Below are 951,820 nucleotides of genomic sequence, written 5' to 3' on the forward strand. Positions count from 1 at the left end.
TATCGATTACTAATTATCGATCAGAAATTTTTGTTTATCCGATTGTAACGTCATCATCATCATCATTATTATCATCAGGTTTCTTTATGTACGACGACGACGACAATGATGATGATGACGACAATAAATCGTCATCAATATTGGAAAAAAAATAATCAAATAATCAAGGTAAACAACATTGAATCCATGTTAGAAATTTTCATTTTTTTTTTTTTTGAATTGAATTGAATTCAAAAACAACTTGAATGTAACACTTTCATTTTTTTCAAGTTTTAATTGCGCATGATCGTCAATAATAATTTACAAACAACAAATAACAACCGCGCATTGAATACATTGAATATTTACGTTATTTTTTTTTTACTTTTTTTTACCTTTTCTTCTTTACTTTGATTATCATTCATTTCTTTTGAAAAAAATATTTAGATGCTATTGATGCGTGTATGGGTAAAAGAGAAAATATTATTGTTTGGTTTTCTTTTTTCTTTCTTTCTTCAAACTTACCTTTTCTGTTTGCTTTGTTTTGTTTATTATATAAAAAAACAGCTTCTGCTCAAATAAAGAATAATTCTACTGAAGAATGAATGATCTTTTTTTGTTTCTCGGTTGAAATCATCATCATCATTCTTATTATCAACAAACGACGACGAATAGAAAGCAGTAGCAACAAAAAGTTACAATCGTTATGTCTCCAGAATCTCATACATAACACCAGCACCTATCCTACACACCTGAATTGAATGTTTGAATGCAAAAATATTGAAGAAAAAAACATCAATCCTATAGAAAAACATACATTCAATAGTCATCTTTATTAGCGACGACGACTCAGAAGAATTTATCAATGTTTTTTTTTTTCCAGTTTTTTAGACGATAAAATGAAATGAATTCCTTTTTTGCTTCTTCAATCGCAAATTCCAACAAAAAAATGAATGAAAAATTATTACAGTTTGGCTGTGTTTTGTTCTGTTCCTCGTTTTAGTTTAATGGTCTGAGTTTGAGCGAACCATCAACCATCGTCGTCATAATCATCGTTGTCGGCTTTCAGTTTGAATTCTGACATTCATCAGTACGTGATGATCATCACATAAACCCAGAAAAAAATATTTGTGGTTTTTCTCCAAATAAAACAAACAGACAGACAGAGTGAACACCACAAGAGTTTTCTTAGTTATTTTTTTCTTGAATTCTTTTGGATTATTTTTTTGTGCAAAAAAAATTCTGCCTTGAACAATTTTTCGTTGAAATTTTTTCGTTTTTTTCAAAAAGAATTTGTTTTTTGTTGTTTGTTTCGTTCAAACTTGATGACCACTTGTTGTTGATAACATTTCAATGTTAAAATTGTTTATTTTTCCAAATGTTTTTTTCACTGTTTTTACTTTTTTTGGAAAATTCATTTCATTAAATCCACAATGTTAATATCATCATTGACAAATTGATTTTTATCAAAAGTGAAACAAGTTTTCGACGAAAGTCAAATTTCCCGAAATTTCGTTTAGCTAAAAAAAATCAGGTAAGATTCGAGCATTTTTTTATTTGATTTGAAAAATTTCAAATTTTTTTCCCAAAAAAAAACAAAAGATTTTGATGTTGGATGTTTTTGACATATTGATCTTCAACAACAACAACAACAAAAAATGAAAAATGAAAATCAAATAAAAATTTTTTTTTTGGATTTCATTTTGTTTTTTCAATCAAATTTCTTTTGCTTTTATTCAATTCATCCCTTCTCTCACTTGCTGGGTTTTGAATATTTTTCTTTGATTTCTCTATTCGAGATTTTCAATTTGTTTGTTTGGATTCAAAAAAAAATCAATGACATTTTTTTGAATGTCGTCGTTGCTAGTTGTTTCAATATTCAAATGTTTCAATAACGAAATGAAAATGAAAAAAATGTTTAATATCTGAACTATTTATTAACGGTCCATTAAACATTCAAGTATTGTTTATTGAACAAACGAAAAACGATTGAAATTTTATGCCAATATCATCATCATTGGTAATATTCAACCCGAAATTGCTTGAAAATTTTCGTCTTTGTTTCGGGTATGAAGATTTTCAATTGGAAAAAAAATTTTACCTTCATTTTGAATCAAAAGGCTTAACCGATTCACAAATTTTTTAACGCTAGAATTGTTCAAATAATGATGATGACAAAAAAAATAATATCACCGTGTGTGTTTTTTTCACATCAAAACACATTATTTTAATATTTTTAATGTGAATTTGAATGAATGAGACGAATGAAGAATGAATTTTTTCACCATTTTCTTATTTTGATTCCTTTTTTGTTTCATTGCATTTAACTTTTCTCTTCCCATTCTCAATGTTTTCACTCCCATTTTATTTTTCATTTTCTCCGGGTACATGCATCGAACTTAATGAAAAAAATAAATTTCATTTCATTTCAATCTTCTTCTTACAAAACAACAATGTCTATTTTGTCTGTACATAACGGTGATAGGCATCGTTCATTCATTCTTGCATTCACTAAATCTATTGTCAATGTTTCATAGAGAGAGAGAGAGAGAGAGAGAGAGAGAGAGAGAGAGAGAGAGAGAGAGAGAGAGAGAGAGAGAGAGAGAGAGAGAATGTTTAAAAAGTTTTAACCATCATGATGTTAATGAAAATTAAGTTTTTTTTTCATTTTTCTTCAAGGATATTGATTGAGAAAATAATTGAAAACGAAAGACAGAAAGAGATAGATAAGAATTGTAGTTTGATGGAAAAAAAACGCTTATCATTATCATCGTTGTTGTTGTTGATGTCCATCATTGAAAATTTCTATTTTAAACTTGGAAATGAAAAATTGTTTAATTTAAATTTGTTGAAAATTTTGCTTTGACAAAAGGTAATGCCAACAACAAAAAAAAAATGATTATTAATTTTGGTTTCTTTCTTTCATTTTTGTCTGGTTGGGGAAACCAGAATCGGAAATCCGGATGCGTTTGTGGGCCTCATGAATGAATGAATAAATGTACCGAATATTCTTTGATTATTCTAATGATAATTTGAAAACAGGTAGAAGAAAAACAGGTAGAAAACCGTTACAAATTACAAATTCAATATGAAGGATAAAAAAAAACGTAGACTTTGATTTTAGATTAAAAAAAAACAAATTTCCTATTCAAACAAATAGGAAAAAATTTTCAATTTTCAATCTAATAAAATGATATAAACAAGAATTGATCTTTTTCTATTCTGTTTTGTTGTTGTTTCATACAACGGTGAAAATTTAATTTTGTATCAAATTTCAGTTATTATTTGTATACTTTGTTTTCGTTATTTGTTTTTTTCTGTTTCTCAAATTCAATAAAAAACAAACAAACAGGATGATATCGACAACAAGAAATAGACCGAAGAAGATTGTCAAAACATTTTTCTTATTTTTTGTTTGACACTTTCCAAATGAAAAAAAAGGAAAGAGAAAAATAGACATCTTGACTGAAACAAATATATCCAGCAAAACTTGATTTTTTTTTTTGTTTTTGTTTTTGCTCGAAATCAACTTGATTTTTTTTGATTCTAAATATTCTCGCATGTGTGTGTGTAATATGTTTCAAAGTGAATTTTGAAAAGCAAAAATACGAAAATACGAAATTTATAAATAAAATTTGCAACATTGGTGGTGGTTGTTCTTGGCGACGACGATGGCAAAACTTTTGACTGGCTCAATTCTGATTTGAAATAATCTAAACAAAGCAAAAATCAAAACAAAAATATTGCTTTTGTTTTGGTTTTCTTTCAAAAAACAAAAACAAAACTGTATCGATTTTCTCACTCATCATCATCATCATCATCGATGATATTGTTGATAATATTTTTTTTGGCAAAACGATTCTGTTACAATCTTATTTGATGAATTCTATCGATAATGATGATAAAGTGTAATCAAATTCTTTGTTAGGAATATTTACAAAAAAAAAAAATTTACAAAGTTTTGGGTGGAAAGAAAGGAAAATACAACTTTTTCCCTTATGGATAATGTTTATCTTTTGCTTCTTTCATAAATTCAAATTTGTTGCTATTTTTTCAAAAAACTTTCAAATTGAAGCGAAAGAGGAAAATTGTTGCTTTGAACAAACATTCATTTCATTTTGAATATTCTTTATTCGTTTTTGTATTGTATTGTTTTTTTCTTGGCAAACTTGGTTTATAACAAAATTTTCAAGTGGCGTTTATTTATTCAACACTTTGAACAACAAGAACAAGCCAGATGTTTTTATAGATTCTCGTTGTTGTTATTATTATTATAAAAAATTATTTACTAAAATAAAATAATCATTAAACTAAATCATTTCAATTAATTATAATCAATGTTTTGTTGTAAAAACAAAAAACGTTCAATGTGTTAACTTTCTTTCTCTCTCTCTCTTCACCTCTCTCTTTTTTTCTGATTCGATAATTATGATTCAAATAAAAAATAATGTTGATTTTTTTTTGTTTAATTTCCAATTTCGAAATTGCTTCTTGTTTGATTAACAAATTATTCTGTGCTGAAGACTTGATGGTGGAGAACAAACGAGCGAACGAAAAAAAATTCACATTCGAAATTCTCTCGAAATTCTTTTTTCACTTTTTTCCAATGACACATTATTCAATTCAACTGGAGTTGAAGAAGAAGCGAAAATCGTAAAATCGCACAATGAAACCGAATCGAATCGATTTTTTTCGGCAAAAAGACAGATTTTTTTGAATTTTAATTTTTTTTTTTTGTTGTTGTTGTTCCCCATTTTTTTTCATTATTCAACAAACAAAACAACAAACGAAACAACAACAACAACAAAACGACAACTCGAATAAATTTTAAATGAATAATAATAATAATTTTTTTCAAAAACAAACAAAAAAAAAATTCTTGAAATGCAATCCGACGAAACAATGAAGACAAATGTATTGTTGTCGTTGTCGAAATAGTTTCGAATGATAATGTTTCGAATGTTTAATGCAGTGATTCTTATGTAAATGTTCAAAATATTGCTCAAATATATTCTTGGAAATTTGTTTTTTAGATGCTAATCTAAAAACAAATTAAAATATCAAGAAATTTTTAACCCAAAAAATAAAATGACTTAAATTACTTTTTTTTTACATTTTTTGTTTCTCGTTTTTTTTCTCTTCAAAATAGTCATGAATTTAATAATGTGATTATAATGATGATGGTGAAAATGGAAATTTGTTTTTGTTTTCCTGTTTACCCGTTTAGAAAACATGAATTTCCGTTTCACGATTAGTTAATATTTATGAAAAAAATATATGAGATTGGATTGACATTTCAGGTCGACGATCCAAATCGATTAATTTGATTGAGAAATTTGACAATTTTATTTGATTTTTATCATGTTGTTCTGGTAATATTTATTGATTCGTAATGAAACGAAGTAAAATGCAAAAAAAAAACAAAACGCAAAAAATGATAAATTTTTATTGATTCCGGATGATTCATAAGAATTCGAACATAAAAAATTCGAATAAATATCCATCAACAATCGATTACATCGAATGATATGATCGATATGATTGTCCATCACTTTTCACTACACCTTCCAACCAAATAATAAATTGAATCGATTAATTAGTAAATGTGAATTTTAAAAAAAATTACAAAACTTTTAAACAAAAAAAAAATTATTATTGTTATTCATAAAAAAAATGATTATTAATAATGACTTATGAAATTCATAAAAACAAAACAGTGAAAAGTTTTTCGAAAAAAAAACTTTCTTTCATTAATAACAACAAAAAAAAAAAACTACATATATCTTTTGGAACACTCAACAGGAACTATGTTTTATTTTATTTTTTTTTATTTTTATTTGAAAAAAAATTCAATTTGACATCTAACTAATAATTTTTCTCATTTTTTTTTCTGTTCACCAGACATTCTCATTTGGCCGTCGTTATATTCCAGAAACAAAATTCATCGCACAGCAAGAATTGAAAAACAAAAAAAAAAACAAAATTTATTTCATAAAATAATTGGTGAAAAAGCACGCTGTTTTGTTTTTGTTTTTTTTTTGGTTGGATCTGTTTTTATTATTTACGTGTTCTTTACCAAGGATTACCGTAATTTATTTTTATTTTTTGGTCGACCTTTTCGTATGGTGTAAAAAAAACAACACAGAGAAACCATTTTTCATTTTTTTTTTTCAAAAAAGAATTGTGAAAATTTTTCATTCTTTAATCTTGGCTACTTTTTCCATTCTATATTTCGCTAAATAATTTGTTTCAACTTATCAACAACAACAACAACAACAACAAAAACTGGACTAAATATCGTTCTCTAAATCCAGAAACAAAACAACAACAACAACCACAACAATAACATTATTTATTTTTTTCAATGAACATAATCTATATTGACGATAATGATGACGTCCGAACAATACAACAATCAACAAAATTCGGACGTTATTATTGGCCACAACAACAACAGAAACGGAAATCATGGCCTATATATCGATCAAACATCTTCACAACCATTGCCATCATCAACGACAACAACAGCTAATACAACAACAATTTTGCAACAAAATAATAATAACAACCACAATAATAATAATAATAATAATAATGATAATAATATTGATTTAAATTTACTAAATTCAAATCAACAATATAGTTTATTAATTAATAAAACAACAACTAATGATAATTGTGATGATAATGATCATATGAATCGAAAATCTTCCTTACCAACAATGAATAAGAATATTAATGATCATGATCATCATCATCATCATTTTGTTAATGATGATGATGATGCGGATGCTGATGATGAATCGAATGAACCGTTTTTGAAAAAACAAAATGGAATCGAAATCAATAATAATGATAATGATGATGATGGTGGTGGTGGAAAAAATTTTAAAATTGTCATTATCAAAGCTGATGATATGAAAAATCAAAATAAAAATGGAATGAAAACATCATCATCATCATCATCGTTGCCGGATCAATCACCAACAGCAACAACAACATTGATTAAGATGCCTGTTGATCCAACAACACAATCAACAAAAACAGCAGCAGCAGCAGCAGCAAAAACAACAACTATTATTGTTCCGAAACATTCACAAACACAATCAAATCGTCGAAAATCAAAATTTTCTGCCATGATGGGTATTCCACAATTTGGTTTGAATAGTAATCAACAACAACAACAACAACAAATGAAGAAAAAACGTTCCGAAGATTATGGTGGACCATCATCAGTTTCATGTAGTGATATACTTGATCTTGAATTGCTCAATCGTCGTTATACGATACGTAGAAAGATACAGATATTAGGCCTAATGACATTTGCAACGAATGTATTTGCATTATTTTATTATTCAATAATAATGTCTATTGATTCATCATTATTTTCACCATTATATAATAATAATGATAATAATCAACAGACAATTATGATGGATACATTAAATGTTTCATCAATTTTTTCAACTATTTCTACTTCTTCTTCTTCTTCCACTACTATTACTACTGATTCCGGTGATAATGATACATCATCATTAACAATTGATGTTATAATATTGATAATAACAACAATAATGACAATCATATCATCATCATTATTATGTCCATTAGTGATCTGTACATTGACTAGTCATTTTTGTGATGTTAAATATTCGCGAACAAATTTTTTTCTACCAAATTCATCAACTTTAACAGCTACAATGACAGCCACTAATACAAAAACAAAAACAATAATCAATGGTAATAATAATAAAAATAATAATGATAAATCTACATCATCATCGTCTGCCAAAAATGATAATAATGTATCACCAACAACATATCGACAATATATTTTGGCTACAATATTTATTCTATTCTGGTTATGGTGTACATTTCTTGTACATCGTATTTTATCTGATATATTTTATCATGAAGATTATTGGAGCCGTTCACATCATTTTCATATTGAATCAATGGATATTGACCTATTGATTACAGTGTTTTCCATTATTTACATACAATCAGTATTACCATTTAATCCTTATATCAATATGGCCATACAATTTATTTGTTTTATTTTCTATATTTGTATGGAAATTATACAAATAATTACCGTATTTAATGATGATCGATTACGAATGATTATTATTCAACAACAACAACGTATGACAATAAACAATAATGAAACATTGTTATCATCATCATGGCAACAACAACAACAACAATCAATGAATGATTCACATGGATTTAATGAATATATTGTTAAGAAAATTTTAACTGATTTATTAATAATATTAGCATTTATTGCCTATACAACTGATTCACGAAGACGAATGGAACAGGAAAATGTTGATACATTTGCTGGTGCACAGAAAATTATTGATGATAGAATTTTATTGGAATTTGAACGTGAACAACAAGAACAATTATTATTATCAGTTATACCGGCATATATTGCAGCTGAAGTTAAACGTCGTATAATGGATAAAATGGATGTTGATCGTAAAGGTGCACGTGCTGAAATGGAAAAACAACAACAAAATAATAATACAAACAATAATACAAATAATAATAATAATATTAATTCAAATCAAAAATCATCAAAATCAATTATACCAACTAATAGTGTTGCAAGTATTAAAACAAATTTTAATCAAATGAATAATGTTGTTTCGGGAAAAAATCGTCATGATTCATCAACAACAAATATTCAATCAAATCAATCATCAATATCATTGGCTAATCAACAACATAGATTAACCGGTCCAGGTGATCTATTACCGAAAACACCACAAAAACAACGTTTTCATGAACTTTATGTACAACGTCATAATAATGTTAGGTATGTTTGAATTGATTATGAATTATTTAACATAACATTTATTCTAATTCTGTTATTTTCCAAAATTCAATGATATTTTGTTTCTCCCTTTGATCCCTTTTTATTCGGAATTTTGGTTTTGTTTTTCAATCATCATTCATTATCATAAATTATCCTGTATTCACTGGTGCAAAAATATCATTAAAACAAAACAAAACAACAATTCAACCAAAACAAAAAACAAACAAAAAAAATTCATAAATGAATCAATAAAGCCTATTATATGCTGATATTGTTAATTTTACTCCATTATCCGAACAATTATCTGCTTCAGAATTGGTACGAACATTGAACGATTTATTTGGTCGTTTTGATGAATTAGCACAGGTATGAATTTTCATATTAATCTTTTTCATATTCATCATCATTCAAAATAATCTCAAATTTTATATTATTATTTTCCATAGAAATAGAAATTCATTTCCATAATAATAATGATATCATCATTATGTTTTAATCAAAGAATTTTTTGATTCTAAAATTATTCAATCAAGTAATGCACGCGCCATATAGAGACATATATAGAGAATATCAACCGAATGAATCATCACATGATTTTTTTTTCATTCAAATTCAAAATATTATTACAACAATAATCATTATCATTATCATCATTGATTATATGTGATAATCGTTGAAAATTTTTGTCTAGATTGTAACCATCATCATTTTTGCTTTGTTTTTCGTTATTCTTTACCGAAAATCATCATCATTATTATTATCATTTTTTTTCGGTTTCTGTTTTTGTTCCAATTGGAACTTTGACAGATTTTCACTATTCTCTTAGTGATTCCTGTGTGTGTGTGTGTGTGAGTAGTGCATACAATCGATTCCATTTCATTTCCCATTTGATTTGTTTTTCTTTTTCTTTTTTCCCTTACATGTTTATCTTGCTTTTTTTCTTTTCTTCTTCGTTATTGTTTTTATTGCACAAACACACACACACACATAAAAATTATGAAATGTATGATGTATACACATGAGATTCTTGAGTATTTCATTATTGCTTGATTTTTTGTGCAAAACTTGCAACTTTTTTTTGGTTTTTGTTTTTGTTTCGATCGATTTTTGGTTGTGTGCTTAGGCGCAATTGATCACGGTCTTTTCAAGTTTATTTCACCGATTTTCCACACACGGTTATCATATCAATTAGCAATTCTTCTAAAATGATCATTATCAAATGGGAAATTTTTTTTGTCTGAATAAGAATTGAAAACATAAATCGATTGAATTTAATCGAAATTTTTTTTCTTGTTTATATGATGTAAGAAGAAAGGAAGCTGTAATTCTATTTACCTATCGATTTTATCGATTATTTCGTTATTCACAATCGATTTTTTTTTGTTTGTTGCTCATTTTTAATTTCCTTTACAAACAGACAAATAATCATTTTTGATATAATGTAATAAATCATGATCAAGGGCAGAAAGAAATCTTATTGCTTACCAAAAAAAAAGACAATTCCATAATGTTTTTATTTGCCCGTGATCACGATTTGATAATAATAAAAAAAACACAATGAAATGATTATGAAGAATAAATAACAAAAAATTTTTGATTTATATTTATGTTGACCTTCGGTTTATGTTCAATAAATTTTCATTATTACCAATTATCAATGACAATAAACAACCAAAATAATGAGAAATGTTTTTTTTTTTGAAATTTCCCAAAATCAATATATTTAACCAGCAAGCGATTAATCGTTCACCAACATCATTTTTATTATGATGATCAATGAATAAGATCATCATGTAAGTTGTCATGTACAATTCTGTTTTTGTATGTTTTGTTTTGTTTTTCCATTTCTTGCTAGGTAGAATTATATACCGTTGGCTAGTTCAGCGACAATATTTTTTTGTCACTTAACATCTTTTTTTTCCCATGTTATCATTTCGTTTGTTTGATATATTTCTTGGGTGAAAAAAAAACTATCTGATTTAGTCTTTTATTAATTAAATATGAGCAAAACGAATTGATGTTTTTTTCCTATGTTTTTTTTTTTTTGTTGTTAAGAATAATTTTATTGGCATATATATGACTGAGAGAATTTGACAGGATAGTCATAAAAAAACTTTTATTCATTTCCAGGAACTTTTAATTCTATTTGCATTTATTTATTCAATGTGTGTGTGTGTGTTTTTTCTGACTATAGGAAAAACAAAACTTGTCCATTCAGGTATGCAAAGCTCTTGGAGATCATAGTAGTCATAGAACATTATCATTTGGAAAACATTTGGATTTTACTGTACTAATTCATTTTTTCATTCATTCATTTAGTTGGGAATTATTCTGCTTGATATAATTTTTGTTGTTGTTGTTGTCATTGTTTTTGTTGATTTCTTCTTTTTCATAGTTGATTCGAAACAAAAAATGAATAACATAATGATATTAATAAACAAGGGTAAATTCTTTCAAAATAAGAATTATTGTAAGGAAAAAACAATAATGGTCTGAATAATTAACATTTGTTGTTGCTGTTGTTGTCGTTGTTTTTTGTTTTGTACAATTCAGGTAGTATTTGGAATCTGTTCCGGTTCAATTCTCGATGATGATGATGATGATGAGCTTCGAATTCATATGATCCAGAATCATCTATTAATAAATAATCATAATGCATTGATGCGTTCATAATACCAAACAAACAAAAAGAATGCAATTGATTTTCGGATGTCTGATAATCATAGTCATTATAAATTGTCCGAATTTAAGTTTATTCATCAAATGTTTGCAGCCAATTGATAATTTGGATGACATTGAAAATTCTTGCCATGAATAATCAGATTTATTTCGTTGAATCAATCAATTCAAATGATGATGATGATAATAATAATAAAAATGATAAGCTTTTATGATAATGTTTTGGAAGTAACAATATTTACATTTTAGATTTTAAAATTTTATCGTTTTTTTACCGTTTGAATAAATGATCCTTTATGATTATGATTGTCGGGATTTTTTCTGAATTTTTTTTTATTTTGACAATATTTGTAGAATTTAGGTAAATATCATCAATATTATTGATTCGTTTGATTGTCCATTCTTTACTGTTCAATGATCATGGAATTCTTCTCTCTCATTTTTTTTCAAACAATCTTTTTTTTTTTTTTTTTTTTTTGTTAACAAAATTTCCTTTCACCTGGATTTTCATTCATTCAGTTTGTTTCGATTTCAAATCGATCTGAATAAGGTGAATTTGATTTTTTTTTCTGTCTCGTTCTTTCGACACAATCAAAATCCCGTTTGAATCATTTTTAATATCTGATCAAACCAATTCTTTTCCTTCTTTTTTTTTGCTATTCAATACAATGGTGTTGAATTGGCTTACCATTTTATAGTTGGCAGTGATGATAATTTTATGATAATTTCATATTTTTTTTCCACAATATCTTAAGAAAAATAGTAGCAATGAAAAAGCGAAAATGAAAGAATTTCAAAAGAATATTTTCATAGTCGCAGGTGTTCGATTTGATGATCATATTACAAAGAATTCGATTCTATTTCTATCCATTCTGTATGTTTTTATTAAAATGGCCGAGACATCATCACACACACACACACACAATAAAATCCATTTATTATGAATGATGATGATAGTCGGGTGATTATGAGAGAATTCCGTGTTGATTAAAAATAATTCGCAATAACTTTTCTAATCTAATATTATCTTTCAAAACAAAACAAAACAAAAATTACCTAGTAATATGCAGAATATTTATTCCAAAATTTATTTTGGCCATTATCATTATCCAAGAAAAGAAATGTTGTTGTTTTTCTGGTTTTGAAACCAGATTCTATAGAATCATCATCATTATTGTTTTAGTTTTAATTTCATTTATTTCAATTTTATGATTTTTGTTGTTTTTTTCCTACCTACCATACACAGGAGAATCAATGTATGCGTATCAAAATTCTGGGCGATTGTTATTATTGTGTATCCGGTTTGCCTGTATCACGTCCAAATCATGCTATCAATTGTGTACAAATGGGCCTAAGAATGATCAAAGCAATCAAGTAAGTGTTGAATTATTATTATTATTATTAAATCAAATATTGATGGCAAAACAAAACGAAAAAAAAATTGATGATTATCCATCATTGTGTATGTGACATGAATTTTGTTTTGTTTGATTCATTTTTTTTCCAATAATTTAATTTTATCTTATTGATGATAATTGATTGATTGTGTTGTATTGATTTTCCAATCCCAAATAAAAATAGAATGGTTCGTGATGCTACCGGTGTTAATGTTGATATGCGTATAGGTGTTCATAGTGGTAATGTATTATGTGGTGTTATTGGACTACGTAAATGGCAATATGATGTATGGTCGGATGATGTAACACTTGCCAATCATATGGAATCTGGTGGTGTACCCGGGTATGTTGTTGTTTTTTTTATAGCCATTTTTATACTTTATTTAATTGAAATTTAAATTCTATATTCTTTGTCTTGTTTGTTTCGTGTTTTGTAGACGTGTACATATTACGGAAGATACATTAGATCGATTGGATAATCGTTTTGAAGTTGAACCTGGTAATGGACATTTAAGAGATTCATATCTAGCACAACATGCAATCAAAACCTATCTTATTATTGATCCAACGGTAAGTACTTGGTTTTTTTCCAGGCAATTTTATTATTATTCAATCAATAAATTGATTTTTATTACGTTTTTAGAAATCTAAACAAGATATATTAGACGCTGATGATGGTTCATATTCATCAACACCATCATCTAGACGACGATCATCATTACAAGTAGTTGGATCAATCATTCATAATTTGAATGGTAAAAATGATAATAATCCATCATTGCCAACCAATTCATCATTGACAAATGTATCAAAAGCACAACGTAAAATGGGTTCAGGTGTTGGTAGTAAACGAAATTTTTGTAAATGGACTGAATGTGGTTCATCCGGATGGGCGGTTGATAAACCATTTTCAAATATATCTGAATCTGTTATAGCTAAAAATGTTACACAAACGGTAAATTTATTTAAATATAAATAAAGTTAACAAAAAAATTAATTTACTAACCTTGAATGAAATTTTTAATTTTGATTGACAATTTTCTTTTAAAAATAAATAAATAGAGTATTGCATTAATTGAAGCCGTTCTAACACCTACACCACAATCATTGATGGATACATTGCGTTCATGGTTTTCCTGTTGTTTACCTGCATCCGAACTACAACATTATCATCCACGTAAAGCGGAAATCAATTCCATTAGTCTTCATTTCAAAGATAGTTCACTAGAAAATCCATATGAAAGACATGCATTTTTGGGAAATTTTCCAACAAATTCATTAAATATAACCATATTGATGTCTGTATTGGCCATTATTCAATGTATTTTACTTCCAATGTATGTTTTGCGTGACACATTATAAATTGGCGAAAAAAAAATTAATTGAATGATTCTTTCTTTCTTTTTTTTTGTTGTTGTTGTTAAATTTTCAGAAATATCTTCACACTTGCATTGATTATATCGATGATGATTATTGCATTAACATTTACTATATCAATACTAATACAATCGATTCGTAATCGTCGTGTACCATTAACATTATTACCAACACGATTATCAACAACATTTGATCAATATAATAATAATGGTTTGAATAAAACAAATAGCTGTGAAGATTTAGAAAATGGTTCGAATATTGTTAATACATCAATTACAACACATATTACTAATCAACAAAAACATATGAAAATATTTGAATGGTATCAACGATTAGGTATAATAATTGGTGAAAAATTTGATTTAATACAAGTATCAATTAGAAATTATACAGAACATTTTCTTAGCTGTCATCAACAAAGTATAATGTTATTTTCATTAAGTATTTGTTCAGCATTAACCGTTATAATGATTACTATTGAACATTGTCTTACATTTATACCATCTATTGTTAATTGTGATGATGTACCGATACCAATCATTCAAACTGATCCAACAATGACAACAACATTAAGTGAACATCAAAAATGTCAACTTGAATTACGACATTATTTTCGTGTTTCATCTGTTATTGTATTGATTCTTATATCAACATCATTATCACATCTTAAACATACATATCGTATACTTGTACAGATATTTTATTTCGGTATATTGGCCATTTTGAATATTTTAGCTGTTGGAAATTCTGGAACAAATGCTCCATCTATGATTCAATCAACAAATATTACTATGGATAATAATATTATCGATGTTAATGATGAAAGTACACCGACCGGTGTTTATGGTGCTACCATATTATTTGCCCTATTTTTTTCATTAATGCTTTATGTTCGTGATCGTCATATTGAATTTTCATCTCGTTTACATCAATTATGGAAAGCTAAATTACAAGTAGAACAAGAAGATGTTGAAACTATTGGCGGTATAAATAAAATTTTATTGGAAAATATTCTACCACAACATGTTGCACAACATTTTCTATTGAATAATTATGGTCCAAATAGAACATTATATCATGAACGTTATAATTCGGTTGCTGTAATGTTTGCATCCATACCGAATTATCATGAATTTTATGATGAAAATGATGTCAACAAACAAGGATTAGAATGTTTACGTTTATTGAATGAAATAATCTGTGATTTTGATAAATTATTATTGAAACCAAAATTTAGCTGTATTGAAAAGATAAAAACTATTGGCAGTACTTATATGGCAGCTGCCGGTTTACAACCTGGTCGTGAAAGTTTTGAAGCCGGTGCTAAAGAAGGTAGTTTTAAATTACATCGTGAAGAACATAATGTTATTTCGTTGGTTGAATTTTCCATTGCATTGAATAATGTTTTGCAACAGATTAATCGTGAATCATTTCAACGATTTCGACTTCGTGTTGGAAGTATGTTGCTTATTTATTTTATTTTATTTTTGTTTTATTTTTGCTAATTTATTGTTATTGTTATTATTATATAGTCAATCATGGACCAGTAATTGCCGGTGTTGTTGGTGCACATAAACCACAATATGATATATGGGGTAATACGGTTAATGTTGCATCACGTATGGATTCACATGGTATGATGGGTAAAATACAGATACCAGTAGCAACAGCAAAATTATTAATGGAACATGGTTATGATTGTGAATGTCGTGGACGTATACATGTTAAAGGAAAAGGTGAATTGGAAACATATTTTATTAAATCACCGGCATTAAAAGATGAATTATGATTAATAATCCTGAAAAAATTATATTGAAACATTCGAAAATTGATTTTGAATATTATCCATGTAAACAATAAAGAATTCTAATAGCCAAAGGAAAAATAATGTTCATCACAATTAACAACATACATTATGTAATTTTTTTTTCATTGTAAAATGCCACATCCAAACAAACAAGATTCTTTCAACAATCACAGAAAATTGAATCGGAAATTTGATTTGTATTTTTGTTCCATTCATATTCAAAAAAAAAAAATTTTTTTGATTTGATTCATTCGAATTCATTGTTTGGCCAGAATTTTGGTTTGTTTCCTTTTATTTTTTTGAAATTTAGATTTATCAAATTCATTTATTTTTTTCAAAGTAAATTTTTCGTTTTATTTGTATCTCGGTGATTGTGGTATGAATGATTTGTAAACATCTTTTGTTACCAAGAAAAAGAACTAAACAAACATTTTTATTATTCAAAATTTTCAAACCTCGTTATTACATTCGTATAAACGTAACAGTGGAATCACACAATGAGTAAAATTGAATTTATTTTTTCTTTTCAAAATCAACAACAATTGGAATAAATCAAAAACATTTCAACACCCCAAAAAAGACAAAATTCACCGGAACAATGCATCAATTGATTGTAAATTGAATACAAACCTACGAAACGAAACGAGCGAACAAAAAAAAAACATCAACAACAACAACAATGAATTTATCCATTGAATTGAATCATCATCTGTGATAATGTCCAAACACAACAAGCAACCAAGAAAAAAAAAATTTAGTTTTTTTTAAAATTCGAATTTCTATTTTAACATCATTTGATTCCAAAAATTCAATTTCGATTCAATGAATTCAAAAAAAAATTTGAATGTTTTTTTATTTAAAAAAAAATCATGTAGTTTTGTTTAAAAAACACCTTTCATTCATTCATTCATTTATTTTGTTGTTTTTTTCTTATTTCACATCATAATTATTGATAAATTGATTGATCATTGAGATTGATTGATTGATTGATTGTAATTTTTCAGAAAATCATTATTATCATTGTAATAAGTAATTGATTAATTGATTATTTTTTTTTAAAAAAAAGTTAAATATATTTTCACCTTCAATTGGCTTGAAAATTATTGAATATTTTTCTTTCATTCATTGTTTTCTAATCTTTATTCATTCGTTAATTATGTTAATTGAGATTGTTAATTGATTGATTTTTTAAATCTTAAAAAAATAATTAAATCTAATTTGTTGTTGTGAAATACGAAATTAATGTTTGTTTGTTTGTTTTTTGAATTTTGAGATGATAATTTCATTTTTGTGAAATTGAAATTTAGCTACTAAATTCGAAGCGAGTGGATAGAAAAGAGGGAAGTGGAAGTGGGATCATCTAGTCGATAATGATGTTGATGTTCAAAGATCAAAGATATGTTTGTGTGTGTGTTCGTTTATGAACGAAAAACTTCAACAGTTGTCACTAGATTTGGTGCACAGATTTTCTGAAATTTTTCTCGCAAAACATTTTCACGACAATCATATTTTTCCAAATCATTACAACAATTTTCCATTATATTTTGTGATTCAATAGCAATCATTGAATATTGTTGATTAAAATGATGATTATTATGATGATAATGATTACGACGTTTACGTATCATTGATGTTTCGAATGATGGATTCGAGGATGATGATGATGATGATTTTGAAGCAGCAGCAGCAGCTGATGTTCGTCGAATTAGATCCAATATTTGTTCAGCATGTTGTTGTTGTTGCTGTTGTTGTCGCACATCTGTATCATCAACATTTTCCATATTGATTGATGATAATTCATCCATATCAAGTGATGATTGTTTTGTTGGATAATATAATTCGGATAAAAATGGTGATATATTACGTTTACGACGTCCAACACTATTGCCACCACCACCACCACCACCACATAATAAACGCATTGATTCCACACAGGAATCTAAAAATAATTGATTCAAATACATACGATATGTACGATTACAATAATGGCCATCGATACCTTCGATTGAATAAACGGATAATAAACCGCTAACATTAAAAATTGGAAATTTTGAACGAAATGAATTTGAATTTCGATGATGTGCAGCTGCAGCTGCTGCTGCTTGTACATAATCATCTTCGATTTTTATATCATTAATTTTTAATGATGATTGTGCATCAATCAACAAATGATTTTGTTGCCAAACATTGATGATTAAAAATATAATTGCCAATGATATTGGTGATATACAGCTACAACAATTATTATTACGTTTGGTCATTTTGATCATTGTCGTATCACTTGATTGTTTTCGTTGAATGAAATTTTCAATGTTTAAGAAAAAAATCTTTGAAATAAACAGATTAAAGTTTTCGATAATAAATAAACAAACAAACAAATAACAATTCAATTAGAATTTCTTTTTCCATCAATGATATGATATGATGATAAATCAGAATTCAGAATGACTTTATATATATCAGCTCGAAACCAGAAAAAAAATTTTTGATTTTCTTTCTTCTTCTTCTTGTTTCTAATTCCATCATCGTCATCATCATAATCATAACCACCGATTCAATTGATTATGGCCAGAATATTCTGGTTGGAAACATTGAACAACAACAACAACAACAAAACGAAGAAAATATTCCAATATACAAAATATGAATTATGAACTTATAAATATAAACATATCTTATCATGCATGTGATAATTCTAATCAGCTATTTTGATGTTAATAAATTAACTATAGGGGATGATTGTTAGAAAATCAATTCAATCTTGAATGATTAAATCCACTTTCCCCCTACACAAATTTTTTTTAATGAAATGGCTAATTCTATTATTTCATCATTCATTCATTCATTCATAGATTTGAATATTAATGAAAATTCATTAATCCATAATATCTGCAAATGTCATTTTGTTGATATTATTGTTGCTGTTGTTGTTGTTGTTGTTGAGAAATTATATTTTCTATAATGTTCCGGTGTCCGGTAATAACATAATTCATGTTCAATATTTTTAGTTAATAATAATCGAATATCAGATGTTTCTGTCGTCAAATCAATTGATGATGACGACAAATGAAGATTATCCTCTTTTTTTTTGTTTCGGCCCACCATCTTACTATTTATTTCGTATTCAAATCGAATTGTTAAGGATTTTCAATCGAAAAAAAGTCACATTTACATGATTATGACATCATCGATATTTTTGGTTTCAGAAAAAAAAATTATTCAGAATCAAATCTATTGTAGTGATTTGAGTACACAAGAAAAAAAATCCATTCTTAGTGGCGAAACAATTTTCTTTGTCTTATATTCTTTGTTGTTGTTGTTGACAATGAACTTGAATTTCATTATATTAAAAAAATATGATACAAATGATTTGTATGGTTATAAATATAGTTGAAAAAAATGTATCTGGATCATTTTCTATTGTTAATAATCATTGAAAATTATTTGATTAATTTCGAAAATTTCTTATTTCATTCATACCTGCTGCTGTTGTTGACAGTTTATTGGTAGGTGTTTGTGTGAATGAATGTTTATCGCCATTAAATAAATTCTACATTTTATATTTCTTGATAATAATCGCATATTGATTAACCAATTTTACTAAAATATGAATTTAGAATTAGATTAGATTGTAATAAAAGAATATTTATGATTTCACAAACCGGAATCGATATGAATTTCTTTTTCCAAATGGCTATTTTTATCACAACCATCATCATCATTATCATCAGAATCAATTGACATAAGTGAAATTTTTCCATAATTTTATCAATGAAACATAATTAATGTCCCAAACACAAGCATAATGATTATGATTATAATTTTGAAACTTCGAAAAAAAATGATAATTTCGAACGTTTTTTTTTTTTTTTTGGTTGTATAAACATGTTACATGTCCATAAATGACATGATCATTCCATTGAATTTTTTTCGAATGTTTCGATGACAAACAACAACAACAACGATATCATAATGATCATTTGACATTTCAAGGTTGATTTTACCAATAAATTTAATTATCACCGATAATGTTGATAATGATCTTTTTTTTTGAATGATTCATTTCAATGAAATGTAAAAAAATGTAAAATGAAAGATTCCGGAAACACAACGGTGGCAAAAAAAAATGTTTGTTTTTTTTTCATCTGATATCAAATCAATTTTTCCAATAAAATTATTATCATCATTTATTTATGTGGTTACTTTTATTGTTTCAATTTGGTCATATGATCAATGATCAATAAAAAAAATCCCCAGCCAATCATAATGATGGTAATAAAAAAAATTTAAATTTTTTTTTTTATTGATCATTATTATTATCATCATTTTGGCAATTTGTTGCGATTCCACAATTTTCAATTTATTGAATTTTCAAAAATTTCCAATTTTCAATATCAACCTGTTACACCGACACACACACACATTGATAATAATAATTTATTGATCGATTCGATGAAAGTTGATTGTTTGTTTTTTATTTTCTGTTTCGGAAAAAAAAGAGTTTTTCCATTCACATTTTTCAACAAACAAACAGAACCTGAAAAAATTGTCTGGAAAGAAAGTCATTCTATTTGCTCAACCCGGAGAACTAAAAAAATTTATACAGTGTCATCATTGAAATGTTTTGATAAAAGATTCAAATTATTTGAATTCATAGAAAATGGAAATAGAAAACAAACGGGACAAACATTTAACATTGACATCGTTTTTTTTTGTTTTGCTGGAAAAAGTCCAAAAAACAGGTGGTGAGAAATATTAAAACAAAAACCGATGGATTTGAAATGAAATTTTTGACACCAATTTGCTTGTCAACCTTTTTTTTGTTTGTTTGTTTGTTGTCATTTGTTTTCATTACCTATTTTAGCAACTAATTTGTTCCAAATTTTCATTTTGTTTTTCACTCTCTCTTTCAAAATTGACATTTTCCTTTTGTTTTCGTTGATCTTGTAATATTTTGTTTCTGAAAACTATCGATACTATCGATAAACAACAACAAAAAATGGTGTAAACAAACATAAAATGCAAAGTGAAAATGAAATGTGTTATCTCTTTCATTCATTTTTATGTAAATTTTGAAATTTTCCTATTAAAAAATGTTTAAGAAACAAAACAAAAAATCCTTATGAAATTTTATTTTGATTTGTGATCAGAAAAAACAAAGCAAACGATTTTGTTTTGTTGCAATATTGACATTGTTGCTACTCATTTTTTTTACGGCCAAACAAACAAATCGAAAATTCACAAGTTTTATTCATCATTTATAGAAAAAATTACTTTTATTCCAGAAAATGTACCTAAAATATACAATCCAGAAAATATGTTTAAATGGTCGATGATAATGATGATAACCAAGCTATATGGCCATGAAATCGAATCGAATCGTTCGATTCGAACGTTTTTTTTGGGGGGGGGAATAAAATGATGTATCAATTTGATCGATGTATCAAAAACAATGAAAAATTCTTTTGTTGACAATCAATTTCACCATGTTTTTTTCTCTCTATTCTCTATAGATAAGCTGAATTAATTACCAAAAAAAACAACAAAAGTTTTACATCGAATTCATTCAACCAATGGATGAATGAATGAATGTCAGGAAAAGCCGACAACTAAAATCAATCAAATCACAACGACATTATTATTATTATGTTTACGAATTATTTTTTGGTTGTTCAAAGAAAAAAAACATAACAAACAAACTAACAAACAATAATCATGATGATGATGATGATGATGATAATGATAATAATATCTTTATCGATTCATTGATGATGATCGTATTGTATTATTTTCATTGATTATTGTGTCGATGTCCATGGAACGACAACAACGATGATGATAATGATGATTACAACAACGATGACAACAAAGAAAGAAAAATCTAAACATTGGCTTTTTATTCATCATGATGGATTTTTTTTTGTAAATTTCTTTTGATGGCCAATGTCACCCAATGGTTCGTGCAATGTCAATTTCAATAGTAGGTTTACATCGTTGTTAATTTGAAGAAGAAAAAAAATTGATAATAGTGAATGAATGAATGATGGTGTAGTGCCATTTTGTGTATGGAGCAAACCATCATTACACTTAAACTAATACCTCAATCTTTGTAATGAGTAGTGATGATGATGATGAACAAATGAAAATAAGCATCAAAGAAAAAACAATGGAACAACAGGAAACATAAATATACATTGGTTATGGACAACAACACTATGTTTGTAGATGATGACGATGATGATGATGACAATTTCAATTTTCTAATGGAATAATAAATCAAAATTTCCTTTTCTTCATCCACTTCTATGCTTATTTCAAAGATTTTCTGCTGTTCATTCATTTTTATCTCCATCATCATCATCAAGGGGTTTTTTCCATTCAAGCTTTTCTTCTTCGCTGTTGTTCACAAATAAAATTTATTGATTTTTTTTATTGTTTTGTTTAAATTTTTTTATTTTAAAAAATTTTTAAATTGATTAAAAAAAATGGATAATGAATTCTTTTAGTTGAAGATGATAATGATGATTGTCTATTGTTAACACGCAAATATATCTGAAACGAAAGAAAAAAAAAGAAAAAGACATTATAATGTTCGTATAAAAATTATTCATTAATTCTTGTTTATCAATTTTTTTTTGATTAATTTACTTGCGAATTTTAAATGTTTGTTTTATCGTAACATATCGATAGTATCGATTATCGTTATCTATTGTTGATAAACCAACAGAATCGATTGCAGAAAATGAATAATTCGATTTTCGTTCATTTTCAAGTTTTCAATTTATCTCGAATTTTCATTTCATCATCTTAAAACCAGAACCAAAATATATGAAATATATTTACGAAAGTTATTTTTCCATTGATAAAAAACCATTTCTTCATCATTATCAATTGATTGATTGGTTCCAGGTACAAAATTGATATCGAAACGAATATTTTGAAAAAAAAGGTATTTTACCTTGAATTTTTTTTCTTCTACAAAATGACGATTCAACAACAACAAAAACAACAAAAAAAACCTTACACAAACACACATCTCTTACGACATTTATTTATTGAAAAGAAAAAATGAAGAAGAAAAACCTTGATTGATACATACCGGCTAAAAACATACATTACACACTTATTATGATGATGATGAATGAATGATAGAAAAACCTCCCTCTCTCTCCCTCATCACTTCATCGATTCCACCAAAGAATAGAAGATTCAAACAACAACAACAACAATCTTTTATTGTTTTTGTTTTGTTTTGTTTTGAATATTTCATTGACTTTTTATCAAATGGATTAATTGATTGATTATCATTATCCGTATGAAATCAATTGTACAAATAATTTATTTACAATTGAAATGAAAAATTTTTTCTTTTAAATTTTCAAATCGTGATATAGCTTTTGTTACTTTCAACAACACTGGAACAAAACCAGAAACCGGTGTGAAAGAGAAAGAAAGACGAAATTTTAAAGGAAAGTCAATGCAAAAAAAAACAGTGAGAGTGAGAGAAATATTGGCTTGCAAAAAAAAAAAAAGAGTAATGATGGTTACCTGATGTTAATATTGTTTGGTGGATGCAAACGAAACGAAACGAACACTCCCCAGTAAATGATAATTTAATTTACTAAATTTTTTTTTTCGTTTCTTTCTTCTTTCGTCATAGTCGTCGTCTTTGTCGATGTTTTTTTTTTATTCAAACAATCAATCAATCGAATTTATTGATAGAATCATTTCAATATTGATTTGATCGTTTGAATGAATTGATGTTCATTTTTTCATCATCATCATTCTTATCATCTGATTCATCAATCACACAATATATGATGGACATCATACAACATTTATAATTGAATTTGATTCGGGTTTTGTTTTCTAGAAACAAAAGAAAAAATCAATGAAAGAGAAAAAAAATTATCGATTGTATCGATTATATCGAAAATTCATATTGTTCTGTTTCTCGTATATACTTACCATATTTCATTCATTTCTTGTTTTTCTATTTTTTCCATTCATCATTAATCAATTAAATCAAACAAACAAACAAACAAAATAATAATAAATTTTCTCCCATGATCAAATTGTTATAGAAACTTTATCGATTGTCACCAACAACTGAAACAACAACGGGATGACCAATGTGATATATGTGTGTGTGTCGGAATCTTGTCAATATTTGTATTTGATTTTGTTTTGTTTGACACATTGAAAAAATTATCCATACAAGTCATCATCCAAACACATTGATTGTTTTTTATCGATTCAACATCATCAAATTAAGTTTTGGTTATTGTTTTTTGGAACAAATTTCTTATTGAATCAAGATTTCAATTTCAATTTTTTTTCTTCGAAAAATTCATGTTTTTCTTGTTGTTTGTGTCGATGATAATGATGACATTTGTAAAATGTGAAACAAAAAATTTCTTCGTTAATACAAATTGAGTACACTTTTTGAGTGAGATTTTTCATTTTCCAAAACAAGATCACTTTCTCTTCACCGTCGTTTGATTTAATTGTCTCTCTTTTAATTCAATCATTCTTCCTGTGTTAATCATTTAATTTTGATCATCATCATTGCCATTTTTGTTTATAATCTTTCTATGAATGATGATCATATAGTAAATGTAATGAATTTTAATTTTTTTATTTGAATTCAAATGAAAATCATTGAAAATCGTTAAAATTTCTTCTGTTCTAATCAAATAAAATTATCATTTTTTTTCCTCTTTGAAGGTAATTTATTTTTAAAAAACACTTGACTTTCCAAAAAAACAAGAGAAAAAAATGAAGTAATCGTAACTAAAATTGGATCACAATCACAACAGATAACAGTGGTTGTTTTTTCTGAATTTGGAATCAAATCGAACGTTTTTTTCCTTCGTTGCAACAAAAAAACATCGTGTGTCAAATATACAAACACAATTTGATTGCGATGGCGTCATTTATAATCGCCAATCGCATTCGTTCATCACCATTATTATCATTAACATGGTGGTTATCAACGACAACGATATTGACGATAGTAATTTTATCCATCATAATCGATTCAATTGATTGTATAAATGAAATCAAATATTATCATTATTCTATTGATCATCAACAACAACCGAATTTTAATCCATATTCATTGCCTACAATAAATGGTAAATTATTGGCATCAAATCAAACATTTTTTTTACGTAAAAAAAATCGTCAACCAAATAATCAAACATCATCTTTATTATCATCAGCACGACAACAACAACAACAGCAACAATATCCATTAAAACAATGGCAACCATCTTTAAATCGAAATTTAAATTCAAATTCAACAACAACAACAACACATCCATATCATGTACTTATAGGTGAAGGTCGTAATCCATTACCATCATCATCATCGGATAATGAAACTGTTAAAGCTTCAGATTCAAATATTCAACCAATAAGTATAATACGTACAAATAGTTTTCAACGACAACCATTAATGGATCAACAATATCATATTAGTCAAGAACCAATAATCGATATACAAGAACCACCATTACCAAATTATCAATGTGATTCCATTATACAGGATTATCATTTTATTATTGAATCGCCTGAATATCCAGCACAATATCCATTAAATCGTATATGTTCATATTATATTGGTAAAAATCGTTCGGATGTTTGTCAGGTAAACAAATTTTTTTTTCATGAAAAAATAAATTCTTCAAATAGAAAATTTAGGAAAACCAAAAATTCCTTTTTTCAATTTTCAAAGAATTTAAATAAAAGAAAAAAAAATTTAATGTGAAATATTGAAAATGGGAAAATCCCGATTATTTTTGGCAAAAGAAAAAAACTAATATTAGAAAGTTCAATCCAATTTTCGATACCGAAATTGAATGAATTTTTTTCGTTCTTTTCTTACAAATTTCAAGGTCATCATTTTGATGATGATTATAATGATGATTATGACAATGTGTTGAAATCATTGACAAACATTATATTAATTTAATCAAATTGATGGCTATAATTCATGTAATTAGCTCGATAATAATGATAATTAACAATCATTCGATTTAAAAGTTATTCATTGAAATCAATTATTAATCATTTTTTGATGTTCATTTATGATTTTTTTTTCATTGATCGATTGATTGATTTTGTAAATTTCTTTTAAATTTTTTTTTAATCATTAAATATATTTCCATTATCAGATTGAGCTTACCATCTCGGACATGGACATCGAAGATACGGCTCAATGCACCGATGATTATCTTGATCTTGGTATTACAAGTATTAAACCATTGAATCAAACGAAACAACCACAACAACAACAAGGTGAACGTCTTTGTGGTCTAATGTTGCGAAATACAAGACGTAAGGATTAAATTTTTTTTTGTTTTGTTTTGTTTTTAGTGAATTTTCCTCTTTTATTTTAATAGGTGTTATAAATTTTCCACTGAATACTACACATATACGTTTAACATTTCATTCGGATTCAAAAAATGATCGTCCATATCGTGGATTTTCGGCCGAAATTCAACAGATACCGGGTACTTGTTCATATGTAAATTATTCATATACAACCGATTGGAATCAACAATATCCGATTAGTGGAAAAAATCCTGTTTATCAACCTGGTCGTAGTGGTTCATATCCATCATCACAAATTCCAATTAACACTGGTAGTTCTTATAATCCTGCTTATGGCAATAAATTTCCATCCACTGTTGGTATTAATCATTATTCACCGAAACCTTTTTCAGGAACATCAGGTGGTAGTTTTTATCCATCATCTCCGTCACCACCACAGCAACAACCATATCCAATGAATGGTCAATATCCAATAAATACAGCTGGACAATATCCAGGATATCATGGACAACAACAACCATATCCAACATCAGGCATTAATACTGGATATGGTCAACGATTATATCCACCACAACATCCAATTTATAATAATCGTCCATCTTTGCAAGATTCGAGTGGTGTAATCTATCAGAATGCAGATAAAAGACCCGGATTCAATAGCGGTGGTAGTGATATGAAAATACCTTATGATCAAAATCGTCCTTCATCTATTTATCCACCACATACTAATGCCAGTAAAGTTGGACCAATCTATTTGGCATCATATTGTGATGTATATCTTGGTGAATATCAAGGTGAAATTCGTTCACCAGGTTATCCATTCGGTTATCCAGTAAATCATACATGCATGTATACAGTGAAAAAAGCTAATGATGATGTTTGTGGATTAGAATTAATATTTCATCATTTTGATGTACAAACACCGAATACTCAAAAAGATTTGACCGATAATTGTTATGGTGATTATCTTATACTACCTGATGGTGATCGTCTTTGTGGTTATTATACACAATCAATGAGTGGTGATTATAAGCTGAAAAAATACTTTGAATTTCCTGAAACATCGGAATATGTATTCATGCAATTCATAAGTGATGGACAACAAACACCCGATGGTAGTGGTTTCTGGATCGAAGTTAAACAGCTACCGAATACTTGTAAGACGAAGATAGATTATCCATCAAAACGTTGTGATCGTATCATTTCCGGTCAATATTCAACGGTAGATCGTGTTTATTCTCCCGGATTTCCACAATATTATGGTAAACGACAACAATGTGTCTATTTCGTTCAACCGATGGATGATAAAACATGTGAATTTGAATTGGATCTTGTACAATTTAATCTTGAACAACCGAATAATCCACAAGAAAATTGTCGAAAAGATTATCTACAGCTACCGGATCGAAAACGTATCTGTGGTCATCATAAATTTCGACGAATATTTCAATTTCCTAAATATCATGATCGTACTAGTATGTTTTATTTTCATTCCGATGATCAAATCGAAGATCGTGGCTATGAAATTGTTATTCGTCAAGTACCGAATAGTTGTGATAATTACAATTATAATACAAGTGGTCAATTTCCTACAACAGGGCCACCACAATCATGGAATACGAATGTTTATGTTCCAGCAAATGATCCAAACATACCGGCCGGTTATGTACCGCCTACACCTGTTTTTACATATGATAATAATACCGGTGGTTTACAGCCATATCAACCACCATTACGACCTGGTAGCAGTATATATCCTAACGGTCCTAATGTTATCAAAATGGGATCTGGGGAATTTGGTCGTAAAAATCTAATGCCATCAAATGTCAATGTTCCTGGTTATCCAACACCACCACCATATTGGATGAATACAAACATACCAAACAATTTGAATGATCCAAGAAATGTAGATTCTTCCGGTACAATACCGTTATTCTATGCAAACGGAACTTTAGCAACTAGGATACCACCAATGAAACCGGTTGATATGATACCTTATTTGAAAAAAGGAAAAACATTCGTTCAAAAAGATAACGTTGGTCGATCATTCACCATACATACACCGCAAGATATGAATGCTGTTTCATTCAATCGTATACCGCCATCATCATCATCAAATTTTCAACCAGACGAACCAGAATTTCAATCAAGTGCCCGAATTCAACGATTACCAAAAATGAACGAACGTTTCCGTTCATTTGATCAGATACCGGCTGCTGCAGCTGCTATCGATACAATGAATGTCATGCCAGCTTATAATTGTGATCAAACAATTACAAGACCTGTAGAATATATTCGTAGTCCAAATTTTCCGAATAATTATCCGGTTGTAACACGTTGTATTTATTCTATACTTAAATCCGATACAAATGTTTGTCAAATTCATTTGCATCTATTATCATTAGATTTAGAATATACAACTGGTTGTCGTAATGATTATCTTCATATTGAACCAACAGGTGAAAGGCTTTGTGGTCGTTTCAGCCAGCCTGAAGTTCGTGGTAAGTTTTTCAATTTCATTTTAATCATTTGACAAAAATTTTTCTTTAATTTTCAATTTAACGATAGTTATAAATTATTATGGCTATTCACGTGATATTCGATTGATATTCAATTCAGACCGTGAAATTACAAGCGCTGGTTTTGAAGCACGTATTGAACAGATACCGAATTCCTGTAATGAACAACGATCAAATGTTACGACATTGAATGCAATGGTCATGGCAATTGGTCGACAATTTCAACAACAACAACAGCAACAACAACAAAATCATCCATCAACATTATTGACTACATCATCGTTAATGTCAGCTGTTACATCATCACCATTGCCAACAACATCTTTAGAACGATTTAGGACAAGTGAACCACCATATGCAAGTTCAAATGGACCACAAGATATTGCACCACAAGCATTGATTAATTTAAATCAATCAAGTACGACATTAATTCCGGGTATGCTTTCACCAAATCGTCGTTTATGTCAAACAACAACTGCTATGGAAACCTATTTTGAAAGTGATAATTTTCCTCTTGAATATCCAAGTAATTTGGATTGTTTATATAAAATATTTCGTGCTAATCGTAATGTTTGCCGATTGGAAATCAATTTTGAAGAATTCAATGTTGGTGATGAAAATTATTTTGGTCCTGGTGATAATCAACGTTCACCAGTTCGGTCTGATGAATATCCAAATGAGGAAATAGCAGAACAAAGAGAACGACAACGAAATCGTCCTGTTGGTGAATGTTTGAATGATTTTATTGAAATCGACGGTATTCGTTATTGTGGACAAAGATCCGGTCAACAAATAGCTATAAATTTTCCAAAATTTTTAAATGAAATTCCTTTACGATTCATATCGGTCAATTCACCTCATGTATCCAGTTTTAATGGATTTCGTTTGAAAATAAGACAAATTGATGAAAATTGTCGAAAATCATCATTAACAAGTCGTTCAAATAATAATGATGTCGAAATGGAAGATGAATTTGGTCCGGCCATTATTGAATCATGTCCAAAATTAGCATCAACAAATTCAACTTCAACATTACAATCATCATCATCATCGGCACCAATGATGATGGTCACCGGTTTGGATGAAACTGCCAATTATCCATCATCAATAATCAGTGAAGAATTTGTTAAAATTCAAAGTCCACAATTTAGTCTACCATCACAATTACAATATGAACCATTTTTAGATTGTAATTATGTGATACAAAAAGTAAACAAAGATATCTGTTCATTGGAGATACGTTTCGAAATGTTTTCATTGGAAGAATCACGTTCCTGTACAAAAGATTATCTGGAAATTAATCATTTACTACGACTTTGTGGTAAACTGCCTATGGATACTACTCGTATGTTTTTTTGTTTTTTGTTTTTTTCTAAATTTCTAATTTTTTTCATTTATTAGGTGTATTCGATTTTAATGACGATAAAATGATCATACAATTCCATACGGATTCTGATCAACAGGAAAAAGGTTTTGCCATGATACTCAAACAGATTCGATGTTGATCATCCAATTCTGACTAATTCAAATAATAATCGTTTGGAAATGAAAAAAAAAAACACAAACACAGCCAGTTTTTTTTCATAAATTTGCATATCTTATCTTATCATAATCGAGATCATAATAACGCACATTTACTGAATTTAAATTGAATTAAAATTCAATTCTTATTCTCATTATAAAAAAATACACACAAAAAACAACAACATCATCAAATAATTTAGCATCAATTTATTGATGGGTGGATAATTTTAAATTTGATTTTTTTTTCTCTTTTCTTTTCTTTTGAATGTAACATTTTTTTCTCCTTTTCTTCTATCTAATCATTATCGGTATCATCAAATTGTTCTAAATAAAATAAAAATAATAATGATGGTAATTAGCTGAGATAACAAAAATTTTTTTTTCCAATTCCACATGGTTACTATGAGGCGGCGTTTTTTTTCTTCTTCAGTTTTTCTTTTTAAACTGTCAGAAAAAAATATTGTACATTGATTGTTTTAAAAGACATTCATCATCATGGACAAATAAGTATGTACTTTTTTTTCGGGATTGCCTATCGAAAAAGATTTTATCATCATCATCATCATCATTGATTGATTGAAACCAAACATAACAGAAAAAAAAAGTAAACAATCCATTAATTTCTATAGAGAGAGAGAGTGATAGAAGAGAAAGAGAAAATACATTACCTGCAATGTATCATCTTTCGATTTTTTTTATAAATGAAAAAATTTGATTTTTCTTTTCAATTGATTTCTGCATTCGATTCTGTCGATCACACGATTTGATTATTTGGTTTGTTGTTTTTTCTGGATTTTTTTTGTTTGTTGTTTTTTATTAAAATATATTTTTCCATTTCATTTATAGAATGATCAATAATCAATCAATCAAGATGAAATTCGGTTATAGACATTTAGTTGCCGCATTGATTATGCTATCAACAATGATGGCATATTTTGGCCGTATGAATCTATCGACTGCAATCGTCGAAATGGTGAAACATCATAATAAAAATTCAACGAATAATGAGACAACAACAACAACAAGTGCTAAACATTTTGATTGGAATGAAAAAACACAAGGTGTTATATTGGGATCATTTTTCTATGGTTATTTTGCACTGCAATTAATTACCGGACGTTTGACTGAAATTATTGGTCCACGTTTACTTGGAACAATTGGTTTAGCATCGACTGCTTTGATTAATTTTTTAACACCATTATTAGCTGAACATTATGGATGGTTTGTTGCATCTCGTGTATTAATGGGTACATTACAGGCAGGTATATTTCCCTGTGCATTTGCATTGGCTGCACATTGGATACCGGATCATGAACGTTCAACAGTTACATCAATGGCTTATATTGGTGGTAATCTTGGTACAATAATTGCATCCGGTTTATCTGGTTGGCTTTGTAAACATGGTTTTGCTGGTGGTTGGCCATCAGTTTTTTATGTTACCGGTATTATTGCAACAATTATTACCATATTATATTGGTTAATCATTTCGAATAATCCAGAAGATAGTAACAAAATAAGTCAAAATGAAATTGATTATATTCGAAATAATATAAATACTGTGAATGAAAATCGTAAAAAATTACCCGTTCCATGGATACAATTTCTTCGAAGTCCAGCTGTTTATGCAGGAATTTTCAGTCAATTTTCAATGATGTGGGCTATTACTGTTATGATGACAAAATTACCCGATTATATGCATAATGTAATTAAAATTCCAATCGAATCAACGGGTTTTTTCGGTTCCGCTCTTTACACGGCCGAAAGTTTAAGCTTATTTTTTGGTGGTATCATTGCCGATATAATTATTAAACGTGGAAGATTTTCAAAAACTAAAATACGTAAATCATTTCAAGCATTGGCTGCATTTGGTTCAAGTATCGGTTTGTTTATTGTACCATCACTTGGTCCAAATGCTGGAATGTTTTTATTTGTTATGATCATATCGATGTCATTGTTAGGCCTACAATCTGGTGGTATCGTTCCATTACCGGCTGATCTAACTACAGAATTTACGGCCACAATATTTGGTTTATTCAATATGATTGCTATGACTAATGGATTTATTGGCCCTTATGTTATTGGTGCAATGTTGGATGCAGATACAACACATCCTTATAAACAATGGATGATTGTTTGGTATTTTACGGCAACATTACGTATTGTATCCGGTTTAGTTTTTATTCTTATCGGTTCGGCTGAAAATCAAGGCTGGGATATGTTACATTTACAATAATTTTTATTGGGTTTTTTTTTTAAATAAAATAATTTAATTTGTAAAATAATTCAATAAAAAAATAATTATCATAATAATTATGATTTGTCAACTATTTGAGCAATAAATAAATTTGTATTTTTGTTAGATTTTTTTGTTTTGTTTCACTTTTAGTTTTCTATTCTTTTTCAATTTGGACATATTTTTGTTGAATATTTGTACGTGTAACATTAACGATACGATAACCACTTTTACTGAGAGGTTCTGTATCAATTGCATGATATTGTGCACCAATAGCCGATGTTGTTATCATTTTTAACCATCGATTATCATTGATAAAGAATTCACCTTCAAAATTTTGATGCATATGACCAGCAAATATATAATGAATATTTGCATCGATAAATTTTTTCATTAATGGTTGTCGAATTTTTGATGCAATTGTATTCTATTAATGAAAATGAGAAATTAAAACAAATTAGTTGAATCAATTTTTTTTAATAACAAGAATGATGATATCAAGTCATACATAGTCCATATCTGGTTCATCGATTTTCTTCAAAAACCATGGTATGTGTTGAAATATGATTACATGAGTATAATTATTTGATTTAGCATCCATTAATTGTTCATCAATCCATTTATTTTGTTCATTAAATTCATTAATCATTTGATCATGATTTTTATAATATTGTGTATTCAATACAATAAACATAATTGAATCGATCCAAAATGAATAATAATCATCACCAAATTCATCGGTATATTGTTTTAATGATTCTAATGTTGGAATATCCATTAGATCATGATTACCGGGTAATAAAATCAATGGTATTGATTGATCTAATTGATGAAGATCTTTTTTCAGATCATTTAATTGTTCACGACGTTTTGTTTGATTTTGGAATGGTGGATCATTAACTAAATCACCACAAATAACAACAAATCTAGGTTTTGGATTCATTTCATTCCATTGTTTAATAGCTTTTGTAAGCAATTCACGTTCATTGGTCCAATTTTTCGAAACAATTAGATTAGGATTTTCTAGTTTTTCCATCAAACCATATTGTGGATCGGCAGCTTGAATGAAGAAAAAATCTTTTTTCCATTCTAAATTATAATCTTTAATGGATAAGATATTTGTGAAAAAAAATTAAAAAAAATAAAACAAAAAAATTTAAGGAAGAATTTTTTTTTGTTTTTGAAAAAAAAACATACCTTTTTCGAATCCTTCATATGTTCGATGATGAGCTCGTTTAAACATTCGATCATCATTATCATTATTATCCGGCCAATCTGGATTAAAATAAAGTAACAGACCAATAATAGTGATACTAATACCGATAATGATTATTGTTATAAAAATTTTGATTGATTTTTGCATGATTTAATATTTTATTTTTTTTTAACGTACACTAACAAATGATATTTATAAAATATATGACCGTGATATAAATAATAATAATGATATGGAAAATTTTGTTTATAAAATGTTAAACACTGTGCAAAATAATAATAATAATCATCATAAATGAATTGTAACCGGGTAACCAAAGGTGATGCTAATCAATGATAATAAAAAATCATTAATTAAACAAGCAATCAGAAAAGATGATTTCAAAGAAGATTTCAGTGAAACAAAATTCCATTAAATTTTATTTCACTGAAATTCCATTAAATTTTATTAATTTGTTTTGATTTAGAAAATCACATACATAATAAATGATGATATTGAAATAAAAACGCAATGCATTTTCTTTAATCATAAATTATCATTATCACAGATTTTATTTCCATTTAATCAGTCATTATCTATGTTGTATGACTCAATTTTTTTCGAAAAAAAGGGTCATTCGAAAAATGACAGAAATTCCGGTAATATAAAAAAACTTTGGTGGAGGGAGTGTCATCATCAATCGATCAAACACGATTTGAAACAAAACAAAACGAAACGAAAAAAAAATGAAAGAAATAATAAACAAAAAAGGAAACAAAAGAATAAAATATTACCTTACAAAACAAACATGTTATATTTGAATTAAATAAAAATACTAATAATGAATCTCCATTTTGATTAAAAATTGATTGATTGATTGATTTTTATTTAATGCATTTATATGTGTTGGCCATTTCATAACTAAAGGGGGTGTTTGTACAACAAATCGGCTGGATTCAGATAAAATACAGGGTCTCAAATCGAATGGAAATATCAATTTTTTTTAGTGGTTTAATTTTTAAAGGTGGTTGATTTTTTTTTAATTTAAATTTTTTTTTCTATTTAAAACTTTTGTACATTGAACTTTTGTACTCGCAGAGATATTGCAGATAATGTGTGATATTGATGGTGGACGACAACAACAACAACAACAGCAACAACAACGACGATTAATAGAACGTTTTAGATCGGCAATAATGGCTTGTTTTGAAAATTATCAAACAGATTTACGACGACCAAATCCAGTTCATTATTATAATAATACATTACGATTATTATTCAATGATCTTTATGATATGGTTGTACAGATAACAAAATTATCATCAATTGATAAAGATCCAATTGATTATATTTATGATATTTATTCGGAATGTGCAACAAAAGCATTTGGAAAATTTGCCGAAAATCTTGAACATGATCTACAATCAACAAGTAATTGTAAACCAACTGTATGGAAATTTGGTTCATATCAATCAAGAAATCAATCAACAATTAATATTGCTAAAATATTGATTGAATTTTGGTCACAATTTAAACGAAATGTATTACCATTTTTATTGGCAACATTTCAATATGTTGAACGAAGACGACGAAAACGACAACAACAACAACAACAGAAACAACAACGATATCGACGAATGATGCTTGAAGAATTAACACGAACAATATTTATAGAAATTTTTTTCGAACAATCATCATCAATTATAACACAATATTGGCGGCCATTAATTATTGATTATCTATTAGAAAAACATAGACAAATACAACAATATCTTTGGTGTAGAAAACCATCCGAACGATTACCATTAGAAACGGATTCATTAATTAGATGGCCCTCATTTCAACATAATCGTGTTATAAAAATGCTTCAAGATGAACATTATATTGTTATCAAAAATTTAATACAAACATTATTGGATGTTGGTTTTGATCAGGCTACTTATTATAAAGTATTTCTGATACCATTTTTAGAAGAAGATTTGGAAGCATTTCTCGTACAAATGTCAAATCATTTGATGAATGAATTAGCACCATTAGAATATTTAAATTTTTTAATGAATTTTATACAAATGCAATCATGGTTTATCAATTCGGTATTAATTTTACCTGAAGAATCATTACAACAAATTAATTTATTTACAATTGAATTTTTATTGATTAACAATGCTAATCGATTAATCATCGGTAATAATAATGAAAATGATGGATCATTTAAATCAATGTTAAATCATAAATTCTATGATCGTATGACACAATTTTATTCATTAATGATGAATATAACAGCGGAAAAATTTTTAATTTCAAAACAAAATATTTTAATTAATCAATTTATTGATTTTCTCATAAAATATCATGGTGAACGTATCAATTGGTTTACCAATCAATATCGTTGTGTTAGCCGTTTTGAAGCAATAGAATTTGTTCAGGCATTATTACATGAACATGATCATTGGGATCATGTTTTGAATAAAGTATTCAATATTAAAGAAACAAATGATATAACAGATAATAACGGTAAACGAACAAACAAATCATTAGCAATGAAAAAGAAACCATTTTCCAAATTAATTGATAAATATCATTATGAATTAATGAAAATTGATACAAATGTTTCACAAGCATTAGCATTCTATATGCATGATCTACTTTGTAAAGATTCAATAATAATGTCATTACAAACGATTATATCGGTAGAATTTGAAACACGTATTGAATTATTAAATCGAATCAATTTTATTATTGTTTATATAAAAGATATAAATCTATTTTTTGATTTTACAAAACATTATTTTACACAACGTATGTTAACAAATTTATCATATTTTTCAAATGATCAAGAAATGGATATGATGAATGATATGAATCATGTTATACGTTTAAATTTTATGTCAATGAAAGGTGATGGTCAATCAAGAAGTTTTCTACAAAATCTTAATGATTTTAAAAATATTGCCAATGATTATGTACATTCATTTGTAAAGGTTAATATGAATAACAATAATAATAATAATAGACGACGAAGAATGATTAGAAATTTTCTTGAATCATCAGCCATATTGAATGCAGGAACATGGAAATTGACTGAATTTGATCATTGTTGGATTCCATCCCGGCTATCACGATCATTCGAATCATTAGAATATTTATTTAGACAACAATATGAAAATCAAAAATTATTTCTTAATACAAAATATTCAACAGCTGAAGTTTCAATGATAACATTGGATAGATCTAATAATAATAATAATAATCATGATAATGATTCTTTATTAAAACAACCGGTAACATTATTAATGTCATTACATCAGCTTGCTGTTATCGAACAATTTAATCGACGTAATCAACAATTATCATTTGAAATGATTGTTGATGAAACACATTTTCAAAAAGAAAATAATCTTCGTATTGCATTGTTATCATTGATTTATTGTGGTCTTATTCGACCAATTATCATCAACAATGATAATCATCGTAATATGCAACAATCATCAAAAAAACCAACATTAGAATCATTATTATTCGAATTGAATGATGAAAAACGATTTCGACAACTTATCGATACAAATCAATGTTCGAATCGATTAATAGCTTATGAATATATTGATTTTATTAATGTTAAACAGCAACCACTTGATAAGGAAATGGTCAAAGTGTTTCCCACTATTGTACAGTTATTGACCGACGGCGTTGATTTAGTCTATTCAATGTCAGCATCATCTGTTGAAGATTGGAATCTAACAAATATTTTAAGTTCATGTACAAAAACAGTAAAATCAAATGATAATAATCAAGTAACGCATCATCGATCACGAACATATCGACGACATCAACCACCACCATCATCATCATCAGCAGCAGCAGCGACAGTTGAACCACCGACACCTAATTCATCCGTTGAATCAGCTAAATATCGACGATTATTATCATCATCTTCAACAAGATTATCAAATCAACATTCAACACCATCACCAGCACGTACATCATCATCAACATCCGTAATCGAAAGTCCAAATCATTTAGATTCAAGTATCAAAATCGATGCCGCAATTGTACGTGTATTAAAACGTTTACGTTATTTACCGAATATTTCTTCAGTTTATCATGCTGTTCGATTAGAAATGACAAATGCATCACGTAAACATTTACCTCCAACACCTTCAATTTCGAATCTACATAAATCAACACCATCACTATTGAATCGAAATCATAAATCAACACCGCCATCAACACAGCAATCATCATCATCATCACAGAATAATATTTCATTGAACGATATACAAACACGATTAATACAGCTAATCGATAAACGTTATATTCGACGAAATACTGATGGTGGTTTTGAATATAACATTGAATGACAAAAACAAAAACAAAAATGAATCGTTCGTACAAGATTCTCAATACGAAAAAAATGCATTTAATCAACGAATTTTAGCAACAAAAAAAAAAACTGAATTTTTTTTAATTATATTTTTTATAAAGTATTAAATTTTGAATTTTGATTGATGAAAATATATATATTTTCTTTTTTTTCAATCATCATTATCCGAATAATTTTTGTTATTATTTGGTTTGAAATTAGCATTGAAAATATCATTACGATATACATTGTTAAATTCATTTTGTATCGATTCTAATGTAATAAATTCTAATGAATCATCATTATTATTATTATTATTATCGATTGATCGACTTGATTTAGCCGATACTGTTGGTGAACAATTATCATATGAAACAAGTGAATCTTCTAAATCTGATTCATTAAATTTAATCGTATCAACACAACCATCATTATCTTCTTCATTAATCCAATTAAATGGAATATGACGAAATATTAATGATGAATATACTACATCGGTTTTTGGTCGAAAATTTGATTCAACTAGCAAATGTAAATGTGTTAAATCTCTTGATTTTACATTACGTAAATTACGTTTGACATTTTTTCGTTTACATTTTGATGATCGTCTATTTTGTGGTGATTGTTGTGTTGAACATTTTGACATTGATTTTGGTGTATTTGTATTTTTTTTCTTTGTATTTGCCGATGTTATTATCGATGATTTTCTTCTTGTTAATGATGATGGTCTTGGTAATTTTATTATCGATCTACCACCTAATCTTGATTTCGATGTTTTCAATATACTTTTCAAAATATTTGTTTTACGTTTTTTTGATGTTCGTTTTGTTGATGATGTTTGTTTAAGATTTGAATCTTCACCATCAATTAATTCAATTGTTTCTTCTTGATCTAATTGTGAATCGGTTTTTAAATCAAATTTTTGTTTTGGCATTTTCCCCCCTATTTTGGCTTGCTATTTCTTTCTTTCTTTTTTTTCAGTAGTTTCAGCAGAATAAGACACAAAAATAATAAACGAACTGAAAAAATGTTTAACCATTTTGTTGTGATTTTTTATTATTTGAAATTTTAATTAAATTTATTTATTTGTTTAGTTTATTAAGTTTATTAATTTTTTAAATAATAATAATAATAATAATAATCAATTAAATGTCAATCAACTTTGTAGGGCCATTTTTTCGAATAATTTCGGATCTAAACCTTGAATATCAGCAAAAAAACGTCTTTGTAATTGATTAAATGATGAATCCAATTCAAAACGTCCAGTATGAAGATATCGAAGATATTCATGTGCAAAATTTATTGGATATTGTGAAAATATTTCTGTAAATCTTTCGGCTGGCCATTTTCTTGATAGATCAACACGACGTTGATCTACAAAGAATCCACGACCATGTATAGAAATTATTTCATGACTAGGATTACTTGGATCCTGAAATCCTTGACATTGTTCCTGTAAAGTTGTTGGACTTATTGATGGTGGTAATGATGTTAACATTGGTGTTTCACCATTAATCCATAATGAAAATGCATCCGGTATAGAACGGCCATATGTTTCAACTAGGCTACAAAATGGATATTCTAAACCCGTTTTTTCCGATTGTCTACTTAAAAATACTAGAATACGTGTACGATTTTTATGATATTTATCGGTTATTGTTGCAAGAAAATTATAGCAATCATTTGCAGAAAATACATCGGTAACACGCATACGTTGATCGTGCATTATTGGAAATAATGGTGGATGAACTTTAGGTAATCGATAGGTATTTGGATCATCTCCTTCAAATAAATCAACTTGTAGGAAAAAAAGTTGTCCATCTTCACTTAATAATAGTAGACGATTACGTGTTGCAAAAATTTTTGCAAATTTTAATGGTTCATTTGATGTTTTTTGTTCAAAATCGATTATCCGATTGAACGTATCACGTATAATAATCGGTAGATAATCTCTTCCATAATCAAGTCGTGGACTAATACGACCGAATAAAAATATTAATCCTGGTGTTAATAATGCAAATCCTTGTTGAAAACAAGCAATATCAATTAATTTTCGATCATCATCACTATCTTCTGCAGTGAATAATGTGTTGGCAAAATCTTCATGTGTAAGAAATCCTTCCCATATACGTAATCGTTCAGGATTTGATATAACTGAAAGATTTGTTGTCCATTTCCATAAAAATAATTCATTCGATTTTGATAATAATAATGTATAACCTTCACCAGAAGAAAATCGTTTAATATTTGGCCATTCTTTTTGGCCATTCAATGGAAATAACTTTCGAAAACGTTCAACACAATCAATTTCATTCATAGCTGGTATTGCAGTAAAACTTGCTACAAAAATATTTCGACATCGAAGAGAATGTTGATTATCCAATGTAAATAACCAACCATTATCATAGGAAATCCAAACAATACGACGTGATTGATCAAGATGATCTAGATAAATCCATGGTACCATTGGACTACGTTCATAAACATATGTAGCAAACCATGCTGTATGTCGATAACTAAGATAATGATTTACCGACATCATATTTGATTTTGCCGTATGATATTGTTGATTTTCGTTTGTCATTCCAAAATTTTTAATAAATAATTGTTGAATGATGGCTATACGGCCACTATCACAAATGAATATTTGTTCTAAATTTTCTGTCAAAAATCTTGGATCATAATTACAAATATCATTCAAAATTGGCCATTGTGTATAATCTTCTATTCGATTCAATAGTGGTTGTATAGGTTGAACAATCTTTGTTGTAGGTGGTTCCGATTTTTCTTCTTTGGATGTTGGTGATGCTATTTTTTGTCGAATCGTTGTTTTTCGTAGGGTTGCCACCACTGGTGATGGTGCTGACGTTGGTGATTGTGGTTTTGGTGGTGGCAATGGCGATTGCGATTGTGATTGCGATGGCGTTGGCGATCGTGGCTGCGATGGCAATGGCCATTGAACCGGCACTGGTGATGGCGATGTTGGTCGAGATGGTAATGGCCATTGTAACGGCATTGGTGATGGCGATGGTGGTCGTAACGGTAATGGCCATTGTATTGGCACTGGTGATGGTGAAATTGATGATAACGGCGCCGGTGATTGTGATGGTAATGGTAACGGTAATTGTGATATTGATGATTGATCGAAATATGTCACAGGATTTTCATTGGGTATTTCAACCTTTACCGGGGATTGTTGAGGTATAAATATTGTTGGTGGTAAAGGTGAAGTTTGTACCATTTCCGGTTGTTGTTCATTAGAAATTTGTAATCTTTTTATTATCAAAAATTTTTCATTTTCTTGTTGTCGTTGTTGTTTTTGTTTTTGTTGTTGTTGTTTGTTCTGATGGTCAATATTACTAGCCATGGCTGAATTATAAAATAATTGATCAAATTTTTGTATCGAATCAATAAAACGTTTTAACCAAGGAAGATAATCATAATCAATAATAAAAATACCATTATGTAGATAACGTAAATATGCATGTATTATATTCGTTGGAAAATTAATTAAAAATTTTTCCAAAGATTCGAAATTCCATTTATAAAGACTTGAAATATCAACAAAATAAATTCGATTTAATATTGTTAATCGAATCGAATTACCATTAGTTGGATCATTAAATCGATATTGTTCACGATAATTATTCATTATTTGATTGTCCATTTTTACAAATGAAGGTGTTTCACCATTAACAAACATTGCATATGCATCAGAAATCGATCGAAATAATTTTGTTTTACGTAAAATAATTGATTGAAAATTGATTGGTTGTGGTTCAATTGTTCCCAACCATGTTCGCCATTCAACATTTTGATTATTATCATGGCCAATGACAATAAAATCATTAATAGAATAATGAGCAAAAATATGTCGAAAATTACGTTTATCATTTAGGATAGATATTGAAAATTGATGCTGTGCATATGATTTTGTATTGATCGTATTAGGTATTTCATGTTCATATTGTCGTTCGAGATTGATTACAAACACTTTATAATTATTTGATAAAAGAATTAATTGATTTTTTGATGAAAACATTTTGTTCATACGAAATGATTTGAATGATTCATTAAATGAACGAAAAAACATTATTTTCAAATCGATACATAAAAATTCGGATGGAAATGATAAACGAACTTGATTCGAACAATAACCAAATAAAAAGATTAATTGTTTTTCAGTAAGAATGGCAAATCCGGCTTGAAAAGTTGCTATATCAACAAATCGATCTTCAAGATTACCATTACGAATAAGAAATTTACTTGATTCAAATAGAAAAAGATTTGGATTATTATTATTTGGATCGAAAATAACCGGTAACGATATTGATGAATAATCATAATTATTATGATAATAATGAACATAAACAATTGGATTTAAATAATTAGAATTCAAAGCGACCAAAAAACCAGAACCAACCATAAATTTTTGAAAATGATCATTCATCATTTCTATTGGTAATTGTGTTCGATGTGATTCGGAAAATAAATCCAGACAGAAAATCTTGAACTGTCGATTCAATATAAATAGATATGGTCGATCGAATTGTAAGGAAATGATTTGTTCCAATTGTACGATATTATCATTCAATGCGATCCAATGATTTGAAGGTAATGCAAATGATGTTGATAATGGATAGGCAAAATTAGCAAACCAAACAATTGCTGCTGGAAAGGATGATGATTTTCGTTGAAACATTATGGCAATTTTTCCATGATCCGTGATGAAAATTCGACTCAAATTTTGCCAATATTGTCGTGGACATAATGCAAGAATCTCGTAAAGTATTGGAAAACAATCAATTTGTTGAATTTGATAATCAGGTCGAATCGGTTTCTGTGATGATCGAAGTGGTTTCGACAAATGTTGTTTTTGATTTGTTTTTTGTTGTTGATTTGTAATTACCGGTGATCTAGTTTGAATTCCGATTCGTATTTGATTTGGCGAAGATATCCTTTCGGGTTGTATTTCCGTTTGTTTCCATGATTTCGTTGGTGTTGATGGAGGCGGTGATGATGATGGTGGTGGTGATGATGGTGGTGGAGGTGATGATGGTCGATGGAATTTCAGAACCAAATCCATTTCGGTTATTGAAACATTGCCTCCTGTTGTTGTTGCTGCTGCTGCTGTTGCTTCTGTTGTTGGTGATAGTGATATGGTTTTATTTGTTGTTGAAAATGAATTCAACCATTTTCCATCATATGGTGGATATGGTAATTTCATTTTACAACACTTTCACACTATAGTGAAAAAAATAAATAAATAATTACAATCTCAAATTTTTTTTTTAAATTTTATGATCAATTTATGTCTACATTATTTACCATTGTATCGTTTGAAAATTGGATTAATTACAAACAACAACAAAAAAAAAAACAACGATAATAATAATGTTTTGTTTAATTGATTGGAAAAACAAAAATTGCGACCAACTTTTTTTTTTTCCAAAATAATTCGAAACAAAAGGAACAAAATACCTATACACTAAAGCCATCTGACGATTGAAATATGAAATTCCAATTTCAACGTTTAAACAAGAAAATCCAATTGAGAATGGATGAATCTTTTGGATCCCCCTGTTTTTTTTATTATTATTTGTTTATTCGATTGAATAACTTGAATCGTATGAACAGAATATTCGTGAGTATTTTTCAAAAAATCATATGATTTTTTGATATTCTCTTTTGAAAAAAGAGAAGAAAAAAACATAATTAAAGCTCAAAATAGAAAAATCTAATTAATTTTAATGAATTTTATCCCTGATTTTATTTTCTTTTTCATAATCCTTCATGAACAAACAACATATAACTACGACGACGACGATCAATCGATTTTTTTTGATCAATAAAATAATTCAAAACCAGACAACCAAAACGAACAAACAAAATTATTTGAAACTTATAATAAAAAAAATATGAATTAAAACCAATATGGCCAATCATCATCATCATATAAATCATTCATGTAAATTAATCTGAATAGAAACAAAAACGAGAATTACCAAAATCCAATGACGATACGATGATACGAAATAATGAAACCTTGACAATACTAATAAATATGATCGACGATTGATCGTTGTGATTCGATAAACAACGACATCGACAACAAAATCAACAACATCAAACGACAACAACAAATCAGAACGTAATGTACTTTTTTTCCATCTTCTTTTCCATATATAAAAATTAAGAATGAATGGATATATGATAATGTGAGGAGAAGAAGAAGGCAACAGAGAAATGAAACAATTTGATACGATAATGTGATACGATACGAGCAAAACAAAATATCCTAATAATTGATTGATCGATTTGATTTGATTTCAATTGATTTTGATTTGATTGAATTGAATTGAATTTGATTTTTGAAATATGATTTATATATATTGATTCAATTCGACAAACATCAACAACAACAACTATCTTACAGTAAATCGTTCATTTCCATACACATCCGATTGAATGAAATAAAATCAAAATAAGCCAGGCCAGCCACATACAAGTAAATATTTCCATGTTTAATGTCAGAACAAAAAGCATATATTTCCGAAATAGAAAAACAAATATATATTCATAATAAGCTATGTCTATGTCTGATTAGTTATTAGAGTGTATGTTACAATTGCACATCCATAAATTGATGATATTGTCTTTTTTCTTTTTTTGTTATATTTTTCATTATGGCTTTTTCTTTGCCATTCCTCTTTGATTGATAATAAAATATTATTAAATAAGATATTTTTTTTTGATGATGATGATTATGATATTCATATAATGAACAGGTACATTTATACTCTTGTTTTATTCATCATCATAATCGTCATCGTCATCGTTATAGTGACTGGTATTTTATTGTTATATTCACGACAACAACAACAACAACAGCAGCGTCAAAAGGAACATCTTCAACAACAACATCAAAAGAATTATCATATAAATCAGTCATTGGTGACGATTGACAACAACAACAACAACAACAGTGAATATAATAATAATAATCATAATAATTCATTGATCCAAATGGATCCATTTAAACGTGCTGTTCATCATCGTTATATTGGTCTGGAAAAAGGTTAGTATATGTTTGTTGTTGATGGTGGTAGTTTGTTTTGAATAATAATTTTACCTAATTATAATCGCTTATCAATCAATAAAATTTAGAAAATAATATTGAATGGAAAGGACCATTTCGTTTTATACAAGCTGCCGATACACAATATGGTATGATACATCAATTTCAAACAATAACCTATAATCAAGCATCATATGATGAATCAAGACCACGTATTGATGAATATAAACGTTCAGCAATTGGTAAATGGAATGAAGAGATACGTTTATCAATAATGGCAATTAAACAATGGAATCAAATGAAACCTAAACCAAAATTTATAATTATTTGTGGTGATCTTGTTAATGATTTTCCAAATGAACCATTAAGACGTAAACAATTAGATGATTTTAAACAAACATTTAATGAAAATCTTGATCATTCAATACCATTAATATTATTACCGGGTAATCATGATTTACTTGATCAACCAACAGTTGATAGTATTGAAAAATATCGACAAGAATTTGGTGATGATTATTTTGCATTCTGGGTCGATGGTGTTATGTTTATTGTTATTAATGCACAATATTATAAAGATAATACAATGACCAAAGAAATGGCCGCACATCATGAACGTTGGATTGATTCCAAATTAGTCGAAGCAAATGAAAATAATTATAAACATATTATCATTTTTCAACATATACCATGGTTTATACATGATCCAGATGAACCGGATGATGAAATTGTAAGTAATCATTTTGTTTAATCAAAATTTTTTTCAATTCCATTAATGTTTCTCCATTGAAACAGGAAAATTATTGATTAATTCCTTTAATTTTTTTTATTAATTTTTGTTTTTTTTTCAATCATTTTAGTTTAATATTGCAATCGATGAACGTAAACGAATGTTAAAAAAATTCAATGATAATGGTGTACGTGCCATATTTTGTGGCCATTATCATCGTAATGCTGGTGGACATTTTGAACAAATGGAATTAATTGTTACATCAGCTATGGGTGCACAGATTCCTCCTGTTGATCGTCGAGAAATTGCTCGAAAATCTGGTTATCGTATTGTTGATGTTGATGAACATCATCTTCGACATGAATACGTTGAAATTGATCCTACGATATAAAATTATTGATTTTTCTTTACAATCTCTACGATGACATATATTGAGGAAAATAATAATCTTAATAATGATAAAATGACGACGGCGACGACGACAACAACCAAGTCTTATCAATATTGAATCCATCCAAAGTTTGATTATTTCAAATAATATGAAGAGAAAAAAACATCCATCCATCCATCCTATATATTATTATATTATTATGTACAGAAAAGAAAACGGATGAAATTTTTTTTCTAAACTTTGGCTCAATCAAATAAACAAAACAAAAAAAAAAAAATATTAGAACAAAACATGTATATTTATCACCATTTTCGAATGTTATTTAAACAAAATGAATCAACCAAAATTAATCTAATCATTTTTTTTTCTAATATCAAATGTTCAAAATGTTTGGTCGGATTTCGTTTAATGGAAAAAAATTTGTTTTTTTCGGTTCAAAAATTTGCACAAATCTCTGTCAAATGATGAACGACTATAACACCGTAGTTATATGGAATATTCCACAACCAGAAAACACTGATATTGGCTCCAGGCATTGATTTTTTTCATGTTTATTATGTCCACAGAATCTATTCTTCTTCTTTTTTTGATAGAACCATTATTAAAACACTCATTTTTTTTTTAAATTGTTTTCGATTATCATTTTTTTTGTTGTTGTTGAAAATATCATTATTTGTGCACTGATTTTGTCAAGAACAAGCAAAAATAAAATTTGAATAAAAGCTTTATTTACGGTAAATCGGATATAAATTGATTATGATGATGGTGATGGACAACAAACTGGTTGGTTGGTTGATTTCGATGATGAAAAATCGATTGTATCGATTCGAACGGAATCGAATGTTGTTGTTTAATTCGGATTTTTTTCAATTTTAATCTTTTCGCTCAATATTTTGATGATGATTTTAAAGTTCTTAAATGTCATTATTGTTTGTGTAATTATGTTTAGAGTTTTGGTAAATCTTCTTTTTTTTGTTGATAATAATGAATTCATTATCATCGTTTTGTTCGTTGTGATAATGTGATCGAAATAATGATTCAATAATAATATTATTATGTAATCGAAAAAAAGACTACAAGCAATTTCGAATAGATTTTTTCATTGTATACAGAAAAAAAAACAAGATCATTATAATCAAATTATAGCCTAAAGTATGAATTATATAGATTAACTTATTAAAAATTGAATCTAAATAATAATCAAATGATGACCCTAATAATGACCTCAAAATCAAGAAGAAAAATTATAATAATTTCAAAATCTGATATTTCTGATTTCTGAGTTATCGACGAATTCACACAATAACATTTAGAATTTTGGGTAGAAATTTTCCAAATTTTTTTTAGGTTGAATAAATACGACCAAAAATAAAATTCATCTTGACAGGAAACAAAAAAAAAAAAAATGTTCGAGGTCAACATAAAACAAACATAACTTCCTATGGTGATGATTTTTTCGAATGAAATTATCAACCCACCGATCAACAACAACTTTCGACCTGGCCATCGTCCATTCAAGGGCTATTCAAAAACGATCATCATCATAAAATCTTGGTAAATATCGATGAAGAAAAAAAAACATTTGAAATTCTATCGACCTAATTATTATTATTATTATTATTGTAGACGATAAATATGTGTCAAATCTACAATCGATAATCGCGAAGAAAAACAAAGCAAAGAAATTTGAAAAAAAAGGTCAAACAAATATTGTTTGAATTTTGTTCTTGTTTTGTTTTGTTTTCATTTTAGAATTTATTATATAACACATTTTAGTGTTATATAATATGATCAATTAGTTGTGATAAATTCAATAGTTTTGTTTTCTGTTTACTTTTGCGAATGGTCGAAAAACAAAACAAAACAAAAAAAGATGATTGAATCTTCTAATAAACGACAGGTGAATGAAAAAAACGAAAAAGTTCCATCCACTCAATCTACCATCAAGATCATCAACATCGATTGAAATTCTGGTTAAGGGAGATAATTTTATTGGTTTCTTTCTTCTTTTTTTTCCCTTCAAATTATCTGCTCAAATTAATTTCAGTGAATAATAGTGTGATTTTTATTTTTATTTGTCTAACCGTCGATCACATCTTCAAATCTTCAAATCAAGCTAATAATGTTGAGTAGATAAGGTAGATAGGGTACCACCGATTGGTACCACAACCAATCAACAATCTTTTAGCCGCTATTTTTTTTTTTTTTTTTGTTATTCTAAATTAAAAATAAATATCACCGTTCGACATTGATATGACGACAAACATATCCATATAAAGAATCCACTGAAAAATGAATGATTTTGATCAAAGTTGATATAAATACCGGCTCGAACAGAAAAAAATGATGAAAAATAAAATCCATCGTTGTTGACCCATCAAACAAAATTTTTTTTTTTTTTTTGCTTAATAAACACCCTACATTTTGAATGATTGAAGCCAAAACGAAAAAATACCGAAATGTTAAGAAAAAAGGCATAACAAACCGGATGAACAACAACAACAACAACAACACTCATCATCAACACTAAGTGAGGAATTTTTCTTTGCAGCTCTTAACCTTGATTCGAACATATTACTTTTTCTTCTTTTTTTCTTCTTCTTCTTCATACTTAAAGATTGATTTTATACACACACTAAATATATGATGATGATGATGATAGATAGATATCTTTGATACCTGGATATTGTAAAAGATGTTTACTTCAGTTTTTTTTTACCCTTGTGTGTGTCTGTGAATGTTTTTAAATGTTTTTTTTTCTGAAAATATATTTATTTGACCTACATATTTTTGTTTATAGGAGGAATGTTTGTTATCAATTTTATTATATAACTTTCGTCAATTTATTTTATTCGTTATCATAATTTTTTTTTATACACGGAAATGAGATTAAAGATTTTTTTTGCTTTTCTTTTTTTGTTACAGAGAAGTTTAATAAAATTTTAGTATCTTTTTTTTCTGGCTCCACACAACACGGTAGCTCATCATTCATGATTTATTCAATAAAAAATGATTCTTTTTTCGGTTTTTCCTTGAAATTTTAATTATTATAATTTAATTTTTGGCATTCAATCAATGTCTTTTGTAATGATGTTGACAGATAGGATTAATTAATTAATAAAAAAAATGAAAATTTACAAACGTTTTTTGTAATTGTAAATTATTATTATTGTAAAAAATAACATTTTTATTCAAAATAAACCAAGGAAAAAACACTGAAGCAATCTTCATTTTTTTAAACAAAGTTTTTAAAAGTTTAAGACGTTTATCATCAAGGAAGTATTTATTTGCCCCTCATTGATTTAAAAAATAAACAATTTTGTTTCTTGGTTATAAAATATTTTAAAGAATTCATATCTTGATCAGAAAGAAAGAAAATCATCTCCAGATTGATTAAAGAAGAAGGTTGAAAAATGTCGCAATAAACAATTATCCTTTAATGCTTTTGATCTTCTTTTCCCGTTTACATTTCATCATCATTATTATCCATGAAAGATGGTGAATTTTTGAAGAAGAAGAAGAAGAAAAAAAATAACTAAACGATGCCATTGAAAAAAAATGGAAATAATTTAAACTAGGGATTTTTTTTTCTTTGATTGGAAATAAGAAAAAGAAGGAAAGAAGAAATGGTTGTATCATTAACCGATATGATATATTAATTACCAGAAAAAAAACTAATCATTTGCCTACCATTTGCTTACTTACCTACCTTTCTTCCATGATCATCATCATCATTTGAATGATGATGCTTGACGACATTTTTTTCTTTCATTATATCCAGCCGATTTTTTTTACAAAATTTTATTTCCTTATCTTCGTTTAGTTTAGTTTACCTACTCGGTTTCAAGGTAAAAAAAATATTTGCTCATTAATTTCAAGTCCAGTTTTTTTCTTCTTCTTCTTAATTCGGTCAACATTGCACATAAAGTTTGAATTTGAATAGAAAAAATCCAATGACAAACTTTTTTTTTGGATGAGAATTTAGTAAAACAAGATAATATCGATTTCAAGTTGTTAAACTTGAACTTTACGAATATGAACCGAAGATAACCGTAACAATCACCACCACCACCAGGTATGTATGATACAAATTCTTCCTTAATATTCAACAAGATTTGACCTTTTTTTTCTTTTTAGCTAAACATCCGTAAATAAATATAGATAGCTTAAATGAATAACAAAATTTCAACAAAACAAAAACAAAACAAGAAAAAAAAATCAATCAAATCAAATTTGATTAATTTTGATTTTTTTACAAAAAAAAAATGAAAAGTGAAATAAACAACAATATTTTAAGCAAAACTTTGATTTTGTTTCAAACCAAAATGAAAACAAAAAACGATGTCAGTGTGTGTATCATCGGATAAACAAGATGATGGTCATCAGCCAAACCCATCTAACAATGATGATAATGATGACGATAATAATGAATCCGAATTCCATTTACAACACAAGTGATTCATGCCATACTTGACATAATTCTTAATCCTTAATATTGTACTCGACGATGGAATCTTAACGATCAAAAAAAGAAAGAAAGAAAAAAAAACTTAAATTTTGTCTTGTCATTTTCATTTCAACTTGTTTCCAAATATATCTTTGGTTTGCGTGTTTTCTCATATATATCCATGAAAAAAATTACATGGAATTTCATTTCTTTTCACCTGTATATTATGATACTTATGTTGATCTTTTCTTTCTGTCTTTCTTAATCACTATCACACACAAACAAAAAAAGAAGAATTCACTCTCGGTTGTTTTTCGCAAAAAACAGCAAAACAAATTTGGATCACACACACACGCATATGATCATCATTGGAGAAAAGTTTTGTTTTGTTTTATCCTGTGGTGATTTTTTTTTGTTTGTTGTTGAAAATTTTCAATCAAATCTTTTCAATCTAAGAAAATTTTTTTTTGACAACCAAAGTGTGTAAGGTTATCATCGATACGATGCTAATGCTGAAGACGATGATTATCTTCTTCTTCTTCTTCTTCTTCTTCATTGTTACAATTCCAATAACCAATTTTGAGAATGAAAAAATAAAACAGAAACAATGAGGTCAGTTAGATGATGATGAAAATACTTCAAGTAGGTAGAGTGGATATAATATATCCAAAAAAAATAAAATAAGGATAGGCATAAGTAAGTAAGTAAGTAACAAAAAACAAAACAAAACAAATCGTTTTGTTCTTGTTTTTTTTCACCATTCACCGAATCATCCACATCCACTTCCATTCATTCATTCGTATTATCATCCACTAAACCATCGGATAAGTATGTAAGCAAAATGAAGAATGATGGCCATTGATAATACAAAGAGAGAGAGAGAGAGTTTTTCAAACAACAACAAAATGAAAAAAAAGGATGTTTAAGTCGGTCGATTATCAACAAATGGACAACAAAGAATAGTTGTTGTTGTTGTTGGTTTTTTCATATGTAAAAAGAATACTCTTGAGAGTGATCTCAATTCCATTCCATTTAAAAAAAAGGTGAGAGAATTTTATTTTACCTGCTTAAATACCGTAAATAAGACAAAAATATGAATGAATGAATGATGGTCATAGATTTGATCGGATTTATTTTTGTTCTGTGTTTGGTTAAAACAAATTTGAATAAACATCATTTGTTTTTTGTCGTGGTCGTGGTCGTCGTCGTCAAAACAACAATAGCTTCTGAATGGATGACAACACCGGCAGTAGAAATTTTTTGAATTTTCGGTTTTCGCTAATAGCACGATGGGTAATGATGATGATGATGATGATGGTTCGAGATGATTTATTATTGCTGTTTTGTATTGTTTGTCTCGTTGTTGATAGTTTTTCTTTCTTTCTTTCTTTTTTTTTGCTTTAAATTCCTGTTTTTTTGGTCGGTTGGTCGGTCGGTTGGTCGGTCGATTGGTTGATTGATTGATTGAAAATAGAATTCAAATTTGCTTTCAATTTGAATTGAAATTGTCCGTGATGATGATGGAATGATGAATGTGGAACAATGATTGATTCGATCGGATTGATAATCACATTTTATTGGATTAAAAAGTGATTTTTTTTGTTTGAAAATGAAAATTTTTTTTTCAATCAAATTTTGAAAAGATTGAATCACGATCATCTAAAGGGTTATTTTGTGTTTGTGACCCAACAAAACAAAACAATAATAATGATGATGATCAAAAACAAAACAAAAGGAGAGAAATTGAATTGATCAAAATTTCATCGATTATCATTTGGATGCGGTAAACAAATTAATATGAAAAGAAAAAGAAAAGGAGAAATGAGAAAAATCAATTTAAATTGAATTAGTTATGGGTTTTTGTTTTGTTTTGTTTTCCATTATCAATACCATGACTACATTGAACGAATGCCAATCGGTAAACAGAAAAAAAATGATGATGAATTAAATAAAAACAACACAACACACACACACACACACTGTGATTCGTGAGTGAATGATTTGAAAATTTAAAAAATATTATGCCTACCGAAATTATGTATGTACGGTAAATATTATCAACAGGTAGTTGAGATGTTTTTTCTCCTTCTTCTTCGTTGTCTATCAAGATTATCGATTAAATTTCGATTGATTGGAATGTAAAGTAGGAGAGAAAATAAAAATTACTTTTGCTTTAGCCAAAATAAACCTTTTGTTGAATTGAATTCATTTCAATCTAATTTTAGTAATCTTATAGCTTGAAAATTTCGCTGTTGTTGTTGTTGTTGTTGTTCCAATCCGAACGATTAGAATTGTGTTATGAAATGAACCAAAATATATTATTGATCGTGTCGATTTGATTTACATCAATCATCATTATCCATTTTGGAAAACAACAACGATAACAACAACAACAACAACATTGAATTGAAAATAAATCGAAACGGATGGATGAATATTTTTCACCGGCAAATATATTCAACAAACAACCAAACAACAACAACAAATCAAAGCAAATCGATATACGAATAATCATTTAATTTTCTATAAGTATATTTAGACTGAATCTCATTTCATTCATTTAATATTTCCAATTTAGCTTCTTCATTTCATCCAGCATCAGTATCACCTTGACCACACACACACACACACACCTATATGTATCATTTTGATTATATTTAACCTGGAAAGAAAGAAAAAAAAACATTCCACAATCATTAGCAACTTTTCTTCTCTACTTTTTTGTTGTTGTTGTTGACCTCGTAATTGTTTGATTTGATATTTTATCCTATTTATAAGGTTGAAAGTAACAAATTTTTTTTCATTTGAAATGAAATTAAAAATGATCGATCTGATTTTAGAGTTTGAAAATCAAGGTTTTGAAATGAAAAAGAAAAAATTGGTTCAATCAAATGGCGTCAATGATATAATCATCATCAGCGAAAAAAAACATTGAATGATCAATGGATGATCATCCAAATGATTATATCTACCAACCACACACAACAAATGATGGCCGGAATTTTTCTTTTCCCCATTTCTCTTGATTTGAAATATGTCAGTCAGTCAGTCATTCCTATCGAAAAGTTGCCAACTGTCAAATTCAGTTGGTCAAATCAGTTTTTTTTCGAAAATTAGTTAAGTTAGTTTTTATTTTTCCTATTGGAAATGAATAGCAATCAAAATTTTTGATCAATATCAAATCGATCGAATCTATGATCAGCAACAAGTATTTTTTTCTGATTATAATAATGATTGCGTTGACTTGATAAACGAATGAATGAATGAATGATAATCAACAGCCCAAAAGAGAGAGATAGAAAAAAAATCAGATTTTTCTACTTCTTCTCCCATCACATAACAACATCAGATCATTTTGACCATCGATGATGGGTGATGATTATCATTGATATCCGATTACATGATTTTGATGCATTTGGTAACATTTGATTGTTGATGATTTTTTTTTCTTTTTTGATTATTTGACCCAAAAGGGTGTTTTTTTTGTTGTTGTTGTTGATGTGGTGATGGTGGTAATGATTATGGTCAATCATTACCAATCATTATAATCTGTAGTTTTCATCTAAATAAAATGAATGAATTGACCTACCGCCACACTGACCAAAAAAAAATTGTTGCTAATCAATCAGCTAGTGATTTTCTTTTAATATCGGTCGATATATTTTCAATCGACTAATAGATGAAATCCAAGTTTAATTTATTTAAATTTTTTTTTTCAAATCAGTTTTTATGTTTGACTTTGCTATCAATGTTCTATTTGCTTGATCTATCTTAGCTTAATCAATTAAAATTCCTTTGGAAATTTTTAAAATTTCAAAAAAAATCGTCCAATTTTTTTCGTAGAAAAACAAGGATGCAAAAATTTATCAAAAAAAACTGTTTTCTCATTTCTAGATTTCCTTCCACTTCAACATCAAATTTTTCTTATTCGTTCATTCTATTATCTGGTTTAGTAGTGAAGATTTTTTTGAAAAAAAAACACTATTCGACCTGGTGGCATGGAAAACATACTACGGATAACGACGACGATCATGGTTTATAACAGTAAAACCAACGATGAAAACTCGATTATTGTGACCCTCACCTTTATCATCATCATTATCATAAAGATTTTTCTTCCCCGAACCATCAACATCGTCGTCTCTTTATTTTATCATCATCAACATCGTCAGTCGTCGTTGTTTCTCCCACAAAAAACATCTTAAAATTTGTACAGAACAAAATTCACCGACTGACCATACTCACTATGTTCATTTCTATCTCAAATCTTGAAACCGTCATATATCGGTTATTTCGGACAGGGGTTTGACCAGTTTCTCTTTGTTTTTATTTCATTTTTTTCTTTCTGGCATTAGTCAATTTCTGGAGTTTAGATATATTTAGTCAATCCTTTTTTTCTCTATCTTTTTTTTCCTCGTTGAAATGATCAGTTTTTTTTCGAGGAATTTTCATAGTAGCCGGATGATGATGATGATAAAAAAAATCAAACAACTATAACAAGTAACAGAGAAATAACCAGAAATCAAATCAAAACAAAATCAATAATTTTTCCAGTGATATGAATGAAGACATGAGAGCATGGTATAAAAACTAAAAATTTAAAGAATATTTGATTTTCATTTTAAATTTTTTGTTTGTTGGTTTGGTTTGGCTGTTGTAATTGTTGTAAACACCACTTATTCAATCATCACTTTTATGTTTTTTGTTGTTCGTTAATTTGATGGTTGATTGACAAAATCCAATCCAACAACGATTTTACTGGTGACAATTTTTGTTTTCAACGAAAGAATTTTTTTTTTGCTTTCAAATGTGATATGTTCTATTGCTCAAAACAACTTTATTAATGACATTATTGTTGTTGTCGTTAACATCACCATTTGATTCTTCATGTCATTAATATTTTGAATTTCATAGAAGAAAAAAATTCTTAATACCAAAAAAAGTGAATCCAATACACCAAAAGGTGTTTTGTTCATTCAACATCGAATCATTCTTCCCCATCTTTAGTGTGTTCGTGCGTATGTGTGTGTGGATGGGGATGTTTTTCATTCGCATAAGAAAAACCCAAGTGCCATAATCATCGAAACTAACAGAATACCAAAAATAAAAAATAAATTCAAAATTTATAAATTTTCAAGAAGTTAGAAAATAACAAAACAAACATGATTCATAAATATTCAATACTTTTTCTATCGGTAAGTTGTTTTTTTAAGAATGATTTTTGCAAAAAACATAACAACATTGTGATCAAAACACATTTTTTGATCTAATTTTAATTGAAATTTTGTACCAAAAAATTTGAATATCTTTTTTGGTTGTTGTAAAGTTCTAGGTCATCATCATCATATAATTGTTATTTCAAACAACAACAACAATCTCTTTTTTTTATAATGTGAAAACATTTCTTTTGCTTATTCAAAAGAAGAAAAAAAAACACCTGAAATATGATGCTAAATGTATACAACCTGTTGATTTTGTTTTGAAATGAATGACAAGGAATGACAAAAATAAAAATGATGACATTCAAAAGATAATGATAATGAAAAACTTTTTTTTTTTGCTAAAATTATTATTTTAATTAACGGTTACCTGTAACTTTATCATTTGATAAAATCAAAAAGAGATAAAAATCTTGAACAAGATGTAGGAAATTTTTTTCTTTTCGATAATTTTATTGCATAATTTTTTTTGTTCATGCTATTTTCACTTTAAAAAAATGTAAATAATTTTGATCTTTGACACATTTAGAATGAATGAATCTAGTTAATCTGGTCTAATTAATTATTTTCGGTTGCTGTTGTTGTTATAATTCAAGGTTAACAATCTCGACAATGATGATGATGATGATGATTTACTGGTTAACCACCATCTGCCATTTCTTATCATTCCTTTAAACATCTCAATCATCAACATCATTATCGATCATTTTGTAACTTACCTTTTTTATATAGATTATCTATATTAGATGTTTATAAATTTACCTGAAATGAAATGACCTTATTATTATCATGAAAAAGAAAATCATATATACCGTAATATTTAAGTGACTGGCTGACTGACTGACTAAATGAATGAATGAATGAATGAAATTTCCTCAACATCATCATCAATATTTGGGTCAAAACAAATTTTTTTCATTCCATTAGGTAATTGGGTAAGAAAAAGATAATGAAGAAGAAGATGGAAAAAGGAAAAAATTCGCCAAAAGTCTATGAAAATTCAGTCTTCATTTTTTCCAATTTTCTTACCACAGAAATATTACCAATGAATCCGTGACTTGATTCAAATGGGGGGTGATCTGGAGAGAAACAAAACGGATTTGTATTACGAAATCGTGTGTGTGTGTGTATGTTTGTTAATTAATTGTACCATCACTTGTATTATGTATTGCGAAAAAACAAAGCAAAAAAAAAATGCTAACAATAACAAATGGTTTCCTCGTAAACATCATCATTTTTTTCACTGTATATAAGATTCCATTGTTTAGTATTTATTGCTACATCATTATCAAATGATGATCATCATCATCATTTAAATCCTCTTCTTGTTTTTTTCTGATGTTGAAAAATTCAACATATATTTTTGCATTTTGTAAAGATTGGTCATGTTTGTTTGAAAGATTTTTTTCCATTCAAATCATTTCAAATCATTTTAACTTTGTATTTGAATCAATGTTTTTTTTCAATCAAATTTAAATAGGAAAATTGTTGATCAAATAACAATGATAATAATAATCATAATCCGGTAGCAAATTTGAACAAATTTGTAGTTTTAGATAAATCCGTTAAAAAATGAATGAATGAATGAATGAATGTAGAAGAAAAAAAAACATCACTTTTTTGTATCCAAATATACAAAAATAAGAAATTCTTTGATTTCCATATTTTCAAACAAATCATCATCATCATCAATATTATTTGAATTATACAAGTATAAATCATCATCGCACCCACACCTGAATCATTATCATTATCATCAGCCAGATGAAGATGAAAAAAAATCTGGATCATATTATCCTGTTGATAAATTGTTGTTGTTGTTGTTAACATCCATATTGTTGTTGTTATCAATCTGTATATGATTATCATAATAATAATAATAATAATTTAACCACAAACAAAATTAACTATAACAACCTACCTATGTTTTTTTTTTTTGAAATTCGTTTAGGGTTATTTAGTGTTTTTTTTTCTTCACTGACAACAAACGTTCAACAAAATCGGAATTCCAATTATCGTATTCAATTTACATAAATTTCATAAATGATAATCTGTAACAAACAAGATATTTATGAAAATCTTGAAAAACTTTTTTTTTTTTTTTTGCTATAAAATTACCTAAATCGTGTCATCAGGTCGGTTATTATCATCATCATTTTTTTGATGTTGTTGTTGTTGTTGTTGTTTGCAGACACTCTTTTATTACAATAAAAGAATAATTTATTTGTTGAAGATTTACGAATGTCCAGCAAAAAAAAAAAATCACAATTTTGATATACAAAAAAAAATCCATTCGGTTATTTGAGTTGTTGTTTGAAAAAAACGTGACCTTTGGTCGTTTATATATATACGAATCCGATCATCGACGAATTGATGATGATGATGATAATGGTATTCAATGCACACACATTCGCACATCAAACAAATACCAATTCCTTTTTTTTCCAACTCGAAAATAAAATGATTGGTTATGATTCTAAGCAAAGTGATAGAAAGAACCCTATGTTTTAAATATAAATAAAAAAATTATAATGATTATATCCTATATATGTTGAATAATAATAATAAATTTTTTTTTCGATCAAAAAAAAAAATATGCTTACAAAATTTTGAATTTGTAGATGAAAGTTTTTCTTCTTTTTTTTTCGTTTTTCGCTTCAGCACCCATCACAAGTTCATTCATTCATTCATTGGATTGGATTGGATTGAATGATGATAATAAAAGGGTTCGATGTTGTTGTTGTTGATGATTATGATGATGATGATGATGATGATGAGAATAAAGAGATTGAGAAAGGTAAACTTTATTCTTGTTTGTTATTTTATATATATGTTGATCACCATCATCATCATCATCCTCACGATATAATGTTTGATCATCATGATGATTATGATTTTAATGATAATGGTAAATCCTAATCATCGTTACATATGGTAATAATCCATTGATTTTTATTCTTTGATCAACAATTTTTTTTGTTTTGTTTACGATATAAAATGTAAAGATAGAAATGGATGATGATGTTTTTTCATTCATCGAATCATTCATTATTGAAGAAGAAGATAAAAAATCATAATGATGAGTAAAAGAATTTATTGTTCGATTATTATTACTATTTCTACATTGATTGTCTCATTTTTTTTGCAGTTCTGTTTAAGTGTTCAATAGGGTAGGGTAATAATAGTACTTTCGAACAAACCTATCAGGTCAAAAAAAGTGTATTAAAGGGGAGAGAAAGACGGAAAAAAATCGATCAAACTAAACCGGAAAAATATTGGGTGCGAAAAATAAAACCTTGAAAAAAAATATCAAGGTCAAGAGATCAAAATATGATGTGTATAAATATCAATCATGATCGAATAAGATTTTCAATTCAATATTCGATTCGATTCGATTGGATCGAATTGGGCTATTGGATATAGTGAAGAAGAACGAAAAAAAAACAATTCAACCAATCAACCAAAGATTGAATTAAAATATTGACCTCGAAAAAAGAAAACAACATTTGCATTTTCATCATTATCATCATCATGTTAGCCGATTGAATGGATTGATGGATGTAAGTGATGCTAAAAAATGGCCAAAATTTGCATATTTTGCAAATCACTTTTTTGTTCACAAAAAAAAATCATATCAATTGAAATTGGATATAGATGATAATTCTGGGTGTGTGTGTGATTCAGTCGATTATAAAGTTTTTTTTTGAAGTAACAATTCAATTTAATTAATTTTTCTTTAATTTTTTTTCCCTTCCTTTGAAATATCGATAACTATCGATGTTTATTCGATAATCATCGATAGTTTTTTTTTGATTTCGAATTTCAATTCAAAGAATTCATCGAAAGATTTTTTTTGCATCTTTGCAAATTTGAATAAACGGGGGGGAAAAAATCATATTATTCAAAATCTTTGGGTCGTAAATAAAGACATTTAAATTATTCAATTCGTTTCTATGAATCGATCGATGATAAACCAAATATAATGATCATTCATAATAATAACCGATCGATTTGATGGTCGAACAACTTGTTGTTGTTGCTGTTGTTGTTGTTGTGGCCCGACAATGATGATGATGATGATTGTGATTTGAATTCCAAAAATATCCTTGAAAACAAAACAACAACAACAAAAAATTGTTAAAAGCTAAAAACAAAACAAAAACAAAAAAATTTTTATGATTCCAATGGAATGTTTGTCTGTCTGTGTGTATGTGTGGAACTTATTTTTAGACAATGAATAATGATGGTGATGATGATGATGATAATTTTTATGACACCAAACTAACCATTGATGATGATGATGATGATGACATGTGTTACGAATTGTCGGGAATTGGCTGGCAACATTTAGGTCAAAAATAGATGATGGTCACACACACACACACACACACAAACATCCAAACACCTACACACTCACAATAGAAATGATTGATTGATTGATTAAACATTTTTTTTTTGAAAATTTTTTTGAAAAAATAAATGAACGAAAGCGAAACAATTTCGGTTATTTGAAAAAAAAACATCACATTTTGAAGAAGAAGAAGAATAATGGATGATAATTTCTGTTTGATTTTTTCGTTACTTTTGAAAAAAACGCCATTATTATTTTTTGTTCTTTGTTTGAATCCATTTCGAATCGAATCGATCATCATCATCATCATCATTGAAGAGAAAATCAAATAAAATTTTACTCTTTCCATCATATAATGTAATGTCGATCATTTTTTTACTTACTTGATTTGATTTTGTTTGTTATCAAATTGTTCGCGGTCTGTTTGTTTGTTTTTGTTTTGTCTTTTCGACAATTCGATTCGAATGATCGATCTATCGATCAATCGATAATCAAATAATTTGGTAATCATCGATGATCCACATTTTAACTTTTTTTTCGTTAATTTAAAAAAAATCCATTTTTTTAGAAAAAAATATTCCTCTTTTTTTATTTCGAACGTTCGTATCGTCAATATTCGATATATCGATAGTATCGATTATCTGAATCGAATGATACAATTTTGTCGTTATTGATCGAACAAAATAAACCAAAATGACTTGAAGCAAATCTTTTTATTCAAAGAGATTATCAACAACAACAACAAGAAAAAACAATGTTTTTGTTTTCAAAATCAATCAATGACCAATCATCATCATGATCATCAATAAATTCAAATTCCCATGAAGAAAATGACAATAAAGAAACGAATAAAAATTCTCAAAAAAAACATGACACATTTGACATGTATTTTTGGTAAGAATTTAATATATTTCTTTTTGTTGGAAAAATAAATCATCATAAAAGCAAAAAAAATCAACTATAATCAAACAAGATGTCATAACAACAACAACAAAATGCCAGGTTGATTTTTTGGCAACGATAACCTTGATGACATTTTGTTTTTCTCTTCTATGTATGCTGTGGACATCAAAATAATTTGTAGCATGTCTTTTGGTCGTCATCATATAAATATCCGGTTTTTTGTTTGTGAAGAAAATTTAAATATTTGCTTAAACCTTTCTGCTATCTTTATTATGATTTGTTTTTTTTTATAACCATGTTGTTATTACGATAAAACCTGGTGACCTAAAGTCAAGTACTGCTCTTATATATGATGGTTTTTTTAAGGATATATATTTATATCCGACATAATGATGATGATGATGATGATGAATGCTGAAAGGAATGGTCGTAATAGTGATGCTGATGTGATTTTATGTAACTGGATTATTGCAATGATAATGCAGCTCAAAAAAAAGACCATTGGAATTTCTTCGTTGTTGTCGTCGTCGTCGTTTTTTTCGACATTATTTTCCACCAACACACATCAAAAAACTAAATAAACGATTATCATGCATACCTTTTTATTGGTGATGGCAAAAGATACGATGAAAAGATATTTCTTCGAAATATTTTTTTTTCTTACCTGATGATAATGAATGATAATGCAAAATGAAATTTATTTATTTTCTTGCAATTCTTGTTTACCTAATTCAAGATCAAGATTATCATCATCATTGAAATGACAATGAAAATGAATTATTTTTCTTTAATTATTATTCGTTTAGAAAGAAAAAAAAAGATAAATTTATTACCAGTCTGCCTACCTATGATAAATTTGGTCTATTTTTTTTTAGTTTAAAAAAATCGAATAATTCATTTACAACGATGTTACCTTAGTTAATAGTGATTCAATCAATCAGATGTTGAAATTGTAGAAAAGAATTTAGGGTTTTGTTTTGATTTTTTTAAAAAAATAGATCATTTAAAATTGGAATTAGCAAAATTCGAATCAAATTTTTATATTTATTATCAAATCACGCGATAAAAAAATCGATCACGAAAATATAATAATGTTTTGATGATTAAGGATTTTTGTTTTGGTTTTGTTCTTGATCGAAAATCAATTGATTGATTGATTTAATGATCTATTTTTTCATTTTTGCTAATTGGATTTGATGATTCGAATTTCGAATGATTTGAGTGATCTAAATCAACACAGCGCATGAACAACAAAAAATATTCCAAACTATTTCAACCTAATCATGTATTTTTTTTTTTTGAATGTTGTTGTAATATTTACCGTTATTTACCACAATAATATATCATCGTTTATAATTAATCAATCGAAGAAGAAAAAATTCAATCTTCTCATAATGATAATCGATGTGATCTCCCAAACTTATTTTATCTCGAAAAAAATGAATATCATTGAAGTTTTGAAGTTTTTTTTTTTGGTTCATCATCATCCTGGTGAATGGTATTACCAATCACCATTCGAATTCGTATTTCTTCTTTTAACTGTAATCGACTTATTCTATTTCTCACCAAAATTTTTTTTTGATTTAGCTATTTAGATATATCGAAAGATAACCAAAGCAAAAAAATATATTTAATTCGTTTGAATTTCTTCGTCAATGATTTCCTTAATTTTTTTTCTCTATCTCTTTATCATCATCATCAATTGGAATGAATGTTTAAGATGTGATATCAAAGTTTTTTTTCCTACCGATCCCCTTGCAAAACAACCAGCCAGCCAACCAAAAAAAAATTTATCAAAATGATAATTAAGATCATCGAAGATGTTGAAATGAACCTAGAATATTTCTACTACCTTTTAACCAATCAACCATAAAAATTAAAATAATATCGTTGTCGGTCAGTCGGTTTTTCTTTTTCTCAGTAGAAAAAACGAAAAAAAAACATTAACCATGAACAAATTCGACCGAAATTTTTTTACCCGAATTATCATCAACCAATAGATTGGATATAGATAGCCGGGAGTTAGGAAAATGATGATGATGATGAGTACGAGAAAAACAAAAACCGGTCAACATAAAAAATCGTGATTTCAACAGCCGAATTTTTTATTTCCACTTTTTTTTTCTTTCAAAATATTTATCGGCTTTTATTGACCTACCGATTCGGGATTGGAATTTCGAGTTTTTTTTAAGGTGGTGAAGAGATATCGACAACATTTTCGTTTTGTTTGTCTGAATGAAATGAGTAGAAATAGAAGAAGTAGAAGAAAAAAAAACAGGAATTAATCTCATGATATCAATCCATATTAATGATGACCGATGGCTATGATTATGGATGATGATGATGATATCCATAACAGTATTAGTGGGTAGTGGTATCGTTGATAGTATATGTGTGTTCGTGGTATTTACAGCTATCAATCGAATTATTTTTTTTTTGTTTCTTGATGGTAAAAATCGGAAATCTTTGAACAACAAGGTATAACCGAAAAAAAATAAAATAGTGATTGATATGATGATGATAAATAATTTATATTTCGTTTTTTTTTCGTTTCTTATTTAGAAACATAAATAACTTGATTATCATTATTATCCGATCAATATGATTGGGAGAGAGAGAGAGAGAGAGAGAGAGAGAGAGAGAGAGAGAGAGAGAGAGAGAGAGAGAGAGAGAGAGAGAGAGAGAGAGAGAGAGAGAGAGAGAGAGAGAGAGAGAGAGAAAAAGAGAGAGAGAGAGAGAAATAGGGTCAGTATCATGAGAAGGTCAAAGTCGATTTTTGTTTTTTGTTTTTTTTAGTTACCGTAACCTTTATTTTTTGTGTTGCTCAACATAAGAGGTTTTTTCATGAATAAATCAAATCTATAGAAACTAGGTTAATCTATAATTGAATATTAATCGATATTCGAATATTTGATATTTGAATTTAATGTTTTTGTTTTTTCCTTTTTATAAATACAAAACTGAAGAATTATTTGATTGGTTTTGAAATTGAAATTATTATAATTTTTTGAAAAAATTTAATATTTTTTGCATCTTTTTTTTTTCTTCATTTGATAGGCTTACTTATTGTTTGCCGTTGCCGATCCTTCTATTGATTCACCAACACATAAAAGTGATGATTCCATTGATGTTAGTTCGTCAATCGGTGTTAGTAGCCATCATCATGATGGTAGTAATAATAATGGTGGTGGTGGTGGTGATGGATCAAATAATAATGGTCCACAACATTTAACACCCGGTATGGTTGAAGATTTACTTGCAAATGAATCAACAATGGATGGAACAATGCGTATACCAAGTCCAATTGGACCATCATCATTATCACATGCATCCGTTGTTGATTCCGAATCTGATCTTATGGGTGCAGAATCGGATTCTAAATTTTCTCTTTCCAAACTTAAAAGACCGGTATGATTTTTTGATATCAAAAATATTTGGAACTATTTTTTTTTTAAATATGCAAATTCATTATCTTTAGTTTGCTCGACTGCCATTTGATCTTCGATTCAATACTCGATTTTTGAATGGTCCATTAATGACATCCGGTTCGAATATATTACCACAAATTCATCATTCACCACCACCGATGCGTGGTCCAGGACCACAAATGATGCGTCAACCTGGTCCACCACAAATGCGACCACTATTTTTACCAAATGGACCAAGTCCCAATCATAGAGGACCACCAATGCCACAATTTCAACATCAACATTCTCCACCTGGATTTGGTGGCCATCAACCAATGTTTAAATCATTACCACCACATGGACTTATGCAATCAGGACCAAAATCATTGATGCCACCTCAATCACAAATGCAAATGATTCATCATCAAGGTCCACCACCACCACCCCAACAACAGCCACAACAACAACAACAACAACAAGGTCCGCCTGGATCACCAGCTCATATGGATAATGAACCAACAGGTATGAGTGGTATTGATCCAATGCTTCATACTATTGCTGAATATATTGATTCCGGAGATGATAATAACAGACATAATGAATTGATTAATGGTAATAAAAGATTTGAAACTGTCAAACTTCTATTCATTTTAATCTTTTTCTTTTTCTCTCACTCAGATTATGATCGTCAAACAGCATCGAATGAAATATGGCCAATTGCACAACCTGAATTAGCTAAAATTGTTCATTTAGATGTTAAATGTGAAAAGAATTTCATGAAAGTTTCAGTTGAATTTGATCGTCCATTCAATGGTATCATATTTAGTAAAGGACATTTTAGTCAACCAAATTGTATACATTTGCCATCCAGTTCTGGCCGTTCATCGATCTATTTCGATATACGTATTGATAGCTGTGGTACTACCGGTAATATGGGACCAAATTCATTGACTGCCTTTGGCAACGTTAATGCTGGAAACTTTTTCGAAAATACTGTCATATTCCAATATGATCCATTTGTACAAGAAGCTTGGGATCAAGCACGAAAACTTCGATGTACATGGCATGATCAATATGAAAAATCTGTATCCTTCCGTCCATTCCCAGTCGATATGGTTGATGTAGTTCGTGCCGATTTTGCTGGTGATAATGTTGGTTGTTGGATGCAGATTCAAGTTGGTCGTGGTCCATGGGCAAGTGAAGTAGCTGGTATTGTAAAGATTGGTCAAACAATGACAATGGTATTGGCTATCAAAGATGAGGAAAATAAATTCGATATGTTGGTTAGAAATTGTGTAGCTCATGATGGTAAACGAGCACCGATCGAATTGGTCGATACTAATGGTTGTATTGTACGATCAAAACTGATGTCTAAGTTTACGAAGATCAAAAACTTTGGCTCCAGTGCATCGGTGTTGAGTTATGCACATTTTCAAGCATTCAAATTTCCCGATTCAATGGAAGTACATTTTCAATGTACCATACAGATCTGTAAAAATAGTTGTCCGGAACAATGTGATCAATCTGGACAATCAAATATTCATTATATTAATCATCAGATTTCTGGTACAATGCAAAATCTACAAAATCATCGAGATATTATGGGCGGTAGTAGTAGTGATATCTATCTTGGTTCAGATATGCCATCAGCAGCTGCACAAATTGGTGAACTACCTGGACGATCGGATAATAGTGTATTGGCTAGACCTCGTGAAGTTCGTGATGTAAGTGGTGAATTGAAAGAAATCCTTCAGGAAACAAATGCTACAGCCGCTAAAGAAGTTGGCGTGGAAAAAATCATCCGTGTCATATCTACTGGTGATCTTAGTTTTGCTACATCGGATAAATTGACTGCTGAACAATCAATTGCGGAAACGAATGAAACATCTAATGGAACATCAAATAGTAATAGTCATTATCGAAATGGACCAAAATCTTGGCTTTCGGAAAAGATGAATGAAAAAATTTGCATGTCATCGATTAATTTTCTCGTATGTTTTGTAACATTATCGACTTTAGCATTATTTTTTTGCACTTGTTCAGTGGTAATGTGTTGCCGTAAACGTTCAATTTATGGTGATCATGTGGCTACAGCAGCAATATTACATGGTTCGGTACATTTAAATGGAAAATCTTCAGGTAAAAAAACTTCGGCAAAAGAAGCACAATTGATTAAAAATGGTAAACGTGGTAAACATGAACAAAATTGTCATGATAGTAGCTATGGATCACAACAGACAGTCATACCGGTCATGTCGGGTAATGGTACAAATGGTGCTTATCTAGGTAGTTCATCGGTATTATCACCACGGGTACAAGCATCAGCCGGTACTACAAATGGCTATGTTATGTATCATTGAAAATATATCCCGAATTTTTAATTAAACCAAAAAAAAAACAGACATTTTTTTCATTTATATATGGTGATCACCTTTTTTTCTATTGGACATTTATGAACAACCACTAACAAATCTTTATAACATTTTTTCTTGATGCAAAAAAAAATCAAGAGAAAAACAAAATATCGCTTCATCATTTTAACTTATTTATTTACATTCATCATTATTTTGACGATAAATTCAAATTCACCTACCAATCGAAAACTTGAATTTTTTTTAAATTCTTTTCTTTTTCATTCATTCATTCATTTTTTTTTGTCATTCATTCATTCATTCATTCATTCATTCATTTTTTTTGTCACAATCTCATTTCTCATTGTATAGCATTTATTATTATTATTATTTTTTGATTATCAAAACGTCATTAATTTTTTTTTAATCATCATTTTTTTCTCATTAATCAATCATTATTTTCCTTTCCCTTAAATTATTTTTGAATAAAATATTTCGATTCTGGATTAATATTTACAATTTTTTTTATAACCAGTAATGAGCGTGTATTAAACAGGCGAATGAAATGTTTGTTTTGGAATTGTCAAATTATTTCATGATTTAAAGTTTTTTTTAGTGGGATTCAAAATGTATTAGGCAAAATTAATTTTATCTTCGTATAGGGCAATTAAAATCATGAAAATATAACCCGAAATGATGCCAATGTTTTTTAATAAAAATGATAAACACCATTGTCGTGTAAATATTGGATCGGCCATTTCTTTAAGCTCGGGTAACTAAAGTAGAGATGAAATAAGAGTGGAAATAACTTTTTTTACTTGATAAATAAAAACCTACCATATCACAGAGTGCAATGTAGAGGAAAAGACCGGCACATACGGCCAATGACCATCGATTAGCTTGATCCGAATTGCCCAACAATATCCCAATAAAAAATCCAATAAAACAGGTCAATGCCGAAACAAAATTTATGATGGCTGCACGTTTCACTGACATACCGGTTGATAACATCACAGCAAAATCACCAAATTCATGAGGTAATTCATGACAAAACACAGCGATTGATGCAGATAATCCACGTGTAATACTGCTTGAAAATGAAATGCCTATAGCAACACCGTCAAGAAGATTGTGCATGGAATCGCTAATCGTAATGATTAATGCTAGCGATGTCATTCCCAGACAGATTATATTATTTTTACTACTATTATCATCAATATCTTTCGAAGATACACTCGGATCAACAATCAATTCTGTATTCGAAATGGATGATGTTAATATTTGTGGACTTAAAGTGTTAGCTGAATCTTCAATTTTATTATTTGAAGATAATGACTTATCATTCGTAATGGCCATTTCTGTTGTTGACAATTTTGATGAATTGCAAGAAGACTGTGAGATGATAGAAAAATTTTGTATAATTTTCTGAAAATTAATCGGACAATAAAGAAAATTCTACCTGAATCGATGAAGTTGATTCTTTCATATTGTTATTTTGTGATTGTGCAAAATGTCCATGAAGATGGTCATGATGATGTTTCTTATGATGATGATGATGTGGATAATGTTGTTGTCCATGATCATTAACATTAGATAGATGAACAGATTTTTTTGCCTTTTCTTTTAATTTGGCCAATGAATTTGAGATCACTTCGAAAAGAAATAATACATAGATTGATGCAGATATGGCAACCATCAACCAAAGAAATTCGAAATGATTTTCACCATCATCATCATCATGATGGTGATGATGGAGATCGGTTGAATTGTTATCATTATGATCATGTGAATGAATACCAAGAACAGCAGGAATAATATGAAATAATGCATCACCAGACATTGAACTAAATGCTAAACCGATCAACATCTGTATGGTCAATGCAAATGCGCGACTTTCAAGAATTGGTATGAGCAATACACCTCCCAATGATGATAAACTTATAATGAAAACACAAATATTACCATATAGAATAGCTATTTTATTTGGAATTGTAATTATTTTGTTAATCGAAATTGATTTAATTTAAAAAATCTACAAAATTGAACTCACCTTTACCGATGCTGTGGTCATCATCTTTATCAATCTTATCAACATGCTCAGACTCTTTAACAATTGATTCGGATTGATGTTGTTCATGTGATGCATTTCTTTTTTCAATATTATCATGATTATCGAATGACGAGCGCTCACAGGCTTTCGAAAGAATTTGTTGTAGAAAAATTGGTGCTAAATGTTGAAGAACATTTTCAGTTAGAAAATTCATTTCCGATTGATTCTGAACATCATTTTCATGTTTTGTAGAATGTTGAATTTGTTTGATGAGTCCCATATAGAAATCATAATTAAAGCATTCAAGATTTTTTCCAATTGGATTGTTGTTGGCAATAGAATTCATAGCAGATATAAGAAATTTAACCTGGTGATTATGTGGATTATTTAATACAGATCGATGTCCACGATGTTGAGGTATACTGGATTCATGATCTGATTGATCAATAAGGCCACCAATATGAAGATCATTGAGTAATCTGGCCAATCCATATTGATCGATGACAGCAATATTTTCCTTTGAAAATGATGATTGAATTGAATTGGATTGTGAATATTTTTTACCATATCTATCGATTATATCACGCAAAAATCTTGATTCAAATAATTCAATTTTTTCACCTTTTACCAATCGATTCACAATGATTAATGCCATTGTTTCGATAATTAAACTTGAATCATTAGTATCATTCAAATGAATACGATTTAAATCATCAATAATATTTTCACGACCAAACCATTTTTCCAATTTCATCGATACATTTGATGATGATGAAATAGGTGGTAATGAAATTAAATTACGACTTAAACGTCTTAATAGATCATCAAGATTTTGTACAAATTCAAATGAAAATAATGATGATTTTTCACTTTCATTCATTGTACGTTGTGATTCGGCAAAAAAATCCGGCATTAATAATGATAATAATTGTTGTCGATTTTGATCATAATGATTATTTGGTAATGAATCTTTCGGACAAATAGATTCTTCTTGGAAAAAGTCAAACAGAAAAAAAAACAAAAACAATGAAAAAACAATAGATTAGTATAACCTACATTTAACAAGACAACAAATTAGGAAACAAAGTTTCTAATTTAATGGGAATTTTGCTTAAAAGTAAACACAACAGTCTACAGAGTAAGTAAATAATCAATCATTATTTGATATTTTAATGAAATTGATTGATCCAAAGACCTACAAACAAACACACACACACTATAAATTTTGACTTTTATTGTCATACTAATTTATTGGTATTTACTTCATTGGTTTTGTCTATTTGAATGAGAAAATGATTGAGATATATTTAAAAAAAAATCCTAAATCACCTTGATCATCAAATTAATGGTATTAATGTATTTGTGTTGTGTGCTTGTAATATTAAAGATAATTTCATTCATTCATGAGAAAACATTGATTATGCTTGTTGCTTATCAGAAAAGAAATTGACCAGCGGCCATCGTTTTTTTTGTTGTTGAACAAAAATCTATTAAAATTTTCACTGGGTTACATGATCTGGATTAATCATTAAAATTTTATTAGATTTTAATTCAATTATTATTATTATTTTCCCTTTTTGATTATAAATGATTATTATGTTGATAATTATCATATATGATTTTGGGGTTAAAGCAAAACAATCAAATACATTATTGTCTTTATTTCTCAATCAATGATACAATTTCTATGATGTAATTCAGACAACAACAACAAAATTTGACAAAATTTTCTTTTTTTTTCAAAAAAATGATTTATGATTAAAAACCTGAAATACATTTTTTTCCGTTCGTTCATTTTTTGTTTTGCTTGATTATCTTTAAGTTTACTTTGTCTTTTTTTGCTATCTGTTTAATATTTTTCATATTATTTCGTAATAATTGAAAAATTGTTCAGTAGCAGCAGTTGTTTTGTTTCTCATTACACATACTATTGTCTATCACACTATTTTGATTATCCTTGAAACTTTTTCTCAAAGATCTACATATTTCGTGCATCATCCTCATCATTTTCGATAGGGATGATGATGAAATTTACATTTGTTTTGATGAAAAATTATTGATTTTCGTTCAATTGGAACATACTTTTTTTTCAACACTTTTATCAATGTAAACAAACAAAAATAAAAGTGGGGAAAAAAACTCACTTGATAACCGACATTCATACCACGAATCTAGTTGATTTTTTTGTTTTCCCATTCCATCTTGATTGTCATCATCAATTAAATTTTCTTCCGTCCATTTTTGTTGAAATCGATCTAAACGTATTATATTTGTCAATAATATAGTTGCCATTCGACGGCGTTGATTTGATGTTAGATTAATTTGTTTTGTATGATTATCTGGTCGAATAATTACAGGTACATTGGCCATTTTGGCCAAATTATCTAGATCGGCTAGACACTGTTGAAAAGCAAAATAATTGACAAAATAAATAAATAAATGAAATGACAAGAACAAAAAGAAAAGATTCAGTGATAATTGAGATTCACGAAATCATCATGAGAAAAAAAAGAAATTGGCAAATATAAACATCCGAAATAATGAGAAACAAAAATTCAACAACAAATTGATCAATTTTTTTTTCGGTTCACACATTTCCTAAACACATTCATATTTCATCACGAAACTTTGTGTGTGTTTTTTTTTTGAAAAAAAATTATATTTTGATTTGGGATTTACCTGACAAGTTGATTGTAAACAATGTTTCAATAGTGGTTGAAATCGTGAATTAAATCTCTGTATCCATATTGCAGCTTTTGTATAATTTGATAAAGTTTGATGATGATGATGATGATGATGATGATGTTTTTCCGATATGGATGATTGAGGTTTGATAGAAGATTTTGATGGCCATTTTTCATTTAATTTTGAATGATTTCGATTATCGAATGAAGAATTTTTTGTTAATATCGATGATGGTGAAGGCGATTGTTTATCATCAATAATCGATATGGCTAATAATGGATTGAAAACAATTGACAGAATTATGATAATCAACATTATTGATAATGATGACCAGATTCTTGAATCCATGATGATTATATATTTTGATTGTTGAAAAACAATAACTACAATTAAAATTAATTTGATGAGATGATTATGATGACAATAAATCAAAGGTCAAACAAACAATAAAACAAAAACCCAAAAACAAATTATTTCAAATGCCAAAATTACTGATCAAGATTGATTCGATGATAACAAATTTTTCATTTGTACACCTGATGATGATTCATTTTGATCAAATATTTTAATGAGAAAATTTTTGTTTTCAATTCAGATATCATCACAACATCGATGCAATCGCCAACAAAAAATTTTTGAATTATCGAAAAAAACAAAATTCGAATGAAATGAGATTGTCGAGGAAAACAAAATTTTTCGACAAATATCTTTAACGTCATAATAATTCATGCGCATGTGTTGTTCGAATTCGAATCATTCATTTTTTTTCGGGAATTCATTAATCGATTCGATAATTCAATCATAAACAAAATGATGATTATTGATTATTGATTAATTAATCTAATTAATTGATTAATCGATTTTATTTGATTGAATATTTTTACTTTTTCTATAGGTGATTGGCCAATCTTTCATTATGACGATAATCAATGTTTGAAAACAAACAACTCGACAAATTTATTGATAAATTAAAGTGAAATGTTTAAACAAAACAACATTTCATTTCGTTTGAAACATTTTTTTTTTTTTTATTTTATTACAAAAAACCCTTATACCTAAAAAAATAAGGGTAAAAAACAAAAACAATCCAGAAAAAAAAAAATAAAAAAAAAATAAAAAATACAATGAGTTAAAATATTTGCACATAGAGATAAATAGTAAGAAGATATTGTGTAAATTTATTTCTTTTTTCACCGTAAATTTTATTGAGAGAAACAATCAACACTGTCCAATCGGATTTTTTGCTGTTTTGTTTTTGTTTTTGTTCTTTTGTTTCTTGTTCAATAAAGTTGTGGATATATTAGACAAATAGATGAAATGATGATGGAAATTTAGTCAATAACATTCAATGACTCTTGTATCGCTAATGATGATGATGATCATAAATGACAATAACGGTGAAGAGTGGCAACAAGAGAAAGAGAGACGTCATAAATTCATCATAACGACAACGACGATGATCTTTTCTCCATCGATAAAAAAAGAAAAGAAATTTTCGTTTGTATAAAGAAAATGGTCGATTCAATGGAAAAAGAAAGAAAGAAATAGATAGATTTTTAATGGGATGATAATTGTCATTAATATTTTACATACAGACATTTGAGGAATCAACTACAAAAAAAAAGATCCGGGAAAAACAATGATTGTAAAAAAAAGAAAAGAAAAACATTATTAAATCAAATTGAGAAAAAGTCAAAGAAGAATCTCATCATTTTTAACAATTTGACTTTGGTGTTTTTAATCTATCGATGATTGTTGGGTTGTTGTTGTTTTAAAATGTATTAAAATGAGGAAACAAAAAATTATATTCGAATCGATTGTTTTTGATATCGATTATATCGATCATGATAGTGTTCGACCGGATATGAATGTTTTATGTTCGAAGAATTATTCATCAATATTGTGGTCATTTATCATTATTCTCACTGATTTTTCAGCTAAAATAAAATATAGTCAAGTTGATGACAAAAGATAATAATATTCAAACGATACTTCAATGATGATTCTCGAATAGATTTTTGTTGAAAAAACAATAATAATCCTTAAAGTTGTGTTTGTCATACCATGATTTTTAATTATATTTTTTTTTTCAATGATTTCTGTTTGAAGTTGTTTTTTTTTCGGCATAATTTCATATACACAGAGACTAAGATTTTAATCAGTCGATTGTTTGTTTGTTTGCTTGTTGTGTTTTTGATGTTTAGCAAGAATTTCATTTTCAAATTATTTGAAGAGAGATGATAATCATATTTTTCAAAAAGTTTTAATGGTAAGTTTAAGTATACATTTCTTCATTTTTTCGGTGATAACGATAATGATTTTCAAGGTTTTTACATCAAAAATAAAAATAGAAAGTGACCACTTGTTTAGCGTGAATTTTTTTGGGAGGAATGATAATCATTTTCGATGAAAATTTTCATTATACATTCAATTTAGTTATCGAAATTGTCACACAATAATCATTCACACTTTTATTTTTTTTTCTTTTTACCGTTTCCAATTAATCTCAAACATCACCAATAAGATAATGAAAAAAGAAATGTTGTTGGCACGCAAAATGTACATTCAATATTTCCGAATGATTCTCCTGAAAAAAAACATTAATAATGAAATTGATATGTTTTTTGTTTTTCATTTACATAAAGGTCATATACATAATTATTATTAGCAGCTATAATATCTTTCACATAATTTTCAATTTCATACGACAACCCAAAAAAAATGATTGATTCCATAATTAACTTGTAAGTTATTTTTTTATGATTAACCTGAATGGCCATATAATTTTAATATAAAGAGTTTTTTCTAGCTTTAACGATGACAAAATTTTACGACGACATAAAGGATATCAATGTTAAAATTTTCACAATTCAAGATTAAATGATGATAATAATTAAAAGTAAAAGTGAATATTATTATTTGAATGAAATGAAATAATTACATATATAGTTGATCATCATAAACATAACCAAAAAAAAAAAAGAAAGTAATAATAATGTTATTGAACATGTTTTCGCGGTTCCTATCCAAGGTTAATTGAGTTTCAAATGAATCAAAATGAATGATTTTTCTTTGGAATTTTTTTTCTCTTTTTTTTTATAGTTAGATAATCTTCCTATTCCTATAGCCAATTTGGATAGAATTTATTTAGAAATTTTATTTTTCAAATCATTTAACAACGACAATAACAACATTGAATCAAATACATTTTAATTTAATCCTGAGGTATTCAAAATATAAAATTGTGAATGAAGATTAATGAATTTTTAGAAAAAAAATTGATTGTATTTTTTTGTTTTGTTTCATTATTTGATAATGATTAATTAATTATCGATGATAACGGCCCATGCCACGATGAAAATTTTCTCGTGTCGAATGGTGGCGTGGTGGTCCATCATATGAATGATATCCATAATCGACAAAGGGTACAGGTGGACCAGGTGGACATGTGGCTATTCGATCATTATAATATGGTCCTGGTGGTGGGGCATGAACAGATTGTGGGGGTAAAGGTGGATCAGTATATTGATGTCCATATTGTGGAGGTGGTAAATATGGTGGATGCTCATAACGAGAAGGATGAGAATCATACATTGGCGGTTGAGGTGGTGCTACCACTGGAGGCACTATTACATTATCATTGTAATGATGATCATTTGATAATCCAGATCTTGGATATGGTTGCATCGATGGAGGTGGTATCGTAGGAGGATATTGTTCCGGATATTCATCATATCTATCATGATGACGATTACCATAACGATGACGATCATCAACTAAATCTCTACCAAAATATGGATTATAATTAGAATCTGAATCATAATGACGACGATAATGACGTAATCGAGTCAAAATTTTTTCACGATCTTTTTTAGAATTTTTAAATTGTCTAACGATCGTTTGCCGTTCTTCGTGCTGTTTACTGGATTGAAATTGATCAAGAAACTTTTTATTTTTATCGCATTCTCGTTCAAATGTTTCAAGAGAATCTAGATAACGATAATAGTATGATCTGGATGATAATTTTGGTAAAAGACTTAAACGACGACCATGTAAACAGATTCCGTGCATCATTGCTCTTTATAGGAAAAAAAATTACAAACATTAATGACCACCCAAACAAATTTGAAATTAAAAAAACTTACAAAGCATATGCAACCGATTCTGGTTCGGTATAACCTATAAAAGCAAAATCACGTTTAAGAACAACATTATTGATTGGTCCAAAATTGGAGAATAATTCTTCCAATAATTCTTTGGTTGTTAAATCGGGATCAAAATTACGAACGACCAATGTTCGTTCTTCAAGTTTTTGAAAACTTTTATCTTTTTCAGTCATCGAAAAAAAATGTTTCGTTATTATTTACAAAATGAATTTTGAAACAAAACAAAACAAAATAAAAATCTAATTAATCAGCAAAAACCAAAAATCTAAAATAAAAAAACACAAGTTTTCCATCGATATTTATCGAACCTTGAAAACAAATAACCGCTCAAATACAATGTTTATTTTCAAGTACAGCCATCTATTGATTGATTAAAGTAAAAAAAAATGTTTTTTGAATCAATTTAAAAAAAAAAAATCTGATTTATTGATTTTTATTATTTGAAAAAAAAATTACATTTATTTAACAAAAATTCAATTGAAAAAAAATTTTGGCCCAAATCATCATGTAATATATCCAGCGTATGGTTTGTGTGTGTGTGTGTGTTATTATAAATTTTACATTTTACAATTACGTATGAAATGTGTTTGTGTGTGTGTTTGTGTGTGTTTGTAAAAAATAAAATTTAAGTTTTCACAAAATTATCATTTTGTCATATAAGCTGTGGTATATTTATATATAGGTGTGAGTGTTTGTTTGTTTGTTTTGTGTTGTTTGAAAATAAAATTGAACAAAACATTCAAATTCTTATATATTCACAATAAATCATTAATGTAATATTTTTTTGTTGGTTGATGAAAAAAAATAATAAACAAACAAATGATAATCATATGGTATGTTGTTGTAATAAACGTATAAATTGTGATGATTTGGAAGCAATCGAGGAAAAAAAAAACAAAACACAAAAGAAAAAAATCTGAATTTTAAAAGTATAAATCTGTTCTGTAGCGAATGATCGAATCATTCATTGATTTTTTCAATCAAAAAAAAAAAAAAATTTTACTTGGTGAAAAAATCAAAAATCTTGCCGGAAGTATTCGTTCGTTCGTTTGTTTTTTTTTCTTGTTGTGTTTTATGATGCTGTGTAAAAAAAATGCAAGAATAAATCTGTCAATGTTGATTATAGATGGTTACGAATGTCCATCTTGAATTATGTCGTTTAATAATGATGATGATGATGATGAGACAAAAATGATGGTTGATGATTATCAGAATCAAAAATGTCAATTTTTATGGACAGTTTGTTTCTTTTGTTACGTTTTTTTTTCTTTCTGTTTTCAATTATCAGTATCATTTTTTGCTGCTGTTTCAATCACTTCAATATCATCGGATGATTCGGACAATTTCTTTCCATCATCACCACTATCATTTTTTTTGTGTTTGGCATCCATAAATGAAACTTTTTTACTTGTATTACCCATATTACCATTAGTTGATTCTTGTTCACTACTATTGATAACTTCGATTTCATCATCATCGGTCGTTGATGAATGTTGTTGTTTATCATTTTTCATTGATGATTTTTTTTGTTTTTCGCCACCAATATCGATATCTTCTTCAAAATCAGCACGTTCTAATATCTCTTCTTTGGATCGTACTAAACGTCCAATATAATCATATCTTTCTTGAAATTGTTCATTCCATTCCATAACAGATGATAATTGATTTGAATCTAAATCAGTAATATCATCCCATTCATCTTTAACTGCACTCAAATCAAATAAAGCCAATGCACGACTTGCATCACGACCGGCTAATGGTGAATAAGCACCACCAGGACCATAATATTCATGTCCTTTTGTACAATCATAAACACGACCTAATATAGCAAGACATATACGTTTATCTGGTCCGGTTCCATCATAACGTCGTAATTCATCTAATGTCATATCATGTTTAGGTAATGGATCAGGTAATCGAAATCTTTCACCATCATCGTTTCCTGTTTCTAGCCAAAAATGAAAAATTTTAGTAAACATTTTAAAAATAAAATTCAAAAATAAAATTATTAAAAACAAAAATAACAATATTTTTTTTCTTTCCGAATAATTTATACAAAGCATAAACAATCAAAATGGCCAATAATGTATTGGTAATATTAAGTACATCGATTGCTGAACCATTTTGTTCTTGTTGTTGTTGATGTTTTTGTTGAGTTTGTTCAGATTTAATATCGGCTTTCGATTTGGTTGACATTTTTTACAATGTTTTTATTCGAACTATATTTTGAAAAACAATAAAAAAAAAGTTCAGACAAGAAAATAATTAAAAATGTTTCCCGATTTATCGAGTGAATTTTATAATTTACAAAAATTGTTATGAAAATAAACAAACAGAAAAAATATGATGAAGGAGAAAGGAAAATAATCTCAAACAACCAGCCAGTAAGAAACCTGGTTATTATTGATAATTTTTGTTTTCAGTTGATAATCGTCAGTTTTTTTATCATTTCATTTTTTTGTTGTCAAATTATCATTCACAAACAGCAAAGAAAATAATCTATAGATGATAATCTTATCCAGAAAAAAACGACTTTTTTTTACTTGCTTATCAATAATGTTTTCTATGCATTTGTTCATGTAGAAAGTATAATTCAAGAAAATGAAAGCATGAAAATTCAAATTGATTAGCAACTAATGATGAAAAAAAAGTAACAGGAAAAAAAGGTCATCAACAAAGAAAAAAACAAACTGAAATTGATTCAGAGAAAAAAAAACAAATAAATTTCTTTTTTTTTAACCAAACAATTCCTCAAACACAAACAAATTTGAATCGAACAAATTTTCCTCATCTGTTCTGAATGGACAAAACAAAAACGAAAAGTTTCGAATTGAAGGAAATTTTTCATTTCCAGAAAAAAGCCTGGAAAATTTTTCTTTCAACTTTTTTTCAGGTACATCGATAGTTCAAAATGTTGTGCATCGATATCGATGATAGTAGTGTCTATGTGTGAACAACAAGTTAAATGACAACAGCAATGTGATCATCATTATCATCATCATCATTATCATTATCATCGGAAAAAATTAAGATATACAGGGATAGAGGGTGGTGGTGGCTGATGAAGAAAATGAATATTTTTTTCAGTGTTTTTTTGTTTTGTTTTGTCGAAAAAACATACATACCATTTATAATTGATGATTATAGGATAAAATTTTACAGTTAAAGGATTTTGATTGAACAGACAGAAAAAAAATTCAGTAACAACAACAACAACAACAAAATCAATAAAAAATCAATAAAATTCAAATAAAATCGAATGATTCGTATCAAATATAAACGTTGCCACAGTTTTTCATGAAATATTTTTATAGATTTTTGGTTGTTATTTAAATGATCAAAAAAAAATATTTTTCCTATCAACATCGATCTGATCAATAAAGTACAAACATCATTTGTAAAGAAAACAAAAATGTTGTTGGTTTGTTTGTGGCGGAAAAATAAGCAATTAACTGGAATTTTGAACAATTTTGCTGTTAATTTTAGATCAAATATCGATTTATAAAATTGTAATAGAGAAACAAAAATTAATACACACAAACGACAACATATAGCAGCAGCAGCAATATTAATGATTATGATGATGATGATGATAGCTGCTAAAATCAAAATGACAAATCATTCAATAAAGAGAGTGATGAGCGATAATTATTTTACAACAACGAAAAAAAATCTATGAATAATGTTTTTTTGTTAGGAAAAAAATGCATACATTTCATATATGATGAATGAATTGAGTGAAAAAATTGGTCTCGATTTTTTTCAACAATAATGGTTATAATCATGAAGAATTACGATGATAATGATGAAATTTTATTGAAGAAGAATCAGTTGATAATGTCAATAATCGTGCATCCAAATCATCTTAGTAAAAAAAATTACAAAGATTAAATATTTTGTCTTTAAAATGCCAAATATCAACAATAACAATAACAACAAAATGCTTGCCCAAATGGAATATGCGCAATAAGAAATAAATAGTGAAGTGAAAAAAAAATCGAATGTATCACACATTTAATCCGCGAAAAGGGATACCATTTTTTTTTCTCTCTCTCTCTCTTCACTTCCCAATTTCTCAATGATGATGATTGATTTTTTTTTTATATTAATCACAGTGTGAGAGACAGGGGGATAATCATCATTTCCAACAATAACATGCGTAATACAGTGTTGTTTTGGTATAATTTTTTTAGTTGACAATTTACATTTGGGCAAGATTGATCAAATTTTTGAATAATCGTTTGTAAATCTGATAAAGATTATTCTCAAATTCGAATATAATCTCATTACGAAAGATATGTCAAAGTTTTTGATTGATTAATAAATGTCAAATTAGAAAGCGAAAAATCGAAGTTTTCCTGTATTTTATTGAATACAATTTCTATATCTACAATGATGATATCATTTAGGTGGAAAGAGCATATTTTATCATTTCATTCATAAAAGTTTGAATTTTTTTCCCAAATCAACAAGTTTTCAAATTTTTCAATTTTAATTTTTGTTCAAAAGAAATTATTTTTGTTGGATATATTTGTGTTTCGATTTCGATTATAAAATAATGGAACAACAAACATCATCACATCAAATAACTCATGTAATTTTTGATATGGATGGACTTATACTTGATACGGAAACATTATATGCAAAAGCATATAAAAATGTTCTTGGTAATTATGGAAAAGAATATACATTAGATTTGAAAATTAAAATTATGGGTCGTTCTGGTTTGGAGGGTGCTGAAATTATTATCAATGAATGTCAATTACCATTGTCGGTGGATGAATTTGTAGCCAAAATGACCATTGAACATGAAAAAGTTTTTGGTGGTCATGTACCAGTGATGCCCGGCGCTGAACGTTTAATTCGTCATCTTTATGATCATCGAATTCCCATCGCAATTGCAACCAGTAGTAAACGTTATACATTTGATTTAAAAACCAAAGAACATGGTGATCTATTCAAATTATTTGATCATATTGTTATTGCAAGTGAAGATCCTGAAATAACTGCGGGTAAACCTGATCCACAAACATTTTTAGTTTGTGCTAGTCGTTTTCGACCACCACCAACCAAAATGACATCGGTGCTTGTATTTGAAGATTCAACAAACGGTGTACGAGCAGCAAATGCAGCTGGTATGATATCTGTTTGGATACCTGAACCACAAATTCGATCAAAACAACAGATTGATGCTCATTATACATTGAATTCCTTATTGGATTTCAACCCGGAACAATTTGCTTTACCACCATTTTCTTCCAATCATTGATGTTTTCGTGTAAAGAAATATCTATAGATTTTTTTTAATATTTATTATTTATAGAAATAATGCATTGTTTTTCCAAATTTTTATCTTTTCTTTTAAATGAAATAAATTGATTTTTGTTTTTTGTTTACTGTCGTTGTAGTTGTGGGTGGTTTCTATGAATTATTTTTGTGAAAGTTTTCTTCCTTATCATAATTTACTCAATAAATTCGATTTAGTGAACAAACAAAACAATGCCAATCGAAAAAACAATATTCCATGATGGTGGTGATAATGATAATGTTGTTACATTATATTCATTGACCAATGGACGTTTAATGGTTAAAATTATTGATTATGGTGCAACAATAGTACAGATAAAATATCCCGATAATAATCATATTGAACGTGATTTAGTTCTTGGTTTCGATGATATTTTTGGCTATAAATCAAAATTAAATCCATATTTTGGTTCAACAATTGGCCGTTTTGCCAATCGAATTGCAAATGGAACGTTTTGTTTAGATGGACAACAATATCATCTATATCGAAATAATGGTGAAAATAGTTTACATGGTGGTAAAATTGGATTCGATAAACGACAATGGAAACTTTCAAATGAAACAGATTATTCAATAACATTAATGTATCGATCATTTGATGGTGAAGAAGGTTATCCAGGAACATTGATTATTAAAGTTCGTTTCGAAATAACTGATTCGGATGAATTACAAATCGAATATGAAGCTAAACTTGAACAACAAGATTCAACAAATGTTGACAAAACAATTGTTTCATTGACAAATCATTCATATTTTAATTTGAATGGATGTTATGATCAAAATTCGACAAAAATTCTTGATCATCAAATTTGTCTATATGCTCAAGATTATCTTGAGATTGACGATAATCTAATTCCTACTGGTCGTATATTATCGGTGAAAGATACTGTCATGGAATTTCCCAAACAACCATTGCGAACAATTGGCGAACGTAACTTTTCATATGATCATTGTTATGTACTAATCAATGATTCTAATGAATGGGATTTAAAAACAAAACGACCATTACGATTAGCTGCCGAAGCTTATTCGGAAAAAACTGGAATAAAAATGTCATTTATGACTGATGAACCGGCATTTCAATTCTATATTGGTGGTTTCATATCGGACAAAGGATTACAAACAAAAAAATCACAATCATCCGAATTTTTATCATTGGGAAAAAATTCTGGTTTCTGTTTCGAAGCACAACGTTTTCCCAATGCTATCAATCATGATAGCTGGCGTAATCAGGTTATATTAACCGCAAACGATATCTATACACAAAAAACTGTTTATAAATTTAATTTAGCTAATGTTTGAACTCTTTTTTTCTGGTTTTAATTTGTACGATTTCAAATTTTCTTTAAAGAAAAAAAATTAAGAAAAATTCAATTGCACACTTAATGACAAAAATTTTCCGAATAAATATGAGATGCTGAAAAAATTGAAGGATTTTTTTCCTAACCAATCTAGCCATCGTTTTATTTCAATGTTTGTTGTTGTTGATTCGATGATTGATTATTTGAATTCTGTAGTTTTTTATTGTTTGCCAATTGTACTAATAACCAATCGATACCTTCCTGTACACCATCACCGGTCAATGCATTCGATGATTGTACATGCCATTGTTTATGTGGTAATTGATGTAGACCTAATGTTTGACAAATTTTTACCGTTGATAATGCTTCTTTAAGATCCATTTTATTTGCAAAAAATAAAATCGGTATATCCGGTTTTGATAATGATTGACGAATATCATTATCATTACCATTATTTATTGATTCATTTGGATTTTTCGATGATTCACGATCATCATTATTTTTGTTCGATTCACCATCACCATCACCATCAACATCATTATCATCGAGATCATTTTTTTCACCATTCATTTGATTATTACCATTATTGTTGTTGTTGATATTTTTATTTTCCAAAACAACTTGCTGATGTTTGAGTAACATTTCCAATTCATCACGTGCAACAACTAAACGTAATGCATCAGTAGAATCGACAACAAAAATAATACCTTCAACACTATCATAATAATGTTCCCATAGATTACGATAACGACCTTGGCCAGACATATCGAATGCTGTTAATGTAATACCAGAACGATTACGTTCAATACCGGATAAACGTTCAACAGTATAACCAACGGTTGGTACAATTTCTTCTACTTGATCTTCTTTACGTTTCAAATAATTCAATATGGTTGATTTACCCGAATTATCTAAACCAACAACTAAAACATTAGCTTCACGACGTTTTAGTCCAAGAATGGTTAAAAATCTGCCAAAAAACGATGACATCTTTGCTTTGTTGATAAGATGAATTGATGATGATCAAATCAAAACAAAAAGAATCAAACAAATTTCAATAATGACACACACACACACAACAACAACAACAACAACAAGGAAATCCAATAGAATTACCAATGATTCATGAACAAAACAAAAAAAAACACGATAACCAACAAACAATAACTATGAACGAAGAGAATACATTTTCAAAATTCAGTCGTCAAGGATACAAACACAAGAATTTCCAACCCACCAAAAAAAACCAGAAACAAAGAAACAAGAATAAAAACACTGACAATTCCTGCCCAAATAAAAACAATATTGATGAAAATTTTCTTTTTTTTGGTCCTTATGAATTCTCAATCGATATGAAATTCAATGTAAAAAAAAAGATCAAGGTTTTGTTTCAAAATCTTTATTTATTTTGCTTTGCGCATTTGAGAAAAAAATTCATTTAAATTTTAAATATAAAGAAAAATGTGATGAATTTTTGTTTGTTTGTTTGTTTGTTAAGTTTAAGTGTGTGTTTGTATGATAGAATAGCGGAAAAATAATTCATCGATCAAAGAATTTAATTATAATGTTGAATATTCTCGAAATAAATTATTTAATTCCATTGGCTGTTTCTGTTACAACGGTAGTAGAAGCGGTAGCCAAAGTTGTATTATCCATTGATGATTGTGATGTCGGATCATTTGTACTACCTTCAAGTGTTTTCATCAATCCATTCAAATCATCCATAGATTTTAGACAAAATTTTTTCATTTGTTCATACTATTTGAAATATAGTTGAAAAAAAGAGTTAAAGTTATCATCATTTTTTTTTTTGGTTGAGAATGCTTTTCTTACCTTTGTTTTAATCTGATCACGATCACGTTTTATAGCACAAAGTTCATCATTTTGTCGGCCAGTTGCAGCTGTCATTTTCTTTTGTTTAGTTTCCAATTCTTGTACATAATTTTCTAAATATGCTATATTTTGATTTGAAAAAAAAATTAACATTTTGCCTAAATAATCGTTAAAAAAAATATTCTTACCAATCTTTTTATTTGTTTGATTCATTGTATCCTGTAAACGTGCCTTAATTTTTTGATCCTGTTCCGATTGTTTAATCAATTCATCAACATTATATTGTATAGAATTTCTTTCGATAATCAATGTCGATTCATTGTTATCATCATCGATCGAACCAATAGTAGTTATATTTCGATTGGTTTTGGATGAAATAGCTGGATAATATATCTGTCGTGTTATTAATTGTGATGGTTGTGGAAAAAATATGTACATTATTCTTTCATTCATCAATGATGATAATGATACATTAACATTAGCCAATGATAATAATGATGAGACTAGTGATTGAAATGTTTTTCTCGATTGTACAAATCCGGTTGATTGTAACAATGTATTGAGATCATCAGCCACCATATAACCGCAATGTCCTTTTTCAAAATAAGAAAATGCCAGATGAACATAATTGATTGGTGTCGATATACGACCAATGTTGCTGGTATTTGCATCAGTATTTGTATTAGCCGGTATAATTGATTTCTGTTGCATTATACATTCAACGATTGAAGATAGTATATAACGAGCAAAATGTATGGTCAATGAATCGCGTAAAAATTCTGAAACAATAATCAATTCAAATTGATCAAAACGATGTGGATTCAATGCCGAATGTAATGTAACTAATGATAATGGAAGTTGACCAGATCCAGCTTTTACTTTGATCGATGATGGAATGGCTGTAAAATTTTTATCCAACAATTGTTGCTGATGTTGTTTATATGATGATGATTCTTCTGTTTTCAAATCATTTGATGATTCTTGTTCGGATTTAGATTTTTTCACAATCGTTTCTTTTGATTTTGATTCATTTTCATTATCAGCAACATTATCATCATCATTATTATTATCGGCAACATTGGTAGAATCATCATCAAGTTTTCGTTTCTGGCCAGGCAACAATTTCGAATCATCATCATCTTCATCATCATCCATCGTTTGATTCGAATTTTCATCATAATGATCATCAGTCATATTAATATCTTCAGATTTACCAATAGTCAAATCATTTTGTAAATCACCTCCAACATTATGATCACCGTTTTTATCATCATTATTATCATCATCATCACCCGAAAGAATTCGCAATGATTCTTGACATACTTGTTGTAAACGTTGAAATAATTGTTCTTTTTTCCAACGACTTTCAAAACGAATGTAAAATTTTTCCAATTCATTTTTCAAGTCAGCCACTTTAAGATTGGCCATTGTTTGCAATAAATTCTCAACATATTCTTTTTTATTTTCATTCGATACATCTTTAATGCAAACACGATCCATAGGTGAAAGTTTCGAACGAACTTTTGTCACATTTGCATCATTTTTTGTTTCCATTGATTCTTCTTTTTTGGATTCTTCTACCGATTTTTTCACTGATGATTCATCGGATTCCTGGTTTATTTCTTCATTAATCGATTGGCTGTTTGTTGTTGATTTCAAATCTGTATCGATTGTTTCTTCGGTAACATTTTTCATTGGCAGATAAATACTTTCAAATGATGACCAAATATCGGGAAAATATATTTTTGTCACTTCATAACCAGCATTGGATGGATCAATTGAATTGTCACGATTATAGATGAATGTAGAAAATACACGCCATTGTTTACATGATGAAAGATTTAGACCAGTTTGTTCCCAAACAATACGTATAGCTGTATTGATTAGATTTGGATCACCATTATTCAAATAGCCATCAAGATCACGTTGAAATTTTCCACCAATTAATGAATATCCATCACTACTATTACGTGTGACTAATAATTGAAATAATTTATGCAAATGTGGAACACGATTTGTTGATTTATGACCACCACCACCACCATGGCTTTGTGGACCGGGAAATTCTGATCCAAATAAACGTTCATAAATTTCAGCCAATGATGGTAATGATATAAGCAATACTTTTACATTGAATTTATGTCCCAAAACTTTTATAGATTTTTTCAATTGTTTCGATTCTTTTTCACCATCTTTACGTTTCAAAGATTCATCCATTTCATTTGTTTTTAATTTTGTTTTATCATGTTCATGATCATCAGTATCATTATCATCAACATCCATTTTATTTTCCTTAATTTCATTTTTATTATTCTGATCTTTTTTCATATCAATCGATTCTTGATTTTCGATCGATTGTTTTTCTGTTTCGCTTGATTCTTCTTTTTTATCTTGTTCATTTTCATCATCGACGACTTGCTCTTTTTCGGTTGTCATTGATATATTTTCATTTGTTTGCGATTGATCCATTTCTATAGTTAATTCAGATTCATCAGCTGTATCTTGCAATTGTTGTTCATTATCGTTTTTATTCTCTTCTTTTTGACCAATTTCATTAATTTTCTCACCATCACTTTCTTTCTCTTGTGATTTTTGCAGATGTTTCTGTTCCGATTGCTTTTCTTTTTCCTCTTTTGAAACATCCTTATCTTTTTGCATCTGTTTATTATCCATTGTTTTATCATTCGATTTACTGTCTGTAGATTTTGAACTCTTTGAATTTTCCTTTTGTGATTGATGATGATGATGTGCACTATCTTTTTTATCTGGAACAATAATCTTATAAAGAATTGGTTTAGGCATATCAAATAGATCAAAATCATTTTCAACATCATAAAGAATTTCTTTCAAATCAGATGGAACATGTACAGTGTTTGAGCCAAAACGTGATTTTAATTCATTTGAATTATATCGATTTCTATTTTGATAGGAGAAAAACATGTCATTAATATGGTTAGCAAAAAAAAGTCAAAATATTCATCATACTTGATAATCGATGATTTCGGTATATTACATGGTTCATAACGTCGCTTAGGTAGATAGGACATTAGATTCGATGTTGATGATGATTCACTACGACGATTAGACTGATCACCACCAGCCGTACTATTACTGGCTAAACTTGGTGTAGGTGAAATCGAACGTTTTGATGTTCGATCACGATTAATTGATCGATCTCGTTCACGATGATCACGACGATTTTCTCGACGATGTTGAATGTCATTTTGTCGTTCCAAATTTTTCTGGTTATTATTATCCATTTGTTTTGATTCACGATCAACAACACGACGATTATCTTGACGAAAATCTTTATCTCTATGAAATCGATCCCTATCTTCAGAAACCGAATGTTGATCATTATGCCCAGTACTAGTTTGTGATAATTTTCTCGGATCTAAACCACCACGTTGATTAGCACCTAATGAATAATCTGGACCACCACGATTAAAACTTGTCGGCTGACTAGAATTTTGTTGTTGTTGTTGTTGTTTCGGGGGTACCTGAAATCTTTCCGAATTAGCATCACTAAATCGAGATTGTTTCGGACCAAAACGGCCAGCAGAACGTGGATCGTCACGATTTGGGCCACGAAGATTACCACCACCGGCACGTGGATCATCACGTTGATGATCCCATCGTCCAGGTCCTTGTCTTGATGGTCCGCCACCAGGGGAAGGTTTTGACTGCTGATTGAATGGTGAACTTATAAATGCTGAACCTGATTAAAATGTTAAAAAACAAAAGAAAAATAAAAAAATTATAATAAAAAGTTTTGAAAAATCAAAAGTAAGTTTCTTAATATTTCTAGAAATGAAATGAAAATGAACATTTAGTCGTAGAGAAAAAAAAATTTTTGTTGACAGATCAGTGATTCAAATCAACATCGACAAAAAACAAATATTTAAGGGGAAAAAAATGATAAAAAACAAATTGAATGAAACGATTGATACCAGGTGTTGATGTATATTGTAAGGGACCAGGATGATGTCCTGGTACACCACCACCACCACCAACATTGCCATATTGTCCAGCTGGATTTGATTGTGGTTGTTGTTGTGATTGTTGTCCAACGGTACTATTATTAGCAATCGGAGTGGTTGTTGTACAATATTGAGATAATTGTGCAACAGCAGCAGCCGCTTTAGCTAAATCTACGGGTGATACAGTTGCGGCTGCGGCCGCAGCAGCTGCTGCCGCAACTGTTGAATTATTAGTCGATCCTGTTGATTGTGATGATGGTAAACCACCGGAAGTAGCAGTTGGATGATAACCAACTGTTGGATTATAAACCTGCGATGATTGTGATAGGGGTGACTGTGTACCATATGGCAATGATTTTTGTCCACTATTCAAAGAAGATAATTGTTGTTGTTGTTGTTGTGGATGATGATATTGATGACCTAAATGGCCAGCAACAGCTGATGGATATCCTAATTGTCCACCGGATAATGGATGATTAGCAGATTGCATATGTTGCTGTTGTTGTTGTTGTTGTTGCTGTTGTGGATGGGTAAGATTATGTGAATGATACATATTAGTTTGTTGTGCAGAAGGATTATTATTTAAATTCGATTGTAATGATGGGGATGATGATGATGATGATATTTGTGTTGGATTATAAGATGGATGAGATGGCGCCACACTATGCAATGATTGTTGTTGTTGTTGCTGTAATGATAATGATGATGATGATTGAGAATGTTGTTGATAAGATTGTGATGTTTGATGTAATGAATGTTGCGATTGTTGTGATGGTGATGGCTGTTGCTGTTGCGTTTGAGATGATTGTTGATGATGATGAATCGGTTGTACAATGGTTGCGTTCCAATTGAATGGTAAATTTTTCGAATAAGTACATTCGAAAAATACTTTATCACCAACTTTTACTTGTGATGCTCCACCTTTTACAACACTTTATTATCCATCCACCGGAATTATGGAACAAAGCGAAAAGAATAAAAAAATTTCAAAAAGATGAGACGAAAATTGGGAATCGAAATCGAAAAATCCGGGAAAAAAAATTGTTTCGAATTGTTAGCCATTTCGATGTTTGTTTGATCCATTTTTCCATTATGATGGATGATTTAACCATTATGGGATTTTGATGTTTGTTGATCATCGTTGTTATTATCATCAAATTCATTATTGTCGACACACAATACACAGTTTGGTTTTCATAAAATCACAAAATTTTCCGAAATAAAAAAAAACGAAATCATCAATGAAACGAAACGATTGAATCCAAAAAATAAAAATAAAAAATCCAAATCGGAATTTCACAGACACACATATGACACATTAGATATCGTAAAACCGATCCAACGAATAAAAAAAACGGGTTGTGAAAAATTTTTGAAAACAATGTAGGAAAGAAAAAAATTATTTAAATTATCGTTTTGTCCATCCAACCAATCATCCATCCATCCATCCCAAATCGATTCATGTTGATGATGATGATGATTACAATAATAATAAAAATCGAAAGAGAAGAGAATAAGAGAGAGAGAGAGAGAGGAGAAATAATAATTAGGTCTAAGATAATGTTTTTTAAAAAAAAAGAAAATATGAAAAAATTTTCAAATTCAATTCATTTGGATATTTATCCTTTATCCATATTTAAAAATACCCATTCGAAATATATTGGCTAAATATTTTCGGGAAAATTGTTTGTTATTTTTTTTGTTTAAATTTCAAAATTCTTCTAAAAATAAATCATTTTTTTTCAATCAATCAATTAAATAATAAAGCAATTAACACAAATATCAAATAGATAATGAAATCAATAAATTTAAAAAAGGGTGAAAATGAAATTTAACACTTTCATTAAAAAATTTAACAATACCTTAATGGAAAGAAAACCGAATCGTCGATAAAACCAAAATTATCCAAAATTTTTGTTATCGTTCCTGTTGTTTGTTTTGTTGGACCTGTGATTTGTAAAATTCGAATAAAATAGGGAAATAAATTCAAAATTTTCAAAATAACAAAAACAAAATCTAACCTAAATTCGATTGCTGTTGTTGTTGTTGTTGTTGCTGTGCTGATAACATTCTGATCGAATGATGAATTTTTAATTAATTTTTTTTTTTCAATTTCGAATTTTTTTTTCGTTGTTGTTGTTGTTGCTCAATTTAGGTGGAATTTTTTTTTTGTTTTCTCAAAAACAACAAACTTGAAAATTTATTTGAACAAATGCAAATTTTGTCGTAAATGAATGAAGAAAAAAAAAAAGATGCATGCTCGTCCGAAATTTTATATTGATCAAAGTTAATTTTTTTTTTTTTTTTTTGTTTGTTTGTCGAACTCCTCCTTCCAAAAAAAAAAATTTTACTCAATTTTCCTCCTCGAAAGAATCCTCCTCGATTCGAACCGTTCATTAATTCTGTTATACACTGTTACACACACGTGCAGAGAATTTTGTTCAGATTGATATTCTTTTTGGTTTTTTTCATTTTTCGTTTTTGAAATGAAATTTTTTTTCATTCCATTAATTAAATCATGATTTTAAATGGTGATATTATTGTACAAAATAATAGTGATAATGAAATTGCAAACGATAAGATTCAAACTAAAAGAAAAAAATTCAATTGTCCATATGAAGGATGTGATGCTTGTTTTGGAAAAAATATTCGTCTACAAACACATATCCGTATCCGTCATACTGGTTATGTATGTTTTAAGATTATTTAATTTATAATTGAAATTTTTTTTATCTTAAAATTATATTTTAAAATTAAAAATCCAAATAGACACCGTATGAATGTCCACATGATGATTGTCAAGCATCGTTTGCATGTCAAACCTATCTAAATAAACATTTACGACGACATGAAAAGGAAACAACAACAAAATCATTTCGAAATAAATGCCATAAATATTCGTGTATTGAATGTCCGGAATTATTATTTCGAAATAAAACTCAACTAAAACAACATCAAGCAAATGTACATAATCAAATGCCATTTAAATGTGAACATTGTGATCAGGGATTTATTTTACGTTCAAAATTGAATGCACATCGTCATCGTCATCGTGGCTATAAATGTGCACGTGAAAATTGTGATTATCAAACGGATAGATGGAGTGATTTACGTAAACATTTAGCAAATGAACATCGAAAACTTGAATGTAATATCTGTATGAAATCATATTCATCATTATATAATCTACGTTTACATCGGCAAACAGTTCATCCGGATGAATCAATCGGACAAATTGAACCAGAATTTCATTGTCCACATAATGATTGTAATCGAAGTTATACACGTTTAACATCTTTACAAACACATTTACGAACAAATCATTGTGATCCTAAACATTGTTGTTCGTATTGTGATCAAAAATTTCGTCATAAAAAATCATTGCAAAAACATTTGGATCGTTTACATTCAAACAATGATAATAGTGATAATGATAATGTGAAACCGGTGGTAGAAAAAAAGACATCGAAAATGAAATTAACTGAAGCTAAATTGAATAAATTAGTTCGAATCAAATCATTATTTGATGATAAACAATCAATCGATATTGATTGTGACGAAAATAATGATCAAATCGATGACAACGATACAATCGATTATAATATTTTAGCCGAATCGAATATTATGGCCGATATGATGATCGAACCAATCAATAATAATGAACGACGAAAATCTAAACGAATTAAAATAAAATCAATCAACTGATTTATTGAGGAAAAATAAATAAACAATAATTTTTGACCGAATGAACTTGAAATCATTTCAATTTCAATCAATCATAGGTCACACACAGAAACACTGTTAATCAATCAATTTGGTAATCAAATGTTTTTCGTTTGTTCCAAAAAAACAAAACAAAATCGATTGAATATTATTAATGTGATAATTATTAAATGAATTAGAATTTCAAATTGAAAATTTTTGGTTTAAAAAAAATTGAATTTCATTGAAATGTGAGGAAAAAAAGAGGAAAATTTTAAATTAAATCAATTCGATATATCGATTGTGTGTGTGATCCTGGATCGATGATCATCATCGATTGTCGATTGATTTTTTCCCGTAATCGCAATAAGGAATCACAGGAACCTGTTGAACCGTAACTTGTTTTTTTGCTGTTTGTCAATTAGGTTTAAATGATAATAATATTTTTCATTTTCACTTAAATTACTTGATGATAATGTTGATCTCTTATCTTTGGATTTTATCTTGTTTTTTTTTGTTTCTTCATTTCAAACACAAATCAACCATGACCACAAATGAAATTGTTTTTTTCTTGAAAAAAACAACAGGAGAAATCTCATATAATTTTCTTTTTTGTTTTCTCACCAAATTTTCTCATTTTTTCCGTTTTTTTTGCCGTTCCAATCAGTATATAATAGTGGTGTGGTGGTTCAACTCTGAAACAAAAACCAGAAAAAAAATCCAATTTCGAACCATGATGACAATTTTTTTTGAAAAAATTTGATTTCGTTTCAATTTTAAATAAAAATGTATTATCATCATATTAGTTGTTGTGGTAATAAAGTTTTCAATGTTTACATTTATTGATTTGTATTCGTCTGAATTTGATCAGTTTGTTTCATCATCATTATTTTCTTCTGTTAAACACATAATTTTCGTTGTTCGTTTCGGGAAAACAAAAGAACAAATCTGAACATCTAAATTGTCGAAAATGTTCCATGCAAAAAGATTATTATCATTATCCATTTGTTTATCGATATTGGTCATCATTTTTATTATTATCGTTGTTGTTGATGCATCGATTGGTTATAAAAAATTTCTTAAAGGTTTAATTGTTGGTGCATTATTAAGCAAAGGTAAAGGTGGTGGTGGCCATTATCAAGATCAACATCATTATTTTTATCCGGTCAGTTATTATCCAACCTAGTAAGTAATTAATGATGTTTATTTTGTTTAATTCAATCGGAAATCAAATTTCTTTTTTTTTCTTTTCAAACAAAAAAAGTAGTGACAATAGCTATGATGATTCATATGATTCCTGTTCATATCGATAATCGAATGTTTCATTGTTATATATCGATATAATCGCACAAAATATGCATATTGTCCATCACTTTTCGAACACATCACATCTTTTCTTTTCATCATTCACTATTTTCATTTTATCATAAAAACATCTTTAATTAGAATTTGTAGAATAAAATAATAATTTTTTTCATCTAAAAAAAGAATAACAAATATAAAATTTTTTCCAAAAATACAAAACATAAATATTCAAAAGCAAACAAGAATTTTTTTTCATAAAAGTTATTTTGATGATTGAAATCGTTCACGATTAACATCGATGGATATGTCAATAAGATCGGAACCAAGAAAAAAATCACCGGCAACAATATTCGTACAATTTGACCAACGATAACGAAACCATCGTTCATAATTCATATTGACTAAAGCGGCCATTTCACGTAAACCATGATAACGATTAAATAATACACCTTCAACTGTTGGTGTTAATTCAGCCATAATTGAACGTAATAAATGTATATTATTAAATGATCTTGATGGTTTACAAATCTGTTCCTGTATATATGATTCTAATTCCGATAATTTATCCGTATCAGCCCATAAATGTTGTACTGGTGGCCAAAACATAATCGAATCCGGTAATTGTCTAATATCAAATTTATATGCATAACCAATCAATATACGTTGATTACGTGCAATTAGATTACCAATTGTTGGCAAACCTTTAGAACTAGAGAAAAAAAATTGATAAAATTAATTGATCGATTGGAAAAAAAAAACAAAATCAGGAACAATATGACCCTATTTCCTATTTGGTTGTGATTTGATTGTAATAATCAATAATAATGATGATAATTAGAACGTAATAGCAACAACAACGATAATAACAATAAAAAGTTCAAACCAATATTATTGATGTTGATTATAATTAATTTTCTCTGTAAGTTTTTTTTTCTCATTCACATTTCACACATGAATAAACTATTTTCTCTTTCTTTCTTTTTACTTTTTTTTTCGTTTACCTATATGGTATTAAATAAGGACCAAGCTGTTCATGTATCATTTGAATAAATGTTTGTAATCTTCGACGCATAATTGGTAGATTTTTTTCACCATCAAATCCATGTACAAAACGATGAAAATCAATAATAATAATTTCATGTGTTGTACGTTCTAAAAATTTTATTACTTGACGTAATGCTTGTTTCAATGTAATACGATTACGTTGCATATCATGTACCATCCAAAATTCTTCAATCCAATTATATGTTTGATTATCAGTATGATTTGTTTGATTATAAACAGCAACACGCCAATCCATATAACGAATACCATAAGCAAGTTGATTATAAAGACTTTCATCTTGGGTATATTGAAATCGACTAAGAACTATAAAAATCAAAAATTTTGTGGGAAATAAAACATAGGAAAATATAAATCAATTTTCAATGATCAATCAAATTCAATACTAACCATCTTTTTCATATAAATCATAGGAATATTTTTCATAACTACTTGCATCATGTGTTCCCGGTATCATTAATTCAGATAATCGATGATCTTTTATACGTTCAAATATTTCTTCCATCCATCGAGCTTGCATTCGAATACAATTTTTTGATTCAATATTTCCTTGTCGATTTATATAGGCAACAATATATTCAAGACAATTATCATAAATATCATTATTATTATTATTATTGGTTTGATTAAGATTTGTTAGATTTTGATAGATAAATGGTAGATCAATTTTATAATAACGTGGAAATGTATGATTAGTTTTCGTATCGATCAATGGAAATGTTCGTATTTGTATTGAATCATTTTTTCGATAAAGTGCAATATAATCACCTGGTTGCGGTGGTTCTGGTCGTCGCCAATGTAATTCTAATGCACGAATCAATAGATCATTATCATTATGATCATTTGGATTATGTCCAGTTACATTTACAATCGATGATACTGTAAGCCATACACGTGTATGTGATAATTGTGATTCATAATATCGTAAACGATCATTATAATGATTTTCAAATTGATTATTTGGATTTTTAAGATCTTTAAGAAAATCAGAGAATCGATTAAATAATCGTTCAAATGGTGATTGATCGGATGAAAAAACTGTATGACTAGATAAATTTTGAACAATAATAATAATGGCAATGATGAATAAAATCTTTGTCATTATGAAATGAATGATGGTTATTCGAAGAAGAACGAATCAACTATCGAAAAAACAAAAACAAAAACAAAATCACAATATTGAATTCGAATCAATTTTTTGGAAAAAAAGTGATGTGGTATTTGAATGTTAACAAAAATGAGAAAAAAACGATAATTAATTTAAAAACAATTTTAATCTAAATCAAATTGAATTCAAAAAATGATAAAAAATTTAAAAAAATCTATATCTAATGATGCGAAAGTCACTATTATGGAAAAAAAACATTTCCCCAATCAATAACAAAATCAAAAAGCTATGTGATTATTATCATCATCATAAGGATGAGGCTATCTTTTTTTTATCATTCAACAAGTTTATTGATCGATTGGATGCTTCGATGAGCTTCAAACATTGTGTAACTGTATCGTCGTGGATTCGATTAGGATGTGTATCAATAAATCATTGATGCGAGGCATAGGAAGAAGAAAAAAAAGATCCTATATATATCATGAGATAGGATAACATTACAATCACAGTTAGAGAAGAAGAAATAAATGGCGCGAGTCAATGATATATTAATGAATTTTAAAATTGCACAATCAATGTGATTGCCATGGATTGATGGATAAAATCAAAACAAATAATGATTATCATTAGTAAATTAATGACATTTCATATCACAAAATTCTTTGTTTTTACATCCGTAATTTTAAAAAAATTTTCTGTTCAAAAAAAAATCATTCCAGTAATGAACAACAATATCGATAGTATATCTATTTACATTTCATAATTTACGATTGTATGTATCAATTCTTTGTGGTTTATAATTTGAATTTCTTTTTTGTTTGTCAAAATAATTAATTATTGTTAAATTATTATGCAAAAAATCATTCTGGATTTATGAACATGGAGGATTATCATCAAAATAATGATCAAGATGTAAATGATGTTTTAATGGATTCCAATGACGAATGCTCATCTTCATTGTCGGCTGTAAGTTTGAATACTGTTTTTGTTGTTGTTGTTGACAAAAAAATTCATTTCCATTTTTAAAAAATTTAAGGCCAAAGATGATTATGATAATGAAGATGATGAAAAAGATGAAGATTATGATAATGATGATGTTGATGATGATGATATCGTTCTCATGGATATTGGAAACAAAACGGAATCAACAACAAAACATGCCAATAATATAACCGATGAGTTAGATTTAAATCACATTGAACAAAATAATGTTATAAAATCAAATCAAGAATCATATGATACAGATCTTGGTAATCAAGATCATCTACGTTACACATTAAATTCAAATGTTGTACGAATGAAAAAGGCTCGACAAAAAGTGGCAATCGAACCATTTCCTCATGATGTTGTTTTCGATCGAAATAAAATCGATACGATTGCATTGGCTCGTGTAATGATAGCTGAACTTAGTCGATATAAAATTCCACGATCAGCATTCGCTGATCATATTCTTCATTGTTCACAATATACATTAACAAGAGCGTTGAAAGATCCTCGGCCTTGGCGTGAAATGACCAAAGCAAATTTTGATTCAACAAAAGCACTATATGTACAGATAAAAAAATGGCTACAAAAACCTCTCATCGAACGGCGAAGAGAATATATTGCTGTCAAAGCTCTATTATTGGAAAATGGATCGGAATCGAATGATATTACATCAGCCAATAAACGTTCGATCGATTCATCTAATCGTGATTCGAATGATTCAAATTTTACTGCCACAACTTATACACCATTTGTTGTAATCATACAGAAATGTTGGCGTGGATATAGGATTCGTAGTCGTTTGGATCGTGAAACGCCATCATTCAGGATTATACGTCAACGTTTACGATTTATCGATCAATATCGTATGCGTCAATATCAAAATAATGGAGGTGATCCGGATATAAATCGTCAATTTTTACAAATATCACGTACAATTGAACAAATGGTGCGGCGTGATACATGCAAAGAAACGTTCGAATCTATACAAAGAAAAATGCAACAGGTACAAAAATTATCAATGAAAATTTTCGAAATCTTAAATCAACATGAGCAAAATGAACGTAATCGACAGTTAGCTAAAATTAAAATAGATCATGAACAACAATTACAGAATATACAGGAAGAATATCGTAAACAAATTGAACAGCTTCAAAAACAATTGAAAGAAAGTCAAGAACAGCAGATACAAATCGTACAGCATGGTCATCAATCGAATTATTTAGAAGCACAATCAACAACAACGATACAACAACCAACACAATTCTATCAGATTAATTATGAACCATATCGGTATTAGAAAGCATAAAAATTTGTAATATAATTTCTGTATTTTATTTTATCATCAACATTAAAATATTAAACAATAATTATTCTATGAGCTTAAGCTAAACTTTGTCTTGATGATAATCCTGAATCTAATGTAAATGTTGGATGTTCATAAACACGATTTTCACCAAGATCACCATCATAAGCACCATGCCATTTCCAAGCGGTTAATAAAAATGGCCAATGATCTTCAATATGTTGCAATCGTACACCTAGATCGGTTAGCTGTAGATTTGTTGAAACTTCATCACTGATCGCTTCCTGTTTCCGATTAATAAAAAATAATGAAAATTACAATCAACATTGAAAGAAAAAAAAACATTTTCATTTACCCTTTCAATACGTTCCCAACATGTTTTCGGTTTCTTAAACACTGATTTCAAATTTGACCATAAAAATAATCGTGGCCGTACTTGCAGATCCCAACGTAAATTGGTCACCTCAAAACCACAATCAGGCTGTTTGCCAACAATATCATTAATGTATAAAGCTAACCGACGCAGTTCATATCGTCGTGGTCTAATATTGTAAAATGCCAAAAAAAATTTTCTTATAAATCGAATAAAATCAATGAATTAATTTACCCGACAGCATCGAATGTCTGACCAATGGCTGCATCATCACTAATCGAATTGACAATACCTTCGGCTAAATCGGATACGCTTACAGGTGTTTTGGTTATACCATAACCACCACTGGGTAATGGAAGCGTACGAAATCCACGTCGATGTGGATAACAATAATACCAGAGATAATTATCGCATTCACCATAAACATCTGCCGGTCTAAATATAGTTGCATTTGGATATTCTTCACGTACGGCAATTTCACCCCAATATTTGGATTTTAGAAATTTCGATCCACCACTTATATAATGGGCCGGTGGGTTTGGTGATGAATTTAATGATGATACATGGATCAAACGTTTAACGCCAAGTTCACGAGCTATTCTAGCTATGGTACGTGGACCTTCAACATGAATGGATTCGAAATCAAAATTTTTCGTTTCATTATTACGACCAATCAAATTGATAACTACATTTGAATATTTCATAGCACGATACAATGAGTCCACATCGTTCAAACTATATGGAACGAAAAGGATTTGTCCAAGATCTCCAGCTAATTTAAGATTTTTTGTAGCATAAGTATCACCACGATAAGGACAAATAACTTGTGAACCACATTTAGCAAGATCATTGACGAGCGATCTTGCAATAAAACCGGTAGCACCAAATACCGTAACGATTAATCCATTAAAACTTGAACGATAACCAGTACCACGTTTAAGTTGTAAGGTTTTAATATCGGGAAAAGTATCAGCATTCAATACGCGTGGAAAAAAATCGGCTTTACGTTCGGCAGGAACAGTAGACAAAAATCGAAGATGATAAGGACCTGAACATTTGAGAATGTTGTTCAATTTAATCAAATTATTCATTGTTACCACCGACATAATTATTTAATGTTCAAATCAGATGAACAAAATCCACCAACCAATTTATTTTGATGTCTTCGGGTTGTTAAACAAGGACTCGATATATCGATTGAAAAAACAAACAATCGATTGTCATATGTTTAAATGAATACACATGTTTTTCGATTTTTTTTAATTTGGTTTGTCGAGTTCTAAGTTATCATTATCATATTGATCATAACGGGATCATTTAATTCATCTGTTTTCTTTACGGTACAATGTCTACATTAATATTGGCACGTATTTTTAATGGTGCTGGCACCAGTGCCATATCACTTCAACGTAATCGTTTGGCTGTGTTTAATGCCACAAATTTTAATTTGATTCGATCTTTATCGGTTCCACCGCCTCCTGGTCCTGGAGGTGCTAAAGTATTCAAACGAGATAAACCACATATGAATATCGGTACTATTGGTCATGTTGATCATGGTAAAACTACTTTAACCAGTGCTATCACTAAAATATTGGCCAAACAAAAATTGGCTAAAGTCAAAGAATATGATGAAATTGATAATGCACCAGAAGAAAAGAAAAGAGGAATTACTATAAATACAGGTATTTAAAATTTTTTGTTTCCATTTAAACCATTTATTTTTTGTTTTGTTTTATCATTAATCAAACAGCACATGTTGAATATGAGACAAAAAAACGACATTACGCTCATATGGATTGTCCCGGTCATGCTGATTATATTAAAAATATGATTACTGGTGCTAATCAGATGGAAGGCGCTATTCTGGTTGTAGCTGCTACCGATGGTGTTATGCCACAAACTCGTGAACATCTTACACTGGCCAAACAAATCGGTATTGATAATATGATTGTCTACATAAATAAAGTTGATGCTGCCGATGATGAAATGGTTGAATTGGTCGAAATGGAAATCCGTGAATTATTGACCGAACTTGGATATGATGGTGATAAGATGCATTTTGTTAAAGGTTCAGCATTAGCTGCTATGGAAGATAAAAAACCGGAAATTGGTGAACAATCGATTGAACAATTGATGCAAATGATTGATGAAGTATTTCCCGATCCTGTTCGTGAAGTTGATAAACCATTTTTATTGCCAATCGAACATGTTTATTCGATTCAAGGACGTGGTACAGTCGTCACTGGCCGTTTAGAAAAAGGTATAATCAAAAAGAATTCCGAATGCGAAGTTATCGGATATGGACGTCAACACAAAAGTGTTATTACTGGAATCGAAATGTTCAAAAAGATCCTTAACGAATCACAGGCTGGTGATAATTTGGGAGCATTATTGCGTGGTGTTAAACGTGATCAGGTTCGTCGTGGTATGGCCGTTGTCAAACCTGGTGAATATCGAGCGGTTGATCATGTAGAAACACAAATCTATATGTTAAAAAAAGAAGAAGGTGGAAAAAATCTGCCATTTTTATCATTGCTTCGTGGACATTGTTTCTGCCGAACATGGGATTGTGCTGTCGAATTAAATATTGTTGGTAAAGATATGATTATGCCTGGCGAAGATGCCAAAGTCATTTTGAAGGTAAACAAATATCCGTACAATTTTACCGATAGTTGCTAATATGATTTTGTTTAAAATAGATTCTACGACCAATGGTTATGGAAAAAGGATCTCGTTTCACTATACGTGATCAGAAAAAAACAATCATGACCGGTGTGGTTACAAATTTGTTAGACGATCTTACACCGGAGGAACGAGCCAAATTAGAAAAAGGACGTACGAAAAAAGAACGTGAAGAAATGGAAAAACGAATGAAAGAAATCGAAGAAGGTTTTGCAGAAAAAGAAAAATAGATAGTGAATATAGACACTGTCATTTGATCTATTCATCTATTCACATTGATTCTTAAGTAGTTGTATTTTTTTTATTATTTGTAATTATTAATTAAAATAATCATCGAAACAGTTATTCTTGTGGTAAATTATTACAACGACCATATTGAACAACGATAGGTCTATCATAGAATATGAAACCATTAGTTGATGTTAATGCTAAACTAGCTTGTGTCAATTCGGGATAGGTGACAAATGCTTGGCCACGCATTCTACCTTTTTCCATGTAAATGATGCCAAATTTATCAACATGATCATTATTATTAAGATCAATAAATCGAGCAAATAATCGATACAAATCTCGAAGTTCAACTTTTCGATGAATATTTTTGACATAAAGTCGATGACTTTGTTGATCACCAATTGAATAATTTTTAAATACTGGATATTCGCACCATTTATCCGTAGATATTCGATTTGATTCCAATTCCTGATCGGAAATCAGATCTTTTGGACGCAATAAACAAAGATCAAAATTATTATCATTGATCGATGTTTTTGATTTTAATGAAGATGTTGAATGTGGTTTGACTAGAGAACCGAAACCTTCGGCAGTTGTACTAGGTTCCTTAACTAAATCAGATGAAGATGATATTGAAGATAGATTGATAAAATTCGTTGTTAAATTTATCGAAGATTTTTTTGATTTTGGGACTGTATCGAAGATTTCTTCAATTTCGGTAGTAATTTTATTTTGATCAATGGAAGTTTTTGGGTTCACATGAAACGATTCAGCGTTGTCACCAATAAATCCTGTTTTAAGTCGCTTTTTACGACGTCGACGACGTTTCAATTCGAATTCGGGCGCTTGGTTATGATTGAGATCATTGACGGTGAGATCAGTTTCCAACTCAGATTCTTCATCTGAATCTTTTGGTAATGGAATAGTAGATAAATCCTCATTTTGCCAAGAGAATGATAATTCCAGGCCCAGTTTGAGCATCAATGCAACAACACATTTATAAAATTTTTCATTGCTCAACAAGTGTTGTCGAATTTGCTGGATAATATGTTTGTTGGCTTCAGGAATATCTTCAAAATTCGAATTCAAAATGTTATTTGGTATTGATTGAGTTTGCAATTCTTGAATTTGATCACGAAATACTTGAAATTGATCATGTTCAATTTGCCTTCAAGTGAATAAAAGTGAATTGTTGATTCGATATTATTCGAAAGATAAAAATACCTTTTGAGTGTTAAATCACAGACATGATGACTAGGAAGACGACGAATTTGTTCTGGTTTGGCAAATTCAACACGTAAACGTCGACCATTCCATTGACGTTGATGTAACAAACGGATGACCATATGACATGCAAGTTCATCCGGGAAAAAGGCTACTGAATAATAAGGCTAGTGACAAGTGACAACAGCAAAAAATAGAATGATTTCAATCTTTTAGCCAAGTCTTTTTGATCATTGTGACATACATGATTATGAACTGACGTAGCACCTAGGCCATATAACATTTCATTACGATCACCATAGGAAAATTTAGAGGATAAATTACGAATTTCTAATGCTAGAATGACCGGTTCCAAAGAGATAGTTGACGATGTTGCCGGCACATTCATATCGTTGGATAACAAAAATGATTATGACATTGACATTGAACAATGTTTAAACCATTAATGATTTAAAATTCATTTAGACAAATTTTTTTTTGAAATTAAAAAAAAAATAATATCATATCCAGATATGATAAATCATATGATTTTTATTTTGATCTTCAAACCATATGATTTGCACATGGAGATTTCCGATCGAGATTTAAAAATTTATCATCAAACGTTATTTATGAATGATTCGATTTTGTCCGTTGTAAAAAAATGCGTAGTTATTTGATCTGCATACACAGACAGAAGAACTCATTCGTATCATAAACAACGATCCAAAATCCAAAAGATTAAAATCTGATTGATTGATAGAAAATTTTAATTTTAAAATGTAAAATTGAATTTTAAAATTTAAATAAATCTTTTAAATTTCCAATAATCATCCTATCAATTCAAAATTTTCAAAATAAATGAATCGAAAAAAAAATTCCAACATGTACGTAATTGATGAAACGAATTGAAAATTTTTTTGTTTTGTTTACAACGTTTTAATGATGGATATATGACTCACATATAAACGTATACGCGGATATCAACATGCCACTACAATAACCGCTACAATCGGCAACACATTCGGACAAACCCAATCATCAACGAGACATGAAAAATGAGCATCCAAAATATGATTGAACAGACGTATATACACACAAGGAGGGGGAGGAGGAATAAATCCAACTTTCATTAGCTGTATTGCAGCGCCATTACCAATAGCAAAAAAAAACAAAAAAAAACGACTCATCCTCGAATTTTGTTCTGTGTGATTCAGCGTTCTGTTTGTATGTATGTGTGTTTTGTTTGAGTGGCATACAACAACCACAACTAAATGTGTGTGTGTGTTGTGTTTTTGTGTGTTTATGTGATCACGAGATTTTTAAATCTAGTTTTTTTTTTATAATATTCACAATTTATGAATTGAATTTTTTTTCCAATCATCATTTTTAAATTCAACAAATTATTTTTCCAAAATTCGAGGATAATTAATTATCGAAATTGAATTGTAAAGAAATTCTACAATTGTAAATGGTGTGTTTGTTTGTGTTTGGTGTGTGTATATTGTGGTCCATTATTAAGAATAAATACAACGAATAATTTATCCGATGTGAAAAAGAGACCCGCGCGCGCGTAATTTTTGTTGTTGTTCGTTTTTGTTGTTTTTTTTTCTTCAATATTTCGTCGACACATTCACAATGTCGTCTGCGATTGTTATTTGTTTGTTTTCATTTTTTTTTGTGTTTATCATATTCATTGATTGAATATATTTTTGATTTCTAAATAAGAATAATTTGATTTGAATTGACAATACTGAATCCGAAAAAATCAAAATATTGTTTTGGTGAAGTTAACAAGATAGAGTATATATGTGTAGTTATTGCCTAACGATTACATCAGTGTGAATCATATGGGCGTTCATCATCATTTGTTTATTGTTTTTATATTTGTGAATATATTCAATTGAACATCTGATTTTGTTTTTTGAAATTTTTCTTTCAAAATTTCGAATGATGGATAATACATCATCAAATGATACTGGTACGACCATTCCAATGGTTACCGAATCGGCCACACCCACCAGTACTAATGAATCAACAATCATTACTACTAATGTTACATCAATAACGGATTCAACAATAACAACAATGTCAACGAACAAATCTGAATCATCATCATCAGAAACATTACCAACAAATGCCGCTGATAATAATAATAGTAGTAGTGGAGCTGGAAACGGTGAAAAACCTTTAGGCCTATTAGCACGTGCAGCCATCATGAAACGTCAAATGGATATGGAAGACAATGAACAACAACAACAGACATCAACATCTTCAGATAACAGTGGTAATGATGATAAAACCATCAAGATTGAACCCACAAACATTGTTGTGAAAAAAGCAAAGGTAAGAAATGCCATCAATGTTAAAATGTTGGATTCTAATTTTCGCGCGTTTTTTGTTCTAATAAAATAAACAGAAGAGTTCAACGGCCAATAATGAGAAAATTTCATCATCATCAACAGCAACAAGTTCATCACCAACAATTCAAGCTGTTGCCATACGCAATCGTCAATTCACATTGAAACAGGTGTCGAAATTTTCCGATAAACGATTATTATCAACATTTGTTGAATATAAACGCGATGTAAAAACGAAACGCTGTTCATACAGTTGTCAATTATTGCCACAACAATGTCAACAACGTTTTGAATCGGTATTCGGTTCAGCAGAAGCTGAACAATCCAAAAAGGATATCGTTGATCATCTGCGACAACATTTGTGCAATCTTGAACAAACGATGCCAAATTTAAGGCTAAATTCATGCCGTAAAATTCGTAAAGCGCCTGTTGATAATAAAAAGACAACAACAACAAAACAGATTAAACAGGAAACAGTAAATATTTATGTTACAGTATCGGTTGCGCCAACAACAACGACGGCGACGTCCCAATCATTGACAGTTTCGACTGCAACGACGACAAAGACAGTTGCAGCCGAAAATGATATCCTAAAACAATCAATAGCAAACGCTGAGATTGAAGAGGAAATCTATGGTCTAATGAATATTGAGAATAATCAGCAAAGACAACTTACCCAACAACAGCCTACATTAATTCAAACTGCTACACCAGTCCATCATATATTGAATACATCATTACCGATATCAACATTTGTTGTAGCAACACCGGCCATGGCTGGTCAAACATCATTAATGCCGCATCATACAATCGAAGATGTATCTCAAACAGTGGAAATTATTTCTTCAACAGATCACATGGATCAACATCAAAACCAGTCTCTATCCGGAACATATTCTACGGCAATGACTACAGCAGCCGCCACAACTACGAATACAACTTCAATGATGAATGCGGCTGATCCATCAATGACAGCAAATCAACTGCGTGCATTAGCATTGGATTATATTGATGATATCCGAAAGAAAAGCTCATCAGCTGCACGATCTATAATTGTAAATGGTGATAAATCTGTCATATATCAATGTAAAATCTGTCCGGATAAACAATTTACCTCAACAAATGGATTGATATTTCATTATAAAAAACATGCCGGTCTTAAGCCTTATGTATGCGATCTTTGCTCGGCCACATTTACACGACAACATTCATTAAATTATCACATGTTAATACATTTGAACAAATCACGATTCATTTGTTCGGAATGTTCGCGCCATTTTCGTCATCCATCACATTTCAAAGAACATATGCGCCGTCATACAGGTGAAACTCCATTCCAATGTAGCGATTGTCTTATCAAGTAAGTTATTCTGTTTGAAAATAAATATGCAAATTGATTAATAATTTAATATGAAAAAATGAAAATTTCAGATTCAAAACGAGAAACACCTACAAACGGCACTTACAGACAAAGCATTCAAAAATATTAACTTCAAAAGGAATTATAGAAGTGACTCCTGGATCACAACAACAGCCATCTCAACAACAACAAATGTCAATAGTGCCTACGCCTACAACTGCAACAACTACAACGAAAAAAATTCTAGCAATCAAAGGTGGTAGTGGAAATATTATGACTGCTGGATTGCAAACAACACCAATGATTGGACAAGTTGTTGCTATTGGTCCATCTACATCCACCTTACCGATTATAACTGGAACGATGGCAACAACATCGGCTTCAAATACAACATCAACGGCTAAACCAAGAAGAAAATATGGCATTAAATATTTACATAAAAATATTGAAACAATGACTAAATATGAACAACAACAACATCAAACAGCCACATTGATACCGACAAATCATCTGACTGCATCAACTGCCATACATCATCCACAGAATCAAACATTGGCTACCATTACGGATCCGGCAACAATAACCGGTACAATAGGTGCAGCAGCAACTGCACAAACAGCTCCAGGATCGAATATAACAATTTTACGAATGCCACAATATCCTTCGGTTCATATATTGGATAACGGTGGCGGTACAGCAACCGCAAACGCTGCATTGGCGGCAACAATGGCTGCAGCCATACCAACCGGAACACCAACAACAACGACGACAACAGCAATCGCTCGAAAAACGACACTGTTGAATCGTTGTCATCAACAACAACCACCATTATCATCAACACAAACATCATTCTCATCATTACAGCCGGGTCAACAGCAACAAACATTAACATTATTTACTGTTGGATCAATAGGTATCGATTCTGAAGGTAAACCAATATTTCAAATAGCCCCTCCACCGAATTCATCTGATCATCATCTAACAGCATCATTAGTACCAACATTTACTACAAATCAACAGCATGAAATCATACATGACCATCATCAACAACAATCACAGCAACAAAGTTTAACTGAGTTGACATCGGCAATACCATTGACAGCGACAAGCATTGGAGGTCATCATCAATTAATCTATCATAATCAACCACATCAAATATTATCCATACATCCACAAACTATAACACCATCGGTAACATCAGCAACAGTAATACCAACAACACAATCATCAACAATAACGGCAACAACGAATGATAATTTTATGTGTCTATTAGAAGCAATCGAAATGACCAAAGATGAGGAATGAGAGAAAATGAATAAATAAATTATCGTTTTATAAATTATTGGTCATTAATTGGATCATTTAAGAAAATGTCATCAACAAAATAACAGGAAGAAAAAGTATCTATTATAATAATTTTATTTTTGTGTTTGTTTACGATACTTGAAAAAATTGATTGTGTTCATTTTTATTTTTAATAATCATTATCATCATCATTGTTTCATTCATATATATTTTTCATGTTTAAATTTTTATTTTTGCCGTTCACAGTCATTTTAATTAGATATAAAACCAGCAGAAGAGAATATACCTTAACACAATCACCTTCACACACACACACACACACACACACACACACACACAAACATACATAAATTAGAAATATTTTTGTTTTTTAATTTTATTTTTTTTGAAAAAAAATTTGTGTTTTTTTTTTTGTTTTTATTCGTTTATTGTTGATGAATAAGATGTTGTTGGATTCAACATGAATATGAATCTTTCATCATGGAACAAGAATTTCATCGACATTCAAAGACATACACACATACAAAACATTCATTTACCAAACAATTTCATTTCTATCATCATCATCATCATTATCATTCATTGATTCATTGAAAAATCAAAATATGATTTTCAATGATTTTAAAATTTAAATTTTTATCTTTTTGTTTTCTGTTTCTTTCATTACAAACACATTTTTCACCTACAAACACAAACACACACTATTTGCAAGATTTATTCTTTAACTTTTGAAGAAAAAAATAATAATTTTGATTCACTTAAATTGTTATCAAAAGAAAGAAAATATTCTTTTATTCACCTATAATTCTCTTTTAATACCCCTGTCACATTTTATCGATTCGATTTTTAAAAAAATCCCAATAATTGAAAATAAATTTTAAAAAAAAACTTACTCAAATTTTTAAATGTTTTGATTTGTGTGGGTGGTGTTCGATAGAATGATTTCAAAGGATTTTGGGGTCTATATTGGAAAACAAAAAAACATTGACATAATTTTCAGGAATAAATCTGAAAACCAAAATATTACTTACTGGATTCAATCAGTAGAATGGTAAAACACTTCAACAACATCAATTTCGAATGATTCGATTGAAACCTATGAGAAACAATAATTAAATAGATTTTTAAAATCAACACAAAAAAATCTTATTCCGGAAAATGCTTACATTTATTTATTCTGTTCCAATTGGAAAAAAAATCATGGAAAAAAAACAAAAACAGTGTTTAAAAAAAAAAACAAAATTTGAGCTCTTTTCTCTTTTCATCGTGTGTGTGTATGTGATAGCATGATAATGATATGCGGTATAGACAGACAGAAATAAAACATATACACATTTTTGTTTTTTCACACATAAACATTGAAATCGTTGATATATACCAAATAGCACAGAACGAGAAAATGAATTGTGAAAAACGAAAAAAAAAAATTGAGTTTCTTTTTCTTTTTTTTCTTTTGCCTGAGCCAACCCGAACAAATCCAAAAACAAAGCAAACCAATCAAGCAAGCCAAAAAATATACTTACCTACCCCCCACTTTCCCATATCTACATTCGAATACATCTTTTTTTTCCATCAAATCGATGGATAATTGATGTTGTTTTGGTTTCTTTTCAAAAGTACAAAATGATTTTTATTTATAACAAAAAAATATTGAGATTTTAAAAAACGTTATCGGATTGAATTTTTAAAATGATAGTAATTAACCTTTGTCACGACGATTTATCTTTGATTTAATTTAGTCAAAAAAAAATTTAAATGATCAAGATGATGTGAGATTAGGCCAGAATGAAATTCATTCACTCACGGTACAAGCATCAGCCATCTTAATGTTGCAATCTTTTTTCTTTTTTTTTTTTTTTTTGAGTGAAAGAATAGTAGAAAATACTCGCCAACTTTATTTTTTTGTTAGTTGCTTGTTTGATTGTATCGATGGTTGGAAAAGTTTTTTTTTCTGATATATGTTGTTGTCGTTGATGAAAGTAAATCTATATGGATCCTAAAAATGGGCGTAATAGATTTATAATAGATGGAAATGATGTTGATTAAATTGCAGTTGGGCAAAAATATTAGATAAAAATTCTGAAAATAATTTTTTTTTGACGGAATTAATTCATTTGAACAAAATGAAAATTGAAATTTTTAACATTTTTTTTTTCAATCATTTAGCATTGATAAAATTACCGCTAGATGGCTACAGCAGGTCTATGTTTCGAAATAATAAATTATTACGTAACAAGAATCGTAATTAATAATTGATGCTATTCAAGTTCCTTTGTTTGTAAATGAATGAACAAACAAATGAATGTCATTTTAGAAAAAAATTTTGAATACGAAGATTATGATGATGAATGAAGAATATCAAAAGCAAAAAAAAAAAATGAACTTGTTTGTTCGTGCCTACAGTGAGAATCGAACTCACGACCTTTGGTTGTCCCATACACTTTTAGGTGTTTGGTAATCCATTTTATACAACCCGGGTATATTTATACTTCGTAAAGTGAAGTACACCCACACCCAATCAACAGCAGTACAAGACCAACGTTCTGCCACTAAACTATGCAGGCCGATAGTTATCCTTCAGAACCGGATTCAAACTTTTCATCACCCAAATCCAAAAATAATACCGGAAATTAATTCAAAATATACCGAAATAATGATAAAATTAATTAATAATAAGAATCAATCAATCATCGGATTCTATATCGAAACTAGACCAAAATTGAATAATCGATTTGTTTGAATTCGGATCTTTAATTATTCCTTTAAAAAAAATAATATTCTAGCCATTTCGTCGGTCACTATGGTGATAACACCATTATTATTTTCAATATATATAGAGAATATTTATGTCATCATCATCCATAATGAAACATTAAAAATAAAAGGAGAAAAAAAAACTATTTACCAGTTTTTTTTTTTTGGTTTGTGTTTGTTCAATTCTCAACTGTGGTAATGAAATAATATTTTGCTCATTTTTTCAATTTTTGTTTTTTGTTTTTTTTTTTTTTGGTTTGAAAAATTTACAAAATGATCAAAACAATGTCTTCAACTCGTGAACGAATTATAATGCTCAATGATGATGATGATGTTGATGATAATAATAACGGTGGTGGTGATGATAATGATGATTTATATAAAGGTTATAATGAATTTCATCCAGTATTGGATACTCGTAATCTACAAGATGATGAAGAATTTTTACGTACAGTTAATAAAAGTGGATATGGTCGACAATTACAATCACGTTCATTATTACGTAGTGGTTTTCGTACGGCTGCCGGTGGTGGTAATTCAACAGCTGGTCTTGCATTTTCACGTTCACAAAATCCAACAAATTCATTGATGAAATCTCGTGGTACGGCCGTTACAAGTGGATTACGAACTGCTCTTGGTACTGGTACTGGAAGGCCAGCAACTGCTGTTCGTGGTGCTGGTTATACATCACAATCAAGTCAAAATCGTATATTTGATCCACTTGGTCTTGCTAATTCATCAGGTCAATCAGGTGGTAATGGATCAAAATCGGTATTTCATTTACAGGATGAATCAGCACCGGAATGGAAAATCAAACAAATGGAAAAACAGATAATGCGTTTGTTGGATGAAAGTGTACAGACTGCACAACGACGACAAGATTATGGTCAGGCATTAGATTTAGCTAAAGATTGTGTAGCTAAAGAACGGTATGTGAGAAGTTTTTTTTTCTATTTGCTGAAGAATTTCATCCAAACAAAAAAAATGATAATTTCATTTGTTCATTAGATCATTAAATCGTTTGAAAGAACAATCTGGATTGATGGAAACATATGGAACAAATTCCGATCTAACATTGGCTACAATGTTCAATTTAGCCGAACGTTATTCTGATGCTCAAATGTGGTCCGAAGCAATCAATACATATCAGGCATTATTAAAAAATCGTTCATTTACTAATACGGGAAGATTTCGAATGAATATTGGAGAAATTTATTTCCGTCAACGACAATATCCAAAAGCGATAAAATTTTTTCGTATGGCATTGGATCAAATTCCACAAACACAGAGTGAATTACGATTAAAATTAATGGCAAATATTGGTCTAGCGTTTGTACGATTAACACAATATGCCGATGCTATTGCTGCATTCGAATTTATATTAGCCGAACGTGGTGATTGGAATGATGCCGAAACTGTTTTTCATTTAATCGTTGCCTATTATGCACTTGGTGATGGTGATAAAATGAAATATTATTTTAATAAATTACTTCAGGTTAAAGTTGAAGATCAATTTGAAGAACGTTATGGTCATCATGAAATCCTAACAAATGGTGGTATCATATTTGCTGGTGGTACATCAAGTTTAGGTGGTTCGACAGAGACGAATGAAACTATTGATCATCGAACTTCGGCATCATCATCAATCAATCAACGGCCAACATCACCAATATTATTGATTCGTGATGAACAAGATCATTTTAATAATTTATTGATCGAAGCAATACGTAATGATCGTTTACGTCAATATGAAAAGGAAATTATTCGTCATGTTGAATGGTGTATATTGACAGCAGCAAAATTGATTTCACCATTTATTGAAGTTGATCATGTTCCTACTGTACCAAATGGATTAATGGTTATGCCAATCGATTCATACAATCGAAATCAAATGACAAATGGTGAACTACCACCTTCATCATCATCAATAACATCTGGATATGATTGGTGTCTGGAACAGATACGTCGTATGGCTTCAATTACATCGACCACATTGTATAGTGTGAATTCTGGATTGAATTTCATACATTTAGCCGATGAATTAGAATTGTATAAAGCGACAAAACAATTACGAGCACGCGAATTCGATCAAGCAATATCTACATTAAAATCATTCGAATCAAAAGATCGATTACTAACATCATCACGTACGGCTAGCGCAAATGATCCTTCCAATCGATTAAATGTGATGTCAACAACATCGGCTACAATCTCATCGTCAACTTCTTCATCTTCGGCAGCGATACGAATGTCTTCAGCGACAGCCAGGGTTTCGGCAACGGCAGCTACAAATCTATCATTTTTATATCTACTTCAACGTGATTATGAATCGGCCAATCGTTATGCAGATGAAGCAATTTCAATTGATCGTTATTGTTCAGGTGCCGTACTAAACAAAGGCAATATATTCTTTCGACAAGGTGATTTTCAACGTGCAATCGAATATTATCAAGAAGTGATAGCAAATAATTCAACAATATTAGAAGCATATTTTAATCTAGCATTAGCTGAACGTAAACTTGGTCATTATGATAGTGCATTGGATGCTCTATATCGTTTACGTACAATAATACGGATACCAAAAAATCAATCAAATATGTTGAATCAAAAAATAACCAATACAATCGAAGTAAATCTAATGTATCAAATTGGTTTAATGTAAGTGTCAATAGTTTTTGTGGTTTTCAAAACTTTTAATTCAATTTTAATAGCTATGAATCGATGGGTAATCAAGATCAGGCAAGAGATTTTTTTCAAAAAGTTTTACAACTTGTTCCAACTGATGTTGGTCTTTTAATTAAAATGGCCGATATGGCATCGGATGAAAATGATCGTAAACAATCATTAAATTACTTACATGAATCATATCGTTATCTACCATCACATATACCAACCATTGAACGTTTAGCTGCCTATTATATTGAAATGAAAATGTATGATCAAACTATTAAATTTCTTGAACAATTGGCCATTATACAGTGAGTACACATGTTTACACAAAATTATAATTTGTTTGATGGAAAAACAATTTTCATTATTTCATAATTAGACCAAATCAAATTAAATGGCAGCTAATGATTGCTGCATCATATCGTCGATCGGGAAATTATCCACAAGCATTATCAACCTATCAATCGATTCATCAACGTTTTCCGGACAATATTGATTGTTTAAAATTTTTAGTTCGTCTTTGTTCCGAATTAGAATCAAATGAACCGAATGGATCATATGGACAATTAGTTGAACAATATTCGGATCATCTTAGACGTTTGGAAAAAACACGTGAATTACGTGAAGAACAAAAATTAACATCCAGTCGAAGTGCATCAAGAGCATCAACAGCGGCTAGTCGACAAACTCATGTAAATGCCTCTAATGGTAATCGTAATCTAAGCGGTGGTGGTGGATCTAGTTCACGTGAAGGATCAGCTGCAACTACTTCATCAAACGGAAGCGGTAGCAGTGGCTATATGACCAAATCAATTACACCGACAAAATCAAGTCCAAGATTATTGATTGCTACAAATAATAATAATGATATAAATAGTGGTTCATCAAAATCATCAGCAGGTTCCATTAGTGCTATTGTTGATCAGGTTGTTGAACAATTTGATACGAATAATATGGAAAGACCAACAACATCATGGCGTGATCGTAATCTAAAATCATCACATGGTCGTGTTATGACAGCAATGGGCAGAGGTAATGGTGGTGATCCTGATGATGAAGATTTTCTATTGGATGCAAATATTGATGAAATGTTACCGGATTAATTTAATTCAATTCTTATTGTTATTATGATTGAATGTTGTGATATGCAATAATATTTGAAAATTATGCACTAAAATTTATTTAACTAACAATAAAATAAACTACCTATTTATGATATGAAACAATATTTATAATAATGAAATTCAAAAATTGATTATCTATTTCTTTGGTATAATATTTTAATAATTATCTGGTATAACACCCACACCGACACCACCTTCATGTGCAACCATGGATGCTACCATTTCCCAGGAATCTTTTTCAATATCATATGCTTCAACAGATGATAAATTCGATACACCATCATAACCACCAATGGCAAATAAACGGCTACAATTAGCTACTAATGCAACTCTTGAACGTGTAGCACGCATTTTTGATATCTGCGACCATTTACCAGTTTGTGGATCAAAAACTTCGGCAGTTTGTAAAAATGTACAACCATCGTATCCACCACAAACATAAATTTTTCCACCAAAACAACAACAGCCTAAACGACAACGACGACTTAACATTGATTCAACGAATTCCCATTGTTTAGTACGTGGATCATATCGTTCAACCGAATTGAATATCATTAGACCATCATGTCCACCAAGTGCATAAATATAGCCATCTAATGAAACCTGAAAAGAAAAGAAACAATTGAATCATTTCAAATCAAAAGATAATCAAAAATATCTTACCACACCGGCAGCTGAACGTTTAATATTCATTGGTGTAACTTCGTTCCATTCATTTAACATGGATGAATATCGTTCGACAACATTCAATGAAATGGAACCATCATATCCACCACAAACATAAAGTTCATCATTAAGAGCAGCAGCCCCAACAGCCGAACGACGATAGTGCATTGATTTGACACGTTTCCATTGTTTTACTTTTGAATCATAAACCTCGACTGTATTAAGACGATCAAAACCATTATAGCCACCGATTGCATATAATTTTCGTTCCATAACGGCAACACCAACACGTGAACGCATCATACTCATTGCTTCGGCCATACGCCAACGTTTCATTTGTGGATCATAAACCTCAACTGTTGACATTGAATCACCAGTTTTTGTTAGGCCACCAACAGCATAGATAGAACCTTGTACATGATGACCGGAACGTGGTCGAGTACGTTCACGTGCTATCGATTCACGACGTGATGGTAATAAATGAAAATCTTTTGCTTCATCAATCAGATCACGACATTCTAATGATTGTCTGACTAGCTTTTGTCCAAGTACTACATCGGTCAAATATTCTGGAAAAAGTAAAGGAAGGCGAACTCGTCGAATTAGTTCTGGAAGATTTTGTTTTCGCATCTCTTCATCGTGTAATGTCCAACGGATAACAGCTTCGAATACTATTTTTTCATTCGATACATTCAATTCATCACTGCCAATTATTTCGATTAATTCTTCCGAATCCATTTGAAGAAAATCATCACTATCGGCAATTTGTTCAAAATTTCGATGTATAAAACGTTTGGATGCCTGTACAAGTGCATCACAACCAAGTGCAAATGCAAATGTTTTTATCTGTATTACATTACTAACATTTAAACGAACTTTTAAATAATCGGAACATGCATGTTGAACATTTTCCAGACCCAAAAATGATGCACCAATCAATATGGATTGTACATTTTTCGAATTGATTTCAATAGCACCGGTATAAGCATAATTAAGTAATGATTCAAATGCTTCACTATCCAATGATGGACCATGATCATCATTTTCATTTGATTTAATTTCAATTTCCATTTGATTACGTTCAGCTAAATCATTAGTAAACATTGCATAAAAATATGGTATAGTTGCACAAAGAACAATACGATGAGCAAAAAAACGATGGCCATCAATTTTAATTACAACATCACAAACTTGACGACGTTGCCATAATTCACGAAATATTGGAAATGATGCATTTGCATGTTCCATTGATAAATAAGTAAAATTATCGACACTTACAATACGTTTATTATTATTAGTTTCGGTTATTTTTTGTACCGGTTCCGGTCGCTGTTGTTTACCAATATTAATGATTTTATTCATCATCATTCTGTCTTGTTTTGATGTTGGTGATTTTGAATTATTAATCACATTATTATCCAAATCGGTTGAATGCATTTTATGCAATTTAACTGTCCATGATCGTGGTTTAATCATCAATTGATTATCATTCATTTTATCATTGTTATTTGTTTTGATTATATTTAAATGTTCTTTATCGGCTAAATGATGAATTAAATTTGGATGTTTTTTGGATAATATTCCCATACTATCATCATCATCATCAAAATCATTTTCATCTTCCATAAATGATGATATTGTTATACTAATATTATTATTATTATTACTATCGATAAAGAAAATCAAAAAGATTGGATAAAAGAATTGTACGAAAATATAAAGGAACAAATGAGCCGCATACCGAAAGGTGGATGGGAAAAAATTAAAGATGCTTTCAATCAAAAATTTGTGCAACAAAAAACAATTATCGATATGAGAAATCTATACAACATGGCAAAAAACAAAGATAATCTACAAAGTGGCCAAAACAATGTACCAACAACAAGCAACCAGCTGATTGAAATAAAGAATGTCGACCTCTTTACTCGTACAAAAACGGCCCTAAAAAACAATATCAAAGAGGTAAATGAACAAAACAAAATGAGAACATATAAAATATATAGTAGAGAAGTCAAAAATGAAATCATGGACTACATCAATATCGCGCTTCAACAAGAACAACTGGACGAATCAATAATTAGTCTTCAAGAATATGCCAACATAATTCTCGCGTGTCAAATCACATATCAACAGATGACAACAAAAACAATAAAAAAATCAAATTGGCAACAATCGATGGAAGAAACGATTAAAAAATTGTACGATAAAGTAGATACAATTAACGAATTTTGTGAAACCGGTCATGCAACAAGTGCAATGAAACAAATATGTAAAAATAAACATATCCATTCAACAAACCGCCAAAAAGTTGAACGAGTAAAAGATGAATTGGAAGAAAGAATCAAAAGCTATGAAAAACGGTTACGAATCCACGAAAACAGAAAACAGTTCCGAAAAACAAACAGATTGTTTGAATTAAATGCAAAAAGATTCTACAGAGAAATCAATGAAACCACCAATAGTATATCAAACGAAATCGACAAAGAAGCTACGTATGAATTTTGGAAAAAAATGTGGGAACAAAACGAAATGGAAACAAACCGCGAGGAAATAGTGAACCTTCACGAACCTAGCCAAATGAACATAGATATGTGCAAAGAAAAGATATGTGAAATCACCGAAAACGTAATATCAAATTTACCATTGTGGAAAGCAACTGGAACTGATTATGTATTCAATTTTTATATCAAAAAGATACACGTACTTCATACGAAATTGAAAGAATTGGTCTACAATGCAATCCAAAATCCACAAAGTATTGATGAGCAATTTTACGAGGGCGTGACTTACTTGCTCCCAAAACGTCATAATACCAAATCGCCAAATGATCTAAGACCAATCACGTGCCTTTCAAATATATACAAACTAATCAGCAAAGTAGCAACACAGCTACTTACCGAATTTGCAGAAGTGAATGAAATAATTTCTAATAATCAGCTTGGAACGAAACGTAGATGCCAAGGCGCTAAATTACAAGCACTTATCAACAAAGTAATCAATTCGTCCAATGATCACAAACTATGTACTAGCTGGATAGACATCCAAAAGGCTTACGACTCGGTTCCACATAGCTACATTCTACAGTGTCTCGAGAAAATAAGAGCACCAGATAACATCATTAAATTTGTAGAAAGAATGCTAATAAATCAAAAAACAACATTGATAATGAACCGCGACGAAGTTGGTCGGGTACAAATAAATAAAGGACTGCTACAGGGAGATTCCTTGTCACCGTTACTATTTGTTATAGCGATGGAACCTCTCAGCAGATGCTTAAATAAGAATTGTGTAAAAGTACGTGCCGGCCAAACTGATCTTGAAACAAACCACCTAATATTCATTGACGACATTAAGCTATTCGCAAATGACAAAAATACGCTTAAAGAGCTATGTGACCGCACGAAGGAAGTCTTGGAAGGAATTGGTTTCCAAACAAATGAACAAAAATCAGCCAATAATATAGGCGACGATACCGCTTTCGGGAATATGATAGACGAAAATGGATACAGATACCTCGGTATTCTCGAAGACGAAAACAATCTCGTTAAAACCGAGAACAAAGTGTTACTGAGAGAAAAAATACTGTCAAAGGTTGATGCTTTGTGTAAGACCAAGCTAAATGGGAAAAACCTGATGATGGCAATAAATCAATACGCAATATCAACTATGAATTATTATATTGGATTGATTGATTTCAAACCAAATGAGCTAAAAAGTATGGACGACGATATTAGAAGAATATTGAAAAAATACAATATCATTAGGCATTCTGCAAACAACGAAAGACTATATATGGATCGGAAGGAATTGGGCAGAGGTCTACAAAAGATCGAGGAACGTGCAGAAGCAATACTATTTAATTTCCATAGTAGCCTCGAACAGAACAACAAAGCGATTATCGACAACGAAATTGCAAAGGGAACTAGTCTTGGTACAATCAAAACGTTTATCACCAACAAATACCAAATCCCAGACTCAACCCTAAACGCAATGACCATTAAAGAGAAACAAAAAGCTGATAAGCTGGAAAAGATAAGGGAAAAAAGATTGCACGGTAAACTGTTCAACCATGGCGAACAACCAGTGAATATAGAACAATCATCGCTATGGTTAAAGAAATCAAACATTTCACCGCAAGAAGAAGGTTTATTGTGTAAGGTACAGGATAGAAACCTATTCTTTGAAACAAGAAAATGCAAGCATTGTAGCCTAACCAATGTGGGAGTAGATCACCTGGCCACGTGTTGTGGAAGGTTGCTAAACTCGGAATACAAGTATAGACACAATGATGTCGTTAGGAGCCTACATTTAATGTTTTGTCAAAGGTACGGCATTGAAAGAAATAAAAGATTGAAAAATTATCGCGTTGAGAACGTTATACAGAATAACCGTGTAAAAATAAAATCGGACGTCCCGATAATTACGGATACAAGAATCGATAATAACAAACCGGACCTACTGGTACATGATTTGGCTGCAAAAAAGATATGGATAGTCGAAGTAGGTATAACAAATAAGGATCGATTAAAAGAAACAGAAACGGAAAAGGCAAGGAAATACGACATTTTGGCAAAAGAATTGAAATCAATGTACAATGCTACAGTATTTCAAGTACCAATAGTCATGACATGGGATGGTCTCACAACCAAGTACCATAAAAAATACATGGAAATCTTAAACGTGCCGAAACAAATACAAGCTTATGTACAATACATATCTATAAAACGGACAGCGGAAATTATTTTTAGAGACTTGACAGATATCTGCGGTGGCTTCGATGACGTACAATTGGAAAAAATTATTAATAACGAAAATATTTAAAACGTATTGAAAATGTAAATTGTAATTTTATTATTATTTCCACTATTATTATTATTATTATTATCATGAACATTTAATAAACTCATTATTATTATTATTATTACTATTATTATTGCTATTATTATCATTATCATTATTTTTATGATTATTATTATTATTTTGTTCTTTTTTATCACTTATTGATGATGATGATTGATTTTGGCTATGATAATCATCAACAATCAAACATTCAATGACCGGTGATGTGGCCAATGATGAACTAGTTGAATGTACATCAATATTTAATCGTTTATCATCATTATTATTATTATAATTTAAATTCAATGTTGATGATTGATCATCCGGTGATGAACAAAATGATGACATTTTATTCTAAATATTTTCTTCTTTTTTTTTGAATTAGATAAAAAAACGAAAATTTTAATCAAAGTTGAAATAAAAATCAATCAATAAACTAACCAAATTGTAGAATTCGATGGAAAAAAAACAAACCACACAAACACAGACAGAAAGTTTTATGCAGAAGCAATCTTTTAAATAAATGAATGGATAATAATAATAATAAAAAAATATTTATGATCACATGCCAATGCACTTTTTGATAAATTTTGCCTGTTTTTTCTGGTTTCCTGGTGTTGATTAGATTACTCTTTTTTTTTATTTGATCAAACAGAAAAAAATCAATGGAAAAAAAAGCATAAGCATCATCAACATGTGCACATATATAGTTTCATTCGAATAAATGATCAATGGATTTATCGATGGCGCCAGAATATGGTGAGTTTGTGAGATAGGAAAACAAACAAAAAAACCTTGACAATAAATTGATGAGAAAAGAAGAAAGTTTTTTGTTTTTCTCTATCTATATCTGAAATATCGTGGTGTAAAGGTAGTCGTTAACGATGTTGATGGTAGGTACGTGAAAATTGCAATTAAAATCTAATCAAGGACAACATTAACATCGATGATTCATTTGTTGGATCGATCCATTCCAACATTGAAACGATGAGAGAATATATTTATGTTTATTCTATTTAGATCCAAATGAAAATTCCAATACACCTTGTGACCAGTTGTGTAGAAATATCGTACCCTACACACACACACGCAAGACTTGACATTTAAAAAAACAAAAATTTTCTTTTTATTTCGAACGCGGGAATTTTTGATTTGGAATTTTTTTTTTGGAAAAAACTTCCATGTTTTTTCGTTTGATTTGTTCTTGAATCACAATTCAATTACAATTTCCGAATGAAATTTTTTTTTTTTTTTGATATTCTATTTATATATGATTCGATTAGAAAATTGATAATGGAGAAAAAATTTTGATGCAATATACATTTCGGTAAGTTTTGTTTTTTCTAATCTCTATGTTTGTTTCTATTTTGTAATCCTTATTATAGTCAAATGGATTTATATTGAAATCAGGACAAAACAAAAAAAAACAGGCGTTTTTTTAAAGTATCAACCAAACTGCAACCAAACAACAACAACAACAACATGCATCCGTATCATATCAATGTAAATTATCAAACCAAATTTATTCAATTTCAATGATAATAATGATGATGATATGGGCAGGAATGGATTTTATTTACATTATAAGAATTACTATGACAATTGATTGTATTGTTTTTCTCTCTCTCTCACTCACTTTCACTCATACTGTTTCTGACTGACTGACTCTTCTGATCAAATGATGCCAAAATAACGATATAATATGGATGATTTCATTAGTTATGGCAACTAAATTATAAATGACAATCAATCGATGACGACATTTTGGTTGCTAATGTTTTGATGTTTTGATGATAATTATGATTGCAGAAAAAAATATCAGTTAACCATTACTGTAAACTATAAAGTCTAGCCATTTTTTAAAAAAAGTGAGTAATATGATTGATTAATCTTGTTTTTTTTAAATATAAAATAATCATAATTTACAAATTCAAAAACGTAGAAACTTTAAAAATTTTCTTCATAAATCACAATCGAAAAAAAAATTAAAATTTGAAGATAATTTGATCTAAACAGCAATAACAAAAAAAAAATGTCAAGTAAGTTTGACAAGATTTGTAAATCTAATTTGAAATTTACAATTTTTTCTTTTCGGGTTACCAAATGTCAAATCAACAATTTTATCCACAAGGACCACCACCACCTGGATATGGTTCATATCAACCACCACCTCCACCTGGTTTTGCATCACAACAACCTTATGGTCAAGGACCACCACCACCTGGTCAACCAATATTTCAACAACCACCACCACAACCATATTATCCTCAACAACAACAACAACAACCACAAGTTGTTGTTGTACATGATAATCAAAATAATCGAAGTGGTGGTGGTGGTGTTTCTACATCCGAATGTTGTCTATTTGCATTATGTGCATTCTGTTGTGCTGCTTGTTGTTGTAATGATTAAAATAAAATCCACGGATTGAACGGAAACAAGAAAAAAAAATCCAATTCATTCATATTTGCTTGTCAAAAAAAAAACAATTCTGTAATGTAAACCATAAAATTTATAAATCAATCAATCAAAACGTAAAAGTAAAAATTAAATTTTTCGAATCGTCATTGAAATCATTATTATCGATTGATAATGATGAATCGACAAAATTAAAGAAACTTATGACATTTATTGAAAAAAAGAAACATTAAAATAAATTAATGGAATGGAGTAGTGAAACTCTTTGTTTTGCTTTGCTCTTTATCTCTCTCTCTCTCTCTCTCTCTCTTGCATCCATACACCCACCACCCAATCATTATCACCATAGTACATGATACAATCGTATTGATCAATTTTCCATCATCATGACGATAATAAATCGAAAAGTATGAATGAATGAATGAATGAATTTGAAGAGAAAATAATTGTTACAATCATTATCAAAGTCAAAAAAAAAAGAAAAAATAACCGATTATCAATACATTGAACAAATTTAGTTTGGTTCAGAACAAAAAAAAAAAATATATTAATTAAATTTTTTGCCATTCAATTTCTTCGATTCAATACAGAGTGTTTTTGTGTGTTTTTGGAAAAGTTTTCAATATTTTTTTTTTAAAAAATTAATTAATTTCGTCCTACGTTCAGAATTTGTTTCAAATAGAATAAAATCTGATAATAATTTGTAACATTTTTTTTATTTAGTGGGTGAGTGTATTATATGAATTATCAACAATTCTGGTTTCTGGATCATATAACAAACATATAAATAGATCAGGTTGGTAACAAGAATTTTCTTTCAAGGTTTTCGTTTTTTTTGTTTGCTAATTTTAGTATTTTTCGTTCATTTGAATTATTCAATCCGTTTTTGAATGTCCAGTTTTTTCGATTGAAGATTAAAATGAGGGAAATTGATATTTACCCGAATTCACTCGAAACTTATTTATATTTTCAAGATTTAACCAAATAACCTTTTAATATCAATTACAATTCTGTCACATACTCTATGAATCTTACAAAGCAAAAAAAAAAAAATAAGATTAAATTTTCACCCAAATGCTGCTACACTCAGAAAAATCGACCCCCTTTTTTGGGGCAAAAATTAAGCTCCGCCTTTTTTGGCCGACGTTTACTTTTTTGAGCGCATGTTCGCATTTATTCCCGTAAACTTTCTTTATTCTTGAAATTGTAAATTTCTTGAAAATTTTCTTTCCATAACCATAAACCATATTCAATAAAAATAATAACAAACTATTAGTTTGAAACTAATGAGAATAAGAAAAAAGATGTTTATTTATTGTTATAAAAAAATAAATTTTTCGTTATGGATTAAGTGCAAACAATCAAGTATTTTGAATTTATCAATTTTGATTAAAAAAAAGATTTTAGGTAGATTTTTCCATATATTCGTATGTAGATCTTTCATAGCTAATGTTTGATTGTTGCACTCAATGTATTTAATTCTGATTCTTGTTAATTTAAAATTCACGATATTTAATTCAGTCCGTAAAATCATATATTTACAATAGATCATCCAATAGATGTTCGAGGTTCCACATTCTCTCATTTCACAAGTTCTTCTTCGTCTTACATGGGCGAATCTGGGTAGATAATAATAATAGTACTGGAGACATTTCGCCAATGGCACTTGTGTCATAATGACAGATTCAAGAAAATAAGATAATACAATCTAAAATCAAAATTACAAAAAGAATCGGTAAGAAAAATTAAGACTTAGGAAAATTGAACTTTCCTGGACAAATGCATCTTGGAAAATTTCGAAACCAATTCAGAAGTTGATTTGCTCATCAATTTGCTCGACTTGTGACCGTTATATGGCGAAACTTTGATTCAAATTTTGTCCTTATGTAATGATAAACATTCTTGTTTAATTCGTAATGATAAAGTAAAAAAAGATGTTTATTTCGGATTCTCGATTCGAGATTGAAATTTTTCGGCAATATCGAAACATTTTCGAACTCGAAGTTAATGTTTCGTTTTTTTGCAATGTTCGATTTTCTTTTCGGAAAGATTACAGTCGTTCTTCGCATAACACGGTATTTGTACAACAGTGGAACGAATTAACCGTGTTCCAAGAGAAACGACTGTATGGAACTAAGTCAACCGCCACGTGCATTTGTGTCTTTCGTCACATTAATTTTTTCGTCGTCATTTCACAACGAAGTTCGGCTATTCGACTAAGTTTTTAATGGAAATAATTAACGAATTTGGTGATTCAAAGTTGATTTATTGTTGCAAAAATGGAACGAATTTTGATCCGGATATCTTAAAGACAACCGAGATACTCAATGATTGAAACATTCTGAATGTAATGTAATGAAAAAAAACATTGAACATCATTGTGCTAAATGTTCCTAAATGAATGCCTGTTCATGAAACAGTTTGTTTCAAATTTTTCAAACAAAACCTAAAATTGTCACCGAATCAAGAATCAAATTTAAGTGGCGTCTTTTTCGATTGGTGAACCACAGAATGTATTTGGAATTTCTGAATTTTTCAAGTCATAATCGATCATTATTCCAAGGATATTGTTATTGAATTCAAAGTCGTGTGTCATTGTTAACAAGATATATGGGTTCACCAACAGAACTTCAAGTGAAATTGTGGAAACGTTTATGGAAATATTTAAATGGACCAAATTCAATAATTTTGAATTACTCATTTAGATTAAGACCTTACTATCATAACATAATGAAATTCACAATGGACTTAACGCTTTTGCGAACTGGAAAAAAACGAAAAGAATTGAATTCAAATTTATTTATTTATTGTTTTTGCTTAAACCAATTTCTTATTTTTTGTTTTAATAAAACAATTTATTTTTCTTTTATTTCAATTACTGATGAATTACTGGTGAATTTTTGAATTGATATTTTAAAAGAAATTTGCTAACAACAAAAAAAATACTCATAGAAAAAGTTGCCGGGAACAAGTTGAAAACCAAGTTGAAAATTGGAGCGAAATTCAAATTCATTCAAATTATGCCGTTCAAATAATAGGTTACTGTGCATAGAAAGTTAGGGGAAATTTTTTCTTATTTAGGCTCCGCCTTTTTTGGCCGATGTTTACTTTTTCCCTAACTTATACTGTACATCGGACAGACGTACAATTTTTCTGAGTGTAGCACAATTGTTATAATGTGTTTGAGTGTAACACCCGAAAATCAAAATAAAAAAAAAAAAAAATCGAATCTGAATTGTAATAAAGCGTGTGAATTAGCACCCTATATTCACACTGTGGATTTTTTTTTCGTTTTGGCCACTACTACCACCACTAATCAATGTTCAAGAAACCCTTTCGAATTTTTGTTTTCCTAAGGAATTTTTATGCTACTACCTTTTTTTTCGAATTGATTGACGGTAATGAATGTTTCATTTTCATTCGATATAAACCCAAAAAAACGAATCAGCGTGTTTTTAACTTCTTTTCATTTTTTTTTATTATCAGAGTGTGTAATTTTACGTTTGTTTCTTCATTCGTTTCATGTTACCCGTGTGGCACATATAATAAAAATATATAACGCATATAGAGACCACGCGATTTTTTTTCTTTTACCACATTTTTTTTTTGAAGATTATTTCCTTTGTGTTTCGGTTGTGTGTCTGTGTTTTGTATTGTTTGTTTCGAGCGACAACCATATTAATTGGTTATTGTCATAACCAGTAAAAAAATTCAATTTAATTTCCGGTTAGTATCATTGATTGATATTGATAGTAATGATTTTGATAATGATGATGCAAGATTCGATTATCGATGTATTTTGGTTGAAAACAAAATGCTAAAAAATAAGCCACGCCATCACATGTTACACGCACGCCAACTCCACGTGTTTTTTCTATTTTTTTAAATTTTCTACCATTTTCCTACTTTTTTTATAAAATTAATTAATATTTCCCATGTGTTTTGTTCTATTCGATTTTTTTTAGTTCGATTATTATAAAATATTCATATTTTTTTATTCATTCTTACCATCACTCGAAATTTTTTTTCCAAATCATTCCTTGACGACCGTTATAAATATACGTTTTTTTAAAATTAAATTATCATCAATAAATAAAAGATAAAATGAGCAAAGATATGCAAGTTACTGAAAGGTATTGTCCGTATTTCTTCTATTTTTGTGATTGAATTAATTTTTTATTTTAATTATTATTTCCAGTGGCCAAGATCTTGAATTGGTTGCAGCAGATGGCCAACCAAACACACCATTGGTAATGGCATTAAAAAAACTAACATTGGAACGTATTGCATTAGAAATTGAAATGAATAAGAAAATATTTCAAACTGAATTAGAATATCAGGAACGTTTTAAAGAATTTAATGAAAAAAGACGTATGATTGTTGCTGGTGATTATGTACCCACCGAAGATGAATGTAAATATCAATATGCTGATTCAGAGGATCCTGTTGTTGAATCAAAAGAAAAAGGAATACCAAGATTTTGGTCAACCATATTTGCTAATCTTGATTTATTGACTGATATGATACATGATCAAGATAAAAAAGTCATCACATTGATTACTGATATTCGATGTGTATTAATGGACAATCCAATGGTAAGTGAACGGCAATTTCAATTATTTTCAATAATTGTTATTTTTCAAATAAAAAGGGATATCGATTGGAATTTGAATTTGCCGATAATGAATATTTCAGCAATAAAGTTCTTACAAAAGAATATTATTATGCCGATGGTTTTGATCCAACTGATCCATTGGGTTATGATTCTCTTTATGTAAATCATTGTAAAGGATGTAAAATTGATTGGAAATCTCCTGAAATGAATTTGACTGAGAAAAAAGTTCCGAAAAAAATGAAACATCGTAGCAGTAATCAAGTGAAAACAGTTGAGAAGGTGGAAAAAGCTGATTCATTTTTCAATTTTTTCAGTCCACCTGATGGTTCGTTTTCTCTATTTATATGATTGGAATTTATTTTTTCTAATTATTCTTTTCATTTCAAAAATTTTATCTACAAATATAAAAAAATTGAAGAAGCTGATGAAGATACTAAAGAATTATTGGCAAGCGATTTTGATATTGGCGAAACGTTCCGTTTGAATATTGTACCTAGAGCCATTATTTATTATACTGGTGAAGGTATCGACAATGCATGGGATGAGGAAGATGATTTTGATGTTGGTGATTTTGACGAAGATGAAGAATTTGATGAAGACGAAGAAGATGAAGATGAGGAAGAAGAATTAGAAGAAGATGATGGCGATAAACATAAATCAACAACTGGCCATACACAGAATAAAAGATCACTAAAAGCTAAAGGTGCGCAAAATGGTCTTCATGGTAGACATTCTAATAAACCACATAAAGGCCATGCTAAAGATAAAGAGGTTCCCCCTGAATGTACTACACAATAAACATGATTCGGTGTTTAGGGAAAAAAACAGACCTAAGAGAAAAAATAGCAAGATATTTTTGATTTTTAACATTCTATTCAAACATACTAAAAGAATTTTTTTTCTTCCATTGAATTTTCCATATTAAAGCAGCATTCATTGAAAGATTACTTAGCTTTAAAATTTTTATGGCAAATATATAGAGATCTATGACTAAACCCTTCTGCATATCTTTCCTAACCAATCATTTTTCCCCCCACCATCCTCACAATCATTTCATTATTTGAGTGTAATTTTTTTTCATAAAAATTAAATGAAATTCATAAAGCATATTTAGCTTTTGTTTGTTTGTTTTTTATTTGCAAAATTTTTAATTCATTTTATGGTGTTTTTTTTCTTTCTTTCTCTCTTTTTCTTTCGAAAATGAAAACAAAAATTTTAGGTAAAAAGTGAAATTGTAATTTTGTGAAACATATTTTATTAATCCTTCGTGTGATTGAAAATGTGGCCGATGATAATGATGATTTTTAAAAAAAATATTTGAAAAAAATACCGTGAGAATTTACAAAATTCATTTAAAATTATTATATCAACAACAAACAAACAGACAAACAAACAAACAATAAAACTTCATAATTGTCATTTCTTCTTATTTCACAACATTCAGACAAAACAAAATCCACCCATTTTGAAATTTTTGAAATTTAAAAAATTTAAGAGAAAAATCAAATGCCTTTTTTGTAACGTTCGAATCACATAATCATTATTATTGTCATCATCATCAACATTCATCATCATTCATGATCCATAATAATCGTCGCACAATAATAAATTATTGGATCACTTTTGGACTTGTTGTTTGATTGATTGATTGATCAAATCAATCAATCAACATTTTTTTTCTCTAATGGTGGATTACACAACATTAACAAAAACCTAAACCTAAACATTTTTCCTTTTCCTATTTTAGTTTTTTTATTTTCAAATTTCAATTCTGTAAGTTTTATTTTTCAATCAATTACACACACAATTTTTCCCTTCAAAAATTTTTGAACAAAAAATGTTTATTTTTTTCCCCCAAATAATTTAAAATTCTTGTGTTAACGTGTGTTTTTGCGTGTGTGTGTGTGTGTGTTTGAAATTAGATTTGATTAACTGATTTTATCCATTATTTGATCTTTCTTGAAAAACTTGAAGTTAATTTAATTTTTTGAAATTATTATCAATGAAAAATCCCCCAATTCACTCACATAATTATGTGTAATTTTTTTTTCTTGAAACAAAAAAGAAAACTATAGTAATAATGATAAAAAGCAGCTAAATTACTTGTTGAATAATTATTTTTTAAAAAAATCTAGTTGCTTTTTATTAATAAAAAAAAATTGATAATTTTTTATTGAAAACAATCAAATTTTTTGGATCTCTTGTTGATTATGAACCCCAAAGTATTCTTATTCTAAAACTTCTGAAACATTGGGTGCGAAGACAATGGTTGATGTGTATAACTCTTTTATAGAGAAGTGTCATGAAGCAGAAGTTCGAAATTCGAAACTGTTTGTTCGAAACGATCTTATAATCGAAAATGTTTTAATTTTTTCTATTCATTCGTTCTCATGTAGCTAACTAACAGTTAATAAACTATATGAATTTTACCTCGTGTTGCTTGATTTTTTACATAGGTTATGTTTGGTTTTTTCTACAGAGAAGTATGCAAGAATCATTTTTTAAAATTGGGTGGTGACCTAAGAATGATTCAAGTCGACGAGAGCTGTTTTTCCTGCAAGCATCATGGTCGGCCGTAGTGCAAAACAAGTGTGGGTCTTTGGTATGGTTGATACCAGTATTTCCATGCCAGAATCCATTATATATTCGGACCAATGGCGTTCTTATCTTAGTATAGAAAAAGAACTAGGCTTCCAGCACAAAACCATTAATCACAAAGTGAACTTTGTGGATAAAGTCACGGGGAGTTCATACCATAAACATCGAAAGCTATTGGAATAAAAGCAAAAAATTAATAAAGAGAATGGTAAAAGGTTGGTAAAAGGAATCATCTAGAAAGCTATATATATGAATTACTATGGCGTGAATGACATACTGTAAATACGAAATTTTTTTTCCCGAATCGTCATCTACGAATTTGCTCATCAATGATTTCCGTTATATGGGAAATTCTGCGTAGAATTTCGAATCTGATTGTTATTGTTGTTACGAAGATGATTATAAAGTTATGAATTTCAATTAGAAAACGAAAAACAAAATTAGATGAAATTTCCACATTAAAACATTTGTCATTGTCATCATCATCATTCGAATAAATATAAAGATTGATTCATGTTTTATCAAATTAATTAATTCAGACGCACACACACACGAAGTAACAAACGTTGAAGATTTTGAAAAAGAGAATTTCATCCAAAAATATATCATAAAACATTTTGAAAAAAGATTGATAATATTTCGAACTCAGTCATTTAACGTGTTACTTGTTGATTAGTTGATTTTAACTTTCTTCGATTTTATTTTCATTTCAATAATGTTTCCATCACATCAACAATATTATGCAACAAATTCATCACCATTTTATCCTGGTACAAGTTATGCTGTACCACCACCACCACCATATGATAATATAAACAATAATCAACATAATTCTGGTTGTAATCCTATTATCATTACACAACAACCAACAAGACCGGTAGTTGTTGTTGAAGAACCTGTTTGTACACCGGCTGATTGTTGTCTTTGTGCAATATGTGCTATTTGTTGTGGTATGTGTATGGCAAGCCATCCATGTTGTTAATCAATCAATCAATATTATCATATCTTTCCTTCAAATCCTTTCATCCAAAATCTGCACAAACCGAATCAATCCATTTTTTTAAAAATAAATCTAAATGAATAATTTTTTTTGTTGATAATTATTACGAAATAATTAAACAAAACAACAATTTATTTTCAAAAATCAATCAAATATTAAAATGTCTTAAGAAAACAAAATAAACAGAAGAAAAAAAAACACATTTGATTTTGCAGCAGTTCGATGATTTATTTGTAAAAAAAAATCTTAATTAAACTTAATTAAATCCTATTAATTTTTCCATATAACCCAAGCAAAAAAAAAAACAAACAAACAACATCCCTCTGTCTTTCATTAAAGAATTCGAAATATTTTCATATCACATCAGAGGTATGAATGATGATGATGAAGACCGATAATTATTTTCAAAGTACAAATTTTGCAGTAAATTTTTTTCATTCATTTCGAATCATCATCACATAAACAACATGACTGAACAGAAAATAAAAAAAAATGAAAATTCATCATCATGATGTTTGATTCCAGCCAATTCGATTCCATTATTATTATTATTATCATTATTTTGTTATTATTGTTGTTGTTGTTGACATTGAGGAAGCATTGTGATTAGGAAGAATGGATGGATCAAATTCACAAATACGAAATGGTTCTGTACGTATATTACGTTCATAAAATGGACAAACTTGTAAATGATGAGCCATAACATTATCGGAATCAATACGCCAACCACGTATAGGTTGCATTGCTGTACTAAATAGCCATTTCTGTTTTTTTTTTTATTTTATAAAAAAAAATTTTAATAAAACAAATTTGAAAAAAATTAATCCATATTTACCTTATAAACGACACGCCATTGAAATTTACCCTTTTCCATTTCGAAACGTTTCCATTGTAAAACGACATAACCTTTTTTCTTTACAAACGATTGTACAACCATACGCATACGTTTCGATGTAAATGATAGATTATTCAATGAAAATCCATCCAGATATTTGCAAATATTTTGTAACAGCTAAATTTTAAAAGAAAAATTTGAATATAAAATAAATTAGAACTCAAATAAAATTTTCATACTTCAAATGGTAGATTATTTAACGAAAAATAAATATTGCCATCAGATGATTTTCTTGATGATATACATGATGATGATGTATTATTGGCTGTTGTTGTTGTTGTTGTAGCAGCTATACCTCCATTTATACCACCTTTACCGGACATTAATAATAATGGAACGGATGAATTATTATTCGAATATAATAATGAATATGATGATGATGAATGTGATGTTGAAATGATACTATCACCATTGCCACAGCAAGCACTTGTACTATTTTTTCTTGCCGTTTTTGTCAACATTATTCGATGATTATTTTCATCATCAAATGATGGTGATTCTAATGAAACGGATGATGTTGATGATGGCTGTTGATGATCAAAAGATTCATTTCGTTTATTATTATCATCATCCATCAATAGATCATCATCATCATCTTCTTCACATTGATCAAATGAAATATTTGTTGTTCGATTTGATCGAACATCATCATAATCATTATCGTTAACGGAACAACAGGCAAATGTTTCTAATGATTCATTATAAACAATCGTTGTTTGTTGTCGATTCCATCGATCAACATATGATGGCTCATTCTGTGATAAACGTGGCCAAAGACGACGATGTACAAATGTACAGCCATTATAGAATAATGGACAACGATATTCAATCCAACCATCTAGGCCACCATGTATATCACTATGTATATCTCGTGAATGTGCGGCCAATTCATCTTTACGAAAATCTAATCCACAACGAAACGTATACATTGCCCGCGGTTTTGGTTGATAAAATGCATATGAACGGATCGATATTTCTAATGATAATGTATTACATTTAGGTACAGGAGGTGGTATCGGTGGCTGTGATTGAACATTTTTTCGTTGATTCATACATTGATTTGATTGAACATCTTTTGCTTTTGTTTTAATCATTTCGACCATAAATTGTTTATCCGTATCTGTTATTATAGGCAGATTTATTGATGAAGAACTTGGATATGATTGTTGAATGGCCAATGTTGGAGATAATAGTTGTTGATTATCATTATTATTTGTATTAATTGTTGAATGATTAATTCCATCATTATTTGTTTCAACTAGATTTGTATTACATTTGGATTCCATCCATGAAAACATTTGACTACAAATTGAATTCGATTTTTTTCTTGATTGTTCTTGTTGTTGTCGATAATCATGCGAACTTTCCATATAAATTCGACGATAATATTGAGCTGTTTGTCGTAATATTTCCACTAATGATTCTTTATAAGCATGTTCAACCAATTTGGCAGCATAATTTAGATATTTTTCTTCTTCAATATTATTATCACAATTATAATAAGATAATTGATTATTATTATTATTATTATTTATTGATGATGGATCAACAACATTATTGTTCGTTGTTGTTGCTGTTGTTATTGTTGTTGTCGAATTCTGTGCATTTGTGACTGTTGAACGAAATTCACGAAATGTTCGAATTCCAATATAAGGCTAAAAATCAATAGAATTATTGTTGTAAATGATTAGATTTTAATTCAAAAAAAAAATTACCTTTATAGGAACAGCCGGATGTGTTGAAAGACGACCACGCATAATACGTTTCATTTGTCTGGATGCTGACCATAATTGTTTAAGCATACGTTGATCACGTAATGCTAATGCTACATCTAAATTATGTATATTCAATGAATGTGGTGAACAAAATCCCTGAGTTGTTGGACTTTTTTCACTTGAATATAATGGCATACGATTCCATTCAGCTGAACAATGTACAACATTTGCTGGACATTGATCAACAAGATGTTGTGACATTTGACCACGTAATAATCGATATGGACATCCATAATGGCTATTTATACATGAAACCATTTGATAATGGCAAAGAAGAAAATGTTCTTTCATTTTACAATAATGCATTACCATTCCACATTGACGATTTGTACAACGTACAACTGGACAAAATTCTACAATATTAGTAGTATCATTTTCATCTTCATTTTTATCATGATAACCATTCGATAATTGTTGTAATCGTTGTTGATTCTGTTTACGTTGATGATTTTTTATTCGATTATTATTATTTTTATCATCATCATCATCATTACAATAATAATCAACATCTAATATCATTGAATATTTTTCTTCCATCGATAATTGATAAGCTTCATTAAATGAAACAGGCATTCGTATACATTTTAACGGCCGTATACAATGAAAACAATGACTATGTATATTGCTAAATGATTTCAATCGATTACGATGTTTAAAAAGGTTATTCAATGATGTACGTTCGAATTCTTGTTGTTGTTGTTGTTGCGATTGCAATAAATCTTTAGATGATTGATTAACATTAGATTTAATAGGATGATCAATCTGATCGGATGATGTTGTTATTGCCGTATTCGATGTGGAAGTTTTCATTTTTGTTTTGATTCTGGAAAACCGGAATTCTTGGTGGGCCAAAAAAAAACAAACAAAGAATGACTGAAGACTCAAAAACAATATTTAACTAATGGATGATCATAGAAATGATAATTTACAATATCGTTAAGTACGAATGATTTTTTTGATGATTTAAATCATCAATTATTTAATTATAAATTAAAAATCGTTAATATTAATTATCATCATTATTGTTGTTGATTGACAAGATTTGTATTTTCTTCTTTTAAATCAATCAAACAATTGTATAATTATTTAAGATGTTGATGAAAATGTTAAACAATAATGTGTACATGATTTTGGATCTTGATTAATTATTAAAATGCTTTTAATTATCAAAATAAGATCATCATCATCACCATCATCAATATTAATAACAATAAAGACGACAACGACGACGATGACGATGAAAACAATCATAATAACGACATCATCAACTAAACAAACACAATATGTTGTGATATATCGTTGAATAATCGATTGTATCGTAATTTTATTATCACATTGTCAATGATTATTTTCAAGAATTTTACATGTGTATTGTTTGAAAATTGAATTTTTATGTTTGATTTTTGTTTTGTTTTGTAATTCAAAAGATATTTTTGTTTCATCAACGAATTAAAAATAATGATTCTATCACCAGCATCATCAGAAGCCAAACATCAGATTGATGTTACAGCTGAAGATCAACAGATGATTAATCGTTTTGCAAGATTGAATCTGAAATCAGATGAATTACAGAATAAATATGAAGAATTAAAACGACAAACTGAAAATTTAGAAGAAGCTGAAAATGAATTAATGTTACAGGATGATTTTGATGAAGATTTCGCTGATGATGGTGATGATGATGATAAAAATTCAAACCAAAATCAACAAAGCGGCCAATCATCAGCCGTTAAAATTAAACCAAGTTCAAATATTCAATTTGTTGTTGGCACATCATTCATGGCTGTAACCAAAACCGAATGTGAAAGTCTTATTGAACAACGAAAAGCAGAAATTAAACAAAAAATGAAAGATCTGGATGAGCAATTGGCACCAATGAAAGAAGAAATGAATTCAATTAAATCAAAATTATATGCAAAATTCGGTAGCAATATCAATCTTGATTCTGAAGATTCATGATAATTTCGATTTCATTTTTAATAATACAAAAATTGAATTTATTTTACAAAATAACTTAAACAAAATGAATTCTAATTAAATTTTCTTTTCAAAACAATTTCATTGATCAAGCTGTTCTTCACCACATTCGATTCGAATGAAATCCAATACATTCGCACGGGAATTACGTAGAAATTGTTCGACGGTAATATCTTCATTAAAAATGAATTTCTGCTTAATTAAAGCTTCGGGTTCTTCATCACCCGTAATATGGTCTTCTTGGGGAGATTCCTTAGTATCTTCGGTCGACAATTGTGCAACCATTTTAGGTGATAATCCAATAATATGTTGACCAAGACGTGAACCAAGTTCATCAATATTTTTAGACATCTGTGTTGTGTCCATTTCTTCTTCTTCATTCACTGAAGTATTGGATTCTGGCGATTGTGTAACGGCAACTATGGTTCCATATTTACCCAAAACAATTTCCGGATCATTTGATTCAATTTTACCGGCAACAGCATGTGCATAAGGTAATAATCGAATCTGACTGGATTCATTATTAGGAATTCTCATTAAACATCCACGTACAAATCGAATATTTTCACCTAATTTCTGAATCGTATTCACCACTAAATCACCACCAATATCTTTCAATCGTTTTTCATCTGTTATCCAGATTTTTTCCACACCATCCGATTGTTGATGATTGGCTTTCAGATTCGTTAATTGATTGTTCATTTTTTTGGCTAACTCAGAAACAAGTCGAATAAAATGTTCATTACGTGAAACAAAATCAGTTTCACATCTGACTTCGACCATCGTTGCTTGTAATTGATTAGGATCGGTATAAATTCCAATTAAACCTTGTCCGGTTGTTCGCGACTAATAAATTTTTTAAAATTAATTTTAAATCAAACAACAATAACAACAAAAAAAAACACAAACCTTGACACGTTCAGCTTTTTCCCAGCCTTGTTTTGCTGCTTCAGCTCTTAACCATTTTTCAGCTTTCATTACATCTTGTCCATTTTGTTCCAAAGCTTTACGACAAAGTGCAAAAGCATAACCGGTCTTTTTTCGTAATTTAGCCAAATCTGATTCAAAAACAATCGGACTACGATGAATATCTCGAATCGAATTACGATTGATCGATACAGGAATTCTGATCGATCTAACGATAGATCTTATGAATGACATTTTTATTAGAGAATAATTTGTAAAAAAAAATTTTAAAAAAATTAATTCAAATAAAAAAAATGTGAAAAAACAGTATTCACATGTTTAAGGATTTCAATTCCCGAGAAAGATTACCACCAAATATTGAATGAAATACTTTTTTTGCGGAAATATTTTCTATCCTGAGTACAAATGTTCATTTGTTATTGAAAATTTTCTGACATGCTTTGTGTTTTGGTTGATTTTTTTTCCTTTAATACGGTTTCGTTTTCAAGTTGAAAATAAAAAAAAAATAAAAATAATTTGATTTTAAATTATTTTCGTAATTAAACAAATTAAAAACCAAAATGATGATCAAACGTTGCTCTTTAATTTTAGCCAATCAATTGGCCAAATCAAATTCATCATTATCAGTGAGTTTTTCGAAAAAATATTCATGATTGATGAAATCAAAATTCTTAAATTTTTTTTACTTTAAAATCAATCAGGTATTAAGTGGTATTCGTTGGAATAGTACATTATTGATTGCCGATCATACAGAAGAAACACTTTCACCGTTAACATTGAAAACAATAACCGCCGCAAAACAATTAGGTAATCCAATTACCTGTATGGTAGCAGGTCCTAAAGTTGGTCCAGCCGTTGATATATTGAAAAAAGTTGATGGTGTTGAGAAAATTTTAACCGTTGAAAATGATTCATTAAAAGGATGGTTACCCGAAGTGATGACAAACATTGTAATGGAAGCACATAAGAAAAATAATTATACACATATATTGACAGGTGCTTCGTCAGTTGGAAAAGTATATTTAAAAAACAATTATGAATTTATAAATTATTAATAAGTGATTTTCATTTTTCATATATTTTAACAATATAAAATTGATAGAATTTTCTACCTCGATTAGCCGCCTTACTTGATGTATCATTAATATCGGAAATTATTGGCATTAAAAGTCCTGATACATTTGTACGAACAATTTATGCTGGAAATGCGTTATTGGAATTGAAAGCATTAGATCCTGTTAAATTAATTACTGTTCGTGGTACAGCATTTGATGCTTCGACAATCGGTTCAGCTGATTGTCCTGTTGAAGCTTTTGCAGCCGAAACAGCAAAACAACCGGACAATGTAAAATGGATTAAATCTGAAATAACTAAATCTGAACGACCAGAATTAACGGCTGCTTCTCGTGTGATAGCTGGAGGTCGTGGCATGAAAAGTGGTGAAAATTTCAAAATGTTATATGATTTAGCTGATAAATTGAATGCAGCTGTTGGTGCTTCACGTGCAGCTGTTGATGCTGGTTTTGTACCGAATGATCTACAAGTTGGTCAAACGGGTAAAATTGTTGCACCTGAATTATATATAGCTATTGGTATTTCTGGTGCCATACAACATCTAGCCGGTATGAAAGATTCAAAAACAATCGTTGCAATCAACAAAGATCCAGATGCACCAATATTTCAGGTAGCCGATCTAGGTTTAGTTGCTGATCTTTTTCAAGCCGTACCAGAAATTAATGAAAAAATTGATAATTACATTTCCAAATAGATACAGATGTTAATACATTTTAAATTGAACAAAAATTGTTTTAATCTAATATTTCTTCTATGATTATGACTGAATAATAAATTCTCTGTCTATTTATCCTCACCATTCTCTTTCAATGTTGTTTAGGAAACAGGAATTTTTCTTTGTTGACATTTTCGATATAAATTTATATAATAATTTTCTTGATCTGGTGTCCGTAATTGTACGGATTCATCGTTATCTTCATCATTATCGGGTTTATCATGCAATTGTTTGAATGTTCGAGGAAATAGCCAACCATTTTCTTTAAGATCTCCATCAAAAAAAGCCAATAATAATTGATTGACACGTTCGAAAAGACAGGAAAATTTTGAACGTATTAAAATTTCATCATTATGATTGATATTTTGTTGTGATTGTTGAAATAGATGATAATCATTCGAATATATTTTTTTTGATAGTCTTTCAGTTATTTCGCCAAGAAATTCCAACAATTGAATAATGAAATCAATATTTTCATTTGAAATACTACCGGGAAAAATATTCATCAAATTCATATCGATTGTATCGATTAATTCGAATGCTTTGTATGGCATTTCAAAACGTTCATAAATAGCTAACATTATTATTGATAGATATAATAAACGATAACTACCATAATATGAAATTTGACGATATTTTTCATATAATTTTTCCATATATTCTATTCTTTTTTTTCTTTGTTTATCCGAATTTGATTTCCAATATAATTGAAATTTTGATCTATAACGGAAAAAATATAAAATACGATAAATTCGATACTGTTCATGGCCATTTATCGAATCAAATAAATAACCAAATTCGGATTTTATTCGTTTCATTTTATTCATTAATCTATATGCATTTCGTAAATCGAATGGAAATTTACCACATGATATACAAGCATTATGTTTATTTAAAACTAATGGTCCAGAACATTTATCATTCAAACATTTGATAACATTTTTCATAATTGAACAATCATTATTACAAATAATACATTGACAATAAAAACAATAATTATATTGTAATGATATTTGTCGTTGATCAAATGTTTGTCTATTAAAATCCGTACCATATGAAATAGTTAATTGTTCACCTTGTTTTATTGAACGTGTTGCACAAATGATAATACCATTTGAATTAAATTGCCAATATAAATTCGGTTTACAGCTATGATTAAAAAATGATGAAATACATTCAATACAATTGGCAATCATATTTGATACAACTAATTGTTGTGGATGTTGAATTGCTAATTTTGATGTTTCATCCAAATCGATTGGACCATCACTCCAACAAAATGAATTTGTTTGCATACGTGAAAAATCTCTGGCAATATATTCAGCACGACGACTAAATTCAAAACAATCATTCAGTATATTTTTATCAAGAATTTTTCTACGAACAAATAAATGTATTAATATCCATGACATTAATGTTGTATGTACTTCACGTAATATTTTTCGTTCATATCGATGATCAACAAGTTTTGAAATTAATTGACATAATTGAAATCGTTCATCATATGACCATTTATGTCTTGGTAATTGAAATCGTTTATTATGAATATAATTATCATGAACATTACAATCATCATCCGATTGTTGTTGTTGTTGTTGTTGTTGTGTACATTTATCAATTAATTTATGACCAAAAATTGAATAATATCTAAAAACATTTCCGAATGAAAATAAATCCGATGGTCCAGCAATCAAACCATATAAACCACATTCAAAACGATGATATTGTTGCCAACAAATTTGTCTACATTCATTGGAACAATAATAAATTTCATCACAATTTTTACATGATATTCTTTTTTTATTATTCGAAAAATGATGATAACAATAATGACAATAATTTTGTCGATGTTCTTCATAAAATGTAATAATAATTGGTCGTTCTTCAATAATAATTTCACCTTTTAATATTTGATCTTTGGTTATAAAATGACGGCCAAATTTTTCATTTTGTATTAATTGACATTTTTGATTTAGATAAAAATTTAAATGTTTATCATCATTATTCATATCATCATCATCATCAATAATAATATTATTATTATTATATAAATGTATTGATTCATTTAACAATGATGATGATGGTGGTGATGAATTTTTCAAATGTTTTTGTTCATATAAATCGCATTCATAATCAATTTTTTCACCAAGTTTTCTTATTTGTTTCAAATGTTTTTGTACTAATTTATACATTAAATCAATCGATTCTTTTATATTCATTTTTGTTGTTGTTGTTGATTTCGAACGACGATATTTTTCCTCATTACATAATTGATGTAATAAGTCTAACGAATTTTGATCGTTACCAAAGACAAAATTTTTCATAGTTTCTTTTTCTTCTTCTTCTTTTCTAAAACCAAAACCAAAAATTTTTTAAAATAAAAATTTTATATAATCAAATGACAAAACTATATAATTTGTTTTGTTTTGTTTTGTTTTTTTGGGTAATGAATTAATTAGAATTTTTTTCCTGTTTTGTTTTTTGATTTTTGTTTTTGATTTTTGATTTTTCCCGTAACAAACAAATCAAAAAAAATTGATCCAATTTTGTTGTTTGTTTGTTTTATTTTGGATTTGTTGTTGATTTTTTGTTGTCGTTCATATAAAATGCCCAAGATTCGTATTGAAAATGTTTACCAAAAAAAAAGTTTGTTGGATTCTTTGATTTTGCTAGTATTTATTTTATTTTTTTGTGTCTGATTCTATTTTTTTCCGTATAATATTCGAAAAGATTTTGATTGTTTTTTTTTATTATATTTTGCATAAAGAGTTATGTCATTACAAACACCTAAACAACCAATGATGGCACAGCAACCAATGTCAGCAAAAAATAATGGTGGGGGTGGTGGTGTTGGTGGTGGTGGTGGTGGTGGTGGTTCTCGTCCGACAACGCCGACAAATACTACTAATCGTCCTAACAGTAATGATGGTACTGTTCGTAATACTCGTGGACCTGGTTGGCTAACAAAAAAACCGGCTAAACCTTCTATAACACCAGAATTTTGGTGTCGACCATTTATGCCCAATCCTCCTCAATTGTCAGATGTTGCAAATGCTTATTTTATTGGCTATAAGGATAGTAGTGATTGGCATTTTAAAAAATTATTAAGTTAGTATTTTTTTTTTTTTTTTTTTTTTTTTTGTTGTTGTTTCGTTTAACCAGATTTATTCAAATGAATTATTCATTTTTTCTTTTTCTCTTTCCTTAGATGTAATTGATTGGTTTTATCGTAATGGACCCGGTACATTCAGTTTTGCAGCATATTTGTTTCGTGAGAATAAAATATCTTTTAGACCGATACAAAAAAATCGTCCACGACGAGGAGGAGGACGACGGGGAGGAGGAGGACGACGGGGAGGACGAAGTTTTCGATCAAGAGGAAGAGGAGGAGGAAGAGGCCGTGGTCGAGGATATGGTGGTCGAGGATATGGTGGTCGAGGATATGGTGGTCAAGGATATAATGGTCAAGGATATGGTGGTCGAGGATATGGTGGTCAAGGATATGGTGGTGGTCAAAGGCGTATTTACACGAGAAGTTTTTACAATTCAAGCATGTCACAAAGACGAGATGGTCCATCATCACAATCACCACAAGCACAACAACCAAAACAACCACAACAACCACAATCAATGGCTAATGGTAAAACTAGTCAACCTCAGACTTCAAGATAAAATTTTAATTTTGTTTAAAATTCATAATTTGAAATTGAATTAAACAGAAGAAGAAAAAAAAATTTAATTAATTTTTGACTGTTATTTTTATATATAAAATCTGTGGTTAAAAACATTGAATGTTTGTTTTTTCTTTAAAAAAAATAGTTCATTTGATCGATTGATTGTTTGATTCTGATTACCGAATAATGATTGCGAAAGAAAATGAACCAAAAATCAAATCGATGATGATGATTGCGTCAAATGAGAAAAAAGAATCGAAAACTAAATCACTATTGGATGAAAAAAAACAAGAAAAACAACAACAACAACCACAACAACAACAACAACAACAACAACAAACAGCAGAACCATTTGTTATTGTTAATGATTATAGTAATTTTCCAAAATTATGTTGTAAAACAACCGGAATTCCTGGTTTAAATTCATTAATACAATTACCAAAATCACATTATGATTATGTTAAACCAATACAAAGAAATAATAATGGTAGTTTATTATCATTAAATTCATGGATAATACCAACTATAGTACCAACATCGGTATGTAAAAGTAGATTATTATCCAAATTGGAAAAAACACCACCAAAAGAAATGATAAAAAGTTTACCAAAATCACCAACCGGTCAAAGTCATCGTGAATTTGAACGTAGATGTAAAGCAACATTAGATGCATTAGAAAATATTCATAGTAAAGATGATGATAAAGATGATGATGATGATGATGATGATATTGAAGATAAATATGAACAACAATATTACAAACAAACAAATGATAAATATGGTAAATTACGACCATTTTGTAAAGGAAAAATAAATGATGATAGATTATGGAAATATATACCAAGATATTATACGGATATTAATATCAATGAACCAGATGATGATGATGATGATGATGATAAAGATAATGATGAAAAATGGCTTAAAGATTTAACAGATTTAGTTATACAATCATCACCGAATCATCAATATTTTTCACAACAACAACAACAACAACAACAATCACCACAAGCAAGACCAATATTATGGATAAGATCACCAAAAACAAATTCAAATTTATCAAATAATAATAATAATAATATTAATAATAAATTGAATTTTGTACAAAAAATTTTTATTGAACCAAAAATTTCAAGACAACCATCAGGTAAAATGATGATGAGAAATTTAGATAGACAAACAACAACAGAAACAAATCCAAATACAACAACAGCTATAATACGTGGTACATTTTCACGTGCATCAACATTAACAGCAATGGTTTTATCATCAAATGATCGAAATAATAATAATAATAATTTTTCTAAACAAAATCCTATTTTGATTAAAAAACAATGGCCAATGATGAATAATAATTATCGACAACAACAACAACAACAACAACAACAACCATCGAATTATAATGAAATTGATGATTTTTTTCGACCATCATCATATTCACCACCATCAGCATCCAAAAGACAACAACAACGAAGACGAAGACAACGACGACGACAAAATTATCATAAACAACGTAATAATAATTATTATGAAAGTAATCATCCATTTAATAATTTTTATGATTAAAAAATGATCATTATTATTATTAGATAATTTTTTTTTAAAAATAAAAAATTACGGATTACAAACGGATTTTTGTTTTATCAAAGTTTTATTTTTTTTGTTTTGCTAGTTTTTTATTTGGAAATCCTTTGAGAATTTTCCAGCATTCTCTTAATACGATAGATCTGCCAGATCTAATCAAACAAAAAAAAACATCTCAAAACATTGATTGAGAAAAAACATTAATCCATTCATTCATTCATTCATCAAATTTGTTTTTTGTAAACTTTGGACCCAAAACATTATTGCATCAATTTTTGTAAAATTACTTTACTGTTTTGGGGGGCATATAGGGGAATTTCATTTTTCAAAAATTCTTATTAAATCCATTCAATGATGATAAATTTGGAAAAAACATTTTATCAAAATCATTGAATGATGATGATGATGATAACCATTGAAATGATCCTATATAATCAAATCAATTATGATTGAATTGGATTTTAACAATTCATTTTCATTATTACAATCACCACAACCATCATTGATTGTAATAATCTGAATTGATTCCTTTTTTTTTTGGTTAAAAATTTTGAAGATGATAATTATAGTTTTTCAGCTTAGGTACAAAACAACAACAAAAATCATCAAACAATCAATCAAAAAAAGAAAGGTTAAAATCAATCCAATTGATGATAATTAATCAAATTTCGCTGTTATCGATATCTTCTTTTTTGTTGTTTTGGCTGTCGATAATGATGATTAGGATGATGATGATGAATACAAACGCTGAAATTGCGTCGTAATTTTCTTTCCAAAAAACTTTTTTTTTAATTAATTAATTCCATTGAATTTTTGAAAAGATTAAAAGTCAGAAAAAAAAATTAGTGAAATTTGTTTTCGTTTCCATCCAAAAACAACAACAACTTCAAATAACTCCTACAATCATCAATCAACCCTTATCACAATACAGCTAACAACAAAAAAACTTATAACATAACAATCCTATTGGAAATTCTAATTTGATAAATTGAAAATAAAAATGAAAATGAAAATTGTTGTTGTTGTTTTGTTGAGATTTCTTTGGAGACATTGTTTTTTACTTACTAAGACAAAATGAACAGAATCAATAAATAAAATAAATTTTATTATCCGCCATTAGAAAGGAAAAAAAATTTGTATTTTACGATTACAGGGTGATGATTGCTCATACCGATTTTATAGTGATGATGGAATTTTTCTTCTCTCCATTATTTTTTCTGGTATTAATGATTTGATGGCAAAAAGGTTAAAATTTTTAATGATTTCGCCGTCAAATTGAAACGAATGAGTTGTTTTATATATATAGAGCCTACATTTTGGTGGTTGCCATGTGATTCTATTAAAAAAGATTTGAAATCTAAATCGTTAAATGGAAAGTAAAATGAAATTTTCAAAATTTGATTTTATCAAAAATTGATTGGCCAAAATGTTCGTGCTACTCCGCCCATTACAAGAATAAATTTGAATTCTGATTGGTCGATTGGAATGTTCATCCCCTCCCCCAAAAAAAAGGATTGTATTCTGTTCAGCAATATCAATCAATGGGAAAAAATAGTGAAAGAATTAGCTCCGCCTTAAAAAAACTGAATATTATTGACATATATAGGAATCATCATTTGATTGAAATTCGCATCTCTTTCTTCGTAACCTGCTTTTTTTTGGAAAATTTTTGTTAAAATTTTTTCCATAAAAACAAACAAACAAAAATCTGTTTCAAGAATGTATCCAGGATATTCGATCATCATCAGGTGAAAAGAAAACAAGAAAACAAGAAAAAACGTCCTTCGATAAAAATGTTTGAAATAATAATAATAATAATAATCATAAAACAAATAATCTAAATTCGAAAAAAAAAAGTTTTCGAGAAAAATAAAAATGTAAATGTTATCAATGTTATAATCATCAATGGTGCCCAAAATTTATTGTACATTTTTTTTCTGTTTTATTCAAGTAGTTATCGGCGCCAAAAAGCTTTCAATTATATATAAAGATAGATTTACAGCTAAAAAAGATTATCATTATTATTTCAGGTGGTAATTCTGTGTGTGTGTGTTATCATTGAATTTGTTCTTTCTCCAGGTTGTCAATTGTATGTATGCATGTTTGTATTTATGGGCGACTCATTCAATTTGTCAATGATGATGATGATGATTTTTTGGGTTGTTATCATTGAAATTTTTTTTTTTGTTGCTATAATTTCATCAGTCATCATCATATCTTTGTCCATGGAATTTTTCTGTTGTCGTCGTCGTTGGTTGGTTGGTTGGTTGTGTATTTACTTGTCAAATATATTCCTTCATTTCATTTCATTTTTTTTTGTGAAAAAAATAACTAGCAACCAAAACAAAACGCAAAAAAATCCATATGTAAATAAATGAATGAAATGCAGTTATACACCAAAGATCAAAAAGCACACATTGAAAATAATAGAAAACAAAACAATTCAATTCAATCAATCAACTCAATTCGATTAGATGAAAAATAAAATAGGATTTTCTGCTGTTGCTAGTGCTGTTTTTCATTGATTATTTAACTGTATATTTGATTTATGACTTTTTCGAATTCAATATATATTCAATCAAACAGCAGAAAAAACTTTTGCTTATTGACAATTGTTTGTTTTTTTGGAGTTCTTCACTCTTTTTCTGTCTATAGAATTTTGTTTGTTTGTTTTGATTTGGTTTTGTTTGACTTATTGGTTTTGGTTGATTAGGATACATGGATTTATTATTCATAAGGAAAAAAAAGGAAAAAAAAGAAAAGAATTGAAACATGTCTGATGCCGAAGGGTTAACAAAAATGAAAAAATTTCAAGTTTTTTTTCGAATTGAAAATCAATTAAAACCTTTGAGATCGATTTTTTTCTTGGTTTCTAGGTCAATTGAGAAAGTACAAGAAAAAATTAACTAAATCCTAATCCCGGATCTTTAATTCATTGAACAAGATTATCCCGAAACTAAATCAACCTAAATCGATCAACAACTAATCAATCAAACAAACAAACAAAAAAAAAAAATCCAAATACAAATTGTGCGTATCAATCTAAATAAATTCAAGTATCATCATCATCATCATCATCATCATTGATCTGGTTGTTGTCATGGTTTTTGATGTTGGTTTTTTGGTTTTGGTTGAAATTTTTTTTTCTTTTTTTTTGTTGGCCTGAAATAAAAAATCAACAATTGATCCTTGATGTATGTTTCCATTTTGTAACTAGGTTTTTTAAAAAAAAATGTCACTTTGACGAATGATTATATCAAAAGCACGTTATCATTCAAAAATCATCATCATCATCATCAAGTAAGATGTTCAACGATAAAAACGCGTGCAATAATCATCAATTTCGATTTTCACCATCATCAACATCATTGTAGCTGTAGTCGTCGCCGATAACAACAACCTGGATAAATTTTTCTAGTTATATTTAAAGGCTCAAGGTAAATATTGAATTAGAAGAAAAAGATAGAGAAGCGATAGAGAGAAAATAAACCGAAATCGATGTCGAAAAAAAATTGGTTTACACACACACACAAAAACCCAATAAACTGTAGATTTGACTGAATTTATATCCATCAAACACATTAAGAGTAGATGAGATTTCCTTCTTTTTTTTCATTTCATATTTGCTCAACATGATTTCATTTTTTCGTTGTTGTTGCTGTTTCGTTTCACTTATGACTTTTCGGTATGAATTAACAAACAATATTTACCCAAAAAAAAATGAGAGTTCATTGAATTCGAGTATCACTATGTATACATAAAGAAAGTTTCATTTATGAGATTTGAGAACATTTGGTTTCGAAACTTTTTTCTTCGAAAGTTTCATTTTCTTTCCTTATTGATGTAATCTGTAAATATCAACATTATACGGAAGTCATAGCCATTCGGATTCATGAAACAAAAAACGAAAAAAATGATGATGATGATGATGACTATTGTTGATTTCTTTTAATTTTCTCCCTCTCTCTCTCTTCATGTTCTCAAAATCATAATGATAATGATTATGATGATAATAACCAATGGTAACCATACTTTCTTTTTGGATTTTCGAAAATCCAATCATTTCATTTCACCTTTCGTTAAATAATCAAATCGAATTCGAATGTTTACCAAAAACGGAAACGTCATTTATGAAGGAACAAACGAAAAAAATTCGAACCAAAAAAAAGAACTGCTCATAAATGAAATGAATTTTTGTTATTGTTGAAACGTTTCAACAAACAACAAAAATTGAAACTCTTTTTTGAAAAATTTCAAAAAATGACCAGAATTTGAATTCAAATGAATGTTTTTTCCCTCTATATTCCTTATTATCAGAGACCAAAAAAAAACACATGTAAATTACATATTTTAAAATAATAATAAATGCTTATCTAAAACAACATCAACAACATCAATGTTATGAATCATAATCAAATCATAAGTAAATATAGTAAAAATAAAATAAAATAACTTTGATGGTATCGACCTTAACTTGTGTGTTTGTGTTTGTAAAATGTTTTGCGGATGTTTACCAATGTTGTTGATTGTGATACCCAAAGCTTTATCCATTCAAAGTTTGGATTGAAAATAAAAAGTGAATGTTCGAATCAAATATTCAGTTTTTTTGAAGAAGAAAAAAAAACATGATGATAATTGTTACCATGGATCAAATAATCATTTTATTTATTTTTGAAAAATATTTTTCATCCGGAATCAAAAAATTCATCATAATATCGATTGTATCGATTGTTCGAGCAAAAAAAAATTTTTTTTATGATTCGAATCCAAATGCTAATCAATATCCTCCTGTTTTTCTCTATAATGACATTGAGATGTTTTTTTAATTGTTGTTGTTGTCTATCAGAAATTCTTTTGAAAATTGCATATTGACGATGATGATGATGATGATGATGATTTAGATCATTTATCGAACATTAAAAAGTGGTAACGAAAGAACGACGTGTTGGGCAAAGAACGGGGATGAAAATTCTCAAGAAATTTCTTTTATACCAAATAAAATCATCTCTTTGACAACCAAGAAAAAATGATGACAGGTTTTTTTACCTGAAACAAAGAAACCAAAAAAAAAAAAAATTCTCTCCCTCCTTGATTCATTGAAAAAAATACGCATAATTGAAAATCATCATCATCATCGACTCTCTCTCTCTCTCTCTCTCTCTCTCTCTCTCTCTCTCTCTCTCTCTCTCTCTCTCTCTCTCTCTCTCTCTCTTGTACATATCTTATTTTGTTGTCATATACATCCAAAATAGCTTGTTTTTTTTGTTTGTTGTTGAGATTGTCGAACATTACCATCATAATCATCGATGATTTTTGGTGGTGGTAGCAGGTTACCATGATGATAATCAAGAAAAATAACACACACACACACACAAAAGAAAAGAAAAGATTGAAATTATTGCATCAAATCAAGCAAATCCAGATAAATTTTTTTTTCCGGACGCTTGATGCACACCTTTCTTTTTTTTTGTTTGTTTGTTTGTTTCAAATTTTCAAAATTGAATCAATTTTAATCCTCATTTTTGTTTTGTCGAAATTTTGATCATCATCATCATCATCATCCTTATCATTAACCACGCACCACCATCATCCAATCAATCAATGGAATCGAAAAGAAAATCCAATCAAACAATCCCTTCAAACAATTGAAATAGATGATGAAATCTTCTATATAATTCATGTATGGTATGTATGTATACACACGCTGAATTTACAAGTACCGAATATATGTTTACATCCCTAAAATAGGCGTGGCTTATGCGTGTATGTATTTTGCAGCAGCAGCAGCCAATTGATAATTTTTTTTTAATTTATTAACACTTTCATTTTTTTTCACCTTATCTATTTTGCTATGTCTATTTCTACTCTTTCTGTGTATCTCATTGTAGATCTGCGTATCATTTTTTTTTTTTTAAATTCGTTTATAGAACAACAAAAAAAATTGCTATAAAAGTAAATTGAATTGATCATTTTCATTTTCGATGGATGAATGAAAAAAAGAAAAATTGTCCGCCTTTTCATCAAGACACACACACACACCGTGAGAACATTCAATTTTTTTTCTTCGTTTGTTCGTTGTTCAAAAAGTTACATCATTTTTTTGAGAATTATTGTTTTGGTCTTTTTCAAGTTGAATTTTTTTTACTGAATCTTTTCATCATCTTGGTCTATTCGAACAATTTGATTTTGTGTGTTTTTGTACATTTTCAATGATAAAATAACAAGATATGGCTTCAAAACGTAAATCAAAAAATATTGAACATATTATGGACAATCTACGACAACAGAATCTTAATATTTCGAATGAAAATGATTCATGTACAAAACAATTACGAATATCTGATGAAATTTTATCGAAAAATATGGCCGTTATACAATCGATTACAAATAATTTTTTTCAACAAAATTCTGTTACAAATAATAATAATAATTGTTTGTTGACCATGAATATGGATCAACAACAACAACAACGACAACGACAACAACAACAGGTGGCAGATCAATCAATTGAAACACCAACAACAACAACAACAAATGATGATATTTCAATTTATCGTGGCCTTTATCCAATCAATAAAGTAAAACAATATTTTGATAAACAAATAATTGATGGTAAAAAAAAATATATATGTTTATGGAATAATTGTCAATTTTCAACATGGAATTATTCACAACATATATCAAGACATATTTATTTAAAACATATTGGTATAAAAAAATTACAATGTAATATATTTGGTTGTGGAAAAATGTTTAAACGACCGGAATCATTAGTACAACATAAAAAAAATCATAATTGTGGTTTTGGTATCGATAATCAACGAATGAAAGATCCAAAAAATTTATGTGGTGATCGTAATATAAGACATTATTTTTCAAGACAATTAGATAATGATATTTTTGTTTATCAATGTCAATTTGGTCAATGTAAATTTCATACACATAATTCTGGTAGTATAAGAAGACATGTACATAATCAACATATTTGTCCTTTTTCAGCATCAAATAATAATAACAACAACAACAACAACAATTCAAATCAATCAAATAATAATAATTATAATAATATTCAACAACAACAACAACAACAAGAATATTCAACAACAACAACAAAAAATCATCAGAATAATAACAATATTGATGATCGAAAATCAATAATTTATTATGATGATTCAAATGATTCGAATGATCAATTATCAACATCACCATTGGCAGCAAATGTTGAAGTACAATTAAATGAATTTGATAATCAATCATATGATCCTGAACGAAGACAAATTATTCAATCAAAACCATGCGAACAACAACAAAAAAAATTACCATTATCATTATCACCATCAACAACTACAACAACAACAACAACAACAATGAATGAAGATTCATTCGAAGATTTTCCTATTGAAGATTTTGATGATATTGAAGATGATATTGATGATGATGATGATGATGATGATATCGATGTTGATGTTGATATTGATGATGATGATATTGATGAAGATATTGATGATAATCATTCAATAAATGGACAAAATCAAATTATTGAACATTTACAACAAACATCATCAATGATTCAATTAACAAATGTAGATGATGATGATGATGATGATGATGATGATTATAATAGTGAAAATGAATTGACCATTGATAATAATAATAATAATAATAAACAAAACAATATTATGGCTACTAATAATAATAATGATGATTCTAATGATAATAATCATCAGCAACAGATAAAATCACCACCATCAATAATAAATCAACAACAACCATCGAATGGTCTTTATAGTTTAAAAAATTTTCAAGGACAATTTCGTAAAGAACGTAATGAATTAAATGTTGTTGAATTTATTTGTAATCATTGTGAATTACGTGCACCATCACAGATAACACTTGTACGACATCTATGGATAGAGAATGGATATAAAAATTTTACATGCGATAATTGTGATCAAATTTTTGATAGTGAAGTTGCATTATATAAACATCGTAAAAATATACATCAACAAACATCATCATCATCATCATCGATGATAACATCATCACCGATTCCGGTTATTGCTCCAATGCAACAACAGCAACAAACATCATCAATATCCAATTTATCATCAGTTCCTGCTGCAATTTCATCATCATCATCATCATCATATTTGCCACAAACAATTGTTCAACAACCAATATCATCTATATCATCATCATCGAACAATGATAATTCGATGAATGTTTTACAACAGCAACAACAGGATTCAATAATGAATTCAATGAATTTTAAAGAACAATTTGAACAATTCTTGATGTTTATACAATCACAACAACAGCAACAATTATTCTTACAACAACAACAACAATCGCAAACACTTTTGAATGGTATGAATCAATCGGTTATTGAAGAATTATTAAAATCTCAGCAGCAACAACAACAACAACAACAGCAACATAGATATGATCAACAAACATTATCAACACAAACATCCAATTTAACAATGTTTGATAGAATAAAAAATCCAGATGGTTCAAATGAATTTCGTTGTCGAATATGTCAATCATATATTGTACGTTGTAGACAATCAATAAAAAAACATATGAAAAAATATCATTCACAACAACAACAATCGTCAACAACAATGATATTACCAATGCAAAAATTATCATCACAACAACAACAAAAAGAACAACAAATTGAAAATCAACAACAACAACAACCGGATGAAGAAGAATTATATGATAATAATAATAATAATATTAATATGGAAATTGAATCAAATGAATCAATTCCAGATGATTTAAATTCTGAACAACAACAACAACAACATCAAAATAATAACGGTAATAATAGTCGTGATAAGAATGGTCTTTATTCATTGAAAAAATTTCCCGGTTATTTTCGTCGTGAACGTATGCCTGATGGTTCACCTGGTCATCAATATGTTTGTTTAAAATGTTTTGATGGACAAACATATGCAACAAAATCACAAGCATCAATGATTCGTCATATTTGGCAACATAAACCACAAAATTTTCATTGTCAAATTTGTTCATTTCCATGTGAAAATGAATTTGCATTATATAAACATAAGAAAAAAGAACATCCAGAATCAACTAGTCAACATAATCGTACAAAATCATCATCATCATCATCATCAAATCGTAATATAGTATCATCAAAATCAATAAATCATCAACCACCACCATCATCATCATCATCATCACCGTTAATGGAAAATATTATTCAACAACAACATCAACATTCTTCATCATGGATAAATCTTGATGAACAGATTAATCCAATTTCATTGGTCAAACATATTATGAATAATGAAGGTGATGACCACGATGATGACGACGACGAAGATGATCAGAATTTTACCGACATCAATTCATCATTAATGATCAATCAAAATCAACAACAATCACACACCAACAAACAAGCAAAAACATCAAGAAGAAATCTTCAATTTAAAACATATAAATATAATCAATCACCATCATCATTACAAATCGATAATGATGATGATGATTATGATGACGATGATGATGATGAAGAAATTTAATTTAATCTAATCGAATTTAATTATTCTTATTTGTAAATATTTGTTACATCACACATTTAATTTATCTATTTTTGTTTCAATTTCAAAAAATTATTCACCAATGATGTGCCTTAATAATTTTATTTTTCTCAATCCTATCCCATTCAATATACAGAAGAACATTTGGGGATTCCAATTCGGGATGGACGCTAGTCATTTTTTTTTTTTTTTTTGTTTTTATTTTTGATTTCGTTTTGCAAAAATTGAATGAATTTTCATGAATTAAAAAAAAGAATTTATCATTTTTTCTTTTTACTAGTATTACCATCATTCTTTTTTTTAGACATTGCTTTTGTTTTGATTAAACCATCAATACTATCATTAGTACCTGTTATTGTTTTTTGTTTTCCGGTTTTTTTATTCATTGTTGTTTGACGTTTATTTTTTTTCGATTTTGATGATGTACGTCTTGGTGATGTTCTTGGTATTGTTGCCGTTGTTTTTGTTGCTGGAGAATTTTTCATCATAAATTCATTTTGTTTTATTGTTTTACGTTGTTGTTTGGAAAATGGTGATTTAAGATTTTTTTTACTTTTACTTGCGGATGGTGATAATTTTATTGCTACTTTACTTGGTAAATGTACCTTGATTTTTTGTACCATCAATATTGATGATGCTGATTTCAAATCTTGTTTTGAAGCTTTTCTTGGTGAATGTTTCAATTTTTTACTTATACTCTTAATTGATGAAGCTAATTTTGCTTTTTTACTAAAACTTTTAATTGATGGAGATGGTTTCCCTTTTTTACCACTTCTGGGTGTTGGTGATAATTTGTTTTTTTTACTGCGACTTTTTGTTGATGGTGATACCTTTCCCGGAATAATTACCTTAACCTTTTGTAATGATGGCGATATTGGTGGTGTTATTTTTTTCTTTTTCGATTTTGATGATTTTGATTTTGTTGTTTTCGCTGTTGGTATTGATTTAGTTTGTAATGATTGTGATGATGATGATGATGGTGAGCGTTTTATTACTTCAAATTTACTTTTCTCCAATTTCAAACGACTAGCAGAAGGTCGTTTTTTTAAAATATCAACAGGTTTTGGTGATAATGATTTTCGTCGTACAACTTGTTTTTTTATTGTATGAGTTTTTTTCATCACTGTAATTGTTGCTTTTGATGTTTTAGGTTTCAATAAACTAATTGTTTTTTTTGATGATCGTCGTGATCTTGTTTTCGGTGTTTTTGTTGGCACTTTTAATTTCAATTCCATTTCAATCGTTGTTTTACCACCCGTTTTTCTTTTACTTTTCTTTGATTTTGATTTTGATTTTTCTACTTTAAATTTCGTCAATGATAATTTTGATTTTGATTTTTTGCTTTTCTTCGATTTTGATCGCGATTTCACTTTCATTAATGACGATTTTGGTTTTACTTCCATTTTACTTTTCATCAATGATGATTTCGGTTTTTCATCCAACTTAACTTTGGTCAATGATGATTTAGATTTTAATTTTTTACTTTTCTTCGATCTTGATCTCGATTTTTCTTTCATTATTGACGATTTCGGTTTTTCATCCAACTTTATTTTCGTCAATGATAATTTCGATTTCGATTTTTTACTTTTCTTCGATCTTGATTTCGATTTTTGTTTCATTATTGACGATTTTGGTTTTTCATCCAACTTACCTTTCATCAATGATGATTTCGGTTTTTCATCCAACTTGACTTTGGTCAATGATAATTTTGATTTAGATTTTTTACTTTTCTTCGATCTTGATTTCGATTTTTCTTTCATTATTGACGATTTCGGTTTTTCATCAAACTTGACTTTTAACAACGATAATTTTGATAAAGATTTTTTACTTTTCTTCGATCTTGATTTCGATTTTTCTTTCATTATTGACGATTTTGGTTTCTCATCCAACTTAACTTTTAACAACGATAATTTGGATTTCGATTTTTTACTTTTCTTTGATCTTGATTTCGATTTTACTTTCAGTAATGTCGATTTTGGTTTTAATTCCATTTTGCCTTTCTTCGATATTGATTTAGACTTTTCAATTTTAGCTCCCATCTTTAAAGATTTAGGTTTTCCATCCAACTTTACTTTCAACAATGACAATTTAGATTTAGATTTCAATTTTTTACTTTTCTTCGATGATCTTGATCTCGATTTTACTTTCAACAATGATAATTTAGATTTAGATTTTTTACTTTTCTTCGATGATCTTGATTTCGATTTTTCTTTCATCAATTTTGGTTTTTCATCCAACTTGTCCTTCATCAATGCAGATTTTGATTTTACATCTGTTTTGATTTTCATCAATGATAATTTGGATTTGGATTTTTGGCTTTTACGTTTCGACGATTTTGATGATGTTGATCTTTTCTTTCTTTTTGATGGTGATACCGTTGGTTCTATTGCTGTTTTCATTGAAGATGGTTCGGTTTCTGTTGTTGTCGGTGTTGAAGATGATTCGGTTTCTGTTGTTGTTGCTGTTGTTGTTGGCGATGGCGATAATTTTCCTCCACTATCCGTTGCCGATGATGACAAAGTATGAAATTCTTGTTTTTTCATATGTATAGTCAACAATGGTTCATTTAATTGAGATATAGAATGTGAATGTTCTTGTTTACCATCATCAACAGTAACAATACCATCAGTAACAATACCATCAGCAGTGATTTTAGGATCCGGTTCTTTTGTAACATTAGTAGTATCGATAATTTCTATTGGTTTTCCATCTTTCATCAATTCTACGGTTGTTTTTACTTCTATCTTAAAATCATTTAATTTTCCTGGTAATTCTATCGGATCTGTTGATTGTTTACTTTTAATTATAGAAGTTTTTAATGATGATGGTTTTGTTGATTTTGTTTCCGAGATTGGTTGAGATTTACGCGATATAACTAATTGTATTGTATCATCATCTTGTTTTGATTTTTCGCCCATTTTTTCTGGAATAATTTTAATCGTAATAATATCAGGAGATGATAATTTAGATGATTTAGTTTTTGGACTTGTTCTTTCAATCATTACTTTAAATGATTTTGGTTTCTTTTCGGGCAGTTTGATTGGTGAAGTAACTTTGGTTGTTTTTTTCGGATGAACATTAATTGGACCAGGTATCGGTTGAATTTGATCATCGGTTTGTTTTTGATGTTGTTTTTGTTGACGTTTTTGTTCATACAATTCACGAATACGATCTTTTAGAAGTTCGATTTGTTTTGTTTGTTGTTCGGTTAGTTTTATTTGTTTTTCATTTTGTTTTATTGATTGTTCGATTTGTTTTGCTAACTCTTCAATTTGTTTTTTCGATTGTTTTGGATGTGTTTTTGGTGAAATTCTATGAGTTTTTCGTTTACTTTTACTTTTAATGGGCGATAATGATGATTTTGATTTCCTTTTTTTACTAGACGAATATGTTATTTTTGATTTTCTTGTTTTACCAGACGATAATGATATTTTTGATTTTCTTGTTTTACCAGACGATAATGATGTTTTGGATTTTTTTGATTTACCAGGCGATATTGATGTTTTTAATGATTTTGTTGAACTTTTAGATTTTGTTATAGTCATTGTTGTTTTACTTTTACTTTTATCGGCAGATCGTTTTGATGTTATACGGTCTTTTTTCATAACCGAAGCATGTTGTTCAAGTAGATCTAAACCGGAAACTTGAACTTCTTTCATACCACGTATATCATTTGTTGATGTTTTACTTGTAAACAAAAATTTCATCGATATTCGACAATCAAGATCCGGTATCATTGCAATCCAACGATAATCACAAATTATAACCGATAATGTACCACATAATACTTCAACAATACAATCAGAACGTAAACGTTTTTCTTTTATTTCCCAACCAAATTTATCCGAATATTGACCAAGTGATATATTACCTTTAACTTCTAAATGATTTTGAAAAACACCTTCGGCCATTGTTTTTGCATCGAAACGAAATCCATAATATGTTTCACCTAATACAGTAACTTCACCCGAATTTTTCGGTATAATTAATGCTGAAACTTGATTTGATTTATCGATTGTTTGCAATAGATAACTACGATCAGCCATCATATATGCATCATCAATTAAAAATGGTAACCAACCGATTTCACCGGTTGATCGTCGAATACGATTATATGGTATAATTGAACGAAATTCATTAGCCATTGTACCGGTAAAAACACCCATCGGTCGAATGAATATTGTCGCCATCTTGTAGTAGATAATGAATTCACGAAATATTGGTTTTGCAGTTGGATTCATTCGTAGTTGAAATATATATTGATCAAATTTACTTTTTAATCTATAATAATAATCTTGTAAACAACCACGATGTGATGCTTTTGGTGATTTTGGTCGTGATTTTGTTTTGGATTCTTTTGCTTCTAACATTTTCTTTTGTTGTTGTTGTTGTTGATGATGATAATGATGATGATAATGTTTGTTTCGATTTGTTTTTCAAATTTGTTGTTCGTTTCGTCAAACACTTTATTTTCAAACACAATTCACAGTTACTAATTTTTTCGATTCCAACGAAATATTGATCAACATTTATATTGAAGTTTTTCGAATAATATTTTCTTTTGTTGTTGAAACAATCCAAAAAAACGAAACAAAATTCTATTCGAATCGAATCCATTCTCTCAGCAGCAACAACAACTTTAAAATTCGATTCGAATTCAATTACAATCGATAACAATCGATTCTATGAAACGATTCTATGAATGATGGAAATTCAATTTTTTACCATTTCAAAATTTTATCTCTCCATAAATCCTATCGATCTTAAAATAGATTTAAAAAAAAACAAAAATTTTATGATAATAACCAATAATTTTTATTACAATTATCTTACTTTTGTAATCATCTTTTTTTTAAAAAAAGAAAATAAAATAAAATAAAATATAAAGTCTTGTCAATGACTACTACTATTATTATTTATTGTTGTCATCATTATCATCATTAATCGGGTTGGACTTCATACTTTTCATTTGATTATTTTCATTTTTTTTTCTTTTGTTGGTCTTTGAAAATCTTTTCTTCTTTTTCTAAAATCATAATGTTTATTTCCATTTTACGAAAAAAATTTCTAAAAGTAAAAATATTATCATTCAAAAATTTACAATCAATGAATGGAAAATTGGATCCATCGAAAATGATCAATGATGATGATAATGATGAACAGGTTAAAGATGTTGAAAATTATGCAGCAAATTCTTTGCCAACAAAAAAAACCTCGATGCCTAAAACTAATCATCATCACCGTAGTAATCATCATAATCATGATCATCGACCATTATTAATACCATATATGCCAAAACGTATTATAGTTTATAATTTTCTTCGAAGGCCAAATAATTTTCATGCAATTATGTATCATGTTTCATTGATTATTTTAATTATTATTTCATTACTTTGTTTTGCAGTTGCAACTATTCCAGGTATGTGATGTAAATTCTCAACATTGTTATTGATTTGTTTATAATTTATTTTTTTTCTTTTTTAAAAAAACGAATGAACAGAATTAACTGAATCAATTCGTCCAATTTCAATCATATTCGATTCATTAATCTGTATGTTTGTTATTGGTGAATCGGTTGCCATTTATTGGTCATCAAGTTGTCAACCAAAATATCAAGGAATTAATGGTCGTTTAAGATTTTTACGTTCATTTTCCGGTTTATTTGATATAATGATTTTATTTGTTACATTAACAATTGCTTATTGTCATTATACTGATCATAAATTTTATACTGTTAATGATAAATATTGGCTATTTTTAAGACTTGGTCAATGGTTGCATATATTACGTATGGGTGAACGTTTTAAACCATGGCGTATGTTAACATCAGTTATATGGCAACAACGTTATCAATTTTTAATCACATTCTATATGTGTTTAGTATGGCTTATATTTGTTACATTTGTTATGTTTCTTGCTGAACAAACACAAAATCAAACTGATTTTACATCATTACCAAAAACATTTTGGTGGTCAATTGTTTCATTATTTACAATTGGTTATGGTGATATGACACCAGCTACCAATTTAGGTAAAGTTTTAGCATCAATTTTTTTCTTTTTATTCATCTTTAAATTTGCATTACCGGCCGGTGTTCTAAGTACCGGATTAGCACTTAAGGTATTCGAATTAATTTTCATTAATTTCATTTTTATTTATGTCATATTTTTTATTCTGGTCATTTCAAGATTCAAGAACAACAACGTTGTCGTCATATAAGTCAACGACGTTTAGCTGCTGTACGTTTTATTAAATTAGCATGGCGTTATTTTCATTATCGTAAACATGAACATGCAGCCGTATTTTCACGTCGAAAACGTTATTCAACAATGAATAATAATAATAATAATAATGATGTTCAACGTATAAATCCACCGGAAATTGTCTGTATTCGTTTTATAATTACATTACAATTTCTATTGGCAAGACGTAGATTTCGTCGTGCTATGCGTCCATATGATTTTGGTGATATTATGGAACAATATACTGTTGGACATGAAGAATTAATCTGTCAAGTTGATCGATTATATTTACAAATTGATCGTCTTGAAAAACAAATAAAACAAAATCAAGAAATACTTGAAATTGTTGAACAACAAACAAAATTAACAGCTAAAATTCTTGAAAATAAATTTGAAAAATTTAAAGTTTCAAAAATTTCCACCATAGAAAATGATCAAAATAAAATAGAATCACATGAAAGATAGATATTTTTCTTTAAAAAATGATTTTTATTTCAAAAAAAATAATAATTTAATAATAATAATTTTAGTCAACAGGATATAATGTGGTAAAAGCATTTTTAATCTCTTTAATAAGATCAGTGGTTGTTGTACTTCGTGCCTGTTTTTGAAATGCTAATCGTGCACAACGTCTTGTTAACATTGATGCTGCTAAACAGGCTAACAATGTTGGTGAATAATTTTGATAAATTGATGATGAACCAGAAATTTGATTCGATTCGAATGCTTTATGACTCCAATGTGTAAATGTACCTAATGCACCGGATAGTAAATCACCTTGACCACCACAACGACGATTACTTCCCTGTTCACGACATGCATAGGTGATTAAACCATTCGATATAATATCAACTGGACCTTTTCGTAATATGGTAATATGACCAAGTGTTTTTGCTAATAATTCAACAGCCGATCGTGCGTCATCATCACCAACATTTTTGTTTGATAGTTTTGAATCCGATCGAAACACTGCAGAATATAGTCGATCAAATTCAGCTACATTCGGCGTCAATATTGCCGATGTATAGCTACGAACAATTTCCGGACATTTTGATATGAAATATAAGGCATCAGCATCCAATACGATTGGCATGTTTCGTTCTTTAACCTGTGCGATTACCGTACCAATGTTTGACAATATTTGATCATTACGGCCTAGTCCTGGACCAATAACAAGTACATGTAATTTCGGTAAAATTGCATTAAAATCATCAAGAAAATTTGGTTGATCCAAAACTGGATATACAATCAATTCTGGACTATATGATTTGATTACCGATGCTGAATCTGAACTACAAAAAATATATGATAAATCAGCACCGGTTTTCATAGCGCTTATTGCAGAAAAATATGGTGCACCAGTATATTCTCGTGAACCACCAATTAATCCAATACGACCAGCTTGACCTTTATGAAATTCAGGTTGTAATGGAGGAATGATTGAACAAATCATCTGTCGAAATTCACTAAATTCTTCGTCATTGTTTTGCAAATTATTCTGAATGTCATTATCCAATTCAGCTTTGGACTTTTCAATTGGCTGATTCTGTTGTTGTTGTTGATTATTATTATCATCATCAGACATCTTTTATTCAATTTATTTAACAATTTTAATGATTCAAAATATTTGATTTTATTTAAAAAAAAACAAAAACACGAAAATTGTTGATCAATTATGTCCAAAACAAAACAAAAACGATTCAACCAGACGTTTGCTGTCAAAATAGCATATATTTTGAATTTTGAATTGGCGCAAAAAAATTATTGATTTTTATTAATTCGGTAAATAAATGAAATGCACTTGACTTTATTTTTTTGTTCCATGGAAAAACTCAATATGAATAATGATAATGATATGATTTCCTGTCACATCTTGCGTGATCTTTTAGATTGTCGTTATTCCTCTATTCTTCATAATGAGCTATTTGACAGCTTTATTACAAGGTAATTATTCAACTATAATTTAATTTCTCAAACAAAACAAAAACAAGCCATTTATAATTTTTGTTTTATTCATTTTTTCAATGGAAAAATAAAATTTATTCATATCAAAACAAAAATGAAATTAATTTCGTATTTTTTTATTCTGAAAAATTTCCCTTTGTTTCAATTAAAGTTTTACGCCATTATACGACTTATTACAATTCCAAAGGAATAATTGATTTTTTATTCATAAAAAAAAGTTTCTTTTCTTTTTTAAATTATCCTTTAACTTTTAACATTTTATCCAGCTGCGTAATAAAGAAGCAAAACAGCAACAGGAGGAAAAAAATTATTATTTAAACTCAATGATAATGAATAAATTTCATTTCATTAAAAAAAAACAAATCAAAACAAAACAAAATTTTCTTCGAAATTTGTGTGTGTTTGCGAAATTGCGTGACCATTACAGAGAAATTCAAAACAACATGAATTTTCCAATTTTTTCAGTCCATAATCATAATTATTATTCTTCTTCTTTCAAAATGACAATTTCTGTTGAATTTCTTTTTTTGATGAAAAGAAAATTTTCTCTTCTGTATATAATGATGGTGATCGGTTAGGTTTTTGTGGTTATTTTGTTTTAATCATTTTTTTTTGTGTTTGCAGAACGAAAAAAAATGATATTCTTCTGAAAAAATGAATTATATTTTAGATTTGGAAACAAAATTATGGAAACGATTGATGCATAATAAATATTATCGAAATTTTAATAATCATTTTTATTATTTTTATCATTATGATGATTATATTCGTCAATTTCATAGACCAAAACAACAACAACAACAAAAGCAACGACATCAGTCTTCGCATAAATATGATTGGGAACAAATTGATTATGATCAAATTGATTTTAATGATAATCGACAAATAAAACGATCATTTTGGAATGTAATATTACCTGGTTTAATGTCAACAATACAAACAATTGGTGCTGGTCTTTATGTAATCAAACCAGATTATTTTCGAAAATTTGCATTTATCGGTACATTTGAAAGATTTAATCCATCTGAAGGACGTGAATATTTTCTTACAGCATGGACTATTGCTGCATTTTCTGTTGTTATTATGATGTTTTATTGTTTACCAACAAGGGCAAAAAAATTTCAATTTTTACGTATATTACGTTTAAATGAAAATAATAATCATTATTTGGATGATGATGAATTCAAACGATTTAAACAATTACGTGAACGTATTTTTTCAATTGTACGAACATTTGCATTAATTATTGAATTAGTAAATCCATTTGGTTTTATACCAATAATCATTGAACTTGAAGCATATAAAATTTCAATGTTTTGGACAATTATATGGTTTATTATTGTACATGTTAATCTTTGGTATCTATCTGTAGGTAATGTATTTAAAAATTACAAAATTATTATTATTTATTTATAATTTAAATAACAACTAAATTAAAAAAAAATTAGCTCAATATTTTGGACCAATATTTGTATCATTATTACAATATTATTTTCGTTTACGACAACGTAATCTAAAAAAACGTTTAATACGTTTACAAAAAAATTTTCAACAATATAATCAATTGGATGATCAACAACAATTAATCAATCAAAGAATATTATTTAGACAAATTAATGTTGAAATTTATCGTATTAATCGTTTATATGGTAAATTACGACAGGAAATTTATTCGGCAAGTAAACAATTAAGACGATTTGTAACAACAATATTTATTGATCTTAGTTTACAAGCAACATATCTTATATCGGTTGTTGTTTATACAAAATTAGCACCAGCAATAACATTAGTTATTTTACAAATAACAACCGGTGTAACAACAATGTTAATTATTTTTATGTATAGTTCATCGATGCTTGAATATGAAGATAGAAAATTTTTTACTATCAAACAACAATGTCTTAATTTTTTCTATTTAAAACGTAATATTGTTACATCGAAAAATTTGATCAAGGTTTGTTTTGTATTTTTTTCATTCTTCATTATAATGATCACCTTTTGTTTTTCTATCTGAATATTATTTATCCAGTTTGGTACACCAATCGAACGATCATTTGGTTTTACATTGATACATGATATTGTTATTAGTTCAAGTTTATCCGTTAATGTTTTCATTAATATTAGTTCATTTTTCTTTTTGATTTCAGCACATATTCGTTGATTTCACATCTACCTTCAAATAATAATTTTCTTTGCAGTAAATTTCACTTTTTTTTCAAAATAAAATTTATTCATATTTTGCCGAATCAAAATTCTTGTTTTTATTCATTTTTTTATTAATAATTTTATCGAAACAAAAATGAAAATTTATGAGAAACAAATGGATAGAGTGAGAGATAGAGAGAGGGAAAAATGTAAAAAAAAGAAACATCATAATTTGAAAAAAATTGACAAAATTTTTGTTGTTGTTGTTGTTGTTCAATGTTGTTTGTAAATTTCCAAAATCAAATAAAAATGGATGATAATGATGGAAAAGAAATACAGATATTTAAATAATTAATAGAAAAAAAAGGAAAAAAGAAAATTAATTTGTTTCATCTCTATTCTCTCTCTCTTTTTCATAAAAATGTTAGATAAATTTTACGATCATGTAAATATTGTTTATCCAATGTACGAATAGCATGTTCAGCATCTAAACGTGAATGAAATTGAATTTGTGCTTCTTGTCCATCCAAATTGTTAGGATCATTCAATGATGATGATGATGATGAATCATTTGATGTTGATGGACGAATTTTTATTCGATTCGGTGTTATATGATAATCATCAAAAAATCTACATAAATCATCAATATTTGTTTTAAATGAAATATTTTTCATTAATAATATTGATGATTTATCGAATATCGGTGCCGATTGACCATTATTATTATTTCCTCCTCTTGGACCTGGTCCACCACGACGATATTTTCCTCCATGTGATTTATTTGGTGGTAATGAAGGTATTCCTGATGCTGATGGTGGTCCTCTTGGTGGTGGAACACTTGCTCGAACAACTTCATATGCTACCGGACGAATATTAACACGTTCACCAGCTAAACGTGCACCACTCATATCTAATGCACGATTTTGATCTTCTTTAGTTAAAAATTCAACAAATGCTTCACCAGCATTCATTTTATCTGTTGTTAACATTATATGTACAGCATAAGTATCGATATTAGATTTAGCAAAAAATTGTTTCAAATCCGGTGTGCTAACATGTTTTCCAAGACCACGAACCAATACACAATGTGTAAATGGACCTTGATGATGATGATGATTGCCACCACCACTTCCGCCATATGACGGCGGTGGTGGTGGTGGTGGTCCACCTCCTCGGCTACCACCACTATTATTACCACGCATAAATTTTGGCGGTGGTGGTGCACTTGGCAGATGATAAGTTGGTCCAAATTTTTCATATAATATCCATGGTATTAATTCAATATATCGATGTCCCATATTTCTCATATTATAATTCATTGCATGATCAACATCTTGACGATCATGAAATTCAACATAAGCATTACCAGTTGGTTTATTACGGCTATCAAATTCAATTTCAATATGAAATAATTTGATCGGATCAAAGAAATGTGCAACATCTTTTGTTGTACAATTTGCGAATGGTAATCCTTTCATAAATAAAGCATTATCCTTACAACGTGGTTGATATTTACCACGATGATGATGATGATGATGATGATTTGAACTATTATGATGATGAGACGATGATGATGATGATTGTGATGACGATGATGATGGTGGTGGTGGACCCATACCACCATTAAATTGTGATGAAGATTGTTGTAATGATGATGATGATGATGGTGGTGGTGGACCACGACCAAATGAGCCAATTTCTTCCGGTGAATTTCTATATGTTGGATAATTATCCAATGATGATCGATATGGATCTGATTGTGGTGGAGGTAATGTATTTTTACGTTGTTGTCCAATTGTCGTTGATGCTGATGAATTTGATGGCGGAGGATTTGCTATTAATGGTGGTGGTGGTGGTTGTTGAAGCAATGGACCATTATTATTATTATTATTGATGATTGTTGATGAATTTTGACCAATATTACTATTATTATTATTATTATTATTACCTAAATCATCTAATGGTTGTACTTGTATACGTCGATCACCCATATAACGATTATTAAATGTTAATGCTTGTTCCCATTCTTTTGGTGAACCAAAACGTACCAATGCAATACCAGTTGGAAATCCTTTTGAATCATAAAATATTTTGATATTATCTTCATCAAGATATAATGGTTGAAAAAATTTTATCAAATCTAATGATTTTACATTGAATGGTAGATCATTCAATTGTAATGTAAACATTTGTTGTGGTGGTGGTTGTTGTTGCTGTGAAGTTGGTGGCCGAATCAATTGTTGTTGTTGCTGCTGCTGAGATTGGTGTGGCATCATCGGCATTGTTGATGGCTGACCATATGCAGATGATAAAGGTTGTGATTGTTGTTGTTGCGGTAGTTGATGAATCGAATCCATTTTTCGGTTATTAAAATCATTCGATATGACAGATGTTTGACGATAATTATTATTATCATTATTATTCCATCCTCCACCTACAACTCCTCCTCCTTGTATTGTTATTCCTTGTTGTCCTATTCCTGTTCCTCCTACAATTCCTCGATCACCACCACCACCACCTAAACTACCATCCATCATTGTATTGTTATTAATATTTGATGCACCTGGCATCGGTCGATATTGTGATCCACCAAATGATTGTTGTGATTGATATTCTCTTGATTCTTGCTGTTGTTGTTGTTGTGATGGCTGTGGATAATTTGTATAACGTATATCCATATTATTTCCACTTGTTTGTGGAACAAAATTCGATGAATGTATTTGTGTTGATGATGATGGTGATATCTGTGATGTTGATGATGACACTGATGGTTGTAATGATCGTATCAATCCAGTTTGCATTGTATTTTTATTCATATCTGAATAACGTTGATTCATTGATGGATGAATATCCGAACCAGTACGATTTGTTGGTGGACTACGGCTACGGCTACGACTACGTCCACGATATTGTAATTCTTGACGATCATTTTGTCGATGACCATAAGCAACGTTAGGACCACTACGTTGATAATCATTTGGTGTTGGTTGCGATTGTGGCTGCGTTTGTGATGATGATTGAGGTGGTGGTGGCGGATATCTAACTGTTTGTGATGGACCAACACCACCAGGATAATATCCACTTGTAGCAACTGGATTTGTTGATGATGCTAATGATGGTTGAATTTGTACTGCTGGCGGATATTGTGTAGTGGGATAATTACCAATCGGATGTGTTGGATATTGTTGTGGCTGTATTGATGATGATGATGGTGGTGGTAATTTTTGCGGTGAAGATTGTTGTACCGGTATATTTGTTGGAACAACAGAAGCAGCTGGAGCAGCAGCATTTGGATTCATTGTCGTTTTTGTTGATGATGGTAATATCGATATTGTTTGATTACGTGCAGCATCAATAACACGTTGCATTTCATTTCTTGAACTTAATAATAATTTTATTCTTGAACCTTTTATTAAATTTCCATTACGTTCCATTGCTTGTCTAGCATCTTCATCATTTGCAAATGCAATAAATGCATCACCATTTTCACCACCAACAATATGTACACCACCATCCGGTATTTGTAAACCTTGAAAAAATCTTCGTATATCCAATGAATTTGCTTCCAATGGTAGATTCTGTAATCGTATTATAATCGACATTTTTTGTCTTTTTGTTCTATGTTCTCCCTTCCTCGTAAATAAACCGAAAAAAAGAAACAGAAAATCTTCGTTTTCCTGTAAAAAAAATTTCAATTGAATAAAATATGATATTTCTTTTTCAACAAAACAAAAAAAATAAATAAATAAATAAAAATAAAATCAAAAAAATGTATCCCTAATGTGTCTGAATGTATGATTAAAATTATTTTTTTTACAAATTTGGAAAAATTATTATTGTTTTTTTCAATGGTTTGTTAGATTTGGCGTTTGTTAAATTAAGATTGACACACAACACACAAAAACTGATTGATTTGATTGACTGAATTTGAAGATCCAAAGTTTTTTTCTCATCAAAACATCATTGTGTTTTTGAAATCCTTGTTATTTTCAAAAAAAAAATTTCGTTTTGCCAATAATTATGGGAAAATCAAAGAATCCAAAACCGTACGAAATCGTTTCGAATGTTACCTTCTCTCCTGTTTATATATTCTGATATTTTCCAACAAACCAAAACAAAAAATTATTACAATATTTGCCTTATTTGGGAATCAATTAAGGGAATTTTTTTTCTTTGTTTCTGTTGTTGTCGAAATGTATAAAAATGTTCGATTTAAAACTATATATTTTCCGATGATCGTATTTTGATTCGATAGAAAAAAAATTGAAAAAAATCTTCTTGCCAATGTTTAATTATAGTATCCGGGGATGATACAGATGTCAATCAAAAATTAATGTTCCGAAAATGATTTTGAAAAAAAAAGAAAACATTTATAAATTTCATCACGAAATTGAAGAAAAAAAAACACACAAAAACAAAACGTTGATTGATTGATTGAGAAAAAAGTTGTTCGAAATTCTTTTGCTTTTTATTAATTTATTAATTTTCAAAATCCTGTATCCTTTTTCTTTGTCCAATCGTTCTGTATATTAATTCCGTTATTTTGAAAATGATTATCTAAATGAAACATTACCCGATCGAAACAATTCCCCCTTTATCCGTATATATTTGTTGTTGATTATAATAAAGTGAAAATCTTTTTCAGTTCCAAAAACTTTGAAGAATAGATTACGTGAAAAAAATTAGATTCGATTCAATGATGATTGTTATTTTTGTTTGGGATTGGAAAATAAATTGTAAAAAAAGCGAAAAAAACAACAAATGGAAATCGAGTGAGCCAAACAATGAGCCAAAAACACATTCAACATTTTCAATACGTAAAATAAGGAAAAGAGCGAAAGAACGCCGCCGTTAAAAAAAAATTAATCGAAAAGAGTGTCGACTATAATCGATACAATCGATTCTTTTATTTGTTTGTATCTTTTTTTTTCGTTTCGAATTCGATCCAATTTGTTCTTGTTTTAAAATTGTATCTTTTATTTCTATTCTTTTCTATTCAATATTTTTCTAATAATGTCTATAAATTCTACTAAATCAATGATTGTCATTGGTAATCTACCAAATGATATAAACATTGATGAGATACGTTCATTTTTGTCCACAATTGATATACAAATTATTCGTAATGGTGGTGTACGAATAATTCCATCCAATGTTTCAAATGAACAAATAAAAATGAATGCCTATGTTTGTGTTGAAAGTGAAGATGATGTTCAAAAAGCCTTACAAAAAAGTGATAAAATATTATTCCGTAATCATTATACACTGACAATTTCGCGAACAACCCAAAAAGAAATGGAAAAAGAATTACGTTATAATATACCAAAATATATACGAAAAAATATTGAAATGACATGTGAATGGATTGATTGTAATCAAAAATTTCATGATCGATCACTTTATCTACAACATATTAATCAAATACATGTACCAACATATTGGTCAAATATTGATGATAAACAAAAATGTAAATGGCAAGGTTGTTATGAAGATAATGAATATATTGATATTGGTCATTTTCAATTACATCTTAGTTTACATGGTTTTCATAATCAATTGATGAATGTTGGTCAACAGATAATGAATATTACTATACCACGATTAATATGTTATATAAAAAATCCATCACGTAATGTTATTATTGAAACATATCAACAATTTATTTGTGGTTGGCGTGATTGTAATGCCGAATTTATTGATGCTGAAACATTTTTTCAACATGTTGAATATCATGCCATTGAAGATGTAACAATACCAATGATTTCAAAGGAAAAATTAAAAAAAGTACGTTTTGCTCGTTGTCAATGGTTAAATTGTCAGGCATCATTCAAAAAAAAATCTCATCTAAAAATGCATTTAAATTCACATACACAACGAAAATCGGCTGCATGTCCAATTTGTGGTGAAGTGTTTGCTACACGTATTGCTTTTATTAATCATTGTTATCGACAGGAAACACCAACAGGATTTACAAATCAACCATCATCATCATCATCAGTAATATGTAATAATAATGGTGATAAATTTGTCAATGTTGATTGTATGGAAGATGATGATGAACGTATTCTTACTATTGATGAAGATGTTAATCATCAATCATCAATTGTTATACGATTACCACATAATATTAATCTAAAAACTACATCAACAACTACAAATGGATCAACAACAACATCATCATTAATTGATAATAACGATAAAACGAATGAATCAATTTTATTGGTGAATTTTGCTAACAATAATAATAATAATCAACAACAACAACAGATTAATCATCAATCCGATAACAATAATGATGATGATAAAATAATTACAACCAATCAATCGAATAATGTTATACAATTACAATTTGAATCAACATCATCGACAAATCAAATATCGAATGAATCGATAAAAAATTCTGAACGAGAATTTCAATGTAATTATTGTACGAAATCTTTTCATACAGCATCATTACTACGTGAACATGAAAATAAACATACAAAAAAACATTCCTGTCCATATTGTTCATATTCGGCTTTTCATCGTTCACATCTTAAAGAACATATATTATTTCGTCATAGTAATACATATGATTTTCAATGTCAATTCTGTCAACAACCATTTAAAACTCGTCGTTTTTTACAACGACATATTGAATCACATAAAAAAGAGAAAAAAAATCAATGTCAAAATTGTGGACAAAAATTTACTAGTTTTTTTGTTTTGAATCGTCATTATCGTATGAAACATTTAAATGAACAAATTATATTCGCTTGTCATCTTTGTACGAAACAATATAATCGTGGTAATAATCTATCAAGACATTTAATCAAAATACATCAATTAAAAGTAGCTAAAGGTTGGAAAGGATTTTCCTATGTGAAACAATCAACAACAACAACAACAACAACATCGGATACCAACAGCAGTGATATTTATCATATTAATCCATTAAGTTATACTCAATGAAAGAAACACAAAAATCGATTGCAATTGTAATCAAAGAAAAAAAAAATTAGAATTTTTCTTTTATACCCCCTCATGGATTGATGAAAACTTGACATTGATATGATTAAATAATCTTGATGTAAAACTTTATCTTTTTATAATTGTTTTTTCTTTTAATTATCGATAATTAAATAATCTTGTTGATTAATTAAATTGTTTTTCTTGTTGTTTTTGATATTGACATCGATTAATTTTTTCCTTGTTCCTAATATGAATTTTGGTCGACACAATCAACCAATTAAAAAAAAAAACAACACTTGTAGGTAAATTTCTTTTGCGGAAAAAAAATTAGAACAATCAAGAGATGTGATTAAATAAAAAAAAAAATACCTTGGTAACATATATTTGATGAACTCAATTTTTTTTTTGGTAAATATTATTCGATATGGGTGGTAAGTGTTAATTAAATAACAAAACACTTGTCTGTCTCCTATCAATTTGATTTTAAATCAAATATATATAAAATAAGGTAAATTTCAATCAGGATTTCATTCTGTGTTACAATTTTGTTTTGTTTAATCATTCTCACAACAACAACGAAAACATCCAAAAAAAAAAATGAACATGAAAATCGTAGCCATCTTGATTTTTACCTTATTTGTTGCCATTACAATGGCCGATTCTGATCGTAAGTTTTTGGAACGAATTAAATTATCTTAATTATCGTTAATTTTTTTTAAAATTTCTCTCTATTTAGAAAAATGTAATGATAATGAAGAATGGAAAGAATGTGGTACAAAATGTCCGGATACATGTTTGAATCATAATATTTTAGATCGTTCATGTGTTAAAATGTGTGTAGCTGGTTGTTTTTGTCGTACCGGTTTTATTCGTCTTGGTTATGATGCAAATGGTGGTAATGGTAGATGTGTACCAATCGATTATTGTGATTTAATACCACATAAATCATTCAATGAATGAATGAATGTTTTTGTTTTTGAATTTGATTTGTTTTGTTTTCTCGATTCATTTATAAAAATTTCAAATAAAAATTTATTTATTAACAAACAAAAAAATAAAAAAGATTAATAACTTAATCAATGATGATTTTGATGATTACGAAAAAATAATAAATGTTCCTGTAATTCATGTACAACCTGTTTTAAATCATAATCATTTGTTGAACGTATATTATATTGTATAAATTGTATCCAACGACGACATAATGGACATTTTTTATGATTCATACGAATCCATTCATTAATACAATCCCAACAAAATGAATGTTGACAATCATTTATAATGGCCATATTGATTATATTACCAAAACATATACAACAATTATTATCTTGTCGGCTATTTTCATCTATGCGATTATTGTTGTTGTTATTATTAGTAATCGAAATTTCAATATTACAACTTTTTTCCTGTTTCGATTGATTCATCATCATCATCATTAGTCAATAATCGCATTTATTCGATTAATAAATTGAAAATTTTTTTTCATTAAATCCATTTTTATATTGTATTGTTTATTATTGATTAATAATTCGAATTGCACAAATTTTCAAAGGAAAAACCAACCGAAACATGATTATTATTATCGAATTAATTAATTAAATTATTTAGATGATGAAGATAGAAAAAAATGAAATAATTCTATGATCTATATATGGATAAAACGCGCTAATGCATACAGTTAATACAGGAAATACAGTTAATCGAAAATGATAAATCTTTTAGAAATGTTTATGGCTTTAGTATTTCGGCATGAATTGATAATGATAAATTAATAGGCAAAATTCAATCAGATGTTTGGTAGAAATTAAAGTTTATTCTTTTATTTGAAATTCATTTTGATTTTCAATTTTCATCAAAATTATGATAATTGATTAATTTTTTTTGGAAAATCATTCGTTGATAAACTAATGTTGATAATATTGGTGATTACTGGACTTTGATTATTTCCACCACTTCCCTTATTTTCGTCTGGATCAAGAAATTTATTAAGAATACCAAATCCTTTTAGGATAAGATCCATAAAACCTTGTGATTCAGGTGAGAAAAATTCTTTCGGTATTGAAAAATTACCAACTTTGACGTAATGTTCCTCATCACCCAATGATTGCCGATCATTTTTACTTGTTGATTTTTCTGTTTGATTCATTGAATTGGTTTGTACCGAAATAGGAACATGATGTTCAGGCATACCATTGTTGTGAACAATCGATGAGTCTAGTATTAGATATCGAATGAAAATTTGTATATAAATGATCATTATAAAATATATAAAATATTTACTGTTTGTCTTCAAAAGATTACGAGCATCGACAATGGTGAAAAATGCTATCACGTTGATCGCGATAAAAAATGAAACAATAATTTTCATTTTGATCTAAGACAAATTTCGTCTAAGACAAAAGTTTATTCTTGCTACTAGATTTGTCAATATGGCTGATTGAATATATTTTAGGCTAATAATCATCATACTTATATATTGATATCAAGCAAAAGAACGCTATCATCATAATCTTTATAATCCAATTAAAAAAGATTGTCATTTCTAATTAATTCCTTGGAAATTTGTGAAATCAATAAAAAACAATAAAATCATGAAATTGATTTAATTTTAATGAAAATAGATGATAACGTGTTACATATGAACCAAACAATATTCCGATATCACATACACTAATAATCTTTATAATCCAATCAAAAAATGATTGTCATTTCTAATTAATTCCTTGGAAATTTGTGAAATCAATAAAAAACAATAAAATCATGAAATTGATTTAATTTTAATGAAAATAGATGATAACGTGTTACATATGAACCAAACAATATTCCGATATCACATACACTAATAATCTTTATAATCCAATCAAAAAATGATTGTCATTTCTAATTAATTCCTTGGAAATTTGTGAAATCAATAAAAAACAATAAAATCATGAAATTGATTTAATTTTAATGAAAATAGATGATAACGTGTTACATATGAACCAAACAATATTCCGATATCACATACACTAATAATCTTTATAATCCAATCAAAAAATGATTGTCATTTCTAATTAATTCCTTGGAAATTTGTGAAATTCATGTAAATCAATAAAAAAGTCAATAATCAATAATCAATAATCATGATTCTTATTTATGATGATAATAACCATTTTCCACCTTATGGATTTATGAAAATAACAATTTTTTTAAACTTGACATTGATCCGATTAAATAATTGTGTTGTAATAATAACTTTATCCTTCCCAATTGTTTCAAAAAATATTATCATTGACTAATTAAACTGTTTCTTAACGATTATCAAAATCTTTGTACCTATTATGAAATTTTTTGTTATGATAATGGAATTTATAAATATATATTGGATTGAAATTAAATTTTCTTCTTGTTTTGATCGTCATTAAAACAACAAGAAACATACAACATTAAAAATGAAAATTGTTGCATTGTTCATTGTAATGATCATTACATTGAACATTGATTCGAATATCGATTGTTATGCTTTATCGGGTAAGGCTGATTGAAAAATTTGATTGATATTTTAATGGAAATTTTTATGTTGATAAAAATATAATATAATAGTATCATCGAATGTCAGCCAAAATCATGATGAAAAATCGATCGAAAAGAAAGTTATTTCGAATATGTCAATCATAGATGACATGATGAAAACAGTAACAAAATCGAACCTTCTGAAATCGGAATATCAAAAACCATCGATATTGATCAATGATTCTAATCGAAAATTGTTTACAAATCATTATAATCATTCATCAAATGAAACATTTGAAGATGAATATGATTATATTGGAATCGGTAATCTAACTATACCTGAAGAATTTCTTTCACCCAAATCAAAAGGGTTTTGGGGTTGGATCAAAAAAACATGGAATCGACTAACCGGTAAAGATAAAAAAGTTGTAACAACAACAACAACAACAACGCAAAAGCCGACAACGACAACAACAACAATGAAAAAACCGACAACAACAACGGAAAAGCCGACAACAACATCGAAACGATTCAATATTCAAAAGTATATAAAAATTACCAAAGGAAATTTTGGCCAAATCAATAACACAATCGATATAAAAGTAATAAAAAAAAAATAATTAATGATTAATACATTATTATTATCATGATGATGTTAATTATCATATCATGATTATAATAATAATAATAATAAATTATTAATTGATAATACTTATCAATTATTTGAATCAATGATTATGAAAATGTTTAAAAAATAATAATAAATGATACTGTAATTCATGAACAACCTGTTTTAAATCATATTCTTTTGTCAATATATATAAACACGAAATGAAATCATAGAAAGGTCAGTAAAGAAATTATGTTAGGCCGTGAAATTTGCAGAGAAATTACATTATTACAACACAATTATTTAATCGGATCAATGTCAAGTTTAAAAAAATTGTTATTTTCATAAATCCATAAGGTGGAAAATGGTTATTATCATCATAAATAAGAATCATGATTATTGATTATTGATTATTGACTTTTTTATTGATTTACATGAATTTCACAAATTTCCAAGGAATTAATTAGAAATGACAATCATTTTTTGATTGGATTATAAAGATTATTAGTGTATGTGATATCGGAATATTGTTTGGTTCATATGTAACACGTTATCATCTATTTTCATTAAAATTAAATCAATTTCATGATTTTATTGTTTTTTATTGATTTCACAAATTTCCAAGGAATTAATTAGAAATGACAATCTTTTTTAATTGGATTATAAAGATTATGATGATAGCGTTCTTTTGCTTGATATCAATATATAAGTATGATGATTATTAGCCTAAAATATATTCAATCAGCCATATTGACAAATCTAGTAGCAAGAATAAACTTTTGTCTTAGACGAAATTTGTCTTAGATCAAAATGAAAATTATTGTTTCATTTTTTATCGCGATCAACGTGATAGCATTTTTCACCATTGTCGATGCTCGTAATCTTTTGAAGACAAACAGTAAATATTTTATATATTTTATAATGATCATTTATATACAAATTTTCATTCGATATCTAATACTAGACTCATCGATTGTTCACAACAATGGTATGCATTCGATAGAAGCAAATGTGTCATATAAAAATGAAATCTCTACGGAAAATCTATTGAATAAAGAGCCTGAATATCATGTTCCTATTTTGATACCAATTAATTCAATGAATCGAACAGAAAAATCAACAGATAAAAATGTTCGGCAATCATTTGGTGATGATGAACATTACGTCAAAGTTGGAAATTTTTCAATACCGAAAGAATTTTTCTCACCTGAAGCACAAGGTTTTTTCGATTGGATCAAAAAAGGATGGAATGCGATTAAGAAAATTTTCACTCCTGACAACAACAAAAACAATAACAATAGCAATAATAACAATAATAACGACGACAATAACAGTAACGACAATAACAGTAACGACAACCCTAATAATGGTGATGGTGATGGAAATGGACATAGTTCAGGAATCAACAATGTTATCAACATTCAATTGACAGCAAAATAATTTTCAAAAAATCAATCAATTATTATTATGATTCAATGAAAAATTAAAATTAAAATGAATTTTTTTCCGATGAATGATTCCAAAAGTTTTTTTATGTTCCTTCCTTTCTTCTTTTTCTGGACATTAATGGTTCCTGTTCCAATATTATTCAATAGTTTAAGTATGCACATCATTCTCCTAGTCAAGTGATTGACTGTCGCCGAATAATCAAACCAAATGTTCTTTTACAACAAAAACAAAATTCATTTTCTTCATGAAATTCGAATCTTCGAATCTTCGACAAATTAGAAAACATCCTATATTTTTATTATTGTTGTTGTTGTTATTAGTAATCGGAATTTCAATATTACAATTTTTTTCCTGTTTCGGTTGATTCATTATCATTAGTAACAATAGCATTTATCCGATTAATGAATTGAAAATTTTTTTTCATTAAATCCATTTTCATATTGTATTGTTTATAATTTGAATTGCATAAATTTCCAGGGAAAAAATGGTTATTATTAGAATATTAACAAAATTTTATTATTTTGGATTAAACAACTGTCAACAACAACAACTGTCAACAAAAATGAAATGATAATACTGGATGGATTAGATGGATGGTGAAGGGTGGCGATTATACAACAATTTTTGTTTGTTTGTTGGCCTTATATATAAAACAATGATAATTGGAAGGTAATTTGCATTAAACAATTTTCACGATTTTGAAACAAGAAAAAACAGAACAAAAAAAAATCAAAATGAATATTATTCGTTTATTTTTTATCATCGAAGTGATGGCATTTTTTGCCATTGTTAATGGTCGTAATCTTTTGAAGATAAATAACGGTAAATATTTTTTTTTAAAAAACTTAATCAAATTTATTTACAAAAATTTTAATTTGATTAGCATCATCAATTATTGTTCATGGTAAACATGTTATTGATTCGATCAAAACAAATGTCTTTTCAAAACAATAATAGTAGTACGGTAAAATATGAAATGGAAAATTATACTGAAAATGGTACAAATAAAATTCCTGAATATCATGTTCCAATTTTGATACAAAATGATTCGAAAATAAATCGATCAGAAAAATTGTTAACTGTCATGAAGCAAAAACATTCTAAAATCAAGTTCGATGTTCCGAACTTAAATCTTTGTTCTATTCGAACTTTTGTTCTATTCAAACTTTTGTTCTTAATTGTTCTAAACTATTTTTTAAGTCATTCGGTGTCTAGAAGCGAATCATGAATAAACTATTAGATTTATCAAAAAACTATTCACGTGTTTGCTAGATTTTTTGCATGTGTTTTGGTTTTTTCACAGTTAACAGATAAAAAAAATTATGAACAATCATTATTTGATGAACATGATGGACATCATTATATTAAAGTTGGTAATGTAACAATACCGGAAGAATTTTTTTCACCTGAAGCACAAGGTTTATGGGATTGGATTAATAAAGGAATCGATTGGGTGCAAAATATTTTTAATCCAAAAGACGATCATAACAACAAGAACAATCAGAACAACCAGAACAATCAGAACAATAATCATAATAATGGTGGTGGCGTGGGTGGAAATATTGAAAAAATTGTACCAGTAAATGGTCAAATTCCACAAATCAACAATATATTCAACATTAGTTTTTCAGCTAATAAATGATTTTTTTTAATTAAATCAATCAATTATTATCATCATTTTCAATGAAAAATGATGAATGATAATGAATTTTAAATTTTTTTTCTAAACAAGAAATTTTTTCTGATGAATAAAACAAACTGTTCATTTACAAATTGAAAAAATACAGCAAAAAAAAAATTCATTTTCTTTTTGAAATTCGAATCTTCGAATATTCATTCGAAGAATTCTAAAACATCCTATATGAATAGATCCATATGGTAAATAATAATAATAATACCGAAAAAAAAACAGGTTCGATTCGGTGAATTTAATTTCTTTTCTTTTATTTTTTTTTTTAGAATTTTGCTCATTTTTTTAGTATTGTAATTTTAATTTACAATTTTTAATTCTTTCGATAACCATTTTATCATTCGTTGTAACGACATTGAAATTTTTCATCAGAAAAAAAAACAAACGAAAAATTCTTTTAGAATTTTAACATATTGTCATTTTTGGGCTAATTTGTTTTCCATTACTATGCTATTGTTGCTAATCAATATTTGTTTTTTTTAAATATTGATTATAATAACAGATTGATGATTGTTCATAATCATACTATTGCATCATTATCATCATCATCATAGCAACAAGCTGATTGAGTTTTGTAATTTTTGTTTTTTTTGCTTACTCGATTTCTTTTTCTTTCGCTGATCGGTCATAACATTGTTCTGTTTGGTTCATTCGGATTTTTTTCTTCTTCTTAATAACGATCGGAAATATGAAGCCTGAACAATTATTTCAGATGCTTAATATTGATTCCGATCAAACGATAACATCATCGTCATCGACAAACATTCCACCAACATCGTCGATAATAATAACGCCCCAATCATCAACAACAACATCAAATATGACGCAACCACAAATTCATGATCCGAATCAAAATCCATTTCAATGGTCAACAAATTTTGTTCCATTTTATCAACATTATCAACCGGCAAATAATTTACCAAATCAATCGAACATTTATATGCATGCAGGATTTCCACCACCACCTCCACCGCCGACATTTTTCGGCAGTGCAACGCCTATAAATCAATGGATTATGCCATCACCACCACCAACACAATCATCATCATCATTATCATTTCAACAATCTACATTCGTACCAACTTTTAATCAATATAATGAAAACTATTACAGCGATTATCCACCATTAATAATGAATAAATCGAATCATGAATCGCAACAATTTTCGAATTATTCAATTAATAATAATTATAATAATCTAAATGATCCAATACAGCACCCGCAACAACTACCACAACAACAACAAGCTATTCGATCAACAACAAATGAATCGAATAATAAATGTTTGGATCAAAATCGATTTTTGAAAAAAATTGGTGTTAAACAAAATCGTACCAAAATAGATGTAAACGATTTGTTTAAAATGGCTACACCTAATGATTATTTAAATCAAAATAATAAACAACAATTAACAAATCCAGTATTGTTGCCAACACCATCGAACAAAAATCATCATCATCATCATCAATATTATAATGATACAAATACATTTGGTGGTGATACTGGTGGTCGTCAACTGAATGATGATAATGAAAATAAAAATCGACGAAATAAATTAATGAATAATAATTTGGATGAACGATCAAAATGTAAAACAAACAATGAAAAACATCATCATCATCAACAACAACATGAAGAATTGAAACGTTTGAAAATAAATCGTTTAGATGATAAACATTTAGAAAATATTTTAGCAAAATTTGCTCATGATCTTCTTGAAACAGAATATCGTATTGAACATATTATTGCATTATATGCACAACGTACATGTACATATCTTTATTCAATAATATGGATCTATTTTGAACATCTTGAATTACGATTAAATATGTTCGATGATTCTGATAGTGATGATTTATCATTCACAGAATTATTGGATGGACGACAATATTCATATACAGATTTTTGTTCATATGGACAAAGATTTGTAGATTTTCTTGAATATACAAATTGGTTTAAATCCGAAGAATTGGAACATCTTCATAATCTAATAGCACGTTATGAACGATTACATCCAAAAGATATTATTGAATTTCGTAGACATTTATTAGATCTTAAATTACAACGTCGAAATAATCGATCAGTAAAACTTAAATATATGATCGATTATCGATCGGTTACTTATGAAAGATTTGATCAAAGGTAATACATGAAATTAATATTTTTACTTTTTTTTAAAATCAATCTTTTTGATCAATATTTACAGAATGCTTTATACTAAAGTGATCACATTGAAAACATTTCGAGAAAAATTTAATGAATTTGATTCAACATATTCATTATCGGAAAAATCTCGTGGTCATCTGATGACATTTGTAAAAATGTTTGAACGAATGTTATATGCACATTTTGAACAATTTCAACCACATGTACATACATTTGGATCAATCTCCAATGGTCTTGGTACATCAAATTCTGATTTCGATTTATTCATACAATTTGAAAATATTCATGTAGATAAATTAGATTTTTATACATCAATGATGGCATTAGAAGTTATTGAAAAACTAATGAAAATTGAATTTGGTTTGCAATTACGTAGTGATCATTCAACAATCATACATAGTCGCCGTTGTCCAATTATTAAACTGAATTTTCGTCAATGTTTACGTCATTTACAATCAAAAATACCGATACAACAGCAAGCAAAAACGGAATTCACTAAATGTGATATAAGTTTAGTTTCAATGTACGGTGTTCATAATAGCCGTTTATTGAATTTTTTTACCCGTTATGATCGACGATTCTATGAGTTAACAATGGCTTTAAAATATTGGGCTAAAACTAATGAACTCATTTCGCAAAATATGTTTTCAACCTATGCATTTACAATGTTAATTGTATTCTTTTTGCAGCAACAAAAACCACCAATTCTGCCCACTGTTATTGATTTGAATCGTTTGGCGAAAAAAACAAAAAAGTCCAACCAACAGTTTATACATAATTGGGATTTTGATTTCTGTGATGATATTGAATCGATTGAAAAAAGCCGTAATCGTAGTTCGACCACATCATTGTTTGTCGAATTTTTCAGGTAAGTTTCACAATATTTTATAATTTTTTGTTTTTAATTCTTTGTTTTTTTTGCCGATTCTTGAAGATTTTATAATGATTTCAATTTTTTCCTCAACGCCATACGACCACGTCATGGTGTATACATTAATAAATTCAAATTGGCCGAAGAAAAGGAACGAGATCATTATTTTACATTTAATATGACATCATTCTTTTGCATTGAAGATCCATTTGTTTTGGATCATAATGTTGCCTATAATTTTCGAACAAGAAATGTACATCGTTTTTTTGTATGTCTTAAAAAAGTTGCCGATCGTATTAATGAAAGAAATTGTATGGACGTATTACTTGAAAAACCATTGACATTTGACATGAATCCGGATTTATTTCCATCTTGTAATCTTTATCGATATGAATTGGTTCTAGATGAACATAATGACATATTTGAATTGCGACAGCGACAAAAACCATTGTTAACATCCGATGATATCGATCGAATGTGGCAATATATGATGAAATTTTTTCTTCACATCATCCAACAATTATTGACAAATTATTTTTTTATGCCAACTTCAACTGTTCATCTATCCCGAGATAATCAGACGTTGAGCTGTCATCCACATTGGCCAACATTAAACAAAGTGATCCATTCGAAACGTTGGCCACAATTAAGTCAACTTGTACAAAGTAAAACACCTGGATCAATCGATATGCTTCGATGTTTTCGCAATCGATTCCGTAAAGAACTTGATGAACATGATCTGGATAAAGTAAATACTAACAATGACATTGATGATAACGAAGAATGGTTCAACTTATCGTATTCATATCGTCCAAATGATTCGAATTTTTTTGCAAATTTTAATGTAAACGCTCAGAGATCATCAACGTTTGCCGTATTAGATGTTGTCATTGCAACATTACAGATATTTTTACATGCTATTGATCGTGCTGATCCAATAGATACATTTGGTCAATGTTATCGTACCTTTTTATTAAAATCAGACGATGATTGATTTAAAAAAAAGAACTTTTATTTTGCTTTTCACACACGCCTGAATTCAATTGGAAGGTGAATTATTCATTTGACATTAATTTTAAATATGATGATTTTTAATTTAATTGATATTAATTTTATAAAATTGCAAAAAATATACAAAATTAAAAAAAAAATTTCATCGACGATAACGATATCGTTTGAAATGAAACCATAATTGTAAAATATTATTCTGAAATTGACAACGAAAACCACTTTTATATGAATAATTCCATTCACGATTAACAATTTTAAAACAAATATCTTCATATGGTGGTCCAGCTGTAAAACGAATATAGGCAAATTCTGGATTATCCTTACAGGTAGTAATCTTATATGATGGTGTTGTTGATTTATCAATCAGATCCGGATAAAAGATATTGAATTTATAACCTTGTACAACTTTTGGTGGTGGATTATCTACATCATAATGTGTTTGATTATATTTATTCCATTCGAATCCAGTATGTACACGATTAAAATAACGTGGTTTACGTGGACGATATTTTTCTGCCCAGCTATATTTGTCTTTCATTAATATCTGATTTGTTGCCAAAATAGTATTCGGCAAAGATGAGATTGTTTTTGATGATAATTCTTTATCATCGATAAGTTCTTCTTCAACAGAAAATATTGCCTCATCATCACCCATACCTTTACGAGCTTCACGAACAAATGATTCTTCGGCTTGTGTTAATTTTCGATTATTATGATCATAATTTGATGGTGGAATATTCAATTTTTGTTTACCATCTTTTTGTTCGAATGATACTAATGGAATAGGAAATGCGGATAATTTTCTTAATGTTTCTGTACGTTGTTCTTGAAGATCATGTTCAAAATCTTCAGCAGACATCAATACAACATCTGAATTGACATCAATCATAGGCAATTTTCGAGGACTATAGCCACCGGATTCATATTCTTGAATACATTTTTGACGAAGTTCAGTTTTCGATAAGAATTCCATTTCATCTTTTTCACCACGATTCATGGCTGTTGATGATGTTGATGGTATTATTAAATCTTCTTGATCTTCTATCGTATCAATCGAATCCAATGAAAGTGGTTGTAAATCTTTAATATCTTTTTGATGTTGAGTAATAAGTGTTTTTCGTTTTTTAAGATTTTCTTCATGAAATTCACGAAGACGAGCACGTGAAATCTGTGCTTTTAGCCGTGATAACAATGTTTCCCAATAACCAATATCAATGCCTTCTTCACGAGATGCAATTTTTTTCTCAATTTGTGTTTGCAATGTTTTCAATTGTTGCGGTGATTTACCTTTCAATATACGAGCAATATCGGCCGATACCGATGGATTAATACCTTCACGTCGTCGTTCCTGTTGATCCATATTGGCTAATTTTAATTTTGTCAATTCATCATCAACAATAATTTGCAAATCTTTCCAATATTCAGCATTCACTTTGGAACCGCTATCTAATTCTAGATAGATTTTAATATCTTCAACTAGATCTTCCAAATCACGAATTCTTAATCCATTCAGGGTATTATATGGTTCAGAAAGATATGTGGATAAATATTTTATCTTATCCTGTAAATCTTCTTCCTCTTCATCACGTCTTTGTTGTTGTAGACGAAAACGACTTGAATCACTACTTGCTTCTTCATCAGCTATTCTTTCTAATTCGGTTTTTTGTTCAGCAGTTTGATTTTCACCAAATGCATTGATATATTGAGCAAGAATATCAATCGGTTTAGCACGACCTTCTTTGATACGAAGTTTTGACCGTAAACGAGCCTGTTTAAGATGAAAATAATCTTCTTGTTTTGACCATTCTTTGAATTGTTCGGCTTCTTTATCTCGTTGTTGTTTAGATAATTCTTCCATTCGTAATTCTCGTTCACGTTCACGTTCTAGACGACGTTTTTTTACTTTTTCCAATTCTTGACGATTTTTTATCATTTTTTCTTTGTTTACAGCATCAATCTCTTGTTCATCGATACGTTTCATACCCATTTTTTCATATTTCTTTTTCCAAACAAATGTTTCATGAAGATTTGAATCACCAAAAGGATTATCATCATTTGTATAGCCCATATATTCTTCATCCCATCCCATTAAACGTTTACGGCGACGTTCTTTTTCATTTTTTTTGGCCAAACGTCGTTGACGTTTTTGTTCCGGTGTTTCAAGAGCTTTAATCATTTCTTTTTGTCGTCGACGTTCATCACTATTATTATCGGCCATTTTTTTCTTACTTAATATTAATGATCAATATTTGGAAATGGATTCAAAATGAAAAATAAATTTCTTGATCCATGAAAACAAACTCAACGCGCAAAACAAACAAACGATTTGATGAATATTCGATAACAAATAGCGACATCTTTTAATGGCCAACGGAAATAAATTTCATTATCATTGAAAACATCCAAAACATTAGCTCTTGATTTGTTTTTTCTGGTTTTGCGTATCCAAAATAACGTTAACAGTGATAATCTAATCGAGAAATTTTCTAGATTTTCCATTCAAGTGTAATAGAAAGAAAGAGAGAGAGAAAGAAATATATTCATTCGAAGACGAAAAAAAAAAGTAGAAACCAAAAACAAAAAAACAACCGAAAATCAAAGATCAACGACTGGTCAAACTGGATGCGCTCATCATTTTGAGGTAAACATATTTAAAAGTAAAAAAAAAATTCTGATTGCAGACTTTTTCGATATCGTCAACAACAACAACAACAAAATATATCTTGAAAGGAATATTTTTATTCTTTTCATCAAATCAATTTTTTGTTTTGTTTGATGAATGAAAAATCGAATTGATTCAAGAAAAAAAGGTATGTTATTAAAAAATTGATTTCATCATTCACTTTAATTTTGTTTATCATTAATTTTGATTCTGTGATTTTTTCATAATTCCCATTAAAAACATACCAAACACACACACCTTTTTTCTCAAATGTATCCCTTTTATTTTCATCATCATCTTTCTGATTCTTAATTTTAGAATTTGTTTGTTTCGGACCACAAACAAACTCATTTAATAAGTTTCATTTATCTTTCAATTTCAATTTCAAAGATGAAAAAAAAATGAAAACTTATATATTTGTTTTGCCATCCCTGTTCTTAAATGTTCAGTGTGAATTTTCTCATTATTATTATTATTATTTGTAACGAGAATCAGGAATTATTTTTTCCATTTTTTTCCTTGGAAATTTCATTCATGATTGTGCGCGTATGAAAATGATGCAAGTTTGGCTATAAATAAAAAGACAAGATTCTCTAGAATAAATAATGGAAAAATAATATTAATTTTTTTGTTTGTTTGCGTATTTGTTATAACAACACACATATAGAGAGAATGATAATAATTCTGGATTCTTCTCATTTGTGTTATTCTGTATTGTGTTTGTGTTATTGTTTGTTTGTCTGTTTAGAATTCATTTGTAATTGAAATAAAATATTTAGAATTTAACTTTTTTTTTAAATAATAATTAATTTGTTTTGTCTTCTTCTTTTTTTCTTCTCTCCTATTACACAAATTATCACATTCCATTGATTTCTTCTAAAATTTCGACCTATTAACCCTATGGCTAATTCAGTGGTTTATAATTCGATAAAAATTTGATTAAATTAATAATGAAAAAAAATTCATTATTATTACCAATTCAATTATCGATTGGCTCAATTTATAATTTTTAATCAATAACAACAATAACAGCTACGACGACGACAGCAACAACAACAAAATCACGTGCAAGAATCAAATTACATAATCAAATCATCGTTATCATAAATTGAAAATTTTTTGTTTTCTTCGTTCGTAGCCAACAAAACAAAAACAAAAATGGATCGAAATAAAGATTTTTTCTACAAAATTCTTTATGAACGACCATATTATGGTACAAATCCAGTTTCATTATATAATTCAGCTAAAAGTATGTAAATCATTTTATTTTATTCGAATTGATTTCTTTTTTTTCATCAAAATTATTTGTTCTTGTATTTAGATAGTAAATATTTACTTCAACGTTTTCGTTGTTTACATAGTCTTAATGCTCATAATGGATGTGTAAGTGTTATTTTTGGAATGAATTTTTTTTTCAATTCTAAAATAATAATTATGATAAATAGGTAAATACTATCTCTTGGAATAGTACTGGTCGTTATATATTATCCGGTTCGGATGATCTTCATTTATCCATTACTGATGCATTTACAGGTGAAATCAAAACAAAAATTCGTACTGGTCATATGACAAATATATTTAGTGCAAAATATCTACCAAATACGGATGATGTGAAAATTGTTTCTTGTTCAGGTGATGGTGTTATTATTTATACAGATTTAAATCGTCCAGAAACAACTTATCAAAATATATTTGATTGTCAAGATGAAAGTGTTTATGATCTTGTTACCGTACCTGATGATCCACATACATTTTTAACATGTTGTCATGATAATACTGTACGTTGGTATGATTTACGTGTAAAACAATCATGTCAAAAACATCGTATGGGTCATCATCCTAAATGTCGTGAAGATGTTCTTGTTAATTGTGATTATCCTGTTACGGCCATTGCTATTAATCATTTATTACCATGGCAACTTGCTGTTGGTTGTTCCGATTCAATTATACGCATTTATGATCGCCGAATGTTGACAACAAAATCATTACGTGGTGTTGGCCCGTCATTAGCCGAACAGAATGCATCAATTGTGGCTAAATTCACTTATGATGGCCTTACTGATTTTAATCGTATCACATCATTAACATATAGCAGAAATTGTCAACAATTATTGGCATCATATGCAAATGATAATATTTATTTATTTAATTTATATGGAGTACGTGATACGATTAATAATGGTAATGAAGCTGATACAATTAATGATCGTCCAAGACGTTCACAACCACCATATAAACGATTTCGTTTACGTGGTGATTGGTCAGATACTGGTCCCAGTGCACTTACAACCGAAGAATTACGCAATATTGATCAACAATCGGATACAACAACATCGTCAACAAATTTATCAACACAACAACAGAATCCGGCATCCACATCAACATCACCATCATCATCATCATCAACAACATCAACAGCAAATTCTTCGAGTCAAAATAATGGTGGACAATCATCATCAACGCCAAATCGAAGTAATCGTTTACGACAATTGAATACAATTTTAAGCATACTATTTCGTAATACACTTCGTAATGATATTCTTAATGAAAGTGTAGATGAAACAAGTACAACAACAACAGCGAATAGCAGTAATAATAATATATCATCACAGGCGACAAATAATTCATCATCATCATCGAATGAAAGTCAACAAACACCAAATACTGTACGTGAACAACGAACAAATACAAATGATCAGGATAATAATTCCGAAAGTTCATCGGATAATTCATTGAATTATTTTATACAGATTTTCGATGATGATCTTGATTATCCTTATTATTCAAATCGTGAACAAAACAATAATGAGGATGATAATGATGATCCAATGAATAATGATGATCGTGGTAATCAAACGATGGTCGATAATGATGATGATGGTGGTGGTGGTGAAGAGGATGGTCAAGAAGATGATGATTTTGATTCAGATACAACATCTGACAGTGTATTCTTTCATGATACTTCGTCACTTGGTTCCAATTCAATACGGCAACGAAGCCGTAGTTCATCATCAAATGATTCACGACAATCATCACGTCGTAAAACTAGAAATACTAATAACCGTAATACTAACAGGACAAAGATGAACACCAACAATAACATTATTGGTAATCATTTAAATTCTACGACACCAACACCATTTGATCATAAACGTACGCGTACATATAAAATAAGAAATTTTAAAAAATTTTCTGGTCATCGAAATTCTCGTACTGTGGTATGTATTTTATGTTATTTTTACATTTGAAAATAATCATTTTTTTTACCTATTTGTTTTTTGATTGAAGATAAAAAAAGCTACCTTCTGGGGTGATAAGTATATCATCAGTGGTAGTGATTGTGGCCATATATTTTTCTGGTCAATTGAAACTGGTGAAGTAGTAATGATATTGGAAGGTGATCTACATGTTGTCAATTGTTTAGAACCTCATCCTACCGATCCAAGTATGATTTATTAATGTTTTTTTAAACAATATTTTCATATTCTTATTCCACTTTCATGTTTTTGATTAGTATTAGCATCGAGTGGCATTGATTATGATATAAAAATCTGGGGTGCCGATTCTGATGAATGCCTTTTTGATCCGGAAAAAGCTAATAAGGTAATTTTTTTAGTATTTAAAAATTCTTAATCATAAATGGATTATTTAAATGTTTTTTTTGTTCATTATCAAAATTAGCTTATAAATCGTAATAAACATTTATTACAAGAATCACGCGATACTGTCACTGTTCCGGCACGTTTTGTTCTAAGCCTTTTCTCATCTATGCGTAAGTACTTTGTATGAAAAGAATTCGTCAATTCTAATGTACATTTTTTTTAGAACAACGACAACAACGTTTCCGTGAACGACAACAACAACAACAACAGCAACAGCAACCACAAAATGATGGCAATAATCGTTTTCAATCATCATCAACGGATCGTTTAGATAGCGGATGGATTAGTGATGGTGGTTCGAATCGTTCAAATAATAATAATCGAAATGATGATATCGATATAGATGATTCGTGTTGATGATTCATTTGAAAATAATTTACATCTATAAACATACGTAATCAATTCATTATTATCATTGTTGTTTTTTGTTGTTAATTGTTCAAGATGAAAACAATAATTTTGGATTTTCTGTGATTTTTTACTCACGAACACCCCAGACACACATACACACTCAAAATCAAACATCTATTTGGATGTATAAATCAAAAATTCGATAGCAGTTAATTTGTGCATCACATTACATATGTCAACATTAGAAAAATTCAAAACAACCAAAAAAATACTGACAGAAAATCGGGTTTTGGGATTGAATAAATAAATGTTTGTTTATTTAATAATTTTCATTTTTTTTCGTTTATTATAATCATCGTTCATGTGTGCGAAACAAATAATTTAAATTTTAAAAATTTTGATTTTAAAAATAGATCAACAAAGATAAATTTGATTATGACAAAATACATTCAGTGTGATCAAGATTTTTTTCTGTTTTGTTCTGTTTTGAACAATCAGTGTTCAGATGATCATCAGATCTTTAGATTTTCTTTACTAAAATACTGGTTTGAATCACCACTAGAATTGGATTGTGTCAAGGCGCTACATGTTGTATTCTTTTCAAAAATTTCATCATCTAAATTTAGTTTATAATTTTGAAATTGTCCTGAATGATTACTATTTGATGATACAAATGAATTTGGTCCAGAATTTTTTTCATCACAAAAATCAACATGATTGTGATTTTCAACACCACCATTAACATAAATATCATTACCGGATGCAATTTTTCTCATAAATCGTCGTTGTCGCATCACTAACCATGCGATTGTTAATGGTATTGGTGTCATTATGGAGGCAGCTACAGGTACGGCCGATGCCAAATCTGCATCCGGTTGTCCTAAGGACAAACCCAAAACAACAATCGATACTCCAGTATTTTGTACACCCGTTTCAATAGCAATGGTTAACATATCTTCCAATGGTTTACGAAACACGTATGCTAATATAAAACCGAGAAACATTCCACACCAGACATTAATTGCAGCGGCGACCAACATTTGCCAGGTCATCAATTTAAACATGTAGAAATTTGCATAAGTTCCGAATACGATAATAAATATGATCATTAGGCCGGAAAATGTTGCCAATATTCGACGAGATATCTGTCATATAAAAATGTATTATGAAACAATTTAATAAAAAAAGAATGTAAAACTTACAGCAGCAACTTTAGGCATAAATTGCTTGATAAGAAGACCGATGCCCAAAAAGATGACCATTGTGAATAATGTTGTGAATATATTTCGAAATGGTGGAGCTGTTGATGTTCCTTCGAATATTGTACGACCAAGAGTATAGAGCCAAAATGGCATCAATCCAATCGATAACATTGTAGATAAAAATGTCATTGTAATACTTAGGTTAAGATTACCATTTACCAATACGGTCCACATATTGCTTGCACCACCTCCTGGACTACATCCGAATATAAAAATGCCCAATTTTAAATAGGTTTCTTCAAAAAGTAATGTCGCTAATGCAAATGATATCTAAAATTGTAAAATAATAAGAGAAAATAATTGATTTTGAATATTGAAAAAATTTTCAATAATACATACCAATGGCATGCAAACATATTGTGAAAATAATCCAATAGCAGGTGCAATCGGTCTTCGTAAAACTTCAGCAACGGCTTGTATATCTAATGCACATCCCATATTAATATAAGATATCGATACAACTATGGCCACTGAATAGATGAAAACTTTTGATATGAGATCTTTATCTCGTAAAATTGAAATAAGTAGTTGATAATTATTTCGCAGTGAATTTGAATGAATTATCGTATCCCAAATAGATTCGGAATTTTTTCGTTTTTTCTGCAATTCAACACGACAATAACCAAGAAAATTTCCTTTGATAATGAATTGTCCATGATAACCAAAATTTTTATCAATATCATTTAGTGTGATTTCGGCCGGTTTGATTTCAAAATCGTAACGATCATTATCAACAACATCGCCACCACCACCACCACCATCATCATCATCATTATTATTAATAATATTGGCTACATCAGGTCGATCGGCCAAAAATCTATAATGACCACTAAGTTCATCGATAAAAGGTGATGATAATCGAAATCCAATCGGTGTAGTTTTTCCTTCATGTAATTGAATTGTAGCTAAAGTTGCTGCAGATGTGGTTACATTGAATGTAACCGATATTAATGCTGCAGAAATTTCAATCATTAACAAAATAATGGTGAATAAAAATGTGAATAATATGAATGGACACATTTTTAAACAAATAAGGAAATTTTTCGTTGTTGTTGTTGTTTTAACTTTGAATGAGATTGGATTTTTTACGAATCGAAATTTTCACCATCGATGATAGATGTTTGTGAAGAACAGGAGAAAATTTGACGTGTATTGGATGAGTATTTTATCAACAACAAAAAAAACAAGGAAATTGAAGAAAATAATAACAATTAAAAACAGATTGCGATAAATTAAAACATAACGATTAAATCGGGCTAAATAGAAAAATTCTACTACAGTAATGAGAATGATGAAGATGATTATTATCCAATCCGATAATGATTATTGCACTATTTATTGAATCAATAAAAATAAAAAAAAGAGAAAAAACGTGATTAATTGAATGTTTATATTCTTTTTAAATATCATAATTTCAATCGAAAAACCACGATTATGATCACCATAGTGATCGATTAGAACAATAAAGAAAATTCAATTATTTTATATGAAAAAAAATCTCAAGATTAAGTACTTTTTTTATGGAAAATGATTAAAATTTGCACTTGTCATCAAATTGTCCTCCAAAATGTTAATGCTAACATGGTGCGATCAAGAAAAAGATATCAACAATATTTTTTTTTTTGTTTTGTTTTGAAGGTATTAAATTTCAAATAAATTTGGATAAAATCTGAAGTGAAAAAAAACAACAACAATCGATAATTTATAAATATTTATCGATCAGCAGAAAAAAAATGAAAATCTGGGTATAGAAATAAACATTCACGCAAATAAATCTATCACCCACACTTGTGTAAACACAGGATAATTTAAAATCGAAGATATTTTTAAAAAAATAAACTAAAAACAAATTAAAAGGTCAAAACTGCAGAACTTTAAAAACAACAAAAATTCTAACCTTCACCATTCACACACATGAAATTCAACATGCAATATTTGTTTTTGTTTTTTTTTCGCCAACAAAAACAAGTCACAGATTCTATGAACAGCAAACTGATTCTTTATTCGAAATTCGAATAATTATTTTCAAGAATATAAAAAATTTTCAAATGAAAAAAAATGAACATTTGTAGCGATGTGAGTAATTTGTTTGTTTATCATTCGAATATTGAGGAAATTTGAGCAATAATATTGTGTTTGCCAAAGAAACAAACAAAGGAAATGACATAATGTTAAATCATCATAAAATATGAATAAACATACAGGAAATGAATGGAATGATTTTGTTTTCAAGCAACAAAATCCAATTATTTTATGATGATGTTTGCTCAATCATTAATTAATTTACTAAACAATCAAGTAATTAAACGATGTGTAAAACGAAACAAAAACATTAAGCGGATTGAATAGTGTGAGCAAAAGAATTAATGCTAGAAAATTATTAGTTTTGTTCGATAAGTTTCTTTTGATTTTGAATTGAATTTATCGGCAATATTATTGTAAGTAGTTGAAGAGAGAGAGAGAGAGAGAGAGAGAGAGAGAGAGAGAGAGAAGAAAACCTTGAAGCAAAAAAACAACTACAACAAAATGGGATCGCTTTTCGGTTAAATGAACAAACCGCAAATGAATGAATGAATGAATGAAAGAAAATTGTTTTGATCAAAATTGAGATTTTCATTGCCATTATTTGATGACAAGATTGTTGATTTGTTGTTGTTTTCATCAACAACTACAACATTATCAATTTAATGCTGTTGTTGTACAATATATTTAGATAATATAGGTCAAAAAATTGAATTGTATCGTTTTTTTGTTGTCACAGAAAATTTGACAAGATATTTGAGCTAAAGATATATATCCAATTTATATGTGGCATGTTTTAATTTAGATCGTTGATTTTTTTGTTCATTGAATGTGGTGGTGGTAACATGAACGACGACGACGACGATATTTGAACACTATTACTATTCATCAATGAGCTATTTTTATCTTGTTTTATTCGATTTATCGGAAATATGATCAGATCCGATGATGATGATCACAGTGTTTTTTTCTTCTTCTAAAAATAAATTTTATAGAAAAATTAAGTCATCTCGATAATTATCGAAAATGATTGAAAATATTTACGGTTATGAATGATGGAATTATGGAGAGAATTGTGGTGTGAGTGCGTGTTTACCAAACAATTAAATCACACTATAACCCGGAACAAATAAGAAATGAAAGCAGAAAAAATATTTTTCAAATTTAGGAAATAAATATCGGAAAATTTTTCACATTTGATTTGTCACATCAGAATGATGTGATAATGATGTTTGTTTGTCTTGTGCGACTTTATATCCGGATGAAACATTTTTTTTTCAGTCACAAATTCACATAGGAAATCAATATAGATAACTTACTTTACTTTTATTTTGATGATTCAATTAATGTTGATTCATTTTTTTTCATTCGAATTTTCTCTTTCAACCTCTGTTTTATGCGAATTCAAATGGCCTTATAGAACTCAAACGTCGTAACAAACAAACGAAAAAAAATTCATTGATATTTTTTCGATGAAAAAAAAAATAAAGATCACAAAATTTAGGACATTTAGAACCGAGTGCGCGTTGTATCATGTGTGTGTGTGTGTTTGTTCGTTAGTTCGTTGTGGCCATACATATCAACCTGATTCGTTGATAATAATTTCGAAGAAAAAAAGGATTATTTTCCAGAAAGAAAAATAAAAGAGAAATTAAAAAACAAGTTGTTTTTTCGATCATCAACAGGTTAAGACGACATCATCGATGAAATTGAAAGAAGAGATTTTCGTTCTTTACTTGTGGTTTTTTGTGTTCCTTGCTGTGTGTGTTTTTGGAAAATCCAAAATGAAAGAGAAATTTTCAAGTGATTAAAATGAATTTCTATAGATAAAAAGAATGCCGTCGTCGTAGTTGAATGAAGAAAAAAAAACAAATTATGATGATTATTATACAACAGACAAACAAACAAACAAACAAGGTTAAAATCGAAGAAAAAAAATGCGAGAGAAACTTGTTTTTTTTTGTTTTGTAATTCGGATTTAAAAAAGATTTTTTTTTTTTTTTACTGAGAAAATATTTAAAGAGAAAATGAAATTTTTCAACAAAAAAAAATAATCGAATGAAAATAACGGATATTCGAATATCAATTTTTTTGTTTGTTCATTCATATATAACGTTAGTTTAAAAGTAATTAAAATTCTTGTTTAATTATCATCATTATTAGTAGTATTTTATCCATTTTAAACAAGTAAAACATTTGTGAATGATAATTATGGGAAAAAACAATAGGGGAAAAAAACATATAAAAATGGTCAAAGTTTTACACAGTTTGTTAATAATTTTGTTCAAACACAAACACACAACAAACAAACCTGATCTGTTTTACCTAAGAAAGTTTTTTGTTTTGTGTTCAATATTTTGATATATTGATCAATCACAAGAGAAATAGACAGGATAATGAAAACTGAAGGAAAGGAAACAGTGAATGAAACATTTAAAAAAAGGAAAATTCATCATCAATTCAGTATCTGTAATTAGGATTTGAAACATCAATATATTTTATCATCTATGTAAATAATGGATCAAATTGTGATAATAAATCTTTTGGTTCATTATTATCTTTAACATTATTATCATTATTATTACTGGCTATCATTGAATTTGTCGTCTGTCCATTTGTTGCTGTCGTTGAAATTTCTGATTTAATCAATGTTGATGGCTGCGATTGTTGTTGTTGTTGACCACCATTACCATTCAACGACATTGTTGATAATATATCGGGTAAACAATCCGATGACGATGATGATGATGAAGATGATTTAATATTATCATTATTTTTTGTTACATTATTAACATCATTTTCATTTTTTATCACAGGTGTTGCAGCAGGTACTGGTGTCAATACTTGCCAACCACGTTTTGATTCTTGTTCCAATATTGCCGTTATATTTGTTGCTGGATCAGTAGCAGGTTGCAGTTGCTGCTGTTGTTGTTGTGGCTGATGTTGATGATATCCATTAATCATTGTTGTTTGCGGATATGATGATTGCGATGGTGGTTGTGGCATACCATGATAACCGCTAATTGGATAGCCAGGCTGTTGTTGTTGCTGTTGTGATGAATGTATTGGATTCGGTATGTTTTTTGGAACGTTTGTTGTTGTTGTTGTATTAGATGTACCAAGATATGAAGGCATCATTGGTGATGGTGCTACCGGATATGGTGGCTGTTGTGAAGATGGCAACGATGGTGGTTGATGAACATATTGCTGATTCGAATATTGCTGTTGTTGTCCAATCGTATTATTATTATTTGTCATAATATTTGCTTGTGTTGGATGATATACAACATTTGTACCTTGAATTGGTTTAGTCGGATAATTAGTATAGCTAGTTACATTTGAATTTGATTGACCGATTGGATTCGATATTGATGAATGCGAATAGTTGTTGTTATTATAACCGGCCATTGGTGCATTAATAACATTGGAATTTGGAATATTAGTAGCAACCGAAGAAGCAGTATTCGAATTATTATATTGATAATTATTATATGTTGCTGATGATGGAATCATTGAAGAATTCGACAAAGTTGATGTCGATGATGATGATGATGATGGTAGTGGATAATGTTGTAGTTGTTGTGGATTATTGATCGGTAATATCGATGATATTGGTTGATGTTGATTGAATGTAGTGTTCACTGATTCTCCAGTATTACCGACGGCAATATTATTCGGATATTGTTGTTGTTGTGGTTGTTGAATGTTGAACGGTATTATTGAAGAATTTTTATTGTTGATTACAGGTAATGAACCATATGGCAAATGAGAAGAAATTGCTTTTGAATATGAAGGTGGTGGTGAATATTGAGACATTGCAATCATGTTTCCAGGTGTTACTTGAAGATCACTGTTTGAATGACTATTATAATGCGGTGCAATTGGTTGTTGTTGTTGTTGATGATGTGATTGCGACTGTTGACCAACCATCGAACCAAATGTTTGACCAACTGTTGATTGAACTGGAGGCATCATCATATTTGGTGCAAAATTTGTCATTGATTGCATTATAGGAGGTGTTGGTGTTAATGATGGTGATGGTGCAGATGGAGCAAACGATGAAGAAACTGGTGGAACAATCATACCTGAAGAATTACCAGTGATAACTGTCGATTGAGATGGTAATGATGGTTTGGACATTAAATTGGAACGATTCGCAGCATTTGCTTTCATGAATGGAAGATAATCTTTCAATTTAGCACCTGTTGCCGGTATCATTGTTGGAATGGACATTCCAGACATTCCAGTGCCAATATTATTTGATGATCCATAATCATATGATGATGGTGGAAGTGGAGGTGTTGATATCATACCAACCGATGTAGATGATGATGATGGAGGTACTCCTTTAGCCATCATCAAACGTGATGCTTGAGCCTGTATAAATTGTTGTCTTTCTTCATCCTGTACTTTACTTACACCACGTATTCGTGCATTTAATCGTACAACAATCGATTGAAATTTACGATAAAATTCTAAACCTTTTTTCGAATTTACTTGAAGTTCACGAAACACTTGATATGTATACAACAATGATGCTATTCGTGTTTTACGATTACGTTGAATTTCAAGAATTTCTTTACGTGTATCAGCATAACCTGCATTACAATTAGTCATTGCACGTAAAATATTTGATTGTGCTGTTAGATTTTGTTCCAAAAGGTTAACGATTTTATCATATTTTTTAATTTCATCATCAAAAATTCGTTCAATTTCATCACGTGGATGTGCCAATACTAATTTTAATACATTATCATCATTCATTTGTTTTGTTAGTTGATCTTCTAATGTTGAACGTTGTGTTTTCATTTCATCAATTTTATCAAATAATCTTTCCATTTCAGTAACAATCGATTCATCAATTTTAATATTTTTATTCGATGGTAAAATTGATGCAATTTTTGATGCCGATGATGACATCATTATTAGTATATCATCTTTATGTTGATCAAAATTATCCCATAATGATTTATTTGATTCGATTGCTTTTTTATGTGTTTCTTCATGTTTTGCCAATTCTTTTGATAATTCAACTACTATCATTGATGGTGGTCGTTTACCAAATTTTTCCTGATGTTTTTGTTCTTTTTCTTCTTCTTCTTTTAATAATTCTCGTGATTCTTCAATAATTTTACCAGTATCATGACTAACAGTATCTAATTGTGTTAAAATTTTTGCAACTTCTTCCACTGATTCGGGATGTAGGCTAAGTTCGGCACATATATTAATCAATTCATCCGGTATAGAATCTTCTTTGGGAGCACGAAGATGTTCTTTATCCAATAACAATGATGACATGAATGACATTAGTTCTTGATTTTTTTCCTCAATTTTTTCACGAATATTACGAAGTATTTCATCTTTTTTAGCCGAATAAATTGATGCTAATTCATGTGCCTGAATCGGTACTAAACGAGCAAATATATCCGGACCAGAAACTTCAGGATCACATACATTAAATGGTATACCTTTTACAAGTGATACACCTTTTATTTCAGGTAAACCGGCAATTGGTGGCACTTTTGCATGATAAATAAAATCATTTTCTTTTTTTCCATTCTGTAATTTAATTGTAATAACATCGGTAACAAATGAAATTGCTTCATTAATCACTGATGATGATGATGATGAACCATGATTATCATCTAATTGTTTAGCAAGTGTTGTAGCTGATTGAATTTTTTCCAATGCCAATTCATACCATGCAATACGTTCACCCATTTGTTGTTGATCTTCAGTTGCATTACCCATATATAATGAACAAATTGAATCATAATATGATAATTTAAATTCAACAAATTTTTTCCATGATTTAAATAATTTTCCACCAACAATTTCAATAATCGATGATTGTGTTGAACTAGTATTCATTGCACCTTGTTGTAACATTGTCATTGCACAACGATAATAATCAACAACCTGTGCAGTTATTTTTGCTACTGTTAATGCTTTACGATTATCTAACATTGATTTTTCCAATATACATTCTTGTGCTTGTGCTAACATTATCTGTACGAAAAATTGTAATACATCATTACTTATATCGGATGTACGAAATAATTTTCGATCTTCAATTAAATGTTGAAATGCCCATGCTGCACATTGAAAATGTGTACAAGCTATTTTCATTTCTTCTTGTGTTTGTCGACCATCGGCTGCTGCACCAAGATCAGCATGTAATGCACCAATATTATATAATATACAAGCTAATTCAAAATCTAAATCACCAATAGTTGTTTGTCCGGAATAAATATCCGCCCAAACACATTGTACACCGATATTATTATTTTCAAATGAACCAAAACGATTAAATAAACTTGATATTTGACAATAATAACGTTTCATAATTGAACATCCAGTTACATCACGTGGTGCACGACATGCATTCTGATTATTTGTAAATTTGAAAAAAAAGAAAAAATTTACCAAAAAAACAAACAAACATTGATTTTAGATTCATTCAATTTTGAGTATACTCTCTTACATTACGTAAATTTTCCAATTCCAATATTTCACGATCATAAATATCACCATCTTCACCATAATATTTGCTGATAAACTGTGTGAAAAGAGAGAAATAAAAATATTTCGTTGAAGAAAATATTGATCCAAAAACAAAGTGCAAAAAGAAAAATGTTTACCCTTTTGAATGGCATTGCAAAATCCGGACAAACAGGACTGATTTTCATTTCGAATGATAACATTGGTAATCTTGGTACGGCCTCCATGTTTTTTTCCCGATTTTACTTTGTTGATTGATATCCAAAATGAAAAAATTGTCGGTTGTTTGAAACTTTTTTTTGTTTTGAACTATAAAATAAAAATTCGTCGACTATAAACACACAAAAAACATTAATGTAGCCGATTGACTCGTTTTTTTCTTTGAACAAAAATTGTTGTAAAATAAATCAATAGAAAATCCAGAACAAAAGTAAATTGATTCAACAATTATCGAGTGTTTTGGGTGTTGAGACGTAGAATATTTGAAATGTCTTTTGTTTTGTTTTTACTTTTAATTATTGATTGATGATGTCAATAGACAGAAAAAACATAGAAATTTGGTAATCAAAACGTAAAAACAAAAAAGATATTTTATCGCAAAATCATCGTCATCATCAACAAAATGAAAATGCAAAATGAAAAAACAAAACAACAACCATAAACACAGCTGCTAGCAGCGTATTAAAAATATTTTCGAACAATGTTCATAGATGACGTTGCTGAATTTATTAATGAATTTTTTTTTTTTGTTTTGCGGCTAAAAAAACAAGGATTTAATTTTCTTCCAATTTTTCTTTGATTTGATTTGTTTTTTGATAATCATTTCATTTGATTCAAGAATGAAACAGAAATGAATGCAATGTGAAAAAAATGACAAGAATTTTTTATTAGAATTTTTTGGAAAAAAAAGAATTTTGCCAAGAATTTAGGTTTCTCAATTATAATTGGCCAATATTATACATCGAGTCAGGGGGTATAGCTCAGTGGTAGAGCATTCGACTGCAGTACTTTGAATAAATATTCTCCGCATAATTGTTGAATATTAAACAACCAAAGATATCCAAAAGCATCAATCGAGAGGTCACCGGTTCAAACCCGGTTGCCCCCTTATGATTCTAATTAACTTTTTTTTCAAATTTTTTATTTCAAAAATAGTTAGATTTTTATTCGATTCAACAATGGGAAGAATTTTTTTGGTAATTTTTCAATATTTTTGTTGCATAATTGAATTGAAAAAACAAAAAATTGAAAGAATGAAAAACAACAACAACGAAATTCATAGATAACGTGACAAATTATGACATTTCCTTTTAATGTTTTTTAAAAAATTTGAAATTTTTTGATAATAATTTTGTTTCTTTATTGCAATAATCAATCTCTCATATAAGAGAATCAATCTTAATTATTATTAATATTTTTGATCATATTGATCAATGCATTTGTTGAACAATCATGTTTGGTAATCATATCTTTTGATTGTAATTCTTTTTCAATTGTTTTGGCTAATTGTTTGCCCAATTCAACACCCCATTGATCATAGGAATTAATATCCCATATAATACCTTGAACAAAAATTTTATGTTCATAACAAGCAATCAATGCACCAAGATTAAATGGTGAAATAATATCAAGTAAAAATGAATTAGTCGGACGATTACCTTCGAATATTTTATGTGGTAAAATTTTACCAATATCTTCATCATTTTTGCCTTGATCACGAAGTTCTTGTTCAGCTTGTTCACGAGTTTTACCACGCATTAATGCCTCAGTTTGAGCCAGATAATTGGCCAACAATATTGTATGATGAAGACCGCCACGAATCGGATTCAATGTTTTAACCGGTGCAATAAAATCACATGGTATAAGTCTGGTTCCTTGATGGATTAATTGATAAAATGCATGCTGACCATTTGTACCCGGTTCACCCCATACAATTGGACCTGTTCGATAATTTACTGTTTGCCCGGAACGTGTTACATATTTTCCATTTGATTCCATATCACCTTGTTGAAAATATGCAGCAAATCGATGTAGATATTGATCATATGGTAAAATAGCTTGTGTTTCAGCATCAAAAAAATTAATATACCAAATACCTAATAAAGCCATTATTACTGGTAAATTTTGAGCTAATGGTGCTTGACGAAAATGTTCATCAATAAAATGTGCACCATCCAATAGTTGTCGAAATTGATCGAAACCAATAAACAAACAAATAGATAAACCAATAGCCGACCAAAGTGAATAACGACCACCAACCCAATCCCAAAATTCAAACATTGAATTTGGATCGATACCGAATTCAATAACTTTTGTTTTGTTTGTTGATAATGCAACAAAATGTTTAGCAACAAATGATTTATTATTGGCTTGTTTTAGAAACCAATCTCGAGCTGATTCAGCATTTGTAATCGTTTCCTGTGTTGTAAATGTTTTCGATGCAATAATAAACAATGTTGTTTCAGTATTTAATTTTTTCAATATTTCATGTAAATGTGTACCATCAATATTCGATACAAAATGAACATTTGGACCTTTTTGATAATGTTTAAGTGCTTCGGTTACCATTACAGGTCCTAAATCTGAACCACCAATACCAATATTAACAATATCGGTAATTTTTTTACCACTATAACCAGTCCAAACACCATCAATAATTTGTTGAGAAAATTCTTGCATTTTATTCAGTACACGATTAACATCAGGCATAACATCCTGGCCATTAACCATAATCGGACGATTTGAACGATTACGCAATGCAATATGCAAAACGGAACGATTTTCAGTAAAATTGATTTTTTCACCAGCAAACATACGATCACGCATTGATTCAACATTACGATTTTTAGCCAATTCTAATAATCTTTTCATTATGGTTTCATCGATTAAATTTTTTGAATAATCAAATAATAAAAAACCATAATATGGTGTTGATAATTTTAGACTATGGATTTCAACAAAAAATTTTCATTAATATTAAAAAAAATCATTTATAAAATTTTCAATCAACTTACTGAAATTTATCAAATCTTTTCGTATCATTATTGAATAAATCATTCATAACCATTTTTGATGCAATTTCATCATGATAATGTTTAAGTTTTTGAAATGCTGGATCTTTTGTTAAACAATTATCGGCAATCGTTGTTGTTCGTTGACCACTTTCAATCAAACCTTTTGGACCTAACATTAATAACTGTGTATTGCTTTTGTTTTCCATCTTTTTTTTCATTAATCACAGAAGAAAAAAAAACAACAACTTATTGCTTAGTTCGTATACGAATGACAAAATGTATAAAATCGAATGACAAACAAAATAAAAAAATTATCAAATTAAATTCGCTGGTTGTCAAGGGATGATGATTATGTACACGTACAATAACAACAAAATTATCGATCGTATTGAAGAAAAATTATTAGGAAAACGTATACCAAAATGAAAACGATCAATGAAAAAGTAAAAGTCACAACATTAATAATGATAATAATATGGTGTTTTTTATTTGATTTTTTTGAAAAATATTTTTTTCTTTTTTGACCTCGAATTCATTTCATAACAACAAGAAGAGAAAACTCGAGTTTCGATCAAACCGATCGGTGAATACAAGTTTGTACGCAAACTCAAATCGAATCCAAAATATCATCTGTGCGTTTGTAAATATCCTTCGAAAACTTTTCGTTTGCATAATCTTTTTTTTTTTTTTTTGCTATAACAACCGGAGAAAAACTGAAATCCTTCATTTTTTTCAAATGAAAAAAGCTGAAATATTGTTCGTTTTGTCATTAAAGAACAAAAAAAAAAAAAAAGAAAAACATCTTTCCTTTCCTTTCCTTTCGTTAAAAATCCAATGATAATAATCAATAGTTATTGAAAATCAACATAGGAAAACTGTTTTTCCTTGGTAACTCAACCATTATAAATATTATATGTAATCGAAAATAATTGGCCGGAACATCCAATGAAGAAATTTCATTTCATTTTTTCAAATAAAGAATCTTATCATCATTCAAATTGAAATTCAAAATATGATTTTTGAGAAAAAAGAAGAAAAAATTCCTGATAAATTTCTATTGTTTCGAAAAAAAAGAGAAAATTTCCCGGAAAAAGAAATATATCTTCAAATTGATGATTATTATGGTCATCAACGATTCCTTCTTTTTCATTCATCCATTGGCCATTTATTATTCATTTCATTTCATTTTTCTCTCTGAAAACTAATAGAATCTTTACTGAAAAAAAGAAAATAAGAAAAATTAATGTTATAATAAAGAAGAGAAGAAATGTTGTAGTTCCAACCGAACTGAACTGAACAGAAAGAATAAATTTTTCAACGAAGAAAATGAAAATATCTATGATGAAAATTGAAATGATAAAAATTGCCCAAAAGGGAATTTAGTTCAAGTTTTTTTGTTTTTGTTTGGTTGTTAATTTATTATTATTATTTTGTTGTTGTTGTTGAATGATCAATGCTTTTATGTAATGAAATGAAACTGAAGAAAATAATGTAATTTACCGGCAGTATACTGATGAATTTAGATTTTTCTTATCCGATTCGAAATTGTGAATTTGTTTCAATATCGATTCTGCGGTTTCGGTTTTTTTTTTCGATATTGTTTTGCGAGAAAAATCAATCATATGATATCATCAAAAGAAAGAGAAAAAAAATGTTTATTATTAAATTTTAAACAGAATTTTTAAATTTCAATAAATTTTAATGAAATGAATGAAAAATATTTGATCAAAAAAAACCAAAAAGGGAAAAAAACCAAAAAAATGATAATCTTCTTTCTTATACAAACAACACTACAATTTAGTCAATTTTATCAGTAAATTTTTTGTTTTTTGTCTGTTTGTTTAGTTAGTTAGTTTGTTTGAAATTTTGTAATTTTTGTTTACCTTGATGTAGTATTCAATCATTCCTGATAATATAATATTGAGAATATTTTTTCGAAAGATATTTTTTTATTGATCTATAACATTTGATCGATTATAGTTAGTGTTACTTGTTTGTTTATTATTATTATTATTTTTAAGTAGTTAAAATTTTCTATAATTATAATCTATCTATAATGGATAAATAATGAGAGAGAGAAAGAGAGAAAATGAGAGATATGAAAACAAAAACAAAATTCATCATGGTGGGCGCATTATCATTGATTGAATCTATTGGGGTGGTCTATTTGATTCGATTCGAAAGATTCGATTTGTTTGTTTGTTTAGTTTAGTTTAGTTTAGTTTAGTTTAGTTTAGTTTAGTTATTTTGTTTTTGTGAAGATTTTTGGAATCGAAATTTTAAAAAGGCGATGATAATGTGTTCGTATGAATAACATATGAATAATTGATTTATAAGTGATGAAGATTATCGATTGAATGAATAAATGAATGAAAAACAATGATTAAAATGAATTTTTTTTCAAAAACAAAACAGATTAATGTTGATGTTGGTGATGATGATGATTTAATCAAAACAAAATCAAACATTTTCGATTCTGTGTTTTTTTTTTGTTGTTGTTGATTCGGTTCTGTTTGATGTAATGTAGCATCCCACTTCCCTAAAGAATAATAAAACCAGAATCCAAATCAGATTATTGTTGTTGTCAAAGTTGATTTTTGTTTTTCGGGTTTTTCTCATTTCTATGCATCTTGTGAATGTTTTGACAATGCCAACAAAATCATTGTTAATTCTTTTTTATTTATTTTACCATCTTTATTATAATCGCAACCATGTAATATTGCTGTTTGAAATTCATCCAAATCTTGTGCATCATAATCCTTCGATATATTATCATTATTGGGTTGATTATTTGATGTCAGATATATGCGATCCATATAAATAAATAAATAATGATAATCAATCAAACCAAAAACAACAAATAAAAAACAACAGCAAAAAACGAAAATGAAAATTACCTTTTTGACTAATTCAAGTAGATCTTTGAGAAAACCTTTCAATTCTTCATTTTCGATCGTTCCATTTTCATCCTATTATCAGAGCCATCATTATTATTATGGATGTAATGAATGGTTGTGATGGGCAACAATAAAAATAATGGAATTAGATTGAGATTGTGAGAAAAATAGATATGAAAAAAGAGAAAAAAAAACATAGTAAGTAATCATTATTATTTATTATTAGTAATGATGAAAATAACATGGAATGGAATCGGAATAGAATTGGAAGATAAAGTTATCATTATCAGTTATTATTAATGAATATAGAATGGGATAGTGAAGGTATTCAGTGGTATATTCAGTGGTAGAAGAAATATCCATAACCAAAACAAAAAGGAAAAATGGATATGAAAAAAAACATTGAAACAAATCCAATTAAATTAGACTAACAAACAAACAAGCAACAACAAATTGTTGTTGCAAATATAGAGATGATAAAAACCAGAGATGATCATCATCAGCAGCAGAATATTCTTCTCTTTTTTTTATTTTTGAAAATTATTCTCTAAAAAACAAGAACCTATGACAAGCCACAAAACCACATGAATTATTAGGTCGATGAATAGGCTGGTTTCTTGGGAAAATGTTTCTTCAGTTGTTGTTGTTTGACCACAAATCAAACAAACAAATTATCAAATATATGTGTGTACAATTAATTCTCACATTTCATTTCATTTTGTGTGTGTTTGTTTTTATTTTTTCTCCTGTATAAGGTGATTAGGGGTTAAAATTTATTAGATTAGATTATTATTATTATTATTATTTATGACACTAAATATATGATCTGGTTGAAATGTTTTCTGGTAAAATAATGTGACATGAATATTAATAATGTTTTCAACAATTCTGTGATGTGTGTACGATGGTCATTTGGTAATTTAGGGTAGAAATGAATTAGGCAAAAAAAAAGAATTTGAAATATTTTCCTCTGAATAATGAAGGGTTATTTTTCATCAACTTTTATTCAACGAATTATGAATGAATGTTTTTTTTTTTTGCAGGGAGATCTGGTCATTTGGGTCATAAACATAAAAATGTAACAAAAAAATTTTTTTTTTGACAAAATCTGAATTTTTAAAAAAGCGAAAATTTTCCCGACAAAAAATGTCAAAAAAAAAAATCCTGGAAAGATTTACCAGAGATTTTTTTTTCTTTCTGAAAAAAACCTAATAATTTATGATTTCAACAACAACAAAAAAAAATTTCACAAAAATCCTGTGTCAAATCAAAGAATTATTAAGAAAATTGTTGTTTCGTTTCTACTTTTAATGGTCATTTTTTGCTATTGTTTTTTTTTTTGGCCTACAATCTTGATGCTTATTATCATCATCAACAACAACAACAACAGCATCCAACCGAAAAAAATGGCAATATTTCACTGTTAGTTTTCACCGAAAAAAAAACGAAAAAATCATCAATAATGATGGATGATGATGAAACAATCTAAATTCTTATATTGCCATCCTACAATGACATAAACACACACACACACACACACACCATACACGCAAACTATCAAGAATTTTTTCCTGTAATCGAAAAAATTCTGTAATCGACAAACTTTTTTTTTGATGACGAAGAAGAAAAATGAAAACATGAGAAACTGAGAAATATTCTGGGAAAGTAGAATTTTTTTTTATACTAATCAGCAAGAAAATCTAAATAAAATTTTCAGAAAAAATATTCTGAAAATCATCGTTTATCATTATTTGAAATGAGACCTATCATTAACCCTAATAGTGTTTGGGTCGTTTATTTTGTTATTCATTAAACAAAAAGGCAAAAATCAATCCTTATTATCATTATTATTGATGATGATGCTTATGATGATAATAACCGGGGTTAAAGGGTTAAAAAAATTGAATAATAAAAAGAGAAAATAATTTTACATTACCCGATCATATAATGCAAAAACACGTTCAATATCTTGTTTAGTCAATTTGGTAGCGCCTTTAAATGATGAACGGCAAAGAAAATTTTCTTTTACCGGTAATAATCTGTGAAATCATTTTTGAGAAAAAGAAACAAAATTTTTGTTATCAAAAAACGAAAAGAAAAGGAAAGGAAAAGACAAAGTCAGTGCCTGGGATTAAATCAAAATGTTGGCTTCACTGTCGAAATTCATCAGGATTTTTTTTTTTTTATCAAATCATCCATTTGACTGATTTGAATTTTTTTTTTCAAGCTTAAAAGTTTTGTTTGATCCTTTTTTTTCTTGTGAAAAAAATATTAACGATAAAAAAAATCGAATTCAAATAGGAAATTTTACTCTTTTTTTTTCGTTCCAAATTCAACTTGATTATCTTTATCTTTTTTTTCTAGATTCACAAAAACTTTTCAAAAAACTTCAATTCAAAAATTCCAAAGAAAATCTCATTCAAATTATTATTTTTTGAATTGCACAAAAAAAATTCATAATTTTATCGATTGATGTTTTCATTTTCTTATCTCTTTTTCTTTCCTTGATTTTCTTTCAAAAGAAAATCAAGGAAAGAAAACCATCAACTCACTCTTATATAGGATTGGATTAGACTAATAATGTGACTTTTTTGTTTGTTGTTTGTTTGTTTTCCCCCATTGATAAGATTGATTAAAGTGATTTTCATAAACTTTTCTCTTTTCTTGCCACCATTATCCACCACCATCCATTCTTATGCATCAAACTTTGTTGTTGTTATTCTTTGTTTGTTGATGCATTTGATGAATTTAATGTGAAAACAATAACAACGAACGAACGAACGAACAAGGAATTAACGTCAAAAAATCAGTGAACTGCAGAATGCACACACACACACACACACACTGTGTGTGTAGATGCTAAGAATTTTTTTCTTTTGATGATTGAACGTAGACAAACGAAAATCTAACATGTAAAAATAGCGTTTGAGACATTTTTCTTACGAAAAAAAAAGAATTATAAAACGTTGGTGGGCGATCACTTGTCAATCACAACAACAATTTTGATGGTGGAAAAAAGCTTGTAATGACGATATCAAAAGAGAATAAATAGAGAAAAACATGCAATGAGAAACAACAACAAAGTTTCAAGTTTACTTTTTTTTTGTTCAAGGAAAAGTAAAAAGGAAAATATTAATGGATCCATAAAGAATGAAAGGTCTATGTAGGTTATTTTGTTTGGTTGATTTGGTTTGATTAGAGATTCGCGTTTCGATTCTATTTTCTATTTTGTGTTTTTCTTTGGAAATGAAATGATTTGTCTTAATTAAAGACTTGAGATTTTTTCTTTTCTCTTTTCATTTTCCCGTGTGTTCGCGTGCCATAACTAACTAAAAACCTTTAGGCAGTAGAAAACACTTTTTTCTCATTATTAACACATCCAATGTGAATGACAGAATCAAATCAAAAATTCCCCATTTCAAAAAATTTTCAACAAAAACTCATTTGTAATCGAAAAGAAAAGAAATTGTTCGTTGCACCATACAGGTATTCGACAAAGATTTGAAAATGAATGTTAATTTGAGTGAAAAATTTGTTAATTACATTGAAATTTGAAAATTTTTTTCTTCAAAATTAATGACATTAACACACGAAAATTCAAATTCTTCAAAAAAAACTACTGAAAAACATCTGCGAAGAACGCCAAGCACACCGAATCACAGAGATTTATCGAAAAGTTTGTTTGCTTTTATGTTTGGGTTAAATAACTTACTTTGCCATTTCACTAAGCTGAAGTTTACCATCTTTATTTGAATCAAATATTTGTAACAATGTATCAGTATATTCAATTAATTTATCTTCATCGATTGTTTCACGTTTTGCTTCACGAAGTAAATCTTTTAGGAAATTCTTGATGAAGAAAAATGAAAATAAAAATGCAAAGGAAAAAATGTTAAGAATTCACATTCATTCATTCATTGAATTCAACTTACTTTTAGTTCATCGGCTTCAATAAATCCACTACCATCGGTATCATATTCACGCCAAATCTAGATATTGGAAAAAAAATTTCAAATATGATTTTTTTTTGATTGATTTTTTGTTTTCAAACCAAACAAAACTAACTTTCATAAATTCAACCGATGATTCCAATGGATTATCAAAACGAAATAAAAGAAGAAAACTTTCATCCAATGGTAACAATTGAGCTAGCTATATGAATTTGAAAAAAAAGAAAAAGAAATGAAATGAAAAAAACATAATGATAAATGTGTTTCCGGGAAAGTTTTTTTCTTTTTATTTTTTGTCGATTAATTTTTCCCGAAAAAATTTCTCATTTCCTATTCTAGATCCAATGAAGAAAGTGAACGGTGAATGAATGATCACTGGTCATCAAGAGATTGTCAGGAGTGTAACTTGATACAACGAAAAACCCTTGGAATTTTGTAAGCTAAATTAGGATAATAAAGTTGATTTTAATGATAATGTTGTCTGTGTGTTTGTAAACATTTTTCCCCATTATTTTGAAAATGATGAAAACGAAATTCTGGATAAAAAAATTTTTTTGATACATTATTCATTGGTTGATTGATTGATTGCTGTTTGTTGTTTGTAATGAAATTTTTTCTCCCTGTTAAATTATTTATAACTTTATCTATCTATTTGCGAAAGAAAAAATTTCTAAATTAAAAATTGAAAAATGAAATCATTTGTTGGGTGATTTTCTATCTGGAAAAAAAAGGATGCAGAAAAACATTTGAAAGAATTTGAAAAAATTAATTCTTTTTTGGTAATCAAAAATATTTTGGAATTAATGAGAACCGAGAGAGAGAGAGGGAGAAAGAGAGAGAGAGAGGGAGAAAGAGAGAGAGAAAACAAAAATGCGGTCGGTAAAAACTGGTTACACAAGCCCAGAAACACAAAGTAATCATCATCATTATATAAATTTTACATGAATTTTTTTTTTACATCCAACACAGCTCTAACGACATTCATACATCCATGTTTTTTAATGTATATACACACAAAAACACATCATCGTGGTGTGTGGTTGTCAATCGTAGAAAGATAGCAAAAATGATGATCAACGATGAACAACAAACGAATGTTGATTACCGACAGAATGATGATGATGATAATGATGATGATTATGGTCCCTTCCGATTCAAGAAATAATACCTATCTCATTATCGTTTGAAACTTTTTTTTTTTACTTGGGCCACATATGTTTTGAATGAAAAAAATAGATTTCCTTCTTGTTTAGGCTGCTGCTGTATATGTTTCAACAAAACTTTTACTTCACCGCTAAGCTTTTTTCACTTTGATTTTTATTTTATTTTAAAAAGGTGTGTGTGTTTCGGTGGCAAAATCATTCTTTTTTTTTGCCAAACCAAAAGAAAAAACATCCCAAAAAAATGATAATGATGATAATGGTATTGATAAAAAGAATAGGTAGACAAAAAAATTGACTATAGGGTTTTTTTCTGATGGGGGAAGAAGTGGGTAGATTTTTTTTACAACCAAAAATGATGATTATTATTATTGGAGAGAATTTATTATGAAAAGGATGTATTTTTGAAAAAAAACAACAACAGCTGCTCGGTTTGAATGTTGTTTTTTGCTTTTTGCTTTTTGTTTTCGGTTGTCAGTTTTATTTTTCGATTACAAATTATGGATGATGGTCGTTATTGCGATAACAACAGAACAAAAACACGAAAAACAAAATTCGGTCAATAAGAAAATAACCGAGAGGAAAACCGAAGAGAAACAAGAAATTTTTTCTTGTCAAACAAGACTACAACCAAAGAATATTCAACAAAGAAAAAAAAATGATGCCAAAAGTTTTTGTTTTGCGGACAAACAATTTGAATTTTTCACGGGACCATGCATCTTTCTGTTGTCAATAATGTCTTTTGTGTTATTCGATTCGATTCGTAATGTAAATTTTCGTTTTGTTTCTTTTGGTTCAGGTTGATATGATTCATATGATGTGTGAATCGAAAAAACGAAAACAAAAATAAAATTTGAACGAAAAGAAGTACCGAAAATAATGACATGTTAAATCCACAAACACACGCCTATCATTTATTATGATTTGAGTGCGAGAGAAAAATACATTTTCTTTTCCTTGTAATGTACCGGATATATTAAATGGAAACAGAAAAAACTGTTATGATTCTGTGAAAAAAAAAGAATAAGAATTTGATGATGGTAAATGATGGATACATTGATAATGATGATCGGTTTTTTTGTTTGTTTGTTTTTTGGTTTCGATACAAAAATTATAATGAGAATTTTTGGTGTGTGCACATAGGTGCGATTGCGATTGTAAAGGTAAAGTCAGAATAATAGGTGTATTGTGTGTGGTAATAATAACAAAGCAAAACAAAAAAAAACATTTAAATATTTTCGGAAATATTCTCGGAAATGTTTTGATTTTTTTTTTTCGTGTTATTATTATCATTATTATGGAAAATCAAACATCATTCAACATCAACCATTATGCAACATTTTATTCATTCATTTTTTTGATTTTCATTCTTTTTCTTGGATTTTTTTTCTTTCATTAAAATCATACATACCTCACGTATATCAATTTTACCATCTTTATTTACATCGAATGATTCCATAAAACATTCTTTCAATTCGGCAAACATTGAATTGGTTACTACCTATGAGATTTGAAAGAAAACAACGGGAAAAAAATCGATAAATAAAAATTATTTGTGGATGAAAAAAAACTTTCCAAAAAAATATAAATGAACGGAAATGTTTTCGGAAAAGAAACATAAAACATGATTTCCGTAAATAATTCTCTTAACATTTTGCTCATTTTCATTTATTATTAAATCCGATAAAGTGGAAAAAAAGGACAACAACCAAGGACAAGAATAACTAACTAACTATCCAAAAACTAAACTAAATTATTACCATAAATAAGCCTTATCTCTTGAAATATATTTTCGATGTTTGTTTTTTTTTCATAAATAAATTCTGCGTTATAACAAGTTTTTCTCGGTTCTATCATCATCATTAATGAAAATGTTTCTTTGCAAAGCAAAACAATTAATGATAGGAGAGGAAACTTGGTCTTTCGATCATTTATATACTCGAGTATCACATAAATTTTTCGCTTATTAGAACACACACACACACACTTTATATAAATTAAAATTAATTGTAGGAAAAATCAAAATGAACGAATCCTTGAAATTTCGTTTTTCAATTTAAAATGACCTAAGAAAAAAATATTGTTCTTTTTGGGAAATTTTCCGTTAAAATAAAACAAAAATTTAACGCGTTCGCTACCAGCGACGCATATATGCGTCGTTTATTTGCTGTAGTTCTATGTGTTTTTCGAAATCTCCGGTAGCGAACGCGTTAATGAAGAAAATCTAAACAACATACCTCAGCACCAACATCGGAAGCATTGACTGATGATACAAATTCACGTAAAAAATTATCCAATTCACGACCTTCAATATAGCCATTTCCTAAAAAGAAAATGAATGAATGAAAGAAAATAATTAAAATGAAAATCATTCTTCAAGACACAAAAAAATACATTCTTCTTTATAATGAAATTTCTTTTCCATTCATTCACTGTTTCAAGAAGTTTTTCCATGGAAAAGTTTTCTCACAACTAAAACTAAAATAAATGACACATCAGCAGTAATTTAGTTGCCGATAATGATGATGATGTAAATCAAACAAACTTTGTTTTCCCAAGGAAATTATGGTCATTTGTTGTTATGGGGAAAAAATTAATTCAATTTTTTTCAAATCAAATCAATCATCGATCGAAATAACAAACAAACAAACAAACAAACAAACAATGGAAAATCAAAAACAACGAAAACAGCAAATTCAATCAGAACAAAATTCAAGAATTTTTTTCCGATTTAAATACGAATGTTTTACAGAAAATTATTATTATTATTAAACTTTTTTTATTCTTGTTTTTGTGTGTTTTTTTCTCTCTTTGAAAAATTCTCTGTGTTTCCCCTCTCTGTTTTCTCAAGTGTTAATTTTTTTTAAAATGATGATGAATATGAAAAAAATGATGTCCACAATTCAACGAATGGCCACAATCATTATGATAACAAATATTTTAACCGTTATTTCTACTAAAGCTACCGAAGTAACTATACATGGTAAAAATCAAGAAGTAGTAACGGAAATTACTACAATCGATGTTGATTCAATTACATGTATAAGTCGTTTATTATTTTGTATGTATATATGTCAAATGGGTTAATTATAACAATGATTTTTAACTTTGAATTTTTCGTTTTTTTTCCAACCAACCAATAAAAATAAAGTTATCTTGATAATTGGTGATGTTTTATCCATATTAGTTATCAGTTATACAATATTTGATTGTGTTAGTATGTTAGGTGATCAATCAAAATATCGAAAAGATTCACGTTATCCAATAAGAGGAAAAGGTTCAGATGTTAATATAACATTAGCATCAGTTAAAAAAACATTAGGTAGTTTTCTACAAACACCAAGTAAAAAAATTAAAGAATTTTCATTGAAATCATCCACACAATCAAAAACACAATCAAAAACAACATTACCGATAACAATTAGTACAAGTGGTTCAAAATCTGATTCAATTGTTGTTACACCAACATCAACAACAACAACAACATCAAAAGATGGTAAAAAGGAAAAAATTGTTATACAAATTGATGAAAAAGATTTTGTTGGTAAACAAAATATTGTTATTAATCAAGCTGGTGCTGAAAAAGCAACAATTAAATTAACAATTAAAGATGATGATAAATTAACAACATCAGCTAGTAGTGATTTGAGTAGCAGTACTATTGGTGCTAGTAAATCAAAAGAAAATTCAAAAGCACCACCACCACCACCACCAGTAATACAGATACAGATAAAAGATCCACAGAATAAATCGATAACAGTTCCATCAACATCAACATCAACAACATCGGGAAAAGAAGAAACGGCTACAATTCAGATTAAATTACAAGCTGAACCAACGAAAACAACTGGACCACCACCACCACCACCGCCACCACCCCCACCGGAACCATCAGCATCAAAAACACAACCATCGGATCCACTAGCATCAAAAACACAACCATCGGATCCACTAGCATCAAAAACACAACCTTCGGAAAAGCCAGCATCAAAAACACAACCACCGGATCCACTAGCATCAAAAACACAACCATCGGATCCACTAGCATCAAAAACACAACCATCGGATCCACTAGCATCAAAAACACAACCATCGGAAAAACCCGCATCAAAAACACAACCACCGGAACCACCAGCATCAAAAACACAAGCACCATCAACAATTAATAAAAGTAATTTACCAAGTTCTTCCGGTGCATCCGGTATTAGTAATAGTTCAATAAGTAGTGCTGCTAGTAGTGCCGCTAGTAGTGCTGCTAGTAGTGATTTTGACAGTAAATTACTTTAATCATAATTATTATAATGTGATTAAGTAATGGGTGAGGTGGAAGGAGAGGGTGTATGTGGTGGTGAATGGTGGTGTAATATGTTGTACATTATCATCATCATCATTTAACCCTCTGGTGTGTGTATTGTTATATGAATTGAATTAAAAAAATTTTAAAATTAAAATTCTTGTTTTGGATCTCTTGTAGATTAGGAACCCCAAAACACCCTTTTGTAGATTAGGAACCCCAAAATGAACCTCTTGTAGAATAGGAACCCAACCCATAGTAACTCAATGCTAACTTGCTACATACATAAATAGAATAAAGCAAATGAACATTCCTTGGTTTTTAATTAATCAAACTTAATCTCGGCAGGTTAGGTTAGGTTAGGATGGGACAGTTAGGTTAGTTTTTTTTTGTTTTATTCAAATTCTGGGTCTGTTTTTTGCCAGAGAAAAATTGATAAAATTTTCATTTTTCAAATTTGATTGATGATTTTTTTTGTTTGTTTGCTTGAAAAACTAAGAAAAACATTAACATCAATAACAAAAGGCAAAAGGAATTTTTCAAGATTTTTCACGTATTCGATATGAATACTAATGACCAATGGACATCCACATATATAAAAACACACAAACAGAAATCAAATAGAATTTTGAAATCTTTCAGAATATTTTAACACCGAATCACAGATCAAATATATTCAATCGTTTTTATTTCTGATTCAAACATGTTTCATGTTGAAAAAATTATCACAGACACAGACACACACTATTCTTCATTGTCTAATTTATATTCAGAACATATTATTTCTGGTTTTGTTTTTTTGGTTTTTGATTTCTACTGTGTTTATTCATTGATTATCATTTAAATTCAAACCCAAAAACAAAACAAAACAACAAAAGCAAAATCGAATAAATTTTGTTTGTGTTTGTCGAAGAGATGCGATAACAACATTCGAAATGGTCAATTGGGTGGAAATGGTCAATGCAAAAAAAAAAAATTGATGATTTGAAAATGGATTCCATTGGGAAAAAATAGTTTATGCAAATGTGTCCAACAATGAGATAGGAAAAACAAAACAAAAACAAAAAAGTTTAATTAAAATTTTTTTGCTTTTTAAATCAACACTAATATTTCGACACTAACTATTGTTGTTGGTTTTGGCAATATCCTGGCTATTGTCAAATTTTTTTTTCAATGGAAAAAAAAGGTAAAAATGACTTGGCGACAGCTGAACGAGCATTTTGAATTAGTTTAAAATTTAAAATGCAGGAAAAACAACAGCAGTACACCTGGAAAAAATATACCAAAATACACACTGCAAAAAGAGAGAGAGAGAAGCAAAATTTTGCTTTTAAAATCATTAAAATTTTTTGTTAAGCAGCTTAACAATTTGCAATAAAAATGAAATAACACTTTCTTTCTAGTTATATAAGAAAGAAAGAAAACGAAAGAGTTAAAGGCTTTGGTGCATCTTAATTAGATCTTTGTGAAGTGAAGAAAAGAAACAATTCACGTTTGATTCTATAACAGGATTAAAGAAAGAATGAAAGAAAATTCATCAAAATATTATTCTGGATCATAATAAGCCAGAATATTCTTCTTTTTCTTCTTCAAGTTTAATTATTCTTAATTCATTATTCCGAAAGATAATAATAATTTGACTTATTTGCAGTGTTGAATTCAATGAAAGAATTGAAGAATTTCAAACAATAAAATGATAACGTTTTCGTTTCTCATTTTCTCATTTTCTTTTCTTTTCTTTTCTTTTAATATCTTAAATCATCATCTTCATCAACAAAAAACGACTTACCATCATGATCATAATGGCTCCAAACTTCCATAAATTGTGTTGATGTTAAATTTTTCAATTGACGTGTATTTTTATCACGAAATTGTCGCATAAAATTATCGCCAATATTATTAATATTGGTGTTTTTATTACTACTTTGAATATTTGATGACATTTTCTCGTTTCTTTTCTTTTTGGCTTCAATTTGACTGAAAATGATAATTTTAGTGATCGACAGAAATTTGACTTAAAGGTGCAAAAAAAATTAAGATGATGAAAGAAATTGAAATGAAAATTTTCCAATTATTCTGACCAATTATGGTGCGGAAAAAATGATATTTTTCTCCCAATAAATGAAAATATTGATATGCGTTTTACTTTTATTTAACACTTCGTTGTCTGGTGAAGAAGAACAACAACAAAAAAAAAAAAAAATAATAATCAGCGAAAAATAATCAATTTTATTAATGAAAAAATATTCACAATATTCAAAATATGATTTTGTTGTAAATGATTTTTTTTTTTCGTTTACCGTTAATGTTGTTGTTTGATCAGGAATTTCGATGAAATTTGACAACAAGAAGATCACTGTAAGTATTCTGAATGAATGAATGAAATGAAATGAATAAATTCTGATAGAGAATTTTTTCTTGGTAAAATGTGTGCGCGCGTTTTTTTTTCTTCATCATATCGTCAGTCAGTCATTCAGTGAAAATATGGGCGGCCGAATATTCTTTACGATTCTTTTTTCCATTCAGGATTCTTCGTTTCTCTTTATTTTGGATACTAAACTGAAAAAGCAAAGCAAAGCAAAAAACCCAAAATAAACAACGAGAAATTACGAAAACCTGGATTTTTTTTTCTTCTTTGAACCACTAGTATATCCCACTAACCATGGAATCATCAGATTTTTTTTCCGTTTGTTGTTGTTGATTCAGGCCAACAACAACAACAACAATGTCCGTTTAGATAAGATAGATCCATTTTTTCATTCTTGGACAACAACAACAACATCTAATTTGTTCAGATTAATTTCATTTCAATGAGAAGATTTACCAACAACAAAAAAAAACGAAGATGAAGAAGATGATAGTGGAAAAAGATTAAGTTCATAAGATTTTTTTCGTTTCATTGTTCAGTGATTTTCGTTTCACTTTAATTCAATTGTAAGAAAAAAAAATGAATCGATTTCGATATTCGTTGAAGCACACTTTGAACTGAAACTGAAATTGTTTCCACAAAATAAAAATGATTTATTGATTATCAATCGATCAATCTGCTAATCCTTTCAATAATATTAATCGATTTTTGCTTTGGTTTTTTTTTCTCTCAGATCTGATTTGACATTGTTAACCTTATTCCGTTTTTTGATTAATTTAGAGAATATTTCCCGGAATTTCAATTTTTTTTGGCAAAGAAATTTTCCCCGAAATTATACATTCATGATTTCCATTTCCAATTGTAATTTGATGGACATGAAAGAGAAAACAAATATATTTTGACAAAACTTTATTGAATTGATCGATTCAATGATTTACAGCAAAAAAAAAAAGAAAATACCAATCATAAACATTTGACATTCAATCAAATAAGTTTTCTGAATAAATTTTCTTCTCTTTCGACCATAAAATACAAAAGAAAAAACTTTTAATTCAAATTCCAAGATGCAAAATGAAAATTTCTAATTTGATTTTTTTTTTTGTTCGCTTAATTCGATTGAAACTTTGATTTATTTTGATTTCAACTTGAAATGGAATTCAAAATTTTGCACCTGGATAGATTTATTATTATAATCAAAAAAAAAAAAAAAAAATCATCATCCAAAACCAACCAAGGCAGAAAACAGGTGAAGTTGACAAATGAAAAGAGGAGGATGTTTGGAGGAAACCAATGATTTCAAATGAACATTGGGAGAGAGAGAGAAAATGAAATGAAAAGAAACAAAGAAACATCATCTAAAACACCTGCATTATTATCATCAATTCCGTAAGGAATAACAACAACAACAAAAACGAAATTCTGAAATTATTTTTTCAAAGTTTTTATTACAAATTAACTTGGAATTAGAATTTTTTTTCTTTTTGCTTTTCACATTTCCAATTTTTTCTTTTTTTTTTTTTGGTTCGTTGTTCGTTTTGCAAATTTATCTAATCAGATTCTCTATTGTGTTATGTATTAAAAGGTTTTGTGTTTTCGTTCAATTCACCCCAAATTCTTCAAAATGCAATTTTCATTCGAACAATTCTCAATAGAATAGGTAATAATAATGATAATAAGAGAATATTCTGTAACAATAAAACTGCTGGCTGCTGCTGTTTGGTTGATATTGGATCATGAATGGTGTTGACCAGGCAGAACAAAGGACAAGGAGTGAGAGAGAGAGAATAGGCTTCAGAATATTCTTGACAATGAAAACAATGAAGCAAAAAAAAAAATGAATAGAAATTCGAATGAATAGAATATGTTGTTGTTTTTTTCAAACATTTTTCTGCTGTTGTTTTTTGTAACTAATTTAATAAATGGAACACACACACACACACTTCATTGAATTAAATGAGGTCCAGAATGACACATACAACCAAGTTTGGAACAAAAAAAGGAATCATCAACCTTTTCGAACAACAGAACAAAACAAAACAATTTTGACATGATTTCCATCAACTATTTTGACAATAGAAGGTTAGGCATATTGGATTCTTTTCTTTATCCGAGCGAGTAAATTCATGAAATTGTTTTAGATTTTGTTTTTGTTGCTTGGTGATGTTTCTTTTCTTAATTTTTTCTTTTCTTAATTTTTTTCATTGTTTCGTTGGCTTTATTGTTTATGGTAGTTTTGATTGATTTGAGCAATTTTTTTCTCATAAAAATTCAAGAGTTTAAGTGAATATTTTGTCGGTGTTGATGGTGGCTTAGAATATTGAAAAATATTTTTCATTCGGATCGATTTATCATTTTCTAGAGATGCAGAGAGAAAAGCAAAAAAAAAAATTGATTTGATCTGATTTATTTATTTGATTTTAGGCTGCTGATTGTGGTTGATCATTATTAACTTTGTATTTGGTTCTTGGATCAAGAAATTTATTCGATAATTTACTTATTGGGAAAAACATTTGCGTTGGTGTGTGAGATTTGGAAGAAGGAAAAACGGTTTGTAGAATTGAGTTTATTGTGAATTGGAAATAGATAAGTTTTTTTGGTGTAAGAAAAAGAGTGAAAATCAATATCATGAAAGTGAATATGAAAATGGAATGAAAGTAAAAAAATTTTCGGTTAAATATATAAAGAACAGAAAATCTAATCAATCATTTTTTCGTAAATCGAGTGAGTATCGAAGATCGAATGATCCTATTTCATCATTGTTTCCTGTTTGGGTGTCTATAGAAAAGAATTCATCAATTTTTGTTTTTGTTTTCGAATCATAAATGAAATCGAATTACAATTTTGAATCAAGAAAGACGATTCTGGTATTTCTCTCTCTCTCTCTCTCTCTCTCTCTTTCTACAAAAACTTTTCTTCTTCTTCATCATCATCTTCAAAGTCATTCATCATTTATTTATCATTTATAAACATTAATGAATATCCAAAAGCCAGAAAAAAAAATATATATTTGAAAGCAGAAAACATCATTGGATCAAAAAACTTTTTTAGAAGACATTTTGGATATAATCGAGCGTTGTTCATTAGAAATAATTATTTTTCCATTTTAATTTAATTAGATTTTTTTTTGTTTTGTTTCGTTCGTTTTTTTATCTCTTGATTTTGTTTTTATAACACTTTTTTTTTGGTTCGACATTTAATTTCTATGGATTTTTGTCTTGAATAAATAGAAAAATTAATCAAGAATCGTAATGATGATATGATCATCATTATGCTGATGCATTGAAAAAAAAGACTCATTCAATGATTCAACTGATTATGTAAACTTGATTGTGAAATTTTGGAACAATTTTTCCAGAAACATTCTCGCTTCACCGTCGTTAATTATTTCCGGAAAACATTTTATTCGATCAAAAATCAACAACAAAAGAAAAAGGATGCAAATTTCTTTTCGGTTTTATTATAATCTTTTCGATCTGAAATCGATTAAACAAGAAAACAAAACAAAACAAAACAAACAAAAAGAAAGAACAGAAACATTTCCACAAAACTTGATTTCTGATTTTTCCAATCATATTGTGAAAGTTTTTTTCTTTTCACTCTGTTTACAATTTCCTGTCATCTTCATCATCATCATCATATAGACATTAACCGAACAAATACCAATGAAATTTATTTCAATTACGATTCTCGTTGATGATGTTACCAACACTCAAAATACCGAACGAAAAAAAAAACAACAACAACAACAACCGACAGACAAACAAATAAACAAATCTGTCGAATAATCTTTTTTTTTGTTCCAATGTTGTCAATGATCATTATCAAGAATGAATGAATGGAATGAAAATTTAATTTGCCTGTTTCTTTTTTTTTGAAAATAAACAGAAAATTATTTCGAAACATTCAAACAACAACAACAACAACACTGATATAATGACAAGTGAAAGACAGTGGAAGGGAAAAAAAATCATTTCAGATTCAAATCAATTTTGTGTGTGATATTCTGGTATTTTTTTTCTTCTTCAAAACATGTTTACTATATCAAATTATGTGTTAATGGAATAGAAAAAAAGAATTTCACAAGATTCATTTTATTGATTTTGATTGATTATCGCGCATATATGCGCTATAATTTTCTCTATATTGTGCACTTTGGTTGGTTTTTTTTTTCTATTATCACTTTACAATTGTACTGTTGTTGCTGGTAGATTTGAATGTGTTGGATATAGAATTTAAAAAAAAGAAAATATAAAAAACAAACAAATAAGCAAACAAGCCAAAAAAAAATTACAATTTTGAAAGATCGACGACCACTCGTAATGATTCACCCGAATGCATCAGATCTAATGCTTTGTTTATGTCATTTAAACCAACTGAATGTGTAATATGTTCATCGACCATTAATTCACCATTCATATATTCTTCAACTAATTTTGGTACAGATTGTCGTGATTTCCATCCACCAAATGCAGAACCTTTCCATACACGACCAGTAACCAATTGAAATGGTCTTGTACTGATTTCTTGTCCACTACCGGCAACACCAATAATGACTGATGTACCCCAACCTTTATGACAAGCTTCCAATGCCGAACGCATCAAATGAACATTGCCCACACATTCGAATGTATAATCCAATCCACCATCAGTCATTTCGATTAAAACATCTTGTATTGGTCGATCGGGATAATCTTTTGGATTTACAAAACGAGTTGAACCAAATTTTTTTGCATTAACTTCTTTTTTAGGATTAATATCGATACCGATGATTTCTCTTGCACCTCGTTTTTTAGCACCAAAAATTGCAGCCAAACCAACTGTACCCAATCCAAAAACGGCCACTGTTGAATCTTTTTCAACGTTTGCCGAATTCAATGCAGCTCCATATCCGGTGGAAATCTGGAACAAAAATAGCAAATTAAGACTGCAAATTGGATAAAACCACATTTAAATAACTTACACCACAACCCAACAGACAAACACTTTTTAATTGTGCTTTAGGATTAATTTTGGCCAATGAAATTTCAGCCACAACAGTGTATTGGCTGAATGTTGATACACCCATAAAATGATAAAGAATTTTACCATTGCAAGTAAAACGAGATGTTCCGTCAGGCATGACACCTTTACCTTGAGTATTACGAATCTTTGAACAAAGATTAGTTTTTGAGCTTCGACAAAATTTACAATCATCACATTGAGGAATATAGCATGGAATAACTGTATCACCGGGTTTTACCGATGTTACACCTTCACCAATACTTTCGACAATACCGGCACCTTCATGGCCTAAAATACATGGAAATAATCCTTCTGGATCGATACCACTTAATGTATATTGATCTGTATGACAAACACCGGTAAAATCAATGCGAACACGAACTTCGCCAGCTTTGGGCGGTGCAACAGTAACCTTTTCGATCGATAAAGGTTTTTTAGCTTCCCATGCAACGGCAGCATAGCATTCAATATCCTATCAATGCAAAATATAATCAATAAATTACAATTTATAGAATTTATTTTTTAAAAAAAAAGAAAAATTCTACACACTAACTTTACCAACTGTTGATGAAGACATTTTATTTGTTCAAGTAATTCAATCAAACAAATTTAGATAGAAACAAAGTCAAAAATAAAACCAATGATAATATTGTTGAAATTGGAAATGATTTTCAATATATATTTGATTTTCTAATCAGCAAATAATTTGATTTTGGTTAATTGATAATAATCAATGAAACATTATCACACAACTGAATATCATTGATCATGCTTCAATCGAATGTATGTCAATTTTATCCAATATTCCTATATCAACCGAAAAGGATCATATGGATCACAATGGATATCGAATACCCGAAAAAAAAATCTGTTTCATTGTCAAAACAAACAGACAAATGCTCAACAGATCGACGCGTCGATCCGTTTATATTTATAAAAATTTATAAAAATAATTACAAATTATGTGCAATTTTTTTTTGTAAAATTCTGACGGTATATCGTCCATCATTATAGTTGTGTGATATAATCTTGATTTTTAAAAAAACGATTAATTATTTGCAAAAAAATGGATCTAACCATTTGTCTTTTCCAATGGGTAATTTGATTCTTTTGATGAAAAAAATGAAAATAATCCATTGTTTTTTTCTCAATTGTACGATTTAAATATAGCTCAAAACTTTTGATCTAAAAGGTAAATGTGAAAAACCACAAGATCTTTGTGATGGTGTAGCCATTACTCATGCCTTAGTTCAAATGTAAGTATTTCATTGGATTTTGGGAGTTAGACTTTTTTTTGACTATGATTCCATTTTCGAAAATATATAGTGCACCGGAATATTTTTCCACTGAAATATTATCTAAAATAGAAAATGAATGTGGAAACAATTGGTTTCTTCGTGTATCGAATCTTCGACGTATTTATCTTCGTATTGTTGATTATTATGGTGAAGTTTTGGATCGTACAGTACCAGATAAATTACAACCAGATTTAGAAGCAATAGCACGTGATTATAATCTTGCTAGTTTAGGCAAATTACTTCAATTGATATTAGGTTGTGCCATTAATTGTGTTAATAAAGAAAAACACATTGAAATTATGACCACATTAAGTCTGCAGGTCAAACAGGCATTAAAAATTGCTATTGATGAATTGGAAAATTTTGAAGAAAATACTAATGCTGGAATTACATCCAATCAATCGTTACAATTTACATCGGATGTGAATTTTCCTATTGATCGTCAACATACGATTGAAGAATTTAATCGAATACGAGAAGAATTATCAATGGTACATGTATTGAAAGAAAATGCTATGCAACGATGTTCAGATCTTGAATCTACCATTGCAAAATTGGAAGATGAAAAACGTAATCTTAAACAAGAGAATGAAAAATTATCGGAAAAACTATCGAAAAATATTTGGGGATCATCATCGAATCAACGACCATTTGATTCGATTGAAAATGAAAATCTATTTCAACGATTAAATGGTCAATTGAATGCAGCTCAATTAGAATTAAGCCGTATGGAAGAACAAAAAGAAGATTATAAAATACAATTAGAAATTAAAGAAAAAGAATATCAAAAAATTTTATTACAATTAGATCAATTGCAAACAAAATTAAATGAATTTAAACATGATCGTGATGAATTAGATCGACTAAAATATTTAAATGAAGAAATTATTAAATGTAAAAATATTAATGAAATACAGAAGAAAAAATTAGAAGAATATCATGAATATAAAAAACAAATGAAAATTATTGAAGAACGTAATGCATCATTAATCAAACAGATTTGTGAATTAGAAGAGGATAAAAAATCAATATCTGTTTATAAAAATCAATTAGATTTAATAAAAAAACAACGTGATGAATTACGAGCAAAAGTAAATGAAGAAACATTTCGTGCCGATAAAATAGAAGATGAATTAAAACGTATATATAAAAAATATAATGATATTGTACAGGAAAAAGAAAAAATGCAACTAGAAATGGAAAAAATTCGTACGGAAATCACACAATTACAACGAAATAATGATTCCGGTTTGATGAATGGTCCAAGTATTGATATGGATTTATCAACAATTACGGCAACAAATTCTTCAAACCATTTATACAATACAAGAAATAATTTAATATCAAATGTGAATAATAATAATAATAATAATAATGATACAAAAAATTTGGCAAATGAAAATGAAAAAATTATTCGTTTAGAATATGAAAATGAAAAACTAAGAAAAGAATTGAAAAATTCTAATGATGAACGTATACGTTTACTTGAATCACAACTTGATGATGAAAAAAATAGAGTCAACAAATTGGAAAAAGAAAATCGTTTAAATTCACAGAAAATTATTGAATTAGAAGGACGTTTAAAAGAAATACCCGATTTAATGATTGAAATGGATAATGGTAATGGCGGTAGTAATACGAATGCACAATATAAATCTAAATTAAAAGAATTACAAATTGAAAATAATAATTTGAAAACAATGTTAGAGAAAAAGAATGAAGAAATAGCCGAACGTGAAGAACGATTTAAAAAACATTTAAATAAAGCAAAAGAAACATATGGTATTCTGGAAACACATATGATTAATGCAAAAATATCCAGTACATCATTACCATTAGATGCTGGTGCTGGTGTGGGCACTTCATCATCAACAAAAGGACCTGATGATGTTGAATATTGGCGTCATCAATGTCATGAAAAAGATATTGAATTGGAAAAAATTCGTCAAGATTTTGAACAAAAGAATGCATTCCGTGATATTGAAGAACGATTAATGTCGGTCAGTTTTCATACAATGGTAAGTTTCTGTTTCTTTTTTTATCATCGATATAGAAAATTTTTAATAAATTTACAATTGAAATATTTCAGACATTCAATCTACAACGAAAAGCGGCCGAAGATCGTATCTATTCGAATAATTTTCCATCAAATACAACATTCCTATCTCGACAACGACAGGCTAGTTCAAGAAAATTTATTATTCCATCCAGGTATTTAATTATTTATTTTTTTAAAATTAAATTTTTGTTATTTGATTTTTTTTAATTTTTTTTAATTTTGATTTTGTTTGTTCATTAGTGATTTAGTTGAATGAATATTTGCATGGTAATAATGATCATTCATGAACTAAAAGAGTTTAATAATATTATGTTTGCTCGTTTTTTTTTGGTTTTCGTATCGACAAATTAACCAAAATGATGAATTAATTTCTATCTTTTTTTTCCTATATTCTGTGAAAACAAACAAACAAACAAAATAATTTCATCATTCAGACATTGGTTTCAAAGATCACCGAATTAACCCAGGATTTTTTTTCATCTTCATCATCATCATTCATTAATCCTGATTCATAAAATTAGTGCAATCATATTCATTGCACAGAATATTTTCAGACAACAACAACGAAAAAATGATAATAATTCTGTATTATACACTCGCGCACAACACACAAACACACATTATACAATGTCAAAATGATTTTAATTTTAATTTTCCTCATTTTTATTTTGAAATCATTATTTTGTATGTCATTTTATTCTGATTTGATTGAAAAAAATTAAAATTCAAAAGAAAAAAAAATCAAGAATTCAATTCAATAACAGAATTGTGAATAAAAGTTATTTTTGGAATAAAAAATTCATTCAAATTTTGGACTTGTCTCTCACTCTCTCTCGGTGTGACATGAATCTATTGTTCAGTCATCAGAATCCGGAATAATAACGATGATGATGATAATGTCAGATCAACCATAACATTGAGAAATACATGGAATTTGTGGAATACAGAATTTCATGTTTGCGTTTTTTTCCGCTGCTGCTGCTGCTGCTGTTGTTTTTTTGTTTTTTTTTGACTTTAATTTTCACCTAAAAAAATATTTAAATCTCCACCATTCCCCCCTCCCGACACCCGACACTACCCACAAGATTTAAATTTGCCTAAAATAATAAATAAACAAGGGAAAAAAGTGATAAGTATTTTTTTTCTCTGTATTTAAAAACAGAAATTTTGAAAACAAAAATAACAAAACAAATCAAAATACGACAATTTTTTCGGTTGTTTCCATGAATTTTTATTTAAAAAATTTTATTTCCAAAAAAAAATCTTCATTAAAGTTTGTTCATCAAAATTGTTAAATTGTAAATTAATTAATTTTTTTGAAATCAAAATTTACCAAAATAAACTAACAAACAAACTAAAAAAATGCATGAAGGTCAAAGTTTAATATCAAATTACATCATTCTTATCTTATTATTAGTGATATTATGGATCATTTATACCGGGGTAAGTTTTTTTTTGTTTTGTTTTGCTGGTTTTCGAAAAAATATTTCCGAATTCATTCAACCTAAATTTCGGTGTTTGTTTTATCCTTTTTTTTGTTGTTGTTGTTCATTATCATCCATTTGTCGTTGATCATTAGACCATGATGATCAACTACATCTACTACTATTTACACACCGAATAAAACAAAAACAAACATGTATTTATGTCAAAATAGAATCGAATCTTTTCAACGACAAAAAAAAAATTCCGAAAATCATTGAATGGATCATTGATTATCATCAATTATCATCATTTTCAAGAAAAAATAATAATGGATGTGCTTCATTTGTACTCTTTATTTTATTTTTCAAAAAAAAAAAAATTACGAAAATCTTAATCATTTTGCCTAATTATTTTCCCAAACGATTCCAATGTTAACATTCTTTTTCGTGATGTTCGTGATTTTGATGGCAAAATTTTGCCATTGTTGTTGTTTGCCTGACAAATTTTTTCTGTTTTTGCCGATTTTTATTTTCATTTTTATTATTTTTGTTGTTTCAACGTCATCAAGTTTTTTTTCTCCTTCTCCTTCTCCAATGATGATTATTATTATTATTATTATTATTAGGTTAATTATCATCATTTTTTTTCTGTTGTTGTTGCTGTTTATCATCAATCGACCATAATATTAATCAAAGCTAAATTTAGATTCTATAAATTTTTTCTCAAAAGTTTTTTTTGCCATAGCGAAAATTTCAATATCAAATATTATTCGTTTTCAATTCATTCCTGATGAACAAATCAATCTATAATCAATATTTTCTTTTAAAAAGTCAAAAATATATTCGTTTCCTATCTAAATTAACATTCTCTCACTAAAAAAATTCTATAATGCTTCTGACATTTTCATTTAATCATCACTGTTTATCATTTGACATTGAAATATTTTTCCACACCAAAGAAACAAAAAAAAATTATTTAGTCCATATTCTATGAATATTTTTCCTATATATAGTTTTTAGCTTTTCTCTTACTCTTTCGGTTTTTTTCGTCATTCTAATTTTACGAAGAAAGAAAAAAAAAATTTCTAAGAAATGAAAAAATAAAGAATGAATATCATCAACACAAACATAATCAACCATCAACCATCATCATCATCATAATTTGTTCAAACATTAATCCGAAATTAAGTTTAAAAAAGAAATAAAGAATCGTCATGATGATGATGATGATGATGATGATGGCATATGTAAAACATTTTTTTCTTCTATTAAGAAGCAGTAAAAAAAAGACAAATGATGTTTTGAGGAGAAAAAAATGTAAATCATCATGGTTGAAGTATATATTTTTATATATTGCATATCCACACATACATTCTCACTGATCTGATCTTATAGCATCATAATTAAAAAGAATTAAAGAATTTGTGAAGAAAAAAAGTGAAGAAAAACAGAGAAAAAAAGGGGACAATGAAAAAAAAACAAGCCAGAACGAAAAAATTTGTGTACATGTATTGTGTGTGTTTGTGGCTATAATTATCATTTTTATTCCAATTTTTCACTGTGAATTAATCCGAAAGAAAAAGAGAGGATAGGATCAAGAAAAAAGAATGATAAACCATGACAAACCAGAGAAAAAAAAATTCTGTTCAAAGAAGTAAAAATATAAGAGAATTAAACAACTTTACAGGATAAACCACTAGATGATCATCAAGAATATTCTTTCTATTTTGATGATGATCTAGTCGTTGCTTTTTTTTCATTCTTCAAAGAAAAGTTCTATTATATTTATGCCATATTGATGTTGACGAAGATATTGATGTGACAAAAAATAAAAAACAGATTCGTTTTTTTTGTATAATATTCGCAACAACGAATCTTTCTTATATTCGACATTGATTTCGTAGTGAGGATTTATAATATATCCATACCAAACAAACAAAACAAAACAAAACAAAAAAATCTATGTTTTTTGTTGTGAAAGAATTGTGTTAATAACAAACGGATAAATCTTATTATTATTTAAGATTATTTAATCCGATTCCACATATTTGATCGATTGATTTATTATAATCATCATTTAACACCTACGCAACAATAGAATTTTTCATAAATTAACCAAAACCATACAACAACAAAAAATGGCCGAACGAAGAACGGAACGTCGTCGTTCATCTATTGTTGAACAGATGCAAGAAAAAGAAGCAAAAAGTTTAATAGTAAATTATTTGATTCTATTATTATTGTTGGGTTTATTATGGACCATTTATGTTGGTTTCTGGTAGATCAACGAACGATGACGAAATGAATGAATGAACCTATGAACCTACGATAATCAACACCATCATCATCATCAATGTCCATCGAAAATAGTTGACAACAACAAAAATCAATACAAAATGCATTTCATCCATTTTTTTTGAATCGAATGATTCGAAAACAAGCAAAAAAAACCTTCATAAATTGTAGTTCTTTGTATGATTGAAAAGTTTTCCCTTAACCCATTCATTAAAAAAAACAGTTAATTTTTTACTTTCATTTAAAAAAAATTCTTAATATTTTTCGATTCTCATTTCAGATGTAAATACCAAACATTGGATCGATCGATTAATGGATGATTTGTTTTACGAACAAAAAAAAACAGTTATGGTTCACCATCACCATTACCACCACCACCACCATTCAAATCCTTTTTTCCCTTTTTTCATCAACAACAACCAATCATCAATCGTAAACCGCGGTATGATTTCATTTTACACACCAAAAAAAAAAAAAAAATTAAATTTTAAAAATTTTATTTTAAAAAACAAAAACATCAAAAAACATTATTATTATTATTGTATTTCCCTGAAAAATTAATTACTTTTAAAAAAAATGATGATATAATTAAAAAATTTTTAACTTTTATTCAATTTTTTTTTATAACATTTTGTCTCTCATTGCACAATATAATCTTTATAATGTTTAAACAATTTTAATTGTCGTTTTAATCGTTTAATAAAACCAAATGGTTGTACTAAGATGGATATCTCTTTACCAATAGCATTTAAACGGCTTTCAATTTCATTATTTTTAAAAAATAAATTCAATGGACGATTATTGATTTCGGTTATAAACCAATTCTGTTGATCGTTTATATTCATTGTTGTTGATGATGGTGATTCAACAATTCTACCATCATCATCATTATTACCCGGATAATAATGACAATGAGAATCAAAACCACAACGTTCAGCAACACTTTTTTCCATTACACGTATTATTCGGGCTGTACCTTTTTCACGTATCAATCCTAAATCTTCACCATCAAATAAACGTTTAAGACAATATATTTGTCCAAATGGTACACGACGTATAATAAAATCTAAATTTGTTGTTGATTGTTTAATAAATTGTTTAGCTTGTTGTGCCGATTCAATTGCCATTTCATTGATACTAATCAATTGATCACCAATATGAAAAGTATTATGTAGATAAGGATGATCACGTTGTTTCCAACCGGCAATAAATATACCATATGGTTCAATATCAACAAATGCAATTGCATTGTAACAATCTTTTTTTCTTACTTTCAATGTAACACCATTTAATTGTTGCATTTCTTTTTGAAATTTTTCAACTTGCATTTCACGAAATGATGGTCGATGAACAATTCCACCATTACCCGATTGATTTATATTATGCGATGTTGTTGGATTATTAGTAAAAATACATTCATAAGGTGGTGGACCTTCATCAGCTGGCATTATCATCATTGTCGAATTTTGATTCATTGACATTCGTTGAATTTCATTGGTTATATTGAATATTGGTTCATAAAGTTCATCCGATGAATTTTGAACTATATTTTGAGTATCAGAATTATTAATTATTGGCCGTCGAGGAGGTAATATTGGACTTTTTGAATAGAAATTTTCTGTCGGTTGTAGAATTTTCATTTCAATCAATTTTGTTCGTAATGAACCAATCCAATCCCACATAACTTCATCAGTATCAGCAGCCAAACGTATCACATGTGTTGATAATGTTATTGAAAATTCATTATGCCTTTCATCAGAATTTGTTTCGATCACAGCGTTTATATGGCGACAATTTAATAATGAATGTTTTGATACCGGTCCATCCGATTGTGGTTGTTGTTGATGATTTAATTGTCTTTTTTGATAGAATTCTAGATACGGTGTTTGAGATCCATATACAGCGAATACAACCCAGAATTTATGATCATCGGATGATGAATATTTTTCCGCAAACGGTATATATTTTAGCCAACCTTTAATAGAACACATACATTGAATAATTGATAAACCAAACAAACAAAACAAAAAAAAACTTACCAGCACGTTGTACATCACGATTTTCAAACAAAATCTGATTTGTTCGTAATGTAATCGGCATATTCATCCATGGTTGTTGTTGTTGATTAGTTGTAGTTGTTGTTGTTGCAGAATTTTGTTGAGTATTACTATTATTGATCATTATTATCATTTATTATATAAAAATTATAAAGAATTACATTAACAATAATGATTTAAAAATAATTAACAAATTTAATTTAAATCTGATTTGAATTTCATGATTCACAATTACATAATTTTCATTTTTTTTTGTAATACTGATCACTCAAACACACAACAATTGAACAATTCATAATCGGAAATGTTTCTATTTTGGATATCATATTTTTGAAAAAAAAACAAAAAAACAAAATAATCACAAAAAAAACAAATTAGTCATGGCAATAAACACAACAGGAAATTAATCATTTTTTTTTGTTTGATCGATCAATCAATCAATTGATTTAATAAATGATTTTCATCATCATCATGTTGTTTGATGAACATTTTTTTTTGTGTGGTAACATTCCATTCGTATGAATGAACGAAATTCTTTTTTGGCCTTTTTTTTTCTCATATAATTTTGTTGTTGATTATTATCATTATTTTCGTTTTGTTTTGTTTCTTGGTTGTTTTGTAACATCAAAGCAACATTTTTCTTCTTTTCTGTTCTTGTTCAAATGAATGTATATTTCATCATCATTAAACAATGGAATGAAGAAAAGAAGAAAAATCCTGTTTTTTTGGTTACTCTCTTGCTGGTGTATGCGAATGAATGAATGAAATATTCAATTCATCGGTAAGCAGAATAACAACATCAGACGGATTGGGTTGTAAAATAATAATAATAATAATTGAGCCATCGATCATCATCCGTCGGCGGTGGTGGTGGTGGTGGTCATACAGTGTTTTCATTTTTGATGGCTCGGTTAAGCCCCAAAAAAATGATGATGATTATTATAATTGGCCATTAACTTTGCCGAAGTATATGCCATCTACCGTAAAATTAAATTAAAATGTTAATTATATTTTTGAATTTTTTGAATTTTTTTTTGGCTTCGGTAACTGGCTATATAAAAATGGAAATATTTTTTACTAAAATTGTATCCAAACCAAACTATAGTTAGTTTTAGTTATTTTTCGGCAAAACAAAAATATTGATTGATTACTTTTGTTTTTTTATTCTCATTCTTTCTTTTTTGTATCATCAATTAATCAATTAATTAATCCTTATTTTAATTATGCCTTATTTTGATCATCAAATGGCAACAAGTATATCGGATTCACCATCCGATTCACAATCTGGTTCGAAAAGTTCAAAAAAAGATAAAGTATTACGAACGGTTGCTATTTCGAATAAAAAAACAGAAAAAATGACATCAAAAGATCCGGATGCAAGTATAACATCAAAATATAAAACAAATATTGATCTAAGAAAATTAATGTTTATGAGAAATTTATTAAAAGCTGAAATTGAAAATCTTAACAAAACAAAAGGAGCATTACCGATTGATAATAATCCTAATTATGAAAAATTTACCTATGATAAAGCAAAAGTTGTTTCAAAAGATGATGATTCACAATATTTTGAAGCACAAAATAGTGAATATCCTGGTCAACCACTTGGTTGTACAGTATATGATTCAAAAGCCGGTATTGATCCAAATTCATTATATTTAAGAATATTAAGACATTTAGGTAAAAAACATCAATCAATACTTGCAACATGGGATTTATTTGTTAATGGTGATAATAATATTGAAATATTTCAAGAAGCATGTTCAGTTGGTAATTTAGAACAATTTGTACAGAAAGAAACATTGAATGAAAAACAAATTTCATTATATGCATTTCAATTATTAAAGGGTATGGATTTTCTTGGTGATATTGGTATTGCACATCGTGATATACAACCAATCAATATATTATTAAGACCAGCACAAAAAGATAATTTTATTAAAATAACTAATTTTCGTAAAGCAATCATTTATTGGGATGTTTCCGAAAATGATGTTATCTATACACCATGTGAACCGAAAGAAAATCAAAATAATAAAAATTATCAGGCACCAGAAATATATGGTGATCCATCAAAAGAAGAATTTGATCCAATCAAAGCCGATACATGGTCATTTGGTGCTGTTGTTTTTTTTATGATATCAAAAGAATATCCATATAATGTTGGTTCAAAATCTGATGATCTGGAAAAAGAAATTGCTGATAATGTTGATAAATTAACAGTAGCAGCAAGTGGTAAAGAATTATTGAAAGCAATATTGAAAGCAAATGCAGAAGAAAGAATGCCAATTGGTTTTATTGAAAAAAGTGCATGGTTAGCTGAAGCTAAAAAAGTAAGTATTTAATGAATTTGAATGATTTTGTTATTATAATATTATTGATCATAAATCTAATTTTCAATGGAAAGACTAAAATGAAAATGATTGTTGATAAAAATGCACCTGCAGGAGGTGCAAAAGGTAAAGGTGCTGATTTTGGCAAATCAAATATATTTGGTCGAGTATCTGGATTTAATTCAACAGCATCATCGAAAAAATCTATGTCATCAAAATCTAAATCAATGTCAAGCAAATCAAAATCAAAATCCGGAGCTTCGTCAAAGTCATCATCAAAATCCGGAGCTTCGTCCAAGTCCTCATCAAAATCCGGAGCGGAAAGTGGAGAAGAGTCGGGAAGCGATTCTGAATCAGGTGAAAGTGATTCAACATCGGGTTCATCATCGAAATCTGGAGCATCATCAAAGTCATCATCGAAATCCGGAGCTTCGTCCAAGTCATCGTCAAAATCCGGAGCGTCCTCGAAGTCATCATCAAAATCCGGAGCGGAAAGTGGAGAAGAGTCGGGAAGCGATTCTGAATCAGGTGAAAGTGATTCAACATCGGGTTCATCATCGAAATCTGGAGCATCATCAAAGTCATCATCGAAATCCGGAGCTTCGTCCAAGTCATCGTCAAAATCCGGAGCGTCCTCGAAGTCATCATCGAAATCCGGAGCGGAAAGTGGGGAAGAGTCGGGAAGCGATTCTGAATCCGGTGAAGATGATTCAGCCTCTGGCTCATCCTCGAAATCCGGAGCTTCGTCAAAGTCATCATCGAAATCCGGAGCTTCGTCCAAGTCATCATCAAAATCCGGAGCGTCCTCGAAGTCATCATCGAAATCCGGAGCGGAAAGTGGGGAAGAGTCGGGAAGCGATTCTGAATCCGGTGAAGATGATTCAGCCTCTGGCTCATCCTCGAAATCCGGAGCTTCGTCAAAGTCATCATCGAAATCCGGAGCTTCGTCCAAGTCATCATCAAAATCTGGAGCGTCCTCGAAGTCATCATCGAAATCCGGAGCGGAAAGTGGGGAAGAGTCGGGAAGCGATTCTGAATCAGGTGAAAGTGATTCAGCCTCTGGTTCATCCTCGAAATCCGGAGCATCCTCGAAGTCATCATCGAAATCTGGAGCTTCGTCTAAGTCATCATCAAAATCCGGAGCTTCTTCTAAGTCCAAATCAGGAGCGGAAAGTGGAGAAGAGTCAGAAGACGGATCTGAATCAAGTGAATGTAATTCAGCCTCTGGCTCATCCTCGAAATCCGGAGCATCCTCGAAGTCATCATCGAAATCCGGAGCTTCGTCTAAGTCAAAATCTAAATCCGGAGCTTCTTCCAAATCCGGAGCGGAAAGTGGGGAAGAGTCGGGAAGCGATTCTGAAGCAGGTGAAAGTGATTCAGCCTCTGGCTCATCCTCGAAATCCGGAGCATCCTCGAAGTCATCATCAAAATCCGGAGCTTCGTCTAAGTCAAAATCTAAATCCGGAGCTTCTTCCAAATCAGGATCAACAAGCGGAGAAGATAGTGGTGCCGAAAGTGGAAGCGAAAGTGCGAGTGGCGCATCATCAAAATCTTCGGCAAAGTCGACATCAAAATCGGCAGCTTCGTCCAAGTCAAAATCAAAATCTTCGGCATCATCAAAATCTGTGTCGAAAAAATCTAAAAAGAAATAAGAAAAGTAGATCATTAATAGATAAAAAATCGCGCGAAAATATTGAAATTAAGTTTTAAAATATTTCGTCAATTGATGAATTTTATTTGAACAAAAAAAAAAAAAAAAAAATAAGTAACATTCTATTTGAATGAAGTTGAATTTCTTTACGGCGCGCTCTTTTTTGTTTGTTTGTCGATTTTTTCATGCTTGTTGAATTTATTTGAAAAATTTGAAGAAACAAAAAAAAACTAAACAAAATGGGTATTCTTGGTCTTTCTCGTTTGATAGCCGATGTATCACCGGAAGCGATTAAAGAAATTGATTTAAAATCATTGTTTGGTCGCCGTATTGCTATCGATGCTTCAATGTGTATCTATCAATTTTTAATTGCCATCCGTAGTAGTGAATATATGATGACCAATGAACAAGGTGAAACTACTTCACATTTGGTCGGTTTATTTTATCGAACAATCAAATTGCTTGAGGTATGCTTGTTGTTGTTTATTTGAAAAATGATTCAAATTTTATATAATCAATTATCTATCTATATTAGACTGGAATCAAACCAGTTTATGTTTTTGATGGTAAAGCACCGAAACTTAAATGCGGTGAATTGGAAAAACGTGCTGAACGTCGTACCGAAGCTAAAGATAAATTAGAGGAAGCAAAAGAATTACAAAATGTTGAAGATATTGAAAAACTTAATAAACGATTAGTGAAAGTAACTAGAAAACATTCGGATGATTGTAAACGATTACTACAATTATTGGGCATACCAATTGTTCAGGCACCATCTGAAGCTGAAGCTCAATGTGCTCAATTATGTAAAGAAAATCTTGTATATGCTGCTGCAACTGAAGATATGGATGCATTAACATTTGGTTGTCCTCGTTTGATACGAAATTTAACCTCCGGTCAGAATGAAAAAGTAAAAGAATATCAAATCGGTAAAGTTCTTACCGGTTTAGATATTAGCCAAGATCAATTTATAGATTTAAGCATTTTAATGGGTTGTGATTATTGTTCAAATATTCGTGGTATTGGTGGTAAAAAAGGTCTTGATTTAATACGAAAATTCGATTCAATTGAAGGTATATTGAAAAATAAATTCGGTATCGAAGAATATGTAGATGTTGAAATTGAATACAGTAATCGAAAAATCGAACCGAAAAAGGAAGAAGAAGAAGAAGAAAACAATGATGAAGTAAAGAAAAATGGTAACGTCGAAGAACAACAATCTGTTCCGAAAATGGAAATTTCTGACGAAATCAAACAAGAAAATGATATTGCAGAAGATGATGAATTTGCTTCCAAATTCAACAATAACGATTCTGATCAGGATGAAAATGAAGATAAAAATAATGATGATAATGGTGATGAAGATTTGATGGAACAAAATGATTCACCAAAAAAAGGAAAAACAAATAAAAAACAAATGGTACCGGAAAATTGGCCATTTCGTGGTGCACGAAAATTATTTCAACAACCATTGGTTATTGTAAATGAAATTACTGAAAATGATTTAAAAATGAAAGATATCGATGAAGAAGGTATGATACAATTTCTTTGCATTGAAAATGGTTTCAATGAAGATCGTGTACGAAAATCATTGAAACGTGCACGAGAATCAAAACAGAAAGGTGCACAAACGCGAATCGATACATTTTTCAAAATGATGCCATCATCATCGAATAGTCCTAATAAACGACCAATTGATAGTAAAAATTCGAATGGTAAAAAAAATTCAAATAATAAACGTGGACGTCGTGGCCGATGAGATAATTGTTGATTCTCATTTTTTAATGTGATCAAACAATTCATATTTATTTATATTTTAATAAAACAACAGTTGAAAAGATTTATAAAATAAAATGTTTAAATATTTAAATATTGCGCATCAAAATTATTGATTATTTAACAAATTGTTCATTCAACATTTTCCATGCACGTTTCACTTGTTCCATTGTAAATTCTTCTTCCCATTGTGTACAGAATATAACATTTGCATATGGCATTTTTTGTTTACATGGCATTATTTTTTCAATTCTTTTCAATGCATCCGATTCACTAAGCTGATTACGTTCCATTAATCTTCGTACAACTTCTTTTTGATTTAATATTGTTAACCATACTTGATGTACTTGATCCATTCGATAATTTTCTATTAAAAGAGCAATTTCCAATACGATAATCCGATATTTTGTTTTCATTTGATCAATTTCTAATTGTAATAATCGTCGTACTTCGGGCCATACAAAACTGTTGAGCAATTTTAGTTTGGCTTCATCATCGAATACGATTTTTCCCAATTTAATCCTATTAATTTGACCATTATCATCCAGAATATCTTTGCCAAATGTTTCGACAATTTTTTTATAAGCTGGCATATCCGAACTTTGATATGTTTTATGAGCCAATTTATCAACATTGATTATACCGGCGCCTAATGTTTCCAATTTTTTTGCAATTGATGATTTTCCACTAGCAATCATACCTGTCAAACCAATAAGATATGGTTTATCGGGTAAATTTGGTCGTGGTTCCGGTGGTTTGAGCAATGTACCTAATTTACGAATACGCAAAGAAGATGAAGAAACTTTATTCTCTTCAACACCACTTTCTTTATGATCATCTTGTAATAATTTTATCACATCGATTTTTAACGGTTTCATTCCTTTTGATATACGAATTTCGTTAATTTTTTCGCCACCACGAATAGTTTCTTCGCTAACAATTATTGCCTCTAATGTTGGATCAACAATAGCCGGTCCAAATGGATCAGAAATTTCACAGACATTATAATGAATATATGGATCAACATCATTCAGATATAGATTCAATGAATGTATACGTTTTTCACAGCTTTCAATTAATTCAGGTAAAATTTTTGTCGTTAACATTTGTTCATTAGTCACACCTATTGTCAATGATCGATTACATTTCAATTGAGCAGTTGACAATAATATTTTATGTCCATTATGAAGATTATCAAAAGTACCACCGATGCAAACATTATCATAAACTTGATCCGAAATAAGAGATGATTCATGATTGACAGGATCCGATATCGATGAATGATTTGATGATAATGAAACAATTGACATGTTTGAATGATCATCGGCTAGATTTAATTTACTAAGATATTGTCGAAGTAAATCATCTTTCCATTGTTCATTAGTGAATAATATTTGTGGTCTAAATTGTAGCGATCGTTTCTTGCTGATCATTTCGTTACGATAATAACTATGATGAAGAACACGAACATCAAGTAATGGTGCACGTCGATGAGCTTCAACATAGATAGCTGGTACAATTTTCTGCAGATCATTACGGCAATCAATAACATTATTATCATTCAACGCCAAAGATACATACAATGTTTTGGAAATTTTGTCACTAGCTAATCGTAGATAGGAACCGACATGAGTAAGAAATGATTTGGCCGTTTTTGGACGATAATTTAATATCATCAAACCATGTTGAAACATTTTCTTTTTTGTTGTGCGTATTTTCCCGGTATTGTGAAAAAGATGATTTTTTTCAAAAAAAAAAAAAAATCTGATTGGAATGTTTTGAGTACAAATGTTCAACACAAACCATCATTTGGGTAGAATCATTCATGTGGATATAGCCATAATTTAAAATACGGAAATGAATTTTTATTAACGAAAAAAAAATTGATTTTGTTTTTCATTTTGGGTCCGAATATTTTTCGTTTTTTTTTCATCATTCAAACTTTAATTTCAAAACATATATAGCTTCAGGTATATTGTTTATTGCTCGATGACATCGAAAATCAATCAACCATAACCTGGGTGTAATAATCAATGATGACTAAATTTAGACAATTCACAATGTTATATTTCACCGTTCATTCATTCATTCAATGATTTTTCTTTTCTTTCTTTTTAAAGAAAAAATAATACAGCTTTCATAAGATTTGTAGACAATGATCGATGATAACAATGATAAACCAATGGATACGTTTTTTAATCTTTATGGTTTGTATATAATTTGTGTTTCAATATTTGTTTATTTTGTCACATTTATCTTGTCATTCATTATCTACATTTTTTTTCACCTGTTGTCTATTTATTAAGGTTTTTTTTATTCATTGTCTTTGTCTGACGATTGATCGTGATGATGATGATGATGATGATGATGAAGAGGATGTTAAAAATGGTGATGGCTATACAACAATTATCGATGATTATGGTCATACTATCGGTCATATACGTCAAAATCCAATGAAAAATGATAACCGGAATAATGATGATGATAATGAGAATGATGACAACGATGACGATAATGATGATCGAAAAATTCAGATCAAAAAACAAAGACCTCATAATCGGAACAAAGATGATCTTGACGATGATGATGACGATGATTATGATGATGATGACGACGATATGCTTTCGAATGATGAATCAATGAAAAATCATCGAAAATTATCATCAAAACATCGTAAATTTCGTCCAACAAGAAAAAAATTATCATCAACAGTTAATTCAAGTAATCATCGACCACAAATCAATAATGATGATGATCATGATGATAATAATGATCGAAAAGAAAATGTAACACAACAAAAATTAGCCGCAATGAATCGAGTACCAGATGTACATAAAAGTCTTATCATCAAAGTATATCGTGGTCCAACAAAACATCTAGAAAATACTAAACAATCATTTGCATCATGGGGTTATTTTATTAAATTTCCAAATGTATAGCCATCCAAATTTATTTTTTTTTTCGTTTGTTTTTGAAATTCTTCAATTCTTTGATTCTTCGAAGACGCATGTGCAATTTACAATGGAACATTCGAATTCGAACGTTTTGGTTTTTCACAAAAAAAATTTTTTTTAATTTTAATTTTTTTAAATAAAATGTTAATTTCCATTTGTTATAATTATAATTATAATTTGATAAAAATTGATGACATTTTTTTATATATTATAATATGAATGTTAATGATAAAATATTTTCATCAATCAATCAATCAATCAGTTTCAATATAATGATGATCAAAATAAAATTTTAAAAAAAAAGAAAGGAAAAGAAAATAAAAATTTATATCATTCACAATGTGGAATTATTTGTTATTTGTGTTTTGTGTTTGTTTTCTTCTTTTTGCTCAATGATTTCAATCATTAAAATATGGATCAAAAGAAAAAGAAATCGATGTTACTTTTTTCATCAAATATATTATAATTATAAATATAAAATAAAATTGTTCGTAGAAAAAAAAACCGAAGAAGAAGAATTGTTTTTGTGTATATAGAATATTGTTTTGTTTTCATAAATGCCTATATCGTGCATCAAACATATGCGTGTTTATGATATTTGGAATTGTTGTTGTTGTTGTTTGTTTTCAAGAAACTTAAGTGTGTATTTGTTTCAAAAGCGAGACAAATGAAGCAAATTTGATGGTTTTTGTTTTCATTATTATTAGTGAATGTTTGATACATTTTATGTGTGTGTGTGTGTGATGTGTGTATTTAAAATATTTCCTGCCTACTTAATCAATGTTTCAATTCAATTCAATTAAGAAGAATAAAATGCTAATTAGAAAAAAAAATTTTATTAAATCTATGATGATGATGATCAAAATATTGATTTTTTTATAAAAGAAAGAAAAGGAAAAGAAAATATCTGATGATGATGATGATGAATTGATGATTTGAGGAAGATGATGAAGAAAATAAAAGAAAAAATATTTGTTTGTTTGTGCTAAATGAAGCCTATTTTTTTCGGATATTTATATTTTCAATATTTATAATTTGTTTTTAGTATCAATATTCGAAGGAGGTGGTCGCGATCAATAGTTTTTTTCCATTGGATTCTCAATTGATTGAAATAAAAATAATAATTCTTTCGATGATTTTGTTTTGTCCAAACAGAAAAAAAACACACACTAAAAATATTGAACATTTGAACGATATGCAGCATTATTATTATCATCATTTACCAATTATTGATTTTTTTTTTTGCAATTAGAATTGATATTCAGGACCGACCATTTCGATAGCCCAACGAAATTTATCACGTTGTGTTTTATTATAAACTTTTTCGATTGGAACATCATGTTTTTTGCACCTATATAGTTTGAATGAAATTAATTAATTAATTTTTTGTTAAGTTTGATAAAATTTACAAACAAACTTACCATGCAACACTGATACGTGGATCAAGATAGTTTAATTTTGAAGTGCCCAATGCAATTTGTTTATTTTCTTCTTTATCAACTTTAGCAACTTCCAATCTTTTCAATTGTTCTTTTAATGTTTGTAATTTTTTTTCATATTTTTCTTTTGCACCCGATTCTTTTTTCGTTTCTTTATATTGTTTTTTCAGTTCTTTAATCTGTGTTTTTTTATCCTTAATTTTACTATTAAGATTTTCCATTTGTTTATCGTGTGTTTTTGAAATAGATTTTTGATGATTACAAAGTAATGCAACGGCACGATTTGCCCGATTATAAGCCAATAATTTTTCCGGCATTGACATACCAGATTTGGTTAATTCATTTAATTGTTTTTGTAGAGTATTTGATGCATTATATGTACGGAATACTTTTGCCGTTAGGCCATCCATCAAAGAATTTAAATACTTATTTAAACTTGATGTATTAAGACGATCAAATAGATCATCACCCGGAAATTTATCAGCAATAAAATGTTTTAAATTTTTAAATACACGTTTTTCCACCGAAACCGAATTAACATAACGTATAGAATCTTTACCAAGAAAATCAAAATCAACAACATATTGTTTACCATCTTTTTCTGCATGTAATGTAATATGTTCAACACGTAATGAACAACAACCAACAGTATCGGCTGTTTCACCTTCTTCTTTTTCATTACCCGCTCTAAGGGCTAATTTATCGATAAAATATAATGCAACAGCACGTTGTCTACGCATCATTTCACGTGATTTAAAATCATTACGATAATCTGAACGTATTTTATCAACATATTTTTTCAATTCTCTTGCTTTTTCATATTTTTGCCAATCTTTTATACTTTTCAATTTGGATGATGGATTTAGCATAATATATTTAACATTACCCATTATATTTTCTGTCCATGATGCTAACCATGTAACAGTATTATCATGTCTTATTTCTTTCCATTTATGACCGGCCGGTGGTGCAGGTACTTTAGCCTTTTCACCAATATTTATAATAATATCTTCCGGTTGTACACGTTTTTTCAGTTTACCCATTTTTGGATGTTCACCACGACCACGAAATAAACCCGGTGGTTCAATACGAAAATTACCAATTTTTTGTTTATGACCATCAACAATACAATAACCATATTTATTAACAGCTTCTTCATTTTTCTTTTTAATTTCTAATTTTTCTTCCTTGGTCATTTGTTTACGTAATTCGGATTGTTGTTTAAAATATTCATTTAATTCATGAAAATTACATTTTTTCAAATCGATTATTAATTCACGTTCTTTTTCATTCATTGTTTTACGCCAATCTTTGAAAAAATTTTTATTAAATATATCTTTTGATGTATAATCATGTTCTAACATTCTTGCATAAAAACCGGCTACTTCTTCAGCTTCAGGTGATAATTCTAAATGTTTACCATCATAATAGAATCGAATTTTTTTCGGTAATGGTTCATAATCGGGTGGAAATACTGGGCCATTATGTTCCAGTGTTTTCCATTTAATACCTTCACCCGGACTTTCTTCTTCCCACCATTTCCAAATATGTTCTTCTTCATCTTCTGGTTTCTTTTTACGTTTTTTATCAACTTTTTGATTATCATTTGGTTTTGATTCTTCTTTAATTTTAGATTTTTTATCTTTTATTTTATTTTTTTCATCTTTTTTCGATAATTTCATATCATTCGATGATGATGATGTTTTAGATTTATCTTTTTTTAATTTTTTATTATCACCACCACTACTTGAATCCAATTGTTTTGTTTTCGATTTTTTCGTTGATTTTTTTGTTGATGATTTATAATCCGAATCATAATCATCGGAATGATCATTAACACCTTCGCCACCATCATCATCACTATATTCACGTTTAATTTGTTTTTTTAATTTTTTTGAATCATCAATATTTGAATGTTTATCTTTTTTAGATTTTTTTGTTTTACTTTTTTCCGGTTTATAATCATCTTCATCCGAATCATTATGTTTACGTTTTTTTTTCTTTTTTATTTTATTATTATAATTATCATCATCATCACTTTCTTCTTTATATTTTGAATTATTCATTGTTGAATTATTATTATTATTACTGCTGCTACGGGTATTATTATTATTATTGATCAACCTTTCAATTGAATCATCATCAGGTTCGGATTTTATTTGTGATTGATAATCATCATCATCATTATTATAATCTTGACTATTGTCATTATCATCATCATCATAGGAATCATATTTTCCATTACCATTACGTGAATCATTATGTGATTGTTGTTGTTTTTGATCATCATTCGATTCATCAGCCGATGATGAATTGGCCATCATAAATATTTAGAAAAGGCTAATGATTGTCGATAAAATATTTTGATTTTCCTATGTTTCGAATATCCAAAAAAAAAAAAAAAAAAACAAACCAAAGAATAGGATTACTTTTTTTAAACCAAATTTCATCAAAACAAACTTACTTTGGTTGAAAAATATTGATCGTCAATATTGTTAATAATAATTGTTTTTGTTCGAATGTCGAAATTGTAAATGAAAACGATGCACGAATGATGACAGCAAACAAAACACTGAACAAAATAACGATAAAACAAAATTACCGAAATAAACCAACCACTTTGAAACAGAATCGAATGAATTTACAAGAATTATGTTTGATTTAGCAAAAAAAAAAAAAATTAATTGAATTTTTTGGTAGTTTTTCGCTGGTCACAAACTATGATGATCATTCACATCAAACACACATAAACACATCACACACACTGATTTAAAAATGGTCAACGAAAATCCATGCAAAATTTTTTCTTTGATTTAAAAAGTCAAAAATTTTTATAACACATCGAAAACACACAATCAAAATCAAATTATCGTAGTGATGATTGTGGCCGAAGAAAATACGTTTTTTTTTTCTTATTTTATCCAAAAAAAAAACATATTCCAAATCGATATTTAGAGCATTTTAAAGGTGGGTAAATATAATGTAATTTTTGTTTTGTTTTTTTTCCCAGTTAAACTAAAGAAAAAAAATTTTCATACACGGATTTTATATTATTATGTTCAACACACTGAGAATTGCAAATGAGAATTCTGGAAATAACAAAAAAAAAAATGTGCTATTGAAATCCTATTGTGAAACAACAACAACAACAACAACGACGACGACGATAACGACAACGGCCAAAGAACCAGGCATATACAACATAGAAAAAAAAACATATAGGAAAAATATGGCAAACAAAAACGAGCAATGGCGAGTTGGACTTAGTTTTTTTTTCCCATTCAATCAGCCGCCGCTCAATTTGCCTGCCTGTTTGCCTCAGAAAAAAAACTATTTTTTTTTCGTTCGTTTCTTATTGCAAAAAAAACATTACAATTTTTTTACATTTTCGGTTTTATGTTTTGTGTGTGTGTGTATTGTCGCCATTAGTTTCTTCCAAGTTTTGCTGTTTTGTTGTATACAGCAAGCTTGATCGGTTCGCTTACTCGCTCATCGTCGTTACACATATATAAACGATGTGATAAAACCGATTGAAAAATGAAAAGAGAGAATCAGTGCTTCTTTATCAAAGTTTTTGTTCAAACATTCGCATTTTTTAAAATGCAAGTGAGCATACAATGTATCCACAATTAGAATATAGAGGGAGGGAGGAATAAACAGAAATAAAACATACCATTGTTCATTGATCTATGCTTCTACTTTATTTCTTTTTTGTTCTACGAATACAGACAAAAGAATAAAAAAAAATAATTTTTTTTTTTTGGCCATTTTGGTCTGGTTTGAATAGATAAATATATGAGTGGGCGGAGCATATTTCCAATATATGTGCGGCGAAAAAACGATCCAATAGTAACGCCCTCTAGTATTTTATTTATTCTCCAAAATAAAAAATAAAAAAAAACCATATTGTTCGAATTCTCTATACAAGATGGCGTAAAAATTCTTTTTATTTCATTTTTGTTTAAACATTCGATCAATATTGAATTCATATTTCATTTTTCAATTAAATACAAAGAATATAATTTTTGGTGATTTGATTCAGTGAATTTTGGATTAAAATTAATGGTAAATTGTTGTTGACATTCATCATTATTAATTGATTCGAATTTTTTATTCTGTGTATAGATGACAACATCCGGTACGGATTTATGAATTCCGGTTATTTGTCGAAATTTATTATTATGGAAAACGTGTTTCAATGAAAGTTCGAAATAGAATATAAGATATTCATAGCCATTTTGTTTGCAAAGATTAATCCATTGTTGTCGAGAATTTCGTTCAATATTTGTATTATCGATAACAATATTACGTTGTTCGGACATTGATTTTTTTGCTAATGATTGACATTTTTGATTGGTTTTAAGTTGATCATAATTTATATGTACATAATTCAATGGTTGTAAATAATTTTCAAAAAATGTTGTCTTTCCCGAACCAGATATACCACAAAATATTATACAATGAACATTTGTTGGCAATATTGATTGAAGATCATTAATTTTTTCTCCTGTTAATCGATTTGTAAGCAAAAAATTCGATTCATTTTCATTATTACCAACTTTGAAACATTTTTCCGGTAATGTTGGTGAATTATTTTCCAATTGCTGATATTCGAATTGCTTATATTTGGTCATATGATTAATGAATTGTTCGGGTGTTAAAAAATTCACACCAATATTCATTGCAAACAAAAGATCCGATGCACTGAAATCGGCTTTTTTCGTAGTCGTTTTTGGACGACCTGCTGCATCGCCTACATAAAAACATTGTTGCATATTGATTTCGATTTCTGGTTGAACATACTGTACAAGATGATCCCAAAGACCAGTACATGGTTTACGATAAATATCATCTTTTGTAGCAATCATTATCAAACAAGGTACTTGCATTCCTTTTAATGAATTTTCAAAACGTTTTTTAACAAAATCAACCGTAATTTTACCTTTCGATATTCCCAATTGATTAGAAAATATAACAAAACGATAGCCTTGTTCATTGACTAATTGTTGAATGTATTCGGGCAATCGTTGATCAAATAATTTCCAATCATTTTCATCAATTGGAAATGATTTCGCACTTTTTGTACTGACCAATGTAAAATCAAAATCAAATCCGGCAATTTTATCCGAAGAACATCGATCACCACCAAATTTTGAACCAATCAATACATTACCAGATTCGATTTCAATCCAGGAAATTTTATCTTCAGTCATTGCATCACTTTTCATTGAATCATTAATCAAAGAAATTTTATATGAAAATCCAGGACCATTAAGAAATTCACCGGATTTCATTCGAACAATTCGACCATCTTTTAAATATTCAACCGATAATTTTTTTTCATTCAATAATTGAATTTTACAAAAATTTCTTGAACAATTTAGATTCTTAATTCGACATTGTCGATTACGGCCAATAATAAATGTTTGACCTGATTCAACTAATTGATCAGGTATTAAATTATTAGTACTAATCAATTTACAGATTATCATATCAATGATTTTCAATTTGTATTTTTATATAGATAGATAAAGAATCGATTTAAACACAGAAAAAAAAGTAAGGTTAGTACTAACCCGAATAGGTTAGTATTTTGGGTTATTACTAACCCAAAATGATTAGTACTAACCCATTCAGGTTAAAGATATCCCATAATGGTTAGTACTAACCATTATTCTAACCTATTCGGGTTAGTAATAGCCCAAAATACTAACCTATTAGGGTTATTACCATCTCAAGATACTAACCTTTTCGGGTTAGTACTCTTCAATTTAGGTTAGCAAAAAGGTTAGTACGAACCCGAAAAGGTTAGTATCTTGAAATGGTACTAACCCGAAAAGGTTAGTATCTTGGGCTATTACTAACCCGAATAGGTTAGAATAATGGTTAGTACTATCCCGAATAGGTTAGAATAAATTGCAATGATTAATTTAGTCATTAAAACAATATTTTAATTGTTAATTTTCATTTTCATTATCAAGCAATGATAATAGATTAGTTCAGATGATCCAATCACTATTTGATGAGAAATGGGAGTGTGCTAACATCATAGAAAATATCGCTAAGTCCTAAAAAAGCTTAGAAAAAAGTGAGGTAATTGATGAAACCAATAAAATCGCTTTTCTGATGAGACATGTCGATGAATATTTTCCTGAGATATTTTGTATTTTTGTCGGAAATCTGTTAGAATTGAAAAATTTTCGCTGAAATAATTCTCAGTTTTTTGAAACAATATGATCAATTTGCTTATTTAAAATTTTCAAGTTTTTATTTTTATTTTGCTTGAATTGAATTGGCTGTGTGATGCAAGAACAAATATTGATTGATACATTGGAAAATCTCTATAAGATAAATGTGACTTTTATAAGCACTTGCAGAATTCTTCTTCATTTTATGGTAAATTTTCCGTTCTCATTGTTTTTTAATTGATTTGGCGCCTTTTCTTTCTTTGAACAAGTTTTGAATATTCGAATTCACATCATTCAATTTCGAACTTTTCTTAATGTGAGTTGTTTTTTTAGTCGATGTTATAATTTTTCCTATTTTAAACATTGACTTCGATTGAAAATACATGGCCTCAAATAAAATTATTGGCTGGATCGATGTATTTTAATTGTTGACACGGTGACTACAATTGATAGTCAAAACAACTGATTCGACTGATTATCATGTTCTAGATTGATTTGTTGGTTTCATTGTTCATCGGCATCTGATTCAAGAATAGTTTGGCAATGTTCAACAATAGGCTAGGTTAGATTAGGATCAGGGTTAGGGAACATGGTCTGAGCTATTTCCTATTGAATTTGATGCCGACTGAAATTTTGTAACCAACAAAACGATCGACAAATATGATTAAATCAGTCAAATATTCGCATTTGAAATGCACACTTGACATTGATTGATAATGAATGGTATGTAATTGAATGAAATGAACAAACTGACGACTTATATTTTTTCCATCATGTATTCACTAACATGTCGAAAAGTCATTCGCTGGAGCGAGATATGGATCATAAACATTGGTCTCAATCGCATATTGGACATTGATGAACTGTCTTAGGATTATCATTGGAATTCGGACATTCACTTGTGAATAGCGATGAATAGCACGAAAAGACGAGTACAATTGGAAGATAAAATATAAACTAATTTTATTTTTAATTCAATTGATTATTTTAATAAAATCAATTTAATTTTAATTAATATGGGATTTAATTAATTGGAGGAGGGTGAAAAAGAGGAAATAATTAATTGGAGGAGGATGAAAAGGAGGAAAAATTGGGCGAGACTATCGATTGTAGATTCGATAGATCGATTAAACAATCGTTGCAACGAAAATTGCCAGGAATCATACAGGGTTAGTACTAACCCGAATAGGTTATGGAATCCTCTGGTTAGTACTAACCCATTAGGGTTATTAAAGGTTATTTTTGATTCCCAACCCAAATGGGTTAGTACTAACCCGTCTACTTTTTTTTCTGTGAATATAGTAGATGAATAAAAATTACAAAAATTCAAACAAAAAATCTATTAAAAAAAAAATTCACTGAACAAACTTTTCTCAAAATGTTTGTTCAAAGATAACGAACGTGTACTAATATTTTCAGGAATATTGCTTCATAAAATTTTGATGAAATTCTTTAAATTTTTTCATCATTGTTTCAAGTTTTTCATTTTGTGGTAAAATTGTTGTACGAAAATGGTATGTACCGGGTATCTGTCCAAAACCGGACCCAGGTACAACACATATACCGGTTGTTTCAAGAAGATTCATTGCGTAGAAAAAATCCGGTTTTTGTCCAAGTTCGGCAGCTTTTTCTTGTGCTTTTTTCGGTAAATCTATTTGTGGAAATGCATACATTGCTCCAGCTACTTTATTCGATTTTATACCAGGTATTTCATTGAATGTATCGGCAACTAATTTAGCACGATATTTTAATGATTCTAATACATCGAATTTTTCACGTTGATATTGTTGATAAGATTCACCATTAACATCCGGTGGTTTTACAATACAATCTAATGCAATCTGTCCAAGTATTGATGAACAAAGACGAGCGGATAACATTTTGTAAAACATTGCCTTAACTGATTGATCAAAATTTACCAATTCACAATAACCACCTGTGAAAAAAAAATGAAACATTTTAAATGAATAATAAATGATTGTATACCATAGTGTAAATAAATGTTATATGTCAAAAAAAAACCAACCTCGCAATCCACATTCACCCATATAACCTTTTGATGCTGACATAACTGATGCTAATTCAATATCTTCATTTAATTCATTGAGAATTTTTTTGAATGAAAAAAATTCACCATCCCAAATATTATGTTGATAAACTTCATCGGCAATGATTAGAATTTTATTTTCCTTTGCAAAATGTATAATATCTTCGATATTTTTTTTAGTCAATACCGAACCAGTTGGATTACCCGGATTAATAACGACAATTGCTTTTGGTTTACATTTTCCTTTGGCTTCATTCAATGAACGTTTCAATTCATCAATATTCAATGACCATTGATTATCTAATTAATTTAATTATAATAAATTTGATTATAAAATTAATTACTTAATCATCAATCATAAAACAAATCAAATCTAACCTTCATCAAGATAATAATTAATTGGATACATTCCATATTCGGTTATTGTGGCTGAATAAAGTGGATATTGTGGTATAGGTATCATAACACCTGATGGTAATGTATCCGTTGAAATTGTATTGATTAAAGCCAATACTGAACGAATACCTTCACTAGCACCAGTAGTCAATGCAATATCACGCCATTCAGATTCAATACCATCACGATTAGTAATATATTCGGCACAATGTTTTCGTATAATTTCAACGCCAGTCGAATCAGAATAAGCACCAACCGATTGTCCACCACAATATTTTAATATTGATCTTGTTCGTTCTTTAACATCATCCGGATAATTTGGATAATTTAAAAGACTATCATCCGAAGAGCATGCAAGTACTTGTCGTAAAAATGTTAATGGTCTTTGACCCATTGCATGACAATCACCAATATTGGCACGTATTACTTCATTAAATGGTTTTGGATGATGATTTGATGATTGTCTTAATTCATTTTCAATAACACCAGCACGTATTACTAATGGACCACGTACAGCATATTCTAATCGTTTAACATTATCATTTATATTATCCAATGTTATTGTATGTCGACAGCAATTATTTCTTTGAATAGCTATCGATCGTTGTTGTTGTTGTTGTGAATAATTAATATTTCTCGAAAGATGAAATAATCGTCCATAACGTCGTGTTGAATTCATTGTTAATTCGGTTTTTTTTGGGAAATAATTTTAGTAAATTTTTTTCTTGAGCAAATAAACAGAAAAAAAACTGAAAATTTTCAATTCCTAAGGTTTTGTAGCTACATCAAAACAATGAATTGTATTCATAATTTTGAAACAAAATGAAAAATTATTTCTCACTTAAAAGAAAAAACAACGAACAATATCGATAATATTGATGATGTTTATCAAAATAAAATCAATTATCATTGTTGATTATCATTTCTATTCGGATTTGTTTTGTTTGATAAAGAATATTTATCAAAATAATAATAAACACAAAGTTAGGGACAGATTCGCTAGATGTCACTAGATGATATTATCGATTTGAATTTAAGAATCATAAATGATAAAAAATTTATTTTGTCATAATATTAATTATATCGTAATTAACAAAAAAAATATTCTAATAATAAGATCAATAAAGTTGATCACCAAAATAATTTCCAGCTTGTTGTTGTTGTTGTTGTTGAGAATTAGTTTGCTGCTGTTGTTGTTGTGGAACAACCTGTTGATTTTGGATTTGTATAGAATTTTGTGGAATCGTTTGTTGTTGTTGCTGCTGCTGTTGAAATCGTAATTGTTGTTGTTGGAGCATAATCTGTTGTTGTTGTTGCGGTTGAAGATTTTGTTGTGTTTGTATATTTAATCGTTGTTGTGTAGCCGGATTCATTGTACGCATTTGTTGTTGTTGTTGTTGATGCTGCTGTTGAAGAAGATAACGTAATTGTGTTTGAGTTGCTGGTGTTGCAACAGCTGAAACTGGTACATTATTATTATTATTATTCATATGTTGTTGCTGTTGTTGAAGATTGATATTTCCAGCTTGATGCTGTAATTGTTGTAATTGAATATGCTGCTGTTGTTTTTGTTGTATTTGTTGTTGAAGATGATGACGTACACCGGCTACATTCTGTGATTGTTGTTGTTGTTGGATAGCCTGTTGAATATTTTGATTATTATTGTTGTTATTAGGTTGTTGTTGTTGTTGTTGTATGGTAACCATTGTAGCTGTTCCAGTATTCATAGGATTTGATTGTTGTTGTTGTTGATTAATTTGAAATTGTTGCTGTTGTTGTTGTTGTGCTTGTTGAATGTTTGATGGTCCCGATTGAACTTGTACGAATGAATTAATCGAAACAGGTATACAACCGGTACTAGTAGTAACCATTGTTACGTTTGGATTGGCCATCTGAAAATTTTTATTAACATTAGCCATTGTTGATTGTGTATTCATCATCTGTACATTCGATGGTAATATATTTGATGCCATTGATGTCATTTGTTGTTGTTGTGGCTGCTGTTGTTGTTGTTGTTGCAATTGATTATTCATTGAAGGTATTTGTACCTATTTTTTAAATAAAGAATTTAAATTTGAAATTAATTAGTTTATTTGTTTTTACCTGAAACATTTGATTGTTTGAATTATTTCCGGTTTGAATCATTGTGGTTGGTTGTTGTTGTTGTTGTTGCTGTTGATGATGTTGACCTTGTTGATGGATAATCTGTACGATTTGATTACCATTCGGTCCGGTATTCATCTGATGAACAAGCTGTTGATTTGATGGTTGTTGAATTTGTTGATTTGACATTAATGTCGATGGTCCACCGCCACTATTATTGGAATTTTGTTGTTGTTGATGCTGTTGCTGCATTTGCATTATCTATAATAATAATAAATCAGATAAACAATGGACAAAACAATTAATTTAAATTCCTTACCATTTTTTGTTTAACATTTTGTTCTTTTTTATGTGTTTCGACTAATTGTTTCATTGAATTCATAAATTCCTCTTGATCATGCGGAATAAAACCAAGGAATAATCTGTTATTGAAAATATATTAAACTTTAGATAACAACTTATAACGTGTGTCATAATAATATTTTACTTTTTATCAGGCAAATAGAATACGATAATGATACGTATGTTAGCTGGAGTTGTCAATTGTATACAACCAACCTATGATGATGGAAAAATTCAAAAAAAAAAATCGTAAGCAAAAAAAATTCCGATTGACAACTTTAAGGACATACCATCGAACCCATAGCTTTACAAAGTAATTGTAAACCTTGTGATTCATTTGGAAAATGAAAATGAACCTGATAGGAATTATTTTTAAATATTGGCGACAAACGATTCATTAATGTTTTTGGCACTGTACATAAAATCAATTTTTCAGGCCATTTATCTGCTTTGAATTCCGGTTCATTATTATTTGGCTGATAAGTAATTTGACATTCTAATGGATAGCTAATTTTTGATTGTGGATTAGCTAACGATTGTGCCTTATCCGTATATTCGATCACACCATTCCAAATACGTGTACGTTGATGATTTTGACTCATCATTGTTGACATTGTACCGGGAATGTTCATCATTTGTCCTTGTGATACGGCCGTATTCATTGTAACTTGTTGTTGTTGCATTTGTTGTTGTCCAGGTTGCTGTTGTTGTTGTTGCGGATGAAGATGAGACATTTGATTCATTTGAGATTGTTGTTGAATGAATTGTTGTTGTTGTTGAGAGGGTTGTGATTGTGACATTGGTGATTGTACCGGATTCATTGGTGACATAACTGCCGTTCCTCTCATCATTGGTGATTGTTGTGGCTGTGATGGTGATGGTACAGCCTGTGAAAATGGTGATGGCTGTGGACGCATATTACCATTATTTGAAACAGGTCTAACCATTGTCTGTGATTGTTGCTGTTGTTGAACATTCATTGGTCGTACATTTTGATGTTGTTGTGGAACTAGTCCAGGTAATTGTGTTTGTTGAGAAGTTTGTTGCTGTTGATTCATCGAAATTTGATTAGCAGTTGTTGGTTGGGGAGTTGGTACACGTTGTCGTACTGATTGCGGTAATTGCGTTCGAACCGACATTTGTGATACAGGTGATGGTACCTGTTTGGCCGCACCATTATTCCAATGACCAATCGATGGTGATCCAACTTGTCGAATTCCAAGTTGCTGTTGTTGCTGCGGTTGCTGTTGAGGTTGTTGTTGTTGTCCAAATTGTTGGACTAAATTATTTGATTGTTGTTGTTGTACATTTTGTTGTTCTATTTGGGGACGATTGAGAGACATTAATTGATTTGGATTCGTTAACATTGATGGTTGTGATTGTTGTGGACCTAGAAGTGCTGAATGAGGAGGCTGTGATGCTGAAACTGGTTGATGAGTTGATGGAGATAATGGTCGTTTAATTCCTTGTGAAATTTGTTGTTGCGGTTGACATTTATCTTGTTGTTGTTGCTGTTCAATTACTGCCGGCTGACTTGGTAGTGGTTGTGACATGGGACTAATATCTTTTTCTTGCAATTGAAATCCATTCAATAGAACTAAATGCCGTCGATCTTTAGCATAATTTTTTGTCAATGCTGTAGATAATTTTCCACCACCATTTTCAAATAATTTATATAAAAATTTCATTTTACGTGGTGAAAATACACTAAAATGAATACCCTTTTCGATCATAATATTCATTAATTCATCAATAGTATAGCCACAATAAACAGGACTTTCATATACAGGTTCCATGTATGGTGTTGAATTACAAATAAGAATTAGATATTTTTTACTATTCACTGGTGCCGGTGATTGTTGGCCACCATCAACACCACCACCACCACCACCATTTGAATCATATTTAAATTGTTCTTTCAAACATTTATCACGAAGATTTTGACAATCATCAAATAAACTGATTGCCGTACAAAGACCTTCAGCAATATGACTGGATGAATCACCAGCACCGCCAATAAATCTGAAAAAAAATTTATAAATATTTTTGAAATCAAAATTTCCAAAATACATACTGTATTTTTTCTAAATATTGTAAAAATGTATTTGAATTCGAAGTAGGTGCATAACAAAATGATGCCGAATCAGGTCGACAATCCATCGACATGAATGTAACCAAACCGTATATAGTTGATGATGAATACTGTTTGTAATTGAAAAAAACGAAAATATAAACATTAATTGTGAATTTATAAAAAAACCAAAACTAACATTTAAATGGCCACCAAAATCACCAAAACGATCATCATTACAACCACCATTGATTCCATTGAAATATCTAATTAATTAATGATTTTTTTCCGGAAAAAAATTAATGATTTTTTTTTATAAAAATTAAATAATTAATAGCAAGACATACTCAATAGTTGGAATAATATAATTAGTTTTTAAACTTTCTACATATGGACTGATATGTGCTGTTGCTTCAATTACAAATACAACATCAACAACAACATCGGAACAATTTCCAGAAGTTCCACCACCGCTAACACCACCGATCGTTGTTACGGATGTAGATATATTTCCAGTTAAAGTTGATGATGATGATGTTGTTGTACTTGTTACCGTTGTTGTTGTTGTACAAGGTATAAATTGTCCAGGTGATGATACAGATGCGGATGATGTTGATATTGTTGTTGATGATATGACCATTTTTGATTGATTAAAATTTGAAACAAAAAAAAAATAATATTCAAATGGCCACCACAAAAAAAAATTGTTTGCCTGTTATTTAGGCGTTGACAATTTTCTTCAAGAGACAAAATTTACTTTTTAAAAAAACAACAAAAAATTAAATCCAAAAAAATAAACTCGATCAATGATGGTCGTGATGATAATACAGTTGGCAATGAAAAAAAAAACTCAGCCGGGCTAAAAAAAAAAAATCACCGGCAGAGGTCGCGTAGTTTTAAAATTCGAATGTTTTTTCTCTCAAAAAAAAAAAAAAATTACAAACACTGAATTACAAAGAATTTATTGATTGATTTAATTTTAAATTTTAAATATTTTTTTTTTAATTTTTAAGTTATTTATCTATATTGTTTTATATATGCAAATTAAAACATTTATTTGATTTTTGTTTTGTTGTTTTGTTTTGTTTTGTTTCATGCCGATCAAATGAAAAAAGAGAGAGAAGGAAGTGATGAGAAAGAAAATATTACATTTTGTTTTGTTTTTGTTTTGTTTTGACGGTGAGTTATTAGGGGTGATATAAAAAGATGATTTTTTGAATGAAATAAGAGAGAGTCAATCAGAAAAACAAAACAATTCAGACATTCAATTTATATTTTATATTTATATATAAATGCTCAAATGAAATCAAATATAATAAATGGTGTATGGTATCAAATTTGCCCGAACACAAAAAAAGGGAAAAAAGATGGGGGGAAAAGGAAGGAAGAAAGTAATCTGAGAAATTATGGTGGTGAGAGGAAATTTTAGAAAAAAAGAGAGTTTTTTCAAATTAATTTTTGTTATTTTTCTTGATGAAAAAAAAAATGAAAACAAAACGGAACGAAACGAAACGAAACGAAAACAAACACACAAAATCTCCATAGGTTTTAGATGAAAGTAAAGAAAGAGAATGATGCAAAAAACTTTGAAAAATTTGGAATTTTTTTTTAAACTAACAATTTTTTTTTGTTGAAATGATCGTTTCCATTAATTGTTATCATTTACATCATCATTTTTTTTTCTATTTGAAAAATCATGAGTGGGTGGTGGGTGGTGTAGGGGATGTGCCAATGATGTATGTGTATTTTTTATGTATAATATTTTTTTAAATAAAAAAAAGAATTCATGTGGATTCTGGTTCTTGTATTTTTTTGTTTTGTTTTAAATCAAGAATTTGTGTGTATGTATATAAAATGTATTCATCAAACATTTGTGTAGGTGTGTGTGTATGTGAGTATACAAGAAAAAAAATATTTTGAAAAAAAGAAAAGAGAGAGAGTGAGATTTGTCTGGATTATGTTCGTTCGTTTGTTGTTGCTGTTTTTTCATTTTATTTGAATTATTATTTAAGTAACAGTTGGTTGAGCAATATCACCAGAATTAGTGACTTGTAATGGACCACCAGTACTGCCGCCTCCACTAATAGCACCGGATACCGATGCATTCGATGTTGATGCAGCTGCTGATGCTGCATTCGATGATGAAATTCTTAAATCAATATGATAATTATTAGGTGCTTGCTCTTTGGAAACCGGATCTATAGATATGGAAATGGATAAATATAAAATAAAATTCATTATAAATTATCAATCTTTATCATCATTTTATGATGATTACATACAAAAATATGGATGTTCCATTGCTTCACGAGCTGTTAAACGTTCAGCATGATCATAACGTAATAATTTATCCAGAAAATCGATAGCATCACTTTCGACAAGATGTGAATTTTCTCTATTTATAAATTTTTCCCATCTTTTTCTCGAATGTCTATATGTATTTTGTAAAAAGAATAAAAAAATGGTATTTTTTATAATTATCTTTTTAAATTGATTAACAAAAAACTTACCGTCCAAGTATATTATCAAATCTTGAATCTAATTCGATTTGATATTTATTTAAATATTCATATAATTCTTCTGTACCCAATACTTTAGCTATACGAACTAATTGATCATAATTATCATGACCATGAAAGAATGGTTCCTTTCGGAATATCATCGATGCAAGCATACATCCTAAACTCCACATATCCAATGAATAATCATACATCTGATAATCGACCAATAATTCTGGTCCTTTAAAATAACGTGATGCAACACGTACATTATATTCTTGACCAGGATGATAAAATTCGGCTAAACCCCAATCGATAAGACGAAGCTTTTTGTTTTTGTTTGGAAATAAATTTTTGAAAAAAATAGAAATCAATTCCACAAAACAACAAAACAAAACAAAACAAACCTTTCGACTTGAATGATCAATCATAACATTATGTGGCTTAACATCACGATGCATTATACCCATACTATGACTATAATCAAGTGCTTTCAACAATTCATACAAATAATAACGAATATCATAAGGCGTCAATGTTTGATATAATTGTTTAAAATCAGTATTGTCAACATATTCAAATATTAATGATGGTGTTCGAGACTAGATTTAAAAAAAACAATAATGAAAAAATATTTTCAATTAAATTACAAACAAATAATCCATACCAATGTATCTTTAACGACAGCTTTTAATGTAATAATATTTGGACCATCACGTAAATTTTCCAAAATTTTTATCTCACGTTTAATTTTCTTCTTTTTTACCGGCTATACAAACAAAATAATAATAATTTTTAAAGTTTTTTTTTATATTTTTTCTTCAATTCAAATTTACCTTTAATATTTTAACAACACAACGGCCATTATTTGCAACATTGATTGCTTCAAAAACTTCACTATATTTTCCACGGCCTAATTTTCTAACTAATTGATAATCATCTTGTTCCGACCATTCAACCTGATGTGTTTCATAATCCCAATATTCACGTGGCCGATGTAGATTAACATCAGCATAAACACGTGCTCTTGATGGTAAAGGCATTTTTTTTAATTTTTTATTTAGATTATCGTTATTATTATTATTATTATTATTAACAGTTGATGATGAATGATGTAGAATGGTCTGTTTACTATCTTGATCTTGATCCTCGTCTTCGTTATCTTTATTCAAATTATTATTATTTCTTAATTGTTCCAATTGTTCTTTTAAATAATTTTTTTGATTTGAACAATAAAATTTTATCTGTTTATTATAATGATGATAATGATGATTATTGATAAAAAATTTTATCCGTTGATGATGATTAAAATGATAATTAAGATGCTGTTGTTGTTGATGCTGATGATAATGATGAAATTTTAACAATAATAATGATGATAATGAATATAAACTATTACGGCGATGGTGATGATGTTGATGATGGCAAAGTGTTCGAATCGAACACTTTGACAAATTGAAGAAAAATCCTATATAATATGGGACCGTAATTTTTTTCAGCTATTTGTTTTTTTTTCGTTGTTGTTTTGGTAGGTTTTTTTGTTTAAAGAAAAATTTTAAATTATTTCATTCAGAAAACATTCAGATTTTTTTTAAATAAATGAAAAAAGATCGGAAAAAAATCTCACTTTTAATGACATTAAAAAATTAATTAACTTCGGGGAGAAAAAATTTCGACGGCTGCGACTATTTAGGTATTTGAAGGGCAATTAAAAAGAGAGAGAAAAAAAAACAATTTAGTAAATTTTCAATTAAAAAAAACACCAAAAAATACCTTTGCAAATGATGATTGTTTTCATTAAAGAATCGTTAATATGATGCATTGGAATTTTTCAGCCAAAAAATAACAAAACAAAATCTTGAACAGGTATAGGTGTGAATGTTTTTTTTTGTTTGGGTTGTTGAAAGAATTTTGAAAAAAAGCACACTTTAAAATCAACGATGAAGATGAACAAATTAATAAAAAAAAATTATATCATCATTTTAATTCATGTTGTTGTTGATGTTTTTGATGATTGAAAAAAAATACGATTAGAAATGAAAATGTAATGGTAATTGATGATGGAGCAGAAAAAAAACACATTGATGCGGCTCAAACAAACACACACAAAAACACTTAATTAATGAAATACCGAACCCAGATTTTTCTTGTTTGTAATTTGTAAAACAATCGAATATTTGATTATGATGATTCGATTATAAATAAATAAATAAACAATATATGGTGCGGGGGGCAAAAACAAATATATAATAAATAAATTTGAAAATGAAACAAAAATTGATATTTTTAATTTGATGAAAAAAAAAAATTTTTTTTCGATTCGGAAAAAAATAATGAAAATGAAAATGAAAATGAAATGAAAAAACTTCACATCGAATGCGATGACGACTATCGCGAGTCAAGCTAAAAAAAAAAAAGCCGAGTGTTTTTGTGTGCTATGTGAAAAACGGGAGTGAGGGTGAGCGGTATGGTGTGTGTGTGTGATATTTTAGTTTTGCTCACACAAAAGATGGACGTCGGTATTAACACGTACACAATGGTTATAGTCACAATAATCATTCGAAATTAATGTGACAAATCCTTGTTCAAATTCAATACAAAAAACAAAGATTGTTTTTCATTCATTCATTTTTTATTTTTGATCAAAGATAAAATTTTTTATTTCTGTAAATCATAATCAATTATTGAATGGATGTTTTTTTCTTCATGGAAAGATTTTTCAATATTTTTAAACGCCCAACACCTTGTGTTTTCATAAGTCATGTATATTCTGTGTTTTGATTGATCAATAAACGTATTGTCATTGTGACTAATCATTCTATTAGGTTTTCATCATCATCATTATCATCATAATATCATCATCTAATTCGATCGGTGTGTAAATCTTTGTACATGTCTGATGATCCATGCTCAATGCATGCATATAATGCATGCATGGAACGTATAGGCCGACATGTTAAAAAATGCCGGGTTGCAATGATTTTTTTTTATGATTTTCTTTCTAATTAAAATGACCAACAATATTCTTGGTTTCCTTTTTTGGGGAAAAAAATGATAATTTTATTATTCCCGAATCATTTTTTAAAAAAATCACTAAACACAGAATTTTTGAATTGCCCATTTTTCCTTGCAAATTCTTTGCCTTTTCCGGTGATGTTCTTTTTGTTTTTTTTTGTGATCAAATTTCAAAAAAAATCAAAATGGAAATAAATTACGTAAAATCTTACTCTAAAAAACAATTATAAAATGAAATATGAAACTTTTTTCGGTTTTGTGAGAGAAAAAAAGAATTGGCCAAGGCTCCACCGAGATTCGAACTCGGGTTGCTGGATTCCTTCTTCTTGTTGTTATTGTTTGTTTTCAAAATTCTATTTTCGAAGAATTTTTCGAAATATTCAAAGTCCAGAGTGCTAGCCACTACACCATGGAGCCAAACAGTTGGTTTAGATAGGGTTAAATTATTTATTTAAACGAATAGAATTTTTATCAATTTAATCATGAAATTCTATAAATTTATCGATAAAAATTATTAATTCAATTAATTTATTATCAATTTCATTATAGATTTAATTTAAATTTTACAAAAAAAAATTACAATATTGCAATGTTGTGTTGAGAATTCGTTTTTTTGTCGGAGGGGAGAGGCAGATAAAAAAAAGTGATAGAATTATGTTTTGAATTCAATTTTAAGATAGATTTGGTGAGCTATTTCGTTTTGTTTTTTTGTTGTGATTTGATTAAAAATTTGATTCAGGATCATCATCATGTCGTAATGTTGTTTTATCTGAAATTATACCACCATCATCATCATCATCTAATGGATTAGTTCTTTCATCCATACTACTAGCCGATTGTATAATAATATTATTAGGACGATCATTATTATTATGTTGATTATTATTTCGTATAGACATTGATGATGATGATCGAATAGTTTTCAGATCCGATACGAAAAAAGCACAAATAGTAGCTACAATTGTACCTTGTATAATACCGACTAATACATCACTCCAATGATGTTTATAATCGGAAATACGCGTAAAACCAGTATAAAATATCAAACAAATTAGTAGATATTGATATAATGGTTTAAAAAGGCCAATATTTCGCCATTGAAAACGAAATTGTATATAATACTGAAGGGGGAGGGGAAAAATAAGAAAAGAATTAATTTCAAGTAAAAATTTTTATTAAAAAAAATTATTAAAAAAAACTTACAACCAAATACATTAATGTAACGGCAGAAAATGATGAATGTCCAGACATAAATGAAAGTCTTGAATCTTTAAGTCTATAGTTATCATTTTTATTTTTAGTACAATTATAATCTGTAACATAAACATCTGGTGTTGAACATGTTGAAAAACGATCATAAACAAATCCTTTATCATCTTTTGGATGACATGCATCAATAAAATGTGGCCGTAAACGACCAATACTATATTTTGCAATATCGGTAATTAATTGTGAACCTAAAAAAGCGAATGCAAACGGTATCAAATGTATATATAATTGCCAAAGATAATTTTTAAGAAAATATCTTGATGATAAATCAAAACCGGACATAAATTTACGATAGATTAAAAATTCATTGATACAGATCTATGAAAGACAAAAAAAAATTATTTAATGAAATCAATAGTTTCAAATCAAATCAATACATACAGTTAAGACTGGTATTAAAATTGAATATAATAATAATATATTACTTGGTATAGTACTATCAATAAATGGATAACGTATACTATCATCATCACAATAGAATCCACGTTTATATGGTTTTCCCATTGTACATAGAAGAAGAATCGGTATCGATACTGGTAAACAAAGAAACAAAAATTCGAATCAATTAATTTTCGAATGGTAGAAATAAAAAGAGTTTTTTTTGACAAATACTTGATATCAAAACAGATGAATCGATCAATATTCTGATCAATAATTGAGATCGATTTGGAATGGCTATAATACGTGGTAAATATTGCATTGTATTTCGATTTCGATGTCTATGTCTATGATCAATATTTTCACTTTTCAATTCAACAATATTGATATCGTTATTGTCGATAGCTGTTGTTTTTGTGATTCGATTTCGAATGTTTTCTTCTTTATCATTTGTTTCGGTCTGTTTTTGCTGTTGTTGTTGTTGTTGTTGCCGTTGTTCATTTATGTTAATCATGTTTTATAAATAGGATCGTTGTTTGTTTTGATGTCGATGGCCTTGTTTTTTTTATCATTCGATTAATACAAGAGAAAAAAAACTGTAAATTTTTTTCGATGACAAACATACAGTTGTTTTCTAACCCAAAAAACCAAAACAGAATTCGCGAATCCCAAAAATAAGAATGACTCAACCGTTTTTTTTTTTCTTTACGCAAACAACACAACTTAAATCAATGACACCTGTCGTTGATTTTTATATATTTTTTAAACATTTTTATTTCAACAAAAGATGATGATTGATAAGACAGTCGGATTATAATTGATTTTTTTGATTGAAAATTTTAATTTTTTTTTCAAAAAAATGATGATAAAAACAAATGTTTTGCCGATGTAAAAAATTCACAAACAACGTACGGAAATTTTTGTTTTGTTTTCAGTGATCGTCGTTTATTCGTCGTTTCACAAAAGTTCAATGATCAAAATGATTTCCAAATAAATATTTCATTCAATTTTTTTTTCTGGAAAATTAATCTGATCAGATCGGAAGATCAAATAGAAACAAAAAATCTGGCTGTCGACGTTGAATCAGATTGGGATATTCGCCAAATATTGAAAAGAGAAAAGCAAAACTTGTTTTCGAAAAACTGTTCTTCAGTTATCGATGTCCTGATTGTCTCTCTCTTTTTCTCTTTTTTTTCTTGTCAATGATATGTATGAAACACAATCAATTTTGGTTTGATTATGTCAAACACATACGAATTAGAATCAAGTGATGAAATCAACCGAAAAAATCAAATAACGAGAGAGAGAAAAAAAAATAGAGAAAATTTTCGAACTGAATAGAGTCAAAATAGTCAATATACAAAAGGATTTATTATCATCATCATCATTATCATCAACCATGCATGGTATGAATGTTAAATCGACCAATTTTTCATCATATTTTAAATCATTATCATTATGTTTTGGCCCATAAATTAACCGAATTTTCTATGATTTTTTTGTTTTCCAGGTCAAATTCAAGTTTTTTTTGGTCGAAAATATTATCAACGAAAATAAATCATTTGATAATTTTTTAAAATTGGCAATGAAAAATCCATCATCAAAAAAAAATGATGATGATAAAAATTATAACAGGATCATTCACTGTTGGTCTTTTGGAATTAAAAATTCATTATGATTATGAAATGATGGATAACAACAACAATTTGTAATGATCAATTTCTACATCATTACAAATCGACAACCGGTTTTTTTTTCGGTTTTGGTTGTAAAAAAAGCAATCGGATTTCATTTTGTTTTGTTTTGTTTAGTTGTTTCCACTTCAATTTGAACAAAATGAAAAAAATTACTTATTTGATAAGAGATTGGAAATGATAAAGGAACCAAAAAAATAAAAAACATGGCAAAACGGATCAAAATAAAGTTTGTCCATCATCACAATACAAAAGTGATAACATTGTTGATTTGTTTTGTTTGTTTTTCTTGATTTTCAAAGAAGAAAAAAACATGAAAACAAAGGAGATCAAAAAATAGAAAAAAAGAGATATTTAAAATCGATTTTGGAAAAAAAATGTCTGTCGATTTTCCCATAACATCGATCAATTGATTATTAATCAAATTGATTGCTTTTTAATTGGCAATTATTATTATTACCGTATTTAGAGATTGATTGCTGATAATTATCATCATCATTTTTAAAATGATGACAAGGTTTATTTTGTAGTTGATGTTTTTGGCTACCTTAACATCAACTATATCTACACAATGTCAAATTGTTTTCAATTATCAATCAACATTTGAATGATTACCAAATAATCAATCCAAAAATGAAACAAAAATCTTTAATTTTAATTAGTTTATTGTTATTGATTGATCAATGGTCATTGAATAATGGTCATTCAGGTGCTGTGGTTGTTGTTGTTGATGGTGGTGTATCAGCATGGAAACCACAATCATATTGTCATAGTCCATCAAATGGTCGATTTGATAATATAACCGAATTTACAAATGCAATGTGTACATATTGTTTATGGACAATATATACTGAATCAACTTATTATGTTTGGCGTAATGGTTATGATTTTAATCGTTTATTATTTGTTGATCAATCATTTTCATCAAATTCAATTGTTGTTAAAGAAAATTCAACACATGCTTATTATTATGATGTTGATTATGATCATTTTAAACAATTACGAACATTACGACAATATAATAATGATCCAATATTAAAAGATTTGGCCAATGAACTATTTGTGGTATGGAATATTTTCTTGTTTGTTTATTTTCTGATGAATTCTGTTATCAAAAATTCAATCAAAAAAAAATTAGGATAAAATTCTACAATGTTGTCAAGATGCACATGATTGTTGTCAACGAATGCTTAATACAACTATTGATGATAATCATATTGGACAATGTCCAATGATATGGGATGGTTGGTCATGTTGGGATCCAACCGAACCAAATACAATCGGTAAAAATATTTGTCCAGATATGTCATTATTAGCATTTGAAGATTATTATGATAATATTCCTTCGTGTGTTCGTTCGAATGCAATGAAAACCTGTCAAACAAACGGTACATGGATACAACATACTGATTATGGTGAATGTAGTATATTGGGTAGATATACAAGAGAAATTGCTGTCAAATCAAGAATTATATTACAATCAATATCGATTTTATTATCAATTATTGCCATTATAATATTTATTTATCTGCGTTTATATGTAAAATTTTATATACAATTATTATTGAATTTTTTCTTATCGATCATATTATCATCAACAATGTCATTATTATATGATATTTATGTTACCAAAGGTCATATAGAATTTTCAGAGAATACTATCCTACAAAAGTAAGTACTGTTGTTGTTCATCAACGTAAACATCCAAATGAAAAATTGATTTTGTTCTTGTTTTTCTTGTTGTTTTGAATCTAGCCCAAATTATTGTCGAACATTTACATTTTTTTATAAAGAAACAAGAATGATGAACTATGCATGGATGCTGATTGAAGGTATATTTTTACATAATAGTGCTGTATTTGCATTCAATTGTCGTAAAATGACTGAATGGCGACGAACAATATATTTTTTTGGTTGGATATTACCAAATATTATAATGATAATCTATGGTATTATTCGATTGAAATATACCGAATCGTTTGATCGTTGTTGGACCGATTCGATCGGTAATTTAGAATGGATATTTTTATTTTTTCCATATTTATGTTTTGTTGTAAGTTTTAGTTGGGAATTTTTCTTTTTTCAATCCTTTAAAATTTTTTGTTTTGTTTTTTTCCCAAAGGTCAACCTGTTGCTCTATATCAATCTGATTCGTATCATATTAATCAAATTAGTATTTGTTAAAAATGGTCAAATGGATTGTACTGGTATTAAATTAGCATTAATGTTGATGCCAATTTTCGGTATACAATATGCAATACATATGATAATAATTGATCCAACACAAACATGTCAAACATTTTTATTAACATTATTTCATTTACAGAATATGATTGAATCATTACAGGGTACAATTATTACATTTATTCTTTGTTTTCTCAATAAAGATGTAAGTAACCAATCAATCAATCAAATTTCTTTTCTTTATCATTCGATTGTTTTTTCCCCCCATTTAGGTATATAAAACAATAAGTAATTCGATACGTAAACATAATAATCGACGGAAAAGTAAACTTTCAACATTCATAACAACAATGAATGATTCAGCCAAACAAATGGAAAATTCACCATCATTATCATCATAATCATAATAATTATCGATTATTGGAACGTGGATAATTTATTTATTTTGGGAAAATTTTACTCTTTTTTTTAAAAATTAAAAATATCTGTTCATTTTTTTTATTAAATTCAAACATAATCAATTTGTTTCAAATTTCATTATTGCTCGATCAAGATTGTTGGTTAATTGGCCAATTTTTGTATCCAATGAATCACGTGCATTCATGTTTGTTGGTCCCAACATATTCTGTGTCAAGATCTTGATTTAAACAAAACAAAGAAAAATTAATCAATCAATCAGTGTCAGTTTTCTGTCTAAACTTACGCTTTTAATGACAAAAATATGCTTTAAAATGTGTAATAATAGTGCTGAAAGAGAGAAAGAAAACAACAAAATTGACGATATTTGGTGATATCGTTGAAGGGGAAATTGTTTTTTTGGAAAATTCAAAGTTAATTTAAACAAATTTTTTTAAAAAATAAAAAACAATCAACAAACAAAACATACTCATTAACATTGGTGTTGTTAATAATATTAGAAAAATTGATGGTAAACTTGCAATCACTGTATCGGGCCATGATTGAAATAATGATTTTCTATCTGATTTTTTATATGTATGTACGAATACTGTTTTAAATTTTGATGGGAAAAAAATTTTGATGAAAAAATCAAACAGAAAGAAAATTTGAAAAACTTACCTGGATAATGTTTAAACGATGATTCATCATAATCATGATGATGTTGATGATGATGCGGATGATGATTATGATGATGAAGATGACGTAATAATTGGCCTTGATCAACATTATTAAGATTATTATTATTATTTCCTAGATCATCTTTAGAGGATTTAAAGGGGTAAACAAAACATAAAATGATTAGAAAGAATAATTGACCATCCAGGAAAACAAACCAGAAAAATTATCCATAATCATATGATTATCTCCCATTATATCCGTTAATGGAAGAAAATTTTTCAAATCTCGTTTATTATGATTATTACTGCTACTGCTGCTGCTGCTGCTGATTGTTGTTGTTGTTGATGGTGATATGATTGGTTGATGATGATGATGAAGAGCATCATTATCATTATCATCATCATTCATTAAAGATTGACCAAACGATGATTGATATTGATGATGATTATGATGATCATAATAATAATGGCCATCGTTGGTCAGATAAATTTTTTTCAAATTATCATTATTCATTGAAAAACAATGATTGAATTTGAATATAAATAATAATATTAATAGACAGAATTTTTTGTTGAAAAACATATTTTTTATTCGGATGCAAAATAAACTACTTTTAGTTAAAAATTACAAAATTGAAAAATTTTCGAAGAAAAAAAAATGTTGCCAGTTTTATATAGCCATCACCATCATTGTTTGTTTTGGTTTTTGGTTTTTTCCTTTTGATTCATTGAATGGTCCAATGAACGATCACGAACCAATTTCAAATTGAATCTGGTTTTTTTTTGTTGGGTAAAAAACATCTTGATGAAGATGAGATAAAGATCTTGATTTTTGTTATTGTTATTGTTTGTTTGAATTTGAATGAAAAATTCTGCTCTAAATAATTTCCCACTAATGATCAATTTGACTTTCTTTCTTTTTCAATAGAATTTCAATGATAAATTATCATCAATAACCATAAACCATTATAAATTTATCAATCATATTTGTTATACGTTCGGATAATAATTCAATTGTTTCTTCATTCCATAGAATATTATCATCAATATAATCATCGTCCATATCAATATTTGAATTTATCATTATAATTGAACGTCGACGTCTTCTTCGTCGTCGTCGTCGACGACGACGTCCAACTGGACCAAATGCACTTGCCGTAAATCTTGTCGAATCATTATTATTGTTCATATTGTTCATTGTCTGGATATGGGGAAAAGAAATGATGAGATTTTCAATTAGTTTAGCGAAAGAAAATTATTGAATATTTACATTTTGCATCATTGCCAATAATGCCAATACTTGTGTGAAAAATGCTTGAAGAATGATTGAAAACAAAACGATTCGCGAATTAGTTTAATTGATGAATTCAAAAAAAGGTAAAATTTATACTTACAAAATAATAATGGTAATAATAATAATGGCAATAATGATAATAATAATAATGGAAGATAATCATCTTTTTTCTTATCAACATATTGATTATAATATGGTTGTGGTTGTGCTGAATGTATGTGAACTTTATTTTGAAGAAAAAAAAATTTGAAATTTTTTGTTAAAAAAATTCATAGAAAAAAATATTTACTTGATTTGACTGCCGAACCATATTCACCGCCTCGACCATAACCATCATTACCATCTACAATTTGAAATTAAAAAATTAAAAGCTCCCACATATCATAAAAACAAAACAAACTTACAATCCATACGATCATTTATATTATGATGATCAACAATCGGTTGTGTTGATGATGACCAATATCGATGTTGGTGATGATGATTTTCTTGTTGTTGTTGTTGTTGTTGTGGATTATGTAAAAAATAATAAAATTTCTTTTTACTATAATAATCACCATCATCATCATCATCTTGATCTTGATCATCATAATTAAAACGTTTTGATTGATATGGTATCATATTTTTTACATTCGTTGTCGAAGACGTTGACAATGATGATGATGTACAATGTACAATAATTTGATTAAATATTGTTATTAGTAAAAAATTTATAATTAAAATAACAGGACTAGTAAACATGATAATTTAATGTAATTTTTTAAAAATTAAAAAAGATTTAGTAAATAAATTAAAAAAAAGATCCAAAAATGATTATTAATGATAAATTCGTTTGTTTGGTTCCGTTACACATATATCACACACAAAAATACAAGACTTGTTATCTTGTCATCATCATCAATGTCAATGTCAATCAATGATGATGATGATGATAAATGATCATTCTGAATTCTTTTTTTTTCATCACTTCATTCATCATTTTTTTTTCCAAAGAAAAATTTTCTTCTTTGGAAAAAAAATAGGAAGATATTATCATCATAATAATAATGATCATCAATTAAGGTCAAGTTCATCAGATTCTTTTTTGATGATGATCCGGAAGAAAAAATTAATTATGTAACAATTGAATTTGAATTTGTTTTTTCTCTATTTTATTCTGTTGTTGTCGTTATAATTTTTTTATTTTTTTGTAAAAATTCCATTCCTTTTTAAATCAATTATCAACGAATATTTTTTTTACGTTCGAATGAAATAATAATATTGTTCCGATTCATTCATACATTTCAATGATTTTTTTGTCGTTGTTATTGTTGTTTTGGCTGAAGAGACTAGTCAAATGTCAATGATGATAATTATTCAAACAGATCAAAAAAATTGTCAAGATATTTGTTCGTCGATAAATGAATCTTATTGCGGCCAAACCTATTACCTATGTTCAAATGTCAATGTGTTTTTCGTTTGTTGAAAAATTCATTCGACCGAACCGATAATAACTTGTGGAATAATAAACGAAAAGCAAACGAACGAACATACAAGTTTTAACCCCCTCCACAAAAAAAGGGATCTTTCTATCCATCAATACAAAAAATAATTTGTTTTTTTTTTTTCGTTTAAAAAATCATTATAATTATGATTGTTTTATTAACTTTTTTTTTGGTAAATTTCTTTAACACTCTCCATCTTTGTTTTTGTAACAAAAAACCAATCACATTCTCTTTCTGTAGATATAATGATTACTTATTCTTCATTTTTTGGGCATAAATAGTCAGTGAAATTGATGTGAAAAGATAGAAAAAATGAAATGAAATTGGAGATTATTCAATAATCTTTCAGCAGCAGAAACAAGAAAAAAAACGAAAAGGTAATGTTTTTGTGTATTGTTTGTTTTGTGTATTTGGAGAATTTTTAAACACATTTTTTATCATCATCATCATCATTAGCATTTTAAAATGTGACATAATAATAACAATAATAAAAAATAATGGTAGAAAAAAAAATGAAAAAGTTTTTTTTTATATACTTTTTTCTTTAATTATTTGGATTGTAAATGTGTGTGTTGTATGTGTGTATTTCAAATGTTTCAAAATCATCATTATAAATTGTGGTGATTAATGCAGATTTTATAAATTATGAGAAGAATATTTTTTTAAATGTTTGTTTTTTTTAGAAATTGTAATTGAAAAATGAAAAAGTGTCTGTGTGCTTGTGTGTGTGTCAATGGATGTACAACTGTGGTTACATCAACGATTTTTTTTTTGTTTTGTGTTTTATTTAAATCAAAATTGTGAATGATGATATATATTGGGATATTTTCATTTATATTCTTCTCATTTTTTTTACATCATAATCATTTATGATTAGATGTTTATGGTGATGTGTGTGTGTGGTTGCATTCATTTATTGACGATTTGGACATTGAGCAGCAATGTGACCAACTTCGTTACAATTGAAACAACTCTTGGCACGTTCTTTACGTGGTTCTGAACAATCACGACTAAGATGGCCTTCCATACCACAATTGTAACAGGTTTTAGCACCTGGTGGTTGTGTACAATCGCGACTAATATGTCCTTCACGTTGACAATTATAGCAACGTTGACCGTTTCGTGAACGGTAAGTCATACCATTTCCACCATCTCTTCCACCACCACCACCACCATAACCAGAATTCATTTGTGATTTACGACAATCATATGACAAATGTCCATGTTGTCCACAATTGAAACAACGATTATTGCTACGTCCATAGCCACCTCCTCCACCACCACGTTGACGATCATTGTATCGATACTGTTTGTTATCGCCATCCATCATATCATCTTGGATGGTACCAGCCGAATCAGTTACAACAGGTCCTTCGTTATCGCTCATTTTTTTTTCTTCTTCAAATAATGTATTCAATTAATTAAATTTCTGTTTAAAAAAATAAATAAAACCAATAATCATCGATTAATATCAACACTTAATATGCACAAAAAAAACAAAACAAAAAATAATAATGAAACTAAAGAACTAAATATGTATCCTTTTTGTTTGAAAATTTTTCGAACATTATGCAAAAAAAAAAATGAATCTAATAAAATAAAATCGAATTTCGAAATTCAATCAATGGATTTTTTGATGGCAATAATTAAACTGTTACGAATTGAGTTGCGACAATTATTTTATCCATATTAAGCAGAAAAAAAATTGATCAAAATCAGATATGATCAATTTGAAAAAAATAGATATGGAATAGAAAAAACCGGAATCGTATCATCTCACTTACCAGAAATCAGAAAAAGGCCAAATATTTTTTCAACGAATTAATTATCCGGTACAATAATTTTCCACCGAATTCACTATTGAAAAAAAATGGAAGAAATTAATCAAGAGAATTGCAAAAAATATGACAAAATTTGTATAGAGCACAGGTTAAAAAAAATAAACAGCGTGGCAGCCAAAAACACACACACACACATAGACATAGACACATATACACTAAAATACTATCATGCGATAAAACAAAATGACCATAGAAATTATGATTAAAATTCGAACACAACCCACGCCGCAATAGATAAGAATTTGATGGAACAAAATTAATTAATTAATTAATTAAAATTTTTTCAATAAGATAATTTCAAAAAGTAAACGAAAAACAAAATTTACAAACCTTTATTTTTTTGGTTTTCTACGAACACCAAACAAAACACACCTCGGAAAAAACCACCAAAAAACAAAACAACGACGCTCTAAACCACCACCAATCAACCAAACACCCCCCAAAAAAACACAATAATATTGTTAATTTACAGATAATAACGGATCGATTTGATGGATTGATTGATGAATTACGAATCAAACCGGCAAACAAAAATGAAACAAAAACAAAAATTAATTAATTAATGAAAATTAAAAAAAATCAGTTTCATTAAAATTTGAAAAACCGAACCGAATTGAATTAGGAAGAATGAGAATTTGAAATGGGGAAATGAAATCAAGTCAAAAAAAAATATTAGAAGAAAAATAAAAATACCACGTGTTATAATCAAGCCAAATAAGCTCAGTATATGAATGGTGGTGGTAATACAAAAAAAAAATAAAATAAAATGTTGGCGATGAATGTTTGTATGCGGCAGTAAGTATTAGCGGCGGCGGCGGCGTTAGCATCGTTTATCACCAACATAGAAGTAAAGAAGAGTATTGCATTCGAATTTTTTTTTCTTTTTTTTCGGTGTGCGTTTCGAAAAGAAGGGGGACGAAGGAGGAGGAGGAGGAGGAGGAGGAGGTAACATCGTCACAATTTTTTTCGTTTCGTTTCGTTCTATTTGCCGGTCTGTCCATCCATCCATCCATCCATTCTGTCCGGTTTAGTCATCCATTTTTTTTCCGATTGTAGTGGTTCATTTTTGTGTATGCGAATGTTAGCAGTGAGGTGGTATAGGATAAATGCTAGCAACAAATTTTTTTTTCGAGTAAACTATGAGCAAAGTCGGGAATTAATGTTCGATTTTTTTTCCTGTTTCACTCATCACACCCGATGACGATGATTTTTTTTTGTTGTTGTTTGAGGATGTGGATATTTCGTGATTCGAAATTGACTGACTTGTGGATGGACTTGTTTTTTTTTCGTTTTGATAAAGCCAGTTTGATACATGAAAAGTTTTATTTTTATTTTAATGTCAGATTATAATTTGTATTTCCTTTTATAATGCAATAGATTAAGAATTTTGTATTTTTTTGATGATGATAATCTTTTAAAAAAATTAATAATTTGATTTTCGTAATGTTAGTTGTTTGTTGTTGTTTATTGTTTTGGGGTAGCAAAAGATTCGAATCGAATTGTTGTTAAATTAATATAACTGGATGTTGGCAGCCATTTTTTTCACTCGATGATGTTTAATGATGATGAAAAAAGTTAGGCCGAAAAAAAGTAGCAGGAAACAAAAATGAAGTTTATTGATCTTTCAGAGTAGTGGATATATTATAAAAATAAAGATACCGCTCTCATAATCGTCGTCGTTGTCGTGGAAAAAAGTCGGCTTTCGATCATTTAAAACAAATTTAAAAAAAAAGAGAGAAAAAGACGTTCAGATTCAGGCGCGAGATTTAAAAATTTAACAAAACTTGAACAAAATCAAAAAATGATTACCTTGAAAACATCCATATTTATTGTGATAATAATCTTGAATTCAATCATCGATATTGAAACCTTATCCTGTTTGAATGAACAAGGTAAATCGGTTGATTATTTTATCCTGTATAAAATACCTAAATTAGAAAAATCAAATGATCCATTGATTAAAAGTGGATTACAATATGTTTATTATCTATCACCATCATCATCATCGACGACAACAACATGGACAATTGGACAACGATCATTAAATGATAGCCGATCAATATTAGGTGCAACATTAAAATCAATTTTAAATAATAAACATCCAAATTATAATCTAATATTTTATAATGATCAAAAACCATCAAGTATGTAAGATATATTGATGATGATAATGATAACTTTTTTTTAAATGTTTTTTGTTTTTTTGTTTCTTCATCGTTATCGTTGTTATAATAGAACGAACAAGATCATCAAGTACAGGTGCACATGCAAAAGGTATTATTGCATTTTATGGAAAATCTGGATTCTGGTTATTACATTCGATACCATTATTTCCCGATTCAAATGAATCATTTGAATATCCAAAACGTTCATTGAATAATGGACAGGCATTTTTTTGTATTACATTATCGATTGATGATCAAATAACAATGGAAAATTTAGCCAAACATTTATCAATGATTAATCCGAATATTTATTCGATAAATTTAACGAAAACATTTCGTGAAAAATATCCAATGTATGAAGAATTTTTATTGAAAAAGAAACGAAAATCAAAAAATCGTCCTATTGAATTAATACAAACAATATCATCGGCTAATCATAATTCATTTACAATATTTTCTAAAGATCAAAAATTTCATCATGATATTTATGCCGATCTAATTGCTCAACATTATCGTGATGATTTTTATGCTCAAACATGGCGTAATGGTGCTGGTGAAATATTACATTCTGAATGTAAAAATGGTTTTAAAATTTTCAATATTCAATCAATCAAAATGTATGGAATTTTTTTAAATTGTTTTGTTTTGATATTTTTTTACCCTTTTTTAAATTTTCAATGAATAATATCAAAATGTAAAATTACAGTCGTGATTCAATACAATGGCCATTTCGTGAAGATCATGCAAAATGGTCGATTTCGGTAGATCCAAAACGACAAACAATCGTTTGTTTAGGTGATTTGAATCGAATGAAATCACAATTTAGCCGTGGTGGTGGTGCAATTTGTATACAATCAACAAACTTATGGAATTTATTCAAATCATCCATCTATGATATTGAAGGTTGTCCAGCAAATAAAGTTCGTTATCCAGCGCTAGATTGGTTATCAAGACAATGGCGAAAAATTGAAGATACTAAACAAAAATGTGAACTAAAATTAACGAAGAAAAAGAAAAAAAATTAATTTTATAAAACAAAAAACGAATCAAAAAAAAATTTGAATTATTTTTTTTCGAATTCTATTTTAACACAAATAGTTCGCTAATGTTGCGAGTTTATTTTTACAATTTGGCGCTGTTTTTTCTTCAATTCGAGTAACGAAATAAATTCGTTATTGTTTTAAGCTGTCATTTTTTTTACATTATTTCATTCAATTGTTTTTCATTTCCATTTTTTGTTTCAATCATCATGTTTATCAAGAAACTAATATTAGATGGATTCAAATCATATGGTAAACGTGTTGAAATTACCGATTTTGATCCATCATTCAATGCTATTACCGGTTTTAATGGTAGTGGAAAATCAAATATTCTTGATGCAATTTGTTTTGTACTTGGTTTATCTAAATTAGAACTTGCTCGTTGTCATACATTAAATGATTTAATCTATAAAAATGGACATGCCGGTGTAACAAAAGCATCGGTTATTATGGAAATTGATAATTCGGATAATAAATTTTCACATAGTGATTATTCAAATTCTCCAGTGATTGTTGTTCGTCGTGAGGTATGTTTATTTTATTTACTATTGTAAACAAAAACATTCATTTTTGTTTTGTTTTTGATGAATCGATTTCTAGATTAATACAAAAAATCAATCCAAATATTATATCGATGGATTTTGTGTGACAAAAGAAAAATTAATGGATTTTTTTCAATTAGTATCGTTGAATATACAAAATCCACATTTTCTTATTATGCAAGGTAAAATTGTTAAAGTTGTATCGATGAAACCGACCGAGGTATGTTTGTATACGGATTGTATTGAATGATTTGATTCACACAATTGATTTTGTATTTTATCCCAAACAGATATTATCAATGATTGAAGAAGCAGTTGGTGTTAGTGTTTATGAACATAAAAAGAAACAAAATTTAGCTCGAATTGAAAAATGTGATAATTCATTAAATGAAATTAACTATTTGATCGATGAATCTATACGACCAAAATTGAATCGTGTTTGTGAAGAACAAAAAGCTCTTCGAGAATATTATACAATCAAAGCTGAATATGATAAAATGTATAAAATATCTATTGCATATCGATATTTAAAAGATAAACGTATTGTTGATTGTGCCGATTCCACTATTAAATCACATGTTGATTATATAGAAGCAAAAGTAGAGGAAAAAACACGATTAATTTCGGATTCCGAAGAATTGACCAAACAAATTCAAACATTACAAAAACGATTAGATGATAGTATGGGTGGTGATCTTCAAGATTTAGAATCAAATGTAAATAAAAAACAAGATATTCTACAGAAAATTAATACAAAACAAAAATTAAAACAAGATCAACTTAAAGAAGAAGAAAATGAATTGATTGTTGTACGAAAAAAATTGGATAAAGAAACAAAAACATTGAATAATAAACAGAAAGAATTTGATAAATTGAAATCGAAATTGGAACAATTGAAACAAGAACATGAAACAAATGAAAAATTATTTAATAAAGCACAAGAAGATTTAGAGGCTATCAATTTTGGTAAATCTAAAGGTGTTGAAGGTGAACAAGCTGCTACATTAACACATCAATTAATGGTGGCTAAAGAAACAATGGCCGAAATTGAATCAAAAATTCATAAATCAAAATTAGATATTGAACATACGACAAAAGAACTGTCATCGAAATCAAATAAACATCAAATAAAATCCGATAAAGATGTTTATGATCAAATAAAACATGATATTGAATTGCGTAATAAAGAAATGGAACAATTAGAACAAGAATTGAATGAAATTAATTTCAGTGAAGAACATTATGAAGAAATTAAACAAGAAATTGTACGTTTAAAAAAAGATTCTTTATTATTGGAAGATAAGATTAATCAATCACGTCGAAAAGTACCTCGTTCACAATTTAAATATCCAAATTCAACAAATATTGATCAAGAATCTATTCATGGTGTTGTATGTAATTTATTTACAATAAATCATCCAAAAGAACATGCACTGGCCATTGAAAAAGTATGTGGTAATCGTCTTTTCAATGTTATCGTATCGAATGATGAAGTTGGTACAGCATTGATCAAAAAAAATCTTAATGAAAGACGAACATTTTTACCATTGAATAAAATTATCGGAAGAGATACTGATATGAAAGCATTAAGATTGGCTGAACAATTAGTTGGTAAAGGTAATGTTCATTATGCTATTAATTTGGTTTCATTTGATGGTGAATTGAAAAATGCAATGAAATATGTATTTGGTGATACAATGGTTTGTCCTAATATGAATATGGCTAAAAAAATTGCCTTTGCCAAAGGTATTATGAAACGTGTAGTAACATATGAAGGTGAAATTTTCGATCCAACCGGTACATTGACTGGTGGTGCCGAAAATAGAGATGAACCATCATTAGCTGTTGTTAATGAAATTAAATCAATTGAAGAGGAATTACATTTGCATAGAATCCGTCAACAACAAGCTGATCATGAATATCAACAACTTTATCGTAATTCTAAACCATTTTATGATAAAAAATCCAAATTAGCCTTGAAACAGAAAGAAATTGAATTATTAAATCTACGATTACAAGAATCAAGTCATGGTGTTACATTGAATGAAATTGAAGAAATGCAAACAAGAATAAATGATCAACAACAATTATTGAAAAAATTGGCTGATGAAAAAACAATAATTATGAATCGAATAAAAGAAATTGAATATAAAATTGAAAATTCTGAATCAACAAAAAAACATGAACTTAAAGAAGCAAAAGAATATCTGGAAGCAATGAAAAAACAATATGAAACAACGGGTAAAATGTTACAAAAAGATGAACAAACATTTGCCTGTATTGAACCAGAATTATTACATCATAGTGAAAATGTTGATAGTCTACAGAAACAGATGATAAAAATACAGAATAATATTGAACAGATTCAACAAGAAATCAATACTATACAGATTGATATTGATAATGGTCAAGAACAAATGAAATCAGCACAAGAATCTTATCAACAATATAAACAACAATTGAATGAAAAATCTAAAGAAATACAAAAATTACAGAAAAAATTGGATTCAATACGTAATCAGGTGGATGAAATTGGTCGTGAAATTAAAGTAAAAACATTTGAAATGGAAAAAATTAAAAATTCTGTTAATGATGCACAGGATCATTTACGATCAATGTTACATAAATATCAATGGATCAAAGATGAAGAAAAAGATTTTTGTTCCGAACAAAGTGAATATCGTATATTAACTATGGCAAATTTTAATGAAAATAAATTTTTTGAAGAATTAAAATTATTAAAATCAAAACAAGAAAAATCAGGAAAATCTGTTAATATGAAAGCAAATATAATGCATGGCCAAATACAGAAAGAATTTGAAGAACTTTTACATAAACGTGATGTAACATTAAAAGATCGAAAAAAGCTAATACAATATATGGAAAAAGTGGAAAAAGAAAAAGATAGAGAATTGAGAAAAGCTTGTCAAAAAATTAATGAAAATTTTGGTGCCATTTTTGGTACATTATTACCGAATGCAAATGCAAAATTAGCACCAGTTTCCGTTCGAATCAAAGATGGTTTAGAAATTAAAGTTGCATTTGGTGATGTATGGAAAGAATCATTATCCGAATTAAGTGGTGGTCAACGATCATTAGTTGCATTATCATTAGTATTATCATTATTAAAATATTATCCAGCACCATTATATATTTTGGATGAAATTGATGCAGCACTTGATCAAAGTCATACACAAAATATTGGTTTAATGATTCGACGACATTTTAAAAATGCACAGGTAATTAGTTTATTCGAATTTATCCATTTTTTAATCTTTTTCTCTACTATTTTTTAGTTTATCATTGTATCATTAAAAGACGATATGTTTAACAATGCAAACGTATTGTTTCAAACAAAATTTATTGATGGTTTTTCAACTGTTGAACGAATTAAATTATAAATTAACGATATGAATCATCATCATCATCACCATAATCATCGTTATCATTATAACCATCATCGCCATCATCATCATCATCGACGTATTTGTTTGTTATTTTCTTCCATCTTTTTTTTTCTCACGAAAAAAAAACTGCCAACATAAATTATATTCTTGACATTATAATTTTTTATAATAATAATAATAATAATAATGAATTACTGAAAAAAAAATAAATTGAAAAATGATCTATCGTTTTGAAATTTTCAGACAAAATGATTCAATTTTGCCTAGAAAAAATCCGCCCCTTAAATTTGGCTTTGAAAGGAAACAGCAACACGCACACACACATACTTGTCAAGGTTAAATTTGAAAAATAAAGGTCTATAATTGTAACCGTAATGATGATGACCATTTCTTTTCTTGATATGATAATCATCAATAGTCGTCATCAATGTTGTACCGGTTGAACAGTGATTATTATCATCATCAACATCAAGAACGAACAACAACAACAACAAAAAGGAAAATAAAATGCAGAAAAAGGAAATTTTGTCAACGTTTGATTTTATTTTATTTTATCGATAAAAATCGATCATTCCAGACATTTTTTTTGTTTCATTATATAAAAATTTACGTTTTTTTTTGAATGGTATAAAAAAAACTGTTAGATGATTGATTAAATTGGAGAATTTTTGATTATCTTCTTACCTAAGTGATGCTTTTTTGTTGTTGTTGCCATCATTTCGTTGATGACAGACAGACGAAAAATGATCATCGTATGATTTATTTCTACCATGGTAACATCAGTCGATATCATTATCATTCAATATTTTATATCCCATTCATTTTGATTTTGAATCAATCAATATTTATGATTACTTTATAATTTTAATTAGGATTTTTTTTGTTTTACGTACAAACATTTTACGGTACGTACATATAAAAATTGATTGTACGTTTTTGTTAGGACATCCTGATGATGATGATGATAATGTTACCAGCTACAAGATGATGATGACAATCATTTGATTTTTTTTTCGTTTGTTTCGTTTAATTGAAACGATAATTTAAAATTCCAGTTTCTCTTTTCCCCGACGTCTTTTAATACGCATTGCCAGTGTCCATCAAGTTTTGTTGTTTCATCCTTTTTTTTCACTGTTTTTCTTCTTCGTCTTTTGTTGTGATGATAATCAACAAAGCTGTTTGCAATGGCTATAGTTATAATGATTAAATAAAAATTTCTATTTCTATTTCCATGGAACCAAAAGCTAAAAATAAAAAATTGATGACAGCCAACCTGTCAGCTAAATTTCTATGACCATTTTTTTGTTGTTGTTGTTTTGTTATTGTTGTTGTATCCATCATTCTTACCCGAAAGAAATTCGAATGTAAAAAAAAAAAAATTCTATAATCAAATTCTACATCTACGGTTTTCCTGTGGTTTAAATAGATTCTGTGTGTTTTTTTTTGTTCAAAGTGATATCAACAAAGAAGAAATAAGAACCAAAACGAATAATAAAAAAATCAATTCTGCTCATTCAAAACTGTGATATTTACATCTGAAATCAATGCGCTATATAATATATTTTAACTAATTCTTTAGTTTATTAATAAAATAATTTTTTTTTTACTATACACAAACACACACACTAAAATATGTTTAATATTATTCTATTTATATTGTCAACATGTTTCATAATTCCATTCATTGCCTGGATAATACGACAACAACGAAAATCATCATCATCAAATAATGATGATCTTAATCATTATGATAATAAAATTATGTCATCAGTATTAAATGAAACAATGTGTCCAGCAACAAAAATAATTGATCGACGTTTATCATCTACATTGGTCAAAACAATAACCATTAAAACTTGTGTTGGTATTTATAATGATCAAATGAAACAATGGCGTCCAGATTTTTATCGTTATGCAACTAACGATGGTTTAGAATTGACCATTAATTATGTTGATACATTAATTGTTAATAATGATGATGATAATGATGATCATTTTGAAAAAACAATTGTTGCCATTCATGGTGTTCCCGGTTATTATACACATTTTGATAAATTAGTTGAATATTATCGTAATACAAATGTTCGTGTCATCGTACCGAATTTACCGGATTTTAGCCATACAAGAAAAACACGAACATTTTGGCATACAAGTATTGAAAAGTCAACATTTCTTAAAGATTTTCTGAACAAATTAAATGTAAAAACAATAGATTGTTTAATTTGTCATTCGTTTGGTGCTCAAACAGCGGCTGCAATTTGTGAAAATGTAAGATAAACAAAAATAAACTCTGTAATGACAGAATAATTTTTTTTTACTAATAAATTCTAACTAAATTTAGCCTGGTAATATCGAAATTAAATCGGTTGCATTTCTATCACCACAACCACTTTGGGATCCGGTTCGTAATAATGAAATGCTTAAAGCATTTAAACATAAATCCGAATGGTGGTATAATTTTCTATCAATAATGCGTGTACACAAAAAAGCTTATACCAAATTACGTTTTACCAATATCAATGAATTTCTTTTACTTTGTACAATCGGTATCGAAGATGATACACCAACCAAATTTACAAATCGTTTAGAACAAATAATTAAAATGAACATTCCGGTTGTTATTATTTATGGTGAAAAAGAACGTCTTATCTCTAAAACAGCCATACAACGTTTAAATGAACATTTTAATATTGAATCAAATGATATTATAATGATCGATTCGGATGATTCAACATATCAAGATCATTTAAAATTGACCAAAAAATATAGCTCATTTGTGATTAAAAATGGTGGCCATTTTACTCATTGTAATCATCATCAAGTGGCCAATAAAATTATTGATAATTTATTAAAATTTAATTAAAAATTTAATTGGTTAATTTATAATTTTCACATTATTATCGTTATTTTTATCAAAAACATTTTTCCACCAGTGGCATCAAATCTGTTAGGCAAATTTCAAAATAAGAATTATTATTTTGTTGAAACAAATTGTTAGCATTATGTGAATTAAAAAAAAATTCTTTTCATTAAAGTAAAGTAAAGTTACAAAAAATTTGATCGTTTTGATTTCCATTGGCCGTGGCCACTGTTTGTTGGAATATATTGATAGTTTCAAAATCGATTGTATCGTGATAGTCTGATGATATTCTTTCGCAAATCGATTTCCTCGCCATGCATGAAAAGCACATGATTTTTTTTTCCTCATTGCAGGATTTGTGTGCAGCCTGACGACAACATGCATTTTGTATTTTGATTTCATTTCATTTTTCGAAAAATGATGATAAAACTTTAACCCGTTGGGTGAAAAAAGAAGGTAAGCATCTTCTAAAATATAGAATTCGAATTTTGTTATCCCTTTTCAACGCCGCGTGTCAATTCGTATTTTTCAAAAAAAATTGATGCGTGTTTTTTACAAAATTTCAAAAGGGAAAAGTATTCAATCTTTATAAAACATTGATATTTAAATATTTAAAATTGAATATCAATACCTGTATTCTGATACATTTTTCTTTTTTTTTACATAGATATGCATCAGTTCAAGGAACTAAAATTCGTGGAAAATCCGACCATTTATTAAAATGGTAAATGTTTAAAATGACCCTGGAAAGTCGAAAAAAATGGCATGGTCGCTGGTGGTTATAATCAAATTTTTGGGTTTGATTATTTCGAAATCAATTCACCAACATCAAATCCAGCATCATTTCGTATTATTCTTGGTTTGATTAAGATTCGTAAAATGTCTTCAATAAGCAATTGGATATAAAAACTGCATTTTTAAATGGTTTTCCTGTTTTTTTTTGTTCGTTTTTATTTTGCATCATTTCATAATCACAATTTATTCGATGAATAAAATTGTTAATTTCTTTTGAAAAAAAATCCCTGGTGGTGAAAGTGGAAAGGTAGGTCATGATAATGATGATGGATACTATTCGTGATACATTCAACATGTGTGTGTGTGTGTGTGCGTGCGGGGGTAAGCATAAAGCATGGTGAGCTTACGACAATGACAATAAACAAAATAGCCATTTTGGCTTCAAGGCTTTTTTCGTTCGTTCGTTCGTTCGTTGGTTAGTTCGCTTGTTCGTTGTTTGTTTGATGATGGCCATTCACATTCATCTACTTTTTTTTCCATCCGTTTAGGTGAGTGTGTATCTTTGTTGGGTGCATATGAATGGTAACATCTGGCCTTTTTTTTGTTGTTGTTATTTTGTTATTATTTTTTTGGTGGATGAAGGTCAATCAAAGACCGCAAACACACACAAACAAACAAACAATGGTCCTTGTTTTTGTTTACGGGTTTTAGTTTGGTTCAACAACAAAAAAAACGACAAACTGTAAACCTCAATTTTATCAATTTTACTTTTTTTTCCTATCATCATCGATTAAAATGGATAAATTATTTTTAAAATTTTTAATTATTTGGTTATCATTTTATAATGTTGGTCATCATTGTCGTCTTTATGAATGGATGCATCAGATTGTATTAGATTCGAATAATAAATATCATTTAAAATGGTTATTCAATATGAAACAAGAGCTTATTGTTTTTAATGTTTGTATACAAACACATGGTTGGTTTGGTTTAGGTATTAGCCATAATGGTCATATGACCGGTAGTGATATTGTTATTGGTTGGGTTGATCAATCCGGTCGTGTACATTTACAGGATCGTTTTGCTGAAGATGAAGAAATGCCGGTTATTGATGATAAACAAGATTGGTTATTAGAATCTGGTTATGAAAATGATACACATACTTGTATTACATTTAGTCGTCCATTTTTAACATGTGATTATGATGGCGATTTACCTATTACGAATGATGTAACAAAATTAATATGGGCATATAATGATGATGATCCAATTGGTTATTCAGCAGTATTATCCAAACATTCACATTATCAACGTGGTCATAAAAGTGTTCATCTATTAAATTATAAATTTGATGATAATAATTTTGAACATTCAATGAAAATGAATTCAAATGATAAATATTCAACAAAAATTAAATCATGGGATATAACATCGAAAAATTTTACCATTTCACATGAATCGGATACAACATATTGGTGTAAAATTGTTAGTCCATCATTTCGTTCGAAAGCTCATGTTATAAGGGTAAGTAATATTTTTTTAAATAATATTTTCTGCTCAAGTTATTCTCTCTTTTTTTTGATTATCTTACAGATTGAACCAATCATATCACCGCCACAGAATGCACCATTTGTTCATCATATGGTTTTATATCGATGTTTGCATCCAAATCCCGAATTAATGCGAGAATATCTTGATCAGCCGGGTATTAATTGTCTTGATTTTGCCAATATGCCATTCGATTTTTTTCATTGTCAATCAATCTATATGGTTTGGACAACCGGTGGTGAAGCATTTAATCTACCCGATAATGTTGGCATACCAATATTTGAAGATCATGAAACAACATATTTTATGTTCGAAATTCATTATGATAATCCAGAATTAAAAGCCAATATACAGGATTCTTCAGGTCTTCGATTGTATTATACGGAAAAATTACGTAAATTTGATGCCGATACAGCTACAATGGGTTCAGTTGTTGATTATCGTTTGATCATACCAGATGGATTTGAAAATTTCACTGTTTCTGGTCATTGTTCACCTGAATGTTTTCGACAAAAAATACCAGTAACCGGGTTGAATGTACTTGCAGCCTTACCACATGGACATAAACATTGTATGTTTCAGATATTTTCATTCTGAAAAAATTTCTCATTTTTTTAAAATCCCTATAGTAAAACGAATTGTAGTAAGACATTTTCGTGGCCACGATGAATTACCACCATTAGCTGAAGAAAATAATTATGATTTTAATTTTCAAGATTTTCGTCGTTTCAATGAACGACGAATCATTTTACCCGGTGATCAGATTACAGTTGAATGTACATACAATACCGAATCATTGAAAAGGCCAATTCTGGTATGGCGTGTGTTATCTTTGTGCAAATTTCTTCATTTTTTTTAATTTTTATTTACAGGGAGGATTATCAACACAGGAAGAAATGTGCATGGTATTTCTTGTATATTATCCACGTATGAAAGGCGTACGAACATGTCTTAGTGGACTAACACCGGAAACTGTCATGAAATTATCTAATATTGATCAAGTTCAAAAGTATGTTTTTGCTCTGTTGTTTTCTTCATTTTATTTATTTATGTGTCATTCATTCATTGTATATATTTAGATTGGATGAAAATGATATGAATCCGGTCATCATACAACCATTGGAACATGCTAATCAAACATTATCAACATATGTATTGACAAAAGAAGATTGGCATATATCAAAACAAACTATGTTTGATATTGAAAATCTAACCAATTTAATACGTTATGCACCACAAAAAGCACAATGTTTTTGGCGTAAAATTGAAGGCATTGATGGTCTTGAAGGAATGGATGAAATAAATGAATTGATTACATATCCAAATATATATCATCCATATGAAAAACCAAAAACAAAATGTCATCCGGTTATCAATAGTCATATAATACCACCAAGATTTATTTCATCATCATCATCATCATTATCATTGTCGAGTTTATTTAAATATCTAATTTTCATCATCATCATCATCATCAACATATTCTGACCTATTTTACATTCAACTTTTTTTTTACTTTAAAAAAGCATAAACAGAATAAAATTTCCTTATATTCATTTCATTTTTCATTCGTTTGTTTCCATTAAATTTGTTTTCGTTTGTTTCTCCATTTTGTTCGGACAAAAAAAATAAACAAAGAATTGGGAGGAGAAAAGAAAACTTTGGTGTCGAGGTGTGGTTGTGATCATTACCATCATCATTTTGATGATGATGATGGTGGTTTATATATAGAAAAAAATTATTCATACTTGTTTTTGCTCGCGATTCGTTCAAACGCAAACACTCAATATATTCCAATGTTTTTTTTTGATCGTTGAATAAATCGCAAAGAATTCGAATGTTTTTTTTTCATCTTTTCAATTATGTCGAATGTAAGACAGAAAAAGAAAAATCAGGTAAGAAAACAATAAAGTTGTCATGTTTGATTTGATGATGAAAATCGAGGAAAATTTTCTTTTAATTAATAAGCCAAAATATCAAAAACCAACACAGCCAATATATCGGCCACCATCAGCTCGTATTGAATCATCAATGTCTGGTCCAAATCTTTCATCATCATCATCATTTATACCTACAAGTTTACAAGCTGGCGGTAATCATCCAAGCGATATTTTTCTCATTAAACAACCAAGCACAAGTTTTGGTAATGTGGTTTCAAGTAAGAATATTATGGATTTTGTTTGTATAAATTAATGATGACAAAAAAAACATTCATTCCATTGAACATATTGTGTAGATGTATTTCCAATACGTGGTGTTTTAAAACGATCAAAATCATTCGGGAACAACAACAACAACAACAATCGATCTAAAGATAATCCTGAAACAATAAACAAACAAAAATATCATTTTCTTAATGCATCAATGGCCGATGCATTTTTCCTGACAATCGAAAGTATTTCGAAAGAAAATTTGAATATTATAAAACGTACATTAAATCGTCAAACATGTACATCGGTTACAATGACACAATTATTACAAATAATTCGTGTACTTTGTAATAAAGTATTGGATAAATCAAATAATGCAAATATTGTTGCAAAAGTTTGTTTAGAAATACATTATAATCAACAGATGAATATGATACATTTAAGTGATCATAAATATCTATTTCTAGAATCATTAGCAAATTGTTTACGTGAATGGTTTAATGAACGTGATAAATTACGTTTTACAACTGGTGGTGCACGTCGATGGACAAATTATATTACATTTTTGAAGGAAATTTATCTTAATTTGAAAGAAACTATTGTAAAAGATTATGAAACAAATAAATTTTATTTTAGTGATTCGAATGATGATGATTATGATGATGATGAAGATGATGATGATGAAGATGTTAATGAACAAATCAGTTATGATGAAAATGTTGTCGATCATGTCGATGATAATGCTGATGATAATGACGATGTTGATGATGACGATTTTGATGATTTCAGCAATAGCCAATCAATTAATAATAATAATAATAATAATAATGAAACATCATCGGCAAATGATTCAAGTCAAGCTGATTCAAGTTCCTGTAAAAGTGGTTCAAGTGAACGTTCAATGAAAAAAACATCAAGTACAAATAGTATTGAAATAAAAATAATGAATTCATTATTATGTAAACAACAAAAACAATTTGCAAATTTATTATTAGATTCATTTCAGGTAATATTATCGAATCCAAATTCAACACCGGCCGAAATTGAATGTATGCAATGTGTTTTTCGTCAATGTGGTAAGCTTATCTACATTGAAAAAAAATTAATCCATAATTATTATCAATCATAATCATTACCTTTGTTTAAATAGGAAAATATCTGGATGAAGATAATCCATCCCGGATAAAAACAATAATATTTTTAATTCGTGATATTCTTCTAAATTGTTCGAATTTAAATCAATTTATTAATTCACAAAATAATACAAGTTTAAATTCATCGATCAATAAAAATTTATTAGAAATTATTGAACTTTATTCAAGTGGATGGCAATTTGATCAATCACAACAGATTTATTATTTTCCATATACAAAAATTGATTAACCATCGGATAACCGAGAAAAACATCGATAAACGTGAAAGGAAATTTTCATAAATTGGACTTTTTTTACAGGGGAAAAAATTGGCCAATTTTTTCCCAACAAAAAAAACCAAACTAATTCTCCATAATCCTCCAACGTTTTTTCCAAGGAAAAAAACAACAACAACACTAAATGACAATCCGATAATAACCGAAACAACAACAACAAACTTTACGACAAATCAATTTGCTTTAAAAATGAACAACCAAAAAAAAAACTTTTTTTTCAAAACTTAAATTTTAAATCAAAAACATTTTCTATTTTCTTGTTTATCTTTATCCTTCGTTGATTATTATCATCATCATCATCATCATTTAGAAAAATTTCAATGTTTTACACACAAACAAGGATAACAATATTCATGATAAACAAAAAAAAAATCTATAAAAATGCGAAATAAAAAAAACCATTTGAACAGCCAAAGAATCCTAAAGTGAATATAGAAATTCCGGATTTACTCAATAAAAGGTTCATTAAGTTTTTTTTTTTTGTTTTGGATTTGGTGGGATATTTGGAACCAAATTCTTTTTGTTTTGTTTTCAATTCTCATTTGAAAATGTTATGTTAAAGTTGTATTTTATATCTTTGACTAAATTGAAACTTTGAAACTTTTTTTTGGTTAAATGAAACTTTTTGGCAATCAGATTACGGAACAAATATGGACTACGAGATTCAATGATGAACTCAAAGAAAAGAAGCAAAAAGAAATGAAAATCTAATAACAGAATTCAATATGACGACAAATCATTCAAAAATAGTATAGCCCACCATTTACACACCACATAGATAAACATTGACATTAGAATTATTGTTTCAAATAAATTTTTGAAATCAAAAAAAAAACTGAAAAGAATTGACTTTATTACCAAAAACAAAAATCATCGTGATGATATTGATCCTTGTTAGGCGTGGAAAACTTTTTTTTTGTGTTTGAAAAAGTAAAAAAAAATGAAAATGAAAATTTAATATCACAAACGGCCAAACATCTACATACAATGTATATATCCGGAATTTTGATTTGTCATCCATTTGAGAGATTTGATCGATTTTTGAATTGAAATTTTTATTTTTATTTCATTTTTTTTTTTGCTGCTCATTTCTGTATTCTGTAAGCTGGGTCTCCAACCAAATCGATAAATGTTTGTGTGTGTGCGTTTAATGTTTGGGCCGAACACGAATGAAAAAAAGGGTTGAATTTTTTTTATTGTTTCAAGACCGAAATGAAATGAACGAAAAAAACGCCAACGCCAATTTCGATGATAACAGTGTTACAGAGAAATCCGATTCTATTCTGACAAGCAGGTTATATGCATTGATTTTTTTTTGGTTTCTTTTTTGGTTTTTTTGATTTCTACAATTCACCACACATTCCGAAATCGATTTTTCTTCTGCCGTTAACGCCAAACACTTTCTTTCTTTTTTGGTTTTGGTTTTTCAAGTTTGTTACAATTTTTTTTCTTTTTTTTTGGTCATTTCGGTGGTCGGCCATCACTATATGATCATTTTGGTTGCGAATTAATGGGAAAACTTGGAAAGATAGCCGGCAAAAAGCCCAAAAAATTTTCAATTAAATTACATACAGAGACGGGCAAAGATGGGAAAAAGAGTTTTTTGCTACTCACTCCTAGCTAACAAAAATTGAATCAAAATAATTTTTATCATTACGAAATACAAAAGAATTTTTTTTAGGAAGAAGAAATAATTGTCACATCCATTCATTATAACCAAGGACATTTTCATTATAATGAAAACAAAAAAAACAAAAATGATAATTTTCTTTAATCAAGTTTATTTAATTTCGAATGTTTTTGTTGGATCGTCCAAATATATGTCGAAACATTTGATTTAGAACAAAAAAAAAGCTGATTCCAACGATTCTGGAAACCTGAAAAACGTTAAACCTAAAATAAAACAAACGAAACACACCATACACCATGCTCTCCATATACAAACTGTGTAATGATCGATTGATGTTGACGATTCGGATCAAAAAGTAAACAGAGAAACAAAAAATGAAACACTGGAAATGTCCAGCAAAAAAGAAAGAAAGAAAAACCTTAGAAACTAACAAAAAACCAAACAAAATAATAACCATAATAATGAAAATAGTTAGTTTTTTCTGTTTTTGATCAGTCCTGAAATTAGATTCTGAAAACGAAAATCTGACACGTTGTTGATTACTTTACATGATATTTTTTCTCATTTTTTTCTTTGGTTGACGAAGACTAATGAGCTTAAACGAGGCCACAATGATGATGTGCAAAAACAAAACGAAGAATGTGTGTGTGTGTGTGTGGTGTGTTAAGAATTTGTGGAAACAATGATTCTGTAATAATCATCATCATCATTGGTGAAAACAATTGAAATACGATCCGTTAACCATTGAATCAATCACGGTTATTCAAAGATGAAACGAAGAATGAAAAAAATGAAAAATTTTTGAAACGATTTTGAAAAAAATTGATTTTTTTTTGTTTTGCAACACATGTTTTCTTCCAGGAAATTTCTTAGTTTTTTTATTATTATTATTTCGACAAAGATACATATGTGGTGTGTGTGTGTGTGAGGATGTGATCATCATACTAATCAATTATTGTTATCAAACACACACACACACACACACTAAAACAATCTGATCAATCTTTTAGATCGAGGCAACGCACACTGATAAAAAAAACGGATAATAATATTGATGATCAAATCAATTATTTGTTGATGATAATAATTATAATTCAATGATCGTCCTAAACAATATGGCCATTAATATTAATCCAATGATGATAATGGTGATGATGATAATAACGATAATAATAATTATTGAATTTGGTGATCGATTCATAAAATAACCAGGATTCGTATTGATTATTTTAGTTTTGTTCATTGTAAATTTTTTATTCGGTTGTTGTTGTTGTACATTGATGATTTTTTTATTAATTTCATTTCCCGTTCTGTTGGCCATCAATATTGATGATAAATTTGTTCGAATATTTGAATCTGATTCGACATTCATCATCATTATCGTTGTTGTATGATCTAGTTTCGATTCAGAATCATCTATATGATTATATCAGATAAAATATTAGAGGGATGGTATAGGGGAGAGTAAAGAGAAATGAAAATGAAAAATTCTGTCAATTTCTCCGTACAAATCGTCGATCAACGATAAATGAATGATCGACGATTTGTACGGAGAAAAGCAATGAAAAAAAAGACTGAACAAATATGGATTATTATCGATATAAAAGAAGGAAATAACAAATAAATACAAAAATTTCCAGATAATTTACTTTGATTTGAATTTTTCAAAAAAAAAAAAGAAAAATGAAAAGATGTTCAAAACAAAAAAAAAAGTTAACTTGTTTTATTCTAATGAATATCGATATCATCATCAACAGAATGAAAAACAACAAAAAACAAAACATGAAAATTTATTCTTGCACAAACATTACCAAACCAAAACAACTTTAACAACAACAAAGTATCGAATGACAATTATGGAAAATTTATTATTGTTATCTATTTATATGAAAGTTAAAAGTTGAATGAATGTAGCAAAAAACAAAAACAAACATTAGATCTTATCATCATGAGAAAAAGAATCTCAAACATAAATCCCTAATACCTGTTTTCATTCAAACAAAAAAAAACCACATTATTATTATTATCTATGAATCGATGGATCGTTGATGGAAAATAATGAAAAAAACTGAAAATAAAGAAGAAGAAGAAAAAAATTATCGTCATGAATTATAAACAGAAAAGATAATAAGAATCAAAAAAACAAAACCCGAAAAAAATCCTCCACCGTTACGACGATCCAATTTCTTATTTTTTATTTATTTCTTTTCCTTTATGTTTTTTGTGGACAACTTTTTTCCCTGCTTATGATGTTGTCGTTTATGTTGAAAAATAGCCATATCGAACAAAAAAAGAAACTAAAAACAATGGCAAGTTGACTAAATTCAAAGCTCATAAATTATACTATTAATTATCTTTGGATCACTACCACCACCACGATCACAACACCCCCGCTATCATCATCATCACTAAAAGAAAAATAAGTCGGAACAGAAGCAGGAAAACATTTTCATTCTCTCTGTGTTGTCTGATATAAAATGAATATCGTATGGCTTATAGACTTTATTCAAACAAAAACTTTGTTGGATGATGATGATGACAATGATGATGATGTCCTGATTATTATCATTATTTGATCATGTTGTTCAATAAAACAATATGATAAAGTATCATTAAAATTTGAAAATGTTATCCTAAATTATCATCATTATCATCAGCATCATGAATTTAGTAATCAGTTTTGGATATTTATTCATTATTGATGATGAACAATTCGTTATTAACTGGTAAAAAATTTATCAACCGAGAATAGTAGAGAAGCTTTGAAACACACAAATTATATCGATTTTGAAACCAAAAGAATTTTGTTTTTTTTTCCGATTTCAATAATAACAACAACAACAACAAAAGAATCAAATGATGAATATAAATTGATAATTAATACATACTGAGAGCAATCAGCCTGAATGAATGTTCATAGATTATTTCATGTCCATCATCATCATCATCATCAGAAAAATTTCCCGTATTATTCTTCGAATCGATATTATTCAATTTTTTTCGATAAAATAACATACGATAAATGCCTTGATGATCGATAGTAAAATTTGTTATATTTATCCATGCTTCATAATGATTTGTAATTGATTTTTGTTTTCCGCTTGATTGATTATTGTGATTGTTCAGGGAAATTTTCCGAAAAGAATAGGAATTGAAATCATCAATGGTAGAATTATTGATTTGTTCAACATCATCATCATCATTAGTTGTTATATGTGTGGTTTTTGTTACATTTTCAACAACAAATTTCGAATGTTGTCCGTCTATATTTTGTCATGAAAACCAAAGAAAGAAATTAATGATAATGGAAAAAACAAGCAAGCAAAAAAAATCATCACCTTGATTATTGGAAAGTTGTTCAATTCGTTCTGGCCATTTCAAAATGATTCTTATTGAATGACAATGTACCGGAAGATTCATTGATGATTGATTTTGATTTAAATTCAATGAACCATTTGAATCATTCAATGATTTCATCATCATCATTCTATTGAACATTATCAATGATTGTTGTGGTTGTTGTTGTCGTCGTCGTCGTTGATGATGATAAAATTGATTACATTGTTCCAAATGATCAACAATCATTGTACATTTATATTGAATTTGATTACCAATCGACATTGGTATTGTTATTAGTTGTTCGAAATTACTATTTTCACTATTTTTTGTTGTCAATGTTAAAATAGTTGATGTTGATGAAATTTTTTTACTTTTATCATCATCATCATTATTATCATTATTCAAATAATGAATTTTTTGCCATAAATGATGATAATTATCAACAGTAATCATTGTTCGATATTGACAATTAAATGTAAAATAATTATTATTATTATGATGATGATCTGAACGTTGATTAACCAAAAAATTTTCCATCATTCGTTTTGATTCTGTTGTTGTTGTTGTTGTTGATGATGTTTTCAATGTTTTATCTTTTGGTTTTTTATCATTAATTCGTTGCTGTTGTTGTTTCATCGTCAAGATTCTTTTCATCATAATACTATTATTATTTATAACTTTGTCATTATCATTAATTTCATTATAATCATTCGATGATGATATTTTTTCATGGAATTTATCCAAATTTGTCGTTGAATTCGAATGATAATCATCATCAATTGCCATTATTTGTATGAAAATTATTGAAATTAATAATATGAATATTATTATTATTCGATGTTGATTCATTTTTTTGTTTTGTTTTTTTTTCTAATTAGATCGAATTCTTTGGAAAAATGTAATTAACACAAAGCCAAGATTGAAGCAATAATTATCGATGCTGATGATGTTGGTATTATCTGTGTTTCCGAATAGATAATGTAATCGAATGAAAATCCGATCAATGTAATCGAATCGAAAAACCAAATAACATCAGTAATGAATTATCGAATCAAACAGGTATTTTCAGCAAAAATTTACCACCAAAAAAAAATGCAAATAAAACAATCAATTAATTGGAGAAAACCGGAAATTCGATGCGACAAAAAACAACAGCAACAACAAATTTGGCAAACCCGACAAAATTTCAATCAATTAAAACTTGTTTTTTTATTGATCGATTGGGTGGTTTCACGTTTTTTCATCCATGGTTTACCTGTGTTTGTGTAAAATTAAATCAAACACAAACAATCAATGTCATCGATCCGTCGTGATTTTCATATGTGTGGTATTTGATCATCATCATCATCGATCAATAACGGAAGGACAAACTTTTTTTTTCACCCCTTTTTTACCATCCATATGGCGGAAAATCTAACCAACAAAAATTAATGAAATTTTCCCAGAAAATTTTAAATTTTTTTTTCGCTTATTAAACTCTGAGAAAATGTATTACAATGAACCAAAACGAAGCAAAAAAAAATCTAATCAAAAAGTTTTGTTTTTCGTTGTTGGTCTTTTTTTCTCCAGAAAACCTTAATAACAAAATCCTTTATTTTTTTGTTGTTATTCATTATATAATCTTGAATGGATCTCGTCTATAGAGTTTTTGGTTTGTTTGTTTGTTTTTTTTCAATTTCCGTTTTAACCGTTTCTCATTTTTGCTTGCTCAACATACAAATAGTGAAAAAAAAGAAAGAAAAAAGGAAATTCTTTCTACAAAATCACACAATACATTCATGTATAATTGACTTGATTCGTTTCGTTCGGTTATTTTGTTCACATTTCTGGATCAATAATCGATCAACGTATGGTGGTAAAACCATAATACAACACACACACGTAATGTATAGAAATTCGTGTATACACGTTATTCATTCATTCATTCATTCAATCAATTCTTTGTTTTGTTTTTCTTTTCCAATCTTAAAAAGAAAAAAAAAAATAGTTTACATTTAATAAATAATGATGATTTCTATTCGGTTGTTTTTGTTTTCATTTTGTTCATTGTTTCTGGCTTTTGTTTTTTGGTTTTTCCCTTGCCTTGTTGAAACAAGAAATATGGGGAGAATGAAAAATCCATTCGCTTCCCCAGATAAAAATATTCGACGGTTATTCGTTTTTCTCCGGTTATATTCGAAATTAGTGATATTAGTTACTGAGTGAGTTTAGTGGGAAAAAAGTGAGAAAAGTTGTTGTTGTTGTTTTATTCGCGGGTTTCAAAAAATAAATATAGTTGGGTAGATTGAGGGAGTGAGTAAGAGAGAGAATGGATATTTTACTCTATAAATCATTTGTTTTACATGATTTGGGCTGCAATATTCAATCCAATATAGAAGTATACATGAATGGATGCGTGGATCGAGAGCATTCCGAACATGAATGATATACATAATTATAAATGAAAAGTTCCGGGCGCATTTAAATGAAAAAAAAATTTTCAAATTGTGCATAATTTCCAAACTAGATGGTGACACTTGACAAAAAACATTTTTAAAAAATCTTAATTATTCAATTTGATAAATTATTTGGATTTCTTGTAGAATGGGAACCTCAAAGCCGTTTCCAAAAATGAATGGTGATATTCGAATGGATTATATTCCACAACAGCAAAACCAAAAACAAACAAATCAAAAAAAAAAAAATAAATGTAAAACAATTTAAGTGAAACAAGATTTTCTTACAACAAAAAAGAAAGTAAATGAAAACTTTGTCAAAGAATTTTACTTTGTGGAAAATAATTTTGCCATCAATAATGCAAAATGATTGATAAAATTGATGAAAAACTACTAACATTTTATTGAATATTGTTTCCGTTCATCAATATTGTGTTTGATGATTGTTTTTCTCTTTGCTACATACACACACACACACAATACCAACATACAACAGAAACAAAAAATAATGAATCCCAAATGGATCGATTGATCGATTTCAATAATACATTGGCTTTGGTAAATAAATATATATGGATTTTTTTTTCGGAAATGTAAATATCTCAGGCACAAGCAAAAGCAAGGCAAAAATTTCTTACTTCAAGAAAAACTGATTTTTTTCAATGGTAAATATTTACTTGTATACATTTTAAAAAACCGTTGGTGATGAATTTTTCATCTGTGTTCAATTTTTTTCCCACTTTATTTTCTTTTCTTTTCGTTTTCTTTTGCATCGATTTAATCGAAAATCATTTGATCGTTTTCGATTCTCATCATCATCATTTTATCATTTGAATAAAATTTTCTCGCTACGTTTATTCATATGTTTCGTTTTGTTTGATTTTTTTTGACTTATCATAGATTTGAAAATGGTTGAATTTTTAAAAAAGTTTCAAATTGGCGATCCATGACAATGATATCGAATGACGAATATTTTCGATTATAAAGTGGTGGACGATAGTGAGTGGATCTTTTTTTTCTTAGGAAGATTTGTTTCTTCTTTGAAGTTATAGATGATGATGATGATAATGTTTGCTGAGCGAATCAAAAATTTTCGCTTTTTTTGAATTTTAAGCAAAAAAAAATATGATACCTTGATAGGATAACAAGGAAAGATTCTATGTAGATGATGACATATAGTTTTGGTTTTTGTACAAATATTTTCTATTTCGGTAAACTTGAGTGCATTTAATGTCAATAAAAAAAATTACTTTTAGAATAAACAAGATTTGAATATCGAAAATTTTTATCGAAAGATGTTATTATTGTTGTTGAAGAATTTGAAAAATCCAAAATCTTTTGAAGATATTTTTTTTGTAAATTTATCATAATTGTTTACAATCAATCGATCGAATGATGATGATGAAGAAGAAAACTAATTTCTAACGATAATGATCATAACGATGTGAGTAGATAAAGAGAAAAATGAATAATTTATGTCATCATCATCATTACCAACAAAGCAAAAATTTCCAATGAAAAACAAAAATGAATTAACCAGAAATAGACAGAAATGGACAGAAATAGACAGTGAAAAAAACAATGATTTTTTTGCCAAATGGCCAATAGATACGGAGTAAAAGATGAAGAAACTAAGAAGAAACTTTTATTTATTGATTACCGAATCAATAAAAAATATAGATGAAAAGAAATGTATTTCATAAACCTAATTATATTCTGGTCATTATTTCTTCTTTATCATAATCTTTTCTTCTATGCTTTTGGTTTGTTTTGTTTTTTGTTTTTTTGCTTAATGATTCTTTCATTGATGATCGATTGATTATACAAAGGATCAATGGATGATGATGAAGAAGAAATGGAATTGATAAACACACAAAGAGAGACAGACCCGAGAGAAGTGTTTGGGCCAATTAGTGGATCAATGTGAATAATGAAATGATAATTAGAGAAAACCAAAAATGGGAGAGAATGAGAGTGAGTGAGAGAAAACTGAAACTTTCTTCAAGTTTTTTTTTTTGTTTGTTTTATCAACCAATCGAATCATTGAGTTTTTTGTATGAACATTCGTGTGTGAAAAAAGAAAACATCATTAAAAAAAAAATCAATGATGTTTATTACACTTTGAAAAAAAAAGGTTTGCAAATGAATAACCGAATCCAATTTTACCAAAACATAATGTTGTTGTTGTTGGAAAATTATTCGAGCAAATTTTGAAGAAAGTTTTTTTGTTTGTGTGTGTGTGTGTGTGTGTGAAAAAAAAGTGAGAAAGATCAAAATTGAAAGGAAAGAAAAACGCAAAGAATCCATTCATCTAGAAAGAGTAATTTTTTTTCGTCCCCCAACTTTTTTTTGAGAAAATAAAAACAACACTGGCTCAACAAACCAAATAACCATCATTACCATCACTTTCTCATCATCATCATCACGATTTATTTACACTATTTTCTTATTTTCTATAATCATCATCATCAGAATCGGTATTTGGTGGATGAACACAGTGAGAGTATAATCTATTTTCACATCATTAAGATTATTATTATTATTATTTGAATGGTAAAATGAAATCTGGAAAACTAGAAAAACACATTGCTTAGGTCCAATTGATGATCGAAACATTTGAAATGAATGAAATCCATGGGAATTTTTTTCATTTCATTTCTGTTGAATGAAATTGAAACGAAATTATTATCGATTATTCAACCAGGATTCCATAAAACAACAACAACAACAAATTCAAAGATTGAATTCTTAAAAAAAAACATTTATCATTTTGAGCAAAAGGAAATGATTTTTTGCAAGGTTTATTTGTCTTCAAACATCACCAAGAACAAAAAAAAAATTGATGGCAAACAAAAATGAATAAATCGAACCTTAATGATACATATCACACGCAATAACAACAACAACAACAAATTCAAAGATTGAATTCTTAAAAAAAACATTTATCATTTTGAGCAAAAAGGAAATGATTTTTTGCAAGGTTTGTTTGTCTTCAAACATCACCAAGAACAAAAAAAAATTGATGGCAAACAAAAATGAATAAATCGAACCTTAATGATACATATCACACGCAATAACAACAACAACAACAAAAAACAAGGTTTAATCAAGGTAAACCTAAAGGTAAAACTTTTTGGGAAAATTAATTTCTATTTTGGTTCTATTTGAACACAAGTGAAACGAGCAAAAAATGACAAAAAAATGACTATTTACACACAGAATATACACACAGAATATATTTTGTTTGTTTCGAAGGAATATGATTAAAAAACAAAATAAGAATTAGTTTTGATCAGTGGGAGAAATGTTTTTTTTCATGATTAAATTGAAAATCATTATCATCAATAATGTAGCAAATGAAAAACTTGAATTAATTGTGAATAGCATGTGATCAACTGATTAAAAAACATTATTTCATATCAAATAAACAAATGAATTGAATCAATTGAATATCGATGAATTTGAATGTTTCTTCTTCATTATTGAATGATGATTGTTTGTTTCCTCGTACAAAATATCGATGCATTCAAGTCAAATTGACTGTATTTGAAATCATTTTTTCATTTTGGGCCTGTCATTTTGGGGATGTATATTATAATCATTATCCAGCCCCACCACCACCCCACCATCAACTGTATGAGAATGATCCAAGAAGAGAGAAGGGAAAAAAAATCCGAAAATGAATATGAAGACAAACAGCATTGATTTGTTTCTTCTTCTTCATAATAATAAAAGAAATCAACAACAAAAAAAATAATGAAAGAATCGCAAAAAAAGAAAAAATTCTTTAGGCCAAAAACAAACAAATTCGGCCGCATTTGATTCATTCTTATTTTCCATTGTCAAGAAAAAAAACGTTCAGTTCATCGTCATCGTTGTTGTTGTCGTCGATCCGACACATATAAATCACAAATGAATTGAAATGAAAAAGAAAAAGAAAAAATAAAATATCATAATAAGAATGGATGATATCATTGAATGAATTGAACGAATGAACGAAAAACGAAGAAAGAAAGAAAAAACATTTACCCAAGAAATCATTTCAAATCAACTATATTATCGTTATATCTAAATTTCAGATGATAATAATGAAAATGATGATTTCTATTTAGTTGATTCATAGACCCCAAAAAATGATAATAATTCATTCAATGATGAATTTTCAATAATAATAATCATCAGAATAAGATACAATGAGGGGGGATCACATTGTTTTCCTGCGAATTGCATGGGGTGGTGTGAAAAACAAAGAAAATAAGAATGGTGATAATTTTTCTATTTCTTCATTTTCAACATTGTCTAATATCGATATTGTCTGTCTGTGTGTGTGTGTGTGTGTGATCATTATCATCAAGAAACAATGATGATTATATCATTGAATAAATTTTTGTTTTTTTGTTTTTTCCAGTTCAAGTTATCACCATTTGGGAATCCATCATCTCATCATTTCAGAGAATTCATATTCAATTGATCTGTATATACAGTGAAAAATCTATGAAATCATTATCGAAAATAAACAGACAAAAATAATAACTGAAAATAATAATTTTTTATTTACATAATAATCTTATTTCATTTATACAAAATGAATGAATGAATGAATGAATGTAAAAATTCAAATGAAAATAAATAAATAGATGATTCACGTGTATTCTGGATCTTCCTCCTTCTTTTTTCAACTGCGTTGTTGATGTCTTCTTCTTCTTCTTCTTCATCAAGAATCTTCATTCAAAGGATTACAACTCCGACCGTTTTGTTTTGTTTCTTGTCGAATTTATTCGATTCATTAGTTCATCAACATCATCAGGGTGAATTCAATCATTGAAATTCGTTTTTTTTTCTTCGTTGCATTCAAATTCATTGCACCGATGAGTATTTTGCTTATTTATATACTTTACAAATGATGATGATGATGAATATTGGAAATCATCAAGAAAATTCTTTTCTTTTCGTTTTTTGTTTTGTTCAAACCTGAATAAACATCAAATAACAGTCAATTCTTGCCAAACTTCTGTCAAAAGTTTTGTTGTTGTTGTTTACGGAGATCCAGACGAACGAGAAAAAAAACATAAGAAATAAGATTGAAAAAGAAAGAAAGAAAAACAAATTTTAATGAATAAATAAACAAAAAATAAAAATAAATGAATAAAACATCACCACTTTTGTCGTCGTTGTTGTCATTGATTTTATGTTTTATGTTTGATGAAAAGTAACAAAATTTGAATTGTCAATTTTCTTTTCAATTTGAATTGTATTGAATGAATCCATTGTTGGTAATCCATTCAACAGATACAGAACATTTCAAATGAATACAATGACAACGACGACTACGATGATGATGATGATTTAATTCGCAATTTGTATATAGAATCTTACCCGAATTAGGTTCGGTTGTTGATGATTTGTTATTGTTGTTGTTGTTGATTATTGTTGGTGATAATGAATTAATGATTGATGGATCCAATTGATGTTGTTTATGATGAAGAAGATGATGATGATGATGATGGGATAATGATTGTTGTTGTTCAATATTAGTGGATGCGGATGATGTTTGTGCATTAATCGATTGAATTTGTATACGTAATGGATACATATCATAAACACCAATATCACATTCACCACCACCTTCATCATGATAATAGATAATATTTTCACGAATATCATCAGATTTTTGACCATCACCAATTGTATTATTGGCAGTTATTATATCATATGAATTTGATTTAAGGATTATGTTGTTGTTGGCTGTTTGTTCATCATGATCAACATTATTTTCATTATCAATATTTTGTTGTCGTCGTCGTCGTCGATTACGCCAGCAAATATATCCAATATAAACAAGAACTAGAATAAAAACGAATGGAATTGATAGATAAAAAAGAGAATATCATTAGCATAAATAATTTTCTATGAAAATATTTTTACGATAAATAAGCATATGTCACAAGGTTTGTTTTTATGGTTGTTGTTGATAAACAAACCCAAAATATTCGAGGCAAACAAAAAAAAATCATTAAAGAAAATATTGCACAAATCAGGTATTTGAATAGACCAGAGAGAGAGAGAGAGAGAGAGAGAGAGAGAGAAAAACACAAAATCATTAAAGTAAAAATGAAATTAAGAACCTGGATATGAAATCAAAACTAGACGAAGAAAAAAAAAGTAGAAAAAAAATTTCATACTTTTGGAAATCATTTGCACAGAATTGTAACTCGAAACATAATCAAGAATCGACAACGACGAAGAAATTAGTTGGATGAAAAAAAAAGAAAAATCTCAAATAACATTCATTTCATTACTTTTATGTTTATCCAAAAACTTTTACATTTTTGTCATTTTGTGTTCAAAGGGGGAAAGAAAAATATTTTGTTCCAACACTTAAGAATTACAAGAAAAACATTAAAAAGGGAAGAAAAAACTTTATGTTTCTATGATTCAACTACTATTTCTGATCACAATGTCCAAATAAATTATATTTAATTCATTTCATTTTTCATAATTATTATTATTATTAATTTCCTAATATTTACAAACATTTTCGAATGTCATTTTGATCATCATCAACAACATCATCATGTAACAATGTTTGTTTGTTTCAAAACATTCATGTTGAATTAACAACAACAACAACAACAACAACACTGAAAATGAATGTAAATCGATTATCATTTCAAATCAAATCAAATCAAACAAACAAACAATGATTACCATCAACGGATGAACAGAAAAAAAACTGTCCACTTAACATTTTGATTATCAACAAAACAAAGATCAAGTGTTTGCCTGTTGTTGTTGTTGTTGTTTATTATTATTATTTTTAATTACCATAAACCAGAACAGAAAAAAATGAATGACAAATGAAACAAATGAAACAAACAAACAAATAAATAATCCATAATAAACAATCGGAAATTCACGGTGTAGGAAGAAAAAAATTAAGCCATTCTGAATGTCAAAAGCAAAGTGGATAAACTTTTTGTTGTTGTTGTCCTCACTCGTTGCATCAACAAATAATGATGATAATGATAATGATGAAACAAGATACGAAAGCGAAAACGAAAATTTTTCCGGTATCTTTTTTATCGCATAATGAGAATTTTTTTTTACTGCTACTGATGTTTTCAATTGAATTTCACATTGAAAAATAACAATCAATTTCAATGTAATATTTTCAAATGTGCGGGAAAACACAAGGAAATCTAATTCCCGGAAATCTGTTGTTTTTTCTGGTTGTTATTCATTATCACTTTTTTGTTGATTTTTTCACTATAAATGTTTTTTTTCCTGTTAACAACAACAACAAGATGACCTCGTCATTTTTTTTTTTTTTTTTTGTTTACAATTTTGGAAATATTATATATTCACACACACACACACACACATGTATAGGGTTTATAACGGTAAATTGTAAATTAATCATTGAAAATATCTAAATAATAATAATCATAAAATGATGAATGAAACAACCGAAAAAAATAACCGAAAAACAAGTATGGCGTGGGTGCTACGCATGTAGACAAAGAATCAAAGTTGATAGAATCTCATATAATCAACAAAACAAAAAAAAATAAGCAAATAAAATTCTGGATTCTTGTAGTTTCTTCTTTTCCTTCATTCTGTATTATTTGCGGTTCGTTTCACATTATTATTATTATTATGCTTTCATTGTGCATTGGTCTTCTTCTTTTTCATTTCGGTTCTTGTTTTGGTTTTGTGGTTATGTTGTTGTTGTTGAACAATTATTTATAACAACAACAACAACAACAATAATAATAATAATTTTTATTATCCATCCATTTCATTATAATAACCAGTGTTTCGAGTTTGAAACCAACACAGAATACACTCTTCTTTTTTTAGTTTTTTCAAAAAAAAGGTTCATTCGTCATCGGATTTTATTCACCAAGTTCACTTTATAAACCAAAGAAAATTTAGAATTTATTTGTTCAATTTTCATTGTCTAAAGTGATTTGGACTTTATGGTTTCAATTCGACCAAGATGATGATGATGACCAGCCGGACAACAATAGGAAATCTTTTATTCTTTTGATGTTTTCTTGGGTAGACAGAAACACTAACTGGCAAAACATATTTTAAAAATTTTTAAACAAAAAAAAAAAGAAACAATGAAAATCAAGATGAAGATCAAGACATTTGTAGGAAAAGCCAAATTGTCAAAAATGGATCAAAAAAAAAATGTTTCTTTTTTCAAACGAATAATTTTCTGAAATATTACTACCATATATGGTTTGAATTGATAATAATAATTATTGAACGAAAATTTAATCAAATCTAAATGGATATAAATTTAAATTTAGATTTTGAATCGATTTCATTTTGACCATTTTTTTGAATTTTTCAAAAAAAAGAGTAATAAATCATTGTTAATATTATGGACGTAGATTATATAATGATGATGATATTTGTCGAATATTGTTAAAATCAATCTACATCAATTGTTTTGTTTTTATTTTGTTTTGAATTGCATTGAATAAACAAACAAACAAACAAATTGAAGAACAGACAGAGATAGACAAAAAGAAAAACAGAATTTTTCTATCAATTCATTCAAATGGAAATCGAATGTAGAGAAACAAAAAAAAAATGCAAATTGTAATAACACTTGACTTGTTCATACTTACTGAATATAAACATTCATTCATTCATTTATTTATTTTTGCATTCATTGATTCTTTTCGGTCAAATGAATGCTTGATTGAGTTTTAAGTTTTTTTGTCTTCATCTTACACCACGTAAATTGTTCAGACAAATTATGTTATGGAACAACACAATGACAATAATGACAAATGACAATATATAAAGATATTTTAGGCAAATATTCGATTTATCTTCATTGTAATTTTTTTTCTCAAGTATTATTTCTAAGTAATAATATCGCGATACTATCGATTATTTGATTTCACAGAATGTGAAAACATTCAAATGATAGAAAACAGAATAAACAGAATCATTGATTATTTAGGAAATGATTCATTGTGTGTATGTTTTTATGCATTCAGATGATGATAAATAAATAAATAAACTATTCATGTAGCCTCAGTATTTTCTTTGAATTGCTTTCATGATAAGTGAAATAATGATGACAATAATATTCTGTTTTTTTTCTTTCTTTCAACAAAAAATGAAAAAAAGAAATGATTCACTTACATGGTATATTCAATGGAATCAATATGATTAATACGATAAAAAATAAACCATAATATTCTAATTGAAATTTTTGTGCATTCAATATTGATGGTTGTTTATTTTTCTTTCGATTCATTCGATTAATATTTGTATTGCTTGCATCAGGTGTTGATGATGATGATGATGATAATTCATCAATCAAATAATGTTCTTCGAGCTGTTGATCATCATTATCTTCCAATGGTTGTGGTGGTTGTTCAGCTGAATGATCAGAACAATGTGGATCTGGATATCGAATAGAATTGGAAATTTGAACAAAAACGTATATGGAAAAAATCAAACAAACAGAAAAAAAAAGAAAAGAAAAGAATTTACCATTGAAAGAATCGATAGAGAATAAACGATTGTATAGAATGTCATTATTATTCTTCGATGATGATGATGAAGAATCATTTTGTCCATATGATTTTGACATTTGATGTTGATTTTCTTGATTCATTATTGATGAAATTATATTGCAACCATCATTAATAGCCATACCACAAGGTAAATTCAATTGTTGTTGTTGTCTTTGCCATTGTTGTTGTTGTTGTTGACAATATTGTTGTTGTGATGTAATAATATTTTTGATACAATTTTTTCCATCATTACTTTCGATATATCCTTTGGGACATCTGTTTGTTATTTTTTTTTACCAAAAAGGGATGGTAGGTAGGGAGAGAAATTAAATATGGACAATTTTATTAATGAAATGATAATGATAATAATCGAAAAATTACAAAATCAAAATGATAATAACAAAAATAGAAATCACCATTATCATGATAAAAAAAAATCGATTTATCAGGTGCAACAAAAACAACAACAACGAAAATCAAGCGCATATCATTCTCGAATAAATTACCGAGAAAAACCGAAAACACTTCATTTTAAACAGAACAGTTTTTCTTCTTTTTTTTTCGTTGAAATTATGTTCAAAAAAAACCAAACATTTTCACAGATATTCTATGAAGTAATTATAAACAAGAATTTTAAATTTTGTTTGTTCATTTCGATTGTTTATAACAAAAAAATAACTGTTAGTTGAGCAACAACAACAACAACATTATGAATAAATAATGTTTGTAATTTTTGTTTTTGGTTTCCGGTGTTTGTTATAAACATTGTTGCTGTCTATATCATTGAATTCTATTTCATTCTATTAAAAAAAACAGAAAAAAATTGTGAAATGAACAAGAAAAAGTTTATGAGATTGAAATCTCACCGGAATTTGAGAATTAAAAAAATTTGAAAAAATTGCAAAATTTTTTCAAATTAAACGAATCGATTCTCTCTCTCTCTCTCTCTTTCTTTTCTGGAAAGTTTTCATTTGGGTGTGTGTTGCTCAACAACAAAACATAAATAAATGAATCAAAAGAATTTGAAAGTAAAAGAAAATAGCAAAGAATCAAAAGTGAAACAACAATGAAAAAAAATGATAACTGTCCTTAATGATCACATGGTGTGAACGAACAACAACGAAAAGAATCGGAAAAAAATGATGAAAATTTCTTGAAACTTTTGCTGTGTTTTTTTTTCATTCTCTGAAACAACAACAAAAAAAACTTTTCACTTCAAAATGAAAATGAAAAAAAAAGAAAAACACATGTAAAACAATGGCAAAAACCAATGAATATTTATAAAGAATTTTTTCCACTTTTTTCACTATATTTCAAACAACATCATCATCATAATTATGTGTTGGAATAGCCAGAATAGCCAGAATTTAGTTCATAACTAATAATAACGATAATAATGATGATGAAATAGAGAAAAAGGAGAAAAAAAATGTTCATGTTCAATGTTCGACGGGGTGGATAAAATTATGAAATCTTTGGGTAAATTTTTTTTTTTTTTTTTTGATCAAAAGTCAATTACAAACAAAAAAAAAAATGTGTACACCTTTTAATGGAGAAATCGATTTGCTAAGGAAAAAATTTAGCTAAAATCAGCAGTTTATCGGAATTGATTTGCGTGTTGACAGTGGTACAAAACAGAACCAAACAAAACAAAAAAAAGATAAGAAAATAAAAAAAGTATTATGAGAAACTGACCTGCATTTGGCAACCATCCATTCATCGATACAGATGAATGGTTTACGACAATGTAATTCAATACAAGAATTGATCGGTGGTGATTGACATCCGTTACGAATATTTTGCTGTTTTGTTATCGAAATTTCAATAATCATTTCTTTATTCTGATCATCATTATTGTTGTTGTTGTTTGGTTTGGCATGTTTCATTGTTGTCTTATGTTGTTGTTGATTTTTAACGGCCATCAAGTTAATGTTCGAATGGCTTAATGATGGATGATTCGATGAATCTATTGGCCATTGCTGTTGTTCATTGATTATTCTTCGACCATCATTATCATTATTTGATAAAGTATTTGGACGGTCAATTGTATTGAATGGTTGAATAAAATCACCCAATGAAATGTCAATGTCATTTATTTTCAAATCACTAATACAGCCTTTATTCGAATCCAAACAAAACAAACAAACATAAATGAATGGGAAAAAAATGGAATGAAAACAAAAAAAAAAAAAAAAAGAGATTAGATTAGATTAGGAATGACAATCACAAGTCGATTCTTAGAAACAGAACAAAAAAAAACAAAGAACAAATCATGTAAAAGCATTTTGTTTATGTAATAAATACCATCGGCAAAATTATCAATAATGTTTGTTTTATCAACGGTCAAATGACTGACATCACCACCGATAACGATATGTTCACTATTCATATCGAAAAGAAAATATCCATCATATAATGATCCACCATATTTCAATCGTCGACGATTATGTTCATTATTAAAATTGTTCAATGAAGAATAACGTGCCATTTTTCCAACACCACCATTATCAAGAATTAATTGTGCTGATTGTCCCATACGTATAGCACGTACATAATGCCAACGACCATCATTGATTAAGAATGAATCGATCGATAATCGATGTTCAGAAGATTTAATTCCCGTTGGATTAAGATTGAAACGAAATACAATATGAGCTTCACGTATTTCGATTAGACAATATGTTTGTATATTTTTACCAATCAATTTAATGATTCGACTTTGCCATTGTCGTGTACGGAAATAGAAATCGATTTTTGTTACAAATCCTTTATCATATTCAGTATGATAAAATTCTGTCATATCAAATGTAGATTGTGTCATCAAATTATCATTATAATTGATAAGTTTTAAAGAAAGTTGTAGAAAACTTTTCTGTAAAAACAATACCGGTCGATCAATTTGTTCACAATGTTTGCCATAAAAACCTCGTGGACAATGACATTTTACATGATTATAGCTGCCATCACAATAGCCATTATTTTGACATTTTTTATTAAGAAAAGCACACAATGATTGAGCTATATGAAGGGGAATATAAAAAGAAGAATTTTTTTCGTTCACAATCAAACAAATCATACAAAAAAAATTGTCAAGAATTTTTGAGAAAAAAAAAGAAAGAAATTACATGAAAACTTACATGAATGGCAACCAATTTGTGTATTAAATGAATGATGTACATTGATAAGATCGTATATATGATTGTTAAAAATAACATTCTTTATACAGCCATTAAAACCGACAATACGTTTGCGTCGTATGGATGATGTCGATGATGATAATGTTGATGGTAATGGTTGATGACTAAGTGCCGACATTATAATCGGTGGCAATATCGATTCGATACTAACATTGTCATCATTAAAATCTGTTATCGAAGATGTTGTCGATGTTGCTGTTGATATATTAACATTTTTAGACATTATTTTCGATGCCATTATTGATGTTGTTGTTAATAGTTCGATTCCACCCAATTGTAACGGTGAATTTACATTCAAAACATGTTGAAATTTTGTTATAATCGAATAATTTTGACATTTTTCCATTGTCATTCGATCAATGTCTGAAAATGATCCAGTATGATAATGGCGATATTGATCATCATTATTCAACGATGATGATGATGATGATCGTTGTTGTTGTTGATCATGTTGAACATGATGAATACATGCATCAAGCATTAAATGTACTAAATTTGAATCAAATTGTATATCCAATTGATGCCAATTTCCATCATTTAAATGTCCATTTTCAATGTTAATAGTTATTTCTTGAATACCGGAACCAAAATCAAATAGTAATCGAGGTGATCCTAGAATATTTTTTTTATTATTTTTTTCCCAATCGAGAATATATAAAAAAAAATAAGTATCGAGTAAGTTGTACGGTTGTAAATAAAACGAAAACGAAAATAAATAAAAAAGAAATAAAAAGTAAATTGTTGGAAAAAGAAAATGATATGGTGAAGAGAAGAGAAAAAGAAAAGAAAAGAAAAAGAATCCAATCAAGTATAAATCAAATCACAAAATATTGATTACATCAGGATATATCATCAACAAGCTGGCTTGGTTTTCATTATCATCATTGTTATATCATTCAAACTATTTCTACATTTTTACATCTAACCAAGTCAATATAGCGAGAATATATCTCAAGAGAATTATTATTTTTTTTTTTGTGAAAAGAGATATTTTTTTTTCTGAATGAACAAAAAGAAAAAAAGATTGAATTGAAACTAGTGTAACAAAAAAAGGAACTCAACGATGATGAACTCAATCATCATTTTCACTATCTTTCCTGATTGTATATAGTGTGATGATGAATGAAAGAAAAAATGAACCAAATGACAATGGTCCGAAAATGAAATCAAATCAACCGAATCGAGTGAGAGAGCTAAAATGAAATGATATTCTACTGTTTGGGATAAAAAGGAAAACAAGGGGTAAGCAAAAAAAATAATAACAAAACAAAACAAAAAAATGAATCAACAAACCATCAACCAATTCAAGAAACATGAAATCCGTTTCATCAGATTGTTGTTGTTGTTCAATACCGGTTCCATAAAATGATGATGTTGATGATGATTTGATTGGTCCATAGTAGAAAATAATTCCATTAGGATCGGTTGTTGATATTTGTACACTAAAAACATTTTTACTTTTTGTACAAATTGGTAATGGATCTAGCCATATAATTCCATCCGATTTGAATGATCGTATATTGGTTATTGTTGTTGTTGTTGTTTTTGATGGTTGTATAATTTGATCTCGATTCTGTTGTTGTCGTTCATATTGTTGTTGTTGTTGATTATAATAATTGATAAAAAGACAACGAAAATTAAGATTAGTGATCGATGTCATTAGGCTACGTGTAAAAAGATTTATTCGTTCTTGTTGATAACAAGATGCAGATGCAGATGTGGATGAAGATGATGATGATAAATACAATGATGGTGGTTGACATAATATCTGATCAATATCACAGTTAAATTTATGATCAACAATATATGTTAATAATTGATCAAAAACACATTGGCACTTAATTTTTGTTATAATATTTATACCAATAAATGATGTAAAATTTGCATCAATCAATTGATATGGATCAGTCCAATCGATTAATATATCTGTCATACAACCATTTGATTGTTGTGAACATTGATGATTACGATTTTCTTCATTCATCATACAATCATTGATACCAAATTCAATAATATTAAGATTTGTTTGTGAACGAATATGATCACTAGCTATTTTAGCCATTGAATTTAGATAAATTGATGATAAATATTGATTATTTTTTCTTGCCGAATAACGTATATCTAATGATGATAATTTTTGATTCCATTTGATCGAAATAATTGCCAACCAATCACAATTGAATAATTGTTTTAAACATAATTCTAATCGTTCTTTATGGCTAATTATTTGTCTACGTTTTTGCCAATCCCATATTCGTATAAATTCCATTGCATCCAATAAATTAATTATTCGTAATGAACCGGAATTAATTATTGCTTCAAATGGTAATGATTTTATCATAATATTCATTGTTGATTGTACCATATGTTGATAACGACGATCAAATATTTGAAATTTTAATTTAAATAATCCTTTTGAAAGTTTTCTTGCTAAAACTTGTCCACGATTTGAATCGATATAGAAATTATTTCTTAAATTTGAATCTATTGTTGATGTTGGTTGTTCAAGCCAGGAAAATTTTTTATCACCAACATCCCAATCATCAGGATCTTCTACATTGATTTGTCCCAATTCGATCGGTCGATAAAGGCTTTTTTTCGTTGTTGTTTCAATGTCGGCAATGATTTTCCGGAGAAATGGGAGAAAAAAAAAAGAGAGAATTATTATCATTTTTTGGGATGTAGTTTTTTTGGAAAAAGTAACAGTGAAGAAGAAAAAAGAAACATTCAAACACCATAATTATAGATCAAAAAGTGAAATTTTTACAAAATGAAAAAAGCAAAAGCAAAAAAATTCAGACAATTCAATTATTTTTTCTCGCTATATCAGTAACATCATCCATTCTCACTATCGAATTTTTATTATTTTTTTTTAATTCTTTGCCCCCACCCCCTCCTTTTTTTTTACACGAGAGTGAGGAATTACTGAGCCAAGGATATGGTGGTAGTGGTATGGCAGGAAGCAAGTGGATCTTGCTCGTCACCAAAATCCAAAAAAAAAAACAAATCGAAATTTTTGTTTCAAAAAAAAATTTAACAAAATAAAACACATTTGATTCAATCAAGAAGACAAGAAGATAGATTATCAATTTACAGGAAATTTGATGATGGTGATGGAGAAAAAAGAAAAGAATTTTTTTTTTTTGTCGTTTCAATCTAATCATCAATTCATTCATTTATATACGGCGTAGTGGTGGTGGGTGTGTGTATGCTGGCGGCGGGAGGATGGGTGTTTGTGTTTTGTTTGAAATTCGATTTTTTCGTTTTCGTTCTGTTTTTGTTTTTTTTTTTTTTTTTGCAAATCAAAAAAGAAAAATGAGATAAAATTACCATTATCATCGCCAAGAGAGCAAAGAAAAAACTCAAATCATGATCATCAACATCGTTGAAAACACTAACGTTAAATGAATTTCGTTTTTTTTTTTGTGAAAGAATCATTTTTGAAATATTTTTCTGCGAATGGCGAGCTATCATCATTCTGGGGTTTGGGTCGTTGTTTGATATTAAGGAAAGTGCCAAAAAAAAAAATTTGAATGAAAAAAAAACAGAATTGATTTTTGCTTTTTTTCCATTTTCGTTTCTGTCTTTTAGCTTTATTGATACAAAATAAAAGAAGAAGCAAAAAAAGGATAGATAGCTCGGGTCCAACCGAAAAAAAACGACTAAAGTGGTAATGGGAAGCCAAAAAAGAATCTAATCATTTAGTCTAATATGGAAATGGATGTTTCCTTTTTTCTTTATTTTCATTTCGGCTAAACGTATGTTTTTTTTTCTTGTTTGAAAGGAAAAGAATTTTTCGACATAAATTATATCGGCAATGGAAAAATGTTTGTTGCATTGAAGAAGTAAGTAAAAAAAAAATTCAACATTTCATTTCTTTTCATTGTTTTGGCCCGGGTTTTTTCATTCATTCTTTCTCTTGCTTTCCCCATAGATATATTCTTCTTGGATTCTCCATCTTCATAAACTATGAAACTATGAAACAAAACAAAAAAAATTTTAATCATAATAGCATTATATGATGATGATGACATAATTCATTGAGAATATCTCATATGGGAATCACACACATGCATACTTTTATTTATATTAATATGCATAGAATGAATATTATTTCGGTGCCATTTGTTTTGCTTTTTTTTTGAAAACACTAATAATAATCTTTGTGTCTTCTGTTTGCTGGTTTGGATGTTCACGTTTACCATGATTTAAAAGTATTTAAATTACAAACAAAACAAAAGACATTTTTTTTCCACACAATTTTTCGGTTTGGTTTGACAAATGCAATGAATGTCACCAGAAAGAAAAGAAAATTTCCCGTATTTTTCTATAGATTAAGTTTTTTTTTCTTTGTCAACAAAAAAAACTTTATAAATTCTGAGAAATTTTCCAAAAAAAAAAATTACAGAATATTTAGCTAATGAAACATTGGTCAATCAACAGATTGAAGTGGCAAGCAAACTAAATATTTTTTTATATCAAGATGGTGGTAATTCAAAAGAAATCTTTCCGGAAAAAATCACGGAAATTATTCGCACGTTGAAATACAAATATTTGAAGAAACAAAGAAGAAAAGAAAAAAGATGAAAAAAAAACAAAAGAAGAAGAAGAAGAATACAATCGAAGGAGAAAATAAGAATTCTTGAAATAGAAAATTTTCTTTTTTCATTTTTTTTTCCGAAAATTTTCTCTGGCGTTTTTTTGTGTTTCCGAATTCTCGTGAAAAACAAAACAAAACAAAACAAATCATAACCCTATGATCATCATTATCATTGAAAGATTTTTTTTGTTTGTTTTCGAGAAAAACAAATATCCAAAATTAAAAATGAAAAAAAAAATACAAAAATGAAAGCCGCCAAAGGAAAATAAAATAAATGTTTGACATCTCCTCGGCTGTTGTTGCAGATGAAAAGAATTTTTTTTCCCGAAAAAACAACAGAATTCATTTTTGCTTTTTGTTTTCGTTTTGTTTTAACCATGTTGCCTACATTCGGGTTATCATTATTATTATGTGAATGTTTATTTGTGGAAAATGAATATGGAAAGAGAGAGAAAGAGAATTCATTCAGAGTGAAAAAAAAACGAAAAATTTCATTTTCCTATCAATTCAGTATTCTCAAATTCTGTGTGTTTTGTGTTTTCATAAATGTATAGAATGTATACGATGATAACAAATTCCACATTCTGGAGAGAAAGAGAGGGTGAGAAAACAAATTCTTGAAAAAGGTTATTTATTTATCTTTTTTTTTCCACACAGAAAACAAAAATGAATCTAATGAATTGAATTGAATTGAATGCAAAAACATTCAAATAGAATTTTAAATTTATTCTCTCTGTTTTTATTTTGTGTTTTGTATTGAGTGCCATTCGTTTGTTTTAATATTTTGATATTTTTTTGGCCAAACCACGATGATGACAATGTCGTTTTTGTTATAATATTTTTAAAATCGATAATTTTTTTTTATTATCTGGTTTCGATCGATAATTTTAAACAAATTTTTGGAAATTATTTCCTGGAAAAATTATTTCGGGAAAACTTTTCTTACGATCAAGGAAAATCCGTAAACAAGCAGCAACAACAACAGAAAATCAAAAACAGCAAAAGCAAAAAAAAAATGATGGATCTTCAAAGAAGATTAAGAATAAAAAGAGAAAGTGAAAATTCTGTTTTTCACAAGCAAAAAAAAAAATCTTAATCATAATAAATCACATTCACACACAATAGACAAAATATTCATGAAATCTTTTTATACCGACAAAGTTGCAAGTGAAAAAAATGAAATGAAAAGAATCTAGCTACTGATCCAGTATAAAAAACAAGAATTTTTTTTTGTGACAAACCTTTTCACTTGATTCTTTGTTGTTGTTGGTGGTGATTCGTCAACATTTCCATCATCATCATCATCGTCATCGTTGTTGTTGTTGTTGTTGTTGGTTTTTGTTCGCCATTGTTGTTGTTGTCGATGTTGTTGTTGTTGATTATAATCAACATAAAAAACATGAACATTTTTCCATCCATCTTTCATATCATTATCATTAATATCACCAATAGTTATTGTTATAAATGTTGTTGATGATAATGATGGATAACCAGAATCATTGACAACAATTGGTATTTGATATTGTTTTTGTTGTTCACGATCAAATGTTTGTCTACTATATAAAATAGCATGTCCATCATCATTATTATCACCATTTTGAATTGATTCTAAACGAAATTTTTGTCGTATAATTTCCGATGCATTTGGATCAATTACGAATGTAAATGGTGGTCCATTTCCTATTTGTTGTTTTTTGTTTTGTTTCAAAGAAGAATTACAACAAGCAAATCAATGAACAATGTTTAAATCTTTGTTTATCTAGAATGTTTTTGTTTTGTTTAAATCTTTGTTTATTTAATTACCTTTAGCATAATCATCACGATCATAAGCATAAATATTACCTAAACGTGTTGGATGAACATTTTCCTGTATTGTTGGTAATGTTTGATTGATTATAAATGGTGCATTATCATTAATATCATCAACATTTATAACTAATGTTGCTGTTGAACTTAATGGTTGATCTGAATCCAAATCGGTTGCAATAATTTTAACAATATGTAATGAAATTGTTTCACGATCTAATTGACGATTAAGTCTTATAATACCGGTATCTGAATCGATTTGAAAATATTTTTGCCAATTTGTTTGTTCATCCAGACTATAATAAACTGTTTGTTGTTGTTGTTCAAAATCGCTATCATCATGTTGATCAATTGTTGTTGATGATGATGATGATGACATTGAATGACGTCGATCTGGATCATAGGCAATAAATTTTGCTACAATCGATCCTAACGGTAATGTTTCAACAACAGTAATATTTAGAAAATTTTGTAAAAATTTTGGCTTATTATCATTTATATCACGAATTTTTATATAAATGTAACAAATATCACTATGTTTTGGATCATTCAAAATGTCATTCGTGTTGTATTCGTGATGATTATATGTTTGTTGTTGTTGTTGTTTTCGTTGTTTTTCATTGACATTAATTACGTTTATATCACTACCATCATTATTATTATCATAAACACTATCAACATTATCAGTGACCAAAATTTTAAGCATAATAAATCGTTGCCTTGGATTTTCATAATCCAATGTTCGTGTTAATAATAATAAGGCACAGGTATTTGTTGAATAAATTCCTGTTGTTTGATTCCGGGTTAATTGTCCATTTTTTAATGAAATTTTTTTATTCATTTTTTGTCGTTCAATTCTCTGATTATTATTATCATCATCGGTCATCTTGTCAATTTGTTTGACAATAAAATAATCACTAATATTCGAATGAGTGAATTGATCATCATTTTGATCATTGAAATTCATTTCATTTTGTAATATGATTGGTTTTGATGACCATTTTTCTTGTAAAATTTTAAATGTAAATGAATTACTTTCAGGCAGATCATTATCATTGATAAATAATTTGAGCAATATTTTTGATTGAAATAAATTTGTTGAATTTTTTATTGATGAATCAAATTGATCATCATTTTCATCCAATTCAATATGCCATTCATTTTTTTCAAACATTGGTCGACAATCATTTTGATCCAATACTGTTATTTGAACGGTTGCGTTTGCCTTTTTGGATCAAAACACAAAAACGAATGAAAAAAAGTAAAATTAAAATTTAAAAAATCAGAAAAATAAGAAAAGTAAAAAATGAAAATCTAAAATTTAAATTACAAAATCCAGAAAAAAAAATATTCTGTTGGGAATAATCAGACAAAAAAACAACAACAACAAAACGACAACAACAACAACTATTGAACAATAAGAACCCGAACATCAAACAACAAACAACAACAAAGTGACATCCGAATATCAAAAAAAAAAAACTGACTGCCTTGTCAACAAAGATATACAACACCACCAACAACAACAACAATGATAATATTGAATGATGAATACATTATTATGAAGAAGATAGGAAGAAGATATTCCCATTCATTCATTCATTCATTCATCATTGGAAAGTATTTCCAAATGGTATAAAAAAAATATAACAAATTTCTTGATGAATAATAAATAAATAAATAAAATATGTTTTCATCCTTGGATCGAATATTATTGTTGTTGTTTGATAAAGTTAAATTTTTTTTATCATTTTTTTCGAAAATAATAATAATAAAAGTAAAATGCCGGACCAATGGTCTATTTTAGGTGGATATAGCCATTGAAAATTTTATTTTACAACGAAATAGTTAAGCATCATCATCATCAGTGGTAGTTATTATTATCGTTATTGGACAAATGTCAAACAACAACAATGAAAGCACAATTGAAATTCGAGAATAATGAACATGGACAGCCAAAAATATTATAAATAGACTCGAGTGTCCGGTATAAGGTAGATGACAAATGGGACAAATGTGAGACAAATGAAATAGAATTATCGGATCCAAATGGGGTGGATATAGAATGACCTCGATTTGAGAAAAATTTTTGAAAAATTCCTCCCCCCATCACAAAAAAAAATTAAACTTTACAAAATGCTTGTTTCGGCATCTTTTTTTATCATCATTATCAACATCCAATCGAATTTGATTATTATCATCGATTGGACATTGTTTTTTTTTGCCAGTTTCTTTTTCCTTTTTCCAGTTTTTTTGATTAAAATCCTGATTGTGATCCAAAAAAAAAAGTTTTAGTTGGAAAGAGAAGGGAAGAAGGGAAAGAAACATTTTTTTCAGTTTGTTTCAAAAACTTTGTTCATTTCTCTTTGGAATTTCATTTTGTTTGTTTGTTTGTTTGATGAAAAGTTTCTTTATCAGTCGAGACAACAAAAATGTAAATAAAATAACTAAAAACTATATACACCCTGGTATATCCACCAGAATCCGGTCCTCTGATTTGAATATTGAAAAAAAAACAAAACATTCCAACTTTAAAATGCTTTTTCACTTGATTTTAACTTTGTTTTGTTTTTTGTTTTTTCGCTTTGGCCAATGTAAAGACAAACAAACAAAGATGATAAATATCACAAATTCCAAATGTTTTTTATTCCATTTTTTTGTTTAGCTTGATTATCACACTATTTTCTCTCATCATTTGTATGAAGAAAATAAAAACATTGAATCTCCATATATCGTATGAGATTCAATGTTTGAGATTCCAATCATCCGTCCAAGAATATAAAAAAAAATGCAAGCTGGAAAAAAAATCCATAGGTTTTTTTTGTTTGTGTTTATTTGCTTCGTTATTTTCTGTTTTCTGTTTTCTGTTTCTATTTTCCTTTCCAAACAAACAATCCGAAACAAATACCATTCGATAAGTTTAAGATTATATTTGTTAGATACATTTTTTTTGTTTTGTTTTGTTTTGTTTACTTTTGCAAATAGTGGGGCGAGAAATTTACAAAGAATCGATCAAAAGAGGAAATCCTTAGCCACCCTGCAAATGCTGGGAAGAAGCAAAAAAATAAAGTTTTTTGATTGAAGGATTGTAAAACTTATTATTATTTTTTTTCAAATTTGAAAAAAAAACTTTCTATTTCAACAATTGTGAAAGTATGACAGTGTGGGTGAAAATAGAAAAGAATTTTCTCAAAAAAAAAAAAAAACTTTGTTACAAAATCATTCGAATTTTCGAATGTTGTTGTTTTCAACTGCAGTTCAAAAAAAAAAAATGATTTTTACCCGAAAATAAACCCAAAACGATTCATAATAATAATATCCGATTCTACGGATATTTACCAACCGAAAAAAAATATTCAAGTAACAGGGAAAGGGATCAAAAAAAAAAAAAAAGATGGTGATTATGATAAATATCCGAATGATATTATGATGTTTTTTTTCCTGTTTTCAAAAAAAAACCAAATTTTCTCAAGATTGTGCTTCATAAGAACCATATTAACCAACGAAAAAATCTAAATGAAAAAAATGTCTTTTTTTTGTGGAAAATCGGTGGCAACAAAACGACGACGACGACGACGACAAAACAAAAAACATACGGTAAAGAATATAAATGAAAAATGAACGAATCCAGAATATATATTTGAGTGAGAAAGTTTTGAACGGGTAAACAACAACATTTATTTTGATTATTGAAAATCTGTATACGAATATGAATATAGCGAACCAAAATCGAAAACCAGAATCGATCGAAATGAAAAAAACATTCGAAATTCTTTTTTTTCCATGCAAGAATTATGATTGAAAAAAACGAAATTTATTTCAGAAACAAAAAACAAGTTTTAAAAACTATCACCCAAGACATACCTTGTAACCATCCGGATCAATAGCCGAAACAATAATTGTATAGTTTGCTATTTGTTCACGATCTAAACAACAAACATTTGTTATTATCCAACCAGATTTCGAATCAATACGAAATATTTGTTGACCATTTTCATTGTAATGATTTTTTTCGATAAAATATTCAAGTTGATTATCATCAGAATCATCATCCGTATCATCATCATAATAATTATCATAATCAATAGCATAAACCTGTATGATTGAAATATTTGCCCAATTATTTTCGGTAATATTTCCTTTGTAAATATTTTCCATAAAAAATGGTTTATTATCATTAATATTACGTAAATAGATGATAATTTTTGCCCAACTAAGCATCTGTTTTGTTTGTATATTTTGTGCATATGCATTTAAACGATATGTTGGACGGCCATTTGGATAATCATAATCTAATGATTTTAATAAAAATATTTCACCATTTGTATGATTGATTGAAAAATTATCAATATAATTCGGTAATGGTAATCGTTTTGTTGTTGAATCAATTTTTATTCTTCTGTTTTTATTATCACCATCATCATTATTATTATCACCATTTGAATTGTCGTCGTCATCATAGTCATTATCATCATCTTCATCATCTTCGGATGGTTCAAGAAAATAACGTATAAAATGTTCATGATCAATAATGTTTGTATTATCATCATTCGTTAATGTTATCTGTTGTAAATTAAAGAAAGAAATGTAAAATAAAGTTTATAAATTGAAATATAACTGGAATAAAATACAGTAATAAAATTAACCACAATGTAATAAAAAAATAGAGAGAAATTTCCCGGGAATGTATTTTTTTTATTACATCATCATTAGAAATGTTTAAAAGTTTTTAGATGTTTTATTTTTGTTTTCGACACTAATAAAACAAACTTGAAATATATCTACAACTGACATAAATCTAAGAAAGTGTTGAATGTATAACCGAAACATAAAGATATTAAAAATTCTGTTAACCGAGGTTATAAAAAAAATAGGAGAAGAAAGAATTTATTTACTGTAAAATTCTGTGATGACAGTTATACTATATAATTAATGTACTATGAAAATTGAATTGAAATGAAGTGAACTTGTTTCATATTGTTTGACCATTGTTTGACTTTCTCTCGAAACTTGTCAACTTGTCACCAAAGAATTAAAACCACACACACACACATTGAAAAACCAGCGAAAAAAAATGATTAAAATTGATGAATTTATAAACAAGAATAAACAGAAAATAATTTAGATAAATTGAATTTTGAAAAACTAACTTAAAAAAAATGATTGCATTTCTATCAGTTTTTTTTGGATTTTTGTTGTTCCAATCAAAGGTCAAGAACCAATTATTAAATCGAAAAGTAAAGTATTAAAAAAATATACATGCCTGTAAAAGACGTTTAGGTAATGAACGATCATCTTCTTCATTAATTTCAATTTCAAATGTTGGCCATTGTTGTTGTTGTTTATCATTATTTGTTGGTCGTCGTTGTTTTTTCTTCATCATCACATTATTATTATTGGCTGGCCGTAGACGTTGTTTGTTTAAATATTTTCTTCGTTGCCAATATTTTCGATTATATTGTTTGTTGGAATCTATGTGTGTAACGAAAATTTTTTAAAAAAATATAATAACGAAGAAGGTATAAAATGATTATTATTACCTGGACGAGAATTTTGATATTGTTTATCATTACCATTATTATTATCACTATTGGCCATTATTGTCGAAATTGTTGTTGTTGAAGGCGTTATTAAGGCTTTTATGTAATAAGACTAGAGAAAAAGAAAAAATGAAAGTGATGGTGGTGAAAAGAAAAAAAACCACAACGACAAATGATGAATGGACTCAAACATTTTCCAAAATATTTTTCATTTTGGATTCCAAAACAGTGATGAATCGTACGAGAATAACAAAAAAAAAGAAGAGAAAAACTTACGTTTGAATTTGAAATGGATGGATTCGTTTCTGGCAATGATGATATTGAATGATTTGATTGCCGATGATATGAATGATGATGATGATGATGATGATTATATCGATCATCACCATCATCATAATCGATAGAATTATTATTATCATCATTGTTGGCAGTAGTAGTAGTGATGATACGATTTTTATTCTTTTTAGGTATACGATATTTGGAACGATTTCGATATGGTTGATAAGGATGATGTTCAGTATCAAGATGATGGATTCGATGTCCAAGACGAACTATTAGATGGAAAAAACAATGAAATATTTCAAAAAAAAGTGAGAAAAAACAATGATTGAGAATATTGAAAATATTGGAAAATCGGGAATACATTCGATTTCCCGAAAAAAACTTTTCGAAAAACATTTCACAAAATTTTCGAAAAATTTTCCCCTATTCTGATTGCCAGATTTTTTTTATTTATTTCACCATTTCCTAACACTCCTGTATTCAGATTTTGTTCAAAATGAAAATGTCATAAAGAAGTAAAGAAGGTCGTTATTGTTTACACATCTCTAAATACTAAATAATAAAATTCTCAAACAGCCGAAAAGAAATAATCGATAAAATACCCCTCTGAAAAAAAACTATCAAACAAAAATCTTTGCTATATTTACTCTTGGGTCTTTTCTGATCGTTTATATTTTTGGTGTTTGTATTATGGTCATCATCATTATTATGATTATGATGACCATATTTTTTCTCAAATTGTAAACATTAGAAAAAATAGTAAAGTCAAGCAAACAAACGAACGAAAAAAATTGACCCGAATTTCGAAAAAAAAATAACCGACTAAATATACAAACACACATCAATAACCGAGAGAAAGTAATCTTGAAAAATTTTCAATCGTTATTGCTTGTTTCGCGATCCATTCTTATTTACAATTTTCAACAAATTTCAAAAAATAGAAAAAAAACAACAATAAAAAAAAGAAGAAAATATTTTTTATTAAAAAATCAGTGAAAAACTGAATTTCGACTGAATTAGTTCAATTATTTGTTGTTTTTGTTGTTCTCTCTTTCATCAAACAACAACAACAACAACAACAAAGCTAGGGGAAAAAAGCCAAGATTATTCTAAAACTTTTTTTCTTTGTTTTGAAAAAAATCCAAACTCATTTCAAACATCATCAACGAAATAAGTAAGTATTAAACAAACGAACAACAACAACAATTTTTCCAATTACATTAATTAACATTATTTGGATTCTGTTTGGTACATATCCAATAACTATTTATACACACACACACACACACCGATTCTGTATTCTATAGAATTCGATATAGTGAATCGGGTTGAAATAGTGGATTTTTTTTCACTGTTACGGTTCTTGTTGCATGGATTAATTTTCATCATCATCATTATCATCCTTACTCCATAGCAATGTAAAAATCAAGTGTCAAGAATCAGAAAATTCAACAAAAAAACAGAATTATAATTATAATGAAATGAACAACAAAAAGAAAAATAATAATTTAATAGTGAAAAACAGAATAAAATTTCGACATAATAATGATAACCGTATGGTAACAACAACAACAACAACAAGAAAATAATGAAAGAATTTTCATTTTTTTTTCAACGGCGAAATTCTTGGATTTAATCATTTTTTTCATTCGCTTATTCATTCATTCATTCCCGTATTACGATTCCCGAAAAAAAAGCCGGTAATAGTATGTAGTAGTCGATAGTCTCGTTTCATTCTTTTCATGGGTTGAGTTTTGTTTCGTTTTTTGCATATTAATGATTTTTTTGTGTTTCGTTTTCATTCTCATTTTATTCTCTACAGTTTAGTTTTGTGTTTTTTTTGTTTGAGTTTTGTAATCAGATGAATAATTTTCATTTCATTTCATAATCGTGTTAATTTTTTGCTAGGTTACTCTGAACATGAAAGGAAATTCCACTGAATTGAATCGGAAAAAAAAATTCCCAGCAATCAAGTCAAACGAGAGAAAAAAAACTTATCAGATCAGATATAAAAAACGATATAAAGCGATTGTGAATGGACAAAGCTTATATGAAGTAAAACAAACAAACAAACAAAATGTTAACAATGTTCTTGTTATAGACACACACACACACACACACACAGTCTGACCTGACACTTTTGATTGCACTTTAATTGTAAAATTTGACATTTGGATTCATATTACATTTGAAATATAAAAACGAGAAAAAAAAGGATTGAAAAATGAAATTTGAAACAAGCGAAGAAAAAAAATTTTCGATTCAAAAGATCGGAAACGCTAAACAGGAATTGATTGTCATGATTGTTCACAATGTCCATAACAATGTGAGATTGAAATGAAAAAAACAAATGAATAAAACAAAATGACAATGTCAGACAACACACAAAAGAAAGAAAAAAATCTTGAAGAATTAAATGTCCAAAGGATTTTAACGATGATGATGAAGAGGATGATGACCCTTGAAATGACGTCAAAGAAATGAAAAAAAATAGTCTCACATTTCCTTTTTTATTATATTCTGGAAATTCATCTTTTTCTTTTACTTGATTGATGTTCTATATTTACATTCACATCATCTTTATCATCATTTTCAAAACAGAGACTTTGTTGTGTGTGTGTGTGTGTGTAGGGAAAACAAAACAACAGATTGAATCAATCGATCGATCGATTAGTAAACAAAAAAAATGGATCCACCAAATGAAACAATCTAGCATTCTTTTCCCTTCCTTCTTACACCCCCTTGTTGGCCCATCAATTTCCAAAAATAAAAAAATAAATGTATTTCCAGGAATAAAAATGGAAAAGAAAAAGGAAAAATACATAATGCAAATGCAATGATGATAATACATCAGTCTATTTATATAGATAGAAATAGAATCCATAAGAATAAGAATAAGAAAAAATGAAAAAGATAGGCCAGATAAAAATCTTTATAATAATAATAATAACTGAATAATATATTAAACACAAAGTAACAAAATAGTTACAAATCAAGTGTTTAGTGTCTTAAAAGAAGAAACCAGATATGTTTTCTGTCTCTCTCTCTCTGCTTTTATTTTTTTGGTTGCGATCCAGAAAGATCCAGAAACAAAAACAAATCTGGTTCAATTTGGTCAGCCAAATAAAAACATGACGAAATTTGCAGCTTTTCTCCCACTCGTTTTGATTGAAACATCTCTGCAAAAATGCACCAAACAAAAAAAAACGAAAATACAAAAGAAATCCTATAAGCATAATGCATAACAATTACCGAAACAAAGAAAAACATCAGATTATGTAAAAAAAAGTTTTAAAATTTAATGATCAAAAAAATTTTTTTTTCAAGTCATTTAAACATCATTTATGGACAGGCTAACCGAATACAGAATCTTTTGTTTTTCAACAGATTTCCAAGAAAATCGAAGCAAAAAAAGAAGGAAAGAATTTTCTAGATCTAAATACAAGATTTGCCAAAAGTGTTTGAATACTTGAACAAAACATAGAAAGAAAAAGAAAAATTCATTACATAACCGACAAAAATTGATGAGAAACAAGAAAAAGAAAATTCAATAAATGAATTTTACACAAGAAATGAGTGATTTTTTTGGGTAACCTCGAAGAACTGAAGGAAAAAAAGTAAAGAAAAGAAATCCAATTGATCATTGGGAATGATTATGAAAACCATCAACCAAAGAAATGGACTAAAGTAAACATACACACACAAAAATACTTGACACACAAACACATAACATAAGAGAAAAAAACTTATAAGAAAATCATAAGAGAAAATTTTTGTATACAAAGTTTGTGTAGATGCAATTTAGATTAAAACTTTTTCTTTCTTTGCTTTCCGTTTGATTATTCTGAAGAAAATTGAATCATCACCATCTATTTACATCATCATCCATATGTGACGCCTTTCATTACCAACCAAAAAAAAAGAAAAAAAAATGAAATATCATTTTGGACGAAAGTGAAAATGAAAAACTTTTTTCCACTAAGAGAAAAAAAAAGGGAAGAACTGGATGATGATAAAATGATGGTAAAAGAGGTGTGTGTGTGTGTGTGTGGGTAAATTGTCAATTGATGCGGCATTTGAATATCGATTTTGTTTTTTTATTGAATAAAAAAAAAGAGATAATTTTAAAAAATTTGAAAATAAAACTTTTTTCTTTTTGTCCCATCAATAATGATAATAATAATAATAATATCGATTGTCCAAAATCGATATTTTCGTTCATCATCATCGAAAAACAAAAAAAAAACAGTTATCCTAACAATTTGAAAATCCTGTATCAATTTTTTTTTTTTTGAAGAGAAAAAAAACAGAATAATGGTAATAAAGACTGGAGGAATAAAAAAAATGGACATCATCATCGATATCGATATCGGATATTATTATCGCAAAAACGTCGAATCAAGATCTTTTTAATAATAAAAGATTGGTGGCTTTTTTTCTGTAAAAAAATAAATAATGATATCTAATATCGAATAAACGAAAAAGATTGGAACATTTCTCTCCATTTCTACGTCAATCAATTTACCAAATAACGAATATAAAGAAAATAAATGCCCATCGTCTAAAAAAAAAGTCTAAAATGAAAGATTCTTTTTTCCATTTCTTCTAAACATTGACATGATAATGATGAGTCTATCGGGACCAATATTAACAACAACAACAACAACAGCAAAAAAAACGAGAGATCGACCAAACCGAACTAACCGATCGACTGACCGACCAACTCAATGACAACCAAGATAGACACAAAAGTCAAGATCTAAAAAGAAGAAGAAGAAGAAAAAAAGATGTTTTTCAAATAAAAAAAAAAAATACGAAAATATCATAAACCATAAAATGACACTTTTTTCTCTCTTCTCTCACCATATACATACGGTATTTGGTAAAAAAAAAGATGATGAAGAGAAATAAAAATGAACCGAAAAACACCAGAAAAAAAAGAGACTAACTATCCACGAAAACTATTATGACAATGCCAGTGTTTTTTTTTTGGTGCCGAATTAAATGCGAAGAGAAGAAAAAAGAAAAATTGAAAGACAAGATGCAAGAAGGAAAAATAATACTTTGTTACACAAAAAAATATAAATTCTGTGATCAATATTATGGATTGAAACTAACGAAATGAAGAAGAAGAGAGAAAATGATCTGTACAATTATTATTATTGCTGTTGTTTGTGTAAATCGTCATCTTTCGATGTTTTGTTTTGTAAACGAAAAAGAGAAGAGAAGAGAAGAGAGAAAGTCAATTCTGACACACAGAGATATTCTTGGTATTCTGGGTGTCTATAATAATGATTTTTAATTTCAAGAAAGCAAGCAAGAAAAACATAATGATGATGATGTGAACAAATAGATGTTATATTTTTTTTTCTTCTTTTGAAAAAAATGAAACAATATTCATATGTTTTTGGGATTTTTTTCTCTCAGATCAAATGAATGGGTGAAAAAGAAGATTTGAAAAACCAAATTTAAATGCTAAAAAAAGTTTTCAAATGAAATGGAATCTGTTTGTGTAAGTGATATTGATTTACAGATTTACAACTGAATACTGATGATGCAAAGTGTTGTTCTTTCTGTTTTCAGAGGATGAAATGAAGCAACAAAAAATTAAATACAAATTATATAAGTAAATGAAAAATAACAACAGGAAACATTGAACATTTAGTCCAAATGATGTCTGCTGTAGACAAAACTGAAATAAAACAAAACAAAACAAAAACTTTAAAACAGTTTAAAATCCGGAAAAAAACGAGGAGCAGAATTTGCAGAATGAACAACAAGGGTTATAAAATTCCGGGGTTATTGTTGTCATCATCATCATCATCATCATTTATAATAAGAGACTATGAAGAAATTGATTTTGAAGAAAAACAACTAACTAACTAAAAGAATTGAAAACAAGGAAATGAAACAAATTTCACTTGGGAAAAATTGGGAAAAACAGTTTAGGAAATGATGAAAATCATATCATCATTTTCATTTGAAAATAGCAAAGATCATCTGGCCAAGATTGTTGATTTTCAGTATAAAAAAAAAATTGTTTCTGTTTTCGTGTTTTGTTGTTGTTGTTTTTTTGGTGAGTTTAAAATGAAATCTGGTCTTTTGATTATCATCATCAACGACTGCTTAATTCAATTAAGAAAAAGTCTATTCGATGGTAAAACCGTAAAGAGATAGTGAGAGAAAAAAGACAACCGGATTTATAATACAATTTTCACATTATCATCACCAATTACTGTTATTTTTTGCATTTAATTAAGGTTTTTTTTTAAAATAACTTACCATCATCATAATGGAATGAATTTTGATTGAAATCAATCGATGATGATGATGATGAAATATTATTATTCAATAATGTATGATTATTATTATTATTGAATTGAAATGTATCATTAATATTTGTTGAATTGTTTGATTGATCTGGATCATCTAGACCAACTTTGATATATTTTGTAACTAGAAAGAAAGAAAAAAAGAAGGGAAAAGAAAATTATAAAATTAGAATTATCATTTAAAACTCGGAAAACAAACAAACAAATCATTCGATCGAATGTTTGTTTCGAATCATTCATCAGTTCCGCAAAGAAAAAACATTCGATTTGATCATCCAAAAACGACGTAACGGAATTTTATTGCAAAAATTCATTTTTGAAATCAAAAAAAAAAAAAAAAAATCAAAATTCGATCAAAATCTCAAAATACACAAGAGATCAATCCAATCTTTTCAACAACAACAAAAATTTAATGTTTAAAGAATTGAAAAGTTTTATCTCTATCTATCTCTATTCATGATCATATTTATTGATTATGCTGATGATGATGATTATAATTTTCATTATTATAATCATCATCGACAACAACAACAACAATCAAATTCAACTATATTCTCGATTCTGAGAACTAAACAAACATCAGCAACAAAAAGAAACCGGGTAAAAGTAAGTAAGAGTTTTTTTTCGGCGGCAAACGATGATGATGATGATGATGAATACAATCCATTACCCATGAGAATGATTCGCGATTGATAGAAAAAAAAGAGACCGAGATAGAGAGAGAGAGAGAAAAGTTTTTTTTTCGGTTTTCGAAAAATCAAGAAAAAAAAAGCCAAACGATCATCATCATCATCATGGAATGTTTCGAAACAAGATGTTGTCTCTTTTTTTCTGTAATGTTATTTGTGAGTGGCCCGACAGGAAAAATAAACAACAACAACGACGACGACGACGACGACCATCAAAATACTGATCAAAATTCATGGATTCAAGTAAAAAAAGAAAATAAATCGAAAGTCTTTCCAACAACGGATATGACAGATTTTAAGGTAACTTTTTTTCTGTAATCGATTAACATAGTTTGTCGATAGATTTTATATTTTTTACTTTCATTTCTTATTCATCAATTTTTTCCCGCCGCTTCAAAAAAAAAAACTTCAAATAAACTTGAAATGTACAAACTTATGGGAGAGAGAGAGAAAAAGTTTCTGAAAAGTTTTTTCTGGAAACTTTTTTTATGCCGAAAATAATCATATTTTTCTGCTGCTGCTGCTGATGATGTTACTCGAAATCGTTATCGAAAATTTAATTAATCAGGTCATTTTTTACAAGTGTCGACAATTTGATAATTTTTTGCTAATCTCAAAAAACGATATGATAATGTTGCTAAACAGGCAAAACAAAAAAATCGATGATAACTGATTTTCATGATTTATTTATAGCAACATTGTTGTTGTTGTTGACATCGTCGTTGAGTTTGATCATCCACAATGTTGTTATTTTTATTTATAATTACCGTATTTTTATTACCGATTCGATCGGAACAACAACAACAACAACCAAATATTTTTGAAAATATTTACTATTGTATAAGTGAACAATCAAATTTTCAAATTTTTCCATGTAATCCAAATAATAATGAACGTCCAGATTTTTCTCATGAAAAAAATCAATCCAATATTATTGCCTATGCACGTTTTATTAATCATATTAATCGTACTGGTTGGTCGGAATTAGATATCGGTACAAATCCAAATCAAAATGATTATCTACAAGCATATTTTGCTGGTTATTTAGAAGGTAAATTAACTAAAAAATTAATACAAAGTTATCAATATAATATATTGGATGGTAATGAATGTCAATTATATAAAGATTTTATTGAAAAATCATTAAATAATACAATTGAACGTTCATTGAAAAAATCAAATCAAAATGATCCATATTGGATACAAATTCAATTACAATTATTACAATTAGCTGGTTTGGATGATGGTTATTTGAATACAAAGATCAATAGGAAAATAATATTAAATAATCCAGATTTTATATTAAAAAATATCGATCCATGTGGTACAATATTATTACATCTTTATACTGAATATGATGATCTTGAATATCTATTGAATCATCGACAACCATCAAAACAACCATCTGAACATTGTTCAGCATTAATAAAAATATTACCAAACCGAAAGGATATCTATGTATCACATGTAACATTTGCAAATCTAAAATCAATGTTACGTATAATGAAACGTTATAATCTAAATTACCGAACAAGTAATTCAAAAACATTGGTTATGTCCAGTTATCCCGGTACATTATTCTCTATTGATGATTATTATATTCTTTCCGAACATATGATAGTACAGGAAACAACTATTCATAATTATAATCTGGAATTATATAAAAAAATTTCAATAAATGAAATGATTTTTGAATTTTTACGTACAATGGTTGCTAATCGTTTAGCTAGAAATGGTCAAGAATGGTCAAAAATATTTAGCTATTATAATAGTGGTACATATAATAATCAATTTATGATTATTGATTATAAAAAATTTCAACCTGATCAGCAAAAAATTCAACCGAATTTTCTTTGGATTCTGGAACAAATGCCCGGTATAATCATAGCAAATGATATGACCGAAATATTATTAAAACAAACATATTGGCCAAGTTATAATGTACCTTATTTTAAAGATATTTATAATATAAGTAATACAAATGAAATGTTTCGAAAATTTGGTGAACATTATTCATATGATAAATGTGGTCGTGCACAAATATTTAAACGTGATCATAATAATGTTTTGAATTTGAAAACAATGTATCATCTAATGCGTTATAATAATTTTTATAATGATCCATTATCCAGATGTAATTGTACACCACCATATACTGGTTATCGTGCAATATCATCACGTTGTGATTTAAATGATCCAAATGGTCATTATCCATTAGATGCTTATTCATTTCGTTCATCAGCCGGTTTAGATGTAAAATTAACTAATTATAATCATTCAAAATTATTACAAATGATTGCTGTTAGTGGACCAACATATGATCAGGTACCAGTATTTAGTTGGCAAACAACTAAATTGAAAAATATTAAACATTTAGATCAACCAATTGAATGGAAATTCAAACCAATTCTAACGGATTGGAATCATACAAATGTAAATGGTTTCAATGAATTTCAATTTGATTTATGAACAAAAAAAACTGACAATTTCTTCATTCAACAACAACAATAATAATAAAATTGACCACGTCAAATCGATCAGCAAATAAATCAACCATAACCGTATAATCAATCAGTTTTTGTTTCTAAATTTCAGCAAAAAACAAAGATGATAAATTTTTTATTGAAAATTTTCAAAGATTCATTCATGCACAGACGGTAAAAGAAGAAGAAGAGGAATATTCAATATAAACACAGACATTCCATCGAGGGCAAATTATTTATTTATCAAATTCTTTTTTGTTGAAAAGTAAATAAATTTTAAAATTATAAACAAAAAAACATTGTAGTTGCTGATGTTGATACTTACCAAGATATGTTGAGGCACCGGTTAATATGAATAGAAATTTGATTGGTTCCAACATGATTGGATCAAATAGTGATGATGATGATCACAATGAAAATTGATAGCAAATTACTTTTGAGTTTCCAAATGAAACAAGCGAAAAAAAAATTCCAGAATTATGTTTGAAATTGGAAAAAATTATTATTATTATTATCGATACAAACAAACGAAAAAAAAATTGATAATAACAATGATGATGAGGAAAGAATTTGAAAAATGTCTTTCAAAATGAAATGATTCAATGGAAAAAAAATACAATCATCATCGATGATACAGAACAAGAAAAACAAGAAAAATACCAAGATAACAAGATAAATTGATTCTATTTTTTTGTTATTATTTTTCTTGTTTTCATTTCATTGTTTCATTCGTTGGATGCTGAAGTGTTGAAATTTGTTGTTGGGAAGCTGATTGCGAAATGAAAAAAAAAACAAATACTATTTTCACATCGGAAGATGATTGGCTGATTGGTCGGTCGATCGGTTTGGGTTGAAATAGAGAAAAAGCGGCGTTCGAAGTTAATGATTTTAGTGAAGAAAAACAAAAAACAAAACGAAAATTTAATGATTTTCAATCGATAGTGATTAGTCGAGAAAGATTGAGAAAGAGTAATCGAAAACAAAACTGTCGAAAAAGAAATTATTTTTTTCGTTGTTGTTGTTGTTGTATATTCATTCATCAAACGAATAAAGGAAAGGCACTCGAACCAAAAAATTCCGATGACAATGTTGATACAATAAACACCACATACACAAACACTGAGATAAAACTTCACTGATGAATGAATGATGGAATGAATCTGATGGCTTGAATCTTTTTTCTTTTTTTTGTTGCTGGTTAATTCGTTGAGTGTTGTTGTAGATGGATGTGATCAGAATTTTGAACGAATTTTTTGCCGTTGTTGTTGAATACTGAATGGATTCTGGATTCTGGAATCTCTGTGATGAAAAGGAATGAGCAAAAAAAAGAAGCTATGTGAGTGAATATAGTGATAGAATCTAATAATCAACTATACTGGCTTATATGATGATTAATTTTCCGTAGATAAAATAATGAATTTCATAGAATTAGTTTCTGGTATTTTTTTTCTTTTCAATGGATATACCAAAAAAAAAAAAAACAAACTATTTCTACCCAAACACATCCGAATCAATTTTTGTCAAATTTAATCAATTTATTCATCAATGAATCTATATATAGATTATCAATGAAAAAAAAATTCATAAATGACAGAAAATCACGATGAAAAGAATCACGGATATTGTTCGGAGAAATTTCTTTGCTTTGTTTTGCTTCACCGAAAAAAAAACGAAAGAAAAACCACAAAATTTGGTTTAATTTATTTTCTACCGTTTGTCCGATTGGAAAGAATTAATGATCAACGATCAAAGATAAAAGAGACAGAGAAAAAAAATCGATCCGAATAACTTTAAAGTTGATTCCGGTATATTGATCCAGAAACAAAAGCAAAGCAAAAAAAAACTCTCCGATTCAGTTAAATGAACCATAGAGAACCGCGTAGATTCGGGTGTGTGTGTGTTTGTGAAAAATATTAACCCCGGAATTCCATTTCTGTGTGGAAATAGTCGACTGTGTGTTTATTTATTTTTCATCGCTTTCCCCCCCGGCCGAAAAAAAATTTTGATATATTTTACGAAAATCAACGAATGAACGAATGAAGAAACAAAGATTTCACTATAAGGTAAAATGATATTCAATTTTTTCTTATTTGGATTTGATTCCAAGAATTCCGGGAATATTATTTACTTGAAATTGATGGGGAAAAAAGGGGGAAAAATAAAATTCTTGCAAAGTCATGCAGTTTTTTTTGCCAATGATCATCATCATCATTTTACGAAGTAAAATATTGTTTATTCAATAGAAAATAATGTTTGTTTATATAATCAACAACGAGAGAAGAAAAAAAGTGAAAAAAAGACGAACTTTGTTGTTTAACGATCATTTAGTGTGGTGTTCAGTGGTGTTTATTGGTGGAAGTCATCATCATTTTATTGGTTGTGAATATCCAAAAGGAAGAAATGAAATGAAATGAATGAATGTCCGAAAGGAGAAGAAGAAAAAGTCAACTTTTTGAAATTCCATTATTCATTTAGACTTTAGTTTAGTTTAGTTTATTCTGGTTAATGTCATTCTTTTTTTCCTTTCCTTTCATTTTTGATCTTTGGTCAAAAGAATTTTCATTATGAAATCTAACCTAGCAACCGGACCAACCGACTGGCTGACCAGTCAACTATAATGAGAATAAGAGGCAGTCAGAGAGAATATTCTGTAATGATGTTTATGTGTGCCACCGAACAACTAGAGAATTCAAGAATGAAGATTTTTTGTTTTCGTTTTGTTGTTGTTGTTTATTTGTTCATTTGTTAGTCCATATAAAAATGCAAAATAAAAAAAGAAAAATACCGACAAATTCTTCGTGTTGTTGTTGTTGTTGTTGTTCTGAATGAAATAAATGACTACTACCATACTACTCCTGTTTCTTTATAGTTTTCTTTCTACTTCACACTCAAGTCAAAATGAATAATGATTCTTTATTACATTTTATAATAATAATAATAAAGAAAAAAACGTTTTGGTAACTTGGTTGATGTAATAAGTATGTGTGCTATGATTCACTACATTTTTTGCATTTTGTTCCAGCCAGCCAAAACAAGAATCAGAAATGAAAAATTTTTCAAGTAAATGAAAGTTTCTGTTGTGAGGAAGAAGAAGAAAAAACAAGCAAAATTTGAAATGAACAAATGAATTGAATGTGGAAAGAAATCAAAGAAAAATTCTCATTTTGTTGTTGTTGAATAAATTGTAAAGAATATATCTCTATAATTCGATTGTAACGATATTTTTTTGGGATCAATTTCTTCTGGGTTTTAAATCCAAATTTCTATTGATATTTTGGAAAATAATGATAAAGAAATTTCCACTTTTTTTCTGCAGTGTTTGATTTATCAATCATCCAAAGGCTGGTTCTATCATCGACAAAAATGAATTTTAAAAATCTTTACACAAACATTGATTTGGCGAAAAATAGCGTTGTTGGTCGTTGTGTTGATACGATTTGAATGAAAAATGGGCAAATATTAAAATCTTTGATGAAATCTACACCACCACCAACCAAAAAAAGCAAATTCAAACAAAGATTTTTCGGTTTTCTTTTCATTGAAATGAAGAAGAAATGAAATGAAATGAAAGGATTTTTTTCAATTTCAAATTTTTTGGTCCAAATGAAAAAATCAACAAAATTTCATTTTTTTAAAAAAAAGAATATTACGGATGTCAATCTTTTTTCAAGCCTTCAGGCTTTTTCTCAGTCTCTCTTTCCATATTTGTTTTCATTAAAAAAAACTGGGGTAATTTTTTTACTCATTTTGTTTGTGGAATTTCCAACATCTGAAAAAAAGAAATGAAAATATGAAAATGGACTTCCATTTCCCATTTTTGTGGGAAAATGTTTATGTCCATAATGCAAAAAGAAAAAGGAAAATTCATTTCAATTTTCAAACAACCAAAAATGAGAAAATGGATTTCTTTTCATTGAATTCATTCAATGATTGCCCAAAAAAAAGCTGTTTATAAAGAGGTTGGATGACATAACCGAACCAAAAATCGTTTTATTTAAAGATGAAAATAAACGATCAACATCAACTTGGGAAAAAAACCAAGTTTTCCAACGAAATTTCAATCCAGACGATGAAAATTGGCTTTAAAAATTTTTTTTCATCAATTTTACAAACAAATATTCATTGTGAATGATTTCAACAACAACAGCAAAAAAATTTTCAATTTTTAGATTGGCGAAATAAAAATCAACAACAACAAAAAATCAATTTGAACTGAAAATTGAATGAAAAAGAAAATTTCAATGAAATTCATAGCTGGTGAAATTCATTTACCTTTATCCAGAATGATTTTCTTGAATGGAAAATGGATTTGATTGAGAATAGAGAATGAATTTTCTGTATTTCAACAGTCCGAAAAACATTGAATAACATTGAACGAAGAAAACAAAACAAGAAAAAATGTCTGGGAAATTCTTTCCAGAAAAAAATGATTCATGAATAAAGACTGAAATATCAATTTCAATCCCAAAATGAAATGAAATGTAATCAACAGCGAATTTTAAGGCGAAAGAAATCTGAAATTTGAATCAAATGATGTTACAAAAGTACATTTACCTTTTTGGTTTTCATTTCATTATTCTCTTGCTTTTTTTTCAAATATCAACAACAGAATTACATTTAAAAAAAACAAACATTTAACATTTATCATTGAACCGTGTATGAAATTGAATGAAAAACCAAAACCAAAAAAATCAAAACCCAAAAATAGAATATGTTTTGAGCGGAAAAATATTCTTATATGAAAATGAATAGCAAAAAGATTCATATAGATTAAGTGGAAAAAAAACATTTAAAAAAGCATGAAAGAAACAAGAAACAGAGAAAAATGCAGTGATGATGAAAATTGCCAAAAATGCTTAATGGTATTTACCGTTTTCATATCTACATTCTCTCTCTCTCCCCCTCACTCTTTCACACGCACAATTTGATATTAATCACATCATCACTATCATCATTATCAACAACGACAACAACAAAGCAATTTTCCCTGCGTAACTTGAATTGGTTTGTTCCAACAACCAAAAAAAAAAAAAAAAATGGAACCTTTTTTCATCAAAAGTCAATAGTGTGATTTACAAACAACAGCAAAAATGAATGAAATTTTCCCGTAGTGAATGTGATGAATATTCAAACATTTTACAAACATTAACGAAAATGTCATAATTGTTGTTTTTTGCAAACCAGGAAAACGTGTAATCCATTTTGAATGCAAAACTTTTGTTTTGTTTGAAATCTAATGAATTGGATGCGGAAACAAAACAAAAAACAAAACAAACTGATAGAGGGGAAAAAACATCTTTTTTATCTCCTCGAAACAAACAAATAATAATTTCATCTAATTTTAACAAGAATTTTTGGGTGATTAACTTGTTGTTGTTGGCTGGAACAAGAGTGAGAGGGAAAAATAAAATGTTTATGATGTGATTTTGATTACGATGCAAAAAGTTGTTTTTTTGAAGAAATAAAAAGTTAAAATCAACCAAACTTATGATGATGATGAAGAATATTGAATTGAATCTAATCCAATGCAAAAGTCAAAAGTCAGTAAGGAGAAGAAGAAGAAAAAACTTAAAGTTAAAAAATCAAATGAGCCATTTAAAATTATGTTATTCTTTCAATTGTGTTTTTCGTGAACATCATTATAGTTTTTTGCTGTTGAGAAATTCAAATTGACGACAACGACAACGAATTAAGTCGAAGAATTCAAAACTTTTTATGATTTTCATCATCCGTATTATGATGATTATGATGATTATTACCAGGAAAAAATGAATGAATGAATGGGGGGAAAGACGAAGAAGAGGGGAACAAAAAAAAACAATATTCACTTTTCAATTATCACATCATGTGTATGTTGTTACATATGTGATTACAATGATAATGATGATGCTTAAATTATTGTTTCACCGGAAATTTACAAATAACCATGAAAAACAGTAATAAATGAATGGATGATAATGGATTCATTTGTGGATGGATTCGTGGTGTGGTGTGGTGTGGTCTGGTTCCATTATCATTATCATGGAGGATTTTTATTCTTTTTTTGCAGAAGAAGAAGAAGAAAAAGAAGAAGAACATCCAACAACCAAAAATGGATAATAATTGAGAAAAGAGAAAAGTTTTCAAATTAATTCAATTAGTTCATTATGATGATGATGATGATCATAATTTTACTTTTACCTTGCCCAATATTGTTTTTATCTACGAAAAAAGAATACTTTGAATAAAATCAAAGTGTTTCTAGCTTTTTTGTTGTTGTTAAAAATGATAACCAAGTTCGGTAATCATCTCTAAAATACCCCTTTTTTTGGTTAATTTTTCACACCCGTGAAAACTTTTTTTTTCATTATTATCATGTCATTATTATTCATGGATTTAGATGGCTAGACAAAGATTATTAAACATAGGTTCCTTTTTTTGTTGCCAGAAAGGTGGAAATAGAGGAAAAAAAGTTGAATTTTTTTCTTCAAAAGATTTCAATGAAATTGGAATTAACCAAAATTCTTAACAAATTATCATTGTGATAATAAACTATCGATGTTTGAAACGATACAATCGATATTTTTTTTTTGTACTTAGTAAAGAATTCATGATAATGAGATTCAAAGAAAAACAGTAATGAGAAATAAATTATTTCGAAAGAATCTTGCACTTACACAAAAAAAAAAACATTACCCAAAGACAAAGCAAAATCCAGATATCACTTTTAGCATCATTACAACAACAATATTAATGGCCAACAAAAAAAAACGAAAGAATCCAGAACCAGAATGTTGTTGGCATCAAACAAACGAACGAACGAAAGAGAATATTATGCCAAAACAACGACCAAAGGAATTTTATTTCGAAAAAAATGAAACACCAGAATTCATATTATTCATATTTTTGTTTACCATCCAACACACTCTATATTTATAGTGTGATAATAATCATTGCCCGGGTAATGATTCGGGTATATATGTTTCTCACTCTATCTCTTTACAGAAAAATCATAACAGAATCGGATTCAAATTTCACTCGTAATCGTCAACGGAATAATTAAAAATCATTCTCAATTCTGTAAATTAATGTTTTTTTGTTGTTGTTGTTTGTTTGTTGTCGTCATCAGTTGATAATTATATTTCATTTCATTTTATATTTTGTATCAAAAATTGAAATTTATTTCGTTTTTCTCTCATCTCTTTCACGCCGATGTGGAGCACAAAAAAATTTTGAAATTTTTTACATTTTTTTTTGGGTCTGTTTTGTTGTCTGATTCTGTTACTGGAATAATTTTTGTTCACGGTTTTAAATTGAATTTTATCAAACTCAAGGTGATTTGATTGGGAAAAAAAATGGAAAAGAAAGAAATCTTTTAATCAAATTTTTTTTTCTTTTTTTGAAAATTCAATTAAAAAAAAGAAAGTTTCTAGTAAATTTTTTTTCCCAAAAAAACTTTCCTTCATTCATTCATTCATTCATTCATGCAAAATAAAACCAAACCAAAAAACAACATTTTGCTTTTTTCAATGTGGAAAAGAAAAACCAGAAACAAAACAAAACAAATTCTGTATTGAAATTCATAGCATATCACACACCAACGTCATCATTATTATTTCATTTTCATTTTTATAAACAAAAAAAAAAAAACGATATGATCAAAATCTCAAAGGAAAATTTTCAATGATGATGATGATGATCATCATTCAACCATCTCTTTAATCACAATGATGATGATGAAAATTGAATGATCCTTAAAAGATAACAAAAACAACAACAACAAAAACCCCAGAATTTGATGCATTGTGTTCAGGGAAGTTTCCGAGAAAATTCTTCTATCAAACACTAAACATTCTGAAACATTCTGAATGGACGTAGTAATTTTCAAGCAGGACAATAAATAAGAAAATTTTCATCAATGTGTGTGTTTTTCGGGAAAATTCTTTGGAAATTTCTTTTTCGCTTTTTTTCCCTCCCCTATTATTTACAGTTATTTCACAATGTGATCAACCAAGAAGAAGAATAAGAAAAAAACAAAAAAACAAAAAAAAACTTGACTAGAATATCTTGATGATGATAATCATCAGCATCTTAACAGTAACAAATGAAAAGTAAAACGTAAAGCAAGTTTGTTTTTTTGGATGGCCCATAATTTTCTTTATTATTATTGAAAATTTTGACGCTTAAAATGATGATGATGAGAAAATATGGTACAAAATGATAAGAATAAAAGACTTGAAGAAGAAGAAGAATAATGTACAGAATTTTTTTGCTGGAGCGAAGAATTTAATATTGAAAAAATAAAAATGTAATAAAATATGACTAAAGCATCTGTTGTAAACTGTTTTTTTTTTTAAAAAAAACATTCATTTTAGATTGGAAATGAATTTGTTTTGAATGTTTTAAAATTGTTGATTAATAATTTCAACAAAAATGACAAAAGCAAAGCAAAAAAATCAATTTAAAATTTGATAATTAATAACAAAACCAGAGCAAAAAGCAAAAGCAAAAAAGCAAAATTTCATTTTTGAAAAACACAATCACCATCGCAAATGGAACAAGATTCTATCAACCAACTACACAGTTGTAACAACGATCAAGAATTTTCTTTTCTTTTCTTTTTTTTGATTGTCATTTCATTATATATTGATTCGAATTGATTATCAGCAAAAAGAATAATAAAAAAAAACTTGATCGATAATATTATATGGAATCAAACGCACACACAAACTAGCCAACACATTGAATGTAAGATTGGTTGAAAAGAATGGGAAAAAAAAGAAGTAGGAGAGAAAATCAATCATTAATCATTTCACTTATATTTACCAGTTATTTTCATTATTTTCATCATTATTATCATCACACCATCATAATGATGATGATGATGATTATAATAGTAAACGTGATCAGGCAGAGAATATTCTGTATATAAGAATGTTTAGCATGTGTGTGTGGTATTTGGATGTTAAAATACAGACGCCGTTGCTGTTGTTGCTGTTTGTTTGTTTTTATTCGATGTTTTAGTCGATTAAATGTTAATAATAATAATAATGATTATCATCATCATCAAACAACAACAACAACATCATAATCATGATCAAAGAAAAACAACAGAATATGTAGAAAGTCGAAGCGAACAACACATAAACAACAACAAGAATTTGAAATAAACACATCCCGCAGATACACATACAGAGAGAACCAGGAAAACAAATACCACAAAACTATATTAATATTTTACTTTATCATCATCATCATCATCATCATTAGATGTTCATAAAGCTAAATTAATTAATCAATTTTGTTTTGTTTTGTTTTTCATCACAGAGAAAAAAAATTCTTCATATCAATTTTGTTGTTGTTTTGTGGATGCTTTGTGGATGTTGTGAATATTTTGTTGTGGATGGGGTATGGATTTGGCAATCCAAAGACGACAATTATGAAAAAAATGAAAATAATATTTTCACTTTTTGACCAAAATGAATGATGCTATGGTGATGAAAAATACTTTATAATAAAATGGATGGATAAATTACATTAACTTTGATTGAAAATTCTCTTTTTTCAGTTGGTTATATTAATTTCAAAACACACAAAAAAGCAATAAAGAATTTCGGAAATTCTTGTTCGGTTGTTGCTGTTTTTTTTGCCCATCCATAAATATTCTACACTTCCTTTCTATATTCACAAATGATGTGACATTGATGATGATTATGGAAATGGAAAACTGGGGAAAAATGAATTTTCCGTTTGAAAACAAAAAATTTTTCAGATACAGATTAATTAACGAACAAATTAAATAAAAATCTAATTAGCCGATTTGACAATGATTCGATCATCATTATCGTCGAATATGAATTTTTGTTGTTAACATGGTGAAACAATCACATACACAACACACACATATTGGCCCGGCAAAACATTTAATGATGTTCATCTAATGATGATGATGATGATGTTGGTTTTTTGTTTGCAGCATCTTCTTTTTTTAGGGTGATAATAATGATTATCATCGATGATGATGATCGAAAAACAACAAAAAAAGAAAAAGAAATAACAACCAACCAACCAACTAACTAAACAAACGATGATTCCAAATCATTTTGTTTCAAAAACAGAGAAATGGAATTTTTTTGGAAATGATGATTCGACCAAGTAGCACATTGAAAATGAAATGAAACTATGATTCTTGGTCTTGGTCTGGTCTGGTCGGTTATGTGACTGTTAAGTTTGTTTTTTGATAACGACTAAATATAACGAACGATGATGCCGGAATGGAATGCGTCGTCTTACTCGAATACGAACGAACGAACGAAAAATATATTCCGAGTGCATGAGCATTTCGCTTTGAATTTTCTCGCAAATTTATATGAAATTTGATACAAATAGCGACGACTATTGACCGAAACGATGACTTTTTTTTCTTCCGAAAGAAAAAATTCCATCATTGTCGTGGGAGGTTCACCACCACCACCATCATCGATTCTGTCGTTGATGGTGGCCTTCGTTTTGTTTAAATCAAGTAATGATTGGAATTAATGATCGACCAACCAGATTGATATCAATCAAAATATGTAGGAAAAAAACTAAAAATATCATTCTGGATTTTTTTTGACAAACAGGAAGAATGTTCAAGAATTTATTGTGTGAAACAAAAAAAAAAAATTATTCTTGAAAACTTGCATCATATAAACTGGATGTTTATATGATGTTTTCATTCATGAATACAGGGTAAAAAACGACTTTCAACAAATCGAAACATTGTTTTTATTTTCATTGTTTTTGTTTTGAAGAATTTTTTATTTACAAATTCACCCAAAAAAAAGTATTCTTCACATCGGCTATATATATTTTTGTCGAATCAAATCCAAATGTCTTCAGTATTTAGTATAAAAAATCTAGTCCGTACATTATCATTATCAGTACCATTAACATTAATATTTTTTGATAATATTGCCTATATTGCACGTGTTGATGGTGTTTCTATGCAACCAACATTAAATCCCTGTGATTATGATGAAAATAATTTCAATGATAATGATAATACTGATGATGATGAGATTGATTTAAATGGCAACAGCAACAGAATTACTCAGAAATTAAAAACAGCATTCAACGACAATGATCGACGATCGATAAATATTAAAAATTTATTATTCAATCGTTTCAATTCATCCGATTTAATATGGTTATCACATTGGGCAACACGTAATTATCAAATTGAACGTGGTTATATTGTTAGTTTAATATCACCGAATAATCCAAATCAAATTATTATAAAACGTGTAATTGGTGTTGAAGGTGATACTGTTGTTACAAGAAGAAATTTTAAATTCGAAACAATACGTATACCGAAAGGACATTGTTGGGTTGAAGGTGATAATCATACAAAATCAATGGATTCAAATATATTTGGTCCAGTTGCGGTTGGTTTAATAACAGCACAAGCAAAATATATAATATGGCCACCAAAACGTTGGCAATCATTAACAAAACAAATGCCTAATGATCGTATATTACATCAACAATTTCAATCATCATTTAGAAAATTTAAAGGTTCATATTATAATGGAGATCCTTGTATAATTGAATTGAATGTTGATCCATTATCATCAAGCATTGTACAGCATCATCATTCGCCATCCAGCACATCATCATCGTCTAAATTGGGTTTGATAACAACAATTTTGGATGAAGATTCATTCTAGAATTAGGACTAAAAAAATTATTATTGTTATTGAAATAATGAATTCTGTGAAATTTTCTTATCCTGTATTTTTTTTTGTTGAATCCAAAATTTTAATCAATAAAATCCTTGTATCATATTCTTGAAGTAAAAAAAAATCTCGAATTTTTTTATCAAACCAAAAACTATAGCTGCCATCTAGTGGTTTTGAAATGTGTTTCTAAATGAATTTTTTTCAAAAATTATGAAATAATTTCGTTTTTGTTTTCAATTCTGAAACATTAATAGCTAAAATATTTCTATTTAAAGGATAAATCAACCAAAACCAAAACAAGAGAAAAAAGATTAAACGGGTAAAAATATCAGGAAGTTTGATCAATAACTGGTTTTTTAATTCTATTTTTAATCTTATAATTAATTAAATCCTGATAAGTCATATTTAGATGTCAGATGTCAGATGAAATGACCACCATCCTCCGTTATCCATCCATCAAAACATTGAAAAAAAAACATTGACATTCAATAACTTTTCTCTTCTTTATTTGAATTTTCCAAAAACAAAAATGTTTCGAACGGGTTTTCATTATCGAAAGTAAGAAAAAAAAATATCAAACATGACATGACCAGAAATGATGATTGAACGAATGAATGTGAAACAAAAAACGAAACAAAAAACCAAATTTAGATTTTTTTGGTATTTTTGAATTTTTTTTTTCATCATGACATCAATATCCATCATCATCATCATTTCAAATGATTTCTAGGTTTTTTCGGAGTGCCTCGTTTTGTTTTGTTTTTTCCTTTTTTTCAAAATAATCAAGCCACAGTAAAAGGAAAGAGTTCGTTACACTTTTACACACATATCTTTTAGCTGATATTAGTGGATTTGTTCAGTTTCTTTACCAGTGCTTTATGCATTGAAAAAGGACAACAACAAAAAAAAAGATAAAATCTTTTTTTTCTTCTCATTCTCAATCATCATTTTCATTATCAGCATAGATTTTTTTTCATAACGATAAGTTACTGAGAAAGAAAGAAAGATAAATTCCATTATGGTGGTATAAAATTTATGATTCAAGATATTTACCAAAAGAAGAAGACAGTGAAAATGTGAAAAAGTGAAAAAAAAATCCAGGTATAAAAAGGTCATTCATCTGAAAGTGTTTTTTTAATTTTTTCAGTGAAAATGAAAACCAAAAAGAAAAAAAATTCCTAGTTAATAAAATAAGATTAATTTTTAATTTGTAATGGAAATTATTTCGACTAAAACCATTCATTCATTCCAGTTAATTAGCAATAAAACGTTAATTAGACTTAATGATGATGATCATGAAGGAAAGTGAATGTGCAAAAGATTCTTTCAAATGAAAAGAATTCAGTAATAGATTTCAATTTGATCTTTCACATTCACTGATTCGTTGATTATTAATAATAATGATAATCAAAGTAATTTCAAAGAAAATTAATAATTATTATTATCTGACAGGCATAAAAATATGATCATCATATTTTCAATTGTTAAATTAATCGATTTGATTGATTGATTGATTGATTGATGCCGGATATTGTAATAATAATTTTTGTTAATGAATTTTTTCTTTGACATTTTTTTTTCGTTTGTAATTCTTCTTTTGTTGTTGTTGTTGCTGTTTGTCAGTTAATTCCTTGAAAAACGAATGAATGAATGAATGAAAAATTTCATGATCAATGTCATTGATATCAATTAACAATGAACATTATCATCATTAGAAAAATCAATTTGTTAATGATTGATTTTTTTGCGGAAAAAAAACGATGATTCGAAAGAATTTTTAAGGAAAAAAACTGGAATTGTTTTTTCCCTTTAAAAGTTGCAAAAAGTTTTCACTGTTGTTGTTGTTGTTGTTGTTGATCATCATTAGCTTGTGTGATGGACAGAATTTAAAAATTGTTTTAAAAATTTTCAAAATGTCTGTTTTTTTCACTCGTTGTTGTTTATCAAATCAATTGATAATTATTTTGTTGTTTTGTAAAAAAATGTTGTTGTTGTTGTTTTTCAGTGCATTTGGTTTCAATATTTCCAGTGGGTGTTTGGAACATATCAATCAAATCGGGTCAATGATTTTCATTTTATTTGATTGAAAATAAACTGATGATAATGAGAAATGTATAAGAAATGACAATTATTTACCCAATCGATTCATTTGAATTCTCTATTTATAGTTTGTTTTGTTTGTTTGACTGTCAAAACAAAACAAAACAAACAAATGTAAATCTCAATGATCGATTCTAAATTTGTTCAATCAATTTGTTGTTTTGTTTTTAATTACATCTTTACACGAATTTTGTTTTGTTGATATTTTTTTCTCCTAATTTTTTTTAAAAAAGAATTGAACGAATTTGTTGTTGTTGTTTATTTAGGTTTCAAGGTTTCATTATCATGCTATAAATAGAAATTATGTTTATGTGTGTGTGAAGGGGGGTGTAAAATGGTTAATTTTAGAAAATTAAATAAATAAATAAATTTTTGTTGATTTAAAATTTTATAAAAAAACCAAACCTCCAAACCAAAACCCATAATTTAAGGAGTTAATTATTACGATGATTGAATCCAAACCGATAAATAACCGATAATCAAATTATCCCGTTACATGTTTGTTTACTGATACGAAGAATCCTTTCAATTTGGTTGTTTGTACGTTGTTGTTGTTGTTGTTAATTAATTTTTTTGATAATAAAAAAAAATACCTTTATCCAAAACGAATTGAATCGATGATTATGAATGACGATAACAACAACAACAAACAAAATTCTTCTTTTCCTTGTTTCCACCATTATTGTCATAGGAAATTGTCTTGTTTGTTTGGATTTTCTCATTCATTCCTTCACAATCATTATGTCATCAGATTTTTGTTTATCAAAAAATATTGAATTTTTCAATTCAAATTCTCATCATTGATTATCATCATCTTCATTCGTAATTGTTTTGTTTTGTTTTCTTTCATGGTGAAGATGAAAAGCATTAGAAATTCATTTCTTACTTTCGTACAAATCAATTATAATTAAATGTCTTTTTACTTTCTCTCTGGTAATCAAATGCTCTTATTTTATCTTTATGATTCTAGAATAATCTATGAGAAACAAGAAAAAACCAACCAAACCAACCCAAAATTGAAATAATAAAATGATCTCATGTGATACGACCATACGGCAGGTTCAGAGAAGCCAAAGAAGAAAAAAAAACGTTTAGAAAACATCATCATCATTAACCTTGAACATTGAGAAACATTTTTTACTCGAAAAAAAAATATTTTTTAAAATAGCTTGAAGCAATTGACAAAATGTTTTTTATGTTTTTTTTGTTGTTGTCTCGAACCAAATCGACTAATTATCTTTTTTTTTTTAAATTATAAATTTTCACTTTCATTTTTCATTATTCCAGGATCAAAGAAAATTGGGTGAATTTTCGATCGATCGATCGATCATTGTTGTTGGTGATCAATATCATCCCGATATAACACACACACACGCCATCACAATAATTAATTAACTAGAAAAATGCGGTTTTCTTTCATCAACGACAAAACTCAGAAAATCTGTGAATTTTCATCTTAAGTTCGATTGGGGGGAAGGGGAAAGAAGAAAACCATCATAAAATCATTCATCTTTGTACCATCATCATCATCATCATTTTAATTTAATTATTCTCAAAACACACACCGTCATCAAAAAAATTCAATTCTGAATTTTTAATTTTGTTTTTTTTCGACTATGATGATGATCATCATTATCATCATCAAATTCAGTACAACAACAACAACAACAACAACATAAAATCAGTGAAACAAAAAAGAACGTCATCGTTTCCTAAAGGTAATTTTAAAGTTTTTTTTAAAAAAGAAAAGAAAAACAAGATTAAACCAGAAGGTGAAAAAAAATACTGAAATGGTTTAAATCTTTAAGTGTGTGCGTGTGTGTGTGTGTGCGGTAAGCAGGTATGATTGGAAACATACATTGGAAAGACTTGAAATTCTGATTACCAATATCAAAATTTTTTTCGTTTTTTCTTTTTTTTTCTGTGATCGTATTTCAATGATTTTTTTGGGGAAAAATCAGGTTTGCATTTCATTTCATTCGACAGTGTTTCAATCATCATAGACATTCAACGATGATGATCTTGACCATCATTGGTTTGAATTGAGAAATTGCAAGCGGTTTTTTTTCGTTAATTTCGTTAGTTTGGTTATTACAAGCGGCATTTCTTATCAGCGATCAGAAAAAAACAAATCTGACCAGATAAAAAGGACATGACTCTTTGGATTTGCATTTTCAACACGCAACAAACCAAAAACAAAAAAAAAAAGAGAAATTTGTTTTTTCAAATCCACTCAGATCATCCGATCATCTTTATCATCAATATTCGCTGTGAAAAAATTATTCTTTTGATGAGAGAGAGAAAAAAACATCTTCTCTTCCTTTTCTTTGATTGAAATTTTCAAACCTTTACCACCACCGTCAAACAATCGATCGATCAATCATTTATTTGAATGAAATCGAACCAGAACCAAAAATTCAGTCAATCTATTCAGTGAACCTCATTTAAATTTTTGTGAATTATACAATTGAAACAATTTTTGTGTTTGTGATATTTGAAACATGATAAATTTCAATTCAACTGAAGAAGATAATTCTGGGAAATAAGAAGAAGAAGAAAAGAAAAGAAAAGAAAGAAATTTCCAAAATCATCATCATCATCATTGGTTTTTTATTGATTTTTCTTCTCCTGTTGTCATGATTGTCGTTTGTTTTGTTTTGTTTTGTTTTGATTTGTTGTTGTTGTTGTTGTTTTGATTTTTTCAATCATAAACATTTATGATTGAATACTGTACAGATTCAATTCAATTCTCATCATCATCATCATCATCATCAGTATTCAATGGTTTCCCATTGTGGTGTTTGGGTTATTATTATTATTATTACGATGCTAATCACGATGATCATCGTACTTAAAAAAATTGTTTGTCGTCATTCCAATTGAAAATTACACATGATGAAAAAAAATACATAAAGATTTTACAATTATGAAAAAAAAACATAAAGAATTTTTGAAAAAAAACAACTTCAGTCCATTCATTTATCTTGATTGTTGACCACTACCACCACGACGACGACGACGATATTCGGATAATGATTATCCCTTTTTTTTCTATTTGATTTTTTTTGATTGAAAAAAAACATCTTTTAAATATTGAAATGGATATGTGGTGGTGAGAGAGAAAGAGAGAGAGATTCACAATTCAGTGTTCATAGTTTTTTGTTCATTCATTCAATTATATCATCGTAACTTTGCAGCGAAAAAAAATCTTTTTTTTGAAATTTTCAAATTAAAAAAATTTCTGGATAAATTTTTCAACCAAAAAAAAAACGATTCTTTTTTTTCGAAAGAAAATCCTTTGTGTTTTATTTTTTGATTGACGGTGGTTTTTTTCTTGTCTTTTTGTGTGTTTTGCAATCGATTCATTGTATTTTTTTCCCATTGAAAAAACAATGAATGTAAAGAATTTTTGATTGAAGAAATAAAATCATCGATTTTTTTACAATTCCAATTTTCTATCCATCGATTTTCGATTGATTGATTGATTGATTTTACGTTTTTTAGTGAATATTAACATCATCATTATGTTTTGTTTGATATGATGATGATGATGATGAAATTACCACCAACATCATCATCAACATAAACACGTATATAAAACGAAGAAGAAGAAGAAAAAACCAAACATAAAATCAATCAATTATTTTCTTGATCATCAATCATTGTCAATATCAAATCAAAGAAAGGTGTTTTTCTCTCTGTGTGTGTGGTTTGTGACACTATAATCAATAATCAGGTATTAATCCTGAATTAACAACCAAACAAACAAACAACAACAAAATAAGAAGCGTCCATATTTTTGATGATTTCAATTTTTTTTTCTTCTTCTTGTTGCAAATGAAACATTCAAAATCAATGATAATAATGATGATGATGATGATGATGATGTCGACAATGATGATTTTATCAAAAAAAACCATTAAAGCAACAACAACAACAATGATCACAATGATTACTGAAATTGGTATTTCATCAATTATCAATCAAACAATATTATCGATTACAATAATGTTGATTATTATTATTGGTAATCTATTTCAAATAATATCAATAAATGATTCATTTAGATTAACATCAACAATTAACTGTGATCAAATTTATAATTATAATGATGATAATCATTATAAACGTTTAATTATAAATCAACCAAATACAAATGAATCATTAATGGCATCTGAACATTATAATCGTATATTAAAATATGCAAAATGTCAATATCCACATGCAAAAATTATTAATATACAAAATGAATTACAAATAAATCCAAGTGCAACAAAAAAATATATACCACATTGTACAATATTACATTATTGTGGTGAAAATTCTGGTTGTTGTCGTTTAGAAACTGAACATTGTATACCGAAAACAATTGAAGAAGTAAAATTATATTTTTGGACAATTGAAATAACATCACGTGGTCAACATAAAAAAGGTATCGAAGTAATTACAATGAAAAATCATACTGAATGTATGTGTGCACCGATCAATCAAAAATCAACAACAACATTATCATCGCCATCATCATCATTAATTAAAAATGATCATCATTCATTACAACAACAACAACAAAATGGTCATGGATATAATCGATCATCATCACATCATTTTAATCATTATCAACAACAACAACAACAACAACAACAACATCGTTTTGAACCAGTTACATCATCAGCACAAATGACAACAACACCAACAATAATGCTGTTAAAACATCGTACAACATTATTAGCTAAATTAATTATGACAAATAATAATAATAATAATAATAATAATTCTATACAGCCAACAACATGAAACGAAATCAATTATCAATCATCATTAATGTTAATTATATTGGATAATGATTTTATTATTTCTGTTCTTCTTATTTTCTTATCTTATTTATCATTAATTAATTAATTAATTATTTAATTTAATTAACATTGATGTTTGGTTGTTTATTTAAATTATTATTATTTAAACACATGTTTTGATTGTATACACACACACATTATTTACAACAAATTCACACACATACATTCATCATAAACATCTTGTCACATTCATCAATCATCATCTTTGATTCAATTCATCTTTTTTTTTTTTTTTTGAAATTAATCAATTTTTTTTTTGTTTGGTTGAATAATTTTTTTTTAAATTCAACTGTAATCGAGCTCAAATCATCACCAATTTCATCAATTTTTTTTCTTATTCTTCTCGTATTTTGTATTCTCAATTTTCTTTTTTCTTTTTTTCTTATTTTGTTACAAACTAATTCAATCATCAATGGAATCGATTGATTAAAATAATGCTTGAAGATCTTCAAGCGGGAAATTTTCATACGAAAAATAAGAATCATCATATTTTGTTTGCTTTACTCCGTTTTTTATCGGGTTTTTCCCAATTAATGATAAATTTGAACCTATCGTTGACCCGATTTTGTTCTGTGGTTTCTTTTTTTCTGATGATGATGACCTTCAAAAAAATATTCAAAATCTAGCTTCAAGCCATCAATTTTGATTTTTTTAAAATTAAATTAAATTTTAAAAAAACAGGAAGCAAAAATTATCAAATTCTTTGAATGTTCAAATATCCAAAGGAAGATACGAAAATAAGAAGAAAAAAATCCAATTTACATTGATATGGCTGAATAACACATGAAACATAAACAAAAATATAAATTAAAATTCCAACAAGAAGAAAGATTTTATCATCATTATATAATCATCATCATTTTATAATGATCAACAACAACAACAACAACATTAATAACAACAACAACAAAAACATCATCATCAACAACAACAACAACAAGTGACGATAATTGGAAAATCAAATGTTTGGGTTGGTCAATACAAACATTCAATTATAATGATGATTATGATGATGATCATTATAATCAACCATTCTACACTATCATTATCATTAACAACAAAATATATAAATATAAATACCCCGGCGCCAAAACAATAACAACAAATTTGTAATATAAAAGTGTGAAAAAAATAACATCAACAATCGATTTGTTTGTTTTTTTACTTGATGATTGAATAAAATTTTCATTATTTTTATAAAAAAAAAAATCTATTTTTGTTGAATTCGAATGAAGAAAAACTATTGATTAATCTTGCAAGATTTGAAACAAGATAGATATCGAATGCTCACTATCGATTATTTACTATCGATATTCGCTGAATTTCCGGGAAAAAAACTACAAATAATGTTAAAATCATTGACGGAATTTGTCATTGGATTGATAAATATGTTTTTCACTTGTCAATTCAATGGATATGGGTAATTCCCAATTGCAGTTACAGATTTGAATATTTTATTTTGGTTGGTTGTTTTCAATGATAAGATAGATAGTTGGATAAATGAATTAAAAAAAAATTTCAGACATTTGAAATCACTATATATGAATATCAATGAATTTTGAGCATCCATATTTTTCTTTCTATACTTTGATTTTTAATCGTTCGTTTGTTCGTTTTGGTCGCTAATTGGAAACACACAAAATGATAAACAAACAAGCGTCACCTATAATAATGATGATTATTATTGATGATCAGTATTTCCAAATTGACAGGCAATAATAAATCGATTTGTGCGATGAATTTTTATTTTTTTTCTTTTTGGCTTAAGGATGATAATTATGACGATGAAAAGACATCACAGTTCACACTAAAGAGTTGATAATGATTCTTTTTTTGCTAATTACCTTTAATTAATTCAAATCAAATAGTTTTTTTTTCGTTGTTGTTATTTCTTAAATTATTCATCCATTCATTCATTTATAAATAGAAATGGCATAATAATATTGTTTTTGTGAAAAACAATCATCATCATTATGTTCATAAATCAACATATGATTTAAGCGAAAGCAATTTTAATATATTCCGTTTTTTTTTCTGTTGTCCATTGTGATTATCTCTGTTTTATTTTTTCTAAAATATAAATACAATGACATCACACTGTTTAGTCAAATGTAGAAAATTTCAATGGAATTTCGGAATTCTTTTTTTATTTTACAAAGCAATTTTTGACATTGAAATTGAACAATTTTTCAAAAACAAAAAAAAATTGTTTGAAAAAAAGCCGATTACATAATTGAAAATATGCATTGCTAATTAAAATTAATCTCCGCTTTGATTATTATTATTATTATTCTTTAAAATTTCTCCTGCTGCTAATGATGATGATGATGCTGATATTGTTGTTGTTGATGGTGATTCTATAGTGTTACTTGTCGAAGATTGATTACCTGCCATCGTTGATTTCATTGTTGTTATCGATGTTGATGTTGTTGATGATGATGATGATGGTAATAAATTATGTTGATGCATCAAGGCCGAACCTTTTAATTCAACTCTAAATGCAAATTGTAGAAAAAATTGTTTCGATTCACGATTCCATAATGTCCAAAATTTTCCTTCAGCTTTATCCACTTCTCTTGATGGTATTTTAAAACCAATTGTTTCATATGGTTCAGCAGCAAATAATAAATATTGCCAATGACGATCTGGTGGTTCGATTTTCTGTTCATATGCCGACATAAATCGATGTCTTGGTGTTATATTTTCAGAAATTTCAGGATAATCAATCTAAATCGAATGGAAAATTTCAATAAAAAAATTTAATCATTTAAATTCCTTTTTTTTACCTGAAACAAAAGCGATTGTTGTTGATTTTCTGGATCAAATTGTTTGGTCACACGATAACCTGGACGACCAATTTTGACAAATTTTCGAATGTCAATTCGAGATTTAGAAAACATCGGTTGAGGTGCATCTTTTGCATCTTTAGCCGCACGTCTTGCCAGATTTGATTGATGTTTTTTACCCTGTGTATGGGCCAGATATGAACCTTCATTGTTATGTAATGTAAGACAAAGTTTGCATTCATATGAACCAAGATGATTTTTCATAAAATATGGATCTTTAGCCAAATCGATTGTTTCAAGAGCCAATTGTCGAAGACGTTCACGACGATCACGATTTGTTTCGGCCCATGATGCAACACCACCACCTCCTGTTTTAGCACCTGGTCGATGTTGAAAATCCATTTTTCTAAATTTTTTGTTGAAAATTCAAATCAAATTTCCAAAAAAAATAAACCGTGAGCCAAAATCGGCAAAACATCACACATGTTTTGTCCGGTCACAAATACTGTTACCGATTTTAGAGATCGGTTGACGTGTCTTCGATAATCTTTTCTTCTTTTTTTTGGTTTTTCCCATTTTTAATCCAAATTTTAAAAAAAATAAATTATGAAAACAATTTAATCCGATTATTTTCCAAAATTCCATCAACGAATGAAATAGAAAAAAAAACATCCATGTAATTCGGAATTAATTGTGATCAAGAATATCAAATCAAAAAAAAAAATTAAATGACAAACTAAAGAATCAAGAAAATTGATTCAATTTTTTTCCATTATCAAATAACGATTTGTGTTAAAAAAACAAAATGTACGCCATTTTGTCTTTTTCTCACTGATCTCTATTGCCAAATCAGTGTGTTTTATATCTTGAATCGAATCTAAACAAAAAAAATTCTTTATAGACAAAATTGTCCACTGATTCAATACACATAATGTTGCCAAATCATTGTATGATCATCAAGTTATTCCACCATATTTTATCCATCATCATTATCATCATCGTAATTAATCATTCATCATTAATCAAAGCTGAAAATTATAATTCCGAATTGAATGCAGAAAATCTTGGCACTGCATTTGAATTCAAAATACACATCGATGCCGGTAAAGAAGATTGTTTCTATCAATATATTGAACAAGGATCATCATTGTACATTGCTTTCCAGGTAATTAATTTTTTTTTTGTCTACACTTGTATTGATTCATCATATTTTTTTTTGTTTTCGTTGAAAAAAAAACAAACAATAACAGGTGATGAGAGGTGGTGATAATATGGCTGGTTTCTATGTAAATGGACCGAAAGGTGAAACAATTATGCCATATCAATGGAAACAACATGCCGAAATTGATGATAGTACTGTTCCACAATCTGGTAATTATTATTATTCGAAATTTTATATTATTTAAAATTATAATTTTATCAATAGGTTATTACAGTCTATGTATTGATAATAAACCATCAAGTTTTCAATCAAAATTAGTCAGTCTTTATCTAGCATCATTAAAACGTGATGAATGGGAAAAATATGTACAAGAATTATCTGAAGCAGATGTAACATCAAATAATGCTACAGCATTATTACGTAATGTACAATGGAATATTAATGAAATGATGAAATATCTGGAACATTCCAAACAACAACATTCATATGATGGTTATCTAGCTGAATCAAATAATCGTTATGTACAGAATTGGTCATTATTACAATGTATTATTATTATTGCCTGTTCAATTGTTCAGGTAATTTTTGTAAGAAAATTATTCGAATCAAATGAATTTGGTGCAAAAGGAAAAGTTCGAGCTTGATTTTTTTTATTATTATTATTTTCTCTAAATCAATTAATTCTTTCTCATTTTTTTTGAATTGTTTATTAAATTCTATTTTTTTTACAATAAAAAAGTATCATTGAAAAATGTTTTTTTTTTTTTTGTTGAAAAACAAACAAAACAATCATTTTAATTAACTTTAATGTTTTTGATTTGATTTTCCATCCATTGTAAAACATCCATATGTGAATTAAGTATTTTAAGAATCTGTATCATTGGATCATTTGAATCATGATTAGTTGATTTTGTTTCATTCAATTTTTTTATAAAATCTTTTAAATCGGTACCAATAGCATTTAGATCATTGTGTACCGTTTCAATCAACGAATATGTATGTTCACGTTCAGCATTCACATTATTGGCGCCTAGATCCAATTTATTATCTTCAACTTGTTCCAATAATTGTTCCAATTCTTTTTGTTGAGCAATAATGAAATCTAATTGATGATCTAATCCACGATGAGAAACATTTAATTTTTCAATCATTTTATCCATATCAATTAATTTTTGACCATTCGAAATCAATAATGAATCCCATGAATTTATTGTTTGACTTTGATCATGAAAATCCGATTCAAATTGTGTTAATTCATTCATCCATATATTAATCTGATCTTCAAGTTGACCGAATGTTAATTCTATAAATGTTATTAAGATCAAAAATTAGAAACAATATTGTTTTGTAATATTGTTATTAATAACTTACGTGTATTTGGTGCGATAGATGCAGTGGCTGTTGGAACATTTGCCGATGATACTGCGGCAGTAGTGATTGGCGTTGAAGTTATTGTTGTTGTTGTAGCCGGTACAGTAGCTGAACATGTTGTTGTACTGGTTGATAAAGGTGTAATAACAAATCCGGTACTTTGTTTAGTTGCGGATGGAGCGGATGTGGTTGCCGCAGTTGTACTTGTATTCAAACCGAATGAAATAGTCGTAGCGGTTGTTGTGGTTGAAGCTGTAGTTGTGGCCGCTGAACCAAATAATGTTTTTGCTGTCGCATTATTAGTGGTAGCAGGTGCATTCGATGTTTGCAATGATCCGAAATTGAAACTGGGAACACTTCCTCCAGTAGACGCTGTAGATGTTGTATTAGTTGTTGTTGCCGCTGTAGTTGTCGCGATCAATGTTGAAGATCCAAATGATGGTGTAGATGTGGTTGTTGCTGTTGTTGTTGATTGTGTGCTAGCCTGTACTCCAAAAGCTGGAAATTGAATCGGTTTCGAAACAGCAGGAGCCGAATTCGCTGATGTTGTTGCGGTGCTAAAATTGAATCCAGATGTTGGTAAAGCAGTTGAAGTTGTGGATGGAGCTGTTGATGGCAGCGAAAATGATGTTGTTCCGCCAAATGATAATGGAGCAGCGGTAGTAGAAGCGGCAGTTGATGCAATTGTTGATGGCAACGAAAATGATGCTGTTCCGCCAAATGATAATGGAGCAGATGTGGTAGAAGCAGCAGATGTGGATGCAGCTGTTGATGGTAGCGAAAATGATGTCGTACCACCAAATGATAATGGAGCCGCGGTAGTAGAAGCGGCAGTTGATGCAATCGTTGATGGTAACGAAAATGATGTTGGACCGCCAAATGATAATGGGGCTGCAGTGGTAGTAGCGGCGTTTGATGGTAATGAAAATGATGTCGTACCACCAAATGATAACGGGGCTGAGGTGGTAGAAACAGCATTTGATGCAGCGGTTCCGAAAATACCTCCACCACCACCAATCGAGGTTGTCGATTGATTAGAGCCTAGAATACCTGAAACTGCAGAAGTTGCCGGAACTCCAAAAGTTGATCCAAAATTTAAAGAACTTGTGCTTGTTGGTTGTCCAAAAATTGATGATTGTTGAGGTTGACTTGTAACTGCAGTGCCAAGATTCGATCCAAAAGATGTTCCAAAATTTGAAAAACCACCTGTAGCAGGCGCAGTAGTTGTTTTTGAACCAAATAATCCACCTGATAGAAATGATGATGGTGCGGAACTTGATGTGTTGACCGTTGTTTGACCGCCAAACAATGAGGGTTGATTTGCCTGCGGTGAAAGTATCGATGACAATGTTGGTTGAGCAGCGGCACTTGGTTGTAATTGTTGTTGTGTTGGACTGGTAAAATTGAATGCGGTAGGTTGTGTAGTTGAACCAAATGAGAATCCCGATGAAGATTGACTTGTCGACGTTTGTTGCTGTTGTGGCTGATTAAAGCCGCTGCCGAATGTATTAGTTGGACTGGAAAAATTAAAACCAATACCGGCAGTTTGTTGTGGTTGACCAGTTGCAGTTGCGACAGGTGTTGAAGTTGGTTGTCCAAATAATGATGATTGTTGAGGAGTACCAGTGACATTTGTAGCTTGACCACCACCAAAAATGCTTCCACCAAATGCTGTTGAAGTTTGTGGTGAAGCAAACGATGGTGTTGCACCAAATGCAGTGGGCGCACTTGTGACAGTCGGTTGTTGCCCAAAATTGAAACTTGGATTTGAACTTCCGAACATAATTAATTAAAGATTAATAAATAAATATGGAAAAAAATATTTATATCCAGAAATTATACGATGACAACGATCAAATTCTCAGATCAAATCAACAAATCGAATAGAGTAAACATGCATGTGCTTGACAAGTGATGGCCATCCTTATCGATACAATCGATTATAAGAGTATTTTATCGTAAAAATTTTTTTAAATAAAAAATTCCATTTATTTTTCAAAATATTTTATTTGTATTTCGTTTAATCAACAAAAAAAAAAAATCATTCGAGATTTTAGAAGGAAATTCCATTCATCATCAATAATCGATAGTCGACAAGTCAATCCAGGGGAGTGAAAAAATTTAGGTGACTTTAGTGAAAATTACTGGAGAAAAAAAATTTCAAAAACAAAAAATTTAAAGATAAATTTATAAATTGATAATTAATGATAATATTTACTGATATTATTTGACAAATCAGTTGTTATCCTATATAACAAATAGCAATTAGAAATTATTATTTAGTAAAATTCAAATGAATAAATTACCATGATGCAATTCCTAACAAATATGCTTTACCATCATCATGAAAATATTGTAAAAGTGCTCCATTGCTAAAATAACATGACTGAAAAACAAAAACAAAACAAAAAATCTCATTCTTTTCATTCAGGATAATTCACAAAAAACTCTGCTTACATCCAACCATGAATAGGTGCATATTTCTATTTCAAACAGAAAATTATCAATTTTGAAAAAAATTTCAAAATTTAAATTACTAACCAGTTTCATTGTCAAACGATCGATATTCATTGGATTCTAAAGATTGCTGACAATCATCATTGGAAAGAATACGAACATTACGTACTTCATATTGGTAATTCTGCCAATTCCATGTTGCTAATTCTGCATGATGATTATATAAGGCTAAAACAACAACAACATGAACAAATCAACTCAATATCAACTAAGAAATTAATCTTACATTCAATAGAAATTTTATCAGTTAAATTAGTATAAATCATTTGAACCAATGGTCTTCGATTGTTATTATCCGGACAATTAAAATTAAATTCTTCATTTTTAATTGAAATAGTTGCAGCATTATAGAAGAATGTTTCTGGATTCCAACGTGGATTTAAATTAATTTCCGATATTGAATATATTGAATCAATAACATCGGATTGATTGTAAAAGCCAATTACTTTTATTTTAAAATCATCTATATTGATTTTTGATCTATTTTTTGATCTAAATAATGATTGATTAATAATAATAACGATTAATTTGATAATTTTTTTCTCTCTCTCTTTTGCTTGAAACTTACAATGTTAAATCAACACAATATGCCGGTACAATAACATTAATATGGCTAACAATAGCACCATCACAAATATGATATAATTGTTTTGTTAATCGATCATAATATTGTAATGATATTTGCCAAGGAAAATTATTAAAATTATATAACTTTTTATCATTAACAACTACATTAATCATCATCATGATGATCATGGTCATTATTATGAATTTTCGAGACATTTTTTACTTAGTTTTTCACATCGATACCCAAAACGCAAGCAAAATGTATTGCCTTGTAAACCATTTGTATAATTATAATGAGCCACCCTTTACTTTTTTCTCGTTTGTTAATCATCATAATATAATAATAAAATATATTTAACATTATCCAAACAACGACAACAACTATGGAAAAAATCAGATAAGTCAAATTCAATGTCGAAATGTTGATTATAAATTTTTATTATTATCATCGTTATAACGATTTAAAAAATTTCATTATCATTATTTTACAATCATAATGAAAAATATGCATTTAATCATCATTATCAATAATTTTTTTTGGCCTTTTTTTGAAACTTGGAAATCCGTTTCTTGTAACAAGAAAAAAAACGAAAATGACCAATCATTATTATCATTATCATCATCATCATCATCATTGTTAATCAAAAAAAAAAACAACAACAATGGAAAATTTACATAAACAATTGTTTTTGGATAATCGAAGGGGGAAGGAAATAGGAAAAAAAACAACAATTTTCCTTTCATTATTCGATCAATATTTTATCATGATGAAAGTTGAAAGTTTAGCCAAAGTTGTTTATTTGATGGTGTAAAGCGAATAAGCATCTTATTTCAATCAGATCAAATAGAGTAATGTTTAATGACGATGATGGTGGTGATCATCATCATTATCAAAACTTGTTCCAATTGAAATCAATGGTGTCTGCCATCATCAAAAAATGCAGATAATGTTTTTTGTTGTTTCATCAACAACTTTCAACGAAACTAAAAAAACTAAAAATTAAAATTGCTACTCGATTCGAAACAACTTTTTTTGCTTACTGCAATTTCATTTTGGCAACATAGTTTCGCGTAGTTCAACGAGTGAAGATCGATCCAATTTATTTTTTTTGTAGTCGGAAAAGAAACTGATATCGTCAACTTTTCTTCCTTTATCTTGCTCATGCAAGAAATAAACGTTCATTATATCATCATGTATGCCACAGAATGATAAAAATCCTCATTATCAAAAAAATTTTTAATTCATTTCAATTTTCAATTTTAATTTTTTGTTTTTGTTTTTGTTCTTTTTGGTCATCAACATTATCATTAAATTATGTTTGTTCATATATGACGTTCAAAAAAATTTGTTGTAAAATTCGTTCGAATTTGAGTTTTTGCGAACATCTTTTATTATTCAGGTTTCATTCGATTTTAGTTTTATTTTTTGATGATGATGGTGATGATAATGAAGATAATCCGTATTCAAATCTTCAAACATCGTATCGGTAAGATTAATTTTGTATTGTATTTATTGTAAATCTAATTGATGATTTGATGATTAGATCTAATCATTTTAATCGGATTTCACAAAAATCTGATTCAAAAAATTCATAATCATAATCAACATAATGATTATCAAAGGATTATATGATTCGTAATTAGTCTCTTTGCTAGCATTTAGAATTTTCATTTTATGACATTTTTTCCTCAAAAAATGAAATCCTTCGAAATGAGTTTTGTTATCAAAAAAAAAAAAAAAATGAAATTTTTTCACTTCGTTTTAAATCAACGTATGTCAACGAATGATGAAATCGAATAATAATTTTTTTTTCTTCATAAAATTTATCTAATCGAATCATAATCATCATCATCAAAACCATAATGAGATGTTCTAATAAAGTTATTGACATTATTTATTGAACAAAAAGTTTTAAAAAAAACACTGTTGACCTGGCGATAACTTTTTCTTCTTCTTATTCTTTTCTTCACTTTTCCATCCATTTGGAACATCATTTTTGTTGTTGTTGTTATGTTCAATGAATAATGTTTCAACAATGTTATTTTTTCCATGTCATTTCTGATTGATTGATTGATTGATTGATCGATTAAATTCAAATCGATCTCAATTAATGGTCATCAATCATTTTTTATTGGCTATTGTTTATCGGATATCAACAATGGTCAGCCATATTTTATTATTATTGCTGAATTTAGATTGTTTTGATCAAAAATCAAATTTTTCAAATATGATTGACATGAGAAAAGTTAAAGATTTGCTGAAACATTCCGAACAAAAAGAAAGACCTTCATTTTTATTTTGTTTGTTTGTTTGTGTGATGGATCAAGAGTTTGTTTTTTTTGTTTGAATTTATTCTATTCCGAACCTAGATTTTCATTTTTAACAAAAATTTGTTTTATTCAATTACAAAAAAAATTTTCAAAAAAAAAATCATTATCATCATCAACATCAATTTCTTAAATCCCAAATAAAGTATCATCAGATTTTTTCTCATTTTCTATATGTGCATTATCATTGAAAAAAAATGAATGAATGAATGAATGAATAGGAGATGCAAATAGACATTGAATGAATGTTTGTTTGTTTGTTTGTCTGCATAATGATATTATTTGTGGTTATTTCAACAACAACAAGCTGAATATCATTATCATCATCCTATTCAATGTATGTACTGTCTATATTCATATTTTTTTTTAATATTTAAAAATAAATCAATTGACATTACATAATCATCGTTTATAAATGTTTATAAATGAAAAACTACTACTACGTCCATTCTTGTAATTTGGAAAAAAAATTCTTCTTATTTTTTTCCATTTGAAATGACAAATACTTTTTTTTCTGCTATGCAGATGTGTAAAAAAAAGTGAAAATTGAAAAAGAAAGAGAGAGAGAGAAAGATGATGTTTTGTTTTATTTTTCTCATCGTAAAGATTCGTTATTTTTTCTACTTATTTTGTTGTCCAAAAGGAAACGAATGAGAGAAAATCAAATAGTTATTCTCTGAACATACAAGAAACATTGAAAAAGAGAAAGAAAAAAAAACATTTGAAAAAGAAAGAGTTAAATCCAGAAAAAGACTTTTGAAATGAAACGATTCGATGAATTTATTTCAAGTCGAATGGATGATGATGATGAAGAAGAAAAGAAAAGAAAAATTCTTCGAATAGAACTTTTTTTCACATTGTTTAAATAATCTTACAATCAATCGATACAATCGATATTTTTTTTCATTACCAATTTTCTTTTTTTTTTTTTGTTATTTTCTTTCTGGTGATCAATCATTTTGTGTTGTTTTTTTTATTGCAAGATATTGAATATTATCTCGTTGATCCGATTTGTCGATTTGTTTTCAATGGTAAACGATGATCACGATATTGATGTTTTGAAAATCTATTTTTTTTCAACAACAAAAAAATAGTCACGACCACCATCATCAATGGTAATATATATCGACAACCATCATCATCATCATCAACAACATTGATTTTATAATCATAAATAGTTTACATCATTCCTTTTTTTTCGTTAGCTGTATGTATTTTGGAAAACGACCATGTAACATTAATTTCTATGGAACACAACTAGAAATTATTGAATAAAAAAAACAACACATGTTTCAATACTTAATATATGCATCTAATCCCCTTTAAACCGAAAAAAATCCAATCCAATCCAATATACGATGATATTTTCGTATAATCCGTAACTTGTTCGTCGACTACATGCATGGCCAAGATCATCAACATCCATCAAATAGATACTCTCTTCATCATAGATGAATGGATTGAATGATTTTTTCTTTCTTCTATCCAATCTTTCTTTCGTTTTCTGATTTCGTTCATCATCATCATCTGATCCAAAAACATTGAACTAGTTTCATCATCATCATCAACATAATCATTATTCACACATTCATATCATTTTCATTACATAGAGGTATTTTAACAACGATTGACAAACAACACTATCATGTGCAAAATTTGTTAATTTACATTTTTTTTCTTCTTCTACTTCTTCTTATTCACTGATTAATTTGGCCATCTCTTTTTCTTCTATCCATCGTTGTTTCATTTGGCACAGCAACGATAAAAAAAATCATCATCATCATCGATTTGATTTCTTTTTTTCTCAATTTATTTTTTCAGTGATTCAACTAACGAAGATCATAAGTGAAATATATTTTTTTTTCTTCCATTAATCACTATTACATCATCATTAAATCACATTTTCAGCCAAAAAGAAAAACATATCAATCCGATTCGAATAAAAGTTTTTATCATCATAATCATCATCACCATCATTAGTGATTTAATTTTTTTCCAATTAAAACAAAATCACACAACCAAATCATTACAATGATTATGTTAATAACATTATCAACAGGCTTAAGGCCTAAAAATTGTCGTTTTAATTTTATTTTTTTACAATCAATAATATTGATTCTTTTACAGGTAATGTTCTACATTATTATTATTATTGTTATCATTTGTTTGTTTTTGTTGTTGTTAATGTTGTTGTTGTAATTTTGATTTTGTTCATTTAGGCAATAACAGTGATTAAATGTTCATCATATGGCCATAAAACATCATCATTACATACAGCTACACCGATAAAAGCGGCAATAAATTCACATCATATTGTTAATCATTATGAAATTGATACACCAAAAGAACCATATAAACCAAATTTAATTGAAGTTAAAAGTTCAGTACCAATGTTTCATATAAAATTTACATCAGCATCAAGTAAAGTGAATGTTTTTCATCAACATGAATCATCAAAAGGAAATAAAGAACCAATTGAATCATTTTCTGAAGATGAACCACATATTTTACGTCATCAAGTGGTTAAACCAATTGTACAACAAATACATGAAATTATAACACCAGTAAGAAAAGTTGTACAAGAAATTAAACCAGTAGTTGAAACAATCGATTCAATTATATCAAGATCATCATCATCATCGAAAAAATCGATGAGTAATCGATCAACAATGTCTAATGGACTATCAAAAACAAGAATAAAATCATCATCACCACCATCATCTCCACCACCATCACAATTATCATCACCAAATTCTAATATTGATCAACAGGATATACAACAACATAAAGCATTTATTGGTGATCTAACATCATGGTTATCATCGGCTGCAAGAAAACCTGATCTATTAGTATCGAATGAAAATGAAATTTTCGATAATTCATTATATAATGGTGCAAATGAATATGATTTAAAATATCCATCACAAAATAGTGTTGATTCATCATCATCAAATGAATTTCGTTTATATGAAGATTAAGAATTGTTTTGGTTTTAGATGAATATATTTTTTTTTGTCAACATTTTATAGAAATCGTTTCTTTCCATTTTTGTTGTTTAATCAGTGAGATTTTTTTTAAAAAAATTTTGTTTTCAAATTTTAATTAATTAATTTTTTTATGCTGTTTTTTTCTTGCTAATTCAATGTCATAATTCGTGAAATAATAATGATAATTTCGAAAAAAGATAATTATGTAACGTGATTGACTTTGAATCGATGATAGATATCAATCTCAGCAGACAGACAGAGATAATATGGCTTAAAAGGATTCAAACTTAATCATTATTTGAAAGTGAAAGTCAATCAAACAACAACAACAAACAACAAAAATTCAAAACAAAAGTCATGACATCAACATCATTATCGAAATGGCTACTTTTACTTTGCTCAATTCAATATAATCATAAATAATTAATTACAAAATCAACGAAGTAAGATCAATGATCGATTCCGGATTTTTTTTTTGAAGATCAATAGAAATTGTTCTTTTTGAGAGAGAGAGAGAGAGAGGGAGAGAGAAAGACCTACACATTATCATCGAATGTAATAATTATTATTTGGCAAAATCATTATCATCAATGTTGTTCATTTTAATTTCATCATCATCATCGTGATCGAATTAAATCGAATCATTCATTAAGTTGTTTTGACCGATTTTTTTTCATTTTTCTAAATTTCATCGTTGTTTTTTTTCATATTTTTGTTGTTGTTTCATCCAAAAGGATTCCAATTGATTAAAATGAAAAAATGAAAAAAAAAATTTTACTTTAGTTGTTCAAATTTAGTTTCTTGTTTTCAAAGAAAAATAAAAACAAAAAAATCAAATTATAAATAAAATTTAATGGAAATGGAAAAATAAAAAATTAAAAAATTGTGTCATCCGTGTGCGATGTGAGATCCATGGAGATGTCGGTGATATGTTGATTGAAACATGGCCGAAACAACATCGTTGCAGCCATCATCATCGTCGCCGTTGATTATTTGACCATCGATGTGTCTAAAAAAAGCATGTGATATTTCGGTTAACTAAATTTGTTTGTTTGTTTGTTGGTTTTTGATGGATGTTCATTTTAGTCATTTCAATTCAAATGAAAAATTTCATTTTTTTTAAAAATTTTTAAAAAAAACTCAATATTTTTCCTGAATGGTTTCATCATTTCTTGAGAATTGAATTTATTGCATTTCAAACGAACTAATATCGATGACGATGTCCAGACAACAACAACAACAACGATGATGATGAAGGGGAAAAAAAGAAAAAATTTTTGATCGATTGAAATCAAAAAAAGGAAAGGAAAGAGAAGTAAGTTCGAAACATCCAGTAAACGGGGTAATAGAAAAAAAATGAGAGAAAGATTATGAGAGAAAAATTACAGGAAGTTGAATACATCAAATATAAAACAAGCCAATCCAAATGAAAGAGAAAGATTTACGGATTTTCTTTTTTTTCGTTGCTCGGGTAAAAAAAAAGTAAAAGTATCTGATCATCACATTGATTGATTAAAATGGATTTTATTTTGTTTGAATAAAAAAGATACTCTCACTCACTCTCTTTTTTCGTTTGTTGTTGTTAAAAAAAAGAGAGTATTTTTTATGTTTGTGGGGAAAAAAACTGGATTAAATTTAGGAAGAAATCTTCTTTTTTTTCTGTTTTGGAACATCCTTTTTCCATCGATCCATAAACACTGACACAGGATTAGACTGGGAAAAAAATATTAATAACAGCTTCAGCAACAGCAACAACAAAAAAAATTGATCGAAAATACGGAAGCAAAAATCTCGTATCGCAATTTATTTATTTTGTTGTTGTTGTTGTCTCATCGTTTTTAAATCAGTTTTTGTAAATGTTTTGGATTCTTACGAAATATAATTCTTGTTTTGTTCAATTATCATCATAATCATATAATAATCAACAATTATTACAAAGAATTTGATGAAACAAAAAAAAAAAACATGGATAAATTATTGGTTTCATGTAGTGAAGTTTGTCAAGAGATAACTACTAAAATTAAAGGTAAATATTAGTTTTTGTTGTTTTTCTTTTCATTGAATTTTTATTTATTTAATTGATTATGATGATGATTGACAACAAACAGGAAACATACCTGAATGGTTAAATGTTGAATTAATACGTTTAGGACCAGGAAAATGGGATCTTGATGATGAATTTGTATTGAATCATTGGTTGGATGGTTGTGCATTATTATGTAAATTTTCCATCCGACATGGTTGTGTAAAATATGTTTCGAAATTTTTAGAATCGGATGCCTATAGAAAAATGGTATGAAGATTTCGATCCAATCGATTCGTGAGTTTATTATTCATATTTATTCATTAGTTTTAATTAAACAATCCAAATTTTCTTTATCTCATTTCAATACAAAAAAAGATGAAAGTAAAACGACCAATTTATACTGAATTTGGTACACGTGCATTTCCTGATCCATGTAAAAATGTATTTAATCGTATATTTTCACAAATAGTACCATCCGATTTAACTGATAATGGTTGTATAAATGTTTATAAATTATCAAATGAATATTATGCATCATCCGAAACATGTAATATTTGGCGTATTTGTCCAAAAACATTGGATGTTATGAAAAAGGTATTTTATTATTATTGTTTGATTTTTAGAGAGAGAGAGAGAGAGAGAGAGAGAGAGAGAGAGAGAGAGATAATATTATAGAAAAGATTGATTGTCAATGTCGATTCTATTAATAATTTCATTGTTTTTGTTGATTCAACTGATGATGATCATCATGATTAGATTGATGTGTATGAAAAAACAATCAATGTCATTCCTGAATGAAATTAACATTATTTTAAAATCGACCTTTTTTTCTAGAAAAAAAAAACATTCATTTCTCTTTTTCTCTTTTCTTTTCTTTTCAACATTCAGATTAATTTGGATAAAATTGTTGGCGTAAATCTTGCTTGTTCACATGTACAATATATGTACAATGAAAATTATGCCTATAATCTTAGTTCAAGTTTTTTAACAGGAATGAAATATCATTTAATTAAAATTCCATTGTTTCATTATGATGATAATGATGATAACAATAATAATAATAATAATAATGATAATGGTAAGCATAATGATGACAAATAATGATGATAATTTTTTTTTTGTTTTTGTTTTTGAAATGACAACAACAACAAAAATGTAATGCGATTTTTCTTTTTTCCCCTTTCGACGAACAAACAGAGAAAAGCCTATTGGAACAATCAACAATATTAACATCGATTTGTTCACGTTGGACAACATGTATTGCTTATTATCATAGTTTTGGTATAACAAAAAATTATATAATTTTTATTGAATTACCATTATTGGTGAATGGTTTGAAATTGGCAACCTGTACACCGAAAGGAAGGCCATTAAAAGATTGTTTTGAATGGCATCCAAATGAACGAACGAAATTTTTCATAATCAATAAACAAAATGGTCAAATTGTACAGAAATATTATTCGAATGCATTTTTTTATTTTCATATGATAAATTCATATGAAGATAATGGTCATATTGTTGCCGATTTTATGGCATATAAAAATCCAACAATTTTAGATAAATGGGATCTACATCAGATGCGTAAAAATATTTATGATGATGATAATCAAGCTGTACCGACAAGATTTGTAATGCCAATTGTAAACATTAATGATGTAAGTTTTTGGCGGTTTTTTGGTGCTTCTTTTTACTAACAAAACAAAAATGTTATTGACAGATAAAATTGGGTGAAAATCTTGTTACATTGGCTAATACTAATGCAACGGCTATTTTGATGGAAAAAGATTTAATAATGTTAACAGGTGAATCACTATGTAAACCTGGTTTCGAATTACCAACAATCAATTATCGACGATTTAATGGCCATAAATATAAATATTGTTATGGTAGTGGAATTTTTGAACAGGGTAATTTTTCTCGTTCAATTTGTAAACTAAATGTTGAAGATAAATCCGTTTTAATATGGAAAGATACGGATGATTTTTTCCCCGGTGAATGTATATTTATTGCAAGACCAGGATCAAATGATGAAGATGATGGTATATTATTATGTTTAGTTTTATCCGGAAATGAATTATTACCACATTATTTGCTTATATTGGATGCACGTACATTTACTGAAATTGCACGTGCAGAAGTGGCTACCGGTACTGGTATTATTCCACCAACAATACATGGTGTTTATGATTATGTTGAATGAATAATGATGTTGATGTTTAATTTTTCAATTTATCCGTTATAATTAATTAATTTTTTTTTCGTATAAAATAACAATAAATAATTCAATTAATTAGTGCCAATTGAATTTTTCTTTTTTGTTTTTCATTTGCTAATCACACGCGTGTTATTACCATGGTCAACACCCATGTGAAATAAAATGATACGTTCCATGTAATTTTTTCTGTTTTGTTTTGTCTCATATAATTTATCATTTCATTGTTAGCCATTATTATTATTGCTGACAACGAATAAATAAGTCACGATTACCACGATGCTTTGTGTTCTTTTTAATTCGTGAACAAATAAAAAAAATCAGCTGATGAATATATAATAATTGAGCAACGCCAACATATATACAGAAAAACGAGCCTGTATTTCTCGTTTTTCTTCTGTTACATACAATATATCCATATTTTTTTTTGTAAATAAATGATATTTGCGACGAAAAAATTCCATTTCATTCATGATGGATTTTCTGTTTTTCCTTTCTACTCACCTGTTGTTGGTTATTGGAGACGTCATAAGCGTTCAATTATGATTTCGATTTAATTATTTAATCTTCGTTGATAAATTTTTTTAAAAAAATTTGTAATCATTTCAATCAAATATTGTAATAAAATTTTATCAAAATGTACAATCATAATCAATGATTGTCGTTATTAATATCTGTATTAATTGAATTCCTTTACTACAAACTTATTTTTTTTTTTGGAAAACACGTTATAATAATCATTGGATTTTTGATCAATTCCATTTTTGTGAGCTTATTTTTTTTGTTTGCATCGAATAAAAAACAAAACAAAATGACATCATCAATCGAATATATTTATGATGAAAAAATTCTTGATGATGCATATAAAATTGATCCAAAAGTTTCGATAAAAGGTATTTTTCCATTCGTTTGAATATGATTTTTTTTAAAATAATTTTCTCTCTTTATAAAGATAATTTCCGCATAAGGCCATTGGCTCGAAATGATTATGAATATGGATTTCTTACAGTATTATCACAGCTAACAGAAGTTGGTGATGTATCAAGCGAACGATTTGATGGTAATATCATATCATATGTTTTTCAATGTTTGAAATTAATCTTATCACAATTTTTTCATTCAATTAATGAAGAAATTTTTGATAAAATGAAAACAAATGGTTGTTATTATGTGACAGTAATTGAAGATTTAGAAACAAATCAAATTGCCGGTTCGGCTACATTATTTACCGAATATAAATTCATACATGGCGGTGGTTTGGTAATTATCATATATATTTTTTTTCTTATCAAATTCTGATTTATTTTTTTCAATTCTATTGATTATTTAGAGAGCCAGAATCGAAGATGTTGTCGTGGATAATAAATATCGTGGACAAAATCTTGGTGTTGCATTAGTACAAACATTAAAATCATTGTCGAAAGTATTAAATTGTTATAAATTAACATTGGATTGTAATGATCGTATGATATCATGGTATCAAAAATATTTTGCATTTCAAATCGAAGAAGGTCGTTCAAATTTTTTGACTATTCGTTTTTGATAACATAATTTAACAACAAAAATTAGATCAATGTTTAACAACAACAACAAATCACAGCCTTACTATTGAAAACTATTGAAAAAAAATCTTTTGAATTTGATACGTGATGCCATTTATTGTATTAAAAAAAAACAAAACAAACTATATATACCAATGTTTACCGTTTTTGATGTTGTCCATATTATAATCAAATTAGTTTTTTTTATATTTCAAAATAAAAAAAAACCAAACAAAATGTTCAAGGTCTTTTCAGACATTTGAAACAAGAAGGAAAATTCAGTTACGAATTAAAAATTGACGAGATCACGAATCAGGTTAATGTCGAATAAGGTAAGATGTCGATTTGGTCGATGTGGAACATCTCTCTCACTCATTGGTATAAAGAGAGATTCCGATTGATTCTGAAATTCTAAATCGATTTGTGAAATTAACGTTTTGCTTTTTTTTCTTCTGAAAGTCAAGTCAATGTTAATTGAAGCTTGTAACAAAAAAAAAAAATTTAGGCTAATTGTTTTTTGTTTGTCCACGATGACCACGATATATTGAATAAAATATTTATTTTGAAGATAATTTTGGAAACAAATTAACTAAATTATACAATAAGAAAATACAAACAAACAATAATAATAATAATACGAACAATAAACATTCGGAATAAATGATTAACAATAACGGGAAAAAAGAATTCATTCAATCTGGATAATGTTTGAATATTCACAAATATATTGACGACCCAAACAGGTAATGTTTGAACATTTTCGTGTTACGATTTGTTTCAGATTTTTACATTCGATTAAATATCTATAAACAGTAATAACAGAAATTTATAGAGAAAAGAATTATTTTTTCCATTGAAATCAAACATTTCAATTGAAACTTACTTCAAACCGGAATCATTGATTTTCCAACAAAATGATATGTCCAAAAATCGAATATTTGAACCGTACGTTCGAACTGCCAGCATTGATTCATTTGTTAATGAATAAATTCGAGCAATGATTAGATTTTGTAATGAATGGCCACATTTTTCCAATAAAATTCGAATACAATTATCATTTAAATTCCAACAACTGGCTAGATTTAATGTGGCAAGGTGATGACAATTTTCAGCAATGCAATATAGGGTTTCTGGTTGAAGCCAACCACAATTTTCCAATATAATTGTTTCCAAATATGGACAATATAATGTCATTGTCATCAATGATCGATTACTGATATAAAATGTTGATGAAAGATTAATTGATTTGAGACGATTTTGACCTTCAATTAGATTCAAAAAACGATAATCATCAATCCATTTACATTGAGATAGATTTAAATCACAAATAGATTGATTATCTTTGAGCATCAATTGTAAACAATGCCATGATATTTGTGAATTTTTTATCGAATAAATAGAAAAATCAACCGATTCCATTCGTTCGAAATATTCACCAATCAATCGTACGAATCGTTGACAAACATTTTGTAAACAAAATAAATCTTTGATGGTTAAATGAATGAAAATATGTTCGAAACAGATTTCTTTTAATGGTGAACGGGTAAAATCCGTTTCCGTATAAATCATCACCAAACGATTAAAAAGTATGAATTTCAATTTAGATAAATCACAGGAAGCAAAACATTCTTAAACTTTTCGTTGATTTCGAATGTCTTAGAAATAAATACCTGAATGAATGTCCAAATAATTTTTAAGATGTCCGGAATAAAAAAAAATTACCGCCATTATAATGAAAAGATGCGCTAAATATTTGTATACAAAAAAGGTAAGTATCGATGTTTAACGCATCGGCGCAAAACGATACAATCGATTCATTAAAACAATGATCATATGTTTTTGTTCGGAATATATTTGTTTTGATTTGTTTCGGCCATTCTTTTGTCTAGAATTGATTTAGATCAATACCAAAATGAGACAATCATCATATCTAAGATTATTTCGATCAATTATCGATCCAAATGTATCTATTGGAACAAAATATACATCAACGGCGATGATAATGATACAATCGAAACGATCATTATATGAACAAACCAAAAGTGGATCGGTTGATTTTGAAAATAAAAAACGTTCTCAAATGAGAGAAACTGAACGTTTAAAAGAATCAACAAAAATGTTTAAAAAGGATTTGAAATGGGCATGGGAAACATTCAAGGATGCTACATTTCGTGCATTTCGTTCGGATGTTGGTACCGTATCATTTGATGATGGCCAATTGATAAAAATTTGGGATTTTAATCAACGTAATAATGGAAAATTATCCAGCTATTCTTTGGAATATAAAATGGATCAATTAAATGATATGAACAATTGGATTGTCACTTGTGATGCTGATTACAATGTTGGTAAGGATTTAATCATTCATAATTATTAAATCAATGACCCGAATTCAATGAAATTTAGGCTTTTCAAAATGTTCATGGACTGTATCACCATCTGGTCATGCTTTATTCTCCGGATATCTAGACACAACAGCACCAAAAGATGGTAAAACTGTTCGTACTGGTTATGCATTTTTATCCAGTCAAAAAAGTCGACATCCATTCAATATGCCTACGGATGGAATGAGTATTTTTGAACAATTTACTCACGTTATTCTTAGAGTTCGTGGTGATGGTCGTATGTATCAAATATCATTCGATACTTCTGATAATTTTGATATTACCTGGTTTGATCGTTATAATTTTATGATGTATACATTTGGTGGACCATATTGGCAATATGTTAAGATACCATTATCACGATTTTATTTTCATTATCAAGGTTATATTCAAGATCAACAAGAAGTATTTAATCCACAAACAATCAAATCAATGGGTATATTAGTTCATTCACCAGCATATTCAGGTCCATTTCGTTTGGAAATTGATTATATTGGTTTTGTTAATGATTGTCAACATAATGATACTATTGAATATGAAGGATATTATCATGAATCAAGTCAATTAAGATCAACTTGAAAATAATAATTTTTGTATTTTGTTTCTAGGTTATATTACATGTGTTATTATAAAATTGTTGTAAATAGTAGTTTGTTTTTTTGTTGAAAAAAGTCATGTACAAATAAAACGAGAAAATAAAAGATTCAAAATGATTTGATTAAATAAATGAATAAAAAATGAAAAAAATTGTGATGAAATAAAGCATTTTTGTACAAGGTTTCGAGATGTTTGTTGACGATGTTGAAGATAATGATGTTGACGAATGAACCAATAATGCTTCGGATGAAATATCTGTTTGACGTATATGATTCGATTTGATTGGAGTAAAATCACGAACATTTTCTTGTTTTAAACGCCATAGATGAGAATCATAATCAGTTTGAATAAAATTTGAACGATCATCATTATTATCATGTTTATTTTCATTGTTTCTTTGATTATAATTATAAGGCAATTTAGGTTGAATTGGTTTTCGTGGTAACCAATGTCTTGGAGCTAAGGTTGTCGTTGTTGTTGTTGTTGTTGTTGATAATCGTCGACGTCGTACATCCAAATCATCATTGAATTCTTCGCCAGGCACTATATGATTTGTTTGAATATCATGGGAATTTTTCCTAAAATAAGGTTGTGGATAAGGTCGTATATCTTTTTCGGGAAATCCGAAAAAATCTCGATTAATCTGCATCAATGGACTAAGTTTGCCATGAAGAAAAGCTCGATCCTGTCGATTGAATATGTATGTAATTTAGACAAAAATCGACAAAAAAAAATGATTGAAATTTAATTATTACCCATGACATTGGTAAACTATTCATATACGAAATATTCACTGTCCATGTATAATATCGATTATTATCTAAAAACAAATGATAGATACTTTTACGATAATCAAAGAATGCAGCTGTTAATGAATCGTTGATGGACATCCATTTTTGTATGTCATAAGTGAATCGAAGTTTCATTTCATATGGATCGATAGTAATCATTTTTCTCCCTATAATTATTCCCAAAGGGAAAATTTTTGTATTTATTGAAAAAATTTGAAAATCATCAAATAGGAAAAATACCTTGAAAAAATACCCAAAAACCACCATCTTGATTTTTTGTACGATTACGCCATGTTGCTGCATCAATTGGTCGATTAGGATCCAAATCTTTTAATGCTGTTAACCATCGATTATCAACTGGTAGATGACAAAAACTTGAAACATCATTAAATGGTTCATCATCAAATTCTTTACAAACAACACGTAGACCATATTCAGGTGACTGTAAATTTTAAATAATGATAAGGAATTTAAGAAAAAAAAACATTCTCCAAATACATACATTGGATATAAGATAAATTTGTGGACTAATATCATTATATGGATCTATCCACATTGCATCAATTTTATCAAATCCATCGTATAATTGTTCAACACGACCATTAACATTATATGTTGATGGTAATGGATTATTATAATCAAGTAACCAATAATAACCATTACTTATTATTAATAATGAACCATTAATAAAATTAATGATACCATCAATACGACCAGTGTTATAACGAAAATCAATGATATCATTATTATTATTCGATGATGTTGTTTTTTTTGAATGACGTGTTGATCTTGAATGATGAAAATTTAAACTGGATTGACCACTACCAATTAAAAGTACGATGATGATAATGATATAGGATGATAAAAGGTAAATTATTTCCATTTTTTTTTGACGTCATATGAATTAATTATTATAATTAACAAACAACAAACGATGACGAATAATGTTTATATCAAAAATGATCAAATTAAGATAATTAAAAAGCACCGAAAACATCAATTTCACAATAATTTCAAAATTCAGGTTTTTTTTTGTTTCAGTGCAAACAAATTATTTTCAGCATTCTTTAACGAATAATTTGTAAATGTCTTATTTTGGTTGCAATCGTCGGTTTTTTTTCGCCTGTCATTTACTTCTTTTTGTTCAAGATAAATGAATCATACAATACAAACACAGTCGTTACGATATAACAACAAAAAAGGATTTCTTTTCCTTGTAAAAACTAAAATGGAAAACAAAAAGGAATCATAATAATGATGATATTGATGATGATGATCGGAGACAAACTACCAAAAAAATATACGAGAAGTACGATGACCTTTTTTTTGTGTGTGTGTGTGTAACAATGTGGACCAATCTTTTTGATTAGGCAAAACAATAAAATAAGAAAATTGTAAGCAAAAATCTGAAATCCAATAATCAATAATGGCGAGAATCATTGATAGTCTTTTCGTATCCGATGCACAATAATTATAATTGGACGAAAAAACAAAACGACAAACTTTGAATGAAACAAAAAATCACTTTTTTTAATCACTTTGTCGTTTCCGTTGATTATCAATAGCAGAATAAAAAAACTTGAATGAAAATTTAAAAATAAAAAAAATAAAAAAAAACTGTCGCCAGATTGAAAATGTGAAAAGATTATTATTATTCAGTGGTGAAAGTGGCGACCATCAAACACTCATCAAACCAACCAACCCAAACAGACAGACATTACAAATCCGTCAATGCGGATAATAAAAAAAAATTGCCCAGAATAGCAATTCGGCTGGTTTTTTTATTTTTACTGACTGACTTGTCGACCAATGTCTGATGTGATAGAATAAATAAACAATGAATGTGCATAGCCGATTCTGTGTGTGTACTATTAGTGGCGAGAAATTCCATTCGTTTTATTTTTATTTCATTTTTCGTTACTGCTTCTATCATCAAATGATGATGATGATGATAAGCAATTTGATTGATCATCAACAGCAGCAGAATCAGAATCCAGATGACACATTCATGGTATATATTAGTTTAATTGGTTTTTTGCGGTTTGAAATAATAATAACAACCGATGATGATGATGATTCAAGTTTGGAACACACATACATACGCCCAACTAATGAAATGAATTGAATTGAATGTTTGATGATTGGATGACTGACGAAAAATGTAAATATTTTTGGGCTGTGTGAAACGATTCCCAAAACGAGAATATTTTCGAAAAACTTGTGTTTTTTTTTCGGGTTGGATTAATCAAATCTTTGGATTATGTTGGTGATGATGATACGAAACAAAAAACAAACATAAATATCGAAAGACATAAACATTGAATTTTGAGATTGATTTTGTTCTCGGATTATATCCGTATTGTCATCATTTTCCGAAATCAAATCAATCAATCTGAATAGATTGATGAGAAAAATAAATAAACAAACAAATGTAAATGGGAAAAATAGCAGAATCTATGTTTATATTGTGAATCACTATAGTTTACGAATGAATATTTGTAATTTTTTTCTGATTCAGGACACGGATACAGCTGTTCGAATTGTGTGGCACGTATTGAATGAGAGAGAAAGAGAGAGAGATAAAAAAAGAAATTACATGAATCCATTTTAGGGAAAAACAAAAATTCATAAACAAAATAAGTAAGTAAAAGTAACAAACAAACAAAAAACATTAACAGGGCAGGAAAACCACAGACAAACACATAGTGCCTAAAAATTGAAAAAAAAATATATAAAAATTCAAACAAATCGTTATCGAATGATAATGGTCTTCGTCGTCGTCGTCGTTTGATAATGATAATTTACAAACAAACAAAAATAACGAACGAAAGGTCGTGTCCTCTCGCCTTTTTTGCTTATATATCTATGTCCTCTTTTGATTGCTGAAACATTTCGCGAAATGAAATACATTCGCGAATAAGTTTATTTCATTTCCATTTCATGACCCCTAACAACCTCTGCCATTTTTTTTCTTTATCAATATATGATCGGTATATATTCTTCTTTTTTTTGGTGTTTTTTGATAAGTTTGGAATGTATATACACCGAAATGAATGTTTGTTCAGAAAAAAAACACAACCATATGGTTGTTAAGAACAAATTCTTGTCCAAAACAAAGATAATATCTAATTACCATTGAAATTCAACAACAAGAAAAAAGAAAATAATAACCAAATGACATGTGTCATGAATATTCATCCAATATATTGGACACACATGTTTTCGATTATAATGAATTAGTAAAAAACAACAACAATGTTTGGTTGTTGCATTTTTCGATTAGAATTGGTCAATTGTTAAAAAGTTTGGAATTTTTTTTTTTTTTTTTTTAATTTCAATTTGTTTCCGCTATTTAGAGCTTTTTTTTAATTTAAAACATTTTCGGTTAAAATAGACATAAAATCGAATCAATATTTATAAACGTGTTATAATATGTGAGGTACATGTTTTCTTTGGCATTTTTATTATCATCATCATCTTTTTTGCCAAAAAAAAAAGTTTTGATTATAATAGATTAAAATGATGAGATGATTTTTATATGTTTTATTCAATTTGTAGATTGAGAAAATTGTCAATGAAAACAAAAGAGTATCGAAGAAGAAGAACATGGCTTTGAATATTGATCGTAAAATTATAATACTGTTGATCATATTGTTTATAATGATATTTCGTTATTGGCCACCATATCAACGTGGATTTAATTGTACGGATAAATCATTACAACATCGATTTCGACCATTATGGTTTAAAACATCATATTTATTTCTTTTTACATTGTTTTTGCCAATAATGATAATTTATATGATTCAACGATACACATCATCTTCATCATCATGTTCAACAGGATTGAAAAAATTTCTAATCGGTTTTATGATCAATTTGAATTTGACCGAAATATTCAAACGTACATTTGGTCGTTTACGGCCACATGTTTATGATTTTTGTCATTTAGATCGTTATTGTCCTAATGGTACAAATATTGATCATTATATTGATTCATTTGAATGTATAAATAATGATTATCCATGGTATATAACAAATGAACGTCTTTCATTCTATTCTGGTCATTCATCATTGGGTGCATTCGCTGGAACATTTTTGGTTTGTTTTTTGCATGAAAATTTTTATCAAAAATTACAACAACAATCATCAACATCGAAATCTAATAAATGGAAAAATAAATTATTATTGTCGTTAGAGATGGTCATTTTTCTTATATATCTAATACCAGGATATAGCCAATATCTAATCAAATGGCATTTCCTAAGCGATATATTAGCCGGATTTACATTCGGTTCATTACATGCATTAATTGTACATAGATTATTTCTATAATAATTTATAAATGTTAAATTTTTTTTCAAATTTTTAAAAAATTTATTATCAATTACAAAATTTATATCAATATATATCCTATGAACAGAAAAAATTTTTCACAATTTTATCAAATTGTTTTTTTTTCATTTTTAAACAAGATTTTTTTTCATCTTAATGATGATCAATATTATCAGTGTTTTTATGAATTTTATGATGATGATGATGATTATGATAATGATGATTGTTTCGTTGATGTAGAATTTGGTTAAGAAATTTATCACATTCTTTGATGACTTCATTCGAATGTTTTTGAAATGTATAATGACCACTTTGTTCAAAGAATAATATTCTTATATTACTGTCTGGTTGATCTATTTTTTTTCGAAAAAATAAAATGTTAAAAAATCAATTTTTGTTTTCAAACCAAATAATATTACACTTACATTGTGTGAGCATTTTACCATTACAATCATATTTTTGCCAATTACATTCTTTACCTTCCATTATATCGATCATTTCGTAGAAAATTTCCTTTTCAACCAAACGATCATTATCACCACATACCCATAAGGTTGGTATTTGATTTTCCTTCAATTTTCTTAGATATTTTTCCAGCTAAATTATTTCAATTGTTTTTTTTTGTGTAATGGAGAAAGCAAAAATAATCGATTAGAAAAATGAAAAAAAAATACATTATATAATAAGATTTACCTGTTTATATTTTGAATAACGCATTGTTTGTGCCGATAACATTACATTATTCATACTATCTGGTCGTACGGTCACTGAACCGGTTACTTTTATAAAACCTTTTCCAAAAATTTGATAAACAGTACGACCGAATTTATTCTGATAAATTTTCACTGAACCTTCAGTAAACCATGCTGGTCGCATAGCCTGTATACGACGATGACCAACCGGATTAAAAAATGCAACCGCATTAACATAAACATCATTTTGATCACAAAGTAATCGTACAGTTGGATATATTGAACTACTATGTGATAGTATTAAATCAATACTGTTCGAATAAAAAAAATTGAAGAATTTCATAACATTTCGATTATGTCAATCAATATAATTATGATGTGAAAAAAAAGAGAAAGAGAAAATTAAATTAAATTCATGATGAGTCATGTTTATTAAAAAAATTTTAAAAATTTATTTATTTTTTACCTTTTAACATTAATAGCACGAAGAAAATCCTTGATATATTCAAATTTTTCTTCAGCCGAATGACGAAATACTTTTGTCTGTATTGTAATGTTGATGTCTGCAACAAAAAAAAACAAATATGAAAATTAATTTTTTTTTCGTTATCATAAGAAATAAAAAAATTCTCAGAAGAAATTGTGAATAAGAATGATGATAAAATTGATAAAAATGAAAAAAAAACAAACAAATTTATTGATTGATAAGATGGCTAGAAAAAAAATAGTTCATTCTTTTTGAAATAAATTTATCTAGCTTTCTATAACAAAAATAAACTTCAAAATTAGCACAAATTAAATAAACAACCGTCCTTAAAAGACTATTGAACATGACAACCATCAAGTATCTTTTTGATATAATCAATCAATAAATCAATCGATCGATACGGTTTCAAAAAAACAAACAAACAAACAAACATGATCTCATGATTGGAAATTTTGTCGATCTAAATAATTGGAATTATTTAGGACAACTATGTTTATGAACAACAAATGAATTATTATTATAAAAAAATGAAATTAAATAATAATTTTATAAAAAAAATACTAACCAGGATAATTTGGTGCAATAAAACGAATTTGTTTTGATCCAAAATATTGAATATATTGTTCAAAATCTTCATGTGAACCAGGTGCACCATGTAATGCTAATATTGTAATTAAATTATCATTATCTTTATTACGACAAAGATCAATTGTATCGGCATATTCAATTTCCAAATTAAGACCATCAATTGCACGTTTATAAATGGATTTTTTCTTTAATTTTGACCATTGTCTATATAATGTTGAACAAGTATTGATTGTAACAAATTTTACCGGATAAGGATATTGTCGTTGTTGTTGTGGTGGTTGTTCATTATGTTCTAATTCTAATTGTTGTTGTTTTTGTTGATTTGTTGATCCAAAATCAATAATTGGATCTGGATTATTTGTTTTGACAATCATTTTTGATTTATTTCTTTGAATTTTTTTTTTCAATTATCAGGATTCAGTAATTAGAAATTCTTTTAAAAACAAAACAAATATAATAAATATTTTAAAATTCAAATATGAAGATATTATAAATTTTTTTCAAACATTAACAAAAATTAATTATATAATTTTAAAATTTTCTGAAGAAAAAATCCTTGGATTTATATATGAATTTTTTTTCAATATTTATGGGGTAGTAAAAGCAAAAGCCTTTTTGAAAAAAAATACAAGATTATCTCGTTCATTTCTTAGGAAAAAAAAACTGAAAATTCAAACTGGTTGTTTGCGTGCACATGTATAGGATGTGTAGGTGTTGTGTGTGTGTGTTTTTGGTTTCACTTATCCCACACACACACACACACAATCATAATTATATTAGCTAAAAAAGAATAAAAAAAAGCCTGAAATTTCACTTCGAAAATGAACGAATGATGATGATGACTCAAAAGTATCGATATTCATTCGTTTTCTATTGAATTGGGCGTCACAATAAGCAATTAAACATATTATACAGATAGACAGACACACATACTACATACACATAAAGATACATATCAAATAATATTTTGTAATGCAATAAAAAATCATTACGTAGTTTTCATCATTATCATTATTATTATTATGTTTTTTTTTTTTGGTTGACGCAAAGATGATGCAAAAAAAAAATAAAATTAAATAACGATAAGCAAACGATGCTAAAGTTTTAGCAAACGATTGATCGTATCACATGTCCCGTTTTTTTCACTTCACATCGATTGATTTTTGATTTTTTTGATTGAAGACTTAATTACATTTATTTTTTCACAGATTAAAAATCAATTTTAAAAAAAAAAACATTAAAAAAAATGGTGGGTATATTCTTATTATTCATTGATTATGGTCGTAATTTGATGATTACATGATGATCAGGGAATTTTTTTTATACCTGATTGTCGTCATTAAAGAAAACAAACAAACAACAACAACAAAGATTTGCTGATTAATTCTGGATGAATCATTTTATTTTATGATTTCGAAAACAAATTTTGTTTTTTTTCTTTTTTTTCATTGATTGCTGAATGAAATGTTTCAGGAAATTTTTTTCTTTTCTCTCTTCTTCGACTTGAATTCTGTTTGCCTGGTTGTTTTCATGAATGAATAACAAACACAAACAAACACCAACACACCTTTATATGATGAGTGCAATAAATATTTGTTGCTTTAATAATAATAAATCTGGCTATGTTTTTTTTTCTACCACTCTTCAAGGTCATCATTTAACATCACTACCTACCATTACCACTACCACAAATGATCCAAAATAAATAACAATTGGTTCCAATTATTATCGTCATCATTATGATGATGATGACGACGATATTCAAAATGGGTATGTACTTTTCCTTTAAAAACAAAACAATATCAAGTTTTTTTTTGTTTGTTGTTGAATCTATTTCCAGTACATCTTTGATTAAAGAATTGAATGAACTTGTTGTTGTTGTTGTTGTTGTGATTAATGTGAAAAAATCATAAAAAATTTGTTTGCACCTAAAAAATGTTGTTTTGTTTTTTACTCCCAAACACATAACATTCATCATAGGATTAAGAATGTAATTTTTTTTTTATTTGCAATAAAACGATATGAATGAATGATTTGATGGGAAGATAATTTGAATGACGATAATTTTTTTGAATGTAACCGTCGATTTATAGATTGGTAGAAAAAAAAATCCAACAACCAAAAAAGATTATCATTTAAATTGAAAAAAAAACATGGCACGCATGAAATACTTTGAAAATCATCATCATGAAACTTTTTTTTCAATCATGATCGATCATTCGCGATAATCTATTCTTTTATTCAATATTTAATAATAATAATAATAATCAAATTATTTCAATCAATAATTATCCAAATATAAATGATGATAATTACGGGAAATTGATTGATTTAGGGAAAAAAATAATATTTAGAGGAAAAAAAATCAATGATCATTAAATTAGACAAAGACAAACACACACACACACACACCTTTGGCATTTTTTTTCTGGTTTCTCTTTCTTTTTCAATCCTTTATCATCATTAAACAATTTTTTTTTGTTTGTTTCTCATATATTTTCATTAAATATTGAATTAAAGATAATCAATCAATCATTCAATTGATCAATCTGAAAAAAAACCAGTGGCAATGAAAATATTAATGTTTTGATCAAATTATGATGATGATGATCGTTAAATTTTAATGCATTTTTTCAAACGTAATATTTTTGAATGTTTGGAATTGGATTTTCAAGTTTTTTTTCCTTGTTACTATAGGAACATCATCATCAATTCTGTGAACAAGGAAAAAAACAAACATTAAATCTGAGAAAAAAGTGAAATAATATTCAAACAACAAAAAATTCATGTGACAGAAAAAAAAGACATTTTTCATGATTATCGCATTATTCATTTATCATGAATTTTTGATTGCTCAATAAATTTTGATTTTCCCAATCATCATTGCTTATCTAAACTTTGTTTGAAAAAAAACAACAAATTTTTCTGATTTTTTTTGTTTGATTTCTAATTTTTAACTGGAAAATTTTTTTCAATATTCATTCCTGTTAATTTAGTTTCATCATCAATTTATTAAATACAATATGTCATTAACATTGTTTTGTTTTGTTTTTTTTCGATTTCATCATCCAATTTTTTAAATTGATAAATATACCAATGATACATTTTTTTTCATATCCTGATTCAATCGAAATGATTTCATACGATTTACAAAAAAAAAAACATTCAAATGTTTTTTGAACGCAAAATATCCTTGAATTAATTAACATACGATAATGGTGTACGTGCCGATTCGTCGATAACAAGTAATGTCATTGAAACATTGATTATTTGTTAATGTTAATTTTGATTTTGTTGTTCTGGATTATAAATTTGTTGTTGTTGTTGTTGTTGTTTATTACTTTTTTTTCATTGCAATTATTAATAGTTATTAATTCTTGTAAAAAAGATTTTCCTTTATAAAAAAATGTAGTGGTTTAAAAACCAGAAAAATGATTACAATAATACTTACCTGTTAAGATTCACAAACAACATCACAGGTATCAAGAAGAATAATTTTGAAAATTTCGACTAATTATTAATTCTCAAAATGATCACTGAATTCATCGAAACAAAAAACAAAAAATATATTTCATTAGAATGGCATATTGGCAAAATTGGTCAATGTTTGATGTAATTGTTTCATAAATCTGCGTATCATTGAAAATGGTGATATGATGATAAACATAAAATTTTGCTGTTTTTTTCGTTGTTGAAATTGTTGTAATCGATGTGATTTTGTTAGTTGAATGATAAATATAGCACAAGATAATAATTTTAATTTGGATTGTTTACAATCATACAATGTTGGCTGTTGTTGTTTATCAACAAGATTATCGATATTTTCAATGATATTCATTTCTATTGGACGTTATTGATTTGAATATGTAATGTTGTTTGTTTCGTTAAATATTTTGAATTCATCTAAAATTTTTTTTTGCGATCAATGTCCGATATAAATAGAATCAATAATTAAATTTTGTTTTTTAATCAATTTTTTTGGTTCTTACTTTTAGAGGTAGATGATTTGAAGAAGAAGAAAAAAATTCGAATCATGAAGGTCGATAGTATCGATAGCAAGCGCACATCATTCCAAAATCATTCGATTGATGATCGAATTCGAATTTATGAATTTTCATCATTCGAATAATCCGAAAAAAATTTGTCACCAATTTACAATCATATTGAAATGAATTAATATCAGAATCGAAACTGTTTCCTCTTAACGATGGTCAAATTACAATGACAAAGATAATAATATATGTTAATGGATGTCTAGAAACAAAAAACAAATTTTTCCAAAAATTAAAACGATACGATGATGATTATTGATGGACACAAAAAAAAACGAAATAATTAAACAAGAATGTTGCCCATTTTGTGCAGGTGTGTATGCGTGTGAGAGTGAGAGAATGTTGCAAGAACTTGCTGGAACATTGAAACAACACAGTAACTAAAGAAAAAAGTCGCTTGGTCTTGAAGACGACATTCAAACATAATAAGATACAAGATTTACAACGATACTTTCAATTTATTTATTAGTGATATCAAATTCGAATAGGATTATTGCGATCAATGTTGTGTATTGAATGAAGAGACGAAGAAAAAATTTCAACGAACAAACAAAAAAAAAGAGAAAAATGGATAGAGTCAATAAAAAAAATCATTGTTGTTGTTGTTGATGTGATATTTTTAATTTCATTCAATTTTTACGCGTTTAAGTTTGCGTGTTTTTTTTTGTTGTTGTTCACATTCAGTCAAGAAATTTTGAAGAAAGGAAGGAAGGTGAACACACACGATTTAAAAATAGAGAAACGACGAAGACGAAGACAAAGATGATGATCGAGATTGTGAAACATCTTGATCATAATGATGATGATGATGAAAATAACAATGGAATCATTTCTTGTGTGTATACATTCGAATCATTTCGACATCTACAGATAGATAATAATGATTTTGGCTCATTCATATATGAGATTATTAAATGAAAATCATTCGAATTCGAATTCGAATGATAAAAGATTTTATCGAGGTAAATTTTTTTTTTCAATTTTCTTGTTTTGTTTTTTGTTTTTGTTTTTTGTTTTCATCGTAGTTAATTATGTTTACACAAAATGTTATTGTCTTGTTTGTTTTCGTGTATTTCAAATTGAAATTTTTCTTTTTTTTTAATTTAAAATTTTTTCATCATCATCATTATTATTATTATTATCATCATTTCATGATTGACAATTGATGATGATGATTTTTTGACCATCATTGATGATGATTCATAACTTTGTACTTTTTACTATAGGAAAAAAAACATATTAATGTCGCTGGAAATCAATATGGATTGATTGATTCAAACGATTGAACGATTGAAATATTATATTCAAATATGGCAAAAAAAAGAAACAAGAAAGATTCGCCGATGTCCATAATTATGATGACAACCGAACAAATAATGATGATGATAATAATCAAAGAAAGAAAGAAGAAAATCGTAAAGAAATCGTTTCAAATTTTTTTTCCTTGAAACAAAAAAAAAAATCACTACGATGTCGACGACATTTTTTTCGTTGTTGTTTTTTTTTCTTATTATTTTGATGGTCAAAAGATATCTTTCGATTTTTTTTTCGTAGTTCATAAGAAATCTAGAAAAAGAATGATGATATTAATAATAGTTGACCACTACAACAACAAAAAACGACAACAACAAACGAGAAAAAAATAATGAAATTTCTTACCATTATCATCATCATCAGTTGATAATGATAACCATCATCATTATCATCGACCATGGTCATATCCGCCTTCTTTGTTGTTGTTGTTGTTCATTTCATCCATTTTTTGTTTCGTTCGTTCTCTTCTACCATTCACGGGTTAAATCGTAGTCGTATCAATTGTGAATTATTATCGAATTAAAACAACAACAACAACAACAAAAACGTATATGTAACATTTAACACGTGGAAAAAATATCATTCGTTTTTTTTTCTTAATCAGCAAATTTCAAGAACATCCAAAAATAGCAAGATAAGAGATAGAGTGATGAAAAAAAAATTCAGATTTGATTGCAAAAAAAAAATCAATTAATTGAATTCATTCATTTTTTGTCATAACAAAAAATATATTATGACATCGATTTGACAAAATCTGGAGAAAAAAAAATTTATCTTGTTTTTTTTTCATAAATATTTTTTCAATAAAAACTTTCTGAAACAACAACAACAACAAAAAAATGTATTCAGACACAGACACAGGATCGTTCCAATTGGAACGCATATCTATGCTATTTTTATACATCCAACAAATGAAAAAAAACAGTAAGCTTGAAGCAATGTTTTCATTTGCTATTTTTGATATTTATTTAACTTTCTCCTTTTTTTTGCTGTTGTTTAGAAAGTGGCAAAATTTATTTATTTATTTATTGATTAGCCAATATTATAATATTGAATATCATTATCATCAACAACAGTTGATTTGAAAGATAAAAGGACAACAACGAACGAAGAAGAAAAAGGTACTTTTAGCAAGGTAAACATCATAATTTGCATTGGATTTTAATCAATTTTACATTCCATAAATTAGCCACCAGATGTCGTATCATGTTTGCTTTTTTTTTCTCCGAATTAAAAACCAAACACATTTTTTTGTTTGTTTGTTTGTTTCAATTGAAATTATCGCGATCGGATGATTCGTTACTTTTTCAATTTTAATTTGAAATTTTTATTTTGGTCGGTCCATTTTATAGTATTGTTATTGTTCATGATTTGCCTTTTTGAAATTCAATTTATAAATTAAAAAAACTAAAATCAATTTTTAAATGGTCTCGTTTTTTATGAATGGACGACGGACCGATCAGGCGTTAACATCGCGACAGATTGGATTATTTTTGTCCATATGATTTTTATTTGTTAATATTTTGGCTCGAAATCGGTTAATTGATTGTAATCAGGTGCCAATTTGTAACCATCTTTGATCAATCCAACAATCATGGGCTACCTGGAATTTCTTGGCTATTGTATGATTTCTTTTGGACCTGCATTGGCTTTGTTTTGTTTTGTCATAGCCAAAGATCCTATTCGTATTATTATCATGATCTCAGCGTAAGTAATTTAAAACTGAAAAAATAATTTATCTCGAACTGATTAATTAATGTATGTCAACAGATGTTTCTTTTGGTTAGTTTCATTGTTATTATCATCCATACTGTGGACTATAGTAGTGCCACTCAAAGAATACTTAATATTTGGTGTCACTTTTTCCATATTTTTCCAAGAGACATTTCGCTATCTATTCTATAGGGTTTTAAGGTAACATCATTACACTGTAATGATTATCTTTTTGTAATTTTTATTACCTTTTTTCATGTGAAAATAGAAAAGCTGAATCAGGTTTGAAGAAAGTTGCCGAAGTTGGTCAAACCGTATCAAATGACATTCAACCTAAACTGGACACTAATCGAATGCAATTATCTTTCGGTTCGTATTGGAGAATTGAAGTATTATTTATTTATTAATGATTAATGATTGTTTTCATAGTTTCGGGTATTGGTTTTGGTGTAATGAGTGGCGCATTTTCTATAATCAATATTCTTGCTGATGCGACCGGCCCAGGAACTGTAGGTCTTAATGGTGGATCAAATTATTTTTTCCTATGTGCTTCGTTGACTACATTGGCATTCATATTGTTGCACATTTGTTGGACAATCATTCTTTTCAAATCCTGTGATAGTGGAAATAAATCTCTCATCATATTCGTATTCATTTCGCATCTAGCTGCCTCCTACATCGTAAGCATTCTAATCAATTTGTTTTTATTATTTAACGTCTCTAACCCAAAACGTTCAATTTTTTGTTTTGACGTAGACATTTTTGAATCCTTCTCAGCTATATATGGTATCTATTTCTATGGAATATCTACTATTATTTATTACATCATTGATTGCACTTAGATGTGCTAATTTTCGTTTCGAAAAATTTGTTCGATGTCAAAAAATAAATTAATTCCAATGGTATTAATCATTTTTTTGTTTATTTTTGTCTGTTCTCAGTCATGTTTCTTTTTTCATGTGAATAAATCCATTTTTGAAACGCAAACTCTGTTTCTTTTCTGAATTGTCGTCATGACAACCAACATAACCATTGATATGAAATTGCTCATCAAATGTTACATACATTTTAATTTAATCCAGCATTAAAAAAATCCAAATTATCATCATGTCTGGTGATAATCAACCATCTTCAGCAACTTCATCGTTATCGACTGGAAGTGTATCACAAACGGAAATCAAACCGATTATTCCTAGTCAACATATTGTCATAATCGAAGAACGGCCTTATTTTGTGCTATGTAAACCGAAACTTTTGCCACTCAAATCCATTGCATTATTACAAGTGGAAAATATTCAACGTGATGCTGAAGAAAAGATTAAATTAATGCAACAACCATAATTGTATTGATTGATTCATTGCGATTGATTGTTTTATTCTTATTATCATATATCTGTTTGTGTAGGTGTATCATCATTTATAAAAAAAAATCCATGGATCAAAACAATGGTTAAATAATAATAATAATAATAATAATGATAAGTTGCACCTATTAAAATCATAAGATTAGTATAAACTTTGTGTTTGTATATATTAAATATGCAAAATTCTCCAAAAAAACAAACAAATTATTTGGATATGGATACGATTCTTCTATAGGCTTCTTGGTTTGATTTGTTCGTGTGTCTCTCTGGTCTCGATTCAGTTATCACAAAATAGAGCGTTTCGTCTCGAAAACTGGTTATCGAGAATGATAATGGAATGTTTTTTTTGGGTGGGGTAATGTGACAACAACGACAATAATATAACGATTATCAACAAGGGTGATACTAGATCAGACTATTCTGACCAGACCAATCGGTCTTATGATTGTCTGTCACAGGTGACATCGGTGCTGAACTGGTTGTCGGACCTGTAATTTGTTTGTATAGAAAATGATCAGTGAAAAGATATTTAATCTGCTGATTTCTTACTTAAAGAATTGTTGAAGCCAAAACTGGGCAAAAATTGTCCCGAAGGCGATTGAACATTGGTGCCCTTTAGCCTTTGTTGATTGTTTGCCTGAGCCAATTGATTGATGGTAGGAGCTGCCGGTTTGGAATTCTTCAAGTCAAGAATATTGTCAAAATTTATGCTTGTATTGAGCCCACTCCATGTTTCACCTGTAAATGAAATAGATTCATTATAATCATAATCAAAGAAAAATGGTTAAATGTATAACGAGCCTATTTTAAGTGAAGACGATGAACATGAAGAATCTTCGGACTTGTTAGCTGTCTGTTGTACTGTCGAATTTGAATGATTGTTAGCTGTAACGGGTGTCAACAAAGACAATGTATTGAATGGAGACTTCGGAGGTTCTATCGGTGCAACTAAAAACGGATTCATAGCTGCAAAAGAGGCAGATTCACTGGGGTTGCTTGAACTTGTTGCGCCCAACAAGTCTACTACATTTGAAGTTGGAACAGGTTGCACGTTGACGTTGAGCGGCGTTGGTGAATCAAAAGCACTTTGGAAATCTGCAAAATCATCAGTGTTGTTATTTGATAATTGTTTATTGCCACTTAAATTTGGTTCGCTATTGGGGATTGAGGGACCGACGAACTGTGAAAAATCGGCAAACTCTTCATCTTTTGCTTGTTCAAATGAAGTCGGACCGGTTACCGTAAGACCACCAAATAGATCACCCAAAAGATCGGCCGTTTTCGTTTGGCTATCGCTGGTTGGAGAAACCGAAAATAGATCGGCATTAGCAGTCGAATTAGATTCGGCTGGTTTGTTATTGGCGTGTTCTTGGGCATACAAAGCTGCAGCTCCTAAATCTATTTTTTTGATGTTACGAGTAGTTCGTTGCTTGGCTGGCTGTTGGTTGTTGTTATTTTTGTTTTCGACGGGAATAGCTGCTTTTGCTTTTGGCGGGGATGATGGTCGACTATGATCGCTGTCATTTTGGGCATCGTCATAACGTTTGGGTTGCTGTTCGATTTCGTCTTTAAATCCCCCGTCATATGGTCCATCACTTTTTCTTGGTGAATCCGACCAAGAGTCTCGATCTCTGCTACAACACGAATAAATTAAAGCGAAAAAATTAATTGAAAATAACAAACCTGTCCGAGTAGGAAGATTGATTTGAAACGCCTACAAATTTATCCTTATACTGTTTGGCTTTTTTTCTTTCTTGGCGAATTTTTTCATCATCCTGTATAAGTTCAATGATCAATTTAGCTCGTTGTCGAACATTGATACCTTGATCTTTGCCCAATTCATCAATAAACGTATAGTTTTCAAGACGTCGAAGATCATAGATATGTTCACGAGCTGAAGTAACAACACGTTCGGATCCATTAATAACCAAATAGTTGAGCAATTGCAATGATTTATATGTTCGTCGCCAATTATACATATTTTCTTGTATCATTCGTTTCCAAAGCATATTCATCACTTCTGGATAATATTCATATGTAAAAGTATGTTGAGCAATTTCTTGCATTTGACGACCAGTCGGACCCCATGCTTCATCATTTGTTGCTTCACGTACTTTGGCCTAGAAATCGTCAGTTGTAGTTTTGCGGCGAGAAAAAAGAATATAAACTTACCTCGACTTCAGTGTAGTTCATGATGATGTTTGTTCTGTTTGAAAAAAAAGTAGACGAATGATGATTATTGGACAATCATATGGAATTTTCGGTTCAACTTACGCCTTGTCGTAAAGGTCTCGAACTTTCCACATAACATTCATTGTGCGATTCGTACAAGATAATTTCACTGTTGTCCTACTAATTGGTTCGAATCTAACGGATAAACTGTGTGACGGATGGCCACGAAATTACAGAAAAATATAAAAGTGATCACGATGAACTAAACAAACATAAATAGAAAATAAGGCAATATGGGTGATGGACAAATCTATAGATGATTTGATGATGCCTTCGAAATGAACCACATCAAGCAATGATGATGTGTGAGCAAAAAAAAACCAAACGATTGGAACAAATGATAAAACCGATAGATGTCGCTCGTGTTTTTTTAATAAAAATAATTTTGATGATAATTAGCCTTTTAATAAATGTTTAGCTATGTTGTAACCAAGGTGTTACTATGATTTTCAATGACAAAACTAATCAATTTTATTTAATTAAGTATTTGGAAAAAAACATTGATTCGAATAAAATAAAATATAATCAATATGCATGCAAAACACACTACAGCGATCAATTGAATATTAATTATTTTCTGGATATTTAATGACCACATCATTAAAAGCCTGAGCTACATATTCTACATTATTCGTATTCAGACCACAAATACTAATACGACCATCATTAGGAAGGTAGATATGATAGTCATCAATAAGGTGTCGAACCTGGTTCGGTGTTAAACCAGTGTAAGTGAACATTCCAATTTGTGAGGTAATGTGCGACCAATCGCCGGGTGTTTTCAATTCTTCAAGTTTGTCGCGTAATGCTTTACGCATTTGAATGATTCGACCGGACATTAATTTGATACAATCATGCCATTCTTGATTTAGTTGACTATCGCCTAATACATGTGATACGATTCGAGCACCATGTGCCGGTGGATTTGAATAATTACCGCGAACAATTAGAGCCATCTGGGCTTTAACGTTAGTCAATACATCAGCGTTTTTTGCAACGAATGTCAAATTGCCGATACGTTGACAGTAAAGACCAAAATTTTTGGCAAACGATTGAGCACAAAGAAATTCGAATCCTCGAGAGACAAAATACCGGACTGAATAGCTATCCTTAACTAGATCACCAGATGCAAATCCTTGATAAGCACAATCGAAAAAAGTAAACAAACGTTTCTTTTCAATCACGTTGGCTATTTCATTCCATTGTTCTACAGTCGGATCTACACCGGTTGGATTATGAGCGCAAACATGTAATATAACTACTGAATCTTCAGGTGCCAGAATCAGATCCTCTAACATGCCGTCAAAATCAAGAGAACGATTTTTTCCATCCCAGTAGCGATATGTACGGACATCAGTAAAACCGGCATTTTTTAGCACCAAATGATGATTTGCTGTAAATCAAGTTTTTTAAGATAGTGACTTAACACAAACTTAGAATATAACATACGCCATGAAGGTTTCGACACATACACTGTCTGGAAGCCAGCGCATTTTTTCAGAAATTCTGATCCGATTCGTAACGCTCCAGTACCGGAAAGCGATTGAACACCGAATGCTCGTTGTTCTTTTAATGCTGGACTGTCTTCGCCCAACAACATCTTAGTTGCGAGCTGAGTAAACGATTCCATTCCCAATTGACCTAGGTATTCATGGTTTAAGTTTTCGTCCTTGAAAATAGCATCTTCTGCTTTCCGCACGACCGGCAATACCCAGGGTTTTGCTTCGTTCGTCCGGTAAGCTATAGATAAAAGAAAGCCCCATTAATTGAACTTGTGTCATTATGAATCTTTGGATAATGATGAACCTAAAGTATTACAACCACGACTAATCTTAGATGAATAAAGGATATGAATAAGATTAGGCGAACAATACGAAGCCTACCTCCAATGCCAAGATCGACTTTTTTCGGATGTGGATCTTCACGATATGCTTTGGACAATGCAAATATGGCAACCGGTGGTGCACTTTCCACACAACTAAAACGTGACATGATCAATTGATAATAAAAATTAATAATAACAAACGATAAAACGATGGTAAATATTGAATGACTTTCAATCGTCTGACAACCATCAAAAAAAAGAGGCGCATTTTATATTGTGCACAAGTTCATTTATGAGACGTTTCTTCACACCATTTCCACACTGAATAGAAACCATTGTTCAAATAGTTATCACATGCATTGATCATATGATCACGATTGTTACCATCAATCCATCATCATTGTTTATCATCAAAAATGGCTTCATCTTTGATAAAAAGATTAACCAGTAAGTTCATTATAATCAAAAAAATGATGAGTTTTTCAAAATCAATTCTTATTCGTTTGAATATAGGTCCAATTCAACTTTGTACCAACTTGGTCGCATCGATACTGAATCGTAATCCGGTCAATTTACAGCAACAAAGAAATGTAATCTATTTCACTCATAGTCAAGGAAAATTCCGTTCGAATAAAGCAGTGTTACGACGTTTTTATCGATTGAATTGGGGTGCCTGGATACGACCACGTGCTGGCCGTCATAAACATCTTTGGCGAAAACCTTACTATCTTCGTTGGTGGGCTAAACAGCACGTATTCTGTACTGATGAACAAAATAAAGTTCTTGAACAAATGGTTTCGGCTCGTTACAAAAAACCAACTTATTTTGTCGATGATCCTTATGAACCATATCAAAAGCGTCATAACCTAGTTTATGTTCCATTGGGCAAAAATCGCATTTCTCGTAGTTATATGCAGGCTCTTCTCGACAAATGATCCTGTATCCATTAATTGTTTTCATAATTCTATAACAAGTCATAGTTATAATAATTAATTTGATTTACTGATATTTTGTATGATTAAAATTCTAATTATCATCATTGATGTCTTTAAATTGATTTTCGATTTTGTTTTCGTTTTTTTTTGGAATCTGTAGCCCAAAGATGGCGGCACTGATTCTCGCACATGTGATTCATTTGATTTTTTTTTACGAAACCAATGTTAATTTGTAACTTTTATTTAACCAATTAGGTCTGATAATGGAATGCCCAGATGTACAGGTCAACGATACTGAATCGGACATTGATAAAATAGTCACAGGTAATTTAAAATCACTTCTGTAATAAATCATAATCAAATGTTCATGATTATATTGACAGATATCAATAATGGACAAAGTGAGATTACTGCAATGATAACTCCATTCAAGTATGCATCATCATTTATTTATTCATTTTTAATAATCAATAACATCAATCAGGGATCTTTTGATCAGTAAAGATGCTGAAAAACGTGCTCATGGAATGAACACTTTATCAATGATTTTGAAATCGGTTGATCCGAAAATTTGTAGTCAAAATCAAGGTATGTTTAACTGGAACTAACAAATGGAAGTAATGATGTGATACGTTTTTTTAGTCAGCTGTCTGATCGAATACTTCATAGCAAGGTTTAGCGATAAGAGTTACGTGATCGAACGATCAATCACCGGATTAGATGCTCTGGTAAGCTTGAATTGAAATTGTCTTATTGATCTAAGTTTATGGTTTGTGTGTATAGTGTCATTTTCAACATTTTACTTTCCAAATGGCTTCTTCAATATTTTTTGCCATTCAAAATGATTTACCGATTCAAATGCTGAAACCTGAATGTAAATCAGTGATTTACGAGTTGATCACTTACTTATGGCAACGTTTCCAAGACGATTTTATTGGTTTGGGAGCCAATTTCGTATACGGTTTTTTACATATTGTTGACACAGAAACCAGTCCAACATGTTTAATGATTATATTTCCAATGTTTGGTCAGATTGCCGCTGTTTCAAGTTTCGGTAAAAAAAAACTTGTCCCTTTTTATTGTGATAATTTTTATTTTCTCTGATATGCAGAGATGTTCTTGGAGGATATGTTCGATTCGATGGCTTGCTATTTCCCGATTATATACAACAAACACAAAAAGGATAAATATCTGGAAACCAAAGTCAAATTGAGTCATCTTTTAAACGAAGCAATGACAGCCAACCAAAAGTGCTGCCAGTATGTGATGCCATTGGCCCTTGAAAAATTGGAATCCGAATCTATTGAATCGAAGTTGTCATCCTATCGACTGTTACAAATGGCTTTGCCCATCTATACAGGTCATGATGTAGCGAAACATATGGCTGAACTTTGGATATCTATTCGAATCGATACGCTTAAACCGGAAATTCAGGACGACGAATTGGCGAAAAATGCATTGGCTACATTGTCCAAATTGGCCGATGTGATTGCACAAGATTCCGAATGTCAGAAAACATTGATGAGCAAAATATGGGCAGATCTTGAGATATCTTTCAAAACACCCGAATTGCAGCTTGCCTGCTCATCAGCACGCATATTGATTTCCTTCTCAGGTAATCACATTCCTATCTTTACGGAATACTTTGAACAAGTAGCACCAATATCTATAAAAAGCTTCATATTCACCACCAATCCAAATGGCCAGCAACACAGTCTTAGTTCTTTTTTATTAATGATGGAACATGGTCATCGTATTGGAATGAATATTCCCACCAAAGAAGCCTGTGATCGAATGCAATTGTTGATTGAGAATAGTCAAAACAAATCGAACGAATTACGGAAATTGATTATACGCATTCTAAATGAATACCTGAGTCTTTCTCAGTTTGAAAAAGATCATCTCCTGTTGATTATCAATTTTTCAATAAATTGTGTTCGACAATCTGGATACGATTCTGAGTTACAGTAAGTTGATTCATTGTCGTCATAATCTTTTTTTTACACACACACACACATTTCGATCCATAGGAATTCATTTTTGTTATTGATAGAAAATCTTGCTCAAAAATATGTAGAACTAATCTACGAACTATATGTTGGTAATATTATGCAAGAAATTGGTAAGTAAAAATTCGTATTGCTCTTAAAATTTACATTTAGATTGACAATTCTAGAGTGCTCAACATTGGCTGATGAAAAACAAATGCTTTTCCTGTTGAATACATTACGAAGTTCGTGCCAATCATTATCCACTATTATGTCAATTGTCAACTTTCTTATGGATCGTTTGGTTCTTCTTACGCTGAATAGTGCTGATCATCTCGTTTATATCACTAATATGATCAATACTTTTCGGATATGTTTTAGCCGTTTATCCACTCAACAAGATTTATCATCGATTGATGATTTTTACAAAGTTTGCATATCTCGATTCTTAAGGCTTTTGATTCGAACTTATTTCATTGAATCAAATACTTTATCTTGCACAAACGATGTGATAAGACAATTTGCTCTACTTTTCCACTATTTTTTATCAAATTGTTCATTGAAAGATATATGGCAACAAGTCACCGACAAAGTATGGACAGCTTTTTATACGAAAGATTTTTGTCAATTGTATGAACCCGATCGAATACAGTCCATAAACGTGAATATTTCGAACGCTACTCAGGTTGAATTTTTGCTACATTTGGTATATTCCTGCCTCAAAACTTGCGATAACAAATCTTTGGACGAAAATTATTTGATCAAATTATTCGATCAGATTGTTTCATACGATCTGACTGTTTACAATGAAGAGATTATTCAACTGATTAGTATGTGTCTAGCTGAAATCGTAGCCAAATTGGCAGATTCAAATTTGCTTTCCGATTTACTTGCAAAACATTTGGAAATGTTTGAATCATCACAGAACCAGAGTGAACAAAAATTTATATCAAATCTACATTCAATAATATGGATATCAAAGAGTTTATTTCGAATGGAAAAAAATGAACACTTGCAACGTTATGTTGAAAAAATACTCAATTCGCTCAATCAAGCGACCAGTTCAACTCGTACCGCTATAAGAGGATTAGCCGATATCCTCTATTCACAAAATGATTACTGGCAATCTAGATACATCAACGACACTATGGTTGGAAGCGATCAATTCTCCACGGAACTACATGAAATTTTTTGTAATCATTATGAAAAAACCAATGATGAAACCGTACTTTATATTGTTTTGTCACATCTAAAATATATGCCTTTGCCAACTGATAAATATGTTCCATACATTGTCAAAGGTTTGCGAATTGCCGATTCACCAACGATTAATTTGCTTTGCCTCAATTTTCTATCGAAACACATTCTTACCGATCATCCGGATTGGATCGAGTCACAATTATTGACTGTATTCGGATTAATCATTGATTTAGCAAAGAAATCGCCTTCGTTGCATGTTCGTAGAACAGCATTGAATAACATTGCCACCATGATCGATTTGTTTGGTGAAAAATATTTGGTCGGTTTACGTACACAATATGTTCAAAGTTTACGATCAACATTAGGTGATCATAAACGAATTGTACGATCTAGTGCAGTACGGTCATTTTTCAAAATGTCCATATTGGGCCAGCCAGGTAATAGGGCACACTGAACAAATTACACAAAAATATTAATACAAAAATTGTTTAATAAACTTTTTTTTTGTTTTGTTTATAATGAATCTATAAGACATTGATTGATCACTTCTAAAAGTTTATTGTTTTCAAGCGCAGCGGCTACTCGTTCTTTGTCTGATAATTGTTTGTTGACAATTTCTTCGGTTGAATGTGATCCAGGAGCAATTTTGACCATTACTTTGTATGTTGCAGGTATCGACCGTAAAAGTTTAACCTGAATACACAATCCTATTAGACTAGCCAAAGAACAATGTTCGATAGTGGGTGTGAAAACTACTTCGATAACTTTAGTTTTAGTATCCACAATGACATGTTCTTCATCGACAACATTCAGCTCTTCCAATGTTAATGGATGTTCAGGATCTTTAATACCACGTATTAGATCGAATATTTCTCTTGAATCAATTTCATCGATAACACTATCATCATAATCATATTTTTTAATTGGTCGATCTTGACGTTTTACATATATTTTTGGATTAACATTATCTAATGGACGACTTGGATCCATGCTTGATGAAAATATCATATGATGTCATTAATGATTAATTTTTACACGTCACAAGTTGACAATTCATACAATTCACACAATGCAAACAATTATGATTCTGAATAAAAGATGGCGTTTGAATCCGGATAGAATTTCCGGATTTAAAAAACAGAACAGAATTTAATCAGATGATCAGAGTTTGTTGTGAATCATTATTTAGTGATAAAGAGGCACATTGTGTGCGTGTCTTTTTTCTTTATTCTCTTCGGTTAATGGATAGCCATTGAGAAAAGAGACGGGAGGATTTATAAAGTTAAAATCTAAACGTGCATGTCATGTGCGTGTATTTTTTTCACTGTATTCGGTGTGAAAATAATTGATGATCATCAAAACAGGGGAACAGTGGCAAACTTTGAAAGAAAGAAATGAAAAAAATAAAGGGAAATAAAGGAAATCGAATGTTCGTATATAAATCTCCATTAAAACTTCGACCCACGACGTTTTCGTATTAAATGAATTTCTATGATTGGATCAATTAATTTTACATCGATTTTTTGTTGTTTGTTGTCTGTTGAAACGAGAACGAAAAAGATTAGTTTATATGGCGCCCATATATACAACAACAACAAAAAAAAACAATCACTTCCTGGGCAATTATTATTTTTTGTTTTGAAAGTTGTCTGATGTGGACAATATATCCAATCAATCAACAGGATTCGATAAAAGTATCGATTATTGCAAATGAATGAATGATGTCTATATGTAGTTGTTGTGACAAATAGTGCCTGAAGCATTCTGCCCAAATATCAAACAGAAGTAACATTGTGTTTTTTTTGTTGTCAATTGGATTCCTAAAACAACCCCCCTCTCCTGAAAAAAATTCCAATTGAATTTAGATTCTGTTGACATAAGCTTTTTTTTTTTGCTTTTGGAAACAAACAAACAAACAAACAAATTCATAAAGTTCAATTCTGCAGAATTAACAGAAGTGTGAAGCATGCGTTGAAATAGAATGTCATTCAGTCATTTCAGAGTATCATTTCATTATTATCATAAGAAGGGTCGAGGTTCGTGAATATTCATGCATACAAGGCTGATTTGCATTCGGACTGTATATGTGTGTGTGTGTGGCACGAATCAAAACATCTAATCTAGTCATACAGTAGATGGGGATTCAACTTTGGTTTGGTATTTGAGTGTTTTTTTTCTGGGTGAAAAAAAAAGTTATGAGATCGACATAATAATAAAATGTAATAAAATGAAAATGAAAAAAGTAAAAGCTATCAAAATTTATAGACGACAAATGGTGAAAATGTTTTTTATAAAAAAATCTTCTCATTTTTTTGGCTTCTTGTTGATGCGATCAACCAACCAAACCAAGCAACCAACAAAAAAAAGCCGAGCGTAACGAAACGGAAGGTCTGAATTGAGCTCAGGAATGAATATGAATTTGAGCAAAGATTGCCTGTTGTGTGATGGCATTTTTTATTTTATTTTTCTTCGAATGATCTTTTCACATGACAAGCCTGTTTTATTATTATTATTATTTTGATTTTTTTTTTGAACGAACCAAAACATCAACTACATTTCACACCAAAAAGAAACAAACAAAACAAAACCAAAACAACCATCAGTAGCAATAAGAGAGCGGTGTGTGTGTTTGTGTGACCATCTTGAATTGAATAGAGGCTCAATAGTATTCCGATTCAATTAACCATGGTCGATTGTTGTTGTTGTTGTTGATGTTTTCGTTGTTTTCGAAATCGGTCTCACGATCATGGATCATCATCATTATTTTTTTTTCGTTTTTTCATTATCAATTGATGCCCTTTGGTTACAAACATTTTTCACATTGTATTTTTTTAGCTATTGTTAATTGATGGTGGTCAGGTATGATGTTTCAATGTCACGATCACATCGAGAAAAAAAAATTTTGATTTAAATCTTTTTTGTTTCCATGGAAATCAAAGCAAAGATTTAAATTTTGGATGGATAGAGAAGAGGAGGGGGGTATACTTGAATGGAAATTGTTTTCCTTCCTGCTTTTTACACTAAAAAAAAAGAAAATATCCAAATGATTAATGTAGCGACAGGAATGAGAAAAAAAACCTTAAAGGAAATTGCTGACAAACAGAATTTTTCGTTTTTGGCGCCATAGCCATTCATGAAAATCATTCCAATATTGGAAATTGAATTGGACGAGCTCACAATAACAACAACAACAACGGGAATCTAAATAAGCCTTAGGGAGTGATTGAGAGTAAGTTACAGATTGTTTGCTGCATCGTTTAAGTTTCTTTTTTTTCAGATTCAAATACTAAGACCATTTATAAGCTTGTGCGAGGGGAAATTATACATCCGATATACAGTTGAATTACCGGGATTCCGGTCGAAAAAATGGTAATGGGTAATAATCCATTTGTTCAATCGATTTTTTTTAGTAGAAAATGATTGCCGACCATTTTGATTGTTTTGAGTTTTTTTCACTGATTTCAATTATTATTATTATCCATATGGTCGGTGAATTCAACTGAACTGATGCAGGGAGGTCATCAACAACAGAAAAAAACGAAACAAAATTCCAAGATGACCAAATTGTGTTGAAAATGATATGACTACAAGGTTTGGTCAAGGTTGATAATCATCATTTTCATCATTATTATTATTATCATCATTTCAATTGTTGACCAGCCCAAACCAAAAAATCGAAAATATGGCCTTAATTAAAGTTTCAGTCAAAAGATGAAGATGACGGTGGTCGTCGTCGAGGTCAAACATTCGACCTTGGTCCCTCTATCATACATGATTGTTGTTGTTGTTGTTGTTGTTTATTTTCGGTTTATTTTTCAGTTGTTGTTGTCTGTGAGACAATTCTGTATATGGACGGTGTTCTCATTTTGACTGAAGCCATTATTATCATTGAATTTCATGACGATGATGATGATATTTTAGGTGAATAACAACACACAGACACTCACACAAACAAACAAACAATGGTTAATTGAAGAATTGACCAAAACGATGGGATTATCTTTGTTGGATGAAATGATGGTAATGATGATGATGATGAATTTCTTCTTGGTTTTTTTTCGCCTCAATCAACACTAATCAATGAAATCATATTCATTGTAATATTTACCAAACATCAAACATCAACAACAACAACATCATTGTAATTGCATGAGAAATAATTTTGGCCGCTAATTATTTTGATGGCTGAGAAAATTCACTCAAGACAATCATCATCTTGATCATCATCAACATCATGATCATCATCATTGCGCGCGCCATTTCAATTTCCCATCAAAATACCAAAAAAAAAAAAAACTTTGAAAAGTCAGACAGAAAAACAAGGCAAACCAAACCAAAGAAAAAAGTACCATTCGAAATATTATGTTCGAAACAGACAAGCGCAGATCGTCGTTTGTTATCCAAAATATTTTTTTTTACGAATTTTAGACCAAAGATGTTCTCTTGCTCTCACTGGCTGTTGTATCATTCTTTCTTTTTTAACCCCGACGACGACGACGACGACGATGTGTTGTTGTTCTTGTTTATCGTCGTCTTCTTCTTCTTCTTTCTCGCTATCCACCTGCTTTGCCTTTTTTTTTCTTTCAAACAAACAAAAAAAATTTCCATCCATTTTCCATCAGTCGATTCAATGTATTCGTTCAGTGATGGTCACGTTTTTCTTATTTCGTTGATCTTTTTTTTTGGTTTCTGTGTCCGTTTAAGTTTTTTCTGAATGTTTGTTAGTTTGTTTGTTTGTGGATCGGTCATCAAAATAGAATTCTAAATATTCATTTGCAAATCTATCCAAAAAAGTGTAATAATAATCGGCTATGTGTTTGTCGTTTGTCGGTTAAAAAGTAAATCTCGGTTGGATGTTTTGTTTTTCTTTTCTTCTTTCGGAATCATTAAATGTGACAGTGATTTTGGGCTCACATCTATTACATTCTTCTTAAATCGAATCTTTTTTTTCGAATGATTCGATTGTGTGTGTGACATTCATTTGTTTTTGTGTGTTTGTGTTCTCCTTGTCTATGTGTTCTGACATTTAATAACCGTGGTTTTTTTTCTGGTGAACAAATCCCCAATTATACAACACAAACTAAATAGCCCAAACTGACAAACATTTTTATGCTTAACTCATCGTTATAGATTCGGGGGTTTTTTTCCTGGTCAGAAACAACAACAACATAATCCCGAATTTTTGTGTAAAGTCGATAATTTTTTTTTTGTTTTCAAATACAAACAGTAAGTAATCGATATATCCGATGAATCCGATTATTTGATAAATAAATAAAAAAAAATCAATGAAAATTGGTGTCCGGGATGAATCACACAAGCAAAAACTCATCAACAATCTAGGTTTTCTTCTTCTTCTTCTGGTTTTTTTCCTTGTTGGCTATTTTGACCACTGATTGATCAGTTTTTGTTGAATTGGCATCTAATCGACTGGTCATCTTTTCTTTTTTTCTCATTATCGATTTGTGAAACAGATAACAAACAGACAGACAGAAAACAAATCATGTCGATTCGATTGACAAGCTCATTATATTTCAACCATCGACGAAATGTTCGAACAAATCAAACCAAACAAACAAACCAATTTACATGAATGAATAACCGAAAATTGGCAATCAATCGATTTTTTTTTCGTAAACAGAAAATAGATAAATAATGAGAATGTTATTACGGTTATGATTAGCTATAATCATTCAGACTTGGTCAATCTTGTTAACTATATTTGAATGAATGAATGAATGATTTGTGTGTTTGTGTGTTTGTATTGAATACACAAACACAATCATTACATGTCACTGAGAAAAAGCATGTGTGTGTGTTTTGAATGTGCTTGGCCAGAGATAATCACGGTATCTGGATATTTGCATGTTTTTGTTGTTGAACATTTGAAATTGCGAGAAAAAAAACTCTTGGAAATCATGATGAGGATGCTTTTTTGCCTATCAATCTCATCATAATAATAATCAATAGGTTTGATAGATAGAAAATGTTAATGGATAGAATCGGATCAAACAACGAGATAGATACTGGAAAGAATGAAAAGAAAAAAAAAGATCCCATTGATTGAACAACAGCAATCATGGCTGATGACAGGCCAGTGATTCCTTATTATACATACACGCATAGAGAGATAACCCGATGAATTTTTAAATTTGAAAAGAAAACTGGTTACCAAAACATCATTCGAGACCAAAGACCGGTGTGTATACGTTGATGATGAGGATGGTGATCGAACAAGTTGGCCAATCATGTTCGATGATGATGATGATGATAATAGTAAACAGCAATGGACAATGGCTACACTTGTTTTTTCTTTTCTTGTTGTTGTTGTTGTTGTATCTTGAATTATTAATGGCAACAACAACAACAACAACAACTGAATTGTTGTTGTCCAGCAACAAAAAAACACTATACAAACTCTAATTGCCATTTTCTTACTATTTTGAACGTGATGTTAAAATAGATTATTGATTGATTTACAATTTCTTTATCTGTAAATCATGAATCGAATGCGACAATAAAATAAACTAAAAACTAGTTGGCTACTGGGTCTTCATTGAATGGCCACCATATCACGATCTGTCTCACGAATTATTTTCTGTTGTCAGGTTTTTTTTCAAGGTAAATTCGGTGTGTGTGTGTGAAATAGTTTTTATGACCCATTCGAGTTTTTGAATATAATTAAACTATTGCCTTTGCCTTGTTTTTTTTGGTTATCTGGTCGGTTGGCTGTTGCAAAAAGTCATTGAAGCATAGTCGTTGTTGTTGTTTGTTCCACTGGCATCGTTATCATTATCATTGGGTCCAATCTGTTGGTATAATGACCTTTTGTATTTGGCCAAGTGTTGTTGTTGTTTTTCGTTTTTGGAAATGATGATGATTATAGCAAAGAAGGAAAAACAATTAGGCGGCGGTCCCACTTGTATAAACTAACAAACAGACTAAACCGAAAAATGCACTGTGGAAGTAGAAAACGGGAAAAGTTTGCGATTTGACAAACTTTCGAGTTTAACATATCAAGCAAGCATGATCCGGCAAACTAGTTTTTTTAGTTTATACAAGTGGGACCGCCGCCTTACAATAACTTCTGTTTCTCTTACGCGGTAGCAGTTCGATTTGGATCCAAAAAAACATTGGCAACATTGGCAAATGTCATAGTCAATTGAATTTTTTCATTTTCATTTTGAGTAGTGTGATTCTTTTCAATTGTCGAGATTCATTTCAATCCAATTTTCACTAATGGATCATTTTGGGTGGAAATTACTTTTGAATTGAATTGGATGCTTACTGAAAAAGGAAAGAAAGAAAGAAAGAAAACAGGGTAATATATTCGATGATTTATCACATCAACAATCTTGATTTTTTTTTTTTTTTTTGTTGACTTGATGACAATTCTATGCAAATCAACTATTTATAAGCAAAGTGAAGTATTTTTCTGGTAGCCAAAATCCAAGAAAAAAAATCTAAGCTGGCCTTAAATGGAATTCAATTAAATTGAAATCCCCTTTGACAAATTGATCGTTTTTTTTCGGGGTGAAACGGATATTCATTTATTCAGTCTCAGACATGGCCAGGCAGAAAGAAAAAAATTGGTTTGATATTTTCGAAGCTTAATCGGTTAATAGTGGGGATTATTGGTGAATGAATGAATTTTGATTTTGATGAATAAAGATGGGTTCGGTGTGTGTGTGTAATCGGTATAACTGGTGATTAATAATTGGATTAGATGATGATGATGATGATGACCAGTCAGTCAATCATTTGACCTTTGAATCCTGTTTTTTTACATTACAGCCAATCCTATCCCATGTAATTACCTTTCTAACATAGGCAGAAGTGATGCTAAATATAATGATGATTGCTAACCAGCTAACAACAACAATCAATACAATCAAACACTCGATTTAGGCGCCTAATATTTGGGAAAAAAAGTATATATTCTCTATATATTCATTCAATCATTTTCAAATCGAAGCTCATCAAACCAAATCAAATCAAATCACAAATATAATCACCACCAACAACAACAACAAAAAACGAACCGAATCGAATCGAAATCATATCCACACAATCTAATGAAATGGGCAAAAATACATTTTAATACTTTGTTTTCTTGTTTTATTGGGAATCATCATTGATCTCAATAGGCCAATTCAGAATTCTGAATTCTAACTTAAACCGATCCAGTTTTTTTTCTTTATTACGATGATAATGGGCATCTGTTTCCTGTCACATTACTCATATTGCGTATAATGGTATAATGGTGTTGATGCATAATAGTGTTAATGCCATCATTTTGGAGTGTCAATTAAATATATACTTGCTGTTTTCACTTGAACATTCATGATATTATGGACCATTCCTGATATGGCCAATGATGTTGCAAGGTGTTGCAGTCAAGCAAAGAGACTGTGAGAGAAAGAATAAGAAGAACCATCCAGAGAGAGTCATTTATTTTCATCAACTTTTATCATTTCAAAAATTACGCTGTTTTCTCTCTCACTCAATGGCTGTTCACATTGTCATTATTATCATCATTGTTGATTCATTATTATGTTGCCATAGAATCTGAAGAATTGTTGAAGGTAGAAAAAAAATAACATATGAAAATCATGTTGTTGTATCAATGTCCAATGGGCCGTACCGGGTATCGAAAATGAAAATAATGAAAAAAAGAAAGAAAACAAAAGCTAATTTGGTTTCCTGGACTTACAAAAGCTTCTGCAGACGCCCTTTTTCTTTCTTTTTTTCTGTTTGGATAAGGTTCTTGTTCTTGTTTTGGTTTTGTCCAGTCAGTCAGTTGTACATTGGTTAAGATCAATTAATGTGTTCCACGATGATGATGATTGTATATAATGGATGATACATAGCACAGTACAGTACTCATTAAAACAAAATTTATGATCATTATTCATGATAACTATATAGTGATCGTTATAGAATCAAAATAATCATCAAAAAACAACAATGGATCCATTCATCACATGAAAGAATAACAAGATATGTGAGATAGCATATTGTGTGACACGTGTCAGTAAAAACGAAGAAAAAAAAAACGATTCTGAAGAAAATCAAGGAATTGAAAATTGCGTGACCATAATCATTGTCTGATTTGATCACTGTCATTATATTTACATAGCCGATCGATCTCGATCGCTATACAAATTGATTGGTTTTCAAGAAGAATAAATATCATTCGATGATTTTTTGGTTTTTGATGGAAGGAAAAAATCTTTTTCATCATAACATTCGAATCGAATATCTTCAACCTAAACCTAATCTAACTAACAAAGTCGAAATAGCCGTTTTTTTGTTTTTTGAGCGGAAAACCAAAACATTGTGATTTTTAATGATTTTGACTTTTTCTTTTTCTTTTTCACTTGATTTACTCGTGATTTACTCATCATTTACTCATCATCATAATCGTCGTCTTATACTCGAACAAACTAATTAGAATCATTAAGCGTTGGCGGTGGTCATTTTTGGTACATGAACATTTTTTTGTTTTGTTCTTATCTCGGATGGAAATGGTTGTATTCACATCCGATTTGAGTTTGAGTTTGAGTTTTTTGTTTTGTTGTTGTTGTTGTTGATGATGATGGAGGTCATATACAATAGAGAAATGATGATGATGGCATCCTAATAATGGATTCAACAACAACCATTGTTTTGGAATAATGATTCTGCCCTTCTAATGGTTATGATTATGATGATGATGATGATATTGGCTATGTCGATACCGTTGTTGTTGTTGATGATGATGATGATGGTCATTACCGAACATGGTCGGTCGGTCATTGAAGGGCGGTTTCTCATGTCAAAACATAAAAGGCTTTCTCTAACAGTTTCTGTTTTAGTTATTCTCCAAAAGTTTTTCCATTCGGCAATATGATGTATGCGTGTGGGCATCCATATTCCATTCATCGATTGTGCAAATGAACTTGAATGAACCACCAACAAACAAACAAACAAAAAAAGGTAACATTTACACGGAATTCAATTTTCGAATAATAATGTGATTCTTTTTATTATATTGAATAAACACAGAATCAATTTGGCCAAATGCTCACGTATCATATCTTCTTGTGTTTGGAAAATTTTGAAAATGAATTTCTCTGAATGGTCTGATCGTTGTCATTTTGTTTTTGTTTTTCGTTTTTTCGTATATTTCCTATGTATGGATGCACAAATATCTTGTCGTTGTCTTATCAAAATATTCTCTCGGTCTGGTTGTGTTATTCATATCGTAGAAGCCGAAATTGAAACAATCTTTGCCTCATCTTTTTTTTTTTGCATCTTTCAAGCAAAATATATTTCAAAAAAAAAATGTGAATTGCTGTTTCTGGGCAAGATTAATGTCACTGCATATTTTTTTTCCTTGCCATAAACACATTCTGACATTGGCCAGAATCATAATACTGCTTTTGCTGCTGTTATGAATTCAATTTGAGTATGCCGAGATTTCGTTTTTTTTTTTTCGTAGAGAGAGCTTGGAAAAAAACAGGCAACATTTTAATATCTGCTTGGTTGGTTGGTTGGCTGAATCCATCCATCCATCCATCCAATATTTCATTTTTTTTAGTCTGCAAACATCATCATCATCGTCTTTGGCCATAACGTGTCTATAATGAGAGAGTGCATTCATTGTTTGTTCAGAATCAAATCACTCTGTATGTATGTATGTTATGTTATGTAATTTAACATTATATTCACATCAAATCATCGTATGATGAAAGAAAAGCGCGGGCGTTGTCATTGTTCTTTTTTTTCTGCCTGGTTTTCATCATCATCATCATTATAATTGTAATCATTCTGATCTGCAGATCATCATTATCATCATCATCTAGATCAGAGATTGTCATTCGATACTTTACTTTATTTTTTCTCTTTCTTTGTTTTTTCCTTCATTATCATCGTTGGCTGATCGATGTTGGTTGGTTGCTGTTTTTGTTTTTTCAATGTTGTTTAGTTCGGTAGCACAATGATGCTGATGAATCATTCATTAAATTGTTTATTGTTGACATTATTCAAGTATCAATTACACACATGTATCGGATGAAATTCAATCTGTTCATCCTTTATCGATTTATCGAGTGAAGATGAAGAAAATTGATCAATTGATCGATCGATCGATCTATCCTAACAGCAATTATGTCAAACATCATTTTTCATTCGATTCGACTTTCATACTTCGCGAATTTCTCTTGAATGGTTTCTCTACTTCTTCGGGATAATAATAATAATAATAATAATAATTTTCAATTGATAATCATCATCCGAATGTCAAATTTCAACAAGTTTTTTTTCATTCGGTACTCTCCATTATGACATTTTTTTCAGTTCAATTGATTGTTCAATTGATGATGATTCTGGCCGGCAATGTCATTCTACTTTTTATTTGTGATTAAAATGATGAATTTTATTGCCAGAAAAATGTTCATTTGTCAAACATTTTTTTCTTTCTTTCTTTCGTTTTCTCGATATGAATTTGGCAAACAAAATTGGCTTTTTTGTAACTTTTGAAAAAATGAAGAAAAATCCGAATCAAAAACATATGTATGTTTGGTGTTGTGTGCCTTTAGGGATATTATTACTTTTTGGTCGAATCAATACATGTTTCCCCATATGTATTGTGATTCAATAATAATTTTTTTTCAGAATTTTGAACTTTATATTGATCTTAGCACATTGCCAAAAAAAGAATCACAAAATCGAAAAAATCCTAAATAACTTTGTAAATGTAAACAAGGAAAAAACTTACTAAACTTAATTCAAGTAAAATTTCCAACCAACCAACCAAACAGATAAACAAAATGTTATTACAAAGAAAAAATACAATATCTTCTATGTGAATTTGGATTCAAACAAACCATGGATAAACACTGGATTCTTCTATTTAAGATTTTGAAAAATGATCTCAAAATGATGAAAATTCTGATTTTCTTCATTTGTTATGTGTGAAATGGAATTGAATGGTTTGCGTGTTCAGATCGATTCGCAACAACAACAACAGCAGAAAAAAAAGAAGAATCCATCATTCCTACACAGAGAAAAATAATTTAGGCTTTTTTAACTTTTTTTGACTATTTTTGTGGAAATAGCGCGATCACGTGAGGCAATTTTCAAAATTTTCACTCGAGTGTCGTCTGTTGTAACCAATTGAATACAAAAACTGTTGAAATAGCGAAAAAATCATTAAAATTTGAAAAATTTTTAAAGTCCAAATTGCAATTTGAAAATTTTTCAAGACAAAATCGATATTTGAAAAATTTTTCAAGTCAAAATCAAAATCTTAAAAATTTTTCAACTCAAAATCAAAGTTTTAAAAATTTTTATGTCAAAATTTTACTTTGAAAAATTTTTTAGTCAAAATCGGACTTCGAAAAATTTTCAAGTCAGCATCGGAATTTGTAAAATTAAACTTTGAAAAATCAAAATTTTAAAAATTTTCTTAATCGAAATTAAATTTTGAAAAATTTCTAAGTCAAAATCGGACTTTGAAAAATTTTCAATGTGAAAAGAGAAATCATTTAGGTAAAAACATTAATGATTTAACAAATGATTTAACAAAAAGAGAATCTTCATTTAGCAAATCCAAATTTCAAACTTAACGAGAATCATTCTTTAGCAAATCCAAATTTCAAACTTAACGAGAATCATTCTTTAGCAAATCCAAATTGGTAAAATAACATGATGAGAATCTTCATTTAGCAAATCCAAATTGGTAAAATAACATGATGAGAATCTTCATTTAGCAAATCCAAATTGGTAAAATAACATGACGAGAATCTTCATTTAGCAAATCCAAATTGGTAAAATAACATGATGAGAATCTTCATTTAGCAAATCCAAATTTATAACTTAACAAAAAGAGAATCTTCACTTCGTGAATTCAAATTTATAACTTAACAAAAAGAGAATCTTCACTTCGTGAATTCAAATTAGTCCGTTCATAATCATTACATTGCTGCCATTTGACTATTATTGTTTCCAAGAATGTATTTGGCGCCTTTTCTGACTTACAATAAATTTTAAAGAAGATTCATTTGTTATTAATATGGATCCGAAGATCATTTGCATGATTCTTATTGAGTTGAGTTTGTTATGTTGAATTAAACATTCTCACAATTGATGACAATGATTTGGCGCTTTTTCTTTCTTCGAACAAATTCTTAACAAGATTTTAATGTTATTAATACGGATCCAATGAACATTCTCATGATTCTTAACTTCTGAACAATTTTGTTTCTTTCAATTTGACTTTTTTCTAATTCAAAGCAATGATTTGACAACTTTCTTTCTTCGAAAAAATTTAAACAAGATTCATAAGTGATCAATATAACATTTGCATGATTCTTAATCATTGATTTGGTAAATGAAAATTCTCTTTTTGTTAAGTTTGAAATTTGAATTCGGAAAATGAAAATTCTCATCATGTTAATTTACCAATTTGGATTTGGTAAATGAAGATTCTTTTTTCGTTAAGTTTGAAATTCGGATTTGCATTATTCTTAATCATTGATTTGGTAAATGAAGATTCTTTTTTCGTTAAGTTTGAAATTTGGATTTGCTAAATGAAGATTCTCATCATGTTATTTTACCAATTTGGGTTTGTTAAATGAAGATTCTCATCATGTTATTTTACCAATTTGGATTTGCTAAAGAATGATTCTCGTTAAGTTTGAAATTTGGATTTGCTAAAGAATGATTCTCGTTAAGTTTGAAATTTGGATTTGCTAAATGAAGATTCTTTTTTCGTTAAGTTTGAAATTTGGATTTGCTAAATGAAGATTCTTTTTTCGTTAAGTTTGAAATTTGGATTTGCTAAATGAAGATTCTTTTTTCGTTAAGTTTGAAATTTGGATTTGCTAAATGAAGATTCTCATCATGTTAATTTACCAATTTGGGTTTGTTAAATGAAAATTCAATTCATGTTATGTCATCATTCGTTCCTGATTATTGTTAAGCAAGTGAATTTGGATTTTTCGGTTATCATTTTTGGTAATTTATAAATTTAGGACATAAGTGATCAACAATTTTTATCAGTAAATTAATAGGAATTTAGGTTGAACGGAAATCGACCGGACGAAATTCGGACTAAAGTTTGGGTTTGGTTAATGGCCATTTCAAGCTAATAACGTTAAATCAATGGGTCGCGGGTTCGAGTCCTTGGCTGCGCTTTTCAAAATGGATTTTTTCGAATCAGGTTTCATTTGAATATAACATTTAACTTAATGAATAAGCCAAAAAAACAAAAAAAAATTAAAAAAAGATGCTAAAAATCAAAAATAAGGAAATAAGCAAAGAATCCAAAAAACAAAGTAAAAGAAAACAACAGAAGAAAAAGAATGAGAAGAAAATAAGATAAAAGAGTTAGAAAAATAAATCGGAAAAAAGAATCCGAAAAAAAGATCCCGAAAAAAAAAGATCCCGAAAAAAAAATCGGAAAAAAAAAATTTTTTCATAAAAATATTTTTTCAAAAAATTTCACAAAATTTTGAAAATCAGCGCCATCTGTTGAGTGCAACATAAACTATTTAAGCTAAATAGCTTTTCATATAAGCTGTTACACAAATTATTTCCCTCTGTGTAGATTGTGTATGACAAAATAATGATAGTTTTTTTCTTTTGATAATTAGCTTGAAGCCTAGGCAAGCACCTATTCTTCTTTTCTTCGTTTTTTCTGTGTAGTTTTTTTTCCCTTGAATCTCATATGACACCAAAAAAAAAAATTAAATAAATGAGACTATTGTTTGAAATAAAATTGATTGCATTCCGAAACTGAAACTGAAACTGGGAACAAAATTGGGTGATGAGAAGTAAAGATTCAATGCTGCACACACACACACACACATGAATGACATCCATTGAAATAGTCAATGAAAAGAAACCCATATTGGAAATGATACGGCCAAACATTCACCCAATCAACCATGGATGGATGGTTTGGTTGGTTGGCTGCAACTTGATTCGCCTGGCTCGTGTCGAATTTCTTCGAAAACCAAAATGAAATAATGAAAATGAAAATCAAAGTTCATTACGATGCAAGAATTCTTTTTTTTCCTTCATTTTTAAATGATGAAAGGCACCATGAATGGTTGTTGTCGATTTTTCCCCTTTTTTCATTTTGAACAAAAAAACTCCATTTTCAACTTTTTTTTTCAAACTTTTCAAAAAAAAAAAAAAAATTAATTGAATTGAATCAAAGCAAATTGTTTGGCCTGACATATATCCCTCCTTTTTTACTTCTTCTTCTATGATCCTCGTCGGTGATCATCGTCGGTGATCATGATCATGGTCATTAATGGTTGTGCACCGTTTTTGATTTTGATTTTTTTCGTTCGTTCGTTCGTTACAGCCAAATTATTATTCATTTCTATCCCGTGATTCTTCTTCTTTTTCTTCTTCTTCCACGCTATCCATGGTAATTTCCAACTTTTCAACTTTTCGGCCATCATCATCTTTGCTTCGTTTTCTTGTTCTTGTTGTATACTGCCAAATTCAAGCCCATAAATGCTTGCAGGAAAGAAGAAATGAAAAAATGAAAGAAGTTCGCTCTACTTGTCTATCCTGCCTGTAGTCCATCATCATCATAATAATAATCAAGATTTTTTTCCATTTTGCTTCGAACAACATTGAAATCGGTTATGGCCATAATGATAGGCTCATCTCTCCAGAACATATCGAGCCATGTCAGCAGATAGATCTCATCCTATTGCATATAGATTGCCCGGTTTCGCGATAGCCTGCATATAATTTGTCCATTATAATCAATTCATTTATCAGAAAGACAGAGTGAGTAAGTGAGTGAGTGAGAAAGATGGTAAGGATTGGGGGGAAGAAAAGAATGCGATTCTAATCGAAAATTGCCTTTTTTTTCCGAGAATGAACGAAAACTTAACATAGACTATGATCATTTGCAAAAATCGATCCGAAATTCATTTACATTAGCCCCAGGTACATTTTAAATAAGGTGGTGGTGGTGTTACGGTACTACCATTAATATTTTTGCGCTTGATGATCAAATTGATGATGATGGTATAACACACACTTTGTTTCTATGTTTTTTTTTTGGAACAACCCTTTTGTTTCTTTCCTGTGTTTATGGATCACAACATTTATAAGTGCAAAAAATGCATCCATTATTAATGATAAAAATTCAGTTTCAAGTCGGTACCATCATCAAATGTGTTGTTGTTGTTGTTGTTGTTGTTGATCAATCAACCAACAACAACAACATTCGATCGAAACTCATGCATGTTTAATGCATTTTGAGGATGTTTTTCGATTGAAATGTTGATGATTCACACCGACACATAGATAATGTGTGCCTTTTTTTTATATTTAATTTCTGTCAAAAAAAAAAAAAAATGTTTTTCGCATTCAGGTGATGAACCAAAAAAAAAAAAAAATTTCAGTTCTTGAATGACATTTGGTGGACAGTTTTTTTTTCTCTCTCTCTCTCTCTCTCTCGATTTCGATTCAAATTTTATTTTCACACATCTCTCTTTTCTTCGTTATTTTACACTTGTCAACTGTCAAATTTGCTTATGAAAAAGAAATCGCTAGTTAATCGAATCTGACGATTGATGGTTTTTAGATTCAATTCGTTCAATTCATTACATATGTGATACGTTGGTTTTTTTTTCTACAAAATTTTTCAATATTGAACAGGCACACACACAGACAGACATTTGCATGACACAAGCATCAATTTAGGTTTTCTTTTTTTTTTTGCATCATTATATTGAGGTGAATGAATTTAGTTTCTTCTTCAGTTTCCATTATCATGATGATAATGATAATGATAATGATGATGATGATGATAGTGATGATGACGATATTCATCCTATTTGGTTAATGGTTTTTTTGCTTCAAGCCATTGTTAAAACTTTAATGGAGAAAAAAAAACACCGGCAATTGAAGTCAATTAAAACGCACACAAACACCCCCAACCAGCACACCTACATAACGCCTACTGCATTATCATCATGAGAAAAAGAAGAAGAATATAAACAACCAAACATTAAGATACAATCATGTAAAGTAACAATGAATCCAATGGTTGACAATTGAAAAAAACGAAAAAAAAATTAGCATATTGATTAAAGCAAATGTTGAATTCAATTGAAATGTTTTTTGTTTGTTTGTTTTTCTCTGTTTGTTTGTTTGTTTGTTGTTTGAATGAATGTTTTGTTCGAAAAATTTTTTCTCTCCAAATTCAATTGACAATGATCATACTTTTGATTCTATATTCTGATTTGTTTTTCATTATGGATTCAAGATTTCTTTTTGTAAATTGAAAAACGAAACAAAACAAAACAAAATTCTTTAACAGTTTTCTAAAAATCCAAAAAACTCGAAAGGTAGGCATTTAATTAATTATGGTAATTTGTTTGGACAAATTTTTTCTTACTAATTAGAATTTATCATATGACAGTTTTTTGAATCGATTTTCATATTATCATTTGGATTTTTTTTTCATTCGAATGAATTAGAATCAGCCGATCTAAGCATTTTTCTGATTACGAATTGGGAATTCTCAATTCCATTTTGGATATTATTTCGAACCATTTGGTTGATGGAGAATAACGGGAATCGAACGAATTTGTTAAGCGATTTTTTCTTTCCAACCAGTCTCTCTCTCTCTTGCGAGTTGAGAGTTGATTGTCTGCTATAGTTGATAATTATCCAAACAAATCCAATGAGCCGATACAACTGTCGATTACATTTTGGAAAGCAAAAACAAAAAAAAATGATCCCAATACTAACATAACAAGGGCGACAGTTTCTGTCTATCTTTGGTTGGTCGGTCGGTCGTTCGGTCTGTTATACAACCAGGTGTTAACATTGCTCGAAATTCCGAATTCTTAGACGATTCCATTTGATTTGTTTGTTGGTTTCTGCCGGTATTCTGAATGGAAAAAAACAAACTTTGGACCAACTGGAGATTGTGCCCACCATCTCCCCCCAAGAATATGAATTCACCAACAACATCTGTATATTTTTTTCCCATTATAAATTCATTCGACGAGTGATGTTCACATCACCCACAAAAAAAATGATCGAGATGTCAAAATCGTAGAAAACAAAACAATGATGGCCACTGCTGTGCAATTCCATTAATAAGATTACCAGCAATCAGTGAAAAAAGTCATTCTTTTTGTTGTTAACATTATTCATTGATAAATTCAACCGGCCGGTCATTCATTCAGTCGATTATTATGGTAGCCAGAATGACTGCTGACAACAACAACAGTTGGTCAAATTCTCATTAAACCATTTTTTGGCCATTTCAAATCAAATCAATCATTTCATTCATTTCATTCTCTTTCTTTCTTGCTGGTCATCCGAATTGATTCTATATTTATTCATTTGATTCATTTTCAATCAAAGTTGATGATTGAATTTTTTTGTTTTTTAAAATTTAAATTTAAATAACTTTTCTCATTACACATTGCCTATGGGCGATGATTGTGTCCAATGTTTGCCTGCGATGATGATGATTTTCTCCTGCTTTTTTTACATTTTTTATTATTACGATAAAAATTCCTTCGGCCATAGCAAACAATAATAATCATCTTCGACATCGACATCGAGGGTCTTGTTTTTTCTCATCAATATTTGAATTTGTTTGTTTGGTTTACGGACAAACAAACAAACAAATAAACCGGGACTATAAATTCTTGTTGTTTGATCATCAACAAAAGAAATATGATGATGAGAAACATTATTGCTCGTGAATTTAGTCAACAAGAAAAAAATGAGTTTATGTATGTTTTGTTTGTGTTTGTGTTTGTTCTTTGTATTTAATTACATAATAAACGAGAAATGTTTGTCCTTGTTCACTCAGTACATACTTGAACCAAACAAGATTCCAATTTGACTGTTTTCAATAGAAGTATACTGTATGCATCCATCTCTCATCTCTTCTCTTTTCGTGTCAATGAATGAATGAATGAATGAATGGTGGTGAGATATAGTTTTTTTTCACCCCCGAAGAAGACAACGACGACGACGTTAACGCCATAGCCACTATTATCATCAACAACAGCAACATGAACGCCGCATCTCAATTTGTCAACTTGTGAATTAGATCATTTTTTGGATCGGCGACGGTTACAACGCTGCCTGCTTTCTATATTAGTTTTTTTTTGTTTCACCATTAATATCAACTTAGGTTCCCAGAATCTGTATTGATGGACCAACTTTTATTTATATATTTTTATTTTTCATTTCATTTTAAATCCAACTTTTATTGCTCAATATACAACCAGAAAAGAGTAGAAAGTTATATGAAAAAAAACAAAGTCCAAAAAAAAACGAATAAACGTGCCATTTAGCAATGAAATAAAAAAAAGCCAAGAGGATTTTATTCGCTTCGTTTGGCTGATTCATATGTGTGTGTGTGTTTGTAAGTGCGGTTAAGCCTATACGATGCAAATGTTTTTCATGTGTGTAATTCCTGTGAGGCAAAAAGAGAAAATTGTCATTCATTCTTCAGGAATATATGAAAAAAGAAAAAATGATTGTAAATCGGATTGTCATTTCTTCTAGGTTTTTATGGAATTCTTCAACATTACCTCATGTCATTAATGTAATGTTTTTTTCTTTCTTTCTTTCTTTCGATAGTGACTGAAATAAACAAAACAAAACAAACAAAACATACCGAACCAACCAATATGATAATCGATGTTTGTTGTCTGGTGTAATGTATATGTTGAGCATTGATTTTATCAATCATATCGATTTAACGTTTTCTTTTTGTTCCCAATCTACATATCTATCATCATCATCATCATAATAATGTCCATATTATACTAATGGACATTTTCAGAGTGAGAGAGAGAGAGAAAGAAAAAAAAATATGCAACTAACTTACATATGATGTCTGTAGATCATATCAAATTATCGGACCATTAACTATTCAATATGATTGATGTTTGTTACCGTGTACGGTGGTGGTGGTGCACAATAATAATCAAAATATATGCACAGTCCATAGTCAAATGATTAACCAAATAAGTTTGAACATTGATGTGATTGAGATTCGAGAGAGATTTAGATTTTGAGTATTCAATAATTCGCCTGCAGTCAATGTGTAGGACGGAAATCCGGAAACAGTTTTGTTATTCTTGTCATGGCCATCATCATAATCATTATTATGGTTTTTATCATTGCAATTCGACAATTTATAAATGGTGTACACGTGTCACTAATAAAATCAATCAAATGAAAGTAATGTTGTTGGTGGTGAATGGAGGTGATGGTGGTGGTCAAGCTTTCAAAGGTATATCATATCATAATCAACTTATAAATTGAATTGAATTTGATGAAATCAACTGAACCGAAATAATAATAATAATAATATCCGAATATATTGAAAAAAAATAGCTATTATCATCAATCATAGTCAAATCATCATGGCCACTAGAATTCATGCCGACCATTGAATGACAACTTTGTCCAAATGTAATCATCCATGATCAAGCCAGAACAACACTAGTCAAGTGATATATAAGGGAAAAGAAGAAAGCAAAAAAAATAAAAATCCATCTGGACTTAATTAAGTTGAATTCATTAATTATGATTATAACCAACTGTTTGTGTTAATGAACAAACATAATGGTCAATTGAAAATTGATATTCATGGCCAATGAACTTAATGAACAAAAAAAAAAATGTCACATTTTTTTATTTCTCCATCCCATTCATTAGATAATCGTCATTTGTAATTTGATATTTTTCATTGCCTTGCTTCTCACAAATATTAATTTTTGATTTGTATTTTTTTTCATTTTTTTTCAAAAATATAGTGCATAGGTAATGATCGATAGATTCAATTATTTAACCATATGATGATGAATCCATCGGGACCATCAATTTGGCCACCAACGCCACATCATCAACAACATCATAATCAATCACCTGCTTTGATCATAAATGATAATGATAAATCAACCAATTCGGCTGCAATTCTTATGGCCAATCAATCGTCTGGATCACCGTATAGCAATGGAAATGGTGCAAATATTAACATTGATACTGAATCATTACTTTCTGGTTATAGTGATCCTCGTATTAAAAGCAAAGGCATGAATGGTAGTGCCACAGCAACATACGCTTGTCTACTAACAAACAGTACAACGGCCGTAAATAATACGTCAGTACTTGGAACATCCGTTGTTCCTTCGCCTTCGGCAACAGGCACACCTAACGTAGTCATTAATCCTTACCATGGCAATTATCAGGCCAATACCGGTCATCCGGATGCTCAAGTGCATAGCGTAGTTTCGATGCGAAGTGCTGGACGACAATCACATCATTCAAATCGTAATGGTCATGCAACTAAAACAGTTGAATCGGGTTATACTGTTAGCGGAAACAGTCAAGATATTGTTCAGGTATCGATGTTGTCCCCCGATGATAATTGGAACGATAATACAACCGCCGTCACTGGAAACACAAGCGATCAATCTGGATCAATGGATGATCTCAGTAAAATTGACAACACAGGATTCACAATCAATAGACTTACTGGTTGTCAGCTATGGTCTGGTTTGATCGTAGCCATAGTCTTGTCTGTATGTGCCTTTCTTTCGCCAATCATCATGATCATCATTCCCCGACTCGAGCTATTCGAATGGAAAGTTAAAGAATGTGGACCCGAATGTGATGGTCTGGTCCTAAGTTTTCTTTTCAAACAATTAATTCTGGCCATAGGCAGTTGGGCTGTCTTTTTCCGTCGTCCACGATCGACAATGCCACGTATCTGTACATATCGAAGCACGGTACTAGCTTTTATCTTAGTGTTGCTGGTTTCATATTGGCTTTTTTATCTGGTCCGCATCGCTGATAAACGATTAAGCGATGAAGATGCTATCAGTTATTACAGTGTTATTATGTTTGCCATATCGTTGGTTGACGCCTTGTTATTTATTCATTACTTGGCTGTTTTGATACTTCGAAGCTGCCATCTGGAGAATGAATTCTTTATCAAAGTAGTTCGTTCACCGGATGGCCATAGCCAATGTTATACGTTAGGTCGGACATCCATTCAAAGAGCTTCGTTATGGATATTGGAAAAATATTATCAGGATTTTCCACGTTACAATCCGTTTCTCGAACGATTAGCAATGAGAAAAAGTCGCAGAAATAGTAGTCTTTCTCGACAAGGACTTAAATTTTATGATGTTGATGGTGTTACTGGTCCAGGTTCGACCAACAAATCAAATAATGGAGAGAATAATCCAATAATACAACTAAGTCCAAAATCAATATTGGCTCAAAATACGGCTGCAAATGCTGGAAGGCGATGGCCGAAAAATGCAACGCACCTAAACGGCGGTAGTACCATTTCAGATGGCCGATGTAATAGACGTCAGGAACGCGATACGACTAGTCATCATAGTGGTCATTCAGGACATCATCATCATCGAAATCATAATGATCGTTTACACGAAGAACATGAATATGAACGACGAGTTCGTAAACGAAAATCTCGACTAATGAGCGTTACGGAAGAAGCGTTCACTCATATCAAACGTATTCAACAGCAAAGTAAGTTTTGCAGCCAAATATAAACAATATCACTTACATCAATTTTGTTTTTTGTTTAGGTCATGGCCCTTTATCAACATCATCGATGAATCCAAAAGAAGCTGCACAAGCTATTTTTCCAACAATTGCTCGTACTTTACAGAAATATTTACGCGCAACAAGACAACAATCACGACATTCAGTTCAATCAATATTAGAACATCTATCAATTTGTCTTACATATGACCTAAGTCCAAAAACATTTCTTGAAAAATATCTATCACCACATAATCCACATGTTGGTTGGTCAACAAACAATGATCATATAGAAACATGGAATCTTATTTCCGATACATTAGTATCACGTTCAATCGAATCGGGTAGCCAATTTTTATTACGTCAAGAAGATCATGTTTGCTTATTGGTAACAATAAATCGTATGCCATATTTAAATCTGGTCGAACAAGTGATCGATATTGAACGAACCAAATTCCTATTCAAATTAAATTCCGAAACTTCTGTTTGAAACAAATTTTTTTCCGATTTGCACTTGTAATTTTTTGAACGAAATTTCCAGGTGCTAGTGATAGTTAATTTTAAAACCCTTGTTTGTAAATATTATAAACTATTATTATAACCCTCTTCACCCACCACCACCACCACCAACAACAATTGTTTTTTTTGTACATTTTTATTTTATAATGCTTATTGCTTTCTTCTTTACTTTGATTTTTCAATTAAAAAAAACAAGAATTTTTTTCATTTTTAATAAATTTTTATCTTGACAAAACTACAAATGTCAGGTTGATTAATTATTATGAATCAAAAAAAAAAAAAAAAATTAATGACATTTCTTAAATGGTTATCACGATATTATTACATTTGGAAGTATTTCATTTCACACATGTGATAAGAGAAGAGAGAATTGGACAACAACAACAACAACAACAACAACAAAAAATGAAATTAATTATTCAATAACAAAATCATGCAATTAACAAATCAACATGTTTTTCTTTCGTAAAAAAAAATTTCGTAATACATCCCTCATTACTTTTCGTTTTCTGTTTCGTAATCCACATGCCAAACATCATCATGTTTTTTGTTAATTTCATAATAATCATTTCCATAAGCATAGCAAATCTTCTGTTTGATCGATGAGATTTACTGATTGATTGATTGAATCATCAAATATTGAATATGTTATGTTTGGTGACATTGATCATCTTCATCATCATCATCAGTATTATCAGCAATTTTGAAGGTCTAGAATTTTTTGAATCCTTAAACGATTATATCATCATCATCATCATCATATGATGTTTTTCTGATTATACAAAAAAAAACAAGAATTTTTACCATAAATTTATGAATGGAATGAATTTTGTTTTTTGGAGGTCTTTTCTACAAAAAATCTTAACATTTTATTGATGAAAAATGAATTTATTTTTGCAAATGTCCATAATGATGTTGATTACCATCATCATCATCTTCATGATCATCATGATCAATTGTAATATCGACCATAATGTTGTTGTTTATATTATTATGTTGATTATGAATAATTAAATCAAGTGATAAAAGAGTTGCCGGTTTTGTTGTTATTATTGTTGATTCAAAATCGACATCATCATCGTCATCATTATCATCATTAACATGATGATTATTGAATTTTTCATTATGAATATTATGATCAATCGAAGGATGAATGATTGTTGGATTTTCTTTCTTAATCTTTGTTATGATATGTTGATCATTTTGATGATCAGATTGGCAGGTAAAAAATGAAAATATTGTCAATTTTTGGCTAAAAATTTTCTGAAAAATTTTGAAACAGGAAAAAAAACAATGATTAATATGAATGATAATTATTACCAAAAATGGAAAACTTACCCGAAATTCACTTGATACAAAACAATAAAGTATTGGATATGCAATACCACTCATCGATGTAAATAAAATTAATATTGCCATTGTACAATAATATGTTTGTAATTGAAAATTACATTGACTAAATAAATCTGGAAATAAATCATTCAATGATTCCATAACCGAAAATGGAAACCAACAGAAAAAATGTATCAATGCAAGTAAAATAATTTTGGCAATAATTTCACGATGTTTTACAATCAAACGATTATTGGTTATAAATGGCGTTACAATTATTGTTGTACTAGCAACACGTTTTAATTCACAAGCAATACTTAGATAAAGATATAATGTTAATAATGATGGTATTGAAAATGTTAACATTAAACGCATTAATGTTAATAATATTTGCATTGTACGTCCAAATTTATGGCTATAGTTTATAAAAAAAAGTAATTGATTTTTGATTTATTAATTAATTTGTAAATTAATGATTCATTTTGTAATTAATTTTATTTTTTTTTAGATTAAAAAAAAACTTACTACCAAAAAAATGGAATTATAATCAATGTGCTTGCAATCCATACCAATACAATACAGAATGTATAATGTCTTCGATACCAATATGATTGAAATAGATAACATTGTTTTATGGCAAGATATCTGTCGTAGTGAAGAGAAGGATTTTTTTTTGAAAAAAAATTCATTTAAAAAAGAATAATCTAAAAAAAACAACACATACCTATCGAATGCCATTAATAGATGCATAAATGATGATGCAATAGGTGCTACATAAAAACCAAATCTTAATGATGTTATTATAAAACAATTTGAACATGTTGTTGGTAATTGTTCAATTGTTTCCAAATACATTGCCGGTACACAAATTGAACTATATAATATAACCGATATTGATAATGATATAAATGATTGTTGTGTATGTGAAAAGGATTTTATTGTTGTTGTTGATGATTTGGATGATGATATTGATGAAACACGATGTACAACAATTGTATCATTTGATATCATTTGTTTATTATTATTAGTTGCTGTGGCTGCTGCTGCTGCTGCTGCCGGTATTGTTGTTGTTGTTGATAAACTATTCTGACGGCTACCGGATTGATCAAAATTACAATAACGATTAATAATCAATGTAATAATAACAAATAAATTTAATAAAAATGTAATAATTGCTGTTATGAATATTGATGAACCGAATAATAATTGTTTCCATTCATCTAACATTTCAACCGGTGCATGCAGCTGACATAAATTATCATTATTATCAATTTGATTAATATTGTCATCATTAATTAAAATTTGATTATTATCATCGATTTGATTATTTTGATTATTATTATTAATCATCATTCTCATTATATTGGTTTGTTGATCTGTAATAATATTTGTATAATTAATCAATAATAATGGTGATATTGTCGAGGTATTATTGTTGTTGTTGTTGTTGTTATTATTATTCAATAATAATGATAAAATCATTGAATGATTTGATTGACTAGATGAATAAATATTATCATTATGATGATGATGATGATGAGGTTGATCATGAAGATGATTTCGAGGAAATTGTGTTTGACCAAAATTATGGCCAATAACTCCTTGATTTGTTTCAATCATTTTTTTAATATTATCTTTGTTGTTGTTGTTGTTTTTTTTTAAAAACCAAACAAATCATTCAATCAATTCAGATTTAAATCAATAAATAGTTGTTAAATCAATATTGTTGCTATTGATCAACAACAACCAAGTTTTAATCACATTTTTTAAATTGATCACTGATCATCAATGTTGTCGTTGTCGCTGACATTATCATTTACAGTGGTCGTTATCGTTATCGTTGTTTGAATGAAAATGAAAACAAAACAAAAAACTGGAGGCCCAAGAAAAATTTTTTGTTTGTTTTTTCAAATGATAATTTTATTGGACTGGACAAAACTTGATCTTGTTTCTCTCGCTCTCTCCTTTTTCTCTTTTTACTTTTTTCGCTCCAATTCACTTTATCAATCAAAATAGATGCCAAAAAAATTATCCAATCAGTTGATCGATCAACATGTAATTTTTCGTTTTAAAAAAAATGTGGTTTAAAACAAAGAAGAAAAACACGAACAAGATATCAATTGATAAAATATTTTCTTCTCTCTCTCTCTTTTTCGATCATCCATTCGAAGATTGAGAGACGAAAAATGACGACGACTACGAAGAAAAATATGTGGATGATGATAAAATGGTTTTTAGCAACAACAAAAAAAAACTAAGACACCTGTAAAAAAAGGATGGATGGATGTTGATATGATCATCTACGATGATGATGGCCATTTATACCTGAAGCAAAAAAATTATCATTCATTCATTTGATTCAGGTAGACAGACGAATTTCTCTCTTTTTTTAAAAATTTTGAATTTTGGATAAATTTTTTTCAAAAAAAAGATGCTCTTCTTTTTTTTTCTTTACGGTGAAAGTTTTTGGCGAACATCGATTGAATGGATGGATATTACATTCCAATATCACTGAATGTACTTTGAAAGATTTAAAAAATGAAAACTTTGTTTGTTTTTCTTCATCACGGAGTTTGCGTAAATTAATTTTTATTTTTTCTTGTAATTTAGGTTTCGGATATGGAAAAGTATAAAACGAAATCCACTGAAGAAAATCTGATTGTAAAAATCTCAGTGTAATGAACTTTATTTTTTTTTGTTTGTTGATTTCGTTAATACAATGGATATTCCATTTAGGTTGATAAATAACAAATGGTAAAACTATGATTTCGAAACAAAAAAACATTTTGTCTTTTTTTTGGCAATAAAATCATTTCGTATGAATTATTATGTTGTTAATTATTATCGTCCTCCGATTTCTGTTAATAATTATCGATTATTAATGGAAGGATTGATTTTTGGTTTTGGTTTACTCTCTATCAAACTGAATCGCCTTCAATTTGGTTTTATTTTCCCAAGCATTTATCTAACAAAGAATTTTTTCCGGAATTTTCCCACTAAAATATCATCAACTTGTCTTTGCATCCATCCATCAAATAAGAAAAATTTTTATAAAAACAAAAAAATATGAATTTTTTGATTGTTGGCTTTTGTTTTGCCATTATTAATATTTTTTTTTGTTGTTGTTATTCGTTACGATTCATTGATGATGAAATCCATAGCCATTGACCCGACTATATTGTAACATGAATCCCAATCGAACTTGTTTTTATTCAAAAAAAAAAAAAATGTTTATTTAGATCTTTGCAATGTGTAAAAAGAGAGAGAGAGCGAAAGAAATGAAATAATTATTCACACAAATCCATAATAATTATATAATTTATGTTCACAAGTTCAAGGATTTTTTGTTGTTGTTGTTGTTGATGCAATAAAATTTATTTAACAAGGATTATTTATTTACTGTCATCGATTGCATATCTGCTATATATGTGTGCGATTATAAATCACACGCATAAATCTAGGTTTCATTCATTTCAAAATAAAAAAATAAAAATCTTATTCTTTCATCTTTCAAATGAAGATGAAGAATGTTGTTGTTGTTGTGTAAAAAAATAGGAATATTTATTTTTATGAAATGTAATGTTATGAAATTTGGATTTTTGTAATTTGAATTAATCAATGAATAATAATGATTGATATGAAAATGATTGAAATTATTGAATTTAATAATGTTAATCTTGATGATATTGACGATGATGATGTTGATGATGATGACATTCGACGTAGACGACCTTCACGACGACAATTATTTAACCAATGGCGATCACGAAGTGTTTTTAATATACCTTCTTTTTCTAATAAATCTAATGTTTTGTTAAATTCAATTGACCAATTTTTTTGTTGTTCTCGTTTAGATTGTTCAATAAATGTTTTGGAAAAAGCAATAGCTATATTGTTTTGAAATAATTCCTCTTTACGTATTGTTAATTGTTGTATTATTGTTGTTGATGATGATTTTGTCATATTATTAATAATAATCGATCCATTTGATGTTAATGATGGCTGTTTTAAAGTAACAGTATCAAAATGTACATTTGGATTATTCATTTCTAACCATATACGTTGTCGCCTTGCTACATCGATACTTGTATATTCACAATCATGATGATCGACAAAATAATCAATAAATTTAGATTCATCAATCAATACATATTTTTGTCGTTGTAAACGTTGTAATAATGTTGATAATGATGCACGTTCAACAATAATTAAATCATTAAGATAATCAATATTAATTGTTGAATAGAAACGATGTACAGCACTACCTTTGAATATAATACGTACAATATCGGCTTGATTGAATATATCATGTATGGTTAATAATGGTAATGTATTATCATTACCATCATCATCATAATGAAAAAATTGGCCATTCTTTTCATCAATATTTGTATTTAATGAAGAATCATTCAAAATGATTGCACAATCATCTTTTTGATTCATTTTAATATTGCTATCATTGAAGACAACTTGTATAAATTGTTCCTGTCGTTTAATATTGGCTAAATCATTTTGACATTGTCGACGTTTACGATATACTAATTCTTTGAATAATGATTTTGTTAACAATACTTTCATTGTTGATATATAGATTGGCCTTGTAAATACAATATCATTTTGTTCGGCTTCTTTAGGTGTATTAAGCCAATTACTACTAATATCACCGATTGCAAATTCAACATACTATATAGGAAAAAAACAATGAAATTAATCAATAAATAAGATGCTTCCGTTAAATACAACAAACCTTTTCAATAATTTCACCAAAAACACCATCACGTGTTCGTATTGAACCAATTTGTCCATCAAAACTTTGTCGTAAAGTAAATTGAAATTTTAAACGATTTCCTAATTCTTTTAGTATATCCACACAGAATCCACGATATGGTCCACTTTCACTGTAAATAAATGGTGGATTCTATTGTCGAAATGAGAAAAAAAAAGAATCAAATCATTTGAAAAGACAAAAAAAAGCATCAAATAGATTACCAATACGGTTGCACCATTCAACGTGATTATATCATCATCAATGTCTTCACCTTGATCTTGTTGTTGTTGTTCGATTACTCGTTTTGGATTCTTTTGATCAAAATGTTCATCATCAAGAACATTGTTTGAATCAGTGATATTATCAAAAACAGTGTCGACAATCCATCTACCATTATTATTATTATCAAAATTTATCATTTGGTTATGAACATTTTCGAAAATAATGATAAACACAAACATTAAAATAATATAAATATGATTAACCATGATGGCCGTTATTTATTATTTTCGGATTTGATTTCGATAACCATGAACAATTCAATAAACAAAATGAAGGTTATCATGAAATTCATTTCGTTTGTAAATCATGAATGAACGAATGAATGATTGAGCAAGGATGAAAATAGAATGGATATATTCAGCCACACCAGAAAAACACCGGATATAATTTAATTTGATCAAAATCAATCAAAAAAGATTCAACAAGATGTTTCTCAAGTACGAAAACTGAAATATGTTAAAATGTAAATAAACAACGTTAAACAAAGTGATAAATAAATAAATAACCGACCGGATGCTTACAAAGAAATTTCAATCAAAATCATCGCCCCCCAACCAATCAATAACAGAACAAAATTGATTTTTTATTTATTAAATTTTTTCTTCATCTTTTTTTTCCTGGATAATAATTTTTTAAATACATTCCAATAACGATAAAATCATATAAACAAAAAACAAAAAATTAAAATTTTAAAACGAAACAAAAAACCAAAAGGAAAACAAAACACGAAAAAAAAAGAAACATTCGATTACAAGCCAAACACAAATGACGTACACATTTTTTTCAATATTCTGGCTTTTCTTGATTGTAAAATTCAAAAAAAAAATCAAATGAATGAGCAAGAATCGAAGGAGGAAAAACAAAAACGAACAAAAGGTAAAACAAACTAAAGAATATTTTACTATATTTTGTTGTTGTTGTTGTTGTTTATTTTTTTTTAATATGTATAGAATATTATCGAAGAATATAGAATTTTTGTTGTTGTTGTTGTGGAAATTGTATTTTTTTGTGTTTTTTTTGTGCTGAATTTAGATTATGCAAATGAAAATGATGTTTGTTTGTTCATTATTATTCTCGTCAAAAAGAGTGAATGTGAGGATTTCGATCATGATATTTATGAATGATGTCGGATGTGATGGACACACACAAAAAAAAATTGCTCCATTCGATTGTGATGGTCGATATTCAATTGATATTCTCTGGCTTCAAACAAAACAGAAAATTTACCATTAAAATTCTGTTGTTATTATTCGAATCAAAAGCGAAAAAAATCGTTTTTTACCTGAGAAAATCATACAATTAATCGGATTTTATTATGGTTGTTTGTTGAGATTTTGGAGCAAGCAAAAGAATCCAAAAACAAAAAAATCGAAAACAAAAAAACAAAATTCTAAACTAAAAACAAAGTTTTTTTTCCAGTGTTTGTGTTTGTGTTTGTCAAGAGATTCGGTGAGATGAGCATCGTTTAATAATATGATATAATAAGAATCAAATGTCAATGAGATCAACAAAGAAAAAAAACAAAACAAAACAAAGAAAAAAAAATACCGAAATAAAAATTACAAATATATTTACATTATATTAATCTCAATCAATTTTCACTAAATAAAAACATCTTCTCTAATCTCGAATAATGAGCACTAAATTTTTTTTGTTTTGTTTTTGTTTTTTTTTTGGCTAAAATTGTTGGCAAATAAATGAGGAAACAAAGGTGTTAATGAAATTGTTGTCGAAGAAGAATTTAACCCTTTTCTCGTTCTCTTGTCTGTTGTTTTTTTCCCCAAAATTTTGGCACTAAAAAATGTAATTTTTTCTTCGTATATTTTTGAAATGCGTTTACCTGGAAGCAAAATAGAGTATTTTTTTGTTGATATAGATGTAGTTATATAATGATAAAATGTTTGTAAAGTTTTTTTTGTTGTTTAAATGAAATAATGTAAGGTAATCTATTTCGGTAAATATATAATGATTATACGTGTGTTTGTGATAGAGATTCTCCTTTTTTTTTGGTTTTTTTTTCGTTGTTTTTTTGGTCAATCTGGACAATAATATGTTCGGTGTGGATTGTATTTTTGGCTGTTTTTGTTTTTGGTTTTGGTTTTTTCGGTTTTTTGAGGGGTAAAGAATTTAGCTAAGAATAAATATTGACATGAATAATGAAAATAATGTTGTTACAACAGTCATTAAATAACGATATTGTTCAAAATTATTTGTACCACCATTACATTTACGATTCCAATAACGACGTTTTAATTCATCTAAACGACCATTAGCTTTTAATTGACGAATAGCACGATTCATTGTTTCCAAATGTGTTGAAAATTTTTGTCCAATTATACCAAATTCATAATGTGTATCAGCTTTTGGAAGATTTTGTGATTCCAATTTTATTTGTGTTAATTCACAATATTCATCCATTGCCAATTCATTATTGATACTTTCCTAGAGAAAAATAAGAGAGAAAAAATATCATCATTTTGCTCATTGATCAAAACATCATCATAAACAAACAAAACAAAACAAACCTGTATGAATGCATATGGTGTTTTCAATGCTCTTTCAATACCAATTTGACGATTTTCAGCCATATTACTTGGATTATTATGCAATTGTTCATAAATACGACGACTTAATGGATCAGTACCAACACTTAGATCACGATAAATTGGTCGTACAGTACCTAATTGTATTATTTCTGGTTGTTGTTGTTGTTGTTGATTTGATTGTTGCTGCTGTTGTTGTTGTTGTTGTTGATAATTAATCGGTATAACGGCTGGTGGTTTTGTTCGTTGATCCAATAAATCATCAATAGTTTTAATATTATTCTGTATGATACGATCTTTATGTATCAATGCACTCAAATTTGATTCCATATATGAATCAGTAAATTCAACATAACGTTGTGCACTTGCTGTACGATAAAGATAATCAGCAATAGCAAAATCCGCTCTCTAATTTTATATGATATTATGAAGGGAAATAAATGGTTTGTTATGGAATTTACAAAAGCAAAACGAAAAAAACAAAATATCAAAACAAAAACTTACATTTTGATGAATATCAGTTATCAAACCAGGTGGACGATTTTGAAATGGATCATTTGATGTATGTTGATTACCCGGATCTCTTAATGAATAATTAAAATTACCAATTAAAGCCATTTCATCCAAAAGATCGACAAAAAATCCAATTAATTTGCCATTTAAATCTTTTTCAACAAATGGTGGTCGCTATTCAAAGATTCAAAGATTCAAAATTCAAAAATTCAAAATGAAACAACATTCAAATCTTTACAGGGGAAAAAACAAAAAGATCATCAAATCAATCAGCAAAAAAACTTACCAATGATGTTAAACCACGCAATGTAGGTCGATTTTGATTAGCTGGTTGTGCCCAAATCGAAATATTTGTTGTCATTGCAATTGCAATGAACATTATTATTATTGAATATGGTGGCATTTTTGCTGTTGTTATGGTTGAAATTCTTAATTCAAGGTACTCAAAAAATTCAATTATTGGTTTGGTTTCAACAATATAAACACAGAAACCCACTGACACAAACAATGAATCAGATTATGAAAGATTAAAGATCAGAAGAAAAAAAAACAATAAGAATTCTTTAAAATTCTTTAAAATTATGAATTTTTTTCTTCAACAAAAAAAAATAACCAAAAGTTAATGATGGCCTAGTTTTTGGTGTAAAATGTCAAAAATTCTAGTTTGTTGTTGTTGTCGTCGTTGTTGTTGTTGTTATTTTTTCTGCATCAAAATAAAACAAATGAATGAATGAATGAATGTTTGGGTTGAAGCTATAGTTCCATTTGGAACACACACACACACACACACATACTATACAATGAGTAAAGTAAAGTGAGTTTGTACCAAAAGTTTTGGGTGAAGGTTATATCCGATTTTTTTTTTTTTGGTTTTCTTCTTCAAATGGCGGGTAAATAGGAAAATCTGTGGCAGTGGCAGTAGTTTTCAGTATGAAACAAGAAAAAAATTACCCAGCTTTGAATCCAATTTTTTTTGTTGTTGTTGTTCCTGTATTTATATACGAAAAAAAAATTGAAAATGTTGATGAGGATGATTATATAGGAAACGAATGAAGAATGAAGAAAAAATATTAATGAATGGCCTTGGAATATCCATCTATCTGTATATATCTTTGGTTAATGTAAAATTGGGTAGCAATTTTTGTTGTTTGTTTTTAATTCAACAAAAAGATTCAAAAAGAATGATGCTAGTGGATTGTTTTCTTTTCTTTTTTTGTCGATTGTAATGCGTATATGCGCGCCGCATCCATACAAATTTTCACATAATAAATTATTTTTCCCATTTTTTTTGGTCGCTGGTGGTGGTATATTTATTAGTTTGATGATGTGGTTTCTGTATAGTTTTTTGGTTTATGATGCTATGAAAGGGAACCGAAAATTATTATGTGATGTCATTGAAAGCGAAAAAACTAGATCCGTCGCAAACATTGAATTTTGTTTTTGTTTTTTTCTTCATTTTTCCCCATTGGTTCGGTTTAAATATAAAAGTTCACCGAAATTGAGTAATATCAATGAAGGCATGTGATTCAATGCATCTTGGTTTTGAATATGATTGCCTTTTTTTTCCCCTAGATTATCTTCAATCTACTGCCGCTATATGGTTTTCTTTTTGGGAAAAGAAACCCAATGCGGAATAGAATGGAAAGATATTTTTCTCTGTAAATTTTCTTTCTCTATATATGAATTTTTTTTCCCTAGAATAAACGGGTCAAATCATTCGCAAACAAAAAAGATTGTCCTTGAGCTAGTTTTTGGTTCCGTAATAGAAATTGAGACAAACCAAACCAAACATTCTTGATATGCAGCCTGAATTCAATCATTCCACACCGGAACAGATGTGAAGATTTATCAGTTTTTTTTTCTGTTTCTGTATGATGGAAATTGACTTTCGTTTTTCGCATTGCAATTTAAAGTTTGCGGAAAAAAATCTCATACATACTGTATCCAGTATTGAAAATTCAAGGTCTTGATGGAGATTTTCAATCATAAAATCAGTCAGGGTTGTGTGTGTAAGTTGGATACATTCGAAATGAATTCCCAATGAAAAAAAAAACTATCGATCCGGGAAGCAAATAAATTGAGGAATTAAGATTGGGTTTTGAATAATTTCTCCACAAATAAGATTCCCAAAAAATTGATTTATCGTCTAATTAGGTTGTGTGTGTGTTTACTGCTTGTTTGTAGACAAAATGAATGAAACACTAAACCGAAAAGTATTGAATTACAACCAAACAAATCATTCGATATTTGATAAGGATTTATTAATTTAGATATTGATGATGACAATGTCAATTCATCACATCCATCAATCAATCAATCAATCAATCACACATCATAAGCGAAGTAAAAAAAATCCAAAACTGATGATTATTACGTAACAACTTAATATAAATTCAACGACAACAACAACAAAAGTATCTATAGGTAAATAAGCTGGGAAAATTTTTCGTTTTGAAACATTTTGGATGGAACGATTTGGATCAAGAACGTTGCCGTCGTTCTTGTTGCTTTCTCTTCGAAACAAAAAAACAAAAAAAAAATCTTCCAATATTAAATTACATTACATTTTTTTTGTCCCCTCATTCATAAATATGATAAGAAACTAATTAATTATGGCCAATCAATCAATGGATAAGTAATCAATAATGAAAAAAGGAGGAGCTATCATGTCACACAATAAGTTTCATATTCACAGAAAAACAAAAAAAATATTGCATGATTTTAGCATGAAATTATTATCATCAACATAAATGTATGTGTACTTCTGCCTGTGCGTTACCCAAAAAATCAAAAATCAATGATCAAAAATTGTTGATTTGCTGATTTTTTTTTCTATGGTAAAAGTTTGGTTTTCGAAGTAATCTTCAAAAACAAACCACCACCACCTGTCTGTCTGTGTGTGTGTTTGCGTGTCCTATGCAAGTATATAAACACTTGTTGTTTGTCAATTCGGATTCAAATTTTGTTTTTTGTTTTGTTCATTAAAAACCTCGAAACAACAGCAACAACAACACCGGCACAGACAAAAATCGATACAGAACAACAACGAAAAAAACAAACAGCACAACTGGTTTTCCTTGATAATATCAAATTAACATTGAAAAGTGAAAGTAAACGATATACGATACACACACACATATTGCCATCATTGTTTTCTTGAGCAAAAAATCAACAACAGGAAAAGACAACAACAGCAAAAAAAAATCATTGAAAAACCACATTGACAAGTCAACTATCATCCATTGTGTGAATTTGAAATAACCACAAAAAAAACAGTGTTGATTTTTGATTTTTTGTTTTGTTTAAAAGTTCATTTGAATTGTCGTTTTGTTTTTTCTCGTTCAAAAAATCAACATGGATGCTACAAAATCAACACTGGAACAATTACGTCAACATGATACAATTGTTGTTGCCGATACAGGTGATTTTCAATCAATCAAATCATTTAAACCAACCGATGCAACAACAAATCCATCATTAATATTGGCTGCATCAAAATTAACACAATATTCCCATTTATTCGATAAAGCAATTGAATATGGTCGCCGATTTAAAGAAAATCCATTGGAATCTGCTATGGATTATCTGTTTGTATTGTTTGGTGTTGAAATATTGAAAATTATACCTGGCCGTGTTTCGACTGAAGTTGATGCACGTTTAAGTTTTGATATTGATGGTTCCGTACAGAAAGCATTGAAAATAATCGATTTATATAAATCAATGGGTATCGATAAAGAACGTATACTGATTAAATTGGCAACAACATGGGAAGGTGTAAAAGCAGCAGAAATTCTTGAAAAACAATACGGTATTCATTGTAATATGACATTATTGTTTAATTTTGCACAAGCTGTTGCATGTGCTGAATCAAATGTAACATTAATTTCACCATTTGTTGGTCGTATTTATGATTGGTATTGTAAACGTACTGGCATAAAACAATATGAAAATCCTGCTGATGATCCAGGTGTTAAATCTGTAACACGTATTTATAATTATTATAAACATCATAATTATAAAACTGTTGTAATGGGTGCATCATTTCGTAATATTGATCAGATAAAAGCATTATCTGGTTGTGATTTATTAACCATTTCACCATCATTATTAGCCGAATTAGAAGCAGAAAAAAATGTACAATTAAAACGTTCATTGGATCCATCGAAATCCTCGGAAATCGATACATTTGCTAAACCGATACATTTGGATGAAAAACATTTTCGTTGGGAATTGAATGAAGATGAAATGGCAACGGAAAAACTATCCGAAGGTATTAGAAAATTTGCTGCCGATGCACGACAATTGGAAAAATTGATCAAAGAAAAATTGTCATAAAATTGAAATTGCTCAAAATTCAAGTTCAGAATCAATTTTTATCTTAAATAAATAAATAAATATCAAAAATGAAAGAAGAAGAAAATCAATAAATTTACATCGAATTAGAATATTTTGAATAATAATTAATTAATTAAAATAATTAGCAAAAAAAATAATAATTTAATAATTTATCCATTTCCTTCCAGCGGTGGAAACAAAAAAAAAAGTTTACCGTTCAAAATGAATGAATGAATGGTTGTTGTGTGGAACAAAATCAATCATCTTACTAAAGTGTAGGTGTGTGTGTGTGTGTGCAGGTATGGATTACCTGAGGTGAAAAAAAAATCAATTACAAGTTTGAAAACATCTAACAAATAAATATATTTACTGTGTGTGTGTTCGGCAAAACCATTAGATAAAGTGAAAAAATGGACAAAAAAAATTTGTTCCTATAAATATACCACAAACATTCGTTTTGTTTTTGTATAAAAAAAAATATATATCATCATCATAAATAAGATTCTTAGAGAAGGAGAAAATGACGGATGACGGAAGATTCGGATAATGATGATGGTCATCATTATTTGTTTACAATTTAAAAAATAATAATGATAGAATTTTATAACATAATCATAGTGAACTATACAAATATCATTAAAATATATAAGGAAATTTTTCCATAATTCGATCAATTTTCTTTTCTCCATTGGATTAGATAGATTGATTTAAATATATTCGAATAATAATAAAATCAATGACTACGTGCTGCTTCTCTTGCTGCCAATATTAATGGATTTAATGTTGATAACGGACTTGATGTCTTTAGAAATGGATGCTATTAACGGTTATTATTATAACGGGAAAAAAGAAAGAAAGAGAGAAAAAAAAATTCAAATTAAATTAAATCCATCGGACATTGAATGATAAAAAAAAACAAACATACTTTTAATAATTCAGATGCTGACCATCGTTTTTCAACATCACACTCAAGGCACTTGTCCAGGAAATCTTGAAATAATAATGATAATTTTTCCTTTTCTTTAATTTCCGGTTTTCCATTCGTCGCTATTAAATAGATAGCCTAATCATATATGAAAAGTAATAAAAAAACAACAACAAAAAAAGAAAATCATTAAAATTTTTCTTCGAAAAACTAGATTGCGAAAAAAAAAAACATTTCATACCCGTAATGGATCACTTTCGTTCATATATGGTGGTTCACCTTCAATCATTTCGATTGCCATTATACCTAATGACCATATATCAATTTTTGGTCCATATTGTTTACGTGTAACAACTTCAGGTGCCATCCAATATGGTGTACCAACCATTGTTGTACGTTTATTTTGTTCCGGTGAGATTTGTGCACAGAAACCAAAATCCGTTAATTTAACTGATCCATCTAAACCTAACAATATGTTATCAGATTTTATATCACGATGTATAACATGATTATAGTGAAGAAATTCCAATGCTTGTAATACTTCACGACAAACGGCAGCAATTTGACCTTCTTCCATACAAGTTTCAGTAACAACATCGGTCAATGATCCACCACTAAGATATTCCATTACAACCCATAATTCTTCACCAACTAGATAAGAATCCAGATAATTTACAACATTTGGATGTTTATTTTCACGCATCACAAGTATTTCATTAACGATCAATTCTTTTTTCGGTTGTTGTGATAGATTCATTTGTTTAATAGCTACTTGCATTCCTGTACTGATTTCGATAGCTGTATAAACAACACCACTTGCACCTTGTCCAATACGTTCCATTTTGGTAAATTTTCTATGTGGATCACCGATAGTAACTATTGATCGTAATCGTTCTAAAATCTCTTCATCAGACATTTTATTTGCTGCAATTTGATTCGGTTTAGGCACACGTGGTTTTAATAATGGTGTTGGTGGTGGTATCAATTGGCCATTATTATTATTATTATTATTAAAAGAATGTTGTTGTTGTTGTTGAATTTGGCTAGGATTCATCATCATCATCGTTTTGGCAAATACGGCTGATTGAGCTGAACATTGATTGGAAATAATTTCATTATGATTATTATCATTAATAATTTTAGATTTTTTAATAGGTGAACGATTTGATGTTGATATGTTAATATTATCAGTGATTAAAAGCGTATTATTAGATAAGGAAATATCATTATTATTATCAACACAATCCACAATAGAAGATTTTGTGAATGTTATTTCAGAAGATTGTAAGGATGCATCAGTATTGTTATTGTTATTATTATTAGATTCAATCATAGAAGTGGAAATTATTTTATCAGAAGCAACAACAGTAGAAATAGTAGAAGAATTTTCATTTTCCTTACCGATTGTCATGTTTGATGGCATAACATTTTGATTTGAATTATTGTTGTTGTTGTTAAGAATATCACGTGGTGAAATTGGTTTCGTATAAATAGATTTTGTTTTTTCCGGTCTTGGATTAATAGGTGGTGGTACTAATGATTTATTATTATTGTTGTTTATTATGGATTCATTTTGATTCAAATCTATTGATTGTAATTTTTTCAACATTGATGATGATATTGTTTCGGATACCGAAGGTAAAGCAGCAATACCACTACAATTACTACCGATACTATTGCCACTAGTTGATAATTTTAATGCTGGTCCACCACTTGCCGATGAAAAACAATTCATCGATGATGAACTTGAAATATTCGAACCGGAACCAGATGATGATAATATCGATCCAGTTATGGTTGCATTATTACAACTATTATCGAAACCGGTAGTGGCCATTAGGCCACTACCGGCCAATGTTGATGAATTTGTCGATGCTAAAAGGCTAGATGCCGATGTCTGTCCAGTAGTTGTTCCTGTACATTGTATATCATCAGATGATGGTGATGATAATGATGTTGTTGTGGCTGTTGTTGGACTAGTTGAACCAGCAGAACTTGTAGTGGTTGTTAATGTTGAAAATGTTGATAATGAAGATGATGTTGATGATGATATTATACCTGTTATCGGATGTTGCTGCTGTATAGTTGTTGTTCCAAGTTTTGTTCCAGGGGCTCTTGGTGGTGTCGGTGGTAGACCGAAATTATTCGATTTAGTTTGAGGTGTTGATGGTGATGGTCGATGTGGAAACAATGATGATCCTTGTTGTTGTTGCTGCTGCTGTTGATTTTGCATTTGCGATGATGGAAGATGTATATGATGATGATGGCTTGGATGATATCCACCACTATGGCCAACATGATGATGATTATAATTGTTATTATTATTATTATTATTATTATAATGATGACTTGAAAGTGTTGGATGTGAACCGGATAATAATTCATTATAATGATGATGTGGATGTCCATGATGTGTATGATGGCCATGATGTAAAAAACTATTTATTTGATGTGATCCAGATATTGATGATTTATCCGAAGAGGAATGTGATGTTGATTCTGTATCTAATAATAATTATTATTATTATTTCGATAAACACAACCAAAAATTCAAAAAAAAAGAGGGAGAGAAAAAAAAAGATTTGAGAAACAAAATATATACAAAAAAAAACCAAATGCAACAAATTGCAGAATTACTAAAACAAGTGAAAATCAATGAAATGTCAACGGAATGAAAAACCTAAAAATAGTCCGCCAAAAAAAAAGAAACCATATAATTTTGTTTTAAAAAATAAAAATTCTAATAGCAACACAGACACACACCCAACAAGTTTCAAATAAAGCATCATTTTTGTTGCAAAAAAAAATAAACAGCTAAATTTAGCTAAAAGGAAAACAAAATTACCATCATTATATCGTCACATCAAATTCTATAATAACTTCTTTTTTTGTGATTTTCTCAACGATAAAGAATTCAATATTGACCTCGCTCAAACACACAGACACCTACGCCATTTTTCTTGCTGTTGATCTGAATAAAATAAAACAACAAAACTGTTTGTTGTGTAATTTTATAATGTACCTCGCCTTTCACTATGGATACACACACCCTATACATATCCTATAGTTATGTTTCCATCATCATCATAATGTTAGACATTTGAATTTAATAAATCTGTTTAATTTCTTTGGAAAAGGCTAATTTTAGATTTCTATCATTTACAAAAAAGAGATTCTCTTCCATTCTTTTTCGAAAAAAGGCTAGGGAGAAAACATGTACCGGAAACATTTTTTGGTAAAAACAATAATTCATTTCATTACTTACCCATTGTCATATATTTAAATCCTTTATCTAAATTATCTTTTTTTGTTGATTCTTCATACCATTTAAGTACTTCGATCACAGCTTGTGGATTTTTCTTTTGTTCCAATTTGGAAATGTTTGAATTTTTTAACATAACATACCAATTTTTTGGCATACCAGTAAATTCACCCGTATTTGGATCAAAACCAACATGTAATGTATGTTCAAAATTTGTTGGTGGTGATATGATTGGTTTGCCACCGCCACCGCCACCGCCACCAACATCATGATCCAATGATGATGATGTTGTTGTTGTTGTTGTTGCTGTTGTTGTTGATGATGATGATGATTTATTACGGCTAAAAAATCCAACACTACTAATAAATGTACCATTTGTACTACCACCAGAACCACGATCAGCTTCCGATGAATTTCTTGCCGATGATCCATTTGATGAATGATGATCTTTTGATTTTGAACTAGAATTATTATTATTATTAGCATTGTTGTTGTTTGTTGTTGATTCATTTGATGAAGATTTTTTCATTGAACTTCGAAGTTTTGATTTTTTAAATGCAGACATTTTTTTTCCTTCTTTACCAATATTATCTTCTTCGGATGGTACTTTTGGTAATGGTCGCATATCCAATGGTATATTATTATTATTATTATTCGTAATATAATCGTTATTGTTGAGATTATTATTACTTCCGTTATTATTATTATTGATTTGATTTAATGGTATGATTGGTATGATGGAATTATGATCACGAGCTGATGCTAATCTGACTGGTGGTGCGGGTGGTTTATCTTCAAATCTTGATGTCGTTGTTGTTGTTGTTGATGATGATGATGATGACTGATTCATTGACTGTAAATTTGCTATCATCATCATTGAATTCGGTGATATTGATGATGTAGATGTTGTTGTAATTGTTGTAGCTAAATGTGATGATGTAGCTGGTGTTGTCATCATCATCATCATATTCTGTGATATAATACTATTTGTTGCGACTGAATCATATGGAGTTGATCGTCCCGATGATGATGATGTTCCACCAACACCACCACCACTAATACCGCTGCCTCCAGTTATCATTATTTTTATTTCTTTGTTGTTGTTGTGAATGTAGATATCAATGCTGTTGAATGTTATATACAACTACTGATGACAATGATGATGGTTACGTAAATTGTTGATTGAAATATGATTGTAACCGATAAATAAAAAAGTTCATATTCCGTTCATATTTGTTTATTATTATTATTGATGATGATAAAATATTGATTCAATTGAATTGTCGATTGATATGGCAATTAACAAGATGAATAGAAACGAAAAAAATCTGTCAAATCCTAATAAAGAGAAAATGAAATAGAGAAACATATTTTATCAATTAATTCATTTATTCAATCAATAAATAGAAAACTAGACAAAATCGATAATATGAAATATGAGCGAAAAAAAAGTCAATGAAATTGATGGAATGTATTAAATTTTCATTTGACAAATGAACGTAAAACCGATGAAAAAACGATGAAAATATATTTTTGCAATTCTCATCATTAATTTATGGTTTCATTCAGGAAAAGGGAGAAATATAAACTTTACCTGTAATCAGAAAAAATGGAATATTCTGCTCAGCAAAATGAATCTGATAAATTTTTGAAAAATGTTGAATCAACATTAATCAATGTAAAATGAAAGATTCACCGAACCGAGAAACAATGTGTGAACAAACAAACATAGAATCCCAAAAAAAATTAAGTTAATCGTAAACACACAAAAAACAAAAACAAAAACAAACAAAACGAGTATGCAAACTAAAATACAAAACAGAGAAATATAAAGGGATACCGAGTGAGAGAAATAGGATTCGATCAATGAACAAAATACACATAGAGATTGAGTCAAACAGACAACAAACAACAATAACACATAGCCGGATTCTATTTGCGAGCAATATTATATCACATATTATTATCCATTTTGACCATTAGGTGGAGCCATCCAAATGATCACGTGATACATTTTTTTTGTTATCCATTTATTATGGGAAAAATATGTTCGGATATACCAATTACCCGCCCTTGATCGTTCAAAACAAAAAAAAAGAATCCATTCGTTTTGTACGCATGTGTCATTCGAACAACGAAAAAACCAACATTCGAATGATCGAACGTTTTTGAAATTTTTACTTTTATCAGAATAAAATATTTTATTATTTTCTATAGAATCAATTTTTTAAAAATAAAGAATATTTTTCTATCTAAAATAATATATTTTTAAAAAAAATAAAATCTTTATAGATGTTTCAAATGTAAAAAAAAATCGGATAATAATTTTTGATCAGAAATTGATTGTAAACATTGATGTAATGAATAAATAGAATTGTGAAGAAAAAAAAACATCAACAAAACATCAATAATAATCAAATGCAACATTATGAATTATCACCATGTTGAATATATCATATAATTGCACTTGGTGAATATTTAGTGTTTTTTTTGAATTAATAATTTGTTGAAATGCGAATTTCTTTTTTTTGGAGAAGAATAACAATTTGAAACCCTGGTTGCGAGAGAGAGAAAGAAAGATAATTTTGTTCATTCGATGGAATACTGAAGATTTCAATAATGATGATGATGAAAATGAATTGAAATTAATTATTGTTGTTATGAATATGAACATTATTTTCATCATGATGATGATTATGATTATTAATTATCGATAATTTTTTCATTTTCATTGAAGAATTATCATCGACAAAGAAAAATGAATCATTTATTATTGATGACCATTCTTGTTCCGGTCGTTGTAATGCAATTTTTGTTTTTCTTATATCATCTTTAATTGTATCGATTAATTCATCTAATGAATTAAATTTTCTTTCTGGTCGTATATAACCACAAATAGCAACACGTATTGTACTATTATAAAAATCATCATCAAATGAATGTAATAAATGTGCTTCAAGTGTACGTTGTTTAACATCATCAAAATGTGGATTCCAACCAAGTGAAAATACTGTTGGATATATTGGATTCAAAGGACTTGTTGATCGATAAATACTTAAATCTTCAATATTATTTGTATGATGATTATCATTATTATTTTCCATCGTCTTTGCTGCCGTTGTTTTTGTCTTTGTTGTTGTCGATCGTGATGGTGGATCAAGTAATTGAGCAAAACCATAATAGATACCGGAATCAAGTTGAATTTTTTGTACAACATCATATTCAAGATTAGCTGTTGGACATCCTAATTTTTTTGAACCACGACCAAAACCATGTATAACATGACTGGTTATAAATACCGGTTTAGATAATTTTTCAAGTGATTCTGGTGCCATGATTTTTTTTTGTTGAATCAAATGAACAATAGGATTGAATGTAGAATCCGAAAAAAATGGCAAAATTTTGATTTGTTTTGATGAAAATATACAAATGTTTTTTTGTTATTATTCGATACGATTGTTAATGGCAATTTTGTTGTTGATTGTTATAAATGTAATCTTTTTTTTTTCTCTGAAAGAAAAATTTATACTTTATATAGCGATTGTTGTTGTTTGATTAGCCAATTTTGAGATACAACAATAATAAAAATTTCATTTTTTTTATTGTTGTTTTGGTTGACAACAGGATCGTAAACAATGATAATAATGATGATGATGGTACAATATTAACATCAATTAATCGAAATATACATTGGACCAAATCATGCATGAGAAACATGGAAAAAAACAGAAAGAGATAGAAAAGATAATTAAAATTAAAATTAATTTTATCACAACAATAATATTACCATTTAATTAATTGTCATCGATGTTGATTTAAAAATCAGACAAAACTAATTAACAACCTCAAAACCTTGAATGAAAACCGGTGTTTTGTTGTTGTTCTGTTTAAAAGAAAACAATATTTAGCCGTTATTGAAAAGTGTAAATTTGCTATAATGATTTAAAAGTTGAATATGATGATTTTATATCAAAGAAACAAATAAATTAATTCAATTTTTATAGAGATGAAAACGATGATGATGATAAAATTGGAATTTTTTTTCGATATTCTGATGTAATCAAAGTAAAATAATCAGAATGGATGAAAAAAAAACACAAAAAACAGACGATTATTTTCAACCAAACTAAACAAACATCACACGTTGTGTGCTCAATTCTGGTTTTTCAGTGTTTTAGGTTAACAAAAAAAATTCTTGCAAATTTTATCGGCAGTCGATGGATGGCGCTATCATTATCGTTTTGATCATTTTTTTCTTTAAAATTTTTAAAAATTGAAAAAATCATTTTCGATTCACATTTATCAATCAATCAATCGATCAATTAATTCAGTTGAATTTTCATCATTTATGACATTATCAGAGAAATTCCGTTATTATTATTATCGATCGTAAAATCAATTTACCACGATTTTTGTTTTTTGAATTCGGCAAAAAATTCTTTTATAAAAAAAATAGCAGAAAAACAATGATGATTATAACAACATGATTGACCTTTGACCATTTCATTTCTTTTTGAAATCAATTCTATTATTAATTGTCGATCGACGAACGACGAATCATCATCAAAATCATTCTTATTTGATTTGAAAAAAAAGAAGAAATTTCTTGTTAATTGATTGAGAAAACAAGAAAAATAAAGAATGAATCAAATCTATTAGGTCATCATCATCATTGTTCTTTTTTTATCGTAACCATGACCACATCGAATACAAATAATCTTTCTTTGATAAAAAAAGCAAATCTTCAAATTAAACCAATCAAATCAGTTTGGCAGTCAATTAGCCCCTTTTTCTTTTTCTCATCATCATCATCGTTGTTTCGAACAAACAAAAACTAAATAAAAAAATTCACTTTGATCATCATCATAAATGTCGGCTATTTTGTTTGATATTCGATTCGATAACCAACAATTCATTCGATTGATTTAATTTCTTTCTTTCTTTATCCATTCAAATATTTGATCATTATGAATGATGGTGATCAAAATACATTATATTAATTCAATCAATGGAAAATTAAAAAACTTTTTTTTGATGGTCATGTTGTACGTAATGGGCTTTTTTGTATGTATGATTCAAGAATTGAAAGAAAAAGATGGAGAGAGAGAAAGAGAAAATCCAATTATAAATCAAACAACCAAAACAATAAATGATAACAATTAATACCAAAAGTGATTTTTAGTGATTTGTAATAAGCAATGATGATGATGATGATGATGAACATGCATTAAAACACTGTGTATAAGGCAAAAGTAGAATAAAAGGAAACAAAACAAAACAAGAAAAGAAAAGAAATTTTTTTCCAATTGATAAATGAATCGATTGTTGTTCTCAAAAGAATTGATTCTTTTTTCTTACATTTTGCTTGCTTGATGATCATCACACAATTGATGTTTGGCGACGGCAACTAAATCAAAAAAAAACAAAATCAAAAATCAAATCTATCGATCAATTCTACCATAAATATATTGATCAAATTGATTTTATTGTTGTTCGGGGGAGGCCGAATCAAATCCGATTCGAATGTTCGAATATTCGAACATTCGAATACACACCATCCACAGATGAGATGATCGTTTTTTTGTTTGATGTTTTCAACTTCTTCAGACAAATCTGCAAAACATATATTTTGAGCAACATCTAAAATAAAGTTGAGTGGAGAGCAACGAATAATACAAATTGATGAAAGTTGCTTCTCTTCAAAACCAAAATATCACCGCGGAAGAAGCCCAAATCCCATTTGGGTATTGCAGCACTCGACCAGCATTGGGTTATATGGAAATCGTGGCCAAACGAGACGCAAAGACATTATTGAAAATTATTAAAAAAGTGTGGCTCAACCGGGATCGATTGACACATTTAATAATTTTTTTAGAAGCTATTAAACAGTAGCAATATATGTTTGTTTGAATAATGTAAATAAATAAAAAATAATTTGTAAATATAAAAAGAATAAAATTTTATTAAATTTTGTAAGAAATAATGTTGTATTAAACACAAATTGAATTGCTAATTACAACAATTAATAACATTTTATTTTAACTGCAGAGTTAACATTTTATAATAATACGAATGTTCGATTTACAGAACTTAAATATACAGTTCTAACATTCTCCCTCATAAATCTAATAATAATTCGTATATTCAAATAAAAATATTTTTTCATTTAACGGCTTTTGTAAAACAATCTGCAACTTGTTCTTTAGTTGGTATATAATTAATATTATTATATTGTTGATTTGAAGAAAACAACAATTCGATTAACTTCCAAATCAAAATATCTTGACTTTTTCATTGAATTTGATTTTCTGTCGAACAATGTGATGAATTTCGAGAAAAACCTTCTCGAACATCGAAATCGAAAATAGTTTACTAATCACAAAAACACGTTGCTAAACTTTTTTTATTTGTATTTTTTTTTATATTCGATGTAATTGTAACGAAACGAGATTTAGTTCGTTTCTCCAATTAGAATTTTAGAACTATTTTTACGTTATTTCACATATATAAAAATGGTTGTTTTTCTTTGTACTTCTTTATTAAGCTGATTGTAACAACCTCTATTCAACTAATAAGTTACTTTTGAAGTATTGAACCATTTTTTAATTTAGAAATTGATGAAAGCTGTTTCTCATGCCGACCATAAAACATCACCACTACTGAAGAATCGCGATTTGGATATTTGGAATTATAGACGGTAATCCCAGATTGGACTATATTGAGGTTGTTACAAACAATTTCCGAGGTGATGAATTATAACAATCATCAAAAATATTGCAAAACCAGGATCAATTATCCATTCCGGACCAATGGAGGTCATATTTCAATATCAAAATTGGATATTCGAAAATGAAACTAAATCTCAAAAAGAAAAAAGAATGATCAAATAGATGAATGGATGTAAAAGAGAACATCTGGAAAGTATATCTAAAACAGAATTATTGTGGCGACAGCGTCATAATTATTATGACACTTTTCTTTCTAATTTTATTCAACCCTTGAGATTATTAAATTTTTGTATTTCTTTTATTGAATTTCCGACTTTTTATTAAGTTTGTAAATGAGACCTAAACACTGTAAATTTTGAAGAAATAAACAAATAAAGTTTTCTCTTGTTGAAACAATATGTTTTTTTTGTTCTTGTGAATTTTTCGATTCCTTGTTTTGTTTTGTTGAACATTCGTGAAAAAACCAGTTTGGGGTTAACTAATCTACCGAAAAAAAAAGAAATCCCCAAATTGAATTCAATTTTAATCTAATAAAAAAGAAAATTTTGAAAATTATAGCATCATTTATGAAATGAAATGAAATGATCAACATTTTCAAGTTCACCGAACCCTTTTTTTTAAAGAAAAAAAAATGTTTAATCATAATCGTTCACGAAAAAAAACCTGAAAAGAAAAACTTGATTATCAAGATTTTTTTTTGCGCACTTTGAAAAGTTTGTTTTTTTTCTTTGTAACTTTCCAAATCTGGAATTTGTATTTTGTTTACAAAAAAAAAAAAAGGAAATGATCGTAACGATATTTACGAACGATTCAATCGAACAAAAGTGAAGAATTCGAAATGTTTATTCGTTCTTTTTTTGTTTGACAATTTAACGAATCGAGTAACGAATGTTTGTTTATTTTGAGTTATTTTGTTGATCTTTCCAGGTTTGATGATTATCGGACGACAAATCATCTGAAGAAGAAGAAGATGGAGAAGAAGAGAGATAAAACGATGCCGACCAACCATGGGTAATAATAGCATTATTATAAATCATTCAACATTAAAATAATTTTTTTTTTATTTTTTTAAAAAGAAAATAGAAAAGATCAATTCAAAAGTTAATTTTGTGGCCATTTTCTTCACACTGGTTGTTTTTCAACAACAAAAATTACGAAAATATTATTTATTCAGCCGCGGTAGATACAAATTTTTTTCTTCATTGTATCAAAACAACAACAATAAAACTTAACGACAATGGTTGACGTTTTATATTCCAGTTTATGTGAATTGGTGGCCATAGGTCATCATCATTATCGTCTATTGATGGTAATATATCGACAATTGTCGGCATCATTACAAGAAAAAAAAACACACACGGTAGTCATGAATCGTATGGAATCAATGATAATGATGATCAGAATCATAAATAAATTCAAAAGTCAATCGATCAATCAATATTCATAAGCAAACAAACAAAATGATTATTATGTAAAAAGAATTGACAAATAATGAAAATGAATATCGAATCTGTATGCATCTCTCTGGTGTTTGAATTCGATTATTGATGTTTTTGTGTGTTTCGAAAACAAAACAAACAAAAAAATCGACAAATATAATCATCATCATTATTTGAAAATTGCTCGCACGCGTACATTTTGTCATTGTTGTTGTTATCGATTTGAATTATCATTTTTTTCAATTTGATTTTGAAATGAAAAAAAATTTAAATATTCCAAATCCAAACCGAATGTATTGATCAAAAAGAAAATGCCGAATAAACCAAATCAAACAATACACAAGTGAATCAACCTGAGATTGAATTCTTTCTTTTGAAAAGAATTTCATTCATTCAATCAATCAATCAATCATCAATAAATCGCTTACAATCGGTCACCGACCTTTAATGCATTCGTCATTGATTAAACATTACAACAACAACCACCACCACCATCATCATCATTCGATTTGATTCGCAAATTTGATTTTTATCAAAAAAATTTCAATGTTTTTTTTTATCCTCCAAAAAAAAAAAAAAAGAAAAATTGATGAATGACAAATTCAAATGTTTCATTTTTTTGTTGTAAAATTCTATTCGGTGATAATTTTATTATGTAGTTTTACAATGAGTTCGAAATCAGTCTTGGCTTTCGAACAACTTAACCATAATTGGAATTGTTCTATATTCGAACTTCAGAAAAGTATTTAAACATGATTGAAATAGAATAAAATTGCATTTTATCTGACAGTTACTTTGTGCTTGTGCAATCTACAGTATCATTCCTCTACCTATAGGACTACTTTTAATATTATATGGTGGCAGATTTTGTGTCCTATGCTGTTTAGATCCGGAAGAATAATTATGTCTGCTAAATAATCAGTCATCTGATGACGTTGTATTCGCAAACACATGAATATTGAACCTCGAGAAATCGCCAATAAACTTTTATTTGTTTTGGAAACGAAATTTTCAATTTATGAATCGCTTTTTGGCAAGGAAGATTTTATCGAAAAGAGAAATATTATGGTTCCGAAATTATCAATAAATACAAAGAAAAAGAATTAAACGATTTTATATGATCAATTAAGTAAATAATAATGAAACCACAATTTATAATTATTATTATTTTAAATAAATGATTCATATAAAATTGTTGCTGAACGATTGGAAACTTCTAATTAAACAATTCTGTAATCGAATATAGTCAATGTTCGAATGCTGGACTATAAAACCGAGTAGCCTTTCATGCATAATTATTCAACTGATTTTTGCTGTTATTCTAATTTCTTTTGTAAATTGCAATAAAACTTCGTGTCGATTACATAAAATATTTTTCAGTTTTCTATAATTAAAATTTTGTATGATTAAATTAGTGTTCAATTAGTTGATGATTTTGCTTTGTTTTGTAATTGGAAAAATGTGTGACTAGCACGAATAGTGGTTATATAGTGGTTATCATGTTAAATTATGTATAAAAAATGAATGCAATTAATGGATGAGAGTATGTTGTCGAAAAGAATTATTTAACTTTATGAAAAGCAGAATTGATAATTGAATCAATATTGGTTTGATTGGAATTTTCCAAGCCACCACCACTGCCATTCATTTGTTGTTGTTGAGTAAATTTCAGAAATGGATTCGAATGAAATCCAGCAGCTAATAATGCCTGATTATATTGATATAATGATAAATGATCTAGATGACCACTGGCACCATAACCAATAAATGGATTCATTAGCGAATTATTTTGTGCGTTCGAATTTGTTGTCGTTGTTGATGATGATGATGATGAAGGAATCGAAAGGGCCGGATGATGTGGAAATAGATGATGATGATGATGATGAGAAGATTCAAACATTGATGCTGTAAATTGATTTGCCGTTGGATATGGTAATGTTGTTGTTGTTGTTGTTGTTGTCGATGCAGTTGTTGTTATTGTTGTCGATGAATCTAATGATTTATCATTATTATCATCAATATCATCGTTATAACCATTATATGGATGTTTATCATCAATCTGACCATTCATTTGATTATCATTTGTTGTTGTTGTTGTTGTGGATAATTTTTGTCGTTTTTGTCTACGAAATGAATCAAATGAATCACATGAATCATTCGATGTCATATCTATCAATTCTGAACCATCATCATCATTATCATCATCAATATCATCATCAATTAATGAATCATTATCATTAAATTCATTTTGTTTCTGGCGTTTATGATTATTGATTTTTGATTGTTTTTGTTGTTGAGATGATGATGATGGTGGTGGTGATCCATTTGATGATGTATTCGATTCACCATGATGATAATAACTTTCATGTTGTTGTTGTTGTTGTCGATAATAATCGGGTGAACCATCGGGTGAATAATCGTTACCAACACCAACGCCGCCACCGAATTTCGATTGATTTGCATTCATACGTTGATGACGACGCCATTTTGCACGACGATTACTAAACCAAACCTAGAAAGATTTTATTTTTGCATAATGAAATAGAATGAGAAATTACATTAGTAAATTACAACGTGAGGAAACAAAAAACAAACGAAAATCGATTTTATCGATTAGATTTTGTTCGTAAAATTTTTTTTTATCATTCGAAATGTTAAAATAGTTTAGTCCGATTAGGTCAAAATATGGGCGACATAAATCATTTATTTACATCAAAAAAACGTTCGATTGATCGAATCTATTTCTTTCTTTCTTTCTTCGAAAACAACAAAAAAATTGTCAAAATCGTGCTTGAATTTTTAACCATTAACAACGATAATAGAAGATAATGATCAAACTGCAACAGAAAAAAAGACAACTTAATCGATCTGATCAAACAACAGAAAAGAAATGAAAAAAAAACAGAACAGGCACCCAAAGCCATATTACAAGATCTTAATGATCTTAATGATTGGTTGGTGAACCACATTTCATCATCATCATCATCAACAATCATCATGATTTCGATCTATTTTTTTTACAACAACAACAACAACAAAGAAAAAGAGATCAAAACCTGACTTTTCACTAATTTTTCTTTATCGGGTAACAACAAATAAAAAAACTGACCAAACAATGATAGAATAAAGGCGCCCAATGGACATCAAGATGGTTTATATAAAAAAAAATGATCATCATCATCATCATCGAATAGGTAACAATAGAAATGATCATTGAATTTTTTAAAACGATTTATTTTCTCTTTATTTTTTCAGATTTTTCGTTGATGTTGATGATTGTGGTGATGAACTAAATTGATCACTATTTTCATCCAGAAAAAATAAAAATTGCATGAAAATAAGAATACGTTACGGATGTTTCAACGAAATGATGATGATGATCATCATCATTGTTAAAAATGGCAATCTTTAGCCAACGAAAAAAGAAGATTTCCTATTTTAAAACGGAAATTTTCTCATTTTCAAATGAACAATCATTATCATCATTATCAAGATATTCACCATTCACAAATGGATTTAACGTGATTCAATGATGATGATGATAAATGTTCCATTTCGTCGAGGTATTTTCTCCAAACTAAACTTGGGTTATCATTTCTTTTTTTGATGTAAATTTTAGGACAAATTCTTTTCTTTTTGCTTACCTGTACACGAGCCTCGGATAATGATGTTGCCTGTGCTAAACGTTCACGTGTTGTTACACATGGATAATGTGTACGTTCAAATTCTTCTTCCAATACTTCTAATTGTTCATGTGAAAATGTTGTACGATTACGACGAAATTTTGTTGCATTTGCTGCGGCAGCTGCTGATAATAAAGAATGATGATGATGATGATGATGAGAATGATGATGGCCAGGATGTCCAGCTAATAAAGCCGAATTCTGTATTGGATCAGTTGCAGCAGCAGCCGCTGCAAATGCGGCAGCTGCTGCTTGTGGATTATGTAATCCCATAGCGGCAGCAAATGCCGATAAATGATGTGGATGATGCGATTGGCTATTTGGATATGTTGTCAATGGAAAATTTGAAATCAATAAATCTTGATTGGATTCAGACGATTGTTGTTGCTGCTGCTGCTGTTGTTGTGACGATGATGATGATGATGACGGTGATGATTTTCCATTACATTCAATTGGTGGTGATTCTTTATTATCATCTACTTTTCTTGTTGCTTTTGTTGTTGTTGATGTTTGTGGTGAAGATGAACGTGATAATGATGATGATAATGATACTGGTGATGATATTGTCATTGTTGTTGTTAAAGGTGATTGTGATCTTGGTGATTGATAATCATTATTAATCGATCCATTTTGTCGTTTATGATCATTATCATCATTTGCATCATCATGGTTAATTGAATGATTATCGTCGATTTTGTTGTCGTCGTTGCTTTTTGTGTCCAATTGTTGATGATTGATGTCTAAATGATTTGGAAAAAAAGTAGGAATCTAAATAATTAGGAATATTTTATTTATTTTTTTCAAAGTTAACTTATTTCTTGAATGAAAATTGCTTGTCAAATTGAAAAACGCAAAATAGCAACATACCTTTATTGATTGATGATTCTTCATTTGTTGTCGTTGTTGTTGTTTTGATATTTGATGGATTCCATAATGGTTTTGTTGATTGTTTAACAGGATTTGTTTGTTGATTATTATGTTGTTGTTGTTGTTGTGGTTGATATTTCAACAATGTTGATGGATCAACAATTTGTGTTAATTTTCCACTATTAGCCATTGCTGCCATTGCTAACATTTGTTGTATTTGTTGTTGTGGTAAAAATTGTGCCAATTTTTGTTGTGTTATTTGAAAATTTGAATCGCCATTATTCGGTACCATTGTTGATGATGGTTTATTGGTTGTTGCTGGTGATTGACCATTTGGTGATCCAATACCGTTTATTTGTTGTCCAAATGAAGCCATCCATGCTGCATATAATGGATTTGAAGCAGCTAATAATGCTGGATTTATGCAACCTGTTGTTGTTGACGGAATTATCCCATTGGGACCGGATGATGGCGGTGTTTGTGTTGTTATCATTGGATTTGCTGATGATACAGTAGTGGTGGTTACCGGTGTTATTTTAGCCGATGTTGTCGTCGATGGTGGTGATGATTGTTGTTGTTGTTGTTGTTGATAATGTACAGCCGTAGCAGCAGCAGCAATTTGATAATTACGTGCAAATTCTGCAGCCGCACGTTCAGCAGCACGATTTCTTAATATACGATTTATACTTGATACGGATGGTGCTGTACTATTTGTACAAACGCCTAATCAAAAAAAGCAGAAAAATTTCAAAAATTTAAAATTTCAAAAATTTAAATCAAAGTTGAGGGTGTATGCAACAACAACAACAAAAAGTATTTTATAGGCCCATCATTCATTCAAGCAAAAGCCAAAAACGATCTCATTTGTTCAACACATATATTTGAATTGGCTCCCAGAAAAAATCATATAGGATTGGCTAGAAATGAACAAAATGATCATGCCCATTTTGATTTTCAATTCAAAATCATCAATGTTTTTTCTATCTATATAATAACCAAGTGGCAGCCAAAAAGAAAAAAACCTCTACACAAAGAGATAGACTGACTGGCAAATACAAAAAAAAAGATTTTATAATCGATTACGCCTTTTTGTAGTTATATTGCTCCCGTAAGTTTGGCTTGTGTAATGTGTGTGCGCGCATTATATAACTAGTTTTCTTCTTTTTTGTTGTTGGCCATTTCTTTTCTTTGCAGGATTCAAAAGATATAGGTCTAAAACAAAAATTGATTGACGTGTGTGCGGGCAAGAGAGAGAGAGAATGTCCATTGATTGACCGATAATTTATTTCACTGCAGTGTCACACATTGGTGAAATTGGAAATTTGTTTTCTTGTGTTTGATAAATTCAATCAACCAAAAAAAAGCAAGAGAAAAAAAGTGAAATAAAACAAAACGTTTAATACAAATTTTGTCATTGATCTTTCTGATCGCACACACACACACACTTGGACAGGTTAAATTGACATTTTTTTTTTTTTTGGATATAAATCATCGTCGTCAAGGTAAAACAGAAAAAGAAATCAGCCAACCCGAAATCCGAACAAAAACATCCAACAACAACGAAAAAAGGTAAATAATTCAAACATTGTGGTCATCAATTTTTTTCTGTGTTTCTGTGTTTTGGCAGTTTAAGGTTGAATGATTTTTTTCGAAAAAACAAGAACAGAAAAACGAAAAGATTATGCTGCATATCGATATAAATGGATAAAAATTGCAAGGCAATTAATCAATTTTGATCGATTTGTTATTGGTGGTGGTGGTCTTTTTTTTTTGTTCATTGATAATTTCGTGGGCAGAACTTTTTGTGCAGGAAAACAGAAAAAAAACCTTTCAGCTAATTTGAATATGAAAAACGGCAAAAAATATTACAATCTAATTAGCCAGAATGAAAAATGTCCTGAAAAAAGAAACAACAACAAGAAAATTGATTTACAAAACTAGATATAAACAACCAGTTTCACCATCATTTGACTTGGCCATAATTCATCGAAAGAAGAAAAAAATTATCTGGGCCAAATGAATTTTCATTTTATCGATTGTTTTTGATCTTTAACCATTTTCAATATAAATGAACAACAACAACAAAAAAAATCGATAACAATCGCAATCGATCGATCGATTCACAGTGTTTAGTTTTCCAAACTAATTTGTCTCATTTTTCCTGTGTACCTTGGCTACCGTTTTGTTTTTTGTTTTCTCTCTTCTGTTTAATTACAAGAGAATACAGGCAAAAAAAAGAGACATTTATCATCAGGAATTATCAGGAACAACATTAATAAAGATCGAAAAAAAAATTGGAAAATAATTTTGTTGTTGTTGTCTGGGAAAATCTGCATACATGCAAAACAGGAAACAAATATCATTCTCTCTCTCTCGATTTGAATATTCAAAAACAACAACAACAACAACGATTAAAAGGAAAAAATAATTGTCACTTATGTAAACTGACTAAACTAACTAGACATGATTAAGCTGGTAAGCATTTTCTTTTTCTTGGTTGATAATATTCGATTGGTTTGGAATCAAATCGATCAACCGATCATTTTTTTCTAGATCCAAAAACAAAACAAAAAACATTTACCTTCAGAAATTAATCGTTCACGAATTTCCCATGCAAATATTGTTGGATTTTCACGTTTATATTGTTCAATTTTTGCAACAACAGCCGGTGTTGCTACTTTTGGTTTTGAACCACCGATTACTGTTGATGGATGTAATACTGAAGGTGGTAACGATGATGGTGGTGGTTGCGATAGCATCGAAGCTTGTGGAGGAATCGGAACTGAAGACGACGATGATGTTTGATGATTTAATGATGATGATAGTGGTGGTGGTGGTTGCGGCGGTGGAAGATGATTTCCAATCATCATTTGTTGATGATGTGGAATACCAAATGGATTGAATGTATTGAATGGAGGACCACCAACACCTGGAACGGATAAAATATTACCCTGACCAGGTAATATTCGTTGAAATAATGCCTGTGCCATTACATGTGCATTTGCATGTGATTGATTAATTGAATTATTTGTAAATGATAAATTTTTAAGATCATTTTTATTATTGCCATCATCATTATCATCATCGATATTTGATTGTCGTTGATTGTTGCTAGTTGTTGTTGTCGCTGTCGCTGTCGTTGACGATGATGATGATGTAAGCGGTTGCATCATGGCAAATGATGGATCAAAACGACCTATAATTATTATCAAAAGAAAACAAAACTAATTAGACTAGAAAATGAAAGTAGATCAACAACAACGGAAAAAAAACTTGTAAAATCAACAACAGGATGATAATTAAAAATCGATTCAATTTTCGTTTAATTCATCGACCCAAACAAACACCGGAAATTTTGAATTTTTAAAACTTTTTGAAAAATTCAAATCTAATGATATGATTCATTCAGAAGAAAAATTTTTTTCCTTTTCATCATCATCATCATCAAATTATCACATTCATATTTTTCATTTTCATTTTCAAACGCCTAAATCATTATCATTATCGACACAATGAATGAATGAATGAATGAATGTTTTGTGACACCTGGCTACTTACCAAATAATTTGCCTAAAGCAGCATTCTGTATAAATTGATTGGCAGCAACAGCTAATTGTATATTAGCTGCTGTAGTAGCCGCTTTTATATTATCCATTAATGGTAACATCATTTGTTGTCGATCTGTTGTTGTTGTTGTTGTTGTTGCGGCTGCTTCAGATGATGATGATGCTGTCGATGTTGAATGATATTTATTCATTAACATTGTCATTGTATCTAGATCCGGTTTTTGTTGTTGATCATCATCATTATCATTTATTTGATCATCACAATCACTCATTTGATCAATATCGGTACGTTCTTCATCATCATGATGATGATTTTGTTTGTTTGATGTTGATGATGATGATGATTCAATTTGATTATTACCATCATCGTTATTATCGTTTGATTTAGATATTTTTATTTCCGGTGTTGATGTTCGAGAATTCGATAATGATGATGATGGCGATGGCGAAGTTGTTGATGTTGATGATGATGATGATGATGATGAATTTCGTTTAATTCGTTTGGTTTTCGATTGATTAGATGATTGTGATGATGATCGGCTACGATTCCATGATGTCGATGATGATGATTGTAATTGTCGTCTTCGACGTCGTTGTTGTTGTTGTCGATTATTATCATCCATATTGTTATTATTTGTAGTAGTGGTATTATTATTGTTAGTAGTAGTGGTATTATTATTGGTAGTACCAATCAAACCATCGATATTGAATTTAATAATCGATTGTGATGATGAACGATTTGTATCCAATTCGGATTGTTTTTGTTGTTGATGATTTGTTGGTGATACGGATTGATGATCCAATGAAACTATATTTGCTGTTCGTATATCCATCATTTTGGTTTGATCAAATTTTGTTCAAATATTTTCTGGATGAATCTTCTATGTAAATAAATAGAAAATCAAAAATCAATTAATAAAAAATAAAAATTTTCATTGATTCGAGCGAGAGGTGATGGGCGTTAATGATCACGATTACGGATACCGAACAATATCAACTGAAGGTTCAACTGATCAACAAACCAAAAACCAAAGTGAATTAAAGCATTTAATTAATTTTTCTCTATTATTCAAACAATAAAATAATGAATATAGACAAAATTCATTAACGAAAATCAGATCCTTATTCCTCACAAATGAATGCCAAAGATCATGATCATGATGAGCTTCTTGAATTTTTCAACTACAAAAAGCAACAACGAAATCAATCTTTGGTAGGACGAAAGACAATGAATAGTTTATGATTAGAATAAAGAAAAAAATCCTGGGCTCAAATTACACCATCATCGATGAATAATTTTGTTGTTGTTGTTGATAGTTGGTGATGAAATGTGTTTTTTTGCATAAACTGGTGATGGTAGCGAATCAAATTAGCATCAATCATCATCATCATCATCATGCGATCATTGTCTTTATCATTTTGATCCAAAATCGTGGCCCACCACCATCATCATCATCATCATAGACATTGATCATGATTATCATCATCGTACAGGTGGTGATTACAATAACGAAAAAAAAAGTCTAATCGAATGAATATATTTTTAACCTAATCTTATCTACGAACAATTCACCTGATAATCACCATCATCTGGTCTAACCTTAATCATCATTGTTCGTGGTTATTATTATTATTTGGCTAACCATCATCATTATTATTATTTCAATCTTTTGTGTCGGCTATAAATACACATCCTTAGTCATTTGTGTTAGAATAGATATCGAATGTAAAAAAAGGGACAAAAAAAAATCGATTCGAAACAAAACAAAATGATAATCCATCTTTGTCTTTGATTATTATCAATCGAGAACAAAAAAAAAAAAACACGCAAATTCTCATATGGATTCAATGATTATAATGCCATATTGCGAAAGCATCAACGAAAGAATTTCCAATTTTTCAATCATTCAATCATTGTCTCACAAACACCACTTTGATTCATCAAAACACATCAAATTGTCTGATCGATATTCGATATGATGTATTTTTTTTTACATTTCATAATCAAAATGAAATATTGCTGGAAAAAACAATGATGATAATAATGGTATGATGGTCAATGATACCGCTCTTCAATAATCATATTATCAAGAGAAGAAAAAGAAGAATCATTATTATTTTGGCAATGATGATTGTTTTTCTGTTGTTGTTGTTATTGTTGTTATTGATCAAACGAATGACGGATCCATCCGAAAGTCAATGATCACTATGAATTGTGTATGTATTGACAAGTAAAAAAAAAGAAAAAGAAGATTCATTTCAAGCTTCTTCTCTTGATCATCATCATCATCATTATTATCGATATATGCCGCTCAAAAACTAAAGTCATCACCATAATCATCATCATCCATTGATCAATTGATATGAAAATGGCCAAAATGGTCATTTTGTTTATTTGGCATCTAATTTTTTTTTGTTTGTTGTTGTGGTTTTTTTCTCTTTTTTCCCTTAAATTTCATCAAATGGGTGCCCACAATAATATAATGATCATCTTGATGATGATGATAAATGGGTGTTTATTTTCTCGAATGTAAATCGTGCACAAATGTTGATGATGTTTTTTCTGTTGTTGGCAAACTTTTAAAAATTCAATGTTTATCACCATTGAATTCCCCCAAAGTGAAGAAAGCGAGAGAGAGAATGGCATATCATCTAGTTGAACATTACCATTACACACCATTATCATCATCATCATCATCATCATGGCCAGGAGAATGAAATCAAACCGAAAAAGGAATCATTGACCAAAACAGAGTAACGAAAAAAGGGCTTTTTCAATAATGATGATAGCTTGTCAATCAAGGAAAATTTTTTTTTCTTAAATCGAAAACATCAAAAACATTCGACAACAACAACAACAACAACAAACACTACCATCATATTCATAATATGAAATGAAGATTGAGATTTTTATCATTTCTATGATTTAATGATGATCAAATTGTTGATCATCATCATCATGGCCATTGAGTTTATGGTTGTCGCATTCTTTATTATCGTTCAAAGAATTTTTTTTTTTGGATAAATACCAATGTGGCCAATGTCCGTTTATCAGTGTTGAATGATCAAGGAAAAAATTTTTCATTTTTGTATATAAAAAAAAAGAAACAAAATTATCATCTTGACCAAATGATACGAAGGTGTTCAACAACAAATGATGGTCAATGTTCGGTGTGTTTGTGTGTGTGTGATTTACCTGATCTTTACCTGTTTAAATTTTTTTTTTTTTGTTTGTTATCACATCATTGATGTGGTTAGTCAATTCAATGAATGAATGAATGAATGGATGCATATTATCTTCATATTTTCAAAACATATTATTGACCATCAGATGACTAGACTATATCATCAGGATAAAGTTTGAACAAACACAATTGAATTTTCCAGATAAATGAATGGAGAGAGGTAAAGATTCAACAAAAAAACTAACATATAATTTTCATATTTTAACACTTATTTCAATCAAAACTTGACCAAAATATTGGTGAAAATAATCTTCTTTCTAAATTGAATTTTTTTTTACCGAAATCAAAATTTCTCTTTGAATTTTCTATCGAAAGCAGAAAAGAAAATTGCCAGATAATCAATATATACCTTATTATTTACCTTTAGACAGGTGACAAATGAGACAATTTTTCTTCTCTTCGCTGCTTCTGTGAAAATAGAGTCAATCAGACGAATGGAGATATCAATGTGACATCACTAACAACAACATCAACTTGTCCACCATCACCACCACCACCACCATCCTTAACATTTTTATTTTATTCAAAAAACTTTGTAAAATTGTCAAATTTTTTTTTGCTTCTTTTCATTCGTGCCTTTTTTTTACCTTGTGTCGATTTTTTTTTGTGATTTTAAACAGAGATTATGATGATGGCCTTTCTATACACTTTCCAATTCGATCTATCTACAGTTTTTTTTTTTTGGCCATACCTAAATCATCAGTCAATTATGGTCAGTGTGATATGTGTGTGTAAGTGCTATGTTTAAGTCGATTTTAGTTTGGTTTCTTTTATTCTCATTAGCCGCAAATTTCGAAATAGATACTACAGGGGGGGGGAAACGTTCATTTGAAAGCGAATTTTAGAAACATTTTTTTTCGACAAAAAAAAACGTTTTCTCCACTGTAAATGATAATGATGATTTATGTTAAGGTGATTGGACTGATGGTCGTTGTTGTTGTTGTTGTGAGCAAAAAAGCAAACAAACTAGATTGATTGATAGATGGATAAGATTGATAAAATGATGGTCAAATGAATGAGTCGTTTGCATTCTTTTTTGAAAAATAGATGAAAACCAGCCAACACAATTGACAATTACGATTCTGTTTTTGATTTATTCATTAAAGATATCGTTTTTTGGACAGAGAAAAATATCAAGATTATCATCAGATTTGCCCACCACAAAAACAAAGTAAGGGCGGTTTGTTTTTGCGAATATTTTTTTCAATTACAAATCTTATCTTTTCCAACCAGAAAAAAAATGATAAAAAATTGGAAAAACGTTTAATATTTTCTATAGGGGGGGGAAGGGAGAAAATTATAATCCACAGATCAAGTTACAAATATTTAGAGTAAAAAAAGATCATCATTGAAAAAACAAAGAAAGGTCAAATGTCAATTCACATTGGAATTATGATTTATGAGGTGTTTCTCACTTAAATCGCATCAAATTAATGTAATGGCCAAAAAAAAACGATAATGAAAAAAAACTTAAGTGGTCTAATCATCATCATCAACAACAGCTACATTTCTTTTGATTACCTTTAAGATGCAATTAACCTGTGTGTGTGTGTGTGTGTTTGCGTCAATAATCCATAAATGCATTTAAAAAAAAACATTCAAAAAAAACTGTGTAACTTGATCATCATCATCATCATGAGCAATGATTATTTTGTTCTTCAGAGAAAAAACATTTTTGATTGATTGATTGATTGATTGATGAACATTGCTTGTTTCAAAAAAAAAAAAAAATTGATTCATATTCCATATTCATTCACATCATTTTCATTTAAATTACAGTTTTTTTTCTTTGAAAAAGATGCTTACGGCCATATAAGCACTTTTTGTTTCGGATTTCTTCTTTTTGTTTTTCTGAATCAAAAATTCATTTTTCGATTAAGGCTATTATCATTCAAAGATATAATATGTTCAGATCTGTTGTTGTTTGTGTAGGTAAATAAAAAAATTCATTATCTTATTGCAGCTATATTGACCTTTTTGTAATCCAAAAAAGAAAAATGTTAATTATTTATTCATCAAAATCAATGATTTTAATTAAGTAAATCCGATTATAAATGATGTTTTTTTTCATCTTTTGATACGTGATTTGAATTACTTTTTCATGCAATGATAATTTTTGAATTACATAATCACTTTTGTGAATGGCTCATTCATAATTAAAAGTGGACACTTTATAATGATAATGATGATGATGATTAATGTTGATGACCCGATTCATTTCATTTGTCATAATTGTCATTTGTGGTCATTTGTGATTCATAATTCTTTAGTGACCAAACAAATCATTCGAAATTATATGAATATCTTATGTGTGATGATGATGATTATGTAATTATCATTTTGCTAATGATAATTTTAATGTGAATTTTCTTGCTTGTTAAAAAAATATTTAAATTTTCTTCCACAAAAAAAAATTTCAAATAATTAACTTAATTAATGTAGATATTATTGTCAAATGTTTATACGGTAATGATTGTTTGATCATCATCATCATCATGACCAGTTTAATCAGTCGAAAAAAAAGAAAAGATTTAACCCTTTAATAACCACAGAGAAAAAAATGGTTTTCTGTTCACATCTTCTGGATAAATTATATCAACAACAATGACAATCCTATCCAATCAACCAACCAAGATACACGACATTGAATCATTAAGCATGGCAAAAACAAAACAAAACTTCTGAGAATCAGTTTTTGGCCTTGAAATTGAAGAATCGAAATGAAAAAACAACAACAACAAAATCACCGTCATTCAGGGGATATAATTGTCATTTGATAAAAATTATTCATTCAAAAAAAATGACATTTCCGATGTGTGTATAATTTACAAGCAACAACAACAGCAAATTCTGCTTTTTGCTTTTTGTTTTGTTCTGGTTTTCGATTACATAATGTAATCCAGATTGAAGACGAAAACAAAATCAGAAAAATCATCAACAAATTTAATTTAGTTTAAACCAGAAACAGCAACCATTCTCTTGGTTATGCATCATGTGTAAAATCGATCAAAACGAAGAAAGAAAATTTTTGGATGAAGAAACCGGGTACTGTGTGCTGGGCGCGGCGGCTTACCTGATACTTTCCTCAAAAAAAAAAAAACAATAAGATTTCTTTTTTTTTCTAGTCAAAAAATTACCATGGGTGATAATGATCTTATTGTCAACAACAACAACAACAAAAATAAGAACAGGAACGTGTCATTTATTTTTGTGACATTTTTTGGGCGTAATTTATTTATTTGTCAAATTAAAAGTTACACATTTTTTGAACAACAGAATGGCTAAAGAATCTTATTGAAAATCATCATCATCATTCGTTTGTTGTTGTCAGTGTCATCATCATCGCACATGTTTCAGGTGAATGAACAGGTATTTTTCCATTCCATAGGTTAAACAAACTTTAAGAAAAACGTTTGTTTTTTTTTTTTGTTGTTCACAACAAAAAAACTGACCTTATGAACTAAAATAATTCATAAATTATGTGACTTGATTTTTGAATTTTATTTTTTTTGTTTTTCATTTGATTAAGCTGGATGATTATGAATGGATGGGCAATGATTATGATTCTTGATGATGATGATGATGAAGTAACTTTTAAAGAAAATTATCGTCATCATAGTTTTCAACAACAACAATAGAATCACGTATCATTTTCATTTGGAAAAAAAAATAAGAATTAAAGTTTGCTGAAAATCAAATCTGACAATGTTTTTCTTTTCTTCTCCTGTTCAATGATTTTAAACAAACGAAGAAGAAAAAAATGTTTTGTTTTTTTTCAAAATTGAAATTGTGAAAAAATGTAGGTTTATACACTGCAAGTACAAAGAAATGATAAGTATAATTTCGTATTCAGATGACAAACAATTGTCAGATGACCAATTATCATCCGTATTCTTTATGATGATGAATTTTTGATTTCAAGTTTTGTTTGTTTTTCTCTCAAAAAAAAAAAAAAAAAAAAAAAAAAAAAATTAAATTAAATTAACTTTTCTTTTGTTTGTTTTTCTCTTCTTTTAAATATAGATCCTTTTATATTTCAAAAAACCAAACAATTAAATAAAGGTCATTCGAGTATGGTTATGACCTTTTTTTCTTTCTTTAGTTTGTTTTGCTGTTGCTTAATCGTATTTGTTTTTCGTTTTGTTCCTTTTTTGATTGATGATTGGTGCGTGTTAAATGATCATTTCATTTATGGACCAATCAATTGATGTAATTTATGACAAATTTTTTGTTATTGAATCCCTTATAATTATCCAAAACAATGGTGGATTGTTTTATGAATCTTCAAGTAATAGGACGCCAACAGCAGAAATAAACAAAACAAACATCAAATTATCACCAAAAACAAACAAAAACAAAAATTTCAGTCAATCGATGGCATTATTGATTGGTAAATTTATTCATTACAAATTTTTTTTTGTTTTCTCTCTCAATAGACAAGGATGTCGATGTTTTTTTTCACTTCACTTCACATCATTATGATGTTTATGATATTTACAGCGAAAAACAAAACAAAAAAAAAAATTTGATGAACAGGTGTGGTAGGTAATTTTTCTGTTGTTGTTATTATTCTGAACATAGCATAGTTAATAACAACAACAACAACCAAAAAATGATTGGTTTGTTCACTTCGGGGGGGAAAAAAGATAGTGAGTGAATGAGAGGATCGATAATTGATTGATTGGTTTCTTCTGCTCCATCATAGAGCATGAACAAGAGATCAAACACACACACACACAGAGAGAGAGAGAGAGAGAGAGAGAGAGAGAGAGAGAGAGAGAGAGAGAGAGAGAGAGAGAGAGAGAGAGAGAGAGAGAGAGAGAGAGAGAGAGAGAGAGAAGCAGAAACCAGAAACAAAAAACCAGGTAAATTAAAAAAAATGTGGTTACGCTAATATGATGGTGGTTTTTTGTTTTGGCCTTTGAAAATTAAATTTAATTAATTAATCAATTCGATTCAATTCAATTCGATTGATTGAATATGGATGGATGGATGGATGTATCAAAGCCAGAATAGGAAAAAGCTGAATGAATGAATGAAATCATCCAATCGAAACCGGATCTTTTCGTTTGATTCATACAGCCAAAATGCTACATCCAAAATTAAATTGTTTTTTTTTCTTTTCAATCATGATTTTAAACGTTGTTGTTGTTTCTACTGATCTTCAAACTTTTTTTGTTAATTAAATTAATTATTATGAAATTGTTCAAACGAACAAAACTTTATAATAATAAGAAGAATCAATCACCACATCTCGATTTTGAGTGGTAAAGGAAAATTTCATAATTTACAATAAATGTCATTCAGAATTTTCTATGTTTCATTCAATTCTCGAAATGAAACATTCGAAATTAAACCGAATCGAGGTCATCTCATTATTATCGATTCGGTTAGTAGAGAAATGAAAAAATGTCAAACTTGGCCAATGATTGAAAACCTATTGAGTTTATTCATTGTTCAATAGAGAAGAGAAGAGAATCAATCTCCGATTCAAACATTATCATATTCGATTGACTCTAAACAACAACAACAACAAAATAATGTCGGTCAATTCATCATGTGCACACACACACAATTACCCAACATAATAATAATAGAATATGAACCTTGACCCTTACTGATCATCTTGAATGACCAATTGAATGCAATCGACCATGAATTTATTTTATAAGAAAAAAAATGGTAACAAAAAAATAGAAAATCTTCAAAGTTTAATAATCAATTTTGGGTGGAAATAGATTCTCAAAAAAAAAAATTGTACTCTGATTATGTTCGTTATCACCTTTTTGAAAGTAATAGGTGTCATACACAAATAATGTGTGTGTGATGTTCATAACAATGACATCTTGTCAATCATGTCAATCAATTTTTGGAAATGATAATGGTGATGGTGGAAAAAATCATTTCCAAACAAACGACATTGACATCAAGTTATTCAATGGATTCTATCTGTTTTAAATTTTTTTTTCCTGAATAAAATTTACAAATGTAAACAATTGAATTAATTACAAAATCTCATTACTTAAACATGTCTTAATTACAAAGTGAAACGAAAAAAAAAGACAAAAGATTCATCTCTGAAGTGAATTTTTTTTCAAGAAAAAAACTTGCATAACGCACGCCAATTTTTTCGGATAAAAAAATTATCAGCAAAAAAAAACAATCGATCACGATTCAATCGAGCATCTGTGATCAATGATCATCAACATTGGCATTAATCGAATATCTGGCAGAAGAAGAAGAAAATTTTGATCATATGGCACAATTGAATGAATGAAAAACAAACACCACCTGATTCAATTGATAGAAAATTAATGATTTGAAGAAGAAGAAAAAAAACGATTGATGCGAATAATTTTTTTCTTCTTTTTCTTCTTCAGCATAATCATTTCTGTGTGATTTACCTGTGTGGTTTGTTTGTTTCGATAATAAAACACACACAGGTAAATATCAAAAAAGTAAACGTGATCAATAATTACATGCAAGTGATCATCATCATCATCATTATTACTAAACAGGATTTTTCGCTGATGATGATGATGATGATTATGATGTTCGATTCTATTTTGACAGTTGGCTATATCTACACACACTGTAATCGGAAAAAGAAACGATATACACCTGTTTTTGTTTTTTTTGATATTATAAAATTTATAAAATTTATAATTTGAATTTTTGGTTTGTAAATTTCCCAACAGGATAATTTTGTGGGCGTCATTAACACCGATTGTGTAATAGGGAAACAAAAATTGATAGGGAAAAATCAGATCACTCAGATCACATTGAAATTAAAATCCAATTCAATTGGTTTTCTGTTTTGTTTCATTGATATTTCTTGTTTAAAATGTTGAAATTTTTAAATCGTGGGAAAATGAAATTTTTCAAAAATCAAAAATTTTTTCAAAAAAATCCGACTTACGATTCAATCGATAATCGATATTGTTGTTGTTGGCAGTTGTTGATGATAAATTGAACAGAAATCAAAGAACAAAAATGTTTTTCAGGAGAAAAAAATTGAATCAAAGTTTTTTTTTGTTTATTTGAAATCAATTACAAATATCATTTACACAAAAACAAAACAGAAACACGATTTGAGATCAACAAGAAAAGTTTGAATTGATTAATTAATTAAACATTTTGATAATCAAATGAAGATAATCATTGTTTGGTGGTGAAAATTTTCAGAAAAAAAAACAAAGTTTAAATTCAAATTTTTTTTTTGCGAAATCAAATTTCAATCATTCGGTAGAGATCAGTCGGTATAATGTTTTCATATAAAAAAAACACAAAGATGAAGAAGAAGATAGAAAAGGTAACCTGAAATTCAATTCATCTAACCTGAATTATTACCATCTGAAGAGTGCTGATGATGATAAACTAACCAAATTCAACTCCGAATCAAATAATCATCATTGTTGTTGGTTGGCATAAATGGAATGAATTTTTGAATTCAAAAAATCGAAGTAAAAGAGAGAGAGAGAAAGACTAAATGTGTATAAGAGATATTATATGGGGATGGACTTGATGATCAAATGCTTACGCCTTATGTGTATTATGTGCTGTGTGTGCTTTGTGCGCATTTTAGTCGATAAACATTTTGAAATGTTACACAAAACATTTCTCTCATTTTGTTTGGTGTGTGCACATTGTATTTTTTTACCTTTAACATGATTGGTAGAATGATAATAAAATTGAAAATTTTGGGGAAGGTCCCAATTTGTGATGATTACAGAATAAGCACAGAACATTATTATCGTTTTGAATTTGTAATTGTATCTCACATACGATGATGATTTATATTCAATCAATCAATCAATCAATCGATCGATTAGCCGATAAGAATTCCATTTTCTCTCTCATTTCCTTTGAATATTATGCAATGTGTGCGCGCGCAATTGTCTATTGTGAAAGTTTAAACAATGGTTTTCTGAGCAGGAGGAGCTTGATTACATCTTTTTTTTTCTATTTCTGTTTCCATTTCATGGAGGGGGAAACAAACAAAAATATTGATCATGAGAAAAACATTTTTTCGACAAATGACATATCAGATAAATAACCAATTGTTATGGTAACCAATTTCAGTTCAATCATCATCATATTACACAACAACAACAACAACATTGTATTTCTGATCAGATTAGTTTCCGAAAAATTTCCGAAATTATTTCCGAAATTATTTCTACGATGATGATTTAGCTCAATTTTGGGGCCGGAATCAATGACAAACCAATAAGAAATGAGAAAAAACAAAACAAAAATTGACAATTCATTGGGAATCATTTAGCAAAAAAATATCGATGATGATGATCAGAACGATAAAAAACAAATTGGAAAACAACAACACAATGACATAACGGAATCATCATGTCATGTCATCATCGATATCCATTTCCTTTGGTCGTTTTTGTTTGCCTGTCTTTTTTTCATCGATGACCAATGTTGTTGATGATGATGATGATGAGTAAGCAAATCATTCATTGAACCTTTCTCTATCTATCTTGTCGATGACCTGATCAGTTTTAGTTTTTCTTCAACAAAAAAAAAACAATTCTCATGAAATGATAATTTTGAAATGAAGAAAAAAATTAACCTCGAAAAATTTGTGAAAAAAAAGATGACAAAAAAGGTGAAAAAAAGTCAAGTTTTTTTTCTTGGATGAATTCTGAATGCCCGACATACATAATGATGATGACACGATGATCATAATGATTCTTATTTGCCGAACCGTGTTTTCAACTCGTTCCGAAGGTCAATTATGTCGAAATAGTGTGTTCAATGATGATAATAATGATCATAGAATAATAATAATTTTTTTTCGTCCAAAACGAAAACCGCCTTATTATGTTAAAATAGTCCGACAATAATAATATTAAAGATCGTGTCAGATTTTCTCAAATGCGCGTGACCAATAATCAGAATAACGAAAAAAAAACTAAACTAAACTAAACACATTCAGTCAATCAATCAATCAAAGTTAATTTCTTTTTTTAAAAAAAAACTTTTGGTTAAATGGTAGCTAATCATCAACAACAACAACAAAAAACAACCACTGACAACTGAGAGGTGATAATTGAACATTTGAAAAAATTTAAATTTGACCAAATGACCAACGAATCATCGAAGCAATAATAATTGATCAACCAAATTGACAAGAATTTTGTTTTAATCTAAGACTGATCATCATCATCAATGATCATCAAGCAACAAGCAAAGACATGTTAATGATTACACTGATACAATTGATCGATTGATTGAATGATTGATCAGATGAAGAAGAAGAATGAAAAAAAGAATTCTTCAATTGCAATGACACGCAAACCACATCAACGCCACCACCATATAGTTACAATGTGATAATTATATCGGTACCAAACAAATAATTATGATGATGATCAAAGACAAGTAGCCATCATAATCATCATCTTACCAAGATGGTCCATAGGGTCGTGTCAAATAACCCAAATGAAAAGGTGTTAGGTTGTGAAGAAATTACCACTGTTAGCCAAATGCTAATGATACCTGAATGATCATAACGAGTCTAGACAAACAAACTGGACAAACTGTTCAATTTTTTTAACACCAAAAAAAAAAAATGATGAAAATTGATGATGATAGTTCAACCAACCAACCAACCAAACAAAAAACAGATTGGTCCAGGTGGCCACGTTCTATCATCATCACCCAAAATTTATGATAATAATTATTATTATTATCAGCTCTAATTAATCACTTCAGGTGTGTTTTTGTTGTTGTTGCTGTGTTTGACCACAATTTGTGAATCAATCAAACTTGAAATTGGAATTGGAAGAAAACCAGAAGCAACGATGATGGAAAATTTGTTGTTGTTGTTGATGATGGAAAAAACAACAACAACAACAACAAAGGTGTGAATAATAATAATAATAATAATAATAATTTGACTGGAGTTTGGCTACCAATTTTTTTGGGTTTTCTTGATTATAATCATCCTTACCAACAGGTAACTAAAATGAATGGTTTGAATATTCATGGAAAAAAACAATGGTATTATGGTTTGTTGTTGTTGTTTTCTTTGATCTTCTTGATGATAATCATCATTATCAACGAAAAATATGGATAATTTTACAAAGTTGTTGTTGTTGTTGTTGTTGTTGTTGATAGATTTTTTTTTATTTTCACCCAATCTTATTTCCCGATTAATTGATTTTCCAATTAACCTGAATTTTTTCAATTTTTTCTTTACCTTGATATTTCACCTTCACCGCCGCTTTACAAAAGTTTTTGGTTTTCTTTTTGGTTTTTTCTTTTTTTGTTTGTTTGGCAAATCTTTGATAAAATTCATTACACATTTTTCTCCCATTGTGATTTTTGTTGCTTTTTATTCGCTCTATTTCTTTTCTTGTTGTTATCTAATCTTTTTTTTCTCGTTATTTTTCAATTAAAAAATGCGCAAGAGAGAGAGAGAGAGAGAGAGAGAGAGAGGGAAGGAGTGCGAAAGAAATTTTTTAATGAATGAAAATGATTGGGCGTCAATCACCATCATCATCAACAGTTTAACTTGATGAAATTAATTAATTTCCAGACACAGCAATAATAATAGTGGAAATTTGTTGATCGAAAAGTTTTTTTGAATCTTTTACGGGAAAATTTTCTGGTTCTATGGTTTTTTTTGAACAAAAAAAAATGTCAAAAATTAAAGACAATAAATTTGTATCAATTACAAAAGGTGTTGTCATTTGATATTTTTGATATTTTTTCAATTTAAAATAAATCAAGGATCAAGGAATCAAGAAGAAAACAAAAATAATCATCGTTCCATATCGACCAAATAATCAAAAATTCATCACGCTCATTGTAATAACATAACAATATAACAACAACAATATGGCTAATGTTTTGCAACTTGCAATAATCATCATCAAATTTTGCTCCAATTTCGTGACATACCGTTATATGTTACACACACACACACACATGATAATACTGAACATTGATTGATTCATAACAAAATGATAATATTATCATCATCATCAGCATTTAGATGAAATTTGTCAATCATCAAAATTTGTATTTTTTGTTTTGTTCAACGTTTAAAATCGTGCAAATTTTTATCATTATTGTCATCATCGCCATCATCGTCATCCAAATACAAATGACAATGACATGATCACAATAATGATGACAATAGAAATGGATCTTTATTTTGTGACAAAAACTTTTTTAAAAATGATAAATAATGATGACGATGTCGAATAAGATCTGTGTTAAACGACAAAAATGTGCTCATAATCAATGTTACCATTCATAGATAACGTTATAATTAAGATATTCATTGATCCAAAATAAATGATAAGATTTTTTCTTTGCTGTTTTTGTTTTGTTGTCTTGATTTTATATTCATCATTTTTCTTTTGAACACAAATTGAACAAATGAACATTAAACGGCTTGAAGACACGATCGTTATTTTTTGGTCTTTTTCTTCGTTTTTTTTTGTATTTGGAGCAAATTTGTCTAAATTCGGAGACGTAAAATCTTTTTTTCTGTTGATGATGATGTTGATGATGACGACGTCGAAACAAAGTCGTTGAAATATTTTCGATTTGAACACAACAACGATGATGATGATGACCATTTGGCATGACTTTGCGTGACCAAAACCGAAAAAAAAATCTTCGCTGATGATGATGATGAATGTCAGCCAATGAATATATGATGATGATGATGATAAGACGTCGACACAGATCGAAACCAATTCATAATAAGATCGACAACATCATTGATGATGAATGAAAATGGTCGACCATTTTCAAACAACAAAAAAATAGATGATAATGATGACCATCATCATCAAGATGAAATTGTGTTCGAATAAATAAGAACAAGCGTGTATATAGCAACAGTATTATCGAACAACAATGACATAAACAAAAATGGAATTGAAGGAAAAAAATGATTAAAATCATCATCATTGAGCAAGCAGAAAAGAAAAATTCGTCCAGAAAAACATCGTTTTTTTTTCTCCAAGGAAAAACACATCAGACCAGAATAGAAAAGAAAATCGGTGTTTGTGTATTTGAGCCTTTAATTGAAGCTTAGCGCTTCAATTTGAATCCAAATAATAATAAAAATTGGACACGAAGAATCATATCATCCGAATAATCATAATTATAATCATCATCTTCGTTGTCGTCATCGTCGTCGTCGGACATTGTGGATGATCATCCGGATGATGATTGTAAAATGATGATGACCGCCGCCACATTGATTTTGAAAAGAAATCACACACACACAATTTCATATGAATATTACTTTATAAACAAATTGGCCTAATTTGTTTTGGAAATTACCACACAAAAATTTCATAACAATAATGATTTGAAGATTGAAGAAAGATTCAAAAATTGGTTCAAAAAAAGCGACTAAATTTCTTGAAATTAGTATACCAAATTGATGATGACTAGCCAATTTTTTTTTCGTTTCGTTTCATCAACTAAATCATCATCAACCATGGTGATGATCATTATCATTATTATTATTATTATCATCATCATCAATTCGATGTTTCGGTGAGTTCAATTAGCACACACACACTTTCAACACAACAAATCAACAGGTGTCAAAATAGACGCAATCAAGAAAAACATTCGAAAATGTTTGGTCATTGTCATTGAATATATATTGTCTTCATCTTCATTATCTGATTATCTGGATGATTGAAAAAACACCATCATCGTCATTATCATCATTTTCAATTATTACACATCCAATTGATAAAACAATTGATGAACATTCACCCAAAAAAATCATAATTTAGTGGATGAATGAAACGATTCTATGGCGTGATAATAACAAGAATAATCAATCGATCGATTCATTTAGTTTTCAAAAAAAAATTAATTAATTTAATCATTTATAATATTTTTCCACATAATTATAGGTATTGTTTTTTAAGCAAACGAAATTATTTAAAGAAAAAAAAATTATTTTAAATTGACTAGAGGATTGTGTTAGCAATAAATTATTCAGCTTTCTCGATTCGATTTGTCTGTATTTGGTTTTATCGAGAAAATAATCAATAAAATTTTTGGTTTTCTATCTACTCCAACCTAAATCCGGATCTTCATCATGATTTGGTTCAATTTCCGAAACATTATCCGGATATAATATCGATTGATCATAATCCATATTATCATTATCATTGAATGGATGATAATTATGATGATCATCAAGTTTTGTTTTATAATTATAAATTATATGATTATCATTTGGATAATGTGGATGATAATTGATTTTCGTTGAAATATTATTCGAATTACGATTATTGCCATTATTACCATTATTACCATTATTATCATTATTTTGTCTAATTTTTTCCATTTCATAATGATTAATATTCAATTCAATCCAATCTAAATATGATTCAACACGTGTATAGATACCGGGTAATTTTGGTAGTGCACAACCTTTATCAAAAGAAAAAAATTATTTCGAAATCAAAATTTAGATGAATTAAATCTCACTTACCAATACCAGCCGATACAATACCAACAACACGATATTGTTCAATCATACGATTATTAATTGAATCATATGTAAGTAAACGTTCCAACATTGGACCACCAGAATCACCCTGTAAATATGTCATTTTTATTGGAATAAAATCATTCTTCATTCATTCATTATCAAATACAACTTACACGACAAGCATCTTTACCACCTTCATAAATACCGGCACAAAATTGTCGTTCAATTAATTGTATTGGTCGTGAACGACTTGCATACCAACGTTCACATGTAAAACGATCAATAAATGGTAATTCAACTTTTCTTAATTGTAATAAATCATCTGAATCTAATACAGGATTCATTATTGTCCAACGACCATCATTATCCATATTATTATCGATATATAAATTGTTTGTATTCATAGAATCATTACGCATACGATTCCATTGTTCAACAAAATTATCGGCTAATGTATTAAGTGATTGTGTTGATTGATCCATTGTTGTTGTTGCACTTGAACCTGAACCAGATGAATCACCATGACGTTCAACTGAACCCCAACCAACAACAATTCCGGTTGAATGATGATCCAATGTTGGTAATGATAATGATGGTGGTATCAAAGTTGATGAAGAAGTATGAGCAGCAGCAGCAGCAGCACGATAACCACGTCTATGACTTAATTTTAAATTCTCATCAACAACATCAACATCGAGATCAGAATCATTATCATCAACATTATTGATCGAAGTTGTTGTTGAATCATCTAAATCTTCATGATGATGATGATAATAATTTGATGGCTGATGTCCATTAATCGAAGTTGTTGATGTTGTGGATGATGATGGTGATGGTTGATTTTGATTCAATATAGATGTAGCCATCGATATTGTTGGCAGACAAACTGGTGATATATTTTCATTATAGACAATTTTTTCACTAAGTCTATGGATGAAATAAACAGTGAAACAAAAAAAATTTAATAAAATTAAAAAGCCATTGAAAATTAATGATAATTTTATGCAATCATTTGAAAATCAAAAACAAAAAATTGTAAAACGCAAACTCTAAGCGCGTACTACAAATGAAAATGTTACCTGTCAAAAAAAAAGATGTTTGAATGAAAAAATTTTCTGGTTGATGATAATGATCAATTCGAAAAATCTAAATTGAAATTAATAAATCAAATTGTTTGGGTCGGATTTTTTTTAAATTGAAATCAAGAACGAATCAATTTTTCGAGAAAAAAAAACTACCACTAATCATCATCGTTGGTGAAAAGAAAGATGTTATCAATTGAATTTGAATTTTTGTTTTTTCAAAGTAAAATTGAATTTAAAAAAGCAACCAAAAAAGATAATGTCAAAATAAGTGAGCTGCTCGTTTCAACTAAATCAATTTTTTTTTCTAAACCAAAAAAAAACGCGTTGGTAGGTTGTGGGATAGGAGGTGTAGAATTGAATATTTAAGTAGGTATTAATTGTTTAATCTTATTCGATGCTTTTTTTCTTTTTACAAAATGATCTTCAAGATAAAATTAAAAAAAAAAATCCAGGCCTCACCACCATCATCATTGGCAATTAATTAACACCTCTCAGAGATCAGAGAGAGAGAAAATGGGATCGAAACCTAAGAAGATAATTGAAAAAATAAAAGATGAAGATTGATTTGATTTGATTTCTGGTGTGGCCAGGCCAGCCAGCCAGTCAACAGTAACCTACGAATTTTAAGTAAAATCTAATCGTTAGGTCTGCCTTGGTTGGATTTGTTCATTTTTTGTTTTTCGATGGGATAGATTGATCTCATAATGTTGATTATTAGAGAAATGGATAAGTATAGCGAATAATTAATTAGCAGTGGATGAAGTAACGAAAAAAAAAATGTTTCGTTCAAATATGCATCGAATATGATAATGTAAAAAAATGTTTCGGTAAACCAACAAAAAACAACAAATGGAAAAACAAATAAACAAATGAAAAAAACGAATGATTAATGATCCAGATGGATTTTTTTGCTGTTGTTGTTTTTGCATATCAAATTCATTGGTATCAGGTGTAAACGAGAGCTACTCGCACAAACAAACACAGGAGCGAAATTAAAAAAATAATAATAATTTTCATTTATCAACACAGGTGTTTTAAGTGGATTATTCCTTCATTCTAATCAAATGTCGATTGTCAAAATTGATAATTAAATTATTCAATCCAAAAAAACAAAACAAAAAACATACTTGATTAATGCAATATCATTACGAAAAAATTCTGTACGTGTAAAATTTTCATGTACAATTAATTGTTCAATTTTGATTAGACGAAGATTTTGATTGTTTGAATGTTTTGTTGTTGTTGTTGTTGTTGATGATCCATGGTGTTTTTCCAATCCATTCGATGATGATGAATTATTCATCGATAATACATGATGATGATGATGGGAATTTAGATTATCAAAGTTTTTGTTATTATTATTATCATCTTCATTCGTATCTTCAACAACAATAACTAAATCATCTGGATTGATTGGCCTGTGATGATGATATTCATCATCATCATCATCATCATCATCAATATCAAAATATTCTTTTGTTCGATTATTTTCTTTCAATACATTCGATATGGTTTGATGTGGCGGTGGTAATGGTGGAAATAGATTCCAGAAATTTTTATTTGTTGTTGATGATGATGATGATGGAGGTTTTATTGTCGATGATAATGTAAAGGAAGTTGATGATGATGATGATGATAGTGGATGATGATGGGTCGATGACTTTAGTTGTGATGATGTTGTGGATGTCGAAATAGTTGCTGCCGTTGTTGTTGTTGTCGATGATTTTCTGGATGATGATGATGCTGAAACACTAAATATACTTCCTATTAATGCAGTAAATTGATGTGGATCATGACCATAAACACAATGTGCAGCAGTCAATAACCAATCATTATCGATTATAACGGCACCACAATAATGTCGTCCACGAAGTAAAAGCGACACCTGTTGTACACGAATAATAAAAAAGAAAAGAATTTATAATTTTTAAAAAATGTTTGAATCGCCATCCATAGATGGCACACAAGTATGATGGATTTTTCTTTTTCATTTGAAAAAAAAAAAAAAAATTGAAAATTTTTTACCATCCATGGAAATTCTCCTTGTATAACAGCATCACCACCAACAATTCGACTTGTTCGAAGCTGTTGTTGTAATGAATGTTGTGTTGATGATGATGATGATATGGTAGTCGATTTGGATTGAGAAATTGTTGACAATGGAATAGCGGTTGTCGATGTTGTTGATGATGATGATGGTAGTGAAATATTATTAGTTAAATTCATTGACACCGACGACACCGATGAAGATGATGAAGAAACTTGACGATAGAATGATGATTGTATACCACAAATATGATTATTACGTGAAGGTTTCCACCATAATGATGATTTTGATGTTGATGATAATAATGGTGGTAACGACGACGACGATGATGATGACACGTGTTGATTATTTACACCGTAGCTACTATTGTTTTTATCCTGTTTATTGTTATTATTAATTATAAATGTTGTCGATGATGATGATGATGAATTTAATAAATGTGTAGGTGATTTATCCAATGTTGTTGATGTTGATGATGATGATTCATTATTAACAAATTTTATATGGTTATCATTATCATTTTTGTTGGATCCATATGGCATTGATTCTGTTGTTGTTGTTGTAATCAACGAAGGTGATTCTGTTTTCAAAAATTTTGTCGTTGTTGTTGTCGGTGTTGATGAAGGATTAAAATAAACATAATAATCTTCATGATGGGCGCCATTATTATCATTATTAATATTAATATTTGGATTATTACTACCATAATTAACGCCTACATCGGCCATGATTCTATCATCACTATCACCATCACCACCATTATTACTATTGTCATTATAATTATTATGTTGTTGTTGTTGTTGTCGATGTTGTTGTTGTTGCTGACCATTTTGTTGTTGTTGTTGTTGACCATTTTGTTGATCATCACGTTCATTATCATTATTTATTGTATAAAAATGATTTGGTCTCCATGTTGTTGTTGTTGTTGGTGAAATTATATCATGATTTTTTACATCATCAATTTGATGATCATCGTGATCATTTATTATGAAAACGATATTATCATCATTATTATTTTCATCATAATCATCATCATCAGGTTGATTATTTGTTGTTGTTGTTGAGGTCATCATCGATGATGGTGACATTGATGATGATACAACAACAACAACTGGATCATTATCATCATGATTATTTGGTTTTGTTGTCGATATTGATGTTCCAATTGGATCATCATTATTCTGATTATTATTTGTAATCATTGATGATGATGATGATAGATTTGCATTAGAATTAAGATATGATAATGCATGTTTAACATTACGTGTTGAATGATGTACTAATTTTGCACGCATACGTAACATTTCATAAAAATTTGTTTTATAACGAAACATTGACATTGTTTCGGCTATTGGTGATGTATTGACCATCATTATTGTTTGTAGATTATTATTATTATCAAAAATCGATAATATTATTATCATTATCGATACAAGAATTAACATTGAACAAATTGATTTTAACATTGATGATGATGATGGTAACAATGAATGAATTACCGTATTACAGGTCCGGTTTTTTATTTTCTTGTTGTTGTTGTTGTTGCTTTTGTTTATCAACCGATTTTGGTTAATTTCTTTCTTCATACAACAATAACGTTTTTGTTGGATGGCCATGTTGATGTTGATGAAATGAATTTTTTTCAAAATAAAACTGGTTCATGGATGACGAAGTTTAAGAACAAAAAAAAACTGGAATTCAATCAACAAAATGCCGTTATTTTTCTTGAAATTTTTGGTAGAGAACGAAAAAAAAACCTATTCGAATTCGAAAAACATTTTTTTTTCACCAAAATCGATATCAACAACTATTACAATCGATTGTCGAACAATCGATAGTGATGATGATGATTCGCTCGACACAGGATATATATGTTCGAAATGATATTGAACTTTGTCGTCAAAACGATACTGATGATGATGATGATCACAAAGACACAACATAAATCAACCTTTCATCTTTTTTCATTTGGATAAAATGAATGAACGAATCAACGATCAAATTGAAATCCATCCATCCACAAACGCTGAACAGTATCTCAAAAAAAAGAGACTTCGGGGAAAAAAACGGTGGCAGAATGATGATAAATATACCGAACAATCATATGATGATGATGACTGATGAGAGAATTTTTTTTTTTTTGCAGAGAAAATATTTTATCATTTTTTTTTCTTTTTGAAAATCATTGAGAGAACTGAAATGATGATGATCAATTGAAGATGATCATAACCATCATGATGATCATCATGATGATGGTAAAGAGAAACAAGACGACGACAGCAATTTTTCAATATTTTTTTTTGGTGCAATTTTCATGCAACAATTGCAACATTACCTGTGCAATAAAAAATTGCTTCGAAGATTTCGAATCGAATATTTTTTGGGGAAACAAAGGGGGTGAATGAGGGGAATAAAATTCACACTTTCAAATGATCCACATTTCACACCAAAAAATATTCAAATTAACATTCAAATATCCGAAATTTGAATTTGAATTTGAAATTATCATTTTTAAAAAATCCGTAAATTACCTTGATCACACACACACACACAGACATTATTCAATTTTGTTTCATTCCTTGAACTCGAAAAACTCGAAACAATGATGAACTGACATCAACAACGACAAAAAATGTCAACTTAAATAATTTAATTTTCTTTCTTTGACAATAAAGAAAAATGTCACCTGCATTCAACAATGAGAACAAAAAAAAATTCATAATTTTTCTTCTTTCATTAAATGAAAGAAACTTATTACTTTGTTGATACCCAGAATGAATTCACACATCACACAAGCGCATCACCTTTTTAAAATAATCATAGTCTTTCTTCGTTTGATTTACTTGAACTTTGAGATTCGAATGAATTTCAAGAAAAAAAAATATATATTCCAATTTGAATGTCTGTTGATTTGACCTGAATGTTGTTGTTGGTCTGTTGTTTGGACAACAGACAACAAGCAAAACATAATTGTGACAACATGATTGTCAACAAAAAAATTTCAAAGAAAATTGCTTCAACGACAACGACAAAATTAATAGTCTTAGTTGATAATGGATAATGGTGATGTTGATGATGATGATGATGGATAGATGAAACGTACATAAATGACGTATGAAAATTGAATTCGAATGTTTTCGAAAGGAAGAAATCGATTTGTTTTGATTGACATTCATTCATTCATTATAAATATGTCAAGATAAAGAAAATTGATTGACATTGATCTTTTCTGTATTTCGATCATCGATGATCATCAATAATCTTTGGATCATGATTTTCGGATTATCATTATTATTATTGTTTGATTGATTGATTTTTTTTCTCAATTTTTCAATTTGAAACCATGAACGAATTCATCGATCAAAAATCAATTTGATCATGAAAAAAAGTTTTGTTTTTCTTATTGCCACTCAAAACAACAACAACATTGATCCAAATTAATCTCTCAGAAAACATCTATTTTTAGATGAACAAATGAAGAGGAAAAAATTTATCAGATGTGATTTTGTTTGTCAATTTGTTTTATTTCGGTTTTTTTTCCTCAAAAAAAATGATGAAAAATCATTCATTTCAAAATTTCTTTGTGCGAACATCAATAAATGTGAAATTGGAATCCTGATTTTTATCCTGATTTTCTCAATGTTTTTTGTTGTTGAAACAAGATCAACAAACAATGGAAAAAAATGAATCAAATTTTTTTTCCTTTAATCATCATGGATCAAGTTTCATCTTTTCGTTGATCCATCTTTTTTCCATCCATCCATAAAAAATTTGATGCTCGAAACGGATGAACGAATATTTTGTAATCACCAAAATACAATGTCGTCGTTGTCTTTGTCCCAAATCTTTGAATTATCATCATCATGATGATATGATTGAATCAAACACGACAAATCAAATCAAATTCCCCACGTATAATCCATTTTTTTTTTTTATGGGAAAACTCATTCAACATAAATCATATTGAACCACCAATAATGCATAGAAAAAAATGATTGATCGAGATGATGATCATCATCATTATTATCGTTATAACAAAGTGTTCATGTAATGTATAATGTAATGTGATTTTCATGTAACGAAAAAAAAAATCTCATTTGGATCATCGTGATGAAAAAGAAATTAAAATTTAAAAAAAAACATGAACCGGGCACTACCTGTTGATTATATGTAAATAATATGCAAAATGTGTGACCATTATTATCATTATCATCATTATCAAAAATGGTAATCTTTTTGATAAAATCTTCAAATCACCATCATTGTATTGAAATTTATCTTATAACATTTTTTTTCATTTAGAAAAACGAAAATTAATTGATTTGAATCAATCTTGTTATCGTTAATATTTGTAATGATCATCATCATCATTAAATGATAATTTGAAAAAATGAAAAAAAAACTTTTTTCATTTTTGAAAATGAATTAATTAATTTTTGTGTTTGAAACCAATGTTCACCATCGCAAATACCACGATTTGGATAGATTTTGATCAACAATGATGATGATGATCAGCGTGATCGTGTTGTCATTTATCATCGTCATCATCATCATCATTATCATCATTATCATCTAGATCTAGACAACAACAACAAAAACCTTGACAAGTAAGGTTGATATAGTCGTTCATTTACATTTTTTTCATTTTCTTCATTTCATATTTCTTCTCACATTCGGGTCACATTTGATATTCTGATTATATGGATATTTGTGAATAAGAAAAAAAAATGAATTTTGTTAACACCGATCACCATCAGTGGGTATCAGTATGAAAGATCTGTTGTTGTTTTTTTCCAAAGAAATTTTCTATCTGATTTTTTTTCTGTTCAAAAAAAATGATGATGATGTAATGATTGACACGTTGTTTGTCAGACCTGTGTTTGTTTGTTTGTTTAATTTTTAAATTGCATCATGGTGATGGTAGAAATTGAGGCCAAATTTATTCAATTTTTTTTTGTTGAAGAAAAAATTCAACAGCAAAATCATATCATCGATAGATGAACATAACTCTTTTTTTCACCAAATCCTCATGATGATCAATGATTAATGACGGGAAAAATCTACCTCAGGTAACCTGTATGATCCGGTATTTTTTTTCGATGTATGTAGAGATTTGTAGAAGAAAAAATGCTTTAAATTCACTTTTTTTTCACTTGATGAAAGCATCGAATTCTTTCTCTCTTTTTTTTCCAATTTGATGTCCGGTCAATGTGATGATGATGCTAAATTTAGCTAGAATCATCTTCATCATCGAAACAGACTGTCTTTATCATCGTTATTGATACTTCGTTTACAAGAGAAAGCGAACCCCAACATATCAAACATTCCATTTTTTTTCTGTGTTTAGTCTTCGGCTAAATAGCATTTGGATCCTACTGATCATAGGATCGAAAATTTTATTTTTAGCCGAAAAAAATGCTGATGCACACTTTGTAGCTGCTACTGCATGCATGCAAACAGGTAAGGAAATTTCTCTTTTTTTGTCTGTCTGTCTGTCGAATGATGTTCACACCTGGAAAGAAATCTCATCAAAGGGTTATTTGCCGGGAGAAAAAAAAATTTCAAGAAAATTTTGTTTTTTTTGTTGCATAGTTTTTTTTGTTGTTGTTAATGATACTTGTATCATCATCACCATCACCTTTCATCATTCATTCAATTCCGGAATGGATTGGAGGGGGAAAAACAATCAGCATTTGGATAATAAATAAGGAAGCAAATGATGAAGAAAAATTTTAAAATAAAAATTCATGGAAAAGTGATTCCGTTTCCGTGAAATTTTTTGTTGTTGAAAATCATTTTATCGACCGAGTTTGTCACATATTTATTAAATTTCAAAATTTTAATAGTAAAAAATCAAAAAATCAAAAATCAAAAAATCAAAAATCAAAAAATCAAAAAATCAAAAAATCAAAAATCAAAATCACAGAAAACAAAAGGAAAGAGGAAGAAACTTGTTTGTTTGTTTGTTTGTTTTTTTGTTTTTTACTTATTTCAACTTGTCATCGCAATTATAATCATCATAATCATTATTATCATTATTATTATAAGACAATAAAATAACGCATTATAATTATGTTTAATAAATACGATAATTATAGTTGATTTCATTTATTTGTTTTTCCTTGATTACATCCTCTTTTTTTTTGATAGGATTTCAAAAATTGTGTAATATCGATGATAATACATTGGACATTGGTTGTTATATATAGAAAGAACGTTTGTTGTTTTACAAATAACCGGACCTTTAATTTTTTTTTTTGGAACGAAAAGTTTTTTGATAAAGTTACATTGTATTTTTTTTTCACAAAAAAAAAATTCAAATTACTTGGAATTTTTTGGTTAGACATGCGCTCAACAAAATCTACAGGATTTAAAATCATCTGCATCAAATATATGATCATCGATGGTGGTGAAATTGGGATTGCGAGGGTGGTGATGGTGGTGGAAAATAACGGTATAGAAATATTTACAACATTTCTATGGCTTCAATTATCAATGAACAAGTAAGGGAAAAAAACGTTGAAGAAATACAATTATATAGCCATGGACATACACAAAATGATGATGCTTTCATGTAAAAATGCTGATGATAATGTTTAGAGTAGTGGAAAACTATCTAACCTAACCTAACTGTTTTTCTATATATATACGCACACACACACCAGATATCAACCAAAAAACCAGAAAAAACAATCCAGCTGATTGGCGTCTATAGGTCGTCGCTGTAATTGTATGGCGTCTATTTCTCTTTTGCTTCTTTTTTTTTGGATGGTTGGTGGATACACAACAACAACAACAACGACAGATCGATAGATCATCGTCGCCGTCGTCATCATCATCATCGTGTTTGACCGACTAACCGGGAGAGTGAAAAAATGGTGAAAACACTCCATATAATAACACAACACACAGTCTCTCTCTGTCACTATCTTTCACTGTAAACTATATGTACTGTGTGGCAATATTGAATCCAACAAAAAAAAAAAACAAGCCAAAACAAACCAGAAAAAATAGCAGCCGACGTAGACGCCACATTCAAATCAAACACCAAACCTAACATCGACGACAATTTTTTTAATGAAAATCTAGGTCAAAAAAAAAGAAAGAAGAACATAGTGCATTACACAAGACACACGCAAAACCAGCTATTTTTTTTTATCCACAGCAACAGAAGTGAATAGAGAAAAACAATCAAGAGAAATGAGAGAAACGAAACCAGATCATCATTCAAAGAAGAAGAAGAAGAAGAATTGATTCGCTTCTCGCTCAGAAATACCCGAAAAGAAAGAAGAAACGAAATTTTTCTGGTTCCAAACAAAAACCAATTACGAAGAATAATGTGTTTGAAAAAGAGAAACCAGATTTGGACATGAAAATAAACAATGATAATAATGATGGTAAAAATTAGATCCTGAAACGAAAACGACAACCTGACTTGAACCATCAATCTGAAAGAACAACGAACCCAACTTTCTCTTTTGCTTGTTCTCTCAATATATATCAGTTTAACCGCTCTCGCTTTTTTTTTTTTTTTCATCAACAACAATGATGTAAAATTGAAATAGAAAAAATTTCTCTTTCATTTTCAGAAAATCTTTTTTTTTTTTTTTTGGTTCAAAAATATCATCACCACCTACAATACAACCAGAGAAAGTTTTTTCGTTTATTGTTGGTCATTCACATTTCATTTTTTTCCAAATTTTCAATCGCAATCATCGGGTATGTTTCAAAAACATTGTATTTCCCCTCTGTCTGTCTGTGTGTGTGCGTATAGGTGACAAATGCGTTTTTCCCAATTATTTAATCAGGGTTTGCGTTCAAATTTCAAGTTACAATCAAATTTTTCTGTGTTCTGCGATCAATTTCATTATCAATTTACGATTAGTTTTCAATGTTTTCTTCAAATCTCATCTTTCATTCAACAACAACCCATCCATACAATCCTTTTTCAAATTTTGTTGTTGTTGTTGCAATCTTTGATCTTATGCATTTTAAATGAGCAAAAACTATCATCGACGACAACAACAACAAACAAACAAGCACAAATTGCGTTTCATCTTACCATTTTCTCGTCTTTCTATCCAAAACAGATAGCATCATCATTTCAACTGATTGTTGATCATTATCATCATAAATGACCATGTTGAATTTTTGATTTTGGTTGAATTATCATCATAATCATCATTGAAATTACCATCAGACAAAAAAACTGTGATTAATTTGAATAACAATAATAATTGCGGAAAAGAATTTCAAAATTTTGTTTCTTGAAAATTTTCAAATCAATTTTTGCATTTGAAAAAAAGCAACCAAAACAACAATGGAATCCACAATTAATAAACAAAATAAACATTTCCATAAACGTATTACTATTTATATGGATATAATGCCACATAATGAAAAACAAATGGAAAAATGTCATTCACATCCACATGGCAAGGTAAGTAAATATTCATTCATTCATTCATTCATTCATTCATTCATTCATTCATTTTTGTCTTAATTTGATTCAAATTTTATTTACAAAAAAAGGTTTTTGCCCTGCCAAACAATATCGATACATTATTAACAAATATAGTGGAAAAATTTCAAAGTAAAACGAAAGAAAATTCATCACTGAAATTATTTACAAAAAATTTTGGTGAAATTGATGATATAGATCTGATACGTGATGATGAAATATTATATGCTTGTTATGTGAATAATCAAACTGGTGATATAATGACGGCCAAATGTTTGTGTATGATTCCTATGGAAAACAATGATAACAAATCGAATAAACCATCGATTTGTAATGATAATAGCGATTATAAAAGTACAAAAACAACAACAACAATGAAAACAAAACTGAATGATGAATGGATAAAATTAAATATTGGTGGTAAAATATTTACAACAACACGTTCAACAATTGTAGCCAAAGAACCGGATTCAATGTTGGCCAAAATGTTTGAAACATTTCATTTAGATAATGAAAATTTTATCTGTCAATCATCGAAACAACAACAACCAACGACCAAATCAATAGTACAAAATAATGTTTCAAATGGAGAATTTGAAAAAAATAACTGTGATGAAAATTCAACAACAACAACAACAACGAAAATTGAACAAAATTGTCAAAAAATTATCAATGATAATGGTAATGGTGATAATAAAACATCTTGCAATGCAACAACAACAACAACAATACAATTATTAAATGATAATAATAATACCTGTATAGTACCATCATTGATTGATGAACAAGGTGCATATATGATCGATAGAAGTCCAGAATATTTTGAACCATTATTAGGTTATTTACGACATGGTAATCTAATTATTGATAAACATTTAAATCCAATGGGTGTATTGGAAGAGGCAAAATTTTATGGTTTTTATTCATTATTACCGGAATTGGAAGCAACTGTATTACAAGAATCACTGTTACAGAATACAATTGAACGTTTGATTGGTTTGGCACCATTAACCCGTAAAGATGTTGTCAAAGCAATTATACAAACATCAACAAATACCCGATTAAGATTTCAAGGTGTTAATCTAACCGGTGCTGATCTATCCAAATTAGATTTAAGTAATATAAATTTTAAATATTCAATATTACGTGGTGCAAATTTACAAGGTGCAACATTAAATAATTGTTGTTTGGAACGTGCCGATTTATCTAAATGTAATCTTGAAGGTGCAACATTAATCAATTGTCATATGGTTTGTTGTAATCTTGAATATTCAATATTACGTGGTTCGAATATGGATTCACCAACATTAACCGAATTGACTAATCTGGAAGGTGCAAATCTTAATGTAAGTTTTGGTTGTTTTTCACTGGAAACAAAATGATAATGATTTAAAACTAATTTGGTTTTCGTTATAATTCTCTCTTTCTATATATTTATAGAATGTTAATCTTGAAGGATCAAAAATGCATCGTGTAAATTTAAGGATTGCATCATTAAAAAATGCAAATGCACAGAATTGTAATCTTGATCATTCATGTTTAGCTGGTGCTAATCTAGGTAATAATTTTTTCTTATAATTTTCGAAAAAATAAATCCCATTGATTAATTGTGATTTTTCGTTTGTTTGTTCATTTTCCCACTTAACACAAAATAAAAGAAAACTGTGATCTATCTGGATCTGATTTGAATGAAGTAAATTTACGTGGTGCAAATCTAAAAGGAACTCGTTTCGATCTTATACATACACCATTACATATGTTTTATTTGACTAGTTAATGATGATGGTGGTAACAACTACCTACTGATAACAACAACGAAAACATCGAAACATTTGTCATCAAACAGCCATCATATCCATGGTTTATCATCCAATACATTGATACTCATTATTATTATTAATTGATTGATTCCAAATTTACAATTAACACTTGCTTGCGCACACCACATCGACATCCACATTGACATCCATACACACACAGACACATACAGAATTCATATGTAGCATTCAATAACCAAAACCGAAAACAAAAATTAACTATGAAAAAAAATACGGAAATTGTCCATCAACACATCAACTGAATGATGATAAAAAAAAAAACCTATAGGCAAAAACCAAATTTATGTTCAAAATTAATTAATAAATTTTTTTTTTTGGTGAAAATAACGATGCTTTACCATTGCAAATACATTGATGTTACCTTCGCCTTCAATCTTCTCTTTTTCTTTCTCATCATCTTTGTTATGGACATTTCATTTATTCTTATTCGATACCAGTTTATTCTGGAATCGAATCGGATTAGGAAAAAAAACTATAAGAAAAATCAAACCAACCACTCCCGTACTATTCTAAGAAATACTTTCTTTTTCTTTTTTCTTTTCTTCTGTTCAGCATTCAATTTTGATTGTTGTCCAAAGATGAAGGGGTATCATCATTTGATAATCAAAAAAACGTTTTTTCTTTTTTTTGGTGATTATTTTAAGAATACCAAGAAAAATCAAAAATCATCCAATTTATCACTTGTAGAAGGTCATGGCTTTTCTTTGGTTATCAGAAAAAAATACCTGTGTGTACCACCTGTATCTACCAAGAAAAGAATTTAATGGGGGAAAAGAAAAATTAGTTTTTTTCTGGATTAGTTGCGAAAATCATCTTCATGGTCGAAGGTCGAAAACGGGTTTTATTTTTGTCCATAATTTTTTTTTGTTTATGTTGTTTTTTTTTGTCTATTTTTGATTCATCATCATGATTAATTGAAAGATAGTCGAAAGAAAAATAAACTGTAGGCATTAGAGATATTTTTATAACCATCAAGAGAGATTTCTGATCCGATAATACACATTGACGGTAAATATTCAACCAAAAACAACAACAACAAAAATGAAAATGGAATTAACAAAAATCAAGCAAAATCAAAAATCAAGCAAAATCAACAAGCAAGTTCTGTGGTTGATTCGGTTCTGAAGTGTATGTCCAGGCTTTTTTTTGCAGTGATAATAATAAAGTTAAAGAACTTTATCATTATTGATTGGTTGTTGAATCGAAGAAAGAAAAAGAAACAAAAATTCATGCTGGTTATTTATACAGGATTTGTTGGGAATTTTTTGTTTTTGCTTTCAACCATCATCATAATCATATATGAAACAAGAACAGGATAAAACAGGACAATTTTCGCTTTTTTTTGTTGTTGTTGTTTTTTGCTTTCAACCATCATCATCATCAGCATTATTATTTATAGAACAAAAAAAGAAAGAAAAACAGGATAGGACAGAACAATTTTCGTTTTGTTGTCGTTGTTGTTGTTGTTGTTGTTTCCAACTGAACTAACCGATAAACCGATCAACCGAAAAACCTGCTGTTTGTTTTTTTTTCTGTCTTCTTCTAATCACATCATCATCATCATCTCAGGTTCGTATAAATAGCGATTGTTTTTTTTTTTTGGTTCTCAATGTTCAATCAATTCAATTTGATCATCGTCATTGTCATCATCGGTATCCGATATTGATCGTTTATTTAGAATTTTCATTTATTGAGAGTTTTTTGAAGAAGAAGAACAAGAACAGCGAAAGAAAATGCTTTCATTAATATTTCCAATAGAAAATTTTACATTATTTTTATTGAAATTATTTTCAATTCTTCTAATATTAAGTATAATGATTTTATTATGGATTTATCAATATCAATGGTTACCTAAATTACGATATGCATTGAAAAATACCGAAACATATGTTTCAATGAAAAAAATTTTTCCAATGATTTATAAATCAACAAATGAACAACAACAGCGACAACAATCGTTTGGTTTAAAAATTTCCGATGATATTTATAAATTACCATGTAAGTTTTTGGTTTTTGATTTGTAATTTTTTCACACAACGAAAAATCAATGATGAGATTCCACGGCCACATCCATCAATCATATTTTAAAATTTAAATTTTTCCTTCTTAAAAAATTAACATACAACAACAACGACGACGACGACGACGACGACAAAAAAAAATCAAATATTTGATCCGGGCCAAGGTCGTTATTATGGTTATCACTTTTTTCTGCTTGTTTTTGTTTGCTTTTTGCTTATTGATTCTGTTTGTTTTGATGATAATCAATGTTTTTCTGAGGATAACATTGTGAACACCCGTCGTTTATTGTGTGTGTTTCTAAGGGCCTTAAGGTATATTTAAGTTCTTAGATATATTATGGTAATCTGGTGATGTTGACATGTAATTTGTTTGTTTGTTTGTTTGTTTGTTATATAAATTTATTATCATTTTGTCCTTGGCCTTGACTTTCAAGAGAAAAGAAAAAAAAAGTTTCAAAGTAGTTAATTTTTTTTTTGTTTATCAATGAATCTATCAAAGCAGAATTTGTTATTTTGATTTCAAGGTTAAAAAATTACGACCTATATTTGTAAATTTTTGTTTTCTAATTTAACCCTTTCTTCTCTTTTTTATCATATACAAAATTAGCTGTACCTGGTCCAATTCCAATACCGATTATTGGTGATATTTTTCGAATGAGAAAATATTCCAAAAATCCATGGGCTGGTTTTGATCAATTTCGTCAAAAACATGGTAAAATTTGTCGTTTACAATTAGGAAAATTTCCAACCGTACTTATATCATCGGTTGATGCAATGCGTGAAGTTTTGATAACAAAAGGTGAACATTTTGCTGATCGTCCACATTTTAATCGTCATGCATTATATTTTGATATGAATCGACAAAATGCATTAGCACTTTGTGATTGGACCGATGTTCATAAACAACGACGTTCAATTGCACATGCTGCTGTTATACCAAGATTTGGTACAAAAACATTTCAACGTTTATCCGGTTGTTTAGATTTGGCTATTGAAAAATTATTAAAACAAATTCAACAACAACAACAACAACAACTTCCATCAAATAATAATGATAAATATGGAATGAAAATTCTACAAAAACAATCAATCATTCAATTATCATGTAGTATATTTTTTCATTTTCTTTTGGATAAAGATATGAATCCATATAAAAATAATATAGTAGAAGTGGATGAAAAATTTATTGAAATATGTGAAAAATTTGATCTAGTATTTTCCGATATAAATGAAATGTATTTGAGTGATTTTCTACCAATTTTACAATATTTTACATCAATACGAAGATATTTTAAATCATTATATCAATGTTCAACATGGATATTTAAACAAGTGGAACAAATTGTTATGGAACGTTTTGAACAGATTTGTTTGGAACATAAAATGAAGAAAAGAAATAATGAAAATAACAGTGGTAATGAAACCTCCTGCTCCTCCTCATCAGATCAAAATAATCAACAAGAAAATGATCAGTCAACATCAACGGAAATTAATTATGATGAAAGTTTTGTTGATCGTATTTTATTATTAAAACAATATAAATCATCAGCAAAATTTTTAGATTTTATTTTGGAACATTATCTGGAAAATCAACGTACAATGACATGGAATGAAATGATGTATGAAATTGGTGATTTGGTTGGTGGAAATTCTGCTGTTGGTAATCTATTGTTTCGTGTATTAGGACATTTGGCAATGAATCCTGAATCACAACAACAAATTTATGATCATGTGAAAAAATTTTCAATGGAAAAACAATCGATTAATTCAAATGGGGAAAATGGGGAAAAATTATTGATTACACTTGAAGATCAACATAGTTTACCATTGGTTATGGCAGCTATTATGGAAACATTACGTTTAACATTATCACCAATTGTACCACATTTAAGCCGTTTGGATACATCTATTCAAGGTTTGTTTGTTTAATTACAAATTTGTTCAATAAATTAAGTTTTTATTCATTTTTTTCTCAGGTCATTTCGTGCCCAAAGGAACAATGATTCTTTTCAATATTTATCATTTAAATTTATCGGAAGAATTTCATGAAAAACCATTTAAATTTGATCTGACACGTTTTATCACTGAAGATGGTTTATTATTGAAACCGGATTTTTTCTTTCCATTTTCACATGGTCGTCGTTCTTGTTTAGGTTATAAAATGGTTTATTCAATCATTACAACAACAGTTGCTAATCTATTACTTGATTATAAATTAACATCATTAACATCGATGGATAATCATGAATTAACTGAAAAAATGTTACAACCAAAAGGTAGTTTAGCATTACCATATAGACCGGGTGATTGTTATCATATTGGTCTTATTCCACGTAATTGAATCGCTATTGATTGAAATTAGCAGAAAGCCATGGAAAAGTGCCAAAAATGGAACAAATCAGATCTTCTTCTTCATGTTCTTCTTCTTATTCAATGGAAAACAATTTTCCAAACTTATTTTCATTTTCATTTTTTTTACCCGCATCGAAAATTGCGATAAATTTTATTCATTTTTTGTTCATTTCATTTTTTGTAATGTCTATTTCAACCGACATGAAAAATTCCCACCAAAAAATTTTTTTTAATTCGATTATAATCATTATATAAAAATTTTTTACAAATTTTTTTTTTTACAAAATACACATTTTGTTCGATTGTTCGAGTTTTTTTTTCGTTTATTTTATCGATTTTTCTTAATTTGAATTTTTAGTTCGGTTTTTTTTGGTTGGCTCCAGTAATTTTTCAAAGTCAAAGTTGAATGGAAATGGATCCAAATTTGAATGGTTATCTTGTTGAATCGCAAGCGGATGGTAAAATTATTGGATTTTTTTATGGAATTTATCATCAAATTAAAACATCGCCATCTGTTGATTGTTTAACTAAACGTTTGAAACAAATTCGTCTGCAGCCATTTAATCCATTTATTGAACAAGATGAATTAGCTGAATTTCGTTTATTAAATCATAAAAATCGTATTATTATACAATGTTATCCAAATCAACAACAACAACAACAACAACAACAATCGATTAATGATTTATCAATGATTTGGTTTGGTTATGATGAAGAGAAAAAACGTTTTATTACATTCAATACTAATGGAATATTAGTACTTTGTGGTCATGTTTCAATCTTATCAACAATGAATAATGATGAAACATCATCATCTTTGGAACATTATGAAGGAACATGTACTGTAAATTTATTCAATAATTTATCATTGATTGAATTTGATAATGAATACGGTAAGGATATTCGAATTCATTTATTATCATCATCATCATCGACATCATCAATGGATGGTGATCATTCAAATCAATTTGCAATCAATATGAAAATTCCATATCGTTTTCTTCAACGTTCAATTAGTCATCGACAACGGAATATGTTAAAAATTGATAATAAAAATGATAATGATAATAAGGATGATGGTGATGATCATAATGATCATAATAACAATGATAATAATGATACAATCGAATCATTAATGTCATTGGAAACATTCGATCATCTACTTTATTGAAATAAACTACTACAACTTATATTTGAATATGAGATTATATTTATAGGGGGTTCACACTAGCAGCAATGTGAATGAAATATTTCAAATGCAATATTTCACTACATTTCAGCCTTATGGACTGAAATATTGCATTTGAAATATTTCATTCACATTGCTGCTAGTGTGAACCCCCTAGTAATGAAATTTTAACGTGCAGAAATAAATACTGATAAAAATATATTGACAACGGTAACAATAAATACGGCTAATAATATCCAATTTGAATATGAATCAGCAACACGTTGATAACGATGTATGTAAACATTATGTCGGCTATTTAAAATTAATAATATTCCAATAATTATCTGTAAAAATATTGATATACTAATACAGATAAGATTTGTTGCAAAATAAAAATCCAATGATCCTGTATTGGTTCCAGTGAACATTGTTGCCCATGTTGTATCCCGGTGGTTTATGGATTGCATTGATGATGATGATGATGGCGATGATGATGATGACGATGCAATAGGTACATCACGTTCATAATGATAAAGAAGATATTTTAATTGTGAACAATTTGCCGATAACAATGCAATATCTAACATTCCTTGTGCAACATTTTTTTTGGTCGTAAAAAGACTAACATCGATTTTATTATTATTATCATTCTTTACATGTTGATCATTCGAATTTTTACCAATATTTTGTTGTTGTTGTTGTTGATGATAATCATCCATTCGTATCCAATTTGATCCAACAGAATCTTTTGGTATCATTCGTGCCCGAGGTGAACAATCTCCAACATCATCATCATCATCATCATGTTCGAAATCTGGATAATCAATATCATCAATAGATGATAGTTGTTGATTTCGATTCGAATGTTGTTGTTGTGATGAACCATCATTGATTGGATTTTGAATCGATGATTGTTGTGATCCTGTTATTACAATCGATGGTGATGATAGAATTGGTTTATGATTATTTCCAATTTCCTATTTATTATTTTATTGAAATGAAATTTATTTTTCAACAACAACAACAAAAAATTAAACATACATTATTTGTCATTGGTTTTCTTGGAATCCTTGGTGATAGTCCATTATTTTTCGATTGTCGTTGTTGTTGCTGATGTTGATGATTATGATGATGTGGATAATGACCACCACTTTGATACGATATACTTGATGCCGGTGAATTTTTTCTCATCATTATTGATGATGATTGTTGTTGTTGTTGTTGTTGTTGTTCATTTTCGGGTGGTAAAATACTGCCAGGAGATTGATCTTTTTTATTATAAACATTAAACATAATTATTGGTGAATCAGATTGATCATTATTGTTATTATTATGATCATCATCATCATTATTATGAATCGATGATGATGGTGGTGATGATGTACTCATGATGATGATGGTTATAATTCAAATGGATTATTACAAAAAAGCTTTAATAATATTTTCAGTTAATATGGTGTGAATTCAATGAATTTTAAGCATTTCTGAAATCGCTGTTGTTGTTGTATTCATTGTCGTATAATGTTAAAATGAATGGGTTCAATTACATATTTGGAACGAAATGAAAATCATGTTTTTATTTTTTCCATTTCTGTTTTGAATAAAGATGCGTAGGTGGATTAACAAAAAAACTTGTTGATGTGAATAATCAATTTATTGACAAAACAGAAAAATCCTATTCGCTTTTTTTTGGGGTCAAATTTTTTTTCTGAAATGAAATGCAAAACAAAAACCATATAAAGTAAATCTCAGATGAAATGCAAAACAAGAACAGAAAGAAAATGTAAAAACGTACCAAAAAAAAAAACAAATCACCAGATATTCCGAAAGATTATTCGTTCGAAACAAATGCTATTTCCACATAAACGAACCAACAAAAAAAAAAAAAAATGTAAATTATGTATGTCAAAAAATTTTGGTTTCAATCAACCGAAAAACATTACCAAAAATCATGTGAAAAATATAATTAAATCGATAGATAAAGTTGGTATTCTTTTTTTAAAAGAAAAGAAATAAATTCTGTATTACATATGTAACGCTCAAACTTGAATAAATTATTGAATAAAAAGAATTTCTAAATTTCTATTTCGACATTTTTCGCTCGCGAAAACAGGGCGTTTACTGCCATTATTATTTTTTTTTCTCTGGTTGTCTTCTTTTTCATTTTGATCCAATGTTTTTTTTTCGTAAAATTATTTTTCTTTCGTTTAATCAATGATTGATTCGCCCAAAAAATAAAAGAATAACAAACAAATCTTAATGATGAGCTTGCGCGAGTCTTGGCGATTCACAATTATATTCCATCATCACATTCTAATTGGATATTTGGAATTAGAATTTTCTTTCTTGCTCTAGCAAACATATCACATATATTCTATGTGTGTTGTGAACAAAATTTCATTCATTTTAATCAAGGAATAATGATAATCACATAGACCGAAACAAGTAAAAAACCATAAATAAAAATATCCATCTAATTTTGATGTGTTTGTGTTTGCCAAACGAACCTGTTTGTTTAAAAATATATTATTCAGAATTTACATATTGAGCCAACGCCCGAACATTATCATCAATCAAAAGAATATTTTTTTTTTGTTTATTAAAAACAGTAATCAAAAGAAGAAAAAAAAATCACAGAATCTTCAAGAATCGAAGAAAAAAAAATTCGAACACAAAACAAAAACTTTTTGATTTAACATTCGAATGTTTTTTTTGACATTTTGTGATTCGTTCATCACTCAATATATCGATTCGATTGTTGTTCGAACAAGCCAAACCATCTATCTATCCTATCTATCATCCATATAAAGCTTCTGAATTCTTTTGATCTGATTTTATTTTGTCTTTTTTGGATTTTCTTTTGGAAAGAAAATTCATTCTCTTTATCATCATCATCATACTCGAATCATATCCCGCTGAATTAATTCAATTTTTCTGATACATTTTTTCTCACATATAATGATATAGAAACGAAAAAAAACAAAAGCGACCATCACCTATATGTCGCATTATTTATTAATATCGATCGTTTTGGGTGTTTGTCTTTTACTATTTATCATTATTATTTTACGAAGATTAATTTGTTGACAATGTTGTTGTTGTTGTTGTTGTTGTCCAACTAAACAAAAACAGACAACAACAAACAAGCAAATCTCATCATTGTGATGGATTTAGAATCATTATTTCTGTTTGTTGTTTTTGTTTTTGTTTTCGAAGTCTATTATTCGAAAATCGATAATGAAAATGGCCAATCAATTTATTATTGTTTTTCATATTCGATTCGCCAATCATCAATAAAACTGAAGAAGATTTATTTGAATGGAATAACGGCACAATGATGATGACATCGAAATCAACATTAAGACCAATATCATTGCCATCACCATCATCATCTTTTTCACCCAAATCATTATTAACATTACAGCCATCTACATTAATAATGACAAATGGTGGTTATGGTAATATTATTCATCCATCAACATTGGTACCGAAATCAATATCACAACCTTCATTATCATTATCTAAACCGATAAAAATTGTAACAACATCTTTGAATAATAATGATGATGATGATGATCATAAGAATTTGGTCGATAATCAAAAAGCTCCAATTGTAAGTATATATTTACAAAATTCAATCAATCAATCAAACAAAAAAAACATCTGTGTAAAACAAAATTATTCATCACATTTTGTTCACTTGTCATTCAATTTCAATTTCGATTTTTATTTATGGAAAAAAACAACAATGATCAAATGATAAATTGTTTTCCATTTTCATTTTCCTCTTCCCTATTGTCATTTTTTTTCTCTTAATTTCTTTATTTATTTATACATCTTATATTGTCGTTTTCATACAAATTCACATACGAAATTCATGAAATGGGCAGTGTGCAATACTCTACATTTCAAGTATTGTTTTTTTTCTGATGTTTTTCGCTAATGATAATAATGATGATAGACACGTGTGTGTGCTATTTTTGCGAATCATAATTAGTTTTAATGAATGTTAATAACTTGTTTAGATCGTTGAAAAAGTTTTTTTTATTTATTGATTCGTTCTTTCATCTTGAGAGCTTTTTTCTTGCTTGTCGTTTTGGTTTTGTTTCGAATTCAATTTCTGTTTTTTTTTTTTTTTGTTTGAAAAACACCAGAATCAGTTTCAAACACCAAATCGAACGTTTTTAGTTTCATCATCAGAATCTGATCAATTTTTTTCAAAACTATGGTAAGATTAAATAATTTAAAAAATTGGCTACAAGATTTATTTATCACATCTTCAATGGTAATTATTATTATTATTTTGTTTTTGTTGTTTTTCTTCTTTTTCTTCAAAATAATTAATGAAACTTTTCGTTTGTCTTGTTGTTGTTGTTGTTTGCACCAATTCCTTCTCATTTCTTCCCTTTCATTTGAAATTTCTCTCTTTCAATCATACTATAATTATTTCGAAATTTCGATCATTATTAGAAAACGCGAAAAAAACATCATCATCAATAATAAATGATAACAACAACAACAACAACATCTCGATTGTTGATTATCTACGGATACTTAAAAATTATTATTTGTTGTTGTTGTTGTTCCCTTTTTTAGTTGAATTTCGATGATGATGATGATGATGATGATGATACGCAAATTACAACAAAGCAAAAATAGTTTGCACATCTGCTTCACACTGATGAGGATAATTATTATGATGATGATTTTTTCGTTTTTAAACTTTCGGTTAATGAATGGAATGTGTATAGGTCATTTTCATTGTTTCTTTTTTCCACAAAAAAAAACAACGGAACAATCGATTGTTTTTGTTGTTGTTGTTGTTGTTCGGGAAAACATTTTAAAGATTGGCCAAATTTGTTGTTTGTGAATCCCGGATTCTTTCATTTTCAGTTTGTTACATTTCGAAAAATTTATTGATTTTTTTCTTCATTAATGAAATCATATCGTCGTTTAATCGGTTGTTCGCGTCGTATTAATGACCGTTATAATTTAATTGATAAATCATCAACATTATTATCATCAACATCATCAGCATCATCAACATCAATAATAATGCCATTCGAACGTGTTCGATTTACAAGACCACCGACAGCTAATTTACGTGCAATTAGTAATCCAAATTTAAATACAAACAACAACAACCACAACAATAATTATATTCCATATGTCTCTATCATTTTTTAATTATTTTTCAAATTTGAATTAAAAATTTTACAATTTTTTAATTTTACAATTTTTTTGCAGGCTGATGAAGAAACTGTAAGCGATCTGGATCGAAATGGAAATGGAAATAATGGCGGTAACGGTGGTATTATCGATATAATCGATTTAAAACAATCATCATCATCGAATCATAATCGTACACCAATTATGGATATGAATATGTATGCTACACGTAAAACAATTGCCCAAGGTATTATGGATCTTGGTCTTATGTGTGCTAATGCTTCACAATTAAAATGTAAGAATCACCCAAAAAATTCCGAAAAGTAATGTTTTAATAATAATTATGTTCTTCATATATTAGATGTTCTAATCAATGCAAATCATCATCGATATTTTCAAGTAACCGTTTCATTAATTGTCATATCAATATTAATGCAAATCATTGTTGGCATTATGTTTATTGCATTGGGTCGTTTGAATATAAATTATGGCCATGATCGTCGTCGTGCTGATATGATGAATAATGCAAGCGTTATTGTTATATTTTTGGTCACAGTTATCAATGTTTTAATTACTGCTTTTGGTCCAAGCGAAACAATACAATCAACAATATCACCATCAACAGCTGTTTATCATCATGGATCGATTATCAATTCGGATCATCATCAATCATCACCATTAGCACTTAAACTTAACTCATGGAATAATAATATTTATCCGGATAGTCAAAACAATGATTAATTCATTTGTGTGTGTGTGTATGTGTGTGAACATTCCCATTTTTTTTTCATTTATAGAATAAGAATTTCATTCCATTCGAGTCTTAAGCAAATTTAGAAAACAAATGTTTTTATTCTTATTTTCAAAAATCATTACTTTTTTCTTTTGATAAATGATTTATACAAAATATCGAAAATTAAATTTTAAAAAAATAAAAATTCCTTTCATTTTTGTTCATTTGTTATTCATCGTCCTCATCATCGTCATTGAATACATTCATTTCATCATCGGAAATTTGATAATCACTGCATTCTTCATTATCAATATCATTATCATCATTATTATCGATGGTAAATGATTCGAATTTTTTTCGTTTTGTTTTTGACGATGATGGTTGATTATCATCATCATCGTTATCATTATCATCATCACATTCATTAGATTGTTCCGATTCTTCATCTGGTTTTGTTCGCTTTCTGTTTGCAGACATTTTTTCTTGTTTACGGCGAACATTTTCTTCTTGTTGTCGTTTTCGTGATAATTTAAGACAATTTCGTTGTTCAATTTTTTTCTTTTGTTCAACAATTTCTTCGTTTGTTTTTTGTACATATTTATGAAAAAGAACTTCACCAGACATGATACCATTTTCTACTTTGACCAATTCCATAAGTATACGTGGTCCAATTTCATATAATCTATAATTGAATGAAAATAATCATTATTATTATGATAAACTTGTTCGCTCAACAAAAAAAAATCATATTCTTACTTGATTGAACTTTTTTCATTCACTAAATTTCCACTTTTATTACCAACTTTTTGCGGTAATGTAACCTGTCCGATTTTCATTTGTTCATCATCATCTTCAAATTCAGAATCCGGATCCAAATGTTCCATAGCTTCTTCGACCGAATGAAATTGACCAAGATCAGGTATTTTTTTGCCTGTAACTAATTTTCGAACCATTTTTGTTAGACCAACTGGTCTTACTTTGATTGCATAATGACGTAATTCAATTTGATTGGTTTCTGAATCCAATGACAACAATAAACAACGATGAATTTTTGACAATTGAACAGTTTGAATATCAATCGTCGGAAACATATTTCGCCACATTGATGTTTGTAGCTGAATACTTTTATCCGCAGATTCAGATCCAAAACCATTTAACACTAAAAGTGGTGCATTATGAAATAATTTCGTGTTAATATGAGGCTTACGTTGTCCAGCCAGAACATCTTGTGCTAATGTACAATTCAAAATTTTATATGTTATAGTAGGACCACGAGGTACACGACATAAACGCATATAAGGTGCAATTGAAGATTCAGTAAAAATGATCATATAATTAACATTAAGATAACTGGAAATTGAAACAAAATCTTTGATTGTATTCTTTTTTCGAACTTTAAGTTTTGATGCTGTAAATGGTTCCATAATTTGGCGAACATTTCGAAGTAATTGTTCAAGTTTTTTGCTAATACTACCACGATGAATAACAAACGAATGTGGTGCTTTAACAAGTTCTTTAGGTTCTTCTTTTGATCCTTTGGACTATTGAATAATAACATTTAAATTATGATTAAACATTTTTGTTTAATTATTTTCAATACAAACCCTTTTCTTTCGACGACGAGCCATTTTTTACCGAAAATATCATCAAACGATTATTGATCAAAACACGATGATCGCGAGAGTATTCAAACTCACGTGGTATCCAACAGACTTGGATCCTATCCATAAAACACGTGACCACCATGTGTTGTCCAAATTGTAATTTGGATTTTTTCATACAAATCAAATATTTTCTCATTCAGATTCTTGTACTTTTGTAAATTTTGTAAAATTTTTATCCATTTTCAATGGAATCAAATGAATCTAATACAAACGATGCTGTTGTTATTGAAAATTTAAATTCGGATATTCAGAATGAAACCAAAGAATCTGAATTCAATAAAAGTTCAATTGATTCGTCGAATGATGGCCATCCGGAATCAAATTCTCAGCTATCAAAACGAAAACAAAGACGATTAAAACGTGAACAAAGATGGGCAGAAACCAGAGCTGAACGTCGACGTGAAGAGAAAAAACGTCGTCGTGAACGTCGTCAACAAAATAAACTGAATGGTACGGTTAGCAAAAAACCTCGATTACAAACAGTTTCAATGTCTAATTCTAATTGTAAAACTATAATTGTTATCGATTGTGATTATGAATCATTTATGAATGAAAATGAATTACGAAAACTTTGCAAACAATTAATGTATTGTTATGCAATTAATCGTCGAAGTTCAGCACCGGCTCAACTATGGATAACATCTATGCGTGGTAAACTATTAGAACTAATGGAACGTTTACATCATAGCTATCATAATTGGGATTGTAAAATAACGGATAAACATTGGACAGAAGTTTTATTTTCAAATAATATTGTCGATTATAAATCGAATCCAAAAATAATTTATCTAACAGGTGATGCAAAAGCTACCATACCGGATTGTCAACAAATAAAAGAATCGAATGATTATGTATTCATTATTGGCGGTTTAATTGATCATAATCGTCATAAATGTTTATGTTTAAAACGTGCTCGTGAAGAATTTCAAATGAATTATGGCCAATTACCAATTGGTGAACATATACAAATGAATCAACGAAGAATTCTATCAATACCACATGTTTATGAAATAATGTTGTTAGCTTCGAATGGAATGATCGATAATAATTTTTCTTGGACTAATATTTTTCAGAAAGTAATACCGAACAGAAAATTACAGTTATCATCATCATCATCGAATGATATAATCAATAATATTTCTAATAATGATAAAAGTGATAAAATAGAAATTTGAATAAAATTAATTAATTGTATTATGTTTTGTTTTTCTTTTTTTTGGTTATATTCTTCTTTTTTTTTGAATAAATTTGTTTATATTATCGATTTTGTCGAATAATAACGGAAAACGTATATTTTTTCTTGATTAATTTTTTTTGGTTAGAAACAATGAGATATTTTTTTCAAAAATAATCTTGCAATGAAACCAAAAAGTTTAGCAGGAGAAAATTTTACTATTGGATTTCGTAATGTAAGTTGATAATTAACGATTTTAAAACATTTTAACAAAATTGTTTGTATTTTCAAAAAAAAAAAAAAAAAATTCTTCAAAAGGATCTTCCTTACAATTGGATGGTATGGAATTCTACAATAAATTCCTTTCAAATTCAAATTGGAATCGAAAGTCAATTGATTAAAGATTTAGCAACATTTTTTAATTTTAGCTATCATTTAGCTAATTCAAAAGATTCTTCGCATGATTCGCTTTTGTCTAAAGTTGAAAAAAAAGTACGACCAATTCGATGAAATTTTGCCAAATTTTGTTTTTGTTATTTTGATTTTCATTAGGAATTCGATATTGGTCTTGGTGGATTTGCAATGACATATAAACGACAACAATCTATTGATTTTCTTTATCCATATGTATTTGGTGAATATACATTTATGATGGCTAGAAATAAAGAACAATTTGATTCTAAAAATATTATACGACCATTCGAACTAGATGTATGGCTATTATTATTCATTATATTTATTATATTAGGTATTTTTGATATAGTTTCAAGATCAATTCGTTCCAGAAAAAATCCAAAAAAATTATCAAATCTTGCATGGATTAGTTTTAATCTACTTTTTCGTCAACCATATCATCATCTTGGTTCGATAACAATTTCATCAAAAATTTTTATCATTTTATGGGCAATGTGTATTGTTATAATTATAAATTATTATTGTTGTTTTTTATTATCAACATTAACCATAAGAACATCGGAACAAATTCAAACTGTTAAACAGATGACTGATGCAATTAGTGCTGGAAAAGTATTGCCTATTGGTGAAAATTCAAGTGTTGCACAGCAGGCATTTTATTCACCAACAAAATTACAAGAATTTAAAACTATAAGAGAAAATTATCAACCATGTAAAGCAAGAAAAATGTGTATGGAATTATTAATGAAACAGATTAAAAAATCATCAACAAAAAGATCATTTTTTGGTAAAAATGGTGAAAAACAGATTGCAGTTATTGGTTCACGTCATTTAATTCGTTTTGATCAATTAATGAATGGTCCTGATTTGCTTTATATTCCACCAAGAAAACCTGAATCGTCTTATTTTACATATTTAATTGCTATACCGGTACGAAATTCATTTCCATATAAACAACATTTTAATCGAATGTAAGTATCATCCAGGTTTCGACATTTTTTAACCAATTAACTTTTGAATCAATAAATAAATAAAAAACTAGAATCGGAATACTGCAGGATGCCGGTATATTAAATCATTATCGTTCAAATATTGAAATGGATACCGATTGGAATCGTTTAGGTATCAGTATGACTAAAGTACGAAGAATTATTGTTGAAAAAGATTCATATAAAAAAGATGATAATATTATATTTGATTTTAAATTAGAACATTTTAAATATGTTTTTCAATTATATCTTTTTTTAAATTTATTAGCAATTTTTCTTTATATAATTGAAATATCATTTTATATGGACATATTTCAATGAATCAATTTTTCATTTAAAATTTCAATTTAGCACAAATTACAATTATAACAATAAAAATAAATGATTATTATAAAATCATCATTGATTTGATCGGGTTTATATTTATAATAATAATAATAATTCATACAGAATATTTTTTGTTTGCTCGTTTTTTTTCAATTACCATTAACGGTAACTGCCATTTCCTGTTGAATACCATTACAATGATTACCATCAACATTATTACCATTATTAGTTATTTTTTGGCTAGAAATTTTATTATTATCGGAAATTGATGATGATGATTCATCACGTAAACGTCTCATCATACGTAATGCTTTTCCTACACGAAATTGTACAAATAATTCCATTGGATCTTCTTTTTTTATTGATTGTCGAGCTTCCAATAACCTTTGTTGACATTCATCAAACATTTCCTGTCCCATTAATACAATACCCAATTCTAAACATGCAAATGAATATAGATGTCGATCATGTTTGATAGTTTTTTTACTACATTTTCCGTACATAAAAGAAAAAGAAAATAACAACAATTAATCAATTCAATTCAATTGAATTCAACATACTTTTTTACTATTTCCATTAGACATGTTTTAGCATCATCCAAACGATTCAATAATCTAAAACTGGCACCTTTGATTAACATGAGTAGAAAATAGCTTTCATCACCTGATTGATTGTTTTGAAGGAACAAATTTGATTAAAAAAAACAAATTCAAGTAATAAATGTCAACTTACTTAAATCGGATGAAAATTTTTTCAAATATTTATCCACATGATTAATAATGGGCAATAGATATTTTTCTTGACTATCAATAAATGTCAAATGATTCCATGTGATAAATAATTCCTGTTTTTGTTGTTTAAATTAAATTTTCAAACAAACAAAAAAAAAACATTAAAAACACTTACATATGCTGGACATGTAAGTCGACCTTCCTGTTGATATTTGATAACTTTTTCACAGGCAAATTTTTCCATTGGTAATCGACGGCCAGCATAACGTTTAACTTTTTCAGGTACTTGCCTTTAGAGATGAAAAAAACATTAATTAAGAGAAAAAAACGAAAAATCAATTTTTCAATCAAATGATCCGGAAAAGAAAAACAGATTATTTTGTTTTTGGAAAAAATTGTCCCGATTTTTTTTTCTAACTTGAAATGAATGATATTAATTTCATTTGAATTAGTGTTAAATTGCCCAATGATAAAAAAATGATTGGGAAATTAGCAAATAGAAAAAAGAAATGACCAAAAAACAAACAAAACAAAACATGAAAAACAACTTACGTCAACAGATCATGTATTTTATCTCGTTGCTGTTGGATCGTTTCATCATTTGTCGATGATTGTTGTTGTTGTTGTTGAACTTGTTTTTGTTTTCGTTTACCTTTACCATTTTGTTGCCTTTGAAATGGTTTCGGTGGCTGATCTTCTAATAATTTTGTTTCAAGATACATAATACGGAAACTTGCTTCCAAATACAACAATGTTGACTGTGACCATACACACATATTACGTAAATCATGGCTACATTGTATTGCTTTTTTCCAATCACCATCAAGGCTGTTAAAAAAAATGGATCGATTTGATTTTAATTTTCGCTAAATAATGAATAGAAATACATACGCATAACACCACATCAATTCCCAATGATATAATGTTGTTAATTGTTTAATATCTATACAATTTTTTAGCTTTACACAACCTTCAAAATCTTTAATGGCTTGTTCAAGATTATGTTCGATAAGAGATATTCTTCCCTTGAATAATGAATACCATATTGACTAAATAATAAATGAAATAAATTATATTCGAGTTTGATTGAATAGGTAAAATAGAAAATTTTAAATACAAACCAATGAATTTGTTTTCAATCCAAGTTGAATATAATTAACAGTATTAATTGTACTTGTTGAACGTACATTCCACATTTGATCTAAATAACATTCATATAATGAAACCATCATTTGTGCAACAAATGATCGTATATCATTTGCCGAACCAGCTTCTCTTAACAATGCTAAACCTTCATATTTTGAACCTTTAAATCCAACCATCGATAATATTGACATTAAACGTTCGGGTACCATTGAAAACATAAGATTATAGATACCAAGACCAAGTTTAACACCGGTATTAAATGTACTAGCTGATGTTTCACTTGACCATTCTTTTGTATCCAATATTTTTGCAAATGATCTGTTCAATTTTTTGATAGTTCGATGAATCATTCGCCGTTCAATGACGAAAATATTGGGAGAAAAAAATGATTAGCCATGATGATGATGATGATGAGGATAATGATGATGTGATGTAGAAAGAGAGAAAAAGTAAAAATAAAAGTAGAAAAAGGTCAGTGACTTTTATATTTTATTCATTCATTTTATATACAAGGTTTTTATAAACACATAAAATTGATTATTATTACGACGAATCATCAGTTTTTTTTCTAATGGCCCATTTTATAAGATTATATTTTCAACAACAAACAAACAAAAAAAATCATAAACAAAAACAAAAAACTTACTTAAACATCATATAAACAGAACGTAAACGATATGATACTTTCATTAAAACAAATATACTTTGATCAACAAAAAATTCCATCAATGTTGCAAATACAGTTTGTTCGGCACGAATCAATTCTGCATGTAATTCCTCTTTATTTACAAAAAATAAAATGAATATTAAATACTTTAAAAAAAACTAATATTTTCAATAAATAAATATATTTACCATCACTAAATTGATTATAATCATGATCGAAAAACATTTTAACAAAAAAATTATCACGTAATGTTAATGAACGTATCTCTTCACAAAGTTTTATTGTTTTTTGTGATGCTTCTTCAGCTTTTTTTACTTCCGGCTTTTCAATTGATTGATTATTGAATTAATAATTGAAAAATTAGTAACAATAACAAATAACATACCAATTCTAATGACATATAAACTTTAAAAAATAATAACATTGAATGACAATGTGAATGATAAAGTGAACAATCAGATAATTGTGATGATAATTCAACAGCATCCATATAACGATTATCAACCATTAATTCAACACATTTTTTACTTTTCATTATACTTTCATCTAATGGCATTAGATTACGAATAGGTGATTCATTTTCATTTTGTTGTTCCATTTTTGGATGTTTTTTTGATTTGATTTGAATCAATAATGATGAATGAAAAAAAATTCGCAATTTGAATTTAAAAAAGAAAAAACCGTTGATTTAAATAAGTGATGATGCGAAATAATTTTATTCAATTTTGAACTTTGAAAAGATGAATTTAATTGATAATGAATGAATCATTATCATTCAACAAAGTTAAGATTTATAAACCAAAGAAAAAAATTCGTAGAATTCTGATATGATCAAGATATGAAGGATATCACAATTGATAATGATGAACAAAAAAAATTTCTTCTTTTTTTGTGTGTGTTTGGATTTAAATAATGTAGGAAAGAAATCGATGAGTTTATCGATATCTACAGTAGAAATTATTGCAAATAGATAAATTGGTTGATTGATTGATTGATATTTTTGGAAGAAACGAGGAAACACTCGAATATATAATTTGTGATGGGTAAATTTTTCGAGGAAATTCAAAAACGAAATTTAACGGGAAGGAAATTTTTTTGTTTTTTTGATTTTTGATTAGGATTTTATTCGTTTATAGAAACAACAACAAAACAAAGATGATGATATTTATTTTGAAATTCATCAAAAATCACAAGATTTTTTTTTTTTGCTGACAGAAAATTATTTCTTTGGAAATAAATAAATTGATGTTTATAAAGTTTTTTTTGATTGTTCAATGTCGACGATAAGAACAATAATCAAGATGTTTGATTGTTTTCAACACACACACAAAAAATACAAGGAAAATGAACACACACACAGTGGTTATAACAACAAAAGGAAAACTAATTCACCTGAATGGATTCAATGTGTTTCTTTTTTGGTCGAAACACTTAGAAGGAATGAGGCTTTTTTTCACTGGACAATTGGTCAGGATATTGGTGATGTTGCTAGGCTTTTCTTCTTCACATTCGATATCTTCTATATAGATGAATATTTGGTTTGAATTGATAAGAAAAAAACGTAAACAAATTGATGTTTATTACTGTATGGATTGATTAATATCGTGGTTCACATGCTCACTTGTTGATTGATCAACATTAAGATGGAAAAATCAATAACATAAAAATTGAATTGTGAAATGAAAAGATTGAAAAAAATGTTGAGCAAATGAAAAACAAGAAAAAAATTAATAACAACAACAACAAAATTGTCTGTGTTTCTGGAACAAACAAACAAACAAATCTGGATCGAAGGGAAAGAGAAAAATAATAACTTTTCTTTTTCAATAACGGAAAAAGAGAAAATCGAAAAACACTTTTAATGTTTTGTTGTTGTTGTTGTTGTGAATCTTATCGATCCAAATCCTGAATCACACAAGTTGTATTTCTTCTTGTTGTCATTTTTTTCTCTTCAAATTTCCAAAAAAGAAAACTTGTTGTTACCATCATTATATTGATGATGTTAATGATGATGATCAAATACTAAATGAAGAAAATGAAAATCTTTCCGTTTTTGCCATCCCTTTTTTTTGCTGACTTACTGGACCACTTGATTATATCAAACGATATACAATCATCATCATTTATTAGCATCGTCATCATTATCATCAACATCATGTTTGTAGAGGAGAAAAGAAAAACTTGAAACCAATGAACTTTTCCTAGATTTTTATTAACGAAAAACAAAACAAAAAAACACTTGGATCAGGATTTGATTAGCCTCGTTAACATTCGAATGTTTTTGCCCAGTTCATAGACGATGTTACAAAAACAAAAACGCACTTACATTTTTTTTTTTGCTTGATAATGATGATGATGATGATAAAGTTGAATTTGTTAAATAAAAAAAAAAAAATAGAAAGTTTTGGATTAACGGTTTGTTGTTGTTGATGTCCGTTCAAGAACATCATCATTATCAATCATCAGTAATCGATATGATCAATAAACAACAGTAGAAATTGTACGGAAATAGAAAATTTCCGTAAATATTTTTTTTTGTTTTTGTTTTTCGAAAAAGAAAGTTTACAGCAAAAAAAAAGTAGCAAATAAATGTAACATTTGTTTCAAGTGGAATTTGTTTATGTTTTTTTTTTGTTTACAAAATAAACAATGATAATGATGATACAAATTATTTCATTTCTTTAAAAAAGAAGAAAATTCTAGAAATATTAAGAAATTATCATTACAATGCCATTCATTCATTATTCGGATACATCAATGATGACTTTGACACTATTTTTTGTTTTCCTCTGTTCTGTTTTTGATAAAATCACGATAATAACAAAAATTCAATGACTCCTTGTTCTTCATCATTTTTCTTCTAATTATTCATAATTTTTTTTTTTACTTTTTACATTTCAATAACATACACATCACATTAGCCAATCGATTTATGAAACAAGATTTTCTTCTTCTCAATTATTCCGGCTGCGATATATCATTTGTTCGAAATATCGAATGTTTTGGAACGAAAAAAAAATTTTGTAGCGCCATCTTTTTTGGCTCAATCCAACTAATTCACTAATGCACTTGAAACATCCGAAAAAATCAATATTGATAAAAATTATCTTCCGAAAAATCGTTTTTCTTATTCGCTAATGATAAAATGATTCAAAATCAATTGATTACAATTTCTCCAGATTCAGAACATCAAATCAATGATGATGATTTATTCAAATTTTTCTTTATTTATCATCAATTTCCCTCGTAAAAAAATGAATCCAATCGATATGCTCAATCAATCAATCAATGAATCAATCGATACCATTTTGGAAAACAAAAACTTATTTGTTCTATATTTTCGATGATAATGATGATTGGTTTATTGATTAAACATGAATATTTCAAAAAAAAACCTAAAAACATCAATCGAAATCAAGAAACAAGAAAAACAAAATCAATTACAAGATATTGGTGGTGATGAGGCCATTTTCTGTTTTGAAAAAACAGTTTTTGTTGTTGTTGTTGTTGTTTTCTGCAACTTTTCACTCTGGTTTTTCTACTTGGCTGATTTACATCCTTGCAAAATGTTCATTATCGACTAGATTTCCGGATAATTTACATTGATTTTTATTATTTATTATTATTTTGTTATCTGACGTGACAAAGCCTGAGGTCAATGTTTTGGCCATTGTTTTATTCATCCAATCGACTTTTATTGAATTACAGCAACAATAATCACAATGATGATTAAATTGATTGAAATTTTTAATTTATCATATCTGCTATCGTCGTTGTTTATTTTGGCTATTTCATCATCATCAGTTTCGGCAAAAATTCTTGTCGGTGTTACTATCAAGGTGAGTGAATTGATTTTCCTAAATTTTGATTAATTTTGTTCTTTTTTTTTGGTTTATCATCAAATCAGTCAGAACCATTTATCAATGTTGAAAATAATAAATTTACCGGTTTCTGTGTTGATCTTATGAATTTGATTGAAGATTTTACTGGTCTTAATTATAGTTTATATTTAGTACAAGATGGTACATATGGTTTTGGTAATGAACGTACTGGACAAGTATCCGGACTTATTGGTGATGTTTATTACAAAGTATGTTTGCTTTTTGTTCTCGGTTAACCAATAACCCAATGTTATTAACTTTTTTCACCAGAAAGCTGATTTTGCTATTGCTGATATGACCGTAACCGAACAACGAAAACAATATGTAAATTTTACTGAACCATTTTTACGTTTTAGTTTTTCAGCATTAGCAAGAAAATCATTAGTAAAAAATTTACAAACAATGGATGATTTAGCTATAAAATCTGATCTGGCTATTGGTACATTTATGAATGGTAAAACAATGATTAATATGCAATTAGTACGTGATAAAATACGTAATGTATTATGGTTATATGATCAATTAATGAAAAATAAAACAAATCTTGTAACGCGATTGGATGAAGCATTATATAAAATTTATCATGAACGTTATGCATTCATACAGGAAGAACCTAAAAATCTATATCTTGCATCAAAAGATTGTTCATTAAAAATGTTACAAGATCAAAATCTTTACGTGCCGGGTGAATATGCAATTGCATTTCGTCATGATTCAGAATATTTACAAACATTTAATAATGCAATTAAATTTATTAAATATAAAGGTTATTTAAAACGATTGATACGTAAACATTTTTATAATCCAAAATGTATGAATGGTGGTAAATCAATCAATCATCAACAACAACAGCAGCATTATTATTTTGTTCATTTAATCATTTCAATCTGTTTTACATTGTATTGGACAACAATACGATAAGAAAAATTCCTTAAAAAAAATAAAATGATTTTCTCTTTCCTGAAACATGATCTTTGATCTATTGATGTTTATGTAAACAAAAAAAAAAATATTGATGTTTTTCTGTTGTTTTTCTGTTGTTTTTCTGCTTGTTTCATAAGAATTTGCAATACCAGTCTAATAAGGATGGATGTAATCATCGTTTATTTTTGGAGAGAAAAATATCCACTTGTTGATTGCTTTTCTTCTGGTTATTGAATTGCTTTGATTGTATTATGATCCACACACACAAGTAAACAATCTACTTTTGATCAATAAATTTGTGGCATAAGAGGTGATTTATGGAAGAGAAAAATAGATTTCTTTCTGATTCTAGAATCTAGATAGATAGTGTAACTTTGTTTAATTAGTTAATTAGTTGTTGTGAGGGACCGTTTGGCTAATTAATTGATTGATTAGTGATTTTCGATAATTTTTTTTTTGGTCTGCGAAATTATCAACTAAGATGTTATCATCATCAACAACATCAAGGTTAATTTTTTTTTTTTAAAAAAAGATCCTTTATAATTGAATATAACACGAATTACCTGTGATGATATTTCTAGAAACAAATTAAAAAAAAAATCAATTTTTTTTTGTTGAGTACATTTATTTGGTTGGTTTTGATAACAATATTGATTTGTTAATGGATTTAGACAAAAAAAAGTGTATAAAAGTTTGATTAAAAATCCGGTATCTCCATCTTAGTCTCTCGATATTGATTGAACATTAAATTATCATTATCAAAACAACGAGTGAAATTCTGAAAAAACAACAATGAAATTTTTAATCTATTCATTGGCTGTCGTTGCTTCAGCATGTCTTGTTTTCGGTATGAATTTTCAAGAATTGTTTGTTTGATTATTTATTGGTTAATTTTTGCTTGTTTGTTTTATAGGTTTTGAAATCGAAAGCGGACAATATGAAATTGCTGATGCATTGGTTAAACATGCTGATATGTTAAAACAACAAACCGAAAATCATATTATCAAATATTTAAATCATTCAGAAGATTATACTACATTAATGCGTTTAGCACATGATATACATCGTGTTGAAGCTGTTTCTGAATATGTTCATAATATGTCACAAATGGAAAATATGACCGAACATCAATTACGTAATTTTCATTTATTAGAATTGGAATTATTGGCATTGGAAAATCGTGTTGAAGAAGAAATTTATCATTTAGAACATAATCATCATCATCATCCACATGCCGATTTCGATATCGAAAGCGAAAGTGGACGATATGAAATTGTTGATGCATTGGTTAAACATGCCGATATGTTAAAACAACAATCCGATAATGATGTTCAAAAATATCGAAATAATTCTGAAGATCATTCCAGTATCGTACATTTAGAGCATGATATGCATCGTGTTGAAGCTCTTTCAAAATTGGTTCATAATATGTCACAAATGGAAAATATGACCGAACATCAATTACGTCATTTTCATTTATTGCAAGTAGAATTATTAGCATTAGAAAATCGAGTTGAAGAAGAAATGTATCATTTGGAACATCATCATCGCCATCATCATCATCCACATGCTGATTTAGATATCGAAAACGAAAGTGAACGATATGAAATTGCTGATGCATTGGTCAAACATGCTGATTCATTGCAAGAACTTGCCAATAAAGATATTGAAAAATATAAAAATAATTCCGATGATCATTCAAGTATTGTACGTTTAGAACATGATATGCATCGTGTTGAATTTCTTTCAAAATTAGTACATAATATGTCACAAATGGAAAATATGACCGAACATCAATTACGTCGTTTTCATTTATTAGAAATGGAATTATTAGCATTAGAAAATCGTGTTGAAGAAGATATGTACCATTTGGAACATCATCACCATCACCATCATCATCATCATTCACATGAAGACCAAATCATCGCTGATGTCGAAAGTGGACGATATGAAATTGCTGATGCATTGGTCAAACATTCAGATACGTTAAAAGAACGTACCGAAAATGATGTACGAAAATATTTGAATAATTCGGAAGATTATTCTATTCTTATACATTTAGAACATGATATTCATCGTGTTGAATCTGTTTCTCAAATAGTTCATAATATGTCACAAATGGAAAATATGACCGAACATCAATTACGTAATTTTCATTTATTAGAATTGGAATTATTGGCATTAGAAAATCGTGTTGAAGAAGAAATTTATCATTTGGAACATCATCATCATCAACGTCAAATCATTGCTGGTGATTATGATAAAGATGCTTTATTGAAAAAAGCACAACAACTTATTAGCGAAGCTGAAGATGCTGTTAAAAAATATGGACAAGGTAAACATATCGATGTACAAGTTATCAACAATGAAGTTGTTATATTGAAAAATTTAGTTAAAAAAATCAATGAAGCAACTAATCCACAAGCATTAACCATGTTGGAAGCAAATCTAGCTGAACATGAAGAAATTATTCGTAAATGGCTTGATGATATTGAACCAAAAACCACACAATCGCCAACCACCAAACATGCTTGAATTTGATTTTGATTTTGATTAAAAAATATTCAATTCAATTCAATTCTTGATTAAAATTCTTATCAATTTAATTTCCTTAAATTTTTTTTGCTTGATATTTTGTCCAAAAAAACATTCTTAAAATCAAATAAAATCTTTCCAAAAATCAAAGAAAAAAACAGGTGTTATACGTTTTCTGATCTATCAACTAAGATGTTATCATTGTCAACAACAAGGTTAACTTGCAAAAAAAACGAAAATCCGTTAAAAAATGTATATAAAAGTTTGATTGAAAATAGGTTTTAATCACTCGATATTGATTGACAAATTATCATTACAAACAAACAAAACAAAAATTCTGAAAAACAACAATGAAACTTTTAATCCATTCAATGGCAATCGTTGCTTCAGCATGTCTTGTTTTCGGTAATCATTTTTTCAAAATTATTTGCTTGCTTTATTTATCAACTTTTGTTTTAGGTTTTCGAAATCGAAAGCGGACAATATGAAATTGCTGATGCATTGATTAAACATTCTGATACGTTAAAAAACTGTACCGAAAACTATATACTAAAATATCTAAATCATTCTGAAGAAGATTCCAATGTAAAACATTTAAAAATTGATATACATCTTGTTGATGTTGTTTCAAATGAACTTTATGACATGTTATTTCATATGAAAAATGAAAATATAACCGAACATCAATTAAGCCATTTTCTTTTATTAAAATTAGAATTATTGGTTTATGGAAATCGAGTTGAAAAGGAAATTTATCATTTAGAACATTCAAATGAAAATATTACTAATAATAATAATGATTTTGATATTGAAATCAAAAATGAACGATATGAAATAGCTGATTTATTGCTTAAACATGCTGATATGTTGAAAGAAATTGCTGAAAATGATATACAAAAATATCAAAATAATTCTGAAGATCATTCATCAATCATATATTTGAAACATGATATACAACGTATGGAAAAATATTATGATTATGTACATAATAATTCTCGAATGGAAAACATTGATGAAAATGAATTACATCATTTTCATTATATGGAAAAGGAATTATTAACATTGGAAAATCGAATTGAAAAAGAAATTTTTCATTTGGAATATCATCATCATCATCGACAACATGAAATCATCGCTGGTGATAAAGATGCTTTATCAATTTAATTTCCTTAATTTTTGTTTCTTGATAATCAAAATAATTAAAAGAAACAACAATTGAAAAACAATGAAAACCTTGAGATTAATTTTGATTTTAGATGATTATCATTATTACCACTTGTTGATCCTAATTTCAAATCAAGTTGATTTTTTTGTTTTGTTTTAATTAATTTTATCTAAATTGTAATCTCATTGAGTATATGAGTAACAATAACACTTGAATTTGATTTTCACTTAGCAAAAACAACAACAACAACACTTCAATGTTGTAATGTTTTGTACCCAATGTACCAATTGTACCGATCAATCAATCAATCAATCAATCGATCGATCAAATTAGTCATTGATAATGGATCCAAAAGGAATATAATATAAACACAATGTCCCTAGCCATTGGATCATCATTTTCGTTTGATTTATTATTGAAAAAATTTATTGAAAATCCGACAAAACAAAACTCGAAACAAAAATGAAGCTCATCTCTATCTTGTTGATTGGAACTTTATTCACCGTTGCAATCGGTAATATATGTTTGTTATTTTGAATATTTTTATTTTAATTTAACACTTTTGCAATCATTTTCCTAAAACAGCGGCCAACATTCCCGAACCTGAAAATGGTATTAGCAAAGATGAATTAATCCATCATGTTGAAAATCTAATCCACGAATCACAGAATCAATTGTCCAAACATAAACATACTGAACAAAATCATAAAACTGTTGAAGAAATTTATGAATGTATTGATCATCTTGAAGTAATTCATCGCCGATTGGAACGTGGATTGAATGAAACAACATTGAAAATTGAAGAAAATATGGTTAATAATTATGATCGACGATTACATGAATTATTTAAAAAATTATAAATGAAAAAGATTATTATCAAATTATCGAGAGATTTTCAATTATAAAATGAGATTATTATTTTTTTTTTTGTTGAAAAATAAAATTTTTATGATTTTTTTCCCCATTGAAAATATTATTATTAATATCCATTATTATTATTGATTATTATCATTGATCACTTGATTGTCTCAGGGATTTTAAATCGATAGAATCGATAAAAATTAATTAATTAATTAATTAATTAACTGGTTTAAACCGATTTGATGGTTACCTGATATCATCAACTAATCAACCATTAGGTTGTTGTATTGTCTTTTTTTTCTTATAAAAGATAGGAATCATTACAAAAAAATCTCTCTATATAAATCGGTTTTTTCACTATTCTCCTGGTTTTTTTTGTTCTTTATTTGTTTGTTTTGTCCGTTCAACGATAATTGAAAACAAAAAATGAAATTCTTAACATCATCATCGTTTATATTGTTGGCCATGTTTGGCATAACATTGGGTATGTTATTGATTTTTGATTTTTTTTGGTTGAATTAAAAAACTTTTGCCTTTGAAAATTTTTTGTTCCAGCCTATACCGTTCCAATTGCCAATGATGGTCGTGATGATTTGGTTAAAAAATGTGAAGATTTAATCAAAGAAGCACAAGATGCTTTGCATAAATATCAACCAAATCAACGTAATCATAAAGATAGAGAAATGTTGGAAAATGAAACATTTAAACTACATATGTTGATCGATATAATACGTGAACATAAAGATGATTCAAATTTACAATATGTAACATTAGAATATAAAACATCGAAAGCTAAAATTGCTAAAATGATTGAAAAATTGATTGACGATGAGAATGAAATTACAACAATGCCAACAACAACAAAAACAAAACCAACAACAACAACAAAACCAACAACAACAACAAAACCAACAACAACAACAAAACCAACAACAAAACCAACAATTACACCATCAACTCATATCGATAATGTTGGTGATGGTCGTGATGATTTGATTAAAAAATATGATCAATTAATTCAACAAGCAAAAGATGCATTGAAAAAACATCCATCGAATACAAAAAATCAAAAAGATCATGAAAAGATTGAAGGTGAAATCTATCAAATGGAACAATTAAAAGAAATTGTACATTTTCATAAAGATGATAGTAATCTACAATGGGATAATTTACAATATCAAACACAGAAGAAAAAATTGGAAGAAATGATTAAAAAATTGGAACAAGATGACAATGTGCCAACAACAACAACAACCGGTGCATCGGATATTATTGCCAATGAATTTGATAAAGATTACATGATTGAACGATGTGATGTTGTTTTGAAACGAGCACAACATGCAATGGATACACATAAACAAACTGAAGAAAATAAACCGATTATGGATAAATTATTAAAATGTGTTATTGGTTTAACACAATTAAAAAGTTCAATTCATTTATCAAAATCCGAAGCAATTTTACAAATGGAAGAATTATATTTGGAAACATATGAAAAAATGGTACCTGATTTGATTAAAAAATTGGATAATCCAAAAACAATTCCTGCTGCTACTACTACTAATGATAATGATGATGGTGAAAAAGTAATTAATGAAAGTAAACGATTAATTGAACAAGCTGAATTACTTCGTCAACAACATCATGCAATTTCCTATCAACAATATAAACAACTTGGTAATCAATCAGATATTCTTCGTCATTTGATTGATGAAGCAAAAATGGCCGAAGATAAAAATGAATTTGATAAAATTATTAATGAATTACGTAAACAGAATCAAAAAATGCGTGATTTATTGCCATAGATTTTATGCTTCTCTTTTTTCACTGTCAAAATTTTTTCATTTCAATTCTTTTAATTTGATTAAATTTTTGTTAATTTGATTTAATTACTTTCGACAATAAAGAAAGAAAGAAACAGATTGAAATTTTGCTGTTGGTGTTAATTTTTTTCCTTTGTCCATTGAATGTTTCAACGTTGTTTTCCTTTGTTGTTGTTGGTTGAATCAATTCTTGTCTGTCCGAAATTGAAGAAGAAAAAAAAAATAATGAAATTCTTATCATTGTTGACGATTGTCACAATGTTTTGCCTAACATTCGGTAAGTTTGATTTTGACAAAATAAATAATAATCTTTTTGTAATTGAATTTTTGTTTTTTAGTTTATAGTGGAACAGATAAACTACTTGATAGTGAAAAAGTAATTGAAGAAAGTAAAAATTTAATAAAAAAAACTGAAAATCTTCGTACAACAATTGCTGAAATGCCATATCAACAACATAAAGAACTTGGTGATCAGGCAAATGTTCTTCGTTATTGGCTGCTAAAAGCACGTACACCAACTAGATATAAAAAAGATTTTGATAAAATTATTCAAGAATTAGATAAACAAAATGAACATATGCAAAGAATATTGAAAAAATATGGACATTAAATTTGTTGTTTTTGTTTTGTTTTGTTCGATCTTCATGTTGTTGTTGTGTAACGAAAATATATTTTTGATAATATTGACAGTTGACATTTGATGGAAGGAAAGAAAAAAAAATCGATTGATATGTTGTTGTTGTTGTTTTTCTGGTCCATTGATTATTTCAAATGTTTTGTTTTTGTTGTTTTTGTTGTTAAAAATCCAAATAATAAATTACTAAAAATAAATCACAATTTCACTCTAAAAAAATTAACTGATTATCAATTTTTTTTACCATAGAGAAGTTAATCTTCTTTTTCTTTCTAAAACGCTGATCAACAATCAAAACAATTTTTTTTTATTTGTAAAGAATCATTACAAATCACTCTATATAAATCAGTGATTTTTATTTTGTTTCATTATTCTCCTGGTTGCTGTTCTCTTGTTTTGCCTGTCCAATGAAAGATGCAATTGAAAATGAAATTCTTATCATCATTTTTGTTGTTGGCTATGTTAGCGTTCGGTAAGTTATTGATTATTGGATTTTTTGCCTAAATCGTTTTTTTTTGTCATATTTTTTCTAGTCTATACCGATGATGAATCGAGTAAAAATTCAGCAACAACAGCAATAGAAATGGATAATAATAGCCAAAAAGTGATTGATGAAAGTAATCGTTTGATAAAAAAAGCTGAACTACTACGTCAATTACATCATGCAATTTCATATCAACAATATAAACAACTTGGTGATCAATGTAATAGGATTCGTAATTTGATACATTTAACACAAACGGCTAAAAATCAATTGGAATTTGATGGTGCTATCAAAGAATTGGAAAATGAAAATCAAAGTTTAAAAGATTATTTAAGCCATTTTCCTGATATTCCTGATGATTAATTTAATGTTTATTTTACAATGATTTTGTTTATTTTTTTCGATCAATTTTGAAATTTTAATCAAGGAAAAAAACCCTTATACCCAATAAAAAAAATAATAAGGATATAAATTTTGAAATTCATTCAACTCTAAACTAAAATAACAAGCTAGATAACAAGCTAGCTGGATATATGTTCAATTCGCTTGATCATAACGCTATAACGTTTGTGATATTTTGATGTAATTAAAAAAATTGACATTTAACAGAAAAACAAACTAATTGACGATCAACGATCAAATCAATTAATATATAAATCAGATTTTCAGAGATTATTTTTGCCTAGCTGCTTGTTTATCTCTTTTTGTTTTGTCTGTTTTCAACGATCGATAATCGAGAAAAATGAAATTCTTATCAACATTTTTGCTGTTGTTGGCTATGTTTGGCATAGCGTTCGGTAAGTTATTGACTTTTGATTTTTTTCGTTGAAAATAACTTTTACCATAAATTTTTTTTTCAAATAGTCAATACCAAACCAAACAATGATCGCAATGAATTGATTAAAAAATATGAACAACTAATACAACAAGCAAAAGATGTATTGAAAAAATATTCAACAATAAAAAATCATCAAGATTACAGAATGATTGAAAAACAAATTCGACAATTAAATGAATTGCGAGAATCAATTCATTTTAATTCAGATGATGATTTACAATCAGATAAACAACAATACGAAATAGAAAAGAAAAAAACGGAGGAAATGATTGAAAAATTGGAGCAACATAAATCATCAAATGCCAATTCTTCGCTTACTAATAATGTAAATAAATTTGATAAAGATAAAATGATTGAACGTTGCGATGTTCTATTGAAACAAGCAAATGATGCATTTGATAAATATAAAAAAACCGAAGATAATGATTTGATACGGAAAAAATTACGACAATGTGTTGTCGATATAGCAAAATTAAAAAGTAAAATACGTTATTCACATCCAACTGAAAATCTAGTGATTGAAGAATCCAATCTAAAATCATATGAAAAAAAAGTACCCGATTTGATTGAACAATTAAACAATAATCCAATGAAACAATGACTGATAATGATGATGATGAAAAAGTAATAAATAAAAGTTGACATTTTAAAAAATTGACATTTTGAAAGCAAAAAACCATGTTTTTTTCGGGTTACAAAGCCCAACGGAATGTCGTCATTTTCAATCGGTGAATTGAATCAATCGATTTTTATCATGTTTATCAACTTGTCATGCAAACAAAAAAAAAAAGAAAAATTCAAATTAATTGCACGAAAACAAAAAAAAAAAACTTGTCGTTTGTAATTTATTTTCATTAATTTTTTTTTTTTGGTAAAAGTTTCAATTTTTTTTCTTGGCTATTTTTATCATTGTTGTTGGTTTACTTTTTACCTTTTTTCATAATCATCGATTCATCAAAAAAATTTTTTTGTTTCGATGAAATTTTCATTTTTCATTCATCATTCTTTCCAATTAATAACAACCATAGATCAAATGATGATGATGAAATTCTATTGATTAATTTCTTTAATGCCGATCAAGTTTTTTTTCATTTTGGTGGTTGTTTGAATTCATTTTATTGCGTGTGCATACTAGTGAATGTAAGACATTTGAAAAGGTGAAAAAAAGGTGAAATGAATTCATTTGGATAATAGCCAGAAAAATTTTTTTTTGATAAACAATGTTTCGATCAACAAATTTTCAACAACAACGAAAATTTCCAAATCAATCAAATTTTCTAAAAATTAATATTAAACAAATTGAAAATTATTTTCAACAAATCTATCTGATCAATGTCGATAAGAATAAACATATTATCCGGAAAATTTACTGGAAAATGTTTATATTGATTATTTGGTCAATTCGTTTTCTTTATATGTATTTGAATACTGATAATCATTCATTTGAATGGCATTTAATACATTTTAATCCAGTCAAAATGGCTAATATTGATAATAAATTAAATCTATTTAATGCATCATTTGGTTGTTTGTTTGTTTATTTTATCTATATATTATATTTTTGTAATAATACCCGGGCAACACAATTAATTTATCGTGTTTTAATTGATGGTGATCATAGGTTTTTTATACGGGAAAAATCATCAATAGATGAACAAAATATTATTGTTAATGATGATGATGATTATCAACGACAGAAAATTGTTAGAAGAATTCGTTTATGGCTTACTATTTATCATCAAGCATTTCATTTTCTTTATTATGCTTCATGTAAGTTTATCTTAGTTTATTTTTTCTGTTTTCTGTTTCTAAGAATTGCTTTTTCTGAACAATTAAAGATCTTTTGGCCATAATTTATGAAATTCAAATCCTAATGATGCTCAAAAAATTCGGATATTTTTCATCCATTCCGGGAATTATAAATATTATAATAGAATTATTTCATCTAATTCTTGTTATTATTGGTGGTCAAACATGTTTAGATATTTCATTTATATTTGGTGCATGTTTTATTACAATAACAATGATTTTATTTACAAAATTTCAACAAATTAAAACAAAATGGTTGGATAGAAAAAAACATGTAAAATCAATAAAAATAAATAGAAAAATAATATGGAATATACGTAATCGAATCATTAAAATGCTTATATTGATTGAAAGTATTGATCATACATATGGTATATTAATGTTTTTATTTATATTGTTTAATTTTCCAATGAATGCATATTTAACAATGATTACAATAATAACAAAAACAAAACCATTTACTGAACAATTATTACATCAAACAATTACTATTAATCAATGGTCATATATATTTGTATTTCATTATATTGCAATACGTTTTGGTTATTATTTACATTTACCATCCAAATATTTTATCAATCGATATTATTTGAAATGTACAAAACCATCAACAAATCGTACCACGATGATGATGATAATGAATATTCGTGATCGTTTACAATTTTCAGATTGGTTGGAAAAATTTCATACAAAAAAACGTTATGGTTTAACATATGGCCGTACCAATCTGATTACAATGTCCACATTTGTTCAGGTAAATTTCCTAAATTACTTAAATTTCAATTCATTAAAAATTGTCATTTTCCATTCCAAAAAATTCTAGTTTATATTATTCTATGCTAAATTTATGATGATTGCATACAAATTGATGGATAAATAAAGAATAAAATCCATAGTTTTTTTTGGTTTTTTTTTGATTTTCATTGGAAGAAATAAAAAAAACAACAAGAGAATCATGGTTGTCATGATTTCATTTGATTGTTTTTCAAAGAAAAAAACTAAAAAATAAAAATGAAAAAGAAATAATGGAGAATCATGAAAAAACAATTGAACAAAATAACCATTCGTCATCATTGTTGATATATGGAAAAAGTTTTTCTCATAAAAAATTTTCAAAACTTTTTTTTTTTTTTGAAAAATATGAACTTAATGACGACAATAAGCATTATTTATTATTCTCAACTATCGATTCCAGAATATATATCTGTGTGTTAATTTAATAAAATTATTATTATTAGAATATATATCTGAAAAACACAAAAAACAAGACACATTTTCTTTCATTTCTCACTATAATTTGCATTTTTCATATAATATAAAATTGAAAATTATTCTCAAAACTTTGGTTGTTGTTGTTGTTGTTGTTGTCTGACGATATGAATATCGATATACAAAACATTATTATTTTGTTGTTATTTCGATTCATTGGGTTTTTGTCCATCTAATACTTCAATAAGAGATTTTTTTGGTGATCAAAATTGACTATAGTTTCAAAGGAAAAAATGCTGCGAAATCAAATACGATCAATCATATTTTCCTTTGTAAATTATGAAAAAAATTATCAAAATACTAATGTTTTTCTATTATTAAATAATTATTGTAATTATATTCGATTGATTAATATTGATAAAAATGTTAATATAATTCGAAGAATTTATTTAAAAATGTTCATATTGATTTTATGGTCCAGTCGTTTTCTTTATCTTTATTTTATCGGTATTGATCGTTCATTTGAATGGCGTGTTGTAAATTTTGATTGGATTAATATGGCCAAAATTGATAATATGTTAAATCTTTATTTAGCATCATTTGGTCTTTTACTTGCTTATTATACATATATAATTTATTTTCATAATAATACTCGTGCAACACAATTAATTTTTCGTATTTTAATCAATGGTGATTTGGGATTTTTTATACGTGAAAAATCATCATCATCATCATCAATCAATGAACAAATTGTAAATGTTGATCAACGACAAAAATTTGTTCGACAAATTCGTTTATGGCTTAATGTTTATTATCAAATATTTCATTCATTATATTTGGTAACATGTAAATATATCTAAAACAAAGATTATCTATTTTTTGACAAAGATTTAAATATTTCTATTATTTGTAGATATGTTAGCAATAATTGCTGAAATTCAAGTTATGAATTTTTTCATGAAAAATGGATATTTTTCAACTTGTTCGGGTATTATCGGCATCATAACACAATCTGTTCATTTAATCTTTGTTGTTATTGGCAGCATAATATCATTGGATATTTTATTCCTATTTGGTTCTTGTTTTCTTTCAATTACAATGATTTCATTCACAAAATTTGAACAAATTAAAAAGAAATGTTTAAAACAAAATCAAAAATCAAAAATAATGACTAAAAAAATTATGAATGAAATACGTAATCGAACAATACAGATGCTTATATTGACCAAAAGTGTTGATGGTACATATGGTGTTTTAATGTTTCTGTTCATATTGACCAATGGTCCAATGAATGCATATTTAACAATGATTATTTCAATCAGAACAATTTCATTTGCTGAACGATTATTACAACAAGCAACTGCTATTAATCAATGGTCATATATATTTGTATTTCATTATATTGCTATTCGTTTTGGTCATTATTTACATTTACCATCTAAATATTTAATTAATCATTATTATGAATATTCATATTCGAATCGTAAAATAAATTTTCGTAATCGTTTACAATTTTCTGATTGGTTGGAAAAATTTCATACAAAAAAACGTTATGGTTTAACTTATGGTCGTACTAATCTGATTACAATGGCTACATTTTTTCAAGTATAAATTCTTCAAAATTATCAATTTTATCAATTTTCTTTTTCCATTTTCATTCCTAAATTCTAGTTTATTTTATTCTATGCCAAATTTATGATGATTTCATACAAATTAATGGATAAATAAGTTTGGTTTATTTATATCGGGTCATTTGTACTTTATCTAAATTAATGGAAATGGAATAAAACAACGACAAAATGACTATCAAGAATGCAAAAGAATTGAATGAATTTCATTGGAAAAAAAAACAGGTGGTGGTGAGTAAAATCATCATTGGTTGTCATGATTTCATGATTAATTAGTTTTTCTTCATTTTTTCCCCGAACAAAATTAAAAAACCAATATACCGAAAAAAAACCATTAGTAATCATGAAATATGGAAAAAGTTTTTGTTTTCGTGTCATTAAAAAAATTTCACAAAAAAAAACTTGAACATTAATGACAAATTATATTTATTATTCAAAAAAAAAAAACAATCGATTCGAAAAAAGCAAAAAAACAAAAAAAAAAATAAAAGTATTTTTTTTATAAAAACGAATTACGCAAATAAAAATTACAAACAACAAAAAAATTATTCAAATTTTTTTTTTCATAACGATATTTCATTTCGATTTAGTATTTGGTTTACATATCAATTTGAATTCTTTTCAATCAGCTTCTTTCTTTCTTTTGTTTGTTTGTTTGTTAAACAAAAAAAAAAAAAAAAAAAAAATGTTACAAAATCAAATTCAACGAATCAGATTTTTGATTAAATTATATTTGGGAAAATTTTTTCAAAAAAATAATGTTTCAACATTGTTCAATAATTATTATAATTATATTCGATTGATTAATATTGATAAAAATATCAATATAATTCATAGAATTTATTTAAAAATGTTTATATTGTTTATATGGTCTGGTCGTTTTTGTTATCTATATTTTATCGGTAATAATCGTTCATTTGAATGGCGTGTAGTAAATTTTGATTGGATTAATATGGCTAAAATTGATAATATGCTGAATATTTATATAGCAGTAATTGGTTTTATATCTGTTTATTATGCATATATACTTTATTTTTGTAATAATAATCGTGTAACACAATTAATTTTTCTGGTTTTAATCAATGGTGATCAAAAATTTTTTATAAATGAAAAATTATTAAATCAACAAAAATTTGTTCGACAAATTCGTTTATGGCTTAATATTTATTATCAATCATTTCATTTGCTTTATTTGGTTACATGTGAATATCAATATTTTACAAACAAACAAAAATAATTTTTGATTATTAAATATCTATTTCTATTATTTGTAGATATTTTAGCAGTAATTTATGAAATACAAGTTATGAATTTTTTTATGAAAAATGGTTATTTTTCAACTTGTTCGGGCATTATCAGCGTCATAACACAATCTGTTCAGTTAATCTTTGTTCTTATTGGCAGCATAATATTATTGGATATTTTATTCTTATTTGGTTCTTGTTTTCTTTCAATTACAATGATTTCATTCATAAAATTTGAACAAATTAAAAAGAAATGTTTAAAACAAAATCTAAAAAAATCAAAAATAATTACTAAAAAATTTATAAATGAAATACGTAATCGAACAATACAGATGCTTTTATTGACCAAAAGTATTGATGGTACATATGGTGTTTTAATGTTTTTGTTCATATTGACCAATGGTCCAATTAATGCATATTTAACAATGATTATTTCAATCAGAACAATTTCATTTGCTGAACGATTATTACAACAAGCAACTATAATTAATCAATGGTCATATATATTTGTATTTCATTATATTGCTATTCGTTTTGGTCATTATTTACATTTACCATCTAAATATTTAATTAATCATTATTATAAATATTCATATTTGAATTGTAAAATAAATTTTCGTAATCGTTTACAATTTTCTGATTGGCTGGAAAAATTTCATACAAAACAACGTTATGGTTTAACATATGGTCGAACGAATCTGATTACAATGACTACATTTGTTCGAGTATGTATTTCATTCTGAAAAATTTCTTGTTTAAATTTGTTTTCTAACAAAATTTAAAAATCAATTTTTCTTCCGATTCATAATTAGTTCATTTTATTCTATGTAAAATTTACCATGATTGCTTACAAATTAATTCGTTATTGATTGAAAAAAAACAACTTAATTAAATTATCACCATTGAAAATAAACTTTTTTGCACTGGAAAAAACTGATCAATACTTTTGCTTTCAAGTTCATTTTTTTCTGTTGTGGAAAAAATTCTGTAAAAAACAATGAAATAAAACCAGAAAAATCCATTTTCCCGGTTCATTTCTTTTTTCAATCACAAAAAAAAACAAAATTTAGTGCTAAATTCTTAACGCGTTCGCTACCAGCGACGCATATATGCGTCGTTTATTTGCTGTAGTTCTATGTGTTTTTCGAAATCTCCGGTAGCGAACGCGTTAATCGAAAATTAAAAAAGTTGAAAAAAAACAAAAAAGTTGAAAACACAAAAATGATTTGAAAATTTTGAATCATTTGAAGTTGAAAAATTTCCGGTCGAAATCACCAAGTTGTTGTTTCATTTTATGTTGTTGCCCTGAATCCAAGAATGTGAAGAATCGTCATCATCGTCTAATGATCATGTTGATTATCATCGATATTTGTTATTGATTCGAAGTAATCAATTTATGAACAAATGCATTTTGCAGTGTGCGTTAATAAAGTTTTTTATTATTAAGTAATCAATTTATATGAAATCATCATAAATTTGACATAAAAGAAGAGAAACTGTTTTGAAAAGAAAATTATTTTATTGAATGAATATTGGAGGGAAAAAAATAACAACAATTATTTTACCTTGAAAAATGTTTTCAATGTTATCACTTCAATACCACCATATGTAATACCATAGAATTTTTTTGTATGAAATTTTTCAATCCATAATGATATTTTCAGTCGATTATTCAATAATAACGAAATCGATGATTGTGAAAAATAATCAATAATAATATATTTAACTGGTCGATGAATATGATATGCATAACGTGTTGCAATCAAATGAAATAAAAATATAAATGAAAATTGATATATAATAATCGTTATGAATATTATTTTATTCATAATGGATATTTTTTTTATAAAAAATATCATTATCAGATATGCATTGGTTGGATAATTTATCAATAAAAATATGGACATCATCATACCATATGTTTGATCAGTATTTTTGATTAATTGTAATAATTGTTTATCAATTTGTCTGATTGAATTGAATTTTAATGTTGAAAATTTTTCATTTCGGGCTATACCAGCCTTTTCTCAACCAGTGTGCCGCGGCACACTTTTTCCATAGGCGATAATGTTAAAAAATCGAAGGTTGAGAAAGACTGGGCTATACGTTCAATTTGTTTTAATTTATTAAACAATGATAATGTAATTACAATTTGAAATGTACCAAACAATTGACAGATTTGTATATTTTTCATTGCAATCATTGTCATATAAATATAAAGAAAACATTGAAATATGATTAAAATTAAACCATTGATTGAATCAAAATAACCAAATTGATAAAGAAGATATAATGATTTTAATTCATAAACAAATAGATATAAAACTAAATTACAAAAGAAAGAAAAAAAAGAAAAAAATAATTAGAAACAGAATTACAAAAAAAAATAATAATTTTTTACTACTTACAAGTTGATTGATAAAAAACAATAAAAATTTTTTGATAAATAAATGCAAATTTTCTTATACGATAGACAATATATTCGGGAATTTTTGATTGATAATCATCACTATTATCAACATTACCATTATTGTGGATAATAATAATATTATTATGAAAAAATTTTGAATCCTGATCAATAAAAATCAAACGAATCAATTCAGTTGATTTAGTATTATTACGAAAATAAAGTATCCAAACAAAATAGATGATTGAAGCGAAAAATGTCATCAACCATATATTTAATGATTGATCAAAATTTTCAACAATAACAATATTAAAATTAATTAAATGCCATTGAATATTTTTATCCACATTCAACATTAAATAAATAAAACGTAAATCCATTATAATCATAAACAATATAATTCGTTTATAATGATGATGATATTTTCGATTATAATTATTTGTAATTTCAAATAAATGTTGAAAATAAATATGATAAATATTATTATTATTATTATTAAATTTAATGATTGATAATAAATTCATTTTCACTGTTTTTGTATTTTTACTTATGGTTGATTTACAACTTCTTTTAATTCTTTTTTCTTTTTACACTTGCTTTCTACTCTCTAACTGTTATGGATCTTAAAATTGTCAAAATGAAAATAAAATTTTTTCTGGTTAAAATTAGAAATGGAAAAAAAAAACATTGACGTTCTTTTTTTTTCATTCATAAGAATTTTATTCTGATTCAATTTTTTATTTTGTTGTTGTTGTTGTTGTCTATGCATATCTAATCATGATTTCTGGTTAAATCAAGTTCATAGTCACGAAGACAATTCGAATGAATGAATTCTTGACTGAACAAAAAATAAATTCAATTTAGATAAGAAGAAATTTTTTAATGGGAAAAAAACAATCGATTTTCTTAGAGATTTCTTAGAAAAAAAATGAATGTATGAAGGAATGAATGAATCTAATCGATTTGGATTCTTCAATAATAATGATATGATGAGAAGAGAAATAAAAAATCAAATGATCAAATCAAATGTCAAAAAGAAAAAAAAACAATCATATCAGTTGATATTATTGAAATTATCATTATTTTTGTATGAATTTTTTAATTTATTCAAAAAAAATTTTATAACTTTATAAAGGAATAATAATACAGGAAAAAAAATACAAAAATTAAATTTGCAATCAAACTAAAAACATTAAACATAAATCATATGAATATGAATTATGTAAAAAGTTACAGTACAGTTGTTGATCAATAAATTAGATTATTAATCAAATATATTAGATTTTGAAATCATTTTCATTTAAATTTATCGATACCATTTTTCAATAATTTAAATGTCATTCCATTATCAACAAGAATACTGCAAACATTTATACGTTTTAAATCGATAATATTTCGTTGTTCATCATCGAAAAATAAAATCTGATTAAATTCAGTGTCAGATTGTTTAGATAATTTGGTTATATGTGTTATTTTACAACCAGGATATATTTGTTTATAATCAATCCATTGATCCCAATTAAATAATCGTAATAAATCATTTGCTTCATCAATACAACTGGTTCGTGATGCAATACCAATTCGATAGCCTAATGATTTTAATCGTTCCAATATTGCCGGTACTTCGGGATAATATTTTACTAATATTCCATGAGCATCATAAACATTTTGTCCACTTATTATTTTTTCGGGAATGAATCATATTCAAAAACAAGATTAATAATATTATTCTGTTTCAAACAAACTTACTTTCGACGAAAAGGTGGTGTAACATGTGTATCAACCCAGAATGGCCATAATGTATAATCTTTAATTCAAAATTATATAAATTAATCGAATCAAAAATAAAAGAAAAGAATTTTCAACTTACCCAAATCGAATACAATCAATTTTAGATTATCAATTTTTTCGATCATTTCAGCCATTCTTTCTAGCTTTTTTCTTTTTTTTCAAATTCTGACAACAACGAAAAACAGATGATATCATTGATGGACAATCAATTACATAATCGGTTTGTCTGGCAAAAGATGGCACTCAATTCAATGTTGATCATTAATTAACGGTGAAAGAAAAAAATTTTTAAAATTTCCTTCGAAACCAAAAAAAAATTGACATTTTCATTTTCTCTTAATATTCAATTAAATAATTTTCTTCATCATTTTGTTGTTGTTGTTCAATGTCGTTTATTTTGTCTCAAATCTCTCTCTTTCTCTTTCTCTCTCTCTTTTTAATTGATTTGTTTATCGTCGTCGTTTTGGTTCGTTTGTTCCAATATCCGAAAAATATGGCCAATGAGAAAGGAAAAAAAACAATTACATATTGCTGTTGTTGTTGTTCTTATAAATATTCAAACATAGTTAATTATAATTATAATAATATTTGAGCCTTGAAATGAAAAAAATGAAAAAATAAAAGAACAAAATTATAATGATATATATTTTTCATTATCGATTAACGATTGATTTTTTCTTTTTTGGTTTGTTTTTTGTCATTGTTTAGTTGTCATTAGTTTCGATCGAATTTCATCAATCAATCGATTTTGATTGATTGATTGATTAATTGGATTCTCTTGTTTGTTACCGGAATATTATTCTAATAAAACAAAACATCATTCATCATTGACAACAACAATGAACTAAAAAAACTATCATTTTTTGGTATATTTCTTTCATAAACGAACAAACCAAGAGAATCTTTGTTGTTGTCGTTGTTTTCTTTCAATTCAAAGAAGAAACAAAAAAAATAGAAGATAATCATCATTCATTCATTCATCGTACAGGTAGCAGACAGGTAAATTTGAAAATGATTAACAACAACAACAACAATGACAACAATAAAAGTATTTTGTATATCATCATCATCATCATCGTATTCAAACTTACAATAATAATAAAATTAACTGAAAAAAACACGTCTTACCTTGTTTTTCTTCTTCTTCTTTAAATTAGAATCTGATTGAAAAGAAATGAATCTTATCCATCATTTTTTCTTATTTCAAAATTTTGTAATAAACAAATTCCAACTATATAATCATCATTACATTCCGTGATCAGAATTGAATAATAATAATAAAAAAAAGAAAGTAAGAGAGAGAGAGAGAGAGAGAAAGAAAACATTCGAATTCGAATTCGAATGTTTTCTAATCATTCGACTATATACACTGTATTCGTTATCATCATCAGGTGTATCTTACCATCTGTCCATCTCTGAATCAGTAAGTAAGTCAGGTCTGTTTCAATGATTATCGTCAATGTTTTGCCTGTGTTTGTGTGTGTGTGAATGCATCGATAGGCGAAAAATCATGGTAAAAGTTTTTCTGTCCGTCATCATCATCATCATTATTCTGTCCGAAAAGTCGATACGATTGAATTGAGTTTTATCACATTATGTAAAGAAGAAAACAAAGTGAACAAAACTTGTTTTTCCACTTGTGTTTTATTCATCACATTTAATGATTCTTTACGAAGAAGAAAAATATCCAGAACAACAAAAAAAAATTGTCTAAACAATCAGGATCTTTTCAATAGAAAACAAACCGAACCTAAGAAACGAAACGAAAAATGAAAATTCACATTTTTGTATTCACACACACACACATCCATTATCATCAAAACAATGAGAATCATTCGAAATCAGTGAGAGCGCCGATAAAGAAAAAAACTCAACCTACAGGTTGGTTGGTTGGTTGATGGTTAATATCATGGATATTTTTTTACAAGAAGAAAATATCTGAATGAATAAAAGGAGAATGCAATGAACTTGAACTTTGTTGAATCTTGAAAGATCTTTGTTGTCTGCTGCTGGTATTGTATTGAAGAAAAAGAAAATTCTTGAATTTTTTTTTTTTTTTTTTTTGGTTTGCTTCAATGATTTGCGGATCTATGATGGTGAATAGTGTTAATCAAAATGATGATCATCATTATTATAATAATCGTTGCCATTTACTTTCCTCTCTCTCTCTCTCTCTCTCACACACACATTATCTTCCTATAATATTATCTGAAAACATGTCTAAAGGTATTCATCATCATCATCATCATGATGACGGGCTTGAAGGATGATCGAATTCAAAAAATAAATTTTTTTCAATTTGATTTCATCGATTTGATTGTATTTGATTGTATTTCTGTGTTTCTTTCTCTCTCTATATATCAAGAACCTGATCGATCGATCGATCGATTCATCGATCGATGATGATTATTGTCGAAGATTTCATTGATGATGATGATGATTGGCAATCAGGTTTATGATCAACCTCATCATCAATTTAATTTCAATCGGTTTTTTATTTTGCTGAAAAAAAGATATTTTTCAGCATAAAAAAAATTCCGAATTTTTTCCCCCTGCTCCTTGAATGAAAAACAATTCGTTTGATTTTTTTTTCATCCAATTTTTCATTTTCATTTGAAAATTCAAAAAATTGAAAAAAAATATGTTCCGTACATATGTTGGATTCAGAGAAAATCTATGTGAAGAAACAAAAAAAAAAACCTGATTATATAACCGGATATTCATCGCTTGATGATTAAGTGGGGGAAGAGAAGAAGAAATAGGAAAAACATTTGCTGGAAAGAATGTTATCAAATCACTTAGCTAGATAGATAGAGAGAGAGACTCTGAATCCAATTGAATTTAGATTTTCTCTCTCTCTCTCTCTCTGGAATTAAATTGACCATCAACAAACACCATTGGCAAAACCTGAATCAAAATGAATGAGAAAGATTGTCCTGACCACCACCACCACCACCACCACCATCAGCAATCAACCAACTGACCAACCTAAACAACCTACCACCTCTACCTTGTCTGTATAGATGTGAATCTGTTTGTGTGATGTGTATGGTGCATTCAACATTATCATCATCGTGATAATCATCATCATCATCATCAATTATGGAAGTTTTGGTTTTTCTTGATAGGATCCGTGATTCAAAAAAGTTGAAAAAGACAAAACTTCATAAACAACTTTGAATTTTTCATTCTGCTTCTTCTGCTATGAGATGTTTCGTTGTTGAAGAAATGACGAAAAAATGGGGGTGGAGAAATATTGAAATAGTGAAAAAAAAGAAGCCAAAAAAGGTAGTAGAAAAACCTGTGTGCTGTTGTCCAATGTTGATAATTATAATGATGATGGCTACGACGACGACGACAATGATGATGATGATGAGGATGAGGATGAAAACAGGTATGGCCACCACCATCATCAAATGTTTGAAAGATGCATCAATGTAGTCATTTAATATGAATGAAATGAATGCCTAGAGATACTTTTTGTTACCTGAATTATAAAAATCTATTCATTTTTTGTTGTTGTTGTTGTCGTGATTATGATGATAATGTTGGTGGCTAATATTGTTGGTGGTGGTGGTCGTCGAATTTGTTGTTGTTGTCGTTGTCGTTTTGGAGAAAATCAAGCGAGAGTTTTTTTCTTGTTGTTGTTGTAATTTCTCTCGTATTTTTTTTCTTCTAATTTTAAAGAAAATTTGAGTAAATCGCCAAAGAGAAAGAAAAAATACATCATTTGTTTTGTTTTGTTTTGTTGCAGAAGAAAATTCCAAAAAAGAAAAAAAACATCGTGTTTCGGCTGTTGTTGTTGTTATGAAATGAATGAATGTAACAACGAAAAAAAAACAAAATGAAAATCATCGATTAGAAAAACAAAGTTATCAATTGAAAATCGATATTATCCACAGAATAACAACAAGTGGATGTGATGTGTGTGTGTGTGTGATAATTTACAAATCATCAATTTTACAAATAAAGTTCCTAAACCAAAAATTTTTTCTTCTTCATTCAATAAATCCTGACTTATACCTGGTTATTGGCATTTCGACATTTGTTTTTTTTTTTGTTCAACATTGGTTTTCAAGAAAAACATCAAACAACAAACAACTAGCAACAAAAATGGTTGACCATCATTTAAATAATAATAATAATCAAACATCAAATGTCAATAATAATAATTGTCGATATTTAATTATTGTACATGTTGTTACAGCCGGACAACAAGATGATGATCTTGGTAGTGATGAAGAAGAAATTGTTTTATTTGCATGGATTGTAATCGATGTTATAATGTTAAAGGTTTGTTGTTTTTTACCTGGTTTTTTTTTGAATTTGAATCGAAATCATTATTACATAATGAGCCTTAGAAAATAACAAAACAAAAAAAATGCTATTTTAACCGAAAAAAAACAAAATAATTATAGACTAAGCGATCGAAATAGGTTAGCACTGAGAAAAAAGTCCAATTTGGATGCCGTAATAACGCCAACATTGATGTATGCACGCCTTCAAAAAAAGCATGTAAATGTGTTAGCGATTGGCGTGCAAACCTCAAAAAAATTGGCGTGTGCAAACCACACTTTTCTCTCAGTGAGTATAGAAACAACAACAACAAAATCGATTGAAACAAAAACATCAAAATGAAATTTGTTTTTGGTTTTTTGTCAACGGAAATAGTTTTAATTATGATGTTGTTTTTCGGGGATCAATTTCAGTTTAAAATTGTTTTAAACAAAGTTTCGCCATCAAAATTCGAGGTCAGAAAATTTGGAACAAATCATTTATTTAACCATAGATTGACTCAGTTCGATATATATTCAATTTGCAACGAGAAAAACAAATTGAGACCAAAAAATAATTTGTTTTGTTTTGTTTTTTCAATGTAAATAAATAAATATTTCTAGGTACTTGAAAAACGTTTTGAATATGTACGACCTAAAAATAAAGATATTAATGATAATATTCTGTCGGAAATTGCACGTGATTCATATGGAATAACTGAAGAAAAAATTAAATATGCTCAAACATTAGAAAATGTTATACATCAAATGGATCATTATATAAATACTCATTTGATTGGTGAACAACAACAACAACAACAATCAACAACAAAATGTCAAAATAATTTAGATAAAATTGAAAATTATTTTGAAAATTTAATAAATTCAACTGATTCAACATCAGATACATCATGTTCATCGACAACCACATCATCATCATCATTATCACCTTTAAATAATAACGTTGATGATGATGATGATGATCAAATAATGAATAATAATAATAATCAACCGGATTATCCAAATAAAGAGATTATAATTAATAATATAAATCATCATTTTAATGATCAACAACAACAACAACAAATAAACAAATTTTATAAACAAAATTATAATTATAATGGTATACATTTAATTACGGATGGACAATTACATTTACGACAAGTATTACATCCAGAATCATTAAAAAAATCAATAAAATTATCGGAATATTTTTATAAATTTTTTGATTTACGTAAAGAATTTCGTAAATTTTATCGTAATAATGATATGAAAACATTGGATGATATGATTAATTATTTATCTATTCGTAAACAACAACAACAACAAAATGATTTGATAACATCGATAACAGGTGAAACAACAACAACAAACACCGATATTACCACCGAATCAACAATGGATAATAATTTATTATCATCAACAACTAATCAACAACAAGAAATAAAAAATGAATTAGAATTAGTACAATTAAAATTATCAAATATGGTTACTATTATCAATCAAATGATTATTGATGGTAAGTTTTGCTTTTGTTTGTTTTTTTTGTTGTTTTTTGTTGAAACTTTGTTGAATGTCCATCCAATATAGTCATAGCCAGATTGAATGATTTTAAAGAAAATGAAAAATTCTTAATTTTTTTTTCCACATTTAATGATCATCATCAACGTCATCGTCGGAAGTATTTTAGGATTTTTTTTTCTATCCTTACAAAACATAATTTCGGGGGAAATTTCTTTTTTTTCCATCAATGAATGAAAAATTACATTCGAATCATGGTTTGCTCATAATCATAATCATCATCATTGAATTTGTCAGTTTGGGTGATCAAACGAAGAAAGAAGAAACGTTTATGCTAATGATGATGATGATGATTTTTTTTTCTAAATTCAGAACTAAATTGAAATGATTTTTTTATATGTGAATATTGAATAATACAAAAAAACGAATATGAACAAAGTAGAAACAGAAAATCCGAAATTAAAAAAGTGAATTTCAAAATGGAAAAATAAGTTTTTCTTTTTGTCATTTTTCTCCATCTTGATGATCATCATTATTAAACAATAGCGATCATCGATGTGATTACGTAATCTTGATGATGATGATGATGATTTTTTTCCCTGGAAAGAAGAAGGTCAAACAACAACAATGATGATAATGGATTTGCTTCGTACATCGAACCCTTCTTTATTCTTTTTCTTCTTCTTCTTCTTCAACCAACAGAATTTTTTCCATTTTCCATCTGTTGTTGTTGTTGTTATAGTCGCTTCTTTCTTCTAATTCTTTTCAGAATTTTCTTATTGTATAACTTGATTGTTTGCCTGTTTTTTTCAAAACTAAATTATAATAGGTCTCTTATGTCATTCATAAGTTGAAATTTATTCATTGCTTTGTCATTATCGTTGTTGTTGTTATGATCGTTTTTTGGTTGTTGTCATCTTCAGACCGGTTAATCATTATAATCGTTCAAAACGATTATAATGATTGTTGTTATTATTATTCAGAAAAAAATGTTTTGTAAAAATCATTTCTTTATGAACAGCTCTACCATATTTGATGAAATAATGGATGATGATAATAGCTTTCTATGTTTGTCATTTTGTAATAATGATAATAAGAGATAACGATAAAACTACTAAATTGAAAATGAATTAATAATTCTTGTTGGACCAGAAGTTATTTGAATTTTTCCTATTTAAAAAAATTGATGTGAATTTGTAATGGATGAATTGAAATGACAAAAGTTTTTTTTGTTTTTGAATTGAAAATCTTATTGTTTTAAATTTTCTTCTTTTTCCTTCTTTTCCTTTCTTGATTCAATTTGGATACTCTGTGTAAAAACAAAACAAAACCAAAACAATCATCATAGGACATCGATTCGATGAGCTACAGATTATTAATGATAAACTGGAACCAGGAATTTGGTAAGTAGCATTGCATTTCATTTCAATTGTTTTTTTTTCTATTCGATCATCATGTCTAATCAATTTTATTATTTAAATTTTGTTTTGTTTTTTCCTGATTTCATCACTAACAAACAAACAAAACAAAACAAACCGAAAACACATTGCAACTACAGTAGTAAAAATGAATTTGTTGATAATAATACAGTGGTACGTGCACGTGGATTACCATGGCAATCATCGGATAAAGATATTGCAAATTTTTTTCATGGATTAAATATTATCAAGTAAGTTCTTTGTTCAAACAAAAAAGAGGGGAGAACAAGAAGGGAGACGAAAATCTATTGTTTTTTGTTTTTTTAAACAAATAGATTTTCTCCCTTGATCCAATGATTGATATTTAATTAAATATTTCATCATGATAATTAATAATGTTTTTTAAAATTTAAATAGAGGTGGTGTAGCATTATGTTTAAGCGTACAAGGAAGAAGAAATGGTGAAGCATTAGTACGTTTTATAAATCAAGAACATCGTGATATGGCATTACGACGACATAAACATCATATTGGACAACGTTATATTGAAGTTTATCGTGCAACTGGTGATGATTTTCTAAATGTTGCAGGTGGTAAGTGTGTATGAAATGATGTAGTTTTTATTAAATTTGAAAATGAACAAAAATTTCATCTACATTTGTTTGTCCAATTAAAAATTTTTTTCTATTGATTTTTTCCAATTAGGCAATAATAATGAAGCACAAACATTTCTATCGAAAGGTGGTCAAGCTATTATTCGTATGCGTGGTCTACCATATGATTGTACCGCTCAACAAGTGGTTAGTTTTGTTTGTTTGTTTGTTTTAAATAATGATTTATATTTTTTTTTCTTTGTTGTTACAATAAAAAAAGATTGATTTTTTCACTTCAAATGGTCATCAATGTAATGTTATGCATGGTGATGAAGGTGTATTATTTGTAAGAAAACCGGATGGCCGTCCAACAGGTGATGCATTTGTTTTATTTGAAACAGAAGATATTGCTATACGTTCATTACAAAAACATCGTGAATTAATTGGTTCAAGATATATTGAATTATTTCGTTCAACAACTGCTGAAGTTCAACAGGTATTTAATTAAAATGGACAAAACAAGCGATTAACTTTTTCATCATCATCATTGAAAGTGTTAATCCTGATTATTTTCTTCATTTCCCTCTTAAATTGTTCATTAATTTTGCTTTTTTCTTGTTTTACTATTTTTCAAAATTGAAAAAAATTTTCTTCTTCAGGTTTTTAATCGAAATATGGAAGCAAGAATTTATGCCGATTTGAATGGATTTATTAATTGTCATAATCAACATAATCATCATCATCATCAGCAACAAGTCAATACACAACAACAACAACAACAACAGTCAATAATACCAGCTCTGGTCACGCAATCATTATTACAACAACAACAACAACAACTTCATCATCATCATCATAGTAATCCTCATCATCATCATCACCATCAACAGCAACAACAACAACAACAACAAAATCGTAAAGATTGTATTAAATTACGTGGTTTACCATATGAAGCTCAAGTTGAACAGATATTAGAATTTCTTGGTGAACATTCAAAAAATATTGTCTTTCAAGGTGTACATATGGTTTATAATGCACAGGTATTTATAATACCTTTCCCGTGATTATTTTTCAAAAATTAAATTTTTAAATTTTTTTCGTTATTCATTCAAAAAAAGGGTCAACCATCCGGTGAAGCATTCATACAGATGGATTCGGAACAATCAGCATTATTAGCAGCACAACATCGTCATCATCGTTATATGATTTTTGGTAAAAAACAACGTTATATTGAAGTATTTCAATGTTCAGTTGAAGATATGAATCTTACAAGTGGTTTCAATCTACAGCGACCATTATTATCATCAGGTTTGATTGATAAAATATACAATATGATGATTGTTTTAAATGAAATTAATTTTGGTATTTTTTAAATTTTCCAAAGCTACACCATTATTACCACCACCATTTGGAGCATTTTCATTTGGTCATTTAGGAACAGGTCATCCTACTTCGGTAACAGCAGCCGCAGCAGCGGCGGCGGCTGCTGCCGCTGCAGCAGCTACCAATAATGTTCAACATCCGGTTTTATCATTAAATGGTACATCCAATGTACAAAATCAACAACCACATACAGCGGTACAAGCTGCTGTTGCGGCTGCAGCAGCCGCATCACGTTTATCATCAACAGCGGCAACGGCAGCTGCAGCAGCAGCCGCATATGGTCAACCAGCAACACCATTCAATCCAAATCCATTTAATTTAGTTTATTGGCCATATCCATCACCACCAGTATCACCAACAGCATATGCTGCATTTGCTAATAATCATCATAATAATCTTAATCATAATGCTCATCATCATCAACCAACACCGGCTATGGTCAATATGCGTGGTCTACGATGATAACTAACTTTTAAAAAAAAATCATCCATCGATGTGATCAATGATAAATTGCAATCCAAAAAATTAACTTATCAATTCATTCAACGTATGGTTGTATACGTGCAATAGTAATTTCGATGAAAAACAAAAAAACAAAAATTGAACATATGAAAATAAATTACAACGAAAAAAAGAAAACGTTGTAGACAAGACAGACAGACGAGAAGAAAAAAAAACATTGAAATTTCCGGGAATCTAGATCCTAGAGATTTTGTACACACACACAAAAAATAAAATCAATAAGTCTTTAATCGCAATACATCATTATCGTATACTATTTTAATTTCACTGTGAATTTTGATCATTAATATTTTTTTTGTTTGTTTGTTTTTTTTTCTTTCAAATCTTGTTCGTATGTTGTGTGTGATATTGAATCTAAATCACACTTTATCTACATTGCCGTTAATTGCAATATAAAAACGAAAAACAAAACATAAATGTTACACACATTTAATTAAATTTCAATTTTATAATTTTGTTCTCACAAAAAAATATTGATAATTAAAAATTACTTGCAAAAATGATTTGTAAATTGAATAATTTTTTAGCGAAAAATTTCGAATCAAGCTAAAAAATGACGACCATTTTAACCGAATCCAACCTTACGAGTAGAAATATTGTCTGATTGCTATCACGTGATTCCATGATTGTGTTTGTTTGTTTTTTTGGCTATTTTCTTTCTTGTCCTCGCTAAATGATTTTTTCTTTTCTTTTTTTTTTGTAAAAAATACGAAAACAAAATTCATTGATAATAATTTTTTAAAATCATAATCTTTATTGTTATAATCATAAAATAGATTTAATTGTTAAACAACTTTTCCTAAATTTATTTTGATGATGAAAGTCAAGTAATTGAAAAAAATTGGTCGATTTAAACGAAAGAAATGTGAAATAAAAATAATTCGATCAACCGAATACAAATTTGTGGTCCAATTTTCTTTTAGTTTCGAAATTCTTGTTTGTTTTTTTTTGTTTCTTTCTTTTCAATGTTTATATTCTTTTCATATGGTTAAATTATCCATGAATGGTAGGTTGGTATTTTTGAACTGATTTTTTGTTTTGTTTTGTTTGATTCACCAATCTGATTACAACGAATAGGAAATTGTAATTGAATAATAATAATGTCTGGTCGTCGTGAATCGGCTGCGATGGGTAGTGGTGGTGGCGGTGGTTCTGGAAATTATCGTTATAATAATCAATTTAATCATCAAAATAGAGGTGATAATCGTAGAGATCGAAATTATCATTCAAATTCATCAACAACAACACCGATAAAATCCTATTATTCAAATGGATTAATCGGTGATAATGATCGACGAAGAAATGTTTCGAATGAACGACAACAACAACAACAACATGATGCGGATGATGACACGGATGAATCAGAAAAATCGAATGGTTACAATAAAAATGGTAATTTTTCTCATGGAAAACATCCATATTATCATCATCAGAATAATCAGAATAATAATCAATCACAACAACGAATGACAACCATACCGATACAATGTCAAAATGATTTACAAAATTTCCTAAACATAATACGTCCATTTACGAGTCTTACCGAGAAAAAATCCTGGCCAAATACATTCAAAGATTTAACAATTTTTTATCGTTCCGCTAAATCAATGCGTAATAATATATTTATTGAACGTATTTTCACCGAATCATTACGAGCATTTGAAAAAATTTTCAAAGAAAAATTATATAAAAATACTGTTGAAGAAATGATCGATTGTATGGCTGCATTATGCGATTCATTGGAAACATCAAAATCCGATCTATTCGAATGGATATTTAAAATATATTTTCAACAATCAACTAGTGAAGAAAATCGTTTAATAATATTACGTTGTTTATCATCGATAATGATCAATTGTCAAATGATCGCTATGGATAATTATTTTTTCATTCAATTAAAATTGAAAAAATCATTAGAAACAACCAATAATATTGAAATATTTTTACAAATATTAGAATTAATTATTGTGATTGGTCAACGTTCACCAAATTCATTACAACGTCATATTGAAGATTTAATGGATATACTTTTGGGTTGGTATTTGGATGGTCATCAAACAATAATGACATTATATTTAATTGAAAATATAATATTATCATTTGATTTTAAAAATCATTTAAAATTTTCAAATATGTTATTACGATCATTTATTGAAGATGTGGAAAAATATTTTCATGAATCAATGTTTAATTTGAAAAGAACAACTGAATCGTCATCGAAGGCAAATGTTGAATCAATAAATTCAAGATTACATACAATGGCATTACGTATACGATTATTTGCCATATTTTATCGTAAAATTTTTATGGAAAATCGTAAAGAATGTCAAAAATTGATGCTAGTAAATACGGAACAAAATTTTCAATTCTGTATTGATTCAATGGCAATTATAATTAAAGTTATTATTAATTTATCACCATATAAATCATTAACAATGTTTGAAGAATTATTAATCGAATGTAATCAATCGATAATCATTTTAATGGAAACATTTAGCATATTATTTGATGCGGATATTTGTTTTCGTTTATTGGAAAAAGATTGTTATGATTATTGTCAAATTTTATTCGATATAATGGATATTCAAATATCATCGAAAAAATCTATTATAACTGGATTGGATTTTATCCGATTGTTCGTAAAAAATTCCAAAAATATTAACGATGAAATTGTTGATAAACTTTTTTGTTTAAAATTTCAATCATTAAAATTTTCAATGGATAAAAATGTTCAACAATCATTTATATCGTTATTTTTTGGTTTATTGAAAATTAAAAGTGTTGAAATTATTGATAAATCATATCGACATATTTTATCAAATATAAAAGTGTCATTCAATTTTCTACAAACAAAAATCAAACAAAAAAATGATGAAAGTTTTGTTCCAATTGTCAAGAATTTAGATTTACCACAACAACAAGATCAATCTTATTATTCGATTATAACGAATGAACAAAAATGTTTAATCGGGCTATATGTTGATCTGATTTTATTGACCGAAATTGCCAATACAAAACATTCATTGATTGCAATGTTAGCATTATCACCAAATTTTTTGGAATTAATGTTATATCATATAAATTTATCTAATGAATGGTTAGCTGATGAATATTCATCTATTCATCATTCATTATTATATTTATTTTGTTCATATTGTCAAAAACATCATAATTTTATGCCGCAAAGTTCATTGTTTGTTACGAATATGAATCAATCATCATCATCATCGATTAACAACAACAATAACAATGTTTTACGATATTCAACAAATTCCAATGCATTGAATTCAATATTTCCATTATACAATATTGGCTCAATTTTAGATAATCATCATTCTACATTATCATTAGCAAACAGTGCCATAAATATATCAAGCAATAACAACAGTTCATCATCATTACGTTTTTCACCAAATTCACATGCAAGCAATTATTTTGTTGATATTATTAAAAATTTAAAATCAATCTTATCGATTAATAAATTGGAAATTGATTCAATTATTGTTTGTTTACGTTTATGTGAAAATATTGTACAATATTTTGGTACAGCAGCTAATAAACAATCGACTACTGTTATTGCATTGGATGAATTTGTTGAATTGATTGAAATTGTTTCCGAATATAGTTTTGCTAATAATTATCAAATATGTCGATTATCATGTACGATTATCAAAAATTTAATACCATTAATCGATGATCAATCATTATCATTATATTGGCAAGTTTTTTATAATTATCGTCGAGCATGTGAATTTAATTTAGCACATACTGATAATAATATTAACCATCTGTTTCTTGATCTATTATCATTATTACCTGTTTGTTCAATGACAAAAACAAATCGTCGTATTGCAAAAACTATTCAACAATCATATACTATACAGAATAAAATTTTCATTCATCCAGAAGAATTACATTTAACCATTGTATGTGTAATGAATAAACAACCATCGGAACATTTTTCTGCATTAACATTTCAGAAATTTTTTGATTTCATACAAAATGGTGGTAATGGTGATGATGATGATAATTCATTTAATTGGCTATTTCGTACATTATATGCATCTATTGATGATGAACGATTAAAAATACCGAATCAAATACGATCAACACTTTGTTATTTACCATTAATATCAAATAATTTGGATATGATAAAAATATTTCAATATAATTATTGGACGGCAATATTTTGGATTTGTTTCGAATTTGTTCAACTTTGTATTGAAAATCGTTTGAAAACACCGTTAGGAAAACCACAAGATACATTTACTAAAATTGAATCATTAATCAAAATGTTTGTGGCTGAAATTTCAACCAATTCAAATGTTAATCGTTTACAGATAAACGCAACGAACAATAATCAAATGACAACTTCGAAACCGAATACAATTCGTATTCATATGTTATTGATGATTATGGATAATTTTGATAAACTTATCTATAATGCTATACATGGTAATTCACTTCGTCTTTATTGTTCATCAAAATTATCAAAACAATTTTTTAAAAAGAATCGTGCCACCTGTTCAGAATGGCTAAATCGTAATCGTCGTTCGATAATGGTATTGGCTTCAAAAGTTGGACAATTAAGTATTGTTGTTCATCATGGTCAGGAATTGTTACGTAATTATCAATCTGATCGTACATTGTTTACATTGGATGAAATTGAATTTATTTTATTGTTAATGATCGATGCATTGATACAGATGAAAGCATCGGAAACAATACGTGGTTATTATAATTGGGTTAAACAATATTTGGCCGTAAAATTTGTTTGGATTAAAGCAGCTACGGATGAAGCAATTGGCCGTTATGAACGTGCATTAATTCAATATCGAAATCTATTACAGGATAAAGTTATTGATAATGGAATCAATGTCGGTGGTGAACAACAACAACAACAATCATCCGCAGCTAATCTGAATACATTGAATTTAATTAGTTCAAGTAAAAATTTTATCTGTAATAGTTATACGGTAAATTTTTTTCGTAAAAGAATTTTAAATTGTTTGTTGAATATTGAAAATTATGATAATGCATTGGAATGGTGGAAATCGACTAATTATGAATCGAACAAAACAAATATTAATCAAATGGCAACGAATCTGTTTGGTTCGGCAAACATTGATTATTCATATCTGAAATCATTATCTACTTTTACTACTGAAATTCATAATGATAATGATGATGATAAAAATTGTCGAATGACCAATGATATAGTGACATCTATTGATCAATTACAACAACAACAACGTTCAATGTTTTTCGATATTGAATCCAGTTATCATCAAATTCAATCAAAACTTTTTCAATTTGCCAATGAATTTTATCAATCATACAACGACGATAATAATGTTGAAATTTCGAAAAAATTTATTGAAAAACTTGATGATTTAATTCAGCAACGAATTGATCCATTAATACGTTCTTTTAATATGTGTGGTATGTCGGTAGAAATTCATTTTGCAATGTTACAAAAAATATCTCATCAATTACGTGCGATTATTCAACCACCACCACCAACAACAACATCGGAAAAAATTCGTTTCGATTTATTCGAATGGGAAGATTTAAATATTGATCAATTAATTAATGGTCTATCATGGTATCGTGTATTTGCTAAATTGAATGAAAAAACTAATCACATTGAACAGGATAATATGAAATATTCATTGAATCGATTACTATTGAAAACGGCACGTAAAGCAAGAAAAACACAAAACATGCAATTAGCTGAAGAATTATTGTTTCAATTTGCCAATATAACATCATTGAATGTGAATGAAATTTCGTTGGAAAATAATAATCGATTAATCAATATTGTTCAAAATTCATTAAACAATACATTATTGAATCAAAATCTATTAGATTTTTGTTATGAAACATCGGAATATTTATATGATAAACAAGAACAAGAATCAGCTATTAATATTTTATTAAAAAGTGTTGATGTTTTACTTGAAACAACACCAAAATGTACCGTGGATAGTTATAATAAAACAATGTCGGAATGTACATCAAGAATATTCTTGAAATTAGTACATTATATTCAATCAGATTCAAATGAATGTTGTTGTTTGAAACAATTTGAAAAACTTGATATGAATACAAAATTTTTGGCAATCGATGAAAAAATGTCTTGTATTAGAAATTTAAATTATTTTGATAATATTAGTGGTAAATTATTATTATTATCGGTAAATAATTGTCCATCAATGGCAAAAGCTTGGTATCAATTAGGTGATTGGTGTTATAGATGGGGTAGACGTCTTAGCGATATTGATACAGTTGGTGATGTTGGTGGTGGTGAACAATCAACAACAACCACAGCAACAACAACAATGATGACCAATGTTATCGAATCGTCGAATGGACGTGAAGCAAATATTATTGAATTTTATAAATTGGCTGCAAATTCTTATATAAGATTTTTACATATTAGTGGACATAATGGATGTGATGATATTGATGCTACATTACGTTTACTACGTCTAATATTAAAACATGCACCTGAATTACGTGAAATATTGGAGATTGGTTTAAAAGAAACACCAACAAAACCATGGAAAAATATAACATTACAATTATTTTCACGTTTAAATCATCATGAACCATATGTACGGCAAAGTATTTGTGAATTATTATGTCGTATTGGATCCGATTCACCACATTTAATTATATTTCCAGCTATTACCGGTTTATTAGATGATCAGGTTAAATCAAAAAATTTTGATTATACATCAACTAAAAATGAAGAAGATGAAGATGATTATGATGATGAAGAAGAAGTTAATTCTATTGATATTGATCAATCATTAGTACGTAATTGTTATACATCATTATTGGATACATTAAGTCAACGTGATCCGAATTTAATTGTACAGGCAAAATTATTTGTACATGAATTACGACGAATTACTGTATTATGGGATGAATTATGGATCGGTATATTACAACATGGTATGAATGAAATGAAAAAACAAGTTGTTGCATTGGAAAAAGAAATTGAAAAAACCAGAAAAAATATTAATCTTTATGAAAAAGAGAAAATATTGTTTATAAAAGAACAGCATAATATATTTTTTCGTCGATTACTTTATTCATTACAATTAACAAATATGTTAACATCGGATACACCGGAAACACCGCATGAAGAATGGTTTCAAAAAAATTTCAATCAATTAATTAATCAATTAATCGAATCGATTGCAAATCCAGAAAATATTTATGAACCATCAAATATATTGTTTAATTATCAAAATCTTTTTCAAACAATACGTAAACGTTCATTAGCATCGAATAATTATCGTTTTTATATGCATGATATTAGTCCACGTTTAGCAACGCTTGATAATACAATCATACCGTTGCCTGGTTTGAATGGTTCGAATGTAATGTTGAAAGGTGTATTCAAAACAGTTTCCATATTACATACGTATACGAAACCGAAAAAAATCATATTAATTGGATCGGATGGTCGTAATTATTCATATCTATTTAAAGGTCATGAAGATCTACATCTTGATGAACGTATTATGCAATTTTTATCAATAATCAATCAAATGATTGCAAAATTTGGACCAACAATTAGTCAACAGAATAATAATATTAATAATGATCGTTTGTTTATACGTGCACGACATTATTCGGTTACACCATTAGGTAATAAATCCGGTTTAATACAATGGGTTGAAGGTGGACATGCATTATATAATCTTTATAAACGATGGCTTTCAAATCGTGAAATATCATTGGATGATATTAATAAACGTATAACAGCAAATGAAATATTTAAATGTAAATTAGCCGAACATGGAATGACGTCGGAAAATCGCAATGATTGGAATACTGATTTATTACGTAAAGTATTTGATGAATTATCAACCGAAACACCAAATGATTTGATTGCAAAAGAATTATGGTGTTCATCAGTAAATTCATTTGATCATTGGAATTTAACACAGAATTTTATTACATCTAATGCAATAATGTCTGTAATTGGCTATATACTTGGTCTTGGTGATAGACATTTAGATAATATTCTATTGGATTTAACTACTGGTGAAGTAATTCATATTGATTATAATATTTGTTTTGAAAAAGGTAAAACATTACGTGTACCTGAAATGGTATTATGTCGTCTAACACAAAACATTGTCAATACATTCGGTGTAACTGGTGTGGATGGTACATTTCGTATATCATGTGAAAATGTATTGAAAATATTACGTAAAGGAAAAGAAACATTATTAACATTATTGGAAGCATTTGTTTATGATCCATTAATTGATTGGACACCTGAACATGAAGAAGGTTTTACTGGTGCTATTTATGGTGGTGCTAAAATTGCACAATTAGCTAATGAAGGTAAAATAATACCAAAAAAACAAATGGAAAAAGAAAATCAAGAAGCAATTGAACGTTTAAAACAATTAATGAAATCAGTTGAACAACGTAATAGTGATTGGCCAAAAATTAATAATGAAGAACCACAACAAGATTTACAGATATTGGCTAATCAGGCAAAACAATCTGATAATAATAAAAATAATCAACAACAACAGGTGATTGAAACAAGAAAAAATAAACGTAATGTTTATGCATTTTCTGTTTGGAAACGAATACGAATGAAATTAGATGGACGTGATCCGGATCCAAATAAACGTTTATCAATATATGATCAGGTTAATCATTTGATTAATGAATCAATATCGATGGAAAATCTTTCACGTATGTATGAAGGATGGACTAGGTAAGTGTTATTCGTTTTTTGTTTTTGTTTTGTTGTTGAAAAATTTCATTGATAATTTCTTTCTTTTTTTTTCTTTAGTTGGGTATGAATTTTTCCTGGTTTTTTTTTTCACCGGTCAGCTATATACCGATGCTGTTTTCGCTGATCATTTGTCATTTTTTTTAATTTGTAAATGACAAATGTTATAATTGGCCATGTTGGTGGTGGTGGACCATATTCTTCTCCCTTCAATTCAAGATTTTGGAAAGAAATGAAACGAATTTGTTCGATTATGGATTCGGGTAAACAAGCAAAATGTTTCTGAGGGAAAAAAATTGAACGAGCAAATGGATTTTTGAATTGTTTACATTTTGATTTCAAAATAATAATATTAAAAAAAACATAAATTCATTTTCAAACAAACTAAATTTAGTTTTAGTTTAGTTTTGTCACTTTCTCTTATAATTTTGTTTCTTGCTAATAATAAAATAAAACGAATGTTTTAAACAATTGTGGTTGGTTTTTTCAAAAAAATAGCGATTTTCTTTTTTGCATTTGTGGCGAGCGTGTTAAAATTTACTCTTTTCTGAAAAACCTCCCCGAAATGTTATTCATCATCGGAAGAAGTTAAGGCTTTTCTTTCACTGGATCAAACCATTGACATTCCGATAAATGATGTATTCATTTTCATTGATGATAATGATGATGATGATAATGTTAATACCCCGGTATACATAAGGAAAGGTTAAATACAAACAACCAAACTAAAAACCAATCGATGATGGGGATATTAATGATGATTTTCAACTGAATTACGTTTTTCATTGCTTTGTTTTCTCTTTTCCTTGTTCGATTTCAAATTATAAATGATGGTGGTTACATCAATCGATCGATCGATTGATGATGATAATAGAAAAGAGGTGTGTTTCGACATTCAGGTAACCATTGAATCCATGGTTCGATAACAATCGATATCTACGGAAGATGGAGAGAAAAAAAGAGTGAAAATCTGATATGTCATAAATGAGTTACCTACGTTTTCTTTATTCAAATATGGATCTATTGATAAATCATTATTCAATTTTTGCTGCTGTTGTTCAAATTGATCAATTGATTAAATGTTGTTGTTGAAAAAAGTGTTCCAACAAGCAAACAAACAAATAGAAAGAAAGAATGAATATTTAGCACAAGGCCAAATATATATATGTTGTTATGGGTAACGTACATTGTTGACACACCTTTTTTTTCTGGGTGGACGTAAGTGATGTGTGTGTGTGTCAGTAGGGTAGAAAAGGGGAAAGAAGCTTTGGTCGAATTCAAATTTTTTTTTTTTTTTTTTGAACCCTATGTTCTCGTGTGTGAATAACCCTACTGTTTAATGGGGTAATGGACCTTGTTTTTTTTTGAAAAACGTTTTTCCCCCAAATGATTATGATGAATGGTTTTATGAAAAAAAAGATGCAAAAAAAACATTGATGATGATAATCCTCTACATAATCAATTGTGGTTCAAACTTGTAATAACTTTTTGACTTTAACAACAACAACAACAAGATCGACGACAAAAATCCAACCCAAATGATAATCGATTGATTGATAATTGTGTGTGGGGATAAGAAAAATTCACAAATGAAATATACCGAACATCCTGAACACATTGACAATTATCATCATCATCATCAAATGATGTCGATTGAATGATTTCATGCATCAATAATTTGTTTTTCTAAAAATTTTCCAAAGAGAAAAATTGATGCAAATCTCGTTTGCTTATCGTGTGATGGACAAGTGACAAATCATTCATTTTTTGGTCTAAATTTGATCTAAATTTTCTTTCTTTATTCATTTCTCTCTACGCTTATCGCATCCCTTTCATTTTGGTTCAAATCATCAATAGAAAAATATACATTTGTCACACATCATCATTCAAACATTTCAAATGACATTATGACATTTGCACACCTAATGTCAAACAGAGTGATGGCCACCAGCCCTTTTCAGATCCAATGTTTCTGGAAACCGTTTCCAAAAAAAATATTTATGATGAATGCATTGATGCGGCTGAGAGAAAAACAAAATTGCAACTTTCCATATTTGTTTGACATTTTCTTTTTCTTTTTTTTGGACAACTTTCTTCACAAATTAACATCATTTTTCGAAGAAAATGAAACGTCTAAACGTGGATAGTACTGGGTGACATTTTTGGCCATTGACAAAGCCAAAAGATCAGACCCGGTCGATTGCCCGATGCAATGTGTGAGAGAAAAGATTTTCAAAAGTCAGAAATTTTTGTTTTTTTTTTTGTAAGAAAGTTTTCATTCAACTTTTCGTTTCCATAGGTAACATTTTTGACAAGTCCTTGGCCTAGCTTTTTTCTGTTTCTGTTTGTCGTATTGAAGAAGGGAAAAACGAGTCACATTGGCGGTGACATCCATTTCGAATGAACAATTTTTTTTTCTTTTCTCTGGTTTTAGTTCGTCACACACACACACACACACGAGGTGGTTAAATAAAAATTACCCCTTGGCCCCTTGGTGCGTTTGATTATCAATGAAAAAATTTTTTTTTCTGACATGGATGGATGTAAACCAACAGAAAATCAAACTCTTCCTGTTGGATTTTTTTTTTTTGATTTCTGTTGGCCCAAATTTTCGGAGAATTTTCCAAGAAATCTTCATTTTTTGAAAAAAAAACATTTCATTTGAAAAATGGCAAAACAAAAATTCAAAAAAAAACATTTTTTCTGTTACATTTTTTACATAACCCGTTGTTGTTTTTTTGGGGTGATTTTTTTGTTTGTTGATGTTTCATTTGTCCATGTGTGTGTGTGTTTGTTATTCGTTTGTTTGTATTTTTTGGTGTTCCAAATTTTATTCCAGGAATTCCTTGATTGCCCTAATTTTTTTCTCTCCATCGTTGTTGTCAGTTTTGCATCACAAATGGTAAATGTTGAAGATTTTCTTTTAAATTAACCCGAATGAATCGATCAAGTTTTCTACTGGTTTTATTTTCTTAAAATTCCGAAGAAAAAGAAGGAAAAATTTCCTGTAAGTTTTTCATCATCTTGATAATCGAAAAAATGTACGGTATGGAAGTGAAAAGATTTCTCATTCGTTGACGAAGTAAACAACAGATCAAAAATACTTTCTGTTTGTTTCTAAGGATATCAGATTTCCAATGATGACATTCGATTTAAGAAAAGAATAACAAACGAAGAAATGATGCAAATCTAAGATGAAAGAAGAAAAAATAACATTAATTAAATCAGCAGCAGGAAAGGTATCTTGATTTATTTACCTGATAATTCAGTAAACAATCCAAAAAATCATCATCATCCAGTTTTTTTTGTTCGTTCGTGAATTTATCTTATTCAACATTTCAAACATCAGCATTCTGACTGTAGACATTTTGAATTTGATTTAACGTGTCAATGAACGATTTAATTACTATGCAGACAAGAAGAAAATTATTAGGAAATCTTTTTCTTTTTCTTGGGTAAGATTAACACACAGACAAAATTGAAATTGGAAAAAATTTCTTGGCATATAAATCTTGTTGTTGTTGTTGCTGCAGTTATCGTTGATTATTTTTGATCTTTAGTCTGTCAGTCGTTTGTTGTTGATGATATCATCATCATCATCATGTTTGTCATCTGGATTATTTATGGCTAAATAATTGAAAGAAACTAAAATTATTACAATGTAGTTACTTTTTTTATAAAAAAAATACATTACGAATTTTTGTCGTCGTCTTCGTCGTTACCAAGAAAAAATTTCCAGTTTGATGACTTTGTTTATGCTGACAGAATATTCTTGCATTTTGTTTCGTTTGTTTGTTTGAATATTCAAGTGAAATTCAGATGAAAAATTGCTGAAGATTTTTTTGAGGAAATTTTTTTTTTTGAAATCACTGGGTTAACACATGAAACCAATAGCAAAACATTAAATCAACTGAAAGAGAGAGAGAGAGAGAGAGTGGATAATTAAAGAGTTAATGACAAAGACGAAAGACGAAGACGATGATGATAATGACAAACTTTATGCTTTACGAAACGAAATTCTTCACAAAAAAAAATTCACAAGAATTGCAAGAATGATTTCATTTTTTTTTTTAAATTTAACCCCTGCCTATAATATACATCACAAAAATTCAACACAAGTTCACATTCAACTATTCATTTTCTGTTTGATTCACAATATTCGAATGATGATGATGATTCGATGTTCAAAAAGCCTCGATATTATTTCGATATATTTAGACTAGGCTGTTTATGACTGGCTTGCTTGGTTTGGATTTCTGATCGATCCAAACTTTATTTTTCAGTTTTCTTGTTGTTTAACCGTTTCACGCATTTTCTCTGTGTGTTTGTGTATAGTTAGTGTGTGTCTGCCTTGTATACGCTCTGTGTTTCTGTTTCATTTCATTTTAACTCTTCTATCCACCACAAACAAACAAAGAATGAAACTTTTTGCACTATTTTGGTTCAATGGGAAAACAAGGTCCACACACATAACCGTCGCCGCCATTATGGATGCTACTATGATGAATTTTTTTACTAATTTCTTTGCCTTTATTATGCGCCCAGTTTTTTCTTCTTTCCCTAGTTTATTCATAATGAAAACTAGTTCTTATTCGTAGTGTTTGTTTGGTTGGTTGGATGTTTTAACGAAATAATAATAATGATGATGATGATGAAAATGAATCGGGTTGCCATATTTGTTCCTCTTTATGCAAAGGAGGGGAAAAAATACCCTTTATCTTCTCGATATGCTGCTTCTTTGAATACGAAACAAACACACACACACATATTTCATCGTTTACCTCTTTCACTTTTTTTTTGTTTCTCATTCCATTTTCCATGATAGATAGATAGATAGATCCAGAACGAAATTCAGCATTTTATTGAATTTAAAAAAATACGATTTTAGTACCTATTTCTCAATGATCTATTTTTACTCGCCCCTTTTTTTTACAAAAGTTTTTTCATTCAAATTTCACTCACAAAATGTTTTCTGTTTTTGTTTTTTTTTTTGTTTTTCGGGTTAAAATTTCAACCAAAACAAAGCTAAAATTGCCTGAAAAAAAACGTGATTATTCATCCTTTTATTACTGTTTGTTGATTAAAATTTTTGCATCATTTAAAAAACGTTTTGATGTGTTTTCACACAGTGATAACTGAAACAAAAACAAATGAAACCACGTTCAAAATGGATATAAATCAAAAAATTTTTAATCTCATAATGAATGGGTTCCATCATCATCACCAAGATCATCAAAACTGAATTTTTAATGCACCCGATAAAAAATCATCATTGACTTGAATGATGCTAAAGTGTTAATGTTTTTTGTTTTTGTTTTTCATTCGTAACGATAAAACGACAACGATTACGACGACGACAAACTGTAATTTTTCCAAAAAATTTTTGGATTCCATTTGTGATCATCATCATCATTATTATCGAGTAAAACATCGTTCAACATGCTCAATTTAATTTTGATAATGATGATGATGATGATAGTGTTTATGTCATCATTTTCATATGTCAAAATGTTTTAACCCTTTTTTCTCCTGAAAAATATTTTCTTTTTTCGGTTCCATACTTTGAATTCTGGTCAGATTTCAGATGATCATTCCATCATCATCATTATCAGTAAACCAAACATCGTAAGTTTTCATAAGTTAAAAATTTTATAATTTTATTTGATTTTTGAAAAAATTTTCTCAAAATGACGAAAATTTTGGTTGTCCTTGACATCATTATTTTATTCAGTCGGTCTGATCAACAATAACTCTTTCGATCAATCCGATCGATCATCAAAGATTATTTTTTCTTTTCTTTGTTCCCCTTTCATCTCCAATCACTATTTATACCCAAAATGATCATTTGTGTTTTCACAAATGAACCGAAAGGGGGAAAAACAGTGAAAAGAAAATGTCCTTGGAACCATGAGAAAAGTTGAGAAAAATCAACCTTCTGTTGCTTTTTTTCTTACTGGAATGCTGTCATTTTCATACATCCTTTGGTTTCATAAAAAGAAGACTTTTGAAAATTTCATTTTTTTTCTATCAAAAGGTAAGATGTTTCTTCAATCTTCATTTCCATAATAATAATAAATGATTTGTTTGTTTGCTTGAAAATCCAATTGACAATTTAACGCGAGAAAAAAAAACAGAAAATTTTAAATGAAGGCCTAGCCTAGCCTAGAAGAAAGTTTTTCTTTTGTACGGGGAAAACTCTTTTCTTTCCGTATATAATACCCATTCATTCATTCATTCATTCGTCAAACCAAACCCTTGTTGGATTTTTTTTTTTCTTCTCAATTTTCGCTAAAAGAAATCATTTTATCAATCTAAAATAGAAAATTAGAGTGAAAAAGATTGAATGAAAGAGTTTTCTTTTTTGCTCTGAACCGAAAACATTTATTGATGATTATTGTTCGGTTGGCTGTTTGGTTGTGGATGATCAAGAGAAAGAAGAAATGAAAGAAGAAAAACTTGCGCGCTTATGAAAATCTTTGAAATTTTCGGATAAAGGTGTGTTTACCTGCGTATTCTCAATGAAACAACAACAACAAATACCGTATCTGTTTAGCAATAGAAACATCGGAGAAGAAGAAGAAGAAGAAAACGGTTTTTCACATCAAAAAAGAAACCTTCGTCCATTAAATAAATGTTTTACCGATTTGAATTTTCTTCCAATCTTTTTTTTTCTGATTTTTGAAAAACTTTTTTCCTGGTTTTTTTAACAAATTTACCTTACATAAGTGTGCAGTTAAAAGTTGAAAATAAGTGAAAACACTTAACCATTTAGCACACACACAGGTTTTTTTTCATCAATTTTGAAGGATTTTTTTTTGGGGTAAAATACCTTTTCATGATAATACGATCAAAGATTATCATCAATTTTAGATGTTTAGAAACCTAAAAAAACCACCCGATATTAAGCAAATAAGAGAGATGTTTTGTGTAAATAACCACAACAACATCCACATTGTTTTCTGTGGTTTTGTATTCTTGTTTTTGTTGTTGTTTTTCTTCAAAATAAATAAACAAATTTACATTTGTAAATGTGTTTTTTGGGATAAAAAAAAAACCTTGTTAAAGTGAGATAAGAAGATTATGATTTTTTTGGATTATCAAGTTTGCTAATGATAATGGTAATGTTTGTATTTTTCAAACTATTTTAACCTATTTGGCTATTAGACAAAAAAAAAAATATTATTGTTATTAAAAAATGTGGGCGGTCGTTATAGTGGTCGGCTGTAGACCAATTATTGATTGATCGATTGACCATTGGTCAGTTCTAATGTGTATCGCGTGTGTGTGTCTGTGGAAGATAGAGAAAGAGAAGGAGTGGCCAATCGCGTAGCATTTGTAAAATTGAAAAATTTTATTTAAAAAAAAAAATTTATAACATTTTCAATCGGAATTACAAAAATTGATTTTAAAAAAAGAAAAAAATATTACAATACACTAATGACCTCTAGTGATGATTTTCAAATTTAAAAAATTTAAAATCAAAAAAAAAAAATTACATTTTCGATCAATAGATGTCAGATTTGTTTGTCGTATATTACATAATATTAGGTGATTCGGAAAGTATTGTCGTATTTTTGTATAACATTTTTCATTTTTTCCTCAAAAATTTTTGGTGAATGTTTTTGAAATTTTTTCAACGCAGATTGTTTTTGTGATTATCAGACTTTAATTTGGTACCAAAATTTTATCAATTTCAACACCCAAAATTCCGCTAGGGGCGCTGAAAGTGACCCTTGTCAAAATCAAAATTTTGGCGTTTTTTGTTTTCGGCCCGCTGTGTCCGCAACAAGATTTTTCCAAAACTTTTGACCACTAAATGATAATCTCTCATGTCTTGGGACTTATTAAAAGTGGTTGTCGCAATCCTGCCGCAATGCGATCATTCCCGAAATCGGTCTGATTTCCGGTCGGAATAAGAATGGTTGTTGTGCTTTTTGCCCTATACCATTGTGATTGACGATAAAATTTTTTTCAAATTTTGAATTCAGATTAATTCAAGAGTTTTTTAAACCGAAAAAACCAACAAAAAATTCGGGTTGAGAAAAAAAATTCGCAATTTTCTATGGTTGACAATTTGCAGTTGCACAAGAGCATAGACAGCCATGCAATGCATACGACACGACATCCAGACTGATGCATTTTTTGCTTGTCGTCTGAAAGTCGTGTCGTTTCTTGTGCATAGCAGTCTGTGGGCTTGCTAATCATCGAGAATTGTGAATTTTTTTTCTCAACTCGAATTTGAATCAACAAGATTGTCCTACGATTTTTGAACCATTAAATGATAATCTCTCATGTCTTGGGATTAACCAAAAGTGATTGTCAAAATCTTGCTGCTACACAATCATTCCTGAAAGTGACCACAATTTGCCGTTAATGACAGCCATGCATACGAAACGACACGACATCCAAACGACAAGAAAAAAATTCAAATGAAATGAAATGCGATGAATTTTTTTCAAATCTTGAATTCAGATTAATTCAAGAGTTTTTTGATCCAAAAAAACCAACAAAAAATTTGAGTTGAAAAAATTCATGCATGTCGTCTGGATGTCGTGTCGTGTCGTATGCATTGCATGGCTGTCTATGCTTTTGTCACTAACTGCAAATTGCCAAAAATTGGGATTTTTTTCAACTCGGGTTTTTTTGTTGATTTTTTTGGTTAAGAAAACTCCTGAATTAATCCAAATTCAAGATTTGAAAAAATTCACAATTCTCGATGATCAACAAGAGCAGAGAGTGCTATGCACACGATACGACACGACTTTCAGACGACAAGCAAAAATGCATATCCGTCAGGATGTCGTGTCGTTTCGTGTGCATAGCCACCTATGCATAGCATTTCCTATGGGCTTGTCGGTAACGCCGAATGGTGACCATTTTCGGGAATGATTACGTTGTGGCAAGATTTTGAGAACCACTTTTGATAAGTCCTAAGACATGAAAGATTATCATTTAGTGGTCAAAAGTTTTGGAAAAATCTTGTTGCGGACACAGCGGGCCGAAAACAAAAAACGCCAAAATTTTGATTTTGACAAGGGTCACTTTCAGCGCCCCTAGCGGAATTTTGGGTGTTGAAATTGATAAAATTTTGGTACCAAATTAAAGTCTGATAATCACAAAAACAATCTGCGTTGAAAAAATTTCAAAAACATTCACCAAAAATTTTTGAGGAAAAAATGAAAAATGTTATACAAAAATACGACAATACTTTCCGAATCACCTAATATATCTTCCGGACAATAATGGGGTGTATACCAAATTTTTTTGTCTTTTGGTTCCATTTGATTGATTTTTGAGAAATATACCATTGACATTGACCCTAACTCTTTTGTTGTTTTCTATTTTTAATGTTAGTACATTGTGTGAGTGTGGGATGTTCCCGATAGAAAAATGAATGAAAGAGAGGGAGAAACAAAACAAAAAACCCAAGGTCATTTACATTTTCCTATAGCATTTTTTTTTTTTTGACATACCCGATCCACAAACAAATCAAAAAATGGTGGGTTCCAAAATCATAACGATAGAGAGAGAGAGAGAGAGAGCGAGAGAGAGGTAGCAGACTAACACACACACAATGTTCATATCTTATTAACCCGTCAGAAGGGGACCCGAATCATATATTTTTTTTTTTTTGAAATTTAGCCACGGTCTTTGGCCATAACTTGTTTTCATTCATATCATTGCACATGCGGTAGGTTGGAACAACATTGTTCCAATCTATCTATTTTGGTACACACACATACACACATTTGGATCGTTTCATTCTCATCACTTTCATTTTTCTGCTGCTTTGTTGTTGTCATTTTGTTGGTTACCAACCAACAAAATAACAATATAACACACACACAAACAGATAGAGAGAGAGATAATTCAAGCAAGCGCAGCCCCCATTTTCATTTCATCTAAAAAAAAAAAAAAAATCTGAATAAGATTTTGATCGGCCCACATCCAATGGTAAATCCAATACATTGTATGTGTGTAGTGGAGGTGGAGGTTTGGCTTGTTCAAAAAAAAATTTTTTGAAAATTTTTTTTATCATTTTCATCCGTTTTTTTTTCGTTGATGATTCCGATTGTGAAGCCATTTTTTCTTTCTTGATTTGATTTTGATTTTTGTCAGTTCAAAATTACCATTTCGTTTTTGGGTGACATGAATTGTTCATCAATGTTGTTTTTCCCGATGAAAATTCTTCTGCTGTTTTCGTTTTCTTTTGAAATTCAGAATTTCTTTCGACTATGATTCATTTGATTTATTCAGAATTTTTTTGGTGGTTTTGGAATGATGATGATCGATATCAAAGGGTAAGTCAATACAATCAATCAATCAGTATCATTGATTCAATCAATCGATATTTATCGATAACAAAACAAAATATTAAAATCGTTATCAATCTTTTCTTACCTACCTTTTGACAAACAAATCTTTTTTTTCTGCTCAATCAACATTCTTTTTCGAACGATTATTTTTTAAAATATCGATATTATCGCGATATCGATATCGAATGTTCGTTTGATTACGTTTCGAATCTTTTTTTAGAAAACAAACAAACAAACAACAAAATCTTTCAGAAATTAATGATGTTATCTTTGTTGTTTTTCTTTTAATTTCTTCTTATGATGGACAAAAATTCTTCATTATCATCATCATCATCCTCATCATCATTAGTAGTAGCATCATTATCAATAATATTTTCAGTAGTAGAGGTTGATAAATAAGTGGTGGTAGTAGTAGTAGTTGCAAATTGTAATTAGTATCCGCGCCATTATCATCATCATCATCATCATTTTTTTTTGTGTGTGACATGATCGTCTTCGGGTTTTTTTCTTCTTCTTCGGTTGTTGCCAAGGGATCGTTTTTTTTCAACAAAAATCAATCAAAGAAAAACATTAAAAAAATCCTTTCCATTTTGGTCACATCTTTATGGATTTTATTGAAAGAAACAACTAAGAAATTAACAAGGCTATGTATAATTCGATGAGGATATTTGATGATTGATGGCTGATAAGAAAACAAGCCAGAAAGGCTGATTTAAGGATTCTCAACAACGATTATCAACAAAAAAAAATGCAAAGATATCATCAGCAAATCGAGCAAACCAAAAAATTGTTGTTGTTTTGTCGTTTTTCTTTTCTTTTTCTGTCTGTGTTTTTCAATGGCAAACCATATCGTCGTAAGTTGTTTTTTTTTCCATTTTACTATTCACACATAGCTTCTTTTTTTTTGATTTTCTTAGCGAAAACAAACATCTCTCTCGACAACAACAACAACGAAAAAAACGTTTTCACCAAAACCAGATCATAAAAACCAATCTTGGATGATTACGACGACGACAACAACGGCCATCACATCATAACGATTCTTCGAACAGAAAATCGTTCTACATTTCATGTCGATTTTCTCTATCTTCCAAATATAATTACTTTCACTTTTCAAAAACTTATTGGTGATGACCGTCATTCTTAGTTGATTGTGGTCGGTTGTTGGTTGTCTGTGTCAGTGTGTGTGTGTATCATCATCTTTTTTCGTAAGTTTATATTGGTGGTGATCATTGAAGAAAATCATAACGATTTTTTCATCGTTTTTTTTGCCATCAAAATGCAATGATATCATCATCTTTATCATTCATTTCTTTCTACATCGACTAATAAACGATGGTCATGATATGAGTTTGTGTGTGTGTGTGTGTGCTGAATGAATTGAATCTTTGCATCTTTGAAAACCGAAAAAAACTAAATCAAATGATGATTAATAAACTACAAAAATGGCCAAAAAAAAATCTTGTCTGATCAAAGGTAAATGGGCTAAATTCAAGTTTCTCTTTATGTTTTTTTTTGTTTTGCAGAAAGAATTTCCATAAAAAAATTTTGAATCTTTTTTTCGTTGAAAAACACATAATCAGAACCTGTTTTTTTGGGATTTTTTTTCTTTCAATTAACCCCTTTTTGATTTTTTTTATTACAATTTTTATTTTGTTTGATTTGAATTTCTTTCGTTCTTTCTTTCTGAATGATTTTATTTGATTTTTCTTGGTTTAAAGATTCAATTAAGTATTTTTTTATTTGATTTTTGATTTTGTTTGAAAATTAATTTATCCAGTTTTTATTTCAATTTTCAATCAAGATTTTTTTTTCGTTGTTTGTTTATCATCCATCCATCAATGTTTCAATCAATGTGTGGCAATCAATGAAAAATCATTGTGTACTTTCTGATTATCCGGTTTTCATTCCAAAACTAAACTACAATTACCATTACACTTCAGTGATGCTTTTTTTCAATGATGGTGATAAAACACATCATGCAATGTCTGCATTTTTTTTTTGTTTCCAAATATTGATTATTGATTATTGATATTCCATAACTTTGTGTTTCAGTGTGTGATTTATTTGTCTGGTTTATTATTATTATTATTATTATTATAGACTGGTTGTCTACAATCTATCATCGAATGATTTGTTAATGTTTCTGTTTCTGTTTTGTTTCGAATCTTCAAATGATTCGGCCAAAGTATAGCGATAACAAAAGAGGAAACGAATGATGATTATTGGCTGATGATTATGGATGATGATCAAATAAAAAAATCAAATCAATCGATCGATTCGGATTTGATTATTCTATTTTTATTGTTATCAATTGTGATTTGGTTTTTTCCCAAACGTAACGTGATGATAATTTTGACAACAAAACAGACAAGAAATATTTTTGGTAAGTTTTTTTATTTTCATTAAATTGAATTTCAAATTTCAATTTTTTTTCTCTTCTTCACACTTGATAATGATAATAATGATTATTGTTGCTAATGCTAATTTTTTCACGTTAGTTTTCCGTTCTCTCTCTCTCTTTGTCCATACGCCCATCGCTCATCAACGCACACACACTATACCCATCCGCCCACCTAGTCTTATCATCTGAATAATCAAAAGATTTCAATGATTTTGATCATGAATATGATGATGACATATAGCGATGACATACACTCAAATGCAATTTAATTGAAATGAAATATAGTGAATCAATTTTGATAATCAATCAATCAATCAATCAAACGGAAAAATCATCAAATGAATTTTTTCCCTTTATATATATGGATTCGATGTATGAATATTTGAAATGCATATTCAATTCGTCATGTCATCATCATTATTCATTCAACAAATCAATCAATCAATCATCGAAAAATTTTTTTGGACAATGACAGCAAGCTAGGTATGAAGATTCCTAGCCGATTTTTGTTTTTTATATAAAACAAAATTGATGAAATAAATTTCTCTCGTTTTTGTTTTTGGTAACATTGAAAATCAAGAATTTTTCGATTCTTTTTGAATATTACCAAATTTAAATGAATGAGAAATGAAAACCATTGAAAAAAAATTAAAGAGTTAGGAACTTCATACCATGCTCGTAGTCATATAATGTCCGTATATCAACAATGAAAATTTTTCAACAACTTTTCAAATATAAACATTTGGATTATTGTGGTAAGTACCTTGATATGTCATTATGGTTTGTATCAATTGATTTCCAGAAAAAAATAGGCCAAATACTTTAACTACAACGAATCAATTTGATTAATGATCATCATTGAAACTAAAAAAACTAATAATTGACAAAAAGCGTAAGTAAGTAATCGATCAGGGATCGAAAAACATCCTCCTACACGATATATTTAACACTTCAAAATAATCAATAATCAATAACCGCAAAGATACGGAGTTATTAATCATCATTTTTTTCAGGTTTTGATGATCATTTCGAAACAAAGAAAACAAAGTGCGCATGTCCATATTCGAAAGTAATATTCTTAAATGTAAAAAGGTTTAATTAAAATGAATCTAATAAATTTTGTTTTTTATAATCACTTTTTTTTCTTTGAAAAAAACACATAGGCTGCACTTATAATCCATCTGGTTTTCGCAGGTTGATAACGACGACGATAATGTTGGTGGTGATGATAATGTCAATGTGGAATTAAAATATTACAACAAAATACGACATCCAAGGAAACCTGATTTATAAATTTAAAAAAAAAATCTTTACATTTATAATTTTTCAATTAATTATTCAAAATTCATTAAAATTTTCATTTTTAAAAGAATAAAATTTTACTTTTTCTTTTCACTTTTTCGTTTTTTTTTGGTTCAGCCGTTAACCGTTGTGTTATTACAAAAAAAAGAAGAAAATTTATGAGAAGTGAGAAGCGAGAAGCGAGAAAAAAAATTTAGCCTAAATCTTTGATACAAAGGAGAAAAAAAATCTATTCAAGGTCTTGATTTCTTTTATGGATCAATTCGAGTGATGCTGTGAATGATGATGATCCGGTTATATGACAAACGATCCACAAAGAAAAAAAAACTGATGATTGATTGATGCAGTTTTCTTTCTTTTCTTCTTTTCTTTTCTCTTGGATCATTTGTATATGAACATTAGAGTGTGTGTGTGTGTGTGTGTGTGAATGAAGGATTACTATAAAATTGATAACTTGAACAAATTTTTTTCAACCGGTCAATCAAAAATCTTGGGTAGGTTGATTGATTATATGTCTGTATATGTCGGTGTCTAATGATAAGAAATCCATATTTTTCCAGAAGTTTTTTTCTCTGTTTCTCTTTTTTTGTTCATTAATAAATCAATCAATCTGAATAATGATGATTTGTTTCTCTTTCCATCCATCTCTCTCTTTGAATAACTCTTGATTCATTCAAGCTTAAAGAAGTGAAAAAACTTTTTCTTTTTTGTATTCTAATTTTTTACAAAAGCCTGGTACAAATTAGTAGACAAAAAAAAATGTATGACAGAAGAGGGGTTAAATGATGATGAGAAACATGAGAAACAATTGAATTTGCGAGCGAGCGTGTTGGTGTTCCAGGATCGATTATGATTCAAAAAAAACGATGCTGATGATAATGGAACATCAAACGAGATGGATGGATGGTTGAATGGATGGATGTATTGAAATAATAACTCTTTTTTTTTGTCATTCTTTGAACAAAAAATTTTCATTCGTTATCATCATTATGAATTTATTGAATGAATCAAACAATAAGCTTTGCAAAAAAACAGCGCAGCAAACTGAAAGAAATTGTAAAAGTTTTGAAAAAAAAAGATTTTTAAACAATAAAACCGATCAAAACGATGACGATAATGATGATAATAATCATTTGAAAAAAACTAAACTAAACTAATTATTATTATTTATGAGAAATTCGTATAACAATGGAAAAAATCTCTCTTTTTTCGGGTATTTTTCCCGAAAAAAAAAGAAAATCTTTTCACCCCGCTTGATCATCATGATGTGTTAACGAAAAGATTTTTTCTTCTTTTTTCTTTTTCCATTGATTTAATCCTTTTATCTCTGTTTGTTTCTCGCTGTTCTGTTTCCAGTGAAAACAAAAAACATTTTCGGAATCCGTACTTGAACCACCACCATCATTTCTAATATTTATTCGGACAGAATCCTGTTCAAAAAGAAAAACTTGAGATCGATTCGTAATCAATTATTATCGTCATCATCATCAAACACTTGGGATGCTAAATGAGCAACTAAAAAAAAAAAATAAAACTTCTGAATTGCTTTTCGGAGAATTATTCTGAGTTTTAAAACAAACAAACAAACACAGAAAACACAGCGAGAGAAACAAACAAATGGCAAAAAAAAATTCATTTGTTTTTGCAAGATTGCGTGATGATAATAATGATGATGATGGCAATTCTGCAATATTGAAATATTCTTCTTGTTGTTGTTGTTGTTGTTTCGCTCAGTGTTCCATAATGTTGTTGTTTTATTGAAGAGGAAAAATTCACGAAACGAAGAAGAATATTCTCATCATCATCATCATCATCATCATTAACAGGCAACGATAATCATAATAATAGTAATAATGATGATCATTAAAAGAATCTTCAACAACAACAACTAGAACTATAGAACTATAGAATGAATAATGAATTTGAAAATTTTTGGTTCAATAAAATTTTCCTGTTTCTGTTGAAAACAACCGTTAATAACAATCATTATGATGATGATGATGAAGATTTTTCTTCATTTCGCAATTCATTTTTTTTCGAGAATTTTTCATTATTCTTTTCAAGTTTTTGTTGCTGATGATGATGGGTCGTTTATTAATTTATGGAATATTCTTGAATGATCCACTACTACCACCACCACCGCCAACAACCATACAATTATCATACCACTATGGATCTTTATTCTATGGATCTTGCTATATATATCAGGCCAAGACACCAAGTGTTATTTTTTTTTGGCATTATTTTTGGATCTTTTTGAAAATCATTGCACAAAATCATCATCGTTGTTTTTGTTACTTCAAAAAAAAATCCCTATTTCAATTAGAAAAAAGCACCAGGCACAGGTTTTTCTTATGGTGGTTTCTTGGTTTAAAGAAAAAAACTTGAGAATAAATTTCTCTGAATGAATGAATGCATGGAACCTTGGATAACCACACCACACAGATGTTTTCCCACGAAGTGAGAAACTCAAAAACTTGAAATATTTTTGTGTCTTGAAATATCGACGGTCATCACTCGCACACAGACACTCGCACACGGTAGCATCATACAGGTTATTCAGAAGTAGGTGAAAGAAAATTCGTGATCAAAGATCATGATGGTGGTGGCGGTGGCGGTGATAATGATGCACCTGCATTTGTTTCATTAATGACCTTTTCGATAATCGATCAAGGTAAAAGAAAATCGATTATCAACCGACAACAACAAGTGAAAGTTAAGCAACAAAAAAATTTCACATCAAATTTAAACAAATTGGGATCATTTTGTCAAATGGACAACAGAAACTTGGTCAAGGTCTTTTCCTTTTCTGAATCTTTTTTGTTTGGTTTGTTCTTCTGATTCTATTTGGCGATTCAATCATCACGATGAAAGCGACGGAATAAGCGACAAAATATTTGCGATAAAAAACGTTTCATTCATTTTTTTGAAACTATAAAAAAAAAGTTAGATTCAATAACACTTCACACCCATTGATCGAACAGAAAAAAAAATTCTGGTCCTATATTGCACACACACAAACACAAAAACACACAAACAGACTATAGTTATCGATTGAATTGACTGAAAACTTTGGATCATTTTTTCCCTCTCACTCACTCTCACTCTCAAGCACATTTTGTTCATTTTGAACGGGAATTTTGTGTTTGAATTTTTGGTTGTTCAACGACCTTTTGCCAGTAAATTCAATGGTTGTCTATGCCAAAAGAACACCCGAAACCACCACCACGTAAAACAAATTGTTATTCAGAAATTTTCAAATAACACACAGATTTGATCCCATTACGATTCGATAATTTTTGTTTTTTTTATTAACCCTTTTGCTGATTAAATTTGTTTTTGTTTTTTTTGAAAACAAAACTGTTTTCATTTTACGAGAAAAAAATTCGTTAAACCAAATCAAAAAAATATTTATCGTTATTTTGACTTCTTCTAAGCTTTAACACTTTTTTCTCTCGTTCGAAAAAAAAATTGTTGGCAAAACAAAATTTTCTTCTCACTTTTCACTTTCTTTCTCTCTCTCTCTCTCTCTCTCTTCACAAATCAAATACGTTTTCAATCACTATAATCCTCAAAGAAGAAAATAAATAGTTTTTCTGGTTCATTTGTTCCATTCTCGGGATCCATCATCAAACATCAAACAAACAAACAAACAAACAAACAACATGGTCACACCTTTAATCTCGCTCTTAATGCATGTTGTGTGCAGTGTAGATTGATTTGAAATTAATTTCCAAACGAAAATCCAGAATCAAACAGAAAAAAGTGTCAAAAAAATAATAATTGAAAATTCAATAACTGAATTTTTTGTCAAATTTTGCTGTGTGTTTGATGTGCATCCAAAAGGTTTGCACATCAATAAGTTTTCTTTTCTTTTTTGCTGATTTCAAGGTCTTCTCACCAACAACAAGGTAACGACTATGACGACGAAAAAAATTTACGGACCGTTTAATTTTCAGAAAAAACATTTCTGACAATCAAAACACGATATTAGACAAAACAAAAAACGAAAGGATGTTTCACAGTAAATACACACACACATCTGTGTGTGAATCTTGGCAACTCTTTTTGTCACTAATTTCTTTTCAAACATTTCGTCTTTTACCCTTTCTTTGCTTTTCTCTCGTGTTTCATATCACACATCAATATTTGTCACTGCCGTCAAAAAAGAAAGAAAGAAAATCTTTGACATCATCATAGGGTTTGGCTGTATATTTGGAATATTTCCATATTATCATCAATGAATCGATTTTGATCGTATCAGATTGGAAACAAAACAAACACAAAACAAAGAAAATGCCAAGCCCAATATCAAAGATGATACGTGTACCTTGAACTTTATACACGAACAACATACGCATCATTTCAATGTAATAATAATTTGATAATAAGGTCAATCGTGCTCACATGACGATCATCTGATCAGAGAGGCCAAAGAGAGATCATCATTTGATTATTTCAGATAAGATTTATTTAAAAGATTTTGATCAAAAAATTGACAGAAAAAAAATTTTTGACATTGAACAACGAAAATTCGTTAAGCATCTTAGTGAAATGAATGAATGAATGAAAAAAGGAAAAAAGAAAAAAAGATGATTGAATGAATATGATTATAATATGAGATTTACCTCTTTGATTTTTTTTTTTTTGTTGGAAAGAACATCCATTTATTATTATCCAATAAATTAACGATTAATATTGAGAAAGGTTTATGTTGTTGTTGTTGCTCATCTGTCATTCGAAAATATTCGATTTTCCGAAATTTCGGGTTCATCATTGTGTATTTAGCCGATTCGACTATTTCGACAACAATCCGACAAAAAAAAGAAGTGTGAAAATCTTTAACCTTTTTTTTGTTTCTTTATCCGAAAGATTTTCCCTTTTCTTTTTTGAATGTCAAACATTTTTGCTTCTTTTCCTGTTGTCAAATATGAATCCTTTGACACACACATGGGACAATTTTTTGGTTTTGTTTAAAACATCGTTTTCGATTTTTCGATTTTCGTTTCGGATCGATGATTTGTTTGATGGAGATAATCGATAATAATAATAACCTCTAACCCCTTCGTTTTTTTTTCTTACTTGTAATCACCATTCATTCATTCATTTAATATCCTGTTGTTCACGGTCGTCATAATTTTCGATAATCAATAATCGATAGTGTTTCGGTATTGAAAATACCTTTGTGATAATAATCTTCAAGGTCACTTTTCCGAATCTAATAATACCCGATAATATGTGAATGAAGAAAAAAAGGATTTCTCTCCGAGCAACTATTGACCAACTCTGATCCAAACAAAAAAAAACATTGGAAAAGCAAAGTCGATGGATGACCAAATTGTGTGTTTTTCAATGCCAATCGTGACATTGAAGTTTCGTTTGGTTTTTTTCTGATTTCTGATTTTGTCCTTTGATCTTCACCAAAAAAATTTTCGAAGGTTACGTTTGGTGCGTGTATTTTTCAGCATCATTTTTTTCCGAGAAGAAACCAGTGTGAAAAATCTAATCTTACCAACCTACAACAACAACAAAAAACATTGAATCAAAAGAAAGAGAAATGCCTGCAAATCTAAAACCTTGAAAGGGTTATACCAACAACCAAAACAAAAATGAAAAGAAGAAAAAACCCTACCAGCACCAAATGTCTATGATTATAATGATGTGTGATGTGTGTGTGTGTGTGTGTGAACGTAATTTCGTAAAATTACAAAAGCAATGTCAGTGAAAGGAGAGAAACAAAAACGAAAAAAAACGAGGATTGGTTTGGTTTGATGTGCGTGTTTGATTGAAAAACCAAAAACCAAAAAAAGGAAAGGAAAGGAAATTGTTCAATGTTTGCCCATCTCCATTCATTTTCCAAAACATTCATCCGTTTGGTTTTTTTCTATCGTTTGTTTGTCCTCGAATTATACAATAATGAAATAAAGGGTTACGCGATCACCAAACATCACCAATACCAAACACCACTAACCTAACCAAACCAAACCAAACCAAAACACAAAGGTCAATTGAATGTCAATTGAATGTGAATTCAACATGGTCGAGGTCGTTTTAGAAAAAAATTTTCATTCTTTCTTTCTTTTTGTTTTTCACCTGATTATTATTATTGATGTTTGTTGAGGTTTTTCACTTGAAAGAAAGGGTTTGGTTTCTGTTTTTGTTTGTTTCTTCATTGATTTCACAATGTTTGGAAATTTGATTGTCTTGATTAGGCTGTGTTTGTGGTTCGCAGTAGTTCTTCAATTCAATTTCAATTCAATAGTGGTGATAATGGTTTGGTATTTCTCTGTTTCCTTCAGGATTTCCTTTCCTTTTTTTTGGCTATTTTTACTCAATAGAGTTTTGTTTGCACTTTAAACTTGTGTGAATGTTTATATATTGATTATAAAAGGATGATGATTAGGATGAATAAAATAGGATTTATTAATGAAAATGATAACAACCAAGCAACAACAAAACTAAAACATTTGAACATCAGCAAAACACACTTGAAATAATAATCAACACTGAAACGCAAAGAGAAAGAAACGCAGAGAAAGAAAAGGATATTCAAATTTGATTGTTAAACAAATGCAAAAAATATGTTTACATTCAACAAAAAAATGATTAAAGGATTTGTTTAATCAAATGGAAATTTTCAACAAAAAAAAATTGATACTGATATCCAAACGAATTGACATTATTCAATATTCGAAATGTTACGAAATGGATGATTCATTTTAATAATTCTGTAATGATTGAAATCTGTTTCTGTTTGGTCGATTGTTTGGTACCATAATGATGTTCGAAATAGATGGAAATAAACGAAAAAAATTGATATTAAACAAAATCGTGACCATATCGACGGAGATGTGTGTGTGTGTGTGTGTGTGTGTTTATGTGAGAATGATAGATGTGCAAAAAAAAAAATCAATGAGAATCAATTAAAACAAGGCAAGAATCAATTTTTTTTTTCATTTCTAAATTATCGAATGCAATCTGTTGTTGTTGTTGATTAGGTTTTTTTTGTTTCAAACAATTGATGCTTCTCTTCACATTGAACAATTCTGATTGGCGAGAAATTAATTAATTACACACACACACAATTTTCATTGAATATTCGCGGAAATTGTTATTATCTTGCTCTCTCTCTCTCTCTCTGATGATGATCAAAGAATTACATAACCATATTTTTGATACAAATCATATTGAAATTGAAATTGGATGTTGTTTTTTTTTCTGAAAGCAGAAAACAACGATGATGATGATTCGCTTGATTATTCGCATTCAAGGTGTGATTAGTGTGTATATTAAACGGTATAAATGGAAAAATGAACATCTGTTAATCTATAGTAATATTTTCCATTGAAAAGAAATGCAAAAAAAAGGTCATTAAAGGTTATTAACAATCTATTTTAACAATCGATTTTTTATCATTATCATCATCATCAAGATGTTAATGATGTTTTTTTTCTCTCTATATCGCCTTGATGCCATGGGTTTTTCTTGTCAATTGTTTCCCAAATTTTGATCGATAATCGATGAACATCATTCATTCATTCATTTTCCCTTTTTATTATTTAATCGATCGATAGAAAGAATGTTAATTAGTTTCAACCACTGGTTTGCTGTGTGTGTAAGCATTCTGATTCATTTCTTGTCATTCAAATCGAACACACACACAAAAAAGTTGACCCATTTTTCCAATATTCATCATATTGTCGGATGTTGAATTTGTTTGATTGACAATCATATACACACATCATAGACATTTCATTTTTTTTGTTGATGATATCTATGTCATGGTAGTGAAAATGTACATCTTGATTATGATTATGATTATGATGATTATCGAAAATAATGTTTATATGGGAATTTTTCTGTTTTTTTTTCTTTTTCTTCTTCTTCTTCAAACAAATGTATCCAAATGTATCCAATATTGATGATGATGATGATTTACATACATCCGGATAAATGTATGTGTGTGTGTGAAAAAACCGATGAAAACAAATTTGAATTTTTGATATTTATCAAAAGATGTTATATTTTTGTTTGATGTTGCATACACCAAAAATGGAAATTTTGTTTCGTTTTCGATTTGATGATTCGTGGCAATAAATTCATTGAATGATTGGTCGATATTATTATCGATATTTTTTCTCTTGATTAAACGCATAGTACGATTCTCCGGATTTTTGTTTTGGCTTTCTTGTAGTCAAGCATTTTTTTTGGTTGGTAAAAGTAATGTGATATTCTAAATTCGAATCAATGTACTTGGAAATTATCAATCTCTTTCGATATTGATAAAGGTTCATTTGATAATTTTTTTTTGATGGGGGAATGAAATGATGAAATTTTTCTAAAATCAATGAATTTTTCTTCATTTTCTTTCTTGATTTTTTTTTTTGATTCGTACGTAACGTTATCCAATAATTAGACTTTGATTCACTGATATAATGGGGAAAAAGAAAAAAGAATTAAATTAAATTATTTCGAATCAAGAAAAAAAACATAATGAAAAATGGAAAAACATTCGATTTTTCTTACGTCAGAAGAAACCATGTTAGATTCACGATTAGTTGGTTGGACGGTTTTTATTGGAGTTTTAACGATATTTGGTAAATTATCATCATTATTTTTGTAAGATTTATTGATTGATTGATCATTGATTTCTTTTTTTTTTTCGTTCGTTCAATACAATTCTGATTCATCCACCACCAACAACAACAAAAGTATCAATGATAGTTGCACTTCGCCGTCGATTTATGTTGATTGAAATTAAAAATATTTTACAATTAACAACAAAAGAATTTATTGAATATAATAATGATGTTACTGATAATAATGATGATGATAATAATTATCAAACAAAATGTTTACAACAAATACGTGATACATTGATTGAAGTTAGAATACGAGAAATGGCTATCAAACATTTTCGAACAAAATTAACGGATTTTAATGTGTCGAACAACAAGGAAAATAAAAAATCTAAAAAAAATAAAAAATGTAACAACAATAGTACGCCATCTGTTGTTGATCAGGCAAACAATTGGATTTTTTTCTAAAATCTTTGCAAAAAAAAAAAACCTGTTGGGTAATTTTGTAATTTTTGTGTAATTTTTTTGATTAATTACAGCGAATTCTGGTGAATAAAAAAGTAAAATTTTTTTTTTGAAAATAATTTTCGTCCTTGCATGCATGGCCAGACAAATCCAGAAAAATTGCTAAATGGCCCATATCTTTGTTTTGAATTCCTCGTTTTGGATAAAAATCCACCCAAATTTTTTTTGTTTTGTTTTCCTATTTGCCAATGAAATCAAAAAAAAAAAAGTTTTTCAAATAATTTAAATATCTGTCAACTGAAAGTGTGAAAATCTTTGTTACATTGACTACGGCATGAATTTAGTAAAAACAGAAAACAAAAAATGCTGCGCACATTCTATCGATTTAAATCCATTGCAGACAAAATCCATCGAATCCTAATCAAATCCATCCAATTCCTTTCTCAATGAAGAAGAAGAATCAAAACAATAAAAGAATGATATTGAATCACTGCTAATACTTTTACCACCACCACCACCACCAAAATACATATACATCATGGCCATGATATTGAATGATTGTATGGTTGATTTTGATTTTTTGATGAATACAACCGACCATGATTCGAAAATCAAAAAAACAATAATGATCATTTTAATGGCATCAACCACCCATCAGTCGCAGCAAAACGGTAGTCATGGATTTCTTTAAAAATCACAAATAAAAAATTACGACATCCACCAACGATATTAGATTTTTGTTTGTTTGTTTGATGGAAAAAGAATGAATGGAAAAATATGACTTTTCATTTTTTTTGGTGGTTGCAATATTACCAACAGTTTTGATAATCGCTTCATTTTTATGATTGAAAAATGATTGACTGATTTGAAAAATTTTTATAATTTTTGCCAATGATGATAATGGATTTTGTCAACAGAAAAAATAGAAGGAAAGTTTTTTTTTGTACGATGCTTATGTGATTATCATTAAAATGTAGAGGAATGATTGATAACAATAAAACATCATTATCATCATCATCATCATCATCGTCAACAACAGTTGAAAATGTTGCTGCTTGTTTTTGTTTTTTCCCTAATCATTTAGCTGGAGATAGCAAAAAACTCTTGTTGTTGTTTTTGGTTTTCTGGTCAAAATGAAAACAAAAAAGATGATTAATTTTTGCAATTAAACAAACTCAAATTACTAATTTATGGTTGAAATTTCATCATCATCATCAGTGTAATCGAATGCATCGATCCAATCCAGATTAACTATTATAATCGGATGAAAAAGGTAAGAATGTGTTTGCTTTAACAATCATTTTTCGATAGAAATTTTCCATTTGTTTTCTTTGCTTTGCTTAATTTTGCTTATGGAGATGATCTAGTTTCATTGCAAAGCAAAAATTGTTATTGACATTTTAAAACAGCAACAACAACAACAACAAAAATAACGTCTTAATCTGTCCGGTTGATTGATTGATTTATGATTTCTTTTCTTCTTCTTCTTTTTCCTTTGTTGATGGCCATATCATGTTTTTTTTGGTTGTCGTTGGCAATATTTTTTTCTGTATAACGGTGTTTTCTAAAGCCATTTTGTTTGCCATTTAACACTGTTGTATCTAATATTGTTTTGTTTTTTCCATAAATGATTTATTGTTGTTGCTGTAATCAATTTATAGATCAAAAAACATCATCCATTTTTCACAATCGATCTATTGAGATTGATTTTTTTTTGTTTCTTTCGTTGAATAAGTGATAAATACAATGACCTTTTATCAACATTATTTACTTATATCGTTTGTTGTTGTTTTTTTTCACACAAGAATTTCTGATGACATCATTTTGTTTGTTTTCTGTTTCTCTTCATCTTTTTCGAAATTTGATTCTACTTATTCATTCATCTCCCCACCATAGTTTAGTTTGATTGTTTTCGGTCTTGTATTCGTTTGACTTTCTATAAATATTTTTCATTTTTTCTTCTGCTCGTCTTTCAGTGTATGTAAGTAAATCTGATGAAGAATGGATGATTAAAAATACGAGTGATTTTATCATGTCTGGTGGTCGTGACAATTTTTTTCATGTTGTTGTTGTTATTGTCGAATAATACATTGAAAGCGATGAAATTAACCACCACAATGTTGTTATAATTGTCACCCGAAAACAAAAAATATCAAATCAAGAACCAAATGATGCTTGCTATGATGCTCTAAAATTACTTATATGTCAATAATTAATGAAAATCTCGAACAAACACAAACAAACAAACACTTACCATTCATTTTATAAAGCAATTCCATTACTGGAAATTCATTTCGAAAAGAATTTTTTTCTTGATGATAAACAAAAAACGCTAAAATCAGAACAAATTCTTTTCAAGAATAATTTGTCAATCCGTTTCTTCATCTTCTTTCTTTTTTTGTTTTAAATAACCCAATTTTGGTTGTTAATTTCCAAATTAAAATCGTCGAAAATGATAAAAAGAAAGAATCAGAATTCCATTTCAATATTGACGACTATTTCAACCTATTGTTAATTAAAAAAGTTCGACCAGTTGTTTATCCCATTTTTTTCTGTTTTTGTTTTTCTCGAACAAATTTCATTTGAATTCGTTTTTTTGGTTTTGTTTTTTTGTTTCAAACAAAAACAAAAAACAACTAATCGAACTTTGAATAAATCTTTGCATTTTCTTTTCTCAATGAAACAACAACAACAACAACAACAATTATGCTTCATTTACAAACAGGTAATTTATTTTCCACGCAATTTCCTGCTTCACTCTCTTGCTTTCTTTTTTTTCATTTCTTTACCATTTTCCATCTCGTTGTCGTCATTATGCAATGTTTATGTCACTTGTTCCATTTTGTATATCATGTCATCATTCCTTTAGGTAAATCAATCTATGATCATTCGAATGAACAGAATTCACTCTCTATATACATAATGAATGAATGAAAAAATAAGAATCAAACCGGATGAATCGATCCATTTTTTCGTTGTTATCGTCGTTGTTGTTTGTTTTCTGTCATGCATACACATTCTTGTTTCATCGAATAATCATCGAATTTTTCTTCTGTTGTTTGTTTCAATCAAAAGTCAATGAACGACGATAATGTTTATGTTATGATGTAGGTGTGTTTGGGTGTTGACCATCGCGTGTTAAATCGATTGAATATTTTCACAGAAGCAAAAAAAAAAAATGGTAGAAATATTCTGTTCAGAATGTTTTTCCATGTCATTTTGAATGAGACAATTTTAGCGATTAAATCATCATCATCAATTTTTCCAAAGGTAAGAGAGATCTGTGATTCTAACTAGCCTTTTTCTGTGTAAATAGCGTCATGAATTTCGAATCTTTTTTTTTTAATTTTTCTGATGCTCAATTCGATTCTTGAAAAAAATTTTCTGATTTTTAAAAATGAAAAAAAAATATTTCAAGAATTTGAAATTTTGTTTATTTTCTTTAGTGTTGTTGTTTTTTTTGTTCAAACATTTTGTTTATTTGTATATTTTTTTCACTTTAAAACAAGAATGTGGAAAAAAAATAATCTTTTGATCAGGAAACAATTGATCGATTGATCAATCGAAATTTGATTGATTCTTTCATGTCAATTTTTACCACTTGTTCCACTAACATTGATGATGTAAAACAAACAAACAGCAAAGACAGACGCCATAGAATCATTGATCAATTGATTTCAATTTTACTTCTTGATCAGAAAACAAAATAAACAATCCAATTCATCCGAAAAGCAACAAAAAAAAATCGTCGATGTTTTTTTACGTTATAAATTTTTTGTTTCTGGTACAAAACATTATCAACAAACCAAAAAATCAAAACAGATGTGTTTAATTTGTGTGTTTGTATGTTGTATCAATGAACAAGAAAGGCGTTAATGTGATTTTCAACACTTGTTTTTTCTTCTTTTGCAGAATGGTAAAAACTCATTGCCATTTTTTTGATTTTAATCTGTAAAAAACAAACAAAAAATTCATTGTTTAATTTTTAAAAATATCATTTGCTTTAAGTGGTTATAGGAATGATCAACAAAAACAACACCTACAACAAACACTGATGGCAATATTTGTTCGAACCAGAAATTCGTATCATAATCTTTTGGTTGATGAAATATTCATTGTTAACGAAAAAGAAGAAACTTGATTTCTAATTGATTGATTGATTCAAAAAAAAACGTTTTCATTTATTTATTGAATCCAACCGACAACAACAAAAAGAAAGAACCAAACGATGGATAGATCACAATTAACAGTGATTCCTAATAAAACAACATCCACCACCAGCACTACAAACTTACAACAACAACAACAACAATCACAATTAAATCGACCAAAAACATCAAGTCAAGCCAGTACAACAATAATAACAAATACAAATACAAATACAACAACAACAACAATTGATCTAAGTCTTACATTATGTCATCTTTTACAAAGAATTCTTATACCATTTACATTGGCTACAGGTAAGTTTTTGATTATTATTATTAGAATATTGAAAACAAATTTTGGAAGAAAAATCGCTTTATTCGCTATAAATCAAAAAAAAAAAATTGAAGCGAAAAAATTATGACAGAAAATTAACAACTTAAACAAACAAACAAACAAATCGAATCAATCAAACGCGATTCTATGGTTTGTTTGTTGAATGTTTTTCGTTTTAACATATGTGTGTGTGTGTGTTTTATGATGATTTATTTTTCCTCCAAAAAAGTGATTCATTCATCTATTTGTTGCCAGAATATGATGAATGAAAAAAAACAACAACTAATGTTTACATTAAAAATATACTCTTGAACATTATAATTGATTGAATGATTGATTAATTAGTTTTTTTTGTTCAATGTTTTCTTTCTTTTTTCTACAATGAAAAAGCTGTTTTATTTCGACAAAATCTTTTATCAGCAATCTATCTAATACTTTTGTTATTGGCACCAATATTACCTAGTCCAACAGCTGAAAATGTTATCAATGGTGTTAATGGTTATTATATGAAAATTATTATCGGTATAAGTTCTATAGCAAATTCTGCACATATTATTACACAAATTGTTTTTTTATCCGCATTTAATTATCAAACATCTATTGATTATTGTACATATACTGGAAAAATATTGAATCTAATCGGTTTTCATCGTTATAATGATGTATCATTTTTTAATATTATTCGATTATGTTGTATGGATTTTATTGTACTATTAGTAACATGTTTAGTATTAGCTTTTTCTGTTCGTACCTATCATTCTAAATTATCATCATTAGGTGAAAATGTAAGCATTTGTAATTATTGAATGTTTTGTTTTGTTTTTTGTTGTTGAATTGTTTGTTAATTAAAAATTATTTCAAAATTCTATATTCAATAGGATGGTCGATTACATGAACGACGATTTACCGATGTTAGTTATGTTGCCGAATTAAGTGGTAGACGTTTTACCGATAGACAAACAATAATACCAAATAAACGACGATTAAAAAGAGAAAAAGCTGAACGTCTTAGCTATTATATTTGTGAATTTATATTCTTTGTTTCATTATGTGCATCGGCTATTCTGGAACCATCATTAACATCAGCCATATATTTTCTTTATTTTTTATTTATTGGATCATGGTTTGCTTTGGATCGTCCATTCGGTACTGGTTATCATTATTTTCGTATATTTATCGCCATTTTTGTTGGTCTACATTTTTCCATAATATTTTTCTATCAATTTTTAATGTTTCGTCCATTACTTCCACCGGATAATATTAATGCTCGTTTGTTCGGTTTGGTTGAATATACAAACAATACCTGTTATAATATACGAGATTTTAATCTTCATGAATATCATTTTGTAAGATTTTTACATCCGCTTGTATTGCTCACATTATATTTTGTATCCATTAAATTGATACGAACTGTATTGATCGATAAAAAATTATCACAGGTAAGTGATCTTTGGTTGAAAATTTATTCTATGTATTTAAGTGTGTGTTTGTTTGTTTGTTTATGTTAGTTTTAGTTTTATTTTCCTGTCTTTTTTTCTATGTGCATACTTTTTGTAACACATTGCTTCATATCTTGTCTTTGATTCTCGAAACTTTTTTTATCATTATCTGTCTAATTTTATGTTAACAAAAAAAAAAAAAATTATTATGATATTGATTGATTGATCAATTAATGATGAAAAAAATGTAAATAATTCATTACAGCAATTAGCCAGAACAAATGATGGAAAAATACCAATCGTTTATATGGAAGATGATGAACGAAGACCAATGTTGTTGACAGAATCAATACACATGAATTATGCATTTGATATTAGAAGCAATGATCATACACCCGTATGTTTACACATAGCACATAGATTATTTTTTTTATTATTTGCACTATCACTATTTTTTTTTTTTTTTAAATTATTGATTTTGGATTCATTTTTAATTTTTAATTACATCTTTTCTTTCCTTTTTTTTCCGTAATCATTTTCCCCCCAAAATAACAGTTATTACGTATGAATCGATTAAATCGAACCTATCATTCGGTACGTGGTAGAGCCGATTCAATGATCGAACCACAAACATTATCACGTATTTCTCATTTAAATGATGAATCATCAATGAATTTACATTCACAACAAATGTCCACATCATTACCACCATCACCAATACCAATTCCAACATCATCAAATATATTTAATAGTGGAAAACAATGTCGTGATCAATCGAATAAATTTTCATTATTCAATTTTGAACTGGTCAGCTTGGTTAAACGTGCTAGTTATGTTATAACATTAATCGTAATGATGACCTGGTCAATAACATATCATTCATGGCTTTCATTTGTTTTATTATTATTATCCTGTGTCATATGGATGACACCGAATTCTCGACAAACTTGTTTAAGTTCATCACCATTTTTAGTTTTCTATGCAATTGCTTTGGTTATTGGTCAATATATTTTTAGTTTAAATCTTAACGATGATGAATTACCAGTAACAATTGGTTCGATTAGTATCAGTGAAATTGGTTTTAAAAAATATGGTGAATTTTCTTATCAACCATTGTTTACGAAAATATTTTATACATTGTTTTTTTGGGTTACACTTCGTCAATACACTGAAAGTCTTAAAGATCCAATAACTAGTGACACATCACCAGGTATATTATCACCATTATTTAATCTTGGTCCTCGTGCTAACACAATGGCACCGACACCGGATGAGACACATCAACAACAACAACAACAGCAACTTGAAACACAACAAGGTTTGGCATCACAAAGTGAAATTTTTAATTCAATGATGAAATGTTTCAATGAAATATTGATCAAATATTGGATATGGATAGTAGCCATTATGCTTATGGTTATGTCATTAAGCGGTTCAAAAGTAGTCATCTATCGTATTGTTTATATGTTTTTATTTCTTATATTTACATTATTATTGTTAATTTCATTGAAATGGTGGCGTAAATTTATCTATCCATTCTGGTTGATTGTCATTCTTTATTCGATGATTATTTTGATTGCCATCTATACATATCAATTTAATAATTTTCCCGAATATTGGGAACATTATCTACATATTGATAAAGAACTTCAGGAAGATCTGGGTCTAGTTGTTTACGATAATGATGCTTTTGTATTATTCAAAGAACTTTTAACGCCAACATTTTTTATTATCATTACTATTATTCAAGTACATTTTGTTCATAAAGATTTTCTTGAATTTAGCAATATTGATGAAATACTTAATCGATTAGCAATGGCATCTAGTCGTAATAATTCTGTTGCACTTGATTTACGTTTAGAATCTGGCCAATCAAATGTATCATTAAATCCATCATTGATTAATGAAAATAATCGAGCATCAACAGCTACTAATACAGATCTAAAAAGTCAACCAAGTCAATCGGAAATTTCCGTACAAACGGTTATCTCAAAACGTAATAATAATATTAGACCAACAATGATGCGAAATTATTCACCATCAATGGCCAAAAGTGATTCAAAATTAAGTTTATTGACATCGAAACCAACATTTGCGCAAGAAGTTCAAGAAATATTTTCAAAATGTATTCGTCATCTACGTCAACTTATCGATCAATGGATGATTGTATTTTGGCGTTTTCTTGAAGTACATATTATGAAAGCTGTCTTGCTATGTACCGTAATCATTGCCATTCAAGATATTTCTGTCATGAATGTTATTTTTGTTTTTCTCACTATCGTCTTGATGATCTTCAGCCGATTTGAAAAGACAATTTGTTGCATGTTTGCCATATGGGCTGGAATATTGGTTTTATTGAAAATGTTATTTCAATTGGAAATTGCCCAACGAATCGATTGGTATACAAATTGTAAAGTAGATATGAAAATGATTCTAGTGGATAATCGAGCTTATATTGGATTCCTCAAAACTGATGATATTTTTACTTATATTTGTGAATATATTGCATTAATTATCATATTAGTATTTCGTCGGGTAATCATTTTAAGACAATATTTATATCGTAGTCAAGATTATGGTGATCGTCCATTATTCGAAGGTGTTATATTTCCAGATGTTGATCGACCAATGGCCGATAAAGATTTTGCCAGTTTTTTTAAATTTTTACTCAACTTTGGATTCTATAAATTTGGCGTTGAAATTTGTCTTATATTGATGACAATAACGACTGGCAATCATGGCGATATATTCAGTGTACTTTATTGTTTACTTCTTATTGCATTTGTATTATTCAATCGTGTAGAATGTCAACGTTTTTGGTCATATTTAGTTGGATTTATGGCCATCGTATTACCTTATCAATATCTGATGTGTTTAGGTATGGCACCCGGTTTATGTTGGCTTTATCCATGGCACCATTTACCACAAGCTGATCTTGATTGGTATTTTTTACCCGATTTCAAACATCAATTACCCAAACAAAAACTCTATCTAGATTTTCTACTATTTTTTTGTCTATGTCGACAACTTCTTTATTTTCGTTTGGAATCAAAATTAAGCCAATATGGTGGATCAAATTTAGAAGCTTATAAAGAACAAACACCACCAAATGTATTCGATTGCTTTTCATTTGGTACATCATTGTTTGATTCATTTAAATCGTATTTTTTGTTCTGTTTCTTTTGGATTACATTGGCCGTTCTATTTTTGGCTGGAACAACACGTATCAATTTATTCGGCCTTGGTTATGTTTTAGGTAGTTTTATTTTTCTATGGAATGGTAATGAATTCTATCTGAAACCAATGAAAATGATTTTTAAATCATGGAAAACAATCATTGGTTATACATGTTTGGCCATGTTACTTAAATCAATTTTACAAGTTTTCGTTTTAACATTATTACGAAATAATATGTGTTGGGCTGTACAATTAATGGGATTAAGTTATCATCAAAGAGATATTAATTGGTTTGATCCAGCAACCAAAGAACTTTTCGATAAATGTCCATCAACTGATTCTGGTCTACTTTGGGATGGAATTTGTTTTACATTTCTTCTCATACAGAAACGTATATTTTGTAGTCATTATTTTAAATATCTTATTCGTGAAACAAAAGCACAACAATTTTTAGCAGCACGTGGTGCTGAATTAATACATGAAATTCAAGCACAAGAAGTAGCTGAACAAGAAATTGCCGAACGTGAAGTAATGGAAAAAATTAAACAAAAAATGGATCGAATCAAAGAAGCACAGCAACGAATGTTTGCCAATCAAGCTCGTAGCATTAAATATCATAAACAAGGTGAGTCATTTAATATTATCATTTTTTTAAAAAAATGTATTTCCATTTGTTTGTTTGTTTGTTTGATCGATAAGATGAATATAATTATGATATATCGCCTTATGTTGACGGCGATGAAACATTATCACAAACATCGGAAACCGATGATTTTTTTTCACAAACATTACCAACGGTTTATTCACCAACACCAAGTATTCCAACAATTACATCACCACAATCGGCAACATCACTTCAACCTGGTTATTTTGAAGTGTATAATGTTTGGCCAATACGACCGATCGATGCATCATCATCATCGAATACGTTTGCTTCGTTTAGTTTTTGTTCTGGTCAACAATCGATAGCCGATCGAGATCGACGCTATCATGGTATTAATATGGCTGCTTCTGCTGCCCGTATGACCAAAGAAAAACCACCATCAATAGCTCAAACATCATCAAGTAGAATACGTGAATCACCACCAACAACACGAATTATACCTCAATCGGTTCATCGTCGTACTTCGATTTCATCGACATCCATACGTGCACCGATCCATACACGACGATTGTCTCATGCCTCATGTAAAGTGAATTTGTTATTTAAATTTGTTGGTTGAATGATACTGCTGGATGAAATTTGTTTGTTTTTATCATGATTTGTTTTTGTTTTTTTGATTGCATGTTTTTTCCGTTATCAAATTTTTGGTTTGCTCGCTAGGCTTTTTTTTGGATTGATTGATTTTGGGAATGAATTTATTTATTTATTTTGTTATATATCAATCAATCATTTAAGATAATTACAGATAGTAATAATTTGATAATTTTTTTTTCTTTTCAGCTGTCAAATCCGGTGGTTATTACATGTTCGAAGATGGTGATACTGAAGTTTGTGACCTTAATTATAAAACAAGAGAATCATTAATACCGGATCCAGAAGGTGATGAAATACGTAATATTGCCAGATCAAAAGGATTCACTGCATTTTGTTCGAAAATATTTAAAGGTGAAGATACATCCGAAGCTCCATTTGTTTCAGATGAAATTACCGATATTGGTGAATCAAGTCATGATTCACCAATTATATCAGTCGAACGAATCAAACGTAATCCTGATTCATCACGTCCAACAACGATGACTTCCGTACCGGATTCTCAAGCAACCGATTTTTCGGCATTTTCATCATTAGTTTGTAGTGTTCCTGCACATATTGATCAACCGATTCCTGAAGATCAACAGCAACAACAACATCAGAAAACAATAAAACAAGAATCTGAAAAATCATATTCATTAGAAAGTGATGAGCAACAAGAACCAACTTATATGGAAAAGATACGTAGCTGGTTTGATTTTTTCAAAACATTTACCGAAAGTATTTTCATTAGTTCAACATCAAATCTGAATGCCGTTTCACGTGATTATCGTTTTGTTGCAAAACGATTAGCTGTTGAGAAAAAATGTTTGAAAAAAATTATTGAAATCAAAGAACTTGACGGTATACAATATGATTTTATTGGTGATCAAATATGGAAGAAAAATACATTGGCCAAATTATCCAAATTGACTGAAAAAAGTTTAGAAGATGTTGCCAAAAGTGATGCAAACGATGTTCTACGTGTTTGGAGTGATTTGGATGCAACATCTACCGATACTAATAAACATTTATATCATGTTTCATTGGATTCACGATACATGGAAACAAGTATCTATATTCATTTTTTTCGTGCTATATTCTATGCTATTCTATCACGTTCTGAAGTTATTTGTTATATAACAATTGTTATTAATCAAATTACATCAGCATCAATTTTATCGATTCCATTACCGATGTTAACATTTCTTTGGGGTTCATTATCCGTACCGCGTCCATCAAAATCCTTTTGGGTTACTTGTATTACTTATATTGAAATTGTTGTCGTATTGAAATATGTTTTTCAATTTCATTTTTGGCCATGGATTGAATTGGCAAAACCATCACCATTTTGGTGGCCACGTTTATTGGGCATTGAAAAAAAGGATAATTATGCTAATTATGATTTGGTTTTATTATTGGTACTATTTTTTCATCGTTTTATGTTAAAAAGTCTTGGCCTTTGGGATCTAAGCGAAACCGAAATCAAAGCCTATATGACCAATGCTGAATTATTTCAGACTCGTATTGAAGATGATGATGAATTTCCCGAAATAAATCCGGCGAATAATGGTAAAAAATCAAAACATTCGAAGAAAAAATCCAGCAGTGGTAAGAAAAATAAATCTTCACAAAAAACGGTTCAGGAAAAACCATCTGAAGAGCAACAAAAACAACAACAACAACAAGAAATTTCAAGTGATGACCAGATTGATCCGTCATCAATGATGATGATAGCACCATTACCGCCACCATTACCTGAACAACATTTATATGAAAATGAATTAATGCAACAGGAAGATGATGAAGTATCGGAAGGTGATGAGATAAATTTTATTTATTTTTTAATGGAAATTCCTACACGTACTCGTAAAAAGTAAGAATTTAGATTTGTTAATTCTTGAGAAAAAAAAATCATCATTATTCAAATAATTTAACAGATTTATAGCGAATGTGAGTCCAGTGTACAAATTTTTTCATAATGTTCTTCATCCACCTTATCGAATCACACACGATGTTTATGCATTAATGTTTCTTTGTGATTTTATCAATTTTTTCATTTTGGTCTTTGGTTTTTATGCTTTTGGAGTAAGTTTTTTTTTCTAATTGAAAATCAATTTCATTTTATATTGGATTTTTTTTTCGATCAGAGTGGTTATTCTGGCAGTGAAGATGTTGCCCGTTTTCTTGAGGAGAATAAAATTCCTATTGGTTTTTTAATCACATTGTTGATACAATTTGCTCAGATTATTGTTGATCGAGCTATTTATCTTCGAAAATATATCAAAGGAAAGCTTTTATTTCAGATTTTTATCGTAATATTTACACATATGTGGTTATTCTTTGTATTACCCGCTATGACCGATAAGTAAGTATAAATATTTTATATGTTTATCATTGAATAATTTTTTTTAAAATTTCAGAGCCTTTACGGATAAAACAAATTTACCACCGAAATTATGGTACATTTTTAAATGTATTTATTTTCTATTATCAGCATTTCAAATACGTAGCGGATATCCGACACGTATATTGGGTAACACATTTTGTAAAAAATATAATTTCGTTAATTGGTATCTATTTAAAGTGTGAGTAATTTTTTTAAAGAAAAAAAATATGATTTGAGGATCATTATCATTAAAAAAATCACAGGTACATGCTCATACCATTTGTTTATGATCTTCGTATGTATATGGATTGGATTTGGACAGATACAAGTCTTGTTCTTGATGAATGGTCATTAATGGAAGATATTTTTGTCAATCTTTATCAACGTAAATGTGAACTTCGATTGGATGAAGAATTTCCGGAACCTAGAGGTCGGGCTAAGAAACGTTTTTTCAAATATCTAATTGGTGGTTCTTGGGTGATTATCATCATTGGTAATTTGAAATTTGTCTAAAATTTATTTAATGATATTTGAAATGATAATCTATTTTTTTCCCAAAAATATAGCTTTAATCTGGGGTCCACTTGTATTGTTTGCGTTTGGTCGTGCTGTTGGTGAGATTAATCCACCTATTGGTGCAACTTTCGAGTTGGAAATCGGTGGTTATCAACCATTGTTCAAGATGAGCGTAACCGATAGTGGATTAGTTCCTATAAGTGATCAAAAATGGTCAAAACTTAGTTCAAGTTTTAACCGTGATCCTGTAGCACAAACATTCATTAATGGCTATGATCAACAAGATGTTTATATTGTTAATCTAAATGGTAATTCAACAGCTGTTTGGGGAATTTCTCCACCAAGTCTAAAGATATTACAAAACGAATTACTTTCAAACCAAGCACCATTGAACATGAAATTAACTTATTTTTTAACAAGAAAAAAGACCAAAACACAAGATATGGATACGTCCATTTATGATGAATATTTGATCGAATTACATCCGCACAAAGATAAGGATTTACGAGTTAAATTAGCCGATATGATATCAAGGAGTGAAGAACAAAGTCCGGCAATCATACCTCATATATTTCCAAACTATCTTCGTGCTCCCGAAAAAGGTAAACCTATTGTTGTCACAGAATTAGCACAGAAAAACTATGGTTTACATCAATCACAAATGTCGAAAAATAAATCGATGAATTTTCGAAATCTATTAATTTTACTAAAAAAAGGAGATTATGAAGATAATTCTTCAATGACATCATGGTGGGAAATTCATGATGATTGCCAAAATACTGATTATCTTGATCCATTTCTTAAGAATTTAATGATTACCGAACATTGTCAATTTCTTCCAGTCATTGTGTTTAATGATAAAGTTTTTATCGGTTTATTAGCCTTTCTTTCTGGTTATGGTATAATTGGTATATATACTACATTTGTATTTTTAGTTTCACGTTGGGTACGTGGTCTTAATTCTGAATCATCATTTAAAGTAATCTATACACGAATGCCAAATGTTGATCGTGTTTTACAATTATGTTTGGATATTTATCTTGTACGTGAAAGTCGTGAATTTGAATTGGAAGAAGATCTTTATGCTAAATTAATATTTTTATATCGATCACCTGAAACATTGATTAAATGGACAAAAATCAGTGAAGAAATTGCTAGTGTACCATCTAATCAAAATCAACAACAACAAAAAAATGATCAAGAATGAATGGAAAATTTTTTTTTAAATGAAATATGAATAAACAAAAATATAATTATATTAATCACAACTAGTCACTTTTTGTTTCAAAAATAAATGTATTGTAAATATTAATTTTTAATCAAATTTAAAATGTGTTTATTTTTTCAAAAATAAATTTAAACAATTATGATGTTTTATGATTTATAAATATTAAACAAAATGAAAATATTTTTATCGCTTTTTATGATTAATAGCTAACGATTAAATTATGGATGAAGTGATATCATTTGTTGGTGGTACACGACGAAATCGGCCAAATCGTGGCGGTAGCGGTGGAGGAGTATTAACAGCATTAGGCACTAGTTATGGTGGAAGATGTGTTTTTGTTATTTGTACTGAATTAGGTTCAATCTATGTTATATCTGAACGTGGTACATTAATACGTAAAGCTAATGTTAATGGTCATTCAGATATTCCGATTGCACAAGCAGAATCATTACGAACATTAACTGGATTTGTTCGTACAAATCCAACATTAATAACTATTCGTTTAAATGGTCAAACCGAAATCGATCTAATGTATTGTCATCGTAGTATACAAAAAGTTTCTGGTAATTTATGTCGAAAGATATTGTTATTAGGAAATACTAGTATACTTTTCGGTGGTAATATTCAATCGGAATTGTTAAACACATCGATCGATACAACTATGAATGAAATTGATCGTTGTCCACCATTTTTTGATTCACAATGTTTTGATCTTAATCATCAAGATGAAATTGAACTATCAAATGGTGGTTATTGTGCAATACGTGTTAGTAGCAATCGACATTACATTTATATGGAACCTAAAGTATTTCGTAATTGTGTTGCATATGAAACCAAACGACTAGAATCATATAAAAAATTAGGATCGATTCTAGAAGAATTTTGTTGAATAAATAAAAAAAATAAATAAATTTTGAAATGATAACTGATTTGCATTTTTTTCAATGATTTTTTTTTTGAATTCAAAAAAAAAAGTTTTCCGGAAAATTTCCACTAGAAAATTTCCATGCAATCATTTTTTTTTCAATATTTATTTGCTGGTTGAGATAAATATTCTTTTCAGCCAATGGTTTTTGGTTTGTTTGTTTTGTTTCTTATCTTCATCTTCTTACTCACAATTTTGAGATTATTATTTTATCATAAATAATAATAATTATAATTTTCAATATGTATATTGACCTACAATAAAAATCCATGATTTGTTTATTGTCATGTATGAATGAAGGGTAAGCAAAAAAAATAATGATTATTTTGTTCCAAAGAGTAAAAACTATCATCACTTTTGATTTTTTCTTCCCTTCAGCTGCTACAATCATTTTGTTTATTTAATTTTTCATTCACTCATCATTGATCGTGTATATGTGCGTGTTTTTGTATTTGAATGGATGCGTTTGACAATCAGGTTACATTATTTTCACGTAGCATTAATCATATATTTTTACCAATCATTATGGATCCATTTGATTCATTTCAACGATCACCGATTAAAGGAACATTTTTTTTACATTTTATATTGTTCATATGGTTAGTTGATATATATGATTTTTATTAATTAATTTTTTAAAAAAAATTTATTTCAGTTCAATGATAACTGTCAATTGGCTTCCCGATGTTTGTTTTCTATATAATCTATTATTTTTCCTATGTCTTTTATGGGCATTGGAATCAAAATATAATCCTGAACCGGTACAAATTGCTGCCATTATTAATCTATTAGCAATATTGTTCGATATAATATCCATGTCAACCAATTTTAGTCATAATCATTTTCGTGACGGATTTGGATTCAGTATCTTGTGAGTATAATAATTTTGTTATTATTCCAATATTGATTTTTTTTCTTCTTCAATAGTTTACTTATCTGTAATATACTGGTACGTCCATTTACAACATTCGTTTTATTACGAATTCATAATGATCGTGAGCTTCGACAAACATTATATGGTGGTGCAACAACCGGTTCTGGTATTCATAATCCTAATCATGATCAATTTGATGTATTTGGTATTGGTGGTCGTCAAGGTTATCAAGATCTGGATAGTCAACAACAACAACAACCACAATCTGAAAATCAATTATCGCAACAACAACAAACAAAATCAAATGGACCATCATCAACAACCGTTGTCAATATGCCATATCAATCGGTACCCGATCAATTTCCACAGCTTATCGATACAACAACAACAACACCAAACAAACAATAATTCCAAAATATATATTCAATTATTCTTAAATTGATTGAAACCAATCAATCAAATGCATTTTTTATAAAAAAAAAATCAACAAAACAAATCCAATAATGAACTTTTATTTCTAGTCCGATCATTTTATTTTAATTGAATAAAAATCAAACATTTTTTTTAAAAAGAGAAGTAAAATTTGTTTTTTTTTCAAAAATACAAAAAGATAATTTAGGATGGAAAAAAAAGATGAGAAAAAAATTACAATTTTTTCATTTCGGCCACAATTTTTTTCAGTTCACAAATGTTTTGTTCGACTTTTTTTTGTCGTTCTTCAATCTCGATAATCAATTTTGATTCATATTGTTTAAATTGTTTATCACGTTCACGATAATCATTCATGATTTGATATTTTTTCTCAACAATCTCTTCTTCTAAATTGTCAATTTTTTCATCCAATTCATTTGTCGATAATTTGTTTGTTGTAAATAATTTTTCAACATCATTAATTTTCATTTTTAATTGTTCAATTTCTTTATTCAATTCATCAATTTTATTTTGATGTTCAATTTCAATATCATTTTTTTGTTGCCAAATTTGTTTAAATTTTTCTTCAAGAACTTTAAATTCTTGTCGTTGTTGATCACATTGTTTTTGTTGTTTTTGATTCTGACAGGCAACTTCTAATGATATTTGTGTTTTCAATGTTGTTTCCTGTTGAATTAGATGCATACGAAAATCTTTCAAATTTTTCATCATTATTATTTCCAATGAATCAAATGTTTCATCAAAATTTTCATCAATTTTCGATTTGAATTGTTCAAATTTAGCTATAAATTCTATCCATTCATTATTCTTATGAAATTTTATCGATTCATCCAATAAAAATTGATGAATTTTAGAATTTTCATACATTACACAAATCAATGAAATCATTTCACTAATATCACGCATTAATGATTCTAATTTAGAATGTTCACGTTTAATTTCCAATGTTAATGCTGATATTGTTGATTTTGTATTCTGATTTTCCTGTTCAGCTTGTTCAATTTCTTCCTGTAGTTGTTTTCTTCGTTCAATTGCATATCGATATTCAATGACAAGATGTTTCTGTGAATCGACCAACGCTTCTAATCGTTTATTTTCGGCCTTTAATTTTATCAATTCATCTTTATTCGATTCGATCTCTTCGTTTAAAGCATTTTTTACCTTTAAATTTGCCTTGTTATGTTCAATCATTTCTTCAATATATTTTTGACAATTTTCAAAATCATCTACCAATTTTTGTAGATCATTTGGCAATTCACTTAGATAAGATATTTCTTGATCCAATTTTTGTTTCGATAGTTCAAGTTCATCAATTTCATCATGTAATTTTTTCGATTGTTCTTGTGTACCATAAAGTTTTTCGGCCAATAATTTTAAATGCTTTTCTTTCTGTTCAATTAATTTAAAATGATTTTCTTTTTCTTCATCAATATCCCAATCAAGCATAGGCAATAGATCATGTAAACGTGGTAGAACTTTATTCATATCCACTGTATCATCATTATCGAACATAATTTCACCATCTTCAGACCAGAAAAAATAATTACTTCCAATCAAACGATTTGCATCAACATTTTGTGAATAGCTTGCTAAAACGAAAAGAGATTCGAACATAGAAAGAACAGTACCAAGTTGACGACCACCACTGAATGATGTTAAATCAGAATTTTTTATCGAATATGGATAGCCAAGTAATTGCATTTGTTTTGGTACGACAATATTTAACGATGTTTGTGCACCACTTTTAATAATAATGTTTTCATTAAAAAATGAGAATAAAAATTGAAATATTCGTGATGCTTCACTCAATGATAAACGTAATAAATTTTGACGTGTTAATTGTGGTTCATAACCATTCATGTTAAGAAATTCAACAATTTTATCCGCACATTCACGATGATAATTTTGATCGGATAATGGTCGATTATCTTTCGATGTTGAATATCGTGATGAAACGGATGATCTACTTGCCGTTGATAATCGTGCACTTGATACAACACTACTTGGAATATATGATGTTCGTTTTGTTTGCGGTGTAAGACCAAATAAATTGGTACCGATACCATTTTTCTTTACCGAATTAAAACCATTAAATCCAATACCACCATGATCAATCATTGGACGATGTGGAATACGACTTGCCGATTTTATGGCCGATGGTATATTACTTCGATTATCATATGGATTTTTTGATTGAAACAAATGATTAAAATTATTCTTTGCAGAAGACATATTTTTGTTGATTAGAGCAAATGAAAAAACATGAAAAAACGAAAATGAAGCAAAAAAAAAAACCGTTGGAAAAAAAAACAATGTTTTTCAAATAAAAGGCGGCAATATTTTGTCAAATTCATAAAAGACGTGCACATTGAAATTGAGCAACTGAAAAACTGCCGATCGATCGATATATCGCGGTGTTTGTGTGTGTGTGTGGGGGAGAGAAAAGTGAGACAAAAAAATATTCGAGTTAAAATCTTTCATTTTTCTTCAATAATTTTTCACAAAGGTGTTCGAAATATTTGAAATTAGTTTAAATTTAATTGTGAAAAATATAGAAAAACCACTTGTTTCATTTTACTGAAAAAAAATCATATAGATAGATTTTTTTACGACTGAAACTTTGTATCAAAAATTCAAATTGGTTAGGATTAAGTAAAAATCCAAGTAAGTTTTATTTCATGATTTGTTATTATAAAATCGACAATGATGATGATGATGATAGAACTAATAATAAAAAAAAATAGAACGAATAATGGCTACCAATGATTCGCAATTAGCTTGGAGTATTAAGAATGGTGATCTTGATACGGTTAAAGAAATCATCGAACATATAGGGGTAAAATTGATTGATTTTATGAAATAAAAACATTTCTTTTAATTATTATTATTTTTTTTTAATCAACAAAGCAGACATCGAATATAGACATTATGATCGATGGACGACGACCAATACATTATGCAGCTGATTATGGTCAAAAAGAAATTCTTGAATATTTAATTCAATTAGGTGCCAATGTTAATGTAAATAGATTTCTGTTTTTTTTAAACAAAAATGAATTAATCATTTTATTTTTGATGTTTACCATTGTCAATCATTAGTCATTAGACAGACATGGAATATCGGCATTATTGGCAGCTATATGGGAAGGACATATTGAATGTTGTCGTTTACTTATATCGAATGGTGCAAAAATTGATGGCCGTACACCGGATGGTAAAAGTTATGTTGATGCGGCTGAAAATGTTGAAATTAAACGTTTGCTAATGACTACATCATGAAATTTAATGAATGAACAAATTAATTCATCATCATCATCATTGATCGATTCGTTTCATATTTTAAAATTTCAATGAACAACAAAAAATGAAAATAATCAATCAAACCCAACCTCGGATGAGCACAAGAATTTTGATCAGGCAATTCATTATCAATTGTTTTGTGATTTTTTTTTCTATAATATTTCCATTTTTTTTGTGTTTTTTTTCTGAAAAACCTTTTGCTGGCCATACACGCAAACACTAAATAATTTGAACAAACAAAAATATTTGGTTAAAAATTCAGCTTAATTTATTTTATATTCTTCTTTCTTTTTTGTTGTTCAGTTTACAAATATTTTTTAAAAAAATCATTTGAATAAAGATTATTATTTACAATTTTGTTTGAATTATGCAATTGGCACACACACACACACACATACATACACCTTTGGTATTGATTCGAATTGATGGAAGAATTGGACTAGGTGGACGGATTAGATATTCTATTTCATTTTTTGTTGGTTCATTCAAAATTCATCATGCCGAGTTAATGCATCACCAAAATCAGTTGCTTGACTACCAACAAATACATCATAATTATCAAGAATTTCATCATGGCTAAGTATACCATCTTTATTTGTATCGGCTTCATAGATAAGATGTTTAGCTTCAGCATCAGCATGATCATAATTTGCTGGTACAATCCATTCACGAATTTCATTACGATCAAGAAAACCATCACCATTTTTATCTCTATATGTATGAAATTGTTCACGTTCACGTTGAACCCATTCAGGTATATTTGATGATGATGATGATGAACTATCTTCAGCTGAATACATATCTGATATATATTCAGATTCGGAAATTTTACCATCACCATCACGATCAACATCTTCTAATGTTTCATCAACAACAACATCATACATTTTTTCCGATTCTTCTGGATGTAAAAATAGAATAAATTCATCACGATCCAATGTTTTATCACCATCAATATCGGCCATTGACCAACGACGTTCATCACGTCGTAACATATCATGATAGGTTTTCATATCATCGATTGTTCGTTTTGGATTGTCACCAATTTCATCAAGAAATCCATATGTTTTATTACGAAATCGTTCCCAACTTAATTTTTTTATTGTTTGATCATTATCAGTATGTACTTGCCATTGACGATCAACATCTTCATAGATATAACGTTTTTGTGATTGTTGTATCCAATTTTTCAGTTCTAATTCGGTTACATTACCATCACGATTTGTATCAATTTTATCAATAATTATTGATAAACGTGAACGACTTTCTTCGGGTGATAATTGATCAAATTCATCTGCTTCATCCGTTGAACCAAGAAATGCTTCATGATCAAAATCTCGATTATGTTGTTGTTCATGTAAACCATCATCATGTTCAATATCTTGATAATGTTCTTCATCACTTAATTGTTTTTTAATTATGCGTGAATTTGAATTATGATGATGTTGTTTTTTATCCGGTATAGCTAAACCATAAACAATAGATATGATTATAATCAATAAGATTACATTCGATAATGTACGCATATTGAACATTTTTTTCTTCTTATATTTCTTTCTTCTTATAATGATTTTATTTTGAAATTAAAATCAATCATAAGATGATCATAATTAATTCCTTTCAAAAAAAAAAAATTCACCAAGAAAAAAAAATGATGATCAATTATTCTGATGAGAACGTGTACATAAATAGACACAATAGAATTTTACTATTTTGACTAAATTGGTTCTGAAGTATTCTCGCCAATTTTGGCCGGGATATTCATCAAATAATTTCGGATGATGATAATCTTAAAGTAAAAAAAATACATTTTTTTATTCAATTTTGTTGCATTATAATAAATGAGAAAAAAAAGATTGATAATTTTACAAAAATGATAATTGATGCAAACAATTCTAGAATTTAAACTGATATTTTTTCGATGATTTAGATGTAGATGAACCGCTAGTTGTTTCTTGTTGTTTTTGATGATCATGTTTTCGACGTTTTTGTTTCGATGCATGTTCGGCCACCATATCGGAAAGATCTTCATGTGGATTTTTTGATCCGGATGTTTCACGCAATGTTTGTTCATATTTAGCGGCCATTGTCGATGAATCCAGACCAATTCCAGATTCAAGATCACTTGGATCCAATGCTACATCTACTCCATTATTCGATGATGATTTGGATGAAGTTGTATGACCAGTTTTCGATAACGATGCAAAATCGTATACGTGCATTGAGCCCATCATATCTTTGGCAAAACGATCCACCTTTTTTTCGGGTATCACAGTGAATAACTGTTGTTGTTGGTCACCACTAATGAAAAAAATTTGATTAAACACAAAGAATTCAAACAATCAAATTGAATGACAAACCTTTCCATTTCAGCTTCTATTTGTTGTTTTCGTTTACGTAATTCGATCATATCTGGAGTTTCTAAACCGGATGGTATACCAGTTGATATTCCGCTTGGTGTAACAAGACCTTCAGCATTGACCGATGGTGTAACCAATCCTGATGTATCTTCTGCATCTTTCTTTTCACCATCTTCTTCGTCTTCTTCTTCCGATTCTTCCTCTTCTTCTTCTTCATCAGATTCCATTTCACCCCAATGCGTTCGATCAATTTCTTCATCTGGTTGAATATTGTCACTGGTTGCCGAAGTAACACCAAATACATCACCATATAATGGACGACCATATTCATCAACAGGTGGTTTGCCCCAACCACCAGCATGATAACCGAAACAACATCCTTCGGGAATTGGTGCATTTAGCCCAGCTATTTTTATATTAGGATACGATGGTGGTGGTCCATAACGTTGCATAGCAATCAACCATGGTGGTGGACATTTATGTGCATTTGGTCCTGTCGGCATTCCTAATGCTTGGCGCAATTCGTTGGTCAATTCACCCGGTTTCTTATCTTTCAATCGTGTTTCGAACTCCTTTCCTTCATAATACAGATCACCGTGGATGGTCACTTTCGGTTTTGTTTGCCATTTAAAAAAAGCATCATGTAGTTTTTGATAATCAATATCAATTTTACCCATTTTCGGGCGAATTTTTTCCTTCATTTTTGTTTTCAATGATTTGGCATCTTCTTTTTCAAGTACAGCTTCACGCATCTCTTGAATGCCAGTTCGTCGAATAAATTCCGGTAATTTGAATGGCGGTTTTTCAAATCCACGTTTTCCTTGTAGATATTTTCGTTTATAGCACCAATGCCGAGGAACAGGTACCGTATTTCTGGTTGATTTTAAATACAATAGTATGACCGGATCTTTAGCGGTTATATCATGCATTTCAACCAGTTCAGGATGATTCACTCGTTGTTTGAGATCAGCAACAGACATTCGTGTCATTTGTTTTATTCGACGCTTCGACAATCTTTGTCCACCCATTTCACCATCTTTATCATCGTCATCTTTCAATTCAAGTTCAACTGGTTTTTTCAATTCCAACAATTTTGCTCGATCATCTTTCCGATTACGTGATTCCTGTGCTAAGCGTTCTTGTTCCAGCCGTCGTGCTTCATCTGAACTGACAGCTGAAAATTTATCAAAAACTTTAAGGAATTGCAAATATACAGAATCTTTAGGCATGTCTTCTGGTACATATCTAGTTAAAGGAAAAAGTGTTGTTAACATAAAATTTCACTGAATTTACTAAAGCTCCCATTACACGAGCGCAATTGCCTCAAAGATTTCACATGAGATGTGGGCGGAGCGAGATGGCCTCATCGGACGGTCTCATTCGAGCTATTACACGGTCAAATGTTGTTGTTGAGATCGTTCTTCGTTGCGACACCAAGAATAATAATTTCTTGTTTTGTCATGATGTTTATGAACGGAACATTGGCGCAAAACATTCGAATTTCGAATTATTTTCAAATTTATCTTTCTGTTTATTTTGTCGATGAAAAACCATTCGAGCTGAGGCACAGCAAAAACATAGGAACTTTTTTTTTGCAGACGGCCTCAACACAATTTATGCTGGCCGCCTCAGCGGCAATTGCGCTCGTGTAATGGGAGCTTAAAACTTACTCAATTTCAATCTTATCAACGTCTTTTTTATTCGCTTTTTCCCTTTCGGCTTCCTCTTCAAGTTGTCGTTGTTTAGCTAATTGTTCTTGTCGTCGGCGTTCCATTTCTTCCATACGTTTACGTTCTTTTTCCTCTTCTGGTGCATCTTCTTCATCAATATCCATTCTATCATCATCTTCATCTTCTTGTTTGATTGCATCATCAATAGCTTTTTCCAATTCTTGTTTTCGTTTTCGTTCAGCTTCCATTTGTTCACGTTGTTTTCTTCGTTCATCTTCACGTCTTCGTTCAATTTCATCACGTTCTTTACGTTTGATTTTATTTCGATGTTTTTTCTTCAATTTACGACGCTGATTTTTATTCAATTTAGACCATTCTTCTTCGGTCATATTTAACGTTTGCAATAATTGTTGCTGGTCTGTTTCATCATGCACCTCTGAAAAACCGCCATCTATCATTTCATTTGAATCCTGTTTATTAGTATCGACAATTTCTGTTTCAATTTTTTCGATTAAATTGTTTTTAGTCACATCAACATCCTGAACTAGTTCTGATTCATTTTCAACCAATTCTACTTCATGAGTTTCATGATTTTCCGATTCGAATGGAATAACTTCTGGTTCATTTGAATCATCTGTTTTCAGTTGTTCATTAAGTCTATCTTCATAATTTTGTTGATCAGATTTTTCCGATTCATTTGATTTTTCTTCATTTTCATCTTGTTGTTGTTGTTTTTGTTCATCAATCTTTTCATTTATTTGATCATCAACAGCATTATCGAATAAAATTTGCTGATCAATAGAATTGTCTTCAGTTGATTTGAATTGAGGTTCTTCTTGTAATTCTTGGTGTGGTTGTTCTTGCTCTGATTTCATTTCAGGATGCGGTATCAATTCTTGCGCCAGAAATTCTTGTCTTAATTCAGATTCTTGAACCGATTCTTGTTGTTCGGGTTCATCAAGAATTTCTTGTTCTGCACTTAAATCGGATTCTTGAACCAATTCTTGCGGTTGAGGTTCGTCATGAATTTCTTGTTCTGCTCTAAATTCTTGTATCAATTCTTCCTGTTGTCGTTGTTGTTGTTGATAATATATTTCTTGATCGTTCATATTAGTAACTAATTGTAACGGCTGTTCCATCAATTGTTGTGGTTGTTCTTGTTCGGATATAATTTGCGATTGTGATTGAATATTTGGAATATTAACAATGTTATTCATTGTTTCGGTCATTTGTGGCATTTCAATTGTTTGCTGTTGTTGTGATTCTGGTTCTGGAGGCTGTACAAGAATTGTTCTTTGCGTTGGTTGTACAATATAAAGTTGTTGTTGTTGTGGCTGAGGCGTTGGTGGAGCTTGTTGTTGTTGTTGATGATGAATTTGATTAAGATATGGCTCAAAATTTTGTTGTTGTTGTTGCATTTGCATTTGCTGATATTCTTGAAATTGGATCTGTTGCTGATGTTGTTGTTGTTGTTGAATCAACATTTGCTGTTGTAATTGTTGTTGTGCTTGCTGTTGTTGTTGAAAAAGTAAAATTTGCTGCTGATGTTGCTGTTGAAGTTGTTGATGATGATGAATCTGGTCAATTTGTTGTTGCGGCAGCAGCACTTGTGCCGATAATTGATTTGTCTGGAATTGCTGAAAACGTTGTTGTTGTTGTTGTTGTTGCTGCAATTCGATCTGATTCAATGCATCAGCAAGCTGTCTAGCAAGATCGGCTTTCAAACCTGTCATCAAATTTATGAAAAAAAAATTAAGTTTATCAAATGTTTTGATTAAGAAGAAAAAAATAATAATGATGATGATGATAAGCATGATAAGCACAATTATCATTATTATGTTATAATACTTACCGCGTGGTTGTAAACCCAATTCCTGAAGTTTTTGCCTTAATTCGGGCACTTTGAATTTCATTAAATCAGCTTCGGTCACCATTTTTTTTAATTCTTCTTCTTCTTTAAATTAATCACTTTCTATTAATTAAAGGATTCAATGAATTATCCGTTTCTATCGAATGTATATGTCTAAAAATAGATTTTTTTTTTTTGTTGTTGTTTGGTTAATCAAGTCAAAAGTATTAGCGCACATGTAATCAACAACAAAAAAAAAGCGGTCTATTGAGATCTCGATTGACCACATTCGATCGATCCAGATACCATCGAATCCACATTCACTCACTATCGAATCGTAAACAATCGATATAAGTGAATGATGATAATATTTTTCAATTTCTTTTACTTAAAATTTTAATAGAATTTTCGCATAGCCATCATTATCAAACAAAATTAATTTTTTGTTATTTAAATTAAAATTAGAAATAATTTTTTTTTACAAATTATAAATTACAAAAACAATCGGGGGAAAAAACAATCGTTTACACGCCCACATTTTTAGTGATAAACATTGGCCATAGATGTCAGTGTCAAAATGGTATACGATTCGATTTTAGGAGAATTCGAATAAATAAAATTCTATCCAAGAATTTTACCTTAATCCATCTGACCATTTACCACGTGGAATATCTGAATATGAAGCTGGATCCATTGGATCTAATCGATTTCGATTTTCAACCATCCTACGTAATTTTTTCACTCCACTTTGTTTAGGTTCATCTGAATCATTGTCTTCATCTTCATCTTCATCAGAATTATCATTATCACTATCATCATCATCGTCGTCGTCATCATCTTCATCATTTTCATCGTCGTTTGAATCATTTTTCGTTGATTCTTTTTCATCACTACTTTCATTTTCATCATCATTATGATCATCTCGTACTAATCGACGAAGTTTTTCTGCTGATATTGATATTTTTGAATCTGGATGATTTGGTGGTAACCAAGAAACCTGATCAGTTTCTGTATTCCAAAAATAAAATGTTTGTCTATATGTTTAAAGAACATTTAGTCAAAAAAAAACAGATAAAATATTCTTCATACTTACAATCCTGGTTCATAAACTTGTTCCCATACTGAATCTTTTAATGGATATTTTTTCAAAAGTTTAGCAAATATTTTACGAATACGTTTATTCGGTTCGGTTCGTATATCGGCGTATTTTTTTGCACAAAAACTTGTACAATTATGATAAATATTATATTTATTTGGACAACCAATAACCGTATCGATTGTTTTCAATTGAATAAATTCTTGTTTAGGTGTTTCATCATAATCTTCAGCAATAACTTCTTCATGTTCAATTGTCGATGGTAATTGTTTTTCCAATAGACCACGTTTAGCTAAACGTGCTGCTAATGCAGGTGGTAATTTTGACATTTTGATGATAAAAAGTATTTTCTGGCGAAAAAATTAATTTTCAATCGGTGAGTTTTTTTTTGGAAAAAAAAGAAAGAAAAACTATCGTTCATAAATGAGATGACGGATTTTTTTTTCAAATTTTTCTTTATTCTCGAAAAATCAAAAACAACCGGGAAAAATAATTAGGAAAAAAAAACAGAAAAATAAATAAATAAAAAAAACGCATACAGATACTGTACCAATTGTTGGAAATCACATTTGAATGTTTGTAATATTTTTTTTTTTTTTTTTGTTTGAAAAGAAAAAAAAATGTTTGTTTTCAATAAACTCTTTGTTTACCATTCAAATTGAAAACTTTATGAAAAATATTACGCCTAGAACGTACATAAACAAATATTGATAATAATAAAATTATTGAAACAACATAGAATACAAATATAAGATTTATATCTGTTTGTGTGAATGGACTTGAAACAAGCATGAGTATTTTACTTCTTGGTTTGGTTGCATGATTAGTTACAGAATCATCATTATCTGTTATCATTATTGGATGATCAAAATCAATGAGTGATTGTTTTTGTTGTGGTTGTTGTTGTTGTTGTTGATCATTAAATTCTGAATCATCAAGAATAATTCTTTCGGATGCATAAAAATTGACTAGAAATTGTAATATTTTTGTTTCATCATAATATTCAATATATTTGGTTGAATTTTTCCATAAATTCAAATCATCTGGTGGTTGTTTACGATAACATTCATTACATTCATTATATAATGGAAATTGTCGTTTAGGCAATCGTGGATCTTCTGATCTTGATCCTTTTAATCGTGCATTAACACGATTATGTGCACGCCATAACCATAATACCGATGAATTTGGATATGTTAATTCATTTTCAAGCATACTTGACATTTTTGTAAAATGCATTGAACATTCAGTACAGCCGAAAAAATTCCGTATATATTCACGCATTGCATATAATGTTGGATGTAATGATAACCATTGTTTTGTTTGTAATGTACGACGATATTCAGCAACAGTTAGTACATGAAATAATGTCCATAATGAACATGGATATGATCGATGATATCCATCAGATATTACTGCACATGCTTTCCATGGTTTTTGTTCAGGAAAATGATAATATTCTTCATACATATTCATTGTTGTTAACATATCTTTAGTATCGATAACCATATCATTATTATGTAATGATGATTTACCTGATCGTGATGATCGTGCATTACGATTCGAATGTTTAACCAACCAATCATGAAAATGTTTAATAAATTGTTTTGTTTTATCATTTTGAAATCGAAAACTTTCATAAAGTACATTCAATAAACGAATTAAACTATTTGTTTGTTCTTGATTAAGATATTGTTTTAATGGAACTTCATGAAATAATGCATAACGAATAGCATTATGTAAATCAGACATGTATATTCTTGTTGAATATTTTACAACAACTGTTGATTGATCTGGTAATGTTTCATCATCATTAGTTTTCTTTAAATTCATTTCTTCATGATCATAATTTTTAACAAAATCTTTAGCAATTAATTTTGTCATAAATATACCATCATCTTCATCTGACATTATTGGTTTCGGTATAACTTTAATCTGATGATTTTCCGGTGTTATAACATATAAAAATGGTAAGGATATTTTTTCCAATGCATTCGATTGATTTTGATCGGATAATTGTAATAAATGTTTATTATCCGATGATTCTTCCATACGAAATATACGTAATTCATTTGTGTGCAATGAAAAATTCATCATTAACTATGTTAAATATAAAAGAGAAAAAATTTTCAATCAGAAAAAATTCATATATCTAAAATAACAAAGAATGTACCTCTTGTCCGAATAATGAATCATTTTTTTCAACAATAATCAATACAGGACGATGATCATTATCAATATCAAGTTTTTCAAATAATTGTTCTTTATTTTCAACTTTTAATGGAAGAAAATTTGGCCAATGTTTTGGAATATCATTGATATTATGTTTTTCATATTGATCTGAAAGCCATCCAATAAAACTTTGTCGTAAATCGGCTGCCGAAGTCCAATGATGTACTGATTTTGAAGAAAAAAAGGGTAATGAAAAACAAAATTATCCCAGTGATAAAATGAAAAACAAGAAATTTTTTTTACAATGTTAAACTTACAAGGAAAATCTTCACCTAAATCAGTTAATTTTGGTCGCAGCCAAAATGTTCGTAATGTTGGATATAATTCAATATTATAATGTCTACATGCATCAGCATTCACCTCATTTGCACAATCCAATACGGCAAAATCAACAACATTCGACCAACGATGTATGGTTGATTGTAAAAATTGTTTAAATAATGGTGCAAATGCTTGACAATGACCACAATATGTATTGAAAAATTGTATAAATTGAATTTTACGACCATCTTGATGTTGATTAACAATAAAATCGGTTATATTTGTTGTATATAAAATATTTACACCTGAATCAGCCGATGTATACAATGATGATGATGATGCTGGAAAACCTTGAACCAAATTGTTTGTTGTTGTTGATGATAATGATAATAATAATAGAAATAACAATGATAACAATGGTAATGATGATGATGATCGATGTGAATCGATGTTTAACGATGATGATGATGATTCCATTATTAACTACAAAAAAAAAACTACAAACTATGATGAATGATGAATGAATGTTTCCACCGGAAAAAAAACAAACAAACAGAAAACACAATCAATCAATATTAAATCAATCAATCAAAAAATACAAGTGATGAACAAACACAGGTACACAGAGCAGTTACACACACACAGAGAGAGAGCTTATTTCACAAAATAATCGATTGGTGAAACTGAATCAAATGAAATAAAAAACAAAATTTTTTGCTTTAAAATGCTTGTTTCTCTACATTTTTTTTTTTTGCTGTTGTTGATTAAATTTGATAAGATTTTTTGGGTTGATTAGAAATATACTTGAAAGCCGATGTTATCGATTTTTTTTTTAAAAAAAAACCTGGATGATAATTAACAGAGAAAAAACATTGAAAACTTTTTTTTTTTGCTGACGATGTTCATTTTTTTTGTTGCAAAGATGATTCTTCAATTTTACCAATTTCATCAATGTTGTTGTTGTTGTTGATGAACCAAACGACAGAAAAGGCACGTATTCAAATCGTCCTTTTTTCTCTGTGTTTTTTTGATATTTGATAATCAAATCAATGAAGCGAAATGGCAACAAAACCAAACAAAATCATCATCTTTATAAAAATGTTTTGTTTTTGATGATGATTCGATGATTGAGGCAATCATACATCACACATTGTTCTTTTTGGTTGATGAAAATTTAATTAACTTTTTGCTGTTGTCGTTGTCAAAAAAAAAAATGGTAATTATCTTCTCTTCTTGCATATAAACAACACACGTTGAGCTTTTTTTTTTAACTGTTTGTTTAATAAGCATGCTCGTTTCGAACGTTTTTATTAACAACAACACGCACGCACACACACACACAGCACAGAAGCAAACAAAACATTCGAAAATGATCAAAGAATCATGGATTTTTGAAATTTTTTTTTAAGTTTTGTTTTTTAAAAGTTTTGTTTTGTTGTTGTTTTCAACATGTTAAATTGAATATAACACAACAAAAGATCAATTTGATGAGATTCATGATTTTTGTTCGTCGAAAAATAAAGTAAAATTTGTTTCGTTTCTCTTTGATGATGATAATGATGATAAATACGCGACAATTCGTGTCATTTATTTCTTTCGATCTCTCTCTCTCACTTTTTTATTTCTTTTCTTTGATTGACAATTATTGGTTCTGAATGTTCTGTTGTGTAAATGTATAGTTTCTTTCCTGAAATAAAAGCAGAAAGGAGAGAGAGAAAGAGAGAGAGACAAAACAACTACTGTATTATCATCATCAAATATCATTATTTTTGTAAGTATTTTTTTATTTTTTGTTGCAACTTGTTGCCACCGATCAATCGATGATGATGATGATGAAAATGATTTTGAAGAGTGACAGAAAAGCAACAAACAAAAAAGGATGGGGAAATTTTCATTGAAATAATTTCTTTTAAAACTGTGTGTTTGCACAAAAAAAAGAACGGCTTCTTTTTTAACAGGTGTTGTTCAACAAAAAGAATCATCAAATATAACAGAATCAAAATGTGATCAAGATTTCTACAAACTCTGATTTTGACATTTTAATCAACAACAACAACAAACCGAAATGAATTTACAGCAACATATCACGGATATCCATCGAAATGAAATGAAATGAAAAAACAACAATGTTTTTTTACAATGATAAAAGTGTGATTTTCTTCTTGCATCCTATTTTCACTTTTTTTTTCTCCTTAATATTTTCATCGGCTCATTAAATTCGAAATGAAATGAAATCTTTTTTTTTGTTGCCCAATTCACAATGAAAACAATGATGATGATGATGATGATGGTTCCCCTGTTCAATTCATATGAAGAAAACAGATAAAAGATTCGTGATGACCATTTTCTTTATTATTTATTATTACAATTTTGTTTTGGTAATAAACCATTCACAAATAACAACAGGTAGTATTTTCAGGTATTGATCATATATAATTTAAACATATATTTTTTTTCTACAACGGAAATAAACATTATGATTATGACCATCATTCATTCATTCATCATCACCGCCATCATCAAGCATCAAATATCTGTGAATAATGATGATGATGATAAATTTGAATTTTATATCTTGTCGGATGTCGATTTTTCAACAACAACAACAACAAAAAATCGATTCATTTCAAAACCCTTTCATTTTATAATATTTATAAACAAGCAAACATCCTACCATCATTATTGTTGTTTTGAAATTTCGATTAAATCGATGATTACCACTGTCATCATCATCCGTATTGATTTTTGTATTTTTTGATTTGATCGATTTTTGATTTGTTTGAACAACAAGGATGTTTTCGAGATGAAAAAAACGGAAATTTTTTTGTTGTTCCTAAACGAAACATTTTCAACAACAACAACAAAAAAAATTCAATTTTTTTTTCTGGATGTTTCTCTGGTTTTGAAAAAATATCCTGCATTTAAAATTGAATAATAATAAAAAAAACAATTGAAAATTCGGATCCGTTACCAATCGGTTCAAAGAAAAGATATTTTTAGCAATTTTCAATTCAATCGACAACGATATTATATCGTTTGTTGGACAAATGTTGGAAACAAAACAAAAAATCAATTGTAACAAATGAATGAAAGTGATAATAATAATAAAAAACACTTGAATGTAAAGTTTTCATTTCCGATTTTTTCGTTTGTTCGTTCGTTTGATGAATAAAAATAAATTTCATTTCGGTGAAGTTTTTGTTGAAAAAATTTCACCTTTTTTTTCGCAAGTTTCACCATTCAGGTTTCAAGATTCGAATGAAAATTCATTCGAATCAAAAAAAAAAAAAAAAATTCAAACTTGGACGCCATCTGTTGTTTGTGTGGAAAAGTGTTTTTTTAATAGAATTTTGCCATGTGATTTTACCCGCGGAGGATTTTCTTCTTTTTTTGAAAATTATTTAAAAACACAAAATGACCGATTCATATTGGTCAAATTTTTCACCAATACCAAGTTCTCGATTGATTAGAATTACAGATAATGATAATGACGATGAAATTGATAAAATTATTGATAATCATTTATATGGTCGTTCAATACAGATATTTTCAACAAATATTTTGTTTCAACAACAGGTGAAAAATTTCCTCGTTGATCATAATGAAATGGGATTTTTATTCGTAAAAAATCTACCAATTTTTCTATTGATTCAAGATGAATTTATCCAAACTTATTGGAATAATGGCAATGTTTATGGTTTGTCGGGTGAGTTTATTCATCAAAGTTTCGTTTTGAAAAATCAAAAAATGTTGAAATTTTTCCTTCTTAAATAGTCGATCAAGATGTTAATACTGAAAATACAATGGCCATTATTGATCGAAAACGTATATTATTATCACTGAATTCGCAAACATATCATCGATTAGGTATTATTGGCAAGGAATCGATTATGAATCGTACAAAATGTTTAACACCAAAATATCGTATTGTAATCGATTTGGATAAACCATTTTTCAAACCATCGAAACGTCATTATAAACGTATTGATGAATGTTTACGACGTTCATGTTTAACATTTAATGTTATACTTAAATGGGAACCAAATAATAATCATGAAATGTCAAATATTTCACCAAATTCATTGGAAGAATATTTTCAATATTTAAAACAGCAAAAAAATTCGAATGATCCGATCATTTCCAAAATGACAATCGAAAAATGTATTCCAAATTATCGTTCATTTTATCAACAAGTGGATAGAATTTTCAATGTAAAAACAATAACAAATATTGAAAATGTTGATGAAAATGAATTGGCCGATTTTATTGAATGGTGTTCAGCACAAATGGCTCAGATAAAATGTCAAACAAACGATCTTGAAGTATCGACATTTCAATTGGATACATCACAATCGATTCCTGTTGCCAAACCAAACAATTTACTATATGGTGTTCAAATTGATGGATTTTTTATCAGCAAAAATGTAAAGAAATTAATCGAAACACTTAAACCTTTTATTTTTAATTTTGATCAAACGGATTCTTCTTTAATGGTGAATGCAATGATTGTACATGGATTTGAAAACAATCCACAATGTTGGTCAGGAACAAATAATGAACATTATAAACATCTTTCGGGAGAAAATCTATATGGTTTTAGTGTTTTGAATTCAATGTTTAGATTAATTTGGTGCCAAAGTGATGATTATGATTATGGAATTGAAAAATTCTAATTCGATTGAAATTCACTATCGCGATGTATCGATTGTTTTTCGATTATTTACACACACACACACACATGTTGCATAATTTTCATATGATTTTTCTTTTTTTTTAAATTTTGTTTTTGTTGTTTTTTTGACAATTAAAAATCTTTCTCCAAGTCAATTTGTTGTTGTTTTTGATTAGTGAATATAATAATTTTGTGAATAAAATGAATCAAGATAGACGATATAGAGGAGGAAGAGGAGGCCATGGCCGTCGACAAAATATTTCATCAACAAAATCCAAATCAAATGACCCAAATTTGAATAAAAAATGTTCATTTTTACGTGAAGAATTAACAGTTATTTTTACCGGTCTTAATAATCTATCGGTTCAGGATGCAAAAGATTCTAAACGAATCGTAGTTTTATTGGAAAGTTTACATTCATTTATGGAATCGAATAAATCCTCAATCAAACATGATGATGATAATAATATCGATGATTTTAGTCAAGAATTATCCAGATTAAATCAATTTCTATTCGATATTAAAACATTATTAAATAATGTTGATAATTATAATGAAGATTTATTTAATTTACAATATTTAATGTTAAAATCATTTTATATTCTATTAAAAGCGACAAAAATAATTAATGAATCAACATTATTTGCCGATATTCTTGAACATTTAATTGATCATTTGATTCAGATAAAAATTATGATTTGTAAATTATCATCTGGTAATAATCAACAACAACAACAAAATAATATTATTACATTAAATTCATCATGTTTATTACTTTTAAAATGTATTTATTTATTTTGTTCAAAATTTACAATAATCTATGGTAATAATTTACGTAAAACAAATGTTTCGGGTAAATTAATTGGAATATTACGTTGTTTTATGTATTATGGTCTTTCTAAATATGATCTGGAATCATTCCCGGTTAATTTATATCCATCACCTTTAAGTCAATTTATGATTAAAGATAATAATGGTAGAAAACGACGAAATAACAATAATAAATTTGATAATGATGAAATTTTTGATGATACTCATTTACCATCATCATCAACAACAACACCAACAACAACAATCGAATCATCGAATTTATCTACATCAGAATATTCATCATCAGAATTGGATGAATCAACAATTTCAACCAAAGATACAATATTATCATTACGACGGGAACATCAGAATAGGAAAAGTTTTGTAAAAATTCGAATGTTTTCCTATGAATGTTTACGTGTATCGCTCGATATATTCGATATTCGTACAATATTTGGATTTTGGTCATTTTTATTTCCCGATACAAATTTATCATGGCCATTAAATGATTCTACTCAATTTAGTGTTTTGACAACCATTTCAAATGATACATCAAATAGTGTACGAATATCTGCATTAAATTTTATGTTTAATTTTTTTGATTATAGTAAACAATATGTACAGATTTTAGTACAAGATTCAACAACAACAACAACAATTAGTGGTGGTAAATCATCATCATCATTTACACCGATATCAGTTTCATTGGCAACAATGATTAAAGAATTACATCGATTTTTTCATTACATACTATTGAAAGAAAATAATTGTTCAATATTAATACTTTTATATAAAATATTATCATTAATAATATCGATAACACCATATCATAAACTTTCGGATGATGAAATTCTGAATCAATTATTCAATCAAAATTGTTATATGATTGATAATAAAGTAACACAGATTAAGAATTTATCATTAGCATTATATGTAAAGATTTTTAGTTTGTCAACAATTCCACCTGGTTTAGAATCATGGATATTCGAAACGGAATCCGGTCGAATTACAATGAATAAAATATTTAAACATTGTTATGAATTTATTGATAATCAAGATTATATTTTATTGATTATTGAATCGATAAAATTATTTATATCGATACTAAGACATTATAAATTTGCTCGAAAATTATTATCGAAAAAATGTATTGAAAAATTTAATGTAGAAATGTTTTTTATGAAAATTTCATTCAAAATTATTGAAATGGATAAAGCATATAATAATTCCGTATTGCAAACATTAATGTGTAAATTTATACATACGATTGGTTTGTTTTTCAAGGATTTATCCACCACCACTTGTGATGATGAAGATGATTATAAAATTTTTGCCAATCTTAATGAACAAGAAAATTTCATTAAACAATGGTATTTGAAGATAATTTCAACAAAAATATTTCATCTTGCATTGAAAGAACAAAATCCATTGATTATACAGAATTCATCACAAATAACATTAATCAATGTTTTATCTATAATACCGGAAAATATTTTTAAATTATTTAATGAAAATATTCATTTTGAAATTATATCGATATTAATTTCATTAGCAAAAATTGATAATCATCATGATTATGATGATAACAACAAACAACAAAATATTGATAATGAAGAAACGGATCTTTGGATCTATACAAAATCAACATCAATTCGTTGTTTAAGTATATTGCAATCATATAATTGTTTTTCCAATGATTTAACATTGATTTTAGATTTAATCGATATTTGTATAATGGATGTATTGAATCAATCGGATAATTATTATCAAATGATGATGGCAAGAAAAAAACAAATATTTCTATTTGAACATATACTTTGGTCATTGGCAAATATATTGGATAATGTTAAAAAAAGTGAATCATTACAATCATCGATTGAATTGAAATATTTTGTTAATATTTTAGAAATATTAGAAAAATTTCATTCAAAATTAACAAATTCAACGGATGATATGTTGATAAATTTGGTTAGAAATTCATCATTGATCATTTATTTGATATTGAGCAAACAAAATTCTTCAGATCAATCGAATGAAATTCAAATAAATCAAGAAATTCCAATCAAAATGATTAAATATATGAATGAAATATTGGCGGAAAAAAAATCCTATAAACTTCAATGGAATATTTGTATTGGATTTTCATATTTATTTCCAATGGAAAATTTTATCAAATTATGTAAGGTTGATGATTTGATCGACCGAATAATGAATACATTATATCAAACATTTTTAAATTCAGTTAATCATAAAGTACAATCATATTCAATTTATACAATAAGTTGTATATATGATTTGAAAATATTTGAAAAATATTTACCCAAGTTATGGTCATCATTAACTAAAAAATTTATTGAAAATTTATTCATTGTTCCCATACATAATCGTCATACATGGTTGGATAGATTTATATTTGTAATTGAAAAATTTTATGTGGAATTTGTTCAACAAAATGATCAAGATGATAATGATGTTCGAAAAGATTATGAAAAATTGATTGAATTTTTAGCTAACGAAATTCAAATGAAACATTCAGATTTGGATAATGAAATTCAAATTAAACTTGAAAAATTATTTGATTTTTTACAAACAGAAAAAAAATTTTGAATAAAAAAATTTTTGTTTTTTTTTCGAATTTCCTTCTTTAAAACTATTTCCATCAAAACAAGCATACGTATGTCGATTTAGCCATTTGGATTTCTTTTTTCATTGGTGATCCAGAAAATCTGCATCGGCCGTAATTGTGTGTATTTTTATCGGAAAAAATTCAATTTGAATAATGGCACAACGAAAACGTAACATTGAATTTGCTAAACCAGAAGAGCCATCATTTTTGAAAAAAATGAAAAATCAAATGGGCATACAGAAGGATTTTGTCACCATCGATACAAAGGTTTGAAAATATGAATTTTTTTTCAAAAACCGTGATTGATTCGATTTCTCGGGAAATTACTATAGAAAGAAAAACTTGACAAAAAAGATTTAGAATATCGTGATGAAGAACCTGTTTATGTGGTGGAAGAATCATCCGGAATTACTGAAAAAGAATTGGAAAATTTCAAAGAACAAACAAAACAAGGTTTGTTTTTCATGCATACATTTTTTTTGTTTTGAAAATGATCTCATCCACAAATTCAAATTCATTTAGAAAAAGAATTCAAAAAAGATGAAGAATTACTTGAACAGCGAATAATTTTTAAAAAACCAGATAAATCAAAAATCAACGATAATGATGATCAACAACAAGGCTCAACATCAACATTTCAAACGACAAAGAAAACAATAAATTCATCATCATCATCAACGATGAATTTTCGTTCGAATTTGATGAACAAAGATAAGATTAAAAAGGTAAAAAATTCCAGTCTTTTATCATTTGATGATGACGATGATAATGATGAAGATTAAGCGATTAATTGTCAAATATTTGTCATTGTATAAACCAAACTTTTCATTTTGTTCGAAGAAAACTTTACTCGTATAAAATCATCATATTAAACGAGTGAGTATTATTATTATTTTGTCATCAGGAATATTTTTTTCATTTACAATTTGATTTGTACACAGCTGATGGTATTTTTTTGAATGAAAATAATTTTCATTCAACAGTTTTTATCTATTTATTCTCGATCTATTTTCAACTTTTCCAGATAAAAAACCAGACTAAAAAAATTGTGTGAATAGTAAATTTCCAAAAAAACAAACAAACAATGCCCGAAGCAACAATGAATAATGATGAAATCAATTCTTTAGCTAAAAATGTAATCGAAACAGTTATATCGAATGAACCATATAAACATTCGGATGTAGCTAATTGGAATGATTCAATTTGTGAACAAATTGTACAACGTTTAATACAATTAAATGGTAATCATTTTAAATATATTGTATCATGTTCAATTGTACAAAAAAATGGTGCCGGTATTTCAGCAACATCACGTTGTTATTGGAATCAATCAAATGATCAATATTTGAATATACGTTGGGAAAATAAACATCTTCATTGTATTGTACATCTTTTTATTGTTTCATTGTGATTATCAATTTTTTTTTCTGTTTGCGCCATCATCTGATTCAACTTCCTGTTTTTCTCTGGTCACCGTGAATTTCCCCCCAAAAAAAAAATCCATTTTTTGTATTTATTCATTGAAATATTGTTGCTGATTCATAAAAAAAATAACACACACAGATTTAATAATTTATTTAAAATAAAACAAATTTTCTTTTCCATTTCCGTTGTTTTTTCATTTCAAATTTTTGATAATTTCTTTCATTTTCTAAACGCAAAAAAAAGAAACTGGGACCTTAACGAAACATTCGATTCTATATAAACCTAATGTGTGTGTGTATGGCAATGTGGGTGTGTAAATATAGAATCGAATGTTTCGAATATGAAAAATGTCAAGTTTTTCAAAAGAAAAAAAAACGTAAAACATTTTTCATTATTGATCATCAGCTTCATTTGGATATATCCTTTATTTTAATACCGAATCTAATCGTATCGAGGCGCTTTTGTCCTTTTTCTTTTTCCCGTTTTTTTGAAAAAATAATAATTGTGTTTGAGAGTATGTGTTATATACGTTTGTGTGTGTGTATAGGGGCGTAGAGGATTTATCGATGTCGTCTTTGTCGTTGATGATGGTGGTAAAAGCAAATAAATGAATGAATGAAATAACTAGAGCGCACCGTGAAATAAAGACCGATCAACCAACCAACCGACCAAGCGACCTATCAAAATTTTTTTGTTTCTCATTTACCCAACAAACACATACACATACATTACATTTTGAAGAAGATTGGTGAAAATCATCATCATCATCATTTCGAATGAAAAATTCGACAAATACGCCATTATCGTCAACAATTGGAACTAAAAAGGTGGTCGAAGGTGATGGTAGTGGTGGTGGTTGTTCATATTGATGCAACCATTTTATAATCTCTTCTTTTTTTTTCTCCTTCTTCTTTCTTTAGCAAAATTACATACACACAACAAACATAGATACGCCAACCAACCAACCAACCACCCAATACGCACTGTTAAACCCCGCCGAAAATATATTCAATAGTGTTGTCAATACACACACTAAAAAACACACTCACTCCAAAGCCAGCCACCGCCTCCGCATATAATTCATTTTTTTTTTCTTCTTAATAATAAAAATTATTCGCGTGCTCGGACGTAAATATTTTCAATATATTGAAAACATCCATTATCGAACAAGAAGAAAATATTGATTTTTCTTAATTTGAAACAAAAAAAAATTTCGTCATAAAGAAATTCCGTTTATCTTCGCTCCCTGTTCATTTTTTTTTTTTTTTTTGGAATTCAAGAATCTCATTCCCCCCGTTACAATTACGAATCAATTTTTTTTTCTAAAAATTCTCGAATTCGAATTTTTCTACGTTTTTTTTTGTTGTGCTGCTTATAATTCATATGACACATATCACCAATCATCATTTTTTGTTAATCAAAAAACGGGAACGTTTTTTTTTTTTTTGGTTTTTTTTCTCTGTGTGATTCAAGTCGGCTATTCGAATCTGATTGGATCAAAATAGTGGCCCAAATTTTTTTCGTTCGTTCGTTTTTTTGTTTGTTTGTTTGAGCACGTTGTTTGTTCGTGTTTATCTTGAGGTTCCGTTTTTTGTTTTTGTTTTTTGTTTTGTAAAAGAATATTTTTTTCAATCTTTGTTTGAATTTAGTGACAATCAAACATTATTCGCAAGTGCTTTTTTGAATTGTGAATTCTTTTCTTTTCTTTTTTCAAATTTTCCCTATATCGACTTTATCCGATCATCTTTGACGTGTGTGTGTATGAATCCATCAAAATTTCAAAATTTTGATAATATTTTCAAAATCAGAATTAAATCTTTAAACAACTAAAATCTGGTAAGTGACTATATTGATTTGCATTTTACATTTTTAAAACTTTTTGTTTGTTTGTTATGTGATTGTCAAAAAAAAAAAAAAATAATGTTAACAACAACAACACATGTGTTGTGTGGTTTGTTTATATATCACATTTTTTTTTCTCAAATATACATGTTGTTTATATATAAAAAACATGCATGTTTTTGAATTGAATGGCGCGATTTTTTTTTTTTAATTTTTCTTTTGATTTGATTTTTTTATTTTGAATGAATAGAATTTTCTTTTTTTTGGTTTGACATTCTGTTATAAAAACTGATCAGCTGATTTTTTTTCTAGTTATTCAGAAATTTCACGAATATTCTATCACTAGGCTTGCTACTTGAATGAATTAATATCTAGGGTAAATGTTTTGTTTTTCAAAATTCAGTTATAATTTATCGATTCTTTTCAACCCGAATTTGATCATCATTTCATCCATGAATCCTTTTAGTTTACCCATTCAATTGTCCATTGCCAATAAATCTGGATAAAATAGCTAGGCATTTTTTTTTGTATCTAAAATGTTCCATTCGATAATGAGTAAAATCAATCCTCGTTATCATCATCATCATCATCCTTATAATTCAGCCGATATCAGAATTGCCATCCAATTTTTTTTTTTTAATTTCCATCTTTGTTTTTGTCGTCGTCGTCGTCGTTTCTCGTCCAAAAAAAGCCAATATGGCGGCGATGGCCAACTAGTGCTCACTTCGTTATACAAAACAGACTTATACAGAAAAACACACACAAATAGATATACAAACACAATCGACCGCTGTTTAGCTGGTTGGTTGGTTGGAAGGTTGATGATGATGATGGTGGTGGTGGTGGTTTTTGACGATGGCTATTTTGTCGATGATGGTGTTAATGGTTATGGAGCATGCGTATTTTTTTTTATTTAATTTCAAATGTATACTGTAATAATACAGTGAATACTCTTGTATAAGTACGTCAATTTTTTTTACCTAAGATTTTACGTTGCAATTTAAATTCTTGATCCAAAATCCAATAGAATATTTTTATTCTTTTTATTGTTTACCATTCTTGTTTTAAAATATCCAGGAATCGTTCGAATTTTATGAAATATTTGTTGAATTGAAGAAAAAATGATGATTACCGGTTTTTGTTTTTTATAATATGTTGCCAGTTCAATGTAATTAGAAATCCGTGTTCCAATTTTCATTCAATAAAATCTTTTTCATTTTCCGAATCTTAATTTGTATCAAACGAAGATTGAAACGAATATTCACTGTAATAACACGCAAACACACACACACACACACACCACCGAGTTTCGAGACGCCTTTAGTCTCTTTTTCTGGGCAAAAAAAAAATTTTGTTCTTGTGCCTTGTCTGTAGATTTTTTCGTTGTTCCTGCGGCGGCTATAATAAACGGCAATAACAACAACGACGACAACGAAAAACGATTGAGCCAAAATATCATCATCAGCGTCCTATATGAATATACATAATACACACACACACATATACATAAAGAGACAAAGATCGATTGATAGATAGCTAATAGTGTGCTCAATCAAAAAGAAAAATTAGGAAAAAGGGAAGAGTATCATTTTTTTTATGGTAGGTGTGTTTATGATGATGATGATAATGATATTGATTATTATTGGATAATTTTCTTGATAAAATTATTGTGATATTCTTTTTGGGAATTTTTTTTTATTATAATTTGGTTGATGTTTAGTTAGTCACATTTTTGAATAAATTCCGGTATGTAAATGAATTGTTTGTTTTGATTTGGTTTGGAATAATTTGCATCAAAAATGTTTTAAGATTCAATTGTCAGACCTGTTGTTGTTTTTGATTAATTTTATCATATTTCTTTTATTTGCATCATTCATTTATAGATCTTTCATTGGTTTTCCAATTGAATATATAATTACGATAAAAAATGGCCGAAGAAAATGATTCAACAACAACAACAACGGCACCGGTAACGAAAACAATTGAAGCCAATAATGATAATGATGTTGAACAAATCGATGATGATGATAATGATGACGAAGAAGAATTAAAAAATAATGATATTGATGAGGAAAAATCTAATTCTGTTATCGATGATAATGATGATGAACAATTGTTGGATACAAATAATGATGATGATGTTGTATTGAATGAAAATGTTGATGATGATGAGGATAATGATAATAATGATCAACAACAAAATGATGTTGAATTGATTGATCTTTCAAATGATGGTAAGTGATTGATTTTTCCAGTTCCATTGATTTTGATTTTTTTTCTTTTGAATATAGAAGAGGATGAAGAAGATGATGATAATAAAAATGATCAACAAGAAGATGATTCTTGTATTAACACCGTTGATGATGATGAAGATGAAGATGGTGAAGTTAATGATAAAGAAATTGAAATGATTGAAAATGGTGAAGAATCCGATTCTAAAGCTTTTGATGATGATGATGAAGTTAACGATGAAGATCAAGTGGAAAATATTGATCAAGATAATGAAATGATCGATTCTATAAATGGTGATTCATCATCGATAAATCAGATGATTACCAATGATGATGGTTTACAGTCAGCAGCAGCTAATGCATCTATTACTGATGAAATTATGATTAGTGATGGTGAAATCGATGGTGATGATGAAGATGATGATGGCAATGAAAATGAAAATGATGAAGGAATGATTGTAACAGATCCAGCCGCTTCGACAACATCTAAGAATAATGATGTTGTTAGCAAATTAAATTCGAATAGTTTTGACAAACCACAGAATCTTGTTTCAAAATCATCATCAAAAAATAATCAATCATTAATTAATAATAATAATAAAATAACTGAAGAAATTGTTATCGATGATGATGAAGATGAAGATGTTATTGATGATGAAGATGAAGTACAAGATTTATCTACAAATAAATCGACAACAAAACATGTTAAAGAACAACAACCACAAGAACAAGAAATGAAACAAGAAGATAATAGTAGTAATAATAATAATAATAATGAAAAGACATCCATTGAAGATTTGATTCCAAAATTATCCGATGAATTGACTGGTTTTCCGAAATTTTTCCAAAATGTCCTTACATTGGGCGATTGTATAGCGATAAATAAAAAATCTCGTAGTGATATTGATATTGATAAAGATTATTCCATACTTGATTGTCCATCACAGGTTGTACCATTAATCATAAAACGAGCGAATAAATTTCCACCAAAATTGAAGACAGAAACATCGGACCAAACGACTGGACAAAAACCACCACCACCTCCACCATCACAATCAAATCAACAATCAAATAATACAAAAAATATGCTGACCATATCGGATTTTTATTCCAGTTCGGTGGGAAAATTTTTAATGGGTATCGGTTTAAGCCGCGTAAAACAATGGTATCATAAAGATGCTATTAATAAGGTACGAAAACAGATCCGTAAAGAAGGTGATGCTGAAGATCTAATGGAAGAACTAAAGAAACAACAAGAATATCTGACTAGTTGCCGTGTTGCTAATGCATCATATATTTTTCCAACGATAAAATGTGAACATTGCGATTTTCGTAGCGAATTTCAATCGGTCATTCAAAATCATATGGCATATCCACATCAAACATCGCGTAAAGAATTGAAGTGCAATTATTGTCAATTTTCTACACGCGATTCAAAAGTGATCATTGATCATGTACAATGTATGCATGAACGTAAATGTTTGATTGAATTACCACCACAGTTATATGAATGTCCTATTTGTCCATATGAATCTGGTGTAAAATCTAAAGCGGCTACACATATAGCAAAATGTTTGAAATTTTTTCTACCCGAAAAATTATTGGCCAACAAAGATGATTATTTTCCTACGATAACGCCCAAACCAATCACACAGGAAGATATTAAAATCTATGAGGCAACATTACAAGCATTACGTTTTGCTGCATTAAATCCACAGACAAAAGTTCCTCAGATTGCTGGTTTGCCACCTGGTCTACAACAACAAATGTATCTTGTGCAACAGCAACAAATGAATCGAATCGCACCATCAGGTCGTAATAAAAAACATCATCATCATCACCATCAACAATCAGCACAGCCATTCGATGCTCATCAAGCTCATTCTCATCCTCAACAACAACAACAACAAGCGCAATCTTCAATTATGGCTCATTCATCATCATCATCATCATCTCATAAAATGAATCGTCATAACAATGCATCTAATTTGGCTGCCAATGCTAATCAAATGGCTTTACATTACCGTAATGCAGCCGCACCACAACTGTATAACATGTTAGCAAATACACAGATTGCGGCACAATTATTTCAGAATGCTGCCGCTGCCGGATTACCAAATGCGCTTAGTTTATTGAATAAACCGCATATGTTGGCTAAATTACAGAATATCACTCCGCCTGGTACTGTTTCCGGTTTATCGGCCACACATCAACCACACCATTCATCCAGTCGTCATAATACATCGTCGAATAGTAAATCAAGTATCATATCAAATAAGCATCATCATCATGCACAACAGCAACAACAACAACAACCGAATAATTTAACGGTTGGTGCTGCAACTGTAGCAAACAATCCAAAAGGTTCATTTGTTATGTGTGAAATTTGTGATGGTTATATCAAAGATTTGGAACAATTGCGTACACATATGCAATGGATCCATAAGGTAAGTTTGGAAATATTTGAAATAAATTCTCTTGAAAACAAAAAAAAAAAAATAAAATTTATTTTTAAAATTTTAAATGAAAAAATCAGGTACGAATTCATCCGAAAATGTTAGCTAGTAGACCACCACTTAATTGTCAGAAATGTCAATGGAGATTTTTTACTGATCAAGGCCTTGAACGACATTTACTCGGTTCACATGGTCTTGTTACATCGAACATGCAAGAAATGGTTAATCGTAATGAAGATGGTGGTCGTTGTACAATCTGTGGCCGTGTATTCACATCCAAATTGGTTACTCATATGAATCAGGTATGTTGTATTTTTTTCATTCAATCTGAATGATAAATTTATTAATGAATTTTTCTTTTAAAAAAACAGGCTCATAAAATCAATTTGAAACCCGCACATTTAAGCTATAAATGTACTGTTTGTTCGGCTACCTTTAATTTGTATCGATTATTCGAAAATCATGTCTATATGGTACATAGTGGATCGGTTAAACGTAATACAAATTCAGCTGATAATGAAACAACAATGCCACCAAGAAAAAAAGCTGCATTGGATATGTCAGCGAATGGCAATTGAACAACTATAGACGAAGCTAAAGAAATCCGTAAATATCAAATTCAACTTTAGTTCAAAAAAGAAAAAAAATTCAATATATGCCTGGCACACACTGACACATCTTATGCACACCACAGCTTTATAGCTATCTATCAAATATTCTTTCATCATCATCAAAAAAAAAATTAGTAATTTTCTAATGAAAATACCAAAAAAAAAGAACGAATGAACGAACTAAATATCCCAATGATTTATCTCATTGATTTGTTGCTTCAAAATATGTATTGTAAATATATTAATTATTATTATTATACTACATTCTATTATTACAAAAAAAATATAACCAGTTTGAAAAAAAATTCTGGTTTTCTTTAATTTCAATACACAATCCACTCAAACAGAAAATCTGCATGTGAAAAAATGTAAAATTTCACACACAAAATACATATACCACACATAAATGTGTGTTTTGTCCAAACGATGATTATTACAACAACAGAATATCACCCACAAACAATTAAAACAACAAATTCTATTTGAAATCAATCAATTGTTTCATTATTTATATGAGTATATCATCATCATCATTTTTTTTATTAAAAAAAAAATTTCCGTTTTTGTTTCTGGGAAAAAGGGTGAAAAAAAAAACAAACAAAATTTACATTTTTTTTTACACAAACACAAATAGGTCTGACCCGGATAATAAAATAACAAATTTAAAAAAATTATGATTTAAAATTATAAATGACTATAATTTTATTTGACAATTATAAAATTTATTTCTGTCAGAAAATTTCAAAAAGTTGAAAAATTAATTAAATTTCATTGAGCAATTTCATTGATTTATTGATGAAGAGCATTTTTTTTATTGGATTTGAAAATGATGGTTCTTCTTTATTCATTTGACAAACAAACATTTATATACAAATAATAAACAATACAATAATAATAACAGTCATAGTTGAATAGTTGTTCATGATAGAAATATGACCATTGCTAATATTTTTATTTTTTTTTCGTAATTGAATCAAACGATTTATCAAACGATTTTGAATGATAATCGATTCCTGTTCAATTTGATATAATTGATATGTTTGATGAAGATCATATTGAGGAATTTTTTTAAACATTATCAAATGATTACACATATGATCAAGAACTTCAAAATCTTTTTGAACTAATTTCAACAAGTTAGCATTGTAATTGGGATTTTTTAAATCTTTTTCCACTTGTTTTTTAAGATTTTCTCCATCTTTTAACAATGCATCGGCAAGAATGAATTTTTTTTGATCATCATTATGGGTATCATTATCAACATGATGATGATCATCATCATTATGGGTATCATCATGATGATGATGTTGTTGTTGTTCTTCATAATTTTTCAATTCATATTCAATCGTATTCTGCATTAATACTAATTCTTCTTCAAGTGATTGAAAAAATGGTCGATCAATATCATTAAGTTTTTCATTTTTCATAAATTGTTCAAGATTTACCATCAATTCATCAACATATCTCGAAAACGTTTGCATACGTCCGATAAACGATTGATCCGTTTCATTACCATATTTTTGAGCATTTTTTTCGATCATTTTTTTTAAACGATTATTATTGGTAATTAAACTGCGGGCAAGATTGTTTTCATAACCTTTAATTTCATTGGGTAAAATATGAAAACAAAACAAAATCAGAAAAAAAATTGATTTCATATTCAACTAACTTACCCGAAACAATCGCAACGATTGTCAATGTAAAAATCAATAAAATGTTGAATCGCATTTTGTCGAGAAAATTGATTGTTGATTTGTTTCACTCAAAAAAAATTAATGATGAAGATGATTGAACTGGTTAAAAGTCTAACCAATACTTCAGTATTTATATTACTGAAAACAATCAATTAATTACAATTATATTATTGAATTTTGTTTGTTTGTTAATCAACTACATTCAACATTGTTCATCATTGTTCTTTTTATATATACAATATTTGATGATCTTAATCCAACAAACTAGAAAAAAAACAAGTGACCTGTGAATTCCGTTGAATTGCTGTCAGAAAAAAACCAACAACAACAATATTGTTGTTCTTTTTTTTTCTTCTTTACTTATCTCTTATTCCAGTAATAAGAAATTTTTTTCCCCGTACATCGTTACAAGTAATTAAGCAATTGATCATCTTTACTGAGAAAGAAAATGTACCAAACGTGACTTGTATCATTTGATTTTCATTCAAATCAACAAAACAAAGAAAGACAAAGAAGACAACAAAGAATATTCGAATATTCGAAACTGCACTATTTCTTCGCCATCTAGTGTCGACAAACACAATGATTGAAGATTTGAATTTGAAAATGAATTATAATTTGTCATTTTTTATTTTGTTTTTTATTTTATTGTTTTCAAAATGAAATAAAATTATTTGATTACAAATTACTAGTTCGTTTCTGCTGTTGTCGTTGTCGTTGACGATGTTGTCGTTGGTTGAATTGAATTGGAATCAGAAATGGTTTCATATTCGGAAATATTTTCCATTGTTTCATTTGCCGATGTTATTAATGAAGATGATGCTGATGATGCAGGCGATGATGGCAGTTGTTGTTGTTGTTGTTGTTGTGAATGTTGTGCGTGATTTGGATCCATTTGTAATTCTTTCAAATGTAAAGATAATTCATATGGTTTTTTAAAACGTTGATTACAATGTTGACATGTTTTTGAATGAAAATTTTTATAATGACGATTAACCTGTGCACGAAGAAAATGCATATAAGTACAATCATCAATTGAACATTGATAACCAACAATAGAATTATCAGTTGATCGTCGTAACATGAATACATTCGGTGATATACGTTCACGTATTAATATTTTTTCCTCTTTTAATCGTTCAATCATTTGCATAAATTCATTTTTTGAATGTACATTTTGTGTTATCTTTCTTGATGATGATGATGATGATGATGATGATAATGTTGTGGTGGTTGTTGCCGCTGTTGATGATGATGATATTGGTAATGGTATTGTCGATTTTTTCGTAATATTACTACCGGATTCGAAATTATTAATTATCATTGGCTGTCGTTGATTTGTTGTTGTTGTCGATGTTGTCGATGGTGATGATAATATTAACAATGTATTTTTATCATTATTTTGATATGATATTGTTTGTATTGGTGTGGATGTTGCTATTTTGGAATGTTTTGTTGTTGCTGTTGTTGAATTCGATACATTCGAATCGATTATCGAAACAATCGATTCTTGATTCGAATCTTCTTCATCTTTTATTTGTAAATCGATTATCGGTTCAAACATATTATTATTATTATTATGATTATTAATAAAAATATTTTGTTCATTTTGATTAAAAATTTGTTGTTGTTGATTAATTTTTCTATGATTATTACCTGTTGTTATAGTTGATTGTTTTGTTTGACCATGAAATGTTGTTGTTGTATTTACATTATATAATTGATCATCATCGTCATCATTATCATTCGAACAATAACGAAAATTATTATCAGCATCAACATCACCATTATTATTATTAATTGTCATTTGATTATTATTTAGATTGTAAATATTTTCATCCAAATCCATTATTATTGATTCATCATTATTACCATTAATCAATCCATTATTATCATTATCATTGATCATAACTTGTAATAAATTATTAATCTTTTGTTCCATTGATTTTAATTTAGTAAATTTCATTTCAAAATAATCTTTTAATTCTTTTATTTCCGAACAATATGTTTGAAAAATGTTAACAAAATTCTGTACATGAAATGATTGATTTGAATGACGTGATGATGATATGTCGTTACTGTTAATGGACATTATTGGTTGTGTTCTTCGTTGTTGTTGTTGTTGTTGATAATTTGTTCGTATGATTTGTTGTTGTTGTTGTTGTTGATTATTTTCAACCAAATTTGTTCGATGATTTATTGGCATCAAATTCATTCTAATCAATGATCGTTGCTGTTGTTGAACAGAATTATTATTATTAATTCTTTGACGATCATTCGACGATAATCTTGTGGATGATGATAACATTACCTTTTTATCATTATTTGTTTTGTTTGAATATGGATGATAACGTTGTTGTTGTTGTTGTTGTTGAATATTTGTATCTAAATTATTTGTTGAAATCATATTGGAATTTTGTTTCATTTTGGTTTGCTTGAGGTGGTTTTTTTCTTTTTTTTTAGTTTGAAAAATTTCTATTCAACCATATATATGTATGATTGAATATTTTGATCATGAAAATTCATTTTGAAACAATTTTTTTTCACTTAAATAAATCTTGAATCGAATGAAAAATTGAATTAAATTTAAACAAAAGTAAATTAATCTTGTTTGATCACAACAGTGGTAACAATTATTTTTTTATTATTCAAAAAAAAAGTGAAAGAAATTCAACAACAACAACAACAATAATAAATGAAAGAAAAAGTAGTAACGGTAAATAGAGTAACGGAGGGGAAAAAAATTATTCCATCCTGAAGAATTGTTTGTTTGTTTGTTGCCCCCCAATATTCTTTGGAATTACACACACATACAATCCAATTGAGTATCAAGATTTTTCCTCTATTTCCATTCTTTCAATTTATATTCTGCTATATTTCATGTTATAAACGATGGTAGCCATTTTTTTTTTAGTTTTGTTCTTCTTCATTGATACTGCGTTCATGATGATGATGACGATGATGACATGTCACATATAATGGTGAAACTTTTTTTTTTTTCTTCAATACAACACCATCATCATCAAAATTATATAGACAAAATATACACTGCCGGTTTTTTTTTTCATTCTTGGTAATAATGATGATTTGTCCACGTTTGATTTTCATTTCTTTCTGTTTCCACAGCTATTCGATCAACTTTGAAAACGTGGATGGATTTAGTAGGCTATAGCTTGATTGGGATGCCCAGTAATAATCGAATGACGATACACGAGAAAAAAAATGACATCACGATTGTGCAGTAATAAATAATTCGGTTACACAAACAAAACAAAATAATAAAAAAAAAGATCGAATACGAATGCTCGGTCACAAATGTGGCATTATTGTTTGATCAATATATACATACGGCGTGTGTTTGTTCGTGTATAGATTGTTCCAGAAATAGTTGGCTATATATATATCGTTGGTTTCAATCAAGTGACAATTCGTTTTGAATTTAAGTCATCATTTAAAAATGTTGCCAAGATGTTTTAATTGAAATAATTTTTCTATAAGAAATTTCCGCCAAAAATACGAATATCGAACATAAATTTCCAATGAAAAATAATATAAATATTGAATATACATGTATTAATTTTACACCATTATCAACCAATGTTTTTGATGATGATAATTCCAATAAGGAATGATATTTTTCAATTTCCATTATAATTTTATAGAACCATGCTTGACTTAAATTTGATTCATATAATATTTGTACACTGGAAACAAAATAGGAAATTAATTTTCAAATGTTAAAAATTGGAATGAAATGAAATAAACATTCTTTCAAGAAAACATACTAATGATCAATAACATTACCAAATGGTGAATGTTTTGCAAGTGCAACCGATATAAAATCAACACCAAATGAACCCTGTCCAACATGTAATGGTTTTTTGGCAATTAATTTCGATAAAAATGATAATGTTAATTTAGAATCAATATAAATATAACGACCATTGGGATCATTTTGTACAATATCGATACCTTCTTCAGTACTTTCGGTCATGTTTTCTTTACTTCTAAATATAGAAAAAAAATCGAATCAATTAATTAATCTTGAAAACAAAATGATGAAAACAAAACAAACCGTTTTAAATGTTGACCAATCATATATAATGTCGTTAAATCTTTGGGTGAATCAACAAACAAATCATAATATGAACTAAATTTTAGACAAATAATTTTAAAATAATCATCTTGTAATGCTTTCAATATATCATTGGTTGTATCCATTGGCCGTTCATATTCCGGTATTGTTAATATTGAATAAAATGATGCACAATATGCTGGTGATAAAACAATCATTGTTAATATCTAATATCTAATAACATAAAAAAGTAAAACACTGACTGGCTGGCTGGCTGGCTGGCTGGCTGGCTGGCTGAGACGAAACACTTTTTTCTATTTCAATGCGCATGCTCGAAAAATGGATGGCTTGCATTTTTTATTTATAAGGATCTTTTGATTTTTACATAAACAAATGGCTGGCTTGCATTGGACTTGGCCTTATGACTAAGCTAGACTTCGTCTACTTAGTAGACGAAGCCAATGACCAATGGCTTGCAATGCTAGTTAATGATAAATAAATAATACGAATACGATTTTGTTCGACAATAGAAGCTGTATCAATACTTTTACCCAATAAAGGATCTCTTGTAGAATAGGAACCCCAATGCTGTTTTGGGTTCTTATTCTACAAGAGGTTCATTTTGGGGTTACTAATCTACATGAACCTTAATAAGGAACGAAACGATTACAATTCTAACGAAATACATCATATCTTTTTTTTAAATTAGATATTTTTGTCAGCAGTTAGGTTTTCCTCCCCGGAAAACCTAACTGTCCCATCCTAACCTAACCTAACCTGCCGAGATTAAGTTTGATTAATTAAAAACCAAGGAATGTTTATTTGCTTTATTCTATTTATGTATGTAGCAAGTTAGCATTGAGTTACTATGGGTTGGGTTCCTATTCTACAAGAGGTTCATTTTGGGGTTCCTAATCTACAAAAGGGTGTTTTGGGGTTCCTAATCTACAAGAGACCCCAAATTATTATTCATATCGATAGAATCGTTCATCGTATGAATATTTTCAATAAGAATAATTTTCATCATTTGTAATTCGAATAAATCTTTATGACATATTTTTTGTAAATAATTCCATAAACTTTGATCACCTTGAAATTGTATTCTGGTTGAAGATGTTTCAATATTTAAAATAAATATTAATATTTCAATCAAAATGATGATGATAATCATATTTTGCCTTTACCAATGACAATGTACCCATAATGTTGACAATGAAATTCATCAAAATAAAAAAGAACGAAAAATCGCCAAAAAAAATACCAAAAAAAAAAAAAAAAAACAAAAAAAAACAAAGTTGCCATAACAATTTGTCATTTGATTTCTTGTTTCTTTGTATTCGGTGTTTTTTTATATTCAAAAAAAAGAAAATACAAAATAATTATGAAAAAATTGTGATTCGGAAATAGAAAATAGAAAATCTTTTCCTCGAACAATCAAGATATAATTATCGTGGGGAAAAAAACAAAATATACACATTCTTGTCATTCACAACATGATTTGTACCAAAATCAAGTATGTATTCACTTTTTTTTGTTGTTGTTGTTGTCAACTTTATCATTAAATATAATTGTTCTTTTCTTTTTTAGATTTTTTAACCGGGAAAAAAATGTATAAATTCACCCAATAAACCGAATGATGAACAAAATAATCCAAACGTCCATAAATAAAATGTTAATTTTAAATCATTCAATTGTATGCCATCAACAATGAATGATAATTCACGATTTTTACCATTACCATATGATCGGATAAAATCATATACTTGTTGATTTTTAGCTGGAATATTGCGAAAAATTTGTCGATACCAATGTTCATGTAGACCGATTTCATAGGAAATTTTTATACTAAAGTGAAAATGAAAATGAAAAAATTCATGTTAAAAATTATTCATTTTCAAACAAACAAAATGATAAAAACGACTAACTAAAAATCAAACGAACGATATAATGGCGATTGTTTTGGAAATGCAAATGCAATCAAATTTGAACCAAATCTATCATTACTAATGTATAATGGTATTTCGGCAAATAATTTTCTTGATATTTCTAATGGCATTCTTAAATCAATATAAATGAAATTTTTTTCATTCGAATTATTCTGTACTATTTGGATTCCTTGTTCAATGTTTTTGGCCATTTTTGAATGAGTTCTACCAAAAAACAACAAGACAAAAATCAAAAATCAATCCCGAAAATCATCAATCATCAATTACCGATTCATATGTTGACCGATTATAAATGTCGAACCGGAATTTGGATCAGCATCAATAAATAATTCTAAATATGAACTAAATTGTAATGTTATTATATTATAACTATTATCATCATTATTTTGAGCAATTTTAATCAATTGATTAATTGTTTCAATTGGTTTTTGATATTGTACAATAGCTAATGATGAATAATATGAACCACAATATGTTGGTATTAATACAATCATTGCCAACATAAATGATAGATATAATATACGATATTTAAATGATTTTGGTATTTTTTGTGTTAAACTTTTACTTAAAAATATTGCTAATAAATTTATTGAAATCGATGATAATGATTGTTGTTGTTGTTGTTGTTTTGATTGATCGATAATTGATAATTTTGATATTGAAAAAATCAATAATAAAATGATTACAAATGAAAATACGATTGCCAGCCAAACTGGTGTTTGAAATGGTTGAAAAAAAATCCATTTTTGTATTTCAGAATCCATTGGAAATGTTGTTATAAATGTTAATTCATCAATCACTGTAAAATATGTAAATTCTACGACTTTTGATCGATCTTCATTCAATGATACGCCACACATTGCAAGATCGGCTGTACCATTGAGTAGATGACCAATCGAACCACTAAATGATCGATTCGGTCCAATACGATAACCCCAATTTTGTTCGGCATCAATCAATTGATAATTGAAATTTATTTTTTTCGATAATAAACGAATCAGTTTATAATCAATTGAATATGATCGTAACATTTCGAATGTGTCGAAATTACAAAGTGGTGTAAACTTTTTTTTAAAAAAAAGAGTTAAAATCATTATTCCAATTACAAAATTCAAACTTGAAAACTTACATTATTAATCGAAATAGTCAACATTGTTTGGTTAAGATTACATTTCCATAATGATTGATTTAATTTTTTAAAATCATCAGAATATTCAGGTAAAAAAACCCCGTCAAATTGTTGACAACCATACCAAATTGGTCGTAAATGTATAGTATTTGTAATTGTTCCCAACGAATCAGTCAAAACAATTATCAATCGAAATCTTTTATCCGTTGTCAACGATAATTCTGTTAACCATTGATTGAAAATCTTTTTATATTTCAAATGTTGTTGATGATCATTTGATTCGGTGAAAAATATGAATAAAAATGGCATACATGTTAAACATTTTAAATAACCGATTTGTAATGTAGAAATTATTTTGAAAAATTTCAACCATAATTCATTTAAATTATTCATCGATTGAATTGATAATGAAAAATCAAATAAAATTAAAACATTTCGATAACGATTTTCTGGTTTCATTCGATATGATAGATTTGAATATAATTCATTCGATGTTAGATTTGTATAAAGTTTAAATGGACAATTAATTTCGATTAATCGATTATGAATATTGAATGTTGATCGAAATGGAGAATCCACAAGATTTTCAACTAAAATTATTGTAGTTTTTTTTGTTGAATAATATTCCGATGGTTGAAATTGTTTTAAATAATTCCATAAATTTTCATTACCTAAATATGATTGAACATTCATTGATGGTAAACTTTTATTTACATTAATATTTATGATAATTAGATAGATGATTTTGAACATTAAACATTTGATGATCATCATTGTGGTTGTTGTTGTTGTCATTCATAAAACTCAATGGAAGAAGAAGAATTTCTTCTGATCTCGATTGTTTTTTGTTGGCCATTGAGTGGAAGAAATCGAGATTTTTCTCAATTGACAATTCTTGTCTGTCTGTCTGTCTGTCGGTGAGAAATTATTGATTGCCGATTGATTGGCTTACAAATTCAGAATAAAAAAAAATATACCTAATGAGAATTTCTAACCTTGTGATACTTTTGTTATATTTATGTGAATGAATGTGAAAAATTCGGCTAAATGAATGTATTTTTTTGGGATTTTTTGCGAGAAAAGATTATGGCCAAAGTATGATAATGTTGATTAAAAATTGAAGAAAATTTTTTGGATTCTTAGAAAATCGTAATCATTATGAAAATTATTCAACAAACAAACAAGAAAAATTCCAAACATCATTTGATTTATTGATCGATTAATATGGATGGATGGATGGATAAAAGTGAGAAATCGAAAAAAAAATTATTCAATATTTCAAGTTTAAAATGAAAATCGATCTAATCAATTTAATCAAGGTTTTTTATTTTGTTTGTTTTTTTTTTTTTTGTTGTTCACTTGAATATCTTGTGATTAAATTGTTTTCATCATTGACATTGAATATTAATGATTCTGATTTTTTTTGTTTATTTTTTTTTCTTCAAATTCTAAGAATCAAGTTTTTGCCATCCAGGTATATATAAAGTGTTGGCAAGTCCATTCCTTTAAAATTCGAATAACCATTCAAATCAAGATGATGAAAACATTTCATTCAACCATTGTGATGTTGTTGATCATCACAATAATGATCAACATTGGCGTACAAATGTCAACAATTCCAGAGGATACGGTGGTAAATAACGATGTAGAATCAAATGTAGATATTATGAATGTAGATACAACTGTTTTACCTGTGGAAATTATTCAACAAACAACAACAACAACAACCACAACAGCCAATCCATTGAGCAGATTAAGCCAAAGACGAAAGAAACCAAAAGTCAAAAATATAGATGCAGATCCAGTATGCGGATAATCAGCCAGGTAACAATTCAAACATTTTTCAAATTCAAATTCAAAAAAAAAAAATCAAATCCAAACCGACATTGCGAAATTGGATGGAATTCAATTTTAGGTAAGATTCTACGAATCTCTTCCTCATTACAATCACATGATTCAAATTCAAATTTCCTAAATCCTTTTTTGTTGTTGTTTTGTTTTGTAATTGTTATTGTTAATTTTCATTTTTTCATTTGAAATTGTTATTCATTAAAAATTTTATCAAATAATGAATGTCGTTTTGCAACTGTTTGTAATGGGGAATTTGAATTTTACTTAATCATAATTTAAAAAAAAGAAATTCATTGACAAACAGAATAATCATTTTGAATGGATTTCAAGGGAAATTTTTTTTCAAGGATTTCCCTTTTCCTGGTCTCATCATCAAATCAAAACAACCAAGATATATAAAGGCCAGCAGTTTTCATTGTCATTATCATCGTTGAAGAAGAAGAAGAACGAACGAAAAATCCTTAAAATTCATCATGAAATTGATATCGATTCATTTTATGTTGGTCGTTGTTATTATGATCATCATGGCAATTACATCGGGACCGAATGCTGTTGAAGCTAGCAAGAAAAAAGGTGGCTATGGTTATGGAAAAGGTTATGGTCATGGTGGTTATGGTGGTGGAAAACGTTATGGCAAGAAAAAATGGGGCTGATTAACAAAACAACAAAAACAACGTATTCCGGTTATCGAACGGGTAAATGTTTGATTCTGTTGTTTAACCTTTGATTTATGAATGAAAAAAAAAATTGAATTAAAAATAAAGTTGCAACAAAAAACAAATTATAACCTTCAAATTAATTCATCTTGATCATCATTTTGTCGTTTACATCTTTGTTTATACCAAATAAAGATGATAGATGTAATTATCAACAGGATAATTATCAATGTAATCGATGCTATTTGTTTGATCAATTTACGTAGATTTTCTTTCGTACTATCATCGTGATGATGATGATGATGATTATCTGGTTTCCGATGTAGACATCGATCCATTTCATTTGTATTATATGGATATAAACGACAAAGGGACATTGTGGAAATTTTCCCAATAATTCTTTGTTGATAATCTAACCAATCTTGTTGTTCATTTCCAGAACATACTTTATGAATCGATTGCTCAAGACAATCAAATAGTTCATAGATGGCGCAACAATTATCTTCGGATGTAAATTTTATTAAATGAATTTTTTGTTCATATTTCATAAGAATTTTTTCATCACATTTTTCAATTAAATTTTCAATGATTTCGGTACCATTTTTTAATCGAACCATATGCGATCGTAATTGTTGTAAACAATGTCCAATGGTCTTAGTTTTTACATTTGTTATTGGCCATATAAATTGATGTTTATCGGCTATCTTGATTGGTCCATAATGATCACAATAACGAATCCATTGAATTTGTTTACATAATGTTTGTTCAATTTGTTCATAACGAAGTAATGAATATAATTCTATTTCAATTGATAATGATGGTGAACACCATTGTTTTGCATTCAATTGATAACATTTTAATTCTTCCCAAATAATACAACATGTTTGCCATAATGTTGTTATCCATGTATGACGACCTAATGGATTAAAATCATTGGCCGATTGTTGTTGACATTTTTCAATCAAATCTAATTGTCCATTCATACATTTTAATGCCAAATTATTCGGTTGTTCAATGTTGATTGTCTCATCATCGTGGTACGATGATGATGATGATAATTGAACCTTGATCATCATCATCATCATCATTATCAAATATGAATAAATTAACATAATTCAAATGTTTTCTTTAATTTCTTTCTTTCGTTTTCTGGAAACATTAAATCATCAATCAGTTGATCAAACACACACTCATAAATCAATGGGAAACAAAAAAAAAGGATTTATCATCGACGTACGATCAAAAATCAAAAAAAAAAAATCCATTGAACGGATTGATCATAATCGGACATTTTGTATGCCAATAAACACCCCCCATTCCATATCATTCCATATCATCATTCCTTTTTTTTCCATTGTATTAACACTATGGCAACCCACAATTCAACTTTTATAATTTTAATTAAATTTTATTTTAATTGTAAAATAAAAAATTCTATTCAATTTTTTGATTGACAGTAAACAAAAAAAAAAAATGTACCAAAAATCAATCAATTTTTGAATGAACAAACACCATTTGAATAAACAAAACCAAATCAATCAAATCAAAAACATTCATTTCCGAATCGATCTTTTTTTTTTTTTTTTGATGTTTTTCAATTACATCATCAACTGAAAAAAAAACAAAGATTTTAGTTCAGTATTATGAATGAATGAATGAAACGTGGAAATTTGATAATTCGATGATGATGATGACAACATTCGAAGGACAAGATCAAATTATTGTCAAAAACAACCAGACTTATTGATTCAAATGATATTCAATTTTAATCATCATCATCATTTGTTATCGAACGATATTTCTTGCTTTTTGATTAATGCAACGACACAATTGATAATGATGATCATTGAATTTTGATCTAATTTTTTTTTCAATGAATGAATGAATGAATGGATGCACAATCATTTTTCGAGGATAAAATTGTGAACAACCCTTTTTTTTAGGTTGATAAAAAAATCCATCCATCCATTGATCAAATGATACTGTAAAATAAACACATTTTGTTGTTGTTGTTGTTTTTGGCATCATTTTCATTCATTGAATTGTTTTTCCGACCAACCGAAAAAAAAGAAGATCAATTTGTCATCGTTCGTTGTCAAAGATAATCATTCTTATCATATTTGATGATCAACATTCCAACAGCCAAAATGAAATCGAAAATGTTCAAATTTCTCGAAAAAAAGAAAAAAACTTGAAAATTCTCCAATAACGGACGTGATCATCATCGTGTTCATCTCCCACTCTATTTCTCCTCTACGGTTTATTCATCATTGGTTATCATTTTTTTTCTTCATTTTCATTTTGTCAACGCCTTGTTGTTGTTTGTATCCGATTTCAGATTTTGAATCAAATTTTTGATTGTTGTCTATAGCTTCGAACTAGCTATAAATATCGTTAGATTTTTTCGAATCAAAATTCATATAACAACCAACCATCATCGTCTTTACTACATTACCAAAAAATTATTTGATTACTTTATTTCTTTGTCACCGATTTTCTTCCAGAAAAACCAACCAACCAACCAAACAATAATCATGGCCATCGAAGGAAAATATGAAATGGAATCTTCCGAACATTTTGAAGAATTTGTTAAAGAAATGGGTAAGTTTAGTCATTATTTCATTGATGGTCTCAATAATGTCGAATGTTTTTATGATTCAAAAAGGTTTGGAAGTTGATATGACTAATATTGATCTGTCGAAAACATCAACAATGGAAATCAGTAAAGATGGTGATTCATATTTGATTAAAAGTAATACGGCTGGTATCATACATGAAATTAAATTCAAATTGGATGATGAATTTGATGATGATATGAATGGACATAAATTTAAAAATATTGTAAAAATGGATGGTGATAATAAAATGGTACAGACAAAAACATCGATTGATGGTGGTAAAGTTGTTAATGTTTTACGTGAATTTACCGATAATGGTTGTACAGTAAAATCCACTTACAACAATGTTACATGGACTCGTGTTTATAAACGAGTTTAAATCGATTGGAAATTGCTTTCTTTCTCTCTCTCTCTCGGATTTCTCTCCAAATTAATTAATTAATTTAATCCAGATTTTTCAATTGTAATCCGAATAAATAAATTTAAAAAAAAATAATAACAAAAAAATCCTTTGATTCTCACACTAGATGGCGTAACTGTTTTCATGAATTTTTTTTAAATGTTTTTTTTCGTATTCGACAATAAAAATAATTTTCATTAATTGACGGACGGATCGGATCGGATGATGATAATGAGGATGATGATGAAAAGTATGATTGGATGTGTTGAAATTAACATGGCCATGTGAATTTCGACACCAATCATGTACAATATCCGAAATTGTTCATTCAATCATCATCATCAAACAATTATCAGCCAATCTTAATGATGATGATGATGATGATGACAAACTTTTTTTTTTCTTCTTTGGATTCGGGAACATTCTTCATATCAATCAAGGAAATCAAACAAACAAACAAACAACAATGTTTGCGTGATTGTTAATTAAACACAAAATTGTCAATTGACGAACACAAACAATAATCAACAAGTTTTTTTCATTTTCTTCAAATGAATAAATTATTTCAATGTCAGGGTACAAGCCTTTCTCTTTTTCTTTTTCGTTTCATTTTCACTTTCACCATCTTTTACGCTTGGATTGATGTCGATGATGAGGATTTCAAATCGAACCGAAATGGAACTTGTTCACGTAATCTAGCAATCACAATTTATTTACGAATAATAGAAAAAAAAAGGGAAATTTCAAAAACAAAACAAAAAAAAACTTGTGAAAATCACATAGATAAACAAACAAATCTTACCAACAATCAACACACACCCTGGTAATTATCAAATGAATGGTTACACGGATCGATCGATGCTGAACAAAACCCACCACCACCATCAATTTTTACTCTGTCAACTTTGAAATCATGTGAAATTCACATTAAATCATTAAAAAAGAAAACTGACGACATTCATTCATTAATTTATGATTATAGGAACAGGTAAAAAATTTTAAAAAAAAATTATCAAGTAATTAACATTGATGATAATGAATCTGATGAAGGATGCAAAAAAAAAATTCTTCCAAGGTTGATTTTTGGCAAATATTTTTTCCTTTTTTTTTGTTGTCTCTTCACATTCGATTCTATTCGAATTCTATTCGAATTCTATTTCCACATTCTATTTTAACATTCATAGGATCAATTGATCCATATAGTCTCCATAAAATCAACATTCGATTTCGAATGAAGGAAACTCGTTCAAACTCGTTCAATTTTTTGTTTCATTGAATTTTCAATGATTTTTTTAATTTTCAAAATGATTTTAGTTTTTTTGTGCCATAAATTAGAACTTTAGATTTTCAATAAATCAAATATTAATTCGATCAATGTCAAAATCTCTTTTTTTTTTTTTTTTTTGGTTAATTATGGACTCGTCCAAGAATGTGTTTGAAATCCATTTTCTGAAATCTTATCTCTGATGATGTTTCGATTTGATTTATTACCAGATCCTTCTTCTGAATATATAGCAGCGAAAATGTAAGACGAACCAAAATTTAGACATACAGGTTGGGTCAAAGTTTAAAGTATTATCATTATTATCTGCTAGCAGTAAATATTTTTTTTTTCTTCAATAGATTCGGCAGTGGTCCATGTTTCAATGAGTGATTGGTAAATGAGTGAAAACAAACCACCAAATATAACCGTTGATCTCAACTGAATATATATTCTGCTGTCAAAATTCTCAACCGACCAAATCATACCACAATTTTTTTTCGTTTGTTATCAAGAAACATTATCTTATCTACAAGTGGTATTTGGTTTGACGAGTGTTGGTGAGTCATTTTTTTGTTTTGTTTTTAAACAAAAACAAAAAAAAATTGTTCAAATTCAATAGATTTTTTTTCAGTGTTTCAGCTCCATATCGTTCAGTTTTTTTTCTGGGTGAAAAAAATCCAAAAAATTAAATTCGATTTCGATTTCATCTCCCACACACACACACGCAACACCAACATACCTTGCTCAACGAACAAATACAACTCCTTGTCTCAAAATTGAAAATCGAAAAAGTTTCCAATACATCTCTCTCTCTCTCCTCTCAGTGTGTGTGTATTTTACAGCCTTCGAAATTAGTCGAACTACCATCCATCCAGCCATTCATTCAACATTCAATCAAAAAAAAAAAAATTAATTCATTCATTCCGACAATATCAATCTTTTAATCGAGCTGCGCCTGTTTTTTTTTCTCTTCTTTTTTTTCCAGCAACAGCAGCATTCAGCAACAACAGCAGCAGCATACATAAAGTGTTTTTGGTGGTCATCATCATCCGCGTGAACAGAAACATTATACCATTCATATCGAAAAAAAAAATATTGATCCTTTTTTCTTTCTGTCGTTGTTGTTTTTACGCGGCAAACTGAAATTGAAAAACTGAAAAAGTATCTCGATCGCTGCTGATCACCATTCATTTCTTCTTGTGTGATTGATTAATCACATTTTGAATTATAATCAACAACAAAAACAAAAAATTGTTTTTATAAATTCGTTGTTCGTCAGACTGGTTGTTGTTCAAAGCTGCTTGTTTTTAGTTTAGTTTGGTTGTGGACTGTTTTTTCAACAAAAAAAAAGGTAGCTGCCAGATTTTAAAATTTAATCATTAACGACCAGACAATAACCACCACCACCACCATCATTATTCATCAATAAACATCGTAATCATCATCATCATTATCATCATCTGAATACAATAAAAACACAAACACACACACAGCAATAATCAATGTTATTTTTTGTTTCAGGCCACGCCAATTTTTCAATCCAATGTTGATGATAATGATTGACAGACTTGTCTGTATGTTTTGTGGATGAATCTCTTCGATGTCTGTGATTTGATAGTTTTAAAAAAAATATTGTCATTGTTCATATTGTATAAATATTAACGGCAATAATATTAGTGACTCTTTTTTTTTGCCATAATAATTTTGAATTTCGGTTTTTCGGACAACATCAACAAAAAAGACAGAAATCTCTATGTGTGAAAATCGAAAATAAAAAATCAGCATAATAATCATACCGAATCGTGTGATTTGAATTTAGGAATTTTTGTTTTTAATTTTTGTTGCCAAAGAGAAAAATAATAATAATAATCGTATTTCCATGTCCCATCATATATAAAGTGACAACAACGAAAAAGAAAGAAAAAAGGAAGAATCCATTCTTAGTTCCATTCATAACAACAATGTCATCATTATCATCCATAATGTATCTATCTAAATATTTTTGCTCAATATTTTGTTTTTTCATTTTAATCTATCAATCATCATTATTATTTGTTGTTTGTACTACATATCAACAAAATGTTAATAATATATCAACAATGAATATTATTCCAAATCAGAATTTTATTCCACATCATTCACATCATGATCATCAACAACAACAAAGATCACAAAGATCTGTACCAGAATTCGAAGCAACATTAAATGCAATGAAATGTGCTCTTCGAATTGTTGGACTTCAAGTTTCAGGTTTGTTTTTGAATTTTTTTTTAATATATTGGTTTCTTGCTTTCACAATCCGGTTTAAATTTTCAACAACAACAAAAAATTATAAAAAATGTAAATTCCAGTCACGCCAAATGATGATGATTAGAACAATTTCATTGACCTTTCATTCTTCCTATTTTAAATAGATAAAAGTATTTCACATTAGTGTGTATTACCCCTTGAAATTTCATTTGAAAATGTAAAGAATTTTTTTGCAAACACTTGTTGAATGTTGAAATTTATTTATCTTTCGCTTGTATTGAAATTGTCAAAAAAAAGGTCGATGATCAGATCCGGAACTATTATAATAGACAGTTATTCAAAGATGTTGTTATTGATATAAAAAGAAAGACAAACAATCAATGTTATTTTTTTAATAGATATGTGTTAGATTAGATTGAATAAATGACATATTGTTGACATGATGATGATGATTGACAATTAGATTTTTTTTCTCAAATTTCACTGATCAATTGTGATGATGATGATTATTGTGTCCTAGCACGCAAGTCTATCATTTGGATTTTTATTTTTTTGCTTCTTCATACATTTTGGTTAACATCCAGCATGTCCAAATTTGGAAAAGGTTTTTTTTGTTTTGTCAAAACAAAACAAAACAAAACAAAAATTTTGGATATGATCTGCTTGATGTAAACAAATTGTGTATCAAAATATGTCATCAAAAAATCAGCTTTTTTGTTGTTGTTGTTGTTGTCTCAACTGATTTGATAATCATCTGGCATAGTTTTTTCTTTTTTTTGCTGTTGAAAACTTGGCCATATCCAAATCTGTCATAAAATGTGGTTTAGATTTTTTTTCCTGTTTTTTCCATCATGATTATGATGATGGTAATGGTGATGATGGTTGGATCGAATGGATCATTAAATGGCTAAATTAGCCATCCAAAATACACACATTATCATTGAGATGTCATGTATATTGCATTTACTAAGCAGGAAAAAAAAAGAAATTATTTTTTTTCATATTAATCGCTGATGAACTTTACGCAATTTCATTTGAATTTGAAATCAATCGATATATGTGTGTTTTTTTCATTTTTTTAAAAAAATATGCATTTCATTTTCCTTGATGATCATAATTAAATTTATCTCTTTTTTTTTGCTTTATATTTCATTTGCTTGATGATCTTTCCACATCTAGTTAATGTTAATCAATCAATGAGGAGAGAGAAAGTGGAAAAAAAAGAGCAATGCCATAATGAAATTTACATTATTTATCAATTAATTATCAAGGTTTTTTTTCTACTGTTTTTGTTTTAACAAATTGATTTCATTTCATTTTTTTCAAGCTACCAAACAAATATCGATAAAGAATGGAAAGAATTGAAATGGAAAAAATCTATTAATTAATCAAATATAGGATACATTGGTTTCCGTTGAATAGTTGTTGTTGTTAATCAATTGAAATTCAACATTGCAACAACAACAATAATGATAATATATGTATGTAATTGGCAAAAAAAACAAAGATAGATAGCAAGCTGCAGGATATATAATTTTTTGTTCCCATCTAATTTACATATTGATAGTCTTTGTGTATAATGTGTTTGTGATAAAGGTGTTTGGAAATCAATAATAACGATGATGATGATGATTGCAGCCAAAAAATATTTTGGTTAATTGAAAAATGATAATAATAAAAACAAAAAAACAACAACCATATTATTCTACTATAGTAGCATTCTGAAGCAATGATCACATGTGTGGAATATAAGAAAAATTTCATCATCTACCATCATCCATCATTAATTAATTTGTTTATAGTTATGTGGTTTTGTTTATTAGTTGCTACTTGCTTTACTATTTTATACAAATGAATTCAAGGTTATCAAAGGATCTCAGATTTTTGATCAACATCATAGAATTAAAGAATAATAATGATGATGTACATTTTTTTTTTTTTTTTTTTGATTGAACAATAGCATCTTTGAAATGAAAAATAATAAAGATTCATTGTCAAGGATTTTATTCATCTATACACGGATGCATTTCTTTGTTTCTTTGCTCCGGTGCAATTCTATCAACAACAACAAAAACAGACAGGTGATGTTTATGTTGTTGTTGTTTGTTTGTTTGAATTTTTTTATGTAAATTTGATTCGATTTCGATTTAATAATAATGTTGAAAATGTTGATGGTGATCATCATCAACATTATTATCATCATCAAATTGGATTTTGATGATCCATTGCAAAATTTCCCATCATCATCATCATCATCATTATCGTAATAACAATGATGAATGAATGGAAACATTTATTGTTGTTGAACATATATGTAGTGTAAATTAGTTTTGGAAAACGAAAATTTGTTATTTTTTTTTTCGTTCGATTTGTTTTTCATACAAGATTATGATGATGATTGCATTGACCCTGTTGTTGTTGACAAATAATAATTCTTTTATCATTGCTAGCGAATTATCATTTCATTTTGAAATTATGTTGTATCAAATCATCATCATTCAAAAAACTTTCTTGTTGATTGATTATAACCGGGGGATTGTGATATTTGGAAATTTAAATGAAAATTAAATTAATGATGATTGTTTTTTTTACGTAATATTTGTTTTTTTTTCTCTATTTCTAGAACATCATAATAATATGTTCATGTGCTGTGGTTTATGGAAAATGAAATCATATATGAAAGATACGGCCGATCGTGTTTGTGAAAATGCATATGAATCAAAACGTGTATTCGATGATTTTATGACCGATGAGCTTATATATGGTAAATTTACACATTCAATTCTTGGTGATGATACATTGGATTGTAAAAAATATCCAGAAGGATCACCAACATGTGATCGTTTATTTGCAATCATAACATTTATTATTGTTATGATTATTTTATCAATATTTTTATTGATTATTGGTTGTTGTATGGCAACTATTTGTTGGCATAGATCACGTCGTCAATATCAATGTTTATTACGATTAAAATTACCTGATGATGAATGTTTAGAAAAACATGAATTTCTAAATCATGATGATTATGATGATGGTGAAAAACGTAAAACTAAACGAAAAAATTGGTCAAATCATCTTAAAGCATTGAAACCATGTCGTCCACTTGAACATAAACATAATAGTACAAATGATATTTTACGTCGTCAACAACAACGGCCACAATCAAATGATCAAATAGATTCATCGGGAAAATCTAGTCCCGATTCTGGTATACCACCATCAACTAATTCAACAACAACTTCACGTAATGCATCAACTATGACCTTAAGTAATGATAATCACCAACAACAGGCTGTACAAGAAAAGCCTCAACAACAATGATAATTCATTTAATATTCCAATTTTTTTGTAATTTTTTTTTTGTAATTTTTTTCCTTGGATCTCATCAATCAATTAATTAATTATATGGGCTATAACGAAGAATAAGAAGAAAACGAAGAAGTGCCAAACAAACAAACAAACAAAATCATTTCAAAACAAAAACAAATGTGATTCTTGTAATGACCTAAATCCAAAAAAAAAATTTCTCCCCTTAATTTTTTTTTCTTTTAAAATTATTATTATTATTATTATCATCATCATCGTATAAAATAAATAAAGCTTAAATAAATTTTCGTTTAAATCAAATTTTCCAACAAAAAAAAATCAAATGTTGACAATGATATGACCTTGTTGTTGTTGTTGTTGAATTTCCAATTCGAACACAATGATGATTCGTTTTTCTCTGTGTGATCGGCATTCGATTCAATCGATGATGATGATCAAATCCTAATAACACGACAATCAACCAATATCTTTTTCCCTCGAAAAAATGTAATAATAACGTAATTGCCATTCACCTCTTTCTTTCTTTTGCTATTCACCGGGCTGAAACATTCATTGATTGGCGATGTTTTTTTTTTTTTTCGATTGTTTGATTCAAATTCATTGAATTGTATCGTTTTGTTGTGTTTGGGATTGTCAAAACAAAAAAGGCAATACTTTTGTTTTCATCATCATCATCATTTCATTTTGCTTGATGCTTTTTTTTCCCATTTGACATATTCACATAATTGGGTTATTTTGGATGGAAAATTGGTCGAATTTTTGTTTTTCATTCATTCAAGCATCATTATCGAAATATGAATGAGCAAAACAAAATTTTGTTGCTCGTTCCAATTCCAAATCAAACTAGTCAATTATTTTTCTATATTTGAAAAACAAAAAACAAAAAAAATATTTTCAATGAGAATGATTGATGCAACCAAACACCTGGTTAAATTGATGAATTCGAGTTTTTACAAGAAGAGGGAGAGCGAACATCACCTCACCATCATCGTTCACATTATGAATTCGGGTTTCAATTCAGGCTGTTTAATGATAATAATAATTATCATCATTTGCAGTTTGTGGTTGTGGCAATCATTTGGAGCATTCGATGACATTCGTTTTTATTGGCTACATCTGGTATTACGATAAAATTTTTGTTTTTCCTTGAAAACATCGACAATGACAATGTTATTGGCAACCAAAACACCATTTATATTATTTTTGTTTAGTCTTTTGAATCAGAATCGAACGATTGAATCGATTTTTCCACATAAAAACGATAATCATAATCATCAACAATATGCACGTTCATTGACTGATCATTTGCTCGCTTCATTAGCTGGAATGACATCGTTAAGCAATAATAATAATTATGATAAAAATCAAATTTTTTACCATAATAATAATCATCATTATGATCCATTGATGATGATGAAACAAATTCCATTTATAACGGCTCAATCATCATCATCATCATCATGGTTATATCAATTACCATTTACAACCGGTAGTGCACAATGTGATCAATCATTAATGTTGGAACCAGAATTTCATCGTTGTCGTGCAAATGCAGCTGTTTATTGGCAACAAGGTTCACGATCAAATTATCAACAATCCTCAACAACAACAAAATATACTTGTTGTTTTCTTTGGGATCTTGTTGATTGTATGGAACAAACCGTACATAAACGATGTAATTATTCATTCGATTTATTTCGTCGTAATCGTAATGATTATATTGTACGTATTCAATCAAATCCATTATGTTATAATTATCTGTATGGAAGTTGGACATGTATGCAAGATAATTGGATTCTTTTGATTGCGTTCATAATATTGGCCATTTTTATTGTGATTACAATCTGTGTTGCATGTTGGACATTATTCGGACGAAATAAAAACAAACAAACTGGACGATATGATTCGGAAAATATTCGGCCATCGATACCTGTTGTTTCTTCTTCTACCTCCAGTGGTGGTGGTGGTGTTGTTGGTGGATATGTAATCGATTATGATCATGATAATCATCAACAACAACAACCACCATCAAGTCGTCGAGCAGTATCATCGAATGTTCGTCAAAATTTAGAATCAAATAATCGTTCGAATCATCAAAATCATAGTGATTTTGAATTGGATGATAATGATGATGATGATGATCAAATATCAACGAATCGAGTAAAAAGACCTGCTGCCGCATCACCTTTATCGCTGAAAGATTATGAACCACCAAGAAGATTTCATTTTCAACAACAACATCCATCATCATCATCAACACCGATAATGAGTAAACATCATCATTATTCTGTTTCAAATAAACGATCAACACGATCACCACCACCAGCACCTTCGAGTTCATCAAGACCAGCATCAGTTGTTTCCGTACGGCAGATTCAAATTTAACCAAATTCAAATCAAATCAAATCAATTGAAATTATGTGAAACAAGCAAAGATTTTTTTTTATTGAAATAAAAATGAAATGAAAAAGTATGTGTGTGTGTATGCAGCTGCCATCTAATGATTGTGATTGGAATTTTTCGATTGTTGTTGATGATTTCAAATGGATTTGTTCGTTCGCTCGGTTCGGTTCATTTTTTCAATATTCGGATGGAGTTTGCGAAAGACGAAACAATTCAAGCACTTCACGATTATATTCTTGCAAAATTAATTCAACAATTGCAGCCAATTCCTGTATCTGTTCATGCCAATATTTATATTGACCAAATGTAATTTTATTATTATCATATAATTCACGTTGTAATGTACCATCGGATGTAAAAGCTGTACGAAATTGTTCAGTTTCGGTACGAATACGATCAACACGTTGAAATAATTGATTAAATGATTCATTACGTGTTGATGGATTCATAAATGGTTCTAAAGTGATTGGTTTTGGATTTTCGGTTTTTATCATTTCTTTGGTCATTGTTTTTAATTCACAACCACCTGCACCTGCTGCACCTGTACCAGCCGCAGCACCAACAATACATTTTGAATCACCAACCATCGGTAATAATTGTGGTTGTTTTGTAATTGTTGTTGTCGTACGGCTAGTATTACCTGTTCGATGATGACGACGATTATTTTTCTGTATAGATATTAATGATTGTACAATTTCCTGATATGAACTTTGTACAGTATTAATATGACCAAAAAGTTCAATCATTTCGGCATTCAATTCTTCAAGTTCATCTTTATCATCGACAAATGTTTTTTCACGATTTGTTGGTGGTGCTGCTGTTGATGATGATGCTGATTCTCTTTGTAATTTTTGTTGATAGCTAATATTTTTAAGAAAACTTTTAAACAATTCCAACATTTGATTTTCATCCATTATATAAAGTGGATTTTCGGATGTTGTTTTTGATGCTGTTTTTGTTGTTGTTGCGGTTGCTGTTAATTTTTCGGGTGATGTTTGCTGTGTTATTGTTGTTTCTTTTATCGGTTGTCTTGATTTAATTGCTGAATCTTGCTGCTGTGTTGTTGTTCTTGCACCAACCGTTTGTTTTGAATCATCACGTTGTCGTTTTTGTTTCGAACTACAATTCATTCGTACATTCATATTATTATTATTATTGTTGTTATCATCATTAGTTTTAATCGATGTTTTTGTTGTTGCCATTATTGAATGTTTATTTCTCATTATTGTTGTTGATAGTTTTTTTATAGATATTTTTTTCGGTATAGAATCATCTTCCGATAATGATTTCATTGTTGATTGTCTACGTTTTGTCATCATTTTAGCTATAGAATTTTTTGGCAATTTTTTCGATGATTGTTGTGAATGATGTTGTTGTTGTTGATGTTTTGTCATTGTTGTTGGCTGTCGTTTAAATAATCGTTGCTGTGTTGGTGTTGTTTTTCTTGGTATCAATCTTGATGATTTTTCTAATTTGGATGTTTTTTCGTTAAATTGTGTTGCAGTCGATATAATTTTATCAGATTTTTCAATCATTGTTGATAATGATAATGATTTTCTAACATTATTATTACTCACTTTTGAATGTTTTCGTGACATTCCCCTTTTTTTTATAAAAAAAAATACTGATCAAATGCAAGCTACGAACATTCAAGAATATTCAATCGTTTTCAATTAAACAACTAACATAGTTTTGGTACAATTTAAGCGTATTGTTTAAATTATTGTTTTTTCAATTCGAAAAAATTTTTTTTATTCAATTTCAAATTTAATTAGGAAACAAACAAAAGAAAAAATTCATTATGATGGTGGAATTTTTTGTTTTGATCGCATCAACATTTCCAATGTTAAACCATTGATTGATGATTGATCAACATTAAAATCACAATCACCACCACCACCATTATCATTATTAATACAAACATGTTCAATAATTGTTCGAAGATCAGCAAATGAATAATTTTTTGTAATTTCTGAAAAATATCTTATATCCTGTTCATTCAATAAACAATGATCATTATATTGTTCAGATATTTCATTCAATAAAAATCTATAACGTTCATCTATTGTTGGTTCTGGTACATAAATATGTTTACGAAATAATTTTAAAATTTTTGCATGTAAATTATTTAAAAGATTTGTTTGGCCAATAATAATAATATCTTCATTATTATTATTTTGTTTTAAATTATTTATAAAATCAATAAATTGATTAAATAAACGTTTAAAATTTCCTTTTAATTTTGATTGTTGTGTATCATTCATCATAAATCGATCAATATCTTCAATACATATGATGGATGGATGCATTTTATTTGCAACTTTAAATATATTTTCCAATGAATGACGACTTTCAATTAATCGATCCATCGATATATGTATAATCATTATATGTGTACAACAATGTGCAATTCTGTTTAATGCATCATTAACAAAATGTATAATACTTGATCGAGATTCACCATGCACTAGAATGGTTTGTAATTCACGTGCTATTTTATTATGATTGTTGTTGTTGTTGTTGCTGTTAGGATGAATATTCTGACAACGTTCACGTAATTGTTGTTTGAGACAGATTTTTAGAAAACTTTCCAATAATTTTCTTGATGATTTATAGGTAATTTTATTATCATTATCACCATAATTGTTTAAAATCATTTGACGATATTGTGCTTCTTGTTCAACAAATGAATTTGATTTCTAATGGAATAAAGAAAACAGAAAAACAAAATAGAAAAGATTCATTGAAAAGATTTTTTGGATAATAAGTAAGTAATTACCGTATCCTGTTGTTGGCCATCATTTTTTTCAATATTTTCCATGATTTTTGTTTGTTTACATTCAAACGCTCAATGATTGAATGAAAATCTTTCAATGAATCAACCAACATATTTATGGTAGAAATTTACGTCAAAAATCTACATTCCATTTGGAAATTCCGATTGATTAATTAATTGAAATGATTGTAATGAGGACATTTCATAAATTACATACCGACGATGATAATGATGATGATGATTTTATAAAATGACTTTGAAAATGAGATTTGAAAAATTTTTTGTACATGAAAAAAATGAAATTTTTTCTTTTTTCAACTTGAATTCATCACATTGGTGTAGTATTTATAGTGGATTACAAATAAAAATTTCACTCTATTTTTTTTCTCGATTTGATTTGATTTGATTTGATCCAAACACAAAATGTTGGCCATAATCATTATTTTGTATCCATTGTTGATGACAATTGTCGATACTGCTCATGTTCGAAAAGAACAATGTTCAACATCCGTTTGTCAACAATCGGCTCATTTTATGTCGAATGCATTAGATAGGCAAGTATCACCTTGTGATGATTTTTATCAATTTGCTTGTGGTGGTTGGTTACAACGAAATGAACAAATTCCATCAACAAAACCATTGTATAGTGTTGCCATACAAGCACAAGATGATATGATTAACATAATTCGTTCATTATTGGAAAATAATCATACAATACAACAACATTCCAGCCATACAATACGTTTGGCTAAATTTCTTTATGATCAATGTTTATCGATCGATAATCAAACAACAAACGATCAAAGTCATTTAGTTGAATCATTATTTACCGTTCATAATGACGATGATAATGATGAAACATGGTGGAATATTTATCAATCAAATTGGGCTGCTATTCATACTTTATTTCGTATCGGTGTTGTTACTAATCCTCGTAATACAAGCCAACGGATTTTGGCCATGGGTACGGTATCATTTGCATTGGACGATATAGTTGATGATGATGATAAGGATGAAAAGAATGAAAATCGTTACATAATAGATGAATATGAAAATTTTTTACGAAAAATTTCAACATTAATTCCATATTTTCGTCAACAAAATGATTTACAAATTACAAAACAAATTAATGAAACGATTAATTTACAATTGAAATTGGCGAAAATGAAAATGTCCAATTTGGATTATCAAAATCTATCGAAAATCATAAACATTATGAATATTGATGAATTTGAAAAGCAAACAAATTTTCAATGGTTAAATCGAATTATTCGACCAACATTTCGAATGTTTAATGTTTCTGATTCGGAAATTTCTGGTGAAAATTTAATTCTCATTACTGATGTCGGGTATTTTCGAAAGTTTATCGGTTTAATCGAAACAATTCCAAACAAACAAATTCGTACATTTTTAGATTTGGACATTGCACAAATGATAACACCATATCTTGGTGAACAATATCGTCGTTATATGTTTGAGTTTTTGAAATCCAGTTCTGGTGTACAAAAAACACCGAACAGATGGCGTACCTGTTATAGTCAAATAGAAAAAACATTACCATGGGCCTTATCTCGTTTGTATGTTGATGAAAAACAATTCGATTCAGAAGATCTAATAAAAGCAACCAAACTTGTTGATTCAATTCATGAAACATTCATATCGATGATTACTAATCAACAATCATGGATTGATGATAATGTTCGACAATTATCATTACAAAAATTAAATCATATAAAGAAAAATATTGCCTTTCCACAATGGCTACTTGATGATCGACATTTAGATCAAATTTATCATCTAGAAAATTATGATAATGATCATAATTCATTAAATGATTATATACCGACAATAATAAATTTCGAATGGATTCAAATGCAAGCTAATTTATTATTATTGAATAATGATGACAATTTACCAGATTTTGATGATATTGAGGGCTGGGCAATGGAACCTTCCAAAATAAATGCAGCATATGCACCTTTTGCTAATACAATCAGTAAGTCAAATAAAGAATTTTATGGTCAAATTTTCAATTTATTTTATTGATATTTCTAGCAATACCTGCCGCTCTTTTAACACCACCATTTTATGATTCAACACTTCCTTTAAGTATGAATTATGGTGCTATTGGTTCGATTATTGGTCATGAATTAACACATAGTCTTGATAATGATGGTCTTCGTTTTGATCATAATGGTAATTATCATTTGAAAGCATTATATGATGAAAATATATGGTTGTCGGATGATATGTTGCATAGTTTTAATAAACAATCTGAATGTCTTGTTGAACAATATTCAAACATTCAAGAACCATGGACAGGATTAAAGGTATGTTTACTTTTGAAAAAAAATCTTTGATCAATTCTTTTTCAATTCTATTTTTATAGCTTGATGGTAACAATACATTGGGTGAAAATATTGCCGATAATGGTGGTCTACGACAAGCATTCTATGCATTTCGTAATCAAACATATCAACATCCACAACAAGCTAATCAAATATTGGCTGATCTTGATGATTTTGATCCGGAACAATTATTCTTTTTAGCTAATGCTCAAATATGGTGTACCAAATATCGTCGACAATCATTATCATCAATTATTGATTATGATCCACATGTACCGGCCAGATATCGTGTTAATATTCCGGCATCAAATTTACCCGAATTTGCTGATGCATTCGATTGTCCATCCGGTTCACCTATGAATCCAAATCGAAAATGTATTTTATGGTAGAAAAATTCACAATCAGTTTTTTTTTATTCATTCATTTTTTTCGATTTATTTAATTGTTTAATTTATTCGTATTGATTTTTGTTTTTTTTTGTTTGTTTTCGATTTGTATTTGATTATTTTTACTTCTAAAATTATTTTTATTAAATTCTTTTTTTCGTTTGTTTGTTTACAATTGTTGCATATTCATGAACACACACACACACAGTGAGCAATCATCATTTGACATCATCCAATTGATGATCATCATCCCATTGGCTTATTTGATGATGATGATGATTGCACAATATTTGTTGATCATCAATCAGCTGATCGATCAATGACGATGCTTGCTTGAAAATCCACTTTTTTTTCGGAAAATAAAGTTACAAGCGTAGACATGTTCCTTCCCCCCACCAAAAAAAAAGAAATTACCACACCCGCTTGATTCTCCAATTACAATTGAAAATCATATCAATTAAACAATAATGGTGATGATAATGAGGAAAAAAACATTGATAAGATTCTTCTTCTAGATTAGCAAAAAAAATATCCATGGTAACTTTGCATGACAACTCTGTATATTTAGTTGTTTTTGTTTGGATGTCTAACTCCGAGTTATTTTTTTGGTTTTTGGTTTTTTGAAAATGTCGTCATAATTTTCTGTTTATGATTGTTGAAGAATGATCAAATTTTTTTTTGTTTTCTGTAACAAATTGGGAAAAAAACCTTTTGATTAGTCATCATCATAGCCTATTTTCATTGATGAACTTGTTCGTTGTTGTATAATTGATTGAAAAAAAAATTATCGCTTGATCATTCATTTTGATCAATCGATCGATTGATTGTGATCAATCAGTATAATCAATATTGATCAATGAACTTAATGCTGCTATGTTGTTGTTATGATGATTAACTTTCAAAATTGAAATATTATGTAATCAAACTGAAACTGTAATTATTATTTTATCAAGATGGCGAATGAAAGTCCATATTTTTGGACATGTCAAAAATGTCGATATAGAAATTCAAAATTGGCTCAACAATGTTTTAGCTGTCGTAATCGTAATCCAAATGAACAAGCGAAGAAATCTACGTTACCATTATCATCGTCAAAAACATCTACGACATTGTTGAATGATCAACATCACCGTCGATCGTATGTAACGAACAACAACAACAACAATGTTTTGACAACAAAAATTAAAAATCAACAAATACGAACCAATCAATTATTACCGACAACAAAACGATCATCACAAACAACAACAGCATCGACAACAAATCAAAATACAAGAATTATTCCAATACAAATTAGCCAACAAAAACAACAGAATAGCTATATAAAATCAAATCCAAAAACATTGGCAACGATTCAGGAAACGACGAAATCGACGAATAATCAACAACCACAACCACAACAATCAAATCAAATGAGCGAAGTGTTTGAATCATTTCGTCGAAACGTTCGAAGGAAAATGTATGTTCGATTTTTGTTTTTCAATCGAATTTTTGATTGTTTTTTTTCTCGTATGAATTTCTTAAAAATATATTTTTTTTTCTTTGTTTTTTCTTTTGTTTTGTTGTTGTTTATGCTGCTCGGATGTTTTTGCTTTATTGGTATTTTCATACAACCGATGATGGCGACAGTACATCGATACATTCACGTTGGAGTAAATCCTGTGAAGAATTACCGGCAAAAGCTTATATATTAATAAAAAAAACAAAAAAAGATTATAAAAGATTATTATCATCACATCGATCAGCACCATTTATTGATCCAGAATTTCCAACCAATCGTTCATCACTTTATCGTTTGAATGAAGATTTTGATCCAAGATATGATCGTTTAATTGCAAAATGGTTACGTATTGGTGAATTAGAATTTGAACGATCACCAAATAATATTAATGATGATGATGGTGGTGGTGAAAAATTTCAACAAAAATTATTATGCGTACATGATCAAACATTAAAAGTAACGGATTTTCGTCAAGGAAAATTAGGTAATTGTTGGCTATTAAGTTCATTAGCAAGTTTAGTTTATAATTATCCAGAACGTTTAAATTTAATAATACCGGATAAACACTTACATCCACGTGAATGTTGTTATCAGATAATATTATGTTTGGATGGACATTGGTCTTCGGTTATAATTGATGATTTTTTTCCTTGTGATCAATCAGGTAGACTTGTATTTACTGAAGCATTTGGTCATCATTTATTTGCACCTATGATTGAAAAAGCATTAGCTAAACATTATTCTTGTTATAAAGCATTAATACTTGGTCATACAATTGAAGGTTTTTCAACACTAACCGGTATGCCTGTATTTACAATTAGAATTGATGCCAGCATTAGAAATTCATTGGAATCACGTCATGAATTTTGGATTCGTTTAAGAAATTTAATTAAAGTTGAACGTTATCTTGCTGCTGCATCATGTTCAACCGAAAAAGATGGTCTATTTAAAGCACATGCATATTCGGTTTTGGATATTTATATGAATCCACATACATTTGATTGTGATCAAAATGGTATATTATTAGCTAATCCATGGGGTGATCAAAAATTAACCGGTGAATTATTGGTTAATAATAATTATTTTCTAAAACAATTAGAACATAAACAACAAAATGGATTATTTTGGATATCATTAATTGATTTTCTTAATTATTTTGATCATTTGGATGTTTGTAAATATAGTAATGATTGGTATATACGACGTTTTGAATTTCGTTTACCATTTCAAATTATTGATCGTTATAATTTTACTATATTTGAATTAAATTGTCGAAGAAAAACGGTTATAAATTTTACTATTTATCAACGTATTGATCGTGATTTAAGATTGAAATATCGTCTTTCATTATCATTAGTTATATATAAAATTTGGGAAGATGATTCATTACAAACAGTAACAACAAGTCCAATTTTATCGGAAAAAATTGTTAATTTTGAAACACTTCTTGGTCATGGTGATTATTTGGTCGCTATATTTGGTTTCAATCATTGGGGACTAACATCTAGATGTAATTTTATTTTGTAATTTTATTTTCTTATAATTTTTTTCTTATAATTTTTTTTTTAATTTTATAAAAAAAAAATAGTAAAAGAAGCACCAAGATTAGTAATGGCAACACATTCGGATAAACAAATCGATTTAAATCCGGTTAATCCGGATATGCATCTTATGGGTGATTTACTTATACAAACAGCTATCGGTATTGGTGAAATGAAATTAATGGAAGTTGCTGATTGTATTGAATATCGTTTAACAAATTTTGCTGCATTCATTTGGGTAGTGGAAAATCGTTCCGAATTACAATGGTTAATGGTACGATGGAATACAAATGATATTCGGGATGCATTCAATCTACGATCAACAACACAATCATTAGATTTAATACCACCAAAATGTCGACAAATTATCAGTGTTATGGCTAGAGAAAGTGATAAACAAAGTTGTCAATATCATTTTACATTTCGTGCACAACAATTATCTGAACAATTATCATCACCAACAGCCATACAGAATCTGGAACCATTAGTTAAACAAACTAATGATGATGCGGATAAATTGTCGGTATTATTTGCACCAAGAATAATTCAATCACATTTGATTGCCGAAAAAAATCGTGGAAAAAGATTTGATTTTTCAAAAGAATCTGATTCAATGTGTATAATTTCCTGATTCAAAACAAACAAACAAACAAAAACAAAAACAAAAACAAAAACAAATCAAATCAATCAATCAAATAAATAATTTCTATTCAAATAAAAAAAAAAAAGAATTTTTCGTTTTTCAAATTAAAATTGACCTACTATTTAAACACAAACATTGAATGTTGATTTATGTAAAATTTTTCTATTTTTACTTTGTCGATTTTTCTCCTATTCGAAAAAGTAATTTTCAAAAAAAAAGAAAAAAAAATGATGCGGCCATTGATCTTCTGGATGCTGATGACATTGATTTATGTGATTGAAAATATTGAATGTCAATTTATTTACAGCGATATCCCTTTAAAATGTTACAAGGTTAATATAATAAAATGTGTTGAATTTAATATGAAAAAATATTCAAATTTAAGTCATGATTTTGTAAGTATATTTTTTTCAATTGTAAGAAAAAACAAACTATTTCATTTTAAACACACACACACACACACACAGTCAAAACCTACATTAGATCATTGCTGTTTTTATGTGGAAAATTTACAATGTGCATATCCAACAGCATTAAAATGTGATCCAGAATGGGCTAAAAAATTAGCAAAAACTGATTATACAAGAAGTTTATGTGCCAAGTATGCTAATAAAGAAATTAGAACTAGATGTCCAGTTGATCAAGAAATTATGTCATTAATTGGTAGAACTACTTGGAATAATCGTAAAAGATCGATTTTAGGAATGATGCGTCCAGGTATAGCTAAAAAAACAAAAAAAGATGAACATATTAGAGAAAGTAGCGATAAAACCGGAAAAATACCTACATCTATACAATTTGGAATTGCAGGTGTAGTGACTTTACTATCAGGTTTTTTTGCCACAATGTCAGGAATATTTATGGAACGGGGTGAAGCTAAAACATATGCCTTAACCGGTAGTGTGATTGGTACGATTATTGGTGCAGCATGGTTGACTAAAGTAGCTTCAAGTAGATAAAAACTAAATAAAAAAAAATGAAAATAAAAACAAAAAAAAAGAATTTTCTTTTAATCAAATAAAAAAAAAAATTTTCAGTTTGTTTGTTTGTTGCTCACATTTTTTTTTCAAATTAAAATTGAAACCACTATTTAAACACAAACATCGAATGCCCTGTTGATTCATAAAAAAAAATTTTTCTATTTCTATTTTTACTTTGTTTGTCGATTTTTCTCCTAAGTAATTTTCCATAAAACGAATGATGCGGCCATTCTTCTGGATGCTGATGACATTGCTTTATGTGATGCTTGACAATATTGAATGTTTTCAATTTATTTACAACGATATTCCTTCAAATTGTAACAGGAATAATATAATAAATTGTGTTGAATCTAATAAAAAAAAATATCCAAATTTAAATAGTGGTGATTCTGTAAGTATATTTTTTCAATTGTAAGGAAAAAAAAAACAAACTCTTATTTCATTTCTTATTTCAATTCATACACACACACACAGACACAGTCAAAAAATCCTCCATTAGATCAATGCTGTTTTTATGTGGAAAATTTACAATGTGCATATCCAACAGCATTAAAATGTGATCAAGAATGGGCTAAAAAATTATCAAAAACTGATTATACAAGAGGTTTATGTGCCATTTATTCAAATAAAGAAATTAGAACTAGATGTCCAGTTGATCAGGAAATTATGTCATTAATTGGTAGAACTAGTTGGAATAATCGTAGAAGAAGATCAAGTGGTAAAAAATATAAATCGGGTAAAAGTAGAAAAACTAATCGAAAACAATAAAATATTGTGTTTTGAATTAAAAAGTTTTACGTTAAAAAAAACTCTTTGGTGTCTTTGCTAATTTGCTATTTATATAAAGAAAAGAATAGATCAAATGAAGAATACATTCTTTTTAATTTTTAATTAATCAAACTCTTAATCCAGACAGGTTAGTTTAGGTTAGGACTTATCATATTTCAATCGAAATAGAACAATTCAATTCAATTGCCTTGTTTGTCTAATTTGTCTGGGATCATCATGTATAGCTGATGAATACTGTGAAGTATTTGTTGATGGTGGTGGTGCAAGTGGACATGTTTTCAATGATCGGAAGTACTTCGTGAATCTCCATTCTTGCAATGTTAATGACATTATAACTTGAACAAGTTTGTGGTTCACTCTTTCCAAGGGCGTTTGCCTGGAACAACGACAACTAAGATACATGTTCCGAATCTAAATCGTAATCTGATTGTGGCAATTCTGTCTATCGCGATGGTTTGTTTTTAGTACAACCATTGTCATGTTATCTATGAATAATGTCGAATGAATTTTGTCGTCTAAACCATCAACATCTATTTTATTTTATTAATACATTGGTATACCAGAGTAGTAGAACTCGGTCAATATTAACTGATAAATTTTTTTTTCTCTTGTTTAAAAAAATTCAAGCATGGTTTCAATGTGGTCTACAATTTTTATATTGTATATGTTTGATTTTCTTTCTTTGAAAGTGTGATTTTTTTTTCGTATTCTGCCTCGTTATTATCTATCTGTTAAAACCTGTAAGAGTGTGGAAAAGTGTGGTATTGTGTGGACGTACTAATTGCTCTAGGTGTAAAACATTATATCGATCGAATATTTCTTGATGGAGATCCGGAATTTGATAATTATCATCTCCGTATTGGTGCATTCATGCGTCTAACCTTCGAGTTTAAATTTAAGAAATGGCAATTGAAAAATATCGAACACCGTACCATATTTATGACCAAAAATGTTAAAATTCCAATTTCTCGTAAAATCCGTATTGGGAAAGAATTAATGAATATGAGATATACGTCTGGTTCAATTCAAGGTTTTATCAACATTTTTTAAAGGTAAAATCGATGAATTAAACAAAGATTCGAATGATTTTGAAATAAAGGATGGTTTGAAGGCTGGATCTTATTGTGTACTATGGTTCCATGAAGATAGTACAAATTTGACTACTATTAGTAGTCAAAAAAGTATAATTCAAAATTTTCTGGTACTATTATTTTCGATTTTGGTAATGGCTATGGTCAAGTCAAAATTAGTAAAAAGTGTTTTATACACCTTTTGGACGTACAAGTATCTTGGGATACGTCAGGGGCAAAAGGATCGAATGGATGGGTCACGTTTGGCGAAACAACGGGCTGCTGAACCAGGCAAATTCAATTTTTTCTAGCCTAGTCAAGGCTTTATCCCGGGACTCTTTCAAGAATGACAAAATTTTACCCACTTTAGCGTGATATTCACCGGATAGTTGCACATCTTCTGATATGTCGGTGCGTTTTTCTTCAATCTCCACCATCTGAGCAGCCAATAATCGTACCCTATCGTAAGCTATTATATTCCAAGTGATTATTATGATGCATTTTTCTTGTGATGATGCAGAAAAGTGGAAAGAAGCTATTTGATCATGAAAAACAATCGTTATTAAAATAAAATAGATTGATGGATTGCCTTATGGGTCTTTTACCTTTGTTACTTGGTCATTTAAATCAATTAGGTCGTATTTTAGCGGTAAATGATTGTATATCGACAAGGAGAGTGTTGAGGATCAACAATCATTGAATATTATATTAATGTTAATTAGTAATTAGTTAATGTAATTGTTATTACTACTATATATACTGACCATAGTTCACTATTATTCAATATCTTTCTACAACATACTTTACCAAATTTTACTTCAACTAGAAACGCATACATCAACGCTTTACTCTACCAATACTTTATCAATAAACACGAACATCGAATCTTATAAAATTTTTCTATTTTTAAAAAGTAATTTCAAAAAAAAAATGATGCGACCATTGATCTTCTGGATGCTGGTGACATTGCTTTATGGGATTGTCAATATTGAATGTCAATTTATTTACAGCGATATACCTTTAAAATGTTACCGGCTTAGTATAATATATTGTGTTGAATTTAATATAAAAAAATATTCAACTTTAAGTCATGATTTTGTAAGTATATTTTTTTTCAATTGTAAGAAAAAAAAACTCTTATTTCATTTCAAACACACACACACACACACAGTCAAAACCTACATTGGATCATTGCTGTTTTTATCTGGAAAATTTACAATGTGCATATCCAGCAGCAGTAAAATGTGATCCAGAATGGGCTAGAAAATTGGCAAAAACTGATTATACAAGAAGTTTATGTGCCACTTATGCTAATAAAGAAATTAGAACTAGATGCCCAGTTGAACAAGAAATTATGACATTAATTGGTAGAACTACTTGGAATAATCGTAGAAAAAGATCAATTGGTAAAAAACATAACTCATGCCCAGGCAGAAATTTCTCGTAAAAAACAGTTCTAAACTATTGTATTTTTATTAAAAAAACTATGAAAATTAAAAACTGTTAAAAAATTATTATCAAAGTCAATTCTTTTTATTCTTTTTTTTTCTTTTCAATTTTTCTAAGTCAGAATTTAACTTGTAAAAATTTTCAAAATCAGAATTGAAATTGAAAAATTCTTTAAATCGGAATTCAAATTTCGACATAGAAAATTTTTCCAAGTTCGACTTCAACTCTGAAAAATTTTTCTAAGCCAAAGTCGGACTTGAATAATTATCATAATTTATTTGATGTCCGAGAAATACATAACAATTGGCTGTTCTGTTATAAGTTCCTTTTCCGCTTCTGTTCTTATGTTCTTTATATGTGGCCATTAATCAATCTTTTTTTGAATGGGTGATATCTTTAATTTTTAATGGGGTAGAAATAGAAAAACTAATCGAAAACAAAAGTTTACTTAAGTTTTTAAGTTTTACGTTAAAAAAAACCCTTTGGTGTCTTTGAATTTCTCTCAAAAACAAACAAACAAATCAATCAATCAAAATAATAATAATTCTAATCAAATAAAAAAAAAGAAAAAAGAATTTGTTTTATTTGCTTTTGTTGCAAAAACATTTTTTTTTCAATTCAAAATTGACCACTATTTAAACACACATCGTATAATTGGTCTGATGATTTATGTGAGAGAAAATTTTGAAACGATTTTTGTTGTTGTTGTTTGTTGATTTGTCCAATTTGCAAAAAAAACAAGTAATTTTTTTTTGTCCCAAAATCAAAAAATGATTCAGCCATTGATTATTTGTATGATGATGTTTGCTTATTCGATCAACATCGACAATATTGAATGTTTACAATTCGAACAGGTTCCAAAAAAATGTGATAAAAAAGCTTTAAATAATTGTTTGGAAATAATGTTGAAAAAATATCCAAGTCTACCATCCAGACAATCGGTAAGTAAATCTATTTTAGTAAGCAATGAAACACTGAATTACTTGATTTATTTCATCCATCCATCCATTTATTCATCAGTCAAAACCATCAATAGAATTTTGTTGTTTTTATTTAGGAAATTTCTATTGTAGACTTGAAATAGCAAAAAAATGTAATCGAAAATGGGCTAAAGAATTGGAACAAAATAATTATATAAAACATATGTGTAAAGTTTATTCACAAAAAGAACTGAATGAAAAATGTTTATTTGGTCGTCAAGAAAATCATAAACTTCGTGATAGATCGTTTGAATTAATACGTCCGGGTTTAAGTAAAAAAATAAACAATACAGAAAATATGGAAGAAGATGTTGATGTTGATATTCCAAACTTAGAAATAGAAGGTTTTTCCAAAACAACATTAATAGCAATGTCAAGTGCATTAACATTTACATCGGCTATTACGGCAATCATGTCGGCTATATTTTTAGAAACAGGACCAACAAAAACATATCTTTTAGTTGGTAGTACAATGAGTACGGCTATTGGTGGTACATGGTTGACTAAAGAAGTTTTACGTTTAGAAAATTAATTTTTTTAAAAAAACAAACGGATATTACTCAAACAAACAAACATAACCCCCTCAACCAACCCTTTCTTTTTTTCTTTCTGTGAATGAATCGATTAAAAAACAACAACAACAACAACAATGAAAAAAATATCTTCAATTTCAAATTTATTCAATATTTTAATGATAGAAAAAAATGATGATAATGACGATGATGATGATGAGATAATGAGAGTGGGAAAAAAAATTAACAAGGAAGAAGATCAAAAAAGGAGGAAAAAGAATTTTCGTTTGTTGTGTGTGAGTGGTAAATGGTAATTTTGACTATAATATGAATAGAAATACTACAATAACAAATGGTATGAATTGAATTGAATATCTTGAGGATCTATATTGTTTGGAAATGATGACGATGAAAAAAAAACTACAAAAAAAGAGAATCTTATAATTGAACGAACACATAACCAACGATAAAAATGAAACGGAATAAGAAATCGAATGTTTGTTGTTTTGTGCGTTCGAAAATATCGGATGATGTGATTGTTGTTTGTTTTGATTGATTGATTGATTTTGGGGAGCAAAATAAAAAAAAATTTGAGATAACAAGATTGATGAGAGCAGATTTGATTTGATGAATTGATTGAAAAAAACGACTAAGTAGATGAAAAAAATATAATTTTTTTGATGATAAAAAAGTTTCGAAATGAAAATCTTTTACTTTTTCTTCTTCATTATTGTTAATATCCACCTCCGCCGCCGCCGCCACCACCACTATAACTGCCACCATTATCTCCACCTCCATAAGAATCACCGCCGCCGCCACCACCACCACCATAGCTACCCATATCATATCCACCACCCCCACCACCACCATAAGAATCTTGATATGGTTGCATTGTATAAACTTTTTGTTTCTTATGAACAACACTATTTACGATGAAACGAAAATTTTGGTTAATTTGGAAAAAAAGGAAAAAGAAACGGAAAAAAAATCACTTACGGAACCGGAACTGGTAACGGTAATGGAAGTGGAATTAGAATTTTTTTCTGTGCTTTAGCCATCAATGCCATCATTGCTAATTTTTTCAATTTTTTCATCATTTTTTTCTTTTTACCTGCTTCAACATTATCTGGTGTTAAAATTGTTGCAACAATAATGATTAAAACAATGGCCAAAATGGCCATATGACGATTTTTTGGATTCAACATAATTTTGTTGTTGTTGTTGTTGTTGTTTTGTTTAAATTCGTTGTTATTATTAGGACATTAACGAAAAGATCACTATGATGATGATGATGATAAACACTGATTACACTGGAAAAAAATGGATGAATGAATGAATGAAAAAAATCCAGACAAAAATCCAACAATGCTGGTATTTATATTGATGATGTAAAATGACCTGTGATGGTTGTTATGTTTTCAAATCTGGACAAACCATATTTAACCAAACACCATCCTTGTTTTTCTCAATTTGTTTGTACAAATTTCTCTTCTTTATTTTCATCGCCATCCAAATCATCATCAACATCATTTCGGTCATCATCATCATCATCGTTTCGGTGTGTAGACAACAACTGTCGATCAAAAAAACAAGACAAGAGAAAAGAGTTAGTGAGAGAAAACGAAAAAGAATTAAATGAAAATGAAAAATAGAAATGGAAAGCAAAAATACACACTTTTTTAAAAAGGGGAAAAAATACACGGTTATTATTTAAAATAATAACCGAAAATCGGGAAACATATAAACTATTTTTCAAATGTAAGAAAAAGAGGTTGATGTTGATAAAAAACAAACAAACAAACTGAACAAACATTTCATAAATAATCACCGATGACCATCACCACCACCATCTTCCTTATTATCATCCTTATTACGTGCTTTACATAAACGTTCGCTTCCTCTTTCCAATTAAACCAGATTTTTTTTTTTTTTTTTTTTTTTGGTGGCAAATAACCACATGTCAAATGAACCAACCCACACACGACAAACAACGCACGTGTTCTACGTGTTTGATTTGTCCGAAAAAAAAACTAGAAAACAAACAACGGATAATTATTCCGTTTACAAATGATAAACATTTTTTTTTCTTCTTCTTTTCGGGCAAACAATGAATAAAATCGGAAATCAAAAAAAAAAAACATACCCGATCCAGGTGGGATAATAATAATAAAAAAAATTTACATGTCCGTGTTTGACTGTGTGTGTGTTTGTGTGTGAAAAATCAATTTTAGCATCATCATTATTCACTATGTTGATGAGACTAACAATAAGAAGAAAATAATAATCATCATCATTTCGACGAATATAACCTGGATGATGATGATGATGATGATTATGGTGATGAACATAACAAAAACACGGAAGAAATGGACATCCTCAAGCAAGCAAGCAAACGAAAAAATAAGTGAAACAAAACAATAATAAGCAAAAAAAGAAGAAAATAATCCTTTCTCTCATGTTCACTGACGATGATGATTGCGATGGCGATGGTGATGGTGATTGGTAATGGTGATTCAAAAACATGCTCCAAACACAAAAAAAAAAAAGCCAAATTGGTCAGTGAAGAAAGGTGTTCCAAAGAAAGAAAATGCTGTTCGGATTTGGTTTTTGGTTTCATTTTCATTTTCATTTTATGCAAATTATATCTCTCAAATCATAATGGGTCAACTTTTTTTTTTTATTTTGAATTTCGTTTTTTTTTCTTACTTAAATACTTGTTTGATGACTTGGTTGGTTGTTAAATTGCATAATTTTTGTTGTTGTTATTTTCATCCACTTTCTTTTCTTTTTTTTTTTTGTTTTTGTTGGTTGATTATTTGATTTGCACACAGATTTCATTTGAATAGACAATTAGCCTTTTTTTCTTTTCGGATGATGATGATGATGTTTTATTTCACTGTGAATTCATATATCCTGAAGGCGGATTTTTCTAAAAAAAATGAATGTTTAATAATTTGTTCAATTCAAAACATGGAAATATATTTAGGATCATTATCGTTTACGAATCCAAAGATAGTAATGAAATGAAAATCAATAGGATTATCTGATTAAACACACACACACACACATAATGATAAATGATCATTTCGAATGTCTAAATTTAGATCTACATACACACACATTATAATCGATACAATAATTGATGAAACTAAAATGATAGACATTTTAAACATCATTATTATCGTATACGAGAACAACAATTAAATCATCATAATTTTTTGCTTCAAAACATTCAAATAATTCAAAATGCGTTTACAAACACACCCCTTACCTTTATATATTCATCATTTGTTGAGTTCGATGTCCGTTGCCAATACTCATTCATTCAATGATGATCATTATTTTCATTCATTTTTTCTTCTTTTTCAAAGAAAATCCTGACCAAAACTGACCAATTATCAATGGACTCACACACACCCGGGGAAAAACCACCATTCATCCCACACACACAATCCAAATCGAATGTTTTTTTTTTTGTTTTGTTTTCTATTTTCACACAAATGGATTCAAAATCCAAAGCAACAAACGCGCGTTTATTCGAGTGTTTTTGGAATCTTTTCGATGCTTGCTTGCCTGGTTATAATTGAAAAAAAAACCATCTCCAAAAACAACAACAAACGATAAACGATAATAATAAACCACTCTCAGATGATAATAGCCTTTTAGGTTTGGCATTTCACAACATCCCAAAGAAAATCATCATCATCATCATTCATATATGATAATAAGTATGTGATATGTTATTATTATTATCATCAGGACTAATGCATCACTATTCTTTTCATTTCTTTCATTTCATTTCGATAGATTCATTCTGACTTATAAGAAAAACAAAGTTAAAGAAAGAGAAATGGATGTATATAATTTGTTCAACAACAATAACAACAATAGATTGTATAGCCGGTCGGTCGGTCTGTCTCTGTCTGAAATAATGGTTAAAAATAATTGGAAACTTCCGTGATTGTTTTCTGTTTGGCAATTTTTTTATGATGATGATGATGGTGAAAAGACCAAATCTATTTGAAAGAAAAATGAAATGACTGACCAATATTGTTTCGAGAGAAAAAAAAAATATAAACTATGTATGACCATTGTTGCATCATGTTGAAGAAGAATGAAGAAGAAAATTTAACCCCAAAAAAACCACAGCAACTATTTCGAAAACAAAATTGGCAATAATCACTTCTATTTTCTGATCAATAATTCACTGAACTGGATTTGTATTGGTAATCCTAATTGATTGATCCTAATCGAATGTTTTCGATTCGACCATAACTATCACTTCCTGATGAGAAAAAAAAGAATGTCTACCTTTCGATTAATGAATAATCGATGTTCGATTGTGATCGATTCAATCATCTATTCATTCATCATGATCATCAAACAAAACAAAAGATTTTGATGATCAATACTTGACTGGTTCTTCTCACAAAAACATCAACAACAAATATTGCTAAATAAAAATAGCCACAGACAAAACAAAAAATAGAGCAAATTTTAATATTATCAACAATATTTCAATCTATGAAGTGTTTTAGTTTTTTTTCAAATTTAATCTTTTAATCTTTTACAGAATTATTATTATCAAATTTGGCCAAAATTTTTTCGATTTTTTCGCACATTTGTTCATGTTTATCAGTTTGTAGTATTCGTTGTGATGCTTGTTTTAAACGTTGATTCAGTTCTTCATCATAAAGAAGATGATCGATCGATTTGATCATTTGTTCATCAGTAAAATCATATGGCGGTATTTTGATTGCCCAATTTGTTTCCGATAATCGTTGTGCATTATCATGTTGATCAGCAAACAATGGCATAATAATCATTGGTTTACCTTGTGCAAATGTTTCAGTAACACTATTATTACCACCATGTGTAATGACTAAATCAACAACAGGTAGAATTTTTACCTGCGGTAAATAACGATCACCCCATAGATTACCAGTTAATTCATATTCTTCATGGCGTGGTCCTTTCGATACAATGTATTTATGATTAGTTTTAGATAAAACTTCAATCAAACGATGCATCAGATTCAAATCTACTGATCCCATTGAACCCATCGAAACATAAATCCATTTACCCGACCAATTTCCATTCAAATCATTTTCATAGAAATCTTTTGGTAAAAATTCTTTCAAATCAATTTTTTCACCTGATTCATTTTTATTGAAAACTTCTAAATTAAACCAATTTTTACAATATTTTTTAATTTCAGGATAATCATATTCTTCCGGATAAGCATATATTGTTAATGATTGTGTATCAGGTATTAGCGCATCATTTGGATAACGTTGATAACCAAGTGATTCACTAATATCATTCCAATCTTTACTAAAACGAAAAACATCGGTAAATTTTCTTAAATCATTCCAATCTGAATGATGATCATTGATTGAAAAACCAGTCCATGCTGGTGGTAATTCATTGGAAATATCTTGTAAATATATTAATGGTACAATACTTATAATACGAATCCATGGTTTTTTCGTAGCAAAAATTGCTGGTTCTAATTTCATATTATCAACGATAATTAAATCTGGTTCAAATGATTCAATAACCATTTGTAATTGTTGATTTTCATATGATCTTTGATCAAATTTATACATTGATTTTCCATCCATTTTAGCCAATTGTAATCGTACATCTTTTTGTCCTAAAATACCCATTTTTAATAATTTATTTGCCAAATAATCGCCTGGATTTTTAAATTTTTCGCCATCGTCATCATTTTGTTCATCTTGGTCATCATCAATATCTTTGAATGGTTCATATAGAAATTCTTCAAAACCATAGGATTTTAATTTACCCGAATATGGTTTTTCAAGGAAAAAACAAATACGATAACCACGTTTTAACAATGGTAACGCAACACCAATACAAGCATTAACATGACCAACAGCATTGACCGGTGCAACCAATATTCGTTTGGATTTCATAATTTTGATTTCTGGTTTCTGGTCGTTGAATTCAAGACAAAAATGTACGGTTGATCGGTAAATTGGTAAAGTAAAAAATGAAATTCTTTTTTAAATGCATTTCATCAACCATTTTTTCTTTTATTATTATCATGCGATATTTAATGATGATGATGCTTATCAACCAGGATAATCATTTTTTAAGAAAAAAAAACCGGATTAACATTTTTGTTGCCTTATTTTTATTGTTGATAATAAAATTTGAACCACCAGAAATTGCCAGTTTCATCGGAAAGAAAGTGCAATTTTTTCATGTTTGTAACATTTGATAAATGCAATTTTTTGTACTTTTGAATTTGATTTCAATTGAATCAAATCAAATCGAAGCGAATTGAATGAATGAAAAAGTTTTGTTTCTCCTGATAAACTATTATCAAATTTGTATTTTGACAAGTACAATTTATCATACGTTTTATTACAACCGAAAATCAAAATCAAATCAAGTCTGATTCGCATTTTTTTTCTGTTGAAAAAATTCATACTTTAATCAGGACAAATTGATTACTTTTAATAAAAGTGCAAAAAATTTTGCACCGATTTTAATTTTTCATTAAAATTTCTTCAATTTTCGCACATAATTCCGAATGTTTATTTGAATTTCGTATACGATTTGATGCTTTCGAAAGACGTTGTCGTAATTGATCATCATTAAGTAATTGATCGATTGCATTGATAAGATCATTATCATCGAAATCATATGGATTAATTTGTTTGGCAAAATTTGTTTCCGATAAACGTTGTGCATTATCATGTTGATCAACAAATAATGACATTATAATCATTGGTTTACCTTGAGCAAATGTTTCGGTTACACTATTATTACCACCATGTGTAATGACTAAATCAACAACGGGTAAAATTTTTACCTGTGGTAGATAACGATCACCCCATAGATTACCGGTTAATTCATATTCTTCATGACGTGGTCCTTTCGATACAATGTATTTATGATTAGTTCGGGATAAAACTTCAATCAAACGATGCATTAGATTCAGATCGATTGATCCCATTGAACCCATTGAAACATAAATCCATTTACCCGACCAATTACCATTCAAATCATTTTCATAGAAATCTTTTGGTAAAAATTCTTTTAAATCAATTTTTTCATTCGATTCATTTTTATTGAAAACTTCAATGTTAAACCAATCAGGATGATATTCTTTAATTTCTGGATAATTATATTCTTCTGGATAGGCATAAATTGTCAACGCTTCAGTTGGTGGCATTAATAAATCATTGGGATAACGTTTATAACCCATTTTTTCGATAAGATCATTTTCATCTTTTCTATAGAAAATATTTTGCACAATTTTTTGATATTTTGGCCATTGTTTTCTATCCAAATCAGAATTAGATAATCCTAATAAAAATATTGAAAATTTTTAATTAGAAAATTCTGTAATCAAATCAAAAATATTACCTGACCATCCTGGCGGTAAACTTTCAATATTGTATAAACATAATAATGGAGCAATACTAATCACTTTGATCCATGGTTTATTTGAATAATAAATAGCTGGTTGTAGTCTTGGATTATCAACAATAAATAAATCTGGTTCAAATGTTTTGATTGCCTGACGAAGATGATGATCTAATTGAATTTTTTTACTATCCGAATCCCATGCTGTATTGATTACTCGTTCGATCTGTGAAAATCGATCATTATTACCAAGAATACCATTTTTCAATAAAAAATGTGCAGTTTGTTCACCCGGTGTACGATTATTTGTACCAGCTGTATCATCAGGTTCATAGTCAATTTCATAGATAATTTCTTCAAAACCATGTTTAGAAAGTTGACCGGCAAATTGTTTTTCAAGGAAAAATGCAACACGATGACCATTTTTTAATAATGGTTCGGCTATACCGGCACAAGCATTTACATGACCAACACCTAATACCGGTGTGACGAGGATTCGCTTCGAAATAGTCGACATAGTTTTTTGTTGGCTGAAAAATTTCGAAAATTTTTTTTTTGGTAAAAAATCAAAGGAAAATTATCCCGTTTTTTCAATTCATTTTTATTTTTATATTCATATCCGAGAAATATGTCAAATAATCGATAATTGATAATCAATAATTAAAAAAAAAGTTGCTGATAATAAAAAAATCATTCTTTCAAATCATACGATTTTTAAGATAAACATTTATCAAAATCAATCATAGATTTTTGTACATTGAAATTAATATTATTTCATTGATTTGATTTCAAAAATTGGATAACCAATAATAATCGATGACTAGAGATCAATGATGACATTGAAAAGAACACGATTTTTTTCACCAAATGAATAACAAAATTTTAAACAGATTCGATTTTTTCATTTGTATTTGATTGAGAATTTTCATCATCTTCATCTTGATCATCATTTTCATTTTTCGTATCAATATCGATTGAAATATTATTATTATTTTCGGTTGAATATTTTGGTAATGGACAATCAAGTGCTTCCTGATATGATGGTGGAAAATCATTTAATTTAATTGTTGTTGTATGAAAATCTTTTTGATGATTTGCAATAGCTAATTGATGTAAACGACGTTCTTGATCCGAATAAATTGATTCAGTTGTTGAAAATTGTTGTGTTGGTGTTGGAAATAATGTATCATAAAATTTAAGTAAATAATCCAATTGTATTAGATAAATTAATGATACAATTATTATGATAATCGGTATGATTAGATGAAAAATTTTCCACCAAATTAAAATCGGATCAAATAGTATTAGATATAATTTTATAACTGCCAAAAAACAAAACAAGCAAAATTTTAATTAATTAATCAACATTTGAAATGATCATTAAAACAACAAAATTTTTGAAAAAAAACCCAAAAAAAAAAAACAACGAAACATACCCAACATAAAAATCATCGATATTGTTGTTGTTGATGATAATGTATAATTTTCATTATAAACACCATATAATGACATTAAATATAGGAAAAATGTTGCACAATCAATTATTTTTGTTTGCTGTATAATTTGTCGTTGCAAAACAATTTCCAATTTATCATTTTCCTGTTGTTGTTGTTGTTGTTCAGTTTTATTTCTATCATCATCATTAATTCGTTGTTGTTGATGTTTGATTGTTGACAATTCCAATTGATTTGTTGTTGTTGTTGTTGTTGTTGTTGTTGTTGTTGTTGTTAAATTTTTATTAAATTTTATTGAATTTAAATATTGTTGATAATAATTATGACGATGATCTGTTGATGTTGTTGTACCAATCCATGTTGTTAAACGTATCAATGTTAAAAGTATAGCCATCATTAATAATATTGAATAAAATTGTTTAATACGATCAAATAATTCGAATCTTTTTTGTGATGTTGCCGATATGATTGGTGTTGTTGATTGTAGATTATTATTGATTGTTGTTGATAAATTTGTTCGTGATTGTCTTCGTGATTCGATTGTTCTTGAACAAGATGGTGTGCATGATGATGATGATGATGTACCGGGTAAACAATGTAATTGTTCATCATTCGATTGTTCGGGTTGTTGTTGTTGTTCCGGTTGTAGACAATTTTCACTGGAATCGTTACAATTTTCAAGATCAAAAATCATTTTTTCTTCTTTTTTGTTGTTGTTGTTGTTGTTAATTCTTTTGAATTATAAAAATTTCAATTCATAAAACATCATCTATGTTTCATAATAACAACGATGATTCGAATGAAATAGGAAAAGATTTTTTTACAAAACTAAATAAACAATTTTTTTCAAATATATAATGTACTCGGTTGTTGTTGTTGTTGATGATGATGTTTACGTATTTACTATTTCGTAAACATTATATATGTGTGTTATCAATTGATCAACCAGAAAAAAGAAAAACATTACCCAAAAAAGATATCAAATTTTTTTTTCAAAACAAAAACAAAAATTATTTTCATTCGAATTCATGTTTTTTTTATGTAAACCAGCAGCAAAATTCATCAAAAATTTCGTCATTTTTTTTCTTCAAAAAAAAAAAAACATTCGAAATATGAATGAAGAGGGGGTGTGAGAAAATCAAGAGGGGGTGTGCTTCCAATTTTGTTGTTGTTGTCTGTTTTAATTGATTCCCCTCCCACATTCGATTAAAAAAATACCCACCAATCAAAACAAACGACACTCCTTTTTGTAAATATTTTTTTTTGTTTTTGTTGTTGTAAAGCTGATTTACATTTGTAACTTGTTTTGTAATGGGAAATTTATTTTGCATTTTTTAATTTGTAAATTAATTTATGTAGATGAATTAAATTGAATTGAATTGAATGAATGAAGGTCATCGTGGATTCAGACAACAACAAATGGAATGAACGTTTGGAAAAAATTGCTCGAAGCAATTTTTTTTGCTTTCGAATCGATATCGATATTTTATCGTCATCGTCATTATCATCATTTTTTCTCCTGAATTTCATTCCGTTTTTTTTCTCTCTCGATTGAATCAGTGATAATTTTTATCCTTTTTTTTCAGCCCAAAAATGCTTATTCAAGTTTGATGATCGTATTGATGTAAATGATGCGAATGTGTGCGTGATGAAAATCACGTAAATATCATTATCGAACAACATTTAACACATGAGTGCTCGCGTGGGGTAGATTTTTACCCCAGGCTCAATCAAATCGCTCCTACGCCGATTTCCTTGGAGCAATCCTGCCAGGACTCTAGGTATTCTTAATTCGAACTATTATCGATATTTTAAAAAAGTTCAAATGTCTAATTTCATCATTTTTCACTTATAGCGTTATCATAGGATCACAAGTGTGGAATAGATCTCATCCAAAGTTGTAAAATTCATTTTTTATTTTTCAAAGCTTATCTTCAATCATTTATCTTCAATAATTTTAGCGAAATTCATTTCCAAATTCAGTTGACTTGAAGAAGAAAGTGATGAAAAATTAGTATAGCATTCAATTAGATATTCATTGCAATAACATCATCGTCTTCATTTATATCATCTTCAGATTCAGAATCATGATCACTGACTTCAACCTGATCATTATCATCTTCATTACTCTCACCACCAGATATTTATTCATCATTTCCTCTTCAAGTCAATCACACTTGTTCATTTTCAATGAAAAATAATAATGTCTTATGTTGTTACGAGTCGATTCGAACGCATTGGATATTCGTCTTGTATTCGCGCTAAAATCTTAGGAAAATTTTATATAAGATCCAAAATTTTAATTAAAATGAATAAAATATGGATGAGAAAATATGGATAAAATGAATAAAATGAAAAAAAATATTTTTCAATGTCCATATTTTAAAAAATTAGTCTGGGGTAAAAAAATACCCCACGCGAGCACTAACGTGAGAAATCGGTGCGCGAGCACTCATGTGTTAAATTCGAACGGTTGCCTGGTTGATGTGTGCGTCTGTCTGTTTTTGATTACGAAAAACAAAAAAATTGGATGACGTTATCAGAATTTCGATCATAATCATCGAACATCGTAAAGAACATCACCTTAAGGGTTAAAATCATATCTGATGCAAAGATTGATGTTGTTGTTGTTCCATCCAAAAAATCCAGTTGATTGCGAATGATTTTTTTAAAAAAATGTATTTTTTTCGTCGTTGTTTTTGATGATTATCGTCATTGTTTTCCTTGAAGGACGATCGATTTGTCTTTTTTTTTCTTCTCTGCACTTTAGCTATTTGCGTACTTGAATCGGATAAAATTAGATTATCATTTCAAAAAATTTTTTAAAAACAAAATTATTTAAATTGAAACAAAGAAAAAATGAGGGAGAAAGACGCAATCCATAACTCTAATTTACCAATTTTCCATTGAAAATTGATTGATTCTGATTGATTGATTTTTGGACATAATTCAATCATAATCAATTAAGATTAGATCCTGGTTTCTTTCGTTTTTTTTCATTAAACAAATTGATTTTTTTTTTTTGGGGGGGGGATAAGATTTTTTTTCACTTTGTTTCAATTGTTTTTTTCTTTCGATTAAAATCTTTAAAAAAAATTAATTAATTAATTAATTAATTAAGATAACGATTATGGAATGCAGTTTTCTTTTTGGGTTGTTTTTTTTTGGTTGTTTTTGGGTTGTTTTTTGGCAATATAAGCCATTGATCATCATCAAATTGATAAATCCATTTTTGTGTGGTAAATTTTTTTTAGATTTTTAGAAATTTTTTTTGATTTTTAGAAATTTTTTGATTAAAAAATGAATTCAATAAAAATTATTACCGTTTTTGGTTTGTTGGCATTATTGGCCAGTATGGGTATGTTTGAATTTTGAAATAAACCCTTTTTTCCTTGAAATTTTACTTTGATTTTAATTTTTGATAGGTCAGGCAAGAAATTTGGATCTTTGCATGAATGAAATGTCAGAAGCAGGTCCAACAACAACACAAAAAAAACCAACATCTATAACAACAAAACCACCAACAACATTAATGGATCCAACAAAATTATTACAACGAATAATAACACAATCTGATCAATTAATATTGGAAACTAAAACAGCATTAGAACAATATCGTATTGAAAAAAATTATTTTACAACCGCATTGGAAAAAGAATTAGTATTATTAATGAAATATACTGAACATTTGAAAAAAGAATCCAGTGATATTGATAGTCAGAATCCATTTTTTCGTGAATTTGTTTATAATGCTGAAATCCAAGTAGGTAAAACAATGGGACGTATACATGAAATAATGTATTTGGGACAAAAAGGAACCGATCCCGGTTATGTACAAATCTTACATCTTATGGATGCATTAAAAACACGTGCTTATGCTGATATTGGTTATCTGTTTATGCATGGTAAAGCTGAACAAGCACAAAGTATCAAAGATGAAATATTACAAATTGAAGAACTAGAACGACAATTAAAATCAACTGATTTTAAATTAACACCACAAACATCTGAACAATTGATTGAAAAAATGTTAGAACATGAACGTCATCTTGAAGAAGAATTATATAAAATTGAAGAAGATAATCTTTGAACAAACATCAAAATCAAAAAATCAAAAATCAAAAATCAAAAATCAAAAATCAAATGTTTATTGCAGCCAAAATTAATCAAATTTTACAAAAAAAAAATCTTTTATATTAATGTTGATTAAAAAATAATAAAGGTATTTAAAGATAAAAAAAATGTTGTCAATGAGAGAAAGATTGAAAATCAAATGAAATGTTTCATATAATTATGATCATTATAAAGTTCTAATAGCCAACGTTGTATTAAATGAAAACGTTGTTGTTGATGTTGTGATAAACGTATATAATAACGAATCCATTGTTTTGTTAATAATTCCATTTGATGATTAATATTCAATTGTCCACCACCACCACTTGGACCACCACCATCATTCCCATCATTATCACCAATTGGATTAATTATTTTATCAATTAATGGTGATGTTGGTTCACTACTACCACCATCACCACCAATCACCATATCATCAATATCATCATCACCAATTATAAATATTGGTAAATCTAGATTCGGATGATGTTGATAATTTAGATTATCATTTTGATGATTATTCAATTCGTTAATGTTTTTCTTTTGTTGTTGATATTCAATACTATATTTTACCGAAACAATCATTGGCCATTTTGTATAATCAATTATATTATCAATCATTAACCATAAATCTTGATAGGATTTATTTTTACGCCAATTACGTAATCGTTGATGTGATTGTCGTATTAATTCCGTTAATTCCGAATGTAATCGTTGTCGAATTTGATCAACATTTAACATTTTTGTTGGTGATGATGATTGATGATCATCCTGATCAATTGTAGATGTCGTTGTTGTTGTTGATTGTGGATGATAATCAAATTCTGGAAAAAATGTTTCCATCATTGTACATAAACCATGTAATATTAATGATTGTAATATAAATAAACATTGATTTGATGGTGGTTTTTGTGAACGAAATATACCGAAAAAACCACGATTCAATGAATCTTGTATGGATTGATTTAATTGACGACATAACAGTAATAATGTTTGTATTGATTGTGATACTTCTTCTTGATGTATATCCAATGATAATTGATTTGGATCTAAAAATTGTTGTTGCTGTTGTTGTGATGATAATAATGATGGTGATGATGTTGATGGTGTTATCGGTGATGATTTTGTCAATGATAATAATGATGCTGTTGATGAAGAATTATTCTTGGTCGAATAAACGATAGGTATATCCAATAATGATCGACTATTCGAATTGGCAATATTCATTGTTGTTGATAAATGATTATTATTTGTTTTTAATGATGATAAATGATGTATAGAAATATTTAAACCATTACTAATTGAACTATGATCAAATGTAAGCAAATCAAATATTCGGGTCCAGAAAAAACATTGTTTTGATTCATCCATAAATTGTTGTTGTTGTTGACCAAATTTACCAAAATATTGTACACATTGTATCATTATACTATAAACATAACGCCTGGTACATATATCCGGCACTGTACGATGTTGTAATTGACGATGTATATAGATTAATAATAATAAACAGCTACGTGTTCGTATTGATTCTAACATAAAATCTTCAATATGATAATTTGTTGATTCATTTTCATTATTTGTTGATTGTAAATTTGCTTGTGAATTATTCAATGTTGTATTGAGATGTTGTTTATTCATATGAACAATTTCTAAATTATCAATTAAATATTGTAAATCACCAGCTAAATCAAAATAATTTTCCAATAAACATTCCAATAAATAGATTGCCGTTTTAATCGAGTAAATGATTTTTCCAACAGCAAATATTATTTCAGTAAATAATTGACTTGATGTCATATAGGAAAATATTGTTACAAAATGTCGAGCAATTTGATCACGAATTGGTTGATCATGAATTTCATTCAATGATTGTAATAATTCACAAAATATTGATACACGATCATTCGTATCGAATGAATCGATTGTTGGTCGTAATGATTCAATTGAATCTTTTAAAAATAACAATAATGTTTGAGGATTTTTAGCTAAATAATCTGAATTTTGATTTGCTTGATATGATACAAATGATCCAATACAATGACCATAATAAATAACTTTTGATGCATTTTGTTGTTGTTTGATTGGATCATCATCATCATCATTATTATTATCATTGTGGACATTATTATTTTGTAATTGTACCAATGATTTTAATAATCGCATTATAATTATTAATTGATTATCGATGATTGAATCGGTTGATTTTTGTTTATCCAAATTTTTATCAACCATATCGATTGGTATACGTTTTTTCATCACTTCCAACAATGTAACAATAATTTTTTGAATTTTTTCACTTGGTAATATCCAAAATGGAATGTTGAAAAAATCAACCTGTCCAATATATGGTTGATCAACCAACGATATAATTGTATAGGTAAGATTTTCCAATATTTCAACAACATTATTGAATGATATTTGTTGTGGTGTATTCAATAATGCTTGATTCCATTGAATTTTTGATATAACAAATGAATTTAAACGTTCAATTGAATAACGTTCCATAACAACTGATTCATACATAAGTTTCATATCAATGATTGATGGATAAAATTGTGACCAATTTTTCAATTGTAATAATTTTGATTCAAACATTTCAACATCGGTACGTTCAACCGATCGGGTTTCCAATATAAATGTCATAAATGGTTGCCATAAACAGGATAAAATCTGTGGTTGGTCATCTGTGGTTTTTCAATTGATAAAAAAGAATGATAAAGTTAGAATCAAACAACAGAAAGAAAAAAAACAACTAACCATAAAATGAATCCAACATATATTGAACTGAATTGATAAACAGTTGCCAAGCAAAACAAAAATGTTCCCATTGTATAAATTTAGTATTATGTCGTGGAAATAGCCAAAATCGCCAATTTTCAAAAAATGGTAGCCATATTATCGAAAGATCATCTAGTAAAAAAAAAAAAATAGAATTCAGAATGATAATTTTTTTTTAAATCTAGTTTTTGGTTTTTACCTGGTAATGTTGTTGCATTCGAATTAATCCAACAATACGATATAAATGTTAAAAATTGTAAAAATTTTACATTATAAATTTTAAAATGATCTAAAAATTCTGATTGTTGTTGTTGATTTGAATTTTGTTGTTGTTGTTGTTGTTGTTGAAGATTATGTTTAAATTCCAACATTAATTGTAAAAGATTATATAATTCATGTGATGTAAATAATTTTTGTCGTAAAACATATATACGTAAATCATCATCAAATGTTTGATAATCAAAATCAATTATTGATAATTCACAATTGTTGTTGGTCACACCATGATTATTTTCATCAAATTTTGGCCGAACAAATTTTCCCGCTGTTGTTGATGATGAAAATGATGATAAACTTTTTGTATAAAAACCAAACGTATGTAATATACTATTCCATAATATTGGTGCTAATTTTTGTTCATTCATTCCTGTTAACATATTTGCCAGAATATTAGCCATAAATATTGGAAAACGATACAGAATCATATCTTGTAAATGTTTACGATAAAGATCATAAATAACTAAATGATCATCACTTGGATATGGTCCGAAAAATTGAAAACATTGAAATAAACATTGTAAAAGATCTAGACGTTGTTCATCCGACAGATTCGTTAATTGTAACCATGTGGAAACATCAAATTTACTTAATAATACAAATATTGTTTGTGCTGGTGATGATAATTGATATTGCGATTGCGATTGTTGCGATTGCGATTGTGATTGCTGATTCAAACGTGATCCAATCAATTTATACATTTCAATAAACATTTTTGTCGATGTTTTTGATGGCTGTAAACAAGGTGCTAATTGTTGTGTTAATGACATTGAAACACTACGTTGTAATACAGTATTTAAATAAAAATAATTAATTTCATCAACATAATTAACGGATAATTTTTGTAATAAATCTAAAAATATATCCAATAATTGACCAGTTAGATGATATTTAATACCGATTAAATTGATTGAATTAATCCAACCGGACATTGTTTCGAATAAACGTTGTATTCGTTGCTGTTGTTGTTGATTATTGTTATTATCTGATGATTGTTGATATGGACCATCCAAATAATACCGTAACAAATAATGAACAATTTTTTGCATAAAATATATTGATGCAACTTGTTTTTGACCAGGTATATCATCGATTAATGTTTTGATTATTTGATCAAATTCAGCACGATTACGATCCAATTTTTGTTTAATATAATTATTCAATAATGATTCAGTGAATTCAAATTTAAATATAGCCGGTTTCGTACAACCATTAGCATCAAATTCCGAACGATCACAGCTAATTTTTTCTATTAAATCACGACTAACATCATGATATAATTTTGGTAGAATATCTTTACAAAATTCTGAATTTAATTGATTAAATTTTTCCAATTGTTGTTCAACAAAACGTGCTTCTTCAATAATATTATCAACAATTTGATGAATGATAACAAACACAATGGATATATCTTGTTCGGATTTTTTACCATCAAAATCCACGATTGTTGTATGATCATCGAAAACATATGATAAATTATAACCAATATCATTATCAATAAACAGTATGTTACAATTTAATGATGATGTTAGTTTACTAAAATAATCAATAATTTGTCCAAAACGTTCACTTTGGCTATATTCAACAGGTTGTTGTTGCTTTTGTTGTTTTGATTGATTAGATTTGTCTAGATTAGCATCGATAAATTGAATTTCATTCGATGATGATTCGGAAAGTTTTGGTAATTTTCTCTCAATATTATCATTATCATTATCATTACCATCATTGTCACCATTATCATCAAAATATTTTATCGGTTCTTGAAGAATTGGTTTCATCAATCTTATCCATGATTGTTCATGTTGAAATATATATGATTGTAATGGTGTTTTATGAACATAATTCAACATAAAAAATGAATTTAAATGATCAAATTCTGGCCAAAAATTTTCCTGAATAAAATGAAATTGTTGTTGACTATTACTATTACCACCACCACCACCGATTGAAAATTGTTTACCACTTGAAACCGATACCACAGAATTTAATAATTTTATTTGAATTTCAGGTTTTGTAAATTGTTCATCATCAAGATCGGCATATTGTAAAAAACGATTATCTTTCAGCCAAATCCTATATGCACGATATAATTTAACTAAACGATCTTCAAATAATAATGTTGAAATTGAATCACTTTTTTGCTGCTGCTCATGTTGAAATAGTTCCGAATCAATGGAAATAGTATCATTATTCAATGATCTTTCATTATTCAAATAAATCCATCTTTGATTATGATAATCAAATAATGAATTTAAACGATCATTTAATTGTTTCAATCGGTTTTGATCAATAAATCGATTACCAATTGTTGATAATGAATCTGTATAAAGAAAATAATTGGAAAAAAATTGTCTCCATAATAATGGTATTATTGGATGTGGATGACGATCCGTTGTTGATGGTGATTTTGTTGATGATTGTGAATGATCAACTGTTTGAATCAATTTCATTAGATATACAGTAAGCAAATTCAATGGTAACAATTGATATGGTAATGGTGCTTTTTCATATTGTAAACATATTTTTGTTATTTCGGTTTCAATCATTATATAATCAATTTGTTGTGATGGTTCATTTGATGGATTCCATGGTTTTTTACGTAATTCTAAAACTAAATGATTCCATATTTGATATGTACGACGAATATCAATTTCGGTAAGTAAAAATATTAAATAAACTGGTTGTCTTGAACGAATTGATTGTCTTGAATTTAAACAATGTCTTAATAATAAATGAAATGGTGTCATCCATGGTGACCGAATTAATGTTTTATCCGTAAGATATCCAGGTATATTTGTTTCATTTGAATACCAATATGATGATAACCAAGATGATGAACTACTAGAATCATTATCAAATGATGAACCTGAATTAGCATAAATCAAATCTAATTGTGAAAATTTCCAATTCATCATACGACCATATAATTTACGAAATAAATATTGTTGATATAATTTTAATGAATCACCATTTTCCAATAATAATTCCATTGATAAACGATCAAAAATTGAAGTAATTTTTCCCAATATCATATCAATAATATTCATTTGATTTGTTGTTGATGATGATTGTAAAAATTGTGGTATAATCGTTGAAAACCATGTTGATATTTTCATATTTAAACAACGATTTATTGTTTCAAATAAACATTCAGTCCATGATTGTAATGTTCGTTGTGCAAATTCTGGACGTTGAAAATGTTTTCGTTGTAATAATATGATTGATGATAATTGTTCAGCAATCGAATCATTTTGTAATAATGTTAATATTGATAATATAAATGATTGATTTGAACGTAATTCACCATCATTTTGAAAACAAAATGGTAAAAAATGATATAATATTTGTAATGTTGGAATTAGATGACCACCGCTTATCAATTGATCATTCAATTCAGTCATACGTTTCAAATCAATGGAATTGTAACCAGAATTGAATAATAAATCACTTGATATTGCTGCAATATAAATTGCATATGGATTATTTGATTCAATACCTTTGGCAATCTGTATCATTTCTGAATCATAATTAAATTTCATCATATATTGCATTGTCCAATGTTTTCTTCGATTTGATGATGAATATTTATTTGTTGTTGTTGTTGTTGTTGTTAAATGTTCACCAATACCACCAACACTAATATTATTACCAAAAACAATATCATCCCAACTAGATTCATCCGGTATTAAATCTAATGGATGTAAACGTAATGATAATAACATTGACCAACACCAACAACCATAATCATTTGAATCGATTGATTGTGCTAAACGTAAACGTTGTTCTTCATTCATTAATTGTTCCGGTTTAATTCGTGGATAATCAATTATAATCTTTGTCTTTGAATCATTATTATTTGTAGTTGTAATTTTAAAATATTGTTCCATTGCTTGATATAATTTTAATGAAAATTGTTGTTGTTGTTGCACGGGTATCATTAAACATTGATCATTTTGAACCAAGATACGATTCCAGCCAATTTTTGTTAATAAAATTCTTGCAAAACGATTATAAATATGTTTATATGATCGTTCAGTAAGCCATTTATAAAGTAATGAAAATAATCGTTGTTCAGGTTTCCAATCATTAATAACCAATGAGGTAAACAGATCTAAACATGGTTGTATAAGAAGATTATGATTTTCTTGTTGTTGTTGTTCATTCGAAATTTGTTGTTGTTGTAAATATTGTAATAAAACAAATAACATTGATTTATAATTTGATAATAATTTTATCAAACAAGCAACACCTTTTGTACTATAAAATTCTTGATTATTCAATACAAATGATTGATTTGAAGATTTATTATCCAAATCATATGATGATGAATATAATTTACGTAATAAACAAATTTCAGCAAAACGTTCAATAATTTCACGAAAAAAATCATCAATATGTTGTTGATCGAATGATACAAAATCATTGTTACTGTTGTTAGTCATCGATATAGATTCATTTGATTTTGATCTTGATATTGCCATATTGAAGAAAAAATCCAATAAACCACTTGCCTCTTCCAATGATAAAATTGATAATTTTTCAATGAAAATAAATTTCCACTGGGAATGGCTACGAAATTTATCTTTCCAATAATTCGAGCTCATATATGGACAAAGACCACTAACAATTTCATTCGATTCTTGATTACGACCATTCTGGTAAACAACCCATAATATATTCCATAACATTGGTTCGGATATACCTTCAAAATCAATTTTAGCTAATAATGGCCATACACCACGACGATTTGTTGATAATATTGCCATTATTGATCGTAACATAAAATGATCAAATTCAACTTGCAACCGTATCAATAATGCTTGATCTTTTGTTGTGAATTTTTCCTTACACCAACGCCAATTATCTGATATTGTTTTAATAATCTGTTTGATCATTGAGGCTAAATATAATGTTAAACGTTTAAAACGTAAACAATTAAAATTCTGTAAACCATAACGAAATATTTGTATTAATCGGGTACTAAATGCAAACAATCGTATCATTGATGTTTCGGTTGATGAATCAATCATATCACAATCATTATCATCATTGGTAATCAAAGACATAAATTGTAACATTTCACGAAATGGAACACGTGATAAATAACAGATTATATCGGATTCGGTTAATTCGGCCATAGGTGATGATGATTTATCCAAACAAACATCTTCATCATCTAAATCATTATCAACCATTAACCATAATGATTCTTGATTATCATTTGTAGCGGTTTTTGAATCATTTTTACAAGAAGTTATTGGTGATAATATTGTTGCAATAACCGTAACACCATAATCAACATATTGTTTACCTAATTCAAATTGATTCGAATCATATTTTAATGGTAATGGATTTAATGGTTGTAAAAGTTGTTCGAATTCTTCCGAAGAACCTGATGGACATCTTAGGATTTGATTCAGTAGAAATAGTCGATCCGAATAATTTGCTAATTTTTCCGAAAATTTCCTACATAAATATATTATTGCTTGATAACATTGTAGTTTTAGTTTATTAGTCGTAGTTGTTGTTGTCGAATTTTGTCCATTATCATTGTTAATCGTATGATGATGACGATAATAAGCAAATAATGCAGCGAATAAATCTAATAATTGCTCATGTAACAAACGAGCGGATGGTTCCAATTGATAGATTTGTGTAATGATCATTGAATCAGAATTATCCAGCGTTTCATTTTGATCAAAAATACTTGAACTACAATTGGTTGTTTGATCATCAACATTGTTGTTGTTGTTGGATGAAAAGAGTTGCTGTTGTTGTTGGCCATCAGTTGGCTGATAATTCGACAATTTTCTTTCCAAATATTCAATAATATGTTCAGATTCATAGATAATTAATTCAAATCTTAATTGAAAATATTTTAAAAAATATAAATGTACAACATGTTCATTAATAATACGTTCACGTAATTGATAATAATAACGATCTAATTGATTATCAACATAATTTTGTTCAAAATTATAACGTTGATATTGATGTTTACATTCAATTAATTGACCATCACCACAACGATCAATTTGTTGTAAATGATTTTCATTACAATTCCAACAATTTTTCTGTTCATTCGAATGAATTTGTTCCAAAAAATTATCCAAATTTTTTCTTACATCTTGAAAACGTTCAATAGATTTATCCAATCGTATAATCAGATCATAATAATCATTCGAATTTGAACCAATTTTTGAATATTGAAAATAACGTTCCTGAAAATCATGTATAAATTTTTCATTCAAATCTAATAAACGATTATGATAAAAATCTAATAATTGTCTTTCATCAAATGGTTTTATAATACGAAGTTTTTCCAATTTTTGACATGATGATGACATTGTCGATGTTGCTGTCGTTGTCGATGTTTGATTTAATCCGGATAATGACATTGATGATAACATTGACGAAGTCATAATCATTGATTGTGATGGAATTTGTTGTTGTTGTTGCAAAGGTAATGTCGTTGTTGATGATGATTGTGGTGGATGAATATTCTGAAACAATAATGCCAATGATGATTGATCATTCGAATGTTGATCATTAGCCATTATTTCATCATCAACGGATGTTGAATCATTTTCCGACATGATTTTTTTTCTCGAAAATCACAAAAAAAAACTCGAATGAATTCAATATTTTGGTTGCTCTGAAGATTCACCAAAAATAAATGTTTTCGTTCGTTCGTTTCAATGCGATCGAATTGAATCGAATATCGAATCGCGATATTTTGCTCATCAAATGTCGCCAACAAAAACAACAACAACGTTTGTTGTTTAACACGATTTAAAGAAGAAGCAAGCAGAAAATGATATGTAATTTTACTTGGATAATCGCAAATCAAATCAAAAGATAACAACAACAACAAAAAATTGTTGTTGATCAAAGAAACATTTTTTTTATCACCAATATTGTGCGTATCTTTTTTCGATTTTTATTTGGTTGATTGTTTATGCAAATTTTTCATTTATTTTTTGGTTATCAATAAAATTAGTCACTATGTTTTGTTTTTTTTTTTGTATGAGAATTTTCGATTAGAAAACAAAAACAAAGACGCAATTCAAAAGTGTAATGATGATTTATCAAAACAGAAAAAAAAAATCCTAAATGTATGTGTGTGGTATGTGTTTATGGATGAAAGAAAAAAATCACATTGGAAAATTTCTTCATCGAAATTGGAAAAAAAATAAAATAAACAAAAATAGAAAATAAAATCCTCGATACGTCCTATCCGAATGGTTCGTCTTGGATCGGATTTTTTTCTTTTTAAAAAAAAAAATTTTGAATTTGGATAAGATTTTTTTTTTGTTGAAAAAAAAAATTTTTCGGAATTGATTTTTTTTACGGATTTTCAGGTATACAATTGTACCAACATATCACAAACAGCAGCTGTTGTTAATGGTCCTAATTCGGTTAACAATAATGTTATATAATCCGGTGGTGTATAATCAACACAAGCATGACATTCATGTTTAGCACGATTCATATTTGATAATGGTAATTGTCGAAAACGTATACGATCAGGTATATCCGATTGTGATAATGGATATAATCGAATGAATTTATAACTTTCAGCAAGTACATAAAATGTTTTATTTAATGCTTTAGCACAAATAGCAATCTGATATGTACCAATCTAAAATGAATGATTTGAAAAGGGTTAATGGTTAATTCTATTTTTGAAGGAAAGAAAATTCAAACCTTGTTAATAATACCACCACTTTCGGCAACACCTTCAGCACCAACCAAAACCAAATCAACACGATCCATTATTGAACCAACAGCTGAATCTAAAATCAATGTTACTTGTTCAAAACCTTCCAATTTTAACAATGCACAAAGTTCACGACCACGATTATCTGGTGCTGATTCAGTTACATAAATATCTAATGTTTTATTCTGATTACGACATTCTAATAATGTTTCATAAATAGCTCTTGAAAATGAATGAACCAAAATGGTTGAATTATTATTTAAAAATTTTTGTGCAACTTTTGCCAATTGTTGACGACTTTTTGATACTTTATCCATATAAATAGTGCTTCGTCGTGATAATTCTTCTTTGAGTTCTTTGAAATCCTATTTTTTTGCAAAAAAAAAAATTATTCAATGATAAAATTATGACCAAAAAAATTGGAAAAGAAAGAAACTTACATCAAATTTAGCTGCACTCAAAGTGATAAAACGAAAAAAAATTTCCGAAACAGCTTCAACTTCAAACAATGGATCAATACGTTTTAATTGATTAATAGCATCACGAAGATTATGTGATAATTCACTTGCTGTTGATGATTTATCATTATTTAAAAATTCCATCAATGTTTTTAATGTTGTTATGGCTGATGATTTTTCTTCATCATGTATTGATTTATAATATTTTTTCAAATTAAATTCTGCCATTTTTAATATTTTGAAACAAAAAAATTTTGTTTTGCTTTGTTTACAATTCCAAAAAATTCAATTCTGAAACAAAACAACAAAAAAAAAATACCGAACTTATAACCCCGCTCAGACACGTTGCCATTGGTCATGTCATTTATTGATGGTTCAGGTTTTTCGAACGAACGAACAAAAAAAAAAAAGTTTTTTTTGTATCTTTTTTTTTTTTTTTTTGTTCAAGGTCTTTTCGATGATAAAATTTCGCGCCAAAACAAAAGCATTTCGTTCTTTCTGTTCATTGAAAAACGAGAAACACACCAATAAAAAAAAAAAAGATTTTTGTCCGTTTTCTTTTTAACACATTCATTCATTCATTTTTCACTCTTTCAACGACAATTCCCTATTGGCTTTATTTGTTTACCTGAACGTTTTTAATACGATTTTCTTCTTTTTCTCGATTCTTACCATTTCTTTTTTTTCGGTTAATCGTTTACCATAAGAAATTATCAACAATGTTTGTTATTAAACGTGATGGTCGACAAGAAACAATCATGTTCGACAAAATAACATCAAGAATTCGAAAACTTTGTTATGGTTTGAATATGGATTTTATTGATCCACCTAAAATTACAATGAAAGTAATTAATGGACTTTATTCCGGTATGACAACCGTACAATTGGATGAATTGGCTGCGGAAATTGCTGCTACAATGACAACAAAACATGTTGATTATGCTGTACTTGCTGCTCGAATTGCCATATCGAATTTACAAAAAGAAACAAAGAAAAATTTTTCCGATGTTATACATGATTTGTATACAATGAAAAATGATAAAACCGGCCAATCAATGCCATTAATTGCCGATGATGTTTATAAAATTATTATGGAAAATTCTGAACGATTAAATTCAGCAATAATTTATGATCGTGATTATCGTTTTAATTATTTTGGTTTCAAAACATTGTATCGTGCATATTTATTGAAAATTAATGGTAATGTTGTTGAACGACCACAACATATGTTGATGCGTGTTGCTGTTGGTATACATAAAGATGATATTGATTCGGCAATCGAAACTTATAATCTTATGTCTGAAGGATGGTTTACACATGCATCACCAACATTATTCAATGCTGGTTAGTTTTTGTTTTAAGAATTTGATTGCCATTTTTCATATTTAAACAATTTTTCTTTTTTTGACATAAAATAATAAGGTACACCACATCCACAAATGTCATCCTGTTTCCTGTTAACAATGTCCGATGATAGTATTGAAGGAATATATGATACATTAAAACGTTGTGCAATTGTTTCAAAATCTGCTGGTGGTATTGGTTTAAATGTTCATTGTATTCGTTCACAAGGATCATATATTGCCGGTACTAATGGTTTTTCAAATGGACTCGTTCCAATGTTACGTGTATTTAATAATACAGCACGTTATGTTGATCAAGGTGGTGGAAAACGTCCAGGTGCATTTGCTATCTATCTAGAACCATGGCATTCAGATATATTTGCATTTTTAGATTTGAAAAAGAATACTGGTTCGGAAGAATTACGTGCACGTGATCTATTCTATGCATTATGGATACCGGATTTATTTATGAAACGTGTTGAAATGGATGCAATGTGGTCATTAATGTGTCCGAATGAATGTCCTGGTCTACATGATTGTTGGGGTGAAGAATTTGAACAATTATATGAAAAATATGAACGTGAAGGTCGTTATAGGCAACAGGTAAAAGCACATCAATTATGGTTTGCAATATTAGATGCACAAATTGAAACCGGTACTCCATATATGTTATACAAAGATCATTGTAATCGTAAATCAAATCAACAAAATCTTGGTACAATCAAATGTTCAAATCTTTGTACAGAAATTGTTGAATATTCATCACCAGATGAAGTGGCCGTATGTAATTTAGCATCGATTTCATTACCACGTTTTGTTGATCAAAAACTCGGTCAATTTGATTATGAAAAACTTAAAAAAATTGTTAAAGTAATGACAAAAAATTTAAACAAAATTATTGATGGTAATTATTATCCATTACCGGAGACAAGACTTTCAAATCTACGTCATCGACCTATTGGACTTGGTGTACAAGGTTTAGCCGATGCATTCAGTCTATTACGTTATCCATATGAAAGTTTGGAAGCAAAAAAAATGAATATCCAAATATTTGAAACAATTTATTATGGTGCATTAGAAGCAAGTTGTGAATTAGCAGAACAATATGGTCCATATGAAACTTATCAAGGATCACCAGTATCAAAAGGTATTCTACAATATGATATGTGGAATCGTACACCAACCGATCTTTGGAATTGGTCTGAATTGAAAGAAAAAATTTCCAAATATGGTATTCGAAATAGTTTATTGGTTGCACCAATGCCAACAGCATCAACCGCACAGATTCTTGGTAATAATGAATCATTTGAACCATATACATCAAATATCTATACTAGACGTGTTATGTCTGGTAGTTTTGATATTGTTAATCAACATTTACTTAAAGATTTAATCAATTTGGGACTTTGGAATGATGAATTAAAAAATTCTATTATTGCTAATCGTGGTTCAATACAGGATATTGATTCAATACCGGATGATATCAAATCATTATATAAAACAGTATGGGAAATACCACAAAAATGTATTATCGATATGGCTATTGATCGTGGTGCATTTATCGATCAAAGTCAATCATTAAATGTACATATGGCTGAACCATCTAAAGCAAAAATTACATCAATGCATTTTTATGGTTGGCGTAATGGATTAAAAACAGGAATGTATTATCTTCGAACAAAACCGGCAGCACAAGCCATACAATTTACTGTTGATAAATCATTATTAAAATCTAAACAAAATAATGATAATCAAGATCAACAACAATCATCATTGAAAACAAAACCAACACCAGAAGAAATTCTACAATGTTCATTGGAAAATCGTGATGCTTGTCTTATGTGTTCGGGTTAGATGTTTCATTATGAAGATGTTTTTTTTTCTTGAAATTTTTCATTACAAAAATAAAATGTGAAATAAATTTTTTAAAAAAATTACAAAAAAAAAAAATTTTTTTTTGTTTATTTTTTTTCATCCTAAATGACTATGATTTATAGTTAGGTTAGGTTAGGTTGCTGGCTATGACTATGATAGTTGAGTGAGGTTAGGTTGATAACTATGATCATGATTCATAGTAGAGTGAGGTTAGGTTAGGTTGATTAAAAAATTGAAAAAAAAAAATTCAAAACATCCTATCATTTATGAATGGAACAAAATTTTATCAAACATAAATCTGCGAAGTCATTTTTTATTCAAACACTGTTAAAAATGTGCGTAATAACAAGAAGAGTGGGGGGAAAGAACAAAAAAAAAAGGTAGTAGCATAGTTTTTTGTTATTACAACCTGTCTGTCCATACACACACACACATGGTGATCATAAAGAAGGGAAGCTTCCCCTTTTTCCTAAAAAAAAAAAAAATTCTTTTTTCCCCACCTTCTCATCCCCCTCCAAAATATACTCGCTTCATATTCGAGCAACGACGGATTTGGCTCTATCTCACTCTCTCTCTTTCTCTCCCTTCTTTGGTGTTGTTTATTGCGGTGTATGGTTGTTTTCATCATTTCTTTTCCCAATTTTCGAGTTCTTCGAAGTTTATTTCTTTTTTTTCCAAATCCAAAATATAATTGACAAGATTTTAATTCAAAAATTTCAACAAACAAATAGAAAATCTTCATTGTTTTCAATTTCATTCATTCCTCTTTTTTCTTAATTTGTTGTTTTGAAGAAAAAAATCAAACAAAACAAAACAATTTTGACATTTAACCTATTCACATTTAACATTTTTCTCTGGTTGCTGTTGATCGCAACAAATTCATCAAAACAACAACAACAACAATCGAAAAGAATAAAGAAAATCATTTTCTTTTTTCATTCGTTTGACATCATTGATCATCAAAAGATCGAAAACTTAAAACTCGATTATCATCATCAAGTTCAGTAAAAGAAAAAGAGGTTTTTTTTCTTTGGTTTGGTTCGTATTTCATTCGGTGTGTGCAGCAAAACAAAAACATTTTTTTTTTTTTGGAAAAATTCATAAATACTCACACGACACAGACAACAACAAACAAACATTTCCTAAAATTCCATTTTCCTATATTTTTGTGGAAATTCCGTAATACCAAAAGACACACACTTATATCGTTGAAGCAACAAAGAAACTAACAATTTACTTTTTCACATCATCATTGATGATGATGATAATCATAAAGATGATAATGGTGCTTATTGTTAATATCGAAAAATCAATTTAAAAATCTAAAAGAATATTCTTGTTTTTCTAACAAAAAAAAATTGTTAAAATCAAAAATCATCATCATCATGAAGATTGATCGTTCGAAATCGAAAAAAAGTTCATCAGAGGTGGTATGTATTCCGATGATTGATTGATTGAAATATTCGAAATAATTATATTTTTTAAAAAATAAATAGCCTTTCGATTGTAAACTATTGATCGAAGAATTAAAACAATGTAACGATGATGATCAAATGTTAATCGTTTTAAGACGTATAAAAACATGGAGCTGTGGTAAATGTGAACTATATCATTGGATCGATGTCCTCGATAAATTTGATACAATATTGGAAGAATGTTGTCATAAAGAAACATCTGATCAATGGGTTTTACCCGTTGATTTAGCTGAAAATGAAAAGGTAGGTTATTTTTGTTCTTCTGGTAGAAATCTTTAGCTTTATTAATATTTTTTTTATTATAAATTCTATAGAAACGTGAACTTTTATTGGCCGTCATATCATTTACATCATTATTGATTGAACATAGTTTTTCACGACATTTATACAATTCAATCGAGGTAAGATATATGCAATGATATCAAAGATCTTATCAATTTATAATTTGATTAATTTTTAAAAAAAAATAAATAGCATTTGATCACATTATTATCGTCGACGGATATGCAAATTGTTTTGGCCATATTAAATCTATTATTTGTATTCAGTAAACGATCAAATTTCTTTTCACGTATCAGCATTGATCGACGACAATCATTAATGTCCAGACTTTATTATTTGGCCGAAAATTGGGGCGGTAAAGATCAAGGATTTGGTTTGGCACAATGTTGTCAAGATTTGCCATTGTCAAGTTATCCAGCAAATGCAACAACATTTAATTTTGAATTCTATCTGAATAATAATAATCAACAGCCATCGAATACAGAATCAAAATCAAAATCAATCACATCAAAACCAATGAGTGATACTACTCAAACAAGTCAAAAATCGAACAATATTGTACGAATTCATATTGAAAATGTACATCAAATTGATAAACCTGTATCGGTATTGATGGCCGAACTTGTTGAACAATATCAAATACCAGTCGAACAACAGATGCAGATATTCACACAGTTACGATTAACAAAAAATTTTACCAATTATCATACACGTTTACAATGTGTACAGGCAAGAATCAATGCCTTGTCCATAATGGGTATGTTATATCATTTATTATAAACTTTATATTGGTTTATTAACAATTTTTTTGTTTTGTTATCCCATTAGTCTATTGCCAAGCAATGGCCCTAAATCAAGAAGGTTATTATTCTCTATTATATAATGGTCTAATTGAAGAATTGGTTGAAGTGTTAGAACTACGTCAACCTGAATTGATTGAAATAAAATCAGCTTCATTGAAAACATTAACATCGATTATACATTTGGATCGTAATTCCAAAATGAAAGTGATTATTGATTCAACTGGAGCAAATTCTTATCATGGATTTTTGCCAATATTAGTACGAAATTGTATACAATCTCTTATATCAGGCAATATGGAAGAATATCCATTAAATTTTGTAACAGCATTATTTTCATTTCTTTATCATTTGGCATCATATGATAATGGATGTGAAGCATTGGTTCAATGTGGTATTATGGAATCATTGCTTCGTGTTGTCGATTGGAAAGGTCCAAAAGCTGATGCTGATGTTGATCATTTAATGTTTGTTACACGTGCTGTACGTGTTATCGATCTATTAACCAATCAATTTATCGATATGAATGCATTTCAATCAAATAATGGATTGAATACATTTGTACAACGTTTAGAATATGAAGTGAATATTTGTCGCACAGAACAGCCTTATGAAATCGAAGTGCCAGCTGATCGAATGAATCATGACAAACATTATGCATACGATGATGAACTTCATGGTGAAGAAAGTGGTGAACACAAAAATCCAACAACCACTCAACAAGAGACACCAATGGAAGTGGAAATATCAAATCCTGAACCAATGACAGAAGCTGCTTCGACTTCAAAATCATCGACCATTATCAATCAACCAGTGGTTAATAGTAATCTTCAATGTTATCCACAACGTGCTGCATTGTTGAAATCAATGTTAAATTTCTTGAAAAAAGCTGTACAATGTACAGGATTTTCCGAATTAGTACGACCATTAATGTATGGAAATTTTCCACGATCATTACGGCATATAATTAGTAATGCTGAATATTATGGTTCATCATTGTTTTTATTGGCCACCGATGTTGTCAGTGTTTATGTATATCAAGAACCATCATTATTATCAGTCATTCAAGATAATGGTTTAACTGATGTTGTATTACATGCTCTTTTGGTTAAAAATGTACCACCGACCAAAGAAGTATTGGCCTCTTTGCCTACCGTATTTACAAGTTTATGTCTTAATCATCGTGGCTTAGAAGCATTCATTGCGTTACGGCCATTTGAACGATTTTTCAAAATATTCTTATCGCCCGATTATCTACAGGCAATGCGTCGTCGCCGTAGTAATTCTGGTAATGATACAGCCACAACATTGGGCAATGCAATGGATGAATTGATGCGTCATCAACCGAGTCTTCGTTCTGATGTTATCGGTGCAATTCTCAAATTATTAGAAGAAATCTGTAGACTTGGCAGTGATCCAAAATATATTTGCACCAAAGCAAGTAGTAGTAGCAGTAGTAGTAATAATGGCAGTGGTTCTTCAAAATCATCCGGTTCCATTACTGTTGGATCGGTTGCAGATGGTTCTCGCCATCATCATCATGGCAGTACATCAACAACAATGGCATTTGATGAATCGTCATCGAATGCTGTCGATGGGGATGAAAGTAATAGAAATTCCGGTAACAATGTCAACAATGATTCTAGTTCTTCAGAAGAAGATGATTATGATGATGATGATACAACAACAACAACTACGACGACTGCTGCAGCTGCAACAACCGCTTCCGTCGCTAATCAGGATACCGTAGAATCATCATCAACCAATGTCAATTCAGCAGAAACAACTGCTATGCCGTCCACATTATCATCAACAATGTCAAATGATGATCCAATGAAATCTCAAATGCGTCCAACTATAGCACCAACAACAACAGCTGTAGCTTCAGATTCAACAAATATTATGGAAACAAACCGTCAACAAATACCATTAATTGATTATATTCTCAATGTGGTAAGTGATTATTATTTAGTATTTTTTCTTAAAAAAATCAACATTCCCATTGATTAAAACTTTACATGCAGAACATTTGATGCATTGATGAATAATTTTTTATTCATTGATGCATGACAATGTAAAGATGGTTGAAAAGATTATGAGATCTGAGGGTTTATTGCACTTATATAATTAGTTATGGTTGTTTTTTTTAGAGACTCAGCTAATTTATTTCCCATATTTTTTTTGTTAATTAGATGCGATTTCTTGAGGCAATTTTAGCCAATAATTCTACTGATGATCATTGTCAAGAATTTTTACTTCAAAATGGTCTTGATCCATTGTTTCGTTTGTTAAAATTACCGAATTTACCTTTGGATTTTCCTGTCATGCCATCTTGTTATTCGGTGGCTACTGTTTTAAAAACATTGCTGGTAAGTTTATTATTTAATTTTTTGCGACCAGATTTTTTTAAAAAAAATATTGATTTTGTTTCAATAAAGAATTTGACCCATGAAAAAGACATATTTACCAAAGGTTTAGAAAAAATGAAAGAATTATTAGAAAAATTAAGTCCATTATCACAAATGGCTAGAACATTTAATGGTAGCATCTTGCTTGAAGATCTTATCAATCATCTAAGTACAAAAAAAGCAACAAATTTTGTTACACCTGTATTGCAGCTAATGGCCGCTGCACATGCATACATTGTAATGTTTTTGCAAATTTGTCGTACTAGTCAAGGAGAAATTCGTTTAATTTCTATCGATCAATGGGGTTCACCATTAGGTATTGAAATAATTGGCCTATTAAGCCAGCTATATATTACATTAGTATGGGAAAGTACCTTATTGCTTGGCCTAAATGATTCTACATCACAAAAATATGAATTTGTTAAAATTCAAATTGAAAAACTTAATTCATTATTGAAACAAACTGTCAATAATGGTACTACTCAAGCATCATCTTCAGATATGATGATGAATGTCGATGGTACAATGTCGGCAATGTCACCGATGGAAGTTGATAATTTTGATGCTAATAGTGATCCAATTGCTGTTTCGGTTAGTCAAGATAATTCCAAAATTTTAAAAAATTCTAAATCAGTTTTGACACCTAATTCGGCTGCTGGTGCTGTTGTTAAACCATCTCATCATCATCAAAAATATATAAAACCATTATTGGCTGTTGCCTCACGTCTTGGTCGTGCGTTGGCAGAATTATTCGGTCTTTTAGTTAAGGTAAGTCATCCTATCTTATTATTTTAACAAGAATTCGATCTTGATAATTCAATTTGATAATGATAGCTATGTGTTGGACCTCCGCAAAGACGTCGTAATCATCATCAACCATACTTTGCAAATTCACAGACAATGACACCATCCAAACCAGTACAAAATATTGCTAAACATTTGAATATACTTTTGTATAATGGCTTATCATGGCAACCATCTTTCGATACAAATATCCCGAAATTTCGGTAAGTTTTTTTTTAAATATTTAGCCATATAGAAATAGGGAAAAAAATAGCCATCGGTATCTACCGGCACGGATTTTCATTTAAAAATTTCGTGTTGGATCGTTTTATGGCTTAAATCATGAACATTATGTGCATCGTTAATTTGTTTCATTTTTTGAATGTTGATTGAAATAAATTTGGTTCTTAATTCTAATGTGATATATTTTGTTTTTTTAGGCTCACTTTTTATGTATGTTCGATTGGTTTCTCAAGTCCAATGTTGTTCGATGATCGAAAATATCCATACCATATAATGTTAAGAAATTTTGTACTTAGTTATGGACAAGATGCCTTTTTTGATTGTTTCCATACGGCTTTTGATCAACAATCACAAAATTCTTCATCACCCGATTTACCTGATGGTATTGTTGAATTTCTTGATTCATGGCTTTTGTTGTTGGAAAAAATGACAAATCCACAAACTTTGTTGGATTCTCCACATGCATATTCATCATCAAAACAAACACCATTAGATCAATCAACTGATGATATTCATTTTGATCCAATTCAATATTTAATTCGTACACATAAGGTTTGTGTTTATTGATTTTCAATTGATTCATTGATTGTAATTGTTTTTTGTTATTATTTTTTTGGATAAAATACAGAAAGCTTTTCCTTGTATAATGGAATTATGGAATTTCAAATTATATCGTATTAAATGTGATCGTGTCATTGAATCATTGATTACAATATTTTCACATTTACTTAAAGGTGAAACTATTATTGAAAAACATTTTGGTCAACAAAAAATAGGTGAAACCAATGCGATAACATCAACTTCAGCAGGAGCAGCAGCAGCATCATCATCAACAGGAGCTAGTACATCAGCAGTACCATTCAGTGAATCAACAGGTGAAATATTCACTGGTAGTGTTGATGGATCATCATCAACATCATCGTCTGTAGCAGCTACATCAGCATCATCAACAACTGCACAATCATCATCTGCCAATCGTACTGAACAAAGTTCAAATGTACAAACATTAGTTGAAATGGGATTCTCTCGTGATCTAGCAATAGATGCATTATTACATACAAGTGATGATGTAAATGCAGCTACTGAATGGATTCTACAAAATTTTTCACGATTTTTGGTAAGTTTTTTTTTAAAGCGATTCAATAAAAAATGCATCTATTCAAAGGCTGAATGGAGATTTTTGATCTTTTTGTGGTCGATAGTTGCTTCCTTTCAGTTACGAACGGTGCTAAAGTAAAGAATTGATCAATTCAATTTCTAGAATTTGATTTATTTTTAGAAATTTGCTGTTTCACTTATAAATTTTTATTCTATTTACAGTCGGCTGATAATGAAGAAGAAGAAATGATAAGAGCTATCGCTCTATCTTTATCCGATAATTCTGATGAAAGTGGTGGCACTATTGCCGGTGAATTAATAACAACACCAAAACCAATGGAAGATAAACCTAAACAATCGGATAAAATTGAACCGAAAAATAAGGAAAGACCTTTAGTTAATGAAATTCCACTTCGAAAAGAAGAAATCAATACATTTACGGATAATATTCTTGCTAGCATATTGAAACTTATTGATCAATTACCAATCATACATAAATGTTGTGAATTAATGATTTCTATATCGAAACGAAATGGTCGTGAATGGTTTGAAGAAACAATTTCAAAATTGATTGATGATATCATACAAAATGTTGCCGATCTACAAAAACATACATCTTATATTAGACAACAGGAAAAATCGGCTAAAAGTAGTGCAATTGAATGGGCACAAAAATTGGTTACATTACCAGAATCGTTTCGTTTACAATCTCGAATACATTTACTTGTTTTATTGTTTAATGAAACAAAAAGTATTTGTGCAAAACAAATCTCACGATCTGAACTGTTGAATCATTTAATTGATTTACTTGAAAATGCTTCATATTTGTTGAATGTTGCATATGAAAAAGAGCGATCAATATTAACACCAAAATGGGTTGCTCCAGCAATTTTATTGATTGATCTCTATGAAAAAAATGCCCTTGCCTCTCGTCGTAGAAAACGTTTACTACTTGAATCATCAAATTGTCGTCGTACATGGAAATATTTTGATGAGCGTACTGTTCGTTGGAATACTTATCAAGCTGAAACAAATAAAGCTATTGATGATGCATTTCGTTCGGGTGAACTTATTTGTAAAATAAGTGTCAATCGTCGTCGTTATACAGTGAATTTTACAACAATGTTACAAATCAATGATGATACTGATAATTTTCGACCAATTATGTTGTTCGTCGATCCGGATACATCGAAATCTCGAGAAAATGAATCCACTTCCAAGAATAATGTTGTGGATAAAAATGATGATGGAAAAAAATCGATAAAGATTGATAAAGATTCAATGGATACAAAAGATGAAGAACTATTAGTTTCACATCTAGTTGATGTAGAATTTCTTGATGAAAAACAATGTCATACAATTATTGAAGCTTTGGTCAATTTTATGCAATTACCAATCGATTCTGATTCATTAAATGCCAATATACGTTTGGTATTACGTTTAACAAGAAATTATGGTAATGCATGTTTTTTCGTCGAAAAGAATGGCATTAGTCATTTGTTAAAGATACCACAATTTAGCGTTTTTCCTGGTTTTGTTTCGATGTCTACTTTAATTATTCGTCACATAATGGAAGATAGTTTATCATTAAAAACATCAATGGATAAAATTATTCGTGCTCAGGCTAATTCACCGAATTCGATACGTGAATTACATTATATGTTCCGTTATTTTAGTCCGGCTGCATGTCGTGATAGTGATACATTTAAAAAATCAGCAATGAATATTCTACGTATTAATATACCGCCCACAATGACCACACCACGTCGTTTGGCACAAGATGATGATCGTATGACACCTTTGTTACGTGCTATAGCTCCACCAACCATTGGTTCAGGATCAAAATCTGGAACGAATATTAGCGATGGTAGTCAAAATAATCAACAATCTGAATCTTCAACATCTTTGGAAATATCCAAAGTTGCCAAAGATATTATTTGTGAATTATTAAATCTATTACCTTTTCAATATTCAGCTCAACAAGAATTGGAAAAGGCGAAAAAATCTCAACAACAACAACAACAGTCTGTGGATTCTATTGTTTCAACTGAATCTGATTCTGGTATGACAAAAACGGATGATTCTGAATCGCCCTTGTTAATCAACGATAAGGATTTGTCAAAAGATCAAGATCAAAATGTATTTCGTACTCCTATTGTGCTATCAATTTTAGCCGAATTGACAAAATCTTATCATGCAGTGGCTAAAGTAATATGTGAACATAGCTATACATATTTTTATAAAGAATCATTGCTGGATGATTGTACCGCTTTGTCATTCATATTGGATAATCTTTTGTCATATGCTCAAAATTATGGTGATAAAGAATGTGCAACATTTTCACGTGCATTATTCACTGCCATTGCATCGGTACCATTCTCTCCGGATATACATCAAACATTGGTAATGGAAATCAAAAATGCATTGAATCGTGCCGTACTTTTACCTGAATCATTTGAAAAGCATGCTAAAATACAGGCACTATCACCGTTGATTACATCGATTGTTGAAGCTCAATGTTCATCTGCATCATTGCAAAATAATAATCCTTATTATCGACCTTATCTGGTATCGTCAAATCCATTGATCAAATTGTTGATTCGCAAAAATTTAAATACCGATTTGGCTAAAGTTATTCAATATCTTGATCTTTCATCACCTATGATGACAACGACAGTAAATTCATTGTTGAAAACATTGGATTTTCTTTCAAAAACATTGAATACACCACAGAATCTATTCACATCACGTCATCATCATCATCATCATCATCATAATCAACATCAGCAAAGTTCACAAAGTCGTCATCAACGAAATTTACTTTCGCATAGTTCATTTACGATACCGATGATTGATTTGGATCCATCTATCGAACCACGTAATAATGATAATGATCAAATGCTTATGGAACAAGATCATTCGGAAAATCTAACAACAAATTCAACTACAACAACAACCAATAATAATCAGGATAGTAGTTCAGCATTAGCTTTAACTTCCAATCAGTTAATGAATGCTGATGGTTCAATGATAGAAACTGAAACAACAACAACACAATCACCGAATACAAATGCTATTCATACTGAAGATATGGCACAAGCATCGACAATGTCAACAAATTCACAAAATTTGGATGAAAATACTGAAAATGAATTATTTTTGGATAGTGTTGCCTATGATAATTATAATAATTCACATCCACGTAGTGGTACTTTTACATCAGATGACCTACGCACTGATGATGATGATTATGAAAATGATGGTCTTATTATTAATGATCGAGATGGTATGAATGATGGTGATCATGAAATGCATCATGATACTCATATTGTCGTTGGTAATAGTAATCATGTTGGTGTTGAATCAACTACTGCAAGTAGTGATGGTACAGAATCGGATGATGCCGATTCCGAAGAACATGATGATGACGACGACGATGAAGATGATGTTGATATTGAAGACGAAGAAGAAGAGGAACAAGAAGATGATCAAGCTGGTAGTGCACAAGAAGATGGTGATGAAGATGATGATGATGAACATATGGATGATGATGAAGACGACGACGATGATGATGACGGTGATGATGATGAAGATGAAATGGATCGATTACGACCTGATGATTTATCTCTACAACAAATGCTTGATGATCAATTTGCTCTTAGTTCAATGAATAATGATGTTATCTATAGTTTGGAAGAAGTGTTGCCTCAATTTTTAAGTTATTCTCACCGTGTACCATCATCGTCTGATTATCTATCACCTTTCTCTTCGCATCATCATCATCACCATCATCATATTGTTGGCGATGGTGATAATGTTATCATGAATGGTCATAGTAATGGTGGTCATTTTGTTCCAACATCTTCTATTGGTCGGCATCTGAATAGTACCGGATCTAACATGCAGTTACATCATCCTTTATTGAATTATAGTTCTGATACAATTAATAATAGCAGTACTACAACACCATCAGTAGCAGTTATCAGTAATGCTGGATCAACATCGTTGATGAATAATCTTGGTTCATTAGTAGGTTTAACCTCTCATTCGGTTAATCCAATATCGGCATCATTTTTGTCAACAGCTTCCAACACTTCTAATATTGGTATAGGAGGTGGAAATGTTAGTAACGGTAGTGGTCGATCAACGATCGCACGTAATCCTTTACCACGTGCACGTGCCATACGATCTTATTTCCATACTGGTCATAATTGGCATGTAGCTCATTTTAATACCCGAACAAGTCCAACACATATATTACAACGATTACTTGGCTCGGCTGCTTCACAAAACGAATTCTCTATTCCAAGTGTCCTTCGTAATCCTTTTTCACGACATGAATTGGATGAAACGTTTGAATTTCATCCCTTGTCATCAACAGCATATGCATCCACTGTATCGAATTCATTGCAGAATAATCCATTGAACGCAATCCCATCAACAATACAACGTTGGCTTGAAGAGGCACGTTTATTAGATGGTGAATATATGTATGATGCATTATTATTAATTAAACCGGAAATTATTCGTCATCTTGAGAAATTGAAAGAAGTAGAATTACAGGAAAAGAAACTTAAAGAAAAAGAAGATTTGGATGCTACAGCTGGTGATGCTAAAAATAAATCTGCTGCCGTTACGGCCGAAAATAATTTGGATCGTGAAATAAGACAGGCTATGCAACATCAACAGTCACAACAACAACAACAACGTGGATCTGATCAGTCTTCACAATTTGAAGAATTACATGCTCACATTGAACAATTAACTAATTCGGTCATCAATCAAGTGTTGGAATCAAATCCACATGAGCAACAACAACAACAACAATCAAATAATACAGAAGAATCGACAAACAATTCAGTGAATAATGATCAAATTTCTTGTATGGAAGTGGTCATATCAAACGATGATAATGAAACTAATGAAGAACAGCCACAACAAATACAAGTGGATGAGGTGATTCCAATGTCCGTGGTTGTCAATGAAAATATTCCAGCAAGATCTAGACAAGATTCAATTTTGATTAGTAATGAAGATTTAGTTGTTGAAAGTGAATCTGCTCCTCTCGCTCCTGAAACACAAAATACCGATGTCGAATCAATGGATCATCAATCATCTAACGTCATGTCCGCTCAACAATCTGACTCTCATTCGGCAAATGAACAGAATCAAGAGCAGCAATCTGGAACTGTTGAAACATCTTCAGCTACTTCTCAACCACCTGCACCTCCACCCGCCTATCAATTAACACCAGAAGAACGAGCTATTCTTGGTGATCAAGAATTACCTGAAGGTGTTGATCCATCATTTTTGGCTGCTTTACCTGAAAATATTCGTCAAGAAGTGATCGCCGAACAATTTCGCATACAACGATTAAATCAATTGCGTAACAATACATCACAACCACCCGTGACGACTGCTAATACAAGTAACCAAACTGCAACTACCGTCAATCAAGGGCCTAGTTCAGTTGCGACGAATGCTTCTAATTCTGTAGCTGTTCCAGAAATTAGTGAAGATTTTCTTGCAGCTTTACCGCCAAACATTCAAGAGGAAGTTCTCGCCCAACAACGTGCCGAGCAACAACGTTTGAATGCACAAAATACAAATCCCGATACACCGGTCGATCCGGTCAGTTTTTTCCGATCATTGCCACCGTCACTACGGCGACAAATTTTGTCCGATCTAGATGATAGTCAAGTTCAACTATTGCCACCGGAATTCGCTAATGAAGCACGAACATTGCGACGTGAATTTGAACAACGAAATCGCCAGATTCATGAACGTCTTTTCGATTCTAATTCAACCATTTTACGAATCATACGATCAGCCAGTAAGTAAACTTTGACTCATTCAATTGTTGAAAATTTTATATAACTATAATTTCTTATTTTAGATTCACGTGCCGCTATACGATACGATGGATTGAACATTCCAAATTGGACACATGCAAGATTTTCTTTTCGTAACGGTGCTGGTTCCGGTTCTCATGATAATCGCGATGTTTATGGCGCTAGCGGCAGCAGTAGTTTCAGCCGTCATATTCCACGTGCATTCACTAGTCGTTCCTTGAAGGGAAAATATCTACTTGATTACGATGCCCTTTCATCAATTTTGATCCTTTTATTCATCCATGATAATCTTATCAGTTCGATTCGATTACATCGTGTGATCAGAAATCTTTGTTTACATGGTCCAACACGACAATGGGTCATTCAATCTTTGTTGGAAATTATGGAAAAGACAAAAGAATCAGTGGATTCATCATCATCATCAAACAATTCAACAACATTGAATGCTGATGATCAAACTTTAAAGTAAATATCCTCTCTTGTTTTTATTTTTAATTTGAAAAATTTTCAAATTTTTTCCATTAGGGCATTGACACAAAATCATTTTGTCTCTTGGCTTTCGATTACATTGGATTCATCATTCGGTTCAAAAACGAATGTTTTCTATTTGAGTAAAACAAATAATAACGTCATTGGATCATCATCATCATCATCATCAACACCTAGTTCAGGCAAAAAAACCGATAAAGTCAGTCAAATTTATACGATTTCAATCAATCCACAAGCTTCGTTATTTGTATGTCGTAATGTATTGGACATACTTATTTCTTTGGCCAAAACATTTCCCGAACAATTTATCTGCTATTCACCACTTTCATCCAATTCATTGAATACTACACAAGGATTACAGAAAAATCTTTCAACAACTTCATTGAATACATCAAGTTCAAGTATCAAAGATCAACAACAACAACAACATGAAAATACTGGAACACCATCATCATCATCGAATGGTAATCAAAAACCGCCACCAAGTTTTTTCGATGTTCTTATGCGACACGATTTTATTCATGCAACGAAAAAAACAAAATCCAAACAAGGTAACATTGATTTTATTGTTCTGTTATATTTGACTATAATGTTTTTTGGTTTTTTTAGCTTTATCAACAAATATTCCGAGCACATCTACCATGGAAATTGATTCTGTTTCATCTACTAAAAATCTATCACAATTACCTCTTGATTATTCACCATTTTCACAATTACTCAATCTATTGTCACATCATTTCATTAAGAAAAGTCCTGTCTTAACTGATCGTTTAATTCGATTAATGACACACATTACAACAGCATTAACACCGGATACAGATAATCGTAATCAAACAACACCGATAAATTTATCTAATGAAATCAAAGAAAAATTGAATGAAATTGAAAAAACTATTGCCAATGAACGACTATTGAAATTGGTTGTGGATGTACTTGTTTCAAAAACATGTTCCGAAGATGGTCTTGTAGATGCTACATCATTATTGATCAAACTTTCAAATCTATTTCCAAATTGTCGTAGTATATTCTACAAACTATTACTGGATGGTGTTCGCCATTTAGGTCAAACTGTTTATGACGATATCAATGCATTGTCCATTGAAATGAATGATTTGCTAAAGAAATTGAAAAGTCAACCTTCTAGTAGTAATACTAGTAATACATCTGCTACTGATATTGAATCACATGAAAAGAGTATCAAAGGTCATAGTAATGTACAGGATCGTTATTCGAACACGACCATTGTTATAAATGCTCAATCAAATGTTAAACATAATATTATTTCGGGCAAGGAAGTTCAATTGCCATCAATGTCTAATCTAATATCAAAATCATCGAGTCAATTTTTATTTTTACGAATACTGAAAATAATCATGCATATTAGAGAAATTAATGCTAAAAATCAAAATTCTAAATCACAACAAAATGTTGCACCATCGTCGGCCGATCCGTCTATTGATAATCCATCAACTTCGTCTACTAATGAGCAGACATCAACATCGACAGCTGAAACCAAAATGGAAATCGATCTTGAACAGGATAAACTTAGCACCGAATTACAATTGGATCATTTATGGGAAAAACTGAGCGATTGTCTTAGCCTTTTGTCGGAAGCTCCTGATGATCATGTTGTACTTGTTTTACAACCGGCTGTTGAATCATTTTTCTTGGTGCATGCACCGGAAAAATCTCGTACAACTGCTGCTCCCAGTTCCGGTACTGATAATCAACGATCTGCGGAACCGGCTTCACATCAATTACCGCATCTCCATCAAGCCTCTGATTTGTTCAATGCCGAATCTCAAAATGATGAAAATCGGCATTACAGTTCGCTACCGGAAGATACTCAAAAATTTTTGATATTTGCCGAAAAACATCGTGTTGTTTTGAATCAAATTCTTCGACAATCAAATATCCATCTGGCTAATGGTCCATTTGCCGTTCTTGTTGATCATACTCGAATATTGGACTTTGATGTCAAACGAAGATATTTCCGTCAGGAATTAGATCGTTTGGATCAAGGCACACGTCGTGATGATCTACCGGTTCATATTCGTCGTGAACATGTGTTTGAAGATTCTTATCGTGAATTGAATCGCCGTACAGCTTCTGATTGGAAGAATCGTTTCTATATCGTATTCGAAGGTGAAGAAGGACAAGATGCTGGTGGTTTGCTTAGAGAATGGTATACAATCATTTCACGAGAAATTTTCAATCCAAATTATGCTCTTTTCACAACATCACCTGGTGATCGTGTTACCTATATGATCAATTCAGCTTCACATTGTAATTCAAATCATTTGAGCTATTTCAAATTTGTTGGTCGTGTTATTTCGAAAGCAATCCATGATAACAAACTATTGGATTGTTATTTCACTCGTTCATTCTATAAACACATCTTGGGAAAACTTGTCAAATATACCGATATGGAGAGTGAAGATTATTCTTTCTATCAAGGCCTTGTGTTTCTGCTCGAACATAACGTCAATGAGCTTGGCACAGAATTGACATTTTCATTGGAAATTCAGGAATTTGGTGTGACTGAAGTCCGTGACCTAGTACAAAATGGCCGAAATATAATTGTCACCGAAGAGAATAAAAATGAATATGTTAAATTAGTCTGTCAGGAAAAGATGACAGGTTCGATAAAAAAACAATTGAACTCTTTCCTCGAAGGCTTCTATGAAATCATACCAAAACGATTGATATCCATATTCAATGAACATGAACTTGAATTATTGATTTCCGGTTTGCCAAACATTGACATTGATGATCTCAAAGCAAACACTGATTATCATAAATATCAAGCAACATCATTGCAAATCCAATGGTTTTGGCGTGCACTACGTACATTCGATCAGGCCGATCGTGCTAAATTTTTACAATTTGTTACCGGTACATCAAAGGTTCCATTGCAAGGATTCACCGCACTCGAAGGTATGAATGGACCGCAAAAATTTCAGATTCATTTGGATGATCGATCTACCGACCGTTTACCATCAGCACATACATGGTAAGTGTTTTTTATTATAGATTTTTTCGAATTTAATTAATTGAATTTTCTTTTCTTTGAATTTTTTTTTAGTTTCAATCAATTGGATCTACCTGCTTATGAAACTTATGATAAATTACGTATGATGCTGTTAAAAGCAATCCATGAATGTTCGGAAGGTTTTGGATTCGCCTAATTGTGAAATTTAAAAAACAACAACATTGATTTGATCTTTTGATTCATCTTGTCTGTGATTATTTAATAATATTTACAAAACTAGAGTTTAAAAAAAATTCGTTTTGTTGGTTATCGCAAAATCATTTGAAACAAAATATATAAAACACACGAAACGAAACAAAAAAAAATATATATACCTTTATCCTTGTGTCTCTCACTTTGCGTCTGTGTCTCCCCCTTTATTATCATTATCATTTTTTTGTGTCAATGTCTGTAATAATCTTTTTTTTTCTCATACAAACATTTCAAATCATTTATACACGGAATAAATTCTAAACGAATCTTTTTTGATTCATTTTTTCCATTCATTTATTCATACAAAAACCACAATTACAAAACCAACGCAATTCATTCATATGTTTAACATTATAATTTCAAAATTAACAGATTTATAATAAAATTGCTATTTTTCAAATAAATTATTTTGTCTTTTTTTTTGTTTTGTTTTGATTTAAAGTTGGCGATTTTATTTTTTTCATATATAGCAAATTATTCAGCCAATTGAATGATTGGATTTATGAATCAATTTTCATTTAGATTTGGAAATCAAAATGGTAAGGAAGAAGGGGGAAGTAAAAATAAAATTTTTGTTTTCATGATTATAATCAATAAGTCATACAAATTCAAATTTTTTTTTGTTTTGGGAAAATATTCATTGATTTTGTTTTTGTTTCAATTGAAATTTGTTTTGTTAATTGCTCCTACGTGAAATGAAATCGACTGATTTTGATGTTTGAATGAGTATGTTTAAAAAAGCAACGATTGTATTTTGTTTTGTTTTTTTTTTGACAATAAAATTGATAGGTTCGAGATCATCATCAAGCATCATTAAGAATAACATTCATTGTATTTTTTTTGTGTTTGTGTGTTGTATTTGTGAAAAAAATAAAATAATTTTTTTTATATCAAATAAAATTCATTACATTAAAAATTAAAATAAATAAATAAAAAATAATTAGAAAAAAAATTACATAATAATACTGATCAAATTGAATGCAGAAATGATCAAAAAAAAAAAAAAAAAATAAAAATGATAATAATAAACTAAAAATAAATAAGATAAAATTAGCAGCAGCCAACAAAAATTTCTAATTATAAAAAAAAATTTGATGATCAATATGATGATGCAAAAAAAAACGAAACAAATGAGGTATATCAATAGGAAAATAAAATTTGAAAAAAATCTATAAATGCATCTATTATCTTTGGATTATCGAGTGGTGACGTGTGAAAATGATCATTATTCATTGCATGGTCCATTGTTCTATGTCTTGTTTGTTTTGTTGTTGATCTATAGTGCATTATACGTATTATCGTAAGAATAATAATTTTGAAATTGATTTTTTTTTGTCAATCCTTTCATTATTGATAATAATTATTCTTTCTGTTTGAATGATAGAAAAAAATTCGATTAATTTAGAACGTAAATTGAATTTTGTGGAAATCAACAACAAATATACATACCATTGTTGGATAGAAAAAAATCTCATCAATTGAATCGGTACCAAATTCATTGGATGCCGTACATTGATAAACACCCATATCATCAAATGTAGTATTATGGATGATTAGATCACCATTAGGTAGTACTTGATATTTGCCATTCATTGATGATTCGTCGATTGGTGTTAATTGTCCATTGACAAACCAATTGATTCGTGGTTTTGGAAAACCCATTGCCCGACAATGTATAATGACATTATTGCCCATGTTTTCCATCAGTGTTTGTGTCCAGAAATATATTTTTGCTGGTGAATCTATATATGTAGTGAAGATTGTAAGATTATATTGAAATAGTTAATCAATCAATCAATTGACTTACTTAGTGATTTTTTCTCCAAACATGAAACGGTAGACGAAAGATCATTACCACTGTTTGGAGATTGATTATTAATAATTTTACGATAATTTCCTGTTGATGTTGATGATGATAATGATGCACCGGGAATCAATGAATTTTCAATCAACGAATTGTCAAATAATTCCATTTCTTTGTCATTATCATTTCTTGAATTTGATGATGATGATGATGATCGTCGTGGAACAATAATCAATTTTGTATTAGTTCGTTTCTGTTCAAATGATGTGACAGCAACACATGTATAGATGGCGCCCGAATCTTTTACAGGATTCAAACAATCAAGATATAATCGTGATTTAACACGCGATAATCCAAGTTGACCTGTTGATGATGGCCGTATACTACTTTTTAATAAAAGCATTGATAATGTTGATGATGATGAAACATCATTATCATTATTTTCATTAAAATCCATTATATTTTTTTGTTGATTAATTAATTTTCCATTACGAAGCCAATAAATTTTTGGATTTGGTGTTCCAAGTACATCACATTCAAGCATATAATGTTGTTGTTCATCTTGTTCAATGACAATTTGTTCGGGTAACATATTTTCAAAATGTAAATATGGTCGTACATTATCGGCAACATCATTATCATTATTTTCATTAATAATGACTTGATTTTCATCTCGTTTTATGGTTGTTTGCTAAATAAAATTCAATAACAGGAAAAAAACATTGAGAAAAAATTAATTTTCCAAAAAAAAAGTTTTCGAAAAAAAACTTACCCGTACAGAACGATGTAATGGAATTGATGATTCGGTAATAGTTTCAATAGTATGGCTACTACCATTATTATGAATTGATTTTGTTGTTGTTGTTGTTGTTGTTGTTGATGAATCAACAACATTAATTGGCAATGAATGAACAATCGATATCGGTGTTAATGTCATTATCATTAACAACATGATTGTTGACAACATCGTTGTTAATGTTGTTGATTTTTTTGTTGTTGGCATTATGGATAACAATTTCGATGATGACAATGATGATGATGGTGACAATTTGTATTGTAATAATCGATTTGATGATGATAATGATTGTTGTTGTTGTTGTTGTTGTTGATTATTGTTATGATTTTGATTCGTATGATGATTATTATTTGATGATGATGATGATAATAATAACATCGATGATGATGATGATGATTGTTTAGATTTATTATTGAATGGTATTCTCATTTTGTTTTCAAGTATGATATTCCACCAAGAAACAACGAAAAAAAAATTGATATAACAATTTTTTGGATGATGATCAAATGGCGATGGCGATGATGATAAACCAATCTATAGAAAAATAAAAAAACGAAATTCAAAATGAATATTTAATTAGTCATCTCATTTTTTTGTTCATTCAAAAAAAAGAAAAGAAAAATTCAAACAAAGAAATCTTGTGATGATCCCTCTTTTGCCAAACAAAAATTTGAAATTAAAAATCATGAAATCAATCAATAAAAAAAAAGATTATTTCATGTGATCGAATCTATCCGTTCATTGATCGATTGATGGTTGATGATGTGTGGGATGATTGAGGGGATAAAAAAATGAAATGAAATGAATGAAATTGGATTGCAATAAGATAATGTAATGTGTGTGATTTTTTTTATATTATTATTATCATCAAGAATCATCAAACAAACGAAATGAAATGAATGGAAAGGAAAAAAAATCACACAATCAAAAATCTGTACAATATACAAACAATAAATTTCGAAATTTTGAAAAATCATCATCATCATTTTCAAATGATAATGATAAAATAATTGAATGAATGAATGAATGAATGAGGGAAATAATAGTTCTATCTAATCTAATCTAATGATTTTTTTGTTTAGTTCAACATTCAGTTTTAAAGTCCAAAACAAAATCAAATTTGAATTGAATTGAAAAAATTTTTTGTTGGATGGATTTAAAATCAAAAATTGAAATTTTTTGTTTATTGTTTTGGAATCGGAACATTAAAGATTCGAACATATTTTCAGACTATCGATTGGTGATGAACGATTAGATAAATCGATCTATCGATTTTTGTGTTCACATTATAAAAAAAAACTTACCGTTCGAATTCGAATGAAATTATCGGATCGGTAAACACAAAACGAAAAATAAAAATAACAACAACAAAAAAGGAAGGAAACGATAATTCCTTTTCGATATAAAATTCGACAAAGTTTTGTTTTGTTTCACAAAGAATTTTTCTATTGAAATGATGTTTAATTTGAAATTTTGATTGAGTGTGTGTTACAGAAGCACAGAAGCAACAACAAAAAAATGTTTTTATGTAATAGTTTTGTTTTTTGGTTTTATTCGCTGATGATTCGAAATGAACTGTCTGCAACGGCTTTTTATATTGGCAGAAAAAAAATGTCAAACAAGAAAGAAAGAAAAGAAAAACAAAAAATCAACAAAGCCGCAAATGTATTTGACAAAATTCAAATGGAAAACCCGACACACACAGGCCACAACTATAAAATTATAACGTGTATGTATGTATTGCGGCTGCCGAGAAATCATCAACCATTCGAAATAGAAGGAAGAACATCATCATCATCATTAATAACCAGTAAAAGAAGACGATAACGACAACGACGATCAAAAAAACGTATAAATCCAAGTGTAAATATTAAGTGAACAAATAAAAAAGCAGCCATCAATATTATCATCATCATCATCATTATTATCATCAACATTATCGATAAGTTTAAAAAAAAATTAAACAAACAATTTAGAAAAAAAAACATCACTACGCAATTGTACTAATCTTTTCTGTTTCTTTTTTTTTGAAATCGGCATGGCTTCATTCATTCATTCATAATGTCGTTTTTTCCATGTTTTTTTTCTTCTATTTAATCAAATGGTTGTCACTGGTATCACCCTGTATTTGATTCGATATATTGATATTAATATTGTAATAGATTGTTTGGATCTCATCATTATTTATACACGTATGCCACTTGTTGTTTGTATTGATACTACCACCTTCATCTTTTTTTTTACATGGCTTCTTCTTTACGGTGATTCTTTATGTTACAGAATCAGAATTATTCTCTTCTCTCTCTTTGATTCTTTCTGCCGGATGTGTGTAAGTAAGAGGAAGAATTTCTGGCTAAAAATAGTTACAATGTCCATCTCTCTCCGTGTTTGTTTGGACATGTGGGAGTGGTGGTTTTTTTTCGGGGATTTCTCGCTTGGATAAATTTAATTAGATTTTTTTTTTTTTTTTTTGGTTGTTACTAAAATCAAATGAAAATGATGAAATACAATACAGAATTAGGGTTTAAAAATAGAATTTAAAGAAGAAAGGAGGGTTAAATAAACGGAGGGTTAATGAAAAGATTAAGATGGGCGGAGATCAGCCCTTTATCCCTCCCACCAACCACCACCACCACCACCATCATCATCATCAAATTAAAAATGAAAGAATTAACCAAACGAAAATTAATTTTCAACTAGGTCGTCATTTACAGCAGACATCCATTTCATCATCATCATCGTTATGAGATTAATGAATTAATCAAAGAACAAAAAAGTTACTTTGTTTATGATTAATTGATTTGATTTGATTTGAAATGGACATTCGAATGACGACAATTGTGACATGTGCAATATATTTTTTTATGAATGAATCTTCTTTCGTTATCTCTTTTCCCTCAATGTCGTCGATCTTTCTTTATTGATTTCCTTGAGAAAAAAAAAGAAATATACTTACTTTTTCTGTATATATGCAATATATGTTTGCTAAACAAACAAAAAATTTCAAAAAAAATTTTTTCTTTTTCAGAATTTCATCAACGTGACTAATTGAGCGTCACATCTTTTTTTCTGGTCGTGGTTTTAGGTTTGTTCAAATATTGATTACAAGAAGAAGAAGAAGAAAAAGAAAAGTGGATCATCCTTACAGCATTATTTTTTTTTTTAAATTTTCCATTTTTTTCCGTCTAATTCAAAGAAACTTAATACATATCAGGCCATCTAATATTCGATCGATCGATCGATTGATTATCGATATTCAATATTTGGAAAACTGGATTTATCCAAATCACCAGCAAAGAAAAAAAAATACATTGAAAAATGCAATAATATAACCTAGATGGCCAGGATCTTTGATATCAAACTTGATTTTTTTTCTTGATTTTTCGTCAGAAAAAAAACCCAAAAAGAATTTTTGGTTTTTCTGCTGCTGCTGCTGTTTTTGAGATTTGAAGGGATTTTCGACTCATTTTTCATCAGAACTGTTGAAACCAGTAGAATAATTGATGTTTTGATTGTTGAATATCGATGAATTCCTTGAAAACAAATGAATAAACAATGTCAAGGTTTTTTTTTTTGGTTTTCGTTTGTTTAATCTCATTCGAATATCGGCCAAGAATGTACCAAACAAAACAAAAATCAAGAATCAAGAATCGAGAATTCAAAACAACAAAAAATGGAATTTAATAAGAATTTTCGTCTATTCAATTATCACGATACAATCGATTATTTCATCCATTACCGATTCGAATGTTCGAATAATCGAATGTTTTCAAATGTTGTCGTTCCAGTACAACATATCCAGAAATTGATGTTTTCTGTACATATTTTTCTTTTCCTTGTTTTTTTCCCTTTTGGGTTATTTCATTGTAAATAATTCATTTAAATTGAAAAAAAAACTCCACTTGACAACCAACCACAATACCAGATTTAACCGGTGAAAGAAGAAAAAAATTTCCTTCTTTTATTTATCATTTCCATTTCCATTTCCATTTTCTCTTATATCCTTATTGACGAAATTCTTCAGTTTCTCTCACTTTCTCTCTTCTGGCCAATCAATCATTAATAAAAGAAGATAAAAGTGATTGATTGAAAAGTGAAAAATTTTCAAAATAAAACAACAAAAAAAAAGCCAATCATCATCACCTCGATCACGATGAACCAAACCGACCAACCAATTACCCATCCATCAAAGTACAATCGTTTTTTTAATGTTCACTTTCTTTTGTGTGTGTTTTTTTTCAGAGAAAATAAGGATTGCAATCTTTCACACACACACAGAAGAAGAAAAAAATCATAGACTTTGTCTTGATTTATCTATGCTATTTCATTTTTTTATTGTATTTATCATTTAGGATTGCCATTCCATTTCCATTCTTTGAATGACACATAATGATGATGATGAAATAATGAAAACAAAAAAAATCGCAGTCTACCATTATTAATAGCAGCAATAAAATTCGAATGGACAACAACAACAACAAAGAAAGAAAACCAGAATAATCCGGTGTTTGAAAACATTCAGATTGTATTGTCTGTGTGTGTGTGTGTGAAAAAGAGATTTCATTGAATTCGTCACCATCCGTTCATTATCATTTCATTTTTTTTCTGGTTATTTAACAAATGGGTGGGTATTTATTATCCATTTCATAACATCCACTTTTATTCAATTCAATTCTAATCCATTTAGGTCAGTTATTTGATTAGTTGGTCAGTCAGTCAGTCAATCTAAATCACTTTTCAGTCTTTCTTTTTTTTCTTTCTCCAAGTGTAGTTAGATTTGGATTGCTGGTTGATATTGAAATTTTTTTTTTTTTTGAAACCTGTTTCCATTTTCATTGTTTTTTTTAACTTTCCATTCACTTTCCTACTTTCCCACTCTCTCTCTCTCTCTCTCTTTCTCTTTTTCGCCTACATCGGTGTAATATATAATAATCAGTTCGTGCAAATATTATACACGAGTTACATAATAACATGTCATTTTTTAGAATGTCATCATCATCATACATATTATGATGTCTGGTTAAATAATGAAAGAGAGAGAGAGAGAGAGAGAGAGAGAAAAAAATGAGAAAATTTTCATTTTCTTTGCTTAATTAACAAACAAAAAAAATGTTTTTGGTCACCATGGAAACCAAAAAAAAAAAAACGGTGTTTTTTTTCCTTTTTTTCCAATGATGACATTTCGTTTGTTTTTTTAAATAAATAATTTCTGGTTCTACAGTTTTTTACAACAAACCAAGTGACGAAAAAAAAACAGTAAAACTATTAAAACAACAATCGACAACCGGTGAATGCCAGTTTTTTTTCATTTCATTTCATCCACACAATATTTATTATCATCTTTCAATTACCTAACGACGATGTAAAATGATGATGATCATCATCATTAATCAAATTTTATCAATCAAACAAAGAGGAAAAAAAATGAAATTCAATGGAATATAAACATGTTATGACCGATATAAACAATGATAAAACAATGATTGCTGGTTGATATTAATGAACTTTACCTGAGGGGAAAAAAAACTGGAATTATTATTTCTTCGTATTCCGTAGTTTTTATCGTTTGATAAAAACATCAGAATCATCAGTTTGTAAATGTTTGCCAAAAACCAGATATTAAAAAAAACAAATAGCCAGCAACAAACAACAACAACAGAACAATATTGACCTAAAAATTTAAAAAAAAAAACAAAATCAGAGCATCGAACCTTTTTTTTTAAAAAAAATAAATAAACAGTGGTCAAAAATAATGATTATTATTTGTTTTTAATTAAAACAATCAATAATAAATAATAACCAGATGATTGATAATAATAGTAATTAACCGATAATATATTTTTAGTACAAGTGCCTTTTTGTTCGGTAGAGTGTACTTGAGTGTTAATTAAATTCATTAATTAACCGATAAATGACATTATCATTTGGTTGTTTTGTTTTTTCTTCATTTACTTTCAAAGATTAAGGTTCATTTGGATAAAATGATTCTTTCTTTCATTTTGAAAAAAAATTTCCAATTGAAAATGGAATTTTTGTTTCGTTTTTTCGGTTTATACAAAAAATGATCGGCATGTTTTTCTTTCTTTTTTTTCGAGCTCTGGTTTGTTTATGTTATTGTGGATTATGACGAAATAATCGATGATGATAATCAATCAATAAATCGATCAAAAATTAAGGTTAAACATTTGGATTGAAAAAATCAAGAAAAGAAAAAAAAAGGTCACACAACCTTCCAAGAAATCAACCATAAAACAAAACAAAACGTGATATAAATAACGTACTGAACGTACAAGAACAAACGAAAAAATGTGTGAATGGAAAAAATTCATTCAACAAAAAGATCATTTTTCCCATTTTGTATACAATTTGATTGAATGTTAATGTAATGATGATGATGATGATGGCCATGGACATTCATTTTTGTTATTCATTTCATTATCGTCATCATAATCATAATAATCTTATTTTTTTTTTGTTTTTTTTTTTTTTGGTTTGATATTAATGTGTCGTCGACATCGATTTTCTTTTTCTGTTTATCATGATGATCCTCATGATACTCATGACGATGATGATGATGATTTTTGAAAATTTCCATAAAAATGTCATTTAAAAATTTCATTTGATATCTCTTTTGATGATAAAGATTGTCTGGTGAGTGGGGGGAGAAAGAACAAGAAAATGAAAAAATTAAGTAAATAAACATTTTAGAAAATAAAAATATATACATTATAATCCAATGATGATGATCATCATCCAAACAAACTAATAAGTAGATATTGATCAAACATTTCATCATTAACATCATCATCATATTTTACACCCACTTATCAAAACAATCGACACAACATTATAATTTTATCGAAAAGATCAAAAGTTTTTTTTATTACTGGGGGGAACAGAAACAAAAAAATTCCGAAGATAATTTATTTTTAGTTTTGAAATAAAACAAAAAATTCTTCTGGATTTTACCAGAATTTGTACCGGATTTCGAATGTTTTTTTTTTTTGTTATTAAAAACATTCGAAAAAAATGACCATTTCCACAAACATCTATCACCTATAGTCAAAATATCCCTTGACGTAAACATTATCAATTTTCTTTATTCATCTTTTTCCAAATATTCCATCCATTTTATCATTTTTTTTTATCGATGTTCATTTTAGTTTTGACATTTAAATATTTTTTTTCTCCATCAAAAATATCATCATCATCATCATTTTCAAGGTTAAATTGGTTGGAAACTTTTTTTCTTCTTTCCGGTTCTCTTGTTTATTGAATTTTGATTAATTTTATTTTTCCTGTAATTTTGCTCATTGGCAACAAAGATGTACATTTTTTCCAAGAAAATTACAAAAATAATAAAAATAATTTGTTAATCCTTTTTGTTTTACTTATAAAAACTTTATAATGTGAATTCTTTTTATCTTCTTATAGGACAAAAAAAATTTTTGATGAATTTCGAAACGAATTACATTTGTAATTGTAAAATTGTATCCATAGCAACAACCGAAAAAAAAATCAGAAGAAGAAGAAGAAGAAAAAAAAAGTTTCTCAAACCTTCTTAAAACTGATTCATTCAGAATATTCTTCTTTGGAAATTTGACTGATGAAATATTGAATATCCAAATGAATGATTCAAGAAAAACTAATGATAATGATATCTGTTGTCTGTGAAATGAAAGAATCCTTTTTTTTCTTTGTCTTTTGTTTTTTGGTTTCTGTTGTCAAGAAGAAAACCAAACCAAACCAAATCAAACAAACCAAACAAACAAGGCGTATTTGATTCTATTAATAATCAAAAATCAACAACAACAAAAATCAGCAAAGTAGCAACATTTTTTTTTCGTCTGAATGATAATGAAAATTCAAAACAAAACAAAAAAAAAAACCGGATTTAATTAAATTATTAGCATCGATTCAAAAAGTAAAACTAATAAAAATAAGCTCATATGGCTCCCTGTGTGTGTGGGTGATTATCATTCATTCATTCATTCATTTTGAAAATGGATCAAATGATAAATCAAGAATGAAATGATTGAAATGAAAATAGATAGTTTTTTTAAAAAAAAAGCAATTATAATCGATAATAATATGCACACCTACGCAAAACACCCAAAACACAACGATAATGATTAAAATAATAATTTTTCAAATAAAGAATATCTTTGTTTGTTATTTTTTATTTTGTTTCTTTTTTGGTGGTTCAGCAAAAACCTAGGCCGGAAATTCAATTTCATTATTATACCCTTAAGCAGTTGGATTTTTTTGTTTATTGTTTTGTTATTGAAGAAAAAAAAATTCATTAAATATCCTTCTCTCTCTCTCTCTCTCTCTCTCTCTCTCTCTCTCTCTCTCTCTCTCTCTCTCTCTCTCTCTCTCTCTCTCTCTCTCTCTCTCTCTCTCTCACTTTGAATAATAATGGATCAGATAACACAGAGAATATAAAATGGATTATAGAAAGCGAAACAACAAAATGAAAAAAAATACATTTCCGCATTTTTGTCCCATAAATAAACTTCACTTTTCATTTGTTTCATTTATAAATGCCATCTTAATCCGTTAAATATAAAAAAAAAATGGTTTTAAAAATTTTCAACTGCAAAAAAAAAAAAAAAAAAAAATATAAATAAAATGAATTGTGTGTGTGTGTGTGTCTGTGTACATAAAGGGCGGTTTATCTTGCTTTTAGTAGTTTTTGAATGATAAAAACATTATCAAGAATCTTATCATTTTAAAAAATCTTTTATAAATTTTCTTTAAATCTAATTATAACTAACATAGAATATTTTCTTCTTTCAAAAGAAGTCTGCAAAATTAAATTATCGATAACAAAACAAACATAGGCAATCAATATCATTGAAAATCAATCAATCCAATCTAATCAATTGATTACAATTAGAATTCATTTCTATTGTAATCAAGTTTCTCAACACTTTCAACTGTTTCATTACTTTTTTTTCCTGATTTTTATTTCGATAATCGATGCCCACACACACACACACAAACTCGATTCACAATCTTTACATCTTTTGATTTTTTGAATCGAAACAAGAATTCCCCTCAACGACGACCGAATGTAAGTATATCGTGCAACTGGTGATGATTTTCTAAATGTTGCAGGGTGTAAATTTCAACCAAAATGAAATGTTTTCGATTTACTTTTTTAAACCAACAAAAATGATTAAAGAAAGAAGAAAAAACAATTTTCCAAATGAAACGATCCAAGTTCAACGAAATAATTTTGTTTGTTTTTTTCTTTTTCGTTTAAGTTTCATTTACTTTTGTTTCATTTCTTGTTTCTCCCTTCACCAAACACACACACACACACCAACACCATAGATAAATTGAAACATTTTCAGGTAAAAATTTTTCTGGAAAATTCAAAAATTCACAATAAAAAACACCATATTCAAAAAGAAAACAAAAGAAAAATCTTAATTAAAAAAAAATTTCATTTCAATTTTTTTTTCGTGTGAAATTTTTCACTCAAAGATCGATACGGGTTATTGCCATTCTGGTTGGTTTTTGTTTTATTTGATAGAAAAAACTAGAAAACAGGAACAAAAAAAAAAAATTAAACAGACAGACTATTTGAAATGTATGTTTTGTTTGGTGAAAAAATTTATAAAAAAAATTCAATAAAATAATTATTATGGCAAATTTAGATGATAATGAATGAATGAATGATGGATTAATATTGACTACATAATAGAACAAGTTCACGTGCAATCTGTAAATCATGATAATGATTCGATATTTCTAATTTCATTTCACCATCAGTTAGATTGATTGGTAGAAAATCATGTGTCATTGATGGATGACGATGATGATTTGTATTCGGTTGATGTGATGATGATGAACAAGATGAATTTCCTGTATTATTTCCAGTTTGATTAGTTGTTGTTGTTGTTGTTGTTAATAATAATCTTGCTAATGGTGGTTGTAATGATGTTGATGATTGCTGATCATTTGTTAATTGTTTTTGTGATAAATCATTATTATTATTACCAGAATCACAATGGCTAACATTATTATCTGTAGAATTTAATGCCGATAATGTTGGTTGATTTTGTAAAGATGAATCATTTGATTCGCCAAATAAATTTGTCGATTTAATTGGTGTTGTTGGTGGTAGTGGAGGTGGTGGAAGTAAACTAGGCATAACAACATCCGAACTGATACCAAAATTTTCTGGTGATGTTGCCGATAATGTTGAACTTGATGTATGAATAGCATATGAATCTTTTTGTTCAATATCTTTTTCAATTTTTTCCAATTTTTGTTGTATAATATCCATATTTGATAATAATTGTTGTTGTTGTTCTTCAATTTCGGCTATTTCATCATTATTAAATTTTTCACTGTATGTGTTCAATAGAGAAAAACAAAATTTGAAAAAATCGATTACCAAATCAATAATCAACAAAAAAATAGTGACTTACCGTTGTTGTTGAATTTTATAATTCAATGCATGTAAATTAACCATACAATCATAAAGTGCTGATGATAATTGATTTGTTGCACGAAGATGTTGTAGATCATCATCTTCATCATCATTATCTTCAGGATCTGAATCCATTGGCCTATGATGATGATGATGATGTAGAACAATATCCATTTCTGTACCAAAAAATCCATTATCAATCATTTCAGATTTTTTCATTCCAATACCCATCGATGATTCTTGAAGTTTTTGTTGTTGTTGTTGGTGTTGTCCATTTATATAATTCATCATTGGATTCATAAATTTATTATTAACAGATTCCATATTTTTAATCATTCCATCATTTAATCCAAACATAGACGATGTAAATTGTGGTGGCTGGCCATTTTTTAGCCAATGATTTAATTGATAGGAATTTTGTTGTGTTCGTACACTTTTCGGTGCTTGACGACAAAATTGACAAAACTACAAGATTTGGGAGCAAGAAAAAAAATCAAATTTTATTGAATTTTGAATAAAAACACTTACATAACCACTTGGTGGAACATCATTTTCACTATGAAAACCAGCACAAGATCCATGTTGCCATGCTAAACATAACTGTATTTGGGAGAAATTTTAATTTTTTTTTCACTGATAATCAAATTTCAAATCATCATCATCGCTTACCTCACATTGAACCATAAGGCCACTTTCTTCATCCAATGGACAAATACATTTAACAAATTCTTCAATATTATCATTTTCATGTTCTTCAGCTTCTAATTTTGCATCTTTAAATAATAATGTTGTATTTGGTTTTGTTGATGATCTTCTTGACCATCCAGGTAATATTACTGTTAATGATTTCATTGTTGATGATTTTGTTTGATTATGATGGTTATTGGATTTTGGTGAATCAACCGATTCACCCGAATCATGATCTTGTTCTAGTTTTATTTTTTTACCAACAACAATTGAATCATTTGATTGTGGTGATGGTGTTGATTCATTATTTTTACGTTTTCCACGATCTAAAGATTCGTTGATGTTTATAGCATCTTCACCAGAATCATGTGTTTCGGTTTTAATTTTCGAAATTCGAATATCATCACCACCACCACCACCAGAATCTAATGTTTTCGAATGTTTATCATGTTGACGATTTGTTTTATGTATACGTAGCTGTGGTGGAACTAATGATGGTACATCATCACCTAATTCTGTTTTATGAAAATGTTTTTTATGCTGTAATAAAAGACTTTCTTTACGAAAACCTTTCTGACATATATCGCATACAAATGAATTATTAAATTTTTGCATTGATTCAGGTGTTTCAAGATTTAACCCTGGTGTCATCGATGGTGTTGTTGGCAATGATGATGATGATGATGTAATTGGTTGAATCGGTAATAATGGTGGTGGTGGTGGTATTTGTTCACCTTCATAATTATCAGGCATTTTTTGTAATGAACTAACTTTAACTTTTTTACGATAACCATCATAGAATAGAACCTGACAATATTGTCCTTTACTATAAAATGTTGTTATCCGTGCTGGATAATATTTCTGATCAGTCCAACGTGCTAATATTTCTTCATTCAAATCAAATTTCGTTGATTTTTGTGCCATCATTTGATTAGCATTCGATTGATTTAATGTATCACTACGTGGACGAATCAAATCCGTATCCATACAAAACCATTGATCATATCGTTTTCTATAAGTTATAATTAAATCAAAAGATTGACAAATTAATAATTTTTTTCAAAAAAGAAATCAAAAATTGAAAAAAAAGAAACATTTCTCGCGATGCTTGTGTATCGAAAATCGAACTTCGATGTTTTTTTCCATTTTTCAATATATACAATGCAATGGACGAAAACATCGATTATATTAAACACACATGCGAGCGATGCGGCGGCATGGCTACAGGATATCTACCGATATCATCATAATTACCGGACATTTTCGTATTTTAATTGTCAGAATTATTTTAATTATAAAAAAATTCCACTTACTTCCAACGTAAAAAATGTATTTTAACTTTATCATTTTTTATTTCAACAATTTTAGCTGGATACCAATTTCCTTGAATGTCACATGCTTCTAATGGTTCTGTTAATGACCAACGACAATTATTATGTTTTTGTAATTGTTCGGAAATTGTTTTATCAATAATATTATCATCAACAGCATCATTATCATTATCATCCAATTCTTTTTGATTATCTGATTTTATTGTTGATTTTGATGGTAAATTATCGATAACAGTGGATTTACGTGTTGTTGTTGTTGTTGTTGTCGTAGTTGATGATTGTTGTTGTTGTTGATTAAATAGATTTGATGTTGAACGACGTTGACGTCGTTGTGCTAATGTAGCTTCATTATTAATCGATTTATTATCGGCGGTCGAGGTTGGCGTAGAATCCGCCATTTTTTTTTAAAGAAATTCAAATAATTTTTAACTAAATAAAATTGATTAAATTCATTCGAAAGAAAAAAACATGATGCAATGCAGAATACATGATTATGATGATGATAACCAGAAAAAAATCACGACGAGAGAAAAAAACAAGATCTGAGAGAGAAGAGAAAACGAAAATTGGCGCAAACTCCAAATCAAAATAATAAACTCAACAAGAATATTGGTTTTTGTTTGAAAGAACCAGAAAAATTCCACCCTCTCTCTCTCTCACACACACAAAGCATGCTCAAATTTGACACATTTTTTTGGTTTTGGTTTAGTATCCCGTTCATAGACACTAGGATGCAGAAAAAAATTCGAATTTTTTTTTATTTTTTAAAAATTACTTTTTTTTTATTAAAATTAAAATTATATTAATTATAATAACAAACAAAATTTGAATTTATAAAATATTTACGTTAATTTTTTTTTTAATGTGTGTGTGTCAGTGTATATTATTGACTAATAATTAGTCTATTTATATAGTAAAGTAATAGTATTTTGGCCAAATCAAATGAAAAAAAAATTATTGCTTTTTTATCATGATTATGAAATATCACTAGATAAATCAATATCTCTTTCAATTTCAAATGGTTCGGATATTCCAATAACATCACCATTTTTTCTAATATAAATCAATAAATAACGTCCAGCTAATATTGGTATTTGTTCATCAAAATGAACTGAAAATACTTCGTCAGTAGTAGTATCTGTCGACGTTGTTGTTGTTGTTATCGAAGATGAATCAATAGAAGAAGTTTCTTCTTTGTTGGAACTTCTACTAGATTGTTGATCACCTTGTTGTGAATCATCGTCAAAATCTCTAATATTATCATCATCATCTATGTTTAACATTGATAAAGCATCGGTTGCCTGTTCAGTTGGTAATGCATTACCAAATCTTGGATAAGAATATGTAAGAAAATCATCTAATGATGTAAATTTTTCCGGAAAAATTCCAATCCAATCCCATTGATCGATAAATTTTCGAACAGATGGATTACGAATCGATACTGGTCTTCTTTCGTGATTCTCATCATCATCATCATCGGTTACAATTTTGAAATTTGCATAAAATTTTTTCGTTCGATTCCAATCGGGAATATGAAAAAATTCAATACGATATGTTGGCTGAAATATTGATGGATCATCAATATTTGGCCATAACAAAGAATTTTCATTTGCTTCAATTTCAGTATCTATTGATGATAATTCATTTGATATCATATCCATTGGAAATTCATCCGTAGTAGTTGCTGGTAAAAATGTTGTCACCGAATCGGATCGTAAACGTTGATAAGAAGCAACTGTAGATGGAGGTTGTGGTAGTTGATCAAATAATGTTGGTAATGTAAGACGACGTGTATCACGACGTTTTCGATTTAAATCTTTTTTAATTTCTTTCATTTCCATAATTGGTATCCATATTAATTGTCGTACAGGTTTATGATCACTTGTTGTATATTGTGGTAATGAATCATAATACATCGATATTGGTTCGATTGATGACATTTTTGAATGATCAGTTTTTTGCCAACGACTTTGAAATTTAAGTAAATTACGCCATAATATACGATCAGTCCATGCTGGTCGACGTTTACGATCATATTGATCACAAGAATCGATAACAAATTTGAATGTCGGTGCAAATGATATTGATGATTCTTCATAATCTTTTAATGGTATATCACCTTTTTGTTGTGCTTTACGTATCTGATCATATTTTAATAATGATTCATAACGTTTTGGATCTTTATTATTTCGATTTTCACGAATAAATTGTACAATTGATTCAAATTCTTTTTCTTCATCATACGATTCTTTTGATTCGTTCATAGGATCCAAACGAAAATTAAGGTCACCAATTAAAAATGTTATACTAAAACAAAATCAAATTTGAAAAAAACAAAATCTACCAATTAATCATACATACTCTTGATTATGAACAGTATCAGTACGATTACTAAAATAAACTTCGGACATAATTGTACGTAAATCTTTTATACGTTTTTGATAATTTTCATCATGTGGTGTTAAATGTGCACCAATAATAGCCACACGAATTCGATGATAAACAAATCGTAAACCAACAGCACCTTTGAATGCAAATGCTCGATCGCTTTGTAATTTAACCGGATAAGTCTTGATGGAGGAAAATAGTTTTTGTTAAATTGTCTTTAATGATAACAAACAATTATTACCTGAACAGATGAATAACGATAAATATCTTGACGACGTACAAACAAGAAAACACCTGTAAGTATAGCCGATTCTTTACGTAAAAGAATATAACCAACTTGACGAAATAATTGTTCCATTGATGAACGCCAACCATCAATATAGATATATGTTTTCATTGGCATTTCTTCCAAAACAATAACATATGCATCATAAAGACGATGATAAAAATTAAATAAATCAGCAAATGATCCACGTGGTTCTTTTGATGCAACATTCCATGTAACAAAATATATACTTAAATAATGACCACTATTAACTAATTGTTGTTCTTGTTGTTCTAATGATTCTTTTGATTTTGTTTTTAATTCAGATTTTTCACAATAATTATTCATATTGGTGTTGTTTTTGTATTTGGCAGCATCAATTGAATCATGGAATATGGTGACTATACGAAAAAGAAGGGGAAAAAAATATAAATTAAAAATCAGTTTAAAAATTAAATTTTAAAAGAAACAATGATTTAAAAGGACAAGGAAAAAATGGATTGATGTTTGTTTTGTTTTCCTCATTTCAATTAAAAAAAATCATACAATAAACAACAATAATTATAATTATTATAAATATGATTGGTATTATCCAATGTAATGTTAATAAAAATTTTTTTCGTTTATATCGATCATTATTATTATTATAATCATCATCATCATCATCCACAATATCATTATTATTGCTTATTATCAGATGATCATTGTTGTTGATATTGTTAGTGATAACGGGTGAATGAACAATACGATTATTTTTTAATGGAAATAAATTTTGCAATCTCGATGATGATGATTGAACAATATTTGTCGCTGATGTTGTTGGTTGTTGTTGTTGTTGTTGAGGTTCAGATGATGAAAATGTTGTTGTTGTCATTTCATTTATCATTATGTAAATAATAATGATAATTATTTTGATTATCATTTGATTTTATTATTCAATAAAAACTTATCATCGACGGTGGCAATGTTGTTTTTGTCACCCAAAAATAAAACGTTCGAATTATTTACTTTTATATAATCAACATTAGTAATTCGAATCAAGTGATGATTGTTGTTGTTGTTGTTGATTGCCAAAAATGAAACAAAATTAAATTGAAAAAAATCATTATTGAAATTATGGCTCACACAACAAACAACAACAACAAATGTTGACATGCATGCATGCATATTTATGCTAAACACCTACTCAATGTTTTTTCAATTTTAAATAATATGAAAAAATTTACCATTAAAAATAGCCAGAAAAATTAATAATGATAATGACCATGATGAGAAAAAATGGATCCTTATTATCATTATCATTGTTTTCAATGTGATTTGTGTTTGATTTGGTTGTACAAATTAAAATTTAAAAAAATTGGAAAAAATGATTACAATCAATCAATCAATGAATTAGGTAATTGGATTAACATTTGTTTTAAAAAATATTAGAAATAGGTATGACGTGTGTGGATAATTTTTTATTAAAAAAAAAAATTTCACTAACCTTTTTCAAAAAAAACAAAACAAAAACACAAAAATTTAAAGCTCAAGCTCGTCAATAACGATTATCAATCAATCAATCGAAAATGGTAACAATAACAACAACAAATGAACCATAAATGAAATGATATCAGATGATTTAATTTAATTTAATAATTGATTTCGCTCAAATACAAAAATATCCTATCGGTCATTGGTTGTTTGTTTGTTGTTATCTACAAAATATTGTATCATTACAAGATTGTATCATCATAAAGTCAATCACACATTCATGCACAATGACATTTAATTTCTATGATCGATCGATCGATCGATTGATTATTGATTCACGGATTTCAATCGACAACAAACAAAACAAAACAAGAATAAAAATGATGGTAAAATCGAGTCAGTCAAAATGTGTGCGATTGAAGGTTAAAGAAAAACAGGGAGAAGAATAATTTTTTCGAATGATGATCATCATCATTCGAATGTGATGAGAATTTTGGGTGCAAAACATTCGATATCCTGAATCACATGTAGATGGCAGCAGTGGTGTTTTTGTGACTTTATCACGTGACTTTTCCAGCGAGCTGTTGAGCTTTTTGAAATTTTTCGCTCCTTTTTTCAATATTTTTTTTTCGTAAAAAAAAACAAAACAAAAAATGATGAATCGACGTAAAACAATCAATCCACGTTTATTATTAGCTAATCATCAACAACAACAATCAACAGAAGATGATGTTGATTTAGATAAAATCGATAATTTTATTCGTAATCAATTTGCTATAATTGAATTAACTGATATACGTGAAAAACAGTCGCGACTTAAATCAAAAGAAAAAGAATTGGCTGAAAATTTAGATCAACTTGAAAAATTAAAAATTGATTTTGAAAAACTTTTCAATGAATATTCGGAATTACGTAAACAATTACGTCGTTATCGTTTATTATCTCGAACATTATTGCAAGCAGAAAATGTTGAAAAATTTGCCATCGAATTACAACATCATTGTACTGAGCAAAAAATTCCAATCGAAGATGATGAAAAAATCCTACAAACATTATCAAGTATGATGGAATTTTTTAGTTTATCAGTTTTTTTTCAATCATTATTTTTCTCCCCTTTTTCCTTTTTCTCAGATACCATACAATCATATCAAACATTATCGGATGAAAATCTATTGGAAAATATACGTAAATTTCAACAAAAAATTCTAGAAATTTTGGGTAAAAATTTTCAATTACAAAATCATCCTGAATCATATCAACATATAAAACGTTTATTAAATGAATGTAAAGAACAATGGCAATGTTCAGAAAATCTAACAACAACATTTAATGAATTTGAACGTATTCGTCAATGGATAAAATTACATGAAAGAAAAAAATAATAATCATTTTTGATAATTTACATTATAAAAACAATGATAATAATAATTTCCATCATCATCACAATTAATAAATTCCTTATAATTATAAAATTCTTTAAAAAATTTCATTTTCATCATCATCATCATCATTAAGAATATTCTGTCCATATGATTGTATAATTGGTTTAAGTAGATTTTTTATCAATAAAAATTGTCGTTTAAATTCAATACCATCACCTTTAGCCAGGCGAAAATCGACAAGAATTTTTCCGGTTGATAAATCATTTACTGATGATCGAAATATTAATGGTATACGATTACGTTGATTCGATAATATTTGTATTTTATACAGGCCAATTGTTTGTTGTTTCCATGACCAACGTAAATCATCGAATGCTTGTTCTAATGTTTTGATTGTTTGTGAGAAATTTTTTATCGACATAAATCTAGTCATACGACGTACAATACGAAAATATAATGTCATTTCGGGTGGTGTAATACCACCTTGTGATATTCCACCACCAAAACCTAATTCCATTTGTGTTTGTGTCGAAAGGAACATATCTTGTATACGATTTGGTTGTGAAAATGATGTTGTTGTCCAACCAACCACACCACAATCATCGTTGATATTTTCTTGATCACAATCATCATCATCATCATCGTTTGTTTGATTTGTTCGTCGTTTTGAATTACTAATCATCATTACTGCTTGACTTGCGGCTAATTTTGGTTGTGGTTGCGATGCAAAACCAGCACCACCACCACCACCAACATTATCGACATTTGATGAACGTTTATGTGGAAATGATGATTTACGAACCAAATTTTTATCATTATCAATAAGATTTTTTAAATTTAAATAAGAACGATGTGAACGTATTCGTGCGATATTCGAACGTTTAGCGGGATTTGGTTCCAAAATTGTACGCAATAATGCAATATCGATTGTATCGATTTTTTGCCATGGATTTAAATGTAAATTATAATGGCTATTAATCCATTGACGATAATGTTGATTTTTTTCCATTGCTTCTAACCAAGGTAATTCACCGGTTAATATTGCTACCAATATGATACCACAACTCCATCTAAATGTAGAAAAAAATTAAAGATTTTTTTTAAATTAAAAATTGGATTAAGTGAAATCAAAGTAAATCAAATCAAATTACATATCTAATGGTTCTGCATGATGTGGATCATTACGAAGAACTTCTGGTGCAATATACGGAATTGAACCACACATTTGTGTTAATAAACGTTCTTTTCCATTATGACGAAACAATGTTGCCATACCAAAATCGGCAATTTTCAATACCATATTTTTATCCAGTAAAAGATTTTCTGGTTTTAAATCACGATGTACAATACCACGTTGATGTAGATATTCAACACCGTTTAATAATTGAATGAAAATTTTTGCCGCTTTTATTCTTTCCATTCCATAATCAGGTTCAATATGTTCAAATAGTTCACCATTTTGTGCATATTCTAAAAAAATATATTCAATTTTTGATTCATCATCACGACGTTGACCATAAAAATTAATAATATTTTCATGTCGTAAATTTTTATGTATACAAATTTCTTTACGTATTTGTTTATCTTGTTCAGAATTTTTTATTGTTAATACTTTTACAGCAACCATATCACGACTATCTTTATTCATTAATAATTTAACCCTTTTTTTCGGAAGAAAGAAAAACATGACTTAAAAAAACATCCCAAAAAATCAACAGAATCGAAAATGAAAAGAAAATACATACTCGCCAAAACGACCTTCACCCAATGTATCGAGTAGAATCCAACCTTTAACAAATTCGGTTGCCATGTTTATTTTGGTTTTTTGGTTGAAAATTTTTGATGAAAAATCAATTTTTTTTTCAAAAAAAATTTGAAATTCAGTGAACAAAACAAACAAACAAAAAAAAATTCAGCCGTTAATTTTTTTCTCTCTCAAACTGCAATGCAGACGACAAAATAAACTGCGTGTGCGCACCACTTGTTGATTAATTTTTTTTTATAGCCAAAAAACAAAAATAGCTAAAAACAAAAATAGCTAAAAACAAAAATAGCTATTTTTAAAATGGGCTAAAATTCTAATCGATCGATCAATTTGAAAAAATTGATGAAATTTTTTTATTCAAATTCTTAAACTTGGCAACCATTAATTTGATATCTTTTTTTCCGTTTGGATCGATAAATTCAAGTTAAATCAAAATGGAAAAAAATAAACTATAGAATCTATAGTCAACGAAAATTGTTGAAATTTTTTTTTTTCGTTTCGTTTAAAGACGATTATGGACAACATTTATTCACAAAGTCATTTGATTAGATTGACTTGTCTCTTTTTTTAATGATTCTGTTGAAAAGCGAATTCGTTCAAGAGAAGAAGAAGAAAAAGGAAACAAACAAAAAACAAAAACAAACAAAAAAAAAACATTATCATTTTCAAACCATGACTACTGCATATAATTATCATCAATTTTATAACCGCGGTTTATATTTGCATTAAAAAACAAAAATTTATTTTAAAAAAATTTTCCATAAAATTTTTTGAGAAAATATTCATTCATTTTTTGTTGCACCATTCGTTCCGTTCATTTTTCCCAAAACCAGTATACACTTTTCTTCAGAATTCATTCGCTGGCTTATTTTAAGAATTTTCTACTCAAACTTCAACAACAACAACAAAAAAAAACAACATGAAGATTACAATGTTTATATTGAAATTGATTAATAAATTTTGTCCAAACAAAACACAACCAACATCACAATTAACAAATGATCAACAATCAACATTACCGATAATATCATCGGCAAATCCAACCGAACGAAAAACATTCATAACATTTATACGTAATGAATTATTTTCCATAAAAAATACACAATATTATCAACAATCAACATGGTTTATATATCATACAGGTATATTGAAAGATTATCGTTCACGTAAATGGTTACGATGGATATTACAAATACAATATTTATCATTTTTACGGCAATTATTTTTATATTTTTATCCATTAACAAGACAACAACGTATTTTATTATGTGATGGTGCTTATATTTATTTTAATGATATTATTCTAAATTTATTATATACAACATTTATAATGATTGTAATGATTGAAAAGAATATGTTTTTGGTTAATAATCCAAAATTATTTGCCTTAATGAATGGTATTATTAATCATCCATTAATATTTCCGGAATTAACATATCATCCATTTGTTAATAAACAATGGTTATTTATAATAAAAGAATTAATGATTATTATTATAAATTCATTTCAAATATTAGTTAATTTTATAACTGTAATTAATTTAATTTATTTACATTGGAAAACATTATCATTGATTTGTATCGATTATCATCAACAACAACAACAATGTTCAATCAATTCATTTTTATCAACAATAATTATTGATAATTTTCATTCAAAAACATTTATAAATTTTTCCATTTGGTTATTTGGATTATTATGGAATTTCTGTTTGTTTGAATTGAATTTATTTTTATTTGTATTGGATATTTTATTGAAAGCACGTTCATTAATATTATGTTTATCATTTGTTGTTGCATATACGATATTATTTTATGTTGAATTGAAACAAATATCCAAAATACTTTTATGTAAAGATCATTTATTATTAAATAATCATCGTATCAATCAATTTATCTATCATCATCATCGCCTGTTTGAACGTATTATGATTGTTGATCGGGTATTGTCGAAATCATTTTTTTGGTTTATGATTGCATCATTACCAATCAATATTTATCTATCAGCATGGTTATTAACACATTTAAAATTTATAATTAATCAACAACAACAATATATTCATCATCGTCCATCATTTATACATTATTCATTAGCAATAATGATTGTTCTTGCAACATTATTAGGTGTTTTCATTATACATTATATTTTGGCATTATATCCAATTGCAATACATGATAAATCTGGTATAAAACGTTTATTATATTTGGAAGCAAGACGAAAACGTTTATTAATACGTTATCAACAAAAACAACAACAACAATCGAATAGGAAAAAAATCAAAATCAAATATAATCTACGAAAACATTTAAAACAAGTTAATTATATTTCAAAATTTCATGTTAAAAATCGTTATGGTTTTACATATTCACATACCGGTTTGATAACATTGAATTCATTTTTTCGTGTAAGTTTTTTTTTCTTTTGTTTTTAGTTTGAAAAAAAATCAATTTTTATTGAACTTACCTTTTTCGATTTCACTAATGTTTTTTCTCTTTTTTTTCCCCACCAACACCACTCAATTCAGTCACTGATGATTTATGTAAAAGTTTTGATTTTAGTTTATAAATTACTTTCATCATAAATTTATTCTAATTATTATAATATTTTTGTAATTTTAAAATTTAAAAAAAAATGAAATTTCGAAAATCATTAACAAAACAAAAAAATCGATGATAATCAACAAAGAAAAAAAAAACATTCGAATGAAAATCATGTCATTTATGAATGGATGATGATATTGTCGATCAGAAAAAAAAAAGATTCGAATGTCAAAGAAAAAAAACTCCGAAAAACTATCAATCAATTTCCTTCCTTCCCTCCGACGATATTCTTCTTCTTTCATTATGTTTCATCTGGCTGATAATAGATGTCATTCGAATCATCATTCTTTTGGGCATTCGAATCCAAAAAGAGAAAGAAACAAAAAACATTCAACTCACTTTCTCTTCAATCTTAGTGATACTTTTCTATATAGATTTGGATCGCGCTCATGAGCCGTTATTTATTTATTTGCACTTTTTTCATCAAGTTAAGATTCTCAATGAAAAGAAAACTGAAGAGAGAGAGAAAGAAAAGCATGGCCATGAAAATGATGATGTTCATCTGATGGTTCGTTTCATTCATTCATTCATTCATGACAAAGAAAAAACGTGTGAAAAAAAAAACATCATTTCGACGATGATGATGATGAATTAAACAACATCCAAAAAATGAATCTAATGAAAACAATGGCCAAGAATTGTTGTTGTTGTTATTTTTAAGCATCATCATTTTGCTCTTTGGAGTTGAAAAATGAGAAAAAAAAATCAATTTACAAAACCAAAAGCAAAAAGCTAGCAGCAAAATCTACAAATTTCAATTTCCAACATTACCATCATCATCACCATCATCATTAAAATTCACTATATAATTTTCGGTTGGTTACCATCCAACAAACAAAAACCAAACCGAAAAGAAACGCCGTTTTTTCAAACTATATTTAGCAAACGACAACAACAACCATCACCGTTCAGCAAGAAAAAATAAATCTTGATTCAATCATCATCCTGTTTTGTGGCGGTGTGGTGGTGGTGTATCAAAAGCCGCTTTCAAGTTCGAGGATAACCAAAAAGAAAAGAAACCACGTGTTTTCGGTTCGGTTCATCATCATCATTGGCTTTTCATTATTTTTCCTAATTTTGATTTTTTTGGAATTTTTTCCGTGTGAAACACGATGGTATTCAAAGATGATGATGTTGTTACAATGGTGAATGATTATCATCATTACGGTGATAATAATGATGATGATGAAGGTAGTGGTGGTGGTGGTGGACAACAACAAATCGAAATGATTGATAATAAAATCGATTATGTCGACGACGACGACGATGATGGTAAGTTTTATTTTTATTTTTTTTTTTATCAACAAAAATTCTCGATTTTTTTTTCGTATTTGTGTGTGACAATTTTGTCAAACAAACCCAAAATGAAATGAAAATGACTTTGCTTGTTTTGTTTTTTGGATTCGCAAAATGTTTATGATAATGATGATGGTTAAATAATTCAACCAGGATGCCATTCAACCTCATTTTTTTCTCATTCATTCATTCATTTTAATCAATTGATCACACAATGATTAATCAATAATTTTAGAAATCAATCAATCGCCATTGATCGAATTGTTTGGTTTTCTGGTAGTTTTTGGGTTTTTTTTTTTGCTTCGTGTGTGTGTATGGGAAATTTTCCAATGTGAAAACAAAACAAAAAACATGGTTAAAATCAAAAAAAACAATTTGCAATGTTGTAAAAAAAAATCAATGAAATTTTTTTGAAATTCAGCAAACTTTTCAATAGCCAACCACCACTTGGTATCGATCGCAAAACAACATAGGAAATGTATTGAATCCTATTTTTTTTTTTAGCAATTAATCATTTTATTTTAGGTTTAGTTTTAGCTTGTTTGATCAAAAAAATAATAACCAAAACAAAATTCCAATATCATTATTATTATTATCATCATAGGGTTAATGCTTTCTTGATCATCGTTATCAATTTTTTTCTGCTATGTTTTAATTTTTTGCTTTTTGTTAAATATGTTTAGCATCATCATCGAATTGGATATGATATGCCTGAAATATTATCATATTCAGTAGCTAAACATTTTTTTTTCATTTTCATTTGATATAAGGTCGTCATAGATTCATCAGATTTCATTTCTAAATCATCATCATGTTTTCCGATTGATGATTACTACTACTACTACTATTGATTGGATTGATTCGAAGATAAATATTGTTTTGAAAAAATGAATAGAAATTTTTTGTTCATTCATTAATTTTTCTGTAATTGCAATGGTGGCGGCTTGGGCGGGCATTTTCAAAAAATTACTTAATTAAATTTTTGTTAAATTGAATTCAAAACAAAAAAAAATTCTTTCGTTCGTCCCAAAACAAAACAAACAAATTTTCTTTCATCATTTTTGTTTTCATTTGATTTTCATTTTTCCATTCTTCATTTCTAAAAAAAATTTGATCTCAAAAATTTTTTCATTTTTCAATTGAAAATTTCACCCTTTTTTTTCTTGTTTCACTAATAAATCCTTTTTCATTATTATAGAAAATAAATCCATTATAGCTAATGCTTTAAATGGTGATCCATCATCATCATCATTTTATAAAATAATCAAAATGGATAATGAAAAACAAACAAATAATAAAGAAGATGATTCATTGAAAAAAATAACTGTTGTTGATCATTATAATTTAGTTTATATAATATTATTATTACATGGTATTGCCGTATTGATGCCATGGAATATGTTTATCAATGCTAAAGAGGTATGTTGTTGTTTTGTTTTGATTTTTGGATTTGATTTTTGGATTTTTAATTGATAATATTCATTCATTACAGTATTTTACCGATTATAAATTAACAATTCATCAAGAAAATGGTACAATTATTGAATCAAAATATAAAGAATATTTTCTTAGTAATTTAGGCATTGCATCACAAGTGCCAAATGTATTATTTAATATTTTCAATATTTTCTTTCAATTTGGGTAAATTTAATTGATAACATCTTTTTCCAATTGAAAAATTTACTAAATCCTTTCCATTATAGAAACTCAAATAATGATACCGATGGTTATACATTAAGAATATTAATAGCCATATCAATTGAATTAATATTCATCATATTAACCGTATTATTAGCATGGATCGATACAGCCAATTGGATGACAGGATTTTTCTATTTAACAATGGCAACAGTTATCATTTTAAATATGGTAAATGCTATATATCAAAATTCATTTTATGGTCTTGGTTCACGTTTACCGATGAAATATACAAATGCAATTGTAACCGGTACAAATGTTTGTGGAACATTTACATCATTAATGAATATTGCCACTATAGCTTTATCACCAAATAAACGTATTGCAGCTATTTATTTTTTTACATCCGCTATTGTTGTCCTATTGATTGCATTCATATCGTTTATTTTTTTAAAGAAAAATGTAAGTTTTAGTTAACTGAAAATTCCGAAAAAAAATAATTCAAAAATCTTTTTTCTTTATTTTTTTAAAAAATAGAAATTTTTCCTATATTATTTACAAAATACACATCTTAAAGAATCATCAACAACAACGACAACAACAACAATAGATGGTACAACCGATATTGAAATGAAAACTAAAACAGAAAATCAAAATCTTTTATCGGATACTACTACTAATGGTTCATTGAATAAGGATTTAGAATCGCATGCAAAAATTAATGAACAAAAATCTAAATCAGAACGACCACCATATCTTTATGTATATCGTTATGTTTGGAAACAATGTTTAAATGTTTTTCTATTGTTTTTTGTTACGCTTGCTATTTTTCCGGTAATACCATCTGATGTTCGTCCACTAAATCCAGAATTATTTGGTTCAAAAGAAAAGACCGATCAATATTATGTTGCTATTGCATGTTTTCTTCTATTCAATTTTTTTGCATTGCTTGGTAATTTGGTTCCAAATTTTGTTAGATTTCCTGGTCCAGATCGTTTATGGATACCAATAGTATCAAGAGTTTTATTTATACCATTTTTTATGCTTAGTAATTATGCACCGGATCGACGAAAATGGCCAGTATTTATACAATCAGATTTACTATATCTATTTGGTAGTATTTTAATGGCATTTAGTTCTGGTTATTATAGTTCATTATGTATGATGTATGCACCACAATCAGCACCGGATCCAAAATATGCCGGTACAGCCGGTATGATGGCCGCTGCTTCATTAATATTAGGTATATTTACTGGTGTAAATTTTTCAACAATACTTGCATGGTCAGTTCGACAATAATTCTATAATTTGACATTATTATTATTTTTTTAAAACAACAAATTTTTTTTAATCGATGATTTAATTAATAATTAATAATTTAATTAAAATTAAACTTTATGAAAAAAAATTCTAATTAATTAAATGATTTTTGTTTTTTTGTTTTTTTGGCACCACTATTTAAATTGATCAATTTTCATTGAATGAAAATTGTTTCGAGTTGAAACACTCGAGAAAAATTACCATTTTTCCGTTCTATTTCTCATTACCAATCATCATATCATAAATCGAAATAAATCCGACTGATGAAACATTTAATAAAATGGTTACAAATAATAATGATTATAATGAAATTAATAATAATAATTGAATGTCAATCATCGGTTACAAATCATGATCCATTATTATTTCGTAATGATAATCAAAAAGTACGTAATTGTCGTCATCAATCATTAGCAAATTATGCATATGGTCGTTTATATTTTTTAATTGATCTTGGTAAACATGGTATACTTGTTTATTTTCATCGTTCAGATCGTTCATGTAATTATGAATGTTGGGAAACAATAAATAGAAATTTTATACCACAAATAATGAATCCAAGATCAATTTGTTATGAAATTGGTCGTATTTTATGTAGTGGTTTTTTAAAACAACCATCATCATTTAAAATGATTGTTATTATTTTAGATTCAATTTATTATCTACCAACTAAATCAACTGAATCAAAACGTTTAGCATTTCATCATCAACATTTACCCGAATTAAAACGTTTGGCCGAAATAAATGCCGAATTTTCAAAAATAAATTTTGCCGATCTTTTACAAAATATATTTCGTTCAGAATTAACAAATATACGTTCAATTAGTATATTTTGGTCACAAAAATCAACAACAACATCAAAATATCCATCATTTTTTGTACTTTATAATCATCCATATTATGATTATGTTTCACATACATCGGCTGTTATGCATGAAAATCATGGTAAGATTTTTTTTTTCTTTTCATTTTGGTTTTTGATGAATTGATTATCATCCATATATTTTTGATGATACAAAATTTAGTTATTTTGGAATTAGAAATCGATAAAAAAGATCGATTAGGTCATATGGATGCAATATATCGACCAGATATATGGTATTTACAGGCAGATCGTTTAGTAATGCAATTATATCTATTTCGTAGTGGTTATTATATGCCAACAATGTTTTGTTTACATTGTCCAATAATATCATGGGAATTATTATTTCCAATCATCCCTATACAATCATTATTTGATTGTCCAATTAACCCGTGTATATGGCCATTAATTGATTCAATTTATTATGATCCAAGAAATCGAAAATATTATCTATTTCAAGGACGTTGGATGTTTATTTACACTCATGCTGATTCAACCAGTGGAAATAGTTTCGATATTACTAATACGGAAAAAGTTTTACATTTTTGGAATCTAAATTTTCATGTTCGTTTTGCAACCAGTTTATTACAAATGGATAAAGAATTATTATTGATTGGTTATAATCGTACAATAATTAATTCATTACAAACAGCTGTTATGAATATTGGTGATAAAAAAGTTGTTAATCCAAATAATGATCGTCATCGAATATTTGATTCAATAAATTTTGATAAAGAATTACGTGATGCAAATAAATTCGATATAATTACCGGAATGTTTGCGATTGATAAGGAAAAAGATCATAATTATCTTTGGCTAGTTATTAATCATAATGATTTTATCAAGGTAAGTGTAAAAAATTGTTTTTCCTTTTTCATTCATCGAAAACACAGTTAATTTTTTTTTCATTCATTTTTTCCAATTTCTTCAAAAAAAAAGCTTCAAATCTATGTTGCTGTTTCAGATATCGATGGTAATCCAGGTCCATTTCAATTAAAACAATCGGAAAATTTTTTTCAAATACCATTTCTTCAAACAATGTTTATTGTAAATCATTATTTTCATTTAATAATTGGTAATTTTATATTCATATTTCAAATTGATCATGAATGGGAATGGATTGAAAATTCATTATTAAAATGTCGTTGTCGTCGTATACAAATACGTGATTATTTTCATTGTTCCGAAACATATTTTAAACGTGGTAATATTGATCGAACTAAATTGGATACTAATGTTGGTAGATGGTTACGTTCATATTTAAAAGAACCATCAATGACAAACGATATGGATCGTTCAATATTTAGTCATTGTCCACCTGTTGATCATTGGTTTACGAATAGTACTGTTATGAATATTAGTTTTGATTATGATCCAAATACATATAATCCAGATTATTGGTTTCCATGGACATTTTGGGATTTTATTCAATCACAATCAATAATATGGATTTTAGTTGCAATAATTATTGCTATAACATTATTAATTACATTTATAATTTTATATTGTCCATATTGTTATTATTGTATTACAAAAAAATCTGATCAAGATAAACCGTTATCACCATTTCCAATGAATATTGATGCTGATATTTGGCGTGAACAATTAGAACAACAAAAACGATCAATAAGACAAAAATCATTTAGTTCGATTGTAAAATATTTTTTATCACCATCATCATCATCTTCATCTTCATCATCAAGAATTAGTAGTCGTCGTTCTAGTCGTTTGAGTCGTTCCAGTCGTTTGAGTCGTTCCAGTCGTTCCAGTCGTTCTAGTCGTCTGAGTCGTTTTAGTAGTAATAGTTCGATTAGAAAACAAGATAATAGTTCAATTTTGAATCCATATTCATCAAGTCGTAGATCATCAGCTTATGATAGTCGTGGTAGTAAATTAAGATCACGAGGATCACCATCATCATCACCAACACCACCATCATCATCATCAAAATTTCAACGAAGACGATCACCAACTAAATCATCATCATCATCAAAATTTCAACGAAAACGATCACCAACTAAATCATCATCATCAAAATTTCGACCACGATCATCAAGATCACCGAAAAATAAAGACGGACAATGGTCAGGAATGTTACCAGTATCATCATGGGAACGAACAGCACCGGTTGAATAGTAATTTTCCAATTTAATAATAATAATGATTATCAATAACAATAACCAAACCGATAATACAACAACAACAAAAATTTGAATATTTAATAAATTCCAAATAATCTAACTAGATGGCATTGATTTTCAAAATTATTCTCTATTGCGTAATCATATTCTTGCTCAAAAAAATAGCCAAACAAAAAAAAGAGCTAATTTCTATGAACTAAACGTTGTTGTTGATGATATTTTTGTCGCTATTTTTTTCGAGTGGCTCTTTTTCATTTTTGGCTATTTAAAAATGCAAAACATTTCAAAATCACGTGTGTTTATTTTGGATAAAATTTTCAAATCAAAAATTTAAAAAAATGGAAGTTGAAAATCCTGAACATCAAATCATAATGGATGATAATCAAAATGAAAATGAAAAAGATATCGATGATAAAGATAACGATAAACAATCTGATGAACCAACGGAAAAATTACTCGATCCATTTGGCTATACAAAACAACAGCCAGAACAACAACAATCACAAACAAGTGAAATATTTAAAATTGAAATCAATAATTTACCGGCAAATTTAAAATATCCGGTTAGTTGAATATTTGTTTCTTACAATGTTTAAAAAAATTTATTTTCATTTAGGCATTTTTAAAATTTTTACGACAAAAACAAATTAAATATCGTAAAATGAAATTATTTCCAATAAAATCAATGAAAAAATCACAAGCATATATAACATTTAAAAATGAAATGCAAAGATCACAGACATTGAAATTATTGAATGGTTTAAAATTTCGTGGACAACAATTATATTGTCAGGAATCAAAACCATTACCCGATCCATTGATCAAAAAACGTTTAACAGAAAATCGTAATCAAAAACATCGAACCAATAATGAATGTAAAATGGATGATAATCATAAAAACAGTGTTGATCAAAATTATATCAATTCCGAAACGGCCGAAGAAAGAGATAAAATTGTTAATGATCAAGTTTGTTCATTATGGAATATTTCATACGCTGAACAAATTGATCGAAAATTAGAATTATTAAAATTAATGTGGCAAAAATGTGCATCGGATTTTAAATATACAAATCCAGGACCAGAACTTCGTTCAACAACAACCGATTGGTTTCGTAATCGTGCTCCGGAAAAATTGAAGAAAAATTTTCTCCCTTCACCAATAATCAATGGTTATCGTAATAAATATGAATTTAATATCGGTTCGGATCGACAAATTGGTTTTCGTCTTGGCCTCTATCGTGAAGGTTCTGTACGTGTTGTTAAACCACCAGAAAATTGTCCAATTATTAATCAACAAGCACGATTAATTTTAGAATATTTTCAATGTTATCTTAATGAAAAAACTACGCTGGATGGTCATGATCCTATTACACATGAAGGTTATTGGCGACAAATTTTAGTTCGTTTAAATAGACAAAATGAATCATTAATATCGATACGATTAACACGCCAGTCAACAATGACCGATACTGAACTTGATTGTGAATGTCAAAAATTATGTGAATATTTTGAACAACCGAAATCTAAAGATTTATGTATTCGTTCGGTTTATGTGGAAATAGTTGAAGATAAACATTCGAATCAATGTGATCAATATCGTTTTATTTGTGGTCAAAAACATATTTTTGAACGATTAAAATTACCACAAGATGATAATTATCTTGAATTTCGTATTAGTTCACAATCATTTTTCCAGGTTAATATTCAAGCAGCTGAATTACTTTATGGAAAAATTGTCGAACTTGCCGATTGTGGTCCGGAAACAATTGTATTGGATATTTGTTGTGGAACTGGAACCATTGGTCTTTGTATGGCTAAACGTGTGAAAAAAGTTTTAGGATTTGAATTAAATGAAGATGCTATCGAAGATGCCCGATTCAATGCTAAACATAATGGTATTGAAAATGTTGAATTTCATTGTGGTCGTGCCGAAAAATTAGTCGGACCTGTATTGGATCGTATCAGTCAAAAAGAACGTGATGCAGATTTTGTCGCCATATTGGATCCACCAAGAAATGGATTACGTATGTTGTTTTTTCTATCTATCTCTATCTCTCTATTTTTGTGTTGTTAATCTAATTTTTTTCATTCAAATCAGCCGCAAATATAATCAAATGTTTACGAAATAATCAAAAAATTCGTCGTGTTATCTATGTTGCTTGTGAAGCAATGGCTGCACGTAATAATTTCATCGAGTATGTTTTTTTCGTTTGTTTGTTTTTCTATATTTAACCCTTTCATGATTTTAATTTTATTTATAGCCTATGTCGACCAATATCACGTGCATATCATAAAGATCCATTTATACCGATCGAAACTGTTGCCATTGATCTATTTCCACATACTGAACGTTGTGAATTGATTGTTATGTTTGAACGCAAATCACCAAAATCATCAACGATATCAGAAACATAGATTTTATTTTATTTTTTTGTTTTTTATTTTTCGGTAAAATTTTTTTTCAAACAAAATTAATTAAGAATAAAAATCACAAAAAAAAACATTTTAAAAAAAAACAAAGAATTAGATTATGCACGTTCATCTGTAACGGATGATGACCGTGAATGTTGATGATTATGATGATAATTATGATGTTGACGATGACGATGTCGCCATTCGGCTAAATATGAATGAAATAAATGACGTGCATCTTGCAATACCGATCGTACATTATGTTTACGTATTAATCCATCAAAATACATTTGTATTTCATTACGATCCAAATGATTTTGTATAATATGATCACGATTTTGTAATAATAATGTTAAACAAATAAACAACATGAATGCATCATTTGAACCTAATTGTTCGGGTGATATTAATGGATAATCTTCTTCCATTAATTTTTCTTCAAATTGTTTTTGTCGTTGTAATTGATCTTGTTGTTCCATTAATAGTACTTCAGATGGTGTTGGTAATAATTCAATCGATGATGATGAACTACATGATGAATGATTTGATGTTGTCATTGAATTTACTTTCAACGTTTCCATTTGTTTGATAGTAGAATTAAGCATTTCTTCTGATACAGATTTTGCCGATAAATTATTAAATTGTTCATTAATTGCTTCGATTATTCGTACATCAGGAGTTTGTTGTTGTTGCAATGGTGAACTGGTTGTTGAAACTATCGTTTTCGAACCATCCGAATAATCATCATCGAAACTTGGATCAAATCCAAGTAATTGTTTTGCTTTAGGTGGACAATTTATTACACGTGATTGAAAAGTTGGTGTTGATTGTGATCGTAATCTTGATGTTGATGGTTGAGAATAATCGAATCGATTTTGTGGATGACCATCAGTTAGATAACCATGATCAACAGAAAGATTCGATAAAATTTCAATACGATTATCAACAGGAGTTGAGATTCCTTCGACATCATTATCATTATCATCATCGGAACAATCACCATTACAATGAGAACTGGAAATAGGATAAGCATGACAGCGAATCGAATTTGTCGATGTTTCTTTCCAACGATTTTGAGTTAAATCTATTCAATCAATTATGAAAAATTAAATTTGAATCAATAATAAAATCATTATCATTACCTTGATACGATGTAATCGTATTCGAACGTTGAATACCGGAATCAAATGTTGAACATGTTGATGATACATCATCTATGATTGGTTTTTTCGAATCTGACGAGTCATCAGCATCCTGTTCGATCAACGATTTATTTGACATTAAATCTTCATCATATTCACAATCACCATCATAACTTGAACCACTAAATGAATCGAAATCACAATAATGTTTTTGACTAGATGATTGAATTTGTTGTTGTTGTTGTTGACAAATATTGAAATCAAATTTATTTTGTCGAGATTTTGTAATCAAATTTGGACTATCCCAAGGATGTGGTGCTGATGTCCGACCAGATGTTTGTGATGATGATGATGAAATTTGAAAATCATTGATTGGTGATGATGGTGAATCCAATATCTGTTTGGTTGTTTGTGAATCATTACTCAACATGTTTGGCATAAATTTTATTGTTTTTAATTTTGTTCGTTCTTGCAATTGTTTCGTTGATGAATTCTGTTGTTCATCATCAATCGATTGAGATTCAATAATTTTTTCCAACAATTCTGTTTCTTGTTGTCGACGATGTTTACGATTATTGTTATTATTATTATTATCACTAGAATTACGATTCGGTACGTAAATAAAATCCGTATCAAATAGATTCATAAGATTCAACGACGATGTTTGTTTAGAATCGCATGTTTTCTGACAAGATGATGATGATTGTGGTGGTATTGATGCCCAAAGTACTTCCAATACTTCAAGTACATCATCGAATGGAAATTCACGTTTTAAATCCAACAATATCCAACGATAACAGAATAATAATTCTTCAGCATTTTCTTGTTGTAAATAATGATAAAATTCACGATCATAATGTTGAAGTAATTGTTTAAGATTATGAAATTTTCTCGATATAGCTAGACCATCGGTAGAAAAATTTTCACCCAATCTTTGCATTAATGCACAAAATGCAATATATGCATGTGATTCATCTTTCATAACATATAATAATGGTGATGCTAAATCACTCATACCTTGACAATAACGATAACGATGATTTAATGCATAAGTGACCAATATGTTAAACAAACTAATAACATTTGAATTGGTTTTTGATTTGGATTTTGAATGACTATGACCATGATTTTCATTATTATTATCAATGTGGCAATTTGAATAATTAGCTGGATCTGTTATTTGGCCATGACAATCATCGAAATCATCATCATCACCACAACCATTATCATTATCTGGATCACAATAAAAATGATGATGACGATCAGTACGTCGTACATCTTTTCTAACCATATTACAAACATTTCTAACTTCAGGATCTGACCAACGATTTTGTTGCCATAGATTACGCATCTGATAATATGTTTCTGATCGTATACGAATAAAATCGATACGTTCTTGACCAGTATAATCATTCGGATAAACATTCAGTAAATGTTTCCAACCAATACGACGTAATGTTGGATCCATACTACGACGATAAATTGCAATACGAAAATCACGTTGACAACGTACACGACCTTCTTGATCTAAAAATGGCCATATATCACTGATTGGTTCATGTTCTGAACGATTATTATTATTATCATCATTTGACATTAAATATTGATAAATTGCTTCGGCAAGTAACCATGAATTTGTTGCTGTCATCAATGCTTTACGTTTGACATTTTTTGTTGTTGTTGATGATAATTCAGTTGCCTGTTGTAAACGTAAATGTTGTATTTGTGCACGTTGTTTTAATTTATCAATCTGATTCAATATAAATGAATTTGTTTTTGTTAATGTTTGTGCAAGTATAATATCCGATGATGTAACAATATCCCATTCAGATAGAACTTTATATTTAAGTAATTTTGAACCAGAATCCATTGTTGTTGTTGCTGCTGCTGCTTTGGTTGATAATTGATTATCATCATCATTATTTGATGATGATGTGGAATCTTTTTTTCGCTGTTTTTTCATCAAATGATGATTATGATTATTGGTGGATGATGATCGAAAACTCATTCGTAATAATTGATTAAAATCAACTAAATCAATAACCAAATATAATAATGGATTTGTCGATTGTAATGAATAATTTAATGCTTGTTGTAAATCATTATCATTTTTAATTGCTAAATATTTTGGTGATGATGTGGATGATGATGATGATGTGGATGAAGATTCAGATGATGTTGATGTTGTTGATGAACAAGATGATATACGACAACGATGTTTTTGATGATGACCAAAATGTAAATGATGAAATTGTTCGTCCAGAAGATAATACAGGAAAAAATCACTATTTAAATTAAACCGAAAAAAATTGAAAAAAAATTTTAATTTAAAAAAATTTAATAGAAAAAACAAAGAAAGGGAAAAAAATTCCAAACCATTCAATATGAAATCCTTTTACAATCAATGTCTGTAGGATTTGATAATTTAACATTTGTGGATCCAAATATAATTTTAATCTTGATAAATTATCAAAATTATTATCATTATTATTATTATCATGTCGTTTTTCAATTAAAATTTTTAACAAATATGGTACATGATAATCAATTAGATGATTATCATTATCCAATTGTTGCTGCTGTTTTCGATTAATTTGATTTTGCATGTTGTTGTTCATATTGTCAATAAAGTTTGGAAAGTGTTTGTCAATGAAAACTAAAATCAAAAAATCATCATCATTTTCATTCGATTTGAACAAAAATGTTGACAATATTTAATTGATTTGATGATTTGATTTAGACATTCTTTTTGTTTGTTTGTTTGTTACAAAACAACAACAACAACAGATTAATCAATCGGAGAAAAATATTATTCATAATTTGATGTTTATGTTTACAATCAAACAAACAAACACATTTTGAAGAAGCAGAAAACAACAACAAGAAGAAAGCAACAGGCTTTATAATCAGCATTATCACAATTTTTTCTTTTTAATTCATTTGATTTCATACCACTACGTTCAATATAGGCCAGTTCCAATTTAATATTCTTCTTTTTTTTTGTTTCTGTGATGATGATGATGATAATTTAATGAAAAATTTTTTATCAAAAAGAGTAGAGTAGTGGTATAGAGGTAGATTTGATTTTTTGATGACAAAAACAGATTTTTTTTTTTGTTGAAACTGATGGCCATTTCACATTTCCATGAGAAAATGTTGTTGAAACAAAAGTTTTCAGTTTCTCTCTCTTTACTTTAAAATTTTGATCGAATAAAGATTTGGAAACAGAGAAAAATGAAATGATGATTTTCAATGATAAAATCATCAAATCAAATCAATTCCAGAATCGTTTTTTTTTTGGCATTTCCAAGTAAATCTAGAAAACGATGAAATCCAAAATGAAATCAAACAAGTTTTTTTTGGCTCATAAAAAAAACATTCGAATGAAAAAGATAAACATTCGAATTCGAACTCTGAAAAAAAATGAAGAAGAAAGGAATGAAAGGGGCAATTCTTCAATCAATATTGCATGTTTTTCTTCGAATGATCTTTTTTTTTGGTGATAATTTTTTTGGCTAAATTTAGAATGGCCATCAATGATCATCAATAACATCGAATGTTTACGAATGTTCATTTGGAAATGAAAAAAAAATTTTTTTGATTGATTTTTCAATGGGATCCATCAAAGCATTATCATCATCAACAACCGTCTTGTTACTAACCGGCAACAAACAGCCAAAAGAAAAAAACTTATCGATTTCCCAAATACAAAAAACCAGCCAAATTTCTGAAATCAAAAACCAAAAAAGACTATTTTCAACTCCATTGATTACATTGAATATCTGACCATAATTTGATTTCTTCATTTTCAATCGATTGATAAACAAAACCCCATTATATCCAATTATATCAATCGATATTGTTGCTGTTATAATCAATTTTGATTTTGATTAAACAAAAACGACAATAACAATAATGATGATAATCATCATCATCAGAAATTTGATTACACTAAAAAACAATTAAAACAGAAAATGGAAAAAAATAGGATTTTTGGTTTTCGAGATTTTTTTGTTAACATACAAACAAACAAAAAATGGACGATATTTCTACCCAAATTGTACCGAAAATGTCATGATTCTTATTATTATTTAACAAACAAAACCTTTGGAATTTGACTTTTTTCACTAATAATTTTAGTTTTCTTAATTCTTTTCCCTTCAGACCATCGACATCATCATTGACATCATCGATCGATCGATTAAGATTAGGTTTTTTTTTGTTATCTAAAATAAATACAACCAACAACAAAAAAAAATGTCAAGGATTTTTCCATCATCATCGTTATCTGTTTGTCTGATTGTTATCATTGTTGTTGTTGATATTTTTCAATTTTTTATTTTTTCGTCTGAATATTTCTTCTAACAACAACAAAAACAAACATAAGTAGATTTCAAAAATGGATAAAACTTTCAACTATCAACCGGAATAGATGTATCGAACGGATTCAATCAATCAATCGATCGATCGATCGATCGATCATCAATCAATCAATTTCGTCGATATCATTATCAATTTCTCTCTCTCTCTCTCTCTCCCTCTCTTCACAACTTTAACTTTAAAACCTCCAATATTTATTTGATGATTTTTTTTAAAATGGTTTTTTTTCAGTTTGTTTTTGTTTTTGGCTGAAAGGAAATTTCCAAAATGAGAAATTTTTGAAAATCCAAAAATCAAAAAAAAATTGATATTAATGACTGTTCAATGTTCAATCAAACAAACAAATGATTATTTTTGTATGGAAAAATTTGCGAGAGAAACAGAGAGAAAACAAACTTTTTTTCTTATTGAATTTATTCGATATCAAAATCGAACAAAAAGCAAAAACAAAACAAAAACAAAATCGAACGAAATTCAAATATTTTTTTGAAAAGCCGGAAAAATCAAAATTTTCCACCAAAATAATCAAAGGATTTAATGGATGGAAAATTTTTGTTTGTTTGTTTTCATTTTTTTAACATTCGAAATTGAGCAAAAAACAAAACAAAATACATACCATTAAGGAACAAAAAAAAAGACTTGTATTTTGAAACAAAAAGGATGTTTGATTGGATTTTGTTGATAAATTAACACAAAAACAAACACAAAACACAAAATACACCTTTGAAATTGATTAGATTTTTCTTCGTTGTTGTTTTGATTTTTCTTTCTTGCTAAATTCCATTTGGAATATATACAATAGGGAATATTCTTTCATTTCTGGTGAATGACATGGAATTAAATGGAAAACATTATTTGATTGTTTTTGTTTGTTTTCTTTTTGAAATTATATAGAATCAAAATCTTGATATTTTCGAAAAAAACCAAAAACATTGTTGATGATGATGAGCAGTAGACGACGAATATTCTGGATTCATTCTTTCATCCAATTCTATATAGTCTACTGGATCGTTGATTACTCGGTAGACGATTATATTGTGGAATCAAAATGAAAATGATACGATTTTTTTCGAAAAAAAAACCCGGATCAAATTTTAATTTTCAATCCAAAGATGTCAGACTAATCATCATTAATGATAATACATGTATATTTTTTTCCTGTTCGAAATTCATTCATAAATAACGAACAATTTTTTTCTTCTTCTCATAACGATGACGTCGTCTTTGAATTGTTGTTTTTTGTTTTTTGTTGCTAACTGTTATGAATTGGATTAGGTTTAATCCAATTAGTTGATTATAACAACAATCGTTCTTGATTTATTTAAATCAAAAGCTACTTTTATGTATTTCCTTTAACCCAGAATTATTTTAATATTAAAGTTATATTGTTTTTATTATTATTGTGTTTAAGTTTTGTTTTTTTATATTTTTGGCGAGCCAGACAGGACCTGATGGTCAATCAAAAGGATGTATTCAAAGTTTTGATGATTCTACTGATGCTTCTAGTGACCAACTTGTAGCTATTCATAAGACGCAGGATAAAGGTTCGAGAGTTAAGACGCAGGATAAAGATTCGAGAATCAAGACAAGTTTGAATTTGAGAGATATTGTTCATTTTAAATCAGAAGCAAAGCGAATCTTAATAGTCAACTTCTATTCTGATTTCATGGTTAAGCTAGCACGAGTTATTGCATCTGTTCTTATCAATATTATAAACTTTTGGGAGATTTTGCAAAGGTCAAAAGTAAAGCATTCTCATTTGCATGTCCACTGTCCCTCTCGTGGGGAAAATGTTATGAATTGGATTAGGTTTAATCCAATTAGTTGATTATAACAACAATCGTTCTTGATTTATTTAAATCAAAAGCTACTTTTATGTATTTCCTTTAACCCAGAATTATTTTAATATTAAAGTTATATTGTTTTTATTATTATTGTGTTTAAGTTTTGTTTTTTTATACTAACAACAATCTTTTCATTCAATAATGCTACTAGCCGTTTTTGGGATATTATATGAATCCTTCTCGCGGACAATGATGTGGCATTCAAAATTTTTTTTCACTATTAAATGAACCACTATGATGCCACCTACACACATGAGAAATTTTCATATTTTCAAACCACTACTATCATCAAATTACTGCTACTACCGTTATCATCAAGGCTTTCCCCTTCTTCTTCTATTGACACACACACACACACATATATCTTTTGTTCTTTTTTTTTCGAATGTTAATTTTTCCAATCCTCTTTTTTTTTGTGTTTGTTGTTGCATTTTGTCGTCATTCAATTCAATTCAATTCACACAAAAAAAAAAAAAAAAAATTTAATCTGAAAATAGTGCTCGGCTCAATCATTACCATCATCCTCATCATCATCAACAACATTAACATCGACATCATCATCATCATCATCATCATCGACGACAATAAACAAACAAATAAACATTATCATCAACCAACAACAACATTTATTGCTCGCCCAAATAATCATAAACAATGATTATTTGAAAAAATTTTTCTGTGTTTTGTTTGAAGAATTATTTAAATTTTTAAGTGAATTTATCATTGATTTTTCTTTTGTTGTTGTTAATGTTGTTTCTGTGTGTGTGTAATGCAATTGCCTACAGTAACAACAACAATAACGACGACGAGAACAAACGAAAAAAAAAAATCTTTTCGATAACGTTTCGAATCGTTTTGTTTTTCTTCTTTTCTGAATATTGTATCTTAAACAAAAGGTATTGATCGATCAGTTTCATTATTGTGAAATGCTTTTTGTTTTATTTTTTGGTTGGTCATCATATCTAAAATTTTTGATCTATTTTTCTTTCTTTCTTTGGTTTGACATAGGAATTTGATTCGATTTCGACATTGACAACAACAACGATAAAGGTAAGAAAATTTTGTTTCCCGTAATCAATCTCTGAATCCGATCGAAAGATAATGTAAGGAATGAGAGTTGTAACAAAATACCTGATTGATGCAAAATCTTTTGAAAGAATTGATTGTCATATAAATTTGCATGTGAAATTTTTCAAAAAAACAAATTGACAACCGAAAAAGATTTGAATTTCATTTTGATTTGTTTTCTCTCTCTCTCCCATTGTAAATATCCTTCATCATTTGATCAATCAAACATATCACGTGTGTGTTTTATTTGGTGGTATCCGTTTAAAACTCATTTGTGATATATACACACACACACACTTGTCTATAATGGTGTGGTATCAATAAATATAAAAAATTGGATGCCACATTTCTATCATTTTGTCATATGACTATTTTTATTTTTTTTTTTTTTTTGAAAACAAAAACTACCATTTTTATACATAAAGGTATTTGATGCATTGAATTAATGATTAATGAACACACACTTAAAACATTGAGGTTTGATGTTCAACAGTGTTTTTTTGTTTTGTTTTGAATGGATTTTTAAATTGATTTTGAATTCGATAATATCGAAATCACGCTAGGATTTATCATTGTAGGAATTGGGAGAATTTATTTAGTTCTTTGCTTTTGGGAAAGGATATTCATTCAAAATTGATATTTTAATTTCATTCCATATTTATTTCATAAATGTTTTTTATTCTTTTTTCAAAATAATCAACCAGAAACAACGAAATTACTTTTTTTTTGTTTGTAAATGTTTTGAATCGCGCAAACTCTGTTTTTTAGTTTGTTTCACAAACAAACAAAAAAAAATACATCAATCAGCAATAATAATAACAACAACGACGAAAAAAAATATACATCCTTATTTTATTTTGGAAAAAGAAGAAGAAAAAAAAATCATAACAACCAAAAAAAAAAAAAAAAAAAAACTTTCATTGACGAAGAAAAACGAGAAAGTTTTTCCACCACTGTGTGTATATGTGTGTGTGAATAGTGGTGGTGGTGGTGCTGCTGCTGTTGCTGTTTTTTTTTGTGTTTGTTGCTCGTATTTTCATTTCAACATTTGAGTTTTTCACATTTTTAATGATGTAAATGCTTTTTTTTTAAAAGAAGAGGTGGTTATTCAATCAAACAAATTTCTTTTTTCATCATCATCATCATTTCAACAACAACAACTTTGGTTGGGAATATCTTTTACCTTGTGTGTTTGTGTGTGTTTTATTCAAAGTTTTTTTGTGTTTGTTTGATGACAAACAACATTGAGAATTATGTGTAATGAATATAGATTATTATTGCATTGAAATTCTTTGCTGTTTTTTGGTGTTTCAAATTTGAAACAACAAAAAAAAAATTTTTTGCATAGTCATATGTGTTTGTTTGTGTGATGAATATTCTTTTTCTGATTGAATATTTGAAGTTTTCTTTTTTCTTTTTCTATGACAGCAGCACCGATAGAATTTGATTCACTTATTATTAATCATCATAATCGCTTATAAACGATTATCGATGTATGAACAACGACAACAACAAAAACTACGAACAATAATATCAGATAATAAAATTGAAATTGACTTAGATAAACAATCAACATTAAAACAACAAAATGATCATTTAATTGTTTATTATAATCATCATCATTGTTGTCATCATCATCGAAAACTGTTAATATTGAAAAAATTTTCATTCGAATCAATATCATCATTATCATTATCATCATTGCGACCAAAACGACAACGCAACGTTTTATTATACAAACAATTATTATGCGTGAAGAGATTGAAGCGGCAGTTACATTTTTGACTAGGCTTTTGGCCACAAAAAGTAATCCGGATCCAGGTGGATCCGGTGGTGGTGGTAGTAGTAATAGTAATAGTGGAACGTCAAATGGTTCGATAACATCTTCAAATAATAATAATAATAATAGTAATAGTTATAATAATTCAACGACAACAACAAAATGTGGAGATTCAACAAAATTATTGACACAAGATTCTCATTCAACAATAACGACAACTTCTAATAGTAGTAATAATAATAATAATAGTCAACAGCAACAACAACAATTAAATGAAGAAAAAATTAAAAAATTTTCACAAAAATTAATGGAAATATTAACACAACGTTTTCAAAATCATTGGTATCCACAAAATCCGTCCAAAGGACAAGCATATCGTTGTATAAGAATAAATCAAAATTGTCGTGTTGATTATTCAATTGAAATGGCATGTCAACATGCAGGTATTAGTTATGATGCATTACGTTTGCCAGTCGAATTAACATTATGGATTGATCCATCCGAAGTTACTTGCCGGTAAGATTGAATTGTCAGAAAAAAAAAATTGTTGTAAATACAATTTCTTTTTTCAAAAAAAAATCAGGTTTGGCGAAAATAAAGGATCATATTGTATAGTGGCCAAATTAGGTGATGGCCGTAAAGAGAATTTTGTCGATTCAATCAATATTGATGAATTAGAACAACGATCTATTGAACATCGATCGAAAACGGTATGTTTGTTTTAAAGTTTGTTGGTTGTTGTTTGATTTTGAGCTAATTTTCTTTTCATTTTTTCATTCAGGCGTTTGAAAATTCTTCTCGTATGAAAATGAAATCTTTGTCACATTTGGCACATCAACAACAAGCACAACGGCATCTTGCATCGATAGCTGCGAATAATCATTTGGCTGTTGCAGCCCATTTGGCTGGATCAGCTGGTGCTAAACAACAAAATCGTCAACAATCACCTGCAGCAGCCAGTCTAATGAATCAATTCATTTCGACAACATCGGCAAGTTTAGGTGGTGTCGTGAATAATAGTGTCGCTTCTTATCATGCTATGAATGGAACTGGAAATGTACCAAATGGTGCACTTACTTCTGCTGGTTCTACACCTAATTCTCATCATGGAATTGGTTCATCACCAGTTGGTGGTGCTGCATCATTGACCAATGGCTTTAGTGGTATTGATCATCATCATGCTGCATATTCACTTGGTGCAACTGTTAATGGTCTTGGTTCAGTATTTGGAACAGGCGGACCTGGTTCAGGTTCTGCATCAGCTGGATCTTTATTCCCTGCTGCCGGTTCTCAAACAACGAATCAACCACCTACAGGTACACCATCTGGACCATTTTCATCGTATCAATATTTCTACCATCAACAACAACAACATCTCAATTTTCAACAGCAGCAGCAACAAATTGCAGCTGCCATACAACATCCAGGATCATGGTCACCTGCTTCCGGTTTGTTTAGTGCAAATTCGGCAAGTAAATTTTTAACCGGAATGACTGGCGCTGGTTCTCCGCAACAACAAGCTCATCCAGCATCATCATCAACACCTCCAACAACATCGGTTATTGGTCAATCACGTGCCTCTTCATTGGCTGGTGTAGTGTCTTCATTAACATCTGGAGGATTCGGAACCAATCGTGTACAAACATCATCATCAGCAACAACACCAACGAATGCCGCAGTCAAATCGAATAGTCAAACAAATTCAAATGCTGCTGGTCTATTAACCAATGGTGGTTTAATGGGCGCTAATGGAGCTAATTCAAATCCAACTGGATCGAATTCATTAACAGGAAACGGTGCAAATCCAAATGCACCGGTATTTGTACCACGTTCAAATTATCTATACTCACAGTTTAATCTATCGGCCCAACCATTCACACCATCATCATTGAATAGTAAGAATAAATTAATATTAACATGATTTTAAAATTTTTGATTTCATTCAATTAATCAGGTGGTTATGGTATTGAATCAACAAATGGTGGTTCACCATCATCATTATCAACAACAGCATCGATGAAAGTTGATCGTCGTACTGGATCATCATCCGTATCGCCAGGTATTGGTCAAGCATCATCATCATCATCATCAACACCATCATCATCATCAGTGGTGACAGGTGGTAGTAATGGTTTAGTTGCTGCTGCTGCTTCAGCAGCAACAGCTACAACTGCTGGTACACCATTAGTGTTACGATAATAATAATAATTACAGAAAACAAAATAACAAACAAAACAATAATTTACCCATCACAACTACATTTTAAATAGTAGAATTTTGAGAGACCAAAATTTTTGAATTTATTAATTCTATTTGCTATATATAAATATTGTCTAACTATTCTAAATGAATGAATGATAATTTCACATTTCATTAACATATATTTTATCATTCACCACACACACACACACACATCACAAACATGAATTTGAAGATTAATATTCAAGACATTTATAAATATGTTTTTTCTTTCTTTCTTTCTTTATACTTATACATACACCTACCATACACCACACACACACACTAATTTTGTCAATTTAAAAAACAAAACAACAACAGAAATCATAATCATAATTCATCAACAAAGAATTTTTTTTTCATTCATTCATTCATTCATATATTTTCATTTGTTTTTTCTCATTATTATTATTTTTTTTAAGTTTGAAAATAATAAGTTTGTAAAACAAAAAATGTAGCAACAGAAAATTTTTTTTTTTAAACAAATATTTCTCATTTAGCCGAAATACACTCACAAACAAAACAAACAAAAAAGTGAAAGAATTTTTTTTCGAAAAAATCTAACAACACAGCAAACACAAATTGATTGATTGATGTGTGAAATTCGAAGAATGAGAAGGAAAAAACAACAAAATTTCAAAAATTAACCCATTGATACACTTACTTGTTTCAAAACACACACACACACATTACTAATGGTGTAGCCAGCCAGCCATCTATATTACAGATCATTTTACAAATGACCACTGATGATGATTCTCGATGACCGTTGATGATGACCGATGATGATGATGATGATCGCCGCAAGATCCAAAATTCAATTCCAAGCAAACCGACCAGCAAAATATCAAACAAACAAAATTCTTTTTCTCTAAATTTATCCAAAATCAGGATCTGTGATATTTTTTTTCGTATTGGTTAACAAAAACAAAAACTCAGCAAAAAAAAATTGTTCTCAAATCTCATCATCATCATCATCAAATGAAAAAGAAAATGGAAAGATTCATCATCTCATTCATTTGTTTCTCAATCTCAAGAATATTTTCTTCTTCGTTTTATAAATATATATCGAATCCGTCGTCTTTGGTTTGATTTTATTTTTTATTTTTTTCCTGTGTAAATTTTTGTTCGCCGTTTCCTATATAATGATTATTATTGTGTAAATTTTACTTTCGTTTTTTTTCCTCGAATTGTTGCTTGTTTCTTTTTCTTCTTCTAATTGATCTTTTCCACATTTCTCATCGTCATCTGCAAAAAAAATGTCACCAAAACATCATGGTCCAGGATTTCAAAGTTTTCATCATCAACATTTGTAAAATTTTTTTGTAATATAAAATGGCGGCACCGGCACAAACCTCGACACAGGATTCAAATTTTCCATTTAGCTAATGTAATGTGTAAAAAAAATCTTAAACAAATTTTTTTGTACATAAACAAAGACAGACAGAAAACCATCTAAATCCACAAAATTATACCTCCTTGATAATCACCAAAATTCTAGTTGTTTTTTTTCAGCACACTTTCATATTCACACTAAAGTTTTTATCTTTTTTTTTCTCTTTGTATAGTGTTGTCAATTTTTAAAAAATTTTAAAAAAATTTCCTGCCACCAAAACAGCACCAAAAAACTCCCGATGAACTAAACAAAAAAAAAAATTCTTTTCGGTGAATTTCTTGTGTAAAATAATTCACACACACACACTGTTTGTTATAAATATTCTTCATCATCTTCGAACCACTTGAAATCAATCACTTTTTGTTGTTGTTGTTGTTAATTTTTTTTTTTTCAAAAAATTCTTTTCACCTTTCTTCTAAACACACCAGGCAAAAGAAATTCTGTATTTTTCAAAATTTTTACCTGCAAACACATCACCATCATACAGCAATTTAAACACAAAAAACGTAAAAATTCAAAATTCACAACCACCACCACTCATCATCGATTAAGACAATTCAAAATGATTATGAAAATTCATCAAATGATCAGGAAATACACACACAAACAATGAATATTCTCACAGTTCCATTCATTTTTATTTGACATTATTATTATTATTATTATTATTATACTCCCCTCCATTCTCCAAAATTCATACAATTTTCTTCGAAAAAAAACAAAACAATTTTCACCCATTTCTTATCCTTAATAATTATAAATAATATTAATTTGATTAAAAAACAAACAATGATTATCATTTATGAAATTTTTTTTATCGAAGTAAATTATTTGTGAAAAGAATAAAAAAATGTAATTCCGTCGTTCGGATTCGAACGTTTCAATCGTTAACGTATTCATAGATTGCAAGTACATTTCAATGATTATTTTTTTAAATTAAACTTTTCAAGTATAAATCGTTCAATACGACAATATTATCATCATCTGGGTGTTCTGTCAGGATAAAAAACAAATTAATTAAAATTGAAAAAAAATCGAATCCGATCGAAATTGATTAATTGATTGGCAAGTAAATTCTGAATTGAAAACAAAAATGGAAAGAAAAATTGCTAAAATCTGCAAAGAAACGTAAGTTGTTCGAAGAATGTTTGTTTTCTTTTTTTTTTTATTTTCGATTCATCTTTCTCATCCTCTTTCATTCATCAGATTATCATCATCCGAATCAAAATTAGGCATTATTGTTACCGATATGAATGGTCTTTGTTTAGCTACCGATGGTTGTGGTGATAAAAATCTAGCACCAACATTATTAAAAATTATACAATCAGCAAATAAATTGGATGAAAATAAAAAAGAATCAATGGCCATACGAATCGATTGCCAGGATCATTATATTAATGTTAAACAACATAATAATGTTATTGTAGCTGTTTATGATCGTTATTGATTGGATTTATTTCAATATTTTTAAATAAGAATTATAATCATCATTGTACAATAATAAATATTCATTGAGAAAAAATTTCTTTGACCAAAAGTTTGTTATTGTTAATATTTGAATCCACTTTTATTCATTATTTTGATCACGTTTAATCATAAATCGTTCGATTATGAATTGATCATCTGATCCTTTTGAAAGATCAATTTTATAATAATGATCTGAAAATTGAACTGTTAAACAAAGGAAAAATCGATTATTAATTTAAAATTTGTTTTCTTGTTTAAAACATACTTGTCATTCCAACAAAATAATCTTTTGTCAAATTTTTTGATTGATAAATACGTAATTTATTTATAATTGAACAAATATTTTCAACCAAATATTTATTATTAACAAATTCTCCTGATGCTTTTTGTGTTTCCAATGTTGAAGCATTCAATACTAATTCACCTGTATGAATATTTTGTTGTTGTTGTTGATGATCATTCATGATGATGATTATGATGATAATGATGATGGTTGAATAATGATTACAATCAGAAGATTATCAATTTGAAACAAAATCGAATCCAGAAAAATCAAGAAAATTGATTTGACAAGGGTGGTGTTATACACATTCAGATATCATTTATTCGATTCGATACTATCGCCATCTTGTATCGATTGTTCGATACATTCTGTTTGTTTTGTTTTTTTGTTATTTCGACATTCATTTTTTTGTCATTGATTAATTTTAGTTTTTTATTTAAATTCGTTTTGTTTTTGTACACAAATGTCACCAACTCAATTATCATCATCATCAGCAGCAGCTTTAGCATCAAAATCATCATGGCTATCTAAACCAATCAAAGGATTATTATTAGATATAACAGGTGTTTTATATGAAAGTGGTACAACCAATGCTATCAATGGTTCATTGGATGCTATTTCAAAGTATGGATTTTTTGCTTTTTGCTAAATTGATCGAAAACATTTTTCATTTTTCTACAGGCTTCGTCATGCTGGCCTACCATTTCGATTGGTTACAAATGAAACGATGAAAATCACTACAAAATTGATTGAAAAATTAAATAATTTTGGTTATGATTTTCAAAAACATGAAGTTATTACGCCTGCAATGATTTGTCGACAATATCTTTTAGATAATAATTTACGGCCACATTTTCTTATTTATCCAGGTAATTTTAAATTTTGATTACTTATCTTATCTCATCTTTTTTCTTTAAAAAAAATTTCAGATCTTGAACCAGAATTCGATGATATTGATCGTTCAAATCCAAATTGTGTTGTCATTGGTGATGCTGAACATTATTTTACATTCGAAAGATTGAACGAATGTTTTCAATTATTAATGTTATTGAAAGAACAACACGAATCATTTAATCGTACAAATAATTTACTTATATCATTAGGTCGTAATCGTTATTATCGTCAACGTAATGAATTAATAATGGATTTAGGTTGTTTTACCACTGCACTTGAATATGGTACCGATTTGGAAGCAATGATTATTGGTAAACCATCCAAAGAATATTTTCAATCAGCAATTCAAACATTTAATGATCCAACAATAACTAATGATAATATTATTATGATTGGTGATGATATTATTGGTGATGTACAAGGTGCACAAAATTCCGGTATTCGTGGTATATTAGTTCGTACTGGGAAATATTTACCAATGAATGAAAATCATCCATTTGTTCGACCGGATGGTATTGTTGATAATTTAGCCGATGCTGTTGAACAGATTTTACAAAATCAACATCGACAACAACAACAAAGCTGAAACAACTAGTCAAATATAGGAAAAAACCAAGTTTTATTTATTTATTTTGATTCAACGATAACAACAACAAAAAAAATAATTAATTTAAATTTGAAATAAATCTGTTTTTTTTGCAAAATCAATGTTGAAAATATTCCAATGGATCATCCAATTTTTTCAATTCCGAATGAATTGCCGTCAATTCAGGTTCCTGTGCCATACATGGTAATGGTTCATAAATTCTTATATGAACATAATCATCACCACCGATATGACATTTAATAAAATAATTTATACCGGCAACAACTTGTGTACGAATTTTTACCGGTTCAAATCGTTCCAATTTACGGCCGAATTTCGCTTCAATTTTTGGTTGAAATTTTTTTACCATTTCACGTACATGATCACTGATTTCGGTTGATTCAGATGCCAGACCACCACACATCATTGGCTTTGAATCTTTGTTATATTTTGATATCATTTCAGACATTTTGGATTTTGATTTTGGTTGAATGTTGGTTTTTTTTCTTGGTGAAATCTTCATACAATAATAATTCAAATGTTTCAAAATTCGTTTTCGATACAGATTTCGAATCAATTCAATTTGCTCTATTTATATATATAACAACCAAACACACAAACATCGATCGATAAACAAAAAGAAAAGAAATTTAATTTGATTAATTGATTGAATGAAATACTTTTACACATACCATGTATCGATGATAACTCCTATATAATCGTTGAAAAAAAAATTGGCGATAAAATCAATTGTTGGATTTTCGGCTGTCAATAAACCGAGCAAACAAACAAACAACACATCTTTCAATGTTTGTTTTTTGGTTTTATTTTAAGAGTGGAAATTTTCTATTTTTTTCCACATTGTGTCTGCTGTTTAACTGGCAACGATGTTGTTGTTGAAAATCGTCAAGTGATTCATTTCAAAATTATTTTGATGGTAGCAACCAGAAAATCCAAGGTTATTTGGAAATCTGGAAATTTTTTTTCCATTTCTACCGATAGATGTCATATGAATAGTGTTGAAATAGTTTCGAATGTTTTTTTATTTCCATTCGAATTCGATTCGAATCCGGAAAAGATTTTTGTTTTCTGGTTATAAAAATCCAATTAATAATATCGGTTATTTCGATCCAATTGATTCCGATAATTTAATTTTGATCCGAAAATTATTATAGAAGTTCAATTCATTCAAGTGTTCATACCATTTTGGTATCTTTGGATTATTATTATCGTTGTTGTCGTTGCCAATGTCATCATCATTGCACCACTTGTCCACCATCATAATCATAATAATAATAATCGTAATTTAGTTATGACCATGACCATGACCATTCATTTTCATTGTAGCATCTGTTTGTGAAGTAAAAAAATGTAAGAATCTAAAAATGTTCAATATAATCATTGATTGTTATTTTATTTTATTTTTATTACTCAAACAGTTCGACACAAAAGCTGTTGTGATGGTCCTGATTCTGATTATTATTATTGTCAAGGGGATCCACCGAAAAGAAGAATAAAATTGTTGCATTATTTGTTTGGTCAACAAATTCTTTAGTTATGAAACAACAACAGCAGAAAAAAATGAATGTATTGAAAGAAAAATCCAATTCATTTTTCGATCAAAATGAATGAAACAAACAAGCAAACAAAAAAACCAGTTGGAGATTCTGTTGATTATGACAAACATACAAATTGTTTCATTTGATTCTTATTGTGAGAGAATATAAAAAGAAAACTCTGATTCTATGATTCATTTATGATCATCATAATAATCATAATAATTTCAAGATTTATGAACTCTATTTCTACCAAAACAAACAAGCAAGCAAGCAAGTAATTCTGAAATTCTTATTCAATGAGAAAAATAGACAAAAACGAAAACGAAAATGATGATCACGTTCCTATTTTTATTATGGCCATTTTCGGGTGACAGCAAATGCAAACTTTGTCAAACCAAAAAAATCCAAGTAAGTTTTGTCTTGTTTTTTTCTCATTTTTGAAATGAAAAAAAAAATTCAAATTTTTAAAAATTTTCAAAAATTGGAAAAACTTTTTTCCTCTCTGTTTTTTTTCAACTTTGAATCTTTTTAGATTGAATAATTGAAATTGCACACACTGGGTATGATGATGATCATCATCATCATCATCATAATTATCCATTCTATTTTGTTGTTGTTGTTGGCTTAACCAGAACGAAAAAATAATAATAAAAAAATAAATAATATGGACCATTTAGTTTAATTGAAAATTTTTTCGTAGAATCAACCAACGAACAAACAAACAAACGAGATGAAACGAATTAACCAAGTAAGCTAAACATATTAGGTTTTTATTTTTTTTTTTTGCTGGAAAATGAAAATTGAAAGCAATGATCTCTTTATTGTTTATTATTATTATTATTATTATGGTTTAGAATCAAATGAAGCATCATCATAAATCTAATTGATCCTGAAACTATAGTAGAAAGGAAAATTGAATGGAAAAGAATTTTTATATCGTAACAAACATAATTTGATGTTTTTTTTTGGAAAAAGTTTCAATAGCCAGCGCAAAAATATCATCATCATCATTATCATTATAAAGATTCCAATGAAAAAAGAATAACAATGAAAAAATATTTAAAGTTTGTTTTTTTTAGTATGCATCCTAATAATAAAAATTGATGCGTCTCAATCATCATCATCATCATCATCATCATCAAGCTGTCGAATGCAATATTCAGTGATGATGGCTGTTTGTTTAGTGTTCAAGATGATCTCTTTTCTCATTATATTTTTAGACAAAATTATCATTGAAATATTCTTTTAAAAAAAACTTTTTTCTAACCCTTTTTTTCTCCTATAGGATAAATTAATGACATCGAAGGTAAATTGAATTCGGTTGATGGTGTTTGGAGACAAGAAACAGATCAAAATTAAGAAAAATAACAAAAATTCAATGAAGGAGAAAATTAAAATTACTTCATCATCATCTTTGGCCTCCCCATTACAGCCAAGAATTTCATCAATTTTTCTTCCCCTCTCGTCTCCCCCACTAAAAAAAACAAAGATTCAAAATGTGAAACGATATTAATCGAAATAATCGAACAAAACAAAACAAAAAACATCATTATTATCATCATTCTGAGACTAAAATGCAAAACAAAAATACATAAAAAAAAAGTTTCTAAAGTTTCATCATCAAACTCCCAATACGAATCTGATCTTTCTCCATGTTTTTTACGAAATAAAAAACGAAACAACAACAATAATAAAAAACAAATAGAATTGGAATAAGAAAAAAAATGATGATGATCATCATCATCATCATCATAAACATGATTGGTTCGGGGAATTGAATGTTTTGCAAAACAACAACAACAACAACAAAATATTGGAGGGGGTAATGGTGGTAATATTGGTTTTTGGGGTATGTTTTTTTTTTATTTTTTATTTCGATGATGATAATGATGGTTGTTGTTTGTGTAATATGGAATGTTCATCTTTTCATTATTATCTTCGACGATCGAATCATCAGGATGATTATCTTTTTTTTTCGAAAGAATCATCCAAAAGTAATAACGATGAACGGAGGGGGGAGAGAAATCATTCGATTGATCGAGATTTTTTTAAATCGAATTTTTATCATGGTGGGATTCAGAGGGGGAAGAATCTGGTTGAATTTTGGAGAAAGTAAGTCTTGGCCAACATTAGATTTATTATTTTGGACAAATTTTTTGACACAAACCAAAACCAAATCATCATTTCGACCATTTTTGGAAATGAAATTTGCATTTCTCTCTTGTTCTCCATCGCTATTGCGTGTCAGGTATCATTATTATTATTTTCCAAAACGAAAAAACAAATACCTAGCCAAATGTAAATCGACCAAGGATGAAAGATGGTCGATGAAAGAAAGAAAAAAATTTGAAAAATTTTCAAACCAGAAAACCAAAACCAAAATTTCTTCCAAACACACTATAGCTAACCAATTGTTACAATGTGTGTACATTACATAATACGGTAGTTAGTTAGTTTTGTTTCAGATTAGTAACAAATTTCCAAGGTCATATCATCAATATGCATGCATCGATTGGGTCGAAGGTCATTTGAAATCGCTTTTTTGGTTGTGATAATTCTTATATTTCCGAACAATGACCAAGGACATTATCAACGATGATGATGATGATGATGAGGTACCTTTTACCCCACACACACGTACCATCGTCGTTGTTGCAAAATTATCTTCCTGATCGGCGGTACATTTCCTGGTCATGATAAAATCATCATCAGTGGTAAAGTTTGTTGAAAATTTGAAAAAAAAAATCCAAAATTCAAATTTTGAACTAAAAAAAGGTAGTGGCATATAATTCTAATGGTAGCCAACCAACCATATATATTCTATATATATGATTATAACTCCGCCCATAATTCTTATTCTTATCATTTTTTTTGGTTCAAAGAATTTACAATATGGAGAGGGGTGGTAGTGATTTGGTATTGCTTTTTCACTGAAATGAACCAATGAGGTGAGTAGGGCACGCCTACTTTTTCTTTCACCATCATCATCATCATTGCAAAAAAAAAAACTAAATGTTAACATTTTAGCAGCCTGGATGGCTGTAACTTTTTTCATTTTTCTTTTCCTTTTTTTAAAAATGATAAACAGAAACAAGCAGCCATGATATGTGTGTGTGTGTTTGTTTCAACATTTTGATAGTTTTTTTGGAGAGCAGCTTGGGTATATAAATTCAATCATTTCCACAAAAATGATTGTCCATTTTTAGTTTTGAAACTTTTCAATCATCATCAACAAACATCATCCGAAATTTGCGAATCAAATTCAAAATTCTTGACTTGAACAAAATTCTTGGACTTTGATTTTTTTTCTCGACAACAACAGAATTGATGATTTTATTTAGAAAGATTTTTGATAAAAAACATGAAAAATAGGTAAGTAAGTAGAATTTGATTTCATTTCGAATCTCAATTGATTTTGAATTGTTTTTTTCCCACTTTTTTTAAAAAACAAACAGAATATTCCTCATCATCATTATCCTGATGAAATTATTTCAACTTGATTAATTTTACCTTTTTTTCAAACAAACAAACAAAGAAAGCTGTCCTGCTTTTGTACTCCACCAGGTGCCTGAATTGTTCATTTAAAATGATATGAAAATGAAAAATTTAAAATCAGGCATCTTCTGGGGAGCAAAAAATAAGGCAGTCATTTAACATCCCTGATCAAAACATGAAGGTGAAGAAGGTGATGATTGAAGATAAACATTGCTGAAGAAACACCATTGCTGAACCAAAATGGCTTCTATATATCCGATTGGCGCCTGGGTAGTGCGTACTTGGCGCCCAAAAAAATTCCCACTTGACAAGACAAGATAAAAATGGCGTCCCAGTAACCTAGACTGGAGTTTTGTTTTTTGGTTTTTTTGGTTTTTCCACTCCAAATATTAAAACCAAACCAGACGATTCCATTTTTTCCATGGTTCAAGGTCTTTGGGTTTTCTGTTCATATTTTTCTCTCTCTGATGATTTTGTCCTTGAAATGTTTGTTTTTTTTTCAATGTAAAAATTTTTTCATTAAAAAAAATTTAAAAAATAAAAATTTCTCTGAATCAAGAGCTTTGTTTTTCATTGGAAAAAAAAATTTTGATTTGATTTTCATTGGAATATTTTCAGTAGAAACAGCAGGAAAAAAAATCCATCAAAAGGATTCAGTGTTCATTTCATTTCATTTTGGATGATTACCACCGAAAAATAAATGAAATGAAACGAAAATGGCAACCAAACAAATTCTATTGATGAATGAATTTCCTTGGAATCCATTATCATTATTCTATATACTATCCATTTTCCATTGGTTCTGGGCGGCATCATAGGGGTTAACAACAACAGAAAAGGAGAGATAGGAATAATTTCCATTCAATTCTGGTGTTATCAGCCAAAATGATAATGATGAATTTCCTTGGAAATTTCATTCATTCATAAATGACGAACACACGAGTTTTGTTGTAACAAATCAAATTAGTGCGTTTCGAAGAGAATAACAATACAAGAATTTTGTTTGATGATGATTATGATGATGATATGGTTCGAAAACAAGCTTTTTTCTTCTTTTTTTAATTCATTTTGATCCAAACATAGCATTGTATTGTTGTAGTTTGGTTGTACGAATGTGACAAATGAAAATTTCCAAGGAATTTTCTCCCACACACACACACATCCTGATCACATCGAAATAATGATGATCATATGATGATGATGAGGATGGTCCTGAAGCAAGTAATTTTCCCCCTTATTTATCCATCAATCCATCCATCCATCCAAGCATATTTTTCTTGTTCTAGTTTTCTTTTGTTGTTGTTGATGGTTGCTGAAAAAAAGTGTTTGAGGGTGGGGAGAGAGCAAGCATTGAATCAAAACGTCATCATTTTCTTTCATCTGATTATTGTTGTTGTCGGTTGTTGTTTGGTTGTAAATATCCAAACAAAAAAAAAGTAAGATTAATGATAAGTAATGGTGTACAAGTTGGGAAATTTGCGAATCATTTAAAAATTCCAGGGAATTTTCTCTCTCTCTCTCTCTCTCTCTCTCTCTCTCTCTCTCTCTCTCTATCCGATCCAACTATCACATCAAACACACACACACATTTAAAGATCATTCATTTTTCATCATCATCATCCTGATCAAACAACAGGATCCGGCCAATGAAAAGATAGAATGAAAAATAGAAAATCCATTTGAAAATATATTTTTGTTTTCAAGTTTAAACAAGGAAATTGTTTCAAACAAACAACCAAAAAAAACCAAAAAACAAAAAATAAAAAGAAGGACAATGGCCCTGACATAATCATCATCATAAGTGATTGAAGAAGAAGTGAAAATCTGAATCAAAAATCTCCACAGCATGTGACATGTGACCACTGTCATCATCATCATCATTTAAATTGTCGATTGAAATCCTGTAATAATGATGATGATGATGATGATGATAATTCGATGATGATGATGATGACAATCGATCGATGGCCATTATAAACCATCAACACACACACACACACACAAACCAGAATATAATCATCATCTTGTTTTCTTTGGAAACAAAAGGGGGAGGAGACGAAATAGTGATGGGGGAGGGAATACGGAAATTTTTTTTTCTTCGATTTCGTTGAATGAATAGTGAAAATTTAAAGAGCTAATCAAGGAAGGAACAGATGGTTTTTTAAAGGTTTTTTTTAATAATGATGTGATGGTTAAGATGCAAGTTTATTACGTAATTTCTTCATCAAGGTGTGTGTATGGTTGGGTGTAAATAGGGGATTAATGGGGGAGGAGAACAAAAAGGGGAAGTTGCTGTAACTGGAAAGTTTGTTTAAAAGTTTTACGACAAACATTTTTCTTTTGAATGAAAAAAACCATTCAATTTTAATAGATAATGTCCACCTGTCATTTCATCATCATAGTTTTGACACATCAAACAAATCATTTGCATTTTGAAATGGATGCTATTTTTGAAACAACAACAACCAGGACAGGCTAAAATTTGAAGTTGAATTTTTTTTTAGTTTGATTAGTTAGTTAGTTACGATGAACGGATGATGATGGTTAGACCATCTGTCCAAATGAAAAATATTTTTAAATGCTTTTTTAATGTTTGTTTTTCTTTTCTTTCATTCACTGGTTATTCACTGGAATACAGATTATTTTAAATGTGTTTTTGTTTTCGATGGAAAAAAAGGGGTTAATACTTGTGAATGTCACCTGAGAAATTGTCAACCCTTTCTTTCTGTTTTTTGTTTTTTGTTGATTCAAATGTTTGAATGACTCATTTCATCGTAAAAATCGTTTGGTTTTTTGGTTGAAATGTTTTTTATTACCAAAAAAATGTTTTTTCGGGAAAGTTTTCCACAATTTCATTCAGTTACACTGTGTTTTGTTTCCCTTTGGTTACTATTTTACTAATTTTTTTTTGTTTGTTGAATGTCACACAGTTTGTGGTTGAACAACCAACAAAAGGGTTAAATCAACAATGGTGATGTAATTATTATAGGCAGCAGCAAAAAAGACACTTTTTTATGGTTCATTTTTTGTCATTCAGATCTTCAATCTCGTAATACGGATCCATTTTTTGAATATTCAAAATGATTTGAGATTGGTTGACTGGTTGGTTGGTCATATTTTTTTGATCGTAAAAAATAGGAAATTTCCTTGGTTGAATGTCAAAATTTCTTCCTAAACCAACCATAAACATTTTCTGTTGACATTTATGACCAGATTCTATTCAAAATGGGTAAGCAAAGGGTTATTTTTCAACTAAAAAACTTTTCCATTTTTTTAATGGAAACGGGAAACGATTACAGCATTTTAACACAAGTTTTTTGGTGGTCAAATTTCAACAACAACAAAAAAACATTCTAAAAATAATAATTTTTTTTGGGAAAGTTTCTACGGAATTCTGGAAAATTTATCATTGGATTAACCATCAATGATTGATTTTTCAGATCTTCTTTGTTTCGACTAAAAATAGACTAAACTCTCTTTTAATCGTTTTGTAATATATTTCTGTTGCTTCACCACTCCTTTGTCCCCACCCCCCATTTTGCCACCCCCATTCTAATTCAGAGATAAAATATAGTCCATCCCCCCTCCAGAAGAAAATCCATACAAAAATTTGAGGAAGTAACCAAACCGAAAATGTATTTTCGTTCATTTGGGTTAATAAATCGATTTTTCAGTCCAACAGTATTTTTCTGTATATATACAATCAAAAATAAAAGGACAAAAACTTTGGCTATTCGTATGTATAGTGTCCGTATATATGTTTACAACACACATGTCATATGTCAAACATGAAAAGCAAGACGAATGATGATGGTTACACAGTACAAAAACGAAAATTTCCAAATGATAATAGTTTCCAGGAATTTTTCTCCATTATCATCGTCCATTCATTCATCCATCGATAACATTGTTTTTTTTTGATGCTTTTCAAAAAAAACAATCCCCAAATAATGATCATGTTTGGCGATGATTGGTGATGATAATGATGTTCACCATCGTTGTCATCATCAGCTATTTATTTATTTTTTCATCGAAATGATGCTATTTTGGGTAACATGAAAAAAGAAAATTTTCAAAAATGGCTTCAGGGTTAATGTTGTTGGTGGTGGAATCAAAGAAATTAAATTTTTCAAAAAAAAAGTTTATTTAAAAAATTTGAAAAAAAAATAAAAAAATCTAATATTCAAATCAAGTGAAAAACAAACGGGTTTCGATTCATTAAGGAATTTCCAAGAATATTTCTCCCAAAATCAAGAATCAAATGCAAATGTTTTTTTTCACATCTTTTTCCTCACTGATTGTGTTTGATGAGATCAAAAATCCCCAGTTTCACACACACATACTGAACGAATTTAATTCTGTAGTTTTTGTTCCACTGTGTTTAGATTTTCGGGAAAGTTTTGTTTTGTTTCGTTTGTATTTTTTTCCTGGAACACATCAATCAACATGATGATTATTGGTTGTTTCGATGTTATTATTGTCTTTCCCTTACTGACTATCGTTTCGTTTCATTTTCGCTTCGTTTCGTTTGGTGATATTATCCGTGCGATCGGGATTTGTCAGTCAGTGAGGCAGGCAGGCAGTCCGTCAGTCGGGCAAACTGATGCTTGAATAAAAACCCGGGAATGTTATTTAAATTTTAAAATTTGAAAATGATATTAACCGACGACGATATTGATATTGATATGATGATGATGATAATGTGTTGTTTCTGTGGTCTTGTCATTTCCCTCTTCGATTTGTCCATCCATAAACAACGTTTATGTTTTAAATTTTATCGGTTGTTGTTTTTGTTGTTTCAAGAATGATTATCGATTGAAAATCTAAATATAGAGGAAGAGAGAGAGAGAGAGAGAGAGAGGGAAAGATGCAAAAAAAGAGAGAAAATTTCCAGGAATCGAATGAAAAGTGGCTTCTGTGTGTGTGTATGATTCTGTTAATTCTATGGAAATCGATTGATTTTCTTTGGTTGTTGATGATGTTTGCTGATTCAGTTATTTGTCGTAAATTCGGGTATTTTAGGGTTTTTTTTTTATCACCATCATGCACACACACACACAGATTGCATTTGAGAATCAAAAAACCGAAAAACAGAAAACCTAAACGTCATCATAATTCAAATCAAGAGGAAAAAATGGATAAATTCTTTGAACACAAAGAAACAAACCAGAAAAAAAGGAAAAGAATCAGAATTTTATTTATGATGATTTGATTGAACCAACAAAACAACAACCAAAACAACAGTAATTATTATTATTATGGAATGTTTTTTTCGTTCGTTCGTGAACCTCATCATCATCATCATATTTTTTTGGTTTTGACATTGATATTGTGTGTGTGTGTGTGTGACCGAAAAACTGTAAACTTGTCAAAGAAAAAAACTAACTAGAAAACTAGCTAGCTAGCTGGAGAGAGAGAGAGAGAGAACAACATCCACGACTAAGGAATCATAAATTTTAATTTCAAATAAAACCATGTTGTTGATGATGATGAAAAAAGAAGAAATTCTATACTTGCATTTCGACAACAACAACAACGAAAATTGAAAATTGAAAATGAAAATAAAAACATCCGAACAAATTAAAAATCATAAAGCTAAAGTCCATTTGCGTTCTCTCTCTCTCTCTCTCTCTCTCTCTCTCTCTTTGCTAAAATTTATGATTATTACGTTCTCCACTAAATATTAATCTATAGTTTTATACGCAACGACGACGACGACAACGATGAAAAACTTTTACGGAAAGAAATTGTTTCTGGAACAACTTTTACATATGTTTTCGACAATAATTTATACACAATGTTATTATCATTATTATCATCATTGATTTGATTGTGGAAAAAAAAACAAATAAATAACCAATATTAAAAAAAATGTTCAACAAATGCAGTAAACAAGAATCGTAAACAAGAATCAGGAAAAGTAAGTATACCAGAGAAACTTTACCAGAAATTTGATGATCCATAACGTAATAATAATTTTTTTTTGTTTGCATTTTTTTAAATTCTCTAGAATCGATAATAAGAAATTATCGTTTGGTTGTTTGGTTGTTTTTATGCAAAAAAAACAAACATTTCATTTGACTGTCATCGTGAATTTTGGCTTTGTTTTTGTTCAATTTTTTATTCAATTTTAAAAAATTCAATTTGAAAAAACAACAACAAAATCCTCATAGATAAGCTTCGTTATTTTGTTGAATCGATTTGTCGAAATGAAATGGCAAATCCAATGCAAAATAATAAAAATAAAAAATAATGGATCGTCTTTGTATGCACGTACTTAAGCCTACTGATGATGCTATGCTGCGATGATGGGATAATCCGTGTTAAATATATTTAAATTTGTTCAAACCACCAAGCATCGATTGAAATCTTCAATCTCTGTCTATGTGTCTGTGTGTATGGAAATCTTCAAATACATAACCATTTGACAAACATCAATTGTATTAGTTTGTATTATCCACACTAATAATAATGATGATATGATGAACGTGAATTAGGTTTTTTTGGTTTTACGACTTTTTGGGAAAAGAAGAAAAAGAAAATTTCAGTTTCAGTTCATTGGCCTTCCACACACACACACCATATGCATAGTATGATTATGTAACAACAGACAACAGGGTGTTTTTTGGATGAAACCTTCTCGATGAAAGTTTCGCAATTCCAAGTTGACTTTATCATCTTTCTTTTTCTTCAAATGTTTTTACAATTAACACTGTGTGCGTGGAAACCAATAATAATAAGGAGAAGTAGATAGAGAGAGAGAAAGGTTAACCCTAAATACGTGACCTCATTTAAAATGATTATTATTTCTTTTACGGAAACAACAAAAAAAATTGATGAAAGACAAAGTAAATGATGAAAAGATCATTTGATGAGAAACCATTCAACAACAAAAAAAAAAAAAAATGTAATTCAATTTAATAGCCCAAAATGAATGAATGAATGAATGATAACAATGTGTTAAAGTTTTTTTTTATTCTTCTAATCTTTTTCAATGGGAAGAGGGGGGAAGGAAAATTCAATAAACATTCTTTTCATCGAAACACGCGCGGAGAGCCACCAAAGAGAGAGAGAGAGAGAGAGAGAGAGATATTATAATTTATAGCCATTAATAAAAAAAACTACTACCATATATGAATTTAAATAAAATTTAAATTAAAAAAAATGGAAAATGAAAATTGATGCTAACCAGATAGATATAGACCTGCATAATGTCTTTGATGCAGAAATAACGTTTGGTTTGGTTTGGTCGAATTTCAATATTTTTAATTTTTTTTTCTAAAAAACAAAAATTATTATTATTATTATCGACAACATTGATGATGATAATGATATTCTCTCTCTCTCTCTCCCTCATTTATCGACATTTTAAATATGAATATTTTCTATGCAAAAAATTCTTTTATAAAAAAAATAAACTTTAATGGCTTCGCATATATATGGATTATTCTGGAATTCTGCGTACCGTTCACACACACACAAACACACACACACAGAATATTCTTTTCATTCATTTAGTTATTGTCGTCGTCGTCATCATTCGATTATCATTATTCAACAATGTTGTTGTCGAATGAATGATAATAACCGTATTTATAATAATAATCGTAAATTATGTCATACATAAGGCATAACGTCATCGATGAGGAAAGTTTCCGAAAGTTCATTTGTTTAAAAAAAAAACGAACAAAAAAAAGAGAAAAAGAGTTCCTGAATCATTCGATGCAAAACAAAAAACAAACAAATTCTCAAAACATCCACGTGTCTTGCGTATAATAATAATATCTTTTCTTGTTGTTGTTTGATGTTTAATGTTTTTTTAGTTTATGATCCAGAACCGAAATGAATTGAGAATTGAGAAATGTTTATGCAAACCAAAAAAAAAAACTTTTCGATTTTCATCAACACAACCAAATCGAAGCAATCATTTATTGAAAAAAAGAAGCCAGATGTTTTCTTCACACACACACAACCCAGAGAACACATTTACCTTTTTTGTTTTGAGCAGATTTTCTCTTTCGTTAAACATCAGCAAAGAAGTTCATTATCAAAAAAAAAACATCTTTTTTCCTCTTTGAAATGATTTGGAGAAACAACAAAACAAACAAACAGAAAAAGAGTTGATTGAACAAATTCATGAATTTCATTAAGTTGATTATGAATGGAAACAAAGTAAGAATCAGGAAAAAACATCAACATCTCAACCAAAAGCAAATCTCTCTCCCTCGCTCTAATTTTTTTCATCCCTTGCCGAATACATGTTTGACATTTGAACATAGAAGAAAAAAAAACCTTCAGGGCATCATCAATTCAAATGAGATTTATTATTAATTTACAAGCGATGTTTTCTTTCCAAAATTCATTGGCAAATCTGATTATAAATCTGGTTTGGCCCCACACAAAGCACACACTCAGGACACACGGGTAAAAACAATCGAGTAAAACCAATTGTGTAAAATGACATAGAAATTAACACAATTTTTCTTTACGTCATTTTCATTAAATGTTTTTTGTTTTTGTTTTGAACAAAGGTCACTTCTACACAAAAACAACCTTTACAACAAGCATCTTTACCTTGATCTTGGCCGTCATTTGTTGTTTATTCGGAATTCAGAAAGATGCTTTATGGATAACAGAGAAAAACAAAAACAAAAAAAAATTCTAATGAAATCCTTCGATTCTATTTCTACCTTACCAAACACACAAGCAGAGACAGAGTTAAAATAATCCACTTGATCAGTCGGTCGGAAGCCTTTTGTTTATGTTTTGATGATGGATTCTTAGGAAAGTGAAAAAAACTACTCAACAACACAAAATTGCATTGGACCATAAAGATGTTTTTTTTGTTTCTTTTTTGATGTTTGAGTGTAAATAGCTTTTTTTAATCATTTGCTGGCCACAAATATGATTATCAACGGTTTACTTACCAACCGACCATCAACCATATCGACCATGACCATTACACCAACGCATTAAAAAAAAGAAGATATTTTAGCTGAATATCCGCAATTTTCACACAGAAATAATAAATATCGTTTGATTTTTGCTGTTGTTGTTTTCCAAGGAATCCCGTTCACCAAATGTTTTTTCTTTCTTTCTTTCTTTTTCGTTTGTTGTTTGATGATTCGGTCAAGATCATTAAAAACAAAGCGCAAAAGAAACTTAAAAAAAAGAATCGAAACTTGATGATGTGAGAGGAATGATGATGGCCATAATTCACATCAAGTCATCTTGTTGTCGTTATTTTTTTTATTTTTTTAAAATAAGTTGGGGAAATTCACTTGTAAATCTAGTTTCAAAGAAATAAAAAACTTTGAAAAATTTACTCAAATTTCGAGAGAAAAAAAATCAAAACAATCGATTATCATATTCCGAAAAGAAAAACAATCGATTAATCGGAAAATCAGAGTTTCGAACAAAAATACTCATATATCCCGTTCATAAATGACATTCATGAATTTTTTTTCCATCAACCAAAACAAAAAAAACTATCTTTTTCCTAATTAATTTAAATCAATTAGTGCCAACCAACAACGAAACGAAAAAACCAAATTTTAAAATTATCCAAACTCATTGTGTTTCTTTCAAACTTTTTTTTTGCTCGTTTGTTTACATTTCCTTTGTGGATCATTTTTTCGGACCACTTGAATGCTTCACCAATTTTGAAGAGAAAAGAAAAATTACTGAAAAAAAAAATCCTGAAAAGCATCATCAAACTGGTTGTCATAATAGAATTAGCAGGAAAAATAAAAATTTGAAAGAAAGAAAGAAACGAGAGAATCACCATCATTATATGGATCATCATTATGTGAAACGAAAACAAATAATAAAGTTTCCCTTTTTTTCCAAAAATAAATAAGTGAAATCCACCCACTCACTCTCCTGTCCCCCCTTCTGTCCCCTTTCGAAAAAAAAGTGTTACAAAAATAATAATAATTCTGGTCATATAACCAATTCCAAAATAATAATATTGCTAATTAATTCTGGTCGTTTGGATCTTTTTTTCTCTTCTTTCACGAAAAAAAAACAAAGATATAATCCAGTTTATGAGAGGTCCCCAGCAAAAAAGTGATTTTCGAAAAAACCCATCTGATGCAATGATGCAATGATGATCATAATGAAGAAGAGGGGGGAGGAGAGGAAAGAAGAGAGGAGAGGAGGGAGGCAACAAAAAAAAAATTAAAAATTATTATTATTGCCTGCCATAATTTTTATTAATTGTTTTTAATCCTTTCCTCTCTACTGCTGTTGCTCTGCTCTAATATTACCCAATCGTTTTTTTTATTTTCATTGTATAAATTTTCTTTCTCTTTTACCTCCCCCCTTTCCACTACGTGATTAGATGATGGTTTATTTTACAAAAAAAAAAAAATTTTACTCTGAAATAAATTCAGAATGATCCTTGAATAATGAAAATTTCATGATTTTTTTTTTGTTTCTCAAAACGATAATGTTTTTGTTTTTCGTTTGATAAATCTTTCTGGAAAATTATTTCTATATCCGATGGGAAATGTTTTGGAAACAAAACAAAAAACGATAAAAACTAATTGGAGCTTAACCCAGGCAGCGTTTACCTTATTCATTTTCAATTACAAACAACAAAACAGACGCCCATTTTATTTTCTATTCATGTTTGTTTTTTTTTTTGTTTATAGTGTCAATTAAAACAAAAAAAAATATTGTACATTGTGAAGAAAATTTGGGCGCCATATATTGTAAACATTCACCATACACACACACACACACACATAATCAACCCAAAAAAAAAGTGGAAGGAAATTTATGGACACCACATTCACCAATGGTTGGATTGTTAGGAAAATCAGAAAAATAATAATTACTTTTTACTTCTTTGTTCTTATAATAAATGTAAAAATCCCCGCAGGCTAAAATTAATTTAACAAAAAATTAAAATTAAGATTACAAAAAACACTGAATTATTGATTGAGATACCAAGAACAAAGAAATATACTGTCTGAAAGGATGTTGTTTGATAAGTTTTCAATGATGATTATAATCAAAGAAATGAAAAGCCACCAAGGAAAAGCCACCAAGGAAAGCACAATTATCATCCAAATTCAAATGAATTTATTATTATGGTTTTTTGTGTGTTTTATTTCCGATCATTTGATATGTATCATTTCACTGATCTGGTGATTACACAAACACACACACACACACACACACACACACAGAGCAGAAACACGTACACAATATTTATTTGACATTTTTTTTTACTTGTCTCACAAAAATGCCTTTAGGCTTTAGGTTTTTTGTTCACTTCACCACAAACCAAACATTATGATGATCATTGATGTTGTTGTTGTTGGATATTGTTTTTTAATGGTCAGAAAAAAAATGATGATAATAAACTTGATGACCCGAAACATCCATTTGATGAACGTGCCTGTGATTATTATCATCATTTGTCATTTTGATGAATTGATGATGATGATGATGACTTAACCACAATCAATGATATTGGTGATGGTTATACAAAACAACAAAAACAACAACAACAAAAATTATCATTATCATTGGCGCCATGATAATGTTTTTTGTTGTTTTGTTTTGTTTTTAGACAATTTTTACCCGTGGGAAAATATATCGATTGATTTGAGAAAATCGATTGGATTGATTTTGATGATAATCACATAGTATTGGATCGAATTGATCAATAAATTGATAATTTTGTTGCTTGTGTAAACACCTTATTCATTAAGATTTTTGATTTGAAGGGAGAATTTGTTTTTTCGAAGAAAACTAAAAACAAACAAGCGAAAACCTTTCCTTCATCCCCCTCGTTCTTCGCACCAAATGTTTGTTTATGTAAAACATTTGTCAAGAAAATTTTCGGGACTAGCTTTTTATAGTTTTTTTTCTCCCTATGTTCTTCTTTCAATGTTGTTAATGAGAATTCTATCCCCACATTCATGACCAAGGAAAAAAAAATAACCGCCATCGAATAACCGACGCCGATGATGATGACAAATTTTTTATTCTATGGTTTTTAGGTACCGGTAGGAGGGGATTTGGTTCCGAATAATAAAAAAAAAGGGGATAGCATTTGCCGACAAACAGCAGAATATTCGACAAACAAACCAAAACAGAATCTACATCTACATTGATTATTCTGACGAGAAAAAAAAACAAGAAAATTCTTTTCTTTAATGGAATCCATATCGCCATCTAACGATGAAAATGATTACCAAAAAAAAAATGGCTCAAATTTTGAAACACCCATTTGGAAAGAGAGAGAATAAACACATGCGCGCGCATGAATCTTTATTTCAATTTTTTCCTGAATTGAAATAAAAGTATTCAAGGTGTGCTCGTGGATGGATTAAAAAAAAATTCAAAAAAGTATCAAGTTACTGCCGTTGTTGTTGTTTTTGTTTTTTGATACATTGTAAACATCCATTAATGATCATTTTTTTAAAAAATGGCTGAATTTTTTACATGGCATCACTACATTTATAATTAATTAATTAATTACTAGTGATAATGATAATGATAATTTTGATGTTTTATGATGCTTATTTTGATTTTTTTACGATCAGCATTTGATTAGCATCCACCATTTGAATCATACACACCATTTATGGATGTGGATCATATTTTTTTTTCTCTTGTTTGTGAAACTTAAAATTCCTTTAAAAAAAATGCAATCAAATTGGCCATTAAAAGCACATTATCTTTTTTGGTTTGGTTCGTTAAGCGGTATTCTACCATTTGTATCAATATTTGCTCGAGAACATTTACAAATATCAGCTGAATCTGTTGGTATTTTATTCTTTATTCTACCATTTATTGTTTCAATTATAAAACCATTAATATGTTCAATTGGTGATCGTTATAATTGTCATTCAATTATATTGATTATATCACAAATATCAACCATATTGGGTTATGGTTTATTATTATTAATACCATGGTTATTACAATGGATAACAACGGAAATTCTTTGGTGGATATTTTGCCTATTAACATTGATTGCAAATACAGCAATGGGTTCGGGTATTTCATTAACCGATTATTTAGTTATTAATGAAGTTGAACAGCTGAAAAGTTTTAAACAAAATATCAGTTATGGTAGTTATCGTATTTGGGGTACAGTTGGTTATGGAATTTTTGGTAAATATATCACACTATCGATTATTATTATCTCACTATCGATTGTTTGATTCGATGTTTTTGTTTATCCATCATCATAGGAATATTATCCGGTGTTATAAATGATCATCCAGGTCATCTGCCATATCTAATACCCGGTTTGATTATGTTTGTTGCCATTGAATCATTGGATCTTTTCACAATATGGCAATTTTATCATCGACGTACAGTGATGAAACCAGATCTGAATCCAGAATCCGGAACAACAACAACAACAACCGTTACAAATTCGAATGAAGAAAAATCTACCGGAATTTTTTGGTCTGTTTTGGAAATTTTCATCCAAATCATTCGATTATTTCGTCAATATCCAACTTTGATACAACATTCTTTGAATATTTTTATATTCGGCATACTAACTGCATTTCATTGGTCATTCTTTTTCTGGTACCTGGAAGATTTACGTGGTAAAGATGCATTACTTATGGGTCTTTGTTTATTTGTTGAAAGTTTTTTAGGTGAAATACCAATATTTTATTTTGCACATTTTATTATTGAATATTTTGGTTCAATTTGGTCATTATGTTTAGCATTGGCTGCATTTGCATTACGTTACATTGCTTATGGTTATTGGTTAGAACAAAATAATGGTCTTTATTGGGATATTTTATTGGTTGAAATTTTACAAGGTCTAACATTTTCATTATTCTATTCTGTTATGACATATGTTGCTAATTATTATGCTGATAAATGTGATAAATTTAATAACCAGAATGATGTAAATGACCAAAAACAACAACAACAACAACGACAAATGATAAAACCAAGTGCAACAATGCAAGCATTAATGTCAGCATGTTATGAAGGTATTGGTCTTGGTATTGGTTCATTATTTGGTGGTTATATAACACAGAATTATGGTATACGAACAATATGGCGTATTGGTGCATTCATTAGTATCGGTTTGATTGGTTTGAATATTTTGATTGAATTGATTAAAATGAATAGGAAAAAGAAATGATGATGATTTTGTAATTAAAAGTAGTACCGCAAAAAAATTAATCAATTTTTAAACCATTTTTTGTCGTCAAATATAAATCATTATCGTCATCTTTGTTATCATTCACAATGGTCATGTTGTCCATCGGTTTTTTCTTAATTTCACTGGTTTGTCGATCATCTTGTAGTCCACGTCGATGATGTCGATGATGACGATACATTAATAATGCACGCCATATATCCATTGCTGTACGATTATAAGCTTTCATATAGAAATCAAAAAATAACCAAAAAAATAATGGTGGTTGTGTCAAGCCTAAATATAGCCAAAATACTGGATAATTTTGACCAAAAATCCAAATTAAAAAACCATAAAATCCATATAAAACAAATTGATATAATTGTAATATGGTTATATATTTTTTCCACCATAAATATGGTTGTATCCATGGTCCTAATGCAGCCAAACCATAATATGAATACATAATAACATGTACCGTTGAATTGATAACTAAAACAAATGGAAGAAGAAAAAAAAATCAAAAGCAAAATGTTCCACAGGATTAGAAATTGAACCAAAAAAAAACAACATTCATTTTACTTACATGTAAAAAGAAAAACACAAGGTAATATTGGATTAACACGTAGCAATATATAACCAAATAATGGTACAACCGTATGATGATAAACATGTAATAATGTTATTTGTGAAAATTTTTTTCGTATAACAAAAAAACTTGTATCCCATAAATCAAGAATTTTCGATAACCAATAAAGATAACCAAGATGTATTAGATAAAATGATCTTGTTGAACAATCCATACGATCAGGATAATCAAAATTCAATAAAATACGAAAATAATTCGATAATGATACTACTTTATAAACAGCAAAACAATTACATGCTGACATTGTTATATTATATATGAACATTAACCAACGAACATCGAATGCCGGTAAGCCACGCATCACTTCTGGACCGATTATTTTTGCAAATATAACACAATTTATAATTGCCCATATAACCAATATTGGTGATACATTTACCCATAATAGATGTTTGGTACGAAAATCTGGTGTCATACCAACATATTCGAATAGAAAATCAAATTGTTGTAATTTCCACCACATTCTTATCTTTGTTGGTTGAATCTTGTCTTGAATTAGTTGATTTTTTTTCGGATGAAATTTTGCGAAAAATCAGATCAATCTCGAGCATTCGATGATGGACGAATGTCAACAAAAAAAAAAAAAACGTTCGAAATCAATTCGTTCGAAATCAAAACGTTCGAATCTTTGTTTCATTCGAATCGTTGTTTTTTCGCTTTTCAATTTCCTCATTTCAGTACTTTTGATGTTTTTCCTGGTCGAATAATTTTATAACCGATAATTTTCGAAAATTCATTGATCAAAATTCGTGACTTTGAAGTTTTTTTTTTAATTTTAATTTTTCCTGGTTCAAAATTCAAAATCAATCAAATGGGGAAAAAATTGATTCAAAAATCCAATCTATATAGTTTGTCAGAAGATGGCGCTGTAATTTTTTTTCCAAAGATTTCTGTCAAAAAAAAACTTGTTCGATTTTTTTTAGATCAGAAAAACTGGTCTCTTCATTTGTTGTTGTTGTTGTTGTTGTCCATCAAAAGTTGAGAAAGGCTACTTTTATCCACAATTAACGATCATGATGATGATGATGATGATGATGACGAAAGCGAGCAAAAATTTTCTGGGAAAAAATTTCAATTCGAACGATTCGAAAAAACAACAACAAACAAACAATGTCATTATTTGCAAAAATAACATTTTTACCATCATTAAGTTATAATCTTTTAAGAAATCGTTGGTCATCATGGAATTGGTATGATCGTATTGATAATCGAGTTATATTAGGTGCATTACCATTTCATGGTTCAATTACAAATCAATTATATATTGGTGAAAATGTTCGTTCAGTAATATCGATGAATGAAAATTTTGAATTATTATTTGCTGTTACAAATCAACAAGAATGGAAATTATTAAATGTTGATTATCTTCAATTGAATACTGCCGATATATTTCATGCACCAACATTAAAACAATTGATTGATGGTGTTGAATTCATACTAACCATGTCTGCTACTAACGATAATCATCATTTACGAAATTTGAAATCGGAATTTTCCGAACGGAAATTACAAAAAATTCTTTACGATCGTCAACCATTATTGGTGAATTGGCCAATCAAAAACAATGGACGAATTATCGATATAATCGATAATAATGATAAAAAAATCACCAACATTCCTTCATCATCGACATCAACAACAACCTATGTACATTGTAAAGCTGGCCGTACAAGAAGTGCAACATTAGTTGCTTGTTATCTTATGAAACAATATAATCTAACACCCGTAGAATCTGTTGAAGAATTACAAAAATATCGTCGACAAATTCTTTTACATCGAAAACAATTGAAAGCATTGGATCAATTTTATCAATATCTTTTGGAAATGAAAAAACAAATTGATTTTTGTTAGAGCATTTTGAATGAAAAAAGTTATTAGTTTTTTTTGTAAAAATTTTTTTAATTATTTATTAAAATATTAATTATCTTTTTTTATTTATAAATCATATTTATTCAAATCATTTTGGTGTTCTAATTCATCAAGATCTTTATGAATTTGTTGAAAATTTTCAATCAAATTCCCGTACCAATTGTTGAATCTTTCGATTAATTCTTTTGTTTCCAAATCTATTTGTTTTGATTGTTGTCTTGCTTCGAATAGCTGTAGTTTTAATCGAATTAATTTTGGTTCCAATTCAGCGATTCGTATAAAATTTTTTTGATCTAATGATGGTTTTAATCGATCAATTTGTTCGATACGATCAAAATCCGAACGAATTTCATCTTCAAATGCAAGAACTTGTTCAAATTTTATAACCGATGAATGACTACCAAATGTACGAATTAATAAATCCATTTGATCATCTTCCCGTAACCATTTTTGTAATCGTTGCAATTCATTATAACATTGATTAAATCTATCTTTACCAATTGTTAAGGATTTTAATTTCGATTCAATTTCAGCAAGCATTTCAATAAGATTTGGCTGTTGTTGCTGATGTTGTACATTTTGATGATCGCCAGCTATTTCACCGGTCGCCGAAAAATTTGCCGTATTAAAACCATATAAACGTTGTTCAATATCAGCCAATCGTAACGATAAAAGATCAATTGATTTATTCTATGGAAAAATGAAAAAAACGATTATTATTTATGCAAAGTTTGGTCGAGAGAAACTAACCATTTTATCCGTCAAAATTGTCAAAAATAAGCACAACACACAGAACCTAATTCAGCTGATATTTATATATTTTCTCGTTGATGGGAGGCTATTTCGACACCAACCGAAATGATGAAACATTGATATATTGCATGGTTTCATGTGATTTTGATTTTGGATTTAAAAATCTTCAAAATTCAAGACAATCATATCATTGATCAGAAGTGAATAAACATTAAATAATGGAATCAATTGGTAAAGAATGTAATGAACTTAAACGTCAATATGATCAATGTTTTAATGTTTGGTTTGCTGAAAAATTTTTAAAAGGTGATCATCGTTCAACAATGTGTGATAATATTTTTAAATTATATCAGAATTGTGTACATGAAGCAATCAAACGACAACATATTGATCTATTACAAGTGGATAAAGATGTATTGGGTTCGGGTGATGAACAAAAACCACCTCCATCAACAAATTCACAACAACAACAACAGAATCAGCAACAAGAACACAAAACATAGAATGAATATTTTTTCCTTCATATAAATATTGCCTTTAAACTTTAGTATACTTTTTGCCATATTTTGATAAATTATTTGTTTACATTTTATATTCGTTTTTTTGCAGAAAAAAATTTGTCAAAATAAAAGTTTTTTTTTCTTCAAAAATTTTTTTTTTGATTTGAATTTTGATTTTTTCACGAATCACAGGTGTTATATTGTCAAAATAGTCGCTTCACAGTAAAGAATTTCGAACGTTTTGAAAAAATTCTGCTCGTTTTGAATTTTGTTGTCAATTGATTATGGTTTCCATCCAGAATAAACGAAGAAAATTATTGAATGAATTGGAAAAAATTGATTCAATTCTTAATGATTTATCACAGCAAAGAAAATTATTGGAAGATCGTTTACAACAAGTTTATTGTCGAAAATATTTACCACCACAACCCATTGCAGGTGATGATATTGTATCAGATGATGTTGTTCCATCGGACATCGAGATAGCTGAAGATGTTAAGCACGAACGATTACCGTCTACATTACCATCATCATCAACATCATCATCGTTAATTCAATTGGATCTTAGTGTACCGAATCAATTCGAAAAGAATTGTCAACAAGAAGAAGAGGATGATGATGACGAAGACGAAATGGATATTGATAATGAAACAACAGATAATAAAGAAAAATTACGAAATTTATTTGCTCAATTACAACAATTTTAATTTGTAAAGAACAAAGAATGATACATAATGATAAGAAGAAAACATCCTTTCAAGAATCAATTTCAACATTTAATTTGTTTGAATTTTGTTGTTGTTGTTGTTGATATTCCGATTCAATTGGTAATGATTGATGTTCATATTGACAGAAACCATTTTTTTCAAAATCCTGTACAACATGTCCTTGTCCAACTAATTGCCATTTGGTTGTTAATAAACCTTCAATACCAACTGGACCACGTGCATGTATACGACCAGTTGATATACCAACTTCAGCACCCAAACCAAAACGATAACCATCAGCAAATCTTGTTGAACAATTATGAAATACACATGCTGAATCAACATCTCTTAAAAATTCTTTGGCACGATTTTCTTTCAGTATAGATTATCATTTTTCAAAAAAAAAAAGAAAAAAGAAAATTAATGATCAAAACATATGAACGAAAAGAACGAAAAAATTATGTTAATGGATGTTCGTAATCGGACTTTGGATTTCACTTATTCATTCTCATTCTATTTTTTCCTCCGATTAGTACCGAAATGGTATTTATCTTTTTTATGTCATCTTTATCATCATCATCATAATATTACAAAATGACCGGAAGATCTCAAAAAAACGTAAAGAATTTGGACCAAGGACATTCAAGTTTATAAATAAACAAAACAAGCAAGCAACAAACAAACAAAATCATCCTCAATAAAGCCATTTATATAATTGTCATTATATAATCGAGGTTTCCTTTTTCACTATACTTTTTGTTTTGGGAACATCAACATTGATATTATTATTACACATCCCACACATCACACACTATCTATGTTTTTGAGATCCCTAATAATAATAATAATGTATTTTCATTTGCTATTTTTAAAAATAAAACATTTTTAATCCATTCTTTTTGTTTTTGGTATAAGAAGAATCTATCTATTTCTTATCTATTTGTTTGTTTTTCCATATATATACAATAAGCAATAAAATCAAATTGTCCATGACTAGAATCGAATAATGATGTAAATGATGATGATGATGATGATAAAAACATTATTCTTTCTTTCTTCCTTAAACTAAATATATCTCTCGCTCACTCTCTATATATATTATTCAATGATTTCAATTTAGTTTGAATGATGAGTTTGTTTGTTTGGGTAATGTCTATCATTTATTCACTTGTCTGTCATTCGATTCTATTTCTACTCATATAAGCATCATCGTTCGTTTTTTTCGGTTGGATTATTGATTACTTTTGTTTGTTTGTTTGGATACTTACCATCATTAGTAACAATACAATCAGTATGACCACTACCATTAAAATTAATATGATCAATTGCTTGATGATAATCATCAACAATTTCGATTGCCATTTCTAGTCCACCATATTCTGTTTGAAGATTTCTGGCACGGGGTGGACCAAATGTTAACAATTGATGTAATCTTGGTCCAGAATATAAACGTACGGATTCTTGTTTTAATGTATTACAAAGACGATGAAAAAAATCATCATCTTGTCGATCGATAAGATCACGATGTAATAATAGTGTTTCTATGGCATTACATGCTGATGGATAATCACATTTTGAATCACGAACTATAGAAATCATGAAACAAACAGAAATTATTTTTAAAGAATTTTGGTCAGAATCAAAATCAATTTACCAATTCGGATTGCTTTATCCATATCAGCACGATCATCAATATAAACATGACAAATACCTTCAGAATGACCTAATACAGGTATATTTTGACTTTGTTCCTGTATTGAACGAACTAATTCACTTGAACCACGTGGTATAATCAAATCAATACCATTATCAGCTTGAATTAATTCGGCAACATCTTCCCGAGTGCTAACTAAATTGACAGCCATTCGTACATCGGATGATATTGATGATAATGCTTCCTGTATTAATTGATGTAATGTTTGATTTGTTTCCCATGCTTCTTTACCACCTTTAGCTAACAGACCATTTCCACTTGCAATTGATAAGGCTGCAATTTGTGGTAGACAATCTGGTCGTGATTCAAATATTACCAATAGTACACCCAGTGGTACAGTAATTTGACATAAATCAAGACCATTTGATATTCGTGTACGACGACGTTGACGTCCTAAAACCGATTCTGAACTATCAGCAATCTGACGCAGACCAATTGATAATGATTTTAATTTCGTTTCATTCAATGCTAAACGATCTAATAATGGTTTTGCTAAATCTATTTCGATCCAACCGAGGTAACAAGAAACAAACGAAAATCAATATTGATAAAATGCTCAAATCAATCAATTGCGGCTTACCTGATGAACGTGCTTTAATCAGATCACGTTCATTTGATTCTAAAATCGTATCGATACGTTCTTCTAATAAATTTGCCAAACGATGAATAATTGCACCACGTTCAAGGCCAGTTAATTTCTGTAATAAACGGCTACTTTGTCTGGCTATTTTGATTCATTCGATCAATCAATTAATCAATCAATTTTTTTTTGTCAAAAACAAACAAACACAAAAAAAATTACATTAAACAAAAAACAACAACAACAACAACAGGAAAAAAGAAGGAAAAGGAAAAATTTTTCTGTTAGCTTAAAAATTCATCAATCAATCAATGAAAACAAAACAAAAATGAATGAATGAATTACGACAAAAACAAAATCTTAATGATGTTTGATGTTTAGAAAACTGTTAATTTCCTTTTTTTTTCTGACAAGAATTTCATGGCAATAAATTTCTAAAATTTGATTTTTTTTTTTGTTTTGATTGAAAAATTTTCCTTAATTTTCTTAATATGGAAATCTTTTTTGGGAAGAAAAATAGATAGCAAACGAAAAATCTTTCCGGAAAAATGAAAAACTTACCATTTTGTATCATAGCCTGTGTTGATTCAATTTGTTCAGGTATTTGTGTAAAAAATGTACCAACACGTTTACCGGACATAATATTAGCAATAGCATCATCTTGCATACCATTACAAATGACAACCGAAACACCACGATTTAATGCCCAAACAGCTGAATTAACTTTTGATTCCATACCACCAGTACCAACACGTGAACCTTCACCAAATGTAATATTTTCAGCAATACTTGGATCATATGTATGCAATAATCGTGCACCTTCTTGTTTTGGTGGTTTTGTATAAATACCATTAACATCCGAAAGCAAGAATAATGCATCCGAATTAACTTCAACTGCTAAATGTGCAGCCAATATATCATTATCATTAACACTGATAACACCTTCTAAATCTACATCAGGTAATGCTGGTGATACGACTGCATCATTTGTATTGATAATTGGTATTATATCAAATTTTAATAATTCAAATACAGTTGATGCTAGATTCTGTCGGGATGTTGGATTACGAAAATCTGTTTTATTAATCAGAATTTGTGCTATTGTTATACCATATTGTGCAAACATAGCATCATAAAGGGCCATCAATCCAGATTGACCAACAGCAGCTGCTGCACGTGGTTCCAACAAAGTCATACCACGTGCTTGCAGATGATCATTCGCACGAGATAATGTTTCACGCATTGACATTGACATTCGTAATTCGGATGCTAATTTTTGTTTACCAAATGCAACAGCACCACTTGTTACCATTAGAACATCACGACCTTCTTTATGTAGTTCAGATACTTGTTCAACAATTGATGCTAAACGACCTAACGCAAGACCACATTCATCATCACGTGTTATAACAGCTGAACCTAATTTTATAACAACACGTTGTGCACGACGTAATTCTTGACGATTTGCAAATGATTCTCTTACAATTGTTGATGTTGATGATGATTGGCCATTCGTTGATTGGCCATTTGTTGTTGATTGTTTACCACCATTACCAAATGTTGATGTTGTTGATAATGATGATGATAATGATGTTTTACGTTTATAATAATCATTACGTATTGAACTGAATTTGGTTAGATTTTTTTCAGTTGAATAATAAAATCTTCGATGATAATTCCATAGATTTTTTTGCTGATTAAAAATTATTCTTGTTGCCATTGTTGTTATTCAATAAAAGAAATTTTTCGAAATCAAACAATTTTTTGCCAAATATAAAACACACGCGCGAACCAGAAAAAAATTCAAAAAATTATCATTTTTTTCGCTAGTTGCAACACTTTTTATATGAAGCTGATCAAGAAAGAGCTACTGATCAAGAAAAGTAAACTTGATACAAAAAACAAAAACAATCAAAATTGATTGATTGATTGATTTAACGATCGATCGATTGATTTGATTACGGAAATTGATTTGTTAAAGAACCAAAAATCAAATCAAATGATTATTGAATGTTCCATCATCAAGTTTTTGATGAATTTTTTCTTGACGTTGGTGACGAATAATAAACTTGTTCTAATCAAACACACGAATCTTATCAACAACTGAACGAACGTAGAACCTGAACTTCGGTATACGTTTTTGCTTTTCAATCTTCAATCTTTCATTTCATTTCATTTTTCATTCACTGCATTACATTTCAAAATGCAAAAATTTCATAATGTAATCGTTTGTTTCTCTCTCTCTCTCTCTCTTTCGATATCTCTTTTTTTTTGAAAAGTATTTCCAATATCACACACACACTTACTGTAAGTAAGTAAATCTAAACATTTTCTTTTCACATGGTCATTAAACACATTTTTTTCTGTTTATCAGCAAATCAAATCTTAAAACCACAGGGAAAAAAAATGCATAACGACAGATAGATAGAGAAACATCAAATCAAATGTTCAACAAGTATTACAAGTTTGTAAATTTTTTTGATTTTTGATTTTTGTCACCAAAAAAGACAAGTTCTACGACATTTTTTTTTCTTGCTCGCTCGCTTCTGTTTCGAAGTTCAAGTTTGAAAATTCAGATCAGAAAAAATAGTGATTTTTGAACCAAACCGGACCGAATTAAGAAAATTTCCCGCAAAACAGAAAAAAAGACATCAAGACATCCAAAGATCAAAGAACATTTCATTTTTTTTTAATGTAAATTTTTTTTCTTCAAAAAAAAAATGATGATCAAAAGTTTGTAAAATGTATACATAAGATTGTGAATAAATAAATAAGACTTTTCCAAAAAACAGAAAAACAAAAACAAAAAAATGTTAATTAATGAAACAAGAGAAAATAATTAGTTTTTTGTTGTAAAATTTTGGCTCAAAAAAAAAAATTGCTCAAACATAGGATTCATATGTTACAAATTTTGGATCATTCAATATTTCTTCAATGATTGATGATGATAATAATGATGTTGGTGGTGATGATGATTCATTTTGATCAACATTCTTCGTTTGTTGTTGTTGATGAGTATCAATCGATTTATCATCATCATCATCATGTTCATCAATAATCGATACTCTTGATGAACGTTTCATCATACATTTACGACGATATTCAGCCGTATGTTTTGATGAATAAATTGAATTCATTATTGATTTTGATGATGGTGATGATGATGATTCTAAATTTGTTTTTACCATTATAACCGATGATGATGATGGTATTGTTTCCGATTGTATTGATGATGATGAATTTTCAAATGATACAGAACGATTATTTGGATAACAATGATGATGACTAGAAGAATTGATTGAATCATATGATTTGGATGATGATGATTGTATTGAATCAAATGAATTCTGTATAATTTGATTATTCATTATCCTTTTGGTTTGATTAATTTGATTTGTTTCATTATCATCATCATCATCATCATTGATGTTTGGTTGATTTAAATTTATTGAAGTTATCGTTGTAATAGTACCATCAATTGATGATGATGGTATAAAATTTGTTACTGTTGAACGAATTGAATTATTATTTTGTTGTTGTTGTTTTAATGAACCATCACCTGTTAATGATGATGATGCTGTTGTTGTTGTTAGCGTTGTTGATTGTCTCATAAGAAATAATTTACGTCGACGACGATTACGTTGATTTAATAATTGTCCAACATTATGACAGCCACAAGTACCGGTTGCTTTACGATGTTGTTGTTGTCGTCGATTTATTTGATTACGATAATATTGTTGTTGTTGTTGTTTTAATTTTGTTTGATGTTTTGATGTATTGATTGTATCCAATGATGATGATGATATTTCTGTTTCGGTATCCGAATCTGAACAACAACAACCAGAACAACAACAATAACAACAAAAACAACAACAACAAATATAATAGAAAAAATTCAATAATTGCCATATTGTATCAACTAATGCATGACGAAATTTACTTGATACAACAGCATATAATAATGGATTTAACATTGAATTAACATAAATCATAATACGACAAAAATATAATAATTGATAAAAACGTTCCATTGTCAGTGCTCGAATAGTATCTTCTTCGACAATCACTAACCACATTGTAAATATACGAAATGGTAATAGACAAATAAAAAAACAAATAACCACAGTAATTAGCATAATGATAACTTGTCTTCGTGATCGATAAACAATTACGGATGAATTTCTTCTTGAATTTGATTGTTGTTGTTGTTGTTGATTTTGATTATTTTGATTTTGTTGATGATGATTTGAACAAGATATTTCCGATGTTGAATTATGACGACTATTTATACCTAACGATGCTAATGAATCCCGAAATAGAAACATATGGGCCGTATTATGCCATTTCGATGATGATGATTGATTTGTATTTGAATCATTCGTATTCGATGATAATTCATTATTCAATGATGATGATTGTTTACAATTTTGTACAAATTGTTGTTGTGTTAATGAATTGGAACGTAATTTTTTACAACAATAATCATCATTATTATTATTGATTGTTGAACAAATTAATAATGATTTTGGTGGTTGATTAATTGTTGTTGATGCAATCAATAAACGATGATCATCACGTATTAAACGTTTTATAATAATCCAATAAACAATAATCAATATAATTAATGGTAAGACAAAAAAACTGATAATTGTTATTATATAATATAAACGTTGCCATTCTTGATTTACTTTTGTTATACAAGTAGATACAATTGAACCATCAATATATATTGCATCAACTAATTCGGTAACAAATAATATTGGCATTGTAGCCAATATTGCAATTGTCCATAAACAACAAACAGTTATAATTGCACGACGATTTGTACAAAGATAATTTGCTTTTAATGGTAAACATATTGCATAATACTATCGATATTATCGTTTTGTAAACATAATTATTAAGTAAAATCAACAAAAAAAAAGAAAAATCGATTTTAAAAAAAGGCAAATTGTGAAACAACGAAAAAACAAAAACAAAAATCTTACCCTTTCAAATGAAATAGCCAATATGGTCAATATTGATCCATGTGCAACAACCAATTCAACAAATGGTACCGTTTTACCTGTGTTTTTGGGATTGGAAAATGATGAAAATAATGAAAAATTTGTAAAAAATTTGAAGATAAACAAAAAAAAAATCTTGATCATTCGAAGGATGAAAAAGAAATCGTCATTTATGAACGGCCGACGAAAGGAAATCGAACGAATCGAGCAAATGTGAGCAGTTTGGGAGTTTTGAAATATCGAATATTTTGTTGGAATTTATTCGAGGGGAAAAAATGACAAATATACCGGATTATATAACGCCAGATAAACATGGTAATATTGTTTCAAACAATCATGATGATCAACTTGTTTGGCAACCAAATATTATCAATGATAATGATAATGATAAAGAATTGAATGAATTTATTGAATTATGTCGTACAACAAACAAATGGAATGTTGAACAATCATTTGGTTTTTTACATGCATTCAATTATAATATTCGATTAGCAATGAAAAATCTTCATCATTTTCATACTAAATGTCATTTCAAACAACTTGATCGTTGTCAACAAGTTTATTTACAACGATTCATTCATGATGATAATCGTATTGTTAACAATCAATTTCCTAATCAATTTGAATTGGCAAAAATATTCATTACCGGTGATTATGATGATCGAAAATTGATACGTAAAGAAATTATCAATGAAATTATACGATCAGAAACTAAAAATGATGATGAAATAATTGTAAAGTAAGTTTTTGTTTGTGTTTAGATTTTTTTCTCTGCTCTAATTTTTCCTTTTTTTTTGTTTTGTTTATTTTCCCACAATTTAATTATGATAACGACGACGACGACAAAATATTCTTTTCATTTGAAAAACCAAAAAGAAACTATTTATTAAAATTGAAACAAAAAGTCGAAAAATGATGATAATAATGATGATGATGATGGAAAAAAACGACAAAAATGATTATGTTCGATGGATTTCATTCATTCATTCATTCATTCATTGTTTACGACTAAAAACCATCATTAAAATAAATGGAATAACATTCATTCATATAAAACAAAACCAAAACAAGAAAAAATTACATCATGTAAATCAATTTTGATTGTGTAAAGAACAAACAAACCATGGTAGCAAATCATAATCATCATCAAAAAAGATTAAAGACTACCATCGTCATCGTCATCATCATTATCTTTGATTTGTTTTGATAATATTAATTTCTGATTTTTGAAACAATTGTCTGGCTATTCGACATTACTCTGTGTGTGTCTGTGTCATTTGATATTCTTGATTTGATACTTTATGTTTTGAATGGGATTTTGTTTTTTGTTTTTTTTCTGGTTTTTAATCCGAAATTCTATCTCTTATTCGAAAAACTGATGGCCATTACTGATAACTGATGATATTGAAATCTTAGACAGTTAAATGGCTACAATCTTAATATCAACAAAACAGATAGATAGCGAAAGGACTATTCATTCAAAAAGATAAGATTGATCGCATAATTGAACAACCAAATGGTTATTTTCATCTTTTAAATTGATAAAAATTCAGATTTTTTTTCTGCAAAAAAAACTGAAATTTTATCATGTTACACACACACACAGAGAAATCTCAAATTTCATCTTCACAGACAAAAGAAGATCCAAAAATTTTGGAACCCCCCTCCCTCGGTATCAATTAAACCAACACAAATTCAATGATAATATTTAGGTCAAATTTTTTCTCGACAAAAATATGGTGACGATTATGATTCAATGGATCAGAATATGGAATATTCCCAACAACAAAAAACGACAAGCAACAACAAACCAATGGATTTTTTTTATTGTTGTTGTTTTGGCAACCAAAAAATATTATGATGATGATTTGATAATTCTTTTCAAATATCCACACACACACACACACAGAAAAACATTCACTTGAATGAATAAAATGTGGTGGTGGTGGTGATTAGGAGAGAGAGATGAAATAATCTGTCAATCTACAGTGTGTGTGTGTGTGGGTTATTATTGAACAACAACTAATGAGTGAATGAGAGAAATCCCTACGCAAAAAAAAAAAAGATAACATATTTTTTTTTCTTCTCGGTTGCTTGTCGTTATTGTCAACCAACCAATCAACCAAACCAAACCAAACATCGATTTATATTTAGAAGAAGAAATTGGATAAGCAAAAAAAAAAAACTGGATCAAACTTTTGTTTGTTGTTGTTGTCATTTGTCATCATCGAGAAAAAAAAAACATGGTTGGACAACAACAACAACAAAAGTCAAAGATCAATATCCTTTCTTGATTCAGAATTCTTTTTTTTTTTAATGACAACCAACCAAACAACAACAACAGAATCAAATACTGTCATTCCAGCTTGAACGATTTTCGGACGATGACGATTGACGATTGATGTTTGAACACACAACCGAAACAAAACAAACAAAAATCAAACAAATAAAGAAAGAAATCTCCAGAAACATCTTTTTTTTCATCATTCTGATTGGCTATTAATAATACACACACACACACACACACACACACACACATACAGAATGACAATAATCAAAAAGAAAAGGAAAAGAATAATTTTTCATCTTTTGGGTTTTATGTGTGTGTGTGTGTAAGTGTTTTGAAAAAGAAAGAATATTCTTCTTCTTTCCTGTATTGTATAAAGAATCGATAAAAGTGTTTAGTCAATTCCATTTGTAATATTGGTTGATTATTGTCGATTTTCAACCACTCAAAAGAAATTCATCATCATCCTTAAGTTTATTTATGATGAAAATGTTTCATTCATTTATTCTCTCTCTCTCTCTCTCTCTCTCTCTCTCTTGCTCATCGCTCACATGATTCTTTCATTTACAGAATGGATAAATCTGCGATTCTGTTGTCGATGATGATGATCGGGATGATCTAAAATTCTGTTAATTCTGTAAATGAAAAAAATCTGTTTTTCGGTTGGTTTGATTTTGGGCTGAATTGTTCACAAGATGTTCACAAATCATTCAATTTCGTTGTTTTGTTTTGTTTTATTTTTTTCGTAATAATAATTTGTTTGATGTGAATGACATTCGACAGCTAGTGAAAATTGGTTGGTAAGTTTTGTTTTTTTTTTTGCTGGATGGAAAATCCAAAGAAACAAGCGGAAATTTCTCTTCTTTTCTTTTCTGGTTTTTTGGATTCCTTGTTGTTGTTTTCCAATTTCAATCCAGAATCATTATAGGATAGATTCATAAATTTGTATAGTGACAATAAATTCTTTCATTCAACAACAAAAAATCAGGCAAGCGAAGAAAAGATTCAAGAATTCATTTCTTTCTTTGTTGTTGTTGTTGTTGTCAAAATGTAAAAAAAAGAATTCACTTTTTTTTCTTCATAAATATAATGTCGACGTCGATTTGTTGTTGTTGTTGTTTTTTCAGGAAACATTTGAAAAAAATGAATGACGACAACAACAACAAAGATGATGATGATGTCCATCATCATATTTTTCTTTCAAGGAATCATATTTCTCTACCAAAACAACAGAACGAAAAAAAAGACATTTGAAAATAATCCTTTCATTTCACATTCTATTGTTGAAAAGGAATTTTATTTCTTTTTTTCTAAAAAACTTTACAGAAATTCTTGTCAGAATTTTTCTCGAAAAAAAAAATTCTGAAATATTTCCCCATCATCGAAAAAAAACCCAAGAATCTGCCATATCCAAAGGGAGAAAACCAGAAAAACCAAAAAACCAAAAAAAACATTGAATTTTATTTCTTTTATCAAAGTTTTTGTTTTTGTTTGTTTTTCTCTTTTGTCCCAATAATGTTTACAATCATTAAGTCAATTGCGATTGATTTTTGTTTGATTTATTATCTCACACTTTAGCCATCCAAAAAACATAAACATAAACATTCATCGTTTGTACCAAGTATAAACAACAACAACGAAAATTTTTTCTTTTCGCAATCAATCAATCAATTTTCTTCTTTTTATGATTCTTATGAATAAAAATTTATCACGTTCCAAGAAAAAATGAAGAAGAAGAAAGAAAAGTAAGTAACCAAACAAGGAAACAAAGAATAAAAATGATGGAATTTACATCAATATGAAAATGATTTATTCACATGCACATACTTAGTGCAGACTGTAAATTCATGTCATTTTTTTCATTGTAAAATTCTTTGTTTTTTTTTCTTCTTTTTCTTCGTGATTCTTTAAAGTCGTGGTGGAAACGAAAAAAAAGTAGACAAAAAATGATGAGTTTTGAAGTCAAACACCCACACACACACTATGTGCATGTTTTTAAAAAGATTCACCAGAGAGAATCGTTGAACCGAAATATTCTGTTTTTCGTTTTTCGTTGTTTTGTTTCCATTCATTTAACCAACCTAACAACCAACCAACGTTTCTCTCTCAATTCTTGAAAATGTTTATGCATTCACCAAAACAGCAAAAACAACGACGAGGAAAAAAAAGAAAAGAACATTGACTCATAGTGAATCTCGTTTTATTGTTTTGTTATTGTTTTTGTTTGTTCTTTTTTTCTAAGTTTTGTTGACAAGATTGGTTTCTGTTTTTGTTTTTTGCCAAAAAATAACAAAAACAAACGAGACATTGATGTTTGTGTTAATCACCCATCATTATCATCATCAAAAAACATCAAAACATCAGCAACATTTTTTTAAACAGAATCTAAATCCACACAGACATTTAACTAAAAAAAATTGAGTCGAAACAATGTTTGTTTGTTTGTTTGTCGGTCGGGATTACAAATCATTTAATTTGTCGAGAAAAACAATTACCGGAATGTTGAAACAAACAAACATAAAAAAAAAGAAGTTTAAAATTTACAACAAAAAAAAATTAAATACAGAATACAGAATATTCTGTAAAACGAAACAAAATAACAATTCTCAATTACACTTCTGTTGAACTATTGTCTATTGTTTTGTTTTGTTTTGTTTTGTTTTATTGTTTTTTTTTTCTGAACTTAATTCTTGATTCTTGTGTGAAAAGAGAGCGGAAAAATATAACCAAAAAGGCGTTAAAATTAATGGAAAAAGTTATACTTATTCTTCGAAAACACAATGAGACACACACACAGAGAGTGAATCCTGAATTCCGGGTTCATTTAATCCATTTCTTTTTATTTCATTGAAGTTTTTTGGAAATGATAAAATAACAAAACAAAAACAATCCAAAAACTTACACATAAATTCACCCAACATCCATATTTCTGGATTTGAATGTAATTCAATCAATACGGTTGGTGTACAAACAACCAGTACTAATAAATCGGCAATACTTAGGTTGATTAGGAAAATATTTGTTGAATTATTTGATAATTGTTCACGTTGTCTACAAACAACTAATGGTACTAATAAATTTCCTAAAATACCTAATAATAAAACAATTATACAGATATTTGTTGCAATCCAACGTAATGAATATGGTAACATTGTTGTTGTTGTTGTTGTTGATAACATTGATTCAAAACTATCATTATTTTTTTGAATCATTGATGTCGAAATAGTCGACTGTTGTTGTTGTTGTTGTTGTTGTTGTTCACCATCAACAACATGAAGAATATTCATGATGATGATGATGATGGTGATGATTGATAATGATGATGGCTCCATTGATGATATTCTGAAAATTCTTGATTCGATGAATAACAGAATTCGTCGTCGTCGTCGTCGTCGTCGTTTTTCACCAAAATTCATTCCATTTGAAATCTGAGAATTTTGTGTGTTTGAGTGAGAGACAAAAACCAAGAGAAAATGTGAAATTAAATATCATCCTTTCATCATTATCATCATTATCATCACTAATGAAAGTGTGAAAAAAACGAAAAACAAAATAAGAAAAACGAATCAAATTTCACATATTTGCGATTGGGATTGAAGAAAAAACAACAGCAAAAATTATAATTTGACAAAACGAATCTCTCTCGAACGGTTGATTTGTCGTTTGAATATTTTTTTGTTTTTGTTTTTGCTTGGATAATTTATTATTTCGAAAAATTTTCTCGACTTTTTTTCTCGATTATTATTATGACAATTTTGTGCGGTTTGGTTGAAGAAAAACTACGAAAAAACCAAAGCGAAACGAAAAGAATCATCGACGAATGACACAATGATGAATTTGAAATGAACTGAAATAAATTCGAAATAAAATGGTTGTTTGAACATTGAGAATTCGGATTATTCTACTTTTGCTTTTGCTTTTGATTCTGTTTTTCTTTTTTTTTTTCTTGATTTTTTTTTTTATTCAGCTAATTTTAGCCCAAATTTTCCCCAATAGAATATATTGTGGTGGTTTTGAAGAAAAACGGGGAATATTTTTCTACTTGCTTCGGAAAGATTTTTTTGCGGTTAATTACAATAATCATCATCATCATTATAATTGATGATAATTGGACGATTTCACATTTGGTTGATTGATCATTTCACCAGCACACACAGTTAACGACAACAAAAACAACAACAAACAAACAAAGCAAATAACCAAAACATGGTTCATTCACACACACACACACACATATATATTCATCTACGAACGAAAGAAGCAGAATTTTGAAGAAAATTGAAAAAAGTTTTTTAAAACAAACAAACAAACAAAAACATTCAGGTTTTATTGATGGTTTATATACGTAAAACAAAAACAACGACGACGACGACGAAATTGAAAATCATTGAAATAATTTCAAATTTTTCAAAAAAAAAAAAAAAAAATTTGAATAATGATGATGATATAACTGGAAAAAACTGAAAACAGGAAAGAAAATTATGAATTATGATGAACATTCCTTCAATGTTTGTTTGTTGCTAATTTATTATCATCATTCATTAAATCAATAATGATGATGATGATATTGGTAGCCAAAAACTATTTTTTCATGTTTTGTCGTCGATCCAATGTATGTCACACACACACACTCTATTAAAACTTTCAATTTTGGTGGATTTCAATGAAACAAACATGAAATTTTCTGCTTCATTTTGCATATTGTTTTTTTTTGTTTCCATCACATAAATTTCACACAGATGTGGTATGTATGGAATTAGATGAGGAAAAAAAGTTTTTTGGGAAATTTTCAATGAAAAAACCCTTTTTTTTTGCTGGATGCCGAAGATATCATTCATCGATTGATTGATTGAAAGAATGATCAATATTTTTGCCCTGAATCGGATTCGATCGTTGCTGTTTTTCCGTTTGTCATAAACATTTATGACAGTTTTTTTTTTGGCATTTCAAGATCTTTTTCAAACATTCGTTACAAAATTTTTTCAAACATTTCGAAACACCAAATACACAAATCAATCAAACTAACCGACCAACCAGCCACACAACCAATGATGATAATAAATAATGAATGAATGAATGATGGTTAGGTTTATCTCATCATCATCATCATCAACACCGATTCGAATTCAGGAAAATTTTGCGCTTTTTTTTCTTCTTCTTAATTCTGTCTGTTTTTGTGTATGTGTAGTCGCAGTAGAATTTGTTGACGTAGCAGTAACTTTTTTTTTGCTAACGGTATATAAATTAGTTACGAAAAGAGATAAGTGTGTGGGCGTTGTGTGAAAGAATTGAAATGTAATTTGCTATTGGCTAAATTGGCCGTCCGGTACGCCCACACACACACGTTTATCAAAGAATCGGAAGCGAAACAAAAAAAATTTAAATTTTCAAAATTTTCAAAAAATCAAAAATTTCTGTTTATCGATCCATAATCGATATTATTAGCCAGACATTTTTGAATGTGGGATGACAATCAAATATTGATTTTTTATTATCGGGATTTTAAAAAACGTTGACGATAATTCAGTTTTGACATTTATTCACACAAACAAACAAACATTATGTGATGACATAATAATCTGGTTATAAATGATGACATTGAATGAAAAGAAGAATTTCACAGAATATTGAAGATAATAAAAATACTGGTAAAAGTAAAAAAAAAACCAAACAAACAAACAAGCCACAATCAATATACACGACTTTGTCGTTGATAATGACTTGTCTAAATGATCATCATCGTCATAATAATAATTTTAAACATTAAAGATTATTATCCAATTTTTCATTCAAAAATGAATGAGTCTATTAAATAATGACAAACAACCAAACAACGAAAACAAGAAGAAGAAGTATTGAATGATCATCACGATATCTTAATCATGTTTGACCTAAATTTTGATTCGATTTAAAAAAAAAACAAAAAACAAAATATCGTATTTATTTATTGTTTGTTTTATGTTTATGTTTTTTTATATTGCCTTGTTGTAAACGATCATTATTGATGGATCATCATCATCATTAATGGATTATCATAATGATCTACCATATAGTAATCATTTTATTACCATTGTCAAATACAAATTGAATTTTTTTTTTTATGACTGACAATTTTGTCGACGATAGATGGCAGCACGGGTGCCAGTTTGATTTTTGTAAAAAATTTTGTAAATTTTTTTTACAAAATTAAATTATAAATTTTTTTTTATACTTTTTTTTCTCGTTTCGAATATATTATTATTATCATTATTATTAATCAATCAAAATATTAGTTCATTATAAATATTTTTTTAGAAGATAATATCCAATTCATTTGTTAAAAATGTTTTGTTTTTTTTAGAAAAAGAATTTTTCATTTTTGTTTCTTCTTCAAATAGGATCATAATCATCATCATCATTGGGATTTGTATTTTTTTCCAAAATAATAAACATTTGGAAATGGTGTTTGCGTAAAAGTGTATCTGAATATATTTGTGTTAGAGATTTCATATATATCATATCATCATCATCATCAAAATTTAAAAAAATAAAAAAAAGATTCAAGGTGAAGGAAAAGGGAGAAAATTGAATTAAGAATTTTTTTTGTTTTAAAATAATCCATTCATTCGTTCATTGATTCATAATCAATTCAATGATGGAAATTCATCTTTACGTAATACAAATTTTTCACATAATGGACAATTTGTATTTAAATGATTATTATTGCCAATGTTTGTAATGTTTGTATTGTTCAATAATATTGATGAAAAAGATGAATTTGCGGCTGCTGCTGCTGATGATGTCGTTGATTGGATACTTTCAAAACACTAAATCAAAAATGGCGGAAAAAAAGAATTAGAAAAAAATTTATCCAACAAACAAAAAATACAACTCTTTTTTACCTCTTTATGAAATAAATGTTTACAATGTGGCATATAACGAAAACCACCACCACCAAGTTTTGATGCTAAACTTGTTGCACTATTATTATTTATCATTGGTGCCATCATTGTTTTATGGCATAAGGCACAATTAGGATTATTCAATATATTTTGACCATTATTATTATTATTATTATTATTATTATCAGCCATTAATGATGACGATGGTGATGAAAATGATGATTGATTATTCATATTATTCATCAAATTTATATTTGAATTTATCGATAATGATTGAAATTGATTATTTAGACCAAAATTATTATTATTATTGCCAGTCAACGATGTAGTCGATATTAATGATGATGATGATGTTGATGATAATGGTGTTGATGATGGTGTTGGTTTTGACATCATCATTATTGGTGATATTACACCGATTGGTGCTGTTGTTGTTGATATTAATAAACCGGATGTTATATTTGTTGTTGTTGTTGACGATGACGATAAAGTTGACGCTGATGATGATGATGCACAACCAAAATCTTTTACTGTAGGTGTTGATGGTATCGATGATGATGATGTTGTACTATTTTGTGCGGCTATTTTTGACCAAGATATTCCACCTTTTGATGTTGCATTTGATATTATTGTTGAATTATTTATTAATTTGGCTGCAGTCATTGGATTATTATTATTGGAATTTGAAGAACATATTGTATCGATTGATTGTGATGGTGGTGCTGATTGTATACCCTATAGAAAGATGACAATTGAAAATTTAGATATTATTTCTCTCATCACTAAATAATAATAATAATAATATTTACCATTTCAACAATTAAATCGCTAATAAATTTTATCAATTGTCCCATTTTAAATCCAGAAAATCCATATTGAATTTTATATCGTTTCATTAAAATATATTTTGCTTGTCGTATTATTTCGACCAATTGATTTCTAAATAATAATTTTTATTAAAAAAAAAATCATTCAAATTGTTTTTTTTTCAAAAACTTACATTGGAACATTTGGAAACAATGTTCGAAGTTTGTGAATTAATTTCAACATCGATGTTGGAACTGTTGCTTGTGAATCCTGTGTTATTATCAAATCATTTTGATGATTATTATTATTATCATTATTATTAATCGAATCCGATATTGAAACAGAAAACTTTGGCTCCAATACCAATGTACCGGTAGTACCGGATCGATTTGTTTCTTGTTCAATCGATTCAATTAGATTCCAATTGTGCGTTGTTATATTTCCACCAATATTAATACGTTGACATAATTTTGTTGCTGTTGTTGTTGTTATTGTTGGTCGATTATAAACAATCATTATTGGTCCATGAATGTTTAAACTATCAGCCGATATTGGATAATAATATGGATAATATAATGATTGTTCTATTCGTAATCGTACAATTTGTGGATAAGATTTTATTGATTTATTTTGTTGATTTTTATTCTTATTCGATGTTATTGTAGTAGTTGCAGAAACAACAGCAGCAGCAGCATTAGTATCATTATCATTATTATTATTAGTAATACTGTTACCACCACAATTTTTACCACCATTTAATGAATTGATATTATTATTATTATTCATCGAATTCGTAGCCAAACTTGTTTTTCGATTCTTTTTATCTATTTACCAGTAAAAAAACAAATAATCAATTTTAATTGATTGAGAAGCACTTCAAACCTCATACCTTTTTTCAATTCTAAATCCATATTTGTTGAATATAAATGCTGTTGATTAGCTGATAATAAACGTAAACGTAATAAAAATTGTCGATATGAATGTTGAAGTTTTCTTTGATCAGCTGTTGTTGTTGTTGTTGTCGTGGTTGTTGTATTACTTACACAATCAATCGATCTACTTGATTCGGATTCTTGATCAACATCACTGAATGCTTCATCACTATTATTACCATCATTATTATTATTATTATAATCACCATCATCATTATCATCATCATCACTATGAACATCAATCGATAAATTTTCAACATTTTTACCACCACCACCATCCTTATTATTATGTAATTGTTGTATCAACGGCAAATTCAATAATATTTCTTTCGGTATCATATTGAATAATTTTCGATAATATTTTAATAAACGTAATATTGTTGATTGAAATTGTAAACCACTATCCTGTTGTAATAATTTTATATCCATTTGTAATTGTTTCAATTTATCTTGTACATTTACTATTAATTGTTGATAATTTTGTATTGTTTGATTATTATTATCATTCTGTTCCAATGATGATGATGATGATTTAGATGTAATTGAATCAGATTCAGAATTTGTTGTTGTTGTTGTTGATGATAATTGCATGGCACTCATTAACCATAATGAATATAATTTTTTCAATTCTTCAAATTTTGTTTGTATCAATACTTTATCCAAATATTGTAAACGTCTTTCATTTTCTTGTAAATCATAATAAATATTAGCAAATTCATCCCAACCACTCGAATCATTTGGATTTAAATCTAATGATGTAGATTTTTGTTGAAGCAAACGATTCAAAATAATTTGTTCCATTTCTAAACTTGATGATGATGTTATTGGCTGTGTTGTTGTTGCTGTTGTTGATCGTTGTAATGAAAAATTTTCCATATAAAAATCCAACATTGTTTTTGTTAATTTTAAATCTTCATTCATAAAATACTACGAAGGGGAGGAAGAAAAACAAAGAAATTAAAAAATGAAAAATTTTGTTGAAATCAGGAGAAAAAAATACCTTAAGATTATCATGATAAAAATCCAATAATAATTTTGATTGCTGTTGTGATTGTCTTTGTTGTTGTTGTTGCTGTAAAGAATCATTCATATTATTCGGCTGCATTGAATTATTATTATTTGAAACTGATCCATATAATGATGATGATGATAATATTGGCATTATCAGATTATCAACATTATTATTATTATTATTATTTTGTTGTTGTTGTTGTCGTAACCATTGATGTTCATTATTAGTTGACCATATTATTGATGAATTATCATTCGATTGATGATTATTATTATGATTACCATTATTATTATTCATAGAATGATGACCAAGAATTTGATTTAAATGATCACTTATATTTGTATTCCATACATTGAATAAACCACCACCATTAGATTCTTGTTGATTATGATTTGTTGTTGTTGTTGATGATGGTCGATGTTGTTGTTGTTGATCAGGCCAATGATGATTATGTCCACCAACACCACCACCAGTCCATGATGATGATATTGTTGATGTTACTGAATTCGGTGTCGGTATACCTGAATGATGCTGATGATGATTACTATTATCAACAACTGAACCAATAATCATTGTATCATTAGAATTGTTTACTCCTGTTGCATCAACAAATGAATTATAAATATCACGCATTGTTGTTTGCGATGGTGATGATGATGATGTAGATGTTGTTGATTGTTGATTTGTTGTTAGACCACCAACAAAATTTGTATCAATCATTATATGATGTGGATCATTATTATTATTATTATGATGACCATTAGCTAATAAATTTTGAAATTTATTATTATTACCACCAACAAATCTTTGTTGTTGTTGTTGTTGATGTAAATCTGTAAACATTTGTTGAAGTAAATTATCATTATCTTTTCCAGTTGTTGTTGATGATGATTGTAACCATGATAATGATGATTGATTTGGATGAAATATTCCATTTGTCATCGATTGTTGATTATTACTATTCGATTTCCATAGATTTTTATTTCCACCTATAATTGGTGATTGTTGATTTATTATTGTTTTTGATGGTGATTTATTCTGTGATGATGATATCGGTGTTGGTGTTGATGTTTTACGAATTTTTGAACCATTCGTTGATGATGATGTTGTTGTTGATGGTGATGATGATGGTGAACCAATCGATGTTCGTTGTTGTTGTTGTACAATTTTATTCATAACTTGTTGTTGTTGTTGTTGCATATAAAGATGATTTGTTGGCTGTTGTTGTTGAAAATAATTATTACCAATCATATTAAAATTTGAATTATGACCAAATTGTTGTTGTTGTTGCGGTTGTTGTTGTTGATATTGTGATTGTCCAAATAAATTTTTTGAATTTGTATTCAATGATAATTGATCAAATAAAATTGTTGAATTTAAATCAAATAATTCGACACCGGTTTGTTGTTGTTGTTGTTGATGATGGCCACCACTACTACCACCACCACCCATCATCATTAAATTATTTTTCATCATCATCGTTTGATTCTGTGATTGAAATGATGATCTACCTGATCCTGGTACAAGATTCGATAGTATCGATGTTGTTGATTGTTGATCATTCATCAATGATGATGATGATCCAGTAACATTCGATGATGGTGATGATGCTGGAGCTGTTGTTGAATTATTCGTTACTGTTGAAGATGATGTTGATGTTTGATTCATAATTGTAGCCGATTCCATTTTATTCGTTGTTGTTGTTGTTTTTGTATTATTGATATCGGCTACTTCTGCCAACATTATCATATTATTTTAATCGAAAAATTTGTTTGATTTTTTTTCGCACGATTTCAGTGTTAAACTAGAAAAACAAAAAAAAAAATTAATCAAAAATCGAAAGAAAAATAGTTTCAAATTTCATCGATACAAACAAGATATACATACTATCGAAATTCGAATCCAAAGAATATTCTTTGTTTCACAAGAGAGAGAAAAAAATTACCCAGAAAAATCAATCAATAGAAAAAAGAATCTTTATTTTCAAAAAATAAGACCAAAACAAAAAACAAAAAAAACTTGTTCGAAAAACCCCCTCCAAAAAACAAAGAAAAAGAAAAATTATCAGTTTTCTTCGAAACAAAACAAAAACAGTAAAAAGATTCGAATAATGCACACACCAACAATTTCGAAAACACTTTGTTTTTTGCTCCCCGAAAATAACCAAAAAAAATATTAAAATTAATTAATCTCAATGATGATGATGAAAACAAGTGTGGTGGTGTTGAAGGAGGAAAGGAATATCGTTGTTGTTGTTGTTTTTTTCACCCAAAAAAAAAATTGTTACAAAAAATCTTTATTAAGAAATAGGAAAAATATGAGGAGAAAAAAAAATGTGAGCAACGCGCGATGACGACGACGACAACAACAAACGTTTTCTTCTCCTTTATTTTTTGTTGTTGTTGAGAATGTTGTTTGTTTGTTCGTTCTATGATGATGATGATGATGATAATGGATCCACCATTTCCACATTGATTGTTATCATATTCATACACTGTACACACACACACACACACTGCATATACACAGGCTCAATGTTCGAATGTTGATGTTTGTGTGTGTGTGTTGGATATACTTTGTTGAGTGTGTTTTTGCATATCCAACTATCCCTCTGTATATTCAAAAGAAAAAAAAGGATATAAATTCCTTATTGTGTAGAAATAGGCGCCTATTATGATAAAATAGTGTTGAATTAGAATTTTTGTTTCTTTTTCGTTTTTCATTTTGTTTTTTTTAAAATTGATTTTTCTTTCGGTTTTTTTTCTTGATTTTCCATTCGAGAGAATGTTTCCCCCCCCCAAAAAATTTGGATTTTGGATTTTAAATCAGTAAATCGTTACGGCATTCTATATATACACGAGGATTTTTCTCATTCTTATTCTGCTCGTTTGCGGTTACCAATAGCAACAACCAGAAGAAAAGAATTACTGTCTTTTTGTTCATAATTTTCAATTTAAAACTTGTCATTATTTATCAATTCATCATTCAAAACTCATAAAAATTGACCAGTAAATAATGAATCGTATAGTAAAGAAGAAAAGAAGTAGCAACCAGAAAAATGAAAATTGCACTCCGGTTATTGTTGTTGTTGTTGTTGTTTGAAACAGTTTCTGGATAACAAAGACAAAACAAAGCGGGAAATAATTGTTTTTCATTGTCGTCATCGTTTGGTGTTGTTGTTGTTGTTGTCGATGATGGTTAAAAATGTAACTAACCACACACTAAATATTAATATAGGAAAACAAAAAAATGAAAAGTTGAAGAAGCGAAAAAGAAAAATGCAAAAAGAAACAAAAAGAAAACAAAGCTACGAAGCAACCACGGAACGGTAGAAATAGAATCGAACGTTTTTCTTTTCATCATTATTATTATGATTTATTTGTTCGATTGGATCGATTCTTGATCAGATCGATTTGTTCGATTCTCTTGTTTTTGTGATCAATTTTTTTTCTTCTGGAAATTCTTTGTTTTCGTTGAAAATTCTTTTTGGTTTGGATCGTCAATTTTTTTTCGACCGATGATAAAATGGGCTGTACAACATCCACACAATTTACCGAACAACAAAATCAAACGGATGCGGATAATAATGGTGGTGGTGATGGTGGCGATAATGGTAATAAACAAGATTATTCAACATCAACAAATCAATCGAATAAAATCCATCAATCAGATGATAAATCATCATCATCATCATCGATTTTAATTTATAAAAATCAATCAAATCAATCAAATGAATCAAGTGATAATTACAATTCAACAACAATTGGTACAGCTAATACATTAATGTTGATTAATAATAATGAAAATAATAATGATAATGAAATGATTTTAATGAATTCATCATTGAAATCCACATCAACAAAATCAACACCAACATCATTATCAATGAATTTTGAAAACAACAATGAAGATGATGGTGAAAATGATGAAGATGATGATAGCCATTTTTCATCATTACTACATCATAATTCGAATCATCCAGATATTCATTCGAAACAATTTGCCAAAAAATCTTCATCACCAACATCATCATCAAAACCAAAACCAAAACAACAAACATCATCATTATCATCAAGAACTATATCGGAATTAGATCCAACAACAAATTATTATGATGGTATGGATAATGATTATGATTGTGCAAGTACAAGGCCATTATTATCGATTAATGATTTACAACAAGCAACAGCCGATGCATTAGCTCGTGAAAAAAGTAAGTGTTTCCATTCATTGTACATAGATGACGTTACTGTTGTTGTTTGTTTGATTTTGTTTGTTTGAATTCAAATTCTTGAATAAGTCAATTTTTGTCCCATTCATTTCAAGTGGATAAATCTAAAATTAATTGCATATTGCGATTTTTTTTTGTTCTGTTTGTTGTCATTTGAAAATAGATTAGCAATCTATCTATCTATCTATCTGGTAAGAAGAAGAAGTGAAAGATAGAACGAACAAACAATAGAAAGAAAAATCCTTTATCAAACACATTGTGTGTGTGTGTGTGTGTGGGTGTAAATTACTTTTTAATGTTTAACTTTTCTCTATCTCATCTATCTGTCTTTTATTTTTGTATAGATAAGGGAGAGAGAGAGAGTGAGCGAAAACTCATCATTTATTTCGCCATTAATTTTCTTTTCTTATTATCGTCATTATTATTATTATCGATTTTTAAATTCTTTTACCTTGTACGTTTTTTACCTTGTACCTTCGTTTTTTTCCTATAGGAAAAACAAAGTTAATGTACTAAATTTGGAGATTGTCCAGCCAAAAAAAAGAGAGAGAGAGAGAGAGAGAGAGAGAGAGATAATTAATCTTGATATGTGTCAAACTACCACCAAACTAAACTAAACCAAAAACTAAACAGATAGACAGAATCGACAATGACGCCTTTTTTCTTCTTTTTTTATGATTCAGCCATCATTGACTGTCGAATATAAACTTTGAACATTGAAAAAAAATGAACTAAAAACACGAACAAAATCTTTCAGACACCATACACACACACACACGAAAAATCAATCAATCAATTCGGCATTTGCGTTTTTTTTTCTCCAATATCGCTTTTTTATATCCATTTGATTTGCATGAATGAATATATATAAAAAAATCATATGGATGTCACATCATCATCATCATCATTCATAAATAAATAAAAACGAAATAAAATGAATAAACATTTTACTACACCTGAATCTATAGATAGATTCAAAGATCTTTCTATTTTGATTATTGGTTGGTTGGTTGAAATAGAAATCTATTTTTTTTTTATAGATAAAAAGCAAATATTTTCTTCTTCTTTTTCTTTCATTTTTCAGTTAGTCAGTTTTTGCATAAAACACACACACCGCACAGATGTTTTTTTCTATTTCCAGATAAATATGAATCCTTTTTTTTCTCTCTCTGTGTGTCACAATCTCTAAAAATCAATTCTTACCATTTTTTTCAGATCTTTCTTTCTTTTTATTGATACCTTTTGCATTTTGGTTTCTCTTGAGACAGCACCAGATCAAACCAGATCCGAAAAAAATAAAATTACATAACACTTTTTTTATTTTTAGCTTTATTTTTTTCCTATGTGTCAATATGTAGAATAGAATTTCTACATTGTCAGATTTTATTCTCTTCTCTCTTTTTTTTCTGGTTCTGTTGACATGAAATAGTCATGAAATCAAGTCAGGAATGTTTCGTTGTTGCAAAAATAGATCGTGATTCACTTTCAATGTTTATTTTCTATACTTGAAAGGGTGCTTAGTTTATTTTTTTGTCAAGTATTTTCTGTCCCTGTGTGATCATCATCAACCTAAGTGACCTGAATGTTAATTAAATGTTTTTTTTTTCGTTTTGTTTTAGTGAGAAATTTAGGTATTTTTTTTTTTGTTTCATTGAATTTATCGCATTCTTTTTTTTCTGGACAGATTCGATATCTTTTCTGCTTTTTTCCCTATATCGGATTAATATCATCAAATGGAGAATAACAACAACAACAACAACAAAAAAACTAACGCTAAAATATTACAATTGAACGAGACTTGAATTTTTTTGTTTTTATCTTTGTTTTTCATTTCATTTTTAGTTTTTTTTTCAAAAAATATTTTCGAAAAAAATTGCGCAATCGCAATTTTGCTGACTTGACTCTGTATCATATTGATATATAGGAACCGAATGTTTTTCAAAGAAGAAGAATCCTGCTATGCGATAGCAGCATTATCTGAACAATTTTCGAAAGAAAATCTGCATTTTTTCTGATTTTTTGCATTTTATTTTCACATTCGATCATTATGTTTTGTCGGTGATGGTTGTTAACATAATAATCATATATTTTTTTTCCATATTTAGTTTTATTCAATACATTTTAATGAATGTTATCTTCTTTTCTTTATTTTCATTTTCTATTGATACATAATTCTATCTGTTTTTTTTTGTTTATTTGTTGCTGATCTACAAGAATTGCCTGCAAAAAAAAACTTTTTATTGTTTGTTTTCGTTTTGTTTTCGTTTTTCTTGCCTAATCTTCAAGACGATTGAAAATACATTTGTGTTTTGTTCTTGTTTTTGAAATTGAAAAAATACAAACCGAAAACGAAAATTTACCACCAATCCTTCTATACGAATACCGGCGGGTATTTTTGTTGTAAGTTTTACCAAAATATTCAAATTATAATTTTTCTGTTCTTTTTTCTCCACAAAAACTGTATTTGAAATTTAAATTTTGAAGAAAAAAACAAAATTTTCTTTTTTTTCATTTCGTATTCTTTCTCAACGGTTATTCTGATAAAATTCTTAACAAAAACAGTGTTGTTGTTGTTGTTTATACAACAAAGTGAGAAAAGTAAACCAAACAACAACAAACAAATAATAAAGATAATGGCCATTCTTGTTTCAACAAAAAAAAAAAAAAATTTGTTCTTGTTTTTTTGGTTGGTCACATTTGTTTTGGGTCTGGTTTTTCTGTTAGTTTTATTTGGTTACATTGGTTACATATAGACGAAAAAGGAAAAGAAAGTTGTAAGAAAATCATCATTTTTCTTTTTCTTTCCCGAAAAAAAAACTGTTCTTCTGGGAATTTGTTATGTCCAGTTTGAAGAATAATTCTATTTCTTAAGAATTCTTTTTCTTCTTCTTGTTCTTCTTTTCAAATATTTTTTTTCCCACAAAGTTTCGACAACATTTGTGTATGATTATCATAACGATGATGACAACTTAATAGCTTTGCGTGTGTTTATTTGTTTTTTTTTTTTGAATGTTTTTTTTCCTTCTTCACTTTTCTTCATTCTTCTTTCGTCGTTGTTCAGAATTGTGCCTCAGAAGGATCATTTTGGATTCTTTTTTTCCGTTCACCATTCAAGATCCCAATCAAAAGCAGTTTTTTTTTGTCTTCCAAAAAAATGCTGAGAATAAAATGAATTTCGTGAAAAACAAAATCAATTTTTTTAGTTTGCCATTTCTATTACGATTTCTGACAGACAACAACAACCAAAAAAAAAAAAAAAAAACAAAAATCTAGCTTGCAAAATGATAAATTATCGGATAATTTCATTAGGGAAAATTTTCTTTGATGATTTTTTTTGTTTTGTTTTTTGTTTCAAACTTTTGACATTGTTTTTTTCCCAATGAAAAGTATGGTGAAAAGGAAAAAAATTTCATTCATTTCGCAAGAGATTTTTCACTTTTCAAAGAAAAAAAAACGTTGGCTTCACTGCATTTCATTTCATTTCATTTTTTTTGAAAATTAATTTCCATTTCACAATGGTGCTATGGAATTTAAATTTTTTTTTCTTCTTTGACTAAAACAAAAACGAAAACAGAATGAATGAAAAACGAGAGAGAATAAAAAAACTCCGGAATCGAAAGAATTGGTTTTTAAATATTCAAGAATTTCGAAAATTGAGAAACACATTGATAGCGTGGTGTGAGTGTCAATTTTCTGCTGATTCTTCTGAATTCGTTTTCTCAAATTGAAGCTTAGAATTGGAATTTTTTTCTTTCTTTTTTAAAAAATTTCCAATTCAGAATCAATAAAATTGGATCCAATTCTTCGCAAGAATCCTAGTCAGTCAGTCATATATTTCAGAAGTTTCAGAAAATTTTGATTTTCGATTCTGTATTCTGTATTCTCTCTATTCTCATTTCTATTGTCTACATTAATATCAAATGACAATAACAATCAGAAACAAATCTATAATTCATTTATAGTTTTTCTAATGACAAAAACAAAAATGATATCCTATAATTTTCAGTTTTTTTTTTTTTTTTTTTTTTTTTTTTTTTTTGGTTATCTTATCGTTTTTTCTGTTTGGTTTTCGCTTTGTTGTTATCGTTTGTTGTTGTTGTTCGATGGGGCCAATCTCATTGAATATTTACAATGATAATGATAATGATGATTATGATGAGATTATATTCTGTCGATTCAACAACAACAACAACAACAGAATATTCGACAAGAATAATAATTATTCAATTATTGATATGGGAATGAGATTCTAATCGAATCGAATCGAATCGAATGATGGTCATTACTTTTTTTTCTTCAATCATTCATATTGGTTATCTATTTATTCTCTATCTCTCTCTCTCTCTATTTATGGTGGATATGATCAAATGAAAAACCCCGAATAAATATGTTTTTCATTTGAATTCATTGAATTATTATGAATGAAAATGAATATTGGGCGTCATCCTCTCATTTCTCTCTCTCTCTCTCTCTCTCTCTCTCTCTCTGTGTGTGTGTTTGTGTATAAATTATGGATTCTTTTTGGTTTTGCTCCCATATTTGACTCAAACGATATCAAATGTCAAATGAATACTTTGAAAAAAATTGGATTCTTTTCTTCATTTATCTCATTTGTTTTTTTTTCTTGCTCTGAATCAATTAAATCATAATCATAATGAGCAAAAATGGATTAAACAATCCATTTTCTTTGATTCCAAAAAACCCATTTTTCCACCCAATTTACTTTCCAACATTAATTCTTCAGATCTCTCTCTCTCTCTCTCTCTCTCTCTCTCTCTCTAAATAAAATTAAGGACTGTTTGACAAGCCACGGGTTCGAGGTTTACCGTGAGGTCCACTGTATTGATGCTAATGGGTCGAATCGGAGAGCTGACATTATCGCCATCGATCGGAACAAAAATTTTGGTATCATATTAGACCCGACGATCCGGTTCGAAAGGGATGAATCTCAAGCGATGAATGTTGATATTGAAAAAAGGGACATTTATACACCTTGCCTCAATTTCTTGGGGAGACACTACCAGATCAATAATTGGGTAGTTCAGGGCTTGCTGTTTGGCGCCCGAGGGTCTATTCCCACCTTCACGGTGGATGTGTTAAAAAAAATCGGAATTTTTAACAAAGAATTCATTACCGATTTATCATTATTGATCATCCAATCTTCATTAAAAATTGTTCACAATCACCTGTATGGTTGATTGTTTTGGTTGATTGTATTTATATTTATATTTTATTTATTTTATTTATTATTGTTATCATCATCATTTTTTTTTTTCTTCTTTTTTTAATATGTATTCACTGTGTTAGAAGCAACTCCAGTTAGGAGCAGTTAATAAAAGTTGTTCTCTCTCTCTCTCTCTTATGGTTACAACATCTTAATTCGGGCTAAATTATAATCGTCATACAATGATAATGATAATGATGACCGACTGAATCATTAAATACCAAAAAAACTTTTTTTCATTTTGGTTTTCGCTGTTTTCAGACTTTGAATCTAGGTTAAAATCTAAATTATAATTAATGAACATCACTGCAAAGCAAACATAACAAAAATTTTCTGTAAATATTTTTTTTCATTCATTTCTCAATTACATACGATTCAAATAAATAAATAAAAAAGAAGAGAAAAACATCTAACAACAACAACAACAAAAATATAACCATAACTTTTTATGATTATAACAGAAAAATAAAAAAGATAAGATAAATTCAAAATAACCAAAAACCACCGAGAACCACATCAAACTAAAAATGAAAATGATGTGATATATATGTGGATAATGAATGTTTGTATGGTTATCTTTGGCTATATGAAAGAAAATTACAGGTAATTTTTCTTCGTTTTACCTTCTCTTTTTCTACCCTGTATAAAATGAATACAACGCATAATGATTATCCGCACACACAGGGAATTCTGTTACACAAACCGACACACACACACACACGATTCTTATCGTCTTTATTTTCGATTTTCCACACAGAATAAAAAAAAGTTTTTCTGCCATTCATTCATTCATTCATTCAATGTTATTGTTATTTCTTTACGTTTGTTCATCATCATCATCATCATTATGATGATAATAATGGAATTAAATGAACCAAAGAAAGAAAGGAAAAAAATTGATTCAATAACTCTGTTTTTTCTCTGGTTATATATGCAACCGGATTTTATATCTAATAACTTTTATTTAAAGTGGAAAGAATTTTCGTTTTCCATTTTTTTTCTGTTGAATAGAAATAGAAAAAAAAGGTAACATTTCTTCTCTTTTCGCAAATATTGTGTGTGTGTGCTTATTTATTCCGTTGAATAATTTTTCATTTTCCCAAAATAATAATAATAATGATGATGATGATGTGCGAGACAAGAAATGATGAAAAGAATTTTTCTTTTCTTTTTTGGTGGAAAATTATTCTGGATTCCTGTTCTGTTCTGTTCTGTTTTGTTTTCATTTCAATCATCTTGGGATGTCAATCGATTCTTTTCCCTTTAACTTTTACTGTTTTACTTTCAAAAAGTGTGTCATCGTTTTTCCTGTTGGATATTTTTCAATTCAATTTCATTTTGCTTCTTCTTCTTCTTTTTCGTTTTTCTTTATTTGAAAACAGATATTTTTAACGAAACAAAAATTACTGAAATTGTAAACGACGACGACGACGATAATCAAACAACCGAATTGCAAAACGTTCACAGTTTGAATCAAATCGACAATAACCAAAACGACCAAAAAAGAAGCAATAATAAAAGTAATAAAATGGCCGAAGAAGAGGTAAGTTTTATTTGGTTTTTGTTACGGTTTTTGTTTGGTTACTTCTGGTTTTTTTGGTTATTTGTATTTTGTAGTAATAAAAATGGGTTTTTTATTATTATTTTTTCTATTTATTTATAGATTGATATTGATCTAAATGATCCGGAAGTTGGTCGAGCAGCTGTAAAAATACAGGCCGGTTTTAAAACATTTATGGCCGGTAAAAATAAGAATAAAATTGTAGAACCTGAACAACAGCAGCAGCAGCAACAAAGTTCTGGAAATATTCCGCCTGAAAAAGTTTCCAATGATGATGATGGTGGTGATGATGATGATGAAAAAAATGATCAAACAAATCAATCAGATACGAAAACAACAACAATCGATGAATCGTTAGTAAGTAGATTTGATTCGATTCGATCGATCGATCGATCTGTACAAAAACTTTTTATTTTCGTTTTGTTTTGTTTTTTTCTTCATTTCCTAATTAAAATTGGTGAAAACAATAACAACAACAATAACAACAGGCCGAAATTGATCTAAATGATCCAGATTTGGAACGTGCAGCACAAAAAATTCAATCATCATATCGTGGTTTTCAAAAAAATCGTAAATCAACACCAGCTACAACAACAACAGAAAATGATGACAATCAATAACATTCATTGGAAAACAACAAAGCGAGAATTTCTTCTTTTTTCTCGTTTTTAATTTAATTATTTTCAATTAACTAAATTATTCTACCAGACACCGACCCACACACAAACAATATTTCTTAATCAAATCAATCAATCAATCATCACTGACGATGCGCACAATCAATTTCTTCATTATCTTTGTTTCGTTTTTTTTTCTATCCCTATATATTTAACTTTACATTTTTAAATCACAAACAACAACAACAACAGAAAATGTTTTCAAAGAAATTGAAAAACATGACATGGAAAAATAATCGGTTATTTAAAACGTATATGTTTTTGGTTGTCATCGATATTGTTGTTGTTGTTGTTGTTGTGAAATACCAATAGTTTTCAACAACAACAACAACTTTCTTGAACAGAAAATGGCAAAAAAAAACAAAATTCTTTCCAAATAAAAAAAAACCCTAAGGTATATAACGGTTAGTTTTCTTTAGATTCTCCAGATTTTTTGTGTAGAGAATTTTAGTCGAGCAGCAAAAACGAAAAATTAGAAAATATTTCAAGCAGAAATACAACATTCCATTCTGTTGATGTTCAATAGGGTGAATGATGGTGAATACATTATGTAACAACTTTGAAAATTTTTCAACCAAACAAACAAAAAATCATAGGTATTTTTTCTTCTTCAATTTTTTCATTTTTTTTTTTGATTTATAGGAAAAATCATTTCATTTCATTTGTTTACTTACACACCTACCTACATGCTACATAAGAGCCTTATTATCGTTATCATTGTTGTTGTAAAACCAAAAAAAATGTCAAGTGAAAAAGATGGAAATTTTACTTTGAAAAATTTGGAAAGAATTTTGTTTTCTTTTTTTTTGAACGAAATAAAAAAAAAATATTTAAAAATTTTAACCAAGAAAAAAAATTTTTGTAAAATTTTCGACCGAACCTGAATGAAACTTTTCAATGAAAATGAAAAGTTGAATAAATTTTTTTTTCGTCTCTCCTGAATTCTAAATTAAATTCTTTTTTTGGTTTGTCCAGAGAATTCATCATCAACATTGCGAAACGGAGAATGAGGAAAAAAAAAGTTTTCAAGAAGCGAAAAACAAACATATTTTTTCCAAGTTTGTTTTTTTTTTTTTTTTTTTGGTAATTTTGTTAGCCATCAGAAGAAGCAAGTAAACAGAATTTTGAAAGTCAAAAATGTGAAAATTAATTTCTTTGGCCAAAAAAGAAAAATATTTTTCTCTTTTCGAAGCCGAAGAAGGCCATACGGTTGTTAATGATGACCATATCATCATCATCTAAAAATAATTTCAAAAAGATGGTGGTGGTGACCGAGCTGGATTCATCTGAAGAAAAAATTCATTTTTTCCCCCATCCAAAATGGCTTCAAAAAAAAAAAAAAAATGCAATTATCGTTTGAAAGCGCTGAATAATCATTGAATTTTCGGAGGGGAGAAGTGGTGGAGAGGGATGAAATGTGAATCCCACCCAATGTAACAAACCAAGTGGAAAATTGAAAAAAAATGAAGAAAAAATATTTTTTTTTTGTTCATTTTTTTATAACCATCCAACCGACACCGATAAATAGATCGATCGATCGACCGATCGATTGACCAAACTAATAACAACAGGAAAAAAAATGGACAATGTAATAAAAAAAAAAATTGGTAATAATTTTTTTTGAGGGAATGGAGAAGAGGGAGGGAGAAGGAGGTTAAATGCATCATCAATTTATCTTCGTTCATGTTTTATTTGGTTTGGTTTGTAATTCTAATCAACTAATAATCATATAGCAAGAATTTTTTGTTGTTGTTTTCTTCGTGAAATATTAATTCTTAAGAAATGATGATGATGATGATTTTTAGCCACATTTTCAAAAGAAATTATCTCACTGTGTGTGTGTGTATTTATGGATGAATGAATTTGATTAGACGAAAAAAAAACAAAAAACAAAATGTAAAACGAATGATAGAAACATTTTCGGAGGAAAAAAATGATGGGAAGATTAAAGCTGTTTCTCTCTGTGAAATAGCAGAGTTCATTAAGGAATTTATCAATTAATTTTCATAAAGAATGAATGAATGAATGAATGAAGAATTTTTAGTTAGATATAAAATTTGGATAAAACTACCACCACCATTGATAATAATGGAAAAAAAAGAAAAATGAGACAACATAAATATTGCTTTGAATAATGCTTTTTTGTTTGTTTTTCTAGTTGAAAAATGTATTGATGATTAGGCTGATAATGATGATAATGTAATTTAACCATTGATAATTCAATATTATCGTCGCCGATGATGATTGATATATTTGTGATTCAGGTTTCATTGTATAGATAATCATATCTGGATCGATTAATGGTAATTCATTTGGATTATGATGATGATCATTATTATCTTCATCATCATCATCATCATCTTCAACAAATGTATTATGAACATTACCAATATTTGCTTCGATTAATTCACGTTTATTTTGATTATTATGTTGTTCAATTGTTTTGATCATATCGCTGTTCGGATTGATGTTGCTGTTGCTGCTATCCAAATTTATTGATTCAGCAGCAGGCCATTCACGACTTTCAGGATATACTGGTGGTGGTAATGATGATGATTGATGATTATCATCAATCAATGAATTCGAATCAATCGAATTTGAATGATGATTTTCATCATTGATCATAATTTTCGAATTGATTTTCGATTCGATATTCGATAGTGATGGACATTCAATTTGGCTAAAAATCGAAACAAAAAATGGAAGTAAACAAAAATCGATTCGGTAAACAAAATCAAAAAATCAAATCAATTTTGCCGGAAAATAAATACCTATTAAAATTATCAGTATAATGTTGACAACGTGATATAAGAAAACTCATTGAATGATCCATTAGATTTTTTGCTTTACGGCCACATTCTTCTAATAATGGACGATTTACGCATTGTTTAAATTGAGCATAAGTGCTATATATGATCATGATCATCATTCAAAACAAGAGAAAAAAAAACGAATGGAATGTAATCATCAAAGAAAAAGAAAAATTACAAGAATTTTTTTTTATTTACCAGCAAATATTTTCATCATTAGCCATTGGATTGGCAATATTATTTACCAATTGTTGATATTGTTGACCACAATAATCAATCGATATTTGTTTAAAACAATTTGCTTTTGATAAATATTCTTTTTGATATAATTTTGAACTACAAATTGCATGTACAGTATCGATAGAATTTTCTACTGATTTATGAAATAATTGTCGTCGATTTTCTTCAAAACAATGACTTATATAACGACGAATACAATCGACAAAATGGCTCCACATTCTTGGTGATGGACGAATCGAAAAATGTGGTAAAAAAAACAAGAATCAAAATAAACAAGAATCGTTAAAGAATCTATCAAGAATTTTTATTTAAATTTAAATTTTCAAACAAAAAAAAAACTACTAACTTGCACATATCATTAACATGTTCTAAATTAGTTGGAAACATTAAACGTGAATCATTCAGATTTGGATAAATATTATCAGTACAATTTGATTGTTGTTGACGACATTCTAATGTTAATGATGGATTTATTGTTGTTGTTGTTGTTGCTGTTTGATATTGAACATTGGCAAAACATAAATTAATTACAATCAAAATCAATCCAATTGATTTGAACCAACCGGTGGATAATGATAAGAATTTGATTTTCGACATTGTTTTGTTTATCTCATCATTTCATCAAATCTTTTAAACAAAAAACAAAAAACAAAAGAAAACTTCAAGAAAAAAACAAAGAAAGAAAAATCACACACGAAATTCACATTATCACAAGGTTTTACAAATTCTTTTCTTCAAATACATTGCATACTTGATAATCATCGTTATTATTAATTATCATGATCATCATCATCGAATGAATGAATCTTTTTTTTCATTTTGTCGTCTAAAATTTCAATGTTTTTTTTTGTCAATCAGGATGATAATGATGATGGTCATCATCATAATGGTTTCGCTTTGTTGATTACATATTCTACTGTTTCTGTTGTTTCTGTTTTTTTCAAAAAAAAAAATAAAATTAATGGACAATAGAAATTATGTGTGATGTGCGTGTGACACATATATCTGCGTTTTGTTGAATGATGTTTGAATTAATTTTTACAAAATACAAATCTGTTTTTTTTAGCTAAACATCAGTCCTTGAAAACAAATCAAGAATTATGGATGAATAAATCTCCACCCTTTGTTTGTTTTCGAATGCGGATGATGATGATTTTTGGTCAAGTTTTTCATTTTTCGTACCAAAAATAATTAGCTAAAATTCATTTCTGGCAACATGAAATCATTCTTGCATAGAAATGATTTCTGCCTTGAGCATCCTTTTCAATATTATTACTCATCCATATGAATTTGGTCAATTTTTTTAAAATTAAATTAATTAATTCCTGATGAATGTTACCTGATTGCATAGGTTTTTTGTAAATCCTTGTTTTGTGATGGCTGAGTGATGTTTGAATGAAAAAAAAAACATCTTCCGCATCAATTTTATTCATTTCATTAATCGGTTGAATGATTTTTTGGTCACCGAATGAGTAAGGGGAAGGGAGTGATAACCAGTATTCGATTCCAATAAACCACAGATCAGATAAATTGACCAGAAAAAATAACGGAAATTATTTAACCCCCTCCCCCATTACCAGCAATTTCGATCCGGAAACATATTCGTATAGTTATCAATCATCGTTGTAAAACCCGAAAAAAACTTTTCGAAAATAATGACTATTTTGTTTGACAAACAAAAAAAAATAAAGCTTTAAAACATCAACATCATCAATTTAAATTTTTAAAAAATCTAAACATTTTTTAAATGAAAACAAAAATGATTGATGATTATTCTTGAAAGAATTTTCACCATTAATTTTTTCTTTACTTTACTTTCAAAAACAAAAAATCGATCACTTATCTTATTATAATATTCTTATTATTTTTTTCCGAGAAAGATTTATTATGTTTGAATGACATATACGATTGACATAAGTTTTTCCAAATAATCAATGTCAACAAAATATGCTGCCATTGATTATTTTCTGTATGTCATTATTATCATCATTATAATCATCAAGAGCAGATTGTGTAACTGGAAAAAAAACAAATAAAAATCAATTTTCATTTTTCATTTCAACCGAAAAGAAAACAAAAACAAAAAGCAAAATAATCATTATTCTAATTATTTTTTTCGTTGCTCATTTCCCCATCGAAACGAAAAAATCGATACTATCGATTAATTCGTTTGACAACTTTTTCCTAAAAATGTTTATAATTTTTTCGCTATTTTTAGAAGAAAAGATTATTTAAAAAAATTTTTGAAAGTTTGATTTTTTTTTGTTCTTGAGGAGAATATCGAAATGACAAAAATAACGTTCGAATAGAATTTATTAATCATCCAAAATAATAATAATAATAGTATAAAATATAAGTGAGAAAGAGTGAGAGAAAAATGTATTTTTAAAATGATTTTTTGTAGTTTGAAACAAACAAAAATTTTTTTCCCCCTATGATTCTCCAATGTGTTAACCAAATAATAAAAAAAAGTGATAATGTTTGAAAACCGAATTTTTTTTGTTTTTGTTTTTGCATTTCCTAAATGTTTTTTGTTTTCCTAATGTTTCGTTCGTCGTTGTTTTGATCCTCCATTTGTTGAGATTTTGTTGTTAGGATTTTTATTATTATTATTATTATTACTACTACTACTACTATGATTATTTTTTAAAGATTCTTCATGATTATTTTGTTTTTTCGTTACAATCATATCATCATCATCATTATCCGAATATTCATCAATTACATTTGTTGATCTTGTTTTTGGTGATTTTCTAGTTGATTTTGAATCAATTCTTGATCGTTTTGTTGTTGGTGGTGATGTTGTTGATGATGATTTATGTAATGAACGTTTATTATCATTTAGAAAATCATCTTCTTCGGAAAAGCCAGAAAATCCAATATTCAAATCATGCAATGATGATGATGATGATTCATCATCATTATCATTATCAATATTACGATGACGACGATATGAACGATGTTCTGGACTAGAGCTCGATGGTGATGGTGATGGTGATAAGGCACGTTTTATTCGACCTGTCGATTGATTCCAAATTGTATTCTATTTTGAAAAAAAAAATTTTAATTAAATTTTTCTCATTTAAAAATCAACAATGAAAAAAAAAACAAACCAATGTTCCATCCGGTCCAAATAATTCAATAAAACTATTAACAAATTCAATCGATTTATCTTCCCATTTTTGTATAAATTCATGTCGTTTTTGTCCTAAATTTTCAACCAATAATTTTCCCTTATCTTTTAATTCATCCATTTTGTTTTGTAATAGAAATTTTTTTTCCTATATTCGAGACAAACAAACCAAAATAAATCATATTTGACAATTTAATCATGAATATAAATGAATGAATTTTTTTTAAAAAAAAACTTTCATTCAAAAATGAAACATTCAATTCTTTTGCAGTATAACCACGTGCCAAATTACGACGAACATAAACATCATAATCACGTACAATACGTGCAACCAGATCTGATGTTGATATACCATCAGTACGTTTTGTTGCCAAAAACATTCCACGTTGTTTAATCAATGTATAAACATCATCCGAATCATTTGATGTATACGGTATATCATCATGTGCAACAAAATCAATTTTATGTTCGGATAAAAATTCATCAGTTAAAATCCATGGTGCATCACGTACAACTTCATCAACATAACGACAATGCCGTACGGCTTCATATCTTTCAGTTTCATTCATAACAGTTTTACCTTTGAATTTATTTGTTAAATAATCACTATTCACTATTTTGGTGGAAAACAAAAACAAAATTATTAATCAAACAAATTTCCAAAAACAACAAAACAAAACGAAAACAAACCTCCAACAATAAGATAAACATTTGGAAATGCACTTTTAGCTTGCATCAATTGTCTAGCATGACCAGCATGAAATAGATCATAAATACCATCAGCATAAACACGAATTTTACGATTCGATGGTATTTGACCATTTCTTGCCGATTCTAATGTTATACGTAATGAATAATCACATTGTGATAATTCAGCTAACGATTCAGGATCGCCAGCAAAGGCAGCCGGTTTTATTGACATTATTTGATTATTTTTCAGTCGTTTGTTTGTTGTTTGTTTGTTTGTTTACAAAATAATTCTTGAAATTACGGTAAATAAAAAAAAATCGAATCAAAACAAACAAAAAATTCTGTTTCAATTTGGAGTATAATTCGATAAACTGTTTTTTTTTTTTTGCAGCCAAAATAAATTATATGAATGAATTTTTATAATCCAGTCATCATCACCAACATTACAAAACTATTTCTGAACAAAAAAAAATCACACCACCACCAAACGAAAAAATATTATCATCATCATTAACTATAAAACACACAATCAAATGATGATGATAATAATGAATAAATTTTTTCCATTGATGACGTTGTTCAATTGAAACAAAAAAAAAGTGAAAATTGAATTGAATTTGATAAGAAATTTCACTGTTTTTTTTTTTAAAAAAAAAGCTCTTGATGTGTTTTTTTTCTCCCTTCTTAATTGATTCGGTTCAAAATCCAAAGGTTTTTCTTGTCGGTTTGTTGTTCGAATTTAAATGATGATGATGAAAACAAAATTCAAGTTGGGTACGTCGTTTTTTTAAAATCAGTGATATGTGACTATAATTTCTGGGAAGCCAATTTTTGATTTCACAATTTCCTCTTTTTTTTTTCTTCGTAGTCGTTGTTGTTGTTTTTGTCGACACTTGTCGAGTATTACGGATAGATTTAATTGATTGTTAGTCTAATTTTAACAGAGATAGAAAAGGGGAAAAAACAACATCAACAACAAGAATTTATTAATTAATTTTTTCCATTGGAAAAAAATGATGAATTGGCAGTTTTTTTCAGCTCTGTTTATTCATTTTGCTTGTTTTTCGTTATTTATTCATATCATTAAGCGATAAATGATTGGATTGAAAGATTACCTGAATTGAATGGAATTAATCATAATCATAATCAATATCGTTGGTTAAACTTTGGAAGAACATTAATCAAACAAACACGTGTTTATCTGATAATTGATTGGGGATATTGATTGAAGAATGATGATGATGATGATGATGATTGAATTTAATTCATAAAACATGTTAATTCATTGTTCAAATAACAAAAATAATTTTTTTTTTTAAAATGAAAAAAATAAACAATGAAAAACCAGCTGAATTTATTATTGTTAACAAAACCAAGAAAAAAGGGTATTAATTTTTTTTTTGGGAATATACTTTTGTCCAACTATGGGAGGAGACTATTTTTGTTGAATATAAAATATTTTACACAATTCACGTGATCACGTTTCATTGGCAATTTCATAAATGCTCCAAAAATGATTATTTTTCGAACGTTTTTGTTGTTGTTGTTGTTGTCGTTTACAACTGACATTGATCATTGTTTTCTTCTCTGACTCGTCGTCGTCGTCGCCGTTGTTGGCAATTATCCATTCATTCATTTTTTTCCAAGTTTGTGCGTCGCTGTTTTATCAAAATATATTGAGTCGGAAAAAATATTGTTTGTATTATACACACCTGATTGTTGAGAATTTCTTGATTCTTTATTTTTTTTTCTTCGAATCCTAACCAAAAAGAAAATGATGAATAAAAACGAAAATAATGATGGTCAACAACAACAACAAACAAACATGAATAACAATGATTATGTTTATCGAACATCAAATGGTTATATGCCACCACCAATTTATAATGATGTTACACCATTAATTGCGGATAATCGTTTTAATAATAATAATAGTTATGATAATAATAATATTTATCGACGAAATATTTTAAATTTAAGACCTGAATATATTTATGTATTTCATAGTGAAGGTTCAAGACGTCGTCGTTTGATTAATCTTTTCTTATATGTTGCTATGATATTATTATTAACTGGATTATTTATAATGTTTATGTCATTATTTATAACATATTCACAAAATTATAAATATTTATTGTTTGTACGACGTTGGCCACCAACAGTTTGTCATGGTACGGATGTTTGTCGCCGTGATGTTCGACAATATAATCGTTGGGTTATACATGGTCTATGGCCCGAAAATAATGATAATACATGGGATCAATTTTGTTCAAATCAACCATTAAATCAAACATTATTATTACCAATACGTGAAAATATGTTAAATATTTGGCCAAACTTGTTGGAAAATAAAACCGAATATTCACTTTGGAAACATGAATGGCTTAAACATGGAACATGTTCACAAATGAAACAATTTGATTATTTCAATCAAACCCTAAATCTAAATAATGAATTTAATTTAGATAAAATATTATTGGATTCAAATATTGTACCAAGATCAAATGAAAAATATTTACGTGAAAAATTTGAATATGCATTACGTGAATCAATCATACGAAAAGGTTATCCAAATGAAAATCATAATTATGTTTTAAATTGTAAAAATCATAATAATGAATCATACTTGGAAGAAATATGGCTTTGTGTTTCATTTCATCATTTAGATCAACCATCATATTGTACAATGCAATCATCATGTCCAGATAGTTTTTATTATATTGGATTTTAAAAATTCTTGAAAATTGAGAATAATCTTCTATCCTTGAAGTATTGAATTTTCAAAAAATTCATTTTAAATAAACTTTTTCCTTGCACTATTTTTCGATTCAAATTTTTGTTTTCCAAAATAAAAATCCATTTCAATCAATCAATCAATCGATCGATTAATTAAAATTCCAATCGAATGAGTAATTTGTTTTTTGGCTAAAGTTTATCATTTTGTTACAACAAAAATTACAAAATTGATTTCAATCGTGTATTGATCCTTTTTTTGAATCCTTACTTGGTTATCGCCATCATCGATTACCATGGTGAAAACCAAATCCAGTTTTTTTAAAGTTAATTACACTTGTTTCTTTTTCCATTTCGGATATGATACATTTCATTGTTTCGAGAGATATATTACCTTTGTGATTGGTTACGAGATTAATCCATTAACCACACACTCACAAGCAAACAGGTTAATCAATGACGAGTGAAGAGTGATAATAATGATCCCCGGTAACCAATGAAAACCAAAGATAAAACCGCAATAATAATGTTTTTTTTTTTTGTTTGTTTCAAATCAACCAAAAGGTTGTAACATTGCTTATTTTGTATGAAAAGAAAATTTTCATTCTTAACTTCATCACCATCATTTGGATCTCAGAATTCTCCTGTTTTTGTTGTTGTTCCAAAAAAATTCTTTGTGAAACTTTTCTTGTTATAAAGTGGAAATAGTTGATGAAAAACTCAATTGATAACTTCGAATGGCCAACTATAGTTTGAATGATATTTTTTGTCCACCATCATATAATGGTGAATCAAGACGTGCAAGATGGTTTTTCCTAGGTCTTTTAGTTTTTATTGGTTTTATGATAATATTTATATTGATTGGTCTGGCTGCTGGATTATGGCGACATAAACGAGAACCTGAACAATATTTAATCCTTTCAAGACAATGGCCAATTACAAAATGTCTGGCTAAACAATGTAATAATGATTTTAGTAAACAAAAACAATGGTTAGTGAATGGATTAATGATCGGTATTGAAGGTGAAAATATACAAAAAAATTGTCAACATGAACAAAATGATTTTGAACCAAAATCGATTGATGAAAAAATGAAAAAATATTTTGAACAACATTGGCCAAATTTGAATCAATTACCAGCAAAACCTACTGAAAAACCCACGACTGAAACGACTGTAAAACCAAATGAAACCACAATAACAAGTGAAACCACAAATTCTACAGAAACAACAACACCAAGTGGGACCACAGTAACAACCAAACCCTTAACATCATCAACTAAAAAAATTGATAATCAAATCAAAACAACAGCAGATCAACTTGATCATAATGAACAATTATGGTCAAATGAATGGCAAAAATATGGTCGATGTTATAATGGAAAACAATCAGATTATTTTGCAAAGATTATGGAATTGGATGAAAATTATCCATTAACAGAAAAATTATCCGAAAAAATTGAACCAAATTCAACGAAATTAATTGATTTAAATATTTTAGCTAAAACATTGGCCCAAAAATTTAATAATGATCCAAAACAAACGGATAAAGATCATCAATGGAATGAATCAATGTTTGAATTTGTTTGTAAATCGATTATAAATTATAATGATGATGACAATGAATCAATACAGTATTTATATTTATTGGAAGAAATACGAATGTGTTTTACTATTATAACCATAACGGATGATAAAGATAAAGAGAAACAAGTTTCAATGCCAATCGAATGTTTTGATCGTCATTCATATACAAATGAATCACCAAATGGTTGTTTTGGTCAACAAATGGTTATTTATCCAGATTTATTTTGATATTATTGTTGTTGTTGTTGATAGTGAGCAGTGAATCAAGCATTTATTTATTATCGGTTGTTGTTGTTTGCTGTTAATTAAATTAAATTAAATTAAAATGATGATAATGATATCTAATCAAGATTTACCTGTAAAATTTTTTGTATGTTCATTATTTATGCAAATCAAATAGCTTTTTTCTAATGAAATAAATAGATATGATTATTGTTTTAAATCGCAACAAAAAAAAGTGATTTGATAATCACGGATGCCAAAGTAGATGATCACTTGAGGGTTAAAAACGTCATCATTGTAAAATTGTAACAAATTTTTATAAAAAAACGATGTAGATTTTCATTTTCATCCATTTTTTGATCATCCATTTTTGATTTTGCTTCTCATCCAAATAGTTATTGATTTTTTTGTTTTTATCGATTGATTTTTATTGTTTTTGTTGTTGTTGATTGAATTTTTCCTGAAACGATGAATGTAAAGATTTTGGCTATTTCAACAACCACTGTAATAATTATCACTATTCTTGGCGGTTGTATTTGGTATGGTAATAATCGTGATGATTCGATTGAAAAACCGAAAGGAACAACAAATTATTATAATGTTTTATCAATAAATTGGCCATTTACTGTTTGTGTAAATGCAACAAAATCCTGTATAAAACCATTACCAAATCGTTGGACAATTCATGGTTTATGGCCAAATGGTTTAGATAATACGATGCTTTCAAATTGTCGACCGGAAAAATTTGATTCAAATCAAATTCAACGATTGAAACCACGAATGGAAGAAGAATGGTTATCAGCAAAATTAACCGGTAATGAACAATTTTGGAAACATGAATGGGAAAAACATGGAACATGTGCAACAGGATACAATCAATTCAACTATTTTAACCGAACATTATCATTATTCGAACGTTATGATATAAATCGAATGTTAAAAAATTATGGTATAAATTATGGTGGTTTGATCAAAGTTGCCGATGTTCGTCGTGCTATTGAAGCTGATGGTTTACAATCCGATATGTTTGTAATTCAATGTAAAAATTCTTATAAACAACCATATCTTTTTGAAATTCGTCTTTGTTTTACGGCCGATCTAAAACCAATGCCATGTCAAATCAAAAGTAATTGTAAAACACCTGAAGTTTTTTATGTTATGAAATAATTCTATTCTATATTCTGAAATACGAAGAATAAGTTTAATGTGATTTAAATCGTCCAAAAAGCTTTGAATTCATTAAAATTATGATAAAATAAAAATTTTAAATTAAAAAAAAACAAATTTCAAATCACTATATCGACCTTGTTGGTTCGCCATGAACATAACAGGCAAACACACACACACGTTGCATAAACTTCAATTTATATTGCGAGTGATAATAAAGGGGATGTGATTTTTTCGATTTTTTTTTGTTTCAATTTAAACAAAATCATTCATTTTTTATCAATGATTTTTCCTTGTTCATTTCATTTCATTAAATACGAATCTTGTGTACCTAATTTCCTATTGTGTTTGTGTGTTTGAGGGTGTTTTGTTTTGTTTTTTTCATTGGCCTAATTTGTTGTTGGAAAAAAAAGATCAGCAACGAAAAAATTTGCATCAACAAGGTCAACAAACTTGGTGTTATTTGAAACAATATTTCAGCAAAAAATATATTCGAACAATGTTATCGGATACACAAAAAATTGGCCTTGGCCTTTCTGGTTTTGGTATTGCATTCCTAATGTTAGGAACATTAATGTTATTCGATAAAGGTTTATTAGCTGTTGGTAATCTATTATTTATATCTGGTTTGGGTTTTATAATCGGTTTGGAACGAACATTTTGGTTTTTCTTTCAACGTCATAAATGGAAAGCATCAACATCATTTTTTTCCGGTATTATAATCGTATTGTTTGGTTGGCCAATTATCGGTATGATACTTGAATCATATGGTTTTTTATTATTATTTCGTGGTTTTATTCCGGCTACAATTTCATTCCTATCACATGTGCCTGTTATTGGTTTCATATTGAATCTACCCGTCATACGAACAATTGTGAATGCATTAAGTTCACAAACTGGACGTAATAATGTTTAAAAAATATAATAAAAAATATCGTAATTAATAAATACAATATGATCAAAAATTTCAGAAATTTGATCGATCGGGGTGGCCAACCATCAAGGACCATTTCGTTGTTTGTAGAATTTATCACCATTTTATCATCATCATCATCATCATTCTAGCCGATTTAAATCATGTAAATATTGTTTGTTTGTTTGTTTTTTAAATTTAATTTATTGTAATAAATAAAAATTGAATTAAAATCTTTATAAAAAACAACAAACAGGCTTTTATTTACTTAAATCTTCGAATACAGTAAATCAGTAATCATTCCTTGCTGCCATCATCATCATGATCTAAACGTTCGAATTTTTCCAATAAATCCTGTGGAATTTCCAGCTCACGAAGATTATCAACATTTATTTCTTCTTCTTTTTTAATTATAACATCAATCAAACGCATTAATGATTCAATATTATCTTCTTGTTTTTCCCAACGATGATATTCACGTAAATGATAATAAATATTTGTAAAACGTATTATTTCACGACCATATTTTGTTGAACAAAATTGATGTATAGTTTCGATTAACAGTCGACGTATATCCGGATTCGATTCACGTTTTTTATCATCAGGTAAATATTGTAAATCTAATGGTAATGATTCCATTTCATCATCCGAAAGTTCTTCACCACCAGCTAATGGCATAACTAAACGTACAAGTAGATCAGGATCTTCTTTTGAAATTAATCGTTCATGACAATGATAATCTAAACAACAATTACGTATTAATTCAATAATTGATAATCGTAATTGAATATGATCCATATCTGTTGATTGTTGATAATGATCATAAATGGCCATAAATGAATGTAAATATCGTCCATCAATCAATCGATTACGAATTTTTTCACATTGACAAAGATTATTTAGATATGCGGTCATTAATGATTTTTGACAATGATTAGATTGAAATTTTGTTTGAAATCCGTTAATAAATTTATCCAATGGAAATGGATTAAGAACATTTTCGACTAATGATTCGACGAATAGAATGTGTCGAGTAAAATTAACCAAAATGCCTAAATGTCGATCAAAATCCATGGTTTGTTCATTGATAATATGATCATTAAGGTAATGAAGAAAATCTTTTTCATTCATAACAGCTTGAGATATTTGTTCGGAAATTTGTTTTTCGCTGTCAGTTGTAGAAGCTGCAGCTGAACTTATGATCAATACACAATCTAATGAAAATCCAACTAAATCATTTGATGAATTTGTTGTTGTTGATTCATCTTTTTCATTACGAGATTTTTTCCTTTCCAAATTCGAATGATCATCATTTGTTTCTAATGAAAAAATTGTTTTACAAAGCCATTGAACTAATGGAACAATTTTTTTTGAATTATGACGAATAAATTTTTCCCGCTTTTTTAGATCATCATTTGCCATGATAGCTATATATTGTATTGGATTAATCATATTATCATCACAGTGGAAAAAATGATAATTTAAACTAACCTTTAATCAAAACTTCGAATGTTGAATCCATTTTTTGTTTCTCTCAAAATTAAACCAAATCAATATTATTTATCAAAGATCTGCATTGAAAAAAAGAACAAAACCTCGTGCATTTTCATTCGTGAATCAACAATGTACAACTAGCAATGTATAAACCAAAAAAACATTTTAATTTGTCTAATTTTAATTAAAAATTGAAAAAGATTAATTTTTATATAAATTTTGTTTTCTGTAAACAGGAATATATATATAATTTCGAATATATAATTCCTATAGGAATATACATTGGGTAAAATATTGTTAAGAGATTATCTGTGATCGATTATTTTCCGGAGTCGATTCAAAATTGAACCAAAAAATAATAATAATGAGGTATGGTTTGTGTCAGAGATTCGAGATTGATTCGTGAGAGTTGGAAAGATTGATTGAGGATCCATTTTTTTTAGTTAATATCGTTAGAATTGTTTGTTTCTTTGAAACACACACACATAATGATATAAATATCGAGATTGTTTGCAAACAAAGGTCCTATGATCTACGTTGAATATTTGGCATTGAATTCGGCATTACTTGTGTTACCGGGCTTGAATTATTATGTAAATGATGATGTTGATGATAAGTGGATGAATGTGAAAAACTATTATTCGATGCAAACATTAACGATGTTGTTGATAATGGTCGAGAATATTTTTGTTTAACAATTAATTTTCCTTGATCATCACATGATAAGGCAAAATCATAAAGTACTTCACGTATTCGATTTACGATACTAAAACATAAAACAAGAAAAATTCGTTATAACCAAATATCAAAGTTCAAAAGGTAAAAAAATATGTTCAAATCACTTACATATTTGTCTGTATAACACGTTGATGAATGCCAAGAATAAACAATGTGATTAGAATAATACAATTAATAGTAAAAAAATAATGTTTAACTAATGATTGAAAAAATGTTAATTCTTCGAAATTATTTTCAACAATTTCGTGAATTGTTTCATCTGTTGTTTTCATATCTGTTGTTATTACTGAATTTTTTGATTGAAAATGTTGATGATTATTATTATAATAATTATTATTTGTTGTTGGATTCATTGAATCTTGTAGCCAAAAATATGAACTAATTGCAGTGGATGTTAGGCTAATTGCTAAAACAATACGCCATAAACGTTCACGTGGTTTTTGTTGTAATATCGTTTCCATAAGTCGTCGTTCAAAAGCTTTTAAATCTGAAAAACAAAGAAAGAAAAATGAAAAAATCAATCAATCAATCAAAATTCTTGAATCAAAACATCCAGAAACAAAAAACAAAAACAAACCATTGCATTGTATGGTTGGATTTAATTCGAATGTTGTGGTTGTTGTTGTAGTTGTCATCATTTGATTCGTGGATATTGTTGACATTTTTTATGATTTTTTTTTTTGATTCTGAATTCTTTTATTTTTCGTTTCCAAAAAAAACAAAGCTATTTTATCAAACAATTTTTTATATATATCACAATCGTATTTAAATGAATAATAACAAAGAAACAATAATAATGATAAGAAGATTTTTTAGTGTTTTGCCAAAAAAATATGGATAAGATATGTGTCCTCCAAAACGCGAACCGAAATTCATTGAATTTTTCTTTTTCGGAGAAAAATTATACCGAGCGGCTCAGTTCAACACGCATACACAGATGATTAATATTTGAATGCCAAGTTTATACGTTGTTAACCAAAAAATTATGAAAATATTCGAACTAATTGTTCGAAATCGGATGGAAATCCGGTAATTGGACAACGATGATTTTTAACCAGATATGAATGAATACAATTATAACAAAATATATAACCACTTGATGTTAATGCAGTTTCATTTTGACGTTTTTGGCCACAAATTGGACATAAATTCTATATAAATAATAATAATAATAAGATTAACAAGAGAGGTCAAAATAGTGATTGATTGATATATCTTACCGATGATAATTTGAAATTATTTTGATGATTATCACCGGAAATTGGTGGCAGTAAATCCGGTGGTGTTTGTTGTTGTTGTACATTAAACATTTGTCGTAAATCAGTTCGAGTATTCCAATAATCAAGAAATTGTATGATAAAAGCACTTGAACGAAATGTTATGCTAAAAATATTGCTCATTATGTAGGATAATTTCGAGAGAAAATTCGTTACAGGAATTTCATCATCATTGAATTTTGAATTGACAAGTGTCATTCGATTAGTTGGCCAAAAAAGTATAAACCAAGGACAATGTGAATGATCACCACCAGTTGCATATGATAACCAAACCAATAGACGTAATAATTGTACGGATTTTCGAACAAATGGATAATATTGATGAATAAATTTGTTTTGATCATCATCATTTAATTGATTGGTTATTAAATAATGTTCATGAATTTTTTCATAATAATTATCCAATTTTTCCATTGCATATGGAACTAGGCAAAGTTGTAAAAGAGATTTAAATAAATCTGAACGATTATAAAATGGTGATCGTTTTAATGAAAAATAATATTCGGTAAACGATGTTTGATAACGATAAAGATGTGACCATTGTAAAATAAGATCAAATACAAGAAAATATTCATCGAAATTTTGTTCCAAACTACGAAATTTTGAATTATTCGATGAAAGAAACTGGATGAAGGAAAAAAAACGAAAAATTCAATTTGAAATATGGAAATCTACAAAACAAAACAAAACATACTTTAATCATAAATTTCAATGCTCGTCGTATGGATCGATGAAGTAAATCTTCTGACCAAACGACAAAAATTGATGGACGATTTGAGGACATTTTATCCAATTTACAAATGAAAAACTTGTAAAATTCGACGATTTGTCAAATATTGAAAAAATGATCACTCAACAGGTGATGAACGATTCGCACAATGTAATCAGACGATAGTAATCGATTAATCGAAAAAATTTTGAAAATGAATATTTTTTTATTTATTATTTACTTGAATAAAGTGAAAAATAACAAAGAGATTACAGAGGGGGAAAAAATATAAGAGAGATTAGAAAAGGAATAATCTTATCCGATAAAATGGATTTCCAAGATGAATGAATGAATTAGTTTACTTTCGAAGCAGCTGCATTATTATTATTATTATAACGAAATTTACGAAATAAAAATCCTAAATCAAATTCATTATATGAACTTTTATCCAGATAATATTGTACGGTACGTTGTAAACGATTAAATAGATCACCATATTTTTGTTTAAGTAATTTTCGACGAACTATGATTGACGAGAAATGAATGAAAAAATGATCAAACATAAAAATTTTTTTGTTAAGTTCTACTTACGATTCCATTGATATTCATCCGGTAATGATAATAAATGAAATCTTTGTAATGTATAATCAAAATCAAATATGCGATGAAAAAATGTTAGCTGTTGATAGAGAAAATGTTCAGAAACCTGGAAAACGAAAGATTTTGTTTAATAAAAAAACTTTGATTTTTTTCTACCAACCTCCGGTTGAAGATTTCCATTACCACAACGTGGACAGACAATATGTTTTTGTGTAATCATACCGGATAGATAACGAGTTCGATGCGAACAACCACGATCATCACATTGCATTGAACGTTGACCAAATTTTTGATTCACATGATAATCAATTTGACGGCGAATTTCTAAATCAAAATAAAATTCCATAAATCTTGGATCAAATTTTCGATGACATTGTCGACAACCATCCAATGTTAATTCAAATGGTTGATCGGGTTTAAAATTTTCCGAAATTTCTTTCGAATTTAATCGACGAATTTTTCGATTTGACCATAAACAAAATAGATCACGAATTTCTAAAATTCCCGGACAATTATCGAATGGACAACGAAGAAATAATGAATCACAACAATCATATTTTTCATCACCACAAGCAATCGATAATGTTGGATCCAATGATGGTTGTTCATTACGTTGAACATGACGATGTTGACAATCAATACCAAGAAATTCGGCCAATATAACCGTATCAGTACCATCCAATGGTTCACATAAACGTGATACAACGGGAAATATTTGTTGACTAAGATAATAATCAATATCAATATGAAACGTTGAATCTTTATCTCCAGCGGAATCATCTTTTTCTTTTTCTTGTTGTTTTAAAAGTTTTTGTCGTACTTCATCCAAATGATAACCACGTTGTGTAGCGGAATTTTTCGTACCATCCACACAAATGATAAACGGAACTGTATCACCTGAGCCCAGTTTTTTTCCTATTTTTTTTCAGAAAAATTTTTTCATCAAATAAAAAATATCGAAAATTTTTTTGGAAACAAAACTCAAATACTTACCTAAATTCAATTGATTATAACGTGTAGCAATCATAACATGTGTAAGATTTTTTCCTTGTTCACCATATTCTTCCGGGCGTTTTGCCAATGCTTTATTTATGACAAACAATTCTAAATCCAATTGACCATTGCGTATTTTTTCCGCTAATTGTTTTAAATATTGATGAATTTGATCAACAATTAATTGTGAATTTTGATCTGGTTTTAGAATGAAATCCAAAACGGTTTCACCGGCCATTTTAGCCAATGATGACCAATCACGACGAATAATATCCAAACCTTTAATTTCACGTTCATATTGTAATTCAGAATTATTATTCGCCCGTGATGGAATCACAGCCAATGCTGCATATTTTTTCTTTTTCAACAATAACATTGAACGAAAAACACCATCAATATCGATTTCAAGACGACGATATAATTGATTAACTTCAGCCTGAATTTTACGGCCAATATCACGAACTTCTTCATATTTTGTACATGGTGTTAAAATCATTATTGAATCCGTATCACCATAAATAACTTCGAAACCCATTTTTTCAACCAATTCTTTTGTATTCAAAAGAATTTCACGACCTTTTTGTGTAACCATTGAAGCTAAATGTTTAGCATAAAATCTTGAACGATCATAACCCAGACAACCATACATTGAATTGGCTGTAATTTTTAATGCTTTTTGTTTAATATCTAATTGTGAACGTTGATCATTTGAAATTGATGGATCAAATAATTGTCGTTTAACTTCACGTCTTGAATCAACTAATTTACGAATTTCAACTGGTAATATACCTTCATTATTATCATCGGTTTTTTTATTGGGTAATTCGATATCGATGGAATTACCATCATTATTATTTTTTGTTGTTTGACATCGTATTGTTGTAAAACAAATATTATATTCTTGTATGATTGATGGATAAAGTGAATTGAAATCCATCAATAGAATAAAACGATCATAGAAGCCAATTTTTGGTTCCAGAACCAAACCACCCGTGTATGATGATGATTTTTTATCGGCTGTTACCATTATTTCCGAATCTTCTGATTGTTTAACGACATCATTTTGTTGTTGTTGTAGCTGTTGTTTGTTTATCGATTTCATTGATCGATCAATTTTATCCGGTACTAAATAACCACGTTGATTAAATGCATGTAATAATAAATATTCATTACGTTCCGATCGACCACCTAACAATGTTCGCGATAATAAATTTCCAGCAATATTTGTAATTTGTTTACAAAGTGGTAAACAATTCAATTCATATGCAATTGATAATATAAGATCATTATCTTTCATAAGAAATTCAATCAAACGTAAAAGACGTTGTGAATCATCATAATAATTTGGTAAACATTGTTGTTCAATTTCAAAACGTCCTTTACGTAATAATTGACTTGATAATTCAGTTAAATCATAACTTTTAGCACGTGTTAATAATTCACGACTCATTAATTTTATATCACATATTAAACGGCCATGTAATAGATGTTTATCTTTTATGGTTGAACGATTATTTGTAGCCGGTATACCCGAACATTTAAGACGTCCTAATTTTGACCATTGAAGGGGGATTTTATAATGACCAAATCTTTGTAGGAGAATATCATAATCAAAATGATAAATATCATGTCCAATAATAATATCCGGATCGATTTGTTGAAATTTTGCCATAAAAAATGTTAATAATTGTCGTTCATTCATCATAATTTCCACTTTGGTTTTACCATAATCTTTTAATGCCATTTTATGATTAAAATCAACAGGTAAATCACGACCATTACGTCCACTTAATTTTGTTATTATACAAAAATGTTGATCAAATTTTTTCTGTTTTTGTTGTTGTTGATTTTGTTCAAAATTGAAATGACGATTCACTAGGCAACTTATGGCAACAATTTCGGTTGTTTTTGTTTCCACGTGGACAAATGTTTTGAAACAAAGACTTAGCAATGTGAAATTTGGTATCGGTGGCAAAGATTGTCGAAGTTTGTCGTTTTGTTCAAGAACCGAAATCTGTTCTTTTGGTTCCGATATGGTCAATTCTAATTTACACCAACTAACTGGTTGATCCGAAATTTCAGGATTTTTTATCAATAACCAACCTGGACCCATTAAATTTTTATCCAAAATAAAATTTTCCAATATTGATGATTGTGTACCGAAAACATGACGATAAGTATTTCCTTGTAAAAATTTTACCGGTAATGATGGATAAATGGCTGGATATAAAACTTCTAAATATTCAGCTTCATCAGGTATATCCAACAATTCAAATGCATAACGTTTGTAAACTTTTCTTGAACGAAATTGTCGTATTTTTAATGATGGTGCAATTTGTTGTTCAAATTCTTCACGTACATCATCCAATCGAACACGACGACTACGATCATCACGAAAATATTCACGTGGTAGAAGAAATATTCGACGTTCAAGATTTTTTATCTGTAAACAACAACTAACATGTTGTTTCAATGATAAATCCGTATAAATTTTTCCAAATAAAAATATTCGATCTGAATGTGAATTCTGATCATGAAATGCATCAAACCAATAAAATTTCATTAATTTATTCTGATCTGAATCCATTTCGAATTCAATATCTTTTGGCATGATGTTCTGTGATGTTATTTTTGCCGAAACTGTTGTTGGGTTTGAATCGTTTTCTTGATCAACATTACTTTCGGTAACAATCCATTCTTCTTCGGGAAATTTTTCTACTTTTAATTTCATTGAAATTTGATTGTGGTCATCATCATCCAAATCATCATCATTATGATCGGGTAAAGTGAAATCCAAATCATTTAGGGAAAAATCATCCATTGGTTCTTCTTTAATTGAAATCTTTTTATCATTAACTGTTTGCTGCTGCTGTTGATGTTTGTTTCTATCAATTTCATCTTTATCAATAATTTGATCAAAATCAAAATCTTTTTGTACATTTGAACGACGTTTAAATGGTGGTTGTAAATTTAATGAGCCATTTTTTGTTATCGATGATGATGTTGAATCGAATGTTTTTCGTTTTTTCGCACTCATATTTGGTGTTGTTGTTACACCAATATTTGTTGTTTGCTTACGTTGCAATTTCAGTGGTTGAAAATTACCATTTCCACCTACCGTTGGTGATGATTTTGATTTCGATGTTATCGAATCGACAAGATTTTCAATTTCATCATCATCAATTTGAACTTCATTTAGCGATTTTTTTGCTGCTAATGTTGAATTGATGGCCATTGGTGAAAGTTTTGAATGTTGTTTTGTTGTTTTCAATTTATTCATCGCACTAAACATATTTCGAATATCACTTTTTTTATTATCATCTTTTTGATCTTTTGATTGATTTCCTTTCAAGCGATATTTATTTCGTTGTTTCGAACGATCTGCATTATTCTGTCCAGATTCGCCACCACCATCATTATCATCAAACGAATCATATTCATCATCGAAAATTTCTCGACCATGTTCAGCATAACCTGAACCATCATCATCAACAATCCAATCTTCACGTTGACGTTTTGAAACTAATTTTGCATATGATTCTTCATCAACTTCTTCATAAACACATGATTCTTCCACATTGACAAGGCGATTTTTTTGTCCAGTATTTTTCAACGAACGAAGCCGTTCTAATGCTTCTTGTTTTTTTACAGCTTGACGGCTTAATGCACGTCGTGTTCGTCCACCTGGATTTTTTTTTATTTTTCAATTAAATCCACCATACCTCAATCATAAATCAAAACTTACCATTATCAGAATCCATCGCAAAACAAAAACAAAAACAAAATAAATTCGGAATTTTTGTTTTTTGATTTTTCGAACAAATAAAAAAAAAAAAATTAAAAGGGCGCCAATCTCGCGCGACGGAGCTCAAAAATTTTATTAAAAACTCATTCATAAATGACAGGACACAGGATTATTGAAATTAAATTTTCTAAAATCAAAATTTTTAAAACGAAAAATAAAAATCAAACTAAAAAAAGGAAAAGAAATTCTTGATTTGGATTAAAAAAAATGAATTTCATTTCAGATGTTTTTTTCACGTTGCTCGTGCAATTCCATTTCGTATCAAATCACTGCAATGATAATGATTTTTGTTTACAAATTTTGGAAAAATTTTCATTCGAAAAAACAAAAAAAAACATACCGAAATTTTTTGGAAATATCTTTGCTGTTGTCATCATCAAGACCTTGTTGTTGTTGTCCATTATGATTTGATGATGATGATGATGATTGAAGATTCGAATGATCAATATTGTTCCATCGATTTGTTCGTATTAATTGTCGCTTTTCCATTTCATAAAGCATATGACGATAATGTAATGTTGATTGATTTAAATCGCGTGTAAATTGAAATGCATGATTATAATCATAATCATAACGAAGAATAATATCTTCAATACGATCAACGTAATCGAAAAAACGTTTCATGGCCATTATACGTTCAGTTTCATCGATCTCTGAATTCTCGGAATCATTTCTCTTTGACAAACTTTGTTGCTGTTGATTCGTTGATGCGTTCGATTCACCGTTAATCGAATCCTTACGTTGATTCGAATCGTTCGATTTTGAAAATTTCCTACGTTTACGTTGTTTTGATCGTTCCAATGTTGTTGTTTGTTGATCAACATTGCCGGTTTCATTTTTACCATGTTCTTCTTCGTCGGTGGTGGCTAAAGATTTTTTTCCCAACAACAATGATTCATTTCGAATAATACGCATTACTGTATTTGGATGCATTGAATAACGTTCAGCCAGGATAGCGACCGTATCATCATCATTATGATGATAATCATTAAGTAATTTTAATTTAACATCCAAACGTATTGTTTTGGCTCGACCCATTTTCCTTTTCTTTGAAAAAAAGTCAAAAATTAACTCGTCATTCGACAGCCAAACAACAACAACGATTCCTCTTCTGAATCGAACTCAGAATCGGGATTCTGTTCCACAACCAAGATTTCCCCTGATGCACACAGAATCGCTGCTATATAGAATCGAATGGAATTTTTTTTACGGAAAAAAAACAATTTTTTTTTATTTGGATTCGAATGTATCATCATGATTATCATTTGATTGACAAACATAGCTATTAGCTTGTTGTAAAATTGTTTCACTAAATTTTAAAACCATACGATTTAATGGTGATTTTAAACGTTTCGAAATGTAACGTAATTTTTTTAAATGATCAAAAATTTCATTGATGGAATTGATTAATTCATCATCCAATTTTTGATCACATGGATCAATTGTCGATTTTGAACGTTTTATCGATGACCATTGTCTATTGATCGTTTCATTTTCATCATTTTGATGATCCAAATTTGAAATCATCGTCGAAGAATGATGATCATCAACCAATGATGATTGTTTATCTGTAACGTTCGAATTCGATTGAATCACGAGTAAATCATCATCATCATCATCGACGTCGTCGAGATCAAATTCATTATCATCAATATTTTGGTGATCTACGGAATTATCATCTTGATTCGATGCAATTAGATCATTTCTTCTTCGTTGATAAGCTAAACAACGGCTAACACTACGTGTTGAAACACCAAAATGTTCTGCAATTTTACGCATTGTCGAACCAACACCACCACCACCATTATCGTTACCACCTTGATCACGTTCTTCCCATGCTTTGATTATCATTGATTTCATATCGTTTGAAATTTTTCGAATTCTTGGTTGCTGTTGTTGTTGTTGTTGATGATGATTTTGATCATCATCATCACTTGAACAAATCGAATCAATGTCCAAACGTTTACGTTTTACACCGATATTATCTTGGTCATCTTGATCATCTTGATGATGATTATTTCTTTGTTCATATTTTGAACGATTACGAATAAAATACAATACGGTTGATAATGGCATCTGATATTTTTCGGCAATCTGTTTTGTAGTATGGTTACCATAATCATATTCATTTAATATGATTTTTTTCTTTTCCAAACTATATTTCATACGATGTGACATTGTCATCAATCTAATCCGAGCAACAACAAGAATTGAAAACAAACGGAAAAAAAATTCAACTTTTCTTGAAAAAAACAATCTTTTGTCGAAAAACAACAGAATAAATAAAAAGAATACTCAAATGAATGAATGTGCGTGGATAGAATATTCCAAAAAAAAGGTGCGCACAATCAAATCGAATGTTTAAAAAAAATTCGAATCAAAAACCAAAAAAAATTCGAATGTGAAAAAAAAGTCAAGAATTTTTATTTTTTTTCAAATTTTTATTCAATGAGATAAAAAACAAAGAGAAAGTTTAAAAAAATGAAATTCTTATCGCAATTTGTACAAGTAAGAAAGAAAAATGAATCTTAATTTAAAAGTTTTGTTAGCAAATTTTTTTGTTTGGTTTGTTGATGAATGATGTAATGTTGTTATTGTTTGGTTCGGTTGTTTTGCAATTTTGATTTTCATTGTTGTTTTTCGTGTTTGATGTATCAAATCAAATCAAAGGAATTTACAAGTGTCAATCATGTAATGTTTTCTATCTAATCTTATCTAATCTAACTAATTAATGTTTTACATATATAAAGTGATTATAAACACAAAAATATGATGATGTTAAATGTGTGAAAGAAAGAAAAAAAGGTGTTTTATAAATGTTATTATCAAAAGAAAAAAAATTTACTGTATTAGAAATGTGTGAATTTCAAATGTGAAAAAAAAATTTTGTTTTAATTTCGTGGTTTACGTGGTTGACGACCACGACGAGTTGTTGTAACGGCTGCTGCTGGAGCAGGTTCTTCTTTTGTAACGATTTCTTCATCATCGGCTTGTTCGGTTTCTTGTGTTGATGCCGCAGTCGATGATTGTGGTGGTTGAGGTTTAGTTTTTTTACCACGAAGTTTACGATTATCACCATCACCGCTACCAGCAACAGTGACAGCAGTATTTTTCAAATCTTTTCGTCCACCACCGCAACCACGTTTTGTTGGCTGTTCTGATTCTTGTTTTTCAATTGGTTCATTCATAGCGGAAGAAGTCATTACTGATTCACTTTCATCATAATCAACAATAACATTATTACGTTTAGGTCGTTTATTTGGTTTTTCTTGTGATGGTTGCTGTGATTGTTGTTGTTGTTGACCATCATCAACATCATTTGATTCTTTAGCGGTATTCTTTAAAATTAAATTTTTTTGTGATTTACCGCCACCAGCAGCACCATTTGCTTTATGATTTTTACGTTTAGCTGCTGCTGTTGCTGTAGTTTTATTTGATTCTTTATCATTATTTACCGATGATGATACAGCTACTTCCGGTATTTCATTACCAACATCATTGATTACGTGATCATTATTTTCACCACCACCAACACCATTATCATTACCATTTGATGATGATGATGATTTCAATTCCAAATCAACATTCATTGCATCATCATATTCACCATTATTTAATTTTCGTAAAAAATCTTGTGCTAAATTACGATCAATTACATCATCGGTACCGAATTTTTTTAACCATTTATCATAAAAATCTTGTATTTTTAATGATGAATTTGCACGCCAATTAATTTCTATTGCAATTAATTGTTTACGTTTAAAATTAATCAATTTTGACATGATGATGAAATGTATATCAAACGTGATCAATATAAAATCCAACGGACCAAAAAAAAAAACAGATCGATAATAAACCAAATGAATTTTGAGTGTATGTGAAATATGAGTGAAAAAACACCAAACAACAATGGTCGAAAAAACAAAAAAAACTTTTTTGAGAAAAAAACGTATCAACCAAACAAAGAAAAATGTCGGATGAAAATGATTTTTACATGAAAAAAACAAAAAAACACACTGCAGTGGAGCGAACACACACACAACGAATCGAACGAATCACAGAAAAAAAAATAGCGCCACAAACCACACAGCAACAGCTTTCTTTTATATTCGTTGGTTATCGAAAATTAAAGCGCGCAAGTGGCGGCATCATTCATTAACATTGTTATCAACAAAAAAAAATTTAAAATTTAATTTTAAAAATTTTGAACAAGAAATTTTTTTTCATCATTGTAAATTTGTAAATTTAAAAAATTTTGTCGTATCCAAATCAATTTGTAATCGCCGTCGATGACCACTAATGTTGGAATGTTGAATTAAATTATTCGAACAAATCGATATGGTCGCTATATTTACTAATGAACGAATAGATTTTTTATCATTTGGTTCTTGTTGTTCTTGTATGAAATTTTCATTACGAATAAATAAAATATCATCATCATTATTTTTTGGTTTATTTGATTTTTTTGATAAATCAAATTTCGATACATTTTCTAATGTTATAATTGATGATATTTGCTGTTTTGTTTGTTTCGATTGCTGTTGTTGTTGTAGTCGCCGTCGATAATCCTGTTCATCCAAATTTGAATGAAATACAGCCGAACAAGATTCATTTGAATTATCAAGATTTGTTAATGGTTTTGGATATGAAACTTTACGAATTTTTTGTTCATTCATGGGTGTTTGCGATAAGAATCGATTAAGAATACGATCACCATGTTGTATTGGTAAATGATTAATTGTACGTGAATTTTGTAGAAAAATATATGCAATTTCATCTTCTAAATCATCATTGTTATTATCATCATTATTATTGTTGCTGTTGTTATCATTATAATCGCTAATTATTTGACAACGATAACCACCATAATATGGATTGGATAATTTGGAAATTTCTTTGATCGTCATTGGTGTTGATGATTTCGATGATGATGATGTGGTTGTCATTTTAATTCAGAAGCTGGAATCCGCAAAAAAAACAAAGAATAAAAAACTATATAAGAATAAATTTACAAAAACTTTTTCTTTTTAAAAAAACAAAATTCTTTTTTTTTTTATTCAAAATCGAATGAAAACAAACAGTTTTTATACAAAAAAAGGTAATGAACGAAAACAAAAAAAATTTTTCAAAAAAATCGATTAATCGGAAATTAAATTACAAATTATCGATTGTTATTTATTAACTTTGTTTTGTTTTTGGTTTATTTATGAAAATGATGATAAAAGTTTTTCAATAAAAAATTTACCCATATTTTTTTGAATCAAATCGATCGATAATCGTAATGATTGAAATTCTAACTCGAAATCATTACGAAAATTTTGAAGATTTTGTTCGCGTTTCAATTGATCCGAAAATTGCTCGAAATATTCGGGAAATTTCGAAATAATTTTCAAATCATCCATCAACATTGTTAATTCCAATTCATTTGGATTACGTTGAAATATTCGTTGAAATTCATGTGATAAACGTAAACAAATACTTTGATGATCAAGATTATCATTTGTTGTTGTTTTATCGATTTGTTGTTGTTGATCATCCAAAAAAATACTATCAAAATTAAATTGATGCAAACGATTTGTTTGTAAATAACAATCGAATAAATTTGTTATCATTTCACAATAAAACGATAACAATTGTTCGAGATCCATTTGAAATTTCCTGGATAATTCATCAAACGCAGGTAAATGATTGGGAATTTTTTTACATTCAATTTTCGATATAAATTCGGATAAATTTTCCTCATTCAATTCGTTCGAATGTTGTTGATCTAAATATTCGATTAATGTTTGCGGTGAATAACCATCTTTTGATTCGATAAACATTAGATGATAACCACCATTTTCTAATAATAATCGTATTGATTTACGATTACCAATAATCAATGCATAATGTAATGCTGTAAAACCATTATCTTTTGAAATTTGTATTTCATAATTCAATGGATAATCTGATTCAATGCTTGATTGAATTAATGTTTGAAGACAATCAAAATTTTCATAACGTATACAATCAATCAATGGTGTATAACCCGAACGATCTTGTTGATTTGGTTGTGTTTGATCAAAATATTTTCGAATAACCGCTGGATCATTATTACGACTTGCCATATGTAATGTATTACCACCATAGTTTGTTTTCCGTGTTACATACCTTGTTTGTTTGGGAAATTTTTTTTCACTTAAAATAACAAAAAAAGACAACTGATTTTACTTACGTTTGATATGACGGTTGTCTACCACTATCATCCTGATTACTCAAAGAAGATTTGATCAATTCTTTAAATTGTTTCAATTTTTCTTCAATTGAATTCAATTCCACGGGTTTTTTATTATTATGCATCATCATACGAAAATGTTCAACACGTAAATCATCAAGATTACCGGTTAAAAATGTTGAAACCAACAAACGTAATGTTATACGTAATTTACGTAAACGTAAACCATTATTTTGACCAAGAATCATCGGTAATGTATGTTTAAGATCGGAAAATAAATGATCCATAATTTGTAACATAAATTGTAAATTAAACCATGATAATGATTGAAATTGTTTGGATAAAAATTTTAATAAATTAAAATTTTCATTCAATTTATAACGTTCAAATTGACACCAAAGATCATTAGCAATAAGATTACGACTGGATGTTAGCGATAAATATGGTCGTATATTACCCGAACCAATACGTAGGGATTCGGCAATCAACATTAGCATTTTAATGATTGATTGAATGAAAATATTTGATTGTTTTGGAAGCAAATCGATCGATGATGATCGATAAGTTTGTTGTTGAATTTCCGAAAATGTTCGTATAGATTTGGTTAGCAAATAAAGAAAATATCTAACCATACTTGACATATAATCGGGATGTTTAACATTTGGCCATAATAAACGAACAATTAATGGACGATCATTATCATCTTGAATATCCAAAAGAAAATTAAATGATTTTTGAAAAAATCTTTCCATATCGTTGGTCAGGAATTTTACAATAATTTCAAATAACCGAACAGAAACAATCAATGCATTTGATCGATGATTATTTCGATTATTTTTCTTTACATTTTCTTCATCATCATCTTTATTCGTTGTTTGTTGTTGTTGAAAATGGCCAAAACAATTGTCAATAAATTCAATCAAATCAAATAGATAGCTATGATTATTTTGTGAAATAATTGTTGATTTGTTGTTCATTTTTGAATCGGTTCGAAATAAATTGAATAAATTCATTTCAGTCCAATTCGAACGTGAACGATCCAATTGATCGAATATTTGTTCAACAACCAAACAATATTGATAACCAATTTCATTACGTGATTCCAGATAATCATTTGATGATAATTTTGAATATAAATTCAAAAAATAATTCAAAAAATCAATCAATTTTGGATGTGGTTGACGAAAATATTCCAATGATGAACCGATTGTTTGAATCAGATTTTTATTATCATTAATATTTTTTATTAAAAGTTGAAATAATTCTAGGATTCTGTCCAAACAATTATCATCCAGAATATTGTTTGTAATCAATGATGATGATGGTGAAAAAATTAGATAAGTAAATTGGCCGGATTGAAGTGAATTTTGTGTCAATTGTGAAAATGATGTTTGACTTTGAAATAATTGATCACCAAATGAATGATCAGACAAAGCGAATGAATTATTTCGTTTTAATGAACGAAGATTATCATCATCATCGTCGTCGTCGCCGTTGTTGTCATTATTGTGAGAACCGATAAAACTAAATTTCATTTCGTTATAATTATCATCATCATTTTCGTCATCGCTTGATGATGATTCAACATAATTCAAACGATTTATTTCCAATTTGGCCTGTAATCGACGACTTTTTCTTGCTGGTTCCAGTGATGAATTTTCGCTGCTGCAATCATTCATTTTTTTCATTTTGATTGAAAGAATTTTCAAAAAAAAACTTAATTTTTCAAAAAAAAATGAATCGAATGTTGTTGTGAAATGACAAAATGAAACATGCATGCATCTCAACCGACCAAACAAAACATGTACTGTTCATTGATAACGTGAAAAAAAATTTGAAAAAAAATTGGCGCGAAATTTTTTTTTCTTGGTTTTTGTTTTTTAATTTTGAAAAAAATTTTTTTTTCTACTCAAAAAATTGATCACGAATTAGATTGATAAATACTGGCCATGTATATGAACAGATACAGATTTCTGTTTTTGAATTACCAACATTCGGTTGTTGTTGTTGTTGTAATGTTAATAATGATTTTAATGATGATGCTGTTGAAACAGATGTTTGTTGTTGTTCATGTTGTTGTTGTTGTTGTTGTTGTTGTTCTTCACAATGTTGCCGTGAAATTTCAACGGCTGATTGTTGTTGTCCTAATGTACGTTTAGATGGTGAACGACGATCCAAAAAACTTGGACAACAACAACGAATTAATGAAAATAATGTTGTACAAACAAATACAAATAATATATAACGTGATACTAATGAATATTCCATTTTGATTAACATTATTGTAAATATTTGTAATAACATTAATACTAAACCAATATGAACGAAATTCAATGCTGTTAAATGAATTTGTGAATTAATTTTTGGTGATAAATAAACATGATAAATATTATAACGATCAACAATATGTTTACCAATCATATATGCCAAACCACATGGTACAATTAATGGTGATGCAAAACTAAATATTATTGTCATTGTAAATATTAGTAGATTTTGTGAATAGAATACACTGATTGGAAATTCCTGTATAATCATCATACGTGCTGATTTATATTCGAATGGTGACCGTGTGTATAAAAGATAATATAAAAAATAAAAACATGCATCCATAATACGTAATAATTCGAATAAATTCCCTAAAATTGTAGCATGAATAATATAGATTAGGAAAAATGCACCATTATCGACTGGGAATAAACATTGCCAATGAAATGATGATTCAGATGATGATTGAGGTGAATGAGCGGTATCCGTTTCGGATACTTTATTTGATAATGTTGTATTCATACCGAAAATATTATCCAACATTGCGTTCATTCTAAATTCGGGTAACTTGGGGTTAAATTTTCTCTATCAGAATTTTAATGGTTTACTTACGTTAAAAAACCAGCCGATGGTAATATAATAACAGTTAATATCATAAATGAATAAAGATTAACCATTAATGCATGATTCAATCCAGAAATAGTTTGATATGGTATCATTCTTAAAACATATATAACAATAGATGGCATTGATGATACTAACATAACCATTAACATTGGATTCAGGTAATCAAATAAAAATGATAATGGCCGTAATATTGGTTGATCATGTAAATGTTGTAAACAATAAATATCCAATAATTTAAAAACATATGTTGGTGTTGATAGAAAAAGAAAAATTATCAATAAAAATATTGTACAAAAACATTTTCGTATCCATTTTCGTTTGATAGCAACGCCAAGATTACGCCAATTAATATCATCGGGTCTTGGTGCAGGATAATGACATCGGTCATGAATATAATCAACAAAATTTGTTTCAACATCATCCAATAGGGCTTGATTGCTTCCCGATCGAGATTTCAATTTCGATGATGATGATGATGATGATGATGATTGTGAACGACGTTTCAAACGTTTAAAAACACTAGCGGCTATTTGTTCGGATTCAAATTCAACAAATATACCACGTATAGATTTATCTTCAATTTGTGTTAATTTTTGTAATTCTTCATTGATTTTTTTACGAAAATCATACAATTCATTACGATAAAATTGTTCTGGTGAATCAGCCGGTTCCGATATACAACAACAAATTTGTCCACATGGTTTTATTTGAAATTTTGTTTTTGATTTATCATTAAAATTCCGTTCATCATTATGTAATGATTGTAATGCTAACCATGAACAACGATAACTATGTTCCAAATCAGTCAAATGACTACTATCCATTATTAATTGAATTCCAATTAATCGTGCAAATGGATATGATTTTTTTAGATTTGATTTTAATTGTTCCAATATATCCAGTCTTTTTTGATTTTTTGTTTCCGATCCTCCTCTACTACCATAATTAGATGTTGTTGTCGTTTGATTTAAAGCAAAAACTGATTCAGCTTTTATCGATCCATGTTGCTGTTGTGGTTGTTTTCGTAACGATGTTAATTTATCCATTGATGGTCGTATAAGAAGAATTTTTTGCTGTTGATTTTCATCAAATGTAAATGAATCTTTAACATCAGTTTGATCTAAACTTAATTGACATGGTAAATGTAATTCCTGTGCAAAACGATTCATTAAAAATAATGAAAATAAAACAATTAAAACCGAAAGATTGGCATGAAACCAACAAAGTGGTGATCCATGTGGTAGATTATTCATCGATGTACAGGCAAATCCTTCGCAATCTTTATCCAAAAAAACACCAAAAAGTCAATTTTACAAGAAAAAATTTTCCAAGAGAAAACTTACCCGGATTACTAAAAACATTGATAGGTAGAATTAGACAAATTGCATTTATAGTCATAATCACCAATAAAACAATCAGATATTGTTGAAATAATAGATATTGATAGGCATCAAAACCACGTTCATTTTGAATTTGTTCATCCGTAATACCGGTTGTCCAAATATCGAAACGCTATTTTGACCAAAATGGGAAGAAGAAAAAGAAAATGAGTTTTGCATCAGAAAAAAAGGTAGAAATAGTGTTTACCAATATTTTCCAAATTGAACTTTTTTTCCGGATTTTTGAACAAAGTGATAAATCAGTTGTTGTCGTCTTCGTTGTGGTCGTTGCTGTGGTTGGTGTAATATCATCAGTTGTTTCCGATTTAAGTGTTTCATTTTTTTTCAAATTATTCTCGGATCGTTTTGGACATTTTTCCGGTTCAAAATGTTTCGGCAAAAATGCTGAAGACATTATTCGTGCAATCATTGTTTTAGATTCTTGTCGATTCAGTTCTTCTAGATCATCAACATTATCATAATTATCATCTAATGTTTTCAGATATAATTCAATTGGTCTGATTGAATCTGAATTTATCAATTTATCATTATTATTATTATCGATTGAAAAATTCATTGAATCATTTGATGAATATTTAAGATTGAAAAGATTATTTCGACCAAAATATTGTGTCCATGTAAAATTGGAAAATTTTCTATCCCAACCATTTCGACGAACGTATAATGGAAAATAATAATAAGGTAGTAATAGTAGCTGCATGCAAAGAAGAAAAAAGATAAAAATCGATAATCAATCAATCAAAAATCAAAAACAAAAACAAACCAATGAAAAAATCAAATCCATTATAATCGATTCGGGTATAGTTTCCCAACCATCATCCAATTTTAGCATTGTTTGATTTTCACTTTTCAAACGATTACAAGTATAATTTGCATCATAATTTAAATTTATAAATAATAAATTTATATTTTTTTGTTGTTGTTGTGTTGTTGATTTTATGGTTGTTGATATGATTTGATCGACCATTATTTATTGATTTTGTGATGACGATGACCAAAGAAAAATAGGAAAAAAACGATAAAAAAGAATTGATTCCAGCAAATCAATACAATTACTGGCTTTTAAAGTTTAGAATTTCATTCATTTTATTCAAATTTTTTCGTAGTTGGTGTTTAGAAAATTAAATTTTAGAACATTTTTTTTTTTGGTTGTGTAATTAGATTTTCGTTATGTACTGTAATGAATGATCATCCAGATTCTATAATCTGGATGCTACATATGGATTAATTTTATGACGATAAACGGATGACATTGCCGAATAAATTGATGGTGATGCTTTACGATATAAACGATCATGTATAGTATTTGATTTAAGATTTGTTGTACCTAAATTGAATAAATTCATTTTATTTGTATATGATGATAATGATGGTAATTTGGAAATTGTTGATTTATTTGTCATTGGAAAAAGTTTATTTGGATTAGGATTATTTGATTTGATTGTTGTTGATGATGATCTTGATGATACATTCAATGCACGAATCATTGAATTGGATGAAGATGTTTGCAATATCAATGATGTTTCAAAACTATTCGATTGTCGTTGATGATGATTCAAATTGCTGGAATGATGATGTAAAGATGGACGATAATGATGATTATGATGATCATCATGGATCTTCAATGTTTCCGGACGCTGATTATGATTTCGATAATTATAATTACTTGCAATATTAAATTCATGTTGTTGTTTTTTCTGTCGCTTATAAACATCGATAGTATTTTTCAATTCAATCAAACGTTTTATTCGTTCATTTTCGATCGATTTTAATTGTCTCATATTTTGTCCATCATTATTATTCCAACGTTGACAATGTTCAATTAATTGTTGACGAAGATGTTGTTCAAAGGATTTTAATTGTGTTTGTTGAAATCGTACAATTTGTTTATGTTGACAATTTTCATTAGCATTTTGTATGAAAAATCCACGAACATTTGGATTTAATTGATCCGATATTAATTCTTTTTGACAATTTGTTCGTGAACATTTTGTACAGACAATATTCTGTAATGATTGTTGTTGTTGTTGACAATCATTACATAATATTCTTGCACAAGAACTTACATAAAATAATAATGTTTGATTTTCTTGTTCCAATCTAGATCGATAACAAATTGAACAATAAATTAATGATGGATCGATCATTTTCTTTGTGATTAAATTATTAATCGATTAATTGGAACAAAAAAAAACCAGTTTCGTTTACAAAACAAACACATTCGAAACATTCGAATTCCGGCTCAGAAAAACAAAGTAATGAACGATAGTATCGATATGATATCGATACTATAATCGAATCAAATTTTTATTTTAAAATTTTCAAAATTTTCAAAAATTTAATAATTTTAATAAAACAACCAAAAAATACAAGAAAACAACAACAACAAATAAATTGAAAAAAATCAAAGAAAGCATATATGGTCCCCAATCATCATCATTATTAAGGTCGATCAAGTGTGAGAAGAGAGAGAAAAGGAATTTCACATTTTTTCCGTTAAAATCGGGCACGTAATTTTCCAATACGTTTTTCTAATTGTTTAATTTCTTCTTTTAATTGTTTATATTGTTTAACATCGAATTGTCGGCTTTTAGCCAATTTCCAAAAACGTGCAGCAATCATACGTTTTTCAACACCCGGTACAACATATTCTTCCGATGTTATTATATAATAGGCAAATGAACTTTTGAAAACATTAAAAATTTTACCAAAAATCAAATCAAATCATACATACCCAACCATAGTTGTATATGTCATTATCCATGTAACTGGTTCCATAATATCCCATGAATATTCAAAATAAGTTAAACGACCAACAAAACCTAATTGAGCACTAAGTAAAAATAGACCACCAAATTTAAAACGTCTTCGTGATTCTTTTCTAGCTGAATCAATAAGTTCAGTAAATTCTTGTTGTAATGGTTGAAAACGTTCCAAAAGGGTTTGATGTTCTTGTTGTAAAAACTAAAACAACAGAAAATTTGGAGAAAAAAAGTTAGTTTTTTTTCTTTGCTGAAAAAACATGAAAGAAAACATTGAAAAGAAACAATCATTTTTTCATACGAATATAAATAAATAATCAGCTGTTATATAATCAGGACGATAATTATTACAAGGTTTTTATAATCTTAAAATTACAAGGACAATTTTTTTTAAAAAAGGTAAGTGAATGAGGAAAATTAGAAAAATTGGAAAATTAGGTTTTGGGTTTTGGTGAGGGAGATTGATTGGTTGATTTTGGTCTACCTGAAATATAAATTTTCTAACCATATAACAATTCTGACATTTCTGACGTCGTCTTGATTTTTGACGATAACAACATTTGGATCGATTATTATAATTTGTATAAAATTCTAATAATAAACGTACCACCAATTCATTTTGTTCAAATAAATTTGGATCAATTGTTTTTTGTTTCAATAACATTGTTTGTGTATCTAATGGATTTTGATTATGCCATTGTTCCATATTGATTTTTAAATTTTTTGTTTTATCCATTAATTTAAAATAAATTCTTAAGGATTTTTCTATATTTGTTTTCGAAAATCTTTGTTGTTGTTGTTTATTATCATTATCGTTGGGATCAATTGTCGTTGATGGAATCGTAACAGTACCGGTACCAGTACCAAGAAAATAAATTTCATCTAAATCACATCCAAGTAATGCATAACCAAATGGCATTAAATGTGCTAAACGATAACGTTGTTTAATAGCCGTTGGTGATGGTTGTTGTTGATGATTCGGATGATAATTAGGATGATTAGGATGATGAATATATTCTGCGTTGACAATTGTTGAATCGGAATCTGTACTTGATTGACTTTCACCACCACTACTACCACTGCTGCTACTGCTACTAATTGTATTATCATCCATCATTATTTCATCATTATCATTTGAATGTTCAGTAACCATTTCAATACGACCAAATTTTATATGATCAAAACGTAATGGAATTGATTGTGGATTATTATCATTATTGATATCGGTATCAAATTCAATCAATAATTGATCGAAAAAATTATCAACATTCGAATCAACAAAAATCGATGATGGTTGTTGTTTGATTGTTTTCGAACCAATATTTGTACAATGTATAGCCGATATTTTCGATGCTGATACTAATTCTTCTTGTAACATTTTCAATGCTAATTCTATTGGTGACCAAAAATGAAATAAACATTCACGTTGAGCAAAACGTATTGAAAAATAACCATTTGAAAATGATATCGATAAACGTATTGTAATTGTTAATGGTTGATGATTCGATGAAGAATTTTTTGCTGCAACAATTTTCGTTTCCGATGTTGACGATGGCGAGGATGATAACGATGATGATGATAATGTACAAAATCCATGCATGAAATTAGGATTTCCTATTATCATCATCATCCGCATTCGATTCTATTTTAACAGCATCCGACCAAAAAAACAAAGATAAATAATGTTTAAATAGAATCGAATAGATATATAACTTACCAGCAAATATCGTTTATCAAATATCTTGGTTGTTGTTGTCATCGATTTCAATGTATCACTTTGATAGTAATTATTTAATAATAATGACTGATATGGTAATGAAAATTTATTAAATTGACTAGTTGAGCAATTGAATGAATTGATGAAATGATGGTGGTCATCTCGATGATTTGATGATGATGATGATGACCATTTCCTAATGAAATTTTGACATTTTTCAGATGATAACGAGGATATCCAGATAAAATTATCAAAATTTTTGATAAAAATATAACGATAATTCAATAGATTCATAATGATACAATAGTTTGGCAATGCATTTGTTGTTTGTTAGTTTCATTATCGATTTTTCGTTTTTGCCTTAATGTCAATACACAAACACAGAGGAGGGAGAGATCCGGTCTATATATTTACATAATAATTCGGTTACAATCCTATAATGATGAAAGAAACGAAAAAAAAGAGACAAGGATGAGAAGCGAAAAAAAATCAATCAAAAAAAACAGAAAAAACAACAACCAAGAAAGATGGAAAACAAAGAAACTGATAAATAAATAAAGAATCTTTCATAGCAAACATAATGATAATGCGGATGATAATGATGATGATTACTATGAAAATTCACCGAAAACTTTTTCCCTTTATTTTCTCATTTTCATTTTTTTCTTTTTTTCATCTTCTTTTTTCTTCATTTTGACGAAATTAAAATAGATCAAGTTCCCTGTTGAATAATGTATGTGCAATTTGGAGGGAGGTTTTTGGGAGAAGTAAACAAACAAACAAAAAAAGCGGCAGCAGATGAAAACAACATTCGAATTCGTTTTTGGAATAAAGTTTCTGGTTTTCGTTTCTCTCTGGCGGGTTTCCCAAGATAATAAATTCAATAATAATAATAATAATAAGTTTACGAATCATCAGAGATGAAAAAACCGACGAAACTGAAAATGGAAAATGAAAACATAAGGGCTTACCAATGTTTTGTGGAAAAGAAGAATATTCTATTGAAAGAAAAGAAAAGAAAAATTATTATTCGGAACAATATTCTTGATGAATTTTCGAAAACCAACCACCACCACTACCACCACAAAATCCTTTTATTTTTTTCTGATTTCATTTTTTTTTTAATTTCGAACATTCGAATCACAACAATAAAGGTAGAAATAGCCAAACGAATGTAAGGTGAGAAACATTCGAATTTAATGCAAAACATTCGAAATTTTTTTTTTGTTCACTTCAAAAACACTATCATCATCACCGGGAAAAAACATCAAATGAAAGTCAGAAAAAACAAACAATTCAATCATTGTCGTTCACGATCATCATCAACCGACCCAACCGTGAACAGAATTTTCAAACGAAAAAAAATAAAACATTATCATCATCATCATCATCGGTTGTGGTTAACAGAGAGAGCGAGAATAACATTGAAACAAATGATAATAAATCATATCATCTCATTAAAAAAATCCTTTCTCTCTCTCTCTCTCCCTCTCTCGCTGTTGTTGTTTTTTTTTCTCTCAAATTTTTTTTTTTATTACAGTCATTAAATGTTATACCTTTTTTGTTGTTGTTTCTCGATGGAATTGAATTCCGAAAATGAAAAAAAATATCACAATTTGATTAATTGAATGTTACAGTAAACGAAAACGAAAATTATATTAATTTGTGTTTATTTCACACACACACATATGAAAAAAAAATTATTGATTGATTGATTGATTGATTGGTTTTTTTTTATTGATGAACCATATTTTTTTGGGTAAATTGATGGTAAATTCTGAAAAGAGACAGATTGATACATTATCAGTCATGTTTCTCTCTCCGAATGTTATGATTATGAAGACGAAGAAGATAAAATATGAGAGTGATAACTGTACACATACACACATAGACAGAATTGGTTTTTCAACATATAAAGGAATGAACGAACGGTTTGTGTGTATATAGTCAACAACAACAACAACAATTCCAAGGATTTTAGGCGCCATATGAATTGGATACAATGCCACTACTACTTTTCAGTGGTGGTGGGTGCAAAAATGTATCAAAATTATCGAGAAAAAAAACTGATAGCAGTAAAAGTGATGTGATGTGATCTTCTCGCGCCAATCTTAATAACCAAAAAAAAAAAAAAAAAAATGCAATTCTGAGCGCCATCTATTATTCGGGATAATAATTTCGAATGTTCATTCGATTCTTATTCTGTCCGATTTTTTTTTCGTTTTCGAGGTTGATTTTGATTTTGGTTTTTTTTGGAGAACATGTCCTTTGTGTTGTCCAATGGCATTTGGTTTTTTTCCAATGATGCCTTTCTATATATAAATTCTGTATTCAAAGTTGATCCCTTTTTTTTGGAGCAAAAAAAAAAAAAAATGGAACAAAAAGTGAAAGTTTCGGAGCAAACTCTCTCTCCCACACACACACACACACACACACATGTCTACTGTTCCAAGATAATTCCAATGAACAACAACAACAACAAAAAAATTCTATAGTGGGAGTAGCAAGAACCAAGAATTTTTTTTTTTTTTTTTTGGTTCCCAATGTTCCCAACATCCCCGAGAGAAGAAAAAAAACTAACATCATCTAAATGAAAACATCCAATTTTTTTTTCGTTGTTGTTGTTTTTTGTTTGTCTTTCATTTGTCAAATTCTGCTCAAATATTTTTCTCTATTTTTGATTTTTCGTGATAAAATTTCAATTTTTCTTTGGATTGAGAATTAAAAAAACAAAAGAAAAATGCCAAAATTAAGACGATATTAATCATCGTTAATCCTCATTAACCATTAATTATTTTTTCGGGGGGTTTTAAAAATGGATTTAATAACCGGTGTATTAGTGGCCAATAGTGGTACTATTGGTCAAAATAATGATGATGATTATCAAAATGGTAATGATGATGATGATGATGGTACAATGATTCAACAACAGCAACAACAACAACAAATGTATGATCATCATCAACAACATTTATCAATGATTCATTCGAATCCAAACCATCATCATCATCACCACCACCATCATCATCATCAACAGCAACAACATTCATTATATGGTGATACGAATAATAATAATAATAATGATTATTATAATCTAATTGGATGTCCATATGCTACACAATGTCCACAACAACAACAACAACAATTTTTTCATAATCATCCAACAACAACAACAACAACAATGCAACAACAACAACAACAACAATCATCAATTTTACCACAAAAATCATCATTGAAAAAATCATCACAATTTGATGGTGGTTATGATGGTTCTTCGACACCGATGATGATGAATCATCATCATCACCATGCACATTATCAACAACAGCATCAGCATAATCATCCACAATATTATGGCCCTTATAGAATACCACATCAACAACATAATCATCAGGTTATACCATCGATGATGTGTATGCTTCAACAACAACAACAACAACAAAAATCACTGCCAAATGGAATAAATACTGCCATGAAAAAATATAATCAACAACAACAACAACAACAACAACAACAATCGATTATATCATCAACACAATCGATTGTATCGGGAAAAAATCGTTTATCCGGTTTATTATTAAATCGTTCTTGTTCAAAACATGTTGAAGTTTTAAATTTTCTATTAAAAGGTGGTCCACCATGGGGTTTTCGTATTAAACAACGTAATGGAAATGTATTTATTAGTAAGGTATGAATGAATGAATGAATAATCGATTATATCGATTTGAATATCGATAGTAAACAATCGATAGTGTTGTTGAAAAAAAAATGGTGATTATTATCACCATGATAACCAATCAATGATCATAATCTTAGTGATGATCATCAATTGATTGGTTGTTATGTCAATATTTACCTTGATTACCTTTGTTTACAATTTCACAACAATATATTTTTTTACCTGTATTTTTTGTTGACATTCTTGACATATTTTTGGTTTTTTTCTCTTTCGTTAACCAACCAAAAATCTGATTAATCAAACTGTGATTTACTAGGTCAACTGTGGTGGACGTGGACATAAAGGTGGATTACGTGTTCATGATGAAATTATGGCTGGTATGTTTTTGGGTTAATTTTTTGAAAATTTTCTAATTTTTTGTTTGTTGGTTTTTTCTTCTGAACGCAAAGTAAACAATTTCGAATTAGATAATCATCCATTAACACTGATACGACAGCCAGGTTCATCAACAGCTGCGACAGCGGCAGCAACTACTACCGCATCAAATATGGAACAAACTGGTTCAATATGTTCATCATCCATTGGACAACGTACACCGACAAATAATCCATCGGCTACTGATGATAATAATAACGGTGCCGTTAATAATAATAACCCCGGTGACCAATCGCAGCAAGATGATTCAGCAAAACCTGTTAATAATAATAATAATAATAATGATTATCAACAATTTAATGGAATTATAAATGATAATGAATTAACAAAATTAGATTTTACTTATCAATTAATTAAACATACATTAAATAGACAATTACAATTAACTGTTCGTAGATGGCATAGTGATTGGGAATTAGCACCATCAATATTTTTACCAATATCATCATCATCATCATCGAAGAAAACATTATCATCGAAAACGATAATGGATCAACAACAAAAACAACCATCATCAATAACACCAACAACAATGTCAATGATGATTGCTGATGATAGTGAAGGTAATGTTTAGTTTTTTTTTTTGTTTTGTTTCAAAAGTTTGTTTAATCTAACCTAACTGGACTATATAAGTCAGACAAAAAATTAGCTTGAAAAAATATTTTTCGCTTAAATTTAGCTTACAAGCCAAAAACAGAAGAAAAAACGTTCACACAAACATTCACTGACAGTTTGTTTACATAATATATTTTCATTTGTTATTCTAAGGCACGTGTCTACCATAGTCATGCAAAAGAGCATCTGGTCGATCAAATTTGACAGAATCTCTCGTATATCGTTTTTACCATTTTTTTTTATTTGTTGATCATCATCATCATTGATTGAGGTCACACAAACATGCTGGTGGTGGTAGGTTTATGGGTGGGTGGAGAGAGAGAGAGAGAGAGAGAGAAAATCCAATAAATTATCTCATCAAATGTCTTTTCCAAAACGACCATCTGGTTCTGGTTTGAATTTATTTTTGTTGAAAGAAACACGGTACGTGGTATATACATTTCTCCTTGCACGTGTCATTTTTTATTACTTTCATATCACCACTATAGAGTTCTGCTCGTATATGTTTTCCAAGATAACTTTTTTGGTTTTTCGATCATGACCATTAACCATTTGATCGTGATAATGTTTATCTCGTTGTTAGCCAAAAAGTTGTTGATTGAAAATTTGTGCAAGATTTTTATCATCGTCGTCGTCGTTTTTTCACAGTTATCTTCATTTCACTGTTTTTTTTCTCTGTCTGTCTCGGTGTTTTTTACATTAACCTTTTTTTTCTATTCATCACCGGGCAAAACTAGAACAATAACCCTAGGTTAATCTAAATCATCATCATCGTTTAATCTAATTAAATTAACTAATTTAATTTCCTCAATTTTTAATTACAAAAGTGAGTTTTTTTTTTTGTAAATTTTCATTCGTCATTTCAAAATCTGTTTCTTCACACTTTACATTGAAGATTTTGTTGTTTATCTTTTCTTTTCTTTTTTTGGTGATAGAACAAAACACAATGAAAAACTATTGATTCAAATTTCATTTGAAATGATTACTTCATTCTACAGACATGGATTTAAAAGTGAAATCTTTGTTTTTTTGGCAACAAATCAGCAATGATGATGATGATGAAATTGATAAAAAATTTGCATTTGTTGACATGAAAATTTGTTGTTTTTTGTTTTTTAATCAAAAAAATTGATTTTGAATTTCATTGGTGATGATTAGGATTTTGGCCTGATTTTTCTTCGTTTCGTAGATAACTGTTTTTTTGGTCGACATAAATTGATTAATCAATCAATCAATCAATCAAACCAAACAAAATGACACCGATTCTTTTTATCAGTATACATGGTTGTACAACTTTCATTGTATAAACTTTTTACAAAATTTTTATACGATGATGATCTAATAACATAAAAAAGTAAAACACTGACTGGCTGGCTGGCTGAGACGAAACACTTTTTTCAATTTCAATGCGCATGCTCGAAAAATGGATGGCTTGCATTTTGAATTTATAAGGGTCTTTTGATTTTTACATAAAAAAATGGCTGGCTTGCATTGGACTTGGCCTTCGTCTACTGGAGTAGACGAAGCAAATGGCCAATGGCTTGCAATGCTAGTGATGAATAATCAAAGAGAAAATTCGTGCTTCCATTCATAGGATTTTGGCTTGATGGCCAAAAATTGAAAGCATGAAGATTCATTCATTACAGTCAAGAGGTTATTTGCCATAAATTTTTTTCTAAATTTAGAAAATCAAACACACACCCTTAATACTTTTGTTTTGTTTTTGTCTTCAGTCATTATCATCATCATCATCATTGAATATAAATTGTAGCCAGATGTTTCATCTTCTTGTGTCATCTCTTCCTGTTTTTTTTTCATTTCGTTTTGTCATGATGATGATGATGATGACATTCGGTCATTTTTTTTTCTTGTTGAACGATGTCATCATCATATTCAGCAAAAAAAAATTTTCGCACATGCTTCATGTCACCGATATCATCATCACCACCACCAGCATTATCATCATCATCGATCATCTCTATTAGGCAGACAGGAAAAAAAAAGGGCGTGAGAAATTCATTTTAAATGAAGAAAATAGATGAAGGGGAGGATGTGAAAAGGGGAGGATCGAATCGAATGTTTTCTGTTCTGGTTTTTTTCAATGATGATTCGATGGTTAATTGAATTTAATTTGAAAAAATTTTGAAAACAGCCAAAAACAAAGCAAAACAAAGTTACATCATTTTTCAAAACAATGTTTGTGTTTTTTTGAATCTTGTTTTGACATAACGAACCAATTTTTTTGGTTGTTGATGAAAATATTGATGATGATGCGAATGTTTTGATATTTTGTTACTATTGATGATTTGTTGATGATGATGATGTTTATGATGATGATGATTATGATGTTTATTTCGGTTTCTATATAGCAATATTTGTTGTTGTTATTCATCATCATTCATGTTGTTAGATTTGTCTGCTTTGGTGTGGTTTTTTTTTGCCAGTTTGTTTGCTTGATGTGTGGTGTGAATTAACCCGGGATCAAAAATCGGGAAAAAGATTTTTTTTTTGTTTCCCGAAACATAAACAATATTAATAACCGGTTATCGGTTTAGTCTGCTTATGCTGATATTCGGTGAAATTTAGTCGGTTTTTTCATGTGATTCAATTTTTACCTCGGTATTTTTTGTTACGTTGTACCGATGATGTACATTATTGATTTCATCGTTTGATTGATTGATTGATTGATTTTTTCGTTCAAAAATAATGTTTCATGATTAAATTTGACAACATTGACACCCAAATATTTGATGTTTTCTTGTGTTTTTTTGGTCATCATCATCGTTTGATATTTAAAAGACAAAAATGTCATCATCAACGACATCGTCAACAACATTTATATCAAAAACAATGATACCAACATTGATTGGTTCAAATCTTTTATCATCATCATCATCTTCATCACCATTACCGATGTTTGTTGATAATAATTTTGATCGAAGAAAAATTATTAAAATAAAATCAATAAAACAATCGAATCAACTAGCAAAACATTCGAATTCGAATCAGCAACCAAAACATTCGAATTCGAACGATTCAAAAATCGACTATTTCGACCAAATTGATGATATTGATGATGAAATAGAATCGTTTGTTGATATTTCAGCGGAACAACCATTACCAGAAATTTTTCAATCATCATCATCAACATCGCCATCATCACCATTATCATCAACATCGACATCATCATCATCATTATCATTATTATCGATTCAATCTACCCATCAATCGATACGTAATTATAATGAAAGTGATGATGATGAACATGATTATATTGTTATACATCGACCGTTCATAAATGACGTTATTCCGGAACAAGAAGAATCGAATAACTCAATGGATGATATTGACATTGATGATTCATCACCGCCACCACCAATACCACCAAGAATTCAATCAAAACAATCAAATAATAATTCAATGATACATTATTTTATGAATCAAATTGATGATAATAAGCCATTATCTGATGATAATGGTGTTGATGGTCCTGATGGTGAATTTGATGATAATCAAGATGATTATCATCATCAAATTGTTTATGATTTTCCTGTACAATATTGGTGGCATTTATATCCGATACCGGAAGAAGATGAATCAAATATTTCGATTGAAACAACGAAAACTCCAACATCAACGACATCGGCATCAACATTGATGAATGGTGATGATGATCGTGAAGATCATGGACCCACCATCATTCATCAAGATTCTGATGATGATACCAAACAGCAGAATTCTTCAGATGATCAATCTCCACCAACAATGAAAAAAGTTTCGGAAAATAATCAGTCGGATGAAATAGATTCTGGATTAGATGAGTTAAAAGATTTAAATTCCGAAGGTCTGTTCATAAATAGAATGATTGAAATGAATGACCGGAACCATAAACTATAAATTTCTGGAAATTTTCTTTTTGAAAAAAACAATTTTTTCTTGAAAACTTTCTCACGAATTTTTTCTTCTCTCTTTTTTCTTCTTTGAATTTAGGTCCATTACATCAAAGTGAAGAAGAATTATTATCACCAAATGAAGATTTTGGACCTGAATCACGAAATGTACATCGAAAAATACTTTCAATGAGTAATCATCCTAATCCTCATCATCAACATTATCCTTATCCTGGTGGTTTTGTTCCACTATTTCCACAGCATCAGCATCTACCGCAGCAACAGTTATTTTATGATCCAACATCTTTTGTCCCTTCAATGTATCATCCACAATTTTATCATCATCAACCACCGTCTTATCATCATCCAGGTGGACTTCAAGATCCCGATGATTCAATACGTGCAATACGTGGTGATGATAATTCATCATCTTATTCAACAACAACAACACCGATTAATGATTCATCATCAACATCGACAACAACAACGACCGATTGTTTTGTATCACATCATTCATTGAAAGAAATGCAAAAAGAAGCTGAAATTAAAACCGAATGTTCACCCGGTTCAATGATGACAACATCATCATCAACAACCGTAACAACATCTACGAATGATCAAACAACAACATCATCATCATCATGTCCTACTTGTATGAATAGTGATCTAAGTTATTGTCATCATTATTGTGATTGTGGTGTACCGACAACAACAACAACAGCAACAACAGCGATGATGGATCATCCATTACCACTATTTTTACATCAAAGACCAACAACATTCGTTGATAATAATATAATCGATAATAATAATGATTTTAATTCGGATGGTGATTTTGATTATGATGATGGTCATCATAAAGGTGACCATAGAAGACGATTATCAACAAAAAATCAACAACGAAGATATCATCATTATAATCGTTCACGATCAATAGATGGCAGTTATTATCGTCATCATTATCGTTATCATCGACAAGAACAGGATGAAGAACAATCGGATGATATTGGTAAATTAGATTTATCACCTGATGGTAATGGTAGTGGTGGTGGTGGTGGTGGCGGTAGAATCACATCATCATTATCTGGATCACCAACAACAACAACATCATCATCATTATCATCATCACCATTAACAGCAATACAACGACGTAAAATACGTTCTATTTCGACAATAACAACAACAACAAGATCTCGATCATCATTAGATCCAGATGATGATCTGGATGATCCAAATATCGATGGTAATGATAATGTCTATACAGATGATGATGATGATATTGAAACAGTTTTGATTCGACAACAACCAACAACAGCAGATCAAAAATCAATCGAACAACAACAACAACAGATGGTTAAAACAACTGAAACATCAACAAAAATGATAACAAAATCATCAATGTCAACAACAACAACAACAGCAACATCGATATCAACAACAACATCAACATCGAAACCAAAGAATAGTAAGTATAAATATTTTTTTTTCGAGGAATTTCCCATCAAGTTAAAATAGCCGTCTGTTTTTTTAACTTTGAACTTTTTCCGACAAACATACCACACACATTTTCGGAAGATTTTTTCTTCCCGAGAGATGTGAAAAATATTTTTGAAAAGGAGAGAGAGAGAGAGAGCTAAAGTGATATTAGCTTTTTTCGCTTCCTTCTTCTCTCTCTCTCTCTCTCTCTCTAAATGGTTTGGTTTGGCAGATCACTAAATGATGATCATTTTCGATAAATCGAATGACCTGTTGTTTGAATTCCATCGATCAAGATACACCTGTGTGTTTTTGTTTTCGTCTATTTAGACAGTGTTTTTGGTTGCTAGTTGGTGAAAGTTATATTTTTTTTCTGTTGTTCAAAGTCTTTTTCCTATTTGTGAATATTTCGATTGTTTTGGATTTTTGTTTTGTTTTGCTTGTTACCATCAATCTGCAACAAAAATGTACATTGAACTAGTTGAAATTCGTAGCCTAAACAAACGTTGTTTAGAAAATTCTTCAACGAACAATAATAATGAAGATAATGAAGATGGACAATCGATGAATGAAAATGAAAATGAAACAAACATTCATCACAAACATCGTAATAAGCAATTTCATTTAATTGATCAAATTTGTCAATTTGTTGAACGTAAATTTTATTTAAATCAACCAAAAAATTTGATACAACAAATAAATAATGTCAATTATCATCATTATCATCAGCAGAATTTACCACCACCACCATCAAGAAGTTTACCTCGATCATTATCATCATCAATGAAACTTGTTGATGCCAATGATGGCGATGACCTTAAATTATTGCATCAATTTAATTGTTGTTTGAATATAGATCCAAATCAACATTTTCGTTTTATTTCGGCTAAAAATTGTAAGTTTTTCCGGAAAATTTCTGGTCTTTACGGGAAATTTCTTCAGTAATTTCTTTTTTTCTTGTAAAAAAAAGATTCTAAATTCGGAATTTACGATTCATTTCTGACGACGATCATCAGCATCGTCTAATCGTAAATTTCATTCCTGTTTGACAATCTTTTTTCTTCTTTTTCTTAACTAAACGAAATTAAGAAAGTTGCCTGGAAAGATGTCGTCTCTTTCCCAACTCCCACACTCGCGAACATAAATAAGAAATTGGCAACCGAAATTGAAATCTTTTTGCTTTTTTTTCTAAAATTCAGCGTATTTTTAATGGATGCCATTTGTTGATGATGATTCTTTGATTCTATTTTCAGAGACGACGTTGCCCCTCTTTATTTATTTTTTTCTTCGTTGAAATTGTTGTTGTTGCCGCCATAGAATCGGCTAGCAAAATAATAAAAAAAGATAGAAACTTTCGCCATCGTTGTTGTCGTTGCCGTCGGTTACATTCATTTCATTTGATCATTTTGTTTTGGTTTTTTTGGTAAAAAATTTGTTGAAAAAATTTTCGTTTTTTTCCCATTGTTTTTCGTTATTTGATTGTTGTCCATTTTGTGTTATTATTTTCTGCGGGAAATTTTCTCGGAAAATTTTTTTCTTGGTAAGTTTTTTTTTTTGTTGAAAAAATTTAAATTTTTCATCATAAACATCACCACCAATGTGGCCAAGATCCATTTTCCAAAGAGGATCCCCTATAGTGTTTATGTTCGTTTGTAGTGATGGTGGTTTAATGTGAACGAGGTCAATAAAAGTTCAAAGTTCATTTTTGATTTTCTTGGAAAATTTCTTTTCAAAAAATTTTCTTTTTCTTCTTAGAAATCTGATCTTAACAAACGTTTATCTAAAGAGAGGTGCGAAATTTTTTTTTCAAAAAAGTTTAGTTTTTCCCATCAATTTTCTTCAAGTGTCAAAGTTATCGTCGAATAAACATTGATTGACTTTTCTCGTCCTGGAAAAAATCCTGGAAGAAAACACCAATGATTTTTCCATCACCACACAAATCTGATAATCGGATTGAGTCATCCATAAAATATGTTACAATCTGAAATATGTTACATTTTTTCTCCTATTTCCACCCAACCAAACATTCATTCATTCATTAATCATTAGATTAAGTTTTTTTTGGTGAAATTTTGAAAAAGTTTTTTGTTTTGGTTTGATTAAGAATTTAGATCAAACTCGGAAAAATGTTGTTGGCGGTTTTCTGTTGCTTTCTTTTTTCCTAATGATGTATAAATAGAAATCGGATGCATCCAGAAAAAGTTTGTTTTTTTTTCGGTAATTTTTTTTCCAGGTCGGTTTGTTTCGTTTTTCTTGTGAAATCCGGTCGGTCTATTTTGTTTTCTGTTGTTGTTTTTGTTTTCGTCAACAACAACAACAACAACGCCTACGTTGTATGACATACAAAAGATTCTTTCAACATCAACAACAACAACAACAAAAATCGAAAAACAACAACAACAACCGAAAAACCGAAGAAAAAATATGTCACGAATAATTAGAGCATTAATGAATGATGATGATGATGATGATTTTCTTCAACTTATTTTTCGTCTTGATGATCCCTAATCTTGATAATTTGCCAAATTATCCTTATGAAAATCACCACCATAATTAACAAATTAATATCCGGACATTCGGGATTTGAATTTTTCGGAAATTTTTTTTTGCCTTGCTTAATGTGTCTGAATGAATAATAATAATAATAGTTATAAGTTAACATAATAATCATCCAACTTAAGATATTTCTTAATTATTTTCATTAAAATCTTAATGATTACTCAAGTGTTTTTGAGTGGAAATAGTGTTTTTTTAGATGTTAACAGGTATTAGTGCGATTATAAGTGTGTGTTGGAGGTTTTTCGGTTTTTTTCTGATGATAATTTTTCTTCAATTTTTTGCTACTGGCCAGTCGGTGTGGAAATAGCCAATGACTGATTGACTTGATTGACCACCAGACTATAGACTAGACTTCCGTATTTAATGATCTGATTTAATTTTCTCATTAATCTTTTTTTTTGTTTTTTTTTAAATTTCCAGTTTGGAGTCCATCAACAACAACAACATTATCATCTACTGCAACAACATCCCTATCATCATCAACATCATCATCACCATCATCGCCAACATCATCATCAACATCATCGGCAACACCAATAGTCGATTATCATGGTCATGATCATCAACAACGACAAAAAGTTGATCAAAAACAACAAGTAGTGGTGGCAGTTGATGATAATAATTTATTATTGCCTAAAGCATTATATAACGGTCATCATTCGCATCAACAACAACAACAAGTTGTAGATCAACAACAACAACAACAACAACAACAGACGACAAAAGTAGATGAAAAAAATCTATTTCCACCACCATTTTCATCAAAAACTTATGCTGAATTTAAATCATCACCATCAACAACACAATCACCGGTAACAACAATCGATAATCAACAAACAATAACACCACCAATCGATTATATTGGCAGTATCGATACATCTGTACAACAACAATCGATACCTATACAATCGGGTAGATCAACATCATCACCATCATTATCATCAACATTACCACGAAATATGGTTATTATGGATCATAATCATCATCAGCAAATTCAACAGCAACAGCAGCAACAATATCATCATGTTGCTGATGTATATGAACCTAGACAACATCCAATACATAAATATTGGACATTACCAAGATCGATTGCAACTGGTAATAATTTAGGTGTTGAATATATATCGATGGATCATCGTGATCAGGTTCCAACTGAAATTGAACGACGTCAGCAACAATTGCAGCAGCAACAAGCTGAATCTTCTCAAACAAAAATTGCTCAAACAAAACAAATTTATTCTCAACAGCATCAGCAACATCAATATGATACAACAGAATCCTATTATACAACAACAACAGGTGAAGAATCTGTATTAAGTCCACCGACACCACCATTACCACAGCCAATGATAACAAATGGTGATTCGGAAAAAATTCTTTCCACCACCACCACTGCTCAACAGCCGTTGATGATGAATGCAGCAACAGCAAAATCGCAACAACAAGATGTAAGTTTTCAAATATTCAATATCAAACGATTAGATTACCTTAGAGTAGATTCAATGATGCTTTTTTGCCGTATTGCCAAGAGGGAAACTTTCCCGGTAATTTAATCATCATCATCAAAAAAAAATGGGGAATTTTTTTTCTGTTTGTTTCGCGTTTCTTTTCATATTTGTCTTTTTTTTCAAAATGATACTTTTTTGATTGTTTTTCGTGTCATTTTCAATCAACAAAACTTTCATTGTTGATTGATTTTTGATGGATGATGATTTTTTTTTCGTTTTGTTTAAAGATGTCATTGTCTGTCTGTTTGTCTACTATCTTTGTCTGTTTGTTTGTTTGATGATGATAACTGATGATGATTTTGATGAAAACTGATGACATTTTCAAGGCAAAATTGTAGATGTGTGTTTGTTTTATATAATATCCATTTATGATGATGATGATGATGGAAGAAATTATGAATTTTTTTTAATGATGAAAAACCATTGAAATGTCCTTGTCGTCGATTGAATCGATGAACAGAGAATCCACTTTTGAATGGTTTTTTTTTCTTGTCGATCGATCGATTATAAACAACAAGGAAAAAAACAATGAAAAATTTTGTGAAATAACGGGAATGAACCGAGAGAGAGAGAAGCAACGATGACATTCAAAAAAAGATGGTGGCAGTAGTGGTAATTAAGAGGTGTTTATAAAACTTGTAAAAAAAGGGAAAATTTATTGGAAAAAACAACAATTTATCAATGAAAGTTTTGGTTACAAACCGAAAAACTTTTTCAATTTTCTGTTATTATTATTATTTTCCAAACCAAAAAATACCACCCAATGAGGCCGCAATTTCTTTTTTTTGTGCGTTTGTTTGCGTTTCTATAACACATCACGATGGTGATGTGATGATAATAACAATAAAAAAATTTCTTTTGAATGAAAGAAAGAAAGAAAGTTCTTTCTCTCTTTCACTCGATCTCTCTCTATGTATGTGTGATATACATGTTTTCTTCGGGTTATTTTATTTTTTTGATTTCCCATCAAGTTCTTATGGTAACACATTGATTATATAGAAAATGTGATGTGATGATTGTTATTTTGTGGTGGTGGTGATGAGATGTTTAGGATAATAATAAAAATGGTGTAGTTATTTTTGGGTTAAATAAAATGAATGGAAAAGAAGACAAAATCTTCTTGGATCTTTTTCTACCAAAATGTGCGCATAGTTTTGTTGTTTAGCATAGTTTTTTTTCTGTTTTTTTGGGTTGATGGTGCATCATCATCATTCGCATCATCAGTTGCATTTGAAACTTGTCAAAAAATGAAAAATTAACCCTTTACTGCGCTTTGATGATTCAATTAATATCTGATTGCTTTTCCTAATCTTGTTTTGATTTTTTTCGCCCCCACCAAATCCTGATATGTGCTTCATTCGAATTAACCCCTAAACACTCTGATCAAAATAGAATATGATTCAAACCGAACAACCAAAACAACAACAACAACAATCATCATGTGATTCAACATTAATGAATAAATCTGAACGTTATAAAGCATTTATACGTGATATGCAAAATGAAATGCAATTACAAACTAGTAGTAGTGGTGATGGACGAAATAATAAATCGTTTTCATCGCCCATCACTACTATCGATAATCAACAGCAAACAATTTGTGTTAAAGTTAAACAACCACGTTTTAAAGGAACTGGTAAGTTTGTTTGTTTTGTTTTACGCAAAATATCAATCACCCTATCGATCGTTATCTTTATCGTCATCAGATTATCATCTAACCATCGATAATAAACCAATTCATCAATCACAACAATCAACAAACATTGGCCATATTGAAGATTATGAACCTGGTATACGTAATAGTATATTTGAACGTGAAAAACAGATGGTAAGTTTCCGACAGTGATTGGTTGTTGTTGTTGGAAAGATTTCCCTATTGAACCCAGAAAAATTTTTGCTTATTTATAACTAATCGAAGAAATTTTCCCAGAAACCAAATATTTACTAACGAAATTTTCGAAAAAATTTCTTTCTATTTTCTCTCTCCTTCCTTTTTTCTTTAATGATGCATCTTTATTGCCAAAACATTTGCTTCAAACATTTTCTGTTGTTGTTTCGCAAAATCTCTAAATATCTTTTTGCCCGCTGTGTTGCTATAATTGCGCCAAATTACCAAAAAAAACTAAAAACAAAAAATTCATCAAACATCCGCCATTTGTTTTCATTTTGTGAATTTATTCTTCGCTTTTTTTCTTGAAAAATGAAAATGAAAACTTCATAGTTTTACAGTGATATTTTCAACTATATTGATTCAATATTTGCCGAAGTATTGGCCACAACGGCCGTTTCAGCTAATCAGGTAAATTTTTCGTTTTTTTCGTTTTGTTTTTTGGTTGAAATTGTATTTTAGATATTTTTGTTAATTTGGCTTAGTTTGTTTGTTTGTTGATTTTTTCGGTTTCTTTTTCATTTCTCTATCTAACAATCTATTAACGCGTTCGCTACCAGCGACGCATATATGCGTCGTTTATTTGCTGTAGTTCTATGTGTTTTTCGAAATCTCCGGTAGCGAACGCGTTAATGTTTATTTTTTGGCTAAATTTGTTGTTGTTGAATTTTTTTGTTTTCGCTCAATTTGTCTTTTGGGTAAAATTTTTAATCAAAAGAAATTACAATCAAAATTACGTAAACGTGCACAAAGTCTTTCAAGAATGTCATCGATAAGAAAACGTTCAATCGATTCTCGTCATCCGCATCCGCAACATCATCCGCATCAAAAACAGCAACAACAGCCAGGTTATTCTGGAACGCAAAAATTATCTAGTCGTTCATTACCATCATTAATGAGTGAACAACAACAACAACGTTTATTGGAACAAACTAAACAACAATTATTGGCTACATTTCTTGATGCCAACACTGCCACCGCAACCATTCGACGTTCCGGATCATATCATCGATCACGATCATCAAGTTTACAACATCGTCGACGTCGACGACAAAAAATATCGAAAAAACCGAGAAAAGATAATGAAGACGATGATGACGAAGATGATCAGGAAGAGGATGAAGATGAATCTGATCATCTTTACCATGACGATGATAATGATGATGATGATGGTGGTGGTGGTGGTGGTGGTGGTGGTGCTGGAAGTTTTGGACCTTCTTCTAGTTCAAGAAGAAGATCAAAAAATAATGGTGATTATGAACATGATGGTGATGATGAAGTATCGGATGATGATGATGATGATAATGACGATGATGGTGGTAATATCGATCATCGTGAGGTCGGTTTTTTTAAAATAATAGAATTTAGTTGTTTTTGGATTTTAGTGGAAAAATTATTTTTGGTTGATTTTGATTTTTGGTTGAGTTTTTTTTTGTTCCTTCTTGTTCCTACTCTATTCTTTTTATATTTTGCTTTTGCTTTCTTTGCTCTGATTTTGTTTTTGTTTTTATTTTTACTGATTTTGTTTTTGTAAAACGATTTTGTTTTAATAATCTTCTTTTTTGGCTGAAAAAATATAGCGCAAACATATGAATGGTGGATTGGCAACAAAAGATGCGGATATTGTTGATCAACACCAAACAGCCGAACAACAACAACAATCACCAAAAATGGCAACAAAAATGGAGAAAAAATATTATTTTCATGAAAATTGTGTTTTCAATCAGTTAACATCATCACCACCGACAACAGTAACAACAATAGCGCCAGGTTTAAATCAGCCACATAATATTGGATCATCCGGTGGTGGTTCTGGCTATGATTCTGATTCTACATATATTTTACGTAAAAATAAAGGAAAAATAATACCACAACCAGCATCACCATCAGTTTATCGTGCTGTACAACGTGGTGAAGATATACCATTTCAAGGTTTACAACGTACAACACCATCATCATCAATGAAACAACAATTATCATCATCATCATCATCAGCAGCATCAGGAATGTTTATGAATGGTGGTAATCGAAATTTAAAATGTAAGTTTAAGCAAAAACAAAATCTTTCTAAAAAATTTGAAAACTTATTAATCTGCAACCTGTGACACTGTGGGGCTTATTTTAACCGAACTTTTTAAAAAACATTTTTCAAAACAAAATGGCTTGCCTTGACAAAAAACGATGTATCTTTGCATGAAAATGATGCTTTGAAATAACTGCAAAAATTCAACAAATTTTAAAAATTTTAAATTCTTCTTAATCAAATCTTTAGTTGACCAGACAACCGATACTGATAGTGGTATAGATTTTAATTTATCAAGAAAATCTGATAATGATGGTGATGATTGGCAAAATTTAGATGAATGGCAAACACAAATAACCAATGATTTTGATTATATTTATGATACATTACGGTCAGTATCAAATAATACTAATCAACAAACATCTCGACCATCAACAACAACAACAGCAGCGTCGAAAAAATCCAAATCAGTTGCATTTGAAGCTGTTGATGAAGTACAATTAATTGAACCGGATCCAGAATCGGATGAATTTTATGATGATGATGATGAAGATGAAGATATTACCATGTTTGATGATAATGATCAAGATGGAGAAACAGCTGAATATTCATATGGTGGTCTATTAAGACCGGGTTCACATCGCCCGGATGATAAAGCACATTCATTTGAACATTTTCTTAATACACAACCAGATTTGATTGATAAAGTATCACGATTGAAAAGTGATGATCCATCCAATTCGGTTCGAATGATGAATAAATCGAAAACATCAAGAAAATCAAGATCAAAATCACCAAAAATATGTCGAAATAATGCCGGTAGAACACCGCCAATATTACGTAATGATAATTTAACTTCGGATTCAGAATTGGAATCATCAACCGATCATTATCCGATGATGAAGAAAATAATATCACCCGACAATATTCAACAACAATTTACATCACCACCAAAATTATCATCAGCAGTACCGAAAAGCTATTTTCATAGTCCGAATATTTTTATTGATGATCCAGCCACAGCAAATGCTGCTGCTGTCGAAATTGACCCAATTCATAGTCCAGGTTAGGATGAACCAACCAAACACATACAGACATTTGACATTTGATTCTTTGTCATTCTGAGCCCGAAGAATTTTTCTCTTTTTCCAAATTCTTGAATTCTGTAAAATTCTTAACAAAATTTTTCCTGTTTTTCATTTCATTTTTTATAGTTCACAATAATGCAATGCGATTGCCGCAGCAACAGCCAAGCGGATCAACCGCACCAACAACCGAAAGATTAAATATTCATTATCGAATATCTGGTGGTAGTGGCAGCATCGATGATGATAGTTTTCATTCATTGAATTCACCGAATCGATCGGTATGTAATTGATTGATTTTGATCGATTTTTAATCAATTTTTCACTCTATCTCCAGTATGCTCGTCATTATACTGGACCATGTGGTGGTCCATTACCTGGTAGTCAATCAATAAAACCGGTAACAACGACTGATAATACTACTTATAGCCTGCAAAGACATCATTATATGCCACAACCAATGTCACCACCTGTTGTTGCATTAGATCGTTATGATCGACGATTATTATATTCAACACCGACATCGATATCTACCAAAGGTAACCAAATCTATGCGATCAATCTTGATGATAATTGATTCATTTTAGAACCAACAACAGGTAAAATGGCAAAAGTTTTATATGATTTTCAAGCAATGGCTAGAAATGAATTAGCTGTAAAAAAAGGTGATTTAGTTACAATAAGAAAATTAATAAATCAACAATGGATGGAAGTTGAAGATTGTTCCAGTGGATTAGTGGTAAATATTCATCTGATTTTTTTAACCCTTTATTTTTACTTTAACCCTTCATTATACTTTGTTCTGTTTTTCAAATCAGGGATTTGTACCACGTACTTATCTGGACATTGATGAAACATCAACACCAACACCAGCGACATCATCATCATCACCAAACGGTATTGCACGTGCCAAATTTGATTTTAATGCCAAAACAAATGTTGAAATTTCATTTAAAAAGGTAAATTTTTCAAATTAAAATTTACATAACCGTTTTTGAATAATCCTTTTTAACCAAATAGGGTGAAAAATTAACATTATTACGAAGAGTTGATGAAAATTGGTATGAAGGAATGAATGAACGACAACATGTTGGTATTTTTCCTGTTTCCTATGTTGAAGTTATGAAACAAGTTGCTAATGGTAAGTTGTAAAATGATCAAATGATAATGGTGGTTGTGCGGAATTTTGTTTGTTTTTCCCTGATTTTCTTATTTTCTGATTTTCATTTTTCTTTTTTTTCTTCATTTTACCTTTTCTTCTTGATTGACCCCTTTCTTTACAAATATACATAGTTTACAAACGTTAATTTCATTTCATTTCATTTTCGCTATGTTTCTATGTTTTCAAAATGTTTTTTCTGTTTTCGTTTTCGTTTTCCTATTTTGTTTCTTTGTCCTTTTTTTTCCAAAATCTAGTCTTCATTTTTTTTTGTCATTTAAATAAATGAAAATTCTTTCCGGAAAAAAAATGTTTTCGTAAAATTTCTTTGCACCCAGAAAAAAAAATTCTCAAAATGCTTTTTGCTTTTTACTAATCTAATCTGATTGTCTTTTTGTTTGTTTGCTTTTCTCTTTATCTCTCTCTTCTGCTGCCGCTTCGGATGCTAAACTTTTGACCAACCGCTAATCACACGTGTTTTGTCTTTTTTTTTTTGTTGTTTGTTTTGCACGTGCACCAAAAAATTGCTTTTTTTGTTTTTCGTTTGTTTCAATCAATCAAATCAAATCAGCTTCAGCTATTCATGCTTCATTATCATTTCTTCATGATCAACATTTATCATCAGCAATTATAACGGCAACAGTTGAAGCATCAGCATCCGCAATAACTACGACAACAAAAACATCGACAACATTGAAAAATGATGGTAAAAAAAATGATGATATTTTAGAAACACCATCATCATCATCACCATCATCATTATCATCGATGTTATTGTTGAATCAATTTTCTGGTACAAAATTACCTCAACATCAACACCAACACCATCAACAACATCAGCATCATAATCATCCATTAACATCGATACAACCAATATCATCAATGCCACAATTACCGACTGAAACTTGTAGCAATAGTGGTACGGGTGGTGGTAGTTCGGTTTATGGCCAACATTATCATCAACAACATGATCACCACCACCATCATCATCAAGAATCATCGAAAAATATTGATAATGATTCACGATCTTCTTCAATACAATATAGTAATCAAATTTATTTTAGTTCAACAAGATCTGAACCATCTGGTTCAACAATTTCCAATTCAACTGGTGTTGGTGTTGGTTATGAAGTGGGTGGAAATAGTGGCGGAAGTAGTAATTATTCATCAACATCAAATATAATGCATCAAATTCGTCGAGCACCGGATGCAAGTCGTTCACAACCAGGTGCTAATGTTGAACGTTTTTGTTTACCAAAACCAAAAATCTATCGTGTCCTATATCCGTATCAACCACAACAACCCGATGAATTAGAATTACAATATGGTGATCTATTAACAGTAACTATAAAATGTGATGATGGTTGGTTTTTAGGTCGTTCAACATTAACCGGTAAATTTGGTACATTTCCCGGTAATTATGTTGAACAAACATAATTTTTTTAGTCGGGAAAATTTCCCGGTTTTTATCTTACACACATAGGAATACATTTTTAACAAAAAGAAATTCTAGTCACAAATTTTATTGATGTAACCAATATAGGAGCCGCATCAAATTTGAAAAAAAGGATGCTTTCTTTCAATTTAACACTTGATTAATTTATTGTTGTTTGTTTTTTCTTTTCTTTTTGTTTGTTTGTTTGATTGATTCACCAATAATCCGAATTTAATTATTTATTAATTGATTATTGATTTATTAAAATTAAAATTGAAAAAATTTTTTTTTGGAATGATGATTTTTTTATTTACTTTTTGTTTCACGTTTTCTTCTTGTTCTCGTTGTTGTTGTTGTTGTATAATTTGTTGATTTAAATTTTCGAAGTGGCGAAGGTTGATTATGTTTGGCTCTAATGGTGGTGGTGGTGGTAGTTGGAGAATGTTTACGACGTCGAGGTTTTGACTTATGTCTTATCACTTTTATCATTCCCAATGATGATGATGATGATGTAGCTGATGATGATGATAATAATAATGGCGATGATTTATGTCGAATATTACTGCTTTTTACATGACGACGATGACGATTTAATTCCGTCGATCCAATTCGTGATTTAGACGATGTTTTCGGTCGTTTATTATCAGTAATAATGCTGCTGCTGCTACTACTGCTAGAATTAATAATATTTCTTCGTGTTTTTGCTACATTGGAAGAATCCAGTGGTGATGAAGAAGCTAATAATAATGATGATGATGGTAATGATGATGATGATGAAGATGATATTGGTGAAGATGATCGATGAACATTTCCGGAAAATTTTCTTGTTGTTGGTGGTGATGAATAAAATGGAATAAATCTCATAAAGTTAAGGCGACGAGGAGCAGTAATCATTTTCCTTTCAAATAATTCTTGTTGTTGTTGAATATCTTGTTTCAGTTTTTCATCCATTTGTAATGCTGGCATCCACCAACGTTTTATAATATTTAAATTTAAAATATTTTTACCATATGGTCGACAAAATGAACAAAATAATAATGTTGATATTGTTGTTATAATTGTAACATAAAGATTGAATGAAAAAATATCACGATATTCTAATAAAAATTTACGATTTTCCGGTATCATCCATTGACATTCATTTTCAATAATTATTGTACAATTATTAAATTCTTGTTTTTGTAGTGAAGTTTTTTTCCAATTTTTAAATTTTTCTTCATCACCAGCATCTGCTTTTATATAATTATAACCAGGACAACGACAATAATATTCTTTTTTTTTATCCGATAATCCACGATATTTTGTTAATAAATTTTGTTGACATTTTTTTTGAAAATATTTATCATAACAATAACATGATGTATATGTTAAACAACATTGTTTTCTAAATGATTGTACTGTTGCTAATAAACCATTTTCATCATAAAGCCATTGTTCAGGTGGACCATAATATTCACGTAAAAATTCAATCATTTGAAATCTACAATCACTATAATGTATTATTGCTTGTCCAGTAATACTATTTCATGTGCGATAAAAAAGAAGAAAATTTTTTTCATTAAATAAAGGTTATTACCATCATCATCACATTACTTACCTAATGTCTATATCACAAAATTGAACTGGTTGTCTTAATACAGGTAAACAAAATAGATCAGTTGTAACTAAATATATTTCTGAACATTGTTTTGCAACTTTTGATTTATAACGATCATTTTGTTGTTCATTATACAATAATGAACATTCATTTTGAAGACAATCATTATAATATATTGTATGACAACAATGTAAAATAGATTTGGATATTTTTTTATTCGTTTGTATTTGTTGATGTGTATCGTGAAAACATTTTTGTCTTGATTGATTCAAACGATTTATTATCATTGAATCGATTGATTCTTTTTCATTATTATTTTGTTGTTGTTCAATTAACATTGCGATTGCTAACCAACAATGGAATTGATCGATGCTAATTTATTTGGCCAAAAACAAACAAAAAACATAAGCCAAAATGTAATCCGATATGAATCAGGAAGCGGAATGGAAAGAAGTAAAATAAAACAAGTTTATTTTTGGATTTGCAAAAGTTTTTTTGTTTTGTTTCGTTGAATTCCTACCTGATCCAAAAAATCGTCAACCATAACAGCCGAAGCTGTAGCCAACAGCAACAACAACAACAGTAATTCATTCACGAATGATGATGGATTCAGTAATTCAGTGTGATTCCGGTTTAACACCGCTATTCGAAATTGTTGAAATGATTGGGAATTTCGAATCTTTTTGATTTCATCGGGAAATTCGTTTTTTAAAAAAGAAAATTTGATAATTTAATTATCTTTTTGTTTTGTTTTGTTTCAAAATCTTTTTGAAATTGTTAATTTGATTGATTGATTGATTGTTGAATGTTTTTTCGGGATGACAAATTTGACGCGTGTACACACTGTTCACAAATAATTTCAATTGCATCGCCCACGCCATTTTTTCGTAACAAAACAGACAAATCGCCTACACACATTTTGGTTGAACAAGGAATTATAATTTTTTTGTTTTGTTTTCAATTTGAATTGAAATCAGAAAAATAAAAATTCTCTTTAAACACAGAATTGAATGAATGAATGAATTGTGTTTGTCATCATCATCATCATCAGATCAAGACATTTCATATTTTGTTGTTGTTGCTGAAAAAAATGTCATAAAACGGCAATAACTTTGTTCGTTTGAAGTAGAAATTGTTGTTTTTATGTGAAGTAAAGTGAAAAAATGTTATTTTCAGCATCGCAAACAGCAAAAAAAAAAATGATGATGATAATTTTCTTCTTCGATGAACGAAATATACCGGAATGCGCTTAAATTCGAATAATTCTTGCATGCACACAGAACAAAAAAAACATTCGATTTGAACATGCGCAAAAATTGATCGACCCCGACAGTCAAACATTCGAGTAAAAAATATGGTTGGGGAAGAGAGAGAGAGAAACAAAACAGAAAAATGAAACAGCACGTTTAGATTGTTCGTTGTTGATTGTTTTTGTTTTTTGCACGCGATTTTTCTTCAAAAAAACCAAAAATTGTTCATCTGAATTTGATTTGATTCAAATGAAACAAATATGGATCATCACCAACCTCATCAACAACAACAGCAACAATCATCGAATATGAATCGAAAATTCAACAATAATAATAACCACAATAATCATCAACAAAGATATTCAACATTATCATCAACATCCTCGTTATCATCAGCATCATCGTCATCAACGATGGCTATGATGGTAAATCATCAACAACATTTATCATCAAATTCAAATAATAAATATGAGCTTGAAAATTCTGTTTCGGAATTGTTTCGTTTGTTTAAGTAAGTTTTTTTTCTGTTGGATTCGAATTATCGAATTTTGGTTTTCATTCGATATTTTTTTTTCTCTCTCTCACAGTGTTACTGAAGCAAAAAATTTTAATCGTGAAACAATTTCAGAACGTTTTGAAAAAAGTATTAATCGTCAATCATCAAAACCATTTTCAATATTTTATAATCGTTTAAGTGATAATCAAAAATTTGTTGAACAATATAATCCATTGAAATGCCAAAAGTAAGTTTTATTTTGATTTTATTTTGTTTATTTTCAAAGACAAAAAAAAATTACCATAATCCAATATTCCATTAGCTCGAAAGAAGTTGATCCATTCGTAAGATTTCTTGTCCGTGTTCGTGAAGATAAAAATGTAAGTAGAAAGAGAGAATTCAAACGACTAAATCATTAATGTTTCTCGTTGTTTTTTTGGTCTAGATGAGCAACTTTATGAACAATTATAATGATATCGTTATGAATAAATCAAAATTTTGTCCAAATTCAACATCAAAAAACACTAATAATAGCCAAATTCCAACAACAATACAGATAAATCGTCGAACAACGGCGACGACGTCCAATGCATCATCATCATCATCACCACGTATAACAAGACCAACATCAGCTACATCAACATTATTAAATATGGTTAATCAAACGGATTTTAATCCACTTAAATATCAAATGTCAACAGCTGAACAATCATCAAATAATTTGGTAAAATCAAAAACAATTGGAGCGATGAGATCGATAGCAGGAAAAAGTCCATTAAGATCATTACAAACACCATCAAAATTTAATCATAATAATAATAATAATCCAACACTTTTAGCATCACCATTGACCACTACTGTCAATGTTGATAACAGTGGACAAAAAAATAATGGTCAAGATGATATGAATGATATATCATTTGCATCACAAACATCAACAGCAACAACAACGACAACATTGAATTTGAAAAAATCCTCAAATCATCAACAACATCATCATAATAATAATAATCAAAATCAAAATCGTAAAGTACCACCATATTTATCAAGAGATTTTCATCCATGTGATTGGCCAAAAGAAAATGATTGTTTTAATACGATTGGACAATATCCTGTACAGGAACAAGAACAACTTTTACTCAGGGATTTACTTTTTGTTCTTATTGTAAGTTTTTGTTTGTTGATGATTTTTCATTGATGTTAATTATTTCATTGAACAAATAGGGTATTGAAGGACGTTTTATTCGTTTATTACGATCACAAGATTCAAGTCATTATAAATTAATGTTAGATCCAAGTACTGATCATTTTTTTGCCGTTACAACACAAAGAATATTGAAAATTTGTTATCATTATTCAACAATAATTAGTTTTGTTGAATCACGTGTTTATGGTCTGGTTAATCAAGCATTAGTTGCTAGTATTCATCAACATCTTTATGATTATAATATGACTATTTGTCAAATGGAAGATTCATTAATGAAAAATGATTTATTTTTACAGAAAATGTTTTTCATATTATTACCTTATTTTTCAACATTTGCTTTATTGAAAGAAATTTGTGCCAAACTTTATAAAAACAAAAGTGTCGGTGGTTCGGTATTAACATTGTTACATGAAAAAACTAAATCCATACAAGGAATGGATAATAATGCACTGGAACTTTGTTTAACATTAACCAAATCGGCAGCCATACCTTATTTTGATATAATGAAAACATGGATTTATTATGGGGAAATTGGTGATCCACGTAAAGAATTTTTTATTGAAGATACACATAGCCAACAAAGTATTGGTGTAATTGGTAATTATTATAACAATAATCCAAATGGTGAACGATCGACAACGGATAATAATAATAGCAGTAGTAATAATATTCAATCACAAAATCAATCACATCAACAAAATGATCAAGATCTTGTTGAATCTGATGATGAATATGATGATGATTTTGGTAAATTTAATGAGTAAGTGAATCTTTTAGTAAGAGTTGCTTTTTGTACATTATAATTTGTTTTCTACGTTTTTTTCTCTTAGTAAATATTGGGATGTACGTTATCGAATAAATTCATCAAAAACACCATGTTTTCTTCGTAAATATGAACAAGTTATTTATAAAACTGGTAAATATGTATCGATAATTAATAAAGTAAAACAATTGTTCCTGAAATCTTCTAAAGTCATTCCGATACCTCAATCGATATTCCAACAACAACAACAACAACAACAACAGTTACAACAACAATTGCATAATCAAGGTGCGACAACAACTGTAGGCAGTAGTATTCTTCAAAGTGATTCAGTATCATCTTTTGTGCCAAAACAATATGGAACAAATACAAATAGTCCATTTATGTTTATGAATAATCCGAATGTAAATAATCATAATTATTATGGTCATAATAATCATCCTTCGACAAATCCAATGATGGCCGATAATACATCATTTGCTTATTCAATGGCTTCATCATCATCATCGAATGCATCAAGTAGTGGTGGTGGTGGTGGTCGTGTTAATACACCCATACAACCTGCTAATACAATGGCAGCCATTTTTACACCAAAACCTGAAGAAATTTATTATTCATTTGATGAATCTACTTATTTAACACCGATACAATCGGCTTATGAAGAAGCCAGTTCACAATTATTACATATCCTTGTTCATGAATCACAATTAGTTGAAACATTTAATGCTGTACGACATTATATGCTTTTATCGATGGGTGATTTTATCGTACATTTTATGAAATTTGCATCAAAAGATCTTTGTAAACGTACTGATTCTGTTGTTCAACATCGTTTAGATTCAATGATGGGTATGGCATTAGGTATATCGGTTTGTCATTCTGATCGACAATATCTAAAAGATGATCCACATGTTGAATTTGTGGGAAAATCTTTTCTAAAACAAATCTATCAAATAATGAAACCATTCGCCACACAAGAAGATAATTCTTTTAGTACATCATTTGTAAATGATCCATCACCATCATCATCATATTTACTTCGTTGTGATGAAGATGCTGATGATGATGATGATAATGATGTAGCATTGAATCGTTCGATTATAAGTTCAGTGATTGAAGATCAAGATTTTAATGCTACAGCTGATTCAATCGATTCGATTATTCGTCGACCACCAAAATATTTGAATAATAAAAATACAAATTCACCTAAATCCAAATCATTGGATAATAAATCTATTGGTGGTGGTGGTGGTGGTTCAACATTGAAGAAAAAACCAATAACAATGTTGGAAACAAATCATACATGTGAATCATCAAAATTATTTTGTTACGAATCATTAATGCTCAAATTTGATGTACCATTCCCATTATCATTGATTTTTACACAGAAATCTGTTGTTTGTTATGAATTACTTTTTCGTTATATATTTCTATGTCGTTATGCTGAAATGGAATTGGAAGAAACATGGAAAGATAATATACTTAATGTACAATTGAAACGTTGTGATACGTTAAGTTTATTGAATCAATTGACCAATAATGGTACGGATCAACAACAACAAGATCAAACAAAACAAGCACGATTATTGGCCAAATCATTTAAATCGATACATAAAAAAGCATTTGCATTACGTTATAAAATGATTGCTTTTGTACGAAATTTTCATTATTTTTATGCATTCGAAGTAATCGATCCATCATTTTCACAATTCATCAGTCAGATTACAAAACGTGGTTCAAGTCTTGATTCAGTAATTGAATGTCATGAAAAATTTCTTGAACATTGTTTTAGTAGTTGTTTTTTAACATCATTAGAAATTACAACCATTATTATTAAAATCTTTACACTTTGTATTGAATTATCTCATTTATTAAAAGTAAGTGTTGATTTTCAATCAATTTTGAAATTCTAATGAAATGATTTGCTTATTTTTCTCTCGTTAGGATTCAATCGATGCTGAAGATCAATCAACAATGATGGAAAGTAGTTGTTTTTTTGGTCAACAATCTTCAAGTAGTCAATCATCATATCCAAAACAAACAACAGGAATTAGTAAAAATCTTGCAAAAGAATTTGATTCAGCTGCCAATTCTGAAGATGAAGATCTGATACAGGAAAAATTGAATCGAATTTATTTCTCCAATCGAATATTTGGCGGTTTATCAAATCATCAAAACAAAGGATTAGAACGACATAAATCGTATACAATCAAAGAAATCATTGATAAAGCAAACACTGAATTTGATTCATTAGTTAGTCAACTATTGAAAAAGATTTATTCAGATAATTGTGAATATCATATGATGTTTCCATTTGTTGCAAGGTTTGTATTAAAAAAAAATTTTCATTATGAAAATTTCATCATTATAATTTGTTTTTTTCATCAAATAGATTGGATTATAACGATTTTTATCGATTCCAAATAATGGATTTAAAAAATAGTTCATTTGTGTCATAAATTGTTTTTTATTATTAATGTGTCTTTAAAAACGAAAAAAAATATTCATCAAAATTTTTGTTCATTTTAATGAAAAAAAAAATTTATTATAATAATCTTATAAAAAATGAATTACCGAATTGGCTTTTATAACAATTGTTTGTTTCCGTCGAAAAAACAAAACAAAAGAGGTCGATGAAAATAAAATATTACAAAAAAAGGCCAATTTTTACAAACAAATGCATCACACTTGTGTGATGAGCCTTTTCCTTTGGTCATCTAATAACATACAAATCTATAAAATGAAAATATTGTCAAAAAAAATGGATTCAGTTCATGTTTAGGCATTTTTTGATGTGCGTTAAATGAGAATTATGAGATTATACTCTTTGCTGTAGATGTGAATATTGTTGCATTGTCGATGATTGATTTCCAGTTGTTGATCCTGGTGGTCCTTGTTGATTTTGTTGTTGTCCTTGTTGTTGTTGTTGTTGTAATTGTTGCTGATGTTGATGTTGTTGTGATTGCTGTAAAAATGATGGATTTATGGCCATAAATGTGACTGGAACACCAGCACGATTAGTTGTTGTCATCATTCGTTGACCAACAGTGCCAATCATTCCTCTTGGACCAACCGTTTGAAATGTTGCCATTCGTATAGGCATACCAATACCACCATGGCCTGATGATTGCACATTCAAATGTTGTGGTTGTTGTTGTTGTGGATTAGATGAATTACCAACAATTCCAACTGTTCGAATAGCTTGAAAATCAGGTAATTGTTTAATATTTTCCAATTTTTTACAAGTTTTTTTATCATAATCAATAAGAAGTTGTGTTTCAACGATATGTCTTGTTTCAGGTTGATCTGGTGAACGTTTTCGTAATTCAATTGTTTCGCCAAGTCTAAATTGTCGTTGTGGTCCTGATTCTGGTGATGGATTTGGTAAACCATTAAGAAAATCATAAATAGTTTTATGTATTTGTGGATTTAAACGTGGAAATTTTGTCATTATTTCTCGCATTAGCTGTCCAGCTGATGCTGATAATCCTTGTAAAGGTAAATTTGGCTGTTGTTGTTGCTGCTGCTGTGGTGATGATTGTTGTTGTTGTTGCGTAGATGTTGTTCCAGCATACATTCCAAATGGTGTTGAGAATGTTTGCTGTTGTAATTGAGGACGATTTTGTTGTTGTTGTTGTTGCGGTTGTTGACCAAAAGGCCTATGTATAGACTGTATCTGTTGTTGTTGTTGTTGTTGTGAAAATTGTTGTGATGAATTCTGCTGTAATTGTTGAATATTACTTGTTTGAAAATTATTATTTCGATTCTGTTGTTGTTGCTGCTGCTGTTGTTGTTGTTGATAGGCAAGCATTTGTTGTTGTAATGGAACTCTCATTTCTGATTGCTGCTGTTGTTGTTGCTGAGATTGTGTTGATCTTTGTGCCATCAATGATTGATTTAACATGGTAAAATTTGAAGATCCGATTGGCATTCGAATTTGCTGTTGTTGTTGTTGTTGTTGATTATTATTATTATTGAATTGATTGGATGAATTTTGATTCTGTTGATATAAAGATTGTGTAGTTTTCAAAGGTTGTTGTTGTTGCTGCTGTTCATGATATAATGATGATGATTGTTGTTGTGGTTGAGATTGTTGTACAGGTGTTGAATCAATCAAAGATGATTGTTGTTGCTGTTGTTGATTTATACGTGAATCATCCAGTTTTTGATTCATTGTTGAAGTAGTTATAACCGATGATGATGATGATGGTACGGGTGTTAAACCAGCAGCATAATCTGGTGTTGATTTTGAAGCTAATATTTGTCGTTGTTGATTCGATAATGATTGGTTACTTGTATTCATTATAGAAGATGGCTGTGTTTGTAATGATTGTTGCGATTGAATGATATTATTATCATCATTTTTGGTATTCGAAAATTTGGATAAATTTTTCTGCATCATTATTGGTGTTTTGATTACACTAGTTGTTGATTCATTGTTACTATTATCTATTGAATTATTTCGATTAAGTAATGATGTTTTCGTTGTTGTCGATGAAGCAGTAGTCGTTTTTATGTTAGAATCTTCAGATTTTTGTGATTTCAATGATTGTCGATGATCCAAATGATCATCATCAGATGATGATGACATTAATCTTGTTTTTGATTGGGAACTCGAAATATTCGATGAAGTTGTTGTTGATGGTATAGTCGATGATGATGTTTGTTGTGGTTGTTGTTGTTTATCAGATTTTTCCTGTTGTTTTTCTTTTTCTTTATCTTTACGTTGACGTTTTAAATCACGTTGATTAATTGGTGCTGATGGTGCTTCATACATATCCAATAAAACAATACCACCATCACGTTTTATACCGGAACTGCCAATATTTGATGCAGCTAATCTTGCTGAACGACTATTATTACCACTACTATTTATACCACCTGATGATGTTGATGATAAACGACTTAAACCAGATTTAAATGATGATGATGAATATGAACCAAAACTATTTCGACTAGGTATTCCTTTATATGGAGCTATAAAGAATATTATTTAAAAATTCAGGGTTAAATTCAGTAAAACACAGAATATTTTCACATACTTGTATCATTGGAATTTAATCCACGACATCTAATCGGTACAGTTGGACCGGTAGATGGCCTTCTACCACTTGATAGATCAGTTGCTAATCAAAAAAAAAAAAAATTGATTAAAATGATAATTCAAAAATGAATTATTACAAACCTTTTTGTAATAATTCGGCACGTAATGTAGCGGATTTGGCTTTACGTTTTAATTGAAAATGTTTAACAGGTTGTGCTGGCTGTCCAAATTGGCTATGAAATGCACAACGATTTAGAAATAAACTTTCTAATGGAAGAATTTTTTGATCTTGTTTTTTTACTGAAAAAAAACGAAAAACATTAGTCGAAATGAAAATAATCAATTCGGTTTCACACATACCAAGTTTTTTCAATTCACTACTTAATTCTGAAAATGATGATGATGTTGGATCAAGATCAATCGAACCATGACGTGGATAATTTTCCAATAATTCAGCAACAACAGAAACCCATGGATCAGAATCATCGATTGCTAAACGAATTAATTCTTCTAATTCATTTTTCCACTAGAAAAAAATTTATCATTATAATCATTATTCAAACATCAAATTTCAAAAATTCATACATCATCTAGATTTCGTTTTGGTAAATGTAAAAATGATAATAATAATTTCAGCTTAACATTCAATTGTAATTCAGTAAAACAGGATTTTATCGATGTTAACATATCCGAATTCAATTGGGTAATGATACTGCTTTTATCTAGTTATTGGATTGAGAAAAAAATTGAATTTTTCAGGCAAAAAAATAATTTTCCGCAGAACATACCAGACCAAATATCATCGGATGATAATTTATTATGTAACCAAACAGCTATATCACCTGGATTCGATAATGAAGGCATTAAACGATTACCCGATAATGATGATGATGATGGGATTGTCGTTGATGATGCTGGTGTGGATGCTGAAGATCCAACATGATTTGTCGATGATGATGATGAAGAAGCCATCTTTTGATAAAGATTCAATTTGAACAAAACAACAATGATAAATTATTTTCAAACAACGAAGAATTTGATTGATTTCAACAAAATATCATTATTTCAACAACAACAACAGCAGCAGCAGCAGCAAAACACCTGCAGCACAAACAAAAACAAACAGGTTAATGAAATTCAAGATAAAATCATTGATGAAAACAGGTAAAAAAAAGCGCAAAAAAATGTGATCCAAAAAAAACGGATGATGTTGTTGTTGTTGTTGATGATAAATAATGGTGGTAATTGTTGGTAAACTGATGAGGAGGAGTAAAAGAAGAAGCGAAAAGAAATAAAGAATTCTCGACAATGTCAACCCCACACATCTATATACGCGTATTCACAAAACATGAGTTTTTTAACCAAAAAAAAAAATGGTAGTGGTATTCAATAATGTTGATTTTTTTTTTTTTTTGGTCAATTCGAACGCGTAGAACCAGAAAAACAAACAAATAACGCCCACACAAACACAAACAAAAACAAAAATTTTTTTCATCTTTACATTGATGTGAACCACTACCAAATTTTTTTCTATGTGTGTTTTGATTGTGCTAAACGCGCCGAATAAAAATATCAAATAATTCATAAACAACGTTACAAAATTTTTCAAAATTGAAAGAATTTTCCTTTTTATTCTGATATACAAAGATTAATTATATTATAAAATTCATATGAAGAATATTCCAAAAAAAAGAAAGAGAATGATTGACCGGTGTTAATTTTTCTTTCTCATCCATGTTTGTCGATCGATACCTTTATTACCTATGACATGACGAAATGTACAATGTTGACGATCACAACCAGTTGTACGAAAATAATAACATTCGGATACTGTTTTTGATGATGGTGAATTTGATCCACTTGTTGTTGATGATGAAATAATATTTGAACCATTAGCTAATGATGATATTGTTCCTGTTGTTGTTGTTGATAATGATGATAAATTTGTTAAATCATTCGATGTTTGATCATCAATTTTATCATTTTTATTACGAAAACGTATCAATAATGGACAATTATCATCTTTAGATATTCCGGGTACAATTTTATCCTTTTTTTTTGGATAGAAATTGTGTTAAATTTGAATAGAAAAAAATACCAAAATCTTACCTTAAAATAAGACATGACTAAACGTGGAGATATATCATTATCATAATGTAATAATAGATATGCAACATCAGGTGATCGTTGTTCATTTGGAAATATTTTACAAAAAGTAACATTACCAAATTTCATGAATAAATTTGTAACAAATGTTAGCGAACAACTTGGTGATACATTACCAATCCATAATGCTTTTTGTCCTTTTGAATTTGGTGGTCTATATGAGGCAAACAAACAGATAAAAAAATGTTAAAATGAAATTCATCATTTTCAATGAAAAAAACAAAACATACTCTTTTGCATCTTCAAATTGTACAGGTGATTTATTAAGAATATCTTTTGAACGATCCCATTGATCCGGATGACCATACCATTGTTCACGTTCATCTTCATCACTAAAATATATTTCATCATCATCATAATCATTATGATTAATTTGATAAAAACGTTGTGATTCTTGTGACCAATATTGCATTATTTTTGGTAATTTTGTTTCGTTTAGAAAATCGGATGATAAATCTGTTGTTGTTGTTGTTGTTGTTGTAGATGACGAATTCTGTTGCTGCTGTTGTTGTTGTTGATGATTAATAAGCCATAAATGTAATTTTGGATCCGATTCATTTAATTTTTTATCCAATAAAATTTGACAATTTTGTTCAATCATAGCTAATGAATCAGCGATTGTATTAAAACGTGTTGCATAAATTCTTGATAATGGTATTGTATAACCACAAGATATTAATTTTTTCATACGTAATAATAGCAGATCTTTATGTAGGAATGGTATAAATTTTTGTGATAATGATTTTAAACGAAATAATAATTGTTCTGCTTGTTCATATTGTTCCAAACCGATTAAACAACGTGCTTTCAAACAAATAGCATGATCAAAATGATCACGACATTCATCAAAACGTATTGCTGATTCAGTATCACGTAATGCATGTTCAAATTCATTTAAACTATATATTTGATGAAAAATCAATCAAAAAGGTAAACAACAACAACAAAACCAAAACAAACAAAACACTTACCGTTCATGATAATAGGCACGATTAATATAATAAATTGGATTTTTTGAATCAATTTCTAATGCTTCACTAATATATTGTACGGCACCTTTTAATTCATTATTACTATGTGCTATTTGTGCTTCGATTGCCAATAATTTTGCTAAATCAAAATCAAAAAAATCAAATCAAATCCATCAATTTATCAATCAATCTAAGTTACCTTTCGAAGCTGCAACAGCCGAATTCAGACCGATAATTGTACGTGAACCAAGACCTAAACCACCACTAACATTACCACCATCATTGATATTCAATGTTTGATTCGTCGTCGTTGTTGATGATAATGATAAATCACTATTATCATTTGAATATGATTTACGTGATTTATCACTATGTATTATTTTAAAACCATTATTATTCTGATGTTGTTGTTGATAATGATCCATCAATGAATCATCAATATCATCATTATTTAAATTATTATCAATCGAATCAGACATTGTTGTTGTTGTTGTAGTTGTTGTTATATCATCATCAACAATCCAATCAGTATTATTATTGATATTTATTATACCAGAATTCAGTGATGATGATGGTTGTTGTTTACTCTTATTTTTTACTTTAATCCATTGTTGTATATCGACTGCGATTGGATCACCATTCGAATCATTTAAAATATTCGATGAATTCGAATTATTATTCGATAAAGTGGATTTTTTCTTTTCTTCTTTCGGAGCAGCCGTTGTTGTCGTCGCCGTCGTTTTAGCTGTTGCTGAAGATTTCGCTTCACCAACATTCAATTTTTCAACATTCGATTTATTTTTCTTATTTTTTTTCGTTTGTTTCGTTGCTGATTGTTGTTGTTGTGGTTTATTTGATTGCTGTTCGGTAATGATTTTAACATCCATCGGTGATTCATTGATGACATTCTGTTTTTGATCAGATTTTAAATTTTCCTGAATTCGTAACTCATTCTTTTGATCATCTTTTGATGTAATTTTTTCTTGTTCACCATCATCACCATCACCATTATCATCATCTTTTTTATCATTATCTTTTTTCTGTTTACTACTTTTATTCTTTTTCTTTTTCTGTTTTTTCTTCTTGGAACTTTCTTCTTCAGCAATTAATTCTTCGGCAATTTTCTGCCGTTGTATACATGCCTGACAATGACAATCATCTTTTTTTGTACAACAATCTTCTTGTCGTCGATTTTGATGATTTGATGTAATAATATTTGTTGCTGATGGATTACATAATTTTTTCAATTTCATTGTTAATGGTTGTCGTTGTTGTTGTTGTTGTTGTGATTTATTTAAATTTGTTGTTGCTGTTGTTGATGATGAATTATTACGTGATGGTGATGTACCACAACTACCTGTTTTTGTTGATGATGATTGATGGTGTTGTTGATGATGAAAATGATGATGATGTTGATGATGATGATGATTATGATGAAATTGATCCGTTACAACCGATGGATTCATATTTAATGATGCACCAAGTAATTCCATTGTTAATGCTGGATCGGATGTTGCCATTGCAGCCATTTGATCATGAATTTTTGAAAATGTTGTTGTTGTTATCGTTTCCTGTACAATACCGGATAAACAAGCAGCAGCAGCAGCTGCTGCTGCTGATGCATTCGATCCATTCGATGTTGCTGCTGTCGTTCCAGATTTTTCTTCCAATTTTTTTTTAGTTTTTTCTTTCAAACGTAATTTAACATTATTTGTACGAATATTTGTTGTTGTTGTTGTTGTTATTGATGATCCTGTTGTTGTTGTTGTTGTCGATCCAGTTGTTGTTGTTGTTGTTATATTCATATTATTATTACCTGAATTACAATGAAAAAAATTGGACATTTTTTTTGTTGTTGTTGCCGTTGATGATGATGGCATTAATGTTGCTGCTGCTTGTGCTGTTGCTGTTTGAAATTGATCAGTTACAGATGATGATGTGGATGATAAAGTTGTTGTTGTTGTCGATGATGTTGTTGTTGACATATTTTTTCGATTACATTGATAATTTACCTGAACAATTTTGGTATTTTATATTGAATCCAAAAAACGAAAGAGACGAAACTAAGAAAACAAAAAATTCATTCAAATCAAAAACAAAAACAGGAAAAAATAACACACGTGTTTGGCGTGAGATGTTTGATTGAGTTTATTTTGATTTTGATTTTTGGAAAAACACCTTAAATAATGGAAATATTTTTTTTGTCTTTTCCAAATTGAGTTGTGGTGGTGGTTGTGGCTCTTCTTCGTTTTCGATTATCAAACAAACAGCACAAACATCAAGTCACCTCACACACGCATTTTATTCGAAACTATTTTAACAATACCGGTATGATGATGATCAAAATAGATTCGAATGATTTTTTCTTTTGTTTCATTTTTTTTATTGGCTTTTTTTTGTGTTTCCTGTAAAAGGATTTTGTTTTTGTTTTTGGTTTTTGTTTTAAAAATTTATTTTATTTTTTCTTAAAATCAAATTTTTATCAATATAATTTAGACAACCAAACAAAACAAAAAAATTAAAATGGTCCAAAGATCAACAGATTGCATTGATATTTCGAGAATAATCAAGTTTTTTAATCATCATCATCGATAGATGGCGTACTGTCAACCGGAATTTCGAACACTGAAAAAAAAACAATGAAAACATTCGAAAATGAAAAATGAAAAAAAATGAGAAATTTATTTTCATTATCACTTTATCGATTTTGATTGAAAAAAGATCGAAGAAGCAAGAATAAGAAGAAAAACATTTCAATGTTTCAAATTTCTCCAATGTATATCATGTTTCATTTCGTAAAATTTTCAGAAGAAAAACAACGAAAACAACAACAACAAGGTATTTTGTCGATATGTTTTGTTTTGTTTTGTTTTTCCTAATTATTTTTTAAATATAAAAATAGACAAAAATGATTATGAATTGATTCATGACATGAACCAAGAAAAAAAATCATTATTATCATCATTTTTTTTGGAACCAGATGATGATGAATCGGCGCTTGCTCGAATAATATGGTTTAACGTTTTTTTTTTTGCTGGTGTTTCATTCATTCATGGTAGAATCTCTTGTCGTTAGAATCGAATCTACGCATCATGAATCGACTAATGCAACCAATTCAATATTATTTGGTACTTATTATATAACCGACGACCAACCAAAAAAAACAAGGTACCAAACAATACACCGACCGACTGACTGTCGGATATATAAAAACCATGATCCAAATAGGGATCATTGGTAGTCAACAAAATTGTCGAAATGCTTATACGACCGACAATAACAAGAAAGTTGAAGTTTGAAAATGACATTTTCTTTATCGGTTTCGGAATCATCGTTTGAAGAAAAAAAAAATTCCAAAGAAAATGAATCAATTTTAGTGTAATTTAAATTATTTCGTCATTTTCGTTATGTGATTCTACGAAATTTTGTTTTTTTAATCTAAAAATTTTTTTTATAATGAAACCACCGCCATCATCATCATCATCATTCATTCATTACCAAGAGCTTTTTTCAATGAGTTTTATCGCAACTCTTATTACCTCTCTTGTTTTGTAATGTTTTTGTTTTTCTTCGTTGGTAGCGAACAAAAACAAAAACGGAATTCAAATTATTTCGAAACAAAACACACCATAATCATCATCGCATTATCATCGGGTGCAACAAACAAATTAAAGTGTGTGTGTGTGCTTGTGTATAGCTTTTTTTTCGGTTATTTGAAACTAACCATCAAATATCATCATAATCATCATATGCAAAAAAAAAAAACAAAATTTCTTCATTTACAACAAAAACAAACGACAAACATCTTTTTTTTAGTGGATGATATTATTATTATTATCTTTCAAACTTTTTTTTTTGTTTTTTTTTTTGGTTGATATATTTAGATTATGATGAATGAGTGAATATAAGTGAAAGAATATTAATAATTCTTTCATCTGGAAAATGGCCAAACTTTTTTGTTTTTTCTCATTTTATATATTCATTTTTGTGAAGAATTATGAGTTTATCATTTTGTAAATGAAAATGGAATGAAACCAACCATCATTATTTTGTTTTTTTTACTTGTGGTTTTTTGTTTTGTTTTGTTCACTTATTTCCATTTTTTTGAAGTTTTGTTTACTTCAATTCTGTTGTTTATATCAATTATTACCGCTTGTCATTTTGCCACCATTTTCTTATTTATTTCTGATCATCATTATTGACAACAACATTTCATTAGTTTTTTTGTTTTGTTGTTGATGAATTTCAAGTGATGAACAACATTCACAAATAAAATTCGTTCGATTCTAAGTGAAGGGTACAAAAACAATCGATTATTGCTATTTTCGTGGAAGTTATTTAAGATATCGATTGTGGTTACAATTTAGTCTCATGTAAGTAAGTTTTATTCATTCAATGTTTTATCTTTGAAAAGCAAAAAATTTCCATTGTAATTGTAATTGTAATTATTGAAAACAATGAAATAATTATAAACATTTCCTTTTCAAGTTTTTTTCTCCAATTTTGGTATATAAATTTGTTTTCATAAATAATTTCTAGTTACCATAGCAAAAGGCCTACGGTTATTTAAATCATCATTGTCATCAGCATATAGAATATTCACATGTAAATAAGACTAGATAAGAGAGAGAGAGAAACGAATAAAAAAATACAATAAAAACAATGCCAAAGGGTTAAATATTTGCTTGTATGAAATTGTCCTTTCTACCAAGAAAAAAAAACCATTTCAGAATGATACCAGTTTTGTCGATTACGTAATCAGTATGAAAAAAAATGAAAAAGTAATTTGTTGTTGTTATTAGTATTTTTAAACCAAAAAATAAAAAACAATAAAAAACGAATTTCTGGTAATCCCTTTCTCCTGTTATATTACAACTATAGGTGTCCTTTTCATTTTCATTTTCTTTACATTTATCATTTTGGTCTATTTTTTTCACATTTTCTTCATTGTGAAAGATTTTTTTTCAGAAAAAATCCAAAATATTAATGATGATGATGCTAATAATAATTTAACAGAAACAACAACAACAATTTTCTCTTTCAATCAGCCATCTTTCTTCAATTTATTTCTCGTTTCTTCAATTTTTAACAAAAAACTTAACACAGATTCTCTCTCACTCACTGTCGGTGTGTTTGTATGTTATTTGTTGAGACTTTTAAAAGATGAAAAAAAAAATATTGATTTCACAAGGTGAAAAAAAATCCATAATATTGATTATGCAGGATTTTTTTTTTTTTGTATTTTTTGTTTTTCCAATATGAAAATTGATTTTTTGATTTTTGTTGAATTTTTTTACCTGTTAATGATTATTATTGGTTAGTGATTTTGATATTCTCTTTGATAGTTTTTATTTAAAAAAAAAGTAATAATAATTTTTTATACAAATAAAACAATTCTCTATGATAAAGAAATTGTTTTTGTTTCAATTTTTTTTGTTCTTCTTTTGCTAGAAAAAGAAATGAATGAAAATAAAATTCAAATTGAATTTGGTTATCTTTAGGTAATAATTACAGCTTTTATCAATGAAAACCTGATCAAACAATAAGGTAGGCAGACGAAAAGAAAAACTTTTGTCTTATTAACCTGGTTCGGAATCGATTGAAACAAAAGCAAAACAAAAAAACAAATTCTAACCAATTGAAACCCCTACTGACTGATAAGATTCTCTTTATATATAGAATCTCTTTTTGGGAAAAAAAGCGATAATGAAATTTTTGTTTTCTTTCCTTATTTTCATCAATTTCCAGTATCGCATTGCATCTCTCATTCTTACTTTACACTAATTTCATTTTCAATTAACAATTTCATTCTCATTCGGTTACATTTACAACATTGTATTTTTCTGTTTCTTTCAATTTCAAGTCTTTTTTCACAAGTAAAATTTATTCTTTTTTCTTAATTTACTTTTCAATTGATGTGAATAATGCAAACAAAATGAATGAAATGAACGAATGAAAATTGTTTGTTTTCAATTCTGTAATTCTGAATTTTTTTTCCAAAGCATTTACTATATTAACCCAAAATCGGTCTGGTCAGAAAAATAAAACTAAATTAAAACAGATCTTGTTGTTTTTTGGCATCATTTTTTCCCCGGTTTTCCAAAACATTCAACTATCCTTCATTCATACACTTCATCTTCAATTAAATTATTCATCATGAGCGAGAAAGATAGAGAGAGAGAGAGAGTGAGAGAGAAAAAAAAACCGATCAGTCACCAGAATGACCAACTACAACAACATGGAAAAGCAACAGAAATTCTGATGTTTTTGTTTGTTGGCGAATGTTGATCCAGAAAATAAAATATATATTCTTGACATAAACGAGAAAGGAAAAGTAACGAAACAAAAAAGAAACCCAAAACTCCAAAATGAAATGAAATGAAAGAGAGAAGAGAGAAATTTGATAACTCTTTTTTTTTATATATCTAGGTTTTTTTTGTTGTTGTTGTTTTTTTTTCTGTTTGGTTTGGTTTCAATCGATATTTTCTTCAAATCAACTGATCAATCAATCAATCAATCAACCATAACCAATCGATTTCAAACGAAGTAGTAATGAATCAATTATATTCTCATTATTAATTATCAATTATCAAGAATGAATGATAAAATAATTATAACTATAGAGAAAAAGTAGTTTATGTTTTTCTGTTTTCATTTGAAAATCATTTAATGATGATGATAATCAACATTATTTTATTGTTTTTTTGTTTTTTCAACTAAGAGATTTTGATCAATTTTATTGCTTTTCAGGAATTCATTACATTAATCTATCTATTTCTCTCTTTTCGTTTGACAATCAAAGTTTTTTTTTGTTTTCATATATTTTTTTCCCATATATCAAAATGACGTGATAGGAATAATTGATTTGATTTCCAACGAAAAAAAAACTGTGAGATATCCATATTTTTATCACTTGGTTTTGTGTATTTCGTAGATCCAAACATTGGTTTTTTCCAAGTTTTTATTTTATTCGGCCACATTTTTATTATTATTAAGTTTGATATTCATTTGGTTTTTGTAATGGATTTTTTTTTTTGTTGTGGATAGGGCGACAATCATCATCATCATTCGAACGGTTCATTTGATTCGATAATATGTATTTTTTATTTGTGTTTGTAAATGTAAAGTCCCCTCTTTTCCATTATATTCATTTTCATTTGAATTGTTTGATTATCTTTTGTTTTAAATGATAATATCATTATCATCATTTTTGGAATTAGTAACAAAAAAAAAATCAAATCAGTTCCTTGAAAAACAGAGAGAAATTGTCCCTTTCATCATTTAATTGCAAAGTAATTTAGCTGAAACGGAAAAAAATGCCAAAAAGTATTTTAATAGAAACATTTAAAGAAAGTTGAGATTATGAGTATAGAAGTTTCCTTGGTTTTTAATCCTTTTTTCTTTTTTTTTGATGAAAATTATCATCATCATTATGGAAACAAATAATGATTGAAATCTGATAATGATGATGATGATTATCATCGACGAATGATATTATTAATCACGGAGAAGAAAAAAATATTGAATTTTCAAGTTTCTCTTTCTCTTTTTCTTTTTCTTTTTTGTTTCCAATCAGGTGTATTTGTCCCATGTTCCATTTCAACGATTTTGATGATCAAAATGATGATGAAATTGAAAACCCGAAATTATTATTTTTTTCCCACTCCAAATGAGAACTTGCATCGATAATGATGATGATGATGAGTATGGATTATAGTCATCATCATCATCATTTGGCTAAATTAGGTTGGCAAATGATAATGATGATGATCATTATCATCAAGAGTTGATATTGATGATAATGATTATATTTAGTAAAGAAGGAATGAATTTTTTTTTTTTCGTAATTAACATCTTCGTTCATTTGAAATTATATTAGTTTTTGGGTAGCTTTTCCTAAATTTTGTAAATTAAAAAACGTTTTTTTTCCAATCTCAATTTCCACTTTGAAAATTTTCGATGAAAAAAAAATAATACTTTTTTACAACAAAATGGTGGCCAAGATAATGATTAATTGATATTTCATGTTCCAAAATAACTGAATGATAATATGGTGGATGGTTGTAAGATTCCGGTCACAAATTGATTATATTCGATGAATTCTCGTTTCTCAATATCGTCGTCAAAGGAAAGAAAAAGAAGAGTAAAGAAAAGAATTTTGACATGCTATCCCTATCTCCATTCAAATTCATCATATAATGGATTTTTTTCTTTCTTTCATTCATTCGAAAAGAATTTGTCGTCGTCTTCGTCTTTCGTCGTTGTTTTATACAAAAAAAAGAATTTATAAATTAAGGTTTCTTTTAAGGCATTTCGAAGCCAAAAAAGAATCCAAAGAAAGAAAAAAACCATGATTCTTGTTGTCAATCTTTTTTTCTTCTTATTTGCAAGAAACAAGGGAAAACAAACGCCGAACAAATTTTCATTATTCGCTCAATTTGTTTTTTATTATTTGTTTTATTCATTGTCGTTGTTATCTTCCACTTTAAGATTCCATTGATATTCTTTTAAATTCAACAATGAATATATTTTGAACCAAAACAAAAGAACAGTAAGAGAGAGAAAAATAAAAATTATTTGTCATACTTAAGTGGTGTGTGTGTGTGAAAGTGTTTAGAAAAGAATTGGTGGTTGATTTTGTTTGTTTGTTTGTTTTTTCATCATCGTTTTCATCATTGAATATTTTTTTTTTCCTGTTCAAACCACTTTTCTATGGCTTTTCATAAACCATCAAGTTTCACTTTTTTTCCAACCTTGTCATCGTCCGTATTATGTAATATTATTAATGATTTTTTTTCAACACCAACCACCACCAACACAAAGACATTATATTTGAATAAAGAAAAAAATTTTGAATTTGTCAATGACATTTTCACACCAAAAACCTCTTCTTTGTTGGATTTTTTATCTCATATATTGACATTAGACATTGGTCGGCAAACAAAGTTTTAGGTTTCTTATCATCATAAACATTTGCTTTTGGCTACTTCAATTTTTGGTTGGTTTCCCTTGTCCAGTTTTTTTGTCCAATGAATATATTGGGTTCCGTTAGTTTTTTGTTTGTTCCGTTCGTTTTTTGAATTTCAGTTTTGTTTGTTCAAGTTTGAATTGGTTTTGGCTAGATTTTTTCCCCTTGATAGTCTCTTGTTTGGTGGAAAAACAAAAATCTTTGTTTATGTTTATCGTCGTTTGTTGTCCAGTTAAAATGACATTATGATATTCATGTTTTTTTTACATAGGAAATTCTTCTCAAACATCAATTGGTTGTCAGGCATTAAATTTCTTTCTTTTTTTCTTTTCGTTTTGGTCCAAAAAAGATAACCAAGAAAAGAAAAGAAAAATATTCATTGCTAATGATGCTAAACAAAAAAAAACGACAAACGTAAATATTGTTATCGGAAGATGCAAAAACAAACATCAAAACCAAATTGACAGAATCAAATCAGTTTCATTTTTCTGGCTATTTCGTTGGCACGTTTGCTAGCCAGCCAGACAACAGACAGCAGAAAAACTATTTTTGGCCAAAAAAAAAATATTCAAATGTAAACCAAGGAAAAGAAAGAAAAAAATTTTCATAAATCGACCAAAGTTTTTTTTTTGCTGCTACAAAAAATCAATTCATGAATGTGTGTGGGTGTTGTATAGAGAGAGAAAAATTCTTCTTTTTGATTCGGTTGATTGATTGATTTTTTTTCCTCGTTGATAATCGATTTTGTGTGTACATAATGTTGAAACAGGCGACCAAACCAAACAAAAAAAAATTGTTAGCCAAAGAAATTTTGAATCTTTTTTTTCGATCCCTTTTTTTCAATATTCATATTTTTTTTCACACATTTTTAACACACTCCAAACACTGAATAATCGATCGATCGATCGATCGATTGATTAATTGATTTGAAATTCTTTTGAAAAAAATAGGTGAAAAATTGATTGTTTGTTGATATTTTGGATCAAAATGGTTTTTTTTTCTTTGGTGTTTACTTTGTAAATATATATTGAATAAACAAGAAGCGTAAACACCTACACACCTACACAACCCTTTTAATCCTAATCACCCAGCCTCACACACATTTCCTTCATTAATGATATTTATAAAAATGATCAATCACACAAAACTCATTTTTGAACAAAAAAAAAAAAAACTTTTTTGAATCTTTTCTGTTTGTTTCATGGGAAAATTAATCCTTTCTTTTTTTTTGCTTTTCACAATGATAATTAGCAAAATTTTTCTGATTTTCTGATTTTTTTTTTGATTTCACATTTCATAATCAATATTATTAATAATAACAAATATTTGTTTTTCATTTGATTTTTTTTTCATCAATGATAAATATCATCATCATAATGAGAATTTCTAGTTTTGTCTTTTTCATTTTCTTCCAGTTTTTCTTCTGGTAAGGGAAAATTAACAGCTGTGATTGAAGCAACGACGACGAAGAATATGGTTTTCCTAATTTTTTCTTAAGTAAACTTAACTTAAGTAAAAAAGTAACTATAAGATTCTCTCTTCAACATATAAAGATATTATATAATCAATAATTATGCTTTGATTATTAAATGTTGTTAATGTTGTTGTTGTTGTTGTTTTTTTATGACTTTTACATTATAAATATTCTTCATTTAGGTTTTTAGTGGATTTCTTTCCTTTTTTTTTCTGTCGCAGACTTTATTAGTTTTTTCTTTTTTTCTTTTTTTTTTTTGTTGCTAATTCTATCAATGAAAGATAACGAAAACTAGCTTTATTTTATTATTACTATTATATCGATATAGAGATAATGATGATAATGATGATGATGATGATGATGATGATGATAAAACAAGGGGGAAAAAATATTTCTTTTTTTACTTTACATTTACAATCAAGGAATAAGTCATAAAATGGTTTCAAACGAAATAACTGAAAAGATTCTTTTTGTACTGAGAGAATATTCTTTAAATAATGTCAGCAACAACAACATTAGCAAGTGTTCAATAAGTGCCAAAATCTTTTTCCCTCCCCCCATGTTAGAATCGAGAGAGGGAGAGAGAGAGAGAGAAAGTTTTATTGGTGAAAAAATATTACAGAAGGTGTTTTTTTCCTGCCTTGTAAGTTGAACATGTTTCTAACAACCAAACATGAATACCAAATTAATTTGAATTTGTTTGGTTGGTTGAATCGACGACAACAACAACAACAAGAAGTTGATGATGTCGATGATGATGATGATGAGAAAATTACAATGTGAAAAACATGACATGACAAGATAAAAGGTTTTTTAGTCAAACGAACAACGATGTTGCTGAATATAAGTGGAAATAGTTTGAAAAACTAAGGATGGATTCGGGTCAAAAGCATCAATTTTTTTTTTGAATTTCTTCGAATTTGTTCCATTAAATCGATTGAAGATGAACGAACATATTGATGTTTATGACCAGAATCAATGTTGTTTTTCTTTTCTTCGTTTGGTCTGGTCAATGATCATGATCAGTGTGTGTGTGGGTGATGTTCAATTTTGTACAATTTTTTTTCCTTCGACAACAGAGAATGTTTCCAAAAAAAAATCCAGAGAATTTCAGTTTTTGTTGTTGAAAGAATCCAAAAAAAAAGAAAGAAAAGAAATTCCTGCATTTGTCACGTTGAAAAAAAAAACATTTCAAAACCAAAACCAAGTTGACCTGATTCGATCGATTATTGATCGATCGAATTAAAAAAAAATGAATTGAAAAAAATGAAAAGTTTGATTTTTTTCAATTCATTTTTGTTGTTTACCTGGTCGGTAATTGATCCATTGATTTTTTTTTTTGATTCAATTTGTTTCAGCCAAAACATAAAAATAATGTGATTCGTTTGTTCACTTTCTCAAAATAATAAATGGAAATATTGAATCGATACTTTTCGTTTGAAAATAAATTGACAATGTTTTTTATTGATTGAAAACATTAGACATGAAAAATATTATATTTGATTTTTTTGATTGTTCATTTTTATGATGATTTTCTGATTCTTTTACAAAATGATCGCAATATTTATTTATTATCATCATTAGGTTTTTCTGTTGTTGTTGTTGTTGTTGTTGTTTTAGTTAATGTTTATTTGTTTGTTTGGTTTTTTTCCCGAAATCATTTCCCCCCATTTACTTTCAAGTATAGATCATGTTCATCAAAGATAATTGTTTTTTTTGTTGTTGTTTATATCTCAAGTGAGAGAGAGAGAGAAAGAGAGAGAGAGAGAGAGAGAAAGAGAGAGAGAGAGAGAGAGAGAGAGAGAGAGAGAGAGAGAGAGAGAGAGAGAGAGAGAGAGAGAGAGAGAGAGAGAGAGAGAGAGAATGATTTGATCAATTCACATTAATTTCATTCGTGACCAACTTTATTTTTATTTCAATTCTTTTTGATTTTTCTGTTTGTTTTATTTTTCAGAAAAAAAAGTTTTTTTTTCTTTGTTTTTTGTTTTCGAAAACAACATTTTTTTTGGAACAATGACTGTCGAAATAGAACAGAACAGGAATAGATATTATACACACACACACACAGGATGAAGAAAAAATTGAAAAATCTTTTTATTTCCAGTAATATTATTGATCAAAAAAAAAGTAAACAAATTTTTTCCAGAGAAATTTCTTCCCAAACAACAACAACAACAATGTTTTTTTTTGAAACGAATCAAACAAACAGAAAAAAAATGTCAACCGCTTCAAGGCAAAATTCCAATCATCAAGTATACACTACACTAACCAGCCAAACAGCCAACCAGCCCCTTCAATGTTGGCTTCACTGACATTATTTATTTTTTAAAATGTTTTTTTTTGTGAATATTTTTGCTGTTGTTATTATAGTGAGTTGATTCTGTAAAATGCTTTTTCTACTCTCTCTCTTCTGTTTGAAAATTTACATAATAATCAATTCGATGATATCCTGTGTATGGTTCTTTACGCCTATTTCTACATCAACATTGTTGATGATGAAAGTAGAAATGGAAAAGGCAAGAAAAAAATATTCAAATTATCAACTTGAACTGATACTAAATACACAGGATTTTTTTTCGCTTCTTTAAAAAATTCAGAAATTCTTATGAAACCAAAAAAATTTTCCGGAAAAATTAATTTTATAAAATTTCAAATTTCTTTTCTCCTTTTTTTCCGGAAAAATTTCCCTCAAAAAAAAACTAACCAAACAATATTTTGAGACACAAGTTTGGTTTACATTTAAATATTTACCATTTTTTTTCTATACATTGTCAAAACATCCAACTAGACACAGAGAACCTTCATTTATTGATTTATTCAATTATTTAGTTAGTTTGTTTTTTTTAAATTGAAAAATTGATGGGAATTTGTGTTTGTTTTATCTCTCTCTCTGTGTGTGTGTGTGTGTTTAATTATTCAACATTAACGACTATCAAAATTACTGAATAACAAAGTTTAAAAAATTGATTGAAATTTTTTTTTAAAGTTATTGTTTATCTATCATCATCGTATCATTTTCTTCATCGTTGTCAATCGGATTTTTTTTTTTTTTTTTTGGTTGAACATTGAATCTGACATTGATTGAATGATAATTTTGAAAAGAAAAAAACTGAAAAAGCTGAATAGCGCTTGTTTGGATTTTTTTTTTCTTTCTTTCGTCTAGATTTTATGATTGAGAATTTTTTCCCCATCCATTCCTCCCTCTTTCCCACCTCAATATTATTGGCAATGACATTGTATGATGATGGTGGTGACACTTTTATTTAACCACCCATCGATCCATACATTTTTTTTTTTTGATGGCAGAAACAAAAATTTTTTTTTTTTTTGAAAATTTCATCAGGAAAAAAATGCTCTTTCTCTCTCTCTCTCTCTCTCTAACTATCGAATAGATATTCATAACATCCATACATTTTCTTTTTGTTGCAGGCAAGAATCATTTCACAAGAACGATGAAATGAACGTTAAAGTGGTCGTTGAAAAAATCTGCCACACACACACAACAAAAAATAGGCAATGAATATTCTTTATGGGCTGTAAAAACTTTACCAATAAAATTGCCTTTGCCTGTATTTTTGATTCATTCAAGTTTGTTGTTGTTTTTTCATCATTTCAGAACGTAATTTTGTTTTATTTTTGTCATTTGTTGTTGTTTTGGATTCTTTCAAACATTTTTTTTCTCTTTTTGAAAATTCCTGAAAAAATTTTTGAAACACTAAAAAAAACTAAAACAACAACATCGACGACGATCACTGGTTTGATTAATTTGAAAAAAAAGAAAGTTTCTCTTTTTGTTTGTTTAATTTATTCAAAAGCACTTCATTTGAGAACAAGAAACACAGGAAATAACGAAGAAAAAAAGTTTTCGAAAAACAAAACAAAACAAAAAACTTTTCGTGAAACAAAATTTCAAATAAATTTTCTTTAATAGTTTCTCTCATCAGGATGTTTTGTCAAGTTTCGAATAATGGTAAATTACACGCGCGCACGCCAACTTTGTTGATTTATCTTTGTCTTTTTTTCTCTCTCTTCTCAATCAACATCGATTCTATAAAAACAATCAAACAAACAAACATCGATAAATCAAACGATTTTTTTCCAAAAATGACGAAAACGAAAAAACAATCATCAAGTTTTTGAAGGAAGTAATGAAAAAAAAACTAGAAAAGTAAACAGTTTCATTTCCTTGTTTTTTTTTTCATTTTGTTTTCAAACAAAATGAAAAATAAAAAACATTTAAATTCTGGTTCAGAAAGAAAGAAATTCTTCTTCTTCTTTGTTTTTTTTTGTCCATATGGACATATAGAATATATATTCCATATGTTTGCTTGTGCTGATGATTCTGTGTTTTGAAAGTTGTTGTTGTTTTTTTCATTTTGTTTTCGAAATTCTTTTTCGGGCCAAAAAAAAAATGAAGAAGAAAACAGGAATATTCTTGTTTAGAATATTCAAACGCAACACAACACAAACAAACAACCAACCAACCAAACACATTTAATTGATTCTTTGTCCTTGCTTTTCATATATATGTTTTATATGGAAATGATGATGATGATGATGATGGAAAAGTTTGATTTGTTTTGTTTGATTAAATGAGAAATATGAATATATTTTTTTTTCGGTGTGTGCTGAATGAATATGAATATGAATATTACCTGCTGAGTTTTGATATTTTTTTTTCTTCTCTTTCTTCGTTACCTTACCGTTGTTGTTATTATTTTGGTTGGTTGGTTGGTTGTTGCCTGGTGTCATCCAAAGAATTTTTTTTTGTTTTCATCATATTTGTCTCGGATGATGACAAATATGATGAAAAATTGATGAAACAACATTCAGAGAAAAAAAACAAACTAGCAAAAAGCAAACAAACAAACAAACAAACAAACTGCCAAACAACGGGAAAAAAAGTTTCTATTGATCGATGAGTTTTGTTTTTTCCCGTTAGTTTGGTGTTTGGCTATGATAAAAAAAACAAAACTTTTTTTTTGTTTTGAATTTTATGATGATGATGATGATGGCAATTTACATAACGGGAAATATATGGGAAAAACTTTTTGTTGTTTAAGTGAAATATATTTTCATAATGAATATTTTTGTTTTTGATTCAAACTTCGGTAATTGATTGAATTTTGAACCAAGCTTCATCGTTAGTGAAATGACAATTTACCTGACAGCTAATGATGATGATGATGATGATGACCAGAAGGGAATTCAGATTTATTTATTTTTGGGGGAAAAACATCATTATTATCGTTTGAAGATGGTGTAAATCATTACCATCAAGAGAAGCCAATTATAAAGTTTTTTTTCAATTTTCAGATTCATTTTTTTTCTTGATTAATATGATTATGGTGTTGATATATGCATCACGGATCGATTACCGACAACAAATGAAACAAAATGAATTGACAAATGTAAAAATGAATGAATAGTATTTCCATGTTGATTTAGTTTTGAATTTCATATTTTTGCCTTGCCCGGAAATTTTCTCCATTTTTTTCAGGAAATTTTTTTTCCCTCATAAATTTTCATAAATGTTAATCTTATGCACAAAAGAAAACAAAACTATCAGTTGATGATCCAAATGGTGAACAAACAAAATGAATATTTGTTTTTGTTCTTCTTCTTCTCTGGCTTTGCCTTTAAATTCTTCACAAAGCAAATCAGATGGAGAGAGAGAGAGAGAAAGTGAAGAAAAAATTGTCATAATTTCATCACCACCATTAATACTTTTTTACCCACCACTCAACTAAATGGAAATTTTTTTTTCATTCAATCTCGGGGTTAATATCAAAAACAAATACAAGTGTGTGGGGAGGGAAATGTTAAATAATAACCGAAAATGAAAGAAAAAAAGAAAAAGAAAATCAAATATATAAATGGATACAGGGTGAAGAGAGAGAGATGTTTGGTTGGTTGTAAAAATATTTGAAAAAATATAATTTTTTTTTTAAATTAAATTCGGATTCCGCATTTCTTTGTTTGTCTTTTTTCTGAAAAGATTTCATTTCTCTGCTTGTGTCACACATTCCATTTTCAATCTTTGAATGAAAATTCATTTCATTCGTTTTTTTTTTTTGTTTTGTTTTGTTTTTCTTTTAGCTTAAATATTTCTTGGTAGTTTTTTCCTTTCATTTTTCTTTTTGGAAAATTAATAAATTTTTCATTTTGAGACGCACAGAGAGAGGAAATAAGCCGTTAAAACGTCTCCAACCCCCATACGGATGTCATCATGTTATGTCAATTTTTTTTTCATTTTCCATTTATGATTAAATCATCATCATCAAAAATCAACGTCGTTAACGTCAAATCAAAAGAAAAAAGAAAACGACATGATTATGATTTTCAATTATAGATTTTTTTTTTTGCTTATTCGTCAAATTTATTTTTATAAAGAGTGAATCCAACTAAGAAGAAGAATCCAAAGAAAAAAATCACGGAATCAAAGAATCAAAGATACACGTTTATTATACATTGTCAATGTTTCTCTCTCTCTCTCGATTCTTGATTCTATTACCAAACAGAATTCTTCTTTCTTCTCTCTTTTTGTTGTTGCTCAATTTAGTTATTTCGTTTGATTGTTGCTTGCTTGTTAAAGATCATCAAATGTCCATTTTGTTTTTTTTTCTCTTCACTACTAACTACCCAAACAAACAAATAAATATCGTTAAGTTATTCTCCACTTCTTCTTATTGTTTTTTTTCATCATCATCATTCTACAAATTGTCTTTTGTAATTCTGTTCTTTTTCTTTTGTTTTGTTTTGTTTTTTTTTGTCAATCTAAGCGAAAATGAAAAATTCTTTTCATATAAAATCTCATCATCATTGTTATTTCGATTCGTTTCTTAGCAAAAAAAAAGACAAGACAAATTCCGTTGTTTGTTTATGTCAAAAAAAAAAATCTTCCCCACCACCACCTATCCACTATCCACTATTTCTACCCTCACACATTTCTCACTATATCCAACTTACTAATATCAATCGAAATAATAATAATAATGGGTGGAGAGAAATAAGATTTCTTTCTTTCTTTCTTTTCTATTCCAATAATGATGATTACGATGATGATAAATAATAAAATACAATCATCCTTTATTAAATTGAACAATCATCATCATCATCATCATCCTATTTCACTTTATTACTTACTTTATATATTCGATGAAGAAAATATTTAGTTTTGTGAAGAAGAAGAAGAAAACCCTTCATAATAATAATAATAATAAAGTTGATAAACTAAAGTTGATTTTCATTCATTTTTTTTTTGAAGATAAAACTTTTCTGTTTGTTTGTTTATCTTGTTGTTGTTGTTGTTGTTGTTGATGCCTTTTGGCTTTTTCCGCTTATTTTTTCGTTTTCATCCCCCTTATTTTTTTTTGCCAATATTACAACAGGCAGCAGAACAAAAAACTACTGAATTGATAAATTCCGGAAACGAATGTCTAATCTCTCTCTCTCCCTCTCTGAATATAATTTGCTTAAATAGATAGATAGAGAGAGAAATCATTTAATTCTTTTCAATATCCATTACACTGTTAAAAATGGTATGACTTTATAAGTTCATAAAGTGGAAGTGTGGACTTATAAGTTCACATTTTTTCTCGTATGAAGTTATAAACTCACATTATTTCTCGTATGAAGTTATAAGCTCACAACATTTTTCGTATGAGTTTAAAAATTCGAATTTTGGATTTTATTTGTAATTAAAAACTCATAATGTTTTTCGGATGGACTTATAAACTCACATGGTTTTTCGTATGATTTTATAAGTTCACAATATTTTTCGTATGGAATTATAAAATCACAACGTTTTTCGTATGAGTTTAAAAATTCGAATTTTGGATTTTATTTTATTTTTTAAAAATTAAAAACTCATAATGTTTTTCGTATGAAGTTATAAACTCACAACATTTTTCGTATGAGTTTATAAGTTCACACTTCCTTAAAGTGAAGTTATAAAATCACAATTTTGATTTTATTTTATTTTTTAAAATTACAAACTAAAAAAAATTTTGAATTCATGTGGAGGCGACGAGCGCCCTCATAATTGAAATTAGCTGTTAGGGTTCTGTTTTGATTATTTAAACTACTGTTCGATTAGTTGTTATTCATTATTTTTGTTAAGTGTGGTTCGTTTACAAAATTTGGTTATCAGGTTTGCTCATTGAATATGATTGTTGTTTATATCTAACTTGTTCCATGTTTTTTCCTAATCTCATTGGTTTTGTTTTAAGTATTTTTTATCACTACCTACAATAACACGGAATCAAGCTAAGATTGAGAAAGAATGACATTTATGTTGGGGATGGTCGATTGCTATCTGTTATCGATTACAAGTGTCGAATGAATGCAAAGATTCTAATTTACTTTATTTGTCCATTTGATCACGAGGTCATAATCTATAAAGATGGATCGAACAATGAAAACCAAGTCGGGTTCTCTTTTCATGTTCCTGAGACGATTTCTATTGATAAATTTCTATTAGCCTTGTTTAATAATTATAATAATTAATAATATATCTTTAAATGAAAAATAATTAAAAACTTCGATAATTTAATTTAATTTCACTTGCGCATCAAGATTTTTTTAATCAAAAAAAAAACGCTTGCGTATAGGGGTTTTTATTTTTATTTTAAAAAACCTCACATTTTTTCTCGTATGAAGTTATAAACTCACAACGTTCTCGTATGAGTTTATAAGCTCACAATTCCTTAAAGTGAAGTTATAAGTTCATAAAGTGGAAGTGTGGACTTATAAGCTCACAATTCCTTAAAGTGAAGTTATAAGCTCACAATTCCTTAAAGTGAGTTTATATGTTCACTTGGTCTAATGTGAACTTATAAGTCCACACTTCCACTTTATGAACTTATAAAGTCATACCATTTTTAACAGTGTATGATGATGAATTCTATTTTCATGAACATTTCCGTAAATTTCCGAAAATATTCTTCGCAATACGAAAGATATTTTTTTTCACTTTTTTTACGTAACTTGTTTTCACTTTTTCTTTTTCTTTTAAATTTATAAATGATGACCATATACACATGTTTGACTTGAAACTATTTTCACATTAAAGTCATTTTTCATTCGTTTTTTTTTTTTTGCGTAACAACAGAAAAAAGCAAACAAATAAGAAAAGGCAAAAAATAGAAAAAAAATACTATTTCGAAATATTTTTTGCACCAAACAAATGTAACAACTGGGAATATTTCTAAAAATAACAATCCAAGAATATTCTGGAAATATGAAAATTTTTTTTGAAGAATTTCATATTTTTTTACTTGAATTTTACTTACGATGATATAAAAATAAACAAACCAAGAAAAAGCACCAATTTTAAAAGCTAAAAAAATGACCATTTTGAGTGAAAATAGTGTGTTTTTCACTTGAAATGCGTCAATTTTTATCGATGATAACGTCAAATGACATCAACATTAAATGAAAATTAGTTTTTCTTAGCACCACCACCACCACCACCAATCATCACCACCAATATTTTTTGATTCGAATTAAAAAATTAAATGTCATTTTGGGAAAAGCGACAACAAGAGTAACAACAACAAAAAAAACATTGATTGTTTCAATTGACGTCTATGGGGAAACATTGCTTCTAATCAATTCTGATAATAAATTCATTTAGGAATTCTATTTCAACCGAAAAACAAAACAAAAGAAAATTTTTGATAAAATCCTAACCTATTCTCAGTTCTGAATTCTGTAATTGAAAATTAAAATTGACGCCAAACACAAAAACACAAGAGACATTGTCAATTTGTTCAACAATAGAAAAATGTCAAATCAAAATTTTTGTGAAAAATCCAATCAATTTATTATCGTTGATTGAGACAAAAAAAAGGGAAAATTTTCATCGATAAAGATTAAACAAATAATGGTGGTGACGAAAAAAACCAACCGTTGGTTAATTTTTTCCGAAAAATCATCATTTTTCAGGCATTTTTAAAACCATTTTAGTGATAATAGCCGTCGTGAAATGCAATAAATTTGATGCGCATAAAATGTTTGAAAATGCTAGAAAATTAATGATTCAAATTTTTCTTTTTAAACAATCCAATGTTGTTAGTGTTTTTTTCGGGCATAAAATATGATGATGATGATGATATTCGGGTTTTTTTCATTTTTTTAAAACCAGTTTTTTTTTCAAATTTATTACCGTTCATAAATGTCATCGTCATCATCATTATGGTTGAAATTGAATCCGGAAACTTTACATAAACATTTTTCTCACCAAAAAATAAATGATAATCCTTGCGAAAAAATTTCCCACAAAAAAATTATGGACAATTTAATCCCGTTTAAGTAATTAAAATAATCGATCATCAAAAATTATTTTCTGTTTATTCTGCGTGAAAACCAAATTCTGCATTGATCCGGAATTATTCGGTGAAAGATTCTCTCGGAATATTATTCTGGTAAAAGTCGAATTTTCCTTCGCAGAATTTGCACCCACACACACACACAAACGCATCAACACATTACTTCAATAATTCAATTAGCGACTTTTATATTTTTAACTTTTTATATGTGATTTACTGAAATAATAAACTTTTTTTTTCTCATCACATCCACGAACGAACGAAGAAGAGACGAAGAGAGAGAGAGAGAGAGAGAGAGAGAGAGAGAGAGAGAGAGAGAGAGCGAGAAACTTTACGAAAAGAAAATTTACATAATTTATAATTTAATTTATTGAAAAAAAAACGATGAAAGACTACGTTTTACGCCGGAAACACATATATTCTCTCTCTCTCTGTCTCTCTTCATTCATTCATTCATTCATTTTGAAATAATGTTGTTATTTTTAATTCATGATAATCATTTCTAGGAAATTTTCTAAGATGTCATAAATATTTTTGCTTATCTCTCTTACTCTTTTGCCCACACATTATTCATATCAATATGATGATATGATCAATAATGATGTTTATTTATTTATTTTATTTTTGTTTTGGACTGGTTCTGAGTTGTTTTTGTTGTTGTTGTTGTTGTTTGGAGTTTGTTTTTTGTTTGTTTTAACTTGCATCTTTCATATAATAATCATTAATCTTTTCATTTTGGTTTGGTTATTTGACTTATATTACCTAAGTTAGTTTTGGTTGGTTTTTGTTTTTTTTTTACATTCTGGATCAAATAAATGTCATATAAACACACACACTCACACACATAAATACATTTACATGACAAACTTAATCAAATAACTTTTTCGTTGACTATTATGGCTTCTTTTTTTCCTTGTTTTTTTCCGGGCTTAGTAAATTGGCTGATTCTGGATTCTTTTTTCTGTTTTACCTATTCAACATGACGATAATGATGATTCTGTATGATGATGATGATGATGATGAGAATTTATGACCATATGAATGGAAATGAAATGAATTCTTTGGTCCAGATGTTCGGTTTTTCTTTTTTCTTTTTCTTTTTTTTTTCCTTGGCGGTTATTCACCAAACCCAAAAAAAACAAACAAATATGAACCTGAATCGAGAGCTAGAGAATCTGATAATAATGATAATGATTTGATTTTTATGTAATGAAAATTTCGGTAAAACAAAAAGAAAAGAAAGAAAATTTTTGTTTTTCAATAAAATCTTCGGGTATTATTTTCGATTCAACAACAACAACAGCAGCAGCAGCTTTTTTTTTATTCGGAAATCAAAACTATCTTTAGATTTCGTTACTATCGATTCTATCGATTTTCTTTCTTTCTCTCTCTCTCTCTCTTTTGCATGTAACGAATATTTCGAATGTAATTTGATATTTTAGTAGGAAGAAATAAAAACAATTCGCTTTTTTCGTTTTTGTTTTGATTCCATGAATATAATTAGCCGTTTTATATATATTTTTTTTTTTTTTTTTGGTTCGAAACAAAAACACAATTCAAAGATAATCAGATTACCGAAACGAATCGACATTTTCCTGCACCACCACCACCACCACCTACGTTCTCCCGTATTTTTTTTTCTACTCTCTTCCTCTGAATAATCGAATAATCACTGTAATAATATGGGAAAAAAAAGAAGAAGAAGACGAAAATATTCATTCATTCATTCATTTGGTATAGCATTTCAATTTTTATTTTTTCAGTGAATATAATCGGTTTTTCCATAGCCAAAAAAAACAACATCATTTTGATAAATTGATATTTTTTCAGGTTTTTTTTTCGTGAATAATAATTATGTAATGATGATGATGATGATGATTTGGCTACAGAATATTCTCGAAATGTGCTTTTTCGATTGTTTTCAAATTAAACAAAAATGATTGACACAAAGTCAATGGGATAATTAAAAAAGAAAAGTAACGATAATTAAATACTTTTTTTCGCAATCATAGACCAGAATGGGGAAAAAAATGAGTTTTAATTGGTTTTTCTGGTTTGATTTTTGTTTTTTTGGCTAATGAGAGGAAATTGGTTGAATGAAGAATATTGTTTGATTTTGTTTTGTTTTGTTTGTTTTTCTCATTTTGATTTTGAATACGAAAATCTGTGTGGGGAAACAAATGTTGATTTTTTTTTGATTTCCCTGATTTGGTAGAATTTGAGAAAAAATGAAATGAAATTTCAGCCAAATCGGATGATTCTCGTAATTTTAATTCTTTTTTTTTCTAAAAAAATTCTGGTGCAAATTCTTCGGGTACAGATCGTGCCGTTGTTGTTGTTATGGTTTTTTGAAGATTTCTTTGTCGTTTTTCTCGCTAAAAAAAACGAAGAAAAAAAATCTTATCGAAATTAAAGATTTCTTTTTTTTTGAAATCCAGAATCCCAAAAAAAAAAATAAAAAGCTTAAAACGAATCATAAATATTGATGATCAAAAATTCTATTTTTTTTTTTCATTTTCTCCCTTCTCTTTTAGTTTTCTCTTTTCTGATCAAAAAAAAAAATAAGTTTCTACAGAATTTTCTTCAGAATTTTCAAAGAATTTCAAATTGGATTTTTTTTCCTTCGTTTTTCTTTCGCCGCTGATTTATTCGATTGTGATGATGATGATAACGATGATGATGATGATGATGATGATGATCGTATTGGATTCGTAACATATCGATTATATCGATTATTATTATGGAAACTGATAAACAATCATTGTCGACTATTTCGACAACAACATCGACAACAACAACAACAACATTATTGGATATTGAAGAAAAATCATCAACAACAACAACAACATTATTATTTTTAACAACCGATACATTATCAATATATTTGAAAATTATAATCGGAATTATATTAGTTATTGTTATATTAATATCAATATTTGGTAATATACTTATTTGTGTTGCAATAGCATCGGATCGTCGTTTAAGACGTTTAGGTAATTTATTTCTTGTTTCATTAGGTAAGTTGTTTGTTGTTTTTTTTGTTTTGTTTCGTTAACCCTTCACTATTTTGTTTTTTGTTTATAAAAAAATTATAGCCATTGCTGATCTTTGTGTTGGTGCATTAGTAATGACATTTGCATTAGCTAATGATCTAATGGAATATTGGCCATTTTGGCCACAATTATGTGAAATATGGATTGCATTCGATATTAGTTGTAGTAAGTTGTATTATTTTATTACCAAAATTTTTACAAATTTTCCTCAATTCTTTCCCGGAAATATTCTCTTCACAAAATCCAAATACAGGTACATGTTCGATTATAAATCTATGTGCAATTGCATTAGATCGTTTTGCTCATATAAAAGATCCAATGCTTTATAATCGTTGGATGAATAAACGTATTGTTATTATTGCCGTATCAATAATATGGATTCTTTCTGGTTTGATATCATTTTTACCAATATCATTGGGTTGGCATAAACCATTACCATCATCATCATCGACATCAATGGTTATGGATCGAATGAATGATACACCATTACCATCATCAACGACAACAATGATGACAATCATTGAATCAAATTTTGATTATGATGACAGAATTGACGGGAAATTTTCCCCGAAACGAAAACAACATCGAAGATCAATCGATCAATTTGATTATTTAAATCCAATATTTTTACAATTATTTCGTCAACAACAACTAGAAAATATTTCCAAAATTGAAACAATTGCCCGTGTACCTTCATTCGAATTACCTGTATCAATATTTGTTGAAAATGAACAACAACAACAGCAACAAATTTCTGCCGAATTTGATGATGATAATGATGATGAAATTGATAAAGATTTTGATCAACAACAACAACAACAAATGATTTTCGCAAACCTTCGTCATTCAAAACATTATTCATCAAATCTAGTTTATTCACAAAATCAACTGAATAACGATGAAAATTTTGATCAAAATTCATTGCCAACTTTGAATTGTTTGAATGATGATTGTGATTTGGAATCATCATCATCCACAACAACCGTAACATTAACGGAATCAGAATTGCCAGAATCATTGACAGAATCAGCAGAGACAGAAGATTCAGAATTTACAGAATCAAATCAACAACAATGGCCACAATGTGCATTAGATTTAACACCAACATATGCTGTGATTAGTTCTTGTATTAGTTTTTATTTACCATGTTTAATTATGTTGTGCCTATATGCTCGTCTTTATTCTATTTGTAAACATCATGTTAAAACAATAAAATCAATGACAAAAATGACAACAACATTTCAACAACAACAACAACAACCGGGATTTATTATTGTCGATAAACAACAACAAAATAATCGATTATTACCCGGATCAATTCAAATGACAATCAATAATGATAATGATGATAATCAAATAGTTTTGGATGATAATAATGATCAAAAACAAAAAAATAAACGAAATTTATCATCAACATCAACAAATCCAGTTTCAAATTTAAATCATCATCAACATCAACATCAAAGTCATGTATCCGAACATAAAGCAGCAATAACATTGGGTATTATAATGGGAACATTTTTGGGTAAGTATTCTGTTTTGTGTGTGTGTCAGGATTTGGAGTAAAGATTAAAATGTTTTTTTTTCAATGAAAAACTATAGCTTGTTGGATGCCATTTTTCTGTATGAATATTGTTGCTGCATTTTGTAAAACTTGCATTCCAGCTTCGGTATTTAAACTGCTAACATGGCTTGGTTATTTTAATAGCTGTCTGAATCCGGCCATTTATAGGTATGTTTTTTTCACCACAGTTTTTAATGTTTTGATTCGATTCACTTTATCATTATCCCCCCATTCATTTCACATTCAAACACACTTACAGTATATTCAATACAGAATTTCGTGATGCATTTCGACGAATTCTTGTACGTTATGTATTTAGTTCGGAAACAATGTCACAAACATGTAATCATATATGTAAAAATCCATGTAGATCATCAGCAACATCAGCAACAACAACAGCAGCAATAGATAAAAAACAATCATTATCATTAACAACAACCAAAATATTAAATATTGATCATGAATCTGAACGAAAAAATATTCAATCAAAAATAAAAGGAGAAGATGATAATAATGTGAATAATCTTCATTCATTTCAACAACAACAATTTTCCAATAATAAAAATATTGTTGAAACTTTATCATTCAAATCATCAACATCATTAAATGATATAACATCATCGAAAAGGATCAATGATAATGATGCTGAGGATAACCAAAGTCTTAGGGCAGATAGTAAACACATTGATAATGATGAAAAACAAATTGATCGAAACAAAATGAATGGAAAAAAATTGAAAAATTTTAATGAAAAATCAATAATGACAACATCGATATCAGGAAAAGAATCAAATCGACATCATCGCCATCATCAACAAAAACAACGACGTCATAATAATAATAATCATCATCATCATCTTTATAATTCATATTCGGTTGATCATTGTTGTTCGATAACTAAATTGGACAATCGAAAAATTGATTCAACAGCAAAAACAACATCACCGACGACATCGACAAAATTACCAAATTATCATCATAATTTAAAAATGTCTTCCGAATCAGATATTAATTTAGCTTTAAATCAACAAAATCATCAATGTAAACCAGATTCATCATCAATGATGATACCGATGGAAAAATTTTCATTCGATGTTTGAATAAAATTTACGAATGCCAAAAAAAAAAACATAGAAAATTGCCGGAAAAAATTCTTGCCAAAAAAAAAAAAAAAAAAATTTCAACCAAAAATGAAGAGCTTTAAAAATTCATTCATTTCATTTCAATCGATTTTTTTTCAAAATCAAAAAAATATCAATCATAATCATAATTAAAATAGATGATGTTCTCCTTCATTCCTTTTTTTCGCTTCAATTTTCACTCCGAATTCTTGTTCTCTCTTTTTTTTTTTATTGTTACTAAAAATTGTTTTCAAACACACAAAATGTATATGTTGTTGTTGTTGTTGAATAATAAATAATGATAATCTTCTTATTTTGAACAACAAAAAAAAATTCTGATAAATTTTTTTAACAAAAAAAAATCAATCAAATCAAGAAGAAGAAAAGTGTTATTTTTTTCAATTTACAACGATCAGAATGATTTTTTTTTTCGGTTAACATCAACCACTACTACCATCATCATCATCAAAATGGAATGTTGTCGAAATAGATAATGGTTGTTGGTGGTGGGGGTACGGGGTTTGGTGGAAATAGCGTATAAAGAATTCCATAAAAAAAATAAGAAATTCATCTGTCTTTTTTCTTTCGGTTTTTCTGAATCTAAAATAGCAGAAAAAAAGCGAAGAAAAAAAAAGAAAATGAAATTGAAATGAAATGAAAAAAAAAGGAATGTGTAATTTAAATTGGTTCCAAAATGACGATGATGATGATTCTTTCTTTTTTTTTTCTCCGTTTTGCCGAATGGATTACAAAATGGCAATAAAATAATAAATGATGATTGTGTTTGTTGAACAGCGGAGAAATTGTAAAATAATAATTTTTTTTATGAAATGTCAAAACCGAAAAATGATGATAATATTTTCAACAAAGAATAATTTTATTTTTCAATTTTTGAAAAATATGACATTTGAATCTTTCATTCCATTCATTTCAGTTTAGAAAATGATAACTTTTTAATGAATGGAATTTTTTTTTTTTTTTGGTAAAAAAAATAAAAGAAAAGGAAATTACAATCAACCCACCAAAAAACCTATCAATCAAATCGAAATTAATCAATTGGATAACAATATACAACAATCTTAAAACCATTATGACCACCATTACGTTTCTTTTTGGATTTTTGTTGTTGTCCACTACTTTTACGTTTTGTTTGATGACCACATTTTTCACAACAACCACCACCACCACCATCATTATCATCATCATCGTCGTCGTTGTCAACGTCTTCATTATCATCAGGATGATTTGTTGATGGTCGTATTGGGCGTTTAATATGAAATTCAAATGATTTATTATTATTCGCATTATTGTTCGTACGAAATTGATGATTTTTGTTGTCATTTTTTGTTGTTGTCGTTGTTGCTGTTGTTGATGATGATCTATGATGATAATTTGATTTATCTTTACCATTATCATTTGTCATTTCTTGTTCTCGAATCGTATCATTATTGCCATCATCATCATCATCATCATAATTATCATCAAAACCACCACAATCTGCTCCAGTTTCATCATCATCATCATCGTGTAATTCGGACATTGTAACCGATGCTTCAAAATTATTATTATTTCCCATTGATGATGATGATAGATTTTTCTGTGATCTATTTTTGTTTTTTTTCGTTTCTGTAGCCGATTCAGTTATTGTTGTTGTTGTTAACGGTGTACTTAAACCTTCAATAAAAATTGATTGTCCTTGTTGATTAAAAAATTGTAATTTAACTTTTGTTGGTCGATTTGGTTGAAATTGTTCAATTAATGGCTGGCCATCAGGTCCCATATTACGCAATCGTCGTCGTTTATATGTATTTGGTTTACGTTGATTTTCTAAACGTGTACACAATTTTCCCGTATGTTTCAATATACCGGCTTTAATATCAGCACGCCAAAACCATAATTCTTCTGGACCAAGTCGAGGAAATTCTTCAACAATCATTCGTGAAAATAAATCATATTGTTCACAAATTGGATATTCACTAAATAACCGTACTAAATAATCACAAACAATTCGGGTAAATTCATTGATATATCTATCTGGTAAACGTGCACCACCAATTGTACCATCATAATTTTCTTCATGATCTTGTTGTAAAAGTTCTAAAATTTTTTGTCCATGATAATTATGTTTTAATGTTTCATCACATAATATTTGATGAATTGATGCAAGTGGTACCTTTGTATACAATGAAATTAGTTATTCATATCAACAACAAGGTGGGAGGAATGAAAATGAAAATAAACAAATTAGTTAATTATAATGGAATTTAGGATTAACAAACATACAATTTCATGATTTTTATCCATTACATAAAGATTACGTTTAGCTAATGGTCTTTGATCATTATCATTTTGATGAATGATATTGCCATGATTTGGATCATCATGATTCTGATTGTGATTGTTATCATCAGTATTACCATCCGATAAATTCATTAAAATATTTGTAGCCGATGTTGTTTCATTATTATAACCATGATGATTATGATGATTATTTAAATGATGATTTTGATCGATGGTTGTTGCTGTTGTTGATGTTTCAATTTCAGCAATTGATGTTATCATAAAATCACCATCATCCATAATTAAGGTTTTTTTTTCGTTGAAAAAACAACAACAGGAAAAAAAAAGATTCGATCCAACCAGAAAAAAATTACTCCAATTTTAGTCAATTTGGACGAAATTCTTTACCCGTTTTAACTAAATCCGATGAAAATTAACCAAATTCGTATGATTTTGGTTGATTTGGAGAAGAAAAAAACGCACACACCAAACAACGAAAAAGAAAAAAAAAAAGGATACAAACAACTGAATTGACTCAATGCTTTGGGTTTTTTTTACTCATTTTATATTTTTTACACACAAACAACAACCACTACTTTAACTATAGTCACTATTTTAACTTTGTATGTGACTATAATTTTATTGTATTAGTCATAGTTACTAAAATAATAATAATAGTAGTAGTAGTAGCAATAATGGTAGTAGTAGTTTGAAAATAAACATCCCAAAAGTAGTAGTAGTAATTTGAGCAACAATTTTGATTTTCATTTGGATCAAAAAATTTTTGAATTTTTTTTTAACACACGCACACCCCCACCTCCTCCCATCCTCCCTCCTTATCAATTATTGATTTGCTAGATTTTCCGATAAATTTCTTCTCCCCCCTCCTAATCAATTCTGTTTTTTTTATCATCAATGTTATCTCTAAATAAAACGTTGATAACAGCGGGGAAAGTGACAAAGCCTTGAAGCTAAATGATAATAATTTGTCAAGGGGGGAGAAAAAACTTACTAATTCCTTACGTAATATTATTATTGTTAACACTGGAGAGAAAGAAAAAGAAAAAAATTGAGAATTTGCTAAATTGAATTTACTATAATTCTCAATTGGATCAGTTTTTTTTCCACTATAGTAATGATTTTCATCAATCAATGAAATATTTCGACAATGGAGTAACCAAAAGTGGGTGGGTAGGTGTTAAGGCGTACTTCGATAAAAAAGAGTGATTATATTTGTTTTGACCAAAAAAAAAAAAAATCGTTCCAAAAATTGAAAAATTCTTTTGATTTTTTTTGTCAACAGAAAACGAAATCTCATAGGTATTCTCTTGAGAGAGCAAGTGGTATTCTTTGTTGGCTCAAAAATCACCAACAATGAATATTTTCAAAGTTTTTTTTCCTTTTGTTTCCATCCAATAGGTAAACACAGTGAAAAAAACCGTAAAAAAAATTTTCTCAAAAAAAGAGAAATTCCAAAATTTTTGATTTTTTTTCAAAAAAGATGTCATATGACGACGATGATGTTGACATTCACATCGCCAACCAAAACCAAACAACAAGTTACAACGTAGTTCAAATTAAAAAAAAAGTAGCCAATTTTTTTTCGTTTGGAAAACAAAATTCCTTAAGATTTTTTTGTTTTTTGGATAACAATTTTGCGAAAAACAATAAACAAAATCGTTTTTTGAATCAAACTAATCAACAACAACAACAACAAAGATAAAGTGCGCATTATGAATTTCATCAACAAGAATTGATCGTTTGTCAAAAGTTTGTTGTTGTCGAAACGATGTTTGTTTGTTCGTGACTGGCAATCATTCAAAATTTTTCAAAAAAAAAGAATATTCTGTTGCCGGTCGGTTGTTGATAAGTTTTGAAAAGTTTTTCGCTTTCCTTCGTTTGTCAAAATCTAATCTCATGATGTTTGTTTGTTACCCGAAAAAACCGAGAATTTATTTTTAGATTTCTATGGCCATTCACACAAAAAGAATTAACAAGAATTTTGCTGGTTTTCACGTTTCTAATAATAATAATAATAATGATGATTATTCTGTGTTAATTTAGTTCAGAGTTTAGCTTTGCTTTCTTAATTCGGTAATTGTGAAAAAAATCAAAGACCGAATGATAAAAGTTCAAAGACATTTTCCAAACAAAACAAAAAAATAAATAATCTTCAGGATTGCCAAAAACAAACGAACGAACGGATGAAGAAAAGTTTTCGTAATTTTTATTACGAAAAAACTTTTTCGGGAAAAGAACATTTCTTTTCTGGCAATTTTCTTTGATGGATATCGAAATAAGAACTTTTCCCATGTTTCTCCCTCCCACCATTGCCAGAATTGATCTGTTTATGATTTTTATTACTTTATGGCTTCTCGGATTTCAAAAATAAATTTTTTTTCAAATTTTTCAAAAAAAAATTGAATCGAGATTCCGGATTTGGTTTTTTGGTTTTTTGCCGCTGTTATACGTGATTGTTGTTGTTGTTGTTGTTGTTGGTTAATGTTCTTTTCTTTTTATTATCATTATGGGAAACGAGATATTCTCCAAAGTTTGTTGTTGTCGTTGTCGTTGTCGAAGACAAAAATGATGAAAAATGAATCTTTATCATCATCATCATCATCATCATTTTTCATTCAATCATTATCGGATTTTATTATTATTATTATTTGATTCTCTGAATCGAATAATAATTGTTGTTGTTGTTGTTGAATTGATTTATTTTGTTGTTGTTGAAATTCTTTCAAAAAAATCGAAAAGAAAATTTGATGAAATCCAATACGAATTCGAATTTCGAATGTTTATTTTTTATAAACTTTTTTGTTTGTTTGTTTGCTCATATCGATAGTTTCGATAGTTTCGTCCTTCACACTTACGCACAATTTCCACTCACTTTCGAATCAAAGAAGGATTTTTCAATGATGATGATGATGATGATAAAAAATTCTTAAAAATTTTATTTTCTCTGATCATCATCATCATCACCAGAATAATCATTTTGTTTACAAACAAACTCTTCAACAACAACAAAAAATTCTTTGAAAATCATAAAATTCAAACAAAACAAACAAACAAGCTAATCAGTCGATTCTTCCTCTCTCTCTCTCTCTTTCCTCTAATTTCTTGGGCAATTTTCTTTTTCAAACTCCAAAAAGCATAAACTTTTTTTTTAATTTTGATTTTTGTTGGCCATAATCTTCAGTAACAAACACAGAATATTCTGTGCATTTAAATGCAAAAAAAAAATACTAAAAAAAAATCCGAATGGATGAATGCATTTCGCAAAAAAAAATCAAGAATCAAGAGCCCAAAAAAATGATCAAATTAAAAAATCAAGAATCAAGAATATATCAAACGAAAAACAAAGTTATTTTTAAAATTTCTAATTTTTTTTTCGCTTGGAAAATTTTGTTGTTGTTAGTTAAAATGTTTATCATAAACATCGTTGTTGTTGTTGGCCTAAATGATCAATTGGAGCCAAGAAAACTCTGAATTAAAATTAAATACTTTTTTGTTGTTCAGTGTGTGAAATGTTTGATTGGTTGGTTGGTTGATGTGTTTGGGGCTGGATGGGAATAAAGAAAGTGTGGGTGGAAGCAGGAAGGACGAATAACGAATTCTCCGTTTTTTTTCACATTTCATTTGGCATGATGATCGTTTGTTGTCGTTTGTTGTCGTTTGTTGTCGTTTGTTTTGTTGTCTGTTCTGTGTTCTGTATATTCTGAAGACGACAACGACATCGAATGAAAATGTGTCCAAACTTGGAATTAAACCGAAAATCAAAAGGAAAAAAATTATAAAAAACCAAACGGTAACATCAACAAACGGTGTCAGAAAAAAAAATTGTTTTTTTTTTGAAAGAAAATTTTGAAATCAACGAAAAATAAGAAGTTTTTAAACAAAGTTTGCCTGCCAAGAATATTTTTGTGTGTGTTTCAATCGATCATTGCAACCAAAATTTTGTTTGTTTGTTTGTTGACGACGAGTAAAGAATTCGAGAATTTTACATTTTTTTTTGCTCAATTTCATTTGAAATTTTGATTTTCATCCCGAATTTTGTGAATTTGTTTCTGTTTTTCTTTTTGTTTTTGTTATTTTGTTTTGTTTTTCTGTTTGATCACCGATCAATTAATCGATTCGAAAATGGTAAATTTTTTTTTTTGATTTGAAAATATCCATCGATCGATTGATTAATTTGATTTTTTTTAATTTTTTTTTAAATTTAATTTTCAAATTGTAACGTCATTTTTGGATGGAATCGAACGAATTCAAATTCGAACGTATCCGCTCATTTTTTCGCTCATTTTTTTGCTCATTTGTTGTTGTTTTGGTTTTTCGATTTGTCGCCCAAAAATGAAATTAATTAAATTATCAATCAATCAATCGATCTATCAAATGACGGGCGCGATGGATGGATGGATGGATGGCTGATGGTTGTTAAAATATAGAGTAAAACAAGTTCAGCAAAAAAACGTGCCACACGTACAACATCAAACATTTTTGCAATGTTCACACAGAATCAGATTGCTGAATTTAAGGAGGTAAGTATCATCAAAAGCAAGCAAAAGCAAACTTAATAATAATAATAATAAATTGTCAAATTGAATTAATTTTTGATGGATGATTCGACAAGAAAAACCAAACATAAAACCAAACAACAACAACAAAAAAAAGAAAGCAAAATCATCATCATCATCATTCAATGTTATCCAAAATGAATGTTTATTTTCATGTTTAACATTGGAATTTTGCTTGTTTGCTGTTGTTGTGAATCAAAATGATGATACATTATAATACATAATGATGATACATAATATCAAAGTTAATTTTTCTTCCTTCGTCTTTCCCTTCGTTTTTTAGTAATAAATTCTGTTTCTGACTTTGGTCAGCAGAAAAAAATACCCAGAATAGGTTACCCTGTTTTTTTATCTAGTAGTTTTTCTACTACTAGATAAACAAATTGAAAATGATTGGAAACAAAACAAAAAAATTCCGCTTCCTCATCAATAATTTCATGTTTTCACCCAGATTCATATTTTTCTGATTTTTTTCAGCAGCAGCAGTAGAAATCACTTGACTATAATGACTTGATATTAGTTTTTTTCATTTCTCTCTCTTCGTTGTTGTTATTTTTTTTCACCATTATCATCATCATTATTTGGCTACAAAATTCAAAAAAAAGAAGAGAATTCCAATAGTCAGAATAATGGAAAAAGTCAAAATTTAATTTGATTATTTGGCCATCATCATCATTATTTCGATCATGATTTTTTCTATTTGGCCATAATCATTACCGATTTTTTTTTGTTTGGATAAAAAAAAATCAAAAATCAAAAATGAATGAAAAACCCATAAACAAAAATATAAATTTTTTATTTGAAAATTTTTTTGAAAAAAAAATTTACAAAGGTGAATATAGCCCGAACCATATTGCTGTCAAAATAGAATCGAATGAAACCAGGAATCGAATGTTTTTTTTCTCACTGCATTTTGGCTGTTATCGTCGAAGATTCTCCGAAAGTTCAGCCGAGAAAATTTAAAATTTAAATTTTAAATTTTAAATCAAAAAAATGAATTTTTCTGACATTGTAATGATGATGATGATGATCATCATAATCTACTGAATGATCGTTTTTTTTAGAATCTCGGTGCATTTTTTTCTCTCTCCTCTGTGTTCTTGAATCCTGAATTTCTACAAAAAAAAAGAAAGAAGGAAAAATTTCCACCAAGAGCAACCAACATAAGCCAATGGTGATGAAAAGAATTGAAATAATGAAATGAAAAAAAATCAATCCTTTATTCCAATGTTTCACCAAAAATTCATTCGAAACAACAACAAGATGATGATGATTGATGATCGATATTTTCATCAGAATTCACCGAATTCATCCAATATGAAATGAAAATCGTTTTTTTTAATATTCACTTACTTACTTGCTTACTGAACATCTATTGTTCGAAGAATTCTGCAATTCTCGTCCTGTCTTTTTAAATCGATTATTTATTTATTTGGTTCTCGTTTGATTTGCTCATTTTTTTCATTTTCAATTCTTTCCAATTTCAATTCATAGGCATTTCAATTCATCGATCAAGACAAAGATGGTTTGATTAGTAAATCAGATTTACGACAAACATTCGATGCTTTAGGTATGTTTGTGTTTTTTTTCTAATTTAATGCTGGTCATTGATTGATTTGATTTGATTTTCGTTTTTTTCTTCCAATCAGGTCGAGTTTATCCGGATGATGAATTGCAAAATATGCTGAGCGAAGCTCCTGGTCCATTGAATTTTACAATGTTTTTATCGATTTTTGGTGAACGTATTGCTGGTTGGTTTTTTGATGAGATTTTCGTTTTGTTTGTTCCGAAATCTAATGTTTTTTCTCCCTGTTTTTTAGGTGGCGATAATCCGGATGTAATCAAAGCTGCATTCAAAACATTTGATCCATTTGAAACCGGTATGGTTAATGTTGAAGAATTGAGAAAAAATTTAACACGTTTTGGTGATAAATTAACTGATGAAGAATTGGATACAGCATTTGCTGAAGCACATGTCGATTCAAAAGGTCGTTTCAATATTGATTCATATATCAAATTGATTACCGGTTCGGGTGATGATGAACAACAATGATGATCCAAGGATTTTTTTTCAATATTTTTTTTTCCCTGAATCATCATACAAATTTTGGTGCCTTTTTTTCAAGCCCTCTTTTTTTCCCTAAACTATCCCACTCTGAATTGTTTGACTGTTTGTTTGTCTGGCTGGATGGACATATGTTTTGTTCTTTTGTTTTTAAAATACAAAAAAAAATTCCGGATGATTTTCGATGAGTAAAATGAATAAAATGAAAATCGATTGAAAATTTTTAAATGGCGCGAACAAAAATTTGAAAAATAAAATTCAAAGAACAAATTTGATTACGTACTTTATGAGCGTGCACCAACCGTTGCTAAATTTTCGATTTGCAACAACAGAAAACTTTGTTGATTAAACTTTCGATTAAAAAAAATTGAATGTTTTTGTTTTGTTTGTTTTTCTTGTTTCTTGTTTGGTTTGGTTTGATTTTGATTTTGCCTTTTGGCAATGTCATCACCCATTTCATTATCAAACGAAGTTTCGGTTGTCGAAAATTCCGTAGAGTTTGTTTATGACATCGATGTTGATGATGATTTTGATGAAATTGAAACAATATTCGAATGTTATCGACCATCAACAATGGCTGGCCACAACAACAACAACGATAATAAGAAACGATCATTCAATCAACACGATAATGATGAAATATTATTGCTCAAAGAATTTATACCGGCCAAATCGAATACAAATCATTCGAATGATGTAATTTTTATCGAATCAATTTCACCAAGCAAAAAGGATCATCAGAATCATCATCAAATTACGAACAAAAAATCTCAATCACGAATCGATAATTATTGTATGTGAGAAATGATTTTCCCAAAAACTGGATTTTCTAATCTTTTCTTTTTCATTCAGTTCGACAGTTTAGCCAAGGAAACACAATTCGTGGACACGAAAATCAACCAAAATCTGTGATAAATAAATCAAAAATGGTTGAAAATCTTTCCCTGTTGGATCCACGTTTAGAAACACTTGATCCAACACCCGATCTACAATGTTTATTCAAAGAATTTGATGAAAAATTTTTCGAAAACCATCTTGGTAAACAGAAAAATTTTCAAATTGTTTGGTGTAATCGTCTGACAACATCAGCCGGTATATTTACTGTTGGTTATTTTGGTAAACGAAATGGTGAACGTCGTTATAGACAAGAAATACGTTTATCATCGAAATTATTATCATTACGACCACGATCGGATTTAATCAATACATTATTACATGAAATGATACATGCTTATATTTATTTTGCACGAATCAATGATAATGGATCACATGGTCAATGTTTTCAGGAATTTATGTACAAAATTAACCGTTCAGCTGGAACAAATATAACCATTTTTCATACGTTTCATGATGAAGTTAAATATGCTCAGAAGGATTTGGTTGAACAACGAAACAGAAACAAACGAATCAAGAAAAATAATCAACAAATAACCGATGGAAATAATCAATCAATATTGGATGGTTGGTTAATACGTCCGGATAATGATCATCATCGAAAACCAAAGAAATTCTTTACCTTAAACTAATTACTGTGATTAAACTTTGATTTTTTTACTTGTGTGTTTTTCTAAATAAAAATTTTTCAAAAAATTTCTATTTTGATAAGTTTCGAACCACCGCCGCTAGATGGCGTGTTTGCCGCGCTAAAAATCGTAGCTTTTTCAAGGATTCGAATTCGAATGTTTTGTTGATTGGATCAATTTGGTGTCGATCCAAGAATCGAAAAGAAAAGTCTCATATTGCGTGATTAATAACACTAAACACCTTTTTGGTTTTTCGGGTTTTCGGTTTTTTTTTCTTCTTCGGCAGCTGATGGTAATACATTTGGATTTATTTTACCATTTTGGCAAAATGAAATGAAATGAATGTTTTTCGTTCCGTTCAATCGACTGTTGACGGCGGTGGTGGTGGTGGTTACAAAAAAGCCATAAAGATTAATGATTGTAGAAGAAAAAAGGTGATAATATCATCATCATCATCAGGTTTGTTTCAACGTTTTTTTCTTTTTTCAATTGACTGATTGACTGATTGACACGCCCGAATAATATACAAATATTATCGTAATCATTTTTCAATAGATATTTAGGTTGTTCAAACAGCTAAATATCTAGTTTTAGTTTATTAGTCTAATTATTTAATAAAAAGAAAAACATTGTGAACAGCAACAATGAAAAAATGATTTTTCTTTTCGCTTTTTTTCGGCTGTTTTCCCCGAAATGATAGATTGTTTATTTTGTTGTTGTTGTTGTTTGTTGTTGTTATTCAACAATGAAGAATGTAAACAACAACAACAACAACAACAACAACAAAGAATATTCTGAAGAATTATTATTCGATGGTTAGAATCGAATTAGACTTTTTAAAAAGTTCTTTTCCGTGATTTTCTGTGTTCAAAAAATGATGTGGTTTTTGATTCTGAAGAATTTTCTGATTGAAAAAATATCAGGAAAACATCACACACACAATTTATTTTTTTTTCCATTGAATTTTCTTGTTTTCTTTTTCTTTTTGAAATTTAAATTTTTTCGTTTTTTTGCTTTTCGGCAAAATTGAAATTCAAAACGAAAAAAGAATTCCTTTTCGAGAAAAAAAATTCATTCGACCGACGCATGCGCAAAAAGATTGTCAATTTTAAACAAAAAAAAATTTAGTTTCGAAATGCGCATGTTGTTTTGGTGTGTTTGGATTCTGCTCAATGATTCAATGTTTTTGTTATTGTTGTTGAATTCACATGTCTTTTCGATTCTTGAAAAGAATTTTTTGATTCTAGAATCATTTTCATTTCCATTCATTCTGAAACAACAACAACAACAGTGTTCTCGCTCTCTATATACATAGATTCTGTCGATTTTTGTTTTTCAATTCCGTGTTCCATTTTGCGTCTGTTTCACGAAGAAAAGAATTTTATTGATAATTCCTGAATAGTAAAACTTTTCTGTTTTTCTTACGAAAACAACCAAAGAACATTCAATTCAATTCAATTCTGCAATCGATTCAGAATGGAGAGAAAAAAAACTGTCAATTCAAGAATTTTCGTCTTTGTTGTTTTCAAGTGAAAAAAAAATTTGATAAACAAACAACGACGACGACAACAACAACATCAAGAATTTAATTAATCTTCAAAAAAAACGAAAATTCTCTTCAATAATAATAATCCATCAAAGTAAAACAAAGTCGTTTGACATTGATAACAAACATTCGTTGACGAAAAAAAAAAAAATTTTTCATTTTTTTCTTCGGTGGTGGCTGCTGTCAAAAACATTCGAAAAACGTTATTCAGCTTAATCCATTTCATCATTAGAATTTTTTCTGAAAAACTTGGAAACTTTTCGAAAATCTCGATTCTTCTTCTTCTTCGAGAAAAATCAATATTAATTTTTCGTTGGTTGAATTCGTCATTGCTGCTGTCGTTGTTTTTCCAGTGTTTTTGATCAGCTTTTATTATTAATAGAAAATAATAATTTTTGCTTGGCTTTTCCCTCCTATGTTTCGTGTACGTGATCAATTTGTTTTTTATCGTTTGTGTTTGGTGTGTTTGTGTGTCCCAGTGTTTGTTTCACACGTAAAAACGTTTCATTTCGGTTTTTTTTTGAATTTGATGATTTCATTAGTTTTTCTCTCGATGAATTTTTTTCCGGGAAAGTTTTCCGGGTTTTTTTAACAAAATTTAAATTGATGATCATTATTCGGAAAAATTTCCAGCCAAAAAAAACAAACAAAAACAATGTTTCACCGGCATCATTTTGTCATTTGAAATGAATTGATCATCATTCTGCTAACCAAAAAGTGATTTTTGTTTGTTTGTTTGTTTCAGGGAAATTTCCCAAAGTAAAAAATGATGATAAAATTCATAAATAATGGCCATTTTGTGGCCAATAATAAATATTTATCGATTATGGTGATCATTATCATTATGATGATACCATCGATTACAAAACAAGCATCGATTAACAGTGATAAACATGTAAATAAGATTTATCATCATCAAGATGCGCAGAAACATGTGCCTAAATATCCATCATTGAAATCATCAAAATCAAAACCACCATTACTATCATTTGATCATAATTTTTCAATCAATATTCGTAATGATGGTGGTGAAATTTTCCGGGAATTAATTACATCCAATATAATTAATGATTATATTCAGATAAAATTTGAAGAAACTGATGGTTCATTGATTCAACAGATTTTAGATTTTAAAAATGTAAGTTTTTTTTAAAACTTTTAAAACTTTTAAATTTTAAAATTACAATTTTTTTCCAAAAAAAAACAACACAATTTCGACACTTGTAGCTCTTATCATTCGATTTAGTCATTTTTAACCCTCCGCTATTCACGCAGCATTTCTCACGTCGTTATCCATGTGGGGTCATTTTTGACCCCAACTTTGATCGATTTTAAATTATGTTAGAAAGTTAAAATAATCTAAAATTTTGTGCTCAACTCTTAGAAAATATTATCAATTTTAAAATTTCATCAAAAAATTCTATCTTAAAAGCATATCATTAATGATACAAAGCGGCAAACAAATTTTGATTTTCCTATTAAATTTCGGGTCTGTTCATAACGTAAGTGTTGTAGGTAGGGATCCTACAGCACTTACGTTATGCACATTTAGACTTCATCCCGAAAATCGATGATTTCTCCACTATTTTTAGTCGGAAAACGGTGAAAATTGCCTATCATGTTCAATAAACATAGATCTTCGATCATTCAAGAGAAAATTGATTTATGTCGATAGATTTTCGAATGGCGAAGTTTTAAATGTCGTTGGGGTCAAATTTGACCCCACATGGATAGCCGAGGGTTAAGTGAAAAAAAAATTTCAAAAATTTTTAAAAATTCAATCAAAAATCTCTTCTTTTTTTTTTTGCATAGAATTTTTCAATTTTCGTTCAATTTTTTTTTTTTTGATTGAAAAAATTTTCCCTCCTTAAAATGATAATAGTACAGTTCATCTTTCATCATCTCATTATCGGTTCCAAATCGAACCATTCATTCAATCAGGCTAAAAATAATGATCATCATCATCATCAAAATGAACGAACGAATCAATCGATTGAATCGATAGAGCGAAAAAAAGTGAAAATAGCATCCCATTATTTTCTCTTTTTCTCTTCCATTTTCGTAGTTTTCAATGATGATGACGATGACGATAATAATGAGTACATTAAAGTGGTGAGGTCATATTATTTATTTTTTTATTCTCCCGAAAAAAAAAAAAATGATTTCCGATTGAAAATGTTTTCATTTTCTTCGCTTGATTATCATCATTAAAAATCATCATTATTATCAACATTCTGTTTTTTTTGGGTTATCAGAACAGAGAATATTCTTGTTCCAGAATAGATTTTCTTTCTGTGAATCGCTTTTGAGGTTTTTCAAAATGTTTTCCCCCCTCCATTCATTCATTCCTTTTCATTTTTCCAATAAATTTTTTTCGCTCGAAGAACCGAAGAAAATGATAAATAATTAAACAAACCAAAAATATTGTATGACGATATTTGTGATTGTAACTTTTAACTTGATTATCATTTTTTTTGTACGAAGAGCGACTGTAGCAGAATTATTATTCTGATTCTGAATGTTGCTTATTCTGTGTGACCACTATTTCAACTCAAAATGGTCAAAAATCAACCGATAATAATCTTGTTGTTGTAGTTGATATATCGAAAGATCAATGTTTATTTTGGCTGTCTTATTTTTCTGATTAATAAATGATGATCCTGACGATGACTAATGAACCAACTTTATTTTACATAACTTTTTGCTGCTGTTGTTTGGATAAGATACTTAATTTTTTTGGTTCGGGTAAATCGGATTCTGTTTCTTCTTCTCTATTCAAAATCGAGAATATTTCCCGGGAATTCTGTTTAATTAAGGCAAAAAAAAACAAGAACCTTTATTCAATTGAACAGTAATTATGTTATTCTGATCTCTCTCGGTGTGTGTGTGTGTGTGTCATTTAGCAAATATCACTACCATCAAATGACAAATTGACAATGTCAAATTTTCTTTTTGGTCATTTTTTTCCCGAAAAATTTCTCAACAAGAAGAAAACTGACCAAATATTTTTATTTATTTTGTTCAATTTTTGATGCATCAAACAAAACTGTATTAACTGTATTTTATTTTCAAATTTCTCCCCCTCTCTCTCCCGTTGAATCATTCGATTCATCGAATCAAACATCGATTCTGTGGTCGTCATTTCTCTCTCTCTCTCTCTCTCTCTCTACGATCATATAATATTCAGCTTTAGGGCCTGGAAAGAAAGAAAGAAAGAAAAAATATTTTCGGAAAGTTTTTCTCATTTTTTTCAGCCCGTCTCTCTGTGTTTGTTTGTTTGTTCTTCGATAAAAAAAAGTTTACTTGACTTGACATGAATATCGAATTGGTTTCGATATATATCGCCTGCAAGAAATTTTTCCGGAAAAAAAAGAATTAAAAAACGAACCAAAATTCTTAATGTCATTATGTTGTTGTTGTTGTTGGTATTTCTGAATCTTTCGTTCGTTTTTTTCAATGAAAATATTCTTCAGTTATGTTTTGTTTGGTTTGGTTTTGATGAAATAAATATTCTCTCTTTTCATTAATCATCCATTTTGCTGTTGTTGTTGTTGTTGTTGTCAATAATGACGAAAATGAACAACCGAATTCTGTTGAGAAATTTCCAAGAAGTTTTATGTTTTTAACGTTTCTCTCTCTCTCTCTCTCTCTCTCTCTCTCTCTCTCTCTCTCTCTCTCTCTCTCTCTCTTGACAGATTCAACAAATTTGCCATTTTTTTTTGCAGGCAATTATCAAATGTTTTCCTTCTTTTTATCGTCATTTTTTTTATCATTTGAAATAATGATTTTTTTTCGGGTTGCTGTAAAAGAAAAAAAATTCTGGTTCCTTTTTTGTTTTCACTCTATAGTCACTCTCTTCGGCCACATTAACCCTTAATATTGCTTTCATCAAATTTTTCCGTTTTTTCGGCTTGCTCCAATGATAAAAGTCTCGGTTGGTCTTTTTTGCTTGAAAAAACAGTCTCCCAATTGGATCCATTTTCTTTTTTTTTCTTTTGTTGTTGTTTCTTTATTGAATTCTTCTATTTTTTCTAGGCTTGCCAACAACAACAAATTCTTGTTTACAGAATATTCTGTGTCGGATGGAATGGATCCACTATTTTAACCCGGTACCGTTTTTTTTTCTATACCCCATTGATGATTCTGATGGATTACCAACCCAAAACAAGAAAAAACATTAACAAACAAACAAACATAGCAAGCAAGCAAGCAAAAACAAAATCATCATTATCATCTGTATATCGAGAGAAGAGAGAATGGAAAACAAAACAAGGTGGTTCTCGTTTTTTTTTGTTGTTTTTCCATATCTAGAATGAAAAACAACAAAAAATTTCTTAACGGTTTTTTCTTTCAAAAAAAAAAAAAAATGATATTATCATTTTACAACCGCACACGAACATTTATCTTTTCTACTATTTCTACCTTAATGATGATATTTTTTCCCCTGTATATTCTGGTCGTCGTTTACTTCTTTTTCCAAATGAATTATTTTTTGATAATAACCATTTTTTTGAAAGGGGGGGTTAAAATGAATGAAATGAATAAATGGTTCCGATCCATTTACTCAGATAAATATGAAAAAAAATATCAAATATTCATCATCATCATAGGATGATGATTTACATCTGTTATATGGCGTGTGTGTGTGTGAAGCCACCTTTTTTGTTCAAATTTCATTGGAAAAATAACCATATTTCCATTTTTAGAAAATATCATTTGCTAAAGGGCGATTAAAGCGCCCAAACAACAATAACAAACGATGATGATGATTATTATTAATTCATTAATTATATTCATAAATGGATTTCAACATAGCAGGGTAGAAATAATGGGTATGCAGGTGTAGGTGTTTATTCTGGATCTTTAGGCGAGCAGCAGAATATTCTTGCTATTTTCATTTGGCAGTTTTTTCCTTTTGCCTTGAAGCAAAAAAAAGTTTTTTTTCCTAGAAATAATTCTGCTGCTGGTTGGATCAATTTTGGATTTGATGTCGAGAAACGAAAAAAAAGATTCTGTGTTTTGTTTCACTAGATGCGTACTTCAAAAGATAAGAATTCTGTTTTTTTTCTCTGGTTTTGCATAAGATTTTTTCTGTTTTTTTTCTAGAAACGGAAAAGTTTTGCGCTGAAATGAAATTTCAGAAGAAAAAACATCCCAGATAAGAACAGAAGAAGAAGAAGAAAATCCATCGATTGAATCGAAATCACTTAGATCTCTCTCTCTCTCTCTCTCTCTCTCTCTCTCTCTCTCTCTCTCTCTCTCCATCAAATCTTTATTCAACGATGATGATGATGAAAAAAAAAGATGAAACTTTTTAATTTAAATTTAAATTTTTCTGCTTGCATTCTCCTTTTCGAGCTGCCTTCAATTTCCCGAATTTTTTTTTCTCCAAATTTACTCAATGCCTTTGGCAAATGATGATTATTTCAAGATTTTTTTTTCGTAAATTTTCCACCGTGATTTTTCGATCTTCTTTTTTTTTGTCCTGCTGCTGAATTTCAGCTTCACTGCCTTTAATAATTATTATTGCTGCTGCTATTTTTTTTCGCACATTATCAGGATGGGGATAATGGTGTTGAAACATTCGAAGAAGAAAAAATCCATTAAATGTTTTATTGGTCATTTGCCCACCACCACCACCACCACCGCCAAAACTCCGCCCACCTAAACGACATTTTACCCCCCAAAAAATCTCTCGTTTTTTTGGTGGGGGGTAAATGGACAGTGAAAAACATTTGTTGATTGATGAAAAATAATGTCCATAATTTTGGTCTATTTCGACTCTATTCGGTCCACCCTCTCTCTCTCTCTATTGGAAAAAAATAATCCATTAAATGTGAAAATTGGCAAACAAAAAAAGGGATATCATTTTTCTTTTTCTTTTTTCCCAGAAATAAAATATTAGGTTCATCATCATCATCACCAACTGTGATGATCACCATCATTAAAAATGATGACCATATTTGTGTGTGTTTGGTGTGTGTCTGATTTTTTTCCATCGAACCATAACCGTATTTGGTTAATCTTTTCCGTTATTATTGTTGCCGCTTCTGCTTGCTGATGATCATCTCTGTCATCAAATGTGGGAGGATCTACAATGATTTCCAAAATGAACTTTTCGGGTTTTTCAATTAGGGATGATTAAAAAAAATCGAGAAAGATTCTTTTGTTTTTGGAGAGAGAAAGAATTCAATATGAATAATTGATAAACAACAACAACAACAATGGCGCTGAATATGAATTAGGATTTGTACTGCTATTTATGAATGGATTTTTTCAAATTTTCAAAATTTTTTTCATTTTTTCGGAATAAACACGGGTTTCCTCTGTCACCAACATTCACTGACACTGACACTATTCAGACATGACCATTATTCTGTCTTATTGAATTGAATTTCATTCAGAAAATTAATGATCACCAACCAATGGCCAATCTCTCGCCAAACGACAACAACCAACCGAGGAAAGAAACATGATGACCATTATTGTGGAAATAGGCAAACTATATTTTTCCATTTTCCAAAAACGAAAAAAAAATGATCTATGATGTGTGTTTGTGTGTAAGTGTAAGTGTAAATGTAAGTAACAACTAACTACTAACCACAAAACCTTGTAACGTTATTTATTTATTTATTTATTTGTAAATGTTGGAAATAAGAGAAAAAAACATCTTTAATGTTGTTTGACCATTCGGTTTTTTTCATATTACAATAATAATAATAATAATCATCATTTTTCTTTATTAATGATGCTTATAAATTCTTATTATTAATAATTTTTTCGTTATTTTATAAATGTTGTTGTTGTTGTCTGGCGCTTCTCTCTGTGTGTGTGCAGAATCCAGATAACCAGAATAATAATAATAATTATAAAGAAGAGAATTCAATTTTGGTAAAAAAAACTTTTATCAATTAATTTTTTTATTACTGATACCGAGAAATTTTTTTGGCAATTTTCTTTCCGGAAATTTTCTCTCTCTCTCTCTCTCTTGGTTAGATATGTGACATTAACCGAAAATGAAATTTATCCACTCGGAAATTGTATTTGTACACACACACACAGAGAGAGAGAAAAGAAACGTTTTTATCGTTTTTCAGATTCTTTCAGCTGGTCGGTTTGGTTTGTGTATATCATCATCATCAAAGGCCGGAAATACCGATACGGACAATTGAATTCCGGATGACAACAACAAAAGAAAGACAGAAAGTTATCGCAATGAGAATACCAGAATCATAGATGTTGGCCATGTTGAATGAATGAATAAATGAAAATCATACCATTTCCGTTTACGGTTATTATTTCAAAGAGAGAAAGATTTTTTGGCATCAATTTTAATGATGATAATGATGATGGCAAACAAACTGCCAATTTCAAATGTTACAATGTAACGATGTTACCAACAAAAATCAATTCTAGGTAGTCCGGACTGGATCTACAGACTGACTAGCCCGAAAAAAAACATGATACAGTTTTTGACATTTTTGGAACGGAAATAGTTGTCTTGCCTATTTCTACTGTGCATATGTGACATTAACATTTTGTTTGGAAAAATCGGACAACGATTGAAACACACACAATATGGTTACCCCACCAGATAAATCATCATCATTTTTGAAAAGAATTTTGATGTTGTGGTTTTTTCACATAGCCAACTCTGAAAAATTGAATTTTTTTTATTAAATTTTCTACAATGAAAAAGTAAAAAAATTTCATTCTTTTTTCCTTTTTTTTTAAATTGTTTTTCGTTTGTTCGTTAATTCGTTTACGTAATTTCGTTTGTTTTTTTTTCTGGTGTCTACATTTTAAATACAATACCTACATATATCTACCCTGATGGAAACAGAAGAAGAAAGAAAAACTAATTCAATTCTTCAGCTTCAACATTTCATTCATTCATTCATTTATCATCATCATCATTCTGGATATAAATAAAATATATCCATACGAATTTTCGGTTAGGTTCAATTTTCATCACCATCCTAATGGTCAACAACAAGAAGAATTTTAACACATCTCTCTCTCTCTCTCTCTCTCTCTCTCTCTCTCTCTCTCTCTCTTGGTTTCTCGATTCAGGAATATTCTCTAGCTTTATATTTCATTTTTTTCGCGAGAAAAGAAAACATTTGACAGAAAGACGAAATAAAAGAAAAATAAACAAAATGTGTCACACACAAAAATACGCTGGATGTTTGAAAATTATATTAACTTGATGATAAGTAATTTTTTTTGAAAAGTAAATGTCATCATCATCGTCGTCGAAAACATATCAATAATATTCATTGAATGGAGAAAAAAATGGAGAAATGAAAACTGAAGAAACTGAAGAAAACTGAAGAAAGTGTGAATCACACCACTTTACTTTACTTGCCTGACTGTATCAGAATGCAGAATTTCTTCACTTTTTCACTTGTTTGAAAGAATCTCTTAAGTCTTTTTTTTTTTTGTTTAAGCTTCGTTTTGTATGTTTATTTTTTTTTCGGGAAGATTTCCAAACGAGAGTTTTTTTCTTGTTGTTGTTTATTCTAAGTTTTCATATATTTTTTCTGTTTTGTTAACCTATATATATGGTAAACATCCCAAACGTGAAAAAAAGCGACGAAAGTAATAATAATAATTTATAATCAAGTCATTCATTATATTCACACACATCTCCCCATAAACACATCATCATCATTGATGATGATGCAAAGTTTCAATTACCGTCGTTTTTTCGTTTTCGTTTTTTTTTGGAGAGAGAGAGAGAGAGAGAGAGAGAGGTGTTAATGCTCGTTTGAAAAAGTAAGAAAAACATTTTGTCGAGGAAAATCTCTTCTTTCTTTTTTTTGTTGGTTCAAAAACAAAATAATAACGGTTTTTTAAGACGTTTGTCTTCTTCTTGCAAAAAAAAACCAAACACACACGGGACCATGACCCTTTTTCTTTATGCGAGAAAATTTTCCCATAAATTTTTTTTTTTCCCGAAAAGTTTTTTTTTCTCTCTATTGTTTGTTTATTGTTTCTTTCTTCAAATCATAACAAATTGTACTATAATTTCAAATTTTTGTTTCTTCAATGTTTAGATTTGGGATTTTATTTTTCAATGCTCCCAGATATGGAACAATGCGAAAAGAATTATGTTCGGTTCGGGAATAGTTTCAGCAAAAAAAAAATGTGTAAATATTTTTTTTTTGAGAAAAAAAAATTTAAATTTCATCAAAACATTATGTGTGTGTGTGGTGAACTGGGGGTTATGTTTTTGTGGATTTCTGACGACCAAAAAAAACAAAAATTCTTCTGTTATGATAATTTTCATCAGTTGTTTCTGGGGAAGATTCTTTCATCAAAATCACACAAAAAAAAGTGAAAGGTGTTAAGATTTTTTTTTTTTTTTTTGCTTGAAGAAATGAATTTGAAATAACTGAAAGGAAATTTTCCCTGGAATTTTTTTTTTGTTTGTATCTCACTTATGACATGTTTTTCAGAAAACTTTTTTTTATATAAGAAGAAAAAAAATTTCCCGGAAAAAAATTTTTAATCACAAAAAAAAACTTTTTTTTCCCGAAAACATTTTTGTCATCCAAATATGACAAAAATGTCAATCAAAAAGTGGGAACAAAAAAAAATTTTAAACGACAACAAAATTTCAAAGTGGGGGACTTTTGTTGTCAACTTTTACTTGACTTGACTTGGCTCAAAAACGAAAAAATCCATTATTTTTTTTGTTTGTTACCCAATTAATGATGATAATCATCATCGTCGTCGTCGTAATTATCATTAAAATAATGATGAAAATCGACCGGATTCTTCTGTCGATTCTACATAGTGAGAGTAGAAATAGAATTTGCATAAATGCAATATGATTCTGTTCAAAGAATTTCCTATGAATGTGTGTTTGAGATAAGTTTTTTTTTCCATACTGTTTTGCTCTTCAAAGAGAGATATTAAATGACGGGAGGGTGGAACTATGGGGTTGAAAAGAAGAAATTAATTTGTTTAATACCAACACTTGCTTAGCATCTAGGGTTGTATTAGTCTCAATTGATCATTTTCCTTGGAATAGATATATAGTGTGTGTGTGTGTGTTCGTTTAGAGGTAACATCTGGTTTCCATTTTTTTTCCTTTATACTTTTGTTTGGCTGCTAAATTCCTATACAGTAAAGTTATAATGAAATTTTCTGTGTTAAGAAATTGATTCCTCTGTTCTGTAGTTTAATGTTTTCCTTCTTACTTTCAAAATCGGTCGTCTTATTCTGGGTACCATATGTGGATAATATGTTTTTTTTTGTTTCATTTTCGTTTTTGTTTCAATTTCTCTCGTTTGAAAATTAGCCTGACAAAATTCTGTTGTTTGGATCATCATCATCATCATCATTGTTAGAATGGAAAGTTTTTTCTCTATGACAATTTTTCTGTTGTTTGATTATATATCTTTTGGATTCTGTTCAACTGCTGTGATTGATAAAACGTTATTTAAAATCAAATTATGTAAATCTATCTCTCTCTCTCTCTCTCTCTTTCTCTCTCCCACACACTCTCTGTGTGTGTGTGTGTGTAATGTCAACAACCATCCAAAATTATTAATTATGGCAATTATTTCAACCATTCCCAGTGAAGAAAAAAATTTGCTCGTCAATTTAGGATGCGAACCAAAAAAAAATTCAAAAATTAAATTAACACTTTAAAAGTATGAAGGGGTTGAATGAATTTCAACTTTTATTTACATAAAAAGAGAGAGAGAGAGAGAGATTAACATAATGAAATTCTGTAAACATTTTTTTTGTGAAAAAAAGAATGTCAGTGCGAACCGAACAAAAAAAAACCTCCGAACAACAACAACAACAACAATTCTTTTGATGCTTTGAACACAGAGAAAACATCAAATATCATCGTTTGGTGAAGTGATGTGATGCGTGTGTGATGTTTGAATATAAACAAACAAAACAACCATTGTGAGTAGAGAATCGGGAAAAAAAGCAGAGAATTTTGCTGAAGAATATTCTCAATTTGAATATTCACCAAAAAAAAAAAAAATTATACAAAGAATATTCTCTCTCTCTTCAACCATATATATTGGCATAATAATTTTCTTTTTCTTTCTTTTTGCATCTTCAAAATAATAATAATAATAATGAAAATGAAACCCTAATGATAATTCTCAATGAGAACATTGGCATGATGATGATGGTTTTTTTTAGTGGAATTTTTCATTGAAATTATAATGATGATGATATGAAACGAAAAGTTCTTAACATCTGAATTTTTTTTTTTGCTTTTGCTTTTTCGGATGTTTTTGTTTCTGGTTATTAGAATAATGATGGCTGATGGATGGATGGATGAATGTAGAGTGAGAGAGAAAGGATAAGTGTTTTATGAATGTTGTTGTTTTTAACTGGAAATATTCCAGGAAATTTTCCCGAAAAAAAAATTTAATTTAATTTAACCCCGAAAAATAAGGTTATTAACTTCGAGGAGGAAAAATATATTCTTTTGCAAGGCGGACATATGGAAACATATGTTATATTATTATTATTGATTTTGGATCTGTTTTTTTTTCTAAAAAGGCCATTAATATGGATGTGATGTGTTTTTTGAAATTTTCTTTTCATTTATTATTATTGGACAAATTTTTTTCACTTTTAACTTGATCAAAATGTGCGTAGAAATAGGCGACAATTATCCAAAAAAAAAAAAAATGATTTGTTATGGTTGGAGTTGAAATAGAGATTTAGATGTAATGGATGTATAGAGATCTGGCAAAAGCTGCTTTTTTCCAAAATTGTTGTTTTATTTTACTGTTTTTACGCGGAATTCTGCAAGAAAATTGTTGTTTTAATGGGGAAAATTTCTCAGAAAGAAATAATGTTTTTCGGAAAATTCTTTTTTTTCGTTCGCTTTGTTGTTTTCGATTACCAAAACTACTCGGATGTGCTTTTCAAAACCAAACCAAACCGAACCAAACAAACAAAACAAAACAAAATCAAAAAATTATCGTGTTTTGAATTCTTAATGTTCATTAATAATGATTATAACAATGATGATAATGATAATGATCATAATAAATTAATTTTATGTTTCGTTTTTTTTTTCGTTACTTACCAAACAAAAAAAAAAACAACAACATTGGAAAATAAAGTTGTTGTTGTTTTTTTGGAGAAAAAACCGAAAAGGAAATATCCATTGTCGATAGGAAATAAAGATTGGGAAAGAAAAACGATCAGAAATTTTCCAGAAAGAAGGAAAAAAGGGAAAATGAATCGATATCTATGGCCGATGGCATGAATGACATTAACATTTTGATTTTGTTTTTTGTTTTTTTGTTCGTTACAAAATGACAGAACTAAAAAAAAATAAAGATTTCAAATCAATTTGATCAATCGATCGATTGATAATAAAATGAATTGAATTAACTTTATTTACGCCTGTTCGGCAAAATCACAGACGGGTAAAACAACAACATCAATAATAAAAATAACAATAATAATAAAAAATAAAATAAGAACAAAAAAAAAAAAAAAAAAAAAAACAAAAAAACTAGCTTGGATGAGATGTGAGGTATCCGTATCTGCATGCCAACCTTCCTGTCAGACTTGGACACTCCATCATATGTTCCAGGCGGATCGTTTCGTCGCATAATTTGCACGTACATGCATCTGTTCGTTTGTGAAAATTTTGATCTTTACAGAGTAGGTGGTGGAAACCATGGACCAAAAAACCGACAACCATGTGTCTGGGCCTTTTTGTGCCCCTCCATTCGATATCACAGTCATTCATCTCTCCGGCTCTATTTTTACTATCTTCGATCGTATTGAGGTATTCATTATATACCTGTTCATCGAATTTGAAATTTTTGTCGTGTAGTTCAACACAAAGTCTATGTGTAAGTCTAAGTCTATTGATAATAAAATGAGAAACAGAAAGAAAAAAAAATGTCATAGCAATAACTAAAGAGAAAGAAAGTTTTCGGAAAATAAATTTCTGGGCAAATTTCTTCGTTTACTTTTTCAATTGGGAAAAATTTGGCTAATTTCTTCTTTCTTCTCTGTTTGTTTGACAATCGTTTTTTTTGTTTGTCATCCATGTTATTTTCATTGATTAATTTGACATTCCTATTTTTGTCTAATAATAACCCAGAGTGAGAGAGAGAGAGAGAGAGAGAGAGAGAGAGAGAGAGAAACCTTTTGATTGTTTTTTTTTCTGGTGTGTGTGTGTGTGTGATTTATTCCATTCCATTCCAATTGAATTCATTCATGGACATTTTCTGAAGAATGTTTCATTTTGATTTTCGTTTTTTGTTTTTTGTTTTTCGGTAACAACAACAACAACAAAACGATTGCAATTCCCGAAAAAACAAAAAAACAAAAAACAAATTATTCCTGAATTCTCTCCCCCTCTATTTCTCTCTCTCCCCTCCCCCTCTTTCTGTCTGAATTGTCATCATCATGACATAATCATCATGAATGATTATTATGGATGATGATGACGCAATTCATGTTGGTAGTTTGAATGAAATGATTATAATCAGAAAAAAATATATAAAAAAATAATCAAACGATAATGGTGGTGGTGTGGTTGAAATGATTATTTTTTGGTACCCAAAATAACCAAACATCTGGGTTTTTTCACATTGATGATGATGATGATGATGATGATGGAATAATTTTACTACAAACCAGAATTTTCGATGAATAAGAAGGAAAAATGGACAAAATTTGAAAAAAAATTTTGAATTTTTTTTTCGGGAATTTTCTCCAATAGAGAATCTTTCCCGAAAATATTATTTTGAGGAAAAAAGTCGATAATTTTCTGGATTATCGTTGTTATTTTACCGTTTTCGTGTTGCAAAGTACAATGAACTTTTGTTGTTGTTGTTGTTGTCGGTGTTAGAATATGTTCGTCATTTGATAACAGAATTTTCTTTACAAACCCGTATGAGCAGCGGTTTTTTTCCAAAAAAAATTTTTTTTTCATTACCGGACTGGAAATTATCTGGAAATTTACAAGCCAAACAAACAAGAAGATAAACGCTAGAATAGAATAATGCTGCTTCTGGAATCGATTAAATTCTGTGTTTTTTTTTCTATGCAGAATTTTCAGGTGTGTTTTTTCTTTTTGATTCTGGTGCATACGAATGACAAGTATTTAAATTTTCAACAAATTTCCGTTTGAATTGTTAAGCTCTTTTCAGTTGATTCTTCCCAGGGAAATTTCTCTTGCATTTTTGCATCTAATAATAACCCCGTTTGATCAACGGGGGGAAAACGACAACAACAAAAAAACAACAATGTAATATAGGAAATGATAACAAACAAACAAACAAACCTGTCATCACCATGTTTTTTTCATTATTTCTTTGTCTGGATACATCACATCTGTTCATGGCTTTTTTGTTTGTTTTGTTTTGGTTTTTTTTTGTTTTTCCATGATTTAAATTTCTGTCAAACAATGACGTCGTTGTGTCAGGAATGGATTTTCTGTTTTTTTTTGTTTGGTTTTTGATTTTCACAAAAAAAACCAAGATAAAATTAGAAACAAAATCACAGAATCTAGGTGAGCAAAAAACAAAAACAAAAAACATTTTGTTGTTTACCTGAGTATTCGAATGTTTTTTTTTAATCTGAATTTCCGATATATCGATTGTTTAGAATCGATTGTTTTCGATTGTTTTTGTTTATTTCCCTCTCTACTCACCCCCAATATTGAATTAACTCTAATTTTCTTCTTCTTTTTTTCCCCATTTTTTCCCAATCGACCGCGAAAAAAAACGACCATCGACGATCTGAACAACCACCAAGAATATACAATTATTTCGTATAGCAAGATTAGGTGAACAAGATTTACAAGAACAAAAAGTACAATTATTTTGTTTCGTTACAAGATTATCGACAACAACCAAAACAAAATTCAAAAAGAAAACGTTAATTATACAATCGGATAATGATAATCAACAAAATCATCAGCAACAACGATCAAACAATGCAGGTGAAGATGATGATATTGATGGTGATAATGATAATGATCATCAACATCAAAATAATGTTGATTCTCGAATCGATGATGATGATGGTGGTGGTGGTAAAGATCAAAACGATAATGATAATGGCGGTGATTATTATAATGATAACGATGATGATGATGATGATGATGGTCGTATACAGGATTTTGTATCACCACAACTTATGTCAAGACTTTCACAGGTAAGTCTTATTATGATTATTTTCCAATATTCAAGAATTCTCAAATTTCAACAATGAATTTCGGGAATATTTCCCGGAATATTCTTTTTTTTATAAGCCTCTATGTTTTTTTATTTTGAAACTTTGAATTTTCTTTCATTTCATTCATCTCGAATGACAATGATTTAATTTTGTTTGCTCAAAAAATAAGCAAAGTGAAAAAGAAAAAAAGGTTTTTTTCATTCTCTCTCATTCATAAATAGAAAAGAGATTTTCTCATCTCCTTTGTTGGAGCAACATTTACATTTTTATAGAATATTCTCGAAGAAGAGAATATTCTCTGTGTTCTCGAGTGATTAAAGTTACTTTCTTATATTTTTTCTGCATTTGAAAAAAAGAATGAATGAATGAAACACATTTTGTGACTGATTAAATATTTTTCGTTTCTGGTTTAAAATTTTCGAGTTTTCAAAAAATTTTCGAAAAAATTATTCCTTCAAAATGAAACCAAAAAAAAACGAGTGCAGAGAGTGGTAAAGTGTTAATCTTTTTTTTTCTTTAGTTTCGTTTAAATATTTACATATAAAAAACAACAACGGGAAAAAAAGTGTTAATTTAATTTACACCAAGAAAAGAATATTCCAATTCAGAAGGAAGAATATTCTGTCTCTGTGTGTGTTTGTCTTTTATGTTGATTGGTTGTGTTTAAATAATGATGATTACATTTGAAAAACACATACACACAGAGAATGAATGTATCTTCTCCATTTTAATCATTTTTGTCTCCTTATGGTTAAAAATTTCATTACGTTTTTTCGCCTATTTCGACCTTAGATAATAAGATTCTGTCGTGTAGTCAAAATAGAAATGAAATCGTTGATTGTGTGGGACATTTTCATTAACAATGTTTAATGTTTAATGTTTGATGCTGATGATGATAATGATTACTTTTCGTGATTTTTTATTTATTTTATTTCGTTTTCTGTTCAATGAATGGATTTACGCTTCGTTTCAACTGGTTTTTTTTTGTTTGTCTTTAATGATTGAATTTTTTTCTGGTTGGGGGGGGGTTGAATTTGGATGATTTTTTTTGTGGCCAGAATTTTTTTCGTTTTTTGGTTTCTCATTTCTCTCTATCGATGATTTTTGTTGGGTAATTTAGTTAATTGCTAGTAACTGTGTTTTTTGTTTTGTTGTTTTGTTTCTGGAAAGATTTCCCTCCCTTATATGTATTCCGTAAAGAATTAAGAATTCTGTGTGATCAAACCAGAAAACAACAAAACAAAAAAAGCTATAACTCAATTTGATTGAGATTTTTTCTTCTTCATTCGAACATAAAGTCAATTCATTTGAGAATTACATTTTTTCTTGTTGTTTGTTTGTTGTTTTTGGCTTCATTTGTCGATCAACTTTTGCTGTTTTTTGTCGTTGTTGTTTAACGAAGGTTTATTCAGACAACGGAAAAATTCTTGATCCAGAAACACTTTGCTTCAGGTCCGATGATTTTTTTTTTTTGTTTTGGTTTTGTCCTGGACAATCAAAAACTAAATGAACCAAAAAGAAAATATATTCGGTTGGTGCATTAACCCTTTTCTCAGTCAGTCACATCATTATCATTATCGTTCTTTTTGTTTTGGCCAGAATAGATTTTTCCTTTTCGTTGTTTGTTTCAAGCAAAACAAGGAAACATTAATGATCAAGCGAATGATGATTTGGAAGGAAAGAAATTCTTTTGGGAAATTAAGTGTTAAATTGAATCACACACTATTGCCTTCATCATCATCATCATCATCAAAAACATTGATGATGATCATTATTGAAACAAAAAACAAAACAGAAAAAAATCATTGTTAGTTCCAGATTGTTCAATTTTTATTGTCCAGAATATTCTCTCTCTCCTTTTGGATTCTGGATTCTTTCGCTCATTTGAGAATTCTATTGCTGTCAACCATTGGTTAATAGAATTTTTTTTTGTTTCGCTGTTTCAAATGAAACAAAAAAAAACACATTTTCTTCTTTTTCAACTGACTGCTACACAATTGTTTCATTTTATCAATTTAGTCAATTTCAATCAGAGTTTTCTGTTTCTGTTTTCTGTTTTTTAAACACAATTTGCAACAATGATTGGCCCCAATGAAAGAAAACAAAAGAAAACAGTTTTGGTGTGAACAAATTAATTCTGCTTTTGGCTCTCGATGGAATTGAAAACAGGAAAAAAAATCATTCGTAAAACAAACAGCAAAATGGTCATTCTGAATGGCCATATTGAAGTCTGTGTTTTCAAATGTAAAAAATCGCTTTGATTTTTTTTTTGATTTTTTCAATTTTTACATTTGTCAGTGTGTAAACTGACAAATGACATGATATAACCTTGGCACAAAAAGGTGGCAAATTCTACATAGTTATTTTTGTTTGTGTGTAAATAGAATCGAATCGAATGAATCCCAATAGAATTTGTTTATTTTTGGTTTGTTTTTCGTTTTTTTTTGTTTTTTCGTTTTTTGTTGTTTACGGTTAATGAAACAAAACAAAATAGCAAAAAAAAAGAAGAAAAGTTTTCACTTCAAATTTTGTTGTTTTTCGTTTTTATTTTCCTGGTTTATTTCCTTTATAAAACTGTGTGATGATGATGATGATGATTATCCTTATTATTTTTGGATTACTGCGATTTTATTTTACTTGCTTTACTCCTGGTTGTTGTTGAAGCGATCCAAAACAACAACAACAAATCATTGAAGCTTTTTTTTGCTTTCTGTATATAGAAGATTATTATGGATTATTTTCTTTTTTTGTGTGATTAGTGTTTGTCAAACAAACTGAATAACAGATAATTGACATTTTAGAAGAAAAAAATTTGAAAAAACTTGTTTTTTTGCATCATTTAAATCTACATTCGAATCGAATAACAAACAATCGGAAACGAAAAGAAAAACAATCGATTGATCGAATAATAATCGATTGTTTAGAATCTAATCTTTAGATGATTCGATTGTAACTAAACATCTAAAGAGAAAGAAAACAAAAACAAAAAATGTGATTATTATCATCATCGATGATTGTCCATTGGATTTAGGTTTTTTTGTTTTGTTTCAACATTATTAAATTGATCATTTTCTTGCCTGCAAGCACACACACCATGCACACGCAAACGAAATCGTTTATAGAAATCGATCAATGCTGTTTATCTGCTAACTGAAATTCTTTTCATTTCATTCATTTTGGCTTGGGTGTTTGATAAATCGATGATATTATCATCCAAAGAAAGAGAGAGAGAGAGAGAGAGAGAGAGAGAGAGAGAGAGATAAGTAAGAATGTTTCCATTGGAAATTCTTGTAATCGTTTTCGGGAATTTTTTTTTCTTTTCCTTCTCTGAACGATTTCCAAAAAAATATGTGGTAGCTATCATTAAACTGAATATTCTGTGTGATTCAAAAAAAGATTGTTTCAATTGAAACAACCAAAACAAAACTGAATCGCAGAAGCAGACAATAAATCTTTTGAAAAACCGTAAAAATTTTTCATTGTGAAATTTGAATAAAATAGCCATCAGAAATTCATAAATCAATTTCGGGTATTTTTCCGGATATTATCCGAAACAATATTCGTTTTTTAAATTGATCAATCATCGATGATTAATAAAAAAAAAAAATTTGAAACTTTAAAGGAGGGAGGGGGTGGTGGACGAAAAATTGAAGACAAAGACTTTTTTCTTTACCCCCTCCTCTCCAGAGATTCGATTCTGTAACAGAGAAGATTCTGTAACCCTTTGTTGCTTGATTATGATCAATGATGATGATCAATCAAGATTCTAGGATAATTTATTTTCACTTTTCGATTCGATTTGATTGATTTTTCTTTTCTTTTTTTTTTTTGTTTGATTTTTCGCTTCATTTATTTTCCAATGAAAAATAAAAAATTTCTTTTCTTTTCATTTTTCTCTCGTTTTTTCCCTCTCCCCCTCGTTTGAATACAGAAAAATCCGGGCGCCATACGTTATGCTGATGAAGATCGTGGCCAACAATCATATCATATGGATTTAGAGATTCTTATCGATCATAATGACGATGGTAATGATGATGATGGCGATGATGGTAATATTCTTGGAACAAAAAGGCATCGAAAATCCAAATCAAAATCAACGATACCGATAATATCACCACATATAAAAGATAATTGTGTTACGAATCAAGATTGGCCAACACAGAATCATCATCATCATTATCGTATCTATGCTAGTTATGATGATTTTCGTCATTGGACTGATGGTATGAGGATTTTCTTTTTCTTTTCTTTTGATTCTTTCTCCGTATTTCTTCAGCTGACAAGATAAATGAGTAGGATTTGATTTTTTTTCTTGGCGAATTAGTTACTGGTGTTAAAGTATCCAGAATGAATGAAAATCGAGAATTTGAACATTTACAGTGTTTTTTTTGGGTGTACAGAATATTCTTTTTAAATGTGCATCGATTCGATAAGGTTAACGTAGTTTTTACACACACACACACACTCAAAGAAATTCTTTAGATTCTGTATCCACACAGAATACTGTATCTGTCAAATTGAATTTGTTTTTCGATTTGTTTTGATTGCAGATTCTTCAATTCGGAGAGAGAGACAACCAAACAACAGAAAGAAAATTCTTAAAGAATCAATGAAAAAAAAGAAAAGAAAATTCTCTCGGTTTCTAGCATCCATTTCCGTTTTTTTTTTTGGTTTTATCCATGGTTTTCCCTATGAATGAATGAATACAGATCCTTCTTTCGACTAAATCAAATTATTTATTATTATTTTTTCTTTTGGTTATCATTTGATTAAAAGAAGAAAAAGAAAAGAAAAGAAAAAAATTCTTGTTATTCAAATGATAATGAATTGATTGAAAATTGTTGTAAATGAAAAGAACCGAGAAGAAGCGAAGAAAGAAGAAAAATCTACATAGGCAGACAGAGGAGAACAAGAATCTTTACATTTGAAAAACATTGTATTTTTCTTTTCCTATTCACAGAATATTCTGGAGAATATTCTCTTCTTCATCACCGTCATTACTAAATGGTTAGTTAGGTTTGGTTGGCTGATTGTGAATTATTATTATTGTATGGAGAGAGAAAAAAAGGCTAATTTAAATAAATTTCATTGCCGATCACGAATTATTTTTTTTTTTTTTTTTGGTTTCGAAAAAGGCTGCTTCTTTTACTTTTTTCGACTATTTCGACTGTAATCTCTGGTTATTTTCATTCACCAGCCGTCGTTGTTAGCCATCATCATTATTATCGAAAAATTTCCCACCAAAAAAAATAAATATAAGGGATTTTCCAGAATAAAAAAAAAAAAAAAATGAAAAACATAGTCCAGCTGCCCTGTTGGTGGTTGGTCGGTTGGATTTTCATTCATTCACCAAATTCATAATGGCAAAAATAAAGGTTCATCATCATCATCATCATCGATACGTATTGAATACCAATATTTTTTCATTTTCATTTTGGTATCTTCCATCAATGGTGAAAAGAATATTCTTCTCTACAGAATTCCAGAGGAATAATAATGGTGCACACACACACACCAGCTAGCCAAGCAGGAAAAAAAATCAGATTTTTTTCTTCTCTCTCGGTTCTCGGTAATTGAATAAGTCATTGTTTGTTTGTGTGTGAATCTTGATATTTGTCAAATCTATCTCTCTCTCTCTATCTAGCGAGCTTATCAGATTTGAATTTCACAATTTTTTTTTTTGATTCCAGAATCAGATTTTAATCAAAAGTTTTTATTATTCTATCCCAAATATATACGATATATGTGAATATCGCCAGGAAATTCGAACGTTTTGAAAATGATTCGATCGAATGTTTTTGAAAACGTTCGAATTTCGAATGATTCGAATTCTTGACCATTATTCTGTTTGTTGTCACTTGCACATTGTTATTGTATTTATTTATTGACCAACCAACCAACCAACCAAACAATGAAAAAAAATATATATCAATAATTCAAAATCTTTCGAACAACAAAAAAAAAAAGAAAAAGAATAAAATTATAATGATTGTAGAAATTGGTGAAGAATATAACAAGAATACAGAACCAGAATATATAAATCAATAAATAAAGAATTGAATTCTTTGAAATTATTGTTTATTTCTCTGTGTTTGTTTGTGTCACTGAATTTCATTCATTCATTTTTTTCATCATCGTCGTCGTCGTTACCAGTATTATTTTTCAAAAAACACCGAGAACGAAAAAAAACATGTTTTAGTTTTATGATTATTATTATTATTATTCAACGACCCTGAATGAATAATTTCAATTCGTGTATGTGTTATTAATAAAGAAAATCGCAAGACTTTTTGGTTTGTAATTTTATTTTATTTTAATATTCTTTCAAAAAGGAATAAATTATTATTATTGTTTTTTTTTCGTTGTTTATCGATGAATATATTGTTTTTATGTTTTAGTTGTTTAATTATAATCTGTTTTTGTGTGTACGAAAACAAATCAAAATCGAAATGAACAAAACTTTCCGATAAACGATAGAAAGTTTGATTGGCCGACAAAATCTATTTTTTTTGATATTCGAATTCAATTTACGATCGATATGAGATGATATTTTTCTGTGTGTGTGTGTGTTACGAATGACTTTTTATTGATTGATTTTTCTAATACAGATTTTTCCTTTTCTTTTTGTTTGTTTCCATTTTTTCCCAAAACACACAGGACATCGAACATTTGCAAACATTTCGAATGCAATCAAAAAGTTGAATTATTCTACAAATCAAGCTAACAACAACAACAACAACAACGATAGTAAATTAACTAACAATAACGATGGTGTTGGTGGAATTCAATCGAATCGAAATAATCAAAAGTTTCGTCTTCGATCATCATTACAACATCAACAACAACAAAAACATTCGAATTTAACTAATAATGAACAGCAGATGGAAAATAAATTGAAACTAGCCAATCAAAATCAAGAACGAATGCGTTGTGGACAAATTATATCGAATTGGATGTTCAATAATAATAATAATAATGATGGTCATCAATTAGAATCATCTCAAGTGACAAATCAATCAAATAGCCTTTTATCATCAATTTTAATGATAAAATCAATGTTTAATAATCATCATCGTCATCAACAACAGCAACCATGTCATTGTTCATTGAATATATTTATACCATGGTATGTTTGTGGTGTTCGTTATTGTCCAATTCAACAACAACAACAACAATCCGATCAACAATCGGATCAACAACAACAACAACAACAAAATACACAACGATATCGTTGTGGTGTACGCACATGTCGTAAACGTTATCAATTTACTTTTGCCGTACCTAATCATATACATTGTCTTTCGGATTTTGATCCAACATTATCATCAGATACAATGATGGCATTTGATAATTTCATTATCAATAATGATAATGAAATCGAATCATTGTCAAATGATCAGAATCGATCAATTCAGATCTGAATGATTTTTTTCAACAACAAACAAAAAACTTCCAAGTTCTTCCATATATTGTTCTCATTTTTTTTCTATATATAAATCTGTATTTATTTATTTTTATTTTTGCCAAATAAAATGCGATTTTTTTTATTTTGAAAAAACAAAATTAATAAAAATGAAATGTTTTTTTGAAAGAATTTTCTTTGATTTTTACTTAAAAAACCTGGCGCCATCTATTGATTTTGGATCAAAAAACAGTTCAATTCACATCTGTTTTATTCAAAGAAGAAGAATATCTTTTGACAAACAAAAATATTCGGCTCATTGTTTTCCATTGTGTGAGTGTATGTTCCATTTTTTTCAATTCAAGTCAAATCAGATTCATTCATTGATTCATTCTCTGTGTGAATACTATAGAGAAAAAAAAGCATCGATCACTATTTGTGTCAAACGAAAAACGAAACAAATTTTTTTTTTGTTACGGTAATTATTTTTCAATCATTCAATTCATTAGCCATTTAGTTTTCGGAGTTTTTCTTTTGTTAAATCTAATGTGTCATTTCTTCTTCTTTTATTCCATTTTGCTTTACCAAAAAATAAAAAATTCTAACCGGATTTCAATCAGATAATTTATCTCTTTCTTTTCCTTTTGAAAAATTTTTAAAATTTCACTTTTTAAATTGATGATATTTTTTATTATGAACAGTAATTCATCATCATCATCATCATCGTCATCATCTCCGTTGGCAATTGTCGCATCATCACCATCTTCATTATCATCATCAACATCAACAACATCGACGACAACAACAACAACATTACCATCATATCAAATATCATCAACAAATGTTGTTGGCCATTGTAATCCACTACAACAACAACAACAGCCACAGATTCTAATTACAACAACCAGTGAAATTGATAAATTTAATCCACAAGTGTCATCCACATCGAACAATTCACATCATCATCATCATTTGCCAATTCGTGCTATAATGATGATGGCACCTGTAACAGCAACAACAGCAGCTTTAAACAATGATTCATCGCAGCAACAACAACAACAGAATCAGCCTGATTATCAACAGCAATTGAATTTTTCAATTGTACAACAACAACAACAACAACAATCGATTGTTGATGATGATCCAGATCAATTTATTGATCATGATGCTGAATTATCAACGCTTGAAGGTGCTGCATTTCAATCAAGATTATGGGCTGATAAAATGTCAACAGATGAAATGAAATCATTTCAAGATGTTGTTGATAATACAAGTTTAATACCGATTTTCTTACATATTCGTAATAGTATTTTAAAATTTTGGCTTATTAATCCAAAGGTAAGATTTTTCCATAAGTTTTTTCTTGTTTTGTTTAAACTTTTTCTTTTTGTTTTTTTTCGATTTAAAATAGCAACAATTATTATTGGAAAATGTTTATCAACGTTTGGAACAGCCATTTAATTCGGATCTGAATTTTATATCTCGGATTTTTTATTTTCTTGAACGTTATGGTTATATAAATTTTGGTGTTTTCCAAATAACCAAACCAATGATAATGATGAAACCGAAAAAAATCGGTATAATTGGTGCCGGTATTGCCGGTTTGATTGCCGCTCGTCAATTAAAATATTTTGGTTTTGATGTTTTGGTATTTGAAGCAAGAAATCGTCTTGGTGGTCGTATATGGACATATGATCAAAAAGCAGATGTAGGTGCATTTGTTATTACTGGTTTATTGGGTAATCCGATTCGTGTACTGGCCAAACAAATCAATTTAGAAATGCGTCCAATCAATCAAAAATGTCCATTATATTTGAAAAATTCAATTGTTGATAAATCAAAAGATGAAGTATTGGAAAATGTATTCAATACAATACTGGAAAGTACATCGGATATGGTTAAGGAAAAAAATTTGACCACTGATACTGATCATGAACAACATCAACCATTATCATTAGGTGATGGTTTAGCCATCATTATTGAACTACATGAACGTCAAGTTCGTCAAGAATATCTAAAACATTTAAATGATATATATTTTTGCCAAGATATTTTATCGAAAAGTTTAGATACATTAAAAGAATTAGAAATAACTATTGAAGAATTATATGATAAACATCGTGAATCATTACAAATGAAAATCGCTAGGAATCCAAAACAAGAATATTCATTTCGTGTTAATCGTTATGATTTAAATCGTTCAATTGAATTATATCAGGTAACTAGGCAAAAATGTGAACATTTAGAAAAACGTTTAAAAGATTTGGAAACGAAAACCCGATCAATACCGATTGAATATTTATCCGCTGTTGATCGTAGAATACTTGATTGGCATTTTGCAAATTTAGAATTTGCAACCGGTACATCATTGAATAACCTTTCGTTACAACATTGGGATATGGATGATGATTATGCATTTGCTGGGCCACAAATGTATGCAAAAAATGGACAAAATCAAATAGCACAATCATTGGCTAATGGTGGTGTGGATTTTGAAATCAAACTAAATCAAATGGTACAAACAATACAATTAACGGCGAATGGTGTTGAAATTCAAACGTTGCAAAATATTGAAAAATTGGATAAGAAATCATCATTATCACAACCACAACAACAACAACAATCAACCACAAGCTATATGGTTGATGCTGTTCTTTGTACATTACCATTAGGTGTATTGAAAAATTCCATAAATGAAGCGACAAATTCCCTGAATTCAATCAAATTCATACCACCATTACCTGATTATAAATGTCAGGCAATTAATCGTTTAGGTTTTGGTAACCTGAATAAAGTAGTATTGATATTCGAGAAAATATTCTGGGATCTACAAACACATCTTTTTGGTAATGTTTCGTCAATGACAAAAAATCGTGGTGAATTATTTCTGTTCACATCGGTTCAACGTAAACAACCTGTTTTAGTTGCATTTATTGCCGGTGATGCAGCCGATAATCTTGAACAAATGTCCGATGAACAAATCAAATCAAAATGTTTATCCATTTTAACCGAAATGTTTGGCCAATTACCATTATTGAAAAATTATTTTGTTACACGTTGGAAATCTGATCCATGGTCACAAGGTTCATATTCATATGTAGCACGTGGTGCAACTGGTGATGATTTTGATTATCTTGCTGAACCGGTATTTTATCCAAGTAATCTGAATAATTTAGCCACCGCCACCGCATCGGATAATCAACAATTAATACCAAGATTATTTTTTGCTGGTGAACATACAATACGTAATTATCCATCAACAGTACATGGTGCATTATTATCCGGTTTACGTGAATCGGCTAAAATTGCTAATCAATTTCTTGGTATTCCTTATTTGAAAAAATGAAAGTTAAAAACAAAATCATCATCATCAACCCTATCATTAGCCAAAAGACACTTGATCATCATCATCATCATCATCACTAATTCCTGGTCTACTTTGTCCGGGTTATCATTATTATCATAATCAATCATCACTTGAATCTCAATCTGGGATTTTAATCATTTTATAGAAATATTATTATTATTTTTTTTTGCTTTATTTTCCTTTTATTATTTTATCCTTTTTTTTAATTGCATTGATTTTATTGATTAAAATAATTAAAATTTAATGATTAACAAAAATACTTTGATTGATTGATTTGGGTAACAATCAATAATGATTACATATTTAAATAAGGCTTGAATGAGAGTGCATTTAACGATTTTTTTTATTGCCAAAAACGCAACAATAACAAAAAAAAATGCAACAAAAATGAAATTGATTTTTATTACAATCGTTTGCCTGGGGTTTTCGTTGTCAACATCATACGGACAACCATTGACCGAACAATCGGACAAAGTAAGATTTTATTTTGTTCAAAGAATTTTTTCACTGATGAAATAATCAAAAAATCATCCTTGTTTTTATAAAAAATAAAAGTATCAGTTTTTTATGAAACAATTTGTCCAGCATGTCGTGTTCATTTTCTTGGAATGGTTGTATCCACTCGTAAATTATTGGGTGATTATTTAGATATGGAATTAATACCATATGGTAATGCACGAATGTATCCACAAGTACATCGTATTTATTGTCAACATGGTGAACTGGAATGTTATGGTAATCAATGTCAAACATGTGTACAGGATATGTATGGTTTTGAAAAACTTTATAATTATGCTATTTGTATGTTTCAATCAAAACATTTTACCAATCCATCGGTTTCGGCTAAAGAAGTAAGTTTTCTTAGCGGTTTTTTTGTCTTCTGCATTATGATCTTATCCGTTGCCATTACTTACATTTAGTGTGCACAAACACTTGGAATGGATTTTCAAAAAATCGACGCCTGCGCCAAAGGTGATCGTGGTTATGAATTGGCATTGAAAATGCGTGAAAAAACCGATTCCGCCAATATTGAATATGTACCATGGATTTCGGTTGAAGGTAAAACAGTTGATTTTCATACCGATTTAACTGAATATATTTGTGAAAATTATTTGGCCGATAAAAATGTTCCCGGTTGTAACAAAAAAAAGCAATTTTTAAAATTTTTATTTGAAAAATTTGTTTCCAAAAAAGCAAAATAAAACAATAAAGCAAACATTTTTATGATTGATTGATTGATTGACTCCCGCTTGAATTATTTTGTTGTTTGGGTGATGTTCATTGGTTTTTTTAATGATTGAAAAAAACTTTGGTTGATTGATTGATTGATTGATTTCGATATTTAAAAAGGCTTGATCGGTTTACTGAAACTATCTAGTCGAATTTCGTTTGTCAAAAGTCAACAACAACAACGAAAGAAAACGAAAATGAAATTGATTTTCATCACAGCAATTTTCTGTCTATGGTTTTCGTGTTTGTCAACAACATCCAACGGACAACCATTAACCAACGAACAATCGAATAAAGTAAGATTTTCTTGTTTCTTTGTTGCGAAACGGATAATTTTTTTTGACCAAAAAAAAACCATCATCCTTAACAGAAAGTAAAAGTATCTGTTTACTATGAAACATTGTGTTTTGGATGTCGATATGAATTTCTAAATGTTATTGTACCAACACGTAAAGCATTATGGAATTATTTAGATTTAGAATTAATACCATTTGGTAATGCAAGAATTCATCCAAAACAACATTCTATTCAATGTCAACATGGTGAATTAGAATGTTATGGTAATCAATGTCAAGCATGTGCCCAGGATTTATTTGGTTTTGAAAAATTTTATAATTATACCCGATGTATGTTTGAATCGGAAAATTATGATGATCCAACTATTTCGGCTGAAGAGGTAAGTTTTTTTTTATTATTTAAAAGGTTTTTTTTTGTCATTCAAATCCCTTTATTACACCACTATAAGTGTGCACCAAAAGTTGGAATAGATTTTCAAAAAATCGATACCTGTGCTAAAGGTGAACATGGTTATCAATTAGCATTAAAATTGGGTAAAAAAACTAATGCCGTACATAGAAAATATGTTCCATGGATTATGATTGAAGGTAAAACATATGATCCTAGAAATAAAAATTTAAAAGATTATATTTGTAAAAATTATTTGGCCAATGAAAATATTCCGGCTTGTAAAACAAAATAAGTAATTTTCTGAATGATACAAAAACAAAACAAAAATCAATTTTTGTTTACAAAAGCAAAATGAATAAGTCAAAATAAAGATTTTTCTAAACTTCAAAATTTGAATTGTGTTTGTTTGTTTTGTCTTTTGAGTTCCATCAAATCAAGGGCAAAAAAGATTTCATCACCATCATCTGATTATCAAATGTATTTTGTCATTTGGGCATGATTGTATCCTGATTCAATTCGATCAGTGTAATTTTATTGATAAAAGTACAAATTCCGTGTGCTAAATAAGACAATAGATAATTAGATTAACTAATTTAACTAATTTAGTTAATCTAATTAATTTAATCAATCAAATGAGGTCATCATCAATGATCAGTAGGTATTAATCCGTATTGATTGTCAGGTGTTTATCTTTATCTTATTGTTTGAAAAGTATCGTGACAATTTTGGAGTGGCCAAACTCAAATCTTTGGCTCGTTTCATTTTCTTTTGGCTATAAAATGATACAAAACAACCAAAATCGCTCATTCAAAATCTTCTTTTTGTTTTACCTGTAACGAAAATCAAAAAATCCGAAAAAATGAAATCAATCTTTGTTGCTTTATCATTATTATTGATTGTTTCGACAATCGAATGTACCCAGGTAATTTTTATTGATTTTTCAAACTGACAACTTTTCTTAATTTACCCTTTTTTTCTCATCTTTTTATAGCGTGTAACAGTCGGTGTTTATTATGAAACAATTTGCCCTGGTTGTCGTAGTCATTTTATTCAAGCAATCGTACCATTAAAAAATCAATTAGGACAATATGTTAATATCGATCTTGTACCATTTGGTAATGCACATTTCTATTCAAATGGACCACAATGTCAACATGGACAATTAGAATGTTATGGTAATGCATTTCAAGCCTGTTCATTAGATATGAATGGTTTTGAAACAGCATTCAAATTAGTTGAATGTATGTTTCGCTCCAATTATTTTTCAAATCCTGAATATAGTTCAAAACAATGTTCACAACAATTAAATTTGGATTATCAACAATTGGATTCATGTGCAAATGGACAAAAAGGTTTACAATTGATAAGAGAAATGGCAAATAAAACACCTAGCCATCAATATGTACCATGGACAACTGTTCAAGGACGTTTTGTTGATGGTAATGTTGATCTTGTTGATTATATTTGCGAAAATTATTTGAATGGTGTTCCAGCTTGTAATTAAAATTGCAAATTTTAAAAATCAGTTAATTTAAAGAATGATTTTATTTTTTTTGAATATTTTAAAAAATTTTTAATAAATTGAATTTTTTTTTAATAAAAAAAAGAGTTAAAAGTTTCAATATTCAATAGTAACAGTTTTTGTTTTCAAATATTCATTCAATGCTTCACGACCAAGATCTTTACCAAAACCGGATTGTTTAAAACCACCGAACGGTGCTGCTACATCGGTTTTATTATAACAATTTATAAAACAAGTACCGGCACAAATTTTTTCGCTAACCAACATTGCTTTGGATAGGTCTTTGGTAAAAACACCTGATGCCAAACCAAATTCAGTATTGTTTGCACGTCTGATTACTTCTTCAACATCTTCTTGATTCTGGATATCATCAAACATTGATATAATCATAATTGGACCGAATGATTCTTCTTTAGCAATGTACATATGATCTTCAACCTGGGTAAATATGGTTGGTTCAAAAAACAATCCTGGTCTTGGCGCTTGCCGACCACCATAGATTAATTTTGCACCTTCTTTAACACCGATTTCCGAATATTCGATTAATTTTTCTAAATGTGCACGATGATTTTGTGGACCATGATCAGTCGATCGATCTAATGGATCTCCGATTTTCATTTTTTTCACTTCTTCCACTACACGCCGGACAAATTCATCATGAATCGATTGTTCAACGAATAATCGTCCAGCAGCAATACAATTTTCACCTGCAAAAACAAAAATATGAAAAAAATCAATCGATCAATCAAACAATAACAAACTAACCTTTGTTGAAAAAAACAGCCGACATTGAATGACGAACAGCACGATCCAAATCACAATCACGAAATATAATTAATGGTGATTTACCACCCAATTCCAATGAGCATTTTTTCAAATTTGATTCAGCACATGATTTCATAATAAGTTTACCGATTGGTGTTGAACCGGTAAAACCTAATTTCCGAATTAATGGATGATCGATTATTGCTTGGCCGGTAACCGAACCCGAACCAGGTAGAATATTAATAACACCGGGTGGAAAACCGGCACGAACAGAAAGTTCAGCTAATTTTAGTGCAGTCAATGGTGATACTTGTGCCGGTTTCAGTACAACCGTATTACCAGCAGCTAAACAAGCAGCCATTTTCCATGATACCATCATTAATGGATAATTCCATGGTGTTATTATACCACAAACACCAATTGGTTCTTTTCTCGTAAATGTTAGATTACGATTTGGTCGTGCATTATTAATCGGTATTGTTTCACCTTGTATTTTATCACACCAACCAGCAAAATAACGAAATGTATCAATAGACATACCAACATGTGTTTTAATAGCCAATGTATAAACAGCACCCGAATCAATTGATTCTAATGTAGCTAAATCTTCTTTATTCTGTTCCATAAGATCAGCTAAACGATATAGTAATCGTCCACGATCACGTGCATTCATTTGTGACCATTCACCATAATCAAATGCTTCCTGTGCAGCCATCACTGCTCGATCAACATCTTCACGTGTTGCATTCTGTACTTCACAAATGATTGTTTCATCTGTTGGATTTATTGTTTTCAAAGTTTTTTCCGGATTCGATGAATCAACAAATTCATTTTGTATAAATAATTGATTTGGAAATAATAATTTTCGTTTATTAACAATCATTTCGATTGGTTTATAATCGATTTTAGATTGATCATCATCTTGGCCACCACCACGTAATTTACCAATAATCATTGAATAAAATTCATCAAAATTTGAATTCATATAAACATGTTCATTGGATAATGAAAGCTGTATACATTGATCTAATTCAATAATCGATTCAACTAAACGTGTTACATCCATTGAACCGGCACCAAGTTTAAAAAAATTACTTGAATCATCAATATCAGTGTTTAATATGGATTTCCAAATCGAACGAATCAATTCGATTAATTCTGTTTCCATTTCGGTCAAATCGCCAAGATCAGATGATTCATCTTGTTTACCAAATTTACAAGCTTGTATCATTTTTCCATTTTCTAGTCCAATTTTTGTAACATTAACCATTTGGCCATCTTTTCCTTGTAAAATTAAACCATCTTTATGTAGTAAGGCTTTTGATTGACAATCTATATTTTGGAATGGGAAAATGTGAAAAAATTAAGAATTCATCAACAAAATACCAATCAAAGTTTCATACTATCAATGTTAATTTCTTCAACTTTAGTCGGTACAGGTCTTCGCCATCGTTTTGAACCAAATAATTTAACCGTTTGTCCATCGATACGTATCCAAGCACCTGGTACTGTATCACAACCACGAATAAAATTATGCAGTTGTTTTCCGGATAATTCATCCAATTTAAGTTCGGTTAATTCTTTTTTATTCAACATTGGATCATAACTAGCATCATCTTCGGATTGAATCAGTCGTGGTGCTTGGCCTTGTTCGATAAGATTAACAGCTTCAAGCATTGAACGAACACCTTCGGGAAATAGAAAACGCATATACAAAGTATCGATTGTTTCATTTGGATCGATATCGATACTTTTTTGTAATAAAATTGGACCAGTATCAAGACCATCATCACACCAGAAAATGGAAAAACCACCTGAGCAAATAAAAAAACTGAGCAATCTTCCCGGAAAACCAAAAATCCAAATTTACCTTTACTATCACCATTGATTAATGTCCAATTTATGGATGATGCACCACGATGTTTTGGTAATAATGATGGATGATAACAGATTGATTGATATTTTGGATAAAGTATAACATCCATTGGTATAAATTGTGAACAATATGCTAAAACATTCAGATCGGCACCAACCGATTTATATTGGTCAAATACATCGGGTAATATTTTTCCTTTTAAACGCCAACGTTGAAATTTAAATACAGGAACATTATCCATACGAGCTACCGTTGCAACCGGATCTTCACGTCCATTCGAATCATCCGGTATTGTAAATACACCAACAATTTGATGACCATTTTCTTTAAATAATTCATAACAAGAACTTGCAAATAATGATTGACCGATTAGTGCAAGTTTCATCTTTTTTTTTTTGGTTTGCTTTGGTTTTTGTTGACAGAAAATCAATTCAAAATACGAAGGGAATTACAGCAGAAAAACTTGAGAAAAAAAAGGAAATTTTTGTTCAACTTTTAAAAAAATTGAAAATGTTTCCTATTTATACAAACAAATCGAAACTGAAACCAAAACCAAAAATCAATTATTGATCATGAACAGAAATGATGATAATCAATGTTTCAGAGATGAAATGAAACAAAAACAAAATAAAAATTTTCCTAGACAAAGTCGGATTTCAAACTGGCGAAGAAATAACAAATTTTTGTTGAAAACACGTTTAAACATCATGATTGAACATTTGATTCGATTGAAAGATAGTAATGTTGGGCACACTTATATAAATTACGATAATCGTAATTGATTTTTTTTAATAAAAACAAATTTTGAACCCAACAAAATAAGTGTTTATAAACATTTGTACGATAACTGTCGAAGTTATGTAAAAAGAAGAAGAAGAAAAAAAACAGGATTTAAAATCAAAATAGAAATTAAAAAAAATTCATCTTTTCCTAACGATAAGAACAAGATAGACGACAATATTTTCTGCTTTCTGTTTGTTTGGTAGCATATATTTTTGGCACTTTTTAAGTTTATCAACAATGATTATTTACTGAGTGTAAACAGCAGGATAATAAATTTATTTTTATTTTGTCGTTCAAGTTTTGAGATTGGAATTTATTTTCGAGGAAAGTTTCTCACAAATTTTTCTCGATTGACCAGAATTAAGTAATTCAGAGTGATAGAGAGAGAATCTGGAATGACAACTATCAAATTATATCAAGGACAGATTTATTGATTTTTTACATCATTTTTATCAAAGATTAAGACCGGTTTTAATTAAAAAAAAATTATCAAAATTTTTTATTTTTTCATAAAAATTCCATTATCCGTTTGACATTGGCGCCATCTTTTAGCCAAATTTTCGTAACAATTTTGTAAACAAAAAATTCTTTTTTGTTTTTGTTTCAAGAATGATTATTCTTTGTTGATTAAGAAAAGCAAATTTCAACTACAAAAATGGTTCTGGATAAAACATCGGCAAAAAATTTGAAAAAAATTATTCATAATGGTATTGAACGTACACGTAAACAAAAAATATTTAATTTAATCGATGAAATTATTGAATGTTTACCATTTAAACATGAATTTTCAAATAAAAGTAAACGACAAAAATTAGAAAGAATTCATACGTATATTATTGATTTAAAGAATAAAAATGATGCACTTATGTTTGCTAATCCTAAATCTGTTTTGGGTATGTGTTTTTCTTTAGTTTTTTGCCCGAAAAACCTTAATGTTGTTCTTTTTCTCATTCTTTCTAGCTCAAGAAATTCAACAACTGCGTAAACATATTGATAATCTTGAACGAATGATTTTAAGTTATCAAAATCTACTCAAATCTGCTGGTATTTCATCGGAAAAATTATTAATTGATCCAACAATACCGGATCAATGGCAAAAAAGACCAATGAAATATTCACAAAATTCTCAACGGATAACAAAATCGAACAAACGTAATTCCGATGATGATATTGTTATTTCAGATGATGATGATGATGGCGATGATCAAACCGTGGATCAATCAACTGCCAATCGAAGTAATCAACATTCGAAAATCCTTTTGTCATCTACATCGACAAATCTTTCATCATCCCAATCATCATCGTTAATATCGCCAACATTCAATCTGTCCACATTGACGAATGGTTCGAATTCTTCGACGACCACTACTTTGCAACAACCGCAACAATTTGTTTTGATCAATGGTCCATCCGGTGGATTGCAAGCAATTCCAATTTGTAATATAACACCAGCGGTTACAAATCTAGCGGCAAGCGATGCGCCTGCTGCTGCTCAACCAGAAAATTCTTCACCAACAAAAACCAAACAAAAATCTGCTTCGAAACGTAAAATTTCATCGGACGATAATACGAATGGAAAGAAAAAAATTGATCAAAAATCAACAACAGCAAAAATTGTGAAAAATTTATCCAAAAGTAAAGAACAAACTGCTGTCGTACCGGCCAAATCCAAAGTAACTGCGTCGAAGAAATCAAAGAAAACAAACGCTGTTGCTGCCACTAATAAACCTAAAGTTGCCAAAACATCGAAACCATCATCTTCGACTCGATCTTCGAAAACAAAGAAAAAATTAACCACAACCATTGTTGAACAACCGCCAGAAAGTCAGCCAAAATCACCCAAACCATCGATTGATTCAGTTGAAAATGATAATAATGATATTATTCTGGAACCAGTGAATGAAAATTGTCGAAAAAAATCCGATTCCGTAACAAAATTCATCAATAATAATAATGTCGCTGTTCAAAATTGTGATGAACGAATCGATGGTGATAATGATAAAAATAAACAAATCAATATTATCGATAGTTTGGATCCGGTTTCGAAAAAAGATTCCAATTCTACTGAGCAACAACAACAAAAACAAAAAGAAATTTCTTCCAATCAACAAAATTTGATTAATAATAATTTGCCTGAACCGACTAATAAAACAACAACAACAACAAATTCATTATCATCATCATATTATACAGCAAATCTTTTACTACAAACCGATCCGAAAATTTCAACAACAACAAATAATGATAATCATGTTGAACAACAACAAACAAATCAACAACAAAAACGTACAATTCCATCATCATCAGTTTACCATGGTGGTCATCATCATCAATTTGAATTTGATTATTATACCATATATCATTCGAATGATTTATCATCAACCGTGGATAATAATAATGTAACCACCGAATTGCAACAACAATCGATTGGTAATAATAATGGTAACAAATCGACAATAAATTCACCGTTTGAAATGTCAACAACAGCATTTGTACCACCACCACCATCAGTATCGACAGCCAATTCATATAATAATTATCATCAATATCCATCATCATCAAATTCACAATTTAATAATCATTTAACTGATTTTCAGCAACAACAATCAAATAATGATCATAATATTTTAGATACAAATTGTATTATACAGGATTCTTCAAATAATCTTCGATCATCATCATCATCATCAACAAGATCTAATGGTAATAAATCCTCAAATTCAACAACAACAACGACTACTAATCAACAACGAAATAATAAGAAATCTCAAACATCTAATGATGTCGGAACAATAACAACGAAAAATTCACAATCAAAATCGAATGTTAATTCAAAAACATCATCATCGAATACATCGAAAGTTTCGAAAACAATGTCGACAGATGGCGCTTCGTCATCGTCAACAACAACAAATTCGAAAAGAAATTCGAATGAAAATTATTTTCTTATACCGGATATAATATCAACATCGACGAATAACCATAATTTAAATCAACAACAACAACAACCATTAAATTCATATAATTTGGCTAATGAACAATCCTTATCATCATCATCATCATCATATAATCATCGTTATCCGAATTTTTTTACCACAACATCTACATTGTCATCATCAAATAATAATGATCAACAACCACAACAGCAGCAACAACAACAACAACAATGTTCAATCGATAATTCGGATAATGGACAAGAATCAACAACATCACAACAAGAATTGATCAGTAGTTGTTATCCGATTCTATTTCGTCCTCATCATCATCATCATCATAATAATCATCAACATGGTACAACGGCTACTACTACTACTACTACATCATCATCATCATATGTTCGAAGTTCATCATATTCATCGATGGCCGCCACTAATCATCAATCGCAATCCAATCATCATCAGCAATCGCAACAGCAGCAGCAGCCGCAACAACAATCGCAGCAGCAACAACAACAGCCATTATCATCACAACATTCGAATTCGAATACATCGATTTATTATCCAGTGGCATCATCATCATCAGCCGCATCTATTTCATCTGGATCATCATCATCATTAATAAACTGTGGTAATCATATACCAAATTTTAATTTGTCAAATATTTTTCCAGATATAACTTCTTCTTCTTCGACGACAAATTCGGTACCACTTCCATCATCATCATCATCAGCTGCTGCTGCTGCTTCGATTGTAAATTCATCAACATATCCATCATATATTCCAAGTTCAATACCAGCAGCAACAGATTCATCATTATCTAGTGGAAAATTTAATTCACGTTCATCATCATCATCGATATCGAATAATTTACCAAAATTTTCACATATTATACCCAGTAGTTTATCATCATCATCGATAACGAAACCTTCCGCAACAACATTATCATCATCGGTTGTAAGTGTTGAATCGATGACTTCTTCATCTTCTTCAACGGCGACAAATATTGCCAGTGGTTTAATAATCGATCATTCAAATCATCATCATCAAACATCGAAAAATTATTATCAACCATCATCTGGTCATTCAAATTCATCATCAAATTCATATCATGGACATCATTTTTATCCCCCACCACCACCGTCGTCATCATCATCATCATCTGGTCATCATTCAAATTTTCCACAGACAACAATGTCACCATCTATTTTAACCAGACGACCATCAGCATCCACTGATCAAACATCTAATGCAACAACAACAACAATGATGAATCATCATCGAAATTATCATCATTTTGTTCCACCACCACCACCGTCAGCATCAACTGCTGTTGATAATCATCATTCTCATCATCATACACATCAACCACATCATCATCCGCATCCACATCCATCGTTTGGACCATTTCCATATCCACCACCACCGCCACCAATGGTACATCATCATCCGCATCATCAAAATGATTCAACAACATTTGGACAAAATAATATTCAAACACATCCAATACAATCATCATCACAACGATCAAATCATCCAACGATAACAACATCAACGATGGGTATTGTCAATGGACAATCATCATCAACACATAATCCATATGTTTCATCATCATCATCGATGATATCTTCTGCTGCTGCTGCTGTATCAACAACACCATCATCATTGGCTAGTTTTCGAAGTTCATCATCATCATCATCAACGAATATAGATAATGCATTATCATCAAGTGGTGGTGTAGTTGCACCACCACCACCACATTTATCATTTCCATTATTCAATATACATCGTAGTGATATTTGAATTTGAATTTAAATTTCTAAATTTTTTTATTTGCCTGTGATTTTCTGTATAATCAATTTTTTTTCTCACTTGTATTCAAGAATTTGCTTTTAAAATGTATTTTAAAAAAACAAAAATTCAAGAAGATTAAAAATCTTAAGATGCAAGAAAAAGGTGAAGAGGATGACCAATGGAGAAAAAAGTCAATAATCGATAATCCACATGGTCAATGGATCAGTGAGAGAGAGAGAGAGAAGATGCGCTTAAAGATGATTATTAAACGACTACAACAACACAGGTATCATCAATTATCAAATACACACACACCAACCTTAGTGAGAAAATCGATTGATTGATCGATCAAATCGATCGATTTGATGTGATCGACACAAACACCCGATTATTATCTCTTATCATCATCATCATTATCATCATCTTGATGACCAACTATGCAGTGCGAATCAATTTCAAAAAAAAACTTTTTTAATCGTTGAAAAAAAAGTGTTGCTGGAAAAAATTTTCAAAAAAAAATGATGATTATGACGCCTCTGTCAAACAAGGGCGTCAAAACATACACACACACACACAAACAAACAAAGGTTAAAATAGTCGATAATTATATAATCTTCAAAGTTTTTTCATCAACGAAAATTCAAAAAACCTTTAGGGTTTTTAAAACTGTAGTGTAAGATTTAGGATTTTTTTTGGATTTAAATTTAGTTTTTTTCAGTTTTGCTGTTAATCTTAATCAATCATTTTCAATCTTGTTAAGTGATTTTTTTATTCGTTAAATCTTTGAAGATTAAAAAAAGAAAAACACTGCAAAACTGACTGAACAATTTGTCATGTTCGACGAATGTTGATTCAGTCAAAAAATTCTTTCAAAGAAGGAAACAAACAAGGAAAAAAAATCATTAATCTTATATCGATCTGATGATGTTTGAAAATTGAATTTTATTTTTTTTTCGTTTCGTTTCTTTCGATTGATTAAAATGGAAAACATTTCCAAAAAAACGAAAGAAAAAGGTTAAGCCAAAAATTTTCGTCGATAATTATCACTGATCAACTGAGAATTTTTATTTTGATTATTTTTGTTCCCGGGAAATTTCTCAAATAATTACAAAAAAAACCTGTAATAATTTCCGGTTTTTTTCCTTCCACCCTCCCACGCACACACCAGAGTCAAAATAGATTTTTTCTATTTTCATTTTCAGAAATGTCCCACACACACACACACACGAACAGCAAAAAATTCTGGAAATTTTCCGTGAATTTCCCCATAAGACAAATGTTTCTATATTTAGAATCGCAATTACACACACACAGAATATTCAATGTTTATATTTATCAAAAGATTAAGATCAGGCAGATAGATGATGGAAAAATTCTGTTGAATCTATTCTTACACTATTGATATTTGGTTGTTCCAACGAAAAAGTCGATAAGTTTTCTGGAAAACCAGAAAATGTTTCCGGAAAAATGTTTCCGGAAAATTTTCTCAAATTATTCATTTCATTTCAGAATGAATGATTTTAACAATTCTCTCTCTCTTATTCGGTCGAATACGTTACATATTTAGATACCCGAAAAAAGAAACCCCAGGTATATTTATGTTAATGACAATGATAATTATGTTATTAATATCATCATCATCATTATTTTACGCTTGATGTAACCTCTGATGTGGTTATTATCACTTGATAATAATTGATGAGAACCAAACATTTGATACAAAAAAACTGGAAAAAACAGAAAATTTAAATTATTATTACAAAATAATAATGATGCTTGAATGAATTTTTTTTTCTTCTTCTTCTGATTTTGATATTCATCATTTCAAAATGATGATCATTATGGGATTCTGCAGAGAGGAAAAATGGAATACCGGTGATTTTCATTTCTCTCGTCACACTGGTTTTTTTTCTTTTGATTCTGGGTTTTCCTCCCCACGCCGGTTGCACTGCGGTTTTTTTTTCTCCATATCGATTTTTCGGTTAAAAAACGGTTTTTTTTTTTTGGTTTTTTTTTCTTTCTTTCTCGCCAATTTGATCTTTCAAGTTTCTTGTTTTTCCTATTGTAGAATTGCATAACGATTTCATCATTAAACGGGAAAAAAAATTTTTTCCTTTCTTACCCGTCATCATCGTTATCATTCGTCGGTTTTTTTTCTGCTGCAACCGATTCTTTTTTTTTGTTGCAAACATTTTCCCATTATTATTTATCGTCGTCCTTGTTTCATTTCATTTCAAAACGCCACAGCAACAGCAACAGAATCCAAGAAACCCAAAAGTGAAACAAGGAAAGGAAGGAAAAAGATTCGGCGCTTTCAGGATTTATCGTTGGTTGCTGGGGGTTTACTTATTTAGTTTGGTAAATGGATATGCGCAAATCGAATGTTTGTGTGTGAAAACAACAAACAAACAAACAAAGAATCGTCCTTGTCCTCGGCAACCAGAATATTCTCTCTTTGTTTCGTTTAACCAGACTTTTAACAACAACAAAAAAAAAGCACCAGACACCGGCATTATATTGATGAAATGATTATCATTTTTTTTTTTTTTTTTTTTTTTGGTTTAATGAAAACAACCAGAACCAAGAAAAAAAAATGGCCGACTTTAGAATAGTGGTAGTAGCATCAGTAATAGTGATGATGATACGTTTTTTATGAAAAAGACCTTCAATATCCAACCACCCACTCACACACACACGCCACTCCCACTTTTTCCTCCAAAGATGATAATTCTTCGAACGTTGAACCAAAAAAAGATTCCTTTTTTACTCAATGTTATATATGATATGATGGATCCGCATTGGATTCTGGTGGTGGATTCTACAGAATCAATCTTTTTTTGGGTCAATTGTCATGCGTATGGATTTTTGTTTGTTTGTTTTGTTTTGTTTTTCCAGAATAATTCTTTGTTTTGTTGTTTTCGTTTTTCCTTCCACAGCTATGGTGTGTGGGCGCCGGAAACATTTTCCACGTCTAGACATTTGCCATATAACGTCGACGACGACGACGATGGTGATGATGATGAATAACCAGCAAAAAAAAAAACAAAAAGATAAAGACAAAAAAGCACTTGTTCAAGGCGAAGAATCTGTTTTTTTTGCAAGAATCTTTTTTTTTTTTTGATAATTTGATTAGCTTTATTCAGAAAGAAAACAACAACAAAAAACAAACGAAAAAAAACAAATTGCAATTTCATCCAAAATTTTTTGTTTTCAACTATATCTACCCATACAACCAAAATATTGTTTGTGTGTGTGCATAGATAATCAATATCCATCATCGTTTGGATTATTATTGATCCAAATGATGGATATGGATAAATCGTTGTTGTTTGTTTGTCTGTCATCAATAACAGCAACAATAATTCTATAGAATTTCATTTATTGCGCCATTTTTGTTGTACAAAGTTGTAAACAGAAAACAATTTTTTTATAATTATCAACCAGGAATTATCCCAAAAAAATATTTATTTTTTATTTTCATTTGGTCAAAAAAATATCGAAAGAAATGTGTCCTTGATCATCATCATCATCATCATCAGATATCGTTGGCTACCACCACTATGGCGACTATATCGGCTAGACAAAACATACAAAAGTCGAAACAGACTTTTTTTTTTTGTTCGAATATAATAAACATTCGAAATTTCGAATGTTTTTTTTTGCTGTTGTTGTTGGATTTTCGTTTTGTTGATTTTTGTTTGATTTTTTCGGATTTTTGTTTTTTTACGGATTTTTGGCTGGATTTTCCATTTAAACACAAAACAAATTTCAAAATGTTAATTAACATGATCTTATAATGATCATGATCTTCAAAAAAAGTAAAAAAAACAAAGTTTTTCTCCCCCCACCACCAGTTAATTTGTGTTATTTGTTTTGTTTTTCTGTTTGAAAAATGTGATTTGTTATTTTGTTTTTTCTTTCATTTTACCTTTCTTTCAATCAATCAATCGATCGATCGATCGATGATTGATCAATCAAAATTAATCAAAATTTAAATGTTTAATGATAATGTTGATGATTTTATCTGGTTATAACTAGTTTTTTTTTCATTTACTTTTTCATTTTTTTTTCCGCTCAATTTCATTCGTAATCGTGAATTGTTGTTTAAACTTTGATAAATCAATCAATTTTCGTTACTAAACTTGACCCAGATTTAGCAAATACAAAAAAAAACAAGAATTTTTCTCTTTTTTCTCATAACATTCGACAAATCCTAATATCGATTTTTTTTTAATTCTCTTTGCCATTACATTATTTTCAGCAACAGTAAAACGAAATTTCAATGACAAAAAAACAGAATGCAAAAGAGAGAAAAACAAACATTAAAAAAAAAAACATTTTCCAGGAAATATTTCCGATTAAAATTTCATCGGATGCACGTTTTTTTTCAAGCAACAACAACAACAACAACAACTAAAACGATAACAACAATATTGATGATAATCGATAACGTAAACTAAAATAATGTCAACAACAACAACAACAACAACGTTACAAATGTTCCCTTGTAAAACAATATTTGTTTTGCATTTGGAAAAATGAATGAAATATATTTTTCCAATGAAAATTTCCAATTTCCAAGTCATCCGATGCTGATCATTATTATTATTATGATTATGATATGATAAGATTATTTTGTTCTTTGGAAAAACAAAAATTTTTTTTCATAAATTTTTGTCCACCCACGCACACACACAACAACCATCCATTTGAATTCGGACAATTTTTTTTGGATTTGAAAAAAATTTGGCACCAGGCAATAGATGGCGTTCGTGGTCATGAAAGAATAAAGATTCGAATTCTTCGTTCGAAAAAAAAAACATTCGAAATTGATTTTCGAACGAAAAAAAAAACTCAATTTTTTTTCATTTTGATTTCATCAAAAAATGTGTGACAT

The 951,820-nt window shown here is 28.7% G+C and overlaps 221 protein-coding genes, 21 long non-coding RNA genes, 3 other non-coding genes and 1 pseudogene across 340 annotated transcripts; 128 read left to right on the top strand and 118 right to left on the bottom strand.

Annotated features, from left to right (window-relative positions):
• Nucleotides 1-573: 573 nt before the first annotated feature.
• Nucleotides 574-17,302, top strand: LOC113798730 (adenylate cyclase type 2-like). The gene is made up of 10 exons (XM_075819428.1): nucleotides 574-1,513; nucleotides 5,881-8,803; nucleotides 9,058-9,169; nucleotides 12,729-12,856; nucleotides 13,064-13,222; nucleotides 13,317-13,449; nucleotides 13,523-13,834; nucleotides 13,942-14,216; nucleotides 14,312-15,714; nucleotides 15,789-17,302. Exons 2-10 carry the CDS (start codon nucleotides 6,369-6,371, stop codon nucleotides 16,043-16,045), a joined length of 5,214 nt encoding a protein of 1,737 aa, XP_075675543.1. The 5' UTR covers nucleotides 574-1,513; nucleotides 5,881-6,368; the 3' UTR covers nucleotides 16,046-17,302.
• LOC113798731 (uncharacterized) lies at nucleotides 17,126-18,471 on the bottom strand. The gene has a single exon (XM_027349305.2). It carries the CDS (start codon nucleotides 18,331-18,333, stop codon nucleotides 17,482-17,484), a length of 852 nt encoding a protein of 283 aa, XP_027205106.2. The 5' UTR covers nucleotides 18,334-18,471; the 3' UTR covers nucleotides 17,126-17,481.
• Nucleotides 18,472-18,475: 4 nt separating this feature from the next.
• Nucleotides 18,476-19,961, bottom strand: LOC142644862 (uncharacterized). The gene is made up of 3 exons (XR_012846043.1): nucleotides 19,726-19,961; nucleotides 19,544-19,663; nucleotides 18,476-19,480 (listed from the first exon to the last, which is right to left on the bottom strand). It is a non-coding gene; the product is annotated as an uncharacterized LOC142644862 (long non-coding RNA).
• A 1,092-nt stretch (nucleotides 19,962-21,053) lies between these two features.
• LOC142644958 (uncharacterized) lies at nucleotides 21,054-22,495 on the top strand. Its single transcript, XR_012846170.1, has 2 exons — nucleotides 21,054-21,503; nucleotides 21,577-22,495. It is a non-coding gene; the product is annotated as an uncharacterized LOC142644958 (long non-coding RNA).
• Nucleotides 22,496-22,953: 458 nt separating this feature from the next.
• Nucleotides 22,954-24,678, bottom strand: LOC142644947 (uncharacterized). The gene is made up of 3 exons (XR_012846162.1): nucleotides 24,032-24,678; nucleotides 23,612-23,932; nucleotides 22,954-23,478 (listed from the first exon to the last, which is right to left on the bottom strand). It is a non-coding gene; the product is annotated as an uncharacterized LOC142644947 (long non-coding RNA).
• Nucleotides 24,679-24,829: 151 nt separating this feature from the next.
• LOC113798567 (uncharacterized) lies at nucleotides 24,830-30,799 on the top strand. Its single transcript, XM_027349124.2, has 5 exons — nucleotides 24,830-25,715; nucleotides 26,242-26,404; nucleotides 26,470-28,902; nucleotides 28,970-30,265; nucleotides 30,322-30,799. Exons 1-5 carry the CDS (start codon nucleotides 24,990-24,992, stop codon nucleotides 30,423-30,425), a joined length of 4,722 nt encoding a protein of 1,573 aa, XP_027204925.1. The 5' UTR covers nucleotides 24,830-24,989; the 3' UTR covers nucleotides 30,426-30,799.
• Nucleotides 30,800-30,906: 107 nt separating this feature from the next.
• LOC113798572 (putative inorganic phosphate cotransporter) lies at nucleotides 30,907-32,803 on the top strand. Its single transcript, XM_027349130.2, has 2 exons — nucleotides 30,907-31,218; nucleotides 31,291-32,803. Exon 2 carries the CDS (start codon nucleotides 31,292-31,294, stop codon nucleotides 32,675-32,677), a length of 1,386 nt encoding a protein of 461 aa, XP_027204931.2. The 5' UTR covers nucleotides 30,907-31,218; nucleotide 31,291; the 3' UTR covers nucleotides 32,678-32,803.
• LOC113798574 (serine/threonine-protein phosphatase CPPED1-like) lies at nucleotides 31,290-34,118 on the bottom strand. The gene is made up of 3 exons (XM_027349131.2): nucleotides 33,875-34,118; nucleotides 33,186-33,778; nucleotides 31,290-33,104 (listed from the first exon to the last, which is right to left on the bottom strand). Exons 1-3 carry the CDS (start codon nucleotides 34,038-34,040, stop codon nucleotides 32,835-32,837), a joined length of 1,029 nt encoding a protein of 342 aa, XP_027204932.2. The 5' UTR covers nucleotides 34,041-34,118; the 3' UTR covers nucleotides 31,290-32,834.
• A 587-nt stretch (nucleotides 34,119-34,705) lies between these two features.
• On the top strand, nucleotides 34,706-38,332 carry LOC113798669 (uncharacterized). Its single transcript, XM_075819831.1, has 2 exons — nucleotides 34,706-34,896; nucleotides 34,971-38,332. Exons 1-2 carry the CDS (start codon nucleotides 34,857-34,859, stop codon nucleotides 38,228-38,230), a joined length of 3,300 nt encoding a protein of 1,099 aa, XP_075675946.1. The 5' UTR covers nucleotides 34,706-34,856; the 3' UTR covers nucleotides 38,231-38,332.
• A 26-nt stretch (nucleotides 38,333-38,358) lies between these two features.
• Nucleotides 38,359-39,246, bottom strand: LOC113798597 (uncharacterized). Its single transcript, XM_027349154.2, has one exon. The coding sequence runs from the start codon at nucleotides 39,164-39,166 to the stop codon at nucleotides 38,405-38,407; it is 762 nt and encodes a 253-aa protein (XP_027204955.2). The 5' UTR covers nucleotides 39,167-39,246; the 3' UTR covers nucleotides 38,359-38,404.
• Nucleotides 39,247-39,309: 63 nt separating this feature from the next.
• On the bottom strand, nucleotides 39,310-43,684 carry LOC113798657 (uncharacterized). The gene is made up of 2 exons (XM_075819830.1): nucleotides 43,561-43,684; nucleotides 39,310-43,476 (listed from the first exon to the last, which is right to left on the bottom strand). The coding sequence occupies exon 2, from the start codon at nucleotides 43,457-43,459 to the stop codon at nucleotides 39,389-39,391; it is 4,071 nt and encodes a 1,356-aa protein (XP_075675945.1). The 5' UTR covers nucleotides 43,460-43,476; nucleotides 43,561-43,684; the 3' UTR covers nucleotides 39,310-39,388.
• A 249-nt stretch (nucleotides 43,685-43,933) lies between these two features.
• On the top strand, nucleotides 43,934-47,057 carry LOC113798600 (serine/threonine-protein phosphatase CPPED1-like). 2 transcript variants are annotated; one of them, XM_075819832.1, is made up of 4 exons: nucleotides 43,934-44,383; nucleotides 45,021-45,310; nucleotides 45,400-46,040; nucleotides 46,171-47,057. In XM_075819832.1, the coding sequence occupies exons 2-4, from the start codon at nucleotides 45,259-45,261 to the stop codon at nucleotides 46,429-46,431; spliced, it is 954 nt and encodes a 317-aa protein (XP_075675947.1). In that variant the 5' UTR covers nucleotides 43,934-44,383; nucleotides 45,021-45,258; the 3' UTR covers nucleotides 46,432-47,057. The 2 variants fall into 2 exon arrangements, with proteins under 2 accessions (XP_075675947.1, XP_075675948.1); XM_075819833.1 differs by lacking the exon at nucleotides 43,934-44,383 and adding an exon at nucleotides 44,401-44,740.
• An 8,438-nt stretch (nucleotides 47,058-55,495) lies between these two features.
• LOC113798515 (uncharacterized) lies at nucleotides 55,496-67,619 on the top strand. 2 transcript variants are annotated; one of them, XM_027349069.2, is made up of 4 exons: nucleotides 55,496-56,073; nucleotides 64,409-64,759; nucleotides 64,830-65,370; nucleotides 65,437-67,619. In XM_027349069.2, exons 1-4 carry the CDS (start codon nucleotides 56,041-56,043, stop codon nucleotides 67,116-67,118), a joined length of 2,607 nt encoding a protein of 868 aa, XP_027204870.2. In that variant the 5' UTR covers nucleotides 55,496-56,040; the 3' UTR covers nucleotides 67,119-67,619. The 2 variants fall into 2 exon arrangements, with proteins under 2 accessions (XP_027204870.2, XP_075675698.1); XM_075819583.1 differs by lacking the exon at nucleotides 55,496-56,073 and adding an exon at nucleotides 63,680-63,829.
• On the bottom strand, nucleotides 58,032-59,327 carry LOC142644860 (uncharacterized). The gene is made up of 3 exons (XR_012846040.1): nucleotides 58,701-59,327; nucleotides 58,216-58,597; nucleotides 58,032-58,148 (listed from the first exon to the last, which is right to left on the bottom strand). It is a non-coding gene; the product is annotated as an uncharacterized LOC142644860 (long non-coding RNA).
• LOC113798516 (uncharacterized) lies at nucleotides 67,423-72,774 on the bottom strand. 2 transcript variants are annotated; one of them, XM_027349072.2, is made up of 6 exons: nucleotides 71,839-72,774; nucleotides 71,304-71,559; nucleotides 69,160-70,149; nucleotides 68,569-69,083; nucleotides 67,947-68,501; nucleotides 67,423-67,885 (listed from the first exon to the last, which is right to left on the bottom strand). In XM_027349072.2, the coding sequence occupies exons 1-6, from the start codon at nucleotides 72,190-72,192 to the stop codon at nucleotides 67,742-67,744; spliced, it is 2,814 nt and encodes a 937-aa protein (XP_027204873.2). In that variant the 5' UTR covers nucleotides 72,193-72,774; the 3' UTR covers nucleotides 67,423-67,741. The 2 variants fall into 2 exon arrangements, with proteins under 2 accessions (XP_027204873.2, XP_027204872.2); XM_027349071.2 differs by having other exon boundaries at nucleotides 69,160-70,146; nucleotides 71,839-72,772.
• Nucleotides 72,775-73,585: 811 nt separating this feature from the next.
• Nucleotides 73,586-76,291, top strand: LOC142644907 (uncharacterized). Of its 3 annotated transcripts, XR_012846095.1 has the most exons (4): nucleotides 73,586-74,113; nucleotides 74,369-74,403; nucleotides 74,490-74,588; nucleotides 74,642-76,291. It is a non-coding gene; the product is annotated as an uncharacterized LOC142644907 (long non-coding RNA). The 3 variants fall into 3 exon arrangements; XR_012846093.1 differs by having other exon boundaries at nucleotides 74,369-74,588; XR_012846094.1 differs by lacking the exon at nucleotides 73,586-74,113 and having other exon boundaries at nucleotides 74,242-74,403.
• LOC113798529 (uncharacterized) lies at nucleotides 75,038-76,304 on the bottom strand. The gene is made up of 2 exons (XM_027349084.2): nucleotides 75,990-76,304; nucleotides 75,038-75,922 (listed from the first exon to the last, which is right to left on the bottom strand). The coding sequence occupies exons 1-2, from the start codon at nucleotides 76,181-76,183 to the stop codon at nucleotides 75,172-75,174; spliced, it is 945 nt and encodes a 314-aa protein (XP_027204885.2). The 5' UTR covers nucleotides 76,184-76,304; the 3' UTR covers nucleotides 75,038-75,171.
• Nucleotides 76,305-76,412: 108 nt separating this feature from the next.
• Nucleotides 76,413-80,051, bottom strand: LOC113798703 (membrane-associated progesterone receptor component 1-like). 11 transcript variants are annotated; one of them, XM_027349272.2, is made up of 3 exons: nucleotides 79,723-80,051; nucleotides 78,041-78,229; nucleotides 76,413-77,952 (listed from the first exon to the last, which is right to left on the bottom strand). In XM_027349272.2, exons 2-3 carry the CDS (start codon nucleotides 78,204-78,206, stop codon nucleotides 77,288-77,290), a joined length of 831 nt encoding a protein of 276 aa, XP_027205073.2. In that variant the 5' UTR covers nucleotides 78,207-78,229; nucleotides 79,723-80,051; the 3' UTR covers nucleotides 76,413-77,287. The 11 variants fall into 11 exon arrangements, with proteins under 11 accessions (XP_027205073.2, XP_075675713.1, XP_075675706.1 ...); XM_075819598.1 differs by lacking the exon at nucleotides 79,723-80,051 and adding an exon at nucleotides 79,549-79,563; XM_075819591.1 differs by lacking the exon at nucleotides 79,723-80,051 and adding an exon at nucleotides 79,132-79,504.
• Nucleotides 80,052-80,445: 394 nt separating this feature from the next.
• On the top strand, nucleotides 80,446-81,406 carry LOC113798704 (pseudouridine-5'-phosphatase pseudogene; annotated as a pseudogene).
• Nucleotides 81,407-81,439: 33 nt separating this feature from the next.
• LOC113798702 (galactose mutarotase) lies at nucleotides 81,440-82,748 on the top strand. Its single transcript, XM_027349267.2, has one exon. The coding sequence runs from the start codon at nucleotides 81,510-81,512 to the stop codon at nucleotides 82,617-82,619; it is 1,110 nt and encodes a 369-aa protein (XP_027205068.2). The 5' UTR covers nucleotides 81,440-81,509; the 3' UTR covers nucleotides 82,620-82,748.
• Nucleotides 82,749-82,757: 9 nt separating this feature from the next.
• On the bottom strand, nucleotides 82,758-83,798 carry LOC113798705 (ADP-ribosylation factor-like protein 6). The gene has a single exon (XM_075819600.1). The coding sequence runs from the start codon at nucleotides 83,606-83,608 to the stop codon at nucleotides 82,781-82,783; it is 828 nt and encodes a 275-aa protein (XP_075675715.1). The 5' UTR covers nucleotides 83,609-83,798; the 3' UTR covers nucleotides 82,758-82,780.
• A 203-nt stretch (nucleotides 83,799-84,001) lies between these two features.
• LOC113798701 (uncharacterized) lies at nucleotides 84,002-90,666 on the bottom strand. The gene is made up of 7 exons (XM_027349266.2): nucleotides 90,453-90,666; nucleotides 90,294-90,378; nucleotides 88,402-89,363; nucleotides 87,437-88,169; nucleotides 84,640-87,368; nucleotides 84,452-84,573; nucleotides 84,002-84,376 (listed from the first exon to the last, which is right to left on the bottom strand). The coding sequence occupies exons 1-7, from the start codon at nucleotides 90,499-90,501 to the stop codon at nucleotides 84,206-84,208; spliced, it is 4,851 nt and encodes a 1,616-aa protein (XP_027205067.2). The 5' UTR covers nucleotides 90,502-90,666; the 3' UTR covers nucleotides 84,002-84,205.
• Nucleotides 90,667-90,823: 157 nt separating this feature from the next.
• On the top strand, nucleotides 90,824-92,349 carry LOC113798683 (transcription factor IIIA-like). Its single transcript, XM_027349249.2, has 2 exons — nucleotides 90,824-91,120; nucleotides 91,201-92,349. The coding sequence occupies exons 1-2, from the start codon at nucleotides 90,950-90,952 to the stop codon at nucleotides 92,134-92,136; spliced, it is 1,107 nt and encodes a 368-aa protein (XP_027205050.2). The 5' UTR covers nucleotides 90,824-90,949; the 3' UTR covers nucleotides 92,137-92,349.
• Nucleotides 92,350-93,696: 1,347 nt separating this feature from the next.
• LOC113798676 (PI-PLC X domain-containing protein 1-like) lies at nucleotides 93,697-96,112 on the bottom strand. Its single transcript, XM_027349241.2, has 3 exons — nucleotides 94,891-96,112; nucleotides 94,440-94,806; nucleotides 93,697-94,147 (listed from the first exon to the last, which is right to left on the bottom strand). Exons 1-3 carry the CDS (start codon nucleotides 95,600-95,602, stop codon nucleotides 93,700-93,702), a joined length of 1,527 nt encoding a protein of 508 aa, XP_027205042.2. The 5' UTR covers nucleotides 95,603-96,112; the 3' UTR covers nucleotides 93,697-93,699.
• A 247-nt stretch (nucleotides 96,113-96,359) lies between these two features.
• On the top strand, nucleotides 96,360-97,979 carry LOC113798679 (uncharacterized). The gene is made up of 2 exons (XM_027349244.2): nucleotides 96,360-96,574; nucleotides 96,645-97,979. The coding sequence occupies exons 1-2, from the start codon at nucleotides 96,482-96,484 to the stop codon at nucleotides 97,890-97,892; spliced, it is 1,341 nt and encodes a 446-aa protein (XP_027205045.1). The 5' UTR covers nucleotides 96,360-96,481; the 3' UTR covers nucleotides 97,893-97,979.
• Nucleotides 97,905-99,377, bottom strand: ND-39 (NADH:ubiquinone oxidoreductase subunit 39). Its single transcript, XM_027349245.2, has 3 exons — nucleotides 98,506-99,377; nucleotides 98,254-98,440; nucleotides 97,905-98,182 (listed from the first exon to the last, which is right to left on the bottom strand). The coding sequence occupies exons 1-3, from the start codon at nucleotides 99,375-99,377 to the stop codon at nucleotides 97,976-97,978; spliced, it is 1,266 nt and encodes a 421-aa protein (XP_027205046.1). The 3' UTR covers nucleotides 97,905-97,975.
• Nucleotides 99,378-99,500: 123 nt separating this feature from the next.
• Nucleotides 99,501-101,521, top strand: LOC113798677 (elongation factor Tu-like). 2 transcript variants are annotated; one of them, XR_012846091.1, is made up of 4 exons: nucleotides 99,501-99,953; nucleotides 100,022-100,911; nucleotides 100,971-101,239; nucleotides 101,296-101,521. XR_012846091.1 is itself a non-coding variant. In XM_027349242.2 (3 exons), exons 1-3 carry the CDS (start codon nucleotides 99,617-99,619, stop codon nucleotides 101,181-101,183), a joined length of 1,440 nt encoding a protein of 479 aa, XP_027205043.1. In that variant the 5' UTR covers nucleotides 99,501-99,616; the 3' UTR covers nucleotides 101,184-101,298. The 2 variants fall into 2 exon arrangements, 1 of the variants encoding a protein (XP_027205043.1); XM_027349242.2 differs by having other exon boundaries at nucleotides 100,971-101,298.
• Nucleotides 101,233-103,001, bottom strand: LOC113798678 (uncharacterized). Its single transcript, XM_027349243.2, has 3 exons — nucleotides 102,653-103,001; nucleotides 102,409-102,575; nucleotides 101,233-102,352 (listed from the first exon to the last, which is right to left on the bottom strand). Exons 1-3 carry the CDS (start codon nucleotides 102,794-102,796, stop codon nucleotides 101,296-101,298), a joined length of 1,368 nt encoding a protein of 455 aa, XP_027205044.1. The 5' UTR covers nucleotides 102,797-103,001; the 3' UTR covers nucleotides 101,233-101,295.
• A 621-nt stretch (nucleotides 103,002-103,622) lies between these two features.
• LOC113798673 (uncharacterized) lies at nucleotides 103,623-108,304 on the top strand. Its single transcript, XM_027349237.2, has 3 exons — nucleotides 103,623-104,733; nucleotides 104,807-106,107; nucleotides 106,179-108,304. The coding sequence occupies exons 1-3, from the start codon at nucleotides 104,338-104,340 to the stop codon at nucleotides 107,410-107,412; spliced, it is 2,931 nt and encodes a 976-aa protein (XP_027205038.2). The 5' UTR covers nucleotides 103,623-104,337; the 3' UTR covers nucleotides 107,413-108,304.
• Nucleotides 108,305-109,806: 1,502 nt separating this feature from the next.
• Nucleotides 109,807-109,976, bottom strand: TRNAT-UGU (transfer RNA threonine (anticodon UGU)). Its single transcript has 2 exons — nucleotides 109,941-109,976; nucleotides 109,807-109,842 (listed from the first exon to the last, which is right to left on the bottom strand). It is a non-coding gene; the product is annotated as a tRNA-Thr (tRNA).
• A 319-nt stretch (nucleotides 109,977-110,295) lies between these two features.
• On the top strand, nucleotides 110,296-114,064 carry nompB (intraflagellar transport protein 88-like protein nompB). Its single transcript, XM_027349235.2, has 4 exons — nucleotides 110,296-111,095; nucleotides 111,175-112,824; nucleotides 112,878-113,144; nucleotides 113,216-114,064. Exons 1-4 carry the CDS (start codon nucleotides 110,440-110,442, stop codon nucleotides 113,937-113,939), a joined length of 3,297 nt encoding a protein of 1,098 aa, XP_027205036.2. The 5' UTR covers nucleotides 110,296-110,439; the 3' UTR covers nucleotides 113,940-114,064.
• On the bottom strand, nucleotides 113,993-120,091 carry KLHL18 (Kelch like family member 18). Its single transcript, XM_075819584.1, has 4 exons — nucleotides 119,907-120,091; nucleotides 119,552-119,833; nucleotides 114,624-116,167; nucleotides 113,993-114,563 (listed from the first exon to the last, which is right to left on the bottom strand). Exons 2-4 carry the CDS (start codon nucleotides 119,811-119,813, stop codon nucleotides 114,117-114,119), a joined length of 2,253 nt encoding a protein of 750 aa, XP_075675699.1. The 5' UTR covers nucleotides 119,814-119,833; nucleotides 119,907-120,091; the 3' UTR covers nucleotides 113,993-114,116.
• Nucleotides 120,092-120,228: 137 nt separating this feature from the next.
• On the top strand, nucleotides 120,229-122,038 carry LOC113798690 (uncharacterized). 3 transcript variants are annotated; one of them, XR_012846092.1, is made up of 4 exons: nucleotides 120,229-120,362; nucleotides 120,749-120,792; nucleotides 120,851-121,333; nucleotides 121,408-121,500. XR_012846092.1 is itself a non-coding variant. In XM_075819602.1 (3 exons), the coding sequence occupies exon 3, from the start codon at nucleotides 121,569-121,571 to the stop codon at nucleotides 121,875-121,877; it is 309 nt and encodes a 102-aa protein (XP_075675717.1). In that variant the 5' UTR covers nucleotides 121,179-121,333; nucleotides 121,408-121,494; nucleotides 121,567-121,568; the 3' UTR covers nucleotides 121,878-122,038. The 3 variants fall into 3 exon arrangements, 2 of the variants coding, with proteins under 2 accessions (XP_075675717.1, XP_075675716.1); XM_075819602.1 differs by lacking the exons at nucleotides 120,229-120,362; nucleotides 120,749-120,792 and adding an exon at nucleotides 121,567-122,038 and having other exon boundaries at nucleotides 121,179-121,333; nucleotides 121,408-121,494; XM_075819601.1 differs by lacking the exons at nucleotides 120,229-120,362; nucleotides 120,749-120,792; nucleotides 120,851-121,333 and adding an exon at nucleotides 121,567-122,038 and having other exon boundaries at nucleotides 121,340-121,495.
• A 625-nt stretch (nucleotides 122,039-122,663) lies between these two features.
• On the top strand, nucleotides 122,664-127,779 carry LOC113798681 (nucleosome assembly protein 1-like 1). Of its 3 annotated transcripts, XM_027349248.2 has the most exons (6): nucleotides 125,330-125,609; nucleotides 125,849-126,016; nucleotides 126,082-126,478; nucleotides 126,535-126,823; nucleotides 126,905-127,201; nucleotides 127,718-127,779. In XM_027349248.2, exons 2-6 carry the CDS (start codon nucleotides 125,988-125,990, stop codon nucleotides 127,726-127,728), a joined length of 1,023 nt encoding a protein of 340 aa, XP_027205049.2. In that variant the 5' UTR covers nucleotides 125,330-125,609; nucleotides 125,849-125,987; the 3' UTR covers nucleotides 127,729-127,779. The 3 variants fall into 3 exon arrangements, with proteins under 3 accessions (XP_075675703.1, XP_027205049.2, XP_027205047.2); XM_075819588.1 differs by lacking the exons at nucleotides 125,330-125,609; nucleotides 127,718-127,779 and adding an exon at nucleotides 122,664-122,679 and having other exon boundaries at nucleotides 126,905-127,607; XM_027349246.2 differs by lacking the exon at nucleotides 127,718-127,779 and having other exon boundaries at nucleotides 125,333-125,609; nucleotides 126,905-127,607.
• A 1,954-nt stretch (nucleotides 127,780-129,733) lies between these two features.
• LOC113798694 (F-box only protein 30-like) lies at nucleotides 129,734-134,006 on the bottom strand. Its single transcript, XM_027349260.2, has 4 exons — nucleotides 132,707-134,006; nucleotides 131,171-132,646; nucleotides 130,932-131,108; nucleotides 129,734-130,860 (listed from the first exon to the last, which is right to left on the bottom strand). Exons 1-4 carry the CDS (start codon nucleotides 133,574-133,576, stop codon nucleotides 130,654-130,656), a joined length of 2,730 nt encoding a protein of 909 aa, XP_027205061.2. The 5' UTR covers nucleotides 133,577-134,006; the 3' UTR covers nucleotides 129,734-130,653.
• A 105-nt stretch (nucleotides 134,007-134,111) lies between these two features.
• mEFTs (elongation factor Ts, mitochondrial) lies at nucleotides 134,112-136,118 on the bottom strand. 2 transcript variants are annotated; one of them, XM_075819589.1, is made up of 3 exons: nucleotides 135,985-136,118; nucleotides 135,653-135,890; nucleotides 134,112-135,589 (listed from the first exon to the last, which is right to left on the bottom strand). In XM_075819589.1, the coding sequence occupies exons 2-3, from the start codon at nucleotides 135,719-135,721 to the stop codon at nucleotides 134,825-134,827; spliced, it is 834 nt and encodes a 277-aa protein (XP_075675704.1). In that variant the 5' UTR covers nucleotides 135,722-135,890; nucleotides 135,985-136,118; the 3' UTR covers nucleotides 134,112-134,824. The 2 variants fall into 2 exon arrangements, with proteins under 2 accessions (XP_075675704.1, XP_027205054.2); XM_027349253.2 differs by lacking the exon at nucleotides 135,985-136,118 and having other exon boundaries at nucleotides 135,653-135,978.
• On the top strand, nucleotides 134,225-134,822 carry Pfdn4 (prefoldin subunit 4). Its single transcript, XM_027349256.2, has one exon. The coding sequence runs from the start codon at nucleotides 134,225-134,227 to the stop codon at nucleotides 134,723-134,725; it is 501 nt and encodes a 166-aa protein (XP_027205057.1). The 3' UTR covers nucleotides 134,726-134,822.
• A 35-nt stretch (nucleotides 136,119-136,153) lies between the features above and the next one.
• Nucleotides 136,154-137,540, top strand: wal (electron transfer flavoprotein subunit alpha wal). The gene is made up of 3 exons (XM_027349252.2): nucleotides 136,154-136,296; nucleotides 136,372-136,686; nucleotides 136,773-137,540. Exons 1-3 carry the CDS (start codon nucleotides 136,231-136,233, stop codon nucleotides 137,436-137,438), a joined length of 1,047 nt encoding a protein of 348 aa, XP_027205053.2. The 5' UTR covers nucleotides 136,154-136,230; the 3' UTR covers nucleotides 137,439-137,540.
• LOC113798675 (uncharacterized) lies at nucleotides 137,456-139,860 on the bottom strand. Its single transcript, XM_027349240.2, has one exon. The coding sequence runs from the start codon at nucleotides 139,781-139,783 to the stop codon at nucleotides 137,561-137,563; it is 2,223 nt and encodes a 740-aa protein (XP_027205041.2). The 5' UTR covers nucleotides 139,784-139,860; the 3' UTR covers nucleotides 137,456-137,560.
• A 233-nt stretch (nucleotides 139,861-140,093) lies between these two features.
• LOC113798660 (uncharacterized) lies at nucleotides 140,094-141,198 on the top strand. Its single transcript, XM_027349223.2, has 2 exons — nucleotides 140,094-140,567; nucleotides 140,668-141,198. The coding sequence occupies exons 1-2, from the start codon at nucleotides 140,231-140,233 to the stop codon at nucleotides 141,129-141,131; spliced, it is 801 nt and encodes a 266-aa protein (XP_027205024.2). The 5' UTR covers nucleotides 140,094-140,230; the 3' UTR covers nucleotides 141,132-141,198.
• Nucleotides 141,199-141,237: 39 nt separating this feature from the next.
• LOC142644906 (uncharacterized) lies at nucleotides 141,238-142,765 on the top strand. The gene has a single exon (XM_075819587.1). It carries the CDS (start codon nucleotides 141,320-141,322, stop codon nucleotides 142,697-142,699), a length of 1,380 nt encoding a protein of 459 aa, XP_075675702.1. The 5' UTR covers nucleotides 141,238-141,319; the 3' UTR covers nucleotides 142,700-142,765.
• A 5,198-nt stretch (nucleotides 142,766-147,963) lies between these two features.
• LOC113798687 (uncharacterized) lies at nucleotides 147,964-152,562 on the top strand. Of its 2 annotated transcripts, none has more exons than XM_075819581.1 (2): nucleotides 147,964-148,402; nucleotides 148,606-152,562. In XM_075819581.1, the coding sequence occupies exon 2, from the start codon at nucleotides 148,945-148,947 to the stop codon at nucleotides 152,266-152,268; it is 3,324 nt and encodes a 1,107-aa protein (XP_075675696.1). In that variant the 5' UTR covers nucleotides 147,964-148,402; nucleotides 148,606-148,944; the 3' UTR covers nucleotides 152,269-152,562. The 2 variants fall into 2 exon arrangements, with proteins under 2 accessions (XP_075675696.1, XP_075675697.1); XM_075819582.1 differs by having other exon boundaries at nucleotides 148,645-152,562.
• On the bottom strand, nucleotides 152,464-156,805 carry LOC113798661 (uncharacterized). Its single transcript, XM_075819580.1, has one exon. The coding sequence runs from the start codon at nucleotides 156,654-156,656 to the stop codon at nucleotides 152,547-152,549; it is 4,110 nt and encodes a 1,369-aa protein (XP_075675695.1). The 5' UTR covers nucleotides 156,657-156,805; the 3' UTR covers nucleotides 152,464-152,546.
• Nucleotides 156,806-157,024: 219 nt separating this feature from the next.
• LOC113798663 (potassium voltage-gated channel subfamily KQT member 1-like) lies at nucleotides 157,025-159,046 on the top strand. 2 transcript variants are annotated; one of them, XM_075819586.1, is made up of 4 exons: nucleotides 157,025-157,705; nucleotides 157,787-158,101; nucleotides 158,168-158,406; nucleotides 158,475-159,046. In XM_075819586.1, the coding sequence occupies exons 1-4, from the start codon at nucleotides 157,324-157,326 to the stop codon at nucleotides 158,991-158,993; spliced, it is 1,455 nt and encodes a 484-aa protein (XP_075675701.1). In that variant the 5' UTR covers nucleotides 157,025-157,323; the 3' UTR covers nucleotides 158,994-159,046. The 2 variants fall into 2 exon arrangements, with proteins under 2 accessions (XP_075675701.1, XP_075675700.1); XM_075819585.1 differs by having other exon boundaries at nucleotides 157,787-158,406; nucleotides 158,475-159,044.
• On the bottom strand, nucleotides 158,997-160,206 carry Naxd (NAD(P)HX dehydratase). Its single transcript, XM_027349250.2, has one exon. The coding sequence runs from the start codon at nucleotides 160,111-160,113 to the stop codon at nucleotides 159,055-159,057; it is 1,059 nt and encodes a 352-aa protein (XP_027205051.2). The 5' UTR covers nucleotides 160,114-160,206; the 3' UTR covers nucleotides 158,997-159,054.
• Nucleotides 160,207-161,077: 871 nt separating this feature from the next.
• On the top strand, nucleotides 161,078-162,735 carry LOC113798664 (uncharacterized). Its single transcript, XM_027349226.2, has 3 exons — nucleotides 161,078-161,865; nucleotides 161,942-162,447; nucleotides 162,523-162,735. Exons 1-3 carry the CDS (start codon nucleotides 161,148-161,150, stop codon nucleotides 162,652-162,654), a joined length of 1,356 nt encoding a protein of 451 aa, XP_027205027.2. The 5' UTR covers nucleotides 161,078-161,147; the 3' UTR covers nucleotides 162,655-162,735.
• Nucleotides 162,730-167,426, bottom strand: LOC113798672 (uncharacterized). The gene is made up of 2 exons (XM_027349236.2): nucleotides 167,212-167,426; nucleotides 162,730-166,315 (listed from the first exon to the last, which is right to left on the bottom strand). The coding sequence occupies exon 2, from the start codon at nucleotides 166,238-166,240 to the stop codon at nucleotides 163,052-163,054; it is 3,189 nt and encodes a 1,062-aa protein (XP_027205037.2). The 5' UTR covers nucleotides 166,241-166,315; nucleotides 167,212-167,426; the 3' UTR covers nucleotides 162,730-163,051.
• A 110-nt stretch (nucleotides 167,427-167,536) lies between these two features.
• On the top strand, nucleotides 167,537-169,803 carry LOC113798693 (histone H4 transcription factor-like). Its single transcript, XM_027349259.2, has one exon. It carries the CDS (start codon nucleotides 167,652-167,654, stop codon nucleotides 169,587-169,589), a length of 1,938 nt encoding a protein of 645 aa, XP_027205060.2. The 5' UTR covers nucleotides 167,537-167,651; the 3' UTR covers nucleotides 169,590-169,803.
• Nucleotides 169,804-170,094: 291 nt separating this feature from the next.
• Nucleotides 170,095-170,665, top strand: LOC113798568 (chymotrypsin-elastase inhibitor ixodidin-like). Its single transcript, XM_027349125.2, has 2 exons — nucleotides 170,095-170,256; nucleotides 170,326-170,665. Exons 1-2 carry the CDS (start codon nucleotides 170,187-170,189, stop codon nucleotides 170,547-170,549), a joined length of 294 nt encoding a protein of 97 aa, XP_027204926.1. The 5' UTR covers nucleotides 170,095-170,186; the 3' UTR covers nucleotides 170,550-170,665.
• LOC113798665 (putative RING finger protein C32D5.10) lies at nucleotides 170,115-171,034 on the bottom strand. The gene has a single exon (XM_027349227.2). It carries the CDS (start codon nucleotides 171,023-171,025, stop codon nucleotides 170,666-170,668), a length of 360 nt encoding a protein of 119 aa, XP_027205028.2. The 5' UTR covers nucleotides 171,026-171,034; the 3' UTR covers nucleotides 170,115-170,665.
• A 348-nt stretch (nucleotides 171,035-171,382) lies between these two features.
• Nucleotides 171,383-172,050, bottom strand: LOC113798555 (uncharacterized). Its single transcript, XM_027349111.2, has 2 exons — nucleotides 171,870-172,050; nucleotides 171,383-171,803 (listed from the first exon to the last, which is right to left on the bottom strand). The coding sequence occupies exons 1-2, from the start codon at nucleotides 171,955-171,957 to the stop codon at nucleotides 171,448-171,450; spliced, it is 444 nt and encodes a 147-aa protein (XP_027204912.2). The 5' UTR covers nucleotides 171,958-172,050; the 3' UTR covers nucleotides 171,383-171,447.
• Nucleotides 172,051-172,948: 898 nt separating this feature from the next.
• LOC113798556 (uncharacterized) lies at nucleotides 172,949-173,868 on the top strand. The gene is made up of 2 exons (XM_027349113.2): nucleotides 172,949-173,099; nucleotides 173,172-173,868. Exons 1-2 carry the CDS (start codon nucleotides 173,021-173,023, stop codon nucleotides 173,699-173,701), a joined length of 609 nt encoding a protein of 202 aa, XP_027204914.1. The 5' UTR covers nucleotides 172,949-173,020; the 3' UTR covers nucleotides 173,702-173,868.
• Nucleotides 173,869-174,407: 539 nt separating this feature from the next.
• Nucleotides 174,408-175,205, top strand: LOC113798553 (uncharacterized). Its single transcript, XM_027349109.2, has 2 exons — nucleotides 174,408-174,589; nucleotides 174,656-175,205. Exons 1-2 carry the CDS (start codon nucleotides 174,502-174,504, stop codon nucleotides 175,129-175,131), a joined length of 564 nt encoding a protein of 187 aa, XP_027204910.2. The 5' UTR covers nucleotides 174,408-174,501; the 3' UTR covers nucleotides 175,132-175,205.
• A 441-nt stretch (nucleotides 175,206-175,646) lies between these two features.
• Nucleotides 175,647-176,858, top strand: LOC113798566 (uncharacterized). The gene is made up of 2 exons (XR_012846158.1): nucleotides 175,647-175,962; nucleotides 176,024-176,858. It is a non-coding gene; the product is annotated as an uncharacterized LOC113798566 (long non-coding RNA).
• Nucleotides 176,859-177,069: 211 nt separating this feature from the next.
• LOC113798734 (uncharacterized) lies at nucleotides 177,070-181,053 on the top strand. Its single transcript, XM_027349308.2, has 3 exons — nucleotides 177,070-178,972; nucleotides 179,037-179,864; nucleotides 179,931-181,053. The coding sequence occupies exons 1-3, from the start codon at nucleotides 177,519-177,521 to the stop codon at nucleotides 180,859-180,861; spliced, it is 3,213 nt and encodes a 1,070-aa protein (XP_027205109.2). The 5' UTR covers nucleotides 177,070-177,518; the 3' UTR covers nucleotides 180,862-181,053.
• On the bottom strand, nucleotides 179,929-183,212 carry cactin (cactin, spliceosome C complex subunit). Its single transcript, XM_075819727.1, has one exon. The coding sequence runs from the start codon at nucleotides 183,094-183,096 to the stop codon at nucleotides 181,021-181,023; it is 2,076 nt and encodes a 691-aa protein (XP_075675842.1). The 5' UTR covers nucleotides 183,097-183,212; the 3' UTR covers nucleotides 179,929-181,020.
• A 90-nt stretch (nucleotides 183,213-183,302) lies between these two features.
• Nucleotides 183,303-187,879, top strand: LOC113798736 (DDB1- and CUL4-associated factor 6-like). Of its 3 annotated transcripts, XM_075819726.1 has the most exons (10): nucleotides 183,303-183,519; nucleotides 183,609-183,688; nucleotides 184,454-184,789; nucleotides 184,862-184,923; nucleotides 184,986-186,206; nucleotides 186,291-186,758; nucleotides 186,829-186,985; nucleotides 187,055-187,143; nucleotides 187,222-187,312; nucleotides 187,366-187,879. In XM_075819726.1, exons 3-10 carry the CDS (start codon nucleotides 184,699-184,701, stop codon nucleotides 187,557-187,559), a joined length of 2,373 nt encoding a protein of 790 aa, XP_075675841.1. In that variant the 5' UTR covers nucleotides 183,303-183,519; nucleotides 183,609-183,688; nucleotides 184,454-184,698; the 3' UTR covers nucleotides 187,560-187,879. The 3 variants fall into 3 exon arrangements, with proteins under 3 accessions (XP_075675841.1, XP_075675839.1, XP_075675840.1); XM_075819724.1 differs by having other exon boundaries at nucleotides 184,986-186,758; XM_075819725.1 differs by lacking the exon at nucleotides 183,609-183,688 and having other exon boundaries at nucleotides 184,986-186,758.
• A 640-nt stretch (nucleotides 187,880-188,519) lies between these two features.
• Nucleotides 188,520-189,787, bottom strand: LOC113798733 (sodium-dependent organic anion transporter-like). The gene is made up of 5 exons (XM_075819492.1): nucleotides 189,643-189,787; nucleotides 189,155-189,315; nucleotides 188,756-189,085; nucleotides 188,592-188,698; nucleotides 188,520-188,535 (listed from the first exon to the last, which is right to left on the bottom strand). Exons 1-5 carry the CDS (start codon nucleotides 189,785-189,787, stop codon nucleotides 188,520-188,522), a joined length of 759 nt encoding a protein of 252 aa, XP_075675607.1.
• A 44-nt stretch (nucleotides 189,788-189,831) lies between these two features.
• Nucleotides 189,832-197,949, bottom strand: LOC113798732 (tyrosine-protein phosphatase non-receptor type 23-like). 2 transcript variants are annotated; one of them, XM_075819723.1, is made up of 4 exons: nucleotides 197,479-197,949; nucleotides 197,322-197,396; nucleotides 193,423-197,224; nucleotides 189,832-190,146 (listed from the first exon to the last, which is right to left on the bottom strand). In XM_075819723.1, the coding sequence occupies exons 1-4, from the start codon at nucleotides 197,563-197,565 to the stop codon at nucleotides 190,139-190,141; spliced, it is 3,972 nt and encodes a 1,323-aa protein (XP_075675838.1). In that variant the 5' UTR covers nucleotides 197,566-197,949; the 3' UTR covers nucleotides 189,832-190,138. The 2 variants fall into 2 exon arrangements, with proteins under 2 accessions (XP_075675838.1, XP_027205107.2); XM_027349306.2 differs by lacking the exon at nucleotides 189,832-190,146 and having other exon boundaries at nucleotides 192,957-197,224.
• A 358-nt stretch (nucleotides 197,950-198,307) lies between these two features.
• Nucleotides 198,308-198,446, top strand: TRNAC-GCA (transfer RNA cysteine (anticodon GCA)). The gene is made up of 2 exons: nucleotides 198,308-198,343; nucleotides 198,411-198,446. It is a non-coding gene; the product is annotated as a tRNA-Cys (tRNA).
• Nucleotides 198,447-198,613: 167 nt separating this feature from the next.
• On the bottom strand, nucleotides 198,614-200,794 carry Pgi (glucose-6-phosphate isomerase). Its single transcript, XM_027349313.2, has 2 exons — nucleotides 200,353-200,794; nucleotides 198,614-200,282 (listed from the first exon to the last, which is right to left on the bottom strand). Exons 1-2 carry the CDS (start codon nucleotides 200,568-200,570, stop codon nucleotides 198,737-198,739), a joined length of 1,764 nt encoding a protein of 587 aa, XP_027205114.2. The 5' UTR covers nucleotides 200,571-200,794; the 3' UTR covers nucleotides 198,614-198,736.
• Nucleotides 200,795-202,119: 1,325 nt separating this feature from the next.
• Cbp53E (Calbindin 53E) lies at nucleotides 202,120-215,007 on the bottom strand. Of its 2 annotated transcripts, XM_075819521.1 has the most exons (10): nucleotides 214,954-215,007; nucleotides 214,443-214,820; nucleotides 210,597-210,682; nucleotides 209,771-209,860; nucleotides 207,315-207,401; nucleotides 207,182-207,238; nucleotides 206,962-207,098; nucleotides 205,186-205,288; nucleotides 203,250-203,321; nucleotides 202,120-203,111 (listed from the first exon to the last, which is right to left on the bottom strand). In XM_075819521.1, exons 2-10 carry the CDS (start codon nucleotides 214,594-214,596, stop codon nucleotides 202,974-202,976), a joined length of 924 nt encoding a protein of 307 aa, XP_075675636.1. In that variant the 5' UTR covers nucleotides 214,597-214,820; nucleotides 214,954-215,007; the 3' UTR covers nucleotides 202,120-202,973. The 2 variants fall into 2 exon arrangements, with proteins under 2 accessions (XP_075675636.1, XP_027205120.2); XM_027349319.2 differs by lacking the exon at nucleotides 214,954-215,007 and having other exon boundaries at nucleotides 214,443-214,851.
• On the top strand, nucleotides 211,130-212,810 carry LOC113798739 (uncharacterized). The gene is made up of 2 exons (XM_027349316.2): nucleotides 211,130-211,420; nucleotides 211,511-212,810. Exons 1-2 carry the CDS (start codon nucleotides 211,228-211,230, stop codon nucleotides 212,644-212,646), a joined length of 1,329 nt encoding a protein of 442 aa, XP_027205117.2. The 5' UTR covers nucleotides 211,130-211,227; the 3' UTR covers nucleotides 212,647-212,810.
• Nucleotides 215,008-219,096: 4,089 nt separating the features above from the next.
• On the bottom strand, nucleotides 219,097-220,745 carry Fdh (alcohol dehydrogenase class-3 Fdh). Its single transcript, XM_027349318.2, has 3 exons — nucleotides 220,576-220,745; nucleotides 219,982-220,494; nucleotides 219,097-219,920 (listed from the first exon to the last, which is right to left on the bottom strand). The coding sequence occupies exons 1-3, from the start codon at nucleotides 220,597-220,599 to the stop codon at nucleotides 219,309-219,311; spliced, it is 1,149 nt and encodes a 382-aa protein (XP_027205119.2). The 5' UTR covers nucleotides 220,600-220,745; the 3' UTR covers nucleotides 219,097-219,308.
• Nucleotides 220,746-220,879: 134 nt separating this feature from the next.
• On the top strand, nucleotides 220,880-227,707 carry LOC113798737 (protein Hook homolog 3-like). 2 transcript variants are annotated; one of them, XM_075819519.1, is made up of 6 exons: nucleotides 220,880-221,118; nucleotides 221,193-221,278; nucleotides 221,349-223,338; nucleotides 223,410-223,531; nucleotides 223,620-224,822; nucleotides 227,379-227,707. In XM_075819519.1, the coding sequence occupies exons 1-5, from the start codon at nucleotides 221,089-221,091 to the stop codon at nucleotides 223,633-223,635; spliced, it is 2,244 nt and encodes a 747-aa protein (XP_075675634.1). In that variant the 5' UTR covers nucleotides 220,880-221,088; the 3' UTR covers nucleotides 223,636-224,822; nucleotides 227,379-227,707. The 2 variants fall into 2 exon arrangements, with proteins under 2 accessions (XP_075675634.1, XP_027205111.2); XM_027349310.2 differs by having other exon boundaries at nucleotides 223,814-224,822.
• LOC113798497 (uncharacterized) lies at nucleotides 227,558-230,122 on the bottom strand. 2 transcript variants are annotated; one of them, XM_075819520.1, is made up of 3 exons: nucleotides 229,391-230,122; nucleotides 229,138-229,265; nucleotides 227,558-229,073 (listed from the first exon to the last, which is right to left on the bottom strand). In XM_075819520.1, exons 1-3 carry the CDS (start codon nucleotides 229,399-229,401, stop codon nucleotides 227,737-227,739), a joined length of 1,476 nt encoding a protein of 491 aa, XP_075675635.1. In that variant the 5' UTR covers nucleotides 229,402-230,122; the 3' UTR covers nucleotides 227,558-227,736. The 2 variants fall into 2 exon arrangements, with proteins under 2 accessions (XP_075675635.1, XP_027204852.2); XM_027349051.2 differs by having other exon boundaries at nucleotides 229,138-230,122.
• A 124-nt stretch (nucleotides 230,123-230,246) lies between these two features.
• Nucleotides 230,247-233,191, top strand: LOC113798495 (uncharacterized). The gene is made up of 2 exons (XM_027349049.2): nucleotides 230,247-231,488; nucleotides 231,563-233,191. Exons 1-2 carry the CDS (start codon nucleotides 230,379-230,381, stop codon nucleotides 233,138-233,140), a joined length of 2,688 nt encoding a protein of 895 aa, XP_027204850.2. The 5' UTR covers nucleotides 230,247-230,378; the 3' UTR covers nucleotides 233,141-233,191.
• Nucleotides 233,192-233,287: 96 nt separating this feature from the next.
• Fen1 (Flap structure-specific endonuclease 1) lies at nucleotides 233,288-235,009 on the top strand. The gene is made up of 2 exons (XM_027349052.2): nucleotides 233,288-233,606; nucleotides 233,675-235,009. The coding sequence occupies exons 1-2, from the start codon at nucleotides 233,379-233,381 to the stop codon at nucleotides 234,896-234,898; spliced, it is 1,452 nt and encodes a 483-aa protein (XP_027204853.2). The 5' UTR covers nucleotides 233,288-233,378; the 3' UTR covers nucleotides 234,899-235,009.
• Nucleotides 234,886-236,714, bottom strand: Ppat-Dpck (Bifunctional Phosphopantetheine adenylyltransferase - Dephospho-CoA kinase). 2 transcript variants are annotated; one of them, XM_075819523.1, is made up of 2 exons: nucleotides 236,497-236,637; nucleotides 234,886-236,438 (listed from the first exon to the last, which is right to left on the bottom strand). In XM_075819523.1, exon 2 carries the CDS (start codon nucleotides 236,346-236,348, stop codon nucleotides 235,032-235,034), a length of 1,317 nt encoding a protein of 438 aa, XP_075675638.1. In that variant the 5' UTR covers nucleotides 236,349-236,438; nucleotides 236,497-236,637; the 3' UTR covers nucleotides 234,886-235,031. The 2 variants fall into 2 exon arrangements, with proteins under 2 accessions (XP_075675638.1, XP_027204851.2); XM_027349050.2 differs by having other exon boundaries at nucleotides 234,886-236,714.
• Nucleotides 236,715-236,983: 269 nt separating this feature from the next.
• Nucleotides 236,984-237,942, top strand: LOC142644887 (uncharacterized). The gene is made up of 2 exons (XM_075819524.1): nucleotides 236,984-237,122; nucleotides 237,222-237,942. The coding sequence occupies exons 1-2, from the start codon at nucleotides 237,078-237,080 to the stop codon at nucleotides 237,852-237,854; spliced, it is 678 nt and encodes a 225-aa protein (XP_075675639.1). The 5' UTR covers nucleotides 236,984-237,077; the 3' UTR covers nucleotides 237,855-237,942.
• A 16-nt stretch (nucleotides 237,943-237,958) lies between these two features.
• Nucleotides 237,959-242,643, bottom strand: Top1 (DNA topoisomerase 1). The gene is made up of 3 exons (XM_075819522.1): nucleotides 241,773-242,643; nucleotides 239,291-241,680; nucleotides 237,959-239,220 (listed from the first exon to the last, which is right to left on the bottom strand). The coding sequence occupies exons 2-3, from the start codon at nucleotides 241,630-241,632 to the stop codon at nucleotides 239,118-239,120; spliced, it is 2,445 nt and encodes an 814-aa protein (XP_075675637.1). The 5' UTR covers nucleotides 241,633-241,680; nucleotides 241,773-242,643; the 3' UTR covers nucleotides 237,959-239,117.
• A 415-nt stretch (nucleotides 242,644-243,058) lies between these two features.
• PNKP (Polynucleotide kinase 3'-phosphatase) lies at nucleotides 243,059-246,292 on the bottom strand. Its single transcript, XM_027349277.2, has one exon. It carries the CDS (start codon nucleotides 244,798-244,800, stop codon nucleotides 243,301-243,303), a length of 1,500 nt encoding a protein of 499 aa, XP_027205078.1. The 5' UTR covers nucleotides 244,801-246,292; the 3' UTR covers nucleotides 243,059-243,300.
• A 150-nt stretch (nucleotides 246,293-246,442) lies between these two features.
• On the bottom strand, nucleotides 246,443-248,878 carry LOC113798708 (alanine aminotransferase 2-like). Its single transcript, XM_027349276.2, has 3 exons — nucleotides 247,922-248,878; nucleotides 247,523-247,843; nucleotides 246,443-247,432 (listed from the first exon to the last, which is right to left on the bottom strand). The coding sequence occupies exons 1-3, from the start codon at nucleotides 248,616-248,618 to the stop codon at nucleotides 246,912-246,914; spliced, it is 1,539 nt and encodes a 512-aa protein (XP_027205077.2). The 5' UTR covers nucleotides 248,619-248,878; the 3' UTR covers nucleotides 246,443-246,911.
• A 93-nt stretch (nucleotides 248,879-248,971) lies between these two features.
• Nucleotides 248,972-253,296, bottom strand: LOC113798707 (uncharacterized). Its single transcript, XM_027349275.2, has 8 exons — nucleotides 252,803-253,296; nucleotides 252,655-252,721; nucleotides 252,459-252,586; nucleotides 250,675-252,406; nucleotides 250,530-250,600; nucleotides 250,362-250,464; nucleotides 250,043-250,303; nucleotides 248,972-249,987 (listed from the first exon to the last, which is right to left on the bottom strand). Exons 1-8 carry the CDS (start codon nucleotides 253,093-253,095, stop codon nucleotides 249,058-249,060), a joined length of 3,585 nt encoding a protein of 1,194 aa, XP_027205076.2. The 5' UTR covers nucleotides 253,096-253,296; the 3' UTR covers nucleotides 248,972-249,057.
• Nucleotides 253,297-254,040: 744 nt separating this feature from the next.
• CkIIalpha (casein kinase II subunit alpha) lies at nucleotides 254,041-257,318 on the bottom strand. The gene is made up of 8 exons (XM_075819704.1): nucleotides 256,727-257,318; nucleotides 256,581-256,638; nucleotides 255,790-256,452; nucleotides 255,621-255,722; nucleotides 255,361-255,555; nucleotides 254,966-255,279; nucleotides 254,738-254,886; nucleotides 254,041-254,653 (listed from the first exon to the last, which is right to left on the bottom strand). The coding sequence occupies exons 2-8, from the start codon at nucleotides 256,590-256,592 to the stop codon at nucleotides 254,463-254,465; spliced, it is 1,626 nt and encodes a 541-aa protein (XP_075675819.1). The 5' UTR covers nucleotides 256,593-256,638; nucleotides 256,727-257,318; the 3' UTR covers nucleotides 254,041-254,462.
• A 932-nt stretch (nucleotides 257,319-258,250) lies between these two features.
• TRNAQ-UUG (transfer RNA glutamine (anticodon UUG)) lies at nucleotides 258,251-258,385 on the bottom strand. The gene is made up of 2 exons: nucleotides 258,349-258,385; nucleotides 258,251-258,285 (listed from the first exon to the last, which is right to left on the bottom strand). It is a non-coding gene; the product is annotated as a tRNA-Gln (tRNA).
• An 80-nt stretch (nucleotides 258,386-258,465) lies between these two features.
• On the bottom strand, nucleotides 258,466-260,855 carry LOC113798972 (phospholipid phosphatase 3-like). Its single transcript, XM_027349569.2, has 4 exons — nucleotides 259,850-260,855; nucleotides 259,619-259,770; nucleotides 259,172-259,555; nucleotides 258,466-259,089 (listed from the first exon to the last, which is right to left on the bottom strand). The coding sequence occupies exons 1-4, from the start codon at nucleotides 260,127-260,129 to the stop codon at nucleotides 258,691-258,693; spliced, it is 1,215 nt and encodes a 404-aa protein (XP_027205370.1). The 5' UTR covers nucleotides 260,130-260,855; the 3' UTR covers nucleotides 258,466-258,690.
• A 986-nt stretch (nucleotides 260,856-261,841) lies between these two features.
• Nucleotides 261,842-264,014, top strand: LOC113798971 (calcitonin gene-related peptide type 1 receptor-like). The gene is made up of 5 exons (XM_027349568.2): nucleotides 261,842-262,374; nucleotides 262,448-262,980; nucleotides 263,065-263,362; nucleotides 263,432-263,698; nucleotides 263,766-264,014. Exons 1-5 carry the CDS (start codon nucleotides 261,943-261,945, stop codon nucleotides 263,892-263,894), a joined length of 1,659 nt encoding a protein of 552 aa, XP_027205369.2. The 5' UTR covers nucleotides 261,842-261,942; the 3' UTR covers nucleotides 263,895-264,014.
• LOC113798973 (uncharacterized) lies at nucleotides 263,990-265,162 on the bottom strand. The gene is made up of 5 exons (XM_027349570.2): nucleotides 264,786-265,162; nucleotides 264,571-264,711; nucleotides 264,380-264,499; nucleotides 264,197-264,240; nucleotides 263,990-264,130 (listed from the first exon to the last, which is right to left on the bottom strand). Exons 1-5 carry the CDS (start codon nucleotides 265,150-265,152, stop codon nucleotides 264,011-264,013), a joined length of 792 nt encoding a protein of 263 aa, XP_027205371.2. The 5' UTR covers nucleotides 265,153-265,162; the 3' UTR covers nucleotides 263,990-264,010.
• A 356-nt stretch (nucleotides 265,163-265,518) lies between these two features.
• On the bottom strand, nucleotides 265,519-267,698 carry LOC113798984 (uncharacterized). Its single transcript, XM_027349581.2, has 5 exons — nucleotides 266,268-267,698; nucleotides 266,153-266,206; nucleotides 265,964-266,086; nucleotides 265,840-265,883; nucleotides 265,519-265,770 (listed from the first exon to the last, which is right to left on the bottom strand). The coding sequence occupies exons 1-5, from the start codon at nucleotides 266,602-266,604 to the stop codon at nucleotides 265,519-265,521; spliced, it is 810 nt and encodes a 269-aa protein (XP_027205382.2). The 5' UTR covers nucleotides 266,605-267,698.
• Nucleotides 267,699-267,842: 144 nt separating this feature from the next.
• LOC113798979 (uncharacterized) lies at nucleotides 267,843-270,013 on the bottom strand. 3 transcript variants are annotated; one of them, XM_075819708.1, is made up of 4 exons: nucleotides 269,882-270,013; nucleotides 269,519-269,597; nucleotides 269,132-269,204; nucleotides 267,843-268,776 (listed from the first exon to the last, which is right to left on the bottom strand). In XM_075819708.1, the coding sequence occupies exon 4, from the start codon at nucleotides 268,732-268,734 to the stop codon at nucleotides 268,261-268,263; it is 474 nt and encodes a 157-aa protein (XP_075675823.1). In that variant the 5' UTR covers nucleotides 268,735-268,776; nucleotides 269,132-269,204; nucleotides 269,519-269,597; nucleotides 269,882-270,013; the 3' UTR covers nucleotides 267,843-268,260. The 3 variants fall into 3 exon arrangements, with proteins under 3 accessions (XP_075675823.1, XP_075675822.1, XP_027205376.1); XM_075819707.1 differs by having other exon boundaries at nucleotides 269,798-269,951; XM_027349575.2 differs by lacking the exon at nucleotides 269,882-270,013 and having other exon boundaries at nucleotides 269,519-269,771.
• Nucleotides 270,014-270,125: 112 nt separating this feature from the next.
• On the top strand, nucleotides 270,126-272,542 carry LOC142644921 (deoxyribonuclease-2-beta-like). The gene is made up of 3 exons (XM_075819706.1): nucleotides 270,126-271,332; nucleotides 271,424-271,970; nucleotides 272,060-272,542. Exons 1-3 carry the CDS (start codon nucleotides 270,990-270,992, stop codon nucleotides 272,376-272,378), a joined length of 1,209 nt encoding a protein of 402 aa, XP_075675821.1. The 5' UTR covers nucleotides 270,126-270,989; the 3' UTR covers nucleotides 272,379-272,542.
• Nucleotides 272,543-272,602: 60 nt separating this feature from the next.
• On the top strand, nucleotides 272,603-276,711 carry LOC113798976 (structural maintenance of chromosomes protein 2-like). The gene is made up of 4 exons (XM_027349573.2): nucleotides 272,603-272,920; nucleotides 272,994-273,155; nucleotides 273,226-276,174; nucleotides 276,232-276,711. Exons 1-4 carry the CDS (start codon nucleotides 272,603-272,605, stop codon nucleotides 276,334-276,336), a joined length of 3,534 nt encoding a protein of 1,177 aa, XP_027205374.2. The 3' UTR covers nucleotides 276,337-276,711.
• LOC142644922 (uncharacterized) lies at nucleotides 275,936-277,901 on the bottom strand. 2 transcript variants are annotated; one of them, XR_012846125.1, is made up of 3 exons: nucleotides 277,236-277,893; nucleotides 277,027-277,107; nucleotides 275,936-276,979 (listed from the first exon to the last, which is right to left on the bottom strand). It is a non-coding gene; the product is annotated as an uncharacterized LOC142644922 (long non-coding RNA). The 2 variants fall into 2 exon arrangements; XR_012846124.1 differs by having other exon boundaries at nucleotides 277,027-277,901.
• Nucleotides 277,902-279,376: 1,475 nt separating this feature from the next.
• On the top strand, nucleotides 279,377-283,007 carry LOC113798983 (DBH-like monooxygenase protein 1 homolog). Of its 3 annotated transcripts, none has more exons than XM_075819702.1 (6): nucleotides 279,379-279,658; nucleotides 279,870-280,485; nucleotides 280,580-282,056; nucleotides 282,115-282,299; nucleotides 282,358-282,494; nucleotides 282,565-283,007. In XM_075819702.1, exons 3-6 carry the CDS (start codon nucleotides 280,733-280,735, stop codon nucleotides 282,971-282,973), a joined length of 2,055 nt encoding a protein of 684 aa, XP_075675817.1. In that variant the 5' UTR covers nucleotides 279,379-279,658; nucleotides 279,870-280,485; nucleotides 280,580-280,732; the 3' UTR covers nucleotides 282,974-283,007. The 3 variants fall into 3 exon arrangements, with proteins under 3 accessions (XP_075675816.1, XP_075675817.1, XP_075675818.1); XM_075819703.1 differs by having other exon boundaries at nucleotides 279,387-279,658; nucleotides 279,870-281,461; nucleotides 281,531-282,056; nucleotides 282,565-283,005; XM_075819701.1 differs by having other exon boundaries at nucleotides 279,377-279,658; nucleotides 279,870-282,056.
• Nucleotides 283,008-283,099: 92 nt separating this feature from the next.
• LOC113798982 (uncharacterized) lies at nucleotides 283,100-285,853 on the top strand. The gene is made up of 4 exons (XM_075819705.1): nucleotides 283,100-283,380; nucleotides 283,454-283,643; nucleotides 283,722-284,711; nucleotides 284,786-285,853. Exons 1-4 carry the CDS (start codon nucleotides 283,348-283,350, stop codon nucleotides 285,016-285,018), a joined length of 1,446 nt encoding a protein of 481 aa, XP_075675820.1. The 5' UTR covers nucleotides 283,100-283,347; the 3' UTR covers nucleotides 285,019-285,853.
• A 1,707-nt stretch (nucleotides 285,854-287,560) lies between these two features.
• On the bottom strand, nucleotides 287,561-290,899 carry LOC113798981 (uncharacterized). The gene is made up of 3 exons (XM_075819809.1): nucleotides 290,033-290,899; nucleotides 289,583-289,957; nucleotides 287,561-288,110 (listed from the first exon to the last, which is right to left on the bottom strand). Exons 1-3 carry the CDS (start codon nucleotides 290,880-290,882, stop codon nucleotides 287,782-287,784), a joined length of 1,554 nt encoding a protein of 517 aa, XP_075675924.1. The 5' UTR covers nucleotides 290,883-290,899; the 3' UTR covers nucleotides 287,561-287,781.
• A 6,096-nt stretch (nucleotides 290,900-296,995) lies between these two features.
• LOC113798969 (putative neural-cadherin 2) lies at nucleotides 296,996-327,410 on the bottom strand. 3 transcript variants are annotated; one of them, XM_075819425.1, is made up of 16 exons: nucleotides 327,268-327,410; nucleotides 323,721-323,894; nucleotides 317,433-317,707; nucleotides 317,157-317,268; nucleotides 316,880-317,088; nucleotides 315,481-316,179; nucleotides 311,614-312,841; nucleotides 311,052-311,490; nucleotides 306,504-307,801; nucleotides 305,151-305,822; nucleotides 304,318-305,031; nucleotides 303,709-304,129; nucleotides 301,991-302,289; nucleotides 301,637-301,900; nucleotides 297,845-298,312; nucleotides 296,996-297,476 (listed from the first exon to the last, which is right to left on the bottom strand). In XM_075819425.1, the coding sequence occupies exons 1-16, from the start codon at nucleotides 327,320-327,322 to the stop codon at nucleotides 297,451-297,453; spliced, it is 7,353 nt and encodes a 2,450-aa protein (XP_075675540.1). In that variant the 5' UTR covers nucleotides 327,323-327,410; the 3' UTR covers nucleotides 296,996-297,450. The 3 variants fall into 3 exon arrangements, with proteins under 3 accessions (XP_075675540.1, XP_075675541.1, XP_075675539.1); XM_075819426.1 differs by having other exon boundaries at nucleotides 296,996-297,479; nucleotides 317,190-317,268; nucleotides 327,268-327,409; XM_075819424.1 differs by having other exon boundaries at nucleotides 296,996-297,479; nucleotides 327,268-327,409.
• lama (phospholipase B domain containing lamina ancestor) lies at nucleotides 324,977-327,239 on the top strand. The gene has a single exon (XM_027349567.2). The coding sequence runs from the start codon at nucleotides 325,201-325,203 to the stop codon at nucleotides 326,926-326,928; it is 1,728 nt and encodes a 575-aa protein (XP_027205368.2). The 5' UTR covers nucleotides 324,977-325,200; the 3' UTR covers nucleotides 326,929-327,239.
• A 10,236-nt stretch (nucleotides 327,411-337,646) lies between the features above and the next one.
• On the top strand, nucleotides 337,647-338,696 carry LOC113798177 (mitochondrial inner membrane protease subunit 2). The gene has a single exon (XM_027348668.2). It carries the CDS (start codon nucleotides 337,793-337,795, stop codon nucleotides 338,627-338,629), a length of 837 nt encoding a protein of 278 aa, XP_027204469.2. The 5' UTR covers nucleotides 337,647-337,792; the 3' UTR covers nucleotides 338,630-338,696.
• A 1,841-nt stretch (nucleotides 338,697-340,537) lies between these two features.
• On the top strand, nucleotides 340,538-346,661 carry LOC113798173 (uncharacterized). Its single transcript, XM_075819805.1, has 3 exons — nucleotides 340,538-340,556; nucleotides 342,029-342,459; nucleotides 344,246-346,661. The coding sequence occupies exon 3, from the start codon at nucleotides 344,579-344,581 to the stop codon at nucleotides 345,533-345,535; it is 957 nt and encodes a 318-aa protein (XP_075675920.1). The 5' UTR covers nucleotides 340,538-340,556; nucleotides 342,029-342,459; nucleotides 344,246-344,578; the 3' UTR covers nucleotides 345,536-346,661.
• A 1,058-nt stretch (nucleotides 346,662-347,719) lies between these two features.
• Nucleotides 347,720-348,892, bottom strand: Sf3a2 (splicing factor 3a subunit 2). The gene is made up of 2 exons (XM_027348663.2): nucleotides 348,381-348,892; nucleotides 347,720-348,321 (listed from the first exon to the last, which is right to left on the bottom strand). Exons 1-2 carry the CDS (start codon nucleotides 348,780-348,782, stop codon nucleotides 347,854-347,856), a joined length of 870 nt encoding a protein of 289 aa, XP_027204464.2. The 5' UTR covers nucleotides 348,783-348,892; the 3' UTR covers nucleotides 347,720-347,853.
• Nucleotides 348,893-348,928: 36 nt separating this feature from the next.
• LOC113798171 (uncharacterized) lies at nucleotides 348,929-352,811 on the bottom strand. Of its 2 annotated transcripts, XM_075819804.1 has the most exons (3): nucleotides 351,876-352,811; nucleotides 350,914-351,650; nucleotides 348,929-350,845 (listed from the first exon to the last, which is right to left on the bottom strand). In XM_075819804.1, exons 1-3 carry the CDS (start codon nucleotides 352,694-352,696, stop codon nucleotides 350,337-350,339), a joined length of 2,067 nt encoding a protein of 688 aa, XP_075675919.1. In that variant the 5' UTR covers nucleotides 352,697-352,811; the 3' UTR covers nucleotides 348,929-350,336. The 2 variants fall into 2 exon arrangements, with proteins under 2 accessions (XP_075675919.1, XP_027204463.1); XM_027348662.2 differs by having other exon boundaries at nucleotides 350,914-352,811.
• Nucleotides 349,019-350,294, top strand: LOC113798176 (transmembrane emp24 domain-containing protein B-like). The gene is made up of 3 exons (XM_027348667.2): nucleotides 349,019-349,545; nucleotides 349,631-349,751; nucleotides 349,807-350,294. The coding sequence occupies exons 1-3, from the start codon at nucleotides 349,312-349,314 to the stop codon at nucleotides 350,184-350,186; spliced, it is 735 nt and encodes a 244-aa protein (XP_027204468.1). The 5' UTR covers nucleotides 349,019-349,311; the 3' UTR covers nucleotides 350,187-350,294.
• Nucleotides 352,812-352,908: 97 nt separating the features above from the next.
• Nucleotides 352,909-354,287, bottom strand: LOC113798174 (uncharacterized). Its single transcript, XM_027348665.2, has 7 exons — nucleotides 353,999-354,287; nucleotides 353,657-353,922; nucleotides 353,455-353,598; nucleotides 353,371-353,396; nucleotides 353,220-353,299; nucleotides 353,132-353,160; nucleotides 352,909-353,057 (listed from the first exon to the last, which is right to left on the bottom strand). Exons 1-7 carry the CDS (start codon nucleotides 354,211-354,213, stop codon nucleotides 353,035-353,037), a joined length of 783 nt encoding a protein of 260 aa, XP_027204466.2. The 5' UTR covers nucleotides 354,214-354,287; the 3' UTR covers nucleotides 352,909-353,034.
• Nucleotides 354,288-355,369: 1,082 nt separating this feature from the next.
• On the top strand, nucleotides 355,370-360,042 carry LOC113798191 (uncharacterized). 3 transcript variants are annotated; one of them, XM_075819544.1, is made up of 4 exons: nucleotides 355,370-355,484; nucleotides 357,309-357,937; nucleotides 358,082-358,452; nucleotides 358,545-360,042. In XM_075819544.1, the coding sequence occupies exons 3-4, from the start codon at nucleotides 358,357-358,359 to the stop codon at nucleotides 359,301-359,303; spliced, it is 855 nt and encodes a 284-aa protein (XP_075675659.1). In that variant the 5' UTR covers nucleotides 355,370-355,484; nucleotides 357,309-357,937; nucleotides 358,082-358,356; the 3' UTR covers nucleotides 359,304-360,042. The 3 variants fall into 3 exon arrangements, 2 of the variants coding, with proteins under 2 accessions (XP_075675659.1, XP_075675660.1); XR_012846073.1 differs by lacking the exon at nucleotides 355,370-355,484 and having other exon boundaries at nucleotides 357,104-357,937; nucleotides 358,545-359,387; nucleotides 359,510-360,033; XM_075819545.1 differs by lacking the exon at nucleotides 355,370-355,484 and having other exon boundaries at nucleotides 357,104-357,440; nucleotides 357,531-357,937.
• A 1,062-nt stretch (nucleotides 360,043-361,104) lies between these two features.
• ninaB (neither inactivation nor afterpotential B) lies at nucleotides 361,105-363,638 on the top strand. 2 transcript variants are annotated; one of them, XM_027348695.2, is made up of 6 exons: nucleotides 361,105-361,338; nucleotides 361,421-361,605; nucleotides 361,714-361,932; nucleotides 362,227-362,416; nucleotides 362,536-362,993; nucleotides 363,056-363,638. In XM_027348695.2, exons 1-6 carry the CDS (start codon nucleotides 361,278-361,280, stop codon nucleotides 363,536-363,538), a joined length of 1,596 nt encoding a protein of 531 aa, XP_027204496.2. In that variant the 5' UTR covers nucleotides 361,105-361,277; the 3' UTR covers nucleotides 363,539-363,638. The 2 variants fall into 2 exon arrangements, with proteins under 2 accessions (XP_027204496.2, XP_075675656.1); XM_075819541.1 differs by lacking the exon at nucleotides 361,105-361,338 and having other exon boundaries at nucleotides 361,498-361,632.
• Nucleotides 363,639-363,925: 287 nt separating this feature from the next.
• Nucleotides 363,926-365,230, top strand: Gnpnat (glucosamine 6-phosphate N-acetyltransferase). Its single transcript, XM_075819547.1, has 4 exons — nucleotides 363,926-364,443; nucleotides 364,503-364,610; nucleotides 364,683-364,810; nucleotides 364,881-365,230. Exons 1-4 carry the CDS (start codon nucleotides 364,362-364,364, stop codon nucleotides 365,091-365,093), a joined length of 531 nt encoding a protein of 176 aa, XP_075675662.1. The 5' UTR covers nucleotides 363,926-364,361; the 3' UTR covers nucleotides 365,094-365,230.
• A 390-nt stretch (nucleotides 365,231-365,620) lies between these two features.
• LOC113798204 (uncharacterized) lies at nucleotides 365,621-366,943 on the bottom strand. 2 transcript variants are annotated; one of them, XM_075819546.1, is made up of 3 exons: nucleotides 366,762-366,943; nucleotides 365,975-366,617; nucleotides 365,621-365,894 (listed from the first exon to the last, which is right to left on the bottom strand). In XM_075819546.1, the coding sequence occupies exons 1-3, from the start codon at nucleotides 366,817-366,819 to the stop codon at nucleotides 365,780-365,782; spliced, it is 816 nt and encodes a 271-aa protein (XP_075675661.1). In that variant the 5' UTR covers nucleotides 366,820-366,943; the 3' UTR covers nucleotides 365,621-365,779. The 2 variants fall into 2 exon arrangements, with proteins under 2 accessions (XP_075675661.1, XP_027204500.1); XM_027348699.2 differs by having other exon boundaries at nucleotides 365,975-366,943.
• A 60-nt stretch (nucleotides 366,944-367,003) lies between these two features.
• CIA30 (complex I intermediate-associated protein 30) lies at nucleotides 367,004-368,303 on the top strand. The gene is made up of 2 exons (XM_027348698.2): nucleotides 367,004-367,439; nucleotides 367,498-368,303. The coding sequence occupies exons 1-2, from the start codon at nucleotides 367,004-367,006 to the stop codon at nucleotides 368,052-368,054; spliced, it is 993 nt and encodes a 330-aa protein (XP_027204499.2). The 3' UTR covers nucleotides 368,055-368,303.
• On the bottom strand, nucleotides 367,819-370,949 carry LOC113798200 (uncharacterized). Its single transcript, XM_027348696.2, has 4 exons — nucleotides 369,366-370,949; nucleotides 369,104-369,305; nucleotides 368,828-369,030; nucleotides 367,819-368,757 (listed from the first exon to the last, which is right to left on the bottom strand). Exons 1-4 carry the CDS (start codon nucleotides 369,744-369,746, stop codon nucleotides 368,194-368,196), a joined length of 1,350 nt encoding a protein of 449 aa, XP_027204497.2. The 5' UTR covers nucleotides 369,747-370,949; the 3' UTR covers nucleotides 367,819-368,193.
• Nucleotides 370,950-372,469: 1,520 nt separating this feature from the next.
• On the top strand, nucleotides 372,470-373,367 carry LOC113798205 (phospholipid phosphatase 1-like). The gene has a single exon (XM_027348700.2). The coding sequence runs from the start codon at nucleotides 372,470-372,472 to the stop codon at nucleotides 373,196-373,198; it is 729 nt and encodes a 242-aa protein (XP_027204501.2). The 3' UTR covers nucleotides 373,199-373,367.
• Nucleotides 373,027-375,480, bottom strand: LOC113798201 (uncharacterized). The gene is made up of 5 exons (XM_027348697.2): nucleotides 374,943-375,480; nucleotides 374,357-374,453; nucleotides 373,892-374,201; nucleotides 373,624-373,795; nucleotides 373,027-373,551 (listed from the first exon to the last, which is right to left on the bottom strand). The coding sequence occupies exons 1-5, from the start codon at nucleotides 375,337-375,339 to the stop codon at nucleotides 373,352-373,354; spliced, it is 1,176 nt and encodes a 391-aa protein (XP_027204498.2). The 5' UTR covers nucleotides 375,340-375,480; the 3' UTR covers nucleotides 373,027-373,351.
• Nucleotides 375,481-376,009: 529 nt separating this feature from the next.
• On the top strand, nucleotides 376,010-379,984 carry LOC142644896 (uncharacterized). Its single transcript, XR_012846074.1, has 2 exons — nucleotides 376,010-376,735; nucleotides 378,961-379,984. It is a non-coding gene; the product is annotated as an uncharacterized LOC142644896 (long non-coding RNA).
• A 1,061-nt stretch (nucleotides 379,985-381,045) lies between these two features.
• On the top strand, nucleotides 381,046-382,949 carry aph-1 (gamma-secretase subunit Aph-1). Its single transcript, XM_027348702.2, has 7 exons — nucleotides 381,046-381,255; nucleotides 381,332-381,466; nucleotides 381,521-382,038; nucleotides 382,102-382,245; nucleotides 382,313-382,413; nucleotides 382,474-382,724; nucleotides 382,801-382,949. The coding sequence occupies exons 3-7, from the start codon at nucleotides 381,926-381,928 to the stop codon at nucleotides 382,936-382,938; spliced, it is 747 nt and encodes a 248-aa protein (XP_027204503.1). The 5' UTR covers nucleotides 381,046-381,255; nucleotides 381,332-381,466; nucleotides 381,521-381,925; the 3' UTR covers nucleotides 382,939-382,949.
• On the top strand, nucleotides 382,813-385,919 carry LOC113798207 (BBSome-interacting protein 1-like). Its single transcript, XM_027348703.2, has 2 exons — nucleotides 382,813-382,946; nucleotides 383,127-385,919. Exon 2 carries the CDS (start codon nucleotides 383,152-383,154, stop codon nucleotides 383,383-383,385), a length of 234 nt encoding a protein of 77 aa, XP_027204504.1. The 5' UTR covers nucleotides 382,813-382,946; nucleotides 383,127-383,151; the 3' UTR covers nucleotides 383,386-385,919.
• On the bottom strand, nucleotides 383,395-385,956 carry lqfR (clathrin interactor lqfR). Of its 2 annotated transcripts, none has more exons than XM_027348694.2 (6): nucleotides 385,683-385,956; nucleotides 385,581-385,614; nucleotides 385,092-385,528; nucleotides 384,210-385,039; nucleotides 383,958-384,146; nucleotides 383,395-383,896 (listed from the first exon to the last, which is right to left on the bottom strand). In XM_027348694.2, the coding sequence occupies exons 1-6, from the start codon at nucleotides 385,721-385,723 to the stop codon at nucleotides 383,814-383,816; spliced, it is 1,614 nt and encodes a 537-aa protein (XP_027204495.2). In that variant the 5' UTR covers nucleotides 385,724-385,956; the 3' UTR covers nucleotides 383,395-383,813. The 2 variants fall into 2 exon arrangements, with proteins under 2 accessions (XP_027204495.2, XP_027204494.2); XM_027348693.2 differs by having other exon boundaries at nucleotides 384,210-385,042; nucleotides 385,683-385,955.
• Nucleotides 385,957-386,086: 130 nt separating this feature from the next.
• Got1 (Glutamate oxaloacetate transaminase 1) lies at nucleotides 386,087-387,660 on the bottom strand. The gene is made up of 3 exons (XM_027348677.2): nucleotides 387,524-387,660; nucleotides 387,090-387,380; nucleotides 386,087-387,033 (listed from the first exon to the last, which is right to left on the bottom strand). The coding sequence occupies exons 1-3, from the start codon at nucleotides 387,630-387,632 to the stop codon at nucleotides 386,207-386,209; spliced, it is 1,227 nt and encodes a 408-aa protein (XP_027204478.1). The 5' UTR covers nucleotides 387,633-387,660; the 3' UTR covers nucleotides 386,087-386,206.
• A 71-nt stretch (nucleotides 387,661-387,731) lies between these two features.
• On the top strand, nucleotides 387,732-388,508 carry mRpL35 (mitochondrial ribosomal protein L35). The gene is made up of 2 exons (XM_027348678.2): nucleotides 387,732-387,912; nucleotides 387,979-388,508. Exons 1-2 carry the CDS (start codon nucleotides 387,882-387,884, stop codon nucleotides 388,398-388,400), a joined length of 453 nt encoding a protein of 150 aa, XP_027204479.1. The 5' UTR covers nucleotides 387,732-387,881; the 3' UTR covers nucleotides 388,401-388,508.
• Nucleotides 388,509-388,568: 60 nt separating this feature from the next.
• On the top strand, nucleotides 388,569-392,111 carry Mms19 (MMS19 nucleotide excision repair protein). The gene is made up of 8 exons (XM_075819537.1): nucleotides 388,569-388,724; nucleotides 388,784-388,832; nucleotides 388,885-388,988; nucleotides 389,043-389,128; nucleotides 389,184-389,454; nucleotides 389,512-390,367; nucleotides 390,431-390,522; nucleotides 390,577-392,111. Exons 1-8 carry the CDS (start codon nucleotides 388,664-388,666, stop codon nucleotides 392,040-392,042), a joined length of 2,985 nt encoding a protein of 994 aa, XP_075675652.1. The 5' UTR covers nucleotides 388,569-388,663; the 3' UTR covers nucleotides 392,043-392,111.
• Nucleotides 392,061-392,628, bottom strand: galla-2 (MIP18 family protein galla-2). The gene has a single exon (XM_027348675.2). The coding sequence runs from the start codon at nucleotides 392,594-392,596 to the stop codon at nucleotides 392,102-392,104; it is 495 nt and encodes a 164-aa protein (XP_027204476.1). The 5' UTR covers nucleotides 392,597-392,628; the 3' UTR covers nucleotides 392,061-392,101.
• A 19,812-nt stretch (nucleotides 392,629-412,440) lies between these two features.
• Nucleotides 412,441-414,921, top strand: Vang (Strabismus domain-containing protein Vang). Its single transcript, XM_075819538.1, has 2 exons — nucleotides 412,441-414,145; nucleotides 414,205-414,921. Exons 1-2 carry the CDS (start codon nucleotides 412,441-412,443, stop codon nucleotides 414,648-414,650), a joined length of 2,151 nt encoding a protein of 716 aa, XP_075675653.1. The 3' UTR covers nucleotides 414,651-414,921.
• LOC113798196 (uncharacterized) lies at nucleotides 414,834-418,428 on the bottom strand. Its single transcript, XM_075819539.1, has 4 exons — nucleotides 416,736-418,428; nucleotides 416,537-416,656; nucleotides 416,018-416,426; nucleotides 414,834-415,942 (listed from the first exon to the last, which is right to left on the bottom strand). The coding sequence occupies exons 1-4, from the start codon at nucleotides 417,629-417,631 to the stop codon at nucleotides 415,568-415,570; spliced, it is 1,800 nt and encodes a 599-aa protein (XP_075675654.1). The 5' UTR covers nucleotides 417,632-418,428; the 3' UTR covers nucleotides 414,834-415,567.
• An 852-nt stretch (nucleotides 418,429-419,280) lies between these two features.
• Nucleotides 419,281-421,537, bottom strand: LOC113798195 (uncharacterized). Its single transcript, XM_075819756.1, has 3 exons — nucleotides 421,001-421,537; nucleotides 420,759-420,929; nucleotides 419,281-420,694 (listed from the first exon to the last, which is right to left on the bottom strand). The coding sequence occupies exons 1-3, from the start codon at nucleotides 421,265-421,267 to the stop codon at nucleotides 419,627-419,629; spliced, it is 1,506 nt and encodes a 501-aa protein (XP_075675871.1). The 5' UTR covers nucleotides 421,268-421,537; the 3' UTR covers nucleotides 419,281-419,626.
• Nucleotides 421,538-422,896: 1,359 nt separating this feature from the next.
• On the bottom strand, nucleotides 422,897-425,083 carry LOC113798209 (putative glutamate receptor). The gene is made up of 4 exons (XM_027348705.2): nucleotides 424,404-425,083; nucleotides 424,109-424,291; nucleotides 423,587-424,012; nucleotides 422,897-423,503 (listed from the first exon to the last, which is right to left on the bottom strand). Exons 1-4 carry the CDS (start codon nucleotides 424,518-424,520, stop codon nucleotides 423,189-423,191), a joined length of 1,041 nt encoding a protein of 346 aa, XP_027204506.1. The 5' UTR covers nucleotides 424,521-425,083; the 3' UTR covers nucleotides 422,897-423,188.
• Nucleotides 425,084-426,970: 1,887 nt separating this feature from the next.
• Taldo (transaldolase) lies at nucleotides 426,971-428,562 on the top strand. Its single transcript, XM_027348706.2, has one exon. The coding sequence runs from the start codon at nucleotides 427,472-427,474 to the stop codon at nucleotides 428,450-428,452; it is 981 nt and encodes a 326-aa protein (XP_027204507.2). The 5' UTR covers nucleotides 426,971-427,471; the 3' UTR covers nucleotides 428,453-428,562.
• On the bottom strand, nucleotides 428,471-434,579 carry LOC113798208 (serine/threonine-protein kinase Pak-like). Of its 2 annotated transcripts, XR_012846138.1 has the most exons (7): nucleotides 434,234-434,579; nucleotides 432,643-433,977; nucleotides 430,779-431,882; nucleotides 429,619-430,466; nucleotides 429,378-429,515; nucleotides 428,823-429,269; nucleotides 428,471-428,762 (listed from the first exon to the last, which is right to left on the bottom strand). XR_012846138.1 is itself a non-coding variant. In XM_027348704.2 (6 exons), the coding sequence occupies exons 2-6, from the start codon at nucleotides 433,718-433,720 to the stop codon at nucleotides 429,186-429,188; spliced, it is 3,252 nt and encodes a 1,083-aa protein (XP_027204505.2). In that variant the 5' UTR covers nucleotides 433,721-433,977; nucleotides 434,234-434,579; the 3' UTR covers nucleotides 428,471-429,185. The 2 variants fall into 2 exon arrangements, 1 of the variants encoding a protein (XP_027204505.2); XM_027348704.2 differs by having other exon boundaries at nucleotides 428,471-429,269.
• Nucleotides 434,580-435,208: 629 nt separating this feature from the next.
• Rfk (Riboflavin kinase) lies at nucleotides 435,209-436,811 on the bottom strand. Its single transcript, XM_027348710.2, has 2 exons — nucleotides 436,427-436,811; nucleotides 435,209-436,167 (listed from the first exon to the last, which is right to left on the bottom strand). Exon 2 carries the CDS (start codon nucleotides 435,972-435,974, stop codon nucleotides 435,285-435,287), a length of 690 nt encoding a protein of 229 aa, XP_027204511.1. The 5' UTR covers nucleotides 435,975-436,167; nucleotides 436,427-436,811; the 3' UTR covers nucleotides 435,209-435,284.
• A 232-nt stretch (nucleotides 436,812-437,043) lies between these two features.
• On the bottom strand, nucleotides 437,044-438,513 carry LOC142644932 (uncharacterized). Its single transcript, XR_012846140.1, has 3 exons — nucleotides 437,998-438,513; nucleotides 437,806-437,874; nucleotides 437,044-437,696 (listed from the first exon to the last, which is right to left on the bottom strand). It is a non-coding gene; the product is annotated as an uncharacterized LOC142644932 (long non-coding RNA).
• A 3,470-nt stretch (nucleotides 438,514-441,983) lies between these two features.
• On the bottom strand, nucleotides 441,984-459,545 carry LOC113798194 (uncharacterized). 2 transcript variants are annotated; one of them, XM_075819755.1, is made up of 6 exons: nucleotides 459,087-459,545; nucleotides 448,915-449,800; nucleotides 447,938-448,552; nucleotides 445,357-446,079; nucleotides 444,451-445,229; nucleotides 441,984-443,318 (listed from the first exon to the last, which is right to left on the bottom strand). In XM_075819755.1, exons 2-6 carry the CDS (start codon nucleotides 449,756-449,758, stop codon nucleotides 442,368-442,370), a joined length of 3,912 nt encoding a protein of 1,303 aa, XP_075675870.1. In that variant the 5' UTR covers nucleotides 449,759-449,800; nucleotides 459,087-459,545; the 3' UTR covers nucleotides 441,984-442,367. The 2 variants fall into 2 exon arrangements, with proteins under 2 accessions (XP_075675870.1, XP_075675869.1); XM_075819754.1 differs by having other exon boundaries at nucleotides 448,915-449,803.
• On the top strand, nucleotides 443,506-444,542 carry LOC142644931 (uncharacterized). Its single transcript, XR_012846139.1, has 3 exons — nucleotides 443,506-444,000; nucleotides 444,062-444,369; nucleotides 444,426-444,542. It is a non-coding gene; the product is annotated as an uncharacterized LOC142644931 (long non-coding RNA).
• Nucleotides 459,546-465,228: 5,683 nt separating the features above from the next.
• Nucleotides 465,229-470,771, bottom strand: LOC113798211 (uncharacterized). The gene is made up of 5 exons (XM_027348707.2): nucleotides 468,782-470,771; nucleotides 467,884-468,641; nucleotides 465,845-466,598; nucleotides 465,672-465,777; nucleotides 465,229-465,610 (listed from the first exon to the last, which is right to left on the bottom strand). The coding sequence occupies exons 1-5, from the start codon at nucleotides 470,417-470,419 to the stop codon at nucleotides 465,240-465,242; spliced, it is 3,627 nt and encodes a 1,208-aa protein (XP_027204508.2). The 5' UTR covers nucleotides 470,420-470,771; the 3' UTR covers nucleotides 465,229-465,239.
• Nucleotides 470,772-476,100: 5,329 nt separating this feature from the next.
• LOC113798213 (uncharacterized) lies at nucleotides 476,101-479,451 on the top strand. The gene is made up of 5 exons (XM_075819515.1): nucleotides 476,101-476,522; nucleotides 476,894-477,243; nucleotides 477,336-478,610; nucleotides 478,705-478,822; nucleotides 478,923-479,451. Exons 2-5 carry the CDS (start codon nucleotides 477,124-477,126, stop codon nucleotides 479,039-479,041), a joined length of 1,632 nt encoding a protein of 543 aa, XP_075675630.1. The 5' UTR covers nucleotides 476,101-476,522; nucleotides 476,894-477,123; the 3' UTR covers nucleotides 479,042-479,451.
• A 1,276-nt stretch (nucleotides 479,452-480,727) lies between these two features.
• LOC113798178 (cytochrome P450 307a1-like) lies at nucleotides 480,728-483,755 on the top strand. The gene is made up of 3 exons (XM_075819821.1): nucleotides 480,728-481,100; nucleotides 481,731-483,038; nucleotides 483,100-483,755. Exons 1-3 carry the CDS (start codon nucleotides 480,836-480,838, stop codon nucleotides 483,462-483,464), a joined length of 1,938 nt encoding a protein of 645 aa, XP_075675936.1. The 5' UTR covers nucleotides 480,728-480,835; the 3' UTR covers nucleotides 483,465-483,755.
• A 17-nt stretch (nucleotides 483,756-483,772) lies between these two features.
• Nucleotides 483,773-484,950, top strand: LOC142644956 (uncharacterized). Its single transcript, XM_075819827.1, has one exon. It carries the CDS (start codon nucleotides 483,882-483,884, stop codon nucleotides 484,644-484,646), a length of 765 nt encoding a protein of 254 aa, XP_075675942.1. The 5' UTR covers nucleotides 483,773-483,881; the 3' UTR covers nucleotides 484,647-484,950.
• LOC142644954 (uncharacterized) lies at nucleotides 484,794-486,306 on the bottom strand. Its single transcript, XM_075819822.1, has 2 exons — nucleotides 485,688-486,306; nucleotides 484,794-485,623 (listed from the first exon to the last, which is right to left on the bottom strand). Exons 1-2 carry the CDS (start codon nucleotides 486,033-486,035, stop codon nucleotides 484,832-484,834), a joined length of 1,140 nt encoding a protein of 379 aa, XP_075675937.1. The 5' UTR covers nucleotides 486,036-486,306; the 3' UTR covers nucleotides 484,794-484,831.
• Nucleotides 486,307-487,251: 945 nt separating this feature from the next.
• Nucleotides 487,252-490,667, top strand: LOC142644955 (ninjurin-2-like). Of its 3 annotated transcripts, none has more exons than XM_075819824.1 (3): nucleotides 487,252-488,259; nucleotides 489,894-490,110; nucleotides 490,177-490,667. In XM_075819824.1, the coding sequence occupies exons 1-3, from the start codon at nucleotides 487,981-487,983 to the stop codon at nucleotides 490,554-490,556; spliced, it is 876 nt and encodes a 291-aa protein (XP_075675939.1). In that variant the 5' UTR covers nucleotides 487,252-487,980; the 3' UTR covers nucleotides 490,557-490,667. The 3 variants fall into 3 exon arrangements, with proteins under 3 accessions (XP_075675939.1, XP_075675941.1, XP_075675940.1); XM_075819826.1 differs by lacking the exon at nucleotides 487,252-488,259 and adding an exon at nucleotides 488,783-488,931 and having other exon boundaries at nucleotides 490,177-490,569; XM_075819825.1 differs by lacking the exon at nucleotides 487,252-488,259 and adding an exon at nucleotides 489,227-489,815 and having other exon boundaries at nucleotides 490,177-490,569.
• On the bottom strand, nucleotides 490,648-492,297 carry ppan (Brix domain-containing protein peter pan). Its single transcript, XM_027348687.2, has 3 exons — nucleotides 492,153-492,297; nucleotides 491,305-492,089; nucleotides 490,648-491,230 (listed from the first exon to the last, which is right to left on the bottom strand). The coding sequence occupies exons 1-3, from the start codon at nucleotides 492,174-492,176 to the stop codon at nucleotides 490,777-490,779; spliced, it is 1,263 nt and encodes a 420-aa protein (XP_027204488.2). The 5' UTR covers nucleotides 492,177-492,297; the 3' UTR covers nucleotides 490,648-490,776.
• Nucleotides 492,298-492,397: 100 nt separating this feature from the next.
• LOC113798187 (uncharacterized) lies at nucleotides 492,398-493,387 on the top strand. The gene has a single exon (XM_027348680.2). It carries the CDS (start codon nucleotides 492,398-492,400, stop codon nucleotides 493,385-493,387), a length of 990 nt encoding a protein of 329 aa, XP_027204481.2.
• Nucleotides 493,388-493,716: 329 nt separating this feature from the next.
• On the top strand, nucleotides 493,717-495,128 carry LOC142644895 (uncharacterized). The gene is made up of 3 exons (XM_075819542.1): nucleotides 493,717-493,878; nucleotides 493,939-494,771; nucleotides 494,843-495,128. Exons 1-3 carry the CDS (start codon nucleotides 493,723-493,725, stop codon nucleotides 495,108-495,110), a joined length of 1,257 nt encoding a protein of 418 aa, XP_075675657.1. The 5' UTR covers nucleotides 493,717-493,722; the 3' UTR covers nucleotides 495,111-495,128.
• On the bottom strand, nucleotides 495,014-498,499 carry LOC113798186 (tetratricopeptide repeat protein 39B-like). Its single transcript, XM_027348679.2, has 10 exons — nucleotides 498,046-498,499; nucleotides 497,849-497,981; nucleotides 497,640-497,772; nucleotides 496,969-497,311; nucleotides 496,739-496,896; nucleotides 496,400-496,675; nucleotides 496,023-496,137; nucleotides 495,849-495,960; nucleotides 495,677-495,779; nucleotides 495,014-495,602 (listed from the first exon to the last, which is right to left on the bottom strand). The coding sequence occupies exons 1-10, from the start codon at nucleotides 498,256-498,258 to the stop codon at nucleotides 495,266-495,268; spliced, it is 1,923 nt and encodes a 640-aa protein (XP_027204480.2). The 5' UTR covers nucleotides 498,259-498,499; the 3' UTR covers nucleotides 495,014-495,265.
• A 2,222-nt stretch (nucleotides 498,500-500,721) lies between these two features.
• On the top strand, nucleotides 500,722-502,507 carry LOC113798179 (uncharacterized). Its single transcript, XM_027348673.2, has 3 exons — nucleotides 500,722-501,499; nucleotides 501,568-501,750; nucleotides 501,812-502,507. Exons 1-3 carry the CDS (start codon nucleotides 501,383-501,385, stop codon nucleotides 502,460-502,462), a joined length of 951 nt encoding a protein of 316 aa, XP_027204474.1. The 5' UTR covers nucleotides 500,722-501,382; the 3' UTR covers nucleotides 502,463-502,507.
• A 647-nt stretch (nucleotides 502,508-503,154) lies between these two features.
• LOC113798188 (uncharacterized) lies at nucleotides 503,155-505,071 on the top strand. The gene is made up of 2 exons (XM_075819540.1): nucleotides 503,155-503,312; nucleotides 503,379-505,071. Exons 1-2 carry the CDS (start codon nucleotides 503,258-503,260, stop codon nucleotides 504,998-505,000), a joined length of 1,677 nt encoding a protein of 558 aa, XP_075675655.1. The 5' UTR covers nucleotides 503,155-503,257; the 3' UTR covers nucleotides 505,001-505,071.
• Nucleotides 505,072-505,265: 194 nt separating this feature from the next.
• On the top strand, nucleotides 505,266-506,226 carry LOC113798192 (uncharacterized). The gene is made up of 2 exons (XM_075819409.1): nucleotides 505,266-505,406; nucleotides 505,462-506,226. The coding sequence occupies exons 1-2, from the start codon at nucleotides 505,351-505,353 to the stop codon at nucleotides 506,162-506,164; spliced, it is 759 nt and encodes a 252-aa protein (XP_075675524.1). The 5' UTR covers nucleotides 505,266-505,350; the 3' UTR covers nucleotides 506,165-506,226.
• A 295-nt stretch (nucleotides 506,227-506,521) lies between these two features.
• Nucleotides 506,522-507,123, top strand: LOC113790887 (uncharacterized). The gene is made up of 2 exons (XM_027340589.2): nucleotides 506,522-506,679; nucleotides 506,751-507,123. Exons 1-2 carry the CDS (start codon nucleotides 506,628-506,630, stop codon nucleotides 507,023-507,025), a joined length of 327 nt encoding a protein of 108 aa, XP_027196390.2. The 5' UTR covers nucleotides 506,522-506,627; the 3' UTR covers nucleotides 507,026-507,123.
• Nucleotides 507,124-507,349: 226 nt separating this feature from the next.
• Nucleotides 507,350-508,954, top strand: LOC113790891 (uncharacterized). Its single transcript, XM_075819506.1, has 2 exons — nucleotides 507,350-507,510; nucleotides 507,582-508,954. Exons 1-2 carry the CDS (start codon nucleotides 507,453-507,455, stop codon nucleotides 508,829-508,831), a joined length of 1,308 nt encoding a protein of 435 aa, XP_075675621.1. The 5' UTR covers nucleotides 507,350-507,452; the 3' UTR covers nucleotides 508,832-508,954.
• Nucleotides 507,437-510,444, top strand: LOC113790884 (uncharacterized). Of its 2 annotated transcripts, XM_075819507.1 has the most exons (3): nucleotides 507,437-507,449; nucleotides 509,907-509,955; nucleotides 510,017-510,444. In XM_075819507.1, exons 2-3 carry the CDS (start codon nucleotides 509,910-509,912, stop codon nucleotides 510,328-510,330), a joined length of 360 nt encoding a protein of 119 aa, XP_075675622.1. In that variant the 5' UTR covers nucleotides 507,437-507,449; nucleotides 509,907-509,909; the 3' UTR covers nucleotides 510,331-510,444. The 2 variants fall into 2 exon arrangements, with proteins under 2 accessions (XP_075675622.1, XP_027196388.2); XM_027340587.2 differs by lacking the exon at nucleotides 507,437-507,449 and having other exon boundaries at nucleotides 509,776-509,955; nucleotides 510,017-510,438.
• On the top strand, nucleotides 508,994-509,639 carry LOC113790888 (uncharacterized). The gene is made up of 2 exons (XM_027340590.2): nucleotides 508,994-509,126; nucleotides 509,188-509,639. The coding sequence occupies exons 1-2, from the start codon at nucleotides 508,994-508,996 to the stop codon at nucleotides 509,457-509,459; spliced, it is 405 nt and encodes a 134-aa protein (XP_027196391.2). The 3' UTR covers nucleotides 509,460-509,639.
• A 94-nt stretch (nucleotides 510,445-510,538) lies between the features above and the next one.
• Nucleotides 510,539-511,461, top strand: LOC113790883 (uncharacterized). The gene is made up of 2 exons (XM_027340586.2): nucleotides 510,539-510,764; nucleotides 510,832-511,461. Exons 1-2 carry the CDS (start codon nucleotides 510,710-510,712, stop codon nucleotides 511,404-511,406), a joined length of 630 nt encoding a protein of 209 aa, XP_027196387.2. The 5' UTR covers nucleotides 510,539-510,709; the 3' UTR covers nucleotides 511,407-511,461.
• Nucleotides 511,462-512,181: 720 nt separating this feature from the next.
• LOC142644879 (uncharacterized) lies at nucleotides 512,182-513,437 on the top strand. The gene is made up of 2 exons (XM_075819493.1): nucleotides 512,182-512,575; nucleotides 512,644-513,437. Exons 1-2 carry the CDS (start codon nucleotides 512,182-512,184, stop codon nucleotides 513,435-513,437), a joined length of 1,188 nt encoding a protein of 395 aa, XP_075675608.1.
• A 44-nt stretch (nucleotides 513,438-513,481) lies between these two features.
• On the top strand, nucleotides 513,482-516,157 carry LOC113790890 (uncharacterized). Of its 2 annotated transcripts, none has more exons than XM_075819559.1 (4): nucleotides 513,482-514,669; nucleotides 514,737-515,428; nucleotides 515,495-515,682; nucleotides 515,790-516,157. In XM_075819559.1, the coding sequence occupies exons 1-3, from the start codon at nucleotides 514,117-514,119 to the stop codon at nucleotides 515,549-515,551; spliced, it is 1,302 nt and encodes a 433-aa protein (XP_075675674.1). In that variant the 5' UTR covers nucleotides 513,482-514,116; the 3' UTR covers nucleotides 515,552-515,682; nucleotides 515,790-516,157. The 2 variants fall into 2 exon arrangements, with proteins under 2 accessions (XP_075675674.1, XP_075675675.1); XM_075819560.1 differs by having other exon boundaries at nucleotides 515,728-515,803.
• A 3-nt stretch (nucleotides 516,158-516,160) lies between these two features.
• LOC113790889 (uncharacterized) lies at nucleotides 516,161-517,685 on the top strand. Its single transcript, XM_075819561.1, has 3 exons — nucleotides 516,161-516,653; nucleotides 516,726-517,420; nucleotides 517,508-517,685. Exons 1-3 carry the CDS (start codon nucleotides 516,302-516,304, stop codon nucleotides 517,562-517,564), a joined length of 1,104 nt encoding a protein of 367 aa, XP_075675676.1. The 5' UTR covers nucleotides 516,161-516,301; the 3' UTR covers nucleotides 517,565-517,685.
• An 87-nt stretch (nucleotides 517,686-517,772) lies between these two features.
• On the bottom strand, nucleotides 517,773-519,200 carry LOC113790886 (uncharacterized). The gene is made up of 3 exons (XR_012846086.1): nucleotides 519,104-519,200; nucleotides 518,261-519,020; nucleotides 517,773-518,191 (listed from the first exon to the last, which is right to left on the bottom strand). It is a non-coding gene; the product is annotated as an uncharacterized LOC113790886 (long non-coding RNA).
• Nucleotides 519,201-520,325: 1,125 nt separating this feature from the next.
• Nucleotides 520,326-521,609, bottom strand: LOC113790882 (magnesium-dependent phosphatase 1-like). Its single transcript, XM_027340585.2, has 3 exons — nucleotides 520,973-521,609; nucleotides 520,852-520,909; nucleotides 520,326-520,777 (listed from the first exon to the last, which is right to left on the bottom strand). Exons 1-3 carry the CDS (start codon nucleotides 521,025-521,027, stop codon nucleotides 520,399-520,401), a joined length of 492 nt encoding a protein of 163 aa, XP_027196386.2. The 5' UTR covers nucleotides 521,028-521,609; the 3' UTR covers nucleotides 520,326-520,398.
• Nucleotides 521,610-524,459: 2,850 nt separating this feature from the next.
• LOC113790894 (epithelial splicing regulatory protein 2-like) lies at nucleotides 524,460-531,107 on the top strand. 2 transcript variants are annotated; one of them, XM_027340597.2, is made up of 10 exons: nucleotides 524,460-525,186; nucleotides 525,792-526,686; nucleotides 528,037-528,091; nucleotides 528,247-528,357; nucleotides 528,524-528,699; nucleotides 528,812-528,906; nucleotides 528,980-529,195; nucleotides 529,359-529,739; nucleotides 529,818-530,007; nucleotides 530,084-531,107. In XM_027340597.2, the coding sequence occupies exons 1-10, from the start codon at nucleotides 524,710-524,712 to the stop codon at nucleotides 530,542-530,544; spliced, it is 3,057 nt and encodes a 1,018-aa protein (XP_027196398.2). In that variant the 5' UTR covers nucleotides 524,460-524,709; the 3' UTR covers nucleotides 530,545-531,107. The 2 variants fall into 2 exon arrangements, with proteins under 2 accessions (XP_027196398.2, XP_027196399.2); XM_027340598.2 differs by lacking the exon at nucleotides 524,460-525,186 and adding an exon at nucleotides 525,330-525,644.
• Nucleotides 531,108-531,231: 124 nt separating this feature from the next.
• Nucleotides 531,232-539,845, top strand: LOC113790893 (serine/threonine-protein kinase SMG1-like). Of its 2 annotated transcripts, none has more exons than XM_075819769.1 (3): nucleotides 531,232-531,614; nucleotides 531,682-539,356; nucleotides 539,435-539,845. In XM_075819769.1, exons 2-3 carry the CDS (start codon nucleotides 531,705-531,707, stop codon nucleotides 539,442-539,444), a joined length of 7,662 nt encoding a protein of 2,553 aa, XP_075675884.1. In that variant the 5' UTR covers nucleotides 531,232-531,614; nucleotides 531,682-531,704; the 3' UTR covers nucleotides 539,445-539,845. The 2 variants fall into 2 exon arrangements, with proteins under 2 accessions (XP_075675884.1, XP_075675883.1); XM_075819768.1 differs by having other exon boundaries at nucleotides 531,232-531,610.
• Nucleotides 539,846-539,851: 6 nt separating this feature from the next.
• On the bottom strand, nucleotides 539,852-544,391 carry LOC142644934 (uncharacterized). Of its 2 annotated transcripts, XR_012846142.1 has the most exons (6): nucleotides 543,064-544,391; nucleotides 542,845-543,001; nucleotides 542,632-542,780; nucleotides 542,085-542,563; nucleotides 540,372-542,006; nucleotides 539,852-540,310 (listed from the first exon to the last, which is right to left on the bottom strand). It is a non-coding gene; the product is annotated as an uncharacterized LOC142644934 (long non-coding RNA). The 2 variants fall into 2 exon arrangements; XR_012846141.1 differs by having other exon boundaries at nucleotides 542,632-543,001; nucleotides 543,064-544,390.
• Nucleotides 544,392-546,922: 2,531 nt separating this feature from the next.
• On the bottom strand, nucleotides 546,923-549,955 carry LOC142644936 (uncharacterized). Its single transcript, XR_012846151.1, has 3 exons — nucleotides 549,780-549,955; nucleotides 548,848-549,607; nucleotides 546,923-548,712 (listed from the first exon to the last, which is right to left on the bottom strand). It is a non-coding gene; the product is annotated as an uncharacterized LOC142644936 (long non-coding RNA).
• An 88-nt stretch (nucleotides 549,956-550,043) lies between these two features.
• Nucleotides 550,044-553,489, top strand: LOC142644935 (uncharacterized). Of its 8 annotated transcripts, none has more exons than XR_012846149.1 (6): nucleotides 550,044-550,544; nucleotides 550,608-551,166; nucleotides 551,794-552,076; nucleotides 552,192-552,849; nucleotides 552,897-553,186; nucleotides 553,258-553,489. It is a non-coding gene; the product is annotated as an uncharacterized LOC142644935 (long non-coding RNA). The 8 variants fall into 8 exon arrangements; XR_012846150.1 differs by having other exon boundaries at nucleotides 552,907-553,186; XR_012846143.1 differs by having other exon boundaries at nucleotides 552,192-553,186.
• Nucleotides 553,490-560,085: 6,596 nt separating this feature from the next.
• On the bottom strand, nucleotides 560,086-564,928 carry LOC142644940 (uncharacterized). The gene is made up of 4 exons (XR_012846157.1): nucleotides 564,695-564,928; nucleotides 562,763-564,637; nucleotides 561,923-562,678; nucleotides 560,086-561,823 (listed from the first exon to the last, which is right to left on the bottom strand). It is a non-coding gene; the product is annotated as an uncharacterized LOC142644940 (long non-coding RNA).
• Piezo (piezo type mechanosensitive ion channel component) lies at nucleotides 563,577-577,096 on the top strand. Of its 5 annotated transcripts, none has more exons than XM_075819794.1 (12): nucleotides 563,577-563,713; nucleotides 566,449-566,903; nucleotides 567,313-567,707; nucleotides 567,801-568,361; nucleotides 568,627-568,758; nucleotides 568,917-572,163; nucleotides 572,983-574,648; nucleotides 574,713-574,860; nucleotides 574,923-575,140; nucleotides 575,196-575,360; nucleotides 575,425-575,654; nucleotides 575,728-577,096. In XM_075819794.1, the coding sequence occupies exons 2-12, from the start codon at nucleotides 566,669-566,671 to the stop codon at nucleotides 576,882-576,884; spliced, it is 8,154 nt and encodes a 2,717-aa protein (XP_075675909.1). In that variant the 5' UTR covers nucleotides 563,577-563,713; nucleotides 566,449-566,668; the 3' UTR covers nucleotides 576,885-577,096. The 5 variants fall into 5 exon arrangements, with proteins under 5 accessions (XP_075675909.1, XP_027198178.2, XP_027198177.2 ...); XM_027342376.2 differs by having other exon boundaries at nucleotides 563,588-563,713; nucleotides 566,458-566,903; XM_075819795.1 differs by lacking the exon at nucleotides 563,577-563,713 and adding an exon at nucleotides 565,046-565,165.
• On the top strand, nucleotides 577,022-577,830 carry LOC113792464 (uncharacterized). The gene has a single exon (XM_027342350.2). It carries the CDS (start codon nucleotides 577,126-577,128, stop codon nucleotides 577,792-577,794), a length of 669 nt encoding a protein of 222 aa, XP_027198151.2. The 5' UTR covers nucleotides 577,022-577,125; the 3' UTR covers nucleotides 577,795-577,830.
• Nucleotides 577,831-577,980: 150 nt separating this feature from the next.
• LOC113792463 (uncharacterized) lies at nucleotides 577,981-579,275 on the top strand. The gene is made up of 4 exons (XM_075819721.1): nucleotides 577,981-578,131; nucleotides 578,209-578,429; nucleotides 578,486-578,701; nucleotides 578,758-579,275. Exons 2-4 carry the CDS (start codon nucleotides 578,287-578,289, stop codon nucleotides 579,110-579,112), a joined length of 714 nt encoding a protein of 237 aa, XP_075675836.1. The 5' UTR covers nucleotides 577,981-578,131; nucleotides 578,209-578,286; the 3' UTR covers nucleotides 579,113-579,275.
• Nucleotides 579,185-581,488, bottom strand: LOC113792431 (kinetochore protein NDC80 homolog). The gene has a single exon (XM_027342317.2). It carries the CDS (start codon nucleotides 581,366-581,368, stop codon nucleotides 579,350-579,352), a length of 2,019 nt encoding a protein of 672 aa, XP_027198118.2. The 5' UTR covers nucleotides 581,369-581,488; the 3' UTR covers nucleotides 579,185-579,349.
• An 81-nt stretch (nucleotides 581,489-581,569) lies between these two features.
• LOC113792432 (myotrophin-like) lies at nucleotides 581,570-582,790 on the top strand. Of its 4 annotated transcripts, none has more exons than XM_027342318.2 (4): nucleotides 581,570-581,800; nucleotides 581,859-581,972; nucleotides 582,044-582,157; nucleotides 582,236-582,790. In XM_027342318.2, the coding sequence occupies exons 2-4, from the start codon at nucleotides 581,889-581,891 to the stop codon at nucleotides 582,413-582,415; spliced, it is 378 nt and encodes a 125-aa protein (XP_027198119.1). In that variant the 5' UTR covers nucleotides 581,570-581,800; nucleotides 581,859-581,888; the 3' UTR covers nucleotides 582,416-582,790. The 4 variants fall into 4 exon arrangements, with proteins under 4 accessions (XP_027198119.1, XP_027198121.1, XP_027198120.1 ...); XM_027342320.2 differs by having other exon boundaries at nucleotides 582,047-582,157; XM_027342319.2 differs by having other exon boundaries at nucleotides 581,881-581,972.
• Nucleotides 582,682-584,107, bottom strand: scf (Calumenin B scf). Its single transcript, XM_027342340.2, has one exon. The coding sequence runs from the start codon at nucleotides 583,969-583,971 to the stop codon at nucleotides 582,922-582,924; it is 1,050 nt and encodes a 349-aa protein (XP_027198141.1). The 5' UTR covers nucleotides 583,972-584,107; the 3' UTR covers nucleotides 582,682-582,921.
• Nucleotides 584,108-584,226: 119 nt separating this feature from the next.
• Sf3b2 (splicing factor 3b subunit 2) lies at nucleotides 584,227-588,617 on the bottom strand. The gene is made up of 4 exons (XM_027342336.2): nucleotides 588,319-588,617; nucleotides 586,467-588,192; nucleotides 584,797-586,041; nucleotides 584,227-584,737 (listed from the first exon to the last, which is right to left on the bottom strand). The coding sequence occupies exons 1-4, from the start codon at nucleotides 588,398-588,400 to the stop codon at nucleotides 584,332-584,334; spliced, it is 3,459 nt and encodes a 1,152-aa protein (XP_027198137.2). The 5' UTR covers nucleotides 588,401-588,617; the 3' UTR covers nucleotides 584,227-584,331.
• Nucleotides 588,618-588,737: 120 nt separating this feature from the next.
• On the bottom strand, nucleotides 588,738-589,812 carry LOC113792454 (polyglutamine-binding protein 1-like). Its single transcript, XM_027342341.2, has 2 exons — nucleotides 589,409-589,812; nucleotides 588,738-589,349 (listed from the first exon to the last, which is right to left on the bottom strand). Exons 1-2 carry the CDS (start codon nucleotides 589,738-589,740, stop codon nucleotides 588,950-588,952), a joined length of 732 nt encoding a protein of 243 aa, XP_027198142.2. The 5' UTR covers nucleotides 589,741-589,812; the 3' UTR covers nucleotides 588,738-588,949.
• An 80-nt stretch (nucleotides 589,813-589,892) lies between these two features.
• Nucleotides 589,893-592,687, bottom strand: LOC113792451 (sulfhydryl oxidase 1-like). Its single transcript, XM_027342338.2, has 3 exons — nucleotides 591,901-592,687; nucleotides 591,585-591,808; nucleotides 589,893-591,511 (listed from the first exon to the last, which is right to left on the bottom strand). Exons 1-3 carry the CDS (start codon nucleotides 592,379-592,381, stop codon nucleotides 590,042-590,044), a joined length of 2,175 nt encoding a protein of 724 aa, XP_027198139.2. The 5' UTR covers nucleotides 592,382-592,687; the 3' UTR covers nucleotides 589,893-590,041.
• An 815-nt stretch (nucleotides 592,688-593,502) lies between these two features.
• On the top strand, nucleotides 593,503-596,577 carry LOC113792452 (ribonuclease P protein subunit p40-like). Of its 2 annotated transcripts, XM_075819719.1 has the most exons (3): nucleotides 593,503-593,675; nucleotides 595,448-595,610; nucleotides 595,679-596,577. In XM_075819719.1, the coding sequence occupies exons 2-3, from the start codon at nucleotides 595,511-595,513 to the stop codon at nucleotides 596,575-596,577; spliced, it is 999 nt and encodes a 332-aa protein (XP_075675834.1). In that variant the 5' UTR covers nucleotides 593,503-593,675; nucleotides 595,448-595,510. The 2 variants fall into 2 exon arrangements, with proteins under 2 accessions (XP_075675834.1, XP_027198140.2); XM_027342339.2 differs by lacking the exon at nucleotides 593,503-593,675 and having other exon boundaries at nucleotides 595,239-595,610.
• Nucleotides 596,578-600,036: 3,459 nt separating this feature from the next.
• LOC113792455 (uncharacterized protein KIAA1143 homolog) lies at nucleotides 600,037-601,097 on the top strand. Its single transcript, XM_075819722.1, has 4 exons — nucleotides 600,037-600,279; nucleotides 600,345-600,465; nucleotides 600,535-600,888; nucleotides 600,954-601,097. Exons 1-3 carry the CDS (start codon nucleotides 600,166-600,168, stop codon nucleotides 600,792-600,794), a joined length of 495 nt encoding a protein of 164 aa, XP_075675837.1. The 5' UTR covers nucleotides 600,037-600,165; the 3' UTR covers nucleotides 600,795-600,888; nucleotides 600,954-601,097.
• On the top strand, nucleotides 601,097-601,616 carry LOC113792456 (dynein light chain Tctex-type 1-like). The gene has a single exon (XM_027342343.2). The coding sequence runs from the start codon at nucleotides 601,097-601,099 to the stop codon at nucleotides 601,421-601,423; it is 327 nt and encodes a 108-aa protein (XP_027198144.1). The 3' UTR covers nucleotides 601,424-601,616.
• A 1,241-nt stretch (nucleotides 601,617-602,857) lies between these two features.
• On the top strand, nucleotides 602,858-608,745 carry MEP-1 (zinc finger protein MEP-1). Of its 2 annotated transcripts, XM_075819790.1 has the most exons (6): nucleotides 604,588-604,878; nucleotides 605,000-605,025; nucleotides 605,163-605,513; nucleotides 605,571-607,957; nucleotides 608,047-608,268; nucleotides 608,338-608,745. In XM_075819790.1, exons 3-6 carry the CDS (start codon nucleotides 605,207-605,209, stop codon nucleotides 608,542-608,544), a joined length of 3,123 nt encoding a protein of 1,040 aa, XP_075675905.1. In that variant the 5' UTR covers nucleotides 604,588-604,878; nucleotides 605,000-605,025; nucleotides 605,163-605,206; the 3' UTR covers nucleotides 608,545-608,745. The 2 variants fall into 2 exon arrangements, with proteins under 2 accessions (XP_075675904.1, XP_075675905.1); XM_075819789.1 differs by lacking the exons at nucleotides 604,588-604,878; nucleotides 605,000-605,025 and adding an exon at nucleotides 602,858-603,273.
• Nucleotides 608,042-610,450, bottom strand: LOC113792404 (uncharacterized). Its single transcript, XM_027342293.2, has 2 exons — nucleotides 610,251-610,450; nucleotides 608,042-610,174 (listed from the first exon to the last, which is right to left on the bottom strand). The coding sequence occupies exons 1-2, from the start codon at nucleotides 610,303-610,305 to the stop codon at nucleotides 609,441-609,443; spliced, it is 789 nt and encodes a 262-aa protein (XP_027198094.2). The 5' UTR covers nucleotides 610,306-610,450; the 3' UTR covers nucleotides 608,042-609,440.
• Nucleotides 610,451-610,787: 337 nt separating this feature from the next.
• LOC113792387 (uncharacterized) lies at nucleotides 610,788-612,798 on the bottom strand. Its single transcript, XM_075819791.1, has 3 exons — nucleotides 611,928-612,798; nucleotides 610,954-611,801; nucleotides 610,788-610,835 (listed from the first exon to the last, which is right to left on the bottom strand). The coding sequence occupies exons 1-2, from the start codon at nucleotides 612,694-612,696 to the stop codon at nucleotides 610,960-610,962; spliced, it is 1,611 nt and encodes a 536-aa protein (XP_075675906.1). The 5' UTR covers nucleotides 612,697-612,798; the 3' UTR covers nucleotides 610,788-610,835; nucleotides 610,954-610,959.
• Nucleotides 612,799-612,872: 74 nt separating this feature from the next.
• On the bottom strand, nucleotides 612,873-614,848 carry Ir60e (Ionotropic receptor 60e). 3 transcript variants are annotated; one of them, XR_012846156.1, is made up of 4 exons: nucleotides 614,347-614,848; nucleotides 614,057-614,278; nucleotides 613,621-613,975; nucleotides 612,873-613,437 (listed from the first exon to the last, which is right to left on the bottom strand). XR_012846156.1 is itself a non-coding variant. In XM_075819792.1 (3 exons), exons 1-3 carry the CDS (start codon nucleotides 614,562-614,564, stop codon nucleotides 613,723-613,725), a joined length of 693 nt encoding a protein of 230 aa, XP_075675907.1. In that variant the 5' UTR covers nucleotides 614,565-614,848; the 3' UTR covers nucleotides 612,873-613,722. The 3 variants fall into 3 exon arrangements, 1 of the variants encoding a protein (XP_075675907.1); XR_012846155.1 differs by having other exon boundaries at nucleotides 612,873-613,443; XM_075819792.1 differs by having other exon boundaries at nucleotides 612,873-613,975.
• Nucleotides 614,849-615,692: 844 nt separating this feature from the next.
• On the bottom strand, nucleotides 615,693-617,735 carry LOC113792388 (putative glutamate receptor). The gene is made up of 4 exons (XM_075819834.1): nucleotides 617,422-617,735; nucleotides 616,560-617,356; nucleotides 616,272-616,496; nucleotides 615,693-616,191 (listed from the first exon to the last, which is right to left on the bottom strand). The coding sequence occupies exons 1-4, from the start codon at nucleotides 617,728-617,730 to the stop codon at nucleotides 615,939-615,941; spliced, it is 1,584 nt and encodes a 527-aa protein (XP_075675949.1). The 5' UTR covers nucleotides 617,731-617,735; the 3' UTR covers nucleotides 615,693-615,938.
• Nucleotides 617,736-619,510: 1,775 nt separating this feature from the next.
• LOC113792403 (uncharacterized) lies at nucleotides 619,511-621,290 on the bottom strand. The gene is made up of 2 exons (XM_027342292.2): nucleotides 620,061-621,290; nucleotides 619,511-619,993 (listed from the first exon to the last, which is right to left on the bottom strand). Exon 1 carries the CDS (start codon nucleotides 621,038-621,040, stop codon nucleotides 620,063-620,065), a length of 978 nt encoding a protein of 325 aa, XP_027198093.2. The 5' UTR covers nucleotides 621,041-621,290; the 3' UTR covers nucleotides 619,511-619,993; nucleotides 620,061-620,062.
• A 1,038-nt stretch (nucleotides 621,291-622,328) lies between these two features.
• LOC113792462 (fatty acid-binding protein-like) lies at nucleotides 622,329-623,067 on the top strand. Its single transcript, XM_027342348.2, has 2 exons — nucleotides 622,329-622,529; nucleotides 622,594-623,067. Exons 1-2 carry the CDS (start codon nucleotides 622,463-622,465, stop codon nucleotides 622,923-622,925), a joined length of 399 nt encoding a protein of 132 aa, XP_027198149.1. The 5' UTR covers nucleotides 622,329-622,462; the 3' UTR covers nucleotides 622,926-623,067.
• A 1,295-nt stretch (nucleotides 623,068-624,362) lies between these two features.
• On the top strand, nucleotides 624,363-630,090 carry LOC113792445 (uncharacterized). 2 transcript variants are annotated; one of them, XM_075819652.1, is made up of 4 exons: nucleotides 624,363-624,500; nucleotides 624,570-624,767; nucleotides 624,842-626,460; nucleotides 629,084-630,090. In XM_075819652.1, the coding sequence occupies exons 3-4, from the start codon at nucleotides 626,172-626,174 to the stop codon at nucleotides 629,782-629,784; spliced, it is 990 nt and encodes a 329-aa protein (XP_075675767.1). In that variant the 5' UTR covers nucleotides 624,363-624,500; nucleotides 624,570-624,767; nucleotides 624,842-626,171; the 3' UTR covers nucleotides 629,785-630,090. The 2 variants fall into 2 exon arrangements, with proteins under 2 accessions (XP_075675767.1, XP_027198133.2); XM_027342332.2 differs by lacking the exons at nucleotides 624,363-624,500; nucleotides 624,570-624,767 and having other exon boundaries at nucleotides 624,815-626,460.
• Nucleotides 630,091-630,364: 274 nt separating this feature from the next.
• LOC142644914 (uncharacterized) lies at nucleotides 630,365-632,263 on the top strand. Its single transcript, XM_075819651.1, has one exon. It carries the CDS (start codon nucleotides 630,952-630,954, stop codon nucleotides 632,173-632,175), a length of 1,224 nt encoding a protein of 407 aa, XP_075675766.1. The 5' UTR covers nucleotides 630,365-630,951; the 3' UTR covers nucleotides 632,176-632,263.
• LOC113792419 (uncharacterized) lies at nucleotides 632,207-635,292 on the bottom strand. Its single transcript, XM_027342307.2, has 4 exons — nucleotides 635,187-635,292; nucleotides 634,973-635,110; nucleotides 634,298-634,892; nucleotides 632,207-633,793 (listed from the first exon to the last, which is right to left on the bottom strand). The coding sequence occupies exons 2-4, from the start codon at nucleotides 635,012-635,014 to the stop codon at nucleotides 632,370-632,372; spliced, it is 2,061 nt and encodes a 686-aa protein (XP_027198108.2). The 5' UTR covers nucleotides 635,015-635,110; nucleotides 635,187-635,292; the 3' UTR covers nucleotides 632,207-632,369.
• Nucleotides 635,293-635,306: 14 nt separating this feature from the next.
• LOC113792418 (neprilysin-1-like) lies at nucleotides 635,307-637,874 on the top strand. 2 transcript variants are annotated; one of them, XM_027342306.2, is made up of 4 exons: nucleotides 635,307-636,965; nucleotides 637,025-637,165; nucleotides 637,230-637,299; nucleotides 637,359-637,533. In XM_027342306.2, exons 1-3 carry the CDS (start codon nucleotides 635,393-635,395, stop codon nucleotides 637,295-637,297), a joined length of 1,782 nt encoding a protein of 593 aa, XP_027198107.2. In that variant the 5' UTR covers nucleotides 635,307-635,392; the 3' UTR covers nucleotides 637,298-637,299; nucleotides 637,359-637,533. The 2 variants fall into 2 exon arrangements, with proteins under 2 accessions (XP_027198107.2, XP_027198106.2); XM_027342305.2 differs by having other exon boundaries at nucleotides 635,314-636,965; nucleotides 637,025-637,299; nucleotides 637,359-637,874.
• Nucleotides 637,875-638,314: 440 nt separating this feature from the next.
• LOC113792441 (calpain-D-like) lies at nucleotides 638,315-645,741 on the top strand. 2 transcript variants are annotated; one of them, XM_075819650.1, is made up of 4 exons: nucleotides 638,315-639,162; nucleotides 639,333-640,714; nucleotides 640,793-641,783; nucleotides 645,399-645,741. In XM_075819650.1, the coding sequence occupies exons 1-3, from the start codon at nucleotides 638,657-638,659 to the stop codon at nucleotides 641,374-641,376; spliced, it is 2,472 nt and encodes an 823-aa protein (XP_075675765.1). In that variant the 5' UTR covers nucleotides 638,315-638,656; the 3' UTR covers nucleotides 641,377-641,783; nucleotides 645,399-645,741. The 2 variants fall into 2 exon arrangements, 1 of the variants encoding a protein (XP_075675765.1); XR_012846116.1 differs by lacking the exons at nucleotides 638,315-639,162; nucleotides 639,333-640,714; nucleotides 640,793-641,783 and adding an exon at nucleotides 643,858-645,325.
• LOC142644916 (uncharacterized) lies at nucleotides 642,056-642,435 on the bottom strand. Its single transcript, XR_012846117.1, has 2 exons — nucleotides 642,176-642,435; nucleotides 642,056-642,111 (listed from the first exon to the last, which is right to left on the bottom strand). It is a non-coding gene; the product is annotated as an uncharacterized LOC142644916 (long non-coding RNA).
• On the top strand, nucleotides 642,510-643,200 carry LOC142644915 (uncharacterized). Its single transcript, XM_075819653.1, has 2 exons — nucleotides 642,510-642,759; nucleotides 642,843-643,200. The coding sequence occupies exons 1-2, from the start codon at nucleotides 642,586-642,588 to the stop codon at nucleotides 643,134-643,136; spliced, it is 468 nt and encodes a 155-aa protein (XP_075675768.1). The 5' UTR covers nucleotides 642,510-642,585; the 3' UTR covers nucleotides 643,137-643,200.
• A 594-nt stretch (nucleotides 645,742-646,335) lies between the features above and the next one.
• On the top strand, nucleotides 646,336-647,552 carry LOC113792428 (uncharacterized). Its single transcript, XM_027342315.2, has 2 exons — nucleotides 646,336-646,617; nucleotides 646,697-647,552. Exons 1-2 carry the CDS (start codon nucleotides 646,447-646,449, stop codon nucleotides 647,186-647,188), a joined length of 663 nt encoding a protein of 220 aa, XP_027198116.2. The 5' UTR covers nucleotides 646,336-646,446; the 3' UTR covers nucleotides 647,189-647,552.
• LOC113792430 (uncharacterized) lies at nucleotides 647,312-650,736 on the bottom strand. 5 transcript variants are annotated; one of them, XM_075819658.1, is made up of 4 exons: nucleotides 650,440-650,736; nucleotides 648,165-648,741; nucleotides 647,883-648,091; nucleotides 647,312-647,817 (listed from the first exon to the last, which is right to left on the bottom strand). In XM_075819658.1, the coding sequence occupies exons 2-3, from the start codon at nucleotides 648,371-648,373 to the stop codon at nucleotides 647,902-647,904; spliced, it is 399 nt and encodes a 132-aa protein (XP_075675773.1). In that variant the 5' UTR covers nucleotides 648,374-648,741; nucleotides 650,440-650,736; the 3' UTR covers nucleotides 647,312-647,817; nucleotides 647,883-647,901. The 5 variants fall into 5 exon arrangements, with proteins under 5 accessions (XP_075675773.1, XP_075675770.1, XP_075675769.1 ...); XM_075819655.1 differs by adding an exon at nucleotides 649,875-650,097 and having other exon boundaries at nucleotides 647,312-648,091; nucleotides 650,440-650,735; XM_075819654.1 differs by having other exon boundaries at nucleotides 647,312-648,091; nucleotides 650,440-650,735.
• A 910-nt stretch (nucleotides 650,737-651,646) lies between these two features.
• Nucleotides 651,647-653,294, bottom strand: LOC113792426 (NDP-glycosyltransferase YjiC-like). Its single transcript, XM_027342313.2, has one exon. It carries the CDS (start codon nucleotides 653,105-653,107, stop codon nucleotides 651,728-651,730), a length of 1,380 nt encoding a protein of 459 aa, XP_027198114.2. The 5' UTR covers nucleotides 653,108-653,294; the 3' UTR covers nucleotides 651,647-651,727.
• A 362-nt stretch (nucleotides 653,295-653,656) lies between these two features.
• Nucleotides 653,657-655,086, bottom strand: LOC113792434 (NDP-glycosyltransferase YjiC-like). The gene is made up of 2 exons (XM_027342322.2): nucleotides 654,570-655,086; nucleotides 653,657-654,509 (listed from the first exon to the last, which is right to left on the bottom strand). Exons 1-2 carry the CDS (start codon nucleotides 655,084-655,086, stop codon nucleotides 653,686-653,688), a joined length of 1,341 nt encoding a protein of 446 aa, XP_027198123.2. The 3' UTR covers nucleotides 653,657-653,685.
• Nucleotides 655,087-655,146: 60 nt separating this feature from the next.
• LOC113792436 (uncharacterized) lies at nucleotides 655,147-656,717 on the bottom strand. The gene is made up of 2 exons (XM_027342323.2): nucleotides 656,006-656,717; nucleotides 655,147-655,891 (listed from the first exon to the last, which is right to left on the bottom strand). Exons 1-2 carry the CDS (start codon nucleotides 656,715-656,717, stop codon nucleotides 655,452-655,454), a joined length of 1,152 nt encoding a protein of 383 aa, XP_027198124.2. The 3' UTR covers nucleotides 655,147-655,451.
• Nucleotides 656,718-659,226: 2,509 nt separating this feature from the next.
• On the top strand, nucleotides 659,227-660,126 carry LOC113792410 (uncharacterized). The gene is made up of 2 exons (XM_027342298.2): nucleotides 659,227-659,381; nucleotides 659,449-660,126. Exons 1-2 carry the CDS (start codon nucleotides 659,324-659,326, stop codon nucleotides 660,111-660,113), a joined length of 723 nt encoding a protein of 240 aa, XP_027198099.2. The 5' UTR covers nucleotides 659,227-659,323; the 3' UTR covers nucleotides 660,114-660,126.
• Nucleotides 660,127-660,132: 6 nt separating this feature from the next.
• On the bottom strand, nucleotides 660,133-670,021 carry Epg5 (ectopic P-granules autophagy protein 5). The gene is made up of 3 exons (XM_027342296.2): nucleotides 663,117-670,021; nucleotides 662,897-663,049; nucleotides 660,133-662,823 (listed from the first exon to the last, which is right to left on the bottom strand). Exons 1-3 carry the CDS (start codon nucleotides 669,787-669,789, stop codon nucleotides 660,293-660,295), a joined length of 9,357 nt encoding a protein of 3,118 aa, XP_027198097.2. The 5' UTR covers nucleotides 669,790-670,021; the 3' UTR covers nucleotides 660,133-660,292.
• Nucleotides 670,022-670,145: 124 nt separating this feature from the next.
• Nucleotides 670,146-671,752, bottom strand: eIF2Balpha (eukaryotic translation initiation factor 2B subunit alpha). The gene is made up of 3 exons (XM_027342303.2): nucleotides 671,354-671,752; nucleotides 670,901-671,278; nucleotides 670,146-670,835 (listed from the first exon to the last, which is right to left on the bottom strand). Exons 1-3 carry the CDS (start codon nucleotides 671,597-671,599, stop codon nucleotides 670,551-670,553), a joined length of 909 nt encoding a protein of 302 aa, XP_027198104.2. The 5' UTR covers nucleotides 671,600-671,752; the 3' UTR covers nucleotides 670,146-670,550.
• Nucleotides 671,753-671,878: 126 nt separating this feature from the next.
• Nucleotides 671,879-674,648, top strand: LOC113792415 (ribonucleoside-diphosphate reductase large subunit-like). Its single transcript, XM_027342302.2, has 2 exons — nucleotides 671,879-672,715; nucleotides 672,794-674,648. Exons 1-2 carry the CDS (start codon nucleotides 672,091-672,093, stop codon nucleotides 674,566-674,568), a joined length of 2,400 nt encoding a protein of 799 aa, XP_027198103.2. The 5' UTR covers nucleotides 671,879-672,090; the 3' UTR covers nucleotides 674,569-674,648.
• Nucleotides 674,649-675,874: 1,226 nt separating this feature from the next.
• Nucleotides 675,875-691,667, top strand: HUWE1 (HECT, UBA and WWE domain containing E3 ubiquitin protein ligase 1). The gene is made up of 15 exons (XM_027342352.2): nucleotides 675,875-676,019; nucleotides 676,086-676,307; nucleotides 676,379-676,465; nucleotides 676,539-677,103; nucleotides 677,175-679,099; nucleotides 679,339-679,515; nucleotides 679,585-680,322; nucleotides 680,389-680,561; nucleotides 680,778-681,132; nucleotides 681,209-681,697; nucleotides 681,901-687,511; nucleotides 687,575-687,995; nucleotides 688,056-688,570; nucleotides 688,629-691,032; nucleotides 691,105-691,667. The coding sequence occupies exons 1-15, from the start codon at nucleotides 675,975-675,977 to the stop codon at nucleotides 691,205-691,207; spliced, it is 13,830 nt and encodes a 4,609-aa protein (XP_027198153.2). The 5' UTR covers nucleotides 675,875-675,974; the 3' UTR covers nucleotides 691,208-691,667.
• On the bottom strand, nucleotides 691,465-695,431 carry LOC113792401 (uncharacterized). Its single transcript, XM_075819620.1, has 5 exons — nucleotides 695,168-695,431; nucleotides 693,840-694,397; nucleotides 693,071-693,758; nucleotides 692,713-693,005; nucleotides 691,465-692,632 (listed from the first exon to the last, which is right to left on the bottom strand). Exons 2-5 carry the CDS (start codon nucleotides 694,290-694,292, stop codon nucleotides 692,624-692,626), a joined length of 1,443 nt encoding a protein of 480 aa, XP_075675735.1. The 5' UTR covers nucleotides 694,293-694,397; nucleotides 695,168-695,431; the 3' UTR covers nucleotides 691,465-692,623.
• Nucleotides 695,432-699,618: 4,187 nt separating this feature from the next.
• On the bottom strand, nucleotides 699,619-700,627 carry LOC142644856 (uncharacterized). The gene is made up of 2 exons (XR_012846035.1): nucleotides 700,589-700,627; nucleotides 699,619-700,511 (listed from the first exon to the last, which is right to left on the bottom strand). It is a non-coding gene; the product is annotated as an uncharacterized LOC142644856 (long non-coding RNA).
• A 2,580-nt stretch (nucleotides 700,628-703,207) lies between these two features.
• On the bottom strand, nucleotides 703,208-706,987 carry MBD-R2 (PHD finger protein MBD-R2). The gene is made up of 5 exons (XM_027342314.2): nucleotides 706,308-706,987; nucleotides 704,977-706,006; nucleotides 704,836-704,907; nucleotides 704,306-704,772; nucleotides 703,208-704,224 (listed from the first exon to the last, which is right to left on the bottom strand). Exons 1-5 carry the CDS (start codon nucleotides 706,721-706,723, stop codon nucleotides 703,555-703,557), a joined length of 2,655 nt encoding a protein of 884 aa, XP_027198115.2. The 5' UTR covers nucleotides 706,724-706,987; the 3' UTR covers nucleotides 703,208-703,554.
• Nucleotides 706,988-707,172: 185 nt separating this feature from the next.
• On the bottom strand, nucleotides 707,173-710,295 carry LOC113792440 (uncharacterized). Of its 2 annotated transcripts, none has more exons than XM_027342328.2 (4): nucleotides 709,525-710,038; nucleotides 708,955-709,379; nucleotides 708,687-708,895; nucleotides 707,173-708,632 (listed from the first exon to the last, which is right to left on the bottom strand). In XM_027342328.2, exons 1-4 carry the CDS (start codon nucleotides 709,898-709,900, stop codon nucleotides 707,300-707,302), a joined length of 2,343 nt encoding a protein of 780 aa, XP_027198129.2. In that variant the 5' UTR covers nucleotides 709,901-710,038; the 3' UTR covers nucleotides 707,173-707,299. The 2 variants fall into 2 exon arrangements, with proteins under 2 accessions (XP_027198129.2, XP_075675569.1); XM_075819454.1 differs by lacking the exon at nucleotides 709,525-710,038 and adding an exon at nucleotides 710,205-710,295 and having other exon boundaries at nucleotides 707,174-708,632.
• A 200-nt stretch (nucleotides 710,296-710,495) lies between these two features.
• On the top strand, nucleotides 710,496-712,042 carry LOC113792439 (uncharacterized). Its single transcript, XM_027342327.2, has 2 exons — nucleotides 710,496-711,510; nucleotides 711,583-712,042. Exons 1-2 carry the CDS (start codon nucleotides 711,105-711,107, stop codon nucleotides 711,831-711,833), a joined length of 657 nt encoding a protein of 218 aa, XP_027198128.2. The 5' UTR covers nucleotides 710,496-711,104; the 3' UTR covers nucleotides 711,834-712,042.
• Nucleotides 711,755-716,223, bottom strand: LOC113792438 (serine/threonine-protein kinase Chk1-like). Of its 2 annotated transcripts, none has more exons than XM_075819458.1 (4): nucleotides 716,062-716,223; nucleotides 713,579-713,621; nucleotides 712,985-713,494; nucleotides 711,755-712,903 (listed from the first exon to the last, which is right to left on the bottom strand). In XM_075819458.1, exons 3-4 carry the CDS (start codon nucleotides 713,479-713,481, stop codon nucleotides 711,928-711,930), a joined length of 1,473 nt encoding a protein of 490 aa, XP_075675573.1. In that variant the 5' UTR covers nucleotides 713,482-713,494; nucleotides 713,579-713,621; nucleotides 716,062-716,223; the 3' UTR covers nucleotides 711,755-711,927. The 2 variants fall into 2 exon arrangements, with proteins under 2 accessions (XP_075675573.1, XP_027198127.2); XM_027342326.2 differs by lacking the exon at nucleotides 716,062-716,223 and adding an exon at nucleotides 714,618-714,705.
• Nucleotides 714,929-716,230, top strand: LOC113792437 (uncharacterized). The gene is made up of 2 exons (XM_027342325.2): nucleotides 714,929-716,002; nucleotides 716,123-716,230. Exons 1-2 carry the CDS (start codon nucleotides 714,929-714,931, stop codon nucleotides 716,177-716,179), a joined length of 1,131 nt encoding a protein of 376 aa, XP_027198126.2. The 3' UTR covers nucleotides 716,180-716,230.
• Nucleotides 716,231-716,390: 160 nt separating this feature from the next.
• Nucleotides 716,391-720,558, top strand: LOC113792447 (equilibrative nucleoside transporter 3-like). 3 transcript variants are annotated; one of them, XM_027342334.2, is made up of 5 exons: nucleotides 716,391-717,470; nucleotides 718,693-718,913; nucleotides 718,987-719,135; nucleotides 719,198-719,594; nucleotides 719,670-720,558. In XM_027342334.2, exons 1-5 carry the CDS (start codon nucleotides 717,311-717,313, stop codon nucleotides 720,429-720,431), a joined length of 1,689 nt encoding a protein of 562 aa, XP_027198135.2. In that variant the 5' UTR covers nucleotides 716,391-717,310; the 3' UTR covers nucleotides 720,432-720,558. The 3 variants fall into 3 exon arrangements, with proteins under 3 accessions (XP_027198135.2, XP_027198136.2, XP_075675572.1); XM_027342335.2 differs by lacking the exon at nucleotides 716,391-717,470 and adding an exon at nucleotides 717,857-717,972; XM_075819457.1 differs by lacking the exon at nucleotides 716,391-717,470 and adding an exon at nucleotides 718,307-718,513.
• Nucleotides 720,559-720,665: 107 nt separating this feature from the next.
• LOC142644869 (uncharacterized) lies at nucleotides 720,666-723,560 on the top strand. Its single transcript, XM_075819453.1, has 3 exons — nucleotides 720,666-721,397; nucleotides 721,478-722,160; nucleotides 722,254-723,560. Exons 1-3 carry the CDS (start codon nucleotides 720,716-720,718, stop codon nucleotides 723,448-723,450), a joined length of 2,562 nt encoding a protein of 853 aa, XP_075675568.1. The 5' UTR covers nucleotides 720,666-720,715; the 3' UTR covers nucleotides 723,451-723,560.
• Nucleotides 723,561-723,714: 154 nt separating this feature from the next.
• Nucleotides 723,715-726,237, top strand: LOC113792407 (tRNA (uracil-5-)-methyltransferase homolog A-like). Its single transcript, XM_027342295.2, has 4 exons — nucleotides 723,715-724,018; nucleotides 724,072-725,479; nucleotides 725,554-725,650; nucleotides 725,717-726,237. Exons 1-4 carry the CDS (start codon nucleotides 723,794-723,796, stop codon nucleotides 725,868-725,870), a joined length of 1,884 nt encoding a protein of 627 aa, XP_027198096.2. The 5' UTR covers nucleotides 723,715-723,793; the 3' UTR covers nucleotides 725,871-726,237.
• LOC113792405 (uncharacterized) lies at nucleotides 725,859-729,844 on the bottom strand. The gene is made up of 3 exons (XM_075819452.1): nucleotides 729,386-729,844; nucleotides 727,010-729,294; nucleotides 725,859-726,951 (listed from the first exon to the last, which is right to left on the bottom strand). Exons 1-3 carry the CDS (start codon nucleotides 729,625-729,627, stop codon nucleotides 725,984-725,986), a joined length of 3,495 nt encoding a protein of 1,164 aa, XP_075675567.1. The 5' UTR covers nucleotides 729,628-729,844; the 3' UTR covers nucleotides 725,859-725,983.
• A 3,833-nt stretch (nucleotides 729,845-733,677) lies between these two features.
• Nucleotides 733,678-739,711, top strand: LOC113792482 (uncharacterized). 2 transcript variants are annotated; one of them, XM_075819455.1, is made up of 6 exons: nucleotides 733,678-734,129; nucleotides 734,242-734,283; nucleotides 735,730-736,597; nucleotides 736,665-736,791; nucleotides 736,863-737,976; nucleotides 738,036-739,711. In XM_075819455.1, the coding sequence occupies exons 3-6, from the start codon at nucleotides 736,050-736,052 to the stop codon at nucleotides 738,278-738,280; spliced, it is 2,034 nt and encodes a 677-aa protein (XP_075675570.1). In that variant the 5' UTR covers nucleotides 733,678-734,129; nucleotides 734,242-734,283; nucleotides 735,730-736,049; the 3' UTR covers nucleotides 738,281-739,711. The 2 variants fall into 2 exon arrangements, with proteins under 2 accessions (XP_075675570.1, XP_075675571.1); XM_075819456.1 differs by having other exon boundaries at nucleotides 735,733-736,597.
• Nucleotides 739,712-740,707: 996 nt separating this feature from the next.
• On the top strand, nucleotides 740,708-741,162 carry LOC113792487 (uncharacterized). The gene is made up of 2 exons (XM_027342382.2): nucleotides 740,708-740,843; nucleotides 740,922-741,162. The coding sequence occupies exons 1-2, from the start codon at nucleotides 740,809-740,811 to the stop codon at nucleotides 741,160-741,162; spliced, it is 276 nt and encodes a 91-aa protein (XP_027198183.1). The 5' UTR covers nucleotides 740,708-740,808.
• Nucleotides 741,146-741,835, bottom strand: LOC113792485 (uncharacterized). The gene is made up of 2 exons (XM_027342380.2): nucleotides 741,448-741,835; nucleotides 741,146-741,386 (listed from the first exon to the last, which is right to left on the bottom strand). The coding sequence occupies exons 1-2, from the start codon at nucleotides 741,644-741,646 to the stop codon at nucleotides 741,283-741,285; spliced, it is 303 nt and encodes a 100-aa protein (XP_027198181.2). The 5' UTR covers nucleotides 741,647-741,835; the 3' UTR covers nucleotides 741,146-741,282.
• Nucleotides 741,836-741,844: 9 nt separating this feature from the next.
• On the top strand, nucleotides 741,845-743,063 carry LOC113792483 (phospholysine phosphohistidine inorganic pyrophosphate phosphatase-like). Its single transcript, XM_027342379.2, has 3 exons — nucleotides 741,845-742,089; nucleotides 742,147-742,334; nucleotides 742,395-743,063. Exons 1-3 carry the CDS (start codon nucleotides 741,929-741,931, stop codon nucleotides 742,943-742,945), a joined length of 900 nt encoding a protein of 299 aa, XP_027198180.2. The 5' UTR covers nucleotides 741,845-741,928; the 3' UTR covers nucleotides 742,946-743,063.
• LOC113792486 (cystatin-B-like) lies at nucleotides 742,960-743,468 on the bottom strand. The gene has a single exon (XM_075819460.1). It carries the CDS (start codon nucleotides 743,466-743,468, stop codon nucleotides 743,064-743,066), a length of 405 nt encoding a protein of 134 aa, XP_075675575.1. The 3' UTR covers nucleotides 742,960-743,063.
• Nucleotides 743,469-743,968: 500 nt separating this feature from the next.
• Nucleotides 743,969-746,742, top strand: LOC142644872 (uncharacterized). The gene is made up of 5 exons (XR_012846048.1): nucleotides 743,969-744,316; nucleotides 744,385-744,912; nucleotides 745,037-745,252; nucleotides 745,359-745,568; nucleotides 745,790-746,742. It is a non-coding gene; the product is annotated as an uncharacterized LOC142644872 (long non-coding RNA).
• A 13,847-nt stretch (nucleotides 746,743-760,589) lies between these two features.
• LOC113792443 (major facilitator superfamily domain-containing protein 6-A-like) lies at nucleotides 760,590-762,157 on the top strand. The gene is made up of 2 exons (XM_027342330.2): nucleotides 760,590-761,133; nucleotides 761,214-762,157. The coding sequence occupies exons 1-2, from the start codon at nucleotides 760,605-760,607 to the stop codon at nucleotides 762,131-762,133; spliced, it is 1,449 nt and encodes a 482-aa protein (XP_027198131.2). The 5' UTR covers nucleotides 760,590-760,604; the 3' UTR covers nucleotides 762,134-762,157.
• Nucleotides 761,207-763,543, bottom strand: LOC113792444 (very long chain fatty acid elongase 1-like). The gene is made up of 2 exons (XM_027342331.2): nucleotides 762,717-763,543; nucleotides 761,207-762,622 (listed from the first exon to the last, which is right to left on the bottom strand). The coding sequence occupies exons 1-2, from the start codon at nucleotides 763,240-763,242 to the stop codon at nucleotides 762,171-762,173; spliced, it is 978 nt and encodes a 325-aa protein (XP_027198132.2). The 5' UTR covers nucleotides 763,243-763,543; the 3' UTR covers nucleotides 761,207-762,170.
• Nucleotides 763,544-763,678: 135 nt separating this feature from the next.
• Nucleotides 763,679-764,721, top strand: LOC113792478 (phosphatidylglycerophosphatase and protein-tyrosine phosphatase 1-like). Its single transcript, XM_027342373.2, has one exon. The coding sequence runs from the start codon at nucleotides 763,890-763,892 to the stop codon at nucleotides 764,628-764,630; it is 741 nt and encodes a 246-aa protein (XP_027198174.2). The 5' UTR covers nucleotides 763,679-763,889; the 3' UTR covers nucleotides 764,631-764,721.
• On the bottom strand, nucleotides 764,700-765,548 carry LOC113792479 (uncharacterized). Its single transcript, XM_027342374.2, has 2 exons — nucleotides 765,399-765,548; nucleotides 764,700-765,338 (listed from the first exon to the last, which is right to left on the bottom strand). Exons 1-2 carry the CDS (start codon nucleotides 765,399-765,401, stop codon nucleotides 764,715-764,717), a joined length of 627 nt encoding a protein of 208 aa, XP_027198175.2. The 5' UTR covers nucleotides 765,402-765,548; the 3' UTR covers nucleotides 764,700-764,714.
• Nucleotides 765,549-765,619: 71 nt separating this feature from the next.
• LOC113792480 (TP53-regulated inhibitor of apoptosis 1-like) lies at nucleotides 765,620-766,051 on the top strand. The gene has a single exon (XM_027342375.2). It carries the CDS (start codon nucleotides 765,620-765,622, stop codon nucleotides 765,902-765,904), a length of 285 nt encoding a protein of 94 aa, XP_027198176.2. The 3' UTR covers nucleotides 765,905-766,051.
• Nucleotides 766,052-766,559: 508 nt separating this feature from the next.
• LOC113792476 (uncharacterized) lies at nucleotides 766,560-780,491 on the bottom strand. The gene is made up of 8 exons (XM_075819494.1): nucleotides 779,098-780,491; nucleotides 773,891-773,967; nucleotides 771,788-773,770; nucleotides 769,464-770,628; nucleotides 768,903-769,046; nucleotides 768,263-768,820; nucleotides 767,877-768,194; nucleotides 766,560-766,980 (listed from the first exon to the last, which is right to left on the bottom strand). The coding sequence occupies exons 1-8, from the start codon at nucleotides 779,609-779,611 to the stop codon at nucleotides 766,658-766,660; spliced, it is 5,082 nt and encodes a 1,693-aa protein (XP_075675609.1). The 5' UTR covers nucleotides 779,612-780,491; the 3' UTR covers nucleotides 766,560-766,657.
• Nucleotides 773,403-775,150, top strand: LOC142644870 (uncharacterized). The gene is made up of 3 exons (XM_075819459.1): nucleotides 773,403-773,529; nucleotides 773,608-774,647; nucleotides 774,785-775,150. The coding sequence occupies exons 2-3, from the start codon at nucleotides 774,184-774,186 to the stop codon at nucleotides 774,822-774,824; spliced, it is 504 nt and encodes a 167-aa protein (XP_075675574.1). The 5' UTR covers nucleotides 773,403-773,529; nucleotides 773,608-774,183; the 3' UTR covers nucleotides 774,825-775,150.
• Nucleotides 780,492-782,427: 1,936 nt separating the features above from the next.
• On the bottom strand, nucleotides 782,428-788,696 carry LOC113792390 (uncharacterized). Its single transcript, XM_075819451.1, has 7 exons — nucleotides 787,715-788,696; nucleotides 785,816-787,631; nucleotides 784,773-785,742; nucleotides 784,077-784,707; nucleotides 783,886-784,015; nucleotides 783,077-783,811; nucleotides 782,428-783,001 (listed from the first exon to the last, which is right to left on the bottom strand). Exons 2-7 carry the CDS (start codon nucleotides 787,574-787,576, stop codon nucleotides 782,819-782,821), a joined length of 4,410 nt encoding a protein of 1,469 aa, XP_075675566.1. The 5' UTR covers nucleotides 787,577-787,631; nucleotides 787,715-788,696; the 3' UTR covers nucleotides 782,428-782,818.
• Nucleotides 788,697-788,877: 181 nt separating this feature from the next.
• LOC113792461 (uncharacterized) lies at nucleotides 788,878-797,491 on the top strand. The gene is made up of 4 exons (XM_027342347.2): nucleotides 788,878-790,040; nucleotides 796,665-796,825; nucleotides 796,946-797,200; nucleotides 797,332-797,491. Exons 1-4 carry the CDS (start codon nucleotides 789,353-789,355, stop codon nucleotides 797,461-797,463), a joined length of 1,236 nt encoding a protein of 411 aa, XP_027198148.2. The 5' UTR covers nucleotides 788,878-789,352; the 3' UTR covers nucleotides 797,464-797,491.
• LOC142644871 (uncharacterized) lies at nucleotides 791,397-795,417 on the top strand. Its single transcript, XR_012846047.1, has 2 exons — nucleotides 791,397-792,458; nucleotides 794,852-795,417. It is a non-coding gene; the product is annotated as an uncharacterized LOC142644871 (long non-coding RNA).
• Nucleotides 797,492-799,190: 1,699 nt separating the features above from the next.
• On the bottom strand, nucleotides 799,191-802,237 carry LOC113792460 (uncharacterized). 2 transcript variants are annotated; one of them, XM_075819556.1, is made up of 5 exons: nucleotides 801,910-802,237; nucleotides 800,917-801,501; nucleotides 800,529-800,789; nucleotides 800,292-800,426; nucleotides 799,191-800,200 (listed from the first exon to the last, which is right to left on the bottom strand). In XM_075819556.1, exons 2-5 carry the CDS (start codon nucleotides 801,165-801,167, stop codon nucleotides 799,675-799,677), a joined length of 1,173 nt encoding a protein of 390 aa, XP_075675671.1. In that variant the 5' UTR covers nucleotides 801,168-801,501; nucleotides 801,910-802,237; the 3' UTR covers nucleotides 799,191-799,674. The 2 variants fall into 2 exon arrangements, with proteins under 2 accessions (XP_075675671.1, XP_027198145.2); XM_027342344.2 differs by lacking the exon at nucleotides 801,910-802,237 and having other exon boundaries at nucleotides 800,917-801,580.
• Nucleotides 802,238-802,865: 628 nt separating this feature from the next.
• Nucleotides 802,866-805,688, bottom strand: LOC113792424 (choline-phosphate cytidylyltransferase B-like). The gene is made up of 5 exons (XM_075819752.1): nucleotides 805,509-805,688; nucleotides 804,394-805,324; nucleotides 803,939-804,316; nucleotides 803,684-803,847; nucleotides 802,866-803,613 (listed from the first exon to the last, which is right to left on the bottom strand). The coding sequence occupies exons 2-5, from the start codon at nucleotides 804,623-804,625 to the stop codon at nucleotides 803,110-803,112; spliced, it is 1,278 nt and encodes a 425-aa protein (XP_075675867.1). The 5' UTR covers nucleotides 804,626-805,324; nucleotides 805,509-805,688; the 3' UTR covers nucleotides 802,866-803,109.
• Nucleotides 805,689-805,948: 260 nt separating this feature from the next.
• On the top strand, nucleotides 805,949-807,266 carry LOC113792425 (uncharacterized). Its single transcript, XM_027342312.2, has one exon. It carries the CDS (start codon nucleotides 806,168-806,170, stop codon nucleotides 807,122-807,124), a length of 957 nt encoding a protein of 318 aa, XP_027198113.2. The 5' UTR covers nucleotides 805,949-806,167; the 3' UTR covers nucleotides 807,125-807,266.
• A 142-nt stretch (nucleotides 807,267-807,408) lies between these two features.
• LOC113792411 (uncharacterized) lies at nucleotides 807,409-809,061 on the top strand. Its single transcript, XM_027342299.2, has one exon. The coding sequence runs from the start codon at nucleotides 807,864-807,866 to the stop codon at nucleotides 808,938-808,940; it is 1,077 nt and encodes a 358-aa protein (XP_027198100.2). The 5' UTR covers nucleotides 807,409-807,863; the 3' UTR covers nucleotides 808,941-809,061.
• Nucleotides 809,062-809,268: 207 nt separating this feature from the next.
• LOC113792422 (ribonuclease Phyb-like) lies at nucleotides 809,269-810,348 on the top strand. The gene has a single exon (XM_027342309.2). It carries the CDS (start codon nucleotides 809,403-809,405, stop codon nucleotides 810,099-810,101), a length of 699 nt encoding a protein of 232 aa, XP_027198110.2. The 5' UTR covers nucleotides 809,269-809,402; the 3' UTR covers nucleotides 810,102-810,348.
• Nucleotides 810,349-810,464: 116 nt separating this feature from the next.
• LOC113792423 (vesicle transport protein GOT1B) lies at nucleotides 810,465-811,523 on the top strand. The gene is made up of 3 exons (XM_075819753.1): nucleotides 810,465-811,003; nucleotides 811,073-811,180; nucleotides 811,271-811,523. The coding sequence occupies exons 1-2, from the start codon at nucleotides 810,601-810,603 to the stop codon at nucleotides 811,078-811,080; spliced, it is 411 nt and encodes a 136-aa protein (XP_075675868.1). The 5' UTR covers nucleotides 810,465-810,600; the 3' UTR covers nucleotides 811,081-811,180; nucleotides 811,271-811,523.
• LOC113792420 (protein HGH1 homolog) lies at nucleotides 811,312-812,649 on the bottom strand. Its single transcript, XM_027342308.2, has 2 exons — nucleotides 812,506-812,649; nucleotides 811,312-812,441 (listed from the first exon to the last, which is right to left on the bottom strand). Exons 1-2 carry the CDS (start codon nucleotides 812,534-812,536, stop codon nucleotides 811,312-811,314), a joined length of 1,161 nt encoding a protein of 386 aa, XP_027198109.2. The 5' UTR covers nucleotides 812,537-812,649.
• A 7-nt stretch (nucleotides 812,650-812,656) lies between these two features.
• On the bottom strand, nucleotides 812,657-814,220 carry LOC113792400 (nuclear envelope phosphatase-regulatory subunit 1-like). The gene is made up of 3 exons (XM_027342289.2): nucleotides 813,824-814,220; nucleotides 813,355-813,733; nucleotides 812,657-813,274 (listed from the first exon to the last, which is right to left on the bottom strand). Exons 1-3 carry the CDS (start codon nucleotides 813,906-813,908, stop codon nucleotides 813,034-813,036), a joined length of 705 nt encoding a protein of 234 aa, XP_027198090.2. The 5' UTR covers nucleotides 813,909-814,220; the 3' UTR covers nucleotides 812,657-813,033.
• On the bottom strand, nucleotides 813,974-815,401 carry Pex12 (peroxisomal biogenesis factor 12). Its single transcript, XM_027342287.2, has 3 exons — nucleotides 815,218-815,401; nucleotides 814,467-815,147; nucleotides 813,974-814,397 (listed from the first exon to the last, which is right to left on the bottom strand). The coding sequence occupies exons 1-3, from the start codon at nucleotides 815,305-815,307 to the stop codon at nucleotides 814,230-814,232; spliced, it is 939 nt and encodes a 312-aa protein (XP_027198088.2). The 5' UTR covers nucleotides 815,308-815,401; the 3' UTR covers nucleotides 813,974-814,229.
• An 89-nt stretch (nucleotides 815,402-815,490) lies between these two features.
• Nucleotides 815,491-820,816, bottom strand: PolA1 (DNA polymerase alpha catalytic subunit). The gene is made up of 5 exons (XM_027342285.2): nucleotides 820,571-820,816; nucleotides 816,826-820,509; nucleotides 815,993-816,747; nucleotides 815,824-815,938; nucleotides 815,491-815,755 (listed from the first exon to the last, which is right to left on the bottom strand). The coding sequence occupies exons 1-5, from the start codon at nucleotides 820,719-820,721 to the stop codon at nucleotides 815,586-815,588; spliced, it is 4,875 nt and encodes a 1,624-aa protein (XP_027198086.2). The 5' UTR covers nucleotides 820,722-820,816; the 3' UTR covers nucleotides 815,491-815,585.
• A 1,044-nt stretch (nucleotides 820,817-821,860) lies between these two features.
• Nucleotides 821,861-822,911, bottom strand: LOC113792391 (uncharacterized). Its single transcript, XM_075819495.1, has one exon. The coding sequence runs from the start codon at nucleotides 822,812-822,814 to the stop codon at nucleotides 821,861-821,863; it is 954 nt and encodes a 317-aa protein (XP_075675610.1). The 5' UTR covers nucleotides 822,815-822,911.
• Nucleotides 822,912-823,327: 416 nt separating this feature from the next.
• Nucleotides 823,328-824,616, bottom strand: LOC142644874 (uncharacterized). Its single transcript, XM_075819466.1, has one exon. It carries the CDS (start codon nucleotides 824,410-824,412, stop codon nucleotides 823,522-823,524), a length of 891 nt encoding a protein of 296 aa, XP_075675581.1. The 5' UTR covers nucleotides 824,413-824,616; the 3' UTR covers nucleotides 823,328-823,521.
• A 1,169-nt stretch (nucleotides 824,617-825,785) lies between these two features.
• On the bottom strand, nucleotides 825,786-828,622 carry LOC113792393 (uncharacterized). The gene is made up of 2 exons (XM_027342282.2): nucleotides 826,845-828,622; nucleotides 825,786-826,780 (listed from the first exon to the last, which is right to left on the bottom strand). The coding sequence occupies exons 1-2, from the start codon at nucleotides 828,620-828,622 to the stop codon at nucleotides 825,835-825,837; spliced, it is 2,724 nt and encodes a 907-aa protein (XP_027198083.2). The 3' UTR covers nucleotides 825,786-825,834.
• Nucleotides 828,623-828,715: 93 nt separating this feature from the next.
• LOC113792469 (mechanosensitive cation channel TMEM63A-like) lies at nucleotides 828,716-832,168 on the bottom strand. The gene is made up of 5 exons (XM_027342362.2): nucleotides 831,903-832,168; nucleotides 831,327-831,833; nucleotides 831,083-831,251; nucleotides 829,725-831,018; nucleotides 828,716-829,665 (listed from the first exon to the last, which is right to left on the bottom strand). Exons 1-5 carry the CDS (start codon nucleotides 832,104-832,106, stop codon nucleotides 828,750-828,752), a joined length of 3,090 nt encoding a protein of 1,029 aa, XP_027198163.2. The 5' UTR covers nucleotides 832,107-832,168; the 3' UTR covers nucleotides 828,716-828,749.
• Nucleotides 832,169-833,466: 1,298 nt separating this feature from the next.
• On the bottom strand, nucleotides 833,467-837,525 carry MCU (mitochondrial calcium uniporter). 4 transcript variants are annotated; one of them, XM_075819715.1, is made up of 6 exons: nucleotides 837,175-837,525; nucleotides 836,590-836,616; nucleotides 835,619-836,052; nucleotides 834,386-835,543; nucleotides 833,874-834,103; nucleotides 833,467-833,822 (listed from the first exon to the last, which is right to left on the bottom strand). In XM_075819715.1, exons 3-6 carry the CDS (start codon nucleotides 835,910-835,912, stop codon nucleotides 833,636-833,638), a joined length of 1,869 nt encoding a protein of 622 aa, XP_075675830.1. In that variant the 5' UTR covers nucleotides 835,913-836,052; nucleotides 836,590-836,616; nucleotides 837,175-837,525; the 3' UTR covers nucleotides 833,467-833,635. The 4 variants fall into 4 exon arrangements, with proteins under 4 accessions (XP_075675830.1, XP_027198164.2, XP_027198165.2 ...); XM_027342363.2 differs by lacking the exon at nucleotides 836,590-836,616; XM_027342364.2 differs by lacking the exon at nucleotides 837,175-837,525 and having other exon boundaries at nucleotides 834,407-835,543; nucleotides 836,590-837,126.
• Nucleotides 837,526-838,341: 816 nt separating this feature from the next.
• LOC113792394 (uncharacterized) lies at nucleotides 838,342-857,665 on the top strand. Of its 7 annotated transcripts, none has more exons than XM_075819713.1 (17): nucleotides 838,342-839,306; nucleotides 839,614-839,674; nucleotides 839,747-840,295; nucleotides 844,338-845,702; nucleotides 848,693-849,720; nucleotides 851,173-851,416; nucleotides 851,487-851,608; nucleotides 852,002-852,079; nucleotides 852,387-853,007; nucleotides 853,249-853,708; nucleotides 853,941-854,756; nucleotides 854,906-855,057; nucleotides 855,114-855,315; nucleotides 855,364-855,515; nucleotides 855,595-855,735; nucleotides 855,797-855,917; nucleotides 856,070-856,374. In XM_075819713.1, the coding sequence occupies exons 1-17, from the start codon at nucleotides 838,434-838,436 to the stop codon at nucleotides 856,081-856,083; spliced, it is 6,999 nt and encodes a 2,332-aa protein (XP_075675828.1). In that variant the 5' UTR covers nucleotides 838,342-838,433; the 3' UTR covers nucleotides 856,084-856,374. The 7 variants fall into 7 exon arrangements, with proteins under 7 accessions (XP_075675828.1, XP_075675824.1, XP_075675827.1 ...); XM_075819709.1 differs by lacking the exon at nucleotides 856,070-856,374 and adding an exon at nucleotides 856,507-857,665 and having other exon boundaries at nucleotides 838,344-839,306; XM_075819712.1 differs by lacking the exons at nucleotides 853,941-854,756; nucleotides 856,070-856,374 and adding an exon at nucleotides 856,507-857,665 and having other exon boundaries at nucleotides 838,344-839,306.
• On the bottom strand, nucleotides 856,413-860,058 carry LOC113792395 (uncharacterized). Its single transcript, XM_075819717.1, has 3 exons — nucleotides 859,488-860,058; nucleotides 858,968-859,339; nucleotides 856,413-858,889 (listed from the first exon to the last, which is right to left on the bottom strand). The coding sequence occupies exons 1-3, from the start codon at nucleotides 859,556-859,558 to the stop codon at nucleotides 857,677-857,679; spliced, it is 1,656 nt and encodes a 551-aa protein (XP_075675832.1). The 5' UTR covers nucleotides 859,559-860,058; the 3' UTR covers nucleotides 856,413-857,676.
• A 254-nt stretch (nucleotides 860,059-860,312) lies between these two features.
• LOC113792471 (uncharacterized) lies at nucleotides 860,313-865,261 on the top strand. Its single transcript, XM_027342366.2, has 8 exons — nucleotides 860,313-860,728; nucleotides 860,805-860,960; nucleotides 861,036-861,093; nucleotides 861,159-861,878; nucleotides 861,938-862,680; nucleotides 862,751-864,560; nucleotides 864,628-865,007; nucleotides 865,076-865,261. Exons 1-8 carry the CDS (start codon nucleotides 860,478-860,480, stop codon nucleotides 865,140-865,142), a joined length of 4,185 nt encoding a protein of 1,394 aa, XP_027198167.2. The 5' UTR covers nucleotides 860,313-860,477; the 3' UTR covers nucleotides 865,143-865,261.
• A 178-nt stretch (nucleotides 865,262-865,439) lies between these two features.
• LOC113792472 (uncharacterized) lies at nucleotides 865,440-868,965 on the bottom strand. The gene is made up of 6 exons (XM_027342367.2): nucleotides 868,516-868,965; nucleotides 868,313-868,449; nucleotides 868,088-868,253; nucleotides 867,869-868,027; nucleotides 867,726-867,809; nucleotides 865,440-867,660 (listed from the first exon to the last, which is right to left on the bottom strand). Exons 1-6 carry the CDS (start codon nucleotides 868,697-868,699, stop codon nucleotides 865,502-865,504), a joined length of 2,889 nt encoding a protein of 962 aa, XP_027198168.2. The 5' UTR covers nucleotides 868,700-868,965; the 3' UTR covers nucleotides 865,440-865,501.
• Nucleotides 868,966-869,328: 363 nt separating this feature from the next.
• LOC113792473 (uncharacterized) lies at nucleotides 869,329-873,130 on the bottom strand. Of its 2 annotated transcripts, XM_075819488.1 has the most exons (6): nucleotides 872,985-873,130; nucleotides 871,064-872,927; nucleotides 870,865-871,003; nucleotides 870,124-870,792; nucleotides 869,837-870,047; nucleotides 869,329-869,777 (listed from the first exon to the last, which is right to left on the bottom strand). In XM_075819488.1, the coding sequence occupies exons 2-6, from the start codon at nucleotides 872,847-872,849 to the stop codon at nucleotides 869,442-869,444; spliced, it is 3,141 nt and encodes a 1,046-aa protein (XP_075675603.1). In that variant the 5' UTR covers nucleotides 872,850-872,927; nucleotides 872,985-873,130; the 3' UTR covers nucleotides 869,329-869,441. The 2 variants fall into 2 exon arrangements, with proteins under 2 accessions (XP_075675603.1, XP_027198169.2); XM_027342368.2 differs by having other exon boundaries at nucleotides 871,064-873,106.
• A 640-nt stretch (nucleotides 873,131-873,770) lies between these two features.
• Nucleotides 873,771-897,702, top strand: LOC113791001 (tyramine/octopamine receptor-like). The gene is made up of 6 exons (XM_075819480.1): nucleotides 873,771-875,237; nucleotides 894,172-894,654; nucleotides 894,733-894,855; nucleotides 894,944-896,215; nucleotides 896,293-896,422; nucleotides 896,514-897,702. Exons 2-6 carry the CDS (start codon nucleotides 894,378-894,380, stop codon nucleotides 897,352-897,354), a joined length of 2,643 nt encoding a protein of 880 aa, XP_075675595.1. The 5' UTR covers nucleotides 873,771-875,237; nucleotides 894,172-894,377; the 3' UTR covers nucleotides 897,355-897,702.
• Nucleotides 889,320-889,846, top strand: LOC142644849 (uncharacterized). Its single transcript, XR_012846022.1, has 2 exons — nucleotides 889,320-889,458; nucleotides 889,538-889,846. It is a non-coding gene; the product is annotated as an uncharacterized LOC142644849 (long non-coding RNA).
• Nucleotides 897,703-898,228: 526 nt separating the features above from the next.
• On the bottom strand, nucleotides 898,229-900,177 carry LOC113790996 (uncharacterized). The gene is made up of 2 exons (XM_027340709.2): nucleotides 899,659-900,177; nucleotides 898,229-899,548 (listed from the first exon to the last, which is right to left on the bottom strand). The coding sequence occupies exons 1-2, from the start codon at nucleotides 899,953-899,955 to the stop codon at nucleotides 898,424-898,426; spliced, it is 1,422 nt and encodes a 473-aa protein (XP_027196510.2). The 5' UTR covers nucleotides 899,956-900,177; the 3' UTR covers nucleotides 898,229-898,423.
• Nucleotides 900,178-903,566: 3,389 nt separating this feature from the next.
• On the top strand, nucleotides 903,567-906,525 carry LOC113790995 (myosin regulatory light polypeptide 9-like). Its single transcript, XM_075819513.1, has 5 exons — nucleotides 903,567-903,801; nucleotides 904,104-904,196; nucleotides 905,727-905,802; nucleotides 905,882-905,983; nucleotides 906,053-906,525. Exons 1-5 carry the CDS (start codon nucleotides 903,799-903,801, stop codon nucleotides 906,283-906,285), a joined length of 507 nt encoding a protein of 168 aa, XP_075675628.1. The 5' UTR covers nucleotides 903,567-903,798; the 3' UTR covers nucleotides 906,286-906,525.
• A 107-nt stretch (nucleotides 906,526-906,632) lies between these two features.
• On the top strand, nucleotides 906,633-907,851 carry mh (DNA-dependent metalloprotease SPRTN). Its single transcript, XM_027340710.2, has 2 exons — nucleotides 906,633-907,090; nucleotides 907,150-907,851. The coding sequence occupies exons 1-2, from the start codon at nucleotides 906,739-906,741 to the stop codon at nucleotides 907,821-907,823; spliced, it is 1,026 nt and encodes a 341-aa protein (XP_027196511.2). The 5' UTR covers nucleotides 906,633-906,738; the 3' UTR covers nucleotides 907,824-907,851.
• Nucleotides 907,852-909,014: 1,163 nt separating this feature from the next.
• On the top strand, nucleotides 909,015-932,072 carry oaf (BRICHOS-like domain-containing protein out at first). The gene is made up of 4 exons (XM_075819490.1): nucleotides 909,015-910,504; nucleotides 924,139-924,540; nucleotides 928,493-928,784; nucleotides 931,219-932,072. The coding sequence occupies exons 1-4, from the start codon at nucleotides 910,133-910,135 to the stop codon at nucleotides 931,980-931,982; spliced, it is 1,830 nt and encodes a 609-aa protein (XP_075675605.1). The 5' UTR covers nucleotides 909,015-910,132; the 3' UTR covers nucleotides 931,983-932,072.
• On the bottom strand, nucleotides 921,720-923,964 carry LOC142644878 (uncharacterized). 3 transcript variants are annotated; one of them, XR_012846055.1, is made up of 4 exons: nucleotides 923,934-923,964; nucleotides 923,666-923,817; nucleotides 923,173-923,570; nucleotides 921,720-923,008 (listed from the first exon to the last, which is right to left on the bottom strand). It is a non-coding gene; the product is annotated as an uncharacterized LOC142644878 (long non-coding RNA). The 3 variants fall into 3 exon arrangements; XR_012846056.1 differs by lacking the exon at nucleotides 923,934-923,964 and having other exon boundaries at nucleotides 921,720-922,235; nucleotides 922,344-923,008; nucleotides 923,666-923,918; XR_012846054.1 differs by lacking the exon at nucleotides 923,934-923,964 and having other exon boundaries at nucleotides 923,666-923,915.
• A 172-nt stretch (nucleotides 932,073-932,244) lies between the features above and the next one.
• On the top strand, nucleotides 932,245-935,804 carry LOC113789474 (lysine-specific histone demethylase 1A-like). Its single transcript, XM_075819433.1, has 3 exons — nucleotides 932,245-932,441; nucleotides 932,665-933,301; nucleotides 933,375-935,804. The coding sequence occupies exons 1-3, from the start codon at nucleotides 932,305-932,307 to the stop codon at nucleotides 935,307-935,309; spliced, it is 2,709 nt and encodes a 902-aa protein (XP_075675548.1). The 5' UTR covers nucleotides 932,245-932,304; the 3' UTR covers nucleotides 935,310-935,804.
• Nucleotides 935,805-935,843: 39 nt separating this feature from the next.
• LOC113789475 (gamma-interferon-inducible lysosomal thiol reductase-like) lies at nucleotides 935,844-936,561 on the top strand. Its single transcript, XM_075819434.1, has 2 exons — nucleotides 935,844-936,181; nucleotides 936,251-936,561. Exons 1-2 carry the CDS (start codon nucleotides 935,939-935,941, stop codon nucleotides 936,530-936,532), a joined length of 525 nt encoding a protein of 174 aa, XP_075675549.1. The 5' UTR covers nucleotides 935,844-935,938; the 3' UTR covers nucleotides 936,533-936,561.
• A 120-nt stretch (nucleotides 936,562-936,681) lies between these two features.
• On the top strand, nucleotides 936,682-937,637 carry LOC113789478 (gamma-interferon-inducible lysosomal thiol reductase-like). Its single transcript, XM_027339017.2, has 3 exons — nucleotides 936,682-936,856; nucleotides 936,931-937,236; nucleotides 937,306-937,637. Exons 1-3 carry the CDS (start codon nucleotides 936,758-936,760, stop codon nucleotides 937,537-937,539), a joined length of 639 nt encoding a protein of 212 aa, XP_027194818.1. The 5' UTR covers nucleotides 936,682-936,757; the 3' UTR covers nucleotides 937,540-937,637.
• Nucleotides 937,638-938,007: 370 nt separating this feature from the next.
• Nucleotides 938,008-938,805, top strand: LOC113789479 (gamma-interferon-inducible lysosomal thiol reductase-like). The gene is made up of 2 exons (XM_027339019.2): nucleotides 938,008-938,169; nucleotides 938,239-938,805. The coding sequence occupies exons 1-2, from the start codon at nucleotides 938,107-938,109 to the stop codon at nucleotides 938,749-938,751; spliced, it is 576 nt and encodes a 191-aa protein (XP_027194820.1). The 5' UTR covers nucleotides 938,008-938,106; the 3' UTR covers nucleotides 938,752-938,805.
• Nucleotides 938,774-941,987, bottom strand: LOC113789477 (cytosolic 10-formyltetrahydrofolate dehydrogenase). Its single transcript, XM_027339016.2, has 4 exons — nucleotides 941,405-941,987; nucleotides 940,938-941,348; nucleotides 939,535-940,866; nucleotides 938,774-939,476 (listed from the first exon to the last, which is right to left on the bottom strand). The coding sequence occupies exons 1-4, from the start codon at nucleotides 941,793-941,795 to the stop codon at nucleotides 938,866-938,868; spliced, it is 2,745 nt and encodes a 914-aa protein (XP_027194817.2). The 5' UTR covers nucleotides 941,796-941,987; the 3' UTR covers nucleotides 938,774-938,865.
• Nucleotides 941,988-942,782: 795 nt separating this feature from the next.
• Nucleotides 942,783-946,961, top strand: LOC113789476 (uncharacterized). Its single transcript, XM_027339015.2, has 2 exons — nucleotides 942,783-943,086; nucleotides 943,154-946,961. Exons 1-2 carry the CDS (start codon nucleotides 942,849-942,851, stop codon nucleotides 946,930-946,932), a joined length of 4,017 nt encoding a protein of 1,338 aa, XP_027194816.2. The 5' UTR covers nucleotides 942,783-942,848; the 3' UTR covers nucleotides 946,933-946,961.
• The last annotated feature ends 4,859 nt before the right edge of the window (nucleotides 946,962-951,820 follow it).

This window comes from Dermatophagoides pteronyssinus, unplaced genomic scaffold (assembly GCF_027571235.1).
Source record: "Dermatophagoides pteronyssinus isolate colony J.1.1.1.1 unplaced genomic scaffold, Derpt_VIB-CSIC_2022.12 sq0004, whole genome shotgun sequence".
Taxonomy (NCBI): Eukaryota; Metazoa; Arthropoda; class Arachnida; order Sarcoptiformes; family Pyroglyphidae; genus Dermatophagoides; species Dermatophagoides pteronyssinus.

Bases quoted from the DNA above. Each gene is read 5' to 3' on its own strand.
- ninaB (XM_027348695.2), top strand. From the start codon at position 361,278: ATGGATAAATTATTGGTTTCATGTAGTGAAGTTTGTCAAGAGATAACT. The intron at 362,417-362,535 runs GTAAGCATAATG...ACGAACAAACAG, and splicing joins TAATAATAATAATGATAATG to AGAAAAGCCTATTGGAACAA. The intron at 362,994-363,055 runs GTAAGTTTTTGG...TGTTATTGACAG, and splicing joins CAATTGTAAACATTAATGAT to ATAAAATTGGGTGAAAATCT.
- LOC113792403 (XM_027342292.2), bottom strand. From the start codon at position 621,040: ATGTTAATTTATTCATATTTGATAATGATGATGATGATGATGATCAAG.
- LOC113798515 (XM_075819583.1), top strand. From the start codon at position 63,686: ATGATGATGATGATATCCATAACAGTATTAGTGGGTAGTGGTATCGTT. The intron at 64,760-64,829 runs GTATGATTTTTT...CATTATCTTTAG, and splicing joins TTTCCAAACTTAAAAGACCG to TTTGCTCGACTGCCATTTGA. The intron at 65,371-65,436 runs GTAATAAAAGAT...TCTCTCACTCAG, and splicing joins ACATAATGAATTGATTAATG to ATTATGATCGTCAAACAGCA.
- LOC142644906 (XM_075819587.1), top strand. From the start codon at position 141,320: ATGATTGCGAAAGAAAATGAACCAAAAATCAAATCGATGATGATGATT.
- LOC142644915 (XM_075819653.1), top strand. From the start codon at position 642,586: ATGATGCGGCCATTCTTCTGGATGCTGATGACATTGCTTTATGTGATG. The intron at 642,760-642,842 runs GTAAGTATATTT...ACACACACACAG, and splicing joins ATTTAAATAGTGGTGATTCT to ACACAGTCAAAAAATCCTCC.
- LOC113792478 (XM_027342373.2), top strand. From the start codon at position 763,890: ATGTCATTATTTGCAAAAATAACATTTTTACCATCATTAAGTTATAAT.
- LOC113798178 (XM_075819821.1), top strand. From the start codon at position 480,836: ATGCTTTCATTAATATTTCCAATAGAAAATTTTACATTATTTTTATTG. The intron at 481,101-481,730 runs GTAAGTTTTTGG...ATACAAAATTAG, and splicing joins TGATATTTATAAATTACCAT to CTGTACCTGGTCCAATTCCA. The intron at 483,039-483,099 runs GTTTGTTTGTTT...TTTTTTTCTCAG, and splicing joins TTTGGATACATCTATTCAAG to GTCATTTCGTGCCCAAAGGA.
- LOC113798553 (XM_027349109.2), top strand. From the start codon at position 174,502: ATGAAAATTATTGTTTCATTTTTTATCGCGATCAACGTGATAGCATTT. The intron at 174,590-174,655 runs GTAAATATTTTA...ATCTAATACTAG, and splicing joins TAATCTTTTGAAGACAAACA to ACTCATCGATTGTTCACAAC.
- LOC113792445 (XM_075819652.1), top strand. From the start codon at position 626,172: ATGTCATCATTATCATCCATAATGTATCTATCTAAATATTTTTGCTCA. The intron at 626,461-629,083 runs GTTTGTTTTTGA...CTCTATTTCTAG, and splicing joins TGTTGGACTTCAAGTTTCAG to AACATCATAATAATATGTTC.
- LOC113798665 (XM_027349227.2), bottom strand. From the start codon at position 171,025: ATGATGATGATGATGAATCAATCGAAACAGGAAAAAAGTTGTAATATT.
- LOC113798205 (XM_027348700.2), top strand. From the start codon at position 372,470: ATGGCTTTGAATATTGATCGTAAAATTATAATACTGTTGATCATATTG.
- MEP-1 (XM_075819789.1), top strand. From the start codon at position 605,207: ATGGCCGAAGAAAATGATTCAACAACAACAACAACGGCACCGGTAACG. The intron at 605,514-605,570 runs GTAAGTGATTGA...TTTTGAATATAG, and splicing joins GATTGATCTTTCAAATGATG to AAGAGGATGAAGAAGATGAT. The intron at 607,958-608,046 runs GTAAGTTTGGAA...TGAAAAAATCAG, and splicing joins ATATGCAATGGATCCATAAG to GTACGAATTCATCCGAAAAT.
- Sf3b2 (XM_027342336.2), bottom strand. From the start codon at position 588,400: ATGGTGACCGAAGCTGATTTAATGAAATTCAAAGTGCCCGAATTAAGG. The intron at 588,193-588,318 runs GTAAGTATTATA...ATTTGATGACAG, and splicing joins ATTGGGTTTACAACCACGCG to GTTTGAAAGCCGATCTTGCT. The intron at 584,738-584,796 runs GTTTGTCATTCA...TTTTTTCATTAG, and splicing joins ATAGAAGCTGAAATGGAAAG to TGGTGACCAACAACAACAGT.
- LOC113798209 (XM_027348705.2), bottom strand. From the start codon at position 424,520: ATGCCACCATATTCAATAATAATAATGTTCATTGCAATTGCAATGACA. The intron at 424,292-424,403 runs GTAAGTTTTTTT...ATCTTTGAATAG, and splicing joins TGCGTGGTTTAACATCATTG to CGACCACCATTTGTTGAAAA. The intron at 423,504-423,586 runs GTTTGTTTTGTT...ATTTTTCTCTAG, and splicing joins CACCATATGCATTCATACAG to GAAAGTATCAATAATGAATT.
- LOC113798984 (XM_027349581.2), bottom strand. From the start codon at position 266,604: ATGTTTACTAGTCCTGTTATTTTAATTATAAATTTTTTACTAATAACA. The intron at 266,087-266,152 runs GTAAATATTTTT...TTCAAAATAAAG, and splicing joins TGGTTCGGCAGTCAAATCAA to TTCACATACATTCAGCACAA. The intron at 265,771-265,839 runs GTAAATATTCAA...CCCCATATCCAG, and splicing joins TATTGGCAATGATGCAAAAT to ACAATGAACAATATGAACAA.
- LOC113798176 (XM_027348667.2), top strand. From the start codon at position 349,312: ATGTTGCCAAATCATTGTATGATCATCAAGTTATTCCACCATATTTTA. The intron at 349,546-349,630 runs GTAATTAATTTT...AAACAATAACAG, and splicing joins CATTGTACATTGCTTTCCAG to GTGATGAGAGGTGGTGATAA. The intron at 349,752-349,806 runs GTAATTATTATT...TTTTATCAATAG, and splicing joins TAGTACTGTTCCACAATCTG to GTTATTACAGTCTATGTATT.
- LOC113798676 (XM_027349241.2), bottom strand. From the start codon at position 95,602: ATGACAAAGATTTTATTCATCATTGCCATTATTATTATTGTTCAAAAT. The intron at 94,807-94,890 runs GTTAGTATTGAA...TGATTTTTATAG, and splicing joins TGATTTATATGAAAAAGATG to TTCTTAGTCGATTTCAATAT. The intron at 94,148-94,439 runs GTAAACGAAAAA...TTTTTTCTCTAG, and splicing joins CCTTATTTAATACCATATAG to TTCTAAAGGTTTGCCAACAA.
- LOC113792418 (XM_027342305.2), top strand. From the start codon at position 635,393: ATGTTGGCCATAATCATTATTTTGTATCCATTGTTGATGACAATTGTC. The intron at 636,966-637,024 runs GTAAGTCAAATA...TGATATTTCTAG, and splicing joins ACCTTTTGCTAATACAATCA to CAATACCTGCCGCTCTTTTA. The intron at 637,300-637,358 runs GTATGTTTACTT...CTATTTTTATAG, and splicing joins AACCATGGACAGGATTAAAG to CTTGATGGTAACAATACATT.
- LOC113792485 (XM_027342380.2), bottom strand. From the start codon at position 741,646: ATGAATGATCATCAACAACAACAACAAAATATTCATACAGGTGAATTA. The intron at 741,387-741,447 runs GTATGTTTTAAA...TTTGTTTAACAG, and splicing joins TTATTTTGTTGGAATGACAA to TTCAATTTTCAGATCATTAT.
- LOC113798194 (XM_075819755.1), bottom strand. From the start codon at position 449,758: ATGATGGATATACGAACAGCAAATATAGTTTCATTGGATCATCAATCC. The intron at 448,553-448,914 runs GTAAGTAGCCAG...TAATAATTATAG, and splicing joins TGCTTTAGGCAAATTATTTG to GTCGTTTTGATCCATCATTT. The intron at 443,319-444,450 runs GTAAGCAAAAAG...AAATCTTTCTAG, and splicing joins TATCCGAGGCTCGTGTACAG to GTTTGGTTTAGTAATCGTCG.
- LOC113798600 (XM_075819832.1), top strand. From the start codon at position 45,259: ATGGATCCATTTAAACGTGCTGTTCATCATCGTTATATTGGTCTGGAA. The intron at 45,311-45,399 runs GTTAGTATATGT...AATAAAATTTAG, and splicing joins TTATATTGGTCTGGAAAAAG to AAAATAATATTGAATGGAAA. The intron at 46,041-46,170 runs GTAAGTAATCAT...CAATCATTTTAG, and splicing joins ATGAACCGGATGATGAAATT to TTTAATATTGCAATCGATGA.
- LOC113798173 (XM_075819805.1), top strand. From the start codon at position 344,579: ATGAAACATTCAAAATCAATGATAATAATGATGATGATGATGATGATG.
- LOC142644887 (XM_075819524.1), top strand. From the start codon at position 237,078: ATGATAACAATGATAAACCAATGGATACGTTTTTTAATCTTTATG. The intron at 237,123-237,221 runs GTTTGTATATAA...CTATTTATTAAG, and splicing joins TACGTTTTTTAATCTTTATG to GTTTTTTTTATTCATTGTCT.
- LOC113798192 (XM_075819409.1), top strand. From the start codon at position 505,351: ATGAAACTTTTAATCCATTCAATGGCAATCGTTGCTTCAGCATGTCTT. The intron at 505,407-505,461 runs TAATCATTTTTT...TTTGTTTTAGGT, and splicing joins TCAGCATGTCTTGTTTTCGG to TTTCGAAATCGAAAGCGGAC.
- aph-1 (XM_027348702.2), top strand. From the start codon at position 381,926: ATGGGCTACCTGGAATTTCTTGGCTATTGTATGATTTCTTTTGGACCT. The intron at 382,246-382,312 runs GTAACATCATTA...ATGTGAAAATAG, and splicing joins CTATTCTATAGGGTTTTAAG to AAAAGCTGAATCAGGTTTGA. The intron at 382,725-382,800 runs GTAAGCATTCTA...GTTTTGACGTAG, and splicing joins ATCTAGCTGCCTCCTACATC to ACATTTTTGAATCCTTCTCA.
- LOC113798195 (XM_075819756.1), bottom strand. From the start codon at position 421,267: ATGGTTAATCATATTTATATTATTTTAATGTTTGTGTTTATCATTATT. The intron at 420,930-421,000 runs GTAATCTATTTG...TTTCGACAATAG, and splicing joins TGAATGGTGCAACCGTATTG to AATCCACCATTTATTTACAG. The intron at 420,695-420,758 runs GTTTGTTGTATT...TTTCCTATATAG, and splicing joins TTGGTGAAATTATTGAAAAG to TATGTTGAATTTGCAATCGG.
- Pgi (XM_027349313.2), bottom strand. From the start codon at position 200,570: ATGAAAAAAAAGATGGAAAACAAAAGCAATACACAGTTATTAATGTTA. The intron at 200,283-200,352 runs GTAAGTTGATTG...TGAAATCCATAG, and splicing joins AAAAGATTTGATAAATTTCA to TCTAAAATTATCAACACCAT.
- LOC113792441 (XM_075819650.1), top strand. From the start codon at position 638,657: ATGGCGAATGAAAGTCCATATTTTTGGACATGTCAAAAATGTCGATAT. The intron at 639,163-639,332 runs GTATGTTCGATT...TGATGGCGACAG, and splicing joins CGAAACGTTCGAAGGAAAAT to TACATCGATACATTCACGTT. The intron at 640,715-640,792 runs GTAATTTTATTT...AAAAAAAAATAG, and splicing joins TTGGGGACTAACATCTAGAT to TAAAAGAAGCACCAAGATTA.
- MCU (XM_027342363.2), bottom strand. From the start codon at position 835,912: ATGAATCTATTGAATTATCGTTATATTTTTATCAAAAATTTTGATAAT. The intron at 835,544-835,618 runs GTAAGTTATATA...CTGTTAAAATAG, and splicing joins TTGATAAACGATATTTGCTG to AATCGAATGCGGATGATGAT. The intron at 834,104-834,385 runs GTAGACCAAAAT...CTGTTGTTTTAG, and splicing joins TTAGAAAATTTATATTTCAG to TTTTTACAACAAGAACATCA.
- lqfR (XM_027348693.2), bottom strand. From the start codon at position 385,723: ATGAATGTTATGTGGAAAGTTCGAGACCTTTACGACAAGGC. The intron at 385,043-385,091 runs GTTTGTTATTTT...TTCGTGTTGTAG, and splicing joins CAATCTTCCTACTCGGACAG to CAGAGATCGAGACTCTTGGT. The intron at 384,147-384,209 runs GCTCGTTATACA...TTTCATTTACAG, and splicing joins ATCGTCTTCACTTAAAATAG to GTGAAACATGGAGTGGGCTC.
- LOC113798972 (XM_027349569.2), bottom strand. From the start codon at position 260,129: ATGATTAACATAAATGAACAACGGCAACAACAACAACAACAACAGCAA. The intron at 259,556-259,618 runs GTATGTATTGAT...TGTCTTTCATAG, and splicing joins TTTTAATACCAGTCTTAACT to ATCTGTATCAATGAATTTTT. The intron at 259,090-259,171 runs GTAAGTTTTTTT...CTCCCCCTTCAG, and splicing joins TTACATTAATGTATTTGGTT to TATTATATACAATTTCGTTT.
- LOC113792431 (XM_027342317.2), bottom strand. From the start codon at position 581,368: ATGTCTTCTGCAAAGAATAATTTTAATCATTTGTTTCAATCAAAAAAT.
- cactin (XM_075819727.1), bottom strand. From the start codon at position 183,096: ATGGCCGATAATAATAGTGATGAACGTCGACGACAAAAAGAAATGATT.
- LOC113798708 (XM_027349276.2), bottom strand. From the start codon at position 248,618: ATGAATTCAACACGACGTTATGGACGATTATTTCATCTTTCGAGAAAT. The intron at 247,844-247,921 runs GTTAGATTTGAT...TAAATTAATTAG, and splicing joins TAATTATTATCTTGATGAAG to ATAATCAATGGTCATTGAAT. The intron at 247,433-247,522 runs GTTGGTTTTTTT...TTTTTTTCACAG, and splicing joins GGGTGAATGTGGATTGCGAG to GTGGTTATTGTGAATTGGTA.
- LOC113792404 (XM_027342293.2), bottom strand. From the start codon at position 610,305: ATGCGATTCAACATTTTATTGATTTTTACATTGACAATCGTTGCGATT. The intron at 610,175-610,250 runs GTAAGTTAGTTG...ATGAAATTAAAG, and splicing joins AATCGTTGCGATTGTTTCGG to GTTATGAAAACAATCTTGCC.
- LOC113789479 (XM_027339019.2), top strand. From the start codon at position 938,107: ATGAAATCAATCTTTGTTGCTTTATCATTATTATTGATTGTTTCGACA. The intron at 938,170-938,238 runs GTAATTTTTATT...ATCTTTTTATAG, and splicing joins CGACAATCGAATGTACCCAG to CGTGTAACAGTCGGTGTTTA.
- LOC142644869 (XM_075819453.1), top strand. From the start codon at position 720,716: ATGAAACATTTAATAAAATGGTTACAAATAATAATGATTATAATGAAA. The intron at 721,398-721,477 runs GTAAGATTTTTT...TACAAAATTTAG, and splicing joins TGTTATGCATGAAAATCATG to TTATTTTGGAATTAGAAATC. The intron at 722,161-722,253 runs GTAAGTGTAAAA...TCAAAAAAAAAG, and splicing joins ATCATAATGATTTTATCAAG to CTTCAAATCTATGTTGCTGT.
- LOC142644895 (XM_075819542.1), top strand. From the start codon at position 493,723: ATGGTATGGAATTCTACAATAAATTCCTTTCAAATTCAAATTGGAATC. The intron at 493,879-493,938 runs GTACGACCAATT...GATTTTCATTAG, and splicing joins TGTCTAAAGTTGAAAAAAAA to GAATTCGATATTGGTCTTGG. The intron at 494,772-494,842 runs GTAAGTATCATC...ATAAAAAACTAG, and splicing joins AAACAACATTTTAATCGAAT to AATCGGAATACTGCAGGATG.
- LOC113792410 (XM_027342298.2), top strand. From the start codon at position 659,324: ATGAATTCAATAAAAATTATTACCGTTTTTGGTTTGTTGGCATTATTG. The intron at 659,382-659,448 runs GTATGTTTGAAT...AATTTTTGATAG, and splicing joins GGCATTATTGGCCAGTATGG to GTCAGGCAAGAAATTTGGAT.
- LOC113792452 (XM_027342339.2), top strand. From the start codon at position 595,319: ATGACCGATTCATATTGGTCAAATTTTTCACCAATACCAAGTTCTCGA. The intron at 595,611-595,678 runs GTGAGTTTATTC...CTTCTTAAATAG, and splicing joins CAATGTTTATGGTTTGTCGG to TCGATCAAGATGTTAATACT.
- LOC113789474 (XM_075819433.1), top strand. From the start codon at position 932,305: ATGTTCCATTTTTTTCAATTCAAGTCAAATCAGATTCATTCATTGATT. The intron at 932,442-932,664 runs GTAATTATTTTT...TATTATGAACAG, and splicing joins CAAATTTTTTTTTTGTTACG to TAATTCATCATCATCATCAT. The intron at 933,302-933,374 runs GTAAGATTTTTC...GATTTAAAATAG, and splicing joins TTTGGCTTATTAATCCAAAG to CAACAATTATTATTGGAAAA.
- LOC113798981 (XM_075819809.1), bottom strand. From the start codon at position 290,882: ATGAATCAACATCGAATAATAATAATATTCATATTATTAATTTCAATA. The intron at 289,958-290,032 runs GTGATGATTTTT...GACAAAATATAG, and splicing joins ACAACTTTCCAATAATCAAG to ACGGACAACATTCGAAATTT. The intron at 288,111-289,582 runs GTATGTATTAAT...ATAATCATATAG, and splicing joins ATTCAGGCTGATTGCTCTCA to ATGATTCTGAATCGAAACTA.
- LOC113798969 (XM_075819424.1), bottom strand. From the start codon at position 327,322: ATGTTGGAACCAATCAAATTTCTATTCATATTAACCGGTGCCTCAACA. The intron at 323,895-327,267 runs GTAAGTATCAAC...CTTTCTTTCTAG, and splicing joins CGGTGCCTCAACATATCTTG to TTACAAAATATATCAAAGTT. The intron at 305,823-306,503 runs GTTTGTTGATTC...AAAATATTCTAG, and splicing joins GTTTCTTGAATTGGTTGATG to GATCACCTCGATTACTATTT.
- HUWE1 (XM_027342352.2), top strand. From the start codon at position 675,975: ATGAAGATTGATCGTTCGAAATCGAAAAAAAGTTCATCAGAGGTG. The intron at 676,308-676,378 runs GTAGGTTATTTT...TAAATTCTATAG, and splicing joins ATTTAGCTGAAAATGAAAAG to AAACGTGAACTTTTATTGGC. The intron at 679,516-679,584 runs GTAAGTTTATTA...GTTTCAATAAAG, and splicing joins CTGTTTTAAAAACATTGCTG to AATTTGACCCATGAAAAAGA.
- LOC113798568 (XM_027349125.2), top strand. From the start codon at position 170,187: ATGAACATGAAAATCGTAGCCATCTTGATTTTTACCTTATTTGTTGCC. The intron at 170,257-170,325 runs GTAAGTTTTTGG...CTCTCTATTTAG, and splicing joins TACAATGGCCGATTCTGATC to AAAAATGTAATGATAATGAA.
- LOC113798187 (XM_027348680.2), top strand. From the start codon at position 492,398: ATGGAATCAAATGAATCTAATACAAACGATGCTGTTGTTATTGAAAAT.
- LOC113792426 (XM_027342313.2), bottom strand. From the start codon at position 653,107: ATGAAATCCAAACGAATATTGGTTGCACCGGTCAATGCTGTTGGTCAT.
- KLHL18 (XM_075819584.1), bottom strand. From the start codon at position 119,813: ATGTCATCATTTTGTTCATCACCGGATGATCAATCATCAACATTGAAT. The intron at 116,168-119,551 runs GTAATAATAATA...TTCATCATTTAG, and splicing joins TAATAATAGCAATAATAATA to CCGATAAAGAACATTTAAAT. The intron at 114,564-114,623 runs GTAAGATATTTT...TTTTCTTTTCAG, and splicing joins AACGTTCAGCTGCCGGTGTG to GTTTCATTAGATGGCTATAT.
- LOC113798663 (XM_075819585.1), top strand. From the start codon at position 157,324: ATGTTTATTTCCATTTTACGAAAAAAATTTCTAAAAGTAAAAATATTA. The intron at 157,706-157,786 runs GTATGTGATGTA...ACGAATGAACAG, and splicing joins TGCAGTTGCAACTATTCCAG to AATTAACTGAATCAATTCGT. The intron at 158,407-158,474 runs GTATTCGAATTA...GGTCATTTCAAG, and splicing joins GTACCGGATTAGCACTTAAG to ATTCAAGAACAACAACGTTG.
- Taldo (XM_027348706.2), top strand. From the start codon at position 427,472: ATGGATGCTACAAAATCAACACTGGAACAATTACGTCAACATGATACA.
- LOC113790887 (XM_027340589.2), top strand. From the start codon at position 506,628: ATGAAGCTCATCTCTATCTTGTTGATTGGAACTTTATTCACCGTTGCA. The intron at 506,680-506,750 runs GTAATATATGTT...TTCCTAAAACAG, and splicing joins TTTATTCACCGTTGCAATCG to CGGCCAACATTCCCGAACCT.
- mEFTs (XM_027349253.2), bottom strand. From the start codon at position 135,904: ATGTCATTCATAAGATCTATCGTTAGATCGATCAGAATTCCTGTATCG. The intron at 135,590-135,652 runs GTTTGTGTTTTT...AAAATTTATTAG, and splicing joins AAAAAGCTGAACGTGTCAAG to TCGCGAACAACCGGACAAGG.
- mh (XM_027340710.2), top strand. From the start codon at position 906,739: ATGTCATCACCCATTTCATTATCAAACGAAGTTTCGGTTGTCGAAAAT. The intron at 907,091-907,149 runs GTATGTGAGAAA...TTTTTCATTCAG, and splicing joins ATCACGAATCGATAATTATT to TTCGACAGTTTAGCCAAGGA.
- LOC142644879 (XM_075819493.1), top strand. From the start codon at position 512,182: ATGTTTATATTGATTATTTGGTCAATTCGTTTTCTTTATATGTATTTG. The intron at 512,576-512,643 runs GTAAGTTTATCT...GAACAATTAAAG, and splicing joins TTTTCTTTATTATGCTTCAT to ATCTTTTGGCCATAATTTAT.
- LOC113798694 (XM_027349260.2), bottom strand. From the start codon at position 133,576: ATGAAAACTTCCACATCGAATACGGCAATAACAACATCATCCGATCAG. The intron at 132,647-132,706 runs GTAATTTTTTTT...ATTGATTTTTAG, and splicing joins ATCCGGCTGTTCCTATAAAG to CCTTATATTGGAATTCGAAC. The intron at 131,109-131,170 runs GTATGAAAATTT...TTTAAAATTTAG, and splicing joins TAAATAATCTACCATTTGAA to CTGTTACAAAATATTTGCAA.
- LOC113798669 (XM_075819831.1), top strand. From the start codon at position 34,857: ATGGAAATATCAATTTTTTTTAGTGGTTTAATTTTTAAAG. The intron at 34,897-34,970 runs GTGGTTGATTTT...TTGTACTCGCAG, and splicing joins TAGTGGTTTAATTTTTAAAG to AGATATTGCAGATAATGTGT.
- LOC113792464 (XM_027342350.2), top strand. From the start codon at position 577,126: ATGGATGAAGTGATATCATTTGTTGGTGGTACACGACGAAATCGGCCA.
- MBD-R2 (XM_027342314.2), bottom strand. From the start codon at position 706,723: ATGGCGGATTCTACGCCAACCTCGACCGCCGATAATAAATCGATTAAT. The intron at 704,908-704,976 runs GTAAGCGATGAT...TCCCAAATACAG, and splicing joins GCCTTATGGTTCAATGTGAG to TTATGTTTAGCATGGCAACA. The intron at 704,773-704,835 runs GTAAGTGTTTTT...CAAATCTTGTAG, and splicing joins ATGTTCCACCAAGTGGTTAT to TTTTGTCAATTTTGTCGTCA.
- scf (XM_027342340.2), bottom strand. From the start codon at position 583,971: ATGTTCAATATGCGTACATTATCGAATGTAATCTTATTGATTATAATC.
- LOC113798731 (XM_027349305.2), bottom strand. From the start codon at position 18,333: ATGATCAAAATGACCAAACGTAATAATAATTGTTGTAGCTGTATATCA.
- LOC113789476 (XM_027339015.2), top strand. From the start codon at position 942,849: ATGGTTCTGGATAAAACATCGGCAAAAAATTTGAAAAAAATTATTCAT. The intron at 943,087-943,153 runs GTATGTGTTTTT...CATTCTTTCTAG, and splicing joins TAATCCTAAATCTGTTTTGG to CTCAAGAAATTCAACAACTG.
- LOC113798683 (XM_027349249.2), top strand. From the start codon at position 90,950: ATGATTTTAAATGGTGATATTATTGTACAAAATAATAGTGATAATGAA. The intron at 91,121-91,200 runs GTATGTTTTAAG...AAATCCAAATAG, and splicing joins GTATCCGTCATACTGGTTAT to ACACCGTATGAATGTCCACA.
- Piezo (XM_075819794.1), top strand. From the start codon at position 566,669: ATGGATAGATCACAATTAACAGTGATTCCTAATAAAACAACATCCACC. The intron at 572,164-572,982 runs GTGAGTCATTTA...TTTTCTTTTCAG, and splicing joins CATTAAATATCATAAACAAG to CTGTCAAATCCGGTGGTTAT. The intron at 574,861-574,922 runs GTAAGTTTTTTT...TTTTTCGATCAG, and splicing joins TTGGTTTTTATGCTTTTGGA to AGTGGTTATTCTGGCAGTGA.
- LOC113798976 (XM_027349573.2), top strand. From the start codon at position 272,603: ATGTTTATCAAGAAACTAATATTAGATGGATTCAAATCATATGGTAAA. The intron at 273,156-273,225 runs GTATGTTTGTAT...TATCCCAAACAG, and splicing joins TATCGATGAAACCGACCGAG to ATATTATCAATGATTGAAGA. The intron at 276,175-276,231 runs GTAATTAGTTTA...ACTATTTTTTAG, and splicing joins GACATTTTAAAAATGCACAG to TTTATCATTGTATCATTAAA.
- LOC113798690 (XM_075819602.1), top strand. From the start codon at position 121,569: ATGTCAAATCAACAATTTTATCCACAAGGACCACCACCACCTGGATAT.
- LOC113792473 (XM_075819488.1), bottom strand. From the start codon at position 872,849: ATGTCAACAACAACATCATCGACAACAACAACAACTTTATCATCCACA. The intron at 871,004-871,063 runs GTAACTTAGATT...ATTTTGATTTAG, and splicing joins GGCTGTTGCAGCTTCGAAAG to CAAAATTATTGGCAATCGAA. The intron at 870,048-870,123 runs GTATGTTTTGTT...TGCCTCATATAG, and splicing joins CAATTTGAAGATGCAAAAGA to ACCACCAAATTCAAAAGGAC.
- Top1 (XM_075819522.1), bottom strand. From the start codon at position 241,632: ATGATGGCCAATTCATCATCGGCTGATGAATCGAATGATGATCAAAAA. The intron at 239,221-239,290 runs GTAAGTTTGTTT...CAAACTATATAG, and splicing joins CCACGTATCAGTGTTGCATG to GTGCAAAAAACATGATGTTC.
- LOC113792432 (XM_027342318.2), top strand. From the start codon at position 581,889: ATGGCTACCAATGATTCGCAATTAGCTTGGAGTATTAAGAATGGTGAT. The intron at 581,973-582,043 runs GTAAAATTGATT...TAATCAACAAAG, and splicing joins AAATCATCGAACATATAGGG to CAGACATCGAATATAGACAT. The intron at 582,158-582,235 runs GTAAATAGATTT...GTCAATCATTAG, and splicing joins AATTAGGTGCCAATGTTAAT to TCATTAGACAGACATGGAAT.
- Pex12 (XM_027342287.2), bottom strand. From the start codon at position 815,307: ATGTCCTCAAATCGTCCATCAATTTTTGTCGTTTGGTCAGAAGATTTA. The intron at 815,148-815,217 runs GTATGTTTTGTT...TCCTTCATCCAG, and splicing joins CATTGAAATTTATGATTAAA to TTTCTTTCATCGAATAATTC. The intron at 814,398-814,466 runs GTAAGATATATC...TTATTTATATAG, and splicing joins ATAATTTCAAATTATCATCG to AATTTATGTCCAATTTGTGG.
- LOC113798211 (XM_027348707.2), bottom strand. From the start codon at position 470,419: ATGGCCATCCAACAAAAACGTTATTGTTGTATGAAGAAAGAAATTAAC. The intron at 466,599-467,883 runs GTATGTTTTTTG...TTTCATCCATAG, and splicing joins AATGATATTGCATTAATCAA to ACTTAGTGAAAAAATTGTCT. The intron at 465,778-465,844 runs GTAAGTTGTATT...ACATATTTACAG, and splicing joins GTGGTAAAGATGCTTGTCGT to GGTGATTCTGGTGGTCCAAT.
- LOC142644914 (XM_075819651.1), top strand. From the start codon at position 630,952: ATGACAATGTTATTGGCAACCAAAACACCATTTATATTATTTTTGTTT.
- Pfdn4 (XM_027349256.2), top strand. From the start codon at position 134,225: ATGATTCTATCACCAGCATCATCAGAAGCCAAACATCAGATTGATGTT.
- LOC113798174 (XM_027348665.2), bottom strand. From the start codon at position 354,213: ATGTCTCGAAAATTCATAATAATGACCATGATCATCATGATGATGATT. The intron at 353,599-353,656 runs GTAAGATTAATT...TTGTTGTTTTAG, and splicing joins TGATAAAATTTCTATTGAAT to CCTTATATAATCATCATGCA. The intron at 353,300-353,370 runs GTAAGCAGAGTT...TTTGTTTTTCAG, and splicing joins GCACCTATTCATGGTTGGAT to TCATGTTATTTTAGCAATGG.
- LOC113792395 (XM_075819717.1), bottom strand. From the start codon at position 859,558: ATGAATTACTGTTGTTGTTGTTGCTGTTGGCTACAGCTTCGGCTGTTA. The intron at 859,340-859,487 runs GTAGGAATTCAA...CAAATAAATTAG, and splicing joins TTGACGATTTTTTGGATCAG to CATCGATCAATTCCATTGTT. The intron at 858,890-858,967 runs GTAAGTAATGTG...CACATGAAATAG, and splicing joins TTTTGTGATATAGACATTAG to TATTACTGGACAAGCAATAA.
- LOC113792443 (XM_027342330.2), top strand. From the start codon at position 760,605: ATGTGGATCATATTTTTTTTTCTCTTGTTTGTGAAACTTAAAATTCCT. The intron at 761,134-761,213 runs GTAAATATATCA...CCATCATCATAG, and splicing joins AGTTGGTTATGGAATTTTTG to GAATATTATCCGGTGTTATA.
- LOC113789477 (XM_027339016.2), bottom strand. From the start codon at position 941,795: ATGAAACTTGCACTAATCGGTCAATCATTATTTGCAAGTTCTTGTTAT. The intron at 941,349-941,404 runs GTAAATTTGGAT...TTATTTGCTCAG, and splicing joins AATCAATGGTGATAGTAAAG to GTGGTTTTTCCATTTTCTGG. The intron at 940,867-940,937 runs GTATGAAACTTT...TCCAAAATATAG, and splicing joins TGAAGAAATTAACATTGATA to ATTGTCAATCAAAAGCCTTA.
- LOC113798733 (XM_075819492.1), bottom strand. From the start codon at position 189,787: ATGATTGAAATTTCTGCAGCATTAATATCGGTTACATTCAATGTAACC. The intron at 189,316-189,642 runs GTCATTATAGAT...TACGAGATAAAG, and splicing joins TTTTATCGATGAACTTAGTG to ATCTCATATCAAAAGTTTTC. The intron at 188,699-188,755 runs GTAAGTTTTACA...TTTATATGACAG, and splicing joins TTATGCCTAAAGTTGCTGCT to ATATCTCGTCGAATATTGGC.
- LOC113792390 (XM_075819451.1), bottom strand. From the start codon at position 787,576: ATGATAATGTTGGCAGAAGTAGCCGATATCAATAATACAAAAACAACA. The intron at 785,743-785,815 runs GTATTTTTTTCT...TCCCCTTCGTAG, and splicing joins TTTATCATGATAATCTTAAG to TATTTTATGAATGAAGATTT. The intron at 783,002-783,076 runs GTAAAAAAGAGT...TTTTTGATTTAG, and splicing joins AACATTTATTTCATAAAGAG to TGTTTTGAAAGTATCCAATC.
- LOC113798973 (XM_027349570.2), bottom strand. From the start codon at position 265,152: ATGTTTTTCAACAAAAAATTCTGTCTATTAATATTATTATTTATATTC. The intron at 264,712-264,785 runs GTTTGTTTTCCT...AATCCTCTAAAG, and splicing joins GATTATGGATAATTTTTCTG to ATGATCTAGGAAATAATAAT. The intron at 264,241-264,379 runs GTATGTTTTGTT...TCTCTCTTTCAG, and splicing joins AACAACACCAATGTTAATGA to CACTATTATTACACATTTTA.
- LOC113798703 (XM_027349272.2), bottom strand. From the start codon at position 78,206: ATGTCAACCAAATCGAAAGCCGATATTAAATCTGAACAAACTCAACAA. The intron at 77,953-78,040 runs ATATTGTTATTT...GGCTAGAAACAG, and splicing joins ATTATTCGGAAAGAAAAAAA to GAAACGATGATGGTGAAAGA.
- LOC113790890 (XM_075819559.1), top strand. From the start codon at position 514,117: ATGCTGCGAAATCAAATACGATCAATCATATTTTCCTTTGTAAATTAT. The intron at 514,670-514,736 runs GTAAATATATCT...TATTATTTGTAG, and splicing joins TTCATTATATTTGGTAACAT to ATATGTTAGCAATAATTGCT. The intron at 515,429-515,494 runs GTATAAATTCTT...CCTAAATTCTAG, and splicing joins CAATGGCTACATTTTTTCAA to TTTATTTTATTCTATGCCAA.
- LOC113798739 (XM_027349316.2), top strand. From the start codon at position 211,228: ATGATGATGAATATGAAAAAAATGATGTCCACAATTCAACGAATGGCC. The intron at 211,421-211,510 runs GTATGTATATAT...ATAAAAATAAAG, and splicing joins TATAAGTCGTTTATTATTTT to TTATCTTGATAATTGGTGAT.
- LOC113798678 (XM_027349243.2), bottom strand. From the start codon at position 102,796: ATGAATGTGCCGGCAACATCGTCAACTATCTCTTTGGAACCGGTCATT. The intron at 102,576-102,652 runs GTATGTCACAAT...ACTTGTCACTAG, and splicing joins CTACGTCAGTTCATAATCAT to CCTTATTATTCAGTAGCCTT. The intron at 102,353-102,408 runs GTATTTTTATCT...ATTCACTTGAAG, and splicing joins TGTGATTTAACACTCAAAAG to GCAAATTGAACATGATCAAT.
- LOC113798737 (XM_027349310.2), top strand. From the start codon at position 221,089: ATGGATCTAACCATTTGTCTTTTCCAATGG. The intron at 221,279-221,348 runs GTAAGTATTTCA...GAAAATATATAG, and splicing joins ACTCATGCCTTAGTTCAAAT to TGCACCGGAATATTTTTCCA. The intron at 223,532-223,813 runs GTATTTAATTAT...TTCATCATTCAG, and splicing joins AAATTTATTATTCCATCCAG to ACATTGGTTTCAAAGATCAC.
- LOC113792461 (XM_027342347.2), top strand. From the start codon at position 789,353: ATGGGCTGTACAACATCCACACAATTTACCGAACAACAAAATCAAACG. The intron at 790,041-796,664 runs GTAAGTGTTTCC...ATTTGAAAACAG, and splicing joins TGCATTAGCTCGTGAAAAAA to ATATTTTTAACGAAACAAAA. The intron at 797,201-797,331 runs GTAAGTAGATTT...CAATAACAACAG, and splicing joins CAACAATCGATGAATCGTTA to GCCGAAATTGATCTAAATGA.
- LOC113792424 (XM_075819752.1), bottom strand. From the start codon at position 804,625: ATGTCAATAAAACCGGCTGCCTTTGCTGGCGATCCTGAATCGTTAGCT. The intron at 804,317-804,393 runs GTTTGTTTTCGT...CCACCAAAATAG, and splicing joins TGTTTATCTTATTGTTGGAG to TGAATAGTGATTATTTAACA. The intron at 803,614-803,683 runs GTTTGTTTTTTT...TTTTCAAAATAG, and splicing joins TTGGACCGGATGGAACATTG to AATACAATTTGGAATCAATC.
- LOC113792405 (XM_075819452.1), bottom strand. From the start codon at position 729,627: ATGAACAACAACATGCAAAATCAAATTAATCGAAAACAGCAGCAACAA. The intron at 729,295-729,385 runs GTTTGGAATTTT...TAATTTAAATAG, and splicing joins AAAGGATTTCATATTGAATG to TGATTTTTTCCTGTATTATC. The intron at 726,952-727,009 runs GTAATGATAATG...TTGATTGAATAG, and splicing joins TACGATTACATCGTATCAAG to ATTTAACTCAAAATCGTTGG.
- LOC113792430 (XM_075819658.1), bottom strand. From the start codon at position 648,373: ATGTTGAATCCAAAAAATCGTCATATGGCCATTTTGGCCATTGTTTTA. The intron at 648,092-648,164 runs GTAAGTGATTTT...CATCGTAAATAG, and splicing joins CCGTTACCAGTTCCGGTTCC to TGTTGTTCATAAGAAACAAA.
- LOC113791001 (XM_075819480.1), top strand. From the start codon at position 894,378: ATGGAAACTGATAAACAATCATTGTCGACTATTTCGACAACAACATCG. The intron at 894,655-894,732 runs GTAAGTTGTTTG...AAAAAATTATAG, and splicing joins TTTATTTCTTGTTTCATTAG to CCATTGCTGATCTTTGTGTT. The intron at 896,216-896,292 runs GTAAGTATTCTG...GAAAAACTATAG, and splicing joins TATAATGGGAACATTTTTGG to CTTGTTGGATGCCATTTTTC.
- LOC113792462 (XM_027342348.2), top strand. From the start codon at position 622,463: ATGGCCATCGAAGGAAAATATGAAATGGAATCTTCCGAACATTTTGAA. The intron at 622,530-622,593 runs GTAAGTTTAGTC...TGATTCAAAAAG, and splicing joins AGAATTTGTTAAAGAAATGG to GTTTGGAAGTTGATATGACT.
- LOC113798705 (XM_075819600.1), bottom strand. From the start codon at position 83,608: ATGTCATCGTTTTTTGGCAGATTTTTAACCATTCTTGGACTAAAACGT.
- LOC113792469 (XM_027342362.2), bottom strand. From the start codon at position 832,106: ATGGTCGATCAAATCATATCAACAACCATAAAATCAACAACACAACAA. The intron at 831,834-831,902 runs GTTTGTTTTTGT...CTTTGCATGCAG, and splicing joins TGGATTTGATTTTTTCATTG to CTACTATTACTACCTTATTA. The intron at 831,019-831,082 runs GTAAGTTTTCTC...TTTTGGATAAAG, and splicing joins CAATGTTTTTAGTAATCCGG to ATTGCGAAGGATTTGCCTGT.
- LOC113798701 (XM_027349266.2), bottom strand. From the start codon at position 90,501: ATGTTATCAGCACAGCAACAACAACAACAACAACAGCAATCGAATTTA. The intron at 88,170-88,401 runs GTATCAATCGTT...CATTTTAATCAG, and splicing joins ACAATATACATCAACACCTG to GTTCAGCATTTATAAGTTCA. The intron at 84,574-84,639 runs GTAAGAATATTT...ATCAAAATATAG, and splicing joins TCAAACAAATAAAAAGATTG to CATATTTAGAAAATTATGTA.
- galla-2 (XM_027348675.2), bottom strand. From the start codon at position 392,596: ATGATATTTTCATCAAGCATGGATCCAAGTCGTCCATTAGATAATGTT.
- LOC113798734 (XM_027349308.2), top strand. From the start codon at position 177,519: ATGAAGCCTGAACAATTATTTCAGATGCTTAATATTGATTCCGATCAA. The intron at 178,973-179,036 runs GTAATACATGAA...CAATATTTACAG, and splicing joins TATGAAAGATTTGATCAAAG to AATGCTTTATACTAAAGTGA. The intron at 179,865-179,930 runs GTAAGTTTCACA...CGATTCTTGAAG, and splicing joins TTGTTTGTCGAATTTTTCAG to ATTTTATAATGATTTCAATT.
- LOC142644874 (XM_075819466.1), bottom strand. From the start codon at position 824,412: ATGTCAAAATTGATTAATTTTAAACGTAAACAATTAATTGCAATAGAA.
- LOC113798516 (XM_027349072.2), bottom strand. From the start codon at position 72,192: ATGGATTCAAGAATCTGGTCATCATTATCAATAATGTTGATTATCATA. The intron at 70,150-71,303 runs GTGAGTTTTTTT...ACTTTTTCCAAG, and splicing joins GTATGAATGTCGGTTATCAA to AAGAATCTATTTGTCCGAAA. The intron at 69,084-69,159 runs GTGAGTTCAATT...CAAATAAAATAG, and splicing joins TGACCACAGCATCGGTAAAG to CTATTCTATATGGTAATATT.
- LOC113790889 (XM_075819561.1), top strand. From the start codon at position 516,302: ATGTTTATATTGTTTATATGGTCTGGTCGTTTTTGTTATCTATATTTT. The intron at 516,654-516,725 runs GTGAATATCAAT...TATTATTTGTAG, and splicing joins TTTGCTTTATTTGGTTACAT to ATATTTTAGCAGTAATTTAT. The intron at 517,421-517,507 runs GTATGTATTTCA...ATTCATAATTAG, and splicing joins CAATGACTACATTTGTTCGA to TTCATTTTATTCTATGTAAA.
- LOC113792419 (XM_027342307.2), bottom strand. From the start codon at position 635,014: ATGGAAAATATTGAAAAAAATGATGGCCAACAACAGGATACG. The intron at 634,893-634,972 runs GTAATTACTTAC...TTATTCCATTAG, and splicing joins ATGGCCAACAACAGGATACG to AAATCAAATTCATTTGTTGA. The intron at 633,794-634,297 runs AATTATTTCGTA...TAAAAAAAAGGG, and splicing joins TTTACATGCAAAAATTTTAA to GAATGTCACGAAAACATTCA.
- LOC113792454 (XM_027342341.2), bottom strand. From the start codon at position 589,740: ATGTCAAAATTACCACCTGCATTAGCAGCACGTTTAGCTAAACGTGGT. The intron at 589,350-589,408 runs GTAAGTATGAAG...TTAAACATATAG, and splicing joins CAAGTTTATGAACCAGGATT to ACAAACATTTTATTTTTGGA.
- LOC113792407 (XM_027342295.2), top strand. From the start codon at position 723,794: ATGGAAGTTGAAAATCCTGAACATCAAATCATAATGGATGATAATCAA. The intron at 724,019-724,071 runs GTTAGTTGAATA...ATTTTCATTTAG, and splicing joins CGGCAAATTTAAAATATCCG to GCATTTTTAAAATTTTTACG. The intron at 725,651-725,716 runs GTATGTTTTTTT...TTTTATTTATAG, and splicing joins GCACGTAATAATTTCATCGA to CCTATGTCGACCAATATCAC.
- LOC113798567 (XM_027349124.2), top strand. From the start codon at position 24,990: ATGGCGTCATTTATAATCGCCAATCGCATTCGTTCATCACCATTATTA. The intron at 26,405-26,469 runs GTAAGGATTAAA...TTATTTTAATAG, and splicing joins AATGTTGCGAAATACAAGAC to GTGTTATAAATTTTCCACTG. The intron at 28,903-28,969 runs GTAAGTTTTTCA...ATTTAACGATAG, and splicing joins CAGCCAGCCTGAAGTTCGTG to TTATAAATTATTATGGCTAT.
- LOC113792387 (XM_075819791.1), bottom strand. From the start codon at position 612,696: ATGAAACAAAATTCCAATATGATTTCAACAAATAATTTAGATACAAAT. The intron at 611,802-611,927 runs GTAATAATCATA...TACAAATAAAAG, and splicing joins ACAATCAACTATAACAACAG to ATGAAGAAGATTCGAATCAA.
- LOC113792438 (XM_027342326.2), bottom strand. From the start codon at position 714,690: ATGGAAAATAATTCATTACGTATAAATGTTATGAATGTTTTTCGTTCG. The intron at 713,622-714,617 runs GTAATGTTGATT...AATTTGTTAAAG, and splicing joins ATTTGCCGATGATATTATCG to GTTGGATTCTACTCGATACA. The intron at 713,495-713,578 runs GTATGTATTTTC...TCCGAAAAAAAG, and splicing joins GGTGAAGGTCGTTTTGGCGA to GGTTAAATTATTAATGAATA.
- LOC113792420 (XM_027342308.2), bottom strand. From the start codon at position 812,536: ATGGATTCAACATTCGAAGTTTTGATTAAAG. The intron at 812,442-812,505 runs GTTAGTTTAAAT...TACAATATATAG, and splicing joins ATTCGAAGTTTTGATTAAAG to CTATCATGGCAAATGATGAT.
- Epg5 (XM_027342296.2), bottom strand. From the start codon at position 669,789: ATGTCGGAAAATGATTCAACATCCGTTGATGATGAAATAATGGCTAAT. The intron at 663,050-663,116 runs GTAAAAACCAAA...TTTTTTTACTAG, and splicing joins GAATGCAACAACATTACCAG to ATGATCTTTCGATAATATGG. The intron at 662,824-662,896 runs GTTAGTTGTTTT...GAAAAACCACAG, and splicing joins TATGTTGGATTCATTTTATG to ATGACCAACCACAGATTTTA.
- Mms19 (XM_075819537.1), top strand. From the start codon at position 388,664: ATGGAATGCCCAGATGTACAGGTCAACGATACTGAATCGGACATTGAT. The intron at 388,725-388,783 runs GTAATTTAAAAT...TTATATTGACAG, and splicing joins CATTGATAAAATAGTCACAG to ATATCAATAATGGACAAAGT. The intron at 389,129-389,183 runs GTAAGCTTGAAT...TTGTGTGTATAG, and splicing joins TCACCGGATTAGATGCTCTG to TGTCATTTTCAACATTTTAC.
- Ir60e (XM_075819792.1), bottom strand. From the start codon at position 614,564: ATGATTGTTTTATCACCAGCATATTGTGCATCATTTTATTCAATATTA. The intron at 614,279-614,346 runs GTTTGTTTTGTT...TTCTATATTTAG, and splicing joins ATTGGTCAACATTTAAAACG to AAGTAAAGAAAACATGACCG. The intron at 613,976-614,056 runs GTATGTTTTCTT...TTTTGTTTCCAG, and splicing joins GGTAATGTTATTGATCATTA to TGTACAAATATTATATGAAT.
- LOC113798204 (XM_075819546.1), bottom strand. From the start codon at position 366,819: ATGGCGGTAATTTTTTTTTATTCCGGACATCTTAAAAATTATTTGGAC. The intron at 366,618-366,761 runs GTATTTATTTCT...CACCATTAAAAG, and splicing joins TTATTTGGACATTCATTCAG to AAATCTGTTTCGAACATATT. The intron at 365,895-365,974 runs GTAAGTTTCAAT...TACTGTTTATAG, and splicing joins ATCAATGATTCCGGTTTGAA to ATATTTAATCGAATGTAAAA.
- LOC113798572 (XM_027349130.2), top strand. From the start codon at position 31,292: ATGATCAATAATCAATCAATCAAGATGAAATTCGGTTATAGACATTTA.
- LOC113792486 (XM_075819460.1), bottom strand. From the start codon at position 743,468: ATGAAGATTTCACCAAGAAAAAAAACCAACATTCAACCAAAATCAAAA.
- LOC113798208 (XM_027348704.2), bottom strand. From the start codon at position 433,720: ATGATAACTGGAGGCAGCGGTATTAGTGGTGGTGGTGTTGGTGGAACA. The intron at 430,467-430,778 runs GTAAGGAAAATG...ATCAATGTTCAG, and splicing joins GCCATCAAACATGACAATCG to CTCAATCAGCCGTATTTGCC. The intron at 429,516-429,618 runs GTATGAAATGTT...ATATATGATTAG, and splicing joins ACGAAAGTGATCCATTACGG to GCTATCTATTTAATAGCGAC.
- LOC113792471 (XM_027342366.2), top strand. From the start codon at position 860,478: ATGGATCATCACCAACCTCATCAACAACAACAGCAACAATCATCGAAT. The intron at 864,561-864,627 runs GTAAGTGTTGAT...TTCTCTCGTTAG, and splicing joins AATTATCTCATTTATTAAAA to GATTCAATCGATGCTGAAGA. The intron at 865,008-865,075 runs GTTTGTATTAAA...TTCATCAAATAG, and splicing joins ATGTTTCCATTTGTTGCAAG to ATTGGATTATAACGATTTTT.
- LOC113798677 (XM_027349242.2), top strand. From the start codon at position 99,617: ATGTCTACATTAATATTGGCACGTATTTTTAATGGTGCTGGCACCAGT. The intron at 99,954-100,021 runs GTATTTAAAATT...TTAATCAAACAG, and splicing joins AGGAATTACTATAAATACAG to CACATGTTGAATATGAGACA. The intron at 100,912-100,970 runs GTAAACAAATAT...TGTTTAAAATAG, and splicing joins ATGCCAAAGTCATTTTGAAG to ATTCTACGACCAATGGTTAT.
- LOC113798675 (XM_027349240.2), bottom strand. From the start codon at position 139,783: ATGAAAAATTTTGTCTTTGGTAACGATCAAAATTCGTTAGACTTATTA.
- LOC113798681 (XM_075819588.1), top strand. From the start codon at position 125,988: ATGAGCAAAGATATGCAAGTTACTGAAAG. The intron at 126,017-126,081 runs GTATTGTCCGTA...TATTATTTCCAG, and splicing joins GATATGCAAGTTACTGAAAG to TGGCCAAGATCTTGAATTGG. The intron at 126,479-126,534 runs GTAAGTGAACGG...TCAAATAAAAAG, and splicing joins TATTAATGGACAATCCAATG to GGATATCGATTGGAATTTGA.
- LOC113792423 (XM_075819753.1), top strand. From the start codon at position 810,601: ATGTTATCGGATACACAAAAAATTGGCCTTGGCCTTTCTGGTTTTGGT.
- LOC113798495 (XM_027349049.2), top strand. From the start codon at position 230,379: ATGCCTTATTTTGATCATCAAATGGCAACAAGTATATCGGATTCACCA. The intron at 231,489-231,562 runs GTAAGTATTTAA...TTCAATGGAAAG, and splicing joins GGTTAGCTGAAGCTAAAAAA to ACTAAAATGAAAATGATTGT.
- mRpL35 (XM_027348678.2), top strand. From the start codon at position 387,882: ATGGCTTCATCTTTGATAAAAAGATTAACCA. The intron at 387,913-387,978 runs GTAAGTTCATTA...GTTTGAATATAG, and splicing joins TTTGATAAAAAGATTAACCA to GTCCAATTCAACTTTGTACC.
- LOC113798687 (XM_075819581.1), top strand. From the start codon at position 148,945: ATGGCTTCAAAACGTAAATCAAAAAATATTGAACATATTATGGACAAT.
- LOC113798983 (XM_075819701.1), top strand. From the start codon at position 280,733: ATGGATAAATTATTTTTAAAATTTTTAATTATTTGGTTATCATTTTAT. The intron at 282,057-282,114 runs GTATGTTTCAGA...AAATCCCTATAG, and splicing joins ACCACATGGACATAAACATT to TAAAACGAATTGTAGTAAGA. The intron at 282,300-282,357 runs GTATGGCGTGTG...TTTTATTTACAG, and splicing joins CATTGAAAAGGCCAATTCTG to GGAGGATTATCAACACAGGA.
- Vang (XM_075819538.1), top strand. From the start codon at position 412,441: ATGATGATGAATCCATCGGGACCATCAATTTGGCCACCAACGCCACAT. The intron at 414,146-414,204 runs GTAAGTTTTGCA...TTTTTTGTTTAG, and splicing joins CAAACGTATTCAACAGCAAA to GTCATGGCCCTTTATCAACA.
- LOC113798679 (XM_027349244.2), top strand. From the start codon at position 96,482: ATGAACATGGAGGATTATCATCAAAATAATGATCAAGATGTAAATGAT. The intron at 96,575-96,644 runs GTAAGTTTGAAT...AAAAAATTTAAG, and splicing joins GCTCATCTTCATTGTCGGCT to GCCAAAGATGATTATGATAA.
- LOC113798529 (XM_027349084.2), bottom strand. From the start codon at position 76,183: ATGACTGAAAAAGATAAAAGTTTTCAAAAACTTGAAGAACGAACATTG. The intron at 75,923-75,989 runs GTAAGTTTTTTT...TTTCCTATAAAG, and splicing joins GAATCGGTTGCATATGCTTT to AGCAATGATGCACGGAATCT.
- CkIIalpha (XM_075819704.1), bottom strand. The intron at 255,280-255,360 runs GTTTGTTTTGTT...AAAAACAAAAAG, and splicing joins TTGATCATTCAAGTCGAAAG to CTTCGTCTTATCGATTGGGG. The intron at 254,887-254,965 runs GTAAGTTTTTTG...AAATACATATAG, and splicing joins TTTGATAATATACTTGGACG to ACATTCGAGAAAAAGATGGG.
- LOC113798201 (XM_027348697.2), bottom strand. From the start codon at position 375,339: ATGATTGTCAAAACAAATAATCCAGATCCAATTATTGATTTTGGATCA. The intron at 374,454-374,942 runs GTTAGTATTTTT...TTTTTGTTGCAG, and splicing joins TATTGCACCAAATTATCCTG to ACATCAACATTACAATACAG. The intron at 374,202-374,356 runs GTAAAAAATAAA...TTATTCGAACAG, and splicing joins CGTGCTATTAATGTTAAAAG to TATTGATTTAATACTATCAC.
- LOC113798660 (XM_027349223.2), top strand. From the start codon at position 140,231: ATGTCATTACAAACACCTAAACAACCAATGATGGCACAGCAACCAATG. The intron at 140,568-140,667 runs GTTAGTATTTTT...CTCTTTCCTTAG, and splicing joins GCATTTTAAAAAATTATTAA to ATGTAATTGATTGGTTTTAT.
- LOC113792393 (XM_027342282.2), bottom strand. From the start codon at position 828,622: ATGCATGTTTCATTTTGTCATTTCACAACAACATTCGATTCATTTTTT. The intron at 826,781-826,844 runs GTAAGTAAAATC...CAAACAAACAAG, and splicing joins AGACAACCGTCATATCAAAC to GTATGTAACACGGAAAACAA.
- LOC113798556 (XM_027349113.2), top strand. From the start codon at position 173,021: ATGAAAATTGTTGCATTGTTCATTGTAATGATCATTACATTGAACATT. The intron at 173,100-173,171 runs GTAAGGCTGATT...ATAATATAATAG, and splicing joins CGATTGTTATGCTTTATCGG to TATCATCGAATGTCAGCCAA.
- LOC113798213 (XM_075819515.1), top strand. From the start codon at position 477,124: ATGGAATCCACAATTAATAAACAAAATAAACATTTCCATAAACGTATT. The intron at 477,244-477,335 runs GTAAGTAAATAT...TTACAAAAAAAG, and splicing joins ATTCACATCCACATGGCAAG to GTTTTTGCCCTGCCAAACAA. The intron at 478,611-478,704 runs GTAAGTTTTGGT...ATATATTTATAG, and splicing joins TGGAAGGTGCAAATCTTAAT to AATGTTAATCTTGAAGGATC.
- LOC113790888 (XM_027340590.2), top strand. From the start codon at position 508,994: ATGTTTCAACGTTGTTTTCCTTTGTTGTTGTTGGTTGAATCAATTCTT. The intron at 509,127-509,187 runs GTAAGTTTGATT...TTTGTTTTTTAG, and splicing joins AATGTTTTGCCTAACATTCG to TTTATAGTGGAACAGATAAA.
- LOC113798672 (XM_027349236.2), bottom strand. From the start codon at position 166,240: ATGTCGATTATAATACGATTACAGAATCTACCATTGGAAGCAAATTCA.
- LOC113798707 (XM_027349275.2), bottom strand. From the start codon at position 253,095: ATGGTCATATCATCAACAACAATATCAACATCATCCGCATCTGTATCA. The intron at 252,722-252,802 runs GTATGTCTTGCT...TTAATTAATTAG, and splicing joins TATATTATTCCAACTATTGA to ATATTTCAATGGAATCAATG. The intron at 252,407-252,458 runs GTATGTATTTTG...ATTTTTTTTCAG, and splicing joins CAATATTTAGAAAAAATACA to ATTTATTGGCGGTGCTGGTG.
- Naxd (XM_027349250.2), bottom strand. From the start codon at position 160,113: ATGTCTGATGATGATAATAATAATCAACAACAACAACAGAATCAGCCA.
- oaf (XM_075819490.1), top strand. From the start codon at position 910,133: ATGATGATAAAATTCATAAATAATGGCCATTTTGTGGCCAATAATAAA. The intron at 910,505-924,138 runs GTAAGTTTTTTT...ACAACCACCAAG, and splicing joins AGATTTTAGATTTTAAAAAT to AATATACAATTATTTCGTAT. The intron at 924,541-928,492 runs GTAAGTCTTATT...GTTTGAATACAG, and splicing joins TTATGTCAAGACTTTCACAG to AAAAATCCGGGCGCCATACG.
- LOC113798191 (XM_075819544.1), top strand. From the start codon at position 358,357: ATGATTATGTTAATAACATTATCAACAGGCTTAAGGCCTAAAAATTGT. The intron at 358,453-358,544 runs GTAATGTTCTAC...TTGTTCATTTAG, and splicing joins TAATATTGATTCTTTTACAG to GCAATAACAGTGATTAAATG.
- LOC113798555 (XM_027349111.2), bottom strand. From the start codon at position 171,957: ATGAAAATTATTGTTTCATTTTTTATCGCGATCAACGTGATAGCATTT. The intron at 171,804-171,869 runs GTAAATATTTTA...ATCTAATACTAG, and splicing joins TAATCTTTTGAAGACAAACA to ACTCATCGATTGTTCACAAC.
- LOC113792439 (XM_027342327.2), top strand. From the start codon at position 711,105: ATGATGAATCGACGTAAAACAATCAATCCACGTTTATTATTAGCTAAT. The intron at 711,511-711,582 runs GTATGATGGAAT...CCTTTTTCTCAG, and splicing joins AATCCTACAAACATTATCAA to ATACCATACAATCATATCAA.
- LOC113792425 (XM_027342312.2), top strand. From the start codon at position 806,168: ATGATGAATAAAAACGAAAATAATGATGGTCAACAACAACAACAAACA.
- LOC113798597 (XM_027349154.2), bottom strand. From the start codon at position 39,166: ATGCCAAAACAAAAATTTGATTTAAAAACCGATTCACAATTAGATCAA.
- LOC113792422 (XM_027342309.2), top strand. From the start codon at position 809,403: ATGAATGTAAAGATTTTGGCTATTTCAACAACCACTGTAATAATTATC.
- PolA1 (XM_027342285.2), bottom strand. From the start codon at position 820,721: ATGAATGAGTTTTTAATAAAATTTTTGAGCTCCGTCGCGCGAGATTGG. The intron at 820,510-820,570 runs GTAAGTTTTGAT...AAAAAAATCCAG, and splicing joins TGCGATGGATTCTGATAATG to GTGGACGAACACGACGTGCA. The intron at 816,748-816,825 runs GTAAGTATTTGA...GAAAAAAAATAG, and splicing joins TTATAATCAATTGAATTTAG to GAAAAAAACTGGGCTCAGGT.
- LOC113798207 (XM_027348703.2), top strand. From the start codon at position 383,152: ATGTCTGGTGATAATCAACCATCTTCAGCAACTTCATCGTTATCGACT.
- LOC113792483 (XM_027342379.2), top strand. From the start codon at position 741,929: ATGTCACCAACTCAATTATCATCATCATCAGCAGCAGCTTTAGCATCA. The intron at 742,090-742,146 runs GTATGGATTTTT...ATTTTTCTACAG, and splicing joins TCATTGGATGCTATTTCAAA to GCTTCGTCATGCTGGCCTAC. The intron at 742,335-742,394 runs GTAATTTTAAAT...AAAAAATTTCAG, and splicing joins ACATTTTCTTATTTATCCAG to ATCTTGAACCAGAATTCGAT.
- Cbp53E (XM_075819521.1), bottom strand. From the start codon at position 214,596: ATGTCATCAAATATTCAAAGTAGTAATAAAAACACCAATATTAATAAT. The intron at 207,239-207,314 runs GTTAGTTTTGTT...TCCAATATCTAG, and splicing joins CATCGGTTGAATTTATGAAA to ATTTGGCGTGAATATGATAC. The intron at 207,099-207,181 runs GTAAGTTGAATT...TTCTTCATCAAG, and splicing joins TTGAAGCCGATGAACTAAAA to AATTTCCTAAAAGATTTACT.
- LOC113792401 (XM_075819620.1), bottom strand. From the start codon at position 694,292: ATGAGAATACCATTCAATAATAAATCTAAACAATCATCATCATCATCA. The intron at 693,759-693,839 runs GTAAGTTTTTTT...AATTTTATTTAG, and splicing joins CATTACATCGTTCTGTACGG to CAAACAACCATAAAACGAGA. The intron at 693,006-693,070 runs GTAAGTCAATTG...CTACATATATAG, and splicing joins TTTGGAGAAAAAATCACTAA to ATTCACCAGCAAAAATATAT.
- LOC113792391 (XM_075819495.1), bottom strand. From the start codon at position 822,814: ATGACAATGTCACATCGTATGAAATATAGTTTGGAAAAGAAAAAAATC.
- LOC113798171 (XM_027348662.2), bottom strand. From the start codon at position 352,696: ATGTTCGGAAGTTCAAATCCAAGTTTCAATTTTGGGCAACAACCGACT. The intron at 350,846-350,913 runs GTAAGTTATTAA...TAACATTTATAG, and splicing joins ATCTATCGCACCAAATACAC to AATTAACATTCGGTCAACTT.
- LOC113792472 (XM_027342367.2), bottom strand. From the start codon at position 868,699: ATGGCTTCTTCATCATCATCATCGACAAATCATGTTGGATCTTCAGCA. The intron at 868,450-868,515 runs GTATGTTCTGCG...TCCAATAACTAG, and splicing joins ATCCGATGATATTTGGTCTG to ATAAAAGCAGTATCATTACC. The intron at 868,028-868,087 runs GTATGTGTGAAA...GTTTTTTTTCAG, and splicing joins TAGTGAATTGAAAAAACTTG to TAAAAAAACAAGATCAAAAA.
- LOC113798673 (XM_027349237.2), top strand. From the start codon at position 104,338: ATGATGGATAATACATCATCAAATGATACTGGTACGACCATTCCAATG. The intron at 104,734-104,806 runs GTAAGAAATGCC...TAAAATAAACAG, and splicing joins TTGTTGTGAAAAAAGCAAAG to AAGAGTTCAACGGCCAATAA. The intron at 106,108-106,178 runs GTAAGTTATTCT...TGAAAATTTCAG, and splicing joins TGTAGCGATTGTCTTATCAA to ATTCAAAACGAGAAACACCT.
- LOC113792451 (XM_027342338.2), bottom strand. From the start codon at position 592,381: ATGGAATCATCATCATCATCGTTAAACATCGATTCACATCGATCATCA. The intron at 591,809-591,900 runs GTAAGTTTAACA...CTTCAAAATCAG, and splicing joins TTTAGGTGAAGATTTTCCTT to TACATCATTGGACTTCGGCA. The intron at 591,512-591,584 runs GTACATTCTTTG...TATTTAACATAG, and splicing joins ATTCATTATTCGGACAAGAG to TTAATGATGAATTTTTCATT.
- lama (XM_027349567.2), top strand. From the start codon at position 325,201: ATGTTGTTATTTTTATTTATAATTACCGTATTTTTATTACCGATTCGA.
- PNKP (XM_027349277.2), bottom strand. From the start codon at position 244,800: ATGATAATCTGTAAATTGATTAGTACTAATAATTTAATACCTGATCAA.
- LOC113798971 (XM_027349568.2), top strand. From the start codon at position 261,943: ATGAAACAAAAATCTTTAATTTTAATTAGTTTATTGTTATTGATTGAT. The intron at 262,375-262,447 runs GTATGGAATATT...AAAAAAAATTAG, and splicing joins TGGCCAATGAACTATTTGTG to GATAAAATTCTACAATGTTG. The intron at 263,699-263,765 runs GTAAGTAACCAA...CCCCCCATTTAG, and splicing joins TTTGTTTTCTCAATAAAGAT to GTATATAAAACAATAAGTAA.
- LOC113792436 (XM_027342323.2), bottom strand. From the start codon at position 656,717: ATGATTTTTGATCTTGAAAATTGTAACGATTCCAGTGAAAATTGTCTA. The intron at 655,892-656,005 runs GTATGTTTCGTT...GTTTTTTGGCAG, and splicing joins ATCGATGATTTTTATGTTGG to TTATAAAATTATATCTAATA.
- LOC113790883 (XM_027340586.2), top strand. From the start codon at position 510,710: ATGAAATTCTTATCAACATTTTTGCTGTTGTTGGCTATGTTTGGCATA. The intron at 510,765-510,831 runs GTAAGTTATTGA...TTTTTCAAATAG, and splicing joins TATGTTTGGCATAGCGTTCG to TCAATACCAAACCAAACAAT.
- LOC113798657 (XM_075819830.1), bottom strand. From the start codon at position 43,459: ATGAAATTACCATATCCACCATATGATGGAAAATGGTTGAATTCATTT.
- LOC113798736 (XM_075819724.1), top strand. From the start codon at position 184,699: ATGGATCGAAATAAAGATTTTTTCTACAAAATTCTTTATGAACGACCA. The intron at 186,759-186,828 runs GTATGTATTTTA...TTTTGATTGAAG, and splicing joins ATCGAAATTCTCGTACTGTG to ATAAAAAAAGCTACCTTCTG. The intron at 186,986-187,054 runs GTATGATTTATT...GTTTTTGATTAG, and splicing joins ACCTCATCCTACCGATCCAA to TATTAGCATCGAGTGGCATT.
- LOC113798702 (XM_027349267.2), top strand. From the start codon at position 81,510: ATGCCAATCGAAAAAACAATATTCCATGATGGTGGTGATAATGATAAT.
- LOC113792415 (XM_027342302.2), top strand. From the start codon at position 672,091: ATGTTTGTTATTAAACGTGATGGTCGACAAGAAACAATCATGTTCGAC. The intron at 672,716-672,793 runs GTTAGTTTTTGT...TAAAATAATAAG, and splicing joins ACCAACATTATTCAATGCTG to GTACACCACATCCACAAATG.
- LOC113792400 (XM_027342289.2), bottom strand. From the start codon at position 813,908: ATGTCAACAATATCCACGAATCAAATGATGACAACTACAACAACAACC. The intron at 813,734-813,823 runs GTTTGTTTTTGT...TTTGTTTTTCAG, and splicing joins TCCAACCATACAATGCAATG to ATTTAAAAGCTTTTGAACGA. The intron at 813,275-813,354 runs GTAAGTGATTTG...TTTATGTTTTAG, and splicing joins CGTGTTATACAGACAAATAT to TATCGTAAATCGAATACGTG.
- LOC113789475 (XM_075819434.1), top strand. From the start codon at position 935,939: ATGGTTGTATCCACTCGTAAATTATTGGGTGATTATTTAGATATGGAA. The intron at 936,182-936,250 runs GTAAGTTTTCTT...ACTTACATTTAG, and splicing joins CATCGGTTTCGGCTAAAGAA to TGTGCACAAACACTTGGAAT.
- LOC113792456 (XM_027342343.2), top strand. From the start codon at position 601,097: ATGCCCGAAGCAACAATGAATAATGATGAAATCAATTCTTTAGCTAAA.
- LOC113789478 (XM_027339017.2), top strand. From the start codon at position 936,758: ATGAAATTGATTTTCATCACAGCAATTTTCTGTCTATGGTTTTCGTGT. The intron at 936,857-936,930 runs GTAAGATTTTCT...CATCCTTAACAG, and splicing joins CCAACGAACAATCGAATAAA to AAAGTAAAAGTATCTGTTTA. The intron at 937,237-937,305 runs GTAAGTTTTTTT...CACCACTATAAG, and splicing joins CAACTATTTCGGCTGAAGAG to TGTGCACCAAAAGTTGGAAT.
- LOC113792437 (XM_027342325.2), top strand. From the start codon at position 714,929: ATGATTGTAATGATTGAAAAGAATATGTTTTTGGTTAATAATCCAAAA. The intron at 716,003-716,122 runs GTAAGTTTTTTT...CACTCAATTCAG, and splicing joins CATTGAATTCATTTTTTCGT to TCACTGATGATTTATGTAAA.
- LOC142644921 (XM_075819706.1), top strand. From the start codon at position 270,990: ATGATTACCTTGAAAACATCCATATTTATTGTGATAATAATCTTGAAT. The intron at 271,333-271,423 runs GTATGTAAGATA...TTGTTATAATAG, and splicing joins TAATGATCAAAAACCATCAA to AACGAACAAGATCATCAAGT. The intron at 271,971-272,059 runs GTATGGAATTTT...GTAAAATTACAG, and splicing joins AATATTCAATCAATCAAAAT to TCGTGATTCAATACAATGGC.
- LOC113792487 (XM_027342382.2), top strand. From the start codon at position 740,809: ATGGAAAGAAAAATTGCTAAAATCTGCAAAGAAAC. The intron at 740,844-740,921 runs GTAAGTTGTTCG...TTCATTCATCAG, and splicing joins GCTAAAATCTGCAAAGAAAC to ATTATCATCATCCGAATCAA.
- LOC113792428 (XM_027342315.2), top strand. From the start codon at position 646,447: ATGATTCAGCCATTGATTATTTGTATGATGATGTTTGCTTATTCGATC. The intron at 646,618-646,696 runs GTAAGTAAATCT...TTTATTCATCAG, and splicing joins GTCTACCATCCAGACAATCG to TCAAAACCATCAATAGAATT.
- LOC113792444 (XM_027342331.2), bottom strand. From the start codon at position 763,242: ATGTGGTGGAAATTACAACAATTTGATTTTCTATTCGAATATGTTGGT. The intron at 762,623-762,716 runs GTAAGTAAAATG...CATTTGTTTTAG, and splicing joins TTGTGTTTTTCTTTTTACAT to TTATCAATTCAACGGTACAT.
- LOC113798730 (XM_075819428.1), top strand. From the start codon at position 6,369: ATGATGACGTCCGAACAATACAACAATCAACAAAATTCGGACGTTATT. The intron at 9,170-12,728 runs GTATGAATTTTC...TACCATACACAG, and splicing joins GTTTTGATGAATTAGCACAG to GAGAATCAATGTATGCGTAT. The intron at 12,857-13,063 runs GTAAGTGTTGAA...AAATAAAAATAG, and splicing joins AGAATGATCAAAGCAATCAA to AATGGTTCGTGATGCTACCG.
- wal (XM_027349252.2), top strand. From the start codon at position 136,231: ATGATGATCAAACGTTGCTCTTTAATTTTAGCCAATCAATTGGCCAAA. The intron at 136,297-136,371 runs GTGAGTTTTTCG...AAAATCAATCAG, and splicing joins AATCAAATTCATCATTATCA to GTATTAAGTGGTATTCGTTG. The intron at 136,687-136,772 runs GTATATTTAAAA...TAAAATTGATAG, and splicing joins GTGCTTCGTCAGTTGGAAAA to AATTTTCTACCTCGATTAGC.
- Rfk (XM_027348710.2), bottom strand. From the start codon at position 435,974: ATGGCACCAGAATCACTTGAAAAATTATCTAAACCGGTATTTATAACC.
- LOC113792447 (XM_027342334.2), top strand. From the start codon at position 717,311: ATGGTATTCAAAGATGATGATGTTGTTACAATGGTGAATGATTATCAT. The intron at 719,136-719,197 runs GTAAATTTAATT...TTTCCATTATAG, and splicing joins AATATTTTCTTTCAATTTGG to AAACTCAAATAATGATACCG. The intron at 719,595-719,669 runs GTAAGTTTTAGT...TTTAAAAAATAG, and splicing joins TTATTTTTTTAAAGAAAAAT to AAATTTTTCCTATATTATTT.
- LOC113798179 (XM_027348673.2), top strand. From the start codon at position 501,383: ATGATGATTAAATTGATTGAAATTTTTAATTTATCATATCTGCTATCG. The intron at 501,500-501,567 runs GTGAGTGAATTG...TCATCAAATCAG, and splicing joins TTGTCGGTGTTACTATCAAG to TCAGAACCATTTATCAATGT. The intron at 501,751-501,811 runs GTATGTTTGCTT...TTTTTTCACCAG, and splicing joins TTGGTGATGTTTATTACAAA to AAAGCTGATTTTGCTATTGC.
- LOC113798982 (XM_075819705.1), top strand. From the start codon at position 283,348: ATGTCGAATGTAAGACAGAAAAAGAAAAATCAG. The intron at 283,381-283,453 runs GTAAGAAAACAA...TTAATTAATAAG, and splicing joins GACAGAAAAAGAAAAATCAG to CCAAAATATCAAAAACCAAC. The intron at 283,644-283,721 runs GTAAGAATATTA...CATATTGTGTAG, and splicing joins TTTTGGTAATGTGGTTTCAA to ATGTATTTCCAATACGTGGT.
- LOC113790882 (XM_027340585.2), bottom strand. From the start codon at position 521,027: ATGGCTGAAATGATCGAAAAAATTGATAATCTAAAATTGATTGTATTC. The intron at 520,910-520,972 runs GTAAGTTGAAAA...TTTGAATTAAAG, and splicing joins ATTGATTGTATTCGATTTGG to ATTATACATTATGGCCATTC. The intron at 520,778-520,851 runs GTAAGTTTGTTT...AAAAATAATAAG, and splicing joins ACACCACCTTTTCGTCGAAA to TGGACAAAATGTTTATGATG.
- LOC113798979 (XM_075819708.1), bottom strand. From the start codon at position 268,734: ATGAGCGATAACGAAGGACCTGTTGTAACTGATTCGGCTGGTACCATC.
- LOC113790891 (XM_075819506.1), top strand. From the start codon at position 507,453: ATGAAATTCTTAACATCATCATCGTTTATATTGTTGGCCATGTTTGGC. The intron at 507,511-507,581 runs GTATGTTATTGA...TTTTTGTTCCAG, and splicing joins CATGTTTGGCATAACATTGG to CCTATACCGTTCCAATTGCC.
- LOC113790893 (XM_075819769.1), top strand. From the start codon at position 531,705: ATGTCTGGTCGTCGTGAATCGGCTGCGATGGGTAGTGGTGGTGGCGGT.
- LOC113792455 (XM_075819722.1), top strand. From the start codon at position 600,166: ATGGCACAACGAAAACGTAACATTGAATTTGCTAAACCAGAAGAGCCA. The intron at 600,280-600,344 runs GTTTGAAAATAT...AAATTACTATAG, and splicing joins TTGTCACCATCGATACAAAG to AAAGAAAAACTTGACAAAAA. The intron at 600,466-600,534 runs GTTTGTTTTTCA...AAATTCATTTAG, and splicing joins CAAAGAACAAACAAAACAAG to AAAAAGAATTCAAAAAAGAT.
- CIA30 (XM_027348698.2), top strand. From the start codon at position 367,004: ATGAGACAATCATCATATCTAAGATTATTTCGATCAATTATCGATCCA. The intron at 367,440-367,497 runs GTAAGGATTTAA...AATGAAATTTAG, and splicing joins TGATGCTGATTACAATGTTG to GCTTTTCAAAATGTTCATGG.
- LOC113798188 (XM_075819540.1), top strand. From the start codon at position 503,258: ATGAAATTTTTAATCTATTCATTGGCTGTCGTTGCTTCAGCATGTCTT. The intron at 503,313-503,378 runs GTATGAATTTTC...TTTGTTTTATAG, and splicing joins TTCAGCATGTCTTGTTTTCG to GTTTTGAAATCGAAAGCGGA.
- LOC113798664 (XM_027349226.2), top strand. From the start codon at position 161,148: ATGAATTATATTTTAGATTTGGAAACAAAATTATGGAAACGATTGATG. The intron at 161,866-161,941 runs GTAATGTATTTA...AAAAAAAATTAG, and splicing joins TCTTTGGTATCTATCTGTAG to CTCAATATTTTGGACCAATA. The intron at 162,448-162,522 runs GTTTGTTTTGTA...TTATTTATCCAG, and splicing joins CATCGAAAAATTTGATCAAG to TTTGGTACACCAATCGAACG.
- Sf3a2 (XM_027348663.2), bottom strand. From the start codon at position 348,782: ATGGATTTTCAACATCGACCAGGTGCTAAAACAGGAGGTGGTGGTGTT. The intron at 348,322-348,380 runs GTAAAAAAAAGG...CATTCGATTTAG, and splicing joins AACAATCGCTTTTGTTTCAG to ATTGATTATCCTGAAATTTC.
- LOC113798574 (XM_027349131.2), bottom strand. From the start codon at position 34,040: ATGCAAAAATCAATCAAAATTTTTATAACAATAATCATTATCGGTATT. The intron at 33,779-33,874 runs GTATGTTTTTTT...TATCCATTAAAG, and splicing joins ATATGAAGGATTCGAAAAAG to ATTATAATTTAGAATGGAAA. The intron at 33,105-33,185 runs GTATGACTTGAT...TTTCATTAATAG, and splicing joins ATGAACCAGATATGGACTAT to AATACAATTGCATCAAAAAT.
- ppan (XM_027348687.2), bottom strand. From the start codon at position 492,176: ATGGCTCGTCGTCGAAAGAAAAGG. The intron at 492,090-492,152 runs GTTTGTATTGAA...ATTATTCAATAG, and splicing joins CTCGTCGTCGAAAGAAAAGG to TCCAAAGGATCAAAAGAAGA. The intron at 491,231-491,304 runs GTAAGAATATGA...ATTCAATTATAG, and splicing joins AATGAAAAAAGTTCAATCAA to ATTATATGAAATTGGACCAC.
- LOC113790996 (XM_027340709.2), bottom strand. From the start codon at position 899,955: ATGGATGATGGTGATTTTATGATAACATCAATTGCTGAAATTGAAACA. The intron at 899,549-899,658 runs GTATGTTTGTTA...TTGTATACAAAG, and splicing joins TGGATAAAAATCATGAAATT to GTACCACTTGCATCAATTCA.
- LOC113790894 (XM_027340597.2), top strand. From the start codon at position 524,710: ATGAATGTAACAACGAAAAAAAAACAAAATGAAAATCATCGATTAGAA. The intron at 526,687-528,036 runs GTAAGTTTTGCT...CAATCATCATAG, and splicing joins CAATCAAATGATTATTGATG to GACATCGATTCGATGAGCTA. The intron at 529,196-529,358 runs GTATTTAATTAA...TTTCTTCTTCAG, and splicing joins CAACTGCTGAAGTTCAACAG to GTTTTTAATCGAAATATGGA.
- LOC113798186 (XM_027348679.2), bottom strand. From the start codon at position 498,258: ATGGAACAACAAAATGAAAATGAATCACCTATTCGTAATCTAATGCCA. The intron at 497,773-497,848 runs GTAAATATATTT...TTGTAAATAAAG, and splicing joins TTATAATCAATTTAGTGATG to AGGAATTACATGCAGAATTG. The intron at 496,897-496,968 runs GTTTGTATTTAA...TTTATTATTTAG, and splicing joins GATTGAAAACAAATTCATTG to TCAATATGGTATTCATTATT.
- LOC113792482 (XM_075819455.1), top strand. From the start codon at position 736,050: ATGCGTGAAGAGATTGAAGCGGCAGTTACATTTTTGACTAGGCTTTTG. The intron at 736,792-736,862 runs GTATGTTTGTTT...TTTTTCATTCAG, and splicing joins TTGAACATCGATCGAAAACG to GCGTTTGAAAATTCTTCTCG. The intron at 737,977-738,035 runs GTAAGAATAAAT...TCAATTAATCAG, and splicing joins CACACCATCATCATTGAATA to GTGGTTATGGTATTGAATCA.
- LOC113792434 (XM_027342322.2), bottom strand. From the start codon at position 655,086: ATGTCGACTATTTCGAAGCGAATCCTCGTCACACCGGTATTAGGTGTT. The intron at 654,510-654,569 runs GTAATATTTTTG...TATTTTTATTAG, and splicing joins TTTACCGCCAGGATGGTCAG to GATTATCTAATTCTGATTTG.
- LOC113792460 (XM_075819556.1), bottom strand. From the start codon at position 801,167: ATGTCGAAAATCAAATTCTTATCATTATCCACCGGTTGGTTCAAATCA. The intron at 800,790-800,916 runs GTTAGTAGTTTT...TCCATCACCAAG, and splicing joins CATGTTAATGATATGTGCAA to AATGTGGAGCCATTTTGTCG. The intron at 800,201-800,291 runs GTATTTATTTTC...TTCGATTTTTAG, and splicing joins TATACTGATAATTTTAATAG to CCAAATTGAATGTCCATCAC.
- LOC113792480 (XM_027342375.2), top strand. From the start codon at position 765,620: ATGGAATCAATTGGTAAAGAATGTAATGAACTTAAACGTCAATATGAT.
- LOC113798693 (XM_027349259.2), top strand. From the start codon at position 167,652: ATGTCTATAAATTCTACTAAATCAATGATTGTCATTGGTAATCTACCA.
- LOC113792394 (XM_075819709.1), top strand. From the start codon at position 838,434: ATGGATTTAATAACCGGTGTATTAGTGGCCAATAGTGGTACTATTGGT. The intron at 839,675-839,746 runs GTATGTTTTTGG...CTGAACGCAAAG, and splicing joins TCATGATGAAATTATGGCTG to TAAACAATTTCGAATTAGAT. The intron at 855,516-855,594 runs GTAAATATTCAT...TTTTCAAATCAG, and splicing joins ATTGTTCCAGTGGATTAGTG to GGATTTGTACCACGTACTTA.
- LOC113792440 (XM_027342328.2), bottom strand. From the start codon at position 709,900: ATGATAATCAAAATAATTATCATTATTATTTACATAATGATAAATGAA. The intron at 709,380-709,524 runs GTATGATTTTTT...TTTTTCGTATAG, and splicing joins TATAATTATTGTTGTTTATT to TCACCATATTCCATGATTCA. The intron at 708,633-708,686 runs GTATGTATGATT...ATTTTGTTTTAG, and splicing joins GATACTGTTCATAATCAAGA to TATAACATTTTTAATTGGTG.
- LOC142644954 (XM_075819822.1), bottom strand. From the start codon at position 486,035: ATGAGTACATCATCACCACCATCATCATCGATTCATAATAATGATGAT. The intron at 485,624-485,687 runs GTATGTTTAATT...AATAATAAATAG, and splicing joins GAAAACCAATGACAAATAAT to GAAATTGGAAATAATCATAA.
- LOC113798177 (XM_027348668.2), top strand. From the start codon at position 337,793: ATGTCTTCAGTATTTAGTATAAAAAATCTAGTCCGTACATTATCATTA.
- Fen1 (XM_027349052.2), top strand. From the start codon at position 233,379: ATGGGTATTCTTGGTCTTTCTCGTTTGATAGCCGATGTATCACCGGAA. The intron at 233,607-233,674 runs GTATGCTTGTTG...TATCTATATTAG, and splicing joins GAACAATCAAATTGCTTGAG to ACTGGAATCAAACCAGTTTA.
- Gnpnat (XM_075819547.1), top strand. From the start codon at position 364,362: ATGACATCATCAATCGAATATATTTATGATGAAAAAATTCTTGATGAT. The intron at 364,611-364,682 runs GTAATATCATAT...CAATTAATGAAG, and splicing joins ATCAAGCGAACGATTTGATG to AAATTTTTGATAAAATGAAA. The intron at 364,811-364,880 runs GTAATTATCATA...TTGATTATTTAG, and splicing joins TCATACATGGCGGTGGTTTG to AGAGCCAGAATCGAAGATGT.
- LOC113792411 (XM_027342299.2), top strand. From the start codon at position 807,864: ATGGCCAACTATAGTTTGAATGATATTTTTTGTCCACCATCATATAAT.
- Fdh (XM_027349318.2), bottom strand. From the start codon at position 220,599: ATGTCTTCATCAACAGTTGGTAAA. The intron at 220,495-220,575 runs GTTAGTGTGTAG...TTGCATTGATAG, and splicing joins CTTCATCAACAGTTGGTAAA to GATATTGAATGCTATGCTGC. The intron at 219,921-219,981 runs GTAAGTTATTTA...TTTTTGTTCCAG, and splicing joins TTTGTCTGTTGGGTTGTGGT to ATTTCCACCGGATATGGAGC.
- eIF2Balpha (XM_027342303.2), bottom strand. From the start codon at position 671,599: ATGGCAGAATTTAATTTGAAAAAATATTATAAATCAATACATGATGAA. The intron at 671,279-671,353 runs GTAAGTTTCTTT...GCAAAAAAATAG, and splicing joins TGAGTGCAGCTAAATTTGAT to GATTTCAAAGAACTCAAAGA. The intron at 670,836-670,900 runs GTTTGAATTTTC...CATTCATTTTAG, and splicing joins GTGGTGGTATTATTAACAAG to ATTGGTACATATCAGATTGC.
- LOC113798732 (XM_027349306.2), bottom strand. From the start codon at position 197,565: ATGGAGGCCGTACCAAGATTACCAATGTTATCATTCGAAATGAAAATC. The intron at 197,397-197,478 runs GTAAACATTTTT...CTTTTCACACAG, and splicing joins TTGCAATGCCATTCAAAAGG to TTTATCAGCAAATATTATGG. The intron at 197,225-197,321 runs GTAAGAGAGTAT...ACAAATAATCAG, and splicing joins AATTGGAAAATTTACGTAAT to AATGCATGTCGTGCACCACG.
- LOC113798196 (XM_075819539.1), bottom strand. From the start codon at position 417,631: ATGATTGAAACAAATCAAGGAGTTATTGGCCATAATTTTGGTCAAACA. The intron at 416,427-416,536 runs GTAAGTTTTTTT...TATAAACTATAG, and splicing joins ATAATTCCATTTTTTTGGTA to CCATAAATTTGGACGTACAA. The intron at 415,943-416,017 runs GTAAGTTTTCCA...AAAATTTTTCAG, and splicing joins TTGTATCAAGTGAATTTCGG to AAAATTTTTAGCCAAAAATT.
- Got1 (XM_027348677.2), bottom strand. From the start codon at position 387,632: ATGTCACGTTTTAGTTGTGTGGAAAGTGCACCACCGGTTGCCATATTT. The intron at 387,381-387,523 runs GTAGGCTTCGTA...TTTTATCTATAG, and splicing joins AGTCGATCTTGGCATTGGAG to CTTACCGGACGAACGAAGCA. The intron at 387,034-387,089 runs GTATGTTATATT...CTTGATTTACAG, and splicing joins TGTGTCGAAACCTTCATGGC to CAAATCATCATTTGGTGCTA.
- LOC113790995 (XM_075819513.1), top strand. The intron at 904,197-905,726 runs GTAAGTATCATC...TTCAATTCATAG, and splicing joins AGATTGCTGAATTTAAGGAG to GCATTTCAATTCATCGATCA. The intron at 905,984-906,052 runs GTTGGTTTTTTG...CCTGTTTTTTAG, and splicing joins TTTTGGTGAACGTATTGCTG to GTGGCGATAATCCGGATGTA.
- LOC113790884 (XM_027340587.2), top strand. From the start codon at position 509,898: ATGCAATTGAAAATGAAATTCTTATCATCATTTTTGTTGTTGGCTATG. The intron at 509,956-510,016 runs GTAAGTTATTGA...TATTTTTTCTAG, and splicing joins GTTGGCTATGTTAGCGTTCG to TCTATACCGATGATGAATCG.
- LOC142644870 (XM_075819459.1), top strand. From the start codon at position 774,184: ATGACAAATATACCGGATTATATAACGCCAGATAAACATGGTAATATT. The intron at 774,648-774,784 runs GTAAGTTTTTGT...AAAACCAAAAAG, and splicing joins GATGATGAAATAATTGTAAA to AAACTATTTATTAAAATTGA.
- LOC113792388 (XM_075819834.1), bottom strand. From the start codon at position 617,730: ATGCCATTTTTATTCATATTTTTCACCGAATCAAATGATCATCAACAA. The intron at 616,497-616,559 runs GTAATTGATGAT...GTTTTTTGGTAG, and splicing joins ATCGGTCAACATATGAATCG to AACTCATTCAAAAATGGCCA. The intron at 616,192-616,271 runs GTTAGTCGTTTT...TTTTCACTTTAG, and splicing joins TATCGTTCGTTTGATTTTTA to TATAAAAATTTCCTATGAAA.
- Ppat-Dpck (XM_027349050.2), bottom strand. From the start codon at position 236,609: ATGTTTCAACATGGTTTGATGATATTAAATTATCGTCCAAAAACGGCC.
- LOC113798200 (XM_027348696.2), bottom strand. From the start codon at position 369,746: ATGGAAATAATTTACCTTTTATCATCCTATATCATTATCATCATCGTA. The intron at 369,031-369,103 runs GTATTTTTCCTA...GAATAATTATAG, and splicing joins TTTTTGGGTATTTTTTCAAG to GGAGAAAAATGATTACTATC. The intron at 368,758-368,827 runs GTAATAATTAAA...TTCAATCGACAG, and splicing joins ATAGTTTACCAATGTCATGG to GATCGAGCTTTTCTTCATGG.
- LOC142644955 (XM_075819824.1), top strand. From the start codon at position 487,981: ATGATGATGACATCGAAATCAACATTAAGACCAATATCATTGCCATCA. The intron at 488,260-489,893 runs GTAAGTATATAT...ATTTTTTTGCAG, and splicing joins ATAATCAAAAAGCTCCAATT to GCTGATGAAGAAACTGTAAG. The intron at 490,111-490,176 runs GTAAGAATCACC...TTCATATATTAG, and splicing joins TAATGCTTCACAATTAAAAT to ATGTTCTAATCAATGCAAAT.
- LOC142644956 (XM_075819827.1), top strand. From the start codon at position 483,882: ATGGAAATGGATCCAAATTTGAATGGTTATCTTGTTGAATCGCAAGCG.
- LOC113792476 (XM_075819494.1), bottom strand. From the start codon at position 779,611: ATGAATTTTGGTGAAAAACGACGACGACGACGACGACGACGAATTCTG. The intron at 770,629-771,787 runs TGAGCAATTTTT...TTTTATTGAATA, and splicing joins TAACATATGAATCCTATGTT to ACAACAATGGCAACAAGAAT. The intron at 769,047-769,463 runs GTAAGTTTTTCA...GAATCAAAATAG, and splicing joins ACAGGCTATGATACAAAATG to CCAGACAAAGTAGCCGTTTA.
- nompB (XM_027349235.2), top strand. From the start codon at position 110,440: ATGATCAAAACAATGTCTTCAACTCGTGAACGAATTATAATGCTCAAT. The intron at 111,096-111,174 runs GTATGTGAGAAG...TTTGTTCATTAG, and splicing joins GATTGTGTAGCTAAAGAACG to ATCATTAAATCGTTTGAAAG. The intron at 113,145-113,215 runs GTGAGTACACAT...TTTCATAATTAG, and splicing joins GAACAATTGGCCATTATACA to ACCAAATCAAATTAAATGGC.
- LOC113792463 (XM_075819721.1), top strand. From the start codon at position 578,287: ATGGATGCGTTTGACAATCAGGTTACATTATTTTCACGTAGCATTAAT. The intron at 578,430-578,485 runs GTTAGTTGATAT...AATTTATTTCAG, and splicing joins CATTTTATATTGTTCATATG to TTCAATGATAACTGTCAATT. The intron at 578,702-578,757 runs GTGAGTATAATA...CTTCTTCAATAG, and splicing joins GGATTTGGATTCAGTATCTT to TTTACTTATCTGTAATATAC.
- ND-39 (XM_027349245.2), bottom strand. From the start codon at position 99,377: ATGTCGGTGGTAACAATGAATAATTTGATTAAATTGAACAACATTCTC. The intron at 98,441-98,505 runs GTAAATTAATTC...TTACAATATTAG, and splicing joins CAGACATTCGATGCTGTCGG to ACCACGACGATATGAACTGC. The intron at 98,183-98,253 runs GTAAATGAAAAT...AATCGGAAACAG, and splicing joins GTTGGGAACGTATTGAAAGG to GAAGCGATCAGTGATGAAGT.
- LOC113798497 (XM_027349051.2), bottom strand. From the start codon at position 229,288: ATGATAATAATGATCAATAATAGTAATACTCAACAAAATTCTGCAACA. The intron at 229,074-229,137 runs GTAAGTTTTTTT...GTTCTATTAAAG, and splicing joins TCGTGATGTACAACGTGCTG to GTTGGCTAAAATATATACCG.
- LOC113798661 (XM_075819580.1), bottom strand. From the start codon at position 156,656: ATGTTAGAAGCAAAAGAATCCAAAACAAAATCACGACCAAAATCACCA.